This window comes from Schistocerca nitens, chromosome 2 (genome assembly GCF_023898315.1).
Source record: "Schistocerca nitens isolate TAMUIC-IGC-003100 chromosome 2, iqSchNite1.1, whole genome shotgun sequence".
Lineage (NCBI taxonomy): Eukaryota > Metazoa > Arthropoda > Insecta > Orthoptera > Acrididae > Schistocerca > Schistocerca nitens.
Genome location: NC_064615.1, coordinates 368,057,638 through 369,140,351, shown reverse-complemented (window position 1 = coordinate 369,140,351; position 1,082,714 = coordinate 368,057,638). Strand labels below are relative to the sequence as shown.

The 1,082,714-nt window shown below is 41.5% G+C and overlaps 5 protein-coding genes and 14 non-coding genes across 23 annotated transcripts; 6 read left to right on the top strand and 13 right to left on the bottom strand.

Moving 5' to 3' along the window:
- The first annotated feature begins 133,146 nt into the window (after nucleotides 1–133,146).
- On the top strand, nucleotides 133,147–342,872 carry LOC126236191 (zinc finger CCHC domain-containing protein 24-like). Its single transcript, XM_049945294.1, has 5 exons — nucleotides 133,147–133,297; nucleotides 250,142–250,256; nucleotides 321,384–321,517; nucleotides 336,780–336,944; nucleotides 339,892–342,872. The coding sequence occupies exons 1-5, from the start codon at nucleotides 133,154–133,156 to the stop codon at nucleotides 340,003–340,005; spliced, it is 672 nt and encodes a 223-aa protein (XP_049801251.1). The 5' UTR covers nucleotides 133,147–133,153; the 3' UTR covers nucleotides 340,006–342,872.
- A 17,420-nt stretch (nucleotides 342,873–360,292) lies between these two features.
- LOC126236190 (Golgi-specific brefeldin A-resistance guanine nucleotide exchange factor 1) lies at nucleotides 360,293–682,262 on the bottom strand. 2 transcript variants are annotated; one of them, XM_049945293.1, is made up of 34 exons: nucleotides 682,030–682,262; nucleotides 656,865–656,964; nucleotides 654,519–654,617; nucleotides 646,740–646,858; nucleotides 646,553–646,661; nucleotides 632,902–633,008; nucleotides 629,975–630,128; nucleotides 600,873–601,541; nucleotides 597,536–597,756; nucleotides 590,491–590,668; nucleotides 589,872–589,987; nucleotides 589,652–589,787; nucleotides 581,895–582,046; nucleotides 559,675–559,877; nucleotides 553,546–553,669; nucleotides 553,235–553,443; nucleotides 552,834–553,070; nucleotides 535,228–535,504; nucleotides 534,863–534,980; nucleotides 530,831–530,973; nucleotides 530,399–530,514; nucleotides 518,428–518,587; nucleotides 516,186–516,408; nucleotides 504,924–505,111; nucleotides 502,858–503,083; nucleotides 491,582–491,766; nucleotides 471,676–471,834; nucleotides 471,336–471,533; nucleotides 470,942–471,055; nucleotides 438,998–439,163; nucleotides 411,114–411,337; nucleotides 408,101–408,376; nucleotides 377,094–377,271; nucleotides 360,293–361,022 (listed from the first exon to the last, which is right to left on the bottom strand). In XM_049945293.1, exons 1-33 carry the CDS (start codon nucleotides 682,144–682,146, stop codon nucleotides 377,101–377,103), a joined length of 5,994 nt encoding a protein of 1,997 aa, XP_049801250.1. In that variant the 5' UTR covers nucleotides 682,147–682,262; the 3' UTR covers nucleotides 360,293–361,022; nucleotides 377,094–377,100. The 2 variants fall into 2 exon arrangements, with proteins under 2 accessions (XP_049801250.1, XP_049801248.1); XM_049945291.1 differs by having other exon boundaries at nucleotides 360,295–361,022; nucleotides 411,114–411,340.
- Nucleotides 617,585–617,657, bottom strand: Trnaa-cgc (transfer RNA alanine (anticodon CGC)). Its single transcript has one exon. It is a non-coding gene; the product is annotated as a tRNA-Ala (tRNA).
- A 91,238-nt stretch (nucleotides 682,263–773,500) lies between the features above and the next one.
- Nucleotides 773,501–775,114, bottom strand: LOC126235026 (pyruvate kinase-like). The gene has a single exon (XM_049943762.1). It carries the CDS (start codon nucleotides 775,112–775,114, stop codon nucleotides 773,501–773,503), a length of 1,614 nt encoding a protein of 537 aa, XP_049799719.1.
- A 445-nt stretch (nucleotides 775,115–775,559) lies between these two features.
- LOC126236187 (uncharacterized) lies at nucleotides 775,560–834,260 on the top strand. Of its 4 annotated transcripts, none has more exons than XM_049945289.1 (5): nucleotides 775,560–775,718; nucleotides 782,531–782,634; nucleotides 802,217–802,341; nucleotides 826,624–826,728; nucleotides 833,883–834,260. In XM_049945289.1, exons 3-5 carry the CDS (start codon nucleotides 802,237–802,239, stop codon nucleotides 833,973–833,975), a joined length of 303 nt encoding a protein of 100 aa, XP_049801246.1. In that variant the 5' UTR covers nucleotides 775,560–775,718; nucleotides 782,531–782,634; nucleotides 802,217–802,236; the 3' UTR covers nucleotides 833,976–834,260. The 4 variants fall into 4 exon arrangements, with proteins under 4 accessions (XP_049801246.1, XP_049801244.1, XP_049801245.1 ...); XM_049945287.1 differs by having other exon boundaries at nucleotides 802,187–802,341; XM_049945288.1 differs by having other exon boundaries at nucleotides 775,580–775,720; nucleotides 782,536–782,634; nucleotides 802,187–802,341.
- Nucleotides 804,730–804,803, bottom strand: Trnak-uuu (transfer RNA lysine (anticodon UUU)). The gene has a single exon. It is a non-coding gene; the product is annotated as a tRNA-Lys (tRNA).
- Nucleotides 834,261–907,214: 72,954 nt separating the features above from the next.
- On the bottom strand, nucleotides 907,215–984,712 carry LOC126236186 (dihydrolipoyllysine-residue acetyltransferase component of pyruvate dehydrogenase complex, mitochondrial). Its single transcript, XM_049945286.1, has 9 exons — nucleotides 984,493–984,712; nucleotides 983,709–983,875; nucleotides 975,760–975,896; nucleotides 960,517–960,780; nucleotides 954,179–954,352; nucleotides 933,872–934,065; nucleotides 919,137–919,299; nucleotides 908,176–908,315; nucleotides 907,215–907,827 (listed from the first exon to the last, which is right to left on the bottom strand). The coding sequence occupies exons 1-9, from the start codon at nucleotides 984,609–984,611 to the stop codon at nucleotides 907,698–907,700; spliced, it is 1,488 nt and encodes a 495-aa protein (XP_049801243.1). The 5' UTR covers nucleotides 984,612–984,712; the 3' UTR covers nucleotides 907,215–907,697.
- A 4,194-nt stretch (nucleotides 984,713–988,906) lies between these two features.
- On the top strand, nucleotides 988,907–988,978 carry Trnap-ugg (transfer RNA proline (anticodon UGG)). The gene has a single exon. It is a non-coding gene; the product is annotated as a tRNA-Pro (tRNA).
- Nucleotides 988,979–990,210: 1,232 nt separating this feature from the next.
- Nucleotides 990,211–990,283, bottom strand: Trnav-aac (transfer RNA valine (anticodon AAC)). Its single transcript has one exon. It is a non-coding gene; the product is annotated as a tRNA-Val (tRNA).
- A 1,888-nt stretch (nucleotides 990,284–992,171) lies between these two features.
- On the top strand, nucleotides 992,172–992,243 carry Trnal-uag (transfer RNA leucine (anticodon UAG)). Its single transcript has one exon. It is a non-coding gene; the product is annotated as a tRNA-Leu (tRNA).
- A 30,544-nt stretch (nucleotides 992,244–1,022,787) lies between these two features.
- Nucleotides 1,022,788–1,022,860, bottom strand: Trnai-aau (transfer RNA isoleucine (anticodon AAU)). Its single transcript has one exon. It is a non-coding gene; the product is annotated as a tRNA-Ile (tRNA).
- An 8,202-nt stretch (nucleotides 1,022,861–1,031,062) lies between these two features.
- On the bottom strand, nucleotides 1,031,063–1,031,135 carry Trnav-aac (transfer RNA valine (anticodon AAC)). Its single transcript has one exon. It is a non-coding gene; the product is annotated as a tRNA-Val (tRNA).
- A 12,696-nt stretch (nucleotides 1,031,136–1,043,831) lies between these two features.
- Trnap-ugg (transfer RNA proline (anticodon UGG)) lies at nucleotides 1,043,832–1,043,903 on the top strand. The gene has a single exon. It is a non-coding gene; the product is annotated as a tRNA-Pro (tRNA).
- Nucleotides 1,043,904–1,050,098: 6,195 nt separating this feature from the next.
- On the bottom strand, nucleotides 1,050,099–1,050,171 carry Trnav-uac (transfer RNA valine (anticodon UAC)). Its single transcript has one exon. It is a non-coding gene; the product is annotated as a tRNA-Val (tRNA).
- A 3,447-nt stretch (nucleotides 1,050,172–1,053,618) lies between these two features.
- Trnav-aac (transfer RNA valine (anticodon AAC)) lies at nucleotides 1,053,619–1,053,691 on the bottom strand. The gene has a single exon. It is a non-coding gene; the product is annotated as a tRNA-Val (tRNA).
- A 572-nt stretch (nucleotides 1,053,692–1,054,263) lies between these two features.
- Nucleotides 1,054,264–1,054,336, bottom strand: Trnav-uac (transfer RNA valine (anticodon UAC)). The gene has a single exon. It is a non-coding gene; the product is annotated as a tRNA-Val (tRNA).
- A 234-nt stretch (nucleotides 1,054,337–1,054,570) lies between these two features.
- Trnap-cgg (transfer RNA proline (anticodon CGG)) lies at nucleotides 1,054,571–1,054,642 on the top strand. The gene has a single exon. It is a non-coding gene; the product is annotated as a tRNA-Pro (tRNA).
- Nucleotides 1,054,643–1,054,859: 217 nt separating this feature from the next.
- Trnav-aac (transfer RNA valine (anticodon AAC)) lies at nucleotides 1,054,860–1,054,932 on the bottom strand. The gene has a single exon. It is a non-coding gene; the product is annotated as a tRNA-Val (tRNA).
- A 572-nt stretch (nucleotides 1,054,933–1,055,504) lies between these two features.
- Trnav-uac (transfer RNA valine (anticodon UAC)) lies at nucleotides 1,055,505–1,055,577 on the bottom strand. The gene has a single exon. It is a non-coding gene; the product is annotated as a tRNA-Val (tRNA).
- Nucleotides 1,055,578–1,082,714: the final 27,137 nt, after the last annotated feature.

The following is a 1,082,714-nucleotide window of genomic DNA, read 5'->3' as shown; positions in this document are numbered from 1 at the left end:
TTTATTTATTACTTCTACATTTTGTTTTATATACTTCCTATTATAACGATCCCTCTATCTGATAATATGTTTTTTCAGAGTTTGAAGATGGTTCTTAAATAGAATCGAAACCGGCCAATCCAATAAAAATAAAGTTGTGATGAAGACTGTTTTTAATCTTTAAATATCCAAAATCTATGAGAAAGTAATATACATAAGAATCTGGAACTTCCTGGTACGCAAAACAGGGATTTCTAAAGCCGGGTTCACACACGCAACGAAAGTATCGCCACAAGTCAAGTCATTCTGGAGTGCCGCTGTGAGCTACCGTTCACACAGGACGCCACAAATTCTTCGTAATTGCGCAGTTTGCAAAATGGCGTCACCTGTCTCAGCTGAAATGATTCGGGCCTGCACACACTACGAAGTGATTTCCTAGACAGATTAAACGGCTGTAAATAAGATATTTTGGAAACATAATACAGGGTGATTAAAAAAGAATACAATTTTAGGAATTTAAAACTCTGCAACGACAAAAGGCAGAGCTAAGCACTATCTGTCGGCGAATTAAGGGAGCTATAAAGTTTCATTTAGTTGTGCATTTGTTCGCTTGAGGCGCTGTTGACTAGGCGTCAGCGTCAGTTGATGCTAAGATGGCGACCGCTCAACAGAAAGCTTTTTGTGTTATTGAGTACGGCAGAAGTGAATCGACGACAGTTGTTCAGCGTGCATTTCGAAGGAAGTATGGTGTTAAACCTCCTGATAGGTGGTATATTAAACGTTGGTATAAACAGTTTACAGAGAATGAGTGTTTGTGCAAAGGGAAAAGTTCTGGACGGCCGAGAACGAGTGATGAAAATGTAGCACGCATCCAGCAAGCATTTGTTCGCAGCCCAGGAAAATCGACTCGCAGAGCTAGCAGAGAGCTGCAAATTCCACAATCAACTGTATGGAGAGTCCTACGAAAAAGGTTAGTTATGAAACCTGAACGTTAACTACCCGAGGCGATGGATCGGCCGCCAGGCAGCCCGTGACAGAGCACTTCATCACTGGCCTCCAAGAAGCCCTGATCTTACCCCCTGCGATTTTTTCTTATGGGGGTATGTTAAGGATATGGTGTTTTGGCCACCTCTCCCAGCCACCATTGATGATTTGAAACGAGAAATAACAGCAGCTATCCAAACTGTTACACCTGATATGCTACAGAGAGTGTGGAACGAGTTGGAGTATCGGGTTGATATTGCTCGTGTGTCTGGAGGGGGCCATATTGAACATCTCTGAACTTGTTTTTGAGTGAAAAAAAAACTTTTTAAATACTCTTTGTAACGATGTATAACAGAAGGTTATATTATGTTTCTTTCATTAAATACACATTTTTAAAGTTGTGGTATTCTTTTTGAATCACCCTGTATATGTAAAATATTACTGACCATAGTGTTTCTCGTCTCTCTTGTCTCGACTACATGTTTTAAGAACCGGTCTGCAGCTTCAAACTAAGCAAGGCTGGGTTTATAAATACAGTCTGTAGACGCACCGCTCTTAAGTGATTTCAGTACTTTTTTATGTTCATTCATGTAAGCATTTCGAATGCTTCGAATTTTTAATTTTGTTGTAACTACATCAATTCCAGGTACATATTCACGCATACTGTTTACTATTTCAATTAATGCAGCATCTCTCAAATTTCTGTCTTTGTATGATTCGCTTTTGTGGTTCCAAAGGCATTCTCGTTCTTGATGCACCTCCAAGAATCTCATAATTGTCGCTGTTGACCACTTTTTCGACATATTATTAGCAAACGCACAAACAAAGCACTATCTGCGAACGAATACGCACTAGAAAGGTTTGAATCCAGCCGCGAGGTAGCAATCGAATGACGTTATTCGATTGTGGAGAAGGCAAAATGGCGCCACAAAGTAGAACCAAGTTCAACTTTTTGTGGCGTGACAAAAGTTGTGCTTCTTAAATGGCGCAACCGAAAACCAGGAGTTCACACATGCAACCCCAAAGCAACTGCAGTTCGCCATTAGCAGTGGCGTTACTTTTGTTGCCTGTGTGAACCCGGCTTAAGGGTCAGTACGGGTTTTTCAATGAGTCATCCACCATTATAGTAGCTTCCAACTTAATCGAAGATGTCACTCAAGCAATAGATAATAAACAACTTGTATGTGGCATCTTTCTAGACTTACAAAAAAGCATTTGACTGTGTTTTGTGATCTTATTGCTGGACAAACTGTGGAACTATGGCATTCGAGGCACGGCCCATAATCTGATTAGATCCTACCTGACAAATATGAAGCAGTTTGTGTCTATTAGCACTACAGAGGCAGCATACAAGTCAAACATCACTGACATTAATTTTGGTATTCCATAGGAGTCAATATTAGGACAACTCCTTTTTATTATTTATGTTAATGATATTCAGTTTATAACAAACCCCACTACACTATCTTATATGCAGACGATACCACGTTAATATGCCGCAATCCCAGCTACTCTCAGTTCGAAGTGGAATCCAATACTGCAGCATTTTAATTGTTCTACGAGAGATGTTGTGGGGTCTCTCTCTACCTGTAGTGTTGTGATCATGTATTTCTTTATTAAGTGTTTTGTTACTATTTACTGCCATAATGATTATCTTAAGCACATACAGGTTATGAGCAGTTAGTATTTTAAATTCTTTAAACTAATTTCTGCAGGACTCCCTGGCACATTTCTTTTTAATTAAACACAAATAAATCATTCTCTATTGAATTTGATCTTGAGAGGCAAAAAACTGGTGAAAACCAAATTTTAATGGGTGATGAAAACATTAAAATAGAATACTCGACCAAATTTCTTGGCCTGACACTTGATGCAGAGTTAAACTGGTGTGATCAGGTAAATGGTATTTGCAAAAAGCTATCTGTTACTGTATATGCCCTAAGAAAATTGATTTGTAACATTACCACTCTGATGCAAATATATTTTGTACTATTTAAATCCAATCTAAGATATGGGATAGAATTGTGGGAATCCAGCAGTAATATACAAAGTGCGCTTACCCTACAAAAGAAGACACTTAGAATTATGGAAAAAAATGTGCCAGGGAGTTCTACAGAAATTTGTTTAAAGAATTTAAAATACTAACTGCTCATAACCTGTATGTACTTAAGATAATCATTATGGCAGTAAACAGTAACAAAACACTTAATAAAGAAATACATGATCACAACACTACAGGTAGAGAAAGACCCCACAACATCTCTCGTAGAACAACACTTTATGAGAAAAGCCCTCACTATGCAGGCATAAAACTACTCAATTGCTTCCATCCTAATATCTCCAAATTGCCCATTAGAGAACAAAAAAGAAATTAAAATTATGGCTCCTAAACAACCCTGTATATTCAATAGATGAGTATTCCAATGTCAAATTGGTTTTATGTATAGTCCATATATGTAACATTATTCTCTCAACTTTATTTAGAAAAAGTTGTGCAGTAAATGTCAGATATAAATAAAAAAATAAATACATATTACATCCATATGTACATTCATCTTTATTTTAATAATGTGCAAATTAATATATACATAAACACATACGGCTTGTACATACAGTATATGAAGGACACACCAACGAAATCATTTTGAAATAGTCCTTTATTTTCTTTTGAGAGAGGAACTTGTATCTAGTACTCTGTCAAGCGAATTTTCGATGGCGATGAGGGCTTACAACAAATCTTCACTCTTTTCAATTTTCAATTCTGAAAGTGTAGGAGCTTACGGTATGTATAGAGGACCTTGCCTCATTCAGTGTGACTGGAGATGACAGGTGTTCTTCGTTACATTCCCCATCTTCATATGGATTGGCTAACAGTCCAACATCAGTTAGAACACTATCGACTCCGATTTCATCGTCAACATGAACGAAATCCCGAAAGATTGACTCATCACAGCTGGATAGAAGTTCCCACCCTGAGTCTGATGGCATCGAATTAGTTAATTCTAGCGAATGGTTGGCTGTTTCGCGTTTTCTATTTTCATTACAAACCCAAATTTTCTGAAAGACTGATAAAGAGTGGTAGCACTGACATTTTTCCAGGACTTATCTATCATGATTATAGCGGCCAAAACTGTTTTAATCGGCTTCTTACCTTTTACAATGCTACCTGGCACAAATGAAACAAATTCTCGGTTTTAAAATTTTGTATTATGCTCTCGTCCTTGGCCCGCGATCTTGATGTCAAGTTGTGTGGTGAAAAAATCAATTAAAATCAATTTTATGCGATCTAACAGTAGTGGTTGTTACATAGGGTGCAACTGTCCAAAAACAGTACAATTTTGTGTTTACCTTTTTCATATCACTATTAACTGAAGTCATCCATCCATTAAGAAATTATGTTGTCATCCATGACAGTTTGAGAGATGAGTTGTGGGAATCGATGTTATTCCTGTAAAACAGCGTTGTTTCACAAATTTTCTTGCTATGAGTGGTTTCAACTTTTCAGATCCGCCTACCTTAGATGCTAGAAGGAGAAGGCTCAGGTTTCCTCCATGATACTTTTCATATTTGAATGCTAGGATGTGACCAGGAAGACATTAATATATAGTTTCATCTGCGTTGAATATGCCATAGCCTTCAAAAGTTGTTTCAGTTCATCAATCCATTCAATACAAAGGGAATTGTCCACGCAGGTTCTCTCTCCATATATTTTTTTCTTTAACAAGATGGAGTGACGTTTTTTAATATTTGAGAACCACTCCTCACTTGCCATAAATAGTTCGATCCCGAAAGAGGGAGCCAAAAACTTGACTTTTTCATTCAACATTCCAAGAACGTTTTGTCTTCTACACTGATTCTACCCACTTGAGCAAGCACTCCTCAAGATGAGAAAATTCACCCTGATGTGACCATTTTTTTCCTGTTCCTAAGACAGTTCCAGTGATACCATCTTTTTCTTTTCTTTTTTTTTAAATCATCTAAAATGTAGATGATAAAATAGCGAACTTTTTTGCAACATGCTTTTCGAAATTCGACTCTCTCCTGCTTCAGTAACAAAGCTTTTTTTTCATCAATTGAAAGACACTTGTTCCTTCATAGTTTGAAGAAACATGGATTGACTACAATGCAGTGTGAAAGAAGAATGCAGACTGAAAGGGATATAGATCAGAGAAACAAACGACAGATGGCCTGAGCCTGTACTAGGAATCACAGAAGTAGGGGACATCAAATTATATGGAGTGTGGTAGTCCTGAATTCAAATTATAAACTGTTGGCGAGATGCCCTCATCACTACTCATTCAGATCACACAGGGGACGAAAACATTGATTTTTTTTCAATTGATCAAATATTCTTCAAGAGGCTATAAAAAATTAAAATTACTGTGAGTTTCAAATTATCTAGTGCCAAATCATCGAGAGTCGACTGTATAGCCTATATTTAATTTTATTTACCATTGATTTTGGCCTTCACTCCCCAGTCATTTTCAAGTGAATCTGAAACTGGCACTGTTAATGCAAGTTGTTGTTGTTGTTGTTGTTGTAGTGGTCTTTAGTCTGAAGACTGATCTGCTGAAACTCTCCATCTACTCTATTCTATGGAAGCCTCTTCATATCCGAAAAACTGCTGCAGCCTACATGCTTCTGAATCTACTTACTGTAGCCATCTCTTGGTCTCCCTCCACGATTTTTATAGCCAACATTTCCCTCCAATATTAAATTGGTGATCACTTGATGTCTCAGAATGTGTCCTATCAACCAGTACCTTCTTTTAGTCAATTTGTACCACAAATTTCTTGTCTTCTCAATCCTATTCAGTGCGCCAGTACCTCATTAGTTATGCAATTTACACATCTAATCTACAGCATTATTCTGTAGCACCACACTCCATAAGCCTCCATCCTTGTATAAGCTGTTTATCACTCATATTTAATTTCCATACACAGCTGTGCTCCAGGCAAATACTTTCGGAAAATAATTGCTAACACTTAAATCTACACTCCTGGAGATTGAAATAAGAACACCGTGAATTCATTGTCCCAGGAAGGGGAAACTTTATTGACACATTCCTGGGGTCAGATACATCACATGATCACACTGACAGAACCACAGGCACATAGACACAGGCAACAGAGCATGCACAATGTCGGCACTAGTACAGTGTATATCCACCTTTCGCAGCAATGCAGGCTGCTATTCTCCCATGGAGACGATCGTAGAGATGCTGGATGTAGTCCTGTGGAACGGCTTGCCATGCCATTTCCACCTGGCGCCTCAGTTGGACCAGCGTTCGTGCTGGACGTGCAGACCGCGTGAGACGACGCTTCATCCAGTCCCAAACATGCTCAATGGGGGACAGATCCGGAGATCTTGCTGGCCAGGGTAGTTGACTTACACCTTCTAGAGCACGTTGGGTGGCACGGGATACATGCGGACGTGCATTGTCCTGTTGGAACAGCAAGTTCCCTTGCCGGTCTAGGAGTGCTAGAACGATGGGTTCGATGACGGTTTGGATGTACCGTGCACTATTCAGTGTCCCCTCGACGATCACCGGTGGTGTACGGCCAGTGTAGGAGATCGCTCCCCACACCATGATGCCGGGTGTTGGCCCTGTGTGCCTCGGTCGTATGCATTCCTGATTATGGCGCTCACCTGCACGGCGCAAAACACGCATACGACCATCATTGGCACCAAGGCAGAAGTGACTCTCATCGCTGAAGACGACACGTCTCCATTCGTCCCTCCATTCACGCCTGTCGCGACACCACTGGAGGCGGGCTGCACGATGTTGGGGCGTGAGCGGAAGACGGCCTAACGGTGTGCGGGACCGTAGCCCAGCTTCATGGAGACGGTTGCGAATGGTCCTCGCCGATACCCCAGGAGCAACAGTGTCCCTAATTTGCTGGGAAGTGGCGGTGCGGTCCCCTACGGCACTGCGTAGGATCCTACGGTCTTGGCGTGCATCCGTGCGTCCCTGTGGTCCGGTCCCAGGTCGACGGGCACGTGCACCTTCCGCCGACCACTGGCGACAACATCGATGTACTGTGGAGACCTCACGCCCCACGTGTTGAGCAATTCGGCGGTACGTCCACCCGGCCTCCCGCATGCCCACTATACGCCCTCGCTCAAAGTCCGTCAACTGCACATACGGTTCACGTCCACGCTGTCGCGGCATGCTACCAGTGTTAAAGACTGCGATGGAGCTCCGTATGCCACGGCAAACTGGCTGACACTGACGGCGGCGGTGCACAAATGCTGCGCAGGTAGCGCCATTCGACGGCCAACACCGCGGTTCCTGGTGTGTCCGCTGTGCCGTGCGTGTGATCATTGCTTGTACAGCCCTCTCGCAGTGTCCGGAGCAAGTATGGTGGGTCTGACACACCGGTGTCAATGTGTTCTTTTTTCCATTTCCAGGAGTGTATATTCAATGTTAACAAATTTCTTTTCTTAAGAAACGCTGTTCTTGCCATTGCCAGTGTACATGCATAATGCATTATAATATAATATGTAATATAGTTTAATAATAATATTTATATATCCATCATATTATGCATTAACAATGCCAATCTCAAATCCACTTCAAATGGCCTGGATGTGAAGGCCGAAATGTGTCATGGACTTAAACAAACAATATAAAATAGAAAATGTTATGGCCTTCCATTAACTGAACATATACACTACTGGCCATTAAAATTGCTACGCCAAGAAGAAATGCAGATGATAAACGGGTATTAATTGTACAAATATATTATACTAGAACAGACATGTGATTAAATTTTCATGCAATTTGGGTGCATAAATCCTGAGAAATCAGTACCCAGAACAACCACCTCTGGCCGTAATAATGGCCTTGAGACGCCTGGGCATTGAGTCAAACAGAGCTCGAATGATGTTTACAGGTACAGCTGTCCATGCAGCTTCAACATGATACCACAGTTCATCAAGAGTAGTGACAGGCATATTGTGACGAGCCGGTTGCTCGGCCACCATTGACCAGACGTTTTCAATTGGTGAGAGATCTGGAGAATGTGTTGGCCAGGGCAGCAGTCGAACATTTTCTGTATCTAGAAAGGCCCGTACACGACCTGCAACATGCGGTCGTGCATTATCCTGCTGAAATGCTGGGTTTTGCAGGGATCGAATGAAGGGTAGAGCCACGGGTCATAACACATCTGAAGTGTAACGTCCACTGTTCATAGTGCCGTCAATGCGAACAAGAGGTGACCGGGACATGTAACCAATGGCACCCCATACCATCACGGCAGGTGATACGCCAGTATGGCGATGACGAATACACGCTTCCAATGTGCATTCACCACGATGTCGCCAAACACGGATGCGATCATCATGATGCTGTAAACAGAACCTGGATTCATCCGAAAAAATGACGTTTTGCCATTTGTGCACCCAGGTTCGTCGTTGAGTACATCATCGCTGGCGCTCCTGTCTGTGATGCAGCGTCAAGGGTAACCACAGCCATGGTCTCCGAGCTGATAGTCCATGCTGCTGCAAATGGCCTCGTATCACTAGCAGTCGAGATGACAGGCATCTTATCTGCTTGGCTGTAACGGATCGTGCAGTCACGTCTCGATCCCTGAGTCAACAGATGGGGACGTTTGCAAGACAACAACCATCTGCACGAACAGTTCGACGACTTTCGCTAGTATCCAACCAATGGTGTGGGATGATACAGAATGTTGTAGGGAGTCCATTGCTTGTTCTCGGATGGCAGGTACAGATGTAAAGGGACTGGCTTGGTGCCATTAGGCGATCTCCCCTTGAGGTGGTCAGACTTGATAGACAACAACTAAGCCTGCCCTCATGTCCCATACAGTCGAACACCGGGACACTGTCACACACAAAAGCCCCACAAATCTGAATATTGCACGATTCGACCAGCTGGCTAAATGGACACCAACAATGAGACCTCTTTCAAACGCTGTCAGGTGATAGCAACGCTGTTTCAATCGACTAGTCGGTATCTCTGTGTCCTTCACAGTGATTACTCAACATCTGACACTGTTCATGTCTCTTATATCCTGCTAGGTCTGTGTAGCAACACTAAACATGAATAACACTAATGCACTCTGATGTCTGTTCTATCTGTCACAGAGAATTCCAACTCTTAATCATTTACATCCCCGGCGATGGTGTGTATGCATTCAGAATTACGTTGACATCCGAAATAAACGCGATTCTCAGATGAGAATAATTTTGATCCGGAAAATTACAGAATATAAAAGGGGAAAAAACGACCAAAACCATTTCAGGAAGAAATCACAAACTCTTCGGTACAGCATTTGTAGTACACAATCGATAATGGACGCTGTAACAGATCACCTCAAAATCAGAAAAGAAATCACTATTTATGATACGGTTCGGAAACGAAGCCTATACATTAATCAATGCACATGCTCCCGCAGATAGCTACAACATGAAAATCCTGTAGAATACGACGAATTCTGGGAAGATCTAGAAGAAACCAACAAAATCCCCGCAAAGCCCGCAAAATTTTATTAGGATATTTTAATGCTCAATTAGACAGGGAAAGAAAATCCAGAGACATAACACGAAAACACTCAGCCCTCAATAGTATAAACAAGAATTGAGAAAACGTGACAAACTGTTGTAGGAATTTCGACCGCGAAGTTTTGAGTCTTGTTAACGCAATTTCAGAAACCACACAAGAAACTACGAACTTGTGAATCACCCAAACGACGCCCTAGGAGAATTTCAGATAGACCACATAGGATACCCACGAAAAACCCCAGAGAAATTATGAATTTTAGAGTGCAGTCATCACCTACTCCAAATCAAAGCGAAATGTATACCCACAAGAAGAATCAAAATAACCAACAGAATGTTCAGAACAGACCTCGAGCATCTACGATTTAACAGAAGGACATAAAGAAAAAAAATGAGATAATCGAGAATAACGCCTGGACAAACAGTCAGAAAAGATAAAAGAACTGACAAACTTGGGACAACAACCAAGAAAATGGAAACACAGACGGTGCAACATGTCAAGCGACAGAGCTATAGAAGATGTTATACAAGTCTGAGAAAAAATTAACACCAACAAAACATTCGAAAAACAGAAGACTTCAACAAGATACGGAAGACCTCTTTGTAAGTAATCCACGCGGAAAAGAAAGGTCACGAAATCAACAGGCTGAAGGAGGTAGAACAGCACTTCAGCAAAAATAGCACACGATATTTTTACAATGCATTCAGAGAAAATATGACAAACTATCAACCGCCTAGCTTATGCTTCGAAAGACGGGATGGAACACTGGAGACAAACCGAAAAAAGGGTAATGAGATATTAGAACAATACTTTGACACACCATTCAACTGTGATAAGCAGATGCAGGGACTACAATTCGAAAAGCCGAAAACTAACTGTAATTTCAAACTCCTAACACAAGAAAAAATCGTAAACATAGTTAAATCATTGAAAAATAACAGAGCATTTGGAGATGTTAAACTGACTTTGGAAATATGGAAATTAGACCACGAAAATATTACATCCAAAATACACAGAATCAGTGGAAAACTCTGGAAATAGGAAAGGTACCAGATAATGGAAGTCAGTTCTAATACGGCACCACCACAAGAAAGGAGGCAAAACAGACCCAAGTAGCTACAGAGGAATTTCATTGTTACTTGTCACACACAAAATTCTCAGATAGATCCACCGATAGGAGAACAGCAAGGATAGTTCAGGAAGGGAAGATCATGCAGTGAACAGATCTGGTACCTTAGAGCAATATTAACAACGAAGAAGTCCAGGACTTCAAGAGGGTCCAAGACTTCATAGATAGAGGAAAACTCTTCAACATATTGATAGAAATGAAGGTGGGCATCTAGATCAGAAAGCTAATCCAGGAAACATTAACAAACACAGCAACCAAAGTGAAATTCATGGGAGAGATCTGGGAACCATTCGAAATCAAGACAGGAGTGAGACAGGGAGATGATCTGTCGCCAGTTCTATTTAACTCAGAACATGGGACAAAGGAGTAAGTGGGATACAAATGGGGAAACACAGGGAAAGAACCGTAAACACAAAAGGTCTAGCCTTTGCTTATGTTATAGTCATCACAACAAACAACAAAAAAGAAACCAAAGAAGCTCTAGAGACACTATCGCTATATAAAATCTCAGCTAAAACAGGACTACAAATTTCATATGAAAAACTTAGTAAATGGTCACACTATCCACAGATTAACACCCACTGGAAACTAAGTCCCGGTACCCCAGATCACATCTTACGTGATCTGATCTGGGCCGGTACATAAAGACTACACAGCAAAATACAGTAGTCTTACGAGCATTCAAAGGAGGGACGAAAATAGAGATAGAAAAACAAGAGAGGAAAATACTGAGAAAGATCTACAGGTCAGTTCAGAAAGAGAGGATCTGAATAAAAAGACCAATAGAAGAATGGAGATGATTACAGACAACATCAGGAAAGGAAGATCCGTACCAGATCGGGTTGACGGAGGAGATAGAGAAGATCCAAACAAGAGCGGCGCGTTTCGTCACAGGGTTATTTGGTAACCGCGATAGCGTTACGGAGATGTTTAATACACTCAAGTGGCAGACTTTGCAAGAGAGGCGCTCTGCATCGCGATGTAGCTTGCTCGCCAGGTTTCAAGAGGGTGCGTTTCTGGATGAGATATCGAATATATTGCTTCCCCCTACTTATACCTCCCGAGGAGATCATGAATGTAAAAGTAGAGAGATTAGAGTGCCCACGGAGGCTTTCAGACAGTCGTTCTTCCCGCGAACCATACGCGACTGGAACAGGAAAGGGAGGTAATGACAGTGGCACGTAAAGTGCCCTCCGCCACACACCGTTGGGTGGCTTGCGGAGTATAAATGTAGATGTAGATGTAGAATTCAGTGGACACATGTATAGGATGAATGAAGACAAACTAACCAAGAAAATTTTTAACGTTGTGACGACTAATACAGTGAAAATCAACTGGATAAAGGAAACCAAGGAAGAGCTCAAGAAACTAAACATCTCCACAGAAGAAAAGACAGACAGGAAAAAGTAAAGAGAAAAAAATTGGCCAGGTCCGGTTAGGACTCGCGGACTGAGGGTTCCAAACAAACTTTATTGTATGTGTAGACAGCTTATCCATTCCGTAAATTGATGATATTGACGACTTGTGCCTTATATCGATATTTATATTGGTGAGATATCAGTCTCGGGGATTCCAAGACTTTCTAGAATGTTTTACTTTCAATATTGAAGTCGGATAGTACATGATAAAAGAATTTTTTCATGTACTTTAATTACAAATTCACAATTTCGGATTTTTTCCTTTATTTGTACTGTGAAACCTAGCTTCTTGCTGAACTTCATGATTCTTGCTCAGTGGGAAGTACACTATAGGTTTTGATGAGTGAATTTTCGAGTGTCAAAATATGTGGCATAAACGGCCGTTTCTTTTGACTGTATTGATGTAGAAGCTTAACATTTTTACACCGTCAAGGGACCAAAGATCTTAATATTTAACATAAATGCGAACTTGATATGTCTACTCGTTCAAGAGACAAAGGGTTCTTAACAGCCGGACAGACAGAGAGACAGATGGACAGACGAACAATAGAGCTATCCTATGAGTTCCGTTTTGACAGATTGAGGCACGGATCTCTAAAAGTCAGAAACAAGTTGGAGAAAAACATTTAGATGATAGAAGACGCTACACCAGTATGTTTTCACTGTGGGTGCCCTGGACGGATTGTATGTTACTGCAGAGAGAAGCCGAGTGTTTGATGACTATTAGATCGCAAGACCATCAGAACAATCCTATTCACGCCCATCAACTGCAGTCGATTATAGTACAGGTGATCTGTGGGTCGAAGCCCATTTCCGTACGCTGACTGAGATCCGATATCGTTTCCCAACACTCCGTAACCTTTCCTCTTCGGCGTACACAGGTACTAGCCGCTCGTCTAGACGCCAAATTCAGGGAAACTAAGCAAGGCGACCATCCATGGACGTAACGGTGCCACAGATGAAAATCCTCCATTGATGACAGTCACCAAGATGTCAGGAAATCTCATTGAAGTTGATATCAATCTGTCTGGAAGCTAGTCGATTCGAGGTCTTCTTTTTCTGTAATATCGGATGCTCATCAACGTCATCTAAAAAAGACTAAGCTCTGTTACACAAAATCGTTTGTGGTAGAGGTCGCAAGTGGAAACTACGACCAATAGACGGGATTACATATTGCAAGAATTATTATCAATGACAGAACGCAGCTTTTCGAATTTGCCGTCTTGACAGATGCAAGCATAATTTTGTTCTCGGATGGGAATTCTTGCAGGCATCACAAACAGTCATAGGCTGCAGAAAATCAGAGCTCCAGAGCGACGTAACTATTCCAACAAGTACATATAAGAGAGGTTGTTCTGGAAGGTTGTCTGCCATCATCAACGAGAGGAGTTCTCGTCGACAATCGATAAGCCTTTGTCGATTGTAAATAGCTACTCTGACTCGCAAAAGAAATTTACATGACAGCGACGATCGTAAGCATTATACGCTGTTCAGTCACGTTAATGTGACCACCAGTCAAAAGCCTGAATAACCACCTTTTCCAGGGCGCACGGCTACTAGACGTGCAGGAAGAGAGTCAATGACTTTCTGGACGGTACCGACGAGGATGTGGAGCCACGTCAACTCCAGCGTCATGGCTAGCTGCGCTAGATTTCTTGAATGAAGATCCCTGGCGCGAACAGCCCGATCGAGGTGGTCCCACAGATTGTCAATTGGCTTTAAATCTAGGGAGTTTACTGGCCAGTATGATAAACTCATCCCGGTGCTCTTCGAACCATGCACATACATTGCAAGCTGTGTGAGACACCGCATTGTCCTGCTGGTGGATGCAGTTGTGCGGAGCAGAAACAAACTGCACGTTGGGGTGGACATGGTCCCCAAAGACAGATGCATACTTATGTTGATCCATTGTGCCTTCCAGATTGACGGCATCACCAAGCGAATGCCACGAAAACGTAATGCACACCATAACACTCCCTTCTCCTACCTGGACCCTTTCGTTAACATCTGCATATTTTAGCCAGTCAGGAAATGTCCCACCAATCAATTATAACTGGGACATTTCCTGACTGGCTAAAATATGCAGATGTTAAGCCTCTGTTCAAGAAAGGGGATAAAGAGAAACCATCAAACTACAGCCTGATTTCACTTTTTCCAGCATTCTCAAAAATTTTAGAAAAAGTAATGTACAGGCAGCTTCTCGACCATCTGACCACAAATAACATATTATCAAGAACACAGTTGGGATTTCTGAAGGGTTCTGATATCGAGAAGGCTATTTACACCTACAGTGAAAATGTACTTAAGCCATTAAATAACAAATTACAAGCAGCAGGTATTTTCTGTGATTTGTCAAAGGCATTTGATTGTGTGAACCGCAACATCCTTTTAAATAAATTAGAATTCTATGGCGTCACAGGCAGTGCTGCAAAATGGTTCAAGTCATACCTCGCTAACAGGAAACAAAGGGTGTCAGGGCAAGGGACTAGTGAATTAAGTCATCAGTCATCATCAGAATGGGAAGAAATTACATGTGGTGTCCCACAAGAATCCATTTTAGGGCCATTGCTTTTTCTTGTGTACATTAATGATCTCTCATCAGTTACACTACCAGAAGCAGAGTTCGTTTTGTTTGCAGATGACGCAAGTATTGCAATGGATAGTATGTCGAGTGTAGTTCTAGAAAGATCTGCTAATGATATTTTCATGGATATTAATAAATGGTTTAAAGCCAACTCACCGACATTAAACTTCGAAAAGACTCACTATATGCAATTCAGAACCTTTAAGAGGTTTCCATCCAGCATATGCATAAAGTTTGAAGAAGAGCAGATAGAAGAGGTTGACAGTCTTAAATTCCTGGGATTACAACTTGATAATAAATTCAGTTGGGAGGAGCACACCACAGAACTGCAGAAACACCTTAACAAATCTGTATTTGCAATTCGAGTGTTAGCAGACATAGGCGACATAAAAATGAAAAAGCTTGCATACTTTGCCTACTTTCATTCCATAATGTCATATGGTATAATATTCTGAAGTAACTCTTCAAGTCAAACAAAAGTTTTCAAAGTCCAAAAGCATGTAATACGTATTATTTGTGGAGTAAATTCACGGACGTCATGTAGAAACCTCTGCAAAGAACTGGGTATACTAACTACTGCCTCTCAGTATATTTACTCCTTAATTAAATTTGTCCTAAATAATATATCTCTTTTTTCAACAAACTGCTCAGTTCATACATACAATACCAGAAACAAAAATGATCTGCACAAGGACTTAAAAGCACTTACTTTAGTTCAAAAAGGGGTCCACTACTCAGGAACACTCATCTTCAATAATTTGCCAGCAAACATAAAACATTTAGTTACAAATAAAGATCAGTTTAAAAGCCTGAAAGACTTACTAGTGGCCAACTCCTTCTACTCCATTGACGAATTTTCAATAGAAACAAATGATGTATTGCATATACTCATAGTATTAGTATTGTTATTTCAGCTGAAAAAATGATGCATAGTGTATAGTCATACTATTAGTATTGTTATTTCAACTTAAAAAAAAGTGACATGTTCCACATCCACGAGGATCTCCTCAGTACAGATCTATGGAACGAAAAACTAATCTAATCAAATCTAATATTCAACGCTTATTGCAGAGTGTCTGGTTTCAGACGTTTCAAGCTCATGGAGCACAAAGCGTGATTCGTCCGAAAACGCCACCTGTCACTAGCCGTTGGACGTACAGTTGCTTTACTGGCTTGCAAATTCCAGCCTTTATCGTCAATGAACAGCAGTCAGCATGGATAACTGAACCAGGCACCCCCTATGAAAGTCCACATGCAGCAACGTTTGTGAACCGACGTTGACGAAACACTGTTGGTAGCCCCTTGGTTCATCTAACTGGTCAGCTGCTCAATAGTTGGACGTCTATTTGCCTGTACACATCTTTGCAGTTGTCGTTCATCCTGTCATCTATGACCCGTTGTGCAGCAGAGTTACCTCGGCGCCAGCTTTGGATAGCGCCACATTGTTATACACGGTTTACTTTAACCACAATGGCATGCAAACAGTTTACGAATTTAGCCATTTCCGAAGATCTTCCACCCTGACTCGAAAGCCAATGATCATAACCATTCGGATGTCAGATAAATCCCTCTGTTTCCAAGTTATGACAACGACTTCACTCTTTTCTGCATTCACAGACAGACATTCTAGCGCTGTCACATGCCATATGCCAGTGGTTATTTCACGTTGACGTCGAACATAGGAAGTGGTCACATTAATGTGACTGGACCGTAGTCTTCATGTGCATTGTTTCACTGTGAATTATTAGGATACCATGTATGATTATTCATATTGTGATTGCCATAATTTGTATGTCCATTGTTCCATAAACCGAGTGCACTTAATTGTTATTTACTTACCCCTGTCATCTTTGTACATAAGATCTGTGGAATCAAGCACAGAAAGAAAATACTCTAGATCATTCTTCGGAGCAGTAAATAACTTTTTACGTATGTTATACGGCAGTTTCCCTTCCAAGACTCTTAATAAAACTATGTTTGAAATGGAATCATTCCAGTATCCTGTTTTATTAATGTATTTTCAAAATATCTACGCATACCACCTTGTTTACTACTATATGGTCCTGGGTTCCACACTTCCTTCCTAAGGCGCTCTTGTACACATCATGACCAAAATTTATCTAAGAATAGTTGTTCAAATTGAGACAAGTCTGACATCACTCTGTGATATCAGCTGCCCAAAGTGAAACATCTCCCTGTGTGAAAACTACCACATAGTATATCTTTTGTGCCAAAGTCCTGCTTCCTACAGGAGTGCAAAGGATATACTTTCTTTGATTCAGACGAAAAATTTTCAAACTTAAGATATTTAATTAAACTTTCGTCAAGTAAGACTGAAGAGAGTATGGGCGCTGTTCCCTTTGTTTGGTTGATGTGGTCAGTGGTAATCACATAGTATCATCTAAATTATTTTCCATTCTTAGAGGCGACTGAGTATTTCTGTTATAATCATATTTAGCAACCTGCTAATGTGTGTTCCCGAATAATCGTAGCAGCAGTTGCGCGTGTGAGAACAACACTTAAATCCACGGGATGTGATATGTCGATTTCCAGTAATAACGCTAATGATCGTGCTCTTAAGCGCACTAAATCCATCATTATCATCATCACAATCCATCATAATAGTGGCACAAATAATAATGGTGGAAGAAGCAAAATAATAATTCTTCTGCATAACAGGAATTTTTTTGAATGATGGATCCACTTTTCGCCTGTTGCGTGTAGAGCTGTAGACAATGTTAACAGCATATCACTAGTATATGTTGTTTTACCAGAGTCCTTATTAGCAGTTTCAGACATATGAAATGTTTTATACTTTATAACATCTCTCTCATTAAAACTCACATGTCAAGCTAAGGCAGCAGATACGCATCTAACAAGAGCCAGAGTAATCCATCCATTACCATGACCAAATGTTCCAGTACCACCAGTTCTGAAAGACATCCAATGAGTAACAAAAGTCGGCCGGAGTGGCCGAGCGGTTCTAGGCGCTACAGTCTGGAACCGCGCGGCCGCTACGGTCGCAGGTTCGAATCCTGTCTCGGGCATGGATGTGTATGATGTCCTTAGGTCAGTTAGGTTTAAGTAGTTCTAAGTTCTAGGGGACTGATGACCTCAGAAGTTGAGTCCCATAGTGCTCAGAGCCATTTGAACCATTTGAGCCATAGGTGCAGGCCGCGCCGCTGAGAGCCGTGAAGATCGCGGTAAACGGACAGCGCTGCGGTCACAGGGATCCTACTCGCGTCTGCAAGTCCACGTGACCGTGAGAGTGTTTAGGTCGCCACGGAGAGGCTATACATAACACGACTGTTGCTGAACATCCACCGAGACCACTTCATACCAGATGAACAGTTTGGCTCTAGGTGTGGCCACGTCACCGCTCCTCAGCTGCTGAGGCTGGTGGAGCCGGCAATGACGGCTCTGAAGGCGAGGGAGTACCTCGGGGCGATATTCCTGGATGTGTTTAGAGCCTTTGGCTCCTTGTGGGACGGCAGCCTCGTGTACAAACTCTTTGCGCATGGGGTGCCGACATCACAGGGGTTCTCCTGTGGCTCTACCTTTCAGGCAGGACTTTTCATGTGAGGGCGGGCCAATAGACGTCGACTGAGAGGCAGATACATGCAGGACTGCCGCAGGGGTCGGTTCACGATCTCTTGCCGTACTCCCTCTACACTGCCAATGCACCACAGGTGGCAAATGTGGAGTAGGCACTCTGTGCCGACGATACTGCACCGTTGACCCACAGTATGTCAGCACTATGGGACGCAGCCTCCAGCTTGGGTGTGATGCCCTGCGCACCTGGTCCACCAATTGATGGCTCAAGTTTAATGCTGCGAAGAGTCAGGCAGTCATCTTTACCAAACAAAAGATGCACCAGATCTGCCGCCAGTCACCATTGCAGGAGGCTCCCAAAGACAAAGACAGCAACCTATCTTGGGGACAAACTCGACCAGACTCACCTGATTGCCTTATGTGAGAATGATCAGAGGCAGAATTGTGGGGCGCTAGCGCCAATTATGCCCTGTTCTCAACCTAGAGTAGACGTTCATTCCTCACCTAGGCATCGCACTCTGTGTGACACTGGTTCGACCAGTTTTAGAGTGCGCGGCCGTGGTGTGGGGGTTCATCGCCGATTCACATTGCTACCCTGCAGAGTGTGCAAAATCGGGTGCTTAAACTAGTGCTGCGCCTTTCCTGGATGTACTTCACCCGCCAACTTCACGGTGATACTGGAATTCCGCTGTCGCGGAATCGATTCCGCCAGTCGGCCCATTTTTTTTTTATGAAAAGGTAGGACACTCCTGCAACTGTCTCGTTAGTGATTTGGTCTAACAAGAACGCCAACAGCTAACAACGCGATGCGGGAGTGATATTCCCCATACCTGCATGAGGAAATTACACCTCACGGGAACCGAGGCCAGTTCACTAAGAAAGGCACCCAACCCCGTTAGGAAAAACGGGAACAACGCTTAGGCGTTTACTCTGCGGCAGGGCGAGCAAGCTTTGTCCGTCTGTAAACGAGACGACGACAACCTCCTCTGCCAGTTCAACTCCGGTTTCAAGACGCATTGCCAGGCACATAGTGAGTCTCTGCCACGGACCCCGTCGCCTGCCGCTTCTACAACACCACCGTCATTGCCACCTCGCGCCGTCCCCGGGCTCCAAGACACTGCCGTGCGACCACCGACCCGGAAGATCCTCGTTCCACCGCTCATCGCCTCTACCGATGATCAGGACATCGTTCTCATGGGCACAGGTTACGTAATAGCCACGGAAGATCATTTCCATTGTATTCTTCAGTCGTCACAGAAGGTCAAATCAACCCTATGCCACTGGTTACCTGTATTGAGTCACATCCCTCCACCTCACTTAAGGCGGAAACAAGCTCTACTGATGGAGGCCAAGAAAATCTCTGCATCACCCTCTCTACCACTGCACCAGGAATTCTGTCATCCGCCACAGCAACGATTGCGATCAAGAAGACCAGCAAGTGTTACTGCAGGACAACACATCGCAAATGGTTTTGACCAAAATGAAACCTGAAAGCATGAATGGCCAACAAAAACATTGGGAACAAGAGCCCATCACCTTGATCCCACAAAGAAGCCAAAAGGTTTTGACCTACCGAGGAACCACTGGTGCCGCCTCAACAGGTTAGGGACTGGACATGGTTGTTGTAGCTACTTCAGGTACAAATGGGGCTGTATCAGTTCACCAATGTGTGAATGTAATCAAGAAGAACAGACAATTGAACATCTAGTCCAACGCTGTCCACTAAATTCATACCCTGGAATTCCCGACGACTTCTTCACTCTCACACCAAGCTTAATTAATTGGTTGAAAAACACGGACTTTAAGGTTTAATCTTGTCTTGTATCATATGTATATTGTATAATATCACTTGTCTTACATCAACTGCATATTGTATAAAATCACCATACGATTAAATACCTTCGTTGTATTCATCAATCGTCACAGGTCATTTTCAGTTCTACTGCATGCATGGACATCGTCCTCAACAGTGCTAAATTGAGTTCATATTCGACAAACAGTGTTACTTCAAGCATGACACCCTATCACTGCCTTAGTCCGGGAAATTGACAAATTCAATTTAAAAAATATATCTCGAAAACGTTTTAAAACCATACGTGCTGATGACAAGTTTTGTTTCATACTGGATTCCTATGGGTGGAAAAATACGATACCGTCATGTATGATAGCATGTTTATAGATAACGAGGGTCATATGATAGCATGTGTGGTGTCACCGCTAGACACCACACTTGCTAGGTGGTAACTTAAATCGGCCGCGGTCCTGTAGTACATGTCGGACCCGCGTGTCGCCACTGTGTACTCGCAATCCTAGCGCCACCACAGGGCAGGTCACAAGACACGGACATGACCTCGCCCCAGTTGTACGGACGACATAGCTTGCGACTAGACCTACCAAGTATTCCTCTCATTTGCCGAGAGACAGATTAAATAGCCTTCAGCTAGTCCATCGCTACTACCTAGCAAGGCGCCATGTGTATCATTGCTAATTGCTTACTACTATGCAAGAGATGTATTTCAACAAGAACAAGACTACATTAAAGTTAAGTATATTAAAATCTCTCTTCTTTTCTTTATAGTTTTCATCCAGTCTCCTGTTTCAGAATTTACGCCCGTCTGCGTTAGTTTCGCGTGCACCTAGCCACTCATTGTGTCGAGACCTTAGGGAATCGACACAACAAATATTTTGGCGACGAGGATGGGATGCCGCGCCCACGTTGCAGTCTTTGTGTTATACTTGCTCTAATTTGCTTGTGTCATGGCTTCGCCGCAATCTCCAGATGTACTGTCCGAATTTTTTCGCTTGCAGAATCAGCAGACGCAGGCGTTATTGGAAGCCCTTGGACAGCTCGTCCAGGGTCAACGTGCGCTGCAAACCGATGCGGCGGCAGCCGCTTCTTCGCTACCGCAGCCACACAACGCTGTCGCACCGCCATTTAGGCCCTTCGAGGCCACAACCGAGAGCTGGACTGAGTGGGCCGATCAGTTCCGGTTCCACCTCACAGCTTATGGAATTCAAGGTAAAGAGCGGCAGCCGTTTTTGCTTTCTTGTGTCGGTGTGTCTACCTACCGTGTGATAGTGAAATTGTTTCCCCGACGCGACGTAGCAACTCTGACCTACGAGGAAATTTTGTCGGCTTTAGATGCCTATTTCAAAGAAACAGTAAATGTAGTTGCAAAACGGTATACGTTTTTTCGTACAAAACGTACGGCCGGTCAGACTAATAGGGAGTGGGTAGCAACTTTGCAAGGCCTTACTAGAGACTGCGCGTTTGCCTGTGAATGTGGCCTCCCATATTCAGATACTATGGTGCGTGATGCAATTGCACAGAACGTTTCTGATGTTCGCATAAGGGAACAGATTTTGAAGCTAGTTAATCCCTCCCTGCAACAAGTGATAGACATATTGGACAGGCAAGACACACTTGACTTTGCTCAGGAATCATTTGAAACTTCGCCAGCAGTGTGTCACATTAATCGGCCCGCCGGGCCCGCTGCACGGGACGCTAAGCGGCCCTCGCGCCCGACTTCGCAGCGGCAGCCTCGCTTGCAACCACGTGCGCCGCGTAAGCCAGCAAATGCAGTGAAATCTTGCCCGCGGTGTGCCACTAGACATTCGCGTGAAAATTGCCCGTCACGCCAAGCTATTTGCTTTTACTGTCACAAGAAAGGACATGTACAAAGTGTTTGCCAGAAAAAGCTTAGATCAGACACTCGCAATAATTCCAGGCCTTTTGCTTCGCGCCGGAATCGCACCCAGGACAATCAGGCTCGTGGACCTTCGCCCATGGACATTCATGTAGTTCATGCCCACCCGTCCAGTGACACTTTAGCTAACAGTGACTGTGTTCGTCCCACCCAAAGTGTGCGTCGACGTCGCCGGAAATCCCGTAAAGTTGCAAGTGCTTCTGGACCTGTATCAGTTCAAATTGCACGAGACAGTCGCTCTTGTCGTCAACAAGACAATAAACTTTTTGTGGACTTAGACTTTGCAGGAAAAGTGATACCATTCCAGCTCGATACCGGAGCTGCAGTTTCATTGCTCAATCACGACACGTACAAACAACTGGGCGCCCCGCCGTTGCGTGCCGCAAATGTTACGTTAACTAGTTACTCAGGACAGCATATACCTGTGTTAGGACAGTGCAGCCTTATTGCAACATACAAGGGACAGACAAAACTTGTGTCATTTTATGTTCTTCGTTCCTCTAGTGCCGTGAACTTGTTTGGTTTAGATTTGTTTCAATTGTTTAATTTGTCTATAGTGAATCAGGTCCTATCAGTGAATCAGACTGTGCCTTCTGCCAGTGTTTCTAGTCTTTGTGAAGAATTTGCAGACATTTTTGCACCGGGCCTTGGTTGCGCTAAGAACTATGAAGCGCATTTGGAACTGAAAGACAACGCGCAACCGAAATTTTTCAGAGCGCGCAATGTTCCCCACGCATTGCGTGATGAGGTCGCACGAACATTAGCCGAATTAGAATCTCAAGGTGTCATTGAACGAGTGCAGGCTTCTCTCTGGGCCTCACCCTTAGTAATTTTGCCCAAACCTTCCGGAAAATTGAGACTTTGCGTGGACTTCAAGGCAACTGTGAATCCACAACTTGTGACTGCTACTTTTCCTTTGCCCCGCCCGGAAGATCTTTTTGACAAACTGTGCCCGGGAAAATATTTTTCAAAATTGGACCTAGCAGATGCGTACTTGCAACTACCTGTGGACGAAGAATCCCAGCGCGTCTTAGTGGTTAACACGCATCTTGGCTTGTATCGCTTCAACAGACTGCCATTCGGGTGTGCATCCGCCCCTGCTTTGTTTCAGCAATATTTACAAACTATTTGTGCGTCGGTCCCTACTGCTGCGAACTATCTGGACGATATTGTGATCTCAGGAAAGACAGAAGCCGAACATTTGCAGAATCTCCGGACCTTCTTTCAGGTCTTGCGTCAGAATGGTCTTCGCTTGAGGAAGGACAAATGTGTGTTCTTTGCTCGGGACTTACCGTACCTGGGCCATGTCCTTAACGCCCAAGGTATACATCCGAGTCCAGAGCACCTTCGTGCCATTCAGGACTTGCCGTCACCGCAGAACTTAAAACAGCTACAGAGTGTGCTGGGTAAGGTAAATTATTATCATCGATTTGTGCGCAATGCTTCTTCCATTTCAGCTCCGCTTCATCGCTTACGCCGTAAAGGTGTTCCGTTCGTCTGGACGACGGAATGCGAACGCGCCTTTCGCCAGTTGAAATCGGCGTTACTTTCAAATACTTGCCTTCCGCCATTCGATCCGCGAAAACCCCTTTTGTTGATGGTAGATGCATCGGATTTCGGGATCGGTGCTATGCTTGCGCACAAGGATGGCTTGCATGATCGCCCTATTGCCTTTGCGTCCAAATTGCTCTCATCTGCGCAAAGAAATTATTCACAAATAGAGAAGGAAGCTTTGGCTCTTGTGTTTGGTGTAACAAAGTTTCACGATTTCTTGTATGGTCGTCACTTTACAATCGTCACGGACCACAAACCTTTGACATCACTTTTTCATCCAAACAAGCCTGTACCTCCACGTACAGCGCAGAAATTCATTCGCTGGTCTCTTTTTCTCTCGCAGTACCGCTACGATATCTTGTATCGGTCCACTGCTAAGCACGGAAACGCTGATGCGTTGTCCCGTTTGCCTGTTGCTGAGGATAAAGCATTCGATTCTTCCGAACTTGCTTGCATGTTCATTGATTCGGAAGCCGATGACGTGGTCGCATCGTTTCCGATTGATTTTCGTCGTGTAGCTACAGCCACAGCTGCTGACCCTGTCCTTGCTCCCGTTTTGCGTTTTGTTGCTACGCAATGGCCCTTGTCCAAGTCACGGATCGAAGATCCTTTGGTTCGCCGTTTTTTTGCTCACAAGGAGAGACTTTTTGTCCGACGTGGTGTTTTGTTGTGGCGTTCCGATAATGATCAATCCCGAGTCGTGGTCCCACGTTCGTTACAGTCCTCTGTCTTAAAGCTTCTTCACCAAGGACATTGGGGTATAGTGCGAACGAAACAACTTGCTCGACAGCACTGTACTTGGTTCGGAATCGATGCTGCGATTGCGAATATGTGCTCCTCTTGCGTGGCGTGTGCCGAACAACAATCCGCACCGCCGCGGAAATTCTTTGCATGGCCGAAAGCCACTTCCCCTTGGCAACGCTTGCACATCGATTTTGCTGGTCCATTCTGGAATGCTCGATGGTTGGTTGTGGTCGATGCTTTCAGTAATTTTCCTTTTGTTGTCCGGATGTCTTCCACGACGTCTTCTGCCACCATCCAAGCCTTGTCTGCTATCTTTTGCATTGAAGGTCTTCCGCAGACTATTGTTTCCGACAATGGCCCGCAATTCTTGTCCGCAGAATTTCAGTCGTTCTGCAAGGCCAATGGTATTCAACATCTGACATCCGCGCCGTTTTCGCCTCAGTCAAACGGTGCCGCGGAACGATTGGTCCGGACTTTCAAGTCACAGATGTTGAAGTTGAAAGAGTCGCATTCTCGGGAGGACGCTTTGTTGCTCTTTTTGTCCTCATATCGCTCTCAGCCCCGCGATGGTCGCTCGCCGGCTGAATTGCTCCATGGTCGTCCTCATCGAACTCTGATGTCTTTGTTGCATCCGCCACATCAGGTTCCTGTGCAGCGGCAGACTCCTGCTTTTGCTCCTGGCGACGTTGTCTATTATCGCAACTATCGCGGTTCACAGCGTTGGCTCGCAGGGCGCATTCTTCGCTGCCTCGGCCGCGCGATGTATTTGGTTTTGGGGGCCTCTGGTGAGGTGCGTCGGCATCTCAATCAGCTGCGCCTCTGTCGTCGCCTGGGTTCTGCCGCTCCCCGTCTGCTTTCAGCGACGGAGCCGTCAGGTCAGCGCCCTGGGGACCCATCTACTGGCTCGCCTCATCCCCAGGTGTTACCGACGATGCCTTCCATTTTGCCTCATGGCGTCGCGCCGCCGCAGCCGCCGCCGGCGCCGCCAGCAGCGGACGCTTCGCTGCAGCCGCCACGCGCCTCTCTGGGTCACGCGCCGCCGCTTGCTTCCCGTGACCAGCCGTCCTCCGCCATGGACCTCTTGCCCGCTCCGGACCAGATGTCGTCTTCGCCCGTCGGGTGCTCCGACCACATGGAGGTCGACCCTTCTGTCTCATTACGTGCGCATACACCTCATGTTGACGTGCACCCTGGACTAGGTTTGCAGGCGTTTCCTAGCTCCCCTCGGACCGAATGGCCGGGTGCGGGTGGCACAGCCTCGCCTGTTGTTAGGCTCCCCACCTCATCGCATACGTCAACATGGGGTCCTCCCCACGGCGGGCGGAAGCCTTATCTCACGACCGTTCGCCGATTTGCGGGGGAGGAATGTGGTGTCACCGCTAGACACCACACTTGCTAGGTGGTAACTTAAATCGGCCGCGGTCCTGTAGTACATGTCGGACCCGCGTGTCGCCACTGTGTACTCGCAATCCTAGCGCCACCACAGGGCAGGTCACAAGACACGGACATGACCTCGCCCCAGTTGTACGGACGACATAGCTTGCGACTAGACCTACCAAGTATTCCTCTCATTTGCCGAGAGACAGATTAAATAGCCTTCAGCTAGTCCATCGCTACTACCTAGCAAGGCGCCATGTGTATCATTGCTAATTGCTTACTACTATGCAAGAGATGTATTTCAACAAGAACAAGACTACATTAAAGTTAAGTATATTAAAATCTCTCTTCTTTTCTTTATAGTTTTCATCCAGTCTCCTGTTTCAGAATTTACGCCCGTCTGCGTTAGTTTCGCGTGCACCTAGCCACTCATTGTGTCGAGACCTTAGGGAATCGACACAACAGCATGTTTATAGATAACGAGGGTCAATCAAGTTGCAGGCTAAAAGTAATACTGCCAAATTGTACATCTGTGTGTGTCATCCGTATGGTGTTTATCACCAAGTTAAAAACTTTATTTTGAGGCTTCATAATTACAAGTCGTTTCCGGAAAGAAACTAGGAAAATGTACGATCGTCCAGATGAAAAAACGAGCCATACCATTATTCGTGATCAGTTTCCATCACCGATTTTTCAGGCGTGATACGCATCAAGTTTAATTCCCGAAACAGAGATGTTTTTCAATGCGAACCACGGCCGTTCCCATCGAATATTAGCAAGGATGATACAGCTGCTCGAAGAATCCATACATTATATGTTCTTGATGCTGCGAGTATGGTTCAAATGGCTCTAAGCACTATGGGACTTAACATCTGAGGTCATCAGTCCCTTAGACTTAGAACTACTTAAACCTAACTAACCTAAGGACATCACACACATCCATGCCAGAGGCAGGATTCGAACCTGCGACCGTAGCAGCAGCGCGGTTCCGGACTGAAGCGCCTAGAACCGCTCGGCCACAGCGGCCGGCATGCTGCGAGTATATTTGTTTTGTATGTTTATATAAGCAATGTCCATCCAGTTGCTCGAAGAAATGTTGGGATATGGAACAGTGTAAGTAACAGAGCGATTGTGAAAGGACCAGAAATAAAATTTTTCTTCTTCACCAATCCAAGTTGTTTGAAAATTTATTTATCTGCTTTGTTATTACTTGTTATTAATTTATTTTTCTTATAAATCCTCACATTCCCAAATATTTCGATACGGAGACAAATACGTATGGAAAACACTACAGAACACACGTAGGAATCTTGCACAGGTCCTTCACTCCGCAGCCAGTTGCCTTGGTGGCTTGGCCAGCTTCGCTTTCATTTCACAGCGTTAACTGCATGGGTATATAACAGGCCGTTGTATATATCTCTTTTCTCTATTTCTCGGAAAATATGCCATTGCATTCCCCATATACACTCTAAGACAATAAAAACGAATCAGCACTAGGGAATTGTCCTAATCGGGCGAAGATCTATGGATGTGATGTACACATATAGACAAGCAAATGATTGCAGTTTCAGATAAAATGATTCATTCAAGAGAAGGAACTTCACAAATTGAGAAAGTTAATAATGCGTTGGTCCTGCTCTGGCGCTTATGCCAGCAGTTTTTCGCCTTGGCATTGATTGATAGAGTTGCGATGTCTTCGTGAGGGATAGCGTACCCAATTCTGTCCAGTTGCCGCGGTAGATAGCAAAACCCCGAAATGGTTGGAGGGCTCCATCCATAATGTTGCAAACGTTCTCAGTTGGGGGAGATCCTGTGACCTTGCTGGCCAAGGTAGGGTTTGGCAAGCAGTACGACAAGCAGTAGAAGTTCTCACCGTGTGCGGTCGGGCATTATTTTTCTGAAATGTAAGCCCAGGATGCCTTGCCTTGAAGAGCAACAAAACGGGGCGTAGAATATCGTCGACGTACTGCTGTGTTGTATGGATGCTGCGGGTAACAACCAAAGGTCCTGCTATGGCTCAAATGGTTCAAATGGCTCTGAGAACTATGGGACTTAACATCTATGGTCATCAGTCCCCTAGAACTTAGAACTACTTAAACCTAACTAACCTAAGGACATCACACAACACCCAGCCATCACGAGGCAGAGGAAATCCCTGACCCCGCCGGGAATCGAACCCGGGAACCCGAGCGTGGGAAGCGAGAACGCTACCGCACGACCACGAGATGCGGGGTCCTGCTATGAAAAAAATGGCACCTCAGATCATGACTCCTGGTTGTCGGACCGTACGGCGGGTTGGTGTCCCACCACTGTCCGGGGCGTCTCCAGACACCTTTTCTTCCTGGAGCCCCACTGACTGGAGTAGAATTACCTTCAGTGGCGAGTCCCTCTTCGAACTAAGCCCTGATAATCAGCGAAAACATGTCTGGAGACGCTCCATACGGCGGTGGGTTACCATCCTGACTGTCGCCCGCTATACGGCCCTTCAACTAGGAGTGATGGTCTGGAGTGCCATTTCTTTTCATTGTAGGGCCCCTTTGGTTGTCATCCGCAGCACCCTTGCACCACAGCGGTACGTCGACAATACTCTACATTCCTTTTGTTGCGCTACATGGCAAGCCATCCTGGACTTACATTTCAGCAACATAATGCCCGTCTGCACGCGGTGATAGTTTCTACTGCTTGTCTTCGTGATCTCCAAACATTACGTTGGCCTGCAAGGTCGCCGGATCTGCAACGGAGCAGTGCGGCAACCCGCGTTGCTGCTTTGCAAGCAGGACTTCACACAAAAAGGAAGTCATAGCGGTTGGAATTTTACCGAGATGCACGACTTAAGATGAATATCCAGGTAAAATGGTGGAACACCATGTTTGTCATCATATGTTTCCTGAATCTCCAGCTTATCGACTGACATAAATCCTGATAGGTAGTATTGTGAGATTTTATATTGTTTCTCACACAGAAGCCACATCTATTTCATGAGACATGCTGGAGCAGAGTAAATGCCTCCTAATTATTTTTCCAGTAAAAACTTGCTCCAAGCTAAACAACCGATGAAGCCCGGGAAGGCTCTTTTCATCACCCTTTGGTTTGTGTTTGCGATCATAGACACTTCTTGTCTGAAAGAGTAATTTTTATTTTGAAAGGTGCAAACTACTGTTGGGAATAATATGGTTCAAATGGCTCTGAGCACTATTCGACTTAACTTCTGAGGTCATCAGTCGCCTAGAACTTAGAACTAATTAAACCTAACTAACCTAAGGGCATCACACACATCCATGCCCGAGGCAGGATTCGAACCTGCGACCGGAGCGGTCGCTCGGCTCCAGACTGTAGCGCCTAGAACCGTGGGAATAATACCTGCGCCTCTGAGTCAAGTTACTTAAAACGTTTTCAGTGTCGCTACAAGTTACTGTTCCGTTCAGCGTGACCGTGGAACCCTCTGAAAAATCACGACATAGCCGCCCAAACCATTACAGAATCTCCATCCACAGCCTTAACTGTGTGTTCTTACTGGTGTTCTCCACACTTATTACACGTCTAGCGTTAGGGGTCAGTATAAAAGTAGAATCATTGGAATAGAATTCAGGTTTCATTAACCTGTAGTCTAGGTTTTGTCTTCCTCACATCGCTGAGGGCATTTCTTTGCACTTTGTTAGTCTGCGAGGTGTTACGTAAAAGGTGCTATACGATGACCGTTTTGTTACTGCACTTTTTTCTTTGGTACCGTGTTCTGTAGTCTACATGAATATTGAGCTCAGAGGTCACTGTCGTCACAGTGGTTTTCGTACTGCTGCCCTCCAGTCTCAATCAGTTAGTTCAGTATTTCTCCCACTGATGCGTTTACCAGACGATGCTTACGGATGGACTTTAAATAATGTCTTGACACTAACTACAAAATCTCTAAGGAAACTGAAGACTTCCTTCTAGGGCTCAACGTTCTGACGACAACGAAGACGTTAGACACAGAGCACCAGCTAAGATTGGACCAGGACGAGGCGGGAAATCGGCAGTTACTTCAAAGTGATTTAAGGAAACCAAGGAAATCTGAATCAGGATGGTCCGACGAGGACCCACCTAACCTTTAATGCGAGTCCACTGCCTTAATTATTCCACTATATTGTAAAGATTTCGATACCCACAGTAGATCTGCTATTGTTGCTATGGATGAAACAACCAAGCGAGCACTGACAATTTTCCACTTCAAAAGGTTATAAAGGGGACCACTCAACACCATCATCAAGAGACAGATAACATAATCCTAGATTTCCGTAAAGCGTTCGACGCAGTGCCACAGAATGCTAACCAAAATCCGAGAATGCGAAATAAGTTCTCAGACATGTTAGAGCCTCCAAGACTTTTTAAGTAATTGAATCCAGCACGTTGTCCTGAACTGTGAGAGTGCATCAAGACAACGGTATAGTCAGGAGCGCCCCAAGAAAGTGCGACAGACTTCTCTTGTTCTCTACATACATAACGATCTGGCGGACTGTGTGAACAGTAATCAACGACTGTTTTTAACGACGCTATTGTGTATGGGAAAGTGTCGTCGTTGCGTGACTGTAGAAGGATATAGGAGTTTTCATTTGGTGTGACGAATGGCAAGTTGCCCCAGTTGCAGAAAAATGTAAGTTAATGCAGATAAGTAGAAAAAGAATCCTGTAATGTCCGAATACAGTATTAGTGTTTGCTGCTTGACACACTAACGTCGATCAAATGACTAAGTGTGACACTGCGAAGCGACATCAAGTGGAACAATTACGTAAAGTCTGTTGTAGGGAAGGCGAGTGATCGGCTTCGGCTATTGGGAGTAGTCCAGGAAAGGATAGTTCATCTATAAAGGAGACCACGTACATGAAGCTTGTGCGACCCATTCTTGAGTGTTGCTCGAGTATTTGAGATCCCTACCAGGTCGCATTAAAGGAAGACATCGAAGCAATTCAGAGGTGTGGTGCTAGATTTGCTACAGGCAGGACTGAAGGAAGGAAGAGATTAGTGTTTAACGTCCCGTCGACAACGGGATCATTAGAGACGGAGCTCAAGCTCGGATTAGGGAAGGATGGAGAAGGAAATCGGCCGTGACCTTTCACAGGAACCATCCCGGTATTTTCTGGAAGCGATTTAGGGAAATCACGGAAAACCTAAATCAGGATGGCCGGACGTGGGTTTGAACCGTCGTCCTCCCGAATGCGAGTCCAGTTTGCTAACCAACTGCGCCACCTCGCTCGGTCGGTGGACTGATCAACACATGAATATTACAAACATGCCTCGTGAACTCAAATGGGTATCGCTGGAGGGGAGAAGAAGTTTTTTTCCGCGAAACTATGCTAATATAGTTTAGAGGTCCGGCATTCGCGACTACAGCAGAAAGGTTCTGTCATCACCGTACATCTCTCATAAGTACCGCGAAGACGAGGCTTGTACCGAATCACACACAGACAGACGAGTGGAATAGGAAAGGGAATGGTTAGCCAGGCATCGTATGGTGGCTTGTGAAGTTCGTCTATTGATGTATCTGGAGATGTAGATGCAGCTCATCACAGGTGAACTGGTGGACGTGAATATGAACCTGTCATAGTGGAGGGTGGTAAGTCAAATACCAAGGTTCTGCTGAAATAGTATCGGCGTGCATATTACCAGATCAAATGCGTCGCAACATTATTATTATTTGACAGTGTACTTATATATAACGATCACCTTTCTTGTGTTTAATTTGCATCTCCGAAGACTACAGATCCGTTTTTCTTTCTTCCAAAGAGGACATTACAATCTCAAACGCCTTTGAAAAAAAAGGATTTATTCTTGAGTCATGAAATTTAATTACGCTTAAAATATAGACTTTGTTTTATTTTAAATCAAATGGCTCTAATTACTATGGGACTTGACATCTGAGGTCATCAGTTCCCTAGACTTAGAACTACTTAAACCTAACTAACCTACGGACATCACACACATCCATGGCCGAGGCAGGATTCGAACCTGCGACCGTAGCAGCCGCTTGGTTCTGGATTGAAGCGCCTAGAACTGCTCGGCTACAGCGGCCGGCCTCTGTTTATTTTAGATTATTGTGGTGTGTCATCGATTTATTCATCTGTATACCGAATATGTTTTATCTTGAGCTTTCTTCAACTGCTATTATTAAATTGAGTGAAATGACAATGTTAAAAGAATCATGAGAACAATCTGTATCAAATCTTCCTGGTTCGCGGACAGAAATAATTTCTTTCTGACGAAATACTGTTTGCTGCGTTCTCAATGCGATGTTTCTTAGCGTCATCGAGTAAAAGTATTTCAAGATACCTTCAGTGGGACTTCCTGGAGCAGTTTAAGCATTCACGCTCATAAGAAAACACATCCTGCTCACTGCTCAGGCTTTTACGACAGCACAGGGTTGGTACAAATTTTCTTTCCCATAACTGATAACTGACACTTCGCGCTTATAAAAAATTTTGAAGAAAGTATTTCACATCTCGACAAACTAATACAGTTACTCAAGTAAAAGGATTATCTATCCGAAATCAGAACACCAGCATTTCAATTCTGACTATCTGCATTTTATTATATCATGCCACACGTTGATATATAGTTGTAAAGCGCTAACAGCCGTCTCCTGAAGTCATACCCGATGACTCGCCGCACCAAGACGCTTGAAGTCACACCGCTGTGCTCCCAAAACATTGGAGGAGTGGGATCTTTCTCCAGATCGCCGCCATATTTGCCGACAATGATCTTCTGGGGTCCTGCAGGACCGCGATTCAACTCTGAACGCAATGGCGCACAAGTGATCAACGGTCCATGTTTCCCAGCCACAGATTCACTCCAAAGGTTGTTGTGGTGTTAACGGCAGCCTAGACATGGAAAGGTAATCTCGTAGTCCTGCTGCTGCTGATCTCCGACCAATGGCTCGGGACGGCACAGAATGATGTAGGGAGATTACTCGTCCTTGGACGGCAGGTGCAGATATGAATAGGTTACGATGTACTGGTCAGACGTGGACGACTGGAACTTTGACGACGAATATGCTTGACCTACTTTCCATCCAGTCCAACACCAGGTCACTGTCACACTCGAATGCCCCACAAATCTGAATATTGCACATTTAGACAAATGAGACATAGGTAGTCACAATAAGTCTGCTTTCAAACACTGTCAGGTGATGATAAACCTTTCTCACATGAGTACGCAGCATGTCCGTATCCTTCACAGTGATCACTCAATTTCTTACGCTGTTCGCGCTCCTTTTACGCACTGCAAGAACTGGCAACAACACTAAACACGAGCAGCATAATGCACTCTGGTGGTCGTTCTACAAATCATAGAGAATTTCACCTCTAATAATTTACATACCCACCGAAGGTATGTGCATATACGTAGCTACATTGTGTGGTGTTCACGACGAAATTCTGCTCTTCAGAATTATTGGATTAAGCTGTTTTCAAGTAGTAGAACCATGGACCTTGCCGTTGGTGGGGAGGCTTGCGTGCCTCAGCGATACAGATAGCCGTACCGTAGGTGCAACCACAACGGAGTGGTATCTGTTGAGAGGCCAGACAAATGTGTGGTTCCTGAAGAGGGGCAGCAGCCTTTTCAGTAGTTGCAGGGGCAACAGTCTTGATGATTGACTGATCTGGCCTTGTAACATTAACCAAAACGGCCTTGCTGTGCTGGTACTGCGAACGGTTGAAAGCAAGGGGAAACTACAGCCGTAATTTTTCCCGAGGGCATGCAGCTTTACTGTATGGTTAATGATGATGGCGTCCTCTTGGGTAAAATATTCCGGAGGTAAAATAGTCCCCCATTCGGATCTCCGGGCGGGGACTACTCAAGAGGACGTAGTTATCAGGAGAAAGAAAACTGGCGTTCTACGGATCTGAGCGTGGAATGTCAGATCCCTTAGTCAGGCAGGTACGTTAGAAAATTTAAAAAGGGAAATGGACAGGTTAAAGTAAGATATAGAGGGAATTAGTGAAGTTCGGTGGCAGGAGGAACAAGACTTTTGGTCAGGCGAATACAGGGTTATAAATACAAAATCAAATAGGGGTAATGCAGGAGTAGGTTTAATAATGAATAAAAAATAGGAATGCGGGTAAGCTACTACAAACAGCATAGCGAACGCATTATTATGGTCAATATAGCCACGAAGCCCACGCCTACTACAGTAGTACAAGTTTATATGCCAACTAGCTCTGCAGATGACGAAGAAATTGAAGAAATGTATGATGAAATAAAAGAAATTATTCAGATAGTGAAGGGAGACGAAAATTTAATAGTCATGGGTGACTGGAATTCGGTAGTAGGAAAAGGGAGAGAAGGAAACGTAGTAGGTGAATATGGATTGGGGGTAAGAAATTAAAGAGGAAGCCGCCTGGTAGAATTTTGTGCAGAGTATAACTTAATCATAGCTAACACTTGGTTCAAGAATCATGTAAGAAGGTTGTATACATGGATGACCCCTAGAGATACTAAAAGGTATCAGATAGATTATATAATGGTAAGACAGAGATTTAGGAACCAGGTTTAAAATTGTACAACATTTCCAGGGGCAGATGTGGACTCTGACCACAATCTATTGGTTATGAACTGTAGATTAAAACTGAAGAAACTGCAAAAAGGTGGGAATTTAAGGAGATGGGACCTGGATAAACTGAAAGAACCAGTAGTTGTACAGAGTTTCAGTGAGAGCGTAAGGGAACAAATGGCAGGAATGGGGGAAAGAAATACAGTAGAAGACGAATGGGTAGCTTTGAGGGATGAAGTAGTGAAGGCAGCAGAGGAGCAAGTAGGTAAAAAGACGAGGGCTAGTAGAAATCCTTGGGTAACGGAAGAAATATTGAATTTAATTGATGAAAGGAGAAAATATAAAAATTCAGTAAATAAAGCAGGCAAAAAGGAATACAAACGTCTCAAAAATGAGATCGGCAGGAAGTGCAAAATGGCTAAGCAGGGATGGCTAGAGGATAAATGTAAGGATGTAGAGGCATATCTCACTAGGGGTAAGATAGATACTGCCTACAGGAAAATTAAAGAGACCTTTGGAGAGAAGAGAACCACTTGTATGAATATCAAGAGCTCAAATGGAAACCCAGTTCTAAGCAAAGAAGGGAAAGCAGAAAGGTGGAAGGAGTATATAGAGGGTCTATTCAAGGGCGATGTACTTGAGTACAATATTATGGAAATGGAAGAGGATGTAGATGAAGATGAAATGGGAGATATGATACTGCGTGAAGACTTCGACAGAGCACTGGAAGACCTGAGTCGAAAAAAGGCCCCGGGAGTAGACAATATTCCATTAGAACTACTGACGGCCTTGGGAGAGCCAGTCCTGACAAAACTCTACCATCTGGTGAGCAAGATGTATGAGACAGGCGAAACACTCTCAGACTTCAAGAAGAATATATTAATCCCAATCCCAAAGAAAGCAGGTGTTGACAGATGTGAAAATTACCAAACTATCAGTTTAATAAGTCACGGCTGCAAAATACTAACGCGAATTCTTTACAGACGAATGGAAAAATTAGTAGAAGGCGACCTTGGGGAAGATCAGTTTGGATTTCGTAGAAATATTGGAACACGTGAGGCAATGCTGACCCTACGGCGCTGCAGTCTGGAACCGCGAGACCACTACTGTCGCAGGTTCGAATCCTGCCTCGGGCTAGGATGTGTGTGATGTCCTTAGGTTAGTTAGGTTTAACTAGTTCTAAGTTCTAGGGGACTAATGACCTCAGCAGTTGAGTCCCATAGTGCTCAGAGCCATTTGAACCATTTTTTTGACCCTACTGCTTATCTTAGAAGCTAGATTAAGGAAAGGCAAACCTACGTTACTAGCATTTGTAGACTTAGAGAAAGCTTTTGACAATGTTGACTGGAATACTCTCTTTCAAATTCTGAAAGTGGCAGGCGTAAAATATAGGGAGCGAAAGGCTATTTACAATTTGTATAGAAACCAAATGGCAGTTATAAGAGTTGAGGGGCATGAAAGGGAAGCAGTGGTTGGGAAGGGAGTCAGACAGGGTTGTAGCCTCTCCCCGATGTTATTCAATCTGTATATTGAGCAAGCAGTGAAGGAAACAAAAGAAAAATTTTGAGTAGGTATTAAAATCCATGGAGAAGAAATAAAAACTTTGAGGTTCGCCGATGACATTGTAATTCTGTCAGAGATAGCAAAGGACTTGGAAGAGCAGTTGAACGGAATGGATGGTGTCTTGAAGGGAGGATATAAGATGAACATCAACAAAAGCAAAACGAGGATAATGGAATGTAGTCGAATTAAGTCGGGTGATGCTGAGGGAATTAGATTAGGAAATGAGATACTTAAAGTAGTAAAGGAGTTTTGCTATTTGGGGAGCAAAATAACTGATGATGGTCGAAGTAGAGAGGATATAAAATGTAGACTGGCAATGGGAAGGAAAGCGTTTCTGAAGAAGAGAAATTTGTTAACATCGAGTATTGATTTAAGTGTTAGGATGTCGTTTCTGAAAGTATTTGTATGGAGTGTAGCCATGTATGGAAGTGAAACGTGGACGATAAATAGGTTAGACAAGAAGAGAATAGAAGCTTTCGAAATGTGGTGCTACAGAAGAATGCTGAAGATTAGATGGGTAAATCACATAACTAATGAGGAGGTGTTGAATAAGATTGGGGAGAAGTTTGTGGCACAACTTGACTAGAAGGGATCGGTTGGTAGGACATGTTCTGAGGCATCAAGGGATCACCAATTTAGTATTGGAGGGCAACGTGGAGAGTAGATATCGTAGAGGGAGACCAAGAGATGAATACACCAAGCAGATTCAGAAGGATGTAGGTTGCAGTAGGTACTGGGAGATGAAGAAGCTTGCACAGGATAGAGTAGCATGGAGAGCTGCATCAAACCAGTCTCAGGACTGAAGACCACAACAACAACAATACGTTAACTGGATGACCATGTGTCGCCACGTCGAAAACTAGCAATCATTATAGGCGGTTTTCTTAGTTTCGTATACGTCTTAATATTTATCAGTATTTGCTTATTAATCTTCCAATAATTTCTAACTCAGCAGCAAATTCGTTTTTCCAATTGAGAAGTTACCAGATGTTGATTTTGTAACTTTTAAAACTGTTCAACCAAATTTTATCGTAATCATCCAAAAATTAGCCATTGTCATCTGTAACGATAACTTCCAAAGATAATCTTCACCATTAGGTTCCACAATTCTCTCTTGGTTCACTATTAATGCCAACAGTAGCAGGTATTTCCTTACAACAGACGGAAGAAAATAGTTAGTTTGACAAAGCAATGCTTGATTCCTCTAGTAAAAGTTCCTAATGTACACTCCTGGAAATGGAAAAAAGAACACATTGACACCGGTGTGTCAGACCCACCATACTTGCTCCGGACACTGCGAGAGGGCTGTACAAGCAATGATCACACGCACGGCACAGCGGACACACCAGGAACCGCGGTGTTGGCCGTCGAATGGCGCTAGCTGCGCAGCATTTGTGCACCGCCTCCGTCAGTGTCAGCCAGTTTGCCGTGGCATACGGAGCTCCATCGCAGTCTTTAACACTGGTAGCATGCCGCGACAGCGTGGACGTGAACCGTATGTGCAGTTGACGGACTTTGAGCGAGGGCGTATAGTGGGCATGCGGGAGGCCGGGTGGACGTACCGCCGAATTGCTCAACACGTGGGGCGTGAGGTCTCCACAGTACATCGATGTTGTCGCCAGTGGTCGGCGGAAGGTGCACGTGCCCGTCGACCTGGGACCGTACCGCAGCGACGCACGGATGCACGCCAAGACCGTAGGATCCTACGCAGTGCCGTAGGGGACCGCACCGCCACTTCCCAGCAAATTAGGGACACTGTTGCTCCTGGGGTATCGGCGAGGACCATTCGCAACCGTCTCCATGAAGCTGGGCTACGGTCCCGCACACCGTTAGGCCGTCTTCCGCTCACGCCCCGACATCGTGCAGCCCGCCTCCAGCGGTGTCGCGACAGGTGTGAATGGAGGGACGAATGGAGACGTGTCGTCTTCAGCGATGAGAGTCGCTTCTGCCTTGGTGCCAATGATGGTCGTATGCGTGTTTGGCGCCGTGCAGGTGAGCGCCACAATCAGGACTGCATACGACCGAGGCACACAGGGCCAACACCCGGCATCATGGTGTGGGGAGCGATCTCCTACACTGGCCGTACACCACTGGTGATCGTCGAGGGGACACTGAATAGTGCACGGTACATCCAAACCGTCATCGAACCCATCGTTCTACCATTCCTAGACCGGCAAGGGAACTTGCTGTTCCAACAGGACAATGCACGTCCGCATGTATCCCGTGCCACCCAACGTGCTCTAGAAGGTGTATGTCAACTACCCTGGCCAGCAAGATCTCCGGATCTGTCCCCCATTGAGCATGTTTGGGACTGGATGAAGCGTCGTCTCACGCGGTCTGCACGTCCAGCACGAACGCTGGTCCAACTGAGGCGCCAGGTGGAAATGGCATGGCAAGCCGTTCCACAGGACTACATCCAGCATCTCTACGATCGTCTCCATGGGAGAATAGCAGCCTGCATTGCTGCGAAAGGTGGATATACACAGTACTAGTGCCGACATTGTGCATGCTCTGTTGCCTGTGTCTATGTGCCTGTGGTTCTGTCAGTGTGATCATGTGATGTATCTGACCCCAGGAATGTGTCAATAAAGTGTCCCCTTCCTGGGACAATGAATTCACGGTGTTCTTATTTCAATTTCCAGGAGTGTATTTTGAATCGCTTTTCAAGGATAACACTATCCACTAGTATTCCGGTAACACGTTTCTTAGTGCTATCAGTATCAGTCATTGCTAGATATTGATTCTAAAATGAATCGTTACTTCTGTCCCTCACTTTACTCTCATTTAATAAGAAGGCGCGAATAATAATTTGGCTTCCGAATATTATGCTGTCTATGATGACAATTTACTGTAGTCTTATTATACGTCGTTACGGCAAACAGATGAAAATGACGTATGCGACACAAAACATGCTTCTCATACTTTAATTTGCACTCAAGACTATACAATACAGAAGTATAAAAAAATCAATATTCCTACATTTAGTTTCTATTTACAATAATATTTAAAATAATTTATGACAACGTCTTCCTGTATGTTTTCCACGCGCTGGCCGTCGTGTGACTTGCACAGCCACTTGTCACGTCGTTTGATCGTCACTGGACCACCTTGTGAGGAACTCGTGGATTGGACGTATAAGAAACATGGAGAGGCGATACTTTAATAGAACATTCACAAAACCACATTATACTGTAAAAGTAAATAACTTCAGGTTATCTAAAGTGGCTCAGGTGGGAAAAGACGATCGTGTTTCAGTTGTAAAACTTGAAACACAACATATCCCCATCCCAAGCCAAGCAACATTAGGTCCTAAGGTTACGGTACCTAATAGCTTAAAACTGATCAGTAGCATACGTTTAATTTGATTGTGCTCATTATGTACTCCAAGTTAAGTTTTACTTGTTTCTAGTATAAGAATATGTTAAAATAACAACAGGTTTGTAGTTAGGAAATTCTTAAATGTAAAATTGGTGTTAATAAACACTAGTTGAAGTTACCTGCACTGCATTTGTTAAGTGCTCTTTATTTTGTTTATTGTTATTAGGGATTTTAGTTTTATTATCAGACATTGATCTATGAAATTGTTTCTGAGATTTAGCAACATGAGTCTGCAATTTACGTGCTCTGCCTTGAGGTACATTTTATAAATCACAGTAAATCGGAATTCGTAATGCCTCTGTAAGTTGAGACAAGATAAGTTTTATTCTGAAGCTATCATGCACTACCTGTGCTACATTGATGTGTATTTACATAGCAAACTACATCTAAAGATCATTAAGCATGACATGTGCTTTATGTGTGTATAGTATAGTGAATTTGAAATCCGTTAAGCATGACACATGCTAGCTATTTATTCATAGTGTCTAGTTTATTTGACTCATAATCAGCTTCACGTTTGGTCGAGATGTATTCATCCAATACAGTAAATCTACATTGATCCTTAAATCAGGATGTTGAGTAGGTCAGCAGACCGGCATGGAACTGCATAAACGTCCTTTGTCTCTGAGGCTAGATTTCCATTATTCCAGAACTCAATTTCTGACGACATACAGGGTGACAATTATTGAACTATATGAAATAAAATTGTCATGACTTCTGAATGGTTTCCGTTAGAACGTTCAAACTGCACGGTTGGCCGCGGGGCACGAAGGGAATTGGTATACCCATACGCACACGCCTTGTTATTGTCGACCATTTTCACGTGAAAACATCACGGTACAGCGTGCCTGAGCGTATAGCGCTTGTGAAGGCCTACTGTGAGAGCAATAAGAGCCCAATTGCGGCTCAAAGGAAGTCTGCCACCGAATTCAAGCTGAAGACAACCAGTCCAAGTGTGCTAACAATCAAGAATTTGATTCGCAAGTTTGAGAGAACGGGTAGTGTTCGTGATGACATTATTGGCGATTTCCGTCGTCCAAAAAGGGCGGAAAGCCCTGAAAACACCTGAAAACATCGAGAAGACACGCGCTGTGTTTCAAACCAGCACTAGGAAATCCACCAGACGAGTTGCACAACAGGTGGGAATCGTCTGGGAGACACTGCGATAAATTTTTGTTGAAAACCAGCATCTCTTCCCTTACAAAATTTAAACCCATCATCATTAGCCCCAAGGCCATGAATCAGCGGCTGTGTTTCGCCAACACTGTTTTCCAAAGAATTCCCGAACAGGACTTCGATGTGAATATGGTTTGGTTTAGCGACGAAGCCCATTTTCATTTGGATGGGTTCATCAATAAGTAAAATTGGTGCATTTGGGGGACTGAGAATCGGCATTTCGCGATCGAGAAGTCTCTTCACACACAACAGGTGACTGGGTGATGTGCGATGTCCAGTCACGGAATAATCAGTGTGATATTCCTTGATGGCATGGTGACTACCGAATGGTACGTGAAGGTTTTGGAAGATGATTTCACCCCCGTTATCCAAAGTGACCCTAATTCCGACAAGATGTGGTTCATGCAAAAGTGAATTCGAACTCACCGAAGCAGGAGAGTGTTTGATGTCCTGGGATACCCAGAGGCCACTGGCATGGGTCTCAATTGATCAACATATTCTCTACGTCTAAACATATGAAACTCCTTTTTGTGGGGCTATATTAAAGACAAGGTGTACAGTAATAACCCCAAAAGCATTGCTAAGCCTAAAACAGACATTCAGGAGTTCATCGACAGCATCGGTGTCCCGACACTGCAGCGGGTCATGCAGAATTTCGCTATTCGTCTGCGCCACATCGTCGCCTAGGATGGCAAGCATATCGGACATGTCATAACCTAAATCCGAATATCTGTAGTGACGTTTACATGTTGAATAAAGTGTGTGCACGCTGTAGTTTGTAACTAATTTACGTTTTTTTCATGTAGTTCAATAATTGTTACCCTGTAGAGCCTGTTCCAGTGTGCCTTGGTCGCCATTTTCGACCACCATCTTGTATTCCAGGTCATCTATCTCGGATTCTGACTTCATAGTAGAGCCACGCCAGTACGTCAGGTCTGGGCTAATATGCCAGAATTCCACGCTGTTTAAATAGCCCGATAGGTCTGAGGTGGATTGTGACGTCATGAAGTTTCGCCAGTATGTTCCATTCGCCAGCTTGTATTTCAGATCAGCCGTCCTAGATTCTGACGTCGTAGTAAGGCTGCAGCTCATATTCCAAGTCTAGGATTGTGACGTCATAGAGCCAGGGCTAGTACTCCAAGTCAGCCAGCATGACTAGCACCATTTTAAATCCCCCCCCCAAATTTAGGACAACAACCCTACTCCCACATGAAACACATTAGCGCAGTTAGGCTATTATCTGAATTAATCTGAAAATTTTTGTATTTCCTGCTAAATTTCAAATCTCAACATTTTATACATAGGGCAATTACCCTTTGCCACAAGGGAAGGGGTGGGAGTGAGGAAATCCCATGATTCATCGATGACGTCATCAGTGACACATACTGTCCGTGAGCCGTCCTTACACATCTAGCCATAAATGACCGTTATTCATACGAAACAATGTCTGCTTTCTACTAAGGATCTCAAGTTGATTCCATATACCTACATTTCCAGAACGGCTTCAAATGGCTCTGAGCACTATGGGACTCAACTGCTGAGGTCATTAGTCCCCTAGAACTTAGAACTAGTTAAACCTAACTAACCTAAGGACATCACAAACATCCATGCCCGAGGCAGGATTCGAACCTGCGACCGTAGCGGTCTTGCGGTTCCAGACTGCAGCGCCTTTAACCGCACGGCCACTTCGGCCGGCTTTTCCAGAACGTTTTTACACCGTTCCCCACAAGCGGATGCTAATCAAATTGTGTACCTATGAAAGGAAGGAAGGACGATTAGTTTCAACGTCCCGTGGACAACGAGATTATGTCCAGATTGTTTCAAGGATGGGAGGGAAATGGGCCACGCCCTTTCGAAGGAACCATTCTGGAATTTGTCTGGAGTGATTTAGGGAAATCACGGAAAAACTGTATCAGGATGGTTGAAAAGAGAGTGCATATGGAGTATCCTCTCAGTTGTGCTACTCGATTCGTGATTTTCTGTCCAAAAGGCAACAGTCCATAGCAACTGACGAAAAGCCATCGCGTAATACAGAAGTGATATCTGGTACTCCCAAAGGAAGTGTTATAGGACCTTTGCTGTTCCTAATCTTGTAAATGATTTAGGAGGCAATCTGAGCAGCCCTGTTAAATTGTTCACAGGCGATGCTGTTGGTTACCATCTGTTAAAGTCATCAAAAAGTCAACACGAATTATAAATAACTTAAGCAAGATATCTACGAGTATGTGGTACGAAAAGGGTCAGCAGTCCCTGAACAACAAATAATGTGAAGTCCTACACGTAAACACTAAAAGCAGTCCGTTAAATTTCGATTACGAATTTAAAGGGTGTCGATTAAACTAAAGATCTAGGGATAACGATTACGAACCATCACGTAGAAAATGTTGTGAGGACGGCGAAAGAAAGACTACGCTTAATTCGCAGAACACGTAAGGATGCAACAAATGTACTAAGGAGACCACCTACACTACACTCGTACGTCCTCTGCTGTGGTAATAAAAAATTGGTGAGAAATTAATTGGTTCATACTTCATCGATGGCACCTTAAATGGTGATCAATATCGAGCATTCCTGGAGGACGACAGTCGAGTATTGCTTGCAGACCTTTCCTTGGATTTGTCCAGCACACTATTCTGTAGCAGGACGGGAAGTATTAGAACGCGTGTACATCGTTGGTGGATCGGAAGACGCAGTCCAATGATCTGGCCAGCAAAATCGAGAGATCTTACTTCGCCTAGTTGTTTTTTGTAAGGTTACTTGAAATGTGAAGTTTATTATGTAGTGCAAATAACACTCGATAGTAAGATTGAGCATATCACCAATTCATGTCAGCAGATTACATCGGAAACACTTCTCAGTTGTGTCAAATCACTCCGTGTGTGAATAAATAAGTTTATGGCAGTTTATGGCGGGTCATGGCCCATCGAACATAGGCCGGTGTGAGGTGGAGCGTGCACCATTAAGTTAAATAGTGGTTTTGACTTTGTACATATCTACTGTTTGTGTTTTCCTTTTCTTTCTCGTTTATAAATGTATAGATATGGTGTTCTTTTAACCATTGACTAAGGTCGTCTTAGGCACCTGTGGGTTTTATTGTTGTTCTGAAGAAGGTGTAGTTACCTACGCCGAAACCTGGGTTAACACTTAACACGTGGTTCTTTTTTCGCAATCGAGGCGGGTTTTTAGTTTTTTAATATGCTCTAAAATTACTCTTACAAACTTCTAGGGCTTGTAGAAGGGAGTGAGTAGACAATATTCTGAATTGGATCCAATGCCCGGAAACGTAACTGTGCTTCGTAGATATGCAACAGGATAGTCATGGTGGGGGGGGGGGGGGGGGTGCTTACTTAGGACCTATTGATGTGATTTGACGTCTATCCTACCTTTCCGACGCGATTCAAGCGTCATTCACGCGTCTGTTTTAGAGCAATGTTATTGAGTACACGTTTGCAGAATACACCGACGTAATCCATTTGTATGGAGGAACTCACGGTAATGGAAGAGCTGCTCGTCGCCTTTATCAGCATCGTTCTCCACGACTCCATAGTATACCCTCGTCACAGCTAGGCAACGGCTTCGAGAAAGGGGTACTTTCACCATTAGCAGTCGTGTGACTGCGGTGCACCAAGGAGAAGCCGCACACGTGAATTGGAAGGGCCGAACTGCATCACATTGAAGAGAACCCGTCAAGGAGCACACGAGCAATAGCGCATATAATGGATCTTGATTCCAGCACCGTTTGCTATGTTCTACATGACAACAACTATAAGCATTCCATCTCTAAACGATACAGCCAGCCGATTTTGCACCACGCAATTTCTGCGCCGCTGCATCAACGAGCCCCTAGTATTTCCGCAGCGCATTCTCTTCACAGAGAAATGTAAGTGTACTAGACAATTTGTTCTGAATTCTTGAAACAGCCGTGTCTGGGCAGATAAAAACCTACGTGCCACGCATGTCCAGGGATTCTGACACAGATCTGATGTCAATATGTCAGCAGGTATTCTGGATGATTATGTCATTGGATCGTACATGCTTCCACCCAGACTCACAGGTCCATCTACCTGACCCTCCTAATTGGGCAGGAAACAGATGTATAGGCCAAAGTGGTCCAACCGCACGGCCTCGACGATCACCAGATTTAATTCCACTGGACTTTATCCTCTAACATCGGATGTGACTCATGTAGAGAGATAGAAGAAGAGCCGGTGGCACGAACTGTGGTTGCTGCAGGACAGGCTGCAGAGACATCAAGTGTGATAGAGCGTGTGTACCACAATATCATTCGTAGATACAATGTGTACACCGAAGATGGTGGTCGCCACATCGAACGTTACTTGTGGTGGTTCAAATGGTTCAAATGGCTCTGAGCACTATGGGACTTAACATCTATGGTCATCAGTCCCCTAGAACTTAGAACTACTTAAACCTAACTAACCTAAGGACATCACACAACACCCAGTCATCACGAGGCAGAGAAAATCCCTGCCCCGTCGGGAATCGAACCCGGGAACCCGGGCGCGGGAAGCGAGAACGCTACCGCACGACCACGAGCTGCGGACTTACTTGTAGTGGATGAGAATACTAACCCTCCTTTAAGAGGAAAAAAATGGTTTAAATTTAACTGTAAACAACAATGTCTCTGAAAACGTGTTAAGTTTCGTTTTTGTCTCTTTGGTTATTAATGTGTGGAATTGTAAAACAACTGTTGTAGTGGGCCACGCCTAATAAATTAGTTACAAAATTGATCGCGTTACAGCACGTTTTCAAATGGTTGTGGCACCAATTCAGAATAGTATCTACTCAGCCCCCTCCACAAGAAATAGAATTTTACAGGAGAAGTTTTAGAGTACCCTGTATAATTGCACATTTAGGTGCGCGAGATTGACATATTTCATGTTCTTTTCGTGTAAAACCACCTGCTCTCGAACAAGACTTCAAAATATTTTCGGCAGATGTGATCCCCTACTCCCTCCTCTAACCTCACCTTCAATATTCCGCGTATACAGGGTGTTAGAAAAAGGTACGGCCAAACTTTCAGGAAACATTCCTCACACACAAAGAAAGAAAATATGTTATGTGGACATGTGTCCGGAAACGCTTACTTTCCATGTTAGAGCTCATTTTATTACTTCTCTTCAAATCACATTAATCATGGAATGGAAACACACAGCAACAGAATGTACCAGCGTGACTTCAAACACTTTGTTACAGGAAATGTTCAAAATGTCCTCCGTTAGCGAGGATACATGCATCCATCCTCCGTCGCCTGGAATCCCTGATGCGCTGATGCAGCCCTGGAGAATGGCGTATTGTATCACAACTGCCCACAATACGAGCACGAAGAAAATGGTTCAAATGGCTCTGAGCACTATGGGACTTAACATCTGTGGTCATCAGTCCCCTAGAACTTAGAACTACTTAAACCTAACTAACCTAAGGACATCACACACATCCATGCCCGAGGCAGGATTCGAACCTGCGACCGTAGCAGTCCCGCGGTTCCGGACTGAGCGCCTAGAACCGCGAGACCACCGCCGAGCACGAAGAGTCTCTACATTTGGTACCGGGGTTGCGTAGACAAGAGCTTTCAAATGCCCCCGTAAATGAAAGTCAAGAGGGTTGAGGTCAGGAGAGCGTGGAGGCCATGGAATTGGTCCGCCTCTACCAATCCATCGGTCACCGAATCTGTTGTTTAGAAGCGTACGAACACTTCGACTGAAATGTGCAGGAGCTCCATCGTGCATGAACCACATGTTGTGTCGTACTTGTAAAGGCACATGTTCTAGCAGCACAGGTAGAGTATCCCGTATGAAATCATGATAACATGCTCCATTGAGCGTAGGTGGAAGAACATGGGGCCCAAGCAAGACATCACCAACAATGCCTGCCCAAACGTTCACAGAAAATCTGTGTTGATGATGTGATTGCACAATTGCGTGCGGATTCTCGTCAGCCCACACATGTTGATTGTGAAAATGTACAAATTGATCACGTTGGAATAAAGCCTCATCCGTAAAGAGAACATTTGCACTGAATTGAGGATTGACACTATGTTGAATGAACCATTCGCAGAAGTGTACCCTTGGAGGCCAATCAGGTGCTGATAGTGCCTGCACACGCTGTACATGGAACGGAAACAACTGGTTCTCCCGTAGCACTCTCCATACAGTGACGTGGTCAACGTTACCTTGTACAGGAGCAACTTCTCTGACACTGACATTAGGGTTATCGTCAACTGCACGAAGAATTGCCTCGTCCATTGCAGGTGTCCTCGTCGTTCTAGGTCTTCCCCAGTCGCGAGTCATAGGCTGGAATGTTCCGTGCTCCCTAAGACGCCGATCAATTGCTTCGAACGTCTTCCTGTAGGGACTCCTGCGTTCTGGAAATCTGTCTCGATACAAACGGACCGCGCCACGGCTATTGCCCCGTGCTAATCCATGCATTAAATGGGCATCTGCCAACTCCGCATTTGTAAACATTGCACTGACTGCAAAACCACGTTCGAGATGAACACTAACCTGTTGATGCTACGTACTGATGTGCTTGATGCTAGTACTGTAGAGCAATGAGTCGCATGTCAACACAAGCACCGAAGTCAACATTACCTTCCGTCAATTGGGCCAACTGGCGGTGAATCGAGGAAGTACAGTACATACTGACGAAACTAAAATGAGCTCTAACATGGAAATTAAGCGTTTGCGGACACATGTCCACATAATATCTTTTCTTTATTTGTGTGTGAGGAATGTTTCCTGAAAGTTTGGCCGTACCTTTTTGTAACACCCCGTAGATGGGCATTGCTAGTCACTCCACTGTACAGTATTTCGTGATGGGGCATTAGGTGGCTGCAGTGGGGCGGAGCGAATGACAAACAACAGGTTCGCCGGAAGTTTAAAAGCCGTAACTTCAGAAAGTCACAGCTGTGTACTATCGGAATAATGGCCCAAATGTTCGCTTAGGATCGACTGGTTGAGGCTGATATCTTGCTAGTGTGGCTTGTTCTCCTCAAAATTGTGGTCAAGTCGGCGATGTCTTTTTATTTATTTATTTATTTATTTATTGACGATGTTCCGATGTTCTCATTGTGGATTCCCAAATTCATTGCTTAGTTTCACAGTGACAATGGTGTCATCACCAATCTTTCTCGATGCTCGATTACGCATACATACTGTCTGTGGCGGTTGTAGGTTCGTGATGTAATTTTCTGCCATCTATGACGAAATTGTTTGGAATCTTGTGCCAACTGCGTAGAGTCCAGCTGTCACCGTACCAGAAGTGTCTTCTACTTCTGTCGCTTAAGGAAATCGAAATAATATCCTGCAGAACTATTAAGGTTTAAATCCATTGGATGTTTATTAGCCATTCTGTTGTTTTCATCATTCAGATACCACTGGATATTTTAAATACAGGATATATGTATAGCCACCTCGATTGCACAAAATTATTGGCAAATTGACCATGGTTTCAACAGCACTAAGGTGGTCTTCATCAGAATAAAAATTACATAGGATTACCTAGAAAATATAGTGACATGGTTCAAAAATACAATATACGTAATAGGATTACTTCCATAAAATGTACAAACAGTGTACTTACATGTAATCACACCGTGGGTGAAAAACATCTGAGCAAAAATGCTCTCGTCGAATAGAAATTGTCATTAAACTGTAAAAATGTAACATGTTTGTCAACATTGTTTTTGACAAACATGTTACATTTTTACTGTTTAGTTTTGATTCTTATGACAATTTTTATTTGACGAGAGCGTTTCTGCTCAGATGTTTTTCCACCCACGGTGTGGTAACATGTAAGTACACTGTTTGTATATTTTATGGAAGTAATCCTATTAAGTATATTGTATTTTTGAGCCATGTCATTATATTTTCTAGGTAATCCTATGTAATTTTTATTCTGATGAAGACCGCCTTAGTGCTGTCGAAACTATAGTCAATCTGACAATAATTTTGTACAATCGAGGTGGCTATACATACATGCTATAATGAAGTTAACGCATGGTTGCTGGACCTCAGCCAATAAAAATGTTTAACGTTTCACCACTGTACATCTTTCAATCGCAAAATATGATTATTGCACCGTACGCATATTTAATATATGTACAATTTTATTCCAGAGCTCGTTTAATCATTTTAAGCGACATTGTTAAAGAATGATGTTCACTGTAGTAACTGGCGTTGCTGTTTGATGTTGATCACAGGGCACGCTGACAAAAATGTTATGCGCCTGAAGCGTCTTCTATCGTTACGTAGCAATTACTTGCGCATTCTTTCAAGTACTTGAAGTGTCGATAAGAATATACGTTCTTTGTGTTGCCGAACAGAAGAAGCTTCCGTTTTCAATCGCGCATTGTAGTGTTGAATTTTGTATTTCGACTACAACTAACGAAACATTCTACATTTCCTGGACAGCTTTAAAAGCTCTGAATGAAACGAAAATCACAGCTTCAGAGGCGATGTACACCGTCCCAGCAAGAGGTAAGAGCCATTGACTTAAATGTCATCTACTTACTTACGGACTGATATTTTCACTCTGCATCGGAGTGTGAACTGATATGAAACCACTGTGTGCCATATCGAGACTCGAACTCGAGAACTTTGCCTTACACAGGCAAGTGCTCTACCGACTAAGCTACCCAAGCACGACTCACGACCCTTCTTCACAACTTTATTTCCACCAGTACTTTGTCTCCTACCTTCCAAACTTAATACAAATTCTCGTGCGAAACTTACAAGACTAGCACTCCTAGAAGAAATGATGTTGTTGTTGTTGTGGTCTTCAGTCCTGAGACTGGTTTGATGCAGCTCTCCATGCTACTCTATCCTGCGCAAGCTTCTTCATCTCCCAGTACCTACTGCAACCTACATCCTTCTGAATCTGCTTGGTGTATTCATCTCTTGGTCTCCCTCTACGATTTTTACCCTCCACGTTGCCCTCCAATACTAAATTGGTGATCCCTCGATGCCTCAGAACATGTCCTACCAACCGATCCCTTCTTCTAGTCAAGTTGTGCCACAAACTTCTCTTCTCCCCAATCCTATTCAACACCTCCTCATTAGTTATGTGATCTACCCATGAATTAGCTTAGCTCAATGTCTTCGTTCTTCACGGAATTTCAAAGATTTTGTGCTTGACTTGTAGAGTCAGACTGTTTAATTTTTGACGCTCTTCATATGCTTCCACGTGTATTCTCAAGTTCACTGCTTAGTTTCACACGACAATGGTGACACCACTCTTTCTCGCTTTTCGATTACATATACATACATACTGTCTGTGACCGTTTTAGGTTCGTGCTGCTGAATTTTTCCGCCGTCTGTGACGAAGACATTTTGAAAACTGGTGCCAGATGTGCCTAAGCCATGTCTCCGTAACATTGTTTCTTCCAAGAGAGCTAGTCTTGCAAGTTTCGCAGGAGAGCTTCTGTGATGTTTGGAAGGTGGATGAGGTACTGACGGAAGCACAGTTCTGAGGACGGCTCGTGGGTCGTCCTTGGGTAACTCAGTTGTCAGTGCAGTTGTGCGCAAAAGGTAAATTTCCGGTCCGAACACGATTTTTATCTCCCAGGAAGTTTCAAGCTTTTATTTGACTATGTATGTAGTGTAGAAGTACTGGCAAATTTACGAGTGCAGTGAAATGTTATGTCTTCCGGAAGATGTTATTAGTAGAGATCGGATTATATGCATTTGCGTATTACATATGCAAATGAATTTTTGCCTCCTTTTCACCGGTTATTGCATATTTTAACTAAACACTAGTGACGATGCGTATTTTCGCTCTATGTTTAAAATATTTTAAAAATTTAGACAGGCGATCTCTAGCTCGATCTAGTTTTGATGTCTCACAGATTGACCGCGACCAAGAGCTGTGTGCAATCGCTAACCGAGAGGCCACTGGTTAACAAAATCATTACAGAAGAGGAACAGGAACAGGCAAAGTCAATGCTCCTGCGCCCGCGGCCCCGGTTAATCACCTCAGCTGTCATACCGTACACGTCGGCAACAATTAAATTAAACTACGCCAGCTTTTAGTCGCAGGTCCACTGTTTCAGTTTAGCTTCTTATTTACTTGAACACAGTTGAACGTGTTTACGAGGTGTAGTGTGTAACGTGTTGTGCGCCACGCCACCCGAAAAAAGAAACGTCGTTTCGTAGATAGCTGGCCATCCTGGAACATTTACATATGACGGAATTGTTTTATATTGTCGAGTCTGCGAGAAAAACCTTTCGTGCAAAGACAAGTCTTCATATCGCAAGAATGCAGAAGAAAGTCCCAAGACAACAAGCTCTGACAGCAGCAAGTTGCAGTAGAAGGGATTTGTCCAAAGGTAACCAAAAAAGTCGGTTTAACATGGATCTATGTGAAGCATTTATTACAAGCAATATTCCTCTTCACAAACTTACAAAGCCTATCCTCAAAGGCTTCCTGCGCAAATATTGCTTAAACCAAAATATGCCAGATGAATCACCATTGTGTAAAAATTACAAACCGACAATTTACGTAAATGTTCTGGAAGAAATAAGCAATGAACTCAAGGACAGCATTATCTGAATTTTAGTTGACAAAACTACAGACACTTGTGACAGTTACATTGCAAATTTAATTGTTGGTGCTTTAAAAGAAGAGTCTTCTTCTTCCTATTTATCGACCTGCAAAAAACTTGAAAAAGTTAATCATTCTACGATCGCCAAATTTGTCAGTGAGGGCATTGGAAAAATGTTTCCATAGTCTTCTGCAGATGAAAGGGTGTTTGTGTTGATTTCAGATGCCGCTCCCTATGTGATCGAAGCACAAAAGCCCTCAGAGTATTTTATCCCAATTTCATTCATGTGACTTGCTTTGCTCAAGGAGTACATTGCCTTTCTGAAGAAGTACGTTTCACATTTGTTAATGTAAATAAGCTGATTTCATCCACAAAGAAAATGTTCCTAAAGGTTCCTCCTGGCATCAAGACCTACAGAGAAAAGCTACTAAATGTTCCTTTATCTCCTGAAACAGTGGTAACTCGTTGGGGTACGTGGGTCGAAGCTGTGTTGCTTTACAATGAACATTTCGAGGCCATTAGAGGGGTAGTAAACGACTTCGATAGTGCAGACGCTTTAGTTCAAGGAAGCTTCTAATGATTCCGGTATTAAAAAAGACATTGCTGTGATTAGCACTGATTTTTCCCATATACTTGCAAGTATTAAAAAGCTTCAAACTCAAGGTTTGGCGTTGAATGAATCTATTCAGTTAATGAATAAAATTATTCTAGTGAACTCTTCATTGTCGGAGGTATTCCCAGGAAAACTTAAAGAAAAGTTTGAAAACGTTTTAAACAATAACCCAGGCTCTGAACCCTTGGGCCAAACTGATAGTTTTATTAATGGGACAGATGAACTTTTATCAGAAACAATAAGTGCCAACACAGCACTCAAATCCAAATACTTCCTAGTTACCTCAGTTGATGGAGAACGGTCGTTTTCTGCTTATGAAAATGTTTTGAGTGATCGAAGACACAGCTTACTACCGAATATTTGGAACAGTACTTGGTCGATTGTGTTTACAATAGTAGAAAAATGTAAAATAAATTGTAAATGATGCTTTGGTCCAGTAGTATGAATTAAGAGTTAATGGTGTTCAAAAAATTTATGATTGTATGTTGTTTTTTTAGATAAAATATTACAGAGTTTTTGTGTATGCCCCTGTGCGTGCGATATTTCTCTAAGTTGGTCCTGTACATATCGATTATTTCGCTGCGACTCACTCGCATCCCATCTGCTTGTACTGACAACAATAGCAAAGAAGGAATAATTCTTGAAACACGGTATGCATCCCCATTGTACAAATTTTTAGAAAATAATCTCAGAATGGCTCCCTTCCTAACCTCTACCCTAAAGTGTTCAGAAAATGATATCGATGTTCTAAATGTACCGATTTTTCGCGTGGCCGGCGCTCTTCCTTGTACAATTACAAGGTTTGAGATATAATGCACGCAGTAACTACCAGTTTTTTTGTTATTATTTTATCTTGCATATTTCGAAAGTTTTCATGCATTTTTAAGCATTTTTCGGGTATATTTTAAGATTTTCATGATGTATATAATGTGGTCTCTAGTCATAAGTAACAGCGTAACATGTGAAAGAACTCAGTGTTTTCATTTTTTATGGAATTCAAAGTTTAGGTGCTTGTCTTGCAACGGAAGACTACTTTACTTAGTTTTTGATATTGTTCATAAGCTTTCATCGTGTGTCCTCAAGCTCGTTTCACGATGACAACGGCGTCAACAATCTTTCTCGCATCTCGATTACATATACATATTGTTTGTGATGTAGGTCCGTAACGCTGTGATTTTCAGCCATCTTTGACGAAGAAGACACTCCGAAAACTGGTGCCAACTGCGTAGAATCATGTTGGGCCCAGCTGGCACCGTACTAGAAGTTCTCTTGTTGATAAAAGATCTTGCAGCATCGGTATTGATTAAATCCATAAGTTGTTTATTAGCTATTCGGGTGTATTCATCATTTATTTACCACTGGATACCATTCAATTGAAGAATATGGTTAGTACGTTGTACACACACTAAAATTATTTATAAAATTTATTCCAGTGCTCGTTTAACCATTTTAATCGAGGTTGTTAAATAATGATGTGCCTGTAGTTACTGCCGTTGCTGTTAAATGTTGATATTATGGCACGCTGACAACAATGTTATGGAGTCTGGATCGTTCTTGTGTCGTTACCTAGCAATTACTTTCGTGTTTCTTCGAGCGCTTGAAGTGTCGATACGAGTACGTTCTCTGTGTTGTTGAATAGAAGAAGCTTCAGTTTTGAATCAAGAATTGTAGTGTTGAATTTTGCTCTTCAGCTACAACTAACGAAACATTCTAAAGTTCCTGTAGAACTTTAAAAGCTTTGTGCAAAGTGAAAGACGACCTTCAAAAGCGAGGTACATCGTCGCAGCAAGAGGTAAGAGCCATTGAATTAATTGTCACCTATTTACTTACCATATAATATAAACCGCAGTTAGAAGAGCGTTTATCCTTTTAGAGCTTCGATTTTAATTCAGGCACTGTAGTGTTAAATTTTGTGTATCGACTACAACCAATCAAAAATTCTAAAGTTGCTGGACGGCTTTAAATGCTTTGAACGAAACGAAAGTCACAGCTTCAGAGGCATATTACAATGCCCCAGCAAGATTAAGAGCCGTTGACTTAAACATTACATACAGTATACAGGGTGTTACAAAAAGGTACGGCCAAACTTTCAGGAAACATTCCTCACACACAAATAAAGAAAAGATGTTATGTGGACATGTATCCGGAAACGCTTAATTTCCATGTTAGAGCTCATTGTAGTTTCGTCAGTATTTGCTGTACTTCCTCCATTCACCGCCAGATGGCCCAATTGAAGGAAGGTAATGCTGACTTCGGTGCTTGTGTTGACTCATTGCTCTACAGTACTAGCATCATTTCAGTCGAAGTGTTCGTACGCTTCTCAACAACAGATTCGGTGACCGATGGATTGGTAGAGGCGAACCAATTCCATGGCCTCCACGCTCTCCTGACCTCAACCCTCTTGACTTTCATTTATGGGGGCATTTGAAAGCTCTTGTCTACGCAACCCCGGTACCAAATGTAGAGACTCTTCGTGCTCGTATTGTGGACGGCTGCGATACAATACGCCATTCTCCAGGGCTGCATCAGCGCATCAGGGATTCAATGTGACGGAGGGTGGATGCATGTATCCTCGCTAACGGAGGACATTTTGAACATTTCCTGTAACGAAGTGTTTGAAGTCCCGCTGGTACGTTCTGTTGCTGTGTGTTTCCATTCCATGATTAATGTGATTTGAAGAGAAGTAATAAAATGAACTCTAACATGGAAAGTAAGCGTTTCCGAACACATGTCCACATAACATATTTTCTTTCTTTGTGTGTGAGGAACGTTTCCTGAAAGTTTGAGCGTACCTTTTTGTAACACCCTGTATACCTAACATATAACATCAGTTGGAGTTAGACGAGGGTACAAGCTTATATTTGAATGTATGTGTTCTGAAGAAGCACTGGTGAATTGATGTGTGCGGTTGAACATAATGTTTTCTGGAACATGTTATGTGCAAGTGTAAGTGCTCAATGTTTTCATCTTCCATGTAAGTCCAGAGAAAATGTGCTTGACTTGTAGAGGCAGGGAAATACGGAAGCGTCCGATCTAACCCGTCGGCTTTGACCCATGACGTCACAAATATAACGGAAAGTGGAAACGACAATTCCGATATGGCGGATATAGAAACGTTGCATACGTATCACAAAGACGAAAACACATAGAAAAACAACACACACAAAGGTTTCACAAGAACAATCTGCTAACATTGATAGCAAACAAAGATAATAATAAACAAGTGGTACTCAAGGCCAGGCAGGGGGAGGCTGCGCCCCCCCCCCCTGACCCCCCCCCCCCGCCAAAAAAAAACTCCCAACCTAACCTCGTATTCAGGGCTACGCTACAGATCAATGTGTAGGTCAATCAAAAGATAAAAAAAAGAAACAAATGGAAAAAAAAGAAAAAAACAATATTGATTCATTAGACATAACGAGTAGCGACAAAACATATAGACCATAAAGATTGAACAACCTAATGGCAAACTGATAAAAGCCTCATAGACGACGTTAAAACAAAGTACAGTAAAAAGGTAAACTATATATTACAGGCCCTAAAACTCCTACTAAGGTAACGTCAACGAGGCAACATCTTTAAACACGCCACACTAACAAACCAAACTCCGCGCCGTAATGACGTCACACACCACAACACCCTTACGTCACGGGTCAAAGCCGACGCGTGAGATCGGATGTTTCTGTTGACCCTAGAGGCAGACCACTTTACTTAGATTTTGACAATGTTCATATGGTTTCGTAGTGTACGAATTCATTGCTTTGTTTTACAATGGCACTTCTGTTCCAAGATGATCACAAGGCGTGCTGACAACAATGCTATGCCGCCTAAAGCGTCTTGTGTCGTTACCTAGCAATTACTTCTAAGTTATCCAGAATACTTCAAGGGTCTATACAGATACATTTTTTGTGTTTTTGAGTAGAAGTAGCTTAAGTTTTGATTCGAGCATTGTAGTGTTGGATTTTGTATTTCCACTACAACTAACGAAATATTCTAAAGTTCCTAGGGAGCTAAAAAAGATTTGAGCGAAGCGGAAGAAACAATTTCAGTGGTGAGGTACGCCTTCCTGGCACGACGTAAGAACCATTGACATAACTGTCAGCTGTTTATTTCCCATATAACATCAGATGCAGTTAGAAGAGCGTATAAGCTTTTACTTGATTGTGTATGTAGCAAGGGCGTCCATGGTCGGTGGCAATGTGGGACCAGTTTCATATATTAGGTGCTTGATTTGTAAATGCAGACTTCGTTATTTCGTTTTTGACGCTGTTTATATGCTTTCGATGTATATTCTCAAATTCATTGCTCAGTCTCACAATCACAATGACGTCACCAATCTATTTCGCTGCTCGATTACACATACATACTGTCTGCGATCGTTTTAGGTTCGTGCGGCTGTAATTCTTCGCCGTCTGTGACGAAGAAGACAGTTTGAAAACTGATGCCGACTGCGTAGAGTCATGCTGAGCCCAAATGGCACCGTACCAGACCTGTCTTCTGCCCCTGTTGTTTAAGGAAATAGAATTAATATCTTACAGCATCGTTAGGAATGAAATCAATTAGGTCTTTGTTATCTATTCGGGTGTTTTCGTCATTCAATTTCAGAATGTGGTTATTACCGCTTATGTATATTTAAATTCCAGTGCTCGTTTAATCATTTTATTCGATGTAGTTAAATAATGATGTGCACTGTAGATACTGATGCCAACGGCCTTGCTGCAATGGTAACACCGGTTCCCGTCGAATAACCAAAGTTACGGTATGGTTCAAATGGCTCTAATCACTATGTGACTTAACATCTGAGGTCCCCTAGACTTAGAACTACTTAAACCTAACTAACCTAAGGACATCACACACATCCATGCCCGGGGCAGGATTAGAACCTGCGACAGTAGCAGCAGCGCGGTTCCGGACTGAAGCGCCTAGAACCGCTCGCCCACAGCGGTTAAGCTATGTTGGACTTGGCTACCACTGGATGGGTGACTACCCGGGTCAGCAGTGCGCTTTTGGTAAGTGGGGTGGACTCAGCCCGTGTGAGGTCAATTGAGGAGCTACTTGATTGAATAGTAGCGACTCTGGTAACGAAAACTGTCAACGGCCAGAAGAGCAGTGTGCTGACCACATACCCGTCCATATTCGCATCTAGTGACGCATGTCGGCTCAGGAGGACACGGTGGTCGGCCGGTACCGTTGGGCTTCCGAGGCCAGTTCGGACGGAGTGTTGCTGTAGTTACTGGCGTTGCTGTTTAATGTTGATCACAGGGATGCTATCAACAAAGCTATGCAGCCTGAAGCGTCTTGTGTCGTTACCTAGCAAATACTTCCGTATTTTTTCGATTACTTGAAGAATCGATACGAATACGTTCTTTGTGTTATTGATTAGAAGAAGCTTTCGTTTTGATTCACAACTTGTAGTGTTGGATGTTGTGTGTCGCATAGTACTAGGCCTAACTAAACATTCTGAAAGTCCTGGGGAGCTTTAAAAACTTTCAACGAAGTGAACGAGACAACTTTTCAGGCGAAGCACATCGTCCCAGCAAGAGTTAGGAGCCAATGACTTAACTGTTACCAATTTATTTATCATATAACATCTGTTACAGTTAAAAGAGCGTGTAGGCTTTTGTTTGACTGTGTATGTATTGCCGAAGTATTGGAAAATTGATGCTTGCAGTGGAGAGTGATATGATTGGAGCATGTAATTCGTAACAGTAAACCACGTGAAACAGTGCGTTGTTTTCATTTTTTTATACGGTTTCAAAGGTTAGGGAACTTGACTTGTAGAGTCGGATCTCATATTTTAAGGACGAGAAAAGCACACATGCAAGATATCAGCCCAGCAAATCGATCCCGTGCAATAATTTGAGGCAGACCTTTGGAACGTACACATTTTAAACATTGGCGTGCACTGGTTGACTCTCGCTCCGTCCCACTACAGGCTTCTTTTGCCTGAGCGCGAAGTACTGTTCAGCTGAGTGAGTGAGAAGATCGTGTGCATGATGTCTGTGAACCAACAAGCGATAGTCGTTTGTTCATTGTGTCAAATTGCACAAATTCTAACTGTAGTTGTTGACAGAGATCTCTTCGATTTCAACACTTTAGATTGCAGGTCACAAATTGTAAATTAATGAAATTAATGAGTGCATCGTTAAAGAAGCAGCATAGTTGTAATTAATTATTAACGTCGCTGTTGTCATTATTTACTTTGGACTGGAAAGCTGACACTGTTAAAGTGAAGTACATTTGCAGGAGTTGCACTATCCTTCAACGTGATTAAATTGTAAAGCGAAAATCATTAACTTCATTTCGTAGTAATCTATTTCTTACTTATGTTTATTCATTCTGAGTTTGACGCATATGTGAAGGGTAACATAAAAATCGGTTAAAATTTGAAAATTCAATACTTTGCGGAGTAATGTAGGTATAGAGGTAAAAATTGACACACATGCTTGAAATGACGTGGAGTTTCTTTGAAACAAAGAAAGAGTACAAAATGACCAAGAGATGGCGCTTCATATGATGCAAAAGCAATAATTGGCACAACAATTGAATCTTAAAACAAACGATGTTCGTTTATAACAAATAACATGTCGATCGTCATTCATCAGCATTACCTGTACTCGAGGGGCAATGTTGTGAAGAGCACTATACAGCATATCGGTAGGTATGGTAAAAAATCACCGTCGGATGTTGTCTTTTAGGTCCCTAATGTGGTCAGACGATTGCGGTAGACTTTCGACTTCAGGTAACTCCATAACCAATAATCAGACAGACTGAGGTCTGGAGAGCTGGTAGGCAAAGCAGGACGGGTGTGGCGGCTCAGCACACGGTCCTCACCAAACGATAAGCGCAATAGATCTTTCGCATAGTTAGCAATATGGAATGCAGCGCAATCCTGCATAAAAGTCGTACCTTCCAGCACGTGTTTTTCAGCCGGGCTAGGCATGTCGTGATTCTGTGACGTGTGGGCGTACTTCGCACCCGTCACGCTGGCAGTTTGAAAGGAAAGAGCGTCCCTTCATGTTTGATATGGTAAATCCAAACCATTCGTGAGTTTCTTGTCATGCAACGACGTTCCGACGACTGTTCTAAGATTTTCGGCAGCGCAAATTCAGCTCATGTTACACATGATTGTCATGCGGCGTAACTGACATGTTGCTGTCCAGTACCATATGCTGCCTAGTTTTCGCACTCGTTTTTGGATTTCAGTGAAACCCCATATCACTTCAGGCATATGCGTCAATTTTTACCTCACTACCTACATTGTTCCTTGAATTAGTGCATTTTCAAATGTTAAAGAACTTTTGGGTCACCCTGCATATGCTTCAAAATCAAAATGAGTTAAAAACATTTAACATTTAGGTGTGTGAGGTTGATATATAACATGCTCATTTCGTGCAAACCAACACGTCCTCGGACAAGATTTCGAAACATATTGGGCAGACGTGGTCCCCTTCTCCCTCCTCTAAACTCGCCTTCAATGTCCCACGAATAGTTGGGCACTGCTTGTCACTCCACTGTACAGTACTTCGCGATCGGCCATTATGTGGCTACAGTGGGGCGGAGCGAGTGACAAACAACAGGTTCTAGCAGAATTTAAAAGCTGTACGTACAGAAGATCATAACTTCACATTATCAAAATTATGGTCCAAATTTTTGGGCAGGATCAATTGCTGGGGCTGAAATATTGCTAGAGCGGTATTTTCTCCTTAAAATATGCTGTCAAGTTGGCGATGTTTCCTCCTTAGTTTTTGACGAAGTTCATTTGCTGTCGTCATGTATTATCAAATTTATTGCTTAGTTTCACAATGACAACGGTGTCACCGATTTTTCTCGCTTGTCGGTTACATACGATAATGTCTCTGATCATCTTGGAATCGTGCTGCTGTCATTTTCTTGCACCTGTGTAGGGTATGACACTTTGGAAACTGGTAATAGCTCCTTAGTCAGGTTAACTCTAGCTGGCACCGTGTCAAAGCTTTTTCTGTTCCTGTTGCTTAAGGAAATCGAATTACTATCCTGACGCTTCGTTAACCTTTAAATTTCTTTGGTGTTTAGTGGCCTTTCACGTGTATTCTTTACTTTGATAACACTAGGCATTTTTCAATACAAAATGTTGTGGATTGGCAAGACAGCCAATCCACTAGGAGGAAGCCGAAAGGCACGCGTTTAAGCTCACGCAGGCTGGCGTGAGGTCTGGAACAGGACACGGAAATGAGATTAGTAAAAAACGTACGTAGCTTCTGGAATACTTAACTTTAATCCATAATTGGTGAACATCGCTCTTGACGGTACATGTTTTACAGCATCAATAGTGACTGGTAATGGCGCCTTGCTAGGTCGTAGCAAATGACGTAGCTGAAGGCTATGCTAACTATCGTCTCGGCAATTGAGAGCGTAATTTGTCAGTGAACTATCGCTAACAAAGTCGGCTGTACAACTGGGGCGAGTGCTAGGAAGTCTCTAGACCTGCCGTGTGGCGGCGCTCGGTCTGCAATCACTGATAGTGGCGACACGCGGATCCGACGTATACTAACGGACCGCGGCCGATTTAAAGGCTACCACCTAGCAAGTGTGGTGTCTGGCGGTGACACCACACAAAATATGATTATTACGACATATGTGTAATTGTGGAGTTCGTGTGACAGTGAAGACTGTGTAGATTTAGGGTTGTGTTTACGTTGTGGATGACCATAAGAGAAAGAATGGACATTGTGCAACTTGGCGAGAGTACACTGAGTTAGAGGGACAGATCACGACAAAAATCATGGTCGCTCCAGAGGCTGTGGAGAGATGTGGGATTTAGCCCAACCCATTGGTGTATAGTTTTGTGCATAGTAAATTAACACATCCTCTAACACCTTGCTGCACATCGTCTTAAAACCAGGCGACTGTTTAATACTCACCATTTAACGCTGTAATGTCTAGCCAAAGACGAAGTTGTAATAACTAAACATAGTGTACATCGGAAACTATTGTAGTGTAGTACTACCTTGGCCGGCCGCGGTGGTCTAGCGGTTCTAGGCCCTCAGTCCGGAGCCGCGGGACCGCTACGGTCGCAGGTTCGAAACCTGCCTCGGGCATGGATGTGTGTGATGTCCTTAGGTTAGTTAGGTTTAAGTATTTCTAAGTTCTAGGGGACTAATGACCACAGATGTTAAGTCCCATAGTGCTCAGAGCCAGTACTACCTTGTTTATTAAAGTTCACTCCAACAGTTTAAGGTTTCAAATAATTGCTGTAAAAACAAAATCATTTGCAGAAGAACAAATATACAACATTTTGAACACATTTTTTCTGACGACGAAGAACTGCTTTGATTTTGATACATAGATGAGTGATTACAGAAAAAAACTAAAAGATTTCTTGACTAGTCACAAATGGGTAAGCTTATTCAAGTAAAATATTCAGAATTCTGGAATCTGATTCCAAAAAGTATTTATTGGTCTTATTTGAGCTCGTAAGCCATGCTTTCAACGTATACTAGGCACCTTCATTACAAAATGCTCATTACACTTTCGCAATATTTATGGTGTGATCAGTCGCTAAAGTTGCGCTCCCCTCAGTAAACCGGCTCCTATGTGTGCTACGCCGTGAAGAGACATCTGGTGTATTACCGAAAGTGTGGGCTGTGACGTTGTCTCGTTGGAAGAATGTCTGTGCAGACCGTGAAGGAAGAGCTCTAATTTTACCTCTGCATCGTTCTTATGTTTCAGGTTGCCGCAAAGAAAATCAAATGGCTCGTCGAAGATACCCAGCAGTGTTCGTCTGTTACTTTCCCATTAAAAATAGCTTTGAAACACTCAGTGGAGCCCATCGATCATAGTCTTGTGTAATACGGAACTACTTCAAAACACAAGTCACTTCGATAGCTACCATTGGTCTTTGCATGCCATTTGTAAATGAGGTCTCGATGTCATTGAATTTGTGTAGAAAACAGTGATGCTGTGTCGATCTGGATTTAAAAGTTTTCATTGTGACAGTATAGTTACATTAACTAAAAAAAGCTAAGTTTAACGGATATGGCGTCACGGTTCCACCTTTGTCTTACGTTCAGCCTGTGAGACACTGCTATAAAATTTACTGATGGAGACGGTCTGATGTTGTATGTGCTATCTACTTTCGTTGCAGTACTGTTTCGCCGCGTAAAGAAGCTCTTCCATGGAGTGCAGAAACAGATCTGCGAGTGAAGAATTCCTTGGTTATTGTTGCAGATAATCTAGAGGTGAGCCACTTAATGTTACATTACTGATGACAGGATATCCAAATTAGTACGGGTTGCGATCTGCCTGATTGTACGTAACATGGACAGAAGATATTACACTCGATTTGCTGCAAATGCATGTCTAGTTTGCAATAAACTTGCTTTGTGGAAAGTCATTGTAAATAATGTGGCCTCGACAATCGTCTCTCCTCGAGTGATTAGTTATAATGAATATACTCCGGTTCGGGGGGCACGAAAGACGGTGCGTTTATAAGACGAGTGTAGTTAAAAGTGTGGTTAAAAGTGGTAAAACAGTAAAAATCAATAAGAAATTCTCTGAAAACCTTTATCACACACACACGTACGCGCACATACACACTCACCCGCCCGCCCGCCCTCCCACCCACTCACACACGCACACACACAACAACAACAACAACAACAACACACATGCGCGCATAGCCGGCCGGTGTGGCCATGCGGGTCTAGGTGCTTTAGTCCGGAACCGCGTGACCGCTACGGTCGTAGGTTCGAATCCTGCCTCGGACATGGATGTGTGTGATGTCCTTAGGTTAGTGAGGTTTAAGTAGTTCTAAGTTCTAGGTGACTGATGACCTCAGATGTTAAGTCCCACAGTGCTCAGAGCCGAGCCACATGCGCGCACACAGACATGCACACACACGCACGCACACACCAGCACAAATACTGAAATAGTATTTGTACCTATTTCGAAATCAGACCATAAAATAGATTCAATTATTCATTGGAACGATTTAAATACTGCAACTGATGAAAGTGACTCGTTGATCGCTGGAGCTCAAGAGGATGTGGTAGTCACTCAGAAACACATAAAAACGTCCAACTAAAAGCTTGGCTTAATGTCCAAGCTCTCCATAAAATTTTAAATATTTACCACACTCGTACAAACTCCTGCAAAAATAGGGGGTAATTCTCCACTTACATTTACTTCTACCTTCTAATCAAAATACAACACGCGAATGGAACGTGGCATGTAACTGGTACCGCACAGGTTTCACAGATTTGGGAGTCATCTTACAGAAGGAAGAAACCAATAGTTTTAGGACTGCTCCTGTTCGAAGGGGAGTGAGGGTGACTTCATCGCGTCGAGAGTGACCGTTATGCAGCAGGACCTGGCCGGACGGTTGGCTTCACCACCCACAGGTCATTATCGCTGACTGCCAATCGCCCCTTCCCCCCACAATGGTACGCCTGTCTCACCTGCAGCAAAATGGCTCATTGCATCACGCTGTGTTGCCCACAGGCATCCTGGACTTCATGATTTGCTTGCTCATTTCCCAAGACTCCAACAGACCATAGTTCTCCACTTCGATATTATGAGCACTACCTGTTATATCCGTACTTCTCGCATTAGATAAGACAATGTTGATAGACCAGACCAAATGCCGATGAGCTGACAAGTCATGGGATACCTAATAATATCGCGTCGCCCAGCGGACTGCAGCAACTCGACGTAGCATTTACTCAAAAAGTCGATGGTAGTCCCTTGCAGAAATATTGAACATGCTGCCTCTACAGCCGTCCATAATTGCGAAAGTGTTGACTGTGCAGGATGTTGTGCACGAACTAACCTCTCGATTATGACCCATAAATGATGGACGTGATTCATGTCGGGCGATCTGGGTGGCCAAATCATTCACTCGAACTGTTCAGAATGTTCTTCAAACGAATCACGAACAATTGTGGCCCAGTGACATGACATGGTTGTTTGGAAACATGAATTCTATGAATGACTGCAGATGCTCTCCAAGTAGCCGAACATAATCATTTCTTGTCAACGATCGGTTCAATATGACCAGAGAACCCAGTTCGTTCCATGTAAACACAGACCACACCATTCTGGAGCCGCCACCAGCTTGCACAGTGCCATGTTGACAACATGGGTCCGTGACTTAGTGAGGTCTGCGACACACTTTGAAACCTACCATCAGCTCTTACCCAACTAAAGTCGGGGCTCATCTCATCAGGCCACGGTCCTCCAGTCGTCTGGGTTCCAACCGATAAGGCCACGAGCCCAGGAGAGGCGCTGCAGGCGGTGTTATGCTGTTAGCAAAGGCATTCGCCTCAGCCGTCTGCTGCGGTAGACCATAACGCCAGATTTCGTCTCACTGTCCTAACGAATACCTTCGTCGTACATCCCACATTGATTTCTGCGGTAAATTTACGCAGAGTTGCTTGTCTGTTAACACTGACTACGCTACGTAAGCGCCGCTGCTCTCGGTCGTTAAGTGAAGGCCGTCAGCGACTGGCTTGTCTGAGGTGAGAGGTAATACCTGAAATTTGGTATTCGAGGCACACACTTGACACTGTGCCTCACGGAACATTGAATTCCCTAACAATTTCCGAAATGGAATGTCCCATGCGTCTAGCTCCAACTACCATTTCGCGTTCAAAGTCTATTAATTGCCGTCGTGCGGCCACAGTCACGTCGGAAATCTTTTCGTATGAATCAATACACTGCCCTTTTATACCTTGTGTACGCGATACTACCACTATCTGTAGGAGTGCATGTCGCTATCCCATGACGTTTGTCACCTCAGTGTATGTTGATGATATGCAGAAGGTTTGAAAATGGAAATGCTTCTGTTAAAGCGTAGATAACTATACTGAAATATTTTGTAAGGGCAAAGTTTCCATAATATGCAACCTATAGCAACAGGCTACCATATGGTTTTTCTATATGTTGTCAAATGCCCAGAGTGGACAGCTGATGAACAAAGCAATAGCGTACCTGGATATAACGGTTGCTCACATATAGTTGTGTTTCGGAGGGACACGACCAGTGTCACTCGTGTAGTCAGACAGAAGAGGAATTGAAAAATTGAAATAGTTAGTAAAACCAGTCCCTGCCACTTCGTGTTCCCAAAAAAAAAAAAAAAAAAAAACAGTAATAGAGAACTAAAATATTATAGCGACGGTTCAAATGTAGACCACCTATCCATTCAGTGAGAGCTTCTTTCGGTCGAGAATGGTAGTAATGTACCGAAAATTACAACACTCAAATGTTGATTGTGAACAGCAATACGATTGATCATTTGCGTACTTTAGGTCAATGAGATGAACAGTATACCTGAAAGCCATCCCTACCTCTCAACAATGGGGTGACCATTGTTACTCTTTTACTGCCATTGTCTCTAGCCAACCATTAGTATCTCCTCTCTCCTTGTCCCCCACTGCCATTGTCTTCATCTATCCCTCTTTCTCTTTTAAAGTTACTTTCCCTCTTCCACCATCACTGTCTCCTTTCTCCTTCTGTACCAATGACACTGTCTCCTCTATGTGTGCTACTCGTATTTTAGAATCAACGTATCATTAATATCGATTGATAAATAGAACATCTATTTATGTTTAGAACTGTCGCACTCTTTGAATTACTTCAAATGTTGGATACCATCAAGCTAATACGTTCTTTTCCAACAGGAGCGTCAGTACGCCCTCGATCCTTTTTTCATGGATTCGCTACACAAATGGCTTCAAGAAGAAAAAGAATTCCGTGCTACTTCGTTGAGTGTCTCATATTCACTATACTTCGAGTGTAATAGTGGACAATAGGTTATGGTTTCAAATGGTTTTCCTGTTTTCATGACAACATCATAACTTAATTTAGAGTGGAATGTTAGCTACTTGTCCGACTCTTTAATTGTGTATTGTTAGTAGTAGTAGTAGTAGCTGTATTCATCTGTAGATCTCTTTTTACAAGTATATAGGACATGTCAAAGTATTTACAAGTTTAGACCAATTTAAAATAAGCTAATTCCTATACACATATATTTACAGGCTTCTGGTTAGAGACAATCATTAGATTTACTTCTGGTACACAATACTTTTTTTACAAATAACTTATTAAATAATGTAATCCACACTGTTCACTCATATCTCACTATCAGTCACTGCACACACTATACACACATTGTTTCATAACACATTTACTATGCTGAAAAACTGAGTCAGCATCCCTCCATAATGAGTGAGATGTTGAGCTCAGAAAGAGGAAGAGGCGTTAGTATTGTGATATGCATAGCTTGGGGGTAAGTATTCGTAGAAAGGAAAAAGAAGGAAAAAAACATAAAATGAAGGTGTTATGTGGAATGTAGGATGTTTTATAATCATTATTGTTATTATTTATTTGTATAACATTGTTTTATCAAACCCCTACTCTGTTTTATCTAAGTAGTCCTTCATTGTATAAAATGTATTGCACAACAGGTACTTTTTAGCTGCCTTTTTAAATAAGTGTATTTTTGCAATGTCTTTAATCTCTTTTGGTAACTTATTGTACAGTTTTATTCCTTCGTAGAAAATGCTGTTTTGAATTTTATGTTTATTTTTTCTTGGTAAGTATAAGTTGAGTCTGTCTCTTGTTGCATGGTCATGGACAGAGCTGTGTATGCAGTAATTACCAATGTTATTTTTGACGTGTACAACTGACTGGTAAATGTATTCACATGGAGCTGTTAAAATGCCCAGTGTTTTAAACAGATCTTTACAATGAGCTCGACTTGTATTTTTGGTTATTATTCTTATGGCTCTTTTCGGAGTTTGAAAACTGTGTTCATATTTTCTGCATTTGTTCCCTAAAAATTCCCTAAGAATTGAGAGTACACATGAATAATATGTAACTACAAGAAACTGCATGTTACTGATGATAGGATTCTAAGGGCATAACATGCTGATGACATTCTGTTTGCAAGTACCTTTGTGTGTTCACACCACTTCAACTGAGAATCAATATTCATTCCTAGAAATTTTGAATTTGTTACACAGTCTATAGAGGTGCCATCTACATTTAATTTAACATTGTCATTTTTCCTTCTCAAACTGAAATTCATGGCATTAGTTTTCCTTATGTTCAATGTCACTTTATTGCGTATTGACCAATCATAAACTTACTTGAGAGTTTCATTTGCTTTCTCAGCAAGGAGTTCTCTTGTTTCCTCAGTGACTATAATATTGCTGTCATCAGCAAAGAGAATTTTTTCACCATGAGTAACACTAGTCGGAAAGTCATTATTGAGTATCAGTAATAGTATTGGTCCTAATAGCTACCTTGTGGAACCCCTATATGAATGTATTTTGGTTCTGATAAGCGTTTTACTAAATGTTTAGATCTATTTGAAGTATGTGTTATCTCTACACTTTGTACCCTATATGTGCTAGGTATGATCGAAACCAGTCATTAGCTACCCCTCTTATTCCTGATACTTCTAATTTATTTAATAGAAACTTGTGGTCGACTGTGTCAAACGCCTTAGAAAGATCCAAAAATATGCCTGTGACACACTCATCTTTATCAAGAGCATCAAGTACAATTTCTGTGAATTCTACTATGGCTGACTCGGTATTTTTGCCACTTTGGAAACCGAACTGTATTCGCTTAAAAGATTGTATTTGTTCAGATAATTCATTAATCTGTCTTTCATAATTGCTCTTATTATTTTTGAGAATGCTGACAGCAGGGAAATGGGCTGGTAATTTTATATGTCTTCTGCATTACCTTTCTTAAGCAAAGGTACAACTCTTGCCTGTTTTAACTGTCCTGGAAATGTCCCTGATGTGAAGGATTCACTATTATATTTGTTAAAGGGCCTTGTATAATCCCAATGCATTGTTTCAGTACACACATTGGTACTTCATCTAAACCTACTGACTTTTTATTTTTTAGTTTTTGAACAGTTTTATTTACTTCATTCTCTGTGGTTGGAAGTAACATAATTGTATTTAGTGCAACATTATTTACAGGTGTTATATTTGTTTTGGGGAATTTTTGCTGTGACTTCTCTGCAATACTTGAAAAGTGCTCGTTAACATAGTTTGCTGAGTGTTGTGGATCATTTATTACCTTTCAAATAACTTCCGGGAATTCAGCCAGGTAACACTTTCAGCGACCGCCGATATTTCGGCGGGAGAACACCCCGCCATTTTCAAGGCAAACTGCAACGGACAGGCGGCGTGCATGCAAATTTAATACCTCGGTTCTGCGACAGAAGCAGGAAAGATAACACACACACTGAACACTAGTGCCACCAAAGATGACCAAAGTCAGAGCTATCGATAGTGAGACTATGAATTCACAGGTGAGGCAGCATTGACTCTGTTCCTCTGTTTTTTGACAAGGGAGAGAGCCGGATTCCAAACAGAGTTTAAACAGAAACCTCCATCCCTGTTAACGAGGTTGCTCGCTAGTTTAATCTCAACTGCCTCCTTAATGACACTGTCCCAATAGCTGGACGTGCATGCCAATATCTCGGTGTTATTATATAACATGGGGTGACCAGTATCCAAGCAATGTTCGGCAATAGCAGATCTATTTGGCTGCTGTAATCGTGTGTGCCGTTTATGCTCAGTACATCTGTCCTCCACGGTCCTGATAGTTTGACCAATATATGCCATACCGCAGCTACAGGGAATACGATACACACCTGCCTTACGCAATCCAAGATCATCCTTAACGGAACTCAAAAGTGCTCTAATTTTAGATGGAGGTCGGAAAACACATTTCACATCGTATTTCCGTAAAATACGACCGATCTTATTGGACGTGTTTCCTACGTAAGGCAAAAAGGCAGTAGACTTAGGTGTTGACTCAGAATTATCATCAATCACCCGATGTACAGTTGGTCGATAGCGCAACGCACGTTCAATCTGTCTATCACTATAACCATTTTGACGAAATGTAACTTCAAGATGGGACAGCTCAGCTGGCAAAGTCTCAGCGTCAGAAACGACATGTGCCCTGTGTACCAAGGTACGAAGTACCCCTTCACGCTGAGCCGAATGGTGACAACTATTAGCTTGTAAGTACAAATCGGTGTGAGTACGTTTCCTGTAGACTGCATGTCCCAATGATCCATCATCCTTCCTCCTAACCAACACGTCGAGAAAGGGAAGGCAACCATCCTCTTCCACCTCCATCGTAAAACAAATGTTCGGGTGGATCGAGTTCAGATGTTCTAGAAAGACATTCAAATTCTCCCTACCGTGAGGCCAAACAACGAAGGTATCGTCAACGTATCTAAAGAAACAGGCGGGTTTTAAAGGCGCCGACTCCAATGCACGTTCCTCGAAGTCTTCCATAAATAAATTTGCGATCACAGGAGACAACGGACTACCCATCGCAACTCCATCTGTCTGCTCGTAATACTGGTCATTAAATAAAAAGTAAGTGGATGTCAACACATGCCTAAAGAGTTTAGTTAAATCTTCCAAAGGTTCATAAGGAAGGGGTTCCTTTCCGTCCTATAGTGAGTAACATCGGCGCTCCGACATATCGTGTATCCAAGCATCTTGCTTCTCTGTTGAGTCCACAAGTAGGACAGTGTGAACATCATATCAGGAACTCAGCTGATTTTTTACGTCGTTTGGAGGGACTGAGGCTGAATGACTCTGATATTTTAGTGAGTTTCGATGTGGTCTCTCTCTTCACTCGTGTTCCTCTGTCTGATTCGTTGCGGTTAATTGAAGCCAGGTTTGGTACTGATTTAACTAAACTCTTTAGGCATGTGTTGACATCCACTTACTTTTTATTTAATGACCAGTATTACGAGCAGACAGATGGAGTTGCGATGGGTAGTCCGTTGTCTCCTGTGATCGCAAATTTATTTATGGAAGACTTCGAGGAACGTGCATTGGAGTCGGCGCCTTTAAAACCCGCCTGTTTCTTTAGATACGTTGACGATACCTTCGTTGTTTGGCCTCACGGTAGGGAGAATTTGAATGTCTTTCTAGAACATCTGAACTCGATCCACCCGAACATTTGTTTTACGATGGAGGTGGAAGAGGATGGTTGCCTTCCCTTTCTCGACGTGTTGGTTAGGAGGAAGGATGATGGATCATTGGGACATGCAGTCTACAGGAAACGTACTCACACCGATTTGTACTTACAAGCTAATAGTTGTCACCATTCGGCTCAGCGTGAAGGGGTACTTCGTACCTTGGTACACAGGGCACATGTCGTTTCTGACGCTGAGACTTTGCCAGCTGAGCTGTCCCATCTTGAAGTTACATTTCGTCAAAATGGTTATAGTGATAGACAGATTGAACGTGCGTTGCGCTATCGACCAACTGTACATCGGGTGATTGATGATAATTCTGAGTCAACACCTAAGTCTACTGCCTTTTTGCCTTACGTAGGAAACACGTCCAATAAGATCGGTCGTATTTTACGGAAATACGATGTGAAATGTGTTTTCCGACCTCCATCTAAAATTAGAGCACTTTTGAGTTCCGTTAAGGATGATCTTGGATTGCGTAAGGCAGGTGTGTATCGTATTCCCTGTAGCTGCGGTATGGCATATATTGGTCAAACTATCAGGACCGTGGAGGACAGATGTACTGAGCATAAACGGCACACACGATTACAGCAGCCAAATAGATCTGCTATTGCCGAACATTGCTTGGATACTGGTCACCCCATGTTATATAATAACACCGAGATATTGGCATGCACGTCCAGCTATTGGGACAGTGTCATTAAGGAGGCAGTTGAGATTAAACTAGCGAGCAACCTCGTTAACAGGGATGGAGGTTTCTGTTTAAACTCTGTTTGGAATCCGGCTCTCTCCCTTGTCAAAAAACAGAGGAACAGAGTCAATGCTGCCTCACCTGTGAATTCATAGTCTCACTATCGATAGCTCTGACTTTGGTCATCTTTGGTGGCACTAGTGTTCAGTGTGTGTGTTATCTTTCCTGCTTCTGTCGCAGAACCGAGGTATTAAATTTGCATGCACGCCGCCTGTCCGTTGCAGTTTGCCTTGAAAATGGCGGGGTGTTCTCCCGCCGAAATATCGGCGGTCGCTGAAAGTGTTACCTGGCTGAATTCCCGGAAGTTATTTGAAAGTTGTATACGCCAGGAGAAACTCAGGTCTCACATTTATTACCTTATCCCCCTCCCTTATCAGTATGTTATTCTTCATTTGTTTGCCTCTCCCCGTTTCCTTTTTTATAACGTACCAAACTGCTTTGCTTTTATTCTCTGCATTATATATTATTTTGTGATTAAATGACTTTTTTTGCAGCAATGAGCATCTTCCTATAGATCTTTTTGTATGATAGAAATTTAAGAATTCTGGATCATTGCGAATCTTTTTCATGGAACTGAGGAGTTAAAGTGTTTGGGAGGACTTCTTAATACCTGCTGTTATCCATCTATTTTTCTGAGATGTTGATACAGACGTGCATACTTTTGGAAATGCCTTTTCAAAGTTCAATTTAAACAATGTGGAGAATTTAGAGAATTTCATATTCAAATTGGTTTCCTTATACACTTCATCCCAGCTTTGTTTTACTCGTTCGTTTGAAAAATCTTTTATTTTGATTTCTGACAGATGTAGTTTGTAGGCTTGTAGTTTAGGGAATGATTCGATGCTGATTTTACTGTTGTTATTTGACAGAGATGGTCTGACAGTCCGAGATCTTTTACAACTACATCACATTTTACCCTGCCCATATTTGTGGCCAGATGGTCAATTACTGATTCAGTTATTGTAGTAACCCTTATTGCACTTTTGACCAATAGGGACATGCCAAAACTTTGAAGGATGTTTATGAAGATGCTGCTGGATTCATTTATGATGTTAGTGTTGATGTTAATGTCTCCACACAGAATTATGTTGACCTTTGTGCTTGAGACTTTATCTAGAACTTCAGTTAATTTATTGAAAAAACGTGTCCACACTACTACTGGGAGATCTATACACAAACAAAATGATTAATTTCTTGGTGATATCAAGCCCTCTTAATTCAATAGCTGATATTTCAAAGTGTTTGTCTTCACTTACTGTACTGAGGTCATGTCTTGATTTGATCTGTGCTTTCTGATATAAATGCATGATCTTCCACCCCTTGAAGTAGTTCTGAAGTAAGAGTTTGCACTTTCATACAGTAATAATACTACATGTTGGATTTCTGTGTCTCTACACCAGTGATCAGTAATACGAACCACTGTGCAGTTCAAAGATTGGAGCTCAACTTCTAATAGTTGTATTTCATTTGTTACTGATTGCATGTTTTGATGGAGGATTGTTGTATGTGAAATGCCCCATGTTACTCTTTCCAATGGTTTGTTTTTCTTTGTGACATCTGGTAAGTGTGATATTTGAAGTGTTAAAATCTGTCTTGTGAGTGATTGTTTAAGTATTTTTTAAACTGCTGAAGATACTTTTTAGGCAGGGGAACCTGTTGTCTGAATTTATCCTAAAAAAGACCTACTTTTCCCTCCTATGACAACAGGTATTTGACCATGTGTGGCCTGAGATCCACCCCGTGGACTGACAATTGTTGTAACTTAGACAGCACAGACAATCAGCAGCAACACGGCATGACAAAAAAGTGAAGTACACAGAAAACATAGTCGGTTGTCATGTAACTTCGACAATTTAAAACACTATCAGCGGGTATGAAAATGACTAGAGGGGCAATTATCTGTGACAGATAGCACAGACTGCAGAGAGCGTTACTGATGTTCAAATTGAGTGTTGGTTCCAGGTCCGGTAGGGTATATAATGGTCATGAACAGCGTTTGATGTTGAGTGATAATGTGGCAGATACGTAAGTGCTACGTACTTGTATGAGGCAGCGTTATCAGCGCCTGATAGAGGCTAAAGGTGACTCATTGCGTCTCCAACAGGCTGGGTGAACACAAGGCTTTGTGGCGTATTCGGATGTGACAATGACCGATGTTTGACTGCATGGGAACGTGAGGACAGGCTTTCTCGTTGTCAGAATTCCGATAGAACACATCTGACTACCTGATGGAAGGATCGCCGTATTGTGCTCCAAGCACTTTGGAACCCCTTCAAAACTGCGTTTGCCATCCCAGAACAAGTACTGGACGCACTGCCACATTCTGTGTCGTGCCGCACCACTGGTTGGATACTAGTAGCAGCCGGCCTAGAGAATTGCCGCCGCATCTGGAGGCTGCGTCACAACACAAATGGTTGCTTTAGCAGTAGTTCCGCGATTGTGAAGCACGCACTGCTGATGAATGGTGTCGTATTGTGTTCAGAGATGACCTGCAGTTCCGCACTAAACCAGAAGACCATGATCGCCGAGTATGACATCAAAGGTGGAAAGATAAGATTCTTCCAATGCTTTGGAGATGCACTGTGCTGACACACCTGGGGTTATTGCCTAGGGAGCCGTTAGGACTAACTTCAGGTTGCGGCTAGTAGTCATCGAGGGAACTCTGACGCTACAACGGTATATAACGTATAACTGCGTCCTCATGCCTCACTCTTATGCGAGAATATCATGGTACAGGACATATCTTTCCAGCACATATCACTATGAACTATTTTCGTGAAGTTAAGGTACACCCGTGGCCAGCAAGATCACTAGATCTGTCCTCGACAGGACAAGTGAGGATTCAAGAGAGGATACAATTGATTTATGATACCTGTCGCAACAGACACTATGCTAGCAGCCAGACCAGAGGGTGTGTTACGCCATACTGAATTTGACTCGATTATGCTAACCACTGAGATAACATGAAATATCCTGTAAATCCGTGAAACTTCATTTCGTTTCTTCCTCTCGTTGTGGGTGCTTCACTTTTTTGGCTGGCAGTGTGCGTGATGTCGATATCTCTAACCTTCAGAACTCATGATGAGTACAACGCTTCGCATCACGTATTTATTTTAAGAAATGACACAACTTCAGATTACTAGACAGGTCGGATAAAATGTAACTAATAAGTTCTTTTCCAACAGGAGACCATCAGTTCACCGTGGACGCTTTTTTATGGAGTTGCTGCAGAAACGGCTGCAAGGGGAGGAATAATGCCATGCGGCTACGGTGAGTGTCACATATTCAGTATACTTCGACCTTTATAGAGAGCAGGAGAGGCCGGCCGGAGTGGCCATGCGGTTCTAGGCGCTACAGTCTGGAGCCGAGCGACCGCTACGGTCGCAGGTTCGAATCCTGCCTCGGGCATGGATGTGTGTGATGTCCTTAGGTTAGTTACGTTCTAGGGGACTGAAGACCTCAGAAGGTAAGTCGCATAGTGCTCGGAGCCATTTGAACCATTAGAGCAGGAGATTTTGGATACCAAGTGTTTATCTCTTTTCATGACCACACTATCATTCAGTTCAGAGCAGCGGATGTTACTTGTCTGCTCGACACCACGATTGCATATTGTTAGTATTGATGGTTGCTCAGATACAGACTGACCAGTGACGTAACTCGGATTTTCTGGCACGACAGTGCACTGTAGCAACATGTTCCAAAAAACCGCCCTCGAAAATGCGATTTTTCAGGGATCGTATCTCGGGTTCTATTGATCGCAGAGATAAGGGGTCAAGTGCTTTGGATAGCCGTTGGCCTAGCAACCACTTGTTTATCCGTAGGGTGAACGAACATGCTGTAGCTATCCTACGGTCGAGTGTCGAAATTTAAATATTACACACTTCCAGCTGCCCAGGCAAACTGAGCAGATCGGTTGGTTCTTTTACATTAGGTGTTTTCTATGATGGATTGTAGGCGACTTATAAAAGGAACAATTAGTTCATGGGCGGTACCTGAGAAAACCCCGAAAAACTACGATTTTTGGTAAGAAATGTACCAATTATGGGGAGGACCACTTCTAAAACTTCTGTTAATGGCAGATCGTCGAAATTCCTCTTACTTGTTCTAAAGACGATATTCTCAAACAGCGTCAAAACTTTTTTCGATATCAATATCCGTTACCGAGATCCAGACATTAAAACTTGCCATACTTATGAAGAACACCGAAAAACCGTTTTTTTGGCGTTTTTGCACCAAGGGCCGCCATAATCTAAAGAACTAGCCACAGCAAATAGCTCAAATTTTAATTGTACATTCTGTAGATATTTATCTAGAAAAGAGAATGTCCTGTTTTCGAAAATCTATATACGTTATCAAAATACAACTAAAAAACCCTTTTTGGGTACCAAACTTGCCAGTTGTATGGATGGTCATGTCTGTAATTTTTATACATTGCAAGTCTTCGAAATTTTTACCATATGGTCTTAAGATTTTGTGCTCAGCGAAGCTTGACATTTTTTTCGATATCATTATCCATTATGCAGATCCAGAGGTTCATTCCCCGTTCCTCACAAACTATTTTGAGATGTGAACATATTTGCGGCTTTTTGTGCTGAAAGAGAGTAGCAGAAAGACAGTGACTGTGAAAGAGAGAGAAGAATGTGCCAGTGGAAGAGAGAGGGGACACAGTAATGGCGGGAGGGATAAAGTGGCAGTAAAAGAGAAAGAGAGAGATGGATGGAGATACAAGCAGTGGCAGGAAAAGAGACGGGAGACATAAAAACGAAAAATAGCGGTTAGTGAAGACGATATACGCTGTGTGATCAAAAGTATCCGGACACCTGGCTGAAAATGATTTACAAGTTCGTGGCGCCCTCCATCGGTAAAGATGGAATACAGTATGGTGTTGGCCCACCCTTAGCCTTAATGACAAGTTTCCGCACTCGCAGGCATACGTTCAGTCAAGTACTGGAAGGTTTCTTGGGGAATGGCAGCCCATTATTCACGGAGTGCTGCCCTGAAGAGAGGTATCGATGTCGGTCGGTGGGGATTGGCACGAAGTTGGCGTTCCATAAAATCCTGAAGGTGTTCTATAGGATTCAGGTCAGTACTCTGTGCAGACGAGTCCATTACAGGGATGTTGTCGTATAACCACTCCTCCACAGAACGTGCATTATGAACAACTGCTCGATCGTGTTGAAAGATGCAATCGCCATCCCCCAATTGCTCTTCAACAGCGGGAAGCAAGAAGGTGCTTAAAACATCAGTGTAGGCCTGTGCTGTGATAGTGCCACGCAAAACAACAAGGGGTACAAGTCCCATCCATGAGAAACACGACCACACCATAACACCACCTCCTTCGAATTTTACTGTTGGCACTACACACGCTTGCAGATGACGTTCACCGGACATTCACCATACCCACACCCTGCTTCGGATCGCCACATTGTGTACCGTGATTCGTCACTCCACACAACGTTTTTCTACTGTTCAATCGTCCAATGTTTATGCTTCTTTATGCTTCTTACACCAAGCGAGGCGTCGTTTGGCATTTACCAGCGTGATGTGTGGCTTATGAGCAGTTTTCTCACCTCCCGCCTAACTGTCATAGTACTTGCAGTGGATCCTGATGCAGTTTGGAATTCCTGTGTGATGGTCCGGAGAGACGTCTGCCTATTACACATTACGACCCTCTTCAACTGTCGGCAGTCTCCGTCAGTCAAGAGACGAGGTCAGTCTGTTCGCTTTTGTGCTGTACGTGTCCCTTCACGTTTCCACTTCAGTTTCACATCGAAAACAGAGGACCTAGGGATGTTATAGGAGTGTGGAAATCTCGGGTACAGACGAATGGCACAACTGACACCCCAACACCTGACCGCGTTTGAAGTCTGCTCTCACGACGTCTAACGGCTAGTAAGGTCGCTGATATGGAGTACCTGGCAGTAGATGACAGCACAATGCACCTAATATGAAAAACGTATGTTACTGGGGGTGTCCGGATACTTTTGACCATATAGTGTATAGGCTTCGTCGTCCTGGGCCTCTCCAGACTGGCGAACTTTTACACGAAACTATAGCGAAGGGCTTATTTTGGACGGAAATGTTAAATACGTGAGTATAGGGAGAAAATACGGTGGCTCTCCTAAAACTTTTGTGCTGCCGAGGTATGGTGGGGAGAGCGGCAGTGGGAAAGAAAGACAAAAGGAGACAGTGGCAGTGGGACGCACTGTACATCAGTGGGAGAAAAAGGAGACATTGGAGAGAGACATAATAGACAGTGGCAGTGAGAAGGAGATGCTGAGTGTGAAGGCCTAACTGCAAAGAAAGGCTGAGTAAAACGTCATAGAATGTTCTATGTTAAAAGAGTGCGAATATGTTCTCATGCTAAAATTTTTTGTGATGAAAGCGGATCTAGAATTGAGGCAGCTGGTTCCCATTTTTCTGCCAGAGTCATTTAAAGCGGAACGTTTTCGCTTTTTTGTGCTACGACAGGAGCATTTTTCCGCTCTTCAATACATATTTAATATTAACACCTCTAGCCTTCAAAGTTAAAGATAAATGTTACACTTTATGACAGTTATTTATGGTAAGAACTAGCATAACGTCTGAATTAATCCACATGTTTGAATTCATCAAACTAATAGGTTCTTTTCCAACAGCAGTGTCAGTTCACCTTCGACGCTTTTTTGTGGAGTTGTTGCACAAATGGCTGTACGGAGAGGAAGAATGTTATCCTACTACGGTGAACCTCATATATTCACTGTTCTTGCATCTTTAAAGAGAACAACAGACTTTTTCGCAAAAGTGTTTTTCTCTTTTCATGCCCACATGATCATTCACTATTGGATGTTAGTGATTTTTCAGTGTGTAGAATTGGATTTTCTTAGTGTCACTAATTGCTCAGACGTGGACTGACCAGTGACGTAAATCAGACAAAATGGTCACTCAACATATACACTGCCTCAGAAAAAAGGCGAAGCATCCAGAAGACAGAATCGAATGACAATGTGACTCCGTACACAAAAACACTGTCAGTGTGCATGTATAGTAGAAGGTTAGAGCTGAATTTCCCTGTGACATGTAGAACGGTCTCCAGAGCGCGTTAATGTTGTTCTTGTCTGGTGTTGTTACAAACCCTGCTAGGCTATATTAGACACGTAAAAGGCGTCAGATTTTGAGTGATCACTGTCAGGCACACAGAGATGCAGCATACTTGCGTAAGATGTCATTAAATGGCTTCAAGAAGATGGTAATGAAATTCAAAAACACTGGTGGGCTTGGTGTGGCACCTGGAAGAGGAAGGCGTCCTATCAAAAAAATGGCTCTGAGCACTATGGGACTAAACTGTTGAGGTCATTAGTCCCCTAGAACTTAGAACTAGTTAAATCTAACTAACCTAAGGACATCACAAACATCCATGCCCGAGGCAGGATTCGAACCTGCGACCGTAGCGGTCTTGCGGTTACAGACTGCAGCGCCTTTAACCGCACGGCCACTTCGGCCGGCGGCGTCCTATCCCAGTAGAAGTTGCTGACGAGGTTGCTGTTGCTGCAGCTGACTGTGCAGCACGAGCCACGAGCAGGGCTAGTGCTCGTGCCGGGTCATGAGAATTGTGCATCCCATGGTCATCAGTGCGGTCTATTTTACAGTGGTACCAAGATCCAGGCGGTGCAGCAACTCAAACATCGCGATTCGCAGAAACGTCTTGAATTTGCTCTTCGCTTTCTTGCATGGATCGAAGTTGATGGCATGTGGCAAGGCAATTTTCTATGGAGTGACGAGGCATGTTTTACACTACAAGGTACAGTGAGTACATGAAACTGCGGAATTTAGGGTACTGTCAAACGGCGTGATGTGCACGAAGAGCCTTTGCACTCTCAATATGCATCTGTGTGGTATGGATTCACAAGCATATTTATTCTTGGTCCTTTCTTCTGTGAACAGAAAACATCCAGAGGGTCTGTCAGGTGTACGGTGACGTCTGAAAGTTTTCGAGACCTCCTTGTAAAACATGTGAGTCCTGCTTTGAAAGAGCCGAACGATATGGGAACGACTATTTTCATGTAACATCTCATGTCGCTCGCCCAGTGTTATTTCCAGAGGTTTTCCAAGTGCATGGCCTGTAAGATCACCCGATCTGAGCCTATGTGACTTTTGGCGCTGCGGATACCCAAAAGAACCAGGGACACGTTCGGTCTCTACCTGATTTTAAGAAAAATACATACAAATATACAGACTCTCGTACACAGATCGTCATTTCTGATGGTTCTTATGTATTTTTAGCGCTGAAGATTGTCACACAGTGACCGAAATCGATCTTTAAAATAAAAGATTTCAATATTTACGATCACTACTGCCATTTATTCATGATACCGGGTGGTAATAATTAAACTTTCCCTATTTAACACATTATAACACCAAATCTAATTACCGCACGAGTACCAAACTTGGTAGCATTAATGCCCAGAGTATGGGGTGCATGATTTCCATGCGTCACAGTGCCACCGTTCAGATACTACTATGGCCACCAGGTGTGATGATCAGTCATTGTGATACATAGTCTCACACTCCTGACCAGTCGCAGTGCACTTGTTGTCGTGTCAACATGAGCTTGGACAAAAGGTGCTGTACTGTGAGAATAGTAATGCTGCAGCTGCGAGAATATCGCCGGCTGACAGGATTACAGAAGGTTCCTATTTCTCCACCTGCTGTGCGGAGCATGATGAAGTTCGAATCAACTGGAAAACTGGGCGTCGCTCCGGGAAGAGCCCGACTATCGGTTCCGCCACAGGTGGTTAATGAAATCGCTGCTGCTATGGCAGACAACGCTGCTCGAAATTCCTGATCGTCAGGCAGTGTGCGTGCTGTCACGACAGTTGAACATCCCGTGGTCCAATGCACGGAAGGTGCTTCGAACCATTCTCAAATGGTATCCGTACAAGTCCATATCGTACAGCAGCTTGCACCACAGGACGAACAACGACGTGTTGACTTCGCGAGGACTTTACTTGACGAGGGCTGGCCCTGGACCATCCTATGGAGAGACGATGTTCATTTATCTCTGACGGGTGAGATGAAAACGTGAACTGCCCAGTGTGGGAATCTTCACCTCCAGTCACTGTGCATGAAGTTCCTCTGTATAGTGAACGTGTCACCGTATGGTGTAGCTTCACGGCTACGTTTGTCATTGGCCCATTCTTTTTTGAACAGGTTGGCGTTCAAGGACCAAAGACGTGCAGTGTGACTGGCCAGCGTTACTGCGATATGCTTCGCCAGCGTGTCATTCCCGCCCCACAGGAAAGAGACACATTGAACATAACACTTTTCATGCAATATGGGGCACATCGCTCGTTAAGTTCACCTCTTTCTCCGAAACGTATTTGGAAACGATCGAATTATCAGCCCATCGTTTCCAAGTGCTTGGCCAGCACGATCACCTGATCTCACTCCCTGTGATTTCTGGTGGTGGGGCTACCTGAGGGACAGGGTTTACCAGGGGAACATTCACACATGTGCTGACCTGAAACGCAGCATATCAAGAGCGGTAGCCTACGTACTCGCTTCGTTCTGCTGTGCAGAATGCAATCCTGCGCTTTGAGTCTCTTCTGGACATTGATGGGCGCCATATTGAACCCCTTTTGTAGCAGTAACGGTACCAGTATGCAATGGTATGATGTAACGTAGCAGCACATTAGAAGTCTTTCAATTGAATTGATTCTGCATTATTTCTCTTCCCCATGTCCTTGACAATAATGCTACCAAGTTTGCTACTCGTACGGTTATTAGTTTCCGTGCTGTAACGTGTTACACAGGAAAGTTTAATTATAACCACCCGGTATATTGACAATAATGTAGTCATAGTGCACACGTTTCCCAATGGAATTACACATCAGTAATAAAATCAACATTAGACCTTTCTCACTTGTTTAACCTTCTATGCCCACGCCCCATTCCTAATCCACTGCGCATGGAGATATTTCCATACATCTTATACGCATTCATAGTGCCCATTTTACAACTGGTGGCCAAAATTGGAACTAACTTTTTTCAGCATAAATCGGTTTCGCATTAAGACATTGGCATATCTACCAAGTTTCGTTGCCATACTACACTCCTGGAAATTGAAATAAGAACACCGTGAATTCATTGTCCCAGGAAGGGGAAACTTTATTGACACATTCCTGGGGTCAGATACATCACATGATCACACTGACAGAACCACAGGCACATAGACACAGGCAACAGAGCATGCACAATGTCGGCACTAGTACAGTGTATATCCACCTTTCGCAGCAATGCAGGCTGCTATTCTCCCATGGAGACGATCGTAGAGATGCTGGATGTAGTCCTGTGGAACAGCTTGCCATGCCATTTCCACCTGGCGCCTCAGTTGGACCAGCGTTCGTGCTGGACGTGCAGACCGCGTGAGACGACGCTTCATCCAGTCCCAAACATGCTCAATGGGGGACAGATCCGGAGATCTTGCTGGCCAGGGTAGTTGACATACACCTTCTAGAGCACGTTGGGTGGCACGGGATACATGCGGACGTGCATTGTCCTGTTGGAACAGCAAGTTCCCTTGCCGGTCTAGGAATGGTAGAACGATGGGTTCGATGACGGTTTGGATGTACCGTGCACTATTCAGTGTCCCCTCGACGATCACCAGTGGTGTACGGCCAGTGTAGGAGATCGCTCCCCACACCATGATGCCGGGTGTTGGCCCTGTGTGCCTCGGTCGTATGCAGTCCTGATTGTGGCGCTCACCTGCACGGCGCCAAACACGCATACGACCATCATTGGCACCAAGGCAGAAGCGACTCTCATCGCTGAAGACGACACGTCTCCATTCGTCCCTCCATTCACGCCTGTCGCGACACCACTGGAGGCGGGCTGCACGATGTTGGGGCGTGAGCGAAGACGGCCTAACGGTGTGCGGGACCGTAGCCCAGCGTCATGGAGACGGTTGCGAATGGTCCTCGCCGACACCCCAGGAGCAACAGTGTCCCTAATGTGCTGGGAAGTGGCGGTGCGGTCCCCTACGGCACTGCGTAGGATCCTACGGTCTTGGCGTGCATCCGTGCGTCGCTGCGGTCCGGTCCCAGGTCGACGGGCACGTGCACCTTCCGCCGACCACTGGCGACAACATCGATGTACTGTGGAGACCTCACGCCCCACGTGTTGAGCAATTCGGCGGTACGTCCACCCGGCCTCCCGCATGCCCACTATACGCCCTCGCTCAAAGTCCGTCAACTGCACATACGGTTCACGTCCACGCTGTCGCGGCATGCTACCAGTGTTAAAGACTGCGATGGAGCTCCGTATGCCACGGCAAACTGGCTGACACTGACGGCGGCGGTGCACAAATGCTGCGCAGCTAGCGCCATTCGACGGCCAACACCGCGGTTCCTGGTGTGTCCGCTGTGCCGTGCGTGTGATCATTGCTTGTACAGCCCTCTCGCAGTGTCCGGAGCAAGTATGGTGGGTCTGACACACCGGTGTCAATGTGTTCTTGTTTCAATTTTCAGGAGTGTATAATTACAGTCCACACTAGACCCCTGTGAGTAGTTGCTCTTTAATTATAGTCACCAGGAATTTAAGTGTGAAAGGGATACGACATGATGGTGTCGGCAAGTTCAAAAGATCATCATTCAATATCGTCTGAGTTTCGGAAGAAAACAATACGCGAATGGGGAACTCACCGGGCAAGACAGTGGGTTAAGAACTCTTCCGAAACCCATATTGTGCTCGTGTTTCATAACATCAGGTGGGCAGATACTTAGTCCTGTTGCCACAGTACTTTTTTTTCGCTATAATATCGATCGATTCTACTTACACTCTCTATTCAATGGTACAGTATTGTTGCTTACGCTTTCACAGCAACGTATGAGTGTTAGAGAACATTCTCCTGTATCCCCTCCCGCCGATAAAACAGTTATCTAGTTTTCCGCACACTACCTACAACGTCCCACGATCTTACTTGGTCTTTTGTGTTCGTGGTTCTATGCTGCATCTACTTATATATTGCAGTCACATAATAAATGATCTACAAATCCCTCTGAAATTTACTTGAACCTCCAGAAACTGATTTCTGAAAAACTGTAAATTGTCTTACGGCGTACATAAAGATCTTTCGGTTTCTTAATGTGTAGAACTTAGTTCAGGGTAGTACCCGTACATCAGTTTGTGTGGGGTTCCTACCATCTCAGATATGGTCTGATACATAGTACAATGACGTGCCACCATGATACAATGATTTTATAGTCCATTCCCTCAGAAGAAACTATATACTCAGGTACAGAGTGTGCGCGGAGGAGAAACTGCGTGATGCTTTAAGGATCGCGGCACCTGCTTTCATTCAGGTAGCCAAACAGCTCTGAAACCTCTATCAGTTCCCGTAGCGAGATCAAAGATCGTTGCAGAATGTCACGAAACCCTTGTGAAGCTGGGTGAAAGCAGCAGGGTAAACCTCCTGTGGCTCGCTGGTCACTCAAGATCAGTGGCAATAATCAAGCTGATAGGTTAGTCAAGAGAGGTGCAACAACTCCATTTGTTGAGCCGCACCTGTGCTAACCACCTCTAATACAGTTCTACTCCAGTCAATGAGATTCCAGGACAAAGACGTGTCTGGAGGTGTCCCGGACAGTAGTGAGATACCAGCCTTACTGTCGCCCACCATACGGCCCGGCGACTGGGAGTCATGGTCTGGGATGCCATTTATTTTCATAGCAGGACCCCTTTGGTTGTCATCTGCAACACCCTTACAGCACAGCGGTACGTACGTCAGCGATATTGTGTGCCCCGTTTTGTTGCCCTTCACCGTAAGCCATCCAGGACTTACATATCACTAAGGTAATGTCCACTTGTACACAGCGAGAGTGTCTACTGCTTGCGTTCGTACTTGCCAAACCATCCCTTGGCCAGCAAGGTCGCCGGGTCTCTCTCCAATTGAGAGCGTTTGAAGCATTATGGGGAGGTTGCTCCAGCATCTTAGATTTTCATGATCTAGAGCGCCAATTGGGCAGAATTTGGCACAATGTCGCTCAAGAGGACTCTGCCAATCAAAGCCAAGCCGAATAACTGCTTTCATAAGGGGCAGTGGTGGACCAATGCGTTATCCAAAACATGGTTCAAATGGCTCTAAGCACTATGGGACTAACATCTGAGGTCAGCAGTCCCCTAGACTTAGAACTACTTAAGCCTAACTAATCTAAGGACATCACACACTGTAAGAGGTCCGAGCAGATGTAATTTCGATGCTCACGTGCTGCCTGCGATATGCAAGGTGTAAGAGAATCACAGACCAGAGAGCAGTGTTGACTGCAGCAGGAACTGTGTAGCTGTAGCAGTAAGTTGTTGCTAGCGAGCAGTCTGGTGTATCGTCTTGGCTGGGCCGGTCGTGGTGCAGCGATGCCGGAGCCTGAGCATTATTGTATAAGGTAAAAGCAGCCTCGCGCATATGTAGTATTGTTATCTCAAGTCCCATGTAAATGTTTTAAAAATCTCATAATAATCTTTCTCATAAAAAGTAACTTTTAACAACCATTCATTTCAATTTAAAGAATTTACTAATTTCTCCAATCCATAATCATCCCGATTATTGCAAAAGAAAAATCAGTTGTTTCCTTTCATAAATGACAAATCTGTCGGCCAGCATTGCACAGGGCTGTGCCAGAAAAATTTATTGTAAGAGCAGATATATATGCGTTATCCGGCGACTTCATTGAGGTAAGAATTTTTCTTTTTTATTCAGAATGATCTTTCAGGGCCATGACGCAGCACTGCTGACGTCCAAAATGTACCAGGTTAAATTCACAGTCAATTATTGAAAAGTTATAAGTGAGCGACAATTTAATTGCGAGGTTACTTACACTGTATTTTTACCAGGTTACTGAATTTATTTTTTGTTGGGACGTTACACTGAATGAACGACATAATTATAATTTTTACTGTTGAGAAGTTTAGGAATTTTTCTGTTTTGAGGTTACACTAAATTAGAATATTATTCAAATTATTTACTTTATTTTGTGGGGAGGTTACACTTGGCGACAACCGGCCAGGATCGTATTTTCTTTGCGAATTTCTGAGAAGTAGTCAGTTATATATCTGCTCTTATTTACTTAAATGTAGTTTGCATTTGGCTCAACGCATTTACTAATTTGTCACTCTTTCTTTCACAGATCATCGGCAATTTATTGCTCTTTGTTGTAATTGTGTTTGATCCATTTTTGCTTCGTCTTTGTTTCATTTTGTGCTTAATTCTGATTTGTGAAAAATGCCGCGAAAAACTGTTAACAATACATCGCGATGTGCAATGAGTGAAATAGCCGACTCGAATAATTTGACCGATAATATCTGCGACACTCAGTGTAATAGTGATAATCGTCTAATTACAGATAATCTGTGCCTGCCGATCACTAGTATTGATTTTGATCCTAATGATGAGCAAACAAATGCAATTATGTCCAGAGTAAATGTAACAATTGATGACGCGGCACGTTCCGCTACAATGAACGCTGCCCAGTTTGACACACCTAATTTGCAAAATTAACGTAACGAACAGATAATTGTTTCTAACGAAGGTGAACAATGTACTCAAAATATGTCAGATTTATTTGATTCCGGTGTAGTGACTAACAGTGCACATCCAATTGGCGAACCTTTTCAAGAATCAGAGAACGACCAAATGGTTACACAAAACGTGACAAATGCAGATACACCAACACACAGCACAGAAAATAGAGTCGCTAATTTTGGCTTGGATCAAGTTATGGCATTATTGCTACAAATTAATGAAGATGTCAAACAGTGGAATGAAAAACTAAAAAACGATTTCAAACAACTTAATGAAAAACAAGACAACAATTATAAACAACTTAATGAATCGAACAAACAACTTAATGAAAGTTTCAAACAGTCGAATGAGAAACACGACAACCTTAATGAACAGAACAAACAACTTAGTGAACAGATTACAGCCGTTACCGTGCAACGTCATGATACTAAAGAACAATTACGTGAGGAAATTAAGGCTTGTACTAGGAACAGTAGTGAAGAAATTAGATCTGTTGCACAAGAATTAAGTAGTACACGTGTAGCCACAACGAAATTACTTAGAGATGAAAGTAGTGCAGTCACTGAACAATGTTCTGAAAAAGCAACACAGTTACGCGACGAGTTTAAATTAATGTCAGCAGAACTTCCACACACTCTTGATGTGAAAGTCGATAAGAAATTTGAACAACAGATCAGCCAAATAGACGAACGTTTTCAAGTGACAGAAATAAAAAATGTTTCAGTCACTAACACGTGACAGCATACGCCACATTCCGAACATTTGTCACACTCACACTTAGGTAATTTACAGAGACTACGTGACTTAGAATCCAAGGAGACATAGACAAACAGATTCTCATGCAATCCTGAACCAGTTCAGACATTCAGAGACGATAATTTTGATTACAAGCAATTTCTATCCGTTGGGAAATTTAAGAATGACAGAACACAGATGCACCCTTTTGACTGGATACGACAATTTATTTTTGTACTTTCACCAGCTTGGCCTGTAATGCAGAAACTAGAATTGGATTGGATACAACAATTTGCTTTTGAATTTTCACCGGCATTGCCTGTAACGCAGAAACTAAAATTTATTTGCAGCGCGTAAGAGACCTCAGGGGATTCATCACACTTCGATGAATATGTGCCGTAGCGTGCACAGGGCCCTGAGCCGTAGTAGTGCTATTTCATCTTTAGTTTTCTGCACTGCTGCCTTCTCTTCTACTATCCTTTATATCTATCAAAACAGCTCTTCAACTATCGATCTATCTAGGATTAAGAATGAGTAAAGAAAACCTGATGTGACAAGTTTACTTGAAAGTGACAGTTTTCATTAGTGTGTGCCGAAATGACAACTACCAACGTAATTTTAATAACAGACAAAATTTTAATCATCAGTATGTACAAAATTCTCAGCAACAGGAAACACATTTTGGCAACAATAGAGGTTTTTTTCCAACAACAGCAACAAAACCAGCCGGTTAGCATCCCTAACCAACAATCTAATGTGCAAGGTCAACCAAGCTTTAATGTTTCACCGCCTACACGTATAGCGTCGGCTCCACCAAATAGTAACGCACAGCAACAAGGAAATAACTACGTACAGAAGACACATCATTTCAACTCGTATCGCAACGCGCCGTATAGCAATGACTATCATGACAGACGTAAAAGTAATAAGCACAATTTTCAGCGTACGTTTAATAACAGTCGGTCTTACCAGCAGCATAATCAACCGCAACAACAGATTATCATGAATGAACCAGACAGTAGATATCATCCCGAACGTAATCGCCAGGAAGAAATAACAGAACAGTACAAATAGTCGAGATGCCACAGCATCCTCCCGCAAATAACAGCACGTCAGAAAGAATTTGACTAGATACAATACAGATTGAATCTTCCAGCAACGCAAGCAATACTTTTGACACACAGAATCTTGTTCACGAAAATGTTATTTCTTTTGACGACATCCGAGACACACTTTTGCATGAAAGACAGAATCACAATGTATGTAGACGACATCGTTATCGCAGAAGCTAACTGGTCTGAACACAATCTGATTCTTGACCAACAGTTACAAACTTTTCGTGCACAAGGACTCACAGTTAATCTTAGCAAATCGCACTTTGGTAAAACTTCCATAAAATTTCTTGGACATGTAATTTCAGCAGAAGGCATTGCGCCTGACACGGAAAAACTTCAAGCTTTACGTGACATTACTTTTCCTACGACGAAGAAACAACTACGCAGCTTTTTGGGTTTAATTAACTGTTTTCCGTAAATTTATTCATTACTCTGCTTTAGACACCCCTAGATAATGCCAATCGACGGGTAAAAACACTATTTGGTCATGGGATAGCCAAGCACATTCTGAATTTATCAATTTGAAACAAGCTTTGTTGAACGCACCACTTTTATCACACCCAGATCCTACCAGAAATTTTTCCATTGCCACCGACAGTTCTAACACCGCTTTAGGCGTACATATTTTTCAGGAAATTGAAGAAGACGGTACTACAGTAAAAACATCGCCTTTGCGAGTCGCATTCTGTCACCTGCTGAACGCAAGTATTCTGTTACAGAACTTGAAACATTATGTGTTGTATGGGCATTTACGAGATTTAGGCATTTTCTTTATGGAAGACACACTACCGTTTACACAGATCATAGAGCTATACAGTTTTTACTTTCCGCAAACTTTACACAGGACAGGTTAAGCAGATGGAAACTTTATTTACAGGAATTTAATTTTACAATTGTTCACATTTCCGGTAAACAAAATATTGTAGCAGACGCACTATCCCGTTCTCTCAGCAACAATCAGCAAGACATCGCAACCAACTTCTGCCAAGCAAATTTTAGCGTCATGTATATTCAACAAGTCGCATTTGAAAATTTCATTTCGTCGTCATTACGAGACATAGCTCAGGAGCAGAGCAAAGACAACGTATAGAAAGAAATTAAACGCCTTTGGCAAGATAGGAATAATGTTACCATCAGAAACCATTACACTGTACTCAATAATATTCTGTTTCACCGCTCTCACCCTGACAGCAAGAATTGGTTATTATGTATTCCTGACGAGATTGTTAACAAATTAATTTGGTATACTCATTTAAGTTACGCACATTACGGAGCCAGAAAATGTTTTCTTATACTGAGACAGAACTGTTATTTTGCCAACATGGAGAAACGTATTCGACGAGTTTTAGCGTCATGCAAAATCTGCCAGAAAGCTAAGTCAGACACGACTTCACATATTCCTCCGTTACATCCCATTGTACCCGTTAAATTGAGACACATGGCCGCTGTAGACGTTTTTGGTCCGATTCCCGGAACTAATAGAGGTTTTTGCTACATCTTTGTCGCTGTTGAACTCACTTGGAAATTTGTAACCTTCACTCCGTTACGCAAAGCTACTGCTAAAACTATTTCAAATGCATTTGTAAAACATTTTTTATTTCATGTAGGTCATGTATTGAAAGTAATTTCCGACAATGGACCACAACTTCGATCTGCGATATGGACACGTATGTTACGAGCTAGAAACATTTCTCCGATCTATATATCCAAGTATCACGCTTCTTCGAACCCTTGTGAACGACTAATGAAAGAAATTGGTAAACTATGTAGAATATACTGCCATAAAAAACATATTGATTGGGATACACACATACTGTCATTCCAGAATGTAATTAACTCTATACCAAATGAATCCACTATGCTATCTCCGACTGTTATACTGAAAAATGTTGAACCACCCAACAAAATTAAGGAACTAGTATCTTTTCCTACATCTCGTCGACTATGCCACCATGAAATAATTGACATTGCGCTCAACAACATCAAACGTGCCGCAGAGCGCCGGAGGAGACAGCAAAAACAGGTTTGTACACGCCGTGACTTTCACATAGGACAGAAGATATTAGTACGTACACACTATTTATCCAACAGAGGAAAGAGTAGATGCAGTAAATTTGAGCTTCTATACGCAGGTCCATATAGAATACGAAGCATTCCTCACCCCAATGTAGTACATGTCGAAACTTTGAGAACCAGAAAAAGCAAAGGCAATCACCATGTCTCCAATATTAAACCCTTTATTGAATGAACATACTTTATGATTTGTCGCACTGTAATGCCATTTGCAGATATTTATATGAACACTTACTGATGATTATCATATTTTTTCCTGGCAAGTGCCCGGCAAGGTAAGGTTAGCAGGTCGCTTTTCTTGTCGTTACACATCAGACCGTGCACATTTTTCCAGATAAACTTACATATTTTATGACCACTTATGCAATTCTATCTATGTGACTACTTACTGATGATTATCATATTTTTTCCTGGCAAGTGCCCGGCAAGGTAAGGTTAGCAGGTCGCTTTTCTTGTCGTTATATATCAGACCGTGCACATTTTCCATTTTTTGTGTATGTATGATTGTTTTCCTATCGAAAGTAGAATTTTTGTCTGTATGCACTATGTAATCTTTAAGATATAACAAACACCAGTTGACTTTGTTGACATTTTGCCTTATGATATCTCAACATCGTGACTATTTTACATTTTTTTTTTTTTGCTACTACATTATGATACTCTGTGTAAATTTTTTGCACTTGAAAACTGTCTATGTTTTTGACATAATACGTTTTCTGTCATGCTATGCTGTATGCTTAATTATATCACTAGAAACAAGTTTTTATTTAATGAGTGTATGATTTAAATGCAAGATATTAATTCATATTCATCATTTTCAGAAAGCAATACCGTATAAGAGAAATAAATTAAACAAACCACAGTGGTTTACTATGGAATGGAAATTTCACCACCGCAATGAACGAAAGAAAATGCAATACCTTGTCATGAAGAGTAAATGGATCAGAATTAACAAGCATTAACCAGAATATACTATACACATCGTATGATAGCAGTCTTAACTAATTATTTTTCTTTCAGAATACGAGGCGATTGATGCAGCCTGTCAGACAGAACTACACATCTTAGTTTTAGTGATGAAATATGCTAGAAATAAGAAACTCTATACTATGAATAGTTGTATGAAGTAAATGGTAATATGAATAATGAAGTTTCTTTTTTGCAGATGACAATAAATGATGATGAGTAGTTATATGAAGAATATGCTAATATGAATAATGCAGTTTTTTCTTTGTTGGTGATGATAGTGATGAAGTTATTATGATATGAATAATGAAGTTTTTCCTTGCAGATGAGAATAACGATGAAGTTTATATATTTACTATTAGTTAAGAAATGCTATTTAGTTATTTAAGTATTTGTTGCAGTTCCTTTTGACAATATGTCTTATGTCGCATGGTTGTTGTTGTTGTGGTCTTCAGTCCTGAGACTGGTTTGATGCAGCTCTCCATGCTACTCTATACTGTGCAAGCTTCTTCATCTCCCAGTACCTACTGCAACCTACATCCTTCTGAATCTGCTTGGTGTATTCATCTCTTGGTCTCCCTCTACGATTTTTACCCTCCATGCTGCCCTCCAATACTAAATTGGTGATCCCTTGATGCCTCAGAACATGTCCTACCAACCGATCCCTTCTTCTAGTCAAGTAGTGCCACAAACTTCTCTTCTCCCCAATCCTATTCAGCACCTCCTCATTAGTTATGTGATCTACCCATCTAATCTTCAGCATTCTTCTGTAGCACCACATTTCGAAAGCTTGTATTCTCTTCTTGTCTAAACTATTTATCGTCCATGTTTCAGTTCCATACATGGCAAACACTCCATACAAATACTTTCCGAAACGACTTCCTAACACTTAAATCAATATTCGATGTTAACAAATTTCTCTTCTTCAGAAACACTTTCTTTGCCATTGCCAGTCTACATTTTATATCCTCTCTACTTCGACCATCATCAGTTATTTTACTCCCCAAATAGCAAAACTCCTTTACTACTTTAAGTGTCTCATTTCCTAATCTAATACCCCCAACATCACCCTACTTACTTCGACTACATTCCATTATCCTCGTTTTGCTTTTGTTGATGTTCATCTTACATCCTCCCTTCAAGACACCATCCATTCCGTTCAACTGTTCTTCCAGGTCCTTTGCTGTCTCTGACAGAATTACAATGTCATCGGCGAACCTCAAAGTATTTATTTCTTCTCCATGGATTTTAATACCTACTCCGAAGTTTTCTTTTGTTTCCTTCATGCTTGCTCAATATACAGATTGAATAACATCGGAGAGAGGCTACAACCCTGTCTCACTCCCTTCCCAACCACTGCTTCCCTTTTTAACGAAATCGATGCTGAATGAAATTTCGTTAAAGAATAATAAATTTTTGCTTTTAAGTTAATTTTCTTTACCTTTACCTTACTTTCTTTGCGTGCGAACTTTGTTGTAGAACCTCACTCTTATTTACGTGTGGTAAAAAAAAAATCACTTTCAAAAGAATTACGTACATTTAAAAATTACGTGAACTCATATTAACTGATTAAGAATATTTAGTTGAGAATTAAATCCTTTATATCATTCGGCCCTGGCACACATTTTCTAAATGCAGTGGATTTTTTTTGTTAAATAATTACTGAATTCTATCCCGGCGTTAACTATACAACACAAGATTATCTCTATTAGCAGAAAATGGTTAATTATTGCCAAGCCAACATTTAATTATCACTGATCAAACCTACTTCGCTATACATTTAAGCTATTTGAAAGAACCAAAATTGTTAAATTTCAATGTTAACTAACATTAACTATCCGCCTACGAATGCACAAATATATTATTAGGTTAAAAATTCTTCAGTCTCAGGATCACTGTAAAAGAAGAACAATTTCTTAATTCACTGTTAATTTTTATCTATCTGTTCCCGATTTACGGGTTTGGTTGGTTTTTTCTTTAGCGGAACAATTTTTTTTAAATGTGCCGCCGCTGCAAATCGATCGGTCGCGGCACAGCCCAGCAACACCGCTAAAAATGCTGAAAATTCTTTAAAGAAATTTTATAGATGACATGGGCAAGCTAATTTACATTAATAATACACACTTTTGATAAATTCTGATATATTTAGATCAAACAATAATTGAACTCACATTAATTTGTAACGCCTCCTCTAATGGCGGCTAAGTCTAGACAGAGACAACAGACATCTACCCTTTCATGAATCGCTTCAACACAGCTTCTTCTCGCATTCGCATCTACACAGAGAAGACAAAAGAATACGCCGTACATGGCTCTTTTATACTCCTGCTGACTGTTAACATTTCTTTGTAATTTGACAGTATTATTCTCCTCTGGCTAAATTTCACATCTCTGTTATCGCAGATACTGACACATTTTACAATCACATAATAAATATAGAAAAATTACTATCCTAAATACAGAAAGAATATTACTACAAAAAATATTACGATAATAACAAATGTCTTTTACACAAAATTCAATAATATTTTTGTTAAATAATTACAGTATATACAGATTGCTCAGAGCGGCGTATATGGTACAAATAAATTTTATTTTATTAATATCGTGAGTTTGCCAGGGAACGTTACATTGCCCCCTGGCAGCATTTGGCAAAGAGTTTCTATACTTTGACACAATGGTGCCAGTAACGTTCTTTACAATTCTGTCCTTTTTTTACGGAATGGCTCTTTTAATTAGTCCCAGGGTTATATACGTTCATGGCTCCCCCATTTGGGCGAAGTCAGACAGGAAACCTGGGCAAAACTGTGCCAGAGCCCAGCCATCCCAGTTGGTTCATGATTAATATTGTCTCTTTAACAGTCATTCGTTTGAATTAATTTAGCAGTTTGTCACCAACGGTTACATAATATCACAGTCACCGGATCACTTTTCATAATGTTTCCACTACCTACGTGTTACAAATTCATCTCTTGCACTTGTTAGTGTTCATTTTCTCTTATCAGTTTACGGACATACATAATAAATGTTCAAAGTTTATCAAAATGGAGTCATTGACATGTTATGCAGTTGTGTAAATATTTTGGAAAATGACAATAATGCTGTAGTCGGTGAGCGGTGCGGAGTGATTGTTGAGCGGCGCTTGGCGCGGCGCGTCCGCTCCGTGTAGGTCACCGCCCCCGGTGTTGACAGCTACGGCGCGGAGGGGCGTGGCTGTCTGGTCTGCTACGGGCTCCTGCGGCCGCTGCATGGCTGAGGTAGCCGGATGCGCGTTGTATATCAGCTCGCCCGTGTGACGTCTTCTTGCAGTGCTCCAGCAAACATGCAACAAGTTCCCAAACAGTGTACTATCCTTATGGGCATTTTTTCTGCTGTGGGAAAAAACGCACACAGTTATTGGCAGTTATTATTCAGTAGGCCTTCACTAGTCTGGTTTGCACAATGTTTCGTTGTCACAGTAACACGTTTTATGGGCACACAATATTTTTCACCATGTCATGACTTGTCTTTAGTCACACGCAAGTTTTCACCTTAGGACAAAATGTATCTCTGTAGTCAATGCGCTTTCCTAGCGTCCCTTGACACACAAAGAATTAAAGTTTGACACTAACTTGGTCCACCGTCCGTTATCGGCTCACTGTTCGTGTCGTGCTAGTTCCTTGTCCACTTGCACACACGGCGATGACACAGTTTTTTATTACTTATACACAACAACTTCGTGACGTATTGCTGCAGGTTTAACAGTCACTGTCTGTCTCTGCCACACAATACTGCACTTTTGTTTAAGTTCCTTTATTTTTATTTACAATGTCCGTTGTGCAATTTTTGTAACAGCACATTCGTAACTCTTTACCAAGGTGTGTGATATTTGCGTACATGGTAACAAATATTAAAATTTCGTATTAGTTTGCCCAAAAATCATCTATATTCGTGTTCGCGTAGATTTTATTTGTGCATTCCAGCCGGATTCAGGCATATCGTTCAATAACTCCTTTGAAATCATGACACACTTTACTATCAAGGTCCTACGTAACTACAGTGTAGTCTCTGTAGGCTAAAATTGACTTGGACTGTATCTGGCTAGCTCCCTTTTTTTTTTACTGATTGAATCTGCACGTGCTTCAATTGAAGCTTCTTTGTGCGTAACTTTGCGTTACATAAACTTGCAATAAGTTTGCCTCCCATGGTGCCCTCGGGTCACTACTGGGTGCGTTATTATCTCTGATAACATTGGTTAGATAATAAAGTTCTCAGGGCCTCATATTATTGATATTATTCTGGGTTCGAATCTGTCAATCTGACAGCTACACATATATACATACATACATATATAACAGAAAAGATTGTGCCAAGAAATATTTCAAATTTGACACACATATAGAAAATTATGCAGTACACTAACTAATCATTACTAAAATGTTTCTCTTGATTGAACTCTGTCACAGCTTAACACTACAAATAATTGCACTAATCAGATTATCTGTGCAGACATTTAGAGCATGTTTTAGATAACACAAATTAAAAAAAGACATAACACAAATATTCATAAACACATGAGAAAGTCAATCATATTCTTATAACTAAATATTTCTACACTAGTACATTATGTCTACAGATCACACATCATTAATGTTCATTATTTACAAAAGAATGGTGTCCACATAGGACTATTAGTCTTTTACTGTATGAATATTTTTACATCCTTACGCGGATACAGTCCCCGTACTCTCGGTGATTGGGGATCTGCTAAGAGATAGCTACTATTTTCTTTCTTCGACTAAGGAATGGAGTATGAGGCTCGACAGTAGGTTTTGTGAGGCTACACCTCGATATTGTACTGATATCCCTTAACAATTCCTGGTCGTTCTGAAAATACATCTGCATAATTAGATAATAGCTGTACCAAATCCTGCTGTTGAATTTAGTTCAGATTTTCGGACTGTGATACTTTGTTCACAAGTGCGTCCACATTTGCTTTTAATTGATCACTTTGTACGTCTGGATAATAGAGATTTTGTCCTTGATAATGATTGTCTAAATGTAGTATCCACTGATTCCTACACTTTATGTTAATAGCAATTCAATTAGGCACAGGTACCTCTTCAGATCTGAGCATGGACAATTCTATCCTCCTACTAGCGTTCATCAAACTTAATTTTCCCCGAGAAAGGTCGATTATTGCGTCCCTTTCTCTCAAAAAATCTACCCCCAAAATGCAGGCTACCTTTAAACCCTTTACTACCAGGAATGAGCACGCTGTGGCTTCTTCCCCTATATACATTTCTACCCGCACTTGGACTTTAATTATTTGTCGCTGTGCACTTATGGCTCCAGTGACTTGACAATTGTTCACAGGAAAAGTCAGCATACGCCTTTCTTTCCCCAGTACTTTGAATAAGTCCATACTCATGACACTGACAGTAGCACCTGTATCTACGATTGCTTGCACATCAATATTGTTAATTTTGATCTCTATTATCGCTTGTACCTTGTCTTTGTGCTCCTTTATGCACGTGGATGGTTCAGTTATCAATTCATGTCCCATCTGTACCCCGTCATTATATCTGAGGATACAGATTCCCAATGTTTTGTTCGGTGTCGGGCTGCTCTCACTCCAAACCTCAGCCGACGATGGAGAGCGTATCTCGGCTGAATCTAGTTTGTTGGATTATTGCTGGTGGATGGGTGTGGCTGCTCTGTGTCACTGACCTCCACTATGTGTAAGTTGTGTTGCGTCGGCCGCCACGGTTGCGCAATTGGCGCATTTTGTGGTGGCGGTCGGTTATTGTCATATCTTTCACTGTTTTGCCGGTCCGGACTGGGCCTCTGGTTCTGTGGCCAAGTTCGGTTTGCATCATTATAAGTATTAGTGTTCCACGGCCCCCTGGCATTTTTCCATCTATTATTGCTTGGTGGGCCTGTTTCATATCGGTCATCAGACCTCCTTTTCCTGTCATTATTCACCGGCGGACTATTGCCGTTCCGGTCTCTACCTCGATTCCCGTTTTGTGCATAATCTTGTCTCCTATTATTACCTCCGCCGTTTCCATTATTTGGTGGAGGCGTGTTATTTCGACCATTTCTGTAACCGTTTCCGTTACTTCTAGCCTGTTCAGAGGCTGCCTTAACATCCTCCTGAATCAGGTCAATTGAGTCCAGAACAGACAAGAAATGTTCCATATCGTTTTCGGGCACGTGTATAAGTTTTTCCTTTACGTGTATCGGCAAGTGTGATTTCAAAAGTCTGATCAAATCCCGGGATGAAATCTGCTCGTCCCAGTAACGGGTCTTATTAATGTACTTCTCAAAATATTTTCGCAAATTGCCTAATCGTGGAGAATACGGCTCTGGATTATATACCTCCTTCCGTAATCTCTCCTGAATACATGTTGACCAATATTTGGCCAAGAATGCCTTTTCAAATTGCTCATATGTATCGCAACTGTCAGCTGCTTCGGTTGCCCATAATGCAGCATCTCCTTGTATGTAAGACATAACGAACTGTATTTTCTGTGTATGACTCCAAACGCTAGGCAAAATGTTTCTAAATCCCTTGATAAACACTACAGGGTGAACAGATTTCTTCTCCGTTGTAAAGATCTGTAACTGTCGGTTTCTAATCAGGCTTTCTTCAATCACTACTTTGGAATGGCATTTCGCTTACATTGGTTGCCTGTTCTGTCTCGCAGTCGCAATTTTTTACTGCTGTATTTATATGCCTATCATTGTTGGACCTGGCTGACGTGACACACGCCTGCGCGTCGCCGTGCAGCAAGCTGTTTTCTAGCTCGGCAAGACGACGGTTGACATTCCGCTGCCACAGCGGAATGTCAGTGTGCACCGCCTTTTTAAGGTCCTTTATTTCCGCGTTGGAGCCCGCGTCTTTGGCTTCAATCGCGCGTGCACTTGTTCGGACACTTTGTGCTCAATTACTTGATTTGTGTCAATCTCTAATTGTTCCACCCTGTTGGTCAGTACACTGATTTCCTCTACGATACTGGCGTTAGCCACCTGGATACTATCTACTCTTTCGCTTAGTTCTTTCACCGCTTTGGATATGGTTTCATAGTTTTGCTTCATACTAACAATCTCACTTTGCATAGCTTCTAAAGATTGCATTATCTGCAAGTCTCTCTCATGCAGGCGTCGGTCACGCTCTGCTTGTTGAGATGCAAATTCAGCTACCAATCTCTGGTCACGCTTTGCTTGTTCAGCATCACGTTCTCTTTCACGCTCTGCTTGTTTAGCATCACGTTCACTATCGCGTTCTGCTTGCATACATGCAAATTCAGCTACCAATCTCTGGTCACGCTTTGCTTGTTCAGCATCACGTTCTCTTTCACGCTCTGCTTGCATACGTACAAATTCAGCTTGGAAATTGAGCATGCGCTCGAACATAACTCTTAATGATTGCACTTCTGACACCTCACCACTCTCTGGTCCGTGTCCAGTGCTTGCGGGTGGCACAGTATTTCCGCTATCAACTGAATCACTGGGTGGCAGTGGCAACATTTCTTGCCCTTCTGCCCCCAGATTCTCACATTGTACTTCCTGAACTACGTCACTAACATTACTTTGTGTCCCACTTTCTAACTCGGTATCACTACTTACTGACTGTTGTTCATTATCCATGTTGATATCCTCCTGACTATGCAATCTAACCATAGTAAACAAAAGAAATAAAATCTGAACTAAATATCCTAACACTCAGGTTTCACTGACATAATCACACAAGAAATGGTCATTTGTTGAAACACACTTACTATACTACAATGACTAACTACTCAAATGTCCTGTTATTTTAAAACAAAGCACTAACAACAATCACACCACTAATGATCCGAGAACACTGCACTGAGGCTACTTTACTACCCACAGGACAACTACACTGTAGCTTTACCTTTTGGTGATCTATCTTGGGTGCAGCTGCCCCCTGATATTGTGGTAGGTAATTAATTTTTCAATATAATGAGCTCTCTTCTTCAGCTTGCCTCTGGGTATATAGTGTTCTCATGCAAAAAATCATATACAGGTATTACCACACAATATTGGTTATGCAATACATACAATACATGGGAAAATTATTAAATTTCTCCAACAAAGTTCGACTATAATATTTCCCTAGTTATCTCATGGGCATTTAGTGGCCACTGCATATTCGAGCCCCACGTTGGGCGCCAATTTGACGAAAATCGATGCTGAATGAAATTTCGTTAAAGAATAATAAATTTTTGCTTTTAAGTTAATTTTCTTTACCTTTACCTTACTTTCTTTGCGTGCGAACTTTGTTGTAGAACCTCACTCTTATTTACGTGTGGTAAAAAAAAAATCACTTTCAAAAGAATTACGTACATTTAAAAATTACGTGAACTCATATTAACTGATTAAGAATATTTAGTTGAGAATTAAATCCTTTATATCATTCGGCCTTGGCACACATTTTCTAAATGCAGTGGATTTTTTTTGTTAAATAATTACTGAATTCTATCCCGGCGTTAACTATACAACACAAGATTATCTCTATTAGCAGAAAATGGTTAATTATTGCCAAGCCAACATTTAATTATCACTGATCAAACCTACTTCGCTATACATTTAAGCTATTTGAAAGAACCAAAATTGTTAAATTTCAATGTTAACTAACATTAACTATCCGCCTACGAATGCACAAATATATTATTAGGTTAAAAATTCTTCAGTCTCAGGATCACTGTAAAAGAAGAACAATTTCTTAATTCACTGTTAATTTTTATCTATCTGTTCCCGATTTACGGGTTTGGTTGGTTTTTTCTTTAGCGGAACAATTTTTTTTAAATGTGCCGCCGCTGCAAATCGATCGGTCGCGGCACAGCCCAGCAACACCGCTAAAAATGCTGAAAATTCTTTAAAGAAATTTTATAGATGACATGGGCAAGCTAATTTACATTAATAATACACACTTTTGATAAATTCTGATATATTTAGATCAAACAATAATTGAACTCACATTAATTTGTAACGCCTCCTCTAATGGCGGCTAAGTCTAGACAGAGACAACAGACATCTACCCTTTCATGAATCGCTTCAACACAGCTTCTTCTCGCATTCGCATCTACACAGAGAAGACAAAAGAATACGCCGTACATGGCTCTTTTATACTCCTGCTGACTGTTAACATTTCTTTGTAATTTGACAGTATTATTCTCCTCTGGCTAAATTTCACATCTCTGTTATCGCAGATACTGACACATTTTACAATCACATAATAAATATAGAAAAATTACTATCCTAAATACAGAAACAATATTACTACAAAAAAATATTATGATAATAAAAAATGTCTTTTAGACAAAATTCAATAATATTTTTGTTAAATAATTACAGTATATACATATTGCTCAGAGCGGCGTATATGGTACAAATAAATTTTATTTTATTAATATCGTGAATTTGCCAGGGAACGTTACACCTTTCATGCCCCTCAACTCTTATAAATGCCATCTGCTTTCTGTACCAATTGTAAATAGCCTTTCGCTCCCTATATTTTACCCCTGCCACCTTCAGAATTTGAAAGAGAGTATTCCAGTCAACATTGTCAAAAGCTTTGTCTAAGTCTACAAATGCTAGAAACGTAGGTTTGCCTTTCCTTAATCTAGCTTCTAAGATAAGCCGTAGGGTCAGTATTGCCTCACGTGTTCCAATATTTCTGCGGAATCCAAACTGATCTTCCGCAAGGTCGGCTTCTACTAGTTTTTCCATTCGTCTGTAATGAATTCGCGTTAGTATTTTGCAGCCGTGACTTATTAAACTGATAGTTCGGTAATTTTCACGTCTGTCAACACCTGCTTTCTTTGGGATTGGGATTATTATATTCTTCTTGAAGTCTGAGGGTATTTCGCCTGTCTCATACATCTTGCTGACCAGATGGTAGAGTTTTGTCAGGACTGGCTCTCCCAAGGCCGTCAGTAGTTCCAATGGAATTTTGTCTACTCCCGGGGCCTTGTTTCGACTTAGGTCTTTCAGTGTTCTGTCAAACTCTTCACGCAGTATCATATCTCCCATTTCATCTACATCCTCTTCCATTTCCATAATATTGTCCTCAAGTACATCGCCCTTGTATATTAGGATGACTGAATGTTTTGGAAAAGACAGCTAGAGTACATACATATTGAGTACACGTTTCATTACCTGTTAATTCGAAGTTCACTACTTTTCAGCATATTATGCGTTTCTTTTTTCAGCTCAATAATCCATTTTGTATTTTTTCCAGGAGAAGCTTTTCATGATATTAATATGCTATAAACAGTTATGAAACCTGTTGTAATACTTGCATTTTTTTACCCATTTGTGTGTATCATTCATGAATGTGACCACATACTCTACTTGTTTCATAACCTTGCTACAGCTGACTCATGACGAATGACGTAATTAATCCTTATTTCCAGCAATAAGTCAAAAGCAAATATTTTCATGCCCCAGCAATTAATTATCGATCTCAACGCAATGCATACTTAGCACAAAAAATCTATTACCAGTCCCAGCTTTTACCGGTATACAACCAAATAATGCTACCAGTTTAAGATATATTTCTAGTCCTAAAAGTAACCCAGATTTCTCTGATGTATTGGTTCCATTATGTCTATGTATTATTGTAATACAGACTTTGAATAATAGTTCCAATGTCTTATATTTTAAATTTGTCTTATGTCACTTACATGATATCATATATGAATACCAGTAGCTTGAAGCTACACTCAATAACTCCTGTTTTGAATGATGACTTCTGAATAATACTGAATAATGTTTTGTAAAACTATATGAATACTTTGTAACTGGCCAATGAGTGCCAATAATTACCGCAATCAGATGAGTTATGAAAAGTGTTTTGTAATATTCAATACTTGCTGCATGTTTAGTAACTGGCCAATGAATGCCACTGTTTACTGTAATATGATGACTTATGTATAAATGCTATGCCATTAATTAAATCTTGCTTTGAATGATGACTTCTGAATAATGCATAAAAATGGTATTTTAACTGGCCAATGAGTGCCAATATTTACTGCAATCAGATGACTTATGAATAATGTTCTGTAATACTCCATACATAGTACAGAAATGTTTAGTAAATAGGCAATGAATGCCAACAATTACTCAAATCGGTTGATAGACTAGTATAATTCTCTATGATGACTAGCATATGAGTTAATGTCCTTCACCTTCTGACCTAATTACCAGAAATTACTGCAATATCCGTTTGTCCTGTCCATCCTCATGATCATGGAGCACTATATTTGGTTTTTGCACTAACTCTACGTTGGTGAAAGCGTATGGATTCTACAAGAATGTGGTGTTGACACATCATGCTGTCCACCACCTTCAACGATGGAGATGTTATTATGGTCCTACTGTTTGGTGTACCTAATGTACTACCAAAATGATAACATTGAATATTAATACAACATTCAGTGTTTTGGCTACACTGATTAATACTTCAGGGAAGAGAACTTCAGATTGTCTCACTTGGTGTTGCGCTTCTGTAGAAAGATATGGACTTTTGGTGCAACTACGTGCAACCTACTGTGCTACAACCATGATGCAATCCTTCCCATTCCTTTCCTAGTTCTTGAAATATGCTAAAGACTTTTACAGTGCGTGTGCACTTCATTTCATTTGTTAATATGATCAGTCGTCCTAAATATGCTAAAGACTTCTACAGTGCTTGTGCACTTTATTTCATTTTTAGGGTAATCAGTTCTTGGAAAATGCTAAAGATTTTTACAGTGCATGTGCACTTTATGTCATTTGTAAATATATTTTGTATTCAGTGCGTGTGCACTTTATTTCACTTCATGATATGTTATGTAAAAATGCTAAAGACTTATACAGTGCGTGTGCACTTTGTCATTTGTTAATATCTTTTGTACTCATTGCGTATACTTTTTGACATTTCTTGATATATTCTGTGCGTGTGCACTCTATTTCATTACTTAATATGTTCTTCACTTATCAATAATGTATATACTCTGTGACTGTAGACTTAGTTAATTAAGTAGATTATAGAAAAATTTGTTGCTAATGGCAAGTCCAATTGACTCACCATCGCTGCCAAATTTTTGCCCCCCCCCCCCCCCCCCCCCCAGTGGAGAGTTATGTAAGAGGTCCGAGCAGATGCAATTTCGATGTATTGCTCACGCGCTGCCTGCGATATGCAAGGTATAAGAGAATCTCAGACCAGAGAGCAGTGTTGACTGCAGCAGGAACTGTGTAGCTGTAGCAGTAAGTTGTTGCTAGCGAGCAGTCTGGTGTATCGTCTTGGCTGGGCCGGTCGTGGTGCAGCGATGCCGGAGCCTGAGCATTATTGTATAAGGTAAAAGCAGCCTCGCGCATATGTAGTATTGTTATCTCAAGTCCCATGTAAATGTTTTAAAAATCTCATAATAATCTTTCTCATAAAAAGTAACTTTTAACAACCATTCATTTCAATTTAAAGAATTTACTAATTTCTCCAATCCATAATCATCCCGATTATTGCAAAAGAAAAATCAGTTGTTTCCTTTCATAAATGACAAATCTATCGGCCAGCATTGCACAGGGCTGTGCCAGAAAAATTTATTGTAAGAGCAGATATATATGCGTTATCCGGCGACTTCATTGAGGTAAGAATTTTTCTTTTTTATTCAGAATGATCTTTCAGGGCCATGACGCAGCACTGCTGACGTCCAAAATGTACCAGGTTAAATTCACAGTCAATTATTGAAAAGTTATAAGTGAGCGACAATTTAATTGCGAGGTTAGTTACACTGTATTTTTACCAGGTTACTGAATTTATTTAGTCTGAGCACTACGCTAATCTTAAGGAGGAAACTTCTGTCGCAAGTAACAGAGTTTTATTTTATTATTTTAGCAGCAGAAGAGAGACATGGCAGATTCATAGGGATTACAATTTGAGTAACAGTGTGTAGCACATGCATCTGGATCATCTTGAGGTGAGGATTTAACGACCGTCTTGAGTATTCCGTAACATTCAGTACGGTACAAGTGACTCAAACGAAAAAAAAAAAAAGATAATAATAATAATAATAATAATCTGAACCATTTACGATTAAAACAGGGTTGAGACAGGGAGATTGTTTATCACCATTGCTATTCAATTGTGCTCTTGAATATGTAATGAGAGAATGGTACAAGGAAAATCCTATGAATATTAAAATTGGAACTAAGAAAGATAAAATAAACCTAAATTGCTTGGGATTTGCTGATGACCTAGCATTACTAGCTAATAATATTCAGGAAGCCACGAAACAAATAACAAGCTTACAAAATATAGCACAAAAATTAGGACTCCAGATATCATTTGAAAAGACTGAAATAATGGTAACGGATCCACTTGTAATAGATCACATCACAGTGAACAATAGGGAAATTAAAATAGTGAAACAATTTAAATACCTGGGTGAAATTATAACACATAAATTGGACGAGAAACCTACATGGCGAGCAAGAACTAATAAAATGATAAAAGCTCAAAAACTAACATGGTCTACGTACAATAAAAAATGTCTATCAATTAAAACAAAATTAAAACATTACAAGACGGTGGTTCAACCAGAGGTTACATACGGAAGTGAAACTCTTTTTAAAGTCACCCAGAAAAACAGAATTGACAAAATTTTAAAAGTAGAGAGAAGAATTGCTAGAACATGCATAAATAAGAAATATCAAAAAGCTGGGCAATGGCGGATAGTTCCAAATGAAGTGGTATACAGAGAACTGGAGCCCATCACTGATACTATACGAAAGAAAAGGATCTCTTTTTGTGGTCACATTCTGAGGACACCAGAAACCAGATTATCAAGGAAAATTATTGAGAAACTCTGGAATTTGAAACAACAAGGAGGATGGCTTAAGGAAATAAGAGAGGATATGGAAGAACTGGAAATAACTCTGGATGATTTGCAGAACAAAACGCCAAATTTAAAGAAGTTGAGGGACACAGAAATAAGATTTAAACCAAAAATTGACAAACGACATACAATGAAAAGGGTATTTACAGATAAGGAACGACGAAAAGCATCGGAACGAATGAAGAGATACTGGGCCACTCGGAAGGGGAAAATACCAAAGAAGAGGACCAGAAATGATTGACTGAAGTGGTCCAATGAGGCCGTAAAAGCAGAAGAAAAAGAATAATAATTCTGTCCCAAAAGTAAAATAATGAAAATGATCTATACACCTTCCGTTAAGAAATAATGACAAATAACTTACTTCGTTTCTACCTATAGTCTTTATCTGATATAGTAAAGGACACACAAAACAAATAATTGTGATACGATGAAAGCTTCTAGACAGTATCAGGGGTTCTGACTTAAACCGATAATGAGTTCAGTAAAGCCGTTATCAGTTGGAAGAAATTCATAAAAAATCTAAATGTTGACCAACAGAAGACGTTAATTAGGTGATATATCAGCAAATTATTACGCAGTTCAGTGAGAAAAATGTAAGCTGAAACATGTAATTTGGAATTATCCAACACAATACTGGGGTCGTAGTACGAACTCTATTCATCATAATTTTTATAAATGATTTTCAAAATGAACGCTTTTGTTGGCTATGCTGTGCTTAGGAAATGGCAGATCGGATATCTTTCTTCCAGAATTATGCGATAGCAAAACCATCTATTGCAGAATATGAACAACTCTCCATGCATTGCATAATTTCTGTTTTCTTTCGACTTAAATGGCACTGATGCGGACTTGTATGTGTAAATTATCTCTTCTGGGTAGGTGTAAAGGTAAGGTATATTTATTTCTTCTTAAATAAAACTATGCTTGAAATGTTCAGTATGCTTCATTCACTAAATTGTTATATTATGTACGTATCATTTTAACGTATTTTCTAAAAATGTTACCATCAAGTTGAGAACTTTTAGCGTATTCTCTATTAAACACTTTTCAGATTTAGACTTCGAAATATTTGTGGTCAAGATACTGTAACATTACTCGGCTGGTTTGGCTTGGTATTGAGGAGAGCTGAATTTGCTTGCTTGGCTGAGTGTGAGTCATTGGGACGAGGATGTCGCACAGCCGCTGCAGGTGAGCCCAGATGCAGGGACGAGGAGCGTGCGGCAGGAAATCGGTAAATCCCGCAGTGCGAATTTGGACGATGGTTGCTCATTTAGAAGGACTGGTGATGCACCAGAAATGATCGATCGTCAGACAGTCTGAAAGATGGCGTCTTATAGCTCTTATAAAATCTAAAATAAATCAGTTACATAATAAAGCAAATCTCAATAATCAGCGATTTCAGATAAATAAGGCATATTCAGTGAAAAAATAATATTTTCAATATAATTAAAAACGCAAAAGTTAACAATTTGCAGTGACTAAATACACAACGACAAAAGTCATGGGCTAGCGATATGCACATATACAGTAGTATCGCATGCACAAGGTGTAAAAGGGTGGGGTACTGGCGGAACTATCATTTGTACTCAGGTGATTCATGTGAAAAGGTTTCTGATGTGATTATGGATGCATGACAGGAATTAATAGACTTTTAATGTGAAATGGTAGCTGGAGCTAGACGTATGGGACATTCAGTTTCGGAAATTGGTAGAGATTTTAGTATTCCGAGATCCACAGTGTCGAGAATGTGATGAGAATACCAAATTTCAGGCACCACCTGCATGAAATAATAGCAGAAATTAATTCAGGACTTAAGACAAATGTGTCGGTTAGGACAGTGAGGCTAAAGTTGGCGCTAATGGGCTATGGCAGCAGACGACTTACAAGAGTGGCTTCGTTAACAGCACGACATCGCCTGCAGCACTTCTCCTTGGTCACGATTTGCGTTGTAAGAATAGCCTTGTCGTATCCAGTTATTATTTCTATCGTCACGGAATTCTGACGGACGCGTGACCTGTAATGATTGTTTTCCTGTTTTCGCATCCGGCGACTGTCTGTATCAATTTCTAATTTTTGTAAAAGTCCCTGAGAACCTTCGATGTCGTCTTTGCAACGTCTTGCCAAAATAATATGTCTTAAATGTTCAGGCAATTTGATTAAGCAAATGCGGATGAGTTCTGAGGGGCTGTATGGGTTTGACAGGTACTGATTCTTGTGCAACATGTCTTCAAAATATTTGACGGAGACTGGAAAATTCAGATTGTTCAAAGTGTTTCATCATTATGATGCTATGTTTTACTCGGTCTTGAGTAGCTTGAGACCAGTATGCTGAGAGGAAGGCATGATAAAATTTTCCTTCACTGTGACAATCGCGAATGATCGAACGCATTCTTACAGCAGATTCACTTTCCAAGTAGCCACACATAAATTCCAATCTGTGCTCTAATGACCATTTGGGAGGAAAACAATGAGAGAATTGATGAAGCCACGCTTGTGGATGAATGTCGTTGCCAGAATTCTTACATGTTTTGAATTTACGTGTAGTAATAAACAGCTTATAGCCAAAACCATCATGTCGGCGAGTCGCATATCGGTCATTGTTACGTCGTGTCAGCGGTTCCATCTCAAAATTCGGTGCACCTTGCCAATTTCTTTCATAATTTCCGAAATGCCCCGTGTTATTATTTTGTGGTTTTTCCCTATTTGTAAGTCCCTCTTCCCGTATTGGAGCGCAAGTGTCCTCTGAAATATGTAATTCTTGTATTACTTGTGCCAACTGATCTTGTACTTCCCGGATTTCCCTTTTGTGTTGCGTGTTAATTTGATTCTGATTTTGTTTGAATTTTCTAATTTGTTCATACTCGTCTGTGTCAGTGAAGGCTACTGGTCTTGTGTCATTCAGATCATCATCTATCTTTGCAGATAAGTTAGTGAACTGATCCGAAAGTTCGGCTACTTTCTCCGATAAAGAACTGATTTCCTCAGTGTGTTTTCCTGAACCAAGTTTCAGAGTATCCATTTGTGTTGAAAGCGTATCTACTATGTCCTTTAAGTTTCTTTGAGTTTTTGCAAGTTGCGTAACCGAATCGGTAGATGCAACTGAGTCAATTTTAGCTTGCAAGTTGTCGTGATTTTCATGAAGAATAGTTTGCAGTTCTTTTACGGCTGTTTCGTGATTCTGTAATGGATTTTCAAAACGCGAAAAAATAGGTTGAAAATGCTCACAAATTTGTGTTTTTACGTCATTACAGACTTCTTGACATTTCGATTCGATTTTAAGTAACTCAGCAGTTAAATCTTCACGTGTTTGTTCAAGCGTTTGCTCAATTGTGTTTAACTTTTGAAGGTTTTGTTCCATTGCGTCTAACTTTTGTACCTGTTGCTGTGTTCGTTCATGATTTTGTTCCATTCGTTGCATGAATTGCAATAAGAATGTATTAGTGTCTGGAACGTGTTATTTTGTGCTTATTGGCAGTGCCCTTTCACCGGCAGCATTCGTATTTTGAAAAGCAGAAAATGTGTCTTGACTTAACTGAGAAAAAGGCGTGGACGCAAAACCTGAATCTACAGTATTTGCAAAATTTTGTCCTGTCATTTCGGACACCTGAGGCGAGCTGTTGCCGACCGATCGATCGACAATGCTTCCCTGTTCACTAATTGTTTCACAGTCTACACAATTATTTGCCGCCTGGTCCATTTCCCTATGCACAATTACAAAATTACTACTTTGAATGTGTTTAATTTATTACACGGTGGTGCTGATACGCTACGCTCTTTGTCGCTATCATTTCTCAATTTACTTTGGAGCCTAGTGTTATGTTTTTAACACGCCATAATTATCACGTATTTGACATGATAACAAGACAAGCACAATTTGAAGAGCAAAAACAAGAAAATACATTAACATAGCACTGAAAATAATATCGAATAAATTGTGAGCGCGGCTGCGAAATACTTGGTGCAAATCTAGATGCATGCCACAACTGTTTTACGGTACAACAATGAAAAACTACAACTACAAAGGAAATTCTCTCTACAATTATGCGCTAGCAATAAACAATAACTACACTAATTTCTCAAACTACAAGAAGATTCCAGTGAGGTATCCTCGGCTAAGGGTCGACATATGAAACGTCCCCTTTGAAAAATTATGAATGACTGTGCTGGTAAACTTCTACGTTATTTGATTTTCAAACAGCTGAGCAAAACTCAACGTACTCAAACAGTTTTCTCTTTACTTATTCTGTTCATCACTAAACTGACACACAATATTTTTAGCGCAACGCAATCTCATTTTGAATAATCCCTACGAAAGAATGGCCCTGACTAACAACAACCTATGCCTTTCATGAATCACTTACCTCACAAAAATCTTCGTTACTACTGCAATACAGCGAGCGCCAATATTGCCAGCTAAATAAAAGATTCTGAGAACAAACAATGTATTTACCTTAATAATGTTCAAAAGTCATCATATATATCTATCAATTCATGACAACCATATTTAAAAATTTCCTTTTTCTAGCGGACACACGTCCAGATACTCCGCTCATAATAACCTCTCAAAACTCTGGCATCTCTCTCCCCACATCCACCACTGCTGGCGGCTCGCCTCCAACTGCCCAACGCTATGCGCTCTTCACATCCAACTGCCCAACAATACAAAAGCGAATATTCCAACAATGAGTCCAGCCAGCCACAGACTGCACACAGCACAGTCAGTGATTTTATCTCAAAATTCAATCCAAAAAGTAATACTGCAGAAAGTATTCTACAAGAATTTAATAGATTTATACCTACTTGTGCTAGTTCACATCACTCTAAATGAGCAGACTACAGTGCAGCTTTTGAAAAAATAATAAACAGTTTACCCATATACAATACACCATATACACTGCTGAACTAATATTTAACAGAAGAGAGAAGAATGGATGGTTGCAGCCTCTGTCTCAACTGCTTAAAGAAGAATCGGTGCTTCAAGACAAGGTAAGAAACATACTAGCTTCTCTTATAAATGCATCAAGAAAGGGCATAAAATAAAAGACTAGGTAAAACCTAGCAGTAATCTGTAGGAGATCTAGTACTTCTATACAACCATCCACATTCTTAACTTCTAGTTAAGAAAAACTGTAAATGGTAACTACTGTACATGGGTCCATACAGGATAGTAAACATACATCTTTCGATATATATATGACCATAGATTTGCAGTTCATAATACAAAAAGTTAAATGTCAGGTACAATAGTGCATGAGCAATGTCAAGCTTTCAGAAACCAACTGATGAAAACTTTATTATAAAATTCCATTGTATTCAACATAATGTGATTTCATTCTTTAATGTTTGCCTATGGCATGCTGATTTTTGTATTCAATTTTGCTGAATGATCACATAAAGTGCGCCATTAATTTACTTATATTTTTCTTCAAGCAGAACTGATCTGTAATGCTAAAATGTTGTTCTATTATGGAGATTAAAATTTGGAAATTAGTGGTAAGGTCTTATGGAACCAAACTGCTGAGGTCGTCGGTCCCTAAACCTACACACTATACACACTACTTAACCTAACGTAAACTAACTTAGGCTAAGGACGACACACAAATACGGTGGGAGCCGCGCGAACTGTGACATGACGCTTCAGATCGCGTGGCATGTTGATTAGTTTTGAAAAGATAATACATCTGACCTAAGACCAAACTGGAATTTTTATTTTGACTTATTTGAAGAGGTTTTCTGAGTAACGTGAAAGTATGATCTTACCTAGTACGTAAGGTGCCAATACTCACATGTAGCAGATCACTTCAAAAACTTTTAATAAGTATAAGTTTTGATGGAATGACTAGCACAGAAACTAGAATTTTTCACTTGAAGGAATACTTTGCGTGCACATATGTGGAAAGCTTTGTGTGAATTTTGTATATATGAACACAATTTTAAATTAGCCCAATATGAGGCGATGTTTGGCTGGTTAATTAAGTTTGAATAGTTATTAATGACTTAGTGATGGACATAAATTTGAAATACGAAGCCATATGTATGTCTCTGCAGCACAAACATGCTCTTCGTGAACACGTATCTGCAAATACTAAAATGAAGATTGTGCATTCTCCACAGTCGCTCGTTCATTAAATATACAAGCATAAAGTCTGTTGTCTCATCATTAAATAGTGAAATATGTGAATGAACAAACGAGCTATGCTCGAAAAGTCCCACTCACTAGGCGGAAAGTTGACATGTACGCGAAATTTATAGCCAACATTCAGAAACCAAAAGATAAATATCTAATTTTGAAAGTAATAAGATTACTAAAAATCCGTACACTTAAACTGGTGGGTTCCGCAATGATGTAATCCATGTCGTAAAGAGTAAAAAATATGGGGTGTATAGTTTTAAACCTGGACGTCGGTCTTCCTAGAGGGGAAATCGCCTTGTCAAGTATAGACTCTGGAAAGAACAACGTCTGAAATGTGAACATGAACATTAAGCAAACGATGTGGTAGTAAATCAAACGCGAAAACATACTAAGTGTTGCGTTGGCCAATGTTCATCGAACTACAGTGCCAATGCAGCCACTGTGACAGGATGTTGAATTTCACTTACTGAAGCACGAACCAGCGACTCTGTGGATCGGCACTCCGATGTGTAGTGAGGATGTGAGACAATCCGAAAGGTCAAACATCCACCCATACGCACAAACAAACTTTAATAAACGATCACACCCAAAAAGTAGCAGCATTCGCAGAAGACGCGAACATGTAATGACGAAGTCATCAGGCTAACTGGCTGCGTGTAACTGCAAGTGCCATAACAATGCCCACAGTATTTCAAATAAACTCTCAAAGTAATGATGACGGACACAATAAATTAACATTATTCCCAGGAAACTAAAGGTGCAGGATGCTGAACTTCGTGCTCCCCAGCATTAAGAGCTGTGTAGTGCAACGATAATTTAAAAATATTTTAAATGCCCATATCTACTGCATTTTATGTGCACTAGTAATAACAACGAGAATAGAGAAACGAAAACCAGTCTTAGCAAAAACAATATTGATCACATTCCACTATAATGACAAATAAGGGGAACCCTGTAAAATGTTTTCTAATGTGTTTATGTTTTATTTGGGTGCTATTTGAATTTAATTAATAAGACAAAAGTACTATCAAGAAACATGAGCTGTGAAACGCCAACATCTGGTGGGGACAAACTGAAAGACTCATGAACGAAAGGAAAGACTGATGCAAACGGTCGAATGGCGCCTCCAAAACAATATATATATCATCGTCAGTGGAGAAGGCATTTGTTACACTCCCACATCGATAAAGCAGCGATGAGGTGCATTTAAGGACATTTAACTAATCTCTGTGATATTCACTTTATTTACGTAAATGAATGATTGTTTTACGTCTCCTTTACTGCCGCGAAAAATACACTACTTCAATTTTACCTCTAGTTACGACTAGACGCCTTTTTCCATTACAGGATCAGTAACCATTTTGTAATGTATAACATTTCACGTGAATATCGTAAAATGTGTTAAAGTTAATTCAATCAGTTGTTCTAATAATTTAATTAATATAAATCATCATTACATGAAATAATTATCCATGTTTCTCATCACAGCTTCAGGAAGATACAGATATACAAGGAAACATAAATAATTGTTTAAACAATACTTAACCACAATTTATTGCCATTTAACGAGAGTGCATTGGCACAAGAATGCTGGCTTATTTATTTATGAACAATGCTTTGTTTACATTTATTGTGAAGTGTCTGTAATGTTCATATCATTTCTTCATTTAAATATTGTTTTAATATATTAGTTTAGGGCAGAAAAATGGTCAAGTTGGGTCAATACCGTGACTGTAGAACATAAGAAAGATGTATTTTCGGTGGGGAAGCTCTTCAGCCAGTTGAGAAGAAGACAGTGGCGGAACACTGCTGAAGTCAAGTGGACACAGACACTTTTTGAGTGGTGTGCTCAAGGGAGCGGTATGAGACACTTTGACGTTTGTGCTTGAAGAAGGTAGACCTGTCCGTGGTCACGTGGGTTATTCAGTTATGTGGGTGACTGATTCTGGGCAGTGAACACCCCCTACCATACTTTAACTTATGAAGGAACTTTATATTTCGAGAAGTCTGAAGGTGCTCAAGTATAGAACTGGTTCCTTTTTCCACATGCATTACGAAATTGAAAATGGACAGAACATTAGTTACTACTCTCTGAATATGTTTTGCAAATCACAGTGCTGAACTCTGAATTATTTGAGATGACGAACATTTCGTGTTTTTTGATCACAAAATGGTCTTCTTGTTATTTTTCGTGACTCTTTGATGACTATTTAGCTTGGGGATTCTGCTACCACTCTCGTAACACTCTCAGTGTAACTTTATTGCTTTTAATAAGATTGTATTATACTTAGTTATAGTATCAATTTTCATTTATTTGAGTTTTCCTTTCTTGACTAAACATTATTCAATATGTTTCTCTGTCATCCACACTGATCACTGGCTTTAGAATAGAACCCTTCTTATTAATTACTCATTTATCTTCATTTAATATGTCTGTTTATTTTATCAATTCGCAATTCTACCCAACGCATAAATTATTTGACTGTAGGATCACAACTACAAGCTATTACTTGTAGCGAGTTAGCTGCTGGGCATGACAACAGACGCGTACCGCTGTACCCTACGACATTAGTATTTTTCAACAGCGCCGTACATATCCCAATTAATTAAGATACGAGCGACATGAGGAAATATTGCAGTTGCTTGCTCGTATGGAACGCTGGTTAGAGAGCAACTGATCGGCTGAATATCCGATAGGTAATGTCACAATATTCAGTTATGCTGGTACTAATACGTCTTTATAGACGTTACTGACGAAGACACTAGCTGATCGGCGATATTGTCACAGAACTCATTTCATATATCAAAATTTAGAATTGTTGATAGGAATAACATACAGCACACAAAAAGGAATAATTTAAAAGCTAATGGACGACCAGTTTATTCAAGGAATGGACGAATATAAGTATCCCATTCTGAAGATGTTCAAGTTCTTTGAATTTGGTTGTTTTATGATACACGGCGGCTGAAGGAAACGAATACAAATTAAGTCTGAAGAAGGATTAAACGAAAATTCAAAAGCTATGGCTGAGAGGAACGTGCAACGGCAAATCGATAAATATAGCTAATTTCATTATAAGTTAATGGAAATTTTTTGAACCGCTGAGTTGCTGGTAGATTTGTTCAAGCAACGATTCTTTTTTCTTTCGTGGTGTCCCAGGTAGGTTCAAGACAGGAATGTTAGTTGCCAGCTATCTGAAGTTGTTCCATAAGAAATGAGAACGGTCAAACGTTGCACGAGACCATTTATCGCTGGACTTATGAGCTCAGATACAGAGCGTCACTATGGTTACAGTTATTCGTTTTATTTTATTGGCATCGGATAAGCTCTCTGTAGCCAGCACTGTTGCATGATACTAAACAACACTATCCACTCACTCACTCAATCATACTTCGTTAAAAATACCCATAATACCCTTTTTCAAGGGAACATAGCCACAGTAAATGGATATTCTTACACTAACCCTTAAAAATTAATAACTGTTGAGAACTTCATGAGATCTTCGCAGACAAGGCATAGCATATGGCTGTAGCTATCATCCGTGAAATCTACACATTATACATATTTTATTTATTTAGTTATTACGTTTTTTGTGTTTTAATTACGTAAATATCTCAGACCATTGCATTCTCCCAGTTACACAGTAAATGAACACAGTAAGATATTCCTGTATCTTTCCCTACTTAACCATGTAATATATATCTAGGTTATTATTTCATTTCTAATCAGTATGATTACAACTCAATTCATCCAATATTGAACAATACTTGCGATTTAAAAGTGATGAGTTGTCTGTAGTATTTAATACCACTATTTGATAGAATGTAAAAGGACATACCTGTTGACAGACCAACTCTGTTGTTTTGCATGTTTTAACAACTATTTCTTTGTTATCTGTCATAAGCACACATGCGAACAATTCATATTTTAATTAATTATGCTTAAACTATTGTATACAGAATAAAGTGCCTGGTCTCAACGAAACTGGAAGGAAACGAAATTGTAATTAACTTATATGTCAAATTTGTAACTTGATTATTTTTCGAGTGATGGCCCATTTTCTGTATTTTTAAGTACAAGTACATTGTACACTTTGCTGGGGAAGGGCGGGGGGGCGGGTGGGGGGGGGGGTTGAGAGCAATTTCTTAAAAGTGCGAGAAAGCGGTGGCTTCTGGTCTTTTTGTGTCTGGTGGTCAGCCCTAACAGGTCGAAGCTGAGGTAACATGCTGGTGAGCTGATAGCGCGGGTTCAGACTTGTAAAAGTGCTAGAGTTTGGGTGGCAACCGGTAGTGTGAATACTTTAAGATTTGTTCGTAGATGAAAAATTTTCTAGCTGAGTGGGACTTAAGCTCTGTGATCTGGCTGGAACTAACATTTTTTGTCTAAGTTTGGAATATCCAAACAACGTTAGTTCATATAACATCAAGGTAAACTGTGCAGTCACATTAATGTGACCACCTGACAGTCTTGAATAACCACATTCTGCAACGTGGACGTGCTGGAACAGAGTCAGTGAGCTACCGGCAGATACGACAGCGATGTGGAGCCATGCTGACTGGCACTAGTCTGAGTTCGGTGGCCAGGAGAATACGCAAAACTCATCCTGGTGCTCTTGGAACTGCGCACGTACACTGCGAGCTGTGTGACATGTTTCATCGTCCTGCAGGTAGATATCATCGTGCCGAGGAAAAGCAAACTAGCCAGCCGCTGTGGCCGTGCGGTTCTAGGCGCTTCAGTCCGCAACCGCGCTGCTGCTACAGTCGTAGGTTCGAATCCTGCCTCGGGCATGGATGTGTGTGATGTTAGGTTTAAGTAGTTCTAAGTCTAGGGGACTGATGACCTCAGATGTTAAGTCGCATAGTGCTTAGAGCCAGGTGAACCATTTGAAAAGCAAACTGCAAGTAGGAGGGGTGGATGTGGTCCCCAAGAATAGATGTATATTTGTGTTACTCCATTATTCTTTCCAGAATGACGAGGTCACCAGCGAAAACATTCTCGAGACCTTAATGCTTCCTCTTCCCATCTGGACCCCTCACCTGTCGCCCTTCAGTGGACGTCCACGTGTGGTACTGGCGTTCAGATTCCGCCCATTGTAGCCGATAAACAGCAGTCAGCGTGGGTGCATGAACCAAGTATCTGCTGCGGATGCCTGCAGGCAATAACGTTCGCTGAACGGTAGTTGGTTTATCTGGGCGGTCAGTGGCTCTACAGTTGTACGTATGCTTGCTCGTATACATCTCAAATGGTTCAAATGGCTCTGAGCACTATGGGACTCAACTGCTGAGGTCATAAGTCCCCTAGAACTTAGAACTACTTAAACCTAACTAACCCGCTATACATCTCCACAGCCGTCTTTCACCTCTATTACCTAAGCCCGCGGTGCACCACAGTTGTCTGGGGGCCTGTTTTGGATAGTGCCATTTTCTCATGCACGGTATGTGCTAACCGCAGTGGCAAGCTAACAGTTTACAAACTCAGCCGTTTCGGAAATGCTACCATCCTTGCCCAAAAGCCAACGATGATGCCCTTTTGTACGTCAAATAAATCGTTCTGTTTCCGCACTACTGTTTCCCCCGTCCCAGGACACGCTTTATATACTGAGGCTTCATACACTTGGATAGTGATGAGCACATACACAGATGGCGACAGTGTCCCGTACGCAATGTACACTACTGGCCACTAAAATTGCTACAGACGCGAAATTTAACCGACAGGAAGAAGATGCTGTGATATGTAAATGATTAGCTTTTCAGAGCATTTGCACAAGGTTGGCGCCGGTGGCGACACCTACAACGTGCTGACATGAGGAAATTTTTCAACCGATTTCTCATTCACAAATAGCAGCTGACCGGCGTTGCCTGGTGAAACGTTGTTGTGATACCTCGTGTAAGGAGGAGAAATGCGTGCCATCACGTTTCAGACTTTGATAAAGGTCGGATTGTAGGCTATCGCGATTGCGGTTTATCGTATCGCGACAATGCTGCTCGCGTTGATAGAGATCCAATGACTGTTAGCAGAATATGGAATCGGTGTGTTCAGGAGGGTAATACGGAACGCTGTGCTGGATTTCAACGGCCTCGTATCACTAGCAGTCGAGATGGCAGGCATCTTATCCGCATGGCTGTAACGGATCGTGCAGCCACGTCTCGATCCCTGAGTCAACAGATGGGGACGTTTGCAAGACAACAACCATCTGCACGAACAGTTCGACGACGTTTGCAGCAGCATGGACTGTCAGCTCGGAGACTATGGCTGCGGTTACCCTTGACGCTGCATCACCGACAGGAGCGACAGCGATGGTGTACTCAACGACGAACCTGGGTGCACGAATGGCAAAACGTCATTTTTTCAGATGAATCCAGGTTCTGTTTACAGAATCACGATGGTCGCATCCGTGTTTGGCGACATCGCGGTGAACGCACATTGGAAGCTTGTATTCGTCATCTCCGTACTCGCGTATCATCCGGCGTGATGGTATGGGGTGCCATTCGTTACACGTCTCGGTCACCTCTTGTTCGCATTGACAGCACTTTGAACAGTGGACGTTAAATTTCAGATGTATTACGACCCGTGGCTCTACCCTTCATTTGATCTCTGCGGAACCCTACATTTCAGCAGGATAATGCACGACCGCATGTTGCAGGTCCTGTACGGGCCTTTCTGGATAAAGAAAACGTTCGACTGCCGGCCTGGCCAGCACATTCTCCAGATCTCTCACCAACTGAAAACGTCTGGTCAATGGTGATCGAGCAACTGGCTCGTCACAATACGCCAGTCACTACTCTTGATGAACTGTGGTATCGTGTTGAAGCTGCATGGGCAACTGTACCTGTACACGCCATCCAAGCTCTGTTTGACTCAATGCTCAGGCGTATCAAGGCCGTTATTACGGCCAGAGGTGGTTGTTCTGGGTACTGATTTTTCAGGATCTAGGCACCTAAATTGCGTGAAAATGTAATCACATATTAGTTCTAGTATAATATATTTGTCCAATGAATACCCGTTTATCACTTGCATTTCTTATTGGTGTAGCAATGTTAATGGCAAGTACTGTATAAAACGACAGTGCACTGGCGGAGCAGTCATTTGTACCCTCACGATTCATGTGAAAAGTTTTCCTACATGATTATGGCCACACGACGGGGATTAACAGACTTTTGTACGTGTAATGGAACTTTGAGCTGCACCTGTGGGACATTCCATTTCGGAAATCGTTGGGGAATTCAGTATTCTGAGATCGACAGTGTCAAGATCGTGCCGAGAATACCAAATTTCAGACATTAAGTCTCACCACGGACATTGCATTGGCTGACGGCCTTCACTTAACGACCAAGAGCAGCAGCATTTCCAGAAAATTTGTAAGTGCTAACAGACAAGCATCACGGTGTGAAATAACTTCAGAAATCAACGTTGGACGTACGACAAACGTATCTGCTAGGACAGTGTGGCGAAATTTGGTGTCAATAAGCTGTGGCAGCAGACGACTGACACGAGTGCTTTTGCTAACAGCAAGACATCGCCTACAGCGTCTCTCCTCGGCTGGCGACCATATCGATTGGATCCTAGCTGACTGAGAAACCGTAGCCCGGTCAGATGAGAGCCGATTTCAGCTGGTAAGAGCTGATGCTGGAGTTCCTGCGTGACGCAGACCCTACGAAGCCATGGACCCAACTTGTCAACATGGCACTGTGCAAGCTGATGGTGGCTATATAATGGTGTGGGCTGCGTTTGAATGGAATGGACTGGGTCCTTTAGTCCAACTGAAAGGATCATTGACTGGAAATGGTCGTGTTTGACTAATTATAGACCATTTGCAGCTATTCATAGACTTCATTTTCCCAATCAATGATAGAATTTTTATGGATAATGCGCCATGTCACCCGGCCACAACTGTTCGAGATTGGTATGAAGAACATTCTGGAGAATTCAAGTGAATGACATGCCCATCCACATCACCAAATATGAATGCCACCGAACATCTATGAGACATAATCGAGACGCCGCTTCGCGCACAAAATCCAGCATCGGCAACACATTTGCAGTTAGAGGGAGCATTACTCAGTATTTCTGCAGGGGATTTCCAGCAACTTGCAAATCCCATGCCATATCGAGTTGCTGCACTACACCAGGCAAAAGGAAGTCCTGCGCGATGTTAGAAAATATTCCGTGACTTCACTTCTGCACCTCAGTATGTACCCTCCACTGCTAGTGCTGCCACCTGCACTGTGTGAGTGGTCGAATACAGGCGGTGGTCACATTAATGTGACTGGACCACGCGTAATAAAATGAAAACGGAAGTAATACCGATGTCAGTGGCTTCCTAAGTCTCATGATAAAAATAGTTGAATTGAAACGTTCCAGCAGGTCTGCTCTAAGTTCACTGGACAAAATTATTAGTCACACCCTTAACAGAACACTCAGGTAGCCTGTAGGGCTAGCACAAGGCAGTCACGTGACTCTCCACTGCCGATGTAAGACATGGCTGTGAAGTGGTCAGTATGTGCCAGTCGGTTGTGCGGAATCGACGCAATAAGAGAAATTGACACGGGGACGTGACTGAATGACAGGAAAGAGTTATTGTGTTTGGAAGTGCCCGTTTAGATAATGTGAATGAAGTTGCCTGTCTAAGGTGGCAATATTTGGCCATCAAACATGAATAATTTTGATGTTTCATATTTCACGTTTACTGTATAAGGGATCGTATTTTCAGGCGGAGTTATCAAATTAGTAATCATTTATTGGTTGATACTGGGTAGCCTCATACTAATATTTTTGAAGAGTTGTATGCTTTGAGGATAATTTCGCACTGGCCCCGACAGCAAGGAGAACGAGGGCTTCCGCAGTCCAGCCGTGGGCAGGAGGCAGGCAGTTTTATGCTCTAAAAAGAATGGGACAACGGGGCCGTTTGCTGCCTAGGACTGCTGCCACGTCGAGAAGATGGTGGAACGGGATTCTCGTGGCGCCGTGCCGTTGCTAAGAAAGAATCGGCGGGGAGGCGATGCTGCCGGCCGCGGTGGCCGAGCGGTTCTAGGCGCTCAGTCCGGAACCGCACGACTGCTACGGTCGCAGGTTCGAATCCTGCCTCGGACATGGATGTGTGTGATGTCCTTAGGTTAGTTAGGTTTAAGTAGTTCTAAGTTCTAGGGGACTGATGACCACAGATGTTAAGTCCCATAGTGCTCAGAGCCATTTGAACCATTTTTGGAGGCGATGCTGAAAACTTAAAATCGTAGAGGTAGCAGCCTTTTCAGCACAGAGGTATGTGCGAGGAATGCCTGTCGCAGATACGAGCTAACGACCGCAGAAGTTCTCACGTAGACGCGAAGGCGAATTCCCGCCACAAGGCAGTGAAACGAACCTGGTTGGCTGTACTTGAAGTTCGAGGAGGAGTTACAATTTGTTCTAGAGATTTCTACGGAAACGAGTATGAGCTGAAGGCTGTTAGCTGACACTTTATGACTCGTAGACTTGGAGGTATTCCGTTTGTGACGGGCGTGGTGATTGGCTGCTTAGTGAGTGCTCGCTAACGAGGCGAGGTTTGCTCTAAACTGGGCTCTGCACGGCGAAATTCTGTCTGGCGGTTGTCGAGAGGACACACATCGCTGGATACCGTTGCGAGATATTGCTGGCAAAGAACCAGTGAACAGTCTCACTATTTAATTTGATGAAGTGCTGATTTCGCCACTAGGAACGGCGTCATTCGTTTCTCTGTGAGCAGAGAAACGAATCTGTGCTACTTTGTGAAGACTTAGGCATTTGAAATGCTTCATTATGACCGCACATTTCTGCCTCTAGCATATGAGCAAGCACAGCTTTTTATTCGTGTCCGGCATTGTACTGAAGTACTTTAGACCGTAGGAGTCTGTAGACACTATTTGACATCCTCTGTGTTGTCAGAATTTACAACTGCGGAACGCACTTTGTCTGGTCGGCAACACTGCGCAGATGGTGCTGCAGAAATACCCTCCTCAGCACTGAATTCGGTGATATACGCACCACGACTCGGCAGGCAGGGAATCCTTAACAGTAAATATGTTAAGTTGCGTTCATTTGATCATAGAGCTCTTTACTGTCAGAGTCAGTCAGGGTGGAGGCTTTCGTAACTTCGATACTAATCGATACCAACCATTCACTGTTACTGTCGAATAAACTGGGGCGAAATTTCGACTGAACTCATAGATGTTTTTCAGATCTCAAATTTGGAGTAATAAATAGGAATTAACGTTCTAGATCAGTGCTTGTTCTATTTTCATTTTTTTCTTTGAGCGTGTTTTTCTCAATAAATATCTTATAAGTACCCAGTTGTTCTACTTTTCCTGGGTTTAGATTCCAAATACCGATATTGATTAAGTTAGAGAAGAGTATTGTCACAACTTGGGAAACTAATTCACACATTACCCTTGCTTGCAGGTTGTCAATGGCGTGGCTAATTTGATTGACTTTTGGCGTGACCATTCCATTACGATCCCTGCCATCACATACACACTTGCCGTATGCTACCAAAACATCACATTGCACTCCGGAGTAGCATTGGTCCCGATCTGTTGGTGTATCAACTGTCCAATGTGTGTATCTTTTAAATGATGAAAGGCGTCGAGAGTACCGACGGCCCAATGAGACGTTTAACCGGCAATGTGTGGAAGATGTAGTTCATGGTGGAGGTGGGTCTGTCGTGTTTTAAGTGGTGTTGTTTGTATCATGACTTTGGCCCATTCTGTAGCGCCAGCGAAAAAACACTTGAGACATTCGCGTCCGCACTTTTGTGTGTCCAAGTAAGTATCGATTTGCTTCTGGAGGAAGTCGAGACAAAATATTAGATCACTTTATTAAAACTTGAAATGCTAACCTTGGAAACAATCCACGTCCACCACAGTAACGACATGTGTAAACTGAGGTGACAAAAGCCATGTGATACCTGTTAATATCGTGTCGGGCATCATTTTCCCCAGCGTAGTACAACTCGTCGTGGCATGGATTCAACAAATCACTGGAAGTCCCGTACAGAAATACTGAGCCATGCTGCCTCTATAGCTGTCATTAATTGCCAAAGGTTGCCTGTACAGGGTTTTATGCACGAACTGACCTCTCGATTATGTCCCATAAATGTTCGATGGGATTCATCTCTAGGAGTCCAGAATGTTCTAAAAACCAATCTTGAACAATTGTGGCCCAGTGACATGGCGAATTATCATCCATAAAAATCCTATCGTTGTTGGGAACATGAAGTCCACGAATGACTGCAGATGGTCTCAACTGGTTCAGTATGACCAGAGGACCCAGTCAATTTCACCATTTCATGTAAATACGGCCCACATCATTACAGAGCCGCCACCTATTTGCAAATGGCTCGTTGACAACTTGGGTCTGTGGCTTCGTGGGGTCTGCACCACACTCGATCCCTATCAGCATCTCTGACCAATTGAAATCGCGACTCATCTGACGAAGCCAGGGTGTTCCAGTCGTCTAGGGTCCAATCGATATGGTCACTAGCCTAGGAGAGGAACTGCAGGCGATGTCGTGCTGTTAGCAAAGGCACTCGGTCGGCCATCTACTGCCAAAGCCGATTAACGCTAGATTTCGCCGCACTGTCCTAACGCATACGTTAGTCATACGTCCCACATTGATTTCTGCGGTTATTTCACGCATTGTTGCTTGTCTGTGAGCACTGACAACTCTACATAAGCGCCACTGCTCTCGGTGGTTAGAGAAAATGCCTGGATTTCGGTATTTTCGGCATACTCTACCCTGTCGGTCTTGGAATATTGAATTCACTAGCGATTTCCGAAATGGGATGTCCCATGTGTATAGCTCCAACTACCATTCCACTTTCAAAGTCTATTAATTCCCGTCGTGCGACCATGATCACGTCGGAAACATTTGCACATGACAGATCCACCAGCCGGCCGGAGTGGCCGCGCGGTTAAAGGCGCTTCAGTCTGGAACCGCACGACCGCTACGGTCGCAGGTTCGAATCCTGCCTCGGGCATGGATGTGTGTGATGTCCTTAGGTTAGTTAGGTTTAAGTAGTTCTAAGTTCTAGGGGACTTATGACCACAGCAGTTGAGTCCCATAGTGCTCAGAGCCATTTGAACCATTTTATTTGACAGATCCACCAATGCACTGGCCTTTTATACCTCGTGTACGCGATACGGCCGCCATCTGCATACGTGCATATTGCCATCCCATGACTTTTGTCACCTAAGTGTATTTGTTACTGTCGCTGAACACTATGACTTACCACAAAACACAGTGATAGTCATCTCTCACTGTACAATTGACTGCTGACTTTGACATACAGTCTGGCTTCTAATACAACTCGCGTTGCTCTATCTGAGGTAAGACGATGCTGTCGTTGTAAGCGATGTTTGCAGAGTTCTCTGAGCGGCGCTGCGCTCTGTCGTAAGTAACCTTCCGGCAGCGGAGGCGTATGGAAACTCTTGAGGGCGCGTCTTCGCCGACATCTCTCATTCGTTGCGTCTCAGGCAAAGACTGTCCTTACTGGAGGTAGCAACTCACTTTTCGGACGATACCACACACTCATTCAAGTTATCGTTGTTTGTTTCAGCATTCTTCTACATTACTGTGATGAGTATGTGATGAACACTCACGTTCCCCAAGTTCACAACAGCTGTGTTGACACGGCTTGCACGCAGACGTTTCTGGTTTGGTCTACACTCAAGCTAGCTATCACATCTCGACTAGCCCTCTAAAGCACCCGATCGTAATCCCATTCAGAATGGCGGGAACCATCTAAAACATCTAGTGGAACGCAGCCTTCAACAATTTCGCAGTTTGGTAGCGTTGCGGGATGTAATATTTAATGGCTAGCTTAGCTGGATATCGCCTGTCTGAATAAATTTCCTCAGCTAAGACAGGCCGTTATCAAGGCTATAAGCGACGTTAACGCTGTGTTAGCGTGATATGTCGTAGGGGGGTGACCGCTTTTTTGTTCGCTCTGCTCATAAGCAGTTTCAATTCTTACCAACAGGCACGACCTAGAATGTATAAAATTTTACTCTAAGTGCTATTTCTTGTCGGTGCACAACATAAATCGTAGATGGATTGTTTTTGACACCACAAAACTAAATGAACTGTGCATTCTCAAAGATTAAAAGTAACCAACTTCTCCAAAGCCAGGTAATACTAATCACTAAATTTAACATCGCCGTTCACTACTCCAAGCCAATGTAAGAACCCTTTCCCATTCCTTGACAGCTGAGGGGTGTTAATGATTCACAGAAAGCGATGGCCACTGAAAATTACCTCATATTGGCGTGGTAATTTAATTATGTCTGAATAAAAACAGTCGCATCAGCTAGTTAACTCATAAAAATTATTTTATTCTTCCAAGCAGGGAAATGGCACCTTTCCTGTTTAATTTTCTTACAAGGAAATATCACCAACTTGATATCATACAAGGGACGATTGGAAAGTAAGGTCCAACCGGTCGCGAAATGGAAACCACAGTGAAAACCAAAAACATTTTATTCGCAACAGTTAGTCACACCTTCCAGCTACCTGTCTAAATAGTCGCCACTTCGACTTAGACATTTGTCGTGGCGTTGTACAAACTTTCCAGTATCCTCGTCACAGAAAGCAGTCGCCTGTGCTTTCCGCCATTTCTCTACGCTGGTCTGCCTTTCGTTGTTTGTACCAAAATGTTGTCTTCGTAGCCAGCGGTTCAGGTGAGCATTGATGAACATCGGAGGGAGCCAATTAAGGGCTGTATTGTGGGGGATCAAACACTTCCCATCGAAAACGGCGCAGGAGCTTCTACATTGCCCTTGCAGAATGAGGGAGAGTTATCTTGAAGAAAGAAACGCAAGACATTTATGTTATGTGGGCTACATAGCTTCAGACGAAATCTCTCACCAGGCTCCTGTACTTGGCGGGAGACATTTTTGTTGTTGGCATTTCTACTTGCTTACTGTGCCCTCAGAACTGAAAAGAGCGACGTGATGTGATCGATGGGCGTACTAGACATTGCCCAACACATCTGAGCAGTGCTTCATCGGATATCCGCAGTGGTTTCCATTTCGCGCCAAATTTAAGGAGAAAAAAAGACACATGCATGATAATCAACCCCAATAATCGATCCGGGGCTTAAATGTGGGCGATAATACTGACAGTACGGAGATATAACCTTTTGAAAGCACTGCTTTTAAACTCTCTTGCGCTACATTTGCCTGTCATTCGTTCCGCCCCATTTCAGCCGCTTAATTCCCCAAAGTATTGTACAATGAGTAGGTGGTAAGCGAAATAGTGTTGTGACACTGATAACATGCTTTGTTCAAAGCGCGCGGTTTCTAACTTGCAGCTGTTGCCAGAGATCTCTTTGTTTTGAAAATTTTTGTGTTGCTGTTCAAAATAAAGTGTAAATGAATGAAATGAATGAGTGTGCCAGTAAATAAATAGCGTCAGGCTATTTTATTATTAACTTCGCTGTTGTGCGTTATTTTCTTTGGCTTTTAAATCTGGTATTTTAAAGTGATTTGCAGGAGCTCCACTATTCAAAAATGGCTCTGAGCACTATGGGACTCAACTGCTCAGGTCATTAGTCCCCTAGAACTTAGAACTAGTTAAACCTAACTAACCTAAGGACATCACAAACATCCATGCCCGAGGCAGGATTCGAACCTGCGACCGTAGCGGTCTTGCGGTTCCAGACTGCAGCGCCTTTAACCGCACGGCCACTTCGGCCGGCGGCTCCACTATTCCTCAACGTGAATGGCACGACTGAATATTGTAAATCGAAAATCATTAAGTTCATTTCATAATAATTCCTCATTTGCTTAGGTTTATTGACTTTCATTCTGATGCATGTGTATTACTGAAGAATATCAGTACGAGAATACTGAACTTACGGTATATGTATGTGAGTTTGTCAGACTACGTACTCTCATTACTTACTATTTTTCGTGCTAAATATCTTGTGTTCTCGGACATGATTTCAGAACATATTGGACAGATGTGTCCACTTTCCCTCTCCTCTTCTCCAGCCTTCAATATCCCGCTAATAGGAGAGCTGTGGTTGTCACTGCGCTCTCGGACACCAGGCGGCTGAAGTGAGCTGCAGCGAGTGACAAACAAACGGTGAGCGCGAGAGGTTGAAAGCTGTACTTTCAGAAGGCCATAAATGCGTACTGTCAGAATTACGGCCCAAATTTTCACGCAGGATTGATTGCTGGTACTGACACACTATGTGGTCAAAAGATCCGGACACCCCCAAAATCGTACGTTTTTCATATTAGGCGCATTGTGCTGCAACCTACTGCCAGGCACTCCATATCAGCGACCTCAATAATCATTACACATCGTGAGAGAGTAGAATGGGGCACTCCGCGAAATTCACGGTCTTCGAACGTAGTCAGGTGACTGGGTGTCATTTGTGTCATACGTCTGCACGCGAGATTTCCACACTCCTACACATCCCTAGCTACACTGTTTCTGGTGTGATAGTGAAGTGGAAACCTGAAGGGACACGTACAGCACAAAAGCGTACAGGCTGGTCTCGTCTGTTGACTGACAGAGACCGCCGACAGTTGAAGAGCGTCGTAATGTGTTATAGGCAGACATCTATCCAGACCATCACACAGGAGTTCCACACTGCATCAGGATCCACTGCAAGTACTATGACAGTTAGGCGGGAGGTGAGAAAACTTGGATTTCATGGTCGAGCGGCTGTTCATAAGTCACACATCACGCCGGTAAATGCCAAACAACGCCTCGCTTGGTGTTAGGAGCGTAAACAATGGACGATTGAACTGTGGAAAAACGTTGTGTGGAGTGACGAATCACGGACACAATGTGGCGATCCGACGGCAGGGTGTGGGTATGGCGGATGCCCGGTGAACGTCATATGCCAGCGAGTGTAGTGCCAACAGGCGGTGGTGTTATAATGTGGTACTGTTTTTCAGGAAGGGGGCTTGCACCCCTTGTTGTTTTGGGTGACACTATCACAGCCCAACCCAACTATGATGATTTAAGCACCTCCTTGCTTCCCTCTGTTGAAGAACAATTGGGGGATGGCGATTGCATCTTTCAACACGATCGAGCAGCTGTTCATAATATACGGCCTGTGGCGGAGTGGTTACATGACAATAACATCCCTGTAATGGACTGGCCTGCACAGAGTCTTGGCCTGGATCCTATAGAACACCTTTGGTATCTTTTGGAACGCCGACTTCGTGCCTCTCCTCAGTGCAGCACTCCGTGAAGAATGGGCTGCCATTCTCCAAGAAACCTTCCAGCACCTGATTGAACGTATGCCTGCGAGAGTGGATGGCTCTGAGGACTATGGGACTTAACTTCTGAGGTCACCAGTCCCCTTGAACTTAGAACTACTTAAACCTAACTAACCTAAGGACATCACACACATCCATGCCCGAGGCAGGATTCGAACCTGCGACCGTAGCGGTCTCGCGGTTCCAGACTGTGGCGCCTAGAACTGGCGAGAGTGGAAACTGTAATAAAAGTTAAGGGTGGGTCGACACCACATTAAATTCCAACATTACCAATGGGGGGCGCCACGAGCTTGTAAGTCATTTTCAGCCAGGTGGCCGGATATTTTTGATGACACAGGGTACCTTGCAAGAGTGCTTTTTTCTCCTTAAGATACGAGCTCAAGTACGTGATGTTTCCTTATTGGCATCGAAATTATTTTATGGTCACGGATATGAGGGGGCTACACAGATAAAGTTCAAAAAGCTACCCAATAGATTGTAACAGCAAAGAAGTATTAAGGCGTTCCTGTGTTGTAGCTTGGTTGATTGCCTTACGTCCCATCCAGAGATGATACCACAGAAAACATCATCGTCTTTGTTCTTTTTTGTGGGGTCTCACAGCAATACCAACAGCGTCTTCAGATGTTCAGTTGAGTGTGAAATCTTGTGGGACTTAACTGCTAAGGTCATCAGTCCCTAAGCTTACACACTACTTAACTTAAATTATCCTAAGAACAAACACATACATCCATGCCCGCGGGTGGACTCGAACCTCCGCCGGGACCACCCGCACAGTCCATGACTGCAGCGCCATAGACCGCTCGGTTATCCCGCGTGGCGACAGTGTCTTCAGATAGACTAATTCAACCTTGTCCTCCTAATGAAACTGTTGATCATTAAGATAAGCCAAGACCAGTAGTGGATCCTTGATCAAGTCCTGTGCAACATCTCCACAATTTCTTTCCAATTAATGAATAATGTAGCGTAAAGCGCCGTTTCCGCAGGCAACGCAAACTTGTGCATGCGTGCCCGCAGTATCGTCAGGCCAGTCAAGTAACCTGTGGAAATATCCTACTGGCTCAATGTCGTGCCACTGTCCTGACAGGTAGAAAAATTAAAAGCCGTTTAACTTACGGGCCTTATGAGCCGCCTCCCATCCCCACCCCACCCCCTCTAAACAATGGCAATAGCCGAAGAATTTCCAAAATTCCCTCTAGGTGGATCTGCTCTCATTCTGATTTCTTCATTCTAGGGCACAAGTCTTCAGTCGTTTGTTTGTGTACGTGAATAAATGGCATTACGGTAAATTTTTGACTTTGTCTTCAACTAAGTAAATAAAAAATTTGTAAAGTGGCAAATGATCTTAAACCAGGTTAAAGGAATCTCACCGTAGCTTTCAGCAATTCCTTATCATCATTAATTTGTAGCAAAGTAACACTTGAAGCATCCCCAACTCTCTTGTGGTTCCCTTTTTAGGTACTCCACGTCGACGTCTGCTCGTAGATACGTATCGTCAGTAGGTTTTCCGGCTTTACTTCCGACGTGACAACGACGACTCTCCGATGAGGTGCGGGCCTTGTGTTTTGCTATTACTGTGAGTCTTGTAAATATCGCTTTTATAGTCACAAAAGTTCATATTAAGCAGTCCGTAAAACACGTAAACGTTCACTTCAGTTAGCGTGTTAGTTAATGCCTACGCTTTCCGCTAGATGGTGCTGACTTACTGCTGAATAGCTTTGGTACCGTAAAACCTTCACTGATTAGTAATAGGTAAATGAAATAAGTACAATACTCTTGTATTTCACTTTCACTCTATATTCAAGGATTAAGATGGTGATGGATGATGGTCTATTTAAAAGGTTCTTAGCCTGGAGGAATCTAAATTGTCCGCAAATGCCGATATGAGCTCGCTCTACGTCCAGATTCGCAACTAACAGCACACGACACTTTCAAAAGTCCACACGTTAATATCTGAATATCGGTACCTCTGAATTCACTCGTATCAGCAGATAATTTGAGTTTCTGTCGTCTATATGTCCGTAAAGTTCCAATCTACCACTAAAGTCCTAAAATCCCCTTAATACTCCGTTGTTACCAACAGTCAGAGATCGTACACTACATCACTTTTAATCTCCGTAATATTCTAACAGTTTATCGTGAATCTTAACACCATAAAGTCCAATCTAATTATTGTCTCGCTGACTGACACGTGTTCCCCGCCCTTTAACGAAACAATCAAGGAAAAATGGCGGCAATAATGACGATCAGGCCTTTTTATAGGTTTTTCATCACAAGAGTTTAACGTCACTGCCTTCTCCATGACGGAGCTTCCGTGGCTTTGCTGTACTTAGACGTTAAACTACTTGCTGATATACTATAATTTTGATCTGCAATTACCGAACTCTGATTCTACTCTATTTTCCCCTCTAAATTTCTATTCTTAATTTTATATTATTCTTTCTATAGCTTTTATCACTGTAAACTGAACCGAGGTGTTACACACTGCATCATTTAAAGTGATGTGAAGTATTCCAAAAGTATTATAACTGAAAGTATGTACTTACTGAGATTTATACCTCTCAAGGTATTTAAATTTCGTTATAATGTTAATAATTTCTAGTTTAGCCATCGACTGTAAATGTTATGATGAATTGCAGGCACAAAATTTATTTGCCCCTTCAGAGATTTAAAGCTTTCTAGACCCATTTGAAATTCCATGTAAGTGGAGTGCGGTAGTGTTCCTATTGACACAATCACTGAATGACCATTGTCCTGAAATACAAAGTTCGGTTTCAAAATTAAGTATCAGGCTCTATATTTATAACACCTTAAGCTGTCAGAACCTTGACTCACTCCAAAACTAAAAAAAAAAAAAAGACAGAATTGTTGAAGTAAAAGCCTTACCTTCCAATCTACATTCAGGTCATTATAAATAGAAGCGGTAATTTCACGTAACAATCTAGAAATTGTGCTTTTAGGGGTACAGTGATAGTGAAGATGTCTTCAGTTGCCAGATAGCTCGGTGTCACTTACAACTTTGGTGAGCTGCCATGTCATCTAGCATACGTGTATCTAATTTCTGCACAGAGGAAGAATTGTAACTCAAAATTAATTGAAAAGTAGTTTTACTCATTGAATTACTTTTCGAACGACACTTGGTACTCTTCTAACAACACTCTCATTCTTGTGTTTGATACCTCCTGCGAACAAACTGACATCTGGAAAGTGGGGCGCTAACGCGAACGTACTCCATTCCACAGCCAGTTGCCACCTGCTTTTCGGTTGCTGAGTATGAATGCTCAATTAGCGAAAGATCTCATCATACTAAAAAATAGACTGCCTGCCTGAGACCTACTAGAGTATTCACTGTCGGGTACTGCCCCACAAAATGTCAGATCATTCCTACGATTCAAAAGAAGGAACAAACTGATGAATGACCAGCGTCACCCTCTATATAACCATCAACACATACCCAAAAGTCTTAAATCTAGACAAAGTTTCATATACTGTACAACCAACTGGAACTTCCATAAAATTATTATGGCAGGAATATATCCAGAAGCCCTTGTTATAGAGGAAGATCTGTCCCACGGCTCGTACCTAGACTGGCGAACTGGAAAACGTTGAACCGACTTCGTACGGGCACGAAGCGATCAAAGGAACTTCTGAATAGGTGGGGCTGCACAGACACTGACAAGTGTCAGTGTAGTGAAACACAAACAATGGAACACCTAATTTGTTCGTCGGTAGATGCAGCCAGAGAATGGGCTCAATAAGACCTACTGAATTGTACCGAAAAAGTTGCAGCCTAAACCGAATTCTGGATGAGTGAAATATGATATATCGTGTAGGGTCCCCGCAAGCACGCAGAAGTGCCGCAAGACGACGTGGCATGGACTCAACTAATGTGTGAAATAGTGGTGGAGGCAACTGACACCATAAATCCTGCAGGGCTGCCCATAAATCCGTCAGAATACGAGGGGGCGGAGATCTCTTCTGAACAGCACGTTGCAAGGCATCCCAGATATGCTCAGTAATGTTAACGTTAGGGGAGCTTGGTGGTCAGCGGAAGAGTTTTTCTGGAGCGGCTCTTTAGCAATTCTAGACATATGAGGTATCGCGTTGTCCTGCTGAAATTGCCCAAGTCCGTCGGAATGCACAATGGACATGAATTGATGCAGGTGATCAGACAAGATGCTTACGTACGTGTCACCTGTCAGAGTCGTATCTAGACGTATCAGGGGTCCCGTGTCACTCCAACTGTTTACACCATTACAGAGTCTCCACCAGCTTGAACATTCCGCTGCTGACATTTAGGATCTATGGATTCATGAGGTTGTCTCCATACCCGTAAACGTCAATCCGCTCGATACAATTTGAAACGAGACTCGTCCGACCAGGCAGTCCAATGCCGGTAGTGACGGGCCCAGGCGAGGCGTAAAGCCTTGTGTTGTGCAATCATTAATGGTAGAGGAGTGGATCTTCGGCTTCGAAAGCCCATATCGATGATGTTTCGTTGAATGGTTCGCACGCTGACACATGTTGATACCCCAGCACTGAAATCTGCAGCAATTTGCTGAAGGGTTGCACTTCTGTCACGTCGGACGATTCTCTTCAGTCGTCGTTGATCCCATTCTTGCTGGACCTTTTTCCGGCCGCAGCAATGTCGGAGATCTGATGCTTTACCGGATTCCTGATATTCACAGTACACTCGAGAAATGGTAGTACAGGAAAATCCCCACTTCATCGCTACCTCGGAGATGCTATGTCCCATCGCTCGTGTGCTGACTGTAGCAGCACGTTCAAAGTCATTTAAATCTTGATAACCTGCCATTGTAGCAGCAGTAACCGATCTAACAACTGCGCCAGACATTTGTTGTCTTATACAGGCGTTGCCGATCGAAGTACCGCATTCTGCCTGATCACATTTCTCTGTATTTGAATACGCTTGTCTATACCGGTTTCTTTGGCGCTTCAGTGTATATTACATACAAGAATCAAGAGGGAACAATAAGCGTGGAGACGAAGAACGAAGCGCGTGGATTAAAAAGGATGTTAGGGATGTAGTCTTTCGCTCCTTCTGTTCAAGCTATACATCGAAGAAGCAATGACGGAAATAAAAGACAGATTAAAATTCGGAATTAATATTCAAAGTGAAAGGATATCAATGATAAGATTAACGGGTTATATTGCTATCCTCAGTGAAAGTGAAGAAGAATTGCAGCACATATTGAATGGAATGAACAGTCTAATGGGTACAGAATAAGGACTGAGAGTAAATCAAGGAAAGACGAAAATAAAGAGAAGTAGCAGAAATTAAAACAGCGAGAAACTTAACCATAGAATTGGTGAACACGAAGTAGAAGTGGTTAAGGAATTCTGCTACCTAAGCAGCAAAATAACCCATGATGAGTGGAGCAAGGAGGACATAGAAAGCAGACTAATACTGGCAAAAACGATATTCATGGGCAGTAGAAGTCAACTAGTATCAAACCTAGGCCTTAATTTAAGGAAGAATTTTCTGAGAATGTAGTTCGGAGCACAGCACTGTATGGTAGTGGAACATGGGGAAACCGCAACAGAAGAGAATGAAGTAGTTGAGATATGGTGCTACAGAAAAATGTTAAACATTAGGTGAACTAATAAGTTAAGGATCGACTGGATACAGCATCTCCGAGGTATCGATGGAGTGGGGATTTTCCCGTACGACCATTTCACGAGTGTACTGTTAACATCAGGAAAACGGTAAAGCATCAGATTTCCGACATCGCTGCCGCTGGAAAAAGATCCTGCAAGAATGGGACCAACGACAACTGAGGAGAATCGTCCAACGTGACAGAATCGGCGAGGAAAATAGTGTATGGAAAAGCTGACAAGACGAAAGGACAGAATGACAGGATCTCTGTTAAGACATCGGGGAATAATTTCCTGGGTGCTAGAGGGAGCTGTGAAGGATAAAAGCTGTAGAGGAAGACAGAAATCGGAATACAGCCAGCAAATAATTGAAGACACAGGTTGGAAGTGATACACTGAGATGAAATGTTGGTGCGTCGAGCCGCTGCAAACCAATCAGAAGACAGATGACTCTACATATGTATGTGTACGTATAGCCTATATTATGATGTAGTTCGTACACGAGCGAATAAAACCTCCAAAGACTCTGTTAGGGAAATCCAATTTTGTATCCACTAATTGCGGGACTGGCGTCCTCTCGTAAAGGTTTCCGTGAACTTATCCGTTAAAATCTGCAGAATTACATCTACGCCTTCAGGACTTATACAGGGTGTTGCAAAAAGGTACGGCCAAACTTTCAGGAAACATTCCTCACACACAAAGAAAGAAAATATGTTATGTGGACATGTGTCCGGAAACGCTTACTTTCCATGTTAGAGCTCATTTTATTACTTCTCTTCAAATCACATTAATCATGGAATGGAAACACACAGCAACAGAATGTACCAGCGTGACTTCAAACACTTTGTTACAGGAAATGTTCAAAATGTCCTCCGTTAGCGAGGATACGTGCATCCACCCTCCGTCCCACGGAATCCCTGATGCGCTGATGCAGCCCTGGAGAATGGCGTTTTGTATCACAGCCGTCCACATTACGAACACAAAGAGTCTCTACATTTGGTACCGGGGTTGCGTAGACAAGAGCTTTCAAATGCCCCCATAAATGAAAGTCAAGAGGGTTGAGGTCAGGAGAGCGTGGAGGTCATGGAATTGGTCCGCCTCTACCAATCCATCGGTCACCGAATCTGTTGTTGAGAAGCGTACGAACACTTCGACTGAAATGTGCAGGAGCTCCATCGTGCATGAACCACATGTTGTGTCGTACTTGTAAAGCCACATGTTCTAGCAGCACAGGTAGAGTATCCCGTATGAAATCATGGCGGTGAATCGAGGAAGTACAGTACATACTGACGAAAGTAAAATGAGCTCTAACATGGAAATTAAGCGTTTCCGGCCACATGTCCACATAACATCTTTTCTTTATTTGTGTGTGAGGAATGTTTCCTGAAAGTTTGGGCGTACCTTTTTGTAACACCCTGTATGTTAGTTGATGCCATCTCGATTACAGCGGCAATGGAAATCAGATCGCGCATGAGGAAACTCTTAGTGGCCTCCTAGGGCGACAGTGGGAGGATGCCTGTGCAGGTTTTTGTTGCCTGTGCAAACGCGGTTTTAGGTGCAGTTGGCATTTCGCACCGCTAAACACCGGCGCCGGTATGAAGGTAGGTCAGCGCGCAGTAGTGGTGGAGTTGTTCCGCATCGTCGCTAGGAGCGCTGGTGGCAGCGCCGAGGCAGTGTCTGCTGGCGAGTGGCGGGCAGTAGCAGTGCGATGGCGGCCGCCAGCATGGCGCCGCTGGACGCCGTGTTCCCGGCAACGCCGTCTGCACCGCCCCCGGCGCCGGTGCCGCACCTGCTCAACTGGGTCTACCTCACGCTAGCCGACCGCCAGCCGCCCCCAGAGCCGTCGGCGCCGCCGCCTCCGCCCCCGGTGCGTACAGCGCTCTGCCGCCGCGTGCCACACGGTAACAGTGCGGTTGGACTCGTTTCGATGAGCGCAACAGTTTGTGTCTATATATATGAGTGTCTTCAGTGACCTGTTCAGTTTTAGTAAAGCTCACTGTTTGAAAATGGAAGGTGAGGACCCTAAAGCAACTGTCCCATACAAAGGTGTTTCTTTCACATAATGGCTAGATGACATTGAGCACCAGAATCTTGTTTAGCCTCTCCCCAGCCCCCCTAGTTGCAATGCAGTCCTGCTATCGTGGTTGTAGTGACACATCATACTGGCAGATAGTGTTCCGTAATATTTCCACCTGTTATTGCAGCAGGTCAAAGGATGTTGTCAGCGTCAAGACTGGACCAGATGCTGTCCTGTAAACCCTCAACGATGATTAGGTCTGATGACAGTGCCGCTCAGTCCTGATGAGGAACGTCTTTGAGAGAGTCTTCGGTGACACAACAAGTGTTAGCCCGTGCGGCTTTTAGAAGTTCCCAGTGTGTAGATAGTTTCACGCCATTTCGCGATATCTGCCGCGTGTTAAGATGGTGCCAATACATTTTGGCGCAGAGTGTACACCTGAAGGGGGCCAGAAGATGCTGCGTCGAAATAGCTTGGCAGCAAGCTACCGACATCTGTCAGCCTTCCAGAAATCTCGTGAAACAATGTGTGCACTGGCTTAGCCCCAGGGATGTTATAGGAACGTCAGCTAAACGGTCTGGATGATATTGTGGTGACGCAGTACTCAGTATTCCCTCAACAACCATCAGAGGTCTAGCATCATTCCATAATATTTGCCTGCAGAACCCTATGTTAAGAATACGTTTGATCTGTATGCTGTGACTCGGCGCGCCCTGATATCCAGAGCTGCCAGCGCGCGTCTTCATAAGTTAGTAAGCTGGAAACGGTTCCTTATGGCAAATTCCTACTGCAGTCAGCAGTGGCTGCTTATCAGAAACGGCAATCCTGGAAGTAATCTGTGTACCTGTGCCATCCGCAGCCAGTATGGCGAGGATGTGCAAAATCCAGCATCGGTATTAAGACACAGCGGACACATCATGTCCAACGTATATGCCATCTATTCCTCAGAGTCATCTAGACTTACTCAGGCCCACAATACAAGCCTTAGGGAAAGTCAGGCAATTCCACCAACTAATGCCGCTCTGGAACGTCTACACTGCTTACTAACTCATTAGTATGCCACAAACAACAGACCATCTTTCAACAAGTCAAATGCAATTGTTGCTAGCTCACCATTTTCCTCCTAATCCAAAGATTTGGAATTCAATCCGCAATCGTTCCTAGGGTTTGTCGAACCACTTGTTGCTTCTTTCATCTGCGGCAACGACTTGTTAATGTGAAAAATGCCAAGCTACATCATAGTTCGAAGTCCACATTAAACTATAGGCCTCCTCTATAACTGGCTGGATAAGTTACTTCAAAGATCGGAGGAGGACAGGAGCATATCCCTACTAAAAGAATCAAGCCTAATGCGTTGAGGACAGCTTAATTAAAAAAAAAATTGCACCCACTTCGTCCAGAGTAGTACCCTTTGCACCACTGAGTTTATTGCCGTCTGCAAGAACCCTCTGTGTCACGCATTAATTTTCCTGTGGTTGCTTAATCCAATGTCTGAATCTATTCATTTATCCTTTCGTCGGCTACTGTATGTACCTATTCAGTTACATGATTCAAACTCATTACTTTCACATTTTATATCGAATCAAACACATATAATGCTAACATCATGTTCTGCAGGAAGAAGGCAGCCTCTTGATGACAACATTATGATTAGGTCAACGGTGATGCGGGAATATTATGCTCACGAAAAAAAAAGAGAAAAACGCTTGTTACAGTTGATTACAGAGTAGTCTGGAAGTGGGAAAACAATGATGCAGTCAGAGTTATTAATCTTGTGGCTGAACTGTATCCATCAAAACTGATATCTTATTGTCAGTGGCTTAACCGATAAGTAAACACTTCTTCCTGAGTTTACCCAGACGGTAAAAAGGCGTAGCCCTTGCGCGGTTTTGTGTAAAACAACACGCATAAATTTTTTGGGCAGTGAAAGGAACTAATGCAGACGCGTGTCGCCACTAATGGGCTCGTATGTCGAAGGCGACCACCACTGTCTAAACAAATTTACAGCTTCAACCTCTTTGTTTTTGTGTCACATACTTTCCGTCGGAGTTCAAGGACGAATCTGTGGTATATTGGTCGTCCACAGCCACCGGGATGATCAATTTTAGTGAGAGCTGTCGTAGGATAAAGACACGGTTTAAGGTCGGTAAATTGTCGCGCTTCAATACGCAGTTTCTTAGTAATGCGATCAGTATCAAACCTTTCTTCTCAGATTTCTTATATAAATGTAGTTTGAGATTTTGACCAGAGAACTAAGACTCTCGGTGTAATATAGAATGCAAAACCAGGTAGCTGGTTAAGATATTGTACTTGTTGTTCTGAGGTCCTCCGCGTTTGTAACTACTTCTCGTGAGAGACAGTCGCCCCTGAGTAGACTGGCCCGCGAAGCGCCATAGTAGAGGCTGTCCAGCAATCGCGGATGTCTCATGAGCTTTGCTTAAAATAATATTCACAGCCGATCGAATGTGGAGAGAAATCTACAGTAGCGCGTGACGAATGAAAAATAATCTGAAACCGAGGTGGCAAAATTTAGTCGAAAACTGCGGTATCTCCGCTTTTAATTCTCAATGACACGTTTTATACGGGTTATATAAAGCGAGCTACGACTTCTCCTGAGATACGTCCGAATTCAAGCATTAATAACAATGCACTAAATAGCTTCACCAAGACAGTACTCTAATATTAGAAGTGGGAAAGGTAAAACGGAAGAACAAGGCAAACTGATTGATATCCACGTGTACTTTATACATATTTCACAATGTCTTAGTTTTCGTAGAACCTATATTTTTACTACCTCGAATGCTGATGTCGGACAAGCAGAGTGAAGGGAACCATTGCCAGAAGGTGGGCTTGGATCCAGAACATGCCGTCTAAATTACGGGCCTGCTGTCCTCTTCTAGGTTTCTTGTGACTTTGCCAGGTCTCTACCATTGAGTTCCAAGGTGTTTCATCCATATAGTTGTAGCTTCAATTTAATCACACGAAGCGATACCGGAGCCTTATCGTGGGAAACTTCTGAATCATAACTACACTGCGCCACACAATTAAACGATCACTCTTTCGCAACCCCGTAACTGTCTCCCCTTACGAAACGTAGGTTTGAAATTTGTGTTAAAAGTATCTACACCATACCTCTGTAAGGATGCAAAAGTGTGGCGCCTTGCGACGTCACTTTAGAGCACGGAGGTGCTTCAGACAGCAAGGTGTCCACACATGCGAAACAAACGCCAAAGCTCAGAAGTTCATGTGAGATACAGCACGGGTTAATGATGTCGCATTGGCATCAAATTTCACAATTCTGTCCAACGCCACCGTGGACATGCCATACGATGGGGAGGTCGTCACAGGCCCAGCCCCACATTTCACCCCTCCTTGAAGCCTCTTCTATGGAGGTCGGAAACACGATGCCGATCTCTGAAATAACGCGGATTCTGTGTGAAAACATTTCAGATACACCTGTGACGAAGTCCTGGTCACTTGCAGATAGGCAACCCCTTCGACATCTCTCCGATTCAGGATGGCGTACTAGCAGCCGCGAGAGCAGGAGCACAGCCTGCCTGCAGGCGCCTAGAACCGTCGTCGTGGGTTCTGTGTGTACAGGTACATTTTTAGGGTGATCAAGAAAGATGGGCGTGTAGCATCGAGAGTATAGCCAAACTTAAGGGACCCTTTGCCATTGTAGTCACGTATCTGCCAATGTCACACTCTTCCACGATCACACCGCAAGATGGCGCGAAATAGGACGGCTGAAAAGCATTAACACCATCTGCTGCTTTGGATCACATTCAGAGTCATCGAATGGTTTTGAACACTCCCTAGTGGTTCCACACTGTACACCAGAGCAAATTCCGCAGTCTCGCTGCATTCCAAAGGGGTGCGTTAACATTCAGTGGGGTTGCTGAACCATGATGTTCTTAGAGTACGGTTGAATAGATAAGAGGTGTCAGCAGCGCTAAAGGCCATCAAGAACGTCGTCCTGTTGCACATCGCTGTGCGCACTGTCTTTTTCAACCGCAAAATGTGCGGGAATCAACCCTCCTCCACTCCCTGAGGGAAGGGTTGATTTCATTGACGCCCTTTATGCCACTCAAAAGAAGGGATGAAATGTGAGTAAAGAGGGATGTGACGACATTCTCATTGTGTGATACGTCCACAGTGTCATTGAGCAGCACTGTAGTGAAATATTGTGCCAATTTGACAATACTAACCAATGTTACACATCGCATGAACTTCTAGCTCTCACCTTTTTTCTCATGTGGCGACACCTTACTGTTCGAAGCGTCGCCGAAGCCGAAGGTGACGTCGTAGGACGCCGCATTTTCGGCCCATTTTTCTTACGGGTAGCCGAGAAAAACATTTCAGAGGCAATGCCATTCGGGATGCACACCATTACAGGGGATGGGTGTCTGCAATTTACAGACAAATTTCAAACTTATACGTCGCAACGGGAGGGAATTACTGGGTTTGGAAAAAGTGATCCTTCATTTGTGTTGTGAAGTGTGGACTGAGGTGACAGTTCCATGGGATGCCTCCTAATACCTTGTCAGACTTCCTTCTGCTGCCGTAGTGGAGCATATCGACGTCGCATGGGCTCAACATGCTTCTGGAAGTACCGTGGAGAAATATCGATCCATGCTGCCACGCTGGAATCCATTATTGCGAAACTGTTGGCAGTGCAGGATTTTGTGAACGCACTGACCTCTCGATTATGTCCCATAAATGTTCGATAAGATTCATGTCGGGCGATATGGGTGTCCAGATCATTCTCTCGAACTGGCTAGAAAGTTCTTCAAACCAACAGCGAGCTATTGTGGCCTGGTGACATGGCGTATTGTCATCCACAAAATTTCCATCGTAGCTGAAAATTGTCTCCAAGTAGCCGAACATAGCGATTTCTAGTCAACGATCTGTTCATTTGGACCAGTGGACCCAGTCCAACCCATGCAAACACAGACCATATCATTATGGAGCCACGACCAGCTTGCACAGTGCGTTGTTGACAACTTGGGTCCATGGTTTCGTTGGACCTGCGTCACACTCGAAATCTACCATCGGCTCTTACAAACTGAAATCGGGACTCGTGTGACCAGGCCACGGTTTTACATCGCCTACGGTCCAATCTATATGGTCACGAGCTAGGAGAGTCGCTGCAGGTGATGTCGTGCTGTTAGCAGAGGCACTCCTATCGGTCGTCTGTTGACATAGCCCATTAAAACCAGATTTCGCCGTACTGTCCTAAAGAATACTTTCATCGTATGTTCCACTTTGATTTCTGTGTTTATTTCACGCAGTGTTGCTTGTCTGTCAGCACTGACAATACTACGCAAACGTCGCTGCTCTCGGTCGTTAAGTGACGGCTGTCGGCCACTGCGTTGTCCGTCGTGAGAGGTAATGCCTGAAATACGGTATTCTCGTTACGCTCTTGGAACTATCGATCTCAGAATATTGAATTCCCTGACGATTTCCGAAATGGAATGTCCCATGGGTCTACCTCCAGCTACCATTCTACGTACAAAAATCTCTAAATTCCCGTCATGTGGTTACGTGATCTGGGGTGTGGTCATAATCGCATCGGAAACCTTTTCACATGAATCATGGGGGTACAAATGACAGCTCCGCCATACGCTGCCCTTTTATACCTATGACTACCGTCATCTGTATATGTGAATATCGCTATCCCATGACTTCTATTACCTCAGCGTATGTTCAATATCTTCAAGATAGCGCTGCTCATTAAAATTGCAACAACGTGAAGATGAAACGAAACAATCAGCAAACTAACATGAACTGTACTAGGCGCTAGTATATGCGAGTTCATTAGCACTTCAGTAGGACCGCACAAGGCAGCCAAGAGAAGCGTCATCTAGATTCTGTATCAAAGCAAAGATTATGAATCCCTTTTCTCGTTCAGAAATCGCATTTAAGTTTCGGTTATTTGCGAAGAAATAGTATAATACCTCGTTGAGAAGGTAAGCGTTTGCCAAAATATGTCGAAATTAGACACCGGCAAGATTGTGGCCTATCGGAGAGTGCAGTTTGTCAATATATGTATAATAAGGGGAGTTGTCAAACGTCAGGAACTTGAAGCCGACATCCGCCATGTTAGTAGCCCCAAACATTAGCTTCTGGTGAAAGCGCTTTAATAAAAAATGTCAGCTTGCGACATTTGCGGGTACATTAATTATTCTCATCATAGTCCAAAGCTCAAAGGAATCACGTTTCATTCGTAAGTCTACGCACTGAAGCGATATTTTCTTTTATATACATGAATTTTGGTTGTGCTGTTAACTTTTACTTTAGTTGTTTTATTTCTGCCATTTTACTTTAAATTTGCTATCAGTCCAACTCGAAAAACTCTCTAGGTGAAGTATTTCAGAAGGAAAGTCGGAAAGTGACCAAACAATTACACAATATTTTCTTAGCATTTGTGGGAAGAGAACAAAGACTGAACACCAGTTTCGTCGGTCCATGTTAAGGAAAATGCTCGATTACGAAAGCAGACTTTTTACATGACATACTTCTCTTTTTAGTTATTCGAAACGTATAATAACAAAGTTACATTAATGAAGTGAAATGCGTCGCATTATTGGATCAGATATGCATTTAAGACGAGAAAATGTCTGAAAATGCGTTTCTGACGCTGTGTTATTCACGAAAGCAGTATAACATTTCCTATTTAAATAACAGTAGCGTGCACACGACATAAATTAAGGACCAAAAGCAATCGTAAACAGTGGTCTGCTAACGTTTTGGGGTACTGATATGGCGGTGTCGGGTTCTAAACAACGTACAGCTTACGTATGTAGTGACGTCACCCTTAATTACACCTCCATCAGTTTATCGTTTCGCGATGTTCCTACTCGCGTTAGTGGGAATCTCACAGCTGTCTCACGAATGTGAAATCGATGAGTTAAGGTAAGCCACGCCCAATGTCATGTAGAATCTCAAGGCCCATGCGAATACTGCCCAAGAGGATAGACGTATTACTGGATATCAGGTTCGACTGATATGCAAACAAATATTTTTTCTATAAACCCAAATAAGTTTCAGCACCTATTTATTTAGTTCCGTAATATATAAACGTGTTTTAAGTAACAACAATTCTAACGAAATTAGATCTGAAAATTTTTTTCTGCTGTTGTCATTGCCTTAATTTTTCTGCTTTATTTTGGCCTCTTTGTACATTATTGGACTTTGGTAGCTTGTCATCTGTGATTAAATTATGAAAATGTGAGTTTGAGACGTTCCGTCGTCCACATAGGATCGTTGAGCCGCGTTACGTAGTTTGAGTCAGGAAGTGGGTTTATTAGCAGCAAGGCAAGTTTCCGCCTGGACGGTGCGACGATGTTAAGAACGTCACGGGCTATCAGCACAGCGACTGTTGTTGTTGTTTCCCTTGGCGTCGCGGCGACCTTAGTTGTGGTGCGATCAGCGCCAACGCTAGTTACAGTAATGCTGTGGTTCGCAGCCTGAGGGTAAGTAGGCCGTAAGGGATAAAATGAAATTTTCTAAGGGGTGACAACAAAAGGGTTCGAAGTGTTTCGATAACGAAAAGGGCACCTGTACGATAGTTTGTAGCCGGGCAGAGGGGGGGGGGGGGGGGGTATAGACGTGTGAGTATGAAGTATTTTAAATATGGCGACTTGCAAGTGCCATAAAACATTTCTAGTTCTGACCCTGTTGAAAACCTGCGTAATACCGACTGGCGGACGGGAGGGTGCCGTCGTTGAGTGACTGTAGAAGGATACAAAATCGTAGTTTGTGTTGTGAATGGCAGCTAGTACTAAATGTACAAAAATGTAAGCTAATGTCGATGAGTGGGAGAAACACACTCGTAATGTTCGAATAAAGCATTAGTAATGTGCTACTTACACAGTCAGGTCGATTAGTCGATTAAATATTGAGGCGTAACGTTACAAAGCAATATGAAATGGAGTGAGCACATCAGAATTGTAGCAGGGAAGGCGAATGATCGACTTCGGCTTATTGGGAGAATATCAGGAAAGTGTGGTTCATCTGTAAAGGACACCGCATTTAGGACACTAGTGCGACCCATTCTTGACTACTGTTCGAGTGTTTAGGATCCGCTCCAGGTTGAATTAAAAGAAGACATCGAAGCAATACAAAGGCAGGCTGTTAGATTTGTTACCGGTAGGATCGAACAACACGCAAGTATTACGGAGATGCTTCGGAACTCAAAAGGGGAATCGCCGGGGGAGAGCGACGTTCTTTCCGAGGAGCACTGCTGAGAAAATCTAGAGAACCGGCGTTTGAGACTGACTGCAGAACGATTCTACTGCCGCCAACGTACATTTTACTTAAGATAAGACTAGAGATGTTAGGGGTTGTGCGGAGGCACATAGATGTCGTTTTTCCCTCACTCTGTTAGCGAATGGAACAGTAGTGGGAGATGGTACCTAATGCCACACATTGTACGGTAGCTCGCTGAATATGTGTGCAGATGTAGGTGTAAATCATTTTCTTGAAAGAAAAACGTCTGATTACACTGTATTTTTTCCTTTCCCTGAGAGCTAGGGCGATGCCCCCCCCCCCACCCTTTCCCCTCTCCCTTGCTCCCAAGTATGAGCACCATCGGTCACGAAACTAAATTATTATTTAAACAGATCATTACTATCACTATTTATTAAGACCGTAGTACTAATGACATGTCACCAATAATTACATTCTTTTTCAATTACAAATATTAACTCGTGATACAGTATGGTGGAGGTCGCATCTTGTGAAATGAATGTGTGGCCTTCTCCTCGCTCACATAGTCAACGCATCACTTACATACTTTGTACCATGCATATGGCACAGTAAAACTGAGAGACAGACATCACATATGCTTGAATATTTCATGAAAATGCATTCTCCGAATTGTAGGCATATCCCGCAGTGGGCCAGGAATTGCTTCACAATAGGCTTCGGAACAGATAAACGAACTAATTGACAGCACAACACAACGTAACTATGTAATGGCTACTACAGTGCTGTAGGGTCTACAATGGATTATTATTATTATTATTGTTTTTGTTGTTGGTGGTGGTAGTGGCAGTGGTCAGACGCAAAGCGTTGGCAACTTCCCAATTTCTGGCAGTTCAGAAGTGATGAGTCCAGCAATCAAGTGATTTACACCCTAAGCATAGTGTACCTATTGAAGCTTGAAACTTCCTGGCAAATTAAAACTGTGTGCCGGACCGAGACTCGAACTCGGGACATTTGACTTTCGCGTGCAAGTGCACTGAGTGCTTCCAGGAGTGCTAGTTCTGCAAGGTTGGCCGGAGAGCTTCTGTGAAGTTTGGAAGGTGGGAGACGAGGTACTGGCGGAATTAAAGCTGCGAGGACGGGGCGTGAGTCGTGCTTGGGTAGCTCAGTTGGTAGAGCACTTGCCCGCGAAAGGCAAAGGTCCCGAGTTCGAGTTTTGGTCCGGCACACAGTTTTAATCTGCGAGGAAGTTTCATATCAGCGCACACTCCGCTGTAGAGTGAAAATTTCATTCTATATTGAAGGTTGGTTGATTTTAAATGAGGTGCACGGTGCTGGTGAAACAAGTGTCGCTAGGGGGAAGAGTGGTACAAAGAAATCATGTTTTGCAGCTAGTGCCTACCCTCAATATCGATTTCCTTTCTGAGAAGGAGTTGTAGGAAGCACTCATGACGTACTCAGAGAATTCCTTCATCATTCTACTAAAGAAAGGGCGTTAGAAATACTCAGAACCTACTGTGTTTTTGACTCATTATATCGTGGTTTAAAAAACATTCTCAAAACCTAAATGTCTGTCCTATCACGTCGTTTTAAAAATAAAAGCGTTCAAAGAAAATTCTATTTCATTCTAAAGTTTAGTTAGGCAATAATGTTTATGACGGGGAGTGGGGAAGGGAAGTAGCTAATATCTGACTACATACCGGGTAATAGTCTCATCAAGGTTGCGAACCACTGCATCTTTTCAGACGAGTCTTGGGTTTGTATGCAGTATTACGATGGGCCATCTGCGACGGCTCCGAGGAGCCGGAACGTTGCCAGATTGCATTCGTCATTGCCATATGGATGTGACGCTGTGAGGTTCCATTGGATAAACAACACGGTCATCTTCGGTTCGTGTAGCCGGTGAGTTCCACATATTTTCGACGTGACTGTCCCGTCTTCGAGGTTTAAACCAGATACCGCTAAACCGCAAGTTCCTCGTGCTGTCTTGACCTACCTCGATACACAGGGTGTTCTATTATTGCATTATTCTAGATATCTCACCGGCTGAAAACAACTGGTCACGAGTTGTCGAAAGAGGGCAGACCACCACCATGGTTGAAGCAGCAAGGAATAACTCGTATCTGTCATTTTAGCTCAGTTCGACTCGATACCCAGCCGGGTTAGAGGTATCGTTGCTGCTAGAGATGTTTATTTGATGTCTCACCCTAGATGTCTCCAGATTACGTAGAAATTTCATCATGTATTCCCCCTAGAATGCTGTGCATCTACAATAAATCAGAAATCGTTATTTCCCATTTCTCAGTGTGTTGCAGTTTTAGGAGAAAGCAATGTAGTTACAAAATGGCACCTGTAGACCAGTATATCACAGTGCAGGAGCAGAAGAACGTTTGGCACCATCATAGGTAACACATCTCCAGATGTCGTTTGGCAGGAATAACTAAGTTTAAAAATTTACAGGGTGACCCAGAAGTCTGTTTACATTTGAAAATGCACTAATTGAGGGAATAATACAGGTAAAGAGATAAAATTTGACACACTTGCCCGAAATGACATATGGTTTTATTGAAACCAAAAAACGAGTGCAAAAACCGGCCAACAGATGGCACTGGACAGCAACACGTCAGTGACGACGCATGAGACCACCCACAACCACAGAATTCAGCTACCGCAAATCATAGAACTGTCGTGGTAACACCACTTTATGTCGAAAAGCCGCGACGTAGTGTGGAGTTAGCACATCCGTCGTAATCGAATCCTTTTTCTTCGAGGATATGAGGGGTGCTGCTTTTCAAATTGTCAGCGGGACAGGTGTGAGGTACGTCGATGTATTATAGAATCGCACCATCCCTAGCTTGGCTGATCAACACCTGCTGGAAGATACGACTTTTATGCAGGATGGCGCTCTGTCCCATATTGCTACATCAAATTTGCACAAATTGATTGGTGAGGATTACGTGCTGAGCAGCTACTTCCATCATTCTTGGCCTCCCATGTGCTCAGACCTCAATCCTTGTGATTATTGGTTGTGGAGTTACTTAAAGTCCAAAGTCTACCGCCATCGTCCGATATTATTAGGGGTGCTGAAATACAATATATGATGGAATTTTCTCATCATACCTATTGATTTACTGTGCTGTCCACAAGATTGCCCCTCGACTACATGTATTGTTGATGAAATGACGGCCAACATACATTGAATATTTGTTATAATAATATTGTCTTTGCTAAAAATCAGTTATTATGCTACTTATTACTTTTCTATCATATGACGCGCCATCTGTCGGTCATTTTGTGCACTTTTTTGTTCCAGTAAAACCCTACGTCATTTCAAGTATGTGTGTAAATTTTTACCTCTCTACCTACATCATTCCGTGAAGTATTGAATTTTCAAATGTTGACGGACTTTTCGGTCACCATGATCTTGAGCATCTACTTATAGAGCCTGGTTCTATGTGTAACTCTCATAATGAATTATTCCTTTGGCAAGAGTCAATAATGACTCCTCTATACATGTTAACTTAATCATAACGAACACATACTTCATTTGCGACAAAATACTGCCTTTCTGTTAACGTAATCTGTTTATACGGGCAAATAAGAGCTGGACGCTGCTTGAACAACGGGGTCGATAGGAGTGGAGGAGTAGGTTAATATCCGTAGGAATGAGGGAAATTCTTCTGAGTTGTCTCGATAAGAACTTATCACAGCTTTCGTTCATCTTTTGTCGCATTGAGTTGTAAAAATGCAATACTTTTTGCACTGAGCTGGTAAGAAAAATGTTTCTTCCAACAAAATACATATTACCATATAATTACCAAGTCGATTAAATTAGAGAAATTTAGAATACAGGGGGTTATCTACAATTATTCTCCACACGTTCAGTCAAGTGAATCGTATAGTAAGCGAAAAGAGCAGGGGAGAAGGGTTTTGGGAGGATGATGATTTAAATACAGCTGAAGAACTGTTATCTGGATTGCAAATGCACTTATCTTCCGTATTTAACATAGCCTACTGCCCCCATGAACCATGGACCTTGCCGTTGGTGGGGAGGCTTGCGTGCCTCAGCGATACAGATGGCCGTACCGTAGGTGCAACCACAACGGAGGGGTATCTGTTGAGAGGCCAGACAAACATGTGGTTCATGAAGAGGGGCAGCAGCCTTTTCAGTAGTTGCAGGGGCAACAGTCTGGATGATTGACTGAACTGGCCTTGTAACATTAACCAAAACGGCCTTGCTGTGCTGGTACTGCGAACGGCTGAAAGCAAGGGGAAACTACAGCCGTAATTTTTCCCGAGGACATGCAGCTTTACTGTATGATTGAATGATGATGGCGTCCTCTTGGGTAAAATATTCCGGAGGTAAAATAGTCCCCCATTCGGATCTCCGGGCGGGGACTACTCAAGAGGATGTCGTTATCAGGAGAAAGAAAACTGGCATTCTACGGATCGGAGCGTGGAATGTCAGATCCCTTAATCGGGCAGGTAGGTTAGAAAATTTAAAAAGGGAAATGGATAGGTTAAAGTTAGATATAGTGGGAATTAGTGAAGTTCGGTGGCAGGAGGAACAAGACTTTTGGTCAGATGATTACAGGGTTATAAATACAAAATCAAATAGGGGTAATGCAGGAGTAGGTTTAATAATGAATAAAAAAATAGGAGTGCGGGTTAGCTACTACAAACAGCATAGTGAACGCATTATTGTGGCCAAGATAGACACAAAGCCCATGCCTACTACAGTAGTACAAGTTTATATGCCAACTAGCTCTGCAGATGATGAAGAAATTGATGAAATGTATGACGAGATAAAAGAAATTATTCAGGTAGTGAAGGGAGACGAAAATTTAATAGTCATGGGTGACTGGAATTCGTCAGTAGGAAAAGGGAGAGAAGGAAACATAGTAGGTGAATATGGATTGGGGGGAAGAAATGAAAGAGGAAGCCGCCTTGTAGAATTTTGCACAGAGCATAACTTAATCATAGCTAACACTTGGTTCAAGAATCATAAAAGAAGGTTGTATACCTGGAAAAATCCTGGAGATACTAATAGGTATCAGATAGATTATATAATGGTAAGACAGAGATTTAGGAACCAGGTTTTAAATTGTAAGACATTTCCAGGGGCAGATGTGGATTCTGACCACAATCTATTGGTTATGAACTGCAGATTGAAACTGAAGAAACTGCAAAAAGGTGGGAATTTAAGGAGATGGGACCTGGATAAACTGAAAGAACCAGAGGTTGTAGAGAGTTTCAGGGAGAGCATAATGGAACAATTGACAGGAATGGGGGAAAGAAATAAGGTAGAAGAAGAATGGGTAGCTCTGAGGGATGAAGTAGTGAAGGCAGCAGAGGATCAAGTAGGTAAAAAGACGAGGGCTAATAGAAATCCTTGGGTAACAGAAGAAATATTGAATTTAATTGATGAAAGGAGAAAATATAAAAATGCAGTAAATGAAGCAGGCAAAAAGGAATACAAACGTCTCAAAAATGAGATCGACAGGAAGTGCAAAATGGCTAAGCAGGGATGGCTAGAGAACAAATGTAAGGATGTAGAGGCTTGTCTCACTAGGGGTAAGATAGATACTGCCTACAGGAAAATTAAAGAGACCTTTGGAGAGAAGAGAACCACTCGTATGAATATCAAGAGCTCAGATGGCAACCCAGTTCTAAGCAAAGAAGGGAAGGCAGAAAGGTGGAAGGAGTATATAGAGGGTTTATACAAGGGCGATGTACTTGAGGACAGTATAATGGAAATGGAAGAGGATGTAGATGAAGATGAAATGGGAGATAAGATACTGCGTGAAGAGTTTGACAGAGCACTGAAAGACCTGAGTCGAAACAAGGCCCCGGGAGTAGACAACATTCCATTAGAACTACTGATGGCCTTGGGAGAGCCAGTCATGACAAAACTCTACCATCTGGTGAGAAAGATGTATGAGACAGGCGAAATACCCACAGACTTCAAGAAGAATATAATAATTCCAATACCAAAGAAAGCAATTGTTGACAGATGTGAAAATTACCGAACTATCAGTTTAATAAGTCACAGCTGCAAAATACTAACATGAATTCTTTACAGACGAATGGAAAAACTGGTAGAAGCGGACCTCGGGGAAGATCAGTTTGGATTCCGTAGAAATGTCGGAACACGTGAGGCAATACTAACCTTACGACTTATCTTAGAAGAAAGATTAAGAAAAGGCAAACCTACGTTTCTAGCGTTTGTAGACTTGGAGAAAGCTTTTGACAACGTTAACTGGAATACTCTCTTCCAAATTCTGAAGGTGGCAGGGGTAAAATACAGGGAGCGAAAGGCTATTTACAATTTGTACAGAAACCAGATGGCAGTTATAAGAGTCGAGGGGCATGAAAGGGATGCTGTGGTTGGGAAAGGAGTGAGACAGGGTTGTAGCCTCTCCCCGATGTTATTCAATCTGTATATTGAGCAAGCAGTAAAGGAAACAAAAGAAAAATTCGGAGTAGGTATTAAAATTCATGGAGAAGAAGTAAAAACTTTGAGGTTCGCCGATGACATTGTAATTCTGTCAGAGACAGCAAAGGACTTGGAAGAGCAGTTGAACGGAATGGACAGTATCTTGAAAGGAGGATATAAGATGAACATCAACAAAAGCAAAACGAGGATAATGGAATGTAGTCAAATTAAATCGGGTGATGCTGAGGGGATTAGATTAGGAAATGAGACACTTAAAGTAGTAAAGGAGTTTTGCTATTTAGGGAGTAAAATAACTGATGATGGTCGAAGTAGAGAGGATATAAAATGTAGACTGGCAATGGCAAGGAAATCGTTTCTGAAGAAGAGAAATTTGTTAACATCGAGTATAGATTTAAGTGTCAGGAAGTCGTTTCTGAAAGTATTTGTATGGAGTGTAGCCATGTATGGAAGTGAAACATGGACGATAACCAGTTTGGACAAGAAGAGAATAGAAGCTTTCGAAATGTGGTGCTACAGAAGAATGCTGAAGATAAGGTGGGTAGATCACGTAACTAATGAGGAGGTATTGAATAGGATTGGGGAGAAGAGAAGTTTGTGGCACAACTTGACTAGAAGAAGGGATCGGTTGGTAGGACATGTTTTGAGGCATCAAGGGATCACAAATTTAGCATTGGAGGGCAGCGTGGAGGGTAAAAATCGTAGAGGGAGACCAAGAGATCAATACACTAAGCAGATTCAGGAGGATGTAGGTTGCAGTAGGTACTGGGAGATGAAGAAGCTTGCACAGGATAGAGTAGCATGGAGAGCTGCATCAAACCAGTCTCAGGACTGAAGACCACAACAACAACAACAACAACAACTGCCCGTATACCAAAGACAAACTTTGCAAGGTGATATTTGATCTAAAGCTCGTGTTTTAATGGTTTTTGTCACTACCTTTGAATTGGAAGGGTCACTCGGCCTATTGGTAGTCAGCTTATGCAACCATAACTTTGGACAGTCCACAGTGTGAAGAGAGAGTGATGATGATGATGTCCCATACTCCGAGGAGCGTAGGGGACGATGCGGGAAACCTTGCCATTGCCTTCCTCGGACCGGAATGAGAGTAAAATACACAATTTCACAGTTGTGCATTCGTTAAATTAACGCATTATACAGCTCGCATTCTTGTCAGTCATTGTACGGAACTTATCTCTTAAATCGGCGACGTCAGTTACTATAATAACAGAATACCATCACTGTGCCTGTATGACAATGTGAACACATTAGCTATCAACATCGTTTGTACTTTCAATCCATACAAAGAATGGAGCTTATGATAGCTAAAAAGAAAGTAATGACCTTAGTAAACCTGCCGCGTTTCCTGATTATACGCAGCTTGAAAGCGTAGAAGGAATCTCTGCCGACTACCTTGCAGACGTTGTTCAGGAATGCAAAGCGAGTATTCTGATGTCAGGATGATGCAAAAAGGTCTGGTGGATAATAATATTTGGATCCTAGCATAATTGTAGAACATAATCAGTCCCGCTTCATCTGTTGATGTTCAGTGCCCATCTAGAATGGTACAACTACCCACCTAGTAAGTTGCTGGCGATATGGGGACCAGGGCATTTAATAAAGAACATTCACTCCTGAGTGTTCTATCACGAATCTAGTCTTTGTGTGTGGAACATATTCTCGCTGAAAAATTCCACATAAGCTTGGAATGGATTCAAGTGATCAAAAATAATATTGACGTAATTCTCCGTTTTTATAATGTTTTGTGCAACAGGTAACAGACCAGTCACATAAATTTACTGACTGAATCGTTCTGTTTATCTTTCGAACAGTCAATCTCCTGACGCGGCCACTGACGTAATATAATGTCAGAGGAAGTGTGATGCATATCACTCGTTCACACTGTTACATGGGCCTTCCGCAGCCACTGAAGTGGTAGCTGGCTGCGTCTTTAGGTCAACAGCTTCGCATGTACTGTGCAATGAATGGTATGCTTCGAAATACCGTCGTATTGTACTCAGTTTGCTGGAAGACTGCCAGCTATTCTGCTTCAGAGCCTGCGGTGTATACATTCTGAGATAAGACGTGGACTCGCAAATGCCTTGTGTAGTAGCCACTTAATCGGTGTTCGGCCGTGGGTAAATGTTAAATAACGCTGTTGCGTGAAGATCGTTCTGCGACACTTATTCGCGGTGATTAGACTGTCACAGTCTGAACCTCTTAAATGATTTTGAATCTGCTCTCTGCCTTTGCCACCCATAGATTCCAATAACTTTTTCTGTGTCTTCAGCTTCTGTTACACATAGCGAACCCTACAACTGACCTTAACGAACTGATTCTTAAGGCAGCTATTTAATGAAAATGTCCCAACTGATTAAGCGCTTCTATAAGAAATCTACCATTCTTTCACCTAAGCAGATACTGTTGCTTACATTTCCGTCCTCTACACATATTTTTCTTTGAAGCATTTGTTCACAATTCAAACCAAGGACATCAGTTCGTAGATTGTTGCGCATGCATCCGTAGCCTGGGAATTATATCAGTACGAATAGGTAACTGCAAAAGAGAGAGTCCGTTGACAGCCCACGTGGTGTCTTTCACTAAACTTTCGGTTAAAATGTCTGACAAATGAGCCAGCTGAGAGTGGACGTATGGCAAGCACTAGATACTGGATATGTACATAGTAGTGTGTTCTGCTAAATGTACGAATTTGAAGTGGCATGATATGACAACTGCATAAAGAATAAAGGGTTGCATTTATGCTACCTGGTAGACAACGAGGGATAGTAAATTTTCTCGATCGTTATTCTGTGTGGTATTTATCTGTGTTTCATGTCAACATTATCTATGTTCTCATTTACATCAAGGCTTTATTTGAAGTGTTCGTTAATTGTCCCTCTTTGGCTTTAGAGCTTATTGTTGAGTAATCGATTTAAAAAGACATTTTTACTTGTTTATTTCACCTATGGACTCTGATGCCCCTTCCGTCTAACACTCTGAAACCAAATGTGTCATCGCCCTGCAGTTGAAAGATTTCTTTGCTTTGTGTGCATTGGTATCTTTCTTTAGGAAAGTGTCTGAGTTCTATGAGAAATGCAGCAGTCTGAAAATTAGGTGAATGCGACGACTGTGTGTAGACTGTAGCGTCGAGTTTTTATTTTTAACACTTTGCCGTCCGCATGTCTCGTACAAATTTATTCGCTTGGCGCCGGCAGCGATAAGTCGGATTACTTGGCTTGTCGCCGGCCGGTTGTCACCTTTCCGTTGGTGACAAGCTTCAAACACATTGACGTTTGCACGGTTTCATTTTCAGGAAATCCTCTATTTTGTAGTATCGTTCCGCAAACTCGAATTTTCTTTTCAAGTAACTTCTCTGCAAGTTCTACACTGTTATAGTAACTATCCATGCAGACAGAGGTGATGCCACATTCCATCAAAAGGTGTCAATAGTTCCATCACTGCTTTTGCTAAAGGCTGTCCAGCGCCGGAATCTCTCTTGAATGAGGAAATGTAACCCGTACTCGAATCACACAGTATCCGAATGAATATGCCGTATTTCGTAATTTTCGACGGATTGTAAACTTTAAAATTTAACCGTCCACGCCACGGTATCAATCCTTCATCAATTGAGACGTTTTGACTTAGATTAAACGTTTCTTTAAACTTTTTGGAAGAATAATCAATTACGAATTGCACTTTGACAAGCCGGTCAGCATTATCCAGTTTATTGTTGCTGTCGGAAAAACGTAAAAATGATAATATTTGTCTGAATCGGTTGCGGGACATCGTTTAGCGAAATATCGGTGTGTCTATCAACGGATTCGTTGACCAATAATCATTGATACTTGATTTTCTTACAATTCCCAAAGGATAGCAATCCCAAATCATTTTCTAAGTTCGGGTCCCATAACGTCGACAGATTTGGCAATTTCTTAATCCAGTTTCCTTCTATTGCAATTTTGACTGTAGTACTTTTTGGTTTCGTTGCTAATATATTCAAATAGATCGTTCCCAATATATAACTGTACGATATCCTCGACGCTCTGTGTATCTTTGGGAAACATGTTTGAACCCGGGGATCCTTCAAATTTGTTATTGGTCCTCGGTAAATCAAAGTGTGACCACTGTGCACTGTCTTCTTCGTCTAATTCAGCCGAATCCGTTGGCAACCGTAGCGTTCGCCGAATTCTTCTTGGACGTATTTCACTCTCTTCCTACAATTCTGCTTCACTTTAAATTTTTTGATGTCCAATGTCTTCTTCCCAATCTGTCAAGTCGTCCGGAACATCAGAGAAGACGTCCGCGCATTCATCGTAAATAATCCTATTGTCTCTTTCGTCCGCCGTGATAAAAGGGCACAAGTACTTATAAAAACGAAACACTTGTTCACGTGTGTAACTTATTGTTACCTAAACAAAACACCAACAGAATGAAAAGGATACGAACGTGCTATCGCCGGCCACTGCAAGATACTTTGCTCACGACATCACTCTGGTGTCGCCGGCCACTGAACGATACTATGCAGATGACACCACTGTGGTGTCGCCTTCCGGTGACCGCTATTTCGCGCACGACACCACTGTGGTGTCGCCGGACGGCATAATGTTAATAACGTGAGGGTGGAACTTGTTGCCGAAAGACAGCCTACACCAAGAGGGCCTCCGAAGTTATCACCACCATCCGATGCTAACTGCGCCAAGTGCCTTCAATCCGTGAAACGCTACGGGGAGGTTCGAATTTTAACCGAGGACTCTGGTGCATGGCCTGGTACCAGCATCTCTTCTCGTCAGGTGGCCGAGTTCTGTAGGTGAATCTGCTGGGCTTGTAACCTTCTACCATCTAGTCTAGTGCTGTCTCACTTGTGTGTCTTAGACTATGCAAGCGGTCAACAATTGCTAATTATAAATGTCAGCCCTTGACGCGCCATTTCTCGAAGGCTCCTGGCGGGTATTTGGCAGCGACGCCTCGTCACGTTCCATTTCACACTCGGCGAGGTAGTGAGGACCAGTGGCTGGAGACTGGCTGCGGGCGCGCGAGCCGTTGTCGGTGGCTTTTTCCGCAGGCAGCGGGGCCTGGCGCTTCAGCAGGGGTCCTGGCCCCACCACCAACAACATCCTGTGTGGCGGGCTTCCTGTCCCAGTGAGCCAGGCGCTCACAGGCGCGCCGCTGCAAACCCGAACCCCTGATCCCTCCACTCCTCACCATTGTTCCACAGAGTATTGGAGCGACAGAGCACTTCTTGTTAATCACAGATGGAGTGTGAGACGAATAATTATTTGTTTACTCTAACCTTCGCCTTTGTTTTCTACAACTTTTACCGTTATCCAATACAATAAATAGTTCTTCTGCACTTCAAGTACACTACTGGCCATTAAAATCGCTACACCAAGAAGAAATGCAGATGATGAACGGCTATTCATTGGACAAATATATTATACTAGAACAGAAATGTGATTACATTTTCACGCAATTTGGGTGCATAGATCCTGAGAAATCAGTACCCAGAACAACCACCTCTGGCCGTAATAACGGCCTTGATACGCCTGGGCATTGAGTCAAACAGAGCTTGGATGGCGTGTACAGGTACAGCTGCCCATGCAGCTTCAACACGATACCACAGTTCATCAAGAGTAGTGACTGGCGTATTGTGACGAGCCAGTTGCTCGGCCATCATTGACCAGACGTTTTCAATTGGTGAGAGATCTGGAGAATGTGCTAGTCAGGGCAGCAGTCGAACATTTTCTGTATCCAGAACGGCCCGTACAGGACCTGCAACATGCGGCCGTGCATTATCCTGCTGAAATGTAGGGTTTCGCAGGGATCGAATGAAGGGTAGAGCCACGAGTCGTAACACATCTGAAATGTAACGTCCACTGTTCAAAGTGCCGTCAATGCGAACAAGGGGTGACCGAGACGTGCAACCAATGGCACCCCATACCATCGCCCCGGGTGATACGCCAGTATGGCGATGACGAATACACGCTTCCAATGTGCGTTCACCGCGGTGTCGCCAAACACGGATGCGACCATCATGATGGTGTAAACAGGACCTGGATTCATCCGAAAAAATGACGTTTTGCCATTCGTGCACCCAGGTTCGTCGCTGAGTACACCATCGCAGGCGCTCCTGTGCGTGATGCAGCGTCAAGGGTAACCGCAGACATGATCTCCGAGCTGATAGTCCAGGTTGCTGCAAATGTAGTCGAACTGTTCGTGCAGATGGTTGTTGTCTTGCAAACGCCCCCATCTGTTGACTCCGGGATCGAGACGTGGCTGCACGATCCGTTACAGCCATGCGGATAAGATGCCTGTCATCTCGACTGCTAGTGATACGAGGCCGTTGGGATCCAGCACGGCGTTCCGTATTACCCTCCTGAACCCACCGATTCCATATTCTGCTAACACTCATTGGATCTCGACCAACGCGAGCAGCAATGTCGCGTATGATAAACCGCAATCGCGATAGGCTACAATCCGACCTTTATCAAAGTCGGAAACGTGAAGGTACGCATTTTTCCTCCTTACACGAGGCATCACCAGGCAACGCCGGTCAACTGCTGTTTAAATATGTGTATGAGAAATCGATTGGATACTTTCCTCATGTCAGCACGTTGTAGGTGTCGCCACCGGCGCCAACCTTGTGTGAAAGCTCTGAAAAGCTAATCATTTGCATATCACAGCATCTTCTTCCTGTCGGTTAAATTTCGCGTCTGTGGCACGTCGTCTTCGTGGTGTAGCAGTTTTAATGGCCAGTAGTGTATTAGGCCTTTGCCTCTTACGGTGCTCATTCTTCACTGACCTTTACAGAATTTTATGTCCCCCCTCCTCACTTTCTTTTGAATCATCAGTTTTCTGACTGGTCTGACGCGGCCCGTCATGAGCTTCTCTCCCGTCCAAACCTTTTCATTTCAGAGTAGCATTGCAACTTACGTCCTCAATTATTTGCTAGATACAGTCCAATTTCCGTCTTCCTCAACAATTTTTACCCTCTAGCACCATGCAAGTTATTGCCTGATGTTTTAGCAAATGTCCTATCATCCTGTCCCTTCTTCTTGTCAGTGTTTTCTATATGTTCCTTTCTTCACCAAGTCTGCGGAGAACCTCCTCATTCCTCGTCTTATCAGTCCACCTAATTTTCAGCATTCTTCTGTCCCGGTTTTCCCACTGGCCGTGTTTCACTACCATACAATACTGTGCTCCAAACGTACATTCTTAGAAATTTCTTCCTCAAATTAAGGCCTATGTTTGACATTAGTAGACTTCTCTTGGCCAGGGATGCCCTCTTTGCCTGTGCCAGTCTGTTTTTTACACTACTGGCCATTAAAATTGCTACACCACGAAGATGACGTGTTACAGACGCGAAATTTAACCGACAGGAAGAAGATGCTGTGATATGCAAATGATTAGCTTTTCAGAGCATTCACACAAGGCTGGCGCCGGTGGCGACACCTACAACGTGCTGACATGAGGAAAGTTTCCAACCGATTTATCATACACAAACAGCAGTTGACTGGCGTTGCCTGGTGAAACGTTGTTGTGATGCCTCGTGTAAGGAGGAGAAATGCGTACCATCACGTTTCCGACTTTGATAAAGGTCGGATTGCAGCCTATCGCGATTGCGGTTTATCGTATCGCGACATTGCTGCTCGCGTTGGTCGAGATCCAATGAGTGTTAGCAGAATATGGAATCGGTGGGTTCAGGAGGGTAATACGGAACGCCGTGCTGGATCCCAACGGCCTCGTATCACTAGCAGTCGAGATGACAGGCATCTTATCCGCATGGCTGTAACGGATCGTGCAGCCAACTTGTCCAATGAACACCCGTTTATCATCTGCATTTCTTCTTGGTGTAACAATTTTAATGGCCAGTAGTGTATGTCCTCCTCGCTTTGTCCGTCATGGGTTATTTTGCTTCCAAGGTCTACGATTCCTTAATTTCGTTTACTTTGTAATTACCAATTTTGATGTCAAATTTCTCGCTTTTCTTATATCTGTTGCATCTCATTACTTTGGTCTTTTTTCGGTTTACTCTCAATCAACTTTGTGTTCTCATGAGACTGCCCATTCTATTCACCAAATCTTGTAATTCTTCTTCGCCTTCACTGAGGATAGCAATGTCTCCAGTGGATCTTACTATTGATGTCCTCTCACCCTGAATTTTAATCTCTTCCTTTTGTCTTTTATTGCTGTCATTGTTTCTTAAATGTATAGACTGAAAAACAGGGGCGAAAGTTTTTATCTCCGTCTTACACCCTTTTCAATACGAGCACTTCGTTCTTGGCCTTCCAATATTACTTTTCCTTCTTGGTTCTTGTAAATATCGTATATTACCCGTCTTTCCTCATAGCTTACTCCAATTTTTCTTAGAATTTCGAACATATTGCCCCGTTTCGCATTGTCGCATGCTTTTTCTAGGTCGATAAATCATATGAGCTTGTCTTGTTTTTTCTTCACTTTGTCTTTATGGCACCTTTACTTTTCGTAAATCGTCATCTAACAGATTCTCAATTTTATTTCCCATTCTCCTGTATATTATTCTTATCAGCAGTTTGGGCAATGAGGTGTGAAACTGATTGTGCGAAAGTTTTCTGCCCTAGATATGTTCTGAATTGTGTTGACGATGTTTTCCCGAGAGTCTGATGATACGTCGCCAATCTCAAATATTTTACGAGGCAACTCGAATAGTCGCTGAGGTGCCACTTCCCCCAGTGACACCAGGAAATACCATAGAATGTTATCTATGCCTTCTGCCTAATTTGACATCAAGACTTCCAGAGCTCTTTTGAAATGTAAGTCTAATATTAGATGTCTTATGTCTTCCATATGGAATGCAATTTCTTCTTCTATCGTGTCCTCAGGTCGTTAGACAAGTCGTTCGCCTCCACCTCATAGAGGCCTTTAATGTAATCCTTCCACAAATCTGCTCTCTCTGCGTTCAATAGCGCTATTCCCAGTGCACTCTTGATGTTCCCGCCCTAGCTTTTAATTTCACCGAAGTTTGTTCTGTGTTTTCCATATACTGAGTCAGTCCTTCCGCCGATCATTTCTTTTTTGATTTCTTCACATTTTTCCTGCAGCCACTTCCCTACACTACCTATGTATTTCATGCTAAAGGATTTATATTGCTGTATTCCTATCTTTTTTTGAACATTTTTATACTTACTGTTTTAGTCGATAAATTGAAGTATTGCATTTGCTACCAAAGATTTCTTTTCAGTTACCACCCTTGTACCTATGTTTGTCTGCGCCTGCCATTGTCTTCAGTGTCTGCTGTGTCTGCTGTGTCTGTGACTGCCATTTTTAGAGATGTCCACTCATCTGCAAGCGAACTGTCTACTCTGGTATTACTTATCGCACTATCCACATCCTTAGCGAGCTTCAGACGTGTCTCATCATTACTCAGTATTTCAGTATACCATTTATTTCCATACTACTCGTAGTTCTTCTCGATGATTCTCTTAAACCCTGGTCTACTCTTCGTCATTACTAAATTGTGATCTGAATCTGTATCTGCCCTTTGTTATATCTTACACTCCAATACCTTATTTCGGAATCTCTGTCTGGAATCTTACGGTGTCTCCGGGTCTTTTCCAACTATGCCTCCTGTTCCTCTTGTGATTCTTGGTCACGGTATTCGCTATTATCACGAGAAGTTTACTGCAGAACTCAGTTTGTCTTTCTATTCTCTCATTTCTACTGACAAGCCCATACTCGTCCTACCGCGTCATAATTTCTGACTTTGCAAGTTCCTCGTGACGACATATTTACTTCATTTTCTTCCAGTGTCTTCAGCTTTGTTTCTTACGTTAAATATATGTAATGGCTTGAGACAGTTCCATTTTAGCTAGAGATATTTGAGATTATTTGGCTGCCTGTCCTTGTCGACTTCTTTAGCATCAACCAGAGGACACGTTGTGATTCGAAAACTCTTCAGATACGTCGCACGATAAATAAATAAATACTTTAATTCCTTCATAATGTCCATGTTTCTTAATCTGTTCACTGTGTTACAGTCTTTCACATCCCAAAAAAGCCTCGTTTCATCTTCCTAGGTCTTACTTTCTGCCGGCCAGTGTGGCCGAGCGGTTCTAGGCGCTTCAGTCTGGAACCGCGCGACCGCTACGGTCGCAGGTTCGAATCCTGCCCCGGGCATGGATGTGCGTGATGTCCTTAGGTTAGTTAGGTTTAAGTAGTTCAAAGTTCTAGGGGACTGATGACCTCAGATGTTAAGTCCCATAGTGCTCAGAGCTATTTTTTCTTACTTTCTTGTCATCTGTAATTGACCCACGATCAGTTTCCGTGGAGTATTGTGAAGGCTGACATTAGTTTATAAAACTACATTCACGTTATCTTGTGTCTAAAGTACCTTTTTATTGTTCCACATATATTTCCAAATTTTTCTACTTTATCTGTAAAAGTTCCCCAGCAAGTCTCGGAATTCTGCTGGGCATACACAAAACAAAAAAATACTTACGTCGCATTAAGTGTATTCATAGAGTTTGTAGAAAGACGTGTTCTGCAAATTTTTTGTTGAAAGACTTGAGTTCTTTCAGAATTCCCTCCGTTGCCCTAGCATTCTAATAGATGTGTACATCCTGACAATGTTACTATCCGCGCCCTCGTGAAAGCTGCTTGGCGAGGCGGCTGATGGGTGCCACCTGAAATGAACACATCGAAGGTGCTCAGCCAGCGTGACAGCTTTTCCTCATTGTCGAACTGCCCTGACTTCGTTGGACGACGGCACTGACAATAAGTCAGCATATGGTCTGCTTTTGGTGCGTAGACGGCGTGACAAGCGGAGTTAATGGCGCACGAAACAAAAGTCAGTACATCGAAGGGAACACCGAATGGCGACAACAATGCCAGTACACACCACACTGTATTCTGGCCTAATGCTGGTAGCGACCGAAAACAAAGTCGTGTATCGTCTTTCGACTTTTGTCGTTTCTGATACGCCCGTCAGTCGCAACACCGAGTATCTTCTTGAAGTGCACTATTAGTAACTTCTTGCAGCTGGCCTCTTTAGCTTGCTTCAAAATTCCTAAAACGATTATGGTCGTAGAACTAAAAGTTACCAGTGTCTGGGCATGCACAGTGAGACCATCTTGGCACTCTACTGACGTTGCTCGGAAAAAAAGAAAGGGGAATTAGGATACAATGTGTCGTTGACGACAAGGTCATTAGAGACGTAGCAAATTCGAAGTGTGAAGGATGAGAAACTGTAATGCCCTTTCAAAGGAGCCATCTCGACATTCGCCGTAAACTATTTAGGGAAATCATGGGAACATCTAAATCTGAATGTTCTGCCAGGGATTTGAATTGCTGTCGACCAGAATGGGTGTCGTGTGTTTATCGCTGCACCATCTTCCTCGCTGACAGCACCCGGAATACCGATGTCAGTCGGTTCACGACGTCGAGAGAGTAACAGGAGAAATTCCCTTGAAACGCTTTCCCCGTCAAGGACAGTGGAGTGGCCGACCACGTCTGCTTGAAGGCCATGTCGAATGACGTTATAGGACAAGTGTCCGTGCCTACAGACAGACGACATTGCGCCATCTAGTACTCACATTAAATGAGGGATGTGTGAGAAATGTGATGATGGGATGAATGCAGGGTCATTGGGAAATGACAGCAGAAGACAGACGAGACCCCTCTGTACCAGCACCGAGCGGTTGGAGAACAAGTACCTTTCTGCGGCACATTCGTTGGATTCGACATGAGCGAAAAACTGTATCTTCATTGTGGTTTACAAAATGTATAAATATGCTACGACAAGAACAATAATGAACTAACTAAAATCATAAGCAAAATGTATTGTTCCATTGCTACAACTCACGCTCGCTCTGTGCGTCCACGAGACCCAGAGAGCGATAAGTACCGGCACCCAGGATGACGCCGTGTTCCTTTCTTCCGGAAGGCGTTCGATATACTTCCGCGCTGCCGCCTAATAAATAAAATACGAGCGTACCGAATATCAGACAAACTGTGTGACTGGATCGAAGAGAATACACTGTGCCATTCTGAACGGAGAGAAGTCTTCAGAAGTAAAAATAGCTTCGGGCGTGCCGCATGGTAGTGTTATAGGACCATTACTTTTCACAATATATACAAATGCTCTAGTAAATAAATTAGGGAATTCCACAGGGCTTCTTGCAGATGACGCTGTTGTATACAGAGAAGTCACAACGCTGGAAAATTGTAGCGAAACGCATGAGGATCAGCAGAGGTTCGACGCTTGGTGCAGGGAGTGGCAATTGACCCCCAACATAAACAAATGTAACATACTAGGAGCACACAGAAATTTTTTTATTCTGTGATTGCACGATTGCAGAACACTCACTAGATGCAGTTACTTCCAAAAAATATCTAGTAGTATGCGCACAGAGTGATTTGAAGTGGAATCACCACACAAAATTAATCACGGGTAAGGCTGAGATTCATTGCAAGGAAAATAATTCGTCAACAACGGACGTAGCTTGTAAAACACTGGTTCGACCAATAGTAGAATATTGCTCGTCAGCCTGACGCCTGACATCCGTACCAGATAGAGTTCATAGAAAAAAACAGAGAAAATCCAAAGAAGAGCAGCACGTTTCGTTGCAGGTTCATTTAGTAAGTTTGAAAGCGCCATGGAGATGCTCAGTCAGCTGCAATGGCAGACTCTGTATCACAGTGTGGTCTTCTGTTGAAGTTCCGAGATCGTACATTCCCAGAAGAGTCAGCCAATATATTGCTTCCTCGTACATATATCTCGCGACGAGACCACGCACGTAAAATTAGAGAGTTCCGAGTCCACACTGAGGCTTACCAGGAATCGTTCTTCCTGCGAACCATACACGACTGGAACAGTAAAGGGGGAAGTGAAAATGATACACAAAGTACACTCCGCCACACATCGCAGGGTGACTTGCGGATTATATATGCAGATGTAGAACGTGACGCGATCACTTTCCTTAGACTAAATGTGGATAAGAACTTAAGACGAAAGACACATATTGACTTCCTATCAAATAAATTAAGCAGTTTTGCGTTTACAGTGCAAATACTAGCAAATCCTATTTACATGAGTACACGCGAAATAACACATCGCAGTTGTTTTGAATCTGTCGCTAGGTATGCTAAAGTTTTATGGAGAAATTCAAACAGCGTATCTCGAACACTGAAGTTGCAGAAGAAAACTGAAGGATATGTGACGTGTACTGAACAGCAAAAAGAATCTTGTCGTCAAATATTTCGGAAATTACAAGTCGTAAGTGTTACCTCCGCATATGTTTACGAAATTACAATATTCCTGCACAGCATACAAATCTTATGTGGGGAGAATCATTTTAGTCACACTCACAGCATGACACACAAACAGAATGTTGTGCTACCAATATACCAATTTAAATTAAACGCACGGACTAGACAATATATAGGGATGAAATAGGTACAATAAATTAATGGATAAAAACATATTTAAAATGAAGCCATACATTCTAAAAATAAGCTTACAGCAGATTCTGTGGGACAAATGCTACTAATCGGTAAAAGAATTCATGGAGGATAAAATGATAATTTGTGCAAGGTGTAACCTTGTGTTAGAATACCCATCTCACAATTCTGTGCGCATATGCTACTGTTCGTTTTTTCCAGAAACACTTCCTTCCAATGGCAACAGTAAATTGGCAGCTATTTAGTTTCACATTCAGAAGATGCGCAGCAGAATAATAATAATAATAACTCCGTTGTTTTAATGATTGTCATTCTCACTCATCCATGATACTATCTCCCTTATTTCGAGACATTTAAAAACTAGCTGCCCTTATAAACACTTTTTCGACGTCCTCCGTCAACCCCATCTGGTATGGATACCATACACACGGCAATATTCCATAAGAAGACGAACAAGCGTAGCGTAGAGTAGACAGTCTCTTTAGTGGACATTTTGCATCTTCCAAGTATTCTGCCAATAAAACAGAGTCCTTGGTTCGCCTTCCCCACGATATTTTGTGTATGATGACTTCAGCTGAGATGTTGACATGGGGTGGCAGTCAATCATGAAAAGCAAATTTGACAGAAAGAGCAAAATAAACTGTTGTGACACTACGAAATACGAAGTTGTATTTACAAAATGGTTTGGAAACACCAGATTAACATTTGTATGAGAAATATAATTATGATGTACAAGGACTGCGGTAAAATGCACGATATTTGATGTCTATGTAGTCCAACATCGCCAGGAGGTATTTTTATATTATTTGTATTTATTTTTTTGCATCGCAAATGATAGACCTTCGTCCAACTAGTAGTAGAGAACGAACTTCAGAGATGTTCTTGACAGATTTACTCTTTTTCAAAATGTTGTGCTTCTTCTATGTTTCCATTTCACTGAACGAATTTCTATCATGGCATTCTAATCCAAGAAACAAAACTGATCTTCACTGATGCTGTATGCAATAATGTATCGAATTCCGATGCGAAATCATAGAAATCTCTGTCCGTCATCTTTGCAACACTGAATAGTTGTACATTCTTTGCCTCTCTAATCCTAACAGTAATTTGGAGTCATTGATTGTGAAACCTTCTTTCTGTTCTCTATTATGCCGAAATCTCGGTCACAAGGCATGTACGAATATCCCAACACTAGAAATCTCAGACTGACATTATGAACCATACTGTTTACCACTGCGTAGATTAAAGCCGTTAAAACCATACGATTTTTATTTTGTCCGGCGCAGTTGTCACACCACACAGAGTTCTCTTTTGCGTTATATCATACGTGAGTGCCTTTAGAAGACAAGAGGCCACCTCATTTCCTCCGTGATGACCAATGCCCTCATGCCACAAACACATGAAACTCTTGTTGGTGTATCCAAATTGAATGCGAATAAAATTCGACGGCTCACGACTGTAAAACATGTTGGAGTGTGTGAGCGTGGGCGTAAATGGCACCTGCTGCATTTCCATGCTGATGGTGCAAGTTTTACTTGAGGGCATCCGTTTAGCAATTTTGTCATCACTCAAAAGTTTCATATCTTTCTCATCCTTGCTGAGATGTAACTGTTTTTTAGAAATAAGGCACAGTTTTTCTGTTTCCACTGTGCACATTTTGTTTTAGTTTTCAGTACGTCACACGACGAACCCAGTGTCAGTTCGAGGGCGATGGAAGGAGAGTTTGGGAAACGATGTCCTAAAAACGCTTCAATAAAATCGCTGGTTGATGTCTGATTCAGGGTATGCTTTCGTAAAAGCGCGATGCATTCTCTGGATATTAAGATCAGGACTCAAATATTGTTTTGAAGATTTGTGCCGTGAATAGTATCTTCCCTCTGTAGGAAATGAGGAAATGTGAGTGTTAACGAGCTCTCTGTAATGTTCAGTGTATTTTCACTTTTTTGGCCTGGTGTTTCAGATTCTTACCCCTCTGATCTGAAAAATAGTTCTCCCCTTTCTTTTCTTCAATCAAAGTGAAAACACGCCTTTGTGATAATCCTAAGACGTCTTTGAATGACTTCGAACACGTTCCCATCTTTTCAATACTAACAGTACGTGACAGAATACCTGTCTTCTGCTCAAATCAGGATCGTCGATATTACAAAGCCGTCTTTGTTTTATCTCCACTATGTTGATTAAACCAAAAAGAAAACTACCTTGACTTATCCAATTTTGGTTCCAACTGAATGCAACTTCCGTACGTCATTCTCTTCAAAACTACTGCAGTTACATTTTCATTTACAAACAGCCTGCACAAAGGAAGTATACAAATCGGTTAGGTCATGCTAAAACACAAAACTAGGCGTTACTAACGAATGTAATCATGTTAATTTCATTACAGACGGAAAATATGATTTACCAGTTTGTATGTAACAGGTTTCGGAGGCATTTTGTCTTACTAACATCTCCTAGGACCGTTACTACAGAAAGAGTAACACAGTAAAGGACGGTTGGTCACAGAGTAAAAGCTGGTAACTCGGTAGCTTGGTGGCTTACCCCCATATCCATGCCAGCTCACAACGACAAGTGTCATCTTACGTCGTTTGTAAGAATGCAGCAGCTCACATCTTTGACATTCTGCCACTTCTTGCCACTAGCGACAGGTCTTACTTACCTTTTCGATAAAGAATCTGAAAAAGATTTGTTTGCCGGCCAGAGTGGCCGAGCGGTTCTAGGTGCTACAGTCTGGAGCCGCGCGACCGCTACGGTCGCAGGTTCGAATCCTGCCTCGGTCATGGATGTGTGTGATGTCCGTAGGTTAGTTAGGTTTAAGTAGTTCTAAGTTCTAGGGGACTGATGACCTCAGAAGTTAAGTCCCATAGTGCTCAGAGCATTTGAACCATTTTGAAAGATTTGTTTTGACTACTACCTTTCCCATGTCAATTCCTCAATTTGATTTGCTCGTAGTTCTAATCCCAAGGTATTTGATTGAATCGACAACTTCCAGTTTGTATTATTTATCGTGTAACCGAAATTTAACAGATTCTTTTATGTTAACATGGGGATATCTCCACAGTTATCATTTTTAGGGTCAATTGACGCTTTTCGCACTATACAGATACCTTGCCTAAATCATGTTTCAGCTGATATGACTCTTCTGATAAGTTTACTAGACGGCAAACGACAGCCTCATCTGCAAACAGTCTAAGAGGGCAGCTCAGATTGACAACTAAATCGTTTACACAGGGTGTTTCCGTAAGAGTGTGCAATAATTTAATAGGACATAGTGGGTGCTCCACGGCACAAATTGAAGTAGGAAACCTGCGGTCGGAGACGCCAGTTTAAGAACATATGAAATTAAACTTGTCTACCGCTTTGTCTACCATTACTGTGTTCCAGCTTATGTACAGCTAACACGCGTACAAGTTTACACGTACTGTGCTGTTTACTCACATGCACATTCTTTATTTCCTACAAGGAAACAAGGGAGATAATCTTGACATGGCCCCGCAGGCGTTAGCTGGGACAGATACCGGGGAAACAGACAACGCTCGAAGGCCAATACCTTGAATACGTGGAAGTTGTGGGGAGTACGGGCAGGCACTGTTTCTCTAATAAAAGTTTTTTTTTTACCTTTAAAATTTCACAACTTTATTAACTTGATTTTAAAATAGTAAGTAAACATTAGTTATCTTGAACAGCGAGATCCTCAATATAGTTTCTTAACGAAAGTTCCTGAAGCATTCTTTTAAGCCGGCCGATGTGGCAGAGCGGTTCTGGGCGCTTCAGTCTAAAACCGCGCGACCGCTACGGTAGCAGGTTCGAATCCTGCCTCGGGCATGGATGTGTGTGATGTCCTTAGGTTAGTTGGGTTTAAGTAGTTTTAAGTTCCAGGGGACAGATGATCTCAGATGTTAAGTCCCATAGTGTTCAGAGCCATTTGAACCATTATTTTAAAAGATCAAAGAAAAGCTTAAAACTCAAAATCCCTTTTTAAGCAAAGGAAAAAAATACAAATTGCATAATGCAATGTTAAATAAAAGATTCTAACTCAACATGGCAATACCAAAATTTTCCCTAGATATCACCTGTGATCTCTAAAGGCAATAAAATACTGATCACAAAATTTTAATTAAAACGACAACGTAAATGCATTAAAATCTGATTACTATCAACGTACACTCAAACCCCGTAGGCTCTACGATGCGCACCGCGTCACAAAATATTTTTCTTCCTTGTAAACACTTTACACCATAAACCTCCCTACATGTGAAGCATACTACATCCAACGACTTACGACAAATAATTAAACATAGATGTTATAATTAATCAGGTATGTGAATCTTTTTCTTTCAAGATAAATCAAAAAAGCACACAAATCAACTCTTATGCTCAGTTGTTAAATCCGTAAAAAAAAATACAATACATATCTTTTGATTTCGTCGTGTTCATGCACTGTTGTGCACCGTGCTCTCCTTCAGGATCACATGCGGCGCAGGAAAGATTTTCCACTATTTACACTACGTTAACAGGGGCAACCAACTTACGCAAATTGCATACTGGGATTACACGTCGATGTGGACTCGGCTCGCAAATTTTAAAACTGGCGAGGGAATAGATGGGCTACCACTGAACACTTCGACTGTACCACACCGCACCAAACAGTAGTACGTTGGGGTAGTCAAGAGACAAATCAACATCTGTTGCAGGGCAACCTCAGAAAGGCAGTAAGAAAATATTTGGGACTTTAAACTCTTGGGAGGGCCACAGCAAACCACAGAAAGTGAACTACAATTAACACAATGCATAAGCGTCCGACTGAAAAGCTCCACAGTCAATCTTTCCCTTACTACCAACACTTAACACTACCTCCGAAGTTCACCCGTGGACACTACCAGAGTGTCAATTACTCGATATAACTGTACATAACAGAGTTTAACACGCTGGGCGCCAACTTAGGTTTCTTAATAAGACAAGCAGTGATTCGATGCCTCACTTGGATCCACCTTCGATCCAAAACAGTCATTTATTTTAAAGCAGCTAAATAGATGACAATGCCGATATTAATGCTTTCCTCCCAAGGAGCGCTCTAACTAGAAAAAAATGGTTCAAATGGCTCTGAGCACTATAGGACTTAACATCTGAGGTCATCAGTCCCCTAGGACTTAGAACTACTTAAACCTAACTAACCTAAGGACATCACACACATCCATGCCCGAGGCAGGATTCGAACCTGCGACCGTAGCGGGCGCACGGTTCCAGACTGAAACGCCTAGAACCGGTCGGCCACAACGGCCGGCGCTCTAACTAGAGACGGCAGTACCGAAACAAAGCTTACGCCACTCAAGTCTGATATACGCGCCGCCAACATGCACCTTTTTAGAATTCTTATGTTCACGTTGTAATGGTACTTGAATTACGTAACCATTACGGCAACTCAACTCAACCTCTCGATACCAGCAATATTCTACTGTGTTTCTGTAAAGTAGTTGACATATTTCTGAGACAACATTCAGATTTGATTTCATTAATGTAGAGGTACTTTGATACATCGATATGTTTGTATTGCAATGATATTATTCTTATGTATATTCTTTCTTTTGTCACTATGATCTCTGACGTACTTGTAACTCTGATTTTTGGGTGCGTAAGCGATTATTAGTTAGTTAGAGAGTCGGACCTTGAGAAAGTCAAGTCTTGGACGTTATGTTGGAAAGACGCATATTATAGCCAGCTTATAAAATGTGAACTTTAACAGTGAGGACGATGTTTTCAAGTATGTTTTGTATTGTGAAGTGATGTTTTGTGTGTTACGTGATACTTCAGCAAAAGTAATAAAAAAGTGTAAGTTAAATTCGGAGTGCTGATTACTTTTTTACATCACCATTGTCCTGCAAAAGTGTAATCTTCAAGATTGGTTTGTGAAACACATGTATAAAACTTTTGAATATCGCATAATAAAACCTAGGCCTCTTTGCATCGGAACTGGGAATCATAACCACCTAGATTTTCGACGATTGGGCCATGATTATACAACGAGACCATCGTGGGAAACACGAAAAGATGAGTGCCTAGTTTATTCATTATTACATGAAATGACTTTATTAACTGTGCTCTAATGACACCTGCCACTTAATAACTTTGTTGTTGCCAGAAAATGCAGTATTTAGCAGCGTGAGCAACACCATAATCATTATTAAATTTTGACCTTTGTTGTGGTAGGGTTGTTAGAACCTCTTACACCGAACTTGTCGTAATTCTTCGTCGGCATCCAAGGGCAGGACCAAGAAATCACTTCTCAGCCCTTGAATGACCACGCGATGATTGCGATCGGGACAACACCGGCTCTCCACACCATGATCTTCGAGCCCACAGCGTTCAGTCCCCAACCGACTGCTTCCGCGAGGGCCACCGACCAAGCGGCCTTGCCCTCCGACACCGACGTCGCTCCTTATGCACGCAACCCCCTTCGTCCTCGTTTTCTCTCCTCGCAGCTCGCCGGAAGCCAACTCGCCAAAGATATGCGGCGACCGGAGACTCCAATCCGATCTCTATCTTGACATCGCGGCGAATACTGGGAAGGCGGGTAACTAAAAAATAATTTAATAGAGAGCCGTGCCGGCTCAAATCTCATTGGATCATTTCTTCTACCTGGCCGTCTGAATGGCCACCCGTACTTGAGGTTCGTGCAAAGAGCTCTACCTGAGTTGAAGAACGTACTCTTCGCTGTTCGTGACAGGATGTGGGCACAACATGACGGTGCATCGCCTCACTTCACGCTGTATTTCCTGGTCGCTGTATTTGAAGGGGAGGTCCTATATCAACTGACCTGAATCCTCCTCATTATTTCCTTTGGTGATAGCTGAAGTCACTTGTGCATGAGACCCCAGTGGACACGGAGATGGAATCAGTTACCAGAACTGTAGCTGTCTGTGCTTTGATTCGAAACACACCAGGAATATCTGTCAGGGTGCGTCAGAATCCTGTTCGCCGATGTCATGCTTGCATTGAGGTCAATGGGCGTCAGTTTCAGCACATTTTGTAAGATACAGTACAAATAGTACGTTCATTGTGTCAAACTAATATAAATAAAAAGTACGCAGTGATGTGATTTTATTCCTGTTATCTTCTTAAGCTGGCTTCTCCGTCCCCAGGTTCCCTACGTCAAATTGTTCAGTGAAGCATTTTCTGTGTCCTTACGGAAACACCCTGTATAGCAGAGAGCCTATAGCACTTTCTTTGTGAAAGCCAGATATCACTTCTGTTTCACGCGATGACTTCCCATCGCTTACTACGAAATGTGTCCAGTCTGACAGGAAATGACGAATACAGTCACACAACTGCGACAGTATCCCATAGGCAGATAATTTTATTAAGTACATTAACACAAAACGTACTCCCATAAGGATCCGTAAAATTTTCGTCAATAGATATAACCTTAGCACGAAAGAAAGACAGAAGGAAACATAATTCTTAGTTTTGACAAACGTTGACATGAATCAAAAAACGGAGTGGTGTGTTCTGGCGGCGTTGGCATTTGGGACGAGGACGATTCAAATCCCGCCGGTCGTTCAGATGTCCATTTTCCTTTCTTTCCCCAAATCACTTGTTGAATGGCGGAATGGTTCCTTCGAAATAGCATCGCTGCTTTTATTCATCATCCTTCCCCGATCCTAGTTTATACTCCAATCTAATAACCTCGTCGTCGACTGGACGTTAAACTCTAGTCTACCTTCCTTAGACGAAGAAATTTAACTGTTTCAAAAGACGACTCCGTGGGTCTAACTACTGTAGGGCTTTCCAACGAACAAGAAAATCTAATAAAGTCTATGGTTTTTTGCTCTGTGTGAGGCCTTAAAAATAGCGTTCATTAATGAGTAAAAATTTCTTAATAACATCTCTGAAATATCCCATATTTCTTGGGATTTCCACACACATTTATTATTCACCAATATTCTAAGAGCCGCGGCAAACACCTCGAGGTCGCTTTGTAGTGGAGCACGTCGTTGAACAGAGGAGGATGTTTTACGCTCTTGTTTGTTCCAAATTTTCTGTTTACTGGCCCGTGAGACCTCGAGGCACTGTTCTTTCAGGTGGACCTTGGCCTACATAACAGAGCCCGAATAGTGGCTATTACTAACTATATAATTTTAGAACTTAGTTTTGAATCATTATAGGGTATGCGATGACCAATAGCGTATGAATAATAAAGTACTCTGAACCATTGGCGAGTGCCCAGCACGATCAGACGTCTCTCATAAACCAAAGAATCACTTTCGCTGCAACAGACAACAAAAATAGCTCCTATGTTGATTGTGGCGACTCGATGGCACAGACTTTAAATTTCTACAATACATTCAACCTAAGCGTCGATGAAGTTAATCATTCTTGCAGTTTCTGCAGCTTCTGCAATTCGGACACGTTATAGCGTAGCGTCCAAATCATCGTGTAGTATGTCATATTATCTATTGCAGTGCGCCGTAGCCTAAAGGAAGTATTCGATATTTTGGGTTGCATTAGATCAGTGATTGGCAACTTGTATGTAATTACTCTCTAGTCGTGAACGGAAATTTTCAGACGGGTAAAAAAATAAAAGGATTCCATTATGACTCAGTCGTGTGTTAATATTTATTAGAGCATCGTTATCAGCCATTCAACATGTAATGCTGTATAAAGGTTTCCTCTAGACCATTCCGTGCACTGTATAAATTTTCGGCGATTCACGTCCTTGCTACAGCTGCTGCGGCGGCACTTTTTCTGCAGCCCACTTTGCACGAGATCGCCGACTCGGTTGTTTTTTCCTGCTAGAAATCCATTAAGGAACTTCCTTCTATTAGTAGCTATTTTCCTGAATGAGATTTTCACTCTGCAGCGGAGTGTGCGCAGATATGAAACTTGATTAAAACCCAAGCACGACACACGATCCGTCCCCACAGCTTCATTTCTGCCACTACTTCGTCTCCTACTTTCCAAACCTCACAGAAGCTCTTCTGCGAAGGGTAGCTCAGATGGTAGAGCACTTGCCTGCGAAAGGCAAACGTCGCGAGTTCGAGTCTCGGTGCGGTACGCAGTTTTAATCTTCCGTGAAGTTTCAGCTATTTTCCTGATTTATAAAATTATCAAGCCTGTGATATAACCGAAGATAAGTCACTGGCATTACATTTTGATAAAGAAAGAATTTTGTGACTATCTAGGAACTCCATACATTCGGTTTTTCTATTATATGTACATCTTCCATAAAGTATGACAAATTCTTCATACCACTAACATATAATTTTGCTTACGTATTCTCTGTTACAACTGTCCCTTCTGTCTTTCACTCTGTTTCTGAATCACCTCCCATACATTACAACTCTTTAAACTATTCTTCAGTACTCTTGTCTTCTGTTAATTTTTATTGCCATTGCATTTAATTCCAATTGCTGTATAGATTATTGGGTTGTTTAACCTCATGTACATCTACTCCTCTGCTGAGTGCGATTCTTTGACAATGGTGTCCCTCTCATCTTTTATCTTATTTTCGCACACATACATACATTTTTTTCTGTGTTTGGTGTTAATGTTTTTCCGGTTTGTTTTCTTTACATTTATTTACTGTTGAACGCTTTGGATTACGTTAGCATTGTACTGTCAAAGATGACATTTACTCTGTAATTGCCATGGAGGTAAATTTTTAACCTCACTCTCCATGTATATCTTTTGGAGAGGTATTCACTAGTATTGTATCCTCTTTGACACTGATAATCAGTTGAAGTCTGACGACGGCCTTGTACACCGAAAATCGGATGCTGAAATATAGTAATATTGGAGAACATCCACATCTTTGTGCTTTTAATGTATAAGAACTGGCAACGTTTTGACGAAAAGCTCTTCGCGGGTATCCGTTATTATCGGATGAAGTCTTGAGAATTACAATTCCATTCGCCACAACGTGCAGTTGTAAAAGTAGGTTTTCAACTATAATAGCAGGGAAAACAAAAAAAAAAAAAAGACCTGACTGTACGACTCAACTACGTCAACACTGCAACAGTTTCTTGAGACTGTAATGATACAGAAAGGAGGTAAAAGGGGGAAAGTCACTGGCCTCCATGACCTCCCGGCAGACTCATGAAGTTCTCAACAGTGGAATGCGGCAGCTTGGCTAACGGATTTTTTCAACCAGATCATCAGAGAAGGTAGGGTACAGATTGGCAGCGGACCATCACTGTACCAAGACCCCCCCCCCCCAAAAAAAAAAAAAAAGAAAAGAAAAGAAAGTGACACAGCTGACGTAATCCATGCTGCACGGCTGCTGGTTGAAAAATATCGCGCTTAGAACGAGCCTCGAGAAAGGCATTCGACCGGATACCACATCATCTAATGTAGTTAGCGCTTCAAGAACATGGCAGTCTAGAGTTCCTCGTTAACTGGCTACGGCTTTTGTACCTTGAACCTAGGAGCTACGTCCAAGCGGCTGCAGGAGCATCCAGCGACTTTTGCATTACAGTAGTAGTCCACCTCGGGTCGGCGTAATCAACACTGCTGTTCATATTTATGATGGACACTTTGATATCAGACCTGCACATGTCACTTCCATGGACACATCTCTATGCCGATGATGTCACATTGGCTGCGGAGAAGAAATTTGATCTCCAGTGCCAAACACAAGAGAGAAACGACCGACTTGCGCGATATGGCCTGCGGCTCAACAAAAAGAAATATGAGTCCGTGACATCAGATCCAAGAGAAGCTGGGACCATCAACGTTGACGGAGAAGATCTACCAAGAGTATCAGATTTAAGTATCCAGGTTCTACTATCCCTAGCAATGACCAACTTACAGACGAGGTCAACGCAAGAACGCAGGCAGCCTGGATGAAGTGACGGACGACAACAGGAGTCACCTGCTGTCCTCGGACTAATGATCATCGAAAATCAAACATCTACCGGACTGTCATCCATCCTGTTGCTTTCTACGGTTGCCAACTACAAAAAGAGGCACAACGACGACTGGTGGTGATGGAGACTAAAATGCTTAGACGGACAGGTGGTAATTAGACTGGATCACGTTTCACACGACACTATCAGGAAACATCTAAGGTTCGCACCGATCCAGAGAAAAATGCGAGAAAGCCGTCTGCGATGGTTTGGACATGTGCTGCAGGCAGAGCACGATACTATTGCAGAAGCGGCTTAAACAATGGAAGTCATGGGAAAGAGACCCAGCGAACGATGAAGACAGTGATTTGCTGATACTCTGCACAACGACTTAAAGGCTGTAAATCGTCATCCAGACATGGCCCACGATCGAACAAAATGAATACAGCGAATCCACCCAGCAGATTCTGCCACCAGGCGGGACAGACGCTACAGAAAAAGAAGAAGTAATGCCCTACAGCAATAATAAGATTAATAATTGTGGCGTAACGCAACTTTCACAATAAAATCGCTCACACTCTTCATTTTTGTCTAAGTGGCACCAGTAGTTGTTAAGTAAATATTTAATTAATACTGGTACTGTGTACGCAACTAATGAATAAGTAAGGTTTGTGATCACATTATACGTTTCATTTTATTTAGTTAAAACATTGTCAATAACCGAGCACACTCGCCCGTTTCTTGCTTATAATGGCGATGTATTCAGGGCAATGACCTGATTGGCGTGAAATGAAATATGTAGAATAGTACAACTGGCATGGAGCGCTTTCGTAAACGATTTGGAGTTAACAAAACAAAGTTTCCGCTGAGCCTGAAAAGGAAAACTTAGAACCAGTGTGTGTTTTACTTATGGCAGTGTGAGAAGGACTTTTAATGTGCGAATCTTTCAAAAACTGATGGTTGTTCAGTGACGAACGGAGAGACTGGGAGGGGCAGGAAAACAAACAAATAGTTCAGGCAACAACCTTTACTTGAAGTGATAACGACCGTAATGGGAGTGAATTAGAGTTGGGCAGGGTATACAGCCAGACGAATGGCTGGTGGCTGCTCCAGGGAAATGGTTTACTGGATTCCGAGAGCTAATAAACGACCTTCACAACCATCTGACGAAAGATGACATTGTACGACATGTAGGAGCAACAGTTATGCATATACTGAAGACTGTGGTGCATCGACAAATCTAAAGTAGATTTTTCTCCAGTAGAGTATGCCAAATGGTTGGTGCTGATGACGAAGTCTGATTGCAGTCCGGAAGGGAATGTTGTGGCTCGTCTGAAGGGGAGTTAGTCGCTACGAGTATGCTGGAATCGGCCTGTACGGAGAAATGGGGGAAAGTACAAAATAAATAAAAATAAACGATTGTTATGCCTTTATCTTTTATTTTAGATTAGATGCAAGACAACTAATTGACATCATCTTGCTCCGTCGAACGCGATTTGTAACGCTACAGGCGATAGAAACCTGCAGCTCTCAGCATAAACTGATACGTGAAATCTCTCCACTCAGCCGCTTTCGTCAGGATTTGGTCGACTTTGTGCGATGTAAAAAGACATTGGCTCCTCCTTCTGAAAAGATGCTTTTAACCACGTACTTGCCTTTCAAGATAAGAATAACTTTCTTCCTCCATTCCTTGTGATCTTCGATAGTACCATTAAATTAAGGTACAGGATAGACAACGGAACCTGCTGGTGAAGTCGGCCTCCAGCTTGGCGTGTGCCCTCACTGGGCGGCGGACAGCAGCAGCAACAGTTTGCGCGCTCTGGCAGTAGTGACTGGGCTGTTAGAAAGTCCGGAATCGAACCCACGGACCCACCAGAAAGGTGGCCGTCAGCCGATGGAGTCACCCAGCCGGTGGCCCGAGTGTGGGAAGGCGCCACGTCGACAGCATTCAGATCAGCTCAGGCAGCGGCCTGCATCTAACGGCGCCAGTGCTAGCCGGTGATAGTTTGCTGGTTCATCTCGCACTGCGAGCGGACATAGTGCTCTTCTCGTACTAAGCGGCTGGTGTATACTGCGAAAGTGAGCATATTGACCATACCTGAGACTGAGAGTCTAAGTGATATACAGTGTGGTCCATTGATCGTGACCGGGCCAAATATCTCACGAAATAAGTGTCAAACGAAAAAAAACTACAAAGAACGAAACCTGTCTAGCTTGACGGGGGAAACCAGATGGCGCTATGGTTGGCCCGCTAGATAGTGCTGCTATATGTCAAACGGATATCAACTGCGTTTTTTTTGTTTTTTTGTTTTTATTACATATTCGTCTAGTTCGTAAAGAAATATGAATGTTTCAGTTGGACCACTTTTTTCGCTTTGTGATAGATGGCGCTGTAATAGTCACAAACATATGGCTCATAATTTTAGACGAACAGTTGGTAACACGTAGGTTTTTTAAATTAAAATACAGAACGTAGGTACGTTTGAACATTTTATTTCGGTTGTTCCAATGTGATACATGTACCTTTGTGAACTTATCATTTCTGAGAACGCATGCTGTTACAGTGTGATTACCTGTAAATACCACATTAATGCAATAAATGCTCAAAATCATGTCCGTCAACCTCAATGCATTAGGCTATACGTGTAACGAGATTCCTCTCAACAGCGAGTAGTTCGCCTTCCGTAATGTTCACACATGCATTGACAATGCGCTGACGCATGTTGTCAGGCGTTGTTGGTGGATCACGATAGCAAATATCCTTCAACTTTCCCCACAGAAAGAAATCCTGGGACGTCAGATCCGGTGAACGTGCGGGCCATGGTATGGTGCCTCGACGACCAGTCCACCTGTCATGAAATATGCTATTCAGTACCTCTTCAACCGCAAGCGAGGTATGTGCCGGACATCCATCATGTTCGAAGTACATCGCCATTCTGTCATACAGTGAAACATCTTGTAGTAGCATCGGTAGAACATTACGCAGGTAATCAGCATACATTGCACCATTTAGATTACCATCGATAAAATGGGGGCCAATTATCCTTCCTCCCATAATGCCGCACCATACATTAACCCGCCAAGGCCGCTGATGTTTCACTTGTCGCAGCCATCGTGGATTTTCCGTTGCCCAATAGTGCATATCATACCGGTTTACGTTACCGCTGTTGGTGGATGACGCTTCGTCGCTAAATAGAACGCGTGTAAAAAATCTGTCATCGTCCCGTAATTTCTCTTGTGCCCAGTGGCAGAACTGTACACGACGTTCAAAGTCGTCGCCATGCAATTCCTGGTGCATAGAAATGTAGTACAGGTGCAATCGATGTTGATGTAGCATTCTTAACACCGACGTTTTTGAGATTCCCGATTCTCGCGCAATTTGTCTGCTACTGATGTGCGGATTAGCCGCGACAGCAGCTAAAACACCTACTTGGGCATCATCATTTGTTGCAGGTCGTCGTTGACGTTTCACATGTGGCTGAACACCTCCTGTTTCCTTAAATAACGTAACTATCCGGCGAACGGTCCGGACACTTGGATGATGTCGTCCAGGATACTGAGCAGCATACATAGCACACGCCCGTTGGGCATTTTGATCACAATAGCCATACATCAACGCGATATCGACCTTTTCCGTAATTGGTAAACGGTCCATTTTAGCACGGGTAATGTATCACGAAGCAAATACCGTTCGCACTGGCGGAATGATACGTGATACCACGTACTTATACGTTTGTGACTATTACAGCGCCATCTATCACAAAGCGAAAAAAGTGGCCCAACTACAACATTCATATTTCTGTACGTACTACACGAATATGTAATAAAAGATGGCGGTTCCTGTTTAAAAAAACGCAGTTGATATCCGTTTGACCTATGGTAGCGCCATCTAGCGGACCAACCATAGCGCCATCTGGTTTCCCCCTTCAAGCTAGACGAGTTTCGTTCTTTGTAGTTTCTTCGTTTGATGCTTATTTCGTGAGATATTTGGCCCGGTCACTAACAATGGACCACCCTGTATAAAAGCTGGGGTGGCTAACGTTTCACAAATGGCAGCAGTCATAACAGGTTGTTGCTGCCTGGCTTTCCTGCCTTAACAGCTCTTCCAGAAGCCCTGTCAATGTTGTAATGTGTCACAACTCCGACCTTCAGAAGTGCTGGGCAGCGTCTTTTGCGCACAGAGTGTCTCTTCTTTCGTACTGGATATGTGTTCTTGTGCCATGGCACTCGCTTAGCTGGCTGATCAGCGTTACTCTCTTATGGCGTCATTCTGCTGAACAGACACAGGAGCCGTGCGCTTCGCTAGGCGCAAGCGTAGCACAGCACGTGCTGCAACTCGACTAAACCACTGAATATCACGCGACAACCCGGAAAACACGTGGAATCTGATCTTACGATGACGGTTGATAATTCTCACGGTGAACACAGTCTTTTCCGTGGCCGTAAGAACCTCGATATTTGCAGTGGCTAAAATGAATCGGTCAAAAGCATGTCGATATTTAACTGTCTTACAGAACTTACATAAATACGACATTGTTTTACCTAGATTCGTGGTTTGAAATCAGTAATGCGAATGTGAAAATTATGTATCGTGCCATAAAGTTCAAACTACGAGAGTGCGTCAAAAAGTAAGTTAAACAAGTCGTCCCAAACTAAGATCATTGAGCAATAACAGTGGCGCGTGGTCAGAAGAGAGTATGTGTTCTGGGTTTTCTAAAGACAGAGTTCTACTGCAATGGGGATAACAGGTGCAATACAGTGTGAAAGTGAAATGGCACGGTAACTGAAAACGTACTTCAGAGCAGAAGTGCGTGGGACAGTACGAATCTTGTGGGCAAAGCGTCTTAACCGCACACGGATTCAGAGCGAAATTCTGGATATGTATGGACCAAACGCAATGTTGCGTCCAGCAGTAGAGAAACAATGCCAGCAGTTTAACGAAGGCTGCAAGAGTGACGCTGGTCGGGAAGAATGGCCATCTACAGCGACCACAGACGACAGTATCATGACAATCGGGGAAATGATTCGCAGCAATCGCAGAGTTTTCAGTAATGAGGACGCTCACACAGCAGTTCTCGAATGACTGTGTGGCCAAGGAGCGGATTTCTGTGGTCCAGGAACTGAACAACTGGTAGAACGTTCTGACCGTTGTTCAATATGTTGAAAAGTAATGCCATGTATCTGCGTCAATTTGATGTGTAGTGCAGCGTTCAATACAAATTATTGGGCCTACCATAATAATGTATAACTTACTTTTTGAAATCTCCTCGTATAATAAGCGTTCGAAAACGTACTCAGCTAATTTAACCTAGTAACTAGTCATTCTGTTTCTTCTAAATTGACAGCCGTTCAGAATTTGAGAAATATTTCGAAATAGCTATGTCTGAATTCAATCTGACGGTCGTCCAGAATTTGAGAAATAGCTGGGAAGGGCCTACAGGCTCATCTTGGCGCTATTCCACGTTTTAGCTCAGAAGGAATCACAGGTTGGCTCAGGCACGCTCCCTTTGGCAAAGTACCAACTAACTTTGTACTCGTCTTAATATAATTCTCCTCTTTTGTGCGAGCATACCGCAAACAACTGAGTCCTTTCTCCAAGACGCTTTGTCGAACCCTGTGCAGATTACCATAAATGGTGTATACCTCTCAGCTGCTAATAGTAATCACCGTCTGTGACGAATGGAGTGCAATGAAATGACAAACTTGAAGGTAGAACATTATCCTTGAAAGCGACAATTATGTTTGTATCAGTTATCATATGGCTCACAGTCTAGTACAAGCCCTCCTACTTGATACATTTTAGGCGATTGGCTGTCAGGTGTCTTAACTGTAACTACGAATATAGAAATATAGACAATGGTACAGTTTTTCTTTACCCACTGTTTATTAAACAATATCTCGAAATAATCAGTCACAGCCGGCCGAAGTGGCCGCGCGGTTCTGGCGCTGCAGTCTGGAACCGCGAGACCGCTACGGTCGCAGGTTCGAATCCTGCCTCGGGCATGGATGTGTGTGATGTCCTTAGGTTAGTTAGGTTTAACTAGTTCTAAGTTCTAGGGGACTAATGACCTCAGCAGTTGAGTCCCATAGTGCTCAGAGCCATTTTAATCAGTCACTCTTCTCGTCATTTTAAATTAAATATACTTCGAGTATTAAGAGGTCCATCAGTACATGAGAACAAAACGGTATCGAATGAAATTGTATAATTAGGTTAGTTACCTGAGACTCAACGCGTATGTCAAAATGTGAAATTTGGCTGCACTGTTGTAAAAACTTTAATCCTTTGTAGTTCCTTGCTCTACTGTGAGAGATTATGCTAATTAAACATGTAAATGAGTATTTGGAAATGTTCAATAGCACAAACTGAAAGTTCAAAGAATGATAAAACTACAAAAACATCAATAAAATATGAAACATTGAGGAACATACTTCCTATTACGTTTCTTAACGCCTGACACTTTTTATCATTTTACTTATGTAACTATTTTCTTCAAATACAAAATTAATAGAAAGCATTAATAAAATTTAATTATTAGTAAATATTAATTAGTTAAATTGTGTATGAAACTTCGTGGCGGATTAAAACTGTATGCCGGACTGAGACTCGAACTCGGGACCTTTGCCGTTTTGTGGGAAAGTGCTCAAACGGATGAGCTACCCAGGCACGACCAACGACCACTCGCCACAGCTTCAATTCCAACCAGTGAAATACTTGGAAATACTTGGAAATACTTGGAAACATTCCCCAGGACGTGGCTAAGCCATGTCTCCGCAATATTCTTTCTCCCAGGAGTTCTAGTTCTGTAAGGTTCGCAGGAGGTAGGAAACGAGGTACTGACATAATTGAAGCTGTAGGGAGGGATCGTCCGTCGTCCTTGGGGAGCTCAAGGGGTGCCGGCGCGGTAGCTAAGCGTGTTCGGTCAGAGAGCTGCCTGGTCTCTGCAATAAAAAAAACTGAGTGAAGGTATCAACAACGAACTTCAACGGATGAATGTGACGTCCGCTACGACCAATAACAACTAACGATAACGAACAAAATCGCAAAATTATGTTAGTAGTTATAATTTATAAAGTGCTAATAGACTAAGACTTGCAGGTTACGCACAGGGAACAATATCAATGAAAATAATTTTTTAAAACTGCAAACTATGCTGTGATATTTTAAGGTAATATACCTAACAATGAAATCTACGCATAATGAATATTTTCATTTTGCGTGTAACATAACCTTGTATGGTGGCTATTTTCGTCTGTACTCTCTGAAACAAATAAAACTGCCTTAGGTTGCTTACTACCATAACTGACATATAATAAGTCCATAGTCAGACATTACTACGGAACAGAGTGGCACGGCAAATTAAATAGTAACGACACTTGAAGGGACCTCACAAATACCCTCATTTGTTATTTCTCATTTCTAATTTTTGATGTCTCTCATCGTTTTATTTAATTTATTTTGCTACTACACGAGTACCTATGCTTACGTGATTAGTGCCCTCTGTGACTCGCAAGGAACTCCTTGAGTGCGGGGTCGCGGAAGGCCAATGATGTTTAGGGCATACAACGCGCCACTTATTGTCTACCATACAAACACAATATCGGCTGCTAATGGCAACTAGGGGCGGAATTGCAGGTATCCAATGGTGAGCACAGCATGAGGCTACGGAGCGTAGTCGCTTAGTCGTCGAGTAACTCACAACACTGCCATAGTGCTAGTGGTGTTGCTACAAAGCACAGACAAGGCAACGATACACAAAGCAAACATTGCATTATATCCACAGCAACAGCTGCCGAAGTTGACATTTTGTCAGAAAGTAACGCCGGCCGGTGTGGTCGAGCGGTCCTAGGCCGTTCAGTCTGGAACCGCGCGACAGCTACGGCCGCAGGTTCGAATCCTGCCTTGGGCATGGATGTTCTTAGGTTAGTTAGGTTTAAGTAATTCTAAGTTCTAGGGGACTGATGACCTCATATATTTAGTCCCATAGTGCTCAGAGCCATTTGAACCATTTTCAGAAAGTAACACAAGCAATTCCGTAGAGTAAGACTGAAGTGACAGATGAAATATTAGCGTTTCTGCGAGATGAGTCAGTGGAATGTGTGATGTCGCACACGCTAGACAGTGCGGAGAATGTACGTGACGACTACGATGATGACGATACGTGCTTAACAACTGAAAGACATAGAGAAACAAGTGTCGAGCCGTGTTGTTCATCAACCTAGTCGGAAAGGGAGCCACAAATCCTGGTCCAGTGAAACGTAGTAAGGGACAATCGTTGTCCAAGGAGCGGGTACTAAACATAATTACATGCATGGAACATCATCCGTAGCATAGTAAAAAGACAATTACGAACGGAAGTCCACAGCGACGCGAATATTCAAGGGAGGACAAGGCGCACTTCTTACAAAAACGGGTGTTTACGTGTTTCAGGAATGCTCGATACAGTTAACAGGATGTGAATGATAGTGACCTACGTTACGCACATAAAACTGCGTGCGTTGTACACTGAAGAGCCAAAGAAATTGGTACACCTGCCTAATATCGTGTAGGACCTCCGCGAGCACGCAGAAGTGCCGCGATGCGACATGGCATGCACTCGACTGTCTGAAGCAGTGCCTGAATTGACACCACGAATCCTCCAGGGACGTCCTTAAATCCGTAAGAGTACGAGGGAGAGGAGATCTCTTTTGAACAGCATGTTGCAAGGCATCCCATATATGCTCAACAATGTTCGTGTCTGGAGAGTTTGGTGGCTAGTGGAAATGTTTAAACTCAGAAGAATGTTCCTGGAGCCATTCTGCAGCAATTCTCGACGTGTGGGGTTTCGCATTGTCTTGCTGGAATTGGCCAAGTCTGTCAGAATGCACAATGGACATGAATGGATGCAGGTGATCAGACAGGATGCTTACATTCGCGTCACCTGTCACAGTCGTATCAAGATGTACCAGGGCTCCATATCACTCCAACGGTACACCCCCACACCATTACAGAGCCTCCACCAGCTTGAACAGTTCCCTGCTTACATACAGGGTCCATGGATACTCCATACTCGTACACGTCGACCGCTCGATACAATTTGAAACAAGACTCGTCCAACAAGGCAACATGTTTCCAGTCATCAACAGTCCAATGTCGGTGTTGACGGGCCAGGCAAGGCGTAAAGCTTTGTGTCGTGCAGTCATCAAGGGTACACGAGTGGGCCTTCGACTCCGAAAGCCCATATCGATGATGTTTTCTTGAATGGTTCGCATGCTGACACTTGTTGATGGCCCAGCATTGAAATCTGTAGCAATATGCGGAAGGGTTCACTTCTGTCACGTAGAACGATTCTCTTCAGCCGTCATTGGTCCCGTTCCCTGCAGGATCTTTTTCCGGCCGCATCGATGGCGGAGATTTGATGTTTCACCGGATTCCTGATATTCACGATACACTCGTGAAATGGGTCCGCAGCTCATGGTCTCGCGGAAGCGTTCTCCCGAACACGGGGCCCCGTGTTCGATTACCGGCGGGGTCAGGGATTTTCATCTGCCTCGAGATGACTGGGTGTTGTGTCGTCTTCATCATCATCATTCATCCCCATTACGGTCGGAGGAAGGCAATGGCAAACCACCTCCACTAGGACCTTGCCTAGTACGGCAGTGCGGGTGTCCCGCATCGTCCTCTACGCTCTGTTACGGAATATGAGACTTCATCATCATCGTGAAATGGTCGTACGGGAAAAATCCCAACGCCATCGCTACGTCGGAGATGCTGTGCCCAATCACTTTTACCCGACTATAACACCATGTTCAAACTCACTTAAATCTTGATAACCTGCCATTATTGCAGCAGTAATCGATCTAAAGACTGCGCCAGACACTTGTTGTCTTATATAGGCGTTGCCGACCGTAGTGCCGTATTCTGCCTGTTTAAATATTTCTGTATTTGAATACGCATGCCCATACCAGTTTCTTTATCGCTTCCGTGTAGATTGCAGTGATTTCAAGGGAAGCAGTGGTTGGTTGCATAACTTCAGACAATGCAACAGAATTAGAAGACGTAAGATAACGAAATTTCAAACAAAGCGTAAACTTGACAATTCATAGTAAAATGCGGAATACACCCGAAAATTTATACATGAGATAAACTAACTTACCCCGTCGTTCAGTAAGTGATTTGTTTTCAACTCCTACCAATCGGGATTTGAAGATGAAATGAATATGTAAGGAACCCTGTGTAACCTCCCCCTCACTTATCGACCTTAATGACAGTGAAAAATTAAACCGCGTGTACCTAATGGAAATTTGGGAAAAGCAATCGTCACCGAAGTTAATCTGTCGGTAAAGAGGGAGGAAAGGGTTATATCTAAATGAAAGGAAAAATGCAAATGAAACTGGTGGAAATTAATTTTGAAAAGGGGTAAAGTTAATAAAGAAAGTCAATGTGCGGCCGTTACGTTAACAATTAACTAGCGGTAATTATATACTTGAGATTTGGGGGAAATTACGGTCGCCAGTCCTAAGGACAATTACTATAGTAACTGAAAAAGAAAGGTTATTACACATATATTATTAGCACTAGAAGCGTGGCAACTGAAGGTTGACACGTGTAGTGTGAAAACTGAAAGTTTGGCAGAAGTAATAAATTTCGCTACACTCTGACTTAATTTAGCAAAAGAATTAATAAAACCGGAAAATCGAAAGTTAATTTAGTGGCTGAAGTTAACAGTGAGCTTCCTTTCTGAAGCACATCGAAATTCAGTAAAATATGGTTAGTCTTGGACTACCTCAACAATCATTTCAAAAGCTACTTGAATCTAAGCAATTTAGAAATAAGAGATTTAACTTTGAACTTGAATTAAATGATTCTGAACACTTAACAATAGTAAAATTTAGTACGTACCAAGCTGAGCTGTAGTCACAGGTAAGCTAAAATATGGTAACAAAACTCGCACTCATAATTTGTGCTTGTGTAATCTAAATATTGTAGCCAGCTATGTATAGTTTAACTGAACTTTGAAATTAAAGCAGTGAAATAAAATAATATTGCTTTAATGCTGGCGTTTGAATTTCAACGACACTCGGGTTCGTTCCGGAAAAGGAAGGGACCCTGCTCGGTAATGAAATTGGGACAATGAGCAACAAAGGTTCATGCTATGTTGCTGTAATTTTGTGAATTGAACAGTTTTAAAAGCTGAGGTCTGCCATACAGTTCTAAAACTTTACGTGCTTCCAGTCTTCCTTGTTGGTTGATCGAAGGTTTGAAGCCGTCGATCGAGGAGGTGGCGACAGTCACTCATTGTCGGCCGTCGCTGTTGCAGTAGCTGGATGTTGGCGCGCCTCCTTCTCGACACGGTCACCAGGCGAAACGGGCTCTTAATGTGCGCCAGCTAACGCTTCCCGTCCGCGACACCGTGTCAGAAACTATCATAGCAAGTCGAGCGCAATTACATGCTGCCAAACCCCGAAAGCGCGGCAACTCGCGGGAGCGTCACACAACACGCCTGCTCCACTGCACTACCCTAGCCAGACCCTCTGCTCTGCCCGCGCTCCACGCGGCAGAGTTCACACTACCAAAGATCCTAAACACTTTAGTTCTCCACACGACCTATCGATGTATTCGTTCGATAGCATAGTTTTCCCTAGGCAAGACCCAGCGTAAAATACAAATAATATTTACAAAACAAACCAATTATACATCGACATAAATGCATATATATATATATATATATATACACAAATAGTAAAACAATTACAATATATAAAGACACAGAAATGTCATATCTTGAGGTAGCAAAACAAGGAAAAAAATTATAGTACAATAGATGGAAATAGGAGGATATGCATTTCCAGCGTTACACGTGCCCCACATTGTCTGAGGATGTTCGTGTAACCTAAACAGACTCAGAAAATGTCCCAAAAAAGAATCAGCGGAAATGCATATGCTCAAAACATCAACAAAATTTAGCATTCGTCTAATTAAGCATAAATCAATTTTTAGACCATAATAATTGAGTGGAGACACTCCTAATCTTATTCCACTCTGTCATCTTGCACAAAATAAATAGGTTGACAACATATTAAATTTCATAGAAAACATAGAAAATGGTTTAGCTATTCCAAAATCATTAAAATTCGTAACACTATCAAGAAATGGAATACTATTTACAAAATTAATCAGAGTACATGGTCATAAAAACAGGTAGATCAAAATACGCAAATTAATTATTAATTACACAGAATACACATTTTATATAACCTTTTCATAATTAATACTCTCGCCATGAGAGTCCACTTAACGCTAAACAAGAAAATAATATATATGCGTATAAATAATATATATGCGTATAAAAATCACACTTCTTCAGTGCAAACTATCGCTCCTGAAAAGTATGTGACCTTGCGATTCGTACCACCTGGAGCCCCTGGACAAATTTAGCCTCGTGATGTTTGTTTTTTTGGTCCCCATAAAACATATTATCGTAGTATCTGCTGTTATGCCTCAAAGGACAGCCAGTTTCACGATAAGCTGCATTACAGACTGTTTCGCATTCGATTGCATGCCATCACATACCATCAGTTATCACCCCGTTATACCAATATGATTCTACATGCATTCTTTAAGACAGGATACCTAGCTGAACAGCCTGCACGGTTTGTGACTCCCAAAGAGTTCGCCTTTGATCTTGATGTAGCGAACTTTTGTGATCATTGTTGCGCGCCATTTTTCATCCGGTGTTCATGATGCAAATTAGTGATTTGTTTTGAACATTTCTACAATGTCGACCACATCCGTTTTGTGAAGTGTAATACATACATCCCATAGAATGTCGATCTCTGCACGCCGAGCGAGGTGGCGCAGTGGTTAAACACTGGACTCGAATTCGGGAGGACGACGGTTCAATCCCGCGTCCGGCCATCCTGATTTAGGTTTTCCGTGATTTCCCTAAATCACTCCAGGCAAATTCCGGGATGGTTCCTTTCAAAGGGCACGGCCGCCTTCCTTTCCCGTCCTTCCCTAATCCGATGAGACCGATGACCTCGCTGTCTGGTCTCCTTCCCCAAAAACAACAACAACCAGATCTCTGCACGTCCCTGACACTTATTTTCTGTCGGCCACCTGAGGTACATGGTTAGTCTTCAACAGCTAATATTTTTCCTGTCATAATTGTTAACACAACACTTTCAAATGAACCTTACTGAACACTGCTTGCAACCTTGCACCCAACGGGTTCCTTGTCAGCAAAACCACTGCCAAACGCAGCTGAACTGTGCGTGAGTTAACGTGCTTTCACTGGGATCGGAAACTTGTCTCTGACGGGCGGCACAATTCCCTAATCATCTCATCACACACAGTTGTACAATGTCGCCAAAAGTTTATATACACCTCTCCCACTGAAATTAGCAAAATAATAAATTCACTCAAAAGTAAAAGCTCACATGGAATTGATGGCATTCCAAACAGAGCACTAAAAGCTTATTCCCAACAAATAAGTAGAATTCTCAGCCAAACATGTAGTAGCTCACTGAAACAGGGCATTTTTCCGGATAGACTGAAATACGCTATTGTTAACCCATTGCATAAAAAGGAGATAGATATCTGATGCTAACAACTACCGCCCAATCTAATTTCTGATACCTTTTTCCAAAATTCTTGAAAAAGTAAAATTTGTAAAAACGAATTACTAACAAAATGTTAATTTGGTTTTCAGAAAACCTTTTCAACAGAAAATGCTATGTATGTTTTCACTGATCAAATATTAAATGCATTGAATAACTGAAGATCGCCCATTAGGATACTTTGTGATCTCTCAAAGTCTTTTGATTGTGTGAATCACGAAATTCTTCTAGATAAGCTTAAGTATTGTGGTATGAGTGAGACAGTGCACAAATGGTTTAATTCATACTTAACTGGAAGAATGCAGAAGATTGAAATTAACAGTACAGATAGTCTGCAAAAACCAGCAAAGTCCTCTAACTGGGGAGGTATCAAAAATGGTGTCCCACAGGGTTCAGTCTTGGGTGCCTTATGGTTCTTAATATGAAGATGCAAAGCTAGTTCTTTTTGCTGATGATACAAGTATAGTAATCACACCTAAGAAGCAACAATCAGCTGAGGAAATTGCAAATAATGTCTTTCAGAAAATTATTAAGTGGTTCTCTGCAAGTGAACTCTCACTAAATTTTGAAAAAAAACAATAGTTTATACCATTTTGTACAGTAAATGGCATAACACCATTGATAAATATAGACTATGGATGGAAGTCTGTTGCTAAGGCAGAATACTCAAAATTTCTGGGTGTGTGCATTGATGAGACATTGAATTGGAAGAAATACATCGATGATCTGCTGAAACGGCTAGGTTCAGCTACTTATGCTATTAGGGTTATTGCAAATTTTGGTGATAAACATATCAGTAAATTAGCTACTATGCCTATTTTCATTCACTGCTTTCATATAGGATCATATTTTGGGGCTATTCGACACTAAGAGAGAAAGTATTCATTGCACAAAATCGTGCAATCAGAATACTAGCTGGAGCCCACCCAAGATCACCTTGCAGCATTTACTTAAGGAACTCGGGATATTCACAGTACCTTCGCAATACGTATATTCACTTATGAAATTTGTCATCAATAACTCATCCCAATTCAAAAATAACAGCACAGTGCATAGCTACAACACTAGAAGAAAGGATGATATTCATTATTCTGGATTAAATCTCACTTTGCCACAGATAAGGGTGAATTATGCTGCCACAAAAATCTGTGGTCATTTGCCAAATAGTATTAAAAGTCTGACAGATAGCCAACCAACATTTAAAGCAAATTAAAAGAATTTCTGAATGGCAACTCTTTCTGCTCAACAGACGAATTCTTAGGTATGAAGTAGTAACTGTAAAAAAATTAATTAATTAATTTTTGAGCAACTTGATGTAGGATGGAGGTGAGGCACTAGTTCACTTCAGTTACTTTGTACGGATGTTGAGTAGCCATTACAGCAAATACACCTGATTTTCTTCCTACAACAATAGAGACGACCTTGCTTTGCAGACATGCTATTTATCGGCCTGATACAGAAAAAGTCAGTTTCTCAGTATGTGAGGAGCACGATAATGTCGAGAACCATTGGACGTTTATTTATCCTTCAACCAAACTAATTTTCGTAGCACAAACTTTAAAAAAATTTGCCAAGTGCGAGTAGGACTAGCGTGCGGAGGGTTCCTTACAATATCTATCAATAATCCATCCATCCATGCCTGTTAACGATACCGATACTGGCAGGATGTCGATCCCAGGAATTCCAAGACTATCAAAACCTCTACAGTAGTTACTGCAGGGGACTTCAGTTTATATATGTAGAGAGAGAAGATTAGATAAAATATGTTTTACAAAATTGTTAAGGCTTTCGTGGCCACTTGTTGACAAACTGCCTATTGGCTTGTGTCTCGGGTTCTTCGGCCGACGTTCATCTAATGATTTTTCTGACGTTTCGCCAGCACGAGTGGCTGGCATTGTCAAAGCTTCACCCTCCATTGCCGGTGGTGAACTGGAGGCGAGCTCGCGGCCGCAGACTATATGTACCTGGCGCGCCAACGTCCGAGGGCTTCTCCGCGGTCATTTCCGGTGCGGTTCTCCTCTTGCTACCTGCGACGGTCGTTCGCTGCAGTACGGGCAGCCAGGATCCGTTTACCTTAAGGCTTTCCTCTTTCTTGTTGAAACTGTTCGCGTGTTTTTGGATTTCTACAGCTTCTCTGAACAAGTGCGTGTGATAGTGCTTCTCTACAGCTTATTTATTTGCTTACTAAAACGTAACTACTACTTACATTCTATCTCTGCATGCAGTAATATATATGCATTAAGCTTCTGAAGGATGATGACCGTAATGACAGTTCTAATGGTAAGAAAATATTTTTATGTGCTATACTTACAATTTAACAATTTTTGGATTTCTCCTTTCTTGTACTGAGAAACCTTGCTTCTTTTCAAATTTCATGGTTCTAGGTCAATAAGAAGTATCATACAAGTTTTTATGAGCGAGTTGCGAATATCAAAATATGTGACATAAAGGACCGTATCTTTTCATTGTTTTAACTTAGAAGAGTAAATTTCTTACACCACCAAGGGACTGTAGACCTCAGTATGTGACGTAAATTTCAGCTCTTTTCTGAGAAAAGGGGTTCTTAACTGTCGGACGGACAGAAATCCAGTAACAGTTTCGATTGAGGTACAGAACCCTAAAAGCCAAACAAACAGGGTAAGACCAGACAGCTTGCACTATGTGTCTGAGGACTGTGTTTACGGAACGGTTGTCTTGTTACTCGTGCCATGTCGCTCGCCCCCATAGCTGGCCTGGTATGAACTATGAGCGTAATCTTTACGTTCTTCAGCTAGTCCATTGGCGTTCAGTGGTTGTGGACTCGAATCCGAATACCGCCTTGCGGTACTCACGTTCTGTTGGTTGCGCGCTGGAACCCAAGCACTGCTTCCTGTGAATCTCGTTCGGCGTATTTAAAAGACAGTGTTTGTAAGTTGCGCGATACAAAATATAGGGTTTCTATTGTTTCCATATATCGCTTAAACGCTTGCGAATATGGTTCCTTTGAAACTAACAGAACCGATTCCCTGCTTTATCTTTCTGCAGTCGCCGGCCGTTGTGGCCGAGCGGTCCTAGGCGCTACAGTCTGGAACCGCGCGACCGCTACGATCGCAGGTTCGAATCCTGCCTCGGGCATGGATGTGTGTGATGTCCTTAGGTTAGTTAGGTTTAAGTAGTTCTAAGTTATAGGGGACTGATGACCTCAGAAGTTAAGTTCTACAGTGCTCAGAGCCATTTTTTTCTGCAGTCCGACTTTGTGATCCGCTCCCAACGGCCGCGTCGTTGACGGAACGTTAGAACCTGCTCTGCAGTTTTTGTGTAGAGCAGAACCTGGAAGCATGTACTTGTAAGTTGTTACTGCAGAATACTTCACTGGTAATTGTAAAATCTACAGATTCCCTCTAGGAAACTTTCAGCTATTTATGAAGAAATGTAGATGCAGTACTGAGCTATCATTATTTTCCAACTCAAATTTATCAAGCTTGTTAACATTTTTACAGCAGTGGTCAGGCTGAAGTAATTATGTGTTCCCAATTATTAATGGACTATCGCATCAAGGATGCACAATTTGTGGGAATAAACAACCTGGCACCTTGCATCTCTGAAGTATATTCATACAAAGCAATGAAGCGTATTAATAAGATTAGTGTACAGGTGTTTTAACAACAAGGTAAAAGAGGTGGGATAGGATGAGATATATTTTAGTAGAAAGATATGCTACCGTGAAATTCATTATTTTCCATAGCAAAATTTGTGTCAACCTTTGCATGTAGTTTCCCTAAAAAGTTATACGGAAAATCCAAAAAAATTCAAGTAAGCCATGAGTGACTAAAGGGATTAATGTGTCTTATAAAGGAAATTTATGTAGAGGCAAGAGTAAGTCAAGATCCGATGTTACTTGCAGTCTACAAAACATACTGTAAAATTTTAAAGAAAGTCATTTAAATGTATAGAAATGTGTGTGCCCTGACAGGAAATTAATAATGCAGATAAAAATATTAAAACTATATCGTATATTGTCAAACAGGATAAAGGACATTCTGTCAATGTACAAGATATCACAACAATTAAATTAAATAATTGAGAAGTTATAAGTATTTTTAACAATCACTTTCTAAATGTATCATCAAAAGTAAGACTGAATCCTTCAACTGAAGAAACAAGAGAACATATTAAAAATGTCATGCCACTAAACTTCTTTACACAATTTGAAATAGTTTCAACATCCTTCACTGAAATTAATAGATTATAAAAATTCTATAAAACGAAAGCCCATATGGTGTTGATGGAATTCAAACAAAATTCTGAAAGGTTGTTGTACCTTAATAAGTAAAGTCCTTAATGATATATGTAATGCATCATTCACACAGCAGATTTTTCCAGACAGATTAAAATGTGCAGTTGTTAATACTGTTTATAAGAAAGGTGCCAAGAAAGATATTGTCCAGTTTCCTTATTGGCAATATTTCTTTTAAATATTCGAAAAAGTAATGTATTTAAGAGAAGTGCCACATTTACTTTGCTTATAAAAGGTTGGATTCCTAAAATATCGCCAGTTTTTTGTGGTCTTTCGAAAGCATTTGACTGGATAGACAATGTTAGTCTCCTGGAAAACAGGGAGTTTATGGAAACGATAGCTTTACACACAACAGGTTTAAATTATATTTAACAAACAGAATGCAAAAAGATATGCTGAATAATTCAGACATCTCTGAATGGAAAAATATATTAGTAACGGAGCGAAATCATGAAGAAAGTCCCTTAAGGTTCGATTTTGGGTCCACCCCTATTCCTTATATATGTGAATGACCTTTATCTTAACATTCATCAAACAGAATTGGTACTTTTTGCCGATGATACTACTGTTATAATAAATCCAAATAGAGAAAGCAACACAATAGATTGTTAGTGATGATGTTTCTCAAGAAATTATTAAGTATGTTTTTGAAAACGGATTCTCCCTTAATTCTAAGAAAACACGCGATATTCATTTCTGTACAACAAATAGTCATACCGATAATTGATTGTAGCACATGAACAGGAGTCAGCAAGCAGGGTAGAATGCTGCAAATTTTTGTGTGTACGTGTTGATGAAAACTTGAGCTGGAAGAACCATATTACTGAGCTAATCAAACAATTAAGCTACATTTGTGCTTTGTATAATTGCTTGTCTTGAAAACAAACCAATCACTCTCCTAACACGTTTTGGATATTTGCACTTCATAATGTCTTATGAAATAATTTTCTGGGGTAACTCATCACTTAAAAACAAAGTATTGATTGCACAAAAGCGAGCAGCAAGAATAATGTATGGTGTTCACACGCGGTCGTCATGTAAGCACTTCAAAGAGTTAAGCATTTCAACTCCACCATAGAAATACATATATTCGCTAGTGGAATTCATAAAAAATGATTCATCACAATTTGCGAAGAATAGTGAGGTCTGTACCTACAACACTAGAGGTAAAAGATCTTTATTACTCAACAGTAAATCTCTCAGTGGCACAGAAAGGAGTTTAGTATGCAGCAACAAAAATTTTTGATCAGTTTTCCAATAACATAGAGCAACAGATAGCAAAGAAAGTTGAAAATCTAACATAAAATCATTTCTTCTGGACATGTCATTCTATTCCACGAACGAATTTTTATTTAAAATCTGGAAGCCCGTAAAACAACAAAATCTAGTTTTTACGTGTAATTGCCTGAGTAGTACTAAAAAATAAAATGTACATTAATGTTAACGCCAATCACGTAACACAGATTCTATAAAATGACTCATTCCATATCATTTCGATGAAAGAATCGTTCAAATCATCCACGGAACAAATGATTAAGTAACTGATATTGCCCCACTGGCAAACGACACCATTGTCTGCATGTGTCAAAGGTACGTCGTGGATTATTTTTTGTTACGAGAGGATTCTGCTAAGCAGAAAGACCATAAAAATTAGGTCGATGTAGTCGATGATTGATTCTGACACTGACCTGTGTACAAGAGCTGGAGAGGAAATCCTCAGCAACACGTGACAAGTAAGTCGGATGCTTTAGACTCCAACAGTGACATCAGTTTAATTTCTGAGGACCTAGCAGAGTTCTGATAGGGTTTAAGGCTTCACTGACGTTCCACTTCACAATCATCAAATATGTCTCCTGAGAAACCTCACTAATTGAACGCCTCAACATGTGCATGCGTTCAACCATGCCTCGTTCGAACTCAATCAGTTCCCTCAGTTTGCTCATTGCGACAAAAAAAAGGTATGATAATGACAAAAATGGTTCAAATGATTCTGAGCACTATGGGACTTAACAGCTGGGGTCATCAGTTCCCTAGAACTTAGAACTACTTGAACCTAACTAACCTAAGGACACCACACACATCCATACCCGAGGCAGGATTCGAACCTGCGACCGTAGCGGTCGTGCGGTTTCGGACTGAAGCGCCTAGAACCGCTCGACCACAGCGGCCGGCGCACAGTACTGCACTAAAGTTCCTTTAAACAAGGAAATATCGATTCTACATCTACATCCAAATGGATACTCTGCAAATCACATTCAAGTGCCTGGCAGAGGGTTCATCGAACCACCTTCACAATTCTCTATTATTCGAATCTCGTATAGCGCGCGGAAAGAATGAACTATATATTTCCGTACGAACTCTGATTTCCTTTATTTTATCGTGGTGATCGTGCCTCCCTATGGAGGTCGGTGTCAACAAAATATTTTCGCATTCGGAGGAGAAAGTTGGTGATTGGAATTTCGTGAGAAGATTCCGTCGCAACGAAAAACGCCTTTCTTTTAGTGATTTCCAAACCAAATCCTGTATTATTTCTGTGACACTCTCTCCCATATTACGCGATAATACAAAATGTGCTGCCTTTCTTTGAACTTTTTCGATGTACTCCGTCAGTCCTATCTGGTAAGGATCCCATACCGCGGCAGCAGTATTCTAAAAGAGGACGGACAAGCGTAGTGTAGACAGTCTCCTTCGTAGGTCTGTTACATTTTCTAAATGTCCTGCCAATAAAACGGTCTTTGGTTAGCCTTCCCCACAACATTTTCTATGTGTTCCTTCCAATTTAAGTTCTTCGTAATTGTAATACCTAGGTATTTAGTTGAATTTACGGCTTTTAGATTAGGCTGATTTATCGCGTATCCGAAGTTTAACGAGTTCCTTTTTGCACTCATGTGGATGACCTCATACTTTTCGTTATTTGGGGCCAACTGCCACTTTTCGCACCATTCAGATATCTTTTCTAAATCGTTTTGCAGTTTGTTTTGATCTTCTGATGACTTTATTAGTCAATAAACGACAGCGTCACCTGCAAACAAACGAAGACGGCTGCTTAGATTGTCTCCCAAATCGTTTATATAGATAAGGAACGGCAAAGGGCCTATAACACTGCCTTGGGGAACACCAGAAATCACTTCTGTTTTCCTCGATGACTTTCCGTCAGTTACTACGAACTGTGACCTCTCTGACAGAAAATCACAAATCCAGTCACATAACTGAGACGATATTCTATAAGCACTAAATTTCACTATAAGCCGCTTGTGTGGTACAGTGTCAAAAGCCTTCCGGAAATCCAGAAATACAGTATCGATCTGTTCAATCAAGTAATGAAAAACAGTGTCGCATGTAAGGAATGACCTTAGTTGTTACGACACTCGAGTCACTACTGGCAGGAAAGGGTTCAGTGCCCCTTCCAAACCTTCTGATTTACATTCTCCGTGCTTTTCGTACAGCGCTTACGGCTGCTACTTGGGTTACTACCCCAGCAGAACTTCTCTCCGTCCTCTATCCTTAATTACCTTGACATAAAAGGTGCATTAAAATTTAATACTTCTCCTCTCTTCTTACAAGTTGGTACTTAGATAGGCAGACTTCTATTATTTGCTTTTTTTCGACAAGAAAGACTATTACCTAAAATCTATAATGAGCCATTTTAATCCAATATTAGGTAATGTTAGCTACTGTCACATTACATTTTGCAACGATGCACTTAGCATTACATTATACACCCAGTTTGCAACTTAGCCTTTCTGGGCTAGTCTTAGCAGGTTACCAATCAGTCTCCAACACTAGCACCTGGTCCTCAACTGTCAGCTACCATTGCCCTTTGTAACTGCACATCCATCATCAATTCTTTTTTAACTAGAGAGCTAATTTTATTTATAAAGTTCGCTTAACCATACATCTAAACAATAGTAGTTATTGTTGAGACGATTCAGAGGCCACACTACAACTCAAATTTCTTAACTTTCCAACTCACCCTATATTTTTATACAGAAACCTAGGCAGAATGTTGAATGCTGTGTAATGTACCTTAGTTATTGCAACAGCGAAGCCTATAACTGAATACCAAATGATGTGTCGTAGAAAATAATGGCTGTCTCATCATGACAGGGAAAACATTTGAAGCAAATATGTTCTATTAAGACTATACATCGAAACTTGACATACGTCATTAGCTACAAATAACAAACACTTCTAGTTACAGTACTGCTTTCGTTCACCACGTGCCCTGGTTTCCTGGGAGTGATTTCAATTTTAACTTACAAATAAAGGAATAAAGAAATTAAATGTGGAATATACCTCTCCACGCTTATAACGTAAGTAAGCACTGAATTTTTCGCAAGGAAACTATAATTTAATACAAAATTGTTTCCATAGAATGTAACTTCAGTGTTGTAAGTGTCAGTTGTTCATTACCCACATTATCCGTCGTAAATCGAACAATGTTTTCTTCCACACACCATTCCTTCAACCACGCACGAGCATGGGCGTTCACAGAATTTGTTTTCCAGGGGAGGGTGGGTGGAGTGGTGGTGGGGGGGAGTTGCCATTTTTGATAAAACTGAGTTTACCAATTTCGAGGCACGTTATGAACTAACAACTAAATTTTATAGATCACATTAAAACGTATTATATTGCAGAGAATCAATTCAATAATGAATGAAATCTCTGTACTCCAGATTCCAGAGGGCGGGGGGACGCAAGTGCTTGCTCTTGTCCTCTCCCCTTGCAAATGCGTATGTGCAGAGGCATTTCGCTGTATGTATGTGTGTGTGTGTGTGTGTGTGAGAGAGAGAGAGAGAGAGAGAGAGAGAGAGAGAAAGAGAGAGAAAGAGAGAGAGAGAGAGAGAGGGGGGGGGAGGGTATTTGTATGTGTTCACCGATTCTAGGGGAGACTCGTTGATATTATAATAACAAGAACTTTTTTCGTTTTGTTAAAAGTACAATTTTATATTTATGAAAGTTACCAGTCTTTACGCCATCCTGAAATCTTATCAAGATCCGACTAAATACACTCCTGGAAATGGAAAAAAGAACACATTGACACCGGTGTGTCAGACCCACCATACTTGCTCCGGACACTGCGAGAGGGCTGTACAAGCAATGATCACACGCACGGCACAGCGGACACACCAGGAACCGTGGTGTTGGCCGTCGAATGGCGCTAGCTGCGCAGCATTTGTGCACCGCCGCCGTCAGTGTCAGCCAGTTTGCCGTGGCATACGGAGCTCCATCGCAGTCTTTAACACTGGTAGCATGCCGCGACAGCGTGGACGTGAACCGTATGTGCAGTTGACGGACTTTGAGCGAGGGCGTATTGTGGGCATGCGGGAGGCTGGGTGGACGTACCGCCGAATTGCTCAACACGTGGGGCGTGAGGTCTCCACACTACATCGATGTTGTCGCCAGTGGTCGGCGGAAGGTGCACGTGCCCGTCGACCTGGGACCGGACCGCAGCGACGCACGGATGCACGCCAAGACCGTAGGATCCTACGCAGTGCCGTAGGGGACCGCACCGCCACTTCCCAGCAAATTAGGGACACTGTTGCTCCTGGGGTATCGGCGAGGACCATTCGCAACCGTCTCCATGAAGCTGGGCTACGGTCCCGCACACCGTTAGGCCGTCTTCCGCTCACGCCCCAACATCGTGCAGCCCGCCTCCAGTGGTGTCGCGACAGGCGTGAATGGAGGGACGAATGGAGACGTGTCGTCTTCAGCGATGAGAGTCGCTTCTGCCTTGGTGCCAATGATGGTCGTATGCGTGTTTGGCGCCGTGCAGGCGAGCGCCACAATCAGGACTGCATACGACCGAGGCACACAGGGCCAACACCCGGCATCATGGTGTGGGGAGCGATCTCCTACATTGGCCGTACACCACTGGTGATCGTCGAGGGGACACTGAATAGTGCACGGTACATCCAAACCGTCATCGAACCCATCGTTCTACCATTCCTAGACCGGCAAGGGAACTTGCTGTTCCAACAGGACAATGCACGTCCGCATGTATCCCGTGCCACCCAACGTGCTCTAGAAGGTGTAAGTCAACTACCCTGGCCAGCAAGATCTCCGGATCTGTCCCCCATTGAGCATGTTTGGGACTGGATGAAGCGTCGTCTCACGCGGTCTGCACGTCCAGCACGAACGCTGGTCCAACTGAGGCGCCAGGTGGAAATGGCATGGCAAGCCGTTCCACAGGACTACATCCAGCATCTCTACGATCGTCTCCATGGGAGAATAACAGCCTGCATTGCTGCGAAAGGTGGATATACACTGTACTAGTGCCGACATTGTGCATGCTCTGTTGCCTGTGTCTATGTGCCTGTGGTTCTGTCAGTGTGATCATGTGATGTATCTGACCCCTAGGAATGTGTCAATAAAGTTTCCCCTTCCTGGGACAATGAATTCACGGTGTTCTTATTTCAATTTCCAGGAGTGTATTTGTGCACCTTTCTTCATTATAGATAACCACATCATCTGCGAAAGGTCTGAGATTCAAGTAACATTTTCTGCGAAGTCATTAACATACAATAGGAACAACAATGGTCCCAACAAACTTCCCTGCGGCACACCTGAAATTTCTTCTGTATCTGTCGGTGACTCCATTTCAGGAAAGCTGCTGCGTCCTGTCTACCAACAAATCCTCTATCGAGTCACAAATTTCACTTGATAGCCTGTAGGATTGTACTTCGGATGCTAAGCGTTCGTGCAGTACTGCGTCGAATACTACTCAGAAGTCAGCAAAGACTGCGTTAATCCCAAAGAAGGTAGTCTTGTGCGCTATATGCCTTAACTCGTGAAAAGCTTTCTTCTGTATCTTATCGTATTTTAACTATTTGTGTATCTTATTTTGTGAGGCGTAGATTGTTAACCATCTCAGCATTTGCCTAAATGAGCAAGGGAAACTCCTAAAACCCATATTTCAGCTGGCTGGTGTATCGGACAAACTTTCCGTGCACTTACAGTCTACGTCTTTCTAACCTCCTTGTAAGGAAGCTCAATACGCATTCGATATTCGACCACGTCATTTATAAAATTACCAGCTACAGCTACCACAAAATTTTCATTAGATTCGAAAATTTTCCAGTCGCAGTGTTCCATTTTTGTGGAAAGGTCAAAGCAAAATACTGTAACAATTGTTAGTTCAAATCTTTCAATTTTTCCATAAACAGAGCAGATACTAAGTCCCAAAGAAATAACATTCTCATGTTTTTAAAATTCTGATCACCTATCACGTACTTATTTTTAGCCTGTTGGTACTGGAAGTCCTGCAAAGCGTCGCCCCCCCCCCTTCCCCCCAGATATTACCTTATCTTTGCAAGGTAGTCAATAAAAAGAAGTATCTCTGCATCGCAGACGTCTCTGACAGATCTAACCTACTTCGTCTTTTCTGGAGCGAATGTACCCAATTCCGTCCGTTACTTTGATTACTGTTTTATTTCTGGCCTCAAGTAATGGGCCCCTGTCTCATAAACAATGGCAAAGCAGGACACGCAAACATGAATTAATTAAACTCTTCTTAAAAGGGTACAGCCAATTAATTCGTTTTCGTATTTTCTTCTGGTTAGCATCTCAACAAATTCCGCACTCATTTTTCACAAAACTTTTTCATAGTTAATCCCTCGTATAAAATCAACTGTGTTTCATATACCTTCAGTCGCTGATCGCCCATTTTCTTACGGTGAACTTTCTAGATGTGTTGATCTGCGACTGGAACGCTCTGTACATGGATGATCCGCAAGAGCAAAATGGCCCTGTTTCAGTTCAGTCACTTCTTTCTTCAGTGACGAAAATGAAAGAGCACGGTCCTTATGAATTGTCGCCAACTATGGATGAATTTCCGTTGGCAATAAACCGTTCAAAATAAAGAATTTTATGACTCTAAAGTATTCATTTAAGTGTACAGATACACCTAAATGATTACTGTGCAGTTCACAATCAAGTACCCGCCAGAGGGAATCATCGAACCACATTTAAGCTGTTTCTCTGCAATTCCACTCTCGAACAGTGGTCGGGAAAAATAAACACTTAAATCTTCCCGTGCGAGCTCTGATCTCCCTTATTTTATTATGATGATCATTTCCTCCTATGTAGGTGGACGCCAACAAAATATTTTCCCACTCTGACGAGAATGTTAGTGATTAAAATTTCAGTAAAAGTTCCTGCGGCAGCGTAAAACGCCTTTGTGTTAATGACTGCCACCCGAATTCGCGTATCATACCCGTGGCACTCCCCCCCCCCCCTCCCTTATTTCGCGAGAATACAAAACAGGCTGCCATTCTCTGAACGTTTTCGATGTCTTGTGTCAGTAGTATTTAAAGTGGATCCCACACAGCGTTGCAGTACACCAGAAGAGGGCGGGCAATCGTAGTGTAATCAGTCTCTTTAATAGAACTGTTGCATTTTCTAACTGTTCAGCCAACAAATCGCAGTGTTTGGTTGCTTTCCACGCAACTTCATCTACGTGATCGTTTATATTTAAGTTGTTCGTAATTGTAATCCCTAGATATTTAATTGACTTCTCAGCCTTTAGATTCTTATGATTTACCACGTAATGGAACTTTAACGAATTCTTTTTACTACTCATATTGACTCCACACTTTTCATTATTTAGAGTCAATTGCCACTTTTCGCACCATACAGATATCTTGTCTAAATCATTTTGTAATTGATTTTGACTATCTTATGGCTTTACAAGACGTTAAATCACAGCATCATCTGGAAACAAGCTAAGTGGGCTGCTCAGATTTTCATCTAAATCGTTTACGTAGAGCAGGAACAGCAGAGGGCCTAAACACTTCCTTGGGGAACGCCAGCTGTCTCTTCTGTCTTACTGGAAGACTTGCCGTCTATTACTACAAACTGTGACCTTTCTGGTAGGAACTGAGGAATGTAGTCGAATAGCTGAGGCAATACGTCATAGGCAGGCAATGTGATTAGTAGTCGCTTATGAGGAACGGAGTCAAACGCCTTCTGGATACCAAAACGTACGGACTCAGCTTGAGATCCCCTGTCTATAGCATTAATTACTTCGTGAGAATAAAGAGCTAGTTGTGTTTCATACGAACGATATTTTCTGAATCTGTGTTGGCTGCCTGTCAATAAATCGTTTTCTTCTAGATTATGAATAATGTTCGAACAATATATATGTTCCAAAATCGTGCTGCAAATCGTCGTTATTCATATGGGTCTGTTATTGAGTGGATTTCCTTTCTTGGGTATTTGTGTGACTTGTGTAACCGTTTGTGCGTCACATTTAGAAAAAAATTGGGGAAAATTTTGTTGTGATGAATATTTACTGTATATGTTGCACGTATGCCATATCCATTGCAAAAGTTCTTTTGAAGCTATTGGTTAACGAATAAAATAATGATTCCAAATGGCATCATTAGAAATGACATAATAATTACTCAAAAAAATGCATACATAACTGTATTATAAACTTACCGTATTTCTTTCCCTTGCCCTTGAGGAACTACGTAAACTTGATTCCAGAACCAAGAAATTCAGTATACACAGAATAAAACTAAACAAAACAGTTATTGTTCACTCACAAATGCAGTAGCACAACTCACGACACTTCTCTGTTCTGCACTTCAAACAAACGGCGAGTCATGAAAGCAAACGCCACTGTGATCTGTTGGCCAAACTTGGAACTACGTGAAGCGATGCCAAACGGTATCATTGAAGCATTGGGAAGCTCAAAAAAAGCCAGGAATACTTAATGATGCCATTTGGAATCGTAGACGCAGAAAGGGTTAACTTTACAGTTTTTAGGTACGGATCTTTCTACGAGCGAGCACTTGCATACGAATGCTAAGTATGGAGCTATTGTCTCAGCATTCTCTAAAAGGAACATGACTGGAATATAATCTGGACTGGAGGCCTTGCTTTTATTGATTCAGGCTGCTTCGCAACACCGACGATATCTACTTCTAAGTTCCTCATGTTGGCAGCTGTTCTTGATTCGAATTCTGGAGTATTTACTTCGTCTTCTTTGGTGAAGGAATTACGAAAACCCGTGTTTAGTAACTCTGCTTTAGTGACATTGTTATCAGGACATGGTCATTGTAGGTATTGATTACGTCTTGCCGCTGGTGTTCTTTACCTACGACCAGAACCCCTTAGTTCTGCCACATTTCGAGAGGGAGTGTTGTCGTGGAAACTATTAAACCATCTAGGCACTGAAGTTCACGCTAAATTTGGAGCTCCTGTAAGACTTTTCCAGTATTGGGTGTTTTGCGTTCTTTTAAATTTGGTACGCCTTTTTCACTGCTTCTGCAGCAGTGTTATGACCTGCTTTGTGTACCATGGGGGATCAGTACCTTCTCGTAATTATTTGGTATATATTTCTAAACTGCCGTCTATGCTATTTCTTTGAATTTAAACCTTGTAATGGCACTTGGTGTATTAGATCACAACCACATCTGGTCTACGCTTACCTAGTCAAATTGAAAAGAGGAAAGACTGTCTCTTAGGAAGGTTTCAAGCTAATTTTTATCTGCTTTTTTCAAATAGGTGTATTTTGCGTTTATTTTTGGTGGGTTTGGATACTACGGTATTCAGTCTAGCTACAGCGACCTTGTGGCCAGTAATCCATGAATCCGTCATGAAACTCCCCATATGCTCAAAATTATTTGTTGCTATGAGGTCAAGTATGTCTTCTCAACTATTTACGCTTCGCGTGGGCTCATAAACTAATTGTTCACAATAATTTTCCAATTTATCTGCTCGAACAAAACCACACAATACGACTAATTTAAATAGCAGTATAACCAAATGATTAAGAAGATTAAGCTGACTTGCGACTTAAGTTACTGTGTACCGTGTTCCAACATAGCAGAAACTAAATTTCCTTGATATCTACATCATCTCGGTGAAATGAAATGAAATGATCGTACGGTATTGTTGGCCGGGAGACCCCTTGTGGAGTGTTCGGCCGCCGAAATTGCAAGTCCTTTTTAGCTGACGCCACTTTTTTTGTCTTTTCTTATTTTTTTAATTTTATTTTTTAATTTTTCTTTTTGTTCTTTTTTTTCTTTTTCTTTTTTTTCTTTTTTTCTCTCTTCAAGTGGAACCGCATCCTATTACTCAGTTACTCTCTCTCTCTAACTTTCTTCGTTTCTTTTTCATTTTTTTCCTAATATGATCATATATATAGCAAGGCACATAACAAAGATAGACAGATACATGGAGACTGGTTATATTTCACCACCTGACGCTAACTATATATCTAGACTTATTTTTGCTAGAACAACATGTAAGACGCAAGAATGAAATCAGTGTACGAATCATCAAAACTCAATTGCGATACTAAATGGACAGTTGAGGGAAATTGAGAGGAGCTCGCACACATTTTAGAGTTTTTTCGCATATGCATGATGCAATGCAGCTGATAAGAAATTGGCAAAATATTCACGGTGTTTTTCACTGTTTTTGATCTTAGCATATTGTTCCCAAATGTAAGTCAAAAAGGTGCGTCCATCGTGAATTTTCCGGACGATGAGGGCGTAGACAGTATGACCCAACAACCACACAGCAGTATTTGTTTTGGACGTGGGAAATATTTAAAATCCGGTACGTAGTTCGCGTAATGAGAGCCACCCGGCGACTTGCGAGTCAATGATGATGAACATCATGAAAGACACACAACACCCAGTCATCTCGAGGCAGAGAGAATCCCTGACCCCGCCGGGAATCGAACCCAGGACCCCGTGCGTGGGAAGCGAGAACGCTACCGCAAGACCACGAGCTGTGGACATCATCATGCTGCCTCGCTTTCTGAAATTTAGCTATGCTACAGTCTAAAAAAGAAAAGGACATGTAAAATTATTCATAGTTCATGCAGAAGCAGTCGTATGAACTTCTCAGTGTATCACCATCATCGCCGTGATACACTGAGAAGTTAATATGACTGCTTCTGCATGAACTATGAATAATTTTACATGTCGTTTCCTTTTTTAGGCTGTAGCATAGCTAAATTTCAGAAAGCATTGTAGCCTGAGCGAGGCAGAGAGTACCGCTTTACTTTCTCAGCCGCCGGCTGCGCACTTTGGCCCGGCCTGGCGCCTCCGCGGTCTTTCATTAGCAGCCGGAGCCGCGGCCACAGCGGCAGCTTTTGTTCAGCTGCCAAGCAGCCGCGCGCCGGCCAGCAGCGCCGGCCCGCCTGCCGTCCAAGTGCGAGGGGAGGCCGCCAGACCAGTGGGAACAACTATTTCTGTTTCGCGTTGAGGTTTACCAGCGCTACTTTCCCTTAAAGGCCGCAACTTCTCCAAACAATGAGCGGGGCAGCTCACTGCGAGTCTTCGCAGTGCGTAATCTTTTTACTTTAGCGTTTGCAATGTATCCTTGTGCAACATCTACCTCTACGTTATTATTCAGATTTAAGTGCCTGACAGGGGGTTTTTCGAAGCGCCTTCAGATTATTTCTCGACCGTTCCACTCTGTAACAGTGCGTGGGAGAAAGAACATTTAAATCTTTCTTCACGAGCTCTGATTTCGCTTATTTTATTGTAATGATCATTTCTTCCTATTTAGGTTGGTGAAAATGCAATTTTTCACATTCAGAGGATAAAGTTGGTGATTGAAATTTCGTGAAAAGATCACGCTGCAACGAAAAATGCCTTTGTTCTAATAATTGCCACCAGAACTCGCTTATCATGCCCGTGACACTTTCTCCTCTATTTCGCGATTGTACAAAACGGGGTGCATTTCTTTGGACTTCTTCGATATTCTCCGTCGATCCTGTCTGGAAAGGATTCCATACCGCACATCACTACTCTAGCGAAGGACGGACAAGCGTAGTGTAGGCAGTCTCTTCAAAAGACCTGTTGCATCTTCTAGTTCTGCCTTTAAACATGGCCTTTCGGTTGCCTTCCCCACAACATTATCTATATGATCGTTCCAATTTTATTTGTTCCTAATTGTAATTCCAAGAGTATCCATCACGAAATCAGACACATCAAGGTCACATCCGCTCGCTACACTCTTCCAGTGCTGAGCATAGTGATGCCCCCACACCTTTGCTTTGTTGCCGCATCTGCACTGGTAACGGTGTCCGCCGCCAGTAGGTGAGTCGTCAATGTGACAGAATGTCAATCCTAAGGGCCGGGGGTTGATTCCCGGTTGGGTCGGAGATTTACTCCGCTCAGGGACTGGGTGTTGTGTTGACCCAATCATCATCATTTCATCCCTATCGACGCGCAAGTCGCCGAAGTGGCGTCAAATCGAAAGAGAGGAGTCTTCCGAAGTAAGACTGATTTCAGGTGTGCAGGAGTGTCTTAGGACCGTTGCTATTCACAATATACATAAATGACCTTGTGGATAACATCGGAAGTTCACTGAGGCTTTTTGCGGTTGATGCTGTAGTATATCGAGAGGTTGTAACAATGGAAAATTGTACTGAAATGCAGGAGGATCTGCAACGAATTGACGCATAGTGCAGGGAAAGGCAACTGAATATTAATGTAGACTAGTGTAATGTGCTGCGAATACATAGAAAGAAAGATCCTTTACCATTTAGCTACAATACAGCAGGTCAGCAACTGGAAGCAGTTAATTCCATAAATTATCTGGGAGTAGGCATTAGGAGTGATATAAAATGGAATGACCATATAAAGTTGATCGTCGGTAAAGCAGATGCCAGACTGAGATTCATTGGAAGAATCCTAAGGAAATGCAATCCGAAAACAAAGGAAGTAGGTTACAGTAGACTTGTTCGCCCACTGCTTGAATACTGCTCATCGGTGTGGGTTCCGTACCAGATATGGTTGATAGAAGAGATAGAGAAGATCCAACGGAAAACAGCGCGCTTCGTTACAGGATCATTTAGTAATCGCGAAAGCGTTACGGAGATGATAGGTGAACTCCAGTGGAAGACTCTGCAAGAGAGACGCTCAGTAGCTCGGTACGGGCTTTTGTTGAAGTTTCGAGAACATACCTTCACCGATGTAGACTTGCACCCGGTGATCGATCTACCCGAGGGGAGACCCTAGTCACACGACACTTTTACTGGTAACGATGCTGTAGGTCAGTGCTCAATGAAAATTCATTGTTACCGTGCGATACCATGTCTCCACGTGTGGTTTTATTGACATGTGTGTGGTAGTGAGCGAAATGCAATAGCGAGGGCTTACGAGTAGTGCTACTCCGGTCGGCGTGCGTAAAGGGCAAAGAGATACTCGAAAACATGCGAACATTTTAGGTTAGACTTTACGGTGACTGTTACTGATATCAAATCAAACAACAAGTTTACTGTTACCAGTCACCGTTTATTCACATCCACGACGCGTTTCGAACGTTTAAACAGCCACCATCAAGTGGATTTACATTCGTTAGTATGACATATGTATGTGATGTGTTACGACTTTGGGCTAACAATGGCCACAGGTTTCTTGTTCTGTCGTAACACATCACATTTAAACAGCCATATTTTGTAAGCAAAGGTCGTGTCTTACCTTTGCTTACATAATATGACAGTTTACATATGTCATACTAACACATATAAATTCAGCTGATTGTGGAGGTTTAAACCTTCGAAATGCGTCGGGGATATAAATAGCCGGCCGTAGTGGCCGTAGTGGCCGTGCGGTTAAAGGCGCTGCAGTCTGGAACCGCAAGACCGCTACGGTCGCAGGTTCGAATCCTGCCTCGGGCATGGATGTTTGTGATGTCCTTAGGTTAGTTAGGTTTAACTAGTTCTAAGTTCTAGGGGACTAATGACCTCAGCAGTTGAGTCCCATAGTGCTCAGAGCCATTTGAACCATTTGATATAAATAAACAGTATATGGTAACACTAATCTTGTTTCATTCGATATTCGAGAACAGTATGAAGTTTTCATATCGAACGTACTGAAGATTTTTTTTGTTCTGGACAATAACAAAGAAGCCAGGGATACTACAAATTTTACACAAGTTTATAAAATGGCAACAAAACCTTGAGGTATTTCTGTATTGACTGAATTCCACGTTAACAGTGCGGTGACACGAGCACATTCTCTAGATGTGAGTTCGTGTTTTGATTCTCCAAGAAATTGATTTAAATGAAAAAGGAAATTACAGAATTTGACGATTCTGTGCGCAACTGTATTGTCAATACTACGACAGAGAAGAGTATCCGAGGACTAGAAAAATACAGAGTGATCTTGAAAAAAAAAAATATTCTGACTCGGAGACTTCTGTTCTTTGTTTTCTGCACTCACTTGGGTTTTGATTCAGAAAGTACAATCATGGACAATACTTTTAATGGGATCCAGAGATACTGCAGCAGCAAGAACGAAGTTCTGTTTAAAATGCACCTACCACGTACTGACGACAATTGTGTTGTAGTATACTTCGATAAAAATTGGATTTCACAAAACCACAGGCAAAAATAAATTTTACTCGACTTCAACGGAAATACTGTCCTGAAAGTACTTATAGTTACTCTTGGATAGCGTATATCGGCGATTTGAGTAAACGGGGCAGTGATGAAGGGTCACCAAGAGCTGAAAATAAGTTTTCGGGAGGTAGGGGATATTCTCGGCCGTATTAAGGGAATTACCAGGTGTAGAAGTATGAAACCGGAATTTCCCTATAGATGGTGCTAGCCGCCAGTGCAAGGCCCGTGAGACCGCATATGCAGCGCCATCTGCTTCCTGTAACGGCTGACGACGAATGTCAACACACAGTAACCAAAGTTGCATATATCGGTATCTGGTTCAAACAAATAAACTTGTCGAGTTTTCTGTCTACGGACTACGATTTGCGGACAGCATTGGTTTTTTGTTATCATTTGAAGAAAACTGCTGACAAATCGCATCGAACGTTGGTCGAAGCTTTAAGCGAACATGCTCTTGGAAAAACACAGTGATTCGAGTGGTTCAAAAAATTCAAAAGTGGTGATTTTGACATGAGAAACGACGAGCGCAGGAAACCACCGAAAAAATCGAAGACAACGAATTGCAGTCCTTATTGGATGAAGATAATACTATAACTTAACAGAAATTCGCGGAGCAATTGAATGTGACGCAGAAAGTCGTCTCTCTTCGGTTGAAAGCTATTGGAAAGGAGCAGAAAGTTGGAAAATTAGGTTCCGCATGAACTGCATGAAAGACAGCAAGCAACTCGAAAGGTCATTGTGAAATGTTGCTCGGTAGATTCAAAAGAAAATCGTTTCTCCATCGAATAGTGACAGGTGATGAAAAATGTGTCCTAAGTGTCGTAAATCACGGGTGAATCCAGGCAAACCATCGACATCCACTGGAAGACGAAATCACTTTGGAAAGAAGACAATGCTCCGTGTTTGGTGAGATCAAAAGGGTGTCATCTATTATGAGCTGCTAAAACCTGCTGAAACCGTTGGCACTAATCGCTATCAACAGCAAATGATCGATTTAAATAGAGCATTACGTGAAAAATCATATTGCTCCGTGCCATCACCAACAGCAAAACGGGTCAGGGAAATGATCGAGGCGTTCAGTTGGGAAATACTAGGGCATGCAGCTTATACTCCAGACTTGGCTCCGTCCGATTATCACGTGTTTGCATCACTGGGACACGCTCTCGCTGAACAACGCTTCAATTCGCATGAAAATGTACGAAAATGGCTCGCTGACTGGTTCGCTTCAAAAGAAGAACTGTTTTTCTGGCGTGGCATTCATAGCCTGCCGGAGGGGCGGGAGAAATGTATAAATAGCAATGGAAATTATTTTGAATAAAATATTGTTCATCAGTTTCAAACAACAGACCTGTAATTATTACAACCAAATTCCGGTTTCATACTTCTACACATGGTAAAATCCTGGCGGCGACATACAAGTGTTCGCACGCTGTCGCGCGGAGTCTCTCGTAAATAAAATGCATTCATACGTGATACGATACAAAATACATGTCTTAAATGTTACCAAAATTAATTTCATAGTTTTCTTTAAAAAATTCCGCGCTACAAAGGCCAACAGAATGCAAATTCATCAACGACGACATTTTTCGTAACTCGGGCGGAACAGTTTCGCACCTATTATGCTATTTTATTTTTATCGCCGAACATTATGTTTTTGCGGCAGGATATGTATCACATGCATGTTTGAACTCTGAGTATGTTCATATACTTTTTCAATCCAAGTATGTCAGTTGTTCTGTTTTTTCCACAGGCTGAAGTGAAACAATATTTTTCTTCACAATTTCTAGTAACGTAAATTTTTTGTAGCAGCTGGCAATTATTTTATTTTCGAAAGTACTCAATTATATTCTAGATTAAAAATAAAGTGTCTAATGTTTTATCGGAAGTTTTACTAACATTTGAAATTATCACTAACTGGCAATTCTGTAGGACTGTGAGATAGACTTGCGTGCCTATTTTCGTGACGGCCGCTGTATGTATTTACAAATGCGTGCTTAAAAAAGGGTTCAAATGGCTCTGAACACTATGCGACTTAGCTTCTGAGGTCATCAGTCCACTAGAACTTAGAACTACTTAAACCTAACTAACCTAAGGACATCACAATCATCCATGCCCGAGGCAGGATTCGAACCTGCGACCGTAGCGGTTGCGCGGCGGTTCCAGACTGTAGCGCCTAGAACCGCTCCGCCTCCCCGGCCGGCTAAAATGCAAAGCCTCCGAAATTTTTTTTGTGAAAACTTTTAAAGCTTTTTAAATAAAACATACATTATTAACATTCTACATCTTTATTCATCATCTCTACATACAATATGTGATGAAAAGTATCCGGAGACCCCCAAAAACATACGTTTTTCATATTACGTGCATTGTGCTGCCAGCCAGGTACTCCATATCAGCGACCTCAGTAGTCATTAGACATCGTGAGAGAGCAGAATGGGGCGCTCCGAGGAACTCAAGGACTTCGAATATGGTCAGGTGATTGGCTGTAACTTGTGTCATACGTCTGTACGCGAGATTTTCACACTCCTAAACATCCCTAGGTCCACTGTTTCCGATGTGATAGTGAAGTGGAGACGTGAAGGGACACGTACAGCACAAAAGTGCACAGGCCGACCTCGTCTGTTGACTGACAGAGACCGCCGACAGTTGAAGAGGGTCATAGTGTGCAATAGGTAGACATCTATCCATACCATCACAAGGGAATTCCAAATTGCATCAGGATTCACTGCAAGTACTATGACAGTTAGGCGGGAGGTGAGAAAACTTTGAATTTCATTGTCGAGGGGCTGCTCATAAGCCACACCACACATGACGCCCGTAAATACGAAACGATACCTTGCTTTGTGTAAGGAGCGTAAACACTGAACGACTGAACAGTGGAAAAAAGTTGTGTGGAGAGACGAATCACGGTACACAATGTGGCGATCGGACACCAGGGTGTGGGTATGGCGAATGCCCGGTGAACGTCATCTGCCAGTGTGTGTAGTGCCAACAGACGGTGGCGGTTGTGTTACGGTGTGGTCGTGTTTTTCATGGAGGGGGCTTGTATCCCTTGTTGTTTTGCGTGGCAGTATCACAGAACAGGCCTACATTGATGTTTTAAGCATCTTCTTGCTTCCCACTGTTGAAGAACAATTCGGAGATGGAAATTGTATCTTTCAACACGATCGAGTACCTGTTCATAATGCAAGGCCTGTGGCGGAGTGGTTACACGACAATAACATCCCTGTAATGGACTGGCCTGCACAATCCAGACCTGAATCCTATAGAACACCTTTGGGATGTTTTGGAACGACGACTTCGTGCGAGGCCTCACCGACCGACATCGATACCTCTCCTCAGTGCAGCACTCCGTGAAGAATGGGCTGCCATTCCCTAAGAAACCTTCTAGCACCTGATTGAACGTATGCCTGCGAGAGTGGAAGGTGTCATCAAGGCTAAGTGTAGGCCAACACCATATTGAATTTGCAGCATTACCGATGGAGGGCGCCACGAACTTGTAAGTCATTTTCAGCCAGGTGTGCGGATACTTTTGATCACTTATCGTATTTGCAGCCTTCTGCCGCCAGAGAGCTCCGAATTGTAGCCTGTAACTCCGTCGGTGCGTGAGAAACATCGTGTTATAATCGAGTATCTGAAGCACGAATTCGAAGAGTTCGTTCACACAAGGAGCATCTTCTCCTTCAGAATACAATGACGGACCACAGGCGAGTGGTGGGACATCTGCAACAAGTCGACTCTTTGGAGTCACTGTCACTCATCATCCTCCATACAGTCCGGAATTGGCCCTGTCCGATTTTCTTCTGTTTCCAAATCTTAAAGAACACCTTCAGGGACTTCAGTTTGATAGTGATGAAGCGCTGCAAACAGAGGTAAGGTTGTTATTTTGTACATAGCTCCGCGCAGTCAGCGCGTACACAACTTTCCCACTAGAGCGCGCCCCGCTAAGCATAACAGCGCAGGCGCAGCGCTCGTCCGTCTCCGCACTACGAGATGGCGCTGTCTAAGAGACGGACCAAATTCTGCTTCCGCCAATCCGCGTATTAATATGTAACGCAGCCAATGAGATTTCTGTTAACGTAGAACCTTTTCTCCTCGCGGATCACTCGCGCAGTGATACATGAACGCGCGAGATATTATAACGAGTGTACAGACCTCCGATTAGTCAGTCTGCATTAGTCTACATTTGTCTGTACCAGTCTATAGTCAAGTTTCAGTCTGTGCCTAATACGATTATCATATTCCTACACATAGGCATGAAGAGAAATGTATAGACACTTTGTCAAGTATCAGAGAAATGTGAGAATAAGATTAACGTACCAAGACCAAAGGAACTTCAGATTGTCAATTGTAAACAGCATCCAGAATCAAGTTACGTAATGTCTATGATTTTTATTATTTTAATAAATGTGTGTGAAAATTAAACAAGTTCTGTTTAAAGTTGGTCACCGTCAATCTGCTACTCTAAGCGTGCAAGTGGCATTTCTATCGTCTGACCTAACGGCAGAAGATAAACACGCCACGATAAGACCACGAGACATATTGCTGACACTCACCTACTTCGTTAGAGCGACAAGTCAAATAATCTGATGGTGTGTGTACCGAAGATCTTACAGTACGCACACCACAGTTGTGGCTCCGTCAACAAATAGGTCTCTCCTTGGGAGAAATGTGTTGGTCGCAGAAGTGACTATGTTGAAAAATACATACCTAAACATAAAAAAAATAAAAATGCAGAGTATTAATAAAGTTTAAGACTTTTCACATAAAAAAACGGTGGCATTACCTCGTAGTTGAATTGCCAGCCTTTAAATTTGTGCGCTTTATCACGTAACCCAAAAGTAACGGATTTCTTGTCTTACTCATGCAGTTGACCTCATACTTTTCGTTATTCAGAAACATTTGCAGCATGATACGGGTATTTTGTCTAAACCATTTTGCTAATGGTTTTTGATATTCTGATGACTTCTGCAAAGACTCTGGGAGAGCTGGTCAGTTTTCTTCCTACATCGATTGTATAGATTAGGATCAGCAGAAGGCTTATGACACTTCCTTGAGGAATACCAGAGATGACTTCTGTTTTACTTGACGATTTTCCGTCGATGACTGTGATCTTTCCGACAGAAAATCAGGAATCTAATCACACAACTGGGACGATACTCCAAAAGCAGGCAGTTTGACAGTAGTCTCTTGTGAGGAACGGAAGTCGAATGAATTGTGGTACTGCGCAGTACTTTAAAGTGATAGTGACGATGAGGCAGCAGTGGTATACAAGCGGTAGTCATAAAGTTGGAATTATCACCTCGAAAATTAACGAAAGTTAGTGATTGTATCATTCCTCCTCTACACATTCATCCTCCAGTGCCTCACATTTTTGCAGTGATGGGTGATTTGACGGAGATCTTGGTTTTAGAAGTCCGCACTTTTGACCATAAGGGAAAGCATCACGTACAAAATCAGTCGTCGCTGTTCTGTCAGTGCAATGTCACCAAATGGCTTCTTCATCCGAGCAACGTGGAAGAAGTCACTGTGTGCCATCTCGGGAAAACACTGTAAGTGTGGAGGGAGGGGGGAATGAATAGGAGAGGCGAAATTTGTGAGTCCAAAGAAGCAGTGTGCGTGACTTTCCTGCGAAAAATGTGAAGAATAGTATAAAACTTCGCCTATTTGCTGTGATAATTACATTTATTCGAAGTTACCAATTATAAGGACTGACATTACAGATACGTTTGACGTTCAGAATAACAGTGTTATAGTAGGGCATACAGAAGATGACGTGAGAGGACCGCTTAGCGCACGAAAATATCAGAGAAAAAAGTTAGGATGCGTATAATCCCACAAATTCATGGAACAAACGTGGTGTAATTTCAATGGATGAAGCAGAAATTGCGGATGTAATTGTGAATGAATATCTTCTAATCTCGGGAACTACTGTAGGGTTCAAATGGTTCAAATGGCTCTGAGCACTATGGGACTTAACTCTGAGGTCATCAGTCCCCTAGAACTTAGAACTACCTAAACCTAACTAACCTAAGGACATCACACACATCCATGCCCGAGGCAGGATTCGAACCTGCGACCGTAGCGGTCGCGCGGTTCCAGACTGTAGCGCCTAGAACCGCTCGGTCACACCGGCCGGCAACTGCTGTAGGGAATCTGATACAGTTTTCAGTAATAGATAGACTGATTCACGAGGAGGGTTTGTGTATATAGTTAATAAATGTTGTTGTTGTTGTGGGCTTCAGTCCTGAGACTGGTTTGATGCAGCTCTCCATGCTACTCTAGCCTGTGCAAGCTTCTTCATCTCCCAGTACCTACTGCAGCCTACGTCCTTAGTGCACTCATCTCTTGGTCTCCCTCTACCCTCCGCGCTGCCCTCCAATGCTAAATTTGTGATCTCTTGATGCCTCACAACATGTCCTACCAACCGGTCCCTTCTTCTAGTCAAGTTGTGCCACAAACTCCTCTTCTCCCCAATTCTATTCAATACCTCCTCATTAGTTACGTGATCTACCCATCTAATCTTCAGCATTCTTCTGTTGCACCACATTTCGAAAGCTTCTATTCTCTTCTTGTCTAAACTATTTATCGTCCATGTTTCACTTCACTACATGGCTACACTCCATAAAAATACTTTCAGAAACGACTTCCTGACACTTAAATCAATACTCGATGTTAACAAATTTCTCTTCTTCAGAAACGCATTCCTTGCCATTGCCAGTCCACATTTTATATCATCTCTACTTCGACCATCATCAGTTATTTTTCTCCCCAAATAGCAAAACTCCTTTACTACTTTAAGTGTCTCAATTCCTAATCTAACTCCCTCAGCATCCCCGCCTTAATTCGACTATATTCCATTATCCTAGTTTTGTTTTTGTTGATGTTCATCTTATACCCTCCTTTCAAGACACTGTCCATTCTGTTCAACTGCTCTTCCAGGTCCTTTGCTGTCTCTGTCAGAATTATAGTGTCATCGGCGAACCTCAAACTTTTTATTCCTTCTCCATGGATTTTAATACCTACTCCGAACTTTTCTTTTGTTTCCTTTACTGCTTGCTCAATATACAGATTGAATAGCATTGGGGAGAGGTTACAACCCTGTCTCACTCCCTTCCCAACCACTGCTTCCCTTTCATGCCCCTCGACTCTTATAACTGCCATCTGGTTTCTGTACAAATTGTAAATAGCCTTTCGCTCCCTGTATTTTACCCCTGCTACCTTTAGAATTTGAAAGAGAGTATTCCAGTCAACATTGTCAAAAGCTTTCTCTAAGTCTACAAATGCTAGAAACGTAGGTTTGCCTTTCCTTAATCTTTCTTCTAAGATAAGTCGTAGGGTCAGTATTGCCTCATGTGTTCCAACATTTCTACGGAATCCAAACTGATCTTCCCCGAGGTCGGCTTCTACCAGTTTTTCCATTCGTCTGTAAAGAATACGCGTTGGTATTTTGCAGCTGTGACTTATTAAACTGATAGTTCGGTAATAGGTCTTTGGGATTGGAATTATTATATTCTTCTGGAAGTCATAGGGAATTTCGCCTGTCTCATACATCTTGCTCACCAAATGGTAGAGTTTTGTCAGGACTGGCTCTCCCAAGGCTGTCAAACTCTTCACGCAGTATCATATATCCCATTTCATCGTCATCTACATCCTCTTCCATTTCCATAATATTGTCCTCAAGAACATCGCCCCTGTATAGACCCTTTATATACTCTTTCCACCTGTCTGCTTTCCCTTCTTTGCTTAGAACTGGGTTTCCATCTGAGCTCTTGATATTCATGCAAGTGGTTCTCTTTTCTCCAAAGGTCTCTTTAATTTTCCTGTAGGCAGTATCTATCTTACCCCTCGTGAGATAAGCCTCTACATCCTTACATTTGTCCTCTAGCCAACCCAGCTTAGCCATTTTGCACTTCCTGTCGATCTCATTTTTGTGCCGTTTGTATTCCTTTTTGACTGCTTCATTTACTGCATTTTTGTATTTTCTCCTTTCATCAATTAAATTCAGTATCTCTTCTGTTACCCAAGGATTTCTACTAGCCCTCGTCTTTTTACCTACTTGTTCCTCTGCTGCCTGAAAGCTACCCATTCTTCTTCTACTGTATTTCTTTCCCCCATTCCTGTTAATTGTTCCCTTATGCTCTCCCTGAAACTCTGTACAACCTCTGGTTTTTTCAGTTTATCCAGGCCCCATCTCCTTATATTCCCACCTTTTTGCAGTTTCTTCAGTTTTAATCTACAGTTCATAACCAATAGTTTGTGGTCAGAGTCCACATCAGCCCCTGGAAATGTCCTACAATTTAAAACCTGGTTTCTAAATCTCTGTCTAACCATTATATAATCTATCTGAAACCTTGTAGTATCTCCAGGGTTCTTCCATGTATACAACCTTCTTTCATGATTCTTGAACCAAGTGTTAGCTATGATTAAGTTATGCTCTGTGCAAAATTCTACCAGACGGCTTCCTCTTTCATTTCTTAGCCCCAATCCATATTCACCTACTACGTTTCCTTCTCTTCCTTTTCCTACTGTCGAATTCCAGTCACCCATGACTATTAAATTTTCGTCCCCCTTCACTACCTGAATAATTTCTTTTATCTCATCCTACATTTCATCAATTTCTTCATCATCTGCAGAGCTAGTTGGCATATAATCTTGTACTACTGTAATAGGCGTGGGCATCGTTTTTATCTTGGTCACAATAATGCGTTCACTATGCTGTTTGTAGTAGTTTACCCGCACTCCTATTTTCCTGTTCACCTGACCAAAAGTCTTGTTCCTCCTGCCACCGAACATCACTAATTCCCACTATATCTAACTTTAACCTATCAATTTCCCTTTTTAAATTTTCTAACCTACCTGTCCGATTAAGGGATCTGACATTCCACGCTCCGATCCGTAGAATGCCAGTTTTCTTTCTCCTGATATCGACGTCCTCTTGAGTAGTCCCCGCCCGGAGATCCGAATGGGGGACTATTTTACCTCCGGAATATTTTACCCAAGAGGACGCCATCATTATTTAATCATACAGTAAAGCTGCATGCCCTCGGGAAAAATTACGGCTGTAGTTTCCCCTTGCTTTCAGCAATTCGCAGTACCACAACAGCAAGACCGTTTTGGTTATTGTTACAAGGCCAGATCAGTCAATCATCGAGACTGTTGCCCCTGCAACTACTGAAAAGGCTGCTGCCCCTCTTCAGGAACCACACGTTTGTATGGCCTCTCAACGGATACCTCTCTGTTGTGGTTGCACCTACGGTACCGCTATCTGTATCGTTGACGCACGCAAACCTCCCTACCAACGGCAAGGTCCATGGTTCATGGGGGGGAGTTAATACATATATAATTCAAACTGGCTGAAATATGATGAACTCAAGCTACCCGCCGCCGTGAAAATGACGCCACTGCCATTTAGTGGTGAAAGGCAGAACTTGCAATCGCGTAACTTTGCCCTACTGTAGCATACCGTAGCACCAGACCAGCTCGAGCTACCGCTACCAGGAGGCGTACTCGAGCTCACTGCCGACTTCCTAAACGGTCTGCAATGCAGGACGTATGAGATATTAAGCTGCTAACCGATTTTGTGGTCAGCGTTAAGTATGGAACAAATAACATTCATGTCTCCTCAGAACATCCATGGCGTGTGCTGATTAAATCTTTTAAGATTAATCTTATCCATTATGGATGTTTAAGAACCCCTGACTGTCAACATAAAACTGCAAGGACACAATTGAAAGACTAAAGGTAAAGAAATTATTAAATCAGTTGTCTCCAACAATGGGCACAGTCCCGCTATAATATATAAACTAGTCCACACAACAAAATTAAACCAACCAGTTGCTGAACTACCACCCAGGAAGAAGACGGCCACCTTTGTAAGACTACCTTTCCTAGGATAGATTTCCCACCAAATTGCCGCCGCGCACGATTAGCCGAGCGGTCTGGGGCTCTGCAGTCGTGGACTGTGCGGCTGGTCCCGGCGGAGGTTCGGGTCCTTTCTCGGGCATGGGTGTGTGTGTTTGTCCTTAGGATAATTTAGGTTAAGTAGTGTGTAAGCTTTGGGACTGATGACCTTAGCAGTTAAGTCCCATAAGATTTCACACACACACCAAATTGCCAACCTCTTCAAGGCGTAAAGCATAAAAATAATCTTCTTCACGAACAGTAAAATACAAAATAAAATCATACACAGTACCAAAACCACTGTACAACAGTCAGGTATATACGAACTCATTTGCAACTCATGTCCAAGCTTATACATTGGACAAACTGGTAAAAGCTTGACATAAAGTTTTTGTACATTAAGACGCGGTACCATATCCAGAAAACTTGTATGTCGACTGACTCTGGCCGCGGACGCCTATGCAATTACATTGGTAAAAGCTTCACAACAAGATATAAAGAGCACATAGATGCACTCCGTCTTAACAGTCTGAACAAGTCTAGCTTTGCCACACATCTTGTCCAACGCACAATCATTCTCCAAACAGCGTAGAACAGAACCCTCCTGAAGAAATCTAAATCTTTATCACCACAAATACAGCACCTGATTATCTACTCATCGACCAGACTGAATAGAGAAATAAATTTTTCTTTCAGAATTTCGAAGACTTGCTAGTTCAGAACAGCTAATCAGTCAGGCAACCTCTCTACCACACCCTCTCCAGTGCCACGCCTCCCCCCCCCCCCTCCCTCCTCCACACACACACTCTATGCCTCTCTTTACATCCTTAAATCCACAAAATAAATCCTGTACTATATGTCTAAATTTCCAAGCCTTCTAGGTTAAAACAAGTCAATATTTATATACATATTAGCTTCAGCTGCAGCAAACAGAATCTGGTTCTACCAATATTCCAGATCATATTAGTGGAAGAACAGAAGTTTATTTGAAGCTTTGTTATTGTCGTTTTAAATCTTAAGTTCATGCTCATACAAACAGTTGCAATTCTTTGCAAATACTGTAATTTTATATTGTTTTATTTCTGGCCATTCATGTTAACGCCAGTTTTGATTAAAGTATTTGCCCATAAATCGACTGTATGTTATGTTAATGTAAGAACAGAAATAAGACACCAGATCATTTGTAGTTTGTTCTTGTGATAATTTATTCACTGCTTTTATTTTTGGACATTATTTGCCCGCATATCAACTTTATTACTTGCAAGCAAAAACAAGTAATGTCTCTGAGCAAAGTAGGCCTGTTAGTTTTCGTATGAGGACCTTTGTAACAAGCAACAATTGTACAACGTTAGCAAAGTTTCGTAACTGTGTACATAGATACACATCCTGTGAAAAGTGAGTGATGTGTTACCAGAAGACCATCATAATGGAAGATGATATTGACAAGAAAGCCTCCAATATTGGCGCAGCAAGTACAGAATTCAACTTCAGATCCAAATCGCCATATAAACAGTACTCATGGTAATGCATTTAAGCATCTTCCATCTTCTTGTCACCAAGCCGGCACCCAGCATTACGCTTTTAAATAGTCACGTAACCTCCTGTGCGCCATTAGAAGATGAGCCTGAAAAGGTTTTTTCTCTTATTTATAGTTATATAAATCGTTTAAGTTATGTGAGAATGATAATCTTCAGTCACCTAACGTTGTTCTCTGAATTACAATCACGCCTGTACGCAGTGACCTGTAAACAAAATTACCACTACACGCACAGCTGTAGATACTTAATGCTACCTATACGAAGATGGGGTGGTTTCGTAGTAATGTTACAAATGGCAAATATATTGGAACTGCTGCGTGAGGAATGGGGTTCAAGACATCGGGGAACTTCAGGTTTGTTTGTTAACATTTGATGCAAGAGAAAGGTGTTTCTTTGCACTGTCGGTGGACTCGTATGCTGTACAACATGATTGACGGTATAATCTCTCTTATCCTCGTTACGCATGGTATTCGATGGACACAATACCATCGTTTTTAAATTTTTCGAATGTTGGTTGTATAAAGTTTCCCTAAAACGTTTCCCATCAATAAAGAATCATTTATTCGAAAGGTTCCTACGAGAGGTCACTCAGCATTCCTGCAACACTATCGTACCAATAACACTTGAGCAGCACTGTTATAAACTTTTGCTGTATTCTCTTTTGATATGAACTACAGACGCTTAAGAACACTTGAAGTATCCTTCCCAGGATTGTTCCAGTACCAACTTTAATTGCCGGCCGCTGTGGCAGAGTGGTTCTAGGGGCTTCCGTCCGGAACCGCGCTACTGCTACGGTCGCAGGTTCGAATCCTGCCTCGGGCATGGATGTGTGTGATATCCTTAGGTTAGTTAGGTTTAAGTAGTTCTAAATCTATGGGACTGATGACCTCAGATGTTAAGTCCCATACTGCTTAGAGCCATTTGAACAATTTTGAGCCAAATTTAATTAATCGCTTTACTACATTAGTGAACACAGCAATGCTTCGCAATGGCTATATATCTATGGGAATTGGATATACATCCTAAACTCCTTCATCCTTCTCTCTGCCCATCTCCTCCTCCCACTCTCATTGCCCATCTCCTCTTCCTCCTCCCCTCCATCTTTCTGTGCATCACCTCCCCTCCTTCCTCTTCCTGTGCATCACCTAATCCCACCCCCTCTCTATCCATTTTTCCTCCTCTCTCAATGTCCACCTTCTCCTCCCCACTCCTACCTGTCTTCTAAACCACTCTCTCTGACCTTGAGCCTTGTTTATCCCAGAAACATGAAAAGTTGCCTCGTCACTGAAACAAACTCGCTTGAGGAAGCCGTTTAAAATTAATGGGTATCGGTTGGTGTCATTGGCCTACGTAGTATGAGAGTGACCTCTCCAACTGCTGCATCTGTGAGGATGATAGCTTCAATGACAGGATTTCGCATAGTTTTAATCTGCGAATGGGTAGGATTAGAAAGTTCTGGACGATTCGCCAATAAGCCATAAATACATCTTTCCTGATTTCTGTAAAACAGGCGACAAGGAAGGAAACAAAACAGTAAACTTTTGTTTGAAATTACACTACTGGTCATTAAAATTGCTACACCACGAAGATGACGTGCTATAGACGCGAAATTTAACCGAAATGGATAAGATGCTGTGATATGCAAATGATTAGCTTTTCAGAGCATTCACACAAGGTTGGCGCCGGTGGCGACACCTACAACGTTCTGACATGACGAAAGTTTCCAACCGATTTCTCATACACAAACAGCAGTTGACCGGCGTTGCCTGGTGAAACGTTGTCGTGAGCCTCGTGTAAGGAGGAGAAATGCGTACTATCACGTTTCCGACTTTGATAAACGTCGGATTGTATCCTATCGCGATTGCGGTTAAGCGTATCGCGACATTGCTGCTCGCGTTGGTCGAGATCCAATGACTGTTAGCAGAATATGGAATCGGTGTGTTCAGTAGGGTAATACGGAACGCTGTGCTGGATTTCAACGGCCTCGTATCACTAGCAGTCGAGATGGCAGGCATCTTATCCGCATGGCTGTAACGGATCGTGCAGCCACGTCTCGATCCCTGAGTCAACAGATGGGGACGTTTGCAAGACAACAACCATCTGCACGAACAGTTCGATGACGTTTGCAGCAGCATGGACTATCAGCTCGGAGACCGTGCCTGCGGTTACCCTTGACGCTGCATCACAGACAGGAGCGCCTGCGATGGTGTACTCAACGACGAACATGGGTGCACGAATGGCAAAACGTCATTTTTTCGGATGAATCTAGGTTCTGTTTACAGCATCATGGTGGTCGCATCCGTGTTTGGTGACATCGCGGTGAACGCACATTGGAAGCGTGTATTCATCATCGTCATACTGGCGTATCACCCGGCGTGATGGTATGGGGTGCCATTGGTTACACGTCTCGGTCACCTCTTGTTCGCACTGACGGCACTTTGAACAGTGGACGTTACATTTCAGGTTCTGTTACGACCAGTGGCTCTACCCTCCATTCGATCCCTGCGAAACCCTACATTTCAGCAGGATAATGCACGACCGCATGTTGCAGGTGCTGTACGGGCCTTTCTGGTTACAGAAAATGTTCGACTGCTGCTCTGGCCAGCACTTTCTCCAGATCTCTCACCGATTGAAAACGTCTGGTCAGTGGTGGCCGAGCAACTGGCTCGTCACAATACGCCATTCACTACTCTTGATGAACTGTGGTATCGTGTTGAAGCTGCATGGGCAGCTGTAGCTGTACACGCCATCCAAACTCTGTTTAACTTAATGCCCTAAGCGTGTCAAGGCCGTTATTACGGCCAGAGATGGTTGTTCTGGGTATTGATTTCTCAGGATCTATGCACCCATATTGCGTGAAAATGTAATCACATGTCAGTTCTAGTATAATATATTTGTCCAATGAATATCCGTTCATCATCTGCATTTCTTCTTGGTGTAGAAATTTTAATGGCCACTAGTGTACATATAAAGAATAAGAATATACAGATTGTCCATAGTCCCTTTAAAACTTCAAAATTTTATTACAACGGAAGTTGTTGAAATATTTTAACAACATTTCTTTTATTGTAATTAGTGTTTGTAAAAGTTTTTTTTTACAGTGTTTAATAGACCTCTACATGGGCGCCATTAATTGCACGAAACACATCAAGCCCGTACTCGATTTCTTGCCATGTTCGCTGTAGCATAACGTCATCAATCATGTCAATGGCATTACGAACCCTTTGCTTCAAGTCAGCAGTGTCCCGTATCTGTGTTTGATACACGATATCTTTTACATACCCCCATAAAAAAAGTCCAAGGGAGTGATATGTGGCGAACGCGGTGGCCAAGGAATTAGCCCATCCCTCCCGATCCATCTGCCTGGAAATGTTTCATTGTGGAAATGACGAACATGCAGTCCCCAATGTGGTGGTGCGCCATCTTGCTGGAAAATGATATTGGTTGTAAGTCAATCAATTGTGGTGCTACATATTCGGTCAAAAGGTCGAGGTAAACATCCGCAGTAATTGTTTACTCGTTGAAGAAAAATGGGTCAATTATTCGGTTGCACACGATTCCACACCACACCTTCACTTTTGGACTATCCCGGTGAAACTCCCTAGTCACATGGGGGTGTTCAGATCCCCAGATTCTCACACTGTGTCTGTTTAATGTCCAAGAAACATGAAAAGTTGTCACTGAAACAAACTCGCTTGAGGAGTGCTTCATCCTCCGAAAGGCGTTCCAGCATGTTGACAGCAAACTCTGTCCGTGTTGTCATTTGGCGCAAGTGTCTGTAAGAGTTGCACTTTGTAAGCGTACAATCGTAAGCTTTTGTGGAGGACCTTATGCACATTGAACGTGGTAGTTGAAAAAAAAAAAAAAAAGTTCAAATGTGTGTGAAATCTTATGGGACTTAACTGCTGAGGTCATCAGTCCCTAAGCTTACACACTACTTAACCTAAAATATCCTAAGGACAAACACACACACACCCATGCCCGAGGGAGGACTCGAACCTCCGCCGGGATCAGCCACACAGTCCATGGCGCGCGGCTGGTAGTTACAACTGTCTGGCAGCAGTGCGGATGGACTTCGTAGGTGAACGAGTGAAGACGTTAAAAACGCGATCGATGTTTTCCTCTCTTTATCCAACAATGTCCCTGTCTCCATAAATTTTTTGTGCCATGCACGGATTGAAGGGCGCGATGGTGGGTCTCTCCCATTCTTCGTTCTGAAGTTTCGTTGAGTCTGAACGTCAGATTTTGTCTCAATATACCAGGACACACATTGAGCCTTCTCTTGAGGAGTTGCCATTTTATAGAGGTTCTGTTCCTTCCATCAACAGAGTATCTGAAACACAAAGTTTTAGTATATATAAAAACTTTAGCAAACAGTGATTACAATAAAAGACATTTTGTTAAAATATTTCAACAACTGCCGTTGTAATAAAATTTTGAAGTTGTAAAGGCACTTTATGGACACCCTGTATATATGCGAGAAACAATTTGTCTGATGGTTTACATACTTTGCCATCAAAGCTGAAACTGACTGCAAGAAAGATAAAAAAACAGCACATTTCACAGCACAGCAAAGTATTTTCTTTCTCGCTATCGGTTTCAACGTAAAACCTGTACATCACAGTTTAAGAAAATATACAGTACATCTCCGTCCGAGTATTCATTAGAGAATCGCGTAAAATTTGAAGGAAATTGGTCAATTATTCGTGATTTTTGGTTACAACGTTTTTCATTTATACATTACATATATACAAGGGCGGTTCAGAAAGTAACCTCCGATTGGTCACAGTGCGGGCTGTGGGGCGAGTAGCGACGCCATCTGTGCGTTCACGCACTCAACAGGTCAGTCGGCATCAAGCCGTGGTCGAGTGAACGTCGTACCTGCGCTAGTTTAGTTTTTGTGGCAGTTTGAAATGTGTGCTGCAATAGAAAACCCCGCCAAATGTGAAGTGCGTGCTGTCATAAGGTTTTTTACAGCCAAAGGATATTCTGCAGCAGCTATTCATCGTGAGCTTTGTGCCATGTACGGACCAAGAGTTATGAGTGAAGGAGTTGTCCGTGAATGGGTACGTTTATTTAAAAGTGGACGAGAAAACGTTCATGATGAAGAGAGGAGTGGTAGACCATCATTGGTGACTGACGAGCTCGTTCAGACAGTTGATGCAAAAGTTCGTGAAAATCGACGTTTCTCAATGTCGGAGTTGTCTACTGGTTTTCCACAGATTTCTAAGACTCTCTTGTACGAGATAGTGACAGCAAGATTGGGTTACCGTAAGTTCTGTGCACGATGGGTGCCCAAAATTCTTACCGACCACCACAAAACTCAAAGAATGGCCTCTGCATTAGACTTTCTGTCACGTTATGAGGACGAAGGAGAACCATTGTTAAACAGAATCGTGACCGGTGACGAAACCTGGATTAAGTACGTGAACCCTGAGATAAAAGAACAATCAAAGATGTGGGCACATTCAAATTCGCCTACCAAACCAAGAAAAGCCTCGCAAGATTTTTGTGCCAGAAAACTGATGGCAACGGTGTTTTGGGATGCCAAAGGGGTGTTGTTGGTTGAATTCATGGAACGTGGTACGACCATTAATCAAGACGTGTACTGTGAAACAATAAAAAAGTTACGACGGGCTATACAGAACAAACGCCGTGGTATGCTGACTTCCGGTATCGTTTTTTTGCACGATAACGCCCGTCCTCACTCTGCTCGCAGAACAACGGCCCTTCTTGAGTCCTTCAAGTGGGACGTTATCAACTATCCACCTTACAGCCCAGACCTGGCGCCAAGTGATTATCACCTCTTCATGCATTTGAAGAAATGGCTCGGGTCACAGCGGTTTGATGACGACGAAGAGCTCAAAGATGCGGCCACAGGCTGGCTCCAGGCACAAGCGGGTGATTTTTATGCAGAAGGAATTTCAAAGCTTGTGAAGAGATACGATAAGTGCCTCAATCGCTATGGGGACTATGTAGAAAAATAGTGCAAAGATGTAGTTGTAAGATGTATATATTAAAATATTTTTATTTAACTTGGTGTATTTTTTTAAATCAATCGGAGGTTACTTTCTGAACGGCCCTCGTATATATATATATATATATATATATATATATATATATATATATATATATATATATATATATATATATATTTATATAACATACGCATTAAAAATGTATAGCCTATGTCCGTCCAAATGTTCATTAGAGTATCTGTAAAAATTTGAAGTACATGAATCGGTTGAGAATTTTTTTTATACCTTTAGTAATAACATTTCCAGTTTATATATTATTTACACACTATATATTATGTACATTAAAATACATATAGCCTATGGCCGTCTGGAGAGTATCGTGTAAAAATTTGAAGTAAGTCGGTCACGAAACTTTTTGAGGTTTGTGGTAACGAAGTTTCCCGTTTATATACTACGTATGTATTTCTATACTATATAAATGATAAAATATGTATGTAGCATATGATCGTCCGAATGCTCATTAGAGTATCATTTAAAAAATTGATGTAAATTGGTCAAGAACTTACCGAGATATTTTTGACAACACTTCCCGATTATGTACTACGTATATGTATATGTATATATTATATCTAGAAAAAATACTTAGCCTGTTTCAGCCCGAATGTTCATTAGAATACCGTGCAAAAATGCAAAAATCTGCAGTAAATTTGTAAAGTACTTTTCGGCAGCTTTGGTAACAACATTAAACAACGACTTGTCTTTGTAATAGTGGTACAGATAGAGTATAGAGGCCACTTCGTAACGTTTTTCTCCTACGTATTTAACTGATTACATTGACGTCAGCAGCATGTTAGTAATGCGTCCGCAGCTTGTAGTCCAGTGGCTAGCGTCGCTACCTATGAATCACGGGGTCCGGGGTTCGATTCCCGTCCGTGTCGGGGATTTTCTACGCGCTGGGACTGAGTGCTTGTGTTTTCCTCACCTTCTCGTCATCATTCGTGTAGTGGCCTGCCCGAAAATGGAAAGACTGAAACCTGTACCGGCGCTGATGACCACGACGTTGAGCGCCCCACAAACCAACATGTTCATGTCAGTAATGCAGCAGCATTTTTTTCTTTATTGATGATCATTCTGTTGCATTTGTACATCTTTAAGGCAAACTTTCATTCAAACCGATAATATTCGAAAGATTTTCTGAATTTCCTTACATCTACTCAACAAAGAAAATTTCAAATAAGCTCGCAAAACCGTCGCTTACTATGGTCAACAATTAATTGTGACTCGTGAGAAAAATTTTTCCTACCAGTGCTAGTCTACCCGATATATACAGGCCCAACGGTGCCTTCACCAAGACAAATAGAAAAGTTTGGGTCAATATTTCATGTACTGTTCTTGTTAAAAGATCTGTTGAAACTGAGTAGTTCTGTGTCTTCCATTTCAAAGGGATATGAGCGTGAGGAAATGATGACCTCCGCAATTAGGTGTATTTGGATATCACTTCTCAATATTCTATTCCCGTCTTTGGTTTGCATGTAAATTAGCAGACGTGAAGTTATAGTCCTGTGGCACTGACTGACTCATGTTGACTGATTCTATTATGTCAATCGTTATGCATGTGCAGATTCTGTAAGTCATGTTGCTGAAAGTTATACAACGTTTACTAGTGTCCAAATGAACTTCATCTGTAAAAATTGACGTCTGAGGTAGTTATGATACCTCTTACTAATCAGTCACGTTGCCGATGGTTCTCGGTTTAATGACTTAATGTTGTAAGGTGACTTTATCCTCGAAGACCTCAGATGTCATCTCATATTTTTATGAATGCGCAGATTATTATAATTAAAATTCTTTGTACGAGTATGTGAATGAATTCTACCCAGAACTCGGCGCCCCTTTGATGTAGCTGTTTCATTATGAAACTTAACGTAAAGGAAAGGAATTGTGCAGAAGAACTGTATCGCGTGAAAGGTGCATGTATTTTTGCTGTCAGCCCCTGCGCACTATTCACGCAATCACATTGTGCGACACCAGTAGACACATCTGGCGGAAGGGTCGCTGATTTAGAGTGAGTAGACAGTACAGTGAAGGGAGCGGCGACTGATAATGTGAGAGTGCGTGCAAGGTGTTGAGAAACTTAATGTTTAGGATAGGATATCGAGAATGCAGGGAAGAAGCGAGTATTACAAGTAAAATAGTGAAACAACTTGAGGAGTGACGTTAAGGTTCGACAAAAATGGCTAACATGATTAATCAAGTTTGTGGTCAGCACTAGTTTCATGTATTAACAGTTGGTTCCGAAAAGGAAAGCGAACAATAATAACTTACAACTCAAAACGATTAATTGTGGGTTTATACTTTATTTTAATCATCTTCCCACAAAATGTCGCCATGAAGGGAGTGACATTCAAATAGGGTGCGTGCGCCGCCATGTTGCAGGTAAAACAGAAAATTGACATGTTCCGGAAATCATCTCTTGAAGTGTAGGAGACGGATCACAACACTTTTTAACACAAAGCCAATGGGATTCAGTGCTCAAGAACAAATACTGCATGTCACAGATTCTTTCACTAACATTTCATTTTGCAGATAGATTAGATCACACAAAAATAAAACTTTAGAACAAATAAACGTAAAAAATTATATTTATAGTACATAAACATTTGTAGACAGCTTTTAAACTAGAGAATGAGCATTCAAAAGTGATGCGATCAATTAACTATACACAAACTGTAGCAAGAACTTCACATTGCAGATCTGCGGTCGTAGTATAACATTAAATTTAGGTAGGTGGTCTTCCCGGTAGTAGAGATCATGTACGAGCGATGACCACAGGACGTAGCGCTAGCAGAGATTCGTATTCATATTCGTAACGGGATTCCGACAGGAGAGATTATATTATTTGTGAGATATGTTTATAATTTTATCGTAACAGGGGTATCCAGAGAACCTTGTATTTCACAACGTATTTTACAAAGAACGTAACAATCCTGTATGCATATATGTACATCAAAGATGTTTGTGACTTGAATAGCCGGCCGGTGTGGCCGAGTGGTTCTACGCGCTTCAGTCTGGAACCGCACGACCGCTACGGTCGCAGGTTCGAATCCTACCTCGGACATGGATGTGTGTGATGTCCCTAGGTTAGTTAGGTTTAAGTAGTTCTACGTTCTAGGGGACTGATTACCTCAGATGTTAAGTCCCATAGTGCTCAGATCCATTTTTTGTGACTTGAATAGGTCTCCGGAATCATATAGGTTCATTTGATTAAAATACACTCCTGGAAATGGAAAAAAGAACACATTGACACCGGTGTGTCAGACCCACCATACTTGCTCCGGACACTGCGAGAGGGCTGTACAAGCAATGATCACACGCACGGCACAGCGGACACACCAGGAACCGCGGTGTTGGCCGTCGAATGGCGCTAGCTGCGCAGCATTTGTGCACCGCCGCCGTCAGTGTCAGCCAGTTTGCCGTGGCATACGGAGCTCCATCGCAGTCTTTAACACTGGTAGCATGCCGCGACAGCGTGGACGTGAACCGTATGTGCAGTTGACGGACTTTGAGCGAGGGCGTATAGTGGGCATGCGGGAGGCCGGGTGGACGTACCGCCGAATTGCTCAACACGTGGGGCGTGAGGTCTCCACAGTACATCGATGTTGTCGCCAGTGGTCGGCGGAAGGTGCACGTGCCCGTCGACCTGGGACCGGACCGCAGCGACGCACGGATGCACGCCAAGACCGTAGGATCCTACGCAGTGCCGTAGGGGACCGCACCGCCACTTCCCAGCAAATTAGGGACACTGTTGCTCCTGGGGTATCGGCGAGGACCATTAGCAACCGTCTCCATGAAGCTGGGCTACGGTCCCGCACACCGTTAGGCCGTCTTCCGCTCACGCCCCAACATCGTGCAGCCCGCCTCCAGTGGTGTCGCGACAGGCGTGAATGGAGGGACGAATGGAGACGTGTCGTCTTCAGCGATGAGAGTCGCTTCTGCCTTGGTGCCAATGATGGTCGTATGCGTGTTTGGCGCCGTGCAGGTGAGCGCCACAATCAGGACTGCATACGACCGAGGCACACAGGGCCAACACCCGGCATCATGGTGTGGGGAGCGATCTCCTACACTGGCCGTACACCACTGGTGATCGTCGAGGGGACACTGAATAGTGCGCGGTACATCCAAACCGTCATCGAACCCATCGTTCTACCATTCCTAGACCGGCAAGGGAACTTGCTGTTCCAACAGGACAATGCACGTCCGCATGTATCCCGTGCCACCCAACGTGCTCTAGAAGGTGTAAGTCAACTACCCTGGCCAGCAAGATCTCCGGATCTGTCCCCCATTGAGCATGTTTGGGACTGGATGAAGCGTCGTCTCACGCGGTCTGCACGTCCAGCACGAACGCTGGTCCAACTGAGGCGCCAGGTGGAAATGGCATGGCAAGCCGTTCCACAGGACTACATCCAGCATCTCTACGATCGTCTCCATGGGAGAATAGCAGCCTGCATTGCTGCGAAAGGTGGATATACACTGTACTAGTGCCGACATTGTGCATGCTCTGTTGCCTATGTCTATGTGCCTGTGGTTCTGTCAGTGTGATCATGTGATGTATCTGACCCCAGGAATGTGTCAACAAAGTTTCCCCTTCCTGGGACAATGAATTCACGGTGTTCTTATTTCAATTTCCAGGAGTGTACCTACGTCTGGGTTTCAGGCAGGATTCCCCGTTTCGTTAGATGCTGAGGTACTATTCCAATGCTGTTGGAGAGTCTCTGCAATGCTGTTCAAGTTTAGGGTGAACAGCAAATGGGCTGAGACAGGAATGGGAATTTGGACTGAGGAGGGAGGCGTGCTGTTATGCAAAGCCAGTGTGCCAGGGTGGCGTAGTGGTTAGCGCGTCAACTTAGTGAGTAGGAGACTTGGGTTCGAGTCCCGGCCTTGGTAAAAATTTTCATTCGTCGGTTCAGCCTGTATATATACATCAATCGTAGTTGGCCTAATTGTGGTAACCAATCCTGTCGATGCCCGACAGTGCACTTCATGGTGCCTAGAGTCTGACGATTTTATATGATACGAACTATCGGCCCTATTGCTGCCTTAGAAAGAGTGAAGCCTTTTATTGTTCCTGTTATAAAGAACAACATGTTAACTCTTGTTAGAAAATTCTTTCACTCGTAGCTCTAAGTATGAAAAATACCGTCCAGATCTGACGCGCACTGAGGGGCGCCTGTCTAGTTAGACACCGTGCAGTACACGCCCCCGAAGCCTCAAGCTAAATACGGGCATTTTGAAACAGCCTCCGTAATCATAGTGCGAGGAATAGGCAAGGTGCTAAACAATTGACTGTTGTACACAGCAATCTAGCCAGCTCGATCGTAATGCAAGTTAAAGCAATAGAATGCAAAACTAGACAGTGAGAGGTTATTTTACAACATTTTTGTCTTCGAGTAGTTGCGTTGAGCGGTTCTGTTCCAGTCTCTCCCAACGAGAACATGATCCCTATATGTATTACCGTATGTAAAGTACACCATAATTAATAGCGAAAACTGACAAGCATGAAAGCATACGACAACAGAAGCGAAAGGTTCAAGGACATACCGCTTCGAAACAGAGTTGTTTACAAGAGGAAAGAGTCGCCTCTGACTTCAGTTTGAAATATTGTCCTAATTGGTGCACATATATTTTTATGTAAACTTTTCTTTTCCGTTTCCATCCTAATTTCAGCCATGGTCTATTTTTTCTAAAAAAACGTGCAATTCTATGTGAGCACGTTACGTGTTTACCATTACTATATACTTGTATCTATTAAGCGAGGTGTTTCAGATACTGTCGTTGGATTTGGGTACACTACTGCACTTGAATGCGCAGTGAACTATGTTCTCTGTCACAGATCCACGGATCATAACGTGAGGCCGGCCGGTGTGGCCGTGCGGTACTAGGCGCTTCGCTACGGTCGCAGGTTCGAATCCCGCCTCGGGCATTGATGTGTGTGATGTCCTTAGGTTAGTTAGGTTTAAGTAGTTCTAAGTTCTAGGGGACTGATGACCACAGATGTTAAGTCCCATAGTGCTCAGAGCCATTTGAACCATTTTTTTCAAAACGTGAATCGTGATAATACTTTAAGATTGGCTGTTGCAGTTCTTCAGTCTTATCAGTGGGAGTGCTGTACACCTCACTTTTAAGATTACCCGAGACAGAAAATCCCGGAGCACTGAGTCCCTCTCGTCCTAGCCACGTTCGATCATACCACCACGTTAGACATCGCCTTCCATCAGCAGCAAAATATACCTGTGTCGTATCATGACTGCACCATCTTGCTCAACCATGGGACGTAAGTGAAATTTAAGCGCAGTTAGATGTAGACTTCATCGAAAAGTTTAGATTTTCTGTATGTTTTTACCAACTAAACCTATATTTCACACGGAAGTCAGTGGCGTCTAGTAACCAGACATCCGCAGTTACTCATAAACGGTCCGTTTGCGAACTACTGGAACGTTTTTTCCCTATTTGCGTTTACTTTCCACTCGTCTCAGTTTTCGCTATTAATTATAATACACTCTCTACTGATTAATCTGCCAATTCTAAAATGAATTTTTCAGTCTGCAGAGGAATGTGCGCTATTTTGAAAGTTCCTGGCGGAATGAAACAGTTGTAATCAGGCAGGAATATTCAAAATAGCAGACAGCCCGCTTGGAAGAGGTACGACCATCGATAGTGGTGTCACTTAGCGAATCGTACCCCTTACTCAATAGCTGGTTTTCTGGAGCTAAGTGCGTCTATTTCGGCAGGGACATTGTCGTGCTGCTATGTTCAACAATGCCACTCACGTCGCAGATGCGAGGAAGGCAACCTTGTTCAGGTTTCGTGTGCAAGGAACACTTGTAGTGAGCAGAAGTGACGAATTATGAGTTTGTGCAAGTATTATATCCGTTCATAGTGTAACAGTGCGCAACGAAACGATTTATTCGCAGAAAGTTCGCGCAGTTACTGATGAAGTTAGTAGACAAAACTTATCTACGTTCTTAGTCGATAGCTCCCATTGGCGGAACATATTAAGACAATTCTCATTTATTCTTCATTCTCCGTTGCACATTTAAAGTGTGAAAACGTGCAACTGAGACTAAAGATTAAATTAGAATTATTTTAAATGTCAATACAGTTGCTGAGTCTCTCGGGAAGAATATGTTGACTATAATGAACATATTATTATTTGAACTTTACAAAAAAAGTACTGTGAACAGTTCTAATGTATATGTTTGGTTGTAGGCATTGTTGAGAAGTGTGTTACTTGAACAAAGTCAATAGAAGTAAAACAGTCTGTGCTGTTATTCTCTAAAAGCAAATTTTTCCACCTAGAATTTTACACAACTTAAATATTTATAGAGACACGTATTCAAATTTACAGAATTTTCCAACGAAGCTTGTCCCATCTATTAACTATCCCCCACCCATCTCCGATCGCTGCAAATCATAATATTATACAAGGAGTCCAATGAAACGTATATAATTCGAAAGGTACTTTGATACAGATGTGCACAAATTCGAAGACTTGCTGCTGGGATCGTTAGAGGTTGGTAAAGACCATACGAAAGTGTAAGAGATATGCTCGCGGAAATTAAATGGAAATCTATGGAAGAGAAACTGCACAGTTATCGCGATGCACTGATGTGTAAATTAAGAGAACCTGTATTCGAAGAAGAACATGAGAAAAGACGTGAGAACAGAGCGTGTACAGTATTTAGACGTTCATTTCACTCTCCCTTTAAACGCAAGTGGAACATGTTAGGGGTCTGACCAACCTCTGAAAAAAAAACCGTGAGTGAAATTCTATTGTATTCGATATAATTTGAAAGATGTCATGCGACATCTGCAGAGGACCACTGACGATAAAAGACGAAGAAACAGACTGAAAGAACGAAGACAAAAAAGGAAAAGGGTTTGTATCAACATTGATCGAAAGAGGTAAGGTTCCGGGTTCGACTGCTGGTGTGGCACAAAATTTTAATCTAGCAGGAAGTTTCAACTCTGCTAACCGTTTTGACCACTGTGGATAGAGACTCGAGGTGGGGGAATATTGTGAGCGTGATCTGTTGAACAGTGTAGTGCTGGTCCAAACGTCGGCGAGCCAACGAAAGGTAAAGGGGAAAGAGGAGTAGACGGGGAGGGCGTTTTCAATGCAGATAGCGGATTGGGACAGAACATTTGTGTTGTCACCAGCGCATCGCATCAGCGAGTGTAGTACTTAGGTGGCAGGAGCGGTCGGTCAGATCGGCGGAGGGGGGATTCCTGGACAGGAGGCGCCGAAAGTTTTGGGGGCGCGGCAGGGCTATTAACACAGTGCCCGATCGAGAAATGGAAAGCGTGCGTGTCGGGGATCGCGAAGCGGCGCGGCTGTGCGCTGCGGCGGTGGAAATAGCGCTGGACGGCGGCCAGCGCGCCGCGCGGCTACCCAGGTGCCCGCCCGGCGTAAAAATACGGGGCCGAGCGGCGGACTGTCCGCTACGACCGCACTCGCTGCTGTACGCATCTTAACACCTGCCGAGCTGCGTCGCGGAGCGGCCTCCTCGCTTTCTGCGACTGCCGCGACGTGACCGTCGCTTTCTTACACGTATCCAGGTTAGGAACAGCTCCGTAGCTTCTCGCTGAGAGGTGCAGTTCATTAAAGGGGCAACACTAGGCGGATGATATCACCCGTCAGGAAAAAAACAGGTAGGTCGGGAAGGTGAGCCGGCACCCAACAGGTATACAGGAAACATTCTTCACACACAAAGAAAGAAAATATGTTATGTGGACATGTGTCCGGAAACGCTTACTTTCCATGTTAGATCTCATTCTATTACTTCTCTTCAAATCACATTAATCATGGAATGGGAACACAGCAACAGAACGTACCAGCGTGACTTCAAACACTTTGTTACAGGAAATGTTCAAAATGTCCTCCGTTAGCGAGGATACATGCATCCACCCTCCGTCGCATGGAATTCCTGATGCGCTGATGCAGCCCTGGAGAATGGCGTATTGTATTACAGCCGTCCACAATACGAGCACAAAGAGTCTCTACATTTGGTACCGGGGTTGCGTAGACAAGAGCTTTCAAATGCCCCCATAAATGAAAGTCAAGAGGGTTGAGGTCAGGAGAGCGTGGAGGTCATGGAATTGGTTCGCCTCTACCAATCCATCGGTCACCGAATCTGTTGTTGAGAAGCGTACGAACACTTCGACTGAAATGTGCAGGAGCTCCATCGTGCATGAACCACATGTTGTGTCGTACTTGTAAAGGCACATGTTGTAGCAGCACAGGTAGAGTATCCCGTATGAAATCATGATAACGTGCTCCATTGAGCGTGGGTGGAAGAACAAGGGGCCCAAACAAGACATCACCAACAATGCCTGCCCAAACGTTCACAGAAAATCTGTGTTGATGACGTGATTGCCCAATTGCGTGCGGATTCTCGTCAGCCCACACATGTTGATTGTGAAAATTTACAAATTGATCACGTTGGAATGAAGCATCATCCGTAAAGAGAACATTTGCACTGAAATGAGGATTGACACATTGTTGGATGAACCATTCGCAGAAGTGTACCCGTGGAGGCCAATCAGCTGCTGATAGTGCCTGCACACGCTGTACATGGTACGGAAACAACTGGTTCTCCCGTAGCACTCTCCATGCAGTGACGTGATCAACGTTACCTTGTAGAGCAGCAACTTCTCTGACGCTGACATTAGGGTTATCGTCAACTGCACGAAGAATTGCCTCGTCCATTGCAGGTGGCCTCGTCGTTCTAGGCCTTCCCCAGTCGCGAGTCATAGGCTGGAATGTTCCGTGCTCCCTAAGACGCCGATCAATTGCTTCGAACGTCTTCCTGTCGGGAAACCTTCGTTCTGGAAATCTGTCTCGATACAAACGTACCGCGCCACAGCTATTGCCCTGTGCTAATCCATACATCAAATGGGCCTCTGCCAACTCCGCATTTGTAAACATTGCACTGACTGCAAAACCACGTTCGTGATGAACACTAACCTGTTGATGCTACGTACTGATGTGCTTGATGCTAGTACTGTAGAGCAATGAGTCGCATGTCAACACAAACACCGAAGTCAACATTACCTCCCTTCAATTGGGCCAACTGGCAATGAATCGAGGAAGTACAGTACATACTGACGAAACTAAAATGAGCTCTAACATGGAAATTCAGCGTTTCCGGACACATGTCCACATAACATCTTTTCTTTATTTGTGTGTGAGGAATGTTTCCTGAAAGTTTGGCCGTACCTTTTTGTAACACCCTGTATACAAGGCGATTCAGCTGCCCCTATCTATGGGTTTTAGGCAACCCGCAACGTCTTAAAAACCCACACGCGAGATTTTCATATTCTTTCGATCGCTAAGTGCAAACTATTAGTCCTACAGAAAAAAATGAACAAGCCTTTTTATCAGAAATTTAATGTTGTCAAATTTTGCACTAGGATTCGCTTTCTGGAGACCACGATTTTGGAGTTATTCACGAAAAACACGTTTGCAGGCCACTTTTGTATTATATAAGAAACTATCAGCCTCGATTGCTGTAATGAAATCAACTTTTCCCTAGGTTTCAGCCCAAATAATTGAGCCTTCTTCGGAAGATATACCTGAATCTATAATTTGTCTAATAGGGCATGGTCTAGAAATAAAACTAAAACAGCCTGAATAGGCGTAGTCCCTTAGACAAATTATAGATTCAGGTATATCTTCTGAAGAAGTCTCAATTATTTGGGCTGAAACCTAGTTAAGGTTGGTTTCATTACCGCAATCGAGGCTGATAGTTTCTTATATATTATATTATCACGATTGCTGACTGGGCTGCAATGTTCAAAGTACCACTTTTGTATGTTTTCTTGAATAATTCGATACTACGGCCTCTAGCGAAAACGCATCTATTATGCGCAACTTTGTACACAACGGTAAGGAGAGATAGGGAAGCTCGGCAGGAGCAGAAATGTTATCGAACAAGTTATCACAGTAAACAGAAGATTTACTTAACGTATACACTGAAGAGCCAAAGAAACTGGTACATCTGCCTAATATCGTGTAGGCCCCTCGCGAGCACGCAGAAGTGCCGCAACACCACGTGGCATGTACTCGACTAATGTCTGAAGTAGTGCTGGAGGGAACTGACACCACGAATCCCTCAGGCCTGTCCATAAATCCGTAAGATTACGAGGGTGTGAAGATCTCTTCTGAAGGCATGCAGATCCAGATACGCTCAATAATATTCATGTCTGGGGAGTTTGGTGGTCAGTGAAAGTGTTTAAACTCAGAAGAGTTTTCCTAGAGCCACTCTGTAGCAATTCGGAACGTGTTGGGTGTCTCATTGTCCTGCTGGAATTGCCCAACTCCGTCGGAATGCACAATGGACATGAACAGATGCAGGTGATCCGACAGGAAGCTTACGTACATGTCACCTCTCAGAGTCGTATCTAGACGTATCAGAGGCCCCATATAACTCCAACTGCACACGCCCCACACCACTGCAGAACCTCCACCAGCCTGAACAGTCCCCTTCTGACATGCAGGATCGATGGATTTATGAGATTGTCTCCATACCCGTACACGTCCATCCGCTCGATACAATTTGAAACGAGACTCTTCCGACCAGGCAACATGTTCCCAGTCATCAACTGTCCAACGTCGGTGACGACGGGGCCAGGTGAGGCGTAAAACTTTGTGTCGTGCAGTCATCAAGGGTACACGACTGGGCCTTCGGCATTGAAGCCCATACCGATGATGTTTCGTTGAATGGTTCGCACACTGACAATTGTTGATGGCCCAGCATTTGAAATCTGCAGCAATTTGCGGAAGGGTTGCACTTCTGTCACGTTGAACGATTCTCTTCAGTCGTCGTTGGTTCCATTCTTACAGGATCTTTCGCCGGTCGCAGCGATGTCGGAGATCTGATGTTTTAGCGTATTCCTGATATTCACGGTACACTCGTGAAATTGTCGTACGGGAAAATCCCCACTTCATCGCCATCTCAGAGATGCTGCCCGTCATAGCTCGAGCGCCGACTACAACACCGCGTTCGAACTCACTTAAATCTTAATAGCCTGCCATTGTAGCAGCAGTAACCGATCTAACAACTGCGACAGATACTTGTTGTCTTATATAAGCGTTGCCGACCGCAGCGCTGTATTCTACCTGTTTACGTATCTCTGTATTGGAATACGCATGGATTATTTTACCTCCGGAATATTTTACCCAAGATGGCGCCATCATCATTTAAACATACAGTGAAGCTGCCTGCCCTCGGGAAAAATTACGACTGTAGTTTCCCCTTGCTTTCAATCATTCGCAGTATCAGAAAAGCAAGGCCGTTTTGGTTAGTGTTACAAGGCCAGATCAGTCAGTCATCCAGACTGTTGCCCCTGCAACTACTGAAAAGGCTGGTGTCCCTCTTCATGAACCATACGTTTGTCTGGCCTCTCAGCAGATACCCCTCCCTTATTGTGGCACCTACGGAACGGCTATCTGTATCGCTGAGGCACGCACGCCTCCCCACCAACGCAAGGCTCATGCTGGTAGTATTACCAAACCGGATAACCATTCTTGAGTCAACGTAGAACATAAGTATTTTTTAAAAATATTTCTAGCTTGAAAAGAACCAGAGACTCTCAGCTTTTACAACTGTCTTTGGTTCTGTTACATACTCCAGTAAGATTTTAAACGACGTTATTATCAATATTAGCCGTGCTGCAAACATAAGAGAAATGTCATGAGAAAATGTCACTGTAACACTTCGTTACGGGCGGCAGATATAAAAAAGGCTGTATTGGTACGTAGGCGTCTATGATATACTTCACTCCTAAAAATCAGGTATTTAGTTTGCGAATAAATGTTGTAATTAATTGGATAAAAAAGTGTTACTTTTAGTCCAGCTAAGAGCTCTGTCAGCCTCTCGACTTCGCAGAGATCATCAGTGAGCTACTCTTGTCTTCTGATTTAGTTAGTTTGTTAAGCATGACAGATGTTGAAAGTTTCATCAGGTAGTTTTCCATAATTATGATCCTTTGATGCTACCTATATTTGACAGTTACGGAACGTAACTTCGTGTTGGTAAGACACTGGACTCACACTCGGAACGACAGAGATTCAACTCACCGCCCACCAAGGTTGTCCGAGATTTTCCCACAAATCGCTTGAGGTAAATGCCTGGATGGTTCTTTCAAAAGGTATGGCCAATTTCCATACACATCTTTGCCGGCCTATGTGGCCAAGCGGTTCTAGGCGCTTCAGTACGGAACCGCACTGCTGCTACTGTCGCGAATCCTGCCTCGGGCACGGATGTGTGTGATGTCTTTAGGTTAAGTTAGGTTAAAGTAGTTCTAAGTCTAGAGGACTGATGACCTCAGATGTTAAGTCCCATAGTGCTTAGAGCCATTTGAACCATTCACATATTTGCCCTGTCCGACTCTTCACTGTACCTGTTATCACTCCATTATCAACACGACGTTAAACGATAGTCTTAATTAGTTACTTGGTCCATAGATTATACACACACACACACACACACACACACACACACACACACACACACACGCTCACTGGTCATACCGGACTCGAGAGTCCATTACCGCAGCAACGTATTTTCGCCATCTGTCCCTGTCTTGGGCTATTTCCTTCCATTCACCTTCAATACCTAGGCTCCCCTCCACCCATGAACCATGGACCTTGCCGTTGGTGGGGAGGCTTGCGTGCCTTAACGATACAGATAGCCGTACCGTAGGTGCAACCACAACGGAGGGGTATCTGTTGAGAGGCCAGACAAACGTGTGGTTCCTGAAGAGGGGCAGCAGCCTTTTCAGTAGTTGCAGGGGCAACAGTCTCGATGATTGACTGATCTGGCCTTGTAACAATAACCAAAACGGCCTTGCTGTGCTGGTTCTGCGAACGGCTGAAAGCAAGGGGAAACTACAGCCGTAATTTTTCCCGAGGGCATGCAGCTTTACTGTATGGTTAAATGATGATGGCGTCCTCTTGGGTAAAATATTCCGGAGGTAAAATAGTCCCCCATTCGGATCTCCGCGCGGGGACTACTCAAGAGGACGTCGTTATCAGGAGAAAGAAAACTGGCATTCTACGGATCGGTGCGTGGAATGTCGGATCCCTTAACCGGGCAGGTAGGTTAGAAAATTTAAAAAGCGAAATGGATAGGTTAAAGTTAGATATAGTGGGAATTAGTGAAGTTCGGTGGCAGGAGGAATAAGACTTCAGGTCAGGTGAATACAGGGTTATAAATACAAAATCAAATAGGGGTAATGCAAGAGTAGGTTTAATAATGAATAAAAAATAGGAGTGCGTGTAAGCTACTACAAACAGCATAGTGAACGTATTATAGTGGCCAAGTTAGACACGAAGACCATGCCTACTACAGTAGTACAAGTTTATATGCCAACTAGCTCTGCAGATGACGAAGAAATTGAAGAAATGTATGATGAGATAAAAGAAATTATTCAGGTAAGGAAGGGAGACGTAAATTTAATAGTCATGGGTGACTGGAATTCGGTAGTAGGAAAAGGAAGAGAAGGAAACATAGTAGGTGAATATGGATTGGGGCTAAGAAATGAAAGAGGAAGCTGTCTGTTAGAATTTTGCACAGAGCATAACTTAATCATAGCTAACATTTGGTTCAAGAATCATAAAAGAAGGTTGTATACATGGAAGAATCCTGGAGATACTAAAAGGTATCAGATAGATTATAATATAATGGTAAGACAGAGATTTAGGAACCAGGTTTTAAATTGTAGGACATTTCCAGGGGCAGATGTGGACTCTCACCGCAATCTATTGGTTATGAACTGTAGATTAAAACTGAAGAAATTGCAAAAAAGTGGGAATTTAAGGAGATGGCACCTGGATAAACTGACTAAACCAGAGGTTGTAACGAGTTTCAGGGTGAGCATAAGGGAACAATTGACAGGAATGGGGGAAAGAAATACAGTAGAAGACGAATGGGTAGCTTTGAAGGATAAAATTGTGAAGGCAGCAGAGGATCAAGTAGGTAAAAAGACGAGGGCTAGTAGAAATCCTTGGGTAACAGACGAAATATTGAATTTAATTGATGAAAGGAGAAAATATAAAAATGCAGCAAATGAAGCAGGCAAAAAGGAATACAAACGTCTCAAAAATGAGGTCGACAGGAAGTGCAAAATGGCTAAGCAGGGATGGCTAGAGGATAAATGTAAGGATGTAGAGTCTTATCTCACTAGGGGTAAGATAGATACTACCTACAGGAAAATTAAAGAGACCTTTGGAGAAAAGAGAGCCACTTGTATGAATATCAAGAGCTCAGATGGAAACCCAATTCTAAGCAAAGAGGGAAAAGCAGAAAGGTGGAAGGAGTATATAGAGGGTCTATACAAGGACGATGTACTTGAGGACAATATTATGGAAATGGAAGAGGATGTAGATGAAGATGAAATGGGAGATACGATACTGCGTGAAGAGTTTGACAGAGCGCTGAAACACCTGAGTCGAAACAAGGCCCCGGGAGTAGACAACATTCCATTAGAACTACTGACGGCCTTGGGAGAGCCACTCCTGACCAAACTCTCCCATCTGGCGAGTAACATGTACGAGACAGGAAATTCCCTCAGACTTCAAGAAGAATATAATAATTCCAATCCCAAAGAAAGCAGGTGTTGACAGATGTGAAAATTATCGAACTATCAGTTTAATAAGTCACAGCTGCAAAATACTAACACGAATTATTTACAGACGAATGGAAAAACTGATAGAAGCCGACCTCGGGGAAGATCAGTTTGGATTCCGTAGAAATGTTGGAACACGTGAGGCAATACTGACCTTACGACTTATCTTAGAAAAAAGATTATGGAAAGGCAAACCTACGTTTCTAGCATTTGTAGACTTAGAGAAAGCTTTTGACAATGTTGACTGGAATACTCTCTTTCAAATTCTAAAGGTGGCAGGGGTAAAATACAGGGAGCGAAAGGCTATTTACAATTTGTACAGAAACCAGATGGCAGTTATAAGAGTCGAGGGGCATGAAAGGGAAGCAGTGGTTGGGAAGGGAGTGAGACAGGGTTGTAGTCTCTCCCCGATGTTATTGAATCTGTATATTGAGCAAGCAGTAAAGGAAACAAAAGAAAAGTTCGGAGTAGGTATTAAAATCCAGGGAGAAGAAATAAAAACTTTGAGGTTCGCTGATGACATTGTAATTCTGTCAGAGACAGCAAAGGACTCGGAATAGCAGTTGAATGGAAAGCACAGTGTCTTGAAAGGAGGATATAAGATGAACATCAACAAAAGCAAAACGAGGATAATGGAATGTAGTCGAATTAAGTCGGGTGATGCTGAAGGAATTAGATTAGGAAATGAGACACTTAAAGTAGTAAAGGAGTTTTGCTATTTGGGGAGCAAAATAACTGATGATCGTCGAAGTAGAGAGGATATAAAATGTAGACTGGCAATGGCAAGGAAAGCATTTCTGAAGAACAGAAATTTGTTAACATCGAGTATAGATTTAAATGTCAAGAAGTCGTTTCTGAAAGTATTTGTATGGAATGTAGCCATGTATGGAAGTGAAACATGGACAATAAATAGTTTGGACAAGAAGACAATAGAAGCTTTCGAAATGTGGTGCTACAGAAGAATGTTGAAGATTAGGTGGGTAGATCACGTAACTAATGAGGAGGTATTGAATAGGATTGGGGAGAAGAGAAGTTTGTGGCACAACTTGACTAGAAGAAGGGATCGGCTGGCAAGATATGTCCTGAGGCATCAAGGGATCACAAATTTAGCATTGGAGGGCAGCGTGGAGGGTAAAAATCGTAGAGGGAGACCAAGAGATGAATACACTAAGCAGATTCAGAAGGATGTAGGTTGCAGTAGGTACTGGGAGATGAAGGAGCTTGCACAGGATAGATTAGCATGGAGAGCTGCATCAAACCAGTCTCAGGACTGAAGACCACAACAACAACAACAGCCTAGGCTTCTCAAATCAGCCTTCACATTGTCCTCCCATCTACGCCTCGGTCTCCCCACAATACGTTTTCCCTCTAAGTGCCCTACCAGTACTCTGCACGGTGTCCTGCCCTCATCCATGTGACCCGCCCATCGCAGCCGACGTGATTTAATAATACTGATTATGTCAGAGCTTGAATAGACTTCGTGAACCTCTTCGTTATGCAGTTTTCGCCACTCTCCGCTAATGTCATCCCTTTTTGCTCCGAAAATTTTCCTCAAAATACTCGAAACGGCTTTTCATTTTGCACAGTGAGCGACCAAGTCTCACACCCATTCTGCACAAATGGTAGAATAATAGTTTTGTATATTCTAATCTTTAAATTCCTAGACAATATCCGTGATGAAAGTAATCTATGCAGTGAGAAGCAGCACGCATTTCCCGCCCGTAATCTCTTCTTCAGTTCGGATTCAATCTCATTTCTCGAAGTGATGCCCACGCCTAGATACTTAAATGTGTTCACTTTTTCAGTCTGCATGTCTCCAACTCTTAATATTTCCTGATCTACTGCTGTTAGCATTCTGGAAGTAACCAGGTATTTAGTTTTGTCTTCACTTATCCTTAGACCTACATCTCCACTAGCCTTGATTAACGCATTCACATTTGCTGTTACAGACTCTTTCTTATCGCTAATGATGTTTACATCATCTGCATACCCTAATATCTTAGTATTTCCATTTCACACCCTCTGAATTATGTGCTGCCATTCGTACAATATATTCTAGGACTAAATTAAAAAGTAGCGGAGCCCGGGAATCTCCCTGCTTAAGTCCGTTCCTTACCACAAATTCTTCTGACTCCAATTTCCCCACGCGTACTCTACATTTTGTGTTTTTCAAACTCGCTTCTATAAGTCTAATATACTTCTTTGGTATTCCAAGTTCCAAAAGAATTCTGTGCAATTTTGATTGCAATACTGAATCATATGCTTTTGTAAAATCTATGAAAAGATTGTGAACTGGTTTATTTTATTCCCATTTCTTTTCCAAAATTTGACGCAAGGTCTATAGTTGATCTGTTCCTCCGAAAGCCAGGTTGATAATCCCCCACAATTTCATCTGCATATGGTGTAAGCCTGCTTAGCAGAATTCGAGAAAATTTTGGAACATACTGGTAATAGCGATATCCCCCTATAATTACTACAATTCATTTTGTCGCCCTTCTTAAAAATTGGGATCAGAATCGACTCCTGCCACTCTTCAGGTATCATCTCTGAGATGTATACTTTAGTTATCACTTTGTGAACTACTTCCACCAATTTCCGTCCCCCATTTTTAACTAATTGTGCAGTTATGCAATCTGATCCTGGTGCTTTATGGTTTTTCAATTTGTTGATTGCATCTCTTACGTCCTTTAACGTTGGCTCAGGTATCTGGGGTTCTGCTGTATGTATTTCGTACGCCTGCTCATTTCCTGCTTCCTGGTGTACATTTAATAGATACTCATAATACGCCCTCCATTTACTTAATATAGCACTGGGGTCTGTCAGTATTCCCCCCAGCATCCCCTCGAAGTGCATTTGTCCTAGCCTTGAACCCCTTCCTATACCCATTTATGTCTAGGTAAAGTTCCCTAATGTTTTTTGTTTTACTGTTTGTTTCCATTTTTTTAAATTTGATTGTTCAAATAATCCCTCTTCTTTGCCCGTTGCCTACGACCATCTTCCCTTCTCATGATCTAGAACTCCTCTCGTTTTTTGTCTCCCATTCTATCCCAATCTAATCGCACTTTTCTCCTTTCCTCTACCAATTTCTTGCATTCCTCATCAAACCAGTTTCCTCCTGTTCTTCTTAATTGTACCTATTGTGACCTTCGCTGCCTCTTTGATATTATTCCTCACAGTGATCCAATTTTTATTTACATCCTCGTCTTGATCTTCGTGTGTCCTGAGAGCATCAAACCTATTTGAAATTCCTATCATGTACCTTCTTCTAAAGTTTTCATCATCTAGCTTGTCAGTGTCGAACCTAACAAGTTCTGCATTGTGACTCCTTGGTGTTGCTGTAGATAGCCGTTGTTGAACTTTGGCAACTACATGAAAATGATCAGAATCGCAGTCTGCTCCCCTGAAAGCCCTAACATTTCCTATACTAGTGTGCCATCTCCGATCTACAAGAACATGATCAATTTGGTTTCGGGTGTGTCCGTGCGGAGAGACCCAAGTTGCTTTATGAATGTCCTTCCTTGTGAAACATGTGCTCTCGACCATAGTCTTAATTAGTTACTTCGTCCATAGATTATATTCCCCGTAAACGTTATGATATCTATTGTGTCAACGGAACAAACATAGAACGCACACACACACACACACACACACACACATATATATATATATATATATATATATATATATATATATATATATATTCGTACGATCAGGAAACGTATTTCCAGTCTTTAACAGTCCAATGTCGGTGTTGACGGGTCGAGGCGAGCTTTGTGTGATGTTTTGTTGATTGGTTCGCACGCTGACAATTGTTGATGGCCCAGCATTGAATCTGCAGCAATTTCTGAAGGGTTGCACTTTTGTCATGAAGAACGATTCTCTTCAGTCGTCGTTGGTCCCTTTCTTACAATATCTTTTTTCGACCGCAGCGATGTCGGAGATTTGATGTTTTACCTGATTCCTGACATTCACGGTACACTCGTGAAATGATCGTTCTGGAGATGCTGTGTCCCATCGCTCGTGCCCCGACTATAACACAACGTTCAAATTGAGTTAAATCTTGATAACCTGCCATTGTAGCAGCAGTAACCATTCTAACTGCTGCGCCGACACTTGTCTTATATTGGTATCTTAATATTTCAACATGTACTCACTTCAGTGTGTTAGCTGTTTTTTCTCTGCGTCTAACACTCTTCCCGCAAACGCGCCACATAATTTACTATCTGAAGTTTTCTGCACGGTCGTAACTGTACCACTAAGTGGGCTACGCCTGTTGGTATAGACTAACCGTTTTGCGTCCTTGGGTCCACACTTCAGCACCTGACGTGCTGCCGAGGAGAAAACAATCATTTATGGCTACCTCTAGCCATATGTACTTGGAGGTACAAAGGAACCTAAGCACTTATTACATACTGGGTGGTTCGAAAAGGAAGAACAGATTTCGATTGTTTATTATGGATAAAGAATAAAAGATAGAAACACGTTGCGTCTATATAGAGCAAGGTTCAAATTTTTGACACAGCTTGTTTGCAGCAACATGGCGACTACATCACATTTTACGAAGTCAGTCCAAAGTCCATACCGCCGACTGTTTAGCAAGAAGCAGCCTCTGCACAAGCAGATTTATGACTTGGAAGAAAAATTCTTGGAAGTTGGTTGCATGCCCAAAGGGAGGAGCACTAATGAGCCACGCATGTCTGGTAAAAATGTGCACGGTTCCCGAGATGTGTTCACACATATATGAACTACCATTTCGATGTTTCTCGAGCAACGCGTAGTGCTCAAGTTCAGTGCATTGTATAGTGTCTCTGCGAACATAAAAATCGGAATCTTCCTCTGTCTAGTGGCATGCGCTATGTCTTTCCACCCTTCACAGTTTCCCTGTAATAAACAAGAGAAAACCTGTTATTTCTTTTTGAATGTCTTGAGGAACAAAATGAGGATAGGAACCCGATACGGGAAACAGCGCTACAGAACGTTAATATTCACAGAACATGTACATTAGTACGTTCTGCAGAAATGATTAGCATTTCAGTCACCTTGGTTCAGCATGTGTCCTGTAGCCTAGTGGGCACAGGGTACGCCGTGGGCCCTGATGACTTGTTCCCTGTGTGATGACATCGACGCGTATAAGGTGCGAATGGCGTCCTGTGGTATAACCATCCACAATATACTCACCTCTTTTCCAGAGTTCATGTGTGGTGGTTGTCATTGGGCCACACAGTATTGCATCTGTCGTTTCACCACATCCCACGCATTTTCGATCGGGGACAACTCTAGTGATCTGGCGGGCTAGGCAAAAGGCTGACGTTCTGTGACACCAAGAAGGCAATTGTTCGTGCAGCAACATGTAGTCGTGGATTGTCTTGCTGAAAAATAGCATCCGGAGTGTGGTGCAGAAATGGTATGGTTACGGGTCGCAGGATGTCATTCACGTAGGTCGCACTGGTTGCAGTGCCCTGGACACGCGCCAACTGCGATTTGTGGTTGCACCCAATAGCACCCTACACCATATGGCTTTGAGCTGGCGCTGTGTGTCTTGTGCGAATGTAGTCACTGTGATGCCGCTTCTCTTGCCTGCGGCGAACAAAATGCGACCATCATTTTCAAACAAACAGAACATGGATTCGTCCGAAAACACTATTTGATGTCATTCCTGTCACCAGTGACGTCGTTCCATACACCATTACCGTCTAGCATGTTTCTGCACATTCGTCAAAGGTAGGTGGAGAAGTGGACGACACGCACGTAACCCGTGTCGTAATAAACGCCAACGGACAGTCATTCCTGTTATTGTACGACGTGTTACATTACAAAAGCGACACGCACGTAACCCATGCCGTAATAAACGCCAACGGACAGTCATTCCTGTTAGTGTACGATGAGTTACATTACAATGTTCCACTGTTGAGCCAGAGCCGAGTGGAACGCAGATCTGTCCTGCAATGCCACTCGGATGAGGTGTCGATTTTCTCGAGGGTGGGGGTGGGGGTGGGGGGTGGGTGGGGGGGGGGGGGTGCTGACTCATTTCTTCCTTCGTCTTCTACGGCCTTCCGTGAACCATTCTGCTCACACTCGCTGCACTGCCGAAACACTTCGTCCTACACGAGCAGCAGTTTTCCGGCTAGATGAAACACATTCGCTCATGCCAATAATGCGCCCTCTTTCAAATCACTGATTTTACGGTACGGTTCGCGTATTACGTCTGCGAGGCGTCCCGCACGCCTGCTCGAGTCACACTGACCCATTACCTTCGGTTTATAGCGACAACGAGAGCCGCAGGCACATTTTACCAGTAGGTGGTGTTGCGCCGCGATATCGATGTTTACCTTGAACCTACAAGCAAGCTTGTAGACAAATGGTTAACGACTTAAGAAAGTTTCGTCTAACCATTTCGCGTGCTTGGATAGCCTAATGGTGAGGCGAATTCTCGCGATTAGCAGGAAATGCGAGTTCGGGCCCCGGTATGGCACAAATTTTCACTGTCGTCATTCCATTATACAGCTGATGATTGCCCATATTCGAAACTGCGAATACGTTTCATGATGCATAAATTTTTCACCTCCTTAATATTATCAGTTGCACGCGCCTTTTTTGTTTTAAATCTTACAAGTACTTCCATAACTATTACAAACCCAGTTTCATAAATTTGCTGGTCTACACGTATGGGGTGAAGAATTTGTATGAGCTAGAACAAGCTGTTTTATACTTTTTAGTCCGACTTAAAAATATGATTGTTAAAAATTAATTTTTATTTAAATAATTATTCGATTCTGTCATTGCCACAATATCCAATTCCAGTACTTCCATTTCTTTACTAGGTCTACAAATTACGATTCAAAGCATTGGCCATCGGTGGCCACTACTTTCTCCCCTCTTTCTGGCAGCATACGAATCCCGTGGAAGAGCCCAGCATCTTTTGAGGAGGTCCACAAATCGAAGCTATTATACGTATTTTGCACTTGTTAATGTGACCGGAAGCTCTGGTCAGCCAGGCCGTGTGCCATTGATCAAAAGAGGTGGTAGCCAGAGGGAGCAATGTCTGGATGATATGGCGGCTGTGGTAGGACTTCCCATTTAAATGTGCAAAGTATGTTTCGAAGGGTTTTACGACAAGGGGTTGAGAATTCTCATGCTGCGAGATCACCTTTTCATATGGATCGTTGTATTGTGGCCGTTTGTCTTTCAGTGTTCGGCTCATAAGCATCAATTGCTTTCGATAACGATCCTCTGTGAGCGTTTCCGTTAGTTTCAGTAGCTTCGAACACCTTCTCTCTTCCACAGCCATGCCGGTCTTCGACATCAAAATCACCGTTCTTGAAGCGTTGAAACCATTCTCTGTACGTTCTTTTATTAATAGGTGCCTCACCTTAGGTTTCGCCCAGCATTTTATGAGCTTCAGACACGCATTTGTTCATGATAAAACAGAAAATTAAAATATCCCACAAATGACGGGAATTGGACCTATAAGTTGTCGTATTCAATCGAGAATAGCTTGATGATATAATCAAAATCGTATTAGTGTTTTGAGGGCTTTATGTTTACGTTCCTGGCCAGGAGAAGTCTACTAGCATCAAACATAGACCTTAATCAGAAGAAGGAATTTCTGAGAATGTGCACTTGGAGGACAGCATTGTATGGTAGTGAAACATGGACAGTGGGAAAACCGGAACAGAAGAGAATCGAAGCATTTGAGATGTGGTACTATAGAAAAATGCTGGAAATAAGGTGGACTGATAAGGAATGAGACGGTTCTCAGCAGAATCGGCGAGTAAAGGAATATGTGGAAAACACTGACAAGAAGAAGGGACAGGATGGCGGAATATCTGTTAAGACATCAGGTAAAAATTTGCTTGGTACTAGAGGGAAGCTGTAGAGGATAAAAACTATAGAGGAAGAAAAATATTGGAACACATCCAACAAATAATTGAGAACTTCGGTTGCAACGTAGGTTGCAAGTGCTATTCTGAGATGAAGAGGTTGCCACAAGAGAGGAATTCGCGTCGCGCCGCATCAAACCAGCTAGAACACTCAAAACAAAAAACAAAACCAAAAAACAAAAAAGAAAAAGTTTACACACGCCTAAGCGTATTGCGTGACACTTAGTACCTCCTACCTCCATCAGCCCTTGACACTACTGCCATCTATTGCAAAACGGCGGAAGCAAATTTGTAGAAGAAATATTCATAGTGTCAATTTTTTCCGCCAACTCCTGACATTCCATATTCTACAAATCAGAGTCCTTGATCTTACCCTCTGTCGCTGTCTTTTGATCAATACGGCATTTTTATTTTATTTTCGAAATTTCGCGTAAGTTAATATGCAAATATGGCATTAAACATAAGATCTATAGCTTAATCAGCACTCCACAAACGACAGCAGCTCGCCAAAATGCCAGAAACTGAAGTTGACGTCGTCCATGTTACACAGTAACATGTCCTACCGTGACTGTCAGACCAGTAAATACAGATGTTAAGAAACATTCCTCTGTTACATCTAAAATTTATGTTTTGTTGATACAAAATGGGTTTCGCGAGCTAGAGCTACATATACAGTTTATGACATATCAAAACTGTTATGATCTAGAATCTGTTAACGCAGTTAATGGAAGCATATTAGAAACGAAAAATTTTCTTTCTCGTAGTGCATCAGAGACAGGTCTTATAACACTCATACCAGCTGAACACCATATTTGGGTGCAGTATCCGAAAATATAGGCAGGTGTATGAGACCTAAAAACATAATTCCAGTGTACTTTACTTCTTCGGATCCAAGCCGTAAACACAGGCATAACAAAAATTGTGGTAAATATATATAATGAAGCGGGTGTGTACTGCCTTACATGGAAAACAGTTACCCTCCCGTAGGGCAAACTCATATGTCATTTCGAATAAGACTGCAGTAACATCTTAACTTAAATATTCCCCGATCTGCACTAACAGCACCCTTGCACAAATCGGGGCGCAGCATCACGAACCGTTTAGAAAATTTAAAAATACTTAACAAAAAAAGACATATTTTGAATATATTAGAGGAAGTAGAAATTTTTACATACAAAAAGAAAATACACAGTTCTCGTTGAATAATCAGTTGGAATTAAAGAACCGTAGCATTCTGGCTAACTTTGTTTATACGATTAAGTATTAGTATGTAATAAAATTCGGTATTATTATCGTTCGTAAAGTGAGCGACCCAGCACCCCTGGTCATGAGTACACGACGTCACACGGTCCACAAGGTAGTCTCCGTTCCGCCAGCCTGATAGTCCTTCTTAGTCGCTTAAGCGAGACGCTTTTACCCTCGACAACATTGGGTCGCCCTGCCGTCACACCGGAAAGAAAGTGGAAGCTTTTACCATTCCACACAGTAATTTCCATTGTGCCCCGACTAATCACGTTAGTAGTGATTATTTCTTATTGCAAATCCGGCGTCTTTTTTTAAAAAAAATCAGCATATTCTCACCATATTTTTTTTAAAATTCTGGCGAGTTTTACAACAAGGGTCTGTAACTACACGATCCACCCACGAGCAATTTTTATGAAATTAATGAATCACGTTTTTGTCACTCTTCGTTCGCCAGTACAAAGTAGACAATATTGACTGAATAATCTTGACTAGGAGCGGTGGGTACATTTATGACCTTTTAACACTGTAAGTATATTTTTCACATCACCTTCATTAATTTCAATGTCCACAAAGTTGAGGCACTGCATATTACTCTTTATCATGTAGGTTGCGCCTGATAACGTGGCTTTTATTTATTTATACATCTTTAAGCATTTACATGCAATCGATGTCGTCATGAGTAATGCACAATTTACATATTAAGAAATATAACTATTGTGAGGTATCACACAAAGCTAAAGTATACATTTTAAAAGAACATACATAATAAATGAATACATTTGATACATAAAGATATCCCACATACCTAAAGTGTGCATTTTAAAGAATGTGCAAAATAAAAGAATACATTTCATACACAAGTATTTCTCCACATATTTAATAGTTAAATGTGGAACTACAGAGACAAAAAAAGCTTAGGGAGAGGTACAAACAGAGTTGCAAGTTGTTTCGTAAGTTATATCTATTTTTGAAGAGTTTTCAAATTCTTTAACACTGTAAAAATCTTTGTCTTTCAGCCATTTTTTAGTTTTACTTTTAAATGTATTAAGAGAGACACAATGTGCCTGCATAGGTAATGTGTTGAAAAGCCTTATTCCCATGTATTCATAACTGTTTGTGTTTTCTTGAGTCGAGTTGTTGGTATGTCTATCTTAAATGTTTGACGAGTTTATGATTGTGAACTGACTGCCTAAGGTTATAACTGTTAAAGTTTTCTTTTATGTATAAAAGGCAGCTGTATATAAAAAGAGAAGGGAGTATCATTATCTGTAATTCTTTGAAGTATGACCTACATGATATGTTATTTTTGGTAATCCCAGAGATGCTCCTGATGGCTTGCTTCCGCCAAATAAAAATTTTCCTTGACCATGGAGAATTACCCCATAGAACAATACCATAGCTAACATGGCAATGAAAGAATGCATAATAGGAATCAATCAGCAGGCTTTCAGAAACACAGGTGCGTAATTTTTTCAGTAGATAGATAACTCGCGAAAGCTTTCGAGATATGTTGTCTATGTGACTCTGCCAGGTTAATTTCGTATTTAAATATATGCCAAGAAGTTTGGTAGAGGTGTACTCAATATCAGCATTGGATAAGCTGAAGGATATATTTACAGTCTTTTCATAGTTAATAACTAACTTATTGGCTTCGAACCACATATTGGATAATCAGAGAAAATCTTTACTTTGCTCCTTCAGTTTATTTATGTCATTCCCTGAATTGATGAAAGTTGTATCATCTGCGTAAAGCACAGATTTGCATGGCATTTTGCTGGGCAGATCATTTATAAATATTATAAACAGTAATGGTCCAAGCACTGATCCTTGGGGAACACCTCTAGTGACATTCAGTAACTGTGACTTTTGACCGTTGTAGTTTACAGTTTGCTTTCTGTTACTGAGATATGATTTAATGAGGGAGAGTTCCAGATCCCTAATGCCATAACACCATAGTTTTTCCAGCAGTATTGTGTGGTTTACAGAATCAAATGCTTTGCTGAAGTCCACTAGTGTGGCTTCAGCAGATAATTTGGATTCAAAAGAAGATTGCACAATAGAAACTGGTTGTGTATCAGTAAAACAAAAATTTTACCAGCTATCAGAGGAATTCTTCCTAATATTGTGCCTTTCAACAGTTGCGGATGTCCAGAATGCAAAATACTTTGCGGTTATTGCTGATATGCGACTGCTTCCTCAACACCGCGCGAGAAGTTATCAGCGCGCTCCGCCTGCAGCGAGGGGCCTCTGCAGCCCAGCAGTAATGCGTGTTGCGGTGTTGCAGGGCAAGCCATGGACGGCGCTGCCGGCGGCGACCGCGGGCGCGGGTTTCGGCCTGGGTCTGGCCGCGTTGCCCGTGCCGCCCCCGCCGCCCCCAGCCCCAGGCCCGGACCCCACTCGTGAGTACCCTACTGTCTGCCCACGTCACCGTAGTTTAAGTGTTAGGTACTCGTTCTTCTGGTATCATTTGAATGTGTTCATGTCACTTCTTTCTGTACTCCTCCATTTTCTGAAGTATGCTTTTGACAGCCCGTTCACTCCTTATTTTACTATTTTTTATCCTATCTATGAATTTATAACCAGGAGTCTCATCTCTGCTGCATCAGTCCTGATGCAGACTGTGTTTCTTTCCAACTACGGTCAGGGGAACATAAGCAGAGCCATAGATAATATTTTTATTAGAATGAGATTTTTCACTCTACAGCGGAGTGTGCGCTGATATGAAACTTCCTGGCAGATTAAAACTGTGTGCCGGACCGAGACTCGAACTTGGGACCTTTGCCTTTCGCGGGCAAGTGCTCTACCAACTGAGCTACCCAAGCACGACTCACGCCCCGTCCTCACAGCTATAATTCCACCAGTACCTCGTCTCCTACCTTCCAAACTTCACAGAAGCTCTCCTGCGAACCCTGCAGGCAAAGGTCCCGAGTTCGAGTCTCGGTCCGGCACACAGTTTTAATCTGCCATGAAGTTTCAATATTTTTATTAATTCTTCATTACCAGATGCACATTCTGTTAGTAAAAGGGTGAATGGCCTTTCAGACCATGATTCAAAAATTTTACCACTAAAAGGCTTTTGTACTCAAACATCACATATAATTACAGACTATGTAGGAAAGTTAATCCAACAGCAATAGAGAGTTTTTTGAACCTCGTCGAGGGACAAAATGGCAAGATGTTTATAGTGCCGATAACATAGATGACGAATATAATGCTTTCCGTAACACATTTCTCATGCTCTTTGAGAGTTGCTTTCCATTAGAACGTTCTAAACAGGGTACAAGCAGTAAAATGCAGCCCGGGTGGCTGACTAGTGGGATAAGAATATCATGTAGAATAAAGCAGGAATTATATCAAAATGTTAGAAGTATTCACAATAAAGCTACAATAGCCCTTTACAAGTAGTACTGTAGGGTGTTTAAATGTGTTATTAGGAAAGCAAAGACTATACGGATGCAAATAGAATAGCTAACTCACGGGATAAAATTAAAACCATGTGCTCAGTTGTGAAGGAAGTGTCTGGTCAGCAGCGCAAGGTCGACGATATAAAGTCAGTTCGTAGCAATACTCATAACTCAGATGTATGTACAGTATTTATCTGAGAATTGCTGGTGAATTTAAAAAAAAAATTAGTTTCTACAGGGAATCATATAACTACCTTGGCAAATGCCTTTCTGAGATTTATGTCTGAAATACTCCTCTGTGATACAGACAAGGGGAAGATTGAGTCAATAATTAAATCACTGAAGAGTAAGGACTCTCACGGATATGATGGAGTGCCTAGCAGAATACTAAAGTACTGTGCTGCATATGTTAGCCCTGTACTTAGCCATATCTGTAATTTTTCCTTTAGGAATGGTCAGTTTCCTGAAGTACTCAGTAGTAAAACCGCTTTATAAAAAGGGAGAAAGGGATAAATCAGACAATTTTAGACCTATTTCTATACCATCAGTGTTTCCTAAAGTTACTGGAAAGGCTGTGTATGTAAGGATAATTGATCATTATATATCACATAATTTGCTGTACAGTTCGGCTTCAGAAGTCGTTTAACCACTGATAATGCTATATTCTCTTTTATCTGTGAGGTACTGGATGGGTTAAACAAAAGGTTTCGAACGCTAGGCATATTTTTTTATTTAACTAAGGGGTTTGATTGTGTTCATCACAAAATATTGCTCCCGACGTTGGACCATTACAGAATACGGGGAGTAGCTCACAACTGGTTCACCTCTTACTTTAGCAACAGACAGCAAAAGGTCATTATTCACAGTGTTGAGAATGGCTGTGATGTGGGGTCTGAGTGGCGCACGGTCAAGTGGGGAGGGGGGGGGGGGGGAGGGAGCCCTGGGATCCGTGTTGGGGCCACTCCTGTTCCTTATTTATGGAAATGATGTGCCCTATAGTATTACGGGTAACTCTAAAATATTTATGTTTGCTGATGAATTTAGCTTGGTAATAAAGGATGTGTGCAACACTGGCTCGGTTTCAAATAGTACAGTTCATGACATAAGTTCATCGCTTGTATAAAATGAACTACCCTAAATCACAGTAAGATTCAGCTTTTACAATTTCTAACACACAATTCAACAAAACCTGACGTTTTAATTTCACAGAATGGGCATATGATTAGTGAAACTGAACAGTTCAAATTTCTAGGTGTCCAGATAGATAGTAAACTGTCGTGGAAAGCCCACGTTCAGGATCTTGTTCAAAGACTTAACGCTGCCATTTTTACTATTCGAACGGTATCTGAAGTGAGTGGTCGTTCGACACGAAAATTACTAAACTTCGTTTATTTTCATTCGCTTATGTCGTACGGTATTATATTTTGGGGAAGCTTTTCCCATTCTAAAAGGATATTTTTGGTTCAGAAACGGGTGGTTCGGACAATAAATGGTGTAAGCTCACGAACCTCTTGTCGACCCCTGTTCACGAGTGTGGGTATTTTGACATTGGCCTCTCAATATATATATATATTTTACTGTCATTTCTTGTTAACAATATTAGCTTATTCCCAAGAATAAGCAGCTTTCACTCAGTTAATACTCGGCCGAAATCAAACCTGCATTTGGATCGGACTTCCTTAAGTCTTGTGCAGAAAGGTGTGCAGTACACTGCTTCATCCATTTTCAATAAGCTACCACTAGAATTCAAAAATCTTAGCAGTAATCCACTCGCTTTCAAATCGAAACTGAAGAGTTTCCTCATGGGTCACTCCTTCTATTCTGTCGAGGGGTTCCTTGAAAAATTAAGCTGATTCCTTTGTATTGATGATTGCGTTTACTTAAATTTATGGATTGACTTTTTCGGGTCCATGAACACTTTGTTTTATCTGTTATTACTTTTATGTTGTAATTTCAAGTACTGACACTCCATGACCTTGGAGAGTTGCTCCTCAGTTTGATCCTACGGAACTTGACGCGTAAATAAATAAATAAATAAATAAATTGTCTGGCTGCTAGATCCAAAGTCTTTGACGCATTTGGCAGCGTCATCACATTATAAAATTTTAGTACTGTTCCTTTTCTGACGTTTTTTGAGAAGGGTGCGATTTATAGAATTTACCAACTGTTGGAATTTCTGCAGTCTGTATTCTTGATCATTGTGTGTGGTATATGAGGCCTCGCACCCCAGGTATATAAAAACTATTTTTTTGTTCTAGCGGTTTATCATCAATTATTGCTCTTAAATGATCCTTACCATGGAATGACATTATTTCAGTTTCATCTTCAGATATTATTATATTAGAATCAATAGCTACCTAATGCAAGAACCAGATTGCTCTCTGTAATTTATCTTCTGAGTCTGCTAAAGTTATTTGATCATGTGCAGACAGGAGCGTATTTATAACTTTATTATTAAGCTTATAATGGTGCATTACTTTATTTTGACATGGCTTTATGACACTATCTACCTACGTATTAAATAATGTGGGTGATAAAGGACACCCTTGTCTCATTCCTTGACAGACGTTTCTCGCAAACGGACTTCCTTTTTGTACTTTGATTTTGTTGTCTATGCACATTCTTTGAATTACAGTAACTACATTTTGACCATACCATTCTATTCTGAAATTTCCCATATTTAACTCTATTAACTTTATCAAAATCTGTAAAGGCCATGTATGTGAGATGATTGTATTTTGTGTGTTTTTCAGTAATTTGGCAGACTGGAAAATCAATGTCTAAGTAAGATCTTCCCATCCGAAACCCATTCTGTTCTTCAGTAAGAAACGCTTCCGAAAGTACCTTTAGTCTGTTTGTTATTGGTTTCACATATACCTTGTATTCAGAGTTTAGAAGACTAATACCTCGATAACTGTCACATTTTCTGCTATCCTCTCTTTTAAATAATAGGATAACAACTGATGTTTGCCAATCCTCTGGTACATTTCTGTATCTCCAACAAGTATTTACAAAATTCATTAGCTTTATGACGAATGATTCCGAAGCATATTTAAATAATTCCACATTGAGGTTGCCTTCCCCTGGGGATTTTCTATTTTTAGGCGTTTTTGACACAACCTTCAGTTTTTCCACTGATATAAAGTCAACATGCTCCTCAATAACTGCAGTTTGCACATTTTCTTATCATCTGTCCATAGATTTTGGAAATAATTCAACCACTCATTTTCTGAAATGGGGTTAATTCGAATCATATCTCTTTCATCTTTATTAAGTAGAAGCCAGATGGCAGTTATAAGAGTCGAGGGGTATCAAAGGGAAGCAGTGGTTGGAAAGGGAGTGAGACAGGGTTGTAGCATCTCCCCGATGTCATTCAATCTGTATATTGAGCAAGCAGTAAAGAAAACAAAAGAAAAACTTGGAGTGGGAATTGAAATCCATGGAGGAGAAATAAAAACTTTGAGGTTCGCCGATGGCATTGTAATTCTGTCAGAGACAGCAAAAGACTTGGGAGAGCAGTTGAACGGAATGGACAGTGTCTTGAAAGGAGGATATAAGATGAACATCAACAAAAGCAAAACGAGGATAATGGAATGTAGTCGAATTAAGTCGGGTGATGCTGAGGGAATTAGATTAGGAAATGAGACACTTAAAGTAGTAAAGGAGTTTTGCTATTTGGGGAGCAAAATAACATGATCGTCGAAGTAGAGAGGATATAAAATGTAGACTGGCAATGGCAAGGAAAGCGTTTCTGAAGAAGAGAAATCTGTTAACATCGAATATAGATTTAAGTGTCAGGAAGTCTTTTCTGAAAGTATTTGTATGGAGTGTAGCCATGTATGGAAGTGAAACATGGACGATAAATAGTTTGGACAAGAAGACAATAGAAGCTTTCGAAATGTGGTGCTACAGAAGAATGCTGAAGATTAGATGGGTAGATGACATAACTAATGAGGAGGTATTGAATGGAATTGGGGAGAAGAGAAGTTTGTGGCACAACGTGACTAGAAGAAGGGACCGGTTGGTAGGACATGTTCTGAGGCATCAAGTGATTACAAAATTAGCATTGGAGGGTAGCGTGGAGGGTAAAAATCGTAGAGGGAGACCAAGAGATGGATACAATAAGCAGATTCAGAAGGATGTAGGTTGCAGTAGGTACTGGGAGATGAAGGAGCTTGCACAGGATAGAGTAGCATGGAGAGCTGCATCAAACCAGTCTCAGGACTGACGACCACAACAACAACAACAAGTATGTGGTGTTGCTGCAATGATTACAAAATTGACTAAAATTTGCGAAGAACTCGACGATATGAGCCCACTTGTGAGTATGACGTTGCACCCCCTTTTGGCCTGGATGCATGAACCGATTCGATTGTGAAGGGTGGTAAAAAGTCGTTATATCCTCTCTGAGGCAATCTGGCTCACAACTGACGTAACTGGTCTTTGATACAGTGGATACTGGAGCTGGCACGAAGCTGATGTCCGGGCTGAACCCATACATGTTGTGGGGCGGCGGGTAAAAGTTAATCTTTTGTTTGTTCGCCGTTTTTCTCGCGGGAGCCTGACAACTGATATTGTGGTCAACCAGAAAGCGAAGGGAAACATACTGACCTTAGTTTCCAGTCTGCACGGCCACATCTGGTCCAGCCCACTGAAAGAAAAGTTTCTATCCACCTATTTATTTGCGGGATTAGGATTATGATTTTAAGTAGTAGTAGAAAGTTCCAATCAAAATTATATTACGTAACGTTTGTCACATACAACCCTTGGAAATTCACTATTTTCAATTGAAAGCAAGTGTTTCTATTCTAATAGAACATTTAGCAGTTCAGAGGTGACCTCTACGGTACGTTCCTACCAGATTGTCTTTCGCCCTGACTAAAATTACTCAATGAAAGTGTGCAATAAATGTTCGAAATTAATGCTCGCCATAAAAGTGGAAAAAAAGTCACCACTTGCCACGTGGAACTGGCAATTCACATGGACGGCACACTAACAGCTACTCTGGTGAATTCTAAGCGATCCAGGACGCTGTACAGTCCTCGCGAGTTCACTATCCGTTTTTACCGCAAAATACGCGCTTTGACACAGTTCGGCTCTGATATCCGAGGCAGAGAGCGATCCGACGTTTAACACACGTGGATATTACAGTAGCTGAATGCGAAGTGAACCTCCCTACTGCCTCTTGGGCTGTATTCATATAGGTGCCGGAGCGGACGGCCGATGGAACATCTGTTGTCTACGGCTATCTGCATACTGCAGCAGCCTCCGAACGACCGCTATCTCGGCCACATAATCTTTAATAACATATTTACAAATTACTTCAGGAACTTCTTAATTTTTATTTGTATTCAGTTAAGTTGTTTGAAATCACCGAAAAAGTTTCAGCTCGCTAGAATGAAAACTTTGCCTTCTAGATTTTTTATAGTGGAACTAACGGTAGATGGTTACCTCTGACCCTATCTTTACTAGAACTTATGTCAGCAGTTATTAATACTACAACTCTCAAATTTAGTATAGCCCTATCACTTGGTATGTTTTATCATCCACTTTTACCAATATTCTCTATCATTAAAATCACAGGTACTTCATCTACAACAATTGGGTACATTTTAGTTACAAAATTGGTTTTTACTTAATTACTCAAAAACTATAAGAGGTAGCTTAACGTGGTCTTTCAGTTATTATTTTTGGGGTGAAATGAAGCAAAAAGCAAATTTTCATGTTTCTAAGTCCATTATATAGCGCCTCTGATTTTTCCTAAAAACGTGGATTCCGATGTTAATTCTTGTTACATGGTTTTGGAAACCTGCACCACTTATTTATGAGCTCTAACTGCACCTTCTGACCAAATTCTGGCTTCATTGTTTATCGCCACTTATTTTTCTCATAAAACGGCATTTTTACGTAAAGTATTAAGTCTAGAACATAAAGCCTTGGTATTTGGAACATTATAACACTAAACTATATTTTAACAAAGTTTAAAACGTAAATTTTGATTTTAAATTTCATACTTAATTGTGCAATACTTACGCGCAGATGCGTTAAGGTGACGTGGCGCTACTAACAGTGAACTTGCCCTCCTCTGTATCTCACACGTGATACAGCGCTTGGCTTGCTTCAATGTCTTATCGGTGACAGCTCAGGGGATCTCGCTGGCCACGGGAGTACCTCAGCATCACGCAGACAGTCCATTAAAATACGTGCCATGTGTGGACGAGCATCGTTCCTTTCAAACATACTGTAGAGCCACGATGCTGTCACATGAGAGGTAACACTTTCTTTTTAATTTATTGGCTTTCGGTACGTGCCTATGCAGCCCTCTCAATTGCGTAAATGTGAATTATGACGACACGAAGGTGAGGACAAAACAACACCCAGTTCCCGAGAGGAGAAAATCTCGGACACCGCCGGAAATCGAGCCTGGGCCCCTTCGGTTAGCAATCCGCAGCGCTGACCGCGCAGCTACCCAGGCGGACAAGGTACCACACGAGGACGCAGGATGTCCGTAACGTACTGTCGTGCCGTCACAATTCCGTTAGTACCTACCAGCCATGGCCCTGAATTCATACCAAATGGCTTCTCACGTCTCTAAAACACTCGAAGACCTCCTATTCACGTCGTCACCATACTCGCCGACGAGAATCATCTACAACCATGACTCATCGTCGAACACAGTGCGACCCCATTCAAGGGCGAAATTAGAATTATATTAATACCTTCAGCTGCTGACGGGCGTTGATATATATCAACGGGAACAGGTGAAAATGTGCGCCCGAACCCGGGATCTCCTACTTACATGGCAGACGCTCTATCCATCTGAGCCACCGAGGGCACATAGGATAGTGCGAAAGCAGGGACTATCTCGCGCACGCCTCCCGCGAGACCCACATTCTCACCTTGTATGTCCACACACTACATTCATAGTGTCCCACCCCAATACACTTATTACTCGTGGAAGACATTCTAACCAAGTCCCGTAAGAGTTCGGCGAATATGTGTGCATCTGCACAGAAGAAGAAGGTCATGGCCAGTATTGCCAGAGCTATATACTTATATGGATATGGTGTCTGTTCTTTCGGACATGACCTTCTTCTTCTGTGCGGATGCACACATATTCCCCGAACTCTTACGGGACTTGGTAAGAATGTATTCCACGAGTAAAGAGTGTGTTGGGGTGGGACACTACGAATGTAGTGTGTGGACATACAAGGTGAGAATGTGGGTCTCGCGGGAGGCCTGCGCGAGATAGTCCCTGCTGTCGCACTATCCTCTGTGCCCTCGGTGGCTCAGATGGATAGAGCGTCTGCCATGTAAGCACGAGATCCCGGGTTCGAGTCCCGGCCGGGGCACACATTTTCACCTGTCCCCGTTGATGTATATCATCACCCGTCAGCAGCTCAAGGTATTAATATAATTCTAATTTCGTTCTAGATAGTTGCAGGTCATCAATGGTGTCTATTCTTTCCGACATATCCGAAAGAACAGACACCATATCCATATAAGTATAGCATTCAACGGCAGTCCGTGTTTCCCGGTCAGGTACCACTCCAAACCCAGCCGTTTGTGTTGTGCTGGGCAACCTACGCATGGGATGATAATTCCCTAGTCCGGCTGCTGCTGGTCTCTGACCAATGGTGTGGGATGACACAGAACGTTGCAGTGTGTCCATTATTTCTTCTCGGATGGCAAGCGCAGGTGTGAAGGGGCTACGACGTACTTGACGCACAAAAGAGCGAAACTCCCTTGTTGTGGTCAGACGTGGTCCCGCGGAAACTTGACGACGAATGTGTCTGCTCTCAGGTTACCAGGCCGCTGTCACGTCTGAATGACCAACAAATCTGGATATTGCACGATTCGATGAGCCGACCAAATGGAGACACACAATGAGTCCCCTTTCAAACTCTGTCAGGTGCTATCAGCGTTGACTCACACGAGTACGCGCATTCTCCGTGTGCTATACGCTGATCACTCAACAACTCAACGCTGTTCAGGCCCCTTATACAGCGTGTATATCCTAAGAGTTGTTAGATAAGTTTGCTCTAGTGTTTCCGCAGATATTTGGAGTTTCGTTTTTGCAATGTGTAGCTGCAGGCGGCCCAACAAATACTGCGCACGACATATTTCATGAGACGCCCGGTGTCGCAGGAAAGCGACGGTTTGTTTCCCTTTACAAACAAAATGATTTTTACAACGAAATTATACGAGCTCATTCGATAGAGTGATCGTAAATTAGTCTAGTGCGATATTCGTTTCATCGATATCTACGAACAAGGACAGTAATACAGGAAGAAAAAAAATGGTTCAAATGGCTCTGAGCACTATGGGACTCAACTGCTGAGGTCATTAGTCCCCTAGAACTTAGAACTAGTTAAACCTAACTAACCTAAGGACATCACACACATCCATGCCCGAGGCAGGATTCGACCCTGCGACCGTAGCGGTCTCGCGGTTCCAGACTGCAGCGCCAGAACCGCGCGGCCACTTCGGCCGGCAATACACGAATTATATCCTGTACCGTACTCTCGCGGCGACTAAGCAGCAGCGATGCTGCATGGCGGTAGCGGTCAGAGTGGGCTGGAGCAGTGCTGTCGTTGTTGGGGTACTGGTAACTCTTCGTGTTTTACTGTCCTTGCTAATGCATATCGTTGAAACGAATGTTGCACTAGACTAATTTGCGACCACTCTATAGAATGAGCACTTCGCTTTATCTTGTTCGTGGCGAGAAACAAACACCATTTCCGTCGACACTGCGCGACGTGTAAGAGACATGACGAGTTGTACTTGCTTGGGCTGACTCCACCAACACACTGTAAAAACAAAACTTCAAATACCTGTAGAAACACCAGAGAAAATGCGCCTGACGACTGTTAGGAGAGACACCCAGTATATTCTGCCAAGCCTGGTAACAACAGTAAACACAAACAACGCTAATGCACTCTGTTGACCAGCCTACCTGTACAGAGGACTGTACATACCCACCGACAGTGTGTACGTATACGAAGTTACACTGACATCCGATCATATCTTCTGGGAACTTCATTCTTTTGTGTAACATCCTACTCAGATTCCATCATCTGTGTCATCCTTCCCTCATACACACCTCACATCATCTTTATATAAAATTTCTATCAATCTTCTCCCCACCGAGATCCCTAACACCCAGTTACGAGAAGCCTTCATCATACTAATTCCAACTGCTTAAAAACTGACGGGCAACGGCCGTGCCGCAGTAGATACACCGGTTCCCGTGGGATCACCGAAGTTAAGCGCTGTCGGGCGTGGTCGGCACTTGGATGGGTGACCATCCAGCCGCCATGCGCTGTTGCCATTTTTCGGGGTGCACTCAGCCTCGTGATGCCAATTGAGGAGGTACTCGACCGAATAGTAGCGGCTCCGGTCAAAGAAAACCATCACAACGGCCGGGAGAGCGGTGTGCTGACCACACGCCCCTCCTATCCGCATCCTCCTCTGAGGATGATACGGCGGTCGGATGGTCCCGGTGGGCCACTTGTGGCCTGAAGACGGAGTGCTTTTAAACACTGATGGAAAAAAGTCATATGAACAAAAACTAATTAGTGTAGAGTAATGAAATTTCCGCAATTCATTTGTCTGGGCAACATATGTAATTGATTAACATTGCAAGATCACATGTTAATATTTGCATATTGTACGTGGCAACATCTCTTAATATTTTTCCATTTCCAGTACATACTGGTTCTCCGAAAGCCCCTATAATATACTGGGATATTTCCTATTCTGGCACTGAAATCACCCATCTTAATAATATGATCAATAGCACCGAATTTATTCAGAGTCTTCTGTAGCTCTTCGTAAGGTTCTAGATTCATCCTTTTTTCATCTTCAGGTGCATGTACTCTTAATGATGGTGGTTCAAATGGCTCTGAGCACTATGGGACTCAACTGCTGAGGTCATAAGTCCCCCAGAACTCAGAACTACTTAAACCTAACTAACCTAAGGACAACACACTCATCCATGCCAGAGGCAGGATTCGAACCTGCGACCGTAGCGGTCGCGCGGTTCCAGACTGTAGCGCCAGAACCGCTCGGCCACCAGCGGCCGGCAATAATGGTGGTGTTGCCTCTTCTCATTTTCACTTATGTACATGCAATCTTTGATCTCTTTTTCCGATGTCTTATGCAGGAGAAATGGCGCACCTTTGCTTGCTCTTTCATTTTTTCGACTTCACTATAGAACATAATGTTATCACCCACATATTTATTATCTCTCATTTTCGTTTCTGCGATTGCTGCAGTATCAAAATTCATGTCGTTTAGTATATTTGATAGTTCTATCTCCTATTGGGAAATTCTTCTGACATTACAAGCTGCTGTTTTGATATACCCGGTGATCCATTTTCGTTTGTCCTTTTCAATAGCTTTGTCATTTACCTTTGAGACCATTCTGTTTCCGAGGTTCCTTGGGGTACTAGGAGTAGTAAGCGTTTTCCGAGAGTTGGTTACCAGCCATTTACTCAACCACTTTCTAGGAGGACCAAGATTTTCTTTCGGGGCTCTCTCCCTTAGCCAATATGTTCTTTAAGGCGCCGGAAAATACGCCTTTCATCCTCTCCCGTTGACTGCGTAACGTACAGCCACTGTAGGCCATCCGTTGAGCAGAGATCACGCGACTCATCTGTTCTTGGTCGTGGAAGTAGGGTATGTTGGCAGAGCTGCCTTGAATCCTTCAAGGTCTTATTCATTCATCAAATTTCAGTGGACTTTTCTCAGAATTTTAATTCTGGACAAATATTGGCAGCCCCAACAGACTCTTAGATCCTTTGCCAACCTTTGACCATTAAAAATAAAAAAGGAAAAGTAAAACGAAACGCACTCTCAGGCCTCGAAACCTAATACCGTAGGGGTAAAAAAAAAATACAAGAGCTGGTCAAGTGAGGTTGACAGAAAAGAAAAAAAAAAAACAGAAGAAGCCTGACACAAGTAAGTGGAACTAATGTCATCAGACTTAGCTAAGGGTCCGTGTGGTTGCCATCCACATGCTCCCAAGAAGGGACCCCCCTAAGGGGGATACACTTTGTCTGAAATGTTACCAGTGAGCAGTGTGGCATGGTGACCTTGCCAGGAGCGTTGCTCCCGGCAGCGTTGCTCAGTGGATCATTGAGGCGCACAAACCTCCCCACCAACCTTAAGGTGGTTGTCTACGGTGCGGGTGGTGCCAACTGCTGCTGAAATTGCTGCGACAGATGCAGTATTATGCGCCAGAGCCTTGCACTAAACACTATTCTCTTCCCTCTCGGTAGTGCCATGTGGCCTTCCGGAGCCCCGTCTTCTTCTGATCGTACATTCTCGTGACCGCCGCTGCCAGCAATCATGTACAGTGGCTACATTCCTGACAAGTCTTTGTGCAGTGTCGCAGAAGGAATATTCAGTTTCTCGTAGTCCTATTACCTTATTCAAACTCAGTGAGGTGTTAATAATGGCGGTTTTGTTACCTTAGAGGCATTATTGACTAACATCAACTCTCCATGTCCAATCTTAAAGGTAACTAACTCTCACGATCGTTACAGCGTGTATTTAAAGCAAACCTGTTAAGCGCCACTCTCATGCAACTGGCTCGAAATTTTAATAGAAATCACCTTCAAGATGTAGAAACACTCCTACCAACTTTCGTTTATGTCGCGCGACTCCTTCTTGGTGTTCCGAGTTTTTACCGTCAGTGTAGAGCCACAAACACATTATCGTCATAGTGAAAACCTCTCCATCATCACGTGTGTTCGGCTGCAGTTGTAAAATTAGTACCAGTAACTCCATCTTTCAGAATGAGGGCTGCGAAGGATCCAATATTCTCAAAGGAGCATCACGGGAGAGACTCAATGCAAGACACCGCCCGGTCCTCGAAACTGAAGAAAGCGGTCACCAACAGCGATGCCTTCACCTCATTGGCTGCCAGAAGAAGTACACCAGTTACAAAGATCTTGTACTCTGCATCCACGCCACGAGAAACATACGTACACCGAGCGAGGGGGCGCAGTTGTTAACACACTGGACTCGCATTCGGGAGGCCACGGTTAAATCCCGCGTCCGGTCATCCTGATTTAAATTTTTCGTGATTTCCCTAAATCGCTCCAGGCAAATGCCAAGATGGTTCCTTTGAAATGGCACGGCCGACTTCCCTATCCGTCCTTCCCTAATCCGACGAGGCCGATGACCTCGCTGTTTGGTCTCCTCCGCCAAACAACCCAACCCACCCCTAAAATACGTACATCACTCGCTAGCGCTGCCAACGACGATGGAAACGTGCCACTTGCACCCAGGAGGAAATCTGTTTCATTGAAAGGATGATCGCTAGTCACTTCAGCAACTGCTAAAGCTATGAACTATAGCCGATTTCAGAATGGCGGGCCCGGATCTACACATAAAGGTGACGAGGAGGCGTCAGTGTGACTAATGCACGTTTTGTCCAGTGTGCACTCTTCGCGTCAAATCGCGTCAACGTGCGACGCACGTCCTGGAAGCAACCACCTAATCGCGTATTCTGTTATTGGCATCTCACCAGGTGGCCCAGGATAAAGTGGCTGCTTAGCTGACTCCATCGTTGTATCAAGGCATCAGTGGAGAGGTATCGAAACCTGGACTGGGCCAATGAAATTGCGGCTATTTTCTTGTGGCGCAAGAAGCACATGCCACGGCTTCAGAATGGGCTGTAAAACATCTGTAATCCAGATAAAAGGTGAATATCCTAGCTGAGACGTTCGCTGCCTTTTTTACACCTGTAGAAGATCGTGTAGAGGCTTGACGCACTACCACGGCTGGTGTCCATCATAAGCAATTCGTTTCACGTTATAGACAAGATCTCCAATGATGTCTTTATTTGGCATAATTGAACCATACCAACTGACAGATAGCCGCGATTCCTCGCTGACCACGCGGAAGACGACGAGATGTAGTCCGTCGTAATAGGGAAATCACAGCTGAACTGCATCACTTCTACACAAAAAGGCGTCTGGATCAGACGGCATCTCGAACCTGCTATTTAAGCGCCTCCCTCAGATTGCTGTTGCATATATTGTGAACATTTTCAACTCGATGGTATAGTATGATCACTATCGAGTGGCGTGGGAACACGCCCAGACAATGGCCATCCCATAGATCTTCAAAGATATTCGATTGATGAGCGAGTACAGGTTCATAAGCCTGCCCCCAATATGTCTCAAAATCTCCGATAGGAGTTACCTGCGCTAGCTTCTGGGCACACCGAGGCTCAAGCGGTTCTCAACAAAGAGCAGGCAAGGTTTCGTCGCGGAGACTCAGTGCAACTGCAGCTCCTCAGGGTGATGAGGAACTCCCCAAATGCCTTGAAGGGTTGTGAACATTTCCAAGCGTACCCAATTGCGAACCCGTCAGTCCCACTTACAAAAAAGAATCGAACTTTGAAATGGGGCGGATCTTCACACGTACCATACACACATTCACGCACACATACACACTATACACACATACACGCGCGCGCGCGCCCACACACGCACACACACACACACACACACACACACACATACCTGGATTTTCCTTCCCTGACCCTTCTTCCAATAATGCATTTTTAATATCCTAATAGCTGTAAAACTGAGCTATACAGTGACAAATGTTTAACAGGAAACTGGAGGGATACTTTTTCTCTTGCTAAACGATGTAGGAGGTAAAGCTTTGTATGTTTGTGTCTCCTCAAACAGTGAATATATCAAAGCTTTTTGTTTTTTTGTCATAATTTCGATTGATGCCTTTTTCACGTTTTTAAAATATCGCAGTTTAAAATTTTCCCAACGACAAATGAGGGTTGTTCTCCAGAACCATCCCAACAGTAACCTACCAATGCCGTAATTCTCTTAGACATATTCGCGTCTGTACGACATGTCGTCCCTTTTCTTGAAACGTCCCAATGGTGCTGGTTTTGCAGAAAACGCAACAGCCATTTGTTTTGCAACTTCTTCATCTTCTTCCGGCGATGAAAAATTCTGATTTGCGAGCATTCACAAACTTGTCCTTCTTGAATCAAACCAGCAACATACTTGTAATACCCGTTTTCATGCTTTTCTAGCTAGATCGACTCTACCTATCGACGCTCAAACACTGCAGTGATTAAATCTCTATTTTAATCATCGTCGACAACGTAGATTTAAAATACCAAACATTTTATAGATTTTCTTTTTCGACATTTTTTTTTTCAACTGATTGAAACAGTCCCGTCTTCATATGAGGTCGAAATAGCAAATTTTTTTTGTTCCAATTTATCTATCTGTCATTGTGGATAAAAATAAATTCACAGTACCCGAAGAAAAAAGCACTAAATTCAATGATTTCGAGGTACAATTCATCGACTTCGAAACAGACTGAAGAGTTCTGATAACAGGATCAATGAAAAACATAGCAATAATGGCAACCGTTGTGTACTTTGTTTGGTCTGCCAGAAGAAATCGGAGTGACGTTGTAACCGTAGAAAGCAGTTATATTTATTCATCAGGGATATTTTCTGTTTTGATGTAAGGGACCCATATTCTCAGGTGGCTTGACACAAGAGTAATTACATTTCGTTTGATTTCTGACTGCTATGTATCTTTAGATCTGTGCTACACTGAACATATCTGCACAGCTGCCAAGAATCGACGGTGCGCTGTGAATCTTCTCTGGAAACAAACTTGATCCCTTGCACTTATCGCCGGAATTGCTTGTCCTGCCAGTCGAAGAAGGAGAAAAGTAGAGATTGGAAGAATGCAAATTCGCATACCATGACTGAGTATGAGAATGATGGTCATTAGGCGAGTATGGAGTGCCGCTGGTTAATTAAGACTGAAATTATTGTGCCGTTCTTCTACGTCGAATACGCAGCGCTTTCTGCTGCGGTCTGCTTAATATGAAGAATGTTGCAATCGTGTGGTCGACGTTGCAAACTTTGTAAGGGACAATTACGGAGGCAATGAACTCTTCAAACATAAAATAGTCAGGAACGAAATTGATTATCACACAGATATAGTTGGCACGAATGATGATGTTCGCGTACCGATCTACGATCTACTGAAATTCTGTAACTACTTCACACAACCAATCCTCGAGGCAAAAGAAAAACTAACTTGAGAAATAAAAGCCATTTTACCGTGTTTGTAATTGAGAAAAAAAATGTAAAGAATTGGGGGGATTCATCAGAACGTGACAGCTCTAACACAGAACAAGGGAAAAATGTCAGTTGGCTGATAACATTATCTAAAGAAAGCGAAAATCATCACACAAAAATAACACTCCGTTTTCCTCCTGTATATCAAATAGTTTATAATTGTTAGGTCACTGAGAGTTAATAAGGTAATAAAATATTGCATTCTGTTTACCAGTGAATTTATAGGCATTCTGGCGTTATCTTGCTAAACTATCTGTTGCTCAAACATCTTATTAAGAACAATGTCTTGCTGTTTGTAATGTCCAGAGGGAACAATACACTTCAGTGTAGTTATTGTCTTTGAATAAAAGTGTCATTTCTGTTCGTGTCATTGTGTATTTCTTTCAGTTGTCTTCTGTACCGTGCTGTAGCAGTACTTTCTTTCATCAAGCTGTGTTACTTTGCAGTGACTCATCATGTGAAGTTACTTTCGTCCTTAAGTCGTGCACACCAGTGTACATAAATGTAAGTTGCTGAGCCATGTTTAAATAGTCAGCCTATGACATATTGGGCAACTCCATGACAACGTATTGCTTTTATAAATTTTCATGGCTTCATAGCGTGTTTTTATTCTGCTCTTGAACCCTCTTAAACAATCTTGGAATGCTTCTACAATTTTTTCTGTTGTTGTCTTCTGATATCGTATTTTTTTTATTTACTCCCTTTAATATCTTCACACTAATGAAATGTGATGTCCACGCAAGATAAGTTTTTTTTGTTTTTTGTTTTTGTTTCCTTTGTGAAATGTGATGGCCACGAACGTAAGTTTTAGTTTTGTTTTCCTCACACTTTTATTGTTTTAAAATTGATTATCTTGCCAAAATTGCATTATGTCTTTTTCAATACTTTCAGAGACATTTCCGAAAATGTTTGTTTGATTCAGCATACTCTATCACGTTCCTATTTCTGTTTACTTGAAACTATCGTCTTCTTTTTAATAGCTGCCTTACTTCATTCAAAAAAATGGTTCAAATGGCTCTGAGAACTATGCGACTTAACTTCTGAGGTCATCAGTCGTCTAGAACTTAGAATTAATTAAACCTAACTAACCTAAGGACATCACACACATCCATGACCGAGGCAGGATTCGAACCTGCGACCGTACCGGTCGCCCGGTTCCAGACTGTAGCGCCTAGAACCGCACGGCCACTCCGGCCGGCTTACTTCATTCGAATTGAACTTTTCTTTGTATCTGCAACATCTCTTGCTGTTTAAATAAGTACAAGTTAATAACTAATTGCCCTTCCCGTCTCTGTCTATGTGATCAACATCTTTCAAACATGCTGACCCTGTTGTTTATTTAACCTGGTACTCCTCCCAGTTCTAAGACAAATTCTCATAGTCAATATCTCCGGTTCCCTGTCTGACGAGTATGTTAATTTCTAGCTTTGTACATACTCTACATCTCGCGAACATTTGAACACTTGAAATTGTATATTTGTTTAGAACCCTCATATCCTGTGCGGATTTCTTTATTTTTTGATGATATCTAGTCAGTTCCGTCTTTAGTTCCATTTGCTCCATAGAAGAATATGTTAAGAACAAACATGTTGATAAATTCGTCAAATACTGCTAATTTAAAGAATTCTACTAATGTGTAACTGCTGTTATTTCTGCTATCGTACTGAAACGATGCCAATGAGGAATTGTTCTTTACTTTTCTGCACTTTCGTTCTAAAATCTCTCATTGTCGACTTGTAGTGGGATTTGAGTCATTAGTCAGCCTCTGTAACTCTTCGCAATAGTCTTACACCTTCTCATCAGAATGTGAGCACGTTAGTGAATATATTTGAGCGATATTCATGGAACATTTCTCGTTGATTTGTAAAAGAAGTTTTTCCATTACGTCTGAGACTTCTACTCTATTCGAAAAATTATTTTTATTCTTGTTGTTTACAATAGAGCCAGCACCTAAATATCTTCTCTGCTCTGTTTTTCTATAGTAAAGCACGTGATCCGATTTTAATTCAGTTACGTCTTCTTTTTCCTGCGCACATTTGATAACCCACTACATTTCGTTGGATATCATTAAGCGTGATAGGACCTTTATTGTTTACAATATACATAAATGACTTAGTTGACAACATCGGTAGCTCCGTGAGGCTATTTGCAGATGACACGGTTGTCTACAAGAAAGTAGCAACATCAGAAGACTCGTACGTACTCCAGGAAGACCTGCAGAGGATTAATGAATGGTGCGACAGCTGGCAGCTTTCCCTAAACGTAGATAAATGTAATATAATGCGCATACATAGGGGCAGAAATCCATTCCAGTACGATTATGCCATAGGTGGTAAATCATTGGAAGCGGTAACGACCGTAAAATACTTAGGAGTTACTATCCGGAGCGATCTGAAGTGGAATGATCACATAAAACAAATAGTGGGAAAAGCAGGCGCCAGGTTGAGATTCATAGGAAGAATTCTAAGAAAATGTGACTCATCGACGAAAGAAGTAGCTTACAAAACGCTTGTTCGTCCGATTCTTGAGTATTGCTCATCAGTATGGGACCCTTACCAGGTTGGATTAATAGAAGAGATAGACATGATCCAGCGAAAAGCAGCGCGATTCGTCATGGGGACATTTAGTCAGCGCGAGAGCGTTACGGAGATGCTGAACAAGCTCCAGTGGCGGACACTTCAAGAAAGGCGTTACGCAATACGGAGAGGTTTATTATCGAAATTACGAGAGAGCACATTCCGGGAAGAGATGGGCAACATATTACTACCGCCCACATATATCTCGCGTAATGATCACAACGAAAAGGTCCGAGAAATTAGAGCAAATACGGAGACTTACAAGCAGTCGTTCTTCCCACGCACAATTCGTGAATGGAACAGGGAAGGGGGGATCAGATATTGGTACAATAAGTACCCTCCGCCACACACCGTAAGGTGGCTCGCGGAGTATAGATGTAGATGTAGATGTAGATGAAGTTTCTCTTCCAACTCCATTAATTATCTTCGGAATTAGGATTCTCCAATCAATTTCCCTTCATAAAAAGTAGAAGAAGTAAGTGGTTTCCTTATGTCCTGGTTACTGTTTCACCGTCGTACGAACGATCACTGAGAGAGGCCTCCCAGAACAGGTTTGCATTCTAGACTTGTGTTGTCTGCGCTCTAAACCCTAAGCATAGGCGTTGTCCTCTGGATTTTTGCCACAGGCAGATGGCAAGGATGACGAGCAACTGGCTCTAATCGTGAGTGATGGGACAGTGGGGCTTGTGTAGGCTGTTCAGTATGCCAGCATGCTTTAAAGAGTCATTACGAATCCAGACCGTGCGCACACTGTCACTTTACGGCAAGAAGGTTGTCGGTACTGGAAGTTGCCTACCGAACTGGGGTACACCAAAGCGATTTCGTTTGAACATTAAACCGCTGTATCCATCGGCGACATTACGCAATCATCTCCACGCGATGGGCGCTAGACGTCTAATAAAAACAAAGGTACAAACTCTCCAGGACCGTGGTGCGTGAGGATGGCATGCAAGGGAACATCCGGAATGAAACCTGGACCACTGCGTTGAGTTTTCTGCACCGCTGAATGCAGGATTTATCTAACGCCTGATGATCGTCGTAGAACGGTAGGGGAGAGGGGGGGGGGGTTCGGGTATCAATACACATCTCAGATAAATAGACCCATGGGTTTGGCAGGGAGGTGGTTCAGTCAGTTTTGGACCGGGCATCGTCTTCGGACGTCGACGCCTCCTATCGCTTTAGAGGGTAATATGATGATTGTGCAGTATTGGACAGGATCCTCTAACCTATTTTCCAGCCCTACAATTACCGTTTTACGATGGGTTCTTCTTTCAAGACGACAATGCACGAGCACACCGCACCCACCGTATGAACACTTCCCTCCAGGGAACAGGCCTGCGTTATCTATTGACATAAGCATGCTATGGACAGATGAAACCTGCAGGGCGTCGTCTCACGAGCCCTCACACTAGCGATGGGAACAACAGAATGAAAACAATCGATTCTGTCAGTTGTTGGAAAACAGTCGACTCATTCCGTTGCAGTTTTACGTGTTGGTTGAATTATTCATTCATTCTTTTGAGTGAAATCGGTCCCTGGAAGTAATGAAAAAAGTCGATTCAGTCGTTTGTAGTTTTACGAATCGATTATTCTTTCGAGTGAAACCAGTATGACAGACCAACGGAATGAAAACAAACAGTCGACGCTGTACAGCGCATTCAGTTCTGAGCGGAAACATTCGACGGGTTTCTACATCTACGTCTACGTACAGGCTGACAATTATTGAACTACATGAAAAAACATAATCAGTTATTTTATTCAAAATATAAACGTCACTACAGATTTTCGGATTTAGGTTATGACATGTTCGACATGCCTGCCGTCATTGGCGATGATGTGGCGCAGATGAATAGCGAAATTCTGCATGACGCGCTGAAGTGTCGGAACCTCAGTGACCTCCTAAATGGCTGTTGTCAGCTCAGCAATGGTGTTGTGGTTATTGCTGCACACCTTGTCTTTAATATAGCCCCACAAAAAGGAGTCGCATGTGTTCAGATCTGAAGAATATGGTGGCCAATCGAGGTCCATGCCAGTGGTCTCTGGGTGCCCCATAGCCAGATTGCGATCCCCAAAGTGCTCCTCCATGCCATCAAATACTCTCCTGCTTCGACGGGGTCAAGCTCCCTCTTGCATGAACCACATCTTGTCGAAATCAGGGTCACTTTGGATAATGGGGATGAAATCACCTTCCAAAACCTGCACATACCGTTCGTTAGTCACCATGCCATCGAAGAATATTGCACCGATTATTCCCTGTCTGGGGATTGCACAATACGCAGTCACCTGTTGAGGGTGAAGAGACTGCTCGACCGCGAAATGAGGATTCTCAGTCCCGCAAATGCGCCAATTTTGCTTATTGATGAACCCATCCAAATGAAATTGGGCTTCGTCGCTGAACCAAACCATATTTACATCAAAGTCCTCTTCGTCAATTCTGTGGACAATAGTGTTGGCGAAACACAGCCGCTGTTCCAAGGCCCTGGGGTATAATGGCTGATGGGTTTGAATTGTGTGTGGAAAGAGATGCAGGTCTTCAACGACAATTTGTCGCATTGTCTCCTGGTTGGTTCTCACCTGTTGTGAAGCTCGTCTAATCGATTTTCTGGAGCTGGTTTGAGACACGGCGCGTATCTTGTCGATGTTTTCAGGCGTTTTCACTCTTTTTGGACGACTGACATTGCCATCACTGTCATCACGAGCACTACCCGTTCTCTCAAACTTTCGAATCAACTTCTTGATTGTTAGCACACTTGGACCGGTTGTCTACAGCTTCTTTTGAGACGCAGTTGGGTTGTTATTGCTCGCATAGTAGGCCTTCACGAGCGCTATACGCTCAGGAAAGCTGTACCGTGACATTTTCATGTGCAAATAGCCGACAACAACAATGCGCGTGCGCATGCGCATACTACATTCCTTTCGTGCCCCGCGGCCAACCGAGCAGTCGGAACGTCCTAACGCAAACCGTTCAGAAGTTGTGACGATTTTATTTCATATAGTTCAATAATTGTCACCCTGTACACTCTCCGCAAACCATCGTATGGTGTGTGGCGGATGATACCTTTTACCTATACTAGTCATTTCCTTTCCCGTTCCACGCGCGAACAGAGCGAGAGGAAAACGACTGTCTACATGCCCCCGTGTTAGTGCTTATTTTCTTATCTTCGTAGTCCTTACGCTAAATGTACGTTAGCAGCACTAGAATCATTCTGCAGTAAGCTTCAAATGCTGGTTCCTTAAATTTTCTCAATAGTGTTTCGCGAAAGAACGTCGTCTTCCCTTCAGGAAGCCCCACTTGAGTTCAAAAAGCGTTTTTGTAGCACTCGCGTGTTGATCGAACCTATCGGTAACAAATCTAGCAGCCCGCCTGTGAACTGCTTCGATGTCTTCCTTTAACCTGACCTGGTCGGCATCCCAAACACTCGAGCGACCAGTACTCAAGAATGGGTCGCACTAGAGTTCTATACCCGCTCTCCTTTACAGGTGAACCACACTTTCCTAAAATTCTCCCAATAAACCGAAATCGACCGCTCGCCTCCCCTGCTACCGTCCTTAAGTGCTCGTTCCATTTCATATCGCTTTACTATTCTTAAATCGTTATTGTTGAAGGAATTCTATTATCATCTATCGTCACTGTTATTGCCGTTTTGGTATTTGCCAGTTTGCTGAGTGCCAATAAGCTGAATAGCAGTTTTCTTATTACATAATCAGCTTCGGGTCTTGATCAGAATACTGAAATGCTCGGTGGCCTCGGAATGGAAGAAATCATACGACTGGATAAAAAGTTATACTCAAGATAAGTTCAGTGCGATATACAATGTCTGCAAGGATGATTCATATTACGAAAATATATTAATTAATCAGATTTTAAGAAGGTTAATGAATGATGAAAATTATTTCTCGCTTAAAGAAATTCCGACAGTATACGGCTACAAAGCAAGTGATTAAGTTGCCAAACAGTTAAACAAATTGTATCTTATATGCCTTCTGTTCGCATCACTTCAGCGTTTAGCGAAATAGAATAATCGGTGATGAATATAAAATAAATCGGAGGCGGCGGGGCAGGAGGAGAGAGAGAGCTTCAATAAATTTAAATAAAAAAATATTTGTTCATTTATTTAAAGATAAATTTATAATATTTTGAACATGACTGAACTTAGGCAACGGTTACTAAATAGCAGGCGAATTAGACAGCCAACCAACTGGGATAGATGGTAGTACGCAATTAACCTTGACAATGGGTTCAAGGGATTTAAACACATATTATTCAGAAGGATAAGGACAAGAAACAAACTTCACATTAGCAAGCAGTCAGTTGGTAAAGCGATTTAACATCTACACATGAAATGTGTCGGCAACGATCTGTACATCCCTTTGTAAAAGTTAATGCCTCTAAAGCCCACATAAAGTGCCAGACCATATTAAGAGCTACATGCCTGTATGTCTGGAATTTTATGAGACTGATTTTAATGGTGTGACAGGCCCTCGATGTTATGGTCCTTAACTTTTACAAACGGGTGTACAGATCGTTGCGGACACATTTCATGTGGAGACATTAGATGGCTTTACCAACTGAGTGTTTGCTAATGTAAAATTTGTTTTTTGTCATTCTGAAGAAGATGGGTTGAAAACCGTTTACACTATGGTTAAGGTTAATTGAATACCACCATTTATTGCAACGGGTTAGCTGTCTTATTCACCTGCTACAAATTTATAATATAGTACCAACATAAATTTATAATATAGTAGCAGCTATTAAACTTTTAAAAACAATCGAAAAACCACACTTAATGCTAGAGGTACGAAAAATTAGTATTTAGGTAAATAAAAAAATAAATTTTATGAGTACTTCAGTTTCAGAAATATACTGTTTATTCATTGAAATCAGATGTGTTATTTGTCTCTAAAAAAGTTTGCAACCCCAGTCACGGTTAATGAACAACCAAAAAGGCTGAGAAATTATGTTAATGAAATCACTTTAACTCGTATATACTTAGCGGAAACATCCATACAACTGCCTTAACCGTCAGAAATATACGTCAGTCGGTTGTCTCACATTAACTGATACCACTCAAACCCAGAGGGTGATGTGGGAACATTCATATAGCTGACATGGCGGCAGACAATGGTTTCATTCGGTTGTTCCTGTCGACTGAACGGAAAAACAATCAACTGCCCAGTCGGATTTTGAAACCAATCAGCTATCCAAATGACTCTGGATGACTCAGGGGAGCCGCCGTCTCAGTGCGGGACAGAATTGTGCGGCAGCGTCTCGACTGCCTCGCGGACAACTTGACAGAGAGGATTCAAGTGTGTTAGATTACCTGGACCCGAAGAACACGGCATTTAATGTTACCAGGCACCAGATATCGATTTCACAGTTGTGCGAAGATGTGCGCATTCATCAGATTGCCTTTACTTTCATTATATTTTTTTATTGCACAATACAGTAATTTTTTAGTCACACGAGGTTTATCTCTTAGTCCATTTTACCAAACGATCTGAGCACTCACAAGTTCGCAGATGTGCAACTGATGCAAAACTTGATTCGAGCAGTTTATTTCTGAACTACATTTGAGTCGAGCGGGCTACAAACATAACTACTTCTCCGTAGATACACAAATCATTTCATACGAAGTGTAATTTCCTAGGGAAAGATCAAAATAATTTACAGATTCGTTGATGTCTGTCTATGATAATTATTCAGACAAATGTTTCCAGCAGTGTCACAGCACGGTATGTGACCGTGGCGTCCCAGTGACATGCCTTGCGTCACGGGTAGCATAAACACAGGCGTTATGTCTAGCTTGTGACGGTACAGATGCGGTGCATTCACGAAGGAAACCATCTCATATGAGTACCACAGAACTAACAAAGTGTTATAAACGGAACTGAAGCTTTGGTAAGTGGCAGAGTGGGAACCACTGCATTCGGACCCAGTGGGGTATAAATTGTCTGCTCCTCAGTTAGACTGCACACTGCGCTACAGTCTGATGCATAGTGGCGCGTGTTCCGAGTCCATGTAGTCTGAACCACCACGGATTACGGAGCCATTGAGTATCTATATCTCTCTATAGCACTCCATTCGGGAACCACAGCAAGGGATGAACATAATTTGTTATGATAAAAGAATCTGGTTCTTTCTGATAACCTTCTGACACAACGTCTCACTAACCAATAGTCTTTCCTAGTAGCTGTCCTTCGCTTGAGCAGTGTTTTCTGGTGAAACTTCCTGGCAGATTAAAACTGTGTGCCGGACCGAGACTCGAACTCGGGGCCTTTGCCTTTCGCGGGCAAGTGCTCTACCAACTGAGCTACCCAAGCACGACTCACGCCCCGTCCTCACAGCTTTACTTCTGCCAGTACCTCGTCTCCTAACTTCCAAACTTCATTCGTGCTTGGGTAGCTCAGTTGGTAGAGCACTCGCCCGCGAAAGGCAAATGTCTCGAGTTCGACTCTCGGTCCGGCACACAGTTTTAACCTGCCAGGAAGTTTCATATCAGCGCACACTCCGCTGCAGAGTGAAAATCTCATTCCAGTGTTTTCTGATGTTCTCGTTTCGGATAGCTTTCTAACGATCTCCTTGCAGGTTGTTAGGTAGATTGCTTAAATTAACCACGTCATCTCGTTCTCCCTCCTCCTCCCAAAACTGTTCACCAACTGAGTTGGTGCTCCGGCTGTAATAACGTCAGCTGATCTTTTTGTATTATTTCCCAGCACAAAGGACACTCACTTGGAAGATGTGAGCAAAGAAAGAAAATATTTTGAGAATTCATTTCTCTGGACTATTGTCAAAAAAAAAATGCATGCTTTCCAAATGTAGAGTCATCATCTTTCTTCCCACTTTTGTGATTCAAGATTAACTTCATTTTCCTCTTTCTTCCTAGTTTGGCTAAGTATGGACCGCGTGAAACTTAAGACTTCTTAGAATTTCTTTTCCTCACTTGCCAGAAACTGTTCACTCTTTCACTTCTTTTCTTTCTCTCCCTTTTAATGGTTTCTTTTCAAATGATTTTACGCCTTTGACTTTGTTTCTGAATTCTTCTCTGTTCTGGATCATCTCTACCGTGCAGTTTCTTGTGCATCTCTTTTGACATCTTCTACCCACTTTTAGGTAGACTTTGATTATGTGATGTAATGAAGATATTTTTGCTGAGTTGGTTTCCGTCCATTCTCGTTCAATGAATCTTCCTTTCCTTATTTTCAAGTCCTTCCAACAATGCCTTTTTTTAAAAAAAAACACACACTCCGAAACGCAGAGTGCTTCTGGTTTTATAATTGAATTATACTGCTGATTTTGGCCTTGTAGAATATTGGTCGTTTGTCGTATGTTTTCTGCGTTATTTTGTAAAGCAAATCTAATTTTCTGGCTCTTCTTTTGGCTGCTTCTTTATCCAGTCCATTCGATGTCAGCTGTTCTCTCAAGCATTTGAATTTATCTGTCCTTTTAATCTTCCCATATTTTCCCTACATGTACCTCTCCTCTTCATATTTGTCTTCCACATATTCCGTCTTTTCGTATGACACTTTGCGACCCGTTTTTCCAGCGATGATCAGTATTCCTTGCGCTTCCTTCCGTTTTCTGACTAAAAGGGCAAGGCCGTAGGCAAAAGCTAAACACGTGATTTTCAAGTCGTTTCCTTTCTTCCCCAAGAGTATTCTACTTATTCCTTCCAACTGCAGAGCTCTTTCCCAGGTTTGCATTATTTTTTCCAGATCGATACTGAAGAGAAGGAATAATCCGTTTCCTTGCCTGACCCCTGTCTTGCTTTCATAGGGCTCAGATATTTCTCCAGAAAACTTATCTTTCGAGATGAGGATTTGTTTTACAATTTCCCATATTTTTCATCAATTCTTAATTCCTCTAAAACCCTAAATTAAATTTATTTCTCGATCGAATAGTAGGTTTTTTTAAAGTCGACAAAAATTACTAAAGTGTTCTGGTTTCATATTGCTCTAGTTCCAAGGATGCTTTTGAGGTTGAATATCTGTACGACATGTGTCCCACCTGTACGGAAAACAGCTTTATATTCTCCAATGAGCTGATCAGACCCTCCTCAGAAGGACTTCAGGAGTACCTTATAAGCAACTAAAAGTGAGGAGGTTTCTCTGTGGTTGTTCATGACTGTACGGTTGGCTTTTTTATGGAGAGAGTGTATGAGTGCACATTTCCAGTCTTTCGGTATCTTTTCAGTTTCTCATACGTCTTCTGTGAGGCGGTGTATTCGATCTACAACCCTCCAATCTTCCGCATTTCTGCCACAGTGCCATTCTCACCTGGTGCTTTATTATCCTTTGTCTCCTTGGTCACCTATCTTATTTCACTGATACTTGGTGGTTTGGATTCTAAATTACAGTGGATTTATTTCCGAGTATTCAATCTTTTTCGAGGTTCTTCGCAGTTTAGCAGTAGTCTGAAATAGTTTGCCAAGAGCTGACACTTTTCTCTGTCGTTAGTAATTATCCTTCCATCCGTTCGCCTGAAGAACAGATTTGGTGGTTAATACACTTGTAGCTCCTCATTGATGGTTCTATAAAATTCCCTTGTGACCTTCTTTTTGATTATTCTTCTATCTTCTCCACCCTACTTTTGTCATATTTCCTCTCCTCTGTTCTCAAATCTTCGCTTTTTCTTCCCTTTCAATCTTAAAGTCTTCATTTTTCTTCAGTCTTGTTACAATTCCACCTCTTCCAGGATTTTAATCTTCTTTCAAGTGCTTCGCCACACTTTTCGTTCCACCACTAGCCCTTCAGTTTTCGCTGATAGCTTGCCAAATCTTCGGATGCTTCGGTTAAGGATTCTTTGATTTCTTCCAAGCTATTCATGTTCAGATTAGACAGGTATTTGAGGCACTTAGCTTTGTTATGCTTCAGTGTCTTCGTGTTGATCCTAGGTTTATTGTTTATCTTCGGTTTTGATCTGTTCGACTGAAATCTCACTTTGATGTCTTAGAGGTACTGGTCTTATTCCCTGTTGGCGCTCTCTCTTACTGTGGGCTTCTGTATTTCTTTTCGACTTCAGGCTGCTACTGCGACATGGCCAACTTGGAACGGGATCGTTAGTTGCAGGTTAAATAAGTCTTTCCTCATTTTTATAGCCGGCCGCTGTGGCCGAGCGGTTCTAGGCGCTTCAGTCCGGAACCGCGCTGCTGCTATGGTCGCAGGTTCGAATCCTGCCTCGGGCATGGATGTGTGTGACGTCCATACGTTAGTTAGATTTAAGTCGTTCTAAGTCTAGGGGACTGATGACCTCAGATGTTAAGTCCATAGTGCTTAGAGCCATTTGAACTTTTTTTTTTCATTTTTATCGCTTCTTATATTTCTTGACACGTTCCACACCATGACGGTTACTGTGAGATTGATAAATGGAACACTTAACTAACTAACTAACTAACTAGCTAGGTAGTCTCACCCATGGTTCTGTATTTGTTTTCACTACCCACTTGGACTTTGAAGTCGTGGACAAGATTTTAACATGATGGTGAAGAATTCTGGAAGCTGCTCTTCGTCGTCCTCTTTTTCTGGGTTTCTCTTGTAAACCTCAGCTGCAGGGGGATGCACATTGATAACAAAATACGTTTTATTTTCTTACTTAGACAAGTGAAATTCTCTCTGATGGCGACGTAAAACTGATTATGGATTCAGTTGTATTCTTCTTGACTACAAAGGCTGTGCCTAGTATCATTATGTTTGAGGTATTTTTTACCCCAAGTTTTTCCTTATAGACTCTATACCACTCTGAATGAAATAGGTTTTCGTCCAGCAATATGGCCTCTTCCAAAACTAGTATGTAGATGTATTTCTTTTCCAAAACACTAATCCGTTGCTTTTATTTTCGTGCTTTTAGGCGTGAGCTGATGTTCAATGTTCCAAGCAGATGTGGTCGTTTGGGTCGTATTTTCTATGTTGAGGTTCTAGGTAGCTCCGATTCTTCCCTGCATGATGTTCCAGGCTCTCCAGAATCCGACGGCCTCGTTGCACTGCACATTGTGATGGAGGATTTCCGTCTCCAGTTAATTATTCTGGTGTGGTCCTAACCTTATGATGGAGCCAATTCATCAGATTAACTTAACATTTGTGTGAAATATTTGCATTTATTGACACAACTATCTTAAGTCCTGCCACAATCAAAAAGCCCGTACAAATAACTAACGATTTCCCCTCACGTAAGATCGTATTTTTAATACTCACTCCACTTGTATTTATATATTTCTACAGCCACCATGCTTTAGTTGTAGAATGTAGTTGAAGGAGAGGTGTAAACCTGTGTAAGTGCATACTAAAAACTGTTGTTTTCTTCTGCTTTATTCGTGTGCGTTATCTCGTATCAGTTTCATTGAATTTTCTCATTTTGCGAGAACTGAAGGGCGATCTGTTTAATTGTTAAAAACCGTTCAACAGCCAAGATCGCATAAAATATTTTTTCATCTTTGTCATAGCTAAAATATTTAAAAACATAAAGCACTTTGTGCGACAGGCTATGCCCATGTACATATGAATGGCTTATTTCAATAGTGGTACAAGTCCATTTTTGTTCATTCTGAGATACAGAGTCCTAAAGTTAAATGAGCGCTGAAAAATCTGCAGTTGAGATACCAGAAATATTCAAGTATATATACTGGCTCTCCAAATACCAGAAATATTCCAGTATATATACTTGAATATTCCTGGTATCTCAACTGCAGATTTTTCAGCTCTCATTTAACTTTAGGACTCTGTATCTCAGAATGAACAAAAATGGACTTGTAGCACTATTGAAATAAGCGCTTCATATTGCCTGTTGCACAAGGTGCTTTATGTTTTTAAATATTTTACCAGTGACAAATCTTTTATAAAGTGCTATTTTTATCCACTTGATGTCTTGTGCGTGAGGTCAACGCGAACATGATTTACAACAAAAGATTTTTAAGATCTGAAGATGACAGCATAGTCTGTGAAACCGGTTATCTTAGATGAAAAAGTATTTCATACGATCTTGGCTGTTGAATCGCTTTTTTAACTCATATCCGTTTGCATTTCAAAAATTTTCCTGGTCGCAGTGCAATACATGGTCGTCTGTAAATACGTGACAGCTCTCCTGAACAGTTGTGTTCCATGAACATTGTCAGCTGTCACATTTTCTCTGAGGTCGTTTTCACAGGTTCTGATTGTACTCTTCGCGACACGCTTTCTCGCGTTCCTGAAGAATGCACTTCATGCCAGTTGACATACTGCTAAAAGCTGGGAGGTACGTGAGTAGATTATTCTACAGAAATGTATCTTTTTATCAGCTTCAATCAGTGATTTTCCTCTGTAAGACTGAAAATGTATAATAAAATATTCGTGAGTTGTCATGTGAGAGAAATTTTCGAACTCCAGAACATTTCGATATCTTTGAATTTTCTTTTGAAAACGGCAAAAAATAATTTCAACTGAGAAACGGGGGTAATGTTATGAGTGTAGTAGCTTTCGGGAAGTATACGTACAAAACATACTCTTAAAACTTAGTAGTATTACACTGTATGATCAAAAGTCTCCAGACATCCCTATGTAATGCGAAATTGACCACTAGACTTCACGCTAATATAAATGCAGTAACAGCAGAATGTGTCGCCCAAGATATCTGAGTAACTTCGAACGTGAATGTCACCGGAGTAACAGATCCATCAGGGACATTTCAACCATTCTAAAGCTGTCCAGGCCGACTGTTAGTGATGGGATTGTGACCCCGCTCTTTGGTCTCTTCCCCCAAATAAACCCCAACCCCTTGTGTGGTGCCAACTGTGATGTACGGAGGAAATGGTGTTAGGATATGAACGTGTTTTTCGTGGTTAGAGTATGGTCCCCCATTTTCTCTTAAGAAAACTGTGAATGTGGAAGAACATGACCAAATTTACAGCATTATGTACAGCGCATAGCAGAGGAGCAGTTCGGAGGCGATAATTGATTGTATCAGCACGACAATGCACCTCATCGTAACGTCGCATCTGTGAGGCAATGGTTTTGTGGACAATGATATTGCTGATATGGACCGGCCAGCCCAGAGACCCGAACTGAACCCAGTGGAATACCTTTCGGGATAGAACGTCGACTTCTCTCCAGACTGCAACGTCCAACATCAGCTTCTCTGGTTTCAGCTCTTGGAGAAGGGTGGACTGCCATTCCTCCACAGACACCTCATTGAAAGTATCCGCAACAGAATTCAAGCCTTTATAAACTCGAAAGGTGGACGCAGCAAATATTAATATCCAGTGATAGGTGTCTGGATAAATTTGATCAGATAGTGTATATACAAAAACATAATTTACATTATATCTTGTCATGGCGTAAAACTCCCTCTTTTTCTGAGCTGTAGATTGTAGATTTGCGTTATTGTGAACGTAAGCGCACCGTTAGAGAGTGTGACAATAGAGAAATACACTATGTGATCAAAAGTATCCGGACACTGGCTGAAAATGACACACAAGTTCGTGGCGCCCTCCATCGGTAATGCTGGAATTCAATATGGTGTTGGCCCACCCTTAGCCTTGATGACAGCTTCCACTCGCAGGCATATGTTCAATCAGGTGATGGAAGGTTTCTTGGGGAATGGCAGCCCATTCTTCACGAAGTGCTGCATTGAGGAGAGGTATCGATGTCAGTCGGTGAGGTCTGGCACGAAGTCGGCGTTCAAAAACATCCCAAAGGTATTCTACAGGATTCAGATCAGGACTCCGTGCTGACAAGTCCATTACAGAGATGTTATTGTTGTGTAATTTGAAAAATGCAGTCGCCATCCCCGAACAGTAGGAAGCAAGAAGGTGCTTAAAACATCAATGTAGGCCTGTGCTGTGATTGTGCCACGCAAAACAACAAGGGGTGCAAGCCCCTCCGTGAAAAACACGACCACATCATAAGACCACCGCCTCCGAATTTTACTGTTGGCACTACACACCCTGGCAGATAACATTCACCGGGCATTCGCCATACCCACATCCTGTCATCGGATTGCCACACTGTGTACCGTGATTCGTCACTCCACACAACGTTTTTCCACTGTTCAATCGTCCAATGTTTACGCTCCTTACACCAAGCGAGGCGTCGTTTGGCATTTACCGGCGTGATGTGTGACTTATGAGCAGTCCCTCGACAATTCAAGATTTCTCACCTCCCGCCTAACTGTCATAGTGCTTGCAGTAGATCCTGATGCAGTTTGGAATTCCTGTGTGATGGTCTGGATAGATGTCTGCCTGTTAAACATTACGATCCTCTTCAACTGTCGGAGGTCTCTGTCAGTCAACAGACGAGGTCGACATGTACGCTTTTGTGCTGTACGCGTCCCTTCACGTTTCCACTTCACTATCACATCGGAAATAGTGGGCCTAGGGATGTTTAGGAGTGTGAAAATCTCGCGTACAGACGTATGACACAAGTGACACCTAATCACCTGACCCCTTCAAAGTCCGTGAGTTTCTCGGAGCAGTCCATTCTGCTCTCTCACGACGTCTAATGACTGCTGTTGTTGCTGATATGGAGTACCTGGCAGTAGGTGGCATTACAATGCACCTAACACGAAAAACGAATGTTGTTGGGGATGTCCGGATACTTCAGACCACATAGTGTAGCTTGAAGGTGGTTCGATGGACTCTCTGACAGGCTCTTAATTGTGAATTGTTGCTCTCTCATCAAAACATGAAAGCAAGCTGAAAAGGGTTTTCTGATCTCGACGGTTATGTTAACTAGTCTCAAAGTGCTCTGCACACAGTCAGGTTAATATCCGTTGCATCAAGTAGCCTACAATATGTTTCTCCCTAAAATGTTAAGACGTATAATACCAAGTATAAATGGAGCACAAAATCAAGTAACTAACAACTACGGACTCGTACCCCCTATAGCTATGAAATAGTAATAAACGTTCGTTCCATTTCACGTAATTATCGGCACATTAGAAAGCGAGGACCAGAACAGGTCACAATATAAACTGTTGCCCATCAAAATAAGACAGAGAAACAGTTATTAGTAAAGCGAAAACCGGAACTGGCCTTTCGTTTTCTACAAACTTCGTTGGAACACCGTGTTTACGAATGCTGTTATAGAGGTACATTCATATTTTCTGCAACACATTTCGATGTCTCGTGATTGGTTGTAAATCTCTTGATTGTGGTTGACAAAGAACGGCAACCCTTCCTCCTGGGACTCATTCATTCATTCATTCATAATTTAAGAAGTTACTTCCTGGCGTGAGTAGTAAGCGTGGTACCATGGATCATATGAGCGGCCCTGACTTCCTTCAACGATATCGCCGAGAATTCCTCAGTTGGTGTGGAAACTGTAACAGTCTATTGCGCTACATCTATGTCTACACAAACACACCGTAAGCCACTTAGAATGGTTGCGAAGGGACAGTGTTTCAATATTATCTGTTTTGCTTCCTATTCCACTCACGTATTGGAAATGGAAATTTGTGGTAAAGTCTTATGGGACCAAACTGCTGAGGTCATCGACCCCTACGCTAAAACATTATTTAATCTAACTTAAAATAACTTATGCTAATGACGACACAGACACCCATGCCCGAGGGAGGACTCGAATCTCCGACGGGGGGAGCCGCGCCGTGACATGATGCCCCAGACCGAGCGGCTACCCCGCACGGCACTATCGTATTGAGCAAGGGGAAAATGACTAGGTGCGTCAGTAAGCGAACTAATCTCACATAGTGCACTGTATGAGATTTCCTTTAGGGATGCTCCTTACTTTTCCAGAACCCTCCGACAACTATAAGCCTTCCATTCGCCTTCCCTAGTACTGATTTTATGTAATCGTACCATTTCGTATTGCTTCTTGGGATGTTAAATTACCCCTAAATACTTACATAATGTGAAGTACTCAAGATATTCTGCATTGGTTTTGTAATCTGAAGTTAGACTGCCCATTCGCTTTGTTACATGCATTTTCTCACATTTATCCATATTTAAAGAATGCTGCCACTCTTTACATCAAAAATGTTATGCAAATCTTTAATCAGTCCCTTACGATCGTCCAACTACAACATTTTCGTGTCCACAACTCCACCGTCATCGAATTATTTTATCGTTTATGAATATTGAAAACATTAGAAGTCCTATTACAATTTCTTTTTTTCGTTTCTGTGGTACGTTCATCGTCCAGTATAACTTACTGGGTTCAATTAGTCAAATATTCCTCGAGGCAAATCACATACTTGCGGAGCTACTCCTTGTGATCGTACATTCTGAGATAAAAAAAAAAAAAACGACACTTCAGGAAGGATTATGCGAATGAGTCGGTAGATGTGTGTACATGTACAGAAAAATACACGATTACAATTTCGAAAAGTTGGATGATTTATTCCAGAGTAAGAGCTTTAGAAATTGAGCGCGTCAGTGACGCGTTGGTCCATCTCGGGTCCTTATGCAAGCAGTTATTCGACTTTACAACGACTGATAGAGTTATTGGATGTTCTGCTGAGGGACATCGTGTCAAATTCTGCCCAACTGGCGCGTTACATCGTCAAAAACCCCAGCTGGTTCTCGATTGGGGAAAAATTCGACTATCTTGCTGGCAAGCACGAAGATAAGCAGTGGAAACTCTCGTCGTGTGCCGGCGGGCATTACCTTGCTGAAATATAAGGCCAAGATATCTTGCCATGCCACGGATGACAACCAAAGGTGTCCTGCTATGAAAGTAAATGGATCCCTACACCATCTTTCTTGGTTGTTGGGCCAAAGGCGGGCGCCAACCCACCAGTGTCCGGTGCGTCTCCAGACACGTGTTCACTGGTCATCGGGGCTGAGTTCAAAGCGGGACTCATCTCTGAAGACAACTCCAGTTAATGAAATTCCTGGCTGAGGCGTGTCTGGAGAAGCCTCAGGCAGCGGTAGGATACCAACCTGACTGCCGCTCGCCATGCGGCCCGACAAACAGGAATGATAGTTTGGGTTGCCATTTCGTTTCATAGCAAGGTCCTTTTGCTTGTCACTCGCGGTTTGCGGCACCCCTATAGCGTAGCGGCACACCGACGATATTCTACGCCTCGTTCTGTTGTCCTTCATGGCAACCCATCCTCGGCTTACGTTCCAGCAAGATAATGCCCGCCAGCACACGGCGAGAGTTTCTACTGTTTGTCTTCGCGCTAGCCAAACCCTACCTTCAATTATTGAAAAACAGTCTTAATTGCATTTATTATTATTATTATTATTATACCGCCAACCGGTTTCAACCCGACCTAGGGGTCATCTTCTGGGCGTTTACACCATTGGCCGACTGCTGGTGGTGTCACAACCTGTCTACACAACAGCAGGAAACTATTAGTATAGTTTCCTGCCATAATGTAGACAGGAGTGACACCACCAGCAGTCGACCAATGGTGTAAACGCCCAGAAAATGACCCCTAGGTCGGGTTGAAACCGGTTGGCGGAATAATAATAATAATAAATGCGATTAAGACTGTTTGTGAATAATTGATTTATCATACTAATCGCTGCTTAATCTCCACAACCATGTTGTCCAAAAACCCTACCTTGGCCAGAAAGGTCGCCGGATCTCTCCCCAACTCAGAACGTTTGGAGCATTATGGGTAGGAACCTCCAACCATCTCGGAATTTTGACGTTCTAAAACACCAACTCAACAGAATTTGGCATTATATCCCTCAGGAGGACATCCAACAACTCTATCAATCAATGCCAAACCAATAACTGCTTACTTAAGGGTTAGAAGTGGACCAATGCATTGCTGACTTATCCAATTCGTGAAGCGCTTCCTCTTGAATAAATCATCTAATTTTTCTGAAACTGCAGTCTTTTGTTTGGCTGTCCATGTACACCACATCTATTGATTTCCGTCCCACTCAAATAATTCCTTCGTGGTGCGTTTTTTTTATTTTTTATTTTTTTGTCTGAAGAGTGTACACTGAGCCCACAAAAGTCATTGGATACCTCCTAATTTCGTGTCGGACCTCCTTTTTCACGGCGTAGTGCAGCATATCGCCGTGACATGGACTCAAAAAGTAGCTGGAAATAAAGTACTAAATGAGTTTTGCTATTTGGGGAGCAAAATAACTGATGATGGTCGAAGTAGAGAGGATATAAAATGTAGACTAGCAATGGCAAAGAAAGCGTTTCTGAAGAAGAGAAATTTGTTAACATCGAGTATAGATGAAGGGCTTATTTCAATAGTGGTACAAGTCCCTTTTTCTTCATTGTGAGACACAGAGTCCTAAAGTTAAATGAGCGCTGAAAAATCTGCAATTGAGATACCAGAAATATTCAAGCATATGGCTTCTTGCTAGAGATGAACCTTTCTTTCTGTTTGTTTGGATCATTAATTGCATAAGCATTATAGGCAGAAAAGTGGGGGTAATGGACTTGTACCACTATTGAAATAAGCCCTTCAGATTTAAGTGTCAGGAAATCGTTTCTGTAAGTATTTGTATGGAGTGTAGCCATGTATAGAAGTGAAACATGGACGATAAATAGTTTGGACAAGAAGAGAATAGAAGCTTTAGAAATGTGGTGCTACAGAAAAATGCTGAACATTAGATGGGTGGATCACATAACTAATGAGGAGGTATTAAATAGAATTGGGGACAACAGAAATTTGTGGTACAACTTGACTAGAAGAAGGGATCGGTTGATAGGACATGTTCTGAGGCATCAAAGGATCACCAATTTAGTATTGGAGGGTTAGTGAGGAGGGTAAAAATCGTAGGGGGAGACCAAGAGATGAATACACTAAGCGCCGGCCTGTTTGGCCGAGCGGTTCTAGGCGCTTCAGTCTGGAACCGCGCGACTGCTACTGTCGCAGGTTCGAATCCTGCCTCGGGCATGGATGTGTGTGATGTCCTTAGGTTAGTTAGGTTTAAGTAGTTCTAAGTTCTAGGGGACTGATGACCTCAGCAGTGAAGTCCCATAGTGCTCAGAGCCATTTGAGCCAATACACTAAGCAGATTCAGAAGGATGTAGGTTGCAGTAGGTACTGGGAGATGAAGAAGCTTGCACAGGATAGAGTAGCATGGAGAGCTGCATCAAACCAGTCTCTGGGCTGAAGACCACAACAACAACAACAAATGTTCGATGGGAATCATGTCGGGCGATGTAGATAGCCAAATCTTCCGCTCGAATTCTCCAGAATGTTCTTCAGACCAAACAAGAACAATTGTGGCCTGGTGACATGGCGCATGAAGTCCATGAACAGCTGGAAATGGAAGAAAAAGAGGAGGAGATTAGTGTTTAACGTCCTGTCGAGAACGAGGTCATCAGAGACGGAGCACAAGCTTGGATTAGGGAAGGATGGAATAGGAAAGCAGCCTTGCCCTTTCGAAGGAACCATCCCGGCATTTGCCGTAAGCGATTTAGGGAAATCACGGAAAACCTAAATCAGGGTGACTGGACGCGGGTTTGAACCGTCGTCCTCCCGAATGCGAGTCCAATGTGCTAACCCCTGCTCTACCTCACTCGATTGGCTGCAGATGGTATCCGAGTAGCAGAACATAACAAATTCCAGTCAATGCTCGGTTCAGCCGGACCAAAGGACCCAGTACATTCCAATTTGCACAGTGTCTTGTTGACAATTTAGGTCCATGGCATCGTGGAGTCTGCGCCACGTTCGAACCCTATCATCAGCTCTTACCAACTGAAATCGGAACTCATCAGACCAGGCCACGGTTTTCCAGTCGTCTAGGGTCCAACAGATATATTCACGAGCCCAAGAGAGGCCCTGCAGGTGATGTCGTCCTGTTAGCAAAGGCACTCGCGTCGGTCGTCTGCTACGATAGCCAATTAACGACAGATTTCAGCGCACCGTCCTGACGGATACGTTCGTCGTACGTCCTACATTGATTTCTGCGGTTATTTCACGCAGTGTTGCTTGTCTGTTTGCACTGCCAACTCTACGGAAACATTTCTATTCTCGGTCGTTAAGTGAAGGCTGTCGGCAACTGCGTTGTCCGTAGTGAGAGGAATGCCTGAAATTTGGTGTTCTCGGCACACTAATTACACAGCGGATCTCGGAATATTGAACTCCCTAATGATTTCCGAAATGGATGTCCCATGTGTCTAGCTCCAACTAACATTCCGCGTTCAAAGTCTATTAATTCTCGTAGTGCTGCCATAATCACGTTGGAAACCTTTTCACATGGACCACCTGAGCACAAATGACAGCTCCGCCAATGCACTGCCCTTTCGTACCTGGTGTACGTGATAATACTATCATCTGTTCGTGCCCATATCGCTATAGTAAGACATTTATCCCCTCAGTGTATAATGGTTGGTACCTCGATGACGTGATACAGTGTGGAACGCCTCAGGGAAATCCTGGGAGACGCAGTTTACGTGTTCACCTGAATCTATTGTTTGCAGGATCTCGTGTTGAATAAAGAAAATTGCGTTCCACAAGAGTGGTCCTTTGCTACATCCGTATAGATTATTTGGGAGAAACTTGTTTTCCTCTGGGAACGTCACACCGTCTGAGCTCAGAATAGGCTCCAGGATCCTGCAACAGTCGGAGGTGGGGGATATTGGTCCATAATTCTGTGCATCCGAACTGTTACGCCCTTTTTGTCGACAGTGCCTCCTAACGGCGCCCGTAGTACAAATGACGGCTTCGGTTTCGGAAGCCGATGTTAGTCAAGTGACCCCGACACGCTGACCACATGCAAACCGACGCTGCTGTCCAGTGACACCCTGGCTGGACAATGGAGCAGTGGTGCATCAGTAGGCCGACGTCCGATGTGAACCGTGTACCTTATTATTCTCTTTAGAAATGTGTTGATGGCTCTAAGCACTATGGGACTTCACATCTGAGGTCATCAGTCCCCTAGAACTCAGAACTACATAAACCTAACTAACCTAAGGACATCACACACATCCATGCCCGAGGCAGGATTCGAACCTGCGACAGTAGCGGTCGCGCGGTTCCAGACTGAAGCGCCTAGAACCGCTCGGTCACAAGGGCCGGCAGAAATGTGTTGAAATTCATTCGGAATGTTTCCAGCATTCCTTCCTTACCTTTCTTCTTTTGTTTACGTGGGATTATGAATTATTGTCGACATCGCTAATAGGAACAGTAAAATTTCATTGGATCTCAAGCGAAAACATAGGTGTCTGCAAACGTCTCAAAATTTACCAGACATACCCTAGAACTTAATATTAAGGGGAAAGGCTGAGTTGTATATCTTCAAATTACAGCAAACTAATAGAAGTAAATCGCGTAATGCATATTTCAGCCCTTTTGTTCTCAGCTAGAAACGGAACTGGGCTTGTCGATTAAAAAGAGAAGGGTGATTCCATATACGTCAGTAATTACCTCATATTCTCACTTTTGAAACCATTTTCCTAAGTTATTGTAAAAGTAATATGCAGCCTGACTGTCACCTACCTGTGTAGTAATGATATACTTAACCAATCGCAATTTAGATTTCAAAAGGGGTGCTCTACTAAGATCTCTACTTATACATTCACTGAGCACATAATAAAATTTTTAAATTATAAAATATCACCACTTGGGATCTTCTGTGACTTACCGAAGCCATTTTATTGTATGAGTCATAATATTCTATGGCAGGAGTTATTTTTTTATGGAATATGTACACTGAAGCGCCAAAGAAACTGCATATTCTAATATAGAGATATGTAAACAGGCAAAATACGGCGCTGTGGTCGGCAACGCCTATATAAGACAACAAGTGTCTGGTGCAATTGTTAGATCGGTTACTGCCCCCTACCATGGCAGGTTATCAAGATTTAAGGGAGTTTGAACGTGGCGTTGTAGTCCGCACACGAGCAATGTTACACGGCATCTCCGAGGTGGCGATGAAGTGGGGATTTTCCCGTGCGACCATTTCACGAGTGTACCGTGAATATCAGAAATCCGGTAAAACATCAAATCTCCGACGTCGCTGCTGCCGGAAAAAGATCCTGCAAGAACGGGACCATCTACGATTGAAGAGAATCGTCCAATGTGACAGAAATGCAAACCTTCCGCAAATTGTTGCAAATTTCAGTGCTGGGCCATCAACAAGTGTCAGCGTTCAAACCATTCACTAAGACATAATCGATGTGGGCTTTCGGAGCCGAAGGCCCACTCGTGTTCCCTTGATGACTGCATGACACAAACCTTTACGCCTCGCCTGGGCCCATCAACACCTACATTGGACTGTTGATGACTGTAAACATATTGCCTGGTCTGTCGAGTCTTGTTTCAAATTGTATCGAGCGGATGGACGTGAATGGATATGGAGACAACCTCATGAATCCATGGACCCTGCATGTCAACAGCAAGCTGTTCAGGCTGGTGGATGCACTGTAATGGTGTGGAGGTGTGCAGTTGGAGTGATACGGGATCCCTGATACGTCTAGATACGACTCCTGACATGTGACACGTACGTAAACATCCTGTCTGATCACCTGCATCCGTTCATGTCCACTGTGCATTCCGACGAACTTGGGCAATTCCAGCAGGACAATGCGGCGCCCCACAAGTGCATAATTGCTACAGAGTGGCTCCAGAAACACTCTTCTGAGTTTAAACACTTCCGCTGGCCACCAAACTCTCCAGACATGAACATTATTGAGCATATCTGGGATGCCTTGCAACGTGCTGTTCAGAATAGATCTCCACCCCTCGTACTCTTACGGATTTATGGTCAACCCTGCAGGATTCATGGTGTCCATTCAAATGGTTCAAATGGCCTTGAGCACTATGGGACTTAACTTCTGAGGTCATCAGTCCCCTAGAACTTAGAACTACTTTAACCCAAGGAGCAGGATTCGAACCTGCGACCGTAGCGGTCGCGCGGTTCCGGACTGTAGCGCCTAGAACCGCTCGGCCACTCTGGCCGGCGGTGTCCATTCCCTCCAGCACTTCTTCAGACATTAGTCGGGTCTATGCCACGTCGTGTTGCGGCCCTTCTGCGTGCTCGCGGGGGCCCTACACGATATTAGGCAGGTGTACCAGTTTCTTGACAAAAAGAAGGGACCGGTTGGTAGGACATGTTTTGAGGCATCAAGGGATCACAAATTTAGCATTGGAGGGCAGCGTGGAGGGTAAAAATCGTAGAGGGAGACCAAGAGATGAATACACTAAGCAGATTCAGAAGGATGTAGGTTGCAGTAAGTACTGGGAGATGAAGAGGCTTGCACAGGATAGAGTAGCATGGAGAGCTGCATCAAACCAGTCTCAGGACTGAAGACCACAACAACAACAACAACAACCAGTTTCTTTGGCTCTTCACTGTAGTTCAGCACATGGCAAGTTTAGCTTTTATTTAATAAATAGTTAGTAGAAAGTTTAACACTCCAAAGTCTGGGAGTTAAAATGACGAGTAACTGAAAATTCTAAGTTTGCACGAAATATTGTTAGTGCAATGACTGGCATGTTTTTATATTTTCGCGACTGTCAGAACTATTGAATATCTAATGTGCATCAATATTGTTCGCACTGGCAAATCGGACTTCGCAAATTAAATAGCAAGAGGGTTCTGAATAATTACTGCCATCAGTGGCTATCTCAATGAAACGGTCAGAATGGTGGCCAAGCAAACTTTATTGGAGCCGGTTATTTACGTTCATGCAACATCAGACGCACCCGCATTTGCACTAAAAACCTTTTAATAACATGAAAAGGGTATTATTACTACGAAATAAAAAAGTATTACACAGTGTGTAAAATCAATTATGTGGTTATTATTGTTCAAACACGCTTACATCGGCATATGCATCTTAACAGTACAAGGCCAGGGCCAGGAAAGGGGAAGAAAGAAGTGACAGTTGAAGGGTGTCAGATAAAAGGCGAGTATTAATTTGCAGAAACAATCCTGTCATTTCACACATTCCCCAGGGATTCTAACATTCCAATTTTAGGGTATTATTTTATATACGTAAGCCCTTTTTTTTCTTTTTGTCATTACAAATAACGCATTTCGTAGGTAATTATTATATCTGCTCTTAAAAATAAGAGAAAATAATTTCACTTAAACAAGACAAAAATAATTAATACTACTTTGCCTCCATGAAAGTTACCCTAGCTTGTTCCTATAGTACAAACAGGGCCATCGCATCATCTACATGGGAAGAAATTACCACGGGTATCCCACACGGTTCGACTGCTGGCGCACTACTGTTCTTGTTTTATGTTAATGATGTACCATTTTATTTGAATCAGGAGTTTTGCTTCCAGATGATACAATCATTATTACGAAACTGAGCAAAGAAGCACCACCAGAGAAAACAGTACATCATGTTTCTGTGAAAGTTACTGACTGGTTTTACACAAATGGGCTAGCTACAAACTTTAAAAAAATACAGCTCATTCAGTTTTGAGCTGTCAAAAATATCCCACTTCATATTAACCTAGTACCACAACATAAAATAATAGACAGGGTAGAGAACTCTAAGTTCTTAGGTGTGTTAATTAATGAAAAATTAAAGTGGAAAACCCGTGTAATAGATATGCTAAAAGCTTACGTTCGGCTACTTTCGTCACAAGAATAATTTCCAGCCGTTGGGACATAAAAGTAAACAACTAAACATATTTTGCATATTTTTATTCACTGATGTCTTACGTGACTCAAATACATCTTACAGGCATTTTTCAATCAGCTGAAGATATTAACCACTGCCAAAAATTAACTGCGTCTATAAGAAAATTATAAGCAACCAGCAGCATATAAGAAATTAAACTTCTGTACCGGTTTCGGCCACTTTCTGCCCTTCTTCAGAAGGTTATAACTATCGCAGTATTTGCGAGTGTCAACAATAGGAGGCATGCAGTTGTTTCGTTTCTTTGTACTAATTTTGTACGGACACTATGAACCACATGACCATGGCATTTTGCTGTATGCATCTTATTGTTCACACTCTCAGACAGTGTGATAGGTATAACCTTCTGAAGAAGGCACAAAGTTCCCAAAACCGATAAAGAAATTAAATTTCTGTTGTGTAACTGGTTGCTTATTATTTCGTTATATACGACTACAGCTGTTGAGGATGGACAACACACTGAAATAACTACGTTTATTCACTTATGAAATTTTTTTACCAACAGTCTGTCTGAGTTTGAGAAGAACAAACAGATTCAAAAGCACAACACTAGAAGGAAAAATGATCTTAAAAAATGGTTCAAATGGCTCTGAGCGCTATGGGACTTAACATCTGACGTCATCAGTCCCCTAGAACTTTGAACTACTTAAACCTAACTAACCTAAGGACATCACACACACCATGCCCGAGGCAGGATTCGAACCTGCGACCGTAGCGGTCGCGCGGTTCCAGACTGAAGCGCCTAGAAAAATGATCTGCATTACCCCTTAGTGAACCTAACTCTGAGACAGGAAGGTGTGAAATACATACCTATAAAACTGTTTAACAATCTACCTACTAAGTTAAAATATCTGACACGTACCGGAAGTGTTTTCAAGGAAACCTACACAACTTCTTCTGCATTAAAGAGTAATTCTTGAATAGGAATGATAATCATTTACACACATAAAACAGTAAGTGGCCAGCATGTAACCATTTAAATATTTTTCATCTTATTATTATTATTATTATTCCTTGCTTTTTTTCGCGTCTGCATTGTTATATGGGTCGTGATAATGTTAGTCGCAGTTGGTGGCCGGATACCCTATCTGATGCAACCGCCCCCCCCCCCTCCCCCCGCCGGCCTACCCCTCCTCCCCGTCTGTCAGCGTCTAGAGTAAATCTCATGTTCAAGTGTGCGAACGTTTTCTAAATGTTTGTGTAGCGTGTATCTGAGGCGGGGCGTGGGTATGCGATGCCAACTACTGCATCCGTTCCGTCCACACATACATTATACGAAACTCTCGGCTCTGTGGAAATTACGAGTAGAGTCAGCTTCAGTAACAGTTTATCATTATTATTATGGTTTCGTCATCTGGCTGTGTGGCCGTAATGCCAGTTCATCTCGTTTATCCATTTTCTTCCATGTTATTATAAAAGACATGACTCAAACCTGGGACCTCAGCATCACCTGGAGACAATGAAGGACAGCGAATGAAATTTCTCACATTTCGGGTAAATTTTGAGTCTCCGTGACCTCTGTTTTGTTTTTACTCTTTACACACAAACGTTCATAAAAATAAAACGACAATTTCTGATTCATAATATCCCAATAAGCTCATTAGACGTAGCATCGACAATCCTGCCCCCTCCCCCCCCCCCCCATCCCTCCTCTATTCTATAACATTTTTAGTCTTCTTCGTTTGGAACGCGTTGCTTCTGCTCCTATATTAGATATATTTGGTGAACTCTTAAAAGGAGTAATATTTGAAGACGCTCAAATAAGGCCGAAACACAGTACCGAATATGTGGAATACGCATTCCTGTGTAATGGGTTGCGCGAGAGCAGAAAATAATACCTTGTGCAGAAAAGCTCACCAAGAAAGCCCCATCCACAATCCATTAAGCGCATCAAATTGTTACAACAGATAATTTTAAGACAGTTAACATCCCTTACTCCTGTGTTTGTCGCATTCGAGATTCCAGGGATACTGTCGTCCCTTTAGCCACTGGAACTGATAATTACCAGTGTATTACGCAGAGACAACTATGTAGAACAAAACACCCCCACGCAAACTGCGAACAAGCAGTTCTGCGTGGTTTAATGTAGACCCGTTCTCGTACGAAGTCATAGCGCACGTTTGAAGAACGTGTTGTCTTAATCGTTATTTTTAATGTAATGAAATCGAATGATTACAAATTACCAGACTATTTTATACAGCTATAGTTTCAATAACGTCGGACGTGAAACAGTAGACCCGATGGTTCCATTGTCCCAAAGAAGATATTCTGAAATTTTGGCGTTGGCATTTGACACATGTGACCTACACAGGAAAAGGTATGCATTGTTCTTAAATTAGCAAATTGAAAAAAGTTAAATTTTATGAGAAATGATTTGTCTAGGAGTAAGAAATAAAACAGATTAGAGAAACATTTGATGCGCCTTTGAATGATGTCCGAAATAATGCACAGCAAATGAAGTAGCATATGAGAAAGCGTGTTCCCTTTCCTAATATTTGAAGGATTCTCTATTGAAAATTTTTGAGACAGGAAAATTGTTAAACGTTTTTTCACTTTCGGATATAAATGAACAAATATGTCAAGGCCACACAATGGTAGACAGCACAGTCTGTATGATCCACCACACAAATATCTAGTATTCTCTAAAATTCTAAGTCAAATGTTTAACATTAAACAATTGACAACTCACTTTTTGTACGTGTTTTCGAGCATCATTCGGCACATCAAAATGTTTTTATAATCTTCTTTTTTTTACTTTTAGACGAATCTTTTCACAATTCACTTGACGTTCTTTTTTCCAGAAAAATTTGTTTTCAAGTTTTGTTGAGAAAGCATGATCTTTTTGATATTTCATTTACTTTCCTAGAATCTTCAGTTCTCGAAATGTCCTGAATATATTACTTGATTTGAAGGAAGCCATTTTGTCAGTCAAATATCACATCATTGCAACGTGCAACGTTTATAGGCGAAACAGCTAGACCTTGGAGAGATAAACTTATCCGAACTCATTTGCCTTCCTAGTGTTTTCTCTTCTCGAAATTTCCTGAATTTAATACTTGACTCGAAAGAAGACAACTATCATACAAATGCAACTTTTATGAGCAAAATAGCTAGACCTTGAAGAGATGAACTTTTTATATAATATACGCAGCCAGTTGCTCCTTCTCATAAAATATTTCATCCATTTTCCCCTCAAATAAGTAACTAAGTTTTTCTTAACTACCCCAATTACTTTCAAGAATATAAAACTTCCTTTTTTTTTTATACTCCATTTCTCACTCTTCGTCTGAGTTGAATATTCCAGCAAAAATCCATTGTGTAATGTATAGGGAGTATTAAACATTTGACGAAAAAGTAACAAAGATCCAGTCAACTGTAAGGTCAATAACAGAAGTGGGAAACTTGGTTGTCTCTGTTGTCTCCTCAAGGTTTCGCAGCGCTTCTGCCGCTCCGCTATGACGTAAGTAATGCAATGGGACTGCAGTGCCTCTTGTTTGTATGTGGTCTTGTTAGTAAATTCGCGACCTCTGCCCTAACCATAATATGCTCAACTTTAGTGTAGATAATTTATGTCGTCTTAACTTTTTTTGGAAATCTGAACATGTAGATCATATTCCACTAGTGACATCAGTAATGAACTCTTGTTTTCTCTAAAGACGTGAAGTATCTTTTTAACAAACATCTGAAATGAACTAACGAGTCAGAAGCGAAAGATTTTCCTACAAAAAATAGTGTTAAAAATAAGAGGCGACAGATTTACTGAAGGTTTGCTGGGGAAAACGAAAACTGAAAGTTTTGTTGGGCAGGTGCCAAATTTCATCTGATGACTAGATGGCACAGTAATTGACAGCAGGTAAAGACATAAACGCACATTCGAGAATTAAAAAACCATTTGTAAAGATCAAGAGGCCAATCAGAAACAAAGATATTGGTAAATGATAATGAAAATAAAGTTATTCCGATTCTGAAAGTTGCAACATCTCATTTGCTTTTCGCCCTCCACTGCGAGCAGGAACAATGTAAATTTTTTAACGAAATAGTAGTGATTGAATGGATGACCTCGATCTGCGATTTCGTAAATTCACAGCTAGGGACCAAAAATGCAACTTTGCCTACCTGATTATTTTTCCATTTCCGATAGAAAGACGATGAGCATCCATTTTTTGAGAAGGGGTCGGGTTCGATTTAGCCATTAAAGAAAATCACACGCAAATGGCATCGGACTGCCGGATTAATCTGGTATAATTGACCTAAGCTTTTGAGAGTGTTACGTGGAGTACACCTTTGGAAATTCTAAAAATCGCAGTGATCAAATACAGGGATCGGAAGGTTATCTATATATTTTTCAGAAACCAGACTACAGACTGATCAGCTGTCGCGTACTCAAAAGTTGGTTGTCGAGTCTTTTTAAAAAAGTGAATAAAACATTTCTGTTCTTATTTTACTTGTTTCAATAGACGCAGTTAAAACTGGAGACAGAGTATTACAACACGAAATTTATTTACAGAATGTTTGCGGGGGAAGAGAATTCCCCTTACAGCAAACACTAAAATTTTTCTGCTTTACAAGAAAGAAGACGGACCAGACGGACCTCTCTTGCTTATGATGAGAGAAGTGGAAACTCTACATCTACATCCACACTCCGCAAGCCATCTGACGGTGTGTGGCGGAGGGTACCTTGAGTACCTCTATCGGTTCTCCCTTCTATTCCAGTCTCGTATTGTTCGTGGAAAGAAGGATTGTCGGTATTCCTCTTTGTGGGCTCTAATCTCTCTGATTTTATCCTCATGGTCTCTTCGCGAGATATACGTAGAAGGGAGCAATATACTGCTTGACTCCTCGGTGAAGGTATGTTCTCGAAACTTCAACAAAAGCCCGTACCCAGCTACTGAGCGTCTCTCTTGCAGAGTCTTCCACTGGAGTTTATCTATCATTTCAGAAACGCTTTCGCGATTACTAAATGATCCTGTAACGAAGAGCGCTGCTCTCCGTTGGATCTTCTCTATCTCTTCTATCAACCCTATCTGGTACGGATCCCACACTGCTGAGCAGTATTCAAACAGTGGGCGAACAAGTGTACTGTAACCTACTTCCTTTGTTTTCGGATTGCATTTCCTTAGGATTCTTCCAATGAATCTCAGTCTGGCATCTGCTTTACCGACGATCAACTTTATATGATCATTCCATTTTAAATCACTCCTAATGCGCACTCCCAGATAATTTATGGAATTAACTGCTTCCAGTTACTGACCTGTTATATTGTAGAATGATAAGGGATCTTTCTTTCTATGTATTCGCAGCACATTACACTTGTCTACATTGAGATTCAATTGCCATTCCCTGCACCATGCTGCAGATCCTCCTACATTTCAGGACAGTTTTCCATTGTTACAACCTCTCGATATACCACAGCATCATCCGCAAAAAGCCTCAGTGAACTTCCGATGTCATCCACAAGTTCATTTAGGTATATTGTGAATAGCAATGATCCTACGACACTCCCCTGTGGCACACCTGAAATCACTCTTACTTCGGAAGACTTCTCTCCATTGAGAATGACATGCTGCGTTCTGTTATCTAGGAACTCTTCAATCCAATCACACAATTGGTCTGATAGTCCACATGCTCTTACCCTGTTCATTAAACGACTGTGGGGAACTGTATCGAACGCCTAGCGGAAGTCAAGAAACACGGCATCTACCTGGGAACCCGTGTCTATGGCCCTCTGAGTCTCGTGGACGAACAGCGCGAGCTGGGTTTCACGCCATCGTCTTTTTCGAAACCCATGCTGATTCCTACAGAGTAGATTTCTAGTTTTCAGAAAAGTCATTATACTCGAACATAATACGTGTTCCAAAACTCTACAACTGATCGACGTTAGAGATATGGGTCTATAGTCCTGCACATCTGTTCGACGTCCCTTCTTCAAAACGGGGATGACCTGTGCCCTTTTCCAATCCTTTGGAAAGCTACGCTCTTCTAGAGACCTACGGTACACCGCTGCAAGAAGGGGGGGGGGGGGGGGGGGGGGCAAGTTCCTTCGCGTACTCTGTTTAAAATCGAACTGGTATCCCATCAGGTCCAGCGGCCTTTCTTCTTTTGATCGATTTTAATTGTTTCTCTATCCCTCTGTCGTCTATTTGGATATCTACCATTTTGTCATCTGTGCGACAATCTAGAGAAGGAAATACAGTGCAGTCTTCCTCTGCGAAACAGCTTTGGAAAAAGAGATTTAGTATTTCGGCCTTTAGTCTGTCATCTTCTATTTCAGTACCATTTTGGTCACAGAGTGTCTGGACATTTTGTTTTGTAATCCACCTACCGCTTTGACATAAGACCAAAATATCTTAGGATTTTCTGCCAAGTCAGTACATAAAATTTTACTTTCGAATTCATTGAACGCCTCTCGCTTGGCCCTCCTCAAATTACATTTCGCAGCAGTTTTCTAACTCGGTTGTTGTACCACGGTGGCTCTTTTCCATCTCTTACGATCTTGCTTGGCACATACTCATCTAACGGATATTGTACGATGGTTTTGAACTTTGTCTCTCTTGCATATCGCAAACAGTCGGAGGAGCTAACAGTGTAAATTGTTTAAAAAGTAAGAAAACGTTTGTTCTGATAGCAACAACCATTTTTGTTGTTATTGCTGATGTCTTCAATCCGAAGACGGATTTGCTGCTGTTCTCCACGACAGTCTATCCTCGCGTGCCTCTGCGAAGCTGTTGTAATGTGCTTGGCCTCCCAGTTACACCACACAGTACCCTCCATTACAAAATCGTCGATTTATTGGTGCGACGTCATACATTCTAACTACTGATCCCTTTAGACGATTGAGTGCCTCTTCATTAGTAACCCGATCTGTAAATCTAATCTTCAGCATTCTTCCGTTGCCCCACATTTCAAACGTTTCAACTTTATTCCTGTCTGTCCGCAGCTCGTGGTCGTGCGGTAGCGATCTCGCTTCCCGCGTCCGGGTTCCCGGGTTCGATTCCCGGCGGGGTCGGGGATTTTCTCTGCCTCGTGATGACTGGGTGTTGTGTGATGTCCTTAGGTTAGTTAGGTTTAAGTAGTTCTAAGTTCTAGGGGAGTGATGACCATAGATGTTAAGTCCCATAGTGCTCAGAGATATTTGAACCATTTTGATTTATTCCTGTCTGACCTGTTTATCGTCCAAGTTTCACTTCCGTACTTGGCTACAGTGTAGAAAGATACCTTCAGGAAAACCTTCCTCAAATTTAAATTTATATTTGATATAAAAAATTCCTCTTTTACAAAACTTCTTTTCTTGCACTGCTTGGCCGCGCGGATTAAGGCGCTATGTCTCGGGCTGCGGAGCCCCTCCCGCCGGAGGTTCGAAGTCCTCCTTCGGGCATGGGTGTGTGTGTTGTTCTTAGCATTAGTTCGTTTAAGCAGTGCGTAAGTCTATGGACCGATGACCTCAGCAGTTTGTTCCATCAGGAATTCACACACATTTTAACATTTTTTGCATTGCCTGTCTGCATGTTATATCCGCTGTACTTCGATCATCATGACTTATTTTTGCTATCAAAATATCAAAACTCTTCTGATATTTATAATGCCTCATTTCCTAATCTAATTCCTCAGCGTCGTCATGTTATTTCACTGTATTCCACCACCGTTGTTTTGGTTTTGTTGATCTTCATCTTGTAACTACTTTTCATGACACTATCCGTTCCGTTCAAGTGCTCTATGAAGGCCTTTGCAATGAAATGATAGCGTGGCATTGTCGGCCGGGAGGCCCCTGTCTGCGGAAGTCTGACCGACTTGCAATGCTCCTGGCAAACCTCAAAGTTTTAATTTCTGGTTTCTGTACTGTTCGTAGATAACGCTTCGCGTCCTGTAGCTGACTGGTGCGACTGCAAGAGGCTTTCTCGGAATTTACACACTGTCCCATAGTTGTGGTATTTGCGAACCGACTGTGTTTATTGTTTGTATGCTGCACTGCAAGGGAATGTAGTGAACTGTGTCGGTTATTTCTAAAGAACGTTAATGTCAAGAGCAAGGAGTAAGGCGGCGTACTGCTCTCGCATGGGCGCTGCGTGGAGTGCCGTGGTCCCACAGGGCTCTATTTTGGGCCCACCGCAGCTGTCGCGCTGGCTGCGTGCCGCGCACGTGCACACAATTCGCGGCATCGGCAAACGCACTCACACGGCAGCACTGCTCATTACATTAGAGACAGCAACGGCTTCACCGGTGTAAACTTGGCAGTTATTCGAAGAGCACAAATATCATGGGCACACTCCACTATTGTTATTTTATTTCGCCAGACATGACAATGCTATACATTAGAACCCACTAACGGAAATCTCTGGGTATGGAAAGAAGACTGAGATGTCCATATTATTTGAGTCCAATTTAGCTGTAAAATGTAAAACTATTGTACACGTCTCGCCGTTAGATTTGCAACATGCATTGGCATGGCGTGTACTGCAACCCTGGATATGAAAATACACTACTTCCCATTAAAATTGCTACACCACGAAGATGACGTGCTACAGACGCGAAATTTAACCGACAGGAAGAAGATGCTGTGATATGCAAATGATTAGCTTTTCAGAGCATTCGCACAAGGTTGGCGCCGGTGACGACACCTACAAAGTGCAGACATGAGGAAAGTTTCCAACCGATTTCTCATACACAAGCAGAAGTTGACCGGCGTTGCCTGGTGAAACGTTGTTGAGATTCCTCGTGTAAGGAGGAGAAATGCGTACCATCACGTTTCCGACTTCGATAAAGGTCGGATTGTAGCCTATCGCGATTGCGGTTTATCGTAGCGCGACATTGCTGCTCGCGTTGATCGAAATCCAATGACTGTTAGCAGAATATGGAATCGTTGGATTAGGGAGGGTAATACGGAACGCCGTGTTGGATCCCAACGGCCTCGTATCACTAGCAACCGAGATGACAGGCATCTTATCCGCATGGCTGTAACGGATCGTGCAGCCACGTCTCGATCCCTGACTCAGCAGATGGGGACGTTTGCAAGACAACAACCATCTGCACGAACAGTTAGACGACGTTTGCAGCAACATGGACTATCAGCTCGGAGACCATGGCTGCGGTTACCCTTGACGCTGCATCACAGACAGGAGCGCCTCCGATGCTGTACTCAACGACGAACCTGGGTGCACGAATGGCAAAACGTCATTTTTTCGGATGACTCCGGGTTCTGTTTACAGCATCATGATGGCCGCATCCGTGTTTGGCGACATTGCGGTGAAGGCACATTAAAAACGTGTATTCGTCGTCGCCATACTGGCGTATCGCCCGGCGTGTGGTATGTGGTGCTATTGGTTACACGTCTCGGTCACCTCTTGTTCGCATTGACCGCACTTTAATCAGTGGACGCTACATTTCAGGTTCTGTTACGACCCGTGGCTCTACCCTTCATTCGATCCCTGAGAAACCCTACATTTCAGCAGGATAATGCACGACCGCATGTTGCAGGTCCCGTACGGGCCTTTCTGGTTACAGAAAACGTTCGATTGCTGCCGTGGCCAGCACGTTCTCCAGATCTCTCACCAATTGAAAACGTCTGGTCAGTGGTGGCCGAGCAACTAGCTCGTCAGAATACGCCAGTCACTACTCTTAATGAACTGTGGTATCGTGTTGAAGCTGCATGGGCAGCTGTACCTGTACACGCCATCCAAGCTCTGTTTGACTCAATGCCCAGGCGTATCAAGGCCGTTATTACGGCCAGAGATGGTTGTTCTGGGTACTGATTTCTCAGGATCTATGCACCCAAATTGCGTGAAAATGTAATCACATGTCAGTTCTAGTATAATATATTTGTCCAAAGAACATCCGCTTATCATCTGCATTTCTTCTTGTTGTAGCGATTTTAATGGCCAGTAGTGTAATCAGAATTTCATCGCAACCACACGAGGTATATACTAGTGTGACAATCTAAAGTATGCATATAAAGAAATATTGCGCAGTGGTTTCTCATTCAGAAATTGCATATGAATGTCAGCTTTTTGTGAGAAAATAGTGTTACACCTCATGCAAGATGACGAAATTTCTACCAACAGTGTCAGAATTTGGCAATGGAGGGCTGGTGACCTATCCAAACTGCATTTTACCGGTCCGTGTTATTGCTGCTCGCGTTGCTCGGTATCCCACAACTAACATGTGAATAAGGAATCGATCGGTTCACTAGGTCCATACTCAGTGCTATGCAGGATCCCGATGTTCGGCTCTGGAGGGGGTGGGAAGGGGGGGGGGATCAGTGTTTGTTATTGCCCCTCTCCCTCAACAAGTAGAGGATGGCGCAGATAAAAGTAGCCCTCGTAAGTATGAAAGAAATGCAATGAAATTACAGAAACGAAGAGCTGAAGTGGACGTACAGTTTATTTATAATGAATAGTACAGTGAAAAATGCGTTTATAGAAGATGTTGAAAGTGAACCCTCTCAATATCAATACACAGCTGTGCACGTCTAAGCATATTCAAATACACCCGGCGTAAAGTTCCATATCGATGGCGGCAACTTCACGGCTGATGTTGTCTTTCTTTTCCTGTATCGTGAGTGGATTTGTTTCATAGAAATTGCTCTTCAAGTGTACCCACAGAAAAAAAAAACACATGTTGTTGGTCCGGCGAAAGTGGTGGCCGTAAATGTTTGCTGTTAAGTCGTTCTTCAGTGAAGACAGCATGCACTCGTTCCAAGGATACCTTACTCGTGTTGCATGTTACCCCATCTTACTGGACGAAGCAATATTGTCTTTCATATTCAGTGAGCTGAGCATCAAACGTGTCAAAAGTTTCCATATATGCGACCGTGTTCAGGGTAGTGTCACAAATATCGGTTCAGTAATGCGCGTTCCTGTTACACTGCAAAAAACGCCGATTTTTTCATCTTGGAGTGGCTGCTGACACAATTTTAGGGTTCTCCGTTGCCCAGTACCTCGTTTGCCCAGTAATTTGCATGACCAAAAAGATGAAACCACGCTTCATCACTCGTGATGTAATGGAACGGGTCTAACAAACCGCCGTTGATGTTATTCAAAAGCCATGTTTCTGACTACTATCCTCCCCTAATCGCTGCACAACCGTCACGCGACATGGCTTCAAATTAAGACTTTTCAATATCCGCTGGCAACTCCTCCTACTTACATGCGCCTGTTGGCTCAATCTGCGTGTAGACTACTTTGGGCTCTCAACAATTCTTCGTCGAATGTCTGCAACAACTTCTGGTGTGCACACTGAAGGAATTCTTTGCTGTTTCACATTTTGCGGGGATTGGTAGGTGCGACAGTTTTTGTACATATTTTGTATTGCTCTCTTTGCTCCATCCGGATACTTGGTCCCGAAAATTTAATGAGTTTCCTTAATGGAACCTGTTTTCATATATGCTTCCACAATTTTAATTCTTTCTGCTATAGAGAAACTCAGTTTACGGACCGCAAAGAGAACCATCTAACTTTACTGATGAAGCAAATGAAATGGTATCGGAAGAATGCAAACAAACGATTATTGCATAAAACTTTCCATTGTTGCAGCTGATTACTTCAGAAGCTGAAATATTGCATTCTCATTCAGGGGGGAAGCGGGCTTCTTCTAACTGCGCCACACGATGCACAGGAGTGACACCATCTAAAGGAAATATTGTGAGTGGTTTCTCTTTCAGAAATTGCATACGAATGTCGGATTTTTGTGAGAGGATACTGGTACTCCTAGTGTAAGATGAAGAAATGTCTACCAACACGAGTCAGAATCTGGTAATGGAAGAGTGGTGGCCTGTCGAGACAGCAGCTTATCGTTTTGGGATGTCGCTGCTCGCATTAGGTATCGCGCAACTGACATATGAATGAGGAATCGATGTGTTCAGTAGGGCCGTAGTCAGTGCTTTGCAGTATCTCGATCAGTGTTCGGCTCTGGAGGGGGGAGGGGTGGGGGGCGGCAATGGTTCACAGTGTGTTACTGCCCATTACTCTCAACGAATACAAATAGCCTTTGTTTTAAAATGCCACAAATACCTAAGATCTTAATAACAATAACAATAATAACGTAGTGTGTTTATATCAGCGCTTAGATCAACGCTGTAGCATAACTTTCAAGAACTTAAAGGTCAGAGACGTAAATAATTTGAAAGTCATTTGTCTGAAAATTAGAGAAATGCATGTGCCGTGCAATTGATTTAAGAACTATAACAGAAGGAAACTCTAACAAGTTTGACATTTTCAAAATTAACACCATGTAGAATCGATGTCTGCACTGAACATTAACAATATTTCACTCAGTAAGTATCCACGATTCTGGGCGCAGTTCATCGCTATGTGAGCGTATCAATTGGGGCACTGTTGTTTCTTTCTGTCCTTTCTGCCTGCGTCCTCGAAACCTGCTATTATTTTTTTCTTGGTGAAGAGTATTTTCTTTTCTGTCTTGCTTTACTCAACTTCCTCTGGTGTGCCAGTTCCGCTTGTCGAATCACGAACCGTGTTGCGTTTGTTGTCACCAGCAAATACGGCGAGTCTTTGAATTACTCCTATAACTGGCTGGTATGTTCTCTGCAGGCGGTCTGGACGCCAGACCATCATCTGCCGATGACCGAATTAAATCCAGTTAAACAAAACTTGTAATTTTCTAGAATTTCTTGCGTTTTGCGACTCTTAATATTGACGCTGTTTTTTCTGCGGAAGTTAGCTCAGAAACTTGAAAGCGTCATAAGTAAATGTACGTACATTTATAGTAAAAGGTTCTTATGCACAGGCGGGGGTGGGTGGGAGGGTCATGACTCAATATGAACCTTTCCCTCCCGCTCCCCCCCCCCCCCCCCCCCCGGAGTCTTTATCTCAACGGACCCACGGAACTAAAGATATATCATTCTCTCGGTCGTACATGATCGTTATGACGCTTGAGTTTGGAAATGGGCTTGTTTGCAGCTAGACAAGTACCTACACGAACAGTGCGACAACATCTGGAGGAGCACGGGCTGTCAGGACGGTGACCATTGACGCGTCACCAGAGGAATTTACGTTGACGTGATGCCCCCAACGACAACTCTGGAAGCAAGACTACTACCAGGTCGTCTTTCGAAGTGAGTCCAGGTTCCAGTATCGCCGAATCAGCTTGTTTTAGAGTTAATTCTGTGTTCAATTAATGCCATTTAGTTGGCAAATAAGTGACTCAGCTGGAGTCCGGAATTGTGTCTTTTTTTACAGTCATTTGGCTTCTTTTCTCGCTTTTTTTCTGACTACGGAAAAGCGTTGCCAACTGCCTTGCCGCAGTGGTTACACCAATTCACCGAGCGAGGTGGTGCAGTGATTAGCACATTGGACTCGCATTCCGGAGGACGACGATTGAGACCCGTGTCCGGCCATCCCGATTTAGAATTTCTGTGATTTCCCTAAATCGCATCAGGCAAATGCCGGGATGGTTCCTTTGAGAGGACACGGCCGACTTCTTTCCCCATCCTTCCCTAATCCGATGGGACCCGTGACCTCGCTGTCTGGTCCCCTCTTCCAGATCAACCAACCAACCAACACTGGTTCCCGTTAGGTCACCGAAGTTAAGCACTGTCTGGCTCGAAGGGTCACCGTCCGAGTCTGGCGAGCACTGTTGGCGAGCGTGTTGCACTCACCCCTCAAGAGGCCAATTGAGGAGCTACTTCACTGAGGAGCAGCGGCTCTGGTGACGAAAACTGACAACGGCCGGGCGAGCGGTGTGCTGACCACATGCCCCTCCATATCCAGTGACACCTACAGGCTGAGGACGACACAACAGTCGGTCGGTACCGTTGGGCCTTCCTTGATTTGTTCGGACGCAGTTTAGTTTTAGAAAAGCATTAAAACCCGTATTGATTACACGAAAAAACTAAAACTTTAAAGCACGCTTAAGTATTGCATGAAAATAATTATTATATTGAAAATTAAAGAGCACAAGAAAGGAAACTGAAGCTATGTTGATGTATGTTCCGTGTACGTCAGCATACACATACTCAGGACCAAAAACATAAATACGAGATGTGAATAGTGGAGAGCCTTACTGGATACGATCTTGCAGCATAGCTGGCATCGGCAAAATATCGCAGCTTCACAATAATGAAGGAAGCTATTATAAACAAAGCAGGGTTTGATTTGTGCAGGATGAATCAGAAGTCATACGAATCACAGTTGCCAATGTGCCAGCGACTGAACTGAGGAGAGGAATGTTGTTGTTGTTGTTGTTGTAATCTTCAGTCCTGAGACTGGTTTGATGCAGCTCCTGTGCAAGCTTCTTCATCTCTCAGTACCTTCTGCAACCTACATCCTTCTGAATCTGCTTAGTGTATTCATCTCTTCGTCTCCCTCTACGATTTTTACCCTCCACGCTGCCCTCCAATACTAAATTGGTGATCGCTTGATGCCTCAGAAGATGTCCTATCAACCGATCCCTTCTTCTAGTCAAGTTCCGGCACAAACTCCTCTTCTCCCCAATTCTATTCAATACCTCCTCAATAGTTATGTGATATACCCATCTAATCTTCAGCATTCTTCTGTAGCACCACATTTCAAAAGCTTCTATTCTCTTCTTGTCCAAACTATTTATCGTCCACGTTTCACTTCCATACAAATACTTTCAGAAACTACTTCCTGACACTTAAATCTATACTCGATGTTAACAAATTTCTCTTCTTCAGAAACGCTTTCCTTGCCATTGCCAGTCTACATTTTATATCCTCTCTACCTCGACCACCATCAGTTTTTTGCTCCCCAAATAGCAAAACTCCTTTACTACTTTAAGTGTCTCATTTCCTTATCTAATTCCCTCAGCATCACCCGACTTAATTCAACTACAATCCATTATCCTCCTTTTGATTTTGTTGATGTTCATTTTATATCCTCCTTTCAACATACAGTCCATTCCGTTCAACAGCAGAACTGTCAAACTAAATGACTCATTTTTCCGTTACGAAAACGCGTCATCACACAACTGTCAAACCGACCATCACATTTCTTTCATCGAGATTTACATACAAAAATACCATCCGAATTTTCCAAAAATTTTCATTCATAGAAACCTTGTCCTGACGATTAAGAGCAAAAAAACTGGGGAGGGGTGGGGGGGGGGGGGGGGTGGGGGGGGAACCAGCCAAATCGGTCGAGCCGTTCTCGATTTATGATGTTTCATACATGCGGCAATTTTTTTTTTGTTTTTTTTGTATACATAGATTGAGGTCAGCGATATAAGTCTACAGGTCTCCGTGTCTATCCGACGACCCTTTTAAAAAGGAAATCATTGCCCTTTTTTTTCCAAGTGCTAGGTATCCTTCGTTGCTCCAGGTGACCTGCGATAAATCGCTGCTGGAAGGGGAGCAAGTTTCTCAGCATAATCTCTGCAGTATATTACAGGTATTTCATTTCGTCCAGATGCCTTTCCACTACAAAGCGTTTAGAGTTGCGTTTCTATGCCGCTATCACTTATCAAAGTACGTGCCATTTCGGCATTCGTATGATTATAATACTCGGGAACCGTTTTACCATCTTCCGTGATGAAACAATCTCGGGAGACCAAATTCAGTAATTCGGCCTTCTCTCTCTGACATCTTTCGTTTCCGTACCAGCATGGTTACTGGTTGACTGAATAGATGATTTCAGTCCACCTACTGACATCGCGTTAAGACTAAAACTTATTAAGATTTACAGTCACGTCGTTTGGAATATTTTGCTTTCAAATTAGCTGAAAGCTTCTCGCATTTCTCTCTGTATAAAAATACATTAACTTTTTGGTCTCTTTCAGCTTTTGTTTATCAACTACTTGACTTCGCTTACATCGGAAGTAGTGCTCTCTTTCCTTTCGTAGTCACTTTTTAACACGGCTAATGATATTTTCAATTCCTCACAACCTTCTCAGTATATAATTGCCATACTGTACAGTGGTCTTGAGTTTTATCAATTTGTGTCCCTCGTCATCTTTCTCAGGGCTCTATATTTGATGTTAGGAACGATGCAGTTTGTATCCTGTCACTCTTGCTAACTAAAACTATTTCCCTACGTTTTTTTTAAAATTGCTTGTAACACCCACAGTCACTGCAGCTATCATAGCCTTACGATCACTGATTCCCTCCTCGAGGTTAACAGATTCGAAAACTTCAGATCATTTAATTACTAGAAAGTCTACACGACGTCAGGCCTCACGCTTCGGTTATCTATTGGCTCGAAGTAATTTTTAGACAAGACATACATACGTTTCCAGCAATCTCACATGAATTTCTGCTCTGACATCATTTTTAATCGTGTGACTCACCTATTCTACAGCTGGAAAGTTGGAAGTCTTCCTGTATTACAATAGCATGATCACGAATCTTAATCCTCGCAATACCAAAGAGGTGTATGGGTGGGAGAGGGGGGAGGGGGTACTTTATGCCCACCTTTTGAAAATATTGTAATGTAGGCAGTTACTTAATACTTCAAATTTTGAAAAAAAAATTGTTTTTAATTAATTCTTCCACCAGATTCCATAATTGTTAAAAAATTTCATTAAACTTAACCCAAAAGTTTAAGTATTACAATAGGATCCCACGACATTGGGATCACAGATTTACTTCACTCTTTGAACGCCTTTAGTAGGCCATTAAAACAATATAATGTGCAAAATAGTAAGATGAACTACTCCGAGAATTCCGAGAAAATCACAAGAGAAGTTTTACGCGTCTATTATGTGGCTTAGCTATCTGTGCGTAGGTTCACACCTTACAGTTCATGATGGTCAAGTGACCGCCGGCACGGTAGCTCTGTGTATTCGGTCAGAGGGTTAGCTCCCCTTTGTAACAAAAAACTGAGTGAACAGATCAACGATGAATTTGAATGGATGTCATAGAATGTCCGCCCCGATCAAATGCAACGAGCCGTGACGAACAAAAGGGGTATTTTGTGTGTGTGTGTGTGTGTGTGTGTGTGTGTGTGTGTGTGTGTGTGTGTGTGAAGTGTTTAGCGTTCGAACTTCGTGAGACGAACGTGTACGAGGCGACGACTCGACTTCCGATCAAACTTAATTATTAATCTATTTTTTTCATTACTGTTCATATTATTCTATAACATTTGAGAGATAACACAATGAAAAAAAATCACGTGTATTTGCATGAAGTATTTGTGTGAAGTTTCAATTTATGTTTCCATGTCTGTATGACAAATACCATCCTGCAACGTGTGGTGTCGTAAGCATATCCGACGTGTAATTGTACAGTACTCTTGTCGTCTGGCACATTGTGACTTACTATATTACCTATTGTGAATAACGTCATTCATACCAATATTTATCGAGGTTTGACTTGGGGTTTCCAAGCCTGTCACTCGTCCTTGAATTGCATCTTTCAACACGATCGAGCCCCTGTTCATAATGCAAGGCCTGTGGCGGAGTGGTTACACCACAATAACATGGACTGGCCTGCACAGAGTCCTGACCTGAATCCTATAGAAGGCCTTTGGAATGTTTTGGAACGCCGACTTCGTGCCAGGCCTCACCTCAGTGCAGCCCTGCGTGAAGAATGGGCTGCCATTCCCCAAGTAACCTTCCAGCACCTGATTGAACGTATGACTGCGAGAGTGGAAACTGTCATCAAGGCTAAGAGTGGGCCAACACTATATTGGATTCCAGCATTACCGAATGAGGGAGCAGGCCAGGTGTCCGGATACTTTTGATCACATAGTGTACGATCGTACTGATATCGACCTTGCCATGGAAGCACCTACTACAGGCGCATCGACCGACACTGTTCCCGCTTTTGGAAATGAGACGAGGGATTCTTCTTCTCTTGGACAAACGTTTGGAGATGGAGGAGGCGATGGAACACCGTCGCAGCCTCGAGGAAACGCGACAAGGGCCTCTTTGGTAACACCTGACTGCCTCTGCCTTACAGGGCGAACGACAGTCATATTGATACAGGACTATCACCATCAACGCCGTCTGGTCGCGTACGAAGCTGTCATTGTTACGCGACGTACTTTATGCAACCGACATTAAGTGATCGTATTGCAAGAAGTGTACATTCCTGGCATCCTGGACATCATTGAATACACGACATGCGTCGGATACGGGCTGTGGCGTTGCACTTTTTCTCAAAGAAAGTTTAGTAATCACCGATGTGATGTACGTTGTCTACCAAACGCCAGAGGCGTGGCGCTTAGGACCAAGGGATACACCTCGTTAATGTTTACACACCGTCAGGTGTCAGTAAGAGGCGTGAACGTTCGCTATTCTTTCTAAAGGAATTAACACAATTATGCCAATGTAGGATAGATGATACGGCGTTCGGGGGCGATTTTAACTGTATGAAATCTCCCAGGAACCAAATTGCAGACCGTTCACCATACCCAGCACTCGGTGCTGTCATCCGTGAACTCGGTTTGGAAGACACTTGGGACATCATTTATACGGATAGACTGGGCTTCATGCGCGTCACGGAACATTCGTCTAACGGAATCGACAAGATATATACCTCCCACTCTCTCAGGGCTGCAATCACAGCAGCCGAGTTGTGGTCCACAGCATTTACTGATCACACTGCTTAGATCTGTCCCATCATGCTTGTACGTCAACACGTGTGGCGCAGCTGCCACCCATGGAAATTCAACATTGCTCACCTGACCTTCCTGGAATGTCAGGCGGTGGTGGGAGAGACATGGAGACTGTGCCTACGACGACGAGGAGCATATACGTCTGTTTTACAGTGGGGGCTGGAGTGAGCCAATCCGATCCTCCGCACATAGAAGACGTCTAGTAGGGAAGCTGCGGCATGGAGACACAATACTACAGAGCTCTACTACACCATCCTCGGGAGTGTTCCGTTATGCCCCCATCACTATACCACGAGATGACTGTCAACTGAGCAAAAGCAAAGACTGTGATGTTGACGCATGAACATTTGGAAGGGACCATCATTCGTACATGTCAAACCGCCAGAATCGCCAACAAACAGCCCTCCATGTACCATATAGCCATGGAACGAAAGCACAGGCACAGGACTTTGATCCATGAGGTGACGACAGAAGATGGTATACGTCATGTCACACAAGAAGACATAAACAACGCATACGTTACTCATTATTCTCACCTGTATGCGAAGAAGAGATATGATCCAGAGATCATTGCTGCTGTCGCTGGTTTGATGCACACCACGGTTACTGCGAAAGTCCAACAAGAACTGTTAGAACCAGTAATTGAACTAGAAGTGTTGGATGCCATAGGAAAAGGGGCACCCTACAAGACATCAGGAGAAGATGGGTTACCCCTGGAGTTTTATAGGACGTTCCAGAGGCTTTTGGTACCCTGTTGGACTGCTATATGTAAAGAGCTCATGATGCCAGAGGTGCAGCTTCCGGCTGCCTTTGTGGAAAGTGTCATCATCCCCATCCATAAACCTCGTGGAGGACCACATATTGTAGACTACCGATTATTAACTTTGTTGTGACATGAAAATCTTCACACGCCTATTGACACCTCAAATTTTCAATACGACATCTCATGGCCTATCAATGGACCAGGCATCGATGGGTGAGACACATAGTATCTGCACTGCCCTGTGCCACTAGAGATTTCTGATTGCCCTCGCTAAGGTGCTTCATATACCGTGAGTGCTGACTGTGATGGACTAGCATTTGATTGTTCAGTCATATGTACTTAATGCTGTCCTTCACAACATGCATTACCTGGGAATTTTGGTCGAGATGGTATTCTGTCTTCAACCTGCCGCAACATCGAAAGTGCTTTTCAATGGTAGCCTGTCAAACACCTTGTAGATTCGCCGCTCTGTTAGACTGAGATGCCTTTTATCGACGATGCCTTAGTATTAGAACCTTTGTTGTGTGATCTGCGACACCGCTTCACGGATTGTCTCTTGGTGACATTGATTTTAGGTGCATTGCATATGTAGATGATCTGATGTTAACACTTCGTGACGAACAAGATGTCCGCAGAGTCATGGATTGGTTAGCCACTTATGGTGAAGCTTCAGGGAGTCATATAAATGTTCATAAATTGATGGCGTTAAATAGCCCGCTCAGACTCTGCGGCAAAATCCGCTGTCTTGATATCTTCTTCACGGACGACATCTCATGCACGACGACCCTTATTTATCAGAACCTTTTGCAACATACCCATGCTGGACTTGTGGATCATCGTCTCCGTGCTTTGGACCTTCATCAGCGGACTAAATTTAGTAACGCCCATTAGGCGTAGCGAATTCTGCATGTAGCGCAAATGCTACTGATGCCTAAACACATAGCATGGAGATTCATGACGGCATTTGGTTCATTTGTCAGCACTGGAATGACATCTAGGGTTCGATATGACTCCCTAACTCTTCCAAAAGAACACTTAGACTTGGCCTTGTCAATGTTAACGATCGAGCAGTATCTCTACACGTTGGTATGCACTTCAAGCTTTGGCGGCGATGCCCGACCAGTCTCATGGACTTACTGGTGGAGGCTCTGGCGCTGACTTGACTCTCCAGAGGCGCTTTCTGTTTTGCGAGTTTTGTCTGGAGTACAAAAAAATGGTTCAAATGGCTCTGAGCACTATGAGACTTAACTGCTGAGGTCATCAGTCCCCTAGAACTTAGAACTACTTAAACCTAACCAACCTAACTGCCCGAGGCAGAATTCGAACCTGCGACCGTAGCGGTCCCGCGGTTCCAGACTGAAGCGCCTAGAACCGCTCGGCCACTCCGGCCGGCTCTGGAGTACAGATACCTACGGGGTGTTCTCCCTGTCTCTCGCTTACCAACTGACAGTGACGTCTAATGCACCCTACTTAGCCGCCGGTCACCTGGTGTCGTCGAAATGACATATCCGACCGTGCTTCGGAAGGTAGCAAGGCGCACTGTCAACGCGTTAACGCTAGCTCGCAGTCCCTATTGCGACAGAATCGTGGAACAGAGTGTCACATTAAAATACAATAGAGAACTATGGTGGCCAATAGCTCATGGAAAACCTCAACGTGTCGTTTTGCCGTAAAATGAGATATTTCAAGTATAGTTTCATACTAGCAAACTCTTTTTTTTTTTTTGTAGTTGACTAAAACTCTAAAAAATTACAGTATTGGATTGAAAAAAAAAGCAAAATAAAAACCATAGCTTCCGCAATACCGTGGATATGAAAGTTCCCTATGTTAACCATACAGCAAAATACTGTCCTCTTTGCATGCTGTCACTTGCCAAAATCTCGTATCGGTATCTCGAACGTTTTAGGAGTATGATGTATGTTACGAATATTTCATTCGTGTGGGCGTGCGTTCGGAAGTGATCATGCTACATAAATTCCATTTACTCGAGATTGGAAACAGAGATCTCATACCAAGTCTGAAGAAAAATTCAATATCTTAGCTAAGTTTCATTTGCGGCAACATATGGTATAATATGCACCAAACGCAAAATCATAGCGACGCAAATTTTTCATTGCAAAGTTTTTCGAATTCCGCGCTGTGTCGTACTTAGATGCGAATATCACGTTAAGTATAAAGCTAAAGTTACGTCAAAATAATTTTTTTTTTTTTTTTACCGTTTGGTTTCCGTAAAATCTTTTGAGAAAGAGTACAGAGCTAACGGAGTGCGCTGCCGCACCTTGACTAGGAGGCTAACCGGCGTTCTCTGTTGACATCCGTAGGCGTGTGTAACTGCGATGGACAGCGTGGCGAGTCGGCACGCATACTACCGGCTTTCTGTTCTCACACTAGTACATGGCGCATGGTCTTAAGCTGTGCTTACCGGTATCTCTCGACTTCCAGAATTTAAGAAATATGAGAAGTGGTTTTTGTTGACTAGTTACAAACCTCGTGCTGCATTTCTACACATGTATCATCACAAATAAAATGTAGTGTCTCAGTATTAATAGCACTGGAACAAACTCTTTCTTCCTGGTAGACTATTCTGTCGAAAACTGTCATGTTTGGGACGTGGCTGTGTCAAAACACAAGTTGATTCTTACAAAGAAGAAAACAGTAACCATCCTCTATTGACAATGCTATTTATTTACAAGAATAGCGCTGTCGACGTTTCAACCTGTTCGTTTCTCTACAGATAGCTGTGTGGTCTCCCTCCTATAAGTCTCCATGCACATTTTTTCTGGTGTTTTGGCAGATATTTGCAATTTCGTTTATTAATGTCCAGCTGAAATCAGCTCAAACAAATACTACTCACCGTGTCTTTCATGGGGCGCCTGGTGACACGACGAATTGAGATAGAATCTTAAAAGCGTTTGTTTTATTTAAAATGCTTTAAGAATTTCCACATTAAAGATTTGGAGGTATTACGTTGTATCACGCCATCGTATTAACAGGGACAGTGAAACATGAAAAATAACCAGTACTGCAACAGGGACAATACCGCCATGGCCTGCACTGACTACCGCCATGCAGCAGCGCTGCACAGTCGCTGGTGGAGCACTAGATAGTCTTCGTGTTTTACTGGCCCTGTTAATCCAATCGATCGATAATACAAACATCACATTAGACTAGTCTGACACCACTCTATCATATGGGCATGCAAAATCCCTCTTTAAAAATAAATTTGCTTACAACGAGGAAAAAACCGACGTTTTCTGTCGCCACTGCGTATCACATGTAAGACGTGTTGTGCAGTATTTGTTTGGGCTAACTTCAGCTGCACTTTGCAATACCGAAATTGCGTGAAATGAAATGATCGTATGACTGTTGGCCAGGAGGCCCCATTCGGGGGAATTCTGCCTTTTTATGTGACGCCACATCGGCGACTTGCGAGTCAATGATAATGAAGTACACACAACACCCAGTCCCCTGCCGGGAATCGAACCCGGCCCCCCTGCACGATAGGCGATAACACTACCTCTACGCTACGGAGGCGGACACCGAAATTGCAAATATCTACTGAAACATCAAAGTAAATGTCACTGACCACTTTTAAAAGGAATATTTATATATTTTTTAAAGACTATTGCAGATTTATTTGATCTCTGCCTGACAGTTGGATACACACATTACCAAATCTGTGACTACTGTACAAATGCATTCTCTAAATGGTGATTAATTATTAAAATAAATTTACAGCAGGCTTAGAAAAAGTTAGGTTTAGAAATGAATGACAAGTTACAGAATTCGCTACTAGTCCAGAAATGCAAGTTACCATGACCAAAAGAATACAGAAATGCGCGCTTTCGGGTCGCAGGGCCATAACAGTGACGTTATTCTGTGCCCCCCAGTTTTTTCTCATGATGGACGTGCAACAAACAAGAATACAACCACTTTGTTTGCAATCGACGTAATTTGAATGACTTTCTTTTTTAGTGTGAACTATAGCATGTTACTTACTCCATACATCACTCGTTCTCTACTGGAGCACATATGCAATTGCATACGCTGCATCTTAATTATCATCTCACAAAAATAAAACAGCTTCGTTAGAGGTCATCTGATGTCGACAATCGATCATTTCACCTCGTCAGTGCTGCTTTACAACAGGAAGATCGTACACTCATCTTTGCACCCCGTTTTCAGACCTGTCGTACTCCCGGTGCTATAGCGAACAGGAAAGAAGCTGGTATAGCCCCGCTGTAAGAGCACGGCCTTGATTTCTAATATCTGCAACGCCCAACGTTAGATTCCTATTCGCTCCTTTTCTGATCTCTACACACCATACATACTCTGTTACCATACGAGGTGACTGACCACACTGCGAGTGATCTCGCAACACTGTGTTGTTCTACTTGTGTAGACGGGGAGTCCGAGTTTCAGCTCATTACAGCAGTCAGGTGATTTTTGAGAGCGACATAAGTGAAGTTGTGTTCTTGTTGTGTATTGCGAAAATGGAACAGCGGAATTTACGGTAACGTTATGCCATCAAGTTTTGCGCTGAACATGGGGAATCCGCGAGTGTGACCTATGGCTCAAATGGTTCAAATGGCTCTGAGCACTATGGGACTTAACATCTGAGGTCATCAGTCCCCTAGAACTTAGAACTACTTAAACCTAACTGACCTAAGGACATCACACACATCCGTGCCCGAGGCAGGATTCGAACCTGCGACCGTACCAGTCGCGCGGTTCCGGACTGAAGCGCCTAGAACCGCTTGGCCACAGCGGCCGGCTGTGACCTATTAAAAGTTGAAACATGCCTATGGGGAACACTCCTAATGAAGAACACAAGTTTTTAGAAGGCACAAATCATTTTTAAAGGCCGAGAACACGCAGAAGATGAACCTCGATCAGGGAGACCTTCAACTTTAAAAACCGAGGAAAACATCGAATGTGTACGTGCTCTCGTGAAATCACGCCGACGTTCAGCAATAAAAACGATGGGTGACCTTGAAAGGTTCAGAAAAAGGGTGGATCTAGTGTGACTGGACATTCCAAACAAGTGGATTCTGCATCATGACAACGCCCCATGTTGTGCGGCCACTCCTATCACGACATTTGTGACCTCAAAAGGCATGCCTGTTGTCCCACAACTCCCTGTTCACCTGATCAGAGTCCTGGTGACTCTTTTCTTTCTCCAAAATTGAAAAAATGTCTTAAAATGACGTCATTTGGGACTCTGGAGAACATTCAGAAGCATGTGACCGACCTGTTAAAGGCCCTATACCAACTGAAGCCTTTCAGCACTGATACCAAGACTGGGAACGACGACTCCGCCAGTGTGTAGCTGCCGAAGGCAACTACTTTGAAGGGGACAGTATTGTTGTTTGGAAAAAAAAATCAGTAAATTAGTTTCATTACTTTTCTCTTACACCTCGTAATAGCCACTTTCAATGTGTAGTGTACACCTGATACGTTGACTAGGCCCTATAATTTTCCACCCAATAGTGGAGATCGAGAAATTTGCATCTGACATTACCAAAAAAATCATCTGAAACTCTAGTTTCAATCTTTCATTTGGCTCCAAATCAGAGAACTGTGATTGATTCTGGTACAAGGTTGCAAATAATTAACCACACTTGCACTCCACATGAGATGCTAGTTCCTTTCACCAATCCAGCCAACAGTCCAATGGAACCAGCCATACCATCCGTCTCCATGCAGCAAGTGTCTTCCGTGATGACATGAGCCTCTATCCGCAGGTGGCTGCACAAATGGTGGTACAACTGTGTGGCTGGTTCTCAAATTTTTCTTCTCTCTAGACGTAAGGGATCCACCACTGCCTGTCACTCACCCTTGAGTCAGGACAAACTGTTTAAATGGTGTGCATCAGTAGACTCAGTGACATCGAGGTTTCCAGGGGACTACGATAACACCAGAGGTGTCACAGATTCCACCAAAGGTGCTCCAGTGTCACTGCAGCTTAGGAGAGCAGCATGCAGCCTAGCTATTTTCAATTAGTGTCCAGTTCACCTTCCATCTGCACACAAGTACACACCTTACTTCTGTCCTATGATATAAAAATTATGTAAAGTCACAAAAAAATTACCGACCAAATAATTCAGGAACTAAACAAGAAAGATCAAGCAGACAGTAACAAGGGAGAAAATTAGCGACCACAAGGACCATTAATATGTGGCTAACAGAGATGGGGCTGAGCTCACGGTGCCCCTTGCCCAGGCTGTCATTGATCTCTGCAAACTACCAAGCCCATTTGCAGTGGTGTCGGACACATCTAACCTGGAATCTCATGGATTGGAATAGAATTGTCTTCACTGTCAAGTCCCACACTTAATTGAGCCCCAGTGGCCAGTGAAGACATGTCTTGAGATACCCCAGGCAGAGGTGGGATACCAACCTAACTGTCGCCCACCATATGGACCACAATCCAGGAGTGATGGTATGGGGGTGTCATTTCATTTCATAGCAGGACCCCTTTGGTCATCATCCATGACACCCTTACAGCACAGTGCTGTCTATGATATTCTCTACGCTGCCCTTTGTGGCAATTCATCCAGAGCTTGTATAACAGCAAGGTGATACCCACCCACATACAGAGGGAGTTTTTACTGCTTGTCTTCATGCTTGCCAAATCCTACCTTGATCAGCAACGTGACCGGATCTCGCCCCAGTTGAGACTGTTTGGAGCACTATTGGCAGGGCGCTCCAATCATCCTGGGATTTTGATGATCTAACGTGCCAATTAGAGACAATTTGGCACAATATCCCTCAGGAGGACATCCAACAACTCTGTCAATCAATGCCAAGCTGAATAACTGCTTGCATAAGGGCCAGAGGTGTACCAACACATTACTGACTTGTTCAATTTGTGATGCTCTTTCTCTTGAATAAATCATCCTATTTTTCTGAAATTGTAATCGTTTGTTTCTCTGTACACGTACATCGCATCTATTGATTTCTGTACCAGTCAGATAATTACTTCATGTTGCATTTTTTTTCCCGTAAGAGTGTATGTCCAAGAACATTCTAAACTTGACTACACTGTTAAAAGGCAAAACTTAGGGTACAGGGCAATGGTTGGGTGGCCTGTTGAATTTTGGTAGAAATAATTTTCACTTTGCAATGGAGTGTGCATTAATATGAAATCCCTGGCAGATTAAAACTGTGTGCTTGACCAATAACTGAACATGTTGTAAGTTGTTTACTTTAAATTTTATTCCATTTTTATCTTAGAAATGACTACCACAAAACACTTCGTTATCAGTGTATTTTCCACAGGGAAGTCAAACATGCTCGATTAACATCGCAGACAATAGGAAAATAATTTTTTTTGAAATATAGTGTTAGAGAAGAGTGCTGAACATTAGGCAGTAGACTGAGCAACTAACAAAGATGTACTCTGTGAAATGAGGGAGAAAATAGCTCTATTGCGTAACACAACTATAAGAAGGGATAAGTTGTTAGGACAAATCCTGAGGCATCAAGAAATATATAACATGGCAATGAATGGAGGTAGGTTTGTGTGTGTGTGTGGGGGGGGGGGGGGGGGGGGGGCGGAGGGAGGGAGGTGCGCATGGATGTTCAAGGGGGAGGGAAAGGGAAAGTAAGGTAAAAATAGGAGGAGACCAAGACCTGACTAAAGTAAGTAGGTAGAAGTGAATGTAGGTTACAGCAGTTGTCGAGAGACAAGAAGCTTGCCCACAGAACGAAGAGTCATATCAAACCAGACTTCAGAATGAAAACTCAACAACAAGATATTATTACTTAAAACTGAACATGAACAGTCACAACTACAAGAAACTTCTTTTTTATGTGGTTACCAGTTTCGGTCTGTTTTAGACCATCTTCAGACCTACCATCAGGATGGTAGACAGTGATATCTACCATCCTGGTGGTAGGTCTGAATATGGTCTAAAACAGATCGAAACCAGTAACCTCATAAAAAGAAGTTTCTTACGGTTGTGGCTGTTCATGTTCATTTTTAAGTAATTAAAAAAACGCCATTCTCCATGAGAAATGTTCTCAAAAATTATTAACGAGATATCATTTTTGAAACCAAGAAATGTTTGAGAATTCTACTGCAAAAATAAATCAGATGTGAGATGGTAGATTGTTTGATCTGAATATTATTTTGTGCAACCTGCAGTGTGAAGGCACTACAATTTAAGTTATACACTGAAGCGCCGAAGAAACTGGTACAGGCATGCGTTTTCAAATACAGAGATATGTAAACAGGCAGAATACGGCGCTGCAGTCAGCAGTGCCTATATAATACGACAAGTGTCTGACACAGTTGTTAGACTGGTTACTGCTGCTACAATGGCAGGTTATCAAGATTTAAGTGACTTTGAACGTTGTGTTATAGTCGGCGCACGAGCGATGGGACACAGCATATCTGAGGCAGAGATGAAGTGTGAATTTTCCGATATGACCATTTCACGAGTGCACCATGAATATCAGGAATTAGGGAAACTTCAAATCTCTGACATCACTGTGACTGGAAAAAGATCCAACGACAACTGAAACGAATCGTTCAACATGACAGAAGTGCAACCCTTCCGTAAATTGCTGCAAATTTCAATCCTGGGCCATCAACAAGTGTCAGCGTTCAAACCATTCAATAAGACATCTTCGATATGGGCTTTCGGAGCCGAAGGCCCACTCGTGCTCCCTTGATGACTGCATGACACAAATCTTTACGTCTCGCCTGGACCCATCAACACCGACATTGGACTGTTGAGGACTGTAAACATATTGCCTGGTCGGACGAGTCTTGTTTCAAATTGTATGGAGCGGATGGACGTGTATGGATATGGAGACAACCTCATGAATTCATGGACCCTGCCTGTCAGCAGGAGACTGTTCAACCTGGTGGAGGCTCTGTAGTCGTGTGGGGAATGTGCAGTTGGAATGATATTGGACCCCTGATACGTCTAGTTACGACTATGACAGGTGACACATACGTAAGCGTCCTTCTGATCACCTACATCCATTCATGTCCATTGTGCATGCCGACGAATTTGGGCAATTCCAGCAGGACAATGCGACACCCTACACGTCCAGAAATGCTACAGAGTGGCTCCAGGAACACTCTTCTGAGTTTAAACACTTCTGGAGGCCACTAAACTCCCAAAACATGAACATTGTTGAGCATATCTGGGATACTTTGCAACATGCTGTTCAAAAGAGATCTCCACCCCCTCGTATTCTAACAGGTTTATGGACAACCCTGCAGGATTCATGGTGTCAATTCCTTCCAGCATTACTTCAGACGTTAGTTGAGTCCATGGCACTTCGTGTTGACTCTTCAGTGTATTTGTGGCAGTTTATGTGCTAAAGAATTGAAAAATTGATCGAGGCGATTATCTGACTTGACCCATATACACACATTGAGCTATATGTAATACCATTTACAGGTGAGATGGAATTCCTATGTTTATATCTGTTCATTTTCAGTATAGTTCAGCTTCAGACAATGAGGTAGCTGTTTTTAGATGCATTTAGAAATGCATGCACAGGCAGATTTCATGTTACTTTCCAGAATTTTTCTGTTGTGGATACCTTAGCAGCAGCAAAGTTTAAGTGAGTGTCCATGGTGTGTTGCAGTTGACCTGGTGGAGCAGTTCAGAGATATGCACATTGGTGTGCCCTCAGAGCGGAAGCCAGGGAAGCGTCCACCACCTGCCTACATGTGCCATTTGTGCTTCAGCAAGGGTCATTACATCAAAGACTGTCCTCAGGTAAGCACGTACTACTCTCTGAAAGATTCCCTACACTGACTATTGTATAGAATGGGTTTTTTGAGATTTGATATTATGATTATAATGCATCCAGCATATAACTGAAATGCTGTTATATCTGTATGAAAGGAGGAGTCAACACTGAAATCAAGATTAAAATTCCATTACTGCAACTATTTCAGATCTCTAATTTCTCTTTATTAAAAAGTGGGTCACAGAATAAAATACTCCAAAAATAAAATAAATCAATATGAAACATTATTAAACAACAAACAAATAAAAACAATGATGCAAATGAAATTGAATTCCCAGAAATATCTTTGGCAGAAATGATGACACACTGAAAGCAGTGGCAAAAATGGTTCAAATGGCTCTGAGCACTATGGGACTTAACTTCTGAGGTCATCAGTCCCCTAGAACTTAGAACTACTTAAACCTAACTAACCTAAGGACATCACACACACCCATGCCCGAGGCAGGATTCGAACCTGCGACCGTAGCGGTCGCGCGGTCCCAGACTGTGGCGCCTAGAACCGCTCGGCAACCCCGGCCAGCGAAAGCAGTGGCAGTTAGTTTCAATAGGTACTTCAGTATAATGGTAGCAAACATTGCACCTGCTAATAAAGATACATTAGACTCACTCCCAAAGACAGTTTTTAATCCAACGATAGACGTTCATGTCAGACAAATCTGAAGACATTATAAAAGTCATACAAAGAGTGAGAAGTGATAATTAATAGTGAGCTTCCCCGTGTTCACCTGAGTTAATGTTTCCATATTCTACACAATATTTTGACAACCAACTCGTACGTCATCTTCAGCTGCTGCATATTTTGCTATTGTGTGTAGGCCTACTTGCTGCCGGGACTCCAACCAGACTGTCAGCTATTGTTGGTCTCATGCCACTATTTACAGTCAAGTTCGAGTCATGATGTCCACTGCAGCATTTAATGCTCTTTTGTTTTACAGAACACACAGTGATACACCACAAAATTCAAATTCCATCTATTTGATGGATGTAATGGTGGCAAGGTTTTAATAAATTTAGTATCTTACACCGATCGTTATTTAAATTGAAACTTACATCCCTTTTTATTAGGTTTTCTGAATCTTTATTTTGATTGAATCCTTAATTGTACTGTCCCATAAACTTGGTGTTTGCTCCATGATACTAGTATCATCACATGGAACTTTTGTAAAGAGGGCGACTACACTGAAACTATATCCTGGAGCCGCAGTTGACTGATGCGATGTACAAAGTTGGCAGAGATACGAATGTGGTGTTCACACTTCACCACATATTTGCTGAGAATGTGTTTCAGTATTTTGCCAGCTGCTTCTGTTTTAAGACCCTTAACGATGTTGTATGACAAGTCAGACTCAGTGAGAAGTGTTATCATCTTCCTCTCGATTTTATTTGTAGGGTCTACATCTACGTGATTACTCTGCTATTCACGATAAAGTGCCTGGCAGAGGGTTCAATGAACCACCTTCAAGCTGTCTCTCTACCGTTCCACTCTCGAACGGCGCGCGGGAAAAACGAGCACGTAACTTTTTTTATGCGTGTCCTGATTTCTCTTACTTTATCGTGATGACCATTTCTCCCTTTGTAGGTGGGTGCCAACAGATTGTTTTCGCAATCGGAGGGGAAACCTGGTGACTGAAATTTCATGAGAAGATCCCGTCGCAATGAAATACGCCTTAGTTTTAATGATTGCCACTCCAGTTCACGTATCATGTCTGTGGCACTATCTTCCCTACTTCGCGACAGTATAAAACAAGCTGCCCTTCTTTGTACTTTTTCGATGTCATCCGTCAGTCCTATCTGATGCGGATCCTACACCACACATCAATACCCCAGAATAGGGCGGACAAGCGTGGAGTAAGCAGTCTATTTAGTAGACCTGTTGCACCTTCTAAGTGTTCCGTCAATGAATCGCAGTCTTTGGTTGGCTCTACCCACAACATTATCTATGTGATCGTTCCAATTTAGGGTATTTGTAATTGTAATCCGTAAGTATTTAGTTGAATTTACAGCCTTCAGATTTGTGTGACTTATCGCGTAATCGAAATTTAGCGGATTTCTTTTAGTACTCATGTGAATAACTTCACCCTTTTCTTTATTCAGGGTCAACTGCCACTTTTCGCACCATACATATACCTAAACCTTTTTACACAGCATCATCTGCAAACAGTCTAAGACGGCTACTGAGATTGTCTCCAATGTCGTTAATATAGATCAGGAACATTAGAGGGCCTATAACACTTCCTTGGGGAACGCCAGATATTATTTGTGTTTTACTCGATGAATTTCCGTTTATTACTACGAACTGTGACCTTTCTGATAGGAAATCACGAATGCAGTCGCACAACTGAGGCGATATTTTATAGGCATACAATTTCGTTAGAAGACACTTGTGAGGAACGGTGTCGAAAGCCTTCTGGAAATCTAAAAATATGCGATCAATTTGACATCCCTCGTCGATAGCACTCATTACATCATGAGTATAAAGAGCTAGTTGTGTTTCGCAAAAACAATATTTCCTGAATCCGTACTGACTACGTATTAATAAATCGTTTTCTTCAACGTACTTCATAATGTTCGAATACAGCATAAGTTCCAGAACCATACCGCAAATCGACGTTATTGATATGGGCCTGTATTTCGACAGATTGCTTCTACTTCCCTTTTTGGGTATTGGTGTGACTTGAGCAATTTTCCAGTCTTTAGGACTAGTAGGACAAGGCCGGCGTCGACCCAAAGTAGGTCACCCCAGACCAGGACCTCACCCCAAAGTACCATTGTCCAAGATGGTGACCGTGACGTCACAGACACACCACCAAGATGGCGGCCGTGACGTCACAGACACACCCCCAAGATGATGTTGCCCCAGAGTAGGTCACCCCAGACCAGGACGTCACCCCAACATAGGTCACACCAGACAAGGACTTCGCCCCAAAGTAGGTCACCCCGGATGATGACTGTGACGTCACTGATGACGAAAGTGCCACACCCCCTGCCACACCCCCCCTGGCGGGAAGTTTTAATTTTGGCAGAAAAGTGCCACACCCCCCTTCCAGGTGGGAAGTTCAAATTCCAACAGGATAATGCATCACACTACGGTTATCTCTACTAACCTAAGAAAATAGCTCGAAGATAGGTCATTTGGGCTACCTCCGCTAACCTAACCCCTTCCCTTCCTTCCCTTCCTCCAGAAAATGGCGGGAAGTTTGAATTTTGTCAGATTTTCCGCGAGTGCCACTTCCACCTGTCGTTGAAATGAATTTTCGCGAGTGCCATGCCCACCTGGACTTGGAAGGAAATTGTTTAAGTCTACACCACAATCCTCAACCGACCATCATGTCACCTTACCAACCCATGTTGTCGGGCTAACGTACCCTAACGTGCACTAGCATGTACTAAAGTGCACAGCGCATGACATCATACAATATGGTGGGGGGAAATGGTGGGAAAACGACTCTGCCTGAGATGGACATAAGTTTTTATTTTGCAAGCAATGTCTCCGCTGCGAGATCTAGGCTCCAACCGACCTAGTACACATTACTGCCACCAGAGGGTACTGTCATCCCTCCTGTGACCTAATCTCAGATGGTGGTCTGTGGGGGAAAATGGCGCGATAGGAGTGCACTCTATTTATTTTGGAACATTTTACTTATGGATGGAGTATATTTATCACCCTGACACAAAGCACTCGCCCGAAGGAGTGCACTCTATTTATTTTGGAACATTTTATTTATGGATGGAGTTTATTTATCGCCCTGACACAAAGCACTCGCCCTGATGTGCTTGGGGTCACGATACACAGTCTCCAGATCTGTAAACAACTCCTAATTTTTCGAAATAATTTCAGTACAGACATTCAGACTCTTCCTAAATAATGCAGTACACAGATGTGCAGACATGAAATCAACTCGTAAACTGCCCAAAAAACGCATAGCGCAGCCTACAGACCTGCTCGCAAAATAATGCAACAGACACACAAACAACGTACACAGACACCACCCCCTGTCCACTAGCCAGCACAGGAGGATACCGACAGCCCCGCGAAGTGATGCGGTTGTCAGCTGTCAAACCACACACAAATGTCCGCACACATGAGGCGGCGACATCCCTTACATACTTGGTACCTGAGAAATTCCTCTCAGAATACGTAATCACCTAGGCACCGTTGAAGATGCGATCGAACAGGAGCAAAAACTTATTTACAGAACGAAGATGCTCCAAGCTGGGACAAGTGTGTGGGTTCGTCGCTACCCTCCCTCTAACTGCAGTCTGGCGTAAACGCTGCAGAAATCCGATCCAGAATAGCACAGGCTGCTTTATCCTTAGCAATTGTAACGGACTATGCGTGACGTGTGGCTGACGCATAATCACGCGTAGCTACTTACCATTGTAAGTGCATCTAGAAATGTTCTCAATGTTATTCTGAAGCCACATTGCTATCTAAAATAATAAGCAAGTCGAACTCTCGTAAATTTCATAGTGTCCCAGAAATACTTAACGTGCGCTTTTGTAGGAGTTTTCGTGTTGTCTCAGCTTGTATGCACGGAAATTTTTCCCCTAAGAGAACATGTTTACGAAAATAGCGCAGAATAACAGCAAATGCACTCTTCCCAGCGGTCCGAAAAAAAAATTTTCAAATGGCTCTGAGCATTATGTGACTTAACTTCTGAGGTCATCAGTCGCCTAGAACTTAGAACTAATTAAACCTAACTAACCTAAGGACATCACACACATCCATGCCCGAGGCAGGATTCGAACCTGCGACCGTAGCTGTCACTCGGTTCCAGACTGTAGCGCCTAGAACCGCATGGCCAGCTTGTAAATTATAGGGATGATTTGGAATCTCTTACAACAGCCAGATCAGTATTTGCAGGTGGAATATCATTTTTCATCTGTTTGGGCAGTTTACGAGTTGATTTCGTGTCTGCACAACTGTGTACTGCATTATTTAGGAAGAGTTTGAATGTCTGTACTGAAATTATTTCGAAAAATTAGGAGTTGTTTACAGATCTGGAGACTGTGTATCGTGACTCCAAGCACATCAGGGCGAGTGCTTTGTGTCAGGGTGATAAATATACTCCATACCTAAATAAAATGTTCCAAAATAAGTAGAGTGCACTCCTTCCTTACACTCCCCAGCAGCCCAGTGCAGTTTGAGTCATTTTCGCGCCATTTTCCCCTACAGACCACCATCTGGGATTAGGTCACAGGAGGGATGATAGAACCCTCTGGTGGCAGTAATGTGTACTAGGTTGGTTGGAGTCTAGATCTCATAATGGAGATATTACTTGCAAAATAAAAACTTATGTCCATCATAGGCAGAGTCGTTTTCCCACCATTTACCCCCACCATCTTGGATGCTGTGCACATTAGTACATGTTAGTACACGTTAGTGCACATTAGTACTCTTTAGTACATTTTAGTGTATGTTAGCCCATCAACAGGGGTTGGTTAGGTGACGTGGTGCTCAGTTGAGGATCTTGGTGGAGACTTTAACTACACTCCTGGAAATGGAGAAAAGAACACATTGACACCGGTGTGTCAGACCCACCATACTTGCTCCGGACACTGCGAGAGGGCTGTACAAGCAATGATCATACGCACGGCACAGCGGACACACCAGGAACCGCGGTGTTGGCCGTCAAATGGCGCTAGCTGCGCAGCATTTGTGCACCGCCGCCGTCAGTGTCAGCCAGTTTGCCGTGGCATACGGAGCTCCATCGCAGTCTTTAACACTGGTAGCATGCCGCGACAGCGTGGACGTGAACCGTATGTGCAGTTGACGGACTTTGAGCGAGGGCGTATAGTGGGCATGCGGGAGGCCGGGTGGACGTACCGCCGAATTGCTCAACACGTGGGGCGTGAGGTCTCCACAGTACATCGATGTTGTCGCCAGTGGTCGGCGGAAGGTGCACGTGCCCGTCGACCTGGGACCGGACCGCAGCGACGCACGGATGCACGCCAAGACCGTAGGATCCTACGCAGTGCCGTAGGGGACCGCACCGCCACTTCCCTGCAAATTAGGGACACTGTTGCTCCTGGGGTATCGGCGAGGACCATTCGCAACCATCTCCATGAAGCTGGGCTACGGTCCCGCACACCGTTAGGCCGTCTTCCGCTCACGCCCCAACATCGTGCAGCCCGCCTCCAGTGGTGTCGCGACAGGCGTGAATGGAGGGACGAATGGAGACGTGTCGTCTTCAGCGATGAGAGTCGCTTCTGCCTTGGTGCCAATGATGGTCGTATGCGTGTTTGGCGCCGTGCAGGTGAGCGCCACAATCAGGACTGCATACGACCGAGGCACACAGGGCCAACACCCGGCATCATGGTGTGGGAAGCGATCTCCTACACTGGCCGTACACCACTGGTGATCGTCGAGGGGACACTGAATAGTGCACGATACATCCAAACCGTAATCGAACCCATCGTTCTACCATTCCTAGACCGGCAAGGGAACTTGCTGTTCCAACGGGACAATGCACGTCCGCATGTATCCCGTGCCACCCAACGTGCTCTAGAAGGTGTAAGTCAACTACCCTGGCCAGCAAGATCTCCGGATCTGTCCCCCATTGAGCATGTTTGGGACTGGATGAAGCGTCGTCTCACGCGGTCTGCACGTCCAGCACGAACGCTGGTCCAACTGAGGCGCCAGGTGGAAATGGCATGGCAAGCCGTTCCACAGGACTACATCCAGCATCTCTACGATCGTCTCCATGGGAGAATAGCAGCCTGCATTGCTGCGAAAGGTGGATATACACTGTACTAGTGCCGACATTGTGCATGCTCTGTTGCCTGTGTCTATGTGCCTGTGGTTCTGTCAGTGTGATCATGTGATGTATCTGACCCCAGGAATGTGTCAATAAAGTTTCCCCTTCCTGGGACAATGAATTCACGGTGTTCTTATTTTAATTTCCAGGAGTGTATTTCCTTCCAAGTCCAGGTGGGCGTGGCATTCGCGATTTCAAACTTCATAGGTGTTACAGTAGATCATTTATTATACCCTGCAAGTCGGGAGGAACCCAGTTTCCCTCAAAAATTCTAATTTCCCGCGCTAAAAGTAGGAAAGGGGGAATCGGTGCTTGCCTGCAAATTTCGTCCAAAGATCATAATAACCACCAAAGATAATATATACCTCAAATTTGAATTTCTGAAGATCATAAGATAATATATACCTCCAGCATGGATTGGTAGGGGGACATGGCGGTCGGTTGAGGATCGTGGTGGAGACAAACTATTTCCTTCCAAGTCCAGGTGGATGTTTCCCTTGTGAAAATTCATTCCAACTCCAAGAGGCCGTGGCATTCGCGAAAATCTGGCAAAATTCTAACTTCCCGCCATTTTTCGGGGGAGGGTAGGGGAGGGAAGGGGTAAGGTTAGTGGTGGTAGCCCAAGTGACATATCTTCCAGCGATTTTCTTAGGTTAGCAGAGATAACAGTGGTGTGATGCATTATCCTGTTGGAATTTGAGCTTCCCACCTGGAAGGGGGACACTGCACTTTCCTGCCAAAATTCAAACTCCCGCCAGGGGGGTGTGGCAGGGGGTGTGGCACTTGCGTCACCAGTGACGTCACAGACATCATGTGGGGTGACCTACTTTGAGGCGACATCCTTGTCTGGGGTGACCTACTTTGGGGCGACATCCTGGTCTAGGGTGATGTACTTTGGGGCAAGTCGTCTTGGTGGTGTGTCTGTGACGTCACGGCCGCCATCTTGGATAATGTTACTTTGGGGCGGCGTCCTGGTTTGGGGTGACCTACGTTGGGGCGATGCCGGCCTTGTCTCACTACTCTTAGGTACAGATTTTTCTGTGAGTGAGCTGTTATACATAATTGCTAAATATGGAGCTATTGTATCAGCATGTTCTGAGACGAACCTGACTGGTATACAATCTGGACCAGAAGCCTTGCTTTTATTAAGTGATTTAAGCTGCTTTGCGACACCGAGGATATCTATTTCTATGTTTCTCATCTTGGCAGTTGTTCTTGCTTGGAATTCAGGAATATTTACTTCATGTTCTTTGGTGAAGGAGTTTCGGAAAATCGTGTTTGATAACTCTGCTTTAGTGGCACTGCCATCAGTGACTTCACCATTGTTATCGCGCAGTGAAGGTATTGATTGCGTCTTGCCACTGGTGTGCTTTATGTATGACCAGAATCTCTTTGGGTTTGCTGCCAGATTTCGAGACAGTCATCTATATGTCTGTACACACAGATCTTATTGTAGTCAACACACGACATTTGGACTGTAGTGCTGTTCTTGTCAGCTTTCAGAATTACAGTTTCCTTGTCCGCTCATAGATTTTTCAGTGCTGCTTGTTCTCCTTTGGAGATGTAGGATCATAGTATTGGCACCTGCTCTATAAGTTTTGCAGCAAACTTCTTCTGCTGTTTCCAGTGGAAGAGATGCTACAAAATGCTCCACAGAGCTTTTGTAACCTGCTGTTGGTAGCATTTTTGCAGTAGGCATGAAATTTTGACCTTGAGGAAGGATCTTCATTGTATTCTTGTCCACATGTTTCTCAGTGAGATTAATTATAGTATAGCTCCCTCATCTTGTCTTAGCTTAATGTGCAAGTAATCGGATTTTGCTTTTTGGCATGTAAATGTTTTTGACTGCCTAGATTCTGCCTGCAACCATGTTTTATTGTCATCCCATTCCCAAGAATCTGCAGAGAGTTTAGCCAAGATGTAAAAATGGAAATAAGGAAGCTCTCTTAAGTGTCAACTAGCAGACATCAAGTCTCACAATTTCTCTCTCTTACTAGAACCAGGCTTCCATGGCACATAATCTTACTTGCTGCTGGCATGTTAAGGTGATGATTGATTTTAGCGAATGTAGGTATAACTTGTTCATCTCAACATTTTGTTAGGAACATCAGCACACTGAAAAGTCAACCTTTCTTTTGGTAGAGATTAACTGACTTTTGTATGTTGTGGAACAACTCCTCCCTCATGTTTCCTTGGTGCAGTTGATTAATAGTGAGCCTTTATGCATTTCATGGAGTATCAGAGTGTGCTCTGTAAAACAAAAGAGCATCAAAGGACACAGTGGACATCGGGAATTGAACGCAGCTATAAACTGTAGCATGAGATCAACAACAGCTCAATGTCTAGTTGGAGTCCAGGCAACAAGTTCACATAATAGCAAAACTCGCAGCACTTGGAGGAGATGGTTGGGTTGTTCATTGAAATATTGTGCAGAAAATGGAATCAACAATGGCTGAACACCAGAAGCTTACTATTAATGAGACAATGGTTGGTTTGTAAGTTAGGATTTATTTCATGTACTTTCACTCAGGCTGTCATAGAAGCACATTCCTCCCATGTTTGTTCATTATGGAACAAATATTCATTAGTCACAAAATATTTCTTCAGCAGTTGCTCGTTTGGGTAGTTCTTTGCAAAACAAGAAAGAAGTTGTGCATGACCATTAATATCAGGCACTCATGTATCTGAAGTGATAATTTACAATTGCTCTTTACTTTCCCCTTCAAAATGTCTTTAATATCACTAGCTTGGCAGCTGATTGCGTTAGCAGAATGAGGAATTTTTGAAATTTCAGCACCTTAGAAGCTCCTGAGCCAAAGACTACTTTTACCATTTCTTTATATGCTGCCATTAACAACTTGTCTGCTATTGTGTGTGGTGTTTTGGCCTTTACAGTAAGTCTGAATACATTATAGCTAACTTACTGTACTTTTTGCATAACTCACACCAACATAGTTATGAGCTTCACTTGTTTCTTATTTTATTCCAACAATTCATGAACATAATTAATATATTTATTTAACAGAGAGGGATGTTAACGAATGTAATTTCAGTTTACTAGCAACCATAGCAACATTACAAAGTTTTCACCAACACAGCTATCAAATAAATATCATTAAATGGTTCAAATGGCTCTGAGCACTATGGGACTTAACTTCTGAGGTCATCAGTCCCCTAGAACTGAGAACTACTTAAACCTAACTAACCTAAGGACATCACATACATCCATGCCCATGGCAGGATTCGAACCTGCGACCGTAGCGGTCGCGCGGTTCCAGACTGTACACCTAGAACCGCTTGGCCACCTCGGCTGGCTAAATATCATTATATTGCCTTTGAATTATTTTCTGTTTCCCTTTTTCGGCTCGATGGTTTCACTGCGGACCAATCCTTACAATGAACTTACTTATATCAGAGGGGGCATGGTTAATACCATCGTAGTAGAAAATACTGTTGTAGCAGTCACAATATTCAAACTATTGCAGAGCACAATTGTGAAGAAACTGAACTAAAATACTCAAACAATGGAAAGTCTAACAAGGGATAATAACAATAATGTCAAACTGAAATAGTGTATTGTTGTCTGACAAGGCATGGGTCCTTCAGCAGTGAACAAAAAGAGCCATAAAGATCAAGAACCAGCAGCAAATTAGAGCATATGTAGCCAGCTGTACACAAAAGATGCAGTTACACAGTACTCTCATCTTAGCGGCATAATGAGTGCAGTGCTACAGGCAAGAATACAATTACCTTCGATCAGGCACACTGATTATCATAAGATGAGTGGGCGCGTGACACTTTGTACACAAGTAGGTAAAAGCAGTCATTATACTACCAAGGGAAACATGTGAGCTAAAGCACATTTTAATTTTAGTTTATTTAAACAACAATACAAGAAACTTATATTACATCACTAATTTACTATTTGATTAAACAAATAAGAAACTCTTATATCATTCTATTACCGCAGCTGACATATCAATCTATTCCAATGCTTTAAGTACATACTGAACAAAAACACTCTTTCACTGCAATATAACACGACAAAGGCTTCATATATAGAAGTATCAGTTATCACAAAATGTTCCTTCCATCTACACAGTTAATTGTCTTGCGCATTCTCAGGAAAAGCTTTACACTTCTCATATGTATGCACTGTTTTTACATGTCCTTTGCAAACAAAGCTATGGCATGAGTTGCACCTTAAGGTAATAGATGTATTTCTTGCTTGTCCACATGTCACACACCGACCTCTTTTCTACGTGATAGGCTCCTCAGTTTCTTCAACACATTGATTTTTGTATTTGACGAGGAAAGTTGCAGTGTCAGCAGGAAGTGAAGGAATATTAGCTCTTTCCACTAGTTGAGGCTTCATAAGAAACAGTAAAGAATCTTTCAAGAAAATTCTTTTCTTCTTTTTTGGATTTACCTCATTTGCATGAAAAATTATTTGATCACTCATTCCTGCTATATCCATTAGAGCATAGAATACAGCCAATGGCCATCATCTTGTTACCCATGCAATGAAATACGCACCTCCCAGCTGACTGACTGCATCGATTCCTTCCTTTGCCATATTGTAATCCAAAACTACCTCTGAAACTTCCTGGCAGATTAAAACTGTGTGCCGGACCAAGACTCGAACTCGGGACCTTTGCTTTTCGCGGGCAGGTGCTCTACCATCTGAGTTATCGAAGCACGACTCACGCCCCATCCTCACAGCTTTACTTATGCCAGTACCTCATCTCCTACATTCCAAACTTTACAGAACCTCTCCTGTGAACCACCTACCTACCCCTGTTTTACCTGTAACTTCGTCAATGGTTCCAAAATCGCACCTAGTTGAAAGTAGTATAGCTGCCTAGTTTTGTTAAGGAACATACAAAACTAGCGTCATATCAGTCTGAAAACCAAATAAAGAGGAGTGGATAGCCCTACATTTCCCAGGTAAAAATTTTTGTGGGATCTTGCGTTTGTTTTTTTCTCAACGTGCAGATGCATGTTAGTCGCTATGGAACAGCTAGTGTACCAATTACCCATTGTAATGTTTCTTCCTGAGCCTTCAATGTGAGTAAATAGCCTTCCTACAATATCACAGGCAGAATTAGAAACAAAATGGATATGTCGTAAAAGGAACAGAAATCTGCTGTAGCTCATCACAGCTTTCGCAATCTCCATACCGGTACTATCCGCTGACCACAGTTCAATGACAATTGTGTGGCTTGCTTTCTTAGTCCTGATGAGATACAGCAATCCCAACAATGCCATTATTTCACACCTTGTAGTTTCCTTAGCATTCCTTTCTCTGGCATATTGTACACATTTTATCTTAGATTGAATGTATATGTTTGTGTGTTTTACAATTTCAACAATCATTTCCAGGCTAAGTATTATCCATAAAGCCTCTGTTTCACATGTGACCCCTCTGGCAACATGTGTAGGCCCAGGAAATATTTTCACAATATTCTTTCTTTTTGTTTTCAAAGTCACATTAGGGCATATTTTATTGCATTTACACGTTTTGTCCTTCCCAATAAAAATACCACCAGTGGCGAGTGGCTCTTCACAGTCATCATCTGAATTGTGGACTTGATCAAAATATGAATCGTGATCACTTCGTGTGATAAATTCCTCTTCTTCTTCAGAGTTGTCATCGTTTCCGCTGCCTGGTACACTGTTGAACTCTGGATACTCACTGAGCAACCAATCAAGCTCGTTGTCTGTCAGCTTTGATCTCACCCTGCACAGTGATATACCCCCTTGTTACATGTTATCTTTTGATTAGATTAAAAAAGAACGAAATAAAAGTGAAGTAAAAATTATATATAAAAACAAAGCTGATGAGACTTACCAAACAAAAGCGCTGGCAGGTCGATAGACACACAAACAAACACAAACATACACACAAAATTCTAGCTTTCGCAACCAACGGTTGCTTCGTCAGGAAAGAGGGAAGGAGAGGGAAAGACGAAAGGATGTGGGTTTTAAGGGAGAGGGTAAGGAGTCATTCCAATCCCGGGAAAGACTTACCTTAGGGGGAAAAAAGAACGGGTATACACTCGCACACACACACACACATCCATCCGCACATACACAGACACAAGCAGACATTTGTAAAGGCAAAGAGTTTGGGCAGAGATGTCAGTCGAGGCGGAAGTAAAGAGGCAAAGACGTTGTTGAAAGACAGGTGAGGTATGAGCGGCGGCAACTTGAAATTAGCGAATTACTTACATGAACGGCCACGTGGCATACTTTGCACTCTAAGATGACACACTCGCAGTTTATTTTAAATTACTGTAGCTCACGTGAACCTATGACAACACAACTTCTCACTGTGCTAGCTGAAACAATAATGCAGGAATAGGTAGGGGTTTGCTACTGTAAAACGACAATGAAACTGTGCACGACAATGTTATATGCGGTTGGCGCACTTTATACACAGGCGCGCCTGTTCGAGGGTTAAGTGAAGCATAACAACAATAGAGAGTAAACAAATTAAGGAGTAAAAAAATTATCCACCACCACCACATACTCTAGTCTGGTCACTAACATCACATAACTCATCAAAGGCAGGGCTACCTGTGAAACCAGTCATGTGGTCTACAAGCTAAGCTGCAACCACTGTGCTACATTCTATGTAGGGATGACAACCAGCAAGCTGTCTGTCCACATGAATGGCCACTGACAAACTGTGGCCAAGAAATAAGTGGACCACCCTGTTGCTGAAAACGCTGCCAAACATGATATCCTTCATTTCAAAGAATGCTTCACTGGCTGTGCCATAAGGATGCTTCCCACCAACACCAGCTTTTCTGAATTGCACAGATGGGAACTTTCCCTGCAATACATCTGACATTCCTGTAACCCTCGTGACCTCAACCTTTATTAGTCACTGTCCTCACCCATCCAGCCCCTTCCTTGTTCCCATTCCACAACCACACCCAGTCTTTTTATTTCTCTCCTTTTCCACTACTCCCCCCCCCCCCTCCCCACCATCTAACCTGCAGCACTTCACTATCTGCCACTCCCACCATACTATCCCTTCCTGCCCTAGCCTCCTCCTTACCCCCCCCCCCCCAGTTGCCACTCCCATCATGCTTTGATGCTGCTGCTCGCAGTGTGGTTTCAGATGCCTGAGACTGCAGTCGTGTGAGCTGCATTTGCGTGTTTGTGTGTGTGTGTGTGTGTGTGTGTGTGTGTAAGTGTGTGTGAGTATTGTGCTGATGAAGGCCAATGGCTGAAAGCTTTAATTGTGAGAGTCTTTTGTTGTGCCTATCTGCAACTCAGTATCTCCGCTAGATGGTGCGTAGCAAGTTTCCTTCTCATAATACTGTTACATTTAATTTCTATGAAAATATAACAGTTAGTAGCCTGTATTAAATAATTAAAGAATAAACAAACACCTTCTTACCTAAAAGAAATAAATAAAAAATTGTAATGTGTCTAAAATTGAGGTCCATGTCACAACATACCCTTCACTTTGTGGTAGCACTCTGGTTGCAGAACACTGGTTAATAGAACACCATGTACAGGGTGAGCATAAACCCCATCCCCTGCCACCTTTTCTGACAACAGGCATGAAAACCTGAGACATCATAGTTTGTAATCAAACTATCATCATCTATGAATTGTGGATAGTTCCGACAGATACCACTGCCTGAGGGAAGTTGTAGCAATTAAGTCAGACCTCTTCTTTCAACATATTATGTTCCAGCAAGGCAAAGAACTGTCACAAGATAGTCAAAATGCTCACATATTGTTTGTAAAATAGTATGCAACATTTATTTCTTGGTTGTATGCATGTATGAACACACATTTTGTATGATAAATACAAAATCTCTCTTCAGAACTCGGCAATAAGTAGTGTATGGTCTTATCATCAATAGGCAAGTAAGAATGAGACTGGAAGACACCAAAAAATAATCTCAGTGTTTTAAAGTAGTGCACAAGAATGTCATCCAAGACATGGGATCTAATATTATTTAACAGAACAAAATGAATGAGAAGCATTTTTTTGGGAGACTGTGGAGCTCTTTGTGTAAGTATGAAAATTTTTGTCTGCCTATTTGTTTCTTAGTTTCATTAATGAAAAGGTATTGCTGAACAGAAATTAAATAATTGACAGTTTTATATAACATTTCCAAATATTATTAAGTATTTATATTTACAAAAAAGCACAGGAACACGAGCAGGATAAATGAAGACGTCACACTTACCAAAGATGGTAAGGTGTTCTTGTCAGACAAAACCTAATACAAACTATATACTAACCCGTAAAAAATCTCATAACTTTCTTTTTATGAGACAAATAATGAGTAGATGGATGGTTTTATTTCAAACAGAGAATTAGAAACAAAACTTGTTGTAAAAGGAGAAATTATATGTTTGGTTTGTATATTACCATACCACTCACCACTCACCATTCTTTAGTTAATGGGCCTGTAAATTGCACCCATGTTATCATTTCTAGGCAAGGCCTAAAGGTGAAGGGCTCACTCCTTACCAAGGAAAAAAGCGGTGCTTTGGGGAATATAAATGTCCCAAGTGCAAAAGGAAGTGGATGTCAGGCAACAGTTGGGCCAACATGAGCCAGCAGTGCATTAAATGTCATGTGCACGTCTTTCCACATAAGCAGGTTTGTTTGACAGTTTGACATTATTTGTAGAAACATATCAAATAAACTAACATTTGTTCTATGATTTTTACGTTATTGGTAGATCACAACATGAAACTTAACAGTACCTTTGAGCCCCAGTGATTTCTGCCACAACCTACCAATTTATACATCTGTTTTGGAGTAACAATGCCTTTAGCATTGGTAGTTTCATGCTAAAATGGAAAATAGTGGGTCATGGCAGAAACCACTGGAGCTTAAGAGGAGTCATACCACCCTATTTCGACAATGTTAAATTGGCTATATAAATGCCCCGTTTTCTCAGGAACTGTTGAGTATACAAATGTGGTGTTTTTATCATATGTTCTCCCATGTTTTGTGACTGTATTGCTCGACAATCACTTTAAAATAACAACTGGAAAAAAAGTTATGATTTTTCCCCTAAACATATAATTTTTTGGTGAAAATTTTCACAATTTTAATATCTTGAATTTTAACAACTACAGTAAATACTACTAAAGTAGAGCTACAACATCATTGTACTATCTATGTTATGTGGTAAATAATTCATTGATGTAGATTCAGAAGTTTCTGAGAAAAAGGTGCTTTTTTATTGAAAAATATGTTGAGAAAATTGCGTTTATAGAAAAAATTTTAATATATAGCCAACTGATACATAAAAAATATGTTAGAATCATCCTGGATGGTACTCCCGATCTCCTCCATCTTCCTCACCCAGTGCTGCCCTCCTTCTCTGGGATCTGGCTTCTTTTGACATAGTGTTTGTTGCAATCTCTGCCTTCATAATTCGCAGTTGGTCCAAGTCCATCACATTTTTAATGGTGTTGTAACCTTTATGAATGCGAAGATATTCCAAAACCTGTAGTCTTCCAGAATAGCCATCATTAAAAGTAAGAACAGCATCCAAAACACCAAGTTCAAAGACTGACCTTCCAACAAACACAGTTTTTGGTATCCTTGACCATACAACATTGTTAAATGATTCATTCGCATTTTGTGTTTTGCTCTTGAGACATTTCTTCAACAGCTCTGGTTGGGCAAGATCCTGAAACACAGGTTTCATGGCAAGCATAACAGCATCTGGTATGGTAATTTTGTGCAAAGTATCTACTTTACCCTCCTCTTTTGCCTTCAAGTATTTACACCATTCAGTGGAACACAGGTTGTGTGTTCGTTCAGCATCTGTAGACAGCTTGTGAAAATGAATTGCCCAAACAGCTCTCTTCATACCATCTAAATTATCTCTGTTACTTCTAATAGCCATACCATAATATTGTGTAATCTGATCAATTTGTTTATCAGTCAGTCAACGTCTTATACTTAGACCATCAGATAACTTGGTACTTCCCAACTGCTGTTTGAGTCTACATAGTCTCGTGCCCATCCTCTTTTGCACATGATTAATGCACTCTAGTTTTGTAATTGACACATCACCATAGGGTTTACCACTGCCTTATACAATCGTGAGTCTCCATCCCCAAGAAAACTCATGTAGCGAAGAGCATGATCCTGCTGGGAACATTGGAACATTTTCACTGCAGAAGCAACCTCCATCCCTCCACTAGTTCCTTTATAGTTTCTCTGGCAATTCATTTCATGCTTAGTTTGCTTTTCAGTACTCTTGCCTGCTTGCCTACAACCGTGACAGTACATGGTCAACACATCAACATCCAACACTTTCCCATTGTCGATGCTGATAATAGATGTACATGAATTCTTTGACTGGAAACCTCTTTTTGCCAGGATCCGTTGAATGATACTGCCCCATGGAGGACAACCTGATACTGCTATGTCAGAACTACCATTTTCTGCTACAGCCTGCTCTGCTGCTGTAGTCATTGACTCCATAGCACACGGCTTGACACTGCTTCATACTATGGAATTGTATTTGATAGATTTTGTAGGGGGCCTAGGGAGGTTCAGCAAGCCACAAAGAACCTTACCAGCGTAATGGCCTTTTCTATGCATGTAAGTCCATAGAAGTACATGCCAGACCATTGCGTTGAGACAGCTTTCCAGAAATTTCAGTTTCCCCTCCACATATACGACAACACACTGTTTCACACAAAGCTGAAATAAGGATGTGGAGATTAATAATGATATTGCTGTTTGTTTCACTTTCTGAAGCTGCGTTCTATTTTACATCATTACCCAGCAGTTTTTTCTTAGAAGCACTCGGAGGAGTAGAAGGACTATCACTTATTTACATCCAAATTATCACGCCCTTCAGTGCTAACCACTGTTTTTACTGCTGCTATATTTGTTCTGTAGTATCTGTTTCCTTTGTTTCATATTTTTTTAAACACTCCTTTCGGTTTAGTCATGACGAAAACTATCACAGGAAAAACAGAAACTAAAATGCGGCTAGTGGATAACTGTTGTTGTCAAACACAAACAAATGTACAGTTCAAAGAGTTTACTGTGAAGTACCGACAGTGTAGGAAACTTATGAAATGGACAGTTCTCTACAAAACAAAAGAAACCACAACCTTATAGACTATATAGTTCCAGAGAAAAATGCCAATATACAAAATGATGGAAAACAAAATTCTCAGAAATGTCATTGCATTATTATTTTCAAATATTTATTTAAAATAGTAAATAATTGAATATTTCAATAAAACCAACACCAAATTAGGCATAAACATTCATATTTTCATAATTTGCATAAAAGTAAAATTGTCAAATTTTGTTATTTTGGGCAGTACGGCCCCCCTTAAAGGGTTAAGATTAATGCATTTGATGAGATCAGTGGTTTTTTCCTGTTTATTATGCTTTGATTATTGTATAGCTGCTAGAGTATGCATTCACTTGTTGCTGTTCTTGAATAATAACTATACTGACCATAAGAAATGTGATATTTACAAAAATTATAAGAAGATGACATTTGCAAGTATAAACAATATTTATTCCATGAGAAATTTCATTCAAAACTGTTATGTTCCAGCGTCCTTTGGAAAAACCAGATGGACTTGATGTTTCAGATCAGTCTAAGGTTCATCCTCAACATCTGTGTGAGAAGTGTCAGACACTAGGTTATTACTGCAGAAGAGTACAGTAAATTAAAGTAAAGTATATGCAACAATTTGTATACTATGTGGCCACATTCCTCACACATGAATTTAAAGCAAATAGTACAGCAGTGGAAAATCAGATGTGAGAGAGACATGAGTACCATTAGGAAACTGGAATTATTTTACTTATAAATGGTGTTCTTGTTATATGTGAAGAAAACAGAACTCAGCTTTATCATTGAAGAGCCATCACAACTGATGATGAGTTGTAAAAATTATATGTCATATTTCCTTTGCCCAGATAGGCAAGAAGACATTAACAGAATGTAAAATTATCCTCTTACATGACTGCTGAAGTGTTGTTACATTATCAACTGATGACACCTATGTATGTCCTTGCACCCATTCCACACATACACTGTTATATTTTATTCTCTTATGATGGTGTTATTTATGGTTACCTTGTAGACCAAAGATTTTAATGTCTCGTGTTTTACTAACACTACTGCTAGATGACACTACACTTTTATATTCTAATCTTTAAATATGATTAATTTATTTATTCAACTTTCTTATAATACTGAATATGACCTCTAGTCACGAACTGTTGGCTATAGCAGTTAAAAATAGTGTAGAAGATGACCATTAAATTCCACAATGGATTCTGAAGCATATGTACAAGTAATTTGCTGATCTGCTAATATTAAGATCAAAGCTGTGATCAGGCTGTTCAAAACTACTTTAAGCTGTATATATTTTTCGAAACAATATTGTTCTATAGGTGATCAGTCTCTTCAGAACATTTGAGCTGCATTTAAAAACAGTGCCAACTCAGGATCCACATGCTTGGTGTAATACAAGGCCTTAGGTTGCTGATCTATATTTGTTGTGACTTACCTTTCACTCATTTAAATATTTATTTTTTGTTCTATTTGTAGTATTTTCTTGAAGCCAACATCACTGGAAGTTTAATATAATGGCTATCATCTTTGAGAAGGGACAAAAAGTTAATAAAACAAGACACACAGGTCTTAATTTTATGCATGCAAGGTAGCTCAGCAATTTCAGAGTTTGGTATATTTTGCAAAAGACCAATTTTCCATGTGTAAACAAACAATTCAGTATAACACATGCATAAATTTACACAAATCCCTGTCAAAATTTATCATCATTTAACTCCAATATCAATTGGTTTTATTGTGTTTTTCTTCTTTCTTTCTATATTTATCATCTATAATACATACTGTTCTATAACATCCCCCCCCCCCATTTTCTTTATATGAACATGATGATGTAAATACTTTGCATTTCTATCAACTCTGTTATCATTTCTTGTAGAAAGCTTTCTACTATTCATCATATCAACATAATCTTTTAGCTCAGTAGCTAATTTTGGCAGCAATGCATTTAACTGATATTTTAATTCTACACATAACAACTTGGCTTTCATTTTACAATGGGACTTTCCATACACTAGTCGCAGTTTGGCACTTCACATTTTCACTTTATTATTGATAGTATCAAATGTTTCATTGTCAGCACTTTATTCATGCAGCTTACTGAACTGTGATGTAGAAGTAATGTCAACATGTTTGTGTGAGCTGATTATTTATGTTTTACCTTTATAGATCATTGTCAGTAGTCTTTATTTAATCTGGCTGATTCATACTCTGATTTACTTTGTAATTTAAATAATAGACAAAAGAAGATCCTCACGTGAATTTATGTTTATGTATGTGACAATTTTTTTGAAAAGTAAAACTGAACTATGTTACCATTATGATCTTTACACAGTGTGCTTTAAGCTGTGCATTATGTCACCTTAGCGTAAAAGCAAGGCATTCTGAAGTCAGGTAAAGCAACTAAAAAAAATTAGCTTTATGAGGAGCAAACAATTACTAGGCAGATTTGTAAATAAATAAAGGTAATTTAAAGTCAGTTTCATACTGCTGAGTCTGTAAAAAGCAAAACATACATAAAATAATGTGACTGCTCAAAAGCCAAAGAAAAGTTTGGAAATGAATCACTGCAGTAACAGGTGAAGTACGTCAAACTTGAGAAATGTGTATTTTAATCTTCTGATGTATTTTGTTCTCATAGCTTCAGTGTTTCATTATTGAGTGTTACTATAACAATTATCTGAGGTGGAATTAGCAAAAGCACATTCTACTATAAATTATTACATTTGGTTTTGGTAAGCACTTCAACATGTAATGTAGACAAATAAATGCAACAACCCAAGAAATACCATAGATATGAAATATAAACAAAAATTACAATCGACCAAGGTGCATAGATACATACATAACTACAGTGAAAATTTCAATGGTTTTCAAACTAGTAAGACTGATGCAGAAAACTCAAAACACTTTTGTATTGCACTTTACCTCACTCCATTTATGTCTGGCTTCTATTAATTCACATCTACTTTTCTTTTTTGACTTAAGTACTTGATATTACATCAGAACAAGACACAAGTGATGAGAAAATGTTTACTAATATATGGAATTTTGTTTTACTTATGGTCAAAAAATATTGCTAGACATGAAAAAAGCTGTCTTCAGAAACAAATGAACCTACAAAGAGAGAAGTTGTTATTACAGAGAAACACTCCATGATAATGTCAGTTGTCAAATGAAAATGCATTGCCAACTTAAACTTTTGCACTTATACAACTTTTCAATTCAGAAAGTAGTAAGACTGACCACTGTGACAATGTCATAATTTTACATTTTGAACTCTGTTGTTCAAATAATTGCTTGTACCAAAAAATGAACATTTCTTAAACACAATGTGTTTTTACTATTACAAAATTTTTGTTATATGTTCCATACACAATATGACTATGTGAATTCTTAGTGTGTGCAGTTAATAATGAAGATCACAAAATCATTGCATTCATTGTGTTGCTTTCATTATTGTTGGTGAACAATTATTGTATATGTTTCAAATTCTATTAAAGCTGTTACATGAAAAAAGTTGAAATTATCAATAAATAATGTTTACACCATTACAAATTCCCCCCTCCCATCATGGTTCACTTACATTATGTATCTAGCAATGTGTGATACTACATAAAATAAGGGAAAGGCAACCACTCACATATAATGGATCAATATGTGGAGCAGAGTAACGCATGACTAAAGACAACATTCACACACACTAGCTTTTGAGCACTAGCTTCTTTTCCAGCATACAGACACCCAAAACGACACTCCTATGGACACATCATGACTGATACCAGCCTCATTTTGTGCCACCTGCTGCAGAAAGTGCTTCTCATATTAATGTGGGTTGCTGCTTTTTCTGAGGGGGGGGGGGGGGGGATGTCATCTGTCTTCTAACTGATTTGATTTGACATGGTCTGCCACAAACTACTCTCTTGTGCCAAACTCCTCATCTCAGAGTAGCACTACTGCCCTAGGACCTCAATTATTTGTTGGGTGTATTCCAATCAATGTCTTCCCCTGAAGTTTTTAAGCTTTTATTATTCCCTGATGTCTTAACAAATGTCCTTTCATCCTAGCCATTCTTCTTGTCACTGTTTTCCATTAGTTCCTTTCATGGCCAATTCTGCCAAAAACCTCCTCATTCTTTATGAATCCACCAAATTTTCGACATCCTTCTGTAGAACTATATCTCAAATACTTCAATTCTCACCACAGACTGTAAGCTTTCATGGCCCGTATTTGCATTATTGCTGATATGTGTCTCGTGGACATAAGGTCCAAGGCATAATTCCATGCCTAATGTTTTCATCTTCCAATATTGGAGACATCATCAGAGTCTTTAACAGCTCAACAGAAGTTGTACAGTCTCAAACAAGCCCAGCATGCCTAACTGTGATGATGAACCAGAGAATATAATATCAACAGAACTGAAAGTATAAATATTGTTAAATAGGAAACACTTCCTAATGTTGCACAAAATTATATTCATTTGATCACAAAGGATAAACATTCATTGCTACTTGACAAAACTTTCATATAGCTCAGCACACTTGGTTCACAGATCTGGAAGTTTCAATATACTTCTCATGTAAAATTAATTGGAAGCCACACATGATGACAGCAATCATCATTCTCATCATGGCTGCTTCCATTCCAGTTTGCTGAAATCCTGTTCTTGTCAAAGCCAAGTAAGTTCTAAATGGAAGATGGCATAATTGAACTCTGGGTATAATGCACTGTTGTTTCCAAAGTATGCCTGCTGATTTGTTACCTTGTAAACTGTACTATGTGTGGACAAAAAGGATCACGTTGAAGAACAAACTTATTCCTCCACTGCATGAAGAAGTGCTGAGTACTTTATGTAAGACTCAACATTCTGTCATGAACACTTTATTCATGCGCTCCAGGATCTTGTCCAACGTGGTGGAAAAATGTTCACTTGTTGGAGTACAATCTACAATCACAAGATTTCCACACCCAAAATGTTGTCTCCACCTCTGTAGTCCATACGTTGCCATTCATTAACCATCACACAAATTCTTCAAACCGCCATGAACTTCTCCTCTAGGTAGTTCTGTTTCATTTAAAGTTGCATAATGAACACAACCTAAAGTAATCCAGTTATTGGCACTGTGCCAGTTATTAAATGATGTACAGTAAATTACACTTTTTACTGAACAAGATGTTTATTAATCCAGTTCATTAAGTAATACATTGAAGAACCAAAGAAACTAGTACAGCTGCCTAATATCGTGTAGGGCCCCCATGAGCATGCAGAAGTGCCACAACATGGCGTAGCATGGACTTGACTAATTTCTGAAGTAGTGCTGGAGGAAATTGAGACCACAAATCCTGCAGGGTTGTCCATAAATATGTAAGAGCATGAGGGGCTGGATATCTCTTTTGAACAGCATGTTACAAGGCAACCCAGATATGCTCAATAATGTTCATGTCTGGGGAGTTTGGTGGCCAGTACATCTACAGGGATACTCTGCAAATCATATTTAAGTGCCTGGCATAGGGTTCATCAAACCACATTCACAATTCTCTATTATTCCAGTCTCTGTTTGAAATATGTACTGTTGGGGCACACTGAACCAATCTCTCTTGGGGCACAATGCATGGCTGTGTTAACTTAGCCGCTGCAGCTACGTAAGGTGGGTGACCTTGAACGAGGTTCGCCTGGCTGCCGCTAGAGTGCGGAGGAGCACGCTATAGTTTTAACTTAGTGTGCTCCACTGGAAAAAGATGTTTCCGGCCGCCATTGCGGTTTTTTAGCGGGGGACTTCCTGCCGCGCCCAACAGGCTTCTAATTATCTGCAGGAAGTGTGACGTATGGTGCTGCTCTTATCAGTACTTGCAGGCAGCTACGACATGGTTCGTTGTGCCCCAGGGTGGTCCATTGTGCCCCAGGAATATTTTAATTGTCCAATACAAGCACTCTGTACTTTGTTTCCTTAGCATGGGTAAATACATATGTGTAGGTAATTAAGGCTTTGAAATTACAGAAGTTCAGCAGTCCTGTTTTATATTATCACATTTGAAGATGGTTTGTTTGTACTGCAGAAAGATGGACAGAGGTAAAACTGACCATGATGTTATGCCAAAAGCTGTACAGGAAGTTCTTAATAAGGGTATGGCAGTTCGCCAAGCAGCTAAATCTCATTCAATACCTTACCCTACTCTTCGAAGATATATTCAAAACATTAAATGTGGTTCCAGTGAAAGACTGACACCAAACAATGAAAATCGAAAGGTATTTTCTGTGGAACAGGAGGAAGAATTAGTGGAGTATTTGTTGCATTCTTCTAAGATATGCATTGGTGTTGACACTAGACATGCAGGCACTTAGCAAGTGAACTGGCTGTGAAAAATATTCTGAAATATCCTGGGAACTGGACAGAGGGAATGGCTGGTGTAAACTTGTTCTATGGGTTCATGAAACAAAATCCCAGTTTGAGTATCTGAACTCCGACGCCTGCCCGGTTGGCCGTGCAATCTAACGCGCGGCTTTCCGGGCGGGAAGGAGCGCCTGGTCCCCAGCACGAATCCGCCCGGCGGATTTGTGTCGAGGGCCGGTGAACCGGCCAGTCTGTGGATGGTTTTTAGGCGGTTTTCCATCTGCCTCGGCGAATGCGCGCTGGTTCCCCTTATTCCGCCTCAGTTACAAAATGTCGGCGATTGCTGCGCAAACAAATTCTCCACTTACGCGTACACCACCATTACTCTAGATGCAAACATAGGGGTTACACTTGTCTGGTGTGAGACGTTCCCTGGGGGGTCCACCACGGGCCAAACCGCACAATAACCCTGGGTTCGGTGTGGGGCGGCGGAGGAGTGAAGTGGACTGCGTCGTGGGGTTGTAGACCCCTGTGGCTGCGGCGGGGACAGAGCCTCTCTGTCATTTCTAGGTCCCCAGTTAACATACAATACAATCTGAACCACAGAGGGCTGCAGCTTATCCAGAGCAACATCCTTCAATTGGTATACTGTTTCGAATTTCTTCAAAAACTTGAAAGACCTTTACCAGAGATACCCTACTTTCGCTGATGGTACAAGGGTTTTCAATCTGGACGAAGCAAGTACCTCAACTGTACCAGATGGGCTTCCAAAGGTAGTGGCACAAAAGGGAAGTAAACAGATTTCTCAAGCTACTAGTGGAGAATGTGGTGTCTTAGTGACTACCTGTTGCATAATCAGTGTAGGTGGTACTTTACCCTGACCCCAGCAATGATATTTCCTCGAGTACATTTTAAACAACATATGATAAGTAATGCACCAACAGGCACCCTGGGGCTAGCAATAAAGAGTGGCTGGCTGAACAATGAACTATTTGTGGATGTCGTGAAACATTTCATCCACAAATTCAGTAGTAGCAAAGACAATCCTGGTCAGTGAAGTAACAGGCAGAGTCGTGGAGGCAAACAGATCAACTTCAGATGTTAATTCCTTCCATCATATCAAGGATGCACGATCTGTAGGACAAGCTTCAGTCTGATGTCAGCCAGCCACAAGATGTGCAGCAAGCAGGACCATCTGCAGTACTTAACACCCAAACAGCTTTTCCTAATGGAGTTTCTCCTGAAATAATTCAAGGATATCCAAAAGCAGAGAACAGAAAGAAGAGCAATAAATGTAAGAGAGGACAAAGTTTAATTGCAACTCATACACCGGAGAAAGATTTGTTGCATGCCACAAAACATCCCAATAAAAAGGTCAACTGGAAGCTTTATGAGCAGGAATCAGATGACGACATTAGTGAGGCGCATTATGAAGAGAGTGATGCCAATGTGGATGAGTCTGGTGAATCTGAAAACAACGTTGAAGACTTGGACAAATTACCAGAAACAGATGATTTTGTTTTGACCAAATTGGAACTGAAAAACAAAACACCAGTTTACTATGTGGGGAAGATTTTGACACCGAAGGATGACGCAGGAGACTATCAGGTATCATTTTTGAGAAAAAGTGAAAAAATGAGAGTGAAGTTTTATTTTCCTCAGGTAAAGGATGAAGTTTTTGTTCCAGCTAGCAACATACTTTACATGCTCCCATGACATGCTACTGATGGTGTGACAAAGAGACAAGAATCATATTTCAAATTTGGAAACAGGTTCGAGTCCATGGATATTTGGTAATTCAAAAATAAGTTACATGACTGAGCGCCTACAGATTTATTTATATGATTCACACATGAAATATATGTAAACATTATGTTTAAATTACATTTACACTTACTTTGTATGCTAAATAGGTTCTTTCAATGAACATGTTTAAAGTGGTTCATTGTACCCCACATGTGGAGCACAATGAACCATTTACCAAATTTTATTCAAAGGTGTGCAGCTAAACAACAATTAATGACAATGCAGTCATATAAGGCCATTTGATACTTGAATGATTAAACTGTGACATCTGTAAATCACAACTCTGTAATAAAATTATTGGATGAGTAACAGGAAGAAATAGTTTTTATAGTTCAATGTGCCCCACTCTCCCCTAGACCAGTAATTTTGTGGATTACTCCTACCACCTTTCTAGAATATTGATGGGGCCTGTGCAACTTTCCAATCTTTGGGTACGGATCTTTCGTCGAGCGAACGGTTGTATATGATTGTTAAGTGTGGAGCTAATGTATCAGCGTACTCTGAAAGGAACCTAATTGGTATACAGTCTGGACCAGAAGACTTGCTTTTATTACATGATTTAAGTTGCTTCACTGCTCAGAGGATATTTACTTCTACCTTACTCATGTTGGCAGCTGTTCTTGATTCGAATTCTGGAATATTTACTTCGTCTTCTTTTGTGAAGGCATTTCGGAAGACTGTGTTTAGTAACTCTTCTTTGGCAGCACTGTCTTTGATAGTATCTCCACTTATATTACACAGAGAAGGCATTGATTGTTTCTTGCCGCCAACATACTTGACATACAACCAGAATCTCTCTGGATTTTCTGTCAGGTTTCAAGACAAGGTTTCGTTGTGGAAACTATTATATGCATCTCTCATTGAAGTCCACGCTAAATTTCGAGCTTCTGTATAAGATCGCCAATCTTGGGGTTTTGCGTCTGTTTAAATTTGGTGTGTTTGTTTCGTTGTTTCTGCAACAGTGTTCTGACCCATTTTGTGTACCAAGGAGGATCAGCTCCGTTGTTCGTTAATTTATTTGGTATAAATCTGTCACTTGCTGCCGATACAATTTCTTTGAATTCAAGCCGCATTTGGTCTACAATTATATTATTAATTTGGAAGGAATGGAGACTGTCTCTCAGGAAGGTGTCAAGTGAATTTTCATCTGCTTTTTTTTTAATAGGTATATTTTTCGTTTATTTCTGGAGGATTTGGGGGTTACAATGTTCAATCTCACTACGTCAACCCTGTGTTCACTAATGCTCATTATTAACTCAGGATTATTTATTGCTAAGAGGTCAAGTGTGTTTTCACAACCGTTTACTATTCGCGTGTGCTCATGAAGTGACTGCTCGAAATAATTATCAGAGACTGCATTTAGCAGAGACTGCATTTTATGCATACCTCCAGGATTAAACATGTATTTTCGCCAACATTTCGAGTGTAAATTAAAGTCACCACCAACTATAATCATATGAGTCAGTCACGTGTTTGAAATCAAACTCAAGTTTTCTTTGTACCTTTCAACAACTGTATCATCTGAATTGGGAGATCAGTAAAAGGATCCAGTTATTATTTTATTCCATTTGCCAACAATGACCTCTGCCCATACTGACTCACAGGAACAATCTATTTCAATTTCGCAACAAGATAAACTACTTCTAACAGCAACATACACGTCTCCTCTAACCGTGTCAAGCCTATACTTTCAGAACAACGTTAAGTTCTTTGCAATAATTTCGGCTGACCTTATTTCCGGCTTTAGCCAGCTATCAGTGCCTGTAACGATTTGAGCATCAGTGCTTTCTATTAGCGGTTGGAGCTCTGGTACTTTCCTCACACAGCTATGACAATTTACAACTGTTATACTGATGGTTCCTGTATCTAGGTTCTTCCTGTGTTTCATCCTGTACCCTTTGTGACTGAAGTTCTTGTTGTGTTCTAACCTACAAAACCATCCAGTCCACACCACACAGCCCTTGCCACCCATGAAGCCACCTCCTGCATATAGTAGACACCTGACCTATTCAGCAGAACCCGAAACCCAACCACCCTTTGGCACAAGCTGAGGAATCTGCAACCTACATGGTTGCAAAACCGTCTGATCCTCTGATTCAGACCCTCCACTCAGCTGTGTACCAGAGGTCCGCAATCGGTCCTGTCGACTATGCTGCAAATGGTCAGCTCTGGTTTCATCTTGCAAGCAAGACTGGCAGGCTTTACCACTTCTGTTAGCCACTCGAAACCAGAGAGAATCTCTTCGGATCCAAAGTGACACACATCATTGGTGCCAACGTGAGCAACCACCTGCAGTTGGCTGCACCCTGTGCTCTTCATGGCATTCGGGAGGACCCGTTCCACATTTGTAATGACTCCACCCAGTATGCACACAGAGTGCACATAGGTTTGCTTTCCCTCCTTGGCAGCCATGTCCCTAAGAGGCCCCGTAACATGCCTAACGCTCGAGCTCCCAACTATCAAGAATCCCACCCTCTGTGATTGTCTTGATCTCTCAGGCTGAAGGGTTGCCTCATAAACAGGACAGGTGACAGCATCTGGCTCAGTGTCATCCACAGACAGCACCTGGAACCTGTTTGTCAGACAAACCAGAGAGGCCGTACGTGCAGCCACCTGGGAAGTCTTTCACAACCTGCTACACTCCGGGATGGCTTCCCACTCGACAACAGGTGAGGAGTCAACCTCAGTGCGAGCAGTAACTGGCTGGCCATCGGTGAGGACCGATCGGAGGACTTGGACTTGTTGGACATCTGTTGGATCCCCACGGCCGGCCCACAACAGTGGTGGCTATCCACTGCAGCCTCAAGCTGTGTAACCGATGCCACCACACCCTGGAGCCGAGAGCAAGGTGTGACCAACTCGGCTCGAATCTGCACACAACAATCGCAGTCCCTGTCCATACTAAAGACCCAGGAAAACTAAACTATGCAGAGAAACTGACTATCGGCACGTGCTGCGCAATTCTATTGTAGACCCTGATGAAAATGCAGGAGCTGTGTCTAATAAATCAGATTAATATGCAGAGATTCAAAAACTTAACTACCGAAGCACTCAGGTGAAATTAAATAAGCTGCCTCGATTAGGAACTTGTAATTTGTCACAAAATCGGTTTACTTTCTGATGCAAACAAAAACGAAACGACTGCAGCTATTAGATATTAAATTAACACACAGAAACTCATGGAACTAAACTATTAAAGCACACAGGTGATGATATAAAATTCGCTCCTGGTTAGGAACACGTAAAAGTCACAAAATCAGTTACTTCCCTGTTGTTGTGTGTGTCTTGGGCGGCTGCTGATGCCTGACTCAATTTTAAACTCAGAAGAGTGTTGCTGGAGCCACTCTGTAGCAATTCTGGATGTGTAGAGTGTCACATTTTCCTGCTAGAATTACCCAAGTCTATTGGAACGCACAATGAACATGAATGGATGCAGGTTATTAGACAGGATGCTTATGTATGTGTCACTTGCCAGAGACGTATCATGGATCCCATGTCACTCCAGCTACACACACCCCACACCATTACAGAGCCTCCACCAGCTAGAACGGTCCCCTCCTGACATACAGAGTCCATGAATTCATGAGGTTGTCTCCATACCCATACACTTTCATCCACTCGGTACAATCTGAAATGAGATTTGTCCTACCAGGCAACATGTTTCCAGTCATCAACAGTCCAATGTCGGTGTTGACAGGCCCAGGCGAGGTGTAAAGCTTTGTGTCGAGTGTGCCTTCACCTCTGAAAACCCATATCGATGATGTTTCATTGAATAGTTCACACGCTGACACTTGTTGATGACCCAGCATTGAAATCTGCAGCAATTTGTGGAAGGGTTGCACTTCTGTCGTGTTGAACAATTACCTGCCGTTGTTGTTGGTCCCGTTTTTGCAGGGTCTTTTTCCAACCGCAACGATGTTGTAGATTCGATGTTTTACCCGTTTCCTGATAGTCACAGTACACTTGTGGAAGGGTCATAAGGGAAACCCCCACTTCATCGCTACCTCAGAGATGCTGCGTCCCATCACTCATGTGCCAACTATAACACCACTTTCAAACTCTCACAAATCTTGATAACCTGCCATTGTAGCAGCAGTAACTGATCTAACAACTGCATCAGACACTTTTCTTATATAGGTCTTACACAGGCATTTCCAACTGCAGCACCATATTCTGTCTGTTTACATGTATCTGTATTTGAATACACATGTCTATACCAGTTCCTTTGGTGCTTCAGTGTATTTACAAATGACATACTTCTGTTGTTTTTTTTTTTTTTAATTGTTACCTTAAGCCAGATTTTTTAAGTTACAAAATCGTAAAACTCACACCATTTAATTGTTTACTGAACAGATAACCTGTACATGCAAAATAAATATTGGCGTAAGGGACAGAACAAACGACCACATGGTAGCAAAAAATGGTTGATGCCATGAAGACGTCTACACTTGTTTAAGGCAGAATGCTGTGGTGTCCTGGAAAGGGATTTGACTGAATTTTAGCACTGTAGTAATTGTGCCTATCACTCCATGATTATGGCAGAGGAGAACCTGATCTTGAAACACATAGCTGATCTGGCAATAATGGAAACACAAAGCTGATCTGGCAATCATGCAGGCACAACTAGAATTTTGGCAGCAATAATTTTAGCGATAGTGTGACGAGATGGTGGTCAAACTTGCCAAATCAGGTAAGAAGTTTAAAAGATTCCGCAATTCTACTAACTTTAGTCTAGACATCTCCAACAATGTCAGTGCTTTGGCGACAGCATGTTATGAGCAGTAGCCAAAGTTTTAAGTACTAAGTTGAAGAAAAAAAAGCTTGGGCATCATCTTGGAGCAAAGACAGCCTCCCTAACAGCTTGGTCTCGATAAACTTCCATAACCTTACCAGGAGATTTCATTAGTTTGCTTCTGTGACAATCTGCCATGTACGAGCGTAATCTTCAATCATTGCAGTCCAAAAAAACAATTGGCGTCACCTAGGCCCAATAATGTTTGGGCACTTTTTTTTGTGTGTGTTAAATCCACATTTTGCCATTTACTGCTTTGTTGCATTGTCTCAGGATCATGGTGATATACAGAGTGTGTCAAGTAAGACATTACACCATTTTTATTTCATGGCAGTTCCAGAAATTGAAACAAAGTTTTTGGCAAATGATAGTACACTAAGCAGTGCATACTTTTGTCATTTGATAAAAAGTCTTAACTCTTGTATCAATCGAGATAATGAAGCAAGTATGATTTTTTAAATAGAGTGATACACTTTTTGTAACGGGATTCGAAAGTGCATGAAAAGACTAGTAAAGTCATATAATGCTTGTTAATTTTGAGGTGGAAACTCTTCACAAAAGAATCCAACAAATAGTCTAAAACTGAAAGGCAAGTTGGCCAGAGTCGGCTATTGCATTGTAAACATGCTCATCCCATGCTACGCCTTTGTGTCAACTCTTTCAACTGTTTACTTGTCTGCACTTCAGAACTAGTAGGAACGGCTTCATCCATCAGCAGATCGTTTTTACTATGGCTTCATCCGCGAACAGGTCATTTCTACTTCAGAACTCCTTGCATGCAGGGAAGTACACCAATTAATGGAAGTAAGGCATGTTATGTTTATACAAAGATGTGAAACAAATGCTGTCAAAACAGTGTGGCTGTATAGGGATGTATATCCTGATTGTCACTGTCCATACACCAGGCATGTGAACAAATTATTAGGTCTCTAGTATGAACAGGTTCCTTCAACACTGAAACAGAATGAGGACAAGGACTGCAACTGACAGAACACAGGAAGCAGCTGTTCTGGCTATGATGCTTATCAGTCCATATGGTGACATGTGACGGATTGCCAAGAAATGTAGGATAAGCCAGACAAGTGTCATTCGTCTCTTGCACCAATCTCATGATTTCGAACATTGTACACAATTTGGTCGCTTTGTTCAGCAGCACTTGAAAAAGGTTTCATTTATTTTAAATGTGTTCTGTTTAATCACAATTTCGAATAGAACCTGTAGACACATTTCACCAAAAGTAGACATTTTATGTTTGAGAAGCATTTAGGCATCTCCAGGCACAGACAGATCAATTTTTTCCCCCTAATCTAAGAAAGTTGATGCAGTAGTTTATTTTTTTTCCATGAACAAGGCTGTTTATGATTATGAAGGTTGAATGACCAACGTTTCTGTTTCAGCTTTCACAAGTAAGCAGCAATGGAAAGGTTTAAAAGGAAAATTTACTGAAGAAACTGGATTTGTTTCCAGAAAAAACCTGGAAATGTACACACATTAAAATAGTTTTCCTAAACCCCATCATATAAGAGGCAGTCAAATAAAAACAAGGCAGATGGATAAAAGCAAAAGCAAGTAAACTGTTTATTATTTGAAACGCAATCACCATAACTGTTAACACATTTAAGCTACTGTGAAACGAGGTGGTCAATACTCTTCGTGGAAAAGTGTTTATTGTCGTCTATGTAACTATGATCGCAACCATGCATGCACCTCTTTGTCTGAAGCAAACTGTCAGCCACCAACGTCTTTCTCCAGGGCTCCAAAAATATGGAAATCATATGGGGGAGATTGCGATTGTAGCGAGGATATGTAAGGGCTTCCCAGTGAACCTTCTGCTGCATAGTCTAAACCACCTTGGTAACATGTATGTGGGCAGGCATTACCCTAAAACATAATGATACCATCCACCAACATTCCTGAGCATTTGAACTTTATGAAATGCTTCAATTTTTGCAAAGTGTCCATGTAATGCTGTGAGTTAATTGTGGTGGTGTGCTTCAGAAAGTCAATGAGCAGCTGGCCCTTGTAGTCAAAGAAAAAGATAATAGTTTCCCCAGAGCAGAAATGCCTGCCATTTCAACTATGTAGCATAAGTAAGCCCAAACACATCCTCCATACAGTCCTGATCTCTTTCCATGTGATTTACACATTTTTGGAACCCTGAAGAACGACATCTGTGGCCCTTGACTTGCTTTGGATGAAGAGGTACACATCTGGGTACAATCACCATTCCACAGGCAGCTGCAAACTTTTTCTCTTAGAGACACTGATCGGTTTGCTTCCCAATGGAATATGTATAGTAACAGTTATGGTAATTACTTTTGAAATGATAAACAATGTACTTACTTTTTCCATTTGTCCCATTTTAATTTTACAGCCCCTTATACAAAAATCATTGTTGACACTGCATACATGTTGTATAAGAAATGGGGTTTTATCTTAGCAGCACAGGCTTGTCTCGCTCCACGTAATGAAAGAACCTGGCACAATAGCTCTGCTTAGGACTGTTTACATTGCAATAGCCAACTTTGGGCATATTGCTTTACACCATTTTAGTACATTTTTCAGATACTTTTGAAAAAGATGATGTTACTTACCAAACGAAAGCGCTGGCACGTCGATAGACACACAAACAAACACAAACATACACACAAAATTCAAGCTTTCGCAACAAACTGTTGCCTCATCAGGAAAGAGGGAAGGAGAGGGAAAGACGAAAGGATGTGGGTTTTAAGGGAGAGGGTAAGGAGTCATTCCAATCCCGGGAGCGGAAAGACTTACCTTAGGGGGAAAAAAGGACGGGTATACACTCGCACACACACACACATATATCCATCCACACATATACAGACACAAGCAGACATATTTAAGGACAAAAAACCCACATCCTTTCGTCTTTCCCTCTCCTTCCCTCTTTCCTGATGAGGCAACAGTTTGTTGCGAAAGCTTGAATTTTGTGTATGTGTTTGTGTGTCTATCGACCTGCCAGCGCTTTCGTTCGGTAAGTCACATCATCTTTGTTTTTATATATTATCTGAACAAAAACATTACATACCTCTCAGCATATAATCAGTTGTGGAAAATCTAGTTTAGATATCCGGAAGTACTCATAAAATAAAAAGTGTTACATCTTCTATGATTCACCTGACAACTGGGAGTCATCAAAATAAAGATGTTGGAAAATCTAAAAAATTTGAATGGTGGTTACAATTAAAAAAGGTTTTGGAGTCTAGCATTAAATTTAGTAATGCCTCGCTGGCCATCATACCTACCACAGCTAGGAAACAATGTGAAAAGGTGTGTTTCATGGAACAATAGTGTGGAATCTGTAAAACAAAAGAGTATCAAAGGATGTTGGTGGTGTCCGTAGTCAAACTCAGCTATAAACAGCAGTGCAAAACCATCAATGGACCACCTATGATCAGAGTTCAGGCAGCAAGTACAAATAACTGCACAACTTACAACACGTTAAGAAGGCGGTTGTATCACTTATTGAAATGTTGTTCATAAAATCAAAAACAACTACTCAACTGATTATGTTGAATGCACACCATTAAAGCTAAAGAGATCATCTGAATTGGCCTGACACAGCTACTGTGTTTCCATTGCTACCTTGTTTCTGCAGGCTTTTGGAAAGTGTGCAAGTAGTCATGGAACCCAGTGGGTGGCAACAATTTTCATGTTGAAAATGTTATGCAAGATGTTGAAAACAAATCCATGACAGAGTTTCACTTTTTCCACTATTGCATAGCTTTTAATATGCCAGTCTTCAACCACCAGGGTCTTCATTTTTCTTGTGATTCCCTGTTCTTTGTTCTTGTTTGACCACATTAGAAGTGTCTCCACCACCTAACCACTGTGTCATACTGTAGAGCATTGTTACTTCACACTTCAACCAACTCATCAAGAATTTTTGCAGCATTGTTTCCCTCCAAATGCAGAAAAAGGGTTACCATGATATTCCGCTTTACCAATGGGCTGTGAGCCCCCCCCTCCCCCTCCCCATTTTCCTCCTCTAGTGGTGTGCAATGGCACTGATGCCAGGCTTTCGGTATGTACAAGGACTGCAAACAAAACAAAAAAATAGCTACCGTAAAACGGGGTGAATAGGATCACTTTTCATGTTCCAACATGTGTATCTCCTCAACCAATTGATGTAAAGCGATGAAACAAAAGATATTTTGTGTGTCTTCATCTGTAGTTTTGAATCCAATATATGGCTCCCTCTTTATTGTTTATGACGAATTTTAATAATTTTTTAAATCCTTTGATCCTATTGTTCTGAAGGTCGGCGTGAATAGTATCAGTCATAGTATTTTCCCAAATTATTCCATTAAGACACTTGTTTTATGATTAGGATCACTGGCTTATTTTTTAAGTAAAAGATGATTGCGAAATAGAAAAAAGAAATATATGTATAATTATAATTATTTTATTGAAAAAAAGAAATACATTTAGGTAGAAAACTTTAAATAATGCTACAACTTATTCCAAAAATATGGGATCCACAAAAAAGGTGTGTTGACTCCTTTGAATGTTAGCGACATTTATCTTTCTCTCCACTTGTATTGGTGTCACCTCACATATATCGTCCACGTCCGGGAAAACAAAGACAGTGTTCTTTTTCCCAACCCTTTTCCGAAGGCACTTAACAGTCATTGCTGCCTCAGTTACAGTGACAACTGTGCCTACGAACATCCTGTGTCCCTTTTTGTGTCAAATCTACCAATGACAAAATCACCAGGCTGATGTTCTTAAGGCAAAAAGACTTCAGATCCACTGACTGCGCCTGTGCCCTCGCCTGGGTTCTCATGTTCATTGGTGGGGAGAGTTGGTGAGCCATTATCTCCAGAAACATCGTCACTTTTGTCTGAGGCGTCACTCTTTTCATCATCAGGGAAATTATGTACTGACACACTTTTCCCAGCCTGCACTGGAACCCTGGTTCGCTGTTGTCTCACAGGCCTTTCATCGCTCCCTCTAAATTCCTGGAGCAATTCTATGAGGGCTCCATCAACATCCTGTGGATTTGTGGGTCCATCATCTTCAACACCAGGAACTCTGCTAATCACTCTCTCGGGATTGAACGGCAGAATCCCACATTTCTCGAAACTAGCCTGGATGTTTCTTTCGGCATTTACTTCCAGAGCCCTCACAAGCTGGTTTAGTAATCGGGGGAACATATCCTTTGGAATGGTGGTCCCCTTACAACCGGAACCCAACTTCCATTATTGGAGAATGCTTCGCCAGCTGGTGTTTAGTGGATGAAAAAATGCCTCCTATAGTAAGGCAAAATGAATGTGGTAGTCCAGTCATCAAAACACTGAGCATCAAACCACCCACTTTCACTTCTATTTAATATGGTGTCTTTGGGAGCACCATCCACCCATGAAGCATACAAGTGCTTTGAGCAATAAACAGTTTTCATTTGCTGCAGCAGCAAACATAATTGACGTTGCTGCTTTGGAGGTATTCATGACTCTTTCAGGATATTTTGATTCTCTTTTCGTAGTCACTTTTGCATGTCCTGGATCATCTGCTAAGTTTGTTTCATTGAAATTCACAATATTACTTGGGGGATCATCTTTAATTTCCTTCTCTAAATTATCAAAAGAGTCCCGTAGGGAAGCTCTCAACACAGAAGCACATGCTTTTTTTTTATGTTCTGGCACAGTCTTGGACTCAATTCTTGTTTGTGCCTTTTCAAAAAGCTAACAGTGAATTCGTGACCAGGTAAATTTTTGAATTTTCCAACAACTTTACCTCTCCGGTCCAAGACTGCTTTGACAAACAATCGCAGTCAACTGGTCAAAGGGATAGCCCCACTCAGCACAAATAGCGAGCCTGTCCACAATCAACGCCTCTTCATCTGCAGAGAGTGCAGTTTGTTCCCCTTGGGGGCGCACATTCTTATTCCTCAAATGTCCATGGAGAACTGTGTATGGAATACTGAAATTTCTGGCAATGTGCCTAATGCTGCTCCCTCCTTTAACAGCAGCAATGGCTTGGGCCAATTCACCCTTGCTTCTCTTTGTGTAGGATTTCCCACGAGGATCAGGAATGTAATTTCTGGGCATTTTAATCAGTCTAGAAATTAAATAGAATGAAACATTCAAAACACAAGCAGGTAGTATCCAATAATCAAATGTAAGCCTGAATAGTGTTATTTTATACTGATCCTATTCACTCCCCCCCCCCCCTTTTTTTTAACAAAGTGTGTTCGTTCTAGTGAAATAAAATGAAATCAAGAAATATCTTTAATACTTACCAAAAACAAAGAAGGACCTGAATTTGGAACACAATTCTTCATAGAAGCACTGATTTTGATGATATACAACTCCCAACCACACACCACTGTATACAAAGTTTACGGAACACACACAAATAATGGGAATCCCCGTCCACATGTTTACAGTGCTCTAGAAGACAGAGTAGCACTATTGAAACACAAAATGTTCGTGAATGTGTTCCTCAAGAGCAATACTTCCAATTGACACACTGGTTTCCATTTTTTTGTTGCAATCCTGTGTAGTTTCTATTGTTTTAAAGTTTTGATCCTATTCACCCCTATGTTCGCATTCACCCCATTTTATGGTATGAGACTTTTTTTATCTCTACCCCCTGCAGAAGACATTCAGGGATGCCCAACAAGACAGAGAAAAAAGATAAAGTTAAGGCAAATGGTAGTCAGTAGGTTAAAAAGACCAAGAAGTTACTTCTGCTCTTTAGCAGTCATGAGAGGGGAAAATCAGAACTAGTATTTAAGTCCCAGGGTAGTGAATACAAAGTTGTTAGAATTTTTAATCCATGTGCAGGCTTCGGCAATGTTACAATTGATTTAGGCTTTCTGGTCACAGTTTGGTAAAGAAAATCATGTAATGATTCTTGGAGGGGGAAGAAAGAGGATAACAATATTGACTATAGTGTTTCAGAAATCACTCAAGGATGAGGAGATCACACGTGTGTTACAGATGCATCACTTGTCTGCAGCACCACATGTGGCATGGTCTACTTCTGAATGCTTCAAGTAAGAGGTTACATGCACAACTCATTTAATTCCCGTGATTTCCATAGGTGTAAAAGCTACTGAGATAGCAATCATCTTGTACCACTGGTTGAAGAAAAACTTCAGCTGAACACTCCAGCTTCAGAAGAGGTAAAACATGCACAGAACCAATACTTAACCAGATGATATACAAAGGACTGGTATGAGCTGAACAAAGTAATGGGTGTAATTTTTGTTTAACAGCCATACAAAACACGTTATTACACGAAAGCCTATTTAGTAAGCTTTTCAAAACAACAAAGAACTTTAGTCTTGAAAAATAATATCAATTTTCTACATAACATGAAATTCTGTGTTCACTTTCTGAACAGGCACAGCTGATGGAGAGAGCACATGAATGGTTCCCTCAAGGAAGTGTGTTCTTTCTCATCTTGTTTAATATGTATTCAATGACCAACCTTGTCTGTAATTGTTGTTTGAATTTTAATAAAGTTTCTTGCTACGACTAGTAACAAACAAGGCTGTAATACTGCCAGATTACAAGTCGAGAAGGGAGGGAAGGAGCTGTATTTAAAAAATTTATTAATGTTTATGGGTATGAAAGTTACTGAGCAGTTAAAACAAGTAATTTTTTTTCTTGACTTTTGGAGTGAGTGTGAGTGAGATGTGCTTATTCCATACTGTTATTTTATTAAATTCACCATACATAGAGCTCATATTGTTAGGTAAGTTATATAAGACAGAGTTAGCCCAGTTATTTTGGAATGAGTCCGTCAACTGTTGCCAGTTTGTGTTACGGTGTCTGGCTTAAATTCTGCACATTCAGTGGAACATAAAAGCCATGAACTGACATATGGGACATGACAAAGAAATCTATTGCTTTGAAGTCAACAAAACAGAACAGAATATTTTTAAACTTATTTTAATTCTTTTTTGGTGTGTTTCTACATTGTTGGAAATTTAAAATTACTCATTATTAAAAATTATATCAAGAAAATGATGCTTATATTGTCAAAATTATTTGAAAGTTTCATTTGATTCTTTTAAGTATATAAGGGTTCTTTGGTGTTAGAAGTAAACAATGGATATTTGAGCCCCAGATAGGAACAACAAAGAAAGTGTCACAAACAAGCTTTCGGCCAACAAGGTCTTTGTTATGCCTATCTGCAAATCAGTATCTCCGCTATATGGTGAGTGGCAACTTTCCTTTTCATAATATTGTTATATTCCATCCTGGACTTTCCATTGTTTTATTCAATGGATTTTTGATATTCAAATTACAAGAATGCCACAAAAAATATTGCACATAGAATTTACTACTTACGAAGATAAATATTTTATTCATGCCATTTACAACAGAATTTTATAAGTCTACATTATATACACATTGCAACAATAACATAGAAAAATCTTTCTGAAAATAGCGTTGAAGGATAAAAAACACTAATTCAACAATAAGAACACTTTCTGCAGAGTAGGAGTCACATTATTTACCGAAAAACAACTGTTTAGGATTTGTACTGTGATAAAAATTAATAAGACATTGATGTGGACTATTTGCATTGTCACCTTTGCTAAGCTGTTTATCTGTGTACATTCAATTATTCTTGCGGCCTGGCCTCAATGGAATCTCCATAAACACTTGCTGCTAGATACAAAGTAGTCAATATACCTGAAATCCAATAGAAATATTCAATATTAAAAGGCAGAATAGTTCAACTTGACAGTAGATGCAATTTAAGTGGAAGCTGACAGGTAACAACATTCTACAAACTTCTGCACACAGCCAGTTTGCAGTACAGGTAATATGCAAAAGATTTCTTTTATCATGCACTAGAAAAATAAACAAGGTTTCTCTCTCTCTCTCTCTCTCTCAATTTTTTTCTGTAAAATAAATCTAATTAACAAAGAAACTGAGATAATCCACTTTTTTTCTGCCAGTTATTAATCTACACACTCTTCTGTTAGTTACTAATTCCAGTCCTCAGTTTGCTTTACTTATTATTGACATATGTAAATTCTTCCCTGTTTTACAAAATGTGGTAAATGTTCACAATTTGATACCTATGAGCTGATCTGGGTGGTGGGGAGGGGCGAAGATGGAAATCAAATTATCTGTATTGGGGGAGGGGGGGGGGACAGGGTGGGAAGGGGAAGGGAGGGGGTGGAGAGGGGGGAGAGAGAGAGAGAGAGAGAGAGAGAGAGAGAGAGAGAGAGAGAGAGAACCTATTTACAGTATACCTCGTGTTCAGTTATTATAGTAATTTAGTCTCACTGGCTACTGCACAAGAGAAATGAACATCTTTGGTCACTGCAGAAGATTTCTACATTCTACAGTGGAAAAATACTCAAATTGGTAATGCTAGCTGGAAAAAGAGACAACAATGTGAATGACTACAACAATCCCAGCAAGATCAACAAATACATTCTGAAACAAAAATTCCACTTGTGTATGGATTACTCCAGTTTCAACTCCATCTACACTACACCTGCTGACCCCCTATCCCCTCAACTTCTGCCCCTACCACCCATTCATTAAATTTTGAAACCGTGTTTGTTAACAAACTTTTGAGCCATCAAAGAATAGATATCATTGTGATTGCTACAACTTTGCTTGTGCAATTGATGCAAGTAAAATTTCCGTGTCCAGTTTCACTTTTCAGTTAAAATTTCAGTTACTGCCTGAATCAGTGCACAAATGTTTATCTTTTTTTGTGATTGTTCTGTGTGACCTATAAATAACTAGTTAAAACTGTGTACTGAATGTGGATACCTGTTTTTTGGAAACTATGTACTATTAATTGCACTATCCAGGCATGTCCAAGTTTCAACTTGCCACAGGCTACTAGTGAGTTTTTTTCAAACACAACAGAGGTTTTCAACAATGTTGTGACATTAGTGCCTGGAGGAGACTGGATATTGAGGTGTGTTCAGCCTCTTGTTTTACTAGTCCTATTAACACTATATACGTTCTGCAAGAACACATTACTGAAATATACAATATTTTGTAATATGTAGCATGGCAAGATCTCTGTGAAGTTTTCACTGTAACACCATACAAAGCATACTATCCTTATTTGAGTTTTTGTATATTATTCTGTACAAATGCCACAACTGTTCCTAACTCATTCTTACACTGTATATTTGTTACTATTATTATTTATTTTTTAATCTGTTCATTCTGAAATTTTGTACTTGCATGTTTTATCACTCTGTTTACTTTTCTTTCAATATGTCCAGTGATTGGAAGAAAGCAAAGGTCACATGTCTACAAGGAGGATAGCAGAATAAAACTACTGTCCACAACATCTGACATCCTCCTGTTGTAATATCTAAGTACATATTCTGAGCCCAAGCACAATGAAATATCTGAAACAGAATGATCTCCATGCCACCTGGAATCAATTCTGGAAACAGCAGTCACAAGAAACCCAACTCCCCCTTTTCTTGAATGCCATCTTGAAAGCCATGGAACATCTTAGCTAAGAGGATGCAATGTCTTTTTGTCTTAAAGAAATCAGTGGATCTGGTATAATGTCAAAGCTTGTTAAGGAAAGTACAGGTATATGGGTAGGGACAGCAAAAAATCTTTTTATTTTTCAGTGGTTTGTCATACTCAGTATTACTTACAGACAATTTTTGTCTTACTTTCTTGTAAATTTTGGTATTTGCTTCTGACAACTTATTTTTGAAGTACAATGTGTTCTTTAGTTTTCTCTCATTTCATTGTTTTAAATTGTTTTGTTGAAAATAAAAATATATCTATCAAGTATGTCACATTTATTGCCACCAGTCTCATATTCATTTACGTCATCACAAAAAAGGAAGTGTTATTTACGTAAAACCTAGTAATATAATCAATTACAGAAAAAAATAACTCTGTGGCCATGCATCTGAAAGTTTTTCAAAAGAAAGCTTTACCATAACTTCAAAATTTTTTGAGGCATTATTCCATCGAGCCTGCAACACTTCACAGTATTGTTCTTTTCTATTTTGTGAATGATGTTTTCCATAAGAAGCTATCATACTACTCATGCAGCTTTGTATAAATCCTCATATGTGACAACAGTGATGTCTGTGTGTCACCATGTATTCTGTGCTATCAGTGTCTGATACAAGCAACCTGAGTAGACACATTCTGATCTGTGTTTTCTCAATATTAAGTCCCCCATTTCAGTGTTTTCATATTTATACTATGTACTAAGGAAAAACATAGTTTAATTGATGCACTGCATTAAAGACCTCTCAAAAACATGTTATTCTGGCATGATTTAATCTCAGGAATGGTGCCACTTAAACTTTTACCAGGATGGATTTCAACAAAAGCAGGCTATTTTCATTTGATATCGCATCTCAAGCTACAGTTCTTTATGCAGGAAATGAACTGTCCTGTTAAGATTAGATGGGAATTTCAGCCTTGAGAAATGTTCAACGACTACTAGTTACCAATATCAGGAAACTGCTTCCCCCATATTTATATTTTTTTAAAATACAGAAACAAAGAAAACTGCTGATTTTGCATTATTGTTTATACAAAAGTTTTCTGTCCCTATTTATGGCTATCAAAGAAATTTGTGACTGGATTGTTTATTCTTTGGCAGGAATAATGAAGTATGTTATCTTTGGTGGTGAGTCACTGGCAGATGTAGAAGCAACTTCAGACTTGTCACAGTGGCTTATGTTAGGACCCATGTTGTTCATCTATATTAGTACATATAGAGAGAAAACATTATTAGTAAGAATCCCAACAAGTTCTTGACTGATTTACTTCCAATTTTGGCACATTACTCCCATAAACATTGAGAAGGGCATACATTATAAATTTTTTGCAAACAACAATGTACAGACTAAAAGAAAGAAAATGTGCTGTGCTGTGCTATGAAAATGTATGGTTTTGTTTCTTTTCTCGTAGGCAGTTTCAACTACAATGGCATGGCATTTCAACTATTAGACAAAATTTTTTTCCCATATATACTGTTCACCTGTACATACTTTTTAACTAAAAATTATGAACACGAGAATATGCTGTTTGGTTTTCTTCCTCACAGTTGGTTTTATCACAAAACCTGTGTAATAGAAGAGTTGTATTTATGACTTATCAGCTTACAATCAGGATACTACAATGCAATCTGAATTGCCCTGAACTTTTTAATGCTGCCCATTCACAGGTTAAAACTATATACGAGGGCGAGTCAATTATTATCCGCAATTTAGTTATATTTTTGTTTATTTCGGTAGTACTGTCATTTTACATTGATGATGCATGCTTTGTTTATTTGTTGTTATATCTTTGCAATTTTCAAGCTGCTAGGTTAGTTTCATTATCACTGCCATGCTGTTAATCATAGCTGCTCCGCTGTCTATTTGCACCAAAGAAGAGCAGCATTCAGTGATCTGTTGGTTGTGGTCTGAAGGTGTATCAGTGCCAAAATTCATCGAAGACTTTCGGTACAGTACAGGAACAGTGTTTTACCACAACGGAGTGTCTACAAATGGACTGAAAAATTCTGAAATGGTCGCACAAGTTTTATGCATGATGAAGGAGCCAGATGACCGTTTACTGCCACAAATAAAGAAGCAACTGAGCGTTCACGTGAAACGATTCTCTTCGACAGACGATTAACTATTGATGAAGTGGCACATCGTCAGCAAATTAGTCCCGGTTCTGCCTATGAAATCATCCACAACAGACTTGGGTTTCATGAAGTTTCTGCAAGATGGGTCCCATAACAACTCACACAGTTGCATAAACAAACATGCTTGGACATCTTTAAAAAAACATGTGGATCACTATGGTAATGAAGGGGACAACTTCTTAGATAGGATCATTACTGGTGACGAAACATGGATCCATCATTACAAGCCAGAGAGCAATCGGCAGAGTATGGAACGTAATCATCCAAATTTGCCGTGCAATAAAAAGTTCAAGACCCAAACGTCTGCAGGAAAACTGACACTTACGGTTTTTTGGGACACACAAGGTCCATTACTGGAACATTATGGGGAAAGGGGCACAACAATAAACAGTGTACATTACAGCGAGATGCTAACTGCCAGGCTAAAGCCAACAATTCAAAGCAAATGCCGAAGATTGCTGTCAAAAGTAGTTGTTTTGTTGCACAACAATGCCCATCCGCATACTGCTGCCCTCACTGTTGAAACGCTCCAGAAACTCAAATTTGAAGGACTGGATCATCCTCCATATAGTCCCGATCTTGCCCCTTCTGACTATCACTTGTTTGGTCCACTCAAACAGGCATTAAGGGGCTGTTGATTTGCCTCAGATGATGCAGTGAAAGAAGTGGTGCATTCCTGGCTCGAAGCTCAACCGAGAACCTACTTTTATGAAGGCATCCAGCAGCTTGTACAATGATGGACCAAATGCGTTGAAACGCAAGGGGACTATGTCGAAATATGATGTTCTTGTAAGTTTCCTATTTGAATACAATAAAATTTTATAACTGCTTTGCAGATAATAATTAACTTACCCTCGTAAAATACTGCCTGTGAACCTGTGATCCTCAAATATCCAGCAGCTGGAGGTGTCTCTTCCCCCCCCCTCCCCTCTCTCTCTCTCTCACACACACACACACACACACACACACACACACACACAAACAAACAAACCAATGATCCCAACCAATTTACCCATTCAATTAAAGTGAATCAAGCTTTTATTGCAGTGTCAATAAGCAAGTTCAAGGTCAGACATTCAAATACATTGAAACTGATTTACAATCTGAGTGGTTTTTGCATTGTCAGTTGTATGTGTATTCTGTGGTTTTGTGGCAGTATTGTGTACAAAAATTCAGAAAACATTAAAAACAATAAAAACCATAAATGAAAACAAAATACAGGTCCAGTATGATTTAAGGGAACTTATACCATTCCTCCTGCAGAATGTGGACATGTTCAGGAAATAATGACTGAGATGATTAGCGATCATGCATCTTCTCTCCAAAGTAGACCACGAAGAACCATAATATTGATGTCTGGTTATTGTGGTGGCCAGTGGAAATGTGAAAATTCATCCTTATACTAACAAAACCAATCCTCGATGATGCGAGTTGTGTGAACAGATGCCCTGTTAGTTTTGGAACACAGCATCACTATTAGGGAAGAAACGTTGTACCATGGGATGGACCTGATCAGCCAAAATGGTCACGGAATCCTCGACAGTAATGTGCCCACGCAGAGTACACATCAGCCTCATGGCGAACCATGATAAGGCTGCCCAAATAACCACCAAATTCCACACTGTTTCCCTCTTGGCAGCAAGCATTCTGCATTGTAGGCTTGAGACAGCATACATCAAACAAACTTGGATGGAACTTGGAAGCAGTGTGCAACAACACTCATCTAACCAAATGACTTTCTTCCATTGATCCACACACTACATTTTATAGCTTCAGTGCCACATTTTCCCATCACAGGCATTTGCACCACTAATGACCAGTGTTTGAATATCAGCTTCCCTGCAATTCCTTGCTTACAGAGTTCCCTTCATGTTGTTTTGGTTCTGACATGGTTTGTGAGTGCAACATTCAGTTCTGCAATGACTTTTGCAGCTGCCATCATCTTGCTTTTTGTTACAGTCCTCTTCAATGATCGTCTGTTATGATCACTCGATGGACACTCCTGTCCACATTGTGACATGGTGGATGGCTGGTTTTCAGCTTTCCCTGTATGCAGTATAATTCTTCAATTAGGTGTCTTTGAAATGCCAAACACTTCAGCTACATTGGTCATGGAAGCGCCCACCATACAAGGACCAACAATTCGCCTACATTCAAATTCATTTAGCTCTGCTACAATGTACACACAAATACAAAGAACACTGTTGTCACCATGACTGACAGTTGCAACATATTGAGGACATTCCACAGATGCCGCTCGAGGTCAAATACAACAGCACAACCTGCAGGCTTGACTAGTGCCTGCATTTATGTTCAACCATACCTTTCTCACAATGTTTCCATATTTTTTATCTAACCCAGGTATTTCCAATTCCCATACACATTAGCAATTGTGAAGCAGGTTCACTTGTATTGTATATTAATGACCTGGTGAACAATATTACTGGTTACTTCAGACTTTTTGCATATCATACAGTTATCTATTATAAAATGATGACTGCTTCACACCCACGTGAGTTTTGTGGTCTTCTATAGCACCATGACCGCCTCTGGCTTAACACTGCTGTGAGCCATGTGAACATGGAGTCGAGAAGGTGGCGGCTGCTGCTGCTGACTGAAGTGAAATCTCATATGAGTGCAGTTACAACTGGGAGACTGGGACATATCAGATGTTTCCTACACCTTACTAAGAGAGGGAAGGATAAGTTTTCTTCTTGTAGAAAAGGAACTTGGGATACGAGTGAGGGCGGGGGGGTTGGGTTCTACTGCCACGCAAAGCAAGATTCCTGATGGTACTGTGCCAGAGGTTTATCTGTTTGAGTTAAAAATCAGGATTCTGGCAGTGTTGTGAAATAAGTTAAAACAGAGGAGACCTCCAAAATGCTCAAGAATGAACAGAAAAGTAATGTTAGCTTATTTCATCAGAATATTAAAGGGCTTAATAATAAGATAGGAAAGCTTCTTGTCTTTTCAAAAACTTTGGAAAGCTCTGAAAAGAATGACACCCTGTGCCTGTTTGAGCACCACATAACCACGGGAAAAGGAGGAGTTGTTACACATTGTGTGAGACTAATTCCCTTCACAAACACTGAGGACTTGTAGTGAGGATCAAAACAGTCTTGTTCGAAAATGTACAATTTTCCCACTACGTGCAAAATATCACAAGACACATCCAAATAACCAACACTTTTCGGCACCACTGACTAGGGTATTCCATATATCATTCACAGATCAACAGATGTCCGATGCCTATTACAGGTTTGTCTATATGCTGTTCAGTTAGGTTTGTGATCTGCCCAGAGAGGTTTATACCTGCTGTTGTTCTTGTGGTATTTGTTCATATTGTAACCATTCACTACATTACAGAATGCAAGCTGTATGTACATTTAATTTTTAGTGTGTTGTTGTTGACTATGGTAAACTACACATTTGTGAAACATGCCGTGGCCCCCCCCCCCCACACACACACACCACCACCACCACCACCACCACCACCACCACCACCACCACCACCACCACCAGCATGGCCGACTATGACTCTCCATGGTGGCATTATACATCTGAGTTTGAAGAGGCTGTACTCCATGTAGCAGAAAAGGAGGTAATGAGTATGAGGAACACAGCAGGCACAATGAGTGTGGATCACCAAATGTCTGGCATGTTCTGCATGAGCAGCTGCTACACCTATACCACCCCCACAAGGCACAAGCAATGAAGACACAGGATTTTGCATCACAAGCCCACTTCCGCTAGTGATTCTTGAACTGTTGTGTGGACGAGTCCTAATTCATGTAGCAGATCCTTTTCATGGATGTAGCCAAATTCACCAGAGAAGGTGTTCTCAGTTCCAGCAACAGCAATGTGTAGGCTGATGAAAACCCACATGCTGTGCATCCCCATGGCTTTCAGGAATAATACAGCCTGAACATTTGGGGAAGATTCCCAAATGGGCATGTGACTGGCCCATACATTGTTCTACTACATCTCACATGTGCTGCTTATTTCCAATTTCTTGAGTGTGAATTGCATGGGCTCTTGGAAGATGTGGCACTGCACGTGTGTCAAAAGATGTGGTTCCCATCATTTTTTAAGTGCAGTCCGAGATTATCTTGAGCGACAACTTGGGCAACAATGGATAGGTTGTGGAGGCCCAGTCGCTTGCCCTGCATATTCTCCTGATTTGAACCTGCTAGATTGTTAGCTGTGAGGACACATGAAACTCTTGATTTACGAGATAAGGTATTCTAAGATCTATTATCATGAGTTATGATTGTTTGGCTGCTGGAAGACCACAGATTGGTGGTTGTGTATGTACTGAAACACGGTATGGAGCTACCGTATCTGTGTTGTCAGTGATTGTGACATTGAGCCCTACTTTTAAATGGACACAGACTATAAGTAGTACAAATCAGACAGAGATGTGTGTTTTGTATTTTGCATGTAGTATGAAAGCAATAAATTTCTGGACATGAGTCCCTAAGCTAAACTTAACAGTCTTGGTCCCTGCTACAAATCATCAAAGCCAGTAAAAGAAGTTTAGTTACACTCTGTATATTAAGACAGAACAAAAGTTCAAAAACATTGAAACATGTAGATTTTGTGGTGATGAGCACACGCAAGTATGTGCTTGTGAATTACTACTGAGAAATAGTTCTCTGTATATATATCCCCACTGGGAAATTTTGAATTTTTTTATGAGGAATTTGGATTCCTTACTATGATATCTGTCAGACAACAGCAAGCAGTAAACAGTCTATGAGGATTTTAATGCAGACTTTATAGTTGATTCTGATAAGAAAAATGATCTGGAAACCTTATCTAGATCCTTAGAACCAAACAGTTCAAGAGAAAAATCAAAGCAATGTCTTGAGAAAAAGCATCTCCTATGAAATTTAATCATATGCATATCTTATCAACTTCTCTTTCTGCAGTTGTGAAAATCATAAATTCTCCCAAAAATAAAAAAAAGGTCTATTGCATTTTATGGTGTTTTCAATAAAGTGCTAAAGACTTGTTCCCATCTAATAAGGGCTGTCTTTTTCTGGAATAGGTCATGCATCACTTTCTCAAGACCTTTTTCCATGGTGATTGAAACATGACATTGTTAAGCCAGTGTAGAAGAAAGGATGAGTGATAACAACTACTGACATAATTTTTCAAAAATTTTTAAGGAGTTTACCTATTCTAGAACAGTATCTCATCTGAGCAACAGTAATATCCACAGTAAATCAGAGTTTGGAATCAAACAAACTGCTCAACAAGAATGGCATTTACACATTCACTCACCAAATTTTACAAGCATTAAATAACAAAACAGTACTGGCTGGTATTTTCTGTGACCTATCTAAGACATTTAATGAGTCAGTCACAATACTCTTGGAGATAAACTGAGATCTTATGGAACTGATGGACAATTTCATATCTAACCAAATGAATGCAGACAAATGTACTCAACAATTCAGCCAAAGTAAGCAGGGGACAGTCTTCTCACTGTGGAGAAATCACATATGGGGTTCTATAAGGGTCAATCTTAGGTCCACTGTTTCTCTTATCTACTACATGACAAAAAGTGAATCACTCAGAAGACATAGTTGAGTGCCAATGTAATTACATTTACATACACCAAATGGGCTGGTATGTAAATAATCAGAGTTTCAATTCTCTGTGACGGAATGGGCACCAGCTGCATTAGTGATATCTGTGTTTAGTATTCTTATCAGGGCTGGTAGGATATATATGAAGCATGAACAATGTCAGATATTGTGTGATCACTTTGAAGGACAGAGACGCCACATACTCATTTGGGATAGCATTATCAGCAGGTGACAGTTTGAAAGGAGCCTCATTGTGTGTAGCCCCTTCACACCTAAGCTTGCTATCTGAGACTAATAATGGACTCCCTGCAACATTTTGTGTCACCCCACACCATTGGTCAGGTTAAGGGATTACCGTTCCATGTGCAAGCTGCACAACACAAACAATTGGCATCTGGAATGATGCTGTGATGGGGAAGCAGGACCGCTGATATACAGTGTCACATTCCACAGATGACTATCATTGGTGTGTAGGGCGGTGACCTGACAAGACGTACCATTTTTTCCAGCATTTTGGAGAGATTTTGTGAAGTTACGCCAGACATTATGGTATGGGAAATGGGAAGACATCGAGTAGGACTTCACTTGATGACTGGTAGTGAGTGAGGAAACAGACATTCTGGCTGTGTTACCTCTCACGTGACACTATCTGGGTGCAATTTTTTAACAGGACAAAGCTTGTTCAAAAAGGCTTTTGACAGTGTACCACACAAATGGGTTGTAGTAAAATTGTGTGCTTATGGATTCGTGATTTCCTGCCAGAGGGGTCTCAGCTTGCAGTAATTGAGGGAAAGTCATTGAGTAAAACGTGATTTCTGGTGTTCCCCAGGGTAGCGAAATACGCACTCTGCTCTTTCTTATCTATATAAACGATTTAAGAGACACTCTGAGCAACCATCTTAGGTTGTCTGCAGATGGTGCTGTTATTTATCGGCTACTAAACTCATCAGAGGATCAAAACAAATTGCAAAACAATTTAGAAAAGATATCTGAATTGTGCAAAAATTGGAAATTGACCATAAATAATGCAAATTGTGAGGTCATCCACATGAGTGCTAAAAGGAATCCATTAAAATTTGGTTACACAATAAATCAGTCTAATCTAAAGGCCATAAATTCAATTAAATACCTAAGAACTACAATTACGAACAATTTAAATTGGAAAGAAACATAGGAAATGTTAAATATAAACGTAGGCATCCACAGTCATTGTCACAGTAAGCAAAATTTTTCCATGTTTGTGACCACATTGTCAATATGTAAAATTAACAATGTTTCGGTCACTGTTGCAAGTGACCTCCTTCAGGGTGTTTCTGTTTACTGTGGAAAGAGAAAACTTTGTTTCTTATATACCCGCAGATTTGTCTTATCTAATTCAGGTTTCCATCAATGAAAAGAAGTAACAAAAACACCAATAAATAATTCAAACATCACTCACATTCATCCTTAACGGCCTATAAGAATTAGGTAACAGCCATATCTGCAGGTATATAAGAAACAAAGTTTTCTCTTTCAGCAGTATAGAAAAACACCCTGAAGGAGGTCACTTGCAACAGTGATTGAAAAGTCAGTAGTTTTATGGACCGGTACTGACAATTTGGTCACAAAACCGGAAAAATTTTATTGGCAATAGAAAATGTTGTTCAGAAGGCAGACCAAAGACTGCGTTATATTGCCACAATACTTAGAATATGTAACAGATCTACTAAAGAGCCTACCTACACTAAGCGCTGATAGAAAGCACCGAAGCTGAAATCGTTATAGGTACAGAAAGCTGGCTGAAGCCAGAGATAAATTCCGCCGAAATTTTTACAAAGGCACAGACGGTGTTTAGAAAGCATAGATTGCATGCAACCGGTGGTGGCGTGTTTGTCGCTGTTAGTAGTAGTTTATCCTGTAGTAAAGTAGAAGTGGATAGTTCCTGTGAATTATTATGGGTGGAGGTTACACTCAACAACCGAGCTAGGTTAAGGCCGTTGCAGCATCCCTGAATATGGAAGTTAATACGAATGTAAAAAAAGGGAGGAAGGTTTATCTGTTTAGCAAGAGTAATAGAAGGCAGATTTCAGACTACCTAAAACATCAAAACGAAAATTTCTGTTCCGACACTGACAATGTTGAGTGTTTATGGAAAAAGTTCAAGGCAATCGTAAAATGCGTTTTAGACAGGTACGTGCCGAGTAAAACTGTGACAGACGGGAAAAACCCACCGTGGTTCAACAACAAAGTTAGGAAACTACTGCGAAAGCAAAGAGTGCTTCACTCCAAGTTTAAACGCAGCCAAAACCTCTCAGACAAACAGAAGCTAAGCGATGTCAAAGTTAGCGTAAGGAGGGCTATGCGTGAAGCGTTCAGTTAATTCGAAAGTAAAATTCTATGTACCGACTTGACAGAAAATCCTAGGAAGTTCTGGTCTGACGTTAAATCAGTAAGTGGCTCGAAACAGCCAGACACCCCGGGATGATGATGGCATTGAAACAGAATGACACGCGTAGAGCTGAAATACTAAACACCGTTTTCCAAAGCTGTTTCACAGAGGAAGACCGCACTGCAGTTCCTTCTCTAAATCCTCGCACAAACGAAAAAATGGCTGACATCGAAATAAGTGTCCAAGGAATAGAAAAGCAACTGGAATCACTCAACAGAGGAAAGTCCACTGGACCTGACAGGATACCAATTCGATTCTACACAGTACGCGAAAGAACTTGCCCCCCTTCTAACAGCCGTGTACCGCAAGTCTCTAGAGGAACGGAAGGTTCCAAATGATTGGAAAAGAGCACAGGTAGTCCCAGTCTTCAAGAAGGGTCGTCGAGCAGATGTGCAAAACTATAGACCTATATCTCTGACGTCGATCTGTTGTAGAATTTTAGAACAATGTTTTTTGCTCGAGTATCATGTCGTTTTTAGAAACCCAGAATCTACTCTGTAGGGATCAACATGGATTCCAGAAACAGCGATCGTGTGAGACCCAACTCGCTTTATTTGTTCATGAGACCCAGAAAATATTAGATACAGGCTCCCAGGTAGATGCTATTTTCCTTGACTTCCGGAAGGCGTTCGATACAGTTCCGCACTGTCGCCTGATAAACAAAGTAAGAGGCTACGGAATATCAGACCAGCTGTGTGGCTGGATTGAAGAGTTTTTAGCAAACAGAACACAGCAAGTTGTTATCAATGGAGAGACGTCTACAGATGTTAAAGTAACCTCAGGCGTGCCACAGGGGAGTGTGATGGGACCATTGCTTTTCACAATATATATATAAATGACCTAGTAGATAGTGTCGGAAGTTCCATGCGGCTTTTCGGGGATGATGCTGTAGTATACAAAGAAGTTGCATCATTAGAAAATTGTAGAGAAATGCAGGAAGATCTGCAGCGGATAGGCACTTGGTGCAGGGAGTGGCAACTGACCCTTAACATAGACAAATGTAATGTATTGTGAATACATAGAAAGAAGGATCCTTTATTGTATGATTATATGATAGCGGAACAAACACTGGTAGCAGTTCCTTCTGTAAAATATCTGGGAGTATGCGTGTGGAACGATTTGAAGTGGAATGATCATATAAAATTGATTGTTGGTAAGGTGGGTACCAGGTTGAGATTCATTGGGAGAGTCCTTAGAAAATGTAGTCCATCAACAAAGGAGGTGGCTTACAAAACACTTGTTCGACCTATACTTGAGTATTGCTCATCAGTGTGGGATCCGTACCAGATCGGGTTGACGGAGGAGATAGAGAAGATCCAAAGAAGAGTGGCGCGTTTCGTCGCATGGTTATTTGGTAACCGTCATAGCGTTACAGAGATGTTTAATAAACTCAAGTGGCAGACTCTGCAAGAGAGGCGCTCTGCATCGCGGTGTAGCTTGCTCGCCAGGTTTCAAGAGGGTGCGTTTCTGGATGAGGTATCGAATATATTGCTTCCCCCTACTTATACCTCCTGAGGAGATCACAAATGTAAAATTAGAGAGATTCGAGCGGGCACGGAGGCTTTCAGACAGTCGTTCTTCCCGCGAACCAAACACGACTGGAACAGAAAAGGGAGGTAATGACAGTGGCACGTAAAGTGCCCTCTGCCACACACCATTGGGTGGCTTGCGGAGTATAAATGTAGATGTAGAGTACTACTGCACTATCTGGGACCCTTACCATATAGGAATAACGAGTTAAAAGAAGAGGAGCACGTTTTGCATTATCACAAAATATGATACAGGATCTGGAATGGACATCATCAAAACAAAGGCATTTTACGTTGCGGTGGAGCCTTCTCACAAAATTTCAATTACCAACTTTCTCCTCCGAATGCAAAATATTTTGTTGACACTGACCTAAATAAGGAGAAATGATCACATGATAAAATTAGGGAAATTGGAGCTCACATAGAAAGATATAGGTGTTTATTTTTTCCATGCACTGTTTGGGAGTGGAATAATACAGAATTATTGTGAAGGTGGTTCAATGAAACCTCTACCAGGCACCTAAGTGTGATTTGCGGAGTATCCACGTTGATGTAGATGTACATCTGTCTAGGAACTATCAATGTGCTCTTGGTGTGGTCTTGTGGCCAGTAAGACCACCAAATATGTCCCAGGTAAAACAGGGGTGGAACCAACTCTTGTGTCAACCCCATCCCAGTGTCAGTATCCAGGACTCAAGAGATTGAGGTCCATTACAACAGTAGTGTGCCAGTTTTCCTCAGCAGAGGATACATCAGCTTTATGACACCGCTCCAAACCTCATCAGTGTATGCTTTCTGGCCAGAAGTGTGCTACAACACAACGTAAATGGGCTCATACAACCAAGTTCTTTGTAAATTTTACTCAGTTTTGTAGTTACTGAAATAACATCACATACTTTCTCATAGAACAAGCAGAGTTAGCTCTTTTCGCAATGTAACATATGGCGAAGAAATAATGAATAATGTGAAAACTTCAATATTTTTAAGTGTACATACTGACGAGAATTGAAACTGGAAAAAAGGGAGAGGCACATTTTGGATCTCCTATAACACCTTAGTTCATTCACATTTGCACTTACAATCACTGCAAATGTTAGGAGGAACAGATCAGTAAGTTGACATATTTTGCATATTTTCACTGAACAATGTTATATGGAACACTGTTCTAGAGTATCTTATCTTGAAGAAAGAAAATCTTCATTGCTTAAAATCATGCTGTAATAACATGTGATGCTCAGCCAAGATCATCTTATAGCCATTTCTTTAAGGAGTTAGGCATTTTGATTACTGCTTTATAGCATATTTATTCCCTTATGAAATTTGTTTTAAGTACTCCATTGCAGTTCAAAGGAAGAAGTGGTGCACATTGCTGCCATCAAAATTTTGATCACTAACTCAGTGAAGTTAAATCTGACAACAAACAGAAAAAGTTTCTCTTTGACAACCTCCTGCTTCATAGAGGAATTCCTGTTTGTGCAATGTTTGAAAGCTGATGGGTAGGAATCACTAACTCATAACTGATGCGATTCAAGAAGTTTTCCCAGTGTATTGAACATTCTAAGAGGTTTCAGGATTGCAGCCGTGTCATGTCGATTTCTTGTCACGACATTTCGGCTGGCAACCGTTCAACCACCTTCAGGTGAGTGTGTCACTGGAGACTGCTAGTTCATTGTGTCTGCTTTATAGCAAAATATATAGCTTTAGAGTAAAAAAATTTGGCCCCAGTGAGATAGCATTTGCAGAGGGCATGAATTTCAATAGAGGACACACTTGCAACGGCCGTCAATGCGCATGCGTCTCTGTGCCAATTTTTGCTTAAAAAACCATCCCTGTAAATGGTCAGTATGCAGCCATATGTAGATATGAAAAATGTTATATGAACATGAAATAACTTGTTCCATATCATTACAATTAATCATACAAATGATCCATTCAACATGAAACTAACTAACTAGTTAATATTGCTGACAGGCACTATCTGCTCTCACTCTTGCGACAAGTGGGCGCCTGTCACCCTAAGGGTGAGTGATCTGCCCTTCATTTGTAACCTTCCCCAAGCTATTCACCTCTCCTCCCCAAGGAATTAACTACTAGCTCCGAAAGCTACGATAGTGCTGTTTACTTTTATATGTTCTTACTGGCAGTACTAAAATTTCACCTTTTGAATGTTAGCACTGCAAGAAATGGAATCTCTTAACTTTATTGAATAAGATATGCTCAGTGTATAATAAAAAATTTACCTCAAATGGATTCACTTAATTTTACATAATTGGGAAAGTGGTGTCACCACTTGTAAATCTTCAAAAAGATTACTTGAGAAGGTAAAACAACATTGGGAAACAAACGTGTCAAACATTTTTAATTGATTCAATTATACCTCCTCAAATCTAAATGCTCAGTTTGTAAGATACTGGCAAATACTCACTGTGTAGGCAGTTGCTTTTGCCACACAGAAACACATTCATCTTGTGTGAAGGAAGACTATCAGGATGATGATAAGTTACAACAGTTCAAAAGTAATACAATCACAAATGGCAAGAACAATTTACTGCTTACAAGTGCATTATTCAGGATGTGGAACCTTAGACCCAGTAGGTGGCGATAAGATTGGGAGGCCTTCCATGACACCTGTATTCAACAAAAATGTGTTTCTTGTTGTGTTTAAGCCCATTTGGTGTTGTTGGTGGTGCTGGTGCTGCTGCTGGACCTCAGGGCCTGACAGGAAAAAGTCGTGCTAAAAAAGAAAGAGAATTTGACACATTATTAGAAATTGCTTCCAAAGCCAGATGATGTGACTTACCGAACGAAAGCGCTGGCAGGTCGAGAGACACACAAACAAACACAAACATACACACAAAATTCAAGCTATCGCAACAAACTGTTGCCTCATCAGGAAAGAGGGTAAGGAAAGGGAAAGACGAAAGGATGTGGGTTTTAAGGGAGAGGGTAAGGAGTCATTCCAATCCCGGGAGGGGAAAGACTTACCTTAGGGGGGAAAAAAGGACAGGTATACACGCGCGCGCGCGCGCGCGCGCGCGCGCGCACGCACGCACGCACGCACACACACACACACACACACACACACACACACACACACACACACACACACACACACACACACATATTTAAAGTCAAAGAGTTTGGACAGAGATGTCAGTCGAGGCGGAAGTGAAGAGGCAAAGATGATGTTGAATGACAGGTGAGGTATGAGTGGCGGCAACTTGAAATTAGCAGAGATTGAGGCCTGGTGGGTAACGGGAAGAGAGGATATATTGAAGAGCAATTCCCATCTCCGGAGTTCGGATAGGTTGGTGTTGGTGGGAAGTATCCAGATAACCCGGACGGTGTAACACTGTGCCAAGATGTGCTGGCCGTGCACCAAGGCATGTTTAGCCACAGGGTGATCCTCATTACCAACAAACACTGTCTGCCTGTGTCCATTCATGCGAATGGACAGTTTGTTGCTGGTCATTCCCACATAGAATGCATCACAGTGTAGGCAGGTCAGTTGGTAAATCACGTGGGTGCTTTCACATGTGGCTCTGCCTTTGATCGTGTACACCTTCCGGGTTACAGGGCTGGAGTAGGTGGTGGTGGGAGGGTGCATGGGACAGGTTTTACACTGGGGGCAGTTACAAGGATAGGAGCCAGAGGGTAGGGAAGGTGGTTTGTGGATTTCATAGGGATGAACTAACAGGTTACGAAGGTTAGGTGGACGGCGGAAAGACACTCTTGGTGGAATGGGGAGGATTTCATGAAGGATGGATCTAATTATATATATGCACAGATGATGTGACTTACCAAACGAAAGTGCTCGCAGGTCGATAGACACACAAACAAACACAAACATACACACAAAATTCAAGCTTTCGCAACAAACTGTTGCCTCATCAGGAAAGAGGAAAGGAGAGGGAAAGACGAAAGTATGTGGGTTTTAAGGGAGAGGGTAAGGAGTCATTCCAATCCCGGGAGCGGAAAGACTTACCTTAGGGGGGGGAAAAGGACGGGTATACACTCGCGCGCGCACACACAAAAGAATTTTGTGTGTGTTTGTTTGTGTGTCTATCGACCTGCCAGCGCTTTTGTTCGGTAAGTCACATCATCTTTGTTTTTAGATATATTTTTCCCACGTGGAATGTCTCTCTCTCTCTCTCTCTCTCTCTCTCTCTCTCTATATATATATATATATATATATATATATATATATATATATATATATATTCCACGTGGGAAAAATATATCTAAAAACAAAGAGTTTTGTCTTTAAATATGTCTGCTTGTGTCTGTATATGTGTGGATGGATATGTGTGTGTGCGCGCGCACACACACACACACACACACACACACACACACACACACACACACACACACATATATCCATCCACACATATACAGACACAAGCAGACATATTTAAAGACAAAACTCTTTGTTTTTACATATATTTTTCCCACGTGGAATATATGAGAGGGAAACATTCCACGTGGGAAAAATATATCTAAAAACAAAGATGATGTGACTTACCGAACGAAAGCGCTGGCAGGTCGATAGACACACAAACAAACACACACAAAATTCTTTTGTATATATGATGTGACTTCCAAATGAAAATGCTGGCAGGTCGATAGACACACAAACATACATACAAAATTCTAGCTTTCGCAACAAACTGTTGCCTCATCAGGAAAGAGGGAAGGAGAGGGAAAGATGAAAGGATGTGGGTTTTAAGGGAGAGGGTAAGGAGTCATTTCAATCCTGGGAGCGGAAAGACTTACCTTAGGGGGAAAAAAGGACGGGTATACACTCGCACACACACACACACACACACACACATATCCATCCACACATATACAGACACAAGCAGACATATTTTATATATATATATAGTTTAGTCTTATCCATACAAATATGTTTAGTTAATCTGCTGACGAAAAACTGAACTGAGTTATTGAACAAGCAAAGTTTCACAGAAGCAGAATAGTTTATTTGGAACAGGTAGTGAACCCAGCTTTTTAGAGCAAAAGTAAAAATAATTTCTATTTTCTGGTTACGAGCTGTACATGTGTGCGAGCACTTCCTCCCATGTTTCATGTAATGTTCAAATTATGTCAACGCTGGTAATATCACAAGTGAATGCAATAAACACGCTGAGTTGTGCCATAGAGATTAGTAGTGCAATAATGCTTTTGAAATAATATTATGTTCAACACACTTGAATGCTTCAAGAATTCTTGCAGTATTTAATTATGCACTGCACAGTAAATTTTAGTATGGTGTAAAATAATTGTCTTGATAAAAAATAAGTAAGGTAAGTTTAAACATACAGTCCCATATACACTGTATTTACATATATAAACATATAGTCCTATGTACCTATATAAAAATAGTCCTCAATTTTTTTACAACCTGATCATTCTTGTAGTACATCTTTTAGAGCTGGATACTGCAACACAGCCCCATTGGGCAAGGGTACATCCAGAGGCCCCTAACATATTCTCACTTACCAGATGATTATAGCATGTGTTCTGTGACGTTAGATCTGTTTGACTATCCTGTCTGCATGCATCTGGCCAGCATGTCTAATCTGCTGTGACAATAGCAGTGCATCAAGTTTGATTGTAAATGTGTCCCTCCTGTGGATTAACCTGAGACCATTTCTACAAAGATTCAACACCCCGTATGGAGGGTACAACAGGAAAATGCTGTTCGAGCTTCAAGGGCAACCCCAATGCACAGCAGAAGCTGTCTACCAAACAGATGCATGAATTACAGTATACTGCTAATTTTTACTTTTGGACACTAACTACAACTAAATGAAACAATTTTTGTGCTATACACGTTTCGCCTTTATTCTCAGCAAGGTATCTTCAGTGGCCTGGAATATGTACACATTTTTACCATTTAGTTTACATTTTGGGGCACAGTACCTTTTGGTTATAAACAGTTTTGGTGGCTGGTTTTTTCTATGACGTAGTAATATTTTAAATTCTACTTACAGGTTGTGTGGACGATTTTCCACATGTTATGTTCCTGTTCCATTTTTGGTGCTGTTCCTCTTCTCATAATTGCCAGTTGGGGTTTTTGTTTTCCACATTTCACAGCACTAGGAACTGAACACTTGTTTTGATGCAATGTTTTGGTATGTTTAGCCAACTGTCTGATGTTATTGCCAACTTTTGAGTGTAATTTTTGAAAGATCTGTGATCTGTTTGTTTATGAATCCTTGCATGTCTGGGAAATAGTATTTGTTTTGGTGAGCTTTTTATTACTGCTACTTTTTTTGGCTGCATCTCCAAGGAGGATGACTTATTTTATCATTTCTTTCATTAAGTGCAGTAGGGAGCCGGTACCGATGTGTGTGCGCTCATTTATCACATTTTTGTTTTCAGTGATGGCTTCCTGGATCTGTAAGTTTCCTTACATTTGTGTAAGGTTTATTTGTCATGGTTGTTTATTCTTGTTCCATGTTTGTACGACGGTGATTACGGTGTTTTAAGTGCTTTAAATGTTCTGCAAACGTAGAATGGTTTGTTTTGTACTTCCAACACCTGATATATTCTTTGTACTGTGTTTTAAAATCATGTCTATGTATAATGCTTCACAAATTTGACATTCAAGTTTATATATTCCTGATCCCTGGAATTTATCCCTCTTGGTAGCTGGTTGGCTTAAGTGAGAGTGGAGGGTTTGCACAGTATTATATGCTATTTGGATGCCCTGTCTCTTTAGTATGTTTGCCACTCTGTGTGTTAGTTTGTGTGTGTGTGTGTGTGTGTGTGTGTGTGTGTGTGTGTGTGTGTGTGTGTAAGTCATAGTGTATCATCTGCTTCTTCTCTGTGCAGCTCGTGACATCTTGTATTCTGAAAGTGTTGTGTTTGTTTTGCATTTGTATTTTTATTTTTTGATTGAATTCGTGTACTGCATGTGTATTCCTAGCTATTTGTATGATTATACTTATTTCTTTTTCATAATTTCTCTTGTTGATTGGGATGCTGTTTAATCTATATGGTATATGCCTTAGTGCTGCAAGCTTCTGGTTGTGGGGATGATTAGATGTGCAATATATTATTGTGTCTGAGGCTGTTGGTTTTCTAATGATGTTAAATATATGTTTGCCATTTTCTTTTATTACTGTTATGTCTAGAAAATTTATTTGATTTTCTTTTTCAAGTGTGAATTTTATATTCTGATATGCTTCGTTGATTTCCGGGTGAAGTTCATTTATTTTTTCATTTGGCTCATCTACCAGACATATGTCATCCACTTATCTGTACCAATACATTATTATAAATCTTCCATTAGTGGTTATTTTTTCAAATATCTCATTTTCTAGGTGACTGATAAAAATGTTTCCTAATGTGCCTGATATTGGGGATCCCAAGGGCTGTCCATCACTTTGTAGGTAATATTCACTCTCAAACAAAGTAGTTTTGTTCAGTTGTCAGTCTGAGCATACACAATTTTTCTGTTATTGCTTCTGTGGTGAGGTTGCTGTGGGATGAGAGATTTTGTCTTATGATTTCTATTGTTTCTGTGATAGGGATGGAAGTATACATATTTTATATGTTGAATGAAATTAATGATGCTGTGTGTGGTATCTGTATGTTCTGGATGTGTTATATAGGTTTCCTGTGTGTATCACTGTTATGTTGTTTTCTGTTTTACAGTGTTTTGTAATTAACTTTTGGAGATGTTTGGCTATGTGGTACGTTGGGGCTTTCCTGAAGTTAATAACGCCTCTCATTAGTGCATCATCTTTATGTATCTTTGGTTGGCTGCAAAGTGTGTTGGTACTTGTGGGTTTTTCTGTGTTATGGAGTATTTCTGTTTGTCTGAAAGTGTGTTTTCAATGTTTTTCACTGTTCATTTCAGGTTTGCCTGGAATCATGTAGTTGGATCTAACTTCAGTTTTTGTAAGGTGTTGGTATTTATGTATTCCTTTGTTTTTGTGATGTACTGCTCTTTGTCCTTAAGTACTGTTACATTTCTCTCATCTGCTCTTGTTATTAATGTGTTCCTGTTTATTAACATTTGTTTTAATGTTTTTACGGTGACTGCCTCTGTTTAGTTGTTCGTATTATATGTCTGCTGGGTTTGTTTCATTATGCCTTTTATTTCTTTTTTTTTTTTTACTAATCTTCTTGTCAGTCCTATGTTTATTTCACAATTATTTTTTTGTTCTTCACATGTAAGGATGTGTTCGGTTTCTGCTATGAGATTTTCTATGTATTGGTTGTTTAACTTGCTGTTGGTGCACATTTCAACACTTTTTCCAAGAGCTTTTTTTTCTTTTACATGCAGTTCTCTCTGTTAGATTAACTAAATATGGGTGGAATGTGTGTTGATGTTCTCGTGGTTTCACATTTAAAACACCAAAGTATTTTTATGTCTTTTTTATTGTTAGTTTCATTATTTTCTGTCTCTGTTTGTTTTGTAAATGTTTCACTGCTGTGTTTGTGTTGTGTTCAGTTTTTTCTATTAGTGCCATGAGAAGTGTGGGGTTTCCTATGTTCTGTGCCAATTCTAGATGAGTCTCTTAGTGTACCATATTTAGGTAATTTTTTTTTTTTTTAATACAGCATCTTAATTTCATTTAGTAGCCAATATCTTTCTGCAATTGATTTTGACTTTTGTGCCAATGTAGTTACATGGTTCAAAAGTAAAAATTATCAATATACAGTAATACTAAACCCAACTGAGGAAGGCAGGACTACAAAAGTATTAGATGCATGAAGGTTGTGCCCGGCTAGTGCAGTATGATCCCATTAGTGATGGCCTGTATCCCAGACTGTCCATGTGTCAGCTGTTTGCCTACATCTGTCTAACTCGAAAAGCCTGTTAGAGAGCATATGAAGTACGAAAAAGCGACATATACTATGAAAGTGGTGTTTGGGCAATGTCAAACAATTGGCAATCTTTAGATGCAAAAGAACAGGATGAGTTCATAATTTTGAAACAGTGTATTAGACATATGCAGACCACTATTCAAACTGATATTACATTGTACTAACAACTAAATTTTTGTTTATTCAGTGAAAATAAATCAACATGAACAAGGATCACTGAGCCAAGAAAAGAGCTGATACAAAATATGACCAATGCTGAATTTGCAAAAAGGAAGTTAGATATTTTAATTTTTTTTCATGAACTGAACTACATATATGCCTTCTGAGGTAAAATATGTGTGTTTGTGAAAAATAGTTTTTTTTTAATTTTTAATAAAGTGATTGGAGACTTAATGTAATTTGATGAGAACAAAGAAATAGGCATGGAACCAGTTGATACCCAATACGTAACTCAAACTGATGAGATATTAGAAAGCTACATGCTGTCACTAGAGCAATGGGAGTAATGAAAGAAGCTCAGAATACTATGACTATAAAAGCAGGTGTGCTCATAGAGTAGGGGAAGCAACAGCTGACCAGTTGGAACAATTGTCCAAAATTTCTGAGACAGCAGAAAGGTTAACTGAAATTTTAGAGAAAATAGAAAAATCCACTGGAATTTTGGAAAGGTAAAGAAACAGTGTGAAATTGTAAAGAGAGTTGACAACATGTCAAGTGATCTGTCAACAATTCATGAACTAGGTAAGAGAAATGGGCAAGCAACTTTAACACATCTTGACAGCAAATCTGGGGAAAAAGCAGAATACATAGTATGAGAAGAAGTATTATGGGAGTTGCTTGAAAATTATTGGGAAGGGAAAGATAACCATGTTGAAGAAACAATAGTCAAAAAAATTGAGGAACTAAATGACAAAGAACAATAAATGGCCAACACAGATTCAAAAATTAGGACACAGTCTGATTCAGTAGAAAGGATAACCACTGATACAAAAGTAATCCAACTGTAACTCAATCAACTAGAAAGAGTTGCAGGAGAGCCAGCATAAAATATTGTCAATAGAAAACAAAACAAGGCAACTATTTCTGTGAGAAAAGGGCATGAGCAGAAAAACAATGCCGAATCAGCAGGAGTAGGCAGCTACACTAACTGTAAGCAGTATTGAGGTAGATAAACATTTTGCTGGAAAATAGCATTGAGCAGAATATACATATTCATACTGGGGAAGAAAGACATACACGTGATCATTTCATGGTATTTCGCCACATGTTTGGACAGACATGCAATGTATATGCTTTGTAAGTGGTTACATGTAAGGTGTTTCACCTTTGTGGGCTACGGAAACTGTTGACAATTACTGTACATGTGAAAAACTTGAAAATATGTTCTTAGTGAAATATTGGTCACAAGGAATTCATGGGAAGTTATGAACTGTATCACCCATGAAATGAGGATCTGAGGTGGTACTTCTAAAAAGATTTAAATACAGCTACATACTAGGACAAAGAGATACCAGAAGCAAATATCACATGCATCATCAAAGGCAGTTACTGATACAGACAAGAGAATGGTACCAGATGGTAATGTCAAAATACTTTTGCTGGTAGTCGATAGCTCTGGTTTGTTGGCAGAGAACTGGCGCACGACAGATTCTGTACATCACATACAGAAAATGTACAGGTGTGGAATATAATGTAGACTGATGTGTATGCAGAAACTAATATGAAAGGACCTGATGGCAAGAATCAAAATCTAAGATCCAGACGAGAAACAATCACAGCACCTCTCACAATAGCAACAGAACATAGTATGAAAAAATGCACAAAATGAGAAGAAACAATTTTGGCAGGCGAAGAGAAAAATACAGGAGCCTACATTGTATGATTAAATACAGAAGAGATAACAAATATAGCCCATGATATCAAACAATTCGTAGCGAAACAGTTCTGAGAGAACACAATGGCAACAGAGCTTAAGCAATGTTAGTAATCCATTGCACAAACAACAAATGAGTATTTCAATTAAACCAACGGATTGCTATGCGAAGCCAGAAAGAAAAGTCCTGCAGGACTGGCTGAAGGAAACTGAGTGGATATGGAACAAGTAACGGCTTATTTAATACAATAATGACAAATTACTGACATATCTCAAATTGTGAACAATGTAACTGTAAAACAAGAAGAGTTATGGAAGCAGCAAATTGACACCTACAGTATAAAATGAATTCTTGACACTGGAGCTCAACTCAGCATCATACCTTTTGACTTATACAAAAGTATACAAGGGTATGTAAGAGTACAGGCATTGCTTGTTGGAAATGTGGGCATTTTATTTGAGTGAGTTCACTTTGGGAAGATATTCACTTAATGAGAATGCCACGAGATTAGAGTTTTGAATGGTAAAAACAATTTATTTCGAAGAAGAATAACTGGAAATGGAATTTTGTTACTGAGTGTGGATAAAAATTATAGGTAATAAATGTGATAGGTCACAGCTGAACGAAGAAACAAAGGAAAATCAAGACTGCATGAACATTGCTGATGTGATAGGTATGAAAGTGCAAGAGTCCGAATATCTGACAGACACCTGCAGGTCAGAACTATGCCAACATCTAAATAAGTATGCTGACATTTTTCAAGAATAACCAGGTATCATCATGGTGTATCATTGGTAAAACCAGTAAACCACATGGATTATTAACTCTCAAGTGGGCAAACCATTTTTCATAACATGATTGGGCATGCGGAGTACTTTGTGTACATGTAAGAAATAGCAGTCTTTATGTTAGTAAGGTAAACACATATGAGCAACATCACAGCTTAATCTCAGTTTAATGAAACAATGATAAACTAAACTAACATTATATGAGCTAAAGCACTGTTTAGTTAGATGATAATAATAAAATAAACTTTCATTATATCACTATATTGCCACACAGAAGAATTACCCTATAGTAATGGTCCACTCAAAGCATTAAACAGTGCAGTGCATTAGATCACAGCCAACCACTTTTTTGATTACTAATTTTTCATAGACAACTGCCCCACTGTTGGATTATGCTGCTAGCTCACAATCTGGGTCATTTTCTTGGACAGATTGCTGCTTATTTTATATTACTGATTCTCACTGGGACTTGGGACAAAGTAAGTTATCAATGTGTTAGCTGAAGCAAAAATTGTGGAACAGGTATAGGCTCACAACTGTACAACAACAATGGAACAGTTAAAAGCATTGTTATTTGTGGTTGGCGCACTTTATACATAGGTGTGCCCACTTGAGGTTTAACCTGTTTGTGTGTTCCGTTGCTTTACCACATAGAGGTGAATGCAGTAAAGAAGTAAGAAAGATGCTTTATTTCGGGTATCACTGAACAGAGCGAAAATTCACTGAACAGTCCCCTGCTTGACAGCAGTAAATATAGATACAGAGAATGTCTCATAATGGATGCCACAAATATTAACAAAGTTTTGATAGAAGTGTGCACAAGACTAGAAAATTTGGAAGAAAAAATAGAAGAAATCATGATGTTAAATATTTCACTTGTATTACTTATGAAATTCCTGTTGGCACATTTTACTAGAATAAGAAGTATACAGAGTTTATGTCTGCAGGAACATTATCAAGGATAAATGTTTAGGCTTGCAATTTGTTGATTGTCACTGAAACACTGGACGAATATGAGGAACAATTTAGCAGCTTACTAGCTGCATACAGAAAGGTGGACTGATGGAACAAATTTTTATGACTCCATATTTGGAAGACAAGCAATAAATTTTATGGAACATGTTATCACAGTGGAAGAAATATGACTGGAAAGTCAAATCAGTGTGGTAAAGAACTTTCTAAACCTCAAACTATGGAAAAATTTAAGACCTGCCTTGGTCTATGTATTATTACAGTAGATCTATGTCATATCACGTGCTACGTAGTGAAGTTTTCACAGTTTACTGTCAGAAAGATTTTGAGGGCATCAAAACAGAACTACATAAATCTAATATGTTGTACTGTCCAGTCACGATAACTGATTTTGGTTTGGCTACAGATGTGTCAAACATCTGAATGGGAGTTTCTTTAGTCCAAGTCGAAATGGAACCAAGAGATCTACAATGGTTATGCAAGTCACGTGTTAACAGCCTGGGAAAAAGCTTATTCTACCACAGAATTTTAAGCCTTGGCAGTAGAGTTTGGGTGTTCAGACGTAGTGATCATAATGCTCAAAGTTTTCTGTTGCACTGAGAATAGTTTTGGAATAGTTTACATTAGAGGAAAACAAAACATCATTTATGAAACACGCTTCCAATTGCCAGAAGGATTATGGAAAGCTCCCATAAATACTCCAACAAACCCACTCATAAAAATATGTTAGTGAAAGAAGTGAGTTACCGCAAGTATTCCTTGGATACATGCAAAAACAAGATACAATTACAGAATCGAGATGAAGAGGCTATCCATAACAGAAAGCGTGAGATCAAAAATAAGAAAAGCTTTGTATACACTGTGTGCTTGAAAAAAACGAAGTCTTATTTTACAGGCATAACAACAAAATGACAAACAATTAGTGTGCATTTCAAGGACGCTGAAGAAAACCAGTATGGTTCACACATTTTGTATGGGGACACTTGGAGTCATGACGTGTTCAAAAATTAAATGAATATTTCTATTAGCTCTGGTGCATGGGACATTGTGTAATGGTTAGTATACATGACTGGCATTCTGCGGGTTGCCAGTTCAAACACGACCACCAGCAATTATGATTTCTGGAACATTCTTGAAATATCTTATGTTTGTAATGCTTGTATATTCTGGAATGTTCTATGTTCAAAAATAAATACTAACATTCTGAAATTTTTTGATGTTTGTATACATAGCTCCACTCTGAGCAGTAGTTCAGTTATGTTGTCACTGCATTTAAGTGATCATAATAACTGTGATTTCAGTGTTAAGTGCTGTACTTCATTGATGATCCTGCTTTCAGATTTGGACTATTCTGGTTATGATATAACATCTGGTGGAGACACCAAGTACCTCAAAACATTTACATTACCTTGGCTCCAATTAGGTAACACAACAGCTCTTGCCTACACCAACAAGAATCAGAATACAAGCAGTACATTGTTCAGAAGATCTGTTTATGCAGGAGACCAATGGATTCCAACCCAATAGTGAGTGAATTGCACATCATGCATCCATCAGTGTTCTCCAGAGACACCTGTCAGAACCCAGTGAAATGGCTGAATGGATTTGAATGAGTCATCAAATACTGTAGGTGGGATGACACGATATTCTCACAAATGTGTTCTTTTACTTGGGTGCCACTGCCCAACCATAGTTCAAGAACAATAAAGAGAAGCTGAATAGCCGGGATAAATTCCAGGACGAACTGAAGAAAACATTTGGTGATAATCGACAGTGACTCCACTTCCAAAAAGCAATTGAAGAACAGGGCCCAGCGCTATGGGGAAATAACAGTCCTATACACAACATGTATCTCACATTGTGAATTCAAATATGACAGAAGCTGACAGTCTCACACTTGCTGAAGGAAGTTTCAGCAACCAGCAAATGACAACCCAGAACCCAATTAATGCAGGTATAACCAACTCCTGCAGCAATTTTAACACCTTGAGGACAACTCACTGGTGTCTTTCCACTGCTAACAAAAAGGTTATTTTTCAATTACTACTACGCTGCCAACATTAACCATCACAACAGTTCTATTCATGCCAGTCAGCTGCAGACAATTATAATCAACCTATGGGTTGAAGACAATCACTGTACCCTGGATGAGGTCTCCTCCCAACCCAATGTAACAGTTTCCTATCACCAAACAGAAGTACCAGCAGCTCACCTAGCTGTTATCTTGGGCAAAGCTAAGCTAGGCAATCATTTATGGAGTTGAAGCCACAGTAGTTGCAAATCCTCCATAGACGACAATCAACAAGGTGTCACGGAAACTCACTGATATCATTGACAGCCAACCTGTCTGAGTTCTGTCAAAGCAGGGGCTCCCTTTTCTGTAACGTCACATGATTGTCGTCATCAGCTAAATAAGACTATGTTTCACAATATGAAAGCGATTGTGCTGAAAGTTGCAAATGGGAAATATGGCCAGCCAACAGGAACACGTATTGCAAGAATAAGTATTAATGACGGGACACATCCCTTTGAATTTGTTGTTTGAACAGAATGTACTCAAAATGTTATTCTCACATCGGACATCTTGCAGGCACCAAAAACAGTCATAGACTGTGAAATATCAGAGCTCCAAATTGATGAAGCTTTTCCAAAAAGCACACATGACAAAGATTGCTCCATTCAACTGTCTGCTATTGAAGATGTTCTTATCCCACCATTATCAACAAGGTAAGTTCCAGTCAATCAATCCCAAGATGCTCAGTTAACTGTGAAGCCTTTTTCAACTGCAAAAAGCTACTCCAATCCAGGAAGGGCAGCTTAGTATTATTGATAAAAAGTTGTGCTCTGCTATCACCACAGACAATGCAGGAGATAAAACTACAATCAAACTGCAAACAGGATCTGGCCTGACTGAGGAACAATGTCAGCAAATGACAGTCATTTTGCATCACTTTTCAAATGCTTTCAGCTCCGAAATGGAGAAAATACAGACCAAGCAACACATGGTAAAACAATGTATCAATACGAAGGATCATCCATTAATTATCCAAAGCTTATATAGTGTCACTGGATGAAATAATCCCCAGAGGAAATGGAGACAATGGTGCAACATGACACTCTTGAACCTTCAGAGTGTCCTTGGTCCTCTCCCATGGTGCTTGTGAAGGAGGAGGATGGCACAAGTAATATCTGTGTCAACTGCCAGCAAATGAACAAAATAATGATGAAAGATGTCTGATGACATGCTAAAATGTTTGAAAGAAGCATTTCTCAACTACAACATCCAGATAGGCTACTGGCGAATCAAGACTGACGAAGCTTACTGGAAAAAGGCGGCTTTCATAAACCCAGTGTGAGTTTAAAGTTATGCTGTTGAAACTTGTAATGTTCTAGCCACGTCAAACATATGATGGACAACCTGCATCAACACCATAATGGGGCAATGTGTCTTTGCTATATGGATGAGCATTGTGGTTTTTTGCAGACATTTGAAGAACATTTATGCCACCTCACAACCATGTTGAAGTGTCTTCAGACTGCAAGCTCTGCCTGAATCCAATTAAGTGTTTCTTCACCACTAAAGAAATAAAAACCTTGGGGGCTGAATGGTGATGGAGTCCATCTTCATCCAGAGAAAATAAGGGCAGTCGCATAGTTTTGTGACAGCATATGAGTGATCCGAGTTCTCAGAATGTGCTCTTCCTATGGGCATTTCATAAAGGACTTCCATAGCAACGCACATCTCTAGCAAGAACTACTGCAGATAGACAACAAATTTTCCTGGAACAAGATGAAAGAAAGATCTTTCCCTGTCTGTATGGAGGCCCTATCATCATCTCCAGTCCTAGCACTGTATAACGAGCATGCTGAAACTGAGCTTCACACTAATTTAGCAGTCATGGGGTAGGTGCATTTCTAGAGCAAATTCAAAAAGGTGTTGAAAATGTAATAGCTATGCATTCAGAGTGCTCTCCAAGTCTGCAATGAAGTATTCTACAATGCAGAAAGAGTGCCTTGCAGATGTTTGGACCATCAAGAAGTTCTGGTCATATTTATTTGGAAACCATTCACCATTTTTGGAAAACTATTCGTAGTTGTGGCAGACGAACATTCTCTATGCAGGCACTCTAACCTGAAGAATATGTTGGTTCAAATGCAAGATGGGCACTGATGCTACAGGAGTACATCATCACAGTGGTACACAAAAGCAGGTGAAAACATAAGGTTGCTGACTGCCTTTCAAGGAAGCATTTGGTGGAACACAGCAGTGTGGATGAAATCTTAGTCATTGCTCTGTCAAATGACGTTGTTGCTGAACAGAGAGAAGATGCATCACTGCTGAAAACCATGAATACTTTGGAAGAGGAGGAAGTGGCAGAAATGGTTGCTCATCACCCTAGCTCATCTTCTGCCAGCTATCCTGACGTACATACACAAAACTCTAACATCTGGTCACAACAGGTTTCGTGAAGAATCTAGACAGAGTCAGACACTGGTATTGCTGGCCAAGTCTCTACCAATCCATTAGAGATGATATGAGCCACTGTAAGATACGTATGTGGGAAAGTTTTGCATTCCAGACTAGTATCAGATGTAATTTCACACAGTGACATCACCCAAAGGATGGCAACTGCCTACCATTCACAGACAAAGGGCTTCACAGAACACTTTGACAATATCTTAATAGATATACTCTTGATGTATACTGAAGTCTGACGCAGACTGAGATGCAATACTGCCTGTCGTTACATTCACATACAACATAGAAAAGCAGGACACTACAGGTTTCACACCTTTTTTTCTGCTCCATGGTTGTGAGCTCAAAATAACAATGGTAACACTTTTCCCATTTTTACTGGACAATACTACTGATTACTATGTGAAACATCTCACCACTAGGACCAAAGAAGCAAGATAGTTGGTTCGCATATGGATCCTGGACGCACAGTAGAAAGAGTGAGTGTTGTAAAGCCAAGCACTGGCCAGTGAGATATAGCCCTCAGGACTTGGTAAAGATTTCTTCACAGATGCAGAAAGTATGACTATTGGAAATGATACTAGAGCACTGCTTTGTATCATATTGTATCCTCCTTTGCAGTATTATGACCCTCCATCAAGAGGACCAAAGTGCAGAGATGTCATCCATGTCCTCCATATTAAACACTACCATAGTCCAACGGCACAGATTGATGATAGAAGAGTCAAGGAAACTGAACACCCAATTGATGATTGTGAAGCTTTGACTGGATGGGCTATCTTTGATACTTACCATAGTAAATGTGAGGATCTGGCAGCGTCACCATACAGAGCACCATTGACAAGATTCAGAGCCAGGATACTGTAACTGCTGCCAATTAGAACCTCTGTAACAACAGGCCACTTTCTCCAAGAGAGGAGCAACATTGCGAGCTCTGATCTACAGAGTGTGGAGTAGTGGTTAGCATCACTGACTAGTACGCTGTGGATCGTCAGTTCAAACCCGACCACCAGAAATTATTTAGTTCCCGAATTATCGTATGTTTCTAACATTTCTGTATTATGGAATGTTCAAATGTTTGTATGAGTACCAGAATTCTGGGATATTCTATATTTGTAGAAACAACTGCACACACTGTGCAGCAGTTCAGTTCTGTTCTAGATTTATGTTGGTGTTTGTAATAAATGTGCTTACAGGGATAGGTGTCATACATCACTGGATTCTAATTACAAACTTGAGATGGTGCTACTTTCATAACATGTGAGGAACAGCTGTAGTATTGAGAAGCTACCTACTGTGTCAGAAAACTAAGCAGTTCAGTACATGAAAGACTAATTACATCCAATAATACCAACAAAGCCGTAATAAACTGTACACATAGACTTGTATGATGCATTCACTAAGCATTTAAAGTACAAACATTTAAGAAAGCTACCTGTTCATCCATAGTCAAATTTTACTAACTGTGTAGAGCCTATCACCACTGTTTGCATTGTGACAGGCATCTGTCTCTGTCTGAAGGGTCAGTTACTGCTGTCAGACTTTTCAGTTTGGTGGTAGCTTCTGTCCCTGCAGCACGACATCAGAGCCTATCATTTTGTTTATGAGTTGACACAGCTTCTACTAAGAAGCGATTTTTTTATTTTCTTGTATCCTTCTCAGTTTAAATTCTTGAATTACTTGCAGGTTTGTGTTCGAGTTCCATGTTTTATTAACTATCTAGCATATGTTTCCACTGTCTTTAGTGTGGATAGGGACTGTGAGTGCTGTGTTCATATGTGAACTGAGTTGGTGACCCTTCACTTGCTGAGCACTACGCTCGAGAAATACCCCCCAGCCTTTCGCACTCTCAAATAGCGGATGGAAGGGAAAGTCCTTATGTTCACTACACGCCACAGTGAATCCTCTAACACCCGATTTACAGAGTGGGAGCTTCTCAGTGCCCTTGCACATTGCCCCAACACAGCTCCTGGGCCCAATCGGATCCACAGCCCATATAATTAAACATCTCTTGTCTGACTACAAGCAACATCTCCTCATGATCTTCAACCGGATCTGGTGCGATGGCATCTTTCCATCGCACTGGTGGGAGAGCACCATCAAACCAGTGCTCAAGCCCGGCAAAAACCCGCTTGATGTGGATAGCTATCAGCCCATCAGCCTCACCAACGTTCTTTGTAACCTGCTGGAAGGTATGGTGTGTCAGTGGCTGGGTTAGGTCCTGGAGCCACGTGGCCTACTGACTCCGTGCCAGGGCAGCTTCTGCCTGGGTCCCTCTACCAGTGATAATCTTGTGTACCTCGAGTCTGCCATCCGAACAGCCTTTTCCAGATGCCAACACCTTGCTGCCATCTTTTTTTATTGACAAAAAGCATATGACACCTCCTGGTGACATCATATCCTTGGCACATTATACGAGTGGGGTATCCCATGGCCGCTCCCAATTTTTATCCAGAATTTCCTGTCGCTTCGTACTTTCCGTGTCCAAGTTGGTGCCTCCCATAGTTCCCCACATATCTAGCAGAATGGGGTCCCGCACTGCTCTGTATGAGTGTATCTCTATTTTTAATGGCCATTAATGGTGTAGCAGCAGCTGTGGGGCCATCTCACCCTCTCTGTATGCAGACGACTTCTGCATTTCGTACTGCTCCACCAGTACTGGTGTTGCTGAGTGGCACCTACAGGGAGCCATCCACAAGGTGCAGTCATGGGCTCTAGCCCATGGCTTTCAGTTTTTGGGCGGAAAGTCTTGTGTTATGCACTTCTGTCGGTGGCATACCGTTCATCCGGAACCAGAACTTTATCTTACTGTCGTTCCCCTCACTGTAGTGGAGACGTATCGATTTTTAGGACTGGTTTTTGACGCCCGATTGATTTTGCTTCCTCACCTTCGTCAGCTTAAGAAGAAGTGCTGGCAGCACCTTAATGCCCTCTGATGCCTGAGCAACACCAACTGGGGTGCAGATCACTCTACACTGCTGCAGCTATACAGAGCCCTTGTTCAATCCCACCTTGGCTATGTGAGTCTGGTTTATGGTTTGGCAGTACCCTCAGCATTGCGTTTACTCGACAAGGTGCACCACTGTGGCATCTGACTAGCGATGGGAGGTTTAAGGACGAGTCCGGTAACCAGCGTCCTTGCGGAGGCTGGAGTCCCTCCATTGCAGGTCAGGCATGCACAACTGCTTACCAGTTACATTGCACACATTTGTAGTTCTCCTTCTCATCCGAATTACCGTCTCCTTTTCCCACCCACAGCGGTTCATCTCCCGCATCAGCGGCCCAGGTCATGGCTTCAAATTGCAGTTCGCGTCTGATCCCATCTATCTGAACTGGAGTCCTTGCCCTTACAACATATACTCTGTGTCCAATCGCGTACACCACCAGGTGCACACCTAGACCGCGGCTTCGCCCCTGGACCTTTCACATGGCCCAAAGGACTCAGTTCATCCCCCGGCTCTCTGCTGTCACTTCATTTCGATTCTTGACATGTACCGAGGCCATGAAGTGGTTTACACTGATGGCTAGTGGTCACGTCAGCTTCATGTATGTCCATGGAGGACATATTGAACAGCATTCGTTGCCTGATGGCTGCACTGTTTTCACTGGAGAGCTGGTGGCCATATCTCGTGCTCTTGAGCTCATCCGTTCATGCCCTGGGGAGTCGTTTCTTCTGTGTACTGACTCCTTGAGCAGCATACAAGCTCTCGACCAGTGCTACTCTCATCATCCTTTGGTAGCGACCATCCAGGAGTCCATCTACGCCCTGGAACGGTCCAGACGTTCAGTGGTGTTTGTGTAGACCCCAGGACATGTCAGAATCCCAGGCAACGAACTTGCTGACAGGCTGGCCAAACAGGCTACACGGAAACCGCTTATGGAGATTGGCATTACGATAACTGACCTGTGTTTGTTTTTACATCGCCAGTTTTTTCGGTTTTGAGAGATGGAATGGCATAGTCTCAGTACACACAACAAACTGTGTGCCATTAAGGAGACTACGAATGTGTGGCAGTCCTCCACGCGGGCCTCTCGTAGGGTCTCTGTTGTTGTCTGCCGGCTCCGCATTGGCCATGCTTGGGCAACCCAAGGCTACCTCCTGCGACGTGAAGACCTGCCTTATTGTTGATGCTGCACCCGGTTGACAGCAGCCAATAATCTGGTGCACTGTCTCACTTCGACTGCCCTGCGACGAAATCTTCAGTTACTGGACTCATTGTCGCTAATTTTATCTGGCAGCGCCTCATGAGCTGATTTAGTTCGACATTTTATTCTTGAGGGTGGATTTTTATCATTTGATCTAAATTTTAGCACATGTCCTTTGTCTCTCTGTGTCCTCCACCCTAGTGGTTTTAGGGTGGAGGTGGTTTTAATATGTTGCAGAGTGGCTTCTCCTTTTTATTCTCGTCGTCAGCCAGTCATGGTAGTCTGTTTTGTCATTTTAATCTCTTCTACCTGTTTCTTCCGCGTTTCTGTGGTTTTCTTCTCCCCTCTTTTCCATTTAAGTGTTTGTTGCCCTTCCGTTGTTCTTGTGGTTTTTCCTTTCTCTCCATTTTGTGTTGTCAGTCTTGCTTGTTTTATTCGCACCCTTGTGGCATTGTTTTTTGTTTTTTTTTTTGGAATAAGGAACTGATGACGTAGCAGTTTGGTCCCTTATCCCCTCTTTTAAACCAACCAACCACTCACCCACCCACCAAATTATCAATTAGGATGAATGGGCGTAGGCAGAGGGTATATACTGCCAACTTGCAAATTCTGTTGCAGAACATTCTCTACAACATGACATTCGTGACCTCGGTGCCTGTTTCACCACACAGCGCCTCCTGCATTTTTCCCCCAGACACCAGTTTCTCAGAACTCCGCAGGTGGGAACTAGTAGCACTAGAACATGTCCTTTGTTCTTGCTACCCACCTGGCCTTAATTTAGATTAATTTCTTCTGTCACAACATTTCTTCACTGTAACTACTCTTTGCTTCACTCCGTTTTAGTTATCTACATCTTTCATGGTCTTTCCTGTCTATTTTTCACTGCCCCTTCTCACCTCTGTTACGTACAATGCACTTAGCTTCTCACACTTATTAACTCGTGCGTGGTGTTTCAGAAGTAATCTGTCTTGCGTATTACCCTGTCTTCCATTTAAGCTCTCAGGTTTTCAAATCTCATCTGATGCAGTCCCCAACAGTCAGTCTTTCCTTCTAATCCCATATGGTAAGTCTCCCCTGACCCACGGGTCTGGGTGACTTTCCCAAAATCTACCCCTTTTCCTAGACCTCTCCAGTCCTTTTCCTTCACCCCTCTTCCACCCCCTTCAACCCTTCTGCCTGAAGAATGAGCCACTGGCTCAGAAAGCTTGCCAGTTACAACAGTCCTTTATGTGTGTATACAAAAAGATAAATCAGATACCTCATATAAATCATTTCACACAGAAATATTGCTGCACACTCTCTGCAAGCATTCCTAAGTCAGGTGTCTCAGAAATACACTTATGATATCTTGTACACATAATTACAAAAGCATAAAAAACATATGTGCACAAATGATACTTCAAAATAATTTACACAAGTATTCAATTAATGCTAGTGCTTTTCCAGGCAAGTAATGGGATGGTTCCTTTGAAAAGTCAAGGTCGATGTCTTTTCCCATTAGCTTGTGCTCTGTCTCTAATGTCCACGTTGTCAACAAGAAATTGAACTCTTTATCTTCCTTAAGCTATTTATAATAATTCTTTAAATTGTGGTAATGGTAAAGTCCTATCTTGTCTGAGCTAGAAAGACACAACAAATATGCTTTTTCTACTCAGTATTCATGCATTAAAGCATACTGTCCTGATACAAGTGATCCCAATTCATTATATTTTTAGAAATTGAAGACAACTTCATATATTTCTGTATCACTACATGGTCTACCACTAAAAACTATGACCTTTATGACAGGAAATCATGAATCTCATTTTACAACTATGATGATACTCTGTAGGCACAAATTTGATTAGAATTTGCTTGTGAGGGACAGTGTCAAAGGTATTGTGGAAGTATAAAAGTATGGAAGCCATTTGAGAACCTCTACCAATAGCACTTACCACTTCATGTGAGTAAAGAGCTAGTTGTGTTTCACAAGAACAACATTTTCTGAAGCTGTGGTAGCTATTTGTCAATAAATCATTTTCTTTTGAGTAATTCATAATGTTTGAACACAGTATATGTTCCACAAATCCTGTTGCAAGTCGACGTTTTGCTATGGGACTGTAACTCAGCATATTGTTCTACTTCTTTTCCTTAGTGTGGTGTGTCCTGTTATTTCAGAAAACTTTGTTTGGTTACTGTGCTGTAGTGGTAGTGTCATCAGTGATATTACCATTGCTATTGTAGAGCAAGGGTATTGATTGTGTCTTGCTACTGACATACTTCACATATGATCATAATCTCTCTGGATTTTCTGCCAGATTTCAAGACAGAGTTTCATTGTGGAAACTGTTAAAAGCATCTCACATTGAAGTCTGTGGTAAGATTCAAGCTTCAGTAAAACATCACCAATCTTGCAGATCTTGCATTCTTCTAAATTGACATGCTTTTTTTTTGTTGCTTCTGCAACAGTGTTCTCACCTGTTTGCATACCATGGGGATCAGGTACCTTCCCTTATCTATTTAGTATATATCTCTGTATAAGCCACAGCTGGTCCACACTTACATAGTCAGTTTGGACTGAGTGAAGACTGTTTGCTAGCATTGAGCAAATTTTTATCTCCTTTTTTAAATAAATATATTTTTTGATTTTTTGTGGAGTATTTGAAGTGACTGAATACAGTCTTGTTACATTTACCTTGTGGTCACTAATCCCTGATCCATCATGGCACTTCTTATTTGCTTTGGATTAAGTGTTACTAAGAGGTCAAGTATGATTTCACGACCATTTAAACTTTTAGTGGGCTCTTGAACTAACTGCTCACAATCATTTTTGAAGAAAGCACTTAATACAATTTTGGATGATACTTTATGTTTACCAACAGCTTTGTACATATTTTTTTTTACCAACACATCAATGGTGGGTTGAAGTAACCACCAACTATAATTGCATGAATGTGGTACCTATTTGAACTGAGGCTCAAGTTTTCATTACACTTTTTAGAAACTGCATATTCTATGTCCAGGGATCGATAATTTATTCTGTTTGTCAAGTATGACCTCAAAGGAACTATCTATACCCGTTTCACTTGAAGCCAACAGCAATAAACATTCCACATTTAATATATCCTTCCTGAACACCATTAAGTCCTTTGTAAAAATGTCAGCTGAACTTAGTTCTGGCTTTAGCATTTATAACTATTTGAGTTTCAGTGCTTTCTATTAGTACTTGGAGTTCTGGTTGTTTCCCAACATACCTACAACAATTTACAACTATAACACTGACTACTGCTAGGTCTATCCCTTATCCTGTTTTTGCCCTGCACCCTTTTAGATGATACCCTTTCTGCAATTTCCATAAACCATCTAATCCCCTTCATACAGCCCCCACTACCCATGTAGTCACCACCCGTGTAGTGGATTGCTTACCTGTTAAGTGGAACCCGAAATGCCACCCATCCATGGTGCAAGTCAAGGAATCTTGCAGCCTAGCTGGTCGCATAATTTTGTAGCTACTGATTCAGACCCTCCACTTTGCTCTGTAACAAGGGTTCACAGTCAGTCCTGTCAAGGATGCTACACATGGCGAGGTCTGTCTTCACCTCCCAAGCAAGATTGGCAGTCTTTACCACTTCAGGTAACACCCTGAGACCAGAGAGAATCTCTTACAATCCAGAGTGAGACAAATCATTAGTACTGACATGAGCCACCACTGCATCCTGTGATCTTTACGGCATCCAGAAGCACCCGTTCCACATCTGGTTTGACTCCGCCGATATGCACCATAGAGTGCTTGCTGGACTTTTTCCTCTCCTTGGCAGGTATATCCCTAAGGCACCCCATTACATGCTTCACATTGGAACTCAAAACTACCAGTAATCCCACCCTCTGTGAGCGCCAGGGTCTTGCAGCCTGGGAAGCTTCTCCTGAAAAAGGGCAAGCGATAGCATCTGGCTCAGAATCTTTATCACATACAGATGATGTCTGAAACCTGGTCATCAGATTAACCAGGGAGGCTCTTTAATTGATCTCCCAGGAAGTCTTCTGCTGCCTGACACACCTTGGAATGACCTCCCATCACTGGACCTCAGATGAGTTGTCAACTTCAGTTGGAGACATGAGGGGTGCGCTGGACATCCCTTGAATCCCTGCATTTGACTCCACACATGATTTCTACTGGCAGCACTCCCAAGCTGCATGACCGAAGCCAGGACCGCCTGGTGGTGTGAGCTCAGCAATCGCATTTCTGTTGGTAGATCACACTCACTATGTCAACACTGGGAACACCTGTTGGGGTCTGGTACCCAAAAACTCGTTTGATCTTTGCCCAGACTCAGGAAGGTGACGTATGGCACCCAATGGTCGGCATGTACCTCTCCCAACAATCCTGTTTCTGCCTTTTGATAAGCTGGTTAATGTGGGCACGTGGCCGTTTAAAGGCAATGAAGTGCTCCAGGGTGCCGCTTAATGCTCCTGTAGAGCTCACCGACGCTTCTTAATTGCCTCAGTGACTTCCGGTGACCACCAAGGGACTGTCTTTTGCCAAGGCACCCTAAGGAACGAGGGATCACGTTTGCCGCCACAGAAACGATCATTGTAGTTACCTGCTGAACCACCACATCAATGTTACCACATGGGGGAAATTCAACAGTGACAGCAGAGGTGAAGGCTTCCCAGTCTGCCTTGTTTAAAGCCCACCTGGGTAGGCGTTCATGGGCCTGACGCCAGGGCAGTGACGTGAAGATGGGGAAGTGGTCCCTACCACACAGGTCGTCATGTGCTCTCCATTGGATAGATGGGAGAAGGCCAGGACTGCAAAACGAGAGATCAATGGCCAAATATGTGCCATGAGACACACGTGTGGCAGCCCCTGTATTTGCAAGGTGCTATCCAAGATTTTCGGAACTGGTGCTGCCATCTGTTGAAAACCTTACCTTTGGACTAATGGTTACCATCACCCTCGAAGTAGTTCCCATCCGCATGTACATACCGGTCCCAGCACTTCTGCCACTGGTCAAGCGTTTTCTGGAAGTCCTTTTCTTTGAGGGTGTTTATCACTGCCAGTGACGTTTCTTGAAGCTCTCTAGTGTGTCAAAATATTGGCCCTTCAACTTGAGTTTCAGTTTTGGGAATAGCACGAAGTCACAAGATGCCAAGTCTGGCAAGTACGGTGGGTCAGGTACAACTGGCATGTTGTTTTTTGCCAAAAACGTCCCGGTGATCAAGGACGTCTGACAGGAGGCGTTGTTGTGATGCAGCAGCCCATTCACTTAACGCCAAAGTTCGGGCCATCGGCGTCACATATTTTCACAGAGCCGTAGCAAAACATCACAGTGGTATGCGGAATTCACTGCCTGGTTGGGTGGGGCAAATTCTTTGTGCACAATTCCCTCGGTATCAAAGAAAACGATGATCAAGCTCTTCACCTGACTCACTTTTCTGGGCCTTTGAGAGCCCGGGTTCTTCCACTGGGACAATTGTTACTTTGTCTCTGGGTCACAACCGTAAATCCAGCTCTCGTCGCCAATGATAACCCGTGACAAGAAGACAGAATTTGATACAAATGTGCCGTTCTGTTAGCGGATCCATCATAAAATCGCTACACACCAAACACAGAGTATTACAGTAATCACTGTGGACATGCAACACGTCGTCGCAGCTGAATGCCACTCCGCACACTGACTCATTAGATATGCACCTCTCGCCACCTAGCGGTGCGAAGATCTACTACTCCTACTTTCCAGATGGCAGCACAAGTCCCGAAAATTTTGGATTCCTTCTCTTAAGAGGCAGAGGTCTAGCTGTGACAGTAAATTTTCAATGTTGCTGCCTGGACAGTACGCAATATGCCACCCCACAAGGGTTTAAGAGCGTTAAAATCTCGCAAAAGTAGGAAAGGTTTAGGAAGATGATCAATCGGTGCAGCCAAGGCATTCAGGGGCACTGCACCATCGCGTGGAAGATATACATTGCAGCAAGTTATTTCCTCTGTCATTCTTATCCTGACAGCCACAGCTTCAAGAGGGGTTTGAAGGGGCCCAGGTTCACTGCATACTGAGTTCAGGACATAAACTCCACCTGACACACTACTATAGTTGCTACGGTTCCTGTAGTATCCCTTATAGCCACTGAGGGTAGGGGTCCACATTGCCGGGAACCAGGTTTCTTGGAGGGCAATGCAGAAAGCAGGTATGAAGCTTAACAGTTGCTGTAGCTCAGCCAGGTGGTGGAAAAAAACCTCCGCAATTCCATTGGAGGCAGATGTCATCGTGAGGCTGGGAAGGCATGAAGTGCACAAGGAGGCAGGTTATGCCTCAGGGTCATCTGCTGCCTCTGACTATTTGTAGCCATTTCTATGGTGGATGAGGCATCAGTGAGATCCAGGTCCACAGGGGACACTACGATCTCCACCACATCCTCAGATGCAGAATTTATAGGGAGTGGTCATGCTGTTGGGGCCACCACAGGGACCTGTTTCTTAGCAGACTACTACTTAGTTTGCTTGCTCTCTCGCTTCCTTTAGAGGCTTGCTGGAAAGATTTCTCCGAAGCAGCTTCAGGCACAGAGGAAGACCGTGAAGCTCTTTGTCCAGCAACTTTTGGCTCCTTCCGCCACTGGTGAGTGTGCGCTGTGGCATTAGTGGAGACCTTGGGAGAGAGGGCCCCAAGGGACCCCTTCTACACGAGAGGAGCCAGAGGAAGCTGTTGCTTCTCTTGCAGGGGGAGGGGACCAACGTCCCCTGCATTTGGGATGGGGGGGGGGGGGGGGGCCTTGCTCCCGAAGTAGGAGACTTGGGAGCGACGGAGGAAGATTTGCCCACTACCATCAAGGGGGCAGATGTATTCTGGTGGCCTCGAGGGTCCATTGTTCACGGCACAGAGTGAGGAACCACTGGCACTTGGGACGGCAATGGTGATGTAGCTGCAGCTTAAGTCGACGTCAACCGAATGGGGGGTAATCTTTCGAATTTACGTTTAGCCTCTGTATAAGTCAACTGGTCCAGGGTCTTCTACTCTGTGAATTTTCCACTCCTTTTGGAGTACTGGGCAGTCTGGCGAACAGGGGCATTGGTGCTCTCTACAGCTGATGCAAGTGGGAGGTGCTGTGCAGTCTCGACATGTAGCGCTGGAAGTGCAGCGGGAAGACGTGCTCGAACTTCAAGCACTTAAAGTAACGCATCGGGGGAGGGACATATGGGTTAACGTCACAGTGGTAAACTGTCACCTTGACCTTATCAGATAATGAATCACCCTTAAAGGCCAAGATGAAGGCATTGGTAGCAACCCTGTTGTCTTTTGGTCCCCTGTAAACGTGACGGATAAAATGAACACCCCCGTCATTCTAAATTGACGCGGAGATCGGCATCAGACTGCAAGAGGAGGTCACGTTGTAAAATAATCCCCCACACCCTGTTGAGGATTTTATGGGGAGTGATGGAAACAGGAATATCACCCAGCTTGTCACAAGTGAGTAACACTCGGGGTTGGGCTGGGGATGCTGTCTGAATGCGCTGTCACTTCTCCAAACTTATCCTCAAGGTGTTCAACAAAATACTGAGGCTTCGTAGGAAGAAAAGAGTCCCCATCAGTTCTGCTACAGACTATTTACTGTGGCGAATATGGCTCTCTCCATTCTGTAGCTCTACATTCCTGCCATGATGTAGCGAGGGAGAGAAACGATTTAAGGTCATACCTGTCAGCATTGTATTCTATCTTGCCCTTCTTAGAGACTGCTGGTGCCATATGGTCACCAGCAAGAGATGACTTAGATCGCTTCATTGAGGGTCATCCGCCATGATGCCACCCACTCTGATCAGGGGCTCTCCCCATGGGTGCCACCCTCCATAGCAAAGGCTGGCGTGATGGCCATTGCCGGGAGTCCTGACACCCCAGTAAGACAGGCATCTGCTAGATATTGCAAGCAGAGAGATCCAGTATTGTCATGGGGTGAAAGGATGGGAGACAAAGGAAGAAGATGACATACCCCAGAAAGTGTCCTCGCCCAAATAGTTGTATCGCAGGTGGAGATGCGAAGCCATGACAAGGGATTCAGGACATCTAATCTAAGGGCACTCTTGCACCATGTAAGGCATCCTTCCTCATATGGCCCACACTTCTGTAGAATTTTGAAAGTGGCAGGTCAAACCATAGAATGGGACCCGAACCCATAGGGCCAAAAAATGAGAGACTCCTTTTAGTCGCCTCTTACGACAGGCAGGAATACCTCGGGCCTATTCTACCCACCAGACCTGCAGGGGGGTAATTTGGTGATAGTCATGCCGATGTAGAAGGGCGAACAGTGTTTACATAATAGCTGGTATATGAAGTGTCATTTCGCAGGTGGCTCTCCCTTTGATAGCATATGTTTTGCCAGTTACAGGGCTAAGAGCCATAGGGTTGGGAGATGGGTGCAGAAGGAGCACAGCGTCTGACAAGAATATTGTGGAGATTGGGAGGTTGACGGAAAGCTATTCTAGGTGTGGCGTGCAAAGTTTCAGACAGAATGGATCTCACTTCAGGGCATGATTTTAGGAAATCATGGCCCTGTTGAAGTAGCTGATTAACACATTGTATCCCACCAGCCTAGTTAAAAAGCAGGTTTCCCAGGCCATCACACCTAATCCTGGTACTGCTGATTTCTCCATAAAACAACTTCGGAGCATACCATTGGTGACTCAATATTATCCGTCTGGAATGTGTTAATCAGCTACTTGAACAGGGCCATGACTTCCCACAATCATGCCCTGAAATGAGACCCATTCTGTCTGAAATTTTGTCCACCACACCTAGAATAGCTTTCCGTCACCCTCCCAATCTCCACAATATTTTTTTCAGACCCTAATCTCCTCCTGCCGTCATCTCCATATGCTATGGCTCCTACCCCTGTGACTGTAACTGCTGCAAGACTTGCCCTATGCACCCTCCTAACACCACCTATAACAGGCCTGTAACTGGCGAAACACGTACTATCAAAGGGAGAGCCACCTGCAAAACGACACGTCATATACCAGCTGTTATGTAAATACTGTTCAGCCTTCTACATCGGCATGACTACCACCAGATTATCAAGTAGGATGAATGGGCATAGGCAGAGGGTGAATACCGGCAACTCGCAATATCCTGTTGCAGAGCATGCTGTACAACATGACAATCACCACCTTGGCGCCTGATTCACCACATGCGCCACCTAGATTCTTCCTCCAGACACCAGTCTCTTGGAACTTCGCAGGTTGGAACTAGCGCTACAACATGTCCACTGTTCTCGCCACCCACCTGGCCATAATTTATGTTAATTTCTTCCATCTCAGTATTTCTTCACTGTAACTACTCTTTGCTTCACTCCATTTTAGTTTTCTACATCTTTCATTGTCTTACCTGTCTATTTTTCACTGCCTCCCTCCCACCTCTGTTCCATACAATGCACTTAGCTTTTCACTCTTACACTCTTATTACCTCGTGCATGATGTTTTCTGTCTTGCATATTACCTTGTCTTCCATCTCTCAGGTTTCCAGATCTTGTCCAATGCTGTCCCTAACAATCAATCTTTCCTCCTCATCCCACACAGTAAGTCTCCCCTGATATGCAGTTCTGGGTGACTTTCCCAGAATTTACCCCTTTTCCTGGACCTCTCTAGTCCTTTTCCTTCACCCCTCTTCCTTCCCCTTCAACACTTCTGCCTGAAGAAGGAACCACTGGCCCCAAAAATTTGCCAGTTACAACCATCTTTTATTTGTGCGTCCTGCTGTCGCTTGGTGAGTACATTTTTTATCTACCCAATTAAATAATTTTCTCAATATTTGATTGTTTTCATTGTTGTATTTATCTTTTTGTGTATTACATGATGACGTTTTCCATACTGACATGCAAGCAGATTATGTGCATAAGGCATCCTGAGGTGGGGCACCACAACTTCCTTCTCAATTCACAAATTTGGATACTTAATAAATGTATGTATGTGTGTTTAGGTTTAAGATTTATTTATTTATTTATTTACAATCAAGTTCCTAATAATTGACACTGTGTACAATTTCGTTATGACATGTGTTGCTTTTTCAAGTCATTTAGTTTAAAAAATTAAGGACACTATGGATTGTGTTTTTAAAGGGACTTTACAGACATATGCATTGATTCACAATTTTACTGAGGATGACTTGCTGGGTGTTTCATACAAAGCCATCATTAACTAATATACAACATAAAACCATCAGTGGAAGAATTAGGTGCAACTGCAAATAATAAGTGAGTGCCATTACTCTATGTGGACACTCAAAAGTCAAGTATCTGGTGTAATGGATTTGTTATGAGTAATGTGAGGAACACACAGGTGAGTTCACTGTAGTCAGTTGACCTGGTGTGGCATGCAGCCAAAAAACATTAATCGACATTGGTGGCAATAACTAATTGTCGATTTTAAAAATAATTTTCAACATGCCTCACAGTTTCACTTAGTTCAGTGATTACAGTGTATCTTCTAATTGTAAGTACACAGGAAATGGAAGGACTCTTGTGAACATAATGGCTAGTCATGGAGCATTGTTGGGAAAAACTTTCCCTTATTGTGAAGTTATAAACAAATGAAAAAAAGTTTAATTTGTTTGACACATCCAAGTTAGGAATATAAATGTTTGTTCCTATGCAAAAAGAAAATCCTATTCAAGAAAAGTGAAGAGATATCTCCATTCGTGAGTATTAATGAATGTCAAATCTTTTATTTCAAGATGAGTCCACACATATAACACATGTACGAAATTTCGTGGCTGACTACAGCCACAACTGAGGAGTCCAGATGGCAAATACCACCCACTGATATCCAGCAACAATTCTGAAGCAAACGCTAACATTTGTGCAAGGGATCTTTTCAGAGGCCAGTTAGCAGTTTCCCCGCCTGCAGTTAAGACTCAATGCTTTTCAATTTAATCATATATGTATTGTGTATTAAGGACGCAATTTGTAATATGTCTTCTAGTGAGTATGCAGTAAGAAAGAGTAACCCCCCCCCCCCCATATTCAGTCATTAGATGAAACCCAACAAGACCCTCAAACTCTCTGCATTCAACATCTCCTCAAAAGTCAGCAAAGTCATGAATGATTGAGTAAAAACTGAGTTAACAAAGATGGTGAGAAGGAACTCCCCTTGTCCTTGTCAACAAATCAAACCCAGAATTTGTCTGGAGCAGAACAACCACCACCATAGGCAAGGTTTACATTTGAAATAAGCTCCTTCTATACGTTAGTTTGGTGCCTTAAACACTGAAACACATCACTCGCAGAAGGAAAAATATTTGATTGGGCACTGAGGCACCTAACCTCCTCCATGACCTACAACTTTATATACTTTAGCTATGACAAGATATGGTAGAAATAATCTTGGTATTAAATGAAATTATAGTAAGTGGCTCACACAGTTGTTTTTTTCCAGCAGTTGTATAGATAGACAATGGGGAAGAAATCATCTAAGTTTCTCTTGATCATTCTGCTGTGTACTTTTACAACACGTATCATCAAAATCAAAAATATTTTTGTTTCTTTTTTTTTGTGTCAGGGCATTAGTGCAATACCACATCACATTAACCACTGAATTAATTTCTCTCACTACTTTTTCTCAGATTATTGCCATCACCTTCACACCATGGACAATCTGAGTGTGAAAGTGGATTTATTGTCACTCTTGTATAAGCAGGTTGGGAGATAAATTTTGCCTCACTCAGTAGTAACCCAAATCATCTTGCAGAATATTTCTTAAATTCATCCAACTTCACTGATAGACTATAAAGTTATCTTACCTTGATATACAAGCATTATGACAACAAAGACCTGGAATGAATGGAAGTACAGTGTCGTCAGCCAGAACAATGTAGCTACATTGGCATTTGTGGGTGGGGAGAGTGGGGAAGGGGAGGCGGGGCATATGCATGTATGTGTACTCTAGCTCAAAGATTGATTCATCCCAAAGCTTGCACAATTTTCAGTCCCCTTTATGTGCTTGTCAACAACTTAATGCCTCCACTATTAGTGAGTTGTTACCTTTACTGCCAAATTATCTACATTCTACAAGAAGCTTCAGTTATCACACAGAAATAATGATCAAGATAAGGGGCTATCACTTATCTTCAAATCAACACAATCAGTAAAAGATGTGTAAAGGCACTATGTTTCTGATTTAATTTATTAAGCATGCTTGTATGTATGTATGTATGTATGTATATCAGGTGTGTGTGCGTGTGTAGTTTTACCAGTGAAACCCTCCCCACCTCCTCCTCCATGAAAGAAAACTTAAGAAAAATGTCTGTGAATGGGTAATTACCTAAGTTGTGGCAATAGCCACATAACTCATTACTATAAAGAGCACTATTGCAAATATCACCTATAAAGTTTCAGCCACAAAAATCATTTCTCACTTCATAAAACACCCACCAAGTATTAAGCTAAATTAGAAAGTAAAAGTAGAATGAAACAAATCAACAGTTTCACTTTTTAATAACTTACAGATCTTTGATGAGTGTCCTGGCCAAAGTAGTGTGAAGGAATGGTCGTGACAGCACCTACATGTGCATCAGCTTGTTGTGGTCTGGGGGTTGGATATAAAGGGACAGGTGAAACGGTTTGAGGTGGTGATATGTATAAAGGAGTGGAGAGGCTAACAGAAGGGGAAGTAGGAAAATTGTTAACTGGAGGAGGAGCTTGCTGTTGATGGATAAAGCTTGCTTCACTTGAATGGCCAACCTGACAGCTCACGGGAGGGCCAATTGCTGTAGATATCATCTGCAAGACAAGTCAGCAAACAGGTCTTTGTAAATAACAATCTTTAGGAGACATTTTTGTAATTTAATGACTACCAAGTACAAAATGGAGGGACAAAGACAAACTGAGAGAAGATAGGTAGAACACTGTGGACACAGGGTGGGGAAGGGATACAATGGTGTGGATTGATTGACCGATTGATTCACTGATCCATCCATCCATCATCCAACCCAACCTAACCATTATGTTCTGCGTATCTCACCACCGAGGAAAACCTTAAAGAATGTGATATCTAAATTATATTTACAGTATTACTTAAGACTAAGTTTCTCCAATGCTTGGTAGCATATTTGGCAAAACATTTCCTCCAGTGAACTTTATCAGCTGCCAGTTTTTCAGCTTCAGCTTCCTGTTAATTCAGGTCCATGGATTGAAGATCCTTCACAAAAGTTTATATGAAGCCTTCCTCCACTTCTGTATCCATATGTTGGTATCCACAATAGTGCTGATTTTTTGATTCTCCTATGTTTTGTGCTTTGAGTATGCACCACAAGCTTCAAACTTCTTTCAGGAACAATTTTATGCAGGCTGTGTAGAAGATTACTACTCAGCATTTCATGACACAGCTGATGTCCAAAACTCACCTCAGTCATCACTGGCGAAAAACACTGAGCTTGTGTGCAAATTTTTTTTTTTTTTATATTTCCAGCTCTCATATGCAAATATGGTCATCAGTAGAATGACAGTGGAGTACAGTCGAAGCTTTGTGGACATACTTATGGAATCTCACTGCCATTTGGATCATATTCTATGGGAGACTGCACAAGCTTTCCCAATTCTGCTGTCAGTGTCTGCATCTACGTCCCCATTGTTAAAGATAAGGCTGCCAAGATAAGGAAATCAGTCAACATCTTGTACCTTCAGTTGCACTGTAGTGTAGTAGATATATTTTGACTTTTTATGCACATTGTTTTTGCTTTATAACTATTTATTTTTAACTGTGCAGAACTGATCATTTCTGCTAGCTCTTAAAAATCTACAAAAGGTTTCAAATGCACAAGGTCTTAATGTAACAATTGTCTTGTGTGCTGACAGTACAGCTTCCAAATTGAATAGTTCACAGCAGATATTAAAATGATGTGGCTCCCCCAACATTCCAGTTATTCTATGTGTGATCATTGCCCATTTTATGATATCATGAATTTATATAATACTAATAAATTTATACAACCCACAGCACCGTGTTTCTTTCATTATGCCAATGGCCAAAGACAGTAACCTGCCACTTACTCTATGTCCAGCATGAGACCCACCTCCGTTATTTCTTATGACAACATTCCCAACTGATCCCAACTGATTCTTATTATTGAACTTCACACGTACAGTAGTTTCTGTAACAGTGATTTAAGTGAAATCCAAATCAGTCAGTAATTATTAAATATTACACTATTACATCATATATTCTGAAACCACACAATTACATTTATATTTGACTAAAATGTAGTCCATGTACAAGAATTTGAAATAAATAAAAAAAAAACTATTTAAAATGTTTGGCACTATGTATCTCAATCTCAATAAATTTCAGTAAATCTTTATTCCCGACAATGTCTCAACTCTAAATTGGAACACCGTCTACATAACTTGCTTGATGACTATTGCCATTATTATTAACCACTACAAAAAGTAATTCTAGCTAAACTGTTTCTTGTACTTCTAATTAATGTATGGAGTACCAGAAACAGCTGAATTGCCATTACGTTCTTTGTTAATTTTAAGTAACAGAAGTAATAGACGAAAGCAAGTACTTATACAGCCACTAAAATATTTATTAAATAAGTGATAATTTTGATTCAAACAAATGTAACAGCTTTTTACTGATGCTTGCATGAATCAAGAGACAAAGAGAATGTGTCACAGCAGAATTGTTTGCTTTATTATCTAGAACAGCTGCCTTTCATGTGCAGTAAATTAATGAATGCATAAGTAAACAAACTGTAAAAATATGGTTGGTTACTTTCAGATATGAGAAGAAAGTGAAGAGTATGGAGGACATACATTAACAGTTTCTCCAACCTGAATTAGAATGCATTTAGTTGCCAATCACAGACTAGCAAAATTTTATCAGCAACTTGTTTTTATTAAACTGTCAATGCATATATTGTCTGCCAGATTTATGAAAATATTTGTCATGGTTTTTTTTAGCCAGTAAATGAGTGTCACAGAATACACCACAAACTTTGGTGGGAGATGTTGGAGAATGATTATGTGCATCATACAGAGTTTTAGTCTCAAAATTGTTATGGATCACATTCTAATATGGATCAGGAAACTATATTTCATTGAAGATGCATTGGACAGAATGAGCACAAGGTTAAATTTAGAAACAATTGGGTATATATGCAAGGAATAGAAACACACTCCATGCATTGTCTACACTGGATCAGGATAGGAAGAAAATGATCCTTGCATGTTATTTATACTCTTCCTAAATGTATGGTCACTCAAAAAGTACAAATGCAGATGTGAATCTATGTAACATTTGTGTAAGATGATGCTGAACTTTGAAGCGCTATAATTTGCTGTTGTTCATCATACTATAAACATTTCCATTTTTGTTAGCCCAGTGTTCTGACTTAAACATTGTACATACGGTTACTTCCCATGAAAATCAAGTGAGCCCAATGACCATGTTAAATTATGTAAGTTATCTCTTTCGGGAGTGTCATAAATCTCAACATTGTAAGAGATATTTTACCTGTTGTCCCATGTGTGTAAAAATGGGTGCTGAAATATTATGCGGAAGAGAGGATGCAGGCTGCAATATAATACTTGAAGGTCTAACACTAACTGGTTCTCTAGCTGCAATGGTTTCATAACCAGTCACTGTTACTGCAGCATCAGCCTGTGGGTCTGGCATATGTGATAGCTTTGCATCATTGCCTTCTTCTGTCACCATACTTTCTGTAATGTTTTGGGCTTCTACTGTAAAATAAAAAAGTAAGAAGCATGATAACCTTTTGTTTCATAAGGCATATATTACAAATTGCACAGAATCAGTAATAATAATGATTTCATTGGATGTGCAGAGTGATGTTATAAGCAGTATGTGTAACTAACTGAAATGTTAAGCCAAAAATTGGAGTCTATGTATCAAATTGAAATATCTGCATTCACTGAATGTCCAATTGAAATAAAAGAGTAAGGGCAAAAAGATGTGACAAATATCTCTAAGATTTAAAAATCTTTCTTCAAGCACACTTAACACTTTGCTAGACCAAAAGAATATAAGATTGAAAAGAGTCCTGATATCACATGATATATAATTTGTGATAAAAGCATCAGCAGCACCAAATTAGGTAAAATTGTCAGAGAAACTAGCAGCCAATAATTCACTGAAACTGGGACCTGGATTGACAGACTGCAATTTTTTGAAATGGGAAATGAATGGAGTATAAATGATGAGAGAGGTCTCCTATGTACTCTTTCCAGTATGTTACTGCACATTCTGCCAAAATGATTACTACTGATTATATGTCATTCATTCATTACCATGTTCCACAGGTCCCATCATGAAGGAGAAAACTCAGGGAGGAAGAACAAGCTAAACTACACTTTGAGAGAGTTAATAACCTCAAACTATTTCTAAGGTATGTAACAATTACCTTTGACAAAACTTATTTTATTTGTACAGAGTATAAATTAACTTCACAAAAGTAGTAGGAAAGTAGCTGGTCTGAATGGAAGGGACAAAAAGTGGGAGCATTTCCTCAGCATACTAAGTAACTGCTTTTATTTATTATTACTAGCTTAATATTTGCTGTACACTTATAGTTGTCAAATGAAACACTTATCTCAACAATCTCCGTTGGTCCATTGTGGATATGGGACATCGGCTAGTCAAGTATTTAACAATGAAATTCACCAACAGCTGTGAAGTTATTTTATTTTACTTTTACTACCAGTTTCGGCAATCCATTATGCCATCTTCAGGCCCCATATGCATCTCTCAAAAATAAATGATACTAATATAATAGAGGGAAACATTCCACGTGGGAAAAATATATGTAAAAACAAAGATGATGTGACTTACCAAACGAAAGCACTGGCAGGTTGATAGACACACAGTTTGTGTGTCTATCAACCTGCCAGCGCTTTCGTTTGGTAAGTCACATTATCTTTGTTTTTAAACAAATGATACTGGCATACTGGGCCATATGTTGCTGGATGTCATGAATTCTAAACCATACCCCAAGTGTTTCTTTCGAAGACTTCATTGCAACTGCAATCAAACACCACAATCAAGTCTTAGAAGGAAGCACTTGGGATATGGTTAATAATTCACGACTACCAGGAACATATGACCCAGTATGCCGATATCTCTTATTTTTGAGAGATGCATATGGGGCCTGAAGATGCCATAGCAGAATGCCAAAAAGGTATTAAAAATAAAATAAAATAAAATAATATCTCAACTCTTGGTGAATGTCATTGCTAAATATCTAAAAACGTATAAAAAATGAAAACTGTTACATGTCATGCTGCCAACATATGTTTTCAATCACCTAATATCTACATTACCAGGCAGTATGTAGAAAGGTTGATTAATAAGATGCATTTTCAATTTCCTTTTCAAAATGTGTGGATTTCCAATCTCCTGTTTGAAGTGCTCTTGTCAAAGATCACTGGATGGATAGATTACAGCATTTCAACAGACCAAACTACTATCGTAACTGGTCGCTCCATAATCGGGATGTCAGCTATCTTAAATAATAGTCTGTCTAGGAGCTGTGTGCGGTAAATACACTGCCTGACAAAAAAAGCAAAACAGCCGAAAGAAATGGTCAACTGTCAATGTACTTTGCACACTTACACACAACAGGCAGGTATGCAAATAATTACAGTTGTAATACTCTGTGACAGGTAGAACAGCCACCAGAGTGTATAGTGTTGTACACATTTACTGTTGTTATCAGATCCAGTAGGATATGTAAAGTGTCTGAACAACATCATATAATGGGTGATCACTGAAGGACACGGAGATGCCACTCTGTCAGTGTTGATAAAGCTCTCTTACATGACAGAGTCTGAAATGGCCTCATTGTGGGTCTCTATTTGGCCGGCTGGCTGATGTAATACCACAACTCGTTTGGGATCCTGTATCCTTTTTCAGTCTCATCCCCACTCTCCGGAAGAGGGCACATGCGTACTATCAGCAATTTACACCAATTTAAACTGCTGCTTTGATTTTGTCTTTTTTGGTTACCTGGATCCGAATACACTGAAGTTTTCTTTTGCAGCAAATTAGTAATTTGCACTAATTTAAGCTATTGTTTTGACACTGTTTACATTGAGTCTCACCAATATACAGCATGAAGGAAACATGTTGGATTAAAAGCTGATGTATGATCACAATTTGTACATTATACAAACTTTAGGCACATGGTAGGAATAATTTTGCTATTGTAATTATGGAGTAATTAACAATTAAAGTTCCGATATTTCTAGTCATTGGAAGACATCTATTTTTATGTATTCAAGCTAAAAACAAATTTTATCCTTAATAGAAATATGACATGATAATTTTTCAGTCAGAATTAAGCATACTCATGCTTTAATTTGTTGTTAGTTAATGGAACTACAATTATGACTATACAGAAATGAAAAAATTACTTGTACAAAATTTAATTAATTGAATCTAGACCTTTCATTCAATAAGACTAATCCCTCTGTTTACCTGAAAATGGCAGAATGATTATGCTTTAAGGATACAGGGTACTTTTCCCACTCAATATTATGTAAAAATCAAGACCTATTTCTTTCGGGCACTGTTAATAATGCACATGCTTTACAGATTTTTTGTTGATATCAGATAATGCAGCAGACTTTCTAAGCAAATTAGAAGTATTTTTAATATTTTTGAACCTACTTAGGATTATTAAAAAAATTACAAAGAAATTGATGCAATTTTTTTCCAAAATGTTTCCTCAAATTGAAGTATCATCTAATCCAATGTTATACATTTGAAGGAGACCAATTTTTTACCAGATATGCATGACATGATGGCTGAGGTACTAGACCTATTTAATTCCACCTATTATGTATATTACAAGGATAAAAAATATCACATCTTACATTTTAATTTTTATAATTTTTTCCCTAATAAAAATGTAATTTTTTTCTACAATTTAGTTGATTCTGCAATAAAGCTTAGGTCTACTACATAAGTATGGACTATTGCAAGTCATAGAAAAAAATTAGAGCAATGCTTTATAAATTTTAGGAAATATTTGTACCTGAATTCTGAAAAATATAATTCGCAGAAAATTGCGAATGAAGATACGAGTCCAATTAAACTGTGCCTCAGAACATTCCTGAAGCATGGGCTTCAGTCTGCAGCATTTCTTCACCTTCAAGCTTCCTCTTGGCATTCCTTTTAGCACTTCTTGCTTCTTTGGTAACTTGAAGAGTGAATCTTTCAGCTTCATGCACCCATTGTCTGTCACATGCAAGCAATTGATCTCCCATATTAGAGCCACATTTTATGCCTAAATTTCCCAGGACTTCCAGCCTTCCTATCACTCCATCATTGAAACATATCACAGCATCCAGTACACCAACTTTTGATGTATTTAGTCCTACAAAAACATTCTTGGGTAATGTTTCCCATATGCAATGGTTGAAACTTTCATTTGTATTCTGAGTGCCCCCCTGAAGACATTTACTAAGCAAAACAGTGAGAGGCTGAGGAAGAGAATGATTATGATGGTATATTTGACCATTTCCTTTTACTTTTTGGTAACTACACCAAGAATCTGCTCCTTTAGGGCAAAGTCTGTGAACAGGGTGGTCATCTGTGGTCAACTTACGAAAGTAGGTGGCCCATACAGCTTTTCTCATTGCTGTAACATCATTCAGAGGTGAGCTTCATCTAATGGCAAGTCCATAATAACTCTGAAGGAGGTCTATTTCAGTTGCTGTCAATCTGACTCAGCCAGACAGAGATTTTCCAACAACTTTTCTTTCATTTCCCTTCGTAGCTTACTCAATCTAGCATCAATACTCTTTTGCACATGTCCATAATATTCCAGTTTTGTTACCAAGGTATCATCACAAACATTGAACTCGTTAATTTTATTGAAAGCTTTTGAGTCCCCATCACCTACGTACTTCATATATCTAACACTTTAATATTTTTAGAGCTCCATCACACTCCATATCTCCACTGTAACCATCATAATTCTTAGAACATTGATGTTCAATATGTCCTTCAGTGTTACCATGGTACGTGTGGCAGTACTTAGATAAGCACTCAACATCAACTTTTCCATTCTCCAGAGAAGTAGCACTTACAACACCATTCAAGAAATGATGTCCTCGGTGTTGCCATGTCCCATCAAGTGCAACAGCAATGTCCCTGGTTCCACTAATATTTACAGTTTCTTCTACTGTATATTTCATAGATGCTTTAGACACAACCGTCAAGGCACCTCAAAGTGTTTTTATGTACTTGCTGAACCTACTGGGAGGAGGAGGAGGAGGAGGAGGAAGTGGAAGTTCCATCAAACCACAAACTGTATGAGCAGCCCTTTTTCCTTTTCCTATAGCACACATTGCATACAATAACTTCAAATTCACATCAAATGAATTATGCACAATGTTCGAAGTCATTTTCGAGGTAGGTTTATTGCAGGATCTACACAAAACAACTAATTTTGACGCTAAACCCTTCCTGCTACTTTGTTGTTCAGTTATTTCCAGAAAGCCTACACCATCACATTTTTTATATGTCGCCACTGTGTGTGCGCGCGAGTGACTCTCCCCTCCCCCCCCCCCCCCCCCCAAGTTAAGTCTTTCCGTTCCCGGGATTGGAATGACTCCTTACCCTCTCCCTTAAAACCCACATCCTTTCGTCTTTCCCTCTCCTTCCCTCTTTCCTGATGAAGCAACAGTGGGTTGCGAAAGCTTGAAATTTGTGTGTGTGTTTGCGTTTGTTATTGTCTCTATCAACGTACCAACGCTTTCGTTTGGTAAGTTACAGAATCTTTGTTTTTAAATATATAGGTCATTTTTCATTTGAAACCCTATAATGTATGTATCAATGTAATCAGGTAAGACTATAGAATTTAATAAACTCATAAAAAATTTCAATTTTTCCCACCATTTATAAGTACCCTGTATCCTTAAGTAAGTAAAATGATATATGCAAATTAATAAAATATATTGTTGCATAGATTAAACATGTAATTTATGGTCTTAAGATATACAGATCCTTTCATGTCTTTGTATGAAATTATTCAATGTTGTTTCATGTAAATCTTTATGTAATTTGGGAAGATGTATGTAAAAGTTTTAATTGTTAAATATGCAAATTTAATATGTAACAATGTCAGGAACTGTTTAAAATCATATAAATAGAGGCAATTTGTATGCCGTCAGAGGTCACTTCAGGTCAGTGCAGTTTGAGGTCAGTCTTGGGTCAGTCTGTACTTAGTCTGTACTTAATCTGTACTTAGTCTGTAATTAGCCTGTAATTAGTCTTATGTCAGTCATGAGACAGTGTTAAGTCAATTTTATGCATGTAGTTCACCACCGAACATCTAGCGTGCGAAATAAAACTCTTTGTGAACACGAATTCCTGGAGCTTATTTCTACCATTGCATGGTTCCCGTGTGGCAATGCAGTAACATCAAAATGAACCTATGGCAGCATTAGGAAGCAGCACCCCACATTACACAAGATACATATTATTTATTTGGTGGAGGATATCCTTAATATGACATGGTATTCTGTTTTTCTTGTGTTACGCAACAATACACATCCCAAATTTCAACACACAAAAACATTTTTGCCACGTTATATTAAACTGAATCACACAATATTCAGATTTGTGGGGCATTCAATTGTGACAATGGCCTGATGCTGGACTTCATAAGAATGTGATGGTAGGCATATTCAGTGTCAAGATTTCGACTGACCATGTCTAACCAGCAAAAGGAAGGATTGCCTTACTGTGCATCAAGCACATTGTAACCCCTTAACATTTATGCCTGCCATTTGAGAACAAGTAACTGATTCCCAGCAACATTCTGCATCATACCACATCATTAGCTGGAGATTAGCAGCAGCCATATTAGGGAATTACTGCCCCACACACAGGTTGCCACCACAATATGAACAGCTGTGTTTGGAGTGGTACCACGTCCAGGGAACATGGACTGCTGAGGAACAGCATCACATTAGTGTTCAGCAATGACTGGTGGATCTGCACCACTCTGAATGACCATCATAGACATAACAGTCATGTGGCAGTGCAATGACATTTTTCAACAGGAGAATTGGCTCATTTACGCAGGGCACATGTCTCTATAAACAGTGTATATGATGTTTAGGTGCTCCCAAAGGCAGCAAGAGCCCACAATCTCTCTCCTGATTGAACATCTGTAGGACCATTCTGTTCCAGTGCCAGGATCCAAGGATGTTGACAACCATTTACAATTGTGAGCCCTTGACTCCTGAGCAGAAAAAGATACAACAGCTTTATGACACCCTTCTCAACTAAACCAGCGCATGCTTCCACACCAAAGGGGGCGCAACATCACACTGATATGCAGATTCTTACCGCCTAGTTATTTTTACACTTGACTCGATTTTGTAATCACTGAAATAACATCACATACCTTCTAAATCTATGAAGTTTTGTTTTCTCCTCCCTTTCTGGGCACTTCCCTTTTCTGTCAGACAGCATTGATTGCATGCTAGGGTAAATCAAGTGTATATACCTTTCGTCATTTATTAGGTTGTAAACATCCTGCCAAGTATGAAACAAATTAATGATTTCTGTTTGTCATTGTTGCCTAGAGTGGAGAAATAAGAGTGCCTATCTCAAGAACTTATATATACATTTCTCCAGAGCAAGCCTCACGAGAGACTGTAGAATGTAAACATACTTCTGCGGTCATGATTCAGTGGCTCTCTGAGGCTGAGGATAACAACGATCTTGGCTATCTCGTGGAATGGGCCAATGGGTCCAATCATAAATGGAGGTATGGCAATCTATGTACAGAGTATAGATTATACACAACCTGATTGCCTTTCATTGCCATACAACATACAAGGAAATTTCAACTGATTGTATAAGTCATTTGGTGTAAATGGACAGTGCTGTACTGAACGCAATACTTCTAATGCATACTGGTGGCAACAAAGGGGAACTCTTGTACCTGTGAATATTGGACAGGTGCAATAGAAAATAATGTGAAATGTGATATTTTTTCTGATATTCATTTCAAAATCCCAAAAACAACAAGGTTGATTCCCTTTTAAAGCAGCATGTTACATTTCTTGGCAGTCAGTTATAAGCTAGTTGCACTTCACTGTAGGCTAATACTGCACATGTAGCTAATGACAGTAAGTCAATCATTTTCTGTGTTGAAATATGGTTTCATATTTATTTTGAGGGTTAAAAGCATATTTGATTGTTCCTTGTAATAAGTTCTTTTTTAAGTCAACAGTCTTCTAACTGGTTTGACACGGCCCATCCCACAACTTCCTCTCCTGTGCAAAACTCTTCATCACATAGTAGCTCTTGCACCCGACATCCTCAATTATTTGTTGTATTTATCCCAATCTCTGTCTTCCTTTAGTGTTTTCACACTCTACACCTACCTCCAGACCTTTCTTTTTGTCAGGGTTTTCCATATTACACCCCGCCACGAACAGTGAAACAACTCAAAAATGCAAAACTTGAGAAAACTTGACTTATAAGAATTAATTCTATAAAACTTTTATTGAAGTAGTATAAGCTTTCTTTAAACTTCAAATAAGTATTGTTGGCAGTAAATTCCATTATATTTTTTGTGCACACAGAGCACTTCACACTTATTTTTCAGTGACAAATTAAAAATTGCCACTTTTCGGCTTTTATCACTTTTCCTGCCAGGTTGCAACATGTTCCTTTCTCTGATGATCCTGGAGAACCTCCATGTTAATTACATTATCAGTCTACCTAAATTCCAATATTCTTAGATAGCACCACATCTCGAACATTTCCATTCTCTTCTTTTCCGGTTTTCTCTCAGTCCATTATTCAGTCTTCACATTCACTGTGTGTAAAATGTACTCAAACATATATTTGAACTTTGTAGCTTGTTTAAGAGATGATGATTCACTATGCCAGTAAGAATGTATGCCTCAAATTTTAGATGCTGTAGTATTCATTTTACATGTGCAGTACAAAAAAATAAGTAAAAATGAAACATTACATCAAACAAAACAAAACTATAAAGAGACATCCACTTTAGACACACTGAAAATATTTAAATACTTCGGTGAACTTTTTTTAACAGTTTGTGTTGTCAAAGTCTCGTGCTACATGAATTGGGAACTCAGAAAAAAAATTATAACACACACAACATTTGATGCAGAAGTTGTGTAAGGAAGAATTATTTGTAATAGTCTCAACACTCAAAGAAGGTTGAAAGTTTGAGATTGTAATATATTTGCTAAAACAAATGAAGGAAATCAAAAAAGTTAGTGTTGTGTCTGAATAAACACCATCATAAACAAAAGTTTTGTGGCACTGATTAACTGTTCCGCCAGTTTTTTGTATATTATGAATGAAACACACACAACACTGGTGTAACATTCTAAAATATTACGGTTGCATGTAAAAATGAGGTAGTACTATTTGAAAGCTTTTATTAATTTGGATCTATCAGTTTCAACAGCTACAGTGCAATATTTTGCTCTGGGCATCTGGAAAATGCCCATGAGATTACTTTAATTTGCGATACAACTGCTTTTATGGCAGAATACTAAGATGTTCCATAATTTTCAGCACATTTAAATCAGGAGACTAGAGTGTGTTCAGCTGTTTTTGGAGTGTTGTACAGGAAGACCATTATATTATTTCACGTAGTGTGCTTAGTGCTAATGTCATGCAGGAAGATAACATTGTTTTAATCAACATGCATACTCTGCAAGTGACTTTACAATGCATACTATGTGTAAAGTTGAAGATATAAGGGGAAATAAGAGAATTAAACAATATCTTTGGTATAGAAAAAATTATATTAAAACACTAATAATCATCATCATCATCATCATCTGAATAAGTTATCTTATAATTCATTTTATTTTGTCTCACTGAACATACTGCAAAAGCTTCTTTGCTGATCAGTACATTTTTTTCTGACTGGGTATAAATTTGCAATGCAATGTGATTACCAAGTCTTTGTGGGAACTAACTTGGTCGAATGACAAGTTACAGTCACATTCCAGTTCAAAGTACCGATTGTCGCTATATCACGATACAAGCACATGATCATAAAAATTACTTTTGTGGAAAACTGTTACAGCTCGGTGCAGTGAGAAGGGGAATCATCAGACAGTGTTGACAGAGAAGGCAATAGAAGGTGCAAGAAAATGTCATGTAGAAGTTAAGTAAATCAATGGTATGATTATGGGGGGAAGGGGGGATCATGATGCCAAATTGAGCAAGATTCAAGTATCATCCGCAAAACAGAACCAATAAATGCACATGATACAAAAAAATGCCTTGTTTCCAAAAACTTCATACTATTGTCACACAGAACTGGAATTCCAGATTAGCAAAGAAACTGTAGAAAAGCTGTTCTGTCTATGGTATTTTATTTCAAAAAGTGCCACAATGAATGAATAATTATGTGCGGATGAAAGAACACATTTGAAAACAGAAGAAAGATTAGATTTTGTACAAAAAATGAAGCATCGGAATTAAAATTGACCACTAGCTTGTTTAAACGAACAATCAATCAATATACATCAAACTGAGACTAATGTTGCGAAGTAACAGCATATGAGGAGTAATGTCAATCTACAGTGGTGGCCAACATTTCATTGCTGTGAATGTAGTTTTTCATTTTGTATTCATTTCCCCTCTATAGCTATAACAGGAAAACATCGGAATACCATGTAGAAATGGAGGGATATATATATATATATATATATATATATATATATATATATATATATATATATATATATATATATATATATAAAATAACAACATATTTAAATATGTCTGCTTGTGCCTGTATGTGTGGATGGATATGTGTGTGTGTGCGCGAGTGTATACCTGTCCTTTTTTCCCCCTAAGGTAAGTCTTTCCGCTCCCGGGATTGGAATGACTCCTTACCCTCTCCCTTAAAACCCACATCCTATCGTCTTTCCCTCTCCTTCCCTCTTTCCTGATGAGGCAACAGTTTGTTGCGAAAGCTTGAATTTTGTGTGTATATTTGTGTTTGTGTGTCTATCGACCTGCCAGCGCTTTTGTTTGGTAAGTCTCATCATCTTTCTTTTTAGATATATTTTTTCCACGTGGAATGTTTCCCTCTGAGGCGGAAGTACAGAGGCAAAGATGTTGAAAGACAGGTGAGGTATGTGTGGCGGCAACTGGAAATTAGCGGAGGTTGAGGCCTGGCGGATAACGAGAGGAAATCCCATTCCTGATGTCCAGGCGGAGCTTCAAGGAATCCTCAGAACCTTAGGCCCACTACAAAACCTTTCACCTGACTCCATCAACCTCCTGACCCCACCAACACCCCGCACCCCTACCTTCTACCTTCTTCCCAAAATTCATAAACCCAACCATCCCGGCCGCCCCATTGTAGCTGGTTACCAAGCCCCCACAGAGCATATCTCTGCCTACGTAGATCAACACCTTCAACCCATTACATGCAGTATCCCATCCTTCATCAAAGACACCAACCACTTTCTCGAACGCCTGGAATCCTTACCCAATCTGTTACTCCCGGAAACCATCCTTGTAACCATTGATGCCACTTCCTTATACACAAATATTCCGCACATCCAGGGCCTCGCTGCAATGGAGCACTTCCTCTCATGCCGATCACCTGCCACCCTACCTAAAACCTCTTTCCTCATTACCTTAGCCAGCTTCATCCTGACCCACAACTTCTTCACTTTTGAAGGCCAGACATACCAACAATTAAAGGGAACAGCCATGGGTACCAGGATGGCCCCCTCGTACGCCAACCTATTCATGGGTCACTTAGAGGAAGCCTTCTTGGTTACCCAGGCCTGCAAACCCAAAGTTTGGTACAGATTTATTGATGACATCTTCATGATCTGGACTCACAGTGAAGAAGAACTCCAGAATTTCCTCTCCAACCTCAACTCCTTTGGTTCCATCAGATTCACCTGGTCCTACTCCAAATCCCATGCCACTTTCCTTGACGTTGACCTCCATCTGGCCAATGGCCAACTTCACACGTCCGTCCGCATCAAACCCACCAACAAGCAACAGTACCTCCATTATGACAGCTGCCACCCATTCCACATCAAACGGTCCCTTCCCTACAGCCTAGGTCTTTGTGGCAAACGAATCTGCTCCAGTCCGGAATCCCTGAACCATTACACCAACAACCTGAAAACAGCTTTCGCATCCCGCAACTACCCTCCCGACCTGGTACAGAAGCAAATAACCAGAGCCACTTCCTCATCCCCTCAAACCCAGAACCTCCCACAGAAGAACCACAAAAGTGCCCCACTTGTGACAGGATACTTTCCGGGATTGGATCAGACTCTGAATGTGGCTCTCCAGCAGGGATACGACTTCCACAAATCCTGCCCTGAAATGAGATCCATCCTTCATGAAATCCTCCCCACTCCACCAAGAGTGTCTTTCCGCCGTCCACCTAACCTTCGTAACCTGTTAGTTCATCCCTATGAAATCCCCAACCACTTTCCCTACCCTCTGGCTCCTACCCTTGTAACCGCCCCCGCTGTAAAACCTGTCCCATGCACCCTCCCACCACCACCTACTCCAGTCCTGTAACCCGGAGGGTGTACACGATCAAAGGCAGAGCCACGTGTGAAAGCACCCACGTGATTTACCAACTGACCTGCCTACACCGTGAAGCTTTCTATGTGGGAATGACCAGCAATAAACTGTCCATTCGCATGAATGGACACAGGCAGACAGTGTTTGTTGGTAATGAGGATCACCCTGTGGCTAAACATGCTTTGGTGCACGGCCGGCACATCTTGGCACAGTGTTACACCGTCCGGAGTATCTGGATACCTCCCAATAACACCAACCTGTCAGAACTCCGGAGATGGGAACTTGCCCTTCAGTATATCCTCTCCTCTCGTTATCCGCCAGGCCTCAACCTCCGCTAATTTCTAGTTGCCGCCGCTCATGCCTCACCTGTCTTTCAACATCTTTGCCTCTGTACTTCCGCCTCGACTGACATCTCTGCCCGAACTCTTTGCCTTTACAAATGTCTGCTCGTGTCTGTGTATGTGCGGATGGATATGTGTGTGTGTGTGTGTGCGCGCGCGCGCGCGCGCGCAAGTGTATACCTGTCCTTTTCTCCCCCCAAGGTAAGTCTTTCCGCTCCCGGGATTGGAATGACTCCTTACCCTCTCCCTTAAAACCCACATCCTTTCGTCTTTCCCTCTCCTTCCCTCTTTCCTGATGAGGCAACAGTTTGTTGCGAAAGCTTGAATTTTGTGTGTATGTTTGTGTTTGTTTGTGTGTCTGTCGACCTGCCAGCACATTCATTTGGCAAGTCACATCATCTTTGTTTTTTATATATATATGTGGAAACATTCCACGTGGAAAAAATATATCTAAAAAGAAAGATGATGAGACTTACCAAACAAAAGCGCTGGCAGGTCGATAGACACACAAAAAAACACAAATATACACACAAAATTCTAGCTTTCGCAACCAACGGTTGCTTCGTCAGGAAAGAGGGAAGGAGAGGGAAAGATGAAAGGATGTGGGTTTTAAGGGAGAGGGTAAGGAGTCATTCCAATCCCGGGAGCGGAAAGACTTACCTTAGGGGGAAAAAAGGACAGGTATACACTCGCACACACACACATATCCATCCACACATACAGATTGTGTCTGTATGTGTGGATGGATATGTGTGTGTGTGCGAGTGTATACCTGTCCTTTTTCCCCCCCTAAGGTAAGTCTTTCCGCTCCCGGGATTGGAATGACTCCTTACCCTCTCCCTTAAAACCCACATCCTTTCATCTTTCCCTCTCCTTCCCTCTTTCCTGACGAAGCAACCGTTGGTTGCGAAAGCTAGAATTTTGTGTGTATATTTGTGTTTTTTTGTGTGTCTATCGACCTGCCAGCGCTTTTGTTTGGTAAGTCTCATCATCTTTCTTTTTAGATATATATATATATATATATATATATATATATATATATATATATATATATATATATATATATATATATATATATATACACACACACACAAGAAAAGCGAACCTTTTGGCAATAATTAAGGAGCACAAACCCTCTCCTGTTTATTCTACTGACAAAATTTTACAGATGGTTCAAATGGCTCTGAGCACTATGGGACTTAACTGCTGAGGTCATCAGTTCCCTAGAACTTAGAACTATTTAAACCTAACTAACCTAACGACATCACACATATCCATGCCTGAAGCAGGATTTGAACTTGCGACCGTAGCAGTCGCGTGGTTCCAGACTGTAGCGCCTAGAACCGCTTGGTAACTCCAGCCGGCAAAATTTTACAAGTAATAGGTTACCTTTCTACTTCTGCCATACCATCTAGACATTAATCCTATAGAACTGGGAGGGAATTATGCAAAGAATAAGATCTGTAGTTTTAATAGGTCAAGCACCTCACCCACTAACACAAAAAAATAATAATTGCTGATGCTCTGTAGCCAATAAAACTATGTGCCCCTACACTTTCAATTAAAACACTACCTTAGTGAATTATGCATCATTTTCACTGGTTTTACATTCATGCAGCTCTTCAGTTGGCTTCATATAGCTGAGGGAACCATCTTCCAAAATGTTTCCACCAGAGAAAAAAATTGAGGTGGTCACTGGGAATAGGACCTGGGACCTCGCAACTACTAACCAAAGACATTAACAATTAGTACATGCTGTCAGTTTCCTTTCACTCCTGTGACATTTGTTTTAATGCTGTGACAGCAGAAAATTAGGTATGCAACATACTAAAAAAGTGTATGATGATGAGGAGAGACACAGTCAGAAGAAGAAACTGAATATATAAGAAAACAGACAGCATAGATTCAAACAAAGAGTCAGCATTACCACCCACAATGAAAACAGCAAACGATGGATCAACGTATGTCGCTGTGGAAAATAGCAACATCAAAAGGGAAGGTAGTTTTAGTGACATTACCTGCAAAGCATCAGCAGCAGCCGCCAAGGTAAGACTACTGTAAGTTCTGTCAGTGTTATTGTTTTAAGTAAAGTCACTTCATTCAGTGGCTCATACAGATTTCCAGCATGTGGTAGCATTTCATTTGTAAGGGAAATGGAGTGTACGCTGTTACTACCTGCCCTTCCTGCTTCTCAGGTGTAAACACGACGGACTGGCCACTTTGACCTGCTAACTAGTTTGCTATATTGGGTAACATCTGCAATTTTGATTCAAAGTTTAGAACAAACAAAAATCATAAGCTAATTCAACAGAAACCAGAATATAGTTGTACTTGTTGGAGAACAATAAACTGAACTCGTTTCTGAACACTATTCAAACTGGGTTTTGTCCAACAACATTTCTTTTTGTAAATAAACTAGTGTTTACATATTAACCTAAAACAGACCAACCAAAAATCTGGCCATTTCAAGACAATTTATCAACTGTGTCATGTCTTTACTCAGTAGCTGCACTCCAGATTTTCATATCTCGTCTAAAGGGCAACATAGTTCAATGCTTCTCAAGATGCTTTACAACATTCTTGAGAATATGGATTTTTTTTTTTTTCTTAAGTCACTCATGGGAGTAAAATTCCCATCTTTCCTGTTTCTACCCACTTATCTGGCAACTCAGTGTCAACAATCTCACTCACTTCAGCTGTTCACTACACAATACTATTTCAGATTGTTTCACTTTATTCTTAGAGCACAATTTCTACTTAATTTGTTTTATCTTGCCTTTTTTTAGCAACTGGCAAGAGGATTTTACAATATTGTTGGTAATGTAATTTTTGTTCTTAATTACTGTCAGTCTGATTCCCTCTTCGTGCCACCAGATCTTTTAATCTAAGGTGTTAGTCACACTTTCTCCCCATCTTGTCTTAATTTTACCTCAACTGTCTTAGCAAAAGACAGTAGGAATATCCTACCATGAGCTGAATGGCAAAGTGGAATGCGTCATTGGCTTGTGCATTGTGCATCATTGGTTCAAATCAGACCACCATAGAGTATTTGTTATTTAGTGTTTATCGTTCCTGAAAGGTACTCAGAATTTCTTAAGCTCGTAATGTTGACACGTTCTGTTTTATTCAATGTCTGTATAAATAGCAGCTCTCTCCATACAGTTCAGTTTTGGCTGTATATTGGTCTTGGTCATGAAAGTGCTTTTAGTACTATGCTTTGTACTTCATGGACAAGCCTGCTTCCTGATTTGGACTTTATTACCATTACTACGAGGGCTACCCACAAAGTACATTACGTTTTCGTTTGTGTCCGTTAGGGGCGGGGCTAGCATGGCCATCTTGGTGTCATGGCATTCCGCCGCTCAGTCGGCATCCTGTCGTGCTAGCGAGAGGTTCGTGCTGTACTCCGTTGAGTTACTGTGACAGTTTGAAATGTCAGAGTTAATTGAAAATACTGCGAAGTGTGAAGTGCAAGCTGTAATAAGGTTTCTGACTGCAAAAAACTGTACACCGATAGAAATCTATCGGCAGCTTTGTGGAGTGTATGGGGAAAACATAATCACTGAAGGTGGAGTGCGTCAATGGGTCATAAAATTTAAAAATGGCCGAACTAACGATCACGACGAAGAGCGAAGTGGAAGACCCAGCATAGTGACTGCCGAACTTGTCGAAAAAGTCTATGCTGCGGTCCGTGGAAACCGTAATTTCACAATAACGTAACTCTCTACGAGTTTTCCACAAATTTCACGAAGTTTGTTGCACGAAATCATTACCGAAAACCTTGATTACCACACGTTTTGTGCAAGATGGATACCAAAAATCTTGACAGAGATTCACAAAAATCAGCAAATGGCTGCAGCGTTAACGTTTTTGGATGCTTACGAGAAAGATGGCGACTCATTACTCGATCGCATCGTTACTGGTGACTAAACATGGGTCAAGCATGTGAACTGCGAGACAAAATTGCAGTCAATGCAGTGGGGGCACACAAATTCCCCCCAAAAACCCAAGAAATGCGTGCAGACAATGTCGGCATGGAAGGTGATGGCGACTGTCTTTTGGGACAGAAAAGGTGTGATTTTTGTGGATTTCCTGGAAAGAGGCACTACAATAAACTCTCAAAGGTATTGCCAAACTCTGCACAACCTCAGAAGAGCAATACAAAACAAGCGCATGGGAAAGTTGGGCTCAAAGATCTTGCTGATTCACGACAACGCCCGGGCCCACACGGCAAATGCCACTCGTGAAGTTCTCAAATCTTTTAAGTGGGAGTTGTTTCCTCATCCGCCGTACAGTCCCGACCTGGCACCAAGCGACTTCCACTTATTCCCAGCAATGAAGAAGTGGTTGGCTATGCGCGTTTTGACGACGACGCACAGCTTCAAGAAGAGGTAACCATGTGGTTGAAGGCGCAGGCGGCCAAATTTTACGACGAAGGAATTTCCAAGCTCGTCCATCGCTACGATAAGTGCCTTAATTTAAATGGCAACTATGTAGAAAAGTAGTATTTAAGTGTGGCTTTCATCTGTATATAATAAAAAAAAATCCAAAACTTTATTTATTTTTAATTCCAAAACGTAATGTACTTTGTGGATAGCCCTTGCATGTAACAATATTTATATACGAATCAATATTCTGATCTACAGTGTTTCACAGTTGTCTTCCCATTTCCTCCAGTGTGTTACCTTTGGTCACCTTTGATTATTGCAACAGTCATTACTTTTAATTCTGTTACACAATATCTTTCCCAATGATATAAATATGATTTGTCAGCATGTTTTTATACTAATGATTGCCTGCAAAGCTCATAAATATTTCATTGTTTCTTTTACATCTTATTAACTGGAGGTATCTACATCAAAAAACAATTTGTCAGTGCCTCCCCCATCATATTGCTCAACTCTCACTGGTGATCTCATTGTGGGAAGTGATCCAAAGCTGGGCATAAATGGTTCTAGACATCCTCACCAAGTACTACTTGATAGAAAATCAACATTGTCCCTAATAGAACAATTTTTCAGTTAAGCGCTTTCAGCATTATTAATGCTCTTTGTTCCCATTTGACATAAATTAAAATATTTATTGACAGTGACCTACAAATATTGTTTACTATTAGCTAGTTTGTTTACAACCCTTCCATGATGGGTCAATATTCAAGACATGTAATTGAGTTTTATTGTATATAGCCAATGAAGTAACATATCTTTTACTTTTATTGGTTGTAAACTAATGTGATACTAGGTTGTATGCATCAAACACATCTTTTTAGTTTCCAAGAGTATGGTATGCACAAAACATTGAATTATAAGGGGCAGCAAAATGAAAATGAGACAGATAAAAAAATTGATATACTGTTTATTACTTCAAATGTAATCACCATAAGTGTTAATATGTTTACTCCACTGTGAGACCAGAGGGTCAGTGCTTTCATGAATAAATGTTTCTGACTGCCAACAGAACCATGATTGTAGCCAGGTGTACAACTCTTCATCTAAAACAAATGTGTGTCTCTTTAGCATTCCGAACACACAGAAATCACATGGGAAGAGATCAGAACTGTATGGATGATGTGTAAGGGCCTCCCACCAAGACTTCTGAGGGTTAATTGAAACAACCTCGCAAACATATGTCTCCTTCAATAGAAATTACAATGCTTGAAGCTGCACTAACTTTGTTTTAATGATTTGCATTTACATTCATGCTTCACTTGCACCCACAGGTGACTAAAGTTTTATCAGATTTTGCTCACTGTCCTACATTTTAAAGACTGTCAGTTGTGAAACAATATTATGAAAAGGACAGACAGTTGCCACTCAATACATAGTGGAGATGCTGCAGTAGGCACAACAAAAAGACGGTCACAAAATAAGCCCTCGGCTGACAAGGCCTTTGTCAAAAATAGAACACACACACACACACACACACACACACACACACACACACGCCCACAGTCTCTGCCAGCTGAAACCACACTACGAGCAGTGGCAGCTGTGCACAATAGTAGGGGCAACTGGGTCGGGGTAAGGAGGAGGCTAGGGCGGGGAGGGGGATACCAGGTTAGGGGTGGGGGATGGGGAAGTGCTGCTGGGGAGTGTGCAGGGATGAGGTGGAGAGTGAGTAGGGTAGCTAAGGTGCAGTCAGGAGGTTAGACAGGGGGTGGGGGAGATGTTGGGTGGGGCGAGGGGGGGGGGGGGGGGTAGCTGAAAAGGAGAGAGGTAAAAAGCACGTTGGTGGAATAGAGGGCTGTATAGGGAACAGGGAAGGGGCTAATGGCACACGACAAACAAAAGTTCAGGCCAGGAGGGTTATGGGTACATAGAATTTATTACAGAGAGAGTTCCCACCTGAGCAATTCAGAAAAGCTGGTGTTGGTGGGAAGGATCCATATGGGACAGGCTGTGAAGCAGTCAATGAAATGAAGAATGTCATGCTGGGTGGTGTGCTCAGCAACAGGGTGGTCTAGTTGTTTCTTGGCCACAGTTTGTCAGTGGCCATTCATGCGGACAGACAGCTTGGTTGTCATGCTCACACAGAATGCAGCACAATGGTTGGAGCTTAGCTTGGAGATCACATGACTAATTTCACATGTAGCCCTGCCTTTGATGGGACAGGTGAAGTTTGTGACCGACTGGAGTAGGTGGTGGTGGGAGGATCTTGCATCTAGGTCTATTACAGGGATGAGCCACGAGGTAAGGGGCTGGGAGTAGAGGTTGTGTAGGGACGGACAAGTATGTTGTGTAGGTTTGTTGGGAGCAGAAAACCACTGTGGGAGGTGTGGGAAGGCTAGTGGGCAGGACATTTCTAATGTTAAACACACAGATTGTTATTATCTGTGTTGTTCTGAAATTTATATTGCAATGTGTAGAGAATTTCAGAAAATAACTTTCTCATTAGCCCATTTTAATGAAATCACAGGTGGCAAAACTTTGGTGAAATTTACTATTTGTCCCATCAATGAAAATAACAACCAAGCACAGTTTGTAACACTTGCTCCCACCTGAGGAGTTCTGACAAATTGGTGTTAGGTGGGAGACTCCATATGGCATGTGTGCTGAAAGAGGTACGAATGTCATGGCTGTCATGTTTTAGAGCATGTTCTGCAACAGGATATTGTGAGCCCAGTATATACCCTCTGTCTGTGCCCATTCACCTTAACATAAACTTGGTGATAAACATACCAGTGTAGAAGGTCAAACAGAGTTTACCTAACAGCTGGTAAATAAGTGTCGTTTCACAAGAGGGTTGCTTTGATAGTATAGGTTTTGCCAGTTACAGGGCTGATATAGATGGAGGTAGGAGGGTGCATCAGGCAAGTCATACAGCAGGGACAGCCACAGGAGTAGGAGCCATGAGGTAAAGAGAGATTTGCAGAAGGAGCATAGAGTCTGACCAGGACACTGTGGAGATCGCGAGGGCAACAAAAATCTCTTCTAGATGTCGTGGGCAAAATGTCAGACAAAATGGACCTCATTTCAGGGCATGTTTCAGACAGTCATAGCCTATGAATGTACAAGGTATGTCCAGAAAGTAAGTACAATTTCATTCTACTGCCACCACAGCATTAGTGTCGCAGTTCTGCCCATTCGCACTTGACTCTCTTGTTCATTGTCTTACCACTTGCCCCATTGCAGCTGGATTGTGTTGACATTTGTTAGTGATCATTCAAAATGTTTAAGACAATCTCTAAGCCCGCCGACTGTGAAATCGGTTCTGTAATGTGCAATTGTGTCCCTGCTGGGTTCCAAAAGTGCTTACAGATTTCTTAGTCAATACAATGATGAGAGAGATGATTTCTTAAACTGAATTATGACCAGTAATGGAACTTGGGTTTGTCATGTCATTCCAGAATCAAAACAACTGATTGAGTGAAGCCACTCACAATCCTCCACAATACAAAAATCTGAAGCAATGTTGTCAGCACAAAAAAAATTATTATTTATGTGCACTGTGTTCTGGGACAGACAGGGTATTCTATTCGTGGAGTTCCTCCCCAGAGGTGAAACCGCCAGTGCAGTATGTTACTGTGAAACGCTGAGAAAACTTCAGCACACAATTCAAAAGGCATTTTGTTATTTAATGACAATGCACGTCCCCATTCTGCTGGTGTCATTCAAAATCTTATTCAACAGTTTGGTTGGGAGCAGTTTGGGCACCCACCATAGAGTCCTGATTTCACACTTTCTGACAACCATTTGTTCTTGAACTTTAAGCACGAGTTTGGAGGAAGGGAAAAATAAAAACGATGTTCATCAGTGGCTTCTATCTATGAAGAGGGCACAGAGAAGTTTGGTTTCCAGCTATTACAAATGTCTGAACAATGGTGGCAGCTATGTAGAAAAGTAAGTTTAAGAAATTCTCTGTCTTGCAAAACTCAGTTTTTTGCTGAACAAGTGTTTTTGAGTTTTTTCCAGAATGTTACTTACTTTCCGGACACACCTCCTATGAATCATCTACTTCGACAAGGCTGTAGCTTCATAACATCAACTCCTGAAATGATTTTTGCTCCGCATACCTACAATACTTTTTTGTTTCCCTCCCAGCCCTCGCAATATCTTGGTCACATACAATACTCCTCCTGCACTTATTTCCCTATGCTACGACTCCAACCCTTGCAGCCAACCCCACTGTATGACATGCTCAATGCATCCCTCTACCTCCACCTATATGAGTTCTACAACTGTCAATATGTGTTAGAGGGAAAAGAAAACATTGTTATTTTTATATGTTAAATTAAAATAGGTAAATTGTTAACAATTTTCATTTTTAATAATGATGTGATCACCCTCTTTGTCAACCCCCTTTAGCCATCTAATATGCAAGTTCTCAGTGCTGGAGTGATAAAAATCAATTTCTGTTTTTTGAGCAAAATATCTGGAGCTGGGACTTAGCCACTTGCAAAATTTGTAGCAACTGTAATAAATAAAAATCAGATTGCACAATATTGGGCAGTAAGGTGGGTATGACTATACCTTCCACCGCAATACATTACTTTTATCCAGGATTTGTCTAGTGCAGTATGCTTTTGCATTTTCATGTTGCAGAATAGCATTCCAATTAAAGATTTATTTACCCTATCAAATTGTTCAAAGTAAATGTCTGCATTCACAGTTTGTCCATGTTTCAACACCTCAAAGCAAATGTCCCAGCAAATACTCCACCAAACACACAAAAGTGTTTTTTTGGAGTGTAAATCTAGCTTAGCTGAGCTTTGCGGCGATTCATTTGGAGACAGCTATTGCCTTTTGCATTTTGGGTTATTATAGAAAACCCACTTTTCATCTCCAGTGATCAAGCAATCAAAAAAGCTGCTTCTGTATAGTTCTGCCGAAGCAATAAGCTGCCTGTGGTGGATCGCTTAGCTCTGTTCGTCTTTTCAATTTGCTGCAAATGTTCTTGGATGGCCGACCAAGATTCATTAGGAGTGTTTGACAGTTTCTCGATTGTCTGACATTGCTTCGATTTCTGTCCCCAACATGTCATTCTCTAAAGTTGTTAGTCCTTGAAAATTCTCCACATATTGCAATATAAATTTCAGAACAACATGGTTTAAGTAATAATAGTCTGTGTGTGTCACAACCGACAGTATCATATGCAGCAACAGTGAGCAACATCCGATAAGACTTTAGTCACCTGCGAGTACAACTGAACGACGAGTGTAAATGTGGATCACTAAAACCACGTCAGTGCAGCTCTTCTCTCAAGCATTGTAATCTCTATTGGAGGAGACATGTCACCACCTTATTTTTTATTTATTAATTTACGAGTTTCTTTAAGAAAATGTGAGACAAAGCTACTTTGCTGTAGAATGAATTTTTCTAAAAAAATCATGAATGAAAGCATTAAAGAAATAATGAATCCCAAGAAAATGTGAATAAAGAACACATTAAAATATAATAATAAATAATAATTTATACATAACAGTTTTAACTACTTCAAGGAACTGAGTAGTTTGTGTGTGCCCAAGAAACGTATAATACATCACCGAGCAACAGTAGACTACGACTACGATATCTTGAAATCAAAACACTGGAAAATCACAACCAATGCCAAATATATGGAAAGCTTTGGTAATGCACTAAAAATAATAACCATGCCATAAAAACAATATGTCAATTGCACAACTACAGTTAATGGAAGCAAACACTGTTGTTATTTAACACTTACACTATTTTATAACTGCTACTTCAATTTTTTTTTTTTTTTTTTTTCATTTTTATTAATTTTAAATACTGTCTGCAGAAAGGCAGGGAGACGAGGTGTAAGACTTTCCTTTACATACTTAAATTTCAACCTCCTGTGACTGAAGATTTATTTTCCTCAAGGAACCAACAACTACATTTGTCTTCACACTAGTAACACTAATTTTGTTTACTATCGAGGCTTCAGCCTTTAAAAGAAAGCAGTGCTAATTACTGTAATAAATGATGACACTTACGATGTGTTGCTAACAAAAGATATTTTTGTGTTCTACTTGACATGAACATGTGTTTATTATGTTGAAAGGATGTACATTTATTATTAGTAAATTATTTTTGAAAAGAAAGGAAACTCTGCTAATTATATCTGACTATTTAGGGTTTATGACTCAACTTTTCCAGTTCTGCTGGAAACCTATTGCAAATGAAACATGCTGACTGATACACACCTTTCTGCACAATGCTTGAACAAGTGTTAGCCAAGTGCATATCAGTTTTCAGTCAAATGTGCTCTGAACTAATGTTCCAGTTTTTTTCTGAGAGATAGAAAACTATACAGAAATGGAAAGAAAACAGAAGATCACATTACCTTAACAAGAGCAAATTATACCAAACATACACAGTGCCCTGTCAGGGTGTATACATGGACAAGAAAAAAAAAATTCCTGCATTTCCCGGTTAAAAATACACTTTCTCCCGGGTGAAAATACACTTTTTCTGTGTTAAGTGACAGTATACTCTTCCTTGGCACAGTAAAACTCGTCAATCCTTTGAATGTTTATGGTTTTATATATCGGAGGAGAATTTCCTGGCACCTTAGAAAATGAAACTCAGGGGGAAAAACATTTTTTGAAAGACCTTTAATGTGCAGCAACATGTACGTTGCATATTTTCATATTACGAAGGTATAAATTTGAATTCCACCTAACACCGCATGTTACTTTCCGAAACATTGAAATTGAGATTGCGATGCCTCTTTTGTAAGACAGGCACAGCTCACTGTCACGTGATCTCGCCAGCTGATGACAGCATGAACACGTGATGTAGGAAGCCAATAGCAAGATCACTCTTCAGTAGCGCAAACACACAAATAACAAAAGTTACTGGTTTAAATTAATATACATAGCATTCACATATAATATTGGTCTCTAAGATTAATAAACTGGAAGAGAAGCTACGTTTCCACTATAATGTTGATCTTTTTTGCGTGTGTTACACTTTAAGACACATCACACAATGTGCCAGTAAAATTTTTAATAACAACGTAAATGTCTGATCATCTGGGCTCGAAATTCTTCTAAATGGTCTCCCCGCAAAGAGTTGATTTTTAAATGAGAGTCAAACACTTTGTGATTTAAGAAATTCATCGTACATTCTCGCACACAAGTTCTTGCATAAAAGGAAACCTGCTTTGAATGTAACGCTTTTGAAACCACCATTTGCAATATTTTCCAGTGAGCAGCTAGAAATAGGTTCGTATCAGCAGTTGTAAGAGAGTGCCAGATAACAGGTGTCACCGCACTCGCACGGTGACTCAGAAAGCCCATATGTTCATACGTGTGAAACATTAAAAGATCTTACATATGTTATAAAAAAAACAAGACATCATCAGACGATACTTCAAGAGCATCGGAATTTCGTGAAGCATACTAAAATGCATAATTCGGCATAAAATGCACATTCGTATGTAAATTTTCTTGGAGTACCAGTACTGTATTATCTCATGTTTGGTTCTTTATTATGGCATAATGCCATACGTGCACTTAAAATGTAGCGAGCAGTTGAAACTAGCCAATTGTGTGAAATTAAACACTTTGTTTCAAATAAATTGACTCCCTCAGCAGAAAAGATTAATTTTAAGCCAAATCTCTTTAGCAAACCGGCAAAAATAAGTTCATTGTTCTGTAAGGCGATTAATGCTTGACTCTCAAAGGTGGAAATAATATCTGAAACTAATAACATATTTTATCCTTCCATAATTATGCGAACATATTTTAATTCATTTGATAGCTCCCGGCTACAAAACTCCCTTTTGTTATCATTTAACATGAGAGCAATAAACGAAGAGGAAACAACAAAATCACTGATCGTAAACACAGATCACGTGGAGACTCCTCACCTCAACTCAAGACTGCTCTGTGCATCAGTCCCAGATTTACTATATTTCCGAGCCGGGGAAATATTAAGTAGTGGCGCCCAGCCACACTTCTGTTACCAGAAGTGGGAAAAGGTATTACTCATACGTGAGTCAACTGCGCATGCTCAAGAGCCTGCCCACAACAGTTCAAACAAATCTATTTTAAACAGTTGTCACCTCACACTCATCGGAGGCAATTTGTTGTTATAAATTGTTGTTATAAAGTATTGCATAGTCTTCCTAAAGCCTTTGACACACTTTGCTGTTGGCAGACGCTTGTATGAGCTCTGTTTTATTATTGTATACGGCTTATTTCCTTTGCAACTTAAGTTTTAGTTTCGTTTTTCTTTTCTCTCGTTCATGTTTTGTTGCTGCAGTATTAGTCTGCAGTAGCGGGGTACAGTAATATCCTTTGTTAGAGTATTGGTTCTTACCAGTCAAAATCACAAAAGTTTAACTGAAAACTAAAACAATGAAAAATTCCAGGAATTCTAAACAATTCCCAGGTTTTTCCCGGTTTCATCCCGGATGAAAAAATTCCTGGGTTTTTCCTGGATCTCCCAGTTGTCCCGGGTCATATACACCCTGCCTGTCATACTATATCGAAGAAAAATTTCACATAACATCAGACTTGCACTTCAGTAAAGCAGCTTAAAAATAGGCTTCAGAACACAGAACACATTGTGATCACAAATTTGTCATAACACAAAACATTCCTGTACATTTGCAAGTTCAGTGTTTATGGGTTAAAATGTAATCGCTCTGAGAAAATTTACATATGACAAACTGGACAAAATTTCAAAACCAGGTTTAAAGAACATCTGAACCTAACTGGCATGAATCTTTCTTCCATTGGTACACACTTAAAAGAGCAAAGCGTCACAGCCAGTGACATGACACAACGCTTATAAGTCTTACTCAGTGCTGAAACACACAGCTTACTAAATATTTTGGAAGAGAGAGAAATTTTCAAACATATAACAAAGCTTCTTGACATCATTTTATAAGAAAAGACATATAAAAACAAAAACTTCATTGAAAATTTCACTAGTATTCTATGGTGACAACACATTTCCTTGTTTTGCTAACAGAGGCAATACAAATTAGAAGTAGCACTGTATATATACTGTGCTGTACACCAAAAACAACATTTACATGTACAGCAATTGCCAATGACAGCTGCATATATTTTCATATAAAAATTCCTTATTCGGAGTACATGTGTGTGTTTATACATCATGTACTCACATTATCACACAAATATTATGAAATATTGTCACTGGCATATGCAAGAAAACATTTACACACACGGCAAATCACATTACACAATTTGAAAAATCAGATATGCATAACACACTACTGTATACACTGTAACTACTGTATTATAAGAAACATTTGTCTTTTGTGTAACATGGATCCTGATAATGATAGTCAACACCTGAAACTTGTCCAATGAAAGTGTTACTAATAAGCAGCTCCCATCAGTTAATTATTAATACAGACTATTTACAATTCAATATTGTCAACAACAAATCCCATGACCGAATATATAGACAGGGATAGCAGAGTTAGAACTCTGAGACACCTGAACAATGGCCTATACAAAGTTTGCAAAGTGACACTGCAGATCAGTTCGACTGCCCTTTTCTGGAATTCACGCAAGTATGCAATAACCAGCCTCTGATATAATATCCACACAGGGAACTAAAAGTGTCGAATCCCATCCATCCATCCATCACAGCATTTTGGCACAAAAGTAATTTAAGCTACAGGTATAAATAAAAATCTATTCATGTAATCTAATTAAAACATGAATTCACCAGTTATAAAAAGATGATATCAATTTTATTTTTGAAGAAATCAGGTGACCTGTCATTCAGTCATTAAAATAGTTTATTTTATAGCTTTGAATTGGATTACTACACATTGCATGTCAAAGTCATTTAACATCCAACACTACCATAGCTTACCTATAAGACTCTGTGACAGCCTGTGACCTTTACGTGGGAAACACTGAATTCAGTCAGCGTGACAACTGAGGAACTGCATCCATCTGGCGCACACTTTAGGTTGTACCACTAACTTCCCGCACACCACAAACTATTTCCCACAAGAACTAAGAAGTCTGCAGCAGTAGTTTTCTGAACAGCAGTTGAAGTGCTCACTGGCTGTATTCATTGTCATTAAAGGGCTAAATCTCCCTTACTGTCAGCAGGAAGTTACTCAGTACCTTTACCATTAAACAATCAAAAATATGACTTTTCCTTCAGTTTCAGAAATGCTTCCATCTCCAATGCAAATTTCTATAATTATGCCAGAATCAGAATATGTATTTTCTTGCTCTTAGCTCAATCCCCCCTCTGCCCCCCCCCCTCCCACACACACACACACACACACACACACACACACACACACACACACACACACACACACACACACACACACACCCTTATTTTGCAACTTGGATTTATTTCTCACTCATGTATCCTATCTTTTTGCCTTTGCTTCATCATTTGGCGTAACTGTTTTGCTTAAACCATCCTGTCCCTCTTCCTTATCCTGAAGGAGACGTTAAAATTTTTTTCAAACAGTTTCAGGTTCAACCGTACTTTTAGGTTTATGTATTAGTCATCCCTGCTCCACAAACCAAGTAAAACTACTTGTTATTTATTGTTTGCCACATGACACTATTGCACTGCTATGTTGCTGTCAGCTGCACAACTGACAACCGGAAATGGACAGCCATCATGGACAACAACTAAAAGGGCTGCAGACTGTGCTAGATTATGGATTACATGGGTACACTGCACAACTTTAAAACTACAAGTCAGCTGATGCTCTACTGTGAAATACAGGCTACAGCAGACAGTTCATGTGTGACAGAGGCATGTCTAACTGGGAGAACTAGGTTCCAAGATGTGAGATGTCAAGTAACAGGTAATTTTATTTGGGCTATAGTTGGTTCTTTTTCAACATACCTTTTCATTCATACCACTACCACCAATGACACCATAAGTTTTGTCTCCCTTCAGTGGTTTTCTCCATTAAACGCAGTGTAACAGCAAGGGAGAAAAGCTTCTGATTATCATACACATTGAATGCAATTCACTGTTATCATCATACCTGATGGATGCGATTTAAAGAGTTCTTCTTTCAGTGTAGGTAAGAACTTATTTATATGGTCCCATGTCAAATTCCATAACTGTGAGTATCCATCAGAAGCAGAAAATACTCCAGCAGAATCCATTACTAGTAACATATTCTTCAGAGATTCAGGAATGGCTTCATACTGAAAGTAGAGATACATGTAAACACACCACTGTATTGCTGTAATATTGTTTAAGATTTTTAATATTTACGGATTACAGATTTTTTTAAAATAAACTCCATGATGAACAAATCTATTTACCATTGAATGACTGTAAAATGAGAACAAATAAAAATTTGGCACCAGAATTATGATACAGAATAGATATGATAATAGGAAGTTCTGGGTGGGATATAAACTGTAACAAGTAAAGGTGCACTTTTAGAGTTGAGGTTTGAGTGGCAGATAAGGAGATGAACATTGCTAAGTTTCTAGATGTTGTCCTTCTTCAAAGCTAACACACACACACACACACACACACACACACACACACACACACACACACACACACACACACAGGCACACACACAGTACAGGCACAGGCATAGCAGTTTGATTGAGGCGAGGGGTCATAATGGGCAAGGGCAGAAAGGAGGCATGGAGGGGGAGGGGGTGAGAGTTGAAAGAAATGGTGGGCGAGGAGATTAGAAAGTGGATGGAATATGGAAGTGGCACTGGAGAGCTCTCTCTGGTGCCATGGTGCAAGCATAATTTTTTTTTCCTGTGGTTTTATGGCACACAACTACAGTGGTCATTAGTGCCCGGGCTAAATTATGAATGCACTGCGAGGTACAATGTGAAAACAGCAACTAAAAAGGACAACACTATAAAAGGCACATTAACAGGCAAGGGATTAAAAGAAAACAGCATAATCAAATGTCCTTAGACAGGTTTGTCAAGTGGATAAAACGAAGAATGCGAGCAGCTGCTCCTGGGTCATCCGCTAAAACTTCATCCAGAGTACATGGCAGGCCAAGATCAATGCACAGTGTATTAAAATTCGGACAGGACGTTAAAATGTGGCGTACCGTCAGCAATTGCCCACATGGGCAGAACGGCGCCGGCACAGCCATTAGCAGATGGCGGTGGCTGAACCAGCAGTGTCCAATCTGTAACTGGCTCAAAATGACCTTCTCCCGACGAGAAGGGTGTGAAGAGGTCGTCCAAGCCGTGGGAAGAGGTTTCAAGGCCCGAAGCTTAAGTGTAGACCAATCGGCACGCCACAGCGATAAAATGCGCTGACAAATGACCCTGCTAAAATCAGATGAGGGCACACAACAAGAAGCTGTCAGAGTCTGGAGGACTGCAGCCTTGGCTGCGGCATCTGCAGCATTGTTTCCAGGGATACTGACATGGCCAGGAACCCACATAAAGGTAACCGGAGAACTGTCGTCCGCCAGCTGCTGAAGGGGTGTTGGATCCGGTGCACGAAAGGGTGAACCGGATATGGATCACTGAGGCTCTGGATGGCGCTCAGGGAATCAGAGCAGATGACATAAGCAGAATGTCGGTGGTGGCGGATGTAAAGAACAGTCTGATAGAGGGCAAATAGCTCAGCTGTGAAGACCGAACAATGGCCATGGAGCCGGTATTTGAAACTGTGTGCCCCGACAATAAAAGAAAACCTGACACCTTCAATGGTCTTAGAGCCATCTGTATAAATGAAGATCGTATTAACGAACTTTGAACGAAGTTCGACAAACCGCGTGCGGTATACTGAAGCTGAGGTAACCTCCTTTTGGAGCGAGCTGTAGTCAAGGTGAACACGAACCTGAGCCTGGAGCCAAGGTGGCGTTTGGCTCTTGCCCACTCTAAAGGTTGCAGGGAGTGGAAAATCAAGATGCTGAAGGAGGCGACGAAAACGAACTCCAGGTGGTAGCAGGCCAGATACATACAACCCGTATTGACGGTCGAGAGAGTCGTCAAAAAAGGAATGATACGACGGGTGGTCGGGCATTGATAATAGCCGACAAAGCAGTATATTGCACCGGTAGGTTAGTGGCAATTCACTGGCTTCAGCATGAAGACTCTCGACGAGACTAGTATAGAATGCTCCGATCGCAAGACGTAACCCCCGATGTTGTATAGAGTTGAGGCGGCGTAAGATGGACGGCCGTGCAGAGGAGTATACAAAGCTTCCATAATCCAGCTTTGAGCGGACGATCAACTGATATAATTGTGCAAGCATGTCATATTGTGTGATATACACAGTCTCATGGAGGAGTGGAATAAGAGGAGCAGTTATACAGATGGAATGGAAACTGAGAAGTAATGGTGTGAGTGTACACTAATAAGCAGAGGGTCGAATAGGAACAGGGATGGATGTAGGCGTGGGACAGATACTAGCAGTGACTGAGGCCAGCAGGATTCAAGATCAAATGGTGAGTTGTAAGGAAAATTTCCATTTATGTAATACAGAGTATTACCTCTCACATCCCGACTTTCATCTGTTTGGCCCAATGGAGGAAGCTTCCACAGGAAGCAGTGTATAGATGATAGGGAGATTATTGATGCAGGAAGTAAGACGCTGGCTCTTATGTCAACCAATATAGTGGTACAATGCGGGCATACAAGCATACAGTAATGAAGCATAAGGCTGTCACATTGAACGGACATTAAGTTTAAGAATATGGTTTTGTAGCCACGAGAGTGGAGAATAATATTGTGTATTGGAATCCCGAATAAAATCAGCCTGCATTACTTATTGAACAAAACTCATATAATATTATTTGCACAAATAAAGCCACCATGATGGAACCATAACAACAAGGCTGAATTTCCTGCTCTCACTAATGAATTCTCTCACTAATAGTGAGATATAAATTACTGCTACAGACACTTTATTTGTAAACAGTAATGTCTGAAATGAGAGCTTGTACACAAATGATACTGAATCATAGATGACTTTGGTATGAACTTAGGATGTTTTACATCAGCCTCCTTCAACATGAGAGAAGGGTTCATTGGTAAATAATTCTGTGGGACACCCTTTTTGCAATTAGTGATGGGAAGGCATTCAAGCTTAGCACTCTGACTGAAAGGGACCCACTCCATTATTCCTAATTTTAACTAATACAGCACTACAAGAATATACCATATCAAGATGCACCACAATATTCACTTCAGTCTACACAGTGATCATTACAGTCCCTTCAAGCCAGGAAAGTGAATATATCAGCACATGGGGAATGTTTACACTAGCACTAAGTTAACCCTGTACTCCCAGGTGCAGCTGCACAGGTAAACGTGTGTTGCTCTACCATCTATTCACAATGGGCAAGTCATTCTGGTAGCTAAGAGTCTGTGCTGAAACACCTTTAATACAGGGGCGGCCAAGAATTCAACTTGTGAGCTATGCCATGGTGTGACTGCCATAGCACTCAGCCTGGCTGCACATTTCACCTACCATCACAGAAAGTTGTCTGAGCAGAGGGGGTGTGGAGGGGGATGGGGGATGTATGAGGGAGAAACTGAAGACATCATACTAAAATGGTAATGCAGTCACACTATATTTGATCTGGTTTTATATTTAACAATGGAAAAGCCAGTATGGAATAATGACACACACCACACACACACCCATGCTAGTTTTGTATTTCCCATCTCTAAAAAACATCTATCAAAAACAAATCAAGTTTTCGGTTTATTTCTAGCACAGTGAAGACGTAATTTTTATCTGGTACACACTCTTGGCATACAGATGGATGTATACAATTTTACAGATTTTTGCACTCAGGTTGCCACATAATAGTGACTTATTTAGTTTCATAATTGAAGCAAGGTCTTTCACATGCATATGCTGAGATAAATTTGTAGCACTTGTGCAACCTCATTATGGAGACATGGAAACTGTAACTGACGAAAACAATGTAAATGTCCTGGACAGTTTTATCATAAAAGAGTTTGCCTTAAAAACAGAATATATATTGCAGATCAATCAGTTACATCTTGACATGCACAGGGGCACTTTTAACCAAAACAGCAAATCATCTCAAAAACAGTTTGAAAGAAAATGTAAGACTGGCAGTGTCATGTTTAGAAAATGAACCCTGTAATTCTTTCAAGGCCACAATGAATTCTTCAAAGCTCGTGTTTTCTTTAGTGCTAGTGAGGTTAGGAAACTGGACGGTGTTTGTCAGAATTTGCCCCTTCTACAATGTGATTTTCTTTTGAAATGTATCCACATCGAATCAGAAGTAAATTGTTTCCTACCTAGCTTTAAAGTCCTGACTCATCTTCCTCTTCTGGCAGAAAGTACCCACATTCAACAAAACACACACACACACACACACACACACACCACTGAGGCGAAGGTGACAATGATTATTGAAGTGCAGTTGCCTGGGCTGATGGGTGTGGAAAAGGGTTAGGGAAAGATGCCTGAGGTCTGGATGTGATAGCCAGGCAGTGGTGATGCGGGAGCAAGAAAGACAAATGACTTGGTGGCTGCACAAGACAAAAGGAATTCTTAGGGGGCTAGAGTGGTGGGCTGTTGACAGGGAAGGAGTTGCAAGGAGATTGACAGAACAGAAAAGGTAAGGGGAGGGAAACAGATTCACGGAATTTTTTGACTTGAGGATTGTAAGAGTACTGGATATGCTGGAGAGGTAGTTCCCATCTGTGTAGTTCTGAGAAACGTATGCTGGAAGAGAACATCCAAATAGCACATGTAGTGAGGCAGCTTTTAAAGTCATTTGTGTTGTGTGTAGCATGTTTGGCAAATGAATGATCAAGCTTGCAGTTTGCCACAGTTTGGCAGTGGCCATTCATCCAAAAACACGGTTACCCATCATACCCACACAGAATGCTGCACAGCAACTGTAGCATACCTGATATGTAACATGATTTGTTCTACACATGTGTCTGTTTTTTATTGGGTAGTTAATATGGCTGGACTGCGGTAGGAGGTGATGAGTGTGAGTGTGTATGGGTCAGTCTTACACTTAGGTCAGCCATAGTGGAATGACACACAGGGTGCAGGATTGGAATAGGGATGGTGGCTGGTTAACAAGTTTACTCGTGTCAGAATAGATGATGGGGCAGAAAATTGTTTATGGATGGGCTGGGCAGAACATTGTCTATCAACAAAGGTTCTGGTAATATTGACATATTCCGACAACCATAACTCTCCACTGCAGAAGTGGCGAGGCCGTAAGGAAGAGACTTTTTGACATGGAACAGGCGATAGCTGTCATGGTGGAGGTACTGTTAGTGGTTGCAAACACAGAGACAAGGGAAATGACTACATGTCAGTCCCAATGGAAAGAATAGGAGACATCTAAACAAAGTACATGGAAAAAAGGGCTAAAAACACCACACAAAAATGGAAATTCAAAACCAAACGTTAAATGGCCTTCACTATATTACTTCGGTGCATAAAAAATAAAACACAGGTGACAGCCTGCATGTCATTTGCTAAAACAGCTGGTAAATCAGACGGCAAACCCAAGATGGAACACAAATTAGTAAAAAAAAGGCCATTCCAGCAGGTAGTGGTGGAGTTAAAATTTGTGCGCAATGCATACAAAGTGGTGGGGCAGTGCCAGTGAGCAAATGACGATGGCTAAAAAGGCAGTGCCCAATACGCAGCCAAGTTAAAATAATCTCCTCCCGGTGGGAGGGCTGAGGAGGAGGTCGTCCAAGGTACCAGGAGAGGCTTAAGAAGCCAAGGCTTATTCCCGTGAAGGAAGGACCATTGCTGATGCCAAAGGGACACCAGCGCCTGACAGATGGCAATGCAGAGATCATCGGAGGGAATAGAGGTACTCACGGGCTGAGGTAAGAGGACTGCAGCCTTGGCAGCCGCGTCAGCAACCTCGTTTCCAGGCAAACCGACAGTTTTGTCACTGGAAAATCAAAAGCCACTGGCGATGCTCCAGGAGTGAAGACAGTCAAGACAGCGCTGAAGATGCTGCTCAGTGAGACAGGTGCTTGGAGAACTGCAATACATGGCAAAATCATCGACAAAAAGGGAGCCGGAGATGATCGGCAGGAGACAGGCCATAATAAGGTTAGTGGCAATAGCAAAGAGGATAACGCTCAGTATGGAACCCTGAGGCACACCATTTTCCTGAATAAAGGTGTCCGACAAAGCAGAACCCACACGCACCTCAAAAACTCGGTCTTGTAAAAATGCTCCAAGAGATCAGGGCAAGTGCCCATGGAAGCCCCACGTGTAAAGAGTACAGAGGATACCAGTTCTCCAGCAGGATTCGTAGGCCTTCTCCAAATCGAAAAACACTGTCACAGTCTGGGATTTCCGCAGAAAACCATTCATGACATGGATGGACAAAGTAATGAGATGGTCAACTGCAGAACGTCACGCTCTAAATCGACAATGTGCATTCATGAGTAAATGGCGAGATTCGAGCCACCACACCAGCTGGGCATGAATCATGTGTTCCATCACCTTGCAAATGCAGCTGGTTAGAGAGATGGGGTGGTAGCTGGAAGGAAGGGTTTTGTCCTTACCGGGCTTAAGGATGGGTATGACTGTGGCTTCATGCCAGCATCCAGGAAATGTGCCCTCTGCCCAGATGTGGTTGTGTGTGTTAAGCATAAAGTGCTTGCCCGCAAGAGAGAAATGCTGCAACATCTGAATGTGGATAGCATCTGGCCCAGGGGCGACGGACTGGGATGAACTGAGAGCATGATCTAGCTCCCTCATAGTGAAGGCGGCATTGTAGCACTCATGATTTGGAGAAGAGAAGGGTATTGCCCGAGCCTCCTCCACTCGTTTCCTACGGATAAAGGCAGGATGATGGTGGGAAGAGCTCGAAACTTGCACAAAATGGCGGCCCAATGCGCTGCAGATAGCAACAGGATACACGATGACATCAGCACCTACTGTCGGGTCGGAAATGGGGGAATGGACCTTGGTTCCAGAGAGCCGTCGGAAGTTGGCCCACACAACAGAGGAAGGCGTGGAACTGGTAAAAGATCTAGTGAACAAAATCCAACTAGCTCTTTTGCTATCCCGAAGAACTCGACGACACTTTGCATGCATCTGTTTATAATGAATGCAGTTTTCCAGCATAGGGTGGCGGTTAAAAATGCAGAGAGCACATCTCCATGTGCGAATTGCGTCGCAGCACGCTTCAGTCCACCAAGGGATTGGGACACAATGTGGTAAAGAGAAAGTGCGAGGAATTGAACATTCTGCAGCAGTAAGTATAATGTTGGTGAGGTAGTCCCCCTGGTCATCACAACTGAGGAAATCTTGTTCTGGAAAGGTCGCCACGGAGGAGTAAAGCTGCCATTCAGCCTCAGTAAGCTGTCATTTGGGCATGCATGTGGATGGGGTATGATTCAGCAGACGGAGAGCACAGGGGAAATGGTTGCTAGAGTAGGAGTCACTCAAGCTGATGGACAAGCTGGGCAGTGCACAAGTATAGGTCAAAATGGGAATAGGTGTGCGAGGAGTCAGAAAGGAAAGTGGGTGCACCAGAGTTGAGGCAGAAGAGATTGAGTTGGTTAAGAATGTCGGCCAAGAGGGCACCTCTCTGTCAGGCCCTGGGAAAACCCCAAAGGGGATGATGCACATTAAAGTTACTGAGTAGCAAAAAATGGCAGAGGTAGCTAACCAATAAGCTGAAAGAAGTCAGCCCTGGTGACATCAAAGGACAGAGGTACACTCTTTGACATAAAACTTGACCGGCGGCCGGCCGCTTCAGAGGCTAAGTCCGCGCCGATCGCGACATGGGACAAAAAAACTGGCCAACTCGCTAATTCTCTAAGTCCGGTTATCTGCACAATCTGGCAACACTGTAGACTGCGGCACTTCCTGGAGGAAAACTTGTCCCATGATAGAGAAACTCTAGGCTGATTACGCCTGTGGTCTAGCGGTAGCGTGCGTTCTTTCTGTTCATAATGTCAGTGGATCGAGAGCAGCTGGCATAAAATATTTTTATAGCCTCTTCTGTCTGAATGCTGAAGACGTGAATGTAATGGTAGCGCAGATTCAATCTATTTCGCTTTGTGACACACCGATATCAAAATTTTATCCATTAACGATTTTGCGGCAGATTTCCTGCAGACTGTCCTCCTCTGGACGCCGTATGCGGCAAAGCTCCGGGATCCATTTGCTGGCTACTGGCAGCGGCCGTGGCGACAGCAGCGGCGCTGCACTCCCCCGTTCTTTATCGAAAGCGCCTGCTACCGCTCATCGCTTTTGATGATTTAAAACGCTTTATTATTAAATGTTGCTCCACAGAAAATTTCTACAATTTCCATTCACGCTCAAAAGCAACGGAGACAGACGCCCTGATTAGTAGGCGGGTATTATATTACATTAATCGGCAAGAGCTGAGTATGGCCCGAAATTAATTTTGTAGACTGGGACGAAATTAAACCACCTCACTACATTCGATGAATTTATAAATGCTTCATACCTCGTTTCTTTTCCTTTCAAACTCAATTAATTGTGCAACTTTTGGTCAATGTTTGGATGTTTTCGTCAAGCCAGAGTGAGCGTCTGTGGTGTAAAGTGTATTACAGTTCTTGTTTCATTCCTTATGGTAAGTCTATGCGATAAACTGTGTGAATACCTTGCAATGCATGCTCTGTAGCAGTGCAGGAACACTGCACATTTGGAGTTCCATGTATGGGTTCATGAAGTATTTATTGTTGATCGGAAGTGATAGTTAAGGTCATCAGATTTAAACCAGAAAAATGTGTCTTTTTGAAGGTTTCAGAGAACGGAAAGGAATTGCTAACGCCGGTTTTAGAAAACGTCTACAGTTAAATGCTATTGCAAAAATTTAGAAGAAGGGAACTACATTAATGAACATGTGCACTTCATAAACAACCTTCTGACATGTTAGACCTATATGACGAACAAAGCTCAAATTTATATCGTTGACAGTCGGTTTGAATCTTTTCAGGGTCTATTTTACAGTGAAGCACCTTGGAATTTGCAAAGCAGAAATCCATGATATTAACTTAATTTACTAAGTCGAAATCGGACGAAGATTGATGTTTAAAGGCATTCTTCAGATTTCGCATAAGAAATTTTTACTAGCAGTTTGCAACTCCATTAATTAAAATGGAAAATAAAAGGTTGTAGGCAGCGGCTTCTACCGTGATTCGAACTGCTATGTCTTATAGTACAAGCACTGCAACGCACAAGGGAACCTCTGAGCTAACGACACACTGGCGGCCAGAGGCGGAATATAGTCACTACGATGTTGCTTGAGCCTCAAAACGCAACCTTAAACACACGAACAGAGGAGGTGGAGATTACTGTTTTAACGTCCCGTCGACAACGATGTCATTAGAGACGGAGCACAAGCTCGGATTAGGGAAGGATGGGGAAGGAAATCGGCCGCGCCCTTCCTAAGGAACCATCCAGGCATTTGCCTGAAGCGATTTAGGGAAATCATTGAAAACCTAAATCAGGATGGCCGGGCGCGGGATTGCACCGTCGTCCTCCCGAATGCACACACAAACAGGTGTTACTTATGTGAAGAACGCCGTTCTTGGAGTCCAGAAATTAAATATACTTTCTAACTGTGTCATCTTGCAGTGGATTATATCGTACGAGTCTTCGATGTGGAAAACGAACGTCAAGTGAATTTAGCGAGGTAACGCCGACCTACACCCGGAAGTAAATGCACTATCAGAGTGTTGACAAATACTAGCTACGACGCTGCCATTTCTAGGCTCTCTGACGAGGCAGCTCTTCAGCGAAATGCTTGCCGTGATTCTCCGATACGGTTCTTCAGAGTGGAGACGCGCGCGCACGTTTGGTTTTTATGCGGCGTTCTCCCCTGATGGTTTCTGACGTCGCCTTGTGGGCTATGTATACATATGAGACATTCAATTATCATTAATCCAGAATGATACAAGTTTCAGCTTCCGGCGTGGAAGAAGGCTGTTGACGCCGACATTATATCATTTCAACGTAGGGAAAGCAAAACGGATCATTCAATGTTTCTCATTCAACATAAAGCATGTGAGATAATTTTCCGTAACGTTCATAATCATCTAAAAATACAAACGAAGTAAAAATACACCGGAAGCTTATTCGAATTGAATATAACGCTTAGCACCTCGATGTCGAATTTGTCCACTTGCAATAGTATTCCCTTCTTTCATAGCCACTCTTCATGTGCATCGATACCAAATAGGAATGCGAAAACTCTTGCGAGTGAGAGAATGACAATAACAATCGTAACAAGAACAAGCAAATAATGAATGATGTATATTCCAACGCAGAACGAGAATGGCTTTAAATATAAAAATCTGTATCTATATCTATATCCATATCTATTGATCTTTGAGTTGGCACAATGCAAATATATTCTTAGCATTTAGTTACTGAATTTAGTTCTGGATGTTTGCAGAGAAAAGGAAAAGTCGGTACTTCTCGCTAGTGTAATATAATGTGAACCAGCAACTACCCTTTCCTTAGAACACGACTCAAGCAGGTCCTCAAGTAGGTAGCAAGGCACTGCTGCATTCTGTTCCCTGACATTGCTCTGATGACGGTTAATGCAGATAGTTCCGATTATGAAATACAAAACGTATTGCAGGTTAGTTCCTAGGATAGTAACATTAAATTTGCGTTGTAGACGGCACATGAACGTGACGACTATCCATATTACTCATCAACATAAAAAGACAATATTTTGGGAATTTAGCAGGATTACTCAAAATGAATTCTGAAATTGGGTGACTGACTGCACAGGTGCTAAACGTCGTCAAGAGTATACGATGTCCTAATCGCATTAGGAATATGAAGATCGTCTTCGACAGCTCGCAAGTTTCACATTGCTATCTCCACCCTACTCCAGACAGCCCTCGGTGGAGTTGCACTACGTTGCCGATGTTATGGAAGGCCTTCAAACCGACAACAGACCACATATTGAAAAATACAAGCGAATTCTCTTGCAGAGTAAGCTTATTGTAACTAATCTAAAAATTATTGGAGAGGAACATTGTCCTATTCAAAAAAAGTAAAATGTTACACACTGTTGACGTCAAACGGACATTATCTATGTCCTGTCTTGTGTCCTACTCATCTATAATATCAAGTGTACTATGAAAATGATTATATATAATGCATGATAGGGTAATGCATTGATACCAGATGGTGGGGGCCGGCCGGTGTGGCCGAGCGGTTCTAGGCGCTTCAGTCTGGAACCGCGTGACCGCTACGGTCGCAGGTTCGAATCCTGCCTCGGGCATGGATGTGAGTGATGTCCTTAGGTTAGTTAGGTTTAAGTAGTTCTAAGTTCTAGGGCACTGATGACCTTAGAAGTTAAGTCCCATAGTGCTCAGAACCATTTGAACTATTTGAACTATTTAATACAAAATGACATTAAAAATTAAAGTTATTCACGAGCAGCTAGTTGAGAATATGTATGAACATTAAATGACACGACGAACTGAAATAATATGACGAAGAGTTCAGCGCTCACTGGGAATAGAGCCCCACACATATCGTTGTTGACTACACACAAAGAGACGTCAGCTACCGAATTTTTCTCCACCAGCTGCTCAGAATAGCATCTTGAACTTACAGTCATCTCGCAAATAGTTCTGTGTCTCACTGGGAGTTAAAAACGTCAGATATCGTTAGTGTTGACAACGAATGAAAATACATTAAAAATTAAAATTATTATCCACCAGCAGATAGGTGTTCTCATGATAGAGCTTGATAATACATAATTAAATCATTAGTGCCGGGCGAGGATTCGATCCCATTCACGCGTAATATGTGAAGGTGTTGAGGAATCTGCAGTTTTGAACAAACAACAAATTGTAGCCGAGCTGTATTGCCACGAAGGGATCAAATTCCGCGTTAAGGGCGGTCTGAGTTGCATTCCCAGTTTAGAACCAATTTTATCGACATACAGAAGCTCAAATAAAAGATGGAATAAGTGTCCTGTGACCATACATAGCGTTTGTGTCGTCACTTCAAATAAATAACTAGTATAAGAAAGGTTACTGGTGATAGAGTTTCTACATGTCGCCACTCCAGACTTTATTGTGGTTCAACCTACCGTCTACTTGGTAAAGAACGAATATCATCTTTAATGTGAATTTTCAGACCACGCAGCCATTATATCTCCTTCACTTGGTGTAGCCAGGAGAGAATGGAATCTGTCTCTCCCTATCTAAAATCATTGACGGAGGTGGGAATCGAACCCAGACCATAGGTATAACAACCCACCATCCGTCCAACAGACCACGAAATCCTCTTCTCTGCGAGTCATTTTTCTATCGTAACGCAGTTGCGCCACACTGGATGAGAATTCTGACACACAGGCTCCCTGTAGTAATTTGCAGCATGTTCAGTAAATTCATTTACTTGGTTGACCGAATCACCATGAACTAGCTGCCTCGGCTACCCAGTGCATACATTCGACTATTTTGTAATCACAGAAATAAAATCACGTAACTGCCACCTACACACAACTGCCAACAGTGTAGGATGCAGAAGTTTAAATAGGAAGTGTTCCTTTCCACTTGAGCTATTCTATTGCGCTATCTGTTACTAGAAAACGTCGTTCAGTCCAAAAGAAAAGCTGTAACTGTTTGTCTCTCAGAAGTCAAGACCTGGCCATATGCATAATCTCACAGTGCTGTGGAATCCAAAAGTTCTGGAGGAATAGTTGCCGAGCTCTGGAGCTGCTGTAGCTACGTGCCAGCTTGTAGCATAGATAAGATGTCGCGAGTTCGAATACATTCAGTGCTACATTTTTTAAAACGCAATTCTGCTCTCTGCTGAAGGTATCAATCTAATGGAACTTTGAACATAATTCCCTTCACTTCTCAACCCAAAGTAGTCGCATGTGGAAAAAGGGCTAACTACTGTGACATTTTGTTCTATTCAGGTTTAATAGACAGCAGACAGCAGATGCATCTCGAAGATGTGCAGGGAGAGCGCATCGTGCCATAATATGTCAGAAAAGTATTTTCTACATTAGCCGTCGTGTGGTAGTGATATTTTATTCTTCTTCAAACTTTGTTTGACAGCTTTAACTCAGAACAAGTTTTCTACATGCATGTAATCAATAAACTGCATGTGCATTGTCAGACTGTCATAGGTAACATCAGAGAATTCGCATATATCGTTGATGATTAATTTCTCTCTCATGTTTGCTATTGTTTTAACAACACTAAAGGAAACCTTACGAAAATTGTGCACTGTATTATAAGAAATGAAATAAAACTAACCATGATAACCTTACGACGAAAGTATCTGTACACAAGCATGCCTCTATCGACACGAATTAGTAAAATACTACTCACTTAGATTTTAATTGGGTCTGTGTTTAATTGGTATGCTGTGTCATACTCAAGAGGTATGCAAATGTGGCATTTCATAAATATAGTTACGTATTCCTAGAAACCCAAAATTCGCTTGTCAGCAGCGGAAAGAGGCCGTACCTGTTGTGCAGCATTGTAAGTTTTTCAACATTGCACTATGAGCTGAAAGCATTTTCTTGCGATTTCCTTATTGATGTTTGATCTGACTGCTTGTAGCTCTTTCACAGAAGGGATAAAATTGTTACAGTCTGTAAGACTGGAACTTCGAACGGTAACAGACGCTTTTTCACACGTCAGCACGTTACCACAGAGCTGGCGAGGAGGTATGGGTCTTAGCTTCCTATTACGAGGGCAATAGTAACTAGAACTCGTAAACCGCTATTTGAAGGTCGAGATTAGTTGCGGTTTCCACCTGCAACGACTTTCCTGGGCTGAAAACCGTAAATTTTCAATCTTTTGTTACCCTTCAAGCGATAATAACTCAGATTATTCAATGGAAATGACAGGTAAAATCAAGTGAACTTTGAGGCTTAATTCCGTGCACACCAGGAAGTAACTCGTCGATCACAGAGTTGCCAAACATACGTTGCCTTGTTGCCAAATCTCAGTTACAGTACCAGCAGGAAGAAGACGAACCGATGTGATCCTACAGCGGTCTGGGAAGTGACCATAGCTGGTGTCTCCAAGTCACGCCTGCTACGGCCTGGAATACGTAATGCGTCTGATTCGCTTTCTGTAACTAGGTTTAGGGACTGGAGCGTAGTTACTAATAATACTCAGAACTGACTGCAAACTGAGCATCATAAATCAGTAACTCTCATTGTTGTTTTTATATTTCTTTCGTAAGTGTACTCAAAACTAAGAAAGTTATTCACAGGCGTTTTCGTGCCTCGCCGATAGTCGAGCACAACATACAAATAACAATAAAAAAGAATGTGTGTGTGTGTGTGTTTGTATGTGAGAGAGAGAGAGAGAGATAAATAAAAAGCAATGAGAGAGAGTGTAAAAAATTGTTGTAAAGAAATTGAATCATGGTATTTAAAGAAATCTTTCATTAAAATGACACGTTCCACATCATTACGAAATGTCGTATTCATGATCTAAGGAACAAGAGTTAATCTAATGTAATCTAATCTAATCTAATCACATCATATTGATGATTAGCCATGAAGAGTCATGAATTACCGAAATTTTGGCCAATACCAGTAACCAAATCTAAACTTGAAGATAAAAGACGACAATTTTTGTAATAAACCGTGACTCCTATCAAGACCCTTTCGTCCCTGTTATCTAACCACGAAAGATGTCTGATATACCTCGATTCTGAAGTAACAAAGTGTGCATGCATTTAAAGATGAAGTGCATGATGTGAAGTTCTGTGACGGAGATACGAACCCAACACGTAATCCGATTGTTAACTAAGAAAAATCAAATTTTACGTATCGGTTTTTCTTTCGAGCCGCTAGGTGTCTGAATCTAAAATAAGGATACAAACTTTTGTGCCTAAGCGACAATCGAACTGCACACCTACCGTGCATCCACGAATATAGCTTAAGTATCAGTTGCTTACTCATGAACAGTAAGATGTGTGCGTGTTTGACCAGAAATAACGACACCTGTTGCGATTGTTGGAAACACATGAACAGACATTGAAATTGCGCGTTAATTTTCACTATCAGGTGGGTGTGCACTTGATAAAGCTAGAAATGAAATTATGAATATTGTTGTACTGGATCAGGTTTCAGATCTTTCCAAGATGGCCGCCGAGTAAGTGACGCCAGAAACCATTTCCAGAAAGATAAGTGATTTAGACAGTAATATAATTTAGTTTAACGCCGACAACAAATTAAATACGTGCATTAGTGTATCGTTTAGTCTTGCCATTAAAGGTTTCACTTTTCTTTGCGTATTTTTTCAGAAAACACAAAAAGATCGTAACTTCGCGAAGTCGCGCTTAGGCTTAAATTTTGTAAACGTGTTTGTTTCTTGTTTCACGGTAATTTAACTAGTTTCTCGGTAACAAATAAGTAAACTACCGCAAATAGCGTATAACTTCATTGTTTTAATACAGATTTCAGAAAAACAGCGTAACTTTATATCAGAAACTTGCCTATATACATTTGTTTATAGGCCTAATTCTCGTAACGTTTTTGGAGAATCAAAGTTAAAGTATCTCGTTTAATTGTCCTTTTTTTCATTCCATCGAGTGAAATATATAATAAATAGCGTATACCTTCATTGTTTTAATACAGATCTCAGAAAAACAGCGGAATTTTAAATCAGAAACTTGCTTATATACATTTGTGAATAGGCTCAATTCTTGTAACGTCTTTTTTGATTTTCGGTAATTTAATTGATTTATTCTAGCTAAAGTATTATTTTTGCCATGAGTGAGAAGTGCCTGACTTGCCGTAGAATTGTTAGTTCCGGGGTTTGGTGTGATGGATGTAGTAGTTTTTTTCACTGGGGGGACTGCAGTGGCGTGGGTGTTGGGAAAGTGGATCAGGCTCATCAGTGGTTATGTAGGATTTGCAGCAGAGATAGGAAGATAGTGGAACAGGAGGGGAAAATTGCTGCCCTTCAGGCTGAGCTAGATCAGGCTAGGGAAGATCTGGACAGGTTAAGGAGGGAGAAGGGCAAAGAGAGGTGGGAAGTGGCAACAGGTAGTAGAAGGAACAGGCCTAGAACTAAGTCTGACAGTTTTGTGGTGAATGTCAAAAATAAGTTTGACCTGTTGCTTCAGTTAGAAACTGATGAGCCTCAAGCAGAGGTAGGTGTAGACAGGACACAACAAACTTTCAATAGGAAATTGAAAAAGAATGTAGGAAAGTTATCGAAAAGGAAGAAAGTTTTGTTGTTAGGCAGTTCTCATGCCAGAGGTGTAGGCCAACTTCTGCAGGAGGAATTAGGACCAGAATACCAGGTCACAAATTTTTTCAAACCAAGTGCTAGTCTGGATCAGGTGACAGAGGATTTAGGTTCACTCTGTAAAGGATTTACCAGGGAAGACACCGTGGTTATTGTGGGAGGGCCAGGGAACAGCATTGACAGAGATCCTGGTTACAGTATAGAGTGTGACCTGGTAAAGATTGCGTCGGCATCGAGACACACCAATGTTGAATTTGTATCTGTCCTGAGACGTCATGACCGGCCTCATTTGGACTCTTCTGTTGGGAGAGTTAATTTGGAGTTGGAACGGCTGCTTGGGTCGGGTGCGGGGGCTCATATTGGTGTGGTTCCTGTTGATTATCTCAGTAGGTGGGACTATACCAGGCACGGCCTACATCTCAACAGGAAAGGGAAGGGGAAACTGGCTGGGGTAATAGCAGGAAATTTAAGGGGGGGAGGCACTGCCATGAATGGTAAAATACCAGTGGTTACAGGTGTTGGAGCAGCACCTTTTTTAGGATAGGTAAGACAGAAAGATGTCAAGTTCTACGAGAGGTCAGGATTGAAACAAATCTTCAGTTTAGGAAAGAAATTAAACAGCACAATTCTAGCACATTGGATCACCAATCACAGCTATCAATTATAAATTTTCACCAATCACCAGAAATTTTATTTCCACCAAGTTGTAGCTCAGTCCTAGGTAATTGCATTGATGAATTAAAGTCACCCAACCCAGTTGACATAATCTGCCTCTCTGAACACCGTGTGACCACTGGTATAGGAACTAGGCCTAAGCACAATGAGAAACTCAGACAGGAGAGTACTGCAAATGTTAGAATAAGGAAAGGTTCTCATAAAGGTATAATTAAAAATAATGTAAGTATATTTCATCAAAATATTGGGAGTTTAAAGAATAAAGTAGATGAGCTTCTGGTTTGTTTAGAAGATTTAGAAGCTGAGAATGAAATAGATATACTATGCCTGTCTGAGCATCACATTGTTACTGATATGGATAAGGTAAATGTAAGTGGATATAAGCTCTCTGCACATGTAATGAGAGAAAATATGGAGAAAGGAGGAGTTGCCATATATGTCAAAAGTTATCATTGTGCAAAAAGTATAGAAACAAAAAAGTTTTGTGTAGAGAAACATATAGAAGCATGTGCCTGTGAGCTTAAATTAAATAAAGGCACATTTATAATTGTAACTGTATATAGGTCCCCATCAGGAAATTTTCATCTATTTCTGAAAATTTTGGACTCCTTGTTGTGCTATCTGTCAGACAGGGGGAAGCAAATTATTATTTGTGGGGACTTCAATGTAGATTCTCTGAAAGAGGGTAATAGGAAAAATGACCTTGAAGTATTACTCGGTTCTTTCAATTTGACACCCGTTATTGATTTTCCTACTCGGGTGGTAAAGGATAGCAGCTCACTGATAGATAACTTCTTTATAGACCAAGATAAGTTTAACCAGATAAATGCTCAGCCTGTTGAGAATGGTCTTTCTGATCATGGTGCACAGCTAGTTACAATATATGACATAGCTCCATTCAGCAATACTAAACAGTCCTCCAAAGTGGTACGTTCAGTCAACGATTTAACAATTGCAAATTTCAGGGAAAGCCTACAGCAGTTAGACTGGGATGAGGTGTACCGTGAACCTGATGCCAATTTAAAATATAATTTATTTCATGACATTTTTGTAAATGCATTTGAAAACTGCTTCCCCAAGAAAATAGTTAAATATACTCGTAAGAAACCTTGTAAGAAACCATGGCTTACTAAGGGTATAAAAATATCTTGTAACCGCAAAAGGGAAATGTATCTGACAGCAAGAAAGAGTAGTGACCCAGAAACTATCAAAAATTATAAAAACTACTGTGTTATATTAAGAAAAGTTATTAAAAAATCCAGGAGTATGTGTATCATGTCTGAAATCAGCAACTCTGATAATAAAATTAAAACAATTTGGAATATTATTAAAAGAGAAACAGGTCAACCAAGAGCAGAGGAAGACAGTATTACCATCAAATTGAATGAAAACTTTACGAACAAAAAGTCAGAAGTTGAAAATATTTTTAATAATCATTTTCTAAATGTTGTGGATATAGTAGGATCCAGGTGTTCATTAGAAGATGCTAGGCTGTTAATGGAAGAGGCCATACCTATGCAATTTGATACAATTGAAATCTCACCCACTTCTCCCTTTGAAATTAGGAAAATAATAAACTTGCTTAAAAGCAAAAACTCACATGGAATTGATGGCATTTCCAGCAAAATACTAAAAGCTTGTTCTCAACAGATAAGTAAGATTCTCAGCCACCTGTGTAATAGCTCTCTGGAACAGGGCATTTTCCCTGATAGACTGAAATATGCTATTGTTATACCTTTGCATAAAAAGGGGGATAGATCTGATGTCAACAATTACCGTCCAATCTCCCTTCTAACAGCTTTATCCAAAATTTTTGAGAAAGTAATGTATTCAAGAGTAGCTTCACATATCTGTAAAAATGAAGTACTAACAAAATGTCAGTTTGGTTTTCAGAAAGGTTTTTCAACAGAAAATGCCATATATGCTTTCACCAGTAAAATTTTGAATGATCTGAATAACCGAACACCACCCATTGGGATTTTTTGTGATCTCTCAAAGGCTTTTGATTGTGTAAATCATGAAATTCTGCTAGACAAGCTCAAGTATTGTGGCATGAGTGGGACAGTGCACAAATGGTTTAATTCGTACCTAACTGGAAGAGTGCAGAAAGTTGAAATAAGTAGTTCTCGTAACATGCAAAGATCAGCACATTCCTCAAACTGGGGAACTATCAAGAATGGGGTTCCACAAGGGTCAGTCTTGGGTCCTTTGTTGTTCTTATTATATATTAATGACTTGCCATTCTATATTCATGAAGAGGCAAAGTTAGTTCTCTTTGCTGATGATACAAGTATAGTAATCACACCTGACAAACAAGAATTAACTGATGAAATTGTCAATACTGTCTTTCAGAAAATTACTAAGTGGTTCCTTGTAAACGGACTCTCACTGAATTTTGATAAGACACAGTACATACAGTTCCGTACAGTGAATGATATGACGCCATTAATAAATATAGACCTTAATCAGAAGCATATAGCTAAGGTAGAATATTCCAAATTTTTAGGTGTGTCCATTGATGAGAGATTAAATTGGAAGAAACACATTGATGATCTGCTGAAACGTTTGAGTTCAGCTACTTATGCAATAAGGGTCATTGCAAATTTTGGTGATAAACATCTTAGTAAATTAGCTTACTACGCCTATTTTCACTCATTGCTTTCATATGGCATCATATTTTGGGGTAGTTCATCACTGAGGAATAAAGTATTTATTGCACAAAAGCGTGTAATCAGAATAATAGCTGGAGTCCACCCAAGATCATCCTGCAGACATTTATTTAAGGATCTAGGGATATTCACAGTAGCTTCTCAGTATATATACTCTCTTATGAAATTTGTTATTAACAACCAAACCCAATTCAAAAGTAATAGCAGTGTGCATAACTACAATACTAGGAGAAAGGATGATCTTCACTATTCAAGATTAAATCTAACTTTGGCACAGAAAGGGGTGAATTATACTGGCACTAAAGTCTTTGGTCACTTACCAAATAGTATCAAAAGTCTGACAGATAACCAACAAGTATTTAAGAAGAAATTAAAAGAATTTCTGAATGACAACTCCTTCTACTCCATAGAGGAATTTTTAGATATAAATTAAGAAAAAAAAGAAAAAAAATATTAAAAAAACAAAAATAAAAAATAAAGAAAAACAAAAACACAAAAAAATAAAGTTGTTATATTAACTTAAGTATGTTGTTAAATTAACCTAATTATGTCATGTATTGGAAAATTCGACTCGTTCCACATCATTACGAAACATCGTATTCATGATCCATGGAACTAGTATTAATCTAATCTAATCTAATCTAGACCCACATACTTACCTTTGGAGGAGACCTAGAGAAGATTGCAATCTTGGGAAAAGGAACGAAATGACTGAACTATACTGTTCCGAGAGATTCAGATCCTCGAAAGAGGAGATACGAATTAGAATCACAGTCCAGCACCAAATTTTTAAACGTCTCTAGTTCAATCAAGTACAAGTAAAATAAGAGCCCTGTCCCTTTAAATGGCTATCGGTTCATCAAATAAAATAAAATTTTCTAATGTAAGTAAGCTTACTGGCGACTGTATTTCTGTTTACCATGACTTCCGCTGTGTCATTTCTCAACGTAAACCGGCTCTGCCCAGTTGGTAATGAAGGAACGTGATGTTTAATGCGGATTATGGATTATAACGTCTTTCTCTTGAGGTTACCAGAGGTAAAATAAATCTGTTTGTGCCTCTTAAAAGTAAATGCCTGAACCCACGCATTGCACCTGTGATAGCTCGTTCCACCATACCATTGTGGCCACATTTCCCAGCCCCAAGAGTGTGCTGTAACGGATGATGTGCTTAGCTTACAAAATTAGTCACGGTGGAAAAAATGCGAGTCTATTAAATGGTCAAGTAGAAGCAAGCTTCTGACGCAGAGATTATGCTATTCTCATGTCAGCAGGTTGTAAAGACTCTTCTAGGCATCATAGGCTGGATGTGAAGCCATTTTGATTTTTCACAAATTCAGCAAACTTCTTAGTTCGAGAAAATCCACTGTGAAGTGTGAAGTTGCCGGATAATTCGATTATTACTGTTATTATTACTATCATTTTATTCATACCGCTGCTGTAACACAAGTGCTTGAACATCATTTAATGCCTTTTGGTCACTATAGATGTAGTTTCCCAAGAACAGGTTCTTTCCCTGTCTACGGAATCCTTTTCATGTTGATATCAAACACCAGCAATTACTCGTAGATTACTTTAAAACTAAAGTAATTGACGAAGACGTTACTTGGTAACAAAAACGCACTGCCTTTCTTCATTTGCTTTCGCCTAGAAATGGCTATCGAGTACTGACAAACCAAAAGGCAAGAGATCTTACTGCCTTCGAATATACGTTGCTGTTAGTTCTTCCACATTATTTGGTCGACATGACCTGTTTCAAGTTGTGTATGACAGACAGTGTTTTAGAAAATCTATTGTTTCCCTTTCAAATAAACATAAGTATTTTCATTCTAAGCTGTCCAAGTACAAAATTTTCGCAATATTAGTTCAAATTTAATATTCGCTTCTATAATGTAGGAAAGTATTTCACAGTCGCAAAACTCGCATCCGAAACGTTGACCTTACACTTAGTCGCTGACCATAAATTCTAGCTCAGAGTGACACCAGTTTAAATAACCTAATGTAGCGAAAACTGTTTGCCAGTGCTCTTTCTCACCGGAAAATACGCAATTCACTCATTTGGCTCCATAAGTACACTGTAACAGTAATTTCTGTGTGAAATTTGTCAGTAAGCTTTTGCCTTCCAACCGGCAAAATACGGCAGAGTAAACAATTCACAAACCACGATTTAGTGCCAATAAGATGATTTCTTTAAACATTGTCGAAGCTGAGGGAATTTAGTTTCTGCTTAAATCGTCTTAAGCAGCAACGTTCACAGATATCTCAAATAGGAAAAAGCTGAATATCCAGGTACGAAGGTTGTAAAACAAACTTCCCACAGTTTGTGTCAGGTTGATCTTTTCGTCTCATAACACTGCTTAAGTATTTTGTCTAAGAGGTATCACAAGTAGTATCCCTGTAGCTGTGGGAATCATTGGTTGAAAACGAGTTTAACACCAATGGGTACAGTGCTGCTAAATTTTCACAATTATTATCAACCCGAGTTCATCCACAAACTGAGGCGTATTTATAATATTGGAGCTAGACTGTGTATCCTTGTCTTTCTTGAGTGGTCATTGGAAGGCGTTTACACACACGTATACAATACTATGAATACTTCGAACGCTATGGTTAACGTTGCTCTCATAAACTACTTTTTTTTTTAATTCTTCTGGGTCTTCAGCGTGCAATATGTGTTGTAGATACAGTCTCAGACCAAAAAATTGACCGCCGAGTCGTTCACGTAAGGTGGACAATACAGTCGTGCTCCTCTCACAATTCTATGTCTGGCAATATGCTCGATCTAGCAACATGTGGACTGCGGCACTTCCCAGAGGAAGTCTTGACTCCAGTCTTAGTACATTACTCTTGACTACGACCGTAGTCTTGAGGTAAAACGCGAGACCAGCTATTATGATATTGTAGATTCGCTTAAATTACACTCATAGCTTCAGCACCGAGAGGAAAGGGGCGATAAATATTTTGTCGATATGTGCTTTCGGTCGCCAGACGTCATATTAGCTGGTCTCGCTTTTTACCTAAAGACTACGGTCGTGTTCCAGCAGCGGTATGAATAAAATGATAGTAATAATAACAGTAATAATCGAATTATCCGGCAACTTCACACTTCACAGTGGATTTTCTCGAACTAAGAAGTTTGCTGAATTTGTGAAAAATCAAAATGGCTTCACATCCAGCCTATGATGCCTAGAAGAGTCTTTACAACCTGCTGACATGAGAATAGCATAATCTCTGCGTCAGAAGCTTGCTTCTACTTGACCATTTAATAGACTCGCATTTTTTCCACCGTGACTAATTTTGTAAGCTAAGCACATCATCCGTTACAGCACACTCTTGGGGCTGGGAAATGTGGCCACAATGGTATGGTGGAACGAGCTATCACAGGTGCAATGCGTGGGTTCAGGCATTTACTTTTAAGAGGCACAAACAGATTTATTTTACCTCTGGTAACCTCAAGAGAAAGACGTTATAATCCATAATCCGCATTAAACATCACGTTCCTTCATTACCAACTGGGCAGAGCCGGTTTACGTTGAGAAATGACACAGCGGAAGTCATGGTAAACAGAAATACAGTCGCCAGTAAGCTTACTTACATTAGAAAATTTTATTTTATTTGATGAACCGATAGCCATTTAAAGGGACAGGGCTCTTATTTTACTTGTACTTGATTGAACTAGAGACGTTTAAAAATTTGGTGCTGGACTGTGATTCTAATTCGTATCTCCTCTTTCGAGGATCTGAATCTCTCGGAACAGTATAGTTCAGTCATTTCGTTCCTTTTCCCAAGATTGCAATCTTCTCTAGGTCTCCTCCAAAGGTAAGTATGTGGGTCTGAAACCTGATCCAGTACAACAATATTCATAATTTCATTTCTAGCTTTATCAAGTGCACACCCACCTGATAGTGAAAATTAACGCGCAATTTCAATGTCTGTTCATGTGTTTCCAACAATCGCAACAGGTGTCGTTATTTCTGGTCAAACACGCACACATCTTACTGTTCATGAGTAAGCAACTGATACTTAAGCTATATTCGTGGATGCACGGTAGGTGTGCAGTTCGATTGTCGCTTAGGCACAAAAGTTTGTATCCTTATTTTAGATTCAGACACCTAGCGGCTCGAAAGAAAAACCGATACGTAAAATTTGATTTTTCTTAGTTAACAATCGGATTACGTGTTGGGTTCGTATCTCCGTCACAGAACTTCACATCATGCACTTCATCTTTAAATGCATGCACACTTTGTTACTTCAGAATCGAGGTATATCAGACATCTTTCGTGGTTAGATAACAGGGACGAAAGGGTCTTGATAGGAGTCACGGTTTATTACAAAAATTGTCGTCTTTTATCTTCAAGTTTAGATTTGGTTACTGGTATTGGCCAAAATTTCGGTAATTCATGACTCTTCATGGCTAATCATCAATATGATGTGATTAGATTAGATTAGATTACATTAGATTAACTCTTGTTCCATAGATCATGAATACGACATTTCATAATGATGTGGAACGTGTCATTTTAATGAAAGATTTCTTTAAATACCATGATTCAATTTCTTTACAACAATTTTTTACACTCTCTCTCATTGCTTTTTATTTATCTCTCTCTCTCTCTCTCTCTCACATACAAACACACACACACACACACACACACATTCTTTTTTATTGTTATTTGTATGTTGTGCTCGACTATCGGCGAGGCACGAAAACGCCTGTGAATAACTTTCTTAGTTTTGAGTACACTTACGAAAGAAATATAAAAACAACAATGAGAGTTACTGATTTATGATGCTCAGTTTGCAGTCAGTTCTGAGTATTATTAGTAACTACGCTCCAGTCCCTAAACCTAGTTACAGAAAGCGAATCAGACGCATTCCGTATTCCAGGCCGTAGCAGCCGCGACTTGGAGACACCAGCTATGGTCACTTCCCAGACCGCTGTAGAATCACATCGGTTCGTCTTCTTCCTGCTGGTACTGTAACTGAGATTTGGCAACAAGGCAACGTATGTTTGGCAACTCTGTGATCGACGAGTTACTTCCTGGTGTGCACGGAATTAAGCCTCAAAGTTCACTTGATTTTACCTGTCATTTCCATTGAATAATCTGAGTTATTATCGCTTGAAGGGTAACAAAAGATTGAAAATTTACGGTTTTCAGCCCAGGAAAGTCGTTGCAGGTGGAAACCGCAACTAATCTCGACCTTCAAATAGCGGTTTACGAGTTCTAGTTACTATTGCCCTCGTAATAGGAAGCTAAGACCCATACCTCCTCGCCAGCTCTGTGGTAACGTGCTGACGTGTGAAAAAGCGTCTGTTACCGTTCGAAGTTCCAGTCTTACAGACTGTAACAATTTTATCCCTTCTGTGAAAGAGCTACAAGCAGTCAGATCAAACATCAATAAGGAAATCGCAAGAAAATGCTTTCAGCTCATAGTGCAATGTTGAAAAACTTACAATGCTGCACAACAGGTACGGCCTCTTTCCGCTGCTGACCAGCGAATTTTGGGTTTCTAGGAATACGTAACTATATTTATGAAATGCCACATTTGCATACCTCTTGAGTATGACACAGCATACCAATTAAACACAGACCCAATTAAAATCTAAGTGAGTAGTATTTTACTAATTCGTGTCGATAGAGGCATGCTTGTGTACAGATACTTTCGTCGTAAGGTTATCATGGTTAGTTTTATTTCATTTCTTATAATACAGTGCACAATTTTCGTAAGGTTTCCTTTAGTGTTGTTAAAACAATAGCAAACATGAGAGAGAAATTAATCATCAACGATATATGCGAATTCTCTGATGTTACCTATGACAGTCTGACAATGCACATGCAGTTTATTGATTACATGCATGTAGAAAACTTGTTCTGAGTTAAAGCTGTCAAACAAAGTTTGAAGAAGAATAAAATATCACTACCACACGACGGCTAATGTAGAAAATACTTTTCTGACATATTATGGCACGATGCGCTCTCCCTGCACATCTTCGAGATGCATCTGCTGTCTGCTGTCTATTAAACCTGAATAGAACAAAATGTCACAGTAGTTAGCCCTTTTTCCACATGCGACTACTTTGGGTTGAGAAGTGAAGGGAATTATGTTCAAAGTTCCATTAGATTGATACCTTCAGCAGAGAGCAGAATTGCGTTTTAAAAAATGTAGCACTGAATGTATTCGAACTCGCGACATCTTATCTATGCTACAAGCTGACACGTAGCTACAGCAGCTCCAGAGCTCGGCAACTATTCCTCCAGTACTTTTGGATTCCACAGCACTGTGAGATTATGCATATGGCCAGGTCTTGACTTCTGAGAGACAAACAGTTACAGCTTTTCTTTTGGACTGAACGACGTTTTCTAGTAACAGATAGCGCAATAGAATAGCTCAAGTGGAAAGGAACACTTCCTATTTAAACTTCTGCATCCTACACTGTTGGCAGTTGTGTGTAGGTGGCAGTTACGTGATTTTATTTCTGTGATTACAAAATAGTCGAATGTATGCACTGGGTAGCCGAGGCAGCTAGTTCATGGTGATTCGGTCAACCAAGTAAATGAATTTACTGAACATGCTGCAAATTACTACAGGGAGCCTGTGTGTCAGAATTCTCATCCAGTATGGCGCAACTGCGTTACGATAGAAAAATGACTCGCAGAGAAGAGGATTTCGTGGTCTGTTGGACGGATGGTAGATTGTTATACCTATGGTCTGGGTTCGATTCCCACTTCTGTCAATGATTTTAGATAGGGAGAGACAGATTCCATTCTCTCCTGGCTACACCAAGTGAAGGAGATATAATGGCTGCGTGGTCTGAAAATTCACATTAAAGATGATATTCCTTCTTTACCAAGTAGACGGTAGGTTGAACCACAATAAAGTCCGGAGTGGCGACATGTAGAAACTTCCGGGTGTAGGTCGGCGTTACCTCGCTAAATTCACTTGACATTCGTTTTCCACATCGAAGACTCGTACGATATAATCAACTGCAAGATGACACAATCAGAAAGTATATTTAATTTCTGGACTCCAAGAACGGCGTTCTTCACATAAGCCGCTGCCTACAACCTTTTATTTTCCATTTTAATTAATGGAGTTGCAAACTGCTAGTAAAAATTTCTTATGCGAAATCTGAAGAATTTCTTTAAACATCAATCTTCGTCCGATTTCGACTTAGTAAATTAAGTTAATATCATGGATTTCTGCTTTGCAAATTCCAAGGTGCTTCACTGTAAAATAGACCCTGAAAAGATTCAAACCGACTGTCAACGATATAAATTTGAGCTTTGTTCGTCATATAGGTCTAACATGTCAGAAGGTTGTTTATGAAGTGCACATGTTCATTAATGTAGTTCCCTTCTTCTAAATTTTTGCAATAGCATTTAACTGTAGACGTTTTCTAAAACCGGCGTTAGCAATTCCTTTCCGTTCTCTGAAACCTTCAAAAAGACACATTTTTCTGGTTTAAATCTGATGACCTTAACTATCACTTCCGATCAACAATAAATACTTCATGAACCCATACATGGAACTCCAAATGTGCAGTGTTCCTGCACTGCTACAGAGCATGCATTGCAAGGTATTCACACAGTTTATCGCATAGACTTACCATAAGGAATGAAACAAGAACTGTAATACACTTTACACCACAGACGCTCACTCTGGCTTGACGAAAACATCCAAACATTGACCAAAAGTTGCACAATTAATTGAGTTTGAAAGGAAAAGAAACGAGGTATGAAGCATTTATAAATTCATCGAATGTAGTGAGGTGGTTTAATTTCGTCCCAGTCTACAAAATTAATTTCGGGCCATACTCAGCTCTTGCCGATTAATGTAATATAATACCCGCCTACTAATCAGGGCGTCTGTCTCCGTTGCTTTTGAGCGTGAATGGAAATTGTAGAAATTTTCTGTGGAGCAACATTTAATAATAAAGCGTTTTAAATCATCAAAAGCGATGAGCGGTAGCAGGCGCTTTCGATAAAGAACGGGGGAGTGCAGCGCCGCTGCTGTCGCCACGGCCGCTGCCAGTAGCCAGCAAATGGATCCCGGAGCTTTGCCGCATACGGCGTCCAGAGGAGGACAGTCTGCAGGAAATCTGCCGCAAAATCGTTAATGGATAAAATTTTGATATCGGTGTGTCACAAAGCGAAATAGATTGAATCTGCGCTACCATTACATTCACGTCTTCAGCATTCAGACAGAAGAGGCTATAAAAATATTTTATGCCAGCTGCTCTCGATCCACTGACATTATGAACAGAAAGAACGCACGCTACCGCTAGACCACAGGCGTAATCAGCCTAGAGTTTCTCTATCATGGGACAAGTTTTCCTCCAGGAAGTGCCGCAGTCTACAGTGTTGCCAGATTGTGCAGATAACCGGACTTAGAGAATTAGCGAGTTGGCCAGTTTTTTTGTCCCATGTCGCGATCGGCGCGGACTTAGCCTCTGAAGCGGCCGGCCGCCGGTCAAGTTTTATGTCAAAGAGTGTACATAAATCGTACAGAGGGAGAAAGTCAGGTGGGGAAGGAAGAGGTGAATGGCAACAGCTTGAAGACGGGTAGTCAGGGACATGGGTTGACTATGAAGGTCATCCCGTATAAGCAGCATGAGACACCCATGAGATGGGATGCCGAACCCAGGGGAAGGTCACAACGAATCGGTAAGTAACGTGGAAGCTCAAAGCGGTCTTTATGGTGCTATTTCGTTTCCTGAAGGCAAAGTACAAGGGGATGTGATGCTAGAAGCAGCCGTAAATCCTCTTTGTAGGACCGAAGGTCGCAAACGTTCCATTGGAGGACAGACATGGGGAGGAAGAGATGTAGGGGTGTCAACTCAGTGTCCGCTGAGGGACAGCTGGTGGAAAGTCACTACTACAGGGCACAGAAGCAGGAGGATCCTGCTCCATGGAGTCCACACAAGCATCGGCATGCTTGTGCGTTCGGTCAGTGGAGTCCAATGCCGAAAAAATGGTTGGTGGCGCGCAACAGCGAGACAGAGGCCAGCTGGGCTAAGCGACCACGTGGCAACACCATCAAGCAGGATCTTTGAGTTGGTGAAGAGGAAGGCCATTTGTCTTCAGCAGACTTCTTCAAGCCCTTCTGCTTGGAGGAAGACTTGGGTGTTGGTTGGCTGGAGGGACAGAGGAAGTCTTCCCGGGAGTACTCCTTCTGGCCTTTCCTGCCTACCAGTTGTGTAGTGGGTAGCTTTGCCTCGTGAGGCGAGAGTTTGACAGTTTATTGCACAGCAGGACGGGGGTACAGTGATGCTACCTTGATACTGGGCGACTTCACAACCTCAGAGCCAAATTTGAGGTTGCATGTCTATGTAGCCATGTCCTTCATGGAACAAGGGGTAACAAGAACTGAACTATAAGTGCCAGACAGGAGAACACAGGATTTTCTGCTAGCCAGTAACTTGCAAGCTACTGGGTAAGGCACTTTTTCCTTTACCCGAATCTCTTGAACCGCCCGCTCATCGAGATACACGGGACAATCCCGGGAGGAGTTGCAGTTGATACATTAGGGAGCAGAAGGTGGACATTCACTCTCGTGTGCATTCTTGCCACAGGTAACGACAAGATGTTCTAGTGTGATTGAACCGATGACACTGGTAATGGCGCATCAGATTTGGAATGTATGGCCAGACTGTGATAGTTTCATAGTCTGCTTTAATCTTAGACAGCAATACCACCCAATCAAAGGTGAGGAAGAGTGTGCAGGTGGGCACCAAGGAAGAATCGACCTTTTTCGTGACATGATGAACAGCAATCACACCCTGGTCAGAGAGGTGAGATTGTATTTCAGCCTCAGTCAGACCGTCAAGCATCCTGGTGTAAACTACACCATGGGAAGAATTCAAAGTTCTAAGTTCTATGTGCCTCGACACGAACAGGGAAGCTGTGGAGAAGCAAGACAGCAAGAAGTAGTTGTGATTGAGTATCAGAAGCAGTCTCCAAAAGCAAAGTGCCATTCCGTAAACGAGAGCAGGATTTCACAGGCCCTGCAATGGCATCAACACCTTTCTGAATAATAAATGGATTGACCGTGGCGAAGGACTGACCACCTTCAGTACGTGATACAACAAGGAACCGCGGTGCAGCGGGAAGAGTCTTTAGATCAGTAGCCTCATTACGTATTCGTTTCGTCGACATTGATGGAGAGGACGAGTGACTCATCATGACGAAATCCTCCATGGTTGCCAGCGTCTCCGACGGCATTCTCCTTCCAACTGGGGGCCCCCTACACAAGGGGGCGCACCAACCTTAGGTGATTGTTCACGCCTCAGGTCACACCTCCCAAACACCTGATGGAGGGACCAATGGGCAATCTGGGAAGGTTACAGCTCACTGGGGCTGGGAATTTATCATTACCCAGTCACCTTTTATGCGTCAGACGCGTGGGCCAGCCTTCAGGAGTGCACAGGGAGGAAGAAGAAAAAAGAGGCTCCTCAAACGCCGAAGCAGAGGAATGAGAAGAGAATGGAAACAAAGAGAGGAAAAAAAGGAGCCAAAAAGAAAGTTGAGACTGTTCAAAGGTCAGCAACAGAATTCCCAATAATACCTCAGACATGTTCCCCAAGGGAGGGGAAAAGGAATAGCAAGAGGATAGACATGCAGCATGGCAGGGAAAAAGTGCTGCAAAGGCTGGGGCCCCATGGTAGCCAAGCACAAACCGCCAAAGAGTGGCGAGCCCCCTGGGAGGAGGATTGAGAAGGATCAGGTGAAGTGGACTTGAGAATAGATTATGAGGTTATGGAGGGAATAGCAAACGTTGTCCTTGCCATGAATCCAAAACATGAAAACATCATCAATGAACCTGAATCAGACTTGGGGTTTTGAATGTTGACTGGATAGTTAGAATAGCTCGTAAGTAAGTTAGCATAATATGGTGCCATGGGAGTTCACATGACAGTACCATGGATTTGTTTATAAATTAGACCTTCAAAAGTGAAATAATTGTTGGTCAGGATATGGTTGTCTACAGAGATTAGGAAGGAAGTGGTGGTACGAAGTGGGAAAGGTAGGGAGGGATGTTGATGAACAAAGACATCACATCCACCGTGACCAACAAGTGTCTGGTGATAACAGGAACTTCGGCAACTGAGTGAAGGAAGTGAGCAGCGATTCTGATGTATATTGAGAATAGTTTGGAAGTGTTTGTCAAGAAAGACAAAGGTTCATTTTGTGGGAGCACTGTAACCAGCTATGGACACCCATGAATGGAAGCAAGGAGGGTGATGGTGATCGTGGTTTGGGGGGGGGAGGGGGGGGGGAATCTCCAATCTCTGCACCACTCCTTCCTCATCAACACCATGTACTGCTTTCTCCTACCCCCTTCCCCCCCCACTAGTGCCACATTCCTGTTCCATGTGCTTGTTGCTTCTCCCTGCAAGCTATTGGCCATCTTTTGCTTTATCGTTTCCTTCTTTTCCTTCCCTCACTCAGTCCACTTGACTACACCAGTTGAGCTGCACTGGTGGTACAACGTAAATGGCTGGGACAATATAACTGTGCAGATGTTTGTGTGTGTTAGTGTACTGGGGGGGGAGGGGGGGGGGAATCTCCAATCTCTGCACCACTCCTTCCTCATCCACACCATGTACTGCTTTCTCCTACCCCCTTCCCCCCCACGACCCAATGTGGGAATCTCTCGCTAACTCTCTTTCTCTGACTGAAGATAGCAATGCACAGAATAATGATATTTTAAATGGTAATTGCAAATGACTTATTTCTTAGCCCAAACATTAAAGCAATTATTACACATTGTTCAAGTCTTAATTCTAAGTCACAAACATATGTATAAGAAAATATTACAGCATGCTCAAATGCAAGCAGGCACAAAGAACACAAATTACTTGCACATCCACTCTCCTGGAGTTTATTGTGCATGACACGGTACCTTCCTTGACCTGCATCAGAGTGAGCTAACTAGTGCCACATTCCTGTTCCATGTGCTTGTTGCTTCTCCCTGCAAGCTATTGGCCATCTTTTGCTTTATCGTTTCCTTCTTTTCCTTCCCTCACTCAGTCCACTTGACTACACCAGTTGAGCTGCACTGGTGGTACAACGTAAATGCCTGGGACAATATAACTGTGCAGATGTTTGTGTGTGTTAGTGTACTTTAATAATCTGCTTTGGTACTGTCTGTAAGCCATATAATCTTTTTCAGTCTTTATGTGCCTATCGACCACTTGATGGCTCAACTGTACAGGGCATTGTTGCCTTTGCTATTTACATTATTTTCCATCAAGGACGTTCCATTACCATAAGAGCATAACAATACTTTAACAAAGCAGCACATTACGAGTTAGGACAGTAATAAGTAAGAATAGACTGTAGTATAACCTTTCAAAACAACTGCTTGCCTTTCAATAACATACAGCATATAATGATGACTGGAAGCTTAAGTGATTTAGGATGGAACTTACCAGTAAATCACTTTTATCTGCATTCATATACTGACGCATGTAGTCCAGAATAGTGAGCCAAAGTGCACTAAATGTCGGTAATGACTGCAGTGGTGTTAAGTGATGTAAGAAAACCTGCACATGGAAATATTTATTAGATCTAAAAAATACAATTTACAAAAAGTATATATTCACAAAATTATATATTGAATAGTGTCTTGACTTCTAATGGATAGTCACTGCTTCTTTTTTAAAGAAATTAATACCATATATAAATAAGTTCACAGGATGATTAATAAGAGGTAGCACTCAATTTTATTTCAAAATTACTATATAACAGTGATCATTACCAAAAATTGACTTTTAATTTCACACTTAGCCCATTATTGAAACTTTCAACAAGCTAGTCTCAAACCTTTGAAAGAACTGTTGCTGCACGCATCCGTGTTTCTTCAAGGCCTCCTGGATCATCAGGGCTGATAGGTTCCAGAAGTTTAGTCAGTAATGGAAATAAAACTTTATTAAAACAACCTTCCCATTCCTGAGCTGTCAGTGTTTGGAGATCATGAACAAGTAATGCTCTCTGCAAATACGTGATGGCACTCATTCGGACCTGCAATGAATTGCATTACGATTAAATAGTGCATGTCTTATAAACAGTTTCTTTGAGCATCACAGGTTTGAGCTCCTGAATTGCACTTAGTCATTTAATGAAATATTTCTTTGCTTAGTCAAATAATGCAACCACAGCTAACCTGTCGGCGAGAGTCGCAGCACAACCTGGCTATTCCCTGAAGCAGTGGACACCAGGCCTGTCCCCATAATGAAGTAATATCAGTGTCACCATTTTCCTCTGCCCACCACTGGAATATGTGGGCAGTTCGAGTATGGAGTGTGTGCATCAAATCCAACAGCTGAAATATAAATACTGTTTTTAAGAATATAACTTGTGCCTGAACAACAGTGACAAGAAAAGAACCATGAAATCACTGAGGAGGCAGATTTTCTTTTTTTTTTTTTTAAGACCTCTTCTTGATTAAATTTAGCATCACATTCACTCATCTCTCCAACACATTACTTTCCCCAAATATTTACTACTACCCCTCTCTCCCTCTCCCTCTTTTTAGGAAGTAAGCATGACATTAGCCAAGAGCACTAAGGCTGCAAGAATCTGCTGTGACCTCACAAATGCTTTCAATTGTGTAAAATATGCCTTGCTGATTTGCAAACTTGATATGTGTAACATTAGGGGCAGTAGGGTAAAGTTGTGTTAGTCTAAGTTGTACTCCAATAATATCTTATCCCACATGTACAAAATGCAACATCAAGTGGTTTAAAATTGAACTAAGTAGTTATGAGAGTAAGCAAATACAAGTAAGCTGACCACTGACTGTTGTAACAGTACATGTTTTCTATCATGTCTGAAAAACAACTATAATGATGCAGCATCTTCAGGGCTATATTTAAATTCTGTCAGTGTCATAAAACAAGCCAATATTGTGGAACTCCTGGATAACGCATACCCCAAATCAGCATTGAATGGTTTAAAGGCAGCAGCCTTGTGGCCACACAATAGAGATATATGAAGATGGTATCTGTTCTTTCGGACATGTCCGAAAGAACAGATACCATCTTCACATAGTTAAGGCTAACCAGCCTTTGACCTCCTCCTCCTGTGCTGGATGCACACGTATTGCCCGAACTCTTGTGGGAATCGGTAAGATTGTCTGCCGCGAGTAATGAGTGTAATGGGCAGGTGCACTACAAATGTAATGTGTGGACATAAAGTAGGGAATGTGGGGATCACAAGGAGTGTGCAAGGGATAAGTCCCTGCAATCACACTACCCTCTGTGCTCTCAGTGGCTCAGATGGACAGAGCGTCCACCATGTAAGCAGGAGATCCCGGGTTCGAGTCCCGGTCGGGGAATACATTTTCAACTGTCCCCCATTAATGTATATCGATGCCTGTCAAACAGCATAGGGTCTTGATTTAATTATCATTTCACACAATAGAAATGTCATCAAAGAAGCGGACTTTGTAGCTACTACTGTACATATTGTTGATAAATCAGACCAAGAATCTGCTGATGGGACAGGAGCAACAACACAAAAAAAAGTCTGGAAGGCCACCTAATATTGCAACACCACTCAATACACAGTCTGGACCTTCTACAATGTCTCCAGAATGTGGATCCAAAAACAATATTGCAAGTGTTGCCAAAATTAAGTCAACAAATAATGTCTTGCTAGAACACTTTACCTCCTGCCTTGTGTATAAAACAGTTAAAGAGAAATATGACATGGTCTAAACCAACATTTAAATCAACATCATGTCCTTACAGAAAGAGAATGAATCCATAGAAAATGCAAATAAAAAAAGACATATATACGAAAACTTTCCCACGACTAAAAAATAAAGGTCAGTGTGAATTTGTTAAGTGAAGTGTGTAAGGAAGATCGTGAAGAAGACTGTATTCACTCAATGAAATGTAAAGTTTGGGTACATGACCTATGTGCTGGCGTGGAAAGTAAAATTAAGAAATATTTCTGTGACATATGCGTTCATACCAATTGATTTAAGCACTTTGTTAAGAATTTATATTTTGTTCCTTATGTGCAATTTCATTACAAGAAACTATGGAAGAAGTTACATTTACAGTTTTTAATTTGTTACTGTGATGTTTTGATAAATTATTCCATGGATTTATAATGTAAGAAGATAGGTAAAAAAACATCTACTCACCAAGCAGCAGCATGGGAACACACACACACACACACACACACACACACACACACACACACACAAGGGTTTAACTTTTACAAGCTTTCGGAGCCACTGGCTCCTCCTCCTGGCAAGAGAGTTGATAGGGAAGGAAGGGGGGTGAAGGAAAAGGACAGGCGAGGTTTAGAGAAAGGGGTACAGTTCAGAAAAGTCACCCAGAACCCTGTGTCAGGGGAGACTTACCAGACTGTATGAGAAGGAAAGACATTGTTGGGGACTGTGCTGGGCAAGATTTGAAAACCTGACAGCTTAAAGATGGAAGACACGGTAATATGCAAGACAGATTACTACTAAAACATAGTGCACGACTTAATAAGAATGAAAAGCTAAGTGTGCTTTATGTAACTGAGGTGGGAGGGGGGGATGGCAAAAAAATAGACAGGTTAGAAAATGAAAGATGTAGAAAACCAAAATCGAGTGAAGAAACAAGTAGTTACTGTGAAGAAATGCTGAAATGGATGGAATTAAGAAAAGCTATTCTAGGTGTGAGGGGCAAAATCTCAGACAGAAGGGGTCTCATTTCAGGGCATGGTTTTAGGAAGTCATGGCTGATTAATACATTCTGGAGCAGGATAATACTGGGTGACAAGTGGTGTGCTTCAAAGCTGAGGGGTCAGGTGTACCAGGATTGGATGTGATGGTTTGAGAAATCTGCTTTTGAACTAGGCTGTTGGGACAATTACCTCCAGTGAACACTGAAGTGAGAGTGGTGGTGTATTGCTTGAAGAGTCTGCATCTGAACAAATACATTTGCCTCAAATGCCAAGGCTGTATTGGAGGGAACGTTTGACATGGAAAGGATGGTGACTGTCAAAATATAAGTACTGCTGTTTGTTAGTAGGTTTAATGTGTGTAGCTGACCTTCAGTAGGGATGAGATTAACATCATGGAAAGTCGCATGGGATTCGACGTAGGACCATGTGAAATTTAATTGGGAGAAGGTATTCAGAGATTCCAGGAATTTTAACAGATCAGCCTCACCATGAGTCCATATGGCAAAGATGTCATCAATGTATCTAAACCAAAGCCCCACCCAGCCAAGCGATTCATGACAAGGTTGGCAAAGGAAAGAGCCATCCTGGTTCCTATGGCTGTACCCCTGATCTGTTTGTACATCTGCCCTCAGAGGTAAAGTAATTGGTGGTAAGTATAAAGTTGATTAAGATGAGCAAGAATGATGTCATAGGTTTGGGAACAGGTGGGCGTGACTGAGGAAATGTTCAGCAGCAGAAAGACCATGTACGTGGGGGATGCTGGTATAGAAGGAGATGGCATCAGTGGTGACAAGCAAGATGCGTGATGGGAGTGGGATGGGCACAGATTTCAGACAGTTTAGGAAATGGTTGGCATCTTTAATAGAGGGGGGAAGTCTTTGTACTGTGGGTTGCAGGTGTCAGTCAACTAGGCCAGATATAATTTTGGTGGGTGCTTTTTGAAGCCAGAAACTATAGGACGGCCAGGATGATTGGGTTTGTCAATCTTAAGAAGAAGGTAAAAGGTGGGGGTGCATGGTTTGGGTGGGGTAAGAAATGCTATGGATTGAGGTGTAAGTCCTTGTGGGGGCATGATGATTTTAAGAGGAACTGCAGGTCAGTTTGAATCACAGGGATGGGATCTTGTTGGCAGATGCTCTATGAAGAGGTGTCTGAGCCATGACTTCCTGGGATGCACTTGGCAGGATAGTTTCTCTGTCTAATTTACGCACTTTTCGGCATCCCGGTTGGTTAGCACCCTCTATTCAGGATGGGTGTGGCTTGCGAGAGAGAGGAGACTCAGTCAGTAGCGGTGACAGAGGGAAGACATCGCACAGAGTATCGCGAGTAGTCAATTGACGCTTGGTGTACTGCAAGGACACACGTTGTTGACATTCCGGCGCCTGGGTCTGGCGGGGAGCGGGACTGGAGTGAAGCAGTCACTGGTCAACAAAGTCTCTAAGAGTTGTGTCTATCTCAAATCCTGTGGAGAGTGCAAGACTTTACCCTGGCATGCATGTTAACAGCTAGTTCCTGGGCTAACTCCGAATAGTGAGCCATTTTGTGGTGGAACTTTTGGATGCGATTGCACTTCGTAGCCACTTTGAATTTTGCTAGTCATTCCTTAAACCACTTTGACGTGGATCCGGGATACTTGGTATTGCAAGTCCACGTAACTGCACTATGCCCTGGTTCCGTTGCATTTATCTTGAATTAAAAGTGTGGGCGATATTCAGCGATCCCTTTATTATTATTATTTCTTTCCTTTCTCAGACGTTATTTCTGGTTAAAAATGTAAAGTGACGCGGACATTTATCAAGCGTGACTTCCTTTTAACTGTACGGTATATGTTACATTGCATTTAGGAACTTTCGGGTAATTGAACACGTATCAATAATTACAGATTTCTGAAATTGTATATATACATTTGGATGTAGCTGTATTGTGTTGATGCACTGGTGGATATTGTGTGGTATGACTCCTGTAGTTGATAGTATGATTGGTATAATGTCAACTTTATCCTGATGCCACATGTCCTTGACTTCCTCAGCCAGTTGGATGTATTTTTCAATTTTTTCTCCTGTTTTCTTCTGTATATTTGTTGTATTGGGTATGGATATTTCGATTAGTTGTGTTAATTTCTTCTTTTTATTGGTGAGTATGACGTCAAGATTGTTATGTGGTGTTGTTTTACCTGTTATAATGGTTCTGTTCCAGTATAATTTGTATTCATCATTCTCCAGTACATTTTGTGATGCATTCTTTTATGTGGGAACGTGTTGTTTTATTTGTTTATGTTCAATGGCAAGTTGTTGATGTATTATTTTTGCTACATTGTCATGTCTTCTGGTGTATTCTGTATTTGCTAGTATTGTACATCCGTTTGTGATGTGATCTACTGTTTCTATTTGTTGTTTGCAAAGTCTGCATTTATCTGTTGTGGTATTGGGATCTTTAATAATATGCTTTCTGTAATATCTGGTGTTTATTGTTTGATCCTGTATTGCAATCATGAATCCTTCCGTCTCACTGCATATATTGCCTTTTCTTAGCCATGTGTTGGATGCGTCTTGATCGATGTGTGGCTGTGTTAGATGATACGGGTGCTTGCCATGTAGTGTTTTCTTTTTCCAATTTACTTTCTTCGTATCTGTTGATGTTATGTGATCTAAAGGGTTGTAGAAGTGGTTATGAAATTGCAGTGGTGTAGCTGATGTATTTATATGAGTGATTGCTTTGTGTATTTTGCTAGTTTCTGCTTGTTATATAAAGAATTTTCTTAAATTGTCTACCTGTCCATAATGTAGGTTTTTTATGTCGATAAATCCCCTTCCTCCATCCTTTCTGCTTAATATGAATCTTTCTGTTGCTGAATGTATGTGATGTATTCTATATTTGTGGCATTGTGATCGTGTAAGTGTATTGAGTGCTTCTAGGTCTGTGTTACTCCATTTCACTACTCCAAATGAGTACGTCAATATTGGTATGGCATAAGTATTTATAGCTTTTGTCTTGTTTCTTGCTGTCAATTCTGTTTTCAGTATTTTTGTTAGTCTTTGTCTATATTTTTCTTTTAGTTCTTCTTTAATATTTGTATTATCTATTCCTATTTTTTGTCTGTATCCTAGATATTTACAGGCATCTGTTTTTTCCATCGCTTCTATGCAGTCGCTGTGGTTATCCAATATGTAATCTTCTTGTTTAGTGTGTTTTCCCTTGACTATGCTACTTTTCTTACATTTGTCTGTTCCAAAAGCCAAATTTATATCATTGCTGAATACTTCTGTTATCTTTAGTAATTGGTTGAGTTGTTGATTTGTTGCTGCCAGTAGTTTTAGATCATCCATTTATAGCAAATGTATGATTTTGTGTTGGTATGTTCCACTAATATTATATCCATAATTTGTATTATTTAGCATGTTGGACAGTGGGTTCAGAGCAAGGCAGAACCAGAAAGGACTTAATGAGTCTCCTTGGTGTATTCCACGCTTAATCTGTATTGGCTGTGATGTGATATTATCTGAATTTGTTTGGATATTAAGTGTGGTTTTCCAGTTTTTCATTACTATGTTTAGGAACTGTATCAATTTAGGATCTACTTTGTATATTTCCAATATCTGTAGTAACCATGATTGGGGTACACTATCAAAAGCTTTTTGGTAATCGATTTATGCGTACTGTAGCGACCTTTGTTTAGTTTTAGCTTGATATGTCACCTCTGTATCTATTATCAGTTGCTCTTTACATCCTCGTTCTCCTTTGCAGCTGCCTTTTGGTTCTTCATTTATAATTTTGTTCTGTGTTGTATGTGTCATTAATTTCTGTGTAATGACTGAAGTTAATATTTTGTAGATTGTTGGTAGGCATGTTATGGGGCGATATTTAGCTGGGTTTGCTGTGTCTGCTTGATCTTTAGGTTTTAGATAGGTTATTCCATGTGTAAGTGTATCAGGGAATGTGTTTGGGTCTGCAATGTAACTGTTAAATAATTTAGTTAGATGTGAATGTGTTGAGGTGAACTTCTTTAGCCAGAAATTTGCTATTTTATCATTTCCAGGGGCTTTCCAATTCTGCGTAGAATTAATTGCTCGGGTGACTTCATGTTGCAAAATTATCACTTCAGGCATTTGTGGTATCATCTTGTATGAGTCTGTTTCTGTTTGTATCCACCATGCATGCCCGTTATGTTGTACCGGGTTTGACCATATGTTGCTCCAGAAGTGTTCCATGTCTGTTATGTTTGGTGGATTGTCTATTTTAATGTGTGTGTTATCTATTGTTTGGTAAAATCTCTTTTGGTTTGTCTTGAATGTTTGGTTTTGTTTCCTTCTATTTTCACTTTTTTTGTATCTTCTAAGTCGTTTGGCCAATGCTTGTAATTTCTGCTTCTTTTCATCTAATTGCTCTATTGCTTCTTGTTGTGAGATTTTACCTAACCTTTTTCGTTTTTTTTTTTTTCTGATATTTCATTTCTTATAAATTGTGTTAGCTGTCCAATGTCTTTTCTCAGTTTTTCTATTCTGATCTGTAGCCTGTGTTGCCATGCTGGTTTTGTGGGTTTCTTCTGTGTGTTGGTTGGTTCTGATCTCTGCCTAGTGTGTATATTTAGTGTAGTGAGTGCTCCTACATAAACCAGTAGTTGTAACTCTTCCATTTTCATTTATTTTGTTGTGTATGACTGTGTTGATAGTTGTTATTGTTGTTTCGACTTGTGGGTTATTTGGTGGTCTATGCAAGAATGGTCTAATGTCTGTATTTGTGTCTTTGTATTCTATATATGTCAGCTGAAATTTTTCTTCTATATCTAACATGTGTGTCACTTCGTGTTCTATTTGCGCTTGTTCTGGTGGCTGTCTTAAGATTTCGTTTTCCTCTGATTGTTTAATTGACGCGTTTTGTTCTTTTTTTGTTTTCTCTGGGATGTTTGAGTCCATTACTGTATTTTCTTCTTCTTCTTCTAATTGCACATTATTTTGTTCCAGTATTTGTTGTACTTGTTGTTTGATGTTTTCTAATTCTGACTGGGGTATCCTGTTATTTTTTATTATTACACGGATCTGATCAGGTAGTCGTTGTTCTGTTAAAGATTTTAATTCCGGGTATCTGGTAATAAATGTTGTGTATACTTGTGATCTGTATCCAGTTGTGTTGGTTCCTAGGTTTGTTGCTCGGTAATAACAGAACATGAGGTGTCTATTAACTTCATCTGACCATCTCATCCTCTGTCTTTGTATTCCTTCTAGGGTGGCTGCAGGAAGCATATCCTGCAAAACACCTCTATTTAGATTTAAATCATTTTCCAGTTGGCTAGCAGTGTCATTACCGTTGTGGGCGGGCATAGGGTTCAAGCGTCATCCCCGACCATGACGGCGCTTGTCCGAGGCTTCTTTAGTTCTGTCCTGAACCAAGTAATCACACTAAAAGGGGGGTTAGCCCTATTAGTGGTTTGTTATTTTCGTCGTCTTTTACGACTGGCAGAACATACCGGAGGCCTATTCTTTTCCCGGGCCTCCACGGGGTTTATTATTATTATTTCTTTACTTTCTCAGACGTTAAGTCTGGTTGAGAATGGAAAGTGACGCGGACCTTGATCAAGCGTCACTTCCTATTAACTGTACGGTATGTGTTATATTGCATTTAGGAACTTTCGGGTAATTGAACATGTATCAATAATTACGGATTTCTGTAGTTGTATATATATGTTTGGATGTAGCTGTATTGCATTGATGTACTGGTGGATATTGTGTGGTATGACTCCTGTAGTTGATAGTATAATTCGTATGATGTCAACTTTATCCTGATGCCACATGTCTTTGACTTCCTCAGCCAGTTGGATGTATTTTTCAATTTTTTCTCCTCTTTTCTTTTGTATATTTGTTGTATTGGGTATGGATATTTCGATTAGTTGTGTTAATTTCTTCTTTTTATTGGTGAGTATGATGTCAGGTTTGTTATGTGGCGTTGTTTTATCTGTTATAATGGTTCTGTTCCAGTATAATTTGTATTCATCATTCTCCAGTACATTTTGTGGTGCATACTTGTATGTAGGAACTTGTTGTTTTAAAAGTTTATGTTGTAAGGCAAGCTGTTGATGTATTATTTTTGCGACATTGTCATGTCTTCTGGGGTATTCTGTATTTGCTAGTATTGTACATCCGCTTGTGATGTGATCTACTGTTTCTATTTGTTGTTTACAAAGTCTGCATTTATCTGTTGTGGTATTGGGATCTTTAATAATATGCTTGCTGTAATACCTGGTGTTTATTGTTTGATCCTGTATTGCAATCATGAATCCTTCTGTCTCACTGTATATATTGCCTTTTCTTAGCCATGTGTTGGATGCGTCTTGATCGATGTGTGGCTGTGTTAGATGATACGGGTGCTTGCCATGAAGTGTTTTCTTTTTCCAATTTACTTTCTTCGTATCTGTTGATGTTATGTGGTCTAAAGGGTTGTAGAGGTGGTTATGAAATCGTAGTGGTGTAGCCGATGTATTTATATGAGTGATTGCTTTGTGTATTTTGCTAGTTTCTGCTCGTTCTATAAAGAATTTTCTTAAATTGTCTACCTGTCCATAATGTAGGTTTTTTATATCGATAAATCCCCTTCCTCCTTCCTTTCTGCTTAATGTGAATCTTTCTGTTGCTGAATGTATGTGATGTATTCTATATTTGTGGCATTGTGATCGTGTAAGTGTATTGAGTGCTTCTAGGTCTGTGTTACTCCATTTCACTACTCCAAATGAGTACGTCAATATTGGTATGGCATAAGTATTTATAGCTTTTGTCTTGTTTCTTGCTGTCAATTCTGTTTTCAGTATTTTTGTTAGTCTTTGTCTATATTTTTCTTTTAGTTCTTCTTTAATATTTGTATTATCTATTCCTATTTTTTGTCTGTATCCTAGATATTTATAGGCATCTGTTTTTTCCATCGCTTCTATGCAGTCACTGTGGTTATCCAATATGTAATCTTCTTGTTTAGTGTGTTTTCCCTTGACTATGCTATTTTTCTTACATTTGTCTGTTCCAAAAGCCATACTTATATCATTGCTGAATACTTCTGTTATCTTTAGTAATTGGTTGAGTTGATTTGTTGCTGCCAGTAGTTTTAGATCATCCATGTATAGCAAATGTGTGATTTTGTGTGGGTATGTTCCAGTAATATTGTATCCATAATTTGTATTATTTAGCATGTTGGATAGTGGGTTCAGAGCAAGGCAGAACCAGAAAGGACTTAATGAGTCTCCTTGGTATATTCCACGCTTAATCTGTATTGGCTGTGATGTGATATTATTTGAATTTGTTTGGATATTAATTGTGGTTTTCCAATTTTTCATTACTATGTTTAGGAACTGTATCAATTTAGGATCTATTTTGTATATTTCCAATATTTGTAGTAACCATGAGTGGGGTACACTATCAAAAGCTTTTTGGTAATCAATGTATGCGAAGTGTAGCGACCTTTGTGTAGTTTTAGCTTGATATGTCACCTCTGCATCTATTATCAGTTGCTCTTTACATCCTCGTGCTCCTTTGCAACAGCCTTTTTGTTGTTCATTTATAATTTTGTTCTGTGTTGTATGTGTCATTAATTTCTGTTTAATGATTGAAGTTAATATTTTGTATATTGTTGGTAGGCATGTTATGGGGCGATATTTAGCTGGGTTCGCTGTGTCTGCTTGATCTTTAGGTTTCAGATAAGTTATTCCATGTGTAAGTGTATCAGGGAATGTGTATGGGTCTGCAACGTAACTGTTAAATAATTTAGTTAGATGTGAATGTGTTGAGGTGAACTTCTTTAACCAGAAATTTGCTATTTTATCATTTCCAGGGGCTTTCCAATTGTGAGTAGAATTAATTGCTTGGGTGACTTCATGTTGCAAAATTATCACTTCAGGCATTTGTGGTATCATCTTGTATGTGTCTGTTTCTGTTTGTATCCACCGTGCATGCCTGTTATGTTGTACCGGGTTTGACCATATGTTGCTCCAGAAGTGTTCCATGTCTGTTATGTTTGGTGGATTGTTTATTTTAATGTGTGTGTTATCTATTGTCTGGTAAAATCTCTTTTGGTTTGTCTTGAATGTTTGGTTTTGTTTCCTTCTATTTTCACTTTTTTTGTATCTTCTGAGTCGTTTGGCTAATGCTTGTAATTTCTGCTTCTTGTCGTCTAATTGCTCTGTCGCTTCTTGTTGTGAGATTTTACCTAACCTTTTTCGTTTTTTTTCCGAGATTTCATTTCTTATAAATTGTATTAGCTGTCCGATGTCTTTTCTCAGTTTTTCTATTCTGATCTGTAGCCTGTGTTGCCATGCTGGTTTTGTGGGTTTCTTCTGTGTGTTGGTTGGTTCTGATCTCTGTCTAGTGTGTGTATTTAGTGTAGTGAGTGCTCCTATATAAACCAGTAGTTGTAACTCTTCCATAGTTGTGTTTTCATTTATTTTGTTGTGTATGATTGTGTTGATAGTTTTTATTGTTGTTTCGTCTTGTGGGTTATTTGGTGGTCTATGCAAGAATGGTCTAATGTCTGTATTTGTGTCTTTGTATTCTATATATGTTAGCTGAAATTTTTCTTCTATATCTAGCATCTGTGTCACTTCGTGTTCTATTTGTGCTTGTTCTGGTGGCTGTCTTAAGATTTCGTTTTCCTCTGATTGTTTAATTGGTGCGTGTTGTTCTTTGTTTGTTTGCTCTGGGATGATTGAGTCCATTACTGTATTTTCTTCTTCTTCTGATTGCACATTATTTTGTTCCAGTATTTGTTGTACTTCTTGTTTGATGTTTTCTAATTCTGACTGGGGTATCCTGTTATTTTTTATTATTACACGGATCTGATCAGGTAGTCGTTGTTCTGTTAAAAATTTTAATTCTGGGTATCTGGTAATAAATGTTGTGTATACTTGTGATCTGTATCCAGTTGTGTTGGTTCCTAGGTTTGTTGCTTGGTAATAACAGAACATGAGGTGTCGATTAACTTCATCTGACCATCTCATCCTCTGTCTTTGTTTTCCTTCTAGGGTGGTTGCAGGAAGCATATCCTGCAAAACACCTCTATTTGGATTTAAATCGTTTTCCAGTTGGCTAGCAGTGTCGTTACCATTGTGGGCGGGCATAGGGTTCAAGCGTCGTCCCCGACCATGACGGCGCTTGTCCGAGGCTTCTTTAGTTCTGTCCTGAACCAACTAATCACACTAAAAGGGGGGTTAGCCCTATTAGTGGTTTGTTCTTTTCGTCGCCTTTTACGACTGGCAGAACATACCGGAGGCCTATTCTTTTCCCGGGCCTCCACGGGGATTATTATTATTATTATTATTATTATTATTATTATTAAGTGGTCAATTTGACAAAGCACAGTTTATTCTCTGCATAAAACTTCAGTTGCTAATTTAAATTGGAACTGCCAACTTCCTTTTGTTGCATACTATAATAGTAACAACTTCACACCATCATCATACAGTGCTTTGGTTTTTAAGGTTGTGTGCGGATTGTCTGGTCAGTATCACCTCGAACTAGTTGTGGTTTACAAATTTATCTAGTGAAATTTCACATCAATGGAGATTGCTTAATGAACTAATGGTTTAATAGCAACTATAGTTGTCACACTATAATGTTTAACATCCCTTCCTGCATTTGACGCTACCCAATGCTTGGCTGCTGGTTTTAGTATTTTAATGAACTGTGTATTAATACTGGGTTTGTGTGTTCTAGAAGCCGTTACTGGTGTGCACAGGCCCTTCTGTCTGTTGTTGTCACTTGAGCTCTCGAGCACAGAATTCAGACGTGCAGCTGATGTGAATGCCAAACGTCAAGAATGTGCTAATTGCTGTGTAGATCTTTCAGGCTACCATATCATCATATTACCGAATGTTTTCCATAACATTTAATTCAAGTATTTATGAGATCTTTTTATTTGAGTATTTTTTTAAACCTACTAAATTTTACAAATTGTTATTTTTCAATTCCCAAGGCCTGATAATTGACTAGTGAGCTCGGATCCGTAATTAGGTGAAAATTATATTAGTGTAAAGTAATTTTTTATGAGTTTAATTTGGGGCTATAAGGCCGTTTTTCTTTTACAATTTTTTGAATTATTCTCTAGCTTTTATACAATTGGATGATTGGTGTAGATCATCGCAATCTGCAAATACTAACTAATAATTGTGTTGTTACCAGTGCTCTGTTTTAATTAACAATGTGAAAATAAATTTTTGTATCCTCAAATGCGTTCAGCATTCTACTCCAGCAGCCCATGTGGCCTGCTTACCACCCCCAGAACTTACCAGTGCCAGAGAGCTAGCATAGACCTTCACTACCATACTTCTGTTGGTCAGGTGCCACAGAGATAGATCCTATGTCTGCTGGAAGGATAATGATGGAGTCAACAGCTTTTAGGGAACGTAGAGCCTGGAGTTCTGTAGAGGAAAGGTTAGGGTCCTGTTGTTGGGACCTGAGGAAAGGTTGTGCACCAATGCTGGATGTGAGGAATTCTTGTAAGGCTTGTAAGGGATGATTCTGAGGTAGTGGTGGTGGATCAAGTTGTGACTGTGGTCAGAACTGTTAAGGCAATGTTCAATGTCAATGTTTGCTGTTGGAAAGGTTTTGGGATTAGGTTGCGAAGTGATACTTCCAGTTGATGATACATGTAAGGGAAAGTTGTTCTATCATCAAAGCAGCTTGATTAAATGCAGGTTTAGGGCTGAAAGTGAGAGCCTTGGATAAAATAGATAATATGGGGGAGGGGGAGTGCTTTGGACGAGAGGTTGGGAACACTGTACTGCTGTGATTGGTTCTTGTGGTTATGAGTTATTATTGATCTGAGAGGCAGTGGTGAAGGCTGTGGGATATTAAGGAGGTTGGCCAAGCTCGTTTTGAAGGAGATGCGTGGTGGTTGATGGTATGGTTGTTTGGAGAGCTGCAGAGGGACAGAAAGGGAAACACGACTGTTGAGGTAGTTTAGGAGAAGGTGTCATAGCTTTTTGAGGTGAAGTCTGGCATGTTGTTGCCATCTGAAGTTGGCTTGGCAAATGATACCATCCAAGGAAACATGAGGGGCAGATAAATGTAGGATTTTGTAAACAGATAGATGTCTTGTGGAGTGGAAACTGGCAGATGAGGCATGAAACTGTAAAAGAAGCTGGTGCAGAGTAGGATTACATCCAGAAACAGGGACTTTCAGTGTTAGGCCTTTGGGAGTAACTCCAAGGGACAAGTACATTTCAAGAAACAGAAAGTGGGACCTTAATTTTGATAGTGCAAAAGCATGTTTTCGAAAAGAACTGTTGCAATATATGATATGATTCATCATGGCAAGAGAGGATGGTTTGGAGTGTTAGACAGGGGTGGGAGTGGCAAAAACGAGAGGCAGAGGGTGAAAAAGATAGAAAAATGAAAGAAAAGCCTGGAAAACATTTGGAAAAATCAGAAAAATTCTCACGAAAATTGTGAGAACAGACATTGGTTAACAAGAGGCAAGGAGTGGGTGAGAACTTCTCGCCACAAGTGTGGTCTACATAATCCAAATAAATGACTGGAAAATAAAAAACCAAAAGGGAAAGTCATGAAAGGAGGCAAAATTTTAAAAACTGGGTTGACAGAAGGTGGAAGTCACAGGAGATAATGTAAAATACTTTGCTTGTCAAATAAAGTAATGTAGGAGACGACAGTAAAAGTCAGAGTGGTTTGGTAAAAAGCAAACACACAAAAATGTTAAAGATTTGTGTTGAAACAGGGTAAGTGGAGGGTAGGAAAGAAAATAGCTGTCAAATCTGAAAATAAATTGGTGAAAGACGATTGGGAGAAGACCCTGTAGTGTAGTGAACTGCAGGCAAATTCATAAATAACAGTGGAATTCCTGTATGCAAACTAGCAAATAACAACGGACCTGTCTACGGGCATGAAAACCGGTACTAGTAGAGATGTAGGGCCAAAGTGCTGATTTTGGGTGGTACAGACAAAAAAAAGACTGGAATACTAGCACAAAAGATAGAAAACAGATGATAGATTGTACAAGACAGGTGACAACAAAGACTGGCAAGAGGTTTACATAAGAAGGAATGATGGTCACATGGGCTAACATAACAACAAAAATAATGAATTATTGACAAGATAATGTAAATGTATAATGTAAATAGATACATAAAAACCTACTCAGCAATCCTGGTGCTGCTGGTCCCTCCAAAAAACAACTCTGGAGCACACCACTTGTCACCCAGTATTATCCTTGTCTCGAATGTATTAATCAGCTATGACTTCCTAAAACCATGCCCTGAAATGAGATCCATTCTGTCTCAGATTTTGCACACCACACCTAGAATAACTTTTCGCCATCCTCCCAATCTCCGCAATATCTTCATCAGACTCTATGCTCCTTCTGCACCCAACTCCCTACCCCACGGCTCCTACCCTTGTAACTGCCCCCACTGCAAGACTTGCCCTGTGCATCCTCCTAGCACCACCTATTCCAGCTCTGTAGCTGGCAAAACATATACTGATAAAGGGAGAGCCACCTGTGAAATGTCACGTCATACACCAGCTGTTACGTAAACACTGATTGGCCTTATACATCGGCTTGGCTACCACCCAGTTACCAGTCAGGATGAATGGACATAGAGAGTGTTTACAAGCAACACACAGTATCCTGTTGCAGAGGATGCTGTACAACATGACAGTCACAATCTTGATGCCCGTTTCACCACAGACACCATCTGGATTCTTCCCCCAAGACACCAGTTTCCCAGAACTCTGCAGGTGGGAACTAGCACTACAAATGTCCTTGGTTCTCGCCACCCACTTGGCCTTAATTTACATTAATTCCATCCATCCCAGCATTTCTTCACAGTAACTACTCATTTCTTCACTCCATTTTAGTTTTCTACATCTTTCATTTTCTGACCTGTCTATTTTCCGTCGTTCCCCCTCCCACCTCGGTTACATAGAGTGCACTTAGCTTTTCACTCTTATTAAGTCATGCATGATGATTTAGTAGTAATCTTTGTCTTGCATATTCTGGTTGATGCTTAAAAAAGAAAGATGTAGCATACGCAAAACAAATTGTGTTATTTAAATTATCCTACCAAATATACTAATCTCCCTTACGGAGTATGACATGAGCAACCTTATCCTACTCTACAATGGCTTAAATCTTACCTACGTAATAGAAAAAAAGGATTTATCATTATTTTAAATGAGAGTAAATTATTATTGTAACTGTAAAATCTCTCAGTGTGTGTCCCAAGTCCTATTTCTGATTAATGTGAATGAATTATCATTGAATTTCAGCACCTCACCAGTTCTGTTTGTGACACTACTTCTGTCTTGGTTAAAAATCTGGATGCAAAAACTGTTCCCAAATAACTGATCTCCAGGCCTATCCCAGTAGTTTAGAAACTCTGTTGCAGTTACATGAGTAGGGGATGCTATTCCAAAGCTTACAGTGAAAATAAGAGCAGATTAAAATTGTTCACCACAACCAAGGTATAGAAGAAATTGATTCATTAAAATTCTTAGGATTAAATATGGATATAAAGCAGAGCTGGTAGGTACACATCAGGTAACTAGCCAAGAAACTAAGCAAATCTGCACTTGCAGTGCATATATTATAAACTGCAACTAACATGGATACACAAAAAGTAGTACGTGCAGGTTATTTTGGGTTCATTATTAGGTATAGTATTGTTTTTTGGGAAAGTAGGGTAACATACTGTAGATATTGAAGGTATAGGAAAAAGTCATTTGGAATATGTACCTTCTAGATTAGTAAGAACCATGTTGCCCATTATATGGAAACTTACAAATATTAACTCTCACATCCCCATCCATTTATGAAATTTTTGCATACCAGAAAGGAATTATTTGAAGAGATCATCATGGTCACACACAACACAAGAAACACACAAAAATTTATGGTTTTTTTACCCACTATCTTAAACTGTTTGCCCAGGACCCTTGATATATAGGAACAAAAATATATACTAAATTATAAGGGAACAAGTTAATGGAGATGCAATTAAGGGCAAAGAAAAGTAATCTATATGAAGCACTGGTACTGAAATGCTATCACTCAGTGGGCGAATTCATGCAGGATGTTCTGATAATTGGAAGTGGATACAATATGTGGTATAGGGTAGCGCACGAAAAACTGTCCCAAACTATTGGACTGCTCACTGTCACCCACCACTCTTCCTCTACTGTTTTGAAGTTTTAGTGACTATCTTTCGTATCCTTTTCAAAGAATAAATTGTGACAGTGGAGGTGCATGTGTCTACCGGTTCATTTAAGGAAATGCATGATATTTCTGCAAAGAAGTTTTGTGGCGTTTCCATACCAGCAAACAGCAGTATACTGGATTTGGTGACAAAGTGGCATACTACAGGATCAGCTACAAATTTAAAAAAGAATCGAGCACTGCCCATTCATGTAACTGCTATTTTTGCGGATATTCAAACACACATGATCCAGAGCCCAAAGAAGTAGCATGTAAATTGTTGCAACAAGTGTACGTGTCACATAGGTCTTGTCACCATGGTTTATGGTTTACGCTATATTGAGATGAAGCCCTACAGAACGAGATCGTCTCCAAGAACAGAAGGACGATGATAAGGCAAAACAGGGGAATTACTATACGAGACAATGTCGAAGAAATTTAGAGTGGAATGTTTGATCCACTGCTGTATTTTGCTGTCTTTCAACATGATAGGGTGACCTGTCACACTTCACGAGAGTCAGTCTTACAAATTCATGAAAGATTCACATAAGAAAGGACTGTCAGCAGAGGATTCTGGTCATTGCGTTCACCAGATCTAACCACTTGTGACTCCTCTGTGGGGCGGTCTAAATGGAAAAGTGCATGCAAATATTCCAGTAACACTGGAAGACTTTAAGCACGATATTTGCAATGAAATTTTGAGAATCGATGCAACAGAGTTGCGTAAAATTTATATTAACATATTATGAAAAGTACACTGAAGCACAGGGAGGTCATATTCTGCCCCTAATGTAATGTAATATTATATAGAAGACAAGATCGACCCAGCAAACATAAACCTTTACATTGGCTTATTTGTTATTTCTTTATTATCTAATTATTACCCATGATTCTTGAAGTTTTCCCAGCATACTGAACATTCTATGAGCTTTTGGTATTGCAGCCGGATCATGCTGGCTGCTTGTTACTGTCCAGCCATCTTCAGACTGCTAGCTCACGGTGTCAGCTTTATAGCAAAACTTGATGTGACGACACGTGCACACAGGCAGCCGTCACAGAATCATCCTCTATTGAAATCCGTGCCCTCTGAAATATTGTTCCATCTCTCGTGAATTTATTCATAATGGCACGTCTGGTGACGTCTGACGATTGTTTTTAGCATCACGAGTGAGCATCCTGACAAGAGGATGGACATGTAGTTTCACCTTTACACATGAGCCTGTGTGCCACAGATGGAACAGTATTTGCAGGCAGCATGGATTTCAATAGAGGATGCTCCTGTAACAGCCACCTATGTGTACACTTCGGCGTGCCACCGTCAACTAGCATCCTTCACTGGCGGACACCTGAAATTGCTGGACAGCTGCAAATAGTCTTTCACCCAAATTCATGTGCTGCTTTGTGACAGATTTTGAAATCACAGTAAATATGAAGATTTTGTCATCCTCCCTAACAGCCCTAAATGAACATAGTCATTTCCAGCTTCATGGAGCATTTGTATGGTAAGAAATGTATTGTCATACAGTCACGACATGACTGCAACAACTGGACACAAATTTTATCTGCATATGCATTGATGGTTTCATGTGCTAATAGCACAAATGGTTGGAGCAGAAGGATGACAAAAATAATGAATACCAGTGTCATTTTAATATGTATCTTTATAGCTGGTGTGATGGGACTGGTCTGTGCAACACATTTTTCGTCACGTACTGGAGAACCCATACACATTAGCTCACAACACAATCCAGTGAGATTGAAGTTTTAATTCTGTATCACTACAATAATTTCGATATCTGAAGCTAACACAAGATTAAGCGTTTTATTAGAAACATGATCATTTTTGTATTTTCAATGTTTTTGTACTTAAGTCATGAATATTTAAAATTATATTTATGATCATACTTGTTTCATATTAATTCTAAAAGATAAATTAATAAGTGTCTGTTTCCTCCATGAAATGTTAATGAAATGCAATACACTCTAGATAATAAATATGGATTATACTGATTGTATAGGCTACCACTTCTTGCAACATCTTTTTTTTTTTGTTGAGCTGTGTGGTAAATAGTTATTGGAGAGGGTTTGTTGTGAACAGTTGTTCTCTGTGTGATGACAATGTTGGAAATTTTGTTAGTAATGAAAGTTTGTGACAGAGAGTAATTGAGGAAAATGTACCAGTGAGCTCTGCACACTTCAAAATTAGTTGTTATTTTTAACGGTGTGTAAATGGTAGTTGCTATTCACCACATAGCAGAGACGCTGAGTCACAGATGGGCACAACTAAAGACTGTCACAAAGTGAGCTTGCAACCATAAAGGCCTTTCTCAGAAATAGACGAAACAAACACAATGTGATTTGAGACTTTCTCGGCGTATTCCATTCGTGAAATCTTCTCGGGTGATCAGCCGAGTAAAGGCGTCGTCTTCTCGCAACGTTTCGAAGGGTTTCGTACCCATCATCATCACCCACTTCGCTTGAAGATGATGGGTACGAAACCCTTCGAAACGTTGCGAGAAGACGACGCCTTTACTCGGCTGATCACCCGAGAAGATTTCACGAAACAAACACAACACACACACACGGTCAAGAGTGTGAGTGTGAGTGTGTGTGTGTCCACGTGCGCACATTTTCTGACAAAGGCCTCGTTGGCTGGAAGCTCACTTTGTGACAGTCTTTTGTTGTGCTTATCTGTGGCTCAGCATCTCCATTACATGGCAAGTTGCAACATTTCATCCTGGATTTTCCATTATTTTTATCAGTACAAAAAAGTGAAACTGAATTGACTTTTTCAGCAACCAAATGTAATATGAATCTCTCCCAGACAACACAACCATAACTATGAAGAAATCTAGACTGTACTAAGTCATCAAAGTTAAGTACAAGAGAAGTATGTTAATTTTTGAAGTGATTGATGCTTGAACACACACATCTCCTTCCCCCCCACCCCCCCCCCCCACCCCACCCTTGCAACACTGATCAAAACTTGAGGTAATAATCCAGAACTGTGCATGTGGTTCTTGATATAATCATTTTTTTAGTTTATTCTTTTATAACTGAAAGTTTGAGATGTTTTAAAAGTTGGGGTATGTTAGACTGGCCACAAAATCAATTTTGTTCAGGAGGACTGTTGTTAAATTAATTCCAAGTCCCCCTCACAATTTTTGCTTTGGACAAACAATGCCTTCATTTCTATAGCTCACCTGGATTGAGACTTGTTGATAGCCACTAGGGAGTTCCTCAGAATCACTCTCATCTGCATCATATGGACTAGAAGATCGTTGCGGAGATTGAGCTCTGATTTTTTCTTCTTTCCGGCGATTAGACGCTTTCTTTCTTGGTTTTTCCTTTGCAGAATTAGCTGTCTTCTTTTTCATGCGTTTTTCACCTTTTCAGAAAGTGTCAAGTTAGTAAAAGAGAGTTCTTAATCTGTATTAAGATGATGATGTAAGAACTAAACATAACAAAAACAATTTTTTCATTAGCAAGTATTAAAAACTATTTGTATTGTATCTATTCTAAACTGCATTTACCATTAATTATAGTATATCTAATGACTGGAAGTGGGAGGTGGGAGGGGGGGGGGGAGGGAAGAGAAGAAAAGGGTAGGTTATCTTATGAAGAGCAATCTCGAGGAAAGGTTGGAAAATAACGTCATTATTGACCAAAGCATAAGAAAAATTACACACAATGCAGTCCGTAAATTCCCAGATTGCTGTCATCTCATTAACTCATTAACAGCATTTACCAAGTGACTGTCAACTTACAAGCAGTGTATGTTGGCAGGAGCAGAATCATTCAGCAGTCAGCTTCAAATGCCAGTTCTCTAAATTTTCTCAATAGTATTTCCCAAAAAGAACACACCTTCTCTCCAAGGATTCCCATTTGAGTTCCTGAAGCATCTCCTTAACACATAAGTTTTGTTTGAACCTACTGGTAACAAATCTAGCAGCCCCCTCTGAATTGCTACAATGTCTTCCTTCAGTCTGACATGGTACGGATCTCAAACACTCTAGCAGTACTGAAGAACAGATCACATCAGCATCCTTTACAGGTGGACCACTCTTTCCTAAAATTCTCCCACCAGACCAAAATTAACCATTTGCATTCCCTACCACAGTTTTCACATGCTTGTTTCACCTCATATCACTTTGCAGCGTTATGCCTAGATATTTAAACGACTTGACTGTATAAAGTTGGACATTAGTAATACTGTATCCGAACATTACAGGTTTATTCTTCCTACTCATCCACATTAACTTACATTTTGCCATATTTAGGGCAAGCTGCCATTCATCATACCAACTGGAAATTTTGTCTAAGTCATCTTTTATCTTCCTACAGTCACTCAATTTCGACACCTTACCATACACCATGACATCATCAGAAAACAACCACAGATTGTGCCCACCCTGTCTGCCAAGCCATTATGTATACAGAGAACAACAGTGGTCCCATCACACTTACCTGGGGCACTCCTGACAATATCCTTGCCTCTGATGAATACTCACCATCGGGGACAACATACTGGGTTCTATTGTTTAAGAAGTCTGAGTCACTCACATATCTGTGAACTTATTCCATATGATTGTATCTTTGTTAACTGCCTGCCATGGGACACTGTGTTAAATGCTTTCCAGAAATCTAGAAATACGGAATCTGCCTGTTGGTCTTCATCCATAGGTCTCAGTATATCATATGAAAAGGGCAAGATGAGTTTCCCACAAGCAATGCTTCCTAAGACCCTGCTGATTCACGGACATAATAAGCTGGCTAGCTTCAAGACAGTTTATTATATTCGAACTGAGAATGTGCAAGGATTCTGCAGCAAAGAGAAGTTATGGATACTGGTCTAATTTTGTAGGTCCGTTCTTTTACATTTCTTATATACTAGAATCACCTGCGCTTTTTTCCTGTCACTTGGGACTTTGCACTGGACAAGAGATTCCCAATAAATGAAGCTAGGTAAGTGGGTAAATGCTGTAGAGTACTCTTTGCAAAATCGAACTGACATTCCATCTGGACCTGGTGATTTAATTGTTTTCCAGTCAAGTTGCTTCTCTATGCCAAGTATGCTTATTTCTATGTCGACCATACAGGAGTCTGTCCAATAGTCAAATGATGGTATGTTTGACGGTTCTCCTGCGTGAACAGTTTCTTGAACATGAAATTTAAAACTTTTGTTGACCAGTCTGGTGTGGCAGCTGAAGATAGCGAAATGAAAACCAGAGATTGAATGGAAGACTAGACCTGCATAGCGATTTTACATATGACCAGAATTTTCTTGAGTTCTCTGCTGGACCTTTTCCTTCCTAAGGTTTGATGGTGGTAGTAGTTGTATGTTGCGTTTGAACCTGGAGTGCAACAGCCTCTGCTTCCTCAACATCTTACAAATTTTGTTATTAAACAATGGTGAGTCTTTTCCATCCTTTATCCACTTAATAGGCATGTAACTCTCCAGACCACAATTTACAATCTGCTTAACTTTGCCCATAATTCCTCTACATCCATCTTACTGGTACAAAACGATGCCAATTCACTGTCTAAGTACGATGTCAGTAACTGCTTATCTGCTCTATCTAGCAGAAACACTCTCCTAGCCTTCTTGACTGATATATTAACTTTCATAATCATAATTGCTATAATGACATCACGATCACTAATCTCCATTTCTATACTGACACTGTGTATAAGGTCCAGCCTCTTTGTGGCTACAAGGTCTAAGATATTTCCATTGCATGTGGGCTGCCCAACTAGCTGACAATTTTCAGAAAACGTGTTCAAAAGAATTTCACATGACTGTGTCTGTACCTCCACAATGACTCCATAGACATCCCAGTCTATACTCAGTGGGTTAAAGTCGCCTCTGTCTAGTACTGCATGATCTGAGTATTTACACACCATTGACCGTACACTTTCTTTGAATGATTCTAGAACTGCCACAGCAGAATCGAGTGGCTGTTAAGAACATCCAACAATAACTTAGTTTCACCTACACCTCTCATACGTGACCAGATGACTTCACTGTCACACTCAACTTTGACGTCAATAGAGACAATATTTTTGTCAACTGCAATGAAAACTCTCCCATCCGATGGCCTCTAATCTGTCTTTCCCATATACGTTCCACGAGTCATTAAATATCTCAGAGTTTTCCACTTCAGGTTTTGCCAAGTCTCAATCCTGGAATAATTTAAGCACGAGAACTTTCTGGAGGCCAGTAAATTCAGGAACTTTATTACAAATACTTCGACAGTTTACTGACAAAATAGTGACAGTTGAAGTGTTTTTATTCTGAACACTGACTTCCCTTGCTGTGAATAGACTGGCGAGTGTTCAGAGAACTCCAAACTATCGCATAGCCTAAAAAACTCTCATGCACACCCCAAAAGTACTCTGCTACCTGAGTAGCTGTTTCCTTTGTGTAGCGCACCCTTGACCTATCAAGGGGGGTCCAACAAATCCCCACACAATAATGCAGGTCCAGAAATCTGCAACCAAGACCATCACAGAGTCAACGAAGCCTTTTGCTAAGACCCTCCACTCGGCTCCAAATCGAAGAACCCTAATCAACTCTGGGAACAATGCAGCAAACTGCAAGCTCTGCTTGCACCCCACGAGCGAGCGGAGCAGTCTTCACCACCTCCACCACCTGCCTGTACAAGTTGAGGACTGCCTCAGAACCCATGCGACAGGTGTTGTCGGTGCCAACCTGAGCAACAACTTGCAGCCAACTGCACCCTGCATGCTCCATAGTCACCGGCAAGGCCGCCTCCACATCTTGGATGAGCCCCCCCCCCAGCAGACATACCAAGTGAACATTGACTTACTTTCCAGCCCTGAACCTTATATACCTAAGGGGCTCCATAATGCATCCAACATTGGAGCTCCCAATAAGCAGTAAACCCCTCACCCCATGTGCCTGCTCAGACCCTACTGAAGGAACGGCCACCTGTCCACTCAAAGAATGAATGGGCAAGGCCAAGCGGCCAGTTTCCACATTGTACCTCCGCGTTGAGTGACGTGAATGCATTACCACCCGCCACTCACCCTGCTGTGAAGCTGGATCCACCACACCACGTGCACTAGGAGGTGCCTTAGAAGCAGAGCCAGTGAGCAAAAGAAGTGACACTTGAGGTGTCCCATGCAATGTGCCAGATTCTCCGATTCTCCACCACTACTACACCCTTAGGCAGCAGCCTGAAGGTGACCAATCCTAGATATGCGACTTGCTATCCTCCTGATATGTTACCAATGGATGCTGATGCATTGGAGCTATGTAGCTGGCTGTTTAGTGAGCAATTATTGCCTAAAGACTGAATGAATTTACACTTACAAAAATGTGAGATTAACCTTCTTAAACAGAGACACACGCATGAAATTTAACAAACATACTACATGGAAAATATGGAAAAGTATAAACACTTAACTTGCCGATCTGTACACACTCTTATCACAGCCGAGCGCTGGAGCCTCGGTGTGATATGAGTGCATCTACAGAGTGGCAAGCTTTAAAGGCATTGTATTTTAAATGAAACATAAAATATCGGAAAACCTATAGTAGACTGACGGGTGGCACTCAAAAACACCCAACAGAAAACCGTATTCACATTAGCATCTACATCTATATTTACATCTATACTTATATCTACATTAATATCTACACCTAGTGTCTGCAAACCACCGTGAGGTACATGGCAGAGTGTACCTCCCATGATATCAGTTATTATGGTTTCTTCACATTCCATTCATGTATGGAGTGTGGGAAGAATGATCACCTGAATGCCTGTGCGTGTAATTATTCTAATCTTATCCTCATGATCCGTATTTGAGCAATATTAAGGGACTGTAGTACATTACTAGTCATCATTTAAAGCCTGTTCTTGAAACTTTGTTGCTTGACTTTTTCGGGGTAGTTTACATGTATCTTCATGAGTCTTCCAGGTCAGTTCCTTCAGTATCTCTGCGACATTTCCCGCAGATTAAACAAACCTATGACCATTCGTGGTGCCCTTCTCTTTGTAAGTTCAATACCTCCATTAGTTCTGTTTGGTACAGATCCCACACACTTGAGCAATATTCTCGGGTGGGTTGCACAAATGATTTGCAAGCTATTTGGTTTATAGTCTGATTGCAATTACCCGTTATTCGATCAGTAAACCAAAGTCTACCACCTGCTTTACCCACAATTGAGCGTGTGTGACCATCTCATTTCATATCTCTAGAAAGTGTTACAGCAAGGTATTTGTATGTGTTGCCCAATTCCCACAGAGACTCATCGATATTATAGTCATAGGATAATATGGTTTTTTGTTTTGTGAAGTGTACAATTTTACATATCTGAACATTTAAAGCAAGCTGCCAATCTTTGCACCCTTTTGAAATCTTATTAAGATCTGACTGAATATTCATGCAGCTTCTTTCAGATAATAATTCATTATAGATAAGCCTGATGTTACTACTAATATTGTCTGCGAGTTCATTAATATGAAACATGAACAGCAAGGGTCCCAACACACTTCCCTGGGGTACACCTGAAGTTTCTTCTACATCTGTCGATGACTCTTCATCCAAGATAACATGCTGCGTCCTGCCTACCAAAAACTCCTCAATCCAGTCACAAATTTCACTTGATACACCATATGATCGTACTTTTGGTGATAAGCATCGGTGTGGTGCTGAGTCAAATGCTTTTCTGAAATCAAGAAATACAGTCCTACCCGATTGCCTTGACCCAAAGCTGTCAGTATGTCATGTGAGAAAAGTGCGGGATAGGTTTCACATGATCGATGTTTTTGGAATCCATGACAGTTGGCATTGAGGAGGTTGTTCTGTTCAAGATATTTCATTATGTTTGAGCTCAGAAAAAGTTCTTTGATTCTACAACAAATTGATGTCAAGGATATTGGACGATAGTTTTGCGGATCACTCCTACCACCCTGCTTGTAGATTGGTGTGGTCTGTGCTCTTTTCCAACAATTTGGCGCAGTTTTTTTGTCAAGGGATCTACGACAGACTATAGTTAGAAAAGGGGCTAATTCGTTCACAAATTCAGTAAAGAATTTGACAGGAATTCTATCAGGTCCTGGAGTTTTGTTCAGTTTTAATGATTTCAGCCATTCCTCAAAACCACAGATGCCAATACTTTTTTCATTCATCTTTTCACTGTTATGAGGATTAAACTGAGACAATTCTATGTTTTTATTTGTAAAGGAACTTTTGAAAATTGAGTTAAAACATTTTGCTTTGCTACCCTCAATTTCAGTTTCTGTCTCATTCACTAGGCACTGGACACTAGCGTTGGTGTCACTAACAGCCTTTACATATGAACCAACTTTCTTTAGGTTCTATAAAGATCATTTGACAATATCCTGCTACAGTAGTCATTGAAGGCATCGTGCATTGCTCTCTTGACAGCCAGTTTTATTCAGCATTTCCCTATTTATATCCCCATGCTTTGTATTCCACCCATTTTCCAATAATCTCAGTTTCTTTACAGTAACTGTACACCATGGAGGTTCCCTCCCACTACTGGGTACATCTCTCTCCAGCGTTTGATCAACTATTCATTTAAACTTGAGCTAGAGTTCATCTAGATGCTCCTGTCCTGTGCTGAAAGTTTCAAGTTCCTCATTGAGATATGACACCACTGATTTTTTTATCTAGTTTACTGAACATATATATTTTCCTGCTTGTTTTAGTTGCCCTTTGTACTTTGGTAATCACTGGTGCCACATGCACATCATTGTCACTGATATCAATTTCGTTGTGGATGTCCGCAAAGAGGTCAGGTCTGTCTGTTGCCAATAGATCCAATATATTTCCATTCTGAGTGGGGTTTTTAACTGTTCTAAGTAGTTTTCAGAGAGGGTATTTAGTGATATTTCACAGGATGTATTATGTCCACCACTAACAAAACAGTATTTTTCCAAATTAATTGTTGGAGGATTGAAGTCTCCACCAGTGATTACAGAATGATTGAGGAACTTGTGTACAAGCGAACTGAGGTTTTAGCTTAAGTTTTTCATGACATCAGGAGATGAGTACAGTGGGCAATAGAAGGATCCAATTATTTTATGCCCATCCCTTGATACTACTGAGTCTTGCCCAAACAATCTCACATGCAGCTTCAATTTGTATCTCTGTGGATTTGAGTTTCTTGTCTATTGCAACAAATACACCATCGCAATTTCCCATTTGCCTATCCTCTTGATTTACACATAAATTTTCCCCTAAACTTTCACTGCTGTCAATTTCATGTTTAAACCAGCTTTCTGTACCTAGTATTACGTGTGCTTCACTGCTTTTCATGAGCACTTCAAACTCTGGCACTTTATTGTGAATGCTTCGGCAGTTTACCATTAAGATTGTAATACTCTCACCTGTGAGATGCATTTCTTTCGATCTTGCTCTGATACTTTTCGCTTTCCTACAGCTATCGTTATATGGGTTGGATGGAGAGTCACCTAATCTAAAAAACCCTTGTGTGCACCCCCACAGTCAGCTACCTGATTAGCAGCCTCTGATGTGCGGTACACAGCTGACCCATTTAGGGGGACCCTACAGTTCTCAACCCTATGGTATATGTCTAGGAAGTTGCAGCTTAGCGTATTATAGAACCTTCGAAGTCTCTGTTTCTGTCCTTTCACTCGACTAAGAACCGAAGAGCCACAATCAGTTCTGGGGAAAATGCTGCAAATTGTGAGCTTTGGTTAAACTCCATAAAAAAGGCTGGTCTTCTCAACCTTCTCTGCTAGTCACTGGAAAGACCCAAATAAGACCTTGGAGCCCACACAACTGGCATCATTTGTTCTAATGTGTGCAACATTCTGCAGCTGGTTGCACCTTTTTCCCTAAATGGCTGCTGGAATGTCCTCTTCAACATGCTCAATGAGGACCCCAAGCATACACACTGAGTGCACCTGGTATCCTTTCCTGTCCCTTGCTGCCATTTCCTATGGGATACCATCAATCACTGTACGTTTTGACTGCCAACGATTATATAAGCTCTTTTTCTAAAAAACAACACACACATACACAGCCAAACAGAGCAGAAATATCTGAAATGTGTTGCATTCTGCTACAAATGATCTGCATTTTAAATGTTTAGCTTCAGCTACAGCCTGTTTAGTACATGCTACACAGTGACAGAAATTCTAAAAAAGAAGTCATAATCAAAAACAAAAAAAAAAAAAGAGAGGAAAATGAATTTCATAGTTTATTACTGTTCCTTTCCTGTCACTCCCTCTCTCAACTTGTTCTCTCTTTTTCAACACTCCTCCCCCCCCCCCCTCTCTCTCTCTCTCTCTCTCTCTCTCTCTCTCTCTCTCTCTCACACACACACACACACACACACACACACACACACACACACCACACTTTTTAACTCTGAATTTCACAGAATTAAAACCTTTGATTTGTTTCCAAATTGGTTATATTCCCTCCACACTTGTTCCAGTCTGATATATGATTTAATAGTTGCATAGAAACCTCTTCTCTCATAAATGAAATCATGAACAATATAAAGGACACAATGAACTAAGCTGACTGCTACTACAGCTGTCATACTAATCAAGTGTCTTGGAAGACTACACACTCATCTTTCTCTGAGCTCTTTCACTACAACTGATTTGCTGGGAAACTGAGTTCATTACTTCAATTTTCTCCCTCCATCTGCTACAGCAAATGTAACTAATTGCCTCCTGAAATTGTATTAAACCTATGCTGAATTTTCTGCTGCTATTGTCAACATTTCTTAAATATTTATTACACATTGCAATAGGCCACATTTCTACTATTAACATTTTACAATATTGATAAAAGTAAGCTTATAAATAGAGTACAGTTTGCCACATGCAGAATGGGATATAAACACATTTACGAGAGGAGGTAAGAAAAAAAAAGTGGTATTATACTGGACAGATTCTTCAAAAGATACCTTTAGTGATTAATGACTCAACCCTCCCATGCAGTGAACATGTCAGACCAACAAGTAATGAACATGATCAAAGCATTTCATTCACGAATCTAGGGAAAAGAATCAGTGCCAATAAACCTAATATAATAACACTGATGACTGATTTTGAACAGTGAGAAAGGTTAGAAGAGAGTGCAGTTTCCTGGGCAGACAACTACAAACATTCAGCTCTGAAGATGAGAATGTGAAAGCTCTCTGTCACATACTCAACTGTTTTGTAGGCCATAGGTCAGGTAAAATTCAGAGACGAGGTGTGGGGGTGGATGGGGAGGGGGGGCGGGGGGAGGCGGAGGGAGGGAGAGGGAGAGAGAGAGAGAGAGAGAGAGAGAGAGAGAGAGAGAGAGAGTGAGAGAGTATTGTTGGTGAGGAATAAAGTCGTCTATTCTAATGCTTGTTGATCATGGGCGACATGAAAACAGAAGGTTAATATAACGGCCTTTTGAGCACTGCTTCCTTTCTCCACATTTATCATAGTGACTTGTCTCTTCCAAAATTACTGCACTGGAGATCATAACCGAAGTCCTATTTTGAATCATGCCTTTAGTAGTTAACAGTTCACTCATAATAAAACTCATCGTAACAACAAAACATACTGCGTGCAGAGAAAAAAAACGGGTGGGACACTGAGCTGAGACCTATAAGGATGGTTAAGAGACAAAGGTGCAGACTGCAAATCTGCCTCACTGATGTGAATACATTGTGGAATTATGAAACATTTGTTGTGGTCACACACTATTTCTTCTGGAGACAAACAATTTCTCTGAAGAAATAAACATACATCCCACAATCACAGCTTGTGTGAAAAGCCTCCTGGTCTGTTCATTCACCAAATACGGATGGCAGCTATATGGTGTAATGTGGTAACTTCTCTTATGTGGGTTCTCACAGCATTAGATTTTAGGACCCTGCACCTTTTCCTAGTCATGTGGAATGTTTTGTTGTTCCAATACCTTAATGATGAATTAATTGTTGCCAGAAAAGAATCAGTTGAAAATAGGAGTTGTGTTGCGATCTGGCTGAGCCATGTTTATAGAATTTTGGAAAGCCTTCAATACATGTCTATTCATTCACATGCAATATATGAACAGTGTATGAGTGGACTGAAGACTTGCCGGTAAACAGAAATTGGTATGTAATTTTTAACTGGGAAGCAATGTCGAAGCAAAAGCAGCATCATGAATGCCTCAAATTAATGCGACAAAGATATTGCTTTTCACAATATTACAAAGGACTTTGCATTGCATCATTTATGGCTCTGTTGAGTTGTTCGCAGATGACACAGATCTGTCAGGATGGTGACATTGTTAGAAATTGTTACAAAATGCATACACACTTGAAAGTGATAATGACCTGCTGCAAAGATTGGTAACTGACCTTCAGCATAGAAAAATATAATGTAATGTGCATAAATAGATGGAAAGACTACATATCATTTGACAACCACCAAATATGTCAGACAATCAGTCCAAATAGAATGGAACTCCTGCATAGATCTATATGCAGAGAAGACGTATCTCAAACTCAGAGTTTGCCGGTGGACCTTGATGAAGTGTCATTGATGTATAAATCATTCACAAAACCCTCATTCAATCAATTCTGAAGCATGATCTGGCAATCTGGGGCCTTGATCAAGTTGTATTAAAACAATAAGAGTCAGAGAAGATTCAAATAACAGCTACATGTTTCATTGCAGAATCATTTGATCTGTATGAATATCTCTTAGAAATTCCCATGAATTTCTGTGGAGATGCTATAAGGCATTGTGCACCATAAACAACTTTGCTCTTAACATTCTCACAGACTATTTTCCAAAACGAATCTCCAACATACATTTCATGGAATGACCATAAAAGTAAAATTGCAGAAATTCCGACTTACACAGGGTGATACTGATAACCTTTCTTCCCATTTGCCAACTGCAAATCTAATAAGAAGCTGGTATCATGAATCTCTTACAACATGTGGTATAGTATAACTTGTGGAGCTCATGTACACATGTGGAATGCCACAGCATATTTACAATTAAGATACAATAATTCTGAAACATAAATACATTCTATAACTAAATCACAGTTAAATAAAAAACAGCCAACATGAAAAAAGCTAATCAGTTATAACCATGCTGCAGCCTTGCAAACACAGGTGTGGAATATGAAATGGATGGACCATGTAATTTTAGTTTCATAGACAATGCAAAAATTTTCTAAAGATATGCAAACACTAAAATATTACAATTAGTTAAATATTTGAGGATTTTCATAATTTCTATCATTTATATTTTTGTGTGTTCTTGTACTGCCTATATCCATGACTTACTTTCTGCAATTTCTGTGGAATGGCAAAAGGTACCAAGTGTTGCTACCCAAGATAAGACAATGTAAGCAACGAATTCACAACAAAAGCAAACTCAGAGAGGATGAGGGGTGTCATACACATTAGCACTGAAATGACACTGGACATGTGAGAATTTAAGTGTGCAATAAAAAACAGTTGTTTACTTACTTCCATTGAGGCTAGCTTCAACAAATGTTCGTATGCAATGAACGCAGTGTTCAAAGTTGTATGGCGTAATGTGAGCAACATCTCTTACAAGGAAAGCGAGGCTCTCACAACATTTCACATGAGCATATGGATCATGTGCCAAAAGCTCCCTCTCATGGACTATACTGAACTGATTTGCTGTCCAGTTCCGCTTAGGAAGAGGTTGTATTTCTGCTCCTGGTCCCACCTGTTTGCAAATAATTGCCGTGACTATGACATTACAAAACACTGTTTTGAAGACACAAAGTAATTACAGACACTAGCTGCAAGTGGGCATTGATGTGAATCAATTGTAAAGTTGAAAATCTGTGCCGGATCCGGATTTGAACCTGGGTCTCCTGCTAACTACGCAGTTGCTCTGATCATTTAGCAGTCCCGACATAGTGGTCATTGCAACTGCGTTGGACTATCATAGAACGCCTCCCGTCAGACCCAAATTCTCAACTTACCTGCACACTACGAATGTAGTGCCCCTTGCCCATTGTCCTCATAACTCATGACATTTCACTGATTCCCTAAGGGTACATGCCTGGTGTGCATCCACACTGAAGATATCATTGGCCATTTTCACCTTAATTGTGTCGTTTGTTCTTTTGGAGAGCATTAATTAGATGTATGTAGTGCCTGTTCCTCAGACAAGCCTGAAAGAACAGACACCACATACATATAATTAAGGTGTAGGCAGACAATGATCTCTTTTATGAGGATGCACAACAGGGTTGAAGTTTTACAGGAATCGGCAAAATGTTGTGAGTAATGAGGACAATGGGCAAGGGGCACTACATTCATAGTGTGTGGATAAGCTGAAAATATGGGTCCGACAGGTGGCATGCAGTTGCAATGACCACTGAGTTCAGATGGCTCAGGTCAGAGCAACTGCCTAGTAAGCAGGAGCTGTGGGTTTGAATTCCAGTCCAGCTCAAATTTTCAACTTTTCCCTTAGATTTACATCAGTGCTCACTCACAGCCAATGTCTACAATTCAGTGTCTTAATTCTTGATTGCTGCTGGATCAAAAATGGTGTCTGCTCTTTTGGACATTTTAAATAGGTGAAAAATTTGTGGAAGAATATGACCTTAAGAACATGATTAAATAGGCAAATAAAGGAAGCTATACCACTTAAGCCAAAGCAATGACAACAAATGAAAATCACACCCTTTAGCAATAAAAGTAAAATATAACACAAAAAATACTAAAGGCACCAGTAAGTCAAGCAATACATCATGCAAAGCCAAATCTCATGAGATTCTTGAGAAAAAGAAAAATAAAGATGATCATATGATCTGGAAACAAGAGACTGGCTCATTTGCTGCCATTTATAAACATCTCTTCTTTATGTCAACCTTATTTAATTTATTTCACTTTGTCCATGCTTTGGAACACATTTTCAGTACCCCTCTTTTCAATTATGAAGTCTCACTCCATGAAACAAGGAGCTATACTTGTGAATGTAGGCTTTCCTGGTGAATACTGCTGAGAAACTTACTCCGGCTTCCATCTGGTTGGCCACGTTACAATTCTGCTATATTTCTACGAGTGTCACTCTGATCATCATCTCGTAAAATGTCAGGGTTATGCTGGTGTCCCATATGAGCGGCAGCCATCTCCCCCCACCCCTTCCCACTGACGTGGGGCTGATGATCCATGGTGGGCGACAGACTGCCATTCGACTTTAGGTGCAGTCAGTCTTGCTAAGACTCACCACGCGTCAACTGCTGGGTGCAGTCTCTGTGTATACCTGCCAGTGCAGTGTTTCATGTCGAACTTAGCTGGTAGCCCTGATCCCTGTTGACAAGACAGTCATGGAGTCTCTCTTCATGGACAATTGCTGGGCCACACACATTTAAAGAAAATCCTATTTATCAGGAGTAGAAAGCCTGGCCATTAGTTTGGAAATCACCCAAAACCCTCACAAATTTGCATTGATAAATCAGCATAAAAAATAAAATTTTGATATTTCATACTTTTTGTTGAAAAGCTGTCAGTACACAAACATTTTTAATTTTAATTTAGCTGCTCCAACATACCCAAATCCAGCTGCCACCACCACTGTTTGATGACAACTCAGGACTGGTAGAACGTCCAATAGGGCTTCCATGCCTATTTGAAATACGACTCAACTCCGAATCTGAAGTACACCCACGATCATTTGTCAAGTCACTGTTTTCTTCACGTGTTAATTCACCATCGGACTTGCCAGTTGCAGAACACAACCCTAAAAAGTAAGTTGAAAATTTCATTAACTAAACTATAGAAAAAAATGAACATTGAGTTTCCTTGAAAGAATCATTACAGGTGTTGTAACGGAATTATATAATATCCATAATCTACCAAAAATAACAATATAAGGAGAAATAAATAATTCACAGTGTGACTTCTAACCAAACTCTTGCAGCAGTATTTTTGGATGCAAGTACAGTTTGATGAACTGTCTAGTCATTATCAGCAGAAAAGCACTCCATCACGTTACGAAACCATGATCTGCTGGTCATAAAAACAAGGATTACCCTAAACCTAAGTTACTTATGTTACAATACAATCAAATGCCATTCATTGGGAAATTTCCATATATGGTTATTATATGCAACATTTGACACTTCCCAATCACTTGGTAAATCATGTTTGTATATGGGCTGAAAAATGACTGATTCTTTTATGGACCAATTGCACTGACAGATTTGAGTTAAAGTTACCAGTTACACAGAACACAGCAGTGATTCATATACATCATCAGTGTTGTCTAATACTGAGCACAACATCCCTAACAAAAAGGTGATGCACACTGATGCACATTTTTCTGTGGGTTGTCAAAACAGCCAGAACAACACACACAATGATCAATAGTTATCTGATTACTGAACTCAGATCACATTCCAGGATATGTCTGGACTTAGTGAACAAAATTGTCTAGAACCATCTGCTCTTGAGAAAATTTTTCATCAAATGAATATAAAAAAGAATTAAAATTCAAACACACAAGAGCAGCATCGACATATATTTAGCAGTAAGGTGAAAGCAGTTGCTCGTTGATACCAAGCTCTCAAATTAATGTGCATAGTGTTCAGGTATGAAATGAGCTATGATTGATTTTGAGATGTAAAAATGAAAAACCACAGAAATTGAGACAGTTGGTAAGAACATGAAGAGGGATATGTTCAGTGCTTGTGATCTGCTGATATAAAACAACATTCAGGTGCATGCAGCAAATTTTAGTGTAGTACACAATCACTGCAGGAGCCAAACAATCCCAGTGACTGGAAAAATGGGCAGGTCATTTCAGTTTTTGATAAGAGTTGTTGAACAGATGTATAAAACTATAGCCCTATAATGCTGAAGGCAGTATGTTGTAGAATTTTTTAACACATATTATGCTCACATATTATGAGATTTCTGAAGGTCAAAAACTCCTGGATTTCACAAACAATGATTGTGTTGAACTCAGGTTGCTCTGTTTGTCTACAAGACCCAGAAATAATTAGACATTGGCACCCAGTTCCTTGATTTTCAGAAGGCATTCAATATAGTTCTGTACTGTACTCTAATGAACTAAATCTAAGCATACAGAATATCAGGCACACTTTGGGACTGGATTGAAGAATTCCTAAAAAAAAAAAAAAAGACATACAGAGAGTAGCATGTCATTGTTTGCAGAGAGGTATCTTCACACACAAAAATAATTCATACATACTCCAAGTGAGTGTTTATAGATTCATTACTTTTAGAAAAAATGCTGACAGAAAAAAACCACAACACCAAGAAACAATTAAAATAGAGAAGTGAAAGTTTGAGAATACATTTTTATAGGTAACATATTGAAGTGATTAACATTGCAAGATCATAGGGTAATGTAAGCACAAGATAAACCAATGCAAATGTAACATGCTAGTACATTAATAACCAGTACAACCACCATAATGTTAAATTCAAGCAAGCAAACATGCATGTATTGCATTGTACAGGTGCCAGATGTCAATTTGTGGGATGGAGTTCCATGACTGTTGCATGTCATTTGTTAATACAGGGATGGTTAATGCTGTTTGTGGGTGATGCTGGAGTTGTCATCCGATGATGTCTCTTGTTGACACACTGTATAGAGGATGTTGGGTTGGTAGTGCCCCCAGAATTTTACGAAAGTCTGGAGACACTTGTGTTCCAGACGTTTCGAACACGCGTTATTTTAAAGCAGGGTGTAAGGATGAGCATGGGATACTGCACCCATTTATTGTTTGTGCAGGCGAAACTGGAAGGGAGATAATTCGTCAGTGCTGGCAAGTGTTCAGCGCGACCTGCCAAGAATAAGCAAATACAGCCCGGAAGCTCCGTGGCCGGCTGCAAAGAGTAACGTAGCATTGTATTGTTAAAAAAACAAATGGAGATACTCGAAATAGTGACTGTTTATTAGACATTGAACTGCTGTTGAGAGTACGTGGACTGGAGGTGGATAGTCAGCCACGATAAAAGCTTATGTATTAATTGTGTTCAAAAATGTGTAATTAACTGATTCTGGGTGTGTGTGCTTACGTCATAAAGTTTAGTTTTTTATTTTTTTATTTTTTTGTACAAAGTGGAAATAAATATATTCTGGCGCATTGAATGATATTCCAAGAGTAGCGTATTTTTTAAATAAGAAGAGAGAGAGCGAGATAGTGAAAATTTCCCCTTCCTAGCAGTGAAATCTTCAGAGAAGCGTCCGGTGCTAGCAGAAGGCATCGGCACTGCAAGAAAGCAGAACCAGCATTCTTCAACAAGTAAGTCCACGAAAACGCGAAAAAGCTGTATAGAGAGAGCTTAACATTACACCTGGCCACCGCAGGTTACAATAACGGTATGTGAGGGAGTTTTATCCTGTCAAATCTCCAGAAGGGCATACAAATTTTCAGTCAGTGCATGCACGTCAACCACAAGAGTGCTCCTGCTGTCATATGAAATCATACCCCAAAACCATAACTCAAGGTGAGGTCGAGTGTGTGCAACACGCAGAAAGGTTGGTTGCAGGCCCTCACCTGGCAACCTCCTAACCAACACACAGCCATCACTGGCACCAAGCAAAACCAGCTTTCACCAGAACACACAAAAGACCTCCACCCTGCCCTCCAATGAGCTCTCACTTGACACCACTGAAGGTGCAAATGGCAGTGGTTTGGGCTCAGTGAAAAGCACAGCACAGGACATCTGGCTCAGAGCTGTCCTTGAAGTTACCGATTTGTAACAGTCCATTGTGTCACTGTGGTGCCAACTGCTGCTGAAATTGCTGCTGCAGCTGCTGCACCAGTGCCATATGCCAAACATGTAGTCCCACTCGGTCGTCCGGAGATGGTCTTCTTGCAACCATACATTCTTGTGACCACTACAATCAGTAATCAAGCCCAGTGCTTACACTCCTGTCAAGTCACCAATTTCGAAGGTAACTGGCACTCATGACCATTACAGCACATATTTGAAGCAAACCTGATTTGATCCTCATAGTGGCATTACGAGAACCACTATCATGCGACTGGCGCAAAATCTGAATAGATTTCATCTTTCAGAAGTAGAAACACTATCAACTTTTGTTTATGGCACAAACTCCTTCTTGGTGTTGTGATTTTTTCCCCATCAGTGTATATATAAATGACCTGGTGGATAGCGTCCTAAGTTCAGTGAAGCTTTTTGTGGATGATGATATATACAAAGAAATCCAGAAACTGTAGTGGAAGACTTGCAGAGTACACAGATTGACCACTAACACTACACATAAAGCAATCTAACATATTGCCCATAGACAGGTAGAAAGATCCAGTACTGATTGTTTACACAACTGCCAAGTAATCACTGGAAGCAGTCACATTTTAAGTATCTGGGAATGTGTGTACAAAGAAATTTTAAGTGCAAACACCACATAAAACTTCTCAGTAAGGCAGATGCCAGACCTATTCAATGGAAGAATCCTACATCTACATCAATGCTCCGCAAGCCACCCAACGGTGTGTGGCGGAGGGCATTTTACATGCCACTGTCATTACCTCCCTTTCCTGTTCCAGTCGCATATGGTTCGCGGGAAGAACGACTGCCGGAAAGCCTCCATGCATGCTCGAATCTCTCTAATTTTACATTCGTGATCTCCTTGGGAGGTATAAGTAGGGGGAAACAATAAATTCGATACCTCATCCAGATATGCACCCTCTCGAAACCTGGACAGCAAGCTACACCGTGATGCAGAGTGCCTCTCTTGCAGAGAGTGCCACTTTAGTTTGCTAAAGATCTTCGAAACGCTATCACGCTTACCAAATAACCCTGTGACGAAACGCGCCGCTCTTCTTTGGATCTTCTCTATCTCCTCTGTCAACCCGACCTGGTACGGATCCCACACTGATGAGCAATATTCAAGCATAGGTCGAATGAGTGTTTTGTAAGCCACCTCCTTTGTTGATGGACTACATTTTCTAAGGACTCTCTCAATGAATCTCAACCTGGCACCCGCCTAAAATTCAGAGGCTTTCTCTTAGATTTGTTACTGGTAAGTTCAATCAACACACGAGTAATACAGAGATGCTTGTGAACTTAAATGGGAGTCCCTGGAGGGAAGATGATGATCTTTTCAAATAACTCTATTGAGAAAATTTAGAGAACTTGCATTTTTGGCTGAGTGTAGAATGATTCTGCTGTCACCAATGTACATTTTTTAATAAAGTCTGCAAAGACCAAAAGTCAGGTCTTGTACAGAGGCATATAGACAGTTATTTTTTCCCCCATTTGCAAGTGGAACAGGAAATAAGAGTGACTACTAGTGGTACAAGGTACCCTCCACCATAAACGACACGATGGCTTGCAGAGTATGTATGTAGATCCAGATTCCTTAAAGTAGAGCTCATTTAATAATTTACTTAGATAAATAAATAAACTGTACAAATAATATTTACAAAGAGATGTATGCAAAACATTAGATTTAAATAAATGGAGAGGTCTGGATTCTGCATTGCAGTTAATTGTGATGACTAAGGTTATTCTCAATTGTAATACTAAATTAGTGCCTTAACCTCTCACCCCCTCCGCCAATGATTTAGGAATATGGCTTAATGCACTGAAATGGAAGAGGGCAGGTCATGTAGTGAGATGAAATGATGGAAGTTGGAAGTGCTGCCCAAGGGAGAGGAACAGTCCAACAGGAATACCACAAGACCGCTGGGACAAGAACATCAAGAAACTCATTGGCTTTAACTGACAGAAGAGTGCTCAAGAATGACATGCTTGGGGCATACTTAAAAGAAATTACTGCTTAGCATAAAGAGTTTACATCTCACTAGAAATCCAAATGGCCACATATTACTAAATTAGAATAAGACTGATTAACTGAAACTTAAAATTGACAAACTGCAGAACGCATTTTATATGCTCATTCAATGGAGTAGTTCCAATTTAGTTTAGTGTGATACTCAGTTCAGGGAGGTATGTTAACAGGTCAGCAAAACATGAAGAATAATTTGTATTCTAGCAGCAACTGAGAAATGCTGCTGACTGAGGGTACCATACAAAACAGTATGGTTTGAGCCAGCAGACAGGACTAGGCAGGTCATACACAAAAACATGGCAAAGAAATTTATATAGATATGGTAACTACTACAGGATATATCAAACACCAAAATCTCAGTGCCTCTATTGGTAGGTAAATCCTACACCACTAACGGCAGAACACCACATAAAAGTATGGAGTTGTTCACTAACTAATGTGTTCATTGTACAGTATAGTATACAGAAATGACAAACCCCAAAGAAGCCAAATACATGAATGGATACAGAAGTAGTATCTGCCATTGGGACACCCAGTACCATGTTGCTGATTATGCTCCACAATAAGAAACATGGGACCTGACTGCCTGCTATATTACATGGGCCATTTGTAGTCTCCCACCTGTTACTACTTTCCATGAACTGTGAAGATGGTACTTTGCTCTCCAACATTTCCCTGCATCCTACCACCCTCCTGGACTTAAACCTAGCAATGCCAATGTGTTTTCTGTAATGTGGACTACTAAGGCAGGTGTGGGTGTGGGCTAATTTATGCCCACCACAAAAAATTTAAAAAAGATTTCATTAACTGTTGTTAACTTTTATTAACAACATACTTTTTAAGTAGGTAATGATGATTAACTAGGCTGCAGAACCTGAAAATATCACTTAGCGCAATCTTGTCAATACCAATGCATTTTCTGTAATGTGTACAACTATGGGGGGTGGGGGTACTTTATGACCACTATAATATTTTTAAAATACAATTTTTGTTAATTGTCACTGATTTTTATTCACAACATAGGTTTTACGGATATGTAGATCCGTAAGAAGAGTCCTGAACCTGAAAATATGAATATGACATTTGATGCATAACACTCTTATACATATGGATTGTATTTTTGCTTATAATGTTTGGTTACCTACAACCTGGTGTCCCTTGTTTCTGAAGATGGCCCATTAACCCGAAAACTTGTTTGAAATAAATAAAAATCAGCAGATCCAAGATTAACAGTGCTGACACAGCACATTTACCCATCCTATACAGTAGGTTAATTAAGCAAAAACTGAAGGCAACACAATACACTTAGTTCAATAAACAATGCCAAAAATTAAATACTACAGCAAAACACATGTATCAAATCAAGAAGTACTCATCTGCAGCAAAAAAAGAAATTAAAAAGTGATACACAAGTGAATTCACAAATTCTACACTCCTGCGAGTTTGGCGTTTATGATAACTAAATATGTGAACAATTGTGTAACATTATGCAGGACATGTATGTACACCAAAACACAAAATAAATAACCTATGTAGTTGTAGAGCAGCTGTAACTACAAAATCTGAACAAAACTTCTCAGAATGAGTAGTAAATCTATATGAAACAGTTTTTTCCATGAAGAAAATGGGAGTCCCAGTAAGAGGTTTCAAGTATGCCCCTCACACTGAACATTCAGAGAAACAGATGTACTGAAAGTTGATATATGACACAGTGTAAACAAAGACACTGCAACCAAACACATAGTAAAACATGCTGCAGTATACAAAAATAGCTTAAGTTAGACACACTTACATCACAATCTAAGGACCAGAACACACTGAAAACCAAATGAAGATAATTACTAACAATAACATTCTCACAAAAGCAGATAAAGTAGTACAGTAATTGGATTCTCAAAGACAAAAGTGATTATCTTGAGGAAATGAAACAACTCCTCACACCTATTTCTTACAATATCCTCACCAGAAGATCCCACAAAAAGTTTTAATGGTGAAATTAAAACTTAACCAAGACCTGTAAAAGCGTAATACCTGAATACGAAGCTAAGTATTTGATCAACATGAACCAAGTAGCTCCTAAACTACATATGTAAGGTCAACCTTTTCAACCTCTTGTGCCAACTTACACCCCACCAAATTTAAATCTAAGTTTGTGACTGTAAATTCTGTGGACCCTTGTTAACAAAATGAAAGACCTTCCTATGCCACACAGTGCAAAACTACAATCTTTTGATAACAGGTTATTTACAAACATACCAATCAAAGAAGGCCTTGATATATTGACAGAACAACTATATGGAGCAGGTGTCAACCTTGCACAACATAAGACATACACGGACAGCTACCATGGCTTGGCCATGGGGGTTTCCCCTCAGCCCTCTTTTAGCATAATAAATCTTCATGGACCATTTATTAAAAAAGCACAGTTCCTACACAATGAACCACTCACTGGCAGTATTAAATATTAGTACAGATATGTAGATGATGTGTTGTGTCTGTGGATTGGTATCAAGAGATAAGTGAACACATTCCTGGAACACAAACTCTCAACAAAAAAACAAACAGTTCACCACGGAGATTGATTAAACATCCATTAACTCCTTAGACCTCAACACAGGTCTCACTACACACACAGTTTCAGAATTTACAGAAACGCATCACAACATACAGGAAAATACCCTCATGTTCACAAAATCCAGTATCACACAAACATGTTACCTTCCATTCCATGGTGCATTGTGTTACAAACATACCAATGTCAAAAGGGAATTTTCAGACAGAATTAGACACCGTTAAATGCATGGCATCAAACAATGGCTATATCTCCGAATTAACTGAAAACATTCTGCATATAAAACAAAGCAGCAAAATGTTGTCCTATGTGCACGGCCTCTCTGCAGCAACGGTCATACCTAAAACCAACCGGTGAACTATCCCATATTTAGGAAAGCTATCTGACAAATTAGCCAAAACCCTCAAAACCTACAAACTTCATTTTATGCAAGATGTACTGCAGCTCATATCCTATTCAACAGCAAGGACGAAACAGATTTGTTAAGTAACGTTCATGTTTATAAAATCACTTGCAATCACTGCAGCAAACTGTATATTGGTCAGACAGGCAGCACCATAACTAGGCTGACTGAGCATGAACGCAGATGGAGATTACGTAAGTCAGACTCCACATTTGCCAAACATGGGCTGAAGGATGGACACAAATACCAAGTCCACACAGAAGTACTACATACAGCCAGCAACGGAAGGAAACTGAGGCTGCTAGAAGCAGTTGAGATAAACCAAAATTTAGCTCAAAATCCTGAGCTGGTTCTAAATGATCAATTACAGCTGAGCACATCCATACATTTAAGTTTCACATGATGCAATCAACCAGTCACATACCTATAGACTGCCACAATGACACACACTGCTATACAGAATTAAAATACCAAAGAATTTCCTATTCCTTCTCTCTCACACAAACAACAACAACAATATAAATTGTAATACTGTAATAATGTGTATTTTAACCATGTGCTGTGTTTAATCCTGCCCACTGCATAAAACGTAATATGTGGTGAAAAGCATGTTTGTTGCACAACATAAGTTACTTGTGCTGTTACACAGTTCTCAATCAGCGTAATGAACTCACAAACTATGGCATCATAACCATATAACCTGTAATCCTGTAAGACAGTGTATTTTAATTATTGTGTATAATATTGTCTATTGTGCAAAGTTTAATTTAAAATGTTAAATATTTGTTGCACAAAGAAAACAAAGAGTGATCAGTTTAACAGTTTCTCAGCCAATTTCAAGACCTCACACACTTTAGCATTATAACCATTTAACCTATTATACTGTGTAGTTTAATTATCTATTGTTCTTAATACTGTCCATTGGGTAAAGTGTAATTTCAACATTATGAAACTCTCTTGGCAAGTGGATTGTATCTTTGCTTATAACGTTTGGTTTCCTAAGAACTAGTGTCCCTTCCAGATGCTAGTAACTTGTTTACTGAAGATGGCCCATTAAGCTTGAAACTAGTTGAAATAAACAAAAAATCAGTACAACAAAGAAAGTGTACTTGTTATTCAACTTCAATATGACATTTTCTGTGAAAAGTTATATTCACTACATAAATTATTGGGCCAAATTTTACTGAGAAATTTAAAATAATTATAGGATCATTAAAAATAAACAATTTTTCAAAATTTTAAAACAAAGTACATGACTAAATTGCAATATGGTATTTTCTAAAGAGGGGCGTAAAGTACACGACCCCCCCCCCCCCCCTCCACTCACCACCCACTGGTGATGCAAGGGTTAACCTTCATTTACCCACAACTTCTTTAAAATACAGGGTTATTCTAAATGATGGATCCAGTTTCAAAAATTCATATGTATTCAAGTATAAACCCAAAATGAACAAGCTTTATAACAGAGAAAAGAGGAAGTTTCAATCTTTTTGGCAGGTGGTGACAGTTTCAGAACGGGCCGGTACAGTTCGCGCAGCAATAGGGCCGTCATTCCATTTCACTGTCAGTCATGAGTGAGATGGCAACTGTGGAGCACAAGGTTTTCTACATTCTTGAGTTTGCAAAAAGTGAGTCACAAATTGCAGTGCAGCAGGCATTTTGTACCAAATTCAGTATTCAACCACCAACTCTCAAAAGCCTTATCCGTTGGTTTAAGTAATTTAAACAGACTGAGTGTGTGCAAAGGAAAAAGCACAGGCCGACCGCATGTGTCAGAGGATGTTGTCAGATGGATTCAAGAAAGTTTTGTGCTCAGTCCCAGTAAGTCTCCCAATAGAGCCAATCGAGAACTTTGAAAACCCCAACCAACTGTATGGAAAGTTCCGAGATGGCACTTGCTGCAAAAGCCCTACCGATTACAACTTGTGCAGGCTCTCAACCCCAATGACAAAGAGAAGTGTCTCACATTTTGTGGTTATGTGCTAACAAAGATGGAAGATGACACATTTCTACAGCATGTAATTTTTAGCCCTGAAGTGACATTCCACCTTAGTAGAAAAGTCAACAGACACACTGTTGGCATATAGGGTTTCGAAAATCCATATTCACCATTCCAACGTGAAAGAGACTACCAAAGAGCAACATGTTCTGTGCCATATCCCATACAAAGGTTTATGGATCATTTTTCTTTGCAGAAAAAACTGTAACGGGAATCATGTACCCGCATATGTTGGAACAATGGATGTTCCCTTAAGTTATGGAAGATTCCCAGAACTTCATGCATATGTTGGAACAATGGATGTTCCCTTAAGTTATGGAAGATTCCCAGAACTTCATTTTCCAACAGGACGGAACTCTGCCTCATTGGCACCATGATGTAAGAGGCATTTTGAGCATTTTCCAACAGGATTGAGCTCCACCCTATTGGCACTGTGATGTACAAGGCTTTCTGAGTGGCTCCCTTCCTCAGCGCTGGATCAGTCGCAGGGGACTTGATGACCTGGCTCTGCACTTCTGGCCACAGAGATCTCCTGATCTCTCACCCTGCAACTATTTCTTATGGAGTTATGCAAAGGAAGCTGTTTCCGTCCCAGCTCTACCAACCACTTGAACGATCTGTGGAACCAGATCACTGCTGCCCTGCACTCAATAACAGCAGATATGGGTTTGCATGTGTAGGACGAGTTTGGCTACTGCGTCGATGTTTGCCGTGCAGCCAACGGTGGCCACATTCAACATTTATCACATTTCTAATTATTAAATAATTATTAAAAACTAATTAATTAAAAATTATTAAATTTATTAAATTGATAAACATTATGACAAAACTTTGAAACCTCTTCTCTTCACTGGTATAAAACTTGTTAATTTTGGATTTGTACTTGAATACATATGAAGTTTTCAAAATAGGTACATCATTTAGAATAACTGTGTATATTTAAGCAATTATGTTTCTTATTCCCTTTTTATTTTCATTCTGTCCCCTAACACACACACACACACACACACACACACACACACAATGATTTATTAAGAGCAGTACAAACCTTGTTCATCCGGAACGCCACTGTTGTCACCTACCACTCTTGGTGGATGTGCTCCTGCACCCACACATTCAAGCAGTGTAAAAATAATAGTCCAGTCAGTTTCCGAATGAATATTAGCAGCACTTGTCTTTAAAAGCTCATATAACCCATAAGCTATCTGACGAGAAACACGGAGAAGTGGTAAAGGTTTCAGCAAGAGCAACATTCTTAAAGAGTGAAGAACCTGAAAAATGTATCACACAGAACAATTAAATCTATCAAATAATATGTTTAATGAAACTAAATTACAAAAAAATTCAGTATTAAGAATACCATAATCCAAAAAAATTCAGAATTAAGAATACGATAATCCAAATAAAAACCTAAAAATGACAACAGTAACTAATATTTTTCAAATTAAATCAACTTAAATCAAATGTACAGAATTGATAGCGATCAAATAAATGTAATGCACTAGCATTAAATAACAGTGAAACCTGCTCAAAAATGATAAATCTGCACTGTAATGAATGGAAATTTGTACTAAAGTGATATTCAAACCCAGACCACCACCTGGCAGTAAGATGGATATATGGCTCAAACATACACAGCAGGCTGAAAGATATGATATTAAAAAACAGCACACATCATTTTTACATCTTCATTTGGTATCCTCTACTCTTTTCCATGCAAATAGTTCATACATCTTTCATCAACCCCATTGTAATGTTGCGCTCTGGGACTTTAACGTCTCTCTCCCTTAGAGAACCTGTCAGTCTGTAAAACCTCATTTGGCCTAATCAAAACTGAGAGGTTCCTTTTTTTATGATCATCTTTCCCCAACTTTCTTATAGGAAAATTAGATTTCATCCATCACAATTTATACAAAATGTCTTTAGCTCTTGCAATTTCCTCATCTGTTTGCACACATTGCTTCAGTAACCATCTCTTTCTTTCCTTACCACTCTTACATTACACTCTGTTCTGCAGAAATGGTCCAAAGGGCTCTGAGCACTATGGGACTCAACTGCTGTGGTCATCAGTCCCCTAGAACTTAGAACTACTTAAACCTAACTAACCTAAGGACATCACACACATCCATGCCCGAGGCAGGATTCGAACCTGTGACCGTAGCGGTCGCACGGTTCCGGACTGCGCGCCTAGATCCGCGAGACCACCGTGGCCGGCTGTTCGGCAGAATGGCTGTATGGTGCATGCTATGGTTATTTTGCTACAAAAGCCTACCTCTATGTTTCATCTGTTATACTACTACTACTACTAATAATAATAATAATAATAAATAACTCATCCACAATGGAAAAAATTCATAGAAGTTTATTGCTGTAAGTTGTATCCTATAACATGTTGTTTAAAATGATATGAAACTAGAAACATTTTAATGTTTCTTTCATTTCAATCTTTTACTTATCTTTAATCTTGTGGTCTCACAATATCTCTTTATAAACTACAACCACATCATAGCTAATACTTTTTAAGGTTGAACTACAGAACTGAGTACTGAATGTGTTCTGTTCCGAAATATACATAATTACACACACACACACACACACACACACACACACACACACACACATTTTAATACATTATTAGTGATAATTTCATTGTCACAGTGGAGCAGCACCTCTACACTGCCCATGGTCATTCTTTTTCACAAAAATCTCACTGAAAAACATAGTAACTTTAGAAATTCATAGCTCAAACTAATCAATTTCAACAAAGTGAGAATACACTATGCACTTCTAAAATGTGTAATAGTGTTTGGTCAAGCCAAAATGCCATGGAAAGAGTTATTCCCCTCACTCATTCTTTTCACCTCTATTCTTAATTTACTGACAAGAAGAACAGTTCACTAAGCATTTATGAAGTACATGAAGTTATAGTGTTGCAATTCATTAACAAACATAATATTTCACAAAGAGCTCTTATACAGATAACTATGCTATCATATCTGTTAGAGACTGCTGTAGCCTAACCCTTTGACCTAACACAGATGTCAAGCATAGATGGTGTTAGATACATCATATACGACAAATATGCTGTGCATGCTTTACATGGTTCTCTAGCTAAGAATAATCTAGTACTGATTGTGTAAGTGATGTTCTTATTGGAACTAAGATTGGCAACAAAATTCCTGCACAAACATTTATGATATTCCAATGTCGACCTGGTACAATTAAACCTACAACATTATAGAATTTGAAGAGGTACAAATGAACAGGAATAAATAGGTATTTCATCTCACCATAGGGCTCATGTCTTCTCTTCGCATAAGTCGAATGGCCAATCGCAGCAAACCAACAACAGATCTCTCCATCAAGAAACAATGATCACAAGCTGAGGCACTCATTACTAGACTATACATATGATCTCTTACGACCTGCCATATTGAACTCACACGATCCCTGTAAAATAATCAAAAAGGACCTAATGACAAATTTGAAATGAGAGTGGACAGGGAGGAAATGGAAGGAGCAGATTTGGTTACTTTGCAGCCAAAAATTAATGTATGTACAAGAAGTTCATTAAAATAAAAATTAAAATAATGAAACATCAATTTCATACATGAAATCTGCTTTAACGGTGACAAGAAAATGACAAACAAGAAAAGCAAATCATTCCATTAAGTCTGCGGATTTCAAAAATTACCTTTAGGATAACATACATTTTAGAGGAAACTTCAAGGCTACTGAGAAATGACACTATTCATTACCCTATAATTTCATTTACTAGTATTTTGCTATTCCCTTTTTCTTTCTTTTCAAATGGACAGTCTGTGCATCATTTCTGCTTGATCATGAATTGTTACACTTGTGTTAGATACATGCCACAAAACCTTTAAAAAATGTTTCAGCAACTGACACCATAAAATGGCATTAAAGAGAGAAAGAGAGAGATTTCTAAGTCACAGTGCAATAATGTTAATCATGAAAGGCATGTGTGTATTGTCACAGCCATAGCTCTGTATACACCAACTTTTTGAACTTGAACCCAGTAATTTGGTGTTTTCATGTATGATGAATAACAAAAGTTGCCTAACTGGAGGCTTAATTTGTTTTAGATTCGATTTCCAAGCAGTTCTTTTATATTCAGTATCTTGAGCAGCTTATTCACAGCCATCTTTTTATCACTTTCTTCTCTTCCAACTATCTATTTTTCTACTCTCTGAAAAGGCATTTATATTCTCAGACAACAACATTTCACTGTATTTACGTATCTTCACTGTATTTACGTATCTTCTCTTACAGTTTTACCTGCTTCTTTAGTAAGCAGACTTCTGTTCCTAATGTTTTAATATAAATTTGCTTAAGTATTCAGCTATAATCTTACAATGGAAAATCCAGGATGTAATAATGACCATATTATGAAAAGGATAGAATGCTACTCACCATGTAGCAGAGATGTTGCATCACAGAGAGAGACAACAAAAGGACTGTCAACCAAGTAATCTTTTGGCCCAAAAAGTCATTCATCTGAATTAGACAACATACACATGCACATTCATGCAAAGTAAAATCACAAACTTTGTGAGTGGCATTTGCATAAGAGTTTGTGTGTTTCGTCTCATTTAGAAGAAGATCTTTTTGAGCTGAAAGTTTACTCTTTTGATTGTCTTTTTGTTGTGTCTATCTCCAATATATGGTGAGTAGCAATCTATCCTTTTCATAACACTGCCAGCTATAATCTAACCTTGAATATCAGCAGATAAGGTAAATGGTCCTAGCATCTATATGGGTAAATAGTATCAGAAGCTACACGTTTCCAAATTAAACTAGAGAATCAGAAAGTGACTGGCATATACAACATATTTTTTGAGACTGGCTCAATAGTTCCTTGTTGTGGGATCATGTCAAAGTTAAATTTGATTAAATATTAGTAGAAGCAGCTCAGAATATCTCATTCTAGCACAGCAAATGAGTGATTTGCATCATAATGGTCCCAAAATCTATAAGGCAGTAATGTGACCACTGAAAGTTGAACGTCAGCACATGCATCATAGCCATCAACAAAATTTTAGGAAACATATTAGCAATGTCCTTGCCTAACAGCTCTCAGTAATGACAATGGATCTAATTACTCCAGTCTTGCTGTAGTTAGAAAAGCGAAGAAGTTTGATAACCTGTTTCACTATGAGATTGATCAGCAACAACTGAAGTATTATCTGGAAGTATGTCACAAAACAGACAGAAAAAAATCCATTTTTATTTAGGGAATAGACTCACTATATCAAATTACTAGTATCACAGTCGTTATTTTTGTGCACAGCTGCTACAAAGTGAAAAATCTCCGAAACACAACTAAAGTTCTAAAAACCTTCATCTGTCTTGTTGTGTGCTGCTATCACCACACACAATGAACACCAGAAACTGGTTAAACAGTGACTGAGGATGAGGAGTGCATCAAATTAGGAGACATACATAAAACTTGCAAATTAATCATTCTTGTCTCAGTGGTCCAGACAGACCCTGCAGACAAAGGTTTCACCATGTAGCAATTATCCACAATGATTACCTGACATAAGGTCAGGTCTCCACATAACAAGCCCTGTCATAGTGATCCCATCACCTAAGTTCAGCACAACCTCCAATCGCTACTCAAATCCTTAGACTCCTCCCAGAAGCAACCCCTTGCCCTGACTATCTCCTACTCCACTCCCAACAACTTTCCACACACCCATCTTCTACATGCTTCCCAAAATACATAGATCCAAACCATTATATCTGGTTACTGTGATCCCTCTGAAAGTATCTCTGTTTCTGTTTATCACACCTCCAACCAATTGTCACATCCTAGCCACCCACATGAAAAAAAGATACAAAGCACTTCCTTCACGAACTCTCGACCATCACCACCACCATGTCGCTGATACCACTCCTTATATGCCATATGCCATGATCCCTCTGTGCTCATGGCCTTGCCGCTATTGAACAGTTCTCCCAAAATCCTTCTAACTCCTAAAGCGTCACCTCACCCCTTACACATCTAGCTACATCTTCACGCATAACCACTTCACCTTTGCAGGGAAGACATAAAAAACAACTTGCAGCAAGGCCATAGGCACCAGTGTCGCATCCTCCCATCCCACTATGCCAACCTGTTTACAGTCTATCTGAAGGAAAACTTCAAAGCCACCTGAAAACCACAAACAGCTTGTCAGGTTCTGGTTCACTGATGACATCTTCATGATCTAGACCCAGGGCCAAGACATCCCATTCACATTCCCCCACAGCGTCAATATCTTCACCCAGTCCTCCCCAATCCAATAAGCCCTCTTCCCGGACATATAACTCCACATCTCTAACGGCTTCATACCTCTCTCCATATCAAGCCCAAACCCTACAGTAGTTGCAGGAATTACATAAGTGACCCACATGTGGAAATTCAAAAAATTTGAAAATCAAGTAGTGACACTGCTTTGAGCCTCTGTGTACTTTAAGACTGATTGTTGGGGGACCTTCTCAGCATAGTGCAAGTGCAGGTCACTTCTTGTGCCACAGGAGCTTGTTAAAGGCTTTGATCTACCATTGTAATACGCACAAACTATTACTTAAGTATTTTTGGAACACATTTTTTTCCGTAGTCCATTTTTTCCTCACTTTGTTGGAATATGTTTATTATATTAACTGATTATTTTTTTTACAGCACACAAACATTTAAAATAATCATGTAGTTTGATTTAATTTTAGCAAAATTATGGATCAGACGCAGGAAGCTCGAATTCTAGCGTTGCTGAAGAAGACTGAGAAGGAGAAAGATAATCCTCACGAATTCTAATGATGCAGATTGTGTTCTGGGACAGCAGGACCATCAGCCTGAGTCTGAGCAAGAGAAAGAAGCCCCTAGTAAGGCATCTGAAAACAGTCCTGAATTTTCACATGATGAACCATCCCAGAGAAGTAGGTAGGTTGACTCTAACACTTGTGTAGGTGACATGATATGGTCAAAGACTACTACTCTGAATGTAGGACCAAGTAGAACTCTTAACATTGAACATGTGGTTCCTCATCCTAAAGGAACTGCAAACAGAAAACTACTACTGAAGATTGCACATCCCTTTTTGGTCAATAATATCATTGACCTCATAGTCACATACACTAACATAAAAAATATACCATATCAAGAATAATTATCCTTTTGTGTGTGTATTTGACTACGCTCAAACAAAGTTCTTATCAGAACTTTGCAGTTTGATATTGCTGACTGGGAACTTCATGCAAAAATTGTCAAATTCACCCCAATACATGAAGTATTTTGTATGTTCCTTACAAATTTTCAACACTATTGTGTTCCAGAGTGCTGAAACGACTTTGGATGAACAGCTTTTGGCATTCAGGGGACACTGTCCATTTAGGCAGTATATTCCCAGCAAGCCCACAAAATAAAGAGGGGAGGTATTTGTGCTTGTCCATGCTCACTACCCATATACTTTCAACTTGGAAATATATGCAGGCCTACAATGAGAAGGGCCATATCGCTACAGTAATGAAAGAGATGATGTGGTAATGAGAATCCTACATCCTGTGCTCAGCAAAAACATCGATATAACAATGGACAACTGGTTCTCTTCACTTCATGTTGCTAAGCAGCTGTTTGAAAGTAGAACAACCATGGTTGCCACAGTACGGATGGACAAGAGAGACATCCCCAAAGACTTGTGTGTGGCAAACGGCAATCCAATAAATTCTTCAAAATTTGGCTTCCATCCCCTTGCACATTGGTTTATTACATGTTGAACCCTAGCAAAGTGGTGATTTTGATGTCAACAATACACAATGACACAAAAATTGATGCAGATACAGGATCTGAAAAGAAACCAGAAATAATAAGCTAATACAACTGCACGAATAATGATTTGGATGTAGTTGATAAGATGTGCATGCTATATGACATATCCATAAAATATGGTACGAGGTCATCATCTTGAATTTCTGATTTCCTGCACCTTAGCACCCTCAACGGCACTTTGCATATACTGCATTTATGCAGTGAACCATAACTACAGAAACCAGATGGCAGTTATAAGAGTCAAGAGGCATGAAAGGGAGGCACTAGTCGGGAAGGGATGGTGACAGGGTTGTAGCCTATCCCCAATGTTATTCAATCTGTTCATTGAACAAGCAGTAAAGGAAACAAAAGAAAAATTCGGTGTAGGAATTAAAATCCATGCATAAGAAATAAAAACTTTGAGGTTTGCTGATGACATTGTAATTCTATCAGAGACAGCAAAGGACCTGCAAGAGCAGTTGAACAGAATGGACAGTGTCTTGAAAGGAGGATATAAGATGAACATAAAAAAGCCAAACGAGTGTAATGGAAGGTGGTCAAATTAAGTCGGCTGATGCTGAGGGAATTAGATTAGGAAATGAGACACTTAAAGTAGTAGAGTAGTTTTGCTACTTGGAGAGCAAAATAACTGATGATGGTCAAACTAGACAGGATATAAAATGTAGACTGGCAATGGCAAGGAAAGCGTTTCTGGACAACAGAAATTCGTTAACATCGAGTATAGATTTGTGTGTCAGCAACTCATTTCTGAAAGTATTTGTATGGAGTGTAGCCATGTATTGAAGTGAAACATGGACGATAAATAGTTTGTACAAGAGAATAGAAGCTTTCAAAATATGGTGCTACAGAAGAATGCTAAAGATTAGATGGATAGATCTCACAACTAATGAGGAGGTATTGAATAGAATTGGGGAGAAGAGAAATTTGTGGCACAACTTGACCAGAAGAAGGGATCAGTTTGTACGACATGATCTGATCCGAGGCATCAAGGGATCACCAATTTAGTATTGGAGGGCAGCGTGGAGGGTTTAATCGTAGAGGGAGACCAAGAGATGAATACACAAAACAGATTCATAAGGAGGTAGGTTGCAGTAGGTACTGAGAGATGATGAAGCTTGCACAGGATAGAGTAGCATGGAGAGCTGCATCAATCCAGTCTCTGGACTGAAGACCACAACAACAACCACAATAACAACAACAACAACAACAACAACCATAACTACACTGCGGTTTGACATTGAGATTTCCTTATTTACCTGTCCCTGGTTGAAACCTCTGGCTCACTGAAGATTGGGAAAAAAAGTTACCAAGAAGACTGTCCTTCAAAATAAAAAACTCTGTCATGCCTCTGGTGGACAGCCAACCACCAACTTTGGGAATGACACAGAGGAGTCCTGTGGATCATTGTTATTACAGCGGAAGTTCACAAAATAGTAGTACACGAAAAGTGTGTACTAAATTCATTTGGCCCAACTGTTGTAAAATCATCTGTATGTCTTGTTCCAAAAACCATTATTAGTTAGTACTTACAAAAAATCCATATTTTTCAGACTAAATCAAAGCCAATGATGTCATCTTCATTTAAACTGTGGCTTGTTATTAATATCTTTTTTTTCTTCAAATATGAGGTAATATGTTTACTTTGTGTTGATAGTTGTTTTAGACCTCACTATGGCCAACAAACAAAACAAAATTCATCATCATCATCATCATCATCATCATCATCATCATCATCATCGCCATCCTACCAAAAGGCAGGTTTTCACATGGTAGTTCTCCAGGCTGTCCAGTCTTCTGCCATCCTCTTCAGGTCTGCATAATTTCCTCTTCCCTTTATGTCATCTATCATCTTGTATCTCCTTCTTCCTCTCAGTCTTCTCCCACAAACTAATCCTTCCAAAGCATCTGCTAGCAAGCACTCCCTTCTCAGTGAATGTCCCAACCAGTTCTTTTTCCTTTCTCTTACAACCTTCAGCAGACACTTTCTCTCACCAACCCTTTCCATTACTCTTTCATTACTCACTCTTTCCAGCCAGCTTATTCTCGCCATTCTCCTCCAAATCCACATTTCAAATGCTTCAAACCTTTTTTCATCCTCTCATCTCAGCGTCCATGTTTCTGCCCCATATAGAGCCACACTCCAGACAAAACATTTGCCAAGCCTTTTCCTTAGACCTTTATCTAATTTGCCACATAAGAGTCTCCTCTTTCTGTTGAATGCCTCCTTCGCTACAGCAATTCAAGTTTCACCTCCTGGTGAGGTCTCAACTCTTCAGTATTGTGCTTCCAAGATATTTAAATGCGCTTACTTGGCTAATGGTAGATTGTCCTATTTTAATATTGAACAGTCTGTGTCTTGTACTGATGACAATACTCTTTGTTTTTGCTGTGTTTCTTTGCATCCCATATTCCACACAGGCTTCATTCAGATCTTTGAGCATGTTATTCACTGTCTACTCACTTTCTGCCACTAATACCATGTCATCAGCAAATCTTATACATTCTATTCTCTTTCCACCAATACATATTCCTCTTTTCCCATCTAAGGCTTTCGAAATAATCTCTTCAAAGTATGCATTAAACAACAATGGGGAAAGGCAACAACCTTGTCTAACACCTCATCCAATGCTGCTTCCTTCTGACATTTCATTTCCAATCCTTGTCCTTACTTTCTGTTGTAAATATAGATTCTGTATAAGTCATCTCTCTTCCACTCTACTCCTTTCCTCTTCAAAATATCCATCAGCTTGTTCCACTGAACTCTGTCAAAAGCCTTCTCTAAATCTATAAAAACAGCACAGATTTCACTACCTTTTTCCATATATCTTTTCCCTATAGTTCTTAACAGGCCAGTATCATCTCTTGTTCCCTTTCCTCTTCTAAATCCGAACTGATCCTCTGCAATCCCTCTATCCAGCTTGCCATATAGCCTTCTATTCAACGCTCTCAGCAACACTTTAGCTGCATGAGAAATAGACTGATGGTCCGATGCTCTTCACATTTTTTAGTGTTTTTCTTTTTCTCTATTGGTATCCTTACTGTTGCAAGGAAGTCCTCAAGCCTTTCCCCTTTGTCATATATCTTGTTACAGAGGTAGACTATTTCTTTACTTGCCTTGTTTCCCAGACTCTTCAACAGTTCTGCTGGTAAATCATCAATTCCACATGCCTTCCTATTCTTCATCTCCTTCAGCAGCTTTTCAACTTCTGCTTCCAAGATGGTGAATCCCTTTCCATCTTCCAGCACATATTGCTCCTCTTCAACCTTAATTTTGCTTTGCATTTCACCCCCCTTATACAGACATTCAATATATTCTTGCCATCTGTTCAAAACCACCTGTGGTTCTTCTGCTAGAGTACCATCTGCTCTTTCTATCTCCAAGTTGAGGGAGCCAAGACTGGAGAATAGGGGGGGATATGAAATGAGTTGGAATCCTATTTCCATTAATTGTGCGACCATGACTGCTGAGGTGTGTGCTGGTTCACTGTCATGACGGACAAGACTTTTTTGCGGTCCAATCACCGGCGTTTTACTTGCAGCTCGGTTTTCAAACGGTCCAATAATGATGAATAGTATGCACTTGTAATAGTTTTACCCTTTTCCAGATAGTCAATGAGGATTATCCCCTGCAAATCCCGAAAGACAGTCGCCATAACCTTTCCATCAGAAGGAATGGTCTTCACCTTTTTTGGTGCAGATTCTCCCTTTGTAACCCATTGTTTAGATTGTTTCTAGAATGAAATTTTCACTCTACAGCGGAGTGTGCACTGATATGAAACTTCCTGGCAAATTAAAACTGTGTGCCGGACCGAGACTCTAACTCGGGACCTTTGCATTTCGCGGGCAAGTGCTCTACCATCTGAGCTACCGAAGCACGACTCACGCCCCATCCCCACAGCTTTAATTCCACCAGTACCTCGTCTCCTACCTTCCAAACTTTACAGAAGCTCTCCTGAGAACCTTGCAGAACTAGCACTCCTGAAAGAAAGGGTATTGCGGAGACATGGCTTTGCCAAACCGTTTCAAGAGCAGTTTATCGATATCCTTTAATTTTTCCAGGTTTGGGGCACACCTTTCGGTAGAGTACTTAAGGTAATATTGTCAATTTTCTAATGTTTCCTCAAGAGAGAACAGAAAACACCAATGCACATCTATAATTGGGCTCACCCCTAACCAAAACTGCAGACTTGCCTTACTTGAAGACAATTCTTTTATACTGGTAAAGTCGGAAATGCCATCCACTTGGAGGTTTATTTATTTGAGATACACTATGTTTCCAGTTTTGTACGGGGAAATTACTTCCAAGTCTTAGAACAGTATCTTCTTCCTCAAACAGTTCAATATATTCTGCAGGATCCACAATGACAGTTCTTCTCCACATCATCTTCTCTATTCTTCCAAACACAGTCTGGAGGCAGGAAAGAATGTTCAACAACAGGAAACATTAGATGTATTACTTGAATGTTAATGGGAGATTCAAGCTGCAACCAATAACACAGCATTCCAACCATTGCAGAATTCTTATTTTGGCCAGGGCACCCATTTTCATACAGTTCAACAGTTTTAACCTCCTGTAGATCAGAATGGTTCAGGTGGTAGTGTAAAGTGGAAACAATTTCATTGCACCCTTTGGGGCATTCGATCCAGTTGTAGATCATATTCATTTCTTTGTTCTGAGGAGATTTTGACCCACCTCTGCAGATTGTAAGGTTATATTCATGTAACTGCCTGGAGTAATAAGATCTGATAGCTTGGGCAAGGCCATATTCTTCCGACAGTCGAAGGAAATTTTGATCACCGCTGACTTCCTTCTGTAACAGGGCTTTAAAAGCAGCCACTCTGACCTTATGCACACAAAATTTTGTCATTGCAGATAACTTTTCTTTCAGCGACAGACAAGCTGACTTCATTTGCAGGGTGAGGAACTGACATTCAGAACATACAACAGTAGCTGGTGCCTTGAAACTAATATTATAATCAGTCAAAAAAAAATTGTTCAGAAATAATCTTACGTCACTTTCATTTCAGGGAGGGCTCCTCAACTATGACTTCGCCATAATTTGTGAATACTCAGTTCCGTAGGCAAGTACAATCTCATAGATTTGCGTCTACAGTAGTGAGATTCGACGGGCTGTAGTTTTTCAATGAATACTTTAACCTCTTCTTGTATTTTGAGATACTTGGGAGATCTTGCGTCACCTCCTCCAATCTCCTTTGGTGACAGACCTGTGGTGAATGATTTTTTACACTCCTTTCACTCTGTCTATGCCCAGTATTGATAAGAAGGTCTTCTGACAAATCTGCACTAATGTGGGTCCACTGCTTGCCTTGACTCTGATGAAATACTTTACAGACATGCATTTCCTGGAACTGTTTTGCTTCACAGCTCTCTCTGTTTTAGGTGCTTCTTGAGTTGTGTATCTCAGAATATATTCATCTTGTCTCACCTGGTCACTGAGCTTAGAATACGCTTGATGAAATCACCTTACATCTTGCGAAGTTCATCGCACTGGAAGACAGTTTTCGCATGTTTGCAAGTAAGCACTGTCGGCAGGCATTTTGAAACATACCTGAATGAAGAATTATGAGTAAGATGGTTCTATGGTTTACAAAATAAATCTAACAAACTTAAATAGTTTTTATATGGAAGACTGAGACAGACGAAGGGTATGTTACAGCAACATATAGGTAAGCATGTTTAGCTATTCCATTTAGCTGTATTCTTTTTCCATCTTTAAGGATCTCTTGTCTTCTTCCTGATATGTATATGGCTAATCTCCAATTGACTTCCATTTTTCATTAATGTACACTATTTTACTGAAACTTTAGACACCACTGGCATGTCTTTCAAACACGTGTGTGTGAGAAACTGGGGCGAACAGTATTGCCAACTGTTTCAAAGACTACACAGTGAACTCAGCACTTCATAAACAATGTACTAACATTTACGTCATACATTATTATTTGAGATACATTCCAGTTGTGGTACCAGGTGTTTGGATAAGGTGGATTTCGGAAACATCTTAGGATAAGGCAGGTTTTGGAAATGTCAGCTGAATTTGTGCTATATTTACATGGGGAAAAAGCAGGTTTAGGAACAGTTTTCTTATTGGAAAAGATGCCAAACAACATGAGCTATAGAGATAAGGCAATAACTCAGTTTTCATAAAAAATGGATAAGGCGAATTTTGGAATATTGCACCTCATATGGTTTGTCAGTTATGGGACTGATATAGGTGGTGCCCTATATCCAGTAAAACATACCTTATCACAGGGAGAAACACCAGTGAAATGAAAAATGTTATATCAGCTGTTATGTAACCACTGTTCGGTCTCTTACATTGACATGACTTCCACCAAGTTATCAGTTAGCAGGAATGGGTGTAAGCAGACAATGTATACCAGCAGCACAGAATATCCTATTGCAAGCATGCTCTGCAACACGACAGTTGTGACCACAGTGCCTGTTTCACCACATGTGCCATCCGGATTCTTCCTCCAGACACCAGTTTCTCAGAACTCAGCAGGTGGGAAATGGCATTACAACATGTCCTCGGTTCTTGCCACACACCTGGCACTAAAATTACATTAAATTCTTCATCTCAGCATTTCTTCACAGTAACTATTCCTTTTTCACTCTCTTCTCGTTTTCTATATTTTTCAATTTCTGAAATGTCAATGCCCTCCCCCACCTCCATCACATAGTACATACTTAGCTTCCTGCTCTTGTTAACTAATGCACAATGTTTTGGCAGAAACATCTATCTTGCGTTTTACCGTATCTTCCACCTTTAAGCTCTCAGGTTTTCAAATCTCGTCTCATGCAATCCCCAACAAGCAGTCTTTTCTTCTTATCCCATCCAGAAAGTCTCTCTGACAAGGGTTCTGGGTAACTTTTCCAAACCATCCACATTTTCTAAACCTCACCAGCCCTTTTCCTTAACCCCTCTTCCTCCCACTCCAACCCTTCTGCCAGAAGGAGCCACTGGCTCCTGAATCTTGCAAACGTAAATATCTTTAAGTGTGTGATCTCCTGCTGCCACTTGGCGAGTATATTTTTTATCTAGCCAATTACATTATACATTCAAAATTGGATTATTTTCAATGAAATACGAACTTTAATTCAGTATCATAATATTCCAAAATCTGAAGAGCCTTTGCAAAAATCCACCAGCTAAGCACCATTCAAGGGACACTTCCATTTAATTAAAAAAATTGCTAACAAATTGTAGTAACCATTAACTAAAAAATAAATAACCTATCTGCCTGGCAGTTTACTAATGAATAGTTTAAAATTTACGTAGAAACCTAGACCTTAAAAAATTCAAGTTGACTTATCAAGCAGCAAGTGTTTAAGCTATGTTTCATTATGCTAGCACCTATATTACAAAATATTAATGTTAAAACATTGCACACTTCTCAGTTCTCACCTGTTCTGTATAACAATCTTCAGTAAAAGTTCCAAGAAAAATACAGAAACATCTTCTTCAAAAGAAAGGCCCAAGGAAACATGACCATCTGGGCCATGGGAGGCATATATCAAAGCCTAGGAAGGAAATAAAATCTTTAATTTTTGCATTAAAAAGACATATAATGCTTTTTGTAAGTCTAATAAAACTTTGAATTTCTTCCAAAATAATATTACCTAGATTGCTCATAATTAATTATTTTCAACAATAATTATCTATGTTTTCTAAAAAAGATCAGAAATGTGTAAGGAAATCTTCAAATGTATACATGTTACAAAGGATAATTTGTTTGTAGAAGTTATAATAAACATCACAAAACAAAACAAATTCTGGTCATGGGACAATGTGGAAGGACTGTGTATTCTGCATCACTGAATATTCATAGGTACTCACCTTGACTAGTTCCTGCAGAGAGTCTATACGAAGAAACTTTGATTCAGTTATTAGCTGCTCTACATGACACTCTCTTACGCATGCACGTGCCGAGCGTATGTGTTCTTGGTCTTCAGGAGATGGTGATTTTTGGTTTGATGGTTCTTTAAAAAACAAATTATACATTAAGATCATAATACTGACATAACAGTACAAAATGTTAATTTTAAATTACTGGCGATGAGCTGGAAATGAGGAAGGTGACAGCCATGGCCAACCGTTTGGGATCATTCTGGCATTCAACTGGAATTAATACGGGAAGCCCAAATTAGAATGGCAATACCATATAATTCAGAGTAATCAGTACAAAAATGATGTAAACAACCATGCATGAGCAGCGCCTATTAGACAGAGGGGATCCAATAGCCAATAATTTCCAGTCATTCCACCAGGCAGGAGGTACACGGCTCGTGTTGTCTGAAGATCAACCATGCCTATACTGTCAATACTGCGGTTCGATCGTGTCCGCATTGTTACTTATCGCCAGGAAGGGCTCTCAACAAGGGTAGTGTCCTGGCGTCTCGGAGTGAACCAAAGTGGTGATGTTCAGACATGGAGGAGATACAGAGAGGCAACAACTGTTGATGACATGCCTCGCTCAGGCAGCCCAAGGGCTACTACTGCAGTGGATGACCGCTACCTACGGATTATGGCTCAGAGGAACCCTGACAGCAATGCCACCATGATCAATAATGCTTTTCGTGCAGCCACAGGACATCTTGGTATGACTCAAAACGTGCACAATAGGCCGCATGATGCGCAACTTCACACCCGATATCCACGGTGAGGTCCAACTTCGCAACCACGACACCATGCAGCGCAGTACAGATGGGCCCAACAACATGCCGAATGGACTGCTCAGGACTGGCATCACATTCTCTTCACTGATGAGTGTCACGTATGTCTTCAACCAGACAATCATTGAAGACGTATTTGGAGGCAACCTGGTCAGGCTAAACATCATACACACTGTCCAGCGAGTGCAGCAAGGTGGACGTTCCCTGCTGTTTTGGGGTGTCATTATGTGGGGCTGATTTACGCCGGTGGTGCTCATGGAAGGCACCATAACGGCTGTACAATACGTGAATACCATTCTCCGACCGATAGTGCAACCATATCGACAGCATATTGGTGAGGCATTTGTCTTCATGGATAACAATTCGCTCCACCATCATGCATGTCTTATAAATGACTTCCTTCAAGGTAACTACATCACCCGACTAGAGTGGCCAGCATGTTTTCCAGACATGAACCCTATCGAACATGCCTGGGATGGATTGAGAAGGACTGTTTATGAACGACGTAACCCCACCAACCACTCTGAGGAATCTACACTAATCACCGTTGAGAAGTGGGTCAATCTGGACCAACAGTACCTTGATGAACTTGTGGATAGTATGCCATGACGAATACAGGCATGCATCAATGCAACAGGGTATGCTGCTGGGTATTAGAGGTACCAGTGTGTACAGCAATCTGGACCACCACTTCTGAAGGTCTTGCTGTATGGTGGCACAACATGCAATGTGTGGTTTTCATGAGCAATAAAACGGATGGAAATGATGTTTATGTTGATCTCTATTCCAATTTTCTGTAAAGCTTCTGGGACTCTCAGAACCGAGGTGATGCAAAACTGTTTTTGGTGTGTGTATATTTCCTGAAACTTTTTAAATACAGTTACTCCTATTCAAAATCTAAACTTTTCTCAGGTAATATTTTACTCGTTTACCTGACAGAGAAAAAAGAACTCACTGTTGATGATGACATCACAGAAATGTATAAGGGTAGAAAAAAAAATTATGTTAGCTCAAGGAAGAATCTTCATAGAACATATTAGATTGGTGCGCAAGTTCATAGCATTTATCCATAACTTTAATAAACACAACAGATACACATAACAGAGACATTAGTCATCAATAACATGTTATCGTTTACTATCTACAACACTCTGCCAATGCTGGGGTAACTTTTTGATTCCAAGACTGTAGAAATCACGTGGATTTGAGGCAAAGAACTTGTTGATCCATATTTGAAACGCACTTTCATCCAGAAAGGAAGTTCTTTGTAGATTGTTTAACAGACAACAGAAATAACTGAAAATCTGGGGGTGTAACATGTGGTCAACACAGTGCGTGCAGAATGACTTCCCAACCCAATTCCTGTATAGTATTTTTGTCAGTCTAGCAGAATTCAGGTGGGCATTATGGTGGAGTAGCATCACTTCACACAGTCTTCCTAATCATCGTTCTTTGACTGCATTCCAAGATGTCTTATCTGTTGTTTTGAGTGCTGACTGGATAGTTAGAATAGCCCATAATTGACAAAATGACAGTATATAAACTCAAATGGCAACAGTGAACTACAAATAACAAAGGACAATGTATACATAAAATGTAAATGTCAGCAGTGATGGTTACATCTCAGGAAAGCATTTCGTAGTATGCCACACTATCGCTCTTCCGCCAGATGCATAGTATTATTTTTTGTTGATATGCCTACGTCTTTGAAAAGGGAGTTGCTTCTTTGTTTGGGCTCAGCCATTCCTTTCTTTTCCTTATGCTACCATTAAGACCCATTTCTTGCCACCAGTAATGATACAGGACAGAAACGGTCGTTGTTGTTCATGAGCCAATTGATGATGAGTGAGCAGAGATGCACATATTGCAACTGCTGATTTTTGTGATTTTTTTGTTTAGAGCATGTGGTACCCATACTACCCAATTTTTTTAACCTTCCTCACTGAATGCAAATGTCGCAAAATGGTGGAATGATCACAGTTTATCACATCTGCCAGTTTTCGAGTACAATGACATGAATCACTGTGAATTAGCATGTCTGAACAATTTTCATCAATTCCCAAGTGTCTTAACTGGCTGTGGAATGCAGTGCTCTAAATTTTCCTCGCTTCAGATATTTCCTATATTTCCTGATTAATTTCAAGACGAATCCACAGGCATGCTTTGCTATCTTGTATGATGATGATGATGATGATGATGATGATTCTAATACAACAATTGAGAAGGGAGCAAGTAGCATTGGCAAAAGAATTTTGTACACTATCTTTTTTACTAATATACTCAAAGATATAATAGCAACCACAGACTGACACCCAAGAGTGTGCATTTTTGCGATATTTGACAGATTGTGGGAGAAGTAATGGAAGGAGTGTCTTCACAAAGCCTAATATACCTTGGAGTTTCAAGCATTTAAATAAACAAAGCTGACTGTATCTCTACATTTATTAATTTACGAGTCCTTTCAAAAATAAGTCATCACAGCCACAAAGTACCTGACAACCGAAGGCATGCCTAACTATAATTTCTGATGGAAAAGTTTGGTTTTCATTCTTGAAGATATCTACATTATTGTTTGTAGACTTTTATGTATTTAACATTTAAGGCAGCAGTAAATTAGTGTAATTAGATGTTTCATAGAAAACTGTGAAGAGAATGGAAGGTTGTGAACTTACGTTCCTTTTCTAAGCAGTTGTTGCACATTGGTGGCATTAGCTGATAGTTGGAGAGAGAATATCACTGATACAGGTAGTCTGTGAAAATCTGTTATAGATGTTGCCCACTGATGAATCGTGTGTACAGATGGTGTTAACCCTTCAGCACCAGCTAACACCTGAAGATGGTGCACTGAAGCACCGAAACTGGTAGCCATATGATGACATCTTAAGGATGGCTGTAGGTGTCCCATTTCATTACGTAAGTGAATGGCCGAAGTCCCTCAGACCTCCAATCCCAAGGATGGACATACAAAAATTTGAGAGACTGTACCCGTCACTGTGCTAGCAGCAGGACAACAGTTGTCCTGTGTTTGCAACTTCATTAACAACAAGATAAAACTAATAATTTTTAACACAACACTGGAAGAAAGGAATTTCTTCTTCCAATCTATACCTGCTACTAAGAGGTAAAAAAAATGGAGAAAGAATAAAGATAAGCTGTTCTGTAGAGTCAGAAGTATCACAAGCCCAAAAATAAATACCTGTTCCAAGAGCAATATACAAATAGAGCGAGCTCAGGAGTCCTGTTTCTGTCTTCTGAGATGGTGTCTCCTCTCTCATCAGGGAAATCTTCCCACTTGGATCAATAAAGTCTTCTGCCTAAAAGAAAAACATTAATCATCATCATGAGTTTTATCAAACACCTGACATGGAGTGCATTTATTTCTATACGAATTTTTGGGTTTTATCTGTTGATTTGACAGAATTATAAATAATTCCTTATATATGCGACAGGACCTCTAAATAAGAATAAGAGCTAAGCATCAATGTCATTAGAAATTTTCTATGAAACAGTGAAAAAATGAAATGAAGTAGAACAAGGGAAAAATGTTTTGGGACTGCTCACCTCCACAAGAGCTTTAGGCAAAAGCTTGCATCTGTACAACTGCAGAATGCAATCAAGGACATTTTTCCAACCTTCGCGAAGTATATCACCATGTCTGTGTGCTAAGTTAAAGACTGTTTTTGCTGCCAGTTGAGCTTTTGGATTTGCTCCAAATGAAACTGTTAGGTTATCTGGTGTTTCTGCATTGTTTAATAACATTGTGAACTTGCATAACGAAATTATCAAGCTATCAAAGTCATTACTCATCCCGTAATGTGCAGAAATCATTGCACACTTCCTGAAAAAGAGAAAGAGTAGTGGTAAAATAAGGTGATTTATTACATTGTGTTTGTTAGCTTGCTAGTTATATGAAACATGCATTCCACATCCTGCAAGGAAAAAGAAGACCTGTGTGTACTATCAAAACCTGATGAAAATTGAGTGTGCAGCCCAACGGTGAAGTAAGAATCAAACCAACAGAAACAAGTCAAGGTATATTGTGAATCTTCGTCTTCTGAATGTGTGTCTGCAAGTATTAACATGATAAATGAAATGTGCATATAATATCAGATGTCACATAGAAGTTATGGTATACCTAAAGCAATATAAACATAATGAGAAACAACTCTTAATATCATGTGACACAGTTGCTTCTTCCTTATTTCTAATATGAAACAGCAGCGCAGCCAACTGAACATAAATCTCCAGTGTTCACTGAGTATTTTGCTCAAATGCCAATTCTATATCTACCTATGTATCTCATTAGTTTGCCAGTACAAAAACAGCATTGCTTTACTAAACAGTGTTCTTTCTTTGCAAACACAAGCGCTACATTTATTAATTATTTGAGTTAAGCAGGCATGAGTAAGTAATTCCGAAAATGTTTGACCCTAACCCTACAATTATGGAAAATTTATAACATTTTCTCTTTCTTCACAGAGCCACAGGACAAGATTACTTTTTTCCTTTCAAAGCAGAAATAAATATTATCCAACTACAGTCAAACCTCCATATAACGATTACCAATCCAACAATAAACTCAGGTACAGTGATAATTTTATATGGCCCCAGCTGACTGCCTATATGTATTATGTTAATTATTCCCATTACAACACTGAAATAAATTTAGCAACATCCTGTTATAACAAAGACAAAATTTTGAGGAATTGACTATTTCCTACTTCTAAGCAGCTCACTATAGCAGTATGTATTGTTTATTTAGCTACAATACTTCTGGTACTTTTTTTTCCAGAATCTTCGCTACAGACTACAGTACTGTATTTATTCTAGCAGTAAAGAGAATAGCGAACAGCCACAGGCGAGCTGTGCTGAGTGGCAAACGTCAAAGAGCTCCTTTGTTTGAATGAGTGTTTAGTTTGTCCATTGTTGAGCTTCAGTAGCAAACAGAAGTGTTTTGTTGGGCTCACGCGCAACATATCACCGTGATTTTTGCGATTTGTGAATGTTTTTAGTTGATGTAAATGCTTTGGATTTCGCTAAGATTTGGACAATGGCTACAACTCAGAAACAAATAAGGTTGGAGACAAAAATGGAGGTTTTCAAAGACATTGATAACAGAATGAAACAAGTAGATGTGTCAAGGAAGTACGTACTTGCACAATCAACGTTGGCTACATTCCTTAAAAAATGAAAAGAAATTGAAGAAAGTTTTGTAGGTGCCAAATTTAACACTTAAAGAAAAAGAATGAAGACGGCTGCTACTGATGATGTGGACAGTCCTACACTGTGGTGGTTTAATGAGATGCGTGTGCAGAATGTACCAATTAATGGTCCGTTGATATGTCAAAAAGCCTTAGATTTCCCAAGTTACTTGGCAAATCTAATTTTAAGGCAAGTAACAAATGGTTGCAAAAATTTAAGGACAGGCATGGGATCATTTTTAAAATGATTCCAGGAGAAGAAAAATCAGCACCTTTAGGTCATGCATAATCTTTAAGGAAAAACACTATGTGCAAACTGTCAGAAAAATACAGTCCTGAAAACCTGTACAAAACAGACGAGACAGAATTGTTTTATCAACTGAAGCTAGGGAAGATGATGGCCTTTATAGGAGAAAAGTGCAAAGGAGAGACACAGTCTAAAGTACACCTAACTGTTGTTCTCTGTAGCAACATGTCAGCGACACACAAATCGACACCACTGGTGATTGGACGATCCGTAAACCCATGGTGCTTCAAAAATGTAAGAAGCTTACTTGGTAGGAGGGTAAATACATCTTATTTTACATTCCTTTAATTTATAAGTTAATTGAGTGTAGTATAGCTTCAGCTGTAATGTTTTGCTACAGTCGTATTGTAAATGTGATTTCTTTTATTGCAGTCAATTACAAGGCAAACCAAAATGCATGGATGATGTCTACTCCTTTTAGTGAGTGGCTGCTTTCACTTGATAAAGAGATGTTAATGAGGAATAAGAAAATTGCATTGCTGGTGGATAATTTTAGTGCGCATAACAACTTGCCAGCGTTCAAGAACATTGAACTATGCTACTTCCCCCTGAACTGTACTTTGGTTCTTCAGCCACAAGATATGGGGATGATCAAAAACTTTAAGACAAAATACCATTCATGTTTAGTTCAACACATGATCGCAAACACTGAAAGAAAGGTGAGCAATCCCTACAATTTCAATGTGAAGCAGGCTTGTGACATGATTGCTTGTTCCTGGAACAGTGTACGGCCGAATGCGAAAACCATAGATGCTTCAGTAGTTGAATACCTGTCAGTGGATGATGAGGTGTTGGTGTTTGAAGCATAAACCGATGAATTTATCATCAAGGATTAAAGGGTAATTCACTTGTTGAAGATTCTGACGATGACAGTGATGTGATAAGTGCAAATCCCCTTCCTCTGAAGGAGCTTATAGGTCAGTTGGAAACCATTCCGGAAGTAGCATCTGCAATTCCCAGTGTTTCAAGCTTAGCAGTTGATAGCATTAGAGGTGATAAAGACAATATTCACAAGAGAATATTTAAGAAAAAAGGAACAAAGTATAGTAAGTGAATTTTTCTGTACACAAAAGTAAGATATTCTACAGGTACAGTATTAGTAAATGAAGTGAACAAAATGAGTTTCATTATTTGTCTTTTAATGTTATTTTTAATCATAAAAGTACTACAGATATAAATTCAAAACAAACTTGCATACTCCACTTGCTTTCATTCTATTACATCATACGGGATCATATTCTGGGGTAACTCATCAAACTGATCAAAAGTTTTTAGGGTTCACAAGTGTGTGACAAGAATCATTTGTGGTATAAATTCAAGATGATTATGTAGAAACCTGTTCAAGGAACTTTTTATTTTAACCACTGCTTCTCAGTATATTTATTCCTGAATGAAATTTGGTATGGGAAATTTGTGGTAAGGTCTTACGGGACCAAGCTGCTGAGGTCATCAGTCCCTAAGCTTACATACTACTTAATCTAACTTCAGCTAACATACACTAATAACAACTCACACACCCATGCCCAAGGGAGGACTCAAACCTCCGACGGGGGGGGGGGGGGGGGGGGGGGGGGGGGGGGGGGGGTTGGGGGAGGGGGGGGGGAGCTGCACAGACCGTGACAAGGTGCCTCAGACCGCTTGGCTACCCCGCGTGGTGAATGAAATTTGTTGTAAGAAATATATCTCTATTTCCAACCAATAGCTCAGTGCACAGTATCATTACTAGGAATATGAACAATCTACATAAAGACCTAAAATCACTTACCTTGGTCCAAAAAGGGGCTCAATATACAGGAATACACATTTTCAATAAACTGCGAGCAACCATCAAAAACTTGGTTTCAGATAAAGCATGGCTTAAACAGAGTTTGAAAGAGTTTTTGATAGGCAACTCCTTCTGCTCTATACATGAAGTTCTTAACAGAGACTGTTAAGCCAGCTTAAGTAAAAATGTCTGTTAGATTTCAGTTTTGACAGCACTTGGTCACAACAGTCAATGTTAGGTAATTTGTGTATGATAAATTTATTAATATTGCATAATAATGCTTCATTTTGACAGCGAGTTAATTCTGTAAATATTAGCAGTTCCAGTTTACTGCATTGTACTCACCTATTTTGACAATCTCCTGACAAATGATCAGGGTATGCTTTATGTTCTTACGTTATACTTTCTCACATGTTCCACACCACGAGATTCATCTCTTTTTTGGGTCTATGGAACGAAAACTGAATCTAATCTAATATAATCTAATCTAATCGTAATGTAGTTCTCAGCCATGAAAACATGGCTCCCTGGTCGGAATAACAATAAAAAAAACCTCATAACAACAATAACACTGGTACAACAATTTAATTTTCATGGTCCCCTGAAATTTGTTATATCGAGGTTTGACTGTATTTCAAAATCAAGAAGAAGAGAAGATCTTGGCTTTGTTGCTGAAAAGTAGTAGTCAGCAAGAAGCAGAGAGCTGTGGATCCCCCTGACAAGTGGGTTATTCTGAACAGTATTTTGACAATGATATGTAGATATCATAGCTAAGCAGACTAATCTTAAGCTTATTTAGGACAAACTTAACAGCTTTTAAAACTCTTGGAAGGGGCTAAAGTCTCTGCCTACCTAACATTCCTAGGAATCACACATTGAGACACAGACTGTTTTTAAACAGTGCAGACAATTTGATCACTCCACATGAAATTAAAGCAAACTATAATCTATAGTACATGATTATCAATCATTAACAGAGTTACGACAAAATGTTTGTCTTTCCAGTTTCTAGTTACCTACCCATATATGAACTAATGATTCATTTCTATTAGGCAGCATTTGTTAGAAAGCACATAAAAAATTAACAAAAGCCAGTGGGGTCAAAAAGTAAGAGTGCTAGAAGTAGAGGACTGATGTTTGACTACCACTTTTACAAAGAATACATCATTACACGTGGTACTAGGTGTAAAAGTCTATTTTGGATATTAGAAGGCGGGGTATTATAAAGCCAGTAAAGAGATGAATTTCTAACAACCATGGAATGTATATCCATTCCACAATTGGAACATATGGATCTAAAACAAGCAGATATATTGGGAACTATTTTAGCCTCTTGTATTCCATATACATATACAAACTTACTGCAGACAAAATTTTCATGTAGACTTTGCCTCCTTGTCTGGGGTTTGTAGTATTGGTAAGTATAAGTTGATTAAAGTGAGCAAGAAGGATGTCATAGGTTTGGAATCAGGAGGGCAATGACTGAAGAAATTTTCAGCAGCAGACAAACCATGTACATGGGCGATGTAGGTACAGAGGGAGATGGCATCCATGCCAGCCTTTTCGTGGGCCACTTTAAGGGGGCTCTCCTGGGACCCATAAGCCTTCAGCCCCTGGTTTGGTTTAGATACATTGATGTCATCTTTGCCATATGGACTTGCAGAGGGGCTGACCCATTAAAATTTCTGGAATCTCTAAATACCTTTTCCCATTAAAATTTCTGGAATCTCTAAATACCTTTTCCCAATTAAATTTCACATGGTCCTATTCCGAATACCACGTCACTTTCCTTCATGCTGATCCCATCCTCACTGAAGCACAGCTACACACTTCTGTCCATATTAAACCTACTAACAAACAGCAATATTTACATTTTGACAGTTGCCATCCTTTCCATGTCAAACGTTCCCTCCCATACAGCCTTGGCAATCGAGGCAAACATATTTGTTCAGATGCAAACTCTTTTCAACAATACACTGCCATTCTCAACTCAGCCTTCACCAGCCTAGTTCAATAGCAGATTTCCCGAGTCATCATATCCAATCCTGGTACAGCTGATCCCTCCAAAGAAACAATTTTGGAGCACACCACTTGCCTCTCAGTATTACCCTGGTCTTGCACGTATTAATCAGCTACTTCAACAAGGCTATGATTTCCTAAAATCAAGTTGTGAAATGAGATCTATTTTGTCTGAGACGCAGGCATTCCAGCCCGAGATGCTGGAGTTGGCAGTTGTGTATGCATGAGGTGTGTGCGTGTGCTTTTGCTGACAAAGGTTGTGGCCAAAAGCTACTATTGAGTGTCTTAATTGTGCCTTTCTGCAACTTGATGCGTCTTCTTTACGGTAAGTACCACTATCTTTTCCTACATTGTTATTTCATAAACTCATTGAGTATTTTTTTATCTGAGAGGTTTTAGTAACAGTAATGTTTTAGTAACAGTAATGTTTTAGTAACAGTAATGTTTTAGTAACAGTAATGTGTACAGCCTCATTATGTAGCTCAGTACTCTTTTGTTTGTTTTAGATGGCCAGTAACCATTGACCATATCTCTATTAGCTGCTAGCCTCCGCTGGTGAAGCTCCAGGAGACTATCAAGTTATATAATTAACTTTTTCTGTTTGTTTTATTCTTAAGTTTGCAGGATCAATAGGGTGTGTTCATACTGTGTGCAGACACAGGAGGAGAAGGCCACAGTTCGTGAGCAGCTGAAGACACTTATGGCCATGCCAGCCATTTGCAGGCCACTGCCTCTGGGTGTAGTAGTGGTGGACCATCTGGTGCATCACATAGATCTACATCTATATCTACAGCCATACTCCTCAACCCACCTGACGGTGTGTGGCAGAGGGTACGTAGAGTACCTCTATCGGTTCTCGCTTCTATTCCAGTCTCGTATTGTTCGTGGAAAGAAGGATTGTCGGTATGCCTCTGTGTGGGCTCTAATCTCTCCGATTTTATCCTCATGGTCGCTTCGTGAGATATACGTAGGAGGGAGCAATATACTGCTTGACTCCTCGGAGAGAGTATGTTCTCGAAACTTCAACAAAAGCCCGTAACGAGCTACCGAGTGTCTCTCCTGCAGAGTCTTCCACTGGAGTTTATCTATCATCTCCGTAACGCTTTTGTGATTACTAAATGATCCTGTAACGAAGCGCGCTGCTCTCCATTGGCTCTTCTCTCTCTCTTCTATCAACCCTATCTGGTACGGATCCCACACTGCTGAGCAGTATTCAAGCACTGGGCGAACAAGCGTACTGTAACCTACTTCCTTTATGTTTGGATTGCCTTTCCTTAGGATTCTTCCAATGAATCTCAGTCTGGCATCTGCTTTACCGATGATCAACTTTATATGATCATTCGATTTTAAATCACTCCTAATGCATACTCCCAGATAATTTATGGAATTAACTGCTTTCAGTTGCTGACCTGCTATATTGTAGCTAAATGAGAAGGGATCTTTCTTTCTATGTATTCGCAGCACATTACACTTGTCTACATTGAGATTCAATAGCCATTCCCTGCACCATGCGTCAATTCGCTGCAGATCCTCCTGCATTTCAGGACAGTTTTCCATTGCTACAACCTCTCGATATACACAGCATCATCCGCAAAAAGCCTGAGTGAACTTCCAATGTCATCCACAAGGCCATTTATGTATATTGTGAATAGCAACGGTCCTACGACACTCCCCTGCGGCACACCTGAAATCACTCTTACTTCGGAAGACTTCTCTCCATTGAGAATGACATGCTGCGTTCTGTTATCTAGGAACTCTTCAATCCAATCACACAATTGGTCCAATAGTCCATATGCTCTTACTTTATTCATTAAATGACTGTGGGGAACTGTATCGAACGCCTTGCGGAAGTCAATAAACACGGTATCTACCTGGGAACCTGTGTCTATGGCCCTCTGAGTCTCGTGGACGAACAGCGGGAGCTAGGTTTCACACGTCCGTCTTTTTCAAAACCCATGCTGATTCCTACAGAGTAGATTTCTAGTCTCCAGAAAAGTCATTATACTCTAACATAATACGTGTTCCAAAATTCTACAACTGATCGACGTTAGAGATATAGGTCTATAGTTCTGCACATCTGTTCAACGTCTCTTCTTGAAATCGGGGATGACCTGTGTCCTTTACCAATCCTCTGGAACGCTACGCTCTTCTAGAGACCTACGGTACACCACTGCCAGAAGGGGGGCAAGTTCCTTCGTGTACTCTGTGTAAAATCGATCTGGTATCCCATCAGGTCCAGCGGCCTTTCCTCCTCTGAGCGATTTTAATTGTTTCTCTATTCCTCTGTCGTCTATTTCGATATCTACCATTTTGTCATCTGTGCGACAATCTAGAGAAGGAACTATAGTGCAGTCTTCCTCTGTGAAACAGCTTTGGAAAAATACATTTAGTATTTCGGCCTTTAGTCTGTCATCCTCTGTTTCAGTACCATTTTGGTCACAGAGTGTCTGGACATTTTGTTTTGATCCACCTACCGCTTTGACATAAGACCAAAATTTCTTAGGATTTTCTGCCAAGTCAGTACATAGAACTTTACTTTCGAATTCATTGGATTTCTGTTTGTCTGCAAGGCTTTGGCTATGTTTATGTTTGCTGTGAAGTTCCCTTTGCTTCCACAGCAGTTTTCTAACTCTGTTGTTGTACCACGGTGGCTCTTTTCCATCTCTTACGATCTTGCTTGGCACATACTTATCTATCACATATTGTACGATAGTTTTGAACTTTGTCCACTGATCCTCAACACTATCTGTACTTGAGACAAAACTTTTGTGTTGAGCCATCAGGTACTCTGAAATCTGCCTTTTGTCACTTTTGCTAAACTGAAAAATCTTCCTACCGTTTTAAATATTTCTATTTACGGCTGAAATCATCGATGCAGTAACCGCTTTATGATCGCTGATTCCCTGTTCTGCATTAACTGTTTCAAATAGTTCGGGTCTGTTTGTCACCAGAAGGTCTAATATGATATCGCCACAAGCCAGTTCTCGGTTTAACTGCTCAAGGTAGTTTTCAGATAAAGCACTTAAAAAAATTTCACTGGATTCTTTGCCCCTGCCACCCGTTATGAACGTTTGAGTCTCCCAGTCTATATCCGGCAAATTAAAATCTCCACCCAGAACTATAACATGGTGGGGAAATCTACTCAAAATATTTTCCAAATTATCCTTCAGGTGCTCAGCCACAACAGCCGCTGAGTCAGAGGGCCTATAGAGACATCCAATTACCATGTCTGAGCCTGCTTTAACCGTGACCTTCACCCAAATTATTTCACATTTCGGATCTCTGTCAATTTCCTTCGATACTATTGCATTTCTTATCGCTATAAACACGCCTCCCCCTTCACTGTCCAGCCTTTCTCTGCAGTATACATTCCAATCTGAGTTCAGAATTTCATTACTGTTTACATCTGGTTTCAGCCAACTTTCTGTCCCTACTACTATGTGGGCATTATGACCGTTTATTAATGAGAGCAGTTCTGGGACCATTCTATAGACGTTCCTGCAGTTTACAATTAGCAGATTAATATTGTTATTTCCCCGTTGCATTTTGCCTACTCCTACCTTGCTGCATCTCAGGAGGCGTCTTGTCGGGCCTAGGGAGGGAATTCTCTAACCTAAAAAACCCACATGTGCACTCCACACGTACTCCGCTACTAGTGCACGCCTGACCTATTCAGGGGGACCCTACATTTCTCCACTCGATAGCGGAGGTCGAGAAATTTGCACCCCAGATCTCGGCAGAATAGTCTGAGCCTCTGATTTAAGCCTTCCACTCTGCTCCAAACCAGAGGACCGCAATCAGTTCTGGGAACGATACTACAAATAGTTAGCTCAGATTCCACCCCACGAGCAAGGCTTTCCACCTTTACCAACTCCGCCAACTGCCTGTATGAACTGAGAATGACCTCTGAACCCAGACGGCAGGAGTCATTGGTGCTGACATGAGCAACAATTTGCAGTCGGGTGCACCCAGTGCTCTCTATCGCCGTCGGCAGGGCCTCCTCCACATCTCGGATGAGACCCCCCAGCAAGCAGACAGAGTGAACACTGGCTTTCTTCCCCGACCATTCCGCTATTTCCCTAAGGGGCTCCATCACCCGCCTAACGTTGGAGCTCCCAATCACTAATAAACCCCTCCCCCCGTGTGCCTGCTCGAACCTTGCTGAAGGAGCGGCCACATGCCCACTCACAGGCAGAGCGGGCGATGCCACACGGCCAGCCTCCACATTGACCCTCCGCCTCATGCACCGCGAACGCCGCTGAACCCGCCACTCCCCTTGGGGAGAGGGTGGCCCAACCGCGCCCGGTACCCGCGAAGATGTCTCAACAGCAGGGACAGTGGGTGAAGCATGTAACACCTGGGGTGTACCATGTGATGCACCCCACTCCCCACTGCCGCTACACTCCGAGGCAGCAGCTGGAAGATGGCTGACCATGGCCATCAACACGTTCAGCTGTTCGCGAACAGTGGCCAGCTGCTCCTGCGTCCATACACAATAGTCACACATCCTATCTATCCTAGGAAATCACCTCAGGTGTCGCTTGTTTCACCCATAGGCTCTACTGCAAAGGAAACTTGCAGTGTACCCATCATGTGGGATCTGCACTCACTGCAGGCGAAGTTGTGGGCTGTATGGCATTTACCTCGCTCAAGGCAGAAAATCAATGTGGAAGCTGGCCATGTGGCCTTGCTAATTAACCATGTGAGTAAACATGTGGCCACTCCTTCAGCAGGGTCCGAGCAGGCATGAAGAGGGAGGGATTTATTAGTTATCACAGAGTCCCTTAGGGAAACAGTGCCCAGGGATGGAAAGAAAGCCAGTGTGGGCTTGGCATGTCTGCCGGGTGATCTCATCCAAAATATGGAGGAGGCCCTGCCTGTGGCTACTGACCATGCAGTATGCAGTCTTCCAAGTTGTGGCTCACATCGACACGAATGATGTCTGCCACTTGGGCTCTGAAACCATACTCAGTTCATATGGGCAGCTGGCAGAAGTGGTCAACACCACTGGCATTGCACACAGAGTATAACCAAAGCTCAAAATTTGCAGCATCGTTCCTAGAACTGATCAGTGTCCTTTGGTTTCAAGCCAAGTGGAGGGTCTCAGTAAAAGGTTCCATTGATTCTGTGATGGTCCTGACTGCAGATTTCTAGACCTGCATTATGTGATGAAGAATTTTAGGACCCCCCTTGATAGATCAGGGGTACACTACACAAGAGAAGTAGCTACTCAGATAGAGTGTAGTTGTGGAGTGCACATGCTGTCCTTTAGTCTAGACAGTAGTTTGAGGGCCTCTGATGAACAGTCACCAGTTGATACACAGAGAGAAATCAGATCGCAACCAAAGGACACACATTTCAAATGTCAAAATTTTAAGAGTAAATTGTCAAAATATCTGTAACCAAATTCCTGAATTTCTGCCCTTCAGGAAAGTTGTTACACTTAAATTATTCTTGGAACCAAGAGCTGGCTGAAACCCAAAGTACAAAGCCCCGAAGTATTCAGCAAGGTATGGAATGTACATAGGAGAGAGAGATTAGACACCATAGGAGAGAGACTGTTCATTGCTGTCGACAGAAATATTTTGTCTTCTGAGGTCGAAATTGAGTCTGAAGTTATCTGGACATGAGTAGCAGGCCTAAGTGAACTCAAGTTAATTGTCAGATTTTTTACTGAGCACCTGACTTCGCTGTAACAGTTGTAGAATCATTCAATGGTAATCTACACCCAGTAGTTCTGAAAGGCAATATTATTTGGCGGCGACTTTAATCTACTGAGTATAGACTGGTATGGCTATGGATTCATTGCAGGTGGTACAGTCAATCAGTCTTGTCAGTTAATTACAGACAAATATCCTTCATGTCAGTTAATACAGACAAATATCCTTCATGTCAGTTAATTACAGACAAATATCCTTCATGTCAGTTAATTACAGACAAATATCCTTCATGTCAGTTTTTGAACATTTTCCCAAAAACATGCCGTGATGAAATAGCTCAAGTGGCCGCATGCAACAGATATATTTTAGACCTTGTGGCTACCAACAGGCCTGACCTTATCGATAGTGTCAGTATAGAGACAGGGTTTAGAGATCATGTCATCATAGTTAAGTTATAAATTCATCAAGAAGGCTAGAAGAGTATTTATGCTAGAAAAAGCCAACAAGCAGTTGTTAGCAGCCCACTTAGACAGCAAATGGACATCATTTAGCTCCAATATGATGGCCATAGAGGAGCTATGGGCAAATTTAAAAAACGTTAATCGCACTCTGGAGATGTATGTGCCACATAAGTGGATCAAGGAAGAACAGGCTCTCCATGGTTTAATAATCAAATATGGAAAATACTGAGAAAACAGAAACTGTTGCACTCTTGGTTCAAAAAAGAATGTGCAAATGTCAACGCCAAAAAAATGGTAGAAATTCGTCTCCGTAAGATGATCAATGTAAGTAGCTTTCAACAACTTACACTACCAAACCTTAGCAACCAATCTTGCCAAGAACCCAAGAAAATTCTGATTATATGTGAAGGTACTACGTAGGTCGAAGGTCTCTATGTACTCACTCATCAACCAGTATTCCCTAAGCAACCAACCAGTCTAGTGTTGCAACAGAATACATCAAAAGGAAAGATGAAGTTTTAAATTTTGCATTTAAGAAATGGTGGATCATACAAACATACTGTCATTTGACCATCACACAGATTCCCATATGGAGGACACAAACACACATCCCTCGCATAAAGAAGCAACATAGAGTTGAAACAAATAAGTTGCCAGATCCAAATGGAATTCCAATTTCATTATAGAGAGAGTACTCTGCAACACTGACACCTTTACTTAGCTTGCATTTATCATGTATCTCTCACTCAGAACAAAGACCCAAAGCAACTGGAAAAAAGCATATGTGACCCCCTACATATGAGCAAGGTAAAACAATGGATCAGAATATTTACAGACCAATATCCTTATCATTTAATTACAGACAAATATCCTTCATGTCAGTTAATTACAGACAAATATCCTTAATTTCAGTTTGCTGTAGAATTCTTGGAAACATTCTGAGTTTGAATATAATAAATTCCCTTGAGACATAAAAGGTTCTTCCAGTGAATTAACAAAGATTTAGAAAGCACTACTTGTGTGAAACTCAGCTTGCCGTTTCTCACATGGTCTTTCCTGAAAAACGAGGATGGAGGACGACAGGCAGATTACATATTCCTAGATTTCTTGAAAGCGTTTAACACAGGTCCAAGCATAAGGATATTTGAGTAGTTCGAAAACTACTTATGTAATAGAACCCATTGTGTTGTCCTCATTGATGAAAGTTCAGCAGAGACAGGAGTATCTTCAGGAGTACCCCTAGGGAGGTACCATAGGACTGCTCTTATTCTCTATATGATATCAATGATCTGGCACGCAGGGTCAACTGCAATTTACGACTGTTTGCTGATGATGATGTGGTGACGGAAAGCTGTCATCCTTGAGTGATTTTAGTGGGGTACAAGACAAGTTAGACAAAATTTCTAGTTGGTGTAACGAGTGGCAGTTTGTTCTAAATGTAGAAAAATGTAGGTTAATGTCAATGAGTACAAAAAAGCAATCCTGTAATGTTCGAATACAGTATTAGTAATGTGCTGCTTGACACAGTCACATCAATTAAACATCTAGGCATAACTTTGCAAAGTGATATGAAACGACAGCATCATCATGTTAGGTTGACAGTCATGAAAGTGAATGCTCGACTTCATTTTTTGTGAGAATTTTGCAAAAATGTAGTTCATTTTTAAAGGAGACCATGTATAGAACCCTGGTGTGACCCTATCTTGAGTACTACTGGAGTGTTTGGAATCCCACCAGGCCACATTAAAGGATGACACTGAAGCAATTCAGAGGGACACTGCTACATTTGTTACCAGTAGGTTCAATCAACACATGAGTATTACAGAGTTTTTGTGAACTTAAACGGGAATCCCTGGAGGGGAGATAATGTTCTTTTCACATAACACTACCGAGAAAATTTTGAGAACTTGCATTTGTGGCTGAGTACAGAATGATTCTGCTGCCACCAACATACATTTTGCATAAATTCTGCATGGAAAAGAAAGTAGAGCTTGTACAGAGGTATGTAGACAGTCATTTTTATCTCACTCCATTTAAGAGTGGAACAGGAAAGAAAATGACTAGCTGTGGTACATGGTACCCTCTGCAATATTCCGTTTAATGGCTTGCAGAGTATGTATGTAGATGCAGAAGAACTGAGTGTACATATCAGTAATATGTAATTAAAAGCTACTGGTTGTTACACACTGAACGGTACAACAAGTTGTTGACATTCTGTTTGTAACCATCTGTGTGTTCACATCACTTCAACCAAGAATCAGTGTTCATTCCTAGAACTTTTGCATCTGTTACACAGTCTATGGAGGTGTAATCTACATATAATTTAGCAATGTCATTTTACATCTTCAAACTGAGATTCATGGCTATTGCTTTCTTTATGTTCAATGTCACTTTTTTGCATATTGACTAATTGTAAACTTCCTTGAGGATTTCATTTGCTTTCTCAGTGACTATAATATCACAGTCATCAACAAAGAGAATTTTTTTTTTCCAGGACTATATTAGGAACAGTACTGGTCTTAAAATAATACCCGAGGATTGTGAATTCTACTATGGCTGATTCTGTACTTCTAGCACTTCAGAAACCAAACTGTAATTCACTTGTCTGCATCATAATTAACAAAACAACTTCTGAGAAATGTTGAAATGTCAGTAATTTCCTGACACCAATGTACAGGAAGGGTAAGTATTGACAAGTTTAATAATTTTCAGTGCATGTACTGTTTGATCTGAAAGGAACAAGAGGTTTCTCTCTCTCTCTCTCTCTCTCTCTCTCTCTCTCTCTCTCTCAGAGATATATTAAAAGATAAGAAAACGTATTACTTTATCCTTTTTTTATATCTTTTACATGGAATAAATTCAATTTGTGACTAAGGGATGGAATAGAAGTTTCAGAGCCGTAAGGTGACTGTAAATCAAGGTCATTAGAGATTGAGCCCAAGATCAAAATGTATCAATGACCAGGAAAGAAATCTGCCATGCCCTTTCAAAGAAACTATCCAGGCATTTGCCTAGAGCAATTTAGGAAATTCATGGAAAACCTAAATCTGGATGGCCATACATGGGTTTGAACTGTAGTCCTTCCAAATGAGAGTCTGGTATGGATTCTAAATCAAAGGAAATTTATCACAAGCAATTCTGAATCAAATGTAAAACTGTTTCTAATCTAGATGAACCTCCAATATGAACACACACATTTACCATTGAAATATAACTAAATTTATGCCTTGAATGCAGCTACTTCTCTTTCTGAGTAACTCATCCAAATTAAGTTTTTGTTATTGTCTGACCAGAGGCCTAAATACCCTCCATAAAAATAAGCTGGTTGGTTGGTTGGTTGATTCAGGAGATGCGACCAAACAGCAAGGTCATTTGACCCATAGGATTGGGGAAGGAAGGCAACCGTGCCCTTTCAAAGGAACCATCCTGGCATTTTAGGGAAAGCACGGAAAACCTATATCATATAAATAAATGCTGAATTCATCTTTCTTCATCTGTTGATGAAGTTAGTAATATTAATTCTTCTGTTCAGACAGAAGTTCACTCCTAACATGCCACTTTTTTTCTCCAACAGTAGTCTTATATGATATGCCTCTACAAAAAGGCCAGGGACTTGAAATGCTGATTTAGCTTGTGTATATCCCTTTGTCTTCTGCATCTTTTCACTTTATTCCCAGCAGTGACTCATGCCGTAATTTTTCTCTGTGGTGACCAGGCTTTACAGCAACTGGTGTCAGTTAATACATTGCCCTGAGAAACGTAGCTATTATGTAAAAATTTTCATTCCCTTTCATTTTTCTTTGGAAATTAGTAACAAATGTATACACTGATACCAAAATAAGTTTCTAAAGCTTGTTTTTGTTCGTTTCTAACATGAGCAACACGAGGTGTAGCAATACCTGTGAATTCTGAAATGAAACACGAGTGACAGCTACCATACTTGCCACGAGAGCACAGCTCTGACGCACAGACAATAAATGATTCAAGCAGCTGAGGGTCAAGAGACATTAAATGTTAATGGCAGAATCTTTGAAATAACAACAATAAAAGAATTCTAAGAATGTGTACAGGGTGTTTGTTTAATATCTTGAAAAATATGCATTGTTTAAAAAATGTTCGAGATGAGAAGTTAATATTTTTGAAGGAACTGGCCGTCCCTTAACCCAGACCACCTCCCACCCACCGGCGGATGACTATTTTTAAATGGGAACACCCCTCCCCTTTTTACTGCAGATTTGGATTCTATACCAAAAAATACCTTGATCTCATCTGAAACTTTTTTTAGATGTGTGGTAGATGGCACTGTAACTGGCACAAGAGTTACAGCAGTTGGACTGAAGAACACACCAAAATATGCCACCTAGATGATGAGAATTGAGGGGACTCACCTGATTTCGGTGAGTCCCCTCAATTCTCACCGTCTAGGTGACTTAATAACAGGCTATAGGGTGATCTTTGGTTCTCTCTAAATAATGGAAACAGTAAAGAATACGACGCTCTGAACCAATCTGTAAGTAGTCTTCTATGTGAAATAGCATATATATGGGCAGGTGGGGGTGAGGGTGGGTGGCTTTCTCTTCTCTTGAATGACACTCACCAAACAGACAAGACAGTGAGGAATGCATCCAACCAGTCTTTATATGGGTAGTGGCCACAGTTGCCCTTGACTTTACTGCATATGGAAGCAGTTTTCGACATAAGCCGCACAGATTGTTACATACTGATAAGTATACCATTATGAGAAAGGATGCTCTAAATAATGGAAACAGTAAAGAATACGACGCTCTGAACCAATCTGTAAGTAGTCTTCTTTGTGAAATAGCATATATATGGGCAGGTGGGGGTGAGGGTGGGTGGCTTTCTCTTCTCTTGAATGACACTCACCAAACAGACAAGACAGTGAGGAATGCATCCAACCAGTCTTTATATGGGTAGTGGCCACAGTTGCCCTTGACTTTACTGCATATGGAAGCAGTTTTCGACATAAGCCGCATAGATTGTTACATACTGATAAGCATACCATTATGAGAAAGGATGCATCTTTTCCTCTCCAAATCAAAAGGGCAGTTTCAGCAATTAATGAATAGAGGCTTACTGAATTACAAAGTGTGATTAAAAGTTTCACATACATGATGTGACTAGGACAAAAAAAATGAGGATCCTGATCTGTTGTCTATGTGCTGTCTATAATATTAATGAAAGTAAACAACACATTACCAAAAGCTTACAACTAATTTAAGTGTTGCACTTTTACTTCAAAATGAGATGGTGTGTTTCATATTGGGTGAAAAATGATCAACACTTCACAAAACTATTCAGATACATGCTAAGTTTGATCTAAAATTACCAAAAACTGACCTTAAAATTGTATATAACTCTTTAGTCAAAGTTTAGTATTTTACTTTTGAACTGTAGAGTATACAATGGTAATGCAATTTGCTCAGTAAAATATCAAATCAATAACAAATATAATTTATTTTTACACAGTCCTATATTACAGATATGCTGAAAATATAACAACATTATTCAACAGCTAGGTGATTGGACACCTATAATCAACCAGCTGTGGAACACTGTTACCTTTCAGAAAATTTACAATAGCTGAGGACTCGTAATCAACAAATGTGAACTTATTTCTTGCCCTAAATATTTTTCAAATGCAGTTATATTCATAATTGTATCATTAATTCCATACATATGTACTATAATTAACTGCAGTATGTTCCATAGAGCTTCATACAACTTAATGCTCACCGAAATCCTGATACTGCTTTCTGATATATGGTTGTATCATTGCTTTTATCGAAGATGTAACTTAATGCTGCCACAGTTGGGCCCCAAATGAGAGAGAATAGGTCATGATCAAACAATCCATTTGGAGAATGAATGAAAATACCATCCTTGCTGGCACCTCTTCGAAGTAAAACTTTCCATAGATAATTCTCTCTTACTAATCCTGTTTGCTCCGCTGGCATAACAATTTCTTCAGATCTTTAACAAAATCAGAAACACAAAGGTAATAATTGCCATAGTATTCATCAACAATTTAATTATTCATATTGTTTAAGCTTCCAACTGACCAACATGACCAACACTGATTAATAGAGAGAACAGAGAGTGAGAGAGAGAGAGAGAGAGAGAGAGAGAAGGCTTACCTGATAGCTTTATATATGTCATCCAACATTTCTTGATCAAAGTCTTCCCCACCATTCACTTTTTTCAGATTCCTTTTAAATTCTTCACATGTCATGGGGTTATTTTGACGCTTCACATTATAATTGTGCTGATCAACATTCAACATTATTACTGCATATGCCAACGTGAATGCAGCATCTGCATTTGCAAATGGTTCACCATTGCATTTCTGTAAATTATTATCCACCAATAATGAAGCTATTTGCTTTAGATATGGCACTCTAACTATTTATGAATTTTAATATGGTAGCCATGACATTTTAACACTCACATGCCAATGTTCTGCAAAATGCTCCATAATTAACGATATAAGTGGGGATTCTCCTGGTAGCCTGAAAGTTTCCAAGTACATACGCAAAGCTTCATCAATTCGCATATCAGAGAAGTCGAAAGATCTGTGAACAATACAAAAAACATGGTAGCATCATAATAATCACAATAAAAGAATGTATTAATCTCAGAAACTTCCATGTTTGTAACTAAGAGCCCTTTCCTCTGAATTGTTTTTATCAGTTATTCTTGCACTTTTCTACAGCACTAGTCTTTGAACATTTTTGTTCACATCCCTTCAGATCCACTTTAAAATGAAAGAAATGTATTTAAAAATAGGTTTCATTTGCAGAATATTAGAATTATATTAAAATTTTTAAGAACGTTTTTCTAACATTGAAGTATGAATTAAAGTTAAAGGAAATCCTAACAAAGCAGAAAGTCTCACTCAGAAACAAAAGCAGCAAAGAAATATGTTTTAGCATTTTAAAAATGAAAGCTCAAATTACCATGGACATACAGTTTAAAACCCCTTCACTCCCCCTCCCTCCCCTCCGCCGCCAAAAAAGGAGGGAACCGACACTTGCAAGATCCAAAGGATACAACACAACCATTGTTTAAGGCATCACAATGTTTGATGATTCAGGTAGAGGATCCTGGATTTTAGGGGGAAGGGTACAGGACTAATAACTACTGTTAATAAAGAAGGTGGAAGGTGTATTGCAAGGTAAAAGGGGGAAAAAAGAAGAAAAAGAATAGCAACAACAACAATGACAAAGAAACCATCCTTTACTGGTTACAAGAACACTATATAATTCAGTAATGAAATGGAAAGAATAAGGCTGACAAGAACTGTAATTAAAAAAAAATGATGATGTACTGTACATTATGTCCAGAAAAGGGAAGGGACTCCATTAAAATTAAATGTAAAGCACAAACATACTACAGCCAATTCTTTCGCCTACACAACCATGATAGAAACGAATTTGTAGGAGATAGCTCTCACTTATTAAAAAACCTGTAGCAGTTTTTATGCACAAGAAGACAGCCATGTGTATATGATGGAGCATCTTCACACATTGGCTCTCACTGTGAATTACCACCAACACATTTCTAGTAACTGATAACTAATTAAGATCAGCAGCAGAGGTACATTTTCTCCTAGAACAATGAAGGTAGACACATTTCTAGTAACTGATCCGGAACTGACAAGTAATAAAGATCGACAGGAGAGGTACGTTTTCTCCTAGGAACAATGAAAGTAGACATGAATGATTAAAGACAGCACCAAATATGTGAGCCGCAAAGCAAGAAAAGAAATCTTGTTTCTCTGATTACCATATGATTGTCACAATGGTTTGTAGTAATAGAAGTATCCTCACTATGGATATATTGGAACAAAAAGGACATCTAATCTAATTCTTGACGGATAACATTTGTACAGATGGTTACAGGGAGAATTAGGGCCTGGAATCAGTCTCGTTTTCTTGAAGTCATTTCTGTAACAAGGTAAAATGTACTCCACAGTGACCACAGTATTTTTAGTCGTCATACTTTCGAGCCTAGCAAGTACATGATAATGATTATGCTGGATGGTGATCATGATTATGACGATAATTATACACTTGTCGTACTCAGAAGTTCATGTCTATAAATACTATTTTCACTTTTCAATTTGTGTCATGGTGTTACACAAATTACTAAGAAAATAAAAGGCTAATTCCTTTCCATAATTTTACCTTTGACAGTATGATTAGTTATTACTGATGATTTTTAGATAAAATTAAGAAAATTAAATGAGTGAGCTATGGAGTGGTGACTGACATTTACTAAGTAATTACTAATTTCCTGCTACAGAGTGACTAAGTATTTTCAGTCATTATACTTCTAAGTGTGACAAGTAGGTACAGACATAGAAATAAAAACAATTAAATACTGGTTGATATCCTGACAGGTATTTCCATTTTGCTCTTAAATATACTTATTCACAGTAAGCGCCATGCCTGGTGGTCTAGAAGTACAGCAAGTGCCTGAAAACAGAGGTCGCAGGATTGAACCCATACATAATGAATATTTACAGTGTAAAATAGGAAAGTAAAAACTGAAATAAATATTTAATCATAGACAAATGAACTAATTGAGGAAGAAAATTCCTAACCTAAAAGCTTAAAAGACGGTACATACAAAATTATTTTCAATGGAAAAAAAGAGAAAAGAAAAGGGGAGCGAAACAAAATATTTGTAACAGATCATATTAGAACACACAAACCCCAAACCTAAACCGAAAGATTCAGATTATGTATGTTCTGAGATTAATAAACCACAGATCACATAATCAAGTGGACTGCTACAAGACTGTCACAATAACATACTCACATATAAAGTGCCAAGACTAAATATTGTGTTAAGATTACATGTTGCTGTAGAATAGTTCCTGTGTCTGGAGTCTTTTTAAGACAAAACAAATAAAGCAAAAACAAAATGTAAAGAAAAAATACATGCTGAATATATTAATATAACAACACTTTAACTTCAATATAACAGTCCCAAGCACTTGACCCATCATCATGTTATTAGATCAACAATTTGGCAACATTGCAGGTGACTTCCATCAGGGTGGTACATTTAGAATGAGACCATTGTTACATTCAGATATTATCTAGTGTTATTTCACATTGCTCCAAGTGATAATTCATCAAGAACATCACTGACTCAATTTCTGGTTGAGTGGCAGCAGTGTGTCTTTTATTGACACTAGTCTGTGATTTTAATTCCTGTAGGCTGACAGATGATAGAGGGCCAAACCAGTACAGGGAAAAAGACCTGCTCCAGCAGTGCCTGGTGGCACCGACAGCACAGTCTGTTCCATGCCTTCAGCTATTAAGTTTTATTGCCACGCTTGAATGCCTGGCGGGACAGCCTCGTGGATGCCATCTGCGTGCAGGCCAGCTACTGCTAGCAGCTAAGATGATGGTAGTCTGTGCCCTTTATCATAATTCCTAATAGAATGCTACTTAACAAACTCAATCATCTCTAGTATCTTCTTCTTAACTGGGGTGGCCAATATTTTGGCTTGCAGGTGATATCCGGGCACGAGTGCCAAAGCACTCAGCCTTGCTTCACATTCCCCCTACCGCCAAGCCTGTCTGAGTGCAAGGAGAAGGAAAAGGGGAAACTGCGAACATGCTGCATTTAAATGAAGTGCAGTTGCACTGCATGCTACTTGGTTTTATATTTTACAGGTCACAACAACACAGGCCACGGCCACAACAACACAGGCCACGGCCACAACAACACAGGCCACGGCCACAACAACACAGGCCACGGCCACAACAACACAGGCCACGGCCACAACAACACAGGCCACGGCCACAACAACACAGGCCACAAACAAAACAAATTTTTAATATTATTTAATTAATTTTGGTGCACTGAAGACATAATTTTTATCTGGAACAAACTGCTGGCACACAGACAGAAGCAGACTGTTTCACAGAATTCCCCATTCAAATTACCAAGTAACTGTCACATAATTTATTTTCATAATCCAAAAAAGGTCTTTCACACAAATATGTAGATCAAAATATTGTAGCACTTTTGTAACCTCATTATGGAGCTATGGAAACTACCTGAGGAAAGCAATGTAGATGTCTAGGTCAGCTTCAACATAAAAAGTTTTGTGATAATTGGAATTACCCTGTGGTCTATCAGTTACATTTGCACATGCACAGAAAGGTGTTCAACTGAAATGGCAAATGATAACAGCTTGGAAACAGATATAAGACTGACAATATTCTCAAAGCTTTATAAAACTTTCTTTATAATTCTGTCTAGGCCACACTGAATTCTTCAAACCTTTCATTTTCTTTAATGCCAGTGAGCTTAGGGAACTGGACTGTCTTTGTCAGAATGTGCCACTTCTATAATGTGATTTTCTTTTTAAATGCATTCCCATCAAATCAGAAAGAAGTTACTATGCAGTGTGCAGTCAAGTCCACTTAAAATGTGAAGTCTGCACTCCATTCCAAATGTTCTAGTTTTCACTCCTGCACCCCTGTTTCCTTCAAAAAATTAAAGTCTTAAATTGAGAAAATCATTCCAGTGATACCCTTTGACTTAAGCAGTGTACTTTGCAGTAATATATCAAGTCTCCATACTCTCTCTTTAGTTCCATTGCAAACAGTTGCAACAGACAATGAAAGAATGTAGAAATTTTACTATTCTTACTATCAATTTCTTCACGGGCTCCAGGCCTGCAAATTTTGCACAAAGTACTTTATTATGTGCAAAATGATGTATCTCGTCTGTTGATCATTGTAATTTTTTGCTCTTTCTTTGTTATCTAAATCTTTAAATTTTTTCTGCATGGTACTGTAATGTCATTTCATAGCAAATGTACACTACCTGTCAAGATTCCTACAATAGATTGCTAGACTGCCACCTTTGTGGAAACAGCCACTGCACCAGTGAATGTCCTTCATACCACAAACAAATAGCGAAGGTTAAATAGTGCTGACAGCACAATTCTGCTGAACTGAAGAGATTTGTGACACCTGAAAAATGCCGCAACTGCAATGCTAAATGAAATGTCATGCTGTTCCAGGTACTTCTGAGAAGGATCAAGCAATGCTAAGTGACAAGTCAGGCTTGGCCAGCCCACACCGCATGTGTGAAGTTTGGCATGCAGTGGCCAGTCCTGCCCTTAACAGTAGAAGTCTGCCTTGCCAGTACACAAGTTTCCCAGATCTGTATAGCTTTGCCACACATATTATAATATCCTGCTACTGCTGTGTTACTGTGTTGTGTTGTCCTAGCATGTCTCACCAATGTATACTAAGCAGCACTCGCAGACCACCCCACACTCGTGTGTGTGTGTGTGTGTGTGTGTGTGTGTGTGGAGCGGGGGGGGGGGGGGGGGGGGCTTGTCTGCAGCATCCTTCATGGAGCCTACTACCTCTCTTAGATTGAACTGATGCCTCCTCAGACTCCAAAAGATGATCATAGATTCTGCAATTTCACCCTCAAGTAGTCAAGTAGCCTGTCTCATTAATATGGTGTATTCAGTTTGTGTAATGAGTGCAATGTGGAAATTCACTGTTTAGATACCAAAACATCACACAAAGGTGGACTAATGAAACTATGATCCATTTTTGGAACAAGTGGCTATGACCAGTGAACAATACATAGCACTATGGAAATATATGATCCAACTAAAAGGAAGGACGAAATCGAACAACACAGCCCACCCTCTTAACACATCTGCAGAACGTCATTCATAGTGTGGTGAAGACTCTACTACTGAGTAGACATTGAGCTAATTTTCTGCAGCAGCAACAAAATCCAGAGATGTGCTAAGGTCTATGACAGATGCTGCTAACAAGTTCTAAATGTCTCAAGTCTACAACCGTAGCTTTAAGTGTGAAATTAATATGCATTGGCGAGACAGAGCGACCTACTGGAGAGCAGCTAAAATAACATGGGCACCTATGACTGACAACAAAGCAAGTCACTAACAGCAAAGTATCATAATGAGTGCAACAACACTATACAGTTATGCAAGGCTTACACACTACCTAACTATATGTAAATGTAGGCTTCCGTGGCCATTGTAACAGTCAATAAAATTCTTCTGGATTTGTGACCGCATTGTCAATTGTAAAATTCCAACGTTTCGGTGACCACTGCTAGATGCCTTTCTCAGAGTGTATTGCTAACTACAGTTAGCAATACATCCTGAGGAAGGCCAAAATTTTGGAATTTTATAGTTGACAATGCGCTCACAAATCCAGAAGAATTTTATTGACCACCTAACTATACCTTCGCCTTCACAACAAGGATAACAGATATGGTTGTGATAGACTTCATAAAACCTGAGACAAGCCCTTCCCAAATCATAAATATATCATCCTGATGAGGGGCCACTTTCAACAGTGGCAGAAATATTTGTCTGTATCATAACTCACCAACATCTTCACTTACTCATGAAAGTTTTAATGAAGATGATGACAGCTGAAAAATCCTGCATCATACGTGTCTTTACAAATGTTCAACACATCAGTTACAAGCCCTGTGCCTGACACTATAGAGTATTAGTAACTGTCATTACCTAAAAAGTGCTATAATCACTCACTTCACGAAACTGTCCAAGACCTGGAGATTGTTTCTATTGCTTATGTATTCGCCTATCATTTTTTTATCCAGGCGAGGATTCTCACGTAAGAACTGGACAACTTCTTGAGGATCAAGAGGTGTTGAGAGAAGATGGTGGTCTTGCAGAAACTGGATACCTTTCTTCGGTTTTGAATTGAAATGTTCAGTTCCTGTAGCCAGCAACTGAAAAAGGACCAAAGGAAAAAATTACAAACAATAACTAAAAATTATTTTAAAACCTAACATTTTAAGTTTATTAAGGTCTGACTTGGAATAAACAATTGTACTGCAATAGTTTTTTTTTTTTTTTTAACACTGTATCTAAACGTTTATGGACAGTAAAGAAAAATTAAAACATCACATTTTCCTAAAGATTGTTACTACCATCCAATAATTAACATCTAATATATCATTATTACATAATATTGCCCAAAAACATCAGGAACACTACATAACATTTTATCTTATACAGCAGGCTATAACTCTGTAATACACACATCAAAAGAAGTTTTGCATCACCTCAGTTCTAAGAGTTCCGGAACCTGTACAGAAAATTGGAATAGAGGTCAACATAAACACCATTTCTGTCCATTTTATTGCTCATGAAAACCACACATTGCATGTTGTACCACCATACAGCAACGCCTTCAGAGGTGGTGGTCCAGATTGCTGTACACACAGGTACCTCTAATACCCAGTAGCACGTCCTCTTGCATTGATGCATGCCTGTATTCGTCATGGCATACTATCCACAAGTTCATCAAGGCACTGTTGGTCCAGAATGTCCCAATCCCCAATGGTGATTTGGAGTAGACCCCTCAGAGTGGCTGATGGGTCACGTCGTTCATAAACAGCCCTTTCCAATCTATACCAGGCATGTTCAATAGGGTTCATGTCTGGAGAACATGCTGGCCACTAGTCAAGCAATGTCGTTATCCTGAAGGAAATCATTCACATGATGTGCACGATGAGGGCGCGAATTGTCATTCATGAAGACGAATGCCTCGCCAATATGCTGCCAATATGGTTGCACTATCGGTCAGTGGACGGTATTCACATACCATAGAGCGGTTACGGCGCCTTCCATGACCGCCAGCGGCATACATCGGCCCCACATAATGCTACCCAAAAACAGCAGGGAACCTCCAGCTTCTGCACCCGCTGGACAGTGTCTCTTAAGGTGTTCAGCCTGACCGCGTTGCCTCCAAACACTTCTCCAACGATTGTCTGGTATAAGGCATATGCAACACTCGTTGGTGAAGAGAATGTGATGCCAATCCTAAGCGGTCCATTTGGCATGTTGTTGGGCCCACCTGTACCGTGCTGCACAGTGTCATGGTTGCTAAGATGGACCTCGCCATGGACATTGGGAATAAAGTTGCGCATCATGCGGCCTATTGCACACAGTTAGAAAAAGAAGGGTGATAGAGGCAGGTGGCAAACAGGAACTAGCGGATGTCAGGGAGAGTGCCAGAATGAAGGCTACAAAGGACGGGAAATTCCTACCAGTGGAATTCAGACAACCTTGTGTTGAAGGAAGATGGTGGAAAGGAGATGGTGATCTGGGTCTCAGAGGTTTTGAAGCTGTTTAATTCTATCATATTATACTGAATAGCATGCTCCACAATGTAGCAATCCACTTGGTCTTTGGTCATAGTTTGGAGCTGGCAATTCATTCAGGTGGATAGTTGCTTTGGTGTTACATCAACATAGAACACTATGCAGTGACCACTGCCGAGTTGGTAAATGGCTTGCTAACTTTCACAGGTGACCATTACTTTTCTGGATTATGCAGTTCTAGTGACAGGGCTCAAATTGAAGATGTTATACAGTTGTATGGAAGAAGTCTTACACGGGGGTCTTCCTCGAGAATACGACACCTGGCGCAGGAGCTGGGAACAGGAGTGGCATAGATGTGGACAGGGGTGCACATCAGGGGTGTCCAAGAATTCAGCTCATGAGCTGTGTCTTGGCTCATGTGGCATAGCGCTCATCCTGGTTACATACTTCTCCCATCACCATGCCATGCTGTGCTGTGAGTGGGAAAGGTGGAAACTTCAAATTTATTTGCCAACGCAGTTACACTGCACAAGACTTGGTGTCATGTCTCAAATTTCTCAACAACATAGGTCACAAACTAAACAAATTTTCAGTATTATTTATTTTGGGCATGCTGAAGATATATTATAACTTTTATCTGGTACAAACTGTTGGCATATGGACAGGAGCAGATAATTTCACAGATTTTCACACTCAAGTTGCCATGTAATTGCGACTTATTTAGTTTCATAATTGAAAAAAGCTGATTCACACACACACATGCTGACCAAAATATTGTACAGCTTTTGCAACCTCGTTATGGAGACATGGAAACTCTACCTGAGGGAAACAATGTAGATGTCCTGAACAGCTTTAACATAAAAGGAAATATCTTTAAAATGGGAATTACATTGCAGATCAACGAGTTACATTTGCAAGTGCACAAGGATGGTTTTAACTGAAACAACAAATGCTCTTGAAAACAGCTCTAAAGCAGATGTAAGGTTGGCAATGTCCTCAAAACATTTAGAAAACCTGATTCTGTCAAGGCCACAATGTATTCTTCAAACCTTGTTTTTTATTTAAGGTCAATGAGCTAAGGCAACTGGATTGCGTTTGTCAGAATTTGTCCCTTCTAAAATGTGAATTTGTTTTTAAATGCATCCTCATCAAATCATAAATAAGTTATTTCTCACCTTTCAATGTCTTACTGTGTGCAGTGTGCAGTCAAGTTCACTTAAAGAGTATGGTCTGCAATCCATTCTGGATGTCATTTTCATTCCTGCACTCTGTTTTCCTTCATAATTTCAATGATGGAGGGTTTTAAATTGAAAAATCATTCCAGGCATGCCCCTTGACTTAAACAATGTACTTTGTAGTTATATATAGTCTCCATATTCTTTGTTCAGTGCTATCAAAAACTATTGCACAAATAATGTATGCGACTTTATAAAAGTTTCTGTTTGTACCACCAATTTTTTCTTGTGCTTCAATGCCTGCAAAAGTTGTGCAAAGAGCTCCTTGCTGGATAGAACAATGAATCTAGTCTGTTTGTAGGGAAGCAGCCTACTCACGCCGTAGTAAATTCACATCAGTCTTTCCATTGTGCACCAAAAGTCTGGCAGATAGCCATATAGCATTTAAAAGGAATCAAGGATAACCCCTGCTTAGGTCCCTTCGAGTATACAGTAAAAAAAAAATTGTGTTTATCTAAAATGTTGTGAGAAGATTTAGGAACTGCACTTCTAATACTTTTTTTAAATGTCTGATCTGAAATTATTCATATGCCCCTTAGAAGCCACAACTGCTTTAGTATTTATATTTTATGGCATAAAATGTAGTAAGCGAAACAAATTTATAACCTCTGTAATACAAAGACATGGTGCAGACTACTTCACTTCACTGACATTTTAAAAGAACCCCTTCCCTTTGTAAGGCAGATGTACTGGTTGCAATTTATGCACTTCTCTTCTTATCATGTTCATACTGATATGTTTGTGGTGGCAAAATGTCATCCCTGGTGGGCTAGTGATTATTTTCATTGTATCTCTTGTCTAAACCTTGTTTTGGACGAGGCTTGTATATTTTTCTGCTTTTTGAGGTATGAGGCTCATTTTTCTAACAATGACTCTCACTTTTTTGCCCTCCTCTTTCTGTCTGGACCAGCCAAAAGAACCTCTGCTAAAGACATACAAAATTTTGCAGTTTGGTTTTCATGGCAGTGCTTTTTGTGCAGAAACCAGCAGCTGACAACTGAATGATCTATGAAATGCAGTGAACACCGATGAAACACACACAAATCAGAAACCTGTAACAGATAACAAATCTGATCTTCTGTTTGAACTGCATAGAAAGATGCTAATGTGCAACAAAACTTTCCCATAAAAATATATAAAAAGTGCTGATAGAGCAAGTGGACAACCATGTCCATTGAAGCCTAAATTGTGCTAGTACAATTTTAATGCAAAATTACTATGCATAGACATGAATTTACTTCTAACTGTCAATAGTACAAGACTGTATACTCTTTTCCAAATAACCATTGCCCATGTATCTCCAAAATAATTCCATTTAACCTAATTATGAGCAACTGACATGGCAATGGCACAGTGCTTTCATCTTTACAAAATTCAGTTCCTTGCACCATGATCTACTAGCTCTAGGTAGCAGCATAGCAAGAGAAATACATGGTGCAGAACATACATAAATGTTGCAGATCAGTTGGAAGCAAGGCAAGAGACTCAGACCAGCAAAATAAATAAAAAATTGAGCCCCATTATCATGTAGGCTCAGGTGGGAAGGATTAAAAAAAAACAGTGGACTTAGAGCAGAATCCTAATCATGCTTACTGCTCATATTCCAGTACTAGTCAATATTCCAATTTGTTGCTTGTTTGTTGTTGACCCTGAAGGACAACGTTTTGCTTCATATTTGCAAGAAATGAAATGCACCACTTATTGGCTTTTCCCCCAAATTCTGTACTGATACAGCTAACAAAAAAGTATAGAATGGTTGACTCATTCATATCGTTCAGTCAAATCAAACAAGATACCTACTGTCTTTATCTTAACGTACAGTCCTAAAAGTGCCTTCTGTCCTGCATACATTGAAAATGTGAAAACACATTGTCTTGTTAAAATTCTTTAAGCCACTATTGCATGATGCTGCCATTTGGTACAAACCTTAAATTTGTATATAATATTAAGGCAATCACCTGTGTAAGCACAATGTTACTGTCTGGCAACACACACAGTCTGGCTGTATCAAGCTGGAATGTCTAACATCATTATGTAAACTTAAACAGTTCAAGATGGATAATTTTTGCTGAATGTCAAGTGTACATAAAAACATGTGGAAGCAGCTGAAAAAATGAATTATTTCTGCCACTTAGATAACATTTTTAATGTATGGAAAGTGATGCTTCATGCTAGCACATTATGTTTCCATGACTCAAACTGAATGATTAATAATTAACCAATATTTTCAGTTTGTGGCCACATGACAACAAACCTAAAATATTGACTACATAAAAACTACATCAAAATTTCATGTTTGATCTGTTACATAGCATTCTGTGTATCAGACCCTACTCTCAAGATATCTTTTTCGCTGGAATTGTTTTCCAAAAACAGTCATGCAATATAGTGTTAAAAATTGCTAGATACAGTGGAATAAGGCAGATTTTATAGGTCTCTTGCACCATGATAAAAGTGAGGGCTCATCAGCCTCTGTGCAGAGCCTGAGAATGGGGGCAATTCTGAAAGTGACAGCAACTAAGCTTAGTTATCCCACAGTGAACAGTATCTGCACCTTTTGGTGAGTGGCCCCATAAGCTGTGTCATCAAAATCAAGTTAGGATTGTACAAACACTTTATGAAACTGGGGCTGATGAACTATTTTTTTATCCACATTTTGTTAGATAGTAACTGCTGTAAAAGAGTTTTTCAGATCAATCAGGTGCAGCAATCAGGTAAGACTGATCATAAAAACAGCCCAAACAATAACTGAATTTTATAAGATTTTAAATCATTCGCTCAATCTAAATTATGTGAGATTAATACTTAAAACAGACATGAACAGATTTTTTTTAAAACCAATAAAAAATAAAAATATATGGCCAATCCATATCTTCCTCTTAATTACTAGTTGCAATTGGCTTTCTGTTCCTGGTAAGCTGAAAGATAGGAAAATTCAAAAAATCATTGACAATGAGCCACCTCCAGCAAGGCAAGACTGTCAATAGGGGAGTGATATCTTCTGGATCCATAAAGAGAGACTACTGTGCAGCCTTGGTTCTAAGGGAAAGACACCATGACAGTTACCCATCTGCTCCAATTTCTTTCTTTTCCTTCAAAGCTAATGAGAGTAAAAAATAAAAAGTTTCTCAAGTATGTTCACTCCTTCCCATGTTTGGGGAGAGGAATGTAAATAGCTTCTCCCCACACATCAAAGAACTATTCTATTAATTATTTGAAGTTAAAAGGTTCCAGACAGGTTTTTTATCACCTGAAGCAATGTGCTGTAGCATGATGTGAAGGATTTTATTATGAAGAAGTGCAAAGTTCTCTGCCTTCAACATATCTGTAGCAAGCTCCCACAATAGGAATGGAAGGTTGCATGCTTTGTCATTTCTAGAACTGAAGTTTCAATTGCTTCTCTCAAACAATCACAGCAAAGGGCTTTGAGCAAAATGCTTCACCACAATTTGGGCAATGTCATTTTTACAAAATTGTTGAGGTTTTCATGGCCACTTGCTGACATGTTGTCCATTGGCTTCTGTCTCAGGTTCTTCGCCAATGTTGATGGGACAGGTACATATAATAATATTCAGCCATTAGCTTATCCCTTTGACAGCTTGAGGTGCACGACCTGCTTGCCACACTGAGGCGCCGCGGACTGCAGCGTAATCCAGCTACTTGCGCTAAGTGCCTGTTCCTCGGAGCCACTGGGACCGGAGCAGCCCGCACTTCCCAATCCGTCCTGTGCTGAATACTTCTGGACTGATTACGACTTGCGCAGAGCCAGCGTGAATTTTTGGCAACTTTGAGCTCTAATATCTTCAGCAATAGTTTTTGTAAAGAAATCAAATTTGGCCATTTTGTACAACTTTATGCGTTCTCTTAAGAACAATAATGAAAAGAATTTTATGAGCCACATTGAGTCAGAAAATTGTAGGTAAATCGGCCAAAAAAACAGGCACCCGAAAAAACTTCAGAGTTTGGCTTCTTGCATCTCCTGGATGAATGCTATGACGAACATGAAACTTGGTGTGTAATAACCTAACAATGCAAGGTACTCAAATATAAAGTTTCATTTGCGCAGCACTTTCCAGTATTGAACGAATTAACCACAAAATTGAAGCTTTCGTAAAAAATTCAATAATTCAGTATTTTCGTTCTGATTTTGCTAGAAAACTACGTTCTATAAAACATTCCAAGCTGTATAATTGGAATGAAAGTTGGGTGAGAAAATCAGCCTTGAAAACAATGTAAACTTCAGAGCGCATACCTGGTAGAGTGAAAGCATGATAAAAATGAAATTTAGAGTGCAACATATTGACAGCACAAAGATATGGAATAAAAATTTTTATTACCCTAATATTTTCCAATCATCTACAAATTCATCAAAAAGGTGTTGATTTTTTTTGAAAAGATGAAAGCAGGGTATATTCAATACTTCTTTTACACATACAGTTTTCTATTAAGGCTTCAAAGCCACTCTCATTTGAACAACCAATTTTAAACCCCCCACCCTCCCCAGAACAATGATTTAATTTCCAATATTGGCTAACATAGAGGCAAAATAGGAAGAAAAATCGCACTGAGAACAGAGTTTTAACTTTGGTTGTTATTTCTCATTGATCAAAGGCGTTTGAAATTGATTATAGAAAACAGGTTTTGTACAAGTAGACTGAATGTGATCTATATTTGTATTACTCTGGATAAAAGAATATAACTGTCTATGTTATGTCTTAATAATTTAAATTTATCATACGTAGATTACTATATGAGTTTTGTTATACTGGCACAATGTACTCGACGTAATTACATTTACCACAGTGCAGATATTGTGCCATCTCAATCGTCAAGTCCATTCATTTTCCAGCAAACTGTTACATATGAAGAAGTCAGGCATTGTTTGAATAATTTTACACCTGTTACATCTGTTTCCCATCCTTTTCGATCCGGACTTTGGACAGACACTGGCAAAGTTAAAAATATAAATATTTTTTTACATTTTTTTAGTAATTCATTCAGAAGTGTCAAATATTCTTAGATTTAGTTCCCAATGATTAGTAATGCTTCTTTGTATGATAAATCTCAAAGCAAGATACAACACATAATGGAACATTGCAAGTTTTGCATTGGTATTTTGTTTCCCGGTGTACTTTCTGTTTAGTGCAAATCACGCATCTGCACATAAGCATATTTTTCTGCAAATGTTCACTGACAATAAAAGCCAGAAAACGTCTCCCTGTGAATTGCAGAGGATTCTCGTCATCGTAGTGCCTTCCCCTACCAGCTTTTCTTCCGTTCTGCAGCATGTTTTTCTACAATCTCCCTTACGAGAGAAAGGTGAAACTCTGTGAGTACCAATTTTTGCCCTGTTACTGACCAGTGGAGAGCATGAGCATTTATAATGCACAAATCCAGAATGTGAAAAAATATTTCTAGTACCATTTCATAGTCTTACGCACTAATTCCACTGAGCTCAGTAACATGTAACAACAGTCAACTGCACCCATACTTGAGTTGTAACCTACAATACATTGCAGTTTCTTTATTTTTTCGCCAGTATTTCTGTCAGTCTTCGCTGTTTCACTCATTTGTGTTGTGTGACTTGTGGTCAACATGCACACCTCTCTTATCGCACCACTTGATAGCAAGGATCTTGTCAATGGACTTAAACTCAGTTTCTCCTCATTTTAATTTCTTCTGCAGTTTTAGCATGTTGTGCCTATTCTTATGACCAGTGCCACATGTGGTTGTTCCATGGTTGTGAAATCACAGGAACAGGTCCAGCGCTGGAGTACCAATTATCGACATACAGAATATGACCCTGTTCCAAATACAGTCCCATAACAGTAGCCACTACATCGCCACTTTTCACTAAATTGTGCGAAACACAATTTCTGTTGTTGCACCTGTATATACAACAAAATCCAAAATATACACACTCTGACAGTCAGACAGTACAGTACAAATGTCTTTATTATGAATCTACTTCGCTTGGTTGGAATAAATTGCTTAACAGATAATCGTCATTTGAACAGCAAGAGACTTTCATCCACACACAGCTTGTGATGTGGACGAAATTAATTTCAAAACATCTTGCGAACTTTGTCAACAATTATCCTTATTTTAAATAGACTGTCAGCTAAAGTACTTGCAGAGTTATCACTGAAGTATAGCATTCTCAGAAATAGACAAAAATGGTCTCTAGACATAATTTTGCTGAAAACTGGTTTGTTCAAAAGTGTATCTTTAGACCAATAATCACTTAATTTTAACTTCTTAACTTGTGCCATTAGAAGGCAAATATCAACAAAACAATACATTTCCTCAAATCTAGAGTCATCCCACTTTGACAGTCGAGAATTAACAGATTCTGTAGTATTTTCTCTGTAAACGTAAAAATGATTTGTTTCATCTGATATAAATTGCAACAGCTCTTGAAACAGAAATATCACAAAAATGAAAGAATGGTTGGGTCAGTATCTAGTTTACATTTGTGCCCTGAACTCGAGTCATCAAAGTAATGGTTTAACAGCTGGAAATTGGTTTCTTTCCAGTCAAACGTGTCACTGTCACTTTCTGATTCCTCAGATTCACAGGAACTGCTGACTGTAATTCTTGCTCTCCCTCTGATGTAAAGGTCTGAGGACTACAGCTTTGAGATTCTGTTGGAGACTTATCACTGCTAGCAAAATCAGATAATTCACACTCACTGTCACTCCTAGTGAGCATATCCAGGTCCTCTTTATCTGTGCAACCATGGCACAGTGACATTTCCACCATTAAAATAATAATAATAATAATAATAGTAATAATAATAAAACTGACAAATACGTGAAGCAAAGTCAAATTCTGTAAAGAGGGAACACAGAAACAAACATATACGCATTCTCAAACTTTACAGTCAGACCACTGAACAGCTACTGGAAGAGCAGAGTGGAAAGACAGCTCTGCGTTTTTACATGTCTGTCATAAGGTAGATGTGACTCAGCGTGCCTAAACTCATCCCTAGCAGTGAAAAGGCCAGTGGCATGGTATGTGCCAACTCATCCTTAGCGCTGTAAGGAAACCCAAAGGCCAAAATTAAACACGTCGGGTGTGAAAGGGGAGCGGCGAGGCATGTCGAGTTAACAGGTCCCCAGCAGTCAAAGGGTTAATTCCAGCCTGTCACCAGTAATGGAGGATGAAGCTCTGACAATGACAACCTTCTGGGCTGACAAAACCTCAGAGAAATCATCACAAAATGGCTTCTGCAGAAGCCAACAGGCATATGTCAATCTCACCTTTATTCGGTCAGAGACTCCCATTCCTCAAAATACATGCTAACACGACATTTTGTAACTCCCTTCCCACAAATTACAAGTCTATACTATTGATGATTTAGTGAAATGATTTACCGAGTTCAGAAATTTCTGTTAATATGTATTCTTCAGTGCTTAACATTAGGTTAATGAACAGGCTGCCTTCTATATCATTCTGGTGAGTTTGGAATCAATGAGTCAGCAGCCAGGTGGATCCTACTAGAGATGTATTTCACTTAATCCCATCTCTCCATTTTTTGGCTGTTCAGAATCCCATTTATGTTGCTGACTACCGATCCACTGCTTTATCTGGTATATGCATTGGGAAATTGTCACTAGACTTCAAATCATTAGAAACTTCCTACCAAGCAGGGTTTGTGAGGACACAAGAGCACAACAAGATATCAATGATGGAGACAGGCAGCAGCTCTGCTGAACTGGCTGTTGCACCTCATCTTCACATCCACATGGGGCTTAATAGCTCCACCCCAATGGCAAATGAACCTGGAGTCCAGCTGGGAATGCTCTAACAGAAGGCTGTAGTAGTTCCCAAAGGCAGACTTCAGTGTTACTGTCATTATCACTTTTGTGTTCTTCAGAATCAAGACAAAGAGTGATCTGATGCTTTTGAGATTTTTGACAGGCCTACTCAGTCTACACTTCTATGACCAGCACTGTTCCTCCTGAGAGGGTGATGGCAACTTCATTTGTAACACATTCTTTAAGAGTTGTATGTCTGTCTATAAGGGTCAACAATGGTCTCCAGGCAAAAATCTCTATTTAAAAAAGTGTTATTGTTTTCTCAAATTCTGCTTTGGTCACAGAACAATTGGTGACAAACATCAGTATTTTCGTAACATTCTCCCAACCTTCCCCTTTTCAAATGTGGTGTTCAATCTTGAGACCATCTCCTGGAGCTTTTTTGCTTTAATAAATGCTTAACACAAATACAAACAGTACAGTTGCACATACAGTTCAAGGTTTGATTGGTGGTGGTTAAGAGACTAAATGGTAAGGTCAACAGTCCCTCTGTGAAGACGTTCTTCATCTGGACTTAGTGATGTCTGTCAGAAATTTGGCCAGATTATGAAAGTATGTCTGAGTTATAAAATCTAGGCACTGAAAGCAATACTGATAGAAGATGTTAAATTACATGGGGTGGGCCATTACATAAGTAAGAGCAGACAACAGGTCTCCCAGGGCTCATCTGTAGTGAGAGAGACCCCACATGCTTCCAACACACCACCAATTGGTCTATTACAGAATAAAGAATACTTTCTATTAGGGAGATTCATAATAGCAAAAATTTGAAGGTTAGAAACATAGTGAACATCTGTTGGATGAACAATAATAGATCACGATGAGAGAACTTAATCAGGTCTGCAGGTGGATGAGGCCACGCAAGTATCCCCTGTTGCTCCGCATGCCTCTGCTGCCCCGTCCCTCCCCTCGCCACAAATGACCAATCCCAACATGTTAAGGAGGGAAGCAGTACCTATTATTCAACACCCAAAAAAAGGGAAAATAGGATGTAGCAGAAAAAAAGCAATTGAGATAGAGTAAAATAGATACGACCTAGGCAGCTTGCAAAGGAGGTGAGATCAGGTGTTCCCCAGACCCAGCATTTGGTGGAACACACGCCAATCCCAACCACCTGCACCCAACCCAAAAGTAGTTTATAACATTTTATCTGACAATACCTACCACTTTCACAGAGTAAATGGAGAACCAGTTCAACAGTCCACAAGTTTTCAGCCGATATTACAGGCAACAAATCTGGAAGACCATGTTTAACATGGAGAGTCAGGAGCAGACAGCAATCCTCCAGGATGTGAGTACTGTCCATTAAGCTTTGTGAGAAGAATGTGAGGGCGGATCATTACGTAAAATAAACTATGAATTAACCTGCTATGACAGATGTGGAAGTGACATAGGATGATATAGATGTAGAGGAATTCCTTCTGAGAGGAATTAACGGAGGAGTACCATCCATCAGTAGTTTCTTTGATAGTTTGATGTTAATTAGAGGGGGCAGTAGGCCACCAGATATTGTTCCATCTCTGAGTATTGGGAGTTATTTGCAAACTGCAAGCCCACACCTGGAATCATCAAAGTGAATGTTTGGGAAATAATTGCTTCTCTAGGCAAACAATCAGCCAGATCTTTCCCTGGAATATCTAAATGTCTTGGGACCCGCAGAACGACAAATGAGCAGGCAGTACCATTATAGTAAGAGAGAAAGTCACAAACAGCAGGTATTATAGACTGACAAGAGTAACACTAACCAACAGCCTGAAGACTGCTCACTGAGCCACTACAAACAAAAATGCAGTCTAGGAAGGCCTGTTTAATAAAACATGGGGCTCTGTTAATGTTATCGGCTCCGAAACATTTCTGGAAACAACCACTGGGAAATATAAAAGCATATCCCATCTTCTCATTGGTTTTAGAGCCGTCAGTGTAAATGATGGTAGCACCTTGATATTTCTGAAGAACAAGAGGAACGGATGCCAAAAGGTCATTGGGGCAACTAACTTCAGGACTTTGAAATACAAGGATTGGAACTTTAATAATGGCAACTATTTATTTATAGCTCATACAAAATAGACATGTTTCATAGTTTTACTGACCTTCAGGGTAGTCATCAGCATTGTGTATAACCTGTTGACAGTGATGTGGAAGTCGTAGGATACTCTTAGCAGTGCCAGTTGTGTTGACAGTTCGAGCAGTGTGGCCTGTTGCCAGATGAATTTGTAGCAGCTCTGAAGCGAATGCCACGAGATATTTCCTTCAGTTTAGAAATCTAGTTACACTTACGAGGGCTTAAGTCAAGGGAGTGCAGTAGGTGGTACAGCACTTAGAATCCCCGTCAGTCAAACAAATAAGTAAGTAACAACTTGCAATGCACGTGCTTCAACATTGTCCTGCAAAATGATATCAGGTCCTGCAGAAAGTGTCATCACTTCTGTCTCTATGGTGTTCATTTTTGGAACACAACCTATGACCACCTTAGAAACAGAAGTGACGACACTTTCTGCAGGAACTGACCATCATTTTGCAGGACAATGCTCAAGCACATACACTGCAAGATGTTACCGATTTGTTTGACTGATGGGGCTGCTAAGTGATATACCACCTACAGCACTCCCCTGACTTAAGCCCTCGCGAGTTCAACTCTATTTCTAAACTGAAGGAAACACTTCCCGGCATTTGCTTCAGAACTGCTACAAATTCGTCTGGCAACAGACCACGCCGCTCGAACTGTCAACAAAACTGGCACTGCAAAGACTATCCTATGACTTCCACATCGCTGTCAACGGGTTATACACAATGCTGGTGACTACTCTGAAGGTCAGTAAAACTTTGAAACCCCTATCTATTTTGAACGAGCTGTAAATAAATAGTTGCCACCATTAAAGTTCCAACCCTCGTATATCGGTCCTAATTTGTGTCTGGGTAGCTGAAGGGAGCTGAAGGTGAGCGGTGTCCTGGAAAACACAGGGAGCCCATTCTAAGGACATTACCAGAGAGTCCTATCAGATTGCTTCATGGTGTACTGGTAATCCCACCCAAGGGTGGGAGTGACTGGGTTGATGACCCTTGCATGCAAAAATAATTTGCTAGGTTGGATGATTGGGAAATTGCCGTATGGTGATTGCATAAGTGAGCACGAGTTGGTATCACCGAAACTGAAGAGGAAAAACTGCTGCTTTGGCGGGGGGATTGTCTATGGGACTAGTTTGCACCAGTGGCCAGGCTTATTCCATGATGATGGAGTGGGTCCAATAATTTTAAAACTGAAGTTGCCACTGAAACATTAACCCGGCAACCGTAGTGCAATCTGGATGAGACCTGGGTTCCAATAAATATGGAAGAGAGCAACATAAACTGCACTCCAAAAGGGGTGGGCAAAGATGCAGCCAGTCTTTAGTTGACAAATATGGCTCATATAAGCTTTTTATCAAAGAAGGGTTCCAAAAATTGGGTCTATGTAACAATATTCGAACAATGGATACCCATGTACATTTCTGGGTCATGAGGGACCATGGTATTATGACAGTAATGCACGATTCATGTTTTACCGAGATAACTGCTGGAAGCTATGTGAAAGGGCTCCAGTGGAGGCCCTTCAGATGGCAATTTGTAGCTGATGTTCAAGGCAAGGCTTCAGTTTGGGAGCTATACAAAGTGCACAAATTACCTTCTTGTATGACAGAGTGATCAGTGATCTGATGGAGATCACTAGCCTGTTCATGACAATTAGGAAGTGTGCAACACTCAGTACAGAGCCATGAGGAACAAGTAACCAGTATGGAGCCTCAAAAGCCCCAAACATGGAGGGTAAAAAAAAAAAAAAAAAAAAGTGACATGATGGTAAAGAAAATCTGGTGTCGTATGCATCATACACATCAAAAAAAAGGCTGTGATGATGTGCTGGTTACAAAATGCCTGTCACAGTACTGTTTCCCACCTAATCAGATGATCGGTTGTGCATCATGCTCCCAAAAACCATAGTGATAGGGGGATGAATGGCACCATGATTTGAGAGCTCAGCACAATTGCCAGGAACCATCCTTTCAAGCAGTTTGCGGAGCACATTGCTGAGAATAATCAGTTATGTATGTTTCAATGGTTGATGACTTTTTGCCTGGTTTAAGGACTGAGACAATAATATTATCTCAGCATTGCGAAAGATAAACACCTTCAAGCATAATACAACTGAAATCCCTATGTTGATGGAATCTTTGAATAACATTCAGATGTTGGATCATCACAGCAATAACTGTCACACTGGTACAAATACCACCATTAAGTAAGAGATCCAGCAAAGCTGATGATCTTTGATGGCCCAGAAGACTATGGATCTTGGCCTACACCGGAAGTGCAGTGATCCCAGCAATTTTTCTTACTGTATTTAATTAGATAGCAAGCCTTAGTATTAGGTCGTTAAAAGTGAGGAGACTGGTCTGTGAAAGATGTTGCTTGAAATATTGTAGGGTCCTTCAATGATCCTGAATAGCTGTTACAATGTGTCTGCTCTACAATAGCAAGCAGAGAGGGCCTGTAGTAAGGCAAAGTGCATTTCCAGCATGGAGATGATCACATCGGAGATTTTTCCAACAATTTTGTTGATGGAATTTAATGGGGGGGAGGGGGGGGGCAGAGATGATAACAGGGGTATATTACTCTCAGCTGGCTAATCAAATATACCAATGTGGTACTTGGTCTGACAGGTGATGATTAAGAGGTCCCAGAATCACTGGAAAGTGGTTGCTGTCACAAAGATTATTTGTATTGCTCATTGCAGTGAAGACAAGAGATTGGGGGGAAGAGATAATAAGTCAACAGATGAAAATATTCATTGTTGTCCCATTGGACATCACACAGAGTGTCCTGGTTACGTACGAGGAGCCCAAGAGTCATACCTGAAGATCACTGTTTATCACTAGTGGAGATGGAACATCAACAAACATAGATTCAGAGTTAGATGGCAAAGGATGGGAGGGGGGGGGGGATTTGGTGCCTGCGTGTCCACCAGTGTAGCCCCCTCCTCCTCATTCCAGATTCTTGTGAAGGCTTATCTGCTGTGGTGCAGGAATGGAAGAAAAGTGAGCAACCCTGGGCCTCCAGTCCAAGTGTATGGTCTTTGATCTGTGTATCTCTCGAGATTTTTCTCACCCCTGACACTGGTACACACTGGAGGAGGTTGCTGCTTACCCGGCCAGGTGCAGGTTTTTGTTGCCAAAACAGGTGCTGCAGGAACAATGAGAGTTGAGGGCCTATCACCCCTACAGTTGACTAGCAGGACTACTAGGTGTCAACTTCAAGCGAGTAAATACACCAGGTACATTTGACAACCCACCACAGCAGTGGCAAAAATCGCTATCACTGAGACTGGATACAAACCATAATATTATCTGTGAGCTTCAAAACATTAAGAGCCAATCTGTGACCTCAAGTTTCACGGACTTTGCATTCTGTACATAGGTTAGTACACTTCAAGAATCAGGGACGGTGATCATTCCTGCAATTTGCAGAGACAGGTGGTATAGTAGATGGTGAATTTTCTTGATGTGCCTGACCTCAGTCTCTGCAAAACAGGTCACAGGTATGCAGAGAAAACATATGATCAAAGCACTGGCATTTGAAACACTGGATTCGAGATGGGATACACAGCTTTACATTGCAGTGGTAACACACCATTTTGACCTTTTCTGAAATTGAACCCCCTCAAATGTGGGATGAATGCACCAGAGTCCGACTTCTCTCCAGGTGTTCATGCAGTTATTTGTCCATCTTTAGCATTTGCTTCCAGTTACAAATTTATTCCTTTATCATGTTGAGATTTTTATGGGGTGCAACAGTAACAGGTACACCACCAAGTTGTTTACAGGACAGTAACACCCAGGACTTGGTGGGATTTTGTGTCTTAAGATGGAACCAATTCATTATTTCCCAAGGGATGAGAGTTCGCCAAATAGGTTTTTCAATAATCACCACAAAAAAATCATTGGAGTGTTAGAGAAAGAACCTTTCTTCCGTTCCGGTGCAAACCAAAAACTGAGGGGAATAACTATCTGCAAATCACTTGGTTTTGCTTTTCTCCTGTGGTTCCTAGGTTGTAAAGATCACCACCAAATTGTGGTCTGTCTGAAGAGATTGCTGGGACTATGCAGCCACCAGCTGATAAGTTTGGTTGTTTCATGATGCCAGAAATCTGCCATGATGCTACCTCATCCAAAGAAGGACTCTCCCCACACATACCACCCAGCCAGAGCAAAGACCATGTGGCATGACGGCCACTGCCCGGAAACCCAGTGCTCCCAAACACACAGACAACTACGCCTCGGCATGTGCAGCAAGGTGACAGCTCAGCCATCAATAGTGTGAGCCCTGGACAGTCAGGGTGCTGCAACAGTATGGGTACCTGATGAGGCCCCACATTGACTGGATATTGGGTGACCTCCCCTGCACAGTCTACATAATCTGTTAAATTTTGAAAAAGTAGAGGTCAAACCCAGATGTTGAGACTGAACAAAAGTTAACTGAAGTATGTGGTGAATAGTAAGGGAACAAAGTGGGAGAAGCTGAATTCAATATCTTACGATAAGGCTAGGTTGTCAGAAGGGAATCTGTTCTAGAGAGTAAGTTTGACAATTTGAGGAAAGATATAGTAAGTAAGTAAAATTGCAGCACAGTATAGGAAGAAGTAATTCAATGGCTTTGGACCCCACGCTCACCACATTCGTACTCATCAAAGAGAAGCAAGTCCCCCCCCTCGTGTACAGCTCACAGAAAACAGGGTTGATGAATATGGAGTAGTTCTTCACATGCAAATTGCCCAATTTTCCACATGTTAGGTATCCACTACATGCCACAGTTGTGTGTCCACAATACTAGTATTTAAAACAGTGCATTGTATTAACTATGCACCGTTTCACTAAAAGGAAGACGATGCTTGGCATTATATATTCAGCAACTTCAGAGAGCTGTGGATGTGATCTCTAGGCTGCTGTTCACTCTGTTCATATTATTTTGAATAACTGTCATGCCACCACCTTCCCACTGTTCCTTTTGAAGCCTTTCTATGAGACAACACCCAAATTAGAATTGAGGGTGTTGTACAATACAATCACGATTAAGTAGTCTTCCAGAACATTTGCTTTTTGGATATGTTCAGTCTGCCCTGTATGGCTGATTCAGCCAAAAAGAGCTCTCAGCCAAAAAGAGCTCTCATCCTAAAGGACATGACAGACTTTCGTGTACAGAATAAAACTGAGACTTTCTTAGCTGTCATTTCTAGAATGATTCTCTGCATACTGGCTGCCACTAACAGTTACTGAACTGAGATGGGAGAGGAGGGGAAGGGGGTAAAAAGAGTAAATATAAATTGAAGTATGGTCCAGTAGAGCAATTAGTGTTAGGAAACCCTTGAGAATGCATGCTTCTTGTGCTGGTGGAACACCGATAAGGAATCAACCACCAAATGAATTTCATGTGTACCTGTCAGGTATTGTTAGCCTTTACCAAAATAGAAAGTGAAAACTTTACTAATGATCTCCTTCGTTTTATTGCTATAGGATACTGATGTGAGATTTAAAGGTTTCCCTACCAGTCAGACATGTGACACACCAGAGAAGATAAATACTTGCAAGCAGTTCTTGTATTTTCATGAAGAAACTACAAACATGCAGAAGACAGGAGACACATAGGACTCTTCTTTTTCTCCACCACCACCACCACCACCACCACCACCACCACCACCACCACCACCACCAGTTTCACACTTCCGACAAATCTCGGACCATGAGATTTATCTATACTTTATTTGTGCAGATCCCAGTGAAGTGGCTTATTGTAGATGGTAGATGGATATCATCATCATCATCATCATCATCATCATCTTGAACTCTTAAACACTATCTTGGCAAATCTTCAGTCCTTATACTAAAGGTTTTATTATTTGAGCTGATGCTTTTGGTGAGATATCCAAAGGTTCATCCCATTGGTAGAATTTTTACTCTAAGAACTGGAAACTGTGTACCTCCCACAAGCAGGTAAGAAAATGAAGGTTGACACAGAGTCCCACACTATGTGAACAACCCTTATCCAACTGAGGTGCATAGCAGGTACCTATTGAAGACAATTGCAACTCAACAGGCATCCATCACACTAGGCAGCATACCTAGAGAATGAATTTATTGTGAATCAACATCCTTACTTTGCTATCAGCGTTGCAGAGGTCAAAAACTGGTAATCTGGCTTGCTGAGCTGAGGAGCACCAGGTGAAATGAATCACAGAGAATTGCTGAAATGCTGGAAGAATATGGACAGAGTGCATTCTTCCTGGATCCAGATCAGGTCATCAATGAATCTGAATGAGCGAGGGCTTTAAGAACTTGGGGGCTAGACAGAATTTCTTTGTGACTCACACGTTGGATGGTATAAGACAGTGCCATCTTCGAGTCAACGGCAGTAAGTTTCATTTGTCTGCAACTTGTATCTTTGAAGAAATACTTAAAAGTGAGTATATATTTGGTCACTGTTACTAGGATTTAGGTGGGTAGATTTGAGTTGTACAGTCATTTAGTAATTTACACATTCAATGGCAGCAATATCACATGCCTAAAAAAATTGGGGCAAGCAGAAGCTACCAGCAGCAGTACAAGAGTCCCATAATGGTAAGGGGACAGTGAAAGTAGAAAAGACGGTTTGTGTTAACTGATTTAGAAGGCAGGCTGCATGTCAAGGGTTGAGGTGGTAGGTCCACAGGACAAATATCCTTCAAGTGAGACTTCAGATATTAGCCACAGCAGCAGTGGGGTGTTAAGTATGGTTGACTTTGTAGATCTCAAGAGATGTGTGGAAGGTGGGAGTCTGGGGAGTGATGTGACAAAGAGGACAAAGTTTGAGGAAAAAAGGGTTGAGATACACAACAACAATTTCAAAGAAATGATGTAAGTTATTTTATTCACAGAATTACGTAAAAACATTGAAAAATGTTTTTATTATGAATTATTTTTCTGAACACTGCATGTCACACGTCATGTTTCATGCATTCAGTCAGATACTGTGGATCTTCCTAATATTCAGTCTGTGGAATTTTTAGTAAATATCTTTTTGGTGTCATCCCTAACTAGAATCAATAGATTCCCCCAATTTTATTATCCAATTTTGACAACTGAAACTCTCTATTTTATTCACTGTTCTACTACTGATAATGAATCCACCTACACTGAACATGTTACAGTAAAACAAAGTAAGTACATACCTCACAAACAGTTCACATCTTATTTTAATACTAACTGTAGTTATTCTCTCAAGTTGGTAGAAGTGACTTTATTATATCATGGTCCTAAACATTAATAAAGAAATTTATCTCCAATCTCAAACTACTATGATAACATTCACATACATAAAGAAATTATGATAAAACAAAAAGTTTTGGATTCCAGATACCCTTCAGTTTCTAAATGAGGAAATGGCAGGGGCAATTTAATTACACTATGATATGCAAAGTGGTCTCTTAGTCCAGGACGCAAAGCAAGGTAAAGGAAATTAACAAAGAAATCTGGCAATATATGACACATGGATAAATGAAAAGCAGGAGAATAAAGTGATGGCCTACTAAAAATCCATTTTGCAACGGAGCCATTTGATATACATTATTCAAAAAGATGCTACTCTGATTAAATTTCAGACATGCAGCCACAGAAACGTTAGTTCTTTTCTACTATTTTGTCTATTTACCTTTCAGGCTTTTCAGATTGGGCTGAGAGACTGAAGCTGCAGAAGTCACTCCATCCTCTTAAATCTTCCGTCTGCACCACTGGGCATGCAGCCATAGATACATTAGCATCAGAGAAGTTGATTGGTGGTAAAGAAATATGCCTAAACTGAATCTATGGCTACGTGGTTGACCTAAGTTGGGATCTATGTATCATTATGAACTCTACTGTAGTGATGACTTTGTGAGTATATTAAGGAAAGTGCCAGATTCCATGATTGGCCCAAGTTGAAACCACAATCTACATTGATTAAATTCTTCATCAAATGGATTTCAATTGCTTCTCTCTCCACGAAGTCCCAAGAAGACTAAGTAGATGCTATGGTTTAGACATTTCATACCACACAGAGCGACCAGTGTTGATAAAGTGCTCCACCACAGCTGATTTAATGGGAAACCCACAGCATTTTGGAAATATCTTTAAGGTGAGGATAAATTACGGAAATTTTCAAACAATCTACTTTCTATTCACAGAAAAATTCAGTTTACAATGAAAATTAAGAAGGAGGGATGCCTTCCGTTTTTTGTATGTTTTCATTAATTGCAAAGATGATGTTACTTTCTGAAAAGTAGTTTATTAGAAGCCACCTCGCATGGACTTATGTTTACATGCAAATAGCATGTCTTACAAGATGAGTGTTTCCACAACACTGGTTGATGAAGTAAACATCATTGCTCATGAAGACAGTCTGCAGAATGAGCTTCTACTCTTTAAGGGAGATTTGAAGCCAATGGGCCTTCTTCACAACACAAATGCAAGGCACTACAAATAAAACATAAGGTGGAGATAAGGAATGAGAAGGAAGGCACGAACAGATTCAAATCAATGGCTCTCCTGCCATATGTGGGAAGCCTCCACCAAGCACAAGTTAGTGATTTTTTTGTCTTTCATCAAAGACAGCATCTATTTTGGGTTCTTACTTGATGCTCCTAAAGGCTAGGATCTTCAAAGTCCCCTGTAAGTGTGGCCTTTCATACATTAGGCAAGTGACACAGTTCATGAAAGATGCACAAAGTGCAGCAGGAACACCCAGCTCTTAAAGCCCAATAAACTGGCTATGCCAGAGCACTGCATCAACACTGGTCACTATGTGGTATGAAAATATCTAAATCCTAGCATCGACATAATTTTCTTGTGACTTTGTGATAAAAGAAGCAACTGAAATGTGTTTGGTAAAGAATTTAATCAATAGAGACAACAATTTCAGCTTGGACTAATTGTGGAATCCATGATTTTCTTTAATGAACTCACAAATACTTCACTATAGTGCATCTCATAATTATACACTGATAGCCTAGCATGTATCAGCCACATAGCCACAGATTCGATTTATGTGTACTACTTTGTCACCAATCCACATCTCTGGAACTTACCTAACTGTGGTAGCATGCACAATGGCACAGTCTGCTGATTTTAAAGGACAGAGCAAATGCTGTAACTTTAATCTGTCAGCACCTTTGAAGATGGCCAATAGGTATTTGGCCAAAATATTAGGGAAAAAAAAAAATCACTTTTCTGTGCCTGCATACCCAAAATTTCATGGGCCAGCTATTCCTCCATGAAAACATCAATGTGTGTACTATCACATTCTACTGCAGTGCGGAGGGCACATTTTCCTGTGTGAAAAATCGCAATGGTATCAACCTTAAGCCAAGTAATGGATGGAGGAAGCATAACCTATTGGCAAACTGATCAGTGCAATGATTTAGGACGCATCCAATATATTACACAATATCTCTTTTGAAGGATATGTTTCATTCAAAATGTTGTGAAATGTAAGGAACCACTAAGTATTTGCAAACAATTAATAATTCTTTTAGATACCTCCGACTATACCTTTTTCTTATGTTTGATAGCCATCAACTGTTCATGACTTGGTATATTTTCTGATATTTTCTGTCTTCCAAATCTTGATGTATGTTGGCCATATTTCAATATTTCCGCTGCAGCCAGTGACTCTACATCTGAGACAATGTCAGATAAACCATCTGGAAGTAAAGAATTAATTCAAGATCACTTTTTTAATACCAAGACATAGCTTAATGGGATAATAAGCAAGACGAAAACACAATTTCCAGGGCATTTCAGTGAAATGTTTTTTGTCTTTTTCAGATTGTACCTTATGTTAATAACTGTAAATAATTCATTCAATATTGCTTTTTTCATGGGTAACAGGACAGAGAAGCTGATAATTTATGGTTACAGATTTTAGCTAATATGTTAAGTAGATGGTAATATGTTAAGTTTCAGAAAAATGTAAGTGCCTTTCCAATAAAAAACAAATACATTGTTTGAATCTGCAATAAGGAACTACTATCTTTTTCATAACCATATCTTTGTATCAGTGACTGCTGCACGATAGTAACATGCATTACAAATTTTTGTTTTTGCAAAAAAAGGCTTGAACCTAATAGGCGACTCATAATCAAATAATGTATTACTGGAAAATATATCCATAAATTATATTTTCAACCTTATAAACTTCTCTACTGTTTACGACACCTCAAAAGCGCCCCTCATTACCACAACTGTATAGTTATCATGTTTTATATCTTCCAAAGCACTTTGATGTCACACTCAAAAATTCTTGAGAAAATGGACTATGGTTTTCTCTAAGCAGTTTTAATTCATTAATGTTACGAAAGTTTTGACAGATTGCATTGCTCTGGCAGAAGGACTCGGGACTAGTAATTGCTTGTTCGATTCTTGTGTCCATCATTTTTTCATTCAATTTGAGTAACTATATTATTTAAAAATAAAAATTCATCAAATGTATGATTCATTGTATCATTATAGCAGCCCTCCATGAGACTGGATTCCCAGATGAATAAGCCATGGAATCTGAAAGATATAGAATATATAAAGAAAAACCTGGCAAGAGTTGTGGAGAATGTACACTTCTCGAGGACCGGTCTTGCAGTTCACCACAAATGGATTGCAAGCATATTTGACTTCTTCTCTCCCAAATGTGATATTGCTACCTCAGTATCCTGCCAGATTGCTCCATGTCAATGCCTGGGCCAGCTCTATCTAGGCATATATGACAAAGTGGGCTTCTTGACAACACAAATATACCTGTGCCTCCAACAAAACTAAAGATCACTTGCACTCTGAACTTGTCTCTCATCACATGATGTCAGATGTATTCTGTGCTGACACCGGACTGGGCTTCTGACATGTCTACTGCCAGCATCGTGCTGTGCTTCAAGCCTTCCTGACTCCGACTCTAGCGACAGCCCCATTGCAGATTCCACACCAGCTGGTGAGTCGCACAGGATGCTGGTGATAGACACAGTCATGGGCCTGCTAGCCTGATGCTCTCAGGCATCAAACTGGATCCACCCTGTGGGGATGTTAGTGTGCCCAGGTACCTAACATTCCATTGACTTTGAGGCTGTCTGGTCCCTGGCCACCTCAGCAAGACTACCCAGCCAGCTGTTGCCACCATTGCAGTCATCACATAGCCTCAGTGGCCCCCAGCCAATGGGCGTGGCCCCCAGCCAATGGGCACTGGCCAATTTTACTGAAAATAATGTGTTGCCAATAAAAGCTGTTTAACTTCTGGCTTCACTATTGCACAGACCCGAAATTACCCATTCCCACAGGTCACCCACACTCCATGTCATCATGGCCAGGTGGACATCCTGCTATCCGAGGGTGAATACATAATGGTCAGTAACCAGAGCACTACATTTAGTATCAGAAGTGTGACTGGAAACCAGTGAGACATTATAGGGTGTAGGTCTACAATGAAACTATTATGCTGAGTGCAGTACCATTTCTCACACTTATGATTTTGGTGTAGATTCCTTTTCTGTTAAATACTTTGCTTGTATTGTACACACAGGCCTTGCAATGTCCAAACAAGCGGTAGAGAAGGTTACCCAATGAAGGCAGTTCACACCTTACTAATTCAAATGGTATATACGTAAGCAGACAATATGGAATTAGGAAAGCAGTTAGAGGCACTGAGGGAACATCGGACAGAACAGTCCTCATTAATTATAGCAACACTCTTCCTCGAAGCATGCACTGCTTGCTAGTCTTTCCTTTTTCTAGTACAGGAGGTTAGGGTGTTTTTGCATTCGTTGATAACCTGTTAACTGCTAAGCTGGGTTGGCGGTCAGAGGAACAACTTGCGTAAGGCTAAATTACATTTGCCAAGGGACATTAGGTGTATGTAATATATTTTGAGAAGTTAAGGAACGCACCAACATTTGAGAGTCTAAGGGCAGGATTGTTACAGTAATACAAAAGAAAGAACAGCTAAAGGTTGCATAGGAAAAAGTTGACCAATGGGTCACATAAGCATAGAGCACCCATTCAGAATTTAATGAGAAAGTTTAAGAAACTTTATGTCAAAATGTATGAGTAACAGATAGCGATGGCACTAACAGGATCCTTCTGCAAGGGACAGAACAGAGGGCACGAGACGCATTTTTGTGGGAGTTGCCTCCTGATCTGTTGAGGAAAAACACAGGAAGAGTTCCCTACGAACTTTACTGGAGCCGTAGGAACTGTAACAGCATTGGAATAAATAGAAGTGGTGGCAAGTCCAGAACAGAAGGTGAATTTCTCTGAGGAAGTGTTACCGATACAACTGATCAGGCTACATACACTAGAAATACCATAAGCTGCTGTGTAAGAAATATGAGAGCGAATAGGACATACAGAAAGGGAGTGGAGACAGAAACCTAAAAAGGGGTCTGATAGATGGAAACAGGATGGGAATAGTAACCTTCTGTTAAAAAGTAACTGGAGCTCCAGTGTTGCCACATAGGCCTCCCAGTGAATATAAGCAAGGCTAAAATGTTTCTCGTGAAAGAATTTTGCTTGTAAGGGTTAGTGGATGGAAGGAAACAAGTTTTTATTTGATGCTGATTTACAGGTGTCTGTGTCAAGTCTGGGCCTCATGGGGAAAAGGAGGTTGTGCATGCCATGATGTTAAGATGAGTGGGTAGAACATACATGTGAGCGCTATTTTCAGTGACACCCAATTTTCAGGTTGGGCTAAAAATTTCTGGGCTCGTATGGAAACACTGTCCCATGCAGGTGATGGTTAATTCACAATCTAATGGTTAGATTTTTTGGTTAAACATCACACTGAAACTGACCTTTATCAGCACAAGGTAGAAATCAATGTAACAGTGTTCCATCTAGGAGAAATTCTGACAATGTCACACAGCTGCAAGGTCCATCATTGGTGCAAGGGGCACCATTTAAATTGTGTGCAAGGGCAATAAGGATCAATTTGCACAGTAATGTACTGCAAGGTGCGAGAAAACTACAGTGGGCAAGCATAAACTAACTGCTGGTAAACATGTGTAGTCAAGCGACTACAGAAGACTGAGGAATTGGTTAAAGCACGACGTTTTGTACACAGGAGTGGGGTACATGCACAGGAATTAGATGGTGAGCAGGTAGGACCCGTAAGACTAGAAAACTTTGAGACTATAGGCATGGTGTTGTATAGAGGGTTGATTATTACTGATTTAGAGATACTTGTGGAAGATGAGTTGAACAGAGCAAATTCAGGCCCTAAACTTAAACAAACCAACAGCTTCGCTTCATTACAAAGAAAGGTAGAGCACTTGAAAGCAACAGAAAGGTTAGGAACGTAGCATTTAAAAGAGTTTCAGAGTCTGTTTTGTAATCACGGACCATTGCCAACAACCCTAGTAAAAGCACAGAATCCCAAACAGAATGAACCACATGTGTATCATAAACCCATATTGTATGCCTCATCACCTACAACTGGGGAGGGAGGAGTTTATTAACCAGCAGTTGCGACGTGGTGTTATTGAAGAAATCAGTCCTTGGTACTGGTGGTGATCATCCCAAAGAACATTTAGGATGGTACGAAGACACTTATCTGAATATAATGGAAACTTTGGTTAATCAGTAGCAATGCAGATATTTTTCTAATCTACTGTAGACTGGGAGAAAGTGGAAGTTCAGGATGACCATTGCAAGCTATTTGCAATGCAACTACAATTCACTGTGCACAACGGACTGTTGTGTAAGAAAAAAAGGTTCCAGCTACAATGCAGGAGGAAGTATTAAGACAGGCACACATCATGTGGTAGCAGGCCATGGGATTGTGGAACAACGGAATGACATGTTGATGAGTAATTTTAGAGTTGAATAAGGAGATAGGACGTGGGACAGCATTTAAAATACTCTGTATTATATGTTCAACTTGCTGAGGTAATTCACCAATGTATTCTGTTACAGAGATTACCAGAAGCAAGCAAATCATTTGATGTGATTTGATTGGACATCTTGAGTCGTCTGGGCAAATTTCAGTGGGACAGTGTTTTATGTTAACAGCGACAAATCACTTTTCACATTATGTGGAGATGATAGGTACCATGAATAAACAAGCCGATACAGCGGCACAAGCAATGGTGAATAATTGGCTGTTAAAATTCAGAATCCCAAAGATTTTGATTGCGGACCAAGTTACTAACTTCGTGAAGGAACTAATAAAGCAAATGTGTCATTTATTGCAAATTTGTAAGTTAACAAATGTGTTACACCTGCATGCCAATAGCAGATCAGAAAGTGAGCACAGGATGATATGAGAGTTGTTGAGTAACCGAAGCAACTGGGATTTGCTATTACTTTACAGTGTTGCAACACACAATTCGAAAATCCATGAGGGTGCAGGTCTGTCATCATACAATGTGGTATATAATATGTAGATGATATCACCATCCAAGGGGAAAGGATGGTAAATCAGCACAGAAGTTTGCAAAAACATTACAGATGGTATGGTGCCAAGTGCAGAAAGGAAACAATGAAGCCTTGGAATGGCAAGAGCAAATGCCACAAGAAAATGCCAAGTTGCCAAAGAACATGTAGGACAATGGGTGATGTTGAAAGCCCTTATACCCCGAAGAGGAAGACAACAAAGTTTTGCAATTGCTATTGGTGTCAAAACCAAATAGTGGATATAATATTGCCAGTAAATGTGACATTGTAACAACCTGCGTAGCGAGTAGTCGTCCACGTAGGATGCAGGATGTATTTGACCCTTTCAGGGTGCAGCAGAAGCTTTGCCATCACTACTGGCGTCGGTCCCAAGAAAGGAGGGAGGGGGTAAGAAAGGAAAAAATGGAACACCAGGTTGAGCAAGTCACTACTACAAAGTCTGCGCATACTTTGTCATACGCATGAAGACACACTGTTAGGCCAATATAAGGAAAAAGAGGACGTTGATTGAAGTTTCGTCACTCGCAGAGATGGCAACAAGAGACATGACATTATTGATGCTGCTGCTCATTTGCAGCAACAGAAGGGAGATTATGTTTATCATGTCCATTTTCTGCACCTCATATCATGTTCCATGATAATGAGAGTATGTGCAGTGAATGATGTGCAAATTATGAAGGGATTTTATTTTCATTTATTTATATATGTAGTTTGCTTGAGAATGTACAAAAGTCTTTGAGCACTGAATGGGTACAGCAACCACTGTCTAGCTGCGAAATGACATCCAAATGATGATGATAGATGGCAAGCAACAATGCTGATTTGAGGTTATAATGTGTTTATGAATTTCATTCTTGTGGTATGTTAATAGTTAATTGTGGGATATCATGTGTGTTGTTTATATGGACTGATTCCAGTGTCTTGTTAATGTAGTAATTTTTTTCTTTATGGCAGGGAATGGTGTTTGCTTACTTTGCTGTATGTACACAGTGAGAGTAAAGCACGAGTGTGAGTACTTTCAGACTGCAGATTTAGGTGAAACAGTGGAAATGAAAGTAACTTACGGTTGTTGTGACAGTTGAAAGGTTTTGATGTACAGAGATTTTGGCATGTGTTTAATTCACAGCAGGGCAGAAAGAGAGCAACACTTGATCATTAAGTTGACAGCAGAAGAGTTGTGTCAATACCAGAAGGAACGGGTTCAATATGCTCCTCCATGGTGGGTTGAACTGTCATGGGAGCAAGCCAAATGGAGCTATTCCTATGGGGAACAAGTATGGAGGGATGCCCTTAGGACATCCCTGCCCTGCCACATAATCATATTCCAAAAAATAAGGCCGCACTGGGTCTACTTGATGTATGACACGATCATAGCTATCACTAATTACTACAAGCAAGGGTGCACAATGAACACAGAGTGGTTAAAACTGTGGGGTAGCAGGTTACTGCTGAATGGAATTTAGCGTGACATCTTGGGATTGACTTTTCAGCTTTCCACAGCAATAACAGGGACTATGGCATTGAATCCGATGTATCCTCTACTGCTCTACTGTATCTGCCAGATAGTCCTTTCAGTATTTTACAAGTAAAAGTTAACCTACTTGAATTATACCCTTAGTACCATCACAAATTCCCTCAACAAGCTAATAGCAGCGCATAATGAGCACATTAACACAGAACGGTTGTTCCACCATATTCAACAGTACAGCAACAATTACCAGCATCGTAACGTGGTAATAGGAATATTATCCTCAGGAACTTTTTTTAATCTTGGCAGACTTATATGACAAAAAGAAGAACTTCTTGAACTAACACCACCACCACCACCACCACCACCCAGCAAGTATCGGGGACTTGCACTGTGGACTTGTCTCTTGTCACTTGACGTTATACCTGTTCCGTCCTGTCATCAGGCTGAGCTCCTGTCACGTTTGTTGACGGCATCATGCTGTGCTTCAACTCCAGTCCTAACTTAGCTTCCAGCCTCCCAAGACCAATGCAGTCCCCACACCAGCTGGTACCCCCTTGAGTTGCACAGTTACAGACAAGCTAGCCTGATGTCAAACTGAATCCATCCAGAGGGGGTTGTTCAGCATGCACCAGCACCAAGCACTTCATTGACTTTAGAAATCCTTAGTACAAACCGGCCAGACCAAGCCCAGCTAGCTACCTCAGGTACTGCCAGCAACATTAGCTGTTATCACCTCACTGCTGTAGGGCTATGGTGTTACAGCCAACCTAAGCAAGTCCACCCAGCTGGCTACTGCCGGCATTGCACTCAGTGCCTAATGCCACTTCATCGATTCCCAGTCACAGGTGCTTGTCAACTCTGCTGCACACAATACACTGCCAATTACAGCTGTTTACCTTCTCAGAACATTCTTTGGTCCTGCCTTCACCATGAACTTAGCATTATCAATTCCCTGAGGTCACCAATACTTGACATCCTGATGGTCAGGCACCATCCTGCAATCCTTTGGTGGCTATGTAATGGTTAGTATCCTGGACTGCTAGAATCAGCTTGAACTCCTGACATAAGTGAACTGAATTGTACACACGGCCAAAAAGGAATGGTAGTATGTAAGAGAGAAGGCTTTACTCATTTGGTTAGCAACATTATTCTGCAATACCTCAGTTTATTTTCTTCAGTTTTGATCTATCATCAGATAAATGCTCTTTAAGAAAAATAACTCACTGTTCTAGAACTGCTGCGAATTTCCATAAGGAAATTTAAAAACTTTTGCAGTAATGAGCTAATGAGAAGATGAGTGTAATCAGTACTGAAGGCACCAAGCAAGAAATATTCATTGTATTATAAACAAAGAGACTGTTACCAGAATGCTTTGACTAACTGTAGTGATGACATACAGATGACAAACCTGAATGCTGTCTACCATCTTGTTTTTCATTAAGAATACGACTATAACAATGGGCTTCAATCGAGTCTATTATTGTGAGAAGTGCATCCAAAGAAAGCAGGTGTGTGTTGTAAATCCCAGACACAGGAAAAGCATTCTGAAAAAGAAATTATACAATTCTGAGCAAACGTAATTTTACATATTACCTCTTCATAAATAATTTTAATACAAATTTATTCACCTTTGACAAGAGCTTTGTAAGGTCTTCAAAAAGATTCGGTGAATATAAATCACAGTCATAATTAAGATATAGCTCTGTTACAAGACCTGGAATCCTCCACAGCTGGACAATACTTTCTGAAAAAACACAACAAGCATCAATAAGTCACACAATGACATGGTACTTCAAATAATTACTTAGGTATAAAAGATTATCAACAAAATTGAATTGTAAAGAAATTTAGGTAGAAAAAATTTACGGAGAGAATTCAGAGTCAACAACAAAACACTACCTTCCAGAACAAGAGATTCCCTCATTATGTACAAGAGACTAAATGGTTTAAGGAAGCAAGACTAATCAAATATACAAATTAATTAGGATCCTGAATCAAGTCACTGATTTACTTGCATTCCTTTACTCTTTGAATGTGTGCACCTATAACTAATTTTTCATTGGTCTCATTTCCTCCATAATTTTCTTGTGTTTCATCAGATGAACCTCTGATCCTGAAAGCTAGCGTTTTATTGCATAACTATGAGTGCCTGTCTCTGCTGGTAAACAGAAATTCTAATTAATTGCATCTGACTGAAATCATAAATTCTGTACTGCAGAGCATCTCGGTATGGTTAAGTTAATTTACCTAATGCCATTTCTTTCTGTTCAAATGAAATCTTTTGAGAAGTTGCAATAATAATATCCATAAGCCTACTCAGGTACAATTCCAACTGGAACTTCAGATGTGTACGCAGAGATTCAAACAGCAGGAATGACACTTGCAGTACTGCAGCAAATATTGAGAGGCGTTCAGTGCTCAGTAACTGGAAATTAAACAATATTTTATTACAATGAGAACACACAAATAAATAAATACATTATTCATACAACATATAAGCCGAAATGGATACATCAGATGAACAAATCCCTTATCAGTGTAAAGTAAGGGAAACAGGCACCTGGTATATGGAGGAAGGGCAAGCTAGATTTTATTGTCACTTGCCACAGTTTTTACAAGGAAAACAATATTTTGTTTAAGTCGGGTTGCTCACACAAGTCAACTTACTAGTATTTCTTTAGAAGGCTACTGTATAAAAAAATGATTTCACTACTATCACTCTAATGTTAATAAAGTCTTATGCATATTTTAAGAAATAGATTTCACCAAGATAGTCAAATTATTTACAGTCAGAAGTAACACTGACGTCTGTTCCGTTACACTGAAGAATCTTTTACAGATGACTTGCAGAAAATGTGGAAGTATCAGGAACATTTTTAAGTCATTAAATGACATAAAACATATTATGAGTCTGTGATCACAACAGCACTAATTAGTGCAATGTTCAGTCTTTATTATTTTTTAATAATTCTGCATATCTTCAGTGGCCATGGTAGAAATCGTCTCTAACGCTCCTGATTTAGATATGGTATTAAGCCCAGTTCAGCAACACTGTTCATGAATGATTTACGAAAATCAGTTTTAAAGTACGATGAACAACAGTGATACTAGTGCTTCTGGAACAGCAATGGATCTACAGCTGATGCATTATGAGGAGCTGCTGCCAGATGGTAAGTGGTGGTTTCCCAGCCTTAACACTGAGGTGTAAGTGTATGTACCCAGCCTGATCCTCTCACAATGAATAGCATCAATGATCTTAAAGTAAGAGACTGGGACCTGATGAAAACTTTCTAAACCTTTCTGAACGTTTGAAATTTAGAGTGGCACCATTCTTCTGTACAACTTTTAGATTAAAAAGACAATTACAACTATTATATTACCCATCCAGATAGCAGTGCATGTTACAGCACCACTTCCAGGAAGGGGAGGTGCACTGGCCCCAGATCAAATCTGCTCAGTGGGTTAACTACAAGGATTGGTGTGCCAGTCAGCCTGGGTGTGGTTTTCAGGTGGTTTTCCACATCCCGCAAGGCAAATACTGGCTGATACCCAACTCCAGCCTCAGTTACATGGTTCACATACACTCCAGAAACTTTCACTCATTTTCTCATGAATAACATTATGCACAGACAGATGGGGTAAACACATTCCATCCCGGATTGTAATTTGGTGGTGACAGGAATGGCATCTGGTCATCCCTTAGAATTAACCATGCCATGGCACAAGAAAATTATTACGATGATGGTGGTGGTGGTGATTACTATAACCATTATGTACCCCCTCCCACTTACACACACACACACACACACACACACACACACACACGCGCGCGCGCGCGCAAAGAAATTTTAAACAGATTGCTGGCAGTAAGTGCCATGTTGCTATTGCAGAGTTGGAGAAGGACCAAAAAAATAGCAAATCATCACCAAATAAGGAGTACTGTCTAAACTCCTGAAGTGGACATTGTACTACTTGTGACAAAGGCGTACAGACTACTCTTTAAATATTCCATTATCTAATTGAAATATACCAGACAAAACTTCTTCAAATCACTACCTTAAAAACCACTGAGATATATACTCGATAAGGACTCTTGATGATACTTTCTTTGAAGCATATAGCTTTACTTACTGTGTTATAGTAATACTACAAAAAAATAACAATTCACATTCCTAACAGAATAAGTAACTCTGCTTATATTATACTCAACAGTTCTTTACAAATTGGACAGACTGAATATTCAGACAGACAATATATTCAATAACTAATCACCTCGATACCAAGTTTTACATTCTGAAAGATTTTGAGAATCTAAGAAATTCTGATTCTTCTGAAACGGGGGGAAAAGTGAAGGGGGCATTTCTCCTTAGGTATATGCATTTTAGGGCCAACAAAAGATGCTATAGGGATATATGGCACCCGCTTAAAGATTTGGTTTCCATGGATACGAACCCTCCACATGCCTGTATTTAAATAAGTATTCCTGAACAAGATTTTTTTCCATTGTTCTACAGCTCCATATACAATAACTACCTTCCCAGGGATATCTTCTCCCCATTTTCTCCTTAAGTATTTCATGAATTTTGATTTTGTCTTTACAGTTTGGCTTTACATTTATTTCATAATACGGACTTCCAGGAGGGATGATGCTCGATACCACTGACGAAGACAGTGACAGAGCTGACACAATTTCTGTGCACTGTTCAGAATTCAGAAAAGACTGGACACAACAGAGTTTGGATAACAACTTGAATTCACCTGGGAAGGCTGCAAATGAAAATGTTTCACACCTGACAACAGAACGAACACCATTTGCAAAAAGAAACGTCAAAATTCACATTACAGCTAGCTCTTGGTAGATGTTTGTTGGTGACACAATGTTAAAACCTAAAACAATGCACACAGACAGAAGGCCACAAACAATTTGGAAACAACACCTGGTGGATTTTTAATTCCGAGTTATATTCATTCCCTGGAATGAAGGAAGGAAGATTAGGGTTTAATGTCCCACAGACCTTGAAATCATTACGGATGGAGCACAAACTTGGATTGGTTCACGGATGGGGAAGATAACTAGCCCAGCCCTTTCAAAGGGTTAGGATATGCCAGGACTGATTCAGGGAGATCATCAGAAACCTAAATTTTGATGGCCGGATGTGAGTTTGAACCCTTGTGCTCCAAAAAGCAAGTCCACTGGGCTAAACTCCGCATCACCTTGCTCAGTACATTGCATTCCTTGGAGTTTTGTATGTCTGAGGGAATTCAAACAGATGGTTTGTCATCAGAAAACTACAGCACAAGGGCTATAATTCTGTGGCATCAATATATTATTCAATGAGCTAACAGCCACAGAGGGATTGTTATAGCAGTTAATAGTCCTTTCAAAAATTCCTCTTTCAATCATTCATTGAATTTCAGCCAATGCATCATTCCTTATAGCCAAAGCTACATGATATGTGTTATGAAAGAGATGATCATGTTCCCTTATTTGTAGTTTACACAGTGTTTGTTAATAGTATTGGAGGTTTTTGTGATTTCCAGCAACTCCCTCTTCTCACAGTCTGTTCATTCATAAATCTCTCTCTTTAAATCCTTTTCGCTGGCTACTTTTTTTGTCTTGACATTTGTTGTTGGAATCCATTTTATTTCCATTTGCTTTATTATTTCTTCCCTCTTATGAATAGACAAACTCTACTTTTTTTGATTTCCTTCACTATGTGTAACTCTCTCATAAGACCATTCAGTATTATATCCTTTCTTTATAAACTGTACAAGATTTTCAGCTTTTGACGTAGCCACCTCCTTAACCAACCAATCTGTCCACATAATTGAGTCTACATTTAATCCACATGTACCAACAATGCAATACCATGGCCAAAGAACACAGTGTGACAAACATAACTTTGTTACCTAACACTTTTACACCTTGCACTCACACACATGCACAAAACCAACTAACTTTGTACCTGTAATTGGTGCAGAATGTATGGTCAGTTTCATCCTTCAGTAGCCTTGCCTTGTTACAAGCCAAAAATCTCCAATAGCTGCCAAAAGATTCCTTCATAACACATTACACATTTCAGATTCTTCCAGACTAACTTCCCCTGACCCATAAGAACACAGAATCCACACATACTTACAAAATTTTGAAACATCTGCAAATAGCATGAATTTCACAGAAGATAAGCTCTCTTCTAAGTCCTGTACACTCCAATGACACCAATCTCACGATCATTAAACTACTCACCATCCACCATCTACAAACTGATGCTGACTAGCTATTCTCCCTACACACAAAACGAGCAACTTTGACATGAGCCATGGTAGTCACCTGCAAGAGAGGCAGTGAGACAGACCCTTCTCCAAACAATTTGTTAACACTCACAAACAGAACACGTCTCAGTATCCTGTCGGCCCTGCCAAGGTCTTAGCAGTTCAACACAACCTACTTGATATGACACAGAAAGTGATATCCCAAGTCAAATACACTATCTTTGGCTGACCCTATGCCACTACTGCTCCCATCCCCTGACCCACAGGTCATTCATTTACAAGACACAGGTGCAATACCTCCTCCACCTCCCCCCCTCCCATGTGCACACACACCCACACGCACCCTAGTGCACGTGCACCCTTGTCAGCCGAAGGATTGGCATGACCATTTAGAAAACTGCAAGACTTGTCAGGTGTTCAAGGAATGCTGTGGTGAGTGTCGTAAACATGTGGTGAAACCATGCCCAGATGTCGTGGGGTTGGGCAGCCACCCCTCAATACAGATTTCAGACAATGTACACTGAGCAGACTGGTAAAACGGGACAAGTGGCGAACTGTGGCAGAACTAACTTCAGACTTTAATGCTGGACAAATTACAAGTGCTTCTTAACACAAAGTGCATCAAACACTCCTAACAACGGACCTCTGCAGCTGACAACCCACGCACATGCCAACACCACGACATCGGTAACAACAGTTGAAATGGGCATGCGACCATCAGCACCGAGTGTTGGCACAGTGGCAGAGCAGTGCACAGTCTGATGAATCCTGATACCTTCTTCATCATGCCAATGGGACAGCACAAATATGTTGTCATCCAGGAGAACAGCTCCTTGACACCTGTACTGTGGGACGGAGACCATGAGGGCCACAGAGTATTGTACAGTGGTTGCAGACCATGTACGCCTCTTCCCGACAGAAGTAGCATTTTTCAACAAGATAATGCTCCATGTCACAAGACCAGGAGTGTGATGGAGTGGTTCAAGGAACACAGTAGTTAGTTCTAATTGAGATGCTGGCCCCCAACTCACCACACCTGAACTCAATGGAACACATCTGCGATGAAATTGAACAAGGGGTCAGATCTTATCACCCTCCTCCCTGGAATTTATGGGAATTCTGTGACTTCTCTCTCTCTCTCTCTCTCTCTCTCTCTCTCTCTCTCTCTCTCTCTCTCTGTGTGTGTGTGTGTGTGTGTGTGTGTGTGTGTGTGTGTGTTGCCAACTCTCTCCAGCGACCTACCAAGGCCTCACTGCTTCCATGCCATAATGCATTGCCGCTGTTATCTGTGTCAAATGTGGACATACTGGCTATTAGGTAAGTGGTCATAATGTTATGGCTGATCAGTGTATGATTACAATTATGTGTGTACAGTGTTCCTTCAGACACAAATAGACTCCAAACATACAACACTACAGATATGCCTCAATGGGCAAGCCAACTATTTCAATGCGGGTGCATACCATTGTTTGGCCCCTTGCGGGTGCACAGTGAGGCTGCAAACAAAGGGAAAAATAAATTGGGTTCAAGTATCAGTCATGACCAGCACTTGGGAATTTCAGGTGGATGGGCAGCATGACCAGATAACCAAGGCTGTCAAGTCAACTGTTCTTGAGAAACAAAGAACCTGTATTCGAGTCCCAGTATGGTCATGAATTTTCAAGTGCTGCTGTTGAAATAACTCAGTGCCAAAGCAGCTAAGTCACATAAATTTTCCTTTAGTTGCACAAACGACTACTACCAGTCGTTCTAGCTCTGTCACTGGTTGTTACATCATCTACCAACATCTCTGCAATCATTGTATAATTTTCTGTATGGGAATGACTGTGAATCAGTTATCCACACAAATGAATGGCCAGTTTAACTGTGCCCGACAGCAGTTGGACCACCCAATTGTGAGTGATGCTACTCTGTTTAATGTGGACAACTTTAAGAACTATCTCACAACTCATGTCATCATTCTCCTTCCAATGACCTGCTGTACTGAACTGCCTAGTTATGGCAAATATGGTACTTTACTTCTCACCCCAAACTCCCACATATCTTTGTTTTTCTGATACTCTACCTCTGGATCCCCTCATCACCCTGTACTATATACTCTCAGCACCTGTTCTTTAGTTTGCACCAACATATTTTGTAGGTACCAACAACTTCTCCTTTGCACACATGGCACATCCTACACCTGTACCTAATGAAGTGGCACAATGGTTAGCACAATGGACTTGTATTTGGGAAGACAACAGTTAAAACCCGCATCCAGCCCTCCCAATTTAGGTTTTCCACAACTTCCATAAATCGCTGAAGGCAGATGCAGGGATGGTTTCTTTGAAAGGGCATAGTCGTTTTCCTCCAGCCTTCCCTAAACTGAGTTTGGGCTCAGTCTTTAATGAGCTTGTTGATGGGACATTAAATATAAATCTCCTCCTCCACAATTGTTCAATCTTTCTTGATCTACTCCCTTACTGTGATCTCTCAGGTTTTCCCAGCATTACTGATTAATAGTATGCTTCCAAGAGTTTAGTCAAGTTGAAGTCCACACATTGAGCAGAGATAACAGCAAATCCACAGTACATAAAGAAGATGATTGGATCATTCGTTGAAATATTGTGCATAAAATTAAAACAACAGCTCAGCAGCATGCTATTACTCCATTGCTGTTTCTAACTCTTTTCAACTGACACTTTTTCCACCATACAACTCACCTGAGATCAACACACACACACACACCATATGAACGAGGGAGGGGTGGGGAGGGGGGGGGGGGAATTAAACACATACTATAAAAACTACAGACTAAACTAATAATATCTGGTACTCCTTTTCCAATGTGCCTGTCTGCCCTTCAATGGCTCCTCTTCGTGGTGAGTAGCATTGTTTTTATTACTGTTATTCCATTCCAGATTTTACAGTTTTGTATTTTAAAATATATTGTTTTTATGAACAATTGCAAATCTGACAATCAATAAATTAATCGAAATAATGTTTGGTGCACAGTTACAAAATTATGCATAAAACTCACAGAAAAAAGGTTTCTGCAGAATTCATCCTTAACGAGTGCCAACAGAGAGTTGTATTTACCAATACTGTCAGCACCAGTTTCCAACGCCACTGTTAGCAATGTCAGACCCATATGGATCATCATTTCATCATTCTGCTTATCAAGTGGGTTACAGAGAGAAACCAGGAACCTGAACAGTTCCTGAATACATACAATACCATATGGCACTAAGGACAGCTCACCTACAGAAAAGAAAAATATGTTAGTATTAGCACTCCAAACATTTCATTCCTTGATATGTAGACTTATTTCACACAAACAAAACCTTTAACAAGCTGTACAGTAAACGGCAGTATTATACAGTCACAAAAAATATTAACTTAATAGACTTAACTTTCATAGACTGTTAAGAAGTGTACTGCCATTCAGAAGACTCAGGGGCTGACAATCATTTCTGTTTAATCCTTCTATAACCATGTACAGACTAATCAAGATGCAAAATTTCCATTAAAAGTGCCATTCATAATCTAATCATGACTCCATTCTTGGGGCTTCTTTTTGGAAATGACGGGACAGATTTTCATATATCTGTGTGGTGAACAACAAAGGGAGGTTCAAATATCACTGCCATGTGCTTATTTTTAATTCTCAGTGAGAGATGATGACTGATAGAGCTTTGAAACACCTCTGTTAACATATTACATTTAAAAGTATTGGTTGTTGTCAATCCACTTTCATTTGAACATGTACGATTTTGAATATAACATGAAAAATAGTACAAAGTAATGATGATTTATCCTTTTACTTTTCCAGTGATGTATGCACCAAGAAGTGGTAAAGATAAAGCACATAAAAAGATTTCAAACTGTGTCACAGTTGATCAGTACCAAAATCATTGCAGCCCTAATGTTATAGATTGTCATATCACTGATTCAGAATGTCTAGTGTCAAAATCTTTGGCATTTATGCTTCCCCCCTCCCCCCCCCCCCCCCCCCCACCAAGAGTTACTTCTGATATTTTCTAAATATTACATATTAACTGATTATTTGTTAGTAAACTAAGCATAATTGGCAGTTTTCAAATACAATACAGCTTTTTCAGTGTAAGCAAATTAACATCTTTCATCATTAATTGAAATCATTGATTTAATTTTTTCCCTTGAAACTACCAGTTAAAAAAACATTTATTTCACATACTATTTATTAATGAAAAAAGAATGGAGTTCTTACTTTTGATAGGGTGGGTGTTATTGCAAGGTTTGTAGGGGCCTATTATTTAATGTAAATTCACTTGGCACTTTTGCCCGAGAGTTTAAGAGAATTATCACACTATAAGGATTAAAACTGCACTGTGTTTTACAGGCAACACACATTTTAATAACTACTAAGAAGAAAAAATTGCAATTTATTTATTACTGACTTGAAGCTCTTTCCAGGCTGCAAGAAACACACTGTCAAACACTCCTCTATTATTTGAATCACATCCAATAAGAGTGTAGTATTACATTAACATAAGCCGCAGACAAGTGGCTGATGACATGACACTAATTTTGCATCTAACAAGACAAAATACTGACAAAAATAAATTACTAAATTGCTTCTGCAAAGAAAGGGCATAAATAAGGCCTCAATGAAAGTTTTTTTTTCTGCTTAACATATGCAATTTTTGATTAAAGTGTTTTAACAATGAAAAGTAGCTGCCAAGGAAAAATGGTTTATTCCTCAGTGCTAGTGCCACAAACAGAATTTTAATGAAAGGTATGTGAATTAATGTCCATAAAGCTTAAGTTTAACTCCAAAGGGGTGATTGCATGTTCGTATAGCAAGATCAGGTGTGCTGTGCTATTCTGATATTTCCTAAAAGAACACTTTCAGAAGTTTAATTAAACACAAGGCCATTAAAAGTTAAAAAAAGCCATCATCATGTACCACACAAAGTCTGATGAAGTAACTATCAAGCATCATGAAAACAACTGGTAAATGGAAGTAGCTAACTAACTTCTATTCTGTCCCTATAACCTAGGAACCACAGATTACTTTCTGCTGATAGAAGTGGACAGTGTTGAATTCTTGGGATTACAGCTTTATAATAAATTGAAACAGAAGGAGCACACTACAGAACTGCTGAAGTGTCTAAATCTCTATTTGCAATGCGAATTCTGTCAGACACAGTGGATATAAAAATGAAAAAGCTGGCATACTATGCTTACTTCCACTCTATAACATCATATGGGATTATTTTTTGGGGTACTTCATCAAGCCAAGCTAAAGTTTTCCAGGCACAACAACATGCAATAAGAGTTATATGTGGTGTGAACTCAAAAACATCCTATAGAGGCCTGTTGATGGAACTACGGATACTAACTACTGCTTCCCAATATATTTATTCCTTAAGGAAATTTGTCATTAAAAATATATCACTTTTTCAAACCAACAGCTCCGTTCGTGGAATCAATACTAGAAATAAGAATAATCTTCACAGGGATTTAAAGTCAGTTACTCTTGTACAAAAAGGTGAGCATTATTCAGGAACACACATTTTCAATAACTTGCCAGCAGCCATAAAAAGCTTAACAACCAATGAAATTCAGTTTAAGGAAAGCCTAAAGGATTTATTGGTGGCCAACTACTCCTACTCCATTGGTGAATTTCTCAGTAGAACCAACTGATTGTGTGTGTGTGTGTGTGTGTGTGTGTGTGTGTGTGTGTGTGTGTGTGTGTGTGTGTGTGTGCGCGCGCGCGCGCACGCACAATCTAACTTCTGCACCATTTCAGTGCAGTAATGTGATCATTGTAAGTACTGCAGTAGTTCTATTATATGTTTATTATCTTATAAATAAATAAAAACTTTTTTTAAATTTTAAATTCAGTGCGTTAATGCGAACTTAGTAAATGAGTTGTAAAATGATCCTTTCATATAGTGTTCATTTTTTAAAAAAATGACGATCATTCCTCTTGGGACCTGTGAAAGGTACATTAGCTTATTTGTTTTGGTAGTAAATATTTGTGTTGTATTATTGTTTGACATGTTCTACATCCTGGAGGATCTCCTCATTAAGGATCCATTGAAATGAAAGTAAATCTAATCTAATGATGGTTTCTTTATCAGTGTTTAGCAGAATAACTTCTTACACTAATGAACAAAACAATAACGTGAACATTTAGCATAAATAAACAGCAATACAACAAACTGTTTTCTTTCACTGTTAAATGAGTTTACTGGAAAAAATGAGAGGTTATAAATAGAAATTCTATACACATACATTACCAATGACACTAAGTAATTTTCTTTCTTAAGCAACATCTGACACTGAAACTAATATCATAGTGAAAATAGAAATATTTAATGAAATTTTACCATTTTCACCAACTTCTTGGTTTATAAATCTGACACCCTGAGGGTTTACATAATCTTGAGTCTCTGATATCACTGTTCCACTACCTTCATCTGAAATTACACAGGGTACACCAATGTGTGACTCATTATTCGGCTTTACATTTGCATCTACAGAAACATCTTGACAGCTTATAGTGTCCTGTTTCGTAACTTGATCTTCAGAAACTGTAGATTCGTTTTCAGTAAATGCGCTATCGGTCAGCACCTGTTTATTTTCTCCTTGGTTGACTGACACACTGTTCACTGGCTCAGTTGGAGGTGCATCAGGCACTGGGCTCTCAACACTATCGCTACATTCACAAATTTCATTGCTGACACTGTCAGTCTCAACATTGATAACCACACAGGAGTCAGAATCACTTGGACTTAACTGCACAAGCTGCTCTGATGCAACTTTCTCACTGTGAGAGCTGTCTATGTGAGCGGACCCAATGTCTTCCAAACCACTGTCATATTCTGGTGGAGGACTTCCATGATGGACAGAGCCACCACTGTCATATTCCAGAGGTGGACTATCGTGGTGAATAGAGCCCTGCATGTCAACAATATTGCCACCTGTTTCTGAAACTGGTGTTGTGGCCAAAACAGAATTGGCTGGAATGTTTTCACTTTTGACTGGTCCCACTGGCTCTGAAACAATAACACACAATGATCAAATGAAGTACACATAACATACAGTACAATACATAAAAGTGTAGCTGCCTAGATGATACTCATAGCAGACCATATCATGGAAAGAAGACTGACACTGTTAACATTCTGACATTAATACTAAGAGTACACTAAAATGTTTAGTTTTTAGTAACCACAGGCACATCAATGCAGATTTAGTCTTGTAGCAAGTCTACACAGCAAACTAGGTACCAATATTATTGATAAACAGCAGAACTGTTCTCTGGACAAAACTTCTATCACACATCGAACATGGAGAGAAGTACCTTCATTAATGAACTAATGCAGTACCTCTGATACACAGGCAGTAGTCTTTGGAACACTCAAGAGAATTCACACCACTATAATGCCACATGAATGCTCTTAACAACACAATAGTATGAAATCAGTGGAATATTAACATCTGGTGCAATATCAATTATGACAAAGCACATCCTTTCATGCTTGCAAGTCTCCCTCAAGGACATCTATATCCATTACACTCTGTGTGATAAAACTTATATCACTATAGAATACTCTGACAATCACGAGATTAGCTTCTCTTGGGTGCAACCTAACATTTATCGAATCTGAGATGGCATCGTAAGGTTATACAGGATAACTATCGATAGGTGGGACTACATTAGGCATGGCCTTCACCTCAATAGGAAGGGGAAGGGAAAATTGTCTGGGTTGATTGCAGAAAACTTAAGGGGGGACACTGGCACAAGTGGTAAAATACCAGTGGTCACAGGTGTCAGAGGGATGCCTTTTTTAGGATAGGGAAGGGGGAAAGAAAACGAGTTTTAAGAGAGATTGGCACACACACTCAGTTTGAGAAAACAGATGAACAGGAGTCAGATTTTATCATACAGCCTCCATTTAAACAGTGTTTAACAGAAAGTAATCAGAAACTGCCAGTTCATCTTCGCCAAAGCAGTTACAATCCCATTAGTACGCAGTATCAGTTATCTTTATTACACCAGAACATTCCGGGACTTAGAAATAAAGTTGATGAACTACTCATTTGTATCAATGAAATGAATTCATCTAACCAAATTGACATAATCTGCCTCTCTGAACATCAAGTGACCACTGATATAGATATGTTAGACATTTCAGGATTTAAGCTAGCTTCCTACTTCTGCAGAGTAGATATGGATGGAGGAGGAGTTGCCACATTTATCAAAAACTGCCATAAATTCAAGAACATTGACATTAATAAATTCTGTTTAGAGCAGCATCTAGAAGCATGTGCAACAGAAGTAGAGTTCCATAACAGATCCTATATAATAATAACTATTTACCGAGCACCTGCAGGAAATTATAATCTATTCTTAGATCATCTAGAAGCTCTTTTGGGTTATTTAACAGGAAGAAACAAAGAAATTTTGATTGCTGGTGACTTTAATACAAATTTTCTAATGCAATCTTCCAGTAAACATTCACTGCAGTTAGTAATGTTGTCTTTCAATCTAACGCACACTGTAAACTTTCCAACTAGGATCACTAAATCCTCAAGGACAGCCACTGATAACATTTTTATAGACAAATCAAAGGAACAAAATCATATCATAAAACCTGTTATAAATGGACTATCAGCTCCTTGTTTTAGATGTAAATTCTAAGCAGATTATCAAGACTGCTAAATCTGAGTACAGGAGAGTAGTCTATCAACCAAAAATTGAGTGTTTTAGAAAACTGCTCAAAGATATGAACTGTAAAGATGTTTATAGAGCTCATGACATGAATGAAAAATGTAACACATTCATGAACAATGTCAGTACCATGTTTGAAAACTGTTTTCCTCTAAAAGTTACTCAAATTAAACAGAAGTCTATAATAAAACCATGGATTACACAAGGAATAGAGATTTCCTGTAAGACAAAAAGCAAAATGTATCTGTCAACCAATAATAGCTCCAATGCTGATGATTTACCTAAATACAAGGAATACTGTAAAACATTGAAAAAAGTAATTCAGACGTCTAAACAAATTCACTACGAGAAGAAGATAGCAATGTCAGGGAACAAAATAAAAACAATATGGGATATAGTGAAAGAGCAGACTGGTAGAACCAGAAAGGAACAGGAGCAAATAGCACTAAGGGTAGATGACACATTAGTAACTGATGGACATAGTGTGGCAAATCTATTTAACAAGTACTTTATATCTGTTACTGATAGAATGGGACTTTCAGGATCAGTAAATAATGCCCTAGAATTTCTGAAACTAGCCTTCACGAATAGCTTCAAGTACATGAATACATCACTCACTTCACCAAAAGAAATAACTTATATAATAAAATCTTTAAAAACAAAGCATTCTAGTGGGTACGATGAAATATCAACAAAGTTAATTAAGGCATGTTCTTGTGAGTTTAGTACAATTCTAAGTTACTTGTGTAACCAGTCATTTATAACTGGGACATTTCCTGACTGGCTAAAATATGCAGATGTTAAGCCTCTATTCAAGAAAGGGGATAAAGAGATACCATCAAACTACAGACCGATTTCACTTTTGCCAGCATTCTCAAAAATTTTAGAAAAAGTAATGTACAGGCAACTGCTCAACAATGTGACCACAAATAACATATTATCAAGAGCACAGTTTGGATTTCTGAAGGGTTCTGATTTCGAGAAGGCTATTTACACCTATAGTGAAAATGTACTTAATTCATTAAATAACAAATTACAAGCAGCAGGTATCTTCTGTGATTTGTCAAAGGCATTTGAATGTGTGAACCACAACATCCTTTTAAGTAAACTAGAATTCTATGGTGTCACGGGCAGTGCTGCAAAATGGTTCAAGTCATACCTCACTAACAGGAAACAAAGGGTGTCAGTGCAAGGGACTAGTGAATTAAGTCATCAGTCAACATCAGAATGGGAAGAAATTACATGTGGTGTCCCACAAGGATCCATCTTAGGGCCATTGCTTTTTCTTGTATACATTAATGATCTCTCATCAGTTACACTGCCAGAAGCAGAGTTCGCTTTGTTTGCAGATGACACAAGTATTGCAATAAATAGTATGTCAAGTGTAGTTCTAGAAAGATCTGCTAACGATATTTTCATGGATATTAATAAATGGTTTAAAGCCAACTCACTGACATTAAACTTCGAAAAGACTCACTATATGCAATTCAGAACCTGTAAGAGGTTTCCACCCAGCATATGCATAAAATATGAAGAAGAGCAGATAGAAGAGGTTGACAGTCTTAAATTCCTGGGATTACAACTTGATAATAAATTCAGTTGGGAAGAGCACACCACACAACTGCAGAAACGCCTTAACAAATCTGTATTTGCAATTCGAGTGTTAGCAGACATAGACGACATAAAAATGAAAAAGCTTGCATACTTTGCCTACTTTCATTCCATAATGTCATATGGTATAATATTTTGGGGTAACTCTTCAAGTCAAACAAAAGTTTTCAGAGTCCAAAAGCGTGGAGTAAATTCACGGACATCCTGTAGAAACCTCTTCAAAGAACTGGGTATACTAACTACTGGGTATACTAACTACTGCCTCTCAGTATATTTACTCATTAATGAAATTTGTCCTAAATAATATATCTCTTTTCCGAACAAACAGCTCAGTTCATACATACAATACCAGGAACAAAAATGATCTACACAAGGATTTAAAAGCACTTACTTTAGTTCAAAAAGGGGTCCACTACTCAGGAACACCCATCTTCAATAATTTGCCAGCAAACATAAAACATTTAGTTACAAATAAAGATCAATTTAAAAGGAGCCTGAAAGACTTACTAGTGGCCAACTCCTTCTACTCCATTGACAAATTTTTTAATAGAGACAAATGATGTATTGTATATATTCATCCTATTAGTAAAAAGTACTATAAGTAAAAAAAAAAAAAAAATTGACGTGTTCCACATCCACGAGGATCTCCTCAGCATGGATCTATGGAACAAAAAACTAATCTAATCTAATCTAATCTGCAGGAAATTCACAGCACGGTAGGTATAAAACATGTCACAAGCAATAAAAATCTTATGGATAAATTTAGGTTTCTGAAGTGCAAACAGTGGCTCAGCATGTTTCAGTGATCAATCTAACAATAAGTTGATAACCATACACAGAATTCTTCTCTAGGAGATTACTAGGTTTGACTAAAAATCTAAACCTTTAGGAGTATCACCACTGAAAAATCTTAGGAACTGGTGCTTTGCGAACATTCCTAAAATAATGGGTATGAGTTATTACAAAAAAGTATCAAATTCTGAAGACAGGAATCACTGAGTGGAAAAAACAGTACAAGACTTGCAACCTGAGAACTGCAGTCCTTTTGAAACAAGTGCAAATTAATCTCCTCCACTGCATAAGTGGAATGTTTACAATGTCTCACAGCACTGAGATTATCAGCAGCCTCGCTAAATGATTTGAGATTGATGTGACAAATATACCAAACCCTTTAATCATAAAGTATGAACTCAGTTAAAAACTGTGAACACTGCCTTCCATTTCCACTCTTACTCTCTCAATCCACCAATCAATCAAGCAAACAAACAACTAATATACAGAGGTATAAAATTTTAACAAAACACAAGGAAGACTAAAATGACAGCTGAGGAAAAAGTGGCTGCCTGAATCATTTGAGAAGTAGACCAGACATCTTGTCTAGGTGGCCAAAAGGAAGAACAGTATGGTTGAAAAGCTTACTTTACCAGCAAAAATGACACCTTCTTAGCCAGCCTTGTTAGATAGGAAGTGTAGTCCTGGATGTTCTAGACTTGTGTATGTTGTACAAACTGAACAGTAATTAAAGTTTACAATACAATTATGTCTCACCTGCTCCCCGGACGTCAAGTTCACAATTAACACTCCATCACACACTGTAAAATCATTCAGTAAACAGATTCTGTGGAAACATATTGAGGGCAGACAGGAATGTCCTTCTGACTGACCCCATCTGTAGCTATTACCACATAGTTGCAGTGCATATTAAATGTCCCAATTTATTGAACTACGAATGTTTCCAGAAGTACTCCTACTCCTTTACTTCAGTAACTAAAATAATTCTGTGGCTCTTCTGTAATGAGGACAGAATTTGATTCCGTCCTCAGTTATGATTGGTACAAATTCATACTAAGGTTGTGCTTTGTACAGACTTCAAATGGCTTTGTTGTTTGTGATGACTTATACAAACTGATTCCATAGCAGTGCAAGCAATGATTTGTAATACCAAAGATCCTTGACAGCAAGACAGCGCACATCCAACATAGCATGAGGAGCAGCCATCAAACCATAGCACGAGGAGCTACCACCAAACAGTAAGTAGCAACTTTCATACACCTGCATACAGACCAAGATACTTCCACCAAAATGATTAGTGCTAACAGTCTTAATGACATGTACATCTTCATGAATCATAAATCATGCATTATCAAAAATGTTACTGGGCTTGTACAAGAGTTTCATAAAAAGTGGAGCATGTAAACCATGAGACCTATGACTTAGCCACTTCACAACATTCAGTGCCTTCAAGATATCAATTAGCTGAGTCAAGTACGATGCCCAAAAACACCCTTACCAACTGTTTTAAAATGAGAGATGTAACTGACAAGCTGAAGCCTGAGAGTTGGAAGAGGAACAAAATATTGGAAAATCCTTCACATACAAGGGGAACAGCACTGGCTAAGATGTCAATGAACTGTGGCGTGGTCATATCGACAGAGTCCTGAGTGGCCAAGCTGAAGAGTTGACATCAGAAACAGATGGAAGACATTGCAAATGACAGCTAATAACAAGGCAGCCATATGTAAACTATGGGCAGAGCTTTATAGATATCTGCAGTGGCTGGCATAAAAAGGAGCTGATAGTCCAGATATGTAACCTTGCTGGTTTCCCAGCAGCATACATGGCAAACAGTTTCTCTGATAACTTCCACTGGCTGTTTGAACACAGCACCTTACATAATGTCACATGGACAAAAAAACTTTTAAACTGATTTAGCTTTGAAATTCTAAGTGTGCCAAAATTAACAACTCCCAAAGGCAATTAAGATGAACTAATGACCCAATTTCCATAATAAAAACTCTGTGAGCTACATAATCTTCTGTGATGTACACATGTAGAACATGATTATTTATTATTACTTGAATTCATGATAACACAGAGTCATGGTATATATGTCATAAGATTTTCTTACAATTAACAATATATAGACTTGTGATACTTCAGCTTCTCCCAGCACAATTCATAAAGAAATAGTTCATGGGTGAACATCTGAATGTCAGTGTCCAATAGTTCGGCAACTGGTCATATTGACATCATCAAGTGTGCTGATGAACTGAATAATTAGGGGCTGCTGGATCACAGCATGGCAAGACTGGACATGCTGCTCCACTGGGGCTACTGTTTGCTAAGAGAGAATGCATTGCATTTAATTTATTTATGTAACAGCTCTTAAGGTATAGATGGTTTTATTATATGAATTAACCGCTGTTAGTTTGTGTGTTTTTGTATTTCATGACTCACGCAAAGGGCTTGAATTAAACTCGGTGGAATTAAATTATGTTCAGGAAAGAAATTACAATATAGTATTATGTCCTTCCTTTGAATAAATGTGGTCCTTTATAGCTCTTATATACTTTTCAGTCTAATTATGTGAATGAATTTTTTAATCAGTGAATATTTTCAGAATCCATTGCTCTTGCTGGGGCTGGTGCTGGTTTGTTCGCAATTGAAGGTGGGAACTTCAACTTGCCAGTTAAAATGTTAGATGCTTCTGGTGCTGTTTTAAAGAAAGTACATGTGTTATCCATTGAGCTGCTCAGTACAGGAAAATATTTAATGCATAGCACAGGAAATCATTCTGTAAAATGATGATGCTGTTATTATGGCCTTTCCTTATGCTGAAAACATTAATTCCAATTTTAGGTTTAAAAATTTCCCTTCTACATTTATACAGGGTGTTACAAAAAGGTACGGCCAAACTTTCAGGAAACATTCCTCACACACAAAGAAATAAAATATGTATGTGGACATGTGTCCAGAAATGCTTACTTTCCGTGTTAGAGCTCATTTTATTACTTCTCTTCAAATCACATTAATCATGGAATGGAAACAGCAACAGAACGTAACAGCGTGACTTCAAACACTTTGTTACAGGAAACGTTCAAAATGTCCTCCATTAGCGAGGATACATGCATCCACCCTCCGTCGCATGGAAACACTGATGCCCTGGAGAATGGCGTATTGTATCACAACCGTCCACAATACTAGCATGAGGAGTCTCTACATTTGGTACCGGGGTTGCGCAGACAAGAGCTTTCAAATGCCCCCATAAATGAAAGTCAAGAGGGTTGAGGTAGGCTAGCTTGTGTCTGTATATGTGCGGATGGATGTGTGTGTGTGTGTGTGTGTGTGTGTGTGTGTGTGTGTGTGTGTGTGTGCGTGCGTGCGTGCGAGAGAGAGAGAGAGAGTGTATACCTGTCCTTTTTTTCCCCCTAAGGTAAGTCTTTCCGTTCCCGGGATTGGAATGACTCCTTACCCTCTCCCTTAAAACCCACATCCTTTCGTCTTTCCCTCTCCTTCCCTCTTTCCTGACGAAGCAACCGTTGGTTGCGAAAACTTGAATTTTTTTTTTTTTTTTTTTTTTCAACATGCCAACGCTTTCGTTTGGTAAGTTGCATCATATAAGGGTGTTTTCTTTCCAGCTGTCGATTTAGTTCGTTATTTGTTATCAAAAGATCTGAAACTACTCAATAGTATCTGAAAAGACAAATGAACTGCATGCTGGTTTTATTGCACCTAAAGGGCATGAAATATACTCTACATTATTTGGTTTTCTTTATTCCCTATCAACAAAGAACTAGTCAAATTAGATCTACGGCTGCCAACTGGTTCATTTCCTGGATGAGGAAGCAGACTGATGGTGTCACGAGTCCCAGCAGACTTTACACAAAGGCCTTAACACATCGAACATCAAAATTTGAGCATATAGGAGAGAAACAACCTTCTGATGCTCCCTTAAAGGTTATCAATCTCACAGCCAAGCTACCGGATGGGGACATCATTTCAGTTCTCATGATAGGACTCAATTTTGAACCCACTCCTAAATCTGCACCTACCCTTGATGTCATCACCACAGTGAAACAGGCAGCTGCATGACTTCCATTACAAGAAGTTGAAGAATTATGTCATGAAACCTCTTGTGCTCTCACATGGACAAAACCTACAAAACAGAATGTCTCTAGCTGGGAGATGGCAGTCACACAGGAAATGAGAGAAGATCCAGATATTGTGGTATTGCCAACCAACAAAGGCAATACAATTGTGGTCCCATCTCACCAGGAATACATTGTGAAGTCCCAGTGCATGCTAGAAAACTGTGTGTACTGGAAGATGATTGACACTGGTTCTACCAAGAGGGTGGAATGGAAGAGTATGCTGCTTCTCAAAGAATCTGGCTTACCGGAAGTTGTTAAGGTGCTGAGGGAAAGAGAGATTGGGGGGGAGGGGGGCTGAGGGAGAGAGAGATGGGGGGGGGGGCGAGGGAGAAAGAGATGGGGGGGGCGAGGGAGAAAGAGATGGGGGGGGAGGGAGAGAGAGATGGGGGGGAGCCCAGGGAGAGAGAGATGGGGGGGGCGAGGGAGAGAGAGATGGGGGGGAGCCCAGGGAGAGAGAGATGGCGGGGGCCGAGGGAGAGAGAGATGGGGGGGGGCCGAGGGAGAGAGAGATGGGGGGGGCGAGGGAGAGAGAGATGGGGGGGCCGAGGGAGAGAGAGATGGGGGGGGGGGGCCGAGGGAGAGAGAGATGGGGGGGGGCCGAGGGAGAGAGAGAGATGGGGGGGGGCCGAGGGAGAGAGAGATGGGGGGGGCCGAGGGAGAGAGAGAGATGGGGTGGGGGCGAGGGGGAGAGAGAGAGAGAGAGAGAGAGAGAGAGAGAGAGAGAGAGAGAGATGGGGGGGGGGGGGCAAGGAGAGAGAGAGAGAGAGATGGGGGGGTCGAGGGAGAGAGAGAGAGAGAGAGAGAGAGAGAGAGAGAGATGGGGGGGTCGAGGGAGAGAGAGAGAGAGAGAGAGATGGGGGGGGGGCCGAGGGAGAGAGAGAGAGAGAGATGGGGGGGGCCGAGGGAGAGAGAGGGGGGCGAGGGGGAGAGAGGGGGGTCGAGGGGGAGAGAGGGGGGGCCGAGGGGGAGAGAGGGGGGGCCGAGGGGGAGAGAGGGGGGGCTGAGGGAGAGAGTGTAACAGAGCCAAACACTCGGCGAAGTAAGGAACCAGAAAAGAAATGTCGGGTACGGCCTTTCTGCCATACAATCCAGAGTGACGGACAGAATCGGCCGTATATTGCGCAAACATGGCGTAAAGACGATTTTCAAACCAACAAGGAAGATCAAAGAGTATCTTAGATCGGCGAAGGAGAAAGACAACCACTTGCAATGTCGGGAATATACCGTATACCATGCCCATGTGGAAAAGTTTATGTCGGAATGACTGGACGATCCATCAACACCAGGATCAAAGAGCATAAGCGATATTGCAGGTTGGGGCAGGTGGAGATATCGGCCGTGGGAGAGCACGCACTGAATGAGACCGACCACGTAATAAAATTTGCCGACACGGAAGTTCTGGCTGTAGAGAAGCGCTATCACACGCGCTTGTTCAGAGAAGCTGTAGAAATACAAAAACACGCGAACAGTTTGAACAAGAAAGAGGAAAGCCTTAAGGTAAAGGGATCCTGGCTGCCCGTACTGCAGCGAACGACCGTCGCAGGTAGCAAGAGGAGAACCGCACCAGAAATGAGCGCGGAGAAGCCCTCTGACGTTGGCGCGCCGGGTACATATAGTCTTCAGCCACGAGCTCGGCTCCAGTTCACCACCGGCAATGGAGGGTGAAGCTTTGACAATGCCAGCCACTCGTTCTGGCGAAACGTCAGAAAAATCATTAGATGAACGTCGGCTGAAGAACCCGAGACAGAAGCCAATAGGCAGTTTGTCAACAAGTGGCCACGAAAGCCTTAACAATTTTGTAAACACTAAAATGGACAAAATCAGAGAAGAAAGCCACAGGGAGATGCAAGAAACGTGTAGAAGAGATCAAAACAAAGAGAGCAGATTACCCAGGCTGGCTGACCATGAGAATAAAAGGGACATGCCAGCCACTCTGCAACACATTAAAACCTCCACCCATAAAGCACTAGGGTGGATGACACAGAGGGACAAAGGACATGCACTAAAACTTAGATCAAATGGTAAAATCCACCCTCACGAATAAAACTTAAAACTAAAGATGCTGTTGAGGCACTATCGCCCAACACCGAAGGTAGGGTGCTGGGAAAGTCAAAAGTCCACTGCAGAGCGGCAGAAAGTGGGCAATTCAGCTAGATGTGAACAACTGTCATTTGTGAACCACAGTGACACCGAGGTGGGTCTTCACGATGGAGGAGGTAACCATGTGTTAGCCACGTATGGCCAATGCAGAGCCGGCAGAGGACAACTAAGTCCCTGCAAGAGGACCGCATCGAAGACTTCCACACATTTGTCGTCTCCTTAATAACACACTCAGTTTGTTGTGCATACTGCTACGCCACTCTGTCACCCAAAGCCGAAAAACCTTGCGGCATAAGAGACAATGCAGGTCAGTTTCAGAGATGCCCATTTCCAGAAGCAGTTTCCACGTAGCCAGTTTGGCCAGCCTGTCGGCACATTCGTTGCCTGGGATTCCGACGTGTCCTGGGGACCACACAAGCACCACTGAATGACAGGACTGTTCCAGGGCATAGATGGACTCCTAAATGGATGCAACCAAAGGATGGCGAGGGTAGCACTGGTCAGTAGCTTGTAGGCTGCTCAAGGAGTCAGTACACAAGAGAAATGACTCGCCAGGGCATGAGCGGATATTCCCAAGAGCACGAGATATGGTCACCAGCTCTGCAGTGAAAACACTGCAGCCATCTGGCAAGGGGTGCTGTTCAATATGTCATCCATGAACATACGCGAAGCCTACGTGAACATCAGCCATCGAGCCGTCTGTGTAAACCACTTCATGGCCCTGGTACATGTCGAGAATCGAGATGACGTGATAGTGGAGAGCCGCAGGTTTAATGGAGTCCTTAGGGCCATGCAAAAGGTGCAGAAGAATCTGCAGCCTAGGTGTACACCATGGAGGTGTACTTGAATGGACCTCGAGGAGAGTTGGTAACGTGAAGGACTCCAGTCCAGACAGAAGGGACCGGACGGGAACCACAATTGTAAGCACTGACCTGGGCTGCCAATGCAGGAAATGAACCACCATGGTTGGGAAAAGGAGATGGTAATTCGGATGCGCAGGAGAATTAAGAACATGTGCAACGTAACAGGCGAGCAGTTGTGCATGCCTATCCTTCAATGGAGGGACTCCAGCCTCCACCAGGACACTAGTCACCGGACTCGTTCTAAAAGCTCCCACTGCTAGGCGAATGCCACAGTGGTGTACTGAGTCAAGTAAATGCAATGCTGAGGGCATTGCCAAACCGTAAACCAGACTCCCATAGCAAAGGTGGTGTTGAACAAGTGCTCTGTAGAGCTGCAGCAGCATGGAGCGATCAGCACCCCAGTTGGTGTTGCTCAGGCAGCGGAGGGCATTGAGGTGCTGCCAGCACTTCTGCTTAAGCTGATGAAGGTGAAGTAGCCAAGTCAATCGGACGTCAAAAACCACTTCTAAGAATCGATATGTTCCACTACAGTGAGTGGATTGTCATTAAAGTAAAGTTCTGGTTCTGGATGAACAGTGTGACGCTGACAGAAATGCATGGCACACAACTTTGCGGCTGAAAACTGGAAGCCCATGACAGCCCCTTGTTAATGGCTCCCTGTAGGCACTGCTCATCAACACCAGTACTGGAGGAGCAGTACGAAATGCAGAAGTCATCCACATATAGAGAAGGTGAGACCAACGGCCCTAGAGTTGCTGCTAGACCATTAAGAGCCACTAACAATAGAGACACTCAATACAGAGCCCTGCAGAATACCATTCTCCTGAATACAGGGTGAACTATGGGAGTCACCAACTTCGACACAAAGTATGGATCAACAGGAATTTTTGGATAAAAATCAGGAGCTGGTCCTGGAGACCTCACTCATACAATGTGGCAAGGATATGATGTCACCAGGTCGTGTAATATGCTTTACGTAAGTCAAAAAAGACGGAAAACAGATGTTGGCATCTGGAAAAGGCTGTTCGGATGGCAGACTCAAGGGACATAAGATTATCAGTGGTAGACTGACCCTAGTGCCAGCCGCCCTAACATGGAGCCAGAAGGCCACATGACTCAAGGACAAAACCCAACCTCCGACACACCATACATTCCAGCAGCTTACCAAGAAAGTAGGTGAGGCTGATGGGCCAGTAGCTATCCACATCAAGCGGGTTTTGACCGATTTTGAGCACCGGAATGATGGTGCTCTCCCACCATTGCGATGGAAAGACACCATCGCACCAGATCCAATTGAAGATGAGGAGATGTCACCTGCAGTCAGACAAGATATGTTTAATCATTTGACTGTGGATCCGATCCAGCCCAGGAGCTGTGTCGGGGCATTGTGCAAGGGCGCTGAGGAGCTCCCACTCTGTAAATGGGGCGTTATAAGGTTCACTGTGGCCTATAATGAATGAGAGGACTTTCCTTTCCACCCGCCATTTAAGGGTGCGAAAGGCTTGGGGGTAGTTCTCCGACGCAGAGGCTACAGCACAGTGCTCAGCAAAGAGCTCGGCAATTGCATTTTCATCGGTACAGAGCACGCCATTGATGTTAATGCCAGGGACACCTGATCAGGTCTGGTACCCTTTTGTCCAGACTTGGGAAGGTGACGTATGGCACCCAATGGTCGACACTTACCACTCCCAACACTCCTGTTTCTGTTGTTTTATATGCTGGCGAACACAGGCATGGAGCTGCTTAAAGGCTATAAGGTGCTCTAGGGATGGGTACTGTAGAACTTGCCCATGCTCTGTAATTGCCTCAGTGACTTCAAGCGACCACCAAAGGACTGTCTTTTGCCGGGGGCACCCTAAAGAATGAGGGATCGTGTTTTCTGCTGCAGAAACGATCTATGTAGTCACCTGCTCAATGACAACATCGATGGCATTGTGCGGGGGAGATTCAGCGGTGACAGCAGAGGTGAAGGCTTGCCAGTCTGCCTTGTTTAAAGCCCATCAGGGTAGGCGTCCATGGGCATGATGCCGGGAGAGTGACAGGAAGGTGGGGAAGTGGTCACTACCACACAGGTCGTCATGTGCTCTCCAGTGGATAGATGGGAGAAGGTCAGGACTGCAAACCGAGAGATCAATGGCCGAATATGTGTCACATGCCACACTTAAATGTGGTGGTGGGGGGGGACCTGTATTTAAGAGGCAGAGGTGGAGATGGAGTTGTGACAGTAAATTTTTGACTTCCCTACCTTGGTCAGGAAACACGGCACCACCCCACAATGGGTTACGTGCATTAAAATCTCCCCAAAGTAGGAAAGGTTTAGGGCGTTGATCAATCAGTGCAGCCAATATGTTCTGGGTACTGCACCATCTGGAGGAAGATATACATTGCAGCCAGTTATTTCCTGACAGCCACAGCTTCAAGATGGGTTTTGAAGGGGCACAGGTTCACTGCATACAGAGTTCAGGAATTAGACACAAACTCCACCTGACACACTATTATAGGTGCTACGGTTTTTGTAATATCCCTTATAGCCGCGGAGGGCAGGGATCTGCATTGCCGGGAAACAGGTTTCCCAGAGGTCAATGCAGAAAGCAGGTGTAAAGCTTAACAGTTGCTGTAGCTCAACCAGGTGGTGGAAAAAATTGCCACAATTCCACTGGAGGATTACGTGATTGTGAGACTGGGAAGGCATGAAACACTATGAGGCAGTCTATGCTTCAGGGCCACCTGCTGCCACAAGATGAGTACATGTGTGATCAACATCCATTGTGTCTGAGGGCCCAGCGAGATCTAGGTCCTCAGCAGACGCCAGAATCTCCATTTCATCTTCAGGCACAGAGCTTGTAGGTAGTGGTGGTGTGGGTGCCACCGCAGTGTCTAGGTACTTGGGGGTCTTTCTTTTTAGGTTTCTCTTGCTGCTTCTTAGGTTTGTCCGGCTGGGAGGACTACACTGATTCAGTCTCAGAGACTGAGGAGGACCATGCAGACCTACGATCAGCTACTTACGCTTCTCCAGCTGAGAAGTGGGGACTGACATCCCCGTTGGTGGGTGGGGTGGGGGGGAGGGGGGGGGGGCTGCTCCTTAAGTAGGTTGTGCAGAAGCAACAGCAACTGAAACAGATGGGAGGCAGGGCACAGGGAGTATTGGGTTCTGAAGGATGTCCACAGTCCCGACAGGTGACGCTGGAAATACAGCAAGAGGACATATGGCTCAACTTCCAGCACAAGCACCGCATCCAGGGAGGGATATATGGCTTTACATCACAGCAGCAGACCATCACCTCGACCTTCTTGGGTAATGTGTCACTCTCGAAGGCCAAGATGAAAGCACCAGTGGCAACCTGATTATCCCTTGGACCCTGGTGGCCACACCATACAACATGGACACCTGCTCTGAACTGGCATTCAGCTCATCATCAGACTGCAGAAGAAGGTCCCTGTGAAATATGATACCCTGGACCATATTTACGCTCCTATGGGGCATGATGGAAACAGAAATATCCCCCAGCTTGTCACAGGTGAGTAGTGCCCATGACCAGGCAGGGGATGCTGTTTTGACCTATACCGACCCTGACCGCATTTTGGACAAGCTCTCCACCTCCCCAAATTTGTCCTCTAAATGCTCCACAAAAAACTGGGATTTCACTGACAAGAAACATTACCCATTAACTCTTGTACATACAAGGTGCCAGGGTGAATAAGCTTTGCTGCCATCCTTAGCCTGGCATTCCTCCCATGGTGTAGCCATGGGACGGTGGGGGTATGGAGGGGGGGCTGGGAGGCGGACGATTTGGGGGTCGTATTTCTTAGCATTGAAATTACACCCTGACCACTTAGAGACGGCAGGTGTTTGACCACCAGCAAGAGATGACATGCTACGCTTCACGGTGTGTCATGCGCCCTGATGCCACCCACTCCAACCAGGGGCCCTCCCCACAGGCACCACCCAGCCGCAGCAACGGCCACCTGGCAGGATGGCCATTGCCGGGAGCCCTGATGCCCCAGGGTGACGGGAATCTACTCCTTGGCATACGTGAGGAGTTAATGGTGCAGGCATCAGCAGAGCAATCCCTGTGCGGTCAGGGGGGCTACAATCAACTGGGTACATGGCGGCCCCACAACAACAGACTGGCTACCGTGCTGGATATCAGGCGCAAACGATCTAAGAAGTCCATTATCGTCAACAGTGCAAAAAGTGATACTGCAAAGAGGATGGAGGAAAATGCACCCAGGAGGGTAACCTCACCCAACAGCTTGAGAATGAGCGGAAGTGCAGATCCACGTCGGCGAAGGATGTGCGAGGTCTCAGTGCACAATGGACACTATGCACCATGTAAGACACCCTTCCCCAATTGGCTCTCTCTTAGGGAAAATTTTGAAAAATGGAGGTCAAACCCTACAGGGGACCATCACATAAAACCTGAAATGTTTGAGACTCCTTTTAGTGCCTCTTGCGACAGGGAGGAATACCACAGGACTATTCTAACCCCCAGACCCGCAGGGGATGAAAGCAATAATTCTCTTACACAAATCTTTTGGGCAGAACTTCACTAATTCAGTATCTGACAAACCTTTTCGAGATAAGATAGACAGTGCAGATATGAGCGTGCATCCACAGAAGCCCAAACCTCCATGTGATGACTTACAGCTTTGATGATGTCTGATTAAATGCCAATTAGATGCCAACTTGTGGTGGTGGTTAGTGTTTAATGTCCCGTCGACAACGAGGTCATTAGAGACGGAGCGCAAGCTCGGGTTAGGGAAGGAGTGGAAAGGAAATCGGCCGTGCCCTTTCAAAGGAACCATCCCGGCATTTGCCTGAAACGATTTAGGGAAATCACGGAAAACCTAAATCAGGATGGCCAGAGACAGGATTGAACTGTCGTCCTCCCGAATGCGAGTCCAGTGTGCTAACCACTGCGCCACCTCGCCCGGTGATGCCAACTTGTCTGGAAAGCCTACAATGTAGCTACATTCAACGGGCTCAGGTTGTTGACAGCAAATCAATCCCTCCTGAATCAACAACAAGAGAGGCTACGCAGCTTCCTGAGCTCTAGTATCCAGATTGTGCAATGGTTGATCGTTCACTCCAACTTCTGTCCTACACAGTTTGTTAACGCAATGCTTCTTGAACTACTGGAGCATGTATGATGATTATTTATTTTGAAGATGAGACCAGACTTGCATCCCTCCACAAGCTGTAAATTGCTTAGTCTGCCACACTGCACTTAAAAAAATTCTTGAGCTACTTTTCTGTGATTCAATTTGCTGATTTTGAAGACCCAGAAGACCCTCTTTGATGTGCCACTTCCATTGCAACGAAAGTGCATGCTGTACTGTTTTCACTTGTGACATGGTGGGGTGTCACAAGCCTGAGACAGTGCTGAAGTGCAAATGAAGGTTGGGTATTTATAAGTCTCTCCAGTGATGGATCATAAGTTCAACTCACTTCCCTCCATGGTGCATAACAGGGACAGAACTTTGCATCTTGCATCCTAACTGGCAATAGCAGTAGCCATCACAAAGTGCTCCACCAATGTCTGGGCAATGTCTTCATGTTCTGTTTCAAAATACACCAACCTCAATCCAGCTGCTAAGCTGCTGCAATTTCTTAATCAGAAACATTTATTCATTTGAGCTGGTGGAATGGTTGACTGAGTTTAGCAACATTCACTATGGCCTTTTTTTGTGATCTGAATCATTACTGGGCAGTGGTCCATGAAAACTGACACTTGTTACTCCTCGAAGAGATACACTGCCTCCTAAAATGACCTGAAAGCTTGAGACGGGTAAGTCAGCAACATAGTGTATCACTTTTTTTGTGTGATTTAACCAGTCCTGGTAGTCTGCTTGATGTAGTAAAACATCTATTTGGCTATATAGTTTACATTCTACACTGGTGGTAATCTTACTTGATGGCTGTCTCTCAGGGACTGCTCTGTCTGGTACATGGACCTACAGTTAGTAGTAGTCAATAAAATGAAGTCTACTAATTTCCTACAAGTCTGAGAGCAGAAAGAGGATGTGGCAGAGGCTAACACCGTAGCAACGTTGAAATAAGTGTAGCTGTCAGTGTTTAGGACACACACTTCCTGAGTCATCCAAGGCTCTTTGCATGTCTACACTTCAGGCAAGCTGATGGTGAACCTCATAGCACATGGCACGTGTTACACCTTCCAGCGCAACAAATGGACAGAACGTAAAGCAAGATTCGTGAGAGCCTGGTATTCTAAGGCCTCTTGTGGCAGTAGGCACAGGGATCATGTTATCCTCCATGGTGCATAAATTAAACAGTGACTGCTTGGAGATCTGTAAATAAGGAGACAGCAGAGTAATTTAGTATGTCCTCATCCTCGTGGGTGTCAGTAAATTGAGAATGCACTTCCTGTGAATGTAACCACAACAATCCTTACTGTCCAATGAGTTTCGGTTCCTCTGCTCGAGTCCAGAATACACTGATGTTTTACTGCAGTATAGGAGCCCTCTTTGATGTGCCACTTCCATTGCAATGAAAGTGCGTGATCTTATCCATCACATATATGCACTTTGTACAGGGTGTGGTAGATAAGTAATGAGACTCAGTCTAGAAAAACAAATTTATTGATCCAATTTGTACAAAACGTTAATATTCTTCAAAGTACTCGCCTTGGGCGTCGACACAACGTTGCCAGCGCGTTTCCCAAGCTTCATAGGCCCCACTGCAGTCCGTTTGAGTTATCCCAGTTAGTGCCTTCGTGACAGCACGTTGGATGTTCGGAATATCGTCGAAACGATGACCCTTCAGGCATCTTTTGACCTTCGGAAATAGGAAGAAATCAGGAGGACTCAAGTCAGGGCTGTATGGTGGCTGTGGCAAAACTTCAACTCCAATTCGGGTCAAGTACGAGGTCACGAGGAACGCTGTGTGCGCCGGAGCGTTGTCATGGTGGAGACGCCAGCGTTGAGCAAGGTCCTGTCGCTTCCGTTTGACGGCTCTGTGCAATCGCTGAAGGACTTCTTTGTAGAATTCGGCATTGACAGTCTTCCCCTGAGGGACAAACTCTTTGTGAATTAACCCCCGCTTGTCGAAAAACACAATCAGCATTGTCTTGATGCGGGACTTTGACATTCTTGCTTTCTTCGGCCGCGGGGATGCCGGTGTGTGCCACTCCGAGCTCTGGGCTTTCGTCTCCGGGTCGTACTGGAATGTCCACGATTCGTCGCCTGTTACTACGTTGTCTAAAAAGTGTGGATTATTTTCCAAATCATTCAACATCTCATGGCAAACGTCCACTCGTTGTTGCTTTTGTTCGGCGGTGAGCACTCGGGGAACCAATTTTGCGCAAACTTTCCTCATCATCAAATCTTGCGTAACAATTTGCTGAACCGTAAATTTATTCACGGAGACCTCATCGGCGATCATTTTCAGACTTAAACGACGGTCGGAGTCCAGGAGTTCTTTCACTTTGGCCACCGTTTCATCCACACGACTCGTTGAAGGGCGTCCAGATCGTTCCATGTCTTCAACGGATTCCCTCCCGTTTTTAAATTCATTAAACCACCGGAACACTTGAGCTCTTGATAGGGAGTCTTCTTTGTAGGCCTCCGTAATCATAGCAAAAGTTTCCGAAGCAGTCTTGCCCAAGCGAAAGCAAAATTTGATTGCATACCGCTGTTCTATCGAGCGATCCATCTTCAGCGTTTTCACAAGTGTCACGGGCACACAAACAACGTAATACGCGAAGCTCGACCCTCACTGCACCAGAGCTCCGACGCGACTGCGAACCGGTTCTATTGTTAGCTCAGATCCCCCACCACGTGACGTACAGGTGGAGACCGCCCTGCGAGCGACTGGGGCGCCGCGCGGCGGCCAGTCTCATTACTTATCTACCACACCCTGTATTGGTGCGACAGCTTCACGCTTATTGTCTGTTTTACTGATATATTTTCCCCACACGTTTTGTATTATTAAGAGATGGACTAGCATCTGGTGGGGATGATCTGCTTGGCTCTTACTTGTCTGGAACACCAGTTCTCTTAACTCTTCTGTCTATGGCACTACAGATTGATTGGAGATTCCTCTTTGTAACTAAATAGGCTGCTTCATGTGTTAGTCCCCGAGTTTGAGTAGACAGTAATTCTGAGTGACTTTCTTTATCATGAAGTTGCAAAAGATGCCTTCTAGGTCTTTAACTTCTGCAAATAATCAATTTCTTTCAAAACTTTAATTTCATGGATCTTTTCCTGCTTCAAGTATATGGGATACTCTTTACTCCAAATAGAGAGGTTAATAATACAGTTAACAGTGTTCTTGAGATGAATGCGGTATTTTTTCTGTATGAGTAATCAGAACTCTTATCCCAATATTAGAACATTACACCTCACCATGGTATGACATGTTTGCATCTGAAATATCTAAATACATTCAGAATGCAAGACCATACTCTTAGGTGAATGACATCTTGTTTAATGACTTCTGTAAGCACCAATGTGTTCCTTGTCAACACAAACCCTACTGTCTTCTCATGATCACTGTTTACTTTATTCACAATACTTTTAACATCAGTGTTCTCATTTGATCATCCTTGTTTCAGTCCATCCCTATCAAGCTATGAAGAAGTGTCCCCAATCTCAGTCTTTTCACAAATTCCAGTATTTCTGCAAAACTGTAAAAATTTTCCATACATATAAGGATAAATCTCAACATGAACCACCCCTCATTTCATAATTAGAAAACATATTTCTACAGGTGACATGCTTTATTAGTACATTATTTTCATGTTTGAAGATGACTTTATTTAATCAAATCAGTGCACAGAGGAACTGAAACTCATAGGACAGGAAGGACTTTGTGGTTATGTTTACAGGAAGTGGATTCTAAATGTACTGACACCCACAAGGATGATGGCATATTAAACTACTCTACTGTCTCCCTAATTACAGATCTCCAAGCAGTTGCTGTTTAATTTATGCACCATGGAGGATAGCATGCTCCCTGGGCCTACCGCCACAGGAGGTCTTTGAATACCAGGCTCTAATGGACCTTGCTTTACAATCTCCTGTGTCGATTTCTCATGCTGGAAGGTTTTAACAAATCCTCATGGGGACTGGAGTTTGATAGTAGGAAGAATAAGGGAAGTAAAATAGTAGGTGAATATGAACTGGGGGAAAGGAATGGAAGATGAAGCCACCTAGTAGAAATTTGCACATGGTATAATTTAATCACCACTAACACTTGGCTTAAGAATCATGAAAGAAGGCTATACATACGGAAAAGACCTGAAGACACTGGAAAGTTTCAGATTGATTATACATGGTGTATCAAAAAGGGTCATCCAATTTTTAAAAAATTTTGACTATCATGTTATTTGAGATACGTGTGAACAACTTACGGTTGAAAAGAGCAAACTATCGAGTTTTACATGGTTCCCACTAGGTAGCAACAGTGTGCACCCGTTCAGTTCTAGTAAAAATGGTGTTGGGACAACACAAAGCATTGTGTGTTCTACGTTTTGCACAGTGAGAGTCAGTAATAACTGTTCAGCGTGACTTTTGTACTAGGTATGATTTGGATCCTCCTACAGCACAGAGCATTAGATGATGGCATGAACAATTCCGAGAAATAAGTTGAAACTTTGAGTTTCTTGTTTGTCAAAATACAAAATTCATTGTATATGTTTATTAGTTTCAGAAATATAGATTACACCCTGTGTAATGGTAAAACAGATTTAGAAACCAGATTTTACATTGTAAGACATTTCCAGAGGTGGATGTGGACTGGCCACAATTTATGGGTTATGAACTATAGACTAAAACTGAAGAAACTGCAAAAAGGTAAGAAATTTAGGTGATGGAATCTGAATAAACTGAAAGAACCAAAGGTTGTTTAGAGTTTCAGAGGGAGCATTTGGCAACAGTTGACTAGAACAGGCGAAAGGAATACAGTAGAAGAACTAGTAGCTTTGAGAGATGAAATAGTGAAGCCAGCAGAGGATCAAGTAGGTAAAACAACAAGGAGGGGGGGGGGTAGAAATCCCTGGGTAACACAAGAGACATTGAATTCAATTGATGAAAGAAGAAAATATAAAAATTCAGCTAATGAAGCAGGCCAAAGGGAATACAAATGTCCAAAAAATGAGACTGGCAGGAAGTGTAAAATGACTAAGCAGTAATAGCTAGAGGACAAATTTAACAATATAGAAGCATATATCGCTAGGGGAATATAGATACCAGCTACAAGAAAATTAGACTTCTGGAGAAAAGAGAAGCAGCTGTACGAGTATCAAGAGCTCAAATGGAAATCCAGTCCTGAGCAAAGAAGGGAAAGCGGAGAGGTGGAAGGAGTCTGTACGAGGGAGATATGCTTAAGGGAAGTTTTATACAAATGGAAGAGAACGTAGATGAATATGGGATGCGAGATATGACACTCCATAAAGAATTTGACAGAGCACTGACAGACCCAAGTCAAAACATGGCTCCAGGAGTAGACAACATACTGTTAACTACTAACAGCCTTGGGAGAGCCAGTCATGACAAAACTCTTCCATCTGGTGAGCAAGATCTATGAGATAGGCAAAATACCCTTGACTTCAAGAAGAATATATTAACTCCAATTCCAAAGAAAGCAGGTGCTGACAGGTGTGAATACTACTGAACTATCAGTTTAGTAAGTCATGGCTGCGAAACACCAACAAGAATTCTTTACAGAAGAATGGAAAAACTGGTAAAAGCCAACCTCAGGGAATATCAGTTTGGATTCCAAAGAAATGTAGGAACACACGAGGCCATACTGACCCTACGGCTTTTCATAGAAGATAGGTTAAAGAAAAGCAAACCTATGTTTATAGCATTTGTAGACTTAGACAACACTTTTGACAATGTTGACTGGAACACACACACTTTCAGATTCTGAGGATAGCAGGAGTAAAATACAGGAAGTGAAAGGCTACTTACAACTTGTAGTGACAACAGATGGCAGTTATAAAGAGTTGAGGGGCATGAAAGGTTGGCAGTGGTTGAGAAAGGAGTGAGACAGGGTTGCAGCCTGTCCCCGATGTTATTCAATCTGCACATTGAGCAAGTAGTAAAGGAAACAAAAGAAATTTTAAGTAGGAATTAAAGTCCAAGGAGAAGAAATAAAAACTTTTGATACTTGTCAATGACACTGTTATTCTTTCAGAGACAGCAAAGGCCTTGGAAGAGTAGCTGAATGGAATGGACAGAGTCTTTAAAGAAGGATATCACAGGAACACTGACAAAAGCAAAATGAGAATAATAGAATGTAGTGTAATTAAATCATGTAATGCTAAATGAATTAGATTAGGAAATGAGACACTTGAAGAAGTAGATCTGGCTGATTGTAGCCAGATATGGAAGTAAAACATGGACAAACTGTTTAGACAAGCAGAGAATAGATGTTTCTGAAATGTAGTGTTACAGAAGAATGCTGATGTTTAGATGGTAGATCAAGTAACTATAGAGGAGGTACTTAATAGAACTGAGGAGCAAAGAAATCTGTGGCACAACCTGATTAGAAGGAGGGATCAGTTGGTAGGACACATTCTGCGGCCTCAAATGTATGTGTGTGTGGAAGATTGGGGGTGGGGAGGGGGGGGGGGGTAAAATTAAAATTGGTATAAGTAGACCAAGAGATGAGTACAGTAAGCAACTTTAGAAGGATGTAGGTTGCAGTAGTTACTGGGAGATGAGGCTTGCACAGGGTCAAGTTGCATGGACAGTTGCATCAAACCAGTCTTTGGACTGAAGACCACAAGATCAATAGATAGCTTGCCTGAAAGTGAGCTGAGTGTTTGCTTGCTGCAATAGGTGTTAGTAGCACCCAAAGCCCACATGAAATGCTGAGTGTGTATTTATGGGAACTGATAGCTCCATTTTGTTCCCGTGAGAAGGTAGGTGCATAAAAGTCAACTCAGGTTGAGGCTTTTGTATGTGAACAAACCCTGCACAACTGAGGCACAGCTGACCACTAACGAATATTTTTCTTAATACCCAACTATCCCATTATTGTATAGCACACTCTGAAATTGAAAGGTTGTTTTTATATATAAGCCTTTATGTGCTGAGAAGCATCATAGAATAATAGCACAAATAACAGTTTCTAATATTCAAAGGGAAAATTCACACAATTTCCACCACTCCTGAGATAAGAACATACTTTCCAACATATCCCCAAATCCTGCAACCCTCTGGACTCAATCTCCATAAGCAAACCAATCTCCCACCTCTTTCCCCTACTTATTTATTTACGTTTTCTTGACTTTTAGTATTTCTTTATTTACTCAGCTAATACCCCCCCCCCCTCTCTCACATCATCATCATCATCATCCTCATCCCTCCACAACAAGGGTCTCTCTCTCTCTCTCTCTCTCTCTCTCTCTCTCTCTCTCTCTCTCTCTCATACTGCTGAGGCCAACGTGAGCCGAGTCTCTTTCCCAATCTATTCTCCTTTTGAGGAAGGAGGAATTTACAGTTCTAAAGTTAGGAATAATCTTTTTATCTACTTTTACATGCATTTATTGGCAATGTTGTAATTTCACCTCCTGAAATTAAGTTCTGGCCAGCTATTTTGTTTCCTATTACCTCGTAATTTCTTCAGGTAACAAATCATAGAAATACTGTGAGGAATGTATGTACTCAAAACAATTAATAATGAAAGTATGTTCTGGTAGATACATCATTTGATGTTTTTACGATCAAAAAAAGGGCATAGCTTGCTCCACATTTTCAATTCAGTCTAGTTTGTAAATGATAGTGTACAGCCACTACTCACCTGTTGATCTCACTCATATTGTCCTACATTACTTTATGTCAGTTACAGTAATAATCCAGAGATGAATAAATCAGGTACGTGTATAACTTAAAAGTGGCAAATCTGGACAAATACTCATCTACATATTCAATCACAGTTTCATTATTTGCTGAACACTAAAAATTTGAGAATTTGCACATTGCTTTTGAAAGATTACCACGGCCACAATCAAAAACACCTCTCCTCAAGCTGGGTATATTCTGTGATAAACAGATTCGTGGAATCTTAAATTGTTTCCTGATGGAATTCTAACACAGACAGTGCACTACTGCATATGCTACTTTTATTTGGACAAATTCAAAAGTTCTACTTGTCACTTGCTTCCATAATTATCTTCCAAGTCCTAAATAGATCTGTGATACTGATGATTTTTTTTTTTTTTTTTTTTTTTGTGGTTTTAGGGCGCACAACGTCAACGGTCATTAGCGCCCAGACTACTTTAGGAATGCACCGCGAGTCACAAGTTTAAAACAGCAACGAAACGGAAAACACGATGAAAGACATACTGACAGGCATAGGATTAAAAAAGAAAAGAACATAATCAAATGTCCTTTGAGAGGGTTGTCAAATTGATAAAATGAAGAACGCGAGCAGCTGCTCGTGGGTCATCCGCTAAAATGGCTTCTACAGTACATGGCAGGCCAATATCGAGACGCAGGGTGTTAAAATTCGGACAGGACATTAAAATGTGGCGGACCGTCAGCAATTGCCCACATGGGCAGAACGGCGCCGGCGCAGCCGTCAGCAGATGGCGATGGCTGAACCGGCAGTGGCCAATTCGTAACTGGGCCAAAACTACCTCCTCCCGCCGAGAAGGGCGTGAGGAGGACGTCCAAGCCATGGGTAGAGCTTTCAAGGCCCGAAGCTTGTTGTCTGGAAGTGCAGCCCAATCGGCATGCCACAGCGAGACAATGCGCTGACAAATTACCCTGCTACAATCTGACGAAGGGACACAACAAGAAGCTGTCCGAGGCTGGAGGACCGCAGCCTTGGCCGCGGCATCTGCAGCTTCGTTCCCAGGGATACCGACATGGCCAGGAACCCACATAAAGCTAACCGGAGAACCGACGTCCACCAGCTGCTGAAGAGAGCGTTGGATCCGGTGCACGAAAGGGTGAACCGGGTACGGATCACCGAGGCTCTGGATAGCGCTCAGGGAATCGGAGCAGATGACATATGCAGAATGTCGGTGGCGGCAGATGTAAAGGACAGCCTGGTAGAGGGCAAAGAGCTCAGCTGTGAAGACCGAACAATGGATACTGATGAAGTAGCATGAACAGCACTAGGAGATATGAACAGATGCTGCAACTGGTAGCATACCACCCACAAAAGGAAAGAGTTACACCAGACAGATAATTTTACTTATAAAATTGGTCACACCACAGCTAATAAGAACAAGCAGCAATTAAGTTCATTCCACTACACTTGCTGCAAAATGATCCCTGAAAATATTAAGGATTCAAGAGGGAGGGAGGGAGGGAGGATGGGAGGGAGCCGCTGCACAAAGTGACTGCACATATGTGATACCGTGAAATGGGACTACCTTCAGATCCCTATCTGAAATTCCTTTCTCATGTTAAGATCCTCTGAAATGGTCAATTTAGCTCAAATTTTTAACTTTCTCGACTTTACACTGTTATGTCTAGAGCCAGTTCCAGTAGTAAACAGCCCTTAAAAAATTAGTACAAATGAGTTTACTATTTCAGATTAATTTTCACATTAATATGTTACCCAATTAATAACAGTAACTAAGGGGAGTAAGCCGTTTGTTAATAAACCAACTTTGAAATTTCATGATATGAACTGTGCACTCTTGTTGCGCCACATATACTTGAAAATTTACTTCTCCCCTATTTCTGAAAGCTACAATGTTTATTCCTTCAGAATTATTTAAAATGATAGCTCTACTCTAGATCTATCCAAAAAACCCTTAACAATATTTTATTCAAAGTTATTTGTACATAATTAACTAAAATATAATTTAAATTGTTGTAATGTAAAACTTATTGAAATTGTGTATGAAATTAAGTAAACTTTTTCAAATTTAATATCAGAACATGTAGGCCAACATGTGGCCCATTTTTTATGAAAGTAATGAAAATCTAATGACTTAATTGTTATTTTGTAAATCTTACATTGAACAATGTATTTGATTGTTTAGTTTTATATAAAAGGAAGTGGCACATGAGCCACAGCAAGGACCAAGCCAAAGAGAATCAGTCAGGGCAGTGAGAGAGTGATCAGTCAGTGAGTGCGTTATTGTCTTTCAAAAGATGTTTGTGTGTGACTCTTGGAGGCTGCCAGACAAGAAACGTATATTTCATCAATGTACATCCAAATCGGTCATAATACAAAAGAAGTAAACTGATAACACTGTGTTTTATTTAAAAATTAGTACATCAGCAATGTCTAAAGCTGGGACTTTCTGAGGCAACAACACCCGAGGATATCAACACTGAGTATCTCATCATATAGTGCAGTTAAGTTATTATGTGAACTTTTATTAACTGTGATTGAAATTTTCTAATTTTCAATCTTCTTTGTACTTGAGAATGGTGGAGGCCCAAACTATCAAGTTGCTCCATTGGTACGACAGAGAAATCGCTGTTACCATATCCAATTATAGATAGAATTACAGAAACCATATGTTTTATTCTCATTCAGCATCAGTGGTAATTAAAATGCTTCCCTCCTCTCACACCTTTAAGGATGTCATTTTAACTGTAATGATGTGACACAGTGCATGCACTAACGGAACCAAAGTCTCTCAGTAGCCTCGTAGCAGCAGCTGAAAATATAGACTTGTATTCCAGCTGCAGCCGCGTGTGAATGTGGCCAATGATGAAATTTTTGACTGCATAGAACACTGTGCTGACAGAAATTCATCATCAGCTGTGCCTGGTTGATGGGCCTAACATCATAAAGAAAGCAGATGGTGCATCACTGGTGCAGAGACTTTGCAGCAGGCCACTAAAATATTCATGACGAGGAGTGCAGCAGGAATCCATCCATCATTACAGGTGACCTTTTAGATCTTGTATGGAAATGCATTATGGAGAATTGTTGCTCCACAATCATGAAACTCAGCAACCAGTTCTCACAGATGTGCAGTTGCTCGTTACACAAAATTGTAACAGAGCGCCTGTTTTACTGGAAATTGTGCGCCAAGTGGGTGCCAAAGCAACTGACTCCAGAACACAAAACCAAGCGTATGGGGCAGCTTTGACTTTCCTGCAGTGGTACCATGACAACAGCAACAAGTTTCTGGATCAGACCCTCACACGTGATGAGAGGTTGCGTACAATACTCCAAACCAGGCGGCAGTCAATGGCATCACAGCGGCTCTCCCAGTAAGATGAAATTCAAGCAGACTGTCTGTGTGGAAAGTGATGTATTCAATGCTCTGGGACAGATGAGGACTTGTTCTCACCAAACATCTCACCAGAGGTTAACAGGTGACTGAAGTTTACTGCGAAACAATGCAGAAATTGCAATGGGCTATTCAGAACAATCAATGGTGGATCGTTAGTGCCAGTGTTGTCTTGCTGCACAATAACAGTTGGCCACATGGGTCAACGTACAACAGAGCTCCTGCAAGTGTTTGGCTTGGAGGCGTTTGATCATCCACCCTACAGACCAGAGCTCACTCCAAGTGGTTTCTTTATGTTCTGGAACCTCAAGAAATTATTGTTCGGTCGGCATTAGTGTTTTCAGACTGACAGACAGGCAGAGGCGGTTGTCACACAGCAGTTCCAGTCCCAGATGCCACACAACTGTGACACAGGGATGCAAAAGATAGTCCCGCCGTATGACAAATGTCTGAATTCCAATGGTGACTATGTTGAAAATGGCTTGGCACTTCCTGTTCTAATAAATTTTTCATTTAAATTGTTTTGTTTCTATTCACAATCCCACGGAAGTTTACTTTATGGCTATGCCTTGTACACTAGGAGCGAAGACCTGGGTTCTGCACAATTTTACTTTATCTAGATTTGTCTAGTATTTTCTTAATCTAGCATTCATTTTCAAGCTGTAATAAAAGTTTCTAGGCAGATCCATTATTTATCCAAAGTCCAAATAGTTAGAGGGGAACCACCCACAAGTCATATGTAACTTTCCTTTATTGACATGTTCCGCTTGACAGATGCAAGCATAAATTAAATATATCTGGCTGCACATAGTACCACTCATCATGCACATTCTATATAATGATGGCTTTATATACAGCCATGCATATTTAATGTGTGCCCCTTGCATACTTAATTTCTGAAGGTGCTCTCTTCTGCCGAGTGACAAAAAAAAAAAAAGTTACTTGTGACTTGAGGTTGTTCTACAATTTTAATTTCTCAGGGTTGCTGTTTGCTCCTGCAAGTGATGACTGTGCTAACTAAAGTAATACGAGTTTCCACAGTTGTACAGTTGTTAATTCAAGACATCTCACCTGTCTGACGTGCAGTAGTAGTTTCCTTTGGTGCTAGAGAAGAAGAACTTTCATCATTCTTTGTTGATGTACGATTGGGTTTCATTCGAAAAGAATTTCTGCTTCTTCTCTTAGAATGAGATGAGTCAATAGCACCAGCTCTCACTTTGAGTTTCTGCAACATTAGATATCACATATTCATGCTACATGGTACTAGGGTTATATAAAAAGCTTCGCATTTTTGTCTCCAGTATGATACTCATTTTTATGAAAAAGGCTAGTATAAATCACAAAAGAAAACCATTATTGATGCTTGCATAAGTAATGACAATAAACTGCAATAACATTAATATGGAACTAGTAATATATTATTCAGTTTAGTACACTGTAGAAATACATGCATCTGTTTAGGGCAATATTGACATGCTCGAAGAAAATTGAAAAATCTATGATCAAGAATACATCCTAAGCTTCGACTATACATTTCAAATGAATAACCATACATTTCAAATGAACGACTGAGAATGCTAATAATATTGTGTTCAATTTATGTTTCTATGCAGTACTTCTCCCGTTTCAATAAAAGGACCTTTGCTACAGCACAAAGGTTTGTATGCGTAACAATATGCAGTGCCAAAGAGGAGATGCAACCACACCACAAAGGTATCTATGGGAAGGTCAAACTAGTATATGATTCCTGAAGAGAGGCAGGCAGTAGCTTCTTTCAGTAGTGACAGGAGAACATTCTGGATCATTAGGTCTGTCTTGTAACATTAAACAATACAACCATGCTATGTTGGTAGTGATGCATGGCTGAAACAAAGGAAAGCTACAGCCATTCTGCTCCCAGACGGCATGCAGTTTTTCTGTAAGGTTTAATGTTAATGGTGTTCTTTGGGGTAAAATATTCTAAAAGGTAACATAGTAGCCCATTCAGATCTTTGGGTGGTGATGGCTGAAGAACAAGCAAATATGGCATTCTATGGGATAGACTGTGGTATGTTATGTTACATCCGTTAATAATTGTATCAGAAGGCACATTAAACTGAGAACACTGTTATACCACAAAGAGGCTGAATGACTGGGCCTTTGAGAAATAAATTTTCCAGTACTGTCAATAAAACACTTAAAAGCAGATAAAACTATTTCAAGGTTTTGGAAATCTTTGTTTATTCCCCAAAGAGTACAGGAAGGTTCGAAAGGGAGAGGGTGGGAGGATAGGCTGGTCACTTACACTCCAAGTTGAGAAGACCCACATCTGGTGAGGACAACAGGATATGAAGATTAAGTATTAGCCAGCATTCTGTCGCCTATTAATTTAATGTCTCATGATGGGTGAGAAAGCTTGAAGAGAGAAATAGGTTGAAGTTAGAAATAATTTTAGTCCCCACATTTCCCTCCAATACTAAACTAACATTCCTTGCAGCCTCAGAATGCATCATGTCAACTGATCCCTTCTTTTAGTCATGAAGCGCCTTACATTTATTTTCTTTCCAGCCAGTTCAACTCAGTATCACCTCATTAGTTTGATGATCTACCCACCTAAATATTCAGCATTTTCCTTGATCACCACATTTCAAAAGCTTCTACTCTCTTTTTGTCTGAACTGTTTATCAGCTATGTGTCACTACTATACAAGATTATACTCCACATAAATACACTCAGAAAAGACTTCCTAACATTTAAATTTGCATTCAATGTGAAATTATTCTTTTTCAATAATGCTTTCCTTGTTATAGCCAGTCTGCATTTCATATCATCTATACTTTGGCTATCAGCAGTTATTTTGCTGCCAAAATAGCAAAAATCTTCTATTACATTTAGTGTCTTTCCTAATTCGACTCCCTCGGCACTGCCTGACTTAATTCAACTGCATCCCATTACTCTTGTCTTATTTTCGTTGACACTCAAAACTTGAAGTATTGTGAATAAAAAGTACGGTGATTGGAAGGTTATCTACAACTTATACAGAAACTAGACTGTAGCTGTAAAGTTAAAGGAGATGAAAGTTAAGCAGAAGTTGAGAAGGCAATGACAAGATTGCAGCCTATGCCCCATTTTATTTTATCTGTACCGAGAGCAAGCAGCAGAGATAACTGGGAAAGGAATTAATATTCAGGGAGAGGTAGTAAAAACTTTCATGTCTGCCGATGACATTGTAATTCTGATAGAGACAGCAAAGGATTTGGAAGATCAGTTGAACGGAATTGGTAGTGTTTCGACAGAGATTGCTGGATGATTATTAAAAAACATAAAATAAAAGTAAAGGCGTGTAATAAAATTAAAACAAATGGGGTTGAAGGGAATCACATCAGAAAATGGGACACAAAGTAATCTAAGAGTTTTACTATTTAGGTAGCAAAATAACTGACGAAGGCTGAAGTACAGAAGATATAAAATTTATGCTTGTAATAGCAATAAAGATTGCAAAAGGAAGAAAGTTAACATCCAATATAAATTTAAGTGCTAGGAAGTCCCTTCTGAAAGTATTTGCTTGGAGTGTAGCTTTACATGTAAGTGGAATATGGAATATAAACAGTACAGCCAAGAAAAAAATAAAAGCTACTAAAATTTGATGTTACAAAACAACACCAACTAAAGGATGGGTAGATTAGATAACTAAAAGTGAAGTACTGAATCAGACCAAGGAGATATGGGTTTTACAACACAGCTTTAGTACAGTAAGGAGGTTCACATTTATGTACATTGCAGTAGTTATGCAAAGATGAAGAGACTTGCAAATGGAAGAACTAGCAAGGGATGTACAATGCGCAGGACAGTTTCATGAATTTTAAAACTCAAACACTGTGTCCTTTGACATACCAAATTGATTGGAAACACATTTTCAGGAGACAACGGATTTCTTAAATACTGTCACTATATCTTTATAGATTCTTGTTGATAGCTATTGAAATTTTAAGTACTATGTAGCTACTTAACATTATTACCTTCACGTTAGAGGGGATCCGGTGATCCTCTGAGAAAAGAGGTAATCTGGAAAACAGGAACTGCACCATGTCTTTCAAGCAATGTTCAGCAGACTTTCGCAGTAATTCTGAAATCAATGGAAAACAATTTTTATATTCTTCGAAGATTACATTAATGTTTTCCCTCATCAATATCATGACAAAACATAAATAATTAAATAAATGACCCATTCATCACAATGCCATCAATTCCGAGTGTGAAATTATGAGTGGTGAGTCCACTAAGTGTGGTATGTATACGCAGAATATTTGGTTGAGTGTCATGTGACTAGCAACTTGCTGTCGTGTGGCTGGACCACGTCAGTCAGATTTGGCATTTGGCAAACGACCCAGGTTATTGCAGTGAGCTGTGAGCACCCAGGGGTTGGTCAACAGCTTACAGGGCCTCAGTGACTTTGAAATCTTGAGTGGAAGGGGAATATTCCTCTGTGTACTTTAAGTGAGGCAAGACGGTCCAACAACAAAGTGCATTAAAACTAGAACATAATCTAGCAATATTCACCGAAAATATCAGAGCTGCTCACAGAAATGCTATGAAAAATCTAAACAGTACTTGGCATTCTGGCCCATGCTGCCGGAGTTGGCAACCACGTGTGCGTGAGGTGTGCTTGCGTATCTTTCTCTTTCTGATGAAAGCTGTGGCTGATAGCATTGTGCAAGTATCTTTTAATCGTGTAGGGCGCGCGCGACTTAACATGTCATATTTACAGGAAGTGGCACTATCTTTTCCTACATTGTTGACATTCTTGATTTTTGACAGTGAGACAAGGTCACTAAAATTATAATCATGTGTATACAGTTGTTATTATTGAAGTTATCAACATTTAACACTAGAATAACTTATAAAATCAAAGGATATAGACACACAATACAGGTACATGACATACTGTTGAGTAGCTCTTGGTGTCAACAAAGGACTTAACAAGTATCTAATATTGTTGGTTGGTTGTGTTGGGGAAGGAGACCAGACAGCGTGGTCATCGGTCTCATCGGATTAGGGAAGGACAGGGAAGGAAGTCGGCCGTGCCCTTTGAAAGGAACCATCCCAGCATTTGCCTGGAGCGATTTAGGGAAATCACGGAAAACCTAAATCAGGATGGCCGGACGCAGGATTGAACCGTTGTCCTCCCGAATGCGAGTCCAGTGTCTAACCACTGCGCCACCTCGCTCGGTATCTAATATTGTAAAACAAGTAAGTAAATAGTTATAAATGATATGAAAAATAGAGCCAAAAAACACGATTTCTCCAAATGTCCATTATAGATTACTGCCAGCAAGAGATTACTATCCTATTATGCCATCAACCCATATGTTATTTAACAAGATTTTGGTATAGTCATTTGACTAAAGCAGGACTACAACACCAGTGTGTGTGTGTGTGTGTGTGTGTGTGTGTGTGTGTGTGTGTGTGTGTGTGTGTGTGTTGTACTGACTACTGTCAGCTGAAGCTCTGGATATGGCAAAGAAAATAAAGCTTACTAATAATGCTAAGTATACTGAGAATATTGTACAATGAAATCAAATTTTACTCAAGATTGTTTAATGTGAATATTTAAAGTTATGTAAATATTGCAACATATCTGATTTAATGAATGATCATCAGGTTGAGAGACCCAAGTATTGGTCATGTGAGCAAGATTTTAAATAGGCATAGAGACGAGATCTAAAGATCTGTTGGTCAGTGTTGTTTGTCTAGGTAAGGTCTTTTGTTGGTGTGGTATTGAAGTGGTAAGGTGGAAGGTACTGTGTGGCCACAGAGCCGCTCAGATTTAAGTGGTGTAGTATGGACTCAGAAATACTTAAACATTCACTAATTCAGGACTCAGTAATTGAATAATTCCGACCACAGTAAAATTTGCTTAAATGTTTGTTTACAATTGTTAAACTTTTTGATCATCACTGTAGGTTTTTGAGAATTTGTTGCTCAACCAAGCATTTAATCCGTAAGTGCTACTGACTGCTAAATGCTCATCTTGCACTACCAATTAATCATTCAGTGGTATTTTGAGTCAATATTATGTTGAACACATGAATTTAGACTTTCTCGGCGAATCTTGATGATGAAGTCTTCCCGGATTATCAGGTGAATCGAGGTGTCATAATGCGGCAACATTTCAACAAGTTTCCTACTTGTCATCTTCAGGCAAAGTTTCGAGTTCATGTCTTGTCCTCATCTGCATTGGCAGTGCCAGTTGCGTGCTTCCAGAAGGGTTACCATGGCCCAAGGTGGAAGTGGAGGGGGGGGAGGGGGGGGGGAGGAAAGTCGCAGCACATTGTTGGTGGGGCTCCCTGTATGCTGGCAGGTCCAGGCATCGCTTCCTGGTGGAGCCTGTCCATTCCATCTAATGCCTTTTGCCTTTGCGGTTTTGCATTGGAGAGTTCTTGTCATTTTTTGTTCAATTGACTAACTTATGAAATAGTCAAACACCCTGTGCAGCTACTGAAGCCTCTCATGGATCATAGTCCTCACCATGTCAAAAACCCATTGGAGGTCATGAAGATACTTTGAGGGACACTACTGAACTGGTCAGCTTTGATTTCACATCCCTCTTCACACAGGTACCTCTTGAGGACTCCTTGACATTACTAAGGGGCCACGTCGACAAAGACACAGTGGAACTGTTCCACCATGCACTCACAACCACATACTTCCAATGTGGTGGTAAATTCTACCAACAGTTACATGGAGAGGCCATGGGTTCTCCCCCTGGCACCATGTATCGCAAATCTACAAATGAAACAGTTTGATGAAACAGCTCTCGAAATGGAATGCCTGAAACCAAAGGTGTTCTACTGCTACTTGGACGACATGTTCATGATTTGACAGCATGGTGAAGAAACTCTACAACAATTACTTAAACAACTCAATGATGTACATGACAATATTAAATTCATCATGGAGGTGGAAGAAAACTGATGTCGGTCTTTCCTCAACATCATGATAAAGAAGATGACTGATGGCACATTAGGTCATTCTGTTAACAGGAAGAAGACACACATCCACCTATACCTTAACACCAATAGCTGCGACCATCCAGCACAATGCAAATCTGTGCACAACACCTTGGAGAGCAGAGCACGACGCATGTGCGACCAAGAGAATCTAACTTCCAATTTGGGTGTTGAGAAAAACCTTTCGTGAGAACGGATATTCTGAGATACAAAAGATGCACTGTCCTACCAAGAAAGGAGGAAGAAGAAGACATAAGCGAAGAAGACACTAAGCGCTTTATGTTCCTTCCATATGCTGGGCCACCCATGGTAAAGATTGCAAGAATAGTAGAAGAGAGCAACATTAAAATCATCTTTCGCTCATTGGCCAAAATCAAGAATATGCTGGGCTCAGTGAAGGATAAACTACAAATACCGACACCTTGAGTCTACAGCATCAGTTGCGAGTGTGGCAAACAACACATCAGCCAGATGCAGCAATGTATATTGCAGTGTTGCTCAGAGCATGTAGTGACGAACATTTGCCCAGGCCAAATGGAGAAACCTGCAGTGGCAGATCACAACCTCAATGTAAATCCAATGTTTGTTTTCAAACAAACAAACAAAGCTGGTATGCAGGGGAACTAGTTCTGGGATTTGATTCTTAAAGAGTCTGTGGAGATACAAATCTATGATAACCTTGTCAACTGAGATAGTGGTTTTCAACAAAAATACAGACAAGAACACTCCAATGCAAAAACGGTGAATGCAGCAGATGGAATGGACAGGCTGCACCAGGATGCAATGCCCGGCCTTGACACCTCTTTTGCAGGCACACGATTGGCACTGCCAACACAGACAACGCACAGAAGTCTGCGGCCCAGCAGCTGTAAAGACCCAGACAGGACATGAACCTGACATTTTGCCTGAAGATTACAAATATGAAACATGTTGAAATGTTGCCACAACCTGACACCTTGACTCAGTTGATAAACTGAGAAGACTTCATTAATATTATGTTGAGTTAACGATCTGTGTAAGGCCATCATTCAGATACAAATCTGTGTGCGAGTATTTGAATAAAGATATTGTCAAGAATAACCTATCTGTTGTAAACTAGGTTATTATGGGATCTTTTCTTAAATGTTTTCCATTTAATGTTCATTATTCCTATATTTATTTACTTTATTATTTCACTAATTGTGGTGCTTCAAGAATAATCCATGCTTCTGTAAGGCTTAAAGCAACAACAAGTGGGCCTGGTGATGAGATGATTAATGCAGTTATCCTGAGTATCACCTGGTTGAAGAGGAAAAAGTGTATCCATTATTGTTTTGACCTCCAGACCCTGGATCAGAAAGAATGGTATGAGGCCTACAGTGTTTTGCTTCACTGTGTTGTATGTGAATGTCACAATGGGCAGTATCGTATCCCAATCTCTCTGTTTGGCATCAACATACACTGAGACAATATTTGCCATTGTCTTACTGAGGCATTCTGTGAGCCCACTTGTCTGTGGGAAGTAGGCAATGTTCATCCTGTGGATGATATTACGATGTAAAATTACCTTTGATCAGTCTCTACTAGAAAACTTTTCCATTATCAGAGATCTCACAGAATGTGCTGTACTTCAAAATGATGTCTTCTACAAAGAAATCTGCAATCTCCAGAATTTCTGCAGTCAGCACAGCTTTGGTGACAGTGTAGTGGGTGAGATAGTCAGTTCAGATTATTAACCATCGATTCTCATTTGCAACTTGAGTGAACCTCCCAAAGAGATCAATTCCAATTTGGTGGAATGGCAGTGCTGCAGATGTAACTGGAACGAGATGCTTTAGAGATAACTGCAGCATGTACTTCCACTGCTGGCATTCCTTAAAGTAATTCACATAGTGTATAATGGATCACAGGAGACCTAACCAGTAATGTCTGTGTCTGATTCCGTCTAGAGTTTTCACGAATTCTAGGTGACCAGATGTTGGAATGTTATAGAAATACTTCAGAATAGCTGGCTGTAGATGAGCTAGGATGAAGTGTGACTGTTTCCGTACAATTGGATAATAGTTCCTTTTGTACAATATTCCCTTTATTAACTCCAAATTCCTCTTTGTTCAATGATTTGCAGTTTTCAACAGTCTGTGATCTTCCCTCCATTTAGCAGCAATGCAATTTATTGCTGCACTGACAGATTTCATCCATACTGCTGTGTTCTTCCCACAGATTCTTTGTAAGGCAATTGCACTTTTGTTTGTGTCTACTTTTGTGAACCGTTGTGAAATTTCACTTCTGAACCCTCAGTCAAACCGACATTCTTCACGTTAGTCAGCCGGCGTAGAGAATGGTGGTCGCTCATAACAGTTTATGGTCTTCCAAAAAAAATACAGCAAAAACTTGCTTATGACCCAAACAATAGCAGGGCACTCTTTCTCGATTAGAGAGTAGTTCATCTCACAGACTTGGAGAGTACTGGGAAGCCTAAGCTATCATCTTTTCAGCACATTCCTGAATTTGCACTAGAACTGCAGCCAAATAGTAAGTGCTAGCATCAGGATGAAGTGCTGTCTCGGCATTCTCATCTCACACAATAGGGAAGATGTTAGTGCCTCCTTAAGGGTAGAGAAAGATCTTTCTTGTACATTTTCCCAGGAAAATTCTGTGTCTTCCTGCAGTAGTTCTTGCAAGGAGTGTGCCTTGGTACACAAGTCCTTTATGAAACGCTTATGGTATGAGCACATTCTGAGAGAACTTCTCGCATCATCAGTGTGCCAAGTCAGACAGTCGGTGACAGCTATTGTTTTCTTTGGGTTGGGACAGACTCCATTGCCATACACTAGGTGACCAAGATTTCTTAGGACAAAACAGGCACTTTCTTAGATTCATGCAGCAGCCTGCAGTCTGAACACACTTCAACATGGCTGTCAGGTGTCTTAGAAGTTCTTCAGATGTCTTCGGAGACATGAGTGTCATCCAGATCACAAAGGCGTATCATCCATTTAAGATGTCAAAGCAGGTTGTCCATAATATGTGCAAAGGTGGCTGGAGCTTTACACAGTCCAAATGACATATCTATGAACCCTCAAACTGTCTGGTGTTATGAAGGCAATCTTTTCCCTGCCAACCACATCAACCTCAATTTGTCGGTGGCTTATTTGCATATCCACAGCTGAGAAATATATTGTCTATGCTGTCAATGCGTGTGATTTTGGCCAGTCATCGGTAGTCAGAACAGAAATGTTTAATTCTATCCTACTTCCCGAAGACCATGGGAGAAGACCAAGAACTCAAGGTTTAGTAGTGGCATCTTGCAGCATCATCTTCACTTCTCCTGCAATACAGTTATTAAGCCAGCGACAATCTACATGACATTGGCTAATCAGTGGATGATCCCCGGTGCTGATACAGTGTTTTACCATGGGCCAGTTGCCCTGTCTTTTCTCCACTCTGGATCCAAAAATTGGTGCAGAACTGCTAACACTCACCGACATTGTTCCCCAGTCAGGCCAGATTCCATTTGCAGTTTGAAAGTAGCTACCTCCCCTGCATTGTCTGTAGTGGTACAGAAGCACAGTTCTTCATTGCTAGAACTAAGTGCCCTTCCCAGATCGTTTCAGCTGTCCCCATGCTTGCACCTTTATGACGAGTTGTGGCTGCTTGTGACAATTACTGATCAAAAGTTCTCCTTCACCATCAACAATGTTTATGATCATCACTGGTATGTAGACAAATTTTTGAGCCTGAGTAGCTTTTCGCAATCAACAGAAGCTTGTTAACCAAGCATCTCGACTTATGACTGGAACTTGTTTCATTAGTGATGGAGGGATAATACAACCTTCAATGGCAAACAACCACACTGAGCAAACTTTTGTTATATATGTGCTTGTTGGAATAGCTCCATCTATCTCAAGCTCTGACCTTCCACTGTCTATGAATGCTTGCAATTCCAGCAAGAAGTTCTGTCCAAGAATAACATTAAGACAACTTTCTGCAAAAAAGACAAATTCAAAAGACTGCATTCTGTCATTGATAATTGTTCTTGTAGATAATGTTCCTGTTGGCTGGATGTATTTCCCATATTTTACTTTCAGCACAATCATTTCCATATTATGCAACAGTCTTCTTTATCTGACTACTATAAGCACCTGACATTACAGAAAGCAAAGTCCAAATTGGCTAGCACCCAGGCATGTTGGATGTTTATGAAGTCAATGATATTTACTGAAGTCTCCGATCGTCATCCATGGAGGCTTTTCATCTGTGGCTGCCTCACCTCCATAGAAGGTCACTTCATTTTATTTTCCTGAATTCAATGGCTAGACAAGCAGATGGTACCTCTGAACAGTGAAAAGAAACTATTATGGCATGTTTGGTAGCGACCTCGACCAGGGTACGGCGATGGGCTTCATCTCTCAAGCTGATTATAATCAACTAGTGTCAACAGAACTGTTGTGATGGCTGATATCTGGCAGCATAGCAGTCATTGAAACCTAGCCTTCTGTCTCTGCAGTAACACACAACATGCCCAGAGCATTACCTGCTGGCATATGAGAGAGGAGAGGTAGTGGCTGTCTTCCACACCTGCCATAGGCACCACATCCAGGCATCTTTTAGTACATGATGGTGATTCAAATTCCTTGCCTAGCCCAAGTATCAATATGGAGAACATATCAGAGATGTTCAGGATACATACGACAGCTGCAGATTGCACCTGCACAAGGCGGCAAAACTGTGGCAAGCACATTATTTAGCGCTGCCTCATGACACGTGTGCCGCTAAGTACGGAAGCCCAGGTCACCCCAGTTAGTCTCTCTATAATCTCTATAGCTTTCAGTAATGTTTCATTGGATAATAAAGTCTTGGCCTTGCCTGATTTACATTTGTGATCTGGATTGTTCCCCGGACTGTTATACGGTTAAGACAACATTGCTACACCCAGGATTTGCTATGGTTATCCAATCACTTTGTGAACTATGCTTTCATTGACCTCAGGAACCGCTTGTTAATTCTGACTGTCTCTGCTTTACAACCAATGCAAGTGATCATAAACTGTGTTCTACCTACGCAAAGTAGAATAGGAAACTGGCAATTATTTCAGTGAAGCACGGATTCTGTGTCTAAAGTTTGGGCAGCTACAGCTCCAATAACAAAGACAACAGCAAGAAAAACATTGGGATTTCCAGCAGCAGCATCAACAGTGGCAACAGCAAGAAAAACATTGGGAATTCTAACAGCAACAGCAGTCTTGGCTGTTTCAAGTGCTGCAAAACCAACAACAGTCAGCAGCTGCCGTTTCCTCAGCTCCCCCTCACCATCTGCCCGCTTCAATGAGGCAAACAAGAGTTGGGAGATATATTTATGTCACTTCATTTTACAGTGCAAGGTGAATCAACTAACTGACCCTGAATATCAGTTTGTGCTCTTACTGTCTTTTTAATAGTAAACTGTATGAAATGGTGCAATACTTAGGCCCACTCTCATGTACTAGTAGTGTGACTTTTTCTGATGTTTGTGGTTTGCTGACTGACTATTAATGTCACCAAACTCACATCACTGCAACAAGTGTAATTAGTGTGTTAGTAATGTAAGCAATCCTATGCAGCATGGGCTACTGAATTACAGCACTTGACATGCAAGTGTGATTTTTTTTTCTGTAAACGCAGTGATGCATCATATGTGGACTCCTTAATCCACCATTGCTGTTACCCATCTCACTACCTGATAGAAATACTAGTATGAAGGCTTCAGAGGTATCTGAACCAACTCTGATTGGTACGTTAGAAATTGCTACAGATCACGAAGTATGTGTGTCAGAGCACACTGTGTTTCACAATTCCTCTGGTCTCAACATTGTTAAGAGTACCAGTCGCCATTGTGCTCTACTATCAACTGATGACTTCCATTCAACATCATCAACCAATTTACCAAGCATCCATTCATCTGGTAGTGCTGCAACCTGGGATTCAGTAGTCACCAATCACCCAACCTCATTATCGGTAGATGCACATAAACAAAAATGTTGGCATGTTCCAAAGTGAGCGGAGGCTCATGGAATGTTCTGCTCTCTCTTATTGTCAAAGGACCTCACAAAGGTTCACACCGTCAAATTGTGTTCAGATTGCGGCCCAAAGCATCAATGGTGTCACTGTCCTTTCCGTGACATTAGTTTTGCATGCTGCAAACTGGAGCACCTCACAAGTATCTGCCACAGCCAGAGTGCATCAAAAACTTCTCCTGTCAGCACCCTACACACTATCTTGCCAGTGCTCTTGGCAGCAGCATATGGGATGCAGTGTATCATGTTGCAACTGGACATTAATTCGATGGTGGCAAGTTCCAATTGGACAGAGGCTTGGTCATGTAAGTGATTACTGAGGACATGTACCCATGCACTGGCTCCCCGCAGCTGTGGTCTCCTCAGTGCAAAGTGGTGACATACAATGGTTAGTCGATCCTGCTGCAGGGTAAGATCGTAATATAAGCTAAGTATAAAAATGCTGCCTGGTACCTAATCTTGTCAGTAGTCATCTCTTGGATAACAACTAACATTTTTTGTTTAGATGCTTTTGTTCTTGGTTTTTAAATTCAGGACCATGTTAATCTACTTTCAACTGTGATCACATTCATGGAACTTTATTTGTTGTGTGTGCAATTTAAGCAGCTATCTGAACCTATATTAGACTACACAACAGGGTTCCAGATTCAAGTATCCTTAAAGCAGAATTAGTAAGGTTACTATGTATGTGTATGTGACATCTCTGGTACCATCTAGCCAGAGGGCTATGCCCATGGTTAGAGGTAAGAAACCTATTGTATCACTTTACATTTGAGGTGATTGCAAGTCTAGCTTTAATGCTCAAGAAATTGTTGGTCTGTATCTACTTCCAAGGCTGGAGGAATTTTTGGCTAAACTGGCTGGGAGGAAAAGCTAAATTGGCTGGGAGCAATCATTTTTCACAGATATATCTAATTGATGCCTACTTTTAACTGTCTGTAGGCATCAGACAAAACAGTTTTTAGTTATTAATATGCCATTCAGCATATATTGTTATAACAGGTTGCCATTTGGAATTAGAAGAGCTTCCATAATATTTCAGAGATACCTTGAGCAACTCATCCAATGCATCCCAACTATGTCAATTGCTTAAATGATCTGTTAGTTACCAGACCCAAGTAGGAGCAGCTACTGCTCTACCTACAGGCTTTTGGGCAGCTCCAAGCCCATGGTCTGAATTGTAGTTTCTTTGAGCCAAGTGTCAAGTGCTTGGGACACATTAAGTAAATATGGGCTCCCACCCACACAGACCACCTGGATACAATAACCAAATTACCACCTTCTAAGAATTTCACAGAACTACAGACGTCACTCACTCAGCAAAGTAAATTATTGTGCAAAGTTTATTCCCAAAGCAGTCCGTATTTTCCATCTGCTCGACTGCACATAAAAAGGTGTTAAATTAGTGTTGTCAGGGGCATGCCAGAAGGCCTTTATGCAACTTATAAAGTATGTTTTTAATGCTTGCCACTGATGCATCAGATTGGGGTTTGGTGCCATACTATCCCACAAATATGCCGACAACACGTCATAACCACTGCATTTGCACCTCAAACATTAAATGCAGTTAAGAGGAATTATTCAACCATCAAGAAAGAAGTGTTGGCTACTGTATATAGCATCCAGACATTTCATGTACATCTTTATGGTACTAAGTTTCACCTGGTCACTTATCACAAACCATTTTGCTGCTCAGTCCCCATTTGAAAATTCCTAATAAAACAAAGCAGCAGCTGGAATGGTGTTCTTAATTATATATACCTATGAGTTCCATTATCAGTCAACCACACAGCACTCCAAAGCTGATGCACTTTTTCACTTGCCATGGGGCCTAGATGCCGGATTTGATAGGCACACGGTGCTGTGCTTTGCCTCAGATGCAAATCAGCGACACACCCTTGATTTTTCGATTACAATGCATTAAGTAGCAGCAGACAGGGAGAGTTATCCACTCCTACTTAGAGTGTTGCCAGCTACACAGTAGGGTTGGCCACAGGGCTTCCCTAAGGATACTGACCCGGAATAGCACACAATTTTTCTTTACAGCGCAAGCTAACATCACTGAGATCATTTTGTTAGTTATGGATGACACAAAGCTGGGTCATAGTTCATCCCACACTCCATGCCCACATACTGAAGCTCATCCACACAACACTTTGAGGAATGCACAGAATGCAAGCAATAGCACAGCATCATGTGTACTGACCTGAGGTTGATGCCACCGAATGCACCATCTGTAACTGCCATGCCTGCATTCGCAATTGGTCAGCCCCGGCAAAGCATTCCTACCCTTGGCCACACACTGACCACCCCTGGTAAAGGGCGCACGTTGATTTTGCCAGTCCATTCTGGGGAGCAACGTGGTTGCTAGTTGTCAATGCCCTGTTTAACTTTCCATGTGTTGCTCAGATTGCTAAACTACTACAGCAGTTACAATCCATGCCCTGTCCATCAGATCTGCAATGAAGGGGACACCTCCCATCCTAGTTTCTGAAAACAGCCATCAGTTTATGGCATCTGCATTTCCGGATTTTTGTCAACACAGTGGCATTGAGCACCCAACAACTGCCCCTCACAAACCCACATCCGATTCAGAAGCTGCGTGGATGGTCAAAACATTCAAGATGTAGATGTGCAATATTCTGATGGTAGCTGAATCTGGGTACACACTCAACTGCTTCCTCAGAACCTTCCAGTCCATCCCTGTAAAAGGATATAGCCAGCCAAAATGTTACATAAGAATAGGCACCACATCCTGTTTGACCTGCTATGCCTACTACCCACACACAGAGTCATGTAACTGTGTGGGCTCGTAACTTTGGCCAGGGTCCCGTTTTGACCCAAAACATCGTCGTCAGCAAAAGGAGGTGGCAGGTATTTGAGACCGCGGCCAGTCAAGAGCAGCTGATTCGACATCAGAATCAGCTCCATCAACAAGATGAGACACTGCCCCCCCCCCCCTTTCCCTTCCACCACCAACTCAGCATGACCTGCACAACTACTCTAGGACAAGCCAGCACACCAGCCTGCCTCTTACCGCTACAACTTCTGCCCTCATGTTCAGTACCAACAGGAAATCGACAATCACTATTGGTGGGAGCCAATGGAGGTGGGAACCACTTCTGCCCACTATACAGCTTCTAGCTCCCATCCTTCACCACCCATGAAACTCCCCTCTCACACTCCACAGAGGTTAAATATTTTCAGACCTGGGTTCCCTTGGAGGCTGAACTGTTGGTCCTATCACCGCCACATCCAGCACCCACTCCCCAGCAGAAAGGCCCAAGCTACATCCCAGACACTGTTGATCAGCCAGGACTCAAAGATGCCATCTTCCAACGCAGCCGAACACAATGAGGACCTACAGTGGTAGTCTTTGGCAGGGATTCCTGCATCTCCCTCTCCTCGTGCTCAGTGAATTCAGCAAAGGCCACTCCATTTATGGCCCTACACACTGATTAAAAGGGAGAGGGCTTTAGTATTTCCCTCATAGATTGAGTATCAATAATAAGAGCACATCAGAAGTACTCTGGCTATGTACAACTGCTGCGGCTTCTAGATGCATGAGGCACAAAATGTATTGTTATATTGATACAGTCAATTATTGTCTCAAAATGGTTACTGTACTGTACACAGTAAATAATGCTGTATTCACTGTTGGCACTAGAAGTGATGGTAGACAGCATCCTTCAGGCAAACGCCAAACACAAACCCTTCTACTGGACGCCATAGGGTAGAATGTGATTCACCAACCCAAATCATTCTTTACACCACCAGAAGCATAGAAATGTGTGGCTTATGGAGAGCTGATCAACCAATGTACCCCACCCTTTTAAACTCCCTACACACAGTCACTGTGCCTGCTGGACCGCTGGTAGCACTTTGGAAACTCCCAAGTGATTCCTTCCGCTGATTTCATATGTTTTTTTATTTTTTTTTTTACAGCCTAGCTCTGGAATGGTTGACAGTGCCTGTCTGTCAGTTCAAGAGGTTCACCTGGTCTTGATTTAGACGTGGTTCTCCCTACATGTTTCCACTTCATAATCACATCACAAACAGTCAATCTGGGTAGATTTAGAAGGTTGAAATGTCCCTCGTGGATTTGTCACTCATGTGACATCCTATGATTAGTCCATTTTCTAAGTTGCTGATCCTTTCTGCTGTTACTGCTTCTCTACTGATAACATTATACTCCCCCAAAATATATATCTTTCTCGCCCATATTTTTGGACTACAACCATTAGCAATTAGGAAACAAAGCAGGTGAATAAAAGTGTGTCAGAAGTGGCAAAACACAATGTACAAAACCAGTTATCACAGGTTTATTTCTTGGGATACAGGCAGACCTTGTCATCCAAATGAAAGTTTGTTACATAACACCACATTACTGATTTGTCCTTCCTCAACACACTAACTCTCCAACTTTTGTATGTAACTTGGTATCTCCAATGTACACTCATTTACCCATTGTGATCAGCAAATGGTGAACAACGCTTTTAGTTATTGCAAATACAACAAAAGAGATTAATATGTGTGTGTATACTAGTTCAGAAAGTCTCAATTTCGAACCCAGGAAATGTGGCCCAAGTTGTATGTATTACTAAATAAAAGAAACCATTAAGCATTACTTACCACTCAGCCTTGATTCAAAACATATCCTAAAACAGCTCATTAAAATTTCGCATACACTGTCATTGCTAAGCATGATTCCCTCAGGTGAAAACATCAGTGTTCGTAGTACCTAGAATAACATGTAACTGCATTAGTATATAAGGACATAATATTGCTTTAATTTATAAATAATACCACAATACATCACCTGCAGTATGACAAGAAGCACAACACCGTCACTATCTTGGTCAGTGCCCATAAATCTCGCATGTGTAACAGCATCAGCAATGTTTTGCACAGTAGTGGGTACTGATTTCCCTCCTGGGTCTGAAAAATATTCAAAGTATGACAATCAGTCTTCCTTTTTCCTAAATACTTTAAGCTTTAAACTACTCATATACATAGAAAATGTCACTTAGTTTTCATTTCACACAAAACAGAAATGTTACATCATGTTGACTTCTCACTTAACAGACTGCTGCAAATGTTATCTGTGCAACACTGTACAATAAATATGATGAGTGTGTGTAACATGCCACAAATACAGAAATGCAAAGTCAGATGTGTCCTATAAACGTTCGTGCCACTACTATTGGAGCCTCCTGGCCTCTGCATTCCACCACTGAGAGACCTGCGAGAAGCTCTGTATCTTACAGAAGCTAACTTTTAACGACTATTCAGCTTTCCATGTAAGCATAATGGCCTATGCTATCAGTAAGAATTAATAACTGTGTTCAAAGGTGTGCGCGAGCGAGCGAGAGAGAGAGAGAGAGAGAGAGAGAGAGAGAGAGAGAGAGAGAGAAAGTGTGTGTGTGTGTGTGTGTGTGTGTGTGTGTGTGTGTGTGTGTGTGTAGAGGGGAGGGGAGATTTCAATCCTTTCGATAAAAATAAATTTACATACAAAGATTGATCGTTTTGTTTTGTTTTAGTGCACAAAAACAACTAGGGTCGTACACGCCTGTATCAGAACTGTAGAATACAAAGACAAAGAGAGGAGTTAAAAAGAACAACATATTAATCCTAATCATCAGAAGATAAGACAGCTAACAATGGAGATGTGGAGACAGGTCTATAAAATACGGCATAGAGAAACAGAGGTCCTGAACTAAACATTAAATGGCCTTCACCATATTGGTACAACATATAAAAAGTAAAACACAGTCAACAGCCCACATGTTTTTCGCTAAAACAACTGATAACTTAGAAGGTAAACACAAACGAGAACGCAAATGGTTAAAAAGGGGCATTCCGTCAGGAAATGGCAGACTGTCAAAGGCTGAGCGCAATGAGCACAAAGTGGTGGGAGAGCACCACTTAACAAATGGTGATGGCAAAAAAGACAATGCCCAATGCACAACCTAGCTAAAATGTTCTCCTCCAAGCGAGAGTTCTGAGAGGAGGTCGTCCATGTCACTTGGAGAGGCTTAATAACCCAAAGCTTGTTCCCATGAAGGGAGGACCAGTGGTGATGACAAAGTGGCACCACCTATTGACAAACGGCAACATGGATCATTGGAGGGAATGTAAGAACTAGCGGGCTGAGGTAAGAGGACTGCAGCCTTGGCAGCAGCATCAGCAACCTCATTTCCTGTCAGCTCACAAAGGCTTTGAAGGACACAGAGTCAGAGCAGATGATGCAATTGAAAAGCCTGTGTCGCCAGATGTGCTGTGTGGCCTGATACAGGGCCAAGAGCTCTGCTGTAAATAATGCGCAGTGTTCCGGAAGGCAATAGCAAAAAACATTGGTGGCAGCGAAGAAGGCACACCTGACACCACAGTCAGTTCAAGAGCCATCAGTGTACACAAAAGTACTATCGTGAAGTTCCATGCTAAGCTGGTGAAACTTCCGGCGATAGAGCAAGCCTGGAGTAGTGTCCTTGTGAAGCAAATGAAGGCCAAGGTGAACACGGGCCACCGCATGAAGCCAAGGTGATGAAAGGTTCACACCTACCAGGAAAGCTGCAGGTAGTGTAAAGTTAAGCTACCAGAGCAAGAGCCGAAAGCAAACTCCAGAAGTTAACAGAGAAGTGGGGCGCGCCCCGTACTGGCGATCAAAGGAGTCATCTAAGAAGGATGCATAGGATGGATGGCCATGCACGACAGTCAAACAGAATGCATATCTGCTGAGGGGAAAGTCACAGCAGTAGGACCTCAGTAGTTCGGCAGTGTCCACATACGGACTCTCAACCGGGATAGTGAAAAGACGTCAGGGGCCAAATGGATGCCACAATGGTGGATAGTACTGAGACAGTGTAAGAGGAACGGACATGTAGATGCATAAACAAAACACCCATAGTCTAGATTCAAACAGACAAGGGACTGGTACAAACAGAGAAGGACGGTTCAATCTGCTCGCCAGATAGTTCCACTGAGGACACACAGGACATTGAGGGACCACATACAGCAGGCTGGCAGGTAAGACATGTTGGAGGACCAAGAAAGTTGCCCATCAGGCACGAGTCCCAAGAATTTTGTAGTTTGAACGAACGGAAGAGCAACAGGCCCAAGATCTAAAGATGGTGCATGAAACCAATTGTGCCACCAGAAATTCCTACAAATCGTTTTGTCAGTGGAAAAACGAAAGCCACTGTCAATGCTCCATGAGTGAAGATGATCAAGACATTGCTGAAGATGCTGCTCAATGAGCAAGTCCGTGACAACTGCAACAGGTAGCAAAATCGTCAACAAAAAGGGAGCCGGAGATACCCAGTGCAAGACAGGCCATTATAAAGTTAATGGCGATAGTGACACTTAGGACATAATTCTTGTAAAGAATACAGAGGATACCAGTCCTCCACCAGGTGTCGTAGGCTTTCTCCAGATCCAAAAACACAGCCACAGTCTGGGATTTCTGCAGAAAACCATTCATGACATGGGTGGACAAAGTGACGAGATGGTCAATGCAGAACGGTGTGCCCAAAATCCACATTGTGCGGCTGTCAGTAAATTGCGAGACTCAAGCCATCACACCAGTCGGAATGATTCATACGTTCCATCACCTTGCAAACACAGCTGGTGAGAGAAATGGGGTGTTAGCTACAAGGAAGGTGTTTGTCCTTACCGGGCTTAGGTATGGGTATGACAGTGGCTGCACACCAGCATCTAGGATATGTGCACTCTGCCCAGATGTGGTTGTATGTACGAAGGAGAAAGCAAAACAATGGTGCTGCAACATCTGATTGTGAACATCGTCTGGCACTGTGGGAGAGGACTGGGATGAAGTGAGAGCATGATCTAGCTCCCTCTAAGTCCCGAAGAATGCAACAACACTGTGCATGCAACTGTTTATAATGAATGCAGTTTGCCATCGTAAGATGATGGTTAAAAATGCGGAGAGCATGTTTCCGCACATGAATTGCATTGCAGCACACCTCGGTCCACCGAATCACGGTGACACAGCGTTGTAAAAAGGACATGTGAGGAACGAACCGAGACACAGCACGGTAAAGAGAAAGTGTGAGGAATAGAATGTTCTGCAGCAGTAAGGATAACGTTTGTAAAATATTCTACCTGGTCATCACAACTGGCGAAATGATGTTCTTTGAGGTCACCAGGGAGGAGTAAAGCCTCCAGTCAGCTATAACAAGCTGCCACTTGGGGTGGGCAAGGAGTCAGCAAATAGATAGCACACGCAAAACCTCGCTCGAGTATGTTTCGGAGAGAATGGAACATTCGAGACAATGGGCAAGCTGGGCAGTGCAGAAGGATAGGTTCAAATGGCAATAGGAGTGCTGGAGTCGAAGAAACATGAGTGCTCCTGTGTTATGGTAGAGGAGGTTAAATTGATTGAGAAGGTCAGCCAGGAGGACACCTCTCTGACAGGCTCTGGGAGAACCCCATAGGGGACGGTGCGCGTTGGTGTCACTGAGCAGCAGAAAGGGGTTAGGTAGCTGCCCAATAAGCTGGAGGAAGTCCACCCTGGTGACATCGAATGACGGAGGGATGTAAACTATACAAAGGGAAAAGGTCACGTGAGGAAGGGAAAGGCAAACTGCAACAGCTTGAAGGCAGGTAGTCAGGGATATGGGTTGACTATGAACATCACCCCGTATGAACAGCATGACTGCCCCATGAGATGGAACGCTGTCCTCGGAGGGAAGGTCAAAACGGATGGCGAAGAAATGCGGGAGCTCAAAGTGGTCGTCAGGACACAATTTTGCTTCCTGGAGGCAGAGAACAAGTGGATACTGCGATTCTAAGCAGCTGTACATCCTCTTTCTTTGATTGAACACTACAAATGTTCCATTTAAGGATAGTCATAACAAGGAAAGGGGAGAGGGAAAAAAATGAAGGGGTGTCACCTCAGCGGCTGCTGAGTGCCAGCCTTCAAAAAACTCTCTCCTATAGGACACAGAGGCTGGAGGATCCTGTTCCATGAGATCTACAGAGGTGTTGGCACTCTCCATCTGTCGATCTGCGGAATCCAGGGCATAAAAACTGTTGGCGGTGTGCTCCAGTGACACAGGAGGTCGGCCGGGTGAGGGTATCACATGGTGACAAAATTGAAGAGGATCTTCGAGTCGGCTAAGGAGAAGACCGTTTGCCTTTGTTTGACTTCTTGGAGCCTTTCTGGTCGGCTGAGGAGATGTTTGTTGGCTGGAGAGATGTAGGAAGTCTTTGCAGGAGTATACCTTCTGTCGTTTCCAACCTGCCAGTTGTGTAACACATGACTTCGTTCCGGGAGGCGAATGTTTGTTGTTTGTTGCACAGCGGGACAAGCAGGTGGTGCTACCATGACACTGGTCGATTTCACAATGGCTGCGCTGAATTTGAGGTTGCATGTCTGTGTGGCCATGTCCTTCATGGAGCGAGATGTAGCAAGAACAGTATTGTATGTGTCAGACGGTAGAACGCAGAATTTGCAACTAGCAACTGACCGTGTAAGGCTCTTTTTGCCCTACCCAGATCTCCTGGACAGCCTGCTCATCGAGATACAAGAGACAAGCTAGAGAGGATGCAGCATGGTCGCCATTGCAGTTGACACAGTGGGGAGGAGGCAGTATCACCCTTGTGCGCATCCCTACCACAGGTTACACATTTGGACGAGCGTAGCAGTGAATCAGGTTTGGAATGTTTGGTTAGACTTTTTTTTGTGGTTTTAGGGCGCACAACTTCAATGGTCATTAGCGCCCAGACTACGTTAGGAATGCACCGCGAGGCACAAGTTTAAAACAGCAACTAAAAGGGAAAACACGATAAAAGACAGACTGACAGGCATAGGATTAAAAAAAAAAAAAAACAGCATAATCAAATGTCCTTAGAGAGGTTTGTCAAGTTGATAAAACGAAGAACGCGAGCAGCTGCTCGTGGGTCATCCGCTAAAATGGCATCTAGAGTACATGGCAGGCCAAGATCAAGACGCAGTGTGTTAAAATCCGGACAGGACGTTAAAATGTGGCGGACCGTCAGCAATTGCCCACATGGGCAGAACGGCACCAGCGCAGCCGTCAGCCGATGGCGATGGCTGAACCGGCAGTGTCCAATTCGTAACCGGGCCAAAACGACCTCCTCCCACCGAGAAGGGCGTGAGGAGGACGTCCAAGCCGTGGGAAGAGGTTTCAAGGCCCGAAGCTTGTTGTCCGTAAGTGCAGACCAATCAGCATGCCACAGCGATAAAATGCGCCGACAAATGACCCTGCTATAATCTGATGGAGGAACACAACAAGAAGCTGTCCGAGGCTGGAGGACCGCAGCCTTGGCCGCGGCATCTGCAGCTTCGTTCCCAGGGATACCGACATGGCCAGGAACCCACATAAAGCTAACTGGAGAACCGTCGTCCACCAGCTGCTGAAGAGAGCGTTGGATCCGTTGCACGAAAGGGTGAACCGGATACGGATCACTGAGGCTCTGGATGGCGCTCAGGGAATCGGAGCAGATGACATAAGCAGAATGTCGGTGGCGGCATATGTAAAGAACAGCCTGGGTTAGACTGTGATAACTTCATAGCCTGCTTTGACTTTGGACAGAAGCACCACTATCACACACGAGAAAAAGTGTACATGTGGGCACTAAGTATGCATCAACCTTTTTGACCACCTGACAGACTGTAATGACACCCTGATAAGAGAGGTACGTTTGGATTTCTGCCTCAGTCAGATCATCATGCAGCCTAGTGTAAATAACATGAAGAGAAGAATTCAGAGTTCAATGGGCCTAGACACAAACAGGATAGCTGTGGATGAGCAAAGCGGCAAGCAGTTGTGCTTGAGACACTGAAGTAGTCTGCAAAAGCAAATTGACATTGCATAAACGAAAGCAGGATTTCACAGGATGAGCAACTGCATCAGCACCTTTCTGAATAAGAAACGGATTTACCTCTGCAAAGGACTGACCTCCTTCAGTATGTGAAACGACGAGAAACCGTGGTGCGGCTGTGAGGGTCTTTGAATCGGGAGCTTCATTCTGTTTATCACCCCTCCCTGGGCCTGGCCTGTCCCAGGGGATACGTGGGATACATACAAACCCTACCTGACAACACGGAGCTTGGAATTACGCATTATCCAGTCACCTGTTACGCGTTAGATGCGTGGGACAGCCTTCAGGAGCTCACAAGATGGAGAAAGAGGAACCTCAAACACCAAAGCGGTGGAAGGATAGGAGGAGGTAAACAAAGAAAGAAAAAAGGAACCAGAAACAGGGGCGAGACTGTTCTTACATCAGCTACTGAAAATACGGAACACGTTCTCAAAAACACCCAGACATGTTCCCCAGGGGAGGGGAAAAGGGATAGCAAGAGGATAGACAGGCAGCACAGAAGGAAAAAGATGCTGCAAAAACTAGTCTCCATGGTAGCCAAGCATGAACCCGCCAAAGAGCGGCAATCCGCATGGGAAGTACATACGAAGAATCAACAATATACCCTACAAGTCTCAATTCGACGTCTGATAGAACTGATACAGGTGGAAGACATTCAGCGAAGTTAATATGGTAGCTGTAGTTGACTTCGCTGAAATTCTTCAAAAATTTTACATTAAAATGAGCTGAGATGGATAACCCTTTTGACAGACAGCAAAATAAATAGTCAAAAATATCTGTAATTAACAGTTCACATAGGACATGAAAGTGTTTAAGTACAGGTACAGTCACCATTATCAACGTACATCTGCCAATCTAATTATTTCTACTAATGTACGTTTACAACTTCCCCTTTAACCGCCTTAAATTTATACGAATATGTTATTATCTTACAATTATTTATATTTAAATTAACTATCCTCATGGTTACTTCGTGTTCACACAACCAACTGTCTGCCTAACCTCAGGATCCTCAAACCAAACTGAACACTTATCCCTGACACCTTAATAAATTGTATGAAGAAAGACAAATCAGGAATGGTACGGCCTTGTTATGAGAATGGAGGAAAACGAGACTCCTAAATATATTAGGAGTATTGTCCATAAAAATACATAACAAAAGACTGATTGAAGGTGAACAGACAACTGTGAGATTTGAAATGTAGGAAGCAGAAAAATTAATAGTATTTCCAATTAAAGAAAGAAAATACGGATACAAGGACATTTTATATACACATTTAATTCAATTTTTGTTTTAAAAAAAAAAAATATCCATTACCACAGATCATATCAAATATGCTCACCTTTAAATATGCAACACCAAAACACACAATACCTATATATTATTTTTAAAAAAATTATCATCTCTTCTATAGTACAATCAAGGTAAATCATTCCCGTAATACCACATGCACTGACTTTCACTATTTGCTGTTAAATGAAGCAACAACATTACATAAGAGGCAACTGAAAAGTTTCCATTTGACAGCATTGTTGCAGAGTATACGCAACCAACCGTGACCAGATGTGGATATATAAGCACCAACACTTGGGCAAGGGGTTAGTATAGGCCTCTGAATGGAAACTTTTTCACTGCCCGTTATAGAAGTTATTTAGCATGCTAAACAATATCCATAAAATAGAAAAGTTAGAAAACTTTCAGTATCAAATAATTATTTGAAGTGTTGCTTACCTATCAGGCCATAAGACAAAAACTTATTCACCGATGAAAGTGCTAAGCTAGTAACTGGACCAGTTGTCTCCTCGGAACGAATCACCTCCAAAAATGGGCCTGTAATAAAATTACTATACTTAATACAACAGAGAAAGCTCAGTCAGGACTGAAGCTAGTATATGTAATCTACAACTACTGTTGTAACCATGTTTCTCAATTTAAAGAGGCTCTCTGCATGGTCTCCAGAAAAGTGTTTCAGTTCCACTATTACATTTCATCCATACATCAACCTGTATTTATTTCTCACTGCCTTCAATCTTTATGCTTTTTAATTTCTTGTTGTGATCATGATCATCATAACACTGTCAGGGAAACATCTTCTACATTTTTAGGATTATATATAACTGTATGTACAGATTACTTAATAATTTAACACTGGCAACACACAACTTTGACAATGAGAAAGATACTATGGGCAACACTACAGAAAATCTTGTCTGCAAACTACCACTTCATCGATGGTTGTTTGATTTATGGTTTTTATTCTGCTAATATGTCAAACCTTGAATAACCTACCATGCGATGCCAAAAGTTTTTACAACAGTTAGCAAACACATAAAGTGAAAGAAGCAGCAGTAACATATAGGAAGTTTTCACTGATCTATCAGTAAGTCATGCAAAAACTGCTCACAAAAGACACACAAAATGCAATAACCCTATTTGTATCCTTAGAACTTCAGACACATGTGGATCTCGGTGAGTATCAAATGAAACTGGTATACAGAGATTTTCATAGATTTCCATAAAGTTAGAACTACATGACTGTAAAATTCATAACATACACGGAAATAATATTCTATAGAATAGCAGCTGAAAATGAAGTGATGACCAATCCTTGTGGAAACATTGAACCATTCCTATTCTGAGCGCAGTGTACTCTTAATTGATGCAGCAAGTTAAGAAAATCAAACTTTTAGGACAGTGAATAACTGTATTATAAGCAGTACAATTACTCACACAGTCCATTCATGAACACTGTGCACAACAGTAACAATTGTCAGTAAGAATGACAGAAGGTAGCACAAAAGTCTAGTTGTGAGGAAGGTGGGTGCACGAGGGGCACGGAAAGAATCCTAATTAAGTGTAATTCTTCTGCTGCCAATGTGGTCATTTAGAAAACTCTTGGGTCTGTTCACCAACATGAACACATGGAAGTTTACATGTAAAATTCTGAAAGAGCACTAATCAAAATCTGTCTTCCTCACATACATCTAAAATAATCACATGTTGGTGAAATAAGACAAAATTTGGGCTTTTCATAATCTACACTAAAGGCAGAAACACGGCTACAGGAAGAATAGCAAATAATAAATTTTTACTTACTGTGTGTGTGTGTGTGTGTGTGTGTGTGTGTGTGTGTGAGAGAGAGAGAGAGAGAGAGAGAGAGAGAGAGAGAGAGAGAGAGAGAGAGAGAGAATGTGTGAGACGGGGGGGGGGGGGGAGGGGGGGGGAGGCAAATATGTCTTCACCTCCAGTTTATTCCTTAATCCATTTATTAGTATTCCTGTCTCTCCTAGTAATTTTCAAGAAGTGTTAGTTGTCAAGCAACCCTCAGTTTTTGAGCATTTTTCATGCTGGAAGTCTATCTCAGAGTCTTAAGTGAAAACTGACAATACACAACGAGTGTAAATCATATAGTCAAGTTTAGAAATATCTTTAGTTTACCAAAAGCACTTCAGGGTATTTACACTGTTCTCTGTATTTCTTTTGTTGCCCCATCACCATCTTCAAATACCTTAAATGCAAACATTCATCAACAGAGTTTATTACTTCATTCTTAACTTCTGTACTGAATATACATTAGTGCAGTTTTATTACATTTGGTTTTCAAGCCTACTTTTAAAATTAGTTAATTATGTTTTCCATGTGCTACTTAAGGCTACCTGAGCCAGAGGCAAATGGCATAATATGATCAACAACATGATGGTTAAGATACGCTCAACTAACACATATCCATTGCAATGCGGAATCTTCCCGCCCAACTTCTTTCAGTTTCTCACTAATACCTAATTTTTTATTACAATAATGAAGGATGAATTAACTCTTTTGTTCACAAATACTGTAAATACAAATTTCGTTGAAATTGAGTAAAAATCTTTTGCAGAATCTATTAATCTAGGCAAAGTATTAATACACATTACTACTTCCTACAATTTTGTCCATTACTTGCAAGTGGTCCATTTGGTTACATCCATTTCAAAAGCCAAACTGTTCCTTTGTTTTACTAAAGCTAATGACTTTTTTGTGTCTTTTTACATTACAAAGAGTATGGATACAAAAGCATTCTATAAACAGCCAGCTTACCCAGATAATGGTTAGGATCCAAGTCCCGTAAGTCACCAAGCTGATTAAGAACTTCTTTAACATCAGTGAAGCTTCTGATAAGTTTATCATGTCCTTCATCCTGAAAAAAAAAATCCATAGTTGTATATTTATTTTTTCCTACTCAGAAAAGTAAAATACAGGAAGTCAATGCAGCTATAGTATTCATAGGAAAGGCTGACACCATATCACAATGTTTTAAAAACAAAACAGTCGAAAAAATTTTAATTTCATATTCATTTTTCTTTACCCATTTGCACAAAACTTTACCTTTGTGCATTAAGTGCCACATGTTGTGGAGATTAGCATAGGCAAAGAAACACTAATGTTGGATGCTCTAAACAAAGGAAGTTTGTTTAGACCAGTAAGTCACAGTACATGTTGGCAGATGATGAAGGCCAGTACTAGTACATTAACAATGTGAGGCAATGCATCCCACTTACAAACAGAACACTGTTCGGACAGATGTTGTAGGTATTCTTGTGTGATGGATGTCCACCTGTGATAAAATGGAGCCCTGTTATGTCAGTCATCTCTCATCAGAAATTTATACAGGAGTGCAATGTCCTATCCTGTGCATCTGTCTGTTTACCTGCAGCAATGTGGAGGCAGTCTGTATTGTCACAAAAAGATTGCATCACACTAGCACCTCCAAATTATGTCACAGTGATTTGAACAATAATACAGACATAAGGATGCTCTCTCCACCATTCTTCCCCTCCACTCACTTGTTACACGAGATGCTATTAAGCGAGATGCACATACTTTGGACTAAACTAATTGATCTCGTAGAGCAATGGGAAGTGGTCAAATATTAGGATGAATCTCAATGCTTTTGGTTGGTTGGTTGTTTGGGGTTTAAGGGACCAAACAGCAAGGTCATCAGTCACTTGTTTTAAATGTGGTCCATTCTGCTAGTGTGACATCTCAGGAAAGTCAGAACAATAAAAGGGAAAAGGCTGAAAATATAAAAGAGCAGTCATGTTGTCAATGGTAAAAACAAAATGAGGGAAGTCAGCAATAGAACAAACCCAATGCTATGCTGAAGCAGCAGAGGCAAGACCACCTGCAACTTAAAGGTGCTACCGCTAGAATGTACAAGTGCGTATGGGAAAAGGAGACAAACCAATTCTTAAAAAAAAAGGGTAAAAACAGAGTAAAAGGAGAAGAAAAGAGGATCTCGGTCATGGAGGTGAGTCGGGAATCTCCAAACACGGCTTACAGTGGGAGATACCCCAACAGTCACTGCCCTGCCCAAACACCAGAGAGAGATTAAAAACCTTAAAACTGAGAATAAAAACCACTTTCCCGGAGGAAACCGAGAACCAGAGAGACCACCGGGAATCGTCAGCCAACATCAAAGGTAAAGTGCGGGGAAGCCTGTACTTAGCACGCAGAGCCAAAAGAAGGGGGCATTCAACCAAAATGTGGCCTACTAACTGGAAGGTTCCACAATCACAAAGTAGGGGTGGCTCATCATGCTAAAGAAAACCATGGGTCAGCCTGGTATGGCCAATGCGGAGACGACACAGTGTGGTCGAGTCCTTTCGGGAGAGGCGAAAGGAAGAACGCCACGGGCCTGGTGTCACCTTAATCGCACAAAGTTTATTAGACAGGGGAGTAGCCTCCCAAGAATTGGCCCATGACTGTGCGAAGTGGGATTTGATGTGAAGCCATAAATGTGCTGCAGGAGGGGTTACAGAAAACGAGGGGGGGAGGGGGGGGGTGAGTGACTGCTCCCCCAGCCACACGATCAGCGAGCTCATTACCCAGGATACCCACATGGCCAGGGGCCCAAAGGAAGTCAATGGAACAAGCAGCACAGTGAATATCAGCGAGATGGTCATGGATGGCAGAGACCAAGGGATGGCGCGAAAAACACCGGTCAATAGCCAGAAGGCCACTCATTGAGTCCGTACATAACAAAACGCGGTTGTGTTGGGACTGTTTAATAAAGATATGGGCCTGGGAAATGGCCATCAATTCCGCAGTAAACACCCCACATGTAGGGGGCAGCAGATGATCTTCCGTTCCAACAGAGGACGTGAAGGCATACCCCACATGATCAGCAGATTTAGAGCCATCAGTGTAAAAAACAACAGCATCCCAAAACTCCAATAAAATTTGGTGGAAAAAGGAACGGAACACCATCAGGGGGATGGAATCTTTCGGACCTCAGCGGAGATCCATCCGAATTCGAGGCCAAGGAACTAACCAACGGGGGGTGGAGGGGAGGGAGCAAGGGAGACAGGACAAAGAAGGAAGCTGAAAATCACGGCAAAGAGAGGCAAGGCGGAGCCCAACCGGAAAACCCGCCCGAGGGCGGGAATCAGGTGGGTGACGTCCATGGTATTTCTTTTTTTTTTTTTTTTTTTTTTTTTTGTTTTAGGGCGCAAAACTGCTATGGTCATTAGCGCCCGGTCTGTGACTTAGGAAACAGTAAAAAACCGAAAATGGAAACCAGCAGCAATGGGAACAAAAGTCATAAAATTGGAGAAACTAAAAGCAGAAGGAAGGCTTAAAAATATACTACAGAAAGGGGTTGGTTGTCCCCAAAAAAAGCTTCAAATGACTGACGTCATGTCACTGGCACTAATAAACTCGAGAACGCGATCGGCTGAGTGCGTGTCATCTGCTAAAATCGACGATAGATCAGGCGATAGCTGTAGACGGGAGCGTAACGGATTAAAATAGGGGCACTCAATTAAAAGGTGTCTTACCGTCCACAGCTGAGAGCAGTGGGGACAGAGTGGGGGAGGATCGCTGCTTAAAAGATGTCGATGGTTAAAAAGACAGTGCCCTATCCGGAGTCTAGTTAAAATTACCTCCTCCCGACGACGCGTTCGGGAGGAAGAGGTCCAAGCACAAGGAAGAGCTTTCACGTCCCGCAATTTATCATGGGGAAGTGTCGACCAATGCGCGTGCCATAAATGAACAACACGACGACATAAAACGCTCCGTAGATTGGCGAAGGGAATCGATTGAATAGCTGGCCGAAAAAGAGAGACTGCAGCCTTGGCTGCAATATCGGCCGCCTCATTTCCACAGATACCAACGTGTCCCGGGAGCCAGAGGAACGCCACCGAGATGCCCCCCCAGGTGGAGCAAGCGCAGACAGTCCTGAATCCGGTGGACCAGAGGGTGCACAGGGTAAAGAGCTTGGAGACTGAGGAGAGAGCTGAGAGAATCTGAGCAGATTACGTACTGTATCTGCTGATGGCGGCGGATATAGTGGACAGCCTGGAGAACAGCGTAAAGCTCCGCAGTATAAACCGAACACTGGTCGGGAAGCCGAAAGTGATTTGGGGTGTCGCCAACAATATAGGCACTCCCTATACCTAACGATGTTTTCGAGCCGTCGGTGTATATAAATGTGCCTTCTGTCATTTGTGCACATAGAGCAGCAAATGCCCGACGATAAACAAGTGAAGGGGTACCATCCTTGGGAAATCGACAAAGGTCACGGAGCAGGCAGATCCGGGGACGGAGCCAAGGCGGTGCTGTACCCCAAGTTGTCAAGAAGGTTTTAGGAAAGCGGAAGGAAAGAGAATGGAGCAGTTGATGGAAGCGGACTCCCGGTGGTAGTAGGGAGGAGGGGCGGCCTGCATACCCTACATCAAAGGAGGCGTCGAAAAAAATGTCACGGGCTGGATTAGCAGGCATGGAAGACAGATGGCTAACATAACGACTCAGAAGGACTGCTCGCTGATTGGACAGCAGAGGTTCAGCAGTCTCAGCATAAAGGCTTTCCACAGGGCTGGTGTAAAAAGCTCCAGACACTAAACGTAATCCACAGTGGTGGATAGAGTCGAGACGCCGAAGAATCGACGGCCGAGCAGAGGAGTAGACTATGCTTCCATAGTCCAATTTCGAGGGCACTAAGGCGCGATAGAGGCGGAGAAGGACCACTCGGTCCGCTCCCCAGGAGGTACCATTCAGGACACGGAGGGTGTTGAGGGATCGCAGACAGCGAGCCGAAAGATAGGAAACGTGGGAGGACCAGCACAGTTTTCTGCCAAACATAAGACCCAAGAATTTAGCGACGTCTGAAAACGGAAGGTTGACAGGTCCTAGATGTAAGGGGGGTGGAAGAAACTCCTTATGTCGCCAAAAATTAACACAAACGGTCTTACTGGGAGAAAAACGGAAGCCGGTTTCGATGCTCCAAGAGTGGAGGCGATCGAGACATCCTTGAAGACGTCGTTCAAGAAGGCTGGTCTGTTGAGAGCTGTAGTAGATCGCAAAATCGTCCACAAAGAGGGAGCCCGAGACATCAGGAAGGAGACAATCCATAATTGGATTTATGGCAATGGCACAGAGTACCACAGTCAGCACGGAGCCCAGGGGTACCCCGTTTTCTTGGGAGAAAGTACGGGACAGAGTAGTGTTCACCCGCACCCTAAATGTGTGCTCTGCCATAAATTCGCGAAGAAAAAGGGGCAGCCGGCCTCGAAAGCCCCAAGAGAACAGTGTGCGGAGGATGCCTGTCCTCCAACAGGTATCGTATGCTCTCTCCGGATCAAAAAATATTGCTACCGTTTGGCGTTTCCGGAGAAAATTGTTCATGATATAAGTGGAGAGAGCAACAAGATGGTCAACTGCAGAACGATGCTTTCGGAATCCGCATTGGGCAGGTGTTACAAGACTGCGGGATTCCAGCCACCAAGCTAACCGGTATTTCACCATACGCTCCAAAACCTTACAGACACTACTCGTGAGAGAAATGGGGCGATAGCTAGAGGGGAGATGTTTGTCCTTTCCAGGTTTCGGAACGGGAACGACGATAGCTTCCCGCCATCGTCTGGGAAAAGTACTGTCGGCCCAAATTCGATTATAAAGGCGAAGGAGGTAACGCAGACTATGGGTTGATAAATGCAGCAACATTTGGACATGGATACCATCCGGTCCTGGGGCGGAGGAGCGAGAAGAAGAGAGGGCATGTTGGAGATCCCGCATGGAGAAAACAGTATTGTAGCTTTCGCGATTTTGAGAGGAGAAAGCAAGATGTCGCACTTCCGCTGCACGTTTCTTCGGGAAAAACGCTGGCGGGTAATTTGAAGAGCTCGAAATCTCAGCAAAGTGCTGACCCAATGAGTTAGAAATTGCGACGGGGTCCACTAATGTATCATGCGCGACAGTGAGCCCAGAGACCGGGGAGAAACTAGGCGCGCCTGAGAACCGTCGAAGCCGACCCCAAACTTCCGAGGAGGGAGTGAAGGTGTTAAATGAGCTAATAAAGAATTTCCAGCTTGCCTTCTTGCTATCGCGGATGACGCGAAGGCATCGCGCACGGAGCTGCTTATAGCGGATACAGTTGGCCAAAGTAGGATGGTGACGGAAAATGCGAAGAGCACGTCGCCGCTCACGTATTGCGTCACGGCATGCCTCGTTCCACCAAGGAACTGGGGGGCGCCTGGGCAATTCAGACGTGCGTGGTATTGAACGTTCCGCAGCTGTAAGAATAACATCGGTAATATGTGTGACCTCATCGTCGACGCTGGGAAAGCGACGGTCATCGAATGTCGCTAGAGACGAAAAAAGTGTCCAATCAGCTTGGGCAAACTTCCAGCGCCGCAGGCGCATATATGGCAGTTGAGGCTGCAGTCTAAGGACACATCGAAAGTGGTCACTCGAGTGTGTATCATCAAGGGCGAACCATTCGAAGCGCCGAGCGAGCGGAACAGTACCGATCGCAAGGTCCAAATGAGATAAATTTGTCGTGGAGGCAGACAAAAATGTGGGGACCCCAGTGTTGAGGCAAACTAGATCCGCTTGGTGGAAGACGTCTAGCAATAGTGAGCCACGTGGACAAGGAGATCCCCAAAGCGGGTGGTGGGCATTGAAGTCCCCAACCAGCAAATAGGGGGGTGGAAGCTGACCAAGAAGATGAAGGAGATCAGCTCGTGCCATTGGTGTGGACGATGGAATGTATACAGTACAAAGAGAGAACGTGTATCCGGAAAGGGAAAGACAGACGGCGACAGCTTGGAAGGAACTGTTTAAGGGGATTGGGTGATAATGGAGAGTATCATGGAGAAGAATCATGAGTCCTCCATGGGCTGGAGTGCCTTCAACAGAGGGGAGGTCATATCGGACGGACTGAAAATGAGGGAGAACAAAGCGGTCATGGGGACGCAGCTTTGTTTCCTGAAGACAGAAGATGACCGGTGAGTAGGATCGTAAGAGGATCGACAATTCATCCCGATTGGCTCGAATGCCGCGGATATTCCAGTGGATAATGGGCATAGGGTGAACAGAAAATGGAGGATTGTGACCAAGGGTGCTGTCAACTCAACGACTGCTCAGAGCTTGCGACCGACAGCATGGAATGGCATTCAGCCGAAGGCAGAAGATCCTGATCCATAGGTTGGTCAGGAGCAGCTCCTGCCACCAGCGATCGGCCGGTTGACCGGCCACCAGCAGTGCGCCTCGGCGACACAGAAGACGGCCGAGGGCAATTTCCGCCAGGTGGCGCTGTAGATGGGACACACCTTGGCGGAGGAGGAGAGGAACTGGGTTTCTTTGTAGCCTTCTTGGAAGTATGATGTTTAGATGAAGGAGGAACCGATGGTTGTGAAACTGCGGTACGTAAAAACTCTTCACGGGTATGCTCTTTTTTCGAAGACTTGGTGTCTGACTTTTGGGCTCGAGATTTAGCAGAACCCGACGAAGGGTGAGCCATAGAGTGGGCAGGCGAAAGTGGTGAGGTTGAACGGGCGATCTTTGCGCTGGCCGATCTGACGACCGTGGCACTAAAGACGAGGTCGCAAGTCTGCGTGGCCGCCTCCTTTGTTGGCCGAGGAGAAGCAAGGACAGTGATGTATTTGCCTGTCTGAGGCACGGTGGGCTGTCGACTGGCGAATAATTTTCGAGCAGCAAAGGTCGACACCTTTTCCTTCACTCTAATTTCCTGGATGAGCTTTTCGTCCTTAAAAACGGGGCAATCTCGAGAGGAAGCAGCGTGGTCACCCATACAGTTGATGCAGCGAGGGGATGGAGGTGGACAAGCACCCTCATGGGCATCCTTGCCACACGTAACATTTGGCCGGATTGGAACAGGACTCGCTGGTGTGATTGAGCCGCTGACACCGATAGCAACGCGTAGGGTTTGGGACGTAAGGGCGAACGGAAATTATCTCATAGCCTGCTTTGATTTTCGATGGGAGTTGAACTTTGTCAAATGTCAAGAAGACAGTGCGGGTTGGAATGATGTTCGTGTCAACCCTTTTCGTAACTCTATGAACAGTCGTTACGCCCTGGTCAGACAGGTAGTGCTGAATTTCTTCGTCAGACAATCCATCGAGGGAGCGTGTATAAACGACTCCACGCGAGGAATTTAAGGTACGGTGCGGTTCCACCCGGACAGGGAAGGTGTGGAGCAGAGAAGTACGCAGCAATTTTTGTGCCTGGAGGGCACTGTTTGTTTCTAACAACAGGGTGCCATTCCGTAATCTGGAACAAGACTTTACAGGACCTGCAATTGTGTCGACACCTTTCTGAATAATGAAAGGGTTGACCGTGGAGAAGTCGTGACCTTCGTCAGACCGAGAAACAACAAGGAACTGTGGCAACGATGGAAGAACTGTCTGTGGCTGAGACTCAGTGAACTTACGTTTGTGAGCAGACATAGTGGAAGGTGAGGAAACCACTGCGGAAGAATCCCCCATGATTACCGGCGTCTCCGATGGCGCGCTCCTCCCTTGTGGGGGTCCTCACTGAGGGCACTCCCGCCTTAGGTGATTGTTCACACCTCAGGTCACACCTCCCGACAAACGGACGGAGGGACCAATCGGCACTTTCGGAAGGTATCAGCTCGGGTAATCACCCCTCCCTGGGCCTGGCCGTTACCAGGGGGTACGTACGTGTCCTATCTGTCTACCCGGGGCGGGGAATTACGTGTTACCCCGTCACCGGCTACACATGGAAGTGCGTGGGTCGGCCTTCAGACATGCACAGGGAGGAAAAAAGAGAAAGGGAAAGGAAAGAAGAGGGGTCTCAAACGCCGCAGCGGAGAAAAGGGCAAAGAGAAGAGGGAAGGAAAGGAGAAGGACAGAGGAAGGACGAAGACTTGCAAGTGTTGAAAGCAAGGAATTTGTAACAGTTTCGAGCGTCCGTCTCCGGACGTAGGCACAAACCATACTCCCAGAGGGGGAGAAAGGGAAGGAAAGAACCAGAGGCGAGGGGGGGGGGGGGCGAAGATGAGGGACGGGGAAGGATGCGGAAAGGGAAGGTCCCATGCTCGCTACGCACGTGTCCACAAAAGAGTTGTGGACCCCCTGGGGGGTCATCTAACCTGTGACAACCACTTGTCAGGGTACTGTGAAGACAGAGGTGGAGACCACCAGAATGGCAGCACTGTCAGATGAAGTAGCCCAGTGTTTTTGGCTCTACAGCAAACCAGACATAGGAGGAACCCCCTTTTGTGGTTCTCAACGGTCATGGAGGCTGGTTGGTTTCTTTGGAGTGAAAGGGACTAAACTGCAACGTTATCACTCTTCATCTGTTAAGTGGCAAACCAAGAGGCATTAAAGGAATGAGGCAAAAGGCAAATCCTAAAAAGCTAAAGTGTAACTAAAACAAAAACCAAGATAAAGGGCCAGAAAAAATACAGCACAGACAAATAGTTAAAAGTGAATTCATGACAAGACATTCAAACTGAGAAATGAAAAAGGATAAAGAGAATAAAAAGGTGGTAAGGTTAGACACCATTTCACAAGAGAGCAGCGCAGCTTGGGCAGGAGACGATGTTTTAATTAAGAGGGAACCTTTCTTCATCCAAGAGATTGCAGCAACTCCCCATATTCATCTTCAATAAGTGTGACAAAAAATAAAGGCTTCGGGGCCAAAAAGGTGTCCCCATCAGTCCCGGTACAGAACAGATATTGAGGGGAGGGTAGGAGGAGGGGGGGGGGGGGGGAGGACTTTTCCTCCTTGTCGCCAATCCTGCATGGCCAGGGAAGGGAACATGTTGGGACTGTATTTCATTGCATCATACGAGGCCTTTCCATTCGAAGAGACTACTAGGACCATGCGACTACAGCAGGAGAAAGTTTAAGTCACTTCATGTTCTAACTATCCACCATAGTGCCATCCACTCTAAATGGGAGTTCTCCCCATGGGTGCCACCCAGCCACAGCAATGGCTACCAGGCCAGTAATCCGTTGCTGGGAGTCCCCATGCCCCAGTAATAACGGGCACATACTCCATGGCGTACATGGTGAGTGTGCAGCACAGGCACCAACAGTGCGATCCCTTTGTGGTCAGGGAGCTACCATCGTGCAGGTACTTGATGACAGCCCCTCCCACAAAATGGGACTGCTACTGTGCTGGGTTCTGAGCATACTAAAACAGGAAGGAAGGGTACCAGGGTTAAAGGGCATAGACGCAGAGCATACACCACAGTGGGCAACCTCCCCTGCATGACGCACACTTCTGTAAAATTTGGGAAAGTTGGCAGGTCAAACCCAAAAATGGGGACCATACAATTATTAATGGAAGGTGAAGATAGTGCCAGGAGTGAAACTGGAAATCAAGACCAAAATTATGAACTAAGTCCAAGCAGGGCCTGCACCAAAAGGACCATCTGACGGAAAGTCAGAAGACTTAAGACAATCGACATGTAGGTTGACAGCACAGAAAGAGAACGTAGTGCTGCAAAGGCTGGGATCCCAATGGTAGCCAAGCACATTCTCACCAAAGAGCAGTGAGCCCCTGGAGTGAGAGAGGGGAGGGGTGTCGTGGAGGTGGATGAGATCATGTCAGATGGATTGGCTGTGAAGGCTTAACTCAATGGTATTTTAGGTCTACAGCAGTCTATTGAAGTCGAAGTGATAGAAATTGCACATCCCATTTCATTTCAGCTGCGGAGTACAGTTCCAAGATCATAGTGTGTGTGTCAAATTGTTGCAAGCTGAGGTCCATCTTTAACAGAATCCCACATGTAGCTGTTTTTCTTGCTGTCATACCTTCATCTCAAGTCCAATGGCAATGGAATAACAATGGCTGTCTCTGAGACCCCACTGATACTCAGAAATTTGGGCCTACACTTGGGTTTGTGCACACCTATTTAGGATCACAACTGCCCATCCTGAAGGGGGGAGGCCTTAGAAAATATAGGCTCAACAGCTGTAGTCTCTCAGCCGGCTGGGAGGCCATATCCAGTGGGTCACCACTGATGTGGTAGAAACATGAAGATTACAAAATTTTTAATAATAGGAATGCCCCATGATCCAGCCTTACTTGATCTGAAAGATAAGAGGCCTCAGACAAGAACAGTGCTTTTCACCCATGACCTCGGTTGAGTTAACATTGATATTACTGTCTTAAGTGGTAAATTTACAGAGTTCAGTTCAGGTTATGACATTTTCTGAAAGGGGAAAGATAAGAGAGTGTCACATTCATGGTGCTAGAATCATTGGTGAATGATCATCAGGTAACTCCAACTGTTGCCAGTGAAATAATTGTGTGTCTCAGAATCCCACTCTCTGAAGGCAAATTTATGACATCTCTGCATATGCTTCCACCTTGGATGCTGGGCTAAACCATCACCAAAGCACGACCTAGAGATAAACTGTTATTACATGATGAATTCAAAACCAGAGCTGCTAAAGTTAATTAATTACAAAGCACTGTGACGGTTGGCCTATGCGCTGAATGTGAACTCTCTATTACTATCACTCAGTTCTGCTTACCTAACCACTACAAGACCACTTGGATGCATCCTCACTTAAACCACTGGCATATCCTCAATTATATCATCACTAAGCAATGTGATAAAATTGAAGTCCTTGTTACCAGGACTGCAAGAAATGTCGATGACTGCTGGACAGATCATGAGTTCCTTTTTGCCAGCTGAGGATCTCTATCCATTGCAAACCAAAAAGATCCACCCACAACCCACCTAAGTGGAAATTCAACACTTCTGAACTTTAAATTTACTGCTACAGATTACAGAAAATCAATCCCAAATAAGCTGGTTCATCATCCAGTCAGTACTAATTATGCAAATGAGGAATGGGCCACACTTCAGAAAATAATATTTGAGTCTGAGGAAAAAATTGGTTTTATAAAGAAAAAAATACAAAACTTGTTTGATGAAAATAATGAAGAAATTATGTGTCTGGCCAATATCAAATGAGAAAGCCCATCTATCCTTCTTCAAGATCCTTCTCCCAGTGTGAAAAATTACATTTCATGAAAGTTACAGGGAAAAGCAGGCACAAATTAAGGAAAACTGATGGCAACAGAAAGCAAAGAACTGTAAAGACTATCTGATGCCCATGACCTGCAAAACTTGTGTCCAGACATAAAGGACATGTACAGACCAGTTCGATCCTCATCAAGAACACTGAAGACTGCTGACAATTCCATCACTTTAACTGACAATGGAAAAATCTTAATGCATTGGAAGGAACATTTCTCAGAGCTTCTAAAATGTGCCTCCAATGTTGCTGAGGACTTTCTTCACAATGTCACTCAGCAACCTCAACAACCATGGATGGCAGTTCCACCCACATACAGAGACTATCAAAGCACTCACTCAACTAAGACCACGAAAAACTCTTGGTCCTGATAACAGCCCTCTGGAATTGGTACTAAATGGAGATGTACCCTCAAAGAATATACTTTTTACACTCATCCTCTTAATTTCTTAACCCCAGAAGAACCTGTCGACTTTAAGAATGCTGCCACCACCATTGTCTTGAAGAAAGGCAGCCGTAGTGTATGTGTGAACTACCGTGGTACATCGCTGCTGCCAACTGCAGGTAAAATTTCCAGTTCTATTGAATCGACCAACTCATTTCAGAGAGTATTTTGCCTGAATCTCATTGCAGTTTCTGAGCCTCTAGAGGCATAACAGGCATTATGATCTGGGACAGACACGTTAATGAGAAATGAAGAGAGCAACAGAAGCCTCTATATTTAGTTTTCTATGAGCTGGGAAAATCCTTTGATTCAGTATGTGAATCTGCCTTGTGAAAACTACTGAGACACTTTGGTTGTTCTGAACATTATGTGGAATTGGTTCAAGTTCTTCATGATAGCACGGTTGCACAAGTTCTTCACCATGACTCTGCATCCAAGTCGTTCCCAATCACTGAGTGTTCGAAACAAAACTGTGTGCTTGCTCTAACACTCTTAGCACTGTAAATGGCTGCCATGCTGTATGAATCACCTCCAAACAACCAAAGCGTGGAGATTAAGTTTTGTTCTGATGGAGGTCTCTTCAATCTCGCAACATTTCATTCACAAAATCTTACTCAGGTCACAGAACTACAGTATGTCAATGACACCTCTTCTACTCTAACATCTGTACTGTTATAACAGTCATTGAGCTGCTTTATAACTGTGTGTAATTGCATTGGTCTTACCATCAAAATGAAAAAAACGAAGGCTTTCACAACCTGCCAACCACATACAGTAGACAAGAGACATCTTTTCAAACAGTTCCTTTACTCTTTTTACAACTGTAATGATTCAGATACATTTAGTATTCTGTTACTGTTAATAATTCATTTCTAAACTGATGGTCTCAAACATGGGTGTGGTGTAAGTATTAATTCAAAAAAGTATGTAAAGTGACACAAAATGTTCCATTTTTGCAAAGAAATGTGCTTGCTTAAGCAAGACCGTATGTTATCATTGACGGGAAAAAAAAAAAAAAACAAAGAAAGACTAGGGATAAGATCCTTGCGGGTATAAAAGACTGCTGGCAGTGATCGGACCATGTGTCCATTTGCCAAACCCACATTCAGCTGTGTAAGAATGCAGAGTCTCCTGACTAACATTGAATAAAATGTTCGAGTTTTCAGCCATGACAAGTGATTAAAATTACATGAGCTTTCAACGAAGCCTTCCTTGGCTTCTCTCAAGTAGTATGAAAGCCAGTGGGCTGCAGGTACACCCAGGGGGAATATCACAATCTCCAAGGTGATTCTACATGTGAAAACAAACAAAAAAGTCCTATGAACATACGTCCAATTTTCGATCATTATGGAACTGGAATGGGTTGAAGACCACACACATCCACAAACGATTATTAAAATAAATGGGAATAGTACTTACCAAAACACTGTGCAGCGCTGCAGTGCACAGAATAATGGTGGGACAGATGACTGATCCATCCTACAAGAGGCATTCAAAAAGTCCCCCACCCATCTAAATGCACTTGTCAACACATTGGAGGGTGTGTTGTGTTGCACATCGATCATCATCTTGGCGGGGTTTAGCACAGGCAAGAGTCGGTGGCGGAAGGAAAAAGTTCTTCATGTGCATCCACCTTCATAATGTACACCTCTCTTTAATAAACCCCATAAACAAAAGTCAAACTGGGTTAGATTGGGTGATCTGGCAGGCCAGTTAATTGCTCCACTACGGTCAATCCACCGTTGAGGAAATTTGTTATTCAGATATGAGGATACTTGTCTGGCATGTAACATATGCAACAACCACATTTCTGGAATATTGAGCTCGTGGTTAATGCACTGTGTACTGGTGGTGGGACACCATTGCAATAATGTTTTCCCTTTCCTCAACTGACTAGATAGCCTCCCGTTCTGAAGTTACACATACACTGGGTATGTGTTCCAAATTCACGTAATGTTTGAAAAACTCTGGAAAATTCCCTGGCACAGGTGGTTTGTCAATCAGGGAAACATCTCTGGTATATTGTCGCAGCAGCATGGGTATTGCCATTACAGTACCTGTACTCAAACATGTCTGTGTATTCTGCATAGTTGAATGTACGTGACGTGTTTGTATACATGGACACAATGTAACTTTCCCAATTAAACAAGACTCAAGAACTATATGCATACGGCCTGATGACTTCTTGCTGACCCAACTCAGGATTGCACACTGGATATGCTTGCAGCTGTTGCCTCTGTGCAATGTCACTGTGCTGCCATCTGTTGGAGAACCCCCACACCCCTCGTAGGGTGGATCAGTCACCTGTCCCACCATTACTCTGTCCACCACAGCACCTATGCAGCACTTCGGTAAGTAATACCCACATCTGTCTTTATATACATTCATGGATGTGTGTAGTCTTCAACCCACTCCAGTTCTGTATGGATCAAAGACTGAACACATGTTCATAGGCCTTTTTCGGTTTATTTTCACACGTAGAATCACCTCACAAATTATGTGATATTCCTCCTGAACCACCCTGTACACTAGCTGCTGGCTGTGATGTCACTGGTGCTCACAGCATCACCATGTATGAGTGTACACTGACTCAGTTTTCGACTTACCCGCCTCAACCATGCAATTGCTGGATCCTATGCTGAGCTGAGCTGCAGGCCACTGTCTCTATTCAGTGTGTTATGGTGATTTTTATTCCAATGCTGCTTTAATGACATAGTTCCTGGAACTGCTGGTGCAAGCCATGACACAGGTTCATCAAATTTTATGTGGTGACCATTTCCTAAAGCATGTTCAGCTAAAGGAGATTTTTCGGGGTAGCATAGGCAGTACAAGCTCTCATGCTCCTTCCTCGATTGTTCCACAGTGCATACTGTCTGCCCGATGTTAAGACGGGCCACACTTGAAAGGTACCTTGTAGACCACAAGCATTCTGGGACCGGCTACATCTTTAACTGGTCTCAGTAACTGACTGTTTTTTGTTAAGGTCTGGGATTGGGTCTAACCTGCAGCACTTCACTGTCCGCCACCCCCACCATACTATCACATCCCTCGCCCTAGCCTACTCCGAACCCCCACCCAGTTGCCATTACCATCATGCACTGGTGCTGCTGCTCGCACTGTGGTTTCAGTTGCCTGAGACTGCAGTCGTGGACGAGTTTCATTTTGTGTTTCTCTCTCTCTCTCTCTCTCTCTCTCTCTCTCTCTCTCTCTCTCTCTCTGTGTGTGTGTGTGTGTGTGTGTGTGTGTGTGTGAGAGAGAGAGAGAGAGAGAGAGAGAGAGAGAGAGAGATTGTTGACAAGGGCCTTAATGGCTGAAAGCTTTAATTGTGAGAGCCTTTTTGTTGTGCTTATCTGCGGCTCAGCATCAGCCGTTATATGGTGAGCAGCACCTACTCATAATAATGTCAAGGAGAAGGATGAGACAAATCAATGGCCTGGAAACTGCTGATTGAAGCACCACCAATTAAAATGTTGTCAAGGGAGATATTTTCAATACAAAGGAGAGCTCTGTTAAAAGACATCAACTGAACCTTAATAACACTACATGTTCCCACAACAATTGATGGTCCTGACCAGCGAGAGATGTAAACACATATCCCACTTTAATCATGGTTTTAGAGCTGTTAGTGTGAAAATAATAGCATCATGCTACTCCTGAAAAATAAAGAGAAACAGATGATGATAGGTCATTGGGGTAACGAACTTTAGGACCTTGAAATAGACTGGTTCTAACTCCTGATCTGTCCCCTAACCAAGGGTGGCTGGGAGGGGAGGTGCAGAAAACATGGGGACCACATCCTAACGAGGTTAGGCAGATGCATTCTAAGTGGTAATCCTATCCGAGGATATGTGACAGCGGGCTAATGACCCTCGTACATAAAAATAACTTGATAAGTTTGATGATCAGGGAATTGCGAGATGGTGATTGCGCAAGTGAACAAGAGTCGGTATCACTGGAAGTGAAGAAGGAAGACCACTGCTTTAGCAAGGAGACTGTCTTAAGTACTTGTCTAGAAGAAGCCAGTGGACAGTCTTCCTCCACAATGAAGGACTGGGTACAAGAACTTCAAAGCTGTAGGTGCTGCTGAGCCATAAAAATGGCAACCGTAGTCGAATGTGGACAAGACCAGGGCCCAGAAAATATGAGTAGCACGAGCTTCACCCCAGGAGTTGCGGACAAGGAAGCAGAAAGTGTATAACTTTTGCATGTAGCTAGTCTTTAGTTAGTGTATATGAGGCAGCCATGAGTCTTTTTAATCAAGAGGAACCTCAAATATCAGGAATGTGCAACAATGCCCAAGAGCTGGATATCCAAATAAAGTTTTGGGTCAGAATGGACTGTCGTACAACAACAGAAATGCATGACTTGCATTTAGTGGGTTTACGGTCATGAGAAACAGTCCACGCAGAGGCAATTCAGATGGTTGGTGGGTTGGTTGGCTGGACAATTAAAGGGACCAAACTACTAGGTCATCAGTCCCTTTTTCCTTGAAAAGACAGGTCTACATTACTGCCCATCAGAGATGGCCTACTGCGCAAAACCCAGCTGAAGGACACCCCAAGGTCTACCAAAGTCCAACGAAGGCTAGATAAGGGACAAAAGAGAAGAAAGGTGGACATAGGAAGAAAGGCAGTTGAAGTGCCCCATCTAGGAAGCAGCTGGAAGTCCCGACAGCAGAGTGCAATGAGAGGACAATGTCCCCCACTCCTGCCACTTACCAGTAATACCCCACTCAAATTGCCTAGGAAAGACCAGCAACATGGATAGGGCAAGAGAAGTGCACATGGACAAAAGATGATCAAGTCGAACAGACTACATGAAAGGGGGAAGGGGTGCGGAGGAAGAGTAGAAGAACAGGTAGGTTGTGGGCCGGGCTGGGCCACCAAACCCAAAAAACTGTAGTCTGGTCTGGGCAGAGGAGGCAACAGTGTTCTGCCAACTCTAGAATGAGCCCATAACATTAGCTGGCCCTTTCTTAAAGAGAGGTAAAAGCCCCCCTTCATGAATAAAACATAAAACTAAGTCAGTCGCTGAGGCACTGTCTCCTAACAACAGGGGTAACGAGTCTGGGAGATTAAGATTCCACCACTAGGTGGCTCGGTTGGAACAGTCCAGCAAAATATGGACCATCATCAAACAGGAACCATGACAGTGGGATGGGTCCTTGCGATGGAGACAACTAAGAGCCAGACAAGTATGGCTGATGCGGAGCTGGCAAAGGACAGGAGAGTCCTTGGGAGAGGCCTGCATGGAGGCTAGTCTCCTTTATCATCCTTATTTTGTTTGGTGGAGTCAGAGTGAGCCATTCCACATTACAGATCTCTAAAACTTGATGGCATAATACCAATCAGAGGTCAGTTTCCAGAATACCGGTCTCAAAAGTCTGTTTGGTGGTAGCCAGTTTGGCCAAGCTATCATCGAGTTCATTCCCCAGGATCCCACCACAGCCTGGGGTCCAGATGAAGGTCACCATTCAGATGGTTTCTTAAAACTGTCATTTAGTCAAATCTACAGATTGATAGGTATATCATTCACAAAAGTTGTCATCTTACAGCACAGGGGTGACCACTGGTCTGAAAGATCACTAGTCCACTGATAGTGATGAGAAAAGTAACACTCCATACAGAGCCTCTTCAAATGGGATAAAAACTGACAAATTTAGGGTGTCTAGTGAAGGAATCCCCAATTTCAAAATTAAATATCTCTAAAACTAAGATAGATACATGGATGCTTCAAAAAGGTATGTTTGTGTTATAGCTGTAAGAACTTTATATGAAAGCTATGCATAAGTTTTTAGTTAGTTCGAAAAGCTGCAAGCAGATGGCACTGTGAAGCTCACACATTATCAGCATGTACAATTAAATTAAACATGTGCAAACAGTCAGTGCAATCAAATTGAGATCTTTTCTAAATGTCCAATATGCAGGTGGTAGGAAAAAAAAACAATGAAAATTGCTATCACATCCTGTACTGTCGCCACAGAAATGGACCCAGATGCCACACAGACTGCCGATTCAACCTCACACAACATGGTGGGGTGGTTCCAGCAGAGTGTGTCTTTCAACACGCCCCACAAAAGTGACCAAATTATTCATCAAGAAAGAGAAACAACTGTTCGGAGTGATGTGGTCTGATCCCATCTTGTGTATGAAACACTCAGTGCCGTATCGATTCTGCTACGCAACAAATTGTACCAAAATTGCAATGTAATGTTCACTAGTGATCATTTCTCAGATGAAAAAAGGGCCAATGATGCATCTGCTGCCTACTACAGACTAAACAGAAACTTTGGGAGAATACAGTGGTTTTGCCTCACAAATAAGGATTTTTGTAATCCCAAGTCACTAATTCTGTTTCCTCACGACTCCATTCAGGTAGAAGTATATTTCATCTGTGAACCAGATGCAGCCAATGTCAAATGCTTGATTATCAATCATTGTGAAAATGTGGTATGCAAAGTCAGCCGTCTGTCACACAGCTCATACAGTTATGGACTGGTGGCTCTGGATTTTGAATGGAAATGTGTAGCTCCATCTCAGTATTTTCTGCATACTGGAATGCTTCAAACTAGTCTACTGCAATTCTTCAGATAGATTTTGTTGGATTTTGCTGAATAATTCCAGAAACCATGGCAACATTTTCAGGAGTAGCTATAATTTGCCTGGGGCCGACATTCCCCCCTGGATTGTCAGCCACACTGTCTGTCCATTCTAATTTTTGGAACAGCTTGCCAATGGTTTTTGCATTGCATCCTCTTGTAACATTACACCATGTTTGACAACTGTGCCTTGTTGCTGTAGCACTGGGTTCTAACCTATGGTATTCCAGCACCAGAAAAACATGTTGTCCAAGGGAACAGATGATTCCAACCTGTTCCTTCTGTACACTAACTTCCCTTCAGCTTTCAAAGGTGGACCTTATCACCTTGAGCTGTGGAACACTATCAATAGGCTCTACATATTGCGATTACAGTGCCATCTGTTAGCAGCTCTTTGAACTATTTCGAAACTTCTGTATAAAGTTCGTATAAAATTCTTACAGCTTTCACCAATTGTTGCACTCATCTATTGACCTCAGTTTTTCAGATATTTAATTTTGAAATTGGGTGCTCGTTCACTGGTCACCCTTTAGAGAACAGTAGGGTGCCTCAAAAGCCTTTGTCATGGAGGGTAAATAAACTGTGATGGCACTAAGGAGTCATATGCCTTATGTAGAGCCAGAAAGAATGCAATGAGGTGGTGGTGTTTAGAAAAAGTCTACTGGATTGCTGTTTACAAGCTAACCATATGGCTAGTTGTGGATCACTCCTCTCAGATACCACACTGATAGGGGGAACAAAAGGCTGCGTGATTTGAGAACCCAGCATAATCAACAAACTACAACCCTTTCCTGCAGTTTGCAGAGTATGTTGGTGACACTGATCAGTTGGTAGCTGATGATACATGTTGGATTTTTGCCTGGTTTAAGGATTGGGATGACACCATCTCACCATTGTGAAGGGAAAATGTCTTCTAACTAAATACAGTGGAAGATCCTGAGCAGACAGAATGTTTGAGTAATGTTCAGATGTTGGATCATCTGATTATGAATTTAATCAAGACTTGGAGCCACAGTGTGTGATGTTTCAAGAGCCTAAAGCAGTTCCCCACCAGAGAAAGGTTCATTATTTAATTCAGTGTGACTGGGGTGAAAGACAAGGAGATGTCGTCAACTTCTTGTTTACACATTCAAAGGGTACTGATACAAGCAGAGGATGCCAAATCCACAACCAAGTGGATCACAAGGTGTTCAATAAGAACTGATGCATCATAACATATACCATCATTAGTAAGATACCTAGAATAGTTGTATCTCTTTGGTGACCTACAGTACTACAGAGCTTGGCCCACACTGAGGATGGGGGAGGAGACTGCTCCAAGTGTTCCCTCTTACTGCATTTAATTAGACAGTGAGCCTTAGCACAAAGCCATTTAAAAGGGAGGAGACTAGTCTGAAGGATGCTGGTTGAGACACTGCAGGGTATTCCGATGAACTTCAATAGTAGTTGCAATGTTTTGGTTCACCATGGTAGCTGCCAGTGGTAGAGATGGCATGTAGAAAGGAAAACAGCAGTTCTAGGAACACAAGTGATTATGTTAGAGATGTATAATCCAAACTTGGCACTGTAATCTGATACAGAGGAGGCAAAGATGACCGCACAGGTATACAACTGCTGCTTTTCTCTTTGAAGAATCTGATCTGAGGATCTGTCTGGCAATGGCAAGGAAGTGATGAGATCACCAGGAAGTAGTCATGCGACAAAGATCACTGTGTAGATACCATTGTGATAAAGCCACAAGACTGACAGAGGAGATTTAAGGTTGATAGGTGAAAAGTGCCATGGGCAGAACTGAAGTGGGTAGGAGAACTGTCACTGAGGAGACACAGATCAATCAGTATGTTCTTACCAGATGAAGTAGTGCTTATCTACAGGGGTTGTGCACATTCCACAGGTAGGAGAAACGGGAGGGGGACGAGTTTTTTGTTTAAGGTGATCATTTCAAGGTAAGTAAGCATCCTGCCAGATGGTAAATAAACGTTTCACATAATGATCACTGGGCGTTTTAGAACTTGCACTGCTAAAGCTTCAAACACAGTATGTAGGTGTATCCTACACTGATGTGATTTGTGTGAACCAATTCCTTACTTTGATCTCTTAGGGCCAGTACAGTTCTGATTATGTATGTTAACCTCAAAGAGTTGGGGAATGGTCGTCAGTGAAGACTTTCTTGGAGAACAAAATACAGATCACACAACAAGAGGAAACTAGTTGTAGCAGTTCTGAAAAAAGGATTAGCAATATCCACCAGAGTAGCCTTCTCCCAAGACTAATTGTCTTCACCTTCTTCTCTTTCACAACTTTTGGCAGCTGAGATTCTTATGAGAGCTTATCTAGTAAGGATGTAGGAATGGAAGAAGAGCAGGCATACCTGGAACCCAAAATCCATGGCTCCCTCAGCCAATGGCTGGTGTTGGGCCTCTGGTCTGTTAAGTTTCCAGTGAGCTGGTTCCCAAGAGGAAGCTGTGTCATTGGTGAATATCAGAGCAGAAAGCTGTTTCTGTGGCTGAATGAGGGGACTGGTTCTCAAAGATAAGCATGCAAGAATCAAGAGTCTGGAGGACCTATTGTCCCACCTGTTAAGTTTACTGGCGCGATACCAGATGTCGTCGTTTAGAGAGTAAATAGACCAGGTACTACTGACCGCCTGGCCACAGTAGTGTCAAAAATAAATGTCACCGAGACTGGATACAAATCACCATCATATTTCTGAGCTTCGAAACATAAGTGACCTCCAATTCCTGAATTTTGCATTCCCTGAGTATGTTAAAACATTTCAGGGATTGGGGAGGGTGTTATTCTTGCAATTGACACAGGTAGATGAATTTTCCTTATGTGGCAGGGTTGTATGCATGCTGAAAAAACATATGCTCAAAGTGCTGGCATTTAAAACACCACATCTGGTTGGGTAACATGACTTCACATCACACTGGTAACACATGATTTTGACCACCTCTGACAGTGAATCCCCCTCAAAATGAGGATGAATGCACCAGTGTCTAACTTGTTATTTGGTGCATCTTGAGAATGATGACATACAAAATAGATTCCACATGTCTTTGAGTGCCCCCGTAGTTCTTCATCCATCTGCAGTGCTAGGTTCAAGGGGGGGGGGGGGGGGGGGAATTAATTCCTGTATCATGTTTAGGTTCTCATGGGAGTACTGCCCATGACTTCAGGGAGGGGGGGGGGGGCAAGGAATCATCATTCTTAAGGTGGAACCATGGCAAAATTTTCTACCTGGAGAGTGTTTGCGAAATACATTTTCAATAGTCTCAAAAAAAGAAAGAAAAAACTGCACACTGTCTTGTTATCTTATTTTTAATTGCTTTATACTGAGCAGGGCTTTTCTCTTTCAACTCATTCCTTTTGTCACTGAGTTACAATAGTTTAGGGGGTCATCCAAGGTTTCCTAGATTCTAACTTCTTATTCCTATTAAGTCTGTAGTTGCATTTGTATATTTTATCATCATCCAATTTATATGCTGCTCATTTCTTATGATATTTCAGCTGGTAATTCTTAAATCTGACACTGGACTTTGCCTCAATAAGTGTAGGCCACTATGTATATCAGCACCACGTTAACTATGGCTACACTTTACTTGATTCCTGTAAATATGCTTTACTGTTATACAATCAATCATACACTGAGGTGACAAAAGTCATGGGATACATTCTAATACTGTGTTAGACCACTTTTTGCCCGACGTAGTGCAACAACTCAAGTGGCATGGAATCAACAAATTGTTGGAAGTCCCATGCTGAAATATTGAGCCACATGCCTCTATAGCAGTCCATAATTGAGACAGTGTTGCCGGTGTAGGACTTTGTGCATGAACTAACCTCTCTTATGTCCCATGTCAGGCGATCTATGTGGCAAAATCACTTGCTCAAACTGTCCACAACGTTCCTCAAACCAAATGCAACCAATTGTGGCCTAGTGCATTGTCATCCATAAAAAAACATCTTTGTTTGGGAACATGAAGTACATAACCGGTTGCAAATCGTCTCCAAGTAGCTGAACATAATTTCTAGTCATTTCAGTTGGACCAAAGGACACAGACAATTCCATGTAAATGCAGCCCACACCATTATGGAGCCACCATTAGCTTGCACAGTGCATTGTTGGTAATTTAAGTCCATGGCTCCGTAGGGTCTGCACCACATTCTAACCCTACTATCAGCTCTTACTAACTGAAATTGGTAATCATCTAATCAAGAAACGGTTCTCCAGTCGTCTGGGGTCAAACCGATATGGTCACGAGAACAGGTGAGGTGCTGCAAGCAATGTCGTGCTGTTATTTCAAAGGCACTATTTTCAGCCATCTGCTGCCATAGTCAATCAACACCAAATTTAGCCGCACTGTCTTAATGGATCCATTCATCACGTAACCCATATTTAATTCTGCAGTTATTTCATGTAATTTTGCTTGTTTGTTAGCACTGACAACTAAGCTATTGCCGCTGCTCTCGGTCATTAAGTGAAGCCATTGGCCACAGCATTGCCTACAGAGAGAAGTAATGCCTGAAGTGTGGTATTCTCAGTACACTCTTGGCATCACTTATCTCGGAATACTGAATTCCCTAACGATTTCTGAAATGGAATGTCACATGTATATATCTCCAACTACCATTCCGCATTTAAATTCTTAATTCCTATCATGCGGCCCTTTTCACACGAATTACATGAATACAAATGACAGCTCTGCCAATGCACTATGCTTTTATACCTCATGTACACGATACTACTGTTATCTGTATATGTGCATGTCACTATCCCATGACTTGTCACCTCAGTGTATATTTCCCACTATCACCAGATGCCTTCTACATGTAATGTCTTCTCTTGAGAGCTTCATAATATGTGCTTGTTATTCCCACTTCATGTTGTTTATAAAATTCTAATGTTTTCTCACCTCTAATTCATTTTTCCCACTCTGAAATTACCAGCACATTGGCTTGCTTTGTGTTGTTCTCCTTGGAACCAGCAGTTTAAGGATACAGCTTTGAAAGTGTCATAAGCGACTGTAGTAGGGACTTAAGAAACTGTTATATTCTACCAACACTGAAACTGTCCTGTGTCCTACTAAGACCGATAGTGGTGTTCTGCTGCCAGCCTGTGGAGGCGCCTTAGTATCTGGCAAAGCTAGATATGTAAGATAACGCTTCACTGGATGCAGAATGGAGTTTTGTCAGTTACTGGCAATTTCTATTTAACTGTTCTAAACTGCAGAACTGAAAGTAGTTTCCGAGAAAGATAATCAGTGGTAACACTCAGGTTATATATTTCTGTAACTATTCAGAGACATTGCTGCATTGATGATGGTAGATCTCCAACCTCTGTAATCTTACAGGTTTTATATCTAGTGTGGACAAATGGGGCCTATCACCAGAATGAAGCGGTAAAAGAGGGGATGGAAGACTGCAAAACAGCAGAAAAAAAAATCTCATTTACTGCAAAAAGCCAAGCAAAATTAAATGTAGAAGTACTGCATTAAATGATGCCTTCAATACTGCTTCACCAGCAACCAACTGAACTGTCACCTTCCAATCAATCTTGGGCTACACTACAGATCAACATGTCATCATAACTATGTTTACATTTTCACATTTGTTGGCTTTGATAATCAACAACTAGTCTGCCACAACCTTAAAAAAAAACACACACACACACACACACACACACACACACACACACAAGAATTCCATTTTCTTTTTGGTTGCACACACATGTCGTCATATATCAGAACAACACTGTCAGTTCACAAGATGAAGCCAACTTCCAATACTAGATGTACAGATGCACAGTCAGCAGCTTGCAATAAAACATTTTTAATAAGGGATAAATGAACTGATGAAGTTAAAATCTTCTAGGTCATTAGGCCACATCATATTTCTACTAAAATGATCGACGTTTCAACCCCTCTGCTGGGATCTTCCTCAGGATCTTCTGGTCTCCACTACTCACTACTACAATATAGTTATATGTACTAGCTTTAAATATTATATAATTGTTCTACCTCATCAGCAACAAAAACGCAATGGTAATCTGAAACTTAGTGATCAAAGTCAGCTATCGTTTACTGCTACTGGTTGATTGTAGTTTTTTCACAGTCCAGTCTCGTCCTTTCTTTGTAAAGCTCAGATTTTACAAACATAACCACAGGCATAAGCCTTTGCTCTGTTGGAAATTTTTGCTATCGTGACACTAGATACAGCCAAAGCAAAATAATTACAACTTCAACTGATCTTCAAATACATAAAATTTTCAAATTCAAATGGCTCTGAGCACTATGGGACTCAACTGCTGTGGTCATAAGTCCCCTAAAACTTTGAACTACTTAAACCTAACTAACCTAAGGACAGCACACAACACCCAGCCATCACGAGGCAGAGAAAATCCCTGACCCCGCCGGGAATCGAACCCGGGAACCCGGGCGTGGGAAGCGAGAACGCTACCGCACGACCACGAGATGCGGGCAAATACATAAACGCAGCAGCATTTAATAGATGTACAATCACGTTTAACTTGTACCAAAAATAAACAAACAAACATTCAGGAGATAAATGTAGCAAGTTCAAGTTAGCCTCTAACTAAACTGTCCCTTCTGTGCCGGGACATAGATGACATCCATCTGCTTCTTTCAATTAGCATATATATTTCTGCTAGGGTTTGCTAACTAACTGAAGGTCTATATGAATGATAGTTTTTTCCTGTTGTAACCGTGTACCACTTATTATTCGAAAGGCACGAAACAGACGAATAAAAATGAATTGGTTACGATCCACAAAAGCTGTCAATAGATATTGTAAGTAGGCTATGACAATTAACAATACGACAGCTCTCAGACCCATATGTACAAATTATATTAGCTGCATAACAGAATATAAAATAATATTTACCTGGTATGAATGTGACGACCACCTAGCCCCTCTTCGCATAGCTGTCAGGAGTATTGTCATCTCCCCTTGCACCACATAAATGCCATTCCCAGGGCAAACCAGTTTTTTATTCTCCATTATCGGTATAACTAGACTTACCTACGGTTTAACAATAAAAAAAGGTTTACATAACAATTACAATGCTAACATTCGCACAGATTTGACACTCATCAAACGCCACCCCACAACTTCCAACTCGGTACTCGATAGCATTCTCTATTGGACAGCTGGTAATGTGACATATCAGCTGAAGAGTCGATATATGCACAGCCGATGAACATCATGTTGATATTATAATCGTGGCAGAAAAATAAACTGATATGACTGTGTATATAGTTATCGGTATGTAAATACAAAGACGTTAATGCGGATGAAAAGTTTTAAGGTACAAAACATGCATAAATAACATTATTTTTGTTATTTTTTATATCTCTCAGAGACGCACGTAGACTGTCTGCAGTTTCTGTTCCACGGAATGCCAAGTGTAGAGTTTGTTTAATTTTATCGTTTGAAACCATCAGAACGTTTACTCAACGTATCATTTTAAAAATCAAGGCGCAACAGAGTAGTTACTGGTACTGATTCACATTTGCGTAACTAAAATTTACAGAGAGATTTCAAAGATTTGATTTCATTTATATTTGGCCCTGTTAAATTAAATTCTGTACAAAGTTTGTACTGTAATGTAGGACAAGTCAGTGAATATAGTATTACATGAGCACAAAGAGAAGAAAAACAAACATTACTGTAAATGTCATAAATGCAAGATACGCAATATCACAGTCAAGTTTCCAAGAAAAACAACAACAATGAAGACAATATGCATACTAGATATACAATATTACACACGTTAGCATACAAATTACATAACTTATAGTATAATACATCTTTACAAAACTTATACATCTAAAAATTCATTTAACTTAAGAGGAATTGTTTTAGATCCATACTGGATCCATGAGTGTTGTCAGCGTCATTTTTTACATTCAGTGGGAGCTAATTGTACGTTTTTATTACAACCTGGATAACTCCTATTTGTACAGTACTGATAGTTACTGAGTCTTTATTAAGGCTTTGCTTCTGCCATGTGTTGTAACTGTGAATATCGAAGCGAGTTTGAAAAGTACACTCCTGGAAATTGAAATAAGAACACCGTGAATTCATTGTCCCAGGAAGGGGAAACTTTATTGACACATTCCTGGGGTCAGATACATCACATGATCACACTGACAGAACCACAGGCACATAGACACAGGCAACAGAGCATGCACAATGTCGGCACTAGTACAGTGTATATCCACCTTTCGCAGCAATGCAGGCTGCTATTCTCCCATGGAGACGATCGTAGAGATGCTGGATGTAGTCCTGTGGAACGGCTTGCCATGCCATTTCCACCTGGCGCCTCAGTTGGACCAGCGTTCGTGCTGGACGTGCAGACCGCGTGAGACGACGCTTCATCCAGTCCCAAACATGCTCAATGGGGGACAGATCCGGAGATCTTGCTGGCCAGGGTAGTTGACTTACACCTTCTTGAGCACGTTGGGTGGCACGGGATACATGCGGACGTGCATTGTCCTGTTGGAACAGCAAGTTCCCTTGCCGGTCTAGGAATGGTAGAACGATGGGTTCGATGACGGTTTGGATGTACCGTGCACTATTCAGTGTCCCCTCGACGATCACCAGTGGTGTACGGCCAGTGTAGGAGATCGTTCCCCACACCATGATGCCGGGTGTTGGCCCTGTGTGCCTCGGTCGTATGCAGTCCTGATTGTGGCGCTCACCTGCACGGCGCCAAACACGCATACGACCATCATTGGCACCAAGGCAGAAGCGACTCTCATCGCTGAAGACGACACGTCTCCATTCGTCCCTCCATTCACGCCTGTCGCGACACCACTGGAGGCGGGCTGCACGATGTTGGGGCGTGAGCGGAAGACGGCCTAACGGTGTGCGGGACCGTAGCCCAGCTTCATGGAGACGGTTGCGAATGGTCCTCGCCGATACCCCAGGAGCAACAGTGTCCCTAATTTGCTGGGAAGTGGCGGTGCGGTCCCCTACGGCACTGCGTAGGATCCTACGGTCTTGGCGTGCATCCGTGCGTCGCTGCGGTCCGGTCCCAGGTCGACGGGCACGTGCACCTTCCGCCGACCACTGGCGACAACATCGATGTACTGTGGAGACCTCACGCCCCACGTGTTCAGCAATTCGGCGGTACGTCCACCCGGCCTCCCGTATGCCCACTATACGCCCTCGCTCAAAGTCCGTCAACTGCACATACGGTTCACGTCCATGCTGTCGCGGCATGCTACCAGTGTTAAAGACTGCGATGGAGCTCCGTATGCCACGGCAAACTGGCTGACACTGACGGCGGCGGTGCACAAATGCTGCGCAGCTAGCGCCATTCGACGGCCAACAGCGCGGGTCCTGGTGTGTCCGCTGTGCCGTGCGTGTGATCATTGCTTGTACAGCCCTCTCGCAGTGTCCGGAGCAAGTATGGTGGGTCTGACACACCGGTGTCAATGTGTTCTTTTTTCCATTTCCAGGAGTGTAGATATACTGAGTTGCAAGTGTCAATATCCCAAGTGTCTTGGATAGATGCCAACAGAATGTCCAATTTCAAACGCTACAAATCAAACATACAGCTCGTTTCCTTATACCGATATTAAAAAATAATACCTCTTTTGCAACGTTTCTCAAGAATATGATACCACATGAGATCTGAGAATGGAAATATGCAAAATATGACAACAATAGCTTGTTATTTCTCTGTCATCATATAGTGAAATAGTTTTCTGTGCAAAGCATGCTTAGTTTACTTTCTTGAGCTGATAATCAATATGCTCGGTCCATCTAAACTTATTATCCACCACAAACTGAGGTGACTTTGCGCCGTGTAGATGTCTTTGTGCCGACCACACTGTCTGTCGAACAAATGCGTTCTAGAATTTGGGAATATCCCCACCAGAAGAGCTAAGGTGCCTAATAACTTTTTTGGATAGTACTGCCATCTGCAGAGTTATTCAGTATTTACATTCTACTTCAGATCGTCCCATCTGCATCAGTCTGACTATTTTGTGGTATGAGCCTGTTGATTGAAAACATTCTATAGTGTCTCACACAAGGAAAAACACCAGAAAACTCTGGTTAGTACATATATTTGCTACATTATTTATTAGTGTGACGCCACACTATGACTGTTCTCTCTCTGATGGCTTTGTCACTTTAGGGAGAGCTGTTAAAAACTGAAAGATGCAGGGGTGATTTTACACCACCATTTTATTAAGGCTTTGGGTGACTTTTCAGTAATATACTGTAAGGTACTAGTACTCATACTACTAATTTGCTGTAGACGATGCTATTGCAGAAAATGCCACAGACGTACAAAATATCGGAGATTGTTGTCGCTATGCCAACTACAGGTATTCACCAAAATACCCTCATGGGCAAATTGCATGCAAAACATCATACACCAGTGAGTAGATAAATTTTATTTAATAAAGAAAAGCAGGATATATTTGCTGCATATGTTGTGACAATTTGCGATTATGGTTTTCATTTTTATTGCTGGATTTTTGGTGCACTATACAAGCGGATCTCAACCAGTGAGGCTCTTCTTTTGCATCCCAGAGTCTAAAAACATATAGGACCAGTAAATTCGTAAAGTACTGTAACATTTGTAACAATACATTACATACTCAATAAAATATAATTATTTTATTCTTATTTATGGACTCTTCTGTTACTTCTTGGTAAAACAATCTCATCTTTAAGATTAAAGAACATGAACACTCTTTTTGTTCTACCGATTATTGTTTATTTCTAACTAGTTTTTGGCTTACTGAGCCATCTTCAGGAAACAACTATCATTAGGACAAAAATAATATACTTCTTATTCAACCTTAATTATTTTATTGTTAAAAATTATTTACTTTGTATGTTGTTGGCATTAGGCCATTCACTGTTCAGCAATGAAAAACCCAAGAATGAGACAATGGCACACAGTCATCATCCCCTATGGGGTAACGTTGTACCAAGTTTCTAACAATACTTTTGAAAGAAAGGTGCTTTCCAGAGAATATGTACACATTTTATTGGATGAGGCATGTTCAACTCATATACCCCTTCAGAATTTACCAAAAAGGTTTCTCTAGTGGTTTTTTTTATTTTTTTTATTTTGTAGAAAGCCTTCAGAAGTGCCACAAAGACATCCCAGATTAAGGCGTTTTGCATTCCAAGAAACATTATATGTGAAGTTTCATTTATTTTATGAGTACTGATATTTAATTCAAGAACTTGTAGCTTATTTCCTTTGTGAAACAGTGTGAAACTTGTTTTTAACGGGTTTAATTATAGGTTTTTTTGTCGCAAACAATTTGTAAACTTTTGTGTTACTGCTTCAGCTGTAATCTGCACTGAAGATTTCACTCCCTATATCAAGATACTTGTATCATCATCAAAGATTAGTATACAGGGTGGTCCATTGATCGTGATACCACGTACTTATACATTTGTGACTATTACAGCGCCATCTATCACAAAGCGAAAAAAGTGGAAAGTGGTCCAACTAAACCATTCATATTTCTTTATGTACTGCACGAATATGTAATAAAAATGGGGGTTCACGATCAATGGACCACCCTGTATATATATATATATATATATATATATATATATATATATATATATATATCTTAAAGTCTAGGTGACATTGATGCTGTTTCCCAATGGACGATCCTGCATTCCGATGAATGGAGGCTAAGTATGCAAGTGCTATACTCCATTAATCCTGATGGGTGGAACAAGTTGGGCCTCTCGATGCGGACTGGCCTGATGTTCTCTCTGGCGATAACTATGGAGGACAGGGAAACTGAAGATGCTGGGGACCCAGCTTGAGGAGTGGCTTGACTGCTTCCATGTCTTTGGGAGCCAGATTAGCAGGCAGCAGGTGCAGCTGCCAGGCTACCTCCATAAGTTTTTCTTCCTGCACCCAAGAAGCTGAGAGCACAATAATGTGATCCTAGTTCGCAAGTGTGAATACAGGATGGCTGTTGGTGTGCTTCAGTTTCTTCCTCGAGACGACCGAACACAAGACCCCTAGATGCCTGATGAGGTCATAGGGCATTTGAGGTAGGGTGAGCTTGGGTTTGTCTGGAGGGTAAGGGGACACGAGTTATCAAGGTGGGGGTAAGTCCCGACCCTGAGTGCCCCAGAGACCTTCTTCAGCAATATGTGGAAGCGGCGCTCATCTGGGAAAAGCAGGTGGACGCGCTCGTCCACCGTCAATACAGATGCGTTGTGTGTGGCAACAACAGAAGACCCTTCTTCTGTGTGTGTCTGCTACGAGACCATCTGGTTAGGAGGGAGAGCAGATGGCTCGTAGCCCATTGGTGCACCCTCTAGCCCCAGCGTGACCGCGGGGTCCGGTGGGCCGTCGCTTAGTACAGCTGCACCCGCAGTAGCGGAAATGGACGTGCCTGTCTTTGTCGTCCCCAGCTCGTCCCTGAGCAGATGAAGCTCACACCGCATGCCCAGTGCTTCTGTAGATAGTGCCTCCCATTCCGCTAACACAGCAGCATGAAGGGCAGGCACCGCCTCGTTGGTCGCCGCCTGCAGGGCAGCAGGCGAGCTGACTCTGTCATTGGGGCAGGGGGTAGGGCGACTGCCGGCACTGCCCGGGCGATCTGATTAAAATTAAGGCATTCAAAGAGGACGTCAATAGGCCGTCACTTCACATCACGTCGTGTCGTGTCAAAGTTGCAAGGGAAGAGAGTTTTTAACAGTGACATCATCTACAAATGAAAGTTAACCAATTACTGCCGAGCTCATTAATGTTTAGTAGTCGATTTTGTGCTTTTGTATCTTCTAACACTTGTTTACGAGGCGAACTACAAATGTTCCATTACGACTTGGATATTTTCTTCGTTGATTGTTCTTCCACAAACAAGGTCTGATATCTGAAAGCGAAAAATTATTTATGTTTTACCACAACAAGACAGAGCTGACACACTGTACATTTATAGTAAAAACATAAGTTGATGAAGCAATTTTCAGTTAACAACATTTTATTGAAAAAGTCAGCTCTAAAGTAGGAAGCAAATACAGTTGTCTATGACATTGTTAACCACATGAGAAAAACATAATGGATAAGATAAACAGCCTCTATTTGTTCTGTTATAAATATTGTGTGTACATTTTTTGGCTAACAAATAAATGTCGATGGTTTGAAATGTTGTTTCACGTTTACAAAGTTTACCACAAAAAATGATCAAGAACTAACATTATGAAGTTTGGTTTGGCCTTTCATAAACTTTGTCATTGTTAATTCTTAACTCCAACACTATATACCTACTTTTGCGTCATGGATGGTAAATCATAACTTCACTTTCACTGTGCTATACTGGCCTAAGTGAATTGAGATGGCGTGATGTGATGGACAGTGTGAACAAACCCTCACATAATGGTGCATGAAGTGACATGACATGACAGTCAGAGCCTACTGGCCTTTATATTTTAAAACTGATATTGTCCATAGGACTAAGATGGTAAGGAAGACCTGTAACATGTGTTCCCCATTTCAGGTTATTACCAAAGAAGTTAGAATATTCTGTTTTATTTGTTGATTAACTCTCTACACTATTTATTATGTGGTCAGACCTTGAGCCATAATGAGTATCATTATTGTGTTTAACGTAAATTCCAGAATCAATGTTTTATCAAAATTGCAGAATCAGTTACTATAGTTGAATTCTTTTATCTTGGCGGTTCGCGCATGCCCGCCGAGACGCGGGAGATTGCTGCGTTGCTAGTTGCAAACGACGCACGCGCCAAGAGAAGCAGCGCCATAGCATAGTTCGCAAACTTACGTTTAGGGGGGAGTGCGCAGTTTATGAAGTAAAGCCACCACGGCCACATTAACCCTTTCGCTGCTACAGAGACGTGCTCCCCGCATTCCGTGCTGTGCGCGATTTTGTCATCACTGCGCTGCTCGCCTGTGCAGACACATGGTGTTCTGACTGCTTTGACACACTTATCATTCGATTTCACAAAAACTATTTGGCCCAAAAATTTGATTTTTACACATCTTCTTGACTGATACCTTCCCCCCATAAATGACTTAATTTTGTTCCGATGTTCAACGCAGTTATTGTGCAGCATTAAATGTAGTAAACCATTGCACGAAATTTTGAAGAATTTGCAGAGGTAAATGTCCATAGCATATACTTTCCGTATGGTCGATTTTAGTTGCCACAATGTTGAGAATTAAATGTGGACAATATACCTAAATTTCATATAAAATTTACTGCATAACAATATCTCATTTAATTTAAGTACCAGATAGGTATTGTATGTAATACTGAGAAATATTCAGTCTTTCGCGACTGTAATAAAAGTTTTATTTATACCAGAGTCATTTCGCCTTTTTCTAAAAAGTTCCGATTAAAACAAAATTGGCGAAGTACACAAAACTGAATTGTGGACATAATAAAACATAGAAACTATATATGACGGTAGTATCTGTTCCCGAAAGAGCAGTTACCGTGGATGACCATGCAGCTTTACTAGAAATGAAATGATAATTAAATGGACACCCTAGCTGCAAACAGGCGTTAATGTACTTCATTGGGGACATGTTGAAAATGTGTGCCCCGATCGGGACTCGAACCCGGGATCTCCTGCTTACATGGCAGACGCTCTATCCATCTGAGCCACCACAGGCACAGAGGATAGTGCGTCTGCAGGGACTTATCGCTCCCCGTGAGATCCACATTCCCACCATGTCCACACCACTACATTCGTAGTGCACCTAATAGATGTTTGCCCATCATACTCATTACTCGTGGCACATTAATCTACCAAGTCCCGTATGTGTTCGGGCATAGCGTGTGCGTTCGCACAAGAAGGTCAATGGCCGGGAAGCCATATTTTAACTATATATGACGGTAGTATCTGTTCCCGAAAGAGCAGTTACTGTGGATGACCATGCAGCTTTACTAGAAATGAAATGATAATTAAATGGACACCCTAGCTGCAAACAGGTGTTGATGTACTTCATTGGGGACATGTTGTAAATGTGTACCCCGACCGGGACTCGAACCCGGGATCTCCTGCTTACATGGCAGACGCTCTATCCATCTGAGCCACCACGGGCACAGAGGATAGTGCGTCTGCAGGGACTTATCCCTTGCACACTCCCCGTGAGTTCCACATTCCCAACATGTCCACACCACTACATTCGTAGTGCGCCTAATAGATATTTGCCCATCATACTCATTACTCGTGGCAGATTAATCTACCAAGTCCCGTACGAGTTCGGGCATAGCGTGTGCATTCGCACAAGAAGGTCAATGGCCGGGAAGCCATATTTTAACTATATATGACGATAGTATCTGTTCCCGAAAGAGCAGTTACCGTGGATGACCATGTAGCTTTACTAGAAATGAAATGATAATTAAATGTGCACCCTAGCTGCAAACAGGCGTTGATGTACTTCATTGGGGACATGTTGAAAATGTGTGCCCCGACCGGAACTCGAACCCGGGATCTCCTGCTTACATGGCAGACACTCTATCCATCTGAGCCACCGCGGGCACAGAGGATAGTGCGTCTGCAGGGACTTATCGCTCCCCGTGAGATCCACATTCCCAACATGTCCACACCACTACATTCATAGTGCGCCTAATAGATGTTTGCCCATCATACTCATTACTCGTGGCAGATTAATCTACCAAGTCCCGTACGAGTTCGGACATAGCGTGTGCGTTCGCACAAGAAGGTCAATGGCCGGGAAGCCATATTTTAACTATATATGATGGTAGTATCTGTTCCCGAAAGAGCAGTTACCATGGATGACCATGCAGCTTTACTAGAAATGAAATGATTATTAAATGGACACCCTAGCTGCAAACAGGCGTTAATGTACTTCATTGGGGACATGTTGAAAATGTGTGCCCTGATCGGGACTCGAACCCGGGATCTCCTGCTTACATGGCAGACGCTCTATCCATCTGAACCACCGCGGGCACAGAGGATAGTGCGTCTGCAGGGACTTATCCCTTGCACGCTCCCCGTGAGATCCACATTCCCATCATGTCCACACCACTACATTCGTAGTGCGCCTAATAGATGTTTGCCCATCATACTCATTACTCGTGGCAGATTAATCTACCAAGTCCCGTACGAGTAGAAACTAAAATATATTGTCACTGAGGCGCAGTGCGCAAAAAATTTGTGTTTGTCACAACGGACAGTAAATACTTGCCAAAACATAGATCAGTTGACGATAACATTGAATATGATGATGCCAAAGCAGCGAAGCAAAGAATTGCGTCAGACAATTAAGCAGCTCAGCAACGTACGAGCCGAAATTCTGCTCTAAGTGATACTTTTAATATTGTCGCAAAGAATATATTTCAATATGAATAGAAAAACAGCGGCTGCGGAAGAGAAGATATACAAACAAAACAGATAACATGAATATTATATAAGTGCCTTTTCATTGTTTTTAATTGCTGTGAACAGAAGTATTGGAGGACAAAATTAGAAAAACCAAAAACTTATTATGATTTTAATGAAGAGACAAAGAACTAGAAATTTCAAAAAATTACATTCAAACGAATAAAATTCATGAGATAAGACACTTCGATATTGTTTTGAAATAAACAAAATATTAACTACCGAACAAGGTTTAAACTCAGAACCTTTCGCCTAGCAGTCAAATACCTTAACCGTTCCGCTAAAGCAGCTCGTCATTCGAATAAACGCCTGGAGGACTCTAAAATGTCACGCAAAATACCGACAAACACTGTTGGTAGGACAATGAATTATTCACGCTTCGTCGAAGTACAATACGAAATAAACATTTACCACTGTTCTTTAGTGTGAAAAAGCGGTTCGTGAGAATGACACAAATACCTTTCCTTGCTATCGCCTGAATTAGGAGGCTTATTACTTGTTTGGTTTAATTAATAGAATATGAAGTAATTGGTATAAGAATGCTTTTTCCAAACTTTCTATAAAAGAAAGTCTGCTATCAAGACATTGCTTTTGTTCAATTACTTTATTTATGACTGAACGTTTCCAAAATTGAAGCCACTCGTCTGTAGTCTGCACTGCAGTCGAGTTCTGGCAACGTCGTTCTCTGTTCATTGTGTTTTGAGACGTCAGTTGCGCAGAACGAACCTAAACACGGCCGCCGTCGTAAATGATGTGCACTTTAGTTTTCAAGAAAACATTATTTACATATTGAAATTGCTCCAATAGACTTGATTTTAAAACTTGCACCATCAGAAATGAAAAATGTTTTATTTCTGTCATATATGATCGAAGATCATTCATACAGGGTGGCCCATTGATCGTAACTCGGCCAAATATCTCACGAAATAAGCGTCAAACGAAAAAACTACAAAGATCAAAACTTGTCTAGCTTGAAGGGGGAAACCAGATGGCACTATGGTTGGCCCGCTAGATGGCGCTGCCATAGGTCAAACGGATATCAACTGCATTTCTTTAAAGAGGAAACCCCATTTTTATTACATATCCGTGTAGTATGAAAAGAAATATGAATGTTTTAGTTGGACCACTTTTTTCGCTTTGTGATAGATAGCGCTGTAATAGTCACAAACATATGGCTCACAATTTTAGACGAACAGTTGGTTGCAGGTCGGTTTTTTAAATTAAAATTCAAACTGTAGGTACGTTTGAACATTTATTTCAGTTGTTCCAATGTGATACATGTACCTTTGTGAACTTATCATTTCTGAGAACGCATGCTGTTACAGTGTGATTACCTGTAAATACCACATTAATGCAATAAATGCTCAAAATGATGTCTGTTAACCTCAATGCATTTGGCAATATGTGTAACGACAATCCTTTCAACAGCGAGTAGTTCGCCATCCACAATGTTCGCACATGCAATTACAATGCGCTGACGCCTGTCGTCAGGCGTTGTCGGTGGATCACGGTAGCAAATATCCTTCAACTTTCCCCACAGAAAGAAATCCGGGGACGTCAGATCCGGTGAATGTGCGGGCCATGGTATGGTGTTTCAACTGCACAAGAGGTATGTACCGGACATCCATCATCTTGGAAGTACATCGCCATTCTGTCATGCAGTGAAACATCTTGTAGAAACATCAGTACAACATTATGTAGTAAATCAGCATACATTGTACGATAGACATATGGTAAGGGTGCAATCGATGTTGATGAAGCATTCTCAACACCGATGTTTTTGAGACTTCCCATCCTCGCGCAATTTGTCTGCTACTGATGTGCAGATTCGCCATGAGAGTAGCTAAAACCCCTACTTGGGAATCATAATTTGTTGCAGGTCGTGGTTGACGTTTCACATGTAGCTGAGCACTTCCTGTTTCCTTAAATAACATAATTATCCGACGAACGGTCCGGACACTTGGATGATGTCGTCCAGGATATCGAGCAACATACATAGCACACGCCTGTTGGGCATTTTGATCACAATAGCTATACATCAACACGATATCGACCGTTCCCGCAATTGGTAAACAGTCCATTTTAACACAGGTAATGTATCATGAAGCAAATACCGTCCGCACTGGCGGAATGTTACGTTATAGCACGTAATTACACGTTTGTGACTATTACAGCGCCATCTATCGCAAAGTGAAGAAAGTGGTCCAACTAAAACATTCATATTTCTTTACGTACTACACGAACATGTAATAAAAAATGGGAGTTCGTATTTAAAAAAACATAGTTGATATCCATTTGACCTATGGCAGCGCCATCTAGCGGGCCAACCATAGCGCCATCTGGTTTCCCCATTCAAGCTAAACGAGTTTCGCTCTGAGTAATTTTTTCGTTTGACGCTTATTTCGTGAGATATTTTGTCTGGTCACTATCAATGGACCACCCTGTATATAACAGGACCAAGAGTGAACCCAATATTTGTGCCTATGGTACACATTAATGAGTATTACCCATTCTGAAGATTTTGTGTCATTGTGAACTCTCCCCTGCGATTCTTAACCCAACACCCTGGATCCTATTAGTTGGGACGAAATCCAGCTTTTGAGCTTATGCGGGACAATAGGCCTACTGTGAACTTCAAAATCAAGTGCTTTTAACAAGTTATAGATGATATCGGTTGGCAATATCTGTCATTTCAATTTTGTCTTATGGGATCTTTTATATGAAAAACAGCATATTCTGGAAAGAGATACTTTTGAAATCCAAACTGAGACTGGCCAAGTATCTTATTTTTTTATGTATGATTACATAACTTTTCGCAGTGCTCCAAGAAGCAGACAAATTGTGAGAGTGGCCCATAGTTACTAATAATTGCAAAGGAGTCTGCCAACTGGACATTTTAATCTACCTATAACTAAACCCTATGATAGGTATGTGTTGCATATATGACTGAAAACATTGCATGTATGGAACAGAATTTTAGTACTTTACTCAAGATATTGCCAACTCCATGGATGTTCTTGTATTTGAGGAGTTAAATGTATTCTCTTCATTTCTTTGGCAGAGCATGGAGTAATTTAATTTGCCTGTATGCATGAGGAGAAGGCCCATGCCAATCTCCTGAAATACTCCAAGCAATTGTGAAATAAATTGAATATCTGGCTACTATAATTTATTATTTGGATGTTTGACATATTGATATCACCTATAAATTCTGTCATTGCTGATTTCAAGTACTTCCCATTGACATAAATCTACTTCATAGATCAATTGCACAAAGGGTATTATAAGCCTTCACATATTAAGCCAACAAATGGTTAAAATGTTTATTGTATCAACATCAATGACGAGATCACTCTGTTATCGAATTTAGTCACTGTTAGTAAAATTCATTATATAATAAGAATGAAAATATGGCTAGAACTATATACAAATAGCACTGTCACCTTTCATTCTGCAATCAATATATATATAATGGATGTATAAATGTGTGCAAAAATTAATTTGGAAATAAGAATTCTTTATGAAAGTTTTAGGTAGGGATTTTGATGTTTAAAAATTCAGCTTAAGGAGGAATTGACTTCAAGTTTATAGTTTGTTGGCCATATTACTTCAATTGACTTCCATTGTGTTTACTTACTTTTATTTGCTATGGTTTCATACTATATTTATAGTTTTAAGCATGTGTATTTACTGTAGAAAATAAACAAACAGTGCTGTGCATTACTGAGACATCATTCACTGTTCAAATGTAATGTATCTGATAAAAGGTAAAAGTTATAAATGGGACTTGGAACCAGCAGTGCAATACTTACACGGAATCAGGTCATGTCATAGGTACAGGACAGTGGACTGCATGTTCAGCAGCTTTGCAAAGCCTCTGGGTTGACAGAATACACTGGAACAGCTTGCAGGAGGCAGTGCATCTGATACCGGGAATAGGCTACTGGTCAGAGCGACCCAGAAACACACCTTTTGCCGTAAAATCACCAAGGAACAACAGTATTTACCCACAGTCGCATAAGCACTTCCTCGTTTGGCCAGGTGGGTAGTATGTTACGCCCAGTCTGCGCAAATTGGAGCCCTCACCCTAACTCTGACACTACCGGTGGGTTGTAAACGACGAGTCTCTGCCTGCCCACTAACCCAGACAGTCAACACTGCACCAGCTGCCTGCTCCTGCTGTTCAGCACTGATCCAGACTTCGACTCTGGGAAAATCCATCGCCCTGTAGCTGGACACGGCGACCTTCCACAGTGGCGAAGACGAAGGTGACAGCTCCGTATCAGTAGTGTGGCCACATCCTGCCACCTCATCTCCTGAGCCATTGCATGAGCCAGCTCAGCATGCTGTAATTTCTGCAGTGCGATCACATTTCTCGCTGTACACTATTATCTCTGGCCACTAGAGCACCAGCATACTACAAGGGAATACTGGACCACTCTAGAATATAGAGTGCACTCAAAAGACTGTCTAAGCTTAATAAACTAATAAAGGAATGTTATATGATCACCACTGGTTTGTCTGCAGCTTTCTCACACGCCATACCTGTCTCCCAAATCATGTACGGACCATATAACAACCATAGATAACTGAAACACATCCTAACAAGAAGAATTATCTATGTTTCCTGTTCCCCTTCTGCACTGTTATAATACTTCTATCTCAGCATACCTTATTGTTGCCTACAGATAATTATGTGGCTGTGAAACTGATAAACATGTAATTAGTCACACACCAAGCAGCAAAATGTCTTTAGTTTTTAATTTAATAAGAGTTTCGAAATTAGAAATACCTCACTCATTTCACAACAATGTCATTCCTGCTTGGTGGCACATCGATTCATATTTGATAACATTTCAGGATCCATGGAGCTTGTACTGTGTGTTTGCCATGTAAATACCTTTTCAGAGAGCTATGATTTTTGGGTTGTACTCATCCTTCACTATTAACTCTGCCAGATATTCAATGTGAGTAGAAGAAATCGTGTTCCACTCTGTAACATACACTGAAGAGCCAAAGAAACTGGTAAACCTGCCTAATATTGTATAAGGACCCTACGAATATGAGGAATTGCCACAACATGACATGGCATGGAATCGACTAATGTCTCAAGTATTGCTGGAGGGAACTGACTCCATGAACGCTACAAAACTGTCCATAAATCCGTAAGAGTATGAGGGGGTGGAGGTCTCTTCTGAACAGCACATTGCAAAGCATCCCAGGTATCCTCAATAATCTTCATGTATGGGGCGTTTGGTGGCCAGTGGAAGTGTTTAAACTCAAGAGAGTGTTCCTAGAGCAACTCTGTAGCAATTCTGGATGTGTGGAGTGTCACATTGTCCTGCTGGAATTGTCCAAGTCCGTCAGAATGCACAATGAACATGAATGGATACAGGTGATCAGACTGGACGCTTACATATGTGTCACCTGTCAGAATCATAACTAGACGTATCAGGGGTCCCATATCACTCCAAACTACACACGCCCCACACCATTACAGAGCCTCCACCAGCTTGAACGGATTCATGAGGTTGTCTCCATACCCATACACATCCATCTGCTCGATACAATTTGAAACGAGACTCGTCCAATCAGGCAAAATGTTTCCAGTCATTGACAGTCCAATGTCGGTGTTGACAGGGCCAGGCCAGGTGTAAAGCTTTATGTCATGCAGTGATCAAGGGAAAGCATATGGGCCTTCGACTCCTAAAGCCCAAATCGATGTACACTAGTGAAATGTTCGTACAGGAAAATCCCCTCTTCATCACTACCTCAGAGATGCTGTGTCCCATCGCTCGAGTGCCGACTGTAACACTATGTTCAAACTCACTTGCCATTGTAACAGCAGTAACCGATCTAACAACAGCACCAGACACTTGTTTATAGATGCGCCGCCGATCGCAACGCCATATTCTACTTGTTTACAAAGCTCTGTACTTGAATAGCATGCCTATACCAGTTTCTTTGGCGCTTCAGTGTATAACGCACAAGATTTATGATAACTTCCGGAAACAACCGAGATTTTGCAATGTCACCTTCGTTTCAGTAATTTTCGAACTAAATTTCACCTACCAATTATATGATTTACGTTTTCCAAATCTTTACATTGTACACTAGGTTATTTACTAACATCTTCTATATTTGCAAACTGATGCACAACATAAAAATAATAATTTTGCACATTTCTGTGAATTATTCTTGTGTTAAGAAAATTAGTTGTCCTACTGATTCCATGTTACTTTGGTTACCAAATAGGCCATGTATTTCAGACAATTGCCAACATATCAGTTACATAACTTCATGAAATTGTTTATTCAGAAAATGAAATTTGTTTCTGTGTGTAAAAAACAACTTTATTTTTTCGTAAATACAGCCACACAGTAGCGAAAGCTACTCTTAAGGATATGGCATATTTATAAATCTTAAAAAATAATTTTTTCAGTCATTTAAAGCAAATGGTATTACTAAATTTATCTTTACTTTCTTGTAAACTGCAAAACATGTAGCTTTGATTTAAACTATTCGCTACTGAAGAAAGGAAATGAATACAATCCTAATTGGAATCATTTCAGTTTACTGAACATTTGAGAAAAATGTGTTCTAACATATAGAAAAAAATTTCAAGGCACAGTTATTAGTCAATATACAGTCATTATTGCGACATAATCTAATATGTAACTTGTGCACTAAGTGCTTGTTCTTTGTCTCGGATAGCAATTGGTAACACATATGCAATATAATTGTGTCTTATGTTTATATGCATTTTCTATGAATTGTGGTTGACATGAAAACGCTGCAGTTATAAAGAAGGCCTCTTTAGTAAGAAAAGAATTTTCTCTGTAAAGTGATGCATGCAGCAAGTAGCTGTGCAGCCCAGAAAAGGTTTTCAGATAATGTATGGGCCGACATTGCCAGGGACCACCTCTCTGTTGCCCCAACATTTGAACAGTTGAAAGCTATCTCATCTGTCTTGTGCAAGTATTGCCACAGCTTTTGGATGACACACACATACCTGCAGTAATGCATTCAACAGCATGGTTTCAGCATGAGGGAACAACATGTCACCGACGTTGGGTTGTCTGGGGTGATCCAGTGCATTGTCCAGTGAAATCGCCAGATACATCTAGACATTGGCTTACAAAACTACTGTTTAGAGTGCTGAGCAACTTGCTGCACACATCATGGCAGCTGCCTTTGAAGTTAGGGACATGCCCAGCATTTTGCAAAACATCAGGTCTTGCAGGCACCAAAAATATCAGGCTTGCAATTATCTGAGACGAAATTTCGAACACCTTCGATTGTTGTCTGTTTTTATTCTTATTTCTTGGCTTCTGGTGTACTAAACATAATAAACATCTTTTCCCTCCCTGTTCGTGTCATTACTTTCTTGTGCTTTGTGTCATCAGTACCATACAGGAACAGCGTTTCTGAACATGCACTGCTACGTGATTTTCTATCGCTTAGGTGTACCTACCTGTCCTGAAAGTTTGTATCCACTGTGCTGAGAAACCCTACAGAAGTCATTTGATAAAAATGACCTAGTGGCGTCGGGAAAAATTATTTTGCTTTTATATCTACAGAATCCGAAAATTTCTTGGATATTGAATTTAAAAGTACTGATTGCTGGTTATGTTCAAAAACGTGATAAACATAAACGTAAATGGATACGAATTATTACAGTTTTTGGGGAACTTTTGTGCTATTTTCGAAAGCATTTTGCGTTTTATAGGATGAGAAGTGAGAGTGGAAATTTTTACTTTTTTATCGTGATTATAGTCAGCTGGTAAACTTGGGTAATGTGAAAACACCTGAAGCATTAATGAGAGAATTTGCTGTAACCGTGAAACTTGATGTCAACTTTATTTCTATTAAAATCATTGTGAGAGGAAAGTTTAGTAGAAAAAAGGTTGGTCAGACCATAACAATATATAAATTATGAGAACTAAAGGCTATATCAGTACTTACGTGCAATGTCTGAAGAATAAATTGGAATGTGAGAGGTTCTTGTTTTGAACTATATACTGTGATATCATGAATGAAGTATGGAAATATAATTTTCAGAACTATTTTCTATTTGAGGTGTTATGATAAGTTCTTTGGAAGCTATGGAGAAGTATTTTATGAGATGAAATATTATTGAGATCTAATGAAGTTTTCATGTATTCTGTAGTGTTTATGACGTTTATGATAATATTGGGATGATGATGTGTCAGGGATGTGCTGATGTTCAGTATTCAGGTTGATTTACTATCATTTGTGGAAGCTGACTACATGGTTTTGAGGAATGTGTAAGATGGATTTATGCCATCTGTTGAAGTAAAATTTTTGCCTGTGTTTAATACTTCTTATAACTTGGTTGCTAGTCTCTGACATATCTGTAATATTTGAATTCCAGTTGGTAACTTTATTAAAATGACATAAGAGTAATTTTTGGTCGAAAAAGTCACACCTTAGATGGTGCAACCAGTGCCATGCTATTCACAGATGTATGTCCACTCTTGGTTGAGTGTAAACAGATTGACATTAAATCAAAATAAAATAAAGTATATGCTATTTCGGAAAATAAGTCAAAAATTGACTCTAGGTCCAGTGGGGACATGATCCATTGGCACAATAACATCTACAAAATTACTGGAGGTTAATGGGTGATGAAAATTTAAATTTAAATGACCCTGTCATAAAATGTGCCGAGAAACTGAGATCATCCCACTTTTCTTTAAAATTATCGCAAAAGTCTGTGCCTTATAGGATTCCAGGATGACATAATTTGGCTATTTTCAGACTCCTGCAGTGTACCGAATAATATTTTGGCATTCCACAACTTGACACATAAAACAAATTTTTCGTTTCAGAAGAGGGCTTTTTGAAAAGTAACACACATTGCTCTCCAGGTGCACTATAATTAACCGCTATTACGTTTATTGAGTGAGTGTTTTACTTTTCTGGCATATGACTCACATTCTCAAAACGTTTTGTACTCACTTCTGCATATTATTGAAATAGCAGTAATAAGCTAACTGTATCGTACATTTAACCACACCAAGTGTCCCCAACATAATGAGTATACCTAACTAACTTCCCTTGAGATTGCTATAGAATGCATACCATCTGATGATAACTGCTGACATGCCACTGACAGAACAAAATGTCAGTATCAGTGACTTAACATTGACTCAGTATCTCATCACTCTTCTGTCGAAGCTTGTCTTGTACTTCATGCTATCACAGATAATCAGTCATGCAACAACAAACTTCCAAGAAATATTCCTTATCACACTTGTCCTTGACAAGTAAAGTTTTGAGATACAGGTTTGATTCAGAATTAACAGGCATTCATTTCCAAACTTTAAGTAGCAGTGATAATGTGTCTGCAATTACGTTTTGTTATACCTAGACATAAACTATTTCGGAATTGTACTCTTGAAGAGAAGTGTTCATCTAGGAAGTCGTGGACGAAGCAGATTGCAGCTCGAAAGACACTTAAACCCTTGTGATCCACAAAAAGTCCATAAATGATGTCCATAATGATAGCAATGAAAGTTGCAGAATGTCCACACAATTGTAAGTGCTTCCAATTGAGTCTGAATAGAACTGTTCACGTGTATTTAAGACTCACCTAACAAGTCATATTATACAAGTCGGTATTTCGTTAGTTTCTTGGATTTGGAATAGACAGCATACTAATTCAATTCCTTAAGCATCTATCATTAGTCCGAATTCAGTATTAGCATCAGGATAGTACAACAGTGTGGCATTAATTAACATCCCTTTAACACATTAGAAAGGTCATTGGCATACATCTCCCACTGATCCATTCCCACATGGTGCAGTTTTTTATTAATCCAAGTGCTCCATTGTTTGGTGACTGGGTGTTCACAAACCATCCACGAAAATCACAGAGTCTGAGGGACAGCATCAGTTACTTCTTGTTGTATGGACCAGAGAAATTTCTATTTACACAGACTTTCTTGGATCAAGTCAGTTCCTTAAACTTTTACAACAACCCATAAATATTTTACGGTACTTTGCATAGATCTGGTAATTTTTAATGTTACTCCAGTGTTGCAAAATGCTTTCAGATCACTCTTGATTAGTTCTAGATGTTTTCCCAAGTCTCTGTTATTATTAAATAAATCATACACCTAAACATTCACTTTCTCTAGTGGGTCGTCTTCTAAAACAAGTGCTAGTGGAGCAATGAAAATTCCTCCAAAGAAATTCAAGGCAAATCAGCCAGCTCAAAATTGAAACCTGCAACAACAAATCTGAATTGAGTAGATCACCTTAATCTTTCTCTAAAGCAATGAGTCAGTACAATGAACATCAATGAATACTCATCAAGTACTTCACTCTATAATTTTTTTGTATTTGCTCTTCTAAGTTCTTTGGTTTAGTCTGTACCAGAAAAAAATTTGTAAAGTTCTCTAAGATCTAACATAAGTCTGACAGTGTCTCAACATTTACTCGCTACAACCAATGGATTGTTGTATGGGCTTCTACCTTTTTCAATAACATTCAATTCCAATTTCTGATTATTTCCTTAGTTATGGCAATTCGTCTGGCTTATCAGATAAGTTCTTCAAACGAAAAAACTACAAAGAATGAAACTCGTCTAGCTTGAAGGGGGAACCTAGATGGAGCTATTGTTGGCCCACTAGATGGCGCTGCCATAGGTCAAACGGATATAAACTGCGTTTTTTAAAATAGGACCCCCATTTTTTATTACACATTTGTGTAGTAGTAAAGAAATATGTGTATCAAAAAGTTTGAATGGTTTAAATTTAAGTTAATATTCAGACAATAAAACTGCAAGTGATTTGTCCTGTAAAACATCTGAGTATAGGAAGAGAATGGTTTTAAGCTATTGCTGCTAGATTGTCTCTACATAGTCAGATTATCGGAGCTTACGAATACCAGCTTTTCAGCATCTCCATTCGACTCACACTTCCCTAAAAATTGATGTGGCCGCCTATCATTCATACCTGCCACTCTTACAGTCACTGATTCATATCCTCTTCGTCAACCCCTGTTGCTTCAGTCAATTCCACTTGTGAGGTAACAGGCAAGTCGTCATGCTCTGAAGATATTCTAAGTGGCCACACGGGCCACTTGGAGGGCGCGGCTGCTCGGCAGGCCGTCCACATGGTGCTAGGCAATGGCTGAAGCAAAAGGGGTCCAGCTGCATGGCTGGGAATTACGTGGTGACGCTATGTTGATGAAGGAGACACCCCGGGAGTTCCAAAGATGGTAGACATCGTGAAACGTTAATGGTAGACATTTCAGAGTTTGTATAGAAATTAATAGTAGCCAGATGAATCATGATGCCTCAAAAAGAAACATGTACATTACTATTATCTGCACGACGATACTGATGGTGTAATCAGATTTTCAATATCTTTATTAGTTTAAAGTTTAGTATCTGATGGTAAATTATACAAGTAACACCCAGCAACAAATTTCCAAAATATAAAGACTTCATCCGATTTTGTCGATCGCCATGTCTTTAGAAAGCTATTAGTGAAAACCTAAATTGGTATAAATTACAGGCATGTAATTCGAATAGTACATGAGTTATAGGAAGTCAAAGTGGCTGATTACTATCGTTCGTGTCAGGCCATAAGTACTCCACAGTTACACGAAAAAACGGTAGCAGCATGCTTAAAATATATTTATTCACCTATGTCTTTATTTACATCTGATATATACACTCCTGGAAATGGAAAAAAGAACACATTGACACCGGTGTGTCAGACCCACCATACTTGCTCCGGACACTGCGAGAGGGCTGTACAAGCAATGATCACACGCACGGCACAGCGGACACACCAGGACCCGCGCTGTTGGCCGTCGAATGGCGCTAGCTGCGCAGCATTTGTGCACCGCCGCCGTCAGTGTCAGCCAGTTTGCCGTGGCATACGGAGCTCCATCGCAGTCTTTAACACTGGTAGCATGCCGCGACAGCATGGACGTGAACCGTATGTGCAGTTGACGGACTTTGAGCGAGGGCATAAAGTGGGCATGCGGGAGGCCGGGTGGACGTACCGCCGAATTGCTCAACACGTGGGGCGTGAGGTCTCCACAGTACATCGATGTTGTCGCCAGTGGTCGGCGGAAGGTGCACGTGCCCGTCGACCTGGGACCGGACCGCAGCGACGCACAGATGCACGCCAAGACCGTAGGATCCTACGCAGTGCCGTAGGGGACCGCACCGCCACTTCCCAGCAAATTAGGGACACTGGTGCTCCTGGGGTATCGGCGAGGACCATTCGCAACCGTCTCCATGAAGCTAGGCTACGGTCCCGCACACCGTTAGGCCGTCTTCCACTCACGCCCCAACATCGTGCAGCCCGCCTCCAGTGGTGTCGCGACAGGCGTGAATGGAGGGACGAATGGAGACGTGTCGTCTTCAGCGATGAGAGTCGCTTCTGCCTTGGTGCCAATGATGGTCGTATGCGTGTTTGGCGCCGTGCAGGTGAGCGCCACAATCAGGACTGCATACGACCGAGGCACACAGGGCCAACACCCGGCATCATGGTGTGGGGAGCGATCTCCTACACTGGCCGTACACCACTGGTGATCGTCGAGGGGACACTGAATAGTGCACGGTACATCCAAACCGTCATCGAACCCATCGTTCTACCATTCCTAGACCAGCAAGGGCACCTGCTGTTCCAACAGGACAATGCACGTCCGCATGTATCCCGTGCCACCCAACGTGCTCTAGAAGGTGTAAGTCAACTACCCTGGCCAGCAAGATCTCCGGATCTGTCCCCCATTGAGCATGTTTGGGACTGGATGAAGCGTCGTCTCACGCGGTCTGCACGTCCAGCACGAACGCTGGTCCAACTGAGGCGCCAGGTGGAAATGGCATGGCAAGCCGTTCCACAGGACTACATCCAGCATCCCTACGATCGTCTCCATGGGAGAATAGCAGCCTGCATTGCTGCGAAAGGTGGATATACACTGTACTAGTGCCGACATTGTGCATGCTCTGTTGCCTGTGTCTATGTGCCTGTGGTTCTGTCAGTGTGATCATGTGATGTATCTGACCCCAGGAATGTGTCAATAAAGTTTCCCCTTCCTGGGACAATGAATTCACGGTGTTCTTATTTCAATTTCCAGGAGTGTACTATTCATAAAGAAATTGGTTAAACATTTACTGTGTTTTAGAAAGCACAGACACATTAGGCTAGTGGCCTACCTTTTGTTCTATTCCTTTGATATATGTTCATTTAATTTGTTTATGTGTCTAATAATGTGTGTTAGAGCGTGTTTATGGTCCAACCATAGGAATATTTATCTAATTATATCTATAAGTTATTTAAATGTAAATCCAGTACTTCGAATGTGTTTCATTATGTTTGTGTGGGTGCGTTAGCACGAAGACATGGCGCAAGCGCTCTAGCCAATCACAGTGATCGTCTCCGGGGAGGACACGAGGTAGTTATGAGCAGTGCGGTAGTTCTGGGGAGTACAGCACAAGACATGGGAAATGCTGGACGCGACGGCGCGACAGACGCGGAGTTGGCGGAAGGACTTGGAGAGTGGAGAGGTTTGTGTGTGGTCTGGAGTGACAGAAACCCTCAACCATTCGATTCATATGTGTATTATTATCATGTACTGTAGACTCAGCAGTATTTGGCCTGTAATGCGGCAACTACGTATCCCAGTCCCTAGACAATGAAACCAGCCAAACCTTTTAATATTTCAACAGTGAGTCGGAGGGTACATAGTTGAGGGCCACCACACCAACATCACCTCATTTCATTACAATTTTGAAAGCCGGAACATTTCCACTTTTTTTGCCTTTATTCATATTTATAATTTTATATTTACAGAAATTAATTCTTCCTGTTAACATTCTGCAAAAAATCGTTCCCTAGCAAACAACCTTCCACTAGATTATCCACCGTTTAACCAGTTTTATAGCACTTATAATTTCAAATTTGACCAGTGTTTGAATCTGTACTATGCGAAGATAACTCTACAGTCTGATATGTATTTTTCCCTTTTCTTTTTCTTCTTCCCTGCTTTATCTTCCTCATACATAGAAAAAGGTTATTTCAAAATGAGTTTTGTAAATTTAATTCTTGGTGTAATTATATTTCTGTTTATGTAATGTAGTTATTATGAATGTGATTGCCATTTTCAATTATTCTGATGTTACAATGTTTCTGATTTGTTAACATGTTCTTTGAATGCATTTTCTATAGACAGAGTAATGTGAAACTGTAATTTTGCATAAAACTTAAATCGACGTAATCAGAATCTTCGAAAGTGTTATTTGAAGTGAGATGTATGAGCGATGTAGAATCATATAGATAGTTTAAAAAAGAAGACATCAACAAAGAGAGTAAGGTGACTGTTATGTTGCCTGTGTACTGCTACACATTGTGTTTGTGGCTGGTGAAAAATTCATATTTGGACAGTACTGCATTTACGATCTCAGTGTGTGCCGCTATTAGAGAACTAGTGACTTCATGCACCACATCACTCATTTACCAGAACTGCATTTTGACTCGTTAAGGATAAAACTTTGATGCGCAGACTGGTAAGCTGTGTGCACCCCTTAAAGATACTGTTTTCTATTATAGACAGCACAAATTGTTTAGCGCATACCATGAACTGTGGAATGAAACAGGAAATATGGTAATATGTTTTCGTGTCGTATATTGATACATAGAACGTTAACTGTGAGTGTACTGTGTGTTAATCGTCGCCTGATTGAAATCATTGCATACAAAATTGCGCATGGCACTTATTGTTCAGTTTTAACCATGGAATGATGATCTCAATGTAGAACTAAATTAAATTTCTGTTGTAAATACTGTAAGGAGTCAAGTTACAGTTAACAGTGCAGAAAAGAATAAGTTCAGATGAGGTTGTGTTAGCTTAAAAAGGAAAAGATGGAAATGGGGGTCATATGCTCCAGAGAGGTATAAATATTTTAAGAAACCTGCCACAAAATTCCTGGATATGTACTGGTCTGATGATAGCAGACGGATGCAGTGGAAGTTTGTCAGAAGTATCAAGACTGTGGTAGTTCCAAAGAAACTGTGAGTGGATATAGCGAGGAATTGATGAACAAATTAAAACATTCAGACATTTTATGGAAAAGAAGTAACACTGTTGAAGTATTGATAGAGAATTTGCTTTATCATAAGAGATGCAGAGTGCTAGGTCAGAAGTATGAACTAAACGATATCTTGAACACAGTGATGGATATTGGTAAATGACATTCTAACTGTTATCTGAAGGGAAATGAAAACTTTGATAAAGACTGTGAATTGTGGGATACAGGAGGAATGGCAGAGAAGTGGTTAATTATGAAAACATAATCCCTGGAAGTTCACTACTCTTAAGTGAATACATGAAGTAGTGTTCATATGACCCACAACTGTTGCAATGCTGTTTCTTTCTTTAGTTTTCTACATTGCTTCATACTCTTCCACTATCCTTTGTACCTGCCAAAACAACCATCAGCTATCAAACTCTAAAGAAAGGACTGAGTAGATATAACTGGGCATGACAATATTAGAGAAATGGCATAGTAGTTATAACCAGATATGACAATATTCTTCAAAATGAGATATAATTCCTGATGATGTTGAATAGATAAATTAGTGAGAAGTGGAAACATTAAGAATAAGCTAAATGTTTGTGAACAACTTTAAGTAGGTAATTTAGGAGACTGATAAAAAGTAAGAGTTGTATAGTAGTGTGGCAGTATCTGAACAGCCAAATTAGGTTGGGCTTTATAATTTGAAAAGGTGTAACAAAGAGCTTCGAGTATTTTGTTACTGTGTAGGAAAAATGACTGAAAATATATGGGAATTAATGATGGATAATAGGTATATGGAGGAGAGTAGTTGAAGAGTGTGAATGTTTTGTGTATGTGCATGAGTGAAAGAGAAAAAAGTAATTACTGGATGAAGTCATGAAATTTGATGGGTAATGGTAAGGAAAAGTGTTAGATAATTAGTAAAATGAGAAAGGAGTAAATGATAACAATAGGAATGAGGAAACAGGTAATGTAAGATGAAGAATGATGACAGTAGGAATATGAGACAAAGAGAAATAGAGAAAATCAGGTAAGATAAGAGGAAAAGTAAGTTATGTTATAAGCTAAAGTTGTCAGGGCCTTGCCATAAGATAGTCAGGAGAATTGACTGAATTCAGTAAAAAAGTGGAATAAATATGAAATATAGTTTGTGGGGTCAGCAAACAATGTGGAAAGTGAAGGTTAATGTAGTATTATGTATATGAGAAACTGAAGGAGTAGTTAGAATGAAATATAAAAGTCTACATGGCAATAAAAAAGTGACTTAATAATAACTTGAGAGTCTAAATAAGGCAGTGTTTTGTAATGTTGCCCATAATAGATATGTTTGCCCAGCATCTGTGTCCAGATGGAATGAGTTGATGTTGAGTGGGTACTTTTCCTTTTAAAGACAAAGAATGTGAGTTTTGTGAATGTGATATTTTATTAATGTAGTACTATTGATCCAGATGGTGAACCTCTTTCCAGTAATGGTGACTTAATTGAGGGAGTTGTTGGAAAGGAAACTGAAGGAGATAAAGGGAAGACATGATGATAAGTGATCCAGGTGGTGGACCCATTTCCAAGATTGGTAACTTAATTTAGGGAGTTAGTTGTAAAGAAACTGGAGAAGAGAAATGGAAGACATGATGAGAAGATAAACAATCTTGATATTAAAGTGGGAAATTTAGTGTTAGTTTAGATGTGTGTGAAAGTCATTGAGATAAATAATGAGACATCAACATTTTATTGATGTATTCAAAGATCTGAGGTAATGAGCATACCACACCCGAATGCATTCCATTAAGTTTACCCAAAGTCAAAGAAGAAATTTGGTCTTAAGAACATAGTGGATTTGAAACTGTATTATGTTAGATTGTTCTGGTGAATGTAATAAAACATGTGAATCTAATAAAACATGTGCCAGACATGCATCTGCAGTAGTTTTCCAGAACATCCAGAGAAACAACAATTATTATACAAGTAAATTTGTTTTCTTTCCATAAAGAATGTAGAAACGTTTACATCGTTGCTGGCAACAGTTAGTGAGTTGTTTCAGTTGTTTCCTAACCTTGAAACGAGTTAGTTTTCTGTATTGTTTAGTGAAAGAACATAATAATAACAGTGTGTTTAAGTGAAACCACATAATGACTGTTGTAGTTTGTAGGTTATTTATGAAATAGGGATGCCTTTCAAATTTGCGATAGAGGAATTATCGTATATGGTGTTTATTTATGGCAAATGTGATGGTAATGTTATGGCTGCTGTTAACGAATATTGCATACATTATCCAACTCAGAGCATTCCAAATGCACGAACCATTAGTGGAGTATTTTGAATGTTACAGGAGACAGATTCCCTGCCTAGCATTCATAACCAGTATGAGTGCTCAATACATGAAGACGATGATGAGGATATTATGGATGCTGTTCAGCGTAGTTCAGGTACCAGTAGTGTTACGCATGGTGAAAAATTCTCTTCGCTGATGACAGCAGTATTATAGTCACTGAGAAAACAAGAGAACTCCTTGCAGAGAAAGCAAATGTAACTCTCAAGGAAGTTTACGATTGGTCAATAAGTGCAATAAGCAATAAAGTGACATTGAACATAAAGAAAACGAATGCCAAGAATTTCAATTTTAAGAGGAAAAAGACAATGTTAAGTTAAATGTGGATGACATCTCTATAGAGTGTGTAACAAATGCAAAATTTCAAGGAATGAATATTGATTCTTAGTTGAACTGGTGTGTACCCACAAAGGTACTTGCAAACAGAATGTCTTCAGCATGTTGTGCTTGTTTTAGTTACATATTATTCATATGTACACTCAGTTCTTAGCTATGGCATTCTATTTTGTGGAACAAACGCACAAAATATGAACACAATTTTCAAACTCCCGAAAAGAGCCATAAGAATAATAACCAAAAATACTAGTTGAGCTCGTTGTAAAGATCTGTTCAAATTACTGGGGGTACTGACTGCTCCATGTGAATACATTTACCAGTGAGTTGTACACATCAAAAATAACATTGGTAATTACTGCACAAACAGCTCTGTCCATGACCATGCAACAAGAGATAGTCTAAACTTATATTTACCAAGAAAAAAATAAACATAAAACTCAAAACAACATTTTCTACCAAGAAATAAAACTGTAAAATAAATTACCAAAATAGATTAAAGAAATCGAAAAAATACATTTATTTAAAAAGGCTGCTGAAAAGTACCTGTTATACAATACATTTTATACATTGAAGGATTACTTAGATAAAACAGAGTTGGGGTTGGATAATAAAAATATTATACAAAGAAATATTAATAACAATGATTACAAAACATCCAACATTCCACATAACACCTTACTTTATGGTTTTTTCCTTTCTAGAAATACTTACCCCCAAGCTATGCATAATGCAATACTAACACATCTTCCTATTTCTGAGCTAGACATCTCTCTCATTATGGAGGAATGCTGACTCAGTTTTTCAGGATAGCAAATGGGAAGTTGTGGTGCAGAAAAGAGCCCAGTGTGTGTGAGTGAGTGTGTGTGTGTGTGTGTGTGTAGTGAGTGAATTGTGTGTAGTTAGTAAAGTGTTACGAAAGAATGTGTGAATAGTGTGTGCAGTGACTGTTAGTGAGATATGAGTGAACAGTGTGGCATTACATGATTTAATATGTTATTTGTAAAAAAAGTATTGTGTACCAGGAATAAACCTAATGATTGTTTCTAACTAGAAGTCTGTAAAGATATGTGTATACGATTAGCTTATTTTAAATTGATCTAAATTTGCAAATACTTTGACATGTCCTATATCGTTCTAAAAAGAAATCTACAGATGAATAAAGCTACTACCACTACTACTACTACTACTACTACTACTACTACTATGTGTTTCTCAACGATTAGGCATTTTACAATCTAAGATATGGCACACCTGAACTACAATAATCTGCATCCTTACCATGAACAAAAAGTGCATCATTTACATACGGGAGATAGTGCCCTTCACTTAGAGTTGTGCAACTGCTTAAATCGGCAGTTACACAAATACATTTTATTTATTGATGAGGCACAGTTTACTCGAGATGGCATAAACAATTTACATAATGAACATGTATGGTCGGAAGCAAATGCACTGTGCAACGCAAATTCCAGCTGTGATTTAGCATAAATGTGTAGTGTGGTTTAATCCACACATACTGTATTGGAACATTCATTTACCCAGGACGTCTAATTGGTGAGATGTATTTACAATTCCTTCAAGAAGAAATTCCCCACTTGCTTGCAGATGTTCCACTAGCTATGTGAATGCAAATGTATTTTCAACATGACACTGTGCCTCCACATTTCACCATGCCCACCCAGATCGCCCAATTTAACACCAATGGATTTTTGTGTATGGAGATGGATGAAAAACATAGTTTATGAGGACAGAGTCAATACACATGAGGCATTACTTGCTCACATTAGAATGCAATAGTCTAAATTAAGAACAACCCAATGAAACTGAAATGGACAGCAAAATTTGTTCATGCACATGCAGCTAAATGCACTTAAATCGGTGGAGACATTTTTGAACATTTATTGTGAATGTATTGTGAAATCGTATGTACACTGTACAACTTCCTTAACACTGAGCTTAATTTTTTCTGGTTTAACATGAATTCGCGGGTGCTATGGTATTAATAAAAGCAAATTATCTGACACATTCATACAGTTTCAGTTAATCCTTATTACCATTATTTTTCCAAAATTAAATTCTTTACGACTTCTGTTGAAAACTTTAAGCAATTGTCTGGAATTTAAAAAAACCAATTGAATCAAGTACTTAATAAATTAATAATTCTATGAAATTACTTGTTTGCTTCCCTGGATGTTCTGGAAAACTACTGCAGATACACATCTGAGACATGTTTAATTAGATTCACCAGATCAACAACAACAAAATAAATGGAAAATCGTGTTTTACTTTAACCTCAAACAGTTTTGTGATGTCTTGTGGCCAAGATAGACACAAAAAGCCCACACCTACTACAGTAGTACAAGTTTATATGCCAACTAGCTCTGCAGATGACGAAGAGATTGATGAAATGTATGATAAGATAAAAGAAATTATTCAGGTAGTGAAGGGAAACGAAAATTTAATAGTCATGGGTGACTGGAATTCGATAGTAGGAAAAGGGAAAGAAGGAAATGTAGTAGGTGAATATGGATTGGGGATAAGAAATGAAAGAGGAAGCCGCCTGGCAGAATTTTGTACAGAGCACAACTTAATCATAGCTAACACTTGGTTCAAGAATCATAAAAGAAGGTTGTATACATGGAAGAAGCCTGGAGATACTATAAGGTATCAGATAGATTATATAATGGTAAGACAGAGACTTAGGAACCAGGTTTTAAATTGTAAGACATTTCCAGGGGCAGATGTGGACTCTGACCACAATCTATTGGTTATGAACTGTAGATTAAAACTGAAGAAACTGCAAAAAGGTGGGAATTTAAGATGATGGGACCTGGATAAACTGACTAAACCAGAGGTTGTACAGAGTTTCAGGGAGAGCATAAGGGAAAAATTGATAGGAATGGGGGAAAGAAATACAGTAGAAGAAGAGTGGGCGGCTTTGAGAAGACCTCAACAAAGAATCAGAAGGGCGAAGAAGAGAGTGAGGTGTCTGTCATGTTGCACATGCGCTGCTACAGTGTCTGGATAGTGCTAAATTTATAATCTTGGTGTGTACTGTGATTAAAGAAGTAATAATTTTGCACATCACTTGGCTCACTTGACGGAACTGCGTTTTCACTCATTGAGCATAAAACTTTGATGTGCAGACTGGTAAGCTGCATGCATGCCATAAAGATACTGTTTTCGACTATAGACAGCACAAACTGTTTAGTGCATACCATGAACTGTGGAATGAAACGGAAAATATGGTAACACGTTTTTGTGTCGTATATTAATACACAGAACTTTAACCGTGAGTGTAGGGTGTGTTGATCGCCGTGTGATTGGAATGACTGCACAGAAAATTGCGCATGGCACATATTGTTCGGTTTAAACCATGGAATGATGATCTACAGTACAATCATCTTGATTTACTTTCGTAGTCACGATGAATACATTATGAAAAGTGCGGCGACTTTATCGTAAACTACAAATCTGAAACTGTGGATAAAGTGTGTAAGAAAAATGACGTCATGTTATCTCACACGTTAACTGAAAGAAGCGTGTTTTATTTTTGTCGTTGTATGCATATATGCAGACTGGAATTAATTCTACAAATATCGAGCATATTGGATTACACACACAAGGATCATGAACTAATGACTCGGACGTGGATGACTGACCGGCAGCATCATCTAAGTGGAAATTGCTTTGAAGCAAAATTGACTAAGAGACACCATGAACTACATTGTTCCAACCAGTGATGTAAAAACTCTGTAGATATAAACAACAACAATAAGTGTTCTTGGCAGTTCATTTTATGTAACTGTTAACTGCATTTTAGTAACATTAATCGTCTTTATTTTCAATAACATTTGGTACTGTAGTTAAAGCTTGATTTCATTCATTTAATTATTTCTTTTAAGAACCATAATAACTTTACAAACCCATTAATTTGTGACACAGCTCTTTTTGCAAACAATAGTTACTGATACTAATGAGATAAAAGTTAAACAGTTCTGGTTTCTTTTCATTTCCTTCTAATTGCCAATGTTTCTTTCTTTATGTACTCTTAAGCTATGCATTAACTGCCATTGCATTAGTAGGTAGAAAAACGTCACGGGTTGTTCAGTAGGTTTAGGAGATATATGTTATCAGTGGTAATCAGTTTGGTTTGTGCTGACAGGTATATTTTCCTCGTGTAGAGCTATCCATACTTAGTAAATATTCAGACATGCACTGAGAATATACTTGAACGGTTTATTACTTGGTATTACAGAAAAACAAGCACAGTTGCTATAGGTAACTTGTAAACAACAAAAACAGTAACCAAGGAACAAAATAAACACAAAAACAAAAGTTGTAACTCCAAGGAGTAGGGATCATTATTCGGTGCTCCAAGCGGCGGATTCAAACTTGGCGGTTTAAGCCATTCATTTGTTGCCCTGCAGTCACTGAATTCGTGACGCAACTGTATCTATGGATGGCACGAATGGAACTAATGTGTTCAGACACAACAGTCGACGTGAGTAGCGGTCGCTACAGGAGCCCCCTTGGTGAAAGCGGAGCGTGGTACGTCTTCTCTGAACCTGGCTGGGAAGAGGACATGTCGTCTGGAGCGGGTGGTACGTGTAGGTACGTGGAAGTCAGGGTGTTGCATCTGTCAGGCGTTGAGCTCTTGACCATAATGTGGGTGATGGCTTCATGAAAATGTAAGCTGGCTTCACTCTGCTGAGACACACGGTGGCCTGTTTGCCATTTACTATGATGACCATTGTGTATGTGTCTCTGTGCAGGACACGATGGGGTCCAGTATATGGTAGTTGCAGTGGTGGCTTGATGCAGTCTGTACATAACATAATGTGTGGACAGCTTTCGAGGTTGTTATGCACAAAAGTTGTTGGACAACCGTGCCTGAAGGTCTTTGTGGGTTTGATTTGGCTTACATGTTCCTGTAACTTGCTAATGAACTCTGGTTGGTCGTCCATTTCTGACAGTAGGCCTGTGTAAACAAACTCCTTTGGTAGGTGCAGAGTCTCGCCGTAAACCAATTCAGCTGCCGAGGGCTCTATATCTGGTTTGTATGTGGCTCATACACTCTGCAGGACTATGGGTAGCGCAGATGTCCAAGATGTTCCACGGCACATTAGCACAGCCTTCACCATTCGATGCCAACATTCAAGCATGCCATTGCTGGCTCGATGATAACTGGTCGTTTTGTGATGGATGTAGCCACAGAACTTCGCCAAGTGTGTGAACAAATCTGACTAGAACTGTTGGCCTTTTTCGGTGGTGATATGGAGCGGATAGCCGAATCTCGCCAGCCAGGTTGAGGTGAAAGCAGTGGCTACAATTTCCGCAGAGATGTTGTCCATAGGTACTGCTTTAGGCTATCGCATATATCTGTCAACCATTGTGAATATGTACTGCTGGCCATCCGATGGAGGAAGCTGTCCTACCACATCAAGATGAACGTGGACGAAGTTTGAAGAACTGTAGGGAAACTCTCCTATTGGGGGATGAATGTGGGGAGTGATTTTGCAATGTTGGAAACGCTGGCAAGTTCTCGTCCATTCGCTGCAGTCTCTTTCTATCCCTGGCCACATGAACCTTTGAGACCCTAGCTTGAATGTCGACCGGATTCCTGGGTGGCAAAGATTATGTAAGAACTCGAATACTGGCCTGTAAAATGCAATGGGAACAAAAGGGGTGATCTGCCATGTGTCACTTCACAGTACAATTTCATGTTCTCCCCAGGAATGTCGACTTGCTGTAGCGTGAGTGCTGCAGTGTCATCATGCAATATGGTGTATAGCTCGGAATCTTCTTGTTAGGCCCTGGCAAGCGCCATCATGTCCACAGGCTCTGAGACACTGGCCACTCTAGAGAGACAGTCCAGAACCACATTAGTGATGCCTGATATATGGCGGATGTCCGTACTAAACTGGCTAATAAATTCGAATTGGCTGTACTGCCGTGGAGAGCAAGTGTTGCTGTTTCTGTTGAAGGCATATGTTAAAGACTTGTGGTCGGTGTATATCACAAATTCTCGTGCCTCAACTTATTCTCGAAAGCACTTGATTGCTTGACATATGGCTAAAAGTTCCCGATCATATGTGCTCCATCTTTGTTGTGCAGGTGACAGCTTGTGCGAGAAATAAGCCAGCGGTGCCAGGCATCGTCCACCCATTGCTGGAGGGCTGCACCAATGGCTAACTGACTGGCATCCACCACTAACGCCAGTAGCTTGGGGTGCGCCAGCAGTGCTGTTTGTGCTAGGCTCTTTTTGGTTACTTCTAAAGCCACATTCATCTCTTCAGTCCACTGCACAGGAGAACTGCTCTTAACCTTGGGACCAGCCAGTGCTGCGTACAACGGCGCCTGTTGTTCGGCAGTGTGTGGTAAATGACAAGGGTAAAAATTGAGCATTCCTAAGTATCAGCGTAGATCTTTTATTGTAGATGGCTTGGGTAATTGCAATATGGATTCAGTCTTCTCAGTGAGTGGTAATGAGCCCGATGGAGATATTCGATGACCCAGGAAATCGACTTGATGTTGGCCAAACACTCATTTAGCTGTGTTTAACACCACGCTGTACTTCTCGAAACACTCAAAAACTTCTTGCAGGTGCTGGTGATGTTGCTCTTTGGACGATGAATACGCTAACACATCGTCCAGATAAGCAAAACAAAGGTTCAACCCACAAAGAATCAATGAACCTCTGCCAGATTTGAGCAGCATTACGCAGGCCGAAGGTCATAAACTTGCTTTCTTACAACCCAAATGGCCTAATAATAGCGATCTTTTGAATGTCCTCTGTTGCCCAGGGAATCTGGGTATAACACTGAATTCAGTGGCTCCATGCAGTGCGTGGCTATAGCCTTTTAGTAGTGGCACTGGAGAGCGATTAGGCACGGTCCGTTAGTTGAGCGCTCTGTAATCGCTACACGGGCGCCAGGCTCATCCCTGTTTGGGTACTAAATGCAGTGCAGATGACCACGGACTACTTGAGGGTCCGATGATACCTTCTCGTAACATCGTGTCGAATTCTGTTTTAGCAATGGCGAGGCGTCCTGGAGCCAATCGTCTCGGCTGGCAAGACACATGCGGCGCGTCCATAGTTTTTATGTGGTGGACCGTATCGTGCAAAACATGCTGTGGCGCGCCTGGAGGCCTCGTTAAGGTCGGGAACTCATGCAGCAGCGAACGATACTCCTCGTCTGCAACCTGTATAACCTTGATGTTGTGTGGTCTGGCATCAAGATGGTACCCAGTGGTTGTAAGTCCGGTAACATTATCTATTAGGCGGGAATTCGCTACATCCGGTAGGAGCTGATAGTGATCTAATAAATCGGCACCGATTATTGCTTCGGCCACGTCTACTACAGTAAATCCCAATGCGAATTGACGGCGGAGCCCTAAATTCAAATCTTCACGCCGTGTGCGATACGTTGCAATTTCTGAATTATTTGCGGCAGACAAGCTAAATGCAGTGGGTCGCCTGCAACAGTGCAGTGACGCTCTGGGCAGGATACTAAGGTCACACCCTGTTTCTACTAAATACTTCCAGCCTGATACCCTGTCAGTAATGAACAGGCGCTGGGATGTAGCTGAGCAGTCGGTGGTGCCTACGTCCGACTGCCGTTTGCATTTGGGTAGGCGCAGGCGCTAGTACACTTTTTAGCCTGCTCACCAAATCTTCTGTGGTACCAACAAGTGGTCAAACGAGTCGAGGAACGGCTCCTAGATCGTTTGCGGCTAGTCCTCTGTAGCGACTAGGACCTCCTTGTGACAACAGTGTGCCAATCTGTGCGTTCAGTGCAACAATTCTGGCGGACAGGACCACGGACTCGACACTACCAGACATTGTCACAGCACTAACCTGTTGGTCTGGAGCGATAGCATCTTGGATGCAGTCGGCCAGTTCCGCAACAGCGTCCAGGGACATCTCTGTCTGTGATGCGACGATCGCCTTTACCTGCGGCTGCAGACGGTTGCTCCATAGTGTACACAGAAGATTGTCAGGCACTGTTCCGATGTCCACCTTGCTGCGGAGGTGACGCATGTACTGAGACGGTTTTCTGTCGCCTATATCTTCCTGAGTCAGCACTTGTCTGAAACAGTCTTCCTGCGATGCTGCAACCTTACGAATAAGCTCAGTCTTTAATCTTTCGTATGCGTTCTCGGTCGGTGGTGACGCGATTATATCTTGAACTTCGGAAGCGTAGCGTTGCTCGAGCTGACTCACTATTAATGCTAACATAGTCGCATCCGCTGTAATTCCGGCATAACAAAAGCTGGCCTCAACCTTAGCGAACCATAGAACTGGAATATGTGGCCAAAACGGTGGGAGGCGAACAGCCAGTCTCGATACTGCAAGCGATTCCATTCGGGAAGGACCCAATCAGTTTTGTCGCGGGACCGGTCTTCTCAGCGCGAATCATGTCGGGGTCACCACTGACGTGTAGAGCTACCCGTACTTAATAAATATTCAAACAAGCACTGAGAATATACTTGAACGGTTTATTACTTGGTATTACAGAAAAAGAAGCACAGTTGCTGTAGGTAACTTGTAAACAACAAAAACGGTAACCAAGGAGCAGAATAAACATAAAAACAAAATTTATAACTCCAAGGAGTAGGCAACAACATTATTCAGCGCTCCAAGTGGCCGATTCAAATTTGGCGGTTTACGCCATTCATTTGTTGCCGTGCAGTCACTGAATTCGCGACACAACTGGATCTATGGATGGCGCGAACGGAACTAGCGTGTGCGGATACAGCAGTCGACGTGAGTAGCGGTCGCTACAGTGCTAATAGGTGATCATTTATATTGTTACAGATTTTTACTAATTACATGCGTGTGTGAATGTAATTTTCAGCCAAACTGAAGAAAAGTAGAGTATTCCTGGTTCCAGGTAACTCAAAATTTGTGGGCGCCGTATATTTAGTGGAGATGGACTGTAGTACTGTCTACTCGATTAGTTGAACACTGTCGGTTCTAGCACAGTCAGGACTTGAGTAAGTGATGTTTCAGATTATACCGTTACATTTTGTGATATCCTGATCTGCTGACGCCACAACTGGACATGAACGAGTACCTACTGCACCCAAGATCTTGATATTGCTCACAGGTAGCATTAGAATTTATTTATTCCTCTTACACTGATTATACTTTTCACTGGAAGGTAAACTCAAATTTCTTCCGACGTGTATTGTCGCTTTTGCGTTTACTCCATTGCATTTAATGTTGATGAAACCTAAACTCAAATCAGTTCCAGTTGTAGTTGGTTCCTGAGTGATTTTCTCATTAATTCCCCATTTTGGTACCTAATGATCTGGATCTTCCTCTTGCCACACGATTCCCTGTGGCTGGCTCGTTGGGACATTCACCTCTGCCTTTTATGCATGTCCTGTCTTTTATCATAATTCCCTGGATTTCCTTTGCATGTTTGTTGGTTGTTACAGTTCCCTTCCAGTCTCTGACATTCCTGGTTTCTCTTGCTCAGTTTCCTTTATTGTATCCTCTTGCAATTCTGTCTTCTCATCTATCACTCTATCGTCCTCTTCGATTAAAAACTCTCTTGTGTTTCCTGTTTTGATATGACGTGGTCTGAATGCCATTCCACGCGGTACCTCTCATGTAATTACTTCATCATGCACTGAAATTGTCATATGCGCATATCGTCATGTCTTTCTTTGACATCATCCTTGCCTTGGAAAAACGCTCACCATCCATTACTGTAAGAAGCACATCAATTGTCTCCTAACACGTAAACAAGTCTAGAAATGAATGGATGTTTCGATATCTTTATTCAGTGCTGTTAATATGTTCTCTTTAGTCTTTATGGGAGACCGGTTCTTTAAACTTTTGAAGATGTGAGTCTGCAGACTCTCCTATTACCAGTATTTCTCCTTATTCAAATAATTTTCAAAATAATGTCAGAGACCATCTTGACATGAATTAAATGGTTCCCTAATATTTTCTGTACTCCCTTGGATCAGCATTTTTGTAGTAAAGCTTTCTCAGACTCGTTTTGTATCTATTTTAACTATCTGCGACTTTGGGAGCCATAATGCTGTATTTGCCTGTGTTGAATCCTCCTACATCCTTTAATTTTGTGGATGTCATATTCCATGATATGATGTTATAATCAAGACTCTAATTACATCTATCCTTCCTGGTGAAGGTTTTTTGAAGTGCCCATGTTTTAGAATGACATCTTCCATTAAGTAAGTCGTTAGATTTGGTTCTGTGATCACCTATCATGAAAACTGAAACAACCTCTGCAATGGTCTGTCTGCTAATTAATGAATTCAAATCTTTTCTGTGGTGGAATGATGCCTGGACAAGTATCCATTGAAAATACATTCTGGGTAACTATGTTGCTTTTTAGCCTTCTGTTCACTCTACATTTTAGTTCATCTAACTTGTTCGATGTGGAAAGGTTGTCAGTCTTTTTTACTTCCAAAGAAATTGATATAGCATTACTTTACACTATATACCAGAACTCATGTTTTCCTAATTAGTTTTCGTCCTTTGTGTAGCGTTATTTCCCTTGGTTTCAAATTTATTGACCTTACTATTGGGACTTCTCTCGTATTCTTCAAACTTTTAATCAACAGTTTCTCCTGGATGTTCATCAGTTTCCTTGTGTGCTGGTTAAATGCCTTCACTGTACCTGCTTCCCACTCTTTAATTTGTGTTATCTATAATTCATTCAATTTCACATATAACAATCTTCTATTTACTTTTACTTTTTTTCCTACCCATTTTTCAAACCTATAAACAATCTCAATTTTCTTTGAAATGTCTTTAATTTTATACAGTTCTTCAAAAATATCTTTAATTTTGGTAAATTATGCTGAAGTATCTGTAATTTTGCCAACTTCCTTAGACACTTAGTTTATCATGTTATTCTCATAGGGTTGAACTCCAGTTTTTTTTTCGAAAAGCTCATTAACCATTGAAATTAAATTGTCTTTTTTGTTAACTAATATGGAAAATTCTTTTCTCGGAGCACAGGAAAACACAGAATACCTTATTCTAGATGCACCAAATAAATTAGCCTTTATAGAACTTGAAATTAAAATTTTTGTGCTACACTCTGTAATGATATCTCTCTTCTACCGTTCATTAACAACAGTGGTTAATGTTTGTTCCATGATTGTTGTCAGAACGCTGGCCAAATTTTCGTGAGCTGTTTGCTGGGGGCTTCAGATTAATATTGTTCAAGAAAGCAGTTGGAACTAATGGGTGATTACAGTTTTACCTTGCGGCGACTCCAGACAATAATGCCGACACAAATCAAAACAGTGCAGACATTAAAGTGTAAGTATCTGTTATACCTGTACCTTTATTCGTTGATAGTCAACTTTGTTTCTATGGTTGTGTTGTACTGTGAAGTTTATACATGTATTCAATTAATTTGTATTAACTGTGAAAATAAAGTGTACACTGCATTCACACCCAGTGTACATCCTGTTATTGAAGAGGAAATCATAAATTTCGAACAGTGGTGACACTGAACTGGACGATTATCTTCCACAAATGTATTGCTGCAAACCTTTCACAATATGTGTTGCAGCAACTCCACTTCTGTAAAACCAGAACCTCAAACTCAACAGCAAGATTCTACTGCAACACCTGCAGTGACTGGAAACAACGGCAATCAAATGGACAACTGTAACATCAAGAGTCTCACCGTTTTGTCTTCAAATGCTTTATTGTGGTTAACATCAAAGGAAGCATCTTCCATTTCCAGATCATTATATCAGACATGGAACAATGCATGGTAGTTATTGCATAATATTACTTAAGTGTTAATGAGCAACTAGCAGACCTGTTCCATCAACATTCTTTTGCAGTTCAGAAGGAAATAATTTTGCAACATTTTTTGCTTCCTCCAGAATCATGTTTGCATAGTTGATAGTGCACGGTTGATAGTAAAAGTGGTTCCCCCTACCAAGTTCTTCGATTTCTGAATGCACTGGCTGGACAGGGTGTAGGGCATACTGTTGGAAGAATCTTTCCAACTGCTTTGGCTCCATCGTGTGTCTCAGCATGTTTGGGCTATTTTATCAGCCTTCACAGACTTTCCTATAGATGAACTCGCATGCAAAGCTGATGCTATTGCTATTGCTTACATAGACGTTAATGTGAGTGCAATAGCGTCAGAGGTTATGGCAGGCAGCCCTGAGCAATGCATAGCAGTGGCCCCACATCATGCATTACAAAGTTGCTGTCTAATAATTTGACATCAGAGCCATTTATTAGCAGCTGAGTCAATGAATTAGCTCAGCTCAACACTAGGCAGCAGAAGCAGGAAGAGGCAGCGAGCGTGCCCACACATGAAGACCAAGGCAGCAAATGGTGTTGGTTTCACCGATTTTTTGGTAAGATTGCGAGAAGATGTTCTGAGCCCCCTATCTACCCAGACTTCAAAGACAAGTGCCAGCAGGTGCACGCACTCGTTTCCACCAGTTGAAGAATATTTTCCATTACACTCAACCATGGCCAAAATATAAAAATCCTTTCACAAGAATAATGTCACTGGCATATTACTAGTTTAACAGTAGGCAGTACTTTTATACATGGCATTTCCCATGACAGGACAAATAGTCGTTCTGTTGGGGGAAGTGTGTTATACATGGCGCTGCATGACAGGACATGCGAAACGACATAGTTTGTGCTAGACTTTTTGTGAAAGACAGACTAATGGGTGACATTTTTCTAATTGATATCGGTTCAGAGATAAGTGTGTTCCCAAAATTTGATGCTGTGCACCTTTCTGCTAGAAGAGTACATGTTCTCACAGTGCCAACAATGCGCCGGTTGCTACTTTTCGAATGATAAATTTGACTCTGGATTCGGATAATAACTTCCACCCTACGTGGGCCCTCTTTGTAGTGGATGTTAGCGATGCTATCTTGGGTGCTGATTTCTGAAATTATTTCTCCATAATGCCTGATTTAGTGAACTTGTGTGTAGTAACAATACAACACTTTCCTGTTCACTCTATTATGTTGAATCGCAATGCAGATGAATAATTGAGGCTTTCATCTCTCGAGAGTCGAGTGTTGCACGAGGCATTTAACGCAATTTGGTGACACAGGGAGAGATTTTTTGTGAAAATTTTTGGCTCACTAGGCTCTGTTTCAGCAAAGTTATGCTGAAACCCTCGTAGAAGTCCAAAGCGCTGAAAAGGAGATGAGTCGTTCTAGTTAAAATTCTTGTGACGAAATTGAGAACAATATTGTGCATATCGCCCAACATTGGCGAGTGTACAAAGCCATTTTGTCTTAGACTAGGGACACATACACTCTTCTGTTTCATGGAAACTTAGGGAAGATTTCGACAGGTTAAATTAAATCAAAGGGCAGCATAGTGTTATTAGGTTGACAGGTACAATATACATCACACACAGCAGCCTGATACCACCGCCACTGTCACTGCACTCGTAGAAAGGTTAATGACACATTGCTGAGGCACTAAAATGATGAGCCGGCCGAGATGGCCGAGCGGTTCTAGGCGCTACAGTCTGGAACCGCGCGACCGCTACGGATGCAGGTTCGAATCCTGCCTTGGGCATGGATGTGTGTGATGTCCTTAGGTTAGTTAGGTTTAATTAGTTCTAAGTTCTAGGGGTCTGATGATCTTAGAAGTTAAGTCCCATAGTGCTCAGAGCCATTTGAACCATTTTTGAACTAAAATGATGAACTCACGTGTGCTTTCACTTCAGAACTGTGTAAGCTTGGAGTAATAGCCAGAATTCCCTCATTTTCATGACAGCCACTTCATCCTTAGTTTTAAAGCCGGGTGAGTCATACAGGTGACAGGAAACATTGCCAAGCTGCAGTAGCTAAGTTTGTGTTGTCAGAGTGAATACTTCTGACGCAAAATTCAGTTGAGATATCTAGTTGCACTTTTGTCTTATTTTTTCGTATTACATTTTGTTAAATTTGGCGAATATACTTTTCTTGCCTTATGTTTTTGACATGAGATCTTCTCAGATGGTATAAAATTTTTCTAAGATCACCATTTCCGCATCCTGAACCTGAATGTGTATGGTAATTTACGTGATAAAAAATTTCTGTCTACAGGGATCAGACGCCGACGCCAGCGTCTCAGCTACCGCCGACGCGCGGCCGCGGGCGCAGACCCCGCAGAGAACGCTTCGCAGGGAGAGGGGATTTAAGACTGCCGCCCGCCCTCAGGAGCTCAGTTCGTCAGCGCACCTGACGATGGCGACATGTCTGATCGCCGAAATATTGTGCCCGTTGGACACTATGGACTGGCAGTACACCCGTGGACTGTTCAATCAAATTAACTAATTTAGTATGATTTCATTCTGAATTGTTGGTGTATCCATATATCATCACAATAAAATAAAAACAGTGAATGGTTGGAGGAGTATGAATGAGAATAGTGGCGTACTTAAGTTTACAAAAATAATGACAAGTTTTTATGCATTCTTTTATAACTATTATCGAGCTGATAAATCTTAGAAAAAAATGACTAAACTTAAATCAGGAAAGGGATGGTACTTTATTGGCAAAGCATCCATTGGTGTGAAAACTACACAGTTTCAGCCCTGAATTAATCTCATTTACAATGCAGTCACTTTGTTTACAAGAATCCACGGTGAGGCCGAATTCTATTCACATGGAATCAACTACTACCAGGTACACCACAAACTACGGTTCATCGAGAACAGGGAGTTGTGAATATCATTTAACAACCCTACTTCCGTGCAGCAGTACTTCACCTTCACCTTGACACAGGCAGCACCAGAAAACGGGACACCGTGGGTGAGGAGCGGGCCGCGGCGGCAGCTCTAATGTTCTGACATGTCCACGAAAACTTGTAAACTACACGGACTGGCATTCTGATTATTAGAATGCGGGAAACTTCGCTATCGGAGCCCTGAAATCCCGGCAGATTTCAGTGTGAGGTGCTTCCGTTCGCCGGTCTTGCCGACCAATTTGTTTCACAGGCATGTGTTGGAATTGTCAAACATCAGACGGCCAACTCAGGACGAATAAGTTCACCCTTGTGATACATGATATGTCCGAGATGGTATGCAGTTCCTCTGTTGGTACAGTGGAAACTGCCACTGGCTCTTAGTCCACCACAAGTTGCAGACCACAAGTCTCACCCACTAGGGAAAAACCTGAAGTTCTTCACCAGAGGAGGACCAAGAAGGCAAAGAATCACAATCGCTTTCCACCCAGCCTCAGTACGGGAGCCGAATTAGCAGAGAAAAACCGCCCCCATGTTATACAAACCAATCGAACTATCCTCCACTCATTGAATCTTCCCTCTTGACTGTGCTGCTGGCTTGGTCGTTCTCACAGTAAGTATGGTCGTGTTTCAGAAAAACGTTTACCTAGATGAGACCACAGTCCCTCATTTTCAGACAGTTCAAATCTTTCCAGGGCAACCATTCCAATTGAACTTCCCAGACTGTCATACCTCTGAAATATATGTTTTGCCACTCGCTAAAGGAACCTGGCGACTTCCTGGCATCAAGGGAGTTACAATCTTGCCTCCACTAAGCACGTGACCCACCTGCTCTGTTCATATCGTATCAGCTACTAACACGTGAATGCTTGCAGTTTTATGACTATCTTGCCAACTGCACAAAATGTCAGATTACAGCAGTCTCTTTTAAATGGCTTCCCCCACCCGCTTTCCGTCAGCTGGTCTTCTTCTTGACAGACTGTTGCCTGGCCCAAATAAAATGTTTTGCTAGCCAGTTCTCTCCTGCTCCTACCCTAAGTGGGGAGAGTGTAGTGCCATGGCCTGAGGTCCCTCTGCAGATACAATTCACAGAGCGCTGCTTCCCTGAAGCTCTCTCAAAGACAGCTCGCTAGACACAACATTTATGGCCCACAATCCATCTTTCTCCCCGTTCTCCATCGCCACCATTTAGACCCCTCAGGTACAAGTCCTCTCTCTCTCTCTCTCTCTCTCTCTCTCTCTCTCTCTAGAGAGAGAGAAAGAGAGAGAGAGAGGTTAAGAAACACAAACATTGTAAGCATGAGAGGCCACAATTGGACGACAGTCTCTAGAGAGAGAGAGAGAGAGAGAGAGAGAGGTTAAGAAACACAAACATTGTAAGCATGAGAGGCCACAATTGGACGACAGTCAGGGACAGCATGAACTTACAGCATCGAAAGGGATGGCAATGTAAAGGCATCAGAATAAGACAGGAAGATAAGCAGAGACACAACTGTAATTATCACTCGTATTGTTGCAGTAGCAGACAATTTTTAAGAAAGTCAGATAGCAGAGGCAGCGGAATGTGAAAGTGGAACCAGGCATCAGGCATACCACAGGGATATCAAGAATTTGGAAGAGCTGTAAGGTAAGCCGTGTATATCTGATCGGCAAAGCAGCCTGGAGCCATAAAGCCATTAAGAGGGTCGCTCCCACGACAAGGGGCAAGTTTTACGATGGAAAACTCTCTGAGAGAGCGCTTACTTTGAACAGATCTCTCTAGAAGGATGAAATTCATCAACTATATCACGTATTGCAAGCGTGAAAAGGACTGCTGAAACAATGTGTTTGGACAAATGTGCTCCAACAAATCCTATAATTACCAGACTGCATATCATATCCCGATATAACATATATCCTGGTAAAGCCAATCCACAAATTCTGTAATTTAATATATTTCTCCATATTCCAGACCAAAGAAGGAAAAAAAGGGTACAAGAAAGAAGAGAGAAAGATGCGACAAGAGTAGGAGAGAAGACAATCTAGAAAGGAGCAAGAAAGAAGATAGGCCAGAAGCATGAAGAATTTACCTTCCCAAATCCAACCTAGAATTTTAATCATTAGTATGAGACTAAGATAATTAAACTAACTTGGAAAAATTTGTTTGCATGTCATATCCGTACTGTCAGCACATTTTTTCAGCTACACAGCAATGTCTGATGTAATTGACTCCAATATTGAATTACTACCAATAACCTCGGGGCGACACCATCTGAAAACTACGAGCCATATAAGAGGTGAACCAATGCTCTGCTAAACCAGTCTGTTAATGAAGTTCATCTCTCATGGCACTGTCCATGGAGGCGAAATGTTACATTCCCCTAGTACACACTCTAAGCCATCACCATTGCTGAATTCTTTGACTAAACGTCATCGCTTACCACGTCTAAAGACTGCAGTGGCAGCAGTGACAAAGAAATGTTATGACTGAGAATCACAGCCGATTAATGAAAAGCAAAAATGTTCAAAGTGTTGTGTCATGAACAGTGCAATACGATGTGAGTGTCATCAAAAAGCTAAATTATTGTGTTCAACAGTTAAAATGAGTCATCTCTCTGAATTGTAGAACAAATCTTGTGCTTCTGTAGTGCCGAATTTGGATATGTGTACTTTTATTTGCCTTTGTCATCATTGAAAATATTTCTGTGCAGAGTGTATTTTGAGTTCATTTGGCCTAATATTTTGTATATTTGTAGTTCATATGTATTGGCTGTAAACAAGATATATATATTGTGTATGTTTATATGTGCTAATAACTGACATAAATACTTTTCTTATATGTTTGACATATGTCAAAATAACGATAAGATTGGTTGAGGACAGATCTAAGATTATGTACATTAAGAGAATGTTGTCTTGCCTTCACTCATTACCATCATCACACCTAATTTAAGTAAGTGTTAATTTAAGTAAGCATTAATTTAAGTAAGTGTTAATTTAAGTAAGTGTTAATTAAAGTAAGTGTTATATTTTGAGTTCAGTAATGGAGTTAGTCTCCAGTTTTCCAGAAGTTTCTACAGTTTTTCAAATTCTGAATTTAGTAATGGAGATAGTCTCCAATTTTTCAGAATTGTTAGAGATAAGGAAAGTTTGTGATTTTATAATTTATTGTAATGAAACTCTGCGTATAAGTACCAACAGTGAGATTATTTCAAGGTAGCACTAAAAAAAATAATTTGGATGAGAGTTAAAATTTGATTACGATAGTAATGTAAGTCTAACTTGAATATAGCTGGACAATGCGGGATAGAGTTTACTTACCACACTGAGAACTTTATGTAATTTTCCACTGAGTTAATCAATGCCTCAGCCATTGATTAAACCCAGCCCCAAATTAACTTGAAAGGGGGAGGGTATGTAAGGTAGCAAAGCATTTTATCACCTCACATGTGATTCTCCATGATACTTCAATTCGATTGATACAATATTTTGGACATAATTAGCTTAATTTGCATAATGAGGAGTGCAATGAGCAATGGGCACATATGTGGCTTTTGTGTACATGGTATTAATAGTTCCTTCCTAATTTGCATGCGGATAAATGTGTACATGAAACTGAAGTGACAGGTGCCAGTCGCTCAGCTTAGGATACAGAAGCATGGCATGGTAAACCACTTTAGGAAACATTAACGAGGCACAGCAAGCCGACTCTCACCACACGGAGCCAATTTAAGACGACAATGGCCTGGGACCTCACCTCTGTGCATTTCTAAGGCAGGTGGAAAATACTCTTTGTGTCACAGTTTTAGTAAACACTCAGATCACGTGATCCTGTCGTGAATAGGGAGTGGGCTTCACATGTAAAGACATCTGCCCTGGCGAAACATAAAAGTTTGGTTGTTGATAGAACGAAAGGAAGACAAAGAAGGAGAAGGCGATGCTATTGCGACGCAGAAGTTTACTAGAAAATTTCTGATTTGCTTGAACAAGTGAATACGGAATGTATGCAGTGCTCCCATTGGCCAATACTAGTGTTGGTGTGAGGCAAGGTCGCGGTACAGTGGGGCTAGTTCACGACAATACAGTCATTTCCGGATGGATAATTGAGGCTCTCTTCTCTCGAGAGGCATCGAGTGTTGCACTGGGAGCTTAAAGATCTGTAGTGACAGAGGCTAGGCTCTCAGTCAGCTACATTCGTGCTGAATCCCTCATGAAAGTCCAAAGCGAAGAAAACAAGATGAATTGTTCTAGTTATCGTTTTTGCGAGAACTTTGAGGGCAAAAGTGTGCACATCGTCCAACCTTGGGGAATGTACACAGGCATTTTGTCTTAGCCGAGTGACTCCTACAGTCTTCCGCTTCATGGAAACTTAGAGAAGTTTTGACTGGTTAAATTCAGTGAGAAGCCAGCACAGTGTTATTAGGTTTACAGGTACAAGACACATCACGCGCAGCAGCCAGCCACCTGCACCAGTGTCGTAGCACACTTTCAGAAGCAAATGATGCATTGCCGAGGCACTAAAATATTGAAGTCACTAGAGTGCTTTCACTTCAGAACTGTATAAGCTTGGAGTAATAGCTATAATTCCCTCATGTCCGTGACAGCTATTTCATCCTGAGGTTTAAATTTAGGTAAGTCATACAGGTGATAAGTAACATTGCTCAGCTACAGCAGCTTAGTTTGTGTTGTCAGAGTGAATATTCCTGATGGATATTTCAGTTGAGATTTCTAGTTGCACTTTTTTCATATTTTTTCGTATTAAGTTTTGTCAAATTTGATGAATGTATTTATTATTATTAAATAATGAACTGACATACTCCCATTTGACCATGCTTTTTTCAATGCTAAAAATGATGTTACCAGAAAGTGTCAAAACAATATTAACTTTAACATATCTACCGTTCTTCTGCAGAGATCATAATATTCCATCTGGCACCGAAATTATTTATTGTAACTCTTCAAGTTATGCAAGCATAACTGCTTTCAACTCCATGAAAGCTGCACTTACTAACACCACTTTTTTTGCACATCTGGCTGCGACAGCACCCATTGCTTTAATGGGTGATGCAAGCCAAACGATGACTGGGCTGCTTTCCAACAACGTGTTTTCACTTCATTGCAAACTGTGGCATTATTCTCAAAAGGTCCATCCCCACAATAGCAAAGTTGGACGGCCTTTGGTAGGGGGCCGTCAGCCATCTACTTGGCCATCAAGCATTCCAAGTTGTGACTTGAGGAACACTGTGTTCATGGATCATAAATCCCTTGTGTCAGTGTTTCACAGAGTCATGGAACTCAACTCCCTGCACAATGTCAGCCGGCAGATATAATTGCACAACTTACAACCGACGTCGAAACATCTCCAGCCAGGACAATGTCATCACCAACTGTTTATCTTGGGTTTGTGTATAGACTGCAGCCACTGATTGGGATGCCTTACTGTTGATCAGTATTCTTATCCCTTCCTTTTTCAGTGTCGGCAGGATGCACCATCAGATGGTTTGCATCTTGAACCCCTTCCTCTGCACGTATCCCACCAAAAGGTATGGTATGACATGTCCTGCAGTAACGTTGGCGCCCTTATTCTGGCTAAAAGGCGCCACCCCCTCTTTGAAATTTTTCACAACTTGTGTCACCTGGGTATCAAGGCTAGCGCTGAATTAAAGAACGATAAGATAGTTTGGGCAGGGCTGCAAAGGGATTTTTAGCAGTGGGCGAATTGTTATCAGAAATGTCAATGCTCTCCATGTTTCTGTACCTATCCGTTCTCTCCCCCCCCCCCTTCAGAAAGATTTTCACACATCCCCTTGTATACTGTTGGCCCCCTTCCCCACTCTCATGGTTTCCGCTACCTAGTGATTATAATAGACAGATTCACGAGGTTGCCTGAGACTGCTCCCTTCATAGCCGAAATAGTAGTGCAAAGGGGGTGGTAGTGCATTTTGTCTGTGCAAATTGTATACATTTAGAGGCAAACATGAATTCAGGGTCAAATCTGTTGTCATGGTAATTGATTTACGTCTCGCTGTGGGTGGATTTATGACTCCCATGGGATAATGAGTCCTTCTGAGGAACACCCAAATCCTCCACCTCCTTCCCCTCCTCCCCAACCCCTCTGGGAAATCCTCAACCCTTCCCCTCTCCCCATTGATACAAGCAATTTTTTCATATCAAATTAATTGACTAATTAATTAAATGGATCAAATAATTAATCTCTCCCTCTTTGGGAAATCCCCCACCCATACTCTACAGTAACCCCCCTCCCTTCCACCTGGAAATTGGCGTGAAAAAGACTTAGTCTGTGCTGAGCTGCTGGAGAGGAGGGAAAAGGGAGTTTCTTTTCTTTATTTTGGGTGCTACCCCATTGGAAATTGGAGGGGAAAGCTCAGCCCCTCCAATTTGCTCCCTCTCACCTGAAGAAATGGCTAGAAACGCTCAGTCTGTCCTGATCGTGTAATTACACTGAAGCAGATTGGAGATGTTGTGTTGTTGGAAAATTTTCGTGTGTGTACTTACCTTGACATGTGGGGTGCACAATGCCACCACCAGAGGACGTCCCACCCCCCACTCTTTACCCCCTCCCTCCGCACCCACCCCAAAACAAAAATTGGCTGAAAAGATCGCTGAGCTTAGGGATCGGAAGGATCCCACGACAGGAAGCTCAGTTACCTTGAAGATGACATAATAATAAATAATAATAATAATACGAGGGCTATTCAGACAGTAGGGAACGTTTCCGTTTGACGCCGCTAGGCGCGCGCCGATCGCATATATTTTGGTATGTGCATGCTCAGCAGCTCAGTCAGCATCCATCCGTGACAGCGGGAACATCTCTGTGCATCTGGTTTTTTCGATATTCGAATTTGAAATGTGCACTGGAATCGAAAATCCCAGCAGTTGTGAGGTGCTGTCTGTGATACGGTTTTTGTTAGCAAAAAACCTAAAACTTATAGAAATTCATCAGGAACTGTGCGAAGTGTAAAGAAACAACGTAATGAGTGAATGTTCCGTCCAGAAATGGTACATTCGGTTTGGAAGTGGCCGAACCAATGTTCATGATGAAGATAATAGTGGATGCCCGAGCATTGTGACTGACGATCTTGTCGCTAAAGTTGATGAAACGATTCGTGAAAACCGTCACTTAATAACGGAGCTTTCACTTTTTTCCCCACAAGTTTCACGGACTTTGTTGTTTGAAATTGTCACTCAAAAGCTAGGCTACTACAAATTTTGTGCACGATGGGTGCCCAAAATGCTTACAGAGCACCATAAAGAACAGGGAACAGAGGCAATGTTGACATTTCTGGAGGCTTACCACGAACATGGTGGTTCATTACCGGATCGAATAGTAACTGGTGAGGAGACTTGGGTGAAACACGTAAATTGCGAGAAAAATTACAGTCCATGGAGTGGGGGCACACAAGGTCCCCCCAAAAACCAAGAAAATGTTAGCAAACTTTGTCAGCAAGGAAGTTGATGGCGACAGTGTTTTGGGATATGCAAGGTGTGCTTCTTATTGATTTTCTCGAACGTGGAGCAACCATAAATTCTGCCCAGTACTGTCAAACTTCGCACAGCCTTAGAAGAGCAGTGCAAAACAAACGCCAAGGAAAGCTGACGTCCAAAATTTTGTTTTTGCACGACAATGCCCGACCTCACACTGCAAACCGTACTAAAGAGCTCCTTAATTCATTCAAATGGGAAATTTATCTTCATCCACCCAACAGCCCCGATCTTGCACCAAGAGATTTCCACTTGCTTCCCAGGATGAAGAACTGGCTTGCAATGCAGCGCTTTGATGACGACGTGGAACTCCAGGTGGGCGTGACTTAACTGGCTGAAGTCTTAGGCGGCAGAATTTTACGATGAAGGTCTTTCAAAGCTTGTCCACCGCTATGATAAGTGCCTCAATGTGTTTGGTGACTATGTGGAAAAGTTGTATGTAGTAGAAAAGTAGTATGTCAGTTGCTCCTTCAGATGTGTATAATAAAATGTATTTCTTTTGCTTAGTTTTTATTAATGCCAAAACGTTCCCTACATTCTGAATAGCCCTCGTACATTGTTTATACATAAAATTCAATTTCCAGGGGTTGGGTCTCTCTTTTATTTGCCAGGACAAACTTATCATTCCTTGCTGTATATTTAATTTTAGAAGATGCAAGTCTTGTAAAATACGTCAAGAAGAAATAATTATACACATAAATAGCTCGTTTTCTTGCCAGTCACACAAGAACTACCATAATGAAACCGACGTCAACATAACTCACCCACCGCATCTAACGACACTGTTAAAAATCCTCTGATCAAGTCTTCATACCAACTGCAGGACAGATGTGCCGGGGACCGGCAACCATTTGAGTCCATAGCGCCTGTCACCTGCACAAGAATGTGTGATACAGGATGTTGGCTTTCATTGAAATTTGATACCAGAGTCACTTCCTATTTTGTTCCCAAACATACCTTCCACACCAGGTCTATGTGCTTGCCCTGCTGTGCGGATAGTGACTGATTAATTCACTATACCACCAGCAGAGGAAGCTAGGAGAAGAAAACTCCCCACCCCACCTCCCTCTAGTCCCCTCCTCTCCCTCGCCCTTCTGGTTACTTCCTGTTGGACAAAGCATCATGTGGTGACAACTCTTTGATATTGCTACCTGGGAAATTTCTGTCAAAACAATGCTCTCTCTCTCTCCCCCCTCTCTTGCTCAATAGGTTACTTCCTGACCAGCGAGCATCTGTCACATGCCACCACAAACCACTCCTCTAACCCCTCTTTTGTCCTGAATAAAGTAACTGGATGTCTGGTAAACCCTAGGCTGTGGATGTCTTCGAAATAGGTCCCCCACTCTATCAGATTCATTGACTAATTAATTAAATCGACGTCCTCTATGTGGGACAGTATTTCCCCACCTCTCATTGGTGAATACTGGCATAGTTAGATCATTTGGTGGGGAATCCATTATATTAGAAGTAGCTGAAAATGCTTGTGAGAATATCAAATTTCAGTTCAGTTGTGTTATGTACTAAAACAACTTGTATGAGACAGGGTAGGTGTTTGTCTGAAGTGTGCTTGCAACATCACTATTGGAAGCAATAAACTGATCAGTCACGAATCTGACATCTTAACTAAAAGTAGTGCAGTATAAAATTATAGAGGCAATTTCAAATTTCGGCTTGAATTTATGACCTCATGGTTGCGTAATTCCTGACCTACTACAGGTCCGCTAAGTGTATTTTTCAAACCACTTGCTGAAGATGGATGTAGATGTAGATGTAGTAGATAAGTATCGTGAAAAATCAGATATAACGATTAGGCCACGCCCTCTGGCAGGTCGTACAAATTGTCAGAGATACCAGATCTGTGTTCAAGTGTCTGCCAGTCAGTCTCCTCAGCATCTCTGTGACCCTCTCCCATAGGTCAGACAAACCTGTGACCACTTGTGCTGCCCTTCTCTGTATGAATTCAATATCCTCCATCAGTCCTACTTGGCATGGGTTCCACAAACTTGAGCAATGATCTAGGATGAGTTGCATGACTGATTTGTCAGCAATCTCATTTGTAAACCGATTGCATTTGCTCTTCATATACTTACAAAGTGTTACACCTAAGTATTTTTACGAGCTGACAATTGTGATGCCTTGATACTGTAGTCATAGAACACTATGTTTTCTTTTTGCTTTGTAAAGTGATCAGTTTTAGACTTCTGTGAAATGAAGACCAATATGTCACCCTACACTAGAACATACAGATGAATCCGCCAACTACTACTATCAGAATGCTATAATCTTTTGTTTATTTACAAAACAAGCTAAATAAGACATTCTTAAACATCATTGCAAAATATTAATATCACAATTGAAGGCTGTTTCACTCATGTCTCTGCTTTATTAACTGAAAAAGATTCACTACCTGCAGATGTTTCACTCCACAAGAACACACACTGCTATGCACAGACGAGATACGTAAAGTACCTAACATACATTGAAGAACCAAAGAAACTGGTACATTTGCCTAATATCGTGTAGGGCCCCCCAGGCATGCATAAGTGCCATAACACGACGTGGCCTGGTCTTGACTAATGTCCGAAGTAGTGCTGGAGGGAACTGACACCATGAATCTTGCAGTGCTGTCCATAAATCCGTAAGAGTACGAGGGGGTGAGGATCTCTTTTGAACAACACATTGCAAGGCATCCCAGATATGCTCAATAATGCTCATGTCTGGGGAGTCTGGTGGGCAGCGGAAGTGTTTAAACTTAATAGAGTGTTCCTGAAGCCACTCTGTAGCAGTTCTGGACGTGTGGGGTGTCGCATTGTCCTGCTAGAATTGCCCAAATCCGTCGGAACGCAAAATGGACAGGAATGGATGCCGGTAATCAGACAGGATGCTTACCTACGTGTCTCCTGTCACAGTCGTACCTAGATGTATCAGGGGTCCCATATCACTTCAACTCCATACACCCCACCCCATTACAGAGCCTCCACCAGCTTGAACAGTCTCCCGCTGACATGCAGGGTCCATTGATTCATAAAGTTGTCTCCATACCTGTACACGCCCATCCGCTCGATACAATTTGAAACGAGAATCGTCCAACGAGGCAACATGTTTCCAGTCATCAACAGTCCAATTTAGGGGTTGATGGGCCGAAGCGAGGCTAAATCTTTCTGTTGTGCAGTCATCAAGGGTACCCGAATGGGCCTTCTGCTCTGAAAGCCCAAATCGATGATGTTTCGTTGAATGGTTCACACGCTGACACTTGTTGATGGCCCAGCATTGAAATCTGCAGCAATTTTCAGAAGGGTTGTCCTTCTGTCACGCTGAACGAGTCTCTTCAGTCGTCGTTGGTCCCGTTCTTGCAGGATCTTTTTTCAGCCGCAGTGATGTCGAAGATCTAATGTTTTACCGGATTCCTGATATTCACGGTAAACTCGTGAAATGGTCGTACTGAAAAATCCTCACTTCATCGCTACGTCGGAGATGCTGTGTCCCACCACTCGTACATCAACTATAACGTCACGTTCCAACTCACTTAAATCTCGATAACCTGCCATTGTAGCAGCAGTAACCGATCTAACAACTGCGCCAGACACTGGCTGTTTTATACAGGCGTTGGCGACCGCAGCGCCGTATTCTGCGTGTTTACGTATCTCTCTCTGTACTTGAATACACATGCCTACGACAGTTTCTTTGGCGCTTCAGCGTATTAACAACTCGGTGAAAATTAACGGAAGTACGGGAGCATGTTGTCATTGGGAATTATTGTCAGGAAATTGAAAACAGAACGAAGTGTGATGAGTGTTACCGAGGAGTTTTGTATTGCTCACACAGCACTGTGTCATATTCAAGAGGAGCATTACAAATCCCAGGCACTGCTGCCCAAAGGAAGGAGGTGGTCAACCATGGTCAACTACAGCAGCAGATACCCACTAAATTGTACAAATTGCATTTGCTCTTCATATACTTACAAAGTGTTACACCTAAGTATTTTTACGAGCTGACAATTGTGATGCCTTGATACTGTAGTCATAGAACACTATGTTTTCTTTTTGCTTTGTAAAGTGATCAGTTTTAGACTTCTGTGAAATGAAGACCAATATGTCACCCTACACTAGAACATACAGATGAATCCGCCAACTACTACAATCAGAATGCTAGAATCTTTTGTTTATTTACAAAACAAGCTAAATAAGACATTCTTAAACATCATTGCAAAATATTAATATCACAATTGAAGGCTGTTTCACTCATGTCTCTGCTTTATTAACTGAAAAAGATTCACTACCTGCAGATGTTACACTCCACAAGAACACACACTGCTATGCACAGACGAGATACGTAAAGTACCTAACATACATTGAAGAACCAAAGAAACTGGTACATTTGCCTAATATCGTGTAGGGCCCCCCAGGCATGCATAAGTGCCATAACACGACGTGGCCTGGTCTTGACTAATGTCCGAAGTAGTGCTGGAGGGAACTGACACCATGAATCTTGCAGTGCTGTCCATAAATCCGTAAGAGTACGAGGGGGTGAGGATCTCTTTTGAACAACACATTGCAAGGCATCCCAGATATGCTCAATAATGCTCATGTCTGGGGAGTCTGGTGGGCAGCGGAAGTGTTTAAACTTAATAGAGTGTTCCTGAAGCCACTCTGTAGCAGTTCTGGACGTGTGGGGTGTCGCATTGTCCTGCTAGAATTGCCCAAATCCGTCGGAACGCAAAATGGACAGGAATGGATGCCGGTAATCAGACAGGATGCTTACCTACGTGTCTCCTGTCACAGTCGTACCTAGATGTATCAGGGGTCCCATATCACTTCAACTCCATACACCCCACCCCATTACAGAGCCTCCACCAGCTTGAACAGTCTCCCGCTGACATGCAGGGTCCATTGATTCATAAAGTTGTCTCCATACCTGTACACGCCCATCCGCTCGATACAATTTGAAACGAGAATCGTCCAACGAGGCAACATGTTTCCAGTCATCAACAGTCCAATTTAGGGGTTGATGGGCCGAAGCGAGGCTAAATCTTTCTGTTGTGCAGTCATCAAGGGTACCCGAATGGGCCTTCTGCTCTGAAAGCCCAAATCGATGATGTTTCGTTGAATGGTTCACACGCTGACACTTGTTGATGGCCCAGCATTGAAATCTGCAGCAATTTTCAGAAGGGTTATCCTTCTGTCACGCTGAACGAGTCTCTTCAGTCGTCGTTGGTCCCGTTCTTGCAGGATCTTTTTTCAGCCGCAGTGATGTCGAAGATCTAATGTTTTACCGGATTCCTGATATTCACGGTAAACTCGTGAAATGGTCGTACTGAAAAATCCTCACTTCATCGCTACGTCGGAGATGCTGTGTCCCACCACTCGTACATCAACTATAACGTCACGTTCCAACTCACTTAAATCTCGATAACCTGCCATTGTAGCAGCAGTAACCGATCTAACAACTGCGCCAGACACTGGCTGTTTTATACAGGCGTTGGCGACCGCAGCGCCGTATTCTGCGTGTTTACGTATCTCTCTCTGTACTTGAATACACATGCCTACGACAGTTTCTTTGGCGCTTCAGCGTATTAACAACTCGGTGAAAATTAACGGAAGTACGGGAGCATGTTGTCATTGGGAATAATTGTCAGGAAATTGAAAACAGAACGAAGTGTGATGAGTGTTACCGAGGAGTTTTGTATTGCTCACACAGCACTGTGTCATATTCAAGAGGAGCATTACAAATCCCAGGCACTGCTGCCCAAAGGAAGGAGGTGGTCAACCATGGTCAACTACAGCAGCAGATACCCACTAAATTGTACAAATGGCAGGAAGAAACCCACATCAGTCGGCGTGAGCAATTGCAACCACATTTAACTGGACTGCAAGGCATGCAATCTCAAGCTACACACTGGTGCAGCGAGTCCATGAGGATGGTATCTTTGCCTCACACTCGCACATCGGCGATACCATTTCTGACGGTGCCAAGAGGATAGGGACAACACCAACGAGGCATGGGTCGCTTGCTTTTCTCGAATGAGAGCAGATTCAGTAGCATCGAACACCACAGATGGTGACTCTTGGTACGAGAGGGTATGTGACGAATGGACTGACTTGCCTGTTTCTGTGACATATTCCATGGTGCACGTATGGTGTGTGTTGGGAAGATGTATTGCAGCATATCCAGCGAACCTACAGCAATCCAGCGATTGGAATTATTTCACTGATATTCTTGCTTTCTTCTTCTCCCAAAATCTCTTTATCTTCTCAATGTGGTTTTCCTTACATTCTTCTGTACATACTCTCTTAGATGTAACATTTGCTTTAGCTTTAAAGTAATACCTGCAAATTAAAGTTTTGAATGCAGCTCTACTCCAGAGAATTTTGCTTGTAATGCCTATTCTCTGATGATGATATTTTGCGGTTTCAGGTATACAGTTGTTATTAACTTTTATTGAGAAGACAAAGTAGGGAATCCTTTTGGTTAGTGTATTATCGTTCATTTTGAGAATGTGCGCATAAAATTTCAGTCCTGTTTTCCTGAAAATGTCTGAGATTTTCAGTAAACTTTGATATAACTCATTAGACTTCTGTACATCCAAATTCCCTCAATACAAATTGAACTAAAAATTTTCGTTAGTATTTTCTTTTCTCCATTTTCTATGTCTTCAGTTAATGATCTCCCTCCAATGATTACCATCTCGGGTTCAAATAATTCTTCAGGTTTGACTTCTGTAATGTATTAACTTTGCAACATGAGATACTGTATTTATTTTTATTGTACCTATTCCATATAATGCTATAAGCTTTTTATAATTTAATGATTTTCTCGCTGCTTGTTTCACGATTTAATTCAGAACATTGGGTAATTTCTCAAGGATTCTTAAATTCGGATACTTGAGATATATCGCCAGACTGTAAACATGGTCTGTCCTTGTATGTGTCAACGAGAACCTTACACGTATTGGGTTTTTCAGTCCACTTTTAACTGCTATTTCATTGAGTTTTTCAACGCAATTAACTCTCTTCTCTGTTGCAAAAGATCGCTAGATCATCTGCATAAGCTAAACATCGAAAATGAGTTTTAGTTTCACTTAGTCTGCCAATGGGTATTCTTTTTACTACTTTTTTTCAAGTCCAAATTACTTTTTCTAGTACAAGATTGAAAAGCAAGTAGGATGACTGTCTCCCTCCCTGTAGGACGCCAGTTTTTAGATCAAAAGGCTCAGACATTTCGTCTTGGAAATTATCTTTTGAGCTAGTATCAGTTAATATTTGTTTAATCAACTGACTTGTCTTTCCACCCACTTTAAACTCTTCTAGTATATTAAACAGTGTACATCTATCTACTGCATAATATGCTTTTTTCAGTCTGTCTTACATTATAAGGGAAATTTACGTTGTTTTAACATCGCTTACATTAATTACAGTAACGTATTTCATTTTCAGAAGCCAGTTATATTTATAAATTTACAGAGTAAATATTCAGTTTGTATTTACAGCAAACAATGAATAAAATAAGGATACTAAATCTGTATTATAGTATAACAATTTTGATTTTAGTCATCTACCTTCTGACTGGTTTGTTGCAGCTTGCTATAAATAGCTATCCTGTGCTAATTTCATTTCAGGGAAGGGCTTGCACTTTATGTTCTCAATTATTTGTTGGATGTGTTCCAATCTCAGTCTTCCCCTACTGTTTCTGCCTTCTACAAATTCAACTAGTACGATGGAGGTGATTCCTGATGCCTAATTACTTAATCTATCATCCTGTCTCTTCTTCTTGTCAGTATTTTCCATATGTCCCTTCCTTTGCCGAATCTGTGGAGAATCTCCTCATTTGTTATCAGTCCATCTGATTTTCAACATTCGTCTGTAGCACCAAGTCTCAAATACTTCTATGCTCTTCTACTCCGGTTTTCCAAACAGTCCATGTTTCACTATAATACAACGCTTTGCTTCAAAAGTACATTCTCAGTAATATCTTCCTCAAAATAAGACCAATGTATGATCCTAATAGACTTCTCTTGCCCAGGAATGCCTTTTTGGCAGTGACAGTCTCTTTTTTTATCCTCCTCGCTCTGTCCATCATGGGTTATTTTAGTGCCTAGGTAACAGAATTCCTTAACTTAGGCCACTTTGTTGTTGTTGTTGTTGTTGTTGTTGTGGTCTTCAGTCCTGAGACTGGTTTGTTGCAGCTCTCCATGCTACTCTATCCTGTGCAAGCTTCTTCATCTCCCAGTACCTATTGCAGCCTACATCCTTCTGAATCTGCTTAGTGTATTCATCTCTTGGTCTCCCTCTACGATTTTTACCCTCCACGCTGCCCTCCAGTACTAAATTGGTGATCCCTTGATGCCTCAGAATATGTCCTACCAACCAATCCCTTCTTCTGGTCAAGTTGTACCATAAACTCCTCTTCTCCCCAATTCTATTTAATACCTCCTCATTAGTTATGTGATCTACCCATCTAATCTTTAGCATTCTTCTGTAGCACCACATTTCGAAAACTTCTATTCTCTTCTTGTCCAAACTATTTATCGCCCCTGTTTCACTTCCATACATGGCTACACTCCATACAAATACTTTCAGAAACGACTTCCTGACACTTAAATCTATACTTGATGTTAACAAATTTCTCTTCTTCAGAAACACTTTACTTGCCGTTACCAGTCTACATTTTATATCCTCTCTATTTCGACCATCATCAGTTATTTTGCTCCCCAAATAGCAAAACTCCTTTACTACTTCAAGTGTCTCATTTCCTAATCTAATTCCCTCAGCATCATCCGATTTAATTCGACTACATTCCATCTTTGTTGATGTTCATCTTATACCCTCCTTTCAAGACACTGTCCATTCCGTTCAACTGCTCTTCCAGGTCCTTTGCTGTCTCTTACAGAATTACAATGTCATCGGCGAACCTCAAGGTTTTTATTTCTTCTCCATGGATTTTAATACCTACTCCAAACTTTTCTTTTGTTTTCTTTACTGCTTGCTCAATATACAGATTGAATAGCATCAGGGAGAGGCTACAATCCTGTCTCACTCCCTTCCCAACCACTGCTTCCCTTTCATGTCCCTCGACTCTTGTAACTGCCATCTGCTTTCTGTACAAATTGTAAATAGCCTTTTGCTCCCTGTATTTTGCCCCTGCCACCTTCAGAATTTGAAAGAGAGTATTCCAGTCTACAAGTGCTAGAAACGTAGGTTTGCCTTTCCTTAATCTTTCTTCTAAGATAAGTCGTAGGGTCAGTATAGCCTCACGTGTTCCAACATTTCTACGGAATCCAAACTGATCTTCCCCAAGGTCGGCTTCTACCAGTTTTTCCATTCCTCTGTAAAGAATTCGTGTTAGTATTTTGCAGCTGTGACTTATTAAACTGATAGTTCGGTAATTTTCACGTCTGTCTACACTTGCTTTCTTTGGGATTGGAATTATTATATTCTTCTTGAAATCTGAGGGAATTTCACCTGTCTCATACATCTTGCTCACCAGATGGTAGAGTTGTCAGGACTTGCTCTCCCAAGGCTGTCAATAGTTCTAATGGAATGTTGTCTACTCCCGGGGCCTTGTTTCGACTTAGGTCATTCAGTGCTCTGTCAAACTCTTCATGCAGTATCGTATCTCCCATTTCTTCGTCATCTACCTCCTCTTCAATTTCCATAATATTGTCCTCAAGAACGTCGTCCCTGCATAGATCCTCTATATACTCCTTCCACCTTTCTGTTTTTCCCTTCTTTGCTAAGAACTGGGTTTCCATCTGAGCTCTTGATATTCATGCAAGTGGCTCTCTTTTCTCCAAAGGTCTCATCAATTTTCCTGTAGGCAGTATCTCTCTTACCCCTCGTGAGATAAGCCTCTACATCCTTATATTTGTCCTCTAGCCATCCCTGCTTAGCCATTTTGCACTTCCTGTCGATCTCATTTTTGAGACGTTTGTATTCCTTTTTCCCTGCTTCACTCACTGCATTTTTGTACTTTCTCCTTTCATCAATTAAATTCAGTATCTCTTCTGTTACCCAAGGATTCCTACTAGCCCTTGTCTTTTTACCCACTTGATCCTCTGCTGCCTTTACTACTTCATCCCTCAAAGCTACCCATTCTTCTTCTACTGTATTTCTTTCCCCCATTCCTGTCAGTTGTTCCCTTATGCTTTCCCTGAAACTCTGTACAACCTCTGGTTCTTTGTTTATCCAGGTCCCATCTCCTGAAGTTCCCACCTTTTTGCAGTTTCTTCAGTTTTAATCTACAGTTCACAACCAATAGATTGTGGTCAGAGTCCACGTCTGCCCCTGGAAATGTCTTACAATTTAAAATCTGGTTCCTAAATCTCTGTCTTACCATTATATAATCTATCTGATACCTTTTAGTATCTCCAGGGTTCTTCCATGTATACAACCTTCTTTCATGATTTTTGAACCAAGTGTTAGCTATGATTAAGTTATGCCCTTTGCAAAATTCTCTTTCATTTCTTAGCCCCAATTCATATTCACCTATTACGTTTCCTTCTCTTCCTTTTCCTAGTGTGGAATTCCAGTCACCTATGACTATTAAATTTTCGTCTCCCTTCACTACCTGAATAATTTCTTTTATCTCATCATACATTTCATCAATTTTATGATAACCCCAATTCTGATGTTATGTTTCTCGCTGTTCTGATTCTGCTATTTCTCATTACTTTCGTCTTTCTCCGATTTACTAACAGTCCATATTCTGTACTCATTATACTGTTAATTCAATTCAATAGATTCTGTAATTATTCTTCTCTTTCACTTAGGAAAGCAATTTCATCAGTGAATCTTATCATTGGTATCTTTCGACCTTGAATTTTAATTCCACTCATGAACCATTCTTTTGTTTCCATCATTGTTTATCCGATGTATAGATTGAGCGATATGGACGAAAAGCTACTGCACTGTTAAACGCCCTTTTTAATCTGTGTACTTCGTTCTTGGTCTTCCAGTCTTATTGTTCCCTATTGGTCTTGTACATATTCTATATTACCCATCTTTCCCTTATATCTCAAACCTATTTTTCTCAGAATTTCGAACGTCTTGACATATTTTACATTGTCGAACGGTTTTTTCAGATCGACAAAGCATATGAATGTGTCTTAATTTTTCTTTAGTATTGCTTCCATTATCTACTGCAGAACTGCCTTTCTGCTGTCTTTACCTTTCCTAAAGCCAAACCTCAATTTTTTTCCATTTTCTGTATACTATTTTTGTCAATATTCATGTGCTGTTAAGTCGATTTTGCTATAATTCTCACACTCGTCGACTCTTTCTTTCTTCTGAACTCTGTAGATGATGTTTGTGTGAAAGTATGATTGTGTATCGGCAGTCTCACACATTTTACATACCAACATGAATAGTCGTTTTGCTGCCACTTTCCGCATTGATTTTAGAAATTTCGATGGAATGTTTTTTATTCCTTGTGCCTTTTTTGATTTCATGTCTTTCAAAGTTCCTTTAAATTCCGTTTCTAACACTGTAACCCCTGTCTTTTCCCTGTCGACTTCTGCTTCTTCTTCTATCACATCATCAGACAAGTCCCCCCCCCCCCCCTGCTAATAAAGGCCTTCAGTGTACTTTTCACATCTATGTGCTCTCTCCTCTGCATCTAACAGTGAAATTCCAATTGAACTCTTAATGTTACCGACCGCGCTTTTAATTTCGCCGAAGGTTGTTTTCACTTTTCTATACTCTGAGTCAGTCCTTCCGACAATCATTTCTTTTTGATTTCTTCACATCTTTCCTGCAGCCATTTCGTCTTGGCTGCACTGCATTTGCTGTATACTTCATTTCTAAGTGATTTATGTTGCTGTAGTCCTGTCTTTCCCTAATCATTTTTGTCCATCCTTCTTTCGTCGATCTGTTAAAATATTTCATCTGTTACACACGGTTTGTTCACAGTTCCCTTCCTTGCACTTATGTTTGTCCAACATCTGCAATTGCCCTATTGGGAGATGTTCACTCCTCTTTAACAGAGCTGCCTATTATGTGTTCCTTATCGCAGTATCCACAACCTCAACGACCTTCCAATGCATCACGTCAGTTTTCAATGTTGGTATCTCAGAATTCCATTTCATTCCAAATTGATGTTATTGAACGATTCGCTTAACCTTCAGTCTGCTCTTAATCATTACTAAATTGTGGTCCGAATCTACATCTGCACCTGGGTATGCTTTACAATCCAATATCTGATTTTGGAATCCCTCTCTGACCATGATGTGATCCAGCTGGAACCTTCCCATGTCTCCAGGTCTTTTCCAAGTATACCTCCTCTTCCTTTTATTGTTGAGCAGAGTATTCGTTATTACCATCTGAATTATTACAGAGCTCAATTATTCTTTCTTTTCTCTCATTCCTATTGCCAACTCCATATTATCCTATAACCCTTTCTTCTATTCCCTCCCCTACAATCACGTTCTGATCCCTATGACTATTAGAATTTCATCCCCTTTTACATATTGAATTACCTGTTCAGTATCCTCATATACTTCCTCTCTCTCTTTATCTGGTGCTTTCGACGTTGATATGTGTATCTGGTGTTGGTTTACTATCGAATCTGATGCCAACAATCCTATCACTGAACTGTTCATAGTAGCTCACTCTCTGCCCTGCCTTTACAATTACTGCTGCTGTTGATATTACCCTACATTTGTCTGACTGGAAATCCTTATCTTCTTTGCATGTCACTTTACTGCCTCACTGCATCTAGAATGAGCCTTTCCATTTTTCTTTTTAAGTTTTCTAGCTTTCCTTCTATGTTCAAACTTACGATTTTCCATGCTCTGACTCAAAGAGTCATTGATCACCATATTTTTCTAATGGTTACCTCCCCCTTGCTAGTTCCATTCTGGAGACCAGTATTAGGGGCTAATTCGAAAGATTTTCCAGTTGAGAATCATCATACCACTATTTCTATTACAGGCCATATATTCTATGGATGCATGTTATGCGTTATCAGTCTAGCGATTTCCATTGTCTTCTGCACTCTCATGCCGTTGATCACGGCTGATGCTTCCGTCTTTTGGGGGCAGATTCCCACCCCAGGGGCAAGAGAGTGCCTTAACGTCCATTTCGCTTGTCTCCCCCTTTTTGACAAGACTGTTGGCAGAAAGAGGATGACTTCTTATGCCAGGTGTCTTTGACTATCATTGCTGACGATTTTTATTCAGATGTGAAATAGTGACTGGGTTCCAACCTGGGACCCAGAAAATTTTGATTAGTAGCCAAAGACGCAGTTCCCAGACCATAGGTGAACACTGGGATATTTATGGTAGACTGTCATACCGTTATTGGTGTTGCTGCTACTATTGTTTGTGGTGTTGCTGCTGCTGATACTACTGCTATTTATGTTGCTGCTGCTATTGATGCTACCAATGTTTCGTGGCATTAGTGTTAACTTAGAAATATTCATGGTACAAGTTTTCAAATCTTACCATGGTGGGACGGAAAATATGTAGATAGCTTCTGGTGTTCAAAAAAAAAATACAAGTCTATTTCTTCACTACGCCTCTACAGCATCTCAAGCACAAAATTGAAACTGTGACTGAGCAATGGAAATCATAATCATAAGTGCTAATCTCTTAATTTGGTTTTGTGCACCAGTGCATATTCTACAGCCTGGGTTGCAGTATTTCTCTATATCTAATCCATTTTGGCCTACACATTCAGTTATTTGATATTCATGTCCTGCATGCAGAATTACCTTCTACCTGGCTAAATGTTGTAGATATTTGCATATCAGTACCTGCCAAAGATTTTCAGAATTATTTTCAGATTTGTAGATAACTTTTGGATTAACTGACTGATTTGACCAATATCTAATTTTGTTCTGAGTTAGATGATTTATTTGCTGTATGGATCAACTAGTTCCTGCTATATTTTTTCATTGCTTAATGATAATTGCAAGAAGTTAAACTGAAATTTCAAAACTCTGTTAAATGGAGGAGTGGGCCAATGTCGGCCATTTCTTTGATTACTAGGTATTAAAACAACCCACCTTTGTACCAGTACAAAGATAAAAATAATTTTTATTTTTTGATTTAACATTGGTGTCCTGCAGTCCCTCTTTTCAGTATTGAAAAGTCTTTGACTGTCTAATAAATCTATATAAAATCTAAACTTATAGGCAACAGTTGCCGATAAGACTCAGGGAAGTATATTTAAAATACAATTCACCAGATGGAAACTACAAAAGATTGAGTTAACAGTATGTGAATGAAATGACGTCTGTTTCAACCATTCAGCAATAACTGGAAAGTTAGTGGCCAGAGACATGCAGCTGTTACTAAAATTCTACTGTCACACTTCGCCCATCTGTTTGCGCTAGTCTATTCATCCCCATCTATATAATTCTATGTCTAGTAAAAATTTTTGTTGTGCCACTGGGACATGACCACAAGGAATCCTGGCAAAAGATAGGGTGCTGCTGCACCAAAATGTACAGCATCCACAATCTTAACCATTTATAAATGTTACACTTTTCTACACAAGCAGTTTCGTGGTTTGCCTTTAATGCTGTTGGTAGAAGATACAAAGATTCTTGGTGTTCAAATAATGTCAATCACTATGAGTGCTGTCTTTTACGTGATCTTGTCTGTTACTTTTGAAGCTGAATTTTTGGCTTGTCTGGTTGATGAAATATTTGTATCAGAAAGAAGTTATTTGGTTATGATTTATTTTTGTTTTGTTTACTTATCTTTCGTCCTTTGAGACTAATTTTATGGTCACAGCCACATTCCTGAGAAACTATACCAACCATCAGTCAAGCCAGCAGGCTACAATCCACGCTCATCATTCATCAAAGCTGTCAAGTATTCACATAGATAAAGTACTTCTTGATTACCAGTAATGCACCAATAATTACTGATGAAAATATGATCAAATAGCGTATCAAACGAAATTTGTAAATGGACTGTGGATTTCTTGGCAGGAAGGTCGTCATATGTTATCTTGGATGGTTAGTCATCAACTGCTGTAAAGTAGCTTCAGGGATTTCCCATGCAAGTGTATTGGACCCTTTGCTGTTTATTTTGAATAGTAATGAACTGTCAGACAATGTCAATAGTACCTGAGAGTTTTTGCAGATGATGTAGTTACCTATAATGCAGCACTCTGCGAAAAAAGCCATCAAGTATTACATTAGATGTTCATAAGATTTCAAAGTAGTGTAATGGCTTTCAACTCTTTTTAAATGTCCAGAAATATAAATTAGTGCAATTCACAAAACAAAACAAATTAGTATCCTATGACTACAATATCAGTTACCTATAACTGCAATCAGCCAACGCATACAAATATCTGAGTGTAATATTTTGTAAGGATATGAAGTAAGATCATGTAGACACTGTCATAGGTAAAGCAGCCAACACTTTTCAGTTGATTTGAGGATACTGGGAAAAAGAGATCAGTTCACAAATGGGATAGCTTATAAAACATGGCCCATCCTAGAATGTTACTCAAACGTGTGTGACCTGTACCAAACAAGACTAGCAGGGGATGTGTACCTAGTCAGGACAGTATGTATGGTCACAGGTTTATTTATCATACTGGAGAGCATCATGGAGATGCTGAAAAACCTGAATTGGCAGATACATAATCAGAATCAATATTTTATAATCTCATTACAAACGTTGATTCAATGTACAGGAGACTCGCCTATACGAGTGAGATAACTGAGAAACATGCAGTGTAGCAAAAAACAAAAAAATTGTCTTAATTTACAACTCTCACTAAATTTTTGTTACATTGCTTTACCAAATAAGCTTTATCTTTGTTTAAAAACTCAGTAACCAAATAATATCTTTGCACAAGGATGGCATACAATTTTCTTTTCAGTAAACATGATTTCATACTGAAAAACCTTTTTAGTTTTAATTTATTATAAATCTCCATAGTCTTACAATGGATTTTTGGAGTGATAGTGCCCTATTTGCAGTACTTGCGTCCCCCAAAAAGATTGCTGTGTGTCTTATAACAGATTCAAAGTGGCTCTTATAAACTGTTTTCCTATTTCAAAATTTATTCCATGACTGTGAATTCTTTGATATAAGTTGTATTAAGTATATATGTACTACGAATTTGTGAGATATGAAAATTTGTGTCAAACCAGGACTCAAACCCATATTTGCCACTTATTGCAAACAGTTGCCTTAACCACTTTGGCTACCCCTGCATGCTTACAATGTTTACCCATCCCCCCCACATGTCACAGTGTCTATATCCTTATGTAATAGTCCAGTATGTTCACCACCTAATGGTTGCCAATATTATGAACTGGATTCACATACAGGGAGAATGAAACTATGAGGAATGGAATTCACTATTCCCATGCCATAAGCCGATCTAGACTTGTAATACTTTACTTGTATGTCTGAAACAACACACAATATTGATGATACACAACTGTACGAAATTATTCGAAATTTATTCGCTGACTGTGAATTCTTTGATATCAGCTGTATTAGCATTAGGTGATGAATATAGTGGATTGTGGTATAAGGAAGTAGACAGTGAGACACGTGGAGGTTTGGATCACTCTGTGAAGCATGCACTGATAGCAGTGATAGCGTAGCTTGTGATAATAGGATGCCACCTTTCTGGAAAACCATGGACTGGAGAACTTCTTGACAATATGGAAGGAAGAAAATGCTGAAAGTTTACTTAAAATATCATAAATAATGTAATCAATTTGTAGTACATATAGTTTCTAAATATATCAAAATTTAGTTTTCTTAGTTCATTAACACAAAAATAAAAAAGAAAGTCTTCTGATCTTCATTCATATTTGTAGTGAATGTATTTGTCACTTAAACAGGAAACAAATTTCTAAATGAACGTTTACAGGCAATTTACGTTCAATGTAAAGTTTAGATCAAAAAGAGAGATGAAAAGTCTTGAAGAAAATGCCCAACAGTAACAAGTTCACTGTTCTGTATTTTTGAATGCATATTTATCGTTACTTTTTCCTGCCTTCGGTAGTCTTGAACTGCCCTCCCCCCCCCTCAGAAAATTAATGAATTCACCACAGCTGAAGCCTATGGACATCCAATATCCTTCTTATGACCTCTGGTTCTTCATCACAGAAGATTCTATCAGCAAATGAGTTACTGTAAGAAACAGAATATATATATATATATATATATATATATATATATATATATATATATATATATATATATTACAAGCCAAAGCAGTTGGCAATTCGAGATGCCAGTTGTGGTGGACTGCACAAGGAAATCTACAAAGATCTGGTATTCTGCTTTCCTTTTATCAAGTCCAGCATATGAATTCCAGAAATAACAAAATTCATTGTATAACTGATCTCCATCCAGGTTGAGAATCAATTTGTTGGTAACCTATAATACACACTGTCATTGAAGACGAAAATCTTATTTTTTAAACGAAAAACTTGTATAGAGATTGAACACTTTGTTCTCAAAAAGTCATACTTTTGGGACAAATAATCAGTGTAATGTAACGAGAAATACTGTGCATCATTTTCAAAATTCGACCTCTGTAGTGTCCGCCCCCGGTAGCTGAGTGGTCAGCACGACAGACTGTCAATCCTAAGAGCCCGGGTTCGATTCCCGGCTGGGTCGGAGATTTCCTCCGCTCAGGGACTGGGTGTTGTGTTGTCCTAATCATCATAATTTCATCCCCATCGACGCGAAAGTCGCCGAAGTGGCGTCAAATCGAAAGAGTTGCACCAGGCGAGCAGTCCACCAAACGGGAGGCCCTCGTCACACACCATTATTATTATTACCTCTGTAGTATTGGTATTTCTTCCAAGTCTTCACGAACTTCGTTTCCTAAGAATTTATCTTTTTTCCTTCTCTCCCCTTTTTCTATGTCCAAGTGAACCAAAGCAACTGACCTGATTTCCAGTTTTCTAACAGCAGTTTCAGACAGGGGCAAAATATAGTTCAGAAAATGTAGATACCATTCGGGAAGTGAATTTTCAGTTTCTTCAGCACCATGCTTTGCATCTGATGCCAGAAACTGCCAAATCAGTATTGAATAATCTTCCTCCTACTTTAAAATAAAATAAGACTTGATGGTAGACCAACAGTATACAGTTCTGTCAATTGCAAGATGTAGTGAGAGCCATCTTGTGCATGTGTCTTATAATATTTCCTCAAACTCTATCTTCACAAACTCCGAAAATTGTCTCAATGACCAAACACTTGATGCAAAGGTTCAAATGGCTCTGAGCACTATGGGACTTATCTTCTGAGGTCATCAGTCCCCTAGAACTTAAAACTACTTAAACCTAACTAACCTAAGGACATCACACACATCCATGCCCAAGGCAGGATTCGAACCTGCGACCGTAGCGGTCGCGCGGTTCCAGACTGTATCGCCTAGAACCGCTCGGCCACACCGACCGGCCTGATGCAAAGGAATCAAATCAACTATAGATTTGAGAAATAATGCCTCTACTTCATAATGAAATGTTTTAAGACCATGTTTCAAAGAATTATTTATAACATGGAAGTTTTAATTAGTTCTCAAAATTAATGGATTTTCGTTTCTCAGTCAGACATGAACTAAACTGTTTTTTTGCATCAGTTCACTGGGGCATTGTGAGCAGTTTATGCACTTGGTTGATTTAGATGATAGCCATTAAATTGTGAAATGTTCTGTATTGTTAAGAGAATGTCTTTAGGGGTTTCTTGGAAGTCTTCATAAAAGTCTAGCAGTCTCTGATATAACTCGTGTTTAGGATCAAAGTACTGCATAAGGAAAAGTTTTTACATTTTCTCTGTTTGAATCAGCTGAGGACATAGCAAAATAAAAGGCTTTATGAAGCTCGCCAGTGAATACATCTTGACTGTAACGGTCAGGAACATTTTGCGACATAGCCATGCCTTAGTTCTGAAATTTTAAGAACAATGTTACTGACTGGAAACACGGAATGATGCAGTTTCATTTGTAAATCCAATGACTTGTATCTAAGGCCGTGTTTTACACTGTGATAAACAGATGCGACTTCAGTATGCATCACAGCATCTTCATCAGATGTATATTTATTCACAAAGAAAGTTGTAATTGTTTTATTTTTACTACTTTGCTGTTGTACCAGAATGTGTTTTTGTGTCTCCTGATGATCCACTACAGCCTTGCATCTAGAACATTGCGGGCAAATCAGGCATTTGCTGTGAAGTCGGTTTCTTTCATCGACCATGCTGAAAAATCTTTGTTTTCTAATCAGGCTTCATTGAACACCGTATATCTTTTAACTTTCCTCTTCAAAACAGATGAACTTGAAGAACTGTCTTCATCATTAGAAGAAGGATGAAACATCGTTTCTGAACACAGATCTTTTCTAATTCTAAAATACTCAGACTGGACGTTAAACGTGCTAGTAATGTAGCTACCAAATAATCCGTAATTTAAAAAGCGGATGCGTATTTTGAATCATGTTTCGATGATTCGCAAATTTGGAATGAGGTGGGATAAAAGTGTGTCCCGAGTCCCTTTATCTGGTGTTCCTGGACAATACTTTAAATCCTGGGTCAAACCCACTGAAAACTGCATGGCTGACAACCCTATACGATAAGAAAGAAATCCAGGTTGTCGTTCCAGTCTGGGGAAAATTGTCATATGTCACTAACGAGTAGTACATCTATACCTCATATAGCTGGTGTCAAAGAATTTGCAGTTAGCGAATAAATTGCGTTTTATTTTGGACAACTGTGAATCGCCAATAATGTCTGTTCTTTTAGGTGTGCAAGTACACTTTTCTAACGTCTGTATCATATGTGTAGGACATTGTTGTCATTGTGAATGCATGAATGTTTATCTTGTTTGCCACGTAGCTGTGTGAACAGACCTAGATAAATAATTTTCTAGAAATATCTGCAGGAATTTGACAGTTGCTTTCCCAAGTTTCTGAATTTGATAGGTAAATTGGAAGTTATTTGACTTGCTTGTTCAGTTTTAAATTTTGGTAGTTGGGTCTTTGTCATGTTTAATTTTACTACAGTTACTGGTAGGTCAAACCAATGTTCCAAGCTGTTTAGGGTGGGGAAATTGTTCAGTAGTCTCATTTTGAATGAGTACAAATGTGTTGTCTATAAGTAAAACTGAATAGAATGTTATATTTAGAGGTAAGTCATTTATATAGGGTAAATATGATTAGGTCTTAGACAGAATCTTGAGGAAGTCCCACTGAAATAATTTTACAGTCTGAGAAACGATTTCCTGTACCCACAAAAAAATGGTTCAAATGGCTCTGAGCACTATGCGACTTAACTTCTGAGGTCATCAGTCGCCTAGAACTTAGAACTAATTAAACCTAACTAACCTAAGGACATCACACACATCCATGCCCGAGGCAGGATTCGAACCTGCGACCGTAGCTGTCGCTCGGTTCCAGACTGTAGCGCCTAGAACTGAACGGCCACTGTACCCACACAGCAACTACTCTTTGCCTTCTCTCTATCACATATGATTTAAACCATTTCAAAGCAGTACCATTTCTTCTGAGCCAATTAATATTTGTGGGAGCTGCAAAGAGAGATACTTTCTGTCACATTAGAATTGTGTGCTAGACCACGACTTGAACCAAGCATCAGGCTCTTGTCATGGTGTGGCACACGGTTTTAATATTCCAGGAAGTTTCAAGTTAGTGCACCTCTGAAGCAGAGTGAAAATTCATTCTGAAAATGGATAGTAGTTTGCACAGCTAAAAGCCTTTGTCAAGGTCACAGAAACTTCCTGTGTCTTCTTCTGACTCATCCAAAAATAACAAATTTTCTCAACAGCTTTACTGATAGCACATATCTGTGCATGTAAGCTAGCCTTTCTGGAATCCATAATGATTTAATGTGATGATGTTATGTTCTGCCATGAAATTCTGGACTGGGATGCAACAATTTTCTTAGATGCTTTTGAGAACATTGGGAGAAGACTTACCAGTTGATTGTTTCCTAAATCTTCCTTTGTGGCTGTCTTATGTAACAGCTCACTACTACACACTTCACAGTGCCTTTTTTCAGACGACTGAATATTTTGGATTGGAGGTCTGATATTATAGTATAAATCGCATTAATCACAGTAGTGGGTATTTCGTCCCATACAGTCGAATTTTTTGTTTTAAAGGACAAGACTGTTTTTTTTTAATGTAATCAACTGTAATTCTTTGAAAACTAGCAATAACTTCCCTATGATCCTGACTGAAACTGGAGGGTTGGAAATTATCTTCTTGCATCAACATTTGATTTTAATTTACTTATAAAACAAAATTATTAAAATAGTCTTATATTTGTAAAGGATTTGTAGTGGATTTTTCACCTAACTTAATTTTTGATATTTTTGGACTTTCACCTGTGACACCAAGTTTAGATTTTATGACTGACTTTATGGAATTTGCTTTCTTTATGGTCAAAAATGATTCTTTTTGTGCCATTTCTTTTGCTACCTTTACCACATTTCTAAATACAGTTTTATACCTTTTTACATAGCTTGTAAAATCTACATTTGTATTACTTTTCAGTTCAGTGTAACTTTTTTTCTAGCTCTTGAAACTTACATACCAACAGTTATTGATTTTAGTTTTGCTTGCCCTTTTTAAGGCAGACTGTAGAGGGAAATATTTCATTAAAACAGACAAATAACTTTCAAGAAACAATTTTGAGAACTTGCACAGTGATCAACTACCTAGTGTACTTCTTCAAGTCTACAATAAAATAAGTCTATAGTTTCTTTACTGAAGTATGAATTGATTCTCTAACTTAATTTACTGTGTTTATGTTAGAATCAGCAGTTACCATAATCATTTCTTTTCCTCTTTCGTTAATTTTTGCAAGAGACACCTTAGTTTAAACAGAAATGTTTTTGTTACTTTTCACATGAGCTTATTTTCAATATGTATGCAAGAACACCTGTGAATTATGTTATTCCTACAAAAACTACTGGCTACAACAGAGTTCTATAGTTTATTAAAGATTGTGATGGAGTCTTTTCTTAGCCAACGTTCATTTGAACTAAGGAGTGATGGAATTCTTCATACTGCCAGCACAATTTTAGATCGTCAATTGTGGCTGCTGTTACATTTATATGTTTTCTGTGTAAGCTGTTTATATTTAAATTTACCGAAAATACGCTCTTACTTTTACATGCAATTTTAAGAACAGCTTTTCTTGGGGTTGGATTAGCTTTTATTTCTTAGCCAGTTGGTCACCAGCATCATTCACCAGGGGTGGACACATGATTTTATTTTGGTGGGGGAGGGGATTCGAGGAATTAGTAAAATCTAATAATCAAAACTAAAGTAATAAGTCACAAACATTGTAATGACTTTAATTCACAAACAATGCCAAAATGGCCATTACAGAACAAGGGAATGAGGCTTCTTAGACAGTTCACCCAGTACTTCATTAATTTTTAATTCTATATTTTGGTGAATATACATCAAGTCCAGTCCATTTAATCAGTCCACTCCCACTGTGCTCCTTAAATATGTCTTCAGGTACCATAACATTGAGAACAAATGGTCTGGTGAGTGAGTTGATTTGGGGGAAGAGACCAAACAAGCAGGTCAATGGTCTCATCTAATTAAGGAAGGATGGGGAAACAAGTCGGCCATAGCCTGTCGAAGGAACCATCCCAGTATATGCTTGAAGTAATTTAGGGAAATCACGCAAAATTGTCCTCCAGAATGCGAGTGCAGTGTGCTAACCACTGCGCCAACCCACTCGGTGAAAGCTCTGGTGTACTGTAGTTAGTGGCAATGTGCAGAGACGTTTCAGTGCTTTATGAGTGCAGGGAAAAATAATTCCATTACATGTATTCAAAGCTGTAATAAAATCGGTGGCCAGTACGATAAGGTCTTTCTGGTTAAGGGAATTTCTTCCCCACATCTTCAGTTCATTGACGAAAGTCTCTGGTGATGCATCAACATCATTACGACACTAATGTACTATAGTATCAACAGTAGTATGTAAGTTCTCATCTGATGCTCGCACTACGTTTTTTCAGCAACAAAGTTTGTATGTTTTTTCGTACCCTCTTATGTTTTAAAAACTCGTCCTTGTGAGGCTGATGAAATAGTCTATGAAAGGAAGAAAAATTGAAAGCTTTAAGTACTTTTCTGGACTCTCTGTCTCGAAGTTAGGGCGCTGTACTGATCTCCCCTTGATTCTTGGAATTCATTCCAGTAAGTTCAGCCACTGCCTCCTTGTTCACTGGATGGAAATGTGATCGAAAATCTTTCATTTCCGTTCCTAGGTTCTCACTCAAACCACCACATATATCAAGATCCGTCGTTTCGATTGTAGTAAACCAGCTAAACCAGGTGACAGACTAAAAACCTGACAAGCTACAAACATTAACATCAAGAATGTTGGTTTACGTATCGCTGCCAAAAATGAAAATGCTGGGCTTGAAGTTTCTGTATCTGGGAATTCTTGTATTTTGGACAAAGATTCAATGACGAGAGGAAATAGATTAACAAACAAGGAAACAGTATCCAGCCTTTCTACCCATCGTACCTCACATAATTTCATAAGTTTTCTTCTTCTGGCTTTGCAATCAACCTTTAATAATTCATCCTTCAGTATTTTTCCCCTCTTAGGGGAAGCTCTGAAGAATGTAATGATTTTGTTTATGCTGCCTAAAGAATTCTTGGTTGCAGAAACACCACATGAATGACTCAGAACTAAATTTAATGAACACAGCACAGTGAACATAAATTGCCTATGGATACAACTCTTGGAGTTTTGCAGCACATCCTTTGAACACACTGCACATATTTGCTGCCCCATTAAAATCCAATTCACAAACGTCATTCGGATATAATTTCAGATCATGACGGTTTTGTTCCATAAAATGAGCCAAAGCCAATCCACGAAGATAAAAACAGGAACATATATGAGGAAATCTTCACTAATTACAAAAATATTTTTGTCTTTATTTACAATATCGAGCAGAAAGCGCAAACTGTTCCATCCCACAAATATAGCAGTTTAATCCGCCAGCGCACTGAAAATCGTATATTTGTTAATTGTCTCAACAAGTTGTTTGCACACTAAACCACCAAAAGTGTCAATCTTTCATTCTGAAAACCTATGCTCAAATACATCGCATTTGCTCTTGCACTATCAAGATAATTTTTCAGGGGTTCACTCCATGCCTCAATTCTGAATCTTATTAGTTGCCTAAATTTACTATCATTTCCATTTACACCTTCATCTACTGATAGCTTCTCATAATATCTGTGTCCTTTCAGTGGCAATCCCTCTTGTCCACAACACAAAACAGTATTAACAACAGGGAAAAGCTTTGCTTTATTTTCACTTATTGTTGTTTTTTTTAAATGTGGGTTCAGTTGTCTGTCTAATTTTATCTGTCTAATTTTCAAACACTAATATAAAATCTGAGATGAAATGCAGGTTTTCGCATGATACCCCGTCTTTTCATGATCTCTGAATTCTTGTTGAGCACTTTTCCATTTTGTGAACAGATTTTTTGCTAATGAGCTCAGCTGAACATATGCACCTTTCCCTGAGTGGAATTCAGCTGCAAAAATAACACAGAATTTGCACAAAGCGCCCTCATTTACTTCTGAATAAGCTAACCATTGAAACTCTGACAATCACTGATGACGAAATTTCAAATTTCTTTTGCCACAAGGAAATCTATGATTTACAGGTGGAACCCAAGTTTTCGTAATATAGTTATATCTCTCCTGATCATCGTATCGGAAGTTCTGTGAACAAAAGGTGCCTATGTGATACTGGGTGTAGTTTTGTCTTGGGTTTGGATGAGAATTTTGAATATTAGTCATATCTGGCTCCGGTTCTATATGCTGGTAATGCTGGCTTCCATTTAGTTTTGTTGTTCCTGACTGCTGGTGGATGTCTTTCTCAGGTTCTGAAGTGATGTTCACTACACCTGTAATTTCTGTTGGATTTAAGCACTATCCTTTGTTTGCAGACGAAAAAAAATCGAACAAAGTTGCTTGTCTTCTGCTCTCCTTTACTAAATAACTGACAACGTAACTATACAATACACAACACACTGATAAAAACTATATTGTAGCGTGTGTCACGTTTTTAGAATCAGAACAGTCACATAGCCATGACGGCATGCTAATCAGTATGACATGTAGGATCCTTCGAAACGTGTGATGCTGGTAACGGGTTGTTCTTATCCTTTTCAAATCCGTCATGCGATGAGCGGGCCTGTACTGTCGCACCATGCACGAAGCTCAGTGTGTAGGCTCACAGAAATCGGTCACTTGATTTAACAACTGTACGTTTATCGACTACGGTTGGTTCGAAATGTTCACACGTCGCGGTCGCGGGGCTGTAGTAAATAGTTCAACGACCGATCCCGGAGGGTGCAAACTCAGTGTTCGAATGCGTGATGTAGGCATGATGTTGGTGTGGACACTCGTCCAGTCGAACGCTCAAAACACGTCTCGTCTCGCAGGACGCTTTTTAATTCGTGGACGCAACGGGACTCCGTTCGGCGTTTGTTGAAATTCACGTAAGTGTCGGTGGGGAGTGCGCGTTGTACTTGACCCAAGTGGTCCACGGCTGGCAGAATCAGCGATAGGAGTACATGCCCACACGACATGCGTTCCAGCACGCTGTGGCTTCCGCTTTTGTCTTCTCCGCGCCCGTGGGCGCTGCGTCGTTGCCAATGGTTGACTTAACGGTTAAATCAGCCTCGAACGCGAATAGTGGCGCGCCGCCGTCCACCCGATTCTGTCGCACGGTTGTCACACATGTAAATATAGCAGATTCCAGCGATTCCGCTAATTCATAGCGAGAATATTGACTCACACCACGTCGTTGCTACCCTGCTCATTTTTAGACCAGTACATGGAGTACAAGATCTTGGAAAAGAGCTTTGTCAAAGACATTATTCAAACTGATCACTGGAGTTATCACACTATTGTAAAATTTTTCGTGATAGGTGCTTGGCAGTGGAAGCTGAATGGTTAATCGTCTTTACAACAGCATTTAATGTGATGTTGGTGGCGAGTGCATTGCTTGAAAATAAGGAGAAATGGAAACAGTTGCGCTAGTAACGCAGTAGCGAGAATAAAAGCTCAAACTGTTTACCACAATCTTCTTCATGATCTTGCCCACAGTGGGAGGACGTAACTATGAAAATCGTTTGAGAATGGGCGACCAAATATTTCAGTAACCCGTATGCAAGTAGCTCTTCATATTTACAAACAAGACATTTAGGAAATGCCGTGTCGCAATTTCATTCAAGGCAATCGATATTTCTGGAAGGTCTGCGACTGTGTGATTCATGTTTAAACAATGAAACACTTCGCTAGTGACGTATTTTTGCACTCTGAATCTGACGTGTTTCGAGAATCTAGTTTGATAATCAAAAGTAAATATTTACATAGATATTTTATGTGACCTTTTACAGTGTGATACAAGTCTTAACAGGAAGCATCTAGTTGCAACTAAAACTTCATAATATGAAACGCACTTGGGCGAACCTGTAATAAACAGATTGGGTTGCTATTACTAGTCAAAGTCTCATGGGTGCTGAATTCACATCACTTTACAATAAAATTTTCGGCAAATTTTCTTCTTCACAGAAGTCTTAATTAGATTAATAACTCAGATAAGACACCTGCCTGTAAAAGTGGCGTTGAAGAACATACAAGAAATAGATGGTAGTTCAAAAGTTCCTTAATTATTGAAACCCAGATTCTCACTTAACTAAAAAGTTTTCTAAAGGCAGGGGAATGAATATCTGTTTCACGAGCTTGGGTGGTCTGAGTAGAAAAGAATTTGCTCATTATTGCTTTTAAAATATGATGTGCCCAAAGCATAGGTACTCCTATTAAAAGTTTACTCTTGGTGGTGTTCCAAATTTCTTGAAGAGGAAGGGTTTTTAGTTTGGTCTTTCGGGAACAGCAGCTGTTAAACAATTTTGTTAGTATTTTCATTGCTATCTGTAAAACGGTGCTGTAAATTCATAAAATGTTTGCGTTATTACACATTTTCGAATGTCGGGGGCAGGTGGGATACATCCCCCTCCGCTCCCCAATGTGTCCGCCACTGTCACTCACATTTAGTTTCCCTTAATGTTCATAATTTTGCGCTTGTCGATAAAAATCTTGCTGAATATTGTAGAAGTTGGCTGTTCAAATGCAGACCAACCTGTACTAAGCATCTGTGGTTATAAACTCATTAGGACCTATAAATATTGCACTTCACCTATTACCATGTTCTCTGACAATGCAATTTGTCTATGTACACGATAAGAAAAAAGAAAGTGCACCGCAAAAGAATTATCCAAACTGGACGGAAATTGGTAGACGTGATGTACATGTATTGACAAACAAATGACTACAGTTTGGGAAAAACTGGATGATTTATTTATGAGAAAGAGCTTCACAAATCGAGCAAGTCAATAATGCTTTGCTCCACCTCTGTCCCTTATGCAAACAGTTATTTGACTTGCTTCCGATCGATGGCATTCTTGGGTGTCCTCCTGAGGGATATCATGCCAGATTCTGTTCAATTGGCACTTTAAACTGTCAGTATCCCGAGGTGGTTGGAGGACCCTGTCCACAATGCTCCAAATGTTCTCAACTGGGGAGAGATCCAGCGATTTTCCTGCACAAGGTAGGGTTTTGCTAGCACAAAGACAAACAGTAGAAACTGTCACCATTTTATTGTGCACTATCTTGCTGAAATGTAAGCCAAAAATGGCTTACCATGAAGGTCAACAGAACGGGGTGTACAATATCATCGATGTACTGCTTTGCTGTAAAGGTGCTGCAGATGACGACCAAATGGGTCCTGCTATGAAAATAAATGACACTCCAGACCAGCACTCCGGGTTGTCAGGATGCATGGTGAGCGAAATTCGAGTTGGTACCCCACTACTGTCTGGAGCGTCTCTAGACACGTCTTCGTCCTTGAATCTCGTTGACTAGAATAGAATCATATAGTGAAATAATAAACAACCAGTTGCACAAACTAAATTTAATTTCTTTGCCAGTTTCTGGCACTTAGTTCTCTTCTTCAGAAGGTAATGCGTATTGCACTATTTGCGAGTGTCATAGGCATAACCTTTGTGAAAGGGCACTAATTGGCCAAAACCGATAAAGAAATTAAATTCGTTTTATGCAACTGGTTGCTTATTATTTCATTATATACGATTACAGTTTCTGAAGATAGATAAAATACTAAGCAGAATTGTCTTCAGTGATCAGTATTGCTTCAAAGGGAGCCCTGATGACCAGTAAATACGTGTCTGGAGACGCTTCCAACAGCTGTGGAATACCAACCTGACTATCGCCCGCCGTACTGCCCATCAGCCGAAGTAATGGTTTAGGGTGCCATTTCTTTCCATAGTAGGACCCCTTTATTTGTTATATGCAGCACCCGGTACCCTTACAGCACAGTGTAAGCCCACGATAATCTACTTCCAGTTTTTCTGCCCTTCATTCAACAACAATGTGCCTTCCTGCACGTGGCGAGAGTTTCTACTGCTTGTCTTCGTGCTTGCCAAACCCTACACTGGCCAGCAAGGTCGCCGGATCTCTCCCCAATTAAGAATATATGGAGCAATGTGGACAGATCCCTCCAACCACCTCTGAATTCTGAAGGCCAATTGGACTGAATTTGGCATGATATCCGTCAGGGGACATCCAGCAACTCACTCAATCAATCCCAAGCCGAATAACTGTATAAGGGCCAGTCGTGGGTAAACGGGTTATTGACTTGCTCTATTTGTGAAGCTCTTTCTCTTGAATGAAACGTTCAATAATTTATCTGCAGATGTACATCACTTCTACCTATTTAAGTACAGTTAGTAGAGTTCCTTCGTAGTGCATAGCTGTCTTTACGTTTTATTTATATATTTTGTCTTAAAGTGTATTTATCGCTTCCTAATCTTCTATATATAATGTCACATACTACTACTCTTGATGTTGCAAATACATTTTTTTTGTTTCGATCAGATTTCTTGTTTCACTGACAGTGTCCTCCTGACTGCAATTTCGATGGGCATTTGTTCCCACATGGATAAAAACTGCTTAGTAGTTTGAATTATATCAACATTTTCTCTTTGACTATGTTTTGCTTACAGAACAGTTTCGAAATGTTTCTTTAATTGATGAGTTCTCATCTCTGTGTGAATGTCGACTGTGTAACTTCGAACTACTACTACTGTTTTAAGTGTAGACTTGCCGATTATTATAAATTCATTTTCGATACTTTCTTTGGTACTCTTGGTTTTCAATTTAATTTATGTTGGTTTACTTACATTTGTGTGTAGGTTTTGCTCCTTGTTTATTGACTGCAGTTACGCCAATCCTGTCTGTTTCCATTGTATTACTGAAGTCTGGTGTAAAACGCTCATAAGTGTTTTTGTGGTTATCTTTCGTCACTATATCAGTATTTCCAGCAACATATGAATATTTTCGCTTTTCAGTGTCGTATTTTCCTCTTTCAAGCAGTTAATTCATATTAAAGAGCTCCATGATCTCTGTTCAGCAACTTGGTAATTTCCCTTTATCAACTCTACGTGTTTGTGCTGCTCACATACATAACATCACCAAGTTAACTCATCATTTAAAAACTATTAATTGATCTTTGTGTAGTTATCATGAAACAAGAAGATACACTTCACCATGTTACACCTTTTAACATGCATCCATCACCTACTTTACTTGCTGAACTACTATATGTAAGTTTTTTTTGTGAAGGTCGAAATTTCATTGTACTGACCCGTAGGTGCCATCATCACTCTTAACTTGAAGATAGACATCTAATATTTTGTAAAAGTCTGCTTACAGGGTTTGAGTGACCAATATCAAATAAGAATCTCGTAATATACCGTAACCACCTGTGTATGGCTGTCACAGGGACTAGGAATACAAGATTAGACTAATTATAATGCTGGCAGAGTTGTTTAAGCCATCATTATACCCATGCTCCATGTGCAAATGAAATTAAAAGAAGCCCTGAGAAGTAAAAGAGTGGTAAGTACTCTGTGCTTTGAACTTCACAGTGGGTTGCTCAGTATATGGGTTAGAAAGTGCAATTCCTTGTCACAGACCTCTTTGTTTAAGTAAACAAAGAATTTTATATCAACTAAATGAGCTTCGCCTGTTGCTAAGTATTGTCTAATGTCAATGAGGTAGGCCTTGCATTTTGAGCATTCTACTCTTTGCTTTTCTGTCAAAAAAGTGAGTACAACAAAGACAGGAATCAGACAGAGAAGTATTAGAACAAATTGTGACTTTCAAGCAATAAACTGACACATGGGCTGACATTCTATGTATCTGGCTTCTTGAGCATGTTTTACATTAATGAAATGTAATGAAATACTTCTTCAAGTGTTAACTTTTACTTAATCTTACGAAGTGATGACAATTTCGCTGCAGCCTTGGACAGTTAATTTTCATCACTCCTGAGAATCAATGTAACACAGTTTAGTTAACAGTAATTCATACTATTCAAAAGGCATGGGCAACTTAAGCTTAGAATACAGACTTGCTGATGATCATATTGCTGTAAATCTGGCAATATTTTTAAACCATTGTGACTGCAGTATAATGATAATAAATATTTGTTCTGGCCAATAACTGTAATTTCTATTATGAAAAAACAATATCAAATAACTTTCACCACACCCTTTATTTAATGATCTTAAGTTCCTCTTAATTTGAAAATAATATTCTGTCTGCACACAATAGTGTTCACATTGGGCAATTATCGAATAATGATTTGATTCTACACCATACTGAAAGTACAGAAACTATTTAATACAATTGTGTGATCTCTCTGAAAGCTATATAAAATACATCCTGAAGAATAACAGAAGACTAAAAATAATCAAGATAGGTGTCAGTGTTTCTTCAGGGAATCATAAATGAAGAACCTAGAAGTCGATGGAGCTAATAACAATGATTATTATTAATTTACTGTTGTTATGTCATTACAACAATATGCTATGACCAATGCATGATGCAGAATAACCAGACGAAAAATGCTCCCATTGGTGCCCAAAGAAGGCAAATATGATCCTCTTCAAGTGAGGAACCAGCTGCCTCAATGCTCATTCCAACGCCTCACGAAAAATTTTGCGTGCAAATATATTGGCGCTATTTTAACACAAAACATTTCAAATCCTTTTACTGAGTCCACTTTGCGGTGAAGCCTGTATTCAGCATCTCCCTCTCGTTGCCATAGTCTATAAATTTCTCTCTCCCACTGTCTCCTTTTTCTCCCTTTGGCACTTTTTCCTGTCTGCTTCTCCCACTGTCATTGTCTTCATCACTTTCTCTCGCTATTTATCACAACTGTCTCCTTCTCTAACACTTTCATTGTCCCTCTGTCCAACTGTCTTGTCTTTGTCCAATTCTTTTTGTCTCCTATTGCCACTGACTCTTTCTCTCTCGCTTACAGTCTGCTGCCTATCTCTTCAGTCTCCACTATCTTCTCTCCACACGTGTCCTTGGGATTTTGGCCTCAATATTGGGAAACTTTAACACATGGCTATAGGGGATGCATGAAAGCAGGAAAATTTTTCAGTGTTAAAGTTCACCACTCTGAGAGGGAGCCCAGGTGCTTGAAACTTATGTATGGTCTCCACTAATCTCATTTTTTCATCTCCACTGCCATCTCTCTCTTTTGCTACCATTGCTACTGTCTCCATCCACCTCTTGTACTGCCACTGTCTCTCGCTGACCATCACTGTCTTCTCTCTCACTTCAGCTCCCATTGCTACTGCTTCATCCATCCCTCTTTCTCTTTCACTGACACTTTCTCTCCCCCAGCATTACTTTCTCCTCTCTTTTTCTCTTCCACTGTCTCTGTCTCCCCTATCTTTCACTGTCAACTGTCACTGCCTCTCTGCTACTCTCTTTCAGAGCAAGGTGGAATGAGGATTGAGACAACTGGTTCTCCACGTTTCGGCCAAAGTCTTTTAAAAAGGAGTATGTTATACTGTTTTGTGCTCCAATAGGAGCATTTTTCTGCTGGTTCTCTCCTTTCCCCTATTATGGGAGAATGTGTTACTTATATTAAATGAATTCCATACATAAGCAAAGTTTTGACAGTTTATTTTTATACTTTAACACATTAATATACTTTGACACATAGTAATAACAAATAAGTATACACACATAAAGTTAACACAATGTCGCTTCCCAACCTATGCAAGTTAACTTTGCATTACTTTTCTTAAAATGGTACAACATTTTTAGGCTTCACTTACAATATAATTAAAAATGTGATGTTTGATTAAAAAGTACAAAGAATTTCATGTAACAAAATAATTCGTTGTAAGGAGCTTAAGCCTCCAGACGGCATCATCCAATAATTTCCAGAAAAAGACAACCTTTATAGGTGTGAAGTAGCCATCATTCAGAGACAGTCCACCATAAAATTTTATTGGTGAAAAAATGGTGACAGAAAACACAGTTTGGTGACATCTGAACCTATGCCATGTGTCCTCTATGTCAGTTAAAACAACATTTATGTCTCAGACTGGATTCATGTGAGTATTTTACATGCACAACTGTGGATCTTTAAACCTCTGCAGCTCACTAGTGGTTAATGATATCGAAAAAGTTGGAAGGTTCCCTGAGAACATCATCTTAAGAACACACAGAAAAATACCGACGATTTCTTATGAACAGAAGTTATAGAAGTGACCAATCCCACAATTATACTTTTGTTAACGAAAAATAATGATGTTTCAAGTGTATCTTGATAATAGATAAAGAGTTTCAAAAATGGAAATCGCCTGTTTTAGGTAAATGTCTGAAGAATGCACAATCAGAATTTGAGCTACTTACTATGGTTAGTTATATAGATAATTACGACCTACAATGTAAAAACGGCTGAAAACTGGTTTTGGCGCTTTTCTGAGTAAGTATAGTAACTTCAAACCTCTGTATCTCGGTAATGGAAAATGATATTGAAAAAGTTTCTTATTTTCCTGAGAAAGTCATCTTAAGAAGATATGGTTAAAATTTCGACGATTTGCCTTGGATAGAATTTGTAGAGGTGGCCATGCCTATAATTGGTACTTTTCATACTCAAAAATCATGGTTTTTCAGGGTTTTCTCAGGAAACTCCCACGGACTAAAGATGCTTGTATAAGGCACACGAGGCCCACCCTAGGCCACATTTAATGCGATAGAACCAACCGATTTAATCAATTTGCCTCGGCTGGAAGGAGTGTGTAATGTTTAAATTTTGACCTTGTATTGTAGGAAAGTTACAATATGCCTGTTCTTCCAGTAGGTATACAAAAATTGCTAGGCAAACACACTTGACCCATTATCTCTAAGAACCACAAAACCAGAAATATGACCCCTTGGAAAATCACATTTTTGCGCACAGCTTTTTGGAACGAACTGGTACCATGCACAGTTGTGCCAGGCTCAGTTAATAATGCATGCATACAAGAGGTTAGCTACTGAAATTACAGCTTTATATTAGAATTAATAAATTCCTTCATACTGTAGAATTGGTGGGCAACTAATCAGTCATTTGATGTTTGTTTGCATACTGTACTTGTTCAGGAAGATCCAGTATAATTTGAGATAATTTATTAAATAATTTGTGAACCATCAGTTGCTAGCTATAAATTACTTTTGGTAATTTATAGTATTGTATAAAATTGTGTCTATTCTTTCTTGTATTAAGAGAATATAGATTGTCAACTGAATAGTTATGAGTATTATCTGTCTATAGGACAAGTAAGGTAAGCTGTGAGTGGAAGAAATGTTGAGATCTACGGCAGAAGTAGGTAGAAGGTCCGATTTCAACTGTATTGCTTGGGTGCCAAGCCAGATAACTGCATACTGTTGTTATTTACACATACTCTACTATGATTCAGAGTGATAAACATGGATGCTAATACGGATTCTGAATTTGTAAACATTTTTATGGTAAGACTTTCAAGCATAATTTTAGATAAAATCACAAATTTGATTGGATAATAGGGTTTAAGACAGTGAATAAACTTTATTGAGTCTGTCAAGAAATACTTTCTTGCTGAAATACCTACGACGATTACTGCCAGGAGTGAAACACAACTGTGGAAAGAAAAATGCAAGCCATGTTGTAAGATTCTTGTTGTGCAATGTGAAGTATATGAGGTCTGAAACAGTTAACTATTACGACTTGTTGACTGGACACTCTCTTCATAAAATAACCAAAACATTGAGATCATTATGAAGACTGTAAGTTACTGCCAGCGAAAAATGGATATCCCAGAACACTGACAACAGGCGACTGCTTATGATTTGAATAAGTTTACTGTTTTGAGGATGGAAACGACTGAAATTCACACAGTTGAATCTCTGAAACATTACATTATGAACGAAGTGAAACGCACACAGCATGCAGTCAACGCTTTTCAAGAAAAAGAACCAATACCCTATTTTCTTGGGAGTCAATGAACACAATACCAATTTAAAGAGCATGTCTGGTGCCATAGTTATGGTAAAGCATAGACTAGCTGTATTAAAAATAATTAAACAAAAGAAAGACAGACCTTCCTTGCAGGCACCTCAAGTTAAAGACAAAACACATGAAATACAGAAAATTCATGACTTAACTGTGCTTCATAGTACCAATGTAATAAAAGTTTTACATAAATCTGCATCATGAAGAAAAGTGTGAAAATGGTCATCAGAGTCAACAGCAGCTGGCAACAAAGAGGACGCAAAGTAGAGCTGTGTGTTATAATTGAGGTAGGGTGGTAGGTGCTTCTGGGCAGAATTTTTTTTTTTAAATAGGTTTTGTGACAATATAACAGCATTCTTTATTTGCTTTTAGTGTTCTATTAATTTATAATACAGAATCCAAAGGAGATCAGTGCTATGTCCTGTCAAGGAGTCACTTCCATATACAAGGATGAAGTAGACAACTTCCGATGGATTTCAGTCTTTGGTATGAATAACCAAAATATAGATAAAGGGGAAACCACATTATGTGCAAGGTTAAATTCAGCCAACTTAATAACAGAACAATAATAGAATATTCATTGACCTTTGATCATGTTTACATGTAATCTGTGTAACCACATAAAATTTATATGACTTTACATGGATCCTTATATAATTATGTTGCAAGGAGGCTTTTATGTACATAACTACTGTAGGAGAGTACACTGTTATCCTGTTAACCTAATACAATATGCCACAATGAATAAGTATATCATGTTAATATCTTTGTATCTATACAGTATATAAATAATTATAATAATCATAAACCTTGTTTCTGTATTGCCTTATTCAATCTGACACAGTAAATCAATATACCAAACTGGTAACTTCCTAAAATGTTACGATTTATAACTTTAAATATTCTCATCTCAAAACTTCAAGTCATCTGTTGTACATTCTTCAGATTCCTTCACTGCATAGAAGGATTTTCTTTTTACCCTTTTTACCCACTTAATTATTATGCTTTTAAATTTATTCAGGAGCACTGAGTGGGCATTTTAGGCAGTTTGTTAAAATATGTAAGACTAAGATATGTATAACTATTGTGAACCTTTGCTAGTACGGCACATGGATTGTCAATTGCATGCCTGTGTCAATTGTTATGATGCTGTATTGATATCCTAAGGTCAAAATTACTCACGTTTTCTTTGCTGCATACTATGAAACTGTTATTACTGGTATGTCATAATATTCATTTCCTTGAAGGATGTCTACATGATTCTCATGGTGTAAGTCCCGCAATGCATCTGATGGCCTTTTTTTGTTATTTAAATGCAGTCTTAGATCCAAGTGAGTTACGCCATAGCAAAAGTCACTATGTCAAATAGGAATTTAAGAAAGCAAAGTATGCCTGCAGCACCAGAATTTTGCTTACATAGCCTCTCTGGTTATATGGCAGATAAATGACACGTGAGTCTGGAGCTTAACTTGCTCATGTGTGTACCACAGCTTAGATATTGATCAATAGAGAATCCACGAAGTTTCACTGGTTTATTTGCCTTCTTGGGGTCATTTAGATTAAACAGAATATTTTCTGTTTCGCTACTATTTATGTGTAAAGTGTTACCTTGTAACCAGGTGGTACATCTGTCTATTCATATTGCTACATTCATCTGTAACTCATCCATGCTGGTAATCTGAGAAATTAATGTGGTGTCATCTGCATACAGTATAGTGTCACAGGGCTACACACACACACACACACACACACACACACACACACACACACATATATATATATATATATATATATATATATATATATATATATATAGAGAGAGAGAGAGAGAGAGAGAGAGAGAGAGAGAACAGAAAGGGCCCAAGAACAGAGTACTGTGGCACTCCCTTTTTAACAGGTAAAGGATCTGACTTTTGGCTATTCACACACACAAATTGTTTTTATTGCTTAGGTTTGTCTGTTTGTCTGTAGTAGGAGGAGGACACCCCCCTTTTCCACACTACAGTAGCTTTCTTACTGGGATACTGAGGGACACGGCATCAAAGGCTTTTCTTATATCCAGTAGTACCGCACAATTTGTTGACTTACTCTCAAAGCAGTCATATACTTTTGTTATGATTCTGTTCGCTGCTTTCACTGTAGAGAGTGTAGACATAAAGCAATACTGTGCGAGACAGATTAGGTTATTATATTCAAGATATTGGTTCATCTAACAGTGAAAAAAATGCTGTGTTATTTTAGAAATAATTGGACTAGTGAAATGGGTCAGTAATTGATCTTGTTCTACCTGTCTTGTAGATCAGCTTGATTATAGACATTTTTAGGCATTCTGGGTTCACTCCCTCTGTTAATATTTTTTATTATTTTTGTTAAGGGCATTATTATATCTTTTCTTCTTGTTAGGAAGAAAATTAGAAAAGCTGTAGTGATCTTCTGTTTGGGAATTACTGAGTTTATCTATTACTTCACTAACATGTCAGAAAGTTATATGACTCCATTAAAAATATTCACTTGCTTTATTCAGTAATGGTGGCAGCATTTTTTCTGCCTTGCTTGGTTAATGCGTGATTTTCTCCTATCATGGTCAAGGACACTTAAGTGATGTGGCAAGTATACTGTAGAAGTGACAGAGATTGTCCAGGGTTATATATTTAACTATCATCTACTACTTTGTATCACTCAGCATGCAATCCTACAGTGACAATCTGACATTCGTGTTATGACAGATAATTGAGCCAATTGGGACTACAGACAAACATCCTTAAAACAAATTCAAAATTAATTTTCGTCTTTTTCAAATAGATTTGCAAATGGTCCTTTGTCATCAGCAAGTAATTCATTTACAAGGAATGTTTTTGGTCATAGTTTCTTACTACAGGAAATCCATATTTGCACTCCATTTTTGTGTTTCATATTTTTTCATTCTTCTCCAAGTTTTTGAGCTAAAATCTACGATAATACACGGATGGACAAATTGTTTAATTTGATGCCAAACTGAAATCTATGCCTGTAGAAATTATGAACATGGTGTGTCGAAACAGTACCTTACTTTGAAAGCAGTGGACATTTGCCAATGAAAATTTTTCAGAGCATTTGCAGACCCATCTTTAACACTGATATTCATGGTCTTGTGACATAACAAGACGACTTGTCGATATGCATGAGTAGTGTTACAGTATAATGACATCTAGCAGCCATGTAGGGGTTTGCTTACTTAGGAAGGGTGAGTCGATTTGCAGTGAATAGCGAGTGGCTTGCTGACAGGTACATGTTCTCGGTGAGGGGCTGTCTTACATCTGCTCAGAAGACAGGCTATCATCCAGTGGTGGGAAAAAACCTAGCTGTTGAGAGTGATGTGAGATGTTCAAACTTGAAGAAATGGCAGTTCTCAGACAGAAAGCAAAAATGGTATAATAGCATTTTATATTGTTCATATTAGTCGTGATATTTCTTGGAGAAATAAATATATTCTATAGACACCAATGGAAAATTGAAGATAAACCTGAGACTGAATTACTGGTTATCAGGGCATTCTAATAACAGTAGAAGTTCCAAACCTACAGTTAATTGAAAAATATACTTCATTACCATTTTTTGAAATTGATGCATGATCAGCAACTTGCAATACTTTAACTTTTGAAGGGATTTTATTCTGGGAGCTGTGCCAGTGTCCAGACGCTAATAGTTGTTGGGACTTACAATGATTACTCGTTTCTTCACAGCCTTCGATGGGAGTGGTAGAATTTAAATTTAGGTTGTCAGCTGTACTTAACTGGTACTCTGATTCAACACACTGTGCATATATGTTGAGAATATTAAACAATTAATTGCACTTTAATTCTTATGTGCGTTGACTACAGTAATTTGAAATCAGCCCTACGTCATAAATATACAGGAATATTTACAGTTGATTTCGATGAACATTATTTTCAAGAAGAGAATGAACAGTACATGGAAACCCCTTTTACACAGATTAACTATAAGCAGTTATCTGTGCATCGCATTCCACTGCCAGGGTAAGATCATCAACATTAATAAAGTGAACTTTATTCTATTTTAAAAACCCAGATAGAAGCCAAAATGTCGCAGTGTGATGGTTGAGAAACAAGATCTGTATTTGAATTAATTTCTTTTATTATTGTATTATAAAGTTTACATAGAATTTTATACCAACAAATCACACTACATATAAATGATGTATGAAATACATACTTGTTCTAATTCAATGACTACTTTTAATTTAAACTAATAATTTGTTCTGATCTTTGACCTAAATACAGAATAATTATTTACCCACCCTCCCCTCCTAAACGGGATGGTTGTTCATTTCTAAGTTAAGTAGTAAGCCTTTCTGAGTGAACCTTATTAGGAATCAGAAAAGATTTAAGTAGGACCATAGTTCGCAAAACCCACTTTCATTTAGACAATTCCTTATTCTTTCCCGATTGCGCTTTATTTGGGGTCACAAAAGAAGAAAGTAGGATCATGATTCGCAAAAGCCATTTGCATCTAGATAATAAATATGGGATAATAAATATGGACTGTATTACACGCTTTTGGACTCTGAAAACTTTTGTTTGACTTGAAGAGTTACCCCAAAACATTATACCGTATGACATTATGGAATGAAAGTAGGCAAAGTATGCAAGCTTTTTCATTTTTATGTCGCCTATGTCTGCTAACACTCGAATTGCAAATACAGATTTGTTAAGGCGTTTCTGCAGTTCTGTGGTGTGCTCCTCCCAACTGAATTTATTATCAAGTTGTAATGCCAGGAATTTAAGACTGTCAACCTCTTCTATCTGCTCTTCTTCATACTTTATGCATATGCTGGGTGGAAACCTCTTACAGGTTCTGAATTGCATGTAGTGAGTCTTTTCAAAGTTTAATGTCAATGAGTTGGCTTTAAACCATTTATTAATATCCATGAAAATATCATTAGCAGATCTTTCTAGAACTACACTCGACATACTATTTATTGCAATACTTGTGTCATCTGCAAACAAAATGAAATCTGCTTCTGGTAGTGTAACTGATGAGAGATCATTTTTGTACACAAGAACAAGCAATGGCCCTAAGATGGATCCTTGTGGGACACCACATGTAATTTCTTCCCATTCTGATGATGACTGATGACTTAATTCAATAGTCCCTTGCACTGACACCCTTTGTTTCCTGTTAGTGAGGTATGACTTGTACCATTTTGCAGCACTGCCCGTGACACCATAGAATTCTAATTTATTTAAAAGGATGTTGTGGTTCACACAATCAAATGCCTTTGACAAATCACAGAAAATACCTGCTGCTTGTAATTTGTTATTTAATGAATTAAGTACATTTTCACTGTAGGTTCAAATCAAATGGCTCTGAGCACTATGCGACTTAACTTCTGAGGTCATTAGTCGTCTAGAACTTAGAACTAATTAAACCTAACTAACCCAAGGACATCACACACATCCATGCCCGAGGCAGGATTCGAACCTGCGACCGTAGCGGTCACGCGGTTCCAGACTGAAGCGCCTTTAACCGCACGGCCACACCGGCCGGCGTCACTGTAGGTGTAAATAGCCTTCTCGATTTCAGAACCCTTCATAAATCCAAACTGTGTTCTTGATAATATGTTGTTTGTGGTCAGATGGTTGAGAAGCTGCCTGTACATTACTTTTTCTAAATTTTCTGAGAATGCTGGCGAAAGTGAAATCGGTCTGTAGTTTGATGGTATCTGTTTATCCCCTTTCTTGAATAGAGGCTTAACATCTGCATATTTTAGCCAGTCAGGAAATGTTCCAGTTATAATAGACTGGTTACACAATTAACTTAGAATTGTACTAAACTCACAAGAACATTAATCAACTACACAGAGAGAACTCGAGCAATCATTTGATTAATCATTGCATTTGTCTAAGGGATAATTCACATTAAAATTCTAGTCTAATCATCCTCATTTAGTTACTATGTATTTCCTTGACATCTTTTCTATCTAATCTCATTACAATTGTGTTAATAATACCAACAGATTGTTGAAACTCAGTTTATTAGTAACGAAGAAAGATTTAAAAATTTCACAAATTAGCTAAGATACATGGAACATATACTTTATAATAACAGAGCTCAGGGCCAATTGTAATTTAAAAAATCACAAGTGTTTACTAATCTGAGGTCTCAAAAAAACAATGCTGGAAACATATAGGAACTGCTAGTAATGAAAAAACAAAAATGATCTGCACAAAGACTTAAATGCACTTACTTTAGTTCAAAAAGGGGTCCACTACTCAGGAACACTCATCTTCAATAATTTGCCAGCAAACATAAAAAATTTAGTTGCAAATAAAGATCAATTTAAAAGGAGCCTGAAAGACTTACTAGTGGCCAACTCCTTCTACTCCATAGTCGAATTTTTTAATAGAAACAAATGATGTATTGTATATGTTCATACTATTAGTATTGTTATTTCAGCTAAAAAAAATAAAAATAAAAAAAGTTGACATGTTCCACATCCACGAGGATCTCCTCAGCATGGATCTATGGAACGAAAAACTAATCTAATCTAATCTAATGTGGTGTGTTTCTGGGTGTTCAGTTAGTCGTCATTTAAATTTTATGCGAAATGTCTCGGCAGTAAAACAAAGTGTCTTTTTCAGATGATGTTATGGAAACAACAGATCGCCCAGACACTTGGAAACACATCGTTAATGATGAATCACTTTGCTAGTTTCCTTATTACTATGTTTTCATACAATTAATATGTTCTATTATGTTTCTGTAAATTATCTGCTTAGTATTCAAGTTCTCTAAAACTGAGTTGTGTATCACTCAGTCATACCAGAAGTCAGTTAACAAAGTAGGTGGTTTGTAATACTTATTGGCAACCTGTTGCTGCAATTACGAACATTTATTAAATATTGTAACAAATGCACTGAAATAATACATTCATAAATTTTGTCATATAAAATAATATGGGACACAAAGGTTTATGCGAAATATAGCTCAATTCAAAAGTACTGTTCTACCCTTTCGTTTGATCAGTTTATTATTTTGATTTGCAAGAATGTTTTGCAAAAAGACACAAACACTTCAGTGGTTCACTTTTTAAATAAACATATGTTGAGTGACTGTCACTAATATTCTACAGTATTTGGGCAAAGAAAGAAAAGCTGGATTAGCAATATACAAAATAAAGAAATCACTGAACCATAGCTGACATTTCTTTAACATTGCTGAAGAATATGATTATTAAATTAATTAAAATATTTGGCTATGTTTGACGTTTTTAATTGATATGATTCGAAAGGAAATATTTTCTTTTAGCCATTATATATTATTGTTATATAAAGAATTATACAGTTTACTACATAAGCTACATTGAAAACAAAAAAATGTAATAATTTGAATACTGGTTTCTGGATAAAGTAAAATTTCCTCTTGGCCTGAAAAGGGAGAGAATGACATGTTATCGATAAATATTGCATTTTTCTGATATGTTTATACTCACTCAATAATCTGAACAGCAATGAAAAAACAATTATTTATTCAAACCATAATTTGCAGTTTAGTCTTCATCAAGAAACACCAATAGCACACAAACGTTCTTTTATCAGACATTCAGTTACAAACAAATCCATCAACACTTATTGTTTATTCTTCAACTTCTGAAAGAATGTACTTGAGACGCAAAGTGTTAGTGTAACCAGATCCTGGACGCCAGCCTGCAACAATAACCACTGCATTTCCCTCTTCTACAAACCCTCGTTGCTTTCCAAAGTCGATAGCAAAATCTATGCGATCATTTTGATCTTCAATCCAGTCTTCTTTCGGTTGAGCCTGATAAATGAGTGGTATTATGCCACGGTACAAGTTAGCTTGACGGGCAACTTGTGCATAACGTGTTATGGTAACTATAGGACAGCGAGGCCTGTATTTGGCCACCAAATGAGCAGACCTTCCAGATACAGTCAACACCACAATCATTGCTGCTTTAGAAAGACGCGCCATTTCTACAGCACCTAGAGCTGTGGCATGCATTGGGTCTGTTGGAGGCGCGATATCAAAACTTAGTTCAGTGCACAGCTGTTTCGACCAGACAGCGGCCTCAGCTTCACGGCAGATTGCTGCCATTGTACGAACACAGACTATAGGAAACTTTCCTTTTGCACTCTCACCTGAAAGCATCACTAGGTCAGCTCCATCTAAGATTGCATTTGCCACGTCAGAAGATTCAGCACGTGTTGCTCTTGGGTGACTTGTCATTGATTCCAGCATCTGAGTTGCACATGCAACTGGTTTACCTATTCGGTTACATTTCGCAATTATGGCTTTCTGAGCTAGAAACACTTTCTGTGGTGGTATTTCTATACCCATATCTCCACGTGCGATCATGATGCCGTCAGAAGCTTCGATTATTTCATCTACATTGTCAATACCCTGTTGATTTTCTATCTTTGAAATAATTAAAATACTTTTACCATCCTCTCCTAGTACATCACGTACGTCTTGCACTGTCTGCGCATTTCGAATGAAAGACGCGAATATCATGTCAACTCCTTGCTCCACACCGAAACGAAGGTCAGCTGTGTCTTTCTCAGACACTCCAGGTAGGTCAACAGGAACTCCTGGAAGATTCACGCCTTTACGACTTCCTAATTTGCCTCCGTTTTCTATTTCACAATGCACTTCGTTACCTTCGATTTGCTTCACAATGAGTGATAAGAGTCCATCATCAACAAAAACTCTATCTCCAGGCTTCACAACGTTCGTAATGTTGCTGTAATCTACGTATACACAATTAATGTTGCTTGCTTCAGCAAATGCGTCGTTGGTAGTAAGTTTTATTTTTTCTCCTTGGATTAACTCAAGTTCTGCTGAAGCTCCACCTTCGAGGAGACCAGTGCGAATCTCTGGTCCACGCGTGTCTAATGCTATTGCAACAGGCCACCTTAACCCGACACGTCTACTGTATCTAGCAACAGCTTCACGCACCAGTTTCACGGTATTTGCATGATACTCGTGAGAACCGTGTGAGAAATTCATGCGAGCTATATTCATTCCAGCTTCTAACATTTCATCTAATACAGCAGGCTGAGCCGATGCGGGTCCCAGGGTACATATAATCGCCGTTAATTTTTCGGTAGCAATATCTGATCGTACACTTAAATTTGTGAGATGGTCAAGAATAGAATCTGCAAATGCTGATTTGGTTTGTATAGGCAGGATACCCTCCTCATCTCCTCCTGCTGTAGGTTCACCCTCCATAGCTGTCTCACCACTTTTCAAAATATTTAGTTCTCTTACGATAATTCAAACTGTTACTGACCTGAATTTAATCTCGCCTCAGGAACATCATTCCAGGCAAACGTTATACAATTAAGAGCCGAAACAAGTATTTTTCTTTGATGTTAAGAAACCTCACTTTTATATCATTTTAACATGAATTTTCGTACATTGTTGTTGTATACTAACTTTCGTAGCTGAACTTTCATGTGTCATGTCAGCGATTACTCAACCTTCGCAGGAACTAGAGCGTCAAACTGAGGAGAGTAACAGTTGCAAAATAAACTGATCCACAGATGTATGAAACTTTTTGTTTTCAGTTATCTTGTACTTTGTTATTGCGGATATTTATTTAGTAACTGCGTATTCATCACATATATTTTTCATACCGAACTACAGTCGATATTAAGAATCGAAATATTTGACACAATACACATGAAAGTCTTAAATAAGTGAAAGTCGCCTGTGTATTGCATGGGCGTGTACTCGTGTAAGTTTATTTATGTTGTAACCACGTTTTGAGGAGTTCGTAGGCAAAGATATTAACAGTCGTCACGCGCATTTCCTTGCAAATCAAATTTTCACAGTAAGTTGGCCCCTTTTTATGAATTCTGCTGATGTGATTTAATGTAGTTTCCCTAAATCTATTCAGGAAAATAGCGGAATATTTCCTGTGAAGGAGGTACGACAGAATTTCTTCCCCTCTTCGAGCTGTTCCTATGTCCTATTCTTTCTTTCAAATATTGTGTGTTACATAGATTGCCATGGCGTTTTTATTTTAGGAAAACGTGATGTATCGTTTACTATACCTTTACTTATCCGCTTTCATTCAACATGAATCATCAATCATTGATATAGGATATTTCAATGTAATTCAATTCAATGTAATTCAATTTCAATGTAATATAATGCCAATAAATAGGCCAAAATATATCTCTTAAGCTACACAACATGCTTTAAGAGGATGAGGGATAGGACCTCTTAAAGTATGCTGTGTAATATATTGGAAGGATTGCTATATTTGATTGGATGTACGTATGGATTGGCGTTGTATTACCGTGATAAATCCCATATTGTTGATAGATCTTTTGATGACCAAAGGTGAAGAAATGACGGAGTACACCACACTCATGTGGTTGATGTTGATATTAATATATCTTTGTTTTTCTTAACTTTCATAACTGTTACATATCCAGCAGTGGTTGGTGAAATGCCTGTATTGCAATTGTGCTGTGATTATCTGGTACTTAGTTCAACAAATGTATATGTTAAATGAACTGTGAGAGGAAGGTTCAATGGATGTTGATACATATTGTGTTGGCTAACAAGGAAAACTTCCCATTGCACCCCCATCAGATTTAGTGCTAAAGTGGCACAGTGGATAGTCCATCAAAAACTGAACATGAAAACAAGGAGAATGTGTACTGAACTGTGAAAAAAGAAGCAAAATAGAAATAGTTAATGGTCTGAATTCAAGACATGCAATATTGAGCGAATTGCATGAACCATAGCGTCGTGGTTGTGTGGTAGCGGTATTGGACTGTAAAGTGGGAGATTGAGGTTCAAATCTCCCTCTTCATAGTTGTGAACTTTCCGTCCAGTCATTGACATGTCTTTTTTCTTCTGGAGTCTTGGGTATTATCGTACTATACATTGCTTATAGAATATGAGTCGTGGTAAGAATATACACTACGTGATCAAAAGTATCTGGACCCCTGGCTGAAAATGACTTAAAAGTTCATGGCGCCCTCCATCAGTAATACTGGAATTCAGTATGGTATTGGCCCACCCTTAGTCTTGATGACAGCTTCCACTATCGCAAGCATACGTTCAGTCAGGTGGTGGAAGGTTTCTTCGGGAGTGGCAGCCCGTTCTGCACGGAGTGCTGCACTGAGGGGAGGTATTAATGTTGGTCGGTGAGGCCCGGCACAAAGGTGACGTTCCAAAACATCCCATTGGTGTTCGATAGGATTCAGGTAAGTACTCTGTGCAAGCCAGTCCATTACAAGTATGTTATCCACTACTGGCCGTGGATTATGAACAGGTACTCAATTGTGTTGAAAGATGCAGTTGCCATCCCCGAGTTACCCTTCAACAGTGGGAAGCAAGAAGGTGCTTAAAACATCAATGTAGGCCTGTGCTGTGATAGTGCCATTCAAAACAACAACGGGTGCAAGCCCTCTCTGTGAAAAACATGACCACATTATAACACCACTGCCTCAGAATATTACTGTTAGCACTACACAAGCTGGCAGATGACATTCACCGGGCATTTGCCATACCCACACCCTGCCACCGGATTGCCACATTGTGTACTGTGATTCGTCACTCCACACAATGTTTTTCCTCTGTTCAATCATCCAATGTTTATGCTCCTTACACCAAGCGTGGCGTCGTTTGATATTTACCGGCGTGATGTATGGCTGAAACAGTGGACCTAGGGATGTTTAGGAGGGGTCGACCGAAGCGTCCGATCCAAACCGTCAGCTATGACCCGTGACGTAAGACTCTTGTGGTGTGTGACGTCATGACGGCGCGGAATTTAGATTGTGGGAGTGGCGTGTTTGCAGATGTCGTTTTGATGTGATCGGTGGTGCTCTCTGGTGGTGTGTTAGGTGATGTTTTTGGTGTAGTTTGCGAGTGTGCCGTCGTGTGTGAATTTTGGTAAATTGCTTTTTTTATGTCTTTGGTAGGTATGGATATGACTGACAGGGTCAACAGTTTTCGGTTGTCGGCTATGATGGGGGACAGTGCGTTGTCTCTAATAAAATTTCTTCAACTATTCGGATTTTTTGATGAAGTCGTGAAGTGTTAAGTATGTCGTGAAGAAATGAGGCTTGCTTAAAGTTCCGGCGTCTCGGACCAGGCACGGCTGTATGTGGAGATGTCGTAAGGATAACAGGTCAAGGGAAATGTTCGATCCCAATGTGTGGCTTTGAATGTTCTATTGGTATCGGAAAATGTTTTTGAGCTATATAGGTCATGAGAAGTGTCCAATTCCAGATGATATTGTGTTTAGTGGTATTTGAGGAGTTTTGTGATGTCGGTTTTTTTCATCGTTTTGTGTGGTTTTGTATAGGGGTGGGTGTCTAAATTTGTTTATATTTATAATAGAGGGAAACATTCCATGTGGGAAAAATATATCTAAAAACAAAGATGATGTGACTTACTTGTTCATATTTAGTTTGTCCCCACCCAAAAACCCCCTATTTCCCGTATTTGCCCTGTTAGTGTCATTAGGCTTTTTGTGGAACGTGTGTGTATTTGTTTTTCGATGTATTTTCGTCCTCATAATGTGTACGTTACGACTTTATATGCGCCATATTGGAATCGTGGTTTATGGTCGTTTCTGCCATATTTGTGACGTCATAGGTCAAAACAGACGGGCGGGATCGGACGCTTCCGTATTTCCTTTAGGAGTGTGGAAATCTCATGTACAGATGTTTGACACAAGTGGCACCCAATCAAGCGTGCAGACATATCACACAAGTGGCACACAATCACCTGACCATGTTTGAAGTCCGTGAGTTCCGTGGAGTGCCCCATTCTGCTTTCTCACAATGTCTAATGACTACTGAGGTCGCTGATATGGAGTACCTGGTAGTAGATGGCAGCACAATGCACCTGATATGAAGAATGTGTATTTTTGGGGATGTCCGGATACTTTTGATCACATAGTGTATGACTCTCACAAGTAAATGTGATGAATAGTAAGAGCAGGTGAGTTGCTGCATTGAGTTCTCTCAAAATGAAAACAACAAGTAAACAAGTGTGAACTATGTTACAACAAATGAATTAAAAATTCAAAGCTTCCAGAATGAAATACTAGAGTCGTAACGTGGTACTTGTGTAGAACAAGTGAGGTACACATGCACCTCGCTGTAGCAAACGGCCATCACACCATGACACAGACACAAAATTAAATATGATAAACAGAGGTTTATATTCCTTTGAAATCTCAATATTGCAAAAACAAAAAGAGAGAAAAAAATGTTTTGCAATTATAAGCTCTGCATTATTTCACAGGTCAATTAAGTCATGCTGTAGTAATCCCTGTTCTCAAAATTGATAAGACACATTTAATGTGCTGGATAGCTGAGAAAAAAATATTTCATGGTGTTCGGTCTGGTTGGAGGACACAGCTTACCATTGTTTGGATAACTCATTTCATCTAAACCTACAGTTGTACTCTCATAATGCAGTTTATGGCGTTGCAACATCCCTTTGAACTCCTCGCTTAATTTTTGTGTAATGCAGTGGTAGTATTGCGCCTAAAACACCTTCAGAAATTTAATTTTCTTTCATTGGACCTTCTGATAATAATACAATAATTTGCAGTATTGTGAGGATTAAACATAATTGTTACTCTTACAGTCATCGGTGTCAGCTTATATAGACATGTAAACAAGATTCCTAGCTAAATATTTGAGGGGTAGATTATGGTAGTGAACACCTCTCCTACCCCCCCCCCCCCACACACACACACACACAAACCATAACATAAATTATATACTGGTGGTTGGCTTATTTGTTACAGAGCCAGAGGTCTAGGTTAAGCTGGAATATTATTATGAACTAAAAAACATGAAAAGTGGGTGGGGTCAGAAAATGCACAAACATGGCCCCCATGCAATTTTATGTCTACAGTTAACTGGAAATATTGAAGGACACGAAATAGTGTCAGCTTTGACCAGTGACTCAACTAGTGTAGCAACTCTTTCGTACAATTCCATATTTTAATTACCATACTATTGGGACCGTCACTGGTATTTGTGTGTTTTTTTGTTAACACATTTAAACATATTAAAAACCATACTGCAGTGGAAAAATAGTATCTCAGTAGTGATGTAAATATAACTGGACTGTACAATGAAGGATGGGGGGAGGGGGGTATAAGTTTGTTCATTTCACCAGTTCATTGGATGATAGAAAGAATGTATGCCTGTCACTGCACAGGATTGCAAGAACAGGTGGTTTTTAATGCTTTCCAGTAAGATTGGTTGGTTAGGTATTAAGTAGTTATGTGTTCCATTGATCTGTTTCATGGTAACCACTACAATGTGGAACGTATCACATATCAAGTGCATAAGAAATGCCCACATGAATCAAGTTTTTTTTTTTTTTTTTAAAAAAAGCTTAATTTTTATTACGTACCCCATTCCCTTAAGTGGCACAAAGTGCATATATTATACCTATAGATTTATTTATTCCTATTCAAGAAGTCATCTGTGGTATAGGAGTTGTCAAGGACATATGGTTTCAATTTATTTTTGAGACTATTACTGCTGTATGTAAAACATTTTATTTCATATGGTAATTTATCAAAAAGTTTTACCGGAGCATATTTTACCTCTTTCTGTGCCAAATATGGTTAAGTATAGGATGGTGGAAGTCTGTGTTTCTTGTGATATTATAATCATGAATATCACTGTTGATTTTAAACTGGTCCAAGTTGTTGAGAACAAACTTTATTATTAAGTAAATGTACTGTGAGGCTGTTGTAAGAATTCCTAAACTTTTAAACATATGCCTGCAAGATGTGCAACTATTAGTCCTGCACATTATTCTAACCACTTTCTTTTGAGCAGTGAATACTTTTTGCCAAGTGTTGAGTTACCCCAAAATATTATTCCGTATGACATGAGAGAGGGAAAGTATGTTACCTTGCTAATTTCTATATCCTCAAAATTAGCAATTGTTCTGACTGCGAAAGTTGCTGAACCTAGTCGCTTTAGGAGGTCCAAAATATGAATTTTCCAATTAAGATTCTCATCTATATGTACACCCAAAAACTTAGTATGCTCTACTTTGGCTACAGACTTCTGGTGTCAACAGAAGCGTCTGATTCCACCTGCCTGCTTTGACACATGACTTAATAGTATTGTGATGTATGATGTCACCACGTCATGGAGATTTTGCATTGGTTTTGTTTGTAGTTGTGGTGTTGTTATATTTGATGGTGCCCTTTGGTTGGGAATGTGACGTGCTGAGTTTGTGGTATTGGGATCATTTTAGTTTTCGTTGTCATTGTGCTAATGTGGTTTTCAGTATAGGTAGTTGGTGCAATAATGTGGATTGTGGAAGTGGTTTCAGTGAGTTGTTAAGGATTTTTTTTGTTCATGTTGTTGTTCCCCCCCTCCCCTCCCAGGTCTGATTAGTTTTGTCTTTGTTGTGTGGAAAGAAGTCTCTCTCTCTCTTTCTTTTTTTTTTCTTAATGGATATGACAGTGAGGTTTGAGTGGATCATACCTATGATATGACACCTATTGTGCAGTTTCTGCAGATTTTTGGTATTGTTGCTGAATATGTTAGGTGTCACGTTTGTGGCAACAACATGAGATTGACAAGAGTTCCAGTGGCTCGGACCACGGACGTGTGTGTGTGTGTGTGTGTGTGTGTGTGTGTGTGTGTGTGTGTGTGTGGGGGGGGGGGGCAGTAGCCAACCTAGGTGTTGTTGCTGGAGGCTTTTATTGGTAAGTAATTTTTGTTTTGGATTTAATCAATAGAAATTGTGATGTTTTGTGTGTTGTATATTTATGGTAGGTCGCTTGTGTTTTAATTGATCTAGTTAATATGGGGTATTTGGGTTTTTGAGTTGTTGGTTTTGGTTCCAATTTTTGGGGTGGTATTGATAGCTGTCGTTGAACATATAAGTCAAGGGAAATGTCAGATTCCCCTTTCTGGGGTTGTAGGTGTTGGTTTTTTGGTATCAGTATCTGCAGTAGAGCAATATAGGTCAAGGGAAATGTCTGATTCCTGCGGTTCTGTTGCTGTAGCAGGATTCTATAATTTAAATTTTTTTTTATATTATTTGTTTTGAGATGGTGCAGTATTTCTGTATTGTCGTATATTTAGCTTGTTCCCACTCTAAATGCCCAATTCTCCGCAGTTGTCCCATTAGTTTCATTTTAGTTTTGGAGTAAAATGTTAATCGTGTCATTTCTGTTTTTGTTCACGTTTGTTGACTTGTGTATGTAATGGCGTCTTTGTCGTCATTTTGTATACACTGGGAGTAGCGACTTCTGCCATATTGATGGTGTCACGGGTCAAAGCAGATGGATGGAATTGGATACTTGTGTAATGCCAAAATATTTGCATTTACTGTCAACTCAAATACCTTGTGTCATAGATGTTATTCGTGCTGTACTTACATATTTTGCTATGGTATTTCCAAATTTATGTACTTAATTTTTTTTTAATGTAGGGGAATTACTTAAAATTATTTCGGATTTGCCCCCTAAAACAACGGCATGTACAAGGTATATACTTGGTTTGTAATTAGAAACTATAAATGCTCACTAAATTCTCAGCTCATCCTCTGTCTGTAATTTCCTAGGCAGAGTAATATATTTTAAGCAACTAGTGTTCAGTTGCTGGTGTAAGTGGTTTTTCTTTTCAGTTGGTTGGCCTGGATTCCCACCTGAGTTCATCAAATTTCAATTTAGAGGAAAACTAGATATTTGCTGTATTGTCCCACTGTCTTCAGTACGTCAAAATCTCCAGGTAAGTGAAGCACGTCTTTTTCTATTGTTGATTTGCATTATAAGGGGAAAAAATTGTTGACTAGACTGATGCCGGACCCCTTCCCCATGAAATCTGGGTTGTGGTGACAGACTTACATGCAGTGTAGCCCAAGGTCTATGTTAGATTAGAGAATGATTATTTGATACCAGTGAGTGTAAATGCCAAATAAAGGTTTTTGTGACAAATTGGTCTGCAGTGTAGCATAATGTTTACATTCGCCCCATATTTAATGCACTTTTTATTATAAAGTCTAAAGCTGCACTTTGAATTCAGACATTAGATAGTGGGAAACCTGATGAGTATTTTGATGTTGATTGTGTACATACATCATACATAAACTATGAAAAATACAGGGAGGGGTCACTACATAACTTTCACTAAATGTTGCTTGAAACACTTATTTAATCTTAAGCACTCATCTTGGTAATCATACAATTATGAGAAAAAACATTATGACCCCTTGCCCACTCTCAGATGATTGCCACCTAGTGGCATTTTGGGCACTTGACGTGATAAAGCAAGTATATAAATGGAGGAGAGAATACTGGGAATTATTATACTGATGGATTGAATGGCCCCCAAATGGGGAAATCTGCTGACATAAGTGGCTGGCAAAGGGTAATGTGTTGTCGATCAGCACAAGGGAATGAGCATCTCAGAAAAGGCAAAATAATTCATGAGATACTGTCATGAGCATCCCTGAAAAGTGGGCTTCCAAGGAGTCTGTATTAGTAATTGAAGGCACCATGGCAGCTGTGGCTACATTTACGTACCACGTGCATCCTTTCGTTCTTTATGTCTTTCCAGGTGGTTGTTGCCTTTTCGGGCAGGGTAATTGTCTGTCACAAGACTAGAATCATGCTAAAGTTGTTTGTGGAATGTAACTGTTAAATCATGTTGATATCTTGGCTACTAAATTTGATGATCTGAGCCTGTTGGAACATTTTTGGGGTGCTGTTGGGTGTTAGCTTACACCCAAAAACAATGGGTCTGTACTATATGGGAACCGTATGAGCTGTGGTGCCACATACCTTCAGAAACCTGCCAAGGTCTTGTTGAAAAAATACTACATAGAATTGCTGCTATATGCTGTTCCAAAGGGGAACCATCATGTCATTAAGCAGATGGTCATAATGTTCTCTCTCATCAGTGTAGTTTATATATAAAAAAATTAATACAAACAGTATTTATTTTTGATGGGAGTATCCCCTTATCTGACGAAACACACATCTGGAAAAGACTGGATATAGAGATTAAAACTTTTGCTTCACTCAAGGTATGTTAAGTCTCATTCCACTTGTCTGTTTCGGTGGTTGGTGAGTGGAAGCTCCTTTCTGTGACATTTAGAATGACTGTGCATGATTTGAATTCTGTATTAAGTGAAACAATGGCATGGGTTGTGTGTCTAACATACTTTTCAGCTACATGTATTTCTGTCTGGTTCTTTATAACATACATTCATTTATGTTAGATTGAAATAGTTTTTGTGTTGTGTGCTAAGTGCGGTGGCACAGTGCTTGACACTGAACTCTTATTCAGGCACAGTGGGTATGGATCACTGTCCAACTATTCAGATTTGATTTTTCTGTAGTTACCTTTAATGGATAAAGGTCAACACCTTGATTATTCCTTTGATACCAGCATGGCCAGTTTCTTCGACATTCTTGTCCAGTTGACCTGGTTCACAATCTTCTAACAGCCTGTCGTTGAGTGCAGATTAATCGATATATTCCTTGTTGTGTGTGTCTGTTCAGGTCGATAAACTGGGTGAATATGCATATCTAACTTGGATGTGCTGTTTCTACTTACTTTAAAAATCATGCTTGCAACAGACATATACATAAATATTCTTTGGCACTGTTAGGTAACTGTCAAAAATTTGTATGCAGTAAATGGATACCGCATTAAAATCTCTAGCCATGCTAGGTTATTTGAACACATTTGGTGTCTTCCCAATGATGCCTTCAGATCTTTCTAAGTATGTTAAAAGATCATAAATTGGACAAAACAGGGTTCAATTGCTCTGCACTCTGTTTTGTGATCAAATGTGAAATGCCTTGTTACAGGATGGGCATTGCTGCTATATGTCAGTGGTCTTGTTTGACTCTGTAAGCTGGGTAAGAATGTGAAGATAAATGATAAAATCGCAAGCAAAAGTGTGTCAATTTTCATAAAGTAGTTTAAATGAAGTGGTAAATAACTAACCATGTTTGATTTTGCTAAAAAAAAATAGAGGCCACTTTTAAGATGAACATCATTGTTATAGTGGGGTTATGAAATTTCCCAAAAAAATACTGCAGTAATGGGTTGGAAAAATTGTAGGCTATGTATTGCAAGATAACAGAAGTTCCATGATAGAAACAAGTAAGAAGGTTCAATAGAACAGTTACAGAGCTATTAATCACTGGTTGAATTATAGGTGGGACATAAATCTACTTAAAGCTTTAAACTGCACCTATCACCATCTTGGATTTCTTAAAGCCAAATATAATAGAGCCTGAATTAATTTTTCACTCTGCTGTGCACAGTTTTGAAACTGTTGACAGATTAAAACTTTGTGCAGACCAGAATGCAAACCGCGAGCCTTGCCTTTCGCGGGCAGGCATAGCGCGCCTTCACAGCTTCAACCCCACCAGTACCTCTCTCCTAAATACTCCACTGAAGCTCTCCTACATACCTTACTGGATTGGCACCCTTGAAAGAAAAGCTATATATATTACCAAACAATTAAACTCTTCCACAGTCACCTAGTCTCCATTGCAGGATGTGTATTTAATGGCCTCCAGCGCCAACAAAATTTTGATTTTCAGTATTTCTAATAATTATTGATTCAGTGAATTTAAAAATGTAAAATGTGTTCATAATTGACTCATTAAGAGGTATGCTCTTACGTTAAAAATTTAACACAATAAGACAAATATTACACTTAAAAACTGTGTACATATCTTGAGTCAGTGACTGCAAATTACCTAAATTATGTACATATGATTTTATGGTCAGTGGCTGTCTGAAATATTATTCCAAATTATTCACTGAATACTAATGTCATGACATCAGCTGCAATGGGTATTGCTGTATTACTCAATTCTGAAGTGTGAAAATTTGTGCTGGACTGAGACTCTAACCAGGATTTTCCATTTATTGTGAGCAGTCGCCTTAACCACTGTGGCTTTCCGTGCAAGCTCCCTGGCCTGATCAGACAAGGAAGTGTGTGTGTGGATAGCTCAAGTGGTTAAGATGACCGTTCACAGTAAGCAGGAGATATGGGTTCGAGTGCCATTCCGTCACAAATTTTTATCCCATCATGGGGCTCACCCCTCTTTGGCGTGTTTGTGCTTGGCTACCACAGAGCCCCAGCCTTTGCAGCATTTTCCCCCTTCCCAGCTGCATGGCTATCCTCTAGCTATTCTTTTTCCCCTCCCCTGGGGAATATGTCTGGGGTATGTTCTGCATTCTGTCACTGACGTGCGAACAGTCTCACCTCTTTCCTCCGCTTCGGCATTAGAGGAGCCTCTTTTTTCTTCTTCTTCCTCCCTGTGCACTCCTGAAGGCCAGCCCACGTGTCTTGACACACAACAGGTGACTGGGTAACGCGTAATTCCCAGCCCCGGGTCGACAGTTAGGGTTTGTACGTACCCCCTGGTACAGGCCAGGCCCAGGGAGGGGTGATTGCCTGTGCTGTAACCTTCGCAAACTGCCAGTTGGTCCCTCTGTCAGGTGTTCGGGAGGTGTGACCTGAGGTGAGGTGTGAACAATCACCTAAGGTGGGTGCACCCCCTTGTGCAGGGGGCCCCCAGTTTGAAGGAGTGTGCTGTTGGAGGCAATCAAGGGGGATTGTCAATCATCTTCCCACTCAACTTCTACAACACGTACACGCAACGAGGCTAATGATTCAAAGACCCTTCCTGCTGCACCACGGTTCCTCATGGTATCACATACTGTGTTTGTTGTTCGGAAAGGTGTAGATGCAATTGCTGGCCCTGTGAAATCCTGTTTTTGTTTATGGATTGGCACTTTGCTTTTGGAGACCACTTCTGATTCTCAAGCACAACAACTGCTTGCTGCCTCGCTTCTTCTACCTTGTTCGTGTCAAAGCCCACAGAACTTTGAATTCTTCCCTTGATGTAATTTACACCAGGCTGCTCAACAGTCTTAACAGAGACCTGATGCGCTGCTACTAGAGATGGGCAAACTCATTCATCCTTGGGAACTAGTTCACTGGTGATCACTATTTTTTTGGGAACCGTTAATTTTTACTCATTCACTGTTCATTTTTAGTAGCATAGGTGACTGATGATGGAAGGCGCCAAGAGCGGGTACTTGCCTCGCCTCTGGAGAACAGAGTTTTTATTCATAACAGAATTCTCACACACTTGCAATTTTCGTGACTCTGCAAAACATCTCGTTTAGCCAACTGTAGCGTTATGTGGCTAATCGCAGTGAAATAATATGGGGTGGTGCATGAAAAGTTGGTCCCGAGTACAGACTACTTACCAATTATGCACAATTTGATGACCGCTATGAGTAGAATAGATAAGCATGTGAGAATTAGGCAGTTAAGAAATAACAAATAAGCTAATGTAAACAACAACTTCAAAACAATAGATTATGATTGGTGGGTGACAGTGAGCTGTCTAGTACTCGGGGCTGATCTTTCGTGTGCCATCCTGTACCACTAAAGTAATATTGTAGAAGTTATCATATTCTCTTTACAGAATGTGACACCAGACACTAGATTATGGAGCGCGGGCTTCATTTAGTTGTAAGTCAGTCTGCCTTCCATGACAATGAACATGCTCTTTTACCTTGGATAAAAAAAAAAGACTGAAAATGGCCACTCGTGTGTGCCATGCCGACTTCTTTTGCATGTGTAATAACAAAAAAATCTTGCCTTTCTACAAATATTTCTTTTACCGTTTATTGAAATAGTGAAGTAAGCTGATATGCAGTTTTGTTACCTGAAAAGATTTACGTATTGCATACCACGTAATTTTTATGTAATTTACGTAATTATAAAATACATTTTAATTACTATTTGTGGATGCTGAATAGAATACGAAAAGAACCAGAAGTTCAGAGTTCAAAAAAGGTTTGAAATAGATCCATAACGGGCGTGCAAAGTGAACGAAATGAACAACAACTCTATACTGAACTAACTATGAGCAGTCGGCAGTGGAACTGGGATGAGTGGCCACGCGAAGAAGGAAGAGTCCAGCCGAGTGAGACTGAGACAGATGGGAATGGGACCGAGGCTGGAACAAGACTGGCTGAAGTGCCACTACGGGAACGAGACTGACCGTTTCCCATCCCCAGGAACTAAAAGTAAAAAGCCGCGACCGATACTGAGACAGACGGGAATGGGACTGAGTCTGGAACGAGACCGACTGTATCCTGTTCCCTGGAACTAAAATAAGTAGAAAGTTGTGACTGAAGTGAACTACGAAAGACTGTTCCTTAGAATTAGTTACTCGCTCTTTCCGTTCATCTTGGTGAACTGTCCCTTTGGACCCATTAGTTCGTGAACAACCCATCTCTAGCTGCTACCAGTGTCATCGTTTTAGCCACGCTAGAATGTCTTGTTGACACCCAGCCACATGTCACCTGTGGTAGGGATGCGCAGGAGGGAAATTGTCCACCTCCTCCTCCCTGCTGTATCAACTGCAATGGCAGCCATGCCTCCGGCTCTCAGGAGTGTCCAGCATATCTTGATTAGTGGGCTGTTCAAGAGATCCGGGTAAAGGAAAAGGTGTCTTATCCCATTGCTCGCAAGTTACTGGCTAGTCGCAAACCCTGTGTTCTCCCATCTGGTACCTATAGTTCTGTACTTGTTACCCCTCATTCCATGAAGGACATGGCCACGCAGACATGCGACCTCCAATTCAGCTCTGAGGTCATGAAATTGCCCATTGTCAAGGTAGCATTGCCATCCCCCTGCCCAGCTGTGCAACAAGCCGTCAAACTCTTGCCTCAAGGGGTGAAACCACCAGCTACACAGCCAGTAGACCGGAAAGGACAGGAGTACTCCTGTGAAAACTTCCTTCATCCCTCCAGCCAAACAACACCCGAGTCTTAATCTAAGGCTCGAAGTAGTCCTCCAAAGGCAAACAGTCTTCCCCTTCACCACCTGAAAGATCCTCTTTGATGGTGTTGGCACGTGATGCCTTAGCCCGGCCAGTATCTGTGTTGTTGGTGTGCACCAACAACTGCTTTTCAGCATTGGACTCCACAGACCAACCGCACAAGAAAGCTGATGCTTCTGTGGACGCCATGGAGTAGGATCCTCTTGCTTCTGTCCCCTGTAGTAGTGCTACAATGCTGTCTTTACTATGAGGGAGCTAGATCATGCTCTCAGTTCATCCTGACGCCATCCACATTCAGATGTTGCAGCACCTTTCCCTTGCGGTCAAGCACTTTCTGCTTATCACGTACAACCACATCTGGGCAGAGGGCACATTTGCTGGATGCTGGCTTGAAGCCACCGTCATACCAATACCTAAGCCCGGTAAGGACAAAAACCTTCTTTCTAGTTACCACCCCATCTCTCTCACCAGCTGGGTTTGCAAGGTGATGGAACATATGATTCATGCCCAGCTGGTGTGATGGCTAGAGTCTCACAATTTATTGACAAATTCACAGTGTGGATTTCGAGTGCGGTGTTCTGCAGTTATCCATCTTGTTACTTTGTCCACCCATGTCATGAATGGTTTTCTGCTGAAATCCCAGACTGTGGCCGTGTTTTTCGATTTGTAGAAGGCCTACAACACCTGGTGGAGAACTGGTATCCTCCATACTTTTTACACGTGGGGCTACCGTGGGCGCCTGCCCTGTTTTCTTCAGGCTTTTTACAAGAGCAAGTTTTCAAGGTGCATGTGGGTTCTGTCTTGTCGGACACCTTTACCCAGGAAAATGGCGTGCCTCAGGATTCTGTTCTGAGCCTTGTCCTCGACAATGGCTTTCGCTTTTCCCCTGACAAAAGCGTCTGTCTGAATTTCTGGCAGCGCAAATGGTTTCTGCCACCATCTCTGCATCTTGGGCCTGTTGCCCTTCTGTTAATTGAAACTACAAAATATCTGGGGCTCATGCTAGATAGGAAACTCTCTTGGTCCTCCCATGTGTCTTACCTGACAGCGTGCTGTACGCAGTCCCTCAATCTCCTACATGCCCTCAATGGTACTTTCCGGAGTGCTGATCGATCCACCCTCCTCCGTTCGAAACTTGACTATGGGTGCTTTGTTTATACGTCTGCACGCCCATCCCTCTTATGCCCCCCTGCGGGTCCGGGGTATTCCTGCCTGTCGTAAGAGGCGACTAAAAGGAGTTTCAATCGTTTCAGCCTTCAATGTGATGGTCCCCATTGGGGTTTGACCTCCTTTTTTTCAAAATTCTACAGAAGTACGAGCCTTTTAGGAAAGGACACCTTACGTGGTGTATCACTGGTCCTCAGTGCATGAAGACCTTGACACTCATCATCGTAACGGCACCCACTGTTCATCAATTTGAGCCTAAACACCTGATGGGTTGCACAGGTTACGCCAGTAGTGCGTCCCCATCTACACCTTTGATCATGATGGACTTTCCATGGCACCCAAAATCCAGCACGGTAGCCAGCCCAATGTGGTGGGGTCATCATGTACCTTCTAGGTTGTAGCCCCCTGACAACACAGGGATCGTACTGCCGATACCTGAGCTGCACCCTCCCCACGTAAGCCAAGGAGTAGATGCCGCTCTGCGGCCGCGTCATCTAAGAGGAAAGGTTCTGTCTCTGTCTCTGTCTCTGTCTCTGGTTGTGGTACTTCTGCCTTTTCCCACTTGGCCACTCCCTGGGAGGAAGGACAGGCCCGCCGGCTTGGGGCAAAATACTTCCCCTGGGGCAAAATACTTCCTCCACTATTTAGTCTGTTCTCAGACCGACGGGGGGACGTTCACCACCTCAAAGCCCATGTTCTTTGTACAGCATATCGAGGATATCTTCGGAGAAATCGAGGCTCTTAGAAAAATGCGTTCGGGGTCCATTCTCATAAAGACCACCTCCGTTACACAGTCGGCGGCGCTCCAGGCATGCGACCGACTCAGGGACATCCCAGTGTCCATTGTCCCACATCTGGTGCTCAATAGGACGCAGGGGATTATTTTCCATTGGGACCTCCTGCTGCAATCTGATGAGGAGCTCAGGGCCAACCTGGAGCGCCGCGGCGTGCATTTCGTCCGGTGAGTCCAGCGTGGCCCCAAAGATCGTCGCATCGACACTGGGGCCTTTATCCTTGCCTTCGAGGGGGATGTTCTCCCGGAGAAGGTAAAGGTGATGTGCTACCGGTGCGACGTGTGACCTTACGTCCCACCTTCTAAGCGATGCTTTCGATGTTTGCGCTTCGGGCACATATTGTCACGGTGTGAAGCTGAGCCCCTTTGTAGCGATTGTGGACGTCCTCTTCGTGAGGGACATACATGCACCCCACCACCTCGGTGCATCAATTGTCCTGGCCTCCACTCGCCTAGATCTTTCGACTGCCCCACCTATCAGAAGGAGAAGAAGATACAAGAATTGAAAACCTTGGACCGTCTGTCTTATTCTGAGGCCAGGAAGAAATATGACCGCCTCCATCCCGTGATGTTGACAACGTCATTTGCTTCAGTCGTGTCCACTCCTTCTGCAGTATCTTCACCCCTATCCTGTCCCCCCTCCACCTCCTCACCCCATTCGGGGTCTATGCCTCCGCCTCCCAAATCCCTCCCTTCCAAATCCTCCTCCCTCGCAGCCCCATGCGCGCTCTGCCCCAGGGGCCACCCTTCCTCCTCCTCCTCCTCCGCCGCCTGAAAAGCGATCCTCTTCTCAGGCGTCCGTCGGGGAAACGTTATGGACGCCGGCTTCTGAGGTCCGGCATTCAAAAAAGGACCTTGAGCGTGAGGACTTTCTTCGGGTCCAGCCCCCACGGCCTACCATCCCTGTGACTCATCGGTCTTCCAAGAAGGCCTCAAAGAAGAAGTCTTTATCCCCCTCTCCACTCTGGCGCATTTCGGCTGATGCTCCATCCGACAGGCGCTGCTCCCGGCCGTCCTCAGTTTCACCGGGACGCTCTGCTGCCAGGCGCTCAGCAGGCCTGTCGCCAGCGGACAATGCTGCCCCTCCTGCGCAACCCAGGAATGTGGCCACAGCTGGCGATGACTTGATGGAACAGGATCTGCCTCCTGACGGTTGTAGCAATGTTCCCTCGCAATCTGGCCCTCCGCGGCCGTCGAGGTGACCAGCTCTTCCCCCATTTTGTCCCCACTTTCTCTGACTCGTGATGGCTCTGTTACATTGGAACATAAGAGGTATTCGATCTAATCGGGAGGAATTACAACTGCTCCTCCGCCTGCACTGTCTGCTCGTCATTGGTCTCCAGGAAACGAAGTTACGTCCAACTGACCGTATTGCTTTTACCCTCTATACCTCCGAGCGATCTGACCTCACCCCTGTGGACGGTATCCCAGCTCATGGTGGGGTCATGTTGCTCGTTCGGGACGATGTCTATGACCATCCCATCCCATTGACCACCCCACCCCAAGCAATAGCTGTCTGTATTACTCTTTCTGCCTTTACTTTTTCTGTTTGTGCTGCCTACACTCCATCGTCATTCACAGTTAGTCGGGCCGACATGAAGCACCTGACTGCTCAGCTTCCTCAGCCGTTTTTATTGTTTGGTGACTTCAATGCCCATCATCCCCTTTGGGGTTCTCCTGCATCCTGTCAGAGAGGCTCCCTCTTGGTGGATGTTTTCCAACATCTCAATCTTGTCTGCCTCAATACTGGTGCCCCGACTTTCCTCTCGGACTCTACTCATACCTACTCCCACTTGGACCTCTCGATCTGTTCTACCAATCTTGTCCGTCGGTTCGAGTGGTATGTCCTTTCTGACACCTATTAGAGCAACCATTTCCCCTGTGTCGTTCATCTCCTGCACCACACCCCATCCTCACGTCCCTCGAGCTGGAACATACCGAAAGCTGACTGGGGACTTTACTCCTCCCTGGCGACCTTTTCGAACCAAGATTTTCTCAGCTGTGACAGTCAGGTCGAATACGTCACGGCTGTTATCATCAATGCTGCCGAACGTTCCATTCCTCGTACTACCTCCTCTTCACGTCGCGTTTCAGTCCCCTGGTGGAATGAGGCTTGCAGAGATGCTATCCGTGCTCGACGACGTGCTTTACGCACCTTTCGCCGCCATCCTACGCTGGCGAATTGTATTAATTACAAACAGCTCCGAGCACAATGTCGTCAAGTCATCAAAGACAGCAAAAAAGCTTGTTGGGTCTCTTTCACAAGCTCTTTCAACGTTTGTACTCCCTCTTCTGTCGTCTGGGGTAACCTGCGCCGGCTGTCGGGCGTTAAGGCCCACTCCTCGATACCTGGCCTGACTTCAGTTAATGAGGTACTTGTGGACCCTGTGGATGTCTCAAACGCCTTTGGCCGCTTTTTCGCGGAGGTTTCAAGCTCCGCCCATTACCACCCTGCCTTCCTTCCCAGAAAAGAGGCAGAAGAGGCTCGGCGACCTTCCTTCCACTCGCTGAATCTGGAAGATTGTAATGCCCCCTTTACCATGCGAGAACTCAAACGTGCACTTGCACTGTCCCGGTCCTCTGCTCTGGGGCCAGATGCCATTCACGTTCAGATGCTGACACACCTTTCTCCGGCAGGCAAATGCTTTCTTCTTCGTACCTATAACCGCGTCTGGACCGAAGGTCAGGTCTCCATGCATTGGCGTGAGGCCCTATTTCTCTTACAAGCTGTGTCTGTAAGGTGATGGAGCGCATGGTTAACGCTCGGTTGGTTTGGTTTCTTGAATCTCGTTGGCTACTTACTAATGTTCAATGCGGCTTTCGTCAACGTCGCTCCGCTGTTGACCATTTTGTGATCTTGTCGACGTTCGTCATGAACAACTTTTTGCGAAAGCGCCAAACGGTAGCTGTGTTCTTCGATTTGGAGAAGGTTTACGATACCTGTTGGAGAGGAGGTATCCTCCCCACTACGCACAGGTGGGGCCTACATGGTTGCCTGCCCCTTTTTATTGATTCATTTTTAACAGATCGAATGTTTAGGGTACAGGTGGGTTCTGTATTGTCCGACGTCTTCTTCCAGGAGAACAGAGTGCCTCAGGGCTCTGTTTTGAGCGTAACCCTTTTTGCCATAGCGATCAGTCCCATTATGGATTGCATTCCACCTAATGTCTCTGGCTCTCTTTTCGTCGAGAACTTCGCGATCTACTGCAGTGCCCAGAGAACATGACTCCTTGAGCGCTGCCTTCAGCGTTATCTTGATAGCCTATACTCGTGGAGTGTGGCTAATGGCTTCCGGTTCTCTGAGGAGAAGACGGTTTGCATCAACTTTTGGCAATATAAAGCATTCCTTCCACCATCCTTACATCTCAGTCCTGTTGTTCTCCCCCTTCGTGGAGTCAACGAAGTTTTAGGGCTCACAATGGACAGGAAACTTTGTTGGTCTCCGCATGTCTCTTATTTGGCTGCCCGATGTACACGTTCTCTTCATGTCCTCCGTGTTCTTAGTGGTTCATCTTGGGGAGCGGATCGCACTGTCCTGCTTCGCTTATATCGGTCCATAGTCCGATCATAGCTGGATTATGGGAGCCTCGTCTACTCGGCCATCCCTCTTATGCCGTCTCAACTCCATCCATCATCGGGGGTTATGTCTTGCAACCGGAGCATTCTATACCAGTCCCGTCGAGAGTCTTTATGCTGAAGCTGCCGAATTACCGTTGACCTACTGGCGCGATGTACTGCTTTGTCGGTATGCCTGCTGGCTGTTGTCAATGCCCGACCACCCCTCTTATCAGTCCTTCGTCAACGATTCTCTCGACCGTCTGTGTGGGTTGTATGTGTCTGCCTTGCTGCCCCCTGGAGTCCGCTTTCGTCGCCTGCTTCGACAATTGGATTTTGCCCTCCCTACCACCATCAGACAGGGTGAGAGCCCGACACCACCTGGCTCCAGGCTCCGGTTCACATTCATCTTGACCTCTGCTCTCTCCCGAAGGAGGCTGCTCTGGATGCAGTGTATTGCTCACGGTTTGTCGAACTTCGTGCGCGACTCGCCAATAACACCTTTATTTACGCTGATGGCTCCAAAACTGACGATGGTGTCGGCTGTGCCTTTGTCATTGGGGACGTCACCTTTAAATACCGGCTCCTCGACCAGTGTTCCAGCTTTATGGCCGAGCATTTTGCTCTCTCTCAGGCCGTTCAGTATGTCCTCCGCCACCGCCATTCTCCGTATGTACTCTACTCTGATTCACTCAGTGCTCTTCAGAGCCTTGGAGCTCCATATCTGGTCCATCCCAGGTGCAACAGATCCAGCAATCCCTCCATTCTTTTGCTGATGATGGCTCTCCTGTTAGCTTTATGTGAGTTCCCGGCCATGTAGGAGTGCCTGGTTATGAGGCTGCGGCCAAGGCTGCAGTCCTCCTGCCTTGGCCAGCCTCCCTTTGTGTCCCATCGTCTGACATTAGTGAGGTTGTTTGTCAGAGGTTTGTGTCATTATGGTGGGATACTTGGTCGTCACTTCAAGAAAATAAGCTCCGGGCCATAAAACCGTTCCCAACAGCTTGGACAACCTCCTCCCGACCATCTCGGCGAGAGGTCATTTTGGCCAGGTTGCGGATTGGACATTGCTGGTTTAGCCACCGCTACCTGCTGTCCGGTGACCCCGCCCCGCAGTGCCCTTGTGGTAATGCATTGACAGTGCGCCATGTTTTATTGTCGTGTCCCCGTTTTAATCAATCTCGTGTTGTCCTGTCTCTGCCTTCTACCCTACAGTAGATTGTAGCTGATGACGCTCGAGCAGTTTCTCAACCTTTCCTGACTAACATACTTTACCTCAAATATTTTAACACGTCAGTTGATTAGTGAAGTAATCAGACATTTGAAGCAATTTTATACATAAGAGTTTGATTCTTTAAAGACTTGGTGGGTCTACTGGTTGCAGAGAATGACTTTTAAGTGTTGTTTCCAGAACAAATGTTTCACACTGTAGAGGAGTGTAGGTTGTTCTGATCCAGCAAACAATTTTAATCTGTCAGGTAGTTTTGTAACAGATCCTGTTTACAAATTTTTAAGTTTTATATAATCACAGATGTCCTTGTTCATGGTGCATATTGTCAGCGTATTGGTAATTTCATGTTCATAAAGTTGTGTTGCTATAAAGAAGCAAAGCACTCAGAATATCAAAATTTGAACAGTAAATTGCCAAAGCATTTGTAACAGTTTCTCTCAGTTTATCACCACATTGGAAAGTTGTTGCACTCAACTTGTACTCAGGACCAAGAGCTGAATGAAACCTGAAGTAGAAAGCATGAAAATACTTAATGAGACCCAGAATCTACATAAAAAGGATGAGTCAGACGTCATGGAATGGAATGAATGTTCATTGTAATAGACACAAATAGTGTGTGTGTTGAGGTCAAAATTAAGTCTGATTACAAAGCTATCTGGACATAAATGAGACTCGGTGAACTCAATTTCGTTGTATGTTTTTTACCAGCTTTCTGACTCTGCAGTGGCAGTTGTAGAATCTTTCAAAGGAAGTCTACACTGAGTAGTTTGGAAGTACACTCATGCAATATTAGTCAGAGGCAACTATAATATACAAAAGTATAAATTGAGACATCTGTGGAGTCATTGCACACCTGACAAGTTTCTGAAACCCAATCTCTGAAAAATGTCATGAGTAACTAGTTGGACAACCTATATGCAATGCTAACATTTTGTACCTCAAACTACAAAAAGTTGTGACTTTATGAAAAGTGTCTGTGTAGAGACTGGAGTTAGCGATCAAAATGTCATTAGAGCCTTGATGATTACTAAAGTTAATAAATCCATGAAAAAAGCTAGGAGACTATGTTGGATAAAGCAGATAAATTTTTGTTAGTAACCTACTTAGACAGTGAATGGATATAATTTAGTCCCAGTATGGACATGGAGAAATTGTGGGCAAAGTGTGAACCGCCAGTCACACTCTGGGGGAAGTAAGGGCTAAATATGTGGAGTAAGAATGGAAAAGGTCCCCCTTCCCCATCTGGTTTTTTTAATAAAATTCGGAAACTGCTGAGAAAACAGATTGTTGCATTCACAGTTCAAAAAAGGACACACAAATGTTGACAGGTGAAAGCTGATAGAAAAAGATCAATGCATGAAGAATACAGCTACTTTCACCATCGTATGTCAGTGAAAGATCTTGCTGAGAATCCTAGGAAATTCTGGTCTTATGTAAAATTGCTAAGCAGGTTGAAATCTTCATTCCATCACTCATTGATCATTCTGGTATGTAAAAAGAAGATGGCAGAAGAAAAGCTAGTGTGTTAAATTTTGCATTAAAAAAAAAAAAATCATTTGAGCAGGAGGACTGTACAGATTTACCATCATTTGACTGCTGCACAAACTTCTGTAGAGGACGTAGGACATGTATATCTCTAGTGTTAGAAAGAAACTAAAGTTGAAAGCTAATAAGTTGCCATGTCTGGGTGGAATCCTACTTCAGTTTTAGAGAGAGAGAGAAGTCTGTGGCATTGGCCCCTTGCTTGGCTTGCCTGTTTTGTATGTTTCTTGCCCAAATTAAAGTCCCAGGTGACTGGAAAAATGGACAGAAGTCTATTTTATACAAGAAAGATCTGCAGAATTGCAGAACAATATCCTTAATGTTGGTTTGATGCAGGATTATTGTGCATATTTTAAGTTTGAATATAATAAATATCTGTGAGATAATATTCACAAATTGGCAAACATTTAGAAAGTATCACTCATTCTAAACTCTGCTTGCCCTCTACTAGCACAGTATCTTGCAAAACGTGAAGAGCAACCAGCAGATTACTTATTCCTAGGTGTCTGGAAAAATATTTGAAGCGGTGCCAGACAACAGATTGTCAGTAAAGGTATGAGCATATGGGATAGGTCTTAGATATATGAGAAGCTCTAACATTTTTTTTTAGTATTGGAATCCAATACGATGTCGTGTATGGCAAGTGTTCCTCAGATGCAAAGTTGTTATTGGGAGTGCTCTTGTTATCTGTATACATCAGTAATCTGTGTGATAGGACAAGCAGCAAGCTGAGACTATTTACTGCTGGCACTTTAGTTGTTTGGGAAAATGCCATTGTTTAGTGAATGTAGAAGAATAGGGGATGACTTGGTTTTCATTTGGTGTTACAAATGGGAGCTTGCTCTGCATGTGGCAACATGTAAGTTAATGCAGATGAGTAGGAAAAACAATTCTGTGTTGTTTAAATAAAGTATAAGTGGTGTGCTGCTTGATGCAAATCGGCTAAATACCTAGACATAACTTAGCAAAGTGACATGAAATGGAAAGTTGAAGGGAAGGAAAATGGTGGACTCTAGTTTATTATAAGGATTCCAGAAAAGGGTTGCTCATCTATAAGGGACATTCAAAAAGAAACGAGCCAGAGGCATAATTACAGAAACCAGTATCTGTATGTTAGGTATTGACCCTGGCTGTTGAGACACTTGTCCCACTGTGACACAAGGTGGTGAATGGCTGTCTCATAAAATTCCCGGGGCTGTGATGTTAACTAGTTCCATGCACACAGCTGGATGTCGTCATCTGAGGTGAATCGTTTCCCCCTCAGTGCCTTTTAAGGGACCCAAAAATGGCGTAATCACTGGGAGAGAGCTCCGGACTGTATGGAGGGTAGCCAAGAACCTCCCATTTGAATTTCTGCAGGAGTGCCACGACTGTGTTGGCCGTATGAGGCTTTACATTGTCGTGGAGCAGAATGACCCCATGGGTGATATTGCCCAGTCGTTTCGATTTGATCGTTTGGCGAAGGGTGGTCAAGGTTTGTGAGTAACACTGGGCATTGACTGTTGTCCTGTGCAGCAGGAAGTGAATCAGAAGAAATGAATTTTTGGTTCCCATAAAAAGTCTCTGAGGGGCAAATGATTCACCTCGGACGACGACGTCCAGCTGTGTGTGCAGAACTGGTTGACATTGCAGCCCCAGGAATTGTTTGAGACAGCCATTCACTACCTTGTGTCACAGTGGGACAAGTGTCTCAACAGCCAGGGTCAATACTTCTAACATAAAGGTACTGGTTGCTGTAATTACGCCTCCGGCTCGTTTCTTTTTGAACACCCCTTGGATAAAGGAGACGGAGTACAGAACACTTGGGCCACCCAGATTTGAGTAGTACTAGAGTGTGTGTAATGCCTGCGAGCTCAGATTAAGTAGGGAGGCCAAATGGAAATCGCCACTGTGTTCCTCAAACCACTCCATCACTCTCGTTTCCCTGTGACGTGGTGCATCTTGGCCATCATAGCGCCTTGCACGAGCTTCAGTGGACCCATGGTGAAGGCCTGCAGAAAGAATCTGCTGCCCCAATATACATTTCATGTGGGTACCATGAATACAAGTTAAGAGAAATCAGGACTCGTAGACAAACATTTAAACAGTCATTTTTCTCTTGTTTCATTTGCAAGCAGAATAAGAAAGGGAATGTCTAGCATTGGTACAAGGTGCCATCCACCATGCATTGTATAGTGGCGAACAGGGTATGTAGGTAGGCGCAGAAGGAAAGAGTAGAAACAACAGAATATTGTGCTATATTGCCATATGGATCATAAGGAAAGATAGGAACATAGCTGTCAGTCACAAGCCCATTAGTTTTTTTTATTATTCTTGCATATCCAAATTTCATCTTAAGTGCTAAAATACAAGGAAATTTACATAAAACATTAAGCAAAACATGTTATCCCAAAGAATTTTGAGTCAACATACTTTTTGAGTGAGTTATAATCCAACAAACTTCCAGCAGTACATGTCACTATACGACTTGATTGATGTGCAGACAGAAAGAAACTGAGGGGTTTGTTCACACCAGGTCCTGCAGTGTCAGTTAGTATCATGTTGCATAACTAATGTCCTTTATATTCCAAAATCTGGCTGACTCAGTTTCTTTCCAATATAGTAGTTTAAAACTAATTTTTAATAAATAAAATCAGCAAGTAAATTTGTGTATCACCTTTAAAGTACATCAAAAAATGCTGAGTTACAGTGTGTTTATTCATATGATCCACCAAATTTTATGCAAAAGATCGTTAATTGGGCAATACAACTGTCCCCTACAGAACTGTTAAGTCACATTCGAAATAAAAATTTAAAAAACTTTATAGATCATCGTGATAAAGAATAGTTACATACCAATTGCAATTTGTCAAAAGTTGTATGAAGCAATTCATGATCTTTTGCATAAGATTTGGTGGACCACTTCATCACTAATATAAGAATAAATGTGTTGCAAATAGGCATTACTTGCTGTGTTATAAAGGTGATATGCAAATATACTTGCTAACTTTATGTAATAAAAATGGGTTTTAAACTTCTATATTGGAAAGGAACTGGATTAGCTAATTTTTGGAATATAGATTATGTTGCTTACACTACATGACGCAGACTGGGGCTGCTGCACTTGTAAATAATCCCGTCAATTTCTTTCTGCCTGTACACCAGCCGAGTTGTGTGGTGAGATGTACCGCTGGGAGTTTTGTTGGATTATAAATCACTCAAATAGTATGTTGACTAAACTGGATGATTTTTATTGGATAGTGTGTGATGTTTTATGTATTGTTTTGTGTAAATTGATTTTGATTCTGTAATTTCCTTGTATTGTAGGAGTGAAGATGGCTATTTATAGCTGAAATCTGGATATCCGAAGTTTGTTTATATATATTCCATGCAGGAAAAACATCTAAAAACGAAGATGTGACTTACCAAACGAAAGCGCTGGCAGGTCGATAGACACACAAACACACACACAAAATTCTAGCTTACACTGGGGGCGGTTACAAGGGTAGGAGCCAGGGTAGGGAAGGTGGTTTGGGGATTTCATAGGGATGAACTAACAGGTTACGAAGGTTAGGTGGACGGCGGAAAGACACTCTTGGTGGAGTGGGGAGGATTTCATGAAGGATGGATCTCATTTCGGGGCAGGATTTGAGGAAGTCGTATCCCTGCTGGAGGTGTAAAACCTGTCCCATGCACCCTCCCACCACCACCTACTCCAGTCCTGTAACCCGGAAGGTGTACACGATCAAAGGCAGAGCCACGTGTGAAAGCACCCACGTGATTTACCAACTGACCTGCCTACACTGTGATGCATTCTATGTGGGAATGACCAGCAACAAACTGTCCATTCGCATGAATGGACACAGGCAGACAGTGTTTGTTGGTAATGAGGATCACCCTGTGGCTAAACATGCCTTGGTGCACGGCCAGCACATCTTGGCACAGTGTTACACTGTCCGGGTTATCTGGATACTTCCCACTAACACCAACCTATCCGAACTCCGGAGATGGGAACTTGCTCTTCAATATATCCTCTCTTCCCGTTACCCACCAGGCCTCAATCTCCGCTAATTTCAAGTTGCCGCCACTCATACCTCACCTGTCATTCCACAACATCTTTGCCTCTGCACTTCCACCTCGACTGACATCTCTGCCCAAACTCTTCGTCTTTGAATATGTCTGCTTGTGTCTGTATATGTGTGGATGGATATGTGTGTGTGTGCGAGTGTATACCCGTCCTTTTTTCCGCTCCCGGGATTGGAATGACTCCTTACCCTCTCCCTTAAAACCCACATCCTTTCGTCTTTCCCTTTCCTTCCCTCTTTCCTGACGAAGCATCCGTTTGTTGCGAAAGCTAGAATTTTGTGTGTGTGTTTGTGTTTGTTTGTGTGTGTCTATCGACCTGCCAGTGCTTTCGTTTGGTAAGTCACATCATCTTTGTTTTTAGATGTATTTTTCCCACGTGGAATGTTTCCCTCCATGGGATTGTGATTTATTGCTGTATTCCAGTCCCCTCCTTACAATAACATACAATCACTGTGGACAACGGTTCCTTATGAAGTTAAAATTGGCAATATAGATTGGGTGTAACAGCTGAGGCAGGATTCTGACATAGGTACATGGGGCCTCTTGCCTTTACCACTGTAAGATTTTTACACATCACTTAAAAGTTAGAATGTGTTGGCAGAATAGCTCCTAGATTGTGCACTTTGATGATGTTTTGATTAACGTTGCCTGAAAGTAGTAATAACCTTAACATGTGTTGTATATCTTTGGCTCTGATTTGTTATAAAACTTATCACATATTTTACTACATTAGTACTTCATTTCACTGCGAATAGATTTATATTTCCAAAAATCAGTCAACATTGTTCTTGTAAACCTTTTGTTAAAACGTGAAAAAACTTTCAATTACTCCTTATAGTTCTGGAGTTGCTGTCAGTCCTTGTAAGAAACAGTTAAAATCTGTTTCTTTCATGTGGGCAAATTTGAGATAAAAACCATGTTGTCTGAAATGTTAATATCATGTACAACTGCTTTGAATACTGTAACATTTTTGGAACTTTTCAGTGAATGTATCTAGATATGACCATATGACTTATAGAAAGAATACATAAAGTATGTCAGTGTACCAGTACACAACCTCACCATTGTTTCACTTACAGTGCCACATTTCTCTGTTTTCAGCCATTAATACTTCATTTTAAATGGGTTTAGGTGCTAGTAAAACTGCCAAAATGAGTGATACTGGAGTAGGTGAACTTGTCAAAAATTTGATTGCTAGTGATGCAGTTGTGATATTCTCGAAGACATACTGCCCATATTGCACAATGGCAAAGGAGGTAAGCATTAATTCTTCGGTTCAATTTTAAAATAAATAACCAAAAAATCTTTTTTATTAAAAAAGATTGAAAAATCACATTAAAATAATAACTTTCAAGTGAATTTATGTTTATTATATGAGGCTGCCATAAAATATTTCAAAAAATTGTTGCAGTATTGCTTTGAAGTGCACTATATAAAAACAAAGATGATGTGACTTACCGAACGAAAGCGCTGGCAGGTCGATAGACACACAAACACAAACACACACACAAAATTCAAGCTTTCGCAACAAACTGTTGCCTCATCGACCTGCCAGCGCTTTCGTTCGGTAAGTCACATCATCTTTGTTTTTAGATATATTTTTCCCACGTGGAATACGAAAGTGCTGGCAGGTCGACACACACAAACATACACACGAAATTCAAGCTTTCGCAACAAACTGTTGCCTCATCAGGAAAGAGGGAAAGACGAAAGGATGTGGGTTTTAAGGGAGAGGGTAAGGAGTCATTCCAATCCCGGTAGTGGGAAGACTTACCTTGGGGGAAAAAAAGGACAGGTATACACTTGCTCGCGAGCGCGCACACACACACACACGCACACACACACACACACACACACACACACACACACACACACAATATATATAATCTGTATGCATCTAACTTAGTTCTCTTGAAGGTCTTAGCAAAATTACGTAAAATATGAGTGTAATGACATCCTACTGTATCTCAGCGTGTTGAATCTGAACTTGTCAGTTATGTAAGAGAAAGCTGACCACATGTCCTGTAACCCTTCCACTCTGTGATTATACACTGATCAACCAGAAACTTATGGCCACCTTCCTAATAGCCAGTATGTCCATCTTTGGCATGGGTAACAATGACGGTGCAAAGTTATTATTGGGAGTGCTCCAGCAAAGTGTGATAGGGGATTGGTCTTGTTCTCAATTTTCATTTGGTGTTACAAATGGCAGCTCTCTCTACGTATGGCAACATGTAAGTTAATGCAGATGAGTAGGAAAAACAATTCTGTATTGTTTGAATACAGTATCAGTGGTGTCGTGCTTAATGCTGTCACATCAGGTAAATACCTAGACATAACTTAGCAAAGTGGCATGAAATGGAAAGTTGAAGGGAAGGCAAATGGTAGACTCTAGTTTATTGGAAAGATTCCAGAAAAGGGTAGCTCATCTATAAAGGAGAATGAGTACAGAACACTTGGGCCACCAAGTCTTGAATAGTACTGGAGTGTTTGTGATGCCTGCAAGCTCAGATTAATTGGAAATGTGTTCCTCAAACCACTCCATCATGCTTGTTTCCTTGTGACATGGTGCATTATCTTGCTGAAAAATATCTCTGCCATCAGGAAACAAAATAGTTATACATGGTTTGCAACCTATGTTTGATACTCCTTGGCCATCATGGTGCCTTGCACGAGCTCTGCTGGACCCATGGGTGCCAATATGAATGTTTCCCCGAGCATAATGTAGCTACTGTCAACTGTCTCCATCCCCCAATACAGGTGCCAAGGAGCCGTTGCCCTGGAAGATGATGGATTCACACCCTCCCATCAATATGATGAAGAAGGTATCAGGATTCATCAGTGCTCTGCCACTGTGCCAATGTCTAGTGCTGATGGTCATGTGCCCATTTCAGTTGTAGTTGTTGATGTTGTGGTGTTAACATTGGCATGTGCATGGACTTTTGGCTGTGGAGCCCCATCTTTGGGCTCTTTGCATCCACACACACACTTGAACTCTGCCCAGCATTAAAGTCTAATGTTTGTTCCACCACAGTTTACTGCCTGTGCTGTTCTACCAGCCTGCCCACCATATGAAGTTTGATATTTGTGATTAGGGGTCATTCCCCCCCCCCCCCCCCCCCAAAGAACATGACGTCTGGGTGTAGTTTCACCTTGATTTCACCACATGTTGGTAGACACTCACCACAGCACTCCTCAAACACTCAACAAATTTTGCAGTTTCCGAAATGCCTATGCTGAGTCTCCAGGCCATCACATTCTACTCTCTGTAGAACTCAGATTGTGCACCTTCCCTCTTCTACACACAGACAGTACACTCGCTGGCACTACATGCACCATGCATGCGTCTGACTAGCAGTTATTCCTTGCCATGTGACACTGATATTGCCTGAAATGGTTTATATTGATAGTAGGTTGGTGATCATAATGTTCTGGCTGATTACTGTATGTATATAGTATAAAAATAAAAATAAAGTGAGCTTATTGGTTCAGAAATTATGAAACCAGATTGAGGGTGGGGTATGCTAGTTTCCGAAACTTTCAAATCATTGATATGAACAAAATGAAATGCAATGATAATTAAATGGACACCCTAGCTGCAAACAGGCGTTGGTGTACTTCATTGGGGACATGTTGAAAATGTGTGCCCCGACCGGGACTCGAACCCGGGATCTCCTGCTTAAATGGCAGATGCTCTATCCATCTGAGCCACCGAGGACACAGATGAATAGCGCGACTGCAGGGACTTATCCGTTGCACGCTCCCCGTGAGATCCACATTCCCAACATGTCCACACCACTACGTTCGTAGTGTGCCTAATAGATGTTTGCCCATCATACTCATTACTCGTGGCGGATTAATCTACCAAGTCCCGTACGGGTTCGGGCATAGCGTGCGCGTTCGCACAAGAAGGTCAATGGCCGGGAAGCCATATTTTAACTATATATGACGGTAGTATCTGTTCCCGAAAGAACAGTTACCGTGGATGACCATGCAGCTTGCTAGAAATGAAGTGATAATTAAATGGACACCCTAGCTGCAAACAGGCGTTGATTTTCGACATGTCCCCAATGAAGTACACACACACACACAGAGAGAGAGAGAGAGAGAGAGAGAGAGAGAGAGAGAGAGAGAGAGAGAGGGGGGGGGGGTTCCTCATATATTGGAGGAGACACAAAGTATAAGAGATTTTCAAAAAGAAACGAGCCAGAGGCATAAGTACAGAAACCAGTACCTGTATATTAGAAGTATTGACCCTGGCTGTTGAGACACTTGTTCCAATGTAACACAAGGCGGTGAATGGCTGCCACATAAAATTCCCAGGGCTGTGATGTTAACCAGTTTTGCACAAACAGCTGGACGTTGTCATCGGAGGTGAACCGTTTGCCCCTCAGAGCCTTTTTAAGAGGACCAAAAATGGCGTAATCACAGGGAGAGATGTCCGGACTGTATGGAGGGTGGCCGAGAACCTTCAATTTGAATTTCAGCAGGAGTGCAGCGACTGTGTTGGCTGTATGAGGCTTTGCATTGTCGTGGAGCAGAATGACCCCATGGGTGAGATTGCCTGGTCATTTTGATTTGATCGCTCGGCAAAGGGTGGTCAAGGTTTGCGAGTAACACTAGGCATTGACTGTTGTCCCGTGCTGCAGGAAGTGAATCAGAAGGGGGCCGTTTTGGTCAAAGAAGAATGTCAGCATAACCTTCCCTGCACTTGTGTGGACGACGACCCTCAGCTGTACATGCGGAACTGGTTCTCATCGCAGCCCCGGGAATTTATTGAGACAACCATTCACTGCCTTGTGTCACAGTGGAACAAGTGTCTCAACAGCCAGGGTCAATACTTCTAACACAAAGGTACTGGTTGCTGTAATTATGCCTCTGGCTTGTTTCTTTTTGAACGCCGCTTACACTACCGTTCATGGAAGGAGATCAGTGATATGAAGAAGCCATTCTTGTAGATTATACACAATGTCAAAAAAGTGAGTGACATGGAACACACAACTTACACAGTCTAGGGAAAGAGCGGATTTGCACACAGGGGAAAAACTTACCGGTATGGGTAGGTGAAGAAGTTAAACAGAATTTTTTCTGGTGAAAAGCCTGGAACTCGAACAAGGAAATGGTGGATGAAGATGTTCTTGTACTGGGCAGATAAAGATATGAGTTATATTTGACTTGCTTAAATATATGTATTAGTTCCTACTAAATCACTTTGTATAGAGCAACACCCATATGTTGAGTGGATTGCTTCCAATATTTTGACCATATTTTGCAGTAGTCAGTACACATAGAAGAATGCTGTCAAATTATCTTAGGGATAATTTGTTTCCTGTTCTTCTTTAGGAGGGTACTGGTGATGTGGAGCAGAGAGCAAATGTTACCAGCAAGCATGTTATAGGAGATAAAATGCTGTAAAAAATGTTGGTCACAGTGTGAGAAAACCTCTAATAGTTCTGAAACACAAGATAGGTGGATGTGCTGTGACTATTTAGAGTTAACACTTACGTCCATGGATTCAAAGCAAGTAATATGTGTAACTGAAACATGGAGACACTGTGAGTAGATTGTTTAGTTTCCTTGTGACATTGAAACAAATGTAGGAATATATAAGTGAAATATTTTTCCTGCACATTGGAGCCAGAGCATGTGCTGTAGCCCAGTAGCACGCGGTTCAACTGCTTCAGGACTGCTAGCCTTCCTCAGCTGGTGCGCATGTGATGCAGATTGAAGTGGCTTGTCCTCTCTGCTATTCTAAAGCTCTGAGGCCACGTGACTAGGCCATGCAATAACACACACTCCCAGCTGTAGTGCCCATGAGACAACCACACTATGAACTATGTCAGCATTTGCCCTGAAGTACTCACCTGATCTAAATCATCTGAAGAGACTCCCATTACTTCCTCCCTCCCACCCCCCCACTGCCCCCCCCCCTCCCAAATGTGTGTACCACTAACTATGGCTGCAGCCGTATTTTGCTTTAGCATGGACAATCACATGAACTGAGTTGTCACAATACTAGAGATTTAGTGAAAAAGAATTAAAATATATGCCAAACATTTGGAAAGTTCAAGATAGAATAACAATTATACGAAAAGGGTAGTGTGTGACTAATTTCATTGAGGAGGTATTGAATTGGCGACAGGCCCAGTGAAAAGACTACCAACCATTTAAGACTTTGGAGAAAAAGATCCTCTGAAATACAAAACACACCCACACTCACAAAGCACAACACACACGAACATGGCAGCTCTCTCCAGGTGCTGGGACCAGATTGTGAGCAGCAGTCTGCTGGGATGGATGATGGGGTTGGGGAGGGGGTGGGGCAGGGAATGTAGGGTGCCAAAAGACTAGTAGGTGCAGTGGTGGGATAGAAGGTGTGTATAATGCTGGATTGGGAGCAGGGAAGGTGATAGTTAGGTGGAGGGCAGGGACCAGCAAAGATAGGAAGAATCCAGATGGTGCAGGCAGTGAAGCTGTCATTGAAGTGAAGCACATCATGCTGGGCAGGATGTTCAACAACTGGGTGGTCCAATTGTCATTCGACCGCAGCTCAGTGGTAGCCATTCGTGTGGGCAGACAGCTTGATAGTTGCCATTTCCATGTAGAAAGTGCCATAGTAATTGCATCTTGGTTTGTAGATCAGATGGCTGTTTTCATAAGTAGCCCTGCCTTTGATCGGATAGGAGATACCTGTGATAGGACTGGAGTAGGTAGTACACTCTGATTAAAATCACTTTGTGATTGCTAGAGTGCATTGCTGGGGGGCAGTGTTGCTGGAATGCAGCCAGCCACACTGCAAAATGTGCAGCATCTAACCTACAAAACCAACAACATAGACTTGACCCTCGAAAGTAAACTACGGTTGGCTGACGGCTGGCCCCTACTGTTTACCTTGCTGAAACTTCAATAACAAAGTAATTTTAATTGGAATATAGTGGGAGGATATATGGGACAGGTCTCACATCTAGGCCTATTGCAGGCTTAAGAGACAAGGTGTCGGAGTAGGGATGGACAAGAGTATTGCATAAGTTCAGTGGGCAGCAGAATGCTTCTGTTGAAGGGTGAGGATATTTCTCATTTCAGGGCATGACAAAGAGGTAGTTCAAACCCTGGCAGAGGATGTGATTCAGTTTCTCCAGTTGTGGGTGGTACTGAGTCATGAGAGGAGGGCACCTTTGTGGCTGGGCAGTGGGCGTGTTGGAGGTGGTAGGTGACTGGAGAGGCGAGGTTGGGAGGGTAATATCGATCTGTGAAGGCCATAATGATACCCCGGGCATATTTAGAGAGGGACTGCTCATTGCTATAGATGGGATGATCTCAGGTGGCTAGGATAGATGGAAATGACTTCTTGTTGTTGGAAATGATTTCTTGTTGTGGGAAGGGTGGCAGCAGTTGTAGTTGAGGTATTGTTAGAGACCGGCTGATTTGATGTGGACGAAGGTACTGATGTAGCCACCTTTGAGGTGGTGGAGATAAATACACTACTGGCCATTAAAATCGCTACAGCGAGAAGAATTGCAGATGATAAACGGGTATTCATTGGAGAAATATATTATACTAGAACTGACATGTAATTACATTTTCATGCAATTTGGGTGCATAGATCCTGAGAAATCAGTACCCAGAACAACCACCTCTGGCCGTGATAATGGCCTTGATACGCCTGGGCATTGAGTCAAATAGAGCTTGGATGGCGTGTACAAGTACAGCTGCCCATGCAGCTTCAACACGATACAACAGTTCATCAAGAGTAGTGACTGGCGTATTATGATGAGCCAATTGCTCGGCCACCATTGAACAGACGTTTTCAATTGGTGAGAGATCTGGAGAATGTGCTGGCCAGGGCAGCAGCTGAACATTTTCTGTATCCAGAAAGGCCCGTACAGGACCTGCAACATGCGGTCATGCATTATCCTGCTGAAATGTAGGGTTTCGCATGGATCAAATGAAGGGTAGAGCCACGGGTCGTAACACATCTGAAATGTAGCGTCCACTGTTCAAAGTGCCATCAATGCGAACAAGAGGTGACCGAGAAGTGTAACCGATTGCACACCATACCATTATGCCGGTACGGCGATGACGAATACACGCTTACAATGTGCGTTCACAGCGATATCGCCAAACACAGATGCGACCATCATGATGCTGTAAACAGAACCTGGATTCATCCGAAAAAATGACGTTTGGCCATTCGTGCACCCAGGTTCGTCGTTGAGTACACCATCGCAGGCGCTCCTGCCTGTGATGCAGCGTCTAGGGTAACCACAGCCATGGTCTCAGAGCTGATAGTCCTTGCTGCTGCAAATGTCGTCGAACTGTTCGTGCAGGTGGTTGTTTTCTTGCAAATGTCCCCATCTGTTGACTCAGGGATCAAGACGTGGCTGCACGATCCATTACAACCATGCATCACAACAACGTTTCAGCAGGCAATGCCGGTAAACTGCTGTTTATGTATGAGAAATAGGTTGGAAACTTTCCTCATGTCAGCAAGTTGTAGGTGTTGCCACCGGCGCCAACCTTGTGTGAATGCTCTGAAAAGCTAATCATTTGCATATCACAGCATCTTCTTCCTGTTGATTAAATTTCGCATCTGTAGCACGTCATCTTCGTGGTGTAGCAATGTTAATGGCCATTTGTGTATCAAGACTCATGACTTGTTGAGGGGGGAATCGGGTGAAGTGAATGGTGAAGGTGTTGAGGTTAAGATTTCCACAACTTCAGTCCATACTGTGAAGATTTTATCAAAGAATCTGAACCAAGTGAGCAGTTTGGGATTCTGGATGGTTAGGAAGGATTCTTCTAGATGGTTGACATTGGATGGTGCCATGTGGGTGCCCTTTGCTGTAGCATGGATTTGTTTCTCGGTGATGCCTTTAAAAGGGAAAGCTTGTTCAATAGAGGCATTACCATGGTCATTAGGGATGTTACTGCAAAGGGAGGTGACATCAGCTGTGATGAGCAGGGTAAAGCAACAAGAAATGTGGAGAGTCAGTGGAGGAAATGGTCGATGCCTTTTATGTAGGAGGGCAGATTGTGGGCAACAAGCTGAAGGTGTTGATCCACAAGAGCAGAGTCTCTCTCTGGGGATGCACAGTGAACAGCCAGAATTGGGTGTCCTGGCTGGTTGTGTTCATGGAATGTAGGATCCATGTAGAAGGTGGTAGTGCAGGGAGGGGTGGGGGTTGGAGGGAGGAAATACTCAGGGTTGAGGTTGTGAGATGGACCTAAGAATTTGAAGAGGGGCTGGAGATCATGCTGGATGACAGGAATGCGGTCACTGTGGTAGTGTTTGTAGGTGGACATACCTGACTGCTGGCTGAGTCCCTCAGTCAGGTTCCCTGCAGATCATAACCAGTAGGCAGGTGAGACTGTATTTTAAGGTCAGGATCATTTTTTAGGTGATGGGTTGTAGTTCATTCTGTGCATGTAATGTTAGTTTCCAGTAGAGGGATTTAGCGAACGATGGTGAGACAAAATTTGAAGTTAGCAAATTCTGGAAAGTTAGCGGAGTAATTTTTTTTGTTGGGGGGGAGGGGGGAGTGGGTGTGGATCATGGTTGGATAAAGGAGTGAATTGAGTCAAGATTATTTAGTATTGGTTCTGGATTGAGTTTGATTAGAAGGCTGGGTGGCAAAAAATCATTTCCACTGTAGGGACTGGGAGGAGAAAAGGAGGTCTTGAAAAATCCCAGCATGATTGAATTTGGAAGTAGGGCAAAAATTAAGGCATTTGAAAGGACTGATACTTCTGTGTCACTGAGGCTTGTAGAGGAAAGATTTGACAGTGTTTTGGGTTTGTTTAGTTCCTGAATTCTGTATGGTTGTGGGTGAGAGTCTAGAGGATGTGATAAATTCAGTATGTTTGCCAGGCAGCATTTGTCAGCTGTGAGGGGATATGGGGGAGATTTGTAGGGGTTCTTGTAGATATGTTGAATAGTGGTAGTCCGTGGCAGGAAAGGGCTGGAAAGTTTTTTGCGGTGGCATTATGTATGCTGCATTACATGCAGGAGGGCAGGCGTCCCATCTTCCAGATGGGATGCAAGAATTTGATTGCAGAGCAGGAGAATTTTATGAATCAAGCGGAGGGACTTCAAGGAGATTTGAGCCATATGTGTAATTCACAAAGATATATATATATATATATATATATATATATATATATATATATATATATATATATCTTGTTCACATTATAGAAAAGCACAGGAACTCGGTTTTTTTTAATCTGTCTGAATCATAGCCATCCTGAAAGAAGTTAATTATTTCTTTAAATTGTATGTAAACAAAAATAAACTATGTAGTTACTTGGTAAGTAAACTTTATGAGAACCTTAACAAACAATTTCATATAGGTAGATTGAACACTGTTGGCAGTCAAAATTGCAATACTATGAAGGCGTCATGAAACAAATCTCATATTGGCTTGAGGTGGGCCACATACTTGGATAACCATCTACACATTCTGTATGTAGGGAAGATTATGCAGCTGGCTTTTCATTCAGAAATAACATTTGAATGTTGGTTGGTTGTGAGAAGACAGCATGAGAAATGTCAGAATTTGACAGTGTCAGGATTGTGGTCAATAAACACCACTATTTACTGTTCCATGATATTCTTGCTCACATTGATCAGGATCCCATGACTGTCATGCATGTATGAAATCAATGGGTTCAGGGGGCATACTCCGTGCCATGCAAGACATCAGTGATCTAATGTGACTAGCACTGGAGGACAGACAGTTTGCTTGGGCACACAGGATTATACAGCCACTTCATGTACCATAAGTTATGCAGTGGGCTTGTTCACAGCAAGATGAGTATCCACACGGAGAGTAAGACATCTGGAGCACAAGCACCATTATTGCAGTTTTCATTGATGTAGCAGCAGAAGGAAGCTTACCCGCATTGCTGCATCCAACAGCAGTAGTGGACACAGGAGTGGCAGTACATTTTTCTAGTGTCCTGAGTCTAGCATACCACATCACAGTGGTTGAATCTCTGTGTGGATCCTGAGAGGAGAACAGATGTTGCCAGATGGCTTTTCTCTTCATCATACAGGCTCAGCACACATGATGATGGTGTAGGGTCATGTTGTGTACACATGATCACTTCTGAATTGCATAGCTAGCAACCTGGACTGCAGCTTAGATTTCTTTAAGGCTGGTGGGCATGCCATAGATTTGACGTCCCTGTGACATTGTCTTTCAGCAAGGTAACACTAAACTTTATGTTGCTCTTTCCTCGACACAGAGGATGACTGTTGCATTCGCCAGCACATTGTACAAATCTCTCATCCCCATTGAAAATATCTTGTTACGGATTTTGGGAGACTCGCACGCCACCACTCACCAGCCATTACAGTTGAGGAACTCGTGGCATAGTGTTGAAGCAGCATGGAATGTTGTACCTGTATCTATCATCCAAGCTCAGGTTGACTTGATGTCCAGTTGGTTTATAGCAATTTCTGCTGTCAGAGGTGGCAGCTCTGTGTACTAAATTTTGCACTGTGTAAACCTGTAAAGCACTTAATTTTCTTTCCACTATACTGTATATACATGGTAAGTAAAATTTCAATGTTTGCTATCCTTCCTGGTGGTGCAGTGTACTTTTAGTTTTGAGATCTAATTTTACTCCAAGTTCCAGTGTCCTGTTCAACTGGAATAGTTTTGAGCAGAGGCACTAGTATTAGGAATTCTTAAAGTCTTGTCAGTCTGTGAAAGTTTGGAAGGCACTGCTGGCATCGTTTTTAACTGGGGTGTGTGTTTGGGTCTTCACTACATACTCTCTGTTTTGTATTCTAATCACCTACTCAATACAGGGTGGTCCCGAATTCATGGTACAAACTTTAATGGTAGGTGCAGGACATTGTAACAAGGATATATTGTATAGGAATGTATAGTCCCAGGTGACGCGGTGAGGCGTAAACAGGGGAAATAACGGCCGAAAGGAAAACGAAAGATTTTATTGAAATCGTTGTTGACAAGTGTCATGTTTACAGTAAGTGTTCAAAATTGCGTCCACCATGAGCGATACATGCTTGACAGCGTCGGTGCAGCGATTGGCGTACACGTTCAAAGATGCCTGGTATTTCACGCACACCTGCAGCAGCTACAGATATGCGAGCAACGAGATCCTCATCTGAGTCAACTGGAGTCTCATAAACAAGGCTCTTAAGATGTCCCCATAAAAAGTAATCGAGGCAAGAGAAATCAGGAGATCGGGGTGGCCAAGGGACTGGTCCACCACGCCCAATCCATCTAGCACCAAACGTGGCATTCAGGTAATTCCGTACAGCAGTGCTGAAGTGTGCTGGCGCTCCATCGTGCTGAAACCACATGCGGTTACGAATGGCGAGCGGAACATCTTGCAGCAGTTCTGGTAACACTTCTTGCAGAAAAATAAGATAGCTTTCGCCACAGAGTCGCGTGGGTAGTAAGTATGGCCCAATCAAAAAGTCGTTCACAATACCAGCCCACACATTAATACCGAAACGTTGTTGATACGCATGTGGACGCGTTGCATGTGGATTATCTGTTGCCCACACATGGGAATTGTGCGCATTAAAGACACCCTCGCGTGAAAATGTCGCTTCATCTGTAAATAGCACATGACCTACGAAATCCGGCTGCAACGCACATTGCTGCAACAACCACTGGCAGAAGTTCACGCGAAGAGGATAATCTGCCGGATTCAATGCTTGTACTTTTTGAAAATGGAAGGGGTGTAAGCGATTTTCATTTAACACTCTGCATACAGTCTGATGACTCACATGTACGTCACGCGCAACAGTTCTTGTGCTTGACTCGGGTCTATCAGCCACTATGTTCAAGATGCGTTCTTCCAGTCGTGGAGTGCGTACAGCTCTTAATCGACCAGCGTCATGTCTGTTGACGTCGAACGTACCTGTTTCACAAAGTTGACGATGTAACCGTTGAAAAATTCTATGATCCGGCATTCGTCGATTAGGATACTCCGCGCGATACATTCGTAACGCAGCTCTGGCGTTACCATTTGCACGGCCGTACATGTAATGCATGTCTGCTTTTTCTGCATACGTAAAGTCACCCATCGTCTACGGCAGCACAATTGTGAATGGCGCTTGTCCCTACTGCGATACATCATGTTCATCTACTGCCCTCTACTGGCAGTGACACCAACCGATCACTCCATTTCTCTTTCCCCTGTTTACGCCTCACCGCGTCACCTGCGACTATACATTCCTATACAATAAATCCTTGTTACAATGTCCTGTACCTACCATTAAAGTTTGTACCATGAATTCGGGACCACCCTGTATATTTGCTGAATTTCTCAGGAGGACCATCCACAGAAACCAGATTTACAAATCTGGTTTTCTATATTGATAAATTGTAGTTCTGTCATTGTTTTAATTAGTGCATTTAGAATAAGAATCAGTAGGACAAGAACTTATGCCCATTACTAATGGAAATGTTAGCAAGGGACTTAATCATGTCATCTTTCATGGTCAAGTTTCCTTCAGTACCAATAGTGTTAGTATACTTTTTATTAACCAGTGCACTCAAAGTTTAGAATGGCTTGTTTATATGCTCTCCTCCTTTTTCCGCCTAGCTTAGGAACACAAATAGTTGTTGTTTATCACAGATAATGTTTTTTATGTTGTCTTATACAAAAACTTTATGAAACTGTTGATTCAGCAGGAATTCTGATGGATATTGACAGCAATGTGTCAGTAGCTTATGGTAAAATACTACTATGAAAAGTTGTGAGGTGCTCAATGCCTTTCATATCTTCAATGACCCTTCAAAACTAGTCCACATAAAGATCCACTGTACTATTCCCACACATGCCCTTCATCTTCTGATTGTGGGCCAGGCACCAATTATAGAGGACCACCACCATCATTTCTGAACTATTTCCTTCTCTGTGTTTGGACTACTTACCATTGTGCCCAAAAGTGAGGAACATTCTACCCACAATCTTTTCCACTCATCCTAAATTGGTATACCACTGCCTACAGTCTTAATATTTCCCGAGGGCATGCAGCTCTACTGTATGGTTAAATGATGATGGCATCCTCTTGGTTAAAATATTCCGGAGGTAAAGTGTCCCCCATTTGGGATTACCCAGGAGGATGGCGTTACCAGGAGAAACAAAACTGGCGATCTATGAATCGGAGTGTGGAATGGAAAATCCCTTAATCAGGGAGGCAGGTTAGAAAATTTTAAAAGGGAAATGGATAGGTTAAAGTTAGGTATAGTGGGAATTAGTGAAGTTTGGTGGCAGGAGAAACAGGACTTGTGGTCAGGTGAAGCAGGGTTATAAATACAGAATCAAATAGGGGTAATGCAGGAGTAGGTTTAATATGATTACGGATCAGCTACTATGAACAGCATAGTGAATACATTTAGTAAAGATACACATGAAGTAGTAAAAGTTTATATGCCAACTAGCTCTGCAGATGAGGAGAAGGTTGAGGAAATGTATGATGAGATAAAAGAAATTTTTCAGTAAGTCAAGGAAGCCAAAAATTTAGTAGTCATGGGAGACTGAAATTCGGCACTAGGAAAAGGAAGAGAAAGAAATGGTAAATATGGACAGGAGGAATGGAATGAAAGAGGAAGCCACCTGGCAGAATTTTGCGCAGAGTGTAATTTAATCATATCTAACACTTAGTTTAAGAATCATGAGAGAATATTGTGTACATGGAGACAACCTGGAGGCACTGAAAGGTTTCAGATTGATTGTATAATGGTTAGAGAGAGATTTCAGAACCAGATTTTAAATTGTAAGACATTTCCAGGGGTAGATGTGTACTCTAACCACAATTCATTGGTTGTGAACTGCAGATTGAAACTGAAGAAACCACAAAAAGGGGGAATTCAAAGAGATGGGACCTGCATAGATTGAAAAAACAAGAAGTTATAGAGCATTTCAGAGGGAGCATTAGGGAACAATTGACGAGAACAGGGGAAAGGAATACACTAGAAGAAGAATGGGTAGCTTTGAGAGTTGAAATAATGAAGACAGCAGAGGATCAAGTAGGTAAAAAGATGAAGCCTAATGGAAATCCTTGGGTAACAAGAGAGATATTCAATTTAATTGATGAAAAGTGAAAATGTAAAAATGCAATAAATGAAGCAGGAGAAAGGGAATACAAATGTCTAAAAAATGGGAACAACAGGAAGTGCAAAATGGCTAATCAGGAATGGCTAGAGGACAAATATAAGGATGCAGGAGAAACAGGACTTGTGGTCAGGTGAAACAGGGTAAGATAATGCCCCAGGAAGATTGGAGAGCTTTGAAGAAAAGAGGACCACCTGTATGAATATCAAGAGGTAAGATGGAAAACCAGTCCTAAGCAAAGAAGGAAAAGCAGAAAGGTGGAAGGAGTATACAGAGGGTGTATACAAGGGAGATGTACTTCAGGGCAATATTGTGGAAGTGGAAGAGCACGTAGAGGAAGATGAGGAGGGACATATGATACTGCATGAAGAATTTGGCAAAGCACTGAAAGACTTACGTCGAAACAAGCCCTGGGAATATATAACATTCCGTTAAAGCTACGGATAGCCTTGGGAGAACCAACCATGACAAAATTTTTCCATCTGGTGAGCAAGATATGTTAGATAGGCAAAATACAGTCAGACTTCAAGAAGAATATAATAACCCCAATTCCAAAGAAAGCAGGTGCTGACAGGTGTGAAAATTGTCAAATTATTAGTTTAATAAGTCACAGCTGCAAAATACTAACACGAATTCTTCACAGGAGAAATCAGTTTGGATTCCAGAGAAATGTAGGAACATGCGAGGCAATACTGACCTTATGACTTCTCATGGAAGGTAGGTTAAGGACAGACAAACATACATTTACAGCATTTGTAAACTTACAGAAAGCGTTTGACAATGTTGACTGGAACACGCTCTTTCAAATTCTAAAGGTAGCAGGGGTAAATTACAGGGAGTGAAAGGATACGTACGTTTTTTATGAGAACCAGATGGCAGTTAGAAGAGCCAAGGGGCAGGGAAGTATCGGTTGAGAATGGAGTGAAACAGGGTTGTAGCATATCCCAAATGTTATTCCATCTGCATATTGAGCAGGTAGTAAAAGAAAAATTTGGAGTAGGAATTAAAGTCCAGGGAGAACAAATAAAAACTTTACGGTTTGCCAGTGACATTGTAATTCTGTCAGAGACAGCAAAGGACTTGGACAAGCAATTGAACAGAATGGACAGTGTGTTGAAAGGAGGATATAAGACAAACATCAACAAAAGCAAATCGACGATAATAGAATGTAGTCAAATTAAATCAGATGATGCTGAGGAATAAGATTAGGAAATGACACTTCAAGTAGTAGATGAGTTTTGTTATTTGGGCGGCAAAATAACTGATGATGGTTGAAGTAGAGGCGGTATAAAATGTAGACTGATGATGGCAAGGAAAGCGTTTCTGAAAAAGAAATTTGTTAATATCCAGTATAGACTTTAGTATCAGGAAGTCCTTTCTGAAAGTATTTGTATGAAAGTATGTATGAAAGTGAAACATATATAATAAATGGTTTAGACAAGAAGAGAATAGAAACTTTTGAAATTTGGTGCTACAGAAGAGTGCTGAAGATTTGGTGGGAAGATCATGTAACTATTGAGAAGGTACTGACTAGAATTGGGGAGAAGAGGAATTTATGGCACAACTTGACTAGAAGAAGGGATCGGTTGGTAGGACACAATCTGAGGTTTCAAGGGATCACCAATTTAGTACTGGAGGGAAGCGTGGAGGGTAAAAATCGTAGAGGGAGACCAAGAGATGAATACGCTAAGGAGATTCAGAAGGATGTAGGCTGCAGTAGTTACTTGTAGATGAAGCAGCTTGCACAGGATGGAGTAGGATAGAGAGCTGCATCAAACCAGTCTTTAGACTGAGACCACAACAACAACATGCAGTCCATGATAAGAACTGGTTAGTCTTTATGCCAGATGTACTCCCAGCCCCTTACCACATGGTTCATGTCCCTGTATAACACTTGTCCTCTTATCAGTCCCTTCACTAGTACATCATGTCCCACCCTATTATAACTTATCAGAGGAAGGGTGACATGTGAAAGCAGTCATATAATGTACGAGCTCTGCTATAACTTCTGCACAGCCTTTTATGTGGGCATGACCACCAACTTGGTCTCAATGCAAATGAAAGACCATTGTCAAATGGAGGCTGAGCAGAGAAGTCCCCCTAGTGATGGAATGTGCTGACAAGTACAACAAGCTCAAGTTCAATGGCTGCAACACAAACTTTGTCATGTGGATCCCCTCCTTCTCCAATACCAATTTTTCTGAACTGTGTAGATGAGAATTGTTCTCTAGACATTTCTTCAAGCCCACCATTTTTCTGGCCTCAGTCCATCAGCTCCTGTCCCACATCCCCTTCACAATCCACTCCTTAATGTCTTTGCATACCACATGTACAGTGTCCAGTCACATTAATGTGACCACCTGTCAAAAAGCCTAAATATGGTCCACAAGGATAGATGCATACTTAAGTTTATCCAGTGTGCCTTCCACAATGACAAGATCATCCACAGACTGCCATAAAACATTCCCCAGACCATACTGCTCCCTCCTCCAGCCTGTATTCTTCCGACAGTTGTTGCAGGGTGTTCGGTTTCATAAATTTTACATCATACTTGGCACTGATGGAGTGTGAAACATGATTCATCTGAAAAGAAAGGTCAGCAGTCGCCACTCAGTGGCTGTCCAGTTGCGGTACTGGCATGCAAATTCCAGGGTTTCTCACCGATGAACAGCAGTGTGGTTGCATGAACCAAGCGTCTGCTGCAGAGGCCCATATGCAGCAATGTTTGCTCAGTGGTCATTTAGGAGACACTGTTGGTAGCCTCTTGGTTCATCTGGGCAGTCAGTTCCTCAGCAGTTGAGCGTCTATTCTCCCACATATCTATCTCCACAGCTGTCATTCAGCCCTGCCATGTGTGGTCTTTGGTACACCACAGTTCCTCCGCTCCGGTTTAGATAGTGCCAGTTTGCTGTGCACGGCATATTTTAACCACGATGCACGCGAACAGGTTACAGACTTAGCCATTCCAGAAGTATTTCCACTCTTGACCTGAAAGCCAATGATTTTGCCATTTTGGACATCAGATAGTTACTAGTAGAGACCGGATTATTTGCATCATCAAAACCTTAGAACGTGCATGAAAAATGCTTAAAATGCATCAAAAGTGTCAAAATATGCAAGATCAAGTAATAAAAAATCATGGTAGTTACTGCGTGCATTATATCAGAGTCGAACCTGTGTGTATCACTTACAAGGAAGAGTGCTGGCCACACGAAAAATCGGTACATTTAGAAGACCAATGTCATTTTCTGAATACTTTCTAGTAGAGGTTACTAAGGGGGCCTTCCTGGGATTATGTTTTAAAAATTTGCGAAATGGGGACGCATACTATGTTTCAAGAACTGTTCCTTTTTTGCTATTGTTGTCGGTAACAACCGGATGCGATACTAGTGAATTGCAGCGAAATAATAGATATGTACAGGACCCACTTCAAGATACATCACACGCATGCTTAAACACTCTGTAATATTTTATTGAAAAAACAACAGACAGTCATGAATTTTTTTGAACAGTTGCTACTATTGGATGGAAGCATCATTTAAAATTTATATTACATTTTTCTACTATTGTAATCATAAATGACCAAGTACTGTTCTAAATATTCGGTAGTAAGATTGTGTCTTCTATCACTCAAAACATTTTTATATGCAGAAAAGGAGCATTCTACATCAACTGAGGTAACTGGGCAGTATTGGAATGTGGGTGCTATGTTGGCACTTATTTTTTCTGGTAAAAATTCACCTGTCCCATTAATAAAACTATCAATTTGGCATAAGGGTTCAAAGCCCAGGTTATTGTTTAAAATGTTTTCAAACTTTTCTTTAAGTTTTCTTGGGAATATGTGGGGCAACGAGGAGTTCACTAGAATAATTTTATTCATTAGGTGAATAGATCCATGCAGCGCCAAGCCTTGAGTTTCAAGCTTTTTAATACTTGTAGGTATATGGGGAAAATGAGTGCTAATCACAGAATGTCCTTTTTAATACCGGAATCATTAAAAGCCTCTTTGCACTGACAAACTGGCTTAGTCTCTCCACTATCGAAGTTGTTTACTGCCCCTCTGATGGATCCGAAATGTTCATTGTAAAATAACACAGCTTTGACCCACGTACCCCAACAAGTTACTACTGGTTTGGGAGGTAAAGGCACATCTGGTAGTTTTTCATTGTAGGTCTTGATTCAAGCAGGAGCCTTTAGAAACACTTTCTTAGGGATAAAATCAGTTTGTTTACATTCACAAATGTGGAATGCACTTCTTCTCCATGAGCAAAGCACGTCACATGAATCAAATTAGCATAAAATAGTTGGAAGGCTTTTACTGCTTTGATAATATAGCATCTTAAATAAACAAGAATACCCTTTCATCTGCAGAAGATTCTGGAAATATTTTTCTAATACCCTCATTGACAAATCTGGTGATCATAGAATGTTTTACTTTTTCAAGTTCTTTGCAGGCCGCTAAATAGATAGAAGAGGGCTCTTCTTTTAAAGCACCAACAATTAAACTTACAATGTAACGACCACAGCCGGCCGTGGTGGTCTCGCGGTTGTAGGCGCGCAGTGCGGAACCGTGGGACTGCTACGGTCGCAGGTTCGAATCCTGCCTCGGGCATGGATGTGTGTGATGTCCTTATGTTAGTTAGGTTTAAGTAGTTCTAAGTTCTACGGGACTGATAACCACAGCAGTTGAGTCCCATAGTGCTCAGAGCCATTTGAGCCATTTAACGACCACAAGTGTCTGTAGTTTTGCAACTTAAATCCAGATAATGCTGTTGTCGAGTTCATTGCATATTTCTTCCAGAACATTTATGTAAATTGTTGGTATGTAATTTTTATGCAATGTTGAGTCATCTGGTATATTTTTATTAAGCAATATTTGCACAAGAAGCCTTTGAGGATAGGGTTTGTAAGTTTGTGAAGAGGAATATTGCTTGCATTGAATGCTTCACGTAGATCTATGTTAAACTGACTTTTTTTGTTACCTTTGGACAAATCCCTACTACTGGAACTTGTGTCAGAACTTGTCGTCGTGGTCCTTTCTTCCACATTACTGTGATATGAAGACTTGTCTTGACATGCTGGTCTATTTGAAACTTTTTATTGCACAAAACATTTTGGTCACAAACTCAACAATATAAAACAATTCTGTGATATATAAATGTTCCAGGATGGTCAGCTATTCATAAAATGACGTTCCTTCTTCCGGACGGCATGGCGCACAACACGTTACACACTACACATCATAAAGACGTTCAGCTGTGTACAAATAAATAGAAAGCTAAACCAAAACAATGGCCGTACAACTAGAAGTTTGCGTAGTTTAGTTTGTTGCCAATGCATATGGTATGGCAGCGGAGGGGATGAACCGGGGGCGCGAGCGCAGGAGCTCTGACTCTGCCTGTTCCTGTTCCTCTTCTGTAATAATTTCACTAGGCAGTGGCCTCTTGGTTAGCAGTGGCACACTGTTCTAGATGTGGTCAATCTGCGAGACATCAAAACTATATCGAATAGAGATTGCCTGTCTAAATTTTTAAAATATTGTAAACATAGAGCGAAAATATGCATTGTCACTAGTTTTTAGTTAAAATATGCAATAACTGGTGAAAAGGAGCCAAAATGCATATGCAACGTGCAAATGCATATAATCTGGTCTCTAGTTATGACAGTGACTGCACAGTTTTCTGTATCCCCCTGACACACTTTTTATACCCTCCACAGGTAGTGCTGCCACCTGCTGTCTACACGTAGTTAGTGCACATTGATTTCGGATGTAGGCAATGGTCACATTAATGCGACTAGACCATGTAGTTTCCCCAGCTCACAGCAGAGTTAGTAGCCCTCCCCTCCTGCCACCAGCATTCTTGCTTCTCTTACCCACTTCAAAAGATACAACATTTCACCCCAGTTGAGCTGCAGTGCAGATGCATTTTATTCGGCCAGGACAACGTACCCTTCCAGGTGTGTGTGTGTGTGTGTGTGTGTGTGTGTGTGTGTGTGTGTGTGTGTGTGTGTGTGTGTGTGTGTGTGTTTTGTGTGTGTTTTTTGGTTCTGTACTAGTTAGCTCTGATGAAGGATGTTGTCAGAATGCTTTCAGTTTTATTTGCCTATCAACTACTCAGTGTCTCAAGTATAGTGAGGGTTGTTACCCTTGTTGTTGTTGTTGTTGTAGTTGTAGTTGTAGTCTTCAGTCCAGAGACTGGATTGTACCCTCCACGCTGCTCTCCAATACTAATTTGGTGATCCCTTGATGCCTCAATATGTCCTACCAACCAATCCCTTCTTCTAGTCAAGTTGTGCCACAAATTTCTCTCCTCCCCAATTCTATTCAATACATCCTCATTAGTTATGTGATCTACCCATCTAATCTTCAGCATTCTTCTGTAGCACCACATTTCGAGAGCTTCTATTCTCTTTTTGTGTAAATTATTTATCTTCCACGTTTCACTGCCATACATGGCTACACTCCATACAAATACTTTCAGAAATGACTTCCTGACACTTAAATCAATACTGGATGTTAACAAATTTCTCTTCTTCAGAAACACTTTCCTTGCCATTGCCAGTCTACATTTTATATCCTCTACTTCGACCATCATCAGTTATTTTGCTCCCCAAATAGCAAAACTCATCTACTACTTTAAGTGTCTCATTTCCTAATGTAATTCCCTCAGCATCACCCGATTTAATTCGACTACATTCTGTTATCCTCGTTTTGCTTTTGTTGATGTTCATCTTGTATCGTCCTTTCAACAAACTGTCCATTCCATTCAACTGCTCTTCCAGGTCCTTTGCTGTTTCTGACAGAATTACAATGTCACCGGCGAACCTCAAAGTTTTTATTTCTTCTCGATGAATTTTAATACCTACTCCGAATTTTTCTTTTGTTTCCTTTACTGCTTGCTCAATATACAGATTGAATAACATCAGGCATAGGCTACAACCCTGTGTCACTCCATTCCCAACCACTGCTTCCCTTTCATGCCCCTCGTCTCTCATAACTGCCATCTGGTTTCTGTACAAATTGTAAATAGTCTTTTGCTCCCCGTGTTTTACCCCTGCCACCTTTAGAATTTGAAAGAGAGTATTCCAGCCAACATTGTCAAAAGTTCTCTCTAAGTCTACAAATGCTAGAAATGTAGGTTTGTCTTTCCTTAATCTATTTTTTAAGTTAAGTCGTAGGGTCAGTATTGCCTCATGTGTTCCAACATTTCTATGGAATCCAAACTGATCTTCCCCGAGGTCAGCTTCTACCAGTTTTTCCACTCGTCTGAAAAGAATTCGTGGTAGTATTTTGCATCCGTGGCTTATTAAACTGATAGTTTGGTAATTTCCACATCTGTGAACACTTGCTTTCTTTGGGATTGGAATTATTATATTCTTCTTGAAGTCTGAGGGAATTTCGCGTGTCTCATACATCTTGCTCACCAGATGGTAGAGTTTTGTCAGGGCTGGCTCTCCCAAGGCTATCAGTAGTTCTAATGGAATGTTGTCTACTCCCGGGGCCTTGTTTCGACTTAGGTCTTTCAGTGCTCTGTCAAACTCTTCACGCAGTATCATATCTCCCATTTCATCTTCATCTACATCCCCTTCCATTTCCATAAAATTGTCCTCTAGAGCATCGCCCCTGTATAGACCCTCTATATACTCCTTCCACCTTTCTGCTTTCCATTCTTTGCCTAGAACTGGGGTTCCATCTGAGCTCTTGATAGTCATGCAAGTGGTTCTCTTTTCTCCAAACGTCTCTTTAATTTTCCTGTTACCTCTACTCCTCCATTATTTACACTGATCTAGTTCAGTGCAAGTACGAAGAGTCTGATAAAACTTTAGAAATAAGGAACAGTGAAACCCCTATTTTACGTTTTTGTGTGGTCCAGACTTAAAAAACACAAAATTGATGAAAATGCAGAGTCAAGGAAAATGTTAAAACCCCCAAAATATGAGCAAAAATACATGTAATTGGCATATACGATTAAAAATCGCAATCCTCTCCAATACTTTATACAATAATTTGTGTTAATGAAGTTTCAGCAGTTCTTATAAATCACAGATGTGTAGCAGCAAGTAAAAATTCATCAAAAAATTGAAATTGGTATCTGGGTACAAGATAATCAAGCTTTTTTCCAACAAGCTGTAGCCACAAATTACACATTCAAAACAAGCATCTTTGAGAGATCATCCTTTGTGCTCTTGTGCTCACCCAGAAAAAAGCAAAAATTGATGAATGTATCAAATTAAACAAAAAGCATCACAGAAAGTAAGTGGTTAAACCATAAGCATAAATGTGGACATCTGTTTAATGGCATACTTTGTCACCATTTATGTTATTGTTTAATGTTTTCTTACAAGCTGCACTTCATATGCTCACCACTGTTAGTGTTATTTTAGGCTTGATGAGAGACACGCACATGAAAAAATAAGTTTACTTCCACAGTTGACATTACAATCTTATTAGAAGTTGGCTTCAGTGAATTTCTGTACACTGTGTAATATGTAAATTTGAAACAAAGCTCAGGTGCTACAGTTTTGCGTCATGCCCTCTATCACTGCTGCCAATCTTTACGATCTACAGTGTGTTGTGTGTGCAGTGCAAAGTATAAACACGAGTAGTGTGTGTAGTTGTTGCAACTGTATCATGTCAGATTTGAACAGGAAAGTCTTTAAAATGCGTTATCGCAAAATCCTTGTTCTATTTGCATTTGACGTCTGCCATAGCACATCATCTGCACGAAAAGTATATTTTCAGTGCTTCACAAAATTCTTTCACCCCTACCTGCACTTCCGTTGCAGAAGGGCGACTCCACCTCTCCACACATACAGTAGGCAAGCTCATTTCACTGGTGGTAGTGTGGTATGGTGGCTATTGGGTGACTTAACAAGTCACCAGTCAATAAGAGTGTACCAGTCGGAAACAGGTGACATTTCCTCAATTATGACTGAGTGTATTCTACGAGACTCAGTGTTTGAATTTAAAGATCAGCAATTTATATTGTTGCTGAATACAGTACATTAGAAATATGTGCAAAAAAATGAGACTGAGTTAAAAGTGGGACAAGGAAAGGTGGTGGCTGGGCCCCTTCATCACATATGGGCTTGGTCCAGAACACTTCCCATCGACTGTTTCATTTTTCCATTACCATGCAGCCTAGCAGTAGTTGTATCATAATTGTGCAGTGAAACTAAATGTTGCAAGTTGTATTGGCAACACCGATTTTGGATTGCGTCAGCATTTCCTCACACACATATCTCGTCCCACAATGGCCTAAAATATGTCCTTAACTCCACCACCACACCTGATGCGAACCATCCATCTTTGTGCCACTTAAAACTCATGTAGTCTCAGCAAATATCAACAGGAAGAAAATGGGGTGAAGTCAAGCAAGAATTGAGGCAAACCTTTCTAGAAAGAAATGTAAGATCGGGGAATTTTTAGTATTTAAAGGGTTTTTACAGACACTACAAATTTATGGTGTAGAATCACAAAAAATTTAAAATTGGAGAATGTAAAAGCGAAGTTCCATTGTATTATTCCAAAATTTAGTATAAAAGAAACTGGGCGGACCAATTTAAATGTGTACAATTTTTCAGTCGTTGATGCAGCAAATGTGAAAGATCAGAAGAACAAATACTGGTTTCCACAATATGTAAAATTATATCACAATATTTACAGTACAATATAATCCAAAATTTAAAAAAAAATGAACATAAAGAGAAAATGATGGAAAAAAAGATATCAAATAACATATCGATATGTGTTGTCATTGCCTTGAATGTGAGGGAGTGTTACAGTCTGTTGTACAGTATTACAGCTTGTTCCTTAATTGCTTGTAAAGAAAATGTCTTATTTGTAGTGATTTCTTTTGATTTTTGACTCGCGTATGAGTGTAACAAATATGCTAGCCATCTTGAATCACTTAATCATATTTGGTAATTATTCGGAACAGCCACACATTGTACAGCTCCTTACCTTGAATCTCGTAGAATAAGTTCAATCATCTTATGGTTCACCTTCCTCCAAAGAAGTCTGAAGTACTCTCCTTAAAATGATATAGTGATTCTATGCTTCAAAATATTCATAAATACCACTTGTTTGTTTCACACTCATCAATTCAATTCCTCCTTGCTGTCCTCCCCCCTCCCACCTTCTCACAAAAGGTTTTGAGTAATAGCAAAACATTCAAGAACATTTTACTAAACATTTGTGTGTTAGAGCAGTCAGAATTAAAGGTGAATTGATAATTTCATCATTAATCTTATTTTTAAATTTATTCTCTTTTTAATTTTTTTTCTATTTATTTTTTGGCCGTTTGTGATATTGCTTGTTAAGACTATATTGCACTGAAATATAAAATATTTCTTGATTTATTACAGTATAACAAAATTGTTTTTGTTGACAGTTTTGAGAGTTCTTCAATGACAGCTTATTTTTTCTATTTCAGGTATTTGATAAGTTGAAGTACAAGTATACAGCTATTGAATTAGACAATAGGGATGATGGTGATGCGATCCAGTCTGCGCTAGCAGAAATCACTGGTGCCAGATCAGTAAGTTGCATTGTTCAGTAATGTGTGAATACATTTGTTTCCTTCTGTATGTAGCATCCTTGAAGATAAATACAATAAATCTTGCACATGATACAAACATGAAATGAGTAAGTATAAGCTTCGTTGTACAGTGTAGGCTCTTAGTGTGACACACACACACACACACACACACACACACACACACACACACAGTTTCATGTCACTGCTCGCTGCCTTAATATTGCGTTCCTGTTTATAATATTGAATTAATACCATTTTTCAAAGTTTCATTGATTCCACACATAATGCGCTTTGCTGGTATGGATCACAATGTGAAATTATTCATCTCTGCACTACATTGTCTTGAATACACCATTGGTTCTTTTTTCAACTCTCCCTTGAAGGTATTTTCCTTTTCTTTGACATAGAAGAGTTGATTCTCTAGAAATATTGAGGGTTTCGGTAAAAATATTTCATGACTGTCAAAATAGTTGCCTCTCATTTGTATTACAATTGCATACATTGTGTGTTCTGAATTCCAGGAGGCCAAAATTATTTATAACTGTTTCATTTTTCATTGTTTCAAATTTCTGCACAGTTATATGTTTAGTGAAATGCATAAATTTCTTCATGTAATGAAAGTATTCGCTTTCAAAATCTCATTTTCTGAGTGAATCATGTTGTTTAACATTTTATTAATTTCCATTGCATAAAGTTAATGTTACAGACTTTGTACAACACAGTACAATACAGCGATGAATCAGTCTTTCGACTGACAGATGAACATAAACTTATTCTTTACAGGACATTATCAAGTTAGTTTACAGTGAATAATTATTTGCAATATTACAATAAAGGATATAACCTATTTGGGCAATGCAGTCACTGTCCACTGGCTGGATCACTATTGTCCTGCCCTACATAGATCTGCTTCAGACGAAAAGGATGCTACTGCGATACCATTGTTCTCATCATTGGTCATGTGAATCAAACGACCCAAAACTGCCTGAATGTATTGAAACATAAATACTGGAAATGCATTAAAATTTTAAAATTTGGATATTTACCTTTTGTTGCTCAGGTGGAAATGGCAGCAATGTCACCATCAATCATATGTGACACTACCATCGTACAGAATGCTTGGCTGTATCAGGAACATTTGGAAACATATCCTTCAGGGAGAACCAGATGAATGGAGGAGCTGTTTCCTTGGCTGGGTCATAGTGTCAGGGGACACCTTATAAGAAGATACGTTGTTCAAATACTGTACCAAGAAAACACGACATCCTGCCAAAATGTCTGTGAGGACATTATGCACGAGCAGTGTCAGCAAACATGAGAATTTATGCCTAACAGCTCTTTGGGGAGGAGATGTTAAAGAACCTAGGAAGCTGTGTAAGCTATGACAGAAAAGGCAATTGGTAAGTACATTTGCCTTCCACCCGACATGACTTTATAGCCATAATGACAAATGTGATGTGAACTTGGCTGCAGCTATCGGAAATAAATGTCGATCAAACTGTGTTGGTGAGGAAAAGATCTAATTGCATCTTCCAGCAGCTATACATGACCTCCAAGAAACCTACGTATCTTCACATGTTTCTTGTTGCAAATATCAATTCTTTGACCTGCAACTGGGTGTGCCTTTGTGGTCCCTAGGCAAAAATGTAGCAGTTTGTCTAACTTCGAATTTTGTGCAGTAGCACACAGAAGCATTGTAAGGTGATGAGTTGATCCTTATCAGCCTCTCTAGTAAACAGAGGGAAGATTCCACAGTGAAACTAACAGAGATTGCCACCAGTCTCAGGCTTTACCACTGCTACAGAAGAGGTGGTTGCAGTTCTCACACTACATACAGCAGTAGTTGATGACTCTATACTGACCAAGGAAAGACCATCTAAACCATACATATCGAGAGGCGAAATATCACCCTGGGAGCTACAAGAAAATATCAGCATACATGCTTCTCGTTGTTAATAAATGAAATGCTGAGTTCAGCATGTGATGCCAAGATTCTTATGAGAAGTTGTGTAAGTTCTTGGAAGAACCATTCATAAGATATCTTGACAGTGACCACATTGGCAACAAGAAGACTGCATAGCTCCTTAACTCCTCAGGTAGTATATTACACATGGTGTTTCATGCTAGGACTATTGCGCGAAAAGAGGGGTGCAGTGTCAGAAGAGTGTGTGACCCGCGTTCCCTGCTGACAGTTGTGCTGTGGTACCAATAACAGGTGCACCAGTATGGGAGTGAAATGGCACAGCAACTTGAAATGTACTCCAGAGCTGAAGCATGTATGACAGTAAGATTCTTTTGAACAAAGCCTCTAAATTGCAAACAGATTCACTGTGAAATTCTGGTGGTACGCGGACAAAATGTAGTGTCATGTCCAGCTGTAGTGAAATGATACCAACAGTTTGGTCAAGGCTGCACAAATGTAGATGATGGTGATTGGAGAGGAATGCCATCAATATCAACCACAGACAAAAACGTCCAGGTAATCAAAGAGCTGTTTTGCAGAAATCACAGAGTGACTGTTGCGAAAATTGGCCACTATGTGTGCATCTCAATAGGCAGTGCTTACTCCATAATTTGAGACCGTCCATAGTGTCGGAAATTGTGCTCATGCTGGATACTGAGATTACTGTCACCTGCACACAAAGGCACAAGGTTTATGGTGTCTCTGGACTAACTTGAAAATTTTTCTGTAGCAGGCAATGATTTCTTGAGCTACATCATTACAGGTGATGAGACATAGATTCATAATGGAGATACATCCTACCGCTGCAGGAGGATTGCAAAGCAAGGGAATGTCGTGGCCACTGTTTTCTTCAAATGTAAAGGTGTTGTGGGCACGGAGTTTATGGCAAAGGGCACAGTCACTATTGTCGATCCCTACTGTACAGCAGCAACATTGCTGCACAATGCTATAAAGTACAAGAGGTGTGTAAACTTAAGAAAGGGCAGTGTTCTGCATGACAGTGCAATGCCCCAAATGGCATGCCAACACAAGCTCTGCTTAAACTTTTGCTGTGGGAGGTTTGGAAGCATCTGCCGTACAGTCCAGATCTTGCGCCTTATCATTTCCACCTTTTTGAAAAAATGAAAGAATATCTGAAGAACGGGAAAGAGATTTTCAGCATTGAGAATGTTCACAAAGTGGTTCTCAAATGGCTCTGTGATGGAGTGGATTTATGTTTTCGAGGAAGTGAATGGTGAGTAAAATGTCATGATCATTGTTTACGATGACTTGGTGACTGTTGAAAAATGGGTTCATGAATCTGTGTCACTTTGAATTGTGATGTAGCATTCAATAATACCCACTTGGACTGATATAATAATGTGTAACTTACTTTTTAAACGAGAAAGTTGTCTCATAAGCTTCAAAGTGAATAACATAGTCTCAACTTGCTAGGTTCCTTGAGGCAATGCTGTGCTCCCACATAAGAAGTATGACTATGGAAAGAGTGTCTGAATAGATTCCATCCATTATCTCAGTGGACTAAAAACCCAGACATCGGCATGATTAGTTTCTACATAATCTCATTGTTCCTTGGTCTGATGAAAGGATTCATTACGATTCATTGGTGAAAGGTATGATTCTGCAATGAAGAATATGTTCAAGCATGTACTGACTTCTTGTTCAGTGTGCTGTATTTGGAACACGGTCAGTGGTGGCTGTCGGTAGCCTGCTTTCCTCGGCCTACTTCTGGTGAACTTAGAGGGAGAAGACTTGCAGTCATCTACATGGCTCACTGCTCTTGGCATACAGTCAAAGAGCTGCCAGCAGCTGTCATAAAACATCAGTTATTGAGTATGCAACCTGTCATTTGACAAGAGCCTTGCATCTGAATTACATCAGCCATGGGAAATCTTTCACAAGAATAGGTACTCCAATGACCAAATTTTTAGAAGTTCTTAAGCATTAATTGGCCACACGAAAAGAGGAGGAAAAGTAGAAAAAGCCAAAGGTACTCGTGTATCTCACATTTGCTGGGCCAATGTCTGCAAAAATCAGCAGAATTGTGTAAAGCTGGCCGCGGTGGTCTCGCGGTTCTAGGCGCGCAGTCAGGAACCGTGCGACTGCTACGGTCGCAGGTTTGAATACTGCCTCGGGCATGGATGTGTGTGATGTCCTTAGGTTAGTTAGGTTTAAGTAGTTCTAAGTTCTAGGGGACTAATGACCACAGCAGTTGAGTCCCATAGTGCTCAGAGCCATTTGAACCATTTGAATTGTGTAAAAATATGGCAAATTGCTAACTATACAGGGCAAAAAACTACTGAACAGTACTAAAGTTGTTTACGTGAGGCAGGAATTCAAAGAATTGCGTATGACTATGATGTTTTCCGCACAGAAGCACTAATAGAATCATCAAGATCCAGTGTCTGAAGCACACTTGCCACAAACATCAAGTGAAACAAAAGTAGACAGTTACCTGCGGCACTTCATGGGCTATAGTCTAACAAAAATCCTTGCATGGACGTTCTGGGATAGTGTTATTTAGAGAGGCAGTTTAGAGCAGATTAATGGAAAATCTTATCAACAGAGATGTTGGCTATGAAATCAGTGATCCTGAGATCCTACTTTAAAACCAATGAATGAATGAATGAATGAATGAATGAATGAATGAGTGATGGAATGCTCAGTGCTCACATAAACTCACAAATGAACCAACTCTTGAAAATCCATGTGGATTATTGCTGGCTTTCTTCCATAGAATTGGATGCTTTGCAGAACACCTTGAATGGATGATGAGTGGTCCAGAATGAATCACATTTGTAACACTGGAGCTAGGACTGCAGGAGGGTGGAGGTAATCAGGGTTACCTAAAGGGCAGAGAAGATTTCTGGATGACTGTAGATCATGGAGCATCTGGTGACAGCTACAAATTACAGTGTAGAAGTAATGTGCCCAGAAGGCACAAGGTCTGACAGATGATATTACATGCACAATATCATAATTAGTCAGCATTCTCTTACTTGTTCCAATTGATATGTATATTTGATAAATTATGGTGATATGTTTTGATGCATTTTACTGTATTTTACAGAATTAAATCTGTTACGTATTTAAACTGCAGAAGAACCTAGCTGTTGATTGTTTCAAACTTGCAGAACCCTTGAGTTTTGTAATGTTTGTGTAGTGGATCATATAACACACAATGACTGGATCCATTGCATGTGTTTTGAAATATGAGTATCAGCAAGATTTTTTTTTTTTTTTTTTGGAGGGGGGGGTGGGGGAGGACTTTGTCAGAGGCTACATATACTTACCATGCCAATGTCTATGGGGGCTTCCCTGAACAAATGGGAGTGGTAGCCCTTCTCCGCAGAGGGAGAACTTGTGTATAGGCAGATTTTATGAGTATTACGTTGTCTGTCTCCCACAGCACAAACTCCCCATAGTGAGTGGATCCTGTTTGTCTTGTGCTAATCTAAGACATTCATTGATATTCTTGGTCAGTTTTTATGCCATGTTTGTGCAATATAAGAGTACATAACATTTCGTCTGACATGTAACTTCACTGCAAGTTGTGTGTTGTGGCACTCCTTATGTAACTGGTGGAATACCTATTGTTCCTCAGAATGCATTTGAGGTGTTGCATCTCACATCAGAAGTACTGCAGCTCACATATCCATCTTGTGTACATCAAGAATGTATTAATCACACATTTTCTGGTTCAGCTCATGATTTGAAAGTGTGGTAAGTCAAAAGAGGTATTATTAAACTCTTCTGAGCTGCAGGAACAAGAATGCAACACAAGACTCTTTTGAGTTGATTGTAAGGAACAAATTGTACTCCATGAGCTATGTAAGATGTGCCACAAAACCTTACTCTCTACCAAGTGAAAAATCAGAAGGAAAACTGTTGGTACAACCTTTCTGTCGTTCATCTCCAGGGTGACAGACAGAATCGGTTATCTATTGCACATGAGGCTATATATAGAACCAACAAAGAACATTATAGGGTATCTCAGATTGGGGGTGGGGAGAAGCACATCTTGCAATGTCAGGATTGTACCACATCCCGTGTACATGTGGAAAAGTCTGTTGGCATGACCAGATGATCCGGAATACCAGAACACCAAACATAAATGGTATTGCAGTTCGGGACAAGTGAACAAATCTGGTGTGGTAGAGCACTCACTGTCCAGACCAATCATATAATAAAATGTGCTGACACACAGGTTCTCACAGTGAAGAAGAACAGAGCTACCCACATGCACTTGTTCATAGATGTCATTGAAATTCATAAACATGGGAAAGGTTTAAGGAGAAATAAGAAGGCTTTAGATAAGTGGACTTTGAATTCCTGTGTTGTAACGAACAACTATTGCAAAGAACGGTGGAGGAGCTACAGCGATAGTGACTGGGGAAAATGTCCCCATGGATGTTAGTGTGAGAGTACATATAACCTCCAGCCTCAGACTCACCTCAAGTCTGCTCTACCAGCAATGGAGGTTTAATCTTTTAGGTACTGGCAGATTGTCCAAAAAATCATTTAACAGACATGGCTTAATATCTCAAGACGAAAGCAAACACACTGTATGTCAATTCGTCTCGTCACAAGAGCCTTAACTGTTTTGTGACAAAGTTTGAATTGAGGAATGTAGTATTGAAATGGTAGTTTAAGTAAGCTGAGGAAAGACTTCTCACATGATGGTTGAGAGGACTGTTCATGAGATTTTTGTCATTTAGCAAACACAGAATAAAATTTGTCAAATAGATAATTTGCAAGCATCTTAGGGGCTTTAGTTGTACTTATTGTACACTATTCTCATGAAAGGTGACACAGTGATTACCACACTAGACTCACTTTCAGGAGAACAGCGATTCAGACCTGCACCCGATCATCCAGATTTCCTGGATTTTGCTAATTACTCCTGGCAAATGCCAGGATGACAGCTTTGAAAGGGGAAAAAGGCATAGACAGTTTCCATTCCCATCCTCGAAACAAGCTTGTGCTCCATCTCTAAGGACATCAATGTTGATGGGGCAGTTAAATCACTATCTTGCTTCCTTCCTTCTCATGAATTGAGAAGCTTATTAAATAACTAGATTAGTATAATAGTTTACAGCTGTATTGAAATGAGTATCACTTTTTTACATTGTCTTTATGAATGATTGAGATAAAATATTGTTAATGTCTGATATGTTTTTATTTTCAACAGGTTCCAAGAGTATTTGTAAAGGGGAAATTTGTTGGTGGAGGTACAGATGTCAAGCAGCTGTATGAAACTGGACAGCTTGTACAAATGCTATAAAATGAATTGTTTCTGTGTCCATTGCCAATTATATTTGCTACAGAGTTTACTCTTTTTAAGTTAACAGCTTTTGATTACAGATTTTTCAATATAGCTATTTTTTCTATACTAAGATGTAAAGCTACAAAGAGCAGTATTATTTCATGGTGATGTGAAAGGTTGATACACTACTAAGTGAACCACTGTCATAGATTGTGTTACTTTCCATGGCTGTGCAAAAAAAAAAAAAATTGAAATGAGAAACAAGTAATAGAATTCTAATAAAAGCAACTTTTAAAGACAAAAGTCTTTCACAGAGCGAATCAAATGATACCCTTACCATCTTCTTCTTCTCCTCCTCCTCCTCCTCCTCCTCCTCCCACCACCGCCGCCACCGCCACCACCACCAACAATAACAACTCCTTCATGACGTACAGATTTATAAGAAAGCTATGTTTTTCAGAGACAAGTTGGTAAGTATTTCTCATAACTACACTACAGTTAAAAAATACCTGGAATTGGATTAAGTACCATATTTTGCCTCTGTATATGTCTGCTTGTGTCTGTATATGTGTGGATGGATATGTGTGTGTGTGCGCGCGAGTGTATACCCGTCCTTTTTCCCCCCTAAGGTAAGTCTTTCCGCTCCCGGAATTGGCATGACTCCTTACCCTCCCCCTTAAAACCCAAATCCTTTCGTCTTTCCCTCTCCTTCCCTCTTTCCTGACGAGGCAACCGTTGGTTGCGAAAGCTTGAATTTTGTGTGTATGTTTGTGTTTGTTTGTGTGTCTATCGACGTGTCAGCACTTAAAGCGCTGGCAGGTCGATAGACACACAAACATACACACAAAATTCAAGCTTTCGCAACAAACTGTTGCCTCATCAGAAAAGAGGGAAGGAGAGGGAAAGACGAAAGGATGTGGGTTTTAAGGAAGAGGGTAAGGAGTCATTCCAATCCCGGGAGCGGAAAGACTTACCTTAGGGGGAAAAAAGGACGGGTATACACTCGCGCGCGGGGATTTCATAAGGATGAACTAACAGGTTACGAAGGTTAGGTGGACGGCGGAAAGACACTCTTGGTGGAGTGGGGAGGATTTCATGAAGGATGGATCTCATTTCAGGGCAGGATTTGAGGAAGTCGTATCCCTGCTGGAGAGCCACATTCAGAGTCTGGTCCAGTCCCGGAAAGTATCCTGTCACAAGTGGGGCACTTTTGTGGTTCTTCTGTGGGAGGTTCTGGGTTTGAGGGGATGAGGAAGTGGCGCTGGTTATTTGCTTCTGTACCAGGTCGGGAGGGTAGTTACGGGATGCGAAAGCTGTTGTCAGGTTGTTGGTGTAATGGTTCAGGGATTCCGGACTGGAGCAGATTCGTTTGCCACGAAGACCTAGGCTGTAAGGAAGGGACCGTTTGATGTGGAATGGGTGGCAGCTGTCATAATGGAGTTACTGTTGCTTGTTGGTGGGCTTGATGTGGACGGACTTGTGAAGCTGGCCATTGGACAGGTGGAGGTCAATGTCAAGGAAAGTTGCGTGGGATTTGGAGTAGGACCAGGTGAATCTGATGGAACCAAAGGAGTTGAGGTTGGAGAGGAAATTCTGGAGTTCTTCTTCACTGTGAGTCGAGATCATGAAGATGTCATCAATAAATCTGTACCAAACTTTGGGTTGGCAGGCCTGGGTAACCAAGAAGGCTTCCTCTAGGTGACCCATGAATAGGTTGGCATATGAGGGGGCCATCCTGGTACCCATGGCTGTTCCCTTTAATTGTTGGTATGTCTGGCCTTCAATAGTGAAGAAGTTGTGGGTCAGGATGAAGCTGGCTAAGGTAATGAGGAAAGAGGTTTTAGGTAGGGTGGCAGGTGATCGGCGTGAAAGGAAATGCTCCATCGCAGCGAGGCCCTGGACGTGCGGAATATTTGTGTATAAGGAAGTGGCATCAATGGTTACAAGGATGGTTTCCGGGGGTAACAGATTGGGTAAGGATTCCAGGCGTTCGAGAAAGCGGTTGGTGTCTTTGATGAAGGATGGGAGACTGCATGTAATGGGTTGAAGGTTTTGATCTACGTAGGCAGAGATACGTTCTTTGGGGGCTTGGTCACCAGCTACAATGGGGCGGCCGGGATGATTGGGTTTGTGAATTTTGGGAAGAAGGTAGAAGGTAGGGGTGCGGGGTGTCGGTGGGGTCAGGAGGTTGATGGAGTCAGGTGAAAGGTTTTGCAGGGGGCCTAAGGTTCTGAGGATTCCTTGAAGTTCCACCTGGACATTGGGAATGGGATTACCTTGGCAAACTTTGTATGTGGTGTTGTCTGAAAGCTGACGCTGTCCCTCAGCCACATACTCCCGACGATCAAGTACCACGGTCGTGGAAACCCTTGTCCGCCGGAAGAATGACGATGGATCGGTCAGCCTTCAGATCACGGATAGCCTGGGCTTCAGCAGTGGTGATGTTGGGAGTAGGATTAAGGTTTTTTAAGAAGGACTGAGATGCATGGCTGGAAGTCAGAAATTCCTGGAAGGTTTGGAGAGGGTGATTTTGAGGAAGAGGAGGTGGGTCCCGCTGCGACGGAGGACGGAACTGTTCCAGGCAGGGTTCAATTTGGATAGTGTCCTGGGGAGTTGGATCATTAGGAATAGGGTTAGGATCATTTTTCTTCGTGGCAAAGTGATATTTCCAGCAGAGATTACGAGAGTAGGACAGTAAATCTTTGACGAGGGCTGTTTGGTTGAATCTGGGAGTGGGGCTGAAGGTGAGGCTTTTGGATAGGACAGAGGTTTCGGATTGGGAGAGAGGTTTGGAGGAAAGGTTAACTACTGAATTACTGATATAGAGTGTTGTGGTTCCAGATTGTAATTAATTAAAGGGAACAGCCATGGGTACCAGGATGGCCCCCTCGTACGCCAACCTATTCATGGGTCGCCTAGAGGAAGCCTTCTTGGTTACCCAGGCCTGCCAACCCAAAGTTTGGTACAGATTTATTGATGACATCTTCATGATCTCGACTCACAGTGAAGAAGAACTCCAGAATTTCCTCTCCAACCTCAACTCCTTTGGTTCCATCAGATTCACCTGGTCCTACTCCAAATCCCACGCCACTTTCCTTGACGGTGACCTCCACCTGTCCAATGGCCAGCTTCACACGTCCGTCCACATCAAGCCCACCAACAAGCAACAGTACCTCCATTATGACAGCTGCCACCCATTCCACATCAAACGGTCCCTTCCTTACAGCCTAGGTCTTCGTGGCAAACAAATCTGCTCCAGTCCGGAATCCCTGAACCATTACACCAACAACCTGACAACAGCTTTCGCATCCCGTAACTACCCTCCCGACCTGGTACAGAAGCAAATAACCAGCGCCACTTCCTCATCCCCTCAAATCCAGAACCTCCCACAGAAGAACCACAAAAGTGCCCCACTTGTGACAGGATACTTTCCGGGACTGGACCAGACTCTGAATGTGGCTCTCCAGCAGGGATACGACTTCCTCAAATCCTGCCCTGAAATGAGATCCATCCTTCATGAAATCCTCCCCACTCCACCAAGAGTGTCTTTCCGCCGTCCACCTAACCTTCATAACCTGTTAGTTCATCCTTATGAAATCCCCAAACCACCTTCCCTACCCTCTGGCTCCTATCCTTGTAACCGCCCCCGGTGTAAAACCTGTCCCATGCACCCTCCCACCACCACCTACTCCAGTCCTGTAACCTGGAAGGTGTACTCAATCAAAGGCAGAGCCACGTGTGAAAGCACCCATGTGATTTACCAACTGACCTGCCTACACTGTGATGCATTCTATGTGGGAATAACCAGCAACAAACTGTCCATTCGCATGAATGGACACAGGCAGACAGTGTTTGTTGGTAATGAGGATCACCCTGTGGCTAAACATGCCTTGGTGCACGGCCAGCACATCTTGGCACAGTGTTACACCGTCCGGGTTATCTGGATACTTCCCACCAACACCAACCTATCCGAACTCTGGAGATGGGAACTTGCTCTTCAATATATCCTCTCTTCCCGTTATCCGCCAGGCCTCAACCTCCGCTAATTTCAAGTTGCTGCCGCTCATACCTCACCTGTCTTTCAACAACATCTTTGCCTCTGCACTTCCACCTCGACTGACATCTCTGCCCAAACTCTTTGCCTTTACAAATGTCTGCTTGTGTCTGTGTATGTGCGGATGGATATGTGTGTGTGTGTGCAAGTGTATACCTGTCCTTTTTTCCCCCTAAGGTAAGTCTTTCCGCTCCCGGGATTGGAATGACTCCTTACCCTCTCCCTTAAAACCCATATCCTTTCGTCTTTCCCTCTCCTTCCCTCTTTCCTGATGAAGCAACCGTTTGTTGCGAAAGCTTGAATTTTGTGTGTATGTTTGTGTTTGTTTGTGTGTGTATCGACCTGCCAGCGCTTTTGTTTGGTAAGTCTCATCATCCTTGTTTTTATATATAATGTGTGTGTGTTTTTCCCTCTCTCCCTCTGCCATGATTAATCAGTGTTTCAACAATTGACACTCGCAGGATGCAACACGAATGTTAGGATCTGAGTGCTGCCAGATTGCAGTGTTTGTCTGTTAAGTAACTGTGAATGTCACTGAGCAGGTGAGTGTGTTAGATAAAAGATCTTGTAATGACTTGATTGTGAAAGGAAGGAGAGACACATCTGCTCTTGGGAATCTTTGTTTGCTCAGTGCCATCCACTTTCGTTAGTTACAACTGAATGTAGTCTTATACCAGGGGTATCTGACCCGCAGCCCAGATCCAGTATCAAAGTGGCCCTAGAACTGAGCATCAATTACATGATCAGTTAAAAAAATTAATTTATGTAAAGTTCTTAAAACTGAATATTTTCAATTTGAAACTCCTGCCACACAATGCTATTTTCTCATTGGTCAATCCCATTATTATTATTATTATTATTATTATTATTATTATTTCTTTCTTTTCTCAGACGTTATGTCTGGTCAAAAATGGAAAGTGACGCGGACCTTGATCAAGCGTGACTTCCTTTTAACTGTACGGTGTATGTTACATTGCATTTAGGAACTTTCGGGTAATTGAACATGTATCAATGATTACGGATTTCTGCAGTTGTATATATAAGTTTGGATGTAGCTGTATTGCATTGATGTACAGGTGGATATTGTGTGGTATGACTCCTGTAGTTGATAGTATGATTGGTATAATGTCAACTTTATCCTGATGCCACATGTCCTTGACTTCCTCAGCCAGTTGGATGTATTTTTCAATTTTTTCTCCTGTTTTCTTTTGTATATTTGTTGTATTGGTTATGGATATTTCGATTAGTTGTGTTAATTTCTTCTTTTTAATGGTGAGTATGATGTCAGGTTTGTTATGCGGTGTTGTTTTATCTGTTATAATGGTTCTGTTCCAGTATAATTTGTATTCATCATTCTCCAGTACATTTTGTGGTGCATACTTGTATGCGGGAACGTGTTGTTTTATAAGTTTATGTTGTAAGGCAAGCTGTTGATGTATTATTTTTGCTACATTGTCATGTCTTCTGGGGTATTCTGTATTTGCTAGTATTGTACATCTGCTTGTGATGTGATCTACTGTTTCTATTTGTTGTTTGCAAAATCTGCATTTATCTGTTATTATTATTAAATTTTCCCCTCTTTGATGGTTATTGTGAATATTAAGTATGATTTGTGCGGCTCAAAAATACTAGTTTTCTTCCAGTGTGGCCCAGGTAAGCTAAAAAGTTGGACATCCCTGACTTGGGCCAAGGGTAATAGTGTGTCCCCCCCCCCTGCCCCCCTCTCCCCCCTCCTGTCCCCCAAGAGAAGATCTTCCATAAACAGCAGATGTTGGTCTGCCAAGATGTTCACATAGGCACCATCCTCCATTCCAGCAGCAGCATGGAGATTACATCATTCGTTTGTGTATTATTTTACAAGCTTCTAACCAGAAGTGACTTATTTAGTTCTACCTGCGTGCTTTTGTAGTTTAATTCTTAAATTTCTTGTATGTGTATTTACTATCTTGAGCCTCATATTTTAGTAACTCTGTAGTGTTTAGTTCAACCATCTTTTGTATGTATAGGGCCCATGAGTGCTGTGTTTCAATGCAAGTTGAGTTGGTGACCGTTTGCTCAGAGCTCCAGGTGATACTGCCTTCAGTCACACAGCTTGATATTATTGCCAATGCACATTAGTGTTTGTATTGCAGGGGGAGGGATCCAAGGGGTATCCAGCGTATGTGAATGAGTCGCCCAGTCAGTCCACTACTGTGTCTCATCCGATTACTGCCTGCATTGAGGTTGACGCTTCATGTGTGGTCAAGTGGACAGTCATTTCATGGTGTGGCATGCAGTGAAAGATGCCTTGGTACCAGTCGAAATTGCTCCCCATGAGGGCTGGCAGGTATCATGTGCTATCTGTGGCTGAAAGTGTCCTGAAAAAGATACAGTCACTTGGTCTGTTTCAGAAGCAGCCTCTCAGCCAGTACGATTGAGGTATTTACAGAGGGCAGGATTATTGTGGGTTGGGAGATACAATGTTAGGCACTCATGGGACCCATTAGGGATAGTGTTGCTAAGGATGAGTAGTAGTACAGTGTGCACTCTGTGCGCATACCTGGGGGGTCATTCCAGATACGGAACAGATTCTTCTGGATGCCGTAAAGATCCCAGGATACAGCCAACTGAAGGCTGTGGCTCATGTCTGTACTAATGTTATGTTGCTTTGGGTCGGAAGGGATTCTTCCTAGTTCCTGTTGGCTGTCTGAAGTGTGGTAAAGACTGCCAGTCTTGCTTGTGAGATGGTGGAGCTCACCATCTGTGGCTTCATCGACGGGACCGACTACAGACATTTGGTTCAGAGCCAAGTGGAGGGTGAATCAGAGGCTCAAACAATTCTGTGACTGTGTAGGCTGCAGAGTCCTTGACTTCCATGATAGGGTGAAGAGGTGTTGGGTTTCACTTAATAGGTCAGAGGCCCATTACATACAGGAAGCTACGTGGGTAGTGGAGGCTGTGTTGTGGAGAGGACTAGGCAGCTTTTTTGATTAGAGGATCTGAGGAAAGTACAAAAAAGGCATCAGTCACGAAGTGGGCAGGCTGTGCACAGGATGAGGGTAGACCTAGATACCAAAAACTGGCTAAAGTCAGAGATAAGTTCAGCCAAATTTTTACAAAGGACCTAATTGTGATCAGTAAGGATAGATTAAATTTGCTTGTTGGTGGCTTGTTTTATTGCTGTCAGGAGTAGTTAATGTTTTAGTAAATTGAAGTAGGCACTTCCTGTGCTTTGGTATGGTAGAGGTTATGCTTAACAACTGGAATAAATTAATATTTGGTTCCCTTTACCAACTCCCTGACTCGATGATATAGTTGCCGAAAGGTTAAAAGAAAACTTGAGTCTTATTTCAAGCAGGTACCCCACTCACACCATTTTACTTGGCGACTTCAATTTACTCTCAATATGTTGACGAAAATTCATGTTAAAGTCAGAGATAGACATAAATCATCATCTGAAATTGTTCTGAATGCATTCTCAGAAAATTATTTTGAACAGTTAGTTCATTAGCTTACTCACAGTGTAAATGGTTGCAAAAACATACTTGATTTCTTAGCAAAAAATAATCCTAAGCCAAGAGAAAGCATAATGATGGATAGGTATTTGTGACCACAAGGTTTTTGTAGTGAAGCCGAGTACCAAGACATCCAAAACCACCAAAAGTAAAAGGAAAATTAATCTATTTAAAAAAAAGCAGATAAAAATTCATCAAGTCTTCTCCACAGTCTCTATTGCTTTTTCAATTTGTTTATGTAAGTGTAGACAAGGTGTGGTTTAAATTCAAAGAAATAGTATCAATGGCTATTGAGTGACATATACCAAATAAATTAATAACAGATGGTACTGATCCCCCATGGTACACTAAACAGGTCAGAACACTGTTGCACAAGCAATGAAAAAAGCGTACCAAATATAAAGAACGAAAATCTCCAATATTGGTAATGTATTACTGAAGCTCGAAATTTATCCTGGACTTAAATGGGAGATGCTTTTAATATCTTTCAATTTGAAACTGTCTTGAAATCTGACAGAAAATCCAGAGAGATTTTGGTTTATGTAGAGTACACCACTGGCAAGACAGTCAATACCTTCACTGTGCAGTAAAGTGGTAGTGTTACTGATGACAATGTCACTAAATATTGTTTTCCAAAAGTATTTTACCAGTGAAGCAAAGTAAATATTCCAGAATTTGAATAAAGAACTGCTGTTGATATGAATAACTTAGAAGTAGATATCCTCAGGGTAGCAAAACAGTGTAAATCACTTAATCAAGTCCATTCTTTTCATCTAGGTAGTGTCCCAGTTCGGTTCCTTTCAGAGTATGTTGATACAATAGCACCATTCTGGGCAATCATATACAAACATTCAGTCAACAAAAGATCTGTATCTAAAGACTGGAAAGTTGCAGAAACCACTAACACTCCAGAATGGAAATAGAAGTAATCCACTGAATTATGGACCCATATCATGTTGATTTGCAGCAGGATTTAGGAACGTGTACTGGATGGTTGTAATTAAACTTTTGCTACTTGAGAGGGCCCCAATGAAAAGTGTGATTGTAGGACAATGAAACTTTGTGGAAACAAGACACAAAGTAATTGCAGACATTGTCTTCAAGTGGGCATTGATTTAAATCAAAGAAGAAAGTTGAAAATGTGCCAGATGGATTTGAACTCACGTCTCATGCTTACTACGCAGATGCTCTTATCACTAAGCCGTCCATTCACTGTGGTCATCACAACTCCATGGGCTACCCTAGCACACTTCCCATCAGACCCAAATTCTAAACTTATCCACACACTACTAATGTAGTGCCTGTTGCCCGTTATCCTCATTACTCACAACATTGGGCTGATTCCTCTAGAGATCGAGCTTGGTGTGCATTCACACTGAAGAGATCCTGGGTCATCCCCACCTTAATTTTTTATATATAGTGTTGTTCTTTTGGATTGCCTGAAAGAATAGATACCACATATATATAATTTGTGGAAAAATTGTAAGGACATGCAGAAGAGAAATAATGAATAAACCATTGAAAACAACACACATTTTAATTTCCACATGAAAGCGTAACATTTGTTAGAATTTTCTCATGTTGAGAAATGAGGAGTGCTGGGGTTTTACTTGGTAAAAAAACTTTCAGTAGCAAAGATCTCATACATTTGTCTTTATTTTTGACAACTCTTCTCAACAGATCTGTCATCTTCTAGTATGTAACATAACGCACATACAGTGAACATATCTCATCTCATGATTTATGGTGTCTCATGATTTATGGTGTAATATTTGGGAAAAATTTTATTTGACATTACAAAAAATGACAATGGAAACTGTACATTTACATTCCTTCAAAAATTTCTTGTCCAAACGTGTTTATTGTGAATAAGAATCTCATGCATGTTGTCATTATGGTAGATAAAATAGAGCACATAACGCAAAGTTTTGTCAGAAATAAAATATTTACAATTAAAAAGCACCTTTTGCACTTGGCCATGTCGTTTGGTCCAGGAGTAGCACTTACATGATCATTTATTCTTAAAAATCACATGTAAAATATACACATGCATGACACTTCCATACAGTGAGTATCCACCTTAGACAAGGTATAGGGCGCAACTGGATGGCAGTGTGGCAAAGGCGAAGTATGTACAGTGTATTACAACCACTAGGTGGTTCTTATGTAGATATAGAAGAATCAGAATGTAAATTATTCTCTCTTTATATTTAAAAATTACAATCTTTTGTGAGTGATCTTTTGAAAAGATTACAAAACAATACTGGATTTGTATATGAAACATTTTTTCATTTTCACAATGTACTCGGAAGTTCTTGTTACTACATGCACGATAGGTAAATTTTGGTATTTACTGTGCTACAGTTATTTCTGTGTTGTCGTGGTGTGTGCATGCCAACAGCAACAGAACTGTACCTTGCAAGATAGCTGACACACCCAAAAGCCACCAAACATGACAAGCATCATGAAACAAGAGGAAGCAGGAGGGGGAGATGGGGCACATACAGTGACAAAAATACAGACGACTGGATATATTGTACCAGTCTAGCAGGGAAGGTGAGGGGATGGGGGGCGGGGCAGTATGCAGGTTCAGTTTACAGTGTCTACAAAATATTTACACACAATGTAATTTTAGCCATAATAAAGCATTGTAGTACTGGGGGTGGAGAGGTATTGCCTATATGTGCCATGGACACTGACAAACTGGAACCTGCAGCACATAGATTCAGTAGATACCATCAATCTACAAAGTGTGTGTAAACCCTATAGAACATTAAAACATTGAGGTATAATTATTCTGAGGCGGTGTATAGTAGTGTAGAATGAATGTGAAATGCAGTCCCATTGTCACCTACATTGCATACATAATGTTCACTGCACACTTTTGTTGGTAAATGTCACATACTACTGCTAATGTTGCAGTTACTCTGATGTGCATGTCTGTACAGGGTGGTCCATTGATCGTGACTGGGCCAAATATCTCACGAAATAAGCATCAAATGAAAAAACTACAAAGAACAAAACTTGTCTAGCTTGAAGGGGGATACCAGATGGCGCTATGGTTGGCCTGCTAGATGGTGCTGCCATAGGTCAAACGGACATCAACTGCATTTTTTAAAATAGGAACCCCCATTTTTTATTACATATTCGTGTAGTACATAAAGAAATATTAATGTTTTAGTTGGACCACTTTTTTCGCTTTGTGATAGATGGCGCTGTAATAGTCACAAACATATGGCTCACAATTTTAGATGAACAGTTGGTAACAGGTGGGTTTTTTAAAATTAAAATACAGAATGTAGGTACGTTTAAACATTTCATTTTGGTTGTTCCAATGTGATACATGTACCTTTGTGAACTTACCATTTCTAAGAACGCATGCTGTTACAGCGTGATTACCTGTAAATACCACATTAATGCAATAAATGCTCAAAATGATGTCCATCAACATCAATGCATCTGGCAATACGTGTAATGACATTCCTCTCGACAGTGAGTAGTTTGCCTTCCGTAATGTTCACACGTGTGTTGACAATGCGCTGACGCATGTTGTCAGTGGATCATGATAGCAAATATTCGATGACCAATCCACCTGTCATGAAATATGCTATTCATACCGCTTCAACCTCACACAAGCTATGTGCCGGACATCCATCATGTTGGAAGTACATCGCCATTCCGTCATGCAGTGAAACATCTTGTAGTAACATTGGTAGAACATTACGTAGGAAAGCAGCATACATTGCACCATTTAGATTGCCATCGATAAAATGGGGGCCAATTATCCTTCCTCCCATAATGCCGCACCATACATTAACCCGCCAAGGTCGCTGATGTTCCACTTGTCGCAGCCATAGTGGATTTTCCGTTGCCCAATAGTGTGTATTATGCCAGTTTAAGTTACCGCTGTTGGTGAATGATGCTTCATCGCTAAATAGAACACACGCAAAAATCTCTCATCGCCCCATAATTTCTCTTGTGCCCAGTGGCAGAACTGTACATGACGTTCAAAGTCGTCGCCATGCAATTCCTGGTGCATAGAAATATGGTACGGGTGCAATCGATGTTGATGTAGCATTCTCAACACTGATGTTTTTTTTTATTCCCGATTCTCGCGCAATTTGTCGGCTACTGATGTGCAGATTAGCTGCGACAGCAGCTAAAATACCTACTTGGGCATCATCATTTGTTGCAGAACATGGTTGACGTTTCACAAGTGGATGAACACTTCCTGTTTCCTTAAATAACGTAACTATCTGGCGAATGGTCTGGACACTTGGATGATGTCATCCAGGATACTGAGCAGCATACATATCACACGTCCGTTGGGCATTTTGATCACAATAACCATACATCAACACGATATCAACCTTTTCCGCAATTGGTAAACAGTCCATTTTAACACGGGTAATGTATCACGAAGCAAATATCGTCTGCACTGGTGGAACGTTACATGATATCACGTACTTAAACGTTTGTGACTATTACAGCGCCATCTATCATGAAGTGAAAAAAGTGGTCCAACTAAAACATTAATATTTCTTTATGTACTACATGAATATGTAATAAAAAATGGGGGTTCCTATTTAAAAAAAAAAACGCAGTTGATATTCGTTTGACCTATGGCAGCGCCATCTAGCGGGCCAACCATAGCGCCATCTGGTATCCCCCTTCAAGCTAGACGAGTTTCGTTCTTAGTAGTTTTTTCGTTTGATGCTTATTTCATGAGAGATTTGGCCTGGTCACTATCAATGGACCACCATGTATATCTATGTGTGATGATGTATAATGTGGTTCACAGCTATGTACACATAGTCCTCCAGAGCAGAATATTATTTGTGGCGATCTATAGCAATTTTTTGAGAGTTCAATTCTGTCCTACGAAAAGGCAGATCTATGCTTGTCATGTTTAATTGCATTACTTTTTCGTTTCACAAGTGTCACTATTTAATATATTTATTTTATGCTGTTACACATTGCCGTTGTGAGTAATTGTCCCTCATTGCTTTAATACAGTCTATAGTGGAGGGTTTTCATATGTAGTTTGTAGATCAGTGTTATCTACTGAAACTGCGTACTGTGAATTCCAGTTTGTTAGTATCCGTGGTACATATGTCCCCACCCTCCATACTGCAATGCTATATTACTGTTTCTAAAATTACATTGTGTGCAAATATTTTGTAGATACTATAAACTGAACGTGCACACTCCCTCTACCCTGTACCTTCCCTGCTCAGATGGTATGCTGCAATACCCAGTTGTCTCTGTTCATGTGACATATGGGCCATCTCCCCCCCCCCCCCCCCCCCCCCTCCCCTTCACCACTCTCAATAGGCTGTACATGTTTCATCTTTGCCACACTGCCATCCATCTGAACCCTATACCTTATCTAAGGTAGACGCTCAATGTATGGAACATTTCACACAAATGTAAAGAGATGTGTATTTTACTGTATATTGTAGCCAACATGAAACGCATTATGCATCTTGTATAAATTAAAATTGATGTTGCGGGGTGCTATATACAAACACGAAACTAACTAGACCCACTTTCACAAATCATCACAAAACCCCTATTTAAATATCATTCATGCCGATTTGGAGTTACTTTACATACTTTTTATTGTTTGTAAAAGGATGTTGCTGTAATCAAGAATGTGGAGGAGGCCCTGCATGCAGGGTGCAATCATCTGCAAGTTGTGGCTCATGTCGGCACCAGTGACACTGTTACTTGGATTCTGAGGCCATCCTCAGTTCATACAGGCAGCTGGTGGAAGTGGTGAAGGCTGCTAGCATCATGGATGGAATGCAAGCAGAGCTTGCAATTTGCAGCATTGTTGCTGGGATCATTTGGTTTGGAGCTTCGTCGACTTGTGACAGTCTTGGCTCCAGATTTTTGGACCTGTGTTATTGGGTGGGGCATTGTAGGACTCCCCTTGATAAGTCAGGGGTGGAGTACACAAAGGAAGGAGCTACTTGGGTATCAGAGACTAGTAAAGTGCACATAGGGTTTCCTTAGGCTAAGCAGTAGGTTGAAATTATCTTATGAACACTTGCCAGACAACTCACAGATAGCGAAATCAGACGGCATCCATAGTAAAGACACTTTGACTGTCAAAAGTTTATCAGTAAATTGCCAAAGTATTTGTAACAAAGTTCCCGATTTTACCACCCTCAGGAAACTTCTCACCCTCAAATTATTCTGGACCAAGAGCTGGCTGACACCCGATGTAGAAAGCTCTGAGATATTTAGCGATTCATGGAATGTATATCAAAAAGACATAGGTTAATCAAACAGTGGAAAATCCAGAATGGAATGTAACAAGGTTAGATGCCATATGGGAGCAGGTATGTTCATTGCAGTTGACAAAGTATTGTCTCTACGGAGCACAAATTGACATATGACAGTGAAGTTATCTTGTCACCTGATTTGGCTATGATGGCTTTAGACTCATTGACAGGAAGTCTACAGTTGGTAGTTCATTAATACCCAAATCATGCAAGATTAGTTGGAGGCTTGAGCAGGTAGCTCGACTACCCATGATGCACAGTGGAAATATTTTAGACCTTGTAACTACAAGGTGTGGCCTAATCGACAGCGTCAGTATAGGGACAGGTGCTAGTGATCACGATGATGTCATAGTGACTTTGGTTACTAAAGCTAATTACTCAGTTAAGACTATTGGAATATTTCAGCTAGAAAGAGCAGGTAGACATTTGTTAGTTTCCCACTTAGACAATGAATTGACATCATTTAGTTCCATTGTGGTGGATGCAAAGGAATTATGGGCAAAGTTTAAACAGATCGTAAATCATACTCTGGAGAAATACGTGCCGAGTAAGTGGATTAAGGATGGAAAAGACCCACCATGGTTTAACAACAAAATTCGAAAAATGCTGAGGAAGCAATGGCTGTTGCACTCTCAGTTCAAAAGAGAATGCGCAATTGGTGACAAGCAAAAGTTAATAGAAATTTGTGCTTCTGTAAAAACGCTAATGCCCAAGGCTTACAACTACCACCACTATCGTACCTTAGCAGTATATCTTCCTGAGAACCTGAGAGAATTCTGGTCCTCTGTAAAATCGCTAAGTGGGTCAAAGGCTTCTAATCAGTCACTTAGTGGTCAGTCTGGTGTGGCAGTAGAAGATGCAAAAGTAAAGCCGAAGTTTTAAATTTCATGTTTAGAAAATCATTCATGCAGGGGAATCTTGCAAACATACCGTTGTTTGACAATCGCACAGACTCCCACATGGAGTACTTACTAATAAGCATCCCTGGTGTGGAGAAACAACTGAAAGAGTTGAAAGCAATTAAGTCAACAGGTCCTAAAGGAATACCAGTTTGGTTTTGCGTAGAGTACTCTACAGCACTGGCCCCATACTGAGCTAGCATTTATCAATAATCGCTCATCCAGTGCACTGTACCAAGTGACTGGAAAAAAGTGCAGGTGACTTCTGTGTACAAGAAGGGTAAAAGAGTGGACCCGCAAAATTACGGACCAATATCTTTAACATCAGTTTGCTGCAGAATCCTTGAACATATTCTCTGTTTGAATATAATAAATTTGCTTGAGGGGGAAAGCTTCTGTCCACAAATCAGCATGGCTTTAGAAAGTATTGCTCATGTGAAACTCAGCTCGCCCTTTTTGCGCATGAGATCCTGCAAACTATGGATGAAGGGAAACAGGTGGATTTCCTATTTGTAGATTTCCATAAAACATTGACAGAGTACCCCACTGCAGAATGTACAAGCATACAGAATAGGTTCCCAGATATGTGAGTGGCTCAAAGAATTCTTAAAAAATAGAATGCTGTATGTTGATCTCAATGGCGAGTGGTCATCAGAGAGAAGGGCATCGTCAAAAGTGGCCAATAGAAGTGTGATAGGATGCTGTTATTTACATGAATGATATGGCAGACAGGGTAAGTAGCAGTCTGCAGCTGTTTGCTGATGATGCTGTTGTGTATGGGAAGGTGGTGTCATTGAGTGACTGTAGGAGGATACAAGGTGAGTTAGACAAAATATCTAGGCAGTGTGATGTGTGGAAGCTAGCTCTAAATGCAGAAAAATGTGACTTAATGCAGAAGAGTAGGAAAAACAAACCCTTAATGTGCTGCTTTGACGCAGACACATCAGTTAAATATCCAGGCATGACACTGCAAAGCTATACGAAGTGGAATGAGCATCTTAAGATTGTAATAGGGAAGCCAAATGGTCGACTTCGGTTTATTGGGAGAATTTTAGGTAAGTATGGTCCATCTCTAAAGGAGACGGGAGAATTTTAGGAAAGTATGGTCCATCTCTAAAGGACACAAGTGCGACCCATTGTTAAATACTGTTAAGTGTTTGGGATCCATGCCAACAGGTCAGATTAAAGGAAGACATTGAACCAAATCAGAGGTGAGCTGCTAGTTTTGTTATCAGTAGGTTCCATCAGCATGCAAGTATTATTAAGATGCTTCAGGCATACAATGGGAATCACTGGAGGAAAGGTGACACTCTTTTCAAGGACACTGTTGAGAAAATTTAGAGAACTGGCATTTGAGGCTGATTTCAGAACAATTCTACGGCTGTCAACTTACATTTCACGTAAGGACATGAAAATAAGATTAGGGCAGGTACAGAGTCATGTAGACAGAGGTCACCTTGTACCAGTTTTTCCATTCTTCTGTAGAGAACTCGTGTTAGTATTTTGCAGCTGTGGGTTATTAAACTGATAGTTTGGTCATTTTCACACCTGTCAGCACCCGCTTTCTTTGGAATTGGGATTATTATATTCTTCTTGAAGTCTGATTGTATTTTGCCTTTCTCATAGATCTTGCTCACCAGATGGAAGAGTTTTGTCATGGCTGGTTCTCCCAAGGCTATCAGTAGCTCTAACGGAATGTTGTTTTCTCCCCAGGGCTTGTTTCGACGTAAGTCTTTCAGTGCTTTGTCAAGTTCTTCATGCAGTATCATATGTCCTTATTCATCTTCCTTCATGTGCTCTTCCATTTCCATAATATTGCCCTCAAGTACATTTCCCTTGTATAGACCCTCTGTGTACTCCTTTGACCTTTCTGCTTTCTGTTCTTTGCTTAGGACTGGTTTTCCATCTGAGCTCTTGATGGTGATACAGGTGGTTCTCTTTTCTCCAAAGCTCTCTTAATCTTCGTGCAGGCATTATCTATTTTACCCCTAGAGATATATGTTTTTACATCTTTACATTTGTCCTCCTTCCTGTTGATATCATTTTTTAGACATTTGTATTCCCTTTCTTCCACTTCATTTACTGCATTTTTATACTTTCTACTTTCATCAATTAAATTCAATATCTCTTGTTACCCAAGGACTTCTTCTAGGCCTCATCTTTTTACCTACTTGACCCTCTGCTGTCTTCACTATCTCATCTCTCAAAGCTACCCATTCTTCTTCTAGTGTATTCCTTTCCCCTGTTCTTGTCAATCGTTCCCTAACGCTCCCTCTGAAATGCCCTGTAACTTATTGTTTTTTCAGTTTATGCAGGTCCCATCTCTTTGAATTCCCCCCTTTTTGTGGTTTCTTCAGTTTCAATCTGCAGTTCATAACCAATGAATTGTGGTCAGAGTCCACATCTGCCCCTGAAAATGTCTTACAATTTAAAATCTGGTTCCTAAATCTCTCTCTAACCATTATATAATCAGTCTGAAACCTTCCAGGGTCGCCAGATCTCTTCCATGTATACAGCCTTCCCTCATGATTCTTAAGCCAAGTGTTAGTATGATTAAATTATGCTCTGTGCAAAATTCCACCAGGCACTTCCTCTTTTATTCCTTTCCCCCAGTCGTTACTCACCTACTACGTTTCCTTCTCTTTCTTTTCCTACTGTCAAATTCTAGTCCCCCATAACTATAAAATTTTCGGTTCCCTTAACTGTCTGAATAATTTCTTTTATCTCATCATACATTTCCTCACACTCCTCCTCATCTGCAGAGCTACTTGGCCTATAAACTTGTACTACTGTGGTGGGTGTGGGCTTCGTGTCTATCTTGGCTACAACAATGCAGTCACTATGCTGTTCATAGTAGCTTATCCGCGTTCATATTCTTTAACTCATTATTAAACCTATTCCTGGATTACCCCTATTTGATTTTGTATTTATAACCCTGTTTCACCTGACCACAAGTCCTGTTCCTCCTGCCACCTAACTTCACTAATTCCCACTATATCCAACTTTAACCTATCCATTTTCCTTTGTAAATTTTCTAACCTACCTGCCCTATTAAGGGATCTGACATTCCACACTCCGATTCATAGAATGCCAGTTTTATTTCTCCTGGCAACAACGTCCTCCTGAGTAGTCCCCACCCAGAGATCATAATGGGGGACCATTTTTATCTCCAGAATATTTTAACCAAGAGGATGCCATCACCGTTTAACCATACAGTAGAGCTGCATGCCCTCGGGAAAAACTACGACTGTAGTTTCCCCTTGCTTTCAGCTGCTTGCAGTACCAGTACAACAAGGCGGTTTTGGTTGATGTTACAAGGCCAGATCAGTCAATCATCCAGAATCTGGCCTCTCAACAGATACCCCTCTGTTGTGGTTGCACCTACGAACGGCTATCTGTATCGATGAGGCATGCAAGCCTCCCCATCAACGGCAAGGTCCATGGTTCATGGGAAGGCACAAATTGTTACACTCAGGTATTTTTATGCACTGACAGAACTGATTGCAACTCATTGTTACTGTAGTCATACAAACTTTTTGCATTTTGTGAAGTGCACATTTTTACACTTTCAAACACTTTAATAAATCACAAATTTTTGTCCCATTTTGATGTGTAATCAAGATCGTACTCAATATTTGGGCTGCTTTTTTCAGGTAGTTCCTCAGTATACGAAACACCATCTGCTAAAAGTCTGACAGTGTTATTGTTTTCTAGCAGTATATTAATATACAATATGAACATCAAGGCTTTCAAAAAACTTGCCTGATGCACACTAAATGTTACTATATCCGTCAGTGACACTCTATCCAACATAACGAACTGTGTCCTCCCTCCCAAGAAATTTTGTTTGGTACCCCATATGGCTGTACTCTTGTTGATAGGTTTTCTTATGTTACTAAATCAAATACGTTTTGGAAATCAAGAAATATGACATCTATGCAGAGCATTCAGTAAGTAATGCAACACACTTTGTTTTTGAATAGTCACTTGGATAAGATAAGATACTTTATTGTCACATAACATGTTTTTATACACTCATTTGATTGAGAACATTGGTGACTCATCATATACTACAGGAAATGCGTAATACATACATTGCTTATTATAATGAAAGTACAACATCATATTTTAAATCTTTTTGTAACTCATCAAATCATTACCATAGACTTCACACACCTATATGAAGTATGGATGTACACAAACTGCCATTCAAACTATAATTCTATATATAAACATGAATATACAGTGAACTTGTATACTTTGTATCTATATGGCTTCGAAAGTATACCATTTGTATTTGTGTCCTTACTCCCTATTCCTATTTATAAATTCTTCTAAACTATAATATTTGCTTTTTATTCATTTAGAAATTCTTCTAGACTATATCATCATTTGCTTTTTAAGTATGTCCCAATGATCTCCAATGTGGATTCCCAAAATATTGACCTTATCTTATTTCTGATCTTCAGAGCCATGTAATGTGGAATATTTTCATATAATGTGAGTCGGTGACAAGGTAGCATGTATTTCAGTTTATGTCTAGTTTCATAGGCATGTGTGAATGTATATCCTTCAAACATATGCGAGATTTTTTTTCAAAGAGAAGTATTTAATATATGAAGATTGAAGGGAATGTCATTAAGTCCAGGCTCCTGAATAGTGGTCTGCATGAATGTCTAGAATTGGTTCCTGTCATTGCTCTTATTATTATTATTATTATTATTATTATTATTATTATTATTATTGTAGTTTGAAGATTTGAAAGTTTGTCTTTTCAGCACCCCAAAAAAATTATTCCATATCTTATAACTGTTATGAAATAAGCGTGGTATACAGTTTTCTTCACTGTTAAATCCATTACTTTGTGTGATACCATCATTGCATAAACTAAACTATTTAATCTCTTCAGTAAACTGTCAACATGGTCGGTCCATTGCAAGTTTTTATTTAAAGTTATCCCAAGAAATTTTACAGAATCAACTGTGGTAAGTTCTTTACCTGAATATTCTATTTGCGATATACATTCAGTAGTTTGTTTGGTCTTGAAGTATATGATTTGGGTTTTTTCAAGATTTAATTTCATAGCATTATTTTTTATCCATTGTTCAAGTTCTTGTAGAGTTTGTTTCGTGGTCCTTACTAATACATCAGTGTTTTTGCAGCAGACTACAGCAGTTGAGTCATCTGCATAAAGTATTGTATCAGTATTTACTTTGCTATGCGTGTCATTTATGTAATATAAGAACAGAAGTGGTCCTAATATCGAGGTCTGGGGCATGTCTGCTTCAATTTCTTTCCAGCTAGAGCAAGTTTTCTCTCCCTTTTGATGTATCACCCCCTTTGATGTCTGTTTCTGAGATAAGATGAAAACCATCTTATAGATTTTCCATGGAAGCCATAGGTACCCAATTTTTGGAGCAGTAGCTTATGGTTTACTGTGTCAAATGCCTTTGAGAGGTCACAAAAAATATCAGATACACTTTGTTTGTTGTCGAGGCATTTACTTACTTTAGAGATTAGTTCATTTACAGCTTGTAAAGTGTTCCATCCCTTCTTAAACCCATACTGGTTATTGAGAATGTTACCTTCTTTATTGTACTTTTCTAATTGATTACATACTATTTGTTCAACTATTTTAGAGGAAACTGTGAATATAGACACTGGGCGGAAATTTACTAAATGATCTTGTTTTCCCTTTTTGTAGATTGGACAGACTTCAGCATATTTCAGTCTGTCTGGAAAGCAGCCCTCATCAAATGACTGGTTTATTATTTTACAGAGTTGAGGTGCAATGCTGTCACTTCCTACTTTTATGATATTTGTTGGAATTTCATCCCGGCCCACAGATTCAATATTTTTTAGGGATTGTATGATGTTAGCTATTTCCTGACATGATAATGCAGTAAATTTAAACTCTCTTGATTCCAGCAGTACTGCATCAGGTCTTATTTGTGGAAGCAAGAAGTTATGAATTTTGTTTGTGGTTATGAAGTACTTATTAAATTCTTCACAGATGTGCCGAGTGTTAGTAACACTATTCCCACCAATTTCTAGTTTGTAATTAAAATGTTTAGTTTCTTCAGTACCTGTTTCTTTCTTGACAACCTGCCATACTGCTTTTGATTTATTTGAGGCATTAGCTATATATTTACTGTTTGCCATTTGTTTTGCTTGTTTAACTACCCGATCAAATATTTTTTTGTATTTGATTTTGTACCTAATAAATTCGGCATCATGGTTGGTTTTTGCTTCCTTATGCATTTCCCTCTTTTTAATACTAGAGATCCTGATACCTTCCATAATCCATGTCTTACTTTTATTGTATTTATCATGTGTTGATACAAGAGGAAAGCATTAATTGAAAATGGTCTTGAATTCAGATATGGAAGTGTTGTAATTATTGTTTACTTAACACTGGTTGCTGAAGGACCAGTGGGTTTCCTTTAATTTCAAGATAAAAGTGTTTATATTTGGCTGGCTATATTTGGCTTGGCTGACCAATTTTACTGTGGGCCTATATGTTTTGTCTATGTATGGCAATGACATAAAAAGTGCTGATTGATCAGATATTCCTAATTCTAATAAATGTTTTTCTGTATTCCCATAATTTTTGCTGCCCGCTATATTATCAATGCTTGTGGCCGAAGTGGCTGTTTCCCTGGTGTACTCAGTAAAATTCAGTGTTACCTGCAACCTACTTAGCAGAGTTTCAAATTTCTCTATAAATGCCCTAGTAGACCAATATTACAGGACATGATATATGCTTATGATTAGTAAACTGTATTCAGACAGCTCAGTGCAACAGCTTTCGAATACCTCTTCCTCATTTAAACAATCGAAAGTCGTTTTGGCTTCGAAGTTTTGTGTCTGTTCAACTAATATACATGATCCCCCATACCCCTTTTTTTCTTCAAAAACTCGATGCTAACTTGTATCCTGAGAGTGAATTTAGTAGCTTGACATTTACACCAATGTTCATTCAAACATATGACTTACAGAGTTTATTTGCCCTAAGAGTATTTCTAAGTCATATAATTTGTTCATCATTTCTCTCGACACATTACCTATGTTTAAGTGCATTATGAAGCTATTTTTACTGACTAAAGAACCTATTAAACTGTCAGCAAAGTGTACACCAATGTGAGTCTTTACTGCTAATTTACGGTCCCTCGCTTTGTTAGTTCTTTTGGACCTAATTCCATAGGGATTGGTCCGCCGTATTAGTTTCCCTGTGAAGGAGCTTCCATTGCAATAACAGGTCTGTTTTTGTTATCACGAGATATCTGTTCAAGTACATCGTTAATGCTCACAGCTAATCTTTTCCTACCATGTTCGTTGTGATGCATTCCATGGCGTGTAAAACAGTTTCTTTCGTAAGTATCAATATCTATGAGCTTTACATTTACAAATTTGGTGCAAAAACTTTTAAACTTATAATTCATTCATCGAATTTCTTTGTTGACACAAGACCAGTCCGGAGGATCATACCTTTGTAGGAGTGTTGTTGCAATTACGATTGTGAATGCAGGAATTGCAGCACTGTGATCAGCTTCGTAACAAAGGCCGTGGCTTCATTTCTGTAAACATTGTTTGCACCTCCTATTATCACCACACTGTCTTTTTTTTTGTGAGTTCTGAGCTATCTTCGTTAACACGTTTAACCACATTGTCAAAAGTGGCTCCAGGCTTTACAATGCCTGAGATTTGAACATCGTTATTTACACTGTTTGTCAAGAGTTCCTGTATGTTTGGCCGTGACTGTCGCCGAATATTTTCACCTTATTTTTCTGTTGTATCTTGTGTGTAGAATCGTTTTTACAAGACGCTGAGAAGACTTCTTTCGACGTTTCTTTATGTCCATAATCTTCCTTAATCGAGAAATGTCCTCCTCTTACCGAGGAGTAGTCTGGTTTGTTTACACCTGGTTCCTTGTATTGAAGATGTACCTCTGCTTATTTGTTGTTTAGAGTAAGTAAATCACTTTGAAGTACTCAGATTTTTTTGTCTTTTTCCTTGATGGTGTTTCTAAATTTGTTTTCCACAGCATCACTAACACATGTGAAACAAGTCCATATGTAGTCCTCGTTTACAAATTTTATACTTAATTTAGCGCACTTCTCCTGGAACCAGCAGTGACAGCCTTTACACCGAATACCTTTAATCACTTTTTTGTCACACATCTTAAATTGTTAACACTTTTATAGTCACATTTATCAGAACCGTCCTTCTTTACTGTTTTACTGTGCGGCGCCATCTTGTAACAAGCAAGTGAGCTTCCCTTTCCAACAATGACACAAGGTGGCAAAACAAATATTTACATTAGTTATTGGTGAATATTTATATGTGCATGCCATATTTACACTAACCTCATCAAAAGGTGTATGAAACTGTTAATGAATCAATTCAGGCTAGAGCCTGTTTGAACATCAAGCATATTATTAAACCTTTTCTGAAGTGTTATATGTCAAGCTTCCTCCCCTTTTCAGTGTATTTACCTATAGAGCTTCTTCAATTCCCTTTGGTGTGTGGCCTGTCTCTTATATGGGCTTGGCTACTACTGATTTTTCATAGTTGTGTAGTCTAAAGAAACATCTGTGTTGTTGAAAATATGAGCCTGTATAGGTATTACATATAGAGAAGGGAGGAAACTTGACTTAACTGAAAGATATGAAAGAGCGATGCACCAGAACAAATTTAATAATGTGCTTAATGTACAACAGGAGAGAGTCTCAGAACTGCCTTATAGAGTTGTTCGGATGTTAGTATCAACAGAGCACACACAGATAAATTTTCAGTAAACCTGATTAACTACTAACCTGGTTAACTACTTCATAGTAGTTTTACCCACGTTATGAGTCATATACAGGGTGGCAATCATTGAACTATATGAAATAAAATTGTCATAACTTCTGAATGGTTTGCATTAGTACTTTCAAACTGCACGATTGGCCAAGGGGCATGATGGGAATTAGTTTGCACTGTATGGTTTGGTTTAACGACGAAGCCCACTTTAATATGGATGAGTTCATCACTAAGCAAAATTGGTGCATTTGGGGGACTGAGAAGCCGCATTTTATGCCTGAGAAGTCTCTTCACCCTCAACCGGTGAATGTGTGGTGTGCAATGTCCAGTCACAGAATAATTGGTGCAATATTCCTTGACGGCACGGTGACTATCAAACGGTAAGTGAAGGTTGTAGAAGGTGATTTCATCCCCATTATCCAAAGTGACCATGATTTCAATAATATGTGGTTCATGTAAGATGGAGCTTGACCCCATTGAAGTAGGAGAGTGTTTGATGTCTTGGAGGAGCACTTTGGGGACTGCATTCTGGCTCTGGGGTAACCAGAGTGACTGTCACGGGCCTTAATTGGCCACCATGTTCTCCGGATCTGAATACATGTGACCTCTTTTTGTGGGGCTGTGTTAAAGGCAAGGTGTACAGTAATAACCCCAAAAACATTGCCGAGCTGAAAACAGCCATTCAGGAAATCTTCGACAGCATCGATGTTCTGACACTTCAGCGAGCCATGCATAATTTCGCTAGTCGTCTGCGCCACATCATCACCAATGATGGCAGGCATACTGAACAAGTCATAACCTAAATCCGAACATCTGTAGTGATGTTTACATGTTGAATAAAGTTTTTTTTTCGTATAGTTCAATAATTGTCACCCTGTATGTTTTACATTTGATTGAAATTGCTCCAAGCATTACAAAGCTATGCTACAGTTCACCACTTCCCCACCACCATTCATAGTTGTGCTAAGAGTTAAATTTTTGGCACAATGGGGAGAGAGAAAAATATTTTTTTTAATGCAAGAATTTTTCTGTTGTAAAGTGTAGTAACAGATAGTCGTGTCAGTTGGAGAGAGATATATATAATACACATTGCAAAATAGTGATGGTTTGTATGAATGTCTGAATTAATGTGTCTCAGAACCAGCATCACTGCCTATTGGAGCAAGTTGAGAGCAACTTCCCATTCATCATTGTTGGTTGCCATAGTGCTGTAGATTTTTGTGATAAGATGTATTTGTCAGTGTTCTGCAAAGACATGACTTCTTTTGTACAGGAGATACCTCTCCTCACCATCCTCTTTTGGGTCAGTGAGTAAAAATTATTAGGTTTTATGTTTAGTGTATAAGTTGTCTTGTGGGATTTTGAGGTACCATAGCCTTTTACAATATTTAACCTTTTCATAGTCATACATAATCTGACTGAGTTTTGAAACAATATTTAAACATTCAGTTTTATTTAAGCATATGGTGCAGTCTCTTTGTCACTCAAGGCATATGTTAGGCTGTGTTGTCTCAATGTTTGTCGAGTGACAATGAAAAATTAATACTTGATGCACCTCTCAGCATTTGCTTCCTTCCCCACACCATTCCCTATTTTATTTTGTGACAAGACCTTTTTGGAACAATATCAAATATTGGAAGCAAGAAATTGCCAAAAACCTCTTACCTCTACTACAATATGTTTCTACCAATTTCCTTATTTACTAGTAGACATACAAAACAGTTATAGAGACATCAACATATTATGTTACATTACTTATGCCTACATGTTCATATTACGTGTATGTACATAAACTTGTGAGAAAATTTTAGATATTTTTACTTTTTTATTTAATGTACTTTGAAGAAAAGGAACAATACATACTGCGCTACTTTGGTACTCAATTATCCCTTTTGTAGGTTGTAGGCACAAGCTTGGGGGTGGTTGTATTATTCCTCACTTGCTCATTTACTTTGGATAGAGGGGAGAGAAGACACTACAGTGAGCGTTCTTCTCTCTGTCCTGCATCTAAACAAGGCAAAGGGGATGAGTCACTTTGGTTTGTGTCCTTCTCACGAGTTTCTGCACCGAGCTCGCATGCTGCAATTACATGTTGCATCCATACCCTGAGGAACAGGCAACACAGCCTCTATTTATGATCTCTTACTATGGTAAGGGAGAACAAAAGAATTCTAAACCTACATTCTTTTCCTTATTCACATAAGTAACTGTAATAGAGGTTTCTGTTTGAAGTAAATATTTATTAATCAAGATTATTATTGCAGCGCATTGCCTTGAAAATACACCAAATTATTAATGACATCTTACTTTCCCTTTGAATGCAGGGCTTGATTCATGAACTTTGCCTTTTACAAAATTCTTTGCGTTTCTTTTATATGTATATTTCCATGTCAATATCTACTTGGCCATATTTTAGCTACTTTGCGTTATATTTGTCTTATAATAGCTGTTCCATTATTTCATAAAGTTGAGTAATCTCAGTGAGTTTGTATCTTTACGTGACTCAGTCAGCATACGGATTAGCATACTACGAAAGTTATTTCTTTGTCTACTTGTGATGTGAGGGAAATAAATGTAAAACTTGTCTCCACTTCCATTTTTACATTGGCTACTTCAGCTACTGACCCAATTACACCTAATTTTCCTTTAAATGGGTCACTTTGAATGGGTCATCCTAATGGCCTCATTTCCATGTTCGATTTGTCAGCCCATTGACCTCTTTAAACAAATTTCTGACGTGAGCATCATGCCTCTTGCTTGTCTCTATATGGCACAAGTTTATTAAGTTATCTCAACTACATACAACATTGAAACCAATTTAGCTATAACTTTATGCAGATTCTATTTCTATTGATTTTAGAGAACTTCAGCTTTTGATACTATTGTCTTCATGCAAAGTTTTTATATATATTTTCCTACTAATTGTTACTTTCAGATGTTGCAGCCTACATTTACTCTTATTACTATCTTCTCCGCTCGTCTGGAGTCAGTATTTCAACAAAAATATTAAATTTTTTAGTGCAAACTCTGTTCTCTTGTTTGCTATTTCACCATATTGGTAATACTACTTGTACTAAGAATATTCTTACTGATTAAGATCTTATACACAAACATGAAGAGCTATAATTGTGACTCACGAAGATAAGACAGAGGATGAAACCTGAAAATAAAAATAAAGTATCACTCAGCTGGGACTACACAGTTTGCCAAACTGTGTATATGCCACAGGGTGTCAGATTCCCTACTGATTCTAATTACACTACCTACAAATTTCTTGAGATCCACAATGATTCTGAGACCCAAGTCTTTATTATGTTTAGAGTACCCATGCCTGTAAGCATCTGCATGTGGCTGAACTATTATTCTAAAAGGTCCATGGTATACATGCATGTACTTCTTTGTTTCAGCTGAAATCTTGGATTTTTTTGGTTGTTGTCTTAACTAACATTAGATCAACAATCCAAAAACTATTGGTGGGAGACAGCGCCATGATTTCTTTTTTTGTCCAATGCTCTTTTACAAATATTTGCTCGCACCTGTGTTTCCTTCTCATCTAGGGAGATTTTAGTCAGAACTGGAAAATCAACCATACTTGAATTAATATTATGTGGGTCCTGACTAACATTAGTTCACAAGAGGTATATCCTGTCGCATCATGTTTGAGGCTGTGATTATCTCTTCAAAGTTATTGCTATAACCGGCCCATGTAGAATATTTGCTTGCATAATAGATTTGACATACCCCATTTTAATTCATGCATAATCCTCTCACCAATATTTCTGTGAGGGAAATATGCCGAGATTTTTGTGTGTCGATTCCATGCTTTCTCCAAACATGTTTATCAATTATCTGCCACAAATTGTGGACCATCATCTGATGAGAGACTTTTAGGTTTGCCAATGTTTACAAGATAGTATTTCAGTTTGTCTACAAGAGTGTTGGCATACACTCTTTTTTATTGCATAAAATTTTATATGTTTAGTAAAACTATCAATCAACAGAAAAAACATGAGTGCACCCTCCCCTAGAGGTGGGAAAAGGGCCAAACAGATTACATTCTTGTGAAGCTAGGACTACGAAAATTGGTATTTGATTTCTCTGTCAGAAATTAAAAAAATAAATGTTTCAGCATTTCTCCGAAATACAACCACTAAGAGGGATAAATTGTGATGAAAGTTTTTTGAAAATAAATCGTTATTAAAGAATTACCTAAAGTATTAAAGCTACATCTATGAAAATAGGTATTAGGTTTTTTGTTAATGATATGAATATACGAGGGCAGTTCAATGAGTAATGCAACACATTTTTTTTCTCAGCCAATTTTGGTTGAAAAAACCGAAAATTTCTTGTGGAATATTTTCAAACATTCCCGCTTCATCTCGTATAGTTTCATTGACTTCCGACAGGTGGCAGCGCTGTACGGAGCTGTTAAAATGGCGTCTGTAACGGATGTGCGTTGCAAACAACGGGCAGTGATCGAGTTTCTTTTGGCGGAAAACCAGGGCATCTCAGATATTCATAGGCGCTTGCAGAATGTCTACGGTGATCTGGCAGTGGACAAAAGCACGGTGAGTCGTTGGGCAAAGCTTGTGTCATCATCGCCGCAAGGTCAAGCAAGACTGTCTGATCTCCCGCATGCGGGCCGGCCGTGCACAGCTGTGACTCCTGCAATGGCGGAGCGTGCGAACACACTCGTTCGAGATGATCGACGGATCACCATCAAACAACTCAGTGCTCAACTTGACATCTCTGTTGGTAGTGCTGTCACAATTGTTCACCAGTTGAGATATTCAAAGGTTTGTTCCCGCTGGGTCCCTCGTTGTCTAACCAAACACCATAAAGAGCAAAGGAGAACCATCTGTGCGGAATTGCTTGCTCGTCATGTGGCTGAGGGTGACAATTTCTTGTCAAAGATTGTTACAGGTGATGAAACATGGGTTCATCACTTCGAACCTGAAACAAAACGGCAATCAATGGAGTGGCGCCACACCCACTCCCCTACCAAGAAAAAGTTTAAAGCCATACCCTCAGCCGGTAAAGTCATGGTTACAGTCTTCTGGGACGCTGAAGGGGTTATTCTGTTCGATGTCCTTCCCCATGGTCAAACGATCAACTCTGAAGTGTATTGTGCTACTCTTCAAAAATTGAAGAAACGACTTCAGCGTGTTCGTAGGCACAAAAATCAGAACGAACTTCTCCTTCTTCATGACAACGCAAAACCTCACACAAGTCTTTGCACCCGAGAGGAGCTCACAAACTTTAGTGGACTGTTCTTCCTCATGCACCCTACAGCCCCGATCTCGCACCGTCGGATTTCCATATGTTTGGCCCAATGAAGGACGCAATCCGTGGGACGCACTACGCGGATGATGAAGAAGTTATTGATGCAGTACGACATTGGCTCCGACATCGACCAGTGGAATGGTACCGTGCAGGCATACAGGCCCTCATTTCAAGGTGGCGTAAGGCCGTAGCATTGAATGGAGATTACGTTGAAAAATAGTGTTGTGTAGCTAAAAGATTGGGGAATAACCTGGTGTATTTCAATGCTGAATAAAACAACCCCTGTTTCAGAAAAAAAATGTGTTGCATTACTTATTGAACTGCCCTCGTAATAGAGGGAAACATTCCACATGGGAAAAATATATCTAAAAACAAAGATGATGTGACTTACCAAACGAAAGCGCTGGCAGGTCGATAGGCACACAAACATACACACAAAATTCTAGCTTTCGCAACCAACGGTGGCTTCGTCAGGAAAGAGGGAAGGAGAGGGAAAGACGAAAGGATGTGGGTTTTAAGGGAGAGGGTAAGGAGTCATTCCAATCCCGGGAGCGGAAAGACTTACCTTAGGGGGAAAAAAGGACGGGTATACACTCGCTCGCTCGCGCGCGCGCGCACACACGCACACACGCACACACGCGCACACACACACACACACACACACACACACACACACACACACACACACACACACACACACAGACATAAGCAGACATATTCAAAGACGAAGAGTTTGGGCAGAGATGTCAGTCGAGGCGGAAGTGCAGAGGCAAAGATGTTGTGGAATGACAGGTGAGGTATGAGTGGCGGCAACTTGAAATTAGCGGAGATTGAAGCCTGGTGGGTAACTGGAAGAGAGGATATATTGAAGAGCAAGTTCCCATCTCCGGAGTTTGGATAGGTTGGTGTTAAGTATCGAGATAACCCGGACGGTGTAACACTGTGCCAAGATGTGCTGGCCGTGCACCAAGGCATGTTTAGCCACAGGGTGATCCTCATTACCAACAAACACTGTCTGCCTGTGTCCATTCATGCGAATGGACAGTTTGTTGCTGGTCATTCTCACATGGAATGCGTCACAGTGTAGGCAGGTCAGTTGGTAAATCACGTCGGTGCTTTCACACGTGGCCCTGCCTTTGATCGTGTACACCTTCCAGGTTACAGGACTGGAGTAGGTGGTGGTGGGAGGGTGCATGGGACAGGTTTTGAACTGGGGGCGGTTACAAGGGTAGGAGCCAGAGGGTAGGGAAGGTGGTTTGGGGATTTCATAGGGACGAACTAAGAGGTTACAAAGGTTAGGTGGACGGTAGAAAGACACTCTTGGTGGAGTGGGGAGGATTTCATGAAGGATGGATCTCATTTCAGGGCAGGATTTGAGGAAGTCGTATCCCTGCTGGAGAGCCACATTCAGAGTCTGGTCCAGTCCTGGAAAGTATCCTGTCACAAGTGGGGCACTTTTGTGGTTCTTCTTTGGGAGGTTCTGGGTTCGAGGGGATGAGGAAGTGGCTCTGGTTATTTGCTTCTGTACCAGGTCGGGAGGGTAGTTGCGGGATGCGAAAGCTGTTGTCAGGTTGTTGGTGTAATGGTTCAGGGATTCCGGACTGGAGCAGATTCGTTTGCCATGAAGACCTAGGCTGTAGGGAAGGGACCGTTTGATGTGGAATGGGTGGCAGCTGTCATAATGGAGGTACTGTTGCTTGTTGGTGGGTTTGATGTGGACGGATGTGTGAAACTGGCCACAGGACAGATGGAGGTCAATGTCAAGGAAAGTGGCGTGGGATTTGGAGTAGGACCAGGTGAATCTGATGGAATCAAAGGCGTTGAGGTTGGAGAGGAAATTCTGGAGTTCTTCTTCACTGTGAGTCCAGATCATGAAGATGTCATCAATAAATCTGTACCAAACTTTGGGTTGGCAGGCAGGGTAACCAAGAATGCTTCCTCTAAGCGACCCATGAATAGGTTGGCATACGAGGGGGCCATCCTGGTACCCATGGCTGTTCCCTTTAATTGTTGGTATGTCTGGCCTTCAAAAGTGAAGAAGTTGTGGGTCAGGATGAAGCTGGCTAAGGTAATGAGGAAAGAGGTTTTAGGTAGGGTGGCAGGTGATCGGTGTGAAAGGAAGTGCTCCATCGCAGCGAGGCCCTGGACGTGCGGAATATTTGTGTATAAGGAAGTGGCATCAATGGTTACAAGGATGGTTTCCGGGGGTAACAGATTGGGTAAGGATTCCAGGCGTTCGAGAAAGTGGTTGGTGTCTTTGATGAAGGATGGGAGACTGCATGTAATGGGTTGAAGGTGTTGATCTACGTAGGCAGAGATACGTTCTGTGGGGGCTCGGTAACCAGCTACAATGGGGCGGCCGGGATGATTGGGTTTGTGAATTTTAGGAAGAAGGTAGAAGGTAGGGGTGCGGGGTGTCGGTGGAGTCAGGAGGTTGATGGAGTCAGGTGAAAGGTTTTGCAGGGGGCCTAAGGTTCTGAGGATTCCTTGAAGCTCTGCCTGGACATTGGGAATGGGATTACCTTGGCAAACTTTGTATGTGGTGTTGTCTGAAAGCTGACGCAGTCCCTCAGCCTCATACTCCCGACGATCAAGTACCACGGTCGTGGAACCCTTGTCCGTCGGAACAATGACGATGGATCGGTCAGCCTTCAGATCACGGATAGCCTGGGCTTCAGCAGTGGTGATGTTGGGAGTAGGATTAAGGTTTTTTAAGAAGGATTGAGAGGCAAGGCTGGAAGTCAGAAATTCCTGGAAGGTTTGGAGAGGGTGATTTTGAGGAAGAGGAGGTGGGTCCCGCTGTGACAGAGGACGGAACTGTTCCAGGCAGGGTTCAATTTGGATAGTGTCTTGGGGAGTTGGATCATTATGAGTAGGATTAGGATCATTTTTCTTCGTGGCAAAGTGATATTTCCAGCAGAGAGTACGAGTGTAGGACAGTAAATCTTTGACGAGGGCTGTTTGATTGAATCTGGGAGTGGGGCTGAAGGTGAGGCCTTTGGATAGGACAGAGATTTTGGATTGGGAGAGAGGTTTGGAGGAAAGGTTAACTACTGAATTAGGGTATTGTGGTTCCAGATTGTGTTGATTGGAATTTTGAGGTTTTGGAGGGAGTGGAGCTGGAAGTGGGAGATTGAGTAGATGGGAGAGACTGGGTTTGTGGGCAATGAGAGGAGGTTGAGGTTTGCTGGAAAGGTTAAGGGTGAGTGAGTTGACTTTCCGGAGGTGGGAAACCAGGAGATTGGATAGTTTTTGGAGGTGGAGGGTGGCATGCTGTTCTAATTTGCGGTTGGCCTGTAGGAGGATGCTCTGAACAGCCGGTGTGGATGTGGGAGAGGAAAGATTAAGGACTTTTATTAAGGATAGGAGTTGACGGGTGTGTTCATTGGCTGAGTTGATGTGTAGGTGAAGGATTAGGTGGGTGAGGGCAATGGATTGTTTTGTTTGGAACTGGCATAGGGACTGATGGACAGAAGGGTTGCAGCCAGAGATGGGAACTTTAAGTGTGAGGCCTTTGGGGGTAATGCCAAATGTCAGACAAGCTAGAGAAAATAGTTCTAGGGGACTGATGACCTCAGATGTTAAGTCCCATAGTGCTCAGAACCATTTGAACCACAGCACAGCCATGGGCACCCATGTGGCACCCTCCTATGCCAACCTTTTGATGGGCCTTCTAGAGGAGACATTCTCAGGGTCCCAAAACACCAAACCCCTAGTCTGGCTCAGGTTCATTGATGAAGGTTTCATGATCTGGACTCAGGGCTAGGATGCCCTATCTTTGTTCCTTCGCAATCTCAACACCTTCTCTCCCAACTGCTTCACATGGTCCTCCTCAAAGCAGATCTTCCTAGATGTAGACCCCCTCCTCTCTGAAGGCTCCGTCTGCACCTCTGTCCATATCAAACCCACCAACAGTACCTGCATTCCAACAGCTGTCACCCCCTTCACACCATAAATTCCCTCCCATACAGCCTGGTCATCCGGGGACAGCATGTCTGCTGTGGGAAGAACTACCTTGCTTGGCATGCTGAGAGTCCTACCAAAGTTTTCCACAGACAGGCACTTCTCACCAGACCTAGTTCGCAAACAGATCTCCTGTGTACTACCATCCCAGATTGGGATAACTGAACCACATCCTTTGGCAGAGCTTTGATTACCTATCATCGTGTCATGAAATGAGGGACATCCTGCCTCAGATACTTCCAACCCCTCCTAAAGTGGTGTTCTGTTGCCCACCCAACCTCCAGAACATCGTAGTCCATACCTATGCAACTCCCACTCCCAACCCTCCTTGCCACAAGTATCATATCCCTGTGGAAGACCCAGGTGCAATACTTGCCCAACCCGCCCATCCAACACTTCCTATTCCAGTCCTGTCACAGGTTTATCATACCCCATCAGAGGCCAGGCCACATATGAAAGCAGCCATGTCATTTTCCTGCTCTGGTGCAATCATTGCACAGCTTTTTATACTGGTATGACTGCCAATCAGCTGTCCACCAGGATGAACAGCCACCACTAAACTGTGGCCAAGAGCAATGTAGATCAACCTGTGGCACAACATGCAGCTGAACATAACACACTTGATTTCAATGGCTGCTTCACTACCTGAGCCATCTGGATCCTTCCCTCCACCACCACCTTTTCTGAACTGCACAGACAAGAGTTATCCTTACAACACATTCTCCAGTCCTGTAACTATCCCAGCCTCAACCTACAGTAACGTACTGTCCTCCCATCCTCCACCAACAGTTTCCATCCCCTCTGTCCTATCATCTCCTCCCCATTCTCATCACCCACCCTGTTTATTTGCCATCCTCTGCCAGTGCACTCGCTCATCTTTCTCCGCTCCTCTCCTTCTTCGCTTCCCCCCCCCCCCCCCCCTAACCCCACCACCTCCCTGCTCCACTACCTCCTGACACTGCGCCTGCTGGCATTCTAATCCCTGCACAGTCCACCAGATGGCATTTGTCTCTCTCTCCCCCCACCCCTTCCCCTCCAGACTGCTGTTTGTATCCCAGGTGCTAGTTGCATTCTGAGCCATGATGCTGGAGTGGATGGTCATGTGTGCATGATGTGTGCTTGCTTGTGTGTATTAATGGTGTGTGTTTCTCTTTTAATTGTGCCTGTCTGCAACTTAACGTGTCTTCTCGATATGGTAAGTAGCAATCTGTCTTTTCCTACTTTGTTGATTTTCATACCTAGAGTTTCCATTGTTTAAAATTATGCCTTTCATTGTTTCTAGAAATTCAGTCCCTTAAGGGGTGAAATAGGGAATGAAAAGTTTTAGTAAATTGTTCATTATGAAACTCTTTTCATAGCTAAATCTATCTGTTATAAACATCTTCCACTGTTTTTGGAAATTGAATCCCCATGCGGGCGTGGTGTGGTATGAAAATTTTAAAGAAAATATTTTGTTAGAATAAAAAAGAGGTAAATCCATGTGTTCTAACCCTAGAACACTGTAATTTTATTACATGGAAAAGTGTGTTGTTGTTGTGGTCTTCAGTCCTGAGAATGGTTTGATGTAGCTCTCCATGCTACTCTATCCTGTGCAAGCTTCTTCATCTCCCAGTACCTACTGCAGCGTACATCCTTCTGAATCTGCTTAGTGTATTCATCTCTTGGTCTCCCTCTACGATTTTTACCCTCCATGCTGCCCTCCAGTACCAAATTGGTGATCCCTTGATGCCTCAGAACATGTCCTACCAACCGATCCCTTTTTCTGGTCAAGTTGTGCCACAAACTCCTCTTCTCCCTAATTCTGTTCAATACCTCTTCATTAGTTATGTGATCTACCCATATAATCTTCAGCATTCTTCTGTAGCACCACATTTCGAAAACTTCTATTCTCTTCTTGTCTAAACTATTTATCGTCCATGTTTCACTTCCATACATGGCTACACTCCATACAAATACTTTCAGAAACGACTTCCTGACATTTAAATATATACTCAATGTTAACAAATTTCTCTTCTTTAGAAACGCTTTCTTGCCATTGCCATTCTACATTTTATATCCTCTCTACTTCGACCATCATCAGTTATTTTGCTCCCAAAATAGCAAAACTCCTTTACTACTTTAAGTGTCTCATTTCCTAATCTAATTCCCTCAGCATCACCAGACTTAATTCGACTACATTCCATTATCCTTGTCTTGCTTTTGCTGATGTTCATCTTATATCCTCCTTTCAAGACACTGTCCATTCTGTTCAACTGCTCTTCCAAGTCCTTTGCTGTCTCTGACAGAATTACAATGTCATCGGCGAACCTCAAAGTCTTTATTTTTTTCTCCATGGATTTTAATACCTACTCCGAACTTTTCTTTTGTTTCCTTCACTGCTTGCTCAATATACAGATGGAGTAGCATCAGGGAGAGGCTACAACCCTGTCTCACTCCCTTCCCAACCACTGCTTCCCTTTCATGTCCCTTGACTCTTTATAACTGCCATCTGCTTTCTGTAGAAATTGTAAATAGCCTTTCGCTCCCTGTTTTTTACCCCTGCCACCTTCAGAATTTGAAAGAGAGTATTCCAGTTAACGTTGTCAGAAGCTTTCTCTAAGTCTACAAATGCTAGAAATGTAGGTTTGCCTTTCCTTAATCTTTCTTCTAAGATAAGTTGTAGGGTCAGTATTGCCTCAAGTGTTCCAACATTTCTATGGAATCCAAACTGATCTACCCCAAGGTCGGCTTCTACCAATTTTTCCATTCGTCTGTAAAGAATTCGCATTAGTATTTTGCAGCTGTGACTTATTAAACTGATAGTTCGGTAATTTTCACATTTGTCAACACCTGCTTTCTTTGGGATTGGAATTATTATATTCTTCTTGAAGTCTGAGGGTATTTCGCCTGTCTCATACATCTTGCTCACCAGATGGTAGAGTTTTGTCAGGACTGGCTCTCCCAAGGCTGTCAGTAGTTCTAATGGAATGTTGTCTACTCCTGGGGCCTTGTTTGGACTCAGGTCTTTTAGTGCTCTGTCAAACTCTTCACGCAGTATCATATATCCCATTTCATCGTCATCTACATCCTCTTCCATTTCCATAATATTGTCCTCAAGAACATCGCCCCTGTATAGACCCTTTATATACTCTTTCCACCTTTCTGCTTTCCCTTCTTTGCTTAGAACTGGGTTTCCATCTGAGCTCTTGATATTCATGCAAGTGGTTCTCTTTTCTCCAAAGGTCTCTTTAATTTTCCTGTAGGCAGTATCTATCTTACCCGTCATGAGATAATCCTCTACATCCTTACATGTGTCCTGTAGCCATCCCTGCTTAGCCATTTTGCACTTCCTGCCGATCTCATTTTTGAGACATTTGTATTCCTTTTTGCCTGCTTCACTTGCTGCATTTTTGTATTTTCTCCTTTCATCAATTAAATTCAGTATCTCTTCTGTTACCCAAGGATTTCTACTAGCCCTTGTCTTTTTACCCACTTGATCCTCTGCTGCCTTCACTATTTCATTCCTCAAAGCTACCCATTCTTCTTCTACTGTATTTCTTTCCCCCGTTCTTGTCAATTGTTCCATTATGCTCTCCCTGAAACTCTGTACAACATCTGGTTCTTTCAGTTTATCCAAGTCCCATCTCTTTGAATTCCTCCCTTTTTGTGGTTTTTTCAGTTTCAATCTACAGTTCATAACCAATAGATTGTGGTCAGAGTCCACATCTGCCCCTGGAAATGTCTTCCAATTTAAAACCTGGTTCCTAAATCTCTGTCTAAGCATTATATAATCTATCTGAAACCTTCTAGTATCTCCAGGGTTCTTCCATGTATACAACCTTCTTTCATGATTCTTGAACCAAATGTTAGCTATGATTAAGTTATGCTCTGTGCAAAATTCTACCAGACGGCTTCCTCTTTCATTTCTTCCCCCCAATCCATATTCACCTACTATGTTTCCTTCTCTCCCTTTTCCTACTGACGAATTGCAGTCACCCATGACTATTAAATTTTCGTCTCCCTTCACTACCTGAATAATTTCTTTTATCTCGTCATACATTTCATCAATTTCTTCATCATCTGCAGAGCTAGTTGGCATATAAACTTGTACTACTGTAGTAGGCATGGGCTTTGTGTCTATCTTGGCCACAATAATGCGTTCACTATGCTGTTTGTAGTAGCTAACCCGCACTCCTATTTTTTTATTCATTATTAAACCTACTCCTGCATTACCCCTACTTGATTTTGTATTTATAACCCTGTAATCACCTGACCAAAAGTCTTGTTCCTCCTGCCACCGAACTTCACTAATTCCCACTATATCTAACTTTAACCTATCCATTTCCCTTTTTAAATTTTCTAACCTACCTGCCCGATTAAGGTATCTGACATTCCACGCTTCGATCTGTAGAATGCCAGTTTTCTTTCTCCTGATAACAACGTCCTCTTGAGTAGTCCCCGCCCGGAGATCCGAATGGGGGACTATTTTACCTCCGGAATATTTTACCCAAGAGGACGCCATCATCATTTAATCATACAGTAAAGCTGCATGCCCTCGGGAAAAATTACGGTTGTAGTTTCCCCTTGCTTTCACCTATTCACAGTACCAGCACAGCAAGGCCATTCTGGTTTGTGTTACAAGGCAAGGTCAGTCAATCATCCACACTGTTGCCCCTGCAACTACTGAAAAGGCTGCTGCCCCTCTTCAGGAACCACACGTTTGTCTGGCCTCTCAACAGATACCCCTCCATTGTGGTTGCACCTATGGTATGGCTATTTGAATCGATGAGGTATGCAAGCCTTTCCACCAGCGGCAAGGTCCATGGTTCATGGGGGGGATGAAAAAGTATAAACACATGAATGACAAAATACGTACGACAGACAACACATAAGTGGCCAGCGGAGCCTTGCGCTCCATCCTATATAGTCATTAGTTCTAAAACTATGAAGCAACACACACACATCTGTTAGTTAAATCACCCCTCTTCCTTTACAAAGAATTGAGCACTGTACTGACGTCCATTTCTTCTGCCATCAGTGGTGGTTGTTGAATTACGTGATGCACTGCCACTGGTGTGTTGGGTTGAGAATGGCACGAGTGTGGATGGATGTGGTGCTCACTCCCTTGGGAGAGACAATATGGTAGGACAGGCGATGCTGGCGCAGCTTCCCCATGTCCGAGTCAACTCCAGTGAAGGAGGCTGCAGCGAAGGTGGTGCTGGCTGTAGTGGAGGTGTCAGCTGTGACTGCAGGAGCTGGGGTCCCTGGGACTCACAGCAGAGGAGACTGTTGTGAAGGCATTGGTAGCAGCGGCAGAGAAGGCAAGGGCACTGGCTGCAGTATAGGAGGTGGCTGGGCAAACAGAGGACATGATGGTGGCAGAGGCAATCCCTGTGTGCAGCCGCCCACGCAAGGTGATAGCTGGACAAAGTGTCATGACACCTTCCCCTTAGCAGTGTGGTCGATGCAGAGGTATTGGCTTTGGTGATTCTCAATGACCACACCCATTTCAGTCGGCTGCCAAAACCGCAATCCCAAACAGCTGTGCCAAGCTGGAAACGTTGTAGCACTGGTGTCGTTGAACGTTGTGGTGTCAGTTACAGAGTTGATGTTTGAGCAACAACTCTGCCAGACTCTTATCTCCAACAGGCATAAACCTATAAGAACTGAGAAACTGGTCAATAGCCACTTCCAGTGACACATCCAACACACATTTTTTCATCTCAGTCTTAAATGTTCATACTAGTCATTCAGCTTCCCATTTGATTAAGGGAGGAAAAGAGAGGCCTTAACATTGTGAACACCACTTCTTTAAAAGAAAAATTTCAAATTCCTTAGATATGAACTGGGGGCCATTGTTTGTAACTATATAGAAGACCTACTGCAAAAATCTTTGACAGAGCTGAAATTGTTGTCACTGCAGAAGTAGACAGACAATGCACCACATACGGAAACTTGGCCGTTACAAGAATCCAGTAGAAATTCAATAAAGGTCCTGCAAAATCTACCTCCCTTTGGCTGCTGTGGAGCTGGTTAGGGTGACAAAGATCTGCCTGTTCTTTCTGTATCTTTCTTTTCTTGTTGTTTTTCCTCTTTTTTTAATGCATCACAACCTTCACTGATGTCTGTTTTGAAAATGTTTTGTAATTTTGTTAACTGTTGGTCTACTTTGATTTTCAAATCATTATGATTAGAATCAATTTTAAAATTGAAACTGTCTATGTCAGATGTTAATTCAACCCTCAGGGCATTAAGACTAGGTTCTGTTTCAGTTTTCAATTCTCCAATACTGGAATCAGCTTGTGGTTTAAATTACATTTCAATTTATTACTATTAGATTCCAGTTCCTGCTTTAAACCGCTCTTTAATTCATTATTACTGGACTGTTTTACAGCAAACATCAACTGGATACAATCTGCCATCCATACATTTCCACTTTGCATTATAACTGGCTTCGAAGGAGTGTCTTACATTATCTGACTTGGCTATATTTCAGACATCTTAAACTCTGATTCACTATCTGACACATTCAACAACTCTACATTTTCTCTCGTAACCTCAGCTTCTATTACATCATCATCAGAAGTTTCTCCATTCTGTACTGAAACTTGGCATTTTTTCCCCGATAACTCATCACCTGAAATCAGTTCTAATTTTATTTTAATATTTCCCTCTTCATTAGATTCTATGTTTGAGTTACTATACCACTTAATCCTAAGACAGTGGTTCTATTTTAAATTTAATTTCTCCTTTTTCAGTAGGCTCTATCTTTATCAATTGATTAGAAGCATTTAAAATATATTAAGTACTCTTAACTCAATTGTTTGATGTTGACGAATGATGCCAGTGCAAATCGTGTTGCGCCACATCGTGATGTAATGCAGGTGGCAGCAGCAGCAGCTATGGTGGCAGATATAGCCTATTGCAGTAGTACCGTTGGGGGGTTTGCCACTAGTAAAGCACGTGCAGTGATTTATAGACTCTTGCAGCTCCATAATGACACCACAAATATACACTGTCTGTGAATGACACACCACCACTCTCCGTACGGCGTCCGCACCGCATTACCATCTTCCTCCCTCCAGTCATGTTCAGTGTTGCCGTTGATAGCATTCACAGTTAAGGATTTACACTGCTGCATGAAATTGTTCTCACAGTTTGTTTCACTTGATCATGCCTGTGTATGTTCCATTTCTGTATCCTGTTTGTGCCTACTGGGTTCACTTTTTATACCAATCACTTCCACCATTCACTTTCCCGGAATGATTCACACCATACGTGGGGTGGCGGGTAAAAATTATTAGGTTTGATATTTAGTTTATAAGTCCAAATGTTTGGTAGTCTTGTGCAATTTTTGGGTACCAGAACCCTTTACATGGCACTGAAAATTATTAGTGCAAAGAGCCAGAAAGCGACGGATATGGTGACGTTCAATAATCTTCAGTCCATAGTCTACAGTTCAGCTCACCGAAACTGAAAAAAATGTTCTAACACTCTAAAAATTATGCTGGGGAATCAAGCACCACAGTGATAAATAAAAGTCTACTGTTGTTTAACAGATCAGTATATGCTGATAATAGTGCACATGCACAAATAGTAAGTATAAAAATCATGAAAGCATGTTCTATCATTCTTAGCATTTGAAACAGCTCAGAGCCTATTTCTACTCTTTGTTCCCATTTATGTAAAGTTAATTGCTCATCTTAAAAGTAGAGTCTAATCTCAGACACATGCCACACAATTTTCTATTATATCTTAGGCAGCACACAAAACAGAACATCAAGAATGAAACAGGGTTTTCCAGATAAATTACACTGAAGAGCCACAGAAAGTGGTACAAATGGCCTAATATCATGTAGGGCCCCTGCAAGCATGCAAACTTTCTGCAGCACGACGTGGCATGGACTCAATTAATGTCTGAAATAGTGCTGGAGGGAACTGACACCATGAAGCCACAGGGTTTTCCATGAATTCGTAAGAGTTCAAGGAGGTGGAGATCGCTTCTGCACATTGCAAAGGATCCCAGATATGCTCAATAATGTTCATGTCTGAGGAGTTTGGTGGCCTGCGGAAGTGTTTAAACACAGAAGAGTGTTCCTGGAGCAACTCTGTAGCAATTCTGGATGCATGGGGTGTGACATTGTCCTGTTGGAATTACCCAAGCCCATCAGAATGCCCCCCCATGAACCATGGACCTTGCCGTTGGTGGGGAGGCTTGCGTGCCTCAGCGATACAGATGGCCGTACCGTAGGTGCAACCACAACGGAGGGGTATCTGTTGAGAGGCCAGACAAACATGTGGTTCCTGAAGAGGGGCAGAAGCCTTTTCAGTAGTTGCAGGGGCAACAGTCTGGGTGATTGACTGATCTGGCCTTGTAACATTAACCAAAACGTCCTTGCTGTGCTGGTACTGCGATTGGCTGAAAGCAAGGGGAAACTACAGCCGTAATTTTTCCCGAGGACATGCAGGTTTACTGTATGATTAAATGATGATGGCGTCCTCTTGGGTAAAATATTCCGGAGGTAAAATAGTCCCCCATTCGGATCTCTGGGCGGGGACTACTCAAGAGGACGTTGTTATCAGGAGAAAGAAAACTGGCATTCTACAGATCGAAGCGTGGAATGTCAGATACCTTAATCGGGCAGGTAGGTTAGAAAATTTAAAAAGGGAAATGGATAGGTTAAAGTTAGATATAGTGGGAATTAGTGAAGTTCGGTGGCAGGAGGAACAAGACTTTTGGTCAGGTGATTACAGGGTTGTAAATACAAAATCAAGTAGGGGTAATGCAGGAGTAGGTTTAATAATGAATAAAAAAATAGGAGTGCGGGTTAGCTACTACAAACAGCATAGTGAACGCATTATTGTGGCCAAGATAGACACAAAGCCCATGCCTACTACAGTAGTACAAGTTTATATGCCAACTAGCTCTGCAGATGATGAAGAAATTGATGAAATGTATGACGAGATAAAAGAAATTATTCAGGTAGTGAAGGGAGACGAAAATTTAATAGTCATGGGTGACTGCAATTCGTCAGTAGGAAAAGGGAGAGAAGGAAACATAGTAGGTGAATATGGATTGGGGGGAAGAAATGAAAGAGGAAGCCGTCTGGTAGAATTTTGCACAGAGCATAACTTAATCATAGCTAACACTTGGTTCAAGAATAATAAAAGAAGGTTGTATACCTGGAAGGGCCCTGGAGATACTAGAAGGTTTCAGATAGATTATATAATGCTTAGACAGAGATTTAGGAACCAGGTTTTAAATTGGAAGACATTTCCAGGGGCAGATGTGGACTCTGACCACAATCTATTGGTTATGAACTGCAGATTGAAACTGAAAAAACCACAAAAAGGGAGGAATTCAAAGAGATGGGACTTGGATAAACTGAAAGAACCAGATGTTGTACAGAGTTTCAGGGAGAGCATAACGGAACAATTGACAAGAACGGGGGAAAGAAATACAGTAGAAGAAGAATGGGTAGCTTTGAGGAATGAAATAGTGAAGGCAGCAGAGGACCAAGTAGGTAAAAAGACAAGGGCTAGTAGAAATCCTTGGGTAACAGAAGAAATATTGAATTTAATTGATGAAACGAGAAAATATAAAAATGCAATAAATGAAGCAGGCAAAAAGGAATACAAACGTCTCAAAAATGAGATCGACAGGAAGTGCAAAATGGCTAAGCAGGGATGGCTAGAGGACAAATGTAAGGATGTAGAGGCTTGTCTCACTAGGGGTAAGATAGATACTGCCTACAGGAAAATTAAAGAGACCTTTGGAGAGAAGAGAACCACTTGTATGAATATCAAGAGCTCAGATGGCAACCCAGTTCTAAGCAAAGAAGGGAAGGCAGAAAGGTGGAAGGAGTATATAGAGGGTTTATACAAGGGCGATGTACTTGAGGACAATATTATGGAAATGGAAGAGGATGTAGATGAAAATGAAATGGGAGATACGATACTGCGTGAAGAGTTTGACAGAGCACTGAAAGACCTGAGTCGAAACAAGGCACCGGGAGTAGACAACTTTCCATTAGAACTACTGATGGCCTTGGGAGAGCCAGTCATGACAAAACTCTACCATCTGGTGAGCAAGATGTATGAGACAGGCGAAATACCCTCAGACTTCAAGAAGAATATAATAATTCCAATCCCAAAGAAAGCAGGTGTTGACAGATGTGAAAATTACCGAACTATCAGTTTAATAAGTCACAGCTGCAAAATACTAACGCGAATTCTTTACAGACGAATGGAAAAACTGGTAGAAGTGGACCTCGGGGAAGATCAGTTTGGATTCCGTAGAAATGTTGGAACACGTGAGGCAATACTAACCTTACGACTTATCTTAGAAGAAAGATTAAGAAAAGGCAAACCTACGTTTCTAGCATTTGTAGACTTAGAGAAAGCTTTTGACAACGTTAACTGGAATACTCTCTTTCAAATTCTGAAGGTGGCAGGGGTAAAATACAGGGAGCGAAAGGCTATTTACAATTTGTACAGAAACCAGATGGCAGTTATAAGAGTCGAGGGGCATGAAAGGGAAGCAGTGGTTGGGAAAGGAGTGAGACAGGGTTGTAGCCTCTCCCCGATGTTATTCAATCTGTATATTGAGCAAGCAGTAAAGGAAACAAAAGAAAAATTCGGAGTAGGTATTAAAATCCATGGAGAAGAAGTAAAAACTTTGAGGTTCGCTGATGACATTGTGATTCCGTCAGAGACAGCAAAGGACTTGGTAGAGCAGTTGAACGGAATGGACAGTGTCTTGAAAGGAGGATATAAGATGAACATCAACAAAAGCAAAACGAGGATAATGGAATGTAGTCAAATTAAATCGGGTGATGCTGAGGGGATTAGATTAGGAAATGAGACACTTAAAGTAGTAAAGTAGTTTTGCTATTTAGGGAGCAAAATAACTGATGATGGTTGAAGTAGAGAGGATATAAAATGTAGACTGGCAATGGCAAGGAAATCGTTTCTGAAGAAGAGAAATTTAACATCGAGTATAGATTTAAGTGTCAGGAAGTCATTTCTGAAAGTATTTGTATGGAGTGTAGCCATGTATGGAAGTGAAACATGGACGATAACCAGTTTGGACAAGAAGAGAATAGAAGCTTTCGAAATGTGGTGCTACAGAAGAATGCTGAAGATTATATGGGTAGATCACGTAACTAATGAGGAGGTATTGAATAGGATTGGGGAGAAGAGAAGTTTGTGGCACAACTTGACTAGAAGAAGGGATCGGTTGGTAGGACATGTTGTGAGGCATCAAGGGATCACAAATTTAGCATTGGAGGGCAGTGTGGAGGGTAAAATTCGTAGAGGGAGAGCAAGAGATCAATACACTAAGCAGATTCAGAAGGATGTACGCTGCAGTAGGTACTGGGAGATGATGAAGCTTGCACAGGATAGAGTAGCATGGAGAGCTGCATCAAACCAGTCTCAGGACTGAAGACCAGAACAACAACAAAATCAGAATGCACAATAGACAAGAATGGATGCAGGTGATCAGACAGGTTGCTTATGTAAGTGTCACTTGTCAGAGTCGTATCTGGACATATCAGGAGTCCCATACCACTCCAACTGCACTTCTGTCACATTGAACGATTCTCTTCAGTAGTCATTGGTCCCATTCTTGCCGCAGCGATGTCGGAGATTTGATGTTTTACTGGAATCCTGATATTCACGGTACATTCATGAAATGGTCATTTAGGAGAATTCCCACTTCCTCGCTACCTCAGCGATGCTTTGTCCCATCGCGCATGCACTAACTATAACACCACGTTCAAACTCACTTAAATCTTGATGACCTGCCATTGTAGCAGCAGTAACCATTCTAACAACTTTGACACACACTTTTTATCTTCATCTACATCTACATCCATACTCTGCAAGCCACCTGACGGCGTGTGACGGAGGGTACCTTGAGTACCTCTATCGGTTCTCCCTTCTATTCCAGTCTCGTATTGTTCATGGAAAGAAGGATTGTCGGTATGCCTCTGTGTGGGCTCTAATCTCTCTGATTTTATCCTCGTGGTCTCTTCGCGAGATATACGTAGGAGGGAGCAATATACTGCTTGATTCCTCGGTGAAGGTATGTTCTCGAAACTACAACAAAAGCCCGTACTGAGCATCTCTCCTGCAGAGTCTTTCACTGGAGTTTATCTATCACCTCTGTAATGATTACGCGATTACTAAATGATCCCGTAACGAAGCGCGCTGCTCTCCGTTGGATCTTCTCTATCTCTTCTATCAACCCTATCTGGTACGGATCCCACACTGCTGAGCAGTATTCAAGCAGTGCGTGAACAAGTGTACTGTAACCTACTTCCTTTGTTTTCAGATTGCCTTTCCTTAGGATTCTTCCAATGAATCTCAGTCTGGCATCTGCTTTACCGACGATCAACTTTATATGATCATTCCATTTTAAATCACTCCTAATGCGTACTCCCAGATAATTTATGGAATTAACTGCTTCCAGTTGCTGACCTGCTATATTGTAGCTAAATGATAAGGGATCTTTCTTTCTATGTATCTACAGCACATTACACTTGTCTACATTGAGATTCAATTGCCATTCCCTGCACCATGCATCAATTCGCTGCAGATCCTCCTGCATTTTAGTACAATTTACCACTGTTACAACCTCTCGATATACCACAGCATCATCCGCAAAAATCCTCAGTGAACTTCCGATGTTATCCACAAGTTCATTTATGTATATTGTGAATAGCAACGGTCCTACGACACTCCCCTGCGGCACACCTGAAATCACTCTTACTTCGGAAGACTTCTCTCCATTGAGAACGACATGCTGCGTTCTGTTATCTAGGAACTCCTCAATCCAATCACACAATTGGTCTGATAGTCCATATGCTCTTACTTCGTTCATTAGATGACTGTGGGGAACTGTATCGAATGCCTTGCGAAGGTCAAGAAACACGGCATCTACCTGGGAACCTGTGTCTATGGCCCTCTGAGTCTCGTGGACGAATAGCGCGAGCTGGCTTTCACACGATCGTCTTTTTCGAAACCCATGCTGATTCCTACAGAGTAGATTTCTAGTCTCCAGAAAAGTCATTATACTCGAACATAATACGTGTACCAAAATTCTACTGATCGACATTAGAGCTATAGGTCTATAGTTCTGCACATCTGTTCGACTTCCCTTCTTGAAAACGGGGATGACCTGTGCCCATTTCCAATCCTTTGGAACCCTACGGTACACAGCTGCAAGAAGGGGGGCAAGTTCCTTCGCGTACTCTGTGTAAAATCGAACTGGTATCCCATCAGGTCCAGCGACCTTTCCTCTTTTGAGCGATCTTAATTGTTTCTCTATCCCTCTGTCGTCTATTTCGATATCTACCATTTTGACATCTGTGCGACAATCTAGAGAAGGAACTACAGTGCAGTCTTCCTCTGTGAAACAGCTTTGGGAAAAGACATTTAGTATTTTGGCCTTTAGTCCTCTCATCCTCTGTTTCAGTAACATTTTGGTCACAGAGTGACTGGACATTTTGTTTTGATCCACCTACCACTTACGTAGGTGTTGAGGCTGCCACGCGGTATTATGCCTGTTTACATATCCTAATTAAGTGCCCTTTTGCACAGTTTCACAGGATATAAGCAGTATATCATTCGACCAAAACATGATAATACGAGTCACACTTATCATCCAAGGCTTAAGCAACCACTGTCACGGACAAAATCATGGCACATTCTGTAGTAGAGTGTAGCACTTGTCCATATGACTGATGACAGCTGAATAACCTCACTCTTTATACAGGGAGGTCAGAAACAGTCTGAAAAGTTCATAATGGTTTTGCATGATAGATTGTGTTAATAAATAATTGCCCAGAAAAAGAATCAACTTTTGTGCCATTTCTGAGTTAATTAGCATTGAAGTTAGCGAATCAGGCTGTTGCACATGCAGATTCAAGTGGCCTGACACATACAATTAGTGTCAGTTGTTCTCATAGTGTAGGTGGTAGCATATGAAACTGCTCAGACTTTGTTTCAGGTTATATCCTTACCATCCCATGTACAATTTTTGTATTGCTCTCATGTTTGGTTTTAGGGGACTAAATGAAGAACATTTTTGGGGACACCATCTCTGATATGTCATTTGAATTTGTGTGTGTGCAATGGCCTGATTGGCTAACTTCAATGCTGATTAACTCTGAAATGGCCAAGGTAATGATATCTTCCTTAATCATTATTTCTCAGCACAACCTACACAGTAGAACTCTCACAAGCTTTCCAAACTATTTCTGACGGCCCTGTATATGCTCAGTGCAGACAGCAAAAGAAACACATGTTCCAAAACTGCTTCAATCATCAGGAGCAATATCCCCATCAGCTCCCTTAATGGCTACAAAATTATAACTGTTAGCTGAAGACTAACAATAATCCCAATTTTTCTGTATCACTTCTCTGGTACTTTTTTATGTTGTATAAAATCCTTAGCTCCGTAACTCTTAAATCTTGAACTCTAGAATTTTTTTTACCATTGTAAAATTCTGATATTATCTTGAAACTTGTTACAGCTTTATTATTACACATAATAAATATAGTGCCGTCATGTTGGTTTTGTAGCTTAATAACAAAAGTTACATTATATATCCCATTTAGCAAATTTTAGGTATGAAAATTGGTTTTCCTTAATAATTGAAAAAATTAGGTGAGAGCATCTTCATGTAAACTTCTACCATATATTTTGATGATAAACTGAATCTAATTCCAGAAGTAGAACTCTCTAATTTTAACATTATGCACTTATAAAATTTCAAAAAAGTGGAATAATTCTAAAAGTAAAAGGGGTAGCTTCCTGAAAACTTCTGCCATGTGTTTTTATGATAAACTACATGCAACTCCAAAAGTAGAACTTTCTAGCTTAATGTTATGCATCTTTTATACTCTTACACAAAGGGGACTTTCAAAGGAACTAATTAGCGGCCCATGTTGACATTCACAATATTTAATCTTTCCATAGTTTCACATTATCTGACCAAACAATATTTAAATATTTAATTTTTTGTAAGTATATTGTGCAGTCTCCCGCTTAATAGCGCAAGGCGTATGCTAGGGTAGCTTGTTTTGCCTTTGGCTGCGTGATGAGGAAAAATCAGTACTTCACACACCTCTCAGTGTTTGCTTGCCTCTCCCTTCATTTTATCATCAAAGAGAAAAATCTGCATTGTCCTAATTTGAAATCATTCCAGCAGAAACATAATCTTGTACTTACTGCTTACTTGGAATGAGGTGGGGGAGGGGGGTTGTTGGATGAAGGTAAGTAATCGCCACTATAACTGAAACATTTGCTAAATGGGCTAGTCCACATAATAGTTTGTTGATGTTGGCTTGTGTCTTGGGACCTCAACATCATCCTAGGTTTTGTGCTTAGAGGTACAACTGTTGACTGAGTGACTGATTGATATTTATTCATCCACAGGACAATACAAATTATATTAATGTAGTCAATTGTTGGTCCAATGTTTTACATGTCACTGGTCTGTGCAAGGAGGACCTTTGCTGTCCAAAGACAGCAGATAGATGTCAACTTCTGAGCAATGGAAGCTTGTCATTTGAAATTCATGTAGGTTTGCTGTATACTACATCTGAATCATAGCAGTTATCCATATAGCACATGCTACGGGGCTTGCTGCCACACTGCTCCCCCCCCCCCCCTTTTTCTTAAGGAAAATTAACCATTGCAGTACTTTTACATAGCTGGAAATAACAGATCATTGATAGGGAATAGTGCTTTTGGAAAATTCATTAGTCATAATTCTGTTCTTTAAACCACATTCCACATTGGCACAAGAATTTTAATTATGTGTTCTGTTTCACCTTGGTCAGTTATGTATTATAATGAAATTATGCTACAGTATTCCTGAGGGATATTGTTTGCTTTAATTTTTTAATAAGGCTCACCTAAAATCATTTGTTGATATAACCCTGCTACGGGAAGCAGTCTGACAGCCAGTATTTCCCGAGCCTGACAGCTGATCCTTTGAATTAAGGTTAAAAACAATTTAGTGCACTAGGTACTATTATGCTTGTTTGTCCATCATGTTTCAACAAAAGTCTATAAAGTTTCTATACATGCTGCATTGTTTTACCCATTTAGATATGCCAGTGCCATGCTTCACTATTGCAGTTTCATATTTTTAGCTTTCACTACTAAGCGCAACTTAGAATATGCTCTCCTGAAAGGTGTTTTGTGATGTTTTAATATATACCACTGAACTATGGAGAGGGTCACAGAAGTGTACTATGCAGTACTTTACTTTTCAATATGAACTTGAATAATTTTGAGACAGTCTATACAGGCTGACATCTGAAATGGCGGGCAGGTGTGTGCTCTGCTAGCCAGTAATTTCAGAAATGGTAAAAACATGACACAGTTGGTCAGTTTCCATGTACACATGGCCTAAGTAGGTAGAGGTTCATGAAGTTACTGTAAATTTTATGGTAGATAACATATTGTTCATAAAGTATATGACGAATAAAGTTTTTGGACTTGCAACAGTTTTTGTCAGCCTGTAAGTACTGTGAGAAAAGTTATGGATCAGTTCGGTATTTCCATCAGAAATACAATGATAATTTGTTTACAATTTCACCATTCAAAACTCTTTTCGAGACACATTTGAGGCTGAATCTCCAAAATTTCTCTACTTATTGACTTTAACAATTTTTCCATTTTCTCATCTTTCTTAGCATTAAATCTTGGGTAAAATGGCACTTCTAATTTTTCCTTTTTGTAATGGGAGTAATGACGTCTACCCAGGTTCTACATCTATGAAAGGACCAGAAAATTAAATAATGATTCTCTTCTTCAGAGCTAAAATCCTCTTGAGCAACAAACCTTCTTGGACATCAAAAAATCTTCATTAAACTAGAATGTTTTGAAAATTGTTATTTTTTAAACAAAGCTACCTAGGCCTGATGTGTACCGGTAACAGAGTGCTGACTATGCTGCAAACTGTGAAAGCTCTTCTCATGTCTCTGACGGCTCAATTTATTTTGCACTATCCAATGTAATCAGGGCAGGACATAAAACCTGTCTTCCATGTATTAGTTTGTTGTCCAGTCAAAGAAAGAAAAAGGACATGGCTAAGTTCCACGTCACCCTGTTAATGCCCACATTGGGTTATAGTGGCAACTGTAGTATTCCAGTGAGACGTATTGTATGCAGCATTGGAAATTAATACCATTTAAATAGTATATGCAGACGTATAGTAGGGGTGAGTTGTACAAAATGGGGATAGCGGTTAAAATGGGGACAGTGTGTATGTGCTTGATTGGTGTTGCTGCGAGCGGAAAAATATGGTGGTAGAGACTCTCGGCATGGCAACAACAGTTTGAATTGGTTTATAGCTGCGGAAGACCGTCTCTTTCGTCAGTACAAAGTTTTTCACTGTTTTTCTTCCGACTTTCTCACGTCTTTAGATGTGCCGAACTACAAAAATAAACATAGAAGGATCAACGGTAAGTTACCATTTCTATTAAGCAGTATTAAGACATTATTTTAACATTGAGGTTATCTGAATTCCTACCTTATAGACGCCATATTTCGTTATTCACTGTACGTTCGGGTCAAATGGGGACGTCCCTGTTTTGTACAACGCATAATTATTTTAACACTAGTAGGCTAATGTTATATATTAATTTTTATTTTTCATTAGTCTCATAGGCCCACCTGTTATAAAATACATCTTTATGTTTTAAAAAAAATATCTTATTAATAATATTGTAATAAAATCTTATACTTTTTTTTCTTTTCAGGTATCAAGATGAGTTGGTATGTGAGGGAGACTGACAGGCAGAGCTGGTCCGAAGAGGGGATGGCCAACGCTATACAGGCTGTTTTAAAGGGTGAGTTGGGGTATAGAAAAGTGTGTAAGGACTTCAGCGTTCCTCAAATTACCCTTGAGAGGAAGGTAAAATAAGCTAGGGAACAAAACAATATCGTCAGAAAAAGCTTGGAAGATACGAAACTGTATTTTCTAAAGATCAAGAAAACAAGCTAATGCAACATGTACTCACCCTGGAGCGAAGACTTTTTGGTCTCACACTAACTGATTAAAGAAAACTAGCATTCGAGCTAGCTGAGGCAAACAATTTTAATCATCCTTTTAATAAAGAAAATCAGCTTGCCGGGAAAGGCATCCAAACCTATCTCTACATAATCCAGAGCCCACATCTATGGCAAGAGCCAAGGGATTTAACCGAGATGCAGTTGGTAAATTCTTCAATTTACTGGAGTCTCTATTTAAGAAACACAAGTTCACTCCAGATCAGATCTATAATTTCGGTGAGACAGGAATCATGACTGTGCCAAGCAAGCTGTCTCAAGTACTTGCCCTTCGTGGTAAGAAGCAAGTCGGTGCGTTTTCTTCAGCTGAGAGAGGTGTACTAGTAACTGCTGAGACTTGCATGAATGCGGCAGGCAACTTCATGCCTGTCATGTCTGTATTTCCTAGGAAGGGGGAAAACCCTTTGTTAATGGATGATGCTCCTCCTGGTTCTTTTGCTGCGTACCATGAGAGTGGGTGGATTAATAAAGATTCCTTTTTAATCTGGTTAAAAAGTTTGTCGAGTTCTCAAATCCAATGCGTGAAAAGCCTGTGCTGTTGATTATTGATGGACACAACTCGTATGTGAAGAGCCTAGAATTGATTAACCCAGCACAAGAGAAACACGGCATTTTACTTTGCTTTCCTCCCCATACGACACATAGGTTGCTGCCACTCGATGTGACATTTATGGACCCTCTGAGTGCCTTCTATGAGCAAGAAGTCAGGAAGTGGTTAGTGAACCATCCCGGCCGTGTTGTGACAATATATCAAGTCGGAAAACTGTTCAATGCTGCTTTCAGTAGAGCCGCTTGTGTAGAAACTGCATTGAAAGGGTTTAAAAAAAAAATCAGGAATATGCCCATTTAACAGGAATATTTTCCCAGACCATCTTTTTGCACCATCTGAGACCACGGAGAGGCCTTTAGAAATGTCACATGAAACTCCCCTCCGTACGGCAATATCCAGTTCAACTTCTGATGTCATATCATCTACGGGCACTTGACCAGGACTATCTACAACTTCACTAATTTTTTCGCCAAATGCTGGGTATTCACCGTCTACGCCTAGGCATACAACGGTTTCTTTGCTAACAGCTCTCACATACGAGTTGTGTCCATCAATAATCAACAGCACAGGCTTTTCACGCATTGGATTTGAGAACTCGACAAACTTTTTAACCAGATTAAAAAGGAATCTTTATTAATCCACCCACTCTCATGGTACGCAGCAAAAGAACCAGGAGGAGCATCATCCATTAACAAAGGGTTCTCCCTCTTCCTAGGAAATACAAACATGACAGGCATGAAGTTGCCTGCCGCATTCATGCAAGTCTCAGCAGTTACTAGTACACCTCTCTCAGCTGAAGAAAACGCCTAGGCATACAACGGTTTCTTTGCTAACAGCTGATTCAACATTGGTATCCCCAACAATGGCGAGGTCTTCATCTTCAGTTTCAGTTTCTTCTGAGTGTGCGCCTAGGCCTACATCAACAACCACTGACCCTCCACCATCATCTGGATATCAGTCTGTTATGAATTCCTCTTTCAATGTTTCTCCTAAAATGCTCATGCCTACACCTCAAGAATCTGAACGAAAGAAGAAAAAGGCTGAAGACAAAAGTAGAGGAAAAACAGCTATTGTAACTTCTTCGCCATATAAAATTGAATTAGAGGCTGAAATCAAAGAGAGAGTAGAAAAGAAGAATAAAGAAAGGAAGATGTTATTTGGTCCAGAAGACAAATTCCAAAAAGAAACAAAAGTAAGAACAACAGTATCAAAGAAAAAATACTAAGCCCACAATTAATGAAAAAGCAAAACCTTCTAAAGGAAAGAAGAGAAAATTAGAAGAAGAAATGTCATCATCGGATGATGAAGAAAGTGACGCTGCATGTATTTTCTGCAATGAACTTTATGTACATTCCAAAGGGAATGAAGGGTGGATCCAGTGTTCCGGATGCAGTGGCTGGGCTCATGAAGTGTGCTCAAATGTAGGCAAAGAAGATGAAACATTTGTGTGTGGCTATTGTGGACTTGGTAATGCTTCATAAAAACATATTCTACTTTTTTCTTTTTCAAGTGGGTCATTCAAGGCCTAACACACATTTTTTTTTCAATAAAATGGCAACTCTTGAAAAAATGAAAATTTTTACATTGTTTCTTATGTTTTACCCTGTTTTACCCGACTCGTTGCATAAAATGGGGACACTTGACATGTTTTGAAATTGTTGTTATACACGTTACATTAAAACTCAAATTCCATAAATTGCAATGTAAATAATAACTTAAGTAGTGTAGCTACTTAATAGATCAAGAGGGAATGTGATACATTTGTTAATAATGTTTTTTATATTAAAAAAAACTGTTAGCGTCCCCATTTTGTACAACTTTCCCTAATGTGATTGTGAAATTAGTAGTGATTAGACTGACAGGACTAGATGCAGTTCAAAAGTGGGGTTAGTGTCACTGGGAAACTGACGTATGGCCAAAGTACCGGGTTGTCAACTCACTGAATCAGGTCATGGTAGGTGCCAACGGCCTTTCTGCATTAGCTTCTCGTCTCATGATGAGTACAGCAATAGTGCATATTACTTGTAGGCTGTAAGAAAACTATTGCAGTACGAACTAATGAAAACTATCACAAAATTTTAAACAAATTTCACCCAAGTTATTTTGAGGAGAAAGTGATTTTAGATCGTCAGAAGTCTAGCAAAATTTTATCTTTTACAAAGATTGTAATCCAAAAGTAGTAGAGAGTAACTATTTGAACAATTTGATTCTGTGGCATGAATGAAACTGGTAATGGTATACTTTTTTCAGATTATACACTCAAATGTAAAAACCAAGCTCAACAGCAGTTATTTTGCCTCTTATTTATGAACACTAAAATTCACTATCGCTCTCAATTTTGAACACGATCAGGTACAAATTGAGTTGCCAAGGAGAAAGTTTGGTGTGTGGCCATAAAAGTATTCACAAATGCAGCAGAAAAAATCATTGAGATGAAATCAAGTAAATTCTGTTAGACTATTTTAAAAAATCCAGTTGGTTGTGTATAATGACCCAAAAGGGAGAAGCGGGTATAAAATTGCACAACCTTCCGACTGGTCCAAGACAAGAGTAGAATGTGACTTTTCAACAAAGGTTTATTTCTCCCCAATTTTTCAAGTAAAATGGCACTCAATAACTTTGATGGTCTGCAGGTAAGAAACTATAGACGCCAGATGGTGGAATGTACTACTGGTATCCTTTGACTTACTGGAATTAGAATTTAATTTGAGGAAATGACTATGTTCAGATTTGACATAGTTTTTAATTTACCAATAAGAGAGTGTCATTACTGAAAATGATTTTGAATACAGAGGATTGCCTAACGATGGGAGAGTTCCTAATGTGAGACAGTTACAGTCTGACTAATGTAAGTACTCAGCTCATTGGGAAGTATCAGAACTTAGTACTCGTAGTGCCTGAGGTGCAAAGCAGCGACAATAGGACAAGTACAGAGCTGGACATTGTCAATAATCCTTTTAAAATAAAGTATTGAATTTCAAGCTTTTTGAGTATATGTACTGGTAGCACTTTTACATCTGAAGTTGACAGTTGTTGCAACAATATTCATAGGACTGTACTCATTACAAGGTACTCTTTTAGCCACTATAATAAACTGTTCTTCAAACCAAACAGTGTAACTATGAGTCTAACATTCTAGTGCACGATGGCTTATTCCTAATATCCAGTATATTGGACATTCTAATACACGAGACATTGCATATTAGAACACACACTTTCGTATTAGGATGACTTCAGCTCGCCACCCTAGAAGCTGGATTCAGGTTCATATTTTTTGCTAAGTGCTGTGATAATTTTGTGAGGCCATCTAGTGGTTATCCTGATGTGCTAACACTTGATGGGCATCGTATCACATTTTTGTAATGGATACAGGAAGACAAAACTATGTCCGCATGATCTGTTTATCACCCTATTCCACATACAAAATGCAGCCTCTTTCTTGCATGGAATTCATGAGATCATTTAAGATGCATTATCTACAAGAAATAGAAATCTGATGGACAAATAACCCAGGTCAAGTAATAACTCCATTTAAGATTACAAGATTATTTGGAGCAGTCTACTTGATAGCAATAACCATGGGAAATGCTATTAAGGCCTCTGGAAAATGGGACTTTTCCCATGTAACAGGCATATACCTGAAGACAGTGACTTTGCAATGTACCAGGAGCTTGACATGCAAGATGCAAACACCAGAATAAATGAGAGTCCAAATGGTATCTGGCCAACTCTCTCAATCAGAAAGTCACAAGTGCCACCAACTCATGTTAAATCAGCTTATTCTGGATATGTTAAGTAATTAACAGCATTTCCATACAGGGAACTTCTGAAACAACTCAAAGAAGAGAAAGAGAGAGAAAGTTTTGACTTCAAAAAAGAACATGGGAAAAAACACAGGAAACACTCTTCCAGTCATTCAAAGTTTGATGTTAATTTCAGGACAATGCAATCAGATGTGCAGTCTGAATAAGACACTTAATGCATATTCTGCAGACCAACATAGAGAAATGGACACAATGCATGGAATTCTATCCTTGGACTCCTGAAGAATGTTACCTGGAAGAGAGATTTTATATGTCCTGATTGCGCTGCTTCTGCACAATAAACAAAGAAAATGTTGGTGAGGCAGCAAGTAAGAGCAAGACGACATTATAATTTTAGGGTTTACCTGTTCTTACAATGGTCGATCTTAAGCATTTTCCCTGACTGTCTCATATTAGGACACAATTTCTATTTCCATTCAAATTGAATTGTTTGTGCTTTTCCAAATTTGTTGGTATTCAGTGTTAAGTAGCAAGAATTTAATAAATAAAATGATTTTATATAGATTTCAAAGTAAGAAACATACACTTGTATCAAATATTGTAACAGAAAATGGAGTAATGTGAGACGAGGGAAGTTTCACGACAGAGATGTGACTAATATGAGGCCGACCCACCATCTGCATCAATTACCTTTATCCTACAATGAGCCATGAAGACTGTGGAAATATGTCTCATCGTCCATGAGACTCTCCCATATATCCAACACTAGGTCTTACAGTCAGCCATTGTAACAAATTCTCAATGGGAGTCAAGTCCGCCACTCAAACAAGCCAGTCAAATGAACAGATGCCAGCTTGTTGTGAAAACCATTGCTGAACAATTCGATGTGCGTGAACCTGTAAGGGGATACCACAGTCTCACACTCAGCACCATAGTATGTTTTATAACTAGCACATACTGATCCACAGCAAGAAGACCATAAATTCAATGAACTATCCCTGCCCCATCTGATGTCATCCATCCCCATGAGACTGTGGTGTGGTCAACAAGTAAATGTTATGTCATGTACTGAGGGTAGTATGTACTTCCTGTGGCCTGTAGACCACCACTGGACTCTCATTCACTGAGCTAAATACTGAGTCATCTGAAAAGGTGATTTGGTGCCAGTCAAGGTCTACATTCAGTTCAGAGAAGGCATGGCCTATAAAGTTTGTAATCATCAAAGTGTGCCTCTTTATTAACAATCTGTAAGCGGTTGTGAAGAGTCTGTGAGCACCTAGGTAAACTGGTCTTATTATTAAGTTAGACAGCATTTAAAAACCAATGTTCCATACATGCATTAAGTAACACATTCTCTTGCTCAGGCTTTGACACCTTACCTAAGTCCAACCGTGAAGCCAGCCAATAACTCTCTCGCATCATTGCTTTATCTTCTTTTGTGCACAATGGTAGTAAATGCCACACCTGGTTGCTACTTTCTTCTTACTGGGAAAGTGCCAGGACACTATCTCCCATGGCCTTTGTAACCTCCCCCTCACTTATCGACCTTAATGACAGTAAAAAATTAAACCGCGTGTACCTAATGGAAATTTGGGGAAAGCAATCGTCACCGAAGTTAATTTGTCAGTAAAGAGGAAGGAAAGGGTTACATCTAAATGAAAGGAAAAATGCAAATGAAATTGGTGGAAATTAATTTTGAAAAGCGGTAAAGTTAATAAATAAAGTAAAGGTGCGGTCGTTACGTTAAGAATTAATTGGCGTTAATTAGATATTTGAGATTTGGGGAAAATTACGGTCGCCAGTCCTACGGACAACTACTATAATAACTGAAAAAGAAACTTTATTGCACATATAATTAGCACTAAAAGCGTGTCAACCTTCAGTTGCCACGTGTTGTGTGAAAATTGAATGTTTGTCAGAAGTAATAAATTTTGCTACACTCTGACTTAATTTAGCAAAAGAATTAATAAAACCGTAAAATTGAAAGTTAATTTAGTGACTGAAATTAATAGTGAACTTTGTTTCTGAAGCACTACGAAATTCAATAAAATAAGGTTAGTCTTGGGCTACCTCAACAATCATTTCAAAAGCTACTTGAATGTACGCAATTTAGAAAGAAGAGATTTAACTTTGAACTTGAATTAAATGATTCTGAACAATTAGCAATAGTCAAATTTAGTACGTACCAAGCTGGGCTGCAGTCGCAGGTAAGTTAAAATATGCTAACAAAACTCGCACTCTTAATTTGTCTTGTGTAATCTAAATATTGTACCCAGCTATGAATACTTTAACTGAATTTTGAAATTAAAGCAGTGAAATGGAATGGTATTACTTTAATGCTGGCATTTGAATTTCAACAACACTCGGGTTCATTACGGAAAAGGAAGGGACCCTGCTTGGTAATGCAATTGGGACAATGAGCAACAAAGGTTCATGCTATGTTGCTGTAATTTTGAAACAGTTTGAAAAGCTGAGGTCTGCCATACAGTTCTAAACGTGCTTCCAGTCTTCCTTGTTGGTTGATTGAAGGTTTAGCCAATTGATTGGACTTCGCCTGCTTTTGATGGTCTTGGCCCTCTGAGATGCATCCATTGGGACGATTAGGCTTTGGTTTCGATGTCATAACCGTAAACCTACGTTTTGTCACCAGTTATTACCCTTTTGAGCAAATCTGGATCATCATTGACGTCATTGCTCCTGAGCGATGCTCATGTGATGGTTCTTCTGATAAAAATTGAGAAGTTTTTGATCAAACTTCCTTGACACCTGTCTCATGCCTAAAACAGGTGAAAAAAATTGCATCACACGAGCTGACCGACATGCCAACATCCTCAGCAACTTCTCTTACAGTAATTCAATGATTTTACAAAACCACTTTCTTCACAGCTTCAGTGTCATAATCACTTGTTGATGTGCTGGGGCGCGAGGTTCGTCATTTGCGGCCTTCTTGGCCATCTTGGAAGAGCTTGTACCGCTTGCAAACTTTTTTTTTTAAATTTTATTTATTTTTTTAGCACACTCACGGTATATCACTCAACAGAGCAAGTGTTTTGCAGCACTTGATTCCATTTTTCACACAAAATTTGATGCAAATTCTTTGCTCCACTTTGTATAATAATGGAAAATCAGCAAGCACACTAAATCTTGTCTAATCTCTCCATCTGTCAAAAAGAAACGGGATATCCTGTACAGTGTAGACTTGAAACTGTGAGCCTAGATTTGGGACATACATACCAATATAACAAAAAAAGAGATCGATAATCGAATGCACATTGCCCACTCAATTTGAAAAGTCACCTTACTTTTTAAACAGCCCCCATATACTGAACTTGAAAAGTGCCATTGTTTTAACTGACAGGCGCATTAAGTGATGTTTTTGTGATGATACCTATCCTTTACTTCTTTGCAATGTATTTCCAAAATTACTTCTGCAAGATTAATGTGGAATTTTCGTATCACGTCATTTGTTGGAGGTTTTACGTTCATATTTAAGGGAGGACTGCGAACAAATATATGGAACTTGTTATTAAGATTATTTGGGGGTTGGGTTGTTTTGGGGAAGGAGACCAGACAGCGAGGTCATCGGTCTCATCGGGTTACGGAAGGACGGGGAAGGAATTCGGCCGTGCCCTTTGAAAGGAACCATCCCGGCATTTGCCTGGAGCGATTTAGGGAAATCACGGAAAACCTAAATCAGGATGGCCGGACGCGGGATTGAACCGTCGTCCTCCCGAATGCGAGTCCAGTGTCTAACCACTGCGCCACCTCGCTCGGTAAGATTATTTTTCCTGCCTAAAATTTATATCTGCACCACCCTCGTATCTAATTTTTAATTTTATCACATTACTTGTGTATCTGTGAAGCTACCTGTCTTCGGACACGCATCTCTATTATCTATATACCGGGTGATCAAAAAGTCAGTATAAATTTGAAAACTGAATAAATCACGGAATAATGTAGATAGAGAGGTACAAAATGACACACATGCTTGGAATGACATGCGGTTTTATTAGAACCAAAAAAATAAAAAAGTTCAAAAAATGTCCAACAATGGCGCTTCATCTGATCGGAATAGCAATAATTAGCATAACAAAGTAAGACAAAGCAAAGATGATGTTCTTTACAGGAAATGCTCATGTCCACCATCATTCCTCAACAATAGCTGTAGTCGAGGAATAATGTTGTAAACAGCACTGTAAATCATGTCTGGAGTTATGGTGAGACATTGGTGTTGGATGTTGTCTTTCAGCATACCTAGAGATGTCAGTCGATCACGATACACTTGTGACTTCAGGTAACTCCAAAGCCAATAATCGCACGGACTGAGGTCTGGGGACCTCGGAGGCCAAGCATGACGAAAGTGGCGGCTGAGCACACGATCGTCACCAAACGACGCGCGCAAGAGATCTTTCACGCGTCTATCAATATGGGGTGGAGCGCCATCCTGCATAAACATCGTACGTTCCAGCAGGTGTTTATCAGCCAGGCTGGGTATGATGCAATTCTGTAACATATTGGCGTACCTCACACCCGTCACAGTAGCAGTTACAAAACCAGGATCACGCATTTTCTCGAAGAAAAAAGGCCTGATAATGGCAGATGTGGTAAATCCAACCCATACCGTGACTTTCTCATTGTGCAATGGAGTTTCCACGACAGTTCTAGGATTTTTGGTAGCCCAAATTCTGCAGTTGTGGGCGCTGACAGACCCTCGGAGCGTGAAATGAGCTTCGTCGGTCCACAACACGTTACCCAACCAATCGTCATCTTTTGAAACACCCACACCGCAAATGCCCTCCGCTTCACTAAATCACCAGGTAACAGTTCATGATGCCGATGGATTTTGTACGGATAGCATCGGAGCGTACGCCTAAGTGCCAACCAAACAGTAGTGTATGGAATGCCGGTGCGACATGCGACTGCACGAGCGCTGACTTCCCCGTGCATAGACGAACCCGCTACAGTCTCTATTTCTTCCTGAATGGTCTCAGCAGCTTTACGCCTTGTGCTCGGTCGGCCACTACGGGGTCTATCGTCTAAACAACCCGTGGCTTCGAACTTCGAAATCTTTCTCGCCACAGCTGCATTTGTCAATGGACCTTTACCCATTCGAATCCCCTTCCTATGGCGATAGGATCGTAACGCTGAACTAGCACATTCCCCAATCTGATACTACAGCTTCACTAAAAGCGCCTTTTCAGGTAACGTCAACGTGCTCCGACTGCTGGTGCATCTGATTCTCTCTCTCATTACAGCTCCTTTTATACAAGATTGTCATCCGCATTCACTGACGTTTTGCTGTCCAGCGCCATCTGTCGGACATTTTGTGAACTTACTTTTTTTTTTTTTGTTCTAATAAAACCCCATGTCATTCCAAGCATGTGTGTCAATTTTTACCTCTCTATCTACATTATTCCATGGTTTATTAAGTCTTCAAATTTATACTGACTTTTTGATCACCCGGTATCTCTGACAGTATTCCACATAGAAGGCCGCGGTCTTTGCCTGTTGCTATAAGACACATTGCACTCAACATTAGCTAGTAGCTACCCTGCTGTTTATGATGTGTCTGTCACTTTGCTTAATTTCGTATGAAAATTGAAGCAAACTCTGTGCACCACCAAACTGCCACATGAAGTACCACTGAGGGGTCAATTGCTTGATAATACAATAAATGAAATTGAGAAGTGTTGTGGAACGGGCATCAGAAACAACAAATGATTTAGAATGTATGAAAAAAGCAGCCTCAGCCACATACTTCCGCAATCTCTCAAATGATCGGAAACCAGCACATTCAGTTTGCCTGCCTGGACCTTAATTATTGGTGTGAACTATGGATGTCTGCAGTTTCACGAATGTATTTTGAACACAAGAATAATTCTGTTCCTGTTATCTAATCCATTATGCCAACTGATAGGACTTAGCTCACCCAGATTAGCTCGAAAAGTGGGGATAACGGAAGCGTCCGATTCCACCCCTCTGCTTTGACCAATATGGCGGAAACGACCATTCACAACAACTGCCATACCGCTCCTATGATGTCATCATGTAAACATGACAACAAACGAAAATAGATCGGAAAACCACCAAACATTAACACACGCCACTACACCAAACGACAAAAACTCTAAAATAACAAGCCCCCACAACCTTCCCAAATTCCATTACACCCAAAAATCCACTGGAATCGATCACTTACCTAGACCCGAAAAACTTCTGTGTGGGCACACTAATCTGATTTGGACACTTGAGTAACCCAGAATATCGCTGTGTGTAATGGAGTCAATGATCCTGTGTTGCTGGTAGTGGCTATTCATCCTGGTGGACAGCTGTTTGGTAGTCATATTGACATAAAAAGCCATGCAGTGTGTTGGAGTGTGAAAAGGCTGCTTTTACAGGTGGCCCACCCTCTGTTGGGGTAGTACTGGAGTAGACCAAAAAATTCCTCCTATACATCATAACCACTGCAGTGACGAGAACTCCCTTGCCCTGTATGCTGAAGGTCTCACAATCACCTTAATAGACAGGCACTACCCTCCAAACAAAGTCCACAAACAGGTTTTTCTTGCCATATCTACACGGCTGCTGGGCAAATCACACTTAATTGCCTGGCAGAAGGGGTCATCGGACCACCTTCACACTAATTCTATATTATTTCACTCTCTAACAGCACGCGGAAAAAATGAACACCTATATCTTCCTGTGCGAGCTCTGATTTCCCTTATTTTATGATGATGATTGTTTCTCTCTTATGTAGGTGAGCATCAACAAACTATTTTCACATTTGGAGGAGAAAGTTGGTGATTGAAATTTTGTGAGAAGATCCTACGTGAGAAGTTCCTACCCCAACAAGAAATGTCTTGGTTCTAATGATGTCCACAACACTCGCTCCCTATTTATTGATAACACAAAATGTGCTGCCCTTCTTTGAGCTTTCTCGGTGTACTCTGTTAATCTTAACTGGTAAGGATTCCAGACCGTGCAGCAGTACTCCAAAAGAGGACAGGCAAGCCTAGTGTAGGCAGTCTTTTTAGTAGATCTGTTACATTTTCTAATTGTTCTGCAACACACAGTCTTTGGTTTGCCTCCCCTCCAACATTTTGCATGTTCTTTCCAATTGAAGTTGTTTGTAATTGTAATTCCTAGGTATTTAGTTGAATTTATGGTCTTTGGATTTGACTGATTTATCGTAACCTAAGTTTAACGGGTTCCTTTTAGCACTCATGTGGATAACCTCACATTTTTCATTATTTAGGGTCAACTGCCGATTTTCGCAGCATACAGATTTCTTATCTACATCGTTTTGCAATTTGTTTTGATCTTCTGATGACTTCACTACACATAAATGACAGCACCATCAGCAAACGACGTAAAACGGCTGCTCAGATTGTCTACTGACTTGTTTATGTAGCTCAGGAACAGCAGAAAGCCTAGGCCTATAATACTACCTTGAGGAATGCCAGAAATATGGGCCTGTTATTTAGTGGATCAGTCCTATTGCCCTTCTTGAATACTGGTGTGACCTGTGCAACTTTCCAGATTTTGGGTGCATATCTTTTAATGTATAAGATTGTTAAGTATGGAGCTACCGTATCAGCATACTCTGAAAGGAACCTAATTGATATACAGTCTTGACGGGATGACTTTCTTTTCTTCAGCTGCTTCACTGCTCCAAGCATATTTACTTTTAAGTTACTCATGTTGGCTGGTGTTCTCAATTCAGTTTTTGGAATATTTACTTTATCTTCTTTGGTGAAGGAATGCCAGAAAGCTGTGTTTAGTAACTCTGCTTTAGCATCACTGTTACTTATAGTATTTCCATTTCTGTCACGCAGAGAAGGTACTGATTACATCTTGCTGCTAGCATACTTTATGACCAGAATCTCTCTGGATCTTTTGCTAGGTTTTGAGACAAAGTTTCATTGTGGAAACTGTAATAAGCATCTTACACTTAAGTCCACACTACATTTCGAGCTTCTGTAAAAGATCACCAGTGTTGGGGATTTTGAATTTGTTATAATTTGGCATACATTCTTCATTGTTTCTGCAACAGTTTTGCATTCTTCTTTGTTTCTGCAACAGATTTCTGACCTGTTTTGTGTACTATGGGTTATCAGCTCCACTGTTTGTTAATTTATTTAGTATAAATCTTGCAAATGCTGTTGATACAATTTCTCTGAATTCAAGCCGTATCTGGTCTATACTTACATTGTCAATATCCTTACATATTGTCAATATCCTTACACTCTCCCAAGAATTGGCTACAAAGGAGCAACCCACCCCCCTCCCCAACCAGGACTGGAACTTAATCAAGGTCCTTCCCACCACTACTATAATGGCATTCCATTGCCCATCCAATCTACACATCATCTTAGTCCACCCATATGCCACTCTCACTCCCAGTCCCTTGCCACAGAATCATATCAGTGGTAGACCAAGGTGGAAGACCTGCCCAAACCACCCACCCAATCCTCTCACAGGCTTATCCTACCCCATCAGAGGCTGGGCCACCTGTGAGAGCAGCTATGTTATATACCTACTTTGCTGCAAACTCTGCACAGCTTCTTATATTGGTATCACCACCACCCAGCTGCCCAACAGGATGAATGGCCACTGTCAAACTGTTGCCAAGAACAAAGCTGACCACCCAGCAGCACAACATGCAACTGAGCACATGCTCAATTTCAATGGCTGCTTCACAACCCAAGCCATGTTGATCTTTCCCTCCACCACCAGCTTTTCTGAACTCTGCAGATGGGAGTTATTCTTAAAACACATCCTCTGCTCCCATAATCGCCCTGTCCTCAGTCTACAGTAACCCACTGTACTCATACTCTCCATCCAACTGTTTTCCTTTCCTTTGTCCTGTCACCCCCTACCAGTTCCCGTAATGACATCACCTTCAGCATGTGCCGCTCTCCACTGGATCTGCCCCCCCCCCCCCCCTGTCCCAAATTTCTAGCTAGCAAACCAGCTGCCTCCCTACAAGCTGCTAGCCACCCAACCCCAATCCTTCTCCCCGACACCACCCCAACCCCACAACCTAGTCCACATGCTGAAGTGCAGTACACACTATGAACAGGAATCTTCGATCAACAAATATGGTGGCAGACTGTTAAGACCAGAACTGGCACTGTTCGTCCAGCCGGCACCATGCAGGGGTTGAAAGTTATAAAGTTTTCTTTCTTTTGTGTGAGCCTATCAGCAACTAAAGCCCTTGCTTTACTGTGAGTGCTCTCTTTTAATCCGCAAGTATTTATTTTCTCAAAATGAAGACATGAGAGGGAGATTAGTGTTTAACATCCCATGGGCAGTGAGGTCTTTAGAGATGGAGCTGAAGCTCAGATTTGGGAAGGATGGGGATGGAAGTCGGTCATGCCCTTTCAAAGGAACCATCCTGGCATTTGCGTCAAATAATCTGGGGAAATTATGGAAAACCTAAATCGGGATGGCCAGATGTGTGTTTGATCCATCATTTTCCTGAATGCAAGTCCAGTGTGTTTAAGACAAAACGCACTGCTTGATTTCTATATGGGGCAAGAGAAGGAGCTACAAGAAAGGCTCTAAACAGAAATGGCTGAAGGAGCAAAATTTTTTTTAGACATGACAAAAGTTGAAAAAAGCTCTAAAGCAGTTATACATAATAAGCTTTTGAATGAGGGAACTGAAAAGGCTTGAATAGAAGTATATTTTATTCAGTGTATGTTAATTCCTATGCAGTGTAAAGTCTACAGAACATCCAGGAATGTCATTTCATGTCTAAATGAAGCAAATTCAGTAACAGGAAATTTAAAGATATATCTAAAAACAAAGATGATGTGACTTTCCGAACGAAAGTGCTGGCAGGTCGATAGACACACAAACAAACACAAACATACACACGAAATTCAAGCTTTCGCAACAAACGGTTGCTTCATCAGGAAAGAGGGAAGGAGAGGGAAAGACGAAAGGATGTGGGTTTTAAGGGAGAGGGTAAGGAGTCATTCCAATCCCGGGAGCGGAAAGACTTACCTTGGGGAAAAAAGGACAGGTATACACTCGCGCGCGCACATGCACACGCACACGCACACACACACACACACACACACACACACATATCCATCCGCACATACACAGACACACACATATCCATCCGCACATACACAGACACAAGCAGACATTTGTAAAGGCAAATGCCTTTTTGTCTGTGTATGTGGATTTGATATGTGTATTTAAAAACCACCACACAGAATGTCATAATACCTCTCTGCTGTACAATATATTCCCACATAACATGTAGAGTAATTGGAGAAAGATAACCAAGTTATTTTTATATGGGTAACAGGCCATTGTTGCCTTCATCAGAATGAAGTGGTTGATATGTTAGCAAAAGAAGTGGTTACCATGGGAAGTCAGCAATATGATAGATTTCATACCAGATTTTTTAATGTAAAAGGAAGTGTAAAAGAAAAATGGGACAGAATATAAAATGTCTAGTGCTACCACAGAACATCAGATCATCATTATAGTGAAGAACACAGATGTATATCTGCGTTTCACTGGTGTATGAAACGCGTTCAGTAAGTAATGCAACACTTTTTTTTCCTCTCGGCCAATTTCGATTGAAAAAAAAGTTGACTTTTTGTAAAACATAGGGGAATATTCTTGCATCCGTCCCTATAATTTCATGAAGTTCCAATACATGGCGACCTATACGTAACCTTCAAAATTGCATTTGTAACTGAGGTGCGTTCCAATAGAGAGCTGGCATTGAGTTATTTTGGTGGAAAACCAGAGCATCACAGATATCCATAGGCACTTGCTTGCGACTACTTCAATGTTGGAACTTGTGGACATATTCATTCAAGGCGATTGACAGATCACAATCAAACACCTCACTGCACAACTGGACATCTCTGCAGGGTTGACGGACTTGCTTACCAGTTGAGGTAAAACTTTTGTGCCCACTGGGTTTCTCACTGCATAACAGAAGACCATAAAGAGCAATGAAGGACCATCTGTGTGAAACTGCTCCCTTGTTAAGAGGCTGATTGTGAAAATTTTTTGTCACAGAAGTTCAAAGCCACACCCTCAGCAGGTAGAGTCATGGTGATGGACTTCTGGGATTTATTCTGTTTGATGTCCTCCCTCATGGTGCAATGGTCAACTCTGAAGTATATTGTGTTACCCTCTGGAAATTGAAAAAATGACTTCAGCATGCTCGTCATGACAAAAATTCAAATAAAAGTCTCCTCCTCCATGACAACGCAAGGGCTCACGGATGTCTGCACACCCAAGAGGAGCTCATAAAACTTCATTGGACTGTTCTTCCTCACCCTCCCAACAACCCGAAGAACACCACCAACCTGCTTTCAGAAAAGAGAAAAAGAACGTTGCAGTATTTATTGAAAGCCCCCTTGTAGAAATATATTGTATCATTAAGATTTCATGTAACTGCAGGACATCTAAAGTTGTCGTAAGTGCTTTAAATGCCTAAACGTCAGTTATGAGTACTTCAAACAACACACACACACCGAATATGGAGGGTGGACTCACCATATTGTGAATTTGGAGAACAAGAAGACATTACCATATTGTACTTGTATGTCAGCAACAGAAACATGAATCCGACACTAAACAATCATTGAACTTGGGAAACCAGCGACATCAGATGTCAGGGCTTTCCATCTATCACCAGACTAAGTACAGTAAAATAAAGCTGCAGACTAAGTAAAGTAAAATAAAATAAAGCTGTCCAACACAAAAGTTGGTTTGAACGGCATAGTGCTATATTTGACTTGGTCCTATTGGAGACAGTGTGCCGTCGCCTTCCTCTTCTCTTTGACCTGACTGGCAGTTACAGTACGACAGATAATTTGACACGTTCCATGTGGAGGAAGATTTGATGTTTAACCTGTATTGTGTACTGACCCAATGGTGACCTGACGAAAACTTCGCTGAAATGTGGCTCAGGTCACTGGTGTCCTGAATGTCGCAAGTTTAATGATACCTGTGTACGACATCACTTCACCATGTAAGTGCTTGCTGGGTTGTCTATAATAAAGGGGACATATTGCTGCATATACTTCTGCAGTAGTGGCCAGCTAGGCCCTGAAATGAACCTCAAATAATGTGGTTTTGATGGACATTTTTTAACCATACTGCTTTATTTGGTAAATCAGGAAACAATAGAAAAAACTGTTTTCATGTAAACTTTGCACTCTTTAATAACAGCAGTCTTAAAAAGTCATTCTTGGTTTTATTGTCTTCTATTCATTTTTGAAGGGCATTTTACCCTACTAATTTATTTGCAAAACACCTAAACAACTTATACAAACAATACAAAAAATACTTATGAACACAACCTTTGCACTGTTTGAAAACTGCGGTCTTAAAAAGTCATTCCTGGATGTGGTTTTCAGTGAAACAACTGATGCACATTTTAGGGTAGTCGTTGCAGAAGATTTTCACTCTCTTTGTTTTGTTGTCTGCTTCGTTTTTTGCCTTCCTAAGCAAAAATCCTTTTGTAGCACAATGTGCTGTGACGCCAAAATTTTCTTGTTAGTCCCTCCATTTTTCCCAAAGCATAGGCTTACTTTCTTGATGGACGAGTGGCACAGGTAGCATATCCACATAAATACAAGGCAATGCACTCTTTAAAATTTTGCAATGATGATGTTCTCCTTTCACAAAGCAGAGTCTAAAAGTTTACTACAGAGGTCCCTTGTAGAAGTTCTGTTGCAACTTTTCTTCACCATTTCACCCTGTCCCCCAATGGTGAATAATACGAAGACATCTGGTCACTAATATCAATGCCTTTTTTGTCATTTACCCACCACAGCCTTTGGTTTCATTACGACTCCTCTCAGTCTGTTGTTTTCCCCGGGGTTCTCTAAAAAATCAGTATGCTCAGAAACCGATGAAATCATTAAAATCTCCTTTTATCGATCCAGTAAAAAATTTTGACTCCATTATTGTTCTCTGCTCCACATATTTCCCCCTTTTTAAGCTGCTTCTTGACAATATCCTTGGGGAGTCCTGCTCTATTTGGACAAATTATTCCACAGGGAAGCGTAGTTTTACCTAACAACTTATGTGTTAGAGAAATGCCTGTATAGAAACTGCCAGTATAAAAAATGTGACCTTTTCCAAAAAGACGCTCGTACATTTCCATAGAGAGAGCCTTAGCATGACCTGCACCTTTCAGTTCATTGTCTTTCCATTGATAGATACACAAGGCAAGGCTCAGTAGAAATTTGTACAGTTTTACACCATACTTGTGAGACTTGTTGGGGATATACTGCCTAAAAACCAATCTTCCTCACTGAGTAATCACAGGGTCATCAATTGCATCTCTTCCAGAGGTTAGCGCATTTTGAAAGTTACTCTGCAGATGATATTCATCACAGGTTTGCAGCCAGATAATGTCGTCGTCCAGACATAATATTTCGGCGGACCAGCTGGCCGCCATCTTCAGGTGAGTTAATGTTCTTGCACTGCCTCGCCAGAACTGAATTCCAGCCACAACGACGGAAACCTTTATACACTACGGACAGAGCACCGCACATTCGCGAGATGATGGACAGTGCCTCCTGGCGGCAAGTAGACACGCAGCGTGCTGGTTGGAGAAGACAGCAAGAACGATAAATCGCAACAGCACTAGTTGGAAGAATCCAATGATTGAAAAGAAGACCTTTGTTGTTTAATGTTGGACAAAATCGGATTCCATCTCTCACTTACAGGAAAACCTTTATCCCTGTTAAAAATATTACTTGATAATTTAATTTCAATGGATTCTTTAAGAACACATTCCCAATAGCGAGAAGCAGGAGAGATCAATTGTGTCCTGTCATACATCATCCTGTGTCCTTTGTTGAGGTAGTGTTCTGCCACTGCCGACTTCTCAGACTGGAACAACCGAGTGTGCCGATGATGTTCCACACACTGGTCCTGAATAGTTTGACCAATATACATCAATCCACAGTAACATGGAATTTCATAAACCCCAGGCTTCCTCAAGCCCAAATTATCTTTAACTGAGCCAAGAAGGGCTCTAGTCTTGGCCACCAGCATAAAAAACACTTTTAATATCATATTTTCTTAAAATTCTTGAAATTTTGGATGATATACTTCCTGCAAAGGGTAAATAAGCAACAGCTTCAAAAGTATCCTCTATTGGCTCGCATGACGGACCAAACTGAAGAGCACGGCATATTTGTTGTTCTGTATATTCATTCTGTTTAAAAACAATCTTCAAATGATCAAGTTCTTATTTCAAATGTTTCTCGTCAGAAATGGCATAAGCTATTTTCACCAGAGTCTGCAAAACTCCACTACGTTGGTGTGGTGGATGACAGCTGGTCACATGAAGATAGCGGTCAGTATGAGTAGGTTTCCGGTGCACACTGTGTCCAAAAGTCCCATCGTCCTTTCTTTGAACTAAAACATCAAGAAATGGAAGATTACAATCACTTTCAACTTCCATAGTAAATTGAATACTGGGATGTAGACGATTAAAATGATCTAAAAAGCGATTCAAAGTGTCAATTCCATGTGAGGAACATCATCGGCACACTTGGTTGTTCCAGCCTTAGAAGTGTGTGTCTTCTGCTGCCGCTTGGTGAGTAGATTTTTTATCTATCCAATTACGTAAGGGTGTGTATTTCAATACACGAAAATAAGTGACTTGTTTTCTGTAGCATTTGGCACTAAAAGAGCACAACAGAAAAGGAACACAGATTACCCCAACAATTGAAATCCAGCACGAAAAAGTTATCAGGCCACCGGTGGCTGAATGGAAGCAATAACATATCTGAATTATTTATCTCCTGGTAACTAAATATATACCTTTGAGCCCTTTGCAGCTTAAAATTTGACATAATAATTGCTTCCGCAATTTCGGGAAGTCACCGAAATTCACACCTATCAGGTGGGAAGAATTGCATCGTGACACATGGTGGGCTGAGCCACAGGGAACGTGTTAATGTAGACTCCGAATCATGGTGCAATTCGGCATTTTTCAGATTAACAAGAACTGCCAGAGCTGAAAGCAGTCATAAGTGGCAAAAAATCCTGATAGTTTCCTACAAACTGTGAAAGGTAAGGGGAATCAGAAGGAAAACTGCCATTTCCGGATATGTTGATTGGGAAAACAGTGGATTCCACACTTAGGCAAAGTGTTCACTGCAAATTCACACATATGAACCTGTTTCTGCAGGCAGACAGTCACAACCATTCAGTATAGATGAAGTGTTATCAAACATTGATATAAAACGTTAGTAACCCATTGGATGCCGAAAGCTTAACAGATGAACTAGATTTTGAAATGATATTTTACTCCAATGTAACAACACCAGAGAAGGAAAGTTGCTATCACCATACAGCGGAGATGCTGAGTCGCGATAGGCACAACAAAAAGATTCACACAATTATAGCTTTCGGCCATTAAGGCCTTTGTCAGCAGTAGACACACATATACACATGAACATGCACATGCACATGCACACTCACGCAAATGCAACATCTTTGCTATCTGGATTGAAGGTGAGGACACCTTATTCACATTCCTTCAGAACCTCAACAACTTCTCCCCCATTTGCTTCACCTGGTCCTACTCAACCCAACAAGCCACCTTCCTAGATGTTGACCTTCACCTCAGAGATGGCTACATCAGTACCTCTGCCCATATCAAACTTACTAACCACCAGCAATACCTCCACTTCGACAGCTTCCACCCATTCCATACCAAGAAGTCCCTTCCGTACTGCCTAGCCACCCAAAGTCATCGCATCTGCAGTGATGAGCAGTCCCTCTCAAAATATACTGAGGGTCTCACTGAAGTCTTCACTGACCGTGATTATCCTCCCATCCTTGTACAAAAACAAATCTCCTGTGCCTTATCTTTACAGTCTCCCACCATCTCCCAAAGTCCCACAATCCGGCCACAGAGGTGCATTCCCCTCATAACTCAGTACCATCTGGGACTGGAGCAACTAATTACATTCTCCACTAGGGTTTCAATTACCTCTTGTCATGCCCACTATCCCTTCCACCCCTCCTACTGTGGTATTCCGCCATCCACCGGACCAACACAATATACTCGTCCTTCCTTACACAACCCCTGCTCACAATCCCTTACCTCATGGCTCATACCCCTGTAATAGACCTAGATGCAAGACCTGTCCCATACATCCTCCTACCACCACCTACTCCAGTCCAGTCACTAACATCACCTATCCCATCAAAGGCAGGACTACCTGTGAAACCAGTCGTGATTTACAAGCTAAGCTGCAACCACTGTACTGCATTCTACGTAGGCATGACAACCAACAAGCTGTCTGTCTGCATGAACGGCCACTGACAAACTGTGGCCAAAAAACGAGTGGACCATCCTGTTGCTGAACACGCTGCCAAACATGATAGCCCTCATTTCAATGACTGCTTCACAGCCTGTGCCATATGGATTCTTCCCACCAACACTAGCTTTTCTGAATTGCGCAGGTGGGAACTTTCCCTGCAATACATCCTATGTTCCCATAACCCTCCTGTTAGTCACCGTCCTCACCCATCCAGCCCCCTCCCTGTTCCCATTCCAGCACTACACAGCCGTCATTTCATCGCCACACCCAGTCTTTTAATTTCTCTCCTTTCTACTACTTACCCCCTCCCTCCTACGCACCTTCTCTACCGCCCCCTGTCTAAACTGCAACACTTCACTGTCCACCACTCCCACCATACTATCCCTCCCCCTCCCCCCCACCATCCTCCTCCTTACCCCCACCTAATCGCCACTCCCATCATGCACTGGTGCCGCTGCTCGCAGTGTGGTTTCAGCTCTCAGACTGCAGACGTGTGTGCAAGTTGTGCACGTGTGTGTGTGTGTGTGTGTGTGTGTGTGTGTGTGTGTGTACTGCTGACAAAGGCCTTAATAGCCAAAAGCTACAACTGTGTGAAACTTTTTGTTGTGCCTATCGCGACTCAGCATCTCCACTATATGGTGAGTAGCAACTTTCCTTCTCTGGTATTGTTACATTCCATCCTGGATTTTCCATTGTTTGATTTTACTTCAATGGTTATAATGAATAGCAAATTCATCATTTTTCCCATCTTTAACAGTGGACTGTGGGGACAATTCAAGAGACAGAAGGTACAAGTCACCTCCTTTCTTCTACGTGTTACTGTTTGACTGTGGCAATATCAACCAAGTACAGAAAAGCATAAGGTGTGATTTATGTTCCACCTACAATCAGATAGTTCCTAAGCAGCATGAAGTCAGTTTGGTTCGTTGAAAGTAAGTAGTTTACTATATCCTTTCCCTGTCATATGTAGACCACATGGTCAGCACTGTGGAAGGATACTGTGCTGAATACGTTTAAAACAGCCAGGGAAGTCAACAGTCTAGACACTCCCTGAATTTCTGCCCAACAGATTCAGACATAGCCCTGAAACTATGGAATTGCATAATTAAATAATCCATTGAAATTGAAATCAGAGAAACCTGAGTAATGCAAAGGGTACTGACAAACATAAATCCAATATGATGGACAATAGATACACTGGTGGTGCATATAAAGTGACAGTGCACAGATAGTGTTATTAAAGTGTGAACCAAGAACATAATACCTGAACTCTGTCCAGGTGAGTGGAAGGAGTGATGATCACCAAAAAGTATAAAAGGTGATTGACAGCCAACCTGCATACCTGATAATGACGTATCTGTTGTTGAAATATCAAAGATATTTTCCATGACATTCGTGAAAGAACTTGGCATTCACATGAATTACTGACTATATCTAATGCTGTCTAAGAGGTTCCTTCCACATTCTGTTCTCCAACCGTGGCCAATTGATTTGAGCTAAACCACAATTTTCATACTGTCATTGAAGGCTCAGTTTGGAACTATATTAGAAGTATAAAATGAACTAAATTGAGATTAAGCAGTTAATGTTCAAATAACTGAATGTATGATGTATACATACCATAGGACAGGGTCAGCTCAAGCATTCAGATTCAGTGCACTAGGCATAAAAGTAAACCACAAACAGGTGGTATGTTATGGTATGGGGATTATAGCTAACAGATTTCATCCATGAATTACACAACCACAGCATTGATTTTCAAATTTGTTATTGACAATTTTTACACATAAAAAATGAGATGCCTAGATTTTCAGAGACTGATAGATGATTCTGGAACACAATAAATTATTTCTGTATTTCAACAATTATATACAAATCCAAAGGATCATCATCAACAAAAAAACTGGGATTATATACTGTTTGACAGCATATTATGACAACTGTTCCCAGTTATGACAAGTTATATGCATTACGATCATTACAGATCATATTCTGCAAATAAAAGGTGCACATGATACAGAGTAAAATGCATAATCAATATACTTTCTAACAAACGCATATTTCAGAAGTATGCATCCAACTATTACACACAAAGGACACACACAATTCACTGAGACTCCATAACTGAGGTACCTTTCACAAAGTTAACTGTTGGCGAGTCTTATAATATCGGCAGTGTAAAATACACAGGTTTTATATCCACAGACTAGACAAATTGCCAGGAATGGAAGAGGTTACAGCAGCATTGTATGGGGCTTCTCTATTAGCTGCCTAAATGCTGATAACCACGTTGCACCAACTGCGCCATCCACCACACGATGATCACAACTCAATGTCACAGAGAGGAAACTGGCTGGTTTATACCTGTGAAATCCAAAATGGAGACAATATGAGCTACATTTTCCTGTACCTATGGTTGACCACAGTCATATTAAAAAAGGAAGCTGTAGTAGCAGAAGACACTTATATTCTGACACAATCCAGCAATTTTACTTTATTATTAATTAACTTATCATGAGAACAAGAGTAGTTTCTTACATACACAGCAAAATGTTTACTTTAGTACCAATTTGTATGGAGCTTACATAACTACAACTTATGTCTTATGGTCCACTGCAGGTGCAGGCAATTAATTGTAAGCTACTCAACAAAATGAGCACACACACATTTGGACTATTCAGGCAATCTAATGTGTGAAAGTAATGTCCTTACCCATTTTCAGCTTTGTCATCAGGGATAAGCCTCACTTCAGTTCCTCCTACTGCTAAAATGCAAGCCTGTGGTGGGTTGATAATTGCTGAGAAATTCTTTATTCCAAACATTCCAAGATTTGATATGGAAAATGTACCACCCTGGACAACAGCAAATAAAAGAAATTAACAATAAATAAACTAAAAATTGAAATCTTTCACAAAATGATTTCAACAGTGAAGTTTTAAATGTTATTAGACAGTAAAACTGAGATACCTTATTCACTTTCATTTTTGGAGCTTTAGAAACAACAAAATTGTAAAGCTATCTTCTTTAAATATTTCGCAGCATCCCAAGGCAGTCCCATTCACTACCTAAATTTTAACTCTACTGGCAAAAAGATAACTCTTCATTTCAGTGTCCAAAGAAGTGTGATTTTGTAGTTTCATAGTTACTGGCCATTTAATGATGAGAAGAGACACACACAGAATATTAATACTTTATCCAAAGGTATTAGTGTTTTGAACACTTACTTTGTCACCTCCTAATCCAACTGACACATATATAGATTACTACATTATGGTGTGCTGCTTGTACAAATTTCATGTCTTAAGGTGTGAACTACCAGCAGGAGGCACATTGACATTTTTGCTTTAACTTGTGATCCTCAGTCTGGTCTCATCTGTTGTGCTTAACATTATAAATTGCACATATGATGGACAATTATTGAGGTGTATTTGTATAAAGTATGTTGTACATGTACATTTTGTGAAAATATGTACCCCACCTTATAATATCTGACCTGATTATGCTTGCAATTTTTGATCTACATGGATTACAGATCCAATGATAGCAGCTCAGACCTGCCAAAACCAGTCAGTATAAATAAAGTTATAATTAGTGGTCTTGGCTGCTGAAGTTTTAACTTCTATATTGCATAATCCACTAGATAACTCCCATACCTGAGTGATGTCAAGCATATATTCCGTTTAATTGTGGAAGGGATATTTAGTTGGAGTCCCCTGTTTCTGAGCTGATGTTCATTGCATGGTTCCTGCTTCAGATATCAATTTTGTGACATGAGATTAGTTCTTGGCCTCTGGAGCAAGTTTTTGTGAAATTCCAGAGAGTATGATGAGCATTAACATCCCTAGGGAGCAACAATAGATGAAATAAATTGAATTATTTCCCTGAGAGTCTATCTGATAAGTGGGCCATATGTTGGGAGATACACTGAACATACGATCCTGGGGAGATATCACAATTACTACTTACAAGTTGGCAGTGAGTTAGTAAATCTGTAGTGATTAATATCATTTGTGAGTATGGTCATACTGCACTTTGCTCTCTAATCACCAAGCTAATATTTCTTGTACAGGGCATACTCTCTTAAGATGGGAGTGCCAGAATCCTTGAAATGTGTGTACCAAATGGCCTTTCTCAAGCTAAGAGTTGTACCTGCTCTATATCCATTCTTAAACTGTATCCTCTAATGTAGGATGAGATTCATTTACTGTTGAGGATTTTCTGATCCCTTTCTCTCAACCTTGACTTCTACTAAGTTGTGTGTGTGTGTGTGTGTGTGTGTGTGTGTGTGTGTGTGTGTGTGTGTGAGAGAGAGAGAGGCGTGCGCATATTATTTTCTCAAGAACACTTTGACTAAAAGATCAATGTGTACCAGCCTTTTTGTTGTGCCTGCCTGCAATTCAACGTGTCAGTAATCTATCCTTTCAGAACATTGTTGATATTCCAACTCTGACTTTCTGTTGTTTGAATTCTATATAAATTTTGTAGGAAAGTTCTGGTCACCTTGGCAGTTAATGCACTTTGGTGAATATATACCGGGGAATTCTGTTTTATGTGCTGTTAATCCACGTTTAACCACAGATCCATTCACTTAATCAGCAGTACATCAAAGTGTTTGGTATTTTATATCATTCTTTAAACTGTGTGTGTATATCCAGACTGTGTGTTCCAACAATGTAGCTGTGTTAAATATTTGGATGAAAGCTGACAAAGGAAAGTCCACGATGGAATATCAACATAGTATGAAAAGAATAGATAGCTATTCACAGTAAAGACAGTTACAAATAAGCTTTCTTCAGAACAGAAAATTCATTCCTACAGAGATGTTTCTGTTTACATGGGCATAAACTGCATTCCACAACTTTTCTTTTTCTTTTTGGTTGAATGTACTCCAATCAGACCCAGTCTGCTTTTCACTGTCAAGCAGTTAATTTTCTGATTTATGTTAACGTATCTGAATATATATTATTTTTGTGTTCATACATTTATTGAGAGGAGTAACTGTAGAACTCAACTCCACTTTCAAATGTTCTTTTACAAAGGAAAGCCCAGGAGTGTTTCCTCCATTTATTCCTCATATTACTGAAAAGATAAGAAATAGATATTAGTGTCAGTGGCACTGAGACACATCTGAAATTGTTAAAACTGAACGAAGGTTCAGGGCCTTTGGTAATCTCTATCAGATTCTATATTGAATTTTTGGCTGAGTTAGCCTCCTCTTAAGCATAATTTACCTTAGATCCCTCTCATAAAAAATATTGTCCATCGGTTAGGAAAAAGCATAGGCCACACTCATCTATAACAACGGTAGCAAGGGATCCACGAAACTGCTGCCCAATATCCATGATGTATATTTGTTGTAGAATAGTTCAAATGTAATGAGGTATCTCTAACAGAATGGCCACCAAACCACCAGCGTGGATTCCAAAAAGATCACATGTGAAATCCATTTCGCACTTTTCTCACATCACATACTGAAAGCCATTGATGAAAGCAGTGCAGTCAGGCAGACACAGTATTCCTCAATTTCCAAAATGCATCTGACTCAGTACCACATCCATGCTTATTACCAACATTATTATCATACAGGGTATGATGTGAAACTTGTGACTGGACTGAGCAATTTTTGGTAGGGAGGATACAGTAAATTATCTTGGATGGAGAGTCACATACTAATGATCTTGCCGACAGTATTAATAGTAACCTCAGACTTTTCACGAACAACACAGTTATCTATAACGCAGCACTTTCTGAAAGAGCTGTGCAAATATTCAGCCAGCAAAGTGGTGCAAAGATTGGCAACTTTCTTTATATGTTCAGTAATGTAATATGATGCACTTCATGAAATGAAGATACCTACTGTCCTCTGACTGTAGTACCTGTGAATCGCTGTTGTAATTGGGCAACTCATAAAAATACCTATGTCTAACAATTTGTAGGAATATGAAAAACAACTATCACATAGTCTAAGTTGTAGGTAAAGCAGGGGGAAGGCAGACTGCAGTTCATTGGTAGATTACTACTGATGTGCAATTGGTCTACAAAGGAGACTGCATGCAAAACACTCATTTGACCCACCCTAGAATATTGCTCTGTGGGACCCATACCAACCAGGAATAACAGTGGATACTGAATGGACACAAAAAGGGGCAACATGAATGTTCAACCCAAGAGAGCATGTCCTGAAGGTGCTGAAAGAACTGAACTCGCTGACATTTGAAGACAGATGTAAATTATCCTGTGAAAATGTACTTACAAAGTTTCAAAAACCAACTCAAGTGATGAATTAAGCAATATACAGGGTGTATACACGGACAAGGAAAAAAAATTCCCAGATTTCCCGGTTAAAAACACACTTTCTCCCGAACGAAAATACACTTTTTCCATGTTCAATGACAGGACACATTCCCTTGGGACCGTTAAAGTTATCAACCCTTTGAAGGATTAAGGTTTCATGCACCGGCCTGAAATTCCCGGCACATCAGTAAATGATCGCGAGCGGGGTAAAAAAAAAATTATATGCAGCCACAAGTACGCTGCATATTTTCATGTTGCAAAAGTATAAATTCGAATTTCCACCAGACTCGGCAAGTTAGTTTCCGAAGCATTGACATCGAGATTGCGATGAGCTTTTGTAAGTCAGTCATAGGTCATGCCACGTGATCTCGCCAGCCAATGAAAGCAGATATTCAGAGCATAGAACACGCGATGTAGTCAGTCAACAGCACCATTGCTGTTAAATAGCACAAGCACACGAGTAGGAAAAGTTAATGATTTAAATTAATATAAAAGTGTGGCTGCAAGGGAAGGTACGCTTTCACATATAATACTGCTCTCGAAGATCAATTAGCCACGAGAAAAGCTAAGGTTTCAATTGGTCTTTTTTTATATGTGTTACACTTTAAGATACGTCACACAAATTTGCCAGTAAAATTTTAAGTTTAAAACGACAGTCAAACGGTCTATGGTTTAAGAAATTCATCGCACATTCTCATACGCAACATAATTTATCTTTTGTAAAAGGATATCTACACTGACAGTGACGCGTTTCAAACCACTATTCGCAATATTTTCCCGCGAGCTATTAGAAACACATTCGTTTCATCAGCTGCCATTGGCAGCCAGAAAACAGTTGTTAGTGCCCCTGCACGCCCTGTATGTAAGTACGTTTAACACATTAAGAGAAGTTACATAACATAATAAAAGAAACAGAACATCACATGATAATCCAAGAGCATCGGAACTTCGTAAACCATACTAAAATACCCTATTCCGCTTAAAGTGTACATTTGTATGTCCAGATTCACAATGAAGTAGGCCCCAACCTGATATTAGCTTTTCAGTGCGGTTTTCTGGATGTAAATTTTCTTGGAGTACCAATACTGCATTATTTCGTGTTTGGTTCTTTATTATCGTGGCGTCGAATGAAATAAAGACTTGCACCTGGCGGCCGAACTTCCCCGAATAGGAGCCTCCCAGCCAACGATGCCATACGCTCATTTCATTTTATTAATAACTCCATACGTGCCAGAAGATGAAAACATACACTTGAAATCCAGCAAAAAGTTGAAATAGCCAATAGTATGGAACAGAACACTTCATTTCAAATAAATTGACTGTCTCAGCAGAAAAGATTAACAACAACCAAATTTCTTTAGCTAACCGACGAAAATAACTTCATTGTTCTGCAAGGTGAATTGATGGCTCCCAGCCACAGAAATCCATTTTGTTTTTATGACGTTAGGTCTGTAAACGAAGAGGAAACAGCAAAATAACTAAATGTAAACACTGTGTGCTAGAAAAAAAATTCTGGGTAGCATCTGGCTGCTTGCTACAGCCACACTTCCAAGTGGCCAGAAGCGAGAGAATGTACAGTTCATACGCGACTGGCATCTTCTCTAATGAAGCTAACATAAACAGTTGTGACGTCACACCCATCGCAAGCAATTTGCTGTTATGAAGTACTGCATAGTCTTTCATCCTAATGCCTTCAACACGCTTTGTTGTTGGCAGACGTTTGTGTGTGTGTGTCATTTGTTTTGTTATTTCCTTTGCAACTTATGTTTTACTTAATTTTCTTCTCTTGTTTATGTTTTATTGATGCAATATAATTCTGCAGTAGCGAGGTAGAGTATCAGCTGTTAGCACTGAAAATTACAAAAATTTAATTGAAAACTGCAACTCTGAAAAATTCCCGGAGTTCTAAAACATTCCCGTGTTTTTCCCGTTTTTCTCCCGGATGAAAAAATTCCCGGGTTTTTCCCGGATCTCCCGGGGCGTATACACCCTGAATATATATGACAAATCCCCACCCACTCAAACTTCATTCTCATTGGGATTGTGAAGACAAGAACAGTCTAATTGGGCATTTAAGCGGTCATTCTTCCCATGGTCCATACGTGAATGGAACTGGAGAAAGTCCTAGTAACTGATACAATGGGATGTATATTTCACCATGTTCCTCACAGTAGTTTGCACGGTACAGATGTAGGTGCAGAACAATATTCCTCAGTGAAATAACTTCACAAGACAGAATTTAATGTTTCCTTCATTGTGTCAGCCTCCACTTTGGTGCCTATATGATCGGCAACTGAGGGTATAATAGATGACTGATGTATTAATTAATATAACATGATATCAGCACTACATAAAATTTATTTTTGGTCATATTGTTATGTACAATTTTACTTCAATGTTTCATTAAACGTATCTTGTACTGATCTCATTATATTCACTGATCAGATTGTTAATCGACAAGACTTTGGTTTTCATTTAATCTGAGATGCATGTGTCTTTGCTTCTGCAGCTACATTGTAACATGGCTTTTGAACCACAACTTTGCTCAGGACACGCTGGTCTGAAGAGTACTGTACAGCCATCTACAACGGTATCCACCAATACTCCACGCAGTTGATTGCTCAAATAAACTGCATACTGATTGTTGTTGCATTTGCTAAGTGTAAATGTTTTTCTTACATTTTTAGATTCTTTTTATAATTGTAACCATTTACGTTATAGCTGTCTCATAATCATCGATTTCCTCCTAAACATTAAGTGGATCAAAAATTTCTGATCAGATTGCCACAAAATTTTAATCTTTGATTGGGGGGAGGGGGGGGGGGGGGAATGAATCTCTGTACAACTCCCAAAAATATTTGATTCCTCTGTGAGGAGACATTCTCACCATTTATCTGATACCTTATCCTTCTATCTTCCTCAGGAGACTGCTGACTATCTTTCCATTATTATTCAATTTTAAGACAGATTAAACTTTTGCTGTTGAGTTCAACATTGTCACATTGTGTAATAGATTCATACATGAATCATCTTGCATTTACAGACAAAGCTTTGGCATATATTTAATTTGAAGAACTTGGAAGAGTAAAACGGGAAAAAAAGACTGCAGCTATGCTTTTCTGAGTCCTATGATGAGCGTGAGGAGGGGAGCGGCGAGTGGGCAGCATATTACATCGAGCTGTCAACTATGGAAGTGTAAGAAGCATGCTTTGGCTTTTTATGGACGTCTACCAGAATTAAATTGCAGTTGGGCTGAATTCATTTGTAGCAGGAATTTAAGATATTAAAATTGGACAAACAGTCAACAAAAGTATACATTTCTGCAGGAGATGGCAACAATCTAGATAGGGGCCAGTGCCATATTTGAGTGTTTCATTCTGCAATGTTGTCAATGTTTGCCATGAGGTATGATGAGAATAAAGATGGGCGTGTCAGCTGCTGGTTCTGCACATCCAATGAGATAGCAGCAGTGAACATCACGTATGGACAGAAGAGACAAAGGAATACTGCCATATTCTCACATAAATATAGATATGAGGTCTACTATGTATTTGGAATAAATAACAGTGTTCTCAGGTCCCACCAGCTCAGAAATATCATCATTTTCAAAAGAAACAGCGGAATATATGTGTCAACCAAGAGGATAAACTTCATCACTACTCATATACAGAAACACATTGCCCCATTTCTTCCTGTCATTGATTACATGGAACATTCATCCCAGATCATGATAGCAGTAATGACGAATGTGACAATGGTGACTAAAAACAGTGATACTAGACTGGCTTCAGCCAAAAGGGCAACGAAGATAAAAATTAATGTAAACCATTTCTTTTTTATTTTATTTATCCTTGTATTATAAAAATGTACACAATTAATACATGCCATAAGTTTAGATTACGTATAATGCTAAACTTTTTACGCAGATACTTTATATCAACGAAACAGTTTGTAATTTTGATTAGTCAGAATATATTAAACATACAATTTTCTCCTGGAGCCTCTCAAAAAAGGGGCATCTTATACTTGGGTAAATACAGTATGTAACACTTCTAAGGAATACAAACGTCTCAAAAATGAGATCGACAGGAAGTGCAAAATGGCTAAGCAGGGATGGCTAGAGGACAAATGTAAGGATGTAGAGGCTTATCTCACTAGGGGTAAGATATATACTGCCTACAGGAAAATTAAAGAGACCTTTGGAGATAAGAGAACCACTTGTATGAACATCAAGAGCTCAGATGGAAACCCAGTTCTAAGCAAAGAAGGGAAAGCAGAAAGGTGGAAGGAGTATATAGAGGGTCTATACAAGGGCAATGTACTTGAGGACAATATTATGGAAATGGAAGAGGATGTAGATGAAGATGAAATGGGAGATACGATACTGCGTGAAGAGTTTGACAGAGCACTGAAAGACCTGAGTCGAAACAAGGCCCCCGGAGTAGACAACATTCCATTGGAACTACTGACGGCCTTGGGAGAGCCAGTCCTGACAAAATTCTACCATCTGGTGAGCAAGATGTATAAAACAGGTGAAATACCCTCAGACTTCAAGAAGAATATAATAATTCCAATCCCAAAGAAAGCAGGTGTTGACAGATGTGAAAATTACCGGACAATCAGTTTAATAAGCCACAGCTGCAAAATACTAACACGAATTCGTTACAGACGAATGGAAAAACTGGTAGAAGCCGGCCTCGGGGAAGATCAGTTTGGATTCCGTAGAAATACTGGAACACGTGAGGCAATACTGACCTTACGACTTATCTTAGAAGAAAGATTAAGGAAAGCCAAACCTACGTTTCTAGCATTTGTAGACTTAGAGAAAGCTTTTGACAATGTTGACTGAAATACTCTCTTTCAAATTCTAAAGGTGGCAGGGGTAAAATACAGGGAGCGAAAGGCTATTTACAATTTGTACAGAAAACAGATGGCAGTTATAAAGAGTCAAGGGACATGAAAGGGAAGCAGTGGTTGGGAAGGGAGTGAGACAGGTTGTAGCCTCTCCCTGATGTTATTCAATCTGTATATTGAGCAAGCAGTAAAGGAAACAAAAGAAAAATTCGGAGTAGGTATTAAAATCCATGGAGAAGAAATAAAAACTTTGAGGTTGTATTATGTGTATAAATTTAAAAGTATGGCACGCTACATGCCTGAAGACACAACTGATCATGGAGGGGGAGCCTGCATTCTCTGTAACAAGACCTTTAAGGTGGAATTTTTACTTTTGGTAAAATTTCAACATCTTTTCCAACGTAGTTTTTACTTACTTTCTTTTTGCTCTATTTGTGTTTCCAACAAATGACTGTTCATGTTGAGAAGCAGCAGCAGCAGCAGCAGCATTCTCTCACCAGTGAACAGAATGCTGCTCTGATAGGTTTTTTCTCAGAACTATCTTTCTTTTCCCACCCACTACAATAATTACAAAATATACAGAACACTGATTTTGAATTTTTAGCATAGAAGCCCAGATTACCACAGAGCCCTCTCATGGACCATGCAACCCATACTTGACAACAGAACATATAGCAGCAATGACGTACTGAAGGCTGGAAGTACAATCAAAAATAATACTATCTTTGCTGTACAGGGATGCTCAGCATGGTTGCTATATTGCAGAAAAAACAACATACCAAATAGTCCTGAGTATAAACAAATGAGAACACCAGCGGCTCCTTCCTCTCATAGGGCAGCCAGCAGATATTCATGGTTTTTTTTTTTTTTTTTTTTTTTTTTTGTGATAAAAATGGAAGCGATGAATAATACACAAAGAAAAGCAAAGAGGAGTGCACAAAGCATTTGTTAACAGCTACTATGCAACTGCTTGCTAATGTTGGCAGCACTGTAAAGAACATAGCTGAGGCCGAACATTCACTGGTATCTTATGGACCCACATTACGCAACACCCCCGCATCTAAAACAGCCACATTAAAGTGTCCATAGTTTTGCAGAATATCAACTTTAGCTGGCATATATACATGAGTTTCTTTGTTAAAAGATGTTAGGCCCATGGCTGAGTTCTACGTTATCATATGCAGTGTGCATCTCACAGTGAGCATTCAACCACTGAATGTTTGATGTGGGACCAGAGCATACCTTCCTTATGAGCATACTTGTCACTGTATTTGTGCACGAGTGTGCCTTTTATTCTGCAAACATGTTCTTTTGCTACCAGTAGGAAACAATTTGTTACTTTTGAATACTTATATGCAGAAAACAAAGCTATTTACAAACTATTTGTGATAAAGTCGTTCATCTGAATACAAATCTGCAAGAAATGACATTTATTACCTAAAATCTCATTTTGCGACAGAACTTGTATTTATACTTATTGCAAATGTGAATTTTTCAGGTCCAGGTCCCCATATATAAGAAATTTGTTAAATTCATCACTTCAAAACCAAATTAGCATTTTGCTGATTTCATGAAGTGAAGTCACTAGTACCCACCCCAGTTTCCTGAGTCAGCAAGAATCTGAAACTCCTTTTTAATACCAGAATAGTCTTATCTCCATCTTTTCTCTCTCTTTTTGTGACATCTCAAATGTAGCACTTATGCCCCCTCTGGTTTTTGTATACTTGCTGCAATTTACTTATTCAATTTTTGTAATCTTTATATGACTTTGGCTTCGTTATGGTCAGTCTTCTTTTCCACCCTGTGATGTGGCAGCCCAATAACTATTCAGGTTAAGTATTAAACAATGGAAAACCCAGGATGGAATAATGACAATATTATGAAACAAATAACTGCTTCTCATCATATAGCAGAGATGCTGAGTTGCAGATAGGCAGAACAGAAAGACTGTTAGCAAGTAAGCATTCAGCTAAAAAAGGCCCCTTTTTCAGAAATAAAAAATATGCGCCCACGTCCACACACACACACACACACACACACACACACACACACACACACACACACACACCATGTGCCCCGGACAGCTGCCCTCAGCAGCCAGACACTGTGTGCGTGTGTGTGTGTTTGTTTTTCCAATGGTCTTTATAGTCAAAATCTTACTTGCTGACAGTCTTTTTGTTGTGCCTACGTACAACTTAGATTAAATACTGGTATTTCATTCAGAATTCTCAATTTACATCAGACTACCAATTCACAAACTATTATCCTTTGTTAATTCACCATTTTACTGCGTCCCCTTTACTCCACTCTTCAATCATCTTTCAAAGATTGTCCACGAACTGCATTGTGTTTTGATAAGTAATGCTGTCTCACGTCATTCAGTATTTTCCTATTACTACAAAGACTGGCTGCATACATTCCCCTTCCTATTCTGAATGTTGACAACTGCAAGTCTAAGATTAAATAATGAAATTCGCACACAGATCACACGGCTGCAATGTTTTTCACTAAGATCATATACATACCTGAAATTCATGAGGCTGCAATTTCCCTTCCCTGGCTTTTGCTGCAAGTGTCTTCACATTCTGACTTATAAGAATCAAGCCTTTCTTATCTGCTTCAAATACAATTGGTGTTATCAATCCTTTGTCTGTGGCTACTGCTACACTTATGTCCACAGAATGAAATCTGTAACATTAAATATACTCCTTTTTATTTTTTTATGTAACTGGTGCAAAATGCTTGACAAGATAAATATCAATTTTAGATGGGGGAGGAACAGGCAATGAGCTACACAGTCACAAAAGGCAACTGTACACATATGACGTGTGTAAGAAAAGTAATGAAACTAATTTTTTATCTTCCAAAGTTTTAATTTTATTTTTTCAAACAACAATACTGTCCCTTTCAAACTAGTTCCCTTTGACAGCTACACACTGGTAGAGTCGTCGTCCACAGTTGCAGTAGCAGCAACACTGAAACGTTTCAACTGGTAGAACCTTTGACATGTCGGTCACATTCTTTTGAATGTTCTCCAGGGTCCCAAAATGACGTGCTTTTAACAAATTTTTCAATTTCAAGAAGAGAAAAGCTCCAAAAAGCATCAAATCAGGTGAATATGGGGGAGGGTATGGAACAACAGGAATGCCTTTTTAGCTCAAACATTTTGTGGTGAAAGTGGCCTTGTGATGTAGGGCATTGTCAGGATGCAGAATCCTCTTTGCTGCAACGTCCAGTCTCACTCGAATCACCCTTTTCCTGAGCCTTTCAAGTACATCTTTGTAAAACACATGGTTGACAGTTTGTCCTGCAAGAACAAATACGGTCAGATCTCAAAAGAGCATGCACATGTTCTATGTATTCATCAATTTTTGAAACAAGGTTTCCCTGAGAGGTGCTTCCTCAATGTGTTCTTGGCCTTCCAAAAATGATTTGTGTCAGCAAAAACCTTGTGCTCTTGATAAGGAATGATCCCCATAGGTCTGTTATTGTTGTAACCCTATAATGTGAGAGCGCTTAAACAACACACAATACAAGAATCTTTTCAGTTGGCCTAGAGCAGTTGCCTCGCAAATGGGACAGGTGGAATGGAAAGTGCTGCACCGTGTACACTATGGCCCAAAACAGGGTGGAACGCAGTAAATTGCTGATATGGGAATGAAATAAAAAAATAATGATCACTTAGAAACTTACATTTTTATTTTTCTCATACTGGACAATAATGGAAGTTTTTAATTACATGGTTTAAACAGTACATCTGGGAAATATTTATATTCACAATCCACACACTGCTCCAGTCTTTTTCTGAAATTCTCATGCACTCTTTCAAGCACATCTCCTGGTATTCTTGCAATTTCAGCCTCAATATTGTTCTGTAGGTCTTCCAGGGTATTGGGACGGTTACAATACACATCTGTCTTCAGGTAACCCCAAAGAAAAAAACTGCATAGGGCTATGCCCGGTGATTGTTCGGGTCAGTTGAGATCCCCCATACAAGAGATAAGCCTTCCAGCAAACATCTGCCTCAAAAAATTCAGGGTAATGCTCACTGTGTGTGCAGTGGCACCGTCTCATTGAAACCAGCTATTCTGTAATTGCACTGCCTCGAATGCTGGCTGGAAAAACTCTTGCAGCATAGTTAAGTAATGATCCGAATTCACAGTTACAGAATGACAATTTTCCTAGCAAAAGTAAGGGCCAATGATCCCTACTTGTGATATGGCGCACCACATAGTGATGTGGTTGAGAACAGGGGTCTCTGGTGCATTTGCTTGGGCTTTCGTATTGCTCCAGTACTGCATATTCTGTTTGTTTGCACACCCACTGAAGCGAAAAATTGCCTCATCAGGAAAGAACATATTTGCATCACGGGATATGGTTGCAAGCAAGTCTTCACAAATGTTCTACGTGTTGCACAATCCTGTACTGACAACTGATTGACCACGCACATTTTATTCGGGTGAAAATTCAGTTCATTATGAAGAATCCAATGGAGAGAACATCTTGAAATGCCTAGAGCAAGTGCATGTTTCCGTGCTGAGTGTTTTGGAGATTGCAGTTCTGCTGCTCTAACTTGTTCAACATTTTGTGGTGTTGTAACACTTCTCTCAGGTTCTCTCCATACAGATGACATATTCCCTGTTGTTCAGAATGTGTTTACCCAATTTAAAAGTGATTGCCATTCAGGAACACGTCTGCGTGGGGGTACTGCAAATCACAAACAAAAAGCACGCTGCACCGCAATGATAGAGTGAGAGTTCGAGAAACACACTTCAACACAAAATGAGCACTCCTCACGTGTCCACTGGATTGTTGCAATTTAACAAAAATTGAATACAAACCTCCCATCGGTCACTATAAACCACACCCACTATACCCTCTATTTGACCAAAAGTGCCACCAGAATGTGAATTCTAAAAAGGCAATTTACCATGTTCCACCCCATGTAAACCCAGTGCGTTGGACCCTCAGCTTCACTTATGTTACTTGCTTTTATTGTATGCTCACATACGAGACTGTATATGACATATTCTACCATTATGGAGACTTCGTACTTTTCTATACTTTATTCAGTGTTATTGTGGATCTCTTTATGTGGAAGCATAATAAAACTTGGTTCTTTTACTTCTGACATTGTGTCTGTATAACGTTATAACATACTTTGAGATGAGTGCAGTATTCTACTCTGCATGTTTTGTTTCTTTAGTTTGATATACAGCCAACATGTCAGTGGAAGAAGTTCATCAATCTCTTGTTGAAGAGTAGCGAGCTTTCACTGTGCAGCAGCAGTAGAAGCAGCAGGCGCTCTCTGTGGCACTGAACAATTTGGCGGCCTCATTGACGCGCCAGGTTCCACTATCACCGACCCAACCCCCACTATTTCCTCCGCATGATGATTCTGCGGAAGATTGGGAGTAGCAAAGCCTAGTTTTTGTAAGTCTTTATTTCTGTCAAAGACTTCTCCTCATGTTATCACCTTTTGTGTCAGCCTGTTCCTCTTCAGGAATCTAACAATCTCTCTGTTGTTCTGTACTTATCATTGCAAATATACTCATGTTATTGCTGATAGTGTTGAGTTCTACCATTTACAGAGCTTGGGCAGTGAAACTTTGTGGGCTTAGCTGTCACTGCTAGTTTGTTACCGAGGCCCATATGGATTCATGCTCTGGTTCGATGGCTCGTGATGCTATAATATGCCTGGCCCGTGATAGAGAAGTTTGTGAATGTGGTTTACAATGTGAAGACCCATCTCTCAGAGATGTTCTGAACATTGCTCAGTCTTTTGAAGTATCTAGGGCAGTAGAAAATCAGAAGCACAGTGTGAAGCAGCCGCCGTTGGTTAGCTCACGGGGAGAAGACGATATTGTACCCCTGCAACCGCAACCTCCATACCACATGGGGAAGCACTGTGCTAAGCAGCAGCAGCAGCAGTCTGCATCACAAAAGCAGTCATGTGCTCCCCTTCCGTCGTGCCCCTATTGTTTTGAGTAGGCCACCTGCACAAAGCATTTGGCGACATTCAACTTTTTTTTAAGTAAAAAAAAAAAAAAAAAAAAAAAAAAAAAAAAAAAAAAAAAAGAGAAGAGAGAGAGAGAGAGAGAGAGAGAGAGAGAGAGAGAGAGAGAGAGAGAGAGAGAGAGACCACAACTCTTAACCTGCTTCACCAGACATGAACAAGGATGTAAATACTGTTTCCCAAGTGATGGTAGCTGCAAACAAACTCTACAATAACATACATGCAATGAACAAGATGCTAAAAATGCAAGTGGACAAGGGTGCAGCAGTGACTTTGTTAAATTCTCAAACCTATGTGGATCTTTGATCACTGGCATTGTCCCCTGTATATCAATGTTTGGTGAGTCTCAACCAACAACAAATACCTATACTGGGACAGTTATCTACTGCCATAGTGCAGCTGCTTGGCTTTTGACCTTTTTCATTGTGGATTATGCCAACACTGGAAACTCATTTGGGTTAGACGCCTTCAAAAGCTTTCTGAGGGAAAATATTTTTTCAAAATAGACTTATCATAAGCCTACTTACAATTGCTTCTGGATGATTACAAACATATGATCACAGAGAAAACCCCCTTGGGTTACACCAACACCAGCACACGCCACTTGGTGTGGCTAGCACCCCTGCCATTTTCCAACGATTTTTGGAGCAACTCACAGCCTCCGTGCCAAGGTGCATTAACTACTTGGATGATATTGTGGTCTACAATTCCTCAACAGATCAACATTTGCAGAACCTTTGTGTCTTGTTCACAATGCTAAAGGCTGCTGGTTTGAAATGTACTTGGACAAATTGCAATTTTTTCAGTCGTCTATCATCTATATCGCTTTTGCAGCCTCAAATGCCCGAGTCAAGCCTTTATGTCAGCATATCAGTGCCATTATGGCTTTTCCATGTCCTATCAATGTTGAGTTGCAAGCATTTCTTGGAAAGATTGCTTACTACCATAAACTACTTCCTGGTGCAGCCACATTGGCACAGCCACTTCATGCTATCTTACATAAAGATGTTTCTTTTCACTAGTCACCTGCCTGCAAGCGTTGTTTTACTCTCTGAAAGTCAAACTTACACATGGCACCTTGCTTGGTTATCTTCCAAACATGCCAACACTTTGTTTTGGCCACAGAAGCCTCCCAATACGGCCTTAGGGCCATTCTTGTGCGCAAATATATGGTCAGTTCGGAATGCCCTACTGTATACACTTCCAAAATTCTGAGTCAGGCGCAACAGCGCTACTTGTGGATAGAAAGATAAGCCTTTCTATGGTGTACGAACTAAAAAAAGATTTTTTTCCTATATGGTTGTAAGTTCAATCTGGTTACTCATCATAAACCTCTAGTTCCTCTTTCCAATACTTCGGCATCTTTACCAGAAAGTGGCCCATCACCTGCAACGTTGGGCTCTGCTTTTGTCATACTGTAGCTATGAGATTCATTTCTGACCCACAACACAACATGCTAATGTGGATGCTCTTTTTCGAGTGGCCCTGGTCCAGTATTTAATCAGAATGAACTGTTGCATTTCCATTTAGATGTCAAAGCCCAAAACATCATGGATAGTTTTTCCCATTATCCGTTCTCAGATTTTGGCTGCAAATCCTGTCTTGTGTCAGGTTGTTCAATTTGTCTATCACGGTTGGCTGAGCAGCAGATCCTTTGTGTAATTATTATGCTATCTTCCATCACCTCTCAGTTCTTGATGGTATGTTAGTATTAGCTACTGCAGCATTGGTGCCCAGGACTGTGATACCATCTGTGCTGCAGCAAGATATCATGCACCTTTTCTAACTTGGTAATTGTGGTGTTTTTCATACAAAATTGCTGGCCCACCATCATGTGTTTCGGACAGGTATTGACAATGAGATCACATGCACTGTGACAGCCTGCCCGCAGTGTGCCACCCATCAAGCGGCACCACGGGCCTCTCTTTCCCTGTGGTCTCCCCCCAGCACCTCTGATAGCCTATTCATGCTGATTTTGCGGTCTGTTTCTTAACTCATTTTGGCTTGTAGTAGTTGATGCTTTCTCAAAATTTCCTTATGTGCTGCCCATCCACATCTCTGTCAGATATGGCCGTGGCCCTCTCAAAGATCCTTTCCTCGAAAGCACTGCCGTATATGCTTGTGATGGACAACAGCCCACAGTTTGTGTCTCAAGACTTTGAAGATGTTTACACATAAGAGTGGCATCTGGCTTGTTACAGCCCCTACCTTTCATTCCTAGACCAATGGAGAGGCAGAGCAATTGACCCGTACTTTCATAACCCAGATGAAAAAAATATATCAGTCAATCTTCTCTCGCAGAAGCCCTCGATAGATTCTGGAGTTCATATAGGTTCACTCCTGTCAGCAACTGTAGCCTGATGGAGTTGCTTCATGGCCACCAGCCACATGCACTGCTTTATCTGCTCCGGCTGATGCCTGACCACTGCCGGCACTCACCTTGTAGCAACTGCATCCAATCTCCGTCTTCTGGGCCTGCGGATTGGGCTGGTGCCATAAGTGGATGTCAGAAGTCGACCATTGCCTCCAAAGCTGCTGCCTCTGCATTGTGCACAACTTTGATGGCTTCGTATCATGACACTACCACCAGCTCCATCCCCTGCGTAAACAACAGTGCAGTGGAGAGCCCTCTGCTCCTGCAGCCACCTACACCATCTGCACCAGCCCCTGTGGCGACATCTTCACTCTGGGTGTCACTGCTGCCGAGTGGAGTAGTCAGCGCGGACCGCCTCCATCTCCGCAGCCTGTCACCACAGTCATCATCTCTGCTGCCTCTATCACTGCACAGCCACAAACTGCTGCTTACCCTTTCCATTAGATCATTTATATATATATAGAAAATAACAGCAGTCCTATCACACTTCCCTGGGGCATTCCTGACAATACCCAAGTCTCTGATGAACATTCGCCACTGGGAGCAACATAATGTGTTCTGTTAGGTAACATGTCTGAGCCACTCAAGTACCCGTGAACCTAATCCAGAATTGTGGTTTACTCATCTTGTGACATACATTTGCAATCCATTTGGTTTGTGAACAGGATGATGATGATTGGTTTGTGGGGCACTCAACTGCGTGGTCATCAGTGCCCATACAAAGACCCAATTTTTACACAGCCCAATTTTTTTTGTGCTGTCCAATTTAGCCACTCTCATGAATGATTATGGTGATGATGTGCACAACACAAACACCCAATCCCCGGACAAAGAAAATCCACATCCTGGCCGGGAATCGAACCTGGGACCCCTTGGCCCAGAGACAGCAACACTAGCCACTAGACAACGAGGTGCGGACTTGTGAACAGAAGATGTGTCAAAAATTTATAACACAGTTAAAATGATTTTTACACTAATAAATAATAGCACGAAAATAAATACTAACACTATCATATTTCTTGTGATACGTAACGCATTGTACCCAGCTCAAATTTCCAGTTCAGCCTTCATGAATTAATCCACTGAGTAATAACATTTCAGAGCCAGTATCTCATATAGACCCCCCCCACCCCATGATCCATGGACCTTGCCGTTGGTGGGGAGGCTTTTGTGCCTCAGCGATACAGATGGCCGTACCGTAGGTGCAACCACAACGGAGGGTTATCTGTTGAGAGGCCAGACAAACTTGTGGTTCCTGAAGAGGGGCAGAAGCCTTTTCAGTAGTTGCAGGGGCAACAGTCGGGATGATTGACTGATCTGGCTTTGTAACACTAACCAAAACGGCCTTGCTGTGCTGGTACTGCGAACGGCTGAAAGCAAGGGGAAACTACAGTCGTAATTTTTCCCGAGGGCATGCAGCTTTACTGTATGGTTAAATGATGATGGCGTCCTCTTGGGTAAAATATTCCGGAGGTAAAATAGTCCCCCATTCGGATCTCCGGGCAGGGACTACTCAAGACGACGTCGTTATCAGGAGAAAGAAAACTGGCGTTCTATGGATCGGAGCGTGGAATGTCAGATCCCTTAATCGGGCAGGTAGGTTAGAAAATTTAAAAAGGGAAATGGACAGGTTAAAGTTACATATACTGGGAATTAGGGAAGTTCGGTGGCAGGAGGAACAAGACTTTTGGTCAGGTGAATACAGGGTTATAAATACAAAAGCAAATAGGGGTAATGGAGGAGTAGGATTAAGAATGAATAAAAAAATAGGAGTGCGGGTAAACTACTACAAACAGCATAGCGAATGCATTATTGCGGCCAAGATAGCCACGAAGCCCACGCCTACTACAGTAGTACAAGTTTATATGCAAACTAGCTCTGCAGATGACGAAGAAATTGAAGAAATGTATGATGAAATAAAAGTAATTATTCAGATTGTGAAGGGAGACGAAAATTTAATAGTCATGGGTGACTGGAATTTGGCAGTAGGAAAAGGGAGAGAAGGAAACATAGTAGGTGAATATGGACTGGGGGGAAGAAATGAAAGAGGAAGCCGTCTGGTAGAATTTTGCACAGAGCATAACTTAATCATAGCTAACATTTGGTTCAAGAATCATGAAAGAAGGTTGTATACATGGAAGAACCCTGGAGATACTAGAAGGTTTCAGATAGATTATATAATAGTAAGACAGAGATTTAGGAACCAGGTTTTAAATTGTAAGACATTTTCAGGGGCAGATGTGGACTCTGACCACAATCTATTGGTTATGAACTGTAGATTAAAACTGAAGAAATTGGAAAAAGGTGGGAATTTAAGGAGATGGGACCTGGATAAACTGAAGAAACCAGATGCTGTACAGATTTTCAGGGAGAGCATAAGGGAACAATTGACAGGAATCGGGGCCAGAAATACAGTGGGTAGCTCTGAGGGATGAAGTAGTGAAGGCAGCAGAGGATCAAGTAGGTAAAAAGATGAGGGCTAGTAGAAATCCTTGGGTAGCAGAAGAAATAATGAATTTAATTGATGAAAGGAGAAAATATAAAAATGCAGTAAATGAAGCAGGCAAAAAGGAATACAAACGTCTCAAAAATGAGATCGACAGGAAGTGCAAAATGGCTAAGCAGGGTTGGCTAGAGGACAAATGTAAGGATGTAGAGGCTTATCTCACGAGGGGTAAGATAGATACTGCCTACAGGAAAATTAAAGAGACCTTTGGAGAAAAGAGAACTACTTGTATGAATACCAAGAGCTCAGATGGAAACCCACTTCTAAGCAAAGAAGAGAAAGCACAAAGGTGGAAGGATTATATAGAGGGTCTATACAAGGGCAATGTACTTGAGGACAATATTATGGAAATGGGACAGGATGTAGATGAAGATGAAATGGGAGATACGATACTGCGTGAAGAGTTTGACAGAACACTGAAAGACCCGAGTCGAAACAAGGCCCCCGGAGTAGACAACATTCCATTAGAACTACTGACAGCCTTGGAAGAGCCAGTCCTGACAAAACTCTACCATCTGGTGAGCAAGATGTATGAGGCAGGTGAAATACCCTCAGATTGCAAGAAGAATATAATAATTCCAATCCCAAAGAGAGCAGGTGTTGACAGATGTGAAAATTACCAAACTATCAGTTTAATAAGCCACGGATGCAAAATACTAACACGAATTCTTTTCAGACGAGTGGAAAAACTGGTAGAAGCCGACCTCGGGGAAGATCAGTTTGGATTCCGTAGAAATGTTGGAACACGTGAGGCAATACTCACCTTACGACTTAAGGAAAGGTAAACCTGAAGGTGGCAGGGGTAAAATACAGGGAGCGAAAGGCTATTTACAATTTGTACAGAAACCAGATAGCAGTTATAAGAGTCGAGGGACATGAAAGGGAAGCAGTGGTTGGGAAGGGAGTGAGACAGGGTTGTAGCCTCTCCCCGATGTTATTCAATCTGTATATCAAGCAAGCAGCAAAGGAAACAAAAGAAAAATTCGGAGTAGGTATTAATACCCATGGAGAAGAAATAAAAACTTTGAGGTTTGCCGATGACATTGTAAGGACTTGGAAGAGCAGTTGAACGGAATGGACAGTGTCTTGAAAGGAGGATATAAGATGAACATCAACAAAAGCAAAACGAGGATAATGGAATGTAGTCGAATTAAGTCGGGTGATGCTGAGGGAATTAGATTAGGAAATGAGACACTTAAAATAGTAAAGGAGTTTTGCTATTTGGGGAGCAAAATAACTGATGATCGTCGAAGTAGAGAGGGTATAAAAAGTAGACTGGCAATGGCAAGGAAAGCGTTTCTGAAGAAGAGAAATTTGTTAACATTGAGTATAGATTTAAGTGTCAGGAAGTCATTTCTGAAAGTATTTGTATGGAGTGTAGCCATGTATGGAAGTGAAACATGGACAATAAATAGCTTAGACAAGATGAGAATAGAAGCTTTCGAAATGTGGTGCTACAGAAGAATGCTGAAGATTAGATGGGTAGATCACATAACTAACGACGAGGTATTGAATAGAATTGGGGAGAAGAGGAGTTTGTGGCACAACTTGACAAGAAGAAGGGACCAGTTGGTAGGACATGTTCTGAGGCATCAAGGGATCACAAATTTAGCATTGGAGGACAGCGTGGAGGGTAAAAATTGTGAGATGAATACACTAAGCAGATTCAGAAGGATGTAGGTTGCAGTAAGTGCTGGGAGATGAAGAAGCTTGCACAGGATAGAGTAGCATGGACAGCTGCATCAAACAAGTCTCAGGACTGAAGAAGACAACAACAACAACAACAACAACAACATCTCATATAGCTTTCTTTTATGTGGACCAAAATTCATCTGCATTAACCTGTTCCCTTCTAATCTGTTATAAATTTTCATTCCCATGTATTGATGTCTCTGGGCAAACAGGGAGCTGATATTTAATGGTCAGTCATTTACATATATGAGAAATATGACTGGAACTAGTATGGAGCCTTGTGAAACACCCTGAGATTTTTTTCCAGCCAGAATAATAATTTGCCACATATTTAAAGAGATGATAACTCTTTGTTTTCTGTTTGATAAGTAGGATTTAAGCGCTGTCCCTAATGCCATACTTTTCAAGTTTGTAAACAAGCAGTGCATGATTTACAGTATTAAACACCTTTGTAAGGCTGCAGAAAATTGTGTTATGATTTATGTATTTTCTCAATGACACTGTTCACTGCATCTATGATGTTTTTCCCTTGTTGAAAACCAAACTGATTGTTTAGAATTACAGAATATTTTGCAATGAAGTTTTGGATTTGGGCACCAGCAACCTTTTCAAATATTTTAGATATGACTGGGAGAATTGAGACACGACAATTTCCTATGATCTCTCTTGATCCCTTTTTGAAGAGTGGTTTGACTTCAGCATATTTCAGTAACTCTGGGAAACAACCCTCTTCAAAACACTGATTTATTATTTGAGCTAGTGGCTTTGCAATCCTGTTGTATACTGCTTTAATAACTTTGGTGGGTATCCCATCCCAACCTGCCGATTTTCTTTTAATACTAGGATTGCACTTTCTACATCCTTCACAGAAACTTTTACAATTTTTCTGAAGAGTTCAGAGGTTTCATTTAGGCCAAAGGGATTTACTTTGTTGTGATGATCTGTTACATTTACATCAGACTTTGCTAAATTTATAAAGAATCCATTAACTTACTCTGGTATTTGAGTCGGACTAACAGTAGTATTTCCTTCAATGTTATTTTTTGAAATTTCTTGGTTACAAGCTTTAACACCTAACTCAGATGCAATGACAGACCATACATCCTTTGTTTTATTTTTATGGTTTAACATTATCCTGTTACTTCTCAATTATTTTGCTGCCTTGACAACTCTTTTAAATATAGTTTTTAGCATCTAAAATATTCAGTGAGATCAATATCTTTATTATATTTTAATTCTCTGTGCAGTTGCCTTTTCCTGTTCTGAGAATCCCACTTTGATTTATTTTCACTTTATTGCTGCAGAGTCTAAGTGAAAATGTTTCATTAAAAACACCAAGGAAACTATTTAGGAATTTCTCGAAGTTTTCATCACTTGAGTTACAAGGATCAAATGACCATTTTTTCTCTTTTAGCTTTTTACTTAATATTAGCCTGTTTCCTTTGCTAAAGGTCCTTATCATAGGGTTTTTACACTTTAAATGTCCCTGTCTGTATGTGGCAACTCAATGAACAATGCACAATGAACTCAAATACATGATTCGAGACAAAATTTACACACATCTTCATATAAATAATCAGTTAGAACACTGCCAATACAGATTGCTCACTAACAATTGTCCCTGGTAGATGCAAAGAAATTCAATTTGAAACCATGTTTCTTTACCACGTCAGTTAATCTTTAAGCACAGTGACTATCAAAAGTGATATCCATATTAAAATCTGCAGTATTAGATTTTTTTTTCCTTTTTTTCTCTACAAAGGCCATCTAGCATAATCTGAAGCTCAGATGAGACCAGTTCTGTTCTTGACCTCCCTGAGATCTGTATGCTTTTATCTTCATTAACAGTTGGCAGTGTGGCACAGTGTCAAATGCTTTACGGAAATCTGGAAAACTTGATGATACAATGTTGCTCTAAATTCCGATGTTCCATTTTCACAACACACAGCAAAAACACAACTTCACTGTCCCCAAGTACTACGTGATGGCTGTATGAAGCCGAAATGCTGAGTATCTGGAAGGGATGAACACACCGATCTACGCAAGTAGAACAATATAGCATTGCCAGATCCGTTGTATGTTGTCAGTCCCTTTACTTTTCTCACACACCTTGTACAGTGAATTGATAGCAAACTGTCAAAAATATATCAGTGAACTGACAATGACGAAAAGTACAGTTCTAGCACCACGATATAAAATTAATTAAAAAAAAAATGGTTATGACCTTTCATACATCATTTACACCATATTAATTTGAAAGACTTGAATTTCCACAACTTTTCTGCCAACAAGATTATGAAGATATCCATCACAAATCAACGTCAGATTTCTGGAAACTGCCCAGTGTCCAATAAGTTATATCTGAATGAAACTGTATGCTCACAGAAAATAAATGCTTGAGAACAACAATGGAATGACCAAAGAAAACGACATAGTATTTAGTGGATAAACAAAGCAGAGATAGGTACATATATAAGAAACTGATCGTAATTCAGTTTTTATTGGAAGAGAATCGGAGGGAAAAAGGGAGTGAGGGGAGACAGGGATACAGAGGGGTCACACATCTGATATCCCACTTACTGTATTACATGTAAGAGGGCAAGCAAATAAAGAACTGTGTTTAAAGAAAGCTGTTGCTAACAGCAGTTGCTGTTACCATCATGTGTCAACATCTGCTTGATGACACAAACACAAAAAACCCTGATTCGTAGGACAGTTTGGATCTGTCAGCCCTTTCAATATGTTGTGCTGCTTGGTTAATAATGAGGTAAGAAAAGTGCAACTGTGTTCAGCAATTCAATTATCGCTTGTGAATTGGAAAATGCATGACAAGGTAAAAGTAAAATTTGATACTGTTTGCACAGGCCCCTCATCATAAATGACAACAATTACACATTTAAACATAGCTGAACATTCACTTTTAGTAACAATCATTCAGGATTCCCAGCAGATATGCTTACCAAAGAAAGCAATGAAAAAAGTCTGCTACACGATTCCCACAATCAATCCAACATGCATGAAGTAGCAAAGGCTAGGTGTATCAACAGAAATGACAGTTTCTTGCGTGTAAAGTTACTGACAGACAATTTTTAGCACAATGGGCGCAGCTTTAAAATTTAGAGATGAGTTGGGAGTTAGGGCCATTTAAGTGATACTTGAACTCACTCCCATGAATCTGCTTCAAAAAAGGTGACGGCAGTTCCACTGGCCACAAAGCTAAGGCAAAAAATTTTTGGGGACATGAAGGGTGTCATACGCAGCCTTCTTAGAGCAGTGAAGGCACTAGAAATGGATTCAGGAGAAGGGTAGTTCAAATCCCTGTCAAGCTATCCAGATTTAGGTTTCCCTGAATCACTGAAGGTGAGTGCTAGTATTCCCCCCCCCCCCCCCCCCTTTCCAAGTGGGCACTGCCAATTTCCTTCCTCAATCTGAGCTTGTGCTCTGTCTCTAATCACCTATCACCTCATCATGAACAGGAAGTTAAAACAGAATTTACTTTTCCTTCAGACTTTTTTTTAAATGTTATCACAGTGAGATTAAGACCACTTTGACAAGGTAGTGAATGAAACATCACATCCGGTGAAGAAGAAATTATTATTTCATCACGACAATGGTCAGCACATTGATCTGGAGTTTTTGCTGCAAAATTGCATGAATTGTGTTAGATATTGCTTCTGCATCTCTTGTATCTGCCTATATGCCTCCATCCAATTCCTCCTTGTTTCCAACTATGAAGAAATGGCTTGTAGGTAAAAAATTCTGCTCAAATTAGGTGGTCATAGTCAAGAAAGAAATGTATTTTAGAGAACTGGACAATTAGTGTATATTAGTAAACCCTTGAACTTTTAAAGAATTGAACTCCTATGTATAAAACAGTTTGAAGTGCTTGTTTACTTTACAACTGAGTTAATGTGTTAAATATATGACATTAAGTATTTAAGTGAAAAAAAGTTTGGAAAAGGTTTCAAATTATCCTTAAACTTTGTTGGCAGTTGGTAAGCGTTCTCTTCATGAAATGGTGGATGAATATAGTCGGGATGATTTGCACTCCATTTTAAATGAAAGCTAGTTTTTCCAGCATTTAAATGTTTATGATGTCACATCTCCTGAACTTTTAAGTCACACAATGATATAATTTTGCAGGTACAATCAGTGGCATATGGGGATACTGTCTACAAAGTGTGTTGTAAATAGAATTGGTAGCAAAAAAAGTAATAGTCTAAAACACAATGTCTGCTACTGAAGTCTTACTGCATGAACACTGAAAATGTAGTAAGCGATGAACTTTTTCCCAGTTACGCAATCTCAAGGCCAACAACACAGTTTCTAACTGTAATACTTGTCTTGTATTAAATTTTAAATATAGGAGTGGACCTTGTAAAGTGTAAATTATGATAAAATTTTAAATTTTTAAATTCGGTCAATATTTACATGAAGTATTGAAAATCAAATTTTAGTGCCCCTGGAAGCTGTTAGATAGGCAATTTGCAACCAGTACCTGGTACTGGGCTAATCATTTAGTAACACAGATGCCAAAATTGGACTACGAGGAAACCAAGTAACTCCTAATAACTCCAAGAATGGGTGCAATAACTATTTAATTTATCTATGTTTCAAAAGTGCCTCAACTGTGTATCCGACAAGATAAAATTGTACTAAATGTTAAACTTACTCTCTGATGACTGTGTCCATCCATGAAGAGTTTGCTTCTGGAACCTTTCTGCAAGCCAGTGCAGCTGCTTTGATTACAAAATCATTTATACTTAGTTTAATTTTATCCTTTTCTAGTAACGCGTTGAACTGCTTACGAAGCTTAAGGACTTGGTCCAATTCAACATCCAGGGACAGGTAATAATGAGGAATAGTCTAAAAGAAAAAACAAAGAACTCTGTTAATCAAACTGGATCACTTGTCTGAAACTAAGGTTCATAATGATTTTTGCACAAAATACAAGCTACCACATAATGAATGGAACACAGTATTCAAAAACAATATTATGATTGTACAAGTAATATTTGGTTCTAAGTAATTGCTGGAACCAATACAAATTATTTTGTCCAAAGCCATCCACTATTGTTAATTCAAAACCACTGAAATCTCAGCAGAGTAAAAATTGTCAAAGATGGAAAGATACCAACCTCAGAGCCACACCTGACACTGGTAGACTGACACAACCAGTCTATTTTCTTTGCAGCACGAAACAGCAACACTAATAACAATGCTACCCTGATCTGAAGAGACTGCATGTGATGCCCTCCCAATTCTCTCTTTTATGGAATATCTGTGGTTTTCTCCACACCTGTAATGTCACATGCTGATTCTCGACAGCCTCTTAACAAAATTCTACAAATTTAGAATCGAATACATACGGATGACATTCTAGAAAGTTCTACCTTCCCATTTAACATGAATGAACTTTAAACACCTTGACAGATTAAAGCTATGTATTGGATCAGTATTCAAATCTGCAACCTTACAGAAATAAAATAGGAAAGACTTGTCCTGAGCAATGACTATTTTGCTCAGTCAGTAAGAAGCTTTGCTCATGAACCCATATCCACTCTGGCATAGTTAATGTACGTGGCTGTTCCATCACCAGGCAGACAAGACTTGTGAAAGTAGGAAATCTTAATTGCCCTCCTACAACAAGAAAAGGACTGAACAATGACCAGTTGTTATAATACTTTGCCCCTACTATCTGTAAAAGAAATACCCTACTACAATATAGCTAACCGACACCTCACTTCAATCCCAGAATCCTTTAAAGTTCTGTGTTTGATCACTAACTCCTGGCGTGGATGAGAATTCAAAACTCTTTTCTACACAGACAACATTTAAAGCTACATTTTTAGATTGTATGCCTATAATACTACCTGGAAGCATAACATCCTTACAGCTTCTCAGGTAGAGCTTACTTTCGAGATGGCTTTGCGGGTAACGAGTGAGTGACACCTTATCAGTCAAAAGACTGGGGTACATCAGGAATAAGTTTTAAGTGCTACCATAACAGCAAGTAATGACTTTCTTTGTGGACAGCTATTTTCTGCTCCTCTTCAAAGCCTCACAACAGTTAACTAGCTGTGGGGTTTGGAGGAGTGGAGAGGAAGTACTAGCTTTACAGTGTACATGCTTTATAACAATTTGCACAGACATCTGTTCTGTCTACATGGAATAGTCTGTAGGTCAGCTGTCACTTGTAATCCTTAAGACTTTGTTTTTTCCTAGCATACTGGTAGTCAGCTGTGAACTTTATTAGCGTCTTGTGCCTGTAGGTCAGTTGACAGTAGCAGTTTGATGTTATGTTGTTTGTTAGCAGAGAAATGATGAATACAAAAATAACTACAGAACAATGTGTATTTGTTTTGCACACATGGTGGAAATATGCCCGTAATTACAGTGGTGTTTGGAACTGTGCAACCTCTATCTTCACACAGTATTCACAAATTAAATTTGAGATTTGAAGAGACTGGGTCAGTAGCAAAGCTTCCTGAGTCAGGTAGGCCAAAGTCTGTTACTTCAGAACAGATTGTAATGTTACCACGCCTTTTTTTTTTTTGGTAACCACCCACTAAACCACAAAGAAAATTGCCCTAGGAGCATGGAATTGCACGAACAAACCTAAGGATTCAAAAAAAGTTGAAATTTAAACCATATAGGTTACTTCTCTTCAAGACCCAAATGAAGACGACATGAACGAGCATATGGAATTCGATGACTTTTACACAATCCGACAAAAAGCATATCCCAAATTTTACAAGAGCATTGGAGCAACAAAGTGACTTTTGAAGTGAATGGAAAAGGAAATGCACATTTCTGTATCAAGTGAGATTATACAAATTCCCATGTCGCAGTGGCAACAGAATTCAGTTCTCCTGGTGTAAGTGTTTGGCAACGATTTTCAGCGTAGGGCAAATTGGGCTTTATTTTTTTAAACAGTACTGTCAGTTCTGTAAATTACCTACATATGTTTCAAGAAATGTTATTAGAACTGGACAATAGGCCACTTTTTGAACATCTGCAGACAGTTAAGGGAAATCTGATATGGTAACAAGATGCAGCAACCCCACATTTTGGAGTTAATTGTGAGAGAAATTCTAAATGAAAGCTTTGATGAATGTATTGGCAGATGAGGTACTATTGAGTGGCATCCACGAGCCCCAGGTATCACATCCATAAATTTTTCTGTCTGAGGTACGCTAAAAAATGAGGTTTACTCTGTCAAGATATGTGATGTTGAGCATTTGGAAGAACGAATGAAATCAAAATTTGAAAACCAACAGTTCCAGAAGGTTTGTGTGAAATTTTGTAAATCAGTGTCAGCTCTGAACAGCGTGGAAACCACTTTTAGCCTCTTTTGTAGGTTCACTGATCTCTATACATATTGATCTGTTGATAATAAATTTGTACTCTCATCTGTTCAGTATTAATGCACCAAACATTTTTGACAATTGACTTATGGCCCCTTCTGTACTTAAAATACAGGTCACAGGTCTTAATTCCTAGGAAACAAGTTTCTGGGCTTTACTTTCAATGATATACAAATATGGTTGCATTGTGTAAAGTAAGGAAAGACCTAAGGTTTAAGGCACTATATATTCATCAGTGCTTTAGCAAAAGGCCTAGCAAGTAGAAGAAGAAAGTGTGCGGACTCTCCATGTGTTGACACAGGTAGCATAGAACAGGTGGCATACCTGTGAATTATGAACAGCAATGTCATTTGAGACTCACGTTGACATGATTTTATTTTATGGGAATGTGTGTTGCTATTGTCCATGCTGATTTCTTGAGTTTTTTCACTGTGACGCGAGTACATTGAAGAATTTAAGACTGGTGATAAAGTGGTGATACGAATTATAGATACTCATATTTAAAGACGAAGAACTAAAAATGTTCATGTGTTTCATTCCAGAATGCAGATTTGGCTACAGAGAAAGATTATTTTTTATATCTCCAAAAAAATGAAGTAAAGCAGGCTTGTTTATCATTATCTGTAACCAAGATGACATTCCAAGGCGAACATGGTCTCTAAAACAAGGAGCTGTTTCTCATTTATTTCCCTATTTATTGAAATACATATCAAAAAATAGTCCAGATAAGCTGAAAGTTTGGACACCTGATTTAGAGCATGTTCCGCAACTATGTACTGGACAGTTCCATGTTTGTCCATGAATTCAGCCGATTTGGTCATTCCGTTTGTAAGAGTAACTTTCTTCATTTAATGGGCCCAATTATCTACCAGCAAAGAAAGGAAAGCAGAAAGGTGGAAGGAGTATATAGAGGGTCTATACAGGAGCGATGTTCTTGAGGACAATATTATGGAAATGGAAGAGGATGTAGATGAAGATGAAATGGGAGATGTGATATTGAGTGAAGAGTTTGACAGAGAACTGGAAGACCTGAGTCGAAACAAGGCCCCGGGAGTAGACAACATTCCATTAGAACTACTGACCGCCTTGGGAGAGCCAGTGCTGACAAAACTCTACCATCTGGTGAGCAAGATGTATGAGACAGGCGAAATACCCTCAGACTTCAAGAAGAATATAATAATTCCAATCCCAAAGAAAGGAGGTGTTTACAAATGTGAAAATTACCGAACTATCAGTTTAATAAGTCACAACTGCAAAATACTAACGCGGATTCTTTACAGACGAATGGAAAAACTAGTAGAAGCCGACCTCGGGGAAGATCAGTTTGGATTCCGTAGAAATGTTGGGACACATGAGGCAATACTGACCCTATGACTTATCTTAGAGGCTAGATTAAGGAAAGGCAAACCTACGTTTCTAGCATTTGTAGACTTAGAGAAAGCTTTTGACAATGTTGACTGGAATACGCTCTTTCAAATTCTGAAGGTGGCAGGGGTAAAATACAGGAAGCGAAAGGCTATTTACAATTTGTACGGAAACCAGATGGCAGTTATAAGAGTGGAGGGGCATGAAAGGGAAGCAGTGGTTGGGGAGGGAGTGAGACAGGGTTGTAGCCTCTCCCCGATGTTATTCAATCTGTATATTGAGCAAGCAGTGAAGGAAACAAAAGAAAAATTTGGAGTAGGTATTAAAATCCATGGAGAAGAATTAAATACTTTGAGGTTTGCCGATGACATTGTAATTCTGTCAGAGACAGCAAAGGACTTGGAAGAGCAGTTGAATGGAATGGATAGTGTCTTGAAAGGAGGGTATAAGACGAACATCAACAAAAGCAAAACGAGGATAATGGAATGTAGTCGAATTAAGTCGGGTGATGCTGAGGGAATTAGATTAGGAAATGAGACACTTAAAGTAGTAAAGGAATTTTGCTATTTGGGGAGTAAAATAACTGATGATGGTCAAAGTAGAGAGGATATAAAATGTAGACTGGCAATGGCAAGGAAAGAGTTTCTGAAGAAGAGAAATTTGTTAACATCAAGTATAGATTTAAGTGTCAGGAAGTCATTTCTGAAAGTATTTGTATGGAGTGTAGCCATGTATGGAAGTGAAACATGGACAATAAATAGCTTAGACAAGAAGAGAATAGAAGCTTTCAAAATGTGGTGCTGAAGAAGAATGCTGAAGATTAGATGGGTAGATCACATAACTAATGAGGAAGTATTGAATAAGATTGGGGAGAAGAGAAGTTTGTGGCACAACTTGACTAGAAAAAGGGATCGGTTGGTAGGACATGTGTTGGGGCATCAAGGGATCACCAATTTAGTATTGGAGGGCAGGGTGGAGGGTAAAAATCATAGAGGGAGAGCAAGAGATGAATACACTAAGCAGATTCAGAAGGATGTAGGTTGCAGTAGGTACTGGGAGATGAAGAAGCTTGCACAGGATAGAGTAGCATGGAGAGCTGCATCAAACCAGTCTCAGGACTGAAGACCACAACAACAAAATCAAAAAATAATTCACAAAATAAAATCACTAATAAAACACTCATGAAAAAGTTGTGCTAAACAAAACACTGAACAAGAAGTTGCAAGGAAAATGTACAGAATGAATTAGTAATTGACCCAGTAGTAATTTCATTAAAAAGAATACTGACCTGTGAGAAACTGAAAGTTGTGAGGTTGTGTAATACATTAAGAACAGCAAATGCCAAACTCAGTGTAGCAGTAGTTTAGCTGGTTGTTTAGCAGACATCTTCATTAACAACCTACAGAATAAATACTTTAAGGAACAATTCCTTCGGAGTATGAAAATACTTTTTTATTGCAGACATGTCAATCATATTTTTGTTATATCTGACAGCCCTGTTTTTTTTTTTTTTAAAAAAAAGCCCATATGGGGAAGAATTTTGCAGTCGGTATCTTAAGTTTATTTTTATGCATGAAATTATAAGACCTAATCACTTTATCATCTTGAATTAAACTGCTGGTTGGTAGAGCAGGGGGTGTATGCAGACAAAGAAAAAAAATTCCCAGTTTTCTTCCAGATTTTCCAGTTAAAAATACACTTTCTCCTGGGTGAAAACATACTTTTTCCCTTTTAACTGACAGTATATGTTCTCTGTATAACTTATCAGTCCTTTGAATGGTTATGGTTTTATACCCAGGCGTAGAATTTCCTGGCGCCTTAGAAAACGAAACACAGGGAAAGAAACAGGTTTTGGAAAGGTCTTTGATGTGCAGGAACATGTACGCTGCATATTTTTGTATTATGGAAGTATAAATTCAAATTCCACCTAACACTGCATGTTACTTTACAAAGCATTGAAATCGAGATTGTGATGTGCTTTTGTAAGCCAGTCATAGCTCATGTCACGTGATCTTGCCAGCCGATGACTGCGGGTATTCAGAGCTTAGGACACGCAATGTAGTCAGCCAATAACAACACCACTTAAGTAGCGCGAACACACAAACAGGAAAAGTTAATGGTTTAAATTAATATACATAGTGTTGCTAAAAGAAAAGAAAAGCTTTCACATACAATATTGGTCTCTAAGGTCAATATGCTGCAAGAGAAGTTAAGCTTCCACATATAATGTTGGCCTTTTATGTGCGTATTACAATTTAAAATATATCACATAAATGTGCCAGTAAAATTTTTAATAATGACATACATGTCTGATCTTCTGGGCTCGAAATTCATCTAAATGGCTCGTCATCAAAGAGTTCATTTTTAAATGAGAGTCAAACGCTCTGTGATTTAAGAAATTCATCGTACATTCTCGCACACAGTTCAACTTGCGTAAAAAGATATTTACTTTGACAGTACCGCTTTTGAAACCACCATTCAGAATATTTTCCCACGACCTGTTAGAAATAGGTTTGTTTCTGCAGTTGCCAGAGTGTGCCAGATGACATGCGTCACCGCGCTTACGCAGCTACGTCGTAGGGAGCTCGTATGTTTGTATGTGTAAAACATTAAAAGATCTTACATTATGTTATAAAAGAAACAAGACATCAGAAGATACTCTAAGAGCAACAGAATTTCGTGACCCATACTAAAATGTGCACATTTAAAGTGCATATTTGAAGTGCACATTCGTATGTCCAGATTCCCAGTGAAGTAGCCACAACGTGCTATTAAGCTTTTCAATGTGGTTTTCAGGATGTAAACTTTCTTAGAGTACCAGTACTGTCTTACCTCATGTTTGGTTGTTTATTATGGCATAATGCCATACGTGCTAGAAGTTGAAAACGTGCACGTGAAATGTGGAATAAAACACTTCGTTTCAAATATATTGTCTGCCTCAGCGGAAAAGATTAATAAAAGAAAATTTCTTTAGCAAACTGACAAAAACAACTTCATTGTTCTGCAAGGCAATAAATGCTTGACTGTCAGAAAGGTGGAAATAAAATAAAATCTGAAACTAACAACACATTTTAGCCTTCCGTAATTATGTGAAGTATTTTAATTCACTTGATAGCTCCCAGTCACAAAAATCTGTTTTGTTTTCATTTGATGTGAGAGCTGTAAACGAAGAGGGAACAGCAAAATCACTACATGTAAACGGGGGTCATGGGGAGACTACCCATTTCCCCACAATAAGTCAGACTGCTCTGCACATCAGTCCCAGATCTATGATATTTCCGATCCGGGGCAATACTAGATGAGTCTGTAACTATTCCTGCTAATGTCAAAGCTTATTCACCGGTTAACGTCACTAACTCCGCCAGAATCACCGGTTTAATTATCCCCCAATTATTCTCCGGTTAGGCGTTGTTACATTTCCTACAACACGTTTTCCGCACTACTTCCAAAATAGAACTTTAAAGAGGCTGCTAGACGGTGACTGTACAACTGGCCCTTACTAGTATAGCGATCTGGCCAAAAATTTTCTGTTAAAATTTCATTTTCTTGGATACACCGAGAAGGTAATGCATCATCTTTCTTACCTGTTATTCGTTTATTTTCACTGTGGTAGTCTGAATCTATGTATTTCTCTAGTAATTATAACAACGCTCACCACTGTCAAATCCAATCAACAACACAATCAGTCAGCAGTTGGCATTCATCCCTTCAACTTATGATTCATTCAGAAATCAACTTAGAATGTGTTCAAAAATGTTAAAAAACCAACAGAGATGTGTTTCAAAGTCATATGAATAATTGATAGACTAACATGCGTTGGATGCTAGGCACTTTGTGAAACAAGGTTTCTTTCCCTCCAGAATATGAATTGTCTCTACCACTGTGGCTTAGTGTTTAGTTTTCCTATTATCCCAAAAATTTTAAAGACTGTGTTTTTTACTTCCTCCCCCCCTCCCTCCATGTGTTTACTATCATTACCCCTCCACTACTCCTGTTCATTTAGATTGATATTTTGGTCCATTGTTAGCAGTTCACTGAAACACTTGCCACTAGTTCACCTACTTTTAAACTTTTTAAGAGTATTTTTATTCTATTCCATAATTTTTAATTAACTTTGATCAGCATTTACTTTATTTCAACCCAATTTTTCTATCAGGGCCGCCACTCTGTGCTTTCATTAAGTTTTGTTTTCACGTCTGTCTACTGTGTGATCCAGTCACTTCAGCATATAAGTTGTCTGGAGCTGCATTTGTTTACCACTGTGATACCTGGCTGTGATTGCTGACCTATCTTCGCACTGCATATCGCCATGGTTCAGTGAGTTTCAATCTTTGTTCCTAATCCTACACTTACATAGGCTTTCCTCAATCTATATTTGACAATTGAGGTTTTCACTTTAATGCCATCAGACCAATGGCTCCTAAATATGACTAATGCAGCCTTCACTGTTCAAAGCAAGTGAACCACTTTACCTTTCGGCTTCAGCTTAGCTATCCAATCGATCAGTGCTAGAAAGGTTTTTGTATAACTTATGTAACAAAATAGTTGTTACTACTTACAGATAATCTGAAAAATTCGCTAACTGCGCGAACCATATCATTGTTAATGAAACACTTGCAACACAGACTTCTTTCTATTTCTGGAATTCTGATTAAAAAAGATTTTGATTGTCTGCATTGGTATCAGCCTTTATAAGTGTTTTGTTAGTCACAGCAATTTTTGGCTTGCTTTATTCATTTTGACTTTTGGCTTCCTAGTACTTGTATCAACACCTTAATTTGTGCTATACAACTCGCTTGTTGCTTTTGATACCGCCTTCTGGATTTTTCTATTAGTATTTCTGTATTGGTATTAGTCTTTTTACTCGAGTTATACAGTGTGTCCCAAAACTATTTGCTTAAATTAATACAGGAGGTAGAGAACATGGAAACAAATATATTTAGTTACGGTATATATGGCCCTGAGGACAAATTCTGAGGCTTGGGATGATCTACACAGAATGTCATTTAGCAAGCTTATTACAGCAGTGGCATTCATGGGAAGTGCTCGAATGCGCGACCTTTGGCATGCAATATATTATTGGACAATGGAGGGTCACGTCTATTCGAAGATTACTGGCATGTCTGCAATGGTATCAGCAGTGACAGGAATTATAGCAATGAGGTCTTGTTCTGTTTTCACAATGATTTCATATGCATATGCTCCCAGATGAAGAAATCCAGATATCAGGTGACGTGACCTTGATAGCCAGGCCACAGGACCACCTTGGTTGATCCATCAATTACCGAAGGTGACTCTCAGATGATTTCGAGGAGTAGGAGGGAGGAGGAGGAGATTAGTGTTTAACATCCCATTGACGAAAAGGTTATTAGAGAATGAGCAAAGGAGCCCATGCTTGGATTGGGAAATTATGATGAAGGAAATTGACCATACCCTTTCAAAGGGTATGGCATTTGCTTTAAGCGATTTGGGGAAATCACAGAAGACTCAAATCAGGATGACTGGATGCGGGTTTGTCCTCCCGAATGCAAGTCTGCTGTGTTAACCACTGTGCCACCTCGCTCAGTCATACGATTCCTTACAGAAATGCTAAAATGGGCTGTTGCCCCATTGTGCTGGAAGTACACACTTTGTCAAACATTCAGAGGTACATCCTCTATCAGTTCTGGCAACACATGTTCCACAAAGGTGCAATTGAGGTGGAATGATCACCAAGAATGTTGGCTCACACATTAACACTGAATTGCTCTTGATTAGCATGAAGTTACCGTATTTACTCGAATCTAAGCCGCACTTGAATCTAAGCTGCACCTGAAAAATGAGACTCGAAATTCAAGGGGAGAGAAAAGTTTTAGGCCGCACCTCCAAATCGAAACAAAGTTGGTCCATTGTAATATGAGACACAATTTAGGTCAAATGAATGACGATACAGCTACAGTAGTTTGGTTCGAGTCGTAAGCTTAGCAGTTAAGCTTTACCCTATAGCCATTGCTATGCGTCAGGCGTTCCGTCCATATTTATACAGGTACCCTTCCTTTTTCACATGCTTCGTCTGGTTTGAATCGATTGCTTATTTTTCTTTGATCTGAGAAGTGCTGTTCTCTTTGTTTTAGGTGTTTACGTCACTCAGAGCTGAAAATGCATTACTGTACTGTGTCATGCATTGTTTGTCACATTCTGATAATGTGTGTTTACGACCTGTCGCCGCTCGCGGCATGGCTTGCTTTTGTGCACGCTACTGCTGCTTACAATTAAAAAACAAAAGAGAGGAATCGTCTCATTAGCGAAACAATGGTAAGAGACTGCTATTTGTTGTTACTTACACTGCTGCTTTCTTCGATAATGATCAACAAGAACCAAATAATAGACTGCGTATGATAGAAGATGTTCTGAACAAGAGTTTATAGAAAATTTTTCTCCATTTGAAAATCTTTGCAGACACCTCTTTAGTACATTACATTCTGCACAGAAATTAGAGTCATCTTAGATTTATAAAACTAGTAAACTGTCGTGCTTCATTTCTGACTGTACCACTATAGGGCATAAGAATAATATGAATATAAACATGACATGATATGTATATTCTTCCGTGTTTGCTGTTGTATCACTCAAGTTTCGTAGTTTATTAGGCAGACAGAATTTAAATGAGATAGCAGCAAACACGAAACAATACATGGCAAAATGTTTATATTCGTATTATTCTTACGGTGAAGAGAATACTGTATGTGATTCACAATACATCAAAGTTCCTATTAGCAACTATCTCTTCTCACAGGTAGGAAAAAATTCAGAATGTAGAGTTGGCCCTATTGACAAACATCCCAAACAGTCTTGCCAGTCACATTTTCGTAGTTCATTGAAATGCTGCTACATTCAAAGGTGAACAATACGGAATTTGTATTTACTTCGTTGGCTAATGTATGAAAATGCAGTGGTCGAAACTCAGGGCGGAGAAAAAAGCTCATCTTCCACCTTTTTTTAAATTTATTTACTGACGCAGAGGTTTTGGTGCCAGTATTTATCTTTGTACCTGCAAAGCATGCCTGTGTAGCGCTACATATATTCGACGGCAGAACTTAGTTGTAGCGGTACCTACCAACATTTTTCAGAACTTCCACTTACTTTGCACTCGATTCCAAGCCGCAGGTGGTTTTTTGGATTACAAAAACCGGAAAAAAAGTGGGGCTTAGATTCAAGTAAATACGGTAAGTACATCATGGATTCACATGTGCCCAAACATGTGAATTGCAGATATTGAAACAGCATTCACAAGGAAACAAAGCCTCGTCAGTATGTGGGATTTCGACGGGGAAATAAGGGGTGCAGGGCAGTCTGTTGTAAAACCCATTGTGCGGAACACACACATTGGGGAAAAACTTCAGGTGCTAAAGCTGCCACACACTGAAGATGGAAAGGATGAAGCTGTTGGTCATGTAAGACATTCCATACAATGCTACGTCTGACGCCAAGGACGTGTACAATGCGTCATGTACTTGTAGATGGAGTGTCTTCAACATGTCTCAGACTCTCTTCTTCCATTTCAGGAGTTCACACTATTTGATTCCGGCCTGTATCATGGAAAATGCCTGTTCCGCATGGCAGGTGATGCAGATGTCCAGACATTTGGTGTTGTGGAATCTGTCTGTTGGGAAAGCACTGTCAAGAGTCTCTCACTCCAGCTTGTCCATTTACATTCAAAGACCTATATACCAGATGCATGTCATCCATTTCAGCACACGTAAGCCATTCTATGCTCACTGTTTTTGTCACAAGGCAGTACTGATGGCGACAATCTGTGTGTCTACAAGGAAGTCACTGTTGTTACAAGTGGTGGTGATTGTGAATGAAATGATGTGTTTCCAAGCAGATCTATGAACCAACTATCTGTACACAGAGCAGTTTTGAATGTCCGTACACATTCCCAGTCAGTACCACTGACATCAGCTTATATCAGCACCACTGACTAAACATTCCCTAACATTACAAATTGACTTCAGAGACCATATGTTTATTATTGCAATTTTGATGTTCTCTACCTCCTCTGTTAATTTGAACAAATATTTCCAGAACACACTGTATATTTCAAATTATGTTTTGATAGTAGTTAAAAGTTGTTTGTGCCTTCTTTTTTTGAAAAAAATTAATGATGCATTTTGTTTCATTGCTATTTTTGCTTTGTGTATTTGACTATTACTGTGATTTTGAGGATATTATTTTAGATTTTAGTATCTCCCCACCCAAAACCCAGTTTTCCATGGCTTTCCAATATTTATCATCAAAAATTTGTACAATTCAATGTTCAGATCTATATTTTAGTGTTGTCAGTCGCCATTTTGAAATCATGTTTGTGTAACATCTTGGGCTCAATATAAGATCATTGTTCAAAGCTGACAGGTGGTACCTAATTGAAAGTACACTTACCAGATTTGCTTCCTTAGGAAGAGTGATCACGATGTTAAAGTTTATGGTTAGTTAGCTTTTTAATGTCTTGGAATAGCCTCTGTAAACGGTTAACTATTTATATCTGCTTACATTTTATCATGAAAAGATTAATAATTCTAAAGGCAAAAAATTCTTGAAATTTCGCTTAGTTGAATTATCTTTGCCCTCACCAATGTAAATATCTAAAGTCTCATACCAGATTCAGCAAATGATTGTAGTGGGAATCTAAAAATATTTTATCTGTCCATTCAGAACTAGTGAACATTTTCTTCATTGTTATTTTATCAATGCTGGATCCTGTGAACTCCACAGCTATTAGTAAACATGTGTGAATAATGGATCAAGCCACAAACTCATTTAAAAAAGCTTTTATTTTAGAGCCGTAACTGGTTCAAGACATTCATGTCCATCTGTTAATGGCTTATGTTTCCAGTAACATTAATGTATTCAACAGCAGTATGTTGTTCAAATGGTGCAAATGGCTCTGAGCACTATGCGACTTAACTTCTGAGGTCATCAGTCGCCTAGAACTTAGAACTAATTAAACCTAACTAACCTAAGGACATCACACACATCCATGCCCGAGGCAGGATTCGAACCTGCGACCGTAACAGTCGCTCGGCTCCAGACTATAGTGCCTAGAACCGCACGGCCACTCCGGCCGGTAGCAGTATGTTGTTAGCTCCAGCACTGCACAATAATACTTTAATATCTAGTGCCAAATTATGATGTTTTAATGGTAAAAACAGACTGCTACACCTGCATTTATTTATATACTTGCAAACTGGCCCAGCTTCGTGTGGGTAGCATTAAAAATCTATGGCCACATGATTTGACTGGCATAGCATATTTTCTCCACGTGCCACAAATAGAACTATTCAGACAACAATGTTAAGTGAATATTTTCATTTTCATATAACTTATGCAATGTAAGCAGCGCATGGCAGGAAAGCCACCTGAGGCTGTATGGGTTCCATACAGATCTGGTGTTCTAAGTGGTGAGCACATTGTGATTTAAGTAGAGTTTATAACCAATGTAAATATTGTATGCAAATCGTGTGTGTGTGTGTGTGTGTGTGTGTGTGTGTGTGTGTGTGAGAGAGAGAGAGAGAGAGAGAGAGAGAGAGAGATATTCAATATGTATCAGAGGCTGGCTGAGATGCCACAAATAAAAACACATACGATGTACAATGTTTATATCATGTTGTGGCACATTTATTGTGACGCTTAGTATGCACTGTGATGCATTGCTGAGACTCATTGCCACAATTCTTTGTCATGGACTCTTTATGGCAGATTACTTCATTGTACCATGCAAAGAATGGTGCCCACATCTAGGTTTGATTCATGGAAAGCTGAAAGTTCAGTCATCTCCTGCACTGCTGAAAGAACATACTGCATGTAAACGGAGAAAAATTGCTGAAGTAGTTTTTTAGATAGGGTTTTACTTTAAGCATAAAAATAAAAAGCACATGTAATTAAGAGTGTGATTGCAAATGTGAGGGAAGCAGAAACTGGCTATCTGAAATTACTGTCTTACTTTAAAACGTGTTGCCAGTGAAGATTCATTTACCAGTCTTCTACATAATTTGGAAGGGTCCAAAAAAATATCTTTTGTCTGATGACACAGAGAATCACGTTTGTTATGTTGTTGTTGTGGTCTTCAGTCCAGAGACTGGTTTGATGCAGCTCTCCATGCTCCTCTATCCTGTGCAAGCTTTATCTCCCAGTACCTACTGCAACCTACATCCTTCTGAATCTGCTTAGTGTTATTAATCTCCTGGTCTGCCTCTACAATTTTTACCCTCCACACTGCCCTCAAATGCTAAATTGGTGATCCCTTGATGCCTCAGAATATGCCTTACCAACCGATCCCTTCTTCTAGTCAAGTTGTGCCACAAATTCCTCTTCTCACCAATTCTATTCAATACCTCCTCATTAGTTATGTGATCTAACCATCTAATCTTCAGCGTTCTTCTGTAGCACCACATTTCGAAACTTCTATTCTCTTCTTGTCTAAACTATTTATCATCCACGTTTCACTTCCATACATGGCTACACCCCATACAAATACTTTCAGAAACGACTTGATGACGCTAAATCTATACTCGATGTTAACAAATTTCTCTTCTTCAGAAACGCTTTCCTTGCCATTGCCAGTCTACATTTTATATCCTCTCAACTTCGACCATCATCAGTTATGTTTGTATCTATATGTAATTCAAGGAAATCAGAAAGTTGGACTTTCAAGTCGTATGCTGCACTGCGATAAAACACAATTTATACAAACAAATCAAAGCTCCAACCCATGTTTTGTTTCATTTTATGCATAATGAATTGAAAACCATATGTTTTGGATTCACATGTTATTTTTACTAAGCAGTTGCTTTGAATTGATTGCAAACACTTTGATGTCACTTAGGTGACTTGCATGTCCCTAAGCAGTTATTCAACTAGGGAAAGGAGAGCTACAGTGTAACATGGAATCTGAACCATGTTTTGTTTCTGGTGAATCTCTATATGGTTCAGAGGTGAATGCGAGGTTAAAAGGCAGAGTGAAAAAGTGGTCCAGGTGGCATGTGACCCTACAACTTTTTGGTTTCTAGCCAGATGTTTTACTGCCACGCCACCATACCAGACACAAACTGTGTCATGCTTTCTGCTCTCTCAAGTAAGTATTCCTCACTCAAATTATAGTGGCTGCTCACTAGGTGGCAATGGCATTGCTGTCACAACTAAACTGTAATTCATCACAATTCAGGCAATTTGTGCAAAATATTTATAAAATGTACAAGAAACCACCTTCATGAATCAATGTGTCTATTGGTCAAAACTGCGGCAGTTCCCGAGATTAGTCTGCACATACAGATATACAGATGGACGCGAGGAAGGATGGAGGGGTGGGGTGGGGTGGGGTGGGGGTGAGAGAGAGAGAGAGAGAGAGAGAGAGAGAGAGAGAGAGAGAGAGGGAGAGTTTTATATATATATATACCGGGTGGTCGAAAAGTCAGTACAAATCTGAAAACTGAATGATCACGGAATAATGTAGATAGAGAGGTACAAATTGACACACATGCTTGGAATGACAGGGGTTTTATTAGAACCAAAAAAATACAAAAGTTCGAAAAGTGTCCAACAATGGTGCTTCATCTGATCAGAATAGCAATAATTAGCATAACAAAGTAAGACAAAGCAAAGATGATGTTCTTTACAGGAAATGCTCAATATTTCCACAATCATTCCTCAACAATAGCTGCAGTCGAGGAATAATGTTGTGAACAGCACTGTAAAGCATGTCCGGAGTTATGCTGAGGCATTGGCATAGGAAGTTGTCTTTCAGCATCCCTAGAGACGTCGGTTGATCACAATACACTTGCGACTTCAGATAACCCCAAAGCCAATAATTGCACGGACTGCGGTCTGGAGACCTGGGAGACCAAGCATGACGGAAGTGGCGGCTGAGCACACGATCATCACCAAACGACGCGCACAAGAGATCTTTCACGTGTCTAGCAATATGGGGTGGAGCGCCATCCTGCATAAACATCATACGTTTCAGCAGGTGTTTATCATCCAGGCTGGTGATGATGTGATTCTGTAACGGTAGCAGTTACAAAACCAGAATCATGCATTTTCTCGAAGAAAAAAGGCCCGATAACGGTAAATGTGGTAAATCCAACCCATACTGTGACTTTCTCATCGTGCAATGGAGTTTCTACAACAGTTTTAGGATTTTCGGTAGCCCAAATTCTGCAGTTGTGGGCGTTGACAGACCCTCGGAGCGTGAAATGAGCTTCGTCGGTCCACAACACGTTACTCAACCAATTGTCATCTTCCACCATCTTTTGATACACCAACACTGCAAATGCCCTCCATTGCACTAAATCGCCAGGTAACAGTTCATGATGCCGATGGATTCTGTATGGATAGCGTCAGAGGGTACGCCTAAGTGCCAACCAAACAGTAGTGTATGGAATGCCGGTGCGACATGCGACTGCATGAGCGCTGACTTCCCCGTGCATAGACGAACCCGCTACAGTCTCCATTTCTTCCTGAATGGTCTCAGCAGCTTTACGCCTTGTGCTCGGTCGGCCACTACGGGGTCTATCGTCTAAACAACCCGTGGCTTCGAACTTCGAAATCATTCTCGTCACAGCTGCATTTGTCAACGGACCTTTACCCATTCGAATCCCCTTCTTATGGTGATAGGATCGTAACGCTGAACTAGCACATTCCCCATTCTGATAATACAGCTTCACTAAAAGCACCTTTCCAGGTAACGTCAACATGCTGCGACTGCTGGTGCATCTGATTCTCTCTCTCATTACAGCTCCTTTTATACAAGATTGTCATGCGCAGTCGCTGACGTTTTGCTGTCCAGCGCCATCTGTCGAACATTTTGTGAACTTACTTTTTTTTTTTGTTCTAATAAAACCCCATGTCATTCCAAGCATGAGTGTCAATTTTTACCTCTGTATCTACACTATTCCATGGTTTACTAAGTTTTCAAATTTATACTGACTTTTTGATCACCCGGTATATATATGTTCCAGTGGAAGGCACTTCGTCTTGCTGTGGTCCCGATACCCTTCCACGACAATTTACATAATGTTGCAACGAAAGCAGCACACACAATTTAGTAAACTGCTGTTGCAAGTAAAACACACTTCAAAATCCTCATCATCTCAGGCTGGGCTTCACAGAAGTGCTTTACAATTAATGTTTTTATTCACAAAGCAAAGAGCATCCACTAAGCAAAACTATCATTGATTTCTTATTAAGCAAAGATATAATCTAAGTAAAGAAAATATGGTGAAAGTGCAAAGCGTAAAAAAAAAAAAATAAAATAAGAGGGAGAGAGAGAGAGAGAAAGCAGCTTTTACTCTAAGAATGAACTTATTTAGTTTACATGACTTTTTTTTAACACCTGGCAGCAGACAATGATCAAGATTGTATACTATAATATAAATGTGTAGATGACAGGGGGGGGGGGGGGGGAAGAAAGAAGGATCTACTAATCTAGCGGCAGCAGGAGAACACACACAAAAGTTATGGAAATATGCAAGCTTTTGGAGCCAGTGCCGCCTCCTTATGGCAGAACCGTTGGAGGGAAAGGAGAGGGATGAAGGCAAAGGACCCGCAAGGTTTCGAAAATGGGGAAAGTTATGGATAAGTTGCCAAGAATCTATCACCAGATGGTAAGTCTCCCTGACCCGGGGTTGTGGGCAACTTTTCCATTACTTTCCCTATGTGATAAACCTCGTTAGCCCTATTCCTTCATCCCTCTTCCTTTTTCTTGACCCTTCTGCTAGAAGAAGCCACAGGCTCTGAAAGCTTGACATTACCATAACTTATGTGTGTTTGCTCCTGCACCCACTTGGGGAGTAGATTTTTTATCTATCCAATTACATTTGCAAAAACTGATTATCTTCATTGATACAGTAGATTGAATACTATGCGGATTTAATTAATTTCATACTGACATCACAAACTGGTTATTTCAAATATAAATATATGAAAGTTATAAATAGAACAAGTTTTATGAGATGTTAAAAATTGAAAACATTTGTTATTGGGATATTCTGAGTGACTATTCGATGTACTGATTTAGGTCTCTACTTTTCTTTTATAGTAGTTATGAGCCTATGTGGTATAGGTGTTTTTCTATTGTGGTGAGGATATTCTTGTTTGCATTTCTTACTGTTGGGGTCCATATTATGCCTAATTTGTGTGAACAGCTCAAGGAAATTATGTACATTTACTACCTGGTTCCAGTTGCTCATCTGAAACTTACTACTTCTAGGAGATCCATTTTCTTGCCTTTGTTGGTGGTATGTAGTACCTGTAAGTATCTTCATTCTTGGAAACAGTGTCCCTGTTTGTGTCCTTGGGAAAAGATTTGCAACCTGATATGAGATTGTGCCTAGGAAAGGAATGCATGCAAATATTTTCTTTGCTGCTGGAGATTGTTTATTTACAAAAGCTGATTTTTATACCTGTAATTTTACTATGAAGATGGTCATTTACTTGTGACATATCCGTTATCATTAGCTATGGTTTTGATAATATTAATTTCAGTTCTCTTTGACAGATGCACTAAGGGAAGGGTTTTTGTACAGTTTAAAATGGATCTGAAATAAGCCATTTTGTGCTCTGTAGGATGGCATGAAGAATTATTTATGACTACACCTGTGGTGGTGGGATTTCTATGAATTTCAAAAGCATTTTCTGATTCAACTTTTTTATTCTAAGGTCAAAGAAACTGATACGCAACTGTCTGATGTTCAACAGGGAATATGATATTGGGGTGCATATTACTCATGGGATTTGCAAATGCTTCAATTTCATCTACTGTATTGTTGAACAGCATTATTAGGTCATCTAACATATTTTTTTGTAATAAATCAGTTTATATTTTAAATGGGTAATGGCACTGAAAAATTTGTTTTCCAAACGGTTAACATAAATGTCAGCTGAAGATGGGCATATATGCCTGAAACTAGTTATGCCTCTAAAACAAAAGCATTTGTGGCTGGCTGCATTATTATCCAACATTTTCTTCATTATTTAGCCCCATAACATTAAATGCCGAGTTGTTTAGTTTTTTTTTTTTTATTCTGACAGAAACTTAAAATCCCCTGTGTACTTGGGCAGCTTAAGGAAAGACCTTGCTTATATCCATTTCAGCACTGATAGTCACTTGTTCGGCCACTAGAGAGTATCTGGCACTACATTTTTAGGCTGGCTGTCATGTTTTGTTGAGGTGGTTGCTACTAGGTATCATCTTTACTATGTGCAGCTTTGGAGATTTGACCACTAAAAGCGTGTTTTCAGACTTTCTCCTGTATTGTTGTTTACGCAATGTTTTCAAAAAGGGATTAATAAAGTGATCCTGTGTTTTGACACTGAATTTCGCAGCTCAGAAAGTGAACAAGAATGTGATGTTACAGTGCTCGCCAGTGGTACGAGATAAATACATCTACTGCGCTCCAGTCAGCTCCTCTAATATTTATGTTCACAGGAAACAATTGTGAAATGCATGCATGGTTAGATTTCATGTCTACACAGAAACTAGCAAATGACTTCAAGTTTCAAGATGTTTCAGATAATGTGTAATTTTTGAAATTTTGTAACTCATTATACTGAGCTTTAAAATCGCTCTATGCACTATGGGATACTGAGCTTTAAAAGCCGCCTTTATATGTCTTTATGAATGTCATTCATTACAGGATGTTTTTCACTAATGAAAAAAATGATTTGTTAGAAATAATTGGAAAAAATCATTGCAGGGTTAATGTTTTTACAGAAGGATACTTGTAAAGATTACACTGGTTCCCAGCCCAGTTGTGAATACTGGTAATGTTATTTAGTGGATAATACAAAATTATCCAAAAGATATCGCACGAAAGCTGTGAACTGTCAACAAAAGTGTTTTGATAATGTCCTCAATAATATCCACTAGATGCTTCAGAAAATCATAATACCTTCTGCAATAGTTACAACATTGTGCTGAGAGAGTGAAAGCATATTAAGCATTTTTCCACAACAGAGCAGGCACTGTGATTATTTCAATGGGGACCATATTGGCACAAAACTAGAGAAAGCATTTGACAATGTAAAATGGTACAAGATGTTCAAAATTCTGAGTAAAATAGAAATAAGCTCTTACGAAAGATTGGTAATACACACACACACACACACACACACACACACACACACACACACACAGAGAGAGAGAGAGAGAGAGAGAGAGAGAGAGAGAGAGAGAGAGAGAGGCAGGCAGGCAGGCAGGCAGGCAGACTCACCTGTTTAGACAACAGTAATCTCTTTGCTATGACAGATCTCATATTGGAGACTGCGATATCTGTGTAAGCTGCACCAGGTGCACCAGATGGAACATGAGCTGCTGCTGCAGCACCTGCCGGCATAGCAGCAATATCCTGTGCCTTAATGGAGCCATACAAACCACTCCCTTGACCCTGTAACACATTATAATGCAGAAATCGTCAACAAGTATTTCCCAGAATGCCAATATACAATGCAACAGCGTGACTACAGTGAAATTCAGGTGCCTAATGATATACTACAATAGCATAGAATCCACTGCATCTCTTAAAAATAAGTCGAAAATATTCACCTGTGCCATTACGCTGAGTATAAGTAGTAGTTAACTACAACCATAGTACAACTATATATTCATGGAATGATGCCATATCTGTTTACGTAGAATGCGCAACTAACACTGAAGCAGTGAATCTGATGTTATTTGTGTATCATCAGTCACAGCTCTCAATAACCTGAGGGTTGTGGACAAAATATTTTACTAAGAATTGATGTTAGCGGCTTCAAATTGACAGGCTCACTCTTTCAATGGCTGCCAACATTTCATATTACTTTTTTTTACACTGTCTTGATGGTGAGACAGCAGCAGTGTTCTGCTGTAGTTAAAAGTATGAATATAGTGTTGTGGCAATGAAATCAGAAACATGATTTTCCTTGGTCTAACATTAACTTTTAATTCATATGAATTCTTATTGTGGGGCATCACCACACCACAAAACTTAAATCTCAGCAAGAAACTGCAAATGTATCAAAGAAGACTACACAGTAACATGATATTTGGATACGCGTTTTGCCAAAATTAGTAATTTCCTAATCTTTTTCAGGCCTTCATATTATTAGTCCCAGATACAAAATTTTGCAGTTACCAACTAAAACTAAATGTTTTAGATTAATCACTAAAAATTTTAATGGTACCACAAATACTTTTTAATGCAAGATGAAGCTTTGTAGCCCAATACAGTGCCAAGTTGGAGTTTTGTATACGGCAGATATCCAACTCAAGAGACAGTACACAATTCCATAGAAACCTTTTGCTCAATATGGAGTGGTGAAAGAGCTCTGCATCATATAGACTCAAGCTGATTGGCCAGATCTGTTAACTTTCAGTGAGGTTATAAATCCAGACACTTAGACACACACTGTTTTGAGGTGGAATTCTGTACAGTTCACAATTGAATGATGTGGTAATGTAGGACTTTGAATAATTTCTGTGAATTATCAAATGAGCTTCAAGTATGTTTTGTCTCTTCTATAAGTGTTTGTGGCCCAGGACAAACTATTCAAGAGATGAAGGTATGCCTAGACTGAATTTTTGCAAATGATGTGGTGTTACATCTATTTCTGTGTGTAACTGATGACTGTTGAAATGGAAGCAACTTGGAAGAAGATAAGGGTGTTTTCTCTTCAAAGGATGTTTCTTCTGCTCTTACAAAAGCACTTAGGTGCACAATAAGCTGACCATTTCATTTCAAATACTGAAACTAAGAACTGGCTAAACTTAGGAATGGCTACAAGATCTCATTTGAAAACCTTTGTGAATGTAAAAATGAGATGTGGTAATGTCTATCCTATGGTCTGAATGAATTCTGAAATACGTACAGCATAAATGACAGCAATCAACAATCATATGCACAGTTATTAATTTAGGATGGCAAAAATGGTCAGGAACTAAGGAACTTTGACAAAGAGTTAAAGTTTACAGAAGGCTATGTGTACATTGTTGGGAAAGAAGTAAAGGTATGTAGAATTTTCAGTTCATAATGAAACGTACAGGCAGAAGGAGAATAGTCATCACTTTTTATAATAGGGAAATAAACAGATCCACTATAAAACTGACAGAGGGGTTACTAAAAACAAACACCTTAACAAGGGTATCACTACTGGTCATATATCAAGTGATGTGAAATGTGCTTAAGGGTAAGAAAGATGGAAAATATGAATTTATGAAATATCAGTACAAGCGACAACAAAAAGAAATATTGAAAGAACAATTCAAAGTCAAAGAAAAGCAGTAAAGGGACCATCAAGTTTAACATCCTCAACTGACGGATGGGTCACTATTGACAATATCACAGACCCTTATTTCATTGGAGACTGCAGAGAGTTTTAGAATTTTACAGACAGCATTGGCACTATTATGATCAGAAATTTTACGCAACCATGTCTCTTTCTATTGCTGCATACATACCATCACTAGAAACATTTTCACCACCACAATTCGCACAGCCTACTTCTGAGTAGAGCCCATGAACAATTATAAATGTTGGCTACAGAGGCAGGTTCCATAATACGATTTTCTGTGGTGACTATTTGATCTTGGCTTTAAATCAAAGCTTAAGTTTTACCACTGCACATTTAAATATTTGCTACGAATATAGGAATACTTGTAAAAAATTAATAAAAGACTAACAGTTAACCTCCACTAAAAAGAAAATTCTCTGGCCTTTACTTTCACACTTATAATGAATAGCTTCATAGTTTTGCACCTTTATGTAGTTATTTGATTTACACACTAAAAGAATTATTATCTGATTAATATTCATTAAAAAGCCACATAAGTCTGCAATAAATAAATACAAGATTACCATCAGTTAATCACACAATGAAGTTTACTTTCCCTGGTACTACAATCAAATTTTTATTGCAGAATGTCCAACAGAGAGATTGTATTCATTTTCATTGATGCAGCAGTTTCTTAAGTAAGAAAACTGAGAAGTTAATGACAGTCAGTATCCCAACCAATGTTTTCTTTTCAAGTGTCAACATGAAAAAAGACAAGATTTAACATACATCACTGGTTGGGTAAAGATGTGAATGGGAACCAGCCTTTTTTTCGAAAGGAATCCTCCAGGCATTTTTTTAAATATAGATAAACAATGGAAAATCAGTATCTGGATGGGGGTTTGCACAGCACTACTCTTGAATCCAAGTCCAGTGCCTTACTGACTGTGCCACCTTGCTCTATCTCTAACAAGAGGTGAAGGAAAGAAGTATTTAAGAAAGTCAAAAGCACCCAGGCCCTACTCCAAACTGTATGATAGAATCTGCACTTTTCTGTTTCCTTCCATGCCCCTTGCCCCACCTGTCACTTTCTTTTGTAGCTATTAATGTTGTTAAGAAGATGAAAACTCATTCATTTGCTGCACTGCAGAGGATCATTAATGTTAAAAAGTTTTCATTTATTTTTATACAATCTGCATGGCAATCTGGTCAGACTGTCATTGAAATATGATAAAGGAAATGTACAAGTTAACTTGAGAAATTTATTTATTTAAGAAGTAGTTGGCGAATGGCGTTTTATTACAAATTTGGAACTTGGGATTTCTTTTTCCCTTTTCTTTTTTACTTTCATCCCTGTCAAAGCTTTGTGAAAAAGGCCAAGTTGAACTTTGGTATGGATTCGACTGAAGTATGTATTCTTCAATATTATGAAAAGGAAAGTTGCTACTCACACACATGACTGCAATCTCAGGCAACTGAAACCACACTGCAAGAAGCAGCACCAGTGCATAATGGGAGTGGCGACTGGGTGGGGGTAAGGAGGCTAGGGTGGGGAGGGGGAGGGATAGTACTGTGGGAGTGGCGGACAGTGAAGTGCTGCAGGTTAGACGGAGGATGGTGGAAGGCAGGGGGGTGGGGGAGGTAGCGGAAAAGGACTGGGTGTGGTGGTGGGATGACGGCTGTGTAGTGCTGGAATGGGAACAGGGAAGGGACTGGATGGGTGAGGAAAGTGACTAACGAAGGTTGAGGCCAGGATGGTTACAGGAACATAGGGTGTATTGCACGGAAAGTTCCCAGGTGCGCAGTTCAGAAAAGCTTGTGTTGGTGGGAAGATTCCATATGGAATAGGCTGTGAAGCAGTGACTGAAATATTTGGCAGAATGTTCAGCAACAGGGTGGTCCACTTGTTTCTTGGCCATTCATGCAGACAGACAGCTTGTTGGTTGTCATGCCTACATACAAAGCAGCACAGTGGTTGCAGCTTAGCTTTTAGACAACCTGACTGGTTTCACAGGTTTTTGTTGTGCCTATCTGTGACTCAGCATCTCCGCTATATGGTGACTAGCAACTTTCCTTCTCATAATATTGTCACATTCCATTCTGGATTTTCCATTGATTCATCTTTACATTCTTCCCTATAGCTACCAACTCAAGCATGTTTTATGAGGGATAAACATCAAAATTTAACAATCACCTCAACAAAATAAAGCCATGTAATTAAATTTTTTAGTTTGTTTGCAGATACATGTCTACAGTCCTGGAACACACAAACTGCTACATCACTGTACCAAAGCAAGCCACTGCAGGAGCCTAAATAAAATGATGCAGCCCACTAATGAATTTGAGATCTGTTTGCTTTTCTACTCTAGTTTCACATTACAGTACCGCAGTGGAGGAATTCGTACACTACCCCTCATAAATCTGAGCATGGAATGGTGTTTGTGTGGTGCAGTGAGACCTCTGGCAATAGCCAATATTCCAGCAAATTTTGTGCCAGCCTGAGAGAGAAGGAAAAAAATTGCGCCCGAGTATACATATAGCACTGAAATATTCTGGCAATAGTGACCAATGCTTCTGATAGAACAGGATGCTAATTGTCAATACTGCAAATTTTAATTGTACCATAGGTGACCGCATAAAGCCAATAAACTATAATGATGGTAATGGAAAATTTTACACCATGAAGCACCAGTTCAATATTTACCAAACTTTGTGAATATGTTTATCATGTAACAGGTATTGAGTGATTAAACTTTAATTCCATTAAAAATTGATGTCCTTCACTGTGAGGGGCAAGACAGGAGATGTGAAATGTGCTCCGGGCCCCAAATGTGAACTTTTTTTTAATTATTTTAATTTTAAAAAGAGGCTGTCTTTTTTGCAGGTCTGTCTCGTTTCTGCTGAAGAGACAACAGCCTAACGCCATGCTGCAATAGTCCGAATCATTGACTGCAAAACCATCCTGACAAATCACACCAGAGGATCATCTTACAAGACTGAGGGCTCTCTGACCTTCAGATGCAAAATTGCTCTCTTCTGTTCTGGGTCATTGCCAGAGCAGATGTTAAATGGCTTAGTTCTCTTTACCTTTGCACTTTCCTTCTCCTCCAAGATGGGCCTGAGGCTACTCAAGTTATCATCTCCTGTCCCTTTGGCAATCCTCACCATGTAATCCATATGTGAAAATAAACCAATACATTTCTTTTTTCTCAACATGATTATCTTATGTTAATTTGAAGCTCGCACCACTTTCCAGTTCTGACTACATCCCAGCCCACCAGCGACTGTGCAGTACTCTGGTCATAAAGGGTATGACAACAGGGTTTATCTATGTTGCCGCATACTGGCAAACACTCAGCCACCCTTCAACATTTAGGTTGTCATATCCAATAACTCATACCACGTTTCCAGGAGTTGGGATATATGGGTCTTGATAATTGCTGCTTGCTTTGTAGAGGACCTGACCTGTCAGACCTAATGGGGTCACTCGGACTGTCACAAGCAGAAATGAGACTCACTGCCGGACCCGGCCAATGATGCCAAATGCTTATTTCATTTTTACCACAGAATGCTAGTCTATATCCCCAACTGACTAACTCTGTACCACACAGGTCTATTTTGTTTGGCGTGGTGTCAGCAGTTAAAAAACACGTGGCAACTAAATCTCAATCCAGCTTCCAATAATTGTTCCTGACAGTTTGTGGTGATTCTGCCTGTAACCTCAGTCAGAATTTCAGCTTTTATCTGGCTATCTGTCAGGGCCCCTTGAACACTCATATCTCCTCATGTTGTAGCCCTGCTGTAAGGATCTGTGCACACTTTTCTTGCCACACTTTTCCTCAGTCGATCTTGTCAGCAGTCATTCTGCAGTCAATTGTCTGTGCAAACTGTTGGTATGATGTTCCCATGTCCCTCGGCCAATGACTCAACCATTCTTGAAGTCCAAAAGATTGCAATAATTTGCATGTAAACATTCTCTGGACATGCTGTGTTGCAATCTCCATGCAAAAAGTTACAGTAACATTGAACACACCAAAAAGCCACAATGTTCTCTCAACATTCAGTTGCAGGAATGGCTCTTTTTCTGTACTGAAAATATGCTCATGTGAGGATGAAATTTTAATCGACATATCCCTTAGGAATGGAAATACTGGAGTATCACCTTAGTGGTGTTCGGTCAAGGTATTCATCGTGTATTTTCCATTTCCATCAGTAGTACACTACATATGGTCTATGAGTAATAAAAAGATGAAGTGTCATGATGAAGCAAAAATTAAAAAGAAACTAACAATCAACTCACAGTCAGTTGAACACCTTTTTCTGTTGCAATTCTCCTCGCCAAGGGGCTAGCATAGACCCTCTCTCCTGCTGGTGGTGCTTGGGCAGGTGGTGCCACAGGCTGTGGTGGCGGCGCTGCTGCTGCTGATGGTGGTGGTGGTGGTGGTGGTGGAGGAGCAGCTGCTTCTGGGGATGGAGCAGCTGGTTTTGGTGCTGGTGCACCAGTATCCACAAAATCTTTAAAAGCTGCCACATCTGCCTCATTCGCCACTATTATGCAGACAAGCTAAGGCATAGAAACAAATTCACATCATGTAGTACATCAATTAAAAAACTGCTTTTTCCTATAAAAGTAAAAAGTCTAAATATTCTATAAAAGAAAAAAAAAGAGCACAACTGAAGAAACATCTTTAATGACATAGCATTATGTATGTGATAGAAACAATTTTACACCTACGTTGTGAACAATATAGCAATTACCAAAGTTTTCCAACACTAATATTTCTGTACAACTTCAATGAATAACTGAAAAGAAGTACTTCAAATATCTAATGTCAGGGTTTGCAAAGACATTCCATAGATTTCTGCAGGCACTCTTGCATGTATCCCTGGGAGATCTATCAAAAATTTCACTGTATGTTATTGACATAAAATACTCTGGGTAGGACAAGGGAGGGGGAGGGGGAGGGGGGGAGGAGGAGGAGAACTTCCTCCCTCCCTCCTACCTCCGTGTTCCACTGCTTCTTGCCCCAAGTCTTTAACACAACTATAAAAAGTCAGAAAGTCTACCCAGAACATCCCTTTAGAAGTTAACTCCCAGTACTACCAATGAAAATACTTAAAACAGAAAATACTCCTAACTTTTGGAGCTATATTTCCCTTCATTAGAGGGGAAAGGATGACTGATTTGTCAAGACAGAAAAAAAGGTGAAAGTCACTCAACAGGATGTTGAAAGAACCCAAGTTGCTGCGCAAAGAAAGGGAGACAAAAGTAAATGAAAAGACACCAGAAAAAGGAAGAGGTATAAGTACATCAGATCAAAAATGACAGAAGAAAGGAAAATAAAAATTATAAAGTATAATGCAGCTCAAGACTACAAAGAAAGAGTGTTAGGAACAAAAATAAAATGGGGTGGTAGAAGAGGGCAGTTAAAGTAAAAATAGAAGAGTAGATAAAATTCTGCACTTGCAAGAAACAGCTGTTACTGGTACACAACTGTTTCATTTCTTCTTAATGTATAGTGAAATTCTATTTCTTAACAAGTATTATGAGATGTTTTCTCAGTCAATTATTTATATTGCCATGAGCAAAATGCTATGTATGTCTACAAAGAGCGTAATACAAATGTAATACGTTACCCACTGCCATTACTTTTGATGTCACACAATGTTACTTACACAATGACGAAATGGTTCACTAACACAGCTAACTTCTATGCAGTACTTGACTCTTACATGAGTTGAGTTAGAAGTCCACTTTTAAAACAAAGCCATGACTGTTATTTTACACTCAGATTTCACACACTGAGACAGCAATTCAATCTGACTCAGGTTCAAGATTGTTAATTACTATCTAATAGTAAAGAAAATTTATTATAAAACAAGAAACTAATAGATAAGCTTACTCTCGACACCTTAGATGCAACAGGGCCACAGGCATGCCACTGAAGATTTCTACACCATATGATAATTCACCGATTGCCTGGTAAACATCTTTGCTTCCACCTGATAGGAAATATTCACAAGTTACAATTGGAAAAGCTTAGCCACTACAGCGAGTGACACCACATTGTTGCCCGTGGGCTGAGGTTCGAGTACGCACCAGCTCCCCACCACTTATAGCAACAAGCGGCGGCCATCGCTCTGATGTAATACGGCGGGCAGCTGTCCGGCAATGTTTATGACCTACACACATGCATTTTGTACTAACTAGAGTACACCGGAAGAATAGTTTCCTTCATAAAACACTCACTATATTCCCACTTGGCAAAGAATTATTGAAATGTGAAGTTAGAACATAAAATCTGTTATCAAATAAACAGTTATCCACTTTCCTAATGGTTAAACAAAGTCCTATATTAGACTGCTCAGAGCTCACATGAAACCATTCACCACAATCCACCATAACAATCCTAGCATGCAAGCTAAACCTAATAGCTTTCTTTGGATAAAGGAAAATATTTCTAGTTTCTCACACGACCTGACTCTGTTGTGTGATTGAAGAAGCAGAACCACAATGGACATAGTTCTGAGTAAACACAAGCCTACCAGCCCCATTACAAATTTCAGTTAACACTTCCTGGCAGATTTGGCTCTCTTATCTGTCACTGTAGCAGGAGTTATTAACGGAGGTCTACATTTTATAGCAAGGGCGCCCGCGAAATTAGAGCAAGAATTGCCATTTATTTTGTAGCTGCAAACAATGTATGAGGACTTCAGCATCTGAAAGTGACTATGCGTAGGCAGATTATCAATCTGCAGTACTTCCAGTAGCATCCTTACATCACAAAACTTAATTGAAGTGAATTATGTGCTTTGCTTATGTAATGATAACATAAAACTTCTGAGTTTTACAATCTGATATTGATTCTACCACTGTGCCAACGAGCCAGGTACATTTTCGAACGTGTTTCAGCTGTGTGAGTATGGCTTCATCATGAAGACACCGGACAAGCAGCTCACACTCCAGAAGTATGCTTGCCACCACCATGACACTGGATCCTACTGATTACGGCACATACCACTGGTATTGTGCCACAGAAACCATGCCAAGCCTAACTTAGCTGCACCATCCAGCACCTTTACATAACACAGTTAGAAAACTTTGGAATACAGCCACAACCTCCCTTCGCACATCAAAATAGCTTATTGATTTTACCAAACACAGTTATACGTGTCCTCAAAAATTACATAAAAAACCACACTTCAAGCTACTTTTTATGATTTACAATGTCAACTTGCAGTTATCAGACTTCAAGCTAAGTTCATCTCTGGAAAATCAACTGCCACCACCTGCAAGAATATCCAGTGCAGCACAACAATTCATAAGATATCGCAGGTAAGTTGAATACATTACCGCAAAGGCCATCAATGATGACTTGCAGTAATAAAGAGTACAGGCACAAAGAAACAAAACATGTATCGATATAAGATCATAAATGAATACACCACCCCTCCTCTGCCAAGCGCTGTTGGCAAGCAGGGTGCACTCAGCCCTTGTGAGGCAAACTGAGGAGCTACTTGATTGAGAAGTAGCGGCTCTGGTCTCATAAAACTGACGTACGGCTAGGAGGGCGGTGTGCTGATCACATGCCCCTCCATATCTGCATTCAGTGACACCTGTGGGCTGAGGATGACATGGCAGCTGGTCGGTATCGTTCGGCCTTCCAAGGCCTGTTTGGACGGAGTTTAGTTTAGCTTAGCTTATAAGCAGAAATACATGATGGCAGAGATATTGAGAGAAAAGTTATAGCAACAGGCCCTGCTCCAGTTATTACTGAAAAATATACGTGAAAATGTTTGTCTTCAGCGTAAGGTTTTTGAGCTCTGTCTGCATGTCTCTGTACTTTATTATGTATTTTATCTGATAGTTTACCCCCCTCCCTCCGAGCTTGCCTCCCTACTTTGAAGTGTATTTTTAGTTTTATTATATCAGACATAAAAATGTTGAGTGCAATTAGAGGGTGCTCAAACTGAGCTGTGGGGAAATAGCACATATAGATACTTCACATTATTGTAACTTTGTTCGTTTGAAAATGGCAATTTAGGGAAACATCCCAAAAGCTAGGACATACCTCCTTATCTAAATACTGTAAATTTATTTGCTTTCACTGAGACATGCATGCAGTGCACTTTACACAAAATATACTTTTGATGCTGAATCCAAGCACAATGTGGGCGCCATAATGCATGTTACTTCAATTACTGAAGTACAGTAGCAATCCCCAGTAAAATGGGAGATAGCAAAAGATTAGCCCATGAGAACCACTAGCAGTTACCTGCACAAAAATACATTCAGAATCATTGTCTTGGCGATGCCACAAGCTCTGTCACGTACGCCAAAATACGGCACACCGACTTGCGAAGAACTTGCTTAGTGGCCATGCTACTGTGACTTTAGGCAAACAGAAACGCCGAAACACATAATCTATCGATTGATGTGAAACTTACACACCTATTGATTTCTGCGGAAGATCGAGTAAGCTTTGATTGATTCTGATGACATGTTTGTTTATGCTACTGATGGGGCATGGTGCATATGCATCTGTTATCCTGGAATTGCCAATCGGCGCCCATGACCACATGCTGCTGCAGTTATTTTTTTTGACCCTCTCACTTTCATTGCTTACCCTATTGCCAAGCTATCAGGCTTATTCTGAATTGCTTTCTTCTGTAAATGAGGATCTAGCTGGATTGATCGGGACTAATCTCTCCAACAGTACCAAGACTAATGCATTCTTTTCCAGCCATATTATACCGAGGTATCGCTCCTCTCTTTTTGCAGTGATCCATCTCGCTTACTCAAATCTTGCCATAATGCATCAAAAGTGTCCTAATAAAAGAAATGCCTTACAAAGACATCGAGTGCTTCGCATTTCAGTAATGCATGCCTAACCTCAAGGGATAGGAATACAACTTCATTGCTTGTTGGTTGTCACGAAATTGTGTTCCTTCATCGCTAAGTTTACTACCGTACAAATTGCTGAATGGCACATTCAGAATCATTCCAAACGAGTGGTCATTTCAAATGTTACATCTGTACATGTAGTTCTACTAGTCAATGGCTTCTTTGCATGGATTTGGTATACGTATGGCTACTGTAAACCCCGCGAGCCACCAATACAGGTTGTACTACATTCCCATTCAGACAGTGAATACCGTGGATAATGTCAGATGAGTCACACTACTTCACAGAAATGGCCCTCCCAATAAGTTAAGATATAGTGTTTCATGTAACTGACAACTCAAATTTTATGCAAATATGTTAAAAACACTTTATGGAAAAGTAGTTTTCCAATACCAGGAGTAAAAACAAACTATCTATATGTAATTAAAATGCTTGATGCCTGGTTTGATCAATTGCCAATTACATCTCTTACAGGCTCATTCTGTATTCGTTCCTATCACTTACTGTTAGTTTACCCTTGTTTACTGTGAATCACTTGAGCCTCCATTGAGGCTATTCTCGCCTGCGAGTGTTGCAGTCGCTGGAGCTCGACACGCTCCCATTCGGCCAGCCGGCCCTCTAATCATCTCGACTCCAGGTCCGTATTATGGTGCCCAGGTGACAATGCACTTCAGCTCAGCTGGTCGTTGCCACTGCACCCACCACCGCCTAGGCTCCATGTACACGGTCGACTACCGGCTGTTGCACTGACTCTGATGACTTCGCAAAGTGTGCAGAAAGAGACATTATATTACCAGATACATCCAATTATGAAGGACTCAAGTGACACCAGTGGATAATGAAACTGTAAAGTACAAACACGAACTTTGTACCCCCTGCCGTAATTGCAAATTTCATGATCAATTTTTTAAAATGAGACGTTAAGCCTCCATTAATTTTAAGACCCCTTTTTAAATAAAAAACACTAAATGTTCGTTGCCTTCCAGGTACATCAAAAGAAAAACACTGTTTTGAAGTGGTCATTAAGAGTGATCAGTATCAGCAATTGTAATGACCACAGACCCATATCCAGCTCTCTTGGAAAGGGGAAGGAATTTTATATGGTAACGGGTAATAATGGTAAAATTTTTTTACTGTATTCTACTCCAATCATTTTAACTTGGCCTCAGGCAGTGCCGTGAGCAGTTATGTAAACTACTCTGCAGTACTTCTGACTGGCTCCCACGCTATTACGTTTTGCTAGGGACGCCGTCATGGTACTGCTGAGAGACTAGCCAGCTTTCTGCCACAAACCACCAATGGGACAACTGGGTGCCGTCACGTGAGGGTCGCAAGAGGGTTGGCGAGGTAACGGCCAGAACAGTGCATGTCTCTCTTGCCTGCCAGCTTTCTTACCCTCTGGACGTATCCACAAATCCTTCCTATTGAGGGTGAAATGCTCTTTCCGTGCCACGTGTGGTTCACTCTGTGGCTGTAGCCAGTTTTCTTGAACATTGTATCCCTTAGTGGTGGGTCTTGGAAATAAAACCCATTTTTTCCCTGAATCCTGACATTTCTCATTTTATGTGTAGGAAAAACACCACAGATGCCCACCTGATACCATCCTGACATGCGCAGTTCTTAAATACAAGATCTATGGAGGAAGGGCTATGCTAATGGAGGCTAAGTCCAGGACAGGAGGAGAAGATACTGTATGTAGGAGAATAATTCCAATCTCTGAAATTTGGGTTAACTATAGCTCTAATATAATAATTTTATGAAGGGGATATTGCAGTGGGAGGAAGCAATGTTTCCAGCATGTAGCCACCTACATCTGGCAAGGCCCTGCATGTACCTATGCATCACAGCAAGCATAACACTTTTTAAGTAATAATGATTTGCTAGTGCCCGGCTCCTATTACTTGTCTCGCAGAAATTTCAAATTGCCAATGTAGTGTAAGCAGGCCCTCATGTTTCTAATCATGGTTTAGAGCAGGGGTGTCCAACCTGTGACCCACAAGCTGCATACAGCTCAAAGCAAGTATCAATGTGACAAGAAGTGAGCACCAATCACATGACCGGTAAAAATTAATTGATTAATTTATCTTCTGCAAAGTTGTGATAAATTGAATATTTTCAATCTGAAACTCCCACCACACAATGCTAATCTCTTATTGGTCCTTCCTGTACTTAACAATACCACCCATACTATACTATAGCTAGACCGCTCAATCCATCAGGTATGCTGCTCTGTTATCTTATGACTAATTAAGTTGCAACAGTGAAACTAGAGATTTAGAGATATATAATGAAATTAATTTGTGGAAATACAAGGGAATTCTGTGTAATTTCTGTACAATTGCAATAAAGAATCTTTTACAGTGTAGTTCCGATTACTATATGATGGTAAAAGTTAGAAATATTCACGTCAATTACCATTATTGCCAATGTTTGCTATTTAAAACTACTGCAATTCTGTAAGTATTGTAATTAAAACAGCATATTAATTCTATAATTTGTAATTACTTATAATGAGTCACTAATTATTGCCATCTAGAATAACTATGAAAGTATGATAGTACCTGAAAAGTTTGTGGGACAAATATTGCATGGGGCAATGGGGGCTATAATATGATGGTTTTTTGTTGCTAGATGGGGTCGTTTCAGAGATATTTTCTGGCAGCGGCTATTGAGATGAATCCAATGATCGTCGGTAAAGCAGATGCCAGACAGATTCATTGGAAGAATCCTAACGAAATGCAATCCGAAAACAAAGGAAGTAGGTTACAGTATGCTTGTTCGCCCACTGCTTGAATACTGCTCAGCAGTGTGGGATCCGTACCAGATAGGGTTGATAGAAGAGAGAGAGAAGATCCAACAGAGATCAGCGCACTTCATTACATGATCATTTAGTAATCACGAAAGCATTACAGAGATGATAGATAAACTCCAGGGGAAGACTCTGCAGGAGAGACACTCAGTAGCTCGGTATGGGCTTTTGTTGAAGTTTCGAGAACATACCTTCACCGAGAAGTCAAGCAGTATATTGCTCCCTCCTATGTATATCTCGTGAAGAGACCATGAGGATAAAATCAGAGAGATTAGAGCCCACACAGAGGCATACCTACAATCCTTCTTTCCACGAACAATACGAGACTGGAATAGAAGGGAGAACCGATAGAGGTACTCAAGGTACCCTCCGCCACACACCGTCAGGTGGCTTGTGGAGTAGGGATGTAGATGTAGATGAACAGTAAAGTCTTTGAAGGGTAACGAGCGTCACAAAGGTGGGATGAACATGCATTTACATAAGGTGTTCAAAGTGATGACCATTGGTATCACTGCAATGCTGCAATCTTCTTATCATGAATTGAGTGGTATTCCTTATCACATTGGCACTTATCCAAGCACTTGATCTGAAAATTATCTCTTGCATATCTTCAGTTGTAGTTGGAACATCAAATTAAATCAAATTAATAAACGTGTCGTCCCTCTGAATGTGAAGTTGAGCCCACTGGCAGAATTCAATGCGATGCATACAATCCATGCTAGTTAATTCTTGGTGGAGACTGATATGGTAAGGGTGATACTTATGGTGATGCAGAACATGAACAACGCTACTCGGGCTCATGCCAGATTCCACTGCGATTTGCTGCGAACTAACTCAAGAATCTCTAACCACAACGGCAAGAGTACCAATTTCCATTTCCTAGTTAGTAACTTTCCTTCGCCGCATATGTTTCTGATGCGTTAAAGATCCAGTTGTTCTCAATTTATCAAACACATATTTAAATGTACAACTATAGGGTGAGTACGTTGAGGATATCTTTCAGCGTATAAGTCTCTAGCTCTCACTGAATTTCGTTGGCACTCTCCGTAAATGAGAAGCATATCGAATTATTCTTTGAAAGAATACATCATTCACATTAGCTTGATTCGACAATACTTGTCTTACCGTTCCTATTAGTGTTGTATTGCGCAACCATCGAATGGTGTTTACATGTCAACGGCACATCAGATGGATACGCCGTATTTGGCAAATATTTACTATTTGAACGATATATGAGAGAGAATTGTCAGAGCACGTGCTTCAATAAGTACCTACGTGATAAGGAATACCATTCCATCCATGATAGGAAGATTGCAGCACTGCACTGATGCCAATGGTCATCACTTAGAATACCTTCTGTAAATGCATGTTCATGCCACCTTTGTGGCATTCAAAGACCTTACTGTTACACATCATTGGATTCGTCTAGATAGCTGCCATCAGGAAATAAGTACCAAACTATAGCATCCCATTTAAAAAGTTGACCTTCATATCTCCGATGCGACCCCACCAAGCAACAAAAAACCGATGTCATATTATGGCCCCCGTTGTCCCCTGCAACAGTTGTCCCACAAACTTTTCAGCTACTATCATACTTTCGGAGTTACTCTAGATGGCAATAGTTAGTGACACCCTGTATAAAAAATTATTAGTGAAATCTCGCATATAAAATACAAAAGTAATTCCTCTAGCTTTTTTAGAAAAAGGAATCAAAGTAATAAATTCTGAACTACTTAAATATGTTAACTGTACCTACGATTGTCCCTTTCTCCATGTTTGTTCATGAATTCAGCCGATTTGGTCATTCCGTTTGTAAGAGTAACTTTCTTCATTTAATGGGCCCAATTATCTACCAGCAAAGAAAGGAAAGCAGAAAGGTGGAAGGAGTATATAGAGGGTCTATACAGGAGCGATGTTCTTGAGGACAATATTATGGAAATGGAAGTGGATGTAGATAAAGATGAAATGGGAGATATGATACTGAGTGAAGAGTTTGACAGAGCACTAAAAGACCTGAGTCGAAACAAGGCCCCGGGAGTAGACAACATTCCATTAGAACTACTGATAGCTTTGGGAGAGCCAGTCCTGACAAAACTCTACCATCTGGTGAGCAAGATGTATGAGACAGGCGAAATTCCCTCAGACTTCAAGAAGAATATAATAATTCAAATCCCAAAGAAAGTAGGTGCTGACAGATGTGAAAATTACCGAACTATCAGTTTAATAAGTCACAGCTGCAAAATACTAACGCGAATTCTTTACAGACGAATGGAAAAACAGGTAGAAGCCGACTTCGGGGAAAATCAGTTTGGATTCTGTAGTTGGAACACGTGAGGCAATACTGACCCTACGACTTATCTTAGAAGAAAGATTAAGGAAAGGCAAACCTACATTTCTAGCATTTGTAGACTTAGAGAAAGCTTTTGACAATGTTGACTGGAATACTCTCTTTCAAATTCTGAAGGTGGCAGGGGTAAAATACAAAGAGCGAAAGGCTATTTACAATTTGTACAGAAAGCAGATGGCAGTTATAAGAATCGAGGGGTATGAAAGGGAAGCAGTGGTTGGGAAGGGAGTGAGACAGGGTTGTAGCCTCTCCCCGATGTTATTCAATCTGTATATTGAGCAAGCAGTGAAGGAAACAAAAGAAAAATTTGGAGTAGGTATTAAAATCCATGGAGAAGAATTAAAAACTTTGAGGTTTGCCGATGACATTGTGATTCTGTCAGAGACAGCAAAGGACTTGGAAGAGCAGTTGAACGGAATGGACAGTGTCTTGAAAGGAGGGTATAACATGAACATCAACAAAAGCAAAACGAGGATAATGGAATGTAGTCGAATTAAGTCAGGTGATGCTGAGGGAATTAGATTAGGAAATGAGACACTTAAAGTAGTAAAGGAGTTTTGCTATTTGGGGAGCAAAATAACTGATGATGGTCAAAGTAGAGAGGATATAAAATGTAGACTGGCAATGGCAAGGAAAGTGTTTCTGAAGAAGAGAAATTTGTTAACTTCGAGTATTGATTTAAGTGCCAGGAAGTCGTTTCTGAAAGGATTTGTATGGAGTGTAGCCATGTATGGAAGTGAAACCATGGACAATAAATAGCTTAGACAAGAAGAGAATAGAAGCTTTCAAAATGTGGTGCTGAAGAAGAATGCTGAAGATTAGATGGGTAGATCACATAACTAATGAGGAGGTATTGAATAGGATTGGGGAGAAGAGGAGTTTTTGGCATAACTTGACTAGAAGAAGGGATTGGTTGGTAGGACATGTTCTGAGGCATCAAGGGATCACCAATTTAGCACTGGAGGGCAGCATGGAGGGTAAAAATCATAGAGGGAGACCAAGAGATGAATACACTAAGCAGATTCAGAAGGATGTAGGCTGCAGTAGGTACTGGGAGATGAAGCTTGCACAGGATAGAGTAGCATGGAGAGCTGCATCAAACCAGTCTCAGGACTGAAGACCACGACGACAATGACGAATTATCTACCAATACAGGACAAATGGGGAACCATCAGTACAACCACATGAGTTTTGTGTTCACAAATTACACAAAAATGACCATTAAGTTCAGAAATTCTAACATTCACAAATAGCTGAATGCAACAACTGCTGTAGACTGGTTGGAGATGTGGCAGTTTACAGTGTATTAAGAAACAGGAAACAACTGTGGGACATTATATGCATCTAAGCTAGTACTCAACTCTAATGCATAATAGCTTTGTTGTTAATGGACAGTGGTAGAAGAGTTACTCTGAAGACGAACAAGTAATGATGTAACATGCATGTGACCAATACGAAGGATTTTTAAACATGTCTTAAACATATATTGTCAAAGAATAGTTTGTGGCAGCCCATCAACTTTGTTCCATAGGCTGGGAAGAAACCATTGTCATAAGTGCTGTCCTTACTGATGTATGAATATCACCTGTATTGACTATCTTCTGAATGTCAGAGTGAGAAAGCACTTGCTCAGTTGAACAAAAATGGAGGCAAAAAATATGCCATAGTTAAACGAACCTTCACAGCTGTCACCTGATTAAATTGTAAGAAACCAAAGAACAACTTAATTGGTACTGACAAGATCATATGGAAAAGCTAACAGAAGATACAACTTTTCCCAAACAGTATTGAGTCTTTATAGCTGTTGTTTTATTTGCCTACAACTTCACATATTCCAGTAAAGACGAATCACGAAAATAAGTGTGCCAAAGTTTTCAGGTACTTTTATCAGAGCAAGTTTCTACTATCCCATCACTGCCCTATACCTATATCAGAATATTCATCAATGCAAAAGTGTTTTTGATTGCACAATTTTATATTCCAGCAGCTGCTAAATTACTGACCCTTGCAAGGGGGGCAAAGGCTTGTTGTTACCATGAACTACATGCTTGAATGAACAAAAAGAATGAGCCTAAATGACAACAAATGAGGTTTTGGAAAAACTCAACAGTGTGGTTATTGATCTCTTTGTCTTCTTAATGAGCCAGAGTTTTGCGTGTAATGTAGACAGTCTGATCAAGAGGAGGTGTTATGTCACAAGACGTGACCTACAGAGATCAGTGAACTGAAAGAAGTGTGCACCAAAAATATCTTCCACAATAAGTGCTAGTGTGAAAGATGTATCCTCCAATTTCCTTTTTTCCTCCCTCTGCATTGACATTGAAAAAACTGGAAAGTCATTCAATGTATTGTGGGTGATAAGTGCTATTTACATTTATTTGAAGTGCAAGGAGGTAAGATTTGTGGATTGATGTGTCTACTGGAATGGAGCCTAGCTAGGACTCCCATTTCTACGGGGCAAAACAAATGGCGGGTGTTCCCTCCCTTCCAATTCCACCTCATTAGTCAACTATTACAACAGAAAATGTGAAATGCTTTCAGTGTGTCATCATCTAGAAACTATGGCAATGGTATGTCATGAAGTAATCTATGCTGTAGGTAGGTCAAGTGAATACCACTTTTTTTATCTCTCTCTCTCTCTCTCTCTCTCTCTCTCTCACACACACACACACACACACACACACACACACACACACACACACACACACACACACACACAGAGAGAGAGAGAGAGAGAGAGAGAGAGAGAGAGCGCAGCAAGGGAGGCAGTTCGGGGGGGGGGGGGGGGGAGATCATCTGTGGAACAGGCAGGTAAGTTACAGAGGGAGAAAAAGAAAGTTTTCTTGGTGAATGTCTTTTAGCCTAACCACTGTTGTTCTCCATGGTTTAAAACATACACAAGAAGGCGGACATTGGGGATCTGGAAACACATTGCTTAACACAGATGTTTTGATCTATAGTAAATGTTAACAGCACATCTTTAAAGATAGAATACATACTTCAACATGGAGACACTTGTGTCATGGCTGGAAAAAAAAAAAGTATTTTTTAAAAGCCCATCCCAATATGTTTTTATGGGTTTCAGTGAGATTTTTGGGTTTCTTTCTGTGCTGATGATTAAATAGTTCAATTTAAATTCATATGATTAATTTATTAAAAACAATAACCCCTTCTTACAACTACTATATTTGTGCCTCATCTCTTACACTGCCAGCACTGCATCCACTGACAAAATCATTTCCACCTACACAGATATTTGGCCCAAATTAAGGAATAATTTAGGAGAGAAACGATCTGAGAAAATAGTGAAGATTGATAAATTTCTGCACTTAACTAAATTTGCACTTTACAGAAATTATGATCCCATATCAAGTTAAAGTTTTTTTCTGGAAGCAAACATGTTATTTAACTGTGTTTCTTATATTGTATGAAAAGTTAAAACACAATACTGATAAAATAAATTCTTGTGGTGGTAAGTAGTTGCCTTCAATAAATATGACGACTCTTAATTTTTGTACAGCTAACTATGAAAAGTTTTGTATGTTAATTTTCATAATTAAGATAGTTTTTTTGACAGACTTTTTGGGTTGGATTAAATTACAACAACCATGTCTTGTGCAGGAAGCTCCAGTTGCAAGGATTCTCCAATGTGATGCACAAGGTCTAGTAGGCCTAAAACAGACGGAGTTACTGAAACATAAGGAAATCAATGGCTGGTAAAATTTTAACATAGTTTGCCAATTTGCTCCCCAAGCAGTGTTTTCGAGGAGGTGCAGGGCACTTAGTTTTGAACTGCTGCACATGGTGAAGCAGCAGTCCTAAAAAGCTAAATTCTTCTACTAGTTCTGACAGATTGAATTCAGAGCATGGGTGGGCAGACTGAATGCTGTTGAGGTGCATGCCCCAGAATTTCGTAGGTGAAAAACTATATCCATGATTCTGGGAGCATGTCCATGTCTTCTCAATTGTCACTTGATTATATTCTGCTGATCATATTCTGTCTAATCAAATTTTGTTAAATGTCATCAGGATACTTTGTTTGCTTTAAGCACTGAGGTGGTGAAGCATTTGTTGTGTATGGTACCTGGATTTGGGAGATATCTTTATACTGTGCTAGGGCACTGTTTCAATCCCAGTCTGTGAAAGGGCTTTATTGGTCCCTGTCAGGTGTTAAAAAACAGAATGTACTTTCTGTTAAATTTCGATATGAAGTACAACTAGACAAAATTTTTTTGAAGCTGATACTTTGGCATGGTATGCCATGAGTAAGTCTACTTGTGTAAAAAGGACTGATTTTAAGTCCTCTTCGGTCTGAAACTCCAGGTATTCCAGCTAGGAAAGAATGTCCATTGTGTCAAAAGTTGTCTGTTGCATGTGCATTCACTGAAGCAATGCACTGTTCCCAAGAAACCCCCTTCTGTTCCATAAAGCTCCTCAAATGTTTCTGTTGGTCTCAGCTATTTCTTGAGACCATCATGACAAAATGTGTATAGAGTTCTTAGTTTGTGTACAACTAAGCAATGTCTCAAATGTTCCTTTAGTTCTCAAATTACAATGTTAGCATCAACAGATGTAGCAAATTTAATTGTTTGTAACATAATGGAGTAAGGAAGGCTAAGGTCTTAATTTTTCTAATTTTGATATCTTCCTGAAAATCATCCAAGCTGCTGGATACTCAGAAATGAACCATGCACCTACAGAGACACGAGGTGCAATTTGCATGATATGCTGTGAGATGATGTGGCCATTTGGATGCCCTTTTAATAACTTTTCTTTGCACTTGTCTCACAATTGAGAATGCTGATGCGATACAATGTATCTAATATTGCCTTTGAAAATGACGGCATGTTGAAACGTGTAAGGTTATTGAAAAATAAAAGTGTGCTCAAGACATAAGTAAAGTTATTAAAAACAGGTATGAGGGTTTCAAATAAGACTGACTATATATTTTAGTATCAAGAAGCCGCACAGAACCTTTCTGTGTAAAAAAATGTGGAAAATGTCGTAAGTTCTCTGTTTTGGCTTGTTAACTGTTACACTTTACGAGTTTCAAAACATCAATTGCCTATCTCACTGTTTATGCATGGTGCAACCACACTTATACGTTCCTGGCACCCTTTGCTGAAAGTTTCCCAGTTTTATTAGTACATCCTCCACCAGTTACCCAATGAAAGCATAATATTTAAATTAGAGAACAGATCTGCTATCCTCCTCCCTTTTATGCCAAAAGTCAATGAAATTACAGATATTTTTTCTAAACTTCATATTGTAAACATCAATAATCTGAGGCCTAAGAGGGCCCATAATTTAAAATAACCTAGTTGTGGCACAAAACTTAACTGCTAGACACACTTCCACTCCATTCTTCCCCATGGATGACAGTAAGATGAAACGTTATGACTGAGTCTGTGTGTCCTACGGAGAGTGACATCACCTATTAGTACCGATTCAGAGCCAAAATTATATGAAACAGCTGTATCACCTTTCCAATAGGAACATCTTTTGTCCCTGCTGGTACAAGTATCTTCGCAAGATAGCCCTCCTCTGGTGTTTCAAATCCCATTGTAGCCTTATCAGTTTCTATTTCTGCCAGCAAATCTCCTTCATTCAGCTTGTCACCTGGAATATAATGAAGCCAAAGAACAAATGAAGCAAAGTAAACCTACAGAGCAAAGTTATGAAAATAATGTCCCGCAGTTAATTATTGCAAGCTCAGTTTCTATGATTACTACTCTCCTACTAACACCCGTTATACAACCAATAATTCTGTAATATGCTATCATTCAAGCTGATATTGTATTTTACAGACTATAAGATGCCTTTTTTCTTAAAAAAATTTGCGTCCAAAATTCAGGTGCATATTATACTCCAAATTAATATAAAAATGTGCAGTGTTTGATTTAAAATTCCCACCAGTCTTAAAAATGGCCATTTATTCAACACCGCGGAAAACCCCTCTCTATCTGGCAACACTGGATTCGACTGGCAGCAGCAGCCCATGCGATGAACATGAGTTGGAGGAATTCATAAGTTTGCTAACAATGTTTCTCTCCCACTCCATCATCACAAACCCAGAACACCATCTAGCCAATGTCATGTCATTGCAGTCCATGGTGCCAGTGAACTTGAACAGGAAGTGATTTGTGTTTGGTAACAATATAATATTTTTGTTAGTAGCTAGTTTCCTAATGCAAAAAAGAAAAAAAAGTATTAATATGATGCGGGCTATAAACTGATAGAAACTGCATATGCAGAAGAACATGGAAATAGCAGCATTTCAGCCCTCCACCAAAAGAAAAAAAAAAAAAAACATTCGCAATTGGTAGAGCAGTACAGAACTGACAGAAAAGAAGACTAAATTAGCAAACAAACGACTGAATGCAAAATGACCAAAACTAGAAAATGATATATTGAAATGGATTTAAGGATACCGTCAAAATGACAATGGAATTAATACAAGAATGATTGAATTGCATACTTCCAAGCAAGCTACAGTGGAACTTAATAAGACTAATGGTGGAGTTGGTAGCTGCTACAGGTTTATGAAGCATCGTGGACTTAGTAAGCGAACCAAAACCAAAATATTTCAGAAAATGCCAAAAGAGTAAGAAGAGAAAATATCTTTCCATCGCTTTATTATTCAACATCTACAGAAAACCAGTGTGGCACTAAGCAAAATAGCGAATATGGAGAAAACTACTCTGACATTTAATGCACCATGTAACCGAACTGTTGCCATGAAAGGTGCTAAAACTGTAACTATAAAAACAAGGGGGACATGAAAAAATGCACTACATTGTTGTTTTTTCATGTTGTGCTAACAGTACTAAACTTAAACCAATGATCATTTTCAAGTGCAAAACAATGCCAAAACTTTCCGAAATAACATCATGTGGTGGTGTTCACTTACATGTCAAGGGTTGGATGTACAAGGCTGGTATGAAATTACGGATTATGAGTGTGGGAGAGATACTATATTGGACAAGAGTTCTCTGCTTGTGCTAGATCAGTTTGGTAATCATTTGGAAAATTCTGTGAGAGAGAAATTGCGACATGGAAATACAGAGCTTGCTGTTATTCTGGGAGGACTTAATTCAAACTGCAACCTCTTGATGTAGCAATAAATAAACTGTTTCAAGTGTATATGGGAGAGGAATGGAACAAATGGATGAAACCCACCACGAATCCACACCAAAGGGAGATATGCAACGACCTACAATCAAACAAAGGTGTCAGTGAATGAAGTAGTCGTGGTCTACAGTGAGAGAAGACATTATTGTTAATGTTTCAAGAAGTGTAGCATACGTGACACTCTCGATGGCTGTGAAGAGCATCTTATATTTGAAGAGGATAACAATGACAATAAAGAGGAGGAGGAGGAGGAGGAGGAGGAGAAAATAAAAATGGTAAAAATGTTATTTCTTAAAAAACTGCTTAAAAATTAAAGTCTGTCTTACAGTCATTAAAATATGATATGTGAAAGAAAATCTATGAAATACTAAAAAACTACAAGTAAACCAATCACAAAACAAAAATAAAATGAAATGCAGTACACCCATCACTATTATTTATCTCTATTAATTTTGACAATTATGAAAATTTCTGGAAGGCAGCAACACTCTTTTGCTTAGTTAATTTTTGCTTTTAACCTGCATCCAAGACACCAACATTTGAAACAAGTGTTCCAAGAATGCATGACACTGTAAAACAGCTTTGTAGTTATGGTGCACCATTTGTAATTTCATTGTTGCACTTTATGCAGAATAAGTAGAGATGACTAAACAATATGATGAGACAGTAATTTGTTGGAGAAGTACTGGCATCTTGGTAAAAACCTCTCAGATTTCCAGATGAGGGATGGGGGCAATTGTAAAATACTGCAACTGTTTGATAAGTGTCATACTCATCATCTACTAGTGAAGTATATTGTACAGCTGGCAGTAGGGAGGGAGCTGAGGCTACACTGGTGGGGGTAGTGGGTGCTCTGTTCATGCTCTTGTCCTATTGCTGCTAATAGGAGATTCCCTACTGCACTTAGCTGGTATTCTTTCTTTCTGATGACAAGATTGCCGCAATCCTGTATTTCAATGGTTTCCTCTACAACACAATCCCAACAGCCGGTTGCTAGTAAAGCTCCTTGATGTCCTGCAAGTCAAAGCTGTGATCTTCCTTGAGGCTATTTCTACTATTGCTGATTTTTCTGTCTGTCCCAGTTGCACATATCTGATGTGCTCCAGGCGGCGTTTCAAAATACAGTGCCACGTTTGACCAATGTACTACTGGCCGCATTTGCAGACGATGGCGTATATTCCCGGTTTATCCGTTTTCACTGGGCCTTATGCAGAGCCAGGCCATTCTTTCATCTCCAGTGGTAGTCAGAAAGTGGTATTTATGTTCAATTTTATGGGTAGCCTTGCAATTTTGGCTGAGGTCAGTCCCAGGTATGGGAGCAGAGCAACTGCTTTTCTTTTTCGTCTTCCTCTTCCTTCTTGAATGCCAAACTAATCTGTGCTTCACTGTGCCATTTTTGCAGAATACTTCCTTCAGGAGTTTTAGTTCACCTGGGAGGCTTCTTCCTTTATCACTGATGACATGCAGTCAAAACTGTCTGCTGTTACGATGCATGGTGGCAGCCTATTGCATGCAGGTACAGGTGTGTGTGTGTGTGTGTGTGTGTGTGTGTGTGTGTGTGTGTGTGTGTGTGTCTTCTTTCCATATACTGAGCGGTCTAGTGTACCACCTGCTTCTTCCTTATTAGTATGTCGAGGAAAGAAAGAAAATTCTCCTCTATTTCCACAGTGAAAGCAATGTTACAACAGCTGCTTTTAAGGGGGTCCAGAAACTTGTCCAGTGCCTGTCTGCCACATTTCCATACAACAAAAGTAATATCGACATAGCAGAAGAAGTGCTTGGGTTTCTGGCTAGCAGGTCGAAAAGCCATCTCCTCACAGTGTTTCATGCAGAGGTTTTAATCCCTGGAGCCAGCAAGGATCTCTCAGCCATTCCATTCATCTATTCATAAAACTCTCCACTGCACTTCTAGTAGGTGGTCATCAGTGCATGTTCAAAGAGAAACTATGTGCAGCTCGAAATGTTGAGATAGCAGTGCCAATGAGTCTCATAGAGGTACTTTTGTGAACAGTGATGTAATGTTGAAACTCAAAGGAGGTCATCTCTTAGTAATCGCATAGCCTTAAGTATTTTCACAAAATTGGCCAAGTTCTTAACATGACGACAACAGTGTGCCACAAGGGGTTTTAGAAACATCGTCAAATGTTTGGTCAGTCTGTAATTGCGTGAACTGATGGTGTCTAGTATCGGCTGCAGAGGCACCTCTTCCCTATGGATTTTCGACAGTCCATACATATGTGGTGTCACTGGCAGCCTGGGATACAGTCAGTTCTTCATTGCCTCTGGTCGATCTGAATTCTTCAGCAGAGCCTCAGTTTTCCTGGTCATCACTTCTGTAAGCCGAATCCTGTAGCAGTAAGCCAATTTTATGACAGTAATTGTAGGCGTGTATAAGCACTGTTGCAATTCCTTTGTTTGCTGGAAGGAGGACAGGGCCAGCATCATCTTTCAGTGATTACATAGCCTCCCATTCTGCTGCCGTCATGTTCACTTTTTGAAGTCTGAACTTGTTGATGACCCTGCAGATTTCCTGCCAGTTCTCTTCTGCTTCTTCCTGAGATTTCCTACATACCGCTAATAATGTCCTGTTTTGGTATGGTCCTTGGGATGGGTGCAAAATTCAGCCGTTTTGCAAAAAGCCAAAATTTTAGCTGAATCCAGTACTTCATTTGTCAAATTTACAATAACTCTGTACTCACCAAGGGGCAGCGGAACACACACATAAAAGACTGTTGTAATTGGCAAGCTTTCAGAGCCAGTGGCTCCTTCTTCAGGCAGAAGGTTGAAGGTGAAAGAAGAGAGACGAAGGAAAAGGACAGAAGAGGTCTAAGAAAAAGGGTAGACTTCAGGAAAGTCACCAAGAATTGTGGGCCAGGGGAGACATACGGTACAGAATGAGAAGGAAGATTTTTTTATCTATCCAATTAAAATTTTTTGTCAATAACTGATTGTTTTCATTGTTACAATAGTTTTGATTTATTTGCTTCCTTGTTGGTTGTCTAAGCACCAGACAGTCTGTCAAAGTTGCTAAGCTGTTTTGTGGCAGCATGTAGTTTCGGTACTTTGCTGTCTGTGTTAAGAGCTTCAGTCCACCCACTCCCAGGTATGTGCCAGTATTGTCGTTGCCATATGCAGGTGGCATGCGAACAGAGTACATGCATCCTTGTCCAGCTCTTTCCGAGTAAAACGAATGCACTCCTTCACTGTGGCCATGCCTGTGCATCATAAAATGCAGTTAGTCTTCCACAATTTCACTGGGTGTCATAATTATGCAAACCGTGACAGGATGTCATCTTAATGTCACTGAAAAAAAGTGAGTGTGCTTAGCAATTTCGCTTTCCTCGTGCATTCCTTCTGCAGTTGTTTGAAGCAGCATGGCATTTCCTACCCGTACAGGTGCTGTTTATGTGAATGTGGGCTCCCCTAATACACTGTTAGTGAAAAGCTCTCAGGTTTCCAACTGGGTGACAGTGTCAAATTATGTTGCGGTATTTTAACAGAGTCACCCAGCTAGAAACCCAAGAGCCTTCCACCAACAGTATACCCCGGAGAACCTACATAAAATACTGGCATCTTTCCAGTTCAAGTTGAACTGAATTCTTTTTACACATTTACAATAGTCCCATCTGTAGATATTACCCTCTCTGTGATTAACAATCCCATCATGAAACCTTAGCTGGAGAAGTATAATGGAAAGTCTGTTTCCAAACAAAGCAATTTAAGAACGCATCTGTATGGAGAAAATGTGTAAAAAATAAGATGAGTAGCAGCTGATCAAGTGTGTTTTGTTCTAGATGATAGCACTGGCAGACAAAACATTTCTATTGAATATTCTAGTGGACCTCCTGAATGGGGAACAAATGAAACCCACGCTTTTTTTAATTTCATCTCTTGAGATGATAGACAATGCCACTGTCATGCTAAGTTTTAATAGTTCATGTTTTGTGTTCTGGCCTCATGGAGTCAAATATGATCAAGTACAGCCAGTATTTACAGATCAAGCTTTTTACTAATTTTAATTTTCCAATCACACGCCTACGTTCTGCAATTTAAAACACACGAACTGAATTGTGCACACTATTTATTGACATTGAGAGTTATCAAAAGAGGAATACTCTTATGTGAATGAATTTTTATCTTGCACTAAGAAAATCCTGAAGAAATCTGCTGCCAGAATACAAAAGTACCTGCAAATTACTGAACATCCTTTACCACCTTCCCCTATTATCAATAGGAGGGGTACTTTGTTGAAAGTATCAGTGTTATTACCAACCACGTCTGTCCCTCCTGGGGTTTACCATGATTTACCTAAATTGCTTCAGACAAATGCCAGGATTGTTCCTTTGAAAGGGCAAGGCTGACCTCCTTCCTCATCATTCCCTAATCCGATGGGATCGATGACCTAGCTGTGGGTTGACAGAAGTGTCCGATCCCACCCGTCGGCATGACCCGTGACGTAAGGCTGTTGTGGTATGTGACATCACGACGGAGCGGAATTTAGTTTGTGAGTGGAATGTTTGTAAGTATCGTTTTGATGCGATTGGTGGTGCTCTCTGGTGGTGTTAGGTGATGTTTTTGGTTTAGTTTGCGTGTGTGGCGTGTTTATAGGTGGCGTATTGTTGCGGTTGGTGGTTCTCTCTGGTGGTGTGTTTACGGGTAGCGTGTTATGTGGCATATGGGGTTCATTTGTGTGATAGCATTGCATGTGTGTAGTATCGAGACTGTGCTTTCAGCAGATTATTTTTCAGTGAGTCAACATTTTTAGTTTTGTTATTTCGACGTTATTGTAGTTTTTTCTGTTCGTCGTGTGTGAATTTTGGTAAATTGCTTTTTTTGTGTCTTTGGTAGGTATGGATATGACTGACAAAGTCAACAGTTTTCGGTTGTCGGCAATGATGGGGGACAGTACGTTGTCTATATAAAATTTCTTCAACTATTCAGATTTTTGGACGAAGTCATGAAATGTTCAGTATGTCGTGAAGAAATGAGGCTTCCTAAAGTTTCGGTGTCTTGGACCAGGGACGGCTGTATGTGGAGATGTCATGTTTTTGATTCCAATTTTGTTGGTTTGTTGTGTTTTTTGAGGTAGTGATGATTGTGAACGTGGTTGTAGTATTGGGTTTTATGATTTGGTATCGGTAGATTCGTTTGACCTATATAGGTCAAGGGAAGTGTTCACTTCCCATTTGTGGGATCGGGAGCTGCTGTTGAGCTATAAGTGTTCATTTCCAATTTGTGGGATCGGGAGCTGCTGTTGAGCTATGGAATTTGGGGAGTTTTGTGTTTTTTTTGTTGTTTTGTGTGGTTTGGTATGGTGGTGTGTGTCTAAATTTGTTTATATTTACTTTGTCCCCACCCAAAAACCCCCAACTTCCCACACTTGTCCCGTTAGTTTCATTGGGGTTTTTGTGGAACGTGTGTGTGTGTTGGTTTTTCAATGTATTTTCGTGTTTGTAGTCAAGTTTACTTAATGACATCATAGGCGCCATATTGGAGTCTTAGTGTATGGTCGTTTCCGCGATATTTGTGACGTCATGGGTCAAAGCAGACAGGTGGAATCGGACACTTCTGTATTTCCCTAGCTGTTTGGTCCCCTTCCCCAAATCAACCAATCAACTAATAATCAATTTTGTTCTCTAATGACTTTTAACCTGTATGGAGACTTTAGGTGCTTTGCCATGTGATTATTCAGCTGGCAGAAAGACTAAAGTTCTATAATGTAAACTATAACCTCAAGACAAATCTATATTGTTTGTGGACATTCCATCCCAATGGCAGTCTTGAGAAAACTAGGGAAGGGTTTTCAGTAAAAAAGAACAGTGGGCCATTTTGACATGAATGCATGTACAGTACAGCAAATCTACCCTCTCTGTAGACATGCGCACCATAAAACATGCCTAGAGTGAGAGCTGTTTCAATGACCAATCTTTTATTTGGCTAAAAAAAAAAAAAAAAGCCATTCCCCTTCCCCATCCTGTGACAGGGATAGAAGTCATGTTCTATAACATGCTTTACAGGCAGAAGACTAGTAGTATGCACCCTGTCATGAGGAAACATTCGTGCGTTTCATAATCTGGTGCATTCATATGTAGAAGAATTTTATCTAAAATGATGCATTGCTCGTATTATCTACTGGGCACCAGGAAGATATAACCCTGAACACTCTAATGTTTGAATATGTATCTGACTTTTCTTAAATGAATCTGCCATTTAGTATAAGCAGTTTGTAGAGTAACAATTTCAGTGTAATATTCCATCACTGTAATATGCACAAAACACAGAATACTGGCAGACACAAACCTTCCTTTTTTTCCCAACTGACTATTGTTCCCATCTCCATTGTGGGAGACAGTGCAGGCAGAAGAACTTTGTTGTGAGGTGGAAGATCTGAGCTGAAGTAACGCAAGCATCCTTGTGGTTTGTCCCATACTAGTATAGCGTGTCTTGTAAAGGAAGTATTTCCAAACCTGGAACAAGAAACTGCTTTACTTTTAACGTTTTCACTTGGCTAATTATAACAGAAAAACCACCTTCGTGACAATTATTTGATGTCACACAGTTTTGAGTCACAAAAAATTATATTGGGGCAACGTCTCAACGTATGTTTGTGTAGTTCGGTACACATCAAAAATTGGACATGCCATTTGTTAGGACTCTGAACATATGGCAAATGAAAAGTACAAACTAAATTTGTGACACATAGCACCGGAAAATATCACAACAGGCTGGCAGGATACAATGTTTTGATCCATGGGAACAAATAATTAACAAAAAATTAGTCCCAAACAGTGTCACAAGAAGACTGGATGGTAAACAAGAAAATGAGAGAGAAAGGATACATTCTAAAACTAAATCTCGTTGTTCATTCGGCGGCGGCGTGAACGTCTCATGACCTAGGGACTATGTCCTTCAAATGTACTTGCTGATAATTGAAAAACCACGTTCCCTTCAACCCGACTGTGCCGTTTATAGATGCACTTGGGGTTCATAAACTAAAACTGCAACCATGGATACCATGAATAATATATGTTCTGTCAAAAATTACGAAACAGCGCCGTACACTTATTTCTCTTACAAAACATACCTCAATATACGCTTGTTTTTGGAGCACTGCACGCTAAGGCACCTTATCACATTGCTTCTGGCAACTCGCTTAAAGGAATTTCTCAGTAACTCAACACGAACCACTGTCGTTCGAAACATAATCGTATTCCTGATTCTACTTCTGCACCACTATTATTTATCGGAGATCTTCCAGCTGAACACCGAACAGAGAGCTTCTACCAAAGATTGGATGAAATACAAGACAGATGTTCCTACGAGTATTTCACAAAACATAGAACATGAAAATCTATCTGCAGAGTGTACTGCCATAGCCAATGACCTTAATTGGGATTCAATTTACAAAAGCTGAATTTTATAAATTCAAGAATTAGGCATGATCTTTGGATTTCATAAATATAAACACTTGCTCCCAACGTTGGGTGTGTTTTTTTATGAGTATAATCTTCAACCATTTACGTCAGTTACAGTGTGCAGATGCAGAATTTTTTTTTTCTTTATTGTTATTTTAACACCTGAACAATCAGGTAGGCTGGCAGCGGCATGGTATGCCGCTCTTCAGCCATAGTGTTGACAAGAACAGTACAATAATGGAGAATGGAAAGGAACATAGTGACGGGCAAAAAATAGTGGTCACAGATACACAAAAAACACGGAGCCGTTCACACTCGACGATGACGACACTGAAAACACGTTGACACGGCGCTCAGAACACTGATGAATCCGACGGCACAAGTGAACGTAGAAGCGTGAAGGCGGACACTAAAAACACAAAACGACGTCACACACACGAGTAGATGCAGAGCTGTTTTGCGGCATTTTATACCCTTAAGCGAAGAGCGAACTACAATATCGATTCTCACTACCCGTCAACGGCACCCCCCGGCGCGTCAGGGTGTATTCATACTCGATATCACGTCACGTTAATTCGCTGGCTCTGTCGGTAAATATATGAGTAGGCCCGGATTTTAATGACAAGTCATATTTTTTTCTGAACTATAGGGTGAATCTTAGAACAACTTATACACAAATCTAGGCATTTTAGTGTCGAAAAATGTATTTTGATTGTGCATATAAAGTCATATTTCAACAAATTTTAGTAATAGATTATATTGCGGCTAACTTTTAATACAATAGGTCAATCATATTTCCATCAACTTTTGCCAAAAATGCATATACCGTTTTTCTCGTATCTTACGGGACACACGAACAAGAAAATGAATATGTTGCTCATGAGACAATATATTACATGCTATTATGAAAGATAAACTAGTACACAGCTTTATTTCTCAGGACGGTAGCAGAAAATCGGTGTACCATAACAGTCTTGCGCAGAGTCGACAATACGCTCTCAGAGCCAACAAAGGCGGCTTCTGCCGTAATAATCATCGTAGTCGCACCGGTGTTCCCAGTAACCAGTTTGAATACAGCGTTTGCCTTGTTCAACATGCCTAAAGCAAAGGTGCTCCGACAGCGTGAAGTTGCGAGGATATGTTCGAGAATTTGGAGAGAAATGCTTTAGTACTGATGGGAAAATATTACTTTGTAAACTGTGTGAAGTTAAAGTTAGTGCAGAAAAGCATTTTAATGTGCAACAACACTGTAATACCGCTAAACACAGCAGCTGTGTGAAACGAAGTGCTGAAAATTACAGCAGGCGAACGCTGTTATTTGAACAGACAGGTCAATCTTCAACCGTGCAATTATTCTGCAAGGATTTGTGTGAGATGATGGTGCCCTGCAACATCCCATTGGAAAAGCTGAAGAATCCACGCTTCAGACGGTTCTTGGAGAATTACACAACACATCCAGTTCCAGATGAATCTACACTGATGTGAGAAGGAACTATTTATCCGTATGCTACAATGATGTGCTCAACAAAATACGAATTACTATTGCTGAGCAAAAGATGAAACTACGGATATTAGTGGGCGATATATTGCAAATGTTGTTGTTGGTGTTCTAAAAGTTGATGACCATGGAGATATGTTCCTACTAACGTGTGAAGCTCTCGATAGAGTAAACAATTCGACGATTGATATTTTATTTGACAACTCTCTGAAGCTACTGTGGCCGGATGGTGTGAAAAGAGACAACGTTTTGGTGCTTCATATATGGCTAAAGCAGCCAAAGGGCTTCATATTCTCTACCCCAGTATGGTGTACACCACTTGCCTTGCACAGAGTTGCCGAAGAGGTGCGATAAAATTACCCTGACGTGGACAAAATAATTTCCTGTGGCAAGAAAATCTATGTCAAGGCTCCACTTCGGGTGCATAAATTCAAGGAACAAGCACCTTCAACGCCCCTCCCACCTAAACCTGTTGTTACATGATGGGGTTCTTGGCTTAATGCTGCTGAGTATTACAGCGCCAACTACACCCAAATAAAGGCAATATTCTGTGAGCTTGATAACGATGAATCAAGTGCTATCAAAATTGTGAAAGAAGTTTTTACAGATACATTGTCTCGAAACTTGGCATACATCAATGCCAATTTTTCAGTGATATCAAAAGCCATCAAACGACTGGAAGCTGTTGGCACTCAGCTATGTGAGGCCCTGAGTATTGTGCAACATGTGCAGAGTGTGTTGGGTCGAGCTCGTGGTCACGTGGCTGACAAAGTGAAAACCAAATTGCAAAGTGTTCTCCAACGGAATCGTGGATATTCTACACTGCGCAAAATTAGTGACAGTATTTCAGGGAAACATTTGAAGATACTGAAACAAAGTTTAACTCCAGTGACCCGGCTGCCTTCAAATACGCTCCAGTGACGTCTCGTGAAGTGGAGAGGAACTTTTCCAGGTACAAAACTATCCTAAGCGACAACCGTAGATCTTTGACAATGGAAAACCTGAAAATGCACCTTGTGATCCAGAGCAACTTTGCAGATACTGAAGATTGACATACGGTCTTAAATAATGTGAAACGCTTTAAATACTATGTAGAAATAAAAACATTGTTTTACTGTTTCGATAGATGATCTTTTCACTCTACTTTGTGTTTAGAAAATAAAACATTCAGACATTTAAAAAATGGGTGCAAATGAGCCACAAACCCTACAGAAAGATAGAACTATACTTACAATATTCTGAGAAGTGAATTTTGTATTACTTTATGGCGAATAAAAAATTAAATAAACAAACAAGAATGCTTTAAATGAACTTCTATTAAGTCATATTTTATTTTTTAAGGTTGTATTTATGTAAATTTTAGGTCATAAATGCTTGCATATTTCACTGTTTTTTGGGTAATTAAAATCCGGGCCCTGTATATGAGAGAGCGAGTCCCCACTCTGACTACCCTGCTTTGTCACGAAGTGCTTCTATAGGCTGTTTAACAAAGTTGTGGCGGCGCTTCCGCTGGGCGCGCTATTCAGTGGCGACGTAGTGTGCAGGTACGTCTGGCAGCGTTTATTTTTTAGACCAATGAGTTAACACTATACGAAATACACAGGACGACTACCTTCATCCAAAACTCAACATTGTAGACTAAATAATTTACGTTAACGAAGGATGGAAGTCATAAGCCCTGATTCACATATCTATTACAAATACATAACCAGATCCCTGTTCATCTGAATGCATGTTCGTCTTCTGTTATCCTAAATCGATGAATGTATCCCAATAGGATTTTGAACACGAAACAGAGCAATTATTCTGTGTAAATTAAGCCTTTTCTTACGTTATCATTCAGCTAAGAAGTAGAAGTTTTCTTTGATGGGCTCCTCTGAAATACAATAATTCTTGCTATGACAGGATTGCACAAAAAGCAACGGTGAACTCGCAATTTCATGTGTTGTACTAGTCCGATTCACACAACTTTTTCGTCATCATGTTGGTAAACATGTCTGAAAGGTATATGTACAGCGTTAGGTTTATCGGATATTTAGTGTATTGTCAGCTGTCAGAGAAGGTTACAAATGTTTTGGTAGTATCGACGATTATTTATTTTGTATAAAAATGCAACACAGATTTTGTATAGAGTTAAGCTATAAGAACAGAATAAATTACATTAAAGCTGTAAAAATGTTAAATATTGTTTTGGTGAATCTGCTACAGTTGGCTCTTCCTAGATGATCATTGCTGCACGGAATAGTTCTTACGGCACCGACGCATTCAGGAGTCGTCTTCTGGAGATTTTGCTTGCAGTATATTCCACAATCTTTTCGTTATGAGTTGGTGTTTCGGATTCCCGATGTTCTTTTGTTTAGTGCATTTGCCTTCCCTTGACACTGAGAAACCACATGACGAAAGTGAAACACCACCGTCTGTTCATCTGCAGAGCGCGATGAAATTATTCACACTATATTCATTGCCTTTAATATTCTTCCCAACAGTGGTGAGCGCTGCCTTCAGAAAGCGGTATTCTTTCTGATTTACATGAAAGTTCCTCGGAGCTGGACTGCTTGGGATGACCTTCATCGCTACCAGCAGTTGGCTCGTTGGTCTAGGGGTATGATTCCTGCTTTGGGTGCAGGAGGTCCCGGGTTCAAATCCCGGACGAGCCCTGCCGTTTTGACCGTGTGGAAGAGTAGGTGGACATCACCCACGTTTGCAGCTCTGCAATGAAGAACAGATGCCTGCCGCAGCACGCTTTGTGTAGCACCACGGTCATGAAGGGTCCGTTTGGTATGGCAAGAATCTGACACCAGTAAATTACATAGGTCGATTGCTGTAGAAGAGCCGACAGTAATCTTGCATGCAACGGAAAAGAAAGGTTGTTTTTGCAGAACATGTGCACCGTGAGTGGAGACGAAGCTCAATCGTGGAGCAGTCTACCTTCATCTGATTAGCGAAGACGACAACCAAAGGGTGGGATACAAGACTGAGCGTAGATAAGAGTTTCTCAGTATTAGTTACCTTCACACTTCAACAGAGCTGTGACAAGGCGAGTGCAGTGAGCTCAGGAAGGCCAGTATGAAGCGCACTTGAAGTAGTCCTGAAGAAATGGATTATAAATTTTGCCGGCCAGAATGGAGCTACGAGCGGTCTGAGTTACTGAATACCGGTGCAGTATGGGAGCAAGAGCATTTGACAGTAAAATGACGCGATATCCGTGTAGCACACGACATTTATTATCCCTGCATACGCAGACGTGACGTTCTCTCGGAAATGGAATCCGAAAACGGGTTTAAAAAAAAGTCGTTCTTCCGTCAGGGATCGAACAGGGGACCTTCTGCGTGTAAAGCAGACGTGATAACCGCTACACCACGGAAACGACGGCTCTGCTGCTGTACTACCTGGAAACCCGTAGTAGCAACAGATTTTTCCTGCGTAAGCAAGGGCATCGGCTACGAGCTCTGTCCGATTCTAGAAGATGCTATAGTAAAAGACATCGATAAAAACAATCAAACCGCAACAGCCAGGGAGAACGCTGGGTGAGCAGCAGCTCTGCATGGTGATACCAAGAACGGAGGCGTCAGTCATGTGCAGCGCTTAGCCGTAACGAACAGGTTCGTTGGTCTAGGGGTATGATTGCTGCTTCGGGTGCAGGAGGTCCCGGGTCAAATTCCGGACGAGCCCTTGCGTTTTGTGCAAACGTGTAGCAACTACCGGCATGCCGGCGTCTGTTCCGCGCATTCCCAGCCCTCGAGGTAAGCACAAAAACCAAGCAGCCGGTTCTGAAAGAGTTTCATGTATCATTAGAGCTATCTGCACCCTGGTGGTGGGACGTTTGAAATTGATTTAAATGGTCACAGTAGAGATTGTAGCAAGTGTCTTGTTGAGTGCGACGAAAAAGTGTTTCCGCCCGGAATCGAACTGGGGACCTTCTGCGTGTTAGGCAGACGTGATAACAGCTACACCACGGAAACTGCTACGCTCTGAGCTCCACATCTGACACAACTTGTACCAAGCGAGGGGGCGCAGTGGTTAGCACACTGGACTCACATTCGGAAGGACGACGGTTCAATCCCGCGTCCGGCCATCCTGATTTAGGTTTTCCGTGATTTTCCTAAATCACTCCAGGCAAATGTCGGGATGGTTCCTCTGAAAGGGCACAGCTGAATTCCTTCCCCATCCTTCCGTAATCCGATGAGACCGATGACGTCGCTGTCTGGTCTCCTTCCCCGAAACCAACCAACCTTCCCTAACCCTATGATACCGATACCCTCGCTGTTTGGTCTCTTCCCCCAAACAACCAACCAACCACAACTTGTAGGACGATCGCAACTTTGGCGTAAAATCACTTTGCGGAAACGCACAATGCAGGTATTTCGCATTCGTATGCAACAATCGACAGCACCCTTGCCTGTCTGAATGCCATCACGAATAAGAGCCCAAGAAGTCGTCGGAAATGCTCGCGGCCGAGTCCTCAGTAGCATCAGCTACTCTTGCTTTCCGTACGAGGTACCGTCAATTCGCGCAGTCGCTATTACAAATGATGTCACCAAAAGCAATCACTTCGTTAGCGGCAAGGAGACTGGGCTGAGCGGTAGCTGTATCACACAGTATTTTAGTCATGATCTGGAAACGCAAATTTAGAATAAGTAGAACATTATATTAAATTTGTTGTGTGGTCGAGCGGTACCCACCCCTCGCTCTTCCCAGATTATCGCTGCTGCACGGAATGATTGTTAAGGCACCGACGGCTTCAGAGCTCGTCTTCTCGAAGCTTTACTTTCGCAGTACATTTCGCAATCTTTTCGTTATGAGTCGTTTGTTTCGGTTTCCCGATGTAGTTTTTCTCACAGCTGTCGACTTCTCTTAACCCCGAGGCACCACTAGCCGAAAATTCCGCACTGCAATCTGGTCAATCTGCAGAGCTCGATGAGAGCATCGCGGTCGTTCCTGAGCTGATGAAACGGCCGAATCTGTAGTTCGTTCCCAGATCTCTCCCACAACAACGGCCTCCCGGTTCAAATGGCTCTGAGCACTATGGGACTCAACTGCTGTGGTCATCAGTCCCCTAGAACTTAGAACTACTTAAACCTAACTAACCTAGGGACAGCACACACATCCATGCCCGAGGCAGGATTCGAACCTGCGACCGTAGCAGTCGCACGGTTCCGGACTGCGCGCCTAGAACCGCGAGACCACCACGGCCGGCTCGGCCTCCCGGACGCATGGATTACGGGAGTACGCCACTACTCCCAGCCAGACAAATGCATTTTTAAGGCGGAATAACATGACCTACACGCAACTCCGATTTTTGTGTCTGACCTACTTTTAATGATACTGTGGTCTATTTACTTACTACTATCGCTGCTGGACGAAGCAGACCAAGTGAAAGCCACACGGTATTCTTGTAACGAACAGGTAATGGAAATTTAGGTAAAACAATATAAAAAAAAGTTGTGTGGTGGAGCGACACATACAGTTGGCTCTCCCTAGATGATCATTGCTGCACGGAATAATTCTTACGGCACCGACGCCTTCAGGAGTCGTCTTCTGGAGGTTTTTCTTGCAGTATATTCCGCAATCTTTTCGTTATGAGTTGGTGTTTCGGATTCCCGATGTTCTTTTGTTTAGTGCATTTGCCTTCCCTTGACACTGAGAAACCACGTGACGAAAGTGAAACACCACCGTCTGTTCATCTGCAGAGCGCGATGAAATTATTCACTCTATATTCATTGCCTTTAATATTCTTCCCAACAGTGGTGAGCGCTGCCTTCAGAAAACGCCTTTCTTTCTGATTTACATGAAAGTTTGTGTTCCTCGGAGCTGGACTGCTGGGGATGACCTTCATTGCTACCGGCAGGTGGCTCGTTGGTCTAGGGGTATGATTCCTGCTTTAGGTGTAGGAGGTCCCGGGTTCAAATCCCGGACGAGCAGTCGGCTCTCAGCCGTGACAGCTTGCGGACGGCCCCGCGCGCCGGCCAGTGCAGGCGTTGTTTACTTCCGCGTTGTAGCTTTAAGGCTTGTGAACAACATGTCGAGCGCTTACCGCCGTGCGACCCTTAAAGTTTCCTTCCCAGCTGAACATGCGCGACCTCGTGCACATGAAGTTGAAACGTTCATACGTGAAGAAGTTCGTTTAGATCCTAACCACGTTATCGGAATCCATTTTTCGATCACGAGTAGTGTCGTTCATATTAAAATGACAAACACCGAGGTGTGTGAAGATGTTATTCGCCGCCATGCCAATGGACTTAAGTTCAAATACTCTGATGGTCACGTCGGAGCTGTAACACTTGTACTCGCAGAGTACGGTCAACGCACGATTAGGGTGTTTGGACTACCTTTTGAAGTGCCGAAGGACGAAGTTGTCTCTGCGTTACAACCATACGGTAACGTCATCGGTTACGTAGAGGAAAAATGGCAAACCTTCACGACCTACCATGTCCTTAATGGTGTGCGTCAGGTCAAAATTGAACTGAAAAAACATATTCCATCATACCTGACCATTGGCGGGGTGCGAGCCATTGTCATGTACGACGGCCAACCCCGAACATGTGCGGGTTGTGACCAAGAAGGCCACGTCAGATCCGCCTGCATGCGACGCCGCCTGATTGAGACGCCGGTCGGCGAGGCAGCGTCCCCAGCGGTGATGACTCAGATCCCTGTCACATACGCCAAGGTTGCCCAGGAAGGTAGCACGTCTACACAGAGTCTTCCTGCTCCGTTGACGTCGTCTGATCCGGTAGATGCAACCGCTCCTGAGATTCCTTCTGAGGTGCCCCAGACGCCAGATCCTGACCTGCCGAATCATCGCAGCACTGTGACTGAAAATGCTACTGAGATGGTCGTTGATCCGGGAGTGGTACCTACTTCCGCTTTCATTCAGACTGGTCCGGATTCCGACGAAAGCCACCCGCAATCGGACACTAAACGACCTGTTCGAAAACAAGGGTCGACACGAAAGAGAAAGAAACGTAGCCGTACACCCCCTGATGAATCCATTCTACGGATGGATACCAGGGATGCAGACCCGAAGATGGACGACAAACCGCTCTTTGATGACCCAAAGTCTGATGCGAACGACCAGCCACAGGCGACCACTGGCAACGAACACCCCTCCTTACTGGCGCCGTCGCCCCCACAGGTCGACGTTGAAGAGAGCCTATCCGATGAGACGAACACTACGTCTCCTCTCCACGTGGATGATGTGCACAGCCGATGCCCTACCGCAGTATCAGTCTCCTGGGCAGACGACGTGGAGATCGAAGGGACTGGGGTGGACGCTGCTGATGATGGGGCACCCCCATCGGTTGCGCCCGCGCCCGCAAACTCTCCACAATAGCAGCCTCTTCAGCGGACCGGCAAGATCGACGACCTGTCGCTCCTGAAGAAGAAGCCCCACCTGTGCCTGTGGGACTCCAACACCAGCATTATCGTGTCGCAACGATTAACCTCGCGACCATTCGTGCGCCCCACAAACTGGCGCTGCTCTGCGATATGATTTATGATGCGGACATAGATATTGCGCTTTTTCAGGAAGTGCATGTCGCCGATTTTTCACCACCACATGGCTTCACGGTGCATCTTTCTCCCGCTTCGGACACCGGTAGTGGTGTTGCCATCATCTTACGCGAAGGTCTTCCTGCCGAAGATGTCCTATACCTCCCCAGCGGCAGAGGTATGGCCCTTACTCTCTTTGGTGTACGCATCGTCAACATTTATGCGCCGTCGGGCTCCAGCTACCGTCGTGAACGCAATGCCTTCTTCGCGAATGAAGTCACACCCCTTTTTATGGGATCACACGATGACTGGGTCATGGGTGGAGACTTCAACTGCACCCAGCGACCTCAGGATCAATTGCCACGTCACTCACCATGCGCAGCTCTGGAAACAGTCGTCACGCGGCTACAATTTGTCGACACGTGGAGACATGTTCACGGTGATCTTTTGGGCTTTACGCACTACACTGCCCACTCCTCTAGCCGACTGGATCGCATCTACATCTCGCGATCCCTAATTCAACACACTCGACAGGCTGAAATCTGGCCTGTTGCTTTCTCAGACCATGAGGCTTACTTCTGTGATGTTGTTCTCACAAGACAGGCAGTATGGCACGGACGTGGTTTATGGAAACTGAACACGGCACTTCTTAATTCACCTGACTGTCGACTTCTAATAGAAGACACTTGGATCACATGTACTAGACGCCGACCCACGTATCCGTCTACCATATCCTGGTGGATCCAGTGTGCAAAACCTGCTCTTCGAAAAACTTTAATCCGGTATGGCAAAGATGTTGTCGCCTGGAGGAAGAGCACTATGGACTTTTACTACAGGATCCTGAAAGGTGGCATGAGCCCCCTCTCATATTTCTATCTTACGACTCTCCTCTCTATTTGCATGCGGTGGAGGGCTGCTATTCCTTCACACGCGGACTTCCCACGCAGCGTCTCTCGTCACCCGGGTGGTCCGGTGACAGGCGGGTTAAGCCGACGTGTGTGAGGCAGTCGAGTGAATGCTTTGCAGACGCCGACATTGTCAAGAGACACGCCCGCTGGGGTGTGAAGTAGCGGCTGGGCTAGAGGTTCCGTTACTTCGGAGAAACTTAGCGAAAACACTTTCTGGCGGGCTACCAGCGAGGCGTGGGAATGACTTGTGTACCCTGGCAGTTGTGGCGGGAAAATTCCCGCACTTTCTGCGAAATAGTAACGGTGATTGGTTTGCTCAGGGCATAGCGCCGTGATGTAGCAAAATCAGCACAGAAATTGGCGCCAAGAATCTCCATTGGTGGAATGGTAGTGCTCCGGCAATGGAGTGGAATTTCCGCCGGTTTTCGAGTTGCTGATTGGAACGTTTAACCTCGGCCACTGTCGTGGGGGCGGAAATGTTCTGTGTTCGGCCTGTACGGGTGCTCTTGTGGGGAGTCGGCAGTCGCCTTTCGGTCGAGGACGTCGAAGCAACCAGCCCTCGCCTGCGGTACGCCAGATCGTGTTCTGGGAGATAAGAAGACCGTTTGGTAATGTACGTCCGCAGCACCGGCAGATAGGGATTTTCCTAGGTGACAATCAGAGCTCAGCAGAGCGCGCCTGTTCATCCTTTTCTAACTTTGTTCTGTTTCGAGTAGCAGCAATTACTGTTGGGTTAGCTGTGTGTCTCTCTTGAGATTTGAGTGGAAAGGAATTGGCTCCACATACCACCTCGTCTTAAACCTCACGATCTAGTTTAGGGACAACTTCACCTTTACAGTGTTTGTATGAATCTCCAAATTTGAGCCAATTTGATGTATTATATTTCCTGTGTTTCTTTTACTATTCAGTGTTTAGTCTTAATAAATCATATTGTTATTTTGGACAGAACTTTCATTCTGTTAATCGATAGAGCAACCCTATCATTCCTCACTATGCTAATGAAACCTTTGTTTATTTAACTTATTTATCAAATTAAATTATTGCAGGTGCCAAACTCTCTTCTACTCCACTGGCAGGGTTGATTAGAGTCAGTTCGCGTATTTTTTTTATCCTTGTGCAACAGCAAAAGTCGGAGTTAGAATAGGGGGGCTTAGAGCATGATTTACATATGTGGATTCTAGTAGAATTTAGTGATAAATACACTGCTAGCCCCGGCACCTCGCATAATATGGCGACCCTTAGCCTCGGATCTTTCCTGAGAATCACTGATTAACAAACAGTATTCTTCGTACGAACATTCAAATTTTTTTCTCAAATTTTTTTTATTGATTAATACCCAAGTTTTTTTTCTGGTAGTTCCGCGTTTAGTTTTAAGTAGCGGCGCATGATTACAGTTTTTGTTTTCAGTGTATATATTTTTTTTGTTCATTGTTTTTTGTGTTTCGTTGATGTGGTGTCCGTACCACATCGCACTTTGTCGGATTTGTGTGCGGTTTCTGTACCACATCAAATTGTGTTTGTGATTACAGCGTTGGAACAGCGTTGTTGAAATTTTATGTCTATGTGTAAAAAATATATGGAGTAGATTAATTTAATTGTGCATTCTAGATAAATTTGTTTTTCATGAATGATAACGAGAAGTAAGGCACGACTATTATCGATCGAAGCTAAAACAAAAGAGGATAGAATAATGGATAAGGGGCAGTTTACTGACGGGAATAGGTTCGGAGATGAGATGGGCACATTTTTAGCAGGACAGGACGCCAGGGTCATTGATGAGGAAGGTGATTTGGACGCGATCTTAGAGCAGCGTTGCGGCCGTGATTATGATAGTGAGGTAGAGGATGAAACAGAGACAGTCACACAGGTCGAGACGGTAGCAGAAGTTTATAATCAAACGAATAAGAGCAGACAGGGGCCAGCTCGGCCACGTCAGAGCTCTAGCGCCCAGGTGTCCAGAGTTACATCACCCATGTGTGACAAGGATCAAATTGATGACATTAACCCAATACTGAGCTTCCTACGATCAATGAAAGAAGAAGCTGACGAACAGCGTAAGAAGGAGAAAGAAGAAGCTGACGAACAACGCAAGAAGGAGAAAGAAGAAGCTGACGAACAACGTAAGAAGGAGAAGGAAGAAGATGAGAAACAACGCAAGAAGGAGAAAGAAGAAGCTGACGAACAGCGTAAGAAGGAGAAAGAAGAAGCTGACGAACAGCGTAAGAAGGACACGGAGGCAATAATTTCGCATATAGGGGAAATTCGTGGGGAATTATTAACAATAAAGAAAGAATGTGGAGAAGCAAGACAAATGTCAATGGTAGCACAAAAAGTAGCAGGCCTAGCCAAAACGGCAGCAATAGGGGCAATGAAAGTCGCGGAAGCAACTTCTAAACTCGCAGGGCGCTTGCGACGTACAACACAATCCCACTCAAAATCCCTAGCATTCTTAAAAACTCAAGGTAATATCGCGGTTGCGAACACCACGAAACGAATGGAAGAAGTAGAGAGTCGGATAGCAAAACTAGAGCAAAACGGGCACACGAGCACTGCGGGTTCGGATACCAATGACGGAGTACAAAGAATTGTGTCTCCAAGGAAAAGCCCGCCGTGCTCTAGCCCATTGACCGAGTGCGGAACTAACAATGCACACGCAGAAACAGCAAGTAATAGCTCCAATAATTATAGCCCACTTAGGAGAGTGAATTCTGAGTGCCACTTCCACTGTGATACAGAGGTTGCACATCACAGTTATCAGCAAGATAGAACAGGACACTCAGCAGACGTGCAAGTATCGGAAACGAGTGACAACACCAGTGCGAGGATCAGACAGGATTTTGATCACAATCACTTCCTGTCGATACTGAAATTCCAGAAGTTCAAAGAAAATGGAGGGTCGATGCATCCGAAGAGCTGGGTGATGCAGTTTACAAATTCATTACCGGCATCATGGCCAACCCAGGCAAAATTAGAATTCATGTGTGGACACATCGAAGGCCAAGCCGCGGAAAAGATGCGGGGTGTGGCAGTGACGTGTCGGACTTATCAGGAATTTGTTGGTGCATTCCTGCGGACCTACTGGTCAAAGGAAACGCAAGACAGGATTAAAGAGGAAATAATATTTTGTCCTGAACTGGAAGTGTCCGGGCATAGGAGCGCAACCAAATTTCTTGATGATTTACTCAAGAAGAATCAATTTTTAGATAGTCCATATAGTAACGGAGAAATCATTAAATTTTGCTTTTCCAAATTGCCAGTTAGGTACCAACAGACACTTGTCGGCAAGTGTGGATCTGACATAGAAGCATTCAAGAGTCTATTGCGCGAACTCGAAGTAGTCTTTGATAAACAAGACGCAAAGGACAGGAAGAAGGGGCAAAGTAACAAATACCACCGGCCAGGAACAGAAGACGACAACAGATCGCATAATCGCACTGGTCAGTTAGGAAACCAGGGTTACGGAAGTCAAGGTTACGCTATTCAAGGTTATGGAAACCAAAGACACGGAAACCAGAACGTCAGGGAGCAGGGTCAATCTAGACAAGGAATCTGGGATAGGAGGAATAACGAATGGCAAAGCGACCGTAATTGGAGAGAGCGAAACCAAGGACAACAGTGGAACCAGGAGATTGAAACTAGACCCGCAAATCCTAATGCACGTCAGAGTAGGGGGAGCTTAACAAGGGATTGACGCCAGACTAGTGCGAACACAGGCCGCCGGAATTTCGCACGTAATCTCGGACCTGGCCAACTACGGATGATACATTACGAAGATTTATCAGAAATCCTGCTCGAGGAACATAAAGCAACTCCTCGACAAGATCGGCAGCCTCTTATCACAGTAGCAATAGCTGAAAAGAGTATGAATGCGATAATAGATAGTGGAAGCTACATAACAGCAATATCCGAGGCAGCATACAAGAGGTGCTCTCAGGAGATGGACTGGCCTGTCCTATCGGTTAAGAAAACCAAAATAAAAGGGGCATTAGCGGGTAAATGTACGGAGGTCACCCAACAAACAAGACTGGAATTCTCCTGCCAAGGACACAAAATAGAGTCTAACTTCTGGATCGTGCCAAATCTGGCGATCGACATGATAATAGGAACGGACTTCCTAAATGAACATGAAGCGATAGTTGATCTAGGACGAGGTGAAGTGGTTTTGAGGAAAGGGAATCCCGTCCACATTAAGTTCGACGACCAGCTGATCCCAGCTCAACTACCGTCTAACTGTGTACGGATAAACTATGCGTGTCTGAAAGACAGAACGGAAGAACAGGTCGACGTTGCGGGTAAGGGAGAGGACACGGATGAGAATGAAGTCGGAATAATGGGAGAAATAAAGGAGAAAATAGGAGAAAAAGTGGAAGCAATAAAGAATATAAGGAGCGACCACCGCAAAGAACTTCAGAAATTACTAGTAGAACATGCGGAGGTCTTCCTTCCCAAGACAGGATCAATAAAGAACTTCCAATATGAATTTCGTGTTCGTCCGCACAACCAGTTTCGTGTGCCACCCTATCCAATCCCCTTGGCATATCGACAGAAAGTAGCAGCTGAAATTACGCGAATGCTGAGTGAAGGAATAATAGAACCTACGGCTTCAGCCTATAATAACCCGTTAAGAGTAGTCGAGAAGGCAGATGGTAGTATTCGTTTAGTCTTGGACTCGCGACAAATTAATACCATAATAGAACCCGAAACAGACAGACCGGAACGATTAGAGGAACTCTTACAAAACTTCCATGGAATATCAATCTTCTCATCAGTTGATCTAAAATCGAGTTTCTGGCAGATCGAGCTCCATCCAAATTGCAGACAGTACACAGCCTTTTTAGCATTTGGAAGATGTTACCGGTTTCGTCGTCTACCATTTGGTTTGAACGTTTCATCTGCCGCATTCATTCGGGGGCTGGACGGCATACTAAGCGATAATTTGAAACGTCATGTCACCAGCTATGTGGACGATTTGCTGATCGCGGAGAAATCTTGGGGAGAGCACAATGCGGTCCTCGGTGAACTCCTTGCGACATTCAAGGAATACGGAGTGACTATCAATATCGAAAAATCGAATTTTGGGACGTCCTCTGTGAAATTTCTAGGACATATCATCATGGGTGAGGGCATTGCGCCAAATCCCGAAAAGATCGAAGCGATTGAAAAGTTTCCCATTCCTACGACAAAGAAGCAGTTAAGGGGGTTCTTGGGGATCATAAATTTTTACAACCGCTTTATACATGTCAAAACTCAGAGCAGTCCTCGGTTGCATCAACTTACAGGAAAGAAGATTCCTTGGGAATGGGATGAAGCGGCCGAATCCGAATGGAAAGCATTAAAATTCGCATTATTACAAGCACCCATCCTATCACACCCTAATTTAGCAGAAGAGCTTTGCATAGTAACGGACAGTTCATACTCCGGTCTGGGTGTCACGGTGTTCCAAGACTATGTACATGAAGGAAACAGGGTGTGGAAGACAATTGCGTTTGCTAGCAGAGTACTAGCCAAGAGTGAGAGGAATTACTCAGTAACCGAGTTAGAGGCGCTGGCTATTGTATGGGCGTTTGAAAAATTCAGATACCTTCTGTTTGGTCGCAAGACGAGGGTCTACACAGACCACAAGGCACTCGAGTTCTTGATGACTGCAAAGCTTAATCACAGGCGGCTCATTAGGTGGGCATCATATCTACAGCAGTACAACTTTTCGATAGAATATATCCCTGGCAGTCAGAACATTATTGCAGACGCCTTATCACGGTCACCGATCGGATTTGAGCACAACATGGAAGAAGATCTGGAGGAAAATCACTACTGCCTTTTCTATATGCAGAAAGTAGCCTTTGAAAATTTTATTACCTGTAGTATGCAGGACATCAAGACGGAGCAAGACAAGGACCCTGCCCTAGTGTTATTGAAACAGAAATGGATAGACAGAAGACACGCCACCGTCAGGCAGTTCTACCTCTTGCGGAAAGGCATAATTTTCCACCGAAATTATGCCAATGACACTGAATGGGGGGTATGCATCCCTGAACACCTAATAAACAAGGTTATATGGTATACTCACCTCAGCTATGGACACTTCGGACCACGCAAGTGCAATCTCAAGCTTAGGACCATGTGTTACTTTCGAAACATGGAGCGTCGAATACGGAGGGTACTGTCGGTGTGTAAAGACTGCCAAAAGGCTAAGCACACCACTGTGAGCATGCAGGCACCATTATACCCAATCGTACCGACCAAATTAAGACAATTAGCGGCAACAGATTTGATGGGACCTTTGCCAAGAACAAGAAGAGGATATACTTACGTATTAGTGTTTGTTGAACTAACGTCCAAATACGTTACCTTTACGCCACTGAAGAGGGCGACAGGACGAACCGTATCACGAGCCCTAATCCGTGATTTCCTACCACAGGTTGGTCATGTGAGTAGAATTATTTCTGATAACGGGCCACAGTTTAAGTCAAAAACATGGAAGGAGACATTGCGTCGATGTAAAATTGATCCCATTTTTATATCTTCACACCATCCGAGCTCGAATGCTGCAGAACAGGTTATTAAAGAACTCGGAAACTTGTGCCGGTTGTACTGTAACAAACAGCACACGACATGGGACGTTTTCCTTAAAGACTTCCAGGAGGTGATCAATGAGGCACCCCATGGGATAACAAAATTGGCACCCATTACAGTACTGAAAAACCGGATTCCTAAGGACTTGATAACCAAGGTCGTAAACTTCCCACCAAGGGCGCGAACGCAGCACCAAGCCATAGTGGATTTGGCTCTCAAGAGGATACGGGCTGCAGCAGAGATCAGGAAGAGACGTGCCGACAGGGGAGCTCGTCTACGACACTTCCAAATTGGACAAAAGGTGCTCGTTAAGTCTTTCCGACTTTCGAACAAACAAAAAATGAAATGCCAAAAATTCTATTCTGTTTACAACGGCCCGTACCGTATAAGGAGAGCAGCTCACCACAATGCTTATGAATTGGAGACGCTGAAAGGAAAGAAGTCCATAGGACTCCACCACATCTCTCACATAAAGGAGTTCGTAGAATAGTAGTAGTGTAAGAAGTGTACATAGTAGAATAGGCAAATATATGAACCTTTGTTCAGGGAACATTTTGTAAAGGTTATTCTTGCTGCAGGGAGACAGAATGAATCGGAGGTTGTAATTAGATTCTGAAAGCCCACAAAGAGATTGTTAACTTAAATAGTATCATGTGTGAGTGAGTTCAGGTTAGTTTAATGATTAAAATTGTTGTAACATCTTGGGCATTTAATTACGGAGCACTCCAACTCTGATTGTAAAGAATAAACTGCTCCATATTTGGCTCAGATGCCCGGGCCATATTTAGAGCGTGAATGTCTGCGTGAATCGGTGTTTGGAAGGGGCTCCCTGGGTATGGATGTGTGATGTGAGTGTTAGTGTTCCATATTAAGAAGGTGAAGTTGGCTACATCATAAATAATCCTCCCTCTATGAGCTGCATTTTTCAGTTGCAGTGATTTTCTTTATAGAGTGCGGCATGTGGAGCCAGTTGCGAGATTGTTCTTGGGCGATTGACTCACTACCTTGCTCCTAAGTGAGCCAACCGCTCACCAATTACAATCTAAAATGGCGTAGGGGCTATGAGAGGTGGCATGAGCCCCCTCTCATATTTCTATCTTACGACTCTCCTTTCTATTTGCATGCGGTGGAGGGCTGCTATTCCTTCACACGCGGACTTCCCACGCAGCGTCTCTCGTCACCCGGGTGGTCCGGTGACAGGCGGGTTAAGCCGACGTGTGTGAGGCAGTCGAGTGAATGCTTTGCAGACGCCGACATTGTCAAGAGACACGCCCGCTGGGGTGTGAAGTAGCGGCTGGGCTAGAGGTTCCGTTACTTCGGAGAAACTTAGCGAAAACACTTTCTGGAGGGCTACCAGCGAGGCGTGGGAATGACTTGTGTACCCTGGCAGTTGTGGCGGGAAAATTCCCGCACTTTCTGCGAAATAGTAACGGTGATTGGTTTGCTCAGGGCATAGCGCCGTGATGTAGCAAAATCAGCACAGAAATTGGCGCCAAGAATCTCCATTGGTGGAATGGTAGTGCTCCGGCAATGGAGTGGAATTTCCGCCGGTTTTCGAGTTGCTGATTGGAACGTTTAACCTCGGCCACTGTCGTGGGGGCGGAAATGTTCTGTGTTCGGCCTGTACGGGTGCTCTTGTGGGGAGTCGGCAGTCGCCTTTCGGTCGAGGACGTCGAAGCAACCAGCCCTCGCCTGCGGTACGCCAGATCGTGTTCTGGGAGATAAGAAGACCGTTTGGTAATGTACGTCCGCAGCACCGGCAGATAGGGATTTTCCTAGGTGACAATCAGAGCTCAGCAGAGCGCGCCTGTTCATCCTTTTCTAACTTTGTTCTGTTTCGAGTAGCAGCAATTACTGTTGGGTTAGCTGTGTGTCTCTCTTGAGATTTGAGTGGAAAGGAATTGGCTCCACATACCACCTCGTCTTAAACCTCACGATCTAGTTTAGGGACAACTTCACCTTTACAGTGTTTGTATGAATCTCCAAATTTGAGCCAATTTGATGTATTATATTTCCTGTGTTTCTTTTACTATTCAGTGTTTAGTCTTAATAAATCATATTGTTATTTTGGACAGAACTTTCATTCTGTTAATCGATAGAGCAACCCTATCATTCCTCACTATGCTAATGAAACCTTTGTTTATTTAACTTATTTATCAAATTAAATTATTGCAGGTGCCAAACTCTCTTCTACTCCACTGGCAGGGTTGATTAGAGTCAGTTCGCGTATTTTTTTTTTCCTTGTGCAACAGCAAAAGTCGGAGTTAGAATAGGGGGGGGGCTTAGAGCATGATTTACATATGTGGATTCTAGTAGAATTTAGTGATAAATACACTGCTAGCCCCGGCACCTCGCAATCCTACGAGAATGCTCCACGATGCCAGCCTCCCCTGAGCGCCACACAAGGGTGAACCAAGCTAAGGCCCAAATCTCCAATCTCATGCGACGGCATTTGGAAGGAGCGATAGTACGATCTCGCACTGCTGATAGCATGCCTCATGAACATCCGTCAATGTACCATATCATCCAAGAACGACAAAATCGACGCCGAAAATTGATTCACTTCCTAACGGATCAAGAAGGGCGTCGCTACGTAACCCAATCTGCAATAGGGAATGTGCTTCACGCCCACTACCGGCAGCTCTACGCCGCGATTCCACATTCCCCAGAGTTGATCGAGGAAGTCTCACAGCTCAACTTCGGTGGTATCCCAGGAGATGCGGCGATTGACTTGATGTCAGAGGTGACTGATGAGGAAGTCCGCGATGCGATCCGGGCAGGAACCATCAATCGCTCCCCAGGACCCGACGGTCTTCCCCTCGAATTTTATCGCACCTTCCGTGATTTGTTAGAGTCCACCTTCACCTCCATCTGTCGGGAACTGATGTCTCCGGAAGTACCTGTGCCGGACGCTTTCATGGAAGGAATTATTATTCCTGTACATAAACCGCACGGTGGCAACAATATCAGTGATTTTCGGCCCCTCACCCTCCTTAACAGTGATATGAAAATCTGCACTCGCCTTTTGGCAGCACGACTTAAAAACGTTGCCCGATATGTTGTGTCGCCAGACCAAGCATCTTTGGGAGGAGACAATAATATTCGCACGGCTTTATGTCGCTACAGGGATATGATCGCCTTTACCCAGGCACAACGCCTCTCTGGGGCACTTGCGTCTTTGGACTTTAGTCAAGCTTTTGATAGGGTTGACCATTCGTTCCTTACAGCCGTTCTCCACCATATGGGTTTCCCAGTCGCCGTTATCATGGTAGTGATGCGCCTTCTGCGGGGTGCCTCATCCAGGATTATGTACAATGGCAGACTCACTCCACCGATAATAATTGGTCGATCCGTACGTCAAGGTTGCCCTCTATCAGCAATTTTGTACGCCTTTTCCTTTGAATCCTTGCTATGTGGACTAAGACAACGTTTGGTAGGGTTGTCCATAGATCGCTACCGATTCTGTTGCACGGCCTATGCTGACGATGTAGTCATCTGTTTACGTAATGCCGACGAGGTTCGAGCTGTTTTGACGTGGGTAGCGACTTATGGTGAGGCGTCGGGTAGCTGTTTAAACGTACGTAAGTCACAAGTTATGTTCATTGGCACGGGACTTCCCGTGGAGTGCGTTACACGTCTCACCACCGTTGATACCATTCGTTGTTTGGGAATAGATTTTTCATCTGATCTCCGGCGTTCAGCCACCATCAACTGCCGCCGCCTCCTTTTAATGATCAGAGTAGGTCTTATGGACCATCGCCTTCGATCCCTAGATATTCTCCAACGAGCTCGATATGTCAATACATATATCGCATCCCGAGTTCCCCATGTAGCGCAAGTTCTACCTTTCCCGCTTACTGTGGCACGTCGCATGTTGGCAGCGATGGCATCTTTCGTCAGCTCTGGGCTGTTGTTCAAAGTTAACTATGCAACCCTTACTCTTCCCCGTGAACGAGGTGGGATAGGTCTGTTTCACGTGCCGGATAGAGCTCGCGCCCTATTTATCAGCTCGCAGATGACGGTATGGACACGTAGCCCAACGAGCCTCACTGGTCTCCTCCTGTCGGCATATTCGCCGGTCTCACTGTCAGCCCCAGTGATGATCTCGGATGTTCCGGCCCAGTTCCATTATATACGGTACTTCTTTCTGGAACTCAGTTTCTCCGCCTCACCTTACCAAGACAGCTTTTACTCAAGACAAAGGCAGTATACAATGTCCTCCAATTAGGTCGTCCACCTAACCCGATTGAACAAAAGTTCCCCCAGGTTGACTGGCGTCATGTATGGCGCGCGGTGTTCGCCTGTTACCTTGACACGAATGTTCAATCTGTCTGGTACCTAACTGTCAATGGTAAGCAAATCAACCAATTTCGCCTTCATCGTATCCACCTCGCCCAATCACCTCTATGCTCCACGTGTGGAGTGCCAGACAATGATGACCATCGGTTTGTTTGCGGACCGGCGGCGGAGGTTTGGCACTTGGTTCGACGTATTGTGGCTTTTCTAACGCGGGACATTCCGGATCGGATTACTCCCCTTTCATTATTATTTCCGGAACGTGACTATTTTCCTCGGACAAAGACCAATGCTGTGAACTGGATTCGCGGACATGCCATTCACTACTTATTTGGACAAACTGTAGACTCTGTACTCGATTTTTGGACATACCTCAATGACCGTCATTATGTCGTTGTCCGTCACCCAAAATACAGACAATTTTTCTCGAACTTCCTTGGGAGTGCTTTCCACGAGCCGCCTCGCAGCTGGAATGTGTTAAGCCACGAGAGAAGAACGTTTCCTGTTTGAACCAATGAACATTTCTGAACAATTGAACGGAACACATCAATTTCGAGAAGACGTGACTCAACATATTACCAGCGGGGCGCAGAAGGCCTCTGATCAATACAAAAAAAAAAAAAAAAAAAAAAAAAAAAAAAAAAAAAAAGAAATTAAATAAATAAATATAAAACAAAAAAAAAATTAAAATAAAATTCAGAAAAAGGAAGATTTTGTTTTGTTTGTAAGGATAGCCCTAACCTTGATTTCCCATATTTCCCCTGGTATATAGGCAGCTCTCTGGGGTAGGTTTAGTCAGGAGCCAACGCCTGAAGTGGCCCAGATTTTTTTGTTATAGGATGAAAAGTGGCGGTGGCACTTGTTTTTTTAGTTCCATTTTATTAAAGGGTTTTCAAAAGAAAAAAAAGAACAAAAAAAATAAAAAAAAGAAGATAAAAAAAGCGGTAGCGTCAAAAAAAAAACAAAAAAAGCGAGGTGGCGCAGTGGTTAGCACACTGGACTCGCATTCGGAAGGACGACGGTTCAATCCCGCGTCCGGCCATCCTGATTTAGGTTTTCCGTGATTTTCCTAAATCACTCCAGGCAAATGTCGGGATGGTTCCTCTGAAAGGGCACAGCTGAATTCCTTCCCCATCCTTCCCTAATCCGATGAGACCGATGACGTCGCTGTCTGGTCTCCTTCCCCGAAACCAACCAACCTTCCCTAACCCTATGAGACCGATACCCTCGCTGTTTGGTCTCTTCCCCCAAACAACCAACCAACCACAACTTGTAGGACGATCGCAACTTTGGCGTAAAATCACTTTGCGGAAACGCACAATGCAGGTATTTCGCATTCGTATGCAACAATCGACAGCACCCTTGCCTGTCTGAATGCCATCACGAATAAGAGCCCAAGAAGTCGTCGGAAATGCTCGCGGCCGAGTCCTCAGTAGCATCAGCTACTCTTGCTTTCCGTACGAGGTACCGTCAATTCGCGCAGTCGCTATTACAAATGATGTCACCAAAAGCAATCACTTCGTTAGCGGCAAGGAGACTGGCCTGAGCGGTAGCTCTATCACACAGTATTTTAGTCATGATCTGGTTCAAAATGGCTCTGATCACTATGGGACTCAACTGCTGAGGTCATTAGTCCCCTAGAACTTAGAACTAGTTAAACCTAACTAACCTAAGGACATCACAAACATCCATGCCCGAGGCAGAATTCGAACCTGCGACCGTAGCGGTCTTGCGGTTCCAGACTGCAGCGCCTTTAACCGCACGGCCACTTCGGCCGGCCAGTCATGATCTGGAAACGCAAATTTAGAATAAGTAGAACATTATATTAAATTTGTTGTGTGGTCGAGCGGTACCCACCCCTCGCTCTTCCCAGATTATCGCTGCTGCACGGAATGATTGTTAAGGCACCGACGGCTTCAGAGCTCATCTTCTCGAAGCTTTACTTTCGCAGTACATTTCGCAATCTTTTCGTTATGAGTCGTTTGTTTCGGTTTCCCGATGTAGTTTTTCTCACAGCTGTCGACTTCTCTTAACCCCGAGGCACCACTAGCCGAAAATTCCGCACTGCAATCTGGTCAATCTGCAGAGCTCGATGAGAGCATCGCGGTCGTTCCTGAGCTGATGAAACGGCCGAATCTGTAGTTCGTTCCCAGATCTCTCCCACAACAACGGCCTCCCGGTTCAAATGGCTCTGAGCACTATGGGACTCAACTGCTGTGGTCATCAGTCCCCTAGAACTTAGAACTACTTAAACCTAACTAACCTAAGGACAGCACACACATCCATGCCCGAGGCAGGATTCGAACCTGCGACCGTAGCAGTCGCACGGCTCCGGACTGCGCGCCTAGAACCGCGAGACCACCATGGCCGGCTCGGCCTCCCGGACGCATGGATTACAGGAGTACGCCACTACTCCCAGCCAGACAAATGCATTTTTAAGGCGGAATAACATGACCTACACGCAACTCCAATTTTTGTGTCTGACCTACTTTTAATGATACTGTGGTCTATTTACTTACTACTATCGCTGCTGGACGAAGCAGACCAAGTGAAAGCCACACGGTATTCTTGTAACGAACAGGTAATGGAAATTTAGGTAAAACAATATAAAAAAAAGTTGTGTGGTGGAGCGACACATACAGTTGGCTCTCCCTAGATGATCATTGCTGCACGGAATAATTCTTACGGCACCGACGCCTTCAGGAGTCGTCTTCTGGAGGTTTTGCTTGCAGTATATTCCGCAATCTTTTCGTTATGAGTTGGTGTTTCGGATTCCCGATGTTCTTTTGTTTAGTGCATTTGCCTTCCCTTGACACTGAGAAACCACATGACGAAAGTGAAACACCACCGTCTGTTCATCTGCAGAGCGCGATGAAATTATTCACTCTATATTCATTGCCTTTAATATTCTTCCCAACAGTGGTGAGCGCTGCCTTCAGAAAACGCCTTTCTTTCTGATTTACATGAAAGTTTGTGTTCCTCGGAGCTGGACTGCTGGGGATGACCTTCATTGCTACCGGCAGGTGGCTCGTTGGTCTAGGGGTATGATTCCTGCTTTAGGTGTAGAAGGTCCCGGGTTCAAATCCCGGACGAGCAGTCGGCTCTCAGCCGTGACAGCTTGCGGACGGCCCCGCGCGCCGGCCAGTGCTCCGGTGCAGGCGTTGTTTACTTCCGCGTTGTAGCTTTAAGGCTTGTGAACAACATGTCGAGCGCTTACCGCCGTGCGACCCTTAAAGTTTCCTTCCCACTGAACATGCGCGACCTCGTGCACATGAAGTTGAAACGTTCATACGTGAAGAAGTTCGTTTAGATCCTAACCACGTTATTGGAATCCATTTTTCGATCACGAGTAGTGTCGTTCATATTAAAATGACAAACACCGAGGTGTGTGAAGATGTTATTCGCCGCCATGCCAATGGACTTAAGTTCAAATACTCTGATGGTCACGTCGGAGCTGTAACACTTGTACTCGCAGAGTACGGTCAACGCACGATTAGGGTGTTTGGACTACCTTTTGAAGTGCCGAAGGACGAAGTTGTCTCTGCGTTACAACCATACGGTAACGTCATCGGTTACGTAGAGGAAAAATGGCAAACCTTCACGACCTACCATGTCCTTAATGGTGTGCGTCAGGTCAAAATTGAACTGAAAAAACATATTCCATCATACCTGACCATTGGCGGGGTGCGAGCCATTGTCATGTACGACGGCCAACCCCGAACATGTGCGGGTTGTGACCAAGAAGGCCACGTCAGATCCGCCTGCATGCGACGCCGCCTGATTGAGACGCCGGTCGGCGAGGCAGCGTCCCCAGCGGTGATGACTCAGATCCCTGTCACATACGCCAAGGTTGCCCAGGAAGGTAGCACGTCTACACAGAGTCTTCCTGCTCCGTTGACGTCGTCTGATCCGGTAGATGCAACCGCTCCTGAGATTCCTTCTGAGGTGCCCCAGACGCCAGATCCTGACCTGCCGAATCATCGCAGCACTGTGACTGAAAATGCTACTGAGATGGTCGTTGATCCGGGAGTGGTACCTACTTCCGCTTTCATTCAGACTGGTCCGGATTCCGACGAAAGCCACCCGCAATCGGACACTAAACGACCTGTTCGAAAACAAGGGTCGACACGAAAGAGAAAGAAACGTAGCCGTACACCCCCTGATGAATCCATTCTACGGATGGATACCAGGGATGCAGACCCGAAGATGGACGACAAACCGCTCTTTGATGACCCAAAGTCTGATGCGAACGACCAGCCACAGGCGACCACTGGCAACGAACACCCCTCCTTACTGGCGCCGTCGCCCCCACAGGTCGACGTTGAAGAGAGCCTATCCGATGAGACGAACACTACGTCTCCTCTCCACGTGGATGATGTGCACAGCCGATGCCCTACCGCAGTATCAGTCTCCTGGGCAGACGACGTGGAGATCGAAGGGACTGGGGTGGACGCTGCTGATGATGGGGCACCCCCATCGGTTGCGCCCGCGCCCGCAAACTCTCCACAATAGCAGCCTCTTCAGCGGACCGGCAAGATCGACGACCTGTGCCTGTGGGACTCCAACACCAGCATTATCGTGTCGCAACGATTAACCTCGCGACCATTCGTGCGCCCCACAAACTAGTGCTGCTCCGCGATATGATCTATGATGCGGACATAGACATTGCGCTTTTTCAGGAAGTGCATGTCGCCGATTTTTCACCACCACATGGCTTTACGGCGCATCTTTCTCCCGCTTCGGACAACGGGAGTGGTGTTGCCATCATCTTACGCGAAGGTCTTCCTGCTGAAGATGTCCTATACCTCCCCAACATCAGAGGTATGGCCCTTACTCTCTTTGGTGTACGCATCGTCAACATTTATGCACCGTCGGGCTCCAGCTACCGTCGTGAACGCAATGCCTTCTTCGCGAATGAAGTTACACCCCTTTTTATGGGATCACACGATGACTGGGTCATGGGTGGAGACTTCAACTGCACCCAGCGACCTCAGGATCAATTGCCACGTCACTCGCCATGCGCAGCTCTCGAAACAGTAGTCACGCGGCTACAATTTGTCGACACGTGGAGACATGTTCACGGTGATCTTTTGGGCTTTACGTACTACACTGCGCACTCCTCTAGCCGACTGGATCGCATCTACATCTCGCGATCCCTAATTCAACACACTCGACAGGCTGAAATCTGGCCTGTTGCTTTCTCAGATCATGAGGCTTACTTCTGTGATGTTGTTCTCACAAGACAGGCAGTATGGCACGGACGTGGTTTATGGAAACTGAACACGGCACTTCTTAATTCACCTGACTGTCGACTTCTAATAGAAGACACTTGGATCACATGTAATAGACGCCGACCCACGTATCCGTCTACCATATCCCGGTGGATCCAGTGTGCAAAACCTGCACTTCGAAAAACTTTAATCCGGTATGGCAAAGATGTTGTCGCCTGGAGGAAGAGCACTATGGACTTTTACTACAGGATCCTACGAGAATGCTCCACGATGCCAGCCTCCCCTGAGCGCCATACAAGGATGAACCATGCTAAGGCCCAAATCTCCAATCTCATGCGAAGGCATTTGGAAGGAGCGATAGTACGATCTCGTACTGCTGATCGCATGCCTCATGAACATCCGTCGATGAACCATATCATCCATGAACGCCAAAATCGACGCCGAAAATTGATTCACGTCCTAACAGATCAAGAAGGGCGTCGCTACGTAACTCAATCTGCAATAGGGAATGTGCTTCACGCCCACTACCAGCAGCTATACGCCGCAATTCCACATTCCCCAGAGTTGATCGAGGAAGTCACACAGCTCAACTTCGGTGGTATCCCAGGAGATGCGGCGATTGACTTGATGTCAGAGGTGACTGATGAGGAAGTCCGCGATGCGATCCGGGCAGGAACCATCAATCGCTCCCCAGGACCCGACGGTCTTCCCCTCGAATTTTATCGCACCTTCCGTGATTTGTTAGAGTCCACCTTCACCTCCATCTGTCGGGAACTGATGTCTCCGGAAGTACCTGTGCCGGACGCTTTCATGGAAGGAATTATTATTCCTGTACATAAACCACACGGTGGCAACAATATCAGTGATTATCGGCCCCTCGCCCTCCTTAACAGTGATATGAAAATCTTCACTCGCCTTTTGGCAGCACGACTTAAAAACGTTGCCCGATATGTTGTGTCGCCAGACCAAGCATCTTTGGGAGGGGATAATAATATCCGCACGGCTTTATGCCGCTACAGGGATATGATCGCCGTTACCCAGGCACAACGCCTCTCTGGGGCACTTGCGTCTTTGGACTTTAGTCAAGCTTTTGATAGGGTTGACCATTCGTTCCTTACGGCCGTTCTCCACCATATGGGTTTCCCAGTCGCCGTTATCACGGTAGTGATGATCCTTCTGCGGTGTGCCTCATCCAGGATTATGTACAATGGCAGACTCACTCCACCGATAACAATAGGTCGATCCGTATGTCAAGGTTGCCCTCTATCAGCAATTTTGTACGCCTTTTCCTTGGAATCCTTGCTATGTGGACTAAGACAACGTTTGGTAGGGTTGTCCATAGATCGCAACCGATTCTGTTGCACGGCCTATGCTGACGATGTAGTCATCTGTTTACGTAACGCCGACGAGGTTCGAGCTGTTTTGACGTGGGTAGCGACTTATGGTGAGGCGTCGGGTAGCTGTTTAAACGTACGTAAGTCACAAGTTATGTTCATTGCCACGGGACTTCCCGTGGAGTGCGTTACACCTCTCACCACCGTTGATACCATTCGTTGTTTGGGAATCGATTTTTCATCTGATCTCCGGCGTTCAGCCACCATCAACTGCCGCCGCCTCCTTTTAATGATCAGAGTAGGTCTTATGGACCATCGCCTTCGATCCCTAGATATTCTCCCACGAGCTCGATATGTCAATATATATATCGCATCCCGAGTTCCCCATGTAGCACAAGTTCTACCTTTCCCACTTACTGTGGCTCGTCGCATGTTGGCAGCGATGGCATCTTTCGTCAGCTTTGGGCTGTTGTTCAATGTTAACTATGCAACCCTTACTCTTCCACGTTAACGAGGTGGGATAGGTCTGTTTCACGTGCCGGATAGAGCTCGCGCCCTGTTTGTCAGCTCCCAGATGACGGTATGGACACGTTGCCCAACGAGCCTCACTGGTCTCCTCCTGTTGGCATATTCGTCGGTCTCACTGTCAGCCCCAGTGATGATCTCGGATGTTCCGGCCCAGTTCCATTATATACGATACTTCTTTCTGGGACTCAGTTATCTACGCCTCACCTTACCAAGACAGCTTTTACTCAAGACAAAGGCAGTATACAATGTCCTCCAATTAAGTCGTCCACCTAACCCGATTGAACAAAAGTTCCCCCAGGTTGATTGGGGTCATGTATGGCGCGCGGTGTTCGCCTGTTACCTTGACACGAATGTTCAATCTGTCTGGTAAGCAAATCAACCAATTTAGCCTTCATCGTATCCACCTCGCCCAATCACCTCTATGTTCCACGTGTGGAGTGCCAGACAACGATGAACATCGGTTTGTTTGCGGACCAGCGGCGGAGGTTTGGCACTTGGTTCGACGTATTGTGGCTTTTCTAACGCGGGGCATTCCGGATCGGATTACTCCTCTTTTATTCATAAGAATAAAAAACAGCCAACCAGTTGCGAAAGATAAAGTAATCTTTACCTAGGTTTCAATAGTTATAAAACTATCTTCTTCAGAAGATGGCCTGGAGACAATGAACATCATTAGTATCTTAAAGGTATGAAACGTGAGTCAAGAATAAAATGTAACATGTATTAGGAGAGTCTTGTATTATAACATGTGAGAAGAACTGCTGATACTTACAGTGTTAAATTGACATGGAGTATTATATCTTAGTCGTTTTTAATACTCCATGTCAATTTAACACTGTAAGTATCAGCAGTTCTTCTCACATGTTATAATACAAGACTCTCCTAATACATGTTACATTTTATTCTTGACTCACGTTTCATACCTTTAAGATACTAATGATGTTCATTGTCTCCAGGCCATCTTCTGAAGAAGATAGTTTTATAACTATTGAAACCTAGGTAAAGATTACTTTATCTTTCGCAACTGGTTGGCTGTTTTTTATTCTTATGACGTGGAACTGTTGCTGTAGCGCAGCTATGTTTAAAATACTCCTCTTTTATTATTATTTCCGGAATGTGACTATTTTCCTCGGACAAAGACCAATGCTGTGAATTGGATTCGCGGACATGCCATTCACTACTTATTTGGACAAACTGTAAACTCTGTACTCGACTTTTGGACATACCTCAATGACCGTCATTATGTCGTTGTCCGTCACCCAAAATACAGACAATTTTTCTCGAACTTCCTTGGGAGTGCATTCCACGAGCCGCCTCGCAGCTGGAATGTGTTAAGCCACGAGAGAAGAACGTTTCCTGTTTGAACCAATGATCATTTCTGAACGATTGAACGGAACACATCAATTTCGAGAAGACGTGACACAACATATTACCAGCGGGGCGCAGAAGGCCTCTGATCAATTACACAACAAATCTAAAAAAAATAAAAAAAATAAATAAAATAAAATAAAATAATATAAAAACAATAAAAATAATATTCAGAAAAGGAAGATTTTGTTATGTTTGTAAGGATAGCCCTAACCTTGATTTTCCATATTTCCCCTAGTCTATAGGCAGCACTCTGGGGTAGGTTTAGTCAGGAGCCAACGCCTGAAGTGGACCAGATTTGTTTGTTATAGGATGAAAAGTCGCGGTGGCACTTGGTTTTTTTTTTTTTAGTTACATTTTATTAAAGGGTTTTCAAAAAACATGAAAAAAAGGGGTATGATTCCTGCTTTGGGTGCAGGCGGTCCCGGGTTCAAATCCCGGACGAGCCCTGCCGTTTTGACCGTGCGGAAGAGTAGGTGGAGCTCACCCACGTTTGCAGCTCTGCAATGAAGAAGAAATGCCTGCCGCAGCACGCTTTGTGTAGCACTACGGTCATGAAGGGACCGTTTGGTAAGGCAAGAATCTGACACCAGTAAATTACATAGGTCGATTGCTGTAGAAGAGCCGACAGTAATCTTGCATGCAACGGAAAAGAAAGGTTGTCTTTGCAGGACATGTGCACCGTGAGTGGAGACGAAGCTCAATCGTGGAGCAGTCTACCTTCATCTGATTAGCGACGACGACAACCAAAGGGTGGGATACAAGACTGAGCGTAGATAAGAGTTTCTCAGTATTAGTTACCTTCACACTTCAACAGAGCTGTGACAAGGCGAGTGCAGTAAGCTCTGGAAAGCCAGTATGAAGCGCACTTGAAGTAGTCCTGAAGAAATGGATTATAAATTTTGCCGGCCAGAATGGAGCTACGAGCGTTCTGAGTCACTGAATACCGGTGCAGTATGGGAGCAAGAGCATTTGACAGTAAAATGACGCGATATCCGTGTAGCACACGACATTTATTATCCCTGCATACGCAGACGTGACGTTCTCTCGGAAATGGAATCCGAAAACGGGTTTAAAAAAGTCGTGCTTCCGCCCAAGATCGAACCGGGGCCTTAAGCCGTCGGCACACGGACCGTGCTGCCGAACGGTAACGTTGAGCGTGCCCAGTTCAACGTGCTGCTCAACGCTCAGGAATGATGCGACTTGTGCATACGGTACGTGGGCCCCAACGTGGTATACGCGATCGCAACGCACTCAAGCGACAGTTGAGGGAAGTTTCTAGTTCGTTAATCACACTGTTTACTCAACGGGCGCGTAAAATTCCCACGTTAGCTCTATTAAAATCCCCATTTCTTCCATCGTCCACGAAAAGGAAAGTACCATTTCCAATCAATAAGGACACAGGCTTATAAAAGTTCCATTACAAGCAGTGCGTTACAAAATTGGAATACTTTCCGCATAAGGTAAACATTATTTCATCATTCCCACATTTTAGTAAAACCCCAAGGTCAGTCTTACTTGATCACTGTTTGTACCCAGTAGCAGAATCTTTGCAACATGTCAATTACGAAGCGTAAAAGAAAAAGGAGAAAAAATACCTTTATACAAGTAGCGTAAGCTGTCCTTTAGATTAAGCCAATCGAACAAAGTCACCCCTCAAAAAAAGGTGAACTTGTATTTACATAAAATCAAACATTACAGTCTATACTTATATTAAACTAATAATAAAGTATCAGAACCTAATAAAAACGCGAATGTTAGGAAAAAAAAATTTGTCGTGTCAGGACGCGAACCACCGCCCCACCAAAAACCCTCATTGGTAAACAAGGATGCTATTCATTACGCTATACCAACATCACATCTGCTCTATCTAATGATATTACCTTACCTCTTGCCAAAAACTTTAATCGTAGATATTTTACTAACTGAAATTTAATTATAACACATTGTACCAAGAACAATGCGTTTTGGGTGGATCTTCAGTGTGTCGCTGCCTTCAAATAGCCTACTCTCATTATACGCAAGTTACAATAATTATTTTGCCGCGAATATGATGTTTCTCATTATTTTATTGGAACGAATCACACAGTTAACAATCAGTTTTGCAGTGATTCTCAATTTGCTGGTGCTCGGAACGGCATATATACGTATAGGCTTGAAATGAATGACAATATGGCGCGTCACAACTCTGTACTGAAGGCGTGCGTGTGACGTAGGTGGCGTTGTGCCATGTCATTGGTCAACGCTCAGACGCACGCTGAGAATATCTGACATGCCAGATATTGCTGTGCACGTTCGGAAAGACTCCCGAGCGTGCTATTCCATGCTGTGACGTCAGAAACTCGGCACGCTCAACGCTCAACGTTCGGATGCACGGTCCGTGTGCCGACGGCTTTATGCGTGTAAAGCAGACGTGATAACCGCTACACCACGGCAACGACGGCTCTGCTGCTGTGCTACCTGGAAACCCATAGTAGCAACAGATTTTTCCTGCGTAAGCAAGGGCATCTGCTACGAGCTCCGTCCGATTCTAGAAGATGCTATAGTAAAAGACATCGATAAAAACAATCAAACCGCAACAGCCAGGGAGAACGCTGGGTGAGCAGCAGCTCTGCATGGTGCCTCAGTCTGCTTTCGGCTGCGGTGGGGCGAGGACGTCCGCTGCGCCCCGCCGTGCGCGACCGTGAGCGCTTGCTTGTGTTTACCTTCTCGCGGCGCGAGTTGTATTTGTTCCAAGTTCAGAGCGACTATGGCACACACATGGCGCCACGATACGATCAAAATTACTTTCCAACCAGATCTCGCGCGTCCTCGAGCCTATGAAATAGAACAGTTCATACGCGACGATCTACGTTTAGATCCAGCGACTGTTGTCGGAATACATTTTTCTATAACGGCGAGCGTGGTTTATGTTAAAATGACCAGTGCAGAGGTCTGCGCGACAGTGGTTTGGTTCAAATGGCTCTGAGCACTGTGGGACTCAACTGCTGTGGTAATAAGTCCCCTAGAACTTAGAACTACTTAAACCTAACTAATCTAAGGACATCACACACATCCATGCCCGAGGCAGGGTTCGAACCTGCGACCGTAGCGGTCGCGCGGTTCCAGACTGTAGCGCCCAGAACCGCTCGGCCACTCCGGCCGGCGACAGTGGTTTCTAAATACTCGAACTCTCTCAGATTCAAACATTCTGACGGGCATATCGGCGCAGTGACGGTGGATCATTCAGGCATGGGCCTAAGAACTGTAAGGGTTTTTGAGGTCCCCTTCGAGGTCCCAGAGGAAGTTGTCAAGGACGCCTTCCGACCATATGGCAATGTTATCAGCCACGTTGCAGAAAAGTGGCAAAACTTTCTCGACGTATAAGGTCTACAGTGGTGTGCGCCAAATTAAACTTGAGCTCAAGAAACATGTGCCGTCCTATTTGAAGATCGGTGGCTGTCGTGCAATCATCATGTACAACTGTCAACCGCGTACCTGTTCCGGATGTGGGCAGGAAGGCCATGTTCGATCGAGCTGCTTACAACGTAGATTTACGCAGATACCAGTGGGAGACTCCGTTTCTCCGACGGGGTCGACAATCCTTCCCCTCACGTACGCTCAGACGACGATGCGCACCATAGTTGAGGACGAAACGGGCGATCAGACACATCCATCGACGTCAGAAGTACCAAGGGAGGAAGAGGAAGGACCCCCTATGCTAACCCATATGTCGCCCCCTCCACAGCAACAACAGCAGCCACAGTCCCACGGAATCCAGACGCAACATAACATTCAGAACGCGATGGACGAGGACGCGAACATTGTCCCGACCGCGGCTTTCCTAGCGGAAGGTGATACGACGCTGGATTGCCTCCCACATTCGGATACGGAAGTCCACGTTCGAAAGCAACGTTCGCATCGACGACGAAAGCGACGTCGGCGGTCCCCTTCTGACGATTGCCTCCTACACACGGCCGGTCAAGAAGGTGACATCTCATCAGACGGCATGGATACTGCGCCTGCTGAGGATATAAGTGGTGTAGACGGTTCACTTGCCCATACTACGAGTGCCAAGTTACTTCTTGCACCACAAACGCGGCAGGTCGCGTCGATGGATGGCGCTCCGTCTACCTCTACCAAAGACGACGTACGTGAGAGAGATTTAGGTGCTGATCAGCTACACAGCATCGTGTTGCACCCACTGTGGTCGGACGATGTTGAGGAACTTCCTGGAGAGGGCACAGGTGGCAGGGGAGGGGGTGGCATTGGGGATGCCACTCCTAGCGTGAAAGACTGATAATTTGTAACGGGTTCGGTGGGTCCGGCATCTCTTGCGGTTAGCTTTGATTGCCATGGCGTCTATCCTAGGTGAAGGGACTAGGCAGCACACCTTTCGCCTTGAAACAATCAATATCAACGCGATAAGGGCACCACACAAACTGACAATGCTACAACACATGCTTGATGCGGTGGACATCGACGTGGCCCTCTTATAGGAAGTATGTGTCGCTAGTTTCCCTGACTTCTACGGATATACCGCCCACATCTCCCACGCCTCTTCTACCGATTGTGGTGTGGCTGTTCTGCTACGGGACGGTTTGGTGGCTACGGACGTACTGTACTTACCGAGTGCAAGAGCCATTGCAGTAACTGTCAACGGTGTACGACTCATTAGGATCAGGGAGACGGAGAGATCGGGCCCGCTTTTTTTCGGAAGATATTACGCGTCTATTTATGGGCCGCATAGACGATATGGTGATCGGAGGAGATTTTAACTGTACATTATCTCCGTCTGATCAGCAGCCACATCACGTCCCGTGCGCGGAATTGGAAATGCTAGTGCGTGACCTCCACCTGATTGACACGTGGCGCCACATCCATGGCCCAGCTCCTGGTTACACCCATTATACAAGCCATTCATCAAGTCGGTTAGACAGGATTTACCCCACAAGCACCCTTTCGACGGCGACGAGAGGAGCAGAGCTCTGGCCCACTGCATTCACCGACCACACAGCCTATGTTTGCACCATTGCCCTCCAACTTGCACGTGTGTGGCGCAGTAGGCCCCCCTGGAAACTGAACGTCGCCCATCTGGACGAGCCGGCATGTAAAGGTGCTGTCGAAGAGTCGTGGAACGCGTCCTTCCAGCGTCGTGGTCGTTACCGATCGACCCTCAGTTGGTGGATTGAATGTGCGAAGCCTGCACTTAGGCGCACCTTCATGGCTTACGGCCGGGAAGCAGCGGCATGGAAGAGGAGCACGGAAAACTTTTATTACACCGTCCTACGAGAATGTCTTGCTATGGAGCCCTCACCTGACAGGCAGATCATAGTCAATCGCGCGAAAGCGCAGCTCGTCTCCTTAGCACGCCATCATTTACAAGGCGCTGTTATACGGTCGCGTGCTCCAGACATGATACAATCAGAAAGGCCATCTATGCACCACGTGCTCCTAGAACGCAGGAGGCGCCGTAGGGCACTGCTAACCGACATGATAACGGACGACGGTCGACACGTGGTAGAAGAAGCAGATATAGCAGAAGCCTTCTATGGGCATTACGCTCAACTTTATTCAGCAGTGCTCCCTGATATGGCGACGGTAGACACCGTTTCAGCACATGTCCACGGTACAGTTCCACCAGACATGGTTCCGACTTTACTGGGAGAAGTGACAGAAGAAGAAGTGCTCGACGCCATTGGTAAAGGTGCTCTCCATAAATCACCAGGAATCGATGGATTACCATTAGAGTTCTATCGAGTCTTTAAACAACTGTTGCTACCGTGTTTGATTAAAATTTGCCAGGAATTGATGTCCCCGGGTATAACATTGCCTGCACCATTCTTGGAAGGTCTGATTGTCCCCATCCATAAGCCGAAGGGACAGAATCATGTCCGCGGTTATCGTCCCTTAACGTTATTGAACAGCGACTTCAAGATCTTTTCGAGGCTGCTATCAGAACGTATTCGCGGCACACTATTGCACGTCTTGTCCGGCGATCAGACGTCCTTGGGGGGACCCAACAACATCAGAACTGCGTTATGTCGTTACAGAGATCTCATCTCCCTTGCACGGGTGAGACGTTTGCCGGCAGCCCTCGCGTCTATCGACTTTAGCCAGGCTTTTGACCGTGTGGGCCACACTTTCCTCACGGCCGTTCTACGGCGCATGGAATACCCCGACCCCTTTATCACAGTGTTGACACGCCTACTACATGGTGCAACTTCTCGAGTTCTTGTTAATGGAAGACTGACAGCACCCGTGCCGATCCACCGATCAGTACGACAGGGATGTCCATTATCAACATTGTTATTTGCATTGGCCTTAGAACCTTTGTTGTGTGGTCTCCGAGACAGGCTCACTGGGATACAGTTCGGCGGCTCCATCTATCGTTGCACCGCATATGCGGATGATTTGATGATCGTCATACGTGGAGCTGACGACATGGCCGCGGCTTTGGACTGGATTGCAACCTACGGTACAGCTTCTGGTAGCCAAATCAACGTTGACAAGTCCGTCGCCTTGAGCATTGGGATTGGGCTACCGCAGGAACACATTGCCCCCTTACGCTTCAGTGATACTGTACGCTGCTTGGGTTTAGATTTCGTGAACGACATGCGACGCGCGACGACGCTCAATTATCGACGCCTTCTTAACCAAATTAGGGCCGGAATTGCAAATCAGCGCTTGCGATCCCTCAACATCGTTCAGCGGGCGTATTATGCCAATGTATACCTTGCGTCCCGCATACCGCATGTCGCCCAAACGCTACCCATTCCGAAGCCCTTGGCTCGTAGCATTATGGCAGCGCTGGGATACTTCGTCACCGCTGGTATGTTACTGAAGATCAGATACGTATCTCTTACCCTCCCCAAGGAAAAAGGTGGTCTCGGCCTAGTTAACGTCCATGATAGGGCCATTGCCCTCTATGTTAGCTCACATTTATGTCTGCTGCGCCGTTGTCCTACGGGCCTCACGAGTCTGCTTCTGACGGCGCTACGACCTGCTTCACTAAGAGCGCCGGTGCCACTACAGGACATCCCAGCGCCCCTCTTTTATATAGGACGTTTCTATTTAGAACAAAGTTATTGCAGTGTCGCGCTCACGACACCACAAATGGCCACAACTCGACGCCTATATCATGACATGCTGCAACGCCGCCCTCTAAATGTGGTCGAACTAAAATATCCTGACGTACGGTGGCGCGAGGTGTGGAAGACTGTACACGATGCTATGCTTGATTCCGATGTTGTTTCCCAATGGTACGTAGTCGTTAATGGGAAGCTGGTGACGCAAGAACGTCTCTACAATATCCACATGACAGAATCTCCCAATTGTGTGGGTTGTAATACAGTAGATTCTGACGAGCACCGCTTCAGCTGTGGAGAGGCGGAACCGGTTTGGCAACTAGTGCGGCAGATGCTGGCTTATCTCTTGCGAGTTAGGCCGGCGCATATATCTACACGCACGTTATTGTTTCCGGATGAGACATTTTACCCCAAGACTCGAACCAACTCTGTCACCTGGATACGTGGACGTGCAGTCCATTACCTCTGTCGTGACGGACACAAGAATTTCTTTGACTTCTGTCTCTATTTGCAAGAAAGACATCATGCTACTTCCGGGCATCCCAGATATCGACAGTGCTTCGCAAACTACCTATGGAGTGCCTTCCACAGCCCGCCGTGCAGCTGGAATGTTCCAGGCAGTGGCAGATGTGGTCAGAACGAACTGCAAACGAGCATATATTGAACAATCTTTATAAGTGGGTGCAGTCGCTGGGAAGCCTTACTACGACGTGGTAGCTTTCTTTTCATGTTATTTGCGTTTCATATCTTCGATGGCGTCTTCATTCTGTTTTAGTTTTCCAGGCTTGATTAACTATGACTGTTCGCACATTGATATCTATATAAATAAAAAAAAAGATTTAAAAAAAAGTGGGCAGGAGACCTGCCTTCGAATCCAAATAAAGACATAAGAACAAAATAAGAACAAAATGAACAACAAATAAAATATAATAAAGTACTATACCCTTTCCTTTCTCCTTTTATTTTATTTTTTTATACAAAGTTCAGAGGCATATTTAATTTTTGTTCGTTGGCGGAACCTGAAGTGGTGGCGAACGGCCGTCCTAGTTAGCTTTAGGATGAAAGTGGCGGTGGCACTAGCTTTGTTTTTGTTTTTAGGCTAGATAGGTTTTTGGGGGTAGTATGGGTGATAGGGGCCAACGCCTGAAGTGGAAGAGGTAATTTTCTTTCGTTATTAAAAAAAAAAAAAAGTCCTAGGTTCAAGTCCCCCTTCGAACGAAAAGTTACATTTTTTATTTTCAGAAAAAAAGAGTGGTAATCGTCAATAAAAAAAGAAAAAGGAAAAAAAATAAAAAAAAGTTGGTAGAGCACTTGCCCGCGAAAGGCTAAGGTCCCGAGTTCGAGCCTCGGCCCGAAATTAAAGAAAAAAAGAAAAAATATAAAAAAAAAGAAAACAAAGGGGTATGATTCCTGCTTCGGGTGCAGGAGGTCCCGGGTTCAAATCCCGGACGAACCCTTGCGTTTTGTGCAAACGTGTGGCAACTACCGGCATGCCGGCGGTTGTTCCGCGCATTCCCAGCCCTCCAGGTAAGCACAAAAACCAAGTAGCCGGTTCTGAAAGAGTTTCATGTATCATTTGAGCCATCTGCACCCTGGTGGTGGGACGTTTGAAATTGATTTAAATGGTTACAGTAGAGATTGTAGCAAGTGTCTTGTTGAGTGCGACGAAAAAGTGTTTCCGCCCGGAATCGAACTGGGGACCTTCTGCGTATTAGGCAGACGTGATAACCGCTACACCACGGAAACTGCTACTCTCTGATCTCCACATCTGACACAACTTGTAGGACGATCGCAACTTTGGCGTAAAAATCACTTTGCGGAAACGCACAATGCAGGTATTTCGCATTCGTATGCAACAATCGACAGCACCCATGCCTGTCTGAATGCCATCACGAATAAGAGCCCAAGAAGTCGTCGGAAATGCTCGCGGTCGAGTCCTCAGTAGCATCAGCTACTCTTGCTTTCCGTACGAGGTACCGTCAATTCGCGGAGTCGCTATTGCAAATGATGTCACCAAAAGCAATCATTTCTTTAGCGGCAAGGAGCCTGGGCTCAGCGGTAGCTCTATCACACAGTATTTTAGTGATGATCTGGAAACGCAAATTTAGAATAAATAGAAAATTATATAAAATTTGTGGTGTGGTCGAGCGGTACCCACCCCTCGCTCTTCCCAGATTATCGTTGCTGCACGGAATGATTGTTAAGGCAGCTACGGCTTCAGAGTTCGTCTTCTCGAAGTTTTGCTTTCGCAGTACATTTCGCAATCTTTTCGTTATGAGTCGTCCGTTTCGGTTTCCCGATGTAGTTTTGCTCACAGCTCTCGACTTCTCTTAACCCCGAGCCACCACTAGCCGAAAATTCCGCACTGAAATCTGGTCAATCTGCAGAGCTCGATGAGAGCATCGCGGTCGTTCCTGAGCTGATGAAACGGCCGAATCTGTAGTTGTTCCCAGATCTCTCCCACAACAACGGCCTCCTGGACGCATGGATTACAGGAGTACGCCACTACTCCCAGCCAGACAAATGCATTTGAAAGCAGAATAACATGACCTACATGCAACTTCGATTTTTTTGTCTGACCTAGTTTTAATGATACTGTGGTCTATTTACTTACTACTATCGCTGCTGGATGAAGCAGACCAAGTGAAAGCCACACGGTATTCTTGTAACGAACAGGTACTGGGAATTTAGGTAAAACAATATCAAAAAAGTTGTGTGGTGGAGCGACACATACAGTTGGCTCTCCCTAGATGATCATTGCTGCACGGAATAATTCTTACGGCACCGACGCCTTCAGGAGTCGTCTTCTGGAGGTTTTGCTTGCAGTATATTCCGCAATCTTTTCGTTATGAGTTGGTGTTTCGGATTCCCGATGTTCTTTTGTTTAGTGGATTTGCCTTCCCTTGACACTGAGAAACCACATGACGAAAGTGAAACACCACCGTCTGTTCATCTGCAGAGCGCGATGAAATTATTCACTCTATATTCATTGCATTTAATATTCTTCCCAACAGTGGTGAGCGCTGCCTTCAGAAAACGCTGTTATTTTTGATTTACATGAAAGTTTGTGTTCCTCGGAGCTGGACTGCTTGGGGCGACCTTCATTGCTACCGGCAGGCGGCTCGTTGGTCTAGGGGCAGTCTGCCTTCGGCAGTGACACAGTGCGGACCGTGTTGCCTGCCGGCCGCTCTGTGGTGCACGCGCCTGTTTGTTTACGCCGGAGCTGCTTCGCGTGTGCGGTGTTGTGAGTCTAGAACGAGATGGCACACTCGTACAGAAAAACGACTTTGAAGTTCAGTTTTGCGAACGTCTACACACGACCAAAGGCACACAAGATTGAACGTTTCTTAAGAGAAGAGGTAAAAATCGATCCACAGGAAATCGTGGGAATGAATTTATCGATCGTTTCTAGCGTCGTCTATGTCAAGCTTGTTGACGAGGCTGCTTGCGAAAGACTTCTACAACGATCACCGAACGGGTATCGTTTGTGTCATACCGACGGGAATGTTGGCGCGCGCTTACAGTCGATCACGCGGGAATGGGGATCCGCACTATACGAGTCTTCGAACTTCCGTTTGAGGTCCCGTCTGAACTTGTTACTGACGCCTTTCGACCATACGGTACAGTTCTATCCCATGTGGCCGAAAAATGGACGAGTTTTACCACGTACCCCGTTTTAAATGGGATGAGACAAATATGGATAGAACTGTGAAAGCACGTCCCCTCTTATTTGTACATAGGAGGTTGTCGAGCGATTATAATCTATGATGGGCAACCTCGCACTTGCTCGGCGTGCGGGAAAGAAGGTCACGTCCGCTCGGAATGCCTCCAGCGACGTTTAGTGCAAACTCCACGGGATGACGTTCAGGCGCCACAACAGATGACTGTCTTACCGTTGACCTTTGTGGACGCGCTGAGAGGCGATGTGAGGGAGATTTCCGATGGACACCAGCAGCTGCCTCCTATAGAGAACATGGACACCAACGGACTGGAACTCCGACCACCGGTTCCACCACAGCAGACACAGGACACCACACAAGAGATGCAACTGACAACCGCTCCAGGCTCATCCATGATGGCTGCCAGTGCTTCCATCGAGAGCGTGTTAGGCCAGGACCAAGACGGAGGATACGCAACCCAAACAGCCGATGCGGAAGCAAGGCAACGGAAACAGCGTTCGCCGAAGAGAAGAAAGAAGCGTCGACTGACTTCTGCTGACGATAGCCATAGTCCCGAGGGGACAGTGGACGACAACGACAGTATCGACCTGAGACCAGTGGATTCAACAGATATCGAGATGACGATGCAGGAATTACACAGCGACGATAACTTGAACTCTCCTTCTGGTGACCGGAAGGCAGAAGTGGAGATGACAACTGTCCAACATCAGAGCGGTGACGACGTTGCCTCCCATCCTTCGACCAGTTCCGGAAATATGCTGGGGGACTGGGCGCAAGAAATGGACCAACAGGAACAGAATGAAAATACGAACGCGACGATTGAGGATAGTCCTGGCCAGAGGCCGGGAGGGGTCGGGAAATGTTGAACAACTTAGTGTGGTGAGGAGCGCCGGGGGTGCAGATAACCGCTTAATGACACCGCCCTACAACTGATGAACACACGCCAGGCGTACCGCATTGCCACGATAAACATTAATGGCATTCGGACACCGCTTAAAATTCAAATGCTGAAAGACATGTTACGCGCTGCGGACGTGGATATTGTACTCCTACAAGAAGTGCGTTTCACATCGCCGCCAGAGTTCTACGGCTACGAGGCGCATTATTCAGTGCACGATGAAAGTGGATGCGGTGTGGCGATTCTCACCAGGGAAGGAATAGGACTGGAGGACGTCATGTCTCTCCCTTCGGCACGTGGCATAGCGATCACTGTCGACGGCGTTCGTTTCATCAATTTGTACGCGCCATCTGGCTCCACAAAACGCAGAGAAAGGGCGACCTTTTACACCGAAGAGATAGCACCGTTGTTCGCTGGGCGCTATGATAACTATATAGTGGGCGGCGACTTTAATTGTGTCGTCGACAAAAAGGACCAAGTACCTCATTATGTTACATGCATGGAACTGCGTGCGTTGATTACCGAAATGGCGCTTCTGGATACCTGGGAACTGCAGCATGGTGACAGACCGGGTTATACGTTTGTAACGGGACATTCGGCGAGTAGACTTGATAGAGTGTATGTGACACGAGCTCTACGGACGGCGATACTGGATGCCGAAATCTGGCCAGCGGCTTTTACGGATCATATGGCATACGTCTGTACGATTTCACTAACGTGTCAGAAGATATGGCGGAGTAAGGGTCACTGGAAAATGAATCGTGCACTTTTACGTGACACTGAATGTCGCCGAACGATAGAGGCGGCCTGGGAGACCTGAGTTCGCCGCCAACGAGCATACACCTCGGTTCTCCAGTGGTGGATTAAATGCGCAAAACCAACGTTACGGAGAACGTTGATACGATACGGGCAGGACAAATCGCAGTGGAACCGCACGACGGCTGATTTTCATTTTACAGCCCTGAGGGAGCTGATGAACCAACAACCATCGCCGGAAAGGCACACGGCCATGCGCAGGATAAAAGCCAAGTTATTACAGCTGACGAGACTAAGAATGGAAAGTATAATGGTCCGGGCGAGATTGGCGAACACAGTTGCTGCCGAAACCCCATCCATGCACCACATAGTACGTGAACGCCAACGACGACGCTGGACATTGATCAGGGAACTAATCTCTGAAACTGGCCAGCAAGTTGTGCACCAGCGTGATATTGCGCATTTGTTTACTGACTTTTTCCGCCAGTTATATGGAACTGTACAAGTGAACCACGAGATACTACATGATGGCATCTCGGAAATGCCAGAGGACCACCACTGGAGGCAGAGACTTTCATCACAGCGATAACAGAGGACGAGCTGACGGATGCAGTTGCCGGGGGGCTCCGAACAAGTCCCCAGGACAGGACGGCTTCCCAATTGAATTTTACCGTGCCTTTGCGTACCTCATGGGACGGACCTGGATTCAGATGTACAACGAACTCCTGTTACCGCAGACTGAGATACCTGCCGAATTCACGGAGGGTATCATCATCCCAATACCCAAACCACGCGGTGGCAGAAGGCCAGGAGATTATAGACCACTCACTCTCTTGAACTGCGACTATAAGATTTTCGCGCGCATCCTTGGGGCTCGCCAGCGGTCTTCAATTTCTGATAGACTCCTCATAGATCAAACTTGCCTCGGCGGTAAGAGTAACGTACATACGGCGCTCGGTGACTACCGAGATATCATCGCATTAGCAGCGCCATGCCGAGTGCGTGGGGCACTCGTCGCTATTGACTTCGGTCACGCGTTCGACAGAGTGGATCATACCTTTTTGCATGCGGTGATGGGCAGATTGGGAATCCCACAGGCCTTCATTCTAGTGATCATGCGACTGTTACACGGCGTGCGATCAAAGGTCTCGGTGAATGGACGGGGCACTGACTACATTGTTATTTCAAGGTCAGTTCGTCAAGGTTGCCCCCTTTCGATATTTTTGTATGTAATGGCTTTGGAACCCTGTCTATATGGTCTCCGAAGACGGTTGGAGGGAGTGCCGTTGCCACAACTGACCTTTCATTGCCGCGCTTATGCTGACGATGTGATGCTGGTGGCGCGGACAGGCGAAGAAGTACGTACGGCGTTGGCATGGATACAGCGATACGGGATGGCGGCAGGAAGCGTGCTTAATCTACAAAAATCACGCTGCATGAATGTCGGTCGAGGATTACAACCGGGGGAGGAAGGCCCGCTCATGTTAGTTAAGACCATAAAATGCCTAGGTATTACGTTCCACACGGATGTGCAGCGGACAGCAGCGGATAACTACCGACGCATATTGAAGCTGATGCGGACAATGGTGCTGTTACAGAAATTAAAAGCGTTGGATATGATTCAGACGGTGACTTCTGTTAACGTATACCTAGCACCGAGACTCACTCACGTAGCGCATGTCCTGCCTTTAACACGCACAATGGCATCACGGATACAAGCAACGTTCGGAACCTACGTGAGTGTGGGACACCTGTTTAAGATCCAATACACAACGCTTACGCTACCACCTGGAGAGGGTGGACTTGGTCTAGTGAACGTATATGAAAAGGCACGGGCGTTATTCGTCAGTACGATTTTCCGACAGTGGCGCGGTCGATTTCGCAATATCTCCGGTGCGTTGGCCGATGTACTAGTGCCCACTTCAATGCGGCCCCCAGTCAATGTGGGCCATATTTCACCGAAGCTTTCACATTTCAAGTCTTTTTTTTTGGAGCTTAGCTATGTCAGGGATTCATTCCCAACAACACGACTACCGACGACGCGAGATGTATACCAACTCTTACTGCGCCGGTGTCCCAGGAATACCCTGGAAAAGAAGTACCCAGACAAGAACTGGCGACAGATATGGCGCGTTATACGGAACGTTTACCTCCCAACGTCGGTACGCTCAACATGGTATGTGGTGGTAAATAGGAAGTTCGCAACGAATCAACGGCGGCACGCGATTCATTTGGCAGACACTCCACTATGTTTAGGCTGCGCAACAGTGGACACTGATGAACATCGTTTAGCATGTAGTGGGACGGCTCCAGTGTGGCACTTGGCACGACAGATATTGGCGTTCCTGTTACGCTCCGCCCCTCACACAATTTCATCAGACACACTTTTGTTTCCCCAAGAATCTCATTTTCCGGTCCAAAAAACCAATGCAGTGACATGGGTACGGGGAATGGTGGTGGGCTACGTGTATAACGAATCGGAAAAAGGACAAAATTGATTTTTGGCATTTTCTCCTGGATGGACACACGAAGCTGCAACAGCATAAGAAATATGGGCAAGACTTCGCTAATTACTTGCGACTTACTTTTACCGACCCGCCGGCCAGATGGGGTGTGACGGGTGAGGGATGAGATAGACGAAGAAGCCGAGATAGACATCGATCACACTTACGAACCCTTAGTTAATTTCGAGAAGACGACCCAGTCTTACACCAATGTCTGGAGAACGAGTCGATAGATGACCCCCTTGCTCTATCGAACGTCGGGTCGTGATCAGGTGTCGCCCCCGACACGAATTTCATTTCATTCCTACAGGAGCATGTTTCTTTTGCATTTGTACTATCAGCAATGTCTTCATGTCTTTCATTTGGGCATTTTCAGTTTTATTCATTTCCTTAATTACTTAATTTTTTAATTAGGCACTATTTGTCAACATATGGACATTGTAGGCACTATTTATGCGGTAGTACCACAAAATGTATGTCAGCAAAGGTGGTAAGCCAGACATTGGAAATAAAAAAAAAATAAAAAATAAAAAAAGTCGCCGGATCGAATCTCGCACCATACAAATTTTTTTTTTAGTATTTGTTTTCGGTAATTCAAATAAAGGTAGCGTCTAAAAGGGAAAAAAGGGGGTATGAATCCTGCTTCGGGTGCAGGAGGACCCGAGTTCCAATCCCGGACAAGCCCTTGCGTTTTGTGCAAACGTGAGGCAACTACCGGCATGCCGGCGGTTGTTCCGCGCATTCCCAGCCCTCCAGGTAAGCACAAAAACCAAGTAGCCGGTTCTGAAAGAGTTTCATGTATCATTTGAGCCATCTGCACCCTGGTGGTGGGACGTTTGAAATTGATTTAAATGGTCACAGTAGAGATTGTAGCAAGTGTCTTGTTGAGTGCAACGACAAAGTGTCTCCGCACGGAATCGAACTGGGGACCTTCTGCGTGTTAGGCAGACGTGATAACGGCTACACCACGGAAACTGCAACGCTCTGAGCTCCACATCTGACACAACTTGTAGGACGATCGCAACTTTGGCGTAAAAATCACTTTGCAGAAACGCACAATGCAGGTATTTCGCAATCGTATGCAACAATCGACAGCACCCATGCCTGTCTGAATGCCATCACGAATAAGAGCCCAAGAAGTCGTCGGAAATGCTCGCGGCCGAGTCGTCAGTAGCATCAGCTACTCTTGCTTTCCGTACGAGGTACCGTCAATTCGCTCAGACGCTATTGCAAATGATGTCACCAAAAGCAATCACTTCGTTAGCGTCAAGGAGCCTGGGCTGAGCGGTAGCTCTATCACACAGTATTTTAGTGATGATATGGAAACGCAAATTTAGAATAAGTAGAACATTATATAAAATTTGTTGTGTGGTCGAGCGGTACCCACCCCTCGCTCTTCCCATATTATCGTTGCTGCACGGAAAGATTGTTAAGGCAGCTACGGCATCAGAGTTCGTCTTCTCGAAGTTTTGCTTTCACAGTACATTTCGCAATCTTTTCGTTATGAGTCGTCCGTTTCGGTTTCCCGATGTAGTTTTGCTCACAGCTCTCGACTTCTCTTAACCGCGAGCCACCACTAGCCGAAAATTCCGCACTGCAATCTGGTCAATCTGCAGAGCTCGATGAGAGCATCGCGGTCGTTCCTGAGCTGATGAAACGGCCGAATCAGTAGTTGTTCCCAGATCTCTCCCACAACAACGGCCTCCCGGACGCATGGATTACAGGAGTACGCCACTACTCCCAGCCAGACAAATGCATTTGAAAGCAGAATAACATGACCTACACGCAACTCCTATTATTGTGTCTGACCTACTTTTAATGATACTGTGGTCTAGCACACGACATTTATTATCCCTGCGTACGTGACGTGACGTTCTCTCGAAAATGGAATCCGAAAACGGGTTTAAAAAAGTCGTGCTTCCGCCCGGGATCGAACCGGGGACTTCTGCGTCCCAGCCCTCCAGGTAAGCACAAAAACCAAGTGACCGATTCTGAAAGAGTTTCATGTATCATTTGAGCCATCTGCACCCTGGTGGTGGGACGTTTGAAATTGATTTAAATGGTCACAGTAGAGATTGTAGCAAGTGTCTTGTTGAGTGCGACGATAAAGTGTTTCCGCCCGGAATCGAACTGGGGACCTTCTGCGTGTTAGGCAGACGTGATAACGGCTACACCACGGAAACTGCTTCGCTCTGAGCTCCACATCTGACACAACTTGTAGGACGATCGCAACTTTGGCGTAAAAATCACTTTGCGGAAACGCACAATGCAGGTATTTCTCATTTGTATGCAACAATCGACAGCACCGTTGCCTGTCTGAATGCCATCACGAATAAGAGCCCAACAAGTCGTCGGAATTGCTCGCGGCCGAGTCCTCAGTAGCATCAGCTACTCTTGCTTTCCGTACGAGGTACCGTCAATTCGCGCAGTCGCTATTGCAAATGATGTCATCAAAAGCAATCACTTCGTTAGCGGCAAGGAGACTGGGCTCAGCGGTAGCTACACTACGGAAACTGCTTCGCTCTGAGCTCCACATCTGACACAACTTGTAGGACGATCGCAACTTTGGCGTAAAAATCACTTTGCGGAAACGCACAATGCAGGTATTTCTCATTTGTATGCAACAATCGACAGCACCGTTGCCTGTCTGAATGCCATCACGAATAAGAGCCCAACAAGTCGTCGGAATTGCTCGCGGCCGAGTCCTCAGTAGCATCAGCTACTCTTGCTTTCCGTACGAGGTACCGTCAATTCGCGCAGTCGCTATTGCAAATGATGTCATCAAAAGCAATCACTTCGTTAGCGGCAAGGAGACTGGGCTCAGCGGTAGCTACACTACGGAAACTGCTTCGCTCTGAGCTCCACATCTGACACAACTTGTAGGACGATCGCAACTTTGGCGTAAAAATCACTTTGCGGAAACGCACAATGCAGGTATTTCTCATTTGTATGCAACAATCGACAGCACCGTTGCCTGTCTGAATGCCATCACGAATAAGAGCCCAACAAGTCGTCGGAATTGCTCGCGGCCGAGTCCTCAGTAGCATCAGCTACTCTTGCTTTCCGTACGAGGTACCGTCAATTCGCGCAGTCGCTATTGCAAATGATGTCATCAAAAGCAATCACTTCGTTAGCGGCAAGGAGACTGGGCTCAGCGGTAGCTACACTACGGAAACTGCTTCGCTCTGAGCTCCACATCTGACACAACTTGTAGGACGATCGCAACTTTGGCGTAAAAATCACTTTGCGGAAACGCACAATGCAGGTATTTCTCATTTGTATGCAACAATCGACAGCACCGTTGCCTGTCTGAATGCCATCACGAATAAGAGCCCAACAAGTCGTCGGAATTGCTCGCGGCCGAGTCCTCAGTAGCATCAGCTACTCTTGCTTTCCGTACGAGGTACCGTCAATTCGCGCAGTCGCTATTGCAAATGATGTCATCAAAAGCAATCACTTCGTTAGCGGCAAGGAGACTGGGCTCAGCGGTAGCTACACTACGGAAACTGCTTCGCTCTGACCTCCACATCTGACACAACTTGTAGGACGATCGCAACTTTGGCGTAAAAATCACTTTGCGGAAACGCACAATGCAGGTATTTCTCATTTGTATGCAACAATCGACAGCACCGTTGCCTGTCTGAATGCCATCACGAATAAGAGCCCAACAAGTCGTCGGAATTGCTCGCGGCCGAGTCCTCAGTAGCATCAGCTACTCTTGCTTTCCGTACGAGGTACCGTCAATTCGCGCAGTCGCTATTGCAAATGATGTCATCAAAAGCAATCACTTCGTTAGCGGCAAGGAGACTGGGCTCAGCGGTAGCTACACTACGGAAACTGCTTCGCTCTGAGCTCCACATCTGACACAACTTGTAGGACGATCGCAACTTTGGCGTAAAAATCACTTTGCGGAAACGCACAATGCAGGTATTTCTCATTTGTATGCAACAATCGACAGCACCGTTGCCTGTCTGAATGCCATCACGAATAAGAGCCCAAGAAGTCGTCGGAATTGCTCGCGGCCGAGTCCTCAGTAGCATCAGCTACTCTTGCTTTCCGTACGAGGTACCGTCAATTCGCGCAGTCGCTATTGCAAATGATGTCATCAAAAGCAATCACTTCGTTAGCGGCAAGGAGACTGGGCTCAGCGGTAGCTACACTACGGAAACTGCTTCGCTCTGAGCTCCACATCTGACACAACTTGTAGGACGATCGCAACTTTGGCGTAAAAATCACTTTGCGGAAACGCACAATGCAGGTATTTCTCATTTGTATGCAACAATCGACAGCACCGTTGCCTGTCTGAATGCCATCACGAATAAGAGCCCAACAAGTCGTCGGAAATGCTCGCGGCCGAGTCCTCAGTAGCATCAGCTACTCTTGCTTTCCGTACGAGGTACCGTCAATTCGCGCAGTCGCTATTGCAAATGATGTCATCAAAAGCAATCACTTCGTTAGCGGCAAGGAGACTGGGCTCAGCGGTAGCTACACTACGGAAACTGCTTCGCTCTGAGCTCCACATCTGACACAACTTGTAGGACGATCGCAACTTTGGCGTAAAAATCACTTTGCGGAAACGCACAATGCAGGTATTTCTCATTTGTATGCAACAATCGACAGCACCGTTGCCTGTCTGAATGCCATCACGAATAAGAGCCCAACAAGTCGTCGGAATTGCTCGCGGCCGAGTCCTCAGTAGCATCAGCTACTCTTGCTTTCCGTACGAGGTACCGTCAATTCGCGCAGTCGCTATTGCAAATGATGTCATCAAAAGCAATCACTTCGTTAGCGGCAAGGAGACTGGGCTCAGCGGTAGCTAACTACGGAAACTGCTTCGCTCTGAGCTCCACATCTGACACAACTTGTAGGACGATCGCAACTTTGGCGTAAAAATCACTTTGCGGAAACGCACAATGCAGGTATTTCTCATTTGTATGCAACAATCGACAGCACCGTTGCCTGTCTGAATGCCATCACGAATAAGAGCCCAACAAGTCGTCGGAATTGCTCGCGGCCGAGTCCTCAGTAGCATCAGCTACTCTTGCTTTCCGTACGAGGTACCGTCAATTCGCGCAGTCGCTATTGCAAATGATGTCATCAAAAGCAATCACTTCGTTAGCGGCAAGGAGACTGGGCTCAGCGGTAGCTACACTACGGAAACTGCTTCGCTCTGAGCTCCACATCTGACACAACTTGTAGGACGATCGCAACTTTGGCGTAAAAATCACTTTGCGGAAACGCACAATGCAGGTATTTCTCATTTGTATGCAACAATCGACAGCACCGTTGCCTGTCTGAATGCCATCACGAATAAGAGCCCAACAAGTCGTCGGAATTGCTCGCGGCCGAGTCCTCAGTAGCATCAGCTACTCTTGCTTTCCGTACGAGGTACCGTCAATTCGCGCAGTCGCTATTGCAAATGATGTCATCAAAAGCAATCACTTCGTTAGCGGCAAGGAGACTGGGCTCAGCGGTAGCTACACTACGGAAACTGCTTCGCTCTGAGCTCCACATCTGACACAACTTGTAGGACGAACGCAACTTTGGCGTAAAAATCACTTTGCGGAAACGCACAATGCAGGTATTTTTTTTTTTTTTTTTTTTTAAAAAAAAAAAATCTTTATTTCATTTCACAATAGTTATACAATAATGACCCACCACCTTAATGATTAGTGGGTCCTATATTTCTGAGTTTACAATAGCAGCTTTAACATTTATCTTTACTACAGACAGTTCTATGAGTTCTACTGGGCAGACTACGGCTGGTTTACTAGCTAACATAATTTCTAATTGCTACGATTAATTATTACTAACTGCCTGCAGCGTAACAAGTGTGCCAGTTTGGTAATATAAACCTACTTAGATGCCTTGCTCATAGAGCTAATCCCTATGAGCGAGCCCCTGGCACAGGGCAGGCAAGGGATAACTTATCGCTGCAGGTTCCTAATTTACTATCCTATTTTAATTAACTAAATCTAATTTATATTCTATGTCATAATTGGTGCATTTCCTAATTCGGGATCGCCCCAGTCCCCCTGGTCCTGGTCGTGGCGGATTCCAACTGTGAAGTCGACCTATCCACGAACAGGCGGTACAGGATTGGGGCAGAGGTCGCAATCGGTGTTTTCTATTTATTTATTACGCATGAAGGTCTCTCAAAAAAGTTGTCAATACTTTCTGCGATACCTCGTTTGCGAGCGTGTTTATCAGTTTAAACGTCTCCTCTCGTCTTAAAAGGTCATAGGTGTCTGTGCTTGGTAGTTGTCGTCTCAATGTCCCGGCTACATCATCGAAGAGGGGGCACTCGTAAACCACATGGTCGGGAGTACCCTCCGGTGCGCCACAGTCGCACGCTGGTGTCGCCCTTCTCCCAAACCGACAAAGATAAGTCGGATAGGGGCCATGACCGGTGAGAAAGTGGAGCAATCCCCTGGTTGGCTCGAAGTACTTCATTTGCAGTCTGTCCTTTACGTCTGGTAGAAACTGGAAGGTTCTTCTACCAGTTTCATCTGACTCCCATGTTTCCTGCCACAACTCTACCCCTCTTTCCCTAATCTCCCCTTTTTCCCTGACTGGTGCCCCCATAATTTCTTCTACCTTGGTGATGACTCCCCTTTTTGCCCAGTACCACGCAGCCTGTTCTCTTATCTTTATATCCAGGGGACAGAGCCCCATTATGAGTAACAGGGCTCCCCCTGGAGATGTTCTGTATGCTCCCACGGACCTTAATATCATATTCCTTTGTACTCTTCTCACCGTCACAGCAGGCGCCACCCTCGTGAGCCTGTGAGCCCAGACTCCCGACCCGTAACCCACTATTGACGTCAGTATGCTATTATGGTAAAGTTTGATTAAATGAGGCGGGAGGTGGAATCTTTTGTGTCCTATGGAGATTAGATTATTTAGTAATTGTAGTGCTTTCTGGGTTACGGTTTCTATGTGCCTTGCAAAGTTCCACCTTTCGTCGATGATGATTCCTAAGTAGCGCGTTTCTCGTCTCCGAAGAACGGGCGTGCCGTCAATTCTCACAGTCGGGTTTCTTATCAGCTGTCCTTTAAGTAGTAGATAGGTCGACTTGGATGGTGATATAGTCATTTTGGTCTTTTGGCACCATAGTTGTAATTTGTTTATTGCTCCCTCGATTTTCGGTTCTAAGTCCTCGCGACTTCGGCCGCCGACCAGCAGGAGGAGGTCGTCAGCATAAGCTATCACCTCTAGCACATCTTCGCTCTGTTGCAGGCTATCCAGAAGAGGCTCCATGTGGATGTCCCAAAATAGGGGACCCAACACGGAGCCCTGGGGGCAACCCTTAGTGATAGTTTTTCGGATGTTCCCGCTAGCGGATGATAGCTGTACCTCCCGATCTTCACAATAGCTCCTCAGACACCCATATAGCAGCCCTGGGCACTCCTTCTCCCGAAGGCAGGAGAAGAGCGAAGGCCACCACAGGTTGTCGAAGGCGCCACTGATATCCACCATGATGCCGACAACATACTTGCACGGGGCTGAGCCACAGACCTCGGCTGCCAGGGCGATGGCATCAGATGCCGATCGCCCCGACCTAAAACCGAATTGCCTGTCGCTCATCCCGCGCAGCATGCGGTGAGCATTCAGTCTTTCTGCTAATAGCTTTTCAAAGATTTTCCCGAAGCCATCCAGCAGGCAGATGGGCCTATAGGATTTGGCCTCTGTGGGATCTTTATCGGGGCCTTTCTTTATAATCACCACGTTTGCAGCTTTCCATATTTTTGGGAATTTCCCTTGCCTGAGGCATTCGTTAAAGATTTTTGTGAGTGGTATGGTTAGCTGTGGGGCTAAGAACTGCACTACCTCCGCCACAATGCCGTCTGGCCCGGGGGCTTTTCCTTTCTTTAAGGACTTGATATGAGCAGCAACTTCCTCCTCAGAGATGGGGAGGACCGCTATGTCGTTGGCGTATCTACGAAGGTCTTCATTACGTAGTTGTCGCTGTTCTTCGGTGTCGTCATTTCTGTCATCGTCAGGCAACAGCGACTGGAGGAGGACCTTAGCAGTCTCCTGCCAGGATTCCGTCATCCCGTCCCCGTGCCTGAGCGATGATATCATTGTTGGGGAGCGAATCTTTTCCCTTACTAATCTATATGGCACACCCCAAGGGTCGAGGGCCAGCTGATCGGTAACGAACTTCTCCCAACTAGTAATTCTGGTCTTATGTAATTCTTTTTGGAAGTTGTCTTTTGCCTCCCGGTATAGCTGCAGCCATCTTTGTTTTTCCCACCAGACGACACTGCGCTGGTAGTGCTTCCTCAGTCTCCTAACAGACTGACGTAGTTGTTGCAATTCGGCTGACCATGGTGCCGGTGTGGCCGCCACGGCTCTCCTCCTGGTTGGTACGGCCGCCTTAATCGCCCTTGTTATTGCGTGTACCAGTTCTTCAGCTCTGTCGTCCACGTTGAAGTCCTGTCGTTCGTCTCCCTCTGGTGATGGAGGAATGTTGTACTCTCTGGCTAGGCGTTCCCAATCTGTTTTTCTAAAATTCCTTTGCACCTCCCACCCCATGGCCCAGCGGCACTCACTGTCTCCAATAATAAAGGTGATTAAATTGTGATCGCTAGTGGTGGCATTATCTTCCACTCTCCATTCTTGGAGTATGTTCACTGCGTTTGGAGTGAGCAGGGTCACGTCAATGTTGGTGCCCTGTCCTCCTCCAGCTACGTAGGTTGGAGGATTACCTGGTCTGTTTGCCACCACTAGTTGTAGAGCCATTATCATTTCTTCAGCTTTTGCGCCGTTTTCGTCCCTTGTGCCACTGTACCATAGGGGAGATTTGGCGTTAATGTCAGCAGTTATGATGATTTTGCGCCCCCGCAACGCCGTGACCACTCTCACAAGATGACCTATGTGTTGCTCAATTCTGTCTCCGTACTGAAAATACATGTTAATGATGATTACAATTCCCGCAGGAGATTGTATCTCCACGACGTTGCAGTGGCTGTTGGAGAACTGTGACAATGGTGTAGCACGCAGTGCAGCGTTAGTTATCAGAATGGCCGCTCTGGGGATGTCCCCACTGCTAACAGTTTGCCATGTTGCAGCAGTGAACGCGACTTTTCCAGCCAGAGAGTATGGCTCCTGTAAACAGAGTACATCCAGTCTCTTTTCCACCACTTCCTTTCGGAGCTCCTGCATCACTAGTCGACTGTTATGAGTGTTGAGTTGTCCTATTTTTATTTTGGTCGTCATGGGAAGTAAGTATGTGTGTGGTCATGCGGCCAGTTTTTGTTCCAATCATATGCCAGTCGTCCGTTTGCTACTGATTGATGGTAAAAGTCATTTAGGTCAAAATTTTCTCCTCGTCTTTCAAACGCTTTTTGGAGTAAGTCCCGCAGTGCTCCGAAATCAGTGGGGAGGTTCACCGACTTTAATTGTATTCTGTCCACAGCCTCCATCACCGAGAAGGTTACCCTTCGTCCGTACTTATGTCCTACTCGGACCACATGTCGTAAGGCAGTGGTCAGGGTAGTCGGCTGCTCCAGTCTAGTTAGTTGCATGGTGTACTCCAGATTTGTGTACACCCTCACCGGGTCCACAGGTGGCAAACTAACCACCGTGCTGTCTTTGGTGTTAGAGTAGGCAGTGGAGCTCGTTATCGTGCTTTCTTGGACAGGTTTTGCGGATTTATCTGTCACTACCACAGGATGCTCTTGCCGTTGTGGGTTTTTAATCGGCAGCGTGTCCCGGCATTGGGAGGAGGGTGCTCTAACCTCTGAGGGGAGCTTGGTTTGAATGCCGATGACCCTGGTGGGGGACTCGGTTTGTATGGATTTATCGACTGTTGGTAGGTCGGCGCTGATGAGCGACTTCAAGAAATTTCTGAATCTGCTTGCTCTCATAGCATCCCTCCTCCTTTTGCTCGGGGATTTATGCTTTGGCATCCTGGATGGTATGCCTTTTTTAGCCATAATCAATGCGAGAAATCAACCTCTGTTCGAGCATCCTGTAGGTAGGACAGTTTCGTCCTGTGGCTCCACAAGACTTCTTGCCACGACTCTTGCATGGGATGCATACACCTGTGGCCTTACAGTCTTTCCTTGTGTGTCCATTGTCACCGCAGTTGGAGCAGGCCGACCCCCTGGTGCAGTGCCTCAGAATGTGGTCCAAGTCGCCGCAGTTGTGACAACGAGGTACCACAATATAATCTTTGGTATTTATGGCGTGGAATCCCACGTATAGTCTGCCCAGTACCGTTATTTTCTTCCACATTGTTGCGGAGACCTCGGCAACGTGATGTACAACATCACGATCCCGAGGACCCGTTTTAAATCTTAGTTTAAAATTGTCTTGAAATTCTTTTTCATTTATATGTTCAAAATTTTGTTTTCTGATTGCCTCAGTCACCTCTTCATTAGTCATTACAGTGGGAACGTCATACATTATGATTAGGGGGTTCCTCTTTTTGGGGGGTTCGCATTTAACTACTGCATTTAATTTAGGATTTTCGAGTAGTTTATTCTTGTCCTCTTCAGACGCAACCTCCACAATCACCGAGTTGCGGCTGGGTTTGACTCGTTTAATCTTTATTTTGTCTTTTACTGGGTCTATAGTTGTGGTCAGAAGCTCCTGGATTCTTTTTACACTTGTGTCTTTGCCAGGTAGGGTCCTAAGGAAGACTGCCGTTTCCTGTTTTCTTGTGACCCTGTCAATAGCCTCTTTTGTGTTGTTTTGTCTGGGGGCTTGTGCTGCCACTGCCGCCCAGGTCTTGCTCGGTTGTTGCTGTTGTCTCATCCGTGTGTTTTCTCTCTCTAGCTCCTCTACTCGTCCTTCCAGTTTAGCATGAGCAATTGCCCATGCAGCCAATTCATTTTTTATTTGCAAGATTGCTGCCTGACTAATCTTGCCATTTTTAATACTCTGTTCCAGGAGCAGCGTAATTTGAGAGTGCCTCTGCATAACTGTGTAATCCTCTACTGCCTGTCCCGCCTCGTCCTGTGGAGAGGGATCAGGCGCAAGAGAAGCTCTCGAAGGCGCACTAGTATCACTCGTTTCTGTTGTGGCCATTATGAACGAGTGATGAAAGGAAGTGGGAGCCCGTCTCTTGCCCCGGACCGGCTCCTCTGGCATGGGGGGGGGACTTCTGCAGCTCGCCCACCGACCTCGCCCCCAGGTCAAGGGCACTCCAGAGCTGCCGGGTTCAGCGCGCCGTCGCCAGCGCACTGGTCCCCATCGATGGCCCCGTCGTCGATGATTTCATACGACGCTCCTCGGCAACTGCACCCCGCACTCCGGAGAGGCGGATGCACCCCTCGCCCTTCGCCGCCTACTTGTCCGAGCTTCCACCAGAAGGCCAAGGACCCACTCCTACTCAGGTGGTGGGTCGGTCCCCCAGTCGTTCAGCGGTCTGGGCCCATCTAACCTAGCCCAGGCGATGTCACCACCTCCTGGGTTTGGCAGAACACGCCCCGGTTGCCCAGGGGCGCGGCGAAGCACCCTTGCCGATTCGCGCCGTGATCCCACGCCGACAAACGAGGTCGCCGGCACGCAGAGCACCTGCTGGTCTGTGCCCTGCAAACAGAAAGGGACTGATGTTCGGTCCCTCGACACAGCTCCCCCTGTGCCACGCACCCTTCGCTTTCGCATCGGGTTGGGTCGCAGCTCTCCCTTTCGTCGCAAGGCAAAATGCCGAGCTTAACGTCTGGCACCACGGGAAGGCGGAAAGAGCTGCTTGGGAAGGAGAGGCTATGAGAGACGCATCACTTCCCCTGTGAGGACTGCCGCGGCACACCCGACTGGAAAGCGATACGCCCCAGTGCGAGCCCCCGTGCCTTACGGCGCGCCGACAACGGGCGGGCCCGTGCCGAAACGCGCCGTCAAGCGACTGACCTCACGCCAGACACAATGCAGGTATTTCTCATTTGTATGCAACAATCGACAAATGAGCAGGTATTTCTCATTTGTATGCAACAATCGACAGCACCGTTGCCTGTCTGAATGCCATCACGAATAAGAGCCCAACAAGTCGTCGGAATTGCTCGCGGCCGAGTCCTCAGTAGCATCAGCTACTCTTGCTTTCCGTACGAGGTACCGTCAATTCGCGCAGTCGCTATTGCAAATGATGTCATCAAAAGCAATCACTTCGTTAGCGGCAAGGAGACTGGGCTCAGCGGTAGCTACACTACGGAAACTGCTTCGCTCTGAGCTCCACATCTGACACAACTTGTAGGACGATCGCAACTTTGGCGTAAAAATCACTTTGCGGAAACGCACAATGCAGGTATTTCTCATTTGTATGCAACAATCGACAGCACCGTTGCCTGTCTGAATGCCATCACGAATAAGAGCCCAACAAGTCGTCGGAAATGCTCGCGGCCGAGTCCTCAGTAGCATCAGCTACTCTTGCTTTCCGTACGAGGTACCGTCAATTCGCGCAGTCGCTATTGCAAATGATGTCATCAAAAGCAATCACTTCGTTAGCGGCAAGGAGACTGGGCTCAGCGGTAGCTACACTACGGAAACTGCTTCGCTCTGAGCTCCACATCTGACACAACTTGTAGGACGATCGCAACTTTGGCGTAAAAATCACTTTGCGGAAACGCACAATGCAGGTATTTCTCATTTGTATGCAACAATCGACAGCACCGTTGCCTGTCTGAATGCCATCACGAATAAGAGCCCAAGAAGTCGTCGGAATTGCTCGCGGCCGAGTCCTCAGTAGCATCAGCTACTCTTGCTTTCCGTACGAGGTACCGTCAATTCGCGCAGTCGCTATTGCAAATGATGTCATCAAAAGCAATCACTTCGTTAGCGGCAAGGAGACTGGGCTCAGCGGTAGCTACACTACGGAAACTGCTTCGCTCTGAGCTCCACATCTGACACAACTTGTAGGACGATCGCAACTTTGGCGTAAAAATCACTTTGCGGAAACGCACAATGCAGGTATTTCTCATTTGTATGCAACAATCGACAGCACCGTTGCCTGTCTGAATGCCATCACGAATAAGAGCCCAAGAAGTCGTCGGAATTGCTCGCGGCCGAGTCCTCAGTAGCATCAGCTACTCTTGCTTTCCGTACGAGGTACCGTCAATTCGCGCAGTCGCTATTGCAAATGATGTCATCAAAAGCAATCACTTCGTTAGCGGCAAGGAGACTGGGCTCAGCGGTAGCTACACTACGGAAACTGCTTCGCTCTGAGCTCCACATCTGACACAACTTGTAGGACGATCGCAACTTTGGCGTAAAAATCACTTTGCGGAAACGCACAATGCAGGTATTTCTCATTTGTATGCAACAATCGACAGCACCGTTGCCTGTCTGAATGCCATCACGAATAAGAGCCCAACAAGTCGTCGGAATTGCTCGCGGCCGAGTCCTCAGTAGCATCAGCTACTCTTGCTTTCCGTACGAGGTACCGTCAATTCGCGCAGTCGCTATTGCAAATGATGTCATCAAAAGCAATCACTTCGTTAGCGGCAAGGAGACTGGGCTCAGCGGTAGCTACACTACGGAAACTGCTTCGCTCTGAGCTCCACATCTGACACAACTTGTAGGACGATCGCAACTTTGGCGTAAAAATCACTTTGCGGAAACGCACAATGCAGGTATTTCTCATTTGTATGCAACAATCGACAGCACCGTTGCCTGTCTGAATGCCATCACGAATAAGAGCCCAACAAGTCGTCGGAATTGCTCGCGGCCGAGTCCTCAGTAGCATCAGCTACTCTTGCTTTCCGTACGAGGTACCGTCAATTCGCGCAGTCGCTATTGCAAATGATGTCATCAAAAGCAATCACTTCGTTAGCAGCAGGGAGCCTGGGCTCAGCGGTAGCTCTACATGGAGGCCTCGACAGGCCACCGCTGGCGCGCCGGCGCCTGGACCCACGACCCTTAATGACGCTGTAGTCGATGTACTTCTTAATATCGTGTTTGGAAGAAGCAAACCACGTGTAAATCACACAGTATTTTAGTGATGATCTGGAAACGCAAATGTAGAATAAGTAGAACATTATATAAAATTTGTTGTGTGGTCGAGCGGTACCCACTCCTCGCTCTTCCCAGATTATCGTTGCTGCACGGAATGATTGTTAAGGCAGCTACGGCTTCAGAGTTCGTCTTCTCGAAGTTTTGCTTTCGCAGTACATCTTGCAGTCTTTTCGTTATGAGTCGTCCGTTTCGGTTTCCCGATGTAGTTTTGCTCACAGCTCTCGACTTCTCTTAACCCCGAGCCACCACTAGCCGAAAATTCCGCACTGCAATCTGGTCAATCTGCAGAGCTCGATGAGAACATCGCGGTCGTTCCTGAGCTGATGAAACGGCCGAAACTGTAGTTGTTCCTAGATCTCTCCCACAACAACGGCCTCCCGGACGCATGGATTACAGGAGTACGCCACTACTCCCAGCCAGACAAATGCATTTGAAAGCAGAATAACATGACCTACACGCAACTCCTATTTTTGTGTCTGACCTACTTTTAATGATACTGTGGTCTATTTACTTACTACTATCGCTGCTGGACGAAGCAGACCGGGTGAAAGCCACACGGCATTCTTGTAACGAACAGGTAATGGAAATTTAGGTAAAACAATATCAAAAAAGTTGTGTGGTGGAGCGACACACTTCCTAGATGATCGTTGCTGCACGGAATAATTCTTACGGCACCGACGCCTTCAGGAGTCGTCTTCTGGAGGTTTTGCTTGCAGTCTATTCCGCAATCTTTTCGTTATGAGTTGGTGTTTCGGATTCCCGATGTTCTTTTGTTTATTGCATTTGCCTTCCCTTGACACTGAGAACCACATGACGAAAGTGAAACACCACCGTCTGTTCATCTGCAGAGCGCGAATTTACATGAAAGTTTGTGTTCCTCGGAGCTGGACTGCTTGGGATGACCTTCATCGCTACCAGCAGTTGGCTCGTTGGTCTAGGGGTATGATTCCTGCTTTGGGTGCAGGAGATCCCGGGTTCAAATCCCGGACGAGCCCTGCCGTTTTGACCGTGCGGAAGAGTAGGTGGAGCTCACCCACGATTGCAGCTCTGCAATGAAGAAGAAATGCCTGCCGCAGCACGCTTTGTGTAGCACTACGGTCATGAAGGGACCGTTTGGTATGGCAAGAATCTGACACCAGTATATTACATAGGTCGATTGCTGTAGAAGAGCCGACAGTAATCTTGCATGCAACGGAACAGAAAGGATGTCTTTGCAGGACATGTGCACCGTGAGTGGAGACGAAGCTCAATCGTGGAGCAGTCTACCTTCATCTGATTAGCGACGACGACAACCAAAGGGTGGGATACAAGACTGAGCGTAGATAAGAGTTTCTCAGTATTAGTTACCTTCACACTTCAACAGAGCTGTGACAAGGCGAGTGCAGTAAGCTCTGGAAAGCCAGTATGAAGCGCACTTGAAGTAGTCCTGAAGAAATGGATTATAAATTTTGCCATCGGCACGGTAGCTCAGCGTGTTCGGTCAGAGGGTTAGCTGCCCTCTGTAATAAAAAAACTGAGTTAATCGATCAACAACAAACTTAAAAAACGGATGTCTTACGACGTCCGCCCCGAGCAGATGCAACGAACAAAAGCGACCAAATGAGATTTAGAAAAAAAAAAAAAACGGGGTATGATTCCTGGTTCGGGCGCAGGAGGTCCCGGGTTCAAATCCCGGAAGAGCCCTTGCGTTTTGTGCAAACGTGTGGCAACTACCGGCATGCCGGCGGCTGTTCCGCGCATTCCCAGCCCTCCAGGTAAGCACAAAAACCAAGTGGCCGATTCTGAAAGAGTTTCATGTATCATTTGAGCCATCTGCACCCTGGTGGTGGGACGTTTGAAATTGATTTAAATGGTCACAGTAGAGATTGTAGCAAGTGTCTTGTTGAGTGCGACGAAAAAGTGTTTCCGCCCGGAATCGAACTGGGGACCTTCTGCGTGCTTTTTTTTTTATCAAATACAGAAATTAAAAATTTTGCACCTTTTTTTGTTTTTTTTTTATACAAACGAAAATAAAAACACCCAGTAGGTTTCTTCGAGATTCGAACCCGGGTTCTCCGAATCCTAGGCAGTTACCTAGGCCGTTACGCTATTTTTTTTTTGAAAACCCTTTAATAAAGTGGAACTAAAAAAAAACAAGTGCCACCGCCACTTTTCTTCCTATAACAAAAAAAAAAAAAATCTAGGCCACTTCAGGCGTTGGCTCCTGACTAAACCTACCCCAGAGAGCTGCCTATATACCAGGGGAAATATGGGAAATCAAGGTTAGGGCTATCTTTACAAACAAAACAAAATCTTCCTTTTTCCGAATTTTGTTTTTTTTTTTATTTTTTATTTTTGTGTGTGTGTGTGTGTGTGTGTGTGTGTGTGTGTGTGTGGCGTAAGTGATCAGAGGCCTTCTGCACCCCGCTGGTAATATGTTGAGTCACGTCTTCTCGAAATTGATGTGTTCCGTTCAGTTGTTCAGAAATGTTCATTGGTTCAAACAGGAAACCTTCTTCTCTCTTAGCTTAACACATTCCAGCTGCGAGGCGGCTCGTGGAAAGCACTCCCAAGGAAGTTCGAGAAAAATTGTCTGTATTTTGGGTGACGGACAACGACATAATGACGGTCATTGAGGTATGTCCAAAAATCGAGTACAGAGTCTACAGTGTGTCCAAATAAGTAGTGAATGGCATGTCCGCGAATGTCCCGCGTTAGAAAAGCCACAATACGTCGAACCAAGTGCCAAACCTCCGCCGCCGGTCCGCAAACAAACCGATGTTCGTCATTGTCTGGCACTCCACACGTGGAGCATAGAGGTGATTGGGCGAGGTGGATACGATGAAGGCGAAATTGGTTGATGTGCTTACCATTGACAGTTAGGTACCAGACAGATTGAACATTCGTGTCAAGGTAACAGGCGAACACCGCGCGCCATACATGACGCCAGTCAACCTGGGGGAACTTTTGTTCAATCGGGTTAGGTGGACGACCTAATTGGTGGACATTGTATACTGCCTTTGTCTTGAGTAAAAGCTGTCTTGGTAAGGTGAGGCGTAGATAACTGAGTTCCAGAAAGAAGTACCGTATATAATGGAACTGGGCCGGAACATCCGAGATCATCACTGGGGCTGACAGTGAGACCGGCGAGTATGCCGACAGGAGGAGACCAGTGAGGCTCGTTGGGCAACGTGTCCATACCGTCATCTGGGAGCTGACAAACAGGGCGCGAGCTCTATCTGGCACGTGAAACAGACCTATCCCACCTCGTTAACGTGGAAGAGTAAGGGTTGCATAGTTAACATTGAACAACAGCCCAAAGCTGACGAAAGATGCCATCGCTGCCAACATGCGACGAGCCACAGTAAGTGGGAAAGGTAGAACTTGTGCTACATGGGGAACTCGGGATGCAATATATGTATTGACATACCGAGCTCGTTGGAGAATATCTAAGGATCGAAGGCGATGGTCCATAAGACCTGCTCTGATCATTAAAAGTAGGCGTCGGCAGTTGATGGTGGCTGAACGCCGGAGATCAGATGAAAAATCTATTCCCAAACAACGAATGGTATCAACGGAGGTGAGAGGTGCAACGCACTCCACGGGAAGTCCCGTGCCAATGAACATAACTTGTGACTTACGTACGTTTAAAGAGCTGAGGTGAAGGTGGACTCTAACAAATCACGGAAGGTGCGATAAAATTCGAGGGGAAGACCGTCGGGTCCTGGGGAGCGATTGATGGTTCCTGTCCGGATCGCATCGCGGACTTCCTCATCAGTCACCTCTGACATCAAGTCAATCGCCGCATCTTCTGGGATACCACCGAAGTTGAGCTGTGAGACTTCCTCGATCAACTCTGGGGAATGTGGAATTGTGGCGTAGAGCTGCCGGTAGTGGGCGTGAAGCACATTCCCTATTTCAGATTGGGTTACGTAGCGACGCCCTTCTTGATCCGTTAGGACGTGAATCAATTTTCGGCGTCGATGTTGTCGTTCTTGGATGATATGGTACATCGACGGATGTTCATGAGGCATGCGATCAGCAGTACGAGATCGTACTATCGCACCTTCCAAATGCCGTCGCATGAGATTGGAGATTTGGGCCTTAGCTTGGTTCATCCTTGTATGGCGCTCAGGGGAGGCTGGCATCGTGGAGCATTCTCGTAGGATCCTGTAGTAAAAGTCCATAGTGCTCTTCCTCCAGGCGACAACATCTTTGCCATACCGGATTAAAGTTTTTCGAAGAGCAGGTTTTGCACACTGGATCCACCAGGATATGGTAGACGGATACGTGGGTCGGCGTCTATTACATGTGATCCAAGCGTCTTCTATTTGAAGTCGACAGTCAGGTGAATTAAGAAGTGCCGTGTTCAGTTTCCATAAACCACGTCCGTGCCATACTGCCTGTCTTGTGAGAACAACATCACAGAAGTAAGCCTCATGGTCTGAGAAAGCAACAGGCCAGATTTCGGCCTGTCGAGTGTGTTGAATTAGGGATCGCGAGATGTAGATGCGATCCAGTCGGCTAGAGGAGTGCGCAGTGTAGTACGTATAGCCCAAAAGATCACCGTGAACATGTCTCCACGTGTCGACAAATTGTAGCCGCGTGACGACTGTTTCCAGTGCTGCGCATGGTGAGTGACGCGGCAATTGATCCTGAGGTCGCTGGGTGCAGTTGAAGTCTCCACCCATGACCCAGTCATCGTGTGGTCCCATAAAAAGGGGTGTAACTTCATTCGCGAAGAAGGCATTGCGTTCACGACGGTAGCTGGAGCCCGACGGCGCATAAATGTTGATGCGTACACCAAGGAGAGTAAGGGCCATACCTCTGCCGCTGGGGAGGTATAGGACATCTTCGGCAGGAAGACCTTCGCGTAAGATGATGGCAACACCACTACCGGTGTCCGAAGCGGGAGAAAGATGCACCGTGAAGCCATGTGGTGGTGAAAAATCGGCGACATGCACTTCCTGAAAAAGCGCAATATCTATGTCCGCATCATAAATCATATCGCGGAGCAGCGCCAGTTTGTGGGGCGCACGAATGGTCGCGAGGTTAATCGTTGCGACACGATAATGCTGGTGTTGGAGTCCCACAGGCACAGGTGGGGCTTCTTCTTCAGGAGCGAGAGGTCGTCGATCTTGCCGGTCCGCTGAAGAGGCTGCTATTGTGGAGAGTTTGCGGGCGCGGGCGCAACCGATGGGGGTGCCCCATCATGAGCAGCGTCCACCCCAGTCCCTTCGATCTCCACGTCATCTGCCCAGGAGACTGATACTGCGGTAGGGCATCGGCTGTGCACATCATCCACGTGGAGAGGAGACGTAGTTTCCGTCTCATCGGATAGGCTCTCTTCAACGTCGACCTGTGGGGGCGACGGCGCCAGTACGGAGGGGTGTTCGTCGCCAGTGGTCGCCTGTGGCGGGTCTTTCGCATCAGACTTTTTTTCATCAAAGAGCGGTTTGTCGTCCATCTTCGGGTCTGCATCCCTGGTATCCATCCGTAGAATGGATTCATCAGGGGGTGTACGGCTACGTTTCTTTCTCTTTCGTGTCGACCCTTGTTTTCGAACAGGTCGTTCAGTGTCCGATTGCGGGTGGCTTTCGTCGGACTCCGGACCAGTCTGAAGGAAAGCAGAAGTAGGTACCACTCCCGGATCAACGTCCATCTCAGTAGCATTTTCAGTCACAGTGCTGAGAGGATTCGGCAGGTCAGGATCTGGCGTCTGGGGCACCTCAGAAGGAATCTCAGGAGCGGTTGCATCTACCGGATCAGACGACGTCAACGGAGCAGGAAGACTCTGTGTAGACGTGGTATCTTCCTGGGCAACCTTGGCGTATGTGACGGGGATCTGAGTCATCACCGCTGGGGACGCTTCCTCGCCGACCGGCGTCTGGATCAGGCGGCGTCGCATGCAGGCGGATCTTACGTGGCCTTCTTGTCCTGTCCACAACCCGCACATGTTCGGGGTTGGCCGTCGTACATGACAATGGCTCGCACCCCGCCAATGGTCAGGTATGATGGTATATGCTTTTTCAGTTCAATTTTGACCTGACGCACACCATTAAGGACATGGTAGGTCGTGAAGGTTTGCCATTTTTCCTCTACGTAACTGATGACGTTACCGTATGGTTGTAACGCAGAGACAACTTCGTCCTTCGGCACTTCAAAAGGTAGTTCAAACACCCTAATCGTGCGTTGACCGTACTCTGCGAGTTCAAGTGTTACAGCTCCGACGTGACCATCAGAGTATTTGAACTTAAGTCCATTGGCATGGCGGCGAATAACATCTTCACACACCTCGGTGTTTGTCATTTTAATATGAACGACACTACTCGTGATCGAAAAATGGATTCCGATAACGTAGTTAGGATCTAAACAAACTTCTTCACGTATGAACGTTTCAACTTCATGTGCACGAGGTCGCGCATGTTCAGCTGGGAAGGAAACTTTAAGGGTCGCACGGCGGTAAGCGCTCGAAATGTTGTTCACGGTGGACGGACACAAGCCTTAAAGCTACGACGCGGAAGTAAACAACGCCTGCAGCGGAGCACTGGCCGGCGCGCGGGGCCGTCCGCACGCTGCCACGGCTGAGAGCCGACCCGCGTGTTAGGCAGACGTGATAACTGCTACACCACGGAAACTGCTACGCTCTGAGCTCCACATCTGACACAACTTGTAGGACGATCGCAACTTTGGCGTAAAAATCACTTTGCGGAAACGCACAATGCAGGTATTTCTCATTTGTATGCAACAATCGACAGCACCGTTGCCTGTCTGAATGCCATCACGAATAAGAGCCCAAGAAGTCGTCGGAATTGCTCGCGGCCGAGTCCTCAGTAGCATCAGCTACTCTTGCTTTCCGTACGAGGTACCGTCAATTCGCGCAGTCGCTATTGCAAATGATGTCATCAAAAGCAATCACTTCGTTACCTTCACACTTCAACAGAGCTGTGACAAGGCGAGTGCAGTAAGCTCTGGAAAGCCAGTATGAAGCGCACTTGAAGTAGTCCTGAAGAAATGGATTATACATTTTGCCGGCCAGAATGGAGCTACGAGCGTTCTGAGTTACTGAATACCGGTGCACTATGGGAGCAAGAGCATTTGACAGTAAAATGACGCGATATCCGTGTAGCACACGACATTTATTATCCCTGCATACGCAGACGTGACGTTCTCTCGGAAATAGAATCCGAAAACGGGTTTAAAAAAAGTCGTGCTTCCGTCCGGGATCGAACAGGGGACCTTCTGCGTGTAAAGCAGACGTGATAACCGCTACACCACGGAAACGACGGCTCTGCTGCTGTGCTACCTGGAAACCCGTAGTAGCAACAGATTTTTCCTGCGTAAGCAAGGGCATCGGCTACCAACTCCGTCCGATTCTAGAAGATGCTATAGTAGAAGACATCGATAAAAACAATCAAACCGCAACAGCCAGGGAGAACGCTGGGTGAGCAGCAGCTCTGCATGGTGATACCAAGAACGGAGGCGTGAGTCATGTGCAGCGCTTAGCCGTAACGAACAGGCTCGTTGGTCTAGGGGTATGATTGCTGAGTTCGCCGGCGGACGGCGTGGAGGTAGGACGTAGTGTGGTGTGCGCTGCGCCGTCTGTGCTTCCGCGTGGTAAGTCTTGCGCTTGCTGCGGCTTAAAACTCTGTTATAGAACGCTTCGAGACGTAATGAGTAGCATGCAGTGATGGCTCAACCAAGTCGAAAAGATACGTTGAAACTTACTTTTGATCCTCGATATGCCAGACCCAAGTCGTTTGAAGTAGAAAATTTGTTAGAAGAAGATGTGAAGCTTTCCTTTAATGATGTAATTGGGATCCACCTGTCGATTGTAGCTTGTGTCGTGTTTGTTAAAATGCGTAGTTCCGAGTTGTGCGAGAAAATAGTTGAGTCTTCCGGAGGTGTCATGAAATTTAAGCACTCAGATGGAAACGTTGGTGAAGTCACCGATGCACATGCTGGTTTTGGCATTCGCACGATTCGAATCTTCGAGTTACCCTTTGAGATTACAACAGACCAAATTAATGCTGTAATTTCACCTTTTGGGAAAGTGCTCAGCAACTTTGCCGAGAAATGGTCAAGCGCGCATAAATTCCCAGTACTAAATGGCGTACGGCAGCTTCGTGTAGAGTTACAAAAGCACATCCCGTCGTACATCAATGTCTGCGGATATAGAGGGATTGTAATTTATGACGACCAACCGCGAACCTGTGCCGCCTGTAACAAGCCTGGGCACGTTCGCGCAGAATGTATACAGCGGTGCGTTGCACAGCTGCCGGCTGGCGAGGCCGCCAGGCCACCGGCGATGACAACACTGCCAGGAACCTACGCCGCCGTGGCACGCGAACGGCCGATTGTCTCCTCAGCCCCTGAATCGTGTGCAAATACAAATTCTCCAAACACTGAAATTCCGATGGACGTCAGTGCCGTCATAGCTGACGACTTACAAGAGTCCCGCCAATCTACGGAAACAGTTGAAGTTCCGATGGAGAAAAGATGGAGAAAAGATCGTGTGCAAGGCATACGCTGATGATGTTGGCTTCCTAGTCGTGAATGGCGCTGAAGTACAGAGCGCACTACGAATAGTAACAAAATATGAACAGGCATCTGGTGCAAAACTTAATAGAACAAAGTCGGGGATTTTCAACATCGGCCGTGGAATTGGGACGCAAACGCAGGATCTGTTACGCGAGCTTGTAACCATGAAATGTTTCGGCATAGATTTTAAAAGAAATATCAAGCACACTATTGCTGCGAATTATCGAAAATTACTTAACAGCATACGCGCCTCTGTACAAGCACATAGTATTAGGAAACTCGATGAACTTCAAAAAGTAACAGTGGCAAATGTATACATCACATCCAAAGTCAATTATGTAGCACAAGTTCTGCCACCACCTGCGACTTTGTTGAAAAGCATCGCATCTGCACTAGGACACTTTGTGAGCCGCGGACGTATTTTCAAAGTCAAATATGACATCCTGATGCTCCCTACGAAATGTGGTGGGTTAAATCTTACCGATGTCAGCAAAAAAGCGCAAGCCTTATACCTTGCTACCACATACAAACAATGGAAAGAGCCAAGTGGTACCCTTGCTGCACATTTGTTAAACGAAATAGCTCCTGCTGACGTCAGTGCACCTATAAATGTCCAACACATACCCAACGGACTATACCACTTGAAATACTTTTTCGTAGAATACAGCTATATACAGGCAAGGATTCCTGGGAAAGACATCATGAAAGTAAAAGAACTTTATAATAACTTGATGAAAGACAAACCCAGAAACGACGTAGAACAAAAGTATCCTTGTTATAACAGGGAAACAATATGGGAAAATATTCACTGCCGGAACTTGCCAACGTATGTCAAATCGACCTGGTACTTTGCTGTAAACAGAAAAATTACGACGAACTCTAAACTTCACTCTATTCGATTGGCCGAGTCACCGCTGTGTCCATTATGTAAAATACCAGATACCGAAGAGCATAGATTGCTGTGTGACAGGGTAAAAGAAATATGGCTCTACATAAGACAAAAGATAGCGAGCGTCAGCAGAACTACGCCCAACGCCGTTACGCCTGCTGAATTTTTAACCCCTGACGGTATACCTTACCCTAAAACAAAACGAAATGCAATTAACTGGTTGAAAGGCCAAACGATGCATTACGTCCTAACAAAAGAATCAAGCAATAGGGAGGACTTCTGGGTATACCTTACAACTGAGCACCACAAGTTGATGTGTACTAAAAAATACAAAGAAAATTACGCAAACTTTTTAACTAAAACAATCCTGTAACCAATAGAAATGCGTAATTTACATTGCACATCCAAGCATTTCGTATATTAGACGAATGATTTTTGGTTAAAGTTTGTACTTCAAGTAGCAGGAGGACGATTTCCAACAGAATGTAGTCAGAGAAGATCATCGGTATAGACCAATTAAGCCTATGTGTAACTATTACTTTGGTTTCGGGGAAACAGTGATGAAACTGGTATACACCATTTATTTAGTTTCTGCCTTTCTTTCTTTTTCCTTTCACAAGAAGACACATTTATGTTAATTAAGTGTAAAATCAAGCAGAAGAAGCCTATTTTACTTCATTACCTTCTGAAAAAGGAAATTATACTTATCAGGAATAATGAGTTTACTTCTTTCCGTTTTTCCACGCACGGAGAACGAAATTTACAGATGCAGTTACATTTCCACAACAATTATGAGACTGCCTTCTCAATGGAAATTACATTTATTTTTATTCAAGCCATGTTGCAAACAAAGGCAACAGAAGGGGCATACTTCGTTCGTCGTTCAGAAGAAGCGCGTTTCCACATCATCAAGTTACATTCATTCTTAAAGGCGGAGAAGCCGGGCCGAGAAGGCAACACTTGGCGAGCGTAAAGGATGGGTTGAAGGGGAGGAAGGAGACCCAAAAAAGAAAAAAGAAAAAAAAGGGGGTATGATTCCTGCTTCGGGTGCAGGAGGTCCCGGGTTCAAATCCCGGACGAGCCCTTGCGTTTTGTACAAACGTGTGGCAACTACCGGCACGCCGGCGGCTGTTCCGCGCATTCCCAGCCCTCCAGGTAAGCACAAAAACCAAGTGGCCGATTCTGAAAGAGTTTCATGTATCATTTGAGCCATCTGCAGCCTGGTGGTGGGACGTTTGAAATTGATTTAAATGGTTACAGTAGAGATTGTAGCAAGTGTCTTGTTGAGTGCGACGAAAAAGTGTTTCCGCCCGGAATCGAACTGGGGACCTTGTGCGTGTTAGGCAGACGTGATAACCGCTACACCACGGAAACTGCTACGCTCTGCGCTCCACATCTGACACAACTTGTAGGACGATCGCAACTTTGGCGTAAAAATCACTTTGCGGAAACGCACAATGCAGGTATTTCTCATTTGTATGCAACAATCGACAGCACCGTTGCCTGTCTGAATGCCATCACGAATAAGAGCCCAAGAAGTCGTCGGAATTGCTCGCGGCCGAGTCCTCAGTAGCATCAGCTACTCTTGCTTTCCGTACGAGGTACCGTCAATTCGCGCAGTCGCTATTGCAAATGATGTCATCAAAAGCAATCACTTCGTTACCTTCACACTTCAACAGAGCTGTGACAAGGCGAGTGCAGTAAGCTCTGGAAAGCCAGTATGAAGCGCACTTGAAGTAGTCCTGAAGAAATGGATTATACATTTTGCCGGCCAGAATGGAGCTACGAGCGTTCTGAGTTACTGAATACCGGTGCACTATGGGAGCAAGAGCATTTGACAGTAAAATGACGCGATATCCGTGTAGCACACGACATTTATTATCCCTGCATACGCAGACGTGACGTTCTCACGGAAATGGAATCCGGAAACGGGTTTAAAAAAGCCGTGCTTCCGCCCAAGATCGAACCGGGGACCTTCTGCGTGTAAAGCAGACGTGATAACCGCTACACCACGGAAACGACGGCTCTGCTGCTGTGCTACCTGGAAACCCGTAGTAGCAACAGATTTTTCCTGCGTAAGCAAGGGCATCGGCTACGAGCTCCGTCCGATTCTAGAAGATGCTATAGTAGAAGACATCGATAAAAACAATCAAACCGCAACAGCCAGGGAGAACGCTGGGTGAGCAGCAGCACTGCATGGTGATACCAAGAACGGAGGCGTCACTCATGTGCAGCGCTTAGCCGTAACGAACAGGCTCGTTGGTCTAGGGTTATGATTCCCGCTTCGGGTGCAGGAGGTCCCGGGTTCAAATCCCGGACGAGCCCTTTTGTTTTGTGCAAACGTTTGGCAACTACCGGCATGCCGGCGGCTGTTCCGCGCATTCCCAGCCCTCCAGGTAAGCACAAAAACCAAGTGGCCGATTCTGAAAGAGTTTCATGTATCATTTGAGCCATCTGCACCCTGGTGGTGGGACGTTTGAAATTGATTTAAATGGTCACAGTAGAGATTGTAGCAAGTGTCTTGTTGAGTGCGACGAAAAAGTGTTTCCGCCCGGAATCGAACTGGGGACCTTCTGCGTGTTAGGCAGACGTGATAACCGCTACACCACGGAAACTGCTACGCTCTGCGCTCCACATCTGACACAACTTGTAGGACGATCGCAACTTTGGCGTAAAAATCACTTTGCGGAAACGCACAATGCAGGTATTTCTCATTTGTATGCAACAATCGACAGCACCGTTGCCTGTCTGAATGCCATCACGAATAAGAGCCCAAGAAGTCGTCGGAATTGCTCGCGGCCGAGTCCTCAGTAGCATCAGCTACTCTTGCTTTCCGTACGAGGTACCGTCAATTCGCGCAAGCGCTATTGCAAATGATGTCATCAAAAGCAATCACTTCGTTACCTTCACACTTCAACAGAGCTGTGACAAGGCGAGTGCAGTAAGCTCTGGAAAGCCAGTATGAAGCGCACTTGAAGTAGTCCTGAAGAAATGGATTATAAATTTTGCCGGCCAGAATGGAGCTACGAGCGTTCTGAGTTACTGAATACCGGTGCACTATGGAAGCAAGAGCATTTGACAGTAAAATGACGCGATATCCGTGTAGCACACGACATTTATTATTCCTGCATACGCAGACGTGACGTTCTCTCGGAAATGGAATCCGAAAACGGGTTTAAAAAGGTCTTGCTTCCGCCCAAGATCGAACCGGGGACCTTCTGCGTGTAAAGCAGACGTGATAACCGCTACACCACGGAAACGAAGGCTCTGCTGCTGTGCTACCTGGAAACCCGTAGTAGCAACAGATTTTTCCTGCGTAAGCAAGGGCATCGGCTACCAACTCCGTCCGATTCTAGAAGATGCTATAGTAGAAGACATCGATAAAAACAATCAAACCGCAACAGCCAGGGAGAACGCTGGGTGAGCAGCAGCTCTGCATGGTGATACCAAGAACGGAGGCGTCAGTCATGTGCAGCGCTTAGCCGTAACGAACAGGCTCCGGCTCTAGCTGTCCGCGCGTTAGGACGTGTCCGCTGCTGCTCCGTGTACGTCAGTGGTGACGCCAAGTCCTGAGCTTTAGTTTGTTGCCGTTTGTGAATTTCTGTGTTTGTACGTGTCTGGTGTTATTGTGCAAAGTTTCTGTGTGTTTTCGTCCGTGATAACGGTCGTGCTTTGGAGGAATTTCGGTTTATTACCGGGATCTCCTCGTAACTGAAGAAAAATGGCTGGAATTGTCCGGAAGAATACCCTGGTTTTCTCTTTCGAGAAGGGAACACGTGCAGTGCAACCTACAGCTTTGGAAATCCATGACTGGTTGACCGACGTAATTGGAGTAAGTTCTGATTCCGTACATACCACCCAATTAGATGCTAACAAATACTGTGTCTTTGTCAAATTTTTTAATCCTGTGGATGTTGAGAAGCTGTTGTTGAGGTGGGGTAGTGTTGCTGACTTTGTGCATAGAGATGGGTCTAAAAGTAGTGTTTCGATTTGGAGAGCGGATATCACGTATAAAACTGTAAGAGTGCTAAATATTCCTATTGAAGTAGATAATCAGCTGATTAAAGAGGCGCTTTCGAAATACGGGGAGATCCAGTCCATTGTCAACGAAAGGTGGTCCAAATTGTATAAATTACAGTGTTTCAATGGCATACGATCAGTAGAAATGGAAGTTAAAGCTAATATACCATCTTTTCTTTCTATTGCTGGTCATAAAGCGCATATCGTATATTCAGGGCAGGTCCAGACATGTAATATTTGTAATGAAACGGGTCATTTCCGTCAAGACTGTCCTCGCCGTGTCTATGTCCTTAAAAATAGCCTTACGCAGCGTCAGCGTCTAACGCTTAATGATGTCCTGCCTAACATTCATTAACCCCCCCCCCCCCCCCCCGGCCAGTAATGATGGAGCTAGTACTTCTGATGTACCTGCCGTAAATGTCGCTGATTTTCCTCCCTTGCATGTAATTACCGATCGCAGTTCTTCTACCCACGAATGCGATCTTCAAACTAAAAAGAGACCTTTAGACACAACTGAAGACTGTTCAGACGATGATACATCGCAGTCCAACCGTAAACAAAAGCAATGCAGTGAGGGTGCGGGTGAGGACGTAGACAGTAAACATGTGGCAGTGACGCCAGCAGCAGAGGCCCTCCCGCCGCCAGCTGCTGCTGCCACAGCGTTAGAACACATGGACGCGAAAACACTGGCTCCGATCACGGCGACACAGGAGTCGAGTTCTGAGGAACAGAAAGCGATGGATCGGACTCAGCCCTGCGAATCTACAGACCCACCGCACTCCCTTCCCGTTGCACCGATAGAGGTCGCGGAAGGAACTGAAACTGGAACTAGACTTTAACAAACAGGACTGTGTCGAGGCCACCTCCGCCCAATCGGCGCAAGATGCGGATCACTCGCGGTCACACACTGCCACTGCAGAGGTTCAAAGACGCAGGATAAAACCTCAACCGAACCTCAAAGCATCTCGTAACGCCGATAAACAAAAACTCGGAAAAGAGGATGTGAAAGCCAAAAACGTATCATATGAAATAATTTCTGAAGTATCCCCCGAAAAAAACTCAAAGAAACTTGATGGTGCAAAACCCCACTGTAAAGATAAGTCTGACCTGGTAAAGAATCCGTCATTGAACTGACACAGCCAAGTCTCACTCGAGAAATGATACTGCTAAATGCCACCATGTTCCTGCACAATTTCGGTGACAACGGAATTACCAATATGCCAAATTCGTAGTTGACTGTTTTTAGTATAGTTTTTTTTTCTTTCTTATTTTTCTTCTATTACCTCCAGGAGTAATTGTTACTTTTCTCTGACAGTAGGGATTTTTTGTCCTTATTTTCATAAGGAAGCTACATGTGCCAGGCATACACAATAACAACTATAAACATTAACAGGATTAAGTCAGAACCGAAGATTGCTGCTCTCAAGGATTTCCTTTACGAATCAGGAACTGACATTGCTTTGCTGCAAGAAGTCGTGATGCCTGACCTTAAAGTTGCAGGCTATGTAGAAATACTAAACATCTCCCTCGAAACAAAGGTGGGGACAGCAATTTTAATCCGGGAAGGGATCCCTGTAACTGATGTCGAGAGACTGGACTCGGGCAGAGCAATAGGAATTAACGTTTTTGACGTTACTATTATTAACCTGTATGCCCCGTCAGGGACCTCCAATAGACCGGAAAGGGCACATTTTTTTAGAGAAGAAATAATATATCTATTACGGAAAAACCCGCCAGAACTTTTAATTGGCGGCGATTTTAACTGTGTACTCAATAAAAAAGATCAGACTCCCAATTTTAATTGCTGTAACGAGTTGAAGCGGCTAGTCACGGATCTAAAACTCAGAGATACTTGGGAAATTAAATATCCCACTGTTGTTGCTTATACGTACACTCTTTGACATAAAACTTGACCGGCGGCCGGCCGCTTCAGAGGCTAAGTCCGCGCCGATCGCGACATGGGACAAAAAAACTGGCCAACTCGCTAATTCTCTAAGTCCGGTTATCTGCACAATCTGGCAACACTGTAGACTGCGGCACTTCCTGGAGGAAAACTTGTCCCATGATAGAGAAACTCTAGGTTGATTACGCCTGTGGTATAGCGGTAGCGTGCGTTGTTTCTGTTCATAATGTCAGTGGATCGAGAGCAGCTGGCATTAAATATTTTTATAGCCTCTTCTGTCTGAATGCTGAAGACGTGAATGTAATGGTAGCGCAGATTCAATCTATTTCGCTTTGTGACACACCGATATCAAAATGTTATCCAGTAACGATTTTGCGGCAGATTTCCTGCAGACTGTCCTCCTCTGGACGCCGTATGCGGCAAAGCTCCGGGATCCATTTGCTGGCTACTGGCAGCGGCCGTGGCGACAGCAGCGGCGCTGCACTCCCCCGTTCTTTATCGAAAGCGCCTGCTACCGCTCATCGCTTTTGATGATTTAAAACGCTTTATTATTAAATGTTGCTCCACAGAAAATTTCTACAATTTCCATTCACGCTCAAAAGCAACGGAGACAGACGCCCTGATTAGTAGGCGCGTATTATATTACATTAATCGGCAAGAGCTGAGTATGGCCCGAAATTAATTTTATAGACTGGGACGAAATTAAACCACCTCACTACATTCGATGAATTTATAAATGCTTCATACCTCGTTTCTTTTCCTTTCAAACTCAATTATTTGTGCAACTTTTGGTCAATGTTTGGATGTTTTCGTCAAGCCAGAGTGAGCGTCTGTGGTGTAAAGTGTATTACAGTTCTTGTTTCATTCCTTATGGTAAGTCTATGCGATAAACTGTGTGAATACCTTGCAATGCATGCTCTGTAGCAGTGCAGGAACACTGCACATTTGGAGTTCCATGTATGGGTTCATGAAGTATTTATTGTTGATCGGAAGTGATAGTTAAGGTCATCAGATTTAAATCAAAAAAATTTGTCGTTTTGAAGGTTTCAGAGAACGGAAAGGAATTGCTAACGCCGGTGTTAGAAAACGTCTACAGTTAAATGCTATTGCAAAAATTTAGAAGAAGGGAACTATATTAATGAACATGTGCACTTCATAAACAACCTTCTGACATGTTAGACCTATATGACGAACAAAGCTCAAATTTATATCGTTGACAGTCGGTTTGAATCTTTTCAGGGTCTATTTTACAGTGAAGCACCTTGGAATTTGCAAAGCAGAAATCCATGATAGTAACTTAATTTACTAAGTCGAAATCGGACGAAGATTGATGTTTAAAGGCATTCTTCAGATTTCGCTTAAGAAATTTTTACTAGCAGTTCGCAACTCCATTAATTAAAATGGAAAATAAAAGGTTGTAGTCAGCGGCTTCTACCGTGATTCGAACTGCTATGTCTTGTAGTACAAGCACTGCAACGCACAAGGGAACCTCTGAGCTAACGACACACTGGCGGCCAGAGGCGGAATATAGTCACTGCGATGTTGCCTGAGCCTCAAAACGCAACCTTAAACACACGAACAGAGGAGGTGGAGATTACTGTTTTAACGTCCCGTCGACAACGATGTCATTAGAGACGGAGCACAAGCTCGGATTAGGGAAGGATGGGGAAGGAAATCGGCCGTGCCCTTCCTAAGGAACCATCCCGGCATTTGCCTGAAGCGATTTAGGGAAATCATTGAAAACCTAAATCAGGATGGCCGGGCGCGGGATTGCACCGTCGTCCTCCCGAATGCACACACAAACAGGTGTTACTTATGTGAAGAACGCCGTTCTTGGAGTCCAGAAATTAAATATACTTTCTAATTGTGTCATCTTGCAGTGGATTATATCGTACGAGTCTTCGATGTGGAAAACGAATGTCAAGTGAATTTAGCGAGGTAACGCCGACCTACACCCGGAAGTAAATGCACTATCAGAGTGTTGACAAATACTTGCTACGACGCTGCCATTTCTAGGCTCTCTGACGAGGCAGCTCTTCAGCGAAATGCTTGCCGTGATTCTCCGATACGGTTCATCAGAGTGGAGACGCGCGCGCACGTTTGGTTTTTATGCGGCGTTCTCCCCTGATGGTTTCTGACGTCGCTTCAATTATCGTTAATCCAGAATCATACAAGTTTCAGCTTCCGGCGTGGAAGAAGGCTGTTGACGCCGACATTATATCATTTCAACGTAGGGAAAGCAAAATGGATCATTCAATGTTTCTCATTCAACATAAAGCATGTGAGATAATTTTCCGTAACGTTCATAATCATCTAAAAATACAAACGAAGTAAAAATACACCGGAAGCTTATTCGAATTGAATATAACGCTTTGCACCTCGATGTCGAATTTGTCCACTTGCAATCTTTTGCAGCATACACATAGAATGTCATGATTACCACGAGAATGAAGAAATATGTTGGTAAGGATGGAAGCAAGAAGAGACGCAGTCAACAAATATTCTATTCCTCATGGCATTCATTTCATTTGACACGTAAGAAGAGGTAAAGCGGGAATTTACTTTCGTTAACACGAAAGATATGCCGCACATATTGATAACGAGGAAGTCTGCGTCTTCATACGTTTCCTCCTTGAAATCTGTATGCTCTATTATATACTAAGTAGCCCGATCATTGTTTCAGTAATGTTACCCTCTTGTTTGACCCCGTAACGATGAACAGATTCCAAATGCATGTCTCCCTTCCTGGGTTGTTTTTTGTGTTTTATTGCTTGGAATTCCTGAAGCAGACCACTGTGCCTTCCCCCCTCGTGGGTTAGGTCTCAAAACTAAACCGCTTTGTATCCAATGGCATAATTTATTCAGACAGCATCAGCATAAGACTATCAAACAAAGCCTTCCATTTACAGTTGCAGCACTCTAACCAGCACTGACCAAAGTGTAATCCACGGTCATGGTCCTAAATTACCAGCTGTCTGCTACTGTGGCAAAGTCCGTACTACACTTTCGATTCCGCAGCACCATTTTATCTGGTAACACTGTGTAGTTGCACAGTTGTGCTACCAGGTCTGTCCTCACACTGTCAACTTTATGTATCTCACTTCTCCTGTAGCGTAGATCACGAGGAGCCGAAGTAAGTGAGTGTATTCTGCAAGACGTAACATTCAGTATTCCCTTCTTTCATAGCCACTCTTCATGTGCATCGATACCAAATAGGAATGCGAAAACTCTTGCGAGTGAGAGAATGACAATAACAATCGTAACAAGAACAAGCAAATAATGAATGATGTTTATTCCAACGCAGAACGAGAATGGCTTTAAATATAAAAATCTGTATCTATATCTATATCCATATCTATTGATCTTTGAGTTGGCACAATGCAAATATATTCTTAGCATTTAGTTACTGAATTTAGTTCTGGATGTTTGCAGAGAAAAGGAAAAGTCGGTACTTCTCGCTAGTGTAATATAATGTGAACCAGCAACTACCCTTTCCTTAGAACACGACTCAAGCAGGTCCTCAAGTAGGTAGCAAGGCACTGCTGCATTCTGTTCCCTGACATTGCTCTGATGACGGTTAATGCAGATAGTTCCGATTATGAAATACAAAACGTATTGCAGGTTAGTTCCCAGGATAGTAACATTAAATTTGCGTTGTAGACGGCACATGAACGTGACGACTATCCATATTACTCATCAATATAAAAAGACAATATTTTGGGAATTTAGCAGGATTACTCAAAATGAATTCTGAAATTGGGTGACTGACTGCACAGGTGCTAAACGTCGTCAAGAGTATACGATGTCCTAATCGCATTAGGAATATGAAGATCGTCTTCGACAGCTCGCAACTTTCACATTGCTATCTCCACCCTACTCCAGACAGCCCTCGGTGGAGTTGCACTACGTTGCCGATGTTATGGAAGGCCTTCAAACCGACAACAGACCACATATTGAAAAATACAAGCGAATTCTCTTGCAGCGTAAGCTTATTGTAACTAATCTAAAAATTATTGGAGAGGAACATTGTCCTATTCAAAAAAAGTAAAATGTTACACACTGTTGACGTCAAACGGACATTATCTATGTCCTGTCTTGTGTCCTACTCATCTATAATATCAAGTGTACTATGGAAATGATTATATGTAATGGATGATAGGGTAATGCATTGATACCAGATGGCGGGGGCCGGCCGGTGTGGCCGTGCGGTTCTAGGCGCTTCAGTCTGGAACCGCGTGACTGCTACGGTCGCAGTTTCGAATCCTGCCTCGGGCATGGATGTGAGTGATGTCCTTAGGTTAGTTAGGTTTAAGTAGTTCTGAGTTCTAGGGGACTGATGACCTTAGAAGTTAAGTCCCATAGTGCTCAGAGCCAATTGAACCATTTGAACTATTTAACACAAAATGACATTAAAAATTAAAGTTATTCACGAGCAGCTAGTTGAGAATATGTATGAACATTAAATGACACGACGAACTGAAATAATATGACGAAGAGTTCAGCGCTCACTGGGAATAGAGCCCCACACATATCGTTGTTGACTACACACAAAGAGACGTCAGCTACCGAATTTTTATCCACCAGCTGCTCAGAATAGCATCTTGAACTTACAGTCATCTCGCATATAGTTCTGTGTCTCACTGGGAGTTAAAAACGTCAGATATCGTTAGTGTTGACAACGAATGAAAATACATTAAAAATCAAAATTATTATCCACCAGCAGATAGGTGTTCTCATGATAGAGCTTGATAATACATAATTTAATTCTTATTGCCGGGCCAGGATTCGATCCCATTCACGCGTAATATGTGAAGGTGTTGAGGAATCTGCAGTTTTGAACAAACAACAAATTGTAGCCGAGCTGTATTGCCACGAAGGGATCAAATTCCGCGTTAAGGGCGGTCTGAGTTGCATTCCCAGTTTAGAACCAATTTTATCGACATACAGAAGCTCAAATAAAAGATGGAATAAGTGTCCTGTGACCATACATAGCGTTTGTGTCGTCACTTGAAATAAATAACTAGTATAAGAAAGGTTACTGGTGATAGAGTTTCTACATGTCGCCACTCCAGACTTTATTGTGGTTCAACCTACCGTCTACTTGGTAAAGAAGGAATATCATCTTTAATGTGAATTTTCAGACCACGCAGCCATTATATCTCCTTCACTTGGTGTAGTCAGGAGAGAATGGAATCTGTCTCTCCCTATCTAAAATCATTGACGGAAGTGGGAATCGAACCCAGACCATAGGTATAACAACCTACCATCCGTCCAACAGACCACGAAATCCTCTTCTCTGCGAGTCATTTTTCTATCGTAACGCAGTTGCGCCACACTGGATGAGAATTCTGACACACAGGCTCCCTGTAGTAATTTGCAGCATGTTCAGTAAATTCATTTACTTGGTTGACCGAATCACCATGAACTAGCTGCCTCGGCTACCCAGTGCATACATTCGACTATTTTGTAATCACAGAAATAAAATCACGTAACTGCCACCTACACACAACTGCCAACAGTGTAGGATGCAGAAGTTTAAATAGGAAGTGTTCCTTTCCACTTGAGCTATTCTATTGCGCTATCTGTTACTAGAAAACGTCGTTCAGTCCAAAAGAAAAGCTGTAACTGTTTGTCTCTCAGAAGTCAAGACCTGGCCATATGCATAATCTCCCAGTGCTGTGCAATCCAAAAGTTCTGGAGGAATAGTTGTCGAGCTCTGGAGCTGTTGTAGCTACGTGTCAGCTAGTAGCGTGTATAAGATGTCGCGAGTTCGAATACATTCAGTGCTACATTTTTTAAAACGCAATTCTGCTCTCTGCTGAAGGTATCAATCTAATGGAACTTTGAACATAATTCCCTTCACTTCTCAGCCCAAAGTAGTCGCATGTGGAAAAAGGGCTAACTACTGTGACATTTTGTTCTATTCAGGTTTAATAGACAGCAGGCAGCAGATGCATCTCGAAGATGTGCAGGGAGAGCGCATCGTGCCATAATATGTCAGAAAAGTATTTTCTACATTAGCCGTCGTGTGGTAGTGATATTTTATTCTTCTTCAAACTTTGTTTGACAGCTTTAACTCAGAACAAGTTTTCTACATGCATGTAATCAATAAACTGCATGTGCATTGTCAGACTGTCATAGGTAACATCAGAGAATTAGCATATATCGTTGATGTTTAATTTCTCTCTCATGTTTACTATTGTTTTAACAACACTAAAGGAAACCTTACGAAAATTGTGCACTGTATTATAAGAAATGAAATAAAACTAACCATGATAACCTTACGACGAAAGTATCTGTACACAAGCATGCCTCTATCGACACGAATTAGTAAAATACTACTCACTTAGATTTTGATTGGGTCTGTGTTTAATTGGTATGCTGTGTCATACTCAAGAGGTATGCAAATGTGGCATTTCATAAATATAGTTACGTATTCCTAGAAACCCAAAATTCGCTTGGCAGCAGCGGAAAGAGGCCTTACCTGTTGTGCAGCATTGTAAGTTTTTCAACATTGCACTATGAGCTGAAAGCATTTTCTTGCGATTTCCTTATTGATGTTTGATCTGACTGCTTGTAGCTCTTTCACAGAAGGGATAAAAACGTTACAGTCAGTGAGACTGGAACTGCGAACCGTAACAGACGCTTTTTCACAGGTCAGCACGTTACCACAGAGCTGGCGAGGAGGTATGGGTCTTAGCTTCCTATTACGAAGGCAATAGTAACTAGAACTCGTAAACCGCTATTTGAAGGTCGAGATTAGTTGCGGTTTCCACCTGCAACGACTTTCCTGGGCTGAAAACCGTAAATTTTCAATCTTTTGTTACCCTTCAAGCGATAATAACTCAGATTATTCAATGGTAATGACAGGTAAAATCAAGTGAACTTTGAGGCTTAATTCCGTGCACACCAGGAAGTAACTCGTCGATCACAGAGTTGCCAAACATACGTTGCCTTGTTGCCAAATCTCAGTTACAGTACCAGCAGGAAGAAGACGAACCGATGTGATCCTACAGCGGTCTGGGAAGTGACCATAGCTGGTGTCTCCAAGTCGCGGCTGCTACGGCCTGGAATACGTAATGCGTCTGATTCGCTTTCTGTAACTAGGTTTAGGGACTGGAGCGTAGTTACTAATAATACTCAGAACTGACTGCAAACTGAGCATCATAAATCAGTAACTCTCATTGTTGTTTTTATATTTCTTTCGTAAGTGTACTCAAAACTAAGAAAGTCATTCACAGGCGTTTTCGTGCCTCGCCGATAGTCGAGCACAACATACAAATAAAAATAAAAAGGAATGTGTGTGTGTGTGTGTGTGTGTGTGTGTTTGTGAGAGAGAGAGAGAGATAAATAAAAAGCAATGAGAGAGAGTGTAAAAAATTGTTGTAAAGAAATTGAATCATGGTATTTAAAGAAATCTTTCATTAAAATGACACGTTCCACATCATTATGAAATGTCGTATTCATGATCTATGGAACAAGAGTTAATCTAATGTAATCTAATCTAATCTAATCACATCATATTGATGATTAGCCATGAAGAGTCATGAATTACCGAAATTTTGGCCAATACCAGTAACCAAATCTAAACTTGAAAATAAAAGACGACAATTTTTGTAATAAACCGTGACTCCTATCAAGACCCTTTCGTCCCTGTTATCTAACCACGAAAGATGTCTGATATACCTCCATTCTGAAGTAACAAAGTGTACATGCATTTAAAGATGAAGTGCATGATGTGAAGTTCTGTGACGGAGATACGAACCCAACACGTAATCCGATTGTTAACTAAGAAACATCAAATGTTACGTATCGGTTTTTCTTACGAGCCGCTAGGTGTCTGAATCTAAAATAAGGATACAAACTTTTGTGCCTAAGCGACAATCGAACTGCACACCTACCGTGCATCCACGAATATAGCTTAAGTATCAGTTGCTTACTCATGAACAGTAAGATGTGTGCGTGTTTGACCAGAAATAACGACACCTGTTGCGATTGTTGGAAACACATGAACAGACATTGAAATTGCGCGTTAATTTTCACTAGCAGGTGGGTGTGCACTTGATAAAGCTAGAAATGAAATTATGAATATTTTTGTACTGGATCAGGTTTCAGACCCACATACTTACCTTTGGAGGAGACCTAGAGAAGATTGCAGTCTTGGGAAAAGGAACGAAATGACTGAACTACACTGTTCCGAGAGATTCAGATCCTCGAAAGAGGAGATACGAATTCGAATCACAGTCCAGCACCAAATTTTTAAACGTCTCTAGTTCAATCAAGTACAAGTAAAATAAGAGCCCAGTCCCTTTAAATGGCTATCGGTTCATCAAATAAAATAAAATTTCCTAATGTAAGTAAGCTTACTGGCGACTGTATTTCTGTTTACCATGACTTCCGCTGTGTCATTTCCCAACGTAAACCGGCTCTGCCCAGTTGGTAATGAAGGAACGTGATGTTTAATGCGGATTCTGGATTATAACGTCTTTCTCTTGAGGTTACCAGAGGTAAAATAAATCTGTTTGTGCCTCTTAAAAGTAAATGCCTGAACCCACGCATTGCACCTGTGATAGCTCGTTCCAACATACCATTGTGGCCACATTACCCAGCCCCAAGAGTGTGCTGTAACGGATGATGTGCTTAGCTTACAAAATTAGTCACGGTGGAAAAAATGCGAGTCTATTAAATGGTCAAGTAGAAGCAAGTTTCTGACGCAGAGATTATGCTATTCTCATGTCAGCAGGATGTAAAGACTCTTCTAGGCATCATAGGCTGGATGTGAAGCCATTTTGATTTTTCACAAATTCAGCAAATTTCTTAGTTCGAGAAAATCCACTGTGAAGTGTGAAGTTCCCGGATAATTCGATTATTACTGTTATTATTACTATCATTCTATTCATACCGCTGCTGTAACACAAGTGCTTGAACATCATTGAATGCCTTTTGGTCACTATAGATGTAGTTTCCCAAGAACAGGTTCTTTCCCTGTCTACGGAATCCTTTTCATGTTAATATCAAACACCAGCAATTACTCGTAGATTACTTTAAAACTAAAGTAATTGACGAAGACGTTACTTGGTAACAAAAACGCACTGCCTTTCTTCATTTACTTTCGCCTAGAAATGGCTATCGCGTACTGACAAACCAAAAGGCAAGAGATCTTACTGCCTTCCGATATACGTTGCTGTTAGTTCTTCCACATAATTTGGTCGACATGACCTGTTTCAAGTTGTGTATGACAGACAGTGTTTTAGAAAATCTATTGTTTCCCTTTGAAATAAACAGAAGTATTTTCATTCTAAGCTGTCCAAGTACAAAATTTTCGCAATATTAGTTCAAATTTAATATTCGCTTCTATAATGTAGGAAAGTATTTCACAGTCGCAAAACTCGCATCCGAAACGTTGACCTTACACTTAGTCGCTGACCATACATTCTAGCTCAGAGTGACACCAGTTTAAATAACCTAATGTAGCGAAGACTGTTTGCCAGTGCTCTTTCTCACCGGATAATACGCAATTCACTGATTTGGCTCCATAAGTACACTGTAACAGTAATTTCTGTGTGAAATTTGTCAGTAAGCTTTTGCTTTCCAACCGGCAAAATACGGCAGAGTACGGCCGGTAAACAATTCACAAACCACGATTTAGTGCCAATAAGACGATTTCCTTAAACATTGTCGAAGCTGAGGGAATTTAGTTTCTGCTTAAATCGTCTTAAGCAGCAACGTTCACAGATATCTCAAATAGGAAAAAGCTGAATATCCAGGTACGAAGGTTGTAGAACAAACTTCCCACAGTTTGTGTCAGGTTGATCTTTTCGTCTGATAACACTGCTTAAGTATTTTGTCTAAGAGGTATCCCAAGTAGTATCCCTGTAGCTGTGGGAATCATTGGTTGAAAACGAGTTTAACACCAATGGGTACAGTGCTGCTAAATTTTCGCAATTATTATCGACCTACGTCTGAGTTCATCCACAAACTGAGGCGTATTTATAATATTGGAGCTAGACTGTGTATCCTTGTCTTTCTTGAGTGGTCATTGGAAGGCGTTTACACACACGTATACAATACTATGAATACTTCGAACGCTATGGTTAACGTTGCTCTCATAAACTACTTTTTTTTAAATTCTTCTGGGTCTTCAGCGTGCAATATGTGTTGTAGATACAGTCTCAGATCAAAACATTGACCGCCGAGTCGTTCACGTAAGGTGGACAATACAGTCGTGCTCCTCTCAGAATTCTATGTCTGGCAATATGCTCGATCTAGCAACATGTAGACTGCGGCACTTCCCAGAGGAAGTCTTGACTCCAGTCTTAGTACATTACTCTTGACTACGACCGTAGTCTTGAGGTAAAACGCGAGACCAGCTAATATGATATTGTAGATTCGCTTGAATTACACTCATAGCTTCAGCACCGAGAGGAAAGGGGCGATAACAATTTTGTCGATATGTGCTTTCGGTCGCCAGACGTCATATTAGCTGGTCTCGCGTTTTACCTGAAGACTACGGTCGTGTTCCAGCAGCGGTATGAATAAAATGATAGTAATAATAACAGTAATAATCGAATTATCCGGGAACTTCACACTTCACAGTGGATTTTCTCGAACTAAGAAATTTGCTGAATTTGTGAAAAATCAAAATGGCTTCACATCCAGCCTATGATGCCTAGAAGAGTCTTTACATCCTGCTGACATGAGAATAGCATAATCTCTGCGTCAGAAACTTGCTTCTACTTGACCATTTAATAGACTCGCATTTTTTCCACCGTGACTAATTTTGTAAGCTAAGCACATCATCCGTTACAGCACACTCTTGGGGCTGGGTAATGTGGCCACAATGGTATGTTGGAACGAGCTATCACAGGTGCAATGCGTGGGTTCAGGCATTTACTTTTAAGAGGCACAAACAGATTTATTTTACCTCTGGTAACCTCAAGAGAAAGACGTTATAATCCAGAATCCGCATTAAACATCACGTTCCTTCATTACCAACTGGGCAGAGCCGGTTTACGTTGGGAAATGACACAGCGGAAGTCATGGTAAACAGAAATACAGTCGCCAGTAAGCTTACTTACATTAGGAAATTTTATTTTATTTGATGAACCGATAGCCATTTAAAGGGACTGGGCTCTTATTTTACTTGTACTTGATTGAACTAGAGACGTTTAAAAATTTGGTGCTGGACTGTGATTCGAATTCGTATCTCCTCTTTCGAGGATCTGAATCTCTCGGAACAGTGTAGTTCAGTCATTTCGTTCCTTTTCCCAAGACTGCAATCTTCTCTAGGTCTCCTCCAAAGGTAAGTATGTGGGTCTGAAACCTGATCCAGTACAAAAATATTCATAATTTCATTTCTAGCTTTATCAAGTGCACACCCACCTGCTAGTGAAAATTAACGCGCAATTTCAATGTCTGTTCATGTGTTTCCAACAATCGCAACAGGTGTCGTTATTTCTGGTCAAACACGCACACATCTTACTGTTCATGAGTAAGCAACTGATACTTAAGCTATATTCGTGGATGCACGGTAGGTGTGCAGTTCGATTGTCGCTTAGGCACAAAAGTTTGTATCCTTATTTTAGATTCAGACACCTAGCGGCTCGTAAGAAAAACCGATACGTAACATTTGATGTTTCTTAGTTAACAATCGGATTACGTGTTGGGTTCGTATCTCCGTCACAGAACTTCACATCATGCACTTCATCTTTAAATGCATGCACACTTTGTTACTTCAGAATGGAGGTATATCAGACATCTTTCGTGGTTAGATAACAGGGACGAAAGGGTCTTGATAGGAGTCACGGTTTATTACAAAAATTGTCGTCTTTTATTTTCAAGTTTAGATTTGGTTACTGGTATTGGCCAAAATTTCGGTAATTCATGACTCTTCATGGCTAATCATCAATATGATGTGATTAGATTAGATTAGATTACATTAGATTAACTCTTGTTCCATAGATCATGAATACGACATTTCATAATGATGTGGAACGTGTCATTTTAATGAAAGATTTCTTTAAATACCATGATTCAATTTCTTTACAACAATTTTTTACACTCTCTCTCATTGCTTTTTATTTATCTCTCTCTCTCTCTCACAAACACACACACACACACACACACACACACACATTCTTTTTTATTTTTATTTGTATGTTGTGCTCGACTATCGGCGAGGCACGAAAACGCCTGTGAATGACTTTCTTAGTTTTGAGTACACTTACGAAAGAAATATAAAAACAACAATGAGAGTTACTGATTTATGATGCTCAGTTTGCAGTCAGTTCTGAGTATTATTAGTAACTACGCTCCAGTCCCTAAACCTAGTTACAGAAAGCGAATCAGACGCATTACGTATTCCAGGCCGTAGCAGCCGCGACTTGGAGACACCAACTATGGTCACTTCCCAGACCGCTGTAGGATCACATCGGTTCGTCTTCTTCCTGCTGGTACTGTAACTGAGATTTGGCAACAAGGCAACGTATGTTTGGCAACTCTGTGATCGACGAGTTACTTCCTGGTGTGCACGGAATTAAGCCTCAAAGTTCACTTGATTTTACCTGTCATTACCATTGAATAATCTGAGTTATTATCGCTTGAAGGGTAACAAAAGATTGAAAATTTACGGTTTTCAGCCCAGGAAAGTCGTTGCAGGTGGAAACCGCAACTAATCTCGACCTTCAAATAGCGGTTTACGAGTTCTAGTTACTATTGCCCTCGTAATAGGAAGCTAAGACCCATACCTCCTCGCCAGCTCTGTGGTAACGTGCTGACCTGTGAAAAAGCGTCTGTTACGGTTCGCAGTTCCAGTCTCACTGACTGTAACGTTTTTATCCCTTCTGTGAAAGAGCTACAAGCAGTCAGATCAAACATCAATAAGGAAATCGCAAGAAAATGCTTTCAGCTCATAGTGCAATGTTGAAAAACTTACAATGCTGCACAACAGGTAAGGCCTCTTTCCGCTGCTGCCAAGCGAATTTTGGGTTTCTAGGAATACGTAACTATATTTATGAAATGCCACATTTGCATACCTCTTGAGTATGACACAGCATACCAATTAAACACAGACCCAATCAAAATCTAAGTGAGTAGTATTTTACTAATTCGTGTCGATAGAGGCATGCTTGTGTACAGATACTTTCGTCGTAAGGTTATCATGGTTAGTTTTATTTCATTTCTTATAATACAGTGCACAATTTTCGTAAGGTTTCCTTTAGTGTTGTTAAAACAATAGTAAACATGAGAGAGAAATTAAACATCAACGATATATGCTAATTCTCTGATGTTACCTATGACAGTCTGACAATGCACATGCAGTTTATTGATTACATGCATGTAGAAAACTTGTTCTGAGTTAAAGCTGTCAAACAAAGTTTGAAGAAGAATAAAATATCACTACCACACGACGGCTAATGTAGAAAATACTTTTCTGACATATTATGGCACGATGCGCTCTCCCTGCACATCTTCGAGATGCATCTGCTGCCTGCTGTCTATTAAACCTGAATAGAACAAAATGTCACAGTAGTTAGCCCTTTTTCCACATGCGACTACTTTGGGCTGAGAAGTGAAGGGAATTATGTTCAAAGTTCCATTAGATTGATACCTTCAGCAGAGAGCAGAATTGCGTTTTAAAAAATGTAGCACTGAATGTATTCGAACTCGCGACATCTTATACACGCTACTAGCTGACACGTAGCTACAACAGCTCCAGAGCTCGACAACTATTCCTCCAGAACTTTTGGATTGCACAGCACTGGGAGATTATGCATATGGCCAGGTCTTGACTTCTGAGAGACAAACAGTTACAGCTTTTCTTTTGGACTGAACGACGTTTTCTAGTAACAGATAGCGCAATAGAATAGCTCAAGTGGAAAGGAACACTTCCTATTTAAACTTCTGCATCCTACACTGTTGGCAGTTGTGTGTAGGTGGCAGTTACGTGATTTTATTTCTGTGATTACAAAATAGTCGAATGTATGCACTGGGTAGCCGAGGCAGCTAGTTCATGGTGATTCGGTCAACCAAGTAAATGAATTTACTGAACATGCTGCAAATTACTACAGGGAGCCTGTGTGTCAGAATTCTCATCCAGTGTGGCGCAACTGCGTTACGATAGAAAAATGACTCGCAGAGAAGAGGATTTCGTGGTCTGTTGGACGGATGGTAGGTTGTTATACCTATGGTCTGGGTTCGATTCCCACTTCCGTCAATGATTTTAGATAGGGAGAGACAGATTCCATTCTCTCCTGGCTACACCAAGTGAAGGAGATATAATGGCTGCGTGGTCTGAAAATTCACATTAAAGATGATATTCCTTCTTTACCAAGTAGACGGTAGGTTGAACCACAATAAAGTCTGGAGTGGCGACATGTAGAAACTCTATCACCAGTAACCTTTCTTATACTAGTTATTTATTTCAAGTGACGACACAAACGCTATGTATGGTCACAGGACACTTATTCCATCTTTTATTTGAGCTTCTGTATGTCGATAAAATTGGTTCTAAACTGGGAATGCAACTCAGACCGCCCTTAACGCGGAATTTGATCCCTTCGTGGCAATACAGCTCGGCTACAATTTGTTGTTTGTTCAAAACTGCAGATTCCTCAACACCTTCACATATTACGCGTGAATGGGATCGAATCCTGGCCCGGCAATAAGAATTAAATTATGTATTATCAAGCTCTATCATGAGAACACCTATCTGCTGGTGGATAATAATTTTGATTTTTATTGTATTTTCATTCGTTGTCAACACTAACGATATCTGACGTTTTTAACTCCCAGTGAGACACAGAACTATATGCGAGATGACTGTAAGTTCAAGATGCTATTCTGAGCAGCTGGTGGATAAAAATTCGGTAGCTGACGTCTCTTTGTGTGTAGTCAACAACGATATGTGTGGGGCTCTATTCCCAGTGAGCGCTGAACTCTTCGTCATATTATTTCAGTTCGTCGTGTCATTTAATGTTCATACATATTCTCAACTAGCTGCTCGTGAATAACTTTAATTTTTAATGTCATTTTGTGTTAAATAGTTCAAATGGTTCAATTGGCTCTGAGCACTATGGGACTTAACTTCTAAGGTCATCAGTCCCCTAGAACTCAGAACTACTTAAACCTAACTAACCTAAGGACATCACTCACATCCATGCCCGAGGCAGGATTCGAAACTGCGACCGTAGCAGTCACGCGGTTCCAGACTGAAGCGCCTAGAACCGCACGGCCACACCGGCCGGCCCCCGCCATCTGGTATCAATGCATTACCCTATCATCCATTACATATAATCATTTCCATAGTACACTTGATATTATAGATGAGTAGGACACAAGACAGGACATAGATAATGTCCGTTTGACGTCAACAGTGTGTAACATTTTACTTTTTTTGAATAGGACAATGTTCCTCTCCAATAATTTTTAGATTAGTTACAATAAGCTTACGCTGCAAGAGAATTCGCTTGTATTTTTCAATATGTGGTCTGTTGTCGGTTTGAAGGCCTTCCATAACATCGGCAACGTAGTGCAACTCCACCGAGGGCTGTCTGGAGTAGGGTGGAGATAGCAATGTGAAAGTTGCGAGCTGTCGAAGACGATCTTCATATTCCTAATGCGATTAGGACATCGTATACTCTTGACGACGTTTAGCACCTGTGCAGTCAGTCACCCAATTTCAGAATTCATTTTGAGTAATCCTGCTAAATTCCCAAAATATTGTCTTTTTATATTGATGAGTAATATGGATAGTCGTCACGTTCATGTGCCGTCTACAACGCAAATTTAATGTTACTATCCTGGGAACTAACCTGCAATACGTTTTGTATTTCATAATCGGAACTATCTGCATTAACCGTCATCAGAGCAATGTCAGGGAACAGAATGCAGCAGTGCCTTGCTACCTACTTGAGGACCTGCTTGAGTCGTGTTCTAAGGAAAGGGTAGTTGCTGGTTCACATTATATTACACTAGCGAGAAGTACCGACTTTTCCTTTTCTCTGCAAACATCCAGAACTAAATTCAGTAACTAAATGCTAAGAATATATTTGCATTGTGCCAACTCAAAGATCAATAGATATGGATATAGATATAGATACAGATTTTTATATTTAAAGCCATTCTCGTTCTGCGTTGGAATAAACATCATTCATTATTTGCTTGTTCTTGTTACGATTGTTATTGTCATTCTCTCACTCGCAAGAGTTTTCGCATTCCTATTTGGTATCGATGCACATGAAGAGTGGCTATGAAAGAAGGGAATACTGAATGTTACGTCTTGCAGAATACACTCACTTACTTCGGCTCCTCGTGATCTACGCTACAGGAGAAGTGAGATACATAAAGTTGACAGTGTGAGGACAGACCTGGTAGCACAACTGTGCAACTACACAGTGTTACCAGATAAAATGGTGCTGCGGAATCGAAAGTGTAGTACGGACTTTGCCACAGTAGCAGACAGCTGGTAATTTAGGACCATGACCGTGGATTACACTTTGGTCAGTGCTGGTTAGAGTGCTGCAACTGTAAATGGAAGGCTTTGTTTGATAGTCTTATGCTGATGCTGTCTGAATAAATTATGCCATTGGATACAAAGCGGTTTAGTTTTGAGACCTAACCCACGAGGGGGGAAGGCACAGTGGTCTGCTTCAGGAATTCCAAGCAATAAAACACAAAAAACAACCCAGGAAGGGAGACATGCATTTGGAATCTGTTCATCGTTACGGGGTCAAACAAGAGGGTAACATTACTGAAACAATGATCGGGCTACTTAGTATATAATAGAGCATACAGATTTCAAGGAGGAAACGTATGAAGACGCAGACTTCCTCGTTATCAATATGTGCGGCATATCTTTCGTGTTAACGAAAGTAAATTCCCGCTTTACCTCTTCTTACGTGTCAAATGAAATGAATGCCATGAGGAATAGAATATTTGTTGACTGCGTCTCTTCTTGCTTCCATCCTTACCAACATATTTCTTCATTCTCGTGGTAATCATGACATTCTATGTGTATGCTGCAAAAGATTGCAAGTGGACAAATTCGACATCGAGGTGCAAAGCGTTATATTCAATTCGAATAAGCTTCCGGTGTATTTTTACTTCGTTTGTATTTTTAGATGATTATGAACGTTACGGAAAATTATCTCACATGCTTTATGTTGAATGAGAAACATTGAATGATCCATTTTGCTTTCCCTACGTTGAAATGATATAATGTCGGCGTCAACAGCCTTCTTCCACGCCGGAAGCTGAAACTTGTATGATTCTGGATTAACGATAATTGAAGCGACGTCAGAAACCATCAGGGGAGAACGCCGCATAAAAACCAAACGTGCGCGCGCGTCTCCACTCTGATGAACCGTATCGGAGAATCACGGCAAGCATTTCGCTGAAGAGCTGCCTCGTCAGAGAGCCTAGAAATGGCAGCGTCGTAGCAAGTATTTGTCAACACTCTGATAGTGCATTTACTTCCGGGTGTAGGTCGGCGTTACCTCGCTAAATTCACTTGACATTCGTTTTCCACATCGAAGACTCGTACGATATAATCCACTGCAAGATGACACAATTAGAAAGTATATTTAATTTCTGGACTCCAAGAACGGCGTTCTTCACATAAGTAACACCTGTTTGTGTGTGCATTCGGGAGGACGACGGTGCAATCCCGCGCCCGGCCATCCTGATTTAGGTTTTCAATGATTTCCCTAAATCGCTTCAGGCAAATGCCGGGATGGTTCCTTAGGAAGGGCACGGCCGATTTCCTTCCCCATCCTTCCCTAATCCGAGCTTGTGCTCCGTCTCTAATGACATCGTTGTCGACGGGACGTTAAAACAGTAATCTCCACCTCCTCTGTTCGTGTGTTTAAGGTTGCGTTTTGAGGCTCAGGCAACATCGCAGTGACTATATTCCGCCTCTGGCCGCCAGTGTGTCGTTAGCTCAGAGGTTCCCTTGTGCGTTGCAGTGCTTGTACTACAAGACATAGCAGTTCGAATCACGGTAGAAGCCGCTGACTACAACCTTTTATTTTCCATTTTAATTAATGGAGTTGCGAACTGCTAGTAAAAATTTCTTAAGCGAAATCTGAAGAATGCCTTTAAACATCAATCTTCGTCCGATTTCGACTTAGTAAATTAAGTTACTATCATGGATTTCTGCTTTGCAAATTCCAAGGTGCTTCACTGTAAAATAGACCCTGAAAAGATTCAAACCGACTGTCAACGATATAAATTTGAGCTTTGTTCGTCATATAGGTCTAACATGTCAGAAGGTTGTTTATGAAGTGCACATGTTCATTAATATAGTTCCCTTCTTCTAAATTTTTGCAATAGCATTTAACTGTAGACGTTTTCTAACACCGGCGTTAGCAATTCCTTTCCGTTCTCTGAAACCTTCAAAACGACAAATTTTTTTGATTTAAATCTGATGACCTTAACTATCACTTCCGATCAACAATAAATACTTCATGAACCCATACATGGAACTCCAAATGTGCAGTGTTCCTGCACTGCTACAGAGCATGCATTGCAAGGTATTCACACAGTTTATCGCATAGACTTACCATAAGGAATGAAACAAGAACTGTAATACACTTTACACCACAGACGCTCACTCTGGCTTGACGAAAACATCCAAACATTGACCAAAAGTTGCACAAATAATTGAGTTTGAAAGGAAAAGAAACGAGGTATGAAGCATTTATAAATTCATCGAATGTAGTGAGGTGGTTTAATTTCGTCCCAGTCTATAAAATTAATTTCGGGCCATACTCAGCTCTTGCCGATTAATGTAATATAATACGCGCCTACTAATCAGGGCGTCTGTCTCCGTTGCTTTTGAGCGTGAATGGAAATTGTAGAAATTTTCTGTGGAGCAACATTTAATAATAAAGCGTTTTAAATCATCAAAAGCGATGAGCGGTAGCAGGCGCTTTCGATAAAGAACGGGGGAGTGCAGCGCCGCTGCTGTCGCCACGGCCGCTGCCAGTAGCCAGCAAATGGATCCCGGAGCTTTGCCGCATACGGCGTCCAGAGGAGGACAGTCTGCAGGAAATCTGCCGCAAAATCGTTACTGGATAACATTTTGATATCGGTGTGTCACAAAGCGAAATAGATTGAATCTGCGCTACCATTACATTCACGTCTTCAGCATTCAGACAGAAGAGGCTATAAAAATATTTAATGCCAGCTGCTCTCGATCCACTGACATTATGAACAGAAACAACGCACGCTACCGCTAGACCACAGGCGTAATCAGCCTAGAGTTTCTCTATCATGGGACAAGTTTTCCTCCAGGAAGTGCCGCAGTCTACAGTGTTGCCAGATTGTGCAGATAACCGGACTTAGAGAATTAGCGAGTTGGCCAGTTTTTTTGTCCCATGTCGCGATCGGCGCGGACTTAGCCTCTGAAGCGGCCGGCCGCCGGTCAAGTTTTATGTCAAAGAGTGTACATAGCTACACAGTCCTGTAGCAGGATTGATAGGATATATGTGTCACAAGGTATGGAAAGATCCTTAGTTAAAGTCGAGACGATTCCTGTATATTTCTCCGACCATTGCAGTATGCTGGCTTCTCTCAATTTAAGGGCACAACCAACTCGCCGTTTAAGAAGTCAGTGGAAGCCGAACGTATCTTTGTTACAGGACAATGAGTTAGCAGATGTTGTCCACGAAACGTGGAATATGTGCTTGCGCTCGGTAGATCGCTATGTGACTGTTACCGACTGGTGGTGCAACAGGGCAAAACCAAAACTGAGGAACGTTTTAATTCATTACAGTCTTCAACGATCCCGAGAACTCAAGAACACCATAGAGTTTTATTATGCAATGTTACGAAACTTGTATGACCAGGCGAGCATTTCCGGTATTCGTTTGGAAGACATTAAGAAAACTAAGGCCAAATTACTCCGTATTAAACAACAACAGCTGGAAGGACTAAAAGTAAAGTCAAAAGCCAAGACATTATCAGAGGACGAAACTACTTCCTTGTATCACCTCTTGCGACACGCCAAATACAGGAGACGAACCTTTCTTGATGAGATCCAGACTTCGACCGGTCTGACCATTACTTCTCAGAAAGAGATTGTCAACGAGGTTTACAAGTATTACCACAATCTATATTCAGCCAGTCCGTTATGCGAAGAATCCTTCGAAGAATTTCTTGGCAGCATAGTTCCTCAGCTGTCAGAAGAGGAAAATGAAGGACTTCTTACTGATTTCACTGAAGAGGAACTCCACGAAACCGTCCGCAAGTCTCCTTTACAAAAGTCACCGGGGCCGGATGGGCTGCCCGTTGAATTTTATCTACGATACTGGTCACTCATAGGAGCACAGTTCACTCAAATGGCAAACGAGATTATCCAAGGAAAACCACTACCTGCTGCTATGAAAGAATGCACAATAGTACTAGTTCCAAAGACAACTTCGAAGCGAAATCTAAACAACTTTCGCCCTATTTCGTTGCTTAATTCCGACTATAAAATCATAGCTAGAATGTTAAATAACAGACTTTCACTTTTAGCCAAAAAAATAGTAAGTCAACATCAGTCATGTGTACCTGGCAGGACTATTTTCAAAAGTATTGCGGAATACAGGGACTTAATTGCCATCACTTCAGTGACGAACATCAAATGTGCCATTTGTTTTCTTGATTTTCACAAAGCCTTCGACCGTGTGGATCACAGGTTCCTTCTTACAACAATGAGAAGAATCGGCTTTGACGAACGAGCTCTCAGTGTGGTTAAGAACGTTGCGTTGGGAATCAGCGCAAGTATCTCTGTCAACTGCCAAAGAACTAAGCAGATTCAGATACGGCGTGGCGTTCCTCAGGGCAGCCCGCTTTCCATGCTTCTATTCGTCTTTTCCTTGGAGCCGCTACTCCGCAGTCTCCACGTCAATCTAACAGGTATTACGTTAGCAGGTCACAAAACAGTCACAAATGCATACGCTGATGATGTAGGCGTCGTATTACGGAACGTCGATGACATTTCCAAATTAGAACTGCTCCTTAAAAAGTACTGCAGCGTGTCGGGAGCCACCACCAATGCCAATAAGAGCAGATTTCTAAACCTGCGGGGTTTTCAACACGTAACTGTCACTTGGGCAACACCGGTCACTCAGTGCAAATCACTTGGGACGACTCTGACTACGTGTCCACTAAAAATGGCAGCCCTAAATTGGAAAACTACATCCGGATATATTCAAGGAGCCATCAGAGAAAACCTGCCCCGAACTTTAAATCAGTTGTAAGTAGGCTGTTTAGTTTTTTTTATTGGTAACGCCACCTCAGTATGAAAATCACCGGCTGTGCCGTGTGCAGTCTGTGGCTGCTTTGCATTGTTGTAATACTCAACCATTGTAGTGTTAGGCAGCTGGCTGTGAACAGCGCGTAGCGTTGCGCAGTTGGAGGTGAGCCGCCAGCAGTGGTGGATGTGGGGAGAGAGATGGCGGAGTTTTGGAAGTTGTCATGAACTGCTCTCTCTCTCTATATATATATACATATAATGATATAAAGGTAAATACATTCTTTTTTCTCTATTAATATCTTTCATTTGCTAACTATCCCTATCAGTAGTTAGTGCCTTCCATAGTTTGAATCTTTTATTTAGCTGGCAGTAGTGGCGCTCGCTGTATTGCAGTAGCTTGAGCAGCGAAGATTTTTGTGAGGTGAGTGATTTGCGAAAGGTATAGTTTAATGTTAGTCAGGGCCATTCTCTTGTAGAGATTATTGAAAGTCAGATTGCGTTGCGCTAACAAAATATTGTGTGTTGAAAGTCAGATCGCGTTGCGCTAAAAAAAATATTGTGTGTCAGGTTAAGCACAGTCCTGTGTATAATTGTTAAAAGGGGACGTTTCATATGGCGACCCTGCCAGGATTCGAACCTGGAATCTTCTGATTTTTTCCTTGTAGTTTGTGTAATTAGTGTAGATTTTGTTTATTGCTAGCGCGTAATTATAGAGAGAATTTCCTTTGTAGTTGTAGTTTTTCATTGTTGTATAGTAAAATAGTTGTGGCATGCATGTAGATTTGCACCAAGTATTTCGCAGCTGCAATTAACTAGATATTATTTTCAGTGCTATGTTAATGTGTTCTCTTATTTTTGCTCTTCAAATTGTGTTTTTTCTGTGTTGTCGTGTGAAATACTGTGACAATAATGGCGTGTGAAAAGCGTAACACTAGGCTCCAAAGTAAATTGAGAAACGACAGCGAAGACGAAAGCAGTATGTTAGCGCCGCAGAGTAATGAATTAACTAATGTTAAAAGTAGTAATTTGGTAATTGCGCATAGGGAGATGGAGCGGGTTGCAAACAATGGTGTGGACAGCGAAACAATTAGAGAACAGGGAAGCATTATCGATCGATCGGTCGGCAATAGCTCGGCTCAGGAATCCGAAATGACACGAGACGATCTCACAAATACTGTAGATTCAGGTTTTGGATCCTCACCGTTTTCTCAAATAAGTCAAGACACATTTTCTGCTTGTCAAAATGTGAATGTTGCCGGTGAAAATGCACTGCAAAAAAGCATAGAGAAACAGATTCCAGACACTAATACATTATTATTGCAATTAATGCAACAAATGGAACAAAATCAGAGAGAAATGAAACAAATGGGACAAAATCTTCAAAAGTTAGACACAATGGAACAAAATCTTCAAAAGTTAGACACAATGGAACAAAATCTTCAAAAGTTAGACACAGTGGAACAAAATCTTAAAAAGTTAGATACCACACTTGAACAAACACGTGAGGATTTAACTAATGAGTTACATCACATTGAATCGAAATGTCAAAAAGTCTGTAATGACGTAAAAACACAAATTTGTGAACATTTTCAACCTATTTTTTCGCGGCATGAAAATGCATTACAGAATCACGAAGCAGCCATAAAAGAACTGCAAACCATTGTTCATGAAAATCATGAGACCTTGTCGGCTAAAATTGACTCAGTTGCATCTACCGATTCGGTTACGCAACTTGCAAAAACTCAAGAAAACTTAAAGGACACAGTAGATTCGATTTCAACACAAATGGACACTCTGAAACTTGGGTCAGAAAAACACACTGAGGAAATGTGTTCACTATCGGAGAAAGTAGCCGAACTTTCGGATCAGTTCACTAACTTATCTACGAGGGTAGATGATGATCTGAATGACACAACACCTGTAGCCTTCACTGACACAGAAGAGTATGAACAAATTAGAAAATTCAAACAAAATCAAAATCAAATTAATACGCAACACCAAAGAGAAATCCGCGAAGTACAAGATCAGCTGACACAGGTAATACAAGAATTACGTATTCCAGAGGACACTCGCGCCCCAATACGGGAAGAGGGACGTAGAAATACGGAACAGCCACAAAATAATAACTCAGGGCACTTCGGAAATTATGAAAGAAATTGGCAAGGTACACCGAATTTTGAGATGGAACCGCCGAAACGACGTAACAATGACCGGTATGCTACTCGCCGACACGATGATTTTGACTATAAGCTGTTCATTACTACACGTAAATTTAAAACATTTAAGAATTCTGCCAACGACATTCATCCACAAGCATGGCTCCATCAATTCTCTCATTGTTTTCCTCCCAACTGGTCGTTAGAACACAGATTAGAATTTATGTGTGGCTACTTAGAGAATGAACCAGCTGTAAGAATGCGATCGGTCATTCACGATTGCCACAGTGAAGGAGAATTTTACCATGCCTTCCTCTCCGCATACTGGTCTCAAGCCACACAAGACCGAGTAAAACATGGCATCATAATGATGAAACATTTCGAACAATCTGAATTCTCCAGTCTTGTGAAATATTTTGAAGACATGTTGCACAAAAATCAGTACCTGTCAAACCCATACAGCCCCTCAGAACTCATCCGCATTTGCTTAATCAAATTACCTGAACATTTAAGACATATTATTTTGGCAGGACGTTGCAAAGACGACATTGAAGCTTTTCAGGGACTGTTACAAGAACTGGAAATTGACACTGACAGTCGCGGGATGCGAAAACAGGAAAACAATCACTACAGGTCACATCCGTCACAATTCCGTGACGACAGAAATAATAACTGGACGCGACAAGGCTATTCTCACAACACAAATCGTGACCGAAACAGACACCACCCGTATAACTACCGTTGGCAGAGTAGTAATAATTACAGGGAAAGATCACCTCTCCGCGGTAATGACTATCACAGAGACAATCAGAGAAACAGACAATATGGGAACCAAAACAATTATTATTACGAGGGACAGAATAACTTTAGACGCAACGGTCCAGCGCGCAGTTACGATTCAGGGAGAAATTCTCCACCACTTAACCGACAAGAAAGAAACCACAGAAACTACCGACATGACGACAGACGATGTGATCGTAACGACAGACCTGAATTGCATCAGAACTGGCGGGATTCAAACAGAGCTGGGCCCTCTCGGCAAGGCGAATTTGTAGAAGTTCGGTCTCCTAATCCGAA

Excerpts from the sequence above, each read along its gene's own strand:
- LOC126236186 (XM_049945286.1), bottom strand. The coding sequence starts at position 984,611 with ATGTTTCGAACGACAGTGGTTCGTGTTGAGTTACTGAGAAATTCCTTT. Across the intron at positions 975,897-983,708 it reads CAGTTGGGAAAAAAAGGAAG|GTGACAAGCTGAATGAAGGA; the intron begins GTTTGTGTCTGC and ends ATTATATTCCAG. Across the intron at positions 907,828-908,175 it reads GATGACAAAGCTGAAAATGG|GTATAAACCAGCCAGTTTCC; the intron begins GTAAGGACATTA and ends TGGATTTCACAG.
- LOC126236190 (XM_049945291.1), bottom strand. The coding sequence starts at position 682,146 with ATGGAGAATAAAAAACTGGTTTGCCCTGGGAATGGCATTTATGTGGTG. Across the intron at positions 633,009-646,552 it reads TTTTGAATCAAGGCTGAGTG|AATTACTGCGAAAGTCTGCT; the intron begins GTAAGTAATGCT and ends CATTGATTTCAG. Across the intron at positions 589,788-589,871 it reads TTACAAAGCTCTTGTCAAAG|AATGCTTTTCCTGTGTCTGG; the intron begins GTGAATAAATTT and ends TTTCTTTTTCAG.
- LOC126236191 (XM_049945294.1), top strand. The coding sequence starts at position 133,154 with ATGGCGCCGCTGGACGCCGTGTTCCCGGCAACGCCGTCTGCACCGCCC. Across the intron at positions 133,298-250,141 it reads CGCCGCCGCCTCCGCCCCCG|GGCAAGCCATGGACGGCGCT; the intron begins GTGCGTACAGCG and ends GCGGTGTTGCAG. Across the intron at positions 336,945-339,891 it reads ACGTCTTTCCACATAAGCAG|CGTCCTTTGGAAAAACCAGA; the intron begins GTTTGTTTGACA and ends GTTATGTTCCAG.
- LOC126235026 (XM_049943762.1), bottom strand. The coding sequence starts at position 775,114 with ATGGAGGGTGAACCTACAGCAGGAGGAGATGAGGAGGGTATCCTGCCT.
- LOC126236187 (XM_049945287.1), top strand. The coding sequence starts at position 802,207 with ATGGGTTTAGGTGCTAGTAAAACTGCCAAAATGAGTGATACTGGAGTA. Across the intron at positions 802,342-826,623 it reads ATTGCACAATGGCAAAGGAG|GTATTTGATAAGTTGAAGTA; the intron begins GTAAGCATTAAT and ends TTTCTATTTCAG. Across the intron at positions 826,729-833,882 it reads AAATCACTGGTGCCAGATCA|GTTCCAAGAGTATTTGTAAA; the intron begins GTAAGTTGCATT and ends TATTTTCAACAG.